Source organism: Vicugna pacos, chromosome 6, assembly GCF_048564905.1.
Source record: "Vicugna pacos chromosome 6, VicPac4, whole genome shotgun sequence".
NCBI lineage: Eukaryota > Metazoa > Chordata > Mammalia > Artiodactyla > Camelidae > Vicugna > Vicugna pacos.
The window spans coordinates 42,982,416-44,118,589 of NC_132992.1; the positions used below are offsets into that span (position 1 = coordinate 42,982,416).

General features: G+C 37.6%; 7 protein-coding genes and 2 long non-coding RNA genes across 26 annotated transcripts; 5 read left to right on the forward strand and 4 right to left on the reverse strand.

Annotated features, from left to right (window-relative positions):
* Positions 1 to 76,274: 76,274 nt before the first annotated feature.
* Positions 76,275 to 80,074, reverse strand: NKX2-1 (NK2 homeobox 1). Of its 2 annotated transcripts, XM_072963964.1 has the most exons (4): positions 79,895 to 79,969; positions 79,313 to 79,457; positions 78,827 to 79,212; positions 77,025 to 77,916 (listed from the first exon to the last, which is right to left on the reverse strand). In XM_072963964.1, the coding sequence occupies exons 3-4, from the start codon at positions 79,197 to 79,199 to the stop codon at positions 77,174 to 77,176; spliced, it is 1,116 nt and encodes a 371-aa protein (XP_072820065.1). In that variant the 5' UTR covers positions 79,200 to 79,212; positions 79,313 to 79,457; positions 79,895 to 79,969; the 3' UTR covers positions 77,025 to 77,173. The 2 variants fall into 2 exon arrangements, with proteins under 2 accessions (XP_072820064.1, XP_072820065.1); XM_072963963.1 differs by lacking the exon at positions 79,313 to 79,457 and having other exon boundaries at positions 76,275 to 77,916; positions 79,895 to 80,074.
* Positions 80,075 to 132,650: 52,576 nt separating this feature from the next.
* NKX2-8 (NK2 homeobox 8) lies at positions 132,651 to 134,415 on the reverse strand. The gene is made up of 2 exons (XM_072963965.1): positions 134,009 to 134,415; positions 132,651 to 133,315 (listed from the first exon to the last, which is right to left on the reverse strand). Exons 1-2 carry the CDS (start codon positions 134,163 to 134,165, stop codon positions 132,759 to 132,761), a joined length of 714 nt encoding a protein of 237 aa, XP_072820066.1. The 5' UTR covers positions 134,166 to 134,415; the 3' UTR covers positions 132,651 to 132,758.
* Positions 134,416 to 201,706: 67,291 nt separating this feature from the next.
* PAX9 (paired box 9) lies at positions 201,707 to 216,498 on the forward strand. Of its 2 annotated transcripts, XM_072962949.1 has the most exons (5): positions 201,726 to 201,896; positions 202,636 to 203,262; positions 206,248 to 206,384; positions 215,261 to 215,483; positions 216,394 to 216,498. In XM_072962949.1, the coding sequence occupies exons 1-5, from the start codon at positions 201,893 to 201,895 to the stop codon at positions 216,411 to 216,413; spliced, it is 1,011 nt and encodes a 336-aa protein (XP_072819050.1). In that variant the 5' UTR covers positions 201,726 to 201,892; the 3' UTR covers positions 216,414 to 216,498. The 2 variants fall into 2 exon arrangements, with proteins under 2 accessions (XP_072819049.1, XP_072819050.1); XM_072962948.1 differs by having other exon boundaries at positions 201,707 to 201,896; positions 215,261 to 216,475.
* SLC25A21 (solute carrier family 25 member 21) lies at positions 207,452 to 628,106 on the reverse strand. 4 transcript variants are annotated; one of them, XM_072962945.1, is made up of 13 exons: positions 627,984 to 628,106; positions 397,166 to 397,214; positions 340,453 to 340,536; positions 269,843 to 269,909; positions 263,453 to 263,512; positions 260,055 to 260,162; positions 246,261 to 246,425; positions 223,827 to 224,008; positions 222,848 to 222,900; positions 219,699 to 219,756; positions 215,648 to 215,715; positions 214,988 to 215,062; positions 207,452 to 207,806 (listed from the first exon to the last, which is right to left on the reverse strand). In XM_072962945.1, the coding sequence occupies exons 1-13, from the start codon at positions 628,051 to 628,053 to the stop codon at positions 207,796 to 207,798; spliced, it is 1,050 nt and encodes a 349-aa protein (XP_072819046.1). In that variant the 5' UTR covers positions 628,054 to 628,106; the 3' UTR covers positions 207,452 to 207,795. The 4 variants fall into 4 exon arrangements, 3 of the variants coding, with proteins under 3 accessions (XP_072819046.1, XP_072819045.1, XP_072819047.1); XM_072962944.1 differs by lacking the exon at positions 207,452 to 207,806 and having other exon boundaries at positions 214,874 to 215,062; XR_012073530.1 differs by lacking the exons at positions 207,452 to 207,806; positions 214,988 to 215,062; positions 215,648 to 215,715 and adding an exon at positions 216,518 to 217,539 and having other exon boundaries at positions 218,108 to 219,756.
* Positions 256,362 to 274,457, forward strand: LOC140696895 (uncharacterized). 3 transcript variants are annotated; one of them, XR_012073533.1, is made up of 4 exons: positions 256,362 to 256,519; positions 256,991 to 257,130; positions 270,025 to 270,141; positions 274,323 to 274,457. It is a non-coding gene; the product is annotated as an uncharacterized lncRNA (long non-coding RNA). The 3 variants fall into 3 exon arrangements; XR_012073532.1 differs by lacking the exons at positions 270,025 to 270,141; positions 274,323 to 274,457 and adding an exon at positions 258,855 to 259,130; XR_012073531.1 differs by lacking the exons at positions 270,025 to 270,141; positions 274,323 to 274,457 and having other exon boundaries at positions 256,991 to 257,165.
* LOC140696896 (uncharacterized) lies at positions 627,849 to 629,704 on the forward strand. 2 transcript variants are annotated; one of them, XR_012073535.1, is made up of 3 exons: positions 627,849 to 627,890; positions 628,404 to 628,568; positions 629,546 to 629,704. It is a non-coding gene; the product is annotated as an uncharacterized lncRNA (long non-coding RNA). The 2 variants fall into 2 exon arrangements; XR_012073534.1 differs by lacking the exon at positions 627,849 to 627,890 and adding an exon at positions 628,147 to 628,223.
* Positions 629,705 to 637,812: 8,108 nt separating this feature from the next.
* On the forward strand, positions 637,813 to 888,529 carry MIPOL1 (mirror-image polydactyly 1). Of its 6 annotated transcripts, XM_072962951.1 has the most exons (13): positions 637,813 to 637,968; positions 685,762 to 685,840; positions 693,619 to 693,689; positions 702,781 to 703,012; positions 704,496 to 704,631; positions 705,989 to 706,094; positions 718,140 to 718,269; positions 726,663 to 726,696; positions 726,956 to 727,126; positions 755,142 to 755,249; positions 806,533 to 806,627; positions 851,090 to 851,320; positions 887,784 to 888,529. In XM_072962951.1, exons 4-13 carry the CDS (start codon positions 702,873 to 702,875, stop codon positions 887,848 to 887,850), a joined length of 1,218 nt encoding a protein of 405 aa, XP_072819052.1. In that variant the 5' UTR covers positions 637,813 to 637,968; positions 685,762 to 685,840; positions 693,619 to 693,689; positions 702,781 to 702,872; the 3' UTR covers positions 887,851 to 888,529. The 6 variants fall into 6 exon arrangements, with proteins under 6 accessions (XP_072819052.1, XP_015102047.1, XP_072819051.1 ...); XM_015246561.2 differs by lacking the exon at positions 693,619 to 693,689 and having other exon boundaries at positions 637,813 to 638,015; XM_072962950.1 differs by lacking the exon at positions 693,619 to 693,689.
* A 37,753-nt stretch (positions 888,530 to 926,282) lies between these two features.
* FOXA1 (forkhead box A1) lies at positions 926,283 to 932,294 on the reverse strand. Its single transcript, XM_006212743.3, has 2 exons — positions 931,395 to 932,294; positions 926,283 to 929,028 (listed from the first exon to the last, which is right to left on the reverse strand). Exons 1-2 carry the CDS (start codon positions 931,464 to 931,466, stop codon positions 927,694 to 927,696), a joined length of 1,407 nt encoding a protein of 468 aa, XP_006212805.1. The 5' UTR covers positions 931,467 to 932,294; the 3' UTR covers positions 926,283 to 927,693.
* A 16,242-nt stretch (positions 932,295 to 948,536) lies between these two features.
* On the forward strand, positions 948,537 to 1,112,103 carry TTC6 (tetratricopeptide repeat domain 6). 5 transcript variants are annotated; one of them, XM_072962962.1, is made up of 34 exons: positions 948,573 to 948,656; positions 956,136 to 957,065; positions 1,006,516 to 1,006,608; positions 1,010,991 to 1,011,200; positions 1,016,782 to 1,016,915; positions 1,021,083 to 1,021,277; positions 1,033,674 to 1,033,815; positions 1,042,711 to 1,042,815; positions 1,050,244 to 1,050,333; positions 1,052,538 to 1,052,612; positions 1,061,254 to 1,061,624; positions 1,063,183 to 1,063,645; positions 1,063,949 to 1,064,078; positions 1,064,822 to 1,064,994; positions 1,067,760 to 1,067,896; positions 1,074,988 to 1,075,157; positions 1,077,871 to 1,077,991; positions 1,079,421 to 1,079,571; positions 1,080,012 to 1,080,094; positions 1,080,962 to 1,081,038; positions 1,081,457 to 1,081,617; positions 1,084,469 to 1,084,603; positions 1,085,822 to 1,085,971; positions 1,086,524 to 1,086,664; positions 1,088,136 to 1,088,249; positions 1,091,386 to 1,091,505; positions 1,096,471 to 1,096,544; positions 1,101,728 to 1,101,938; positions 1,103,051 to 1,103,203; positions 1,104,008 to 1,104,178; positions 1,109,167 to 1,109,392; positions 1,109,866 to 1,109,996; positions 1,110,205 to 1,110,309; positions 1,110,547 to 1,110,630. In XM_072962962.1, exons 2-33 carry the CDS (start codon positions 956,151 to 956,153, stop codon positions 1,110,268 to 1,110,270), a joined length of 5,688 nt encoding a protein of 1,895 aa, XP_072819063.1. In that variant the 5' UTR covers positions 948,573 to 948,656; positions 956,136 to 956,150; the 3' UTR covers positions 1,110,271 to 1,110,309; positions 1,110,547 to 1,110,630. The 5 variants fall into 5 exon arrangements, with proteins under 5 accessions (XP_072819066.1, XP_072819063.1, XP_072819062.1 ...); XM_072962965.1 differs by lacking the exon at positions 1,110,205 to 1,110,309 and having other exon boundaries at positions 948,537 to 948,656; positions 1,110,547 to 1,112,103; XM_072962961.1 differs by lacking the exon at positions 1,110,547 to 1,110,630 and having other exon boundaries at positions 1,110,205 to 1,110,538.
* The last annotated feature ends 24,071 nt before the right edge of the window (positions 1,112,104 to 1,136,174 follow it).

Below are 1,136,174 nucleotides of genomic sequence, written 5' to 3' on the forward strand. Positions count from 1 at the left end.
ACCCTGCTTAGATCATATAGATAAGAAACTTGGCTTGACTGTCGCTGGCATCATAGGTGTTTCTGGGATGTGGCTGGGAGGCTTGGCTCTGTCATCAGACCTGTAGGCCAGGCAACCACTGCAGAGAGACCACCTCACCAGGACAAGTGAGTGTGTGATAAGTACAATTATTGGATACCTAGGAGCAATCAGTACTTAATTATACTTTCTAAACTAAGTTGCTTTTTTACACTGTAGACTATTGATCTTATAATATAATTGCACAACCCTTATGACCACTGATTACTGATGAAAACTTGACTCAGTATTGAAGTAGGAATTATGCCAACACTTAAGAAAATGCTATTTGTTTGGTACCTAGATGCTTTCAAAACATGTTAGCCACAGGCAGGGTGTATGTTGATTGCTTTTAGTTTAAAAGTAATAATGAAGAATGTAGGTATTTTATTGTAATTCTTTTTGAACCTGGATGGGGCATAAATTGTAGATAATAATATGCTATACTTCTGATGTTTTAGTTGGTATACACTTTTGGTATCATAGGGCAAAAAAAGGGAGAAAAAGTTTTTCTGCTTTTAATTTTGAACTTTTCTATAACCTATTTCTTAGAGTTATTAGCCTGATGGAATTATTTATTTTTCAAGATGCTGAAATGTTCAAAGCTCATAAATATTCAACAGAAATTAGCTGATTATTCATCTGTAAGTGGAACATTACATAGCCATTAAAAAGATACTACAAAATATTTATTGAATGAAAACATTTAAATTGTAAAACCACAGACATGACATGATTACATTTTTAAAAATGTGTGTGTGTGTGTGTGTGTATACACATATGTGCTTAGGAAAAATCAGGAAGAACACAGACAAAACTGCTTAAGGTTATTTCAATGTGGCAAAATATAGGGGCTTTATTCTAAAAGTGTATCTATATTTTATATTTCTGTATAATTAGGATGTGTTGTTTGTGTGACTTTTACTGCTTGACACAAAAATTAAAGTATACATAAATGTGGTAAAGTAACTTTTTATACCATACATCCTAACTTTGACTCATCAGACAAAATGGGTTTTAGCAAAAGGCAGCCTGAGACCCTTCCAAGAGGTTCCTTGAACTACTGTTTTGGTCAAGAGTTTGAGGGATGTCTTTTGGTCATCCTGGGTCTCATATTCAACTCTTTTTCATAAAACACCAATTTAACATCATCAAGGGCTTTGGTTCCAAGAAATCCAATTTGTGAAATCTGATCTAGATATTTTCAAAATTACAAATCACAGCCATCATTAACAGCCTTCTAGAAAGTGTCTTTTTCACAATGACTGGTTAAAAACATTGGAGTCGGCAGGGAAGTACTGACTTGAGGTGAAGGAGGTGGAGAATTGTTAATGCAAATTATAAATGAGCAATTTGGGAAATAGAAACCTTTTTCTTTTTTGTTCAAATCTTACATCTTGCAAACCAATATGACAACACGTCAACAAACAAAAAAAGCTTTGGTTGCATCTGTTAGATTAACTCTTAAAAACTTTTATTTGGGAGGATTTTTAATAATAAGAATTCGCTTATATCTCATGCTCTTGAATTGAAGAATTAATATTGTTAAAATGGCCAAACCAATCTACAGATTTAATGTGATCCCTATCAAATTACCAATGAGATTTTCCACAGAATTAGAACACATAATCCTAAAGTTTATATGGAACCGCAAAAGACCCAGAATTGCCAAAGCCATCCTGAGGGAAAAGAATAAAGCTGGAGGAATAACCCTCCCAGACTCCAGACAATACTACAGAGCTACAGTAATCAAAACAGCGTGGTATTGGCACAAAAATAGACATATGGATCAATGGAACAGAGTAGAAAGCCCAGAAATAAACCCACACACAGCTATGATCAATTAATCTATGACAAGGAGGCAAGAATATACAATGGAGAAATGACAGTCTCTTCAGCAAGTAGTGTTAGGAACTGGATAGCAGCATGTAAATCAATGAAGTTAGAATGCTCCCTCACACCATACATAAAAATAAACTCAGAATGACTTACAGACTTAAATATAAGACAAAAACACAATAAATCTCCTAGAAGAAAACATAGGCAAAACATTCTCTGACATAAATCTTAGCAATGTTCTTCTAGGGCAGTCTACATAGGCAATAGAAATAAAAGCAAAAATACACAAATGGGACCTAATTAAATTTATAATTACATGAAAAAGTGCTCAACATCACTAATTATCAGAGAAATGCAAATCAAAACCACAATGAGGTATCACCTCACACCAGTCAAAATGGCCATCATTCAAAAGTCCACGAACGATAAATCCTGGAGAGGGTATGGAGAAAAGGGAACCCTCCCACACTGCTGGTAGGAATGTAGTTTGGTGCAGCTGTTTTGGAAAACAGTATGGAGATTCCTCAAAAAACTAAAAATAGACTCACCATATGATCTGGCAATCCCACTTCTGGGTATATTTCTGGAGGGAACTCTAATTCAAAAGGATACATGCACCCCAATGTTCATAGCAGCAGTATATACAATAACCAAGACATGAAAGCAACCTAAATGTCTATCAACAGATGACTGGATAAAGAAGCTGTGGTATATTTATCCAATGGAATACTGCTCAGCCATGAAAAAGAATAAAATAATGCCATTTGCAGCAACATGGATGGACCTAGCGATTGTCATTCTAACTAAGCCAGAAAGAGAAAGAAAAATACCATATGATACCACTCATATGTGGTAAAAAAAAAAAAAGAAAGTAAGAAAGAAAGGGAAAAAAAGGACACTATGAACTCACCTACAAAATAGAAACAGACTTGCAGAAATAGTAAACAATCTTATGGTTACCAGAGGTGGGAAGGGAAAACTTGGGAGTTTGAGATTTACAAATGTTAGCTACTATATATAAAAATAGATTTTTAAAATGTTTCCTCTGTATAGCACAGGGAACTATGTTCAATATCTTGTAATAATCTTTAATGAAAAAATATGAAAACAAATATATGTATGTATATGCATGACTGGGACATTGTGCTGTACATGAGAAATTGACACATTATAACTGACTGTACTTCAAGTAAAAACAAAATAGACATGACACCATAAAACTCCTAGAGGAGAACATAGGCAAAACATTCTGTGACTTAAATCATAGCAATATTTTCCTAGATCCATCTCCTAAGGCAATAGAAATAAAAGCAGAAGTAAACAAATGGGACCTAATCAAATTTGTAAGCTTTTATACAGCAAAGGAAACCACAAAGAAAACGAAAAGACAGCCTACAGACTGGGAGAAAATATTTGTAAATGATGCAACTGACAAGGGCTTAATTTCCAAAATATACAAAAAGTTCATATAATTCAGTATCCAGAAACAGCAAACAACCCAATCAAAAAATGGGCAGAAGATCAAAATAGATCTTTCTTCAAAGAAGACATACAGATGGCCAACAGGCACATGAAAAGATGCTCAGCATCATTAATTATTAGAAAAATGCAAACCAAAACTACAATGAGGTATCACCTCACACCAATGAGAATGGCCAAAATCAAAGTCATCATCCACAAACGATAAATGCTGGAGAGGGTGTGGAGAAAAGGAAACCCTCCCACACTGTTCATGGGAATGCAGTTTGGTGCAGCCATTATGGAAAAAAGTATGGAGATTCCTTTAAAAACTAAGAACAGACTTAACATATGATCCAGAAATCCCACTCCTGGGTGTATATCTGGAGAAAACCCCAATTTGAAAAGATACATGTACCCTAGAGTTCCTAGCAGCACTATTTACAATAGCCAAGACATGAAACAACCTAAATGTCCATCAATAGATGAATAAAGAAGTTGTGGTATATTTATACAATGGAATACTACTCAGCCTTCAAAAGGAATAAAATAATGCCATTTGTAGCAACATGGATGGACCTGGAGATTATCATTCTGAGTGACGTAAGCCAGTAAGAGAAAGAAAAATACCACATGATATCACTTATATATGGAATCTAAAAAAAAAAAAAGACACAAGTGAACTTGTTTATAATACAGAAACAGACCCAAACTTATGATTACCAAAGGCGAAGTGGGGGAGGGATAAATCAGGAGTATGAGATTAACAGATACACACTACCATATACAAAACAGACAAACAACAAGGATTTACTGTATAGCATAAGGAACTATATTCAATACCTATAATGGGAAAAAAAGATTTAAATATATATGTGTATAACCAAATCACTTTTGTTGTATACCTGAAAAAAACACAACATTGTAAATAAACCATACTTCAATAAAAATAAAATAAGAATTCACTTCCCTCTCTCTTTGGCATAGAAACACATTCTTAGGTTTAGACTTCCTGACAGTCCTCTTTATTCATGACCCTGCTCTGCTATCTGCCAAATCTGAAGAGCATAGTTATAGGTTCCTCTGGGTCAAGAGGCTGAAGAAGCACCTGTAGGCTCAGGAGTTGCGTGACATTCAGGAACAAGGCAGAAGTAAGTGTCATATGCTTCATCCTTACTCTCGTGGCTTTCACTTACAGCATTAGCACTATGTTTGATATTGTCAAATATATAACATTCTATATCAGTACAGATGTTATTTCATTAATGTTGATTTTCCTTGATCATGGAAAATGCATTCTTTCTCTTTAGGGAAGGGTTTTTGGTCAGCTGATCTTGGGAGAATGTAGAGGTTTGAGAATAGTGAGTTGTCTGTGTTTCTTCTTTTAAATCAAAGTAGCCCTGATATCATTTAGCGGTTGCATTATATGAAAAATCCCAACACAGCATAGCTCTTCTATTGAAATTGGACTGATTTCTTTAGAGACCATCTGATCTCAATAGCAGTCTGTAAGAAAAATCCTCTGGACCTTGAAAGAAACTAAAATTAATGGATTTTTTAAAAATCTAAGCTCTCAATTTTTTGAGCATGAAAAGATTCCTCCTCCCAGTAATTTGAATCTAAAAACAAAAATGAAAGTGTGTGTGTCTATACATAAAAAAAACCTAATACTTCATTCTTGTGCTGAACTTTTTGATTTCTCTACTTACTAATGACAATTACCATATTTTCAAACATGCTAAAATTTTCTTTGAAATATCTCATCAGCCCATAAACCCAAAGTTCTCCAAACTGCATATACTTTTTAAAAATGGACATAGCTTTTAAAAAAGGAATTCTAATGTGCTTCCCACACTTATGATATGCAGAAACTCTTCAGCTATTTCTCCAATCTTGAGTTAGGGTTCTAAACTGAAACACCCATGTCCTTCTCTTGAAGCAACTTGAAGCCAAAACATGAAATTTTGAGACCTTTACAGGGTGATTATATTACGGTGATGATTCAAGTTGTGAAAAGATTCATTTTAGAGTTTTTTAAATTAGTGACCTCTAAAAGCTTTGAAGCAATTTAATTTGAAAACATTTTGTACTTTTTAGAAATACATATACTGTACAGAGCAATACTTATCAAATTTTGGTCTTTGATATATTATATTTTTTGCCATATCTACACGTCATTGTTTACTTTATGGTTCTCTTTAAAAGACCTTAAAAGCAAAGCACTTTAGTTATTGTTTTTTTGTCTTAAGACTCATCCTAAGAAATAATATTCATGATATTATAGGTTTAATATGTTGATCATTAATTTTTCTGAAAAAAATAAAGTTATAACCATTGAAATAAATATCTTTATGCATATATCCTCAAAAACACTGGTAAACATATTCCAGTTTGGGAATACTGGCATCAAGAAGTTATTACTGTAACTCTCTGATGGTTAATTGTTTTGTGTCAGCTTTACTGAGCTAAGGAATCCCCAGATTATTGGTAAATCATTATTTCTGAGTGTATCTGTGAGAGTGTTTCTGGAAAAGATTAACATTTGAATTAGTAGGCAAAGTAAAGATGATCTCCCTTACCAATGCAGATGGGTATCATCCAGTCCGTTGGGGAACCAAATGGAACAAAAAGGCCAAGGAAAGGCAAATTCTCTCCCCTTTTGTGAGTGGGGACAACCATCATCTCCTGCTCGCAGGCGCTGGACAGTGGAGCTCCTGGTTCTCGGGCATTTCTGGACTTATACCAGGCGCCGCCTGCTCCTCAGGTCTTTGGCCTCGGACTGAATTATACCACTAGCTTTCCTGATTCTGTGCAGCTGTGAGACGCACAGCCCCCAGGGCGTAGCTAAAGCAGAGCACCTGTAGCTGGGCCCCCAGTCCAGTTCTACATTAAGTGGCCATGACCCGTAGCCTCCCCTGCTAATTCAAAAGCCCCTGGGGGTCCCTACTACTACTAATGTGCCTTAAGGACTAATGTGTTTATAGGCATAAAGGGATTGGAAAGTGGGACACATATATCTGTAGGTACATGTCTTATGTCTCTATGGATACATTTACTTCTTGCTTATCCACAAGAACAGCCACAAGTAGATTATCTTCAGCTGGCAAGGATAAGGGTCAATCAGAAGGTTAGGGCTGGGTACAGATAAGCTGGATACATGCATATAAAGGATAAAAAAGTGAGCATAGAGAGAAAGAGGGATGGACTGCATGCCGAAAAAAATAGGAAGGGTTCTGTCTCTCTTTTCACCATATGGATATGGAGAGGTCAGATCAGAGGCCATGAAATTAGAGGGCTCAGAGTGACATTAGAGCTAAATTAGTGGAACGGCTTCAATTTACAAACACAAAGACTGAGTATGAAGACTCTGGGTGGTAGGTGGGGGGAGGTGCATATATGCACACAGACATAACGTGTCTGTGTTGTCTACTCACAAAAGATACACCTTGGAATGCTGTTCTACTTCTTGGGCTGAATTTATATTCAGTTTCCTTTAAAATATTATGATTAGCTCATTCTCATTGCTAAAGTGAGTCATAAACATCAGGTGTTCTTGTCCATTTATTATTTTGAAGCAACCACTGTGAAAATAGTTTCATTACCTTCAGAATTTGCCCAAAAAAAAAAATCCAATGATGACTGAAACCAGTAATGACTATTTTCTGTTTTCTTTTCCCTAAGTAATTGACCATTAATTATAATATCAATAGGCAGTGGGTAAGGAAAGCAGACCCACGCTAGGGCTATATTTCATTTGTAACTGTTTTGTATATATCATAAATCTCTAATATTGGGCTATTGTCACCCATGATGAATTATTGTAAGCATGTCAGCACATGGTGGAAGTCAAGTACATTCAAATACTACTCAGTCAGAATTGAATTTGGCATGATAGTCTCATAAAAGGGGGCTCAATTGAGAGTTTCCACTTGCCTGCTCTAAACTTGTCACTTGTAGGTGCTAAAGAGCTTGTTGTGTTGGTTTAATTAGTCAACAAATCGGTCCTTACTTGATTGCGTGGTCGTATCACATATGTTAACACTTCAGTGTTTGATGGAGATATTAACAAGTGACAAGAGTCTCTTGGTCTGTGGACTTTAAAGAAGAGAAGCTCTTCTATATTATTTCATTTGGCCCTGCCAATATTTATTAGATCATGCAGCCCGCAGGCTGCCAGTTAAAGAAAGACAACACAAACATTTTTCAGGGTTATGCTCATCTGTATCCCAAAGAAGGGTCACTGAACAATCGATGGGAGAAGAGCATAAGTAAGATAAGTGTTTTCTTCCACTGCTGACAAATTCATTATTTGATACAGTTTGCTGCAGGCCTCCTTTGAGCTTTTTTCACTTAAAGATAATTTATGACAAGAACAGAGAGGTTCTTGAAAATGCTATAGCAACTGAAGCTGAATGATACCACGCCGGTGCAAGACGCCGAGTCACCAGAGGCTGGTAAAGAGGGAGTTTGCGTTTGTATGAAAAACTGTATTAGTTAATATTCATCCATGGTGTATGAAATTCTCATAGCGATGGTCAACAAGAGATTCAAGGAAAAAGATTCAATAACTGAAATGATTATTCCAAGGAGTGGGGGCAGAGGATAAAAAGTTGGTACCCTGAAAGTTTGCAAAAGACCCGCCTATTCACTTTTTCTAAAGCAGAACAAACAAAGGGCTGTACTTGCTTTGAAGGACAGGCTTCATTTGTTCTGTCACCATTCCGGTATGGCTTTTATCTGTGCCTTAGGAAGAATCAGGTCTCCTGGCCATGTGCGGGAATGATGTAAAGCATGTGAACCAGAGCCATCAGATAGTTCCTTTTGGTCGGACATTGCTTTGCAAAAAAGAAAACATTTAAATAGCTGAAATAATTCAAAAATTGCCGGCAGTGACTTAACCTGTGAAGATGGCAGGATATAAAATGATGAGTGAAGGGTTTTCTGTCAAGACTCTCTAGTGGGAACTTACATAATCTAATTCATTTTTATCTTTCTTGGGAAACTGTCTGAAAGCCCAGAAGATCCTTGTCCCTTGGCCTCCCCAAGGATAGAATTTGCCATTCCTCTCCCTAGAAAAGCTCACATTGACTTATTCATTATGCAATGATATGGTGGTCACCATCTTGTTGGTCAGAAACCAACCCTTAGCTCTTCCTTAACTACCACCAGGTGAAGCCCCCATGGGCCCGGCCTGAGTGTTTACCCACTGTCAGCTGACAGTTGTCTTGAAGCTATAGCAAAGCACGGGGAGGGGATGCACATGAGGAGTTGAGACAACAGTGTCTTTACATAAACATTCTCTGCACACCCAAATCTGGAGAGCATAAAGAGCCATGGGTTAAGAAAGATTTTATCTAAGTAATTAAAAATACTCTTCAGATGGTTACAGCATCTTCCGTCCCAAAGCCACTTCATTTTAAACCAAGCCCTAAAAGGGATCGCGGCAGCTGCAGTGTCCACGGTAAAGCCTTTTCCACGCTAAGGTCAGTACAGAGGGCCGAAAAGGAAAAATGCACTGTTCCTTGCCTACTTTCACTTCACCTTTTGCTTAGCCTGAGTGCCAAGCCAAATCACCTTCAGGTGGTGATTAAACTTCATAACTTCCTTATCCCATCCCCCACCATCGCAAAGGCTTTTCATCAGAGTTACAAACCAACTCCCAGAACCAGCCAATCAGGTTTTCCTGGGAAGCAGGCCTTCATTGAATGCCCGTTGATTAATTGATTGATTGACTAGGGTAAATTATGAGTGTTAGTCTAACCAATAGACACAAAAAATAATTTGACTGAGTGACAGTGTTAATAGTGAAAGGTTAAAGGGGGCAAGATGGGGTGCCCGGTGGGGGTAGCACGCATTTCTGTTAAGAATGGGAAAGCTTTGACAGACTATTTTCTTTTGAGGCGAAGGAGAGGGGAAATGGGTTGGTTGGCTTGCAAAGCTATGGGTACTCTCAGGGCAAGGATTTTCCTGCCTGAACTCCGAAGAAAGAAAGAAGAAAGGCAAAGGATGCAGAGAATGAAAAGCCATTTGATGTGAGGTGAAGAGGGAGGATTAGGAGGAGGGGAGGGGGAGGAAAAGCTGTTATAAGGGAAGCAAAGGGAGGAGGAAGGGACGCGGGACCATGTGTGACTTAATTGAAGGCTCAAACTCCAGGTTTTGCTATCACCACAATGCTGTAAAGAACATCCGTATACACAGAGCTTTATGTGAAAATTATTGGGAGGAATGGAAATATAAGGACCTTTCTTCCTACTTTTTGTAATTCTGTAATGTTGGAATTTCACATAATCAAGATGGATTGATTTTATAGTCAGAAAAAAAATAATTCAGGAACATGAAATTAAAAAACAATTCTTGGAACTGTGACTATTTTCAAAGAGAAGAAAACATCAGCCTATGAGGTTTAGTGATTTAATAACTAGTTGAGTATTAAATTTTTTCTGGTTCATTTAGGAATATTTACCTCAGCTTCCAGAAGTGATTTGATCTCCCCTGGCATAGCTACTTTCCAAAAAGTCTGTAATCTTCTTCTTCAGTTCTGAGAGATTGTCGCTTGCCGCCCCAACCGTACAACATCATTTTCCCTGTACTGGTAGAAAAACCTTATTTCAGTTATTTTTCCAGTCCCATACCTCCACAGGCTGGGACTTAAAAGTGAGATGGGCTGATGGAAAGCAGAGCTGTGCTGCCTGGGCCAGGGAGGTAGGGCGGGGTGCTTGGGAACTTACTGGGGAGACAGAAATGTCCTATATCTTGATTGAGGTGGTGGTTACGTAACTGTATACATTTGCCAAAGTTCAACAAATGTACATTTAAAATGGGTGAATTTTATTGTATGTAAATCATACCTCAATAAAGCTATTTTTTAAAACAGTTTTACAAATAAAGTGAACTGTGCATTTCTGAGCGATCACGTACAGGACTATTCCATGTTCTTGGGAGGTTTCAGGAGGTTTCTCTTTTCAAAAGTCCTAAAACTAGTACCAAGAGATGTGTTAGCTTGAGAAGCTAAAAAGGCTTTCCATACTCAAATGTCATTTTTATCTGTTGCAGGCAAACACAGAAAGAAAAGAAATACAATTTTTTAATCACAGATTTTTATTCAGTAATTCTTGTAGTTCTTTTCTTTTTACATTTCCCTTGGGGGAGTTATCCTGATTTTGGTACTGATATTTTGATGAAGACAGATATCCACCCATTCATCAAAAGTTTCTCTCATATAAAGGAATTCAATTTTTTTTTTTTTGATCAGTGCTAGACTCACAGACAGACAGAAATAAGCTACCATTCTTCCATTTGATAGCCAGACGCTGCCAGTTGTAGCCAGGGCAGTCATGCTGTTAAATTAGGTCTAATGAAGGAGTAATTGCTTTAGATATAGTGAACCATTTCAAAGAAAACAAGGATTCTAATTGATTTGCAATTTGTTTGGCACATTGCATTGTCTGTGGCGATTGATTGGTCTTCTGGATTTCACACTGCATGTGTTTCCCTTTATTAAGGGAATAACAGGTTACTGATTACTTTCTTTCTGGGTTTAATGTAGCGGTTAATGTCTACTTTGTTCTTGTGTCATGTCACAGGCGAGGAAGGAATAATAGGCAAGTGGGTGGCCCTTTGCTAAGCAACTTCCCTGCTGCTCTGAGCTGTGTGCTCCGAGACAGGCTGAAAAGCAGATCAAGAGAAAGGGTTAGAATAGCAGGACTCGCAAGTTATGGCCTGAGTCAGGCCAGACCAGCTCGAAACTTGGCTTTCCCCTCCCAGTCAAAGCCAGCACGGGACCAAGCAGCTGGTGGTGGATTTGTCCTTGCACGGTTCGGTTATTCGTAGACAGGATATGAATCTCTGCCCATTGCTTTGTTTAATAGGGACGCATGCTAAATGGGCGCAGAAAAAGAATATTTGAGGCCGGGGCTTTGGGGTCATCCAGCCCTTTGGAGAGTGACATGCTGTTGGCACCTGGGAAGCACTTGTTGCTGACGTGCCGATATGATCATCAAAATGGCTCCTGTGTTTATACCAACTGCAGGGGAGGGAGGAAAAGTTCTCAGGGCTGCAGTCATTTCATTGCCCTCAAAGCACAGCGGGAATTATTAGCTTACCCTGCCGCGCCCCTTTGTTTTCCTAGGGCTTTGCTCCTCCAGCAGATACTCATTTAAGGCAAATCCACTGCTTTCTGAAATGTGTTTAGCAATGGTGCAGGGAACAGGCACTCACTTAGCGGATCTAATCCTTTCACGGCTCAGCTTGTTAATGTAGCAAACTGCTGAAAATGGGAAATGGATTCTTTAATGAGATGGGTTCCTTCGTGGCTTTATTCTCCCCGTTCAACCCTCAGGCATTCATTCAAGTCCCCCCAACCCCTGCCCCGCACCTCCAAGCTGGGATCGGGCACCCCCTCTTCCCACCCAGCAAGCAACCCATTTTCCAGCACGCAGTCCCCCATCTCTAGGCCCCTTGCCTCCTCACGACCTTCCCAGAGCCCTTGGAGGCTCACAGATAACAAAGGGGTGGGGTGGGCAGTAAAAGTTTCCCTCTTCTCCCCATCAATTACCTCCTTCCTAAGCCGGAGCCCTTCTTTTCCTGAGCGTCCAAGCTCACCAACAGGGTGGTTGAGAGTAGTTGCGTTCAAAGTAGCAAATGTCCAGGGACTGCATCTAAATGCATCAAATAAATACAATGTCACTCTCTTACCTGACATATTTATATATTCAATATTTTTATGTAATACAGTTTTCATGCCATATTGGATTTTCTAGTGACCCTAATTACACAGAGTTTGAAAATGGAGCCAAGAAGGCAAACTCGGGCTCTAGTCTTAATTCTTTTTCTTTCACCTTTAATTTTCCCTTGAGTCTTCCTAAAGCCTTTGTGCGACTCCTCCGGAAATCACACTCACTTGAAAAAATTCTAAGCAGGTAAAATTCAGGTTAAGAAGACTATCAAAGGCCACTTGGAAGTCATGACAGGGCAGTCTTCAGTTTACAGTATGTACTTAGAAGAGAAAATAAGGCTAGTTCTGCCCATTTTGCTTCGGAGACAGTTGATTTGGGAAAGTAAATTATATTTATAGTTCAGACCTTCTTTTCATCCAAAATCTGAACTTTTTCTTTTCTTGTTTGCCATGGAATCCTTTGGCAATCTGATAAAGCCTGTGGACTGAACATCTTCTCAGAATAATGTTTTTAAATGCATAAAGTAAAATACCCAAGATTATAGAGAAAACCAATTATACTGATATAAAGTTAACAAAACATTTAGAAAGCTAATTTATATATAGAAATTTTATTATTATTTATTGTTAATGAATTTGTTGCTTTAAATAATAAGATCTATGGATAAATCTAGCAACTCCTGCCATGTTGAAGTCATAAAGAGTAATTGCATTTTGAATATCTGTAATAACTTCAATGTGTTATTAAAAACATCTGTGATTCCCTTGGTGACACAACCACAGGTACTGATAGTTACTGTTTTTGTTTCCTGCATCTATCATTGAAAAGGGTTCTAAAAATAAAGATGCATTTTCCCCCATCCAAGGACCCCCACCTCCTGCAGTAATGGCCTCTTCCAGTGCTCCATCAGGTACCCTGCAACCTGTCACTGCAGCTCTAGGGAGGGGAGAGAGAAGAGAAGTGAGCCCAACCAGTCCTGTCTGTTCCTGAGCCCACCACACATATGACTATACTGAACTTCATGGAGCATAGATGGCCTCTGTGCCTTCCTAGGTTTTGGCTCCTCTCCGTGACCCCCATCTACAAAACTCAAGTCTACACAGGTCAAGGCCATACACCATGGACACCTGGTGTCCATGGAGAGCCTGGCAAAAGCAAAATAGTGCCAGCACATAAATGGTGCCTCTCTGCATTATATGAGCCTGATTATAGACTTACAGATTTACAAGACATACAATTCAAGAAATAAAATCTTTCTGGGGATTGGTAAGATGTGCAAGTAACAAATTAAAGATATTATCAAGGAGAACTTAGATCACATGTAGTTAACTAGGGTTACCAGATTTAGCAAATAAAAATACAAACATTGCATAGTATATATTTATACTAAAAAATTTGTTTCTTGCTTATCTGAAATCCAGATTTAGCTGGTTGTTCTGTATTTTAGCTGGAAATCCTGAATTAAGGTATTGTATAAAGCAAGTAAATCCAAGTGTAGATTATAACTGAGTGATGTCAGAGAACTTCTGTTTTCACTGGTCCAATAATTTGAACTAAACTCAGAAGTGGCTGGTTTTTGGTGATTTGTTTTCAAATCAAAGAGGATTTTCAGGATTGAAAGGGGAGTAAAGAGATGAGGCGTTAAGAGGGGAGGAGGAGTGAGATGAGTCAGAAGGCAGGAGGGAGGCTAGCTGGAGACAGAAATTATCCCGGCAGAGAGTCCAGGCCAGCGGCTTCCAGCAGGACTTTACCCAGTGACATCCCCCTCTGTCCTCTTTTGAAATGGATAAAGCCAACGCTGCTTGTACTTCAGACTTACAAGACATAAAGGAACCAAAGGCTCCAGGAGGTTATGCAATTTGCCAGTAGCTGTAGAGCTGGGATTCAAATCCAGGGCCGACACACCAAAGACCCCATACTTGCCACCATACCTCACCGCCTCTCCAGCAATTAATGCCCCAGGATTTTATTCTCCCTGCTCCTTGCATTGCCACCTGTCCTGCTTCCTCTAGAGGACTGAAACTGTCAGGGCCGGTACGCTTGTGTTGTACACCAAAAACCATGACAGGCCCCCCACTCTCTGGGGGCCCTTCCATTGTCCAAGGGAGAGCAGTGAAATTGACCAGCCAGAAAAGCTCACTTCCTGAGAAGGAAAAGACAAGCTCAGCCGAGTTCCTTATTAACAACAACAGCAGCAGCAGCAGCAAAGGCAGCAACCACAAACAGCCCATCATGACAACGTATCCAGCCTTTCCTTTACTCCTTGGTCATGGGAACTTAGACTTGGAGTTTTCAAATTGAGGAGGGCACATTCAGATCCCAGTAGTAGTTGCTGTGCACCTGTCTGCTCTGATAAGGCTCATCTCTCCCAGGCTGGTGCTACATCCCAGAAACGTCCAAGGTGCCACGTTCTAGAGGCCCTGAGATAAAGAGCCTTTACAGCAAGAGAACATGTTACTTCAATGATTCTTTTTATGCTGCAGAGCACAAGGGCAAAGGCAGCCACAGACAAACTCAGACACTCTCTTGGGAAATCCAGACTTGCAATACATCACCTGACATGGGGATGCTGTGTCAGCCGAGCCAGCTGTTTAAAGGTGCTCCACGAAAGTTTCCCTAGTGAAGTCTCAACCATCAGACTCTAAACCCAGGACCCCATTGTCCATGTTGACATTCAGATATTTCCCCGCTTTGCAGACGCGTTTTTCTCTTGCATTGTCACAAGTGGTATCAATAGGTTATTTATATTTTGAACTCTATTGAAAAGGGGATTATACCAGGACATTTAATTTTAGTTAATAAAATATAGAAATTACTCCCACGTATGAAAAGCAGTGCTTTAAAATGAAAGAAAATAGTTCACGTCTCACTGTCACAGCAGTAGCACTGGTAAGTACTTCTAAATTGCTCCACTTTTGCTATTGTCTGAGGTCCTTGATAAGCATTCTGCATTTTAAGCTTTATCTATTTCTCGTCATTAAAAAGCTCATTAGTTAGTCAGCATACTGGTACCTTCTTTATAGTTCCTAAATTCAGATTATAACCTTGAATCCTATAAATGGCACCACTCATCAGACCATCCAAAACACTAGTGTGGAGACATTTAACAGGAAGATTTAAAATTAGATTTCTACATTTAGACATCTCAATAAAATACCCAGCTTGCCTAAAGGTTTTAAAGGGAGACATAAAATCAGGATTTTATCATGTGACAGGGCTCCACTTCTCACTGAGCTACTGTGAAGCTGAGGCTAGGTAGCCTGTGATCAACGCCGCCCGTGTGGTACCTGAGTTAGGACACATGGAGATAGTGCCCCCAGCCTAAATTTTTGATGCCAAATTCTTCTTTTCCTTATCTAATGTAAGGAGTATTTTCTATTCCCACAGTGGTCAAATTCTGCAGTGATGTCCTTTCTAATATGGTTGTCTTGTGAAGCGAATGTATCTTCATTTGAAATGAGGATTCCTGAACACTATTTGGACAATCTATGTACTAGAAAGAGCCCACCAATCACAGATGGTGAGCCATGGGTCAGATAAGAACCCAATGACATTGACCTTGATTCCACACCCAGGTAACCTCAAGATAAGGACAATCTTCCCAAGGATAGTATAGATACAGTGCTGGGTATCTTGATCTGAGAGTAGTCATTGGGAGGAAGAGAAGAAAGTGGCAAAGACTGCACTAGCAAAGTGGAATCCACAGACAAGACCTTGTTTTGTCATCCTGGCTTAAACCAAGGAGCAAATGCAACGTTACAAACTATGTTCTAAATGGAGGCAGAGGAAACTTAGCCAAATAAAAACTGGAATGGACACCAAATGAAAATCAAGAGTGGGCATTTCTGAGGGTCCCTGGAAAACACACACACATACACACACACACACCTCTAACTCCTCCTCCATGTTCTTATTCATTCTATTTGATATTTTCCCTGGGCTGGATTCCACTGATATGAATGGACCCGTAACACATTCAGACTGCCATCTTTCCCTACAGTGACCTAACTTCCAATGCTACTCTGTGTGCTGTAACAGTGAACCATCTCCTGGTGCAGAGGGTGAGATAACAAGGCTGAGGGATGATAGCAGAGCAGCTCGGAGGTAGGGGCAAAGGTGGGAGTGGTTCTGGCTACATATCTATGAAGCATGGTGTTCCCCGTGCCAGGCTGGGTATAAAGTTTCTAATGCCGGAGAACATTTGGAATTCTGCTTCCTGTTCTGTGCTGTACCTGACAGTAAGCATGTTAAGTAATTTTAGCATCGTACACTTGGCTCTTTGCCCCACTTATGAAAACTTCCTAGACTGAAGAGAGTGGTCCATTTCCTGGCTACTTAGCCCCCTGTTCTTCCATTTCCTTTACAGTGACTTTTGACAGTTTCCCTTTCCTCAGTCATCCCTCATCACAAGGTAGCATTTGATTCAATATTTTTCTTCACTGAAGCCTATCTCTGAGAATCTTCTGTTATGCCCAAGACTTGGGGTTGCTTGGACCCTTGCCCCTTAAGAAGCATAGATGGCTCACCATTTTCTAAATACACCGTTTTCTCCCTCACTCCTGCCACTCCCCACCCCAGCCCCTCCAGGTCCGCACCCCACTGCCTTCCTCACTCCTCTCTCTCCCCCACTGGGCACACGCAGCCCAAAGAGATCAACATCGGAGGACAGCTCAGGAATTCTAGGTTCTGTTCCCAACTCTACCAGGCCTGCCTCTGGGAACTCAAACTATTTCTAACACAATGTTTTCTGGAATCTGTAAATCAACAAAATAATGACCAGAATACTAAACACTGGTAAGAAGCCAGCAGTGAAGAAATAGTGCCGGGTCGTGGGAAATAAAGGCAGTGTGTGTGCTCTGAGCCAGTGCAGCTCCTCTATGCAAGCTGCAGTTGTTCTTATGTGAGATGAGGAAAATCCTCTAGTGAGATACCTCCTCATAAGAACTAATTTTCCTTTTAACATGTTGCCCAGCTTCATCGCTATTGAGGCAGGAGGGCAGTGGGCAGGGCACAACCATTAAAAGAATGACACAGCAATTAGCACCAAGATGGTGGAAGATTCAACTCCTAGGAGACCTTGAGCTTCAATACATGCTCATTGAAATGCAGCAGGATGCTAACCAGTACTCCCACAGGTGCCAGGACAGTTCTAAGGCTGACCATAGAAGGTCAAAGGGTGAGTGATGGCCCAGTTCCTGGGAATCCCACCCGTTCCCCAGAGTAGTTGGAATAATCCTCCCACTTGTTAGCATGTGAGGTTACTGAGCCCATAAAACTAGCAACGCTGCACCTCGTGGCTGCTCTCCCTCCTGAGTGAGACAGACTGCACTTCATCTATGGACGATGTATCTCTGAACAAATCTACTTTACTCAACTGTGGCTTGCTCTTGAATTCTTTCCTGCTCAAAGCCAAGGACTTACACTTGGTGGGGCACGTCCAGGGGACTCAACCAAGACCTGGGACATTGCCATCCCCTCACCCCATATTTTTTTCTATCACTATCATTCTGATGACCTTGCCTCACCATGGAAAACTTCGTCCCTACATTGTGGCCAGCCTCTTAAGTTGAGGTAAACACTTTGAAATTTTTAGCAAAGCATTTTGAAGCTTTGGCTCCATGCTTCCGCAAATTCCCCTCTGCCCGCTGTTTCTCAAGAGTCTTAGCTTGTGTGCATGGCTTGCTTTATACAACAGATACGCTGTTGAGGTGGACGGTGCATTTTTTTGTGGATACAATTCTGCTTTAAATACCTAAGAAGAGTTCACTGTATCAACAACCTATTTGATGAATTATTTTGTAACGCAAAGAATCCAACATGTTCCTATTTTGAAGAGTAGATTTTCCGAAGACAAGGCCCACCTCAGTAGCCCCATCACTCCTGCTCCCAGACTGGGGACATCTGTGACTGTGTGAGATCTCACCTTAGTTCAACTCAGTAGCAATTTGTTCTCTGGATGGTTGACTCCTGCCTGCTTAACTCTTCTGGGCTGACTGCTCATTCCAGGTTCCTCCCACTTAAGCAAACACGTTGCTATGTTTTACCACCGCAAGTCTGGCCCCAGCCTCAGCCACAGCTCACCTCCCTGACCTCTCCTGCTAAGCCAGGCCCTCCTCAGCCTCTGCAGCCCGCAGCCAGTCCCAAGCCCGGTCCCCAGGCTTAGCCTACAGTCTACAGAAGCCCTTCTGAGCCCCAGCAACCAGCTCATACCGCACACAGGCAAGGTCTCAGCACTTGTTAGAAATCCAGCACTTCGCCTCTCCCATCACTGCATTTTAGACATCAGGGCTGCAGTGGGTGGTGTTTCTTCACGTACGTCACAGTTTCTGTGACCAGCCATCCGTGTCACTCATCCGCGCAGCACACCGGCATGCTACAGCTCAGCACCGGCATAAAGCACAGTACACAGGATGACAGCTTTCAGCCAGGCCAAGCCCACGCTCTGTGCTCTAAAAGGCAGCCCGCTTACCAAGAGGGTGAAAAGGCCCTCCAAGCTCAGGCGTCTGGGCGGGACAGGACAAAGCCTGGCCGACGCTTGCTCCATGCGTCAGTTAAGACACCTGGCATGGAAGGGCCATGTAGCCATTGTCTACGGAAGCCACAGAATCCACTACCCTCTGCCCCCAACCCCCACCATTCCTAAATAATCCAATTCCCTGACATTAAAAGTGCAATGGCTCACAACTGTAGAGGAGCACATATTTACTGTTTGTGTGTTTTTCTTTGGTTTGTGTGATAGGCAGAGTAACGATGTCCTCCAGTGAAGCCCACGTCCTGGTCCCTGGAGCCTGCGGATATGTTACCTTATATGGCAAAAGAGACCATTGCAGATGGGATTGAGCTAAGGATTTGAGATGAGGAGCAGAGCCTGATTATCCAGGTGGGCCCAGTGGAATCACACAGGTTCTTAGAACTGGAGGATCTTTCCCAGCTGTGGTCAGAGGGAGACATGACTACGGAAGAATAGTGAGAGGATGCCACGTTGCTGGCTTTGAAGGGCCACGAGCCAAGGAGTGTGGGCAACCTCTAGAAGCTGGAAGAGGTAAGGCAAGGAATGCAGCCCTGGTGACACCCTGATTCTCGCCCAGTGAGATCCGTCCCGGACTTCTGACCTGCAGAACGGCACGATACTGAAACTGTCTTGTTTACACCACTGTTTGTGGTGATTTGTTGGCCACCGTAGGAAAAGAATTACAGTCTGGAACAGCTGGTTTGCTAAATTTGTTGCCACAATTCATCTCACTTAAATGCTTCAAGAGCTTTCAACACATCTTTCTTTCCCAGAGGTTTTCTGGAAACAAACGACTCCCTTGCCTTTTAAATTTTCTTTTCTTTCACACGTAGGCTGAGGCTTCATCAGGCTTATCCTACTGACAGGCTCTAGCAATATCATCTCGGCACAGAGCCCCCAACAAGAGCAATCCACACAGGATGCCAAGTCTTCCCCCTCGATAAAGGGGGCGGAGGGTGCTGTGCTGGGGCAGTGAATGCGTTAACCGAAGACACACTCCAGGGAGGAAGAATGAAAAGACGTTCTGACCAGCTTGACGGGCATTTCATCCCTGGAGTTGTTCCCTCGGGTCTAAATTGCCGCTGACTGGGCAGTTTTCCTTCTAAAAGCTTCAGGATGACCAAGGGCGCTGCCCCGGGGAAGGAAGGCGCTAGGGGAGAAGACAATGGCTGTGAAAGAATCAGCGATCTCATCTCCTAACCACTCCCCTCCCCAACTATGAAAAGTTAAGAAAACCACCAAATGGGCGCCTCAGAAAAATGCCTAGTCAAGCAGTTGTCTCACCCCTGCCTGTTGAACATTTGGGCCGCCCGATGCAAATGTTAAAGCTATGTTCAAACCAGAAAAAATAAAAATAATAAGCTGTCAGAATAATTACTAAGAACATACAAGGATTATACAAAGTAAACTGCAGCCTGCAAAAAAGAGAATTGCATGTTAGCTAATTGTTAATTTTAGCAATCGCAGTGGCTAATTACCACGGCTCACATAGACTATTAGCTGGATGCCCCAGCACCTGCTTTCTCCAATGAACAGATTTCTTCATTGCGAGCACAGGAGCAAAATGTGTAATTATTGGCCATCATTGGGGCGATTTTTCAGTGATTCTTTTGTGCGATGTGAATAAAGCATAATGACATATTTTATTAGAGGGCAAATAGCTGTTTGTTAATGGAAATGATTTGAAATCCAAAAACCTAGAAGCTAGGAGCATGTTTTCGGTATCAGCGTGAATTCAAATGTATTTTCTTTTAACTCTTTATAAAAGGAGCATAGAAATCAAATCTAAACTGAGTATAATATATTTAATGATATGTACAAACACAGCATTGATTAATTACCTCAAATGCTTTCACTGGTACACCATCTATTTTGTTTCAGTCATACGTTAAATTTTAGTATTTCATATTTAAATTCTTATTTCTTGGTCCGAGAGTCTCAGTGAAGCTGGCCTGCGTCACACCTTGTTTCCTGGAGAACTCGCTTTTTATTGGTATACGTGGCACTTTCGGAGGGCACTCTGAAAATCCAGGCTCATTGCTTTGAGAGCTGGGCGCACCAGCATCTCCCTGGAGAGATAAGCATGAATTAGGTTATCAACACCCAACTGTCAGCCGCTGGGTGGATTGCACATTGTAAATAAGATGCCCTGAGGATAAGACTGGAACTCTTTCGGGCTTGAAAATGACGTTCTTTTCTGTTTCATGACAAAATTAATAGATCTACTATAGGAAGCTATCAAAGAATAAAAGCAATGCACATCTTCAATCTAAGGCATATAAATGATCACATATGAGTGTGTGCGTGTATTTATGGCATAAGTGGAAAACAGTACTTCCATTGGCGATGATGCAACACAGGAAATAGGGACTTTTCTTTCAACTTTGTCCCTGTCAATGTTCCCAAACCTCTACCTCCATTTCCTTCTGCCACCCTACCCCCGCCCAATCTTTGTGTTCTTAGAATGGGATAATAGTTCTAAATATGGTGCTATGGAATCTGAGCATAAAAGTCAGTCCTCTGGAACCCTCAGATGAAAAAAAAAAGCCATTTGAGAATGGCTCAATGAAGAATTAATGCTAACATGATCAACATATCTCTGTTGTTTTGATCAAGCTCAGGGGTAAAAAGCTGCTTTGAAGAGAGTGTTTAATTCCATTGCATATTTGGACATTATTTGTGTTTCTAACTCTGAACACTCTGTGCTGAATTCTTCCTAAACCATGACACAAGAAAATGTGCCTCTTGTTCTCCACAGGAAAGATTAAAGGGCTGTGCTTGAGATGTGTGTTTGCTGAGCTTTCGTCACTCCATTCCACTCAGGTTCGGTTATGAAAGTTGTGTATTTTCCAAGGTCATTGGAAGGCAACCCACCTCTGCTTTCTGAGTGTAGAGAACTTGCTCCTAATCGCCAGGCATATTGTTTTACTACCATTGTTTACAAATAGGGAGAAACCCCCTTGAATGGGCACGTCCCTGTCTTAGCACAAGCCTACCCACTAGTTTAAGATGTAGATGAGTTCAGTATTCAGGTTCACTGTTTGACCCATTAAACTGGTATTGAGGTATAATTTGTGTGTTTTCCCAGTACCGGTTGCACATAGAATGGGGTTCATTTCCACACGTTTGAATAAATTTATCCAGTTCAGTGAACCTGTTGTGAAGCTCAGCAAAACTCAGTAGGTGGCTTTAAAGTCCTGTAATTAGCCCATTACAGAAAATCTGTACTTTGGATTTTTGCACGTTGGTTAATAAGCATAACGTGCTTCATATATAAATAACATTACATTAAATGATGCAATATAAAGGAATTAAAGGCCAATGGAGTTAAACAAAATGCTTTAAAGAGACCTCAAATTAGCATGTTTAATTCCAACTCACTGCACAGGAAAAGCCTGTGGCTCCTACTGTACCCGGTCCCCACGCGCTGGGCAACGCAGGCTGGGTGCAGGGGCCCGGCGCTCCCTACGCGTCCTACCTGCCTTCTGCCAACTCTGCGTTTACCTTGACCTCAGTTCCTTTCCTCACTGATCGGGCACCAGGAGACAAGTTGAAGGGGTAGGAAAAAAGAGAGAAAAGAGGGGGGAAAAAAAAAGACTTCAGGCCAGCTGGGACTTTCTGGGATGGGATTTGTGTGAGTACTTCCTCCCGAGTCAGCGGGTGGAGTGGACCACCCGGCTCTTCCTTCCTCTCTGCGGGCTTCGCTCTCTCACGTCTGTTTGACAGTCACTTCAGAATGAAGTGTTGTGTGACTGTCATATAGACAGAACTTACCTGCAGAATTTGAATTATTTTATCAGAAATTTTGCTGCCAAACAACCCTGTGTACGATTGCCTCACTCCGGCCTATTTGAAAAAGCTTTTCACCTCTCTGTGGAATGAAGTTACATTTCTACCTAAATGTCATATCTAGCGTAGCAACAGTAGAGTGAACCTGCTCCTAGGAACCCAAGAACACAAAGATGAAGTTGCCCTATAGTTACGTAAACAGTAACAGAAAATAGTTGAACTACCACCGACTGGAGACTGAAAGCCTCATGAAGCCAGGAGCCCTGAGGTCTCTTTTCCCTTTATAGTCCCCTCCTCACCCAGCACAGTTCATTCCTTCATTGATTCATCCACTGTTTACTGAGTACCTTCTGCAGACCAGGCACTGCAACAGGTTTTGGAGATACAATGGTAGAAAGAAAGGCAGAAAGGAAGAAAGGAAAGAAGAAAGGAAGGAAGAAAGAAATTCTGAAGAAAAGAAACTGGCTAATTGACCAAAAATCAACTCTGCAAAATTGATTTGTCAGTTGATAGATTACTAAATCACTAACTTGTCAGATTTAACAAATGTCATTATTTATCAACAACAAGGTTAACTATACAATTTGCAACAATTTGTCTAGGATGGTCTTAGTTGATCAGTTTTCGTTTGCTTTTTATAACAGCATTTTGAGGGACTGTAATTTGTCAAAAGCTAAGGGTAGTTTATTCTACTTATGGATAAATTTTATATCCATAAAATATTTCATTTTTTACCCAAAATTGGAGTTATTTTTCTTACAAATATTCAGTCTTACACAGATTTCTTTTTTTGTCATTTACAGTTTTGTCAACACGTTAGTACTTACAGAATTATTTTTGCCAGTTTGCTGAAAGGAATGTTGGTCTCAGTAGATGATATTGCTTCATTATTTCCTGATAATTTTTTATTTTACCTATCTTTTTAGCACTTAAAAAAATTTTAACCAATCTTTTAAATCCTGTTTTGTAAATTTTAGTTGTATGGTAATATATATACCAAGTTTGAATTTCTGACATTCTTTCAATCATGCCAACCCCTTATGAGCCTCCTCACTTCCTTTATGCATCTTTGAACACATTTGCCCTTTTATTTCAAATTTGCTGATGCACTACAACCATGTAATTATCTCAATTTCTCCTTGCTAGAAAATAAAAAATTGACTCTTTGGCTACTTCTAACTTCTGTAATTTTCTAATTTTTTCAAATTATAATTATGATTAATTGATACTCTTTACAATTGCTTGGTGGACTTAATTTTTGTTTCTAGCAATTAAATTTTTAAATTATACATGGGGTGAGATGGTTTCAATTAACTTAGTTTTTCCCCAACTTTCTGAATGTCAGTTAAAATTTCTCTTTAAGCATTTTTACATCCTTTTACCAATGCCTCAAATGGCCTATCAACCTTGATTTTGTGACTAGCAATTAGTGTCCAAACATCTCTGCATTTCATGTTAATTTAGTTGCTCTGACTCACTCTTTAACAATTTCATACTTTAGGGAATGAATGTCAGAATTAGGGAGCTAATCTTAAGTAAAGTTTTGGTTACCGGTTATTAAATACCCTTTCCTGAATATTTAATATATACTATAAAAGTTTAAAGCATTCTATGACCCTTAGCTGTTAACAATCAAACATTCCTTAAAATGCTATTCTGAAGACAAAATTAAAATCAATCAACTAAACCTTCACAGAAATCATCAAAAGCTGTTAAAACATTCTCTCCAATACAACTTGCTGTAAAATTGTATCAGAAAAATAATCCACTCTCTTAAACCAGTACATTGCTAAAGGTAGCAGTCACTCCAAAAACTGGATTTCAGCAAATTATTTTTATAAGTGCCTTAGAGCTAAAAATAATAGAAATAAAACAACATGGCCCCTGACCTCATGGAGCTTACAAGTGAGGGAGACAGGCATGAATCAATACCATGAGGCGTATCCTGGGGAAACTGGCCTCACTGGAGGCCAGATCTGGAAGGACAGAGTTAACTGGGCAAAGCTGGGGGGAAGCAGCTTCCCCTCAAGAGAGAAAAGCACGTGTAAGGAAGGCGCAGGCCTGCAGTGCAATGGAGGCCTAAGAGGCCTCTCCAACTGTCAGTGAATGAATGGTCTGTTGTGGGGACTTTAGACACCCCAAGTTCTGCCTCGGATGATGATCCTCCTTGGAGCTCGAGGCTCCTTCTGACTGCCTCCTGCAGAATGTGCCCTGGAGGCCTGCCTAAGGCCAGTGGGGACACCCTCTCACCCCCGAGAGGACAGCTTCTCTGCCCCTCACCTCACCCTCAGTCCCATCTCAAAGTTTTTCTAGAACAAGTTTTCCTTGTTGAAGGAGAACAGGAAACTTTCTAGCAATAGCTGAGGCACTGTCAGCCATCACCAGCTCTCCCGAGAAGCATTCCTGGAGAATGTTATTAATAAGCTTCGTCCTAAATAACCACACAGAAGGTCAGCTCTCAGAGCGCTTGCCTAATTTCCACGCTAGTTTTCTCCTAATTTATTTCTCTAATGAGGGACATGAGAATCCCTTGGGCTGTGGTCTAAAATGCAGAGCCCAGGAACTCACCTCCAAACCCACAGAATCTGAATTTTAGGAGAAAGGAACTAGGTATATTCACTTTCCTGACTCCCCAGGTAGTTTTACATCCTAAAATTTGAGAACCACTAGTATAAATGCTGAATAAATAAAACTTGAATAAAATATGGTGGCAGGATTTATCAGGTGGGTTTTTACCTAGTATGGGTGTAAATGTCTGGTTTTTCTCTGGCCTTCAGGTTGGAAAATTTGTGTTGGGTGCTCTTCCTCTCCTGACACCAAGCAGAAGCTTCTCGAGGAGCTCTGTTCTGGGCTCCACGGAGCAGCAGGGATCTGCTTTGCACACAGCAGGGCTTGGGGAACCTGGGCCGTAGCCCAGGTTGAGCACCACGGCTCCCGGGTGGGCTTGGGGAGCACCTCTTTCTCATGTGGGCCCGCCTCGCTGGTGCGAAACGTTTCCCTGCTCAGCTGATGAGAAGTATCTATGCCTTCACTCAGCCTCCTTTCATTACCTAACTGCCCCCTAGACCATCCACACTATATAGAATGAGGTAGAAATGGACTTTCAGTCAATTATTTTTGGTTGAAAGTGAGTGTTTTTGCTAGACACCCACCCATCGCTGCCTGTAGCCCCCAGAGCTTGGTTTGCTCTGGGGTTAGCAATTTCCATAAAGGTGTACAAACACCCCCTCAGTTCAGCTGTTCTGTGGGAAGTTCACTGAGGAGAAGGAGTGAAGAAAACTGTGAAGCTGGACGAAAAGGAAGACTAGGATTAAGAGCTCAGAGCTCGGTGCTGATTCTGCTCTTTTCCAGAATCATAGTGTAACTTGGGAAAGCCATCCAACCGCTCAGCTCAGTTCCCTCCCAGTGATAGGGGGCAGGAATAGCCTCTCCCTCATGTGAAGTCGTGAGGATCAAACGAGACAACGTTCATAAACTCCTCAGTACAGCTCCTGGTGCACAACTCTCAAAAAAAAGTCAGCTTTTATAAATTTTTTAACAAACTATTTCTGCCTGATAACTAGAATGGCAAATAAACATCCATGAAAGGGGCTAGGGTTGATCAGAGTTTATCTGTCTTTAACCAGACGAGGGGACAATGCGAGGAGTCCCACGATGTCACCCATGTTGCGCACCGGCTGTTTTGCCGCAGGAGGAGGGGTGCTGCTGGAACCTGACCCTTTCTCAGGGAACAAGGCACCACGGTGGACTTTCTGTGTGCGTACCTTGACGTTTTTGGACTCTGAAGAACATGAAAAGTCAGGCTCAGTAGAGCATAAGCATTGGGAAAGAACTGGGAAAAAAATGTTCAAATGTATATTGTGTTTGTTCAATAGAAAGGAATTGGGTTTTAAATGTTTCAAATGTTGAAGGAAGGAGAAATCAGGTATAGGAAATTGTTCAAAGCCTAGGACACTGATCCAAGTAGGGAGACCATCTGATAAGTCTTCTCTGCCTACATCTACAGACTTCACTCTTAATATGTACCAGGACTCCTGGCCATGGAAGTGGCCAGGAAGCCACAAGGGAGAGAATCATCATTGTCCCCCTCGGACAAGAAGGCAGTGAGCTCCAGCCATTCAGGGCACTACGCACACTTTCTCTTTGCATCTCAAAGATTCACAGCCCTCAGTAGCAACCAGTGGATATTTGAGAAACATTTTTTAAATACTTTAGTCATACTATTATATGCCCAGTTCAAAAAAAGATTGATTTCTGTCAATCATACCATCTCTCAATAATCCGAAGTTAAATGAGAGTAAGTTGTGTTTCCTAAGTGTAGGAGGATGTGTGCTCTCACTTTGGGGTGTACGCGTGTGGATGTGATGTTTTTTCTGATACCACATCTCAGCCTGCCACCTTTGGGGTGCGTTGAGAAGAAACAAGTGGCTGAAGTGTGGTGGAGACATGTCTTTATTTATGTAACCACTTCTTATGTGCCAGGTTCCGGTTAGCCATTGGGGATACAGAGGTAAATGGGATCTTGGCCCCTTCCCTCATGTTGTACACAGTCTAGAAATGGAGGCAGAAGTGTTTTCAGGTAGCTATAATGCAATGAGATATGTGTTAGCAAAAGAGTCCTGGTTCTTCAGAACTTTCTCAGTTTACAGGAATACTGCCAGAATGTTTTCAGACAGTTAAAAATAGGAAGGATCCACTACCATAATCATAACTATCATCATCAAGATACTGGGCCATCGCTCACAGTCGTGGAGTACAAAAGGGTACCACATTCTAAGGGGGCACCCATCACTTCATAGGTATCACTGATTTTATGTATTAGTATAATTTTCTGAGAATGGGAAAGGGATACCTTCTTCCAATAACCACAAACGGCATCATGTGATACAGCATCCCTACCACAATGGTACTATTTTTCTATCCATTCGGCAGACACTTAAATCATTTAACCCTCAGAAGAACCATGGGAGGCAGGTATTAATGACCCCAACTTACAGATGGGGCACTAAGGCTCAGGAGGATCATACAGATTCTTCAAGGTCACAACAGTCCATACTTATGATGTTCATGATTGACGGTTGGTGGAGAAGAATGACTAATTTCTATTTGAATTGTTTTGCACAGCAGCCCTGGGGGTATCCAAAGATGGCAGCTAAGTTGCACAACAGTTTGTCTTTGATCTAGACAAATCCAAAGTGCCAGAAATTGCCTACTATCTGGAAACTTGTGATTGAATGAGAAAAGCTCAATGCTGTGTTCTAGAGAATATATTAGGTCATTCCGGTAATGTTGACATTTCTTTGGTTGTTTGGAACTCTTTACCATATATAACAATGGAGCAATGGCCAGAATCTTGCTGGTAAAATGTGTTCACTCAAGAGGTACTTATTGCAGGCTCACACTGCGTAAGGCACCAGAATTGGTTCAGACGTGGCTCCTACCCCGAAGAAGCCGACAGTCAGGCAAAGGTCATGAAAAGTACATAAACTGAGCGGTAGAGACAAATTGCTTTCATGGTTCAGAAGACAGAGGGGTTCCTTCTTAGAAGGACAGCAGAGAAAGCGTTGTGGTGGAGAGAACATTTGACCTAGGCCTTGAACAAGGAAAGGAATTGGACAGCCAGATGTGGGAGTGAGGAGTTCCCCAAAGAGAAGGCAGGATGCGGGTGAGCAAGGACAGATATGCAAAAGGGCGAGTCTTCAAGTCTGAGTGAACTACAGTGAGACCCTCTTCATTGAAGGTTCCCAAGGAATCTCTAGGAGTTTACTTGGGAGTTTCCTGGGGACAGGGAAAAGGAAATTTTTTTCTTATATTGTAAAATGATTATAAATCAATAAAAAATGTTAAAAAAAAAAAAGGAAGTTTCTTTCTTGATGCAGGCACTTAAAACAGGAAGCACCCCCTACATAGGTATTCTACTCATTTTGAAAGAGAAAGGTTATTCCTTGATCAGTGTTCCAGGTGAAAATATCGTCATTAGATTTTACAGCAATGAAATAAAATGTCCAATAATGCCTAGACTAACAGTTCAACATACAACAGATTTTTGCTATTTGTGCCATCCTTTTTTCTTTCTTTTTTTAAAATGAACTATAAAGCCCCCTGTTTACCTCCCAGGATGAGGTGAGGATTTGTTAGATGATCATAATGACATGGAGCATCTTATGAGAAGAATTATCCAGCCAGTCACCACGACCAGGGCATTATTCTTTAATAACAGTAATATGAAAACACAGATGACATTTCTGTTTTTTTTTAACCTACCAATGTCTTTACTCAGACAGTTATTTACATGACACTTGCATATACCTGACAAAGATATGAAAGAAATTGTACCCTTAGTCCACTACATTCTTCTCTTATGGAAAGTCTCAAGAGGAACATTTCAGAAAGGAATAATTAGAAAGGAAAATGTTATAACTCACGTTCTCTCATTTTATATATACAAATTTAAAAATAAATTTATTCTTGCGGTCAACTCTCTGGGTTTACTAAAAATCATTTCAAATGTTAAAACTGTGATTGTGACTTATTATGTGCCCCCGGGTAAAAAGTCATGAGGAGATCAAATAGAACAGAAATCACGCACAATTCTTTCTGACCAGTGGCTCTGCAATTGGTTACAGCACTTGAGCAAGACCGTTGGGCACCAACAGTAATACAATGACCCAGCGCCCTCCCTGGGGCTTGTTGTGGGGGAGTGTAGCCAACAAGCCTTGCTTGTAGGGTGATGCAGGACTGGTATCTGCTTGCTGTGTGAGGACATCATTTACCCACATTAGATTCACAATACTAATTGGGGCTATTTCCAGTGTTTCAGTATCACAGGTTGTATCCAGTGATACAGTATCACAGTATCATAGATGAGCTATGTCATTTGATAATGAGTTGCATTCACTGTAGCATTTGGCAGAGAAATTTTTGCTGTCCCTCAATGGCAGAAAGAAAATTAGTTTGAGTAAAAAGTTGTATGTGCTCAGATCTCAGGTAAAATAAAAATTAAGGTTGACTGTCCTTTCATTTAGCTAAAAAAATCCAAAACATAATTTTAAAGACCAAAAAAAGTTCTTGAGCTAGAAAAGTTACCTAGAGAATAGTAAAACAAAATGCTTGAAACTTAAGCTATTATGTAGCATATGTGTAACTAGAACATGCAAATAAAATGTGTGAGGGACTGTGATGAGAAGGAAGGACTTCAAAATGTGGAAAGAGAATATGTACAAGACCTGCTAAAGCAGTTACATCTGGTAAGAGAACACGGGATGGTGGTCAGTGGCTAAAAGGGACTTTTTTCTTTTACTGTTTGAACAGTTAACCTTTAAATGATTATATATTATCTTAAACATTTTTAAATTAAAAATAGCTTTTGACACATTAATCAAGTGTTCTCAGTATTTATAGTGTTTGCTTTTTGTTACTATTATTATTCACTATGTGCTTATCTCAAATCAATTTTTGTAAGTTATTGGTTTAGAAATGATAAGTGGAAAAGCGAATACATAACACCCTGTGAGAAAGCAGTTGGGGTGGGGTAGGCTGAGGGGGGATTAAAACAAAGTATTTCATTGCTCTTTTACTCATTCCTTTTTTGTATTCTACATTCTAAACCTCATAGAAATCTCTCTGCAGATTTCATAATTTCAGTTTTACCCAACTCATCCACCTCATAATTATGAATATATGGACATAATTAACTGAATTACTTTGAGAGAAGAAAAAAAAATACCCTATTTAAGGCTAATTAGATGAATCATGAGTGCCTGGAAGAATACATTTCAGTAAGGTGAGAAACTTTGGATAAAAATTTAATGAAGTTTCCAATTGCATTTGACCACAGAGAATATTGATAAACATTCATTCCAAGCAGATTATTAAATTGTATTGCTAAAGGAACTCGAAGTCTCGACACGATCATTGCCTCCAGAGGAGACCTGATTGCACTTACATGTCACATTCATAAAAAACATGGTGCACTAATTGGGAGCCTCCCGCCATCTGCACACTTGCTTCCAGGCGCACATGAAATGATCAATGGGAAAGCAGGGTCAGTCCAGGCAGACTGTGAGTGAAATTAAAATAATAAAATGTCTAAACATTTAACTGCAAATAGGAAATCTTTATACCCACCCACACCCTATTCTGTAGCATAAAGCTAAGGCACAATTATTCATATACCTCAAGTAATTTGCAGGCTCCATACAAAATCTCATTTAAAATAAGAAATTGCTATTTCTGCACATTTATTCTACCAAATGCCAGCTAATTGCTGCAATGGCCATTATAAAGAATAATTTTCGCTTAGTGAAAAAAAAAAAAAGGAATGAAGAGAACATTTTCTGGTTTTGTTCCACTGCGAAGGCTCTATTCAGCGAATACTGAATGCACAGCGTTTCACTGCTACATTTATTATGCTGAGAGGTCAAGTATTACACAGCATCTTGTATTACGCTTTGCATGCTAAGTATTTCACTTCACAAATTGACCCTCCGGTGTACTTACTACATAATGCTTTAAAAACCCAGCTAAAACGCAGGACAATTAGCAATACTTTCACTCCCAGTTAACAATGGGAACACCAATGTAGGTGATTGCATTTACAGTGTAGCTTTCTTCACAAAACATTTTTGACACATTAAGGTACTTTGGAATTGTGCAGTACCAGTCCTCTCTTGTGAATGGCTTTCCAGCATTTGCAGAGAGAAACGGTTACTGTATGTTAGGGCTTAATTGAAAAGAATTCAGCCACGGCCTATGAAGCACCAATTAGGGTGATATTATATCATAAAAAGCTGTAATATCCATTTTCAGACTTGTGCATCAGCCAATACAAAGTAGGACACAATTAAAAAGGTATACAGTTTAAACTCTTGAAACTGTTAAATTTAATTAGGAGTTCGGTATAGAGGGAAAAAAGTAGGGGCGGGGTATGAAGAAAAGGAAGTTCTAAGCAGAGCTGGAGGACCCATAGGCGCTAGCCGCCCAGGAGGAGCACAGAAGATGGTCCTTCCTCTATAAACCACCTTGACTTAATATAAATAGCTTTGCCCCAGCGACTTGTTCTGAGGTCAGATGCATATTCATGCCAGTCAGGAAGTGCTGCTTTCCAGTACTTCTGGTGTCTGCTGATGTCTGCGACAGAGAGAAGGCAGAACCTGCTCTGGACCAGCGAAGTGGGAACACGGAATTGGTGTTCTCGTGCCCACACAGATCAAACACAATTAAAAGGGAGTTAACTGCATTGCTTTTCATGAAGAAAGTCACAGATAATTGTGAAATAAAATGGACATGGCCAGAGTGGTATAAGTGTCTTTGCAGGTTTGGCTCCGAATGTAATGTTTAAATACTGGAACCTGCATGAAATCCCACTTTGAGGTGACAGCCGGCAGGTAATTATCAGTAAAACAACATTATCAAAGTTCTCGTGCATAGCATGTTTGACTGACTGGAGTGCTTCTCCTTACAAATCCCGCTAATATCCATTTCAATCTGCTTTAATATGTTCACAAGTTGGGGCTTATTTTGAATTCCACTGGGTAAATGAGGACAGCACACTTTGAATTTGCATACTATACACATTTCTTTCATTTATAGAGGGTTTCCAGAGTATTTTTTTTAAAGGAAACATCCAGATTCCAAAAAATTCCTTCCCTATACCTAGATTGAAAATAGAAAACAGCTCATTTATCTATTGTATTTATACCACTTGAAGCTATATAACAGGTCTCTGAAAATGATCTTTATTATATTTGAAGAAAAAGTTATTCTAATAATTTATCAGTGGTAATACAAGTTCCTAAGGTATTTCAGGTGTTGAAATTACAATTTTATTTTTTTAAGTCTGTGTTTGAAAAATGAAGGTGAAAAAGTCCTCATCTTTTATTTGAGAAGGTCTCTCTTCAATCCACAAGTTTACTCCAGGTCTTTTTAAAGTTCTGCCTCTTTCCTGTCCAACAAGTAAGCAGACCCAGAGTGACATTTTACTGATGAGATAAATTTAAGTTTAGGATAATCTAAAACCAGATATTCTATGTTCCCTTCTTTCTCAACCAACTCTTCCTGACCTTTAAAAATCAGCAAACAGAAAAGAGGTATCTCATTAAAGAACCAAGGTTGCCCCGCTCTCAAACCCACTGCCAGTGCCAGATAATGTAGAAGACAGGGTCATTTCTATGGAGCAATATCTGATACTCACCTTGGTTTCTAATGCTTTGAATTAATCAATCACTGTTAATAAAATAGTGATAGATCCCATGGAAGTCTGCAGTAAGGCTACATTAAATTGTTCAAGCTGTTTTGTTTTATTGGTTGTAGATGTAACAAGAGATGTATTTTTACCAGGAGGTTATGCCTTTGAAAACTGGGTCAGTTAGCAGATTCTAAGATGGTACTGGTCTGAAGATGTTTTCTCTTTTAATGAAAATGGAACCAAAATGAGGAATGTGATTAACAAAGAGGAATTTTTAAGGGATGTGAATGTGAAGGAGTTTAGATAATGCTCAAGCAATTGCATAGGAATTATACACTGAACAATCTAGACCTTAGACCTTTCTATCCAGTCCTTTTCGATGTTAGATCCTCCTTCCTAGATGAACAAGATGGGGAGGTTCAGTTTCCAGGTTTTAACAACAATTCAGTAGCTTATTGGGACAATTCAGTAGCTTGTTGTGTTAACGGTTTTCCGAGGTAACAAGAGATTTTGCAAATGTTTTCCTAAGTTCATTTCCTGACTAATGGTATTTCTGAAATTCTCACTCTATAAGGGGGCTGAGAGAATTAATTATCCCATGTGGTCTGGAACTGATTTGATAAAGAAAATTGCTGCTGAGGTATCAATCTATTTTTCTTCTCTTTGTCAGGGAGAAAGAGGTCTCTTCCCTCACTAATCAGTTCTATCAAAAACATACTAAATGGCTTTGACATCTGTACCTCACTTTTCCTTTCATGAGTGTTTTATCTTCTTTGTACCCAGAGCTCCCTCTCTCCTGCTGCTGAAGAAATAATCAAATTTCCACTCACTATAAATACCCACTGTTCACACGTCCATACACAACCCTGGACCAGTAGAAAATGTAAATGGGAGAAGTGGACTGGGTTTCAGAAAACAAGGACGGGGGTGGGGCACTGGTGGACTAGACAACGCAGTTACTCAGCACCAGAGATTTGGGTCACACAGAAATGTGATCTCACAGTTGCGAAGAATTCCAATTTTTCTCAAGAGAAGCCAGAAGTGTGTGTGTATGTGTGATTCCTGATTTTAAAACACTGTAATTAAAGGAAGACATATCTATGACTAAAGTTTGATGCAATGGACCACCAGTCTGTAATCTCTGACATAAATCATCATCTTCAAATGTGTTCCAAGTGTCTTTGTTTATATTAGGGACTATCATCTTATCAATGTGAAATGGTTTGCATTCTACAGGCATTAAACTTTTAACTACAATGTTCAGTAGGTAGAGTGTATATATTTCTCCCAGTACATGCATCTCATAATAAGCATTTCATAATCACTTGAAATTAAACCATATGGCCAGAAAGTCCTGTCTCCATACACAATTGTAGCTTCATGATAGTTGCTATTTTCTAGTAATTTTACTTATATTGGCTAAGATTTATTGATCTGTAACTTGGTTCCAGGTGACTTTGGAATACATTTTGTCTATGTATTACCTGACTTAAGCCTCACAAACGAGCCCACCAGTCAGAATGAGTCAGGTGACACCGCAGTAACAAGCAACCCCACAGCTTCAGTGAACATAGCCAAAGGTTATTTCTCACTCATTCCACATGTCCACTGTGGATCATGAGGGTGGCTCTGCTAATCACTATCACTTGGAAACCCAGGATGAAAGAAGTTTCGTCTCAATATGTCTCTGCCATCACCAAGATAGGAAAAGAGGAGGAGGCAATGATATTCTGGCTCCCAAAGCTTCTGTCCCGGAGAGAAACATATAACTTCTGCTTATACTCACTGACTTTAAAGTTTACTTAGAGTGACAAATGCCTGAAAATATAATCCAGTAGTATTTTTAATAAAAAGAAAAGAATAGTTAGGAGTGACTTGCTTTATTAAATACCAGAAGATCTCAAAAAGGCACGAAAAACAAACCAGTCCTTTGCACAGAAATGGACAAATCAGTAGAATAAGACATAGAATCAAGAAATAGTTCCCAATATATATGAAAATTTAACACATGATGAAAATGATAGTCCAATTTAGTGGGAAAGTGTGGATTATTTTTAAGTGGTATAGAAAAATTAAGTTGAACTTAAATACAAAAATAATTTCAGATGGGTTAAAAACTAAAAATAAAAGAATAAAAATTCTTCAAGAATGTACATGGGTGGGGAAATTTCTGCAACTAAGGCAGTAAACCTAGACACTATAAAAGATGTACATTAAGCTGTATTAAAATTATTTCAAATGACAACAAAAATAGACAAATGAGAAATTTAGGAAAAAAATTTAATATAGATGAAAAATATAAGATTATTATACAATAAGCTCTTCCAACATACAACCCAAAATAAAAAGTCAACTCGCAGAAGACAAAACCAGATGGACTTTCTATATGAAAAGACATTTAGATTCACTAGTAGTTAGGAAAATGGAAAATAAAGTAACAGTGAGGGTTAAACCCATCAGTCTGGCAAAAGTGAAAAAGAACAGATGGCAAGATAAAGAAGATGTGATACACACACACACACACACACACACACACACAGGAATACTACTCAACCATAAAAAAGAACAAAATGTTGCCATCTGTAGCAATATGGATGGACTTGGAGGGCATTTTGCTAACTGAAATAAATCAGATAAGACAAATCCTATATGATATCACATATATGTGGAATCTAAAAAAATACAGCAAACTATTGAATATAACAAAAAAGAAGCAGGCTCACAGATGTAGAGAACAAACTAGTGGTTACCACCCTGGGGGTGGGGGACGGCACAAGGGTGGGAGAGTGGGAGGTACAAACTATTGGGTAAAAGAGAGGCTACAAGGATGTATTGTACAACATGGGGAATACAGCCAATATTTTAATAACTGTATGTGGAATGTAACCTCTTAAAATTATATAAAAATTAAAAAAATTTAAAGAACAATCACATCCATTTTGGTGTGGATGCAGAGAGAAATGGTGTTATTATTGCTGGTGGAAATGAGAATTGTTATAATTTTTTTTGAAAAACAATCTGGCAATGTTTATTAAAATTAAATTAACCATATCTTTTGACTCAGAATCTTTCTCACTTCTGAAAAGCCACCCTATAAACATAAAAACCCTAGTACAAAAGTACACATATACACGGGAGTTAATCACAGCACTGTTTGATACAGCAGAAAACTGAACACAAAGTAAGGCAAGTTACATCTGTACCATAGAAGTATGAGGTACCACAGAAAGTGAGGTAGACCTGTACCAGTCAACGGGAGACATTTTCTTGAGGCATTTTCCAGTGAAAAAGACAAATATCAGAAAAGGGGATATAATATGATCCTATTTTTTTAAATGGCCCCCCAAAACCCACTCATGGGAATGCATATATATTTTACACACATATTTATGCTTACATAGGATTATATGAGCATGGATTAAAAATATGCAAAGATACAAGCTAATTTGATAACAAGTATTGTGGTAGAGGTGAGGGTATTAGGAAAAGAGATGAGGAGGGAGGAGGTTTGCAAAAAGAAAAAGAAAACAAATAATCTACACAAAGAACCCAACATTCGTGCTAGAATCCCATTTATTCTTTAATGCAAAGATTTATATATAGTATATATGTCCACATAATTTCCAATCATCATAAAAATGAAAGTATGTTCATTTAAAAACAAATGAAACATTCCAAGCTAATGGCACTTGACTATAATTTGGGCTTTTAGATTGAGGTAAGCCAATCAGTTATCCCATATCCCATCAAAAGCTAGAAAGGACTTAAATTGTTACCAACTGACGGCAGGTGTGTCCCAGTGGTAGATGATATCAACGTTTGCAGGCAAAGTTTCTCGATGTTCATGAAAGGATGCCCATTGGTTGTGGGTGTGTTGGATCTCCCAAGTATATGGATCTGCCATTAACCATACCCATCCCACCCCTACTCCAGGCTTTTTCAGAGAAGATAACCTCAAACTTCCCGTTACCCATACGGGCTGAAGGCTATGGCAACTGGCCCAGTCTCCAAATAGGAGAATGAGTTCACTGTAGTTGCTGTTAGCTAATAATTTTAATATTAATGGTTTAACTTGAGTTTTCTTCTAATTGATAGGTCTGGCACATCTATCTGGGCAAAGATTTGTAATGGAAATTGATGTGCATTTGGACTGGATCTTACATAGAAACAAAACCACTTGTTTCATAGCAAAGTAGACTCAAGGAAGTTGCTAAACCTGGATGCAGCCTAGAATTGTGAGCTTTGTTGCCTCTGCAAGACATTTTCAGCTGCTAGTCAACCACACTGAAACCTTAAAACAATTGTTTAAAAATAGTTAAAAAATAATTTCAAAAATTTGAAGCTTCCGTTCCTCATGCAGATATCTGGGTGTCTCTCAAGGTTGCCCAACATTTCAAAGTAATGAAGACACCAGGAAAGGAGCTCATAGATTTCTGATTTCCATCACTTAACCCTTACTATTGGCCTAAACTTCCACAACCAAGCTGGTGAGACAGAGAGCACACGTGACTGCGTCTAGTGCTCCGCAGAGCACAGCTCAAGGACTTGAAGCCAGTCACTTTCTCTCTCTCCAGTCTAGTGTTCTCATATGTGTTCTCTAACATATGACCTCAAAGAACCCTGCTCTTCCACTTAATAGCACTTATAAAAATTTGTAGTTATATTCTTACGTGTTTGATTATTTGTTTAGTCGACTGTCTCCTCCACTAAAACAATCTCTATACAGATATGGACAATATACTATTGCTCCAATACCCAGCAATAGTGGCTGACACATACTCAAATTCAATAAAAATTTACTGATTTAATTGATGAGTGAACATATAAAATGAGGAAAATGATCTCAGAGTATAACCCCACCCCTGACTTTTACAGCACATGGTCCTCTAAATGCAAGAGACTTTCCAGGCCATTATTTTGTCATCTAATAGATTAAGCACCTACGTGAGTTTTGCTCTATTCTCCATAGTTGCTCTGAAAGAAAACTAGACCTATTCATCATAGTCCCATGTCTCAGTAGGGGTCCGCAAGATGCCATTTCATCTGTAGCTTTGCCTCTTAGCAGAACTACAATTCACACAAGATAAATAATTGTTGTATATCCTAAAAATTTTTCAGCCTCCCTTGCCATTTTGTTCCTGATCTTAAAATCCTAACAGTAATCAAAGAATTACCAGGAAGAAGGAATTCATAGAAGGAAGAAGACTTAGAATTGTTTAGTCCAGTGCTTTTCAAACTATATTTTAGCAGTGGAACCCTATTTCTCCCTATTGTTTTTCATTTCAAAAAGAAATCGTTTATAGAAACTCAGTTTTTCTATGTGTTCATTCATATCTATATAAATAGATACAAATTTGTTTATTAGATTACTCTGTATGGTTTTCTCCAAAATAATTTTATGATTCCAGATAGTCACTGCTCATCATATACTTCTTCTAGTTAAGCCACCATAATTTAATTTTACTCATAATTTTATTTTCATGAAATAATTTTTGAAAATATAAAAATCTCATAAGCTCTGCTTTCCTTTTACAAAAATACAAAATGTATTTTAAAATAAAAAATATAAAATACATAAATAACAAGCTAATACTGTACAGACCAGGGAACTATATTCAATATTTTATAGTAACTTCTGGTGAAAAAGAATATGAAAATGAATATATGTATGTTCACACAGAAATTGATACAACATTGTAAACTGACTAAACTTCAATAAAAAACACATATATATAAATAAAAACCAATATTGACCACTAAAATCACACGTCTAAAAATCACAAGTCTAAGTTATGCTCATTAACTAAATTTGCTCATTCATGTTTCTTATGAAGACACAAGATGAATTAAAAGAAGATATTTAACTTTGTCAGATGAAACAAAGATCTCCTTATCCAAATGGAGAGGATGTAGATGTGGTTACTTGACATAAAGCAAAAAGCTACGTCTACCAAAGCACAGACGTGCAGGTATTGATCTGGAATTGGCACGATGACAAACTACTCTCAGATCTTCCTCTCCCCAATTAAGGTGTCTCTCTTGAACTGATTGAAAGCTGTTTGATAAGTATACTTTTTTGAAGATGGTGTGCTCAGTTGGGGGTCTTTTTATTAAACTGAAATTCCATCATTAGCTTTGACTAGCACCAGCTGCTGTATAAATTGTGTTGATATAGACCTCCACTGGTATTCCAAATATTGCAGGTGAATCTCTGACTCCAAAATCCTTAATCATGAAGTATGAATAATTAACATCTGATAAATGCAGAATAGAAAGAACTCTCATTAGAAGGCATAGTAGTGGGGTCATAATCTCACCTCAGCTCCTCAGAACATTGAACCAAATAGGACTTTAGTTGTGGGGGAAAAAGGCATTCCTAAATCTCTCCACTTCCTAATTTTTTCTGTACCTGGTCAGAAATGGGGAAGTTGGGACACAAGATGAAATATTTTAGTTAGCAGCAAAGTTAAAGACAGAATCCAAGATTTAGCACAGTCTAAGGTTTACCTTAGCATTCCAATTTCTGACCAGTTCCCAAGAACTTGGGGCCCATGCCAGCCATGTTTGTCCTTCTAAATAGTTCACAGTTTCTCACTACTTTCACATAAAAGAGAAACTTCCCTATTTATGAATCTAATATTATTTCTATGAGGCATATGGTAACAATGCAGCACAGAGTTCTAGGAAAGTTCCTCGTAGTGTTGAATTTATAAAAATATATACTTTATGTACTAGGTGTACGTAGCAAGAACTTTCCCTAAATGTAGTTGGTATGTCCAGGAGATAAGTTTTAAACCATGATCAACTTGAATCCATGAAATAATAAAATATATTAAAATGAAACATGCCGTGATAATACAGTGGTTGAGAGCAGAACTTTCTGGAGTTCAGTTTCTGAGCTTCACCTTCCTCATCAATAAAATGGCAACAATAATAGTATCAGGCTCACGGAGTTACTTCAAGCACCAAGTGAGAGAATCCACACAAGGTATTTAGCATAGCACACTGTATTCTTGATGATGTGATTTCATGAACAGCAAATACAATTAGTAAAATTACGTTGATAAAAATCTAATATGATGGACGGAAGCCTTACAAACAAACAAACAAAAAATTTAAGTACCAATCCATCATTTGTGTTTTACTAGCTGATTATTCTAAGATGGTATTATTCACCAAACACCTGCCATAACTGGTAACTCACCCTCAGCAGGTGAATATTTAATGATAATTACCTCTTAGCTAGTCAAGTGTCAGAAGAGAGCTAGAATGGATGACTGCATGCCCCGATGATCAAAAAACTTCTTTTTAGACCATAGGTTCATATTAGCATGAAGCCAATATAGGAAGGGAAAAAAGCTTTTTAAAGTTCTTTCTAATTTACTTCTACTACACTTGAAGCTGAAACACAGTAAAAACAGATACAGATTAGACTCAGGAAGTACAAGAGAACTAGGTAAAGGGATTAGGTGTTCCACAGGAAGAGAATCTGCCCAAGGATGGAGTCAGTGCCTTTATTTTAGTAAATATTCTTATTAACAACACCTTGGCTTCTGACAACCTCCCTCTTTGGGACTGGTCACTCGAAGCAGCAGGCAAGCATCATCTCTGGCCTTGGCACAGAAGCAGTGAGACGGGAGCAGTGTTCTGGGTAGACAGGGGCTATTAGCTCTGATGCCGGTGATAAGCGCTAATATGTTTGTCCACGTGTGTCATCAGATCTCTTCAGGAATTAGTCATAGCATGTTTCTTGTCATGGCCAGGAATGGAAGGGCCAAAACAATTGAATGAATAATAGTGAGCACTCACTGAACGTTTTTTGTTGCTATCAGTGTTTTTTTACCTTTGATGGGAATGAGGTGGACAAGAATCTAGAATGGGCTCTCTGGGGTCAGGCAGGCAGGCGCACGCAGGACAGCTGCAGCAGAGGGGGCAGGAGGAGGCCCAGCCACATGAGCACAGAACCTGAAGATGATGGTGACAGACAAGCAGCAGATGGCTGACAGCCACGGTCAGAGCCAGAGGGTTTCCAAACACAACTCCAGGCTGACAGGAGACCTGGGAAGCTCTTCAAACCAGTGCCACCAATTGCCCCTGCTGATAAAGGGTAGGATTAGTCTGGGACCAGAGGCTGGGAGACAGGAAAGTGATATGGGAAAGGTGGGTCAAGAGGGAAAGAGGGGGAAGTTAAAGAACCAAGCAGGTGGAGGTCACAGTACAGTTCTGAGAGCAGATGCTTGGTGTCACACACTGGAAGAGAAGAGGAAGCAGGATAGAACAGAGACTTTTAGAAGGAATGAGCAGACTCCACATTTGGCCCAGGTGAACACTGGTCTCTTCCCTCCTCAGTCTATGTACTAATGTCCTTCGGTCCTGATCCTTTCAACGTGTTTGCCCTAGACTCATTTGGAGCTGCATCCATGATGTAGTTTTAACAGTTGCTGTCTGCTTCTGGTGAACCTTAAGCGTTCATGCCTGCATCAGTATTTCTCTCTTGGATTGTAAACTTTTAGAATGTAGGGATCAAATCTATGTAGTTCTCTCTGAACAGTGTGCAACACTAAACAATTAATTGTTATTTTTAAGATGAAGATGATGCTGCTTACAAAATATAAAAGATGAGTGTGATTCATAAAGCTACTTTTTTTTTTTTGGTAATAATATCAATGGGGTTTGAAAAGTTAGTCCTGGTGCTGGTGAGAAAACAGCAGTATCACTTCCAATCCTTCATATGAAACCAGCTTTCTTATTTCTGTTACAGTGTTTACTGTTGTAATCCCAGTTCTAGAAGCCTAGTCATCAGCAATATGAACAAAGATTTGTTTGTAAACACACGAGCACCTGGATGCCTAACTATGGAAAAATGGCCAAGGGCAGCTTGACACCTCTGGGTATATCTAGCAGTCATCAAAAATCATAGTTAACGATAGTAACAGAGAATTGCTCACATTAAAATAGCAAGTGAAAAGAGTACATACAGTATGTTTTCAACTATGTTTTTCTAAAGCATAAAAATAAAGAAATACACCAAAATGTTTAAAAAAAAAGAGAGAGAGAGAGAGATGGAGCGGAGGAGACAGCAGAGAAATGGCTTGAAGGTGAACAATGAGAAAACAGATACTAAATACGGGAAACTAAGTTTCTGAACACCTCCTGTGTACTGGTTTAGAGTCACATGTCTAGCTACTCAATGGACATCCCACAACTCCTTTAAACATCAAACTCAGTGTGTTCCAAACTGCACTCATCTTCCCCCCAAAACTACTCCAGTTTTATCTTCTCTATGGTGGCAAATGGCACCACCACCAAAGCCAGAAACATTTGAGTTTTAACCAGGTTTTCCCTCCCCTTCACCCTCAAAGCACTCTCCCTCATCCCCTAGAGCACCACATTCAGTCCAGATCCTACCATCACTCACCCGCATGCCCATCCCCCCATGGCCACGCCACCGTTTTTCAGCTGTCCTTTGGAAGGGATCTTGCAAAAATTGCAGTCCCTCGTCAAGATTTTTCCATGAATTTCTATTGCCCCTAAAATGAAGTCTAAACTTCTTAATGTGGCTTGCAAGATCCTCTTCAGGCTTCGTTTTCAACATGTCCCCTTCTGCACACCACAGTCCAGCCCTCCTTCCTGCTCTTCCTCCATTGTAGGTGCTCTCTTCTCTCCCCAGCTGTTTGCAGTGCCTGAAACACCATCTCCTGGCTTTCTAGTTAGATCCACCCAAAACTCTAGGTCTCGGCTTGTAATCATTTCTCCATGTCCAGGTTAATATTCTTGGTACGGACATCCATTGTATTGTAAACATTCTCAAAACTGATCTCTACCTAACCAACTCACTTGACACACATAATTTCCTTTGTAAAACATAGTGACTATAGCCCTGGCCTCACAAATGATCAGACGTGGTAAACCACATTCTAGTACACCCAGCTAACTTCCGCTCCCACTAGCTGAATTGAATTCTATGCCTAACAAGCATGAGATGTGTTTGTTTCAAATCTATACCAGTTTTACTTGTTTATAATTATATGATTCAACAAAATACTACGCAAGTTCGTAAAATGAGTACAGAAGGAAAGTTGTTGTTTCTATGAAAAATGATGTAGAAAGACACAAATGTGAGCTGCTAAAAAACTGCCATCACATTGTACGTAGACGTAAAAGCTGGAAATGGGGAAAAATCATAAGCCTAAACAGACTCTAAGATTTTCAGGTATTTAAGTTTTTGTCCCAATTTTTAAAACTAAAACTGGAAGTCAGAATATATAATATTATGGGTATGGTTTTTCCAGAAAGAGGACCTGAGACTTCGGTTATTGGACACATATGTAAAGAAAAATCAAAATAATGTACATTGATATGATTTTTTTAAATTGAGGTGAAATTCATGTAACATACAATTAACCATTTTAAAGCATACAATTCACTGGCAGTTAGTGCATTTACAGTGCAATCGACACCTCCCTCTAGTTTCAAAACTTTCTTATCACCCCAGAAGAACCTTGTATTCTTTAAGTAATCATTCCCTACTCCCCTTCCCCTGTCCCCTGAGAACCCCTTATCTGCTTAAGTTGAAATAGAATCTTAAAGCATGTAAGTAACTTTTTTTTTTATCATTCTCTACTTTACTGACCTGTTCAATTGATCTGTTAGCTATTGATGCAACTCAAGTTGGACAAATGTCCTACAGCTCTGTATTATTTTTGATTATTTAGCTGCCTGTGCCCACTCCCCAGGCACCAAGTGCCTGGCAGGCAGGGGCCACATTCAGGCTGTTCCACACGGGTCTGCAACACCCAGCACAAATGTCTAGCACACAATGTGCCCCATATTTGTGGGACTAATTCACATTACCAAGAAGCTGATTAATTTGTACAAGGACATATAGCTAGTAAATAGGCAATCATAATTTCAGCCTAAGTTTCTCTCGTGGCACACTAAGCAGAAAACGGGGCCTGTGTGGGAGGTGAACTTGGACAGCAGTCATGCCAGAGTTGACACTGACCGAGGAAGGCTTACCATGGGCCCACTGCTCTTCTAAGCCCTTTCCAAGTTATGTCATTTAATCCTCCAACAATCCTACAAGATAAATAGTACTCTTAGCCCAGAAATTCTGGAGTGGGAGGTGGAGATGCCTAAATCCATCCAAATATTACAGAAAACCAGAGGAAGGCTTTGAGTCCAGAAGTAGCTTAGTTAAACTCCAGGAAAGAACCATCATTTTATCACTTTAGTAACAAGTTTCAGGACTGGTTTTAGGGAAGGGGAAGTAAGATAAGATGGCTGAAATGGAGCCTTCTCTAGAATTTGCCTGCACACACACACACACACGCATGCGTCTTGTGTTGTGTCTCACATGTGTTTGATTATAATTCTTGTGGAAGATGTCACTTCTATGCTTTTCGCTCTGTTGAGTACCATAGCATCTTGCAGGTACGACCATATCTACTGTACACTGGAGGTTAGAGTTAGGGTGATTGTTGTGGTCTCGTTTTTGCTTATCCATATTCTCTAGTTATCTATAACACACACACACACACACACATATATAGGTTTATAATAAAAAATGAAATAAAATTGAATAAGGATAAATATCTTTCAGTAAGAGCTGGCACCCAGTGCCCTGATGGCTCAGTCCTCCCTAAGTCTGCACCCTTCTCCCTGAGCATAGGATGGAAGTACTAAAAGGGAAGGAGTGGACCTCTGGCCCAATCTCGTCTTTTGCTCCCTCTGCTTTATCACTGAGCAAATGGATACACTCAACACCTCATGAAAGCTGTCTCTGTGCATCGAAAACTCCAACTTGTTATGTTAATAACATCAATAATAGTAGTGACATATTTTAGTAATAACAATTATAATGGTAATAATATAATTACTTATTAATAGTATTAACTATAGTAATAACAACAATACTGATAGTAATAATAATAATGTGTCTGAGGCTTGTTCAAAATAAATAGGTTGTTGACTGAGTATTGACCCAAAATAAAAGACTTTAAACAAAATGTTTCTCCGAATGCAAATTAAAATTACAATGAGGTATCACCTCACACCAGTCAGAATGGCCATCATTCAAAAGTCCACAAACAATAAATGCTGGAGAGGCTGTGGAGAAAAGGGAACCCTCCTATGCTGTTGGTGGGAATGTAGTTTGGTGCAATTGTTATGGAAAACAGTATGCAGAGTCCTCAAAAGACTAAAAATAGACTTACCATATGATCCAGCAATCCCACTCTTGTGCATATATACAGAGGGAACTCTAATTAAAAAAGATACACGTACCCCAATGTTCATAGCAGCACTATTTACAATAGCCAAGACATGGAAACAACCTCAATGTCCATCAACAGATGACTGGATAAAGAAGCTGTGGTATATTTATCCAATGGAATACTAATCAGCCGTTAAAAAGAATAAAATAATGCCATTTGCTGCGGCATGGATGATCTGAAGAATGTCATTCTAAGTGAAGAAAGCCAGAAAGAGAAAGAAAAATACCATATGATATCACTTATATGTGGAATTAAAAAAAAAAAGACAAATGAACTTATTTTCAAAACAGAAACAAACTCACAGACACAGAAAATAAACTTATGGTTACTGGGGGTTGGGGGAAGGGGGTGGGAAGGGATAAATTGGGAGTTCAAGATTTGCAGATACTAATTAATATATATATAATAGATAAACAACAAGTTTATGCTATGTAACACAGGTAACTATATTCAATATCTTGTAGTAACTTATGGTGAAAAATAATATGAAAACGAATACACGTATGCCTCTATATGACTGAAGCATTGTGCTGTACACCAGAAATTGACACAATATTGTAAAGTGACTATACTTCAATAAAAATATATATTAAAAATGTTTCTCTGTATGTCACTCTATTATCCATTTTTCAATGTGATCTTAAATAAATAAAATATTATATTCTAAAAATCCCATTTTTCACCATATACAAAAATAAACAAAAAATGGATTAAAGATCTAAATGTATGACCTGAAACCCTGAAATTCCTAGAAGGGAACACAGACGGAACACTCTTTGGCATAAATCATAGCAATACTTTTTTGGATATGTCTCCTCAGTTAAGAGAAACAAAAGCAAAAATAACCAAATGGGACCTACTTAAACTTGAAAGCTTTTGCATAGCAAAGAAAACTATCGACAAAATATTTGCAAATGATATGACTGACGAGCGGTTAATATCCAAAATATACAAACTGCTCATAAAACTCAATATCAAACAAACCCAATCAAAAAATGGAAAGAAGACCTGAATAGACATTTTTCTGAAGACATACAGATGGCTAACAGGCACATGACAAGATGCTCAGCATCGCTAATTATTAGAGAAATGCAAATCAAAACAACAACAAGATATCACCTCACACCTGTGAGAATGGCTATCATCAAGAAGTCCACAAATAACAAATGTTAGAGAGGATGTGGAGAAAAGGGAACCCTTGTGCACTGTTGGTGGGAATGTAAATTGGTGCAGCTACTATGGAAAACAGTATGGAGGTTCCTCAAAGAGCTAAAAACAGCCACGAGGTGATCCACCAATTCTACTCCTAGGTATAGGTTTGGAAAAAACAAAAACCCTAATTCAAGAAGATACATGCACCCCAGTGTTCACAGAATTTAGTCTATTCCACGTCTGTCCACCCTTTTAAATCTAGCACTAAACCTTAAGGACATGCTGTTGAAAAATCAAAATTGGCAGAGAGAGAGAGTAGGTTTGAGACTTCCCATGCATTACAATTGGTGGCAAGGCAATGAACATCTCTCTCCCATCCCTAAGGTTTAAAAAATTATTTGCAAACATGCAGTATGAACAAAATGCTCTCTTAGGAGGAAGCAAGTAGGCAGTAGAGGTTGAAGCAGTACCCAGGAAAAGAACCAGACTATAACACTCGGTTGAAATTCCAGATTTAGGGGTTTCAAACCTGTGAGGCATCTTGCCTCAGAGAGTAAGAACGGCATATGCCTGCCTAAGCGTGTCGCATGCAATATTTAGGACATATTTATACTAAAAACTACATTGCTTATCTGAAATTAAATTGGACTGGGCATCCTGCATCTCTCTAGCCACCCTTCCTAGGGGCTGATTCGTAGGGCAGCCCTGGGCCAGGTGCAAAGAATTCTCATTTGGAGACACTCCTGATAAGCCAAGAGCTAGGACTGAGCTCATGGGAGCGTGTCTGAATTACGTCCTTGGTCGTATACATACATCTATTTCGTATGTTTCATCATCCACTTGGGCCTTTTGTCTTTGATTGAAAGTCACTATAAACTGTGCCTGAATACCATGGTGTTAATCACAAGCCTTCTGAAGTATTTTCATATTGTGTGCAATAAATGCCCATATACTTAGGATTTAAAGTAAGAAATACTCACCACAATATTTAGCTACAATTACAAAGGGAGTACAAATTAAGCCATCGTTTTGTTAAAGTGTATATTGTAAGCCTTATTTAATTTCCCCATGTTCTTATATGTATGTTTGTAGAACTGTTGTGGCAAGACTTTCACTGATAAAGGATTTCAATTAGCTGCTGAAAGAAATACATTTAAGGAGTCACAGCTGATGTACATTTGGGCGAAATACCTATAATCAGAGTAGTCCTCACCTGTGTCCCCCTCGCTGGTGTTATGTAACAAGTGGCCCTGATCGCTGGCAACAGCTTACTTAACATGTTCACGTTTGCATCGTAATCGCATAAAAATAATGACTCACTAGTACTTTGAAAGAGAGCCTGATACTAGGTGTAGGCTAGATAAGTTATATGACCACTTTATCATATATGGAAGCCTTGTCCCCAGGTCACCAGGATTTTTCAGGTCCTTTTCCACAGGACTGATTTGAGACCAAATGAGAGACTAAATGATATGGGTGGGGGTTGGAATTAAAGAAATTGCTGAATGGAAGGTGGGGAGTCACCGGCCTCCGTGCTCACTCACCCCCATGTTCCAGCCACTTGCCACTAGCTCTCTGGGTGACCGGGGCTCATCACTTGGATATAAAGGTCTTAGGGACAAAATGGCTGAAATAGCCTGAAAAGGCAGGAGCAGTCGGGACAGGAGCAGGAGCAGTAGGAGTGAGGCGATTCGGTGCAGAAGCATACAAGGAAGCAGAACGCCCCTCGTCCACCAGCCATCTCTCTGTCCCTTTGTGGTTTGTGTGGCGAATATATCACCCTTCACCAATCTCCTAACACTGTCTTTTACAATCATCAAATCATCCACATTTTTTTCTCTACTTATTTATTCTCTGCTTCCTTTTTTCATAACTTCATAATCTCAGTTCATGGAAGTGACCAGAGAATTCTCAGGATCTGAATCTATCCCACTACTTTCCCCCAAATCACCTTAATGTGGCATTCTGGGAAATTAATGGAGCACATCTTTGTCAAAGAAAAGTAGCATTTTCCTGTTGGCAAGGCAGCTAATCTCTCTTCTTTGTAACAGCATAAGACCTTTATTTAAATGTTAAAAATGAAAATTCTCACATTGCTCAATTTCATGACTTAAGCAGAAGTTGGGCTGCACCCGCAGGCCTACAAGGCCTGTACTTACCCAGCTTCAAGACCAAAGAAAGAGCCGGGAGTCAGGATCCGAGACATCAGTGGTTTAATGGATGGGAGAGCTTACACACCCAAGGCAAGGTCCTGGAGTGACTCCCCACAGCGTGCGGCCGACCGATGGTGGGCAGGACATGGCAGCAGGCTTCGCTCCCACTCCCGGGGAGGAGGGGAGATTACCAGTTATAGAGGGAACTGACGTCAGGTTGGCTCACTGGTTACCATGGAAACTAGCAGAGGGGCACGCCCCTCGCCGCCCCTTTGATAAGAACAATCACCACTGGCACCTGGAGCAAGTATGTAGAAGGTCAGTCATCCTTCCTGCTTACTAGGATATAGGTGAAGCAGGCACCAGACCAGCAGGGGATGTACACAGAGCCAAAGAACAGCCATCCTGAGTGGCCTGACCACACAGCAGGTCAACTCAAGGTATGGGCTAACCATGCCTTTCCTACAAAGCCATCCTGGGAAACCTGAGGTGGCCACTCTGAACAGCCTCACCCGTAGGATGTTTAAAGAATGAAATTTACTACTCACAATGTTCCCATGTCTTACACGTGGCCCTGTTTATAAGAAATTCCTTCTCTGAGAACTTTGTAGAGACCAGTGTTCTTCCTCCTAGCTCTGTTGAACATAACTTCCATGAGATAGTGGGTTTAAGAAATTGGTAAGAAAAAATCAGTGGTCTCTAAAAAGGCTTCTCTCTCCTGCTCAGAACCTCCTTGTTCTTTATCCCAAATCAGTGTAGATAAGCCCTCCCAAGTACCTCAGAGAATGCAGAGCTTTGAGAGGGGGAATTTTATTCTATAATGTAAATTTATTTAATATAAGTTTTGAATAGATAATATATTCACATGGTTCAAAAATTAAAATGACATAAGAAGGTATGCATTGAGAAGCAGTGCTTCACCCCTTTTCCCATCCACCCCACTAATCGCTGATGCCCCCTAGAGGGAGGCACTTGCATTAGTTTCTTATGGAGTCTTTCAATGTTTTTATGCATATATAAGCAAACATTAATATATATTCTTATTTTCCTATATTTCTTATACAAAAGGCAACATATGCTACACATGTTCTGCAGCTTGCTTCTTTCACATAGAAATGCATCCTGGGAGATCACTTCCTATCGGTGCGTAGAGAGATTTATCAAACCACGTTAAGTGTTCTTGTCAACAGATACTCAGGATGTTCCTTACCTCTCACCATCACAAACAATGCTGCAGTAAACCACTGGTCTATGTTTCGCACAGCTGGTCTATGTATGTATACCTTTTGTACACATAAATGTATATCTGCAGGATACATTTCTAGAAGTGGGACTTCATAGAATTTTTATTAAATATCTCTGTCTTAACACTTATCAAAGAGTAGCCTATAGTTTAGTTTCTGCTGTCTGTCCACTATTTTATGAGCTTCTGGAAGGTATGAACTATGTTTCATTCATCTTTGCACCCACAGCCCCCACCATAGCACGTAGGGTGCTAATACTGAACACAAGCTAAACTTCCTAGTGTAACTATAACTCTGAGAACATTAAAGTAACCCTCAACTTAAAAGGCTGAGATCTAGGCTGTAAATTAAGAGGCACTTCCAAGTTTCTATTTAAGGAATAAAAAATGGGCCTCATAAGATGCCAGGCTGGATGAAAATATAGAATGAGGAGTAGAAGTTTCAAGGATGAAGATGGCTTTTCAAATCCAGTGACTGAAACATGTTATGTACAATTTCTGGGTGATTTGAACACAGAGAAGCTGAATGGTAAAAAGGAGAGGAAGCCTGGCGGACTCCCGCTCACATAAGATCAGCCACAATGGACTGAGGACAGCACCTCTTTAGAAGCCCAGCCCAAGACAGGAAAAATGGTAAGTGCATACTTGGATTAGAATCCAAGCAGAAAGGGAGGTTGTGCGAGTTTGTGTGTGTTGTATGTGTGTATCACATGGTTCTAAGTCACTTCCATCTCCATTCTCATAACAGCCCATGTGAATGGCTCCTGATTCTGTGCTGTGCCCCCCCTCCCAACATTTGTCAGGAAGGCTGCAAGCAAGCCGTGGTGAAAACTCAGACCCGGTCCTAAACTGACTGCAGCTGCACTTCTCAGCTCATTCCCTCACCATCCCAGGGCTGCCGCCTCCCCAGCCATCGCTGCTACCCTGGCGCATAAGCCACACGAGCATGTGCTCCCTCTACTAGGACATCACTGACATCCCAGCTGCCACTGACCTGTGTCAAGCCAAGTTTGAAGAGGTGGAACAGTAAGCAGATGTGTCACAAGCAGATCTCATCTCAGCCCTTGTCAAAATTCCTGCCTCTCAAAAACTATCAGTGAAAGGTAAATTGGAACAACCTCTTTGGCTGTATCAATAATGTGACAGTATCATTCAAAAATTGTAAATGTGTTTTTATCTAGCAATTTCACCTCAAGCAATTAATTCTTAATTATTTAATTAATTCCTAATGCTTAAAATGCATTTATAAAAGTAGACAAAATATGCATATGTTTGCTGAAGCAGTATTTGAAATAGCAAAAAATCTTTTAAAAAACTCTAAATATTAATCAATATGAGAATGGTTATATCCACAATGGCATATTTTCTGATACCCTGTGCAGCTGCTAGAAGACCGAGGTAGACTCATGTCTAGTGCCATACATAGCCAAAACATATTGCTAAGTGGATAAAAGTAAGTTCAGAATAGTACATATATTTTATGATTTTATTTGAGATTTAAAAGAAAATATGCTTGTAAATGAATGAAAAATGTTAAAATATATGAAAAAATATTATTAATGATTACCACTGGGGAATGGGATTGACGCAGCTATGGGTAAAGAAGGGAAATTTTTTAAACTTTGTATCCTGTTTGTATTACTTTTGTAATCAAAAAGTTCACTCACAGGCTGTCTATTATTTCTTAAGTTCCTATGGCGTATAGGTTCTACGGGGTTTGACAATCATTTTTGACTCAGAATAATTATCACTGTAAAAATCCTCCAAAAGAGTTCTTTATGGCTGAGTGAAGAGCTACAGTTGATCTTAGCTGAAGTTCACAGACCCTAGTGAAGGTTTATGGACATACACTCAAAATCCAACTCCTTCAGAAAGGTTAGTAAAATTTCCTGTGATCACAAAAATCAATGTGTTGAGCCTTCAGACTGTTGATGAGGTTGTCAATAATTTTAATATCACTTTTGACCACCCACAAACTTCCACTTGACACTTACCTGCACACATCTTTTAAAGGGTGCACTTTAGTTTTTATATTGTGTTTGTGGCAAGATTTCCCATGAAGCAGACTTCTCAGAAAAATATGAAAAAAGAAATGTTATCACATTTTATAAGGCCGGGGAGAAGTGAAGAAGAAAAGATGCTCCTATATCGTGCAAGTGTCCTGTTACTAAAGAAGAGATTGCTCAGGGCAGACATTTACCAAGTAGTAGATTCTGAGATTAGGTGTTCAAATCCTGATCAATAGAATCATTCAGTCAGCTTCTGTGTCTGATCCTGAAGAAAGAAAACCAGAGGTAAGAAGGGAGGAAAAGACAAAGCATCAAGACAAGAAAAACAAATTAGTAATACAATTGGCAATAGACTAAAACATAGGATCCCTTGAGACAAGGCTTTAATCAAGCAGCTTGAATGCAGCAAAATTTCCTTTGGAACATCAATTTCCAGGTCACCTACCTTTTCTAAGACTTCTGTTGCTAAGATAATGATGTCTTTGGTTACTAATCTAAAAAGTTTCCCAGTGTCAAAAAGTTTTAGCAATTTGCCTTTCTCTTTGCAATGCAAGGAAAAAAATTGTGAGGTGTATGACGTTAGTTTAAATGCCCCATATGATTCCTCTTCTCTCTGGAATAGGAGTTCATATTTGAAAATGTAGAGAAACCTGCATTCTCTTGGTACGAAGATGGTAGGTCTATACTAGAAGCTAATAGACAGACATACCAAGCAAATAGCCAATTCATCCTGCTGTGATTATAACCAGGTCTAGCTTACGAAAGCAGTCCAAGCCTGAAGTTCATAAACAATCTGAAGAGATCTCCAGAACCAAAGCACAATTTTGAGGTCAGCCCCAAAACTCTTGAGAACTTCCATTTTGCAGCTGAATGCTAAAGCACAAGAACCACTGCGATAAGGAAAGAGGTGTTAAAAGATCAGCAGCTGAGGAAGAAATAACAGAAATTAAGAGAAAAACAAAGAAAACAGTAAGTATATCAGTAATTATACCTTTGTTTGCTTAATTCACTTATTACCAAGCAATTAATCTTCAATTACAAAAACGAGTGTAACTAAGAAAAGTTTGCTTCCACAAAGTAAATAGGTTCTATGCATGTTTGGTAATCTAATTTGAAATATATTGGTCCATTTGGGGGTTTTAAGGCACTAGCCTCTAATATTTAGATCCTGGAATCTAGAATAGATTATCTTGACAACTAATACGAAGTCCAAATGCAACATTGCCCAAATTATTGGAATGGCGTGGGTGAAAGTATATTTTTGAACCCAGTTATCCAGAGAACTTGCACATAAATCTCCAACCAAAGTCCACAGAGTTGGGATTCCTCTTCAAATCCGTTTTGGTATACAATGTTTTCTCCTTTGAACCACTAATCAAGTTTATTATGTGCAGTTTCTACAATACAAGTCTATTTGCCCCAATGTCTTAGCATCATAGAACTCTCTCGTCAGAATACTGGTTAGATTCCCTAGTGTGAATCACTTATCCAGTTGCTTGCCTGATTATTCACATGTTTTTGAGATTTGTGAAATGTGGCAGATAAACAGGTTTATGCTGTGTGCAGCTTGGAGGGCAGCCAATGTCTGTCTGCCTATACAGTATATTGACTCTCCTTCCTCAAATCTCTCTCCCATACAGAGAAGCTGTATTTTAAGACTAAAATCAGAGTAGAATGCAATCCAGTAATGTCACTGCAGAAAACAGCAGGTGCTCATCCACTCATTTGTGGTGATTCTTGCAGTGAAGAAAGTGAATCAATGATTCACCCAATGGACAAAGAAACGTCACAGTGACTATTTGGAAAAGTCAAATGTGGGAAAGGAACATTCTCATCTAAAAATGTGCTCTTATTTTATAAAGGAAAACCTCCCACAGGAAAATCAGGAGTTTTGTGGAAGGGCTCTAGTTGTACCTGCAGTAAACAATAGCAGTTCCCTTCTCCCTGCTTTTCCTATTTCATTGCTTTTGTGTTGTACTTCTAAAATAAATATCAATAAATCATTGCAGTTAGATACTCTAATATAGACAGAAACGTACTTGACTCCCTACAGTCATTACAATTGGAGGGGACTCTGATTAGGATGCTTTACTTAATTAAGTGATATCGTCTAAAGAGAGTTCTTCCCTCCATTTTCTGTTTAACAGTCTTATAAAACACCAACAGAGGAAATTCATTCTGTTGTTTGCTTTCCTTATTGTAAATGGTTTCTTCTCATTCATAGTTTACAGAAGATGTTGTGTTAATGAAATGACTAATAAGCCAAAGCTGGGGCCAGCTACACACAGAGCCTTGTTCAAATTAGCCTGAGCTATACAAGACTTGAGAACATTTTCTCTCTCAGTCCTAGAAATGTATTCTTAAATTTTTTTACAACATCCATAACCTAAAATTAAGACAATTTAAAAGAAAAAAATTTTTCTGAGAAATTGTGCTTCGTCTGATTTATACGTGGTTCAGCAGAGACCTCAGAAATCTGTTTCTTTGGAAAAATGGAAAAAAAAAAGTGGGGAAAGAATAAGCAGTCCTTAAGCATAAGATGCTGTTTGTGAGGCACTTTAATTTTACTGAAAGAAGTCATTAAATTTGGATTGCCAATACAAATATGATTATATATGTTTTCTAAATAAAATGTTATTATGTTGCAACTGAACTCATCCATTTATTGTTTGTTTACCTAATGCTCAAACACATGTTTTATTCATAGATGTCTGGGAGAAAAAAAATTTTGCTTGATAATCACACCAAGCATATTTAACAAAAGCGATTCTCCTTTTATTACTGAACAAGTTTAAGCAGAATGATTTCATTTTTTTCCCATTTGGCTAATTCAGACTTGCAGAATCCTCAGGATACAGCTTTTGTTTCTCCCCCTGCTGCCTTTTATGCCTATAATGTATGCATGCCTATCCACTGATGGGAAAATATCATTTCCTGCAAGTCTTCCTTTTTCCTTCTTGACTATCCTCTCAGTTGATTTCGGGTTTCAGTTCGTTTTCACTGGTTAGTTCTGTCAAATCAAGTATAAGACAGACAAACTGAAGCCAAGTAGTTACTGTCCTGCTGAAGCTTTTAAACTCTCTTTCATTAGAGTGTATTTGAATTATAAATGTATCTCCTCATTCCTTTAAAAATAAATATTTTTATTCTTGAAGAAATTAAAAATTGATAGAAAGTATCAAGAAAGTTAGGTTTTATTAATATATATTAAATTATTTCCATTACCAAATAAAACATTTAACAAATAAGACATTTTTTAAATTTTGCAACTTACTATTGAAAAACAACATAAATGTAAACATTCTCTTCAAAAAACTCAGTTTACAAAATTTTTTTTTTGCCTTAACATAACATGCAGCTAAAATCATTTAATGATCTGAAAATTTTAAATTCAGGTAAGTCTCAAAATATAAATATGAATCTTAATGGGGTACATGCAAGGGGCTTTTAATTAATTGCTAAACAATTAAAAGAAATTTATAACATTGCTAAGAACTTGAATTGCTTTAATTCCTGACTTGTATAGCTTGATTATTTTTCAAGCAAAATAATAACAGTAGTAACAATCCATAATTGCTAAATGAGTTAATTAATTGCATATGACTCTAAGATTTTGTGTTTTGTTTTAAACTACGTAACACTAGTCCTGCATAGAACCATTACCTAAACACATTCTAAAGTTACATAGGTTTCCTTAACTTCTACGTTAAATCAGCTGTACCATAGAATATCATAGAAAAACAGTAAAACAATGTGCCCCTTGGACATGCTACCCAAAATGAATTCCAGAAATTGCTTGTAATTGCTTCTATTTTTTTAAAAGATGCTCTTTATTAAAGTCTAGCCTATATTAGTTCTAAAATTCATTAGATATTGGTTATTTTCTAATTTTGTAATGTAGATAATTTTTACAACCAAAAGCTTAGCCTAATTTTTGTTAAACAAACTTCTTTATAGATTTTCTTTAAGCTCTTTATTTTTAAAGGTGCCTTTGTCCTGAAACTAAACATATGACATTCCTATCCTCTAAGAAAATTTTTAAAGAATTGAGTAACAGCAAGTAAATTCTGCTTGAGATTTTATTCCATTCTTCTGCATGTGTTTAATTCTTTAAAAATAATTTTTAAAAATAAAGAAGTTGGCTTTTTTCCTAAGACCTTAAGATGAATGAGAATTGTGTCTAATGAAGTACCACTGAAGTTCGAGTAGCTGCTGAATCATTATCTGGCAGAAGAATGTGAGTCCTATTTGGCGTGAACCAATTATTTTTATCAAATGACTTTTCTATCAAAATTGTTTGCTTTAAGAAATAATGATCCTAGAGATAAGCAGAGGTATTTTAATATGAATTTTAGAGCATTATCATTCTAATTCTTATAAATCTAACAGCAACAGAGCCCATTTCAGGCTGTTATTTATTGAAACTGCTTTTCATGGAGCAGTGAACATTTGGAGCGAATGCTCCAATCCTGATAGGCAAATAGATATGATTTTTTAAATGTAAACACAAATATTGCTATGCATTTAATAGGCTCTTTACTCAGAAAAAATATTTACATCCTAACATAGTCTTTGTCCGTACTTGTAAGATGAGCATTCTAAAGTATTTGTCTTTCTGGGACATTATGCTGCACACCAGAAATTGACATATTGTAACTGACTATATTTCAATTTAAATAAATAAATAAATAGTCATCAAAGCTATTTGTCTCTTTGAAACAGTAGAAAGGGTAAATTTCCTAAAAAGAACCCAGCTAAGAGACACCCTCCTGCAATGAAGTAGATAAAATCTGCGCCAAGAAGTGTACAAAGAAAAAAGTTTAGTTCTAAAGAGAATATAGTTCTTTGAAACTATTATTTTTGTCTTTCTACAGAAATATATAATGAGTGTTCAAGGAAGGAAATATTTAGAAAAAAGTTTTTTGGGGAGTGGAGAGAAAGAAACATCTTGTGTGATGTGATAGGAGAAAACATACAGACCAAAACAAAACAAACAAAACAAACAAAACCCAAAAACAGTAAAAAGCAGACTGTATTTGTTTTCCTCTAAAGCACATCTCGTTTCGGCAAGAGATGACTGCAAACTGAAGGGTAAATTACTCCCGTCAGGGAGATGTACTTTAAAAATATAGGAAAATGGATCACCCACATATTTGGAAGACAATTCTCTTATTAATAGTACCAGTTTCAGAACTATTTTTTGCCTCTAAAAAAGGGCACCTACTAGAAATTCACAAATTAACCTATATGAGGGAGAAAAACTTATAAACTATTGTCAAGATGTATATGTTTCTGATTCAAGTTAAATATTTTAACAAGCCATCTTGTGACTCTGTTTTGAAGCACCTCAGTGGCCAAGAGGGAGCTCTACATTTAATGTGAGAAGACAACAAAGAAGCTGTCTCACTCACGTGCACACACACATATACAAACCCCCCAAAAATAAAATAATAAGATAAAATCAAAAATAGGATGTGGGGGGAAGAAAAGGAAAACAAATGTTGTTTAATTAACAGACTATGAACTTCACGAACATATGGCAAAAGCAGTATTTTTGCCCTAGTTGAACAGTTCCTGATGTAGCATAAATAAAACTAAAGTGAAACTTCTGACTAGAACCCAAGCATTGAATAAACAGTAGAAATATAATAGTGTTAACTATTGCATATTCTTTTAAGACACGTATGATATAATGTTAACATAGTTAACTTAGTTCAGTGTACTGTTACGATGAAAATAGCCGTAATGTAGTACTTTGTAATTTGTAATTAATCTTTCACAATATAATGACTCAACATTCCAGGAGAAGCCCAGTTGCCTTTCATAAGTACAATAACCATACATAAATCATATAAAAACTCAAATTCATGCTTTAAATTTTATTTTCAAAATTTGATACTTTTTCTCATGTTCAAACACATATAAAATTAAAACCAAAAATATGGAACTAAGGTTATCCCCCTAATTCACAAATAGAGCAGCATTTGGGGATTTTCAAAATCATTTTTATAACAATGACCAAAAAATAACTATTGAAAAGAGCAATTGAAATACATCTTATATTTTAACAACAAATATTTATTTCTAGTCCTTTCTGCACCAAGGCTGTGGGAAATCTGTATTATGAAGATCAGATGGCACACTGATGTGAGAAATGTTGCAAAGCATCCTGTTGATTGGTTCTAATTAACTGCAATGCTCTTGTGTTCTCAGTTTTAGCCGACACACACTACACAATGCCTTTTATTGTGCTTTGAATGGATTTTTACTTAAAAACAGCTGATCTCAATATCCAAAGCATTTTGGCTTTTTTCATCTCCTAAATTTTCTTGCAATATTTTCCTTTCAATTTTAAAAGATAAATTTGAAAAAGCATAAAGTATAATCAGTTAAATTAACAGCACTCGTGTGATCTTTCACATGTATTTTGTATGTTCTATAGTACGTGATTACATTCTCAAACCACATTTCAATTCCTCTTTAAAAGTTATACATCTGAGTGATGGCTTAAGCAGGAAATTCTGAAAAGCAAATTTAGAGCATGCTGCTAATTTTTTTTTTTTTTTTGTAATCAGACTACTAAATAGAACAGAACTAAAACATGGGAGTGCAAGCAAGGGATGGGAAGGATTCCAGAATCAAAAGTATTAAATAAAATTCTTTGCACTCACCTTACTCTGATGATTTAAGCTCGAGCAGCCCTGACAGAGAGAAGTCATGAATTTTCATCAACTTCACACATGTCATACATTTAAAAACATTTTGATTTGCCCTGGGACCCCTGCATGTCTCTGAAGCACAGTAGCTGTGCTGTGCTGTTTTGTAGGTACAAACCCTATGAACTCCCAGAGCCCTAGAAGATACATTACTAATGTAAACAAGCCCTTAAGTGAAAAAAAAAAAAAGAGCATTAAATAACACTAAGTTTCCAAGGAAATGCGGAATTTAAAGTAAGGAAAGCACTATTAGAAGCAGTACATTTTCTGTAATTTTAAGGGCCACAATTTTATCCATACATTAGCTTTCTTAGAACATACAATTATCTGACTGAGAAACAATCATTTTGGAAAGGAAAATCCAGAACCTAAAAATTAGAGCTAAATTATTAACTTATACTAATAGATATTTAAAATGATTAAATAGTCGTCTTTTTGTTTATGTGAGGATAAAATGTGATTCGTGTGAGCAGAGAGGCCATAATTTCAAAACGGCTACCAATATCCTGCTATTTTCAGGAAGAATGGTAAGTAAGTTAAATGTAGTGCAATTTGCCCCAAACAGCATATCCAGGGTTATCTTCCACATATTTCTGTGAAATTTCTTAAAATTGTGAAAAATCATTCAGATGAAGAAATAAACATTAGGAGAGATTAATAAGTGCAAAGTCACAAGTCATAGAATGATATAAATAAAGTGGAATTACAAATAATTTATGCTGTGCCCCTCACTTTATGACTGAGGAAACTGAGGTCCAAAGAGATGAAGCGACTTCCCCAAGGTCTTACAAAGACTAAGATATAAAGCTATAAACTAGAGGCAAGTCTGTTGACTCCTGGCAGCACAATTTCTACAACACTACATAGTCTTTCAATACAGTAACAGAAATGGTAGCTCAGGTGGATGTCAATCACACAACTAAGTAAAACAACGAGCAATGCACCCTTGACCCTAAAAGGTATGCACAGAACACACAAAATTAACCAACCATCTTTATCCAGTAGGAACAGTCATTTTCCTTTGAAAGATGCCTCTTTGGAAGCTATCTTCATGCTTTTATTCTTGCCAGGGTTTGAGGATTTGTAAGTATTTAAGGAGAGGTAGTTCTCTTTAGCACTCTTATACCAAGCAGGCAGGTTAGAAACCGCCACCATATAGTCACTAATTTGTCCCCACTTCTAATCCACTGTCCGTTTGCTGACAACATGGCCTTTATAAAAATACACATCTGATTATGTTTGAATTTTTTCACTGGTTTTGTATCTGCTACAAGATAAATCTACATTTCTCGGTCTGACATGTCTTCAAAATGTTTAGCCAGTACTACCCCTTCAATTTTCCTCCTAACACTCCCCTTACATTTTCTGCTTCAACATTACAAACTAGGTATGATTCCCTGAACATGCTCTGCTGTTCATTGCCTCCAGGCCTTTGCACCTGCTGTTTCCTCCACCTGGAATGCCTGATAAAACTCTGCTCCTCCTCCAAGAGTGAGCACAAATATTAATTTTTCTTCTCTCGCCAAACATAGATGCTTCTTCCCATGGGATCCCACTGCATTTGGCACAGACCTCACATTGCTCCACTCATTGCATTGAACTCTACATACCTGTTTCCCCAAACATTGTTTTTGAGATCAGAGACGTATCTTTTTCTCCATGCTTAGTACATTGCCCGGCATAAGCACTCAGTTTCTTAGCACAGAATCTTTAAGTGTTAGGGTGATATCCCCTAGCTGTTCTATATAATGTCTAAACTGGATATACATTGACAATAGGATATTTGTGTCAACCTCTTGCTTTGGTTTCTATCAACTGTTTTCTTTGAGTACAATTTTATAACCATGCTCTCACTATAGCAAGCTGACTTTGGCCTGAAGTTGGTGACAAAATTTCAACTCCTATCTAACTGTGAACCAAGAGAAGAATTCTTAGGTAAACAGTAGGTCCCCATTGTTCTGGATTTTGGTAAAGAACAGTTCCTTTTATGGCTCCATTTCTTATTAGGAACACAAGTTGAAGGATTTCCAGTAACCCCCTAAGACTATAAACGCTGATTTGGATACAAACTGGAAGTGACAGCAGTATTTTCATGCCTATGCCTAGTGGGTGCTTTAAAAGAGGATTTTTAGTCTTAAACAAAAGGAATCTAGATTTAAGAGTTAGCTTATTTGAGGTTCTATTGCTGTTTGGCTCCTTCCAGTCTTCCTCTTCTTGTTGAACAAGCATGGCCCAGATGCAAATGTCTCCTAGGGAGCCTGTTCGGCTGAAGCCAGGGACGTCCTTCATACATAAGCACACACTTTCCACTTGAAATAATACCCTCATACTCATTGATAAAATGTTTCATATTCAAAATACAGAAGAATCTGCCTTCTCATGTATATCATCTCCAAATCAATGAAGAGAGGCTCCAGTAGCAGTCTGGGCCAATAAAAGGCACAGGGCGTCCCAACTTGGAAACTACTTCCAATCATTTGATTATCACCACCCATCCCCAAAACTCACTTCACTCCAGGATTCCATTTTGCCCCAAAGCTATGGTTCCTACTCAAACGTGAAGAGACTTACAAAGGGATAGGAGTTAGGAACACGGTAACAGTAGCCATTGCACCTTCATGATGGAGTCCTCTTGACCATCGACCACCTTCCATGGAGTAGCCCCATGGGACATTATCATTAACAATAACACTAGTTTTTAAACACTAGACTTTTCTAGTAGATGAGACCACACTGGTCAGTTTCCACCCCTACCCTTTATAGAATGATAAGATTTGTGACCTTCTGGCCCCCACATCACTTCAGAAGATGGCTGCCTTTAGAATTTTAAAGGTCTAAAATGGCAGGTATGCCATAGAAAGTTCAAGCCTGGAATGTAAAAAGAGATTGACTCTGCGGATTTTCCAAGTCATTAATTTTCAGGATTCATTTTGTGTTACATATAAGCTTTGGTGGGGAGGTAATTGTTTTAAACATTACAGCATTATCTCAACAGTTTTCATTTGAATAGGCAGAAAAATGAGTCAGAGATTCCTCTCTTGCTAATTAGCAAAGAAGCGGGACTCTTTCCTATCATTTTGAAAAAGTTACAACCAGGGAAATAGTGAAATGGGTTCATAAATATATTCATTCAGCAAACTTCTTGAACAACTATTATGTGCCAGGCACTATACGAGGTTCTAACAGCAGATACACAAACGGGGAAAAAAGAAGATGGTTGCTTAAAGCTGTAAATTTAAGAATGTGAAATGTGACTCTTATCAAATGACATAGGCTTGAAATTTCCTTCTGTCCACTTGCTATCTGTTCTCTTGAAAGAAAAACTCTGGCAGGAAGTGTTCATCAAGATGGAAGACTGTTCATCAGCATAAATTCCAACTTTTAACCTAATAAGAAAGAAAAAATATATCTATGTCTCCAACTTGGGTAGAACCATTTGAAAAGTTCTTCATAAACATATTTAAAAAACATAGGCTTTGGTTTTCTTGAGGGTCTGAAATGAATTCATTACATTAAAATGGCTCTTAGAACAAGAGGAAGTAATGATTTGCATGATAAGGTAATAAAATTGGGGGTTAGGCATATTTGTACCATAAGACCTTTTTTTATTCACTTTTATAGAGATTCTCTCCCATTCCTGCTTAAATGAACTTGGAAGGTTGTTCACCATTCAGTATTGTTTAGATTATAAGGCACCAATCTGTCATCTGGTTTTCAAATATTTTTCCCCTTTGGTAATGTAGATGAGTAATGTCTATCTCCATTCTGTAAGAACACACTAATGTAATGATAGTCTAATTTTGAAAAAAAATTAGTTTTTTTACATCTCACATCTAGAGACCTCATGACATATTAGAAATATAATATTCTGCCAAAAAAATACACTTTGCTAGCCATCCTGAAAATTCACACTTCAATGAACTATACTTTTCTTTCCTGTTCCAAAAGTGCTACAAATCCTCTCACAAAAGCAAACCCCCTGGAGAAGACTTTATTGATCAAGTCAGTCTACTTCTCATAGTACCTACTAGTAGAAGTGATGGCTTTATCATCGATGAGAGTTCATTCTAGATCCCAGAGCCACTTCCAATGTAAGAATATGAGAAAAGCTCCCATCCTGCCAACAGAGAGAACCTAGAAAGTCTTTTGTCACCTTTATGATTCTTTCATGTTATACTCTTAGATTTTACATCTTCAAGGAAAGAATGCTAATACTAATGAGAGATGTATTTTGCTTTTACAACGTCCCTATATGCCAAATACCTATTTGTTTCAACTTGAGGTAGGAAAAATTTTTATATAATTTCAATTTCACATTTCTCTGAAAGTTGAGCACCTAAATCTTATCAAATTAGCAATAATTTTTCTATTATAGCAAATGTGAAAAAATAATTTTCTATGACAGGAGATGCTAATCCCCCAAATTTTATTAAAAGCTCTTTATTTTTTCCCCTACTGCTATCTGATAAGGGACACTTTTCCTGATTGTTGCTTCCTGTTAGTAATGAAAATTCTTTTTCTGTTTGTGACAGTCTTCAAAACAGGGGCTATCAAGTAACTCACTTACAACTTACTTTCCAAGAAAACTGCTGGAGAGTTCTTGTACCTGTCATTTCTTATCATTCCCCTCCCTGCCCTTCCTAGGAGTGAATCCCCCCACCCTGAGTAATTAATAACATGTATGAGGTGAAGTTTAGAAACAGCTGATTGGTGGACCTGCCTGCTGCCACTAAAGTTTTCCTGGTACTTTCTAGCTACTGGAGGATTACAGGGCTGATTCACTCCTCTCCTTGTCTCCTGGCAGCTAAATGGGAATATTGGAGAGCTGCCAGAAGGGTAGGTAGCCAACCTGCTTGCCCTTGATTGCGCCTGCCAGCTTTTTAATAACAGAAGTAGGGTCAAGTAAGTGAAATCACAAACTGAGGCGAGTATTCTGAGAATGCAAAGGCAGTTAATGTCCTTCCAAACCTCAGATGGCTGGCAACCCTTGGCAGAGTAATCTATGATTTGTGGCACCTGACCCTTCCACTGTGACTGTTATCTGTGTATTCACTAGAAACATATTTACAGAATCTCTCCATTAGCAAAGATGCCTTGTGTGTGATTACCCAATTGTCATGGTCACACTAGGATTTTGATACAGTCCCTATTCACAAATGAAAAACTGCACCAAACTGCATGCAGGACTCATTTAAAGCAGGGATCCTCAATCAATAGATCAAGACTTCTCCTGGTAGATCTCAAGGAGATTATCACAGTCTTGCCCCCTCTCCTCCCCACCCCCAACAGGCATTCCCACCTCCCCCAATTCAACAGGAAAGACAGAATTTCCTTTATTCCTTTGAACTCTTAAGAATTCTTAATAAAATTAAGAATAATTGGCTGTAAGAATTTTCCAAAGAGAAAATACACTTTAAAATAGACTCCACCTCAGGAAATACTGGAAAACAGCACCACTTGCTTAAACCAGTTAGCATCGCTTACATTTATATACTACCTAGTATCAGCAAAGTTACTTTCTCCTCATTTAAATCGTTTTAGTTACAAAGGCAGAGTTAGGTAGGCTGGCTTTCCTTCATTCCTATGGAATCAAAACAAAGAACATTAAAAAAAATTGTCTGCCTGAGACACGTGACAGTGAGAACACTTGTTATTAAAAAGTTTATTGGGAAGTTTAAAAAGTAGTATCTCCCTCTTTCCTCCTGAAATACATGGCACTGAGGTCCTCCGTGCCAGAAAATTTCTTGTGTTTACATCTTATGTTGGCTCGCTCGCTAGTACTGAGAAAGGTGAAGTAGTAAATTAGAATCAAATTCACTACGAGAAAATAAGTGGTCGTGAGTCAAAATAGGAAAAAAAAAACCGATAACCCGGAGCCATTGTCATGTGTCTCCCAAATAAGATATTCTGAGAAATATGAATGACAGAGTCGCACCGGATCAATAACTGAAGGCGATAAACTCCCCACCCAACCAAGAAATACTACTAAGATGACCTGACCTGACGGTAAGTAACCGCAGGCGACCCTTGGGAACCGCATCGGGGTTAAATGCCCTGAGAACTGATGAGATCCTGGCGGCCCGGCAGGACCGGGGCCTGGCGAGGAGAGGCTGCAGGCCGCCCCGGGCGCGCCGGGCCTGGACGCTGGCCGGAGCCAGGCCCCGAGGCCCCACGGCCGCCGGGCGGCACCGGCGCAGAGGAAGCCCCGGCGGGGAGGAGACCACCGTCCCCCACGTCCTGGCGCCAGGGGCGCGCGGCAGGCCGGCCCACGACCCGGCCGCGGTGGGTCCCGGAGGCCGCTCGGGACCCACGCGGCGCTCGCAGTCAGCGCGCCGCCTCGCAGTCGCCGTGCGGCAGGGCGGGCGCCGGGCGCCTTAGAAGCGTCTGCTCCGCGGCGGGAAGCAGGACGCCCGAGCGGCTCCCACCGAGCTCACGCAGGGACCCGCCGGCCGCCGGCGAGGAGGGGAAAGCTCCGCGCCGGAGCAGGACGAAGGAGCCCAGTCGGGGACTTGGGGTCGCCCGGAGTTTGGGCGCCCCTTGAAGCAGGGAGTCATCTCCACGCGGTTCTTCCCAGGCGCCCCGAATTCAGCCCCTGAGAAGACGCTCCGGGCATTAGCGTGCCTCAGGGGAAGAAAGAAGTGTTATTTAAATGGGGGAGGGGCGGGCGGGAGGACTAGGAGGAAACCGGCCGGAAAAGAAATCGACATCACCACCAAAACCATCTCTAAGAAGTCCTGAGGTTTTCCGCCTGGAGATTTCACTTTAAATGCTGAAGAAAAAAAATTATTCCACTGCTTTTAATTGAAGTAAACAAACTGCAACAAATCCTAACTCAAATATGATTGCAGTGAGATTAGGGTCTAATTGCTTAGGGTTCAGGTGGAATCTGCAGGCTAAATCCTACAGGGCCAATCTGAATTTCACAATCATTCTGTCAAAAGGAGAGCGATGAGAGCCCACACGCTTCCTAACAAGTCATTTTTAACAGTTACAAGCTTCGCACAAAGACCACACAGGGCGTCTAAGAGATGCAAATCTAATCCCTGGTCATTCTACAGGCCTTCAACAAAGATGTGCTAAACCCTAATAGAAAAGAAATCAGTTCTCTGTCACCAGCCCCTGGTAAAATCTATTAGAGAATGGACAGAGCCGCATCTACAGCAGTTGCTGCAAAAGGTTAAGGACAAGTACAAATAAGAGGGACCCAGTTTTGTTTTCCGTGTGAAATATCGGGAGAAGCTAACCCCATATGAGTGACGGGATGCGATCCGTGGCTTCGCATTCATTTGAATGCTAGAAAAAAATAAACACACATTAAGACTTTTGAAGACTCCCGTTTCTGAATTTAGGAGAGATGAAACAAATTTTCCCCAAAGTTGAAAATCTTTGCCTTCGAAATAGTTGAAGAATATTAACAGGGAAGAGAGGGCGAGCGCGCGGGTCCAGGAGGAAGGACCTGGGAGTTCGGAACCCTCCGGGCTAACTTCGTTCTGCGGTGCCTCGTCTTTCTCGGAAAAAGCCCCGACGACCAAGCCGCCGACGGACCAGGGCCCGGGATGCGGGCCGCCTCTGGACGCTGGGGCCGAGCGGTGGGCACCGAAGGCAGGAAGTCTGGGCAGCGGCCTTCCGCCCCGACGAGCCGTCATTTGGCCTGGGTCTCTCTCCCCGACCTCACCGGTGGGGAGGAGGCCTATGCCTCATAGGCCAGGAAGTGTTTCAAAAGCGCCCTTCTGTGATCACCTACCACAAGGAGGTCCTCACTAATAGTGTCATGCTAATGATTTGCGGCTAAAATACATCACAGTGTGTGAAAGACCTTTAAAAAAGGAAGGGCCCCAGGGATCCAGGCCCCTCGGAGAAGTCGCCAAGCGGGCTGGACCGGGGTGATGAGCAGTCGTTTAAAGTTAGGTGGGGGACTCCCTTCTCCTCCCCGCAGGGTAGAGCCCCCGGCAACCGGGCAAGCTCTGGCCTCCTCCTCGGCCAGCTCAGAAGCTACGAACACCCGGCAGAGCCTGGCTGGTTCGGGGAGGGAATGGGGAACGCGCCGGTCTCCGGGATGGGATCTCCAGTTGAGACGCTATTTGGCTCGCTATGCGCTATGCGCTATGCTCCCCCGAGGGTCGCGGGAACCGGTCGCCCCCTGGAAACCCTCCTTCTACCAAGGGAAATGGCTCAGGACCCGAAAGTGAGACCTGCGGGGCGGGCTTGACTCCGAGTCCCGGCGGAATCGCCCTGCGGTTTTCCCAGGGAACTGGAACTCGCTCCACGTGGCGCCTCCTTCGAAGTCGCGCCTACAGGGACGAAAGGGGGCGCTGTCCAGTAGCTAGGGTCGGGAAAGACCGATTTTTCTCAAGTCCCTTCTCCAGTTGCAGAGAGGAGGGTGAGGGCACTTGTGCCGGGGGGTGGGGGGAAGGATTTCTATCTGTTTCCACCAAAGTTTCCAGAATTCCAGAAGCCACTGTTTCTTCACCCGGTGGCTCCGCCCTCTGCCACACCCCTCCCAGGTTCCCCGGAATTTGTTTCTGGTGGGGGAGGGGAGGGGGCTAGGTGCAGGGCCCAGAGCTGGCCAAGCTGGAAGAGCAGGCTGGAGTTTGGGAGGCAAACTCCAGTTCCTGGTCCCTCAGCTCCGTAGCCCTTTAATTGGCTCTGGTAGAAAGTCTCTATTCTTCAGGTCTGGCAGGAGGGAAGGAAGGGGTTGCTAGATTTGCCTCTCAGCTCAAAGACAGGCCATCACACACAGACCTGCTCCCTTCTCCTGTTCCAAGCCTGCCCAGGCCAGGGGTATGCCTTAGGTCGGGGCTGTATTTCTTCCTTCCCATCTACTGACATTAATTGAATTTCTCTGCGCTGCTGCTTCTCTTTTCTTCTGTCATTTTTTTCTTGCTAGTCCTCTCACAGGCTGACCTTGGGGGTTCTCTGGTCTTCTTACCCCTCAACCGGCCTCCCGTAAGGACCTTCCTGGCTTTCATTTTTTATGGCTTAGTGCAGCCACTTTATCTGCTTTTCCTTTTACTAGTGGCATTAGGGAAATGATACCAAATTGCCTGCGAAGTAAGACTGAAGCTATGAGGCTGGAATTGGACAAGAAAGCAAGTAAAATGTAGGAATTGATATAAAGAAATAGAAAATGAGGAGAATGCGGAAACAAATGAAAAGTAGATAATAAAACTGTATCGGGCAATAAATAAAAGAACATGATGCTTCTACAGGTGATCTTTGGTCCCTAACAAGGGTCTCCCACATCAGCCTTGGGAGTCAGGAAGAGAGCTGCCTAAGGAAGGCAGGTTGAGATTTCTTCTCCCTGGTTGGAATTGCTCCTGAAGATTTGGGCCAGCAATCCTCAGCCTGTGTATCCTTGGTCCCCAGGGAGGTGCTAGAGGGTGGGAAGAAATCAGCACAAATCAACCACCACTCCTCAGAAAAAGACATGTAGCCACCATATCTCTGTGGGGCTGTCAGGTGGCTGAAACTCCCTGCCGGGAAGCCTACTCTGGTTTCTGCTTCTTTGGGGGCACATTCCTGTGCACCCCCTCTGACTACCCAACCAAGCCTAGGCTGGAACTCTTCCTTCAGCTGGATGAGCTAGCTCCCCTACATCCTAGCAGATTGGGTTCTACTGGTCCAGCCTCACCCTCACCTCCTGTCAGTTGTAGGAGTTCTGTCTTCCCGGTCTGCAGAAATAGGGAGCCTGGAGGCTCCCTGTTGTAGGAGGCTGACCAGCCCCCACCCCTTGGCTCAGGGTGGATTGGTGCCTCAGAACCACTCTCACTGACATACAGAGTGGGTTCTAGAGATGAAGAAGAAGAAAAAAAAAACTAGAGAGTTTACAGCTGGTGTGGGTATGTGTGAAGGATGTCTTTAGATCTTAGTGGTTCCTATAATTTGACATCTGTTAAAGAGAACACCGGAGCTTTTAGGATGCGTTTTGCAGAAAATTGAGTAAGACAGCGGGAGCTGTGCAGAATCTCCCCCCCTCCCCCTCCCCCCTCCATCTATTGGTTCTCCTGAGATCTCCCCAGAGGGGAAAATGCTTTGCAAGGACGTCTAAAAACACAACTCCTGCCTAAGAGGCACCAACTTGAGGAGGTTAATAAATTATCTCCTTTCGAAATAAAAATGGAATGGACATTAAGCACATGCTATTATTAGACTGAGTTTCAGCTTAGTAGAAACTTCGTTAGATGTTGATATCTGGGCAGAAGACGGAATCTCTCTTTTCCTTAAGAACATTCATCAGGGAAACAGCAGCAGTTCGCCGGCTTTGTTTGATTTTATTTGTTCAAAGAAAGGTTGTGTTTTAAGATCGTTAAAAAAAATCCCTTCAGGTTAGGATTTGGATCATAGTTCTGACCCAGTGAACTAATATATTCATTATAGATTTGGGAATCAAAATTCACGGGAAGTTTCTACTCATCAGCACACCAGACTTCCTGGGGACGTCTCCGGAAGGGGGTGGGGGCCGGGTGGGCAGGCAGCGCGCAGAGGAGGGTGCTCCTGGCGCGGGCGGAGAATCGGACGGAGAGTCACTGCTGGCTTAGGGGTGGGGGCCCGGGAGGCGAGGCTGGGTGAGAGGAGAGGGTGAGGTCTGGGGCTGGGTTTGGGGGAGAGGGAGGCCGCGTCTGGGCGGGGGGAGGCCTTGGGCTGGAGGCGGAGGCGGAGGCGGGGGTTGGGGGGAACAGTGCTGAGGCCGCCCGCGGGAAGGGGAGCTCTTGGACAGCAGCTTCTCTAGGTCCTGGAAACCAAAATTTTCTATGACTAGAGATCATAAAATAGTTCGAGATTTTAACTGCCCACACTTCTAGCTGAGATCCCTGACAGTCCATTTGAAACGGCGGGGCCGGGAGATGGCCTCAGGTCTTTGGAGGCGAGGCTGGGAGGCGACGGAGCTGTCCCTAGGCTCTGGCGGCAGCTCAGTGCCCCCCACCCCCGCCCCGCAGACGCTCTGCTGGCCCCCGCCACACCCGATCAGGGCTTCGCGGCTCCAACCCGCGAGTTTTAGCCCCGGACAACCTCTTCTGGCAGCCCTTCCTTTAAAAACAAATTTGATTTCTCATCAAATCTTTTATTATCCGTGCACTCTTCACTAATGACTGTTAACCAGCATCTAGGAAAAGTACTAACATGGTTTCTCTCACCTTTCTTGCCGGCTTTTCCCCCCCTCCATAGAGTCTCGATTTTCTAAGCAATTAAGTTATATATATTCAGCAGGAATATTCGATTTAAAATACATGGGGATTAAAGACTGATGCATAAGGTCTGAGGCTAGAAGAAAATATTTAGTCCCTGCCTGCAGATTCTGTCACCCATCATCTGCTCGGAAAGCGCTCTGAATCTTTCAGTGTGTCCGGCTCTTATGATTGCAAATGGCCCTGTTTTCAAATGGAAATAAGACTTGCAAACTGATTATGTGTGTTGAATTGGAATCACTCGCTAGATCCTCTTGTTTAAAATGTATTGAAAAAAGGATGATGGCTGCAGACCTCTGTAACCAGCTCCCTCTCTTCTCAGGAAGGTCGATCTATTTTGCAACTTTTTGCCATTTGGGCATGTTTAAGCTGGATAATTAAGCTGCCATTGTGTTACCGGCCCAACGCAAAGATGTGGTACACACATTGCCTCCCATTCTGATCCCCAGCCCTTCTTACTAGCATCACCCCCTAAACATTAGACACACCACACCCTTATCCACCCTGCCCTAACACTTCCACCCAAAGACCAGAACGACTCAGCTGTCATAAACACCAGCAGAACCTCACACACTTTCACCAGGCACAGTTGTTCCTCTCCCCTTTCCTCCCCTTTTTTCTGGGCTTCTGTCCTTGCCTCTTATCTTACCAATGAACAGAACTGTGTACACATAAACCCCAGCTTCCACAGACACCCAACCAACAGATTGTAAGTACTTAGCCATGTGGAGAATTTTCAACAACTAATTTTGGGTTTGCATAGCACTGTAGTTGTTAGACAACAGTTCACACAGGAAGGTTAATGTCAACAGTTAGGGATGCATGATGGTTCTTGCATGCTACCGTCAATGTCAAAGGTTTTCTCTGTACCCTCATCCTGTGTTGGATTATGGCTGTGGGTGGGTTGGCTTTTTGTTAAGTATTTCCAAAGTTTCTCCCATTTGATTTCAGCGTGCAGCCAAAGTGACATGCAGACAGATACCTGAGTTTTACTTGCTGTGTGAGTTGTAGGTATGATACATTGCAGCACTTCCAAATGTACTGGCCTCTGCCTCAGAAGTCCTGCCAGGGAGCAGTTATCAACATTTCTGTGAATATTGCAGGTTGGTGAGTAGTAATGAACTAGCTACAACGCTGTCTGCCCTGGTTAGAGGCAAGGATGTATGCTCTGTGCACACCTGTGGTGCAAGAATTGCAATTCTTTCTGAGGCACACTCACAAGGGAAGGAAGAAGCCATCACAGCCCAGCACTCCCTCCCCTTAGTCTCCACCCAGAAAACAGTGCCTTGCAGATCTCAAGGCACCGTTGAGTGGCCAGAAGGAGAAAGAGGTTTAATCCTCTAGGCTTCAGAGTCTCCTCTGAAAAAGCCTGTCACTGCTGGTCTGTTTAGAAGCCTAGAGTTCTAGGGGTGCCTGCGGGGGCCCTAACTTGCAGGTTTCACTCTATACACAAATATAGCCAGATTCCTTAAACCACTGACCTGGTCTAGGTTAGAACAGAGCCAGCAGCAAGCTCAAAGGAACCAGCCCTTAGTCCTCTTCGTGTCATTACGGTAATTCCCAGGTTTACATCTGCGCGCGCGCACACACACTCAGCTGCGTGTGTGTCTGTGCGCGCGCGCGGGAGATCAGGTAAATCGTTAGCACGCAGACCAAATAAACCCTTGTTTTCCCAGAGCTTTGGACACATTAACGCAGCAGCAGCATTGGGAGGGAGAATGCTAGGTAAGGTGTAGGCTGGGCCGTTTCGGGTGATTTTCCACAGAAGGTGCCAGGACATAGCGACTGGGAAAGGGTTTCCAAAGACACTTTTCGGGGCCTGATATCTTTGATTTTGTAGAAATGACATCAACAATCACCAAAACCTCTAAAAATGCAATATTAAACACTCCATCAAAAGCCTGGTGTTACCGACAATTTCATCTAGCAATCAAAGACAGGATTCCTGGAGATGTACACAATGTACAAAACAGGGGGAGGGAGGAGGGAAAGTTTGTCTTTTTCTTGTTAGACTACACTCAGACCTGCCCTTTTATTTTCACCACCCTGTGAATGCCAGAGTAGAGGGAATGTTTGATATAAGTGAGAAGCAGAAACATTTCCATTTGTTTCTGTTAGCTGGCAAGGGTGTTCATACTAAGGATTTCTATTAGTGGATAATGTAGGTGCCACACATGAGAACAATTTTTGTTACACATTGTTTCAAGAAGTCTCATCTACAGCAGTGTGTCTCAGACAACAAGTTCGTTTTCTTTAAGAACAAATTTTAATGTTTTCCCGAAACATAATTAGTTCTCCAGAGTTTCACATGAAAATAAATTAATATTCCAATTTAAAGTGGGAAAAAACTAAAGAAGGGTTTTGTTTACTTGATTTTTTTAAGGGAAACTCAGTTTCATATGACATCTTACTTGAGGTAATGAATGCATTCAACTTTCTTGCCCCTAACAGGTTCTATAAGATCCCCTACTACAGAATCATATATTAATTTTAAAACTTTTTGAACATCTTAAAATAGATACGATGGGTACATGTGTATATACTTCTATAATACATACACAGGTGTCTGTATGCAACCACTTACACCTACAGAGTGGGCAGAATCAAATGTGAATATTGTGTTGGAGAAGAGACCTCTTTAACAAAGCCTGTTACTACCTGCGATTTTTTATTTTTGTTTCCATTTCAAGCAGAACACTAATAACAATCAATTTATATTGTAGTGTCCTGCAAATAACTAAAAAAAAAAAGAAATAAAACAGGAAAATCAATTTAAATCTCACCATTTCCAAAATTTTGTTACAACTCAACTAATAACAAAGACAAAACTTGTTTAGGAGACCAAATGGAAAACATTATCAACTGAGAAGCCTGGGGCTGTGCCTAGATGCCCTCCAAGTAGGGCATTAGGTCACTAGCAGAGAGAAATGCAGCCAGCCACTTCAGCTGTGGCTTCAGATAAAGCTGTGCTGTCAAGTTGCTAAGCCTGCTCCTCCTCCGTCTCTTTGAAAGTCATCAAGGAAAGTTTAGGAGTACAACTACATGGAGGGAAGGTGGCATTCAGACTCTGGACCTCCCTTCAACAAAAATGTTCTTTTCTCTACTCCCATCCACACCCTGTTCCTTCAGCCACTTGGATGGACAAGCTCGCCACAGAGAGTGATTGGGGATAGGACACTTTTTACTGAAGCTACTGGCCAAAGAGGCACCAGAAAACTTCCTGTGCTCCAAGTTGAGGTAGGAGCCCAAGTTGGGCCCCACAGAGGGTGGCCTGAGGCTGGAAGAACACAACTGCCCAACCACAAGCATACCAGTCAGGGAGCAGGGAGGGCCAGAGGAAGGAGGTGTCCAGCATCTCCTAACAGAGAACTGGCTGATCAAGGAAAACATTCAGCTTCATCCCTCCCAATACTCAAGTCTGTCACTTTCCATCCATTTTAAAAGACAGCAGCATTTGAAACAAACAAGCCAGCAAACCATGCCTAAGAGCCATATCATCTCAGATTCACTTTTTCCCAACAGGCTTTCTAGTTCTCCACAAATAATATCCTCGATCGCTCTACTCTGCTCCCCCAATCCTTAATAATTGGGGGGAGGGGAGAGAGATGTCTAGAGAGACTAGAGACAGTAGATCAGAATTCTAGGCAGCTTCTCACAACTCTCTTGTTTATAGAACATGAATGTCTGCCTGGCTTGCTTTTAGTTCAGGAAAGGGGTCAGTCTTAATCAGCACGGTTCACACAGATCCTGGATTTCTCCCGCCACCCTTCCCCGACTTAAACTGACCCGCTTTTAAGATAAAGACATAATAGAGAAAGCATTGACCTTACCTGGTCCCTAATGAGTTGGAAGTCAGAAAAACCCCGATCTCCTTTCCTCTTAACTCGGGTCGCCTGAGAGGAGACTCAGGCTACCTTTTGTACACTCGCGCCTGGAGAAAGACCCTCACCGATGCCCAAAGGCCGGCAAGCGCTCTCGAAGAGTGTGCGGCCTCTAAAGTATCAGAATTCTTCCCTGAGGTCTCAAAAGCGGAGACCTCGATGCCAGATCTAGGACTAGACCTGCCCCAGGAGGATTTAAAATCCCTTGGAAGGCTCCCGAGCCAGTCTTGCCTTTGAAAGGCCAAGCCCTAAGCAGTGGGAAGAGCGGACTCCTGCGAGGCCCTTGGACTGGAGGGCGCCAGGCTCCCCCGCCTCTAGGAGTAAGTGCCCTGAGCGTTCCTAGCACAGTCGGCTCCTTCCTGGCTCTGATTTCACTCTCCGGACCTGAGATTCTTCCTACCGGGCCAGCCCCTGTCCCAGAGCCGCTGCTCGGGCGGCTGAGGCATTCCCAACCCCCACCCACCTCCTGGGCTTCAGGGCTCCAGCTGTAACCGCTGGTGTTCCTGTTGGGGGGCGGCGGCAGCCCGGGCTTCCTTCTCCCCTGCTCAGAGCATCTCTGCCCCGCTCTTCTCGCCTCCCCTGAGCCCGGTTCTGTCCCTGGCCGGGCCAGCTGAGAGGGATGCCTTCCGGCCTCCCCGACCCACAGCTCTGGGTTCCCAGGCTGGGGCGGGGGTGGGGAGCCGCTTTGGGATGCTAAACATCAAACAAGCCAAGCCTGGGGTTTCAGGCCCCGAAGCCACTAGAGCCGCTCTCCAAGGCTCTCGAGAAAGTCCTCGTGTTTACATGGCAGAGTGGGGGTGGGGGAGCGGAGGAAGGGGGGATGTTGTCTGCAAAATCTCCCCGCAGCCTTTGGGGCCTAGGGATGGATGGGGTGCTTAGGCGGGGGCGCTCAGCTTCTCCGGAATCTGGGGCGAACTGCGCTACCCCCACACGTGGGGAAGCTTCCGGCTCTTCCAGGCACTTCAGTGTCAGGGACATCCCAGAAGGCTGATTTCTCCACAGAGGAGACCAGAACCTCCCAGGGCCAGAGATGCTGGAGACTTAGGGAAGGTTCATTACTGGAGAGGAGAACTATCCACTTCACAGAGGATGACCAGGATGTGGGGGTGGAGGTTGTCTCCAGTCTTCGGTCTTTCGCTGCACCCAGAGAGCACCCATTTCCCTACAAGGAAGCTTCAGATTACCTTCCAGCACCTCCACCTGCAGCTACAGCAATCTCTTCTCCAGGGGCGGGAGCTGGTGGACCCCGTGTGATGGATGGAGAAACGTGGCCAAAGCCCTGTTTTTCTCTGTCCCATGTGAATTCCCCTTTCACCAGGACCAGTAAACAGACATCAAAATTAACCCTGCTCCAGACAGCAGGGAGAAGAACGTATTTGATGGAAACTCCATCTAGTTCCAGGATGGTAAGGCCAGAGTACAACAGCCCATAAAATTGTGACTTTCAGGGGTGCCCCTGCTAGATGGCTTGGGGGGACAGCCCCCCCATTGTCAGGCACCACCCACCCCTCCCCTCCCAGGCTTGTGCTGGGCACGGGGGCAGGTGGAGGCGAAGCTCCCACCCTACCGCTTTCGGACCTTAGAGCCAACATCTCGCCCCTACCAAGCCCAGCCTGAGGTGGGTGACTTGACCGTCTACACACAGTGTCCCAGGACCACTGCTGCCCATTCCTACACAAGCGTTCAACCTTCCTGGGTTTTCCCTTGTTTTCCAAAATGTGAGGCCTGCTGAGAATTCCCCTTACTAGTACGCTCTCTAGATCCAACAACCACCCTGCCAAAGTCTCCGAGTCTCTTCTGGATATCGAAAACAATATCTCAGCAGCCAGACCCCAAGGAGGAAGCCCACCCTGGCCCCCAGTCAGAGCGCTACGGGAGAAGAGCCCCAGGAAGTCAACAGAGAGGACTCCTGGTGCCACCAAGCTCCCGCGGCCATTTTCCTTGGGGGAGGAGGGTGAGGTCCAGGAAGAGAGAGACGGAGACGGAATGAGCTGAAAAGAAGAGAAATAAAAGCTGGAGAGGCAAGAAAGGAAAAAAAAAAGTTGAAATTCTAGATGGTATCTGAGTACACGCCAAATATGAATCAATCCCCCACAATCAAACACTTTCAGACCTAGAGAAAACTGAAAACTGCTGGGAGGGGTATCTGGCCGCAGCATATTCGGCCACTTTTCCTCTAGGTTTATCAGAGATGACATGGAAGGGGCAATAGCCCATCCAGAGACTACGATTTCTCAACCAATCCTTCCTTGACTTCTCCCTAGAGCAACTAACAGCTACATTTGGGCACCAAAGAGACCAAAAAATTAGAGATAGTAAGAGAGGTCAAAGATTTTTTTTCTGAGGCGGGAGCGGAGGGGCGCGGGGAGAGTCGACGACCGGAGAAAGATCATTTTCTACAAAGATTTAGGAGCCCAGAGATGGAATCCATGGAACAAAGAGCAGAAAGTCTAGCTCCCAAAGTCCTGCCAGGGGTGTCACCAGGCCAGCAGTCGAGTCCGACCCCTCCCGAGGCCAGAGAAGCGGTGAGAAGCCGGGTATCCGCGGCCAGCCCCGCACGGGAACAACAGTTGTTTTAAAGCAGAAACGAAACCCAGTAACGACTTCCCCACTTTCGAAAACAGCCTCCCACTGGAATTCTAGTTATTCTAGTTCCGAGGAGACTCCGCGGAGGATTAGAAATAAAGAATTAATGTTGAAATCAACAGGGGTAATCCGTCTAGTAAAAATAATCTTTCATTCAGTATTACTTAAAACGGATGTCTTGGCCGACTGTTTTAAAGCATTTGGCTGACTCAGCTGTATAAGACCACAGTAGATACTTCTGAGGTTTTAAAAACTAGAAGCTTTGAAAGCTAGTCCTTTGGTCTCTTTCTCGTCCTTTCTCCCTTTTCCTCCCAGTGGAAGCAGTTTAGCTTTTCTACTCTCTATTGCCGAGTCCCAGGACTGCTTATGGTTTGGTTCTACTTAATTCAAATGCTCCCTCTTCCCCTGGGGCAAGGACTCTGGGTCCAGCCTCCTTAGCTGGTTCAGAATCTTTTGAGTCCTCAGACAATTCGAATCCTATCAGGCCAATGTTGAGCCACTCCCCCTACCACCAAAAAATGCCATTTAAAGCCAAATCAAAACCAAACAAAAGGTGGGTTTTTAATCAGAAAAAGAATCTTTTTAATTTGTATAATTTATTAGAAGCTTCTTAGGAACTATATTTAAGCCAGATATCTACATAAGTTACAACAGAAAAAGACTGACGCTGCAAATACCAAACTGCCAAATAATATACACAGATTTGTCAATGCCCATAAAAAATACGATGGGCTGGGAATGGGGACTGGTTTTTTGTTTTTGTTTTTGTTTTTGATTTTTTACAACAAAATGTACAGATTACTAAAAACTAGGCATTTAGTCCAACTTTTGACAGCGTTTTACAGCTACAAGTTCACATCAAACATAAAACAATTTTAACCAGAGCCGGTCCCAGCTGAGCCTGGGTGGCCAGAGGGAGCTGGGAGGGGGCATTTCCTTTGTGTCTGTGGCCAGTGGGTTCTGTTGAAGAGTCTTTTCCTCTCCCCAGCCCCGTCTCCCCTTCAAAGAAATCCTGGTATTTACAAGCGAGTCCACTTTGCTGGCACGGTGTACCCAGAGTGAAGTTTTCAATCTTTAGAGTCCAGAGCCATGTCATCGTAGAGCCCTCTCCGAACTGTCCCTGCCCGAGCATAGGAACCCCTTTGAATCACCCAAAAGACATCCCAAAAGCGATTCTTGCTATGTCCTTCTTTGTTTAAAGATTCCTTAAAGAATTAGATTCGCTTGGTTCTTTTTATTTTCTTTAAAAAAAATCCTGCAAATTTTAGGGGGGAAAAAAGGAAAGGAAAGAAAGACGTCCAGCAGTTTGGTCTTTGTGTTTTTTCCCTTGGTCTAAATGGGACATGTTCTTAAGAAAAGTCGAAGCGCATGGAGTAGCGGGGCGGTGGGTGTTGTGTGGCGGGCAGGAGGGGAAGCGATGAGGCAGAGTGCTGGGCTAGGCCCGGCCCGGCGTCCTCTCACCAGGTCCGACCATATAGCAAGGTGGAGCAGGACATGGTGCCGTAGTCCGAGCCTGAGGAGTTCAGGTGGGACAGGCTGGAGACCTGGCCCTGCAGTGCCGCGGGGCTGGCGGCGTGGTGCGCCAGGTCCGGAGACTGGCCTGCGCTGCCCGGCTGGTGGCCCGGGTGCGCACCCAAGCCGGGGCCACCGCTGCCCACTGAGATAGCTGCCGCCGCCGCTTGAGCGGCCTGCGCTTGCTGCTGCGCCTGCTGTTGCGCGTGGCCTTGCAGGCTGGCGGCGCCCGGCGCAGGAGCGCCCGCCTGGCAGGGTTTGCCGTCTTTCACTAGGACAGGCACAGCCACGCGGCGCGGCGACTGCTGCTGCGCTTGCTGCTGCTGTTGCTGCTGGCACCCCGCGCCCCCGCCGCCGCCGCCGCTGTCCTGCTGCAGCTGCTGCTGTGCCGCCTTGTCCTTGGCTTGGCGCTTCATCTTGTAGCGGTGGTTCTGGAACCAGATCTTGACCTGCGTGGGTGTCAGGTGGATCATGCTGGCCAGGTGCTCGCGCTCGGGCGCGGACAGGTACTTCTGTTGCTTGAAGCGTCGCTCCAGCTCGTACACCTGCGCCTGGGAGAAGAGCACCCGGCGCTTCCGGCGCGGTGCGCTTGGCAGCGGGGCCATGTTCTTGCTCACGTCCCCCAACGAGCCCAGGCCGCCCATGCCGCTCATGTTCATGCCGCTCGCCGGGCCCATGAAGCGGGAGACTGTAAGCGACAAACGCACAGGGTCGGCAGGGGCCGGGCCGGGCCAGACCACCTCTGCCTCCCGCGCCCTTGGCCGGCCCGGCCCGCCCCGACGACGCCCTGCTCAGCTAGGCCGCCTTCACTCAGAGAGGCACAGTTGCCACGGGGGATCGCTAGTGCCTGCCCCAGGCCGAGCCGTCGAGGGGTTTACTGGAGAACTCCCGGCCTCAACCCCGGCTACTTCCCTCAGTCTTAGTGCTCCACCCCAAAAGCAGAGTGGAGAAAGGCCATTTCTGTTCTTTTCGTTCCCTGTTCCCAGGCGGCGAACTGGGCCCAGGCTAGGAGCTGGGGTCCGACGGTAGACTCCAACTTTAGGAGCTTAGGAGAGGGAGGTGTTCACTTTCCAAACCTAGAGCCCCCAGACTCTGCCTCTTGGCCGCTCTCTCCTGCCAGGCCCAGTGAGGGCACTTGCTCGGCCCATTTAGAACCCCCTCTGGAGCCGCGCGCCCTCCCACCTGCCCATATTGGAGAGCGGGCCAGGCCAGGGGCCTGAGCGCATCCCAGCAGGACAAACTCCTTCCTGGCCGCGTCTCTCTGCGCCCTGCTTGTCCTGACTCCCTTAGTGGGGGGATGCCTCCCTCAGCACTCCGCGGTCTCCCACGCGTAGCTGAGCGGCCATTCGGCCGCAACTGGCAGACACTGAATACCAGATCCTGCCCTCAGGACCCCAGAGCTATCAGGTGCCTCTTTTTGACTCCTCAGCCTAGCAAGGGAAGACTCCTCAGCTCCCGCGCCCGACTCCCTGGCGCCGCTGCCCGGCCGCCCACCCTGATGCCCAGCGTGTAGCCGGCAGGCGCCGCGCCTTCCCCGCAGCTCTCCTCGCGCCTCCCGCGCTCAGCCCGTGGCCCCACAGTGGGGCGGCCTCACTTACTGGCGGGGAAGCGCGGGTCTGGGTTGGCGCCGTACCATCCGGGACCCGAGGTGCTGTTCCGCATGGTGTCCTGGTACGGAGGCAGCTCGCTCATGTTGCCCAGGTTGCCGTTGCAGTAGCCCCCCACGGCGGAGTGCGAGAGCTGGGGCACCCCCGCCGCCGTCATGTGGTAGGCGGCGGTGACTGCGCCGTGGTGCCCCACGGCGTGCTGCTGCATGGCCGCGGCTGGCGGTGCCGCCTGGCCCTGCCTGTAAGCCGCCAGCGGAGCCCCGAGGCCGCCGCCCTCCATGCCCACTTTCTTGTAGCTTTCCTCCAGGGGACTCAAGATGTCAGACACTGAGAACGGAGTCGTGTGCTTTGGACTCATCGACATGATTCGGCGGCGGCTGGAGGAGGAAGGAAGAGGAGGAAAAAAAAGGGAGAGGGGGAAGGCGAAGCCTCGCTGCTTTTTTTTTTCTCTCTCTTTGCCAAATATTCTGGTGTTACCTTAACGCCGATCTTGTTGGATGTACACGTAACCGAGTGGACCAAGTCCGCCTTAATTGGCTTGAGTGGAGGCTCGGGGGCTGCCTCGCGTTTGTTTTAGCCCGGCGCCAGGTTTTAGGCAGCCACCAGAGGCGGGGCGTAAGCGCTAAAGCAACAAGACAATAGAAGCCTACATCTTACCCGAGATAATTAGCTTACATGCTGATGACAAGGTAAACACCTTTAAGTTTCACTTGTCAGGATTTTTAGGTCTCAAAGAGAGAGAGAGAAAGAGAGAGAGAGAGGCAGAAACGCCACCGAAAGCATTTCTTTCCCCCTCCCCCGGACTCCCACCCCCATTTTTGTGGGGTGCGGGCGGCGAGCAGGGGGAGGCGGGGGAGGGAAAGGAGGAGGGAACCGAGAGAGGGGAGGGCAAGAGGTGGGATGGGGGAGTAGCCGAGGAGTAGGAATGGTAGGGAGGAAGGAAGGTGAATGCTGCTTTGCAACCAACTTGCAGAGTTACAAAGTGAACCACTTTCCAATTCGGTTGGGGTTCCCGGGCGGGTACCGGGAGTGGGCCGAGGGACGGGGTGGGGGTTTCACCTGAGCCTGCTGGGGCTGCTCCTCCCTCCCGCTGCGGCCTCCCAGCCCCGCGCCTTCCCACTGCCTCCGGACCACATCTGGCTTCGTGACGCCGATCCCCAGTCGCCACCAAAGAAGCTCACGAGTCTGGGGACGAACCCTGGGGCCGCACTGTTGGTCTGCGTGTCTGTCAGTCTGTCTGCCTCTTCTGCCGCCGTCAAAAGGACACCTCTGCTCCCCGCCCCCTTTCCCCCTACCCGAGAGAGAATCCCGGCGGGCGGAGGGGGCGCTGAGCAAGGGATCGGCGCCGAGAGGCTGTCCCAGATCCCCGCACCCCCCTCCCCCAGCTCAGGGTCTTCTCAGAGGATCAGGGCCCCCTGCTTCACGCCCCCCACCCCCAATCCACACGAGGCTACCCTTCCCCACCCCCACCCCCAGCTAAGGCAAGGACACCAGTGGTCGCCCGAGCTGGAAGGCTGGGGGGATTAACGCGAAGGGCCATCGCTTAAGTTTCTCCACCTCGAACAAACCTGGTGTCCCCGACCCTTGCCCATCGCCCGGATATGCGGGGTTCTGGGTCCGGAGCTGACTTTCCGAGGACATCACAGCCCTGGCACCCGATCCCAGGGTTACGCTGTTTCCCCCTCTGATGCTTCAGGGAGGGCGCGGGCAGGGAGCGTCGTGGGTGCCCACCCGCCTGTTGCCGGGTGGAACTGAGCCTGAACCCCGGCGGGACGAGCTGGCCGGGAGGGGGCGAATCCCTAGGCGTGAGCAGCCCAGCCGGCGGGAGGCTGGACTGAGGCTCACCTCCACCCGGAGCCCAGCCATGCAAAAGTGCACTTGCTTCCCCGGGAATAACCAAATATCTTTGTTTAAAGTGGCGGCGTAAATGGCCAGTCGCTTTGTGGCCACGCTGGATATTAGTAGATGAGGATCATTCTGCTTCAATTGGGCGCCTCTCATCTGGCGAGCAAGAATCTGCTTAGGAGGAAGTGGGTTTCCTGTCTGCGCGTTCCCAGGCTTCAAGTGTGAGCCCCGCGCCTTGAGGGTCCTTGGGCGCCTGGAGAGGAGGAGCTGTGGGCTGCGCTCCCCAGCCCGGCCGGAGGCACTCGCCGCGCAGCTCAAGCCAGGCCAGAGTCTCCAGCAGAGCGGAGTCCGGAGCCGAGCCCTGCGCGATGCAGATTCTTAGACCCACTCCGACTTTTCCCCTTGGCTCTTAAATGTTTTGTTGTTGTTTTGTTTTCTCTTTGGCTGTTTTAGCCTCCTCTCCCCGCAAGGGGCTGGAAAGGCGGAGCGCTCCCTGGTCGGGCAGGGGCCTCCAAGACACTGCAGGGGCCAGTTAAGGAGGCTTCTCGAATTTGGTTTTTGTTTTCACATTTTCTTTCCCCTCCTTGTAGAGAAGGAGCTCCTGATGATGAACAGGCACTTTTGAACGATTTAATTCAGCAGGTTACATGCCTTTTTCGTTAATAGCAATTGTAGTTGGGAAACTTGTTTTGTTTATTGGCTTTTTATTTCAAGATTTCAATCCTCTCCTTCAGGAGTGCCCTGCACTCCTTCAATACAAAGCCAATTTACACACTTACATTCACTTTCCTCACCACCTACGTCCCTTGGGAGGGGAGAGAAAGCTCAGAGAACCACCCCCCTGCCTCCTGCCGCAGCCCACGTTTCTGGGCCCCCTTGGCGGCTTTGGGGCAGGCAAACCTGCTTCTGAGCGCGGAGACTCGCTAGTCGGTTGTGCTTCGAAAGATGGGCGCCAAGTCGGCTTAATTGTCCTTCCTTCCAAGGGATTCTGTAGGGAGCTCTATGCGGAAGGACTCAGAAACCCATCAGCTGTGCCTTGATCAATGCAATGTCTAAGTCCAGGGAGTGAAGAAGGAAGAGGACGGACGCTGAGCTCAAGTGAACAAAGGACAAAACTAAGGAGAGGGGACAAAACTGAATACAGAATCTTGTTTGCAGGAGGGCCCCAAGCTCTAGGCTTGCGGCTCAACTGGGGTCTTAATGCCAAGGTGGAATGGGTCTCCTAGTCACCCCTCTTCTTTCTCTCTCTCTTCCTCTCCATTATTTTGTGTTATTAATGAATGCAAGAAACACTAAGTGTACGCTTCTCCCGGTCTCAATGCCATTTTTAAATGGAGGTAATTCTTCACAAGGTTTTTGTGAGATTCAAATAAGATCTGGCACATATAAGTGCTTTGAAAGCTTTGGAAATGTTTAAAGTTCGATGCCAGCGCTCCAGATTTCTGTACTGCTATTAGCATCCTCCCCACCCCCACCCCAGTTAAAGCTCTAAATCTGAGTGAAGAGAAGAGTTCGGTGAATCTTCCAGTCCTTGAGCCGTGCCTCCTCGGCCTTCGTCCCTCGTCGGCCTTCAGCTCCGCAGCAGGCCCGGGCGCACGTGGCTGGCAGCTCCCCGCCCCCTCCCCAGGAATGCGGATACGACCTGACGGGACCCAAAGCCACGTAGCAGGCGTTTGGTAGGGACACTGATCAGGAATGGGAGCTCGAGGGTAGGGGGTGGCGGTTTAGGGCTCCTGCTCCAACCTTCTCCCCATCCCTGCAACCGAGATAGTGTGGAAACCTCCCCCCAGCAAGGGCGCACACCAGGACCAGCTCTCATTTGGGCCATTGCAGCACCTTGTCTGGGCCATTGCAGCACCTTGAGGCACCTGCCCCCGCGGCTCTCCCGCTCCTGCCCCTTCACACACGCACTGCTCCACACCTTTCCCCAGATGCGCTGCATTGCCAAGAATGAGCCTGAAGACCAAGGCGTCCTGTGGGAAAAGGCAGATACCCATATCTCTGAGCTGGTCGAAGCAAGGCCTTGAGAATCCCTGTCCTGGCCCCAACACCTCTTCCTGACCAAGGAGTGTCCTTTCTTCCCACCCCTGCCCCCGCCCCCGTCCCCCATTCATCTTAAATAGGACGTATTCTGGTTAAACCCGTAGTTTCTCCATGACTGCAGGGAATACTGGAGAACTCTGAATCTACTCTGTAGGGTCTGCACATCTCCCCTTATCCTTCAGCTAATTCGTTCCCGGGCGTGGTGGTACGGTGGGCCAGGCGCAGAGCAGCGCCCATCTTTGGCCTCTCCAGGAGCTTTCCCGGGCGCCGCCGCCCACGCCCGCCTCAATCCCCGCTGCACACTGCTTTGCTGGCTGCGGCTCAGAATCTAGGAGTCGGGGAGGGGCAGGCCCCGACTCTGCCGGGGACACGCGGAATTGCTATCAGCCTTTGCTCACCATCCGCATGTCCAAAGGGAAACGTCCTTCTCTTCCTCCTGGGATACTTCGTTAATATACAGAAGGTTGATTCAGGGTCTGTAGCTCCGACCAGGTGGAGGATGAGAGAGGAATGCCTGTCCTCTCCTCTCCCCCATCTTTCTAATTCCCTTCAGGGTCCTTCACACTTCTCCTAGGGCAGGAAGCGACCACGTTTCCTGGTGGTGTTATTTTGCTCTGAGGTTTACTGCAATTCTAATTCATTCAACAGCTATTCACTGAATGTGGCATCTGTGCCAGGCTCTGTGCTAGGCTTGAAAATTCAGCCTTAAACAAGCTAGATGAGGCCCCTTCATGGCCAAAGTAAATGAGGGGGTTGTTTTCTGGCCCTTCTCCTCAAGGGCGAGTCCTTTCTTTATTTATCCTTGAATCCTCCAGTGCCTCAAGAAATATTGACATTAAGGAAACAAAGCCTCTTAGTACCTGTTACCTGAGCTGCAAAAATGGCCATTACCTGTCTGGCATACCCTCCAGGTTGTGCTAGGGATGTACGTGAGTTTGTAAATCATAAAAACTGCTAGCAAACGGAAGAGGTTATTACTTCTGGTTCTGTATCCTGGGTTTATAGAAACTGGATCCAGGCATCTACCGCTCTGCATGAAGCACTTGGGCCTCTCTGCTGCTCCCACGCCCAAGGCGGCGGCGGGCGTGTTTTCCTCAGCCAGGCACAGACTTCAGAGCCTGGCTGAGCTTGGCTCCCGGGGGCGTCAAAGCAACTCCGCCCAGGGAGCGGGAAACAGGAATGCAGCCGGGCGCTGGGGGTCGCTGTTTTCCAACCCCGAGATGCAAGGAACCGAGAGAGTATCCGGGGCCCTCTCTGTAGGGCGTATACCTCTCCCCGAAGGATCTCACAGGACCCGCCTGCGCCCTTTTCCGAGGCACCAGAATCGAGAACCTCTCGAGAATCTACGCAAAGCTCGGGGACGTGCAGTAGGACGGCTTTCCGGAGGAGGATTTCGCAGACGCGGTGAAAAGATTCAGAGATCCCTCTAACTGCTCCTCATCTCTCCTTGACCGTCTAGGGTCTTAGAGGGTGGCCTTCCTTTTGGGGACGGTCTTCTCAAGCCGTGGCCTCTGGGCAGGTTCTAAGAGCAGGAAGGAGGAGGGCGGCAACACTAGGACATTTCAGCGCGGCTCCTGTACAGCCCTCTCCCTGCGCTCCACTCCACACTCTGAGGTTAGAATAGGAGGTGAGGTCGTGCATGTGAAGACCAGCGTCCATCTGAAGAAGAGGAAAGTCCCACCCTCAGGCCTTTGGTGTCGAGGAAACCTCTCCTCTGTCAGGTCATGCCCTCTAGAGGCTGACACCAGTGGTCTCGAATCCTCCAATTTTCACGTCATATAGTTCAGCCTAGATTAAACTGGTCCCAAGTTATAGTCAGGGTTCCTTTCCTCTCCACTAACTCCAGGGGCGCCCCCTGGTGGGACAGAGTTTGGGGTAGGCGTGAATTTGGGGACTGGGTTACAAAGCTGAGAGGAGGGTTAACTCAGCGCTAGCAGCACCCTTTGAAATGGGGAAAACAGAGATGCGGTGGGTGGGAAGTCAGGGACGCAGGCCTGCAGCTGCTCGGAGACTCCGCAAGGCCGATGCGCGAATCGGCTTTCTCTACCCAGTTCTTCGTTACTGTTTAATTAAGAGCCTCTAAGAGGGCGAGAGAGTGAATAGTGGTGATTCCACCATACTCTGGATAGACTGGAAGGCCCCCTGCTAAGGAGTGAGGACACTCGCGAAGGCGCCCTGAGGCGCGTGCTGCTCGAAGGAAAGTTTTGCAGCCGCTGGTGAGACCGAAATGATAAATTCGGGAAGGATGCTCATGGCGGCGCCTCGGTTCGCCCCAGGGCCCGTATGCAGCCACGTTCAGCTTTGGATGGCCGGAACCCGAAGCTGTTTTCTACCTTCTATCGCCTATCAAATTGCAGCTTAAGCTGTGTGCGCCCATGGGCTTTCAGTGTTCGCGTTTCCTGCGGAATCACCAGCAGCGCTGGATTTTTTTCCTCTGCTCCTTTCTCCTCTCCAACCTCCCACCATTCCCCTGCCGCCAACGCCGGGCCCAGGAAGTTTCAGGTAGCCGCAGGACCAACTCCAGGCGCCCTCCGGGAGATGTTCGCGGCTCTGGGTTTTCCGGGACCTGACCAAAATTGGCTTCCCCATCGCGGTCCGGGACTCGGTCTGTCTCTGACGGTAGCAGACCGAGGCAATCCGCAGCGCCCTCTTCCGGCCATCTGGAGAACTGCGTCCTCAGGGCGGTCCTGGGGAAGCTTTATTGCTAGTTTCGCTCCGCAAGATTGGTGGTGTTCACAGACTGGAAGTGGTTCACCCGCCAGGAATTTGTCCACCTAACTGTTCACCGTATCATAGGTCTGGTTGCCAAAGCTACTGAAATATAGGTTATAATCGACTCGGGATCATCCAGCCTCTTGCACCTGATATTTGAAAGGGCCCCGGAAGCTGCTGTAAAGCACTCCTCTAATAATGCTTTGCCTTGGAATCTCGTTATGGAAATTTCCTCTCTATGTCTGATAGCAACTGGACACGGTACTTGGTGGCCAGTGAAGTACCTTGTACTTTCTGCATGTCCAAAGCCTGCAGAAAGCAGTGGCCCTACTTATCGACACAAGGGGGCTCTACTTGCAGCAGTAGGTGCTTAGGCCCTAGAAAATATTGACGCAAGAGTACTTTTGAGACTAGCTACAGTAGGGCGCGCGCCCTCCAGTCCTCCCGTCTCTGGCATCAACTCACCTAGCCAAGCTTTCTCCCCAACTATTCTCCCCTCCTTGGACTCTCGTCAAGACTGGATCCTCTCCGTCCCTCCCTATATACCTAAATTACTCTGCTCTTGTTCTTTTCCACTTAGCTAGAATATCATTACTCACACTCGTATAACTCAGTCCTACCCTTTAAAAGAAGGCTTGATTGCCTGATCCCACAACTGAATGTCTGACACACAGTAGGAGCTCAATACGTTTGTAGAATAAATGGACGAATATTTATTGCTCTTCTTTTACATTAATAAGACAATTTACCCTCAGAATGATTTCCTAACTGTTTCATGTGTTTGTATTCTCTTTTCAGCTAGACTATAGGGTCCTTGATTTTAAAGGTCATGTCAAACACTTAACATGTCCCTAGAAATGTGTCCAGTGTGCTGTGACATTTGATACTATAAATCCACTCTTTTCAAAATTCTCTCATTGGCTTCAGAGTCACCATCCAGTCATGATTCTCCTCCTCTGTCTCTGACCATTTCTTCTCCATTGTTGGACCTTCCTCCCTCTGCTGTATACTCATCCCTCTAGTTTCAACTACCACCTATTGCTGATGGTTCCCAAACAGATACCTCCAGTCAGTCTCTATCCAGAACTTTAGACCTATTTCCAATTGTTTACATTTTCATGTGAATGTCCACCAAACATAACATGACCCATTCTGAACTTATAACACTGTCCCAACTTGCTTCACATTCTGTGTTCCTGATCTAGATGAACGGCATGAACATATTCCCCTCCCTCCTCACCCCACTACACCCAAATGTTTGTGTTAGTCTTCTTGGGCTGCCATAACAAATACCATAGACTGAGTGGCTTACACAACAGAAATTAATTTCCTCACAGTTCTATAAGCTGGAAAGTCTAAGATCAAGGTCCTGCAGGGTTCAGCTTCAGGTGAAGACTCTGGCTTGCATATAGTGCCTTCTGACTGTGTCCTCACGTGATGGAGAGAGATCTCTACCTCTTCCTCATTTTGTAAGGCCACAGTCTATTGGAATAGGGACCCACCTGTATGACCTCATTTAACATATTTAATGTTAATTACCTCCTAAATATCCTATCTCCAGATATAGTCACACCGAAGGTTAGGGCTTCAATATATGAATTTGGGAAAACAAAATTCAGTCTAAAGCAGCTTCCAAGCCTGATATCTGAATATCAATCTATTCTTCTTCCTCATCAAACTGGTCATAAAGTCAAGCCAATTTCACATCTCCGATGTCTCCCAGATCCAGCCCCACTTCTTCATAACCAATTCTTCTCTCCTTTCACTGCCTTCATCAAGGCTGTTCATCATCTATTGCTTAATCAGTTAGCTCTTGTTTCTACCACTATGCTGTCTCCAGTCTAATCCACAATCCTGTCCACAGGACAGAGACCAGCCTATGTCTTCAAACTAATTTCCCCCTGCCTTCTTACCTACATTTTCACACTCTACTCTCCAGCTACCCTAAACTTCTCACAATTTTATTCATTTTATATAGCTTTATGGAGGTATAACTGACACACAATAAACTGTACATGTATACAGTGTAAAATTAGATATTTTGATGCATGTATACAGCCATGAAACCATGATGACAATCAAGATAATAAACATGTATAACACCCCAAAAGTTTCTCATGACCCTTAGAGTAAACCCTCTCTCCTATCCCTCCCTATAATCATCCTGATCACTAGGCAATCACTGTAGTGGCTTTCAGTTACTATAGATTAGTTATCATTTTCTAAGATTATGCATAAATGGAATCAAACAGTATGCACTCTATTTTATCTGGCTTTTTGCACCTACCATGATTATTTTGAGATTCAGCAATGTTGTTACAAACATCCATAGGTTGGTTTATTATTACATTATTGTTGCTGAGTACTATTCAATTGTATAGATGTATCAAAGGTGCTTTATCCATTCACCTGTGGATGGACATTTGCGTTATTTCCAATTGGAGGCTATTACAAATAAAAATGCTATAAACATTTATATCAAGTCTTCGTGTAAATATATGCTTCCATTTGTCTTGGGTAAATACCTAAGAGTGGAATAGCTGGGTGATACGTTACATGTGTGACTGTAAAAGCTTTCAGTCTTTTGTCATTAAGCATGATGGTAGCCATAGGCTTTCTGTAGACACCACTTAGCAGTTTGAGGGAGTTCCTTTCTATTCCAGTTTGCTGAGAGTTTATGCCAGGAGTGGATGTTGGATTTTGTCCAGTGCTTTTACTGCATCTCTTGAGATAGGACCATTTGATTTTTCATTTTGGGTCTGTTAACTTGTTGAATTACATTAATTGATTTTTGAATGTTAAGCCAATCTTGCCTTTCTGAGATAAATTCTACTTGGTCATCATTTGTTATCCACTTTATATACCATTGTATTTAACTTGCTAAAGGCTACTTAAGCACTTTTGTATCTATGTTCATGAGCATGTTAATCTGTAATTTTCCTTTTTGTAATGACTTTATCTGTTTTTGGTATCAGAGCCTGGCTACATGGAATGAGTCAAGAATACTGATACCTCTTCGATTTTCTAGAAGAGTTTGTGAAGAATTTGTATGTCTTCCCCAAGTGCTTGAATGTCCGGGAGACTTCACCAGTGAGTTTCCTTTGTGGAAAGATTATATATGTATATTTATATTCAGATTATCTATTGCTTCCTAAGTGAGCTTTGGTAGTTTGTGTCTTTCAATAAATTTTATCCAAGTTGTTGAAATAAAATATTCATATAAACTATTTCGTTATTACCCTTTTAATACCTGTAGGGTCTATAGTTATGTCATAACCGTTTATTGTTGATATCATAACATCTTCTCTGTCTCTCTTTTTTGATAAGTCTAGCTAGAGGTTTATCAATTTAATTGAACTTCGCAAATGAAACTTTTGGTTTCATTGATTTTCTGTATTGATTTTCTGTTTTCCATTTCAACAGTTTTTATTCTCATCTTTATTATTTCTTTTATTCTGCTAACTGCTTGATTTGGTCTTCTTTTTCTAGTTTCTTAATATAGAAGCAGAGGTCATTGATTTGAGACTTTATTAGTTTCCTGTGGTTGCTGTAAAAAATTACCACAAACCTGGAGGCTTATAAGGACATAAATTTATTCTCTCACAGATCTGGAGGCCAGAAGTCTGAAATTAAGGTGTCAGCAGGGTTGCCCTCTTTCCAGGAGCTCTAGGGGAAATTCTGTTCCTTGCCTCTTCCAGTTTCTGGTGGCTGTTGGCATTCCTTGGCTTGCGACTACATTACTCCAACCTCTGTTTCCATTTCACATGGTCTTCCCCTCTGTGTGTGTTTCTCTTTGCTTCTCTCTTGTAAAGATGCTTGTGATGGCATCTAGCCTGCCTGGATAATCCAGGATGATCTTCTCATCTCAAGATCCTTAATTATATGTGCAAAGACTCTTTTTCCAAATAAGGTTAACATTCACAAGTTCTTGGCACTAGGATGTGGACATACCGTTCCGAAACCCACAATGCAGCCCACTAAAGAGAGCTTCTTTCCTATATAGGCATTTGGTGCTACAAATTTCTCTTATAAATACTGATTTAGCTGTATCCTATACATTTTGTGTTTTCACTTTCATTTTAAAATCAGTTGAAATAGTTTCTAATTTCTGTTTTGAATTCTTCTTTGACTCATGTTATATAGATATGTGCTAATTTCAAATATTTGGGGGTTTCCCAGAGATCTTGCTGTTACTAATTTCTCTTGTGGTCTGTTATGATTCTGTTGTACTCTTGACTCCACTGTGATTATAGTACTGTACTTAGACTTTGTATGACTCAAATCCTTTTTTTACTGAGACTCGTTTAATGGCCCAGAATATGGTCTATCTTGGTAAACCTATGAGTACATTAGAAAAGAATGTTCACTCTGCTAATGCTGAGTGGAATGTTCTATAAATGTCAACTAGGTCAACTTTTTTCATAGCGTTATTCAAGTCTTCTGTGCTATTATTGTTATTTGGTCTACTTGTCCTATCAACTATTAAGATAGAGGTATTGAAATCTCCAACTATAATTGTGGGTTTCTCTGTTTCTCCTTACAGATCTATCAGCTTTTGCTTCATGTACTCTGTTATTAGGTTCATAAACATTTTGGATTGTTATGTCCTCTTGAATTCAACACTTTACCCTTATGAAGTGATCCTTTTTATCTCTGGTAATAGTCCATGTTCTGATCTCTTCTTTTTCTGATATAATTATGGCTTTATTTTGATTAGTATTAGCATCATATATCTATTTTTCTTCTTTAAATGTGATTTCTTGTAAGTACCATAGAGTTGAGTCTTGCTTTTAGTCTAGCTCAGCAATTTTGGCCTTTAATAGGGATATTTAGAGCATTTAAAATAATTATTGCTATTGCTAGGGCTAAGCTGACCATCTTACTGTTTGTATTCTATCTGAGACTGCTCCTTTGTTTCCCTTTCCCTCTTTTTTGTTTTTGGTCTTCTTTTGGGTTAACTGAGTTTTCTCTATGATTCCATTATATTTCCTTCTTTTGGCTTATAAGCTGTAATTTTTATTGTGTTATTTCAGTAGTTGCTTTAAGATTTAATTTAACTTGTCACAGTTTACCTTCAAATGATATACCATTTCATGTATATATAAGAAACTTACAAATGCATACTTTCAACTCTTCACTTTCTAGCCTTTGTGCTATTGTTTCAAACATTATATTTCTAAATGTATTATAACCTCCAAAGTAAATATTTATTACCTTTGTCTTACACAGTCAGTTAGCTTTTAATGAGATTTTAAATACTAGGGAAAAAAATTCTTCGATTTCACACATAATTACTATTTCTGTGCTCTGCAGTAGATCCATATTTCCACCTGGCATTATTTTCCTTCTGCCTGAAGAATTAATTTTAAACGTTTTTTTGTCTGATGGTGATAAATTCTCTCAGCTTTTGCATATCTGAAAATGTCCTTATTTTAATCTCCGTTTCCCAAAGATATTTTCATTGGGTATAGGATTTTAGGTGCAGAGCATTTTTTTTCTTGCAATATTTTAAAGATGCTGCTCCACTATCTTCTGACTTACATTGTTTCCAGAGACAGAACAAAAGTGAAATGCATTGAGAGGGCTTCACCTCTTCCCCAATAATCTCTAAAAACTCCCTCCAGCCTCCGAAATAGAAAGTTTATTTTTATTACCTTGTATAAGTAGTTTCTTAGCCCAATCTCCTGTCTGCCCAAAGGGCATGCATACAAGAGTGTCACCTCTCACTGTATCCTATGTGGAAATTATGGAACTGCCACTAACTGCTTCCAGAACAGCAGGCGGTATATTTTTATGTGAAGATATCAGAGTTAGACATTCTATAATCATTATTTAAGCCCTTTCCAGGATGTAATTGTCATTATCATGGTTATTCTTCTCTTGCCTAAGTCTCTTATAAATTATCCATTAAGTTGCATTCTTTTGAGGAAGTGAGCAGGAAACTACAATATAATTTTTCAAAAGTCACCTTGTGTCTAAGTTGAAGTTGTTCATTGAAACCTTGCCCCCTTTAAAAACAAAGTATTAGGAGAATTCTAAACCAATCACTAGAAATGAATTTGCCTGGGTCTTTTGAGAACAAAGCTTAGGGAAATACTCTTAGATAAAGGGAAAGTCCTGGACCCTCCCTTCTGACATGTCCCAGGAAATGTTCCAGGTATTTTAGCACTCATTATTACAAGAGAGGGGTTTCCAGTTTTTATAAAAGAGCAAACCAAGGTCCAGGAAGGTTAAGTGATTTGCTAACGATTACATAGCTAATAAGTAGTAGAGCTAAGTTTTCATTGTCAGCATGTCATATTCCAAAACACAGAAGAAGTCACACCCCAGACAAATAGGGAATTTTAAGAATTTAACCTATCCCCCATTCACATCTTCTAATTTTGTACTTATTTTGACAGCAGGATAGTTTGTCTACTGCTTAGAGAATTTCTTTGTGTTTACCCGCTTTATACAGCTCAGTAGTTCTCAAACATCAATGTGCATAAAAATTACTGTACAAATTATGTACACAAATTTTTGTCACCATCTTATAGGATTTTCTAGGGTAATTTTGATATTACCGGATCTTTACATGAGACATTATTACATTAAAACCTAACAACCATACTATGGGACCACACTGTATTCTTTCCACTCTATTACAGTGTTCGCTGATTTTTAACACACAGGTTCCAGTCCCTTTGGGAAAACGTAGTAACAAGGAACACACTGTGGGGAAGGATATAGTTATCATGTTTGCAGGACTTTACTCTCACTGTTAAAAGGAGTGTGACTAATGTACATAGTTCAAAAATTTTTTTTGCAGTGAAGAAGATAACTTTTTAAAAGAGAAAGTTAAGCACAGAAGTTCATCTAAGGCAGCAGCTCTCAAACTTTAGAGTACATAAGAATCACCTAAAAGCTTGTTTAAGTGTATATTCTTGAACGCAAGTTCTGATTCTGCTAATGGAAAGTAGCTTGTATCAGACTAAGTCTTTCTCAGATAACAATAAACTGGACAATACACACATACACACAGTTATTTGAAGGTATTGGAAAGTGATCAAAAGCAGAGAGAAACTGAAGGAGGTTCTAGTCTTTAATGGAACCATTCACTGAGTGAGAATCAAGTTTACCAGGCTCTTCCACTGAGGGCATTATTCAGATCACACACAGAGCAGGTAGAAAAGATGAAGAAGTTGTTTCAGCTTGGGGAATCAGAGGATAAAGTTAGAGACTGAAAAAATATATGGAAGATTATGGTAGGAAAATCCCAGAACAGAAGCCTGTGGAGGATGTGCGGAGAGGGGAGACCCAAAATTTGCATTTATATGCCACTCAAATCACAGGCTAACTCTTGAAATGCATGTACACAGGACAGACTCCAAGGAGCTTAGGAGAAAACAGTACCTGGAAGAATGTGAAAACTGAGTAAGAGAGTTTAGAGTTTGATTCTCACCAAGTTAAATGGATTCAGTGAACACCTCTGGCTTTCTATCAAAAGATAGCTTGCCTTGGGAGAAATGGTAATGTCACAGTACTAAAAGATTGGCCTCCAATATAAGGGGAAATAAATATGCCTAGCAATGTGAAAAGCCAATGATCTAGAAGTTCAAGGGGAATTAGCTAGCAACTTAACTTCTTGGTAGAACAAAAATCAATACTCTTCAAAGACAAATAGTAGAAGATAAAGGAATCCAGAATCCAAAGACTCTAAAATGTATTATTCATAATGGCCAGATTATGATAAAAAATTGCTAGGCATGTGAAGACATAGAAGATAATTCCCGAGGTCAAAAGAGAAATCAGTTAATAGAAACAGACTCTAAATGACCAGGATATTGGAATTAGCAAAAAGGTACACTGAAAGAGGTAAATATATAATAATACGTATATTCAAAGACAAATTAAATTATTATAATAACCAAACAAATAGGGGAATCTTATCAGGGAAATGAAAGCTATTTTACGAATCAAATAGAAATTCTGAAACTAAAGAGCTACAATATATGAATGGGAAAAACAATCACTGGATAAGTTGAAAAGAAGATTGGAGACAGAAGAAAGGGACAAAGAATTGAACACAGATCAATAGAAATTATCCAATCTAAAAAGTGGAGAGAAAAAAGATTTTTTCAAAAAGCAGAGCCTCGGTTACCTGTGAGACAGTATCAAGTGATCAAAAAACATAAAACAGAGATTCATTTTACGTTCTACCAGATCATTAAACAAGTAGGGGTGACTTTTCCATTTTAAAATTATTTCAGTCATTCCGTGAAGATTATTATTGAAACTGGTATGACCATCAAAATTTTACCCTTGAATAAAGATATCTCTTACTATTATATCGGTTATAGCATTCAAGAGGTACGAACACTCTACCAACAGCGTGGCCAACACCTGACCAGCATAATCAGTCCATTAATTTGTGGATGCCTTCCTTAGGCTTCAACAACAAAACTTAACACGCTCCAGGCCAAAGTGTCTCAGCAGTTTCTTCTACCTGTCTCACTAGCTAAGCAAACATGGGTCACGATTGCTTTGGCGTGGCTTCTCTTGCAGCAGATTATTTATCAGAAACTTTGTTAAATAGCTATACATTCCTCTTTTTTCCAGAGGGCTGGGGACAGTGTCGTAAAAGGAAGTCATATCATCTTTTTTTTTCCAGTTTCCTTTTGTTGAATCTCATGTTTTTGAAACTAATGAAATGTTTCTTTAACAAGTTTGTCTAGATCTACTTTTTGTCTGGAAAGTCCGGCTGAAGAATTCTTTCCGGTACAATGAGTAAAGACATTAATAACTCCACCATGATCTCTCTGTTTTTCAGTTGGTTGCAATTTTCAAACATGTCTTCAAGAAGGAGAAAGAAATTCCTTCCCTACATGATCATACCTGACAGATTGGTTGCCATGGTAAATACTTCTTAGGTGCAGTGATGCCACTGAGCATTTTCTGCAGGATCAGCAATGCTTGGTCAGGGAACCCAGTAGAAGTTCCATTTAAAGACTCACCAATTTAATCCCTGTTTAGTCAGCATCTTCAATGCTGTTGAGGCTGCACTATATCCAACAGAAGTTGCTTAACTTCATTAGGCATTGGGTTGGAACCTGCTTAAACTGCTGAAATTTATCATCCTGATGCATGAATCAGCAGCAAATACCTCTCATATATTTTATAGACAAGCTCGTGGATCCTTCCCTTGTCACCACATATGACTACATGCAAGGGTTAAAGGCCCAAGCCTTAGAAGCACAGTGTAGGCTATACAGGATTTTGGTATTCTGGTCATCATCACGTTTTAATGGGAAACAGATCCATGGTTGGACCTTGAAACAGCAGCAATGTTAACTTGACAATTCTGTAGTAATGATTCAATTTATCCCACAGGGTTTAATTATCAGATCTTAGAAGATTAATGGTTTTAAGAGGTTCATAACCTGAAAGGGACATTATGAAACTGGATGAAGAGGACAGGACTACATCAGGTGAACTTGCAACCTGCAAGTTATTGATTCGAATTATAAGCATCACAAGCTGAACTTGACACTTGGCCTGGACTCCCTCTGCTTCAGGGCCTTCCAGCTCACTGTGTCCATGAGCCCTACAGCCTTACCATGTGCTTAAGCTGCTGCCTTGCCACTTGGCTTTGATTTATAGTTTCTATTTGTTCATTTATTACAAGCATATTCATTTCTTAGAAGCATATGTCCTTGAGCATAGTTGTAACAGTTCCTTTAAAATCCTTGTCTGCTAATGTCAACATTTGGGTTATTCTACAGTTGGTATCCATTGATTATCTTTTGTATATGAGTCTCATTTTCTTTTTCTTCATAGCAATGTTGGATTTCATCCATTGTGAACGATTCATTGTAGAGGCTCTGTGGGTTTCTAACTGAGTTTTATTTTCCACTGTGGCCTCTCTTAAAGAAAAAAGCGATAAAAGTCTGAAACTCCTCCAGTGATGTTCCCTTCATCCAAATGTTGACTCCCTTCTAGATTCTACCTGCTTTTGTTACTCTCTGGGGCTTTTAGGTAGCTTTTTCTATATTTTCTCTAGAATTCATAATTATCTGTGAAAGACTTGGTTAAACAGGAGCTACTTTGCCGTTATAAGAAGCAGAAACTCATCTTTTTACTTTGGTCTACTTATGACTTTACATAAATCTTTCTTGTAGACAGTATATAATTGGATCTTGCTTTTTCATCCAGCTGATGATTTCTGCCTTTGAACTGGGATGTTTAGATCATATATATTCAAAGTAATTTATAATACAGTTGGTTTAATTTTACTATACTGCTATTAGTCTAATATTTTTTCTTTCTATTCTTACTTCTTTTTTCCCCTCTTTTCATCCTTCTTTTGGTAGTATTTTTTATTAGTCCTTTTTAAAATCACCATTGGTTTATCCACTCTAATTCTTTTAAAAATGATTTCCCGAATCACGGGTTGGGGTGGGGCAGCTGTACGTTTTGAGAAAGCGCTGCGCACCAGGAGGAGGGGGTCTATTTATCGAAGAGCAGACTCCCCCACTCCCCAAGGCGGGCACATCACACCAGCCCTTCTGGTCCCCTAATCCCAGATCCTCCCTCTGCACAACATCCTCTGGGAGGGGACCAGCGGCCAGAATGCGGCAGGTTTCTGACATTGTTTTCTTCTTGGAAATGGAAACCCTCCTTCTGGCAACGTGGCAGTAAAGCACTGGGCAGCTGGGCCAAGAACGCTTGGGGTGTTTCTCTCACATCATATGGAACCTGTGTGCAATGGAAGCATCCTGAAAAGGAAAGACAGAAAGCAGATCCCTGGTGCTGGTTCCCCCTCCTTCAGATCTGGCTTCTGCTCCTGTGAAGAACCACTTCTTTGACCATCCTTCTCTGCTCTAATGGCTTGTCTTCACCCACCAAGGACTTGATCGGGACCATCTACATCAGAATTACCTCAGAGGCTTGTAAAAATGCAAATTCCCAGGGACCGACTGGGAGTTCAAAATTTGTAAATACTGACAGGCATATGTAGAATAGATAAACAAGATTATACTGTATAGCACAGGGAAATATATACAAGATCTTGTGGTAGCTCACAGTGAAAACAAATGTGACAATGAATATATGTATGTTCATGTGCAACTGAAAAATTGTGCTCTACACTGGAATTTGACACAACATTGTAAAATGACTATAACTCAATAAAAAATGTTTAAAAAAATGATTTCCCTAGAGTTTATATCTTATAAACAATATAAGTTATAATGCATCTTTAAATTACCATAGTTTACTTTCAAATATTATAACACTTAGTATGTAACGTAAAGATCTTACAACAGTATAATTCAACTTTTTCTTTACAGTATTTCTGCTATTGTCATACATTTTATTTCTATATATTATAAAGAGCTTATTATTTAAAAATAAATTTAAAAAACCAGGGAAGTTGTCTTTTATACATACTCAATTACCATTTCTGGCACTCTCTATTCTTTCGTATAGATCCTATTTTCCATTTGGTATTATTTCCCTTCAGTGTAAAGAACTTTCTTTAACTTTTTGTTGTAGTGCAAGTCTGCTGGTGATGGAGTCGGTCACTTTTTATTGCTCTGAAAATGTTTTATTTTGCTTCTTTTCTGAAGAATTTTTTTGGATATGGAATTCTTTTAAACCACTTTATTGAGTTATAATTGACATTACAAAAAGCTGTACATATTTAACATATACAATCTAATAAGATGATTTCTTTTCTTTCAGCATTCCATTGTCTTCTGCCTTGCATTATTTTTAATGAGAAGTCTCCTACTTAAGCATATTTGATAGTCTTTTTTTCCCCTTTGTTTAAAAAAAATGACCACAATTCCATCACAGCTAATAAGACTAATAGTTCCTTGATACATCTAATACCCAGACCATATTCAGATTTCCTGAATTGTCTCAATAATTATTTCTTGAAGTACTTGGCTTGTCTAATTAGAATCCAAACCAGATCCACACATTATCTTTAAGTGATATGAATTGGACTGAGAGGAAAGGAAATCAACTTAGTAGAAAATAGTTGAGAAGCTTGCTAAAATTACGAAGAAAAGGATATAGAAATGAAAATAACAAGCAAGAAGCTAGTGATAATGGAAGATACAGCAGAGTGAGCCTAGATATGGATGGTGTACTTAGAACAGAAGCAGTAATCAAAGATAAACAAATGAGCTATCTCATGCTCTTAGATTGGAAGAAAATTGTTAAAATGGCCATATTACCCAAAGCTATCTACAGATTTAATGCAATCTCTATCAAATTACCCATGACATTTTTCACAGAACTAGAACAAATAATTCTAAAATTTACATGGAACCACAAAAGACCCCAAATCATAAGCAATCCTGAGGCAAAAGAACAAAGCTGGAGGCAAAACCCTTCAAGACTTCAGACAATACTACAGAGCTACAGTAATCAAAACAGCATATCAGTACAAAAACGAATATATAGATCAATGGAGCAGAATAGAGTGCCCAGAACTAAACACACACCTATGATCAATTAATCTTCGACAAAGGTGGCAAGAATATACAATGGAGAAAAGAGACTCTTCAGCAAGTGGTGTTGGGAAAGCTGGATAGCTGCATGTAAATCAATGAATTTAGAACACTCTCTCATATCATACACAAAAATAAAACTCAAAATGGTTTAAAGACTTAAATATAAGAAATGACCCATAAAACTCCTAGAAGAGAACTTAGGCAAAAATATTCTCTGAATTAAATCGTAGCAATGTTTTCTTAGGTCAGCCTCTCAAAGCTACAGAAATAAAAACAAAAGTAAACAAATAGGACTTAATCAAACTTACAAGCTTTTGCACTGCAATGGAAACCATAAACAAAACAAAAAGACAACCTATAGACTGAGAGAAAATATTTTCAAATGATACAACCAACAATGGCTACATTTCAAAAATATACAAACAGCTCATACAACTCAATATCAAAAAAAGCAAACAACCCAATCAAAAAATGGGCAGAAGATCTAAATAGATATTTCTCCAAAGAAGATTTACAGATGGCCAATAGGCCCATGAAAATATGCTCAATATCACTAATTATTAGAGAAATGCAAATAAAAACTACATTGAGGGACCACCTCACATCAGTTAGAATGGCCATTATCAAAAAGTCTACAAATAATAAATTCTGGAGAGGGTGTGCAGAAAAGGGAACCCTTCCACACTGTTTGCGGGAATGTAAATTGGTACAGTCACTATGGAAAACAGTATGGAGGTAACTTAAAAAACTAAAAATAGACTTACCATATGATCTAGCAATCCTACTTCTGGGCATATATCTGGAGAAAACACTAACTTGACACATGCACCCCAGTGTACATAGCAGTGTACATAGCAGCACTGTTTACAATAGCCAAGACATGGAAGAAACCTAAATGTCCATCGACAAATGACTGGATAAAGAAGTTATGGTATCCATATACAATAGAATACTACTCAGCCATCAAAAAGAATGCAGCAACATGGATGGACCTAGAGATTAACATACTAAGTGAGTCAGAAAAAGACAAATATCATATGGTATCATTTTTATGTGGAATCTAAAATACGATACAAATGAGCCTATTTACAAAACAGAAGCAGACTCACAGACATAGAAAACAAACTTATGATTACCAAATGGGAAAGGGTGGTAGGGGCGGGATAAATTAGGAGTTTGGGATTAGCAGATACAAACTACTATGTATAAAGTAGATAAATAACAAGGGCCTACTGTATGGCACAGGGAACTATGTTCAATATCATACAATAAACTAAAATGGAAAAGAATATGAAAAAGTATATATACATATATATATATTTATGTATATATACACACACATGCACATATGTAACTGAATCACTTTTCTGTACACCAGAAAATAACACAACATTGTAAATCAACTATATTTCAATTAAAAAATTTTTAAAGAGAAGAATGTCAGGATTTCCTTTGAAAAATAAATATATACATTCCAGTAAAAAAAGATATAATAATGAAAAATAATTTTAATGAGCTAAATAAAGAACTGTGTTTGCCAAAGGAAAGGGTGAACTGAAAACTGATGAAAATATACCAATACTCGAGCCAAGGATTCTTAACTTGACATTCTCCATGGATGTGTTTTAGGTTGTTAATGAAAAATTTAAATTAGAGCAAAAATACATGTGATCGCATTTGATCTACCACATCTTGACATTAAAATTTTTATTGAGATATATCAAGATCAGGGGTTCTTAATCTTACATCCTTATAAGGATTTAATTAAAGTTATTGATCTTCTCCCCAAGAAACTGTTCATATATTTACTATTTATCAAATGCCACATGATTACAACAGCACCCCACTTCCAGGTACCAATTTTTCTTTTAGTTAAATATCACTGTGTAATGAAATGCTCAAAACTTAGTGGATTAAAAAAGCAAGAACTAATTATTTCCTGTGATTTTGTGGGTTGGCTGGGAGGTTCCTTGCTGGTTTCACAGAGCTAAGTCAGTAAGAGTCGGCTGGACTGAAAGGGCACAAATCATCTCACTCTTATGTCAGTTAGTTTGTACTGTTGGCTGGGGTATGTCAGTTTTCCTCTGTGGGGCCTCTAATTCAGGGGCGAGCAAACTCTGAAACATGGGCTAAAACCATTCCACAGCTTGTAAATATCACATTTATTGGAACACAGCCACACTCATTTGTATACATGTTAACTACAGCTGCTCTCACACTACAATGACAGAACTGAATATTTAAAACAGACTAAATGGCCCACAAAGCCAAAAATATTTACTGTAAGAATCTTTACAGAAATCATTTTTGGACTCCAGTTTTAGGTCACTGATCTTTAGATCATGGGTTGTCACATGGGAGGAGCCTTATCCATAACTGAACTAGATGCAGATAATAAAATATTGCATGTGATGCTATAGTTGTATCAAATTTTTGGAGGTCTTAGGAGGGGATAAGTGTCTTATGCATATGGGAGGAATGTAAATAATTATGTGATTAGAGGGTAAATAGAGCTACAAATTTTTGGAAGCATCTCCCATCAAGAAATGTAGTCTATTTCCCTTCAATCTGGATATGTTTTGTAATGACCAATAGAACATGATGAAAGTGATGTTCTGTGAGTTCTGGAGCCTACTTCTGCTTCATCAGGGGTAAGTGAATATTAGAGATTGGTGGAACCCAAGAGAGTTGTCTGGAAGATTGTAGTGAAAAGCATCTTAGATCTGTACCCAGCAGACAAAATACTCAGTCACAAAGCTTATCATCAATTTAGCTCCTACTTTTCTCCTAGAATAAAAACGGGGATAAAATTTCAGTCTACAAGGAATGAGCTTTAAAGACTCTGGCCTGGGTGTTAATTCACCAGACTGATTATCCAGAGACCTACCTTCTCTATGGTAAGCAAACTCTGAAAGCTTAGCACAATGAATGCCTCAGACAAAACAATGAGAGATTCCTGGTGGTACATTGCCCTCACCCATCTCATTCTACTTCCTTAAGATTTTTATCCTTTGCGTCTGCTCTCCTGGCCCACTCATCTGGCCTCCCCAGACTCCAGAGAATTTCTCCCTCACCCAGACATACCAGCTAAAACTCTCACCCATGAAGCCAGAAGGAAAGTGGGCTACAGGGGAAGAGGGTGATCAGTAGAGACAGGTCCACTTACCTGGAAGGGCAGTCAGGGCCAATGACAGACTCCAGATCCACTATTTGCCCATATAGCACTTCGTGCAAATTAGAAAAAGACTCTTCCTCCTTCCTCCGGAATAGATGTAGCTTCATATTCTAGGTATAGAAAATTCTTGTGACTCTGCAATGGGAAAGAAAGAGGAAATAAGAAGTCTGAGTCAACTGTCTGTGTTCAAATAAGGTGAGAACCAGTTAAGCATAGAGGTGTATGAGTTCACTCTCAGCGGATTACTTAATCACATTGAGCCTCAGTTTCCTAATGTGTAAAATGGGAATAATAGCATTGTGGTTTGGAAAGCTGTTGTGATGATAAAATGAGATAGTATGTGTAAAACTTCTTATTCTCAGATCCGTCAGTCACCATGGTAAGAATGCAATAATGTTGGTTTTCCTTTTCTCCTTTTCCCAGAGGAAAAGCCCTAATGCTGCAGTAGCTGGGGCCCACTGTCTTTAGGAATGCAGAAGATCCTTAAAGAGGGAGGAGATACCACGGAGATGACTTCCAAACCAACTCCTCCAGGCACTCTAAACACACTACATGGCTATTTTTCAGGGACATTCCTGTGGGAACCATGACTCAACAAAATGTACCCAACTGGTTTGCTGGTGCCTGAAATATCTGTAACAAGAGATAGTTCTGGTTTATGAACAGCAGGGTGAAGGTAGAAAGATGTAGAGACAGAAATACTCTGTATTGGAAACAAAGTCAGACTAGTCTAATGACCTTGGGCAAGTCACTTAATATTTCCTTTTTACATAGAGTAAAACCCACCCTTTTTGGTACACAGTTCTGTAAGTTTTGACAAAGTAAGTACAGTCTTGTAACCACCACCAGAACCAAGATGCAGTACAGTTTCATCACCTCAAAAATTCCCTTGTGCTGCTCTTCGGCAGTCAACCCTTATCACCCCTAGCTCCGGGCAACCAAGGATGGGTTTCCTGTCCCTATAACTTTACCTTTTCCAGAACTGCATACAAATGGAATCATATAATATATAGCCTTTTGAGTGTGGCTTCATTTACTCAGCATAGTGTGTTTGAGATTCATCAATTTTGTTGGATGTATCAGTAGTTCCTTTCTATTATGGAGGAATATTCCATTGTATGGATGTATGGATGTTTATTCATTCACCAGTTGAAGAACACATGGGATGTTTCCAATTTGGGGGAATCTTGTTTTTGTTTTTCTGATTAGGAATACAGCTACTAGAAGCATGCAAATATAGGTTTTTTGTGTATGAATATATAGTGTTTGCTTCTCTTAGGTAAATCCCTAGGGATGGGACTGCATGCTGGGTCATATGATAGGTTTATGTGTAACTTTGTAGGAAATTGCCAAGGTATTTTCCAAAGTGCCTGTACCATCTTGGATTCCCACCACCTGTAACCTTGCCAGCAACTCCTCAACCTCAGTTTTTAATTTCTACAATGGGAAGAATAAGTAAAAGAATATAGTGACAATAAAAGTTAAGAGTAGTGGTAAAATGCTTTGAAAATTATAAAAGCACTATATAAATATGTATAGATGTATGGTGATATTTTTAAGGTAAGTAATTGGATGAAACAGATTTAAGAAATACTTAAATTCACATAAAATATAATTCAGCCAAACAAGTTCACAATTTTTCTCAGGGGTTTGGTTTCCTATATTCACAGCTATATATATGTATATTGATGAATCAATTCCTACATAATTATTTTTAATTTTAATAATTATAATTTTAAAAAGTTAAAAGTAGTCAACAGAACATAAAAATCATCCATAATTCCATCACTCAAATTCAATTATTGATAGCATTTGGGAGAAAAATTTTAAGCCTTTTATTCTTATAAATATTCTTACTTGATAGTAACTATAATTTATAAAAAATTTTGTATCTTTATCTTTTCCATTTACATTAAATCATAAGCATTTCACAATGTTATGCCATGATCTTAAAAACAATGACTGTATAATATCCTATAAGTTAAATGAACCTCTGTTTATTTAACCATTCCTTTCTGGATATTATTTTACCATTCCCCTCAATTTTTTACTATTATAAAAAATGTTGTAATAATCACATCCATGCTTACAGATTTGGGGTTTTTTTGTTTTTTATAATTTTTTCCTCAGGATAGGTTCATAGAAGTGGGATTACTGGGCTTAAAGGATTTTAATATTTTTGTGGCTTCTAATGCATATTTATAGATTGCTTTCCAAAACACCATATCAATTTATGTTTGCTTCTAAATAAAGCAAATTATATCATATCTTGACTTTTATAATATAACAATTTAAATAGTACTTTGTTATTTTAATTTGTGTTTAATTATCAGTGAGGCTGGATATTGTGGTAGGCAGCATATAAGATGGTCCCCAGTGATCTCTGCCTTCTAATACTCATTCCTTTGTGTAATTGCCTCCTCATGAGTGTTGGCTGGACTTACTGACTCACTTCTAACAAAGAGAATGTGGCAGATATGATATGGTAGATACCTACCACAGGACAGGCTTCCTTCAGTTGGGGACAATTAGAATCAGCCCTTTCATAAGAAAAATATACAAATTAAATATCTACTAAATTTTCTTAGATAAATCTGTGCATTTTTTAAAAAGTCTGACTGCAGAAGCTGCCTACCTTTAGTGGATTGTTCCCTTGACAAGTTGGAGAATTATTTGCTTGTGTTTTAAGTTAAAATTTAGAATAGACTGAATATTTCATAATTCAGATTATTGGGGGCCTGGTTTTGGCCAGGGAAGCCTGACTACACTGTATTCAGCAGACCACAAAGTTTGGTTCAGGTTCAAGGACGGGCAAGAATAGTAACTAAGACTTGGTTCAAGGTTGTTTCTACTTTGATTTACTCCTAAAGAAATTGGTAAGCAGTACAAAGTTTATACACGTGATAGAGATGCAAGTAGACAGATACGGCTTCCCATTGTCTCCCTCACACCTCAGGCAGGCACACTAAAGCTCCGTGCCTCTTGTCAGCCTACCCAGAGTCAGGTATTCCATCCAGCTGGAGAAGGGAAGACCTTCATACCTCTAGCCCCAGCAGCACACTATGTTCTACCACACAGACTGATAACTCCACCACATCACCCATGCCTAATGTCATATCTAGGTTTAGGCTTTGAAGTTCTATGACGATGCTGCGAAAAATCCTCTTATCAACCCTTGTTCTACTGTCCATCATGTCCACTGGGCAAATCTAGCCCGGCGCTACCCCATTCACCTGTCCCAGCCTGTCTCCCTCAACTGACAGTGAGCAGCTTAAAGTGACCACAGATCAAAAGTCTTTTCCTGGGCTCTCTCTCAGGATACTTGTACCTATTTAATGTATATGAGAGTGCTTTTTAATCAAAAAGTATTCAGCAAGCATGAAGTGCTACTGTTATTGCTATATCTCATTATTTTAATTTAACCTAGTTCTGATACTGATTTGGAACAATCTCTTCTTTGTACCTCAACTTCTTCTGAAGGACTGGGAAAATCCCACTAGATTTTAATAAATATTGAGTGTGATTTGTAATCACTTGGATAATAAATGGAAAGCAGTCTATGAACATTACTTGTTTTGAATTTCCTGTACATGAGAGTTTATTGCAGTTGTTTCCCATATAATCCAGTCCAATGGCACAGATTTTAATGGCCTCATCACATCCTAGATTCGGCAGAGTTAAGCGTTACTGAGTTTATTTTCATAGCCACAAACACTGCTAGTTTGAGTGAATGACAGTCTTTCCTCAAATCATATCCCTAAGTTCAGAAGCTCATTTCATTCACTGATCTTTTCTTTTTTGTAACAGTATTTAAATTTAACAAATTGCTGCATGTGATTTATTTTGAATTTAATTACAGAGCCAAACTGCCACATATAATTATGGATGTAAGTAGCAGTCAATTCTTTACCCTGATGGCTTGAGAAAGGCTGAAAAGTGTAGCATAGTCTTTCTACATAATCTCCTATGAGCCTTCACTCCCTGCCATTGAATCAGTGCTGACAAATAAAGTATCAGAATAGCAACTAATAAGAGGTCATGCTTTTGTGCCGAGCCCACCCCTCGCTCCTCATTCATGATGATGCTAATGGGACACTATTTAACACAGCTCAGGAAAATTCATAAAATCAGACAGCTTGGGAAGAACCTTTGATCACACATGAACAAATCGCAGCACTCCAGGGGTTAGTTCAAACTAAGTAGTAAGATGACAAATTTCCTTTTGTTATGGGTTAAAGCTCTAAAGTGCATTTTTATACTCTGGTGGAATAGACTCAGCAATCTGGAACAGAACCGACAAATATGAAGAAAACAACCACCTCACTGATGACAATACCAGTCTCAATTCTATGCCACACAACCAGTGGGCTCCAAAATGAATAAGTCATTCTCCGGGGTTTTTACTCAATGTTATCTGTTATCTTCTTAACATGACCTATATGGAGATTAGTTTATAGATGCGAGACCTTGGGCAGGTTATTTAACTTCTCTGAGTCTCAGTATTTTAGAGATAGGATTGTTGTGTGCATTCACCAAACGTGTGTAAAGCACTTAGCACAGTGCCTGGTGCATAGCGATGGTCATTAATGGCAGTTGCTGTTATAAATTTACATTCAGCTTTCCTCTACTGCTTTTTTTCACTTTGGTTCCTGCAGCCAGACAAATAACATATGCTTAGGGACTGCTTACATAGCCACAATTTTGACATTGGCAGCAACTTTGTCCCAGTGGCTGTGAACTCTGGGGGACTCTGGCTCTGCTCGTCCTAGTACTCCTGCTCAGCCTGTCTTAGTCCAGGCTGCTGTAACAGATACACCATAGACTGGATGGCTTAAACAGCAAACATTTGTTTCTTACAGTTCTGGAGGCTGCAGTGTCCAAGATCAAAGTGTTGACAGATCTGGGGTCTAGCAAGGTCTGCTTCCTAGTCTGCAGATGGCCGTCTCCTCATCATATCTTCACATGGCAGACAGAGAGGAAGCAAGCTCTCTTGTGACTCATCTCATAAGGGCACTAATCCCATTCACAAGGGCTCCACCCTCACGACCTAATTACCTCCCCTAAAGGCCCCATCTCTTAACATCACCACATTAGGGATTAGGCTTCAACAAAGGAACTTTAGGAGGACACAAACATTCAGTTCATAGCAGCAGCCCTACTTTGGGACAGCTCCTTCTCTAATGCTGCCTGGATATTTTTCATGAAACAAATGAACTTTCATAACAGCTTAAATAAACCTTTCATACATATTGGCATATTTAAAATTTATTAGGCAAATTTGCCAATTTAGAGGAACTAGGGAATATTTCATAAAATAAATCAAAATTTTATACTTTAGTAATTGTCTCTGCTCAGATTTTCTACATATTTGACACATTTCTTTTAAAGGAAAGTTTGGGACATTCTTGGTTCTAAAGTGACTGGATGAGTTTTGGGTGGTGACTGTAGAAAGAGTAAAAATAGAAAGTGACAAAAAGAAAGAGGAAATGTGAAAAGAGAGGAAACTGGAATTAGATAATGTATGTTCAACAGAGGCGCATATCCATTTTATACTTTAAGCCACTTAACTGAGATATAATTTCCACACCATAAAAATTTCCCATTGTAAACTACAATTCAATAATTTTAGAATATTTACAGAGTTATGAAGCCATCACAACAATGCAATTTTGAACATTTTCATCAGCTTGAAAAGAAACCTCCTGTCTATTAGTAGTAAATCCTGATTCTTCATCCTTATCCCTCATCAGTCATTAATCTACTTCTGGTCTCTATAGATTTGTCTATTCTGGACATTTCCCAAGAATTGAATCATACAATATGTGATCTTTTGCGTCTGGCTTCTTTCCCTTAGTATGTTTTTGAGATTTGTCCATGTTAGATTATGTATCAGTTCTTCATTCTTTCACTGATTTTTTTGAAGAACAGTTTATAATTTTATTTTCATTTTCAGGTGAAATGTCTGATTTTAGGTCTCTGCTGAGAAATGTAAAACATGAGACATAGTTATGTATAAAAGAATAACATAAAATCTGCACACTCATACATTTTAATCAAGCCCTAGTGATTATATAAAAAGAAGAAATAGTTTCAAACAGACAGTAGAATTGACCATTAAAGGGTAAATAGGGTTTTTTAGTACTAACATTAGTTGAGAAAAAATACTCTGGATAAAGGAATTAGAAAAAGTAGAGGACAGAGAATCTTCTATTGAACAATTAAAACAGAGCTTAGGAATTTGCAAATGATATAACTAATAAGAAATTAATTTCCAAAATATACAAACAGCTCATACAGCTCAATAACAACAATATAACCCAATCAAAATGGGTAGAAGTTCTAAATGGACATTTCTCCAAAGAAGACATCCAGATGGCCAACAGGCACATGAAATGATGCTCAGCATCACTAATTATTAGAGAAATGCAAATCAAAACTACCACGAGGTATCACCTCACACCAGTCAGAATGGCTATCATTAAAAAGTCTACAAATAATAAATGCTGGAGAGGGTGTGGAGAAAGGGGAACCATCCTACACTGTTGATGGGAATGTAAATCGGTATAGCCACTATGGAAAACAGAAAGGAGATTCCTTAAAAAATATAAAAATAGACTTACCGTATGACCCAGCAATCCCACTCCTGGGCATACATCTGGAGAAAACTCTAGTTCAAAAAGATACATGCACCCCAGTGTTCATAGCGGCACTATTTACAGTAGCCAAGACATGGAAGAAACCTAAATGTCCATTGACAGATGAAGAGATAAGATTTATAAACACACACACACACACACACACACACACACACACACACACACAAAATGGACTACTACTCAGCCATCAAAAAGAATGAACTAATGCCATTTGCAGCAACATGGATGGATCTAGAGATTACCATACGAAGTGAAGTAAAACAGAGAAATACAAATACCATATGATATCACTTATATGTAGAACCTAAAAAAACGAAACAAATGAACTTATTTACAAAATAAAAACAGACTCACAGATATAGAAAGCAAACTTATGGCTACCAAAGGGGAAAATGGAGGAGATAAATCAGGATTTGGGGATTAGCAGATATAAATATACAGGATAGATAAACAAGGTCCTACTGTGTAGCACAGGGAACTATATTCAATAGCTTGTAATAACCTATATTGAAAAAGAATATAATATATATGTATAACTGAATCACTATGCTGTATACCAGAAACTAACACAACACTGTAAATCACCTGTACTTCATTAAAAAGAAAAAAGATGTAGTCACAATCTACCCAAAGAAGAATGATGGGTAAATCTGTCAAGGGAACAACTCCATGTCCTTTAAAAAAAAAATAGACTTTACCTTTTACAGCAGTTCTAGATTTACAGCAAAACTGAGGGGAATGTCCGGAAATTTCCCATACATACCCTGCCCCTCCACCTGTATAGCCTTCCCCATTATCAACATCCCTCACACGAGAGGTACACTTGTTACAACTGATAAACCTACATTGACACATCATCATCACCCAGAGTCCACAGTTTATATTAGGATTCACACTTGATGCCTGCACATTCTATAGGTTTGAACAAATTTATAATGATATGTATCTACCATTATACTATCATACACAGCAGTTTCACTGCCCTAAAAATCATCTATGCTCTGCCTACTCATCCTTACCTCCTCCCTAACCTCTGCAACCACTGATCTTTTTACTATCTCCATAGTTTTGCCTTTTCCAGAATGTCACAGAGTTGGAATCATACAGTACATAGCCTTTTCAGGATGGCTTCTTTCACTTAGTAATATGCATTTAAGTTTTCTCCATGTCTTTTCATGGCTTGATAGCTCATTTGTTTTTAGCACTAGTAATATTTCATTGTCTGGATGTACTACAGTTTATTTATCTATGGACCTACTGAAGGACATCTTGGTTGCTTCCAAGTTTTGCCAATTATGAATAAAGCTGCTGTAAACAACTACATGCAGGTTTTTGTGTGAACATAAATTTTCAACTCCTTTAGGTAAACACCAGGGAACTTGATTGCTGGGTCAAATCGTAAAATTATGTAGTTTTGTAATGTTTTATATTTAGTAACTTGAGCAGCACTATTTTCCTGCCTTTTGAACAAAGTGTCCAGCATTTTTGCACCAGGCCCTGCAAATCACATAGCTACCCTGCCAGGAACCCACTTAAAGGGCAAGGAACTGGGCTGGCAGCGAGAAGACACATCTTGGTTGGGAGGGCACAAAATAGCCAAATAAAGGCCAAGCTTGGAGGTCATGAATGCCTAAATGGTGGGTTTGGGAAGCAAAACTTGTGGAAAATGAGCTAATGTGAGGACATGAACATACAGGAGGGTTAATATTGCCAGGGAACCCAGCATCACAAGGGTGGAGAGTCCTTTCTCCACTCTGAGGGTGTATTTTATTTCATTTTACTTTTTACAATTAAAAGAAAGAAAAAAGTTAACAAAAGTACACAGGGATAAATCATTTCCATTTTACATATGAGGAAACTGAAAGAGTTGTTAAGTATATATTTCACGGTCAAGGTTAGCAAGTGACAAGTTTGGTCTTAATCCAAATATTGATGCCTGCCTCTTACACCTTGCATTTTGCTTGCCACTGTTAATCATGACATATACCATTATTAGTTCCTGATAATCTTCCACTTGGCAGGTGATTTGTGTACAATGTCATCTGATTCTCACACTATTCTTTCAGATGGTTGGTATTATACACATTTTATAAAGGAAGAAACTAGAATCAGAAGGGCTAAGCAATTTACCCAAGATCACGCAACATGTAAATCTGTCTGACTCCAAAGTGCAAACTCTTCCTACTTCACCACAGCTGGGCTTCAGCACAGAGCTAGCTTAAAATTTGATGATTCAAAGGGAAAAGGAATCTGTTTTAATGTCTATGATGATGTATATAAATTTTTCAGATTTTTAAGAATCAAACCTCATCATTTTTTTTACTTACACAAATACCAACTAAACATAAGTTACCAAAAATTTAGATAAAAACAACACAGAAAGAAAATGGAATTTTTAAATTCAAGGTTAAATATTTGGCATAGATTGATCTATCATTCTAGCTAGTTAGCTTCGAGCAATTTGGCAGCTAATGTGCACAAAGTCAGGAAAAACAACAAACAAATTCACTGAACTTGGTTATTTATAAAATAATCACTTGTTCTATATTTTCACTTGTCATCTATCCCTGTCAGTTAAGATGGCAATTTCATGCATATACTTTACTGATTTTTCTCTACAGGGACCCAGACTCAATATTTCACACAGTGCTGCTTATAATTACAAATATTAGAAATTCCTCAAGCTGATAGTGATTCTTCACATTAAAAGTCTCATCAGTTACAACAATAACTTCATCTTTTTTCCCTACTACTGCTATAATTTGTCTTAGCTTACAAAAGAGAAGATCTTTTGTAGGATGACCAACTGTCCAGTTGCCCAGGACTGAAGGTTTTCCTGGCATACAGGACTTTCAATGCTAAAACCAGAACAGGAGGAACATTTAAAATGGTACAAAGTACTGTATAATTGAATACTGGAATTTTTAAAATCTGGGCCTGTAATCTCATTTTTGTCTCCAATTATCCATGTTATTTAGAATAAGGTAATTTAACATTTCTTCTAAAAAGTGAGAATATTAGTGTCTATCTTTTATATATTTTTATAAGATAAAAATATATTTTTATAAGATAAAAAATATATTTTTTTAAGGGAAAGAGAAGTTTCAGCTAGCAACCTTATACAGAGGATTCTTCTAGCTCTGGCCTCTCTTAATTGATACAATCTATGCATTAAAAAGTAAAACACTGAAATTGGGGATTCCCAGTGATTTACGGAGAATAAAATAACCCTAGACAAATTTTTTAAAACTTTGCAGGGTGTGTGATAGAGATCTAACTTCGCTTTCTTCTACATGGGAGATGATTTTTGCTGGGACCAAGTATTAAACTACTCTTTTCTCACTGAATTGAAATGACACATTTACAATATGAACTTGGAACTATGGTTCAACTATCTAATGAGTTCTTTGCCTAGTCTAGCTATGTGTCATTATCATACTGTTTTCATTCAAGAGAGCAGGAGTCTTAGGATTGAAGCCAAGCAAAGATGGAATGTGGGGAGAGATAAGAATGACCAGAGTAAGTGGAAGGAGCCCTCAGTTCTCTGAAGAGTGAACAGACAAGGACTATGGTTCGGTTAATTACAGGTTTTGACGGCTAAAGAAGAAAACAAGTAGTAGGGAAGGCAGTGGGAGCAGAAAGAAACCAAAAACATCAGAAAATTCCATTTTAGGGAGCATGATTTAAGGCCAATATCTCTCCATTTTAGTTTAATATAAGGACACCAGTTTGCCTAAACTTTATGAAGGCAGCTATGTGTGCTTGTGTGTCACCAAGAGGGTGGAAGCAGTGTCTGCATTTTTTTTTTCTAGATAAGTGATCAAACAGCCATTGTCTTGACTCTAGTGCAGACTTCAGTCAAACTCTATCATCCCTTAATTGACAATACACCTCGAGACCATCATCCTTCCTGAATAATGCTTCTTGGCCTGCCTAGGACCTAGGATATCCCATTACTCACACCAAGCAACCAAAGTGCAGTGTTTTAAACCAGTTTCACTGTCCTGCCCACGTCCTGTTAATAACCTAATAACAGAGGCTTGATATCAACACAGTGAAAATCAATCAGTATAATAATGAACCCCTGACTTCTTCATTATTCCATCCTTCAACACCTAGAGAAGTTTTCAAGTTACTCTAAGTGGTGGTGTTGGCATCAAAATATGTGAACAATCATGAAATATCTGCACTTTAGGAAAAAAAAAAAACACCCACCTTACTAAGTTGTGCTCTGCAGGTAACAGTCCCCTCCACCAGGGGTCTCTAGCTCACTGACATTATCTGAATCTAACTCTTCATGGAATATACTAAATCGGTGCATCCAACACTATAGGCATGAAGCTATCTAAATTTAAATTAATTAAGATTAAATAAAATTTAAAATCCAGTTCCTCATTGCACTAACCACATTTTAAGTGCTCAATATCCACATGTGGCTACTGATTTCCATATTGGACAGTTCAGACATCTAACACTGCAGAAAGTTCTAGTGGACAGTGCTGTAAGAAATCCTGTATGTATATCAATGTAGAAACACAAGTTCAGGATCACACTGTTAAAAGGACAAGGAGGCAGCACCTCTCCTGACTGCCCCAGCTAAGCCTTCAGCATGGTATCTGAATCCTCCCTTTATCCAAGTAGTGTCCTGGGTGGATGATGAAAACGTTCTTCATGATCACATTCAGCATACTTTCTCTGCACAGCCAGCATATTATATCTCTTTAATAATTCATAGATATCACTTCATTTTTTCTCCTATTAAGAAAATCAGGGCCGATAAGAAAGAGAAGCATACTCTACAGCACAGAGAACTATATTCAATATCTTGTAATAACCTATAATGGAAAAGAATCTGAAAAGGAATAGATGTATGTGCAACTGAATCACTTTGCTATACACCTGAAAACAGCACAGCACTGTAAATCAACTATACTTCAATTAAAAATTAAATTAAAAAAAGAAAAATGTGTTTTAAAAAAAAAAAAAGAGTCAGAAGATCTTAATTTCATCCCCATCTCTGCTCCTAGCACCTGAGAGACAGAGAGCTGCTGACTCTCTCTGGGCCTGCATATGCTCCTGGATAAAATGAGTGGGGTGACCAGATGTTCTCTAAGACCTAGGCCAATAAAGTGTAGCAAGACTACAATGTGTACTCCTTATAAGAAAAACTAACCTCTGGCCCATACATGAGGTTCCAATATGCTTAGAACATGTGAGCAGCTTCTGCCTCATGTCACAGATGAGCTTTAAAGTCACAGAATGGTGTGGCTTCAGAACAGTTTTGGTAAATAGCATCAGCTAAATGTTTAGACCATTTTAGAAAATAATGGCTATTTTTTAGTATGAATACCATTTTTCCTTATTCCTTTTATTTAAAATGAGATTGTGACCTTAACATAATTGTGACCTCAAGAGATAATGCTAATTCCATTCTTAATTGTGAATGTATCACAACCAGTACATCATGTCAGTGAGAATACAGTATTTCAAAATAATGACGTGGCTTTATTCCAAGGATCTCAATTACAGACAATCTAATGCTGTAGTCATTAAAGAAAAAATCCTTCCTAGGTGGCTCCCTGAGTTATTCCTCTCTATAAGATGTCATTCCTTGAATAGAGACAGTGGATACCACTCTTTTAATATAAATGCATGGGCTCTACTCTTTGTTCTATACACCAACATTTTGAACAAGCGGTTTAAAAAATTTTTTTATTTTAAAGAAAAACATGAGCTGCTTTTCAGGTTTAATGTTCCCACCTCTCTCAAATTTGAGATGAAAATATTTTTGTACATGCGGCTTCTCTTGCAGGTAGCATTCATCCTTCAGTGCGAGGGCCAAACCTTCCCCCACTGCATGTAGCTCATTGCTTATCATGTCTATAAAGCATAGTGGGTTGACTATGGGGAAAATCAATGACAAAATGGAGTGTAAGGAGAGAAAATTGTGGACAGAAGGAAGCAGTGATTAAAATGGAAATGGTGGTCAGGAGCCGCCATTGTTTTACCCAGGTGCTTTGTTGGCAGGCAGAAAAAAAAAAAAAAACTTTTCTATCAAACTCCACCTGAATTCTTTCAACGACAATGATGCAAAGAAAATACACCGTAATTATGAGCAGGAACATTATCCATTAATATGTTAATGAAGCAGGTTTGCTAATGGTGAGAGATCTGAATTTTAATAAAATTTTAAGAGCTTCTTGATTACGTGTTTGTTAGTCGATATGATCATTTAAAATTATCTCTAGGTGGCTTTACATGGAATAAAACCTACATTAGAACTGTATTCTAAACAGGCCTTAATGAAGCAGGTGAGGATACCATCTGTGACATAAACACTGTCAGCCAGAAATTCACTTCAAAAGAAATGTAAACTAGTTAACAAGAAACATGTTATCATATCTGCCAGTAACAGCTTTCAATGTAGGTAATTTATTTATGCATTTACTTGCTAATTTTTTCAAACATATTTGCTTGTGAAAATAATGTTCGATTGAATTAATGGATACTGCTTTTTAATATTGGAAGGGTTATTTTTCATTAAAAAGAAAAACAACTCTAGTGTCCTGTTTTGACAACATCCCGTACATAGGATGAAAACTGTTTTATCCACCAAAACCCAGCCGTCATTTGAGAAAAAAGCGGAGCCACCAAAAACCCGAAGTCAAACCAGAATCAGTATAGAAACCTCACTGATGTATCTTTATGAGTGGGAGAAATTGTATTACCTGTTATCCAAGATGATTTTGGCATCAAAGGGACTGCTAATTCCCGTCTGCCTCTCCAGAATGTGGATGAAGGTGCTTGGCGTCATTCTTCATTCTGCGCATTAGAAGCGTGAGGCTCTGATCAGAGGTTGAGCCTGGACTACAACCCAGAGCTTCCGGAGAGAGAGCAGACGCTGAGGCGGCCGAGTGCTTCCCAGGTGTAGTGCATCAGCGCCACGAGCCGCCGGCCCCGAGTCTCTGAAGCGTGAAGGGTGTGTGCCGCCCTGGGCCTGCTTGTATCGCTGGGGGCCGTGGTCTGGGGGTGAGCAGGGCCCGAGTCTTCCCACTAGGTTGGAAGCAGTGATGAAGGTGTTAGTGAGGGAAAGCGAAAATCAATCCTAAAAACCTAGGAAGGGCGGCTAGGAGCCCAGTCTCAAGAGCTGGAAGCACCCACGTGCTTACCGGGCCAAGAATGAAGGAAAGCAAGGGTGGGAGGATGAGGAAGAGCAGAGACCTCCTAATTCTCCCCCTTGTCACTCTGAGACACTATGGAGAGAGGGTGTAGAGGAGCGGCTGCGACAGGGAATCACTTTCGAAGAAGCAACCCCATCTGAGATACCAGAGATCTTCCTCCCGAGCAGAGTGCCTTCAGTAAAGGCGGGGATTCCCCAGGTTTCTTCCTGTCTCAGTTTGTAATGCTTTTTGTTTGATGGTGTCAATGAAACATATTTCTGCGGTAGTTGTTATGAATTGGTAATACTCTCTCAAGTTCTTGATAGGGTTTCTAATGTGATTTTTCGAGGGTCTTTTTTTTTTTTTTTTTCCAGGTCGATAAGAAACAATTCAAGAAGGTAACTGGCCATTTAAATGGCTTCTAATTGGGCCCTGGGTGAGTTTCTTTGAGGGCATACTGCCCTCTAGGGGTTGAAGCACTTGGCGTGGAGGAGGATTTCAGAGGTGGAGGAGCAGTGTTTGAGCGAATGAAGTGCTTTCCTAGGTTTTTTTCATAAAAAACGATTCAATCTTTTCATCCAATTGTATTTCAGCTCTAGAAATATTTTATTTCATAGAAATTATCATGTATTCTAAAGGCTAAATAAAGCAATATCAGGTTCAGTATAATACTCTTTCTCTCACTCTATGTTTTTAAGACTCAGTATTTGCCATGATGTAGGGTGGGTGGGACAGACAGAAAATGTAGAGGCATTTTAAAACCATAATCCCCCAATACCTGATTATTCAGTGCAAATGTCTCTTACCCTACTCTCAGTAGGACCTTCCACATGCAGCCACATTAAACCCAACCTTCAGTTTTACTGAGTTGTTAAAGGACTGAAGTCAAGAAACATCAGAACCTCTGTTTGAACTCGTTTCCTTATTCCAAAATCAGTGCAGTCCCCATCTTGCCCCCAGAAAAATACAGCTGGCTATTGGTTAACTTTTAAACAACTTGTAATTTGACACTTTTCCTTTTAGGCTTCTCTGATTTTGTACAATAATCACGGCCTTAGTTTTATATGAAAGGATTTACAGATTGATCAATAAATATATGACATACCTTTTATCATTTGGCAACACATTTATCCAAAACCTCAATTTTGCTAACATAGCCTAGAAAGGAAACCAAATATGAAAATTAGTATTGTGGCATAGGCCAAGGACCAGAGAGAAAGCCAGGTCCAAGGACTGAGGAAGTGGGCCAGAATACCTTATAATAACAATTGAAAACAAAACTAGAGACACAGGGTAAATAATAAGAAAAATGGCATAAAATAGTTAAACAGTAGAATTGCGACCTCCGACCGCTGGGGTGCTTCATACCTCACAGGAGGACCACTTAGAGAATTGTGGGCCTTTCCAGGTGGGATATGTGCTCCCTTCCCAGAGGCTGCTCCCAGCTGGCTACTTCTCTCCCTATCCCCTGCCCCCTTACCCCTCCCACACTAAACAACATCAACAACAAAGAGGTCAGGGCAGGCTATAAAACTGTTCTTGCTGCTACGGACGCTGTGCTAGTGGAGAGGGAGTTTGTGGTGTGGAAAGCTACAGCATAGAAAAGGGTAATTCTCAGTTATAAACAGCTGCAGATGGCACTTTACACACAGTGTGCCCTGTACACACACACACACACACACACGCACACACACACACACGAGTAAATAACAGCAACACAGCACCTTAGATTTGAAAAGGACTTTGCCAGTTGGTTTTCTAACTCAACTACCTAAAAGGCACAAATCCTTGTCTGAGCTTCCCGACCAGTCCTCTTAACTTTCAGCATGTTCTTCTCTAAATTACATTCTTTTAAATCTGCCTTTATCTTGAAATCCGCTAGTCCTAGCCCTGGCTGGTGCTGGTGGATTTGACAGCAAATATTTACAGCCAGACATATATTCCCTAAGTTCTGGCTCATTATACATAATAATAATAAGGAAGAACCCCACCCCTGTCCCCACTCTTGGTGACCACGCCCCACCTCGTCCCCACCGCCTCTTCCTAGTACGTTGTACGGCGTGCACACCTACCAGCATAGTTGCTTTTCTGATGATGGTGTTGATGTTATCAGTGATTTTCACTCGTTTTTCACAACTCCTGAAAATGTCTCCCTGAAGTGGAAAAAAACAATGCTGACAAAGGTCTAAACAAAAGAAATCAAACTGTGTAGGGTCCTCTTCTTTGGCAAGAAGAACTGCTAGAGAAAGGGGGGGAAATCTGTTATTTAATGATTGAAGTTGCCTTAGAAAACTGTCTGGCATCCTCTCTTCTCTTTTAAAAGATGCAGCTTTTAAACAAACTAGGTATAAATTGATCTTCGTTTGTGTGTGTGTGTGTGTGTGTGAATAGACAGAGAGAGTGAGTCTCTCTCAATTGCTCACTTTGCCTGCTGTCTAACCTAATGCATCCTGCTACAACTTCAGGCCAGTGCCTCTAGTCCAGACCTGAGTCAAATGGACTATAGCTACTCAACACCTCCCTACCCTCGTCCTCATCTCTTTTTCCTTTGTAGGCATGTGAGTAACTTCTTTTCCTATCAAAAGGTTTATTTAGCCTTTGGAGATTTCTTTCTCAAATCTTTTATGAATTTAATTATCTTTCTCTGGAAAACATGGCTTAAGATACAGGTTCAGAAAAATGGAGATGTAATATTCATCACCTCTAATGCTGAAATTAAAGAGGAATATCACAAAATTTATAAGGCGTTAAAAATGTTTATTGTTTCTTAACAACACTGGCTTTCTTATGACTCACCTTCTTCTGCCTAGTCATCCCTGTCCTCATTGTAAACCAGCTTAAGACCACAGCACTCACTATTACTGATGGATGGATTAACCTGTTTGGGCATAAAGAACAAAATGACCCAGAGTGAACTTACTGAGAAGAAATTTCCAAAGAAAATGCTGTACTTTCTCTTCCTTCTTCCCCTGGAGACCAGCCTGGTTCTAATTCAGGGTTAGGAATGAAGGTTTATGATGTCCCCAACCCAAGCCCAACCAGTCATCCCAGCAGAAAAAGGGCTAGAAGCCTGACGCACTTCTCAAACCACTGGCTCAGCTCAGATCCCTCTGGGAATACTTTGAGCTCCTCCCTGCCCCACCCAGGCCTGGTCCTAGAGCCCTGCTGCTTCATTCATCCATATACATTTTACATGGATTTCCTGAACAATTACCCTGTGCCAAGCACCGTACTAGGTGCTGGTTCTACATGGTCCCTGTCCTCATGCCAAGTGAAAGGAGTAACTAGGCAGTTATAGAAGCATGTGAAGAGCTGATGGGGAGGCAGTGAGTGCCACATGACAACTGAGTGGGTCCCAGCTATACTGGGAGACAGGCAGGAAAAACCTCCCTGAGGGGGGATATGTTTGAATCAAGGTCAGAAGGGTCCTTGGACAATAGAACAACAGGTAGTAAGTATGAAGAATTAGAAAGAAAAGCTTGATGTCTTCAACAAACTGGAGGAGATTATGTGTAATTGCCTGTACTGTGTGTGGGGTGGGGTGAGGTGGGGGATCTGGTGAGTGGAGGGCATTAGGAGGCCGGAGTGGCTCACAGCAAGAAATGAGACTTAATAACAGTTACATTCCATGTTAGGAAGTTCGGGCTTGGTACTACAAGTAATGGGTAGCCACTCCAAGGTGTTAAGCAGATGAGCAAATATGATCAAACACACATCACATAAATGTCCTTGTGAATACAGTGTGGAAGGAAAAACGTGAAACTAGATGCAAGGAGGAGACAGCAGGAACCTAGCTGAGAGAAGACAGTGGCCCATACGCTACAGTGGCTCTGGTGCCCGGCCTCTGGACCATGACTGAACTAGAGTCTCCATGAATTGCCATATCTCCCCTCTCTGATTCCTGGATAAAAAAAAAAATCTCTGTGAGTTGGGTTAGTTTGCTATTGTTGTGTATTAATCATGTCTTTTGTGATCTGTATTTTATGGATGCTTGGGGCCTTGTGGGCGAGGGAGGGACAGCCCGTCCCAGGGGTAGCTAATTCCTAGAGACAGTAAACAGCTTGCCTGTAAGCATGCCTTCCATGTGCAAACCAACCAATCCAATGCCCATACTTCAAACTACCTCCCCCTATCTGAGTTTTACACTCTAAGAAGCAACAATCTTCTGCCCTAATCACCCCAGGCCCAGGTACAGGACAACTAGGGACCAAGCCTATAGCCTTGAGCCCACTGAAATTATTCAAACTATGCAGCCCTATGATCAGCTGCCTACCCGGCCTTGCTCATTCCTTTCCACAAAAACCATAATAAAGGCTTTTGCCCATACTTTTCCTCTCACTCCTTCTGCCCCTTGACTGACCCTGGTGCTTCCCCATGTGGCCTTGTGTGGTGTGTATGCCCCCTCTTCCTGTAAGCAGTAATTAACAAATTATCTTTTCAACAGCAGTTGTCCCCTGATCTGTTGTCCTCATCATACCTGAATAAAAACAAAATCCTAGGTACATTTTAAAACAAATTGCATTTCACCTGGGTGAGCCCATGCTAAGAAAGTCTTGAGACTCTATGGTTAATTTTCTTTAGACCTAAACTGCTATACAGTTTTACTTAGTGCACTTAAATGTCACCCTACTTATGTCATCTATAGTAGTTTTATAAGTTCTGGAGGAGAGTTAACAGTCTTTTGTGACTCTTATATACAAGTAGTAGTAGTAGAGTTAGAAACCTGGAAATCATTGGGGGCCTTGATGCAGAATTTCAGCAGGAGGTGGAGCCAAAACATATTAGATTAAGTTTATAGGAGACTGAGGAATTTCTCCTTTGACCATGAAGAATTAGCAGCAATAGGAATTATCTTTCAACTGTAAACAACTATAAACTTCATAAAATAGATGAAATAATAGTTTTCAGACATTGGACAATAGGCAGCATAGTGATCACTGAGAGAAGGGAAACAAATGAGATGAGCTTTAGGATTTCCTAGCTTATTGTTTAAAGCCAGTTTCAGGCCATACTGCAAAGAACCTAACACTCCTACTGAGTTGAAGAACATGAAATCAAAGTTTGAGGATACTAAAATGGCTGGAATTCTAAGTCAAAGTACTGAAAAGGAGAGTGGCTTCACAGAGAAAAAGCTCTGAAGATCAGCAGAGGAGTCCTCTTGAGTCTTTGGCTGAGTACTGATTTGCACATAAATGAGAGAAACTGCCCCAACTCTGGGAAAAGAGTAGCCAGAATAATTCCCAGAGATCACTCAGTGCTGGAAGGAGTTCATTTCCCCACCAACCAAAATGGAGAGATTCTATAATACATCTGTTAGAGTTTTCAGAAGGATCATTCTTCCCATCTAGGTACTAACCAGGCCCAATCCTGTTTAGCTTCTGAGATCAGACGAGATCAGGCACGTTCAGGGTGGTATGGGGGTAGACAGAAAGGTCATTTCTTAGTGATGGAACTAAAATAGTTCCTAAAATAGAGGCTGTTAGGGACTCAACAAATCTTAAAATCAAGCCTCAAAAGGATGAAAATGATCCACAAGTACCTTAACTGGGTATCAGAAAAAAATCAACAATCTTTAAAGGAATACAACAAAATCCAGTAGCAAATAAAGCAAAATTCATAATTCTATATCCAATTAAAAACTACCAGAACTTCAAAGAAGCATATAAATGTGACCCATAACCAGAGTAAAAAGCAATTAACAGAGATGGAACTGAAAATGACAGAGCTCATGGAATTAATAAACAAGGACTTTGAAGAATTATAAATCTTATAAATAGGCTCAAAGATGTCAAGAGAAATTAAACTTGATAAGGAGAGAAATGGAAGATACATATTTTTGAAAGACCTAAATAAAACTTCTAGAAATTAAAAAAACTACAATACCAGAAAGTGAATGTGAAGATACCACAAAAGAAATAAACCATGAGGCACAGAGAGAAAAAAACATTGAAAAAAAAAATAGGGGGGAGGGTACAGCTCAAGTGGTAGAGTGCATGCTTAGCATGCACGAGGGCCTGGGTTCAATCCCCAGTACCTCCATCAAAAAACCAACTAAATAAACCTAATTACCTCCCCTTGCAAAAAAAAAAATTTTTTTTAATAAATAAACACAACCTTAATGAACTGTGCAACTAATCAATGTCTAATATACTTGTAACTGGAGTCTCAGAAGGAGCGGAGACTTGGGGAAGAGAAAGGGACATAAAATATAATTAAAGAAATAAGAAATAAAACAATCCAAATTTGTTGAAAATTATAAACCCATAGATCAAAAAAATCAAGAAACTCCCAAAGAATAAACATAATTTAAACCAAATTAGGCACATCATAATGAACTTGTTGAAACCCAGCGATAATGAGAGAAGTCTTTATAGCAGCCAAGGGAAAGAGATTCATTACCTAAAGAGAAATAAATAAAGAATGAAAGCAGACTTCCTATCAGAAACCACATAGGCCAGAAGACAATGCAACAACTTTAGAGTGGTGAGGAGAAAAAAAAAACCCTCCATCCAGAACCCTGTACCTCCTGTACCCAGTGAAAATATCTTCCAAACATTAAGTTGATCTATAAATTCAAAGTAATCCCAAACAAAATACTAGCAGGAAATTTTTAAAAAATACAAATTGATAAACTGATTCTAAATGTATCTGAAAATGTAAAAGCTAAAACAATTTTGAGAAAACAAAAACAAAAGCAAAATTTTAGGATTCACACTACCTAATTTCATGACTTACTATAAAAGTAAGTTATCAAAAAAGTGCAGTGTTGATACAAGAAGAGACATAAATCAATTTTGTTTAACACAGATACCAAGGTAATTTAAAAGGAAAAGATAGTCTTTAATACTGGTCTGGGGCTGTTCATCTGTGGTAACAGCTGGGAATACTAAGTATAAGGAAACATACACTGATAAAGCAACTCGCCATCTAGATGGAAAAAAATAAACCTTGACACTTACCTCTTGACAAAAATTAACTTTAAATGAATCATAGACTTAAACTTGAGAGCTAAAAATACAAAGCTTTCAGAAGAAAAGCTTCTAGGAAAAACATCTTCATGACCTTGGGTTAATAAAGATTTCTTAGAGCAAATAAGCTTGAATTTAGAAAAGAGGAAGAAATTGAACTTCATCAAATTTAAATTTTTTCACTCTTCAAAAACATCATTAAAAAATAAAAGTGCAAGTCACTGACCAAGAGAAAATATTTGCAAAACTTTCTGGTATTGTAGTTTTTTAATCTCTAAAAGCAGATAGAGACTTCTGTCCAGAATACATAAAGAACACTTATAACACGATAAAAAGAAGACAAACAATCTGGTTTATTTTTAAAAGTGGGCAAAGGATTTGAAGAGGTACTTCACCTAAGAAGATATATGATGGCAAATATGTACATGAAAAGATGTTCAACACCATGAATCATTAAGTGAATGCAAATAAAAGCATCATGAGACACCTCTACAACTCACTAGAATAACTAAAATTTTAAAAATCTGACAAACCCAGTGTTGTTGGACATGTGGAACAATTAGAACCCTCATTCTAGTTATTACTGAGAATGCAAAGTGCTACAGCCAATTTGGAAAACAGCTTGGCAGTTTCTTTTTACAGTTCAGTGTATATTTTTATATGATTCAACAACTGCATTTGTAAGTATTTACCCAAGGGAAATGAAGACATATGTATACTCAAAGAGTTGTTCATGAATATTCATAGCAGTTTTATTCATAATAGTAAAAAGCTGGTAGCAAATCGTATGCCTATCAACTGGTAAATTGGTAAAAAAAAATAGTATGGTATATCAATATAGTGGAATAATACTCAGCAATTAAAAGAAACAAAAAAACTACATGGGTGAATCACAAAGTATTACACTAAGTGAATGATGTCTTACAAGGTTACATACTTTATGACTGCATTTATATAAAAGTGTAGAAAATCAAAATAATCATTACAGAAAGTAGATCAGTGGTTCCCAGAGGCTAGGAGTGAAGGAGGGAATTGACTACAAAGAGTCAGTGGGAACATTTTTGGGGTGATAGAAATGTTCTCTGTCTAAATTGCGGTAGCTGTTACATGACTGTTTACATCTGTCAAAACTTACCAAACTGGTGAATGTTATTGTATGCAAATTCTCTCTCAATGATGATTATAACAAGAGAGAAGAGGAGGAGAAAAATTGAAGACTGACTATAGGTAGGTATTCAAAGACTTTTGCTAAAAGGGATGATAGCTGGCAAGGGAAGGAGAATCAAGAGAAAATACTTTTATTTTTAAGATGGAGGATATAGCACATGTTTGTATGAGGATGGGAATGATGCAGTAGAGAGAAAAAATTGATAATGTAGAAGCAAGAGAGCAAAAATTGCTGGAGTGATATCCTTGGATGAGATAGGAGCATGGACTGCTCATCTATGGTAACAGTTGGGAAGACAGAGCATAAGGGAGCACTTGCTTTTAAGGTAATGATGTCATGGTAGAAGACTATGGGTGATCTCTCTTCTGGTTATTTCAGTTTTCACAGTAAAGTACGAACCTGAGTGTAAGGACAAGGGAGGATGTGGGAAGCTGAGGAGAAACAAGACGGTATGAAAGAGTCAAGGAGGATAATGGGAGAATGAATGGTCTAGAGATACCTAGCATGACGGCCTATCAACTTTAAGAGCTCATTTGAAGTTAGTAGTCATAAATTTAAAGTGAGACCAGTCAAGGTGGTTGTGTGATTTTCTCCAGCCATACTGAATTGCTTGGATACAGGTGCAGAATAGAAGGAGGGCTGGATTTAACAAGAGATTTAGTTTTGCCTTGTGTAGTGAAATGAGAGGGGATCTGGGGGATTAAGGGTATGTTCAAGGGAATGTATTTAATGACTGGTCATGGAATCTGGCTTGGGTAAGGAGAGAAGTGAGTGCATCAAAGGACTGGGGGATAGTGAAGCGTGGGAGGACCACTGGATTGAAATTAAAAGCATTCAAGATTGCATTAAAGATGTACACATTGGGGGAGGGTATAGCTCACATGGTAGAGTGTGTGCTTAGCATGCATGACGTTCTGGGTTCAATCCCCAGTACCTCCTCCAAAAATAAATAAACCTAATTATCTACCCCCACCACCAAAATAAAATAATTAAATAATATAATAAATAAATAAAATATTTTAAAAGATGTACCACTTCAGTCAATGATCCATATTTGGGAATTTATCTTTGAGAAATATTGAGGCAAATGTACAATGCGTATAAGAATGTTCATTCCAACGTTTTATGTAACAGTAAAAATTATATTATATAATATAATTATATAAATATTGGGAATTGGTTAAATAAATTACAGTCCTAATTTGAAAACAGGTTTTGTGTGATTGTGTTTATCTGTCCAGTAATATGTGGGGCTATACTGTGGATTTTTCTGGATGTTGGGCTGAAAAACTAATTTTCTGGCATTTCAAATAGCTGTTGGTGGTCCTTCCATTATTCTGATATCCATATTATTATATAAGTGGATTTCCTGGAATAACAAGTAATATAGTAAGTGAGAATGCAATTAGTCCTTGCAGTGGCAGAAGAGTCTCCATAGGAATAACCTCACATTAAGCAGTTAAACAGTGTGTCCTGATGACCATTGGTCATGATGTGTTCAGATGCCCTCCTACCTGCCTGTAAAGCTGGGTGTTGACCATTCTCCCAAATGTCAGCAAAAGTCTGTGGCATGGGTTATGTTCAAACTAATGGGAACATAGTTCCTATTCTTCTGGAGTCCATAGTATAAAATACAATTTATAGTATGAAATACCACATTTTGATATTTCTTATTCTGAAAGTTTGAAGGAATAACTAACATTGTAAGCATGCATAATATACAGTCATAAACATTTAAGAAGAACACAAATGTAGCAGACTGTATTATTATTCAAAATATCCACCTTCCCTCCTGAGTGGTATTAAGCTTGATCATGAGACTTCAGCCAATTACATACAAGAAGTGATATAGACCCTTTGTAATCAGAAGCTTTAACAGCCATGGTATGTCCTCTTCCTCTTCTAAAATGTCCTATATGGGGGATTGTTCTTTCTGCCTAGGTCTCAGAATGAAAATGAAATGGTGCAAGCTGCAGGAACACGTAACATAAACAAGAAACAAATCTTTGTAGTTAAGACACTGGGATGTTGGGGTGATGAGTTCTGTAAAACTTAGTCCAAGCTGACTGCTATAATAAATGAAATAATTTGAACATTACATTGGATGTATGTAAAAGACTTAAGTGCACTCTGTAGAGTGGAGTAGGGACTACATCCATGCAGTGACAACGAGATGCTATTCATGCATTTAATACTCATATTAATCATAAGTGGTAGGTGGTATTATCTCTAGATGATGGTCTAAGAGACTGAGATGAAAAGTAATTTTACACAATTAAAGAGAAAATCAATATTCAGTTCTTTGTTTCCAAATCAGGGATCCGTCAACTCTCAAGCCCACTTGACATTCTTTCCACTCTGTCATACTAACTTCTGAATGAAGGAGTTCTGAGTTTGTTGCAACTTTAGATAGGATGGATCTGGGTGACATACTCCAAACAGTAGGAGCCCTGCAACTGTAACCATCTGCAGAAAGAAAAAGAGTCAGTGACTCCTAGACTAGGGCATTTCTGAGCAAGGCATTTAGTCAAAAAAAAAAAAAAAAGAAGAAGAAGAAGAAGTTCTAAGGCAGAAGGACGATGTTTGGATGATGAAACACAGTAGACGTCCCTGAGATGACCTGGGAGCTTAAAGCTGTAGTGTGTAAGGAGATGTGGGAAGCAAGGAGGTCTTGGTGAAGACCTCCTAGAAACAGGGTGAAGAAACATCTTGAACGAGAGTCATGAGGTTATGGGAAAGAAGGGCCTTGTTAAAACGGCCATAGAAAGCCATATTCAAGGGATAAGGGTTGATTGAAAGAGAATTAATTTGGATTTTTTGGTAGATATTTTGGCTTTTGTCTTCCTTACATTCAATGATGTGCTATTATCGCATCTGTGGAGAAGTAGGCCCCTGTGTCCCCACAGAGTCATTAGCTGGTAAGAAGTTAGAGTTCTCACCATCCTGGGAATCCCCACACCTAGATGCCTATGATTAGACAAGTTTCTCAGCCTCCCTCTGTTGTCTACAAAGCAGCTGGCTGAGGCATCATACAGTGGCAATGACAGGAGAAAGTTAATGTTAAACAAACTGCAAACGTGCCTTTTCAGAGATTGGAGGCAGCTAAAAATTCTAAAATCAATTGAGAATTCCTCATTCCTCTGCCTTCTGAGGCTTCACAGGCATGGGTTTTGGGTGGTGGCACTCTCAGAAGCCCATGACTTACCAGAAGCTGGGGGATTAGAGCTTCCCTAGAAACAGCATTGCCCTGTTTGAACTCATACCAGGTAAACCAACAGTCAGCTCCTTCTGTCTCTATCCTTTTGAACTGCCTCACAGCGTGGTTTTTACCTGTTAGAGGCAGAAACAGTTGTGGATCCCAATGTATGACCCTTGGTGGGGGAACAACCCAAGGCTGCAAAGAAGAGGAAACTGAAGGATAGAGAATTGTTCTTTCCAAACCGATATGATCCCAACCGTCTCTCTTTGTGGCTATAATTTATGGTAAACAAATGAGATGTCCCCCTGCACTTTTAATAGCCCACCTAAGTCTCCTATTCATCACACCACTCACTATTACATCAATGAAAAACCAAATGTCCTATGAAAATAACTATATTTAAGGGCATAGCTTACTTATACATTTCTATGTTTTCTATCTTGTCTTACAAAGAAAATATTTTTAGAATGAGAAATAACAAAATATCCATCCTATGTAAATCTGACAGGTGAGATGATAATTTAGAGGTTTTCTTTCTCATTAAAAGAACTGGACATTTTCCAAATCTGCTTCATATCCACTTATATGTATTTTATATGCATGTATAAAATATTTACATATTTAAATTTAAAAATTAAAAGGACTGTTGTGGAAAAGTTGTTAGGCACACCTGAAGAATTTGAGTACATGTTCACTTTCCTCTTAATCAGTGACAAGTTAGGTGAAAAAAGAGAAGATTATTGTAATGTTTCTTGGACAACAAAATTCTGGGAGCTCTATTTTATTGTTTGTCCCTTCTGCTCCCACACACCCTCAAAATGATAAAAGGATTAGTCTTAAGATAACATTTCACCCACAAATATGGAAAATTAGAAAATCCCATCTATCTCTATGTTTTGACTTGAGTTAAATGTGAAACGTTCCCCACAGTGAATTAGAAGCACCACTGAACACGTGGTCAGGCAGATGACTGAATCCATCACTGTGACTAGGCAGTAAAAACCGTTTCCCAGAAAAGCAGTTACTTCTTTACTCACCATATCAGGTTTCTTTTGTCTTTTCATGATGTTTTGTGTCTCTTGCTCTGAATTCCAATTTTGTTGTAAATAAAAGTTCTCCTGTCATTGCACTGATGCCTGTTTGACTGTGTCAGACCCTGATATGTTATGAGGACTCAGGGTTGCCTCTAGCTGAGAATTTACCTCCCGAGAGGTAATTTAAACCTAAGTTGATAATTTCTTTAGAAGGAAAAGCTGCTTAAAACACTATCTTTCAGCAAAGCTGGAGAAGGAAGGTATAACAGACATCTCAGGTGAGAGATTCAAGAGCCCTTTTAATGGATCATTTGGTACTTTTGTCTCTGATTTAATTTGCAAACAGTCTCCACTCCGCTTCCTAGTGAATTCTGCCAAGCATCCTATCCAGCCCCTAGGAAAGGAGAAGGGGTGGGGGCAGACAGTATTGGTAGGAAAGAAAAGGAACAGTCCAATTCAGAGCTTTTAGCTGGGGAAATGCATTTGAAAACCTGTTGACTCATAAAGGACCACCCAGTCAGAATGCAGGGGGAAATTAAGCATGACCAAGGTCCCCTTAGATGTTCTTTCCATAACACCCTACTCACTGAAACTATCCTGAAACTACAGCCGCTTTTGAAATTACATGACCTCAGTAAAGACCTAGAGATTTTTACTGGTCCTTAGAGCAAGGTATTGAAGAGAAAATTACCTTCTGCCTCTAAAATCTGATGTTACTTTTCTGGATAAACAACATCTCTTTGCTGGACATGGTTGGGAAAAATGAGAACCCCTGTGCTTGAAAATTTGAAGAGGATGTATGACTGTTTAATAACCTGAGTCTCCCTGGTTAAAATCTGGCTCTATGGCTCAGCATTGAAGGGAATACTGCTCACTTCCTTGGTGAGCTTATAGACTGAGTAACATGAATGGTGGGAATATAGGAGAAAGGGGACTATCACTAACTTTAGTTACTAGTCTGGGCAGGGGGCACTGGAGGGGAGTTAACAAGTGCAGAATCAGACTTCTGGAAATAAAGATACCATTTAGTAAAACCACGCCCACATTATGGCTTGGAGAAATGATGAGTGACCTGGAGGGATTCAATTTCTCACACAAATTTTGAATACAAGTGATGCAATCACATCCATAGAATTGATTATGCCTTGGGGTGGGGACAGTCCTTTCTCAGCATTCCCAAAGCTCTTTTGACTGTTATTCATTTGACGGATAACCTACCTAGGCTGGTTAACTGAAACACGCAGCACAGATAAACATGTAACAAACAATTGAACCACCCTGAACCCGTAGTTATCACGCCTGGGCATTTTATTCCTAAGTCTAAAACATTTTAAAGGTAGTGAAGTGTGTGTGTATTGAAGAAGCAACAATTAATTATGTTAACAATGCAAGAGAATAATAAACAACTAAACACCACTGTCAGAAGAGAAGGTATAGGTTAACCTGGGCTCAAATAACTTCCTCCTAACCCATCAGTAGCACATTATCTAAGATTCTAAAGTGCTAAATTGGCCAGATAAGAGACGTGTTAAGATGTAAGATCCTCTGAACAATGAGGAAAGAAAATTGAAGTGAAAATTGCAGTCTCCACCCACAAGAGATTTAAGTGAGATGAAGTGAAAATGTTTACAATGGAAGGAGAGAGAGAAAATGTGAGGAGGATGATATTTAATAAGGATAACACTAGAGATCCAGGAAGGGGAAAGACTGGGGAAAGGACTAGGGAAGCTAAAGTCATTAAGCTCCCCAGGGATCTGGGCCTGGGGGTTGGGGAAGCTTAGAGGAGCTTATCACAGTCAGCAGCAACCAAAGGCTGAGTGGACAATTGGTGTCAAGGCAGCAGCAGCAGATGTTTTCCTGGAAGAAGAATGGTGGAATGATAGTCACAGGAAAATATTGTGACCTGCAGACAAGAGCTGTGTTTCATTGACAGCTGGACAAGAATGCACACAAACAGACATAGGGGAAACACAGAGGCTGTGTCCAAAAGCTGGAGGTTTGGTAGATGGGGAGGGAGGGAGAGAGGGAGGCAGAGGGGGAGGGAGGAGGGAGGAATTGAGAGAGAGAGAGAGAGAGAGGAGAGAAAGAGAGACCAAGAGACACAAGGATGCTAAAAACATGTCTCTTACAGAAGTGTCTATAAGGTAAACAAGACTGACACCTGGGAGAAATAAAGCATAAACAAAAAATGGGAAATAATTCCTACTATGTGGTTAGGAGTGTGAGATCTGAGTTAGACTGCCTGGGTTCACTTACTAGCTGTATGACCCTGGACAAGTTGCTTTTAACCTCTTTGGCCTTCAGTTTCCTCATCTGCAAATAGTAGTACCATCTTAGGGCGCTGTTGTGAAGGTTGAAAAAGTTAATATGATTTAAAAACCTAGACTATTGCCTCATGCACAGGAAACATCAATTAGTGTTAGCCACTGCTGTGATATTCTGTGATCAGTTTCTGCGAGCAGCCTGGAGCCGTGTGGAGTACTTTTGGCATGCCTTACCATCTTTCCAGACTGTCCGTAACAGATTATGATGGTTGAGTAGTACTTATATTGCCACCACATCAAGGTTACAGTTGTTCTCTTCAAGGGCAGCTTTCAGGGTAGTTTACATGTGGGCTAAGCTGAGGACAACGGTAACATTCTGTGAGGTTTACAACTGCTTTGGACAAGTCAATTATTCTTACACATTGAGCCTCAGCTTCTTATCTGTAAAATGGGTATGTTATATATACAGTGCATGAGGTTTCCATAAGATCAGCTGTAAAAATGCCTAGAATGATGCCTGGAGCGCAGTAAGTTTCAATAAAAGTTCACTGAGTGGAAATTTGCCTTGTTATGTTGGTGATGCGTGACAGGTATGAAATACTCTCATCTGGGGAGGGAGATCCTAACTGTTCTCATGGCTGCTGGGAAAGGCCTCGGGTTTAGCTTCTCTTATCAGAACCTAGAATAACTGATCTTTCAGGTCAGAAAGGAAATTGACATTTATCATTTCCAGCTTATCACAGGTGTGAACAGAAGAAACATGACAGCCTGAGTTTCTAAAATGGGTGAGTGGTGATTGGAGTGCATTAACTCTCGCCTATGTCTTGTCTTTTCTAAAGAAAGGGGCCTAAATGAAAAGAAGCAAAAAGAAGTGGGTAACAGTGTAGACATGAGAGCTTCTGATGCCAATGCCACAGGAAATGTCTGCCCTTCTCCTGCCCAGGACATAGGGTGGCTTGCTTGGTGAGCATCCTGCTAAGGCTCTGACCACCTCATTAAGAAGCAGGTAAGTGGTTTCTTATTGGTTAGACCTCTGGATGAATTTGGTTGAGGACATGCTCTCCCAAAGAGCTTCCTGGGAAGAGTCTCTCCACAGTCCAAATCCCTTAGTCTTATGGGCCTCACATTTCATTGACTCTCTCCACTTTGTACACCCCAAGACCTACTTTCTCTGGAGTTCCAGGGAAGGAAAGGCAATAAACTAACAGATGGTGAGTTTGCACTTTCTCCCCAAGAATATTCAGCTCTTTGTCACCACCAATAGCAGAAAATGAGCTACAAATCTTTACCCGATTATTGGAGAAACACCCCTTCAGGAAGAAGAGCATGGAAGAGCCAAGCACCCAGCCAGCTGACGACAGGGACAAGTTCTGACCCTGGAACTTCCCTCCTTTTCTTTCCCATCTGCTCTACGAGGGTTAACTGGGAAGCCCCCGGGGCAGTTTCCAATATACGTTTTACAATGTCCAAGCTCCCACCCCAGCAATCATTTATTAGAAAGAGGTTTTATGATACAAATTTGATAATCTCCCATGCACACTGGCACGGTTCTAATTGAAGTTGTAAGCCCATGAAATTCAAGCCCTTTGTCTTCCTGAAGGCCACAAGGTTTAAAAAGATACTATTGTCCTCCCTAACACCCACTACATTGTCACCAGGGACTGATTAAACAGAGTCCTGAATCGAAACAGTGCGGATTTTGTCTAGGTCCTTTTCAGGCCTGACAATGCTCTTTTCAGTTCCCAAGACAAAAGGAGGTTTAAGGATCGAGATTCTTCTAAGATAACCACATCCATATGGAAGGCAAGGTGGCCAGCAGCTGAGACCCAAACACCCCTCTTCCTTCCCCCCTGCCCTCCACTCTCTCCCCAGTCCCCCAAATCCCAGGTGATAACACTGCCTCAGCCACCCTCCCCCTCCCCTCCTCCTCTTCCTTTTGGGACCAGAGAGCTAGGACCTCCAAAAGGCCCAATGCCTACTCTTCACAGACCTCATTGAGCCCTTGCTCCCTGCCCTGGATCTAATGCCCAAAACTGCTCTGCTCACTCACATCTCCCTTCCGTGGGCGCCCACGAGAAAGTCCTCACTTTTCCTCCAAGAGAGTGACCACTGCGCTGCATGGGAGGCCCCTAGGCTCTGGATATCCCATATCAAGGGGATACGGAGGCAAAGAACAGTTACAAACCCAAAGGGTGGAACACCAGATCCCCCAGTGTACATTGTACATTGTGAACTGAGATGACCAGACCAGCCAGTGGATCCCACACCTATGTCGGGCCACAAGGGCTCTCCAAAGCTGTCCTTCCTCCAACTGGCAGCCCTGAGGTGGGTCATTCCTCACCACCCTTTGATTTCTTCACCACACCACCCGCTCCCCATCCCACCCTGGCAGAGAAGAGGCAGAAAATCACAGCTGCCACGCGAGGCACTAGCAGGCTTAACTGGGAGTTACAAGCCCCCCGCATGCTCTCGGGTCCTGACTGGCCCTTGCTCCTGCACTCCGGAAACGGCCGGCCTGCAGTCAGGCCTGGGCTGCTCCTGGCGCCGCACGCTCAGTCTTAGGCCCCGGTGGACCTTCTCTGGAGAATCCTTACGGAGAAGCTCATTACGCCCTCCCACTATGCCCTGTCGTGGCCGACTTGGTTGGCTTGGTGTTAGAAATGCCGGCAGCTTCAAGAGCCCAGAGGGGCCAGCCGGTACTTCAGGGACAGAGCCACATCCCGCCAACGGGAAACCCAGAGTTGCCTCAGCGTCTCCCCCTACCCCCTCCACCTCAGTATCTCCCCACAGCCCTGTAGGGACTGCGGTCTTCCCTTCGACTCAACTCGGGGTGGGCCTTAACTTGGCACGTCAAGGCACCCGAACTCCGAACTGCGGTCAGGAAAGCACAGCTCCCACCTATGTTCCCGACAAGCACGCAAGGGGCCCAACCCTACACATTTTATTCTCGCACCACAAAAAAGAAAAATATTCTATTTCTTTCAAAATAAATTGCGTCCCATACAAATAGCTATTTTAATATATACAAATCAGGTTCAAGCAATAAAATCTAGCTCCGGGGCTGGTGCTGGAGGGAAGAGGAGAGGGAGGACCTTGGCGAAAGTTCCCGGTGAGGCGGCTGGTGAGGGCAGGGTAGGGACCTGGCAGAGCGCACCCCATAGTCCGGCGTAGCCCCAGGTGCCCGCGCCCAGTGGCTGCCTCACCAGTTCCAGGAGACCAGGGCGGGGGGCGCTAAGTGCTGGTAGGCGGGGAAGAGGCCGAACGCCGAGCCGGGCCCGAAGGCGGTGTAGCCGGGCAGAGGGCAGGTGGCGACCGGGGACGCGCCGCTCTTGTCCTGGACGGCGACCGTGCCCACCTCGCCGCTGCCGCCGCATGGCTGCCCGTCGCCCACCAGCACGGGCACCACAACGCGGCGCAGCAGGCCCGGCGCGGGGCGCACCCCGGCCGGCGCTGCCAGGTCGAGCGACTCCGCGGCCCCCGGCGCGCGCGCGCGCTTCAGCTTGTAGCGATGGTTCTGGAACCAGATTTTGACCTGCGTGGGCGTGAGGCGCAGCAGGCGCGCCAGCTGCTCGCGCTCCGGCGCTGACAGGTAGCGCTGCTGCCGGAAGCGCCGCTCCAGCTCCAGCGTCTGCGCCTTGGAGAACAGCACCCGCCGCTTCTTCCTCTTCTCGGTGTCGGAGCCCGGAGACGCAGGCCGGGCGGACGGCCGCTGAGACGAGTCCCGCGGGCTGGCCTCTGGGCTGCTCTCGTCCGAGGCTAGGGACGCAAAGGAGACACGGCCTGGTGAGACGCCGGCCCCTCCGCGCGCCGCTGCTTTTCTCGCGCGGGCGCCGAGCCATCGGCCGGAGGCACCCCCGCCCCCGCGTCCCCGCCCGCGGCTTTTGGGATGAGGCCGTTTCCTTATCTGAACACCTACCTCTGCGAATTCTGTGACCTTTTATACCACAACCTGGGACCGCAAAGAAACCCACCCTGAAGCCCTCTTAAAACGAGTCCGCCCTTATCGCTTCGCTGGCAGACGAATTTACTGCAAGCTGCTTCACCAGCATGGGCCATCTCCAGGTGGAATGCACTACAGTTTGCCTAGGTTCGCAAAAGCCCTGAACTCAGGGGAACTAGGCTCCCCAATGCTGCCCATCTCAGACCGAGGCCTGGAGAACGTGGCCACTTTTTCAGGCATTTAAGGCCGGTGTCCTAAGTATTTGAATAGTCGGACCCTTAGAAACTGAAACCTATATCCCGGTCGTTGGTGCCAGGCGCAAGGATCTGCTCTCAAGATGTGCCGACAGGCATAGGGGTTTGAAGAGCACAGAGCCTCCGCGTTCAACACGTAGGAAATCCAGACCCTGGGCTGCAGTTTCAGCTTCCCAGCCCCGCACCGAGTCGGTGCTTGGTTCTGCGCCCCCCGCTCCTTCCCCCTACCCGCGCCACCGTCCTGCGCTCACTCACAAGGGTAGTGGCAGCGCTCAGATTCCAACCAGGTGGCGCAGGGGCCGGGCCTGGGGGTACGTAGATCCGGCTCCCGCTTCCGCAGGTGCTGCGCGTCCTGCTCGGGTAAATCCAGGAGCCTGCGCACGGTGAAGCTGAGGCGTCCAGGGGTGGCCATGGCCGAGGAGGGGAAGGAGGCGGGGGCAGAGCAGGCCGGGAACCGTGAGGCGACCCAGGACGCCGCTCCTATGGGTGGGCGTGAGAGGCGCACGCCACGCGCTGGCCGCCGAGATATTAGCGCGTTTACCGCCAAATCCCCGTTTATATAAACAGACAGCTCTTCCCACCGGGATGCTTTGACAGCCGAGGACTGGGTCTCCCAGACGTTAAGTACCTGAATGAGTGCCGCACCAAAGCCCCAGCGAGCCCGGAAGGTGCCACCTCCGCCCCCCGCCCCGCCCCGTCTCCCGCCCCTCGAGCGCCCCGTTACCTCCCAGAGGCGGCAGGAAGCAGCCCTCGGCATTAGCGATTCTGTCTGATTAGCCCGAAGTGGGGACAGATAATGGGGATTGTTACTAAAGAATAACATCTTGGGTGGCGAGCGGTGGCCACCACCGGCCCGTCCCAGCCCCAGCTTCCTCCTCCTCCGGGGCAGACACCCGGTCTGGCCCCGCCGGAGCACCGGGAAGGGTGGGGGCGGTATGGGTGGGTTTATGAGCACCCAGGAATTTATTCCCTGTTTGCTTTATTCCTCTAGCTTGTTTACTGGAGTGTTCGTTTTCCGCAATTATCTGGAAAGTGATTTACAAGGCGACGTTAAACTGTGTTAAACTCTCTTTCCCTTTTGGTTGGGCCCCTGTAAGTGTTGAGAGGCGAAAAGTTTCACGCGGGCACAGAAGAGTGGCCTGGCCCCGCCTGCATCTGTGCGGAGGGTTTCGAAGGCCGCTCGGTGTCTCCCCCTTCTCTAACGTCCCCCAAACTTCACGGGTGCTCGGGAAGGGCTGGCAGCATCCTGGGAGCCCTAGCGCTGCGCCGGTTGCCCCAGACCCGCACAGTGAAAGCGGAATCAGGCCAAATCATTCACCTCTGAATTGCTAGCCTCGTTGGCCCACCCTCGACCGGCTGCTAGGCATCGCGGGCCCAAGCCCACGCTAGGCCCCACGGGCAGCCTTGTTTGGAAGGGCGGCCAGCGAGGGCTTTGCAGCCTTCTTGGCATTGCCAGACCTCTGGCACCTTGTGCACCTCGGCTTCCGTACCGTAGCCTCAACGTCAAGCCCAGTGCGGGAGGTGCGGCCTCTGCCCAAAAGCAGGCCTCTAACTTGGGCTCTCTGCTCCGCGCAGCTGCCCGGCCTGGTCGATAAGCAACGGATTGTGGGACCCTGTCGGTTAAAAAAAACGGCCTGCCCAGGGTTTCCTCGGCATCTTCTAATTCCCCTCAGCCCCCCCTTTCCCCCACTGGAGGAAATGATCAATGTAGAAGGTGCAAGGACCGGCCCGCGGCCTGGATACATTTTGTTGACCCATGGCTTCGTGGTAGCCGCACATCAGTCTAGGACTCAGCGAGCGCGCTTTCAGAGGCCTCTTCTCCCGCAGCCAGTGGTTTGGGTATTAGGTTGGTAAATTTTAGTGAGGGGTGCGACACCTGAAATCCTGGCTCCACCTGAGCCGAACTCGGACCTGGCTCCCGTGCGGGTGCTGCCGCCCCGCCCGGCCCGGCGCGCCCTCCCCAGCAGCCTCCCTGTCAAGCGTGCCCTAGGCGCCCGGGCTGTGCGGCGCGCTGGGTGGTCGGGCGGAGGCAACCCCAATACAGGCCAACTGCTAGGCCTCGGACAAAGGGGAAATGGAGCTCGACGTCCCGGACCTGTTGGAAGCATTTGTTCCAGTCAAGATTTTGCATTTGTTCAGTCCGAAATAATGCGTGATTGACGCTTGCTCACAATGCGCTTTAGCGCGCCGGGATAAATCGGAGCTTGTCCTGTGTTGTCATGGTTTTCAATGGAGTTCAATGGGATTGGGAGCACGATCGACTCTGCTGGCCGTCTTTCCGCGGTCCCGGCAATAGATTTATTAGTTATGTCTTTTTAAAGAAGATTAAATTGAAATGACTTGGCTGTCCTCCCTGAGGTGGGGCGGAGGAGGGAGCCGGGGTAGATGTGGGGGGTAGGGGGTGGTGGCAGAGGCCAGAACCCCAGCGCCCACTCTGCCCAGCACCTAAGCTCCGGCGGGTCAGACTGGCACTGGGCCTCCACGGATTTATCTCTGGGCTAGAGCCCCAGAGCCTGGCAACCTCTGCCAGCCTGTCTCCTGGAGGGGTGGAAGGAGGGCACTGACCAGGACTGTCCTAGGCAAGGATGAGGATAGACTCCCAAACTCGAGTCTGAACTTCCAGGCTGTGTCAGGCAGAAGGAGCCCTGGGAGTCGGCTGGCATCCCAGTTTAGTCCCTTACTAGCTCTAATCCCCTCATCACTCTGAGGCTTTTTTTTTCTCTCTCTCACCTGAAACAGAAAAGAATCGATTTGGTAACTTCTGAAGACCCCACCAGTTGTATGATTACTTATCTCTGGAATTTTTCTAAAACCATCTTTATTGTATTAACTAGCAGGCTTTGGTCTCCCTCCTCCCTCCCCTTCTAGACCTTTCATCCTCAGGATTCTGACTCCACATTCTCCAGAATGTTCTAGAAGAGGATGTAACTTTTTTTGAGTTTTTGAAAGACTGTCCACAAAAGTGGGGAGGGATAGATAACAACTTTGGAAAGAGAACCAAGTCGAAAGAAGCAAAAGAAGAGTCATTCCTGGAGTGACTGACCTCTCTTAGCCTTTTAATCTATTTAACATCCTAAGCCACACTGACGTGTAGAAATAAGTAAATGGCACTCTTCAGTTCTTAAGAGCTCTTCAGCATCAAATATTTGCTTTTACTCTTAGTATTTGGCTCCCAAAGAGGAGATACATCCTCCATCTAGCAGCTGTGCTCCAGGGAGGACCTAGCTGTGGGATTACCTCCAAATATTACTTCTAGCCTCACCCTCCCTGACCTGGGAACAGTGTTCTGGGCCCCAGTCTGTGCTTTGAATATCCCAGGGAAACTCTGCACCTCCTGGTTCTAGAAAGTGCTGCAACTTTCCTGCTTCACTGTGGATTCCCCACTTATCCAGTCTTCCTCTCAACTCTGCTCTAGGACTTTACCTAAATTATCTCCAAGAGCCAGAGCCTGGGGACTCCAGGAGGTAGTTCCATTTAAACTATGCCTTCTGCAGTTCTGAAGAAATGCAGGAAAGGAGGAGGAGAGTCAGAATTATTAGAGAAAGTTGCTTGCTTTTTTGTCTCTTCACACTGAATAAACTCAAAGACATGGGAGGAGGAAACTGTTTTGGCATTGGTTCAATAGGAAAAATGTAGTCTATTAATTTTTATACATATTAGAAATATCTATATGAATCACCTCCTATTCACAGGAGATTCCTAGAATCACAGGTAAACTTCTAACTGGATATTCTTTCCATATTTAAAAAATAGTGTTTGGTGCTCTGGACACTTGAACTTATTCTGAAACTCAACATAGCTTGTGAATATTATTATTTAATTAGATAAGTATTTATTTCCCTGTAATTGGATGTAGTGCATCTCAATCCCAGTAAGAGTTTTTAATCTTAAGACATCTGTGCTACAGTGAATATATTTAGGCAGTCTGCACTAATCACCCTTTCAAAAGTACTATCCAAGATGATCATCACTGCTGTGTGCTTGAGAATTTAAGACTAGAAAATTCTGAAGTAAAACTAAAGTATCTTGATTTTTTAAAAATGATTGCATCTATATCTTGCATTCCGCTTTTAAATCCTTCCATTTTGGTTAAGTGTTTCACAAAATCCTGCAAATCTATAGTCTTGAAGAGAGGCAACATTGCAAATTCCCCTTGATAGATGGAGGGCCCTCAACTGCCAGGACATTTTTCTTTGCCTCATAGCAACTGCTCTCCCCTTTTTATCAGTATTCTGGTTAAAATAGCAAAAGGGAAATAAAAATGGGCTTTTGACATTTCCAAGCAGAAGTGAATGATCTCGATCAGCCTTAGGATGGAAAGAAAAGGCAGCATTTAAAAATCAGACCTCTTTGTCTTTTCTTCTAAAAACTACTTGCCATGAATAAGCAAACATTTCCCTTTTAATGGCTAATAATCAATTGCTTGGCGGTGGTCCAGGACTGGCTGCAGTTCTTTCTTAGTTGAACTGATGATATATACACATGGGACAAGGAACAGCAATTACTTTCAGACTGGGAATTTAGGACAGCTTTGAAATGGGCTTTAGATTTTATTGTTCAATGTCAAATGACAAGATTTGAAAGATCCCACCTTAAATTCCTTAAAATATTGACTTTACATGGACTTTTTTGTTGTTGTGCTTGATCTGTAGGAGAAAACCTTTTCTCTCCAAATATGTTTATCTAGTTGTTTAGGTATATATATGAAAAAAAATGTAGGGAGTAAAATGGTTCAATGAGTTAAAAAGTTAAATATCTATAGTCTTCATTTCCTAAAGAGCCAGCAAGTAACTTCTTAATTTTTTAACTAGTTTATTAAATATTTCTGGTCTTTCCCATGCCTTACCATGGGAAAATAAGGGTAGCTGTGATAGCGTGGAATGTAAAGGATCAGAACAGAAATAATAACACACCTTGGGAAGGCTGCTAAATCTTATTTATCCATAACTGAGCTTCTCATTTTAGTCTGATCTTTTCTTTTTAAGGTACCAGCTTATACTTCTTTGCTTGACTGATATAGATGTAATTTATATAATACAGAATCCTTGTTGATGTTTATACACTAAAGGTCTGGGCCCTAAGTCACACGTAGTGTCACATCCAGACACTAACAGAGTAGACTGACCCCAGGAACATATTTTATGGCACTTGCCCCAGTACCTCACAGAGGCCTGCCTTCAGTGAGTATTTATAACCACCAACACTTCAATTCAAGCCAGTTGTTACTATTTTTCCTTAAATTACCCAAGCATTATAACGAGGCTTCTTTTTAAATGTACTTTTACTTTGTCTGAGATTAACTTTGGGGTTTTAAAAGGGCTGCATTATTAAGATGAGATATAATTTCTGTCTTATTCGACAGCAATTTGAACACTACACCAGTTATTATTCTGGAGGAGTATTTGTTAATATTTGTTGAAAACAAGAACCATGGTCTCTCAGAGGACCAGAGTCTCTCAGTCTCTCAGAGCTAAAGAATCAACCATTCCATTTTCTTACTAGTGATGATGACAGCATCAGTAATAAAATGTCACTTTATGTTTTATACATTTGGGAATGTTTGCAATGTGCACTCACACTTATCACATCCTGAGTCAGAATAGATTACCTAGAAGAAGCAAAGCTTAAGGAGAGACTTGAAGGCAGATAGACTGTGATATCCGTAGAATTGAAGAAATTAGCAGGGAGAATGAAGAGGACCTAAAGAGGAGAAAGAGAGTCTATTGTAATAGAAGGTATTAGAAAAGAATGATTTAAAAGGTGAAAGAGAAAGAGAGCCTGTGCTCAGAGCTACGCATTCGATTTGATCTCATCAGCTCCAAAGGGGAAAAAATGCATGAATGAGGAAGTTCCAGTGAATATGGCTTCTATATTCTTTCCTAAAGTCTTCGTATTTCTGAAAATTAACGATAATAGCTTCCATTTGTAAGACAAATGAATCTTGAGGATGTAATGTACAACATGGAGACTAGTTAACAGTGCTGTTTTGTATATTTGAAAGTTTCTGAGAGAATAGCTCTTAAAAGTTCTTATCACAAGAAAAAAAAATCTGGAACTATATGTGGTGATTGTTAACTCAACCTACTCTGGTAGTCATTTTGCAACATGTACATAATTATGCTATGCACCTAAAACTAATACAATGTTATATATCAATTATATCTTTTTCAAAATGACAGTAGATGTATGTCAGCTTTTAAAGCCCTTCAAGCTTTTCTAGATTTGATTTAGTTTACTCTAAAGTGTTCTTTCAGAAAAAATCTTTTTCCCTTTTCCAAGAGGAGGCCAAAGTGCACAACAGGAGCATGAAATGACAACCTCACAATTCCTCACAGGAATTTCCTCACAAAAAAGTAAAAGAGCTATATATGTTTACTGCAGTCTCTGGAAATCCCTTAGCCAGCAAAGGTGGCTGTCTTTGTTTTCTTGAATAAATGGGTATTTGCACTGAAGTCACATACCACACAAAGGAAACAAAACAAAATAAAAATGTCCTTCGTGTTCCGTTTTTCAATCATTTGTGTGAAGGAGGTTCTTGGCCTTTATCACTGTCAGTGAAAAGTTCTGCATTGGACAGAGACATTCCACTCACCCTGCTTCTTGTGCACAGGGCGCTTACCATGGAAACTACCTCTGGAGCCATCAGACAAACATATAAATGACTGAGCTCAACACTGGGCACTTTAGGTTTTGCTTTATCTCAACAACAGCGCATGAGGAAAGATGCTTAGAATTTCTTGAGAAATTTAGTGTTCTACTTGTCTTGCTCTGAAACTGAAAACCCACAAGTTGGACTTACTCAAGTTAGGAAACAACTGAGAAATGACTTTATCTAAGGGATGCTGATACTAAAATAAGTATGCTATGTATTTAACTTAAGTCTGGATGGTAAAGCTGTACTTTTTAAGATAAGTTTTTAGTGGTAGCTTGAGTATCCCCTAGATAAGAAATTCATATTTAATATATGTTTGTATTTTTTAATTGCTTATGACCTTTCAGTAACTGAAAGAAAAAAAGTTCTCTCACTGAACAAGTTTTTTGTTTGTTTGTTTAACAAGATTTATCCTAAACTGTTGTTGACTTATCCTTAAAATATAACATTTTGCTTTGTAACATGAACCCGAGGGAATATAAAAGAGTGCTTCACAAAACTTACATTGTATTTTTTAAAATTCCATCTTCTTGTCAAGTTGTCATTTAATTTATAACCAATCCCAGATCATTTCCCTATGATTTCCATCGAGTCTGTTTCTAGCTTTCCTAGTCCCTGGTCCACATGAACCAACTGTAAAAACTGTGGCTGACAGTGCATGTCCATTGCTTGTTTTCCTCACCAACTCCTCACATCAAGGCGGTTTACAAAAACTAGCCTGATATATTCCTGGATGGCCATGGCATCAGGATGTGCATGCTTTTTTAAATATGTAATTGGAACTCAGTTCTTTCCTTAGGCATGGAGCACATGTATGTTTGGGTGGTTTGTGGTGTGAGAGAAAAATGGATGGCTACCCTTTTGGATTTTAGCTGCTTCTTTGGCTTTGGCTACTTAAAAAAGAAAGAAAGATACGCACACGCAGACACACACACACACACACACACACACCTTTTATCCTTAATCAAAAGAATTAGGCTGTACCATAAAAAAGAACAAAATAATGCCATTTGCAGCAACACGGACCTAGAGATTATCATACTAAGTGAAGTAGGTCAGTGAAAGACAAAAATCATATGATACTGTTATATGTGGAATCTGAAAGATGGTACAAATGAACTTACAAAACAGAAACAGACTCACAGACATAGAAAACAATCTTATGGTTACCAAAGTGGAAAGGGGAGGGGAAGGATAAATTAGGCGTTTGGGATTAGCAGATACAAACTACTATATATAAAATAGATAAACAACAAGGTCCTACTGCATAGCACAGGGAACTACATTCAATATCTTGTAATAACCAATAATGGAAAAGAATATGAATTTATGTATAACTGAATCACTATGCTTTACACCAGAAACACAACATTGTAAATCGACTATACTTCAATAAAAAATAAAAGAATTAGGCTGTAAAACAAATTTAAAGGGAGGAGTCAAAGAACTCATACTGTGCCTAAAGTTACACATTCTATTCCTTACCTATTATTAAAATGATTAAAGTGATGACCTTTGTGAAAGCTCAGATGCCAGCATGCAGGGGGTTATACAATACAATTGGCAGGTCATCTCTGATGGATATAGTCTTCTGGCTTCTTCTATAATAAAAATAAAGTAAAACCACCCAGGTTTCAGGAATTATCATCTTAATCATGTCTTTTATAGAACCATTGGTAAAAGTACATGAATATCTTTTTATCGTGCACACTGGTTTTCCATTATTGAGATTTTCTATTATGCAAATCCTAGAGAAGCCAAATCCTACAGATTTTCTATTATTCAAGTCCTAGTAGGTTCCTGATTCCCCCATCCGCTGACTGGTCACAAGAACATTCCCAAAGGTCAGGCAGCATAGAGGGGGAAACTGCTAGGGTCTCCAAGTAAATCAAGATGTTTGCCTGAATGGAGGTGGAAGCACTGGGTGAGTAAGGAGAAAGTGAGAGAGTGAGTGTCTGTGTCGGCTTGGTAATCACCCACCTCCATCCAGCCTGGCTTTTACCAGCTTTGAGTTGATAAAGGGTAAGCCAGTGGCAGGGAGCGGGTTTTATCACCTCTGGAGCAGCACACCCGGATCTGTAGAGGAAAAAGGGTGGTTTTATTCAGATGCCAATTAAGGGACCCGAAGACCTGCAGCATTTCAAAAATCCTTGTAAGGAACAGACTCATTTCTAGGAATCCTGTTGTGATTTGCTTTTTAGTAACATCTCAGTGACTAGCAGACTGTGATTTCATCTTGTCCAAGTTGTATTTGTTTCCCAACTGCTCAACAATGCTAACTGGGGGCACAGACACTCTTTGCAAGTTGCATTTTTTGAAACAGATAACTCACCCTAGCAATGAACATAGATTGAAAACCAGTTAAAAGCCAGTGAGAACAAATGGGTCTTAAATCGAGGATGGAACAAAGGGAAGGTGGGGGCACATCCCCTAATGTCAACAGGCAGAAAGCTGCACGTGCATAATGGCCATGGGAGCGACCACCCAAGGGGATCCGAGTCACTTCTGGAGACAGACAGAAACCTGGAGCCAGGGGCCATGCCAGCCACCCTGAGTCCTGCTCAGGAGAGAGCCAAGGTGGCTGGGGATGGTCTTACTCCTGTTCCCTGCCACACGTGTATCCACAGCGAGATTTCTTCCTCCAGATATAATCCAAAGGCAGGAGGCTGGCGCTCTGGCAGCTGTGGTCAGCAGCTGCACTGCTAGTAAACCCAGAGGCTGTTAATGAGATGATTGAGCACTAACTAGAGACAGTTGAATTACACAAATATATAACCCCTTCCACTCCCCACTGAAAGGCCGCCCGCCCAGTCAGCCTTATTATCATACAAAGCCCGCAGGAGACAGAATTTTGAGAAAGTTGTGAGCCACAAATACACGGTGGTATATACCATGAGAACCAGGCACTGAGCTGCTACTGAGGCTGATCTAGTGAAGGATAAGGCATAGTGCAGAAGGAACCTGATTTTTCTTTCCAACATGCACCAGACCAGGGGATCAGACAGGCAAAACCAGATCTGGGTTTGAGATCTGGCTTTCCTGAGTGACCCAGTTCAAGTTTTGTAATTTCTTGGAGCTACAGTTTCCTCATCTGTAAAATGGAAATAATGATGTATATGGGTGTTGTGAGGCTGGAGATATTTTATGTGAAGTGCATGGCATGGGGCTTGCCTGCAGTTAGTAGGTACTCAATTAATAGCGGCAATTATTGCTGTGGTAATAACATATTTTGGGGTGGTGGGATACATGTGGGGGGGCTGAGTTTTACCCTCCTATATTGCTGGGAGCAATCCTATGATGCATTTAGCATCATCAGTCACACGCTGAAGTGAACTTTATCTAGTTCACAGAGGAAGAAGCTAAGGTAGAGAGAGGTTGGGTGACTTGCCCAGTGTCTCACGGAGTCAGGCTTGGAGCCCAGATTTTCCTAATCTGGGGTTCTTTCTACTTCAGCACATCCTGCATTACTGGTCCCTGAAGTAGCTTTTCTTCTCCTAACAGAGTTAGGGAAAAGCTGCCTGTAGAAGAGATTTCCTTAAACCCGGAAGCATTACCCAGATCCTCCAGTTTCAGATTTTTGGCCTCAGGCTCCTTGCTGCCATGGATGTCAAATCTCTGCTTGTGATGCAAAGGCTCTCACTGCACTTAATGGAGGGATAGAGGCTCGGCACCCCCAAGTCCTAATGTTTTCATTTCTGGGTGCTTCTGTAGCTGCTTCAGGTGTTTTTCCCCCAGTCTCTGTGCTTCAGGATTCATTCTTGCCAGTGTGTGAATCCCTGAAGTAGCATTTGAGTCCTCTCAATTCAGCCAGAGCATCTTGTAGTAAAAGTTCTCTCTCTTCAGCACATATGAAACACCACGTAAGAACAGAAATCAGATGAATCGGAAACAAATGCGTTTCCTGGAGAGGACCAGAAACAGGGCAAATGTTGACGGCACAAAGAAAGCAAAGGGAAATGCATTAAGATAAAAAAAAAAAAGAGAGAGAGGTGGAGGGGTGTAGAATTCTCCCCCCACTGGGAGAAATGGAAGAGAGAATGGTGCTTCAAGACAAGGCTGCATCTCTCACACCAGACCCTTGGATGTCTCTGCAGGGCTGCTAGTGAATGGGGTGAAAGGAAGTTGGATGTTGGGCTCTGTGGTCCTGCCTTCCTCATCTCTGGCTGCCTTACCAAGGCTGAGTCCTCCCTCACTCTGCAGAGAGGAGCGATAGCTCCCAGAGTCCTCAAAACCCAGGCCACCTGACCCAAGCCTGGGGCCTTGGGGCCTTCTTCTCTTTCCTAATCTCCTTTAGCTCTTACAGTCAACACCACCTGCTTTTCCTCTTAATTGCTTTCTGAATATTTCAAATGTGCTAATTTCATCTTCCTAATTTGATTGTCAGCCTCTCCAGGACAGGCACCATGCTCTGTATCTCTTCTGTATTTTTCAAAAGAAATACTTGCTGATTTTTTTTTTTTTGATGTAGGAACATGTTGCTCACTATAAGGCAACTGGACTTCTTAGGTTTAAAAACCTCTCATTAGAAAGGAACGTGTTTCTTCTTTGTCACAGTTGTATCTAATCAGATCAGAATATGAGTCAGGATTCACTTCCCTCCCAACCAAAGTGATATAAAATCACTTCCTGCAGGAGGTACTGTCGAATGCCACTGGCAAGGGTACGTTGAGAGAGGTCACCCTTATTTGAGAGAACTGGTAATGCTTCTGATCTCAGAACAAATGAGAAGGGATTTGCTGTTTGTATGAAAAGTTCTCTTCCCTGGTCTGTATAAGACACAATAGATGATAACAGCTGATTCAGAACAGTTAGACTCTAGTGTATAAATATGTAAACATGGGTAAGTATGTATTTAGACAATTTAAAAGTGTGTCTCATTTACCCAATTATAAACAGCTGTCTGAGAGCAATTACGATTTATCATGTAAATGCTTATTTGCATAATTCAAAATATGAATATTATTTGCTTGATAAAGACTGTAAATAAAAGGCAACCTGAACTTTCTCATGCTTAGAGTTTTATGCTACGTTTTTACCTCACGGGGGAAAAAAAGCATCTTGTTCAAAATGGAACTTAATTTTGTTCATTCTAGCAGGTCCAGGTAATAGCTAATTTAATAAGAAAAGAGCAAAAGTAAAGGTGAGTGGCTGACAAATAAAGAGGTCGCACTACTCTGCTACTTTTACTCCAGAAAATTTACTACGTGGGGATGATGAATTGCCTTACAACCGTTTCCACTGAACGTGAATGTTTCATGGTGACTTCTTTCAGGGTATTTAGCATATTATTTTATGTGCTACAACTTGATATACATATAATTTTTCAATAATGTATCATTATTCTTTAAAGTGCAGGATTATTAATTGAGTATGCTTCCAAGGGTGCTAAAATTCATTTCTCCTTACAATATAACTTCTGCTCATATGAGAAGTAATGAAATGTGGACATCAAAACTTCCACCCACGTATTGCCTGATATAGTAGGTTTCTGGGACTGTCATAACTAATTACCACAAACTTAGTGACTTGAAGAAACAGAGACTTATTTCTCAAAGACCTAGAGGCTAGATGTCTGAACTCAAGGTGTCGGCAGGGCCTTGCTCCCTCTGAGGCTCTAGGGAAGAGTCTTTCCTTGCCTCTTCTTAGCTTCTGCTCGTTGTCGGCTATCCTTGGTGTTCCTTGGCTTTGGTTGCATCATTCCAGTCCTGCCTCTGCTGGCGCCTAGTCTTCCTCCATGTGTGTCTATGTGTCCTCTCTTCTTAGAGGGACCCATCCTGCTCCAGTATGACCTCATCTTAATTAGTCATATCTGCAAAGACCCTTTTTCAAAGTAAGGTCACATACACAAGCACCCAAGGTTAGAACATATCTTTTGGGAGAATACAATTCAACCCACTACACTCAAGGAGAACTAATTTGCAAAATAATGTCTCTGAGCACTGAAGGCTCCTGAAATATTATCTGAATTATCCTTCCTTTGAGAGATATTTGTATGTTGCATGGTTTTGACAGAATATTATATTATTTGAAGAAATGAGAATTCTTATGTGATATATAGTGTGTTATTATTTAGTATATTCAAGGAACATTTGCTGAGTTTCCATTATGTGGAGAAAAATGTGATGAGAACTCTCTCTTAGCCAGATTATCCAGTTAAACAGAACATCTCATTCTTCCACTATTTTTGACAAGCAAAAGCTCATGATCTTTTCTTGATATTAAGCTTCTCTTCAAGGACCTTATTGCTATTTTTGTGTCACTAATTGTGGACAAGTCTCCCCACGTGGATTAAATCTCTTTCTGCAGCTCCCTACTGAGTTGAGGGGTCAATCACTGCCTCCTTTATGCAATTCTTTCCATGCTTCTAGGAAAGTGGGCCAAGCATAGTGCTCAACCTGCTATAAAAGGCAGCACACTCAGACCTCATAACGCTGGTTTACAGGTATAAATACTGAGACTCTGATGGGGTCCAAACTCAAACAGCCGTTAAGTGACAGAACCAGGATGTGAATCTGAGTGTTCCTATCTCTAGTGCTTGTACCTCTGCCGTATAACATATAAGACATCCCAGTGTGCCTGCCTGCATGCTGCCACGTCCGTGGCTGTCTCATACCCCCAGGCCTGTCCAGGAATGTTTTCTGTGCTGCTCCAGCTCTGGTTTTGCCATGTTGCCACAACTCTCCTAAGTAGCTTCTGGTGCCTTGGAGGATGCATTGCCCAGATGACTGGGTTAAGAACTTGGAAACCTGCATTGATCAGGGCACCACAGCCGTTCAGATGTGAGAAGACAAGTCCTAGAGTCCAAGCACAGGCACGGGAACTGGTTATAGACTTCCATGAACAAGACCAAAGATGTGAATGAGATCGTCAGGATTGGGATGCAGTGGCGGGCTAGGGCCTGCCTCACACCAGGGGGTGTCCAAGGATGCATGTCCAGCAGAAGAGAACTGCTGAAAATACCTCCTGCCTAAATTTGTAACCGTCATGGCCCCAAAGTGTTGCATCTTCTCTCGCTTGTTTGGGTAAGGTGTTGCTTCGCTATCTTTGTGATGTCACTTCTCTGCTCCTCCTTAGATGCCCAGAGCAATGGAATGGTTGTCATTCCCACCTTACGTCACTACCTGTCTTCTTCTGTATGTGTCCTGTCAGCCCAACTAGACTGCAAGCTTTCTGAGGAAAGAGTCTCCCTCTCCTTCTGTCCTCATGTTACCAATAGTAACCTCATCCAGTCTCTAGTTCTTGACATTCAGAGAGGACCATGTCTGATAAGTGTACGTAAATGGGAAATTCAGTCATTGACAAGATGGGCAAGTTTTAATTTTTCCAAGTAAAAAATTTTGCTTCTAAAAGTAAAGGCAATCTTTTTGCTCTCACCCAACCCCAAAATTTTGCTTCTAAAAGAAAAAGCATGCTTTTGTTCACACCCTACCACTCAAGAAAAGATCTGATAGCCTTTATAATTTGTGTGGGGGCTTAAATGCCACAAAATGCTGGATGACTGCTTCAGGGCCAATGCCAGCATTAGGAGAAATACGCAGACTCACTATTTAGTGCTGTTTATTTGACAATCCTGCCTTTTTGTCAGGATCTACTTTTTTTTTTTTTTTTTGGCTACTGAAAATCAAACCTGATGTGGAAGTCAGACTTCTGTGATTCCAAAATCATACATCCTAAAATCCAGGCTGAAAACAAAATCACTTCAGTGCTTTGTTTTTTACTAATGCTTTCTATTTCCAATCAGAAAAAAAGATCATACTGTATAGCACAGGGAAATATATACAAGATTTTATGGTAGCTCACAGAGAAAAAAATATGACAATGAATTATATACATGTTCATGTATAACTGAAAAATTGTGCTCTACACTGAAATTTGACACAACATTGTAAAATGATTATAAACCAATAAAAAATGTTAAAAAAGGAAAAGAAAAAAAGATCATTTCACATATTATGGTGCCTATCAGTGACGAACCAGGCAGGTCATAAAAATGCACCCAGGCAGAGGAGTTTCCACACTGGCATAAGCAATGAACTTCCCTTGGGTCCTAAACTGCTCCTAAATTAAACAAGGATCAAGAAATCCAGTTTAAATCACCATCCAAGTTCAGTACTGTGTAAAGGTTATGACCTTCACCAGAAAACCAGGTATAGTGGCTCCTGCCCATCTCTCGTCACCTGTCAATCCTGAAGTCACAGAAAGGGCCAGCGAATAGGGACCTGCCTCCTTCTGTCACCTTCAGCCCTGCTTCAGTCTCATGTACCACTTGCTGCAATGTTTTTCAATTATTTATTTCCTTTCTAGGCATCATAGCAAGCTTATGAGAGAGGTTCATTTCACTGTCATCTATCAGTTAGCTTCAGGGTAGGACTGTAAACCAGCTTTGAGTGCTAAGTATATTGTTCCAGTTTTAAGAGAATCATTTCCCCATGAGGGTTGTTAATCTGTTACCGCAAGTTTATTCATTCTATTCATTCAACTAACAAGCACTTACAGAATGTCTACTATGTGACAAAGCCTGGGTTAACTTCTAGAAAATGACATTTGCATAATCTTTTACAACTACCAGAATATAAAAATCACTATTTCCTTTTATTTGTTTCCAGTTCTAGAAGGTAAGGAGTATTATCTCCACTTTACAGATGTGAAAACTGAGGTTCAGGTCCCAGGGCTTTTATGAGGGCAGGACAGTCATCCAAGCTTAAACTCTAGAGAGTACAGAAGACTATTGGATGCCTCTTCTTGGCACCATGTTGGAGATTTAATAGTAAAGAAAGGACCAGTCCCTGGCCTTGAGGGGCTATGTTTAATATACACGGGACTTTGCATATAATTTGCATATAATTTATTATCCAAACAAGACATTTTTGAAAGGAAAAGAAGCGCTGTGATAATCATGCCAGGACAACAGGCGTAAGCTGGGAGGGATGCTTACTCCCTTTCTCGCAGCCTGTCTGTCCAGGGAGGAAACAGGATATCTCTGGAGACATACTTGCCCTCACAGAAGCTGGCATAGCCGAGTGCGAAGAGGGGACAGGCAGGAATGAGGCGAGTAGGGAACAGTACCTGGGCTGACGTCATGTACCAACCAGATAGTCAGAGATGAACCCAACTTGGGAGGCAGGGCTGTCAATGGGGCAAGCAGCTGGACTCAGCTGTCTCCCTGCTGCTTAATTTTAAGCTGCAAGAGCAAAGAAGGACAATAAGCAGAGTCTCTATTCTCTGGACAAAATCAACCCATCTTGTTTCACATTCCCTTCCAGGAAAACCAAGCCACATAGTGGGTGAAAATTTCTAAGATCTTTTTCAGAAAAAAAAAAAATTGCCGAGTTTTCTTTTACACACTCTCCACTAGCAGGAATTTATTTTCTAACTAACTAGTCTGATATTATTAAAAGAACTGTTCCCACTGAGTGGATGTTAATCATTAAGATGCTCCAGAAAGCAGCAAAGTTACCTTCCTTTGGTTATTGACCGGAAGCGAAATGAAAGGAGTTGGGTTATCTGAGACTGTGAGCCCAAGACTGAGACTGAGTTTGTTTGTTGTCAGGTAGGGATCGTGTGCCAGAGCTGGAAGGAATCTTAGATGATCAGTTTGGCCTCCTGCTTTTAGGCAGTTTACTCCAAAACTCCAAACACCTGCAGGGAGTTTTGGACGTCAGGGTAAATTATGTCCTTTGCAGAAGGTCACAGAGGGCCTTCGTGCACTGACCCTCCGCTGCCGACCCCACTTCTCCCACCACTCCCTCATCTGGGCTCAGTGCTCCGGCTGTGATGAGGCTGGTGGGGATGGTGTCTGACATCTCTGGAGCGCTAAGATGCACCAAGCAGTTCTCTAAGCACACCGCCTGTGCTACCTCAGCTGTTCCTCACAGCCCTGTGAAGTTTATATTAGCAGTATTTTTGCAGATGAGGAATCTCAGGCACAGAGAAGTTAAGTAACTGAACTTTATCCATTGATTGATCCCCTGTTTATCTCATATGCACAAAAATCTACACTTCTGGGTGATCTGAATACACTAGAGGAGGTTCTGAGTGCAAATCCATGGAAACCTCCCCATGTCTGCAGAAAATTAGGGACTAACTCCTGAAATTAGAGTCAGCGTGGCTGTGAAGACCAGGGAGTAAGAAGCAGGGAAACATGACAGAGAAGGAGTGTTGGGAAAGGCATAGAGGTGCTGGGAGAGGCCAGATGGGTTGGAGGAAGATTCCTGTTCTGACAGAATCAGTGAGGACGGCACGGTAGGCAGTCTGCCGTCGAGGTTGATTGATCAATGGTTGAGAGGCTGCCTGACAACTCACCAAAGGAAGGACAGGGGCTGGAGAAGGGGATGACCTTTCACCCTCAGGCTCCCAGCACAAATTCCCCGGGAGACCCAGTGTCTTATCACCCTGTGGAGTTAGAAGTGAATGACTGAAAACAAAGTTCCACCCAGGAGATGGCCAAAGGGTAGGTTTTTGACTTGTGGTTAAAAACTGGTGAAAGAAATTCTTTTAAGCAGAAAGAAAGCAAGCATTTGGCCCAAAATGTAAACGAGGGGTAAAGAGAAAGGAAGAGAACTGTGGAATTCAAAAGGCCTGTGTCCTAATCCTGGCTTTGCTGCGGTCTTGCTGGGTGGCCAGTGAGCCATTCACCCTTCCCTGCCTCACTTTCTCTCAGTCAAATGGAGGCGGCAAGCCCTGTTCCCAGCATCACAGAGGCTGTTAGGAGAATCACAGATGCCAAGAGTGATGGTGCTGTGTAAATCCAGAGCATCGCAAGTCCTATTTTTTTCTCCTTGGACCAGGTGAATCTGTCAAGGGGTAGAGGGAAGAGACAGAAACAAAGAAACAGAAAAGAGAACAGTCTCCTCTCAGCCTGAGGGACCGTCCTTCTAATCACACTCCCAAAGATAGCAGATGTTAAATAATGGAAATCCTACAACCTAAATGGTGCCCCAAATGATCTAAGTCCTTCTGAGTCATAGAGCATTGAAATTCTAGGAAGCACGTTGGATACTTAGGATATCCACATGACTTGTACCTGGGGCAAAGAGTAACGCTATGATTTCCTTCTGATGTTATTTTAATGTGTAACTGTCATTAGTCACTGTTGCATTTTATTTTGCCTGTAAAGCCTTCTAGAATAGTGCTTTAAATGTTGTTGTGGTACAGCAACATTTGCTTAACAGGTCCTCAAGGGTAGAGGTTGTGTCTTCTGCTCCCTTTGTATTTTTGGAAGAGCAAAACAGATACTCAAGTTCACATTTCACTTAAACCCAATGCATCCCTTCCCAACATCGCTGTGACTCCCAGCGTTTGCATTTGGCTCTGCCCCTTCAAGCGCAGCAGGCCTGCTGTAACTCCCGCATGACACAGGTGAAGGTGCTAGGGTATCATTTTAGGGATAATAATAGCAGCTGATTTCTGTTTATGGATTTAATTGATTCTAATCCAGAAGCTCTGAAATCACGACAATTCTGTGCCAAGTACCTCCCATGAAGGATGATGGTTTGGAGACCTCTGTCAATTACCCAGCAGAGGAGATGAGTGCCCAAGTATTTCTGATGTTAAGGAGCCCCTTTAATCCAATCAGTTTCAGAGAGTCTTACTTCCTCTGAGCCATGCATGGATTGATTCTATAAGAGCACCTTTTCCATTAAAGAAACTGATTGCAAACTTCGCTTCTAATTGTGAAAATGCTCACCTGCTCCAAGTAAACAGTTCTGGAAAGATGCTTTCATTTTGCTTCAGTTATTTGGCTGAGGAGAGTGGAGTTTCAACAGAAGTTTAAGATAAATTCAACACCCATCCTCACTCGTAGAGCAATTTGTGCCTAAGGTGAGTGTAGAAACTACAAAGTGACCTTGACCCCATCAGCCACTTTTCAAGGACCTCAATTATTTGATTATGATCAAAAAAAAATTCCCTAAGTAAGGGAACAGTGGAAATGGAAAGTGTAAGGAGACGTTGAGTTGATCATAAAACAAATATCAAAAACTGAAAACAACCTCAGTATCCCAACAATTGGACACACATTAAATCAATCATTAAAAACTGATTTTAGTATATATGCTGTAATACTACAAAATTATTAAAATCATGTTTTCTGAAGAATATATGATGAGACCAGAAAATATTCACCACATATGTGAGATGGAAAAAGCAGTGGGCAAAATTGCACATGTAATTTTTTGAGAATCTTTAGTCCCAGAAAAGACTGTGCTGTGCAGAAGTTCAAAAGAACAAAATGAGTCTATATATACTAAGATGGAAAAAAATCCTAAAATCTGACATCACATCATGAAAGCACATTTTGGAAATGTACAGCACAATCCTACTTGGCAGGGATTTTGGATCGGGAAAGTTAAAGGGGACTTTGATTTCATCTGTATCATTTGAATTTCTGTAATGAGAATATATTTGTTTATTGTGAAATGTAAAATCATATTTAAAAAATTTAAAGTGGGGGATGAAAGTAAGAAAAAATATTGGAAGAAAATATTCCTTAAACATTAATAGTTGTCTGTCTCCAATGGTGTAATTGTGGTTAACTGATGAAACTGAAGCCCTTGCAGGGTAAATCCCTCAATCGATCCAAAATTCAGTCCTGGTTCTCTGACTCTTTGGAGTCTTTCATGTTCTTTCCACTCCATATCACCTTTCCAGTTACGGGTCCTTAAGTGCCTTGGAGTCAGCTTACTGTTAAGGGGAAGGAAAGGAAAAGCAGGCGCTGGAGATGGGTGGCTGTCTTTATTCATGAACTTCAAGGCTCCAAGTTCAGCAGTGAAAATTAGGTACGAGGCCAGTGAATCAGGGGCAGGGAGGAGATAGAAGTGGCGCCACCAGCTGCTCAAAAAGAAAAAACAAAAAACAAAAAAGCAAAAAAACACTGCAGCTTTTGCAGCTGTGGTTCACAGCACAGTTTACTTAGGAGCTAACAGATTCCAGGATCCACCAGCCCAAAGATTAAGACCCACCAAGTCCCAAGTGTGGTCCAGGAATTCTGCATTTTCCCAGGTATCCCATGCAGTTCTTAGACCACTTCTTGAAAACCCTGCTCTAGAGATGTTATAGATCCAGAAAATGCATGAAGTACTGCCCTCTCTCTTCCAGACCATCTGCTGAACCCTTTTTTTCTTTCAGAATGGTCCTTTCTGCCCATTTAAAGCTGATTCCACTGAGTTAAAATATTGACTGGGGCATCAGGCTGAGTGGAGGGGGTAGGTAGAATTGCAGAGTGTGACTGGGCTGAGGAGAGTGGGGAGAGGGCAGGGGTTGCTCAGTGAAGAGAAGGGGCAGCAGCCACATGAATGCTATGAAGTTTAAAAATCAATTTAAATGCTCTTATCTGTAGATATGACCCTGCCAAACAGATGACACAACAGAGTATGACCATTTAAATAAGTTATTGTCAGAGGATTATAGCGAAAATAATTACAGCATTTAAGAAGTGAGCGTCCAAGTCTCGATCATCAGCTTAGCCAGGAGGAAATGCCGTTAGACCCCCAGGGTCAAGAAGAACTACAGTAATCAGGTTTTTTCCTGAAAAATTGCTGACGCCTCTGGAAAGCAAAACATAGGTCCTATGTTGCCACCTAGAGGCCAAAGTCTGGAAGTATGGGCTGAAGAAAATTAAATTGATGTGCTTCCTTCCAAGTTTAATTACCGCACTCCAAAACCATCAGCTTCAGACTTAAAAATGTCCATCAGTCCTTTTTTCATAGGAGAAGAATATGTGTTTGAACTCAAGCTCCATAAAACCCAAATGATTTCAGGATGGAAAAAACCTTTCTAGAACCTTGATTAACTGTGAAAGAGCCTGTCCTGTGTAAGCCTGAGGGCGAGGGATGGTCTTAATTGCTGCCATCTAACCAGATGACCTGAGGAAAATCACTCAGCCCCTCGGGGCTAAATTCCTCTTATGTAAAATAAGAGGACTGAACTAACTTGACAGCACTGCAACCCTTCTAAGGCCTAAAATTCTGTATTCTTTAATAACCTAGACTCTGTTTTAACCCACACATCAGTCCAAAAGGTTGGCACCATATGCAAAAAAAAAATGTTGGTACCCTGCATTTTTTAACTTGACCTTCTTCATCAAGAAAATCATATCTCTGCTGCCCTCTAGAGCTCTGCCTGAAATCTGCATGATTTTAAAACAAAAATCCCCCAAATAAGGGGTGAGCCTGCTTGAGATTTAGAGCCTGGGAGATCCCTGCAGTCCCAAGAGCTTTCATTTTTTTTTTTCTTCTTCTTCTTCTTTTTTTTTCCAAAATGTTATTTATCTTTTCCATTCTTGTTTCATACATCTTCTGATACAATTCAGTTCAATTCAACCATTCATCCCAGAATTCTCTCCCAACTTTTCCTGTTTATGGCTTCTGGCTGTTGGAAGTTAAACCCACGTCATTTATTTGGAAGAAGGGGCCAGTTTTTCTGAAGGATTCTCCGCTCCATAAATGTGTCTCCTCTGAGCAAGTTGTACAGTGGTACCATGGGGGTTATCTGTTCTAATTTCTGGAGCCAGTGCTTATAAAAGTAATCCCGGGCTTTTTTCTTGTGTCACTTCCAAGAAACCCGTGCATCGAGACCTCCACTGCTCTGACAACTTGAGAATCCTGCTACGAAACTGCCAAAGAAACCCAGGGCCACGGAGTGACGTTCTCCAGACGAGTCAGCAGAGAAGCCACATTTTCAGTCTTGTTTTGGAATTATAATTCAGTTCTGAATCTTCTCAGAACCACAGCCAATCTTTGATCTGTGCAATCTGCCATTTGGTGGCTGTAGTTAGAGAAAAATGGAAACAATGCCTTTAAGCAGTTGTATCTTTCCTAAAGCAGGCAAAATCTCCATTTAAGGCAAAAGCGTTCCAGTTCAGGTGGGATTTTTACCCTGAGTGGGACTCCTGCTGTTGACAGAGTAGTGATATCTTTCAGCAACAGTGATAGATTTCAAAATTCATGCCAGCAGTCAAAGTGTTGCTAGTGACCTATTATAAACTCAAACACGCCATGAAGCCAGTTCTAGGAGACCTAGAGGTTACACAGTGGCCCTTTCAGGGTAGCTGCTGAACAGCAGACCAAAGACCCCTTCTTACTTGATCTACAGTCTTGTTCAAAGTCTAACCCACTCCAGGGTCCAGACCCCTGCAGGGTGTGAAGTCAGGCACAGTGGGGATTACACAGAGCTTTTTAGGCACCACTGTGTCAGGCAGTGGATGAAGCATTGGAGAGAGATTTGCAGAGCTGCAAGTGTTCTTTCTGCAACTGTTCTTAACTGTTCATAATCATAAAAGGATATCCCAGTGGTTAATCTTAAGGGATTATTAGTATTTGTTATAACTCTAAAGGGACCACCCATAAATCCGACTTTTCTAGTTACCCATAAAGTAGCTACCAGAACAACCTAGCAACCTAGCGGTTTCCACTGTTCAGCCAAGGCGCAGCATTCTGGAATCCCCAGGGAACAGAGAATGCTAGATTATCTAGTCTGTTCGAAAGAACCTATTCTCTGTTCTGGCCGTGTGTTCTGCTTTTAAGCTCCCAGAATCCCTCCCCTCCCCGACCCAAGACCAGCCCCCTTTGCCCTGGCATGGCCCGTGGGGCAGCCTTCATCCCTCTCACCTAGACCACCCTGACTGCCGAGGGCTGCGTGGAGGAGAGGCTGCAGGAGAAGTTCCATCCACTCAGAAATAAAAAGGGTCAAATTAGAGCTCTGGGCACTATAACTTGTCATTGTACATGTCCTAAAAACTAGTTCCAGGTTTCAGGAAATGACGATTTGTCACAGAATTGAGAAAGGAAGGAAGCAGAGATCCCTCACGTGGGCGTTACTGCTGCTCACCGATGTTTCTGAGCCCCTCTTTTTCTGGGTACTTAGCAGGGCTGCCCCTTTCCACTCCCTCAAAGCAAAGGACCCTGTGATTTATTCTGGCCAGTGAAATGTAAGAGGAAGTGAAGACTATCACTCCATGTAGAAAGCTCTGAGGGTCGTGTAGGAATCTCCACACCCCTCATCCCTGCATGGAAGCACGTGTCAGTGTCACAGCGCCACAAGACCAAAGTCACCAGGCATGTTGAGCCAACACCCGGATGACAGCTGCCCAGAGAACAGAATGAGCCTGTAAAGGACTTTGTGTGAATGAGAATTAAATCTTTGCAGTTTAAGCCACTGATTTTTTTTTTTTGGCATTGTTTGTTACTGCAGCAAATCCAAGCTCTCCTGCTGGTATGTGACTTTGTGCTACTGTAAATTTAGTCTTTTCAGTCTGAACATCATTCTCCTTGATGAGGGAGACAGAAACAATCAGAAGTTCACGTTTCTCTGATCTCTGTAAACATGACAACAACCACCTATACATTGGCCTATGCTGCCTTACTCTTTCTTCCTCTGAAACTAATTTCATTCCTCTAAAAATTGATCTCCCTTTTAGCTCTCTTTAGTACTTTTGGCCAGATGGGCCTCACTTGGGACATCAACTTTTCCAGCCCCACCATTGCATATCTGTGCCACTTTCTTAAGTTTGTACTTAATAGTATGTCTCCCACCACCCCACCATCCCAAACACAAACTTTCTATCATTGGTGCATGTTGATTTTAAGTCTTGACTTAATAGGGTTTCTTTGTGACTTGCCTTTATCCTTCTACACCAGGATCATGTAAAATTGCATTTTTACAGGTTCTCAGCTTTCTTAAGTGGCTTCTCTTTTAAAGCTTCTTGTGATGGAACTCTGTGTCTTTTACATTGTGCTTTAAAATCAGTTTTCCCCAAGTCTAAGCTCATGTTTCCCCATCTGTGTGGGTTCCCTGGACACTACTGCTGACTCACAGGCTTGCTGAAGAATATTTTTTTTTTTTTTGAGGACAACACAAGGATACCCAACAGCTATCAGACACCGCATGAACTACTAGCGCAAGATGGTGTATAATTTCGATGTTAGATCACATTGCATTCCTTTTGCAGACATCGTATTTTTGCAAAGTTGGATTTTCAGTGATACTATAATAAAAAGGAAGTACAGTGTAAAAATCAATATAAAACAGGAAAGAAGGGTAGCAGTTGTCCTATCTGAATCCAGAGTTTGAGAAGTTGTGCAGTGCCCAACAGGTACACACATTTAGTATTTGTGGGCTATTTAAGAATGAAATAAAAACATTGTCTTATCTTTCAATTAATGTGTAATATGTTTTCAAACAGCTACCAAGTTGTTAGAACATAAACACTTCCTGAGTTTTTTGCTCTAACCACTTAGAATAAATGAAACTGTTAGGTATTTCTTTTGGGCCAGGAGCGCCATGAAAAAAATTACTGGAACATTGAGGGCATTATGAACTGAGTAATGTGGGAAAATCTGCTCTAGGAACATATCCAGCCATATTCAAAATCTTGTCCTATTACACTCAAAAAGACATGGTCCCTTCTCTTCAACAAATGATGCGGGAAGAACTGGATATCCACATGAAAAAGAACCATGTTGGACCATTACTCACACCATATGCAAATGTTGACACACAATGGATCAAATACCTAAAAATAAGAGCTAAAACTATAAAACCGTTAGAAGAAAATGTAATGGTAAATCTTCGTGACCTTGGATTTAGCAATGGTTTGTAAGATATGACCCCAAAAGCACAAGGAAAAAAAAGATAAGTTGGACTTTGTCAAAATTTTATGCATCAAAGGACACTACCAAGAGAATGAAAAGACAGTGCACAGAATGAGAGAAAATATTTGAAAACATACACCTGATAAGGGTCTGGTATCCAGAATATACAGAGTTCCTACTAGTCAGTAACAAAGAGACAAACAACCTAACTTAAAAACAGTCAGGACTGATTACCCCCAATGACATTTTCCCCAGGCAGCCAACAAGCACATGAAAAGATGCTCAACATCATTAGTCATTAGGAAAATTCAGATCAAAACTCAGTGAAATACCACTTCACACCCGCAGGTTGGTCATAATGAAAAACAAAAAATAACAAGTTTTGGCAAAGATATGGAGAAATTGGAATTCTCGTTCATTGCTGGTAGGAATGTAAAATGATGCAGTCACAATGGAAAACAGTTTAGCAGTTTCTCCATAGGTTAAACATAGAGTTACCAAGTGATCCAGTAATTCCACTCCTAGATATACACGCCAGAGAACTTAAAACAAGCATTCAAAGAAATACTTGTACACAAATATTCATAGCAGTACTATTCACAATAGTACTATTCACAAAAGATGTAAACAACCCAAACGTCCATCAGCTGGTGAATGAGTAAACAAATGTGGTATATCCATAAATGGAGTATTACTCAGACATAGAAAGGAAGTACTGATACATGATACAATGTATATTAACCTTGAAAACATCGTGTTATGTGAAATAAGCCAGATACAAAGGATCACGTGTTGTATGATTTCATTTATACGAAATATCCAGAATAGATATATCTATAAAGGTAGAAAGTAACCTAGTGGTTGCCAGGGGCTAAGGAAGAGGGAATAGGGAGAGGCTGCTTAATGGATACAGAGTTTACTTTTGGGGTAATAAAAATTTCTTAACACTAGATAGAGGTGATGTTTGCACAATATCACGAATGTATTATCTGCCACTGAATTGTACACTTTGAAATGGCTTATGGTTAATTTTGTTATGTAACTTTTTGGTCAATTATACATATATGAAAGCATGGTCATCTTCTCTCAAGGTTTCTGTAACTCCTACTTGCTAGTAGAATTAGTTAGGGTCATCATATCAGGGATCTTAGTCCTGTAAGACAGAGGTTCTTAACCTTTAGCTCACCTTCAAAATTCTATGTGAAATTTTGTGTCTATGCGTTAACTGCAGTGCAGTCGCCACAGAGCTCTCAGCCATTCCCACAGGGAGTTCTGAAGCTAGAACTGTCTTCAGATATACCACAGGGTCCACCACCACCTATAAAGGAAGTTGGGCTCAAGCTGCTTCCAGGGAGAAGATGAAATCTGCTGCCAAGAGCAATTCCCTGGGACCAACTCAACCATAAGCTGGGGAATGAGTGCCTTGGTCCTAAAAGAAGGATCTGGGTGCACACAACAGCATCCACTACAATTGTCACAGTTGCAATGGGACATTAGCACCCTCTGGGTATGGGATATTCAAAATGCTAATTGCTTCTCTTGCCTGGGGCTTCTTGATTCTTGATCATTACTGGAAATCTGGACTTGGGTGATATCTCCTCCAGCTGAAGTTGCCTGACAACTTTCCTTTCAGCTCCTAGTCTCAGGTGCGCATCTCTGTCGGGGTCTCCTCACCCCTCCAGGTCACTCTCTTGGGCTGAGCCCTTCTCAAGTTGACCCAGTCCGGCTCCCTTCCAGAGAATTTTCTAGCATATACTAGAAGTGGTCTCAAAAAGATTTTTTTGACCCTGCTATCTAAATATTACCAGAAAGAAAGATCAACTTCTCCAAACCAAATTCATTATCCTTGGCAGATGTGCTCTGTGCTTCGTGTGGCTTATATCCAACAATTCCCTACCACTGGTCAAATCACTTCACTATCTGAGAATATGATTTGAAACTAATTCATCTTGAAGTGTTTGACCAGAACCTACACCGCTTAAAATTAGAAATGCTATGTGTATTTTATTGAGTTTTTTTTTCCTCAGTGCCCATGGTGGGTGATTGCTAACATCTGCTTTGAAAAATTTCCAAACTAAAACCATTATGGCCTTACACTGTAGCTTAGAACTTTGGATCTCGATTGCCTGTTCCTCAGTGTGTCAGAGCAGGCCCTGGGGCTGTATCTTACGAGGAGATTTTACTCTGCCCAGAGCTTGTCTCTCACCTCGCTGCCATGCAGAGGTGGATTTGGTTAGACTCTTTTTAATTTTCAAAAGGTCTTTACTCTTAGCCAGTGGCTGTCTTTTCCTTTAATTAACAATTCAAAATATTCACCCTTCAAATTCTTGCCAGAAATTACAGTTTTGAATTCTCTGCTCTCTAACACTTGTCACAGTTTCAAGCAGGATTTATAGGGGCTGGCTTGAAAAGACACACAGATACTCCTCTAGTCCTCTAGATATTTTAAAATTGTACCTTAGGACTATATCAAACCATGTGAGTCACACGTTTTTTGCTGAAGTGTAGGTCCGTGCTATGTCCTACATTGAGGGAGTCTGTAAGAACTCACTTTTGAATTTATGAGGCTGTGGTGGAGAGACCATCCACTTTATGTCTGTGCTCCCTCTGTATGAGGTCTCCTGGGTGTCAGGAAAATACGTACTTCTCCTCACAACCTGGCTTGTTTGTAGCTAGTGGAAAGTCTGAATCTTGAAGCTCAGTATTATCTTCCTCTTTACATCGAATTACCAAAAAATTTCAAAGCCAAATTTTGTGATTCACCCATAGCTACTATGAAGATCTTTGGATATGCATTTCTTGGTATTAATGTTACTATTTTTCTGCCCATTTCCTTGTCATAGGCTCTGATTATTTATTTTCATCCTTTTATTTGTATATATTTTATAATTTGCCTTAAATCCTTCATAGAATGAGGCTTGGTTATAAATGAAATGGAATACCCATCTCAACTCTAGTTCCCTCTCTTCCTTACCAAGCCCATATTTGACTTGGTTTTTTCGGAGCACTCTTGATCAAGCCTAATAAAATAATTATAATGATGATGACGGTGACAACAACAACTGTTGGTTGAGAAATTCTATATGCTAGATTCTTAAAATATGAATATAGGTCCCATTTAATGTTTACAACCACCTCTCAAGGCAGGTATTATGTCCCTGGCTTACAGAAAAGGAAACCAAGGTTCAGGAGGTTTAAATTATTTGCTTGAAGCCAAGATTAGTATGTGACAGGCCCAGGGCTGGAATACTCTGGAGCCCCTGTTCTTCCCTCTGTGCCTCTGCCCACTCTGTGGGATGACGTTTTCCTCTTTCTAAGAGTTACCCTTCTCTGGGCTTGAGCTGATACAGTGACAGGTACCAGTAAAAAAATACAACAAGGGTTCATTTTTCCAGTAGAGATGGGAACATCGGGGTGGGTGGGCTCTCTTAGCCATTTAACAGTATTGCCCGGCCTAGCTAAGTCAGTGGGCAGAGCTCCACCAGCATTTTCTCTCCCCTTTGAAGGAGGTGGAGGCTAGAGCTTAGCCCAGAGGAAGAGATGGTAATGGAAGAAGGAAGCAGACGAGATCTGAAAAGAAATGTTTACTGGGTTTCCAACACAGGGCTAAAGAAGGAGAAAGGAACTGAGGGTTGTTTTCATTAGCTTGCAAGACTAGCCAATTTGGCTAGATTTTAGCTGAGTAACAAGCAGAAACCTGTATTTTATTATTTGTATAAAGTGAGGTCTATTGAGGAATAGTTTATATACAATAAAATGCACCTTTTGGGTGTATAGTTGTGTGTGTTTTGATGTGTGCAGTCACACAGCCCCCAACATGATTGAGATGCTGAGCATTTCCATCACCCTAAAACCTTTTCCTCCTGCTTATTTGCAGTCAGTCTCTTCCTCCCTACCTGCTAACTCTGGCAACTACATAGTAATGCCTTTTCTAGAGTATCATATAAATGGAATTGTATAGTATGTGGTCTTTTGCATCTGTCTTCTTTTATTTAGAACCATGCTTTTGGACTTCAACTATGTTGTTCCATATATCAATAGTTCACTCCTTCTCATTGTTGAGTAGTATTCCATTGTGAATGGAATTCACAGACGTGGATGGTGCACCAAAGCTCATTTACCCACTCACCAGTTGGTGAACATTTGGTTGTTCAGTAGTTTTCTTGTAATGCCTTTGTCCAGTTTAGGAACCAGGGTGATACTGACTTAATAAAAATGGGTTGGAAAGTCTTTGTTTGTCCTCTATTTCCTCGGAGAGTTTGTGAAACCTGAATTTTTAAATTCATCCATTTCTATTCATTTTACCTTTGACCTTCCATCCTCACCTCAGGTCCTCTGTACATGATTCTTTGAAGGACTTTAAAGTTGTCTTGGTTGAACTAAGAAGACAAGGACTTTCTACACACAGGAGAGGTTTAAAAACCCTGAAAAGGCCATGTGTGTGTGAATGTGTTCCTGTGATTCTTTCCAAGGATTACTGTATGACATGAGAGAAAAATAAGAAAGTGTTTTAAACCTCGGAGGAAACTAACATGAGGCACCATGTTTCACAGCCTCACGTGGACAATGGTTACTTATCAGAGGGGAAGGACATCATTTCAAAATCCAGTCCTTTAAGCAAGATGGAGCAAAAACTCTCTCTGCTCTTGAAGTGTGGGTCTGTCTACTCATGTTACCCTCAAGAGCTTTCTGCCTTGAAATCCAAAACCTTGCAGGGAGCCCAGACCCTTCAGGCCTGGAACAAACCTACATTTGAACATGGGTTCAACACACAGGCCAGTCCTTTGAGAATCCATATTTTCTTGCTATTGTCTCATAATTTTACAGCAGCTAGACAGGTGACAGAAAGCCATCAAAGAGGATGGAAGAAGAAAGGGCCATGTGCAGGCCTGTGATTTTACCCCCTTCCCCTTCCTGCCTGTCTGTCATGGTGGAGAGGGAACTCCTGGAGGATTCAGGCCACTTCACCTCTCATCGATGACAGCGGGGCCCACCCCTCCCCTCTGGCATGAGGGCATTTGGCTCTTCTCTGCACACAGCAGCCTAGCCCACTCCTGGCTGATTCCCTCCCTGTTCCCAAGGAAAGGCAGCCCTGTCCTTGAAGATCTTGTCAGGTAGGGACAGTTGTACCACTCAAGGTTCTTGAAGGAAACTGCATATTCAAATTAGGATAATTGAGAGGTTAATCAGCAAACTTTGCAAAGGTGTGGGCAGGCTATATGAACGTCACTCTAGGGCTAGTGATAGTGGGGCTCGGTTATTGCCCCAAGTCTGAAGGGAAGAGGGGAGGACATGGTCTCCAGAATCTGAATGGAACAAGCTGTGTGAAGAGGGTTTCCTGAGAAGAGCTGCAACCCCAGGGGATGGGGGCCAAGGAATGACCCCCCTCTCCCCCTGTCAGTCTCCCACTGCTGTTCCACACTGGCTGAACCCAAAGGGAGACCAGGGGACCAGGGAGCAGGTTGCTGTGATCCACACAGGTGAGGCTCCTCAGGTCTGGAGTGACCCCAGAGGGACAATGGGAAGACCTCCAGGGAGTAGCCGTGTGCCTCAGAGCCTCTCCTGTACTCACAGCCCCTCTTCACAGGGCAAACACATTGCTCCGTGCCCTTCCTGGCATCTGTTTCCTGGGAGGAAAAGCTCAGAGGTTCACCTGTCTCTGAAGTGGAGCCGGAGGTCTCTCACTGGGATATGGCTCTTGCCACAGCAGGCGGGGCACCTAGAAGGAGCCAGAGCCATGCTCTTTCCCCCTCCCGAGAGAAAAAGCAGGCCCCTGGAAAAGGCTCGCTGGCTGTGGGCAGAGTTCAACCATACTCATTCCTGTTAACATCCCCTGGCAGCCAGGGGCACTGAAAGGAGGCAGAAGTCAGGGAAATTCCAAGAAGCTTTTACTAAAAATAAAGTAAATAGCCATTTCTTACAAGATGCCCAGCCCACTAATTAGCCACAGTACTTCTGTATGAAGAGAGGCCCTCTGGCTACAGAATATGAATTTTAAAACTAAGCTGCATCCAAAGTGGCAATTAAGGGCTTTACCCAATCATAATAAACCTTGGTCTTCCTTTGCTAAGCAAGCTCTGCGTCTTGCTGCCAGAGCAAACCCATCAGCTCATTCCTGGTTTCCTTCTTAAAACACAGCAGCGCCCGGACGCTCGGCAGAGCGGGTGCTCAGCCTGCTCTCTAGGCTCCGCGCATCATCAGGGCAGCTTTCGGGCCCCTTAACAGCATTGACGCGGGCACAGCCGACCCCCAATGTCCTTCAGCCTCTGGCCTAGGCCCTTCCACGGAGGCCGTGCAGCCAGATGGTTAAGGACACAGGCTTTGCCATCACCGTCACGCTGTTGGCAGCAACTGAGCAAAAATCTAGACTTTTCCTTCATGGCATTTATCAAAGCTGGTAATTTTACATGTAACAGTGACCAACGTTTCTATCCTGTGTGTTTTCTCTGCCTCCTTCCCTCCCTCCATGCTGCCCCCTAAAGAAAATCCTGCGTTGTCCACTTAGCTCGCTCCTTTCTCTTCCATCTTGGGATCAGGGCAGGGACCTGGGCGAGAAGGGAGAACCAGAGACTAAGAGGGAAACGCAGGTAGGCCGGGCAGGGATGCAGCGGGTGAGGGGGTCGGTGTACAAGTAGCCGAGAGTCAGGGCGCGAAGCACTGAGCTCAGCGGGGCTCAGCGGGGCTCAGCCAGCTGCTGCCAGGCCGGAGTGGAGCCCCCTGGTGGCCAGATAGAACCCTTTGTCAGGTCAGGCCCCAAATTCGGATTCCGGTACACAATTTCTTGACAGTTGTAGAAGTTAAACGAAACAACCTGCAGGCAGCGTGGCCCAGGCTTGCCTGCATGCGACCTATGGACAAGAAGATGCCCATTAGAAAGGAACAGGAGTGAGGGCAGCAAGGTAAAGAGCTGGTTAAGAAGACACCCGCACCCCAATGTTTGCAGCAGCTCTATATACAACAGCCAAGACATGGAAACAACCTAAATGTCCATCTACAGATGACTGGATAAAGAAGCTCTGGTATATTTATACAATGGGATATTACTCAGCCATAAAAATTAATACAATGATGTCATTTGCAGCAATAAGGATGGACCTGGAGATCATCATTCTAAGTGAAGTCAGACAGAAAGAGAAAGAAAAATACCATATGATATAACTCATATGTTGAATCCGAAACACAAAAAACAAAAAACATCAAAAAAAAAAAACCCTGAACTTATTTACAAAACAGAAACAGACTCATAGACATAGAAAGCAAACTTATGGTTACAGGGCGGGGTGGGAAGAGATAAATTGGGAGTTCTAGATTTGCAGATACTAATATACATAAAACAGATAAACAACAAGTTTATACTGTATAGCACAGGGAACTATATTCAATATCTTGTAATAACTTATGGTGAAAAAGAATATGAAAACGAATATACGTATGTTCCTATATGATTGAAGCATTGTGCTGTACACCAGAAATTGACACAACATTGTAAACTGACTATACTTCAATAAATGTGTGTGTGTATGTGTACATATACACACACATATGAAGAGTCCTAAATCTGGAGTTGAGAGAGAATTCAGAGGAGAAGCTGCCAAAGTGAGGAGGAGTTCATGAGTGGCTGAAATTGAAAGAGGTGATTTTAAAGATGTTTTACTGGATGTTAAGAATGGACTCCTCACTTGGATGTTACCTCAAAAGATTGAATAAAGACTAATTCTTTGGGTTATCCTTTGGTTGGCAGACTGCTGTTCCGAGCTGACTCTGGTCAGGGAGAGCCACGCCCTGCAGGTCTTCTCTCAGGGTGACTCACGCCTGTGTGTTACCTATTACGGGCTGTGTCCCCATCACACTGTGAGCCGCCTGAGGGCAGCATGAGGGCCCCTTCACCTCTCACTATTTACTGAGTGAATGTCGCTGACTTCATCCTGGTTGTTTTTTCAAGAGGTACAAATTTAGTTCAGATTCACATTCACTTTCCCCTGGGCCCATCAGCATCACCAACCATAACAGAATAAGGAGACTGGGGAAGAGCTAAGAAGCCTGCCCACTAGCAAAGATAGGCTGGACCGTTCCCCAAGCTGCAACCTGGCCCCAGCCGGGCTGGTTGTTTCAGTGACAGAACTAGCTTGCAGAAAACATTCTGTGCCCCACTCCTTGGACCAGCATTCTCGGTCAGCTCTCCCAGAGGTTCCTCACAGAGAGTGGGCTTTCCTCTACTCCCTTCACCCTTAGGAAGTGTATTATTCATCCATGCTGTGTAAGAAACTACTCCAAACTTAGTGATGACAAGCAGCAAACAGTTATTATCTTAGTTTCTGACTGTCAGGAATCCGGGAGCAGCTTAGCTGGGTGTCTCTGACTTCAGGTCTCTCATGAGGCTGTAGCCGTCTCAATGCTCAACTGGGGAGGATCCACTTCCAAGCTGACTTTCCTGGATGTTGGCCAGAAACATCACTTCCTGGGCATGTGGGTCTCTCCATAGGGCAGCTCACAACATAGAAGCAGGCTTCCCTCAGGGCGAACCGGTGAGAGAGCAAGACTTTTCTGTGATCTAATCACAGTATAGACAGCCCCATCAATTTTGCTCTATTCTATTTATCAGAAGCAGTCACTAGGTTCATCCCAAACTCAAGAAGAAGGGAACCCATAGGGCTTGAATGCCACGAGATAGGGACCCTTGGAAGTTTTAATCCCGTCTTGTTATTGGGCCCACAAGGAGCACAAGCAGTGATGTAACAGTCATATCCCTCTGGATGTGACTCTGGCCCATCTCTTCGAATAAGCTGGGAAATACACGAAATTGTCCATATCAGCTCTCTTTCTACAAATGTCAAGGACTGATGTAGCTCCACACATGCACCACGGACATAAACCATGTACAGACCCTGGGAAAAATCAAGTTATACTGTAGTTCGCTGAGGAAAATAAGCCTAAAACATAAATCCGGCGTATTTTCTCCACATTCTCTCGTGACTCCTGGGTTTGAGTTTTGGTTTGCCTTTTACTGTGTGATTCTGGGCAAGAAACTTCACTGAAGCTCCATTTGTCTATATCCATAAACTGGGGGGTAATAACAGAATTCATGCCACTGGGTTTTGGGGTGGGACTAAATAAAAATGATTATATATACAAAGACCTAGCATTACCCCTGGCACATTATGGGTACTAAAGAAATCTTGGTGCTTATCATTATCATTATTATTCCATTACTATTATTTACTCTAATGTATTTTGTTTCAAACTTTCTGCTCTTAAAGCCTGGCTTGCTTCCCCTTAAGATTAATAAAAACTGGTCAATGTTAAAGACTCACAGACAGTTTTTTTAATGGCACCAGTAGAATTATAAGTTAATATAATTGTAAGTCATAATCACGGTCTTTGGATATCTGATCCTGGTAGTTGGCTTCCATCAAAACAAAGCATCTCAAAACTAGGACCAGTTACTGCAGAAGTTTGCAGAGAACAAAACATTATAGATTGGGAGAAGTGGAGTTGATCATTCCCATTTTACCTCTTTAATCTTTGCCCACATTTTGAAGGGGTGGTTTCTGAGTGAATCCCCAGAGAGAAGGGAAATACAGTCTCATATCTTGTGGCTGGGGTTGGAGGCCCCAAATGTTTCAGAAGGAAGATGGCCCCCAGACACTTTGCTCACTGAAGATGCATTCTGAAGTTGAGCAGAGTAGAATATCTTTTACTGCTTGCCTGAGGCAGCGTTAGCAACATTCCAAAAGTTTAGAAATACATGGGGAGACGCATAATCTATGAAATAGTTGTTGACTTTTCCATGTGCTTTGAGAAGGGGCTAAGGAGGACAAAGGCACTTTCTTCCCTTTCTGTCTCAACTTTTTTTCCCCCTGAGAAGCCGCAGAATTTTGACCCACTCCACATCTGCCTCCTGCCTCTGGTTTTGAAATCTGCAGCCTGATGGCTTGTTTGCTTGTTAGCATGAAAGACTTGCTCTGGGTCTGTGCTTGCTTGTTAGTAAAGAACCAACAAGCACTGCAGTCCAAAGGTAATCACAGACTGAAATCACTTCCAGATGCCAAACCCCACGCCTGATGGTGAAAGCAGACTTCACAATTGCAGCGGACCAGGTACTCAATGGCTCTCACCCAATCCTATTAGGGTTTGAACATGCACATGTGTTCTCCTCCGCCTTTTCTTTCTCTCCCCTCGCTCCCTCTTGTTTCTTTCTCTCTCATTCCTTGCTTGCCTCAACGTGGATCAATTTTAATCTGAAGAGCAAAGTGAGAGCTGGATAGAACCCAGTCTCAGTTCTGCCGTAAGCCTCTGAGCTGCTGTCATCCTGGGATCTGTTACGTGGTGAGAGCTCCCTGTTAGAGCTGCCGCTACCAGGGAGCAAAGGAGCTCTTTCTTCCAGCTCCAACCTCGCGGGCTCCTAGAAAGCCTGTCCCAGGCCAAGTGCAAACATGACGAATACTGTTCTTTGGGCACCTGGAGTAAAGTTGTGAACCAGAGGGACTCTCCTACCTACAGAAAAAGGATTGCTGACCACACTCCACTCAGAACTGGCACAGAAACGAGGCTGGCTGGCAGAGCTGGAGCTCACACTGCTAGAACACGTGGGACTCAGCAGTGACACAGGAGACTGTGATTTCCATCCCCACCTGCTGAGATCTGTAGGAGCTTCCCACAGAGAATTTGAGAAAAGAAAGATAGGGAAGGAGAGAGGGAGAAAGCAAGGCTAAAGAAGAAAAGGGCTCAGCAAGGAAAGAACATTTTTAGAGTTATTTAATTAAAGTACTGAAGTCTGAGACAGAAGAGAATCAAGAGGACTTTCAAAAGAGGAATCCATCATAGGCATATTGATTTTTCTCCTCAAAAAGTGAATGCCATGAAATCCAACTTCAAGTTCCATCTCAGTCTAACCATGGAAAGGATTTAAGTGGCAGAATCTTTCCTTCATTCACTTATTAGTTTCCTTCTCAAATGCTCCATGGGTAGACATGGCCATTGGTGAAGACAAGAAGCTGTATAACTTGATCACATGCGTGCAGATAAAACACAAATGAAACATCTTTATACAGCCAGGTGAAGGGCTTTTAAAAAAATCTCTTATTTTGGCTTATGTGTAGTTAGTATACTTAAGTTATTACTTCCCTTGTGAATAATTCATTAAATTTTAAATGTAACACAAATGTATTTCTTCCCAGGCAGAATAGCATATAGCTCTCACTCAACCATTTATTCCCAGATGTTTATACCAACAGGGTCCAAGAATTCCATAAAACTAGGATAATAGCACATTGAAAATATCTGGCCACAACCCATAAAAGAATGTGCATAATAAAACTGCTCCCACCCCCACTCCTCCCCCTACAGCAGATCTTCCAAAAGTTTCAAAGTAATTTTCCAAAGGTATAGTGGGGGTGAACACCTCAAATCCTATATTCTCATATTACTGAGACCTGAGTTCAAGATCTAATTGAAGAAGTATATGTAGCCAACGCTTTTAAAAAGAATCTCTTAAAAATGAACCCTGAAAAAATAATTTTAAATGGCTGGTAAACAGCTTGTCTTATTGTAAGGAAAAATAAAAGGGGTTTATGTGTAAGTATATGCCCAAAGTGTTGCATATTTTCCCCAAAAGGTGGGGTTTCCACTATCGTGTTAACATCTACGTGATGGCTGCTTCTCCAAACATTTGCTGATGGTGTTTTTTTCCCCTGTTTTTTTTTTGGGGGGGGGGAATATAAATTACTTTATTATCAGCCTCTCACACAGCTACTACCTTAGATGCATAATAATTTATGCCAGACGAATCGCAAAACACCCTAGCTTATTCATTTCTGGATTCCTGTTAGAAATGAGGGGCATCCAAAATACTGACCAGTTAGATGTCCAGTCCGTCAACATCACCTGTTGGGCCTCATCTACTTAAGAGGATAGAATTAAGTATATAGAGGAGAAAATGCTGTTTCTGCATCCAGGGAGGTAAGAGGGTGATAAAAAGAAACTGGCTAGAGTGATATAAATGGGAGGAAACTATAATATAAGAGCACGGCCATAACACGCCATGGCTACCCAGAGAGGTATACATAGCAATGTACTCAGGGAGGTAGGAAAGATGACATGGAAGAAGGCAGGAGACAAATGGGGGAGGAGTACAATCCGTTGTGTAACAGAAACCAAACTGAATTTGAAGTCAGAAGATCTGGGGTCAAGTTAGGCTTTTCCTCTTAATAATCATGTGGCTTGGGGGTTAGTTTCCTCATCTGTAATCTTGAGATAATCAGTCCTACTTTGGATGGTTACTGAAGCAACCAAGGGAGCTAAGAGGCTTTGCAAGTTGTAAAGCATACTGCATGCCTCCCTTATCAGAGTGGGTCGCGTTGTATAAAGAGTTAGACAGCTGATGAAATGAAAACACCCTGGAACCCAGTCTCACTTTTATTTATACCTAAAGTGTACCTAAGGATATGCTCTCCATCTCATTTCTTTATGGGATAAATGAGGATTGGAATATTTGTCTTATGTAGTTGTTGAATGAGTAAATGAGAGACTATACACTGGAGATTTGCAGAGGGTGAGGCACTAGTTAAAGATCAAGGCTTCGTTGCACTTTGGTGAAACCCAACACATGCTCATTTATTCAACAAACATTCTTTGAGTTAAACTATGCCAGGTTCTGCCACTCTCTAGGACTACTACGGTGAATAAGACAGACCTAACCTTGTCCTCATGAGACTTATAGTCAAGTCTGTTAAACAAATGACTTGCAAAGCAAAATAGGCAAGCCCACTTTTTGAAACCACGATTATTTACCATACTCCACCATACTTACTCTTTAACACAAAAACACAGAGTCAATAATGTTTAGTAGAAAAAGAACTAGATAAGAAATTAGGAGATGAGGATTTGGTTTCAGATTTTCAAAGGTGCATCACTCAAAGTCTTTGTACCCCTGTTTTCCCATCAATAGGATTGGGCTAGGGAAGGTTCTTTGTGCTTCAAAGGCATTCTCTTAAGATAAGTGGGTAGGTCCCATTACTCCAAATCTAATAAAGAAACTACTACAAGATTGACTGCTGGACAACTGATCTGATTTCTTCAACAAGTCAATAGCATGAAGAAAAACGAAAAAGAAGGAGCATTGAAAGATACTTGAGATATATAACAACCAAATAATGTGTAGGATTTAGATTTTTTTTATTAAGTATAGTTAGTTTACAGTGTGTCAATTTCTAGTGTACAAATTTGTACTCTTTTTAAAAAAATAGTTACTATTTTTGTTTATTTTGTTTTGGGGGGAGGTAATTAGGTTTATTTATTTATTTAATTAATGGAGGTACTGGGGATTGAACCTAGGATCTTGTGCATGCTAGGCATGCACTCTACCACTGAGCTACACCCTCCCCTCTTTATAGTAATTTTTTTAAGGGCTTTATTTTTTGTTTCAGGGGATTGATTAGGTTTGTTTACTTATGTACTTAATTTTTAAAGGGAGGTACCAGGGACTGAACCCAGGACCTCATGCATGCTAAGCATGTGCTCTGCCACTGAGCTATCCCCATCCCCCTGTGTAGGCTTTAGATTAAACAAGCACCTGTAACAGACATTTTTCAAATAATGGGGGAAATTTGAGTTTTGGATGATACTACAGAAATATCATTAATTTTTGTTAGGCATGATAATAGCAGCATGAGTTTATAAGAAATGTCCCATAATTTTTAGCACATGTAAGAATGAAATGGCTTAACATCTGGACTGCTATAATAGCAAGTACTAAATGATCAAAGGGTTAATTATACAACAAAAGAAAAGAAACAAAGTCTTCAACAAATGTGTGCCAACATAGACACATCTTACAGCCATATCTTAAAGCTAGCATTACTTATTTTTTTTCTCTCATCTGCTGCACAAAGTATATTATAAAACTTGTTGAAATCAGACATTTTTCCTAATTACTTGAGTTCATTTGGGGGTAGGGAAAGAACATGGGAAAAAAGTTTCCAAACTTGTTTCTCTGTCATAAGATTTCATTAAATTCATGGGCACTAGACTGGAACTGGGTGACTGAGGAAACTTGGGTGCACTGCACCTGGCCATGATACAGCTGCAAAGTTGGGGCATGGAGGATCAGCAGGTGGAGAGGGATAAAAGTAGTGAAATTCTTCCACAAATGCCTTCTGACTCAGCAGATCTCACTCAGTAAGGCCTTTTTTGGAGTCTGTGTGTTTAAACTAGACATATGTATGGCTATGCTTACCTAGCGCCGACTGGCTGCTGAAATGGAGTAATGTGTAATTTACAGCATCTTAAACCCTCACTACTCAAAGTGTAGTCCACACATCAACAGTATTGGCATCACCTGGGAGCTTGTTAGACCTGCAGGAGGTCTGACTCCACCCCAGACTTACTGAATCAGGATCTACATTTTTAGAATCCACATTAAAAAATTTAAAAATGGTCAGAAGACCCAAGCAGACATTTTTCCAAAGAAAAACATACAGATGGCCAACAGGCATGTGAAAAGATGTTTTACATGGCTAATCATCAGAGAAATGCAAATCAAAACCACAAGGAGCTATCACCCCACACCTGTCAGAATGGCTATCGTCAAAAAGAACACAAACAACAAATGTTGGTGAGGATATGGAGAAAAGACAACCATCGTACACTGTTAGTGGGAATGTAAATTGGCACAGCCACCATGGAAAACAGTATGGAGATTCTGAAAAACCTAAAAATAGAACTACCATATGATCCAACAACTCCACAGCTGGGTATATACCCAAAGAAAATGAAAACACTAAAGAGATACATGCACTCCAGTGTTCATAGCAGCATTATTTACAGTAGCCAAGATATGGAAGCAACCTAAGTGTCCATCAACGGATGAATGTATAAATAAGATGTGGTATGAATATATACATATACACACACACAGTAGAATATTATTTAGCCATAAAAAAGAATGAAATGTTGCCATTTGCAGCAACATGGATGGATCTAGAGGGTATTATGCTTAGTAGAATAAGTCAGATAAAGATAAATAGCGCATGTTATCACTTCTATGTGGAATCTGAAAAATAAAACAATTGAATGAATATAACAAAACAGAAACAGACTCACAGATACAGGAAACAAACTAGTGGTTACCAGTGGGAGAGGAAAGAGGGGAGGGGCAAGACAGGGTAAGGGATTAAAAGGTACAAATTACTATATATAAAATAAATAAATTACAAGGATATATTGTACAGCACAGGGAATATAGCTAATATTTTATAATAACTTTAAATGAACTATAATCTTTAACATTTTTGAATACTATGTTGCACACCTGAAACCAATATAATATTGTAAAGCAACTATACCTCAATTAACAAAAAAATCATTTGACATTTTTACAAGATCTCCAGTTGACTCAATATGGTCATTCACGTTTGAGAAACTTTGTCTTAGAATCTAAGACTTAATTATCAAAAAGAATACAAAGAACCATAACATTATTGTTATTTGTGTGAAAATAAGGAGAAATGAAGCAGCTTGCAACAGAATGATTTCAAAATGGCATTTGGTTTTGAAATGGTCACATAGTGAAAGAGTTTATTTTATATGCATAGTTTCCGCATATCATCCACCTATGTTTGTAGACGTAGCTGCTCTCTGTGGTCTACCAGCCTGATGAACATCAAACCTCTTCAGTGTGCAACTTCCACCCCAGGTGTCTGCCTTTCTTTTTAATGACTGAAGTCACTGACTTCTGAGAATTTAAAGGCACAATAGTCTCTCAAAGCCTTATCTCTTTGTAAACTTAGAATTTTGCCAGAAGTGTTCTTAAAATATTCCATCTTTATTCCAACCTTTTCTTATGACTTTTACACTCTCTGGTGATCAAAATTGTGTTCCTTATGGATTTTCTTCTGCACTATCGCAGTCTGAGAACCTGTCAGTGAGAAGGGGCCACTGTTGTCATGTGCTCAGCAACGATCCCCCCACCTAGACACGGTCCTGCCACTGTCACTTTCTCCTTCACCCACCACCTCTGGGCATTTTGCAGATTAGTTCTCTCAGCAGTACAGCCCCTCCCTGACCTTTTGCCAAAGAGTGTGGCTGTGACAGTCCCCCAGACACTGTACTGAAGGGATAGCCCTCTCTGCACCCCGCCAGGTTATCAGGCTTCACTTACACCGCTAAGCTCCTTTGTGCAAGCTCTACATGTTATTCTCTGACTGATGACATTTAGTAAATGAACCATAGAGCTACCAGCTCTCTACTGCACTCAAGGCTGCTTGAAGGACCTTTCCAGTTCTGTCTCTCCATGGTAAAATGGGTAAAGCGTGCTATAAGTGGAATAAATGCTAAGAGTTCAAAACTGAATGACAACAATGCAACTCGGATCATTTGTGTTATAGGAAAAAGTACACCCCCCCTCTTTAAAATGCCTCAAGTCTTTTGTTTTGTAGGGTCCTGGAAATCTGGAGGTTCGAATGACGAGTATAATAGGAGCATCCTCAGTGCCATAACAGCCCCATAAATAATACCTCCTCAGCAGAGCTGTGCATCTCCCTCTGGCCTCCAAGAGCTTTCTTTGAAGTCACAGGGCAGAAGTTGTGCACATGGAAGAGGTATGCAACTTATTAGCATTATTCTCCATTGCTTTAGAAGCTTTTAAGTAATACTAGATTTATCACACTTTTCTTACAGCAAATTTTAGCCTCATCTAGTGTTTCTTCTGAAGCCTGAACCAATAAACTGGTTTGTCTTTGTAGTTGATCTGCCACAGTAGTTCCCGTATTTTTCTGCCAAGAAGCCCTTTTAGAATCCGATTAAATAGGTAACATGACATTTATAGTCTCAGAAATTAGAACACCTGGAAGGAGGCCCAGAACTTACCCGGTCTCCTGGGGGACCCTCTAGTACAAAGCAGACCGGCCCATGTTGGACAGATCTAACTCAGAGCTGGCCTTTTGCTACTGTCTCCTGAGGTCTACCCTCCCTTGGAACAACTCCTTTCAGCTGTTCTGCCTAGCATTGTGCATAGTATGTGCTCAATAAATATTTCATATTTGTGATTTGGTTTTGCTGAGGGGCTCATGTAAAGTTAGTGTGCCTGTAAATGGTTTGCACTGAATTGCACTGTAGGGCAAGAGGACAACTGAAGATCAGCTGAAAACCTCCCTTTCTGTGTAGGTTTATAGCTACATGTGACAAAGCCATCATCTTCTTCTTTAACACACACACATGCCTTGCTTTCTTTAACATTACAAAAGTAAATCATGCTCATTGTAAAAAAGATTAAGTAAAAATAAAAAAGCATTTTCTTACTATTCAGAATAACCAATGTTAAATTTTATCCACATTATCTTTCCAATATTTCTCTGTTTGTGTTTACATACATACTCTTCTGTACTTTTTAATTAACAATATGTCTTGCATTTCTGCACCCATCTACCACTCTCCAAAGGTCTCAATGAAATGATAAAAAGGTTAGTTTTTAAATTCAAACTATTACAGCACTGAAAAACAAGCAAACAAGACCAAGAGTCTTCAATTGGTCAGAAAGTTTGAAGGATTCTAATCAATACAGAAAAAAAGGCACGTGGTACGTACAGAAGTTACAGTAGAAGCAACAAAAGCCCAAACTCCACAGACAAAGGCTGACTTCTTCAGGGGAGTCCCTCAGATGGTTCCGACTCAGAATTTACAGGTTCGTCTGGGACGTTGAAGAACTGCATTTGGGGCACTTGGGGCTTGCTCTCTCTCCCTCTGTAAATAGAATGACTAATGAGGCGCCTTTTGTCTTCCAACAGACTAGGAAATAAGTCTGGAAAGACTACTGGTGAACAAGTTAGGGACTAAGAAAAGCAACACAAAGTTGGAGACAGATCTGTGGTCCCGCAACAGCTCAGGAAAAGAGGCAGAGCCACCCAGGAGAGGACAGCGCTGAAGCCCTTCACCCTCGAGAAAAGCCAGCCTGCCTTTGGCAGTCATCAGGGAACCCCAGCCGGACAGCACACTCGCGCTGGCATCATGCAGCTCCAGACAGCGATGGGGCAGAGCCTCCAAAGTTCTGAGGGGAAGTTACTTTGAATCTAGTTTACTACCCACGGTCAAATGTTGAAGGTGAAGGCTAAGGAAAGGCACTTGCAGGCACATAAAAATTCAGTACATTTAGTAACTACACAGCCAAGAAGAAAAAATTGCTTCTAACGTAACAAAATCCAAAAATAAGCCAAGAAGGAAGACAACATGAGCTATAAGAAGCTGCAGCTACCTGATACTACCCAAGAAGATTTATAGACGTGAGAAAGAAAATTAAAAAGGTAATCCTTTAGACAAGGGTGTGTCAAAGATTGTGTGACAAAGATGTTCAAAATTGAGCATTACAATTTCTTTTCTAGAGAGATTTGTATTCATGCACTAATTTTATAAATGTTTCACATTGTTTTTTAATTGTTATATTCAAGCTTTAGACAAAGGACTGAAGACTAAGTTATGATTTAAGAAACTTGTAATCACTATAAATACGAATGCAATAAAAAATAGGAGTTAAACAGGATAGATGAGAAGACATTCAGGTTCCAAATTCCTCACATTTTTTACCTTGAGGCCAGTGTATAATGCCTGAACTTGATAAAAATAAGAAATAGAAGCATAATAACACTATGTAGTTTAAATTTACAATGATAACTATTTTCATAGAAGCAGAAACAGAAATTGTTAGCAGAGTAGGGGGGACACTGGGGGTCAAAAAAAGAGTGAATTTACTTTTTTATCTTACATATCCCTATATGGTATGATTTTTTAAAACATGTGCATGTATTACCTTTATAGTTATATATCATGAACATCTTTCCAGGTGTAACCCAAATGTTACCAGCCTGTGGCTATGATTGAGATCACATTTATATTTATGCTCAAATCGTAATGGTTCTGAGTCTTCATTTGCCCATCTGGGAACTTAGCTCCTACTTAGCATCTCCCTACTATTTCTGGGACCATGGTAAAATCTTTCAGCTCCAGTCTCCACGATCGCTACATTCTGTCCTTTCTCCCATTTTTGGCACTTGATATTCTCTTTCATATCATTTTTAATGGCAGTCACTTCTTGAGATTCATGAAATCTCAGGCATTTGTTGTCTCCCACTCCAGACTTACAAATCAAAAGTCAAACGTCCAACTTAGAGGAGACATTAAGAGGTGGAGGAACAGGCTAAACAACTTCACGAGAAAACAGCCAAATACAACTGGAAAGCAAGACAGTCTGCAGGAGCCCTGGCTTAGTCTCTGTAATCAGTTTGTATTGGAGCTGTGCTACATTCAAACTGAGGCTTGAGGGACACAAGCAGATGCCACAGGGATCCTGGGGTAGCTCCTGTGATGGACTTTTTGGAGTCAGTGCAAAATTCAAATTAGATCTAGTTATTTTACAGGGTGAAAACTGAAAACATCCTAACATGGAAAGGTAGAGATTGTTGACTATAAAAGCAAGTAGAGCATGATCTCATTTAGCAAATACACATACACACACACACATGGAAGAAGATCTGGAAGACTATACACTAAAAATTGACAGTGGTTGTGTCTGGTTGGTAGGAATATGTTTTAAATTTTTTATTCAAGTATAGTTGATCTACAATATTGTACTAGTTTCAAGTGTGCAGCAAGGTGATTCAGTTATATATGTATTTTTCAGATTCTCATTGTAGGTTGTTGTATTGAATGTAGTTCCCTGTGCTAGACAGTAAATCCTTGCTGCTTATCTATCTTGGGTATAGTGTTTTAATTTTTAATGTATGTTTGTTTTCATTTTCTTATTTGCCACCATAGATAGCGCCGTTGTAATACTAACAGGCTATAAAATTCCCCCTGAGACTTGATTGTAGGAACTCTGCTCTCTATTTCCTTTGCCTGTAACTCCTCTATCAACATCTAACCCCTGAACAACAGAATGGGTCCTCCTCTCCATCAGTATTTTACTCTTGGAAATACAGAGGCTGTAAGACAAGTAACCTGAGTAATTAAGGCTGGTGAGTCACACCACTGGGAGTCTCCTGAAATTCACCCTGGTCTAGGTAGACTCAGGCTTCATCTGCACACCTTGTGTTTTTAATTTCTCAACCTCACCATGGGAGATGCACGAATATCTGAAGGTCAAGACAGCACATTCATTCCTCAGATTATAACAATGCGTCCAAGTTAAGATGGACTTTAACATCTCTGTGCTATTGCTGACAAATAGCTGATTGAAACCTTAAGGCTTCCTCTGTCAGAGAAAGTAACACTAGTTCTGAATGGCATGTGAGACTTAGCAAGAGGCCTCTCTCACCTCACAATGTGAGCTGCACATGTGCGCCCACACTTGCCTCTGACCCCTAAGCATTTCCAACACCAGGGATGTTAAAGGTATGCTTTTTTTTTGAAACAGCTCTTTCCCGGGTACTTACAAAAGACACAAAGAACAAGGGTGTATTTATAACTCTTTGAAACCAATGAGAGTTCCACATGGGGAGAAAAAGGGGGAAAATCACAGAATTAATCAGTAACCTTTTATATTATCCATACAAATGTTTGGTCTTCTTGGAATTTGTGTAAGTAAAGTCCCATAGCTGAAAGCAGCAACACACAGTAAGCCCTGGGAGATGTGTGCTGGGTGGTGGGGAAGCTGGAAGGGATAAGCAGGGTAAGAATGAATAAAGAATTTTAAGAAAATTCAAGTCTAAGTGAAAATAGGCATTCTATATGAGAAAGAGTGCTAGTAAGAGAAAAGCACTTAATAGACAGGTTTTCCAAATCCTCACATTGGAGAAGAACTCCTACACCATAGTCCTCTGCAAATGTAATGTACAATTCTGAAGAATTAAGACCTAGCTGAAATACAGTTAACCATGGGATTCTTTCACAGCATCCCTTATCTTACCATGATGCAGATGCATCCTGATCCAGGCTATTACAACTAGATCCAAAAAAGAGCATTGATAGAACAGCTAACCAACAGCACAGATAGTAATCCTGATCTCCAACATTTCTATATTTTCCTCCATTCTCAACCTGAGTAGTCAAATCTTGGGACCTTAAGGATAAAAATATCTCTCAGTGCAAATCTTCCCTTTTCCCAACCTTTCTCCCAAGATAATCTCAAGACATTGGAGCTTGGAGGGTCCTTATTGATCATCTATTTAAGCCTCAAATTTTATAGATGACCTGGAGAGGGAAGATGGCTTCCCAAAGTAACTGGTGACAAACCCCAGACCTGTATCCAGCTCTCTTAAATCCCAAGTCCAGAGCTATTTACAATGAGCCCCACGTACTTCATGATCACTTACAGATAGGACATCTTACACCATGCTTAATTTAGTATGCTTCTCAGTAAAGCAATGCAAAACAAAACAAAACAAAAGTGAACAAAAATCCCAAGAACTTCCCACCCTCCACCGACAACCTTCCCTCAAGAACAGCCATAAGACTTGGCCACAATTATTTGTAACCAACAAACACTTAAACCTGAGAATATCCTCACATTAATGTACAGAGACCTTTAATTTCAGCCCTTCAGAATTAATCATGTCTTCCTATACCCTTCACGTAAGTGATTAGCATGTTGTTTGTCACTTCAAGATAATCATGCATCCTTTATTATCCTAAAGGTTTGCACTCATCATTACATTATTGGTAATTGGTTGTTTACATGGCTATTCTTTCCACGGGTTGTAAAACCTTGAATAACAGGTATGTGTCCAATTCATCTCCTCACCCTCTTAGACCCAGCAGGTCAGAGAAAGAATGAACAAATTAGATTAGTAAGCTGGCACTATCACATCTTTGGTATGGCTCTTCTTTCTCTTTCAAGAAGATAATCTTGTAATCATCAAAAAATTATGCTGTATGGGGGAAGGGTATTGCTCAGGGGTAGAGTGCATGCTTAGTATGCACAAGGTCCTGGGTTCAATCCTCAGTACCTCCATTAAAAATTAATTAAATAAACCTAATTAGCTCCCCACCATCAAAAAAAAAAAAAAACAGTATCTACAGTCATCAAGCCAGTGTGGTATTGTTGAAAGAATAGACAAATAGATCAATGAAAAGTATTGAGAGCCCAGAATAGACCCATACAAATATAGTCAAATATAGTCAACTGAGCAAAGGCAATACAACAGAGAAAAAAAAATTATGCTATACACAACTCTAGTTTAGAACCATAGTCCTTACCACTAAATATTCCTAAAATAGGTAAGCTATAGTAGAGATTTCACAACTACTCGCATTAAAAAAATAGATGGTGTAGTTGTCAACTCAAAGTCTTTTCTATCTTGTGGATTGTAAAATGTTTTTTTAACTACGTGAAATTAACTTTTAGTCTGCCTGATTTTTAGCAAAGAGTAGACTTCAAAAAGCTAAGGCAATGCATTAGCTTTCTTTATAGTCATTAAGTGATCAAGCCATGGTTCAGATCTGGTAGTCTGTCTCAGAAATCACACTTCTGAAATATTTTTTCACTTCTTCTTTCCTTAGGTTCTTTGGGTTCCATGCTTATAGCATTGGGCCTAGAGGTCTACACAGTGCTGTCTGGTCAATATTTAACAACTAGCTCTCTGGGGGAGAAAAAGCCCTGTTTGGAGCAATTGCTGATTTCTGTGCTGTAAATACTCCACCATAGCAAGTTTAAAGCTACCAATGTGATGTCACTGAATTCAGAGTTGAAAAAAAGATAAATAGTAGCACACCATTAAATTAATATAAGTTATTATATGGTATTTCTAGCATATGTGCATAGGAGACACAAATAACCTCCTGAACAGTAATAATAGTAAAATATAGAAATATAACTAGGAAGCAATAAATTTTAAATATTTATTATCTTGTTTTAAAACTATTTATTTATCTTTAGATTTACATAGTTTGGTTGTAAATAATGGCTGACTTTAACAACTGCCTCATTAAATTCCTACAAATATAGTAACTGTCTCTACCAAGCCTACAATTGGGCCTACCGCAAAGTGCCAGTATGTCTTATGTGAACTTGGACAAGTCATTTGATCTTTCTTGTCTCTGTTTCCTCACCTGTAAAATGGTACTGATATTAATACTTGTATTTGTAGGGGTTTTGTGAGGATTAAATACATAAAGTGCTTAGAATTGTGCCTGGCATAGAGTAAGCACTGCTTAAGTGTTATCTATTACTGCTTTTATTCTTACTATTAATAAGCCAAAGGTACAGTTTTTAGGATTCAGAAGACTAAGGGCAGTTTGACTATCTTGAAACCATTCAAATTCTGTAATGATGGCCTAGACAGAAAATAGATACAAAATATAATGAACCTGGATGTTACTTCATCATATGCAAGACTTTCTGGACCAAATTATGTATTACAGAATGTGGCTTCTCAAGGGAGCTGGATCACCAAGAAATCTGAGTAACTGAAACCAATTAAAATAAAATATGAACTCGACTATGCAAAAATATCTTTTAACGACAGTAAATTTTTAAATAAAAATAAAATGATGACTAAAAAACAATTTGAACTCCTTTGGTTTCTATCTCTCTGTGACGCTAACATCAGCCAAGAAGAATAATTAAGGTATCTTCAGCTGGTAATGGAGACACTTTGAATTATTAGTCCACCGTGTAATACCTATGTGACCTCAAACAGGTTGCTTACTTTTCCTGCTTCTGAGTTTTGTTGTCTATAGAATAAGGATCATAATAGCTTGTTCCTCATGGCTTTGTTGTGAGGCTTAAATAAGAAATGCTACTTGTTTAGCACAATGCCTGGCACGGAGGCCACATGGATTATATTAGCTTTTATTATTTATTATTATGATCACTTGTGTGTCTTCTCATTGAGCTAGTTGCACAGCATTTAGGCAGTTGTTCTAATAACTAATTCTGTGCACTGGGGGAGATGGGAAGGAGAGGACAACAATGTATTTCCTTGTCAGCAGAGTGGGGCTAATGATGTCTTTTCTTTCCCTCCCTCAATTCTAATGTTAATCCGTAAAAACTTTAAGGTGCTCCATTAAAAGAAAATGTTACTGCTTTAGGGGATAGACAATGGAGGGGTTGATGTCTGACACATTTCTTGACCTTGGTAGGATGGAGAAATGAAGTGAGCATTCTGAAGTCCGGGATTTGGCATCCCTTGGCATCTGAGGAGCATTCCTCATTGTCTCTCCTCTGACCTCATAGCTATAAGAACCAGCAAGCCTCCAAGTTCTGCTGACCAACAGTAACATATCTAGTTTAAGGGAGAAGCTATTTGCTAACGCTCTGAATAAAGACCAGTATAGTGAAAACAGCAATGTATAGCTGATGAGTTAAAAATCAACAGGGTTTGACAAGAACTAGAAGTTCATTCTACCCAAATTGAATTCCATACTGTGGTGGTCAGGGCACATGTCATTACATCTGGAGTAAAACTGGCCCATGGTTTAGAGACTGAATTCTCCAGGACCCTAGGGCTACTCAGTTCTTCTGCAGTTCCAGAAGCAGCATTTTATTGCTATCTTTTTTTACACAATATGCAAGCAGTCCCTTTTTAAAAAGTTTGAAACCCACTGAACTAACAGAGAACAAAGGCAAACTAAACAACCTTTTCCCTCAATGACCTAGATACTCTCGGGACCACTGCTTACAGGTCAGAATCACAGCTGAAAACAAACAAAAGCTTATCCAGGCCTTCCTTATGTTCCTCTCATTCTCAAGAAGAGTCTACGTAATGGTGTGTCCTCTGGTTATCAAGGAGCTAGAAAGCCAACCAAGGGCCATTGAGGCCCATTTATCTCCACTTTAATTAACATCCCTAATGGGGAAAAAATTTAAGGGTAATAGAATTTCCTTGCTAAACAAGTGAGTGCTGCTGGTTGAAATAAAAAATTGGAATCATGCATCTTTACTTACATTGATGGTCCTAATTAATAGCCAAATTAGTTGACTTCATTTGTCACCCGACTTTACACTTTTGCCCTTGTGTCTCAGGTATGTCCTTTGGAGCCACATGGAAGAATTCATTTTTAATTTGTTCCTATAACAAAATTTCATTGACTGCCCTCTAGAGTAAGGCACTGGGATTACCGAGTGAACAAGATAGATATGGTCCCTACATTCATGGAGCATCTACCAGGAAAGGACAGTCAAACTCATAGAGGATGGCTTGCTTCATCAACCTCTGGATTACCAACTGGGAAAGCCTTGACTCTGCTCCTTTGACAGATACAAGTTCAACATCTTTTCTATATGGCAGGCTTTCAAGTATCTGAGGACAGCCATGCCTTCTTTCCTGAATCTTCTGGTCTCTATCAACAATCCCAGTTCCATCAGCCATTCTTAGACTTGTCTAAGGTCTTTCATCATCCCAGTGGCATCCCTCGCACATACAGTCCTGTTGTCAACCTCCATCTTAAATGTGTGGAGACCAAAACTGAGAAATGTTCCAACTCCCATGGAGCAGAACAATCACGTTTATGCTAGATTCTCTAATTCTTTAGCATAAGCCACAAATATCAACATTCTAGGCTCATGTCAAGCTTGTAATTAACCACAGGCCTTGAGTTTAATTATGCTGCCATCCCTGACAGTCCCTTCACACATTCGTGCGATTATTTTGTATCTGAACATAGAATGTTATACTTATCACATATTTATTAATCTTAGTTCTGGTCAATTATTCTTGTCTAAGGTATTTTTGTATAGTTATAATAATTTTTGTATAATTTGGTTGTATATTTGGTTATACTGTTATTATTATAACTATTATATAAATATAATTGTATTTGTATACTTCTTTCAGATTTCTTTTCCTTTCTAAGTATCATGTTTTCCACAAACCTGAGAGCGTGTCAACAGGTCTGCAAGACCACCCTTTGGTGCCCTCTTGCATTCCCGTGTGTCTAACTCCATATCAACATTACATTATTGCCTATTATATTTTGACATGTCTCTTTCCTCACTCAACTGTGAGCTCCCTAGGACAATGGCTTCTCTATCTTTGTATTTCCAGTCTAGAGTCGAGCTCCCAACACACAGAATATGCCTAAAAGAAAAACTGTTTATTTTGAGCAATGAATTAGTGAATGATACATTCCACCAATTATATCACCAAGGTCACATTTCTGTTTCTCAGCCCCAGGGTTGCCATAAAGAACTTGGTCAAATGCCCTATCGAAATATAAATCTATAGCTGCACATACTTTGCTACCTTCTATTTTCAATAAAAGTCACTGTGTTTCTCTGTGCCTCAGATTCCCTATATGTATATTACCAAAACTTATCAAGATTAATAAATGAAATAACATGTGTAAAAAGTGCTTTACAAAACTACAAAATGTGTAAATGTCAGATATTAGCATTCCCTCATTCTAGCAGCCTTATCAAAAAAGGAAATTATATTTATTGACCTTGCAAAAGCTTGTGGCTTTTGGCTTCCATTTAGGGGCAGGAAGTGAGGCTTCTTAACAAGAATGGTGGGGAAAGTTTCAAAGAATGAATCCTGGAGTCAAACCCCCCACAACCCTGTGGCTCCCTATGGAGAAGGGCTCTTCGGGGAAGCTGATGCCTCTTGTCCAGAGCCTCCCATATTGGCTGGTCCTTAGAGGTTTTCCAAATTCCATGTTCAAGGGTCCAGAGGTCTCCTGCAGATCTTTGTTTGGGTGGGCCCGTGGAACATCTTCAGTAAGCTATCAAAGTCTGCACACGTAAGTGTGGGAATTGTCCTTTGCCCTAGCGAAAGAGGAAGGGAGAGAAGCTGGGAGAGGAGTAGGGAGGTGCTCCTGTCCTGGTGGGTTGGTACCAGCATGTGCAGGGTTTGCTCTGTGATAACAGGAACCAGCTGCCTGTCACCGTTTTGGGGTCTTTTTCTGTCTGGGCATCTCACTGCTTTTGGTACTATTGTCTTATTGAAGCTATAAAGAAAGACCACACCATTTTGGGTGAATCACCTAAGCAAGAGGTAGGTCATCAGCCACCTGGGTTCAGGAATTTGGAAGCTAGGTTTCAGCTTGGCTGGAGAATTCACTTGTCTTGTGGCCTCCCTCTCCTTGACTTACAAAAAGGATATGTATTTGAGGACACCTGGGGAGGGAAAAGAAAATTTGCCTTTGCCAGGAGGAAGCAGTCAACCCGGTACAGAATCCCAAGCTGAGAGCAGTATTTTATCAGCCAAATGGTCCAGCTATGAGGCCATGTTTTTTGTTGTTGTTGTTTTTGTTTTTGTCATTTACCCCTGGCACCTAGCCCAGTGCCTGACATAGCAGATGCTCAATAAATATGTGTTGTATAGATGAGTGTGCCATCCTACATTAATGAGAATGGGTACCTATGGCCCCTGGGCCAGAGCTTTAAAAAGGCAGCAACACCTCCCCAGGCCAACATTAAAATGGCAAGATCATTACAGTAAGAACATGATGCTGAGCAGTTCACTAAACATAACTTGGATGGGAGGATCCGGCTCCTGTATTCCACCTTGAGCTTCTCCCTTCACAGCCATCCTTGGTTAATTTTAATAAGATGAGCTTACAGTAGCTACTAATGTGTAAAGAGAAATGACCACTACTCTGCTATGGTTCCACTCAAGAGACCAGTGCTCACTAACAGAGACACCCACGTTTTTAAAATGAGGCAAGGATGAAGTCAGAGAAAGGAACCCAGGAATAGTGTGCCGCTGAAAGTGTGTGTGTGTGTGTCTGTAATTGACATCGCAAACCTAACTGAAAGCTGTTCTTTCTGTATGAGTGTTTTGTTCCCACCTTGTGACTTAATCTCTTTTTAAAAACGTTACTTTCAAAAATTTCTAACCTTGTCGGCAGAAATGGAAACGAAAAAGCTTTCTCTCTTCCCCTGGTGGTGCAGAGAGAGGCCGTCCAGTCTCCGGGGAGGGTGTGGAAATGAGCGCAGACAGGCTGGCTCTGCTCAAGTCCGGTAAGCAGCGCTGGATCCCCTCCAGACCGCAGGACCCACAGCAACCTGGAGCCTGCCTTAAGGGGTTCCCAAGACACCCCCATCTCGAGTCACCTCCTCCTATTTCTTGCTGGAGTCTAGAAGACCTGGCTCTCGTGGACGTGAGGAGGCTCCTATATCCCTAGGTAGCTGACACAAGCCGTCATGTCCCAGGGAGGCTCAGCCTTCTGTGCCTTCCCCAGGCAGGGGCACTGGAGCCCAGGAGCCGGGGTGCCTGCATGGGTGCGTGTAGATCATCCCGGGATAGGGGGTGCGGGGTGGCTAGGACTTTCCTTTCACCACTTGGAGAGGACACCGACCAAAGGCTTAGCGGTTGTTACCACAGGCAGTTCTGGGGGCATTTCCGGGAGTTATCTGGGGAAATCGCGAGGACTAGGGGAAGAGAGGCGCGTGTGCTACCCTGAAGTAGCCGAGGCGCGGGCCACCTGGGGAGCCTCACTTGCTGCGAGGTTTCCTCGGGAGATGGCGCCACCGCCCGTCACTGCGCCACGGCAGCCTGCCTCTCGCCAGCGGAACTCTGGCAGCACAGACACCAGATGGAGAGAGCCGGCGGCTGGACCCCAGCAGCGCGGCTTCTCCGGCGCTCTGAGCTTTGGTGCACAGCGATCGGAACCCCACCGTGCGGCTCTCCCGGCGCATAGAGGGCGCACCGGGGTCTGGCTCCTTCGAGCCCTTGATCTGGGCACGCTCCCGTTCTGATGACCTCAAAGCCACTTGTTAGGCCATGACTGCTCTTGGTGCCTTCGTGGGAGCGCCCAAGGGAGGACCTAGGCTAATGCCTGGGAATCAACTTCCTCACGATATTCTCTGTTGTGGGGAACCCCAAACCCCCTCGCAGTGGCCACCAAACACCGTAAAGAGACCCTCATCTTTAGAGTTTCAGAGCAGGAAGTTTCTAAATTCTAGAAGGTATGCAAAGTTTCCCTCTTGCGGCGCACTCAGTGCTTGGGCCACGCAGCGGCGACCGCGCTCAGAAAGCGGAGAGGAACAGGGTCTGGCGCGCACTGCCCAGGAAGGACCGACGCGCGTGGACGCGCTAGCTCCGCGGCCAAGCTATGGGTTCCAGCTGGGGCTTGGGCCCTCTCACCTCCGCAGATCGAGGCCCAGGTGCGGGATCCGAGACTGGAGTCCTCGGCCTGGGGAAAGGGGACTCGCAGCGGGCACGGACGCCTTGGGCTAGAGGTCCCGCATGCAGGACGCCGAACTTGGAAAGGAGCGGATTCAGCTGGCTGGGGAGAGTTTTCAGGGATCCGGGAGAGGGCGATATTCACCAACCCCTTCCTCAGAGCAACCGCGCAAATTGGGGATGGCTGGGGTGGAGGATCTGCACGAGTCGGTATGAAAATGTCAGGAGTAGGGGGCCTTCCCACCCAGGGGTCTGCTCGACTCCGGGGCAGACTCTTAAACTCAGGTCCCGGGATGGGTCAAGTGCGTGCAGCCAGTTTGCCAGGTTTCGTCTTGCCTCTTCTGCCACCACTCCGACAGCACTCCTGCCACTCTCTCCCAGGGTCACAACTATCGCCTCAAGGAGAATTGCTTCTAAAGAGATCATACAGCAGAGGCTTCGTTTTGTACAATTTTTGTTACAGCTCTCTTCATCCAAATCGCAGGGTATTATTCTCGGCTTCATTTCCACGTAGTAGTTGACAGCAGACGAGGAAGCGCTAGTGTAGGCGGACTTGAACCTGAACCTGAGAACTGACGGTGTGGATTAGACATTGAGAGTTCTTGGTTCAACCCTAGGGAGCGCTTCTGGGAGTGTGTTTGGGAGTAACCCTGCAAGCAAGAGTCCCAGTTCAATCCTCTTTCCCTCCTTTGAAACAATTCAGGTTAGGATGAAATACGAGGTCTCCTAAATCGTTAAGATCCTCTGTCTGCTAGAGGAGTCTTAAGTGACTTGTTGCTTTGTCTTTGAGAACCATTGTCCATCCCTGAGCACCTAATTACTTAATGGCTGCCCTCTGAGGTATGCAGATATCTGTAGCCTAGCATTCAAAGACCTGTTTCTGGAGTAAACTATTGTCAGACCCCCTCCCCCCACCCCAGTCATTTATTTCACTGAGTTCGTTTAAAATCTAATTTTAGAAGTCTCATTACATATTCTTGCAAGTTTAGCCCTATATATTATTTAATCACGAATAAATAATTTCCACGTAATCCTTGAATTGGCAACCTGATGGGGTAGCACAGACTTGAGGATTTTTCAACCTTCAATAAAAAGAGGAAGACTTTATGACTAGGGTGAGAGGGGCTGGTGAGCTTAGCCAATGGGGCAGCCAGCCTTTACTGTGTGCAAAAACATTCAGACACATGGCGACCCTTTCGCAATAAAACTTTATTGATGATCGTTTGGAAGTTATGGCAACTCCAAGGTTATAAAACTTGTCATAAAATACCAGTCATTAGTTTACCTGACCTCATTTCAATATAAACTTCCACAAAACATTTTATTTTGTTCCTTCCTATAAGTGGGGAAAAGAAGTTGAGGTGAGACACAGTAGCCCATTATTGCAGACCCAAGATCTGCAGTTTGACACACTGACCTTCATCCCTGCAAATAAAGCAGTGAAATTAACATCCTGTTCTTTTCTGTAAATATTACTGTAGAAATGATGATAACAATGCAATGTTTTGCGTTCGACCATCCATTTTTAGCACATATCCTGGGTTCAAGTAAGGAAGGAGAGCCATTCCTCTTTGGAAGATTTTGTGAGATACCATTAACAGTTGTTAAAGAGTATTTGCTCCCTAACCTGTGCATGAGAAGCCTAACAAGTGCAGCCACTATGGAAAACAGTATGGATTTTCCTCAAAAAATTAAAAATAGGACTACCATTCCATCCAGCTATTCTATGTCTGGTTACTCACCCCTCCACCCCCAAACTCCAATACACTAATTTGAAAAGATGTATGTGCCACTATGTTGATTGCAGCATTATTCACAAAAGCCAAGATACGGAAGCAACCTAAGTGTCCATCGATAGACCAACAGATAAAGATGTGATATTATATAATTTTATTACTCATATATATATGAATACTCAGCCATAAAAAGAAGGAATATAATATAATACTGAGCCACATATATATATATATATATATATATATATATATATATATTACTCAGTCATAAAAAAAGAAGGAAATCTTGCCATCTGCAACAACATGGACGGATCTAGAGGGTATCATGCTAAGTGAAATAAGCCAGACAGAGAAAGACAAATACTGTATGATTTGAATTACAGGTGGAATCTAAAAAACAAGTGAACAAAACAAAACAAAAACAGACTCATTGATACAGAGGACAAATTGGTATAGTGGTGGGGAGATAGGCGAAGTCGGTGAAGGAGATTAAGAAGCACATAATTCCTGTCATAAAATAAGTCATAGGGATGTGATGTACAGCACAGGGAACATAGTCAATAATATTGTAATAACTTTGGTGACACAAGGTAACTATACTTATGATGGTGATGAATTGGTAATGTACAGAATATCAAATCACTATGCTGTACATCTGAAACTAATATTATATTGTAAGTTAATTATAATTCAATTAAAAATAAATAAATTTGTATCTACACTCCCCCCCCAATAGTTCCAAATCCGCATTGAGAGCACACATTAGCCTGCTGCTGTTTTACAAATAGCATTCTAGGGACACAAGGAGAAGCAGCTGAAAAGGAGGTAGAGGATGGGTGGGGGAGAGAAGAGGGAGGGGCAAATAGCCACGCAGTATTTGGCTTGTGACCTGAGGACTGAATTGTCTTCAATGATCAACTTGTACTGAGAGGATGGATGAATAATACCCCCGCAAATCATGAGTTTAAAGGAACGCAACTGCCCTAACAGGTCAGCAGTTAGAATTGTTCTGCAGGTAAGAACCCAAACTGGTGTTCCAAGAAAGCTCCAAGAGACAGCCAGCCTGAGCTCTGTCATCATTATTTCTGATACAACAGTATGTGTGGACTTACACCATTGACCAAAGAAAGAATCAGCCACAAAACAGTGACAATTTTGAGCAGCTTCTCATCTCCCCAAACTCCACTTTGGATTGACTGAAGCCCATGTCCCCCTAATGCTGTTCATACTAAGGTCAATCTACCTGCTTTTAGGGCAAAGAGATTTGTGAGTAAGTACATATGGCAAAGATTGACCCTGTGTTAGCCACATGTTAATTTTTCCTAAACATGTAAAGGTCTGGATATACTTTTCATGGATTGTTTAAAATATAAGCTTCAATAGATCCAGGCATATATGCATTTATGGTGGTTTAGGAATCTAATATGAAGAATGCTAACTGCTTTATGACCTCACTGGAACTCATCTTGGTAATGTTATGCTTAGTTTCCTGGTGTGCCTTAAAATATTTCAGGGATTTCATGGAATTTTAACTAGAAAAGAACATTTTAAAAATCAAAATCTTATGAAAAATGTTGCTTTCTTCCAGGGAGTGTATAAGCAAGTGTGTGTGTGTGTGTGTGTGTGTGTGTGTGTGTGTGTGTGTGTGTTTGAGACCGAGAAAAGGAGTTTATCGGAGAAAGGGACAGAGATGGAGTTAGAGAGAGAGAGAGAGAAGTATAGGATTCAGTACTAATTAAAGGGCAAACTCTCCTGGTGTCCATAGCCTTTCCTAGTTGGTGGGTACAAGTTCCCGTAATTTGAGTTACTATTTCATACTCCCAGGCACAGTGATGCCAGGCATCAAAAGAAAGATTCTCTTTCCCCCAGTTTAGCATTGACTTCCAAAAAGGGTAGGAGAAAAAGACGTGTGGACTTACAAAGCAGCCCAGAGGCTGAACAGAGTATCTCTACTGGACTTCAGAAGCAAATAAGGGATCTAAATTCAGCACTTCCAGCTTAGGACAATTTCAAAAAGCCCATGAAGTTATAAGAGGTAACTTATTCAGAGATAAATTGGCAAATTTTTCTTATAATTGAGTTCATTAAATTTACCTGTTGAGATACACACATACACAAATACATTATCAATATGCATTGTAGCAACAACAACAGCAGTGAAAATATTTTATAATGTTCATATCTCTCTGCTGTTAATCTCATCATTCATTTTGCTTTTCCTAGATGCCTTAAATGGGTGATATAAAGGAGAAAGTGTCTCACTTAGTCAATAACAAAAGTATTTCACCTTCCTTCTCAAAATAACTATTCTTCAACCAACAAACGTCATTTAGACTCTCCATACTATCTTCACAGTCACACAAATCATCTCCTTTAGGCTCTATTAAAGTATTTGCCAGGGAGGTTTGATTACTAAAGACGCAACCATTTGAATTCACCCTTCGGAGCTCTCCCTTATACCATATTTGGGAAAGGCATGAAAATTACCCAAGTGGACTTTTTAAAAGTTTTCATGTCAAAAATATTGTAAAAGGAGAACACATTATGTACACTTTTTTTTCTTATATTCTCCTCTATTTAAAGACATGCAGGTCATTAGAAAATGTTCCCAATATGCTATGTGCTCCTACAAATTTCACCCACACTTGTTTACCTGGGTGATCTGGTTCATTAAGGCTTAACTACATAATAAGAAGTATGCTTTTGGTGGGGGCAAGGGGCTTACAAATATATTTGAAGATTTTCTTGGACAGCTAGGGGATATAACTGTGAAATCCCAAATTCTGCCTTGAATTCAGTATAGATGACATGTATAGACTGCTTAGCTTCGCCCTCATCATTTCTACTGACACAAGAAACGTTCCCTTGTGAGAAAAAAAAAAGTATTTTTTGTAGCATCATCCAAGTGTATGTTATTCACTCTTCCTATATAATTCAATATATGCCTTACCCCAGGGGTACATTTTCCCCAGTGGGACTAATTTGCTCTAATAGAAATAATTATGCCACCACTATACCTAATACCTTCATCTCAAAAGACTCTTAAGTGACTTAGTAGTTGAAACACACATATTGTGTGGTCAGAAGCTGTAGTTCATTTTACAAAAAACTCTACAAAGTTAACCCACTAGTTTCTGTTTGCCCTTTTTGGGTTCTCTTTGACACAGAGAGCCCATGAGAAAGTCTTTTTTGTTTGTTTGTTTCACAGCTAAAATGTATAACAAGTCTGATTCCAAAGGAAAATTCATGCACCATTTTTGTCTACTCTTCCACTGAAAGAAGAAAATTTGGAGGAGACTCTGGGAGTCATAACTCATACATAACTTAGCAAAATCTGAAACTAGAGCACAGAATTTAAATAGCATATCTTTCTACTGTATATTCTCTTGGGGAAAAGTGTGGCTAGACACACATATTTAGTTCTAAATTAAAAATTGAGAAAATGATGAGGAACACACCTACGTACTCACATCAACTACCATTTGAGGACTTCATTTTATATCAGAGTTGAAGAAATGCACAGAGCTGGTTTAGAATGATAAAACTCTCTGGATTTAGTATCTGGAAGATCTCAGAGGAATGGAAACATTTATAGCATGTCTCTAACTTGTTTTGAGTTGGCTTTTTGTTACCTACAAGTTAATTTGCCTTCTTTACTCTTTAAACCCATTTACTAATAAATGCAGTGCAGTACTTTCACCTATATCAAGTATCCACTGAAATCTACTGGCATGAAACGTTTGAACTGCAAATGGAAAATCTACCCAGTCAAGTGGTGCTACAGCCTCTCCCTTTAAACCCAGCAGTGGCAGTGCCTGGTTGGCCTTGCTGGGGAGGCTTGTAAATGTACCCGTATTAACCCAACGAAATTTAACTTTTCTATTTCCTGACTTTCAGGGGTTTAAAAATTTAGCTTTAAACTGGCATCACTGAAGGTTTTTCACATTGAGTAATGGGATCACTATTTCTCCCCCCACTGAAAGGGGTGTCTCCAAGAACAGAACCATGCAGCTAGGCAGAATGCAATCCCACAGGGAATTGTACAGGAATCACTCAGGCAATAAAAACTGCTACGAGAATTTGGGTTGTCAGCTCGCCAGAACATCAGATTCACACATCTGGTCCCATAGGAAGGTTCTAGGGAGCTTTTTAAAGGTCCCCTAGTGCCATGACCTTGGCTTTCTATCCTAAGAAGTGGCTTCCAGACCAGCCACTATCATGGGCTCTCATCTTGATTCTGCAAAAAATGGAACCAGCCTGTTTTCCCAATCCTCTATACCCTGGGAGTTGAGAATGGCAGCTGCACTGCTGTAGCCTCCACATTATACCTAAGACCCTGGCCCAGCAATTCTGGTGTTAATCTCTGCTGGTTGCAACCCTCTCCCCTACTCTCCCTGCTGCCACTAAACCTAGAAGCTAGACATGATTCAGCAGCACAACCAAAAGTGTAATGCCTTTATATGTAAGAACAGAAATAACAGAAAACTGTAGGGATTGGGATTAAATCCAAATGGTTGATATTGCCTAAAAACCCTTCTTTATTTTCCTAAATTCTCCTTTCAAGAATTTTTTTCTCCTTTCCTACACCCATCTTCATTAATTATAATGATTTTTGTTAAGATTTACAAAAAATGACTTTTATTAAGTGCCCTACCAAAGTAGATTTACATAATTAAGATATGTGCTTAAACACTTTTCTATACATTTTTAAAAAAAAGTGTGAGTAGCTTTTAGACATGCAAACTCCTTACAGCATTAAAGATCTTAAAAAAAATTTTCACGTCTGCACAAAGGACATACATGTACAACAGCACTTACTTGGGTTTTCTTGAAAAATAATTTGGAATAATTTATATTAATTTAAAAACATTTCATTTGAATAAAAAAGAAAATGAACCATATAAAGCTAGTAATTTTCTCCCCCTCTCATTCTCTTCTGGGGGAAAAAAAAGAAAGAAAGAAATTCATTTACTCCACAAAGATGTACCTTGTTTTATCTCTTTTGGCCTAGAAAAGAGATGCTTCGGGGAGGTTAGGTTTATTTCCGTTTTATATTTCTCTTCCTTAGCCTCTATGTACCCCCTAAAAACCACATTGTTGGGTCCTTCCACAATTTCTTCAGAACTACCCTCCAGTCCTGTCTGTGGAGAGGTGACTACCCTCTCTGCTCCCACTGCCTCGGCATACAACTTGTCTCAAATGCCACAGCCGCTGCAGAGGAGGTGGGAGGCCACCCCTCTCGCTGGTCGAAGGAAGGAAAGGAGAGTGCTCCCTGGACGCAGCATGTGTGTCTCTTGGGGAGACAGGGTTCGAGTGGAGGGGCCTATCTGATCCTATCCAGTGCCAGGGAGGACCCAGCACAGCCAGGAAGATTTGTGCTGTAGGACCCACTCTGCAGATTTCTAGAATACCGGCCCTTGTTGCAAGAACAGAGTCAGGCTCCTCCGGCCCTGCAGCGCTCTGGTGACCCCAGCCAAGACTCAGGAGGCCAGATCCTGGTGTGGATTGCAGTTTCCCTTCAAACACTAAAACGTTCGCTTGGGATTTCGCAGTACAGGTGCCCTACTGGGAGGCGTCCCCTCCTCCCTCCCCCCTTGCCCAATCCCCACTAAAGGGACAACGACGGAGCGAATTCCGCGCGGGCCACAGCTAGAGAGCATTTCTCCAAATCAGTAAAAGTGATCCCTGCCCCTAACAACCTGGAGGTTTTCTCTTCTCTGAGTTACCGCCTCTCCCAGGGTGCGCTGAAATCCTTCTATCATTATAGAGTTTTAAATATGAAATCATTTATTTCTCCGCTGAATCTAGGATAACCAAAAGAGTTGAGCCGGACTCCAAGATAAACGCCAGAGCAAGGAAAACCTTACTGTAGCCCGACTCTGGCAAGGGAGCGAGGCACTTGGGCCCAGCTAGTTGTGTTAATTACGGGTTCTAATTTTATTGCATCTTGGCTTCTCCTGGCTTGTCCCCACTTACAATGGACTTAAAGAGAAACACTCACAGGCATACACCAGAATGAATTCCCAAGAAAGACAAACGTGGATTTCTTTGCCTATCGGTTGATATGAGAGCGCACAGGGAGCCAGATCGGCACCTCCGGACAACTGGGAACAAATACCAGCGAAGAGCAGCTCATTCCGGATTCTTCCTGGTACTTGGCAGTGCCCCTTTCTCAGCCGCTCCACCGCGGCGCGCTCCTGGGGGAAGCTGCAGGTCCCCATGGTCGCTGCAGCCCACGCCTCCATACCCTGGGGTAGCCTGGGCCAGTGAACGTATCCGAGCCTGATCGAGTTTCCCGCCCTCGCCCCGTCAGTTTCGACCTGGAGTCTACAGACCCTAGAGTCTGTGCCCATAGTGAGGTGCCGTCGGATGCAAGTCCTGTTTGCCTCAGGCCCTCAGTGTGGCCTTAGGCGGGTTTCTCTCTCGTAGGTGGTGGAGGTGGGTAAGGGGAATGCCCACTATCCGTGCAGACACCTACGGTAAAGGGGCTTCTCTTGGGGCTTCAGCGAGAGCTGTTCCTGCATAATAGGGCAATGCGGAGGGCATAGTGGGGTCACACTCTGGTCCATTTAACCATGTGATCTCTTTTAACCGTTGATCGCCAAGGCACCCAAATCCGGGTGACGATTGGGTTTCCTCAGGGGCACCCGGTCCACGGTGGGCGATCAACATGTTAATCTAAGTGTCTTGTGTGCTCTTATTTAATCCAAGTCTCTGTTTTATCTGCTTTTAAAACAGAAGAGATAATAATACCTGATTTGTAAGGTTACTGTGAGTGCTTGGACATTATGAGCTCTCAGCAAATGGTAGGATGAACTGGAAAATTGTGAGCCCATTACTTTCTTTCCAATCGTGGAGTCTTTTTCTCAGTTTCCAGCTTTCCCGCCCCAGCACAGAAATAGCTCACAGCCGGTGTCCCTGAGTAGCTCCTGATAACCGCGAGAGGATTCAGCCTGGCATCTCGTGGAGGCAGGCTTTTGGTGAATCAAGAAAAGACAGATGCTCTGGCTTGCTTTGGAGAATGATGGGGAAAACCCAGACATTTGGAACCCAGCGGAGATTTGAGTGGAGGAATTGGGAGGGTGAACTAAAAGTTTCGGGCTATCAAAATACTGTGGATTATCAAAGGCCTTCCCTAACCTTGGCAAAAATTGCTATGGGAGCGCGATCAAATCTGACACCTGTAGGTGGCGCTATGACGAGGTGACCGCCGGGAGAGAGGTAACAGGAATTCAAAGACCGCGGGAAATTTTCCGTGAATCCCACCCTAACTCTCTGCTCCCAACACCTGACTCCTGTTTTCGGAGTGATAGCGAGGACGATGCAGCATAAGTCTTCGTTCTCGGGTCAGCGCGGGGCTGGTTCGTGGTGGAATTAATCTGAAGAAGGTGACAGGTTGGAAATCCCGCACCTCGACAGCACAGCGCCAGGGAGCCCTACTACAGTGTCCACTGCCCAGGTGCGAGGACTCGTGGAGTTGGGCAGGGCCCGGGGCGATTCGCGGGGGCACTGTGCCACCTGCAATCCGAGGAGACCGCGAAGTGATCTAGCCCCGGTTCTCTGCATCACTGAAAACCAGAGGCACGCCAGTACCAAGACTCTGACCTGCAGGTTGATTCCGGCTCCTTGAAGCCTGCAGGCAACCCCAATCACGCTGCGTTCAACAGAACCTGGACCACTGTGGGGGACCCGAAGGATTTGCATTTCCCAGAGACCCGAAACCTGGGCTTACAGGCACAGCCATGTTTGAATTTATCTCTTCCATAAGCCAAATTGGATGTTCGGAAGGAGGCAGCCCCACTGCCCTCGCACGGACTCTGAGGGTCTTTAAGAACCCCAAAGCCTGTTTTTCCCACACGCAGCTGCAATCTCTTGAGCCACCTCAGCTCAAGTCTGTAGAGTGACCGTGGAAAGCGTCTTCCTCCTGTCACCGTATCACCGAGCTCTTTGGCTTCTACAGACACTTCACCCAGGCTGGGCGAAGTACCCCCCTCCCTTTGGCTGGAGGCTCTGCCGGCATCCCTTCAGGGATTCTCCCTGCCCCTTCCCCCAGCCAGGATCTGATCCTTGATCCAACTTGCCGTTCTGCAGCCTCGGGTTTTGCCCCTTGCCCCCAAAATGTGTTCTCTTCCATTTGTGGATTTAATAAACAAATATAACCATATCACATGGGGCTCCGCGTCGTCCTTCTGAGAGCAATTCCGCTGTTGAAAACTGAAAAATGGGTGTAATTTGAGTTCAGAAAGTGATGTTAGGGTCACAGCAATTTCTCGGGCCGTTATTTATTTTTACTTTAAAGTCTTTAGGAAAGATTTGCTTATATACTCGGAAACCTTCCAATGCGAGGGTACGAGCAATCCCGTTCGCCTTCAACGCGGGGGAGGGAAGGGGTGGAGAACAATTACTGACTGAGTGACGCTAATATGGGGAAACTGAAAAGAAATGTCGATTGTTTTTATTGTAACAGAAGGAGTGTGCAAACAGAAAAACCAACCCGGGGTGATCGGAAACAGGCAGGCGGAGAATTAAAAGCGGGTTTCAGGCGGCAACAAGCCCCTCCCCTGCCCTCGGAAGGAGAAAGCCGGTGAGGAACGCTCGCAACCCCGGGGCAGATCCCAAGGCCAGCGGCGGGATTTCCGTGCTCTAGCGGGACCCCCGCGGGCTGGGCCCTCTGGGGAAAGGGTCTTGGACCGTGAACATCATCAGCGGGAAGGCAGAAAGGATGCGGGGAGGACTTAGCGACTTTCAGAGAATTTTCAAGGCTCCTCTTGGGAGCGGCCTCTACTTGGGCTGGTGCGTCCCGCTACGTCCGCAACGCCAAGTCCAGGCCCGCAGGTCAGTGTCTGGGAGTCCCCTCCCTAACCCCCCTCTACCACCACCACCTCAGGGTGAGGACCCCTGCGGGCTGTCTCTCTCACACCCCCTGGCCCTTCCTTCTAGCCGCCGCCCCCCGACACTGCCCGCGGCTCCACGAGCAGATAGGGTCCTGCCCGCACCTCAAGGTGGACCCTCCCTTTCCTTGGTCACCGAGTGCGCTTCCGGCTGCCACGTGCGGCAGTAAACGCTGGGAGGTCGAGTGGGCGGAGGAGCGGCCACTGACCCTACCAGGCTGCGGCGTAGCATTGGGCCGATCCGGGATGGAACCCGCAGCCCGGGCATTGGCAGCGCAGTCTGGCGAGGACTGGAGAAGTCCGGCCTCTTTCTCTCTCTACGCCGCTCGAAATCCTCCACTTACCGTGGAAGAGGTGCTCCCGGGGAGGGGGGGTGCGGATTCGAGGTCTATCGCATTCCTTCTCAGACGACTGGAAGAGATCACTGTGCTCTGAAAACCCATCTCTGAGCTCAGACTCTGGCTACTCTCGATCCCTAGAACTCCCCAAACAAGGCGAGAGGCGAGAGCCGTCGCCTGGGCCTCACCCACGATCCTGTCTGTTCCCGGCAGGAGGAAGTTGGAGGAATCTGCTCCTCAATATTCTAGCCAACCCTATTCTTCATAAATGCAACTGGGAACAGGAGGACCCCTCTCCCGCGCACACACATACCCCTCTCTCGCTATACACTGTACCCCTTTCCCCGCCATCTGCAGTCGTTGCTGACGTGCAGAGCTGGGGAGGCAGGCGCCCGGTAGAGCAGATCGGGGCGTCGGTCAAGGCTGGAGAACAGAGGGCTTCCCGCTCCCTGCACAGCCTGTTGCGCCCCGATCCGAACTCCGCAGTCCCCTGTCGCCGTCTGCCAGGCCGCGCGAGGGCGGCCTCAGAAGGAGCTAGATCCCTGTTCCTTCTTTGCATCTCTCCTCAGACCCCGCGGGTGCCGGGAGGGGGGCGCCGCAGGTGACCGCCTGCGGCACTGGGACCGCTGACAGATTTATGAAGACTTTACAGCATCTGGCCTGGACCCGCAGCGACAGAGCAAGAGTCCAGCCAGAGGCGCACTGCAGGCTAAAGTTCCCTAGCCGCGTGCCCGGGCCTGCCCGCCTCTGGAGTCCGGGCTCCGGCTCCCCTCAGGCCGGTTTATCCGTCTGTCTCCGTCAGTGCCGAGGGTACGGATTCTCTCCTCCCGGAGTAGTCCGCTCCTTCACACCCTCCTGCCCCACCAGCTTCCAGTCTCCCACTGAGTAAATATTTACCCGGAGAACATGTCGCTCCTCAAAGGAGGCCTAGACAGCGTCCTGGGAAGGGCTTTTGGCTTCTCCCCGGTCTGTGTCAGCTGCAGGCCTTACTGGTTGTGTTTTGGTTTTAACTTTCTTGAATCGAAATTCTTCCGATCTCTGTGTGATCTCCCGGGTCCAGAGAAGGCAGTAACCAGGGGGCGCTGACCTCAACTGACCCCTGTTTTTGCTCTGCATCCCGAAATCCACCATGGTCGAGGCTTACTGGCCCTTAGTGTTTTTCTCTCTTTCTCCCCTCACCCTATCCCTCTTTCCCGCCTCCAGGTCACTTGTCTCTCATCAGTTTTCGGGCTACCTGGCCTTAGCACTCAGTGTCCGTCCCCAGGATGGTTCTACATTTGCCCCTTCTTGTAGAGTTGGACACCTCTGTCTGTCCCCTGAAGTTTCGACTCCTCTTGTCCCTGGAACCTGGGCCTCCTATTGCCACACATAGGTGGTGTCCCAAAACAAGGTTCTTCGTGTACCCTCGGGAATGCGCTGAGCTGAGTGCTGAAGATCTACACCCGCCTTTGTAATGAGGACCTGCTGGGACCCGATGGGCGCAGAGCAGGGAGGTCCACGCAGCCAAGAACACGCTCGACCACAGGTGGAAATGGAGAGGCAGCAGCGGACCTGTTCCAGAGTATGGCAAATGTGAGGCAGCTGAAGGAGGTGGGGGCGAAGGAGAGGGAGTTGTGTGTTAGGTCCACCTAGCCAGATCTCCAAACAATAGGAATCTCTGGGTCTCTCTGGGCTGGTGCTGTAGAACTGCTAAAGCCCTCATAGACAGCACGGACCCACATGGCGGTACTGAGTCTCGCCAGTCAGAAGAGCAACAGCCTTTTATCAACACATCACAGCCCCGCACAGTTCACGAAGCGCTCACTAGGCACCCGACAGCTGGACACAGAGTCCTCCCAGGAGTCGCTACTCACAGTGTGTGTCAATGAGGGATCAGGGGTATTCTTGATCAGGCTGTCCAGCATGTTCATTCCCTCGCACAAACCTAAGGTGAAATTGTATGCTACCTTCAGATATTGCATCTCAGCCTCAAGGAGCTGCTGCTTTTAAAATCTGGGATTCCCAAAGGACCTCGGAGTTGTAAAGCACCAGACAGTGTTACACAATAGGTATTGGGGATCAGACCGGGATGAAATCACTGTTAAGTCAAACTTCGAGATTTTAAACAATCTAAACAGCAACAACAACAACAAAGGAGACAAGTTCAAGTATTTCTAGTTGTGGGACTTTCCACAAGAATCAAATCGTAAAGAATTAAGGATGTTTGAATTCATTGTTCCTTTATGTTTCAAATCCTTCATACCCGTAAATTTGAACCTACAGCGTGCTTCCTCCCCCCAAGCCCCTCCCCCAAGCGTGAGGATCTCGAAGTTACCATTCTTTTCAAAAAGCACAGGTGATCATTAGTTTTTCCTAGCCTCTTGTCACTTAGTGGTCTGGGATCCGGGCCCAGTCAGCTTCCCTGTGTGTAGACCAGAGCCACACACATCCTTCAGGATTGTGGGACAATCAGCCCTAAACATATAGGATCTAACGTTACGACTGTCACATAGCAGTATCAGTATCCTCGACCCGAAGTAGTACAAACTCCTAAGTTCACTAAAAGTGTTCCTCAATCTTGCTTTTCATTTTGATTAGCATTCTCCATAACCCGTACTCAAAATGTGAATAACTTTGACCACCAAAAAAAGAATACTGTACATTTTAGATTAGACTTAGAGTGAAAGTGAAAACTCAGAAGTAGGCAGAACCGCAGGGCCTATGGTAGCTAATTAGAAGACTCGGGCAATCACATGTGCAGGGTCGGTGTTTACCTTCTTGGGACCAAGTCTCTTTCATATTTAAACAAAAACCCTTTGCAGTGGTTCATTGGTGGGGGGAAATCAACGATCATTAGCACCAAGGCCCAGCGGACCAGCAACATGGCTGAACGCAGCGGCGTGCTGATCTCCGCGAAAGAGTGCCCCATGCACAGGCAATCGATCCACGTTGGCTCTGCCCTTGCTTTAGCCGCTTGTGATTAAGTTCTCTGCACAGGGCGCAGCCCCTGCTTGGAGCCTAGGCTAAGGTTTGGCCCCGCGCTCCTGGATGAACTCTGTAGAGACTGCTGTGGGGAGTTAGTCTGGAAGATGGGTCCTCCCCAGAGTGGCCTTCATCCCTGGTTCTCTCCCCCAGTTCTCCTTGTCTCTCCGACCGGCCTACCTTCTCATATTTGCGCTCTTACCACCTGGCACAGGCTGTAGTGCAGTAGGATCCGCAGGTAACAGCTGTCTCCTCCTGACAGCCCCTCGAGGACTTGCATGCCCAGGCTATTCTAAGAACACTCACGACCACCACCAGTGACGGTGACGCTCACCTCCTACCTAGAGTTTTAACTGAAATTGAGATGTCCTTCTTTCTCCCAAAGAAGGGTTCTCAACCCTTTCCCTCCTTCGAGTCTCTCATATTCAGACCAAACACTTTCATTTGCTTATTTAGCATTTTTAACAGTCTGATTTTGCTGTCTGTTTGCGCTGCCCCTGGGAAGGTGTCAAACACCGCTTTTCTTTGTATTTAGTCACCCAGGTGCAGAGCAAGATTGAAGGAGACAGCGGAAGGACTTTCCCGGACTGTGTTGTCGCTCAACGGACCACGCCAATCACCACGCAGCTTGCCCTCCGGCCCTCCTCTTTGGGGGCGTGTCCCTAGTGAGTGATAGACGGAGCCGCCCGGCCCCACTCAGCCCAGCCCACGTTGCTGCTTAGATTGAAATGCAGAACTCAAGCCTCTTTCATCGGGGCACAGACTTCCTTTTACTCCTTCCTTTTGCACTCTCGCCGCCTCCTCCTGGGGAGAAGCGGAGGCACAGGCGGCCCGGGGCAGCGACAGGCCGGGCCACTGAGGCCACGAGAAAAGTTTCTTTCTGGGAGTGCGGAATTGGGGCCCGGTTGGTGTACTGCTCGGAGCAATGGGTGAGTGGCGGCGGGGGACGCTGTCAGAGCCGGGAAGGGAGGGAGGGAGCGAGCGGGCGAGGGAGGGAGGGAGGGCGCGCGAGGGCGCACACCACTGAGCGCTTGCACTCTTCTTATTGACTTTGCTCGTGTTCCTACAAGTTGTAGGAACACGCCAAGGGTCAGCGGCGCACAGCAGTTCAGTCTGAAGGCTGGCTACTGGTTTGCTGCTGATGCCATTTTCTGATTTTAAGAGAAGGGAGCGGTGGCATCAGCAAGCCCCGCGGCCCCCGTGCCGGACCAAATTTTGTTTCACATACTCACAGACCCGCAAACAAAACAGGAAAAAAAAAAAAACCTGGACTCTGTCTAATTGCGCAGGTCTCAAGGCGGGGCGTTGGGGTTCAGGGGGGAGCGGTCCAAGAACTTTAGCGCCGAGTAGGCGAGAAGGAGCTGCTTGCAGGCGTCAAGACCGATTTCCTCGCCTGCTTTGGAGACTTTTAAACGCTCAGAGAGGCCCTGCGTCTCACCACTTTATTTGTTTGTAGCTGCCGCAGACCGGGGATGAGGGAAGGGGTCTGACTAGACCGCAGTGATTTGGGTCCGTTCTTCACGGCTCGGCTCGGGGACCGTATGGTTTGGGGAAAGCCCCGGTCTTTAGTCTCAGGCGGGTTCATTTGCCTTGCCCCCTGACGCGCGCGGAGGCCGAGTGGCAAGCGGCTGTCCCAAACTGCGGGTGCGCGCTGTGTTCGTTTTGCAGAGCCAGCCTTTGGGGAGGTGAACCAGCTGGGAGGAGTATTTGTGAACGGGAGGCCTCTGCCCAACGCCATCCGGCTTCGCATAGTGGAACTGGCCCAACTGGGCATCCGACCGTGTGACATCAGCCGCCAGCTACGGGTCTCTCACGGCTGCGTCAGCAAGATCCTGGCGCGCTACAACGAGACAGGCTCGATCTTGCCAGGAGCCATTGGGGGCAGCAAGCCTCGGGTCACCACCCCCACCGTGGTGAAGCACATCCGGACCTACAAGCAGAGGGACCCCGGTATCTTCGCCTGGGAGATACGGGACCGCCTGCTGGCGGATGGCGTTTGTGACAAGTACAACGTGCCCTCGGTGAGCTCCATCAGCCGCATCCTGCGCAACAAGATCGGCAACTTGGCCCAACAGGGTCATTACGACTCATACAAGCAGCACCAGCCCGCGCCGCAGCCGGCGCTGCCCTATAACCACATCTACTCGTACCCCAGCCCCATCACGGCGGCAGCCGCCAAGGTGCCCACGCCGCCTGGAGTGCCCGCTATCACCGGCTCGGTGGCCATGCCACGCACCTGGCCCTCCTCCCACTCCGTCACTGACATCCTGGGCATTCGCTCCATCACCGATCAAGGTAAGGGCCCGGGCGCCGAAAGTGTGGATGTACAGAGCCTGCCTCCACACTCTCTCTGGGGTCTCAGGATCTGTGGCCTCCTCTATCCCACCACCTGAGGCTTTTTCCTTTGGAAACGTGAGGAGTCCTCCCAAGGGGTGTCCTGATCTCATTAACGTGAAATTCATGCCCTTCGTTTCCTTGCCACACACAGTCTACTGCCTCATCTCAAACTACCAGACCCATAACATCCCCCCATCCCCAACACATGGTTCGCATTTTCCACCCTCCCCCGCCTCTCGCGCGGCGGCAGCCTCAGACCCGCGCGCTCACTTGGAGAGTGCGGCCGGGGCTGGACTTGGGGCGCAGCCCGGGAGGCCTAAGAGGGCGTGGGGCTGCCGGCTGCAGACACTGCTGCGGGAAGGTTGTTTGGGGATCAGATGCGGCCGCGAGGAGTCGGGCACCCTGTGGAAATTGCAGTATTCTTCTTGGATTCTGGCAATCAGACCAAATTTGCTCAGGCAGGAAGTTCAAATGTCACCTAATTGGTTTCATTCTTATGCTTCACTTCATTTTCCTAGGAAACCGAGGCCCCGAAGTTACCACTAGTAACTTGCATGTTACAGCATTGCTCATTCTGGGACTAATTTTCTGCTTTATTTCTCTCTGTCCCTTCATCCCCCAACCCCTGACACTTTTTACCTTAACAGACTTCACTATACCTATATCTACATATCTATATATCTAAGGAAGTGGCACCAACCGCCGCGGTGAAGAAGAGAAAAAGCATGGCGATTCCATGCCGTCCTCTCTCCGGTTCTTTCCCGTTTTCCCCGTGCCTACCGCTTCCCCTTTAGGGTCCACCAGTCCCCGGGAATGCGAATGGAGGTCTAGTCCCTGCACGTTTTCAGAGGTGCCACCCTACTGTTCCTTTCGTTTCTCACCCTGGACCTTGCAATGTCTCGAGTGTCTTCTCTGCTTGCTAAGAACGATTCCCGGAGCCCTCCTGCCCATTCGGGCTTCCGCAGGAGACCCGAGTTTGTTTTCTTTTACTGCATTGTTAAAATTGAACAGAACAAAACAAAACAAAACAAAAAACAGCGTTAACTTCTTTCTCAGTAGGGAGACAGAAAGTCAAAATGCCCTAGATGCAGAATTAAAATACTGCAGAGATAAAGAGCCTACCTCCTTAATTTCTCAGCAAAAAAGTTTTAAAAGAGAAGAGGAAAAATTAAATAGGAAAGGGGGAAATAGTTCCTTTAATGATTTCCTGCCTTTCTCGGTTGCCACCACATTGGCACAATTATCTTTTTAAATAATTAAAGCATAGCCCTGATTTCTCATCTTTTTGTTTTCTGACTGGGAATTTACAAGATCTTTCTAAGAGCTCAGTTTTGTCTTATTCGGAGCTGGTTGGAGCTTTAGTCGGAGAGAGTTTGCCCTTGATTTATAGGATAAACTGACCTCGGTGACATTTAAAGGAAGCCCCTGTTCATGGGAAAGTGTGAGATCAGCAGAAATGGGAGCGCGCAGGGGGATCTCAATTTCTTAAGATAACTTCAGGCTTGTGCCCACCGATTACCTTTTGTCTAGGAAGGTAAGGAGAGACTGGCAGTTCTGGGCCAAAATACGGTTTCCTGGTGCAAATTGTAACACAACCTAATTCTCTGGAGAAGGAGAGGCATAGTGAAAAGAGACTGACAGGGTTAAAAAGAAAACTTTTCTTCCCTAGGGATCCTACAATCAGACTAAATGTCAGTTGGAAAAGTATTAGATTATGGAGAGGAGCAACTCTTCATTCTACATGCTGTTGATTCTGGGTGCCAGCTTTAAGCAACCTGTTTTCTGACAAATCTGTGAATATAAAATGATTATTTCCTCAAATGATCATTTCTTCAAAATGATTGCCCCTTTGAAGCACTGTGTCAGATGGAATTATTTAAAATCAAGTTGTAATAGCTTGGTTAAAACTTCAGTCCTCCACCCATAGGTCCCAAAGACAAACTGCTCAGGGTCTTCAACTATCTTCTCTTAAAATTGTACTTGCTCACTTAAAGATGCCAGTGATTCAATAGGCACACCTCTAGGCATTGAGCTAATCATTTTACAACACATGATTTTCTCTGCATCTCTATTGAGAACATAAAGGATAACTGATGGCTTTCCTTCTTTTCCAAAATACTTAATTCTACTTTCATTTCCTTAACCTTTTATTTCATTGAAAACAGAAAAGTTACGAGTTTACCGCTGACACTAGTGGCATTTACAGTGGTAACTGTAGTATGTATTTTGTGAGTCATGTGCACATAACTTCACATATTTCATGTATAGAGACAGAGCACCCAAGGCAAGGTAGGCGCACACACTAAGCACCTATGTTTTGCATACATATTGTGGGCATCTTTTAGTTATTTGTTTGCAAAGCACTTTGCAGGTCTTTTGTTCCATCTGTTGACATAAGTACTAGATCCCCACAGCAAAGTGAGCACTTTTCTGGATGTCTCTGAGCATCAACACAGGCGCGGTTAAGGCCAGGACGTCCCTCTCCCTTTTCAGTTCATACCAGTCCCAGATTTTTGTCAACCCCAGGTGACCTGGGGTTAGGACTGGGACCCTGGGTTAGGTTTGGGGAGAACGACGCGTGCAATTCCACGGGTTCTTTTCCGACCTGGGGAAACTTTGAGAAACCTCTCAGGTTCCTTCCACTCGTTTCCTCGGGAGAGCGAGGAGAGGAGGAGGAAATAAAAGGCCAACTGAAAAAGAAAAATAGTATCTTCCCGCGGGCGTGGAGGACAGAGCTGGGAGTCTTACTCCGAGGCGAGTCACCTTCACCCGGCCCCGGGCTGCCAGCCGGGGAGGCCCGCCGGGCCCCGCGCCCCCGGGAGGCCGAGGGCAGGGGGCCGGCCGAGGTCGCCGCCCTCGTGCTCCCGGGTCGCGGGTTCGGGGCCGGTCTCAGGAGGGGGCGCGCGCTCGACCCTCAGCCTGACGCCTTCTCCTCCTCCCCAGGAGTGAGCGACAGCTCCCCCTACCACAGCCCCAAGGTGGAGGAGTGGAGCAGCCTGGGCCGCAGCAACTTCCCCGCCGCCGCCCCGGTGAACGGGCTGGAGAAGGGGGCCTTGGAGCAAGAAGCCAAGTACGGTCAGGTGAGGAGGCGACGGTCCCGCCGGGTGGGAGAGTGGCGGCGGGGGTTTGGGCGCGGGAGGCCCCTGGTCTCTCTTGGAGCCTCGACCGAGGAGAAGGCCAGGCCGACTAGTCGTGGCTTCCACGAGCCCGAGGCCGGGACGATGGGGGCGGGTCAGCACCCGGGCGGCGGCTGCTCGAGGCGCGGCCCTGGAAGCGCCTCCAGGCCTGTTTGGCCTCTGAAGGCGCGACAGGGCCGCGCCCGCAGGCCTTTCCGCGGCTCGCGTGGGGGGCTACACTTACCCCAGGAAGGCGCCTCGGAGAGGCCCGGCGAGCGGCGGTGGGCTCCCAGCTCCGCGCGGGCGCGAGCGGCCTGCCGGCCGAGGGCGCGGCCCTGCGACTCCTGCGGCGCGGACGTCCCGGGGCCGCGGGTCCCCGAGAACCCGCGAGCGTGGCTGGTTCCGCGACGGTGAGGCGAGGGCAGCCAGATCCACTTAATAAAGTTACGGTTTCTCGATTAAAGGTCACGTCGCAGTCTCCCAAGGGAGGGTAGTGAGAAAACCTCAAATTATACGGACTGGCTGTGGGACGTTTAATTTTTCTTTCTCTCTGTCCCCCCACCCCCCACCCCCCGGCTTTCCAAAAGAAAAATTAAAACGTGTGTGTGTGTGTGTGTGTGTTTTCCCTTGAGAAAAACTAAGGAACCACCACAACAAAAGCCCAAGAGTTTTGAGTCTAAATTCATCACCACGTTGGAGTCAGGAGTTCAAAACTCTTAAAAAACCAAACAACAACAGCAACAACAAAAAACCTGGACCTTAAACCAGCTTAAGGTTTCTTTGAGCAGACTTGTGTAGGTTTGCAAATTTATTCATACCAAACTCCAATTCCAAAGCTTCAAAGTACCCAGTTTTCATTTTATAATCTTGAAATCTTAAAACTTATTAAAATTAATGTTTTCTCATTTGTAAAAATCAGCTTGTTAAGTTAAATGGAACTTTCATTCACTTGGGGAAAAATCCTAGTTGTTATTTTCTCTAACAAACCCCATTTCCCTCTTTTTTTAAAAAAAAACAGAATCAGATACATATTATATGACATATAAAACAGATACATGTATTAGTAGCTCTCCCACGACAAATATCATAGAAAACAGCATTAAGGAAAAAGAGTCCCTTTCCTGACTCTCCTTCTACTGTAAAGAATGCTAACAAGAAAGTATAAGAAAGTTTGTCACTATTTTCTGCAAACGAGGAGGTAATCTGTAAAGAAGACACATTATGTACAATGGCACCATTGCCACTTAAGCAAGTTATTTAACCTTTTAGAGCCTCTGTTTCTTCATCTATAAAACAGGGAAATAATAGCTCCAGCCTCAAGAGATGTGAAGATTCAATGAGATAATGCAACCATATGGCACATAGTAAGCAATCATTAAATATTACCTGTGGATAGAAATGGCTGTTAGAGATTGACTTTTAAAAACAAGCATTTTTTTTTGTCTGAAAATACTTTGTTTAGAGAGCTTATAGTCAAAAAGTGTCAAGGTATTTTGTTACAAACAATAGTGTCTATGAAGCACCTGGTATACAGAGCAGCAAGCATTTAATAGGTGCTTAGCAATGTTTATTAGGTCATCATTTCCTGAAATAACATTGTGATGTATAGAGTTGAAGAAGTCTCTAATTCCCACATATAGCTGATGAACCTAGTTTATATATAAAGCAGTGTCATAATCCAAAGATCTTTATGATTACTTTTAACTCCCTTGAATTATACAGTGTTTAATCTTGTTTAGAAATGGTTAATTTATACATACACTTTAAAATGAAACGAATCAATTGAAAATAAAAATAGAACACTGTGTCAAGTAATCTATTCTATATATTCCAAACATTACAAATCCATTACATTTTATACAGTGAATATCAAATCAGTAAATTAACAGATTTAGAAAAGTAACTTAAATAAGTGCCCAAATAAGTATTGTTCTAAATGCTTAAGAAAACAACTTAAAAATTTTTCCAGAAGAAAAAGACATTTGTATCAAACTTCCATTTGTAAAGTTCTTAATTGCAATATGCTAATCTTCTGCATTGCCATGTAGTAAGATAATACAAGTGATGCAAAATATTAAAACTTTAAAAGTTTCTAAGCATAATTAAAATCAGTAGCTACTCTATTATAATTACCAAAATAGTGCCTAATGCTGAAGGTATGCTAAGTAGACACGTACACTTATTTTATGAGCAGTTTGGGAGTTTAGACACTGATTTCCTTGAAGGTAAAATTATACATTAAAACTTGCTCAAAAACAAACATGCAGTTCTAAGGTGTGTTGTGTACATTCCATATACATATATGCATTTCTCTTACAAATATTCAAAAAATTAAAATATTTATTTTTTAAAAGCTATTTTTAAAATGTTAGCAGTATATTTACATTTCTACAACCCAAGTGTAAATTTGGGTAACATTTCCCTCTATTTGCATATGCACAAAAATTGAAAGTCTTTGGCCAAAAAAAAATTCTCAAAATTTTTGCACATAATACTTTTAGGGCATTAAAATGGTTGTTACTAAATAGTGCAATATTACATGATCTCAGTTTCATTTTAGTATATAAAGGAGAAAATTGAAGGTTCAGGATTATAGGACTTGAAGCATAATCTTTTCTCAGAAGACACCTATAAAATTACGAAAGGGGTTGAATTTGACAACTGATCACAGGTTCCATTAATTACTATAATCTAGACTTTCTATTTTCAGCTATAACTACAAGGATGCTCTGTTGTTAGTAATCAGAATCTTATGCACACATCTATTTTGTTTTTAAAACATTAGTTTAGAATATTCAGACTTGTCTTACATATTAATATTACACTGCAATTGATATTTTATAGTGCCATTTAGAAGTCCTGATTGTCTACCTCTGAGGATAGAAGAAAAAGGATATTTATTTATTTTGGCTTTTTTCACCTACATTTAATATTGGGCCAGAACTCTTTAATCTCATCTAACTCTGGCAACAATGTTCTCTGGTTCCTAATGGCTGGTTCTTTTCTGTTGAAAGTATAAAAACTCTCTTGAATACAATAGTATGGCAAAAAAACATATATAGAGAAACATGAAGTTGGAATATATCTACCCTTTTACATGGTACTTAGTGAATTAATGCCTCATTCTATTTAAACAGTTTACAAACAGTTGTATAGTTCCTGAAATTTTTTTCTATAATTGGGCATGCTTTCTCAGAAAAAAAATGCGTATCTAGTACTCCAATTAAAGTAATCTGAATGGTAGATTTAAAAGCTTTGAGTATCTTCATTTTTGGGTAGTGTACATGAACTCAGACAGCAAGTTTAATATAAATTTAGCGACACATTGAGATATCAGGAATGGAGAATAATCTATAAATACTTGAACTTAAGAAAAAGTTCAGAGTTTAACAAGATGTGAAAACAGTTGAATTTGGAGATATAAATTAATCTCAAATTCTTATGAAATATTCATTTGAAATATAGTATTTGAAACATATTTGAAATATAGAATTTCAGCATCTGGAATATAATTTTCTAGGGCACCATTTAACAAACTGGCTTTCCTTGCAGACCCTGTTCTCATGAAAATATAAACAAAGTTGTCCTGGATTTTTCTTCATAACAAATAGTTAATTTTCTGTTAAATAATTTCTAATTTTGTAGAGAATTCAATCTTAGGCAAATGCCAATAGAGTCTTTGAAATTCATGTTGTCTATTATGAAAATATTCTTTGACCTGGTTAGCTTTTAACTATTAGTGTTTCAAAACAAAATTAATTGTTATGTATCAGTAAAATGTGTCATATAAAATACAAAAAAGTGATTTAAATTTTTTCAAGTCGACATCAATTTTAATAATTTTAGAAATATAAAATTTAGAAAAACATTTAAAATAATAGTTTTCCATTACCTAGAGACATTTAGATCTGCAATCTGATAACTAAGCATAATTAAGATCCTTTTGAATGTTGAAACCACATTTACAACCGTCATTTCATTTTATCAGATTTGTTTTCCTAGGTCATTGCATAATGGATTAAGAAAGGTAGGTAGAACAGCAGTCAGAAAAATGATTTCAGCAAAAAAAAGAATCTTGTTTATTTTCAGATCCGAAGCATTTTCTTACTTAAAATATCAAGGTTGAAATTATAAGTGAAGTATATCTTTATTTGTGGCTGAATCTACTTTATTATAAAGCCAAGGTAAACTCATTTTATCATAAGGGGAGGACCTGGTAGAACTGATGAATAGATGAAAGATTGTAGATGGAAGACTTGGCACTGCTATTTCCACTTTCTGCAAGAGAGAAAATGTTGAGTAGACAATTCCCAGAATTTGAAGAGTAGTCTAAAACCTGTAACTGCCAGACAGTTGTCATACCAGATTTTTTCTTGGTCTCAAGTGTTTGGATACTAAGGCATTTCCATTTTCTTGGGGAGTGGGAGTGGGTGGCAGGGGGTTGGGTGGAAATAAATGGAATGATCATAAATCAAATAATGTAATAGCTAAGTTACAACTTTTATTTACTTTTTTCAACAGCTTTATTCATTTTGCTTACTTAAAGTGTAATGCTTGTTCTGTGATGAAGGGTGCCCAGGTTTTTTTTTTTTGTTTGTTTTTGTTTTTGTTTTTAAAGCAAGACTATCACATCTTTTGCTTTCAAAAGTCTGCACAAGCTTAAGTATACAAATGATTCTGAAATGCCTATGATGTGCCCCATTTCGTGGGGATATGAGATGATTAAAGGCAAGTCCCTGTCCTCAGACTGTTTACAATCTAGCTCTCTGCCAATACAGCTTCTCAACATATTATTTAAAATCATATTTTAAAAAACTTGCAAATCTATAGTTCTAACATTTTAGACCCAACCAAATGAAAACTCATACTTTTACTCATTCTTGTGATAACCTTAACTAGACTACATTGCATCTTATGTATTTTTTTTGGACTCTTCCATTTAATGTCAGTGGGATAGTATCTGTCTTTTTCTAAAAACATTCAAAAAGTAAGTAACTTACTTTTTCCAGAGTATGCAAATCGTTCTGTTTTACTTTGTATTAATAAATCTCGTTCTCAAAATTAGGTAGAGGATAGTCTGCTTTAGGGGGGACCCTGTACAGTTCTTTTAAGGAAAGGATACTTATGGCTTTCACGGAAGATCCACATGAAAAAGGGGTTGATGGATTGAGGTTTTATTTATGGAATCTTTAGGTAAAGTCATTTTCAAAAATGAGATTTCCATTACATGCCCATTGCTGGGGTTTCATTTGGAAAATTTGTTTACTCTTCCCTGGGGATTCCATATGTTGGTTGATTTATAAATCATATTTACAATCCAATTAAACAGAGTAATTTAGCATGTTTGCTCCCACTATATTTATGGTGTACGTTTGGTAGTCTCTACTCAGCCTAACTAGCTTTTCAGATTAATTACATGCCCTTCACCGAAAACATTAAACAGATTTTGGAAGTTTAAGTCATGTACTCTTTTACTGGAAAGAATAAACAAACATCAATGCTACCTGTAGTTGTTTTCCTTTGTGGTGGAAAATTTTACTCTTTCAGTGATTGCTTCATAAATAACAATTACTTTACCTGGTAGAGATTTATTTCTTCTACTAATATTATGTTGCAAAATTAATAGTGAGAAAATTGAAGTGTTTATTGAATCACTAGGATGAATGAGTAGAAGGTGGCAGGTATATTTTATTTAAAACCTGTTTGTTCTCTCATTTTGCTTATGCCATTTTTCCTAAATTTCTAAATCTTAACTTTAAAAGTAAAAAGGGAAATTAAGACAAAACTTTTTCACCCAATCTAGGTCATAATTTAACCTGAGGGAAAGCTAAGAACTATTTTTATACTGTTTAAATTTAAAGATTTCTGTCCTTTTTTTTTTAAGCAAACACTTTAGCTTCCCCTTGCCTTTTTCTACAAGATGAGGAGGTCAAAGCTCTTTGAGCTTCCCTTCCCAACCTTCCTTTCTGCAGCCCAGATGGGCCAGCATCACTAAAATGACTCTAAATATATTGCAGATTTTAGAAAGCTTTGAAATATTTAATACTAATAGGACTAATAACACAAAACAAGTTTGGTATCTTAAGTATGAAAAAAACAGACAAATATAGAAAGAATTATTAGTGTTTTTTACACTTGACATGCAACTATAGTTATGGAATAAGTAAGGCACCTGAAGGTAACACGGGCCTAAATCCAATGTTTTGCCTCCCCCAGATCCTAGGAGCATTATCTGAAATGAGAGTTCAGTCCAGCCTAGCTTCTCAAGGGAAACATTTCTGGGCAAAAAGTAGGGGAATCCATGTAAGGGATTGTAGACATTATGACAGAACAGCTGAAGAGCCCGAAATAAAGATGCCACATCAAGGAGTAATGGTTCCAAGGGCAAAGGTGTAAGGGGAGGAAAGGGAAGATGACAAAGCAAGTATTTCAGAGAGAACTGTAACTGTGACTAATAGAAAAAAATATAAAGAAAAAAGAATGCGTAGGAAAAATTTATCTGTGATGAAAAATAGAACTCAGCAATACATTATTTCTGCTAACTAGAACATTGTTTCTGTCATGTGTAATATTAAATAATCTAACCTATGTACTTGTAAAATGTTGAGGAAAGGTCTTCATTATTTTTTAAAAATAATTTTAACCTTAATGTTTTAACCTTAACATTCTTATTTTATGATTCTTGGTGCACACTGGCATCGGTAGCATAAAATATTAATGCTAGAATGGAAGAGATCTAATACAGAGATGAACACCTTTCTATAACTGAATTGAAATGATTCCTTTCCAAATTAATTTCTCATAAGTCTTTGGGAAAACCCTAGATAAAAGTGATCCGAAATATAATCTCTATGCAATGCTAGATTTCTTCTGCAATTTGATAGCTCTCTATCTTCCTACTCATCTGCTGAGAGCCGTAAAGTGTGTCTCCTTTGAGGCATTCTCTAATGAACCATTCTCAGAAAGGGGGAAAAAGATTTTTTTACAAATTAAGAAACAGAATGAGGATCTAAGAATGAAAATCTGATTCTAGAAGAGGAAAGAATCCTTTACCAGAAAAGATGCTCTAGTTTGAGATTAAATTACATCTATCTTTTAATTGTCCAGGAAAATTAGACGACAGAAGATCCTGTGTCAGTTAGGAGTGATAACTCCTTTTAACACATGGCCATTGGCTTGCCGATTGGCCTAAGGTAAATGGCTAAACTCCTTAATCTATGTTCTTGTGTAGTAACACATTTTAATTTCAATTGAACATTGTGTTATAATCACTATATATTCTTATAATTATTATAAACCCAACAGGTTATAATTAGTTACAATCATTAATCTTAATTATTCAATAAAATATGTTGGATATTTCTTGGTGCCTGGGACATAGGACATATTCAGGAAACCTTGGTTTCCTTTCCTCTTCCCCGTTTTTCAAAGAACAAGCACTCTGGCAAAAAGAACACGAGGTATGTGTTCTTACACATCAGGTACACAAAGATTCCCCCTCTACTTTTATTTTTATTTTGTCGGAAATCCACAAGCAGTGGATTTAAATCACATCCATGTATATATTCTACTCCATGCATTACTCTAAATTGAGAAAATCATTTTTGAGACCCCAGCAATGTATTCTCATAGATATAGAAGTGAAAATAATAACCAAATGAATTACATTAGAAAATAATTTCTATGTTGCAATTGAATTGGAAAAAAGTAACTACTTAACATATGTCTGCTTTTCTTACCGTAAGGATTAAATTGGTTTTACTAGCAATACTTCTGTTATTTACATTATGCTTTTATTAGGAAATAAGTTGATGTCTATTCATTCACATCACTACTGGGAAACAGGATTTACTCTTTATTTCTAAACGATCTAGAAATTGAGGGGGAAAAATTAAGTTACTTGAAGAAGGATGCTGAGTTATTCATGCCAGAATCAGGATTAGACATCAGGGTGTTTTTGGTGTTGTTATTAGTAACAATACCAACAATAAGTTTTTAAATGCCAAGAGAGCACTGGTTTCTAGGCAGACTTGCCTGCCAGAGCTGCTGCTTTTGTTTGCAAACTAAATGTTTACATTTAAATTCATTTCAAGAGATTTATCCTTGTGGCTTTTAAAATTTTACATCATAGGGCCCTGAAACTTTGCAAGAAGATTTTCCAATTCCAAAGCCATACATATGCGATTCTTTCATATTCTGATAGAATGTTTCCTTTTTGATAAAATAGCTCTGGGAAAAAATACCCCCAGTGTTCATTAAAAACTGTTACTAGACAAACTGCCTGATGTTGCATGTCCTTTGTCCAACAGGCATTTTCAACATAATGTTTTAAAATATGACTTGTGCTTTATTTAACAAAGGTCGTGCTCATTTTGAGTTTCTAAAGTGACAGCCTACACTCGGTACCCTTCTTTACTGGAAGTGAAACCCGCACCAACCAGGCCCTTCACAAATGCCTCAACAAAGAGCTACACAAAGCCAAAGTATAGGGAAGGTTGACAAAGGCAGATGGATCAATAGCTGAATGGATTCTAAGAGTATTTAATCACCATTAATTGTTTCCTCACCCTGCAGTTCCTTCCTATAATTCCAAACAGCAAAAGCAAATACTGTGAATCTTCTGGTTGTAGTCTCCTCAAAACCTGTGGGGACAGAGTATGTTTAAGTAGCAAGACTGTGAATGTATTTAGAATATAAATAAAGTCAAATCTAAAAAAACCCCGGAGTCAGAATGTTGTTAGCTACTACTCATAACGTGCATTCTGTTTCTAAGAACTTGTGAAATGTCAACCACTATAAGATGGCTATCCTCACCTCTTCTCTTTTCTTCCTTCTCTTAGGCACCAAATGGTCTCCCAGCTGTAAGCAGTTTTGTGTCAGCATCCAGCATGGCTCCTTATCCTACCCCGGCCCAAGTGTCGCCTTACATGACCTACAGTGCTGCTCCTTCTGGTTATGTTGCTGGACATGGGTGGCAACATGCCAGTGGCACCCCACTTTCCCCCCACAACTGTGACATTCCCGCGTCGCTGGCGTTCAAGGGAATGCAGGCAGCCCGAGAAGGTAGCCACTCTGTCACGGCTTCTGCACTCTGATGGGAAATTCCATCTGCTGCAGCTTCACCCAAGTCCCCCCTCTCAGCACACCCTCCCCCTCTTCCCTGGTCTCGGATCCCACCCCTCTGCCCTCCAACCCTCCTGCCTCCAAAGCTGGCTTTACGGACTCACATCCTTTGTGCTGATGACACTTAAATATTTCTTGCCATAACTTCTCTCTCACAGAAAGCCTGACACGACTTTAGGATTTAAAAACAAAAGCAATGTTAAGGACTGAATGAGACATTTGTATTGCCCACACACTGTTTGAACGTAGTGAAGAAATCTGCACCCCTCAAAGGGCTTAAGGAACTTTTAAAACTAGTCTTTGGTAAAACCACATGTGTATATTTATTCTAAATCAACCTGAACTTTTGAAACGTGCAATTGTTGAGATTTTTGCAAAATCAATAAAAGAAAATGCATATAGAAAAAAAGTTACGCTACACCCTCTAATCAAATAAGGTAACAAAATAAGCCTTAATTCATCATTAGGAAACCAATCAATAATTGACTTGTTTGAGTGATCCTTTATTTTTAACAGATCTATTTTGTTGAAAAATATATGTATAACTCAAGCAATATCTGAATTTAGCTCCTCCTGGTGTCTTGACCTGGTTCCAAATACAGTAATGTTTATATTTTCTATTAGTTTGTAAATATGGACTCTGGATGGTGCATTTGTATTTTCATTCCATGTGATTACCCCCCCCCCCCCAATTTTTTCCTTTCTTTTTGCAAAGGTGACTTTCTGGCAACATCTCTTTCTCTGTTTGGTGGTTGGGCTGCTTGGGCTCCGGGACCTGGACTTGCCCCACATTTTGTGTGTGCAGTGAAGGCTTCAACATCTCATGAAGGACTTTTTCTTTCTACGACAGAGGACTCAAAACACAGATAAAACAAGCTAGTCTCCCATTTTGTATCCCAATCAAACAACACACATGCCAAGCATATAAGGACAAGAGGGTGGAAAATATCTGAACAAGAAGACTCTAAAGGAAGTCACTTAGAAATCTAAGTTTAATGTGAAATGCTTTGCAAAGACACTTAAAATGAACTTTATGTTAAGAAAACCACTGTGAAACTAAATTGTACTGTTATTGTTGGCTTACCTGTGTGTTCAGCAATCTCAGCCCAAAATTACATTGTAATTTTTTAAAAAATGGAAAATTCTGCTTTAATGAATGTAAAAATGGCTTGCTGTGAAGTTTACATTGTTGTACAGAAGCATGTTTCACGTGTAGGTAAACTGGTGGTGGTGTTAGAAATACAAATGCTATTTAATTTTTAAAAATTCCCTTTATTCATTTTTGGAGTTACAGGACAGTTTAATGGATGGATCTTTTTAAACCAATTTGTTTTTCACTTTAATGTTAATAATAGAGCTGAGGAGTGTGTGTGTGTGTGTGTGCGCGCGTGTGCGTGATTATGTGTTGTATTTTAAAACAATTGATATTCTTGGGCAAAATTCTACAGTTATAATCTCTTCTGTTTGGAAAGTTCTTCCTTCTTGGCAACATAGGCTTGAAAATATGTTTTTAAAACATTGGTACAATTCATCTATTGGAAAATTAATATATTGTGGGTTTTTTGGTATTAATTCTGTGCAATAACAGGGCACATCACTAGATATGGATGTTCAAAGATACGTTCGTTAGGTGACTTTGATTTTTCCTTCCTGTGCTGTGCACAGCCCACATGGCAATCCTGTTCTGTCACATAAGTTTCACGGCCTCGTTTAAAACTCGGATGGCTAGATTAGCTAGGTTTTCAAATCACTAGGATGTAAACAGTAAGGAGATTTCTGACACACAAGTTATGTTTGAGGAACTCCTTCTTTCTAGCAGCAGATATCTTATAGAGAGCTTTGAACTGCATTTATTTCTAAAGCAAGCGAAATTCAGCGCTACAAACAGAGGATTATAACTTCAGGAAAAGAATAAGCAGAAGGAGCAGATGAACTCTCAGGGCCATAGTCTTCCTTTGATCTTGTAAAACTCCTATTGACATCTGGAGTTCCCAGTCTGCTGAAAAAATAGACTATAAACTGAATGGAACAAAATACCAGTCCAATATTTGGGTGGAGACTTTAAAACCATACTGTACAGGGACTCTCCTGCCATGCAGAGAAACTGGCATAAGGTACAGAATTATTTCTTATCAGATGTTTTTAGGTGGCTATTAGGAGTCTTTAAAAAATACCAATTGTTTGTATGAAAACACAATGAAATGTTATTTTCTTTATCTAAATTAAGAAATCTCTTGTTATCCTATTTATATATATTTTTTCTGGTTCTTGTGTTTTTAAAAATCTAATGTTAATCGTATCAAAGTTTGGGGTTTTTTTGTTTTTTTTTTTTTTGCTTTCCTTTTTTTCCCCTAGGTCTTTTCTCAGCAACAATGAATTCACATGGAGTAAACTGAAAAAGATAAGAGAAAGCCCAAATACAATGTGCTACTCAAAGCACATTGTGATCTAAAGCTATTTTTAAAAATAAGAGAAGGAAAGTGGGATGGGATATGGGGTTAGGATTGTTTGATTTTTAAACATTATTATTACTGGTTGATGTTGACATATTTCCTGTTTCTTACGGGGGTAAAAGTGTTGTTTTTAAACCAGCAAATGCACTCTTCAGAGATCCTTTTCCATCCCATCCACATGGAGAGGTTAAAGGTTCAATTTCATGGCCTCTATGCAGGCCATGCTCTCTCTCACAGGATGCCAGAGTATTACCTGCAAGGACAGAATGCAGTTGTACAACAGACACATTCTAATTTCTCTCATTTTTTCCTACTTTTAATAATCCTCTTATTAAATATTGGGCTGAAATATAAATTAAAAAACACGTTGGAAAGGATGTACAACTGAAGGCTGTGTATGTATATACAGTATGTCAAAAAGCCTTTATTTTTATACTTCAAATGCTCTAAATTAATAAAAAGTAATAATTACCATGCTATCTTTCATTTTTTATTTTCAAAATGTTTTAGTGGCACAGCTTCTTGGTAGAAATACCTCACAGTAGTAGTTGCCATCCAGAACATGCAGATACTTTTGTTAACTTTAGCTACTGAAGTAGCATCATTTCAGAATGCAGGTATAAAATTAAGTTTGGTTATAGCAATGGTAAGGAGATTTTTTTTGGAGTGCGTGTTAGTACAGGAATCTTTGGAATTGCTAAGAATGTATTTCTATTTGAAACATTTGCCCCTTCATAATACATATTTTAACACTGCAGTTGGCAGATGTCACACTTGAAACTGTCACTTAAAACTAATAACCTAGAAATGTAGTTTTGCTCCAAACACTCTTTTTAAGAATGGCATAGGTAAGAGTTCTGAACAAAAGTATTTGGATGCAAATACAGACAGCACAAATGGGCCCACAGAGTGGTTTCAATTTGTGATTTAATATGAAAATACTTCAGCATTAAAACTTGTCTTCAAAGGGAACTATGTGAAGGAAAGTAGTTTAATATAATTTCATGTTTTATATTTGTCATAAAAGACTTCAAATATCATGATTTAAAAATATAACCTGCTTTAACCAACAGCACAAAATATAAAGTAGATTCAGGAAAATATAGCTGAGATATGTATTATGACTGAAGGAAACCAATAACTTCACATTTTAACACAAAATTTTTAAAAGGCTGTTTTAGTACACTTTAGAAATATTTTCCTTGTATATAATTAAATCATATTTATGGAAGAATTTAATTTCTTATAAAAATGGTTTAAATTTTGGCTTTTTTTTTTAACTTTTAAGCATTTCTTGACCTTTTGGGAAAAAGTAATCATCAATACAATGAATTTTCATTGTGAAGCAGTATAAGCAGTGTGGGTCATAAAATTTATGTTGCTTTTATGAAATATATCTGATTTCTATGCTATTTTTTTATATTCAGTTTCATACTTCATTGCTTCATCTTATTATTTTTCTTCTCACAGTCTTATGGATACAACCAAAACTACAGTGTCAAATTGTCCAGAGATAATTTTTAAAGTATCAATATAAGTTTTGTTCTTGAACAAACTGTTTTACCCTTTATAGTTGTATATAACTATATAATTATAATTTATAATTGTATCGGCTTAGCTGATCGATAGTCTCTCCTTTTCATGGTGCTGTATAACAAATATCCCGTATCTGAAGGGGCGAAAATCCTCTGTAGGCAATCACCATTTCTCCTGAAGCCATGAATAGGTGTATTCATAAACCAGCAGCATCACCGCACCACCTAGAAAAGAAAGGAGCTGGTTTTTATTTCAAGTCCTGTGAATTTGCATTATCTTTCCCGCTGGGTTTCTGAATCCATGAAGTCCTGTGCAGCCTATCGGGCAGGGGCTGTTCGGAATCATCAGCTCTCAAGCTCCAATACACAGATATAAAACTACTGTGGAAAATTCTCAGAGCAAAATCAAGACCATCCTGAGTCTCCAAATACATTTTTTCCCCCATGAGTTTCTGTAACTTTCGTCATTTCTCATCAGATTCTTTTTCAGGCACTTTTAATTTTTTAAAGTAAATAAATATAGACACATTTAGTCATGTAAGGGCATGTGGCTTTCCTGCAAACAGAAAGTTTCAGATTCTTCATATGAAGGCAAAGGATTTATCTTTTTCAGTTCATAATTATCATTGTCATAGTGGCATTCAAGAAGGAAATCTCTAAGACGGTGCTTGACGGGTGAGCCTGGTTTTCTCTCACGGCTTTCAAACTGACTGCAATGTAAAAAATAGCTTCTGAGTACTCTTAAAAGTCTGTGCTTCAAAATTTAGCTAGCTTTCAACCTCCTTTTGTTGCCTCATATTTTTGTTGCCTTCATTCCTTCTACCTGCCTCAGCTATATACGATTGCACTTGAAAATTTGGTAGTGGGGGGTGGGTGTCATAAGACCACCATTTGTCTTGGAAGAAAAGAGTTATATAACTGGCTGCGAAGAGGCTTGCAATGTAATACGTCAACAGGAATACGAGACAGGAAGACAAGCACCGAGGCTGCTGAATACATAGGCATTAGGAGAAGCATTTGTATGTGGATGATTTTATGTTCTATCTGATGCAGTAAATAGCTCGTGCCCTGTGCCCTTTAAGATATTCTCTATTTATCCTTTCTTGTCTATGTGCACAATATTACAAAATCAAAATGTGGACAACTGTCCAGAGCAGAGCTTAGAGAAGACTTGGCTGTATGAACAGAAGAGTGACTTCTGACAGAAAGAAACAACTTGATTTTGATCTTAGTTATTTTGTACACACTGCCATATGCTTTTTTTTAATCCACAAGCTGCACATGTTTGTGTAACCTTATACCAAAGATAATTATCTGCCTGTAATTTTCATTTTTAACCCATGAAGATACTCTGCTAGCCCCTTCTCAGCTGCTGTAGCCCTCTTGGCTCTCTGGCAAACAAAAAGGGACACACTACAGAGGGTTGTTGACGTGTATGTAATTGCTGTGTTTACTCTCATTAACTGTTCACAATGTAAGATCAGAATATGCAGAATTGGGTTAGTTTTCAGCCTAGTCCTATTTGGAGTTTAAACCAGAGCCTTTGAGATTCTCCTTTCACAGGAGGTCCTGGTCATTAGGCACACAGAGCTGCTAAGGCTGTTATAAAAATAAGATAGGATGCTTCTCCAGAACAAAGGATGACAATTTCCAGGTTCACTTTCCTTTTTCATTTTCTCTCTCTCTCTTAAACCACCCCCCATCAAAGCAAACAAACAAAAAATAAAACTAATCCCTAATTCAAAAGTTTCACCATTCTCTCTACACCTTTCTTTCCTTTGGGGTTGCTGGGACCTGCATGTTTGGAATGAGAGTGGAGGCCAGGTCCTTGAATGAGATTTCCAGTTATTCACAGTTTTGTTTAGCCTGGACAGTACATTCACAACAACCCGTTTCATTGGATTTAACACCACAGCAACTCAGGACACCTCATGCAAAAACATTTAAAAAGCCAACCAAACATTTGCAAGCCTCTAACAAAACTTGGGGTCAGATTATTTAAGAGTTTTGGATTAAGGTTCCAGTCAATTACCATTTTAGCTAAACTCTCCCTGGTCACCACCGTTTTCAGGCCCATCCCCTCCGGAGAAAGCTGGGTTAGGGCCAGTCCTGTGATCTTCTCTAATACTAGGTCTACTAGCAGGTTTTTACTGTGTGGTGAAGGAAAAACACCACATACTTGCAGAGAGAGTTGCACAAAATCACCAATATTCTTTATCATTGAGTTCTTTTTTACACATGGGCCAATGACTAATAGAAGGCAGGTCTGAATCTCAGATGTGAAGCAAAACCCAAGCTTAAAGGCTAGGCATTTCTAGAAAGGCTGGGATAGACGGACTGGGAATCGTGGGAGTGTTTTCTGAGCATATGAAAGTATGAACTGTTCACCAGCTTCAATTTACAGACTGCTGTTCTCAATCTCAGGTTGGCAGAAATGCTGGTCCATCAGGCTGAGATTTAAAGGTAAATGTGCATGCGTGTGAGTGTGTTAGGGGAGGGAGACATTGGTGTTAAAAGGGAGGGATGGGAAAGGGAGAGAGGGGAGGAGTACAGGAAGGCTCTGGGGAAGATTACCAGGATGTCTAAGTAGGTGAGTGTGGCCTGGTTTGAAAAAAAAAAGTGTGGTCTAGTGCATACTTCTGTACTTATTCACAAGGTTGCTTATAATCCAAGACTGTTTGCCCAGGTGGTTGAGTCTGCAGCCGTTACTTTCTTATCTATTTACACAGAGGCAGCTGACTCTCCCTATGGGAATGGCAGCCGGTTTTTTGTGGCTGGCATCCTGAGGTAAGGCTCTGAGCCAGGAGCCTCGGCCATTGTGCTGACACCCAGGAGGGTGAGTGCCCGGCTGCAGCCTCCTCACTCCTGCTCCCCAGAGGTAACTGTGAGGATGGTGGCTCTTGCCATTCAGAGAGGCAAGTTGTCTTCCTTTTCTCTTTTTGCTGTAAAGTTGAGGCAGGAGCAAGAATGGACCAGGAAGCGTTTTACTGGGCTGATCCCTCACTCAGTGACAGTCCTCCCCAGAAGCGACTCCAACTCCAACTGGCTGTGGATCCTTTCCTATTGACTTAAGCTGGGCTTTGGTTTCTATCAGCCTCCAGCAAGGCCAGAAATAGTAGCTTATAAACAAAGATAGAACATTTCTAATGGAAGCCTTTAGCGTCTTGAATACTCATAGACAACTTTGTATCCTCAAGGTTTCCATGTTTCACAGTGTGATAAACTTTTATTGTGGGACTGATAGACACAAATAAGGAAAAAAAGAGCTACTAGAACAATAAAGAAGGAAGGATATAAGTAATGACAACATCATTACCTGGTCCAAGCCTCATAATCTTGGGAAGCAGGCCTTTATACAAGGCTAAAATCCTATAACCGGAAGGGAAAGAGCAACATTCTTATTCTGAAAATAAAATGGAGTTGTAACTCAGCTTTACTGAGATGCTGACCCAGCATTTACCAAAACAAAACCAAACCCCAAAAAACTTCATAATTTTTTTTCAAATCCCCAAACAGTATCTGGCTAAGTATTCTCTGCAGCAAATTGGATGATAAAAAAAATTATTTATTACTTAAGCTCTGCTGATTTCGTCAAATTGGAAATATGACTTTCATCAGCAAGATGGATTTTGCTTTCAAGACAGGCCTTACTTTCAAGACAGCTGTGTATAGGGACAAAATGACTCTTGTAACTGAGTTTAAAAGACCACAAACTCAGTCTTCACATAAGGAAATATCATGCCATTTAGATCCAAAAAATAAAATATTACTTGCTCACTAGAGGACAAGACCTGGTGAGGAGGGATGAAGGGACCAAAGTTAGATTTTAAAAAAAAAAAAACAACCCTGCAGAAACAAGCATATACTTGAAAATTTTAAGAGAAAACTTTCATAGAACTCTCATGTTTAATTCTCCCAGGAGAATATAATTAGGTGACATCTTGATTAGATTTACAGTCAGAAGACAATCATTCTGCCCACATTTGAACAGGCCATTTTATATGCAACAGCACATTATGCAAACTGACAAGCAAAAAGTTCATCTCCGCACCCTGAGACTGACCCCCAGCATGTTGTGTGACGGTGGCTCACGTTTCTTGCTGGTGTAAGAACGTTTTGCCAACATCTCAGTCTTATGTTATCTCACCAAGTGTGTCACCTACCCATTCAGTCTTCTCAGACACCGCCCTCCCCTTGCCCCCATGCTGGACGGCTTAAGGGCGCTCATCAGAATGGAAGTACAATACAGTTTTAACAAGGTTTTAGTCTTGCACACGTATTGAAGTCAGTGTTACCCTTCTTCCTGATAGACTGTTGCCATTGTTTTAAAACAGGTTCTGTACTTGATCTCTCCAGGAACTGGCTGAGGCCCTTGAATCCTACTTTTGGCAACATCAAAAGGGATGTTAATGACTGAGGCTATTGTGCCCGAGAGAAGACCAATCCCAAATTTTCTCAAAAACTCCAAGGTTGGATCCTAAAAAGAAAAGAAGAGTAAAGTAACAGAAAGGGAAGCGGAAGCCCCTAAGTCTGTTAAACACTATAAAGTAATATGTATTTAAGCAGAGCATTGCACTCCCCGGCACCCTCCTGTTATTCCAGCGGAACACATTAGGATTTCCTAGGCTGGAACTTGTTTTCTTGACAATCCCATTGGCTATGTTTTTACACATGGTCTAAATTGCTGAAGTACACATTTCCTCACACAGGATTTATAAACACAGTTCATAAAGAAAGACTGGTATGGCATATGGGGATGATTTGTATAATTGGGCTTCACAATGTACTTAGTATTACTGTATCAAAACAGGAGAAATCCAAGCACACTATTAGCTAATTGGCCAGAATATTTTACAAATGACAGCAACTTCCACCATGAAGCCTACTAAAATGCTCATTTGTGTGTGGACCCCCAAATGTTAAATTAAATCAAGGCTACTCTCGGTCTGCTGCTATTCCCCTCCAGGTTTTTTGCATTTATTTTCACGTGTAGCTGATCCACTGTACTGAGAAGTGCTAGCTTCCTGTTATTAACAAACCAACTTGGGGAGGCTGCAAAACAGCCTGTGACATTCTGTGCATTATAAACAGTAGTAAGTCACTGGACTAATTGGCTAAAGAATTTACAACCCATTGTTCCTGAATCTTATTCTTCCTTTCATGGCAAAGGAAGAAAAGGAGAGAGAGAGAGACAGAGAGACAGAAAGAGAGAGACACACAGACACAGACACAGACACAGACACAGACACAGACACAGACACAGAGAGACAGTGGGAGGGAGAAAAAGAGAGGGGGAGAGAGAGAAATATTTCTTCTTTCCTTTTGAATTTAAGTCCTTTACTTTGGTCTGATTTGATTTTCCAGCCCTCCCTGCTCTGCTTTCTGACATCAAAGTATTTAATTAGGGCTTATGTGGGAGTCACTTTCCTTCAGCTGATTTTTGTGCCCAGTAAGTTCACACTGTGCTTTGTTATAATGAATTTGCTGGAAAGTTCTCATTTTGTTTTCAGCCTCAGTTTCTTGCCTTGAAGAGAGGTCATCTGAGAAACCGCAAGTTGCTGACAGAGACCCCTCATCCTTCCCCTGCCCTCTCTTTTGGTCAGTACTTCAGAAGGATCGCCACAGAGCAACAACACAGAGTAGTGCCGCGATGCTATTTTATCCAGCAAGAGAACTGAGAGGAGAACCGTTCCCTGCTTGATTTAAAAACAGTCAGATCTGAGCATTGCATGCTTCTCGCTTTGATGGAAGAAGAAAAATTCTGGAAGCTCTGAAATTTTCAACTGAACCAAGAGCCTTTCTCGGGCACAGATACCATCACAGAAACTCCTATATGGCTAAATATAAAAAGTGAGGGGTTCGGTAATAATTCTTGGATCTGGGCCATACAGGTGCTGGGGAGGTTTAAAGGGATTTAAAAACCAACAGGGTGTTTCAACAGGAAAAACAATGCAGTGATTGCAGTATGAGTGAGGTGTGTTTAAATAATTTCCCCTCCCCCTATTTTTTTCTCTTTTACAAGGAGAGAAAAATGCCTTTATGTTAGCCTTCTCCACTCTGGCACAGAAGCAGAACTGGAGACCGAAAGGATGGTGGATTCAGGACCAGCTCTGGTTGTCGGACCCGGCACGAGTCACTATATCACTCAGAGCCCAGGGAGTAGAAGTTTCTAACACCCACCTTATCTTTGTACTGTATGATTTTCCTGAGAAATAAAAACAATAATAGCAGTAAAAGTGCTATGAGTGTTGTACAAGCCTGGGCAGAAAATGAATAATATTCTTATGTAGCCTGTTTTCTAAAGCCTCAAAGCACCTTGTAATGAGACCCTCTCGTGGTGTTCCTGTGACCCAGCCAAGGACAAGGGTGAAAATGATGACGTGCCTGCACATTGTCCTTTTGAGAAGTTCAGGAGACTGTGTCAAGCAAACAGCTTCTCCTGTTGAACTGGGGAGGGAGAGGTGGCTGACACTTGATGAAGGTCATTATGTTTGGGACACTGCTGGAGACCAATCCTAAGGTCTTCAAGCCATCACAGTGTTCACCAGCACAAGCATTCACTGCACCCATGTTTTCTACACATTGCCTGGCTCAACAGTAAGGTCCCACAGTAGTTCCCCAAACCAGCTGTGCATCAGAGTCACCTGGGAGCTTTACAAAATATGGATGCCTGGCCCCACCTCAGACCCATCTTAGGTTCCCAGATCAGAATTCCCTGGGAAAGCGCCTGAGCATTGTTTTAAAAGATTGTCAGGACTTCTGATGTTGCCAGGCTGAGGGCCCAGGTCTGAAATCACTTACGTTGATATTCTATGCAGATGGTCAGTTGCCAGCCCTCTGGGCATTCTAGGGAGGAGAAAAGCCTTTTGAGGATGGCCAGGAGGTATCAGTCACCACCCAGAACTCTGAGCTCCTCTCCAGTCTCTTCCTCGGAGCCCAGGGTCTGCTCTCTGCAGGAACCCAGCCTGGGACTGGGTGGGCCAAGGAGAGAGCCCCGTCGGCTCTTCTCTGCTTTCTTTGCTGCATGTCGTCAACCACCCTCAGATGAAAGCAGCCCCTCAAATGCCCCAGCCCTTCGTCCCCTCCCACTTCTCTGGCTTTAGTTCAGGTTCCCATTACTTTCACCGGGTCTTGCTTTCTTCTTGCCTCTATCATCTGTTCTTCACAGCAGCACCAGTGTTCTCTTTTTAATAAAAACAGATCTGCTTCTGGTGTCTCCCTACTCAAAGGCCCTCAACCCTTCCTCACTGCATGGACAGTAAAGCCAAAGCTCCCCATGGGCCCTCAGGTTCTTTCCCACAATATGCTTCCAACTTACCTTTCTAGCCTCAACTTCTACACCTCTACCTCCAACCCACACTATAATCACACTGCTTAAACTACAATCATGCAAATTTGCACCAAACACTCTTCTAACTTTACACTTTTCTTCAAACTGCTCTCCAGCCCAGACACCATTCTCCATCATTCATACTCACTTAAAGCAGTCCTGCTCTCTGGGGTCCAGCTTAAATCCCAACTTGCCCAAGAGACGTCTGTGCATCTCCATTAAACATGATTTCTTCCTCTTCTGCCCTCTTGCAGCACCGTCTGAACCGCAGTCACTGACCATGTTATGGTTCATTTTGTGTTCAGTTCATGTCTGTGTGTCTCTATCTTCCCTGCTGGGGTGTGAGCTGGCCCCGCAGAGGACACCTGTCACTCCTCTTTGTGTCACCTACTGTGCAGTGTGCACAGCAAGTGCTAAACAGATGCCTGCTGATTAGCCTATCAATGTGCTTGTCTATTTATTTTTATAGAAACGATGAGAATCAGACTTTACCCTCAATCACTGTTTTTTTAAGACTCAGTGTCTCCTACCTTGGAAATGAACCCCTATTAGAATGTTATATTTCTGTCTTCCTGCCAGGAGGCATTAACATGGGGACATGACAAGGCACTGGACATTTGCAAAGTGGAGTGTTTCCAGGCAAATGGCCTGAGACTCTCAGGTCACAAAGCCAGGTCTGGGCTTGCTAGACCCCACTGTTCAGTGACTCACAGAGGGAACCGTGATTGCAGCCTGTGACCAGGTTTTAGCAAGAGAAGGCAATGGGCACAGAGGAAGATCTTGAACTATTACTCTTTGGGCTCTTATTTTTACACTTCCTGATCTTTTCCCTAGTAGGGAGAGCTATCCACTTGCCTCAGGAATGAGGATTGTTGTAGCGGGACTACAAAGAGAGAGCAAAAGGTAGTATTTAGCTTTTTTGGTTTTCAAATTAGGCTCTTTAGTGTATTTTATCAGTTAATCTTTACAATCTTCGATGTAATAGCTGTTACTTTTATTCCTATTTTACAAATGAGTTAACTGAAAGTTTAGTATAAGAAGGGAACTTTTGTTACACAAGTGAATCCAATACTTTGCCTTACAGGACAGTTTTTCTACTGATCCTTCTAAGAGTTGGTCAGTGAGCTGCTGGGGGAGGTGTCTGAGAACTTCCTGAAATTATAAGCAATGCTTCTGCTTATGTGTACATGGGGTTTTCTGGAGAAAGTGTCTACAGATTTTATCAGGCTCATAAGAGCTTAGAAACAATTTCATCAAATCATTTCCCCTACCAATAACTTTATAAAGTTAGAAAAGGACAATTCAGTGTTAAAAACATTGGGGCTGAAAACAGGAAGCCCTCATTTTCATGGGAGTTATCAGGCAATCACCTCAGTGAAAAGATTTCTGCAAACATTCCCACTCTGGAGTCAGGTTGATCATACCTCAATCATATCTATGAACTCAGTGGTTCTCAGAGTGTGGTCTCTGAACCACTATCATCAGTATCAGGTGGAAACTTACTAGCAATGAAAACTGGGGTTCTACCCCAGGTATACTGAACTCAAACTCTGGGGATGGAGCACAATAGTCTGTTTAAACAAGTCCTCCAAATTATTCTGATGGATGCTGAAGTCTGAGAACCACTGCTTAACTGAAATTTATGGTTCATCTTTTTGGATCCTTGGGCTGGATAAGTGATGTTCTAAGAGGCTCTGGATGTACTGGGAAGCACTTTAAAGCCTTCTTTGGTAGAAGCAGGGCTTCACATTTCTTTAAGGCTGCAGAATCAAAGGCAATGCTGTTAACTCTGTTCATCTTTTCCTACCCCAGCTCAGTCCAAAGCAAGAATGCACATCTGTGAGGCTGTTAGGTCTGGGTGAAACCTGTCACAGTCTGAATAGGTCATTCTGTACTAGCTATCAGTGAATCATTCGAGATTTCTGTCAATAACCGTAACAACAAATAACAATAAAATTAATAGTAAAAATAAGTAGAAGTAGTAAAATAATATACATGTTATTGTATTTGTGTTATTTTTCATAACTTTCATGAAGAAAAATAATGGGACTGTTAATAATAGTTACTTATTGCTAGACACAATGTTATATGTATGTAAAATCATATACAAAACATATATATTATATCAGAACCTTATGAATTAGGTACATAACACCATTTTGCAGATAAGGACATAAAACTTAAAGAGTTAAATCAGTTAACCAAGATCACACTGCTTATAAGAGGAGAAGCTTGGATTTGGACTCAGGTTCCTTGGACTCTCAATCATATGCTATTAACCACTATGTTATATTGCTTCTCATTCATTGCATATTCATCTAACAAACATTTCTTGGATGTCTATATATGCCTGGTTCTGCACTGGGTGCTAGAATTGTGTGTGAGGGTAAATGGTCCAGAGAAAGGGTAGGGGTGACTTTATAATCAAGTACCACAGTACAATGTACTGTGATGAGTACAATGAGTACTGAAATGGGGGTATAAACAAAGTGCAGGGGTAATAAACATGCAATAAAAAGAGAGAGTTATTTCTGGACTTTCACTATCAAACTCTAATGAGACAGTACCTAACTTCTGCCTCTTAAAAACTTTAGGAAGTCAACAGAAGACATCTCACTGTTACAAATCACCGTGCATTAGCTGAATGGCTAGCCCTCTGGCTTGAGAATCATATTACCTGGAATGTCATTTTGCTCCTTCCATCAGTTATTTTAAAAACTGGAAAAAGATGATGATAATGATAAGACACTCACTATGTGCCAGCCACTGTGTTGAGCTAAGCACTTTCTATATATTTAAGTCTCTTCACAACATCCCTGAGCAGATGAGGCAACTGAGGCTTACAGACATTGTCTACCTGATGAAGGAATACAATTTTGAATTAGCCAAAAGATGGTCCAGATTCTATTATTTGAAAGTGAAGAAGCCAAAATATTGAGAAGCCCTGAGACTGTCAGGTATCAAATAGCAGAATTAGAGACATAAGCTTGCCTCTCAGTATTGTACTCTAATTCAATATCTGAGGAGATTTCCTCTCAGCCCAGGGAAAGACTTCAGTGATAGAAAATAAAATCCTAGAATCACAAGACTAGAAGTGAACTCATAATGTCATCTAACCTAAGTAGAGACATCAGTAAGGTGGCAGAGTAGGAAGCCTTGGATCCTCCTTGCTCCCAGAAACACAATGATTCAGCAATAATTCAGGGATGAATTCTCTGTGTGAGAAATCTAGAAATTAATTGAAAGTCTCCTACACTCTGGTTGAAATGAAACTAGATTCACAGAAGCTAGTAAGGAGATGCAGCTTACCCTCCCATCTAAGTCCCTGCCCTAGTGTATCACCATGCGGTCACGAAGACTCCCTAGCTCAGGGGCTCACAGGGGAGGGAAGAGATTGGTTCACATTTTCGTCACCTCAGTTTGTCTGGAGCTGCCCAAAGAACTGGCATGTTTATTGTCAGTCTTGGAGTTCTGATGGGTCCAGCACAATCTAGCCATCTGGAGGAGAACTGAGATGAAGGTTTGGACTGGTAGACACCACAGCTTTCCCCTTGCTCAGCACAGAGCAAGCTCACAAAAATGATAGCTGCCTACTTCTCCCTAAGGGTGGAAAGAGCTGGTACAGGTCCCCAAAATCTCTAGTCAGACTGAATCATGGGGGACTTCTCCTCTGTGAGGCCAGTGCATGTAGATTGCCTTATCTAATGTACAGACACCAACACAGAGAGTCAAAGAAAATGAGGAATCAGACAAAGATGTTCCAAATAAAGGAACAAGCTAAACATTCAGAAAATAAACATAATGAAGCATAAACATATGACTTACCTGATACAGTATTCAAAATAACTGTCATAAAGATGCTCACTAAGGTTAAGGGAACAATGCATGAACAAAATGAATTTTAATGGAGAGAATTTTACTGAAGATAAAGAAAATACAAAAATTAACCAAACAGAAATCATGGAGATGAAGAACACAATAATTGAACTGAAAAATTCACTAGAAGGATTCAGCAGGAAACTACATCAAAAAGAAGAAGGGATCAGCAAACTCAAAGACTGAAATCATTCAAATCACTGAAGATAATTCAGTCAGAGAAGCAAAAAAGAAAAAAAGATGGAAAAAGAGTGAAGACAGTCTAAGGGATTATGGGACCATAAAGTAGACCAAAATAAGCATTATGGTAGTCCCAGAAAGAGAACAGAGAGAGAAAGGGCCAGAAAGCTTACACAAAGGAATAATGGCTAATAAACTCCTAGATCCGCAGAAGAAAATGAACATCCAGATCCAAGAAGTTCAAAAGACACCATATAAGATGGACTAAAGAAGTCCACAGTGAGCATGTTATATTCAAATTGTCCAAAGATAAAAAGAGGATTTTGAAAGCATAAAGAGAAAATAGAATTGTTACATACAAGGGAAACCCCAAAAACTATCGGCAAAATTTTCAGCAGAAATCTTATAGGCTGGAAGGGAATGGGATGATATATTTGAAGTGCTGAATAAAAAAAGTGCTAACCAATAATACTGTCCTCAGTAAAATGTTCCTTCAGAAATGAAGGGGAGATGAAGACTTCTGAGACAAAAAGCTGAGGGAGTTCATCACCATTGGACCTACCTCACAAGAAACGCTGAAGGGAGTCCCTGACTTGAAATAAAACATATTGATGTATATTGAAACAGCAGTATGTAGGATAAGAAAATTTTGAATTTATTCGTAAAGGTAAATATTTGCAGACAAATCAGAATACTGCAATGGTGGTGGGTAAAGCACTTTTAAATCTAGGCTAAAAGTTAAAAGACAAAAGTGTTAAAACTAACTAAGTAAAAAAAGAGGTTAAAAGATATATAATATGAATAGATATAAATTGTGACATCAAGTGTGGGGGAGGGGTTAAAGTGTACAGTTTTGGTATACAGTAGAATTTAAGTTGTTATCAGCTTAAAATAGATTGTTATAAGACATTTTATATAAGCCCTTCACCCCCAAAATACCTATAAAAGTTATAAAAAAAGATAAAGGAATCAAAGCATATCCATACAAAAAAATTCAACACAATACAAAGGAAGATAGCAAGAGAGGAAAAGACAGAAGAAAGAACTTCAAGCCTAAAAAAGGACAATTAACAAAATAGCAATAGCAAAATATTCCCTAATTAGTTACTTTAAATATAAATTGATTAAATTCCCCAATCAAAAGACATACAGTGGATGAATGGATTTAAAAAAAAGATAACAAAAACAAGACCTGCTTAAATACTGTCTACAAGAAACTCACTTCAGATTTAATGACATATATAGGCTAAAAGTAAAGTGATGGAAAAAGATTTCATGCAAATGGTAACCCAAAGAGAGTGGAGATGGCTATTATTTATTTCAGACAAAATAGATTTTAAGTCAAAAATTGTCACAAGAGAAAAAGAAGGGTATTATGCAATGATAAAAGGGTTACTCAACCAGGAAAATACAACAATTATAAATATATATGCACTAAAAATCAGAGCACCTAAATATATAATGCAAAGATTGATAGAAATGAAGGGAGAAATAGATAGCAAATACAATAATAGTGGGAGACTTTAATATTCTACTTTCAATAATGAATGGAACATCCAGACAGAAAGTCAATAGGAATAAAGAAAATCTGAACAAGACTATAGACCAATGGACCTAAAAGATATACAAAGAACATTCCACCCAAAAGCATCAGATTACATATTTTCAAACACACATGGGTTTTTCTCCAGGATAGATCACATGGTAGGTCACAAGTCTTAAATTTAAGAAGACTGAAATCATACCAAGTATCTTTTCTAACACAATGAAATTAAACTAGAAATTAATAGCAGAAGGAAATGGAAAAATTTACAAATATGTGGATATTAAACAATGACATGCATGAACAACCACTGGGTCAAAGAATAAATAAAGAAGAAAATTAGAAAATACCTCAACCTAAATGAAAATGAAAACACAACATATCCAAACTTATGAGATGCAGCAAAAGGAGTAGAAAGAAGGACATTCATGGTGATAAACACCTATACAAAAAAAGAAGAAAGACCTCAAATAACTGAATTTTACAGTTCAAGGAGCTAGAAAAAGCAGAACACACCAAGCCCAAAGCTAGCAGAAGGAAGGAAATATTAAGATTAGAGCAGAAATAAACAAAATAGAGACTGGAAAAACAACAGAAAAAAATCAATGCAACTGAGTTGTTTTTTTTTGAAAAGATAAAATTGACAACCCCTTAGCAAGACTAATTAAGAAAAGAAATAGAAGACTCAAATAAATAAAATAAAAAATGAAAGAAGAGACATTATAACTGATGACACAGAACTAAAAATGATCATAACAGACTACTATGAACATTTACATGTCAACACACTGGATAGGTTAGAGGAAACGTATAAATTCCTAGAAACATACAATCTACCAAGACTAAATCATGAAGAAACAGAAAGTCTGAAGTGACCTATAACTAGTATGGAGGTTAAATCAGCAATCAAAAATTTCTTAACAAAGTAAAAACTCAGGACCAGATAGTTTCACTGGTGAATGCAATTAAACATTTAAAGAAGAATTAGCATCAATGCTTCTTAAATTCTTACAAAAAATCAAAGAGGAGGGAACACTTCCAATTCATTTTTATGAGGCCAACATCACCCTGATACCAAAGCCAGACAAAGACATCACAAGAAAAGAAAATTACAGGCCAAGATTTCTGATGAATATAGATGTAAAATTCCTCCATGAAAAAACCAGAAAATCAAATCCAATAGCATATTAAAAGGATTACACATTATGACAAAGTGAGATTTATCTCTGAGATGCAAAGATGGTTCAACATAACATATGACAATCAATTAATGTGATACAGCACATTAAGAGAAAAAAGTATAAAAATCATGTGATTCTCTCAATAGATGTAGTAAATGCATTTGACAAAATTCAACATTCTTTCATGATAAACACTCTCAACAAACTAGGAACAGAAAGAAAATACCTCAACATAATAAACTCCACATAAGAAAGCCCACAGCTAACAACATAGTCACTGGTGAAAACCTGAAAGCTTTTCCTCTAAGATCAGTAACAAGGCAAGGACACACGCTTTCACCAGTCTTCTATTCAACATAATAATGGGAGTCCTAGTCATAGAAATTATGCAAGAGAAAGACATAAAAGGCATCAAAATCAGAAGAAATAAAATTGTCCCTGTTACATATGACATAGTCGTATATGTAGAAAAATCTTAAGACTCCACAACAAAACATTTAGAACTAATAATTAAATTTAATAAAGTTGCAAGATACAAAAATCACTATATGAACATTGCTCATGTTTCTATACACTAACAGCGAATTATGTGAAAAGGAATTTAGGAAAATAATCCCATTTACAATAGCACCAACAAAAATAAAATACTTAAGTAATAAACTTAACTAAGGAGGTAAAAGACTTGTATACTGAAAACTACAAAACATTGGTGATCAAATTTAAAAAGACACAAACAAATGCAAAGATATTCCATGTTCATGTATTGGAAGACTTACTGTTAAAACTTCCATACTACCCAAAGTGATCTACAGAGTCAATGCAATCCCTCTAAAAATCTCAATGGTATTTGTTGTAGAAATAGAAAAAAAAAATTTTACAATTCATATGGAATCACAAAAGACCGTAAGTAGCCAAATCAACCCTGAGAAAGACAAATAAAGCTGGAGGCATCACACTTCCTTATTTCAAAATGTATTACAAAGCTACAGTAATTAAAATAGTATGGTACTGGCATAAAGATAGACTTATAGACCAATGGAACGGACTAGTGAGCCCCAAAATAAATCCAAGCATATTTGGTCAACTAATCTTCAATAAAGGTGCCAGAAATACACAATGGTGAAAGGACAATCTTCAACAAATGGTTCTGGGATAACCAGATATTCATGTGCAAAGGAGGGAAAATGAACCCTTATATTACACCATACATAAAAATCAACTCAATATGGATTAAAGACTTAAAATAAAACCTAAAACCATAAAACTTCTAGAAGTAAACATACGGGAAAAGCTTTATGACTTTAGTCTTTGCAATGATTTCATGGATATGACACCAAAAGCACAGGCAGCAAAAACAACAACAAAAATATGTCAACCTAAAAAATTCTGAACAGCAAATGAAACAAAAGAATAAAAAGGCAACTTATAGAATGGGAGAAAATATTTGTAAACCATATATCTGATAAGGGGTTAATATATAAAATACATAAGGAACTCTTACAATTCCATACCAAGGAAAGTAATAACCTGATGTAAAAACGAGCAAAATACTTAAACAGAGATTTCTCTAAAGAAGGCTTACAAATGGTCAACAAGTATATGAAAAAATGCTCAATGTCACTAATCATCTGGGAAATGTAAATCAAAATCACAGTGAGATATTACTTTTTATCTGTGAGGATGGCTATTATCAAAAAACAAAAGACAACCAGTGTTGGCAAGGATGTGGAGAAGTTGGAACTCTTGTACACTGTTGGTGGGAATACAAAATGGTGTACGCTCTATGGAAAACAGTATAGAGGTTTCTCAAAAATTAAAAATAAAACTATTATATGATCTAGAAGTCCCATTTCTTAGAGTATTTCTCCAATCAACAGGCATAAAGTTTCAGCAAAGCAAGATGAATGAGCTCTCGAGATCTGCTGGACAACATTGTATCTATGGACAAAAATAATGTATTGTACACTTAAAAATTTGTTGAGTGCAGATTTTGTGTTAGGTGTTTTTACCATAACAAGATAAAAACTTTTTAAAAATTGATGGAAAAAAAAGAATGTCACCTAGCCTAAGTAAAATATTTAAATGGATTACACCTTAACAATGTAAATGGGTATTAATGCTGATGAAAAATCTATTGTTATTAAACACTTCCAACTTATTTCCATAATTTGCTCCAACTGTCATCAACCAGGAAACTTCCTTTTTTCCTAACCCACATTCCTCATGCATAGGCCTATTTTACTTCAACTTTTTGCTCTGTTGCCAGGGCCATTGGCTGTCACTATTCTTGATGCAATTCATCATGCTTTAAAAACCATTACTGCAATAACCTCATGCTTAAATACAACAGTTCCTTTTAAAATACTTATTTCGAAGTAGTATGTATTATTTCCCTATCTACAGGTGAGTTTTATTCTTTTCCTCTTAATATTTTCAATTTTTCTCATAAAATATGGGACCTATCACTAAACTAGACTTGACTAGACTAGTCTTAAGTGTTAGTGGCTATTATAGACATTGAGTTTATTTTGCAATAGCAATACAAAGTCCAATATTCATAGTTTTCAAAAATTATTTAATTTCCCTGCAAACATTTTAAGGATGATGTTAACATTTGATTTCACAAATGAGAAAACTGAGACACAAAGAAAGTATAACTCGCTAAAGAGACATGGCTAACTAACTAGTAAGTATCAGACTGGGAATTAACACCAGGTCTCTTACTAGAACTCTGTTTCCATCGCATTGCGATCTTTGCGTGAGTGCAGAGCTAAAGAAGTGTGTTTACCAGCTCTTCTTCAGGAATATCAATAAATTCCCCTGACAGGACATATTGCTTATAGACTCTCCACAGCTTAACAAGAGACACTAATAAGTGATCCCAAAACACTGGCAGCAGTGATGTTCTACAATCTCTAGAAATTCAGCAAGAGGCACAAGTCATCAGAAATGGGATCATATGATTCAAAAAAGTTAATCAACACACTACATATTTGTAACTAGTTTAACCATCTAATCCAAACTGTTATACAGCACTGTAATAATGGGTTAAGACAATGGCACTTAAGGAGTTAATATGTAGAGAGGCAAAATATCTTGATCAAAAGGAGCAGATGCTGCCTCCCTTTTTACCTTCCCTGGCATGAGCTTTGATGCTTTGGTTAGTGACTGGCCAGCTGGCCGCTTGCTTGATAAACAGAGAACCTTCGTCCGTCTCACAGGCCTTTGTGATTAGGGCCTGGCGTCTTTAAGAAGACATTCCACATAGAAGCATGCCAGAAGGAGGGGGTTTAAGGAAGACAGAGGAAGCAGGATTTGTTAGCTAGTGAAGACGAGGGGTGGTGAGGGAGACTGGCCATGAAGCCTGCTGTTCCCCACAAGGCAAGCTTGAGCAGATAGCAGTGACGGGCTTTTCATTTAAGGGAACTCAGCATAAATATATCCATTAAAGTCTACTTGTAGAACCTTCCTACCTCATGTCAACCCAAATCACATTTCCTTTGTTGCAATTCACTCACTGTCTAATTCCTCTTGGTACCACACCAAATCTGAGATTCTCTCTGATTTTAGCCTTGAGTCATTTTAACAGAGTTCCTAATGACCTCACTTGAAGTCAATATACCTGGGTCCTCAGACAACTTTAAAATGAGTACACTGAGAGGAATGTTCTCTATTCAGAATTGGCCTTGGATGATCCTAGAGTGGCTTTAATGTTGCTTGTCAAAAATTGCTAAAGTATATTTGCCATCTAAAGGACTAAAATTATCGTTTAGAAATGATAAAAAAAGATTGCCATAAAATGCTTTGGATAAGAAAGTTAAAGACAATATGGCAGTCCTATGAGTCGTCACATAATTTTCAGGGTCTCACAAAATATTTCTTTGCAGAACTCTTTTATTCAGTTCCTTCCTCCCCCAGTGGGTGAGTAAATTGTTTGACAATGAGAATGTTATGATCATAACAGGGTGATTCAAAAAGAACTGCACATTTTAATAAATCTACTAATTGGTCACTAGACTACATAAATATATGGTCAAAACCAATTTTAATAGGATCTAACACAGCTATTTCTATAATTTTACAAATGGTCAGTTTGTGCTAAAACACTCATCAATTCTACACTTAATTCATTCCATCTCTTTTGTAGTACTTCCCCATCAATAGCTGAAGGGGTGGTTATGATGTGGTCCTTTATTTATCAAGGCTGCAAGTAAGAGGTGACACAAACATAAAAAGTTCCATGATGTAGCCCCACATGAAGAAACTACAGAAAACCCAGTCTAGTAAAACATTTTTGAAACTTTCATTTCCTTTTGAATCACCCTGCATACCTTGATTTCAGAAAACCACTTGAACAAGTCTCCCATGCTATCCTGACACCAAACAGAGGATGGGTGAGCATATAGCTAACCTCATCCAGTTCTTCTGTGAAGGATGTGTCCATTTGGCAGACTGAAGAGGGGCCAGATGAGTCTGGGTCAAGATGCGGAAGGCCTGCTCACTGGGTCTGCTGATGACACAGTCTTGGAGGAGAGACTAGGATGACAGATGAGGGACTCAATTTAAAAAATTATCCCATGCCCTAGCACTGGACTGGATCCACAGTATTAAATCTAAGCACAGTGAATACAAACTGTACAAAGTTCAAGATAAAGAAGACTTGACTACACATCATGTAATCTGGGGATTTTAATTGGCCCTAAAGATTTATACATACTAACATACTGATGTCAAAGCAACACCCATTCCTATCATGCCCACCCCACGACAAATCTCTGTACAATCTTTCACTGCGTTAAGAAAGCTGTGTGTTCAGACCATGGGAATGATTGATGCTAGTGTACTCTGAATTGATCAACTCAAAACTGTAGTGTTGTGTTTAGTTCTGACACTGACATTGACAAAACTGATGCATCTGTAGCGGGAGAGACAGATGGCACAGAGGACCAGAAACCATGTCATTTGAAGAGGGGCTGAGGAACTGTGGATATATTTCGAAGAAGAAAAGACTCACAAGCTCACATAGCCCTACATTTGAAGGAGTAGTACAACGAGCAAGAGCAAGGGCTCTGGTGTCAGACTGCCTGGCTTCAATCTTTGACAGGGTCTAGTGGAGAAGGGCACCAAACTCGGACATTCTCCACGAAGGCTCCTTCAAAGCCTCTTAAAGGAAGGAGCTGTGCTGTGTCACATTCATCTTTCTGTGTATTCCAGGTCTGAGACATCGTAGGTGTTTAATAAATGCTTTATCTCTCTTTTATAAAAACACAATACACAAAGAACCAAGGTCTTGGAAGCAAATTACAAAGAAAGTACACACACTGGTTAAGCACCTGGTGGCAGCCAGAAGGCAAATAATAGCAGCTCATCACCGTCCTCCCCACAGCTGGCCATGGTCCTCATGAAAATGATGTGGTGTGCTGAAATCATAGTTGCCTCCCAGTAGCTGAACAAGGAGGCAGATTGAGTGAGAGTAAAGTTTTTTTAAAAGAAGAAATTTGCATTTTACATATTGTTAGTTTTAATGGATCCAAGTCAACTAGGAGTACAGTCAGCCCTCAGTACACATCGTTCATTTTCTCTCATCTTGCCTGTCTTTTGTTTTGTTCAAAAACTGACAAAAGCACTTCCCCCCCAATATTAGGGTACCATGCTGTCTTGTCCCCCAGTGAAAATACCTGCTATTAGAGCTTAATTAAAAGGTACAGTTGTTTCCACTTCACAGCTATCAAAAGAATCTATTAGAGTGTTTGCTTTTCCTTCATGTGACATAATTTGGGGAAGTGCTAGCTCCTCACTCCACAGAAGGTCACTAACTAAAATGAGATGGTTTAATTGATAAGCATTCTTTCAGGAATGTGGAGTATTCCCAAGATCCTATCCTTGTAGGGCTCTGGGCTTTGGAATGAAATCAAAGTCTTGTTAAAAGCTCAACATCTAAATGTAGCCATTCAGAAAATAGCCATGAAAATTCCTTTCTCTTCCTAAGATATCTGTTCTCTAAAGGGTTGTGAAATGTAGAATAATTTTAAAGGTCTTACCTACTTAGCTCAAATTATAAAATACATACAATGTCAAAATGGGTTAGGTTTAAGCCTAACAGTTGTCACTTGATTGTTTTACATACATACATGCCTCTATATATCCATTATCTATGTATGTCTCTCTATAAATACAAACACATGTGTATATGTAGGTAATACCTTCTGAGAGTCAGTTACATCACCGAGTATTATCGAATGCAGGAGAGTATTAATATATTTCCTTGGGAACCCTATAGGATTTTTCTGTTTTGCTGTGCTCTTTTCCTTGCCTCAATAAAAGCCCTGACACCAAGGAAAACTAACAAACCAGGTTCCCAAAACAAAATTCTAGATGTTGAGAAGTCAGGGCAAGGACACACTGAGATGCTTTGATATGGAGATAGGCAGACGATCAAGAAGAAATCTTTGAGCCAAGTTGATTTCATGAGATTTTACTTCTAGGCTTCTATATATGAAACTTTCTCATGCCCATTTAGTTCCACGTAAGTGATATGTTTGCTCGACATGCCCCCACAGTTAAATCATTTAAGGGGAAACAACTGGCTTACTATCGCATTCCTAAAACATTCTGGTTCAGAACATTCTGGCTTTGCAGCACCAGTGCCTCCTTCCCAACCTGGTCCACCACACACCAGCCACCCTCATTCTTCATCTTCTCCTAGGTTCCCCGATGCTTCTCTCTGCTTCTGCGCACACATCCTGTTCTGTCTGGTGTCTGCTCATCTTCTTCATCTTGGCCTGGCTAATCCTGATCCTTGAGCCCCAGCCTAAACATCATTTTTGAAGGAAGGTTCTTTCCTCTATCCTCACCTTGCCTTGCTGTGAGTCTAATCTAGGATCCTTGGTTAAAAATTCCCACAGCTTGATAGTTGTCTTTCACAGCACTTATCACAATTGCTGTGATTCAGTTCCCTGTGTAATGACTTGTTTATTATCTGCCTCCTCGACTAGACTGTAAACCCCATTAAGGCAGGAGCAGTGCTGACACTTAGTGAGATGGTGCTGGCATATGATAGATGTGCCACGAATACTTCTGGAATGAATGAATAGAAGGCACCCACTGAGAATCTAAAGCCACTTGCACCTCATTTCCATCCACTTGGGTGGTACAAGACTGGAAACTTTTGGCCTGAAGTTTATTTAAGAAAGTGTCTGAACCCCAGCTCCGCTTCTTTCTGCCCCCCTCCCTCCCATCCCTTCCTCCTCCCCAGCGCACTCCCCCCACCCCACAAGGAGTCTGTGAAAACTGCCAGTGAAAGATACTACTTTTACAGCAGAATCTTGTCACATGTCCTGGAATTTTATAGGTAATATATACTTGTAGTTTTACCCCAGTGAGGTACCAGCAAAAGAGAGGTGCTCTTAATGAAACTTTAATGCTCTTGCCCTTCCCATTACTGGATGATTGGTAAGACTAATGATGGAGTAAGAGAGAATCAGAAACATAAATGGTCATAAATTAAATCCTACTATGATCTAATTCTACTGAGATTCTTCTTTTCAAAATACAAACAGCTCTCTCTAAGTTCTCCACTTGAACCCAAAGGTGCATTTTTCATTCAGCTCAGTGCACACCTTAGGGAAGGATAGAGCTTTAAATCACGAACTGAACACATTTCCTCATTTCTCCTGGTAAACTGAAGTGCATCTGGCACCACCCTCAGACTCTGCACAGAATTTACAAAACAAAGAAAATATTAAAAGTCAAAAGAAGAAAAACATTTGCATTTCTAAAAGGCAATCTTTTATGAATATTACCTTAGGAGAAAATAAAATGTTTCTTAATGCTGTCTGTAGTAAAATGACCACAGGGACTGGTCTAAATGGTTTATTAAGTAAGAAAGATTGAACATATGAAAAATTGTTCTCTCCTAGAATACTTCTAACCCACATGTGTAATTTATATCATGGCAGAATTCCACACAAAAGATCTATTGTTTTTGGCAAAATAACCTGCAAACATGCTTAATTAGGATGCAAACTGAAAACATAGTTTAATACTGTTGACAGCCATGAGCTTTAGACAGCAATTTTTACTATTATTATTACTTTACTTATGGAAACATATGAAAAGAAGTAAATATGGAACTAGAAGACAAAGTTATTAAAGAGACGTAACATTTAAGTCTTATGATTCTCATCTGTGTGTCAACATCACGAATAATATGCCCTGAACACCCTACCTTGGAATGGAAATGAAAGAAATAGCTTTTGCAAGGAAAGCTTACCTTCATGGATATTTGAAAAAGATGCCAGCATTTAAGTTAATACCTATTTTCAGAGGGCTTTACGTTGAGAAGTGATGGCCCTTTTCTGGGGAGAAGGGATAATTCTTTATACTGACATTCCATTCCATTTACTGCAAGATGTAAATGAATGCCTCCATTAAATGAATTCCATGGTCAGTTAATATTCAAAGCAACTTCTTCTATTGTAGCCACTTAGTTACCTTTCAACAGGAACAACTAAATTCTAAAAATAAATCCGCAAGAATATAACACGGCACCATTTTCAAACCCGTAAGGCCCAGGTTTTCCAGGGTCATGACTTAACAATTCTTTGTTTCTGTGGATGGCAGACTAAGGATGTGAAAAGGGAGCACCAGTTTCCAGGTCTGAATGAGGCAGAAGAGGAATCTGGTTGCACTGTCTGGATACTCTAGCCTTTTCACTTAAACTTTAGTACCCATTTTTAAGTGTAACAAAAGACATGGTAAGATGTAGAGTTAGAGCATTCCCTGGTATAGTGTAAAGAGTTCTGGCCTCTGGCTCTTTCTTCTCCCTGCTGTGTACCTTTAGATAAATTATGTCATTAACTTTCAGCTCTGGGCCTTTCTTTCCATTTTATTTCCTTATCTGACAATGACAAGTTATTGTGACGAGGATCAGGCAAAATCATGGAGTCTACGAAAATGGTTTAATAGTATAAAATGGCACAGAAAGTCAGGATATTTCTGTGAAACTTGAAAGATGTATCTACCAGAATTAACCAATCTGGAGAATTAACGTTAAAAACTTCAAGGGTGGGTATCTGACCTGAGTTACCTGAATTTAGTTTCTAGTTCTTATTTTACCTCTGTAGACATAGTTAGTCTTAGAGTTGAATAATGTGAAAAAGTTAACTAGGTACTCTATTTTATGAGATTCTATTAAGGTTTTCACTGATTTATTTCCTATTATAAAATTAACACAAGCTTCTTGTAGAAGCTTCCAACAGCTCAGAATGCTATAAAGAAAAAGCGCTTTTCCCTCCACTGCTGTTTGCTTTTTCCTGCTCTCCCCCACCCACTCTTCACTTACACACACACACACACACACACTCACAGGCCTCCCCATTTCCACTCCCCAGGTATGATCATTATGGACAATTTCTAGTAAAATCAAATACTTCGAGAATGGAAAACATTGATAGACAATTTATAAATTAAAAAAATATTTTAAAAAACCTAGAATTATCCCATGCCAGTCAGACTTGGTGAAATCTCAAATTCCCTTGGAACAACAGAATGACCAATTGCTGGGTGAGGGAACTGAAACAATAACCCTGTAAATAAACTGTCCAGTGTGCATGGCTAGAGGCAGCCTAGAGCAAAGTTGGAAAAAAGCCTTCAAGGAACACCACCTCCTCCTTGTGGTTAACAACCCGGTGACGTTCTTCAACATGTTTTAATGATTATCATACCTTCCCCTTCACAAAGGATTGATTTATTATGGTTTAAATTTAAAGAATACTGGTTTCCCAGTTTTGAATCAGGCTTAGATTACAGAACACATAAAATCAACTACTTTGTTGTAGGCAACTCCCCCGCCACTCCGCAAAAAAAAAAAAAAAAAAACCAAACCAAAAAACCCCCATACAACCCACCCCACAGTGTTCATGTAAGTGCAAAAGGAACAGTTCTGGGGGGAAACTTTTATGCAGTTCTTTATGCTAACTGTTTCTACCACCCTCCTTGCCACCCCTACTTCTACCCCATTACTGTCATCAGCACCACCACACTTAACGCTTTCACGGCACCTCAAAATCCACAAACAACTTCACATACTATTTATTCTAATCCTCAAAACCATTTTGTCAGGTGGAAAGAATAATCTTAGCTTTTCAACTTACAGAATAAAGAAACAGAAGCTCAGAGCAGTAAAGTGATTGGCCCAAGATCATTCACCCAGTAAAAGCATCCTCGCCCAGGGATACTGATGACGCCTAGATGTCTTTTTCAAGTCGGACCTCTCCTCTCAAGCTCCAGGACCAACATGCGATCAGCGACTCAACGTCTCCACTTCAGAGTCCAAATGCAATTAAACCTCATTTTCCAGCCTAAGCCCATAATATCCTCCCCAAAACGTGTTTCTTTCAGTGGTTTTCTTTCTCAATGAACAACACCATCATCCTTTCAGTTGTTCAAGCCCAAAACCTATTCATCATCTCTACCCATCACCCCTTTTATCAACATGTATCTAGACTTCACCACACCTTCTAAATATTCTCAAATCTGTCCACTTCTCCTTGTCTTTACCATGAACACTGTAGTCCAAGACCACAGTATCTCACATTGAAATCATTTCCATGTTACACTCTGTCTTCTCCTTGATATCCCCACTCCACCCATCCTCCATGCTGTAGTCAGAGTGATCAGGTAATTCCTCTACTTAAAATCTTTTTTTGGCTTTCCAGTGCTCTTCAGATAAACAGAAGAATCCTTAATGAAGTCTAGAAGGGCCAGTATAGTCTCACCTCTGTACACTGCCAAGGTAAATGAACTCTTTCCATAGTTTTGGAATACTATGATGTCTTTTTTAAAAAACAAAATAAATATTTAAGCTTCTGATTTTTAAAAATAATGCATAACATAATAATGTAAGTGTACTGATTAATTGTAGAATGAATATGCATTTGTGGATTTTTTAAAGCATTAGTAACATATAATCATATATAAATCTTACTGATCTTTCTGAAATTCTTTCTTAAATATAACCATATTCATATTATTGTAATAACATATGCATTAAAATACATGTACAAATATATGTAATAAATATATATTATTTATATGATATTTATAAATTATATACTTAATTTCATTGTGTGTAATTTCTATCTGCTGCAAGCCTTTGGGAGCTAGAGAAATAGAGGCATGAACGTTTCTCCCATGTTGTATGAATTACTCATCTCAGCCTTCTTTAAAAAAGCATCAGCTTCAGGGGTGTGTGATGTGTGCAGCTGCTCAGGGCCGGCACTTAAAAAAGAGCCCATGCTTGGTTTATTGCTCCACTGTGGCTGTCTTAAAATTCTTAATTTTTGAGCATTTTCACTTTGCACTGGGCTCCACAGATTATTTAGCCTGTTCCTGCTAAAAAAATTTTTTTTAATGTATTAAGAGTTGAATTCTCTCATGTCATCTAGGACCAAAGTGTTTACTGTGCTCTGTTTCTGTATTTCATGAACTCGACGGGAGAAGAGCTCTGAGGACCACCAGAGTCGGAACTGTTAGTCAGTGGGGGGATCTACAGGTACCGTGGCCATTCATAGATTTCAGACCATTCAGAGATTTCAACAAAACATGAGTTTATACTCAGTAACTGAGATTTCTAAACACAGTGAAAACTGGTTAACAGTCTTGGCTAATGAGTGAGGCAATGTCAACAGATGGTTAATGTGGAATATGCCTTGGATTTAGCTGTTACTTGAAATAAGTACTGGCCTAGATTGTGAGGGATAGCTGGACAAAGGCAGCTATAACCAACAGTACTTTACAGAATCGGGTGACAGCCACGTTAGACATACTTTTATGCTTTGTAAGAAGTCCTCCAATATCTCTGTACTAAGGAAGATGAAGAACCCTGTGGGAAGCTGCCTGCATGTGAAAAATGTGTCCGCAGCTGATGCTTCCGGAATTGCAACTTTGATTGCAAGCAAGCAATATGATGGTGGGAGAAAATTCTGTGATACTCTAGTAAAAGATGCTCATTTAAAATCAAGTGCTCAATTTAACAAGTGCTACTTTTACCTTGTCAAAGTTGAAAGGCTGCTGCCATTTGGAAGTTACCAGTAAAAATTATTATCTTACATCAAAGGTGAATGATCCTAGAAGAGCTGATTTACTACTTACCCTAATTAACTTAGGTGAATTTAAAAATTAAAACCTCAGTAAGATTTAAATTTTAGGTTTGTTAATTTTTCCCCATGAATTCAGAATTTATTTAGACTATGAAAACTTCAACTTTCTTAAGATAGTTATGATTCTGAGATAAAAACTTAATAATAACATAGTTTCCAGGAACTCCTATTAGTGACAAATGTCATGGAACGTTCTTCAAGAAGATGAGTTTTAGTGTCAGACTTGAGTTCAAGGCTCTGCTTTGCTATTTACTATGTGACTCTGGACAATTTACTTGATCTTTCTAAGCCTTTGGTTCTGATAACAACATTCAATGAACAAGGCTGACGTGAGGATCACATTTGGTAACAGATGTGAGAGTTCAGCACAGTGACGGGGACATAATAAACTCTACAAGTATAGCTGTCCTCATTGATAGGATTTTTCCTCCAGGATTTCAAATCTATGAAATAGTTACCTTATTGGCAGGAATAATGTTTTTGACATTGTAGTAGAAGCCAAAATAAACCATATTGAAAACTCCATGACGTCCCAAAGTTGCTGTAAATCCTTTGTTGAGGCCCCGGAGTCCCAAGCCTTCCTTCTTAATGATGTGTCTGGCGTAACTCATAGTGGATGGTTGCTGTAGGAGAGAGAAGCAAAGCCAGAAAGGTCATCTTCAGGACCGTGAAACAGAGTAAATGACCATTTAAGCTTCCCTTCAAGCCAGAATTATTAGGGACTTTTCTTCCCCCGCAAACAAGAATAATCATGCCTAGATTTGTGCTTTTTAAATAGGGAAACCCCAAAATAAACAAAATTGCATGCATAACAACAGGCCTTAAAGGGAAGATTGTTGGCAAAGAAAACATCTCTTTGGTGGAATTAGTGAAACTAATGTCATATTATCACTTTCTTCACTTTCAACATGTCAATAGTTGCTCCTAATTCTGGATCATCCACATTAATGGAGGGGATTAGCCATACAGATAAACTGGTAATCCCTAACTGTGCATAATCCAGAAGGAATTTATATTTGGCTCCTGAATCTAGCACATTTACTTTTCTAATTATGTTTTCCAAAGTGAATGTTACAATTAGTCTTGATTTCATTGCCACAACAGTTTAAACTGGTGCTAGGTTAGAGATCGGCCATGGAGAAATAGCAGTTGATTGTAGACTTCTTGAAGAAAGTGGGCAATCAGTATGTCTATCACTCGCTGTGATAAATGAAAATTCAATGGTGTTGAGAGTACTGGGGTGCCTTTAATTTACTCCTTTCCAATCCTTTGATTGATTACCCCAGGTTGAAATACCTTAACTGCTGGAATCCAGTCTCTGCTACTTTTAGAACTTGCTGAAGAACTCATTGTAGTTTGCCCTGAGGTTTATAATTCATTACAATATAATTACAACAATTCATGGAGGTTTTTAAGTAATGAGTGACTGTTTCCTTTTGGGAGGTACAGCACAAAGGATATCTCTCCCTCTTAAATTTTGAATACTGAATAGTCAATAAGGGGAAATGTTCAGCATTTAATTATTTTTATTTCCCCAGAAGGCAACCACTGACATGACATTTGTTTGATATTTCACTGGAGCAGGTTGCTTAAACGGTCATGGTAATCGGATGCACTTACTGCCTAAAAGTGTTTTCTTATCATGTGCAATTAAGGCCGTGCCAGCAGAACAGAATAGAACAAATCCAATCAAGTCTTTTCATCCAACTTGTGTTTGCAGCTATGTAATTAACGTGATACATTTAAATGAGCTTGCTTATATAGTAAATCCTATAGTTTTTGCTGATAAATGTTTTTAAAACTCTAGCTACAATTCTACACTCAACTTTATCTTTTCATTTAAGAGGATTAATTACACTCAAGCCTAAGGAAACCCTTTTCTGTAACATGAAAAAATTATATGAGAACAAATCTTAAAACATAAAAGACATTGCATACAGGAAAACCAGAAATTCTCAGAAGGTTAAAGTTCACTCTCTATGCTACAAAATGGGACGTTTTTGTTCGTGTTCTGGCACATTGACTATCAACCCAAATTATTTATTTTGGTTTTCAAAACAGACTTGAGGACAAGTTGAGCAGAAGTTCATTTCCATTGGAAAGACTCTGAAAGTGCTGAACAAACTCCTAGGCACTGCTCTGTAGCTCTGAGGAAGGTAGCCTAGAAGGCATAGGAAAGGAAAGGAGGCAGCTCTCCTGGGGACAGAAGAAACAGGGCAGAAGTGAGGCTGCCTGGGTCCAGACTGACCAGTAAAGGTCCTCTCTGCTTCCAGCCCAAGCTTTCTCGGCATCCTCACCCACTCTGAGGCCCTCAGGGTGTGAGAGATGGTAGAACTCAGAGACCATCTTGATTCCTGAGCAACAGAGCAACCAACAGATTGGATTAAAGTGCAGCTTACCATGGCTTTCCCTAAATAAAGCAGGTATAAAGATGTTCCTATTGTTTAAACATCCAGTGTGTTAAATCATCAAAATTAAAAGAGAAGACTTCTATTAGATCTTGGTGAGGATCAGCAAATATTCAAATGACACTGATGGTCTGTTTACTGATTTTCACTGGCTTGGATGTTCGGTGGGTAGAAAGTAATGAAACACATGGATTTTGACTCAAGTGCCTTGGTGGGTTTGAACTCAGTTGTGAATAATTAAGCAAACAAGAGGACAGCATAGTAGTTAGAAATAGGGGGTTGGAGCCATAGAGCCCAGGGTTTGAGTTTCAGCGATCCTGCTTGCCAGCTGAAGCAGGTTATTTTATCCTCTGATTTATCCTCACTTTACTCATCTGTAAAATAAGGATAATAACAGAATATTCCTCATAGGATCATGGTGATGATAAGCAAGAATGAATTTTGCCCAATGTAAGCATTTACTATATATTAGCTGTTAATAATAATGGCAATTATGCTGATAATAAAAATAGTTATAACAGTAAAATAACACACGGTTTCCTTGTTAGTTGAAGGCAATGACAATCAAAAGGTGGAGGCTGCTTCGAGGGAGAGGAAGGGCATGCATAACTAGCTTCTTCCTGCTCAGTCCTTCTGGGTGTCTTTTCTTTCCAGAGTCCTGGACCCTTGAGACAATGTCCTACAGAAACGCATCCAGAATGCAAGATCATAGGTCTGCTTCCTCTACAACTCAACCAAATCTAACTCCTGGGATGGTGCTCTCCTTCCAGGGCTAGTTCCTCACTCCAGGGCTTTCCTCTCAGGAGCAGCAGATCCTGTAAACTGGCCCCTTCCCTATCCCTTGGTAAGCATCCTTGGTAAGAACTCTCTACTCTATAGGACCATAGAAGCAAGGCTGCAGGGCAACAAAGGTTGGGAAAGGAAAAGCACATTCACTGGGCCTCTACCTCACGTAGTTTATTGACGTCCTAGAGAGCACATTCATGCGTGTTACCAGGTACCTGGAACACAGTAAGTACTCATCAGTGTTGCCCATTATCACAGATGCTTAGTACTTCACATATTATTTAATCCTCTCAACAAGTGTGTGGGATGGATATTATCATTGCCCCCATTTGATAGATGAGGAAACTAAGGTTAAGTTACTTGCTCAAGATCACAGAGCAAGTGGTAATACCAGAGTGCAAACCGAGGCCACCCCCTCAGACTCCAAGTTCGTACTTCTATACTGTACATTCTTCTGCCATCCAACATACCTGATTGTCTCTCTCAACAATCTGCAAGGTGGGAGACAGGTATATTCTCATTTTACCAAGGATTAAGTAATATTCCTGTGGTAAAAATTCTGGTAAATGGCTTAAGCAGAATTCTGCCTCTAACTCAGTGCTGTTCTCGTTGACTCATTTTTGTTATACATATGCAGTAAGATTTTCAGAGTTTGATAATCCAACTGATATAGGTAACAGATAATAAATACAGATATATTTTTTCTGGCAACCTGGGGCCTTGAGATGAAGAAAAACCTAAACTCTAACTCTCATAAGAATTAGAAGTGTGCTTTCTGCTTCATTCAGCGACTGTATCGCACACATAAGCAAATATTTAATTAGAAAGGCAAAACATGACTTCCACGAGGATGCTTAAATAGGAAAATGTAGGATCATTTTGACTAGATCTCTGTAAACACAAGGAATTTTACTAAACTTATTTGGTTACTGGGCTTCCACTTCAAAACAAAATGGTGACTGACTAGCATCATCAGCCAAATGATTCCAATACTATCCAACCCAGCAAGTCACCCACCAATTCAGTTTCCTTCCAATATTTAGATTCACTTCAATTTTCATATTTAGTTACCAGTTGTGGGCCAAACTGCATTCTAACTTTCCTAGATATACCTTTCATTGACTGCACCAGAGCTGCAAGCATGGAGTAAGTGAGTCAGAATGTAGCTAAAGCTGTGATACCACAGTTCTCCACAATGGTTTATCCACAGTTTCCCACCATGGTTTATAAAAATCTTCAGTTTACTAGTACCTGCCAGATGTATTTCCATTTGAAGGAACTCAAAGTCTACTTTAACTGTGACTTCACAATTTACTTACTGCCAGTTGCTAATTCTGATAGCTCCCTGTTCTTTCATGCATGCACCCACTTATTCAAATACCCATTGAGTGCCTATTACATGCCATGCACTGTGCTGTCTAGTACAGTACCTTGTCCATATTCTAGAATTGTAACAAATATTTTTGCTTTGCTTTTTATTTGGAGAGATAAACTGATAAATTTTATGTCTACCCATGAGAATATTCTACAATGGTTATGAAATGTGAAAGCAAATTTCTGTAATTGGTACAGCCACTGTGGAAAACAGTATGGAGTTTTCTCAAAAAAGTAAAAACAGAACTACCATATGACCTAGAAATTCCACTTCTGGGTGTATCTTTAAAAAAACAAAAACACTAATTCAAAAAGACACATGCATCTCAATGGTCATAGCCAAGATATGGAAGCAACCTAAGGGTCCATCAACAGATGAATGGATAAAGAAGATGTGGTGTATATATGCAATGGGATATTACTTGCCATAAAAAAGAATGAAATTTTTGCCATTTGCAACAATAAGGATGGACCTGGAGGGTATTATGTTAAGTGAAATAAGTCAGACAAATACTGTATGATATCACTTACATGTGGAAAATAAAAAATAAAACAAAATAGAGCATTGAACAAAAAAGAAGCAGACTCTCAAATATAGAGAACAATCTAGTGGTTACCAGTAGGGAGAGGAAAGGGAAGAGGGACAAGATAGGGGTAGGGGGTTAAAAAGTACAAACTATTATGTATAAAATAAATAAGCTACAAGGATATTATACAACATGGAGAATATAGGCAATATTTTATAATAACTATAAATGGAATATAACCTTTAAAAAATTGTGAATCATTATGTTGTATTCTTGTAACTTATTTTGTACATCAACTATACCACAATAAAAAATTGAAAGATGTGGTATATATACACAATGGAATACTACTCAGCCATAAAAAGAATGGCATTCTGCCATTTGCAGCAACATGAATGGACCTAGAGAATATTATGCTTGGTGAAATGTCAGACAGAGAAAGACAGATAGCACGATATCACCTGTATGTGGAATCTGAAAAATAATACAAATGAATGTATACAGCAAAACAGAAACAGACTCACAGACATAGAGAACAAACTATTGGGTACCAGTGGGGAGAGGGAAGGGGAAGGGGCATGTTAGGGGTATGTATAAAATAGATAAGCAACAAGGATATATTATAGAGCACAGTGAACTATAGCCATTACCTTGTAACAACTTTTAATGGAATATAAACTAAAAATACTGAATCACTATGCTTATACCTAAAACTTATATAACATTATAAATTAACTATACTTCAATAATTTTTTAAAAATTAAAAGTCCTTAAGAGGCTGACATAAAAGAGAAGATCCTTTGCCTACACAACGCTCCCAGGCACCACTCTGGGGCACTGATTCCTTACTCTCTGAGAGCCCAGGATTACCAACAAATCACTGAGATCACTTATGGCAGCCTGATCTATTTTTTCTGGAGTTCTTCCATCCAACTACTGACCAGAGCTGGCTCTGATAACCTTGTGAGATCACGGACAGAGGTTTTAGGCAGCAGGCATTGTTCCCTGGGTAAATAGCTATCAAAGCATGGCCAGTAGGTAGAGGCATGGGGTGTGTGTCAGTCAATTTCCTCTTTCTCTAAAGCCAGAGAACAGTTCTAGGCACACCATGTCCAAAGACAGCACGCTCCATGTGTATCCTTTACTTGCTTCCTATGGTGAGGGGATTTGGTTGCACTTTAGAGCCGATGGACTAATAAGGGTGTTGCACTGGAGTTCATCACATGACTGGAAAGCAAACCGGATGAGACCTTTATACAGTGGAGTGAGTGTTCATATCTGGGCTGTAAGAAAAATACTGCTTTGTTAAAAAAGAGGAGATCCAGTCTTTACTTAGGTAGGAAAATATCCTTGCTCATTAGGATAAAAGATCATTTAAGCTTTTCATTCCTCAAATAAAGTCTTGAAGCATTTTCATAGATTTGGGAACAAAATGTAAGTGAAAAAAGAAGAATTGGGCTCAAAATCCCAGTTACACATCTCTTTTAGCTTAGATAGGCATTTTGCTAACTCATCATTGCAGTTTATTTTAATAGGGCATGATTATGGACCAAAAAGCATCCAAAATATAATTATATTCCTTCTAAAATTTACATTTGATGAACAGGTCTATTTTTAAATGATCTGTGAGTGGAAAATAATTTGCTCTAAACAAACTCTTCCAGATGCTGAGCCACAAGCTACGTCAACACCGAGTTGCTGCCCAGTAACCATCTGGAGGAACACGGAGTCTTCCGGTGACAGGACGCTGACCCAGCACCTTGCTCTGGCACTGCTGTGGACACAGGGGTGACGGCTCAGAGGAGACTGGCAATGTGCAAGGAGCCTCTGCTTTTTCATGATTCCCTTTTGATTTTCCCTTAAGCATCTTAATTACCCACATTTCTTTATCCCAGTGAAAACTGTGGTTGATGAGAAAGAGACCTCTATGTTAATGCTCAGTCCCTTAGAGCTAATAACTGCATTAGGCTTTATTTTCCCCTCTCTATAACATAGAGATAAAGCCACCAACATTATAGGGATAGTGGGAGGATCTGATTTGATCAAATGTGTGTCAGCACTGGAAGAGATGGAGGGACACACAGCAGTCACCAGAGCAATGGCATTGGAGGGTGGTGGTGGCAGAAATCATCAATTACTTTTTTCATATATAGCTCTGTATTACTTGATTTGTGGAGAAAAAAAGTATCACTTTGTAATTTACAAAATTATATAAATTTAAAAATTCAAATAAAGAAAAAAATATAAGGCGTCTCGCATAGTATCTGGCATATAGTAGATGTTCTGTAAATGGTAGCTATTATCATTACTTCAAAGTCTCAACTCTGAAAGCAAAAATCTAGGGTTCCTGGCACAGCCGAGTGGAAGACTGAAGTCTATTTTTTATAAATGATAATGGAGAGTCATCTTGGCTGCTGCCTTAGGTATTGTTGAAAGATAACCATAGGAATGGATTCATATACATAATTCACTTTTCTGCCCACAAGAATCATAGACTGGAAAGAAATAATTTACGTATGGAGCAGCTTTCAGGCAGTATTTCAAATAGTAATGCAGGGAAAACTTGAACTTAACTCAATACATTATCATGAATGTTGACATGCCCTTGAAGCCGGCTTCTTACTCTATCTGAAAACAGAACCACACACTCTCTCTATATAACTTAACTGTTCTCTTTTTTGAAAGAGATGATGACAAAATCCAGTCCTATTCACTTTGTGTTGTCTCTTAAGAGTGTAACTAAGTTTAAACATTTGTTAACTGCCTATGGAGAAAATAATCACTAAGCTTTGTGATATCGTGTATGATCTAATTGGTCTCTATTAGATTATTAAGCTCCCAGGATAAAGTGTGTAGAGCTATATTTAGTGGTGTTATCCAAGAGCAGACTCAAACCCTGAACTAATTTTTTAAAAGCACCTATTTTTAAAGATTCTACCATCAATGACACATTGGCTGTCTGTTCATTGATCCTTAAAACTGTAGTCACAGAGCATAGGTGAAAGACTAATTATTCCTTTCTTGGGCTGAATATCTTTAAGGACCAAACAAAGGTAAAACAGGTTTTTGAAATTTCCTAAGGGCTTAGTTTCATATTTGGGGGTGAGAATGATTATGTTCATATGTAACGTTGATAAAAATGACAGAGTAGAAGGGAAACCTGTGCCCCATCCACACATCAGAGGCAAATCCTATAGACCTCAAGGGAAGGAAAACATAACCCGTTAGCCAAATAATAACTTTGAAGTAGATTTCAAAGTGGAGAGAAAAACCGGGAAACAATTCATACAAGATTTTGCTCCTGGGGAGAAATTCACATTTTCCAGGCTAGCAGAGAGCATGCCAGCCAAACACCACTTGATTTAGCATAATTGATAAAGGACTTCTAGTTCTTGTAAGTGTACAGGAAAAAAACGATGCACCCAGTTAGAAGGCAGCAGGGTCTTACAAGGACAGCAAGCTACAAAGTCACACTTTCGGCAAGACTGAATGTACAAACCATCCCCAATGGAGAAATCCTCTGGCAAGCCTAGTCCTCAGCCAAAAAGACTACAAACCAGAACAACATTTTGCTTGGGTTTAGTGTGAAGGACGGGGGGAAATTTGGGTCTATCCCGATTTTATCTGAACATGTTTTTACACCCACTGAACCAAACCAGAGCATGACAAAGCTGTGATTACTTTGCTCCCCACAGAAGGTCAAACATATTTAAATTAGAGACCGGTTTTCTTTATTCACTGTGAATTTTAAGATGCTGGCCAAGATTCTGGTATTGGAATTGGAGGAAGTGTGGCAGGGATTATAGTCTTTGACTGATATGGTGGTAATTTAAACAGTGCAGGCAAGACAAGCACACCTATTGAAAACCTTTATACAGTAGCTGGAAGGATATGAGGGAAGTATCAGGAACCAAATTAATCACAATTTCCTTCAAATTTCTAGAAGAGTTTAGGTCTAACTGGGTAGGAAGTCATATTTTATGGGTAACATACTTCTGACTGGCTAGAGAATCAGTCCTAGACCACAGAGGGGAGAACACAGGCAGCTGGAGCCAGCAGGGTACCTGCCGTTCCTGGGAAATCCTGTCAGGAATTTCACTGAGGGCTCCAAGAACACAGCAGACGCAGCCTCTGCTCTCAGCCCTGGGACCCCAGCCAGAGGGGCCGCTTTCCTGGTTCCCACCACTACAGAGGGCCCCATTCTGGCCCTTTGCCTGCGATGCCTCTACACAGGGCCAAGTGACATCTACGAACATCCCACAATCTCCTTCTAGACTATGCTCTCTGCACCCAGGACCACGGCAGTCCTTCTGCTCCATCTTTATCACTCTGCCATTGCCCACAAGACATAAGGTGTAATATTAAGAGTAATATCTGACTACTGTTACCCTAGGCTCTCTTGCACTGCAGACAACTTCTTGGGAAATTTTCATGTTTAAAGGACCATGATGACTCACCTCCTCAGGCTGATGAGATAGGAAAATCCATCGTTACTGTGTGGGAATCCACAGTGGTTCATAACTAAAGCACGAAGGCAGAAAGGCTGAGCGGCAGACTTGTGGCCTGAGAAACACACTACTGGCAGACCAGCAAGTCAGCTCCCTGCAAAATAAGCCTCTGGGGAAATGGCTCTGTTTTCCCTACAGCTGTTGTCAGGCCATTTGGCCATGCTGCATGCAGCCCGTGCATCTCGTGTTCCACCGCACCTGGTAGCTGTAACTGAAAAGGAGCTTCATTCACGACCTCCAGGTGAAGTGACCTAGAAGGCTTAATCAAGAATCCACGTTAACCCCACATGGTTGTATTCCAGAGGAAGAATATCCTGATTGTGGTAGAACACTTTCAAAAGTGGCTTCCAGTGTTTTTAGTTTCATCTCTAACTTCTGCTGTTATTTGTAAGTTATTTACAGCAAACAGATATCCAATTACTACTGTTTATGATAGCAGGCCTGCATCTGAGTTTAAAGACCTTGTCAGTAGTCACCGTAACTAGGTTTCCAGCCCTTAAGCCTTGATACAGAATTTGGGCTGAATGGATTGTGTTGGCAGCTGGGAATGACCCAAAGGGGACACCATCGCTCAGTGAGCTGCTTTCACGCCCACAACTGGAGTCAGCTGTGACTGCCTGATATTAATTGGGGCAATATCTCCAGCTATACCTGTCTCTAGTTAACATCAAGAATTTATAAGTTCAATTTGCATCTAGAAATCATTGTCATTGGTTGAGTGCTTATCATGTACCAAGTAAGACCTTTGTGTATATTATTACATTTAAATTCTCATAAAAAGCAGGCGGCAATAATAACTACTAACACTTATTAAACCATCACTACATGACAGATTGTGCTGACAGCTTTACATGCATGTCTCAACTCACCCTCATGACACCATGTGATGTGGCCATGGCTACTATTCTTCCCTAACAAAGGAGGACACTGGGATCTGGTTAGAGTAGGAAGCAGGAGGCTGTCACTTCGTCAGTAGCTTAGACAGCCCTGCAGTGCTTGTGTTTCTATCCACTTCACAGAGATGCCTGGCTGGAATGTAGTTGGACTGATCACCATCATTTTACAGTGGAGGGAACTGCAAGTCACTTGTTTAAGGCCGTACTGTCAGAAAATGGTGAAGAGCTTGATCGGGTTTCTCCCTAAAGCCTCATGGGTTTTCTCTCCCCAAACCAATGGCCTTCCTGTTCTAGACGGCTCTGTTCATATGTGTCCTTTGATAATTTGCACATAAAGTTTAAACTTCTTAAGAAATTATAGAGCAGGAAAAAATGGGGGTTCCTGCTACTATAAGTGAAGTACTGGAAGCTGAATTAGGCAAGGCTGAGTCCTGAGATGGGCCAGCAAGTCATCCCCACCTGAATCAGCTGGGGTTTCTACCTGAAGTGGGTTTGACCCTGACAGAGCCATTAGAACATTTCTTTTGGATTACTTACTTTTCTTTACATGGTTCTGTATTTTCTAAATTTTCTACAATAAGCAAGTGTTTAAGTAAATGTTAATACTGATATTAACTTTTCAGATAATACTGAATACATTCTCATGTTAAACATTCAAATACATCAAGCCCTCCCTTGATCTCTTCCAGTCTCCTCTCCAGAGGCAACCACAGTGAGAAGTGTGCATGAATTCCTCCAGAGCTGCACTGTCCTATGAGGAAGTCAGTGAGATCATCCATGTGTGGCTACTGAATGACTGAAATGTCCTACTTCAAACTGAAATGTGCTTGTGAGCATAAAATACATACTAGATTTTAAGACTTAGTATGGAAAAAGAGTGTAAAATATCTCATATAATTTGTATACTGATCACATGTTGAAATGATACTGTTTTGGATATACTGGGTTAAAAAAATATAGGATTAAATTAATTTCCTCTGTTCTATAGATACTAGAAAATGTGGCACACATTGTATTTCTGTTGGATAGCACTGCTCAAGAGTCTGGATCATTTTTAATACATTTATACACTTCTATGTATATGTGGAAACAGTTTTTTGGTGTTTCATAACATAAATATGCATTACTTTAATACTTGGATTACAACTTTTTTTCTTAAAAAAAGAGATGTAATCTTCAAATGCATTGTGCATTTAATTTTATTTTTAAATTTTTGGGGGGAGAGGTAATCAGGTTTACTTATTTACTTTTAAAGGAAGTACTGGGAGTCAAACCCAGGACCTTGTGTATTCTAAGCATGCACCCTACCTCTTGAGCTATACCTTCCCCTGGGCAAGTTAACTCCGTTCTTCTTCCCTTTCTCTTCCTCTTCGTCTTCTCCCCCTACTCCACCCCCATACTTCTTAACAATCTACAAAGCCTCAGAGTGAAGAAAGGATAATTATTCTTGGCCATACAAATGCTGACATGAGCATACTTAACATATGGATTAATTCAACACAGGTACAGATGAACAAAAGGGTATCCCTTGTTGGATAAAAGGAGGTGCTAGTCAATGGAGGAAGGCTTTGGCCTTCCAGTGGGTCCTAGCCAAAAGACACAGGAAACAGCTTCATTTGCCAAAAATGACTGGTAGTTACTTTTAAATAACTAGATCTGAAATTTGCTATTCATATCATGTCATTTCTTTCTCTGAGATGTTTTGTGTTAATAGGCACAGCCTTGTTACTTTATGTTGGGTGACTGTGTGCTGACTACTTTTCAATTTGATCAATATTGCCTTTAAAGTGCCACCTCAGGTCAGCCACTGAGTCCTGACAGCTGCTGGAAATAAACGCTGACATGTGTGACCCTCTTTTCCTAAGTTCTGACTAGTTGAGGTAATATGACCAATATAATGCAATTAATAGATTTTATTTTCTCTAAGTAAGTATCTGACAATGAATCCAGTTCAGTGGATTCTGCAAAAGAAATGATCCTAAACGAGCTCCCCTCTCTCCTCTACTTAAAGAAAATGGCTGCATCTACATAAACAATTTACACAGAACACACTTGTGTAAATGAACCAGGAACACATGCACATGCAGCATTCTTGTGTTGGACTGGAGACTATTTGCCAGGTTCGAGCAAGGCCTTAGCACAAGCAAAATATCAACAGTTCTTACATGGCCTCAGTGTAGAACCTTCTTGAGAGCAGAGGAGAGAGAAAGAACGTTAGGCATGAGCAGAGGCGCTGTGATAACGTTATTTTCATTCTTCTGAGTGCTTCTCGGTGCTCTGTCCCATTTGTGTTCCTCTGCTTACATGCTGTCTTGATAAAGGACTGCAGTTTGAAGGCCTGTGTATTCTTTCCCTTACCCCTTGCTGCCCCAAGGCAAGCTTCCCAAGACGGGTAAGATGGGCATCGAATGGGGAGCTCCAAGTTCTCTTCTAGCTGCTAATTCTCCCAGCCTAACAAATCAAATTTTCCTTGATCACATTCCATGGGGGGCTGTCTTAAATGCTTCACACTGATAGGACATTTGAAAAGTGTTTCTTTTTATTTTTCCTTAGTCCTTGCCATCTTCTTCCATCATTCAAGGAAGAATAGAGAAAAAGCAAAACAGAAACAAAGACTAGAGCAATCCACGAATTTTCAACCTTCATTGAAGCGCTATATATCACTGCAATTAAGACAACCTTTTGAAGCGTGAAAAACAAAAAACCAAAAAACCCCCAAACTCCCTTAATTAGGATTACCTTCATCTGAGTAGGCACCATCTGCTGTAGCAGCCCAACCCTGTCCTCCACGGGGCTTGGCAGCTGCAGGTGAGTCAGGCCCCTCTCCCCTTTCCCACACTCCTGCTCAAGAAGTTGCCAGGGAGCTCTCAGGCAGTATCAGCAGGCAGGAAGTGCGGCGGGAGTGAGAGGGGTCTCCACCCATTAGCAGCTGCTTAAGTAGTAGGCAGGGGAACTTTTCTACGGAGAAATTCAGGTCAGCAGATACTCCAAACCAATTTATACCACATGCTACCCAGTTGTAGAAGTAAATTAAAATGCTAAGAAAGGACCTGGGAATGCCAATCCCCTTGTTTTTTCCCGTCTTGTGCTTGGCACCCAAAAGAATAAGACAAGAACAGTTGGACTTGGTGGTTTAAAGGGAATTATTAGGCAACCGGAAGGAAGTGAAGGCAGCACACACCAAGGGAAGCTGTCTTCATGGAACATCATGTACCAGTGATTAAATGTCAAGACCCATCATTGTCCAGGTGGTGATCTCCACAGTTTTGGTAGCCTGCTCATTCAGATTTAACCAAAAGACAAGCTTGACAGATGATCAGAATCTTTGGGGGATGGCTGTGGGTGGAGTGGGGAAAGGAGTGAGGTAATTTAAAAAAATGACTTCATAATTTTTTTTTAAAGAAAGCACACTAATATTATCACCTCAGTGGTTTTTGCTATAGTCTATTCTAGTAAAATGTGAAATAGAAGTTTTGCCAGAAGTAGAGAAAACATTTCCAAACAAGTCATTATAGATTACACTACAAGTCTAAAATAAAAATGTATAAACATGTGTTTGTCCATTAGACTTTGGGACATTTTTGTTTATGCTTTCCTTGTTGAAGAAATTTCACTTTCTCTTATGCTACTTTCTTAATAAGTTACTATAGCTTTAACAAGTGGATAAGACCTGGATTCATAATTTTATATGTATATACACCGAAAAATAATTTTTTACACTCCCTCAACAATAGGAAATCATTAAATGATTACCTCTGTAAATGTGTTCCGATTGGCTTGCAAGCCAACTTTTACTACCTCAAAAGGGTTGACCACGATGGCTTCTGTTAGTCCAGATCCCAATCCAGCAATGGCAAATGTCTAGAAAAATTAAGTCAATCAATACTTTAAAACAAGCTATCATATGTACCAGATTAAGCATCCCACTCATTACACTATGCAGCTGAATGTTATAATGAGAATGGAGAAACTCACATAAATGCACCATATACCATTACTAAACAGCTTTGGATCTTGATTAGATGCTGACAATTCATGAAGAAGAAATTACAGAAGCCACAAACCACATCCTAACAATTCAAAATAAAACGTCAAAATCCCATCAACAATGAATTTTTCCTTTAATGAAAAGAAAGGTTGTTTTATTTATATAAGGTGGATACTAAAACATCTGCACATGTAACAATTAAAAGAGAGTTCGCCTTGTAAAAAAAAGAGCTTCATTTTTAAACACACACTTAAATACATCTATTGAGCACATAAAAAATTCAAGAAGCAGAACCACAAATAAAATGTACATAAAAAGCTAGATTTCAGGTAACCAAAGAGTATAGACCAAAGAGTATAGCTGAAAACATATAAATGTATTCTGAGAGTCACTATTCTAGACTATTAGCAGACAAAAAAAAAAAGATTTTAAAATTCTTTCTTTCCTTATCTTTTTAAACTGATAATTGTCCTTCTAGACCTAGAAGCTGAGGAATAAAAGGTGAGATCAGAAATGGCTAGACTGTTTTGAAGGGCTCAACTAAAATCTAAACCATTTATCAAAAGATGGCTGTGTGTCAGGTTCTTATTTGTTGTTAAGAATTTCTACAATAGGAAAGAACAACTTTCTAGAATTTTCCTCTAAGTAAAATGCTTAAGGCTTTTTCAGAAAATCTGTATCAAAAATAACCACAACTACTAAAACATACACACACACAGAGCAGGAAAACAAAATGAAACAAAGCCTCAAACCTCCAAAACAGATGCCGGGAAGAAAAAGAAGAAATTCTTCAGTGCTGAACCTCTAATTCTGGAAGAGGTAGTACTATATACAACTAAGAGAAGAAAAAAGCCAGTAAAGAATAAAGAACAGAAACTCTTGTCAGAAGTCTCTAATTTCTTCAAAGTAGGAGACTAAAAGTGAAAAGGGAGGAAGGAATGTTCTGTAACCTTGGAAGGGGAGGCAAGGTGGAACCAGGGCAGAGTCCAGAGCCAGGAGATGTGGGGTTAGGTCCCGGTTCTGCCTCTTTGTTGGCTATGTGACCAAAGCTGCCACATACAGCAGTTTGGGCATAAAGGTGATGTGGAGGCTGAAATCCTGCAACCTCTTTGCCAAGCTGGAGTCCTGGAGAGGCATCAGTCAGGAGAAAGGGACACATTTTCCTAATCCACATGAAAACACGATGTGTGTTAGCTGGAGCTCTGTGTTTAAATCACTGAGTCTTTTATAAGCCACAGTTTTCCCATCTGTAAAATGGAGCCAATCATAGCTAATCTTTCTATTTAATACGGTTATCATGAGGGTCAAAATAACATGCAAAAGCCCTTTGTAATGTGCTGTACAAAACCCACTGTTACTGTTGCACGTAAAAATGGAGAGGAAGAATGGGATTGTATACAGATTCCAGGAGAGAGGGAATTCTTAACGATGTTTTCCTTCCAAGCCCCTTCATTACGATTTTAAACATATTTGTATAGGGTAACAGACCAAATATTTTATTCATTTATCTCAGACTTCTATCATGGAAGCCAAATGCAGGGAAAAAAAAAAAAACTAGTCCCAAACTCTTCTGACTGAAAGAGCTAAAATCCAGATGTTCAGGTTTTTATTACTATATGCAATCTTCCAAGTAATTCACTTTTTTGTTCTTGTATAAAACTCAGCTACATTTGCTGTCAGAACTAGTGTTCAGCAGTCTCTTGTCAAAAGAATTGATCAGCTATCAGCAGATCATGTTACACAGATTGTTCCAGAGACCAGCGGTAACTGTCGGGTTCCCAGCCTCCTAGGCTTTTCATGTGCGAGCACCAGGGGACATTTAAGGGCTGTTGAAGTGTTTAGCTGTATCAAAAAGAAACTGGAATAAATGAGTTCAAGAAAAGAGAAAAACTGTATAGAGTCCGCATGAATTCAGTTAGACTATCTGGAGTGGCCAAGTGCTTTTCTGCTTGTACTCTCAAGAGGGTCCAAAGAGCTGCAGTCTCTCACATGGTACCTACCAATCCTTGGCACAGAACAGCGGAGACCATATTTTATTGTCCTTTGCTAGGAAGATTTTAATCTTCTTTTTAACAAGATGTTTTCAAAGTAAAGGGAGACATTCAGGGAAGACAGTGAGGAATTAAAAAAAAAAAACCTTAGCTAATTTTAGGCCTCATGCTGCTACTTTTCCTTCTGTGCAAGGTCACCTCAAAGTCCCCATTTTTTAAGCAAGAGGATGAATGAGAGGTTTCTCTGTTATAACCCAAAGTGACACTATTAGGTTTCTTAATTGGATCCTTCCTAGAAAGAGAGCACGGATGATTTTTTTAAAAAGCAGACAATTATTTTTAATGAAACTTTACAAGCAAAGTAATTAAAGAGCTGAAGCTCAGAACGCTGCCCCTCTGGTTGAGTTCTGAAGTACATTCCAGCAGGTAAACTGGGCGATTTTCCTACTGGGTGGGAGGCTCACTGTTGGTCAACTGCAGGCGCAATGCCGACTTAGTTTAGTTGAGTTTTGTTTTGCAGATTTGGAGGGAGAAGTTAGTGCATGTGCTCTCTCTGGGCCCTTGCTGCACACATAGAGCTAGCTTAGTCAGTATAGTTTAACTTGTTCTGTGAAAAGCAGCAGAATGACCAAGAAGGAGAGGCATGGGCAAAGGTTCAAATCACCAAATGATTTTCATGTAATAGCTGAGACATGCCATTGTGAGATCACTATTCTCACAAAAGGCTCCTCAGTCTGCATCTGACCACAGAGTGACCTGAAGTCCTGTATTTACTACACCTTGAGCAAAAGCTGGAAAAGTGACCTATTAGGAAATAATTTTAGGCACATTGACTTTCACATAAATAGATATGTGCAGTGTGTCTGTAAACATACGCATGTTTTGGCTTTACAAGAGTCTTTGACAAATGAACCCTTTATTTTATATTTTTGACCATATCTCATATGGGCCTTTCCACACATATCATTATTATCATAAATTCATCACTGGGAGCTATAAAATAGCCAAATTGTGAGTTATTAGGAAGATGGCTTTCAACAAGTAGCTGAACATTGAATAACTCGAATTCATATTTTAGTAGCTGGGCTTGGGGAGTCAAAAGGGGTTTTGTTTCCAGATTTTGCTTTATGAAATAACCCACACACTTAAGTATAATAAATACTCTCACTTACCAATGCTGGTGACAGTGACACATATCCTAGCAATTTCTTGTACTGCTCAAAGGTGAAAAACTGTGAAAGAAAACCAAACGCAGAGATTTATAACAATTTCCTGTAACAAACCCTTGAATTGACTCAAATTTCTTTAGTAAATCATTACATTAACCAGTATTTTAGAAAATGATAAACCATTGAACACAGTTTTTAATCCGGTCTCGGTTAGTTGCTATTGAATCTTACTTTAACATTCACATTTTCAAATGCAGCTATAATAACCTACAGAAGAGCTGATGGAATCCTTTATAGCAGCAAATGAACCATACAGCTTCCATTTACCATGACCATTCTCAGTTTCCCCAGACATCAATAGACTTCTTTTTTATGGCAGTGATTCAGAATTACAGGCATACAGACCTGAAATCTTTGGTCTCCTATGCTTTCTCTATGCTTTCCCGGTGAATGCCCAATTTTCTAACCCGCTTGTAAAAGACATCCACTTCTCAGCTTGGACTTGCATTTATATTGCTGTGTATCTCTACTGTTCCATGGAATTTCAAAACACTCAGTGATGATGAAGATGCTATGAAAAACTAGGGAAGGACCCAACAAGGACATCTCGTCTATCCCCTGCCTGAAAGTAAGACTGTCCTTAACCTGAATGAGGAAAGAGAGCTGCTTATTCCTCTCTTTAAAATCTGATCATGATGAAGATTTTGTTGGTTCCTTCAGTAGGTGATGTTTAGTATAATTTTCTCTGCAAATAGATTTCTATGGAGGCAAATTTAATCGATCACTTTGATAATATGCCCCAAATAAATTTTTCTCCCGTCTTTCTATATTACAGCTTTTGGACAACAGTCTGCTTGAACATGACGCTTTGCTCCAGAGTAGCTCCTACTCTGTAAGGTAGCTGCCAACATCACTGATAAAACACACTCTTAGGTTCTGCTAGGGTCTGATTCTCAACACCTCAGAAATGGCATGGGTAGTTCATGGTCTTAAATGTCTTCCTCTATCTATTACTTTATAACCCAGTACAATGGGGCAAGAAAAAAAATGTAGATTTGAGGGCCAAGTAATATTTTGTTGTTAGAAAGAGGTAGTTTCATGTAGATAGGGCTATAATGAGTCTTTGGGCAGCTCAAGAGTCATTACATCACTGGATAGATTTTAATTCTTTTAAAGACTCAGGAACTATTTTTGTGTTATGGTCCTTTCGATCAACAATGGATGTAGTCTTTTCTGGAACAGGGATTCATTCGTTCACTCATTCAGCAAATAGTTACTGAATGCCTTACATAGAAGGCATGTTCTAGGCACTGGAGATGCATCAGAAAACAAAGAGAAACCCCTGCATTCTAGGTCTAACATTCTGGTGGGTGGTGATAAACTTGAAACTATCCTGCTGTTAAAATAATACCATCAGGATCCACCACAGTTTTAAGGAGAGATGCACTAGAAACCATTAAAGGGAAAAGAGAGTCTTGGGTTTAAAAAATCATTTATTATTTCTTCCTTTTCATAGCCATCATCATCACTATTCTTTTGATAATCACCTTGTGAGGATTTTGATGTGAGCAGTCCTAGGTCTGAATCCTGGCTATGCTACTTAGCTGTGACAGTGTAGCTTGAACTTTCTAGGCCTCAAGAACTTAAAACTTAGCTTCTAGAGTAGCACTTAAATAAGAGAACTTGACTATGATTTCCTGACATGCCTGGTGCATAGCAGACTTTCAGAAAATTTTAGCTTCCATTTCCTTTTTCACTTTGGTTACTAAAGGAACCATAGATAGCTAAGTTACATGTAGCACTTGTGAGAGCCTGCTGTGGTCCAGGAAGCACACCGAGGCCTTTGCGTGTGCTACTGCATTTAATCCATATCATCTCATCAGGTAACAGGTCATAGTACTACCATGATTCCCATCTGTAGACACATGTTCTGCAGCTAGTTGAGTGGGAGGCCTGTGATTCCCCCTACGTCTAATTTCAAAGCCCGGGTATGCTCTTAACCACAAGACTGTACTACTCACTGCTGAGCCATGATTGTTAGTGGTTTGGGAAGAGGTTCTCTGCACTGGAATTCTCTTGCTGCTGAGATCTCCTTGCTGTCCCTGACTCTGGAAGGTGAGTCTCTTAAGGCAGAAGATCTCAAACTTTTCTGATCACAATCTATGTAAAAAATATTTACCCAACACAGGTGTCATACGAGCACACAGTACAGGCTCATATTTATAACTGAAACAAAACATAGCTATAAAACAATGTTTTAATTCCTTTCCATACAGCACTACTCCTTTACTGCTTTCACGATATTTCTTAGTAATTTCTCATCCACAACATTAGTAATTGCAGAGATGTGATAAAAGTACCCTATCATATAAGATATGAGGTTACATGGTAAGGATGGAATTAGGAGGTCAACATGTAATAATGTTACCTACCCGAAGTCAAGCAAATATGCCACTAAAGAGTTTTGAAAACATGCATACTCAATTAGGGTTTTGGGAACCTTGAACATAAAACCTGGAATCCAAATTAATATGTTATATGTAACCTATATAGTGGAATCTAGAACTTTATCCCAGGGAGAAGGGCTGGGCCATGTGGTCCCTGGAGAAGTGTCATGTGGTTGGGCATGGGAGGCGGGTGTAGTGCCTGGGTGGCCCAGCCCTCCAGACGGCACTTTTCCCTTTGCTTTCATCCACGCTCACTGAGCAGTCTGATGACTAAGCTGACCTCCCTGATCCTCTCTTCTGGGCTGCAGCTAAATTACATGGAAACAGTTTGATCCATTTGGGTCTTGCTTTTAACAAATGGGACCTGAGCAGTGCTCAGATTAGGACTAACTATTCCCCACTACAGAGGCAAACCTCTTTTGGGTACCCCCTCAATGCCCTGGGCTGGTGGGAACAGGCACTATTCCCAGCCCCGTGGGACTGCTCATGAATCCTGCCATTCCCTGAAATCCTTTGGATGCTCTTTCCAGGCCTTGCTAGTTTGCTCTTGTGTGAGCTGGTCGGCTAGATACCTGAGGCGTCCCTCTGCAGATCTTAGGAGTCTCTCTCCATGCAGCACTCTCTTTCTCTGATACTCTGTCCTGTGAACTCTAGCTGCCTCCCCAGCGTCTCAGTTCCTTCTCATCCCAGGGAGTGAGCTGGATTTCCCCTGTGTGTCCGTGGGCCTGGAAACTCTCTCAATGCAGTAAGCTGGGGCAGCTACAGGGCTCATCTCATTTGTTCTCCATCTCTCAGGTATGACTATCCTTCCTTGTCTCATGTCCAGTGTCATAAAAATTGTGGTTTCATATATTTTGTTCATTTTCTGTTTCTGCTGTTTCAGGCAGGAGAGTAAATCTGGTCCCTCTGACTTCATCTTGGCTGGAAATGGAAGTCTTGGCCTTTCAGAAACTCTGAATAGTAGATTTGGGAATTTGGGGGAAAAGGACCAGAATATCTCCTGCTATAGAGTAATAAATTTTCTGTCTGTTTCCATTTGTATATGTTTCATTTACTCATCTACTATCCATCGAACATCTACTATGTGTAGACACTGTGATAAGTACTAGGATAGAGTGGTGAACGAACAACCTTCACAATTTATAACCTTTCACAAGTTTGGTTAGCATTAAGCAGTCCTTGAGAGTATGACCTTTAAAAAATGGTATTTCTGGACCTGTTAAGCTCAAGACTAGATCCTGGAACCTGGAATGCGGTGCCTGCCATCTCTGAGCAACCAGTTGGTCTCTTTCAGAGGTCTTCATTTCCTTTTGCTAACTGCAGTACTAATTCGGTCTTCATTTGTGAAAGTGGAAGTTTTATTTACTTGCCATTCATTTATTTACTCATTTTATTTTAATGATGAATCTCATTTCAAAGAATAAAGTACAAATAGCCAGAACATGGAAACAACCTAAATGTCCATTGACAAATGACTAGATAGAGAAGATGTGGTATATATACACACAATGGAATACTACTCAGCCATAAAAAGGGTAGTAATGCCATTTGCAGCAACATAGATGGACCTGGAGATTGTCATACTAAGTGAAGCAAGCCAGAAAGGGAAAGAAAAAATACCATAAGATATCACTTATATGTGGAATCTAAAAAAAAAATGACACAAATGAACTTACTTACAAAACAGAAACAGACTCACAGACATAGAAAACTAACTCATGGTTACCAGGGGGAAAGAGTGGGTAGAGGGATAAAGTGGGAGTTTGGGATTTGCAGATACTAACTACTATATATAAAATAGATAAACAACAAGGTTCTACTGTATAGCATAGGGAACTATATTCAATACCTTGTAATAGCCTATAATAAAAAAGAATGTGAAAAGGAATATACATATATATATATATATAGATACAGAACTGAATCACTATGATGCACACCAGAAAATAACACAACAGTGTAAACTGACTATACTTCAATAAAAAAAAAGAAGAAAGTACAGAAAAAACTAAGCATTGTCTGTTTCTATTTATATTTAATATTCAGAGACCATATTTATGTATGTATGCAGGTGTGTATCTATGGTCTCTGAATATTTTTTTGAAGTAAACTTTGATGACATACAATGAAGCAGTTTATGATATAAGAAATCATTGCAATCAGATGATCATTTTCCTCACAAATCCTAAGACAAATATCTATAAAATGAATATTTTCATAAATTGTTGAAAAACTAGTGCTATCCATCTGGTAAAGATACATTTAACTCAAAGTTATACTTAAAAAGCCAACGTACTTACCATATGTCTCAATAATTTTAAGGTAAAATCTACTTGAAACAAGATGTCTGGGACACATACACCATATCCAGTTGCCCAAAAGTTCATCTGTTAACCATTGTTCTGGCAGGGAGCGTTGCTTTTTTTAAGTCGAGACTAACTCAGTTTTGTAAAGCTCAACTTTTTTTTTTTTGCCCACGAAAGATGGTTCAACACTGATAAACCTGAATCCTCTTGAAGTTTAAACTGTCTCCATTGTATAGTACTAAGGGGAAATATTTCAGGAAAAACTTTACTTATAGTTTACTTTATTTATACATGTAAAACTCTGAACAAATGAATATATTATTCCATGGAGACAAAGTGACTTTCTGTTTGAACAGGAACTCTGCTCTGTTTGTTTACTTGGGCAATCTTTTATCAAGTGAAGCCATTTCATAATTCAATTCAGCCCTTTTGTGTACTTTGGTGAACTTTTTCCAGATTCTCTGCTGCAATTCAGATCCTTATAATGAAATTTATATTGAAGCAATAATATAAAATCACAAAACTACAGCAACAAAGAGAATGAATTTATAAAGTATGTTTTAAAGCTTTCTTTCCTAAATTCTAGACCTGAATTAAATCCTGCTAAATTGCCATTTTGACATAATGTAAAAGTTTGGTGTCTGTGTATATACGTTGGTTTTCTTAATCATAATTTTAAACCCAGTAACCCTCTTAATTTACTGAGTAAAAGTACATAAGCTGCTTTTCCTTACCTTTCAGGAATACTGGGAATGCAAATTGAGCAATGTACGTGAAGAAAGCTTTATGTCGTTAGCTGGAAAGGAAGTCTTTCAGTCTAAGTTTGTGTTATCCTTATTACCGAAAGACAAAGCCATATTTGGTGATGTGGGTGGTGGTGGGGAGGGGGCGATGCCAGCCAGAGTCACAGTGATCAAGACTTTTGTCTGAGAGAACATATAAAGGAGTGATCAGACTTAGTTCTTTCTCCCCTGGAAGGCCTGCTAGATCTCTGTGTTCCTATCCAGATACTGAACCAGCAAGTAGTACGTAAACTTCCATAGTTATGTGGTTAAAGAATGGAAATCAGCGTGGTGCAGAAGTAATAATTTTGTGAAAACCAGAATAGAGAATTTTTACAGAGGAGACCAAGGGGAAAAAAGGAAGTTAGCATACCAAATACATGTGTTATACAAGAATCACAGAGAAAGAAATAGAACGTATTAGTTTGCTGTGTTCATAAAATGGGAATGATTTAGGGAGAAATGTTTCTCTACCGCTCTCTTCTTTTGTCTCTCTCTCTCGTTCTTTAGTAATCATTGCTCCAAAGGAAAATTTATGAATTGCCTTGAGAAAAAGTCCAAGCTCTTTTGTGGCTGCTGTGGTTTCCTTACACGAACTTCATTCCCCACTGTGCTTTTTGTATAATTTCCCCATTAGAAGAGAATGTCTAGCTGGGGAAAAATCCAGAAACCAATATACCAATATTTGAGAGACTAAGTCTAATTATACTAAAGCTTATGTTATAATTTCTGCATTAAAATGTTTAGTGTCTTATGTTTAATTCCCATTAATGTCCCAGAGTTTGTTGTGGGATGTGTTGATGCTGAAGCTCTGACCACAGTCCATCTTCACTCAGTGGGAAGACATATGATGTTTACCTTCACTGCTCTTTTTGGTGTTTCAGCCAAGATGGGTGGCAGAATTCCCTTGTAAAAACCGAACAGCCTATTGGAGAAATAAAAAGATTCTTTATAAGTCAGGGAATTAGGAAACAGGTAGTTCTGCCTTTGTTTATGGACAAAGCAACTAATCTTAAAGTATTCCCAATTATTCAATGCAGCACACCTGCTATAAAGTCTTCCTCTGTTTTAATTCTGAAGTGGAGACATGATTCTACGTTTATTAGCAGTATGCTATTCAGAAGAAAATAAATGATACTGAGACTGAAACCCCTTTGGTAAGTGCTAAACATAGCCATGAGTTATACCTTAAGGATAAAGTCAACCCTCCTTAATCTAAGGAATCTTGAATTTATTTTCTTGGTTGTGTGGTTGGTAGCCTCAAACTGTCTACAGCCTTGCACCTCCTCCCTGTGGTCACCAAATGAGGTTAGGGCTACACTGAGCCCTTTAGACTGAAACTTCTGAGGCTAACCAGGTGATGAAATCTTCAATTTTAGCTTACTAACACAAGGGAACTAACACACTCTATGGCTATGGAACTAGGGCTCCCAGCCCTGTCCTGAATTTTTAGTTATAATTTTTTTCACTTCCTTGAGGGAGACGGAAGAAGGTCTGGGAGGGTTAATTATCAGGACACATGGTGCTGACAGTAGAAATGTCAATTTCTCTTACTGCTATGCAATCTCACAGGGCATGGGACAGCTATAGTTGCTAATATTGAGGGATTTGTGGTCACATATTCAGACATTTTTTAGGAAAAAAAAGAATGAATGTCATATGCTTATGGTAAGTTTTATAAGTCACCACTCATTAGATTTTAAGACTCAAAATTTTAAATTCATCTGTCCTGGAATCTTTATAATGTACATGCCATAATCTCTTTTATCCCTGAAACTATTTCAACAGAAGAAAATATTCTGCATTATTTTCTGGGGTAATCAATTTTCCTGATGAACCCATTAGTGGCTACAGATAAAGGCAGGACTCAAGGTGCCCCAATTTTAGGATAGCCATTCAACATCCTAGAGAAGGCTGGAGCTTCTCTGATTGACCCCTCAAAGTTCACTCCAGCTCCCTTAAGTTGGGTTCTGCATTTAGCTGTGCTTTTGGAACAAGTTGAGTTTATTCAGACTAACCCACTGTGCCACCCAGTCCAACATGGTGACCTCTTGTTCTTCCTCGATTCACTGGCTTACACAGCATCAGTGAGGGGAGCAAAAGGCTAGTCAGTTGTTAGCTCCTTGAGGGCCAGGTGTGCATTAGAGTGCTTACCCTAGAGTTGTGTGTGTGTGTGTGTGTGTGTGTGTGTGTGACCAGGACACAAATATTTGTTAAGCTTATAGATTTCATGAAGAGGAAGAGAGGAAATGGAAGTGAGGGTGATCTGGCTGCAACATCTGTCACCCCATTGATCACCAGGGTTGATTCAGCTGATATGGCTGGCTAGGCGGGTGTCCCCTTCCTCCCTCACTGCTCCATGTGCGTCCCTCCTGAAGCTATGCGCTCGGTTGAAGAGGATGATTATCCCTGATAGAGGAGGACCGTTCTTCTCAGTCAAGGGTATACAAGTAGCCGTGCTCCCCTGCTAGAACCTCCAAACAAGCTCTCAAAAGAGGAATCAAATGATCCCCTTATATGGGCTTACTCTGACACGGTTTTCAACTTAATGGATAGTGCTAGCATTTGTGAATAGGAAGTAAAGTAGACGTGATTTGAAGAACTGTGGGAATTCATGAACTCCTCCCACCTCCTTTCCATTGCAATTCCAACTACTAATGCCTTAAATTCACTTACAAAATTTAAATACTCTTTATCATTGAAATTTTATTGTAAATTAATTATTTTACGATTTTCAGCATGAGAGTGACTAAGCATAAGTTTGGACTTCCTAAAAAAAAGATAAATGGGACTTTTCTGAATAGAAGTTCCATATTTATAACAAAAGACATTATTTGCTTTGTTCTTTTTATGCTGATTTTCCCATATCTTTAAGATTATGCCTGGTTATAGAGGGGAAAATGAAGAAGAACATTTAAGTAAGTAAAGGTTTTAGAACAGAGTGTCCCAGTTAATAGAAGCACTTGAAATCCTATGCAAAAGAGAACAGATATAGGACGAACAGTTGCTCTGTCTGGAGAAGAAAGATCTTAGGGTGAAACATGATGAACATGGTGTAGTTTTTGAAAAGTGAGCATGTAGGAAAGAGATTGGACTTTTCTGTTTGCTTCCAGATGTGGAAGCAACAAGGGGAAAAAACATTTTTGGCTCAGCAGGAGCTCAATACAAGGAAGCACATCTAACAGTCAGAACTATCTAAAGATAGAAGTTTCAGGGCTCTCCTAAAAAGTGGTGAGTTCTCCTTGGTATGTGGTCAAGGGGTCCAGATGGCCACTTGTCATGGATGCCAGAGATGGATGAACACAGAAATGGAAGAACCTGATGGCCCTCAAAGTTGACTTACTCCAACCCTCAGATATTGTTATTCTAAGAAAAGGAACAAGAAGACATGGGAAAGCGCTTTTCTGAAGACATAAACTCTGCATTACTTCCAGCTTTTGCCTAAAGTAGAGTACTGTTTCTCTGGAGGAGGACAGAAGTCTTAAAAGCCACACAGAAGGTCTTCATTTGAAAACTGATGAGAGAAAATATTAAAAAGAGGTGTAAGGCAGGAGGGAAGAGAGGCAGCTGGGAGAACCATAAGGATTTAATTCAAAAAGAACTGGGAGTTCCCAAGCCCTCTGCTTCCAGCTGGCGATTCTTCCTTGATGCACCCTCTTTCTATTTTCTCTCTGCTCTCCTCCTTTCATGTGTGCCCCTCTCCCACCAGCTCCAGCCCTCCAGCCATCCTGAACTCTCTAATGGTGAATGAACAGCTTTAATGGGAAATTCTCAAGGACCATAGGCGGCGTTTGCTGACAAATGGGAAGCTCGAACTACTTCCTTGCATTATTTTTACAGTATAGCCATGTAATAGTGGACATCTATGGAACAGTCAGGCTGGCACCTCTTCTGCTGAGAATCGCTCCACCTGATTTTCTTTAAACCACTGGAACCAACATATTAGTACAATATGGTACTGCTCGTAGGCAGCAGCTGATTGGGCATCTTGCCAAATGGATCCAAATGGTATCCTGTCTCTTTACACCAGTTAGTCTGATCCAAGCTAGACTTTGCAGAGTTTTCCTCCAGGATTTTGGAATTGGAACTGGAAAAGGTCAGTCTTGCTCTGTGCGATTGAAAATCTAAGATATAAAGCTAGAATATGAACAGTAGTCATGTTTTCTGTCACTTGGGGAAAGTCAGTCCTCAGTGATAAGAAATAAAGAAGCCATTGCTCGGGGAAAAACAGAAACAGGAGGGAGAAGAGAAGTCCTGGGACTGTGAGTGTGACCTGCTGACAGGATTTTTTAAGCCTAGTTACATCTTGACCCTTCTTGAACATTGACATTTCCCTTTGCTTTTGATTCTTTGAGATACCTAGTGACATTTATAATAAATTTCTTTATTTACTTATATAGGTTTGAGTTGGGTTTGTTAATTACAGTTCAAAGTCCTGGATCCAGAAATTGGCCCCTATAGCCAAAGTGACTGCTGCAATACCTCCGTACCACTGTTTCCCATGAAGGGCCTTTGGTCAGTTATAAGTGGCACTGGGGCCAATCAGAAGAGTCACACCAAAACTGTGAGCAAGAGAATGTGGGCAAGGCCTCAAGCTGATGACCTGTTTTTCTGACTCGATTAGATAATTATAGGAAGTTGTCCTAATGTCAAGTATGATATACAAATTCTAAAAAACAAAAAAGAATTGTAATGTTTTATGAAGAAGATACTTTTTTTCCTGCTAAAGAACTGATGTTTATACCCACATGCACTGTTCATTCTGCAATTTTGTTAATGCCTTCATGTAGTTTTAGCTTGAAATACAGAGCATATAGCTTACCAGGACAATAAGCAGAGAAATTAAGAGATTTGTGACACCCATATCAATAAGCTTTATTCTGTTCACTTCTCAAGAAGCAGATCGACACATTCAGTCTACTCCCTGGCTGAATGGAAAGTGAGATTCTAATGTCTACTGAAAAGAAAGTAAAGCCACCACTGCGGTTTTAAGTTTTGACCCACATCAAGCCAACTGGAGAACTCTTTGGAAGAGACACAAGAACCACTGCAAGACCTCTCATAAAATTGTAGTATGAACTGGATGGAAGTCCTCATATTTTGTTTCTCAGACTTGTTACTTCTAAAAGTTGTGAGTGTAGGAAAATGTTAACTTCGATGTGTACAGACTTTCCTTGATAGTGTTATAAGTAAAAATAGTAAAATTTGTTGAATGCTTAATATGCACTAGCAACTCTGTTAAGAATAAATATGTGAAAGCATATGGACATATTTTAATCTCATTCAACTCTCACAACAATCCTTTGAAGTAGGAATGATTACTTTCTTCATTTTGCAGGTGAAGCCTACTATCACATCACTGCCAACTGGGGACAGAGACTCAAATCAAGCTCCATTGTCCTCACAGTCCCTGTCCTTGACCACTGAGCTTTAAAAGTATTGCTGTTTTTCATAAAAACTATTTTTACAAACACTTTTGAAAAGTCAAGTTATTTCTGTTGCAAAAAATGTCCTGTCATTTCTTATTTTAGGAGGAAGCAGAAGCAGCAATTAAAAATCAGGTTTCTATTCCATTGCCATTCAATTCTGTTTTAAAGTAATGTGAAACACTATCTGCATGACAGATAGACCTGGGCTGAGATGAACAAGATCGTTTTCTGTAAAAACTTTTGGATTGTTTATTAAATATTTTCTAGTTGGATCAGAATGAGAAAAAAAAGTAGGCCCTAGGACAAACACTTTCCCCCCAATAGGATACTTTTGCCCTTAAGAGACACACTAGGATAATTCTGTCAGTGTGGGAAAAAGACCATGCATAGTTCGGCCATATAGTAAGACACCAAAATATTAATCCTAAATACTAAAATAAAACTGTTATTATCCAAAAGGTCAATGGGGAATACTGTTGGCTGTTGAGCCAACACATACCCTCCTTCACCCCTCTCTGTCCAGGTGCAGGTGTTCACCACCCCCTGTACTCAGGGAAGAGTGCCCTTCTCCAGTCCAGAGGGTGAAGCAGAGTTCTTCAAGTCAGTCATGGTGGTTACATTCCCTTGGCAGTGAGTGGGTTACACATGGACATATGACCCAAGCCTTGCCCGTGGGACCAGCAAGGAGGGAGGAATGTATGCTACAAGTCTTGGGGGTCTGGCCTAAGGAAAAGAGGCACGTAGGAAGAGAAGCTCCTCTTTCTCGTTAGATGTTGCCCTTGCTGCATGAGATCCCCATGAGCTATTACTGCCCACAGCTGGGGATGGCCAGCAAAACATGGAAAGGACCTGGACCTCGATGACATGATTGGGCTGCTGTCAGGTACCAGATGTTGCATTAAGGACCTCACATCCTAACTCCAGATTTCTGGTTACATAAAATTAAAAACAAATCTTAAATAAGGGGTTGGGGATTAACAGACACACGTTACTATATATAAAATAGATAAACAACAAGGATCTACTGTATAGTATAGAGAACTGTATTTAATTGCTCCTAATAACATATAATGGAAAAGAATCTGAAAAGAAAAAATATATATGTATGTATACGTATAACTGAATCACTTTGTTGTACACCTGAAACTAACATTGCAAATCAACTACACTTCAATAAAAAATTTTAAAAAATAAGTCTATACTACTTGAGATACTTTCAATGATTTCTTCTGTTCACCTACAGCTTAAAAAGCATTCTGATATAAATATCCTTTAACACCCCCATTTCTGAAAAAGTCTTAAATTATAGTTCTTAAATCATAATCATAGTGATGATAGTTATTAAATGTCAAGCAAAGAATTTACAAGGAGACAGTGAAAACCATTTAAAAAAATGTTTTCAGATGATTTCTTTCAGGAGCCTATCACACATTAAAACCCCATCCTATTAGGATGACTGCTTATGAGAGAGCCCCCACACTGCAGATGGAACATGGAAAGTTCATTGGCAAAAATGAGGATGGGGCTCCAGTCTCTGAAGCCATTAGATCACGATAGCTTGTATACTGATAAGAGTTATTATTCAGGAATATAAGTAGACAGAGAGTACTACAGTATTGGATCACATTTGTTTTTAATTGTATAATCAAAATAGGCTTTGTATTACTAATGTACATTTATAAAATGAAGATCAAAACTGCATTGCACGTGTTCTTCTCAAAGACATAGCTCACACGTAGCTTATTTGAAATACAGATTGATGCGAAACCCCACAAAATAATTTCACCCCTCATTTCCCCCTAACTCCATTCTTAAAGTGTGAAGCTATTTAACATATTGGGTGGCTCCAAGGTCATAGACCAACCAGTAAAAAGACGCTGATTGTACGAAGCAAGGAAATGTGGAATTTCCTTTGAGTTCCAGTTGGTAGTTCACTTACAAACCCTCGAAGAAGCTTTCCTGCTGTCTCTCATTAGTAGGGACCAATTTTAGGTTGCCTTGTTTAAGGCTCAAACTTTAGACCCGCAAAGAGACCAGACAGATCCTTAATGAAACATCTTGTACCTGACATCTTTAGTCCATTTGGATGGCTGTAAAAAAAGTTACCTGCTTTAAGCCAGCTACTAAAATCTGAAGACTTTGTGGTAAATATTGGGTAGACAGGAGAGGGCTTAACATTATCAAAATTTGACTTAGGTAAGAAACCAAAAAGAAGTGGGAAAAAAACCATGTCCTGTCTGCCCTTCTTTTCCCTCTGAGTCACCCCTCCTTGTTGATTTTGCTGTTATTTTTCTAATTTAATATGTAGAAAATGTTTGTTTGGAAATCCTTCGTACCATAGAGTTGGACTGCTCCTACAGCCAGGCTAGGAAATTTCCGAACTTGCTAGGCTGGTCAACAGGGTTTGGTCCTAAGGAGCAACAACGTGGAATCTCTTCTTTGCAGCTCCCACGGAGGGAGGGAAACAGTGTAGCTGCTTCACTACTAACCTTTAGAGGGAGTCACATCCTGTTGTCCACCAGAAAGGTTATCATACAACTCAACTAATAGATTACTGGGAAATAAGTATACGGAAACTGAGACTAAATTATCTTCCCACCTAAGAGAGGAAAAGATCAATGCACAAATCTAATCTGCTGCCCATAGATGCCAAGGCTCCCCTGGTTGTTGGAGATGAAGAGCTTTGGGGCCCAAACTGCTGAGATTTAGACTCTAGGTCCAGCAACCATCACAACTGAGTGGCAGAATGGAGGTACACATCATCTGCGCCTGAAAGGGGCAATTACCAGAAATGATTTCCAAGCTGAAAAGCCATTTTCAAAGCCACCTGCAGCACACTCACATGCAGCATGAGACGGATGTTTTCACCTGGATCACCTCTTTGCCAAAAACCTGGCATTCAGTAAGAGTCCAGAGCAGTAATAATACTCACCGGTGAAGCATGAAATAGGAGCGACAGGGAAAGTGACACCAGATCCCCAGTTGGGGAAATTGGAAAGCATTAACATGTCTGTGTACCTAACAGAGCACAATTACCACATTTTATTTTGCTTCAACAGTCAGGACCTAAATGAACATCACCATTCAGTTCTGTTCTGGGCAATGATCCAAGCTCATCTTTGGTACAGTTGATTTTGAAGCCTTACAGTCAATCATTTCGTCACAATTTGTTCTTCTTTCAGGCTTCAGGCATTCTCTTGATTTCTATTTCTTGTTTGGAAGTCTTGAGTCATCTGTTCTGGCATCACAACCAACCCAAATCAGTCATTTTCTCCAAATTATATTGAAATCGGGATCTTGCTAGTTTGTTTTCTTCCTCCTTCTTTCTTTCACATAATTTTCCCTTTAAGGATCCCCTAATACAAAGTTGATTGAAGGCATACAATATCCTCTTTCTTCTGCTCTTGTCAAATCCAAGTTTCTTACCCACAGGCTGTAGCTCTGTAATTAAAACAATGAGGGTGGTACTCAGCCCTGGGTTATGGGCGAACAGCTTCTATTGTTGATGGGTCCGGTAGCCCAGGGCAGAATTCTGGCCTTGGCACTACACCTCGAGGACATAACTCCGACATCATTTACACTGCATAGGCCTCAGGGCTCACAGAATCCAAATGAAAGAGTGGTGTTCCATGGCTCTGTTATTTGAATTATATAGAATCTGCAATCTGAAGTTCTTAAAATTGCATATATCTTGGGGCTATTTTCATTTAGGCAGAGGAGAGAGGGAGAAGTAGATATCCTTCAGAGGAGAGGGAAAACAGTTTAAAAAGAGTACATGACACAGATTCACCTTTTAAAGGCAGCAACTGAACTTCAAGGAAGTGTAATATAAAGAAAGTTTCAGCTAACGTTCTAGTGTAAAACTAACAAAAGTTTTCCCTGCTTCCACTCATATCAGGTCTTCAGGCACCAACAATATAGTTATTATTTTTCATTACAGAGAATTAACTAAGTTGAGTTTCTGCATATGGTCCTTGGATCTATCTGTTACCCAAACCATACCACTTTCATTACGTGCTGTATGGAGGAATTCTTTAAAGTTTTCCTGAACACACGTTTCTAGCTGAACTTTCAGTGTGATTTTTATCACAACAATTAAACTTTGTTGATGTGTCTAAAATAGATTACAACTTTGATTTTCTATGATACCAAAAAATTAGTTTTGTTGTCAGTATCATTTAGGAGGTAAGTCCATGGCTCCATTCCCTGGAAAGCTGGCAGGGCACTCAGTGCACTAAACATGTTGCACAGCTCAGCCCAAGGAAGGCATTAGCGTGATATAAGAACCAGAACCCTGATGGAAAACGCTATGGAAAGAAAAAGCAAAAAACGATATTTGAGAAGCAACCAATGTGGTAAATACTATGGGGAGAATGTGGTGTTAATTGCTCCATTAATATATAAGTGAAGAGACTTATTTAGAACTGACTATGCAAAAACTGTAGTAATTTTCAGTGACAGCAAGATTACCTTACTTGTGAAGATGAACACATTTCCATTAGGAAATGAGAATCAAGTAAGGGCAGTCTTTCACTCACATGGATGGTAACTATGAGGAAAGGACTAGAAGGAGAAGGAGAAGAAGAAGAAACCAACTCTATTTCTTGGACTGGGACTGAAAACCAGGGAAAAAAGCACCTGATCGTGGAGTCAAAAAGTCCTCTCCCAGCCAGCTGTCTGCCAGACAAGTCCTAATAAAGAGTTCCTTGCTCCAGGCTAGTCATCTCCATCCTCTCACCAATCCCCTTTTTCTTGCCTCCTCTCTTTCTCTTTTCTGTCCTTCACAGACATGAAGTCATCATTTATTCACTCATTCACTCAGTATATTTTGTTCTGAGCACTAAGCTAAGTATCTTTTTCCAGGGTCGAAGGTTGATAAAACAGTCCCATTGTTCCCAAGACAACTAAGAACTTAATTTTCTCCAAGAAGTCTTTTTTGAGCTTTCAGACCAAAATCTTGATATTGCACCTGCTTGCAATATTTGACCAAGATGTTGCCTTCCATATTACATTATGTGCTTGGCACATAGGAACACTCATATAATATTATATTGAATATACTGATATTCAAATAAGAAATGTATATACTTATGCATATATATACATCTATACATATACAGACATATGTATATAGTCCATATACACAGACATGACTTAGTATTCATATTACCAGTCTGAATGACTTGCATATTTTTCACTGAATGGAATATGCATTATTCACATGATTATCATATTTAATCCAGACTATAAATTGCTTGACAATGGCCACTCCTGTTCTGTATCACCACCGTTTGGCATTCAGCATTAATCTGATTCCACCTGTCAGTGAAGGTAACATAATGTAGTGGGCAAGAGGGTAGGCTCTGGAGCCACACTCTTTTGGTTGGAATTCTAGCTCAACCATGTGTTGGTTGTTTACTAAGCATGAAAAACTGTTGGCACAAAAGGTGAGCAAATTAATTCCAAAAGATTACTGCCAGAATTTGCCTGATTTTATGGCCTGACCCCAGCGGGGGCAGAAAGCCTCAGAATTCAGAGATGTCCTTCACAAATGGAAACTTACCTAAGAGTGTGACCCAGTGCTTTAGGAATTCACACCCTCTTTTGAAATTCTGCTAGAACCAACTCATACATGCCTAAGACCAAAAATGTTGTGCACTAAGTAGGGTTCTCCCAAAGTATAAGTCACGTTTGAAAATGTGTTAATTCTTTATGGCCACCAGTTATTCCAGAAGGCGCCACATTAATTTCTTGAGGTGCCCCCTAGTGGTACCAGAGTTAAATGCAACTCAACGATAGTCCCAACCCTACCAAAGAACAAAGCCTTGGACCAAGGCATTTTGTAGGTTACAAATTACCGCCTGATTTAGTAGATGTCCAATTCAACAAATTAGACTCTAAAGGAATAGTATTATAACAATTTGAACTTCTAATGGAATTGAGACTACTGAGAGAAACTTGGGAGACAAAAACAGCAATCACTGTGCTTAATACTTTACAACTATTATCCCATTCAACTTTTACATGAAACGGACCCTACTCTTTCCATTTCATAGACAAGAACACAGAGACTCAGTGAAGTTAAGCAACTTTCCTACCAGTCATACAGCTTGTAAGTGGTATCATTGTGATAAGAATGAAAGTTTTCTTGACTCTAAAACGTCCATCCTTGAATGCTGTCCTTGACTCCTGTGTCCCGAGGGAGAGAGTTAGAGTCAGATCACTGAGAAATGTCATTCCACTTTCTGGCTCTAGTGCTCCTTCTGTGCCTGTGCCTCCAGTGCTGGGACCCCAGGCTCTGTTTGGTTTCTGAGAGAGGCTAAAGTGCTGGGCTTTGAAAGGAGGAATAGCTGAGCCAGGGTTTGTAGCCCTTTTTGTCATCCATAGTCCTTTGCACCAGTTTTTTTTTTTTTTTAAGAGTCTGAGTTCTTATTTAACTGATTTAAACACAAAATAAATAAGTAGTCACCAAGCTTTTTGGATTTAATAAGTCAAAGTCTATTTGTACTTTATGGATTTCTGGATGTGCACAGTCTTCAAGATAACTTTGAAAAATTGTTTCCTTCATACCACACTATCATTGAGTAATTAAGGGTTAATTATTTTCTTACCTAACTCTTTCAGTCAACGTTCTAGAAAGCTACAAGTGAGATAAACTACATAGAATTCAAGACATTTGAGAAACAATTTAGAGGTCAACCATAGGGCTTAGTTTCTGGACCTTGTCTATCTCTTCCTGGTGATTTCATCAGTCATATGACTTTAAGATCATCCTTATGCTATTGACTGTCATACATCTCCAGTTCATCCAGTTACCTACTCAACACCTCCACTTGTATATCTAATAGGCATCTCATAATTAGCACGTTTCAAAGGAATTCCTGATTCCTCCTCCACAAACTTGCTCCACCCACAATATTCTCCACATCAGCTAACGGTAACGCCATCTTTCCAGTCATGCAGGTCAGAAACTTTGAAACCAAACTTGAGTTCTCTCTTTCTCGTATTTATCTCTATTACCCTGGTCAAAGCTCCAATCATATCTCACTTGAAACACTGTGTTAGCCTCCCAACTAGTTTCCCACATTCTACACTCAAAGCAGTGACAGACTAGTCTTATTAAGACCATGTCACTCCTTTGCTCTCAACCTGCCAATGTCTTCTCATCTCCCTCAGAGAAAACCCAAAATCTTTTCCAAGGTCGCAGGCAATGTGCTCCCACCGCACTGTGTCATACCTTCCAGCTCATCTCCTACTATGCCTTCACTGGTTCATGCCCCTCCAGCCCCACTGACCTTCTTATTGCACACTCCCACCCCAGGGTCTCCACATTTGCAGCATCTCATCTGGAATCCTCTCCCCCACATATCCCCATGTCTCACTACTCACCTCCTTAAACTGCACAGATGTTACCTTCTCAGTGAGGCTCGACCTCACCTCTCTTTTATTTAAAAACGCAACACCCTCACCTGGTACTACCTATCCTTTCTGCCTCCTCTGTTCTTCCTTACGGAACTTTTCCCCCTCAAACATGTTTTATAGTTCACCTGCTTGCTTTATTTATTGCTTGTTCCCCCCACTAGGATGCCAGCTTCATAAGGACAGGGTAGAGTTTTTGTCTATTTTATTTACTGATGTATCCCCTGGGCTAAATACAGGAACTGACACAGAACAGGTGCTGGGTAAATACTTGTTGAACGGAAGAAGACATGCACTGTATTCCCACTGACCCAGTGTGATGCCGATGTGAGCAAAAATTATACCTGGCATCTTGAACTGTTTCACTTTCCTACCAAATGTCAATTCTTCCTGTTTTCTTTGGCATCACCTAGACTTTGCCCAAATGGCTATCGGTGAGGAAAGTCTGGGGCATTTGATCTGGTGAACATGAGTTGAATTCAAGAAATTGTAACTGAGGAAGCCTAAACGTCATGTGGAGTTATTATCCCCCAGTAAGCTATGGTAATAAACGACGTTTTTACTCGCCCATCCCACCCCAACCCTCCTTCATGCTGGAAACCTCTTGGTTTTCTCTTTGCTTTATTTAAGAAGGAACACTGAGATATGCAAAAAACAGATTATTATCTTACCCGCATCTTTTCAGGAGAGATTAGTATTTCATTCCACCTCTATCAAGACTAGCAGAAATCTTGGTTGGCATAAAGCACATTTCCACTGTTTAAATATGAAAACAAAATTTAAGTGAGGGTACTTTTCTTTCATTCCCTACCAGTTGTGCACTTTGCAGAAACAGGCACAGCAGGAAGTAGCCCTTGGTGTAAAGCAAGCAGGACCACACCTATGGCTGTTTGAGTTGAAGAATGTAGGAAAATGCTTTCCTTATGCTTTATGGAATGAACCAACGAAGAAGCCAGGCTTCTCCGGGGTTCTGCAGAGGGCTGGTTTTTAGAGACACAACACCGCATGGGGAGTGTGGCTACAGATTTAGCTTCAAATGGATTACTTATTTGAAGAAAAAAGACCTGTGTATTGCCCACTAATAGTGATCCTTACACTTCCCACCAAAACCACTAAGCCTCTGGTGCTTTTCTGTCCCAAGGAGTTCCATATCTTTTGAATACAGTCTGTATTTTTTGTTTCCATTTGGTTACCATTTTCAAGACCATTCACTTATTTATCAGCAAGTATTTCTCGAGAACCTACTATATACCTAGTACTAATTAGCAACAGTACATCTAATTTGGTCACTAAAAGAGCAAACATACTATAATTTTGTCAGTTATCAAGTCCATAAGCCAGAGAGATCCAACCAGATTAACATTCTATTAATCTGTGTAGTTTGTCCATGAAGCAGGAAAGGCACAACTATATTTTTCTCCCATGTTTCAAGGAACACTGAGTAATGGAAAAATTGTATTTACTTATTATCTCAGGCAAAAAATTAAGTGGTTGAAGATGAACCTGGATTCCATATATAGAATTTGACTTTTTCTCTCAAGTAAATTCATCTATTCATTCATTCAACAAATAACTAATATTCCAGTCATGGCTCTCCAGGTTAGAGATAAGGCAGGGAACAGGCAGTGACACAATCTCAGACTCACAGAGCCTGCATCCTATTGGGGGAGCCAGACAATGAACAGGCAACAAACAAATGAATCAAATGATGCCAGATCAACATCACTAATCATTAGAGACATGCAAATCAAGGCCACAGTGAGATACCACTTCACACCCATTAGGAAGGCTATTATCAAAAAAGCCTGAAAATAACAAGTGTTAAAGAAGATGTGGAGCAACTGGGACCTTTGTGCATTGCTGACGGGAATGTAAAACGGTGTAGCTGCTGCGGAAAACAATATGATGGTTCTTCAAAAAACTAAATGTAGATTTACCATATAATTCAGCAATTCTACTTCTGAATATATAACCAAAGGAACTGTGAGCAGAGACTCAAACAGATATTTGTATACCAATGTTCACAGCAGTATTATTTACAATGGCCCATCAACAGATGAATGGATGAACAAAACATAGTATATACATACAATGGAATATAATTCAACCTTAAAAAGGAAGGAAATTATGACACATAAGACAACACAGATGAATCCTTTGTTGCTGTTGTTGGGGGGAGATAATTAGATTTTTTTAAACGGAGGTATTGGGGATTGAACCCAGGAACTTATGCATGCTAAGCATGAACTCTACCCCTGAGCTACACCATCCCCCACCATGAATCTTCAAGACATTATTATGCTAAATGAAGTAAGCCAGACACAAAAGAACAAATATTGCTATGATTCCATTTATATGCAATACTTAGAGTAGTCAAATTCATAGAGAGAGAAAGGAGACAGAAAGTAGCTGCCAGGGGCTGGGGGAAGCAGGGAATGGGGAGTTAGTGTTTAATGGGTACAGCGTTTCAGTTCTGCAAGATGAAAAGAGTTCTGGAGATGGATGGTGGTGATGATTGCATAACAATGTGAATGTACTTAATGTTGCTGAACTGTACCCTTAAACATAGTTAAAATGGTAAACTTTATATTATGGATATTTGGGTGTGTGGGTGGGCATCATTCAATCAGTTGAAGGCCTCTATAAGTATTTTACTATATTAAGAAAATATAATTCTTTATAATAAATAAGTAAGTAAATAAGTAATAAATAAATCTATCTATCCACCCACCCACCCACTCATCCACCCATCCTATGGATTCTATTTCTCTGGAGAACCCTGACTAACACACTAGGCAATAAAAAATACATTTAATTCCAGTCCTCTCTCAAGGAACTGAAAAATACTTGAACGTGGTTACTGAGCACCCTGATGCCTCTCTTTCATAAGTAAAACACCTCAGCTATTCATATAACAGGAGCCCAGACTTCTCATCGGTCCACTTCAGATTCCCTGGACCAAAATCCACATTTAGTGTAGGATGATCTGGGCATAGGAGAGCAAGACCACTACCTCCTTGTTCTAAATGTTATATTTATACTCATGTGGCCAAAGACCAGTTGAGCTTTGTTTCATCCATGCCATTCTGCCGTGTATATGTGACACACACCCACATATATACAACCTGCTGCCGTGAACTTACCAGTCTTCTTCCTTAAGGCCATGACAGAAGGAAAGGGGGTGAGTAAGGATAAATACATTCCGAGTACATTAAAGGAGAGGCAAATAACATTTAACAAGGGTTGCCTGACATACATAATCTTATTTTACATTTAAGGATTCAGAAAAAAAAAAAAAAAACTCTTGGAGCCTAGGTAACATATGCACATCCTCACAGTTAGAAAGTCATTAAGATGAGATTGAGGCCCGGGCCCCTCTGATCCTGAAGCCCCTGGTCTGTCCATTGCCCTGCAATGGACAGCATGCATACTGTGGGCGCTTTAAATAACTTCTAGAGTAGTAAAAGGTGATGGTATGAAAATTTGAGAGAAACACAGTGCCCAAAAGGTGAAAAAAGGAAGACAATTATAATGCAAGGGAAAATTAAATGTAATAGCAAAGGTTATTACTAATTCATCTCCTAGGTTCTTTGTATACCTTCCTACAGAATTCAAGAATTTTTACAGAATAATTCTTACCATCAACAGCAGAATGTATGGCAAAGGAGACATAATTATATGTTTTTCAGGTGAGCTAAGGGGGTGAGGAAATGGAATTTAAGAAATATACTCTCAATAATCATGACTGTTATCTTTAAAATTGGTATTTATGATGAGAACTGTTAAGTACTGGGGAAACAATGGTGTAGGAAAATAAACACTTTAAATTAAAATAATAGAAACTCCTATCGACAATTCTAAAATAAAGAAGAAAAAGGAAATAAAATAGAGAAGGCCATTTAGTCTTGATCCTGGAACACCACAGTCCAAAACACACACCATTTATATTAAATATTGACTAATGGGGACAAATCTGTTATTTGACTGCATCTTGGAGAAATCTGACATTGAACAGTTTTCATCTAGCCACAGGCATGGAAGTTCCCTATTTGCTGAAGGATGCAATAGTGTGATACCTGAGAAGAATTCACAGCACCCATCAGGAAAAATCAACACTGTATTCAGAAAGTAGGCATCTTGCACATAGAACAATACATGAATCACATGTGTGCACACACATACAGGCCACACTCACATATGTGGTGGTCTTTTCTCTCTGCCTCTGTCAGTGCCCTGTGGTGACCCCTAGGCATCCACTCCCACATAGCTTGGTAACACACCTATGCTACAGAGCAACCAGCCGGTGTTCCTGGTGATGGCCTCAGAGCTGTCCCTCTCCCCCTGGAGACCAAGAGGATTCTGTGGAAAGGCCTGGCATCTCTACTGGGACAGCAAATGAGAGCCTGGGACTCAGGGCTGAAAGTGGATTTCCTGCACCACTGAGCTGACAGCTTCCAACCGTCCAGCCAGATGTTTCCCTATATGGTCCTGGCAGCCGTGGCCTGCGATGGAGCCAGAATTTGGCCTGATTTCTATACTGAAAAGCTTGATGGAATGCTGGGGTGGTGCCATCCCATAATGAAAGAGGTGGTCCTTCAGACTGGCACACCATTCCCATTTGCTTTGGGAGTCCCTCCAAAAGGAAGAGGTGCTTGAGTAAAAGTGGGTGTGTGCACCGAACCCATGCCAGGGTCTGGGCGGAGGAGGGGAGGGCGGGGGCTGAGGGAAGGTGGATGGAGAAGAAAAGTTCTGAGTGATTGGAAGCCGGTGCCAGATGGAGCTGGAAGACGGCGCTTTGCCGCCTCCCTCTGCACATGTGTGGCCACAGGGGATTGCCTGGCTATGCACGCTGCCTCACATCTGTCAGCTAAATCAAAGATGCATAATTGAAGATGCAAAGCGAGAAGCATTACGTGGTTCACAAGGCTCCCCAGAGGATTTTGGATCTGTAATCCAGTGAGGAGATTTTAATGAGACGTGAGCCTAGTGCTCTCATCTGCGAGAGACGATCTCACTCCAGCTGTGTTCAAGGATGTGGAAAACTTCTCTTGCAAAATACAGGCAGACTTTCTTGATTGGTCACTGCCTGCCCATTTCTCCTGGAACCTTTCAGACTTCCTGCCAAAAAAAAATGCTTCTTTTGAAGGTTGGGCGATTTCTGAGCATGAAGAAGAGATGCTATGACTGAGGCTTTAGGACAAATGTGTCAGGGAAAGATGTGCTAGATAAAACCATGGACCTGGTATAATTTCTTAGAACCAAATTTAAACATTTCCAAATGTTTAATCCTAAAAGTAATTCAAGGTTTGAATTTTTATCCCAACAATACATAAATATGGAAAGTGTGAAGTGAAAGTGTAAATAGGATTCCCTGTTCACCCACAGTCCTAGAATGGTGCTTCCCAGATGTTCTGAGGTAAAGGAATAAATTTTCCTTATCTCCAATCCTCATGGACCAATACTTTTATAGAATACAATAAAAATGAAATATTAGAACAATTATCAAAAAAGCACCCAAAGGCATACAAAATACAAGCCCATCAAAAAAAAAAAAGTTTAGGTTACACAGATTACACACTTGGATGTAGTGAAAATATCCAATTGTTGTCACACTTCTAAACACTCTCAATTTCTATACATATTGTGGACCACACTTTGACTACTCATTTTTCACTGGAGATTTAAAAAAATGTTTATCCATATCAAACACAGGTACATACAGATACATCTTTTTAAACATAAGAGGAATCACAATATATGTATTGGTCTACACCTTGCCTTTTGTACTTAATATATTTTTACATCTTTCGTATTAGCTCTTAAAAATCTACCTAATTCTTTTTTTGTGGCTGCAAGGCATTCAATACTATGAATATACCACAATTATTTTTAGCTAGCCTCAATATTTACGGACATGCAGATGGTGTCTAGATTTTGCTTGTAGTCAAAATTTGATGGAATAAACTTCAGAAATGCACTAATATTAATTCTATATGCCTTTTGATGCCAAAGGTACCACTACCACTTCTGAGAACTTAGACTCTGTGAGCAAAAGCAAAATTTTTTGCAGTGCAGAAGTTCTCTTCCTCCAAGCCAGTTTGTTGATCCCTTTAAGAGTCACACTGGTGGTGAAATGATTGGAATAAGCATTTGTCACCACACATGGCATAAGGCAGTCCTCCTGAAGGCAGCTGGATAATGGACAGGCCTTGCCTTTTCCATTCAGTAGCAGAAAAGTGAATGTGCAACAGTGAATGCAGGCTGCCTCAGGGGTCCCCACATACCACCATCACTCTGCCTACGCTGAGCTCTTGTTTCGGCGGCCACACTTCACCAGAGAGCCTGTATGACAAGGAGGTCTGCCTGGTGACTAACCTCAGCCCAGTTCTTCTCTTGCAGTATTTGCACTGACTTTGGGGCTCTACATGGTTACCTGAGTGATCTTCCACATTGCTGCTAGGGCTTCAAGTGGCCCATTGAGGCAGCAGCCAGCTTTGTGTGTGTAAACCACACTCCCGGGCAGGCAGGTCTAGTCAAGATGAACCTGCGCGTCTGGCTCTGGCAGTCTTGCTCCAGGCCCAGGGCATGACCCAGGGAGGGGCACCGTGTTTCTGATGTTTATACTTCGGATGTCTCCAACACAGCCAATTATGTCAGGTCCCCGGGCACGTATGGAGAGACTGCAAAGGATTTTGTGTTGAAGGCAAAACTGCTCAAGCAGAAAGACGAGTTTTCCTTTCTACTGGGTAGCCAGGTCAAAAGGAAATGGAGGGTCTAGGTTTGTGTCACTAAGTTCATCATCTTGGGTTTGGTTAACCCAGATGAGGAAATCCAGTAATCACTTCCCTCTGCATTTCCAGTTGAGAAGAGAAAAAATCTTTGATGCCCCCAAAAGCTCACAAGGACCTGAAATTCTCTTGCATGAGAACTAGACACATACTGAGAGGCAGTGAGGGGACCTAATTCTTTGGTCTTGCTAAAACTTCAAGTGATCCTGAAGAGAACAGCCCTGCGTGGAGCACCCAGGCTTACAGCCAAGTTTAAGTTACATGGAGAAAGGAGTTTCACCAAAGGCTGATTCAGCTTCACTTCTGCAGCACGTGTTATCCATGTCAAAGGAGGCTGGGGATGTTAGCCCAGAGATGAGGGGCCATTTTCGTGGTTAATCTGCTCAGCCTGGGCTCTGAGATGGCACCCTGAATTCCCAGGCATCACCTGCACAGGGAGAGGACGCTGGGGTTGGCATCTCATCCGTGACCTGCCAGCCCCTAATGTGCAGCTTCTGTAGGATTTTTTTACAACCCTGCAAAGAGCCCTTTGAGCAGAAACCTGCCCCAGCAGGTCTGCCTTCTACCTTACACATCCCTTCAGAAATGTTTTCTTTTTCTTCGGAATATGCTCTTTTGAGTTAGCACCCTTCCGACTCTTAGCCTATTTTGTATGAGAGTGAGGCTGCCATCCAAATCCAGGGAAAGTACTTTAAAATGTGTATCTAGTTTCCTTCTCAGAAAGCCAGGAGACCCTTTCCCTGTAAACATCATCTCCATTTCAAAATCTTAGACGGACATTCTGTTGTGCTAACATGGAAATGCTTATTCTTGTCTTTGAACTCCCCGATTCTCCAAACTCGTCGCAGATAGGCGCTAAATGTTTTGCGTTGCTGACATAATCCCTTGGCTACGAGTGAGCCCTCATAGCCCTCATGTTCTCTCATTGCTGTCTGGCCTAAGATGACCTCGTTTATGTCTTACAGAGGAGAAAACCATGTCCCAAAGGGAGAACGGCCAGGATCAGAGAATAACTCAGCTAATAAGAGCAGAAAAAGAGCACCCACCTTCCCCTCCCAGCATATAGCTCTCAGCTCCAGATGATAATGACTAAAGCAGTTACAAAAGTAAACTGCTAAGTCCCTGGGCAATTTTTTCCTTACGTCATCTCAGTAAAGGATTCAGTGGACATCTTCCTGTGCATCTGTCCAGCCCGGACGAGTGAGGAGAGAACCTGGTTGTTGTTCACTGGCAGCTTGTTGAGGACTCGTGCTCCTGGGATGTACCCAGGAGATGTGGACGCTAATTCTAGGGGCTGCAAGCGCTGATGATGGACCCTTCGCAATGCTCTATGTTCTGCATCATCACAAGCCATGGAAAAAGTTGGCCCAAGTCACATTTTACTAGACTAAATAATTACTGTGACATTATTACCATGTTGGTTTATCAAACTAGGGGAAAAAGAAAGAAACCTTGTAGATGATAATATCTGGAGAAGAGACTTCACAATTTTTTTCTTGCTTTGTCTTAGGAAGGCAAGGAGAAACTTGGAACCTACCAACCAAAGCCTCTCAAATTTGGTGGGAGTGAAAAATTAAAATTAAACACAAAACTAATAAGCACATTCCCTGCCTGTCCCAGGGAAGGAACTGTCAGCTCCACACTGGCACACCTGCAGTTTGTCTAAGTACCCAAGACTTTTCTGTGCTAAAGGGAATGGTTTAGCCAGAGATGTGCGAGAGCAAAAGGCTACCTCATTTATTTCTGAAAATGTTTTCACCTCCCGTCTAACTCCCTCAACTCATTTCCATACCTACTAACAACACAGAATGCCAGGGTGCATGTTTAGGAGAAGATCCTTTAGGAGAACACTTGGATCCTTCCCAAAGAGACAGGGAAAGAGGAAAGATGATCACAGGAGAAGAGAAAGGAATGGGGTGGGGGTAGGGAGGGAAGGCAGGGAAAGAAGAGAAAGGAAAGAAAGGAAAAGAAAAAAAAAGGGTATCAAATGGTTTCTGCCTCATTATTTTTCATTCTCAAAGTTGCTGGCAGATTCTTAGAGACTGCAGAGCCTGTTCCCTGAAAACCAACTGGACGTCTAGACCAGGCTTAAACACATCTCTTTAATTACAGCCACAGAGATGTTCCTCTTCCCTTTCATCCTGGGCCTCTCTGGGGCTCAGTTCAGGCCCTTGCCATTATCTCCTGAAAGGTTATACGTGCCGTGTCACCATTCAGTTTGTGCATCCAAACAGAAGCCTCGAAGCATTTTCCTCTTGCTTAGGTTGGCACGGCCAGCCCGCGGGGTGTGACTTTTCTACTCTCCCGCGTTCTTTTTTTGTTCTCCTCTTGAGCACATATCACATTAGTGTCCTGCCCTGTGCCAGACATGTCTCCACAACATGGAGCATTTGCTGCCCTGAAGGAGCAGCAATTATGCGCCTCCCTCTCAAAAGATGCAAACCAAAAAAAATTTGCTATTCTCTTTGTAGAGTTGGCTCATTTGAAAGCTGACCCAATCAAGTTGTAGAGTCTGCTAACGAGCATTTTAAAATGATTTGCAACAGTTACTGAAAGTCAGTTAATCTGCACTAATTTTCATGCAGGATCACAAACTGTATTTTGTAAATAAAGTAACAAACCAATAATCTTAGCTGACTTCTCAGACGTCACACAGCAAGCTGGAAAAGAACCAGCTTAAGAGCTCAGTTTGTGAATCACTGTTCTGGGCTACCGACATTAGGATATATTTGCATAGAAGCAACTTAAGAATTAAAATGAGATCGATCTACAGGAATGAAAAATGATACATGAAAATGCAGACTATTATGGCATTTAGTAGTTTGATCAGATTATCAAATCAACCTCAAAGATATGCAAATTGATGCATAATAGATCCGGATACAAGGATATGTCAGGTTATTATGTGCTAATTATTCATCTTGTATAGATAATACCTGGGGCCAATTTTTAGTTTCTTTTTATTGTTCCTGCTGCCAGATTTCTGTTTATCGCTTAAAAATGGGGTATAGATAAGAGAGGAAAAAAGGTATAGCTCAACTCTGCTCATTTTTATTGTCAAAATCTTTCAAAATAGAGGCACCATAAGAGATTATAGGTAGGTTTCAATAACATGAGCTATATCTGCATGTGTAAGAACGTACCGTGAGTGATGATAAACCTAGCAAAGGCACCACTACCAGTGCTAGTTAGATCTCTTACAGAACAGCGGTGCTCTCTCTGCCAGCGATCATTCAGAACAGATCTGCCAAGTATTCAGAAAACTTTTAACAGTAAAAAATGATCCTATCAATACCAATTCATATTGGGGTGCTTATTACATATCGGGCCCTGAGTTAGTTATTTTACACATCTTATGTCATCTAATCCTTGTGATAATTCTGAGGTAGATTTTCTTAATTCCATCTTTTTCCAAAGAGGAGACTGAACTCAGTTAACAGTGCCAGCAGAGAGGAGAGGCAGCTCTGGGTCGCAGGGCAGACTTTCACTGAGATTGCTCTCCTGGCCCAGTCCTCAGTGGAATCTGTGTCTCCGTCCTGGAAAAGGCAGCTATGAGACTTGTCCAAAGACACATAAATAGCAAGAATTTGAAACTATGTGTATAACACCAGAATCATGGGGTATTTAGAAAGCTCAGACTTCCTTGAATATTGCAAACTCATCTGAGTTTGAAAATATACACTGTAATCAATTCTAGTATAAATTGTGGTTATCAAGCATTTAAATCTGGAATTGGAACCTAGTTCAAATCCTAGCTCTGACATTTCACAGCTGTGTAACCTTGGACATGGATCTCTCTAAGCTTTAGTTTCTTTATCTGTAAAATGAGTTGGAATGGGGATTGAGATAATGTTTGTAAAGAGCTTATACCTCTGCCTGGTGCATAGTAAGCCCTTAATAAATGTTAATATTATTGTATCTCCACAGCATAAAGTAGAGTTTAAGAATATGTCACTGAATTAATCCAACATACTTAGACAATTTAGCAAAAATAAACCCATTCTCTAAATTACACAGACCCTAGTAGTTATGTAGATGCACGAGCTTGTAACTTACTATAAGAAGGTGAATATCATGTGATACTTATCTTCCTCTAGTTTAAAGAACCTGCATTAAACAATGCAAAGCAAGGAGATTAGATCTTGGAATTTCAAAAAGTAACACTATAATTTTATAAAATGAGTGAAACATGTTAATTAAATTATAGTCAATGTAGGCTTCCAAATACCAAATAAAAACTGGACACACTGATTCTAGGGTGGATTGAATCAGTACCACAGAGGCTCAAACCTGGATTTTTCTCTGGAAGGAATTAGGGCAGAGAGAACATTCATTTCTTTATTTGCTCATTCATTCAATCATTCTTTTGTTCATGGAACAAATATTTATTGGGTGTTGCTAAGCTGTGCTCGGGTGGTGCTGGAAATACTGGGGTGAATCACAGGAGATTCCTCCCTGTCCTTGTAGGGTTTATAGTCCTTTGGGGAAGGAGGGTATATTCTGCTATTAACAAATAACTGATTTATTACAAAGGTGATGAATGCTTTCAATAAGAACTACATGTCTCTTAGTCACTCCTCTACTGCAGGTGAGACCAGAAAGAACATTGAGCTGCTTGTGCTGGGTAAGAAATGCTTGCTAGACTGCCTCAGGTATTGGGGTGGGAGTGGTGAGCTTGAAACAGTAGATGTTCACTGCTGGGGTGTGGTCCCTGCTGAATTCAAAGCGGTGCTCACGTGGGAGCCAGACACTGTGAAGCATGTTGAGAAGACCAGAAAAAGCAGCTCCATCAAGCCCACTACCATAGACACTGTGTAACCTCCCGGGACAAAATGCATCTCGAGAGGCACCATCTAGGAGTCTTCACTTCGTTTAATGACAATGCCTCAGCCCTGGGTCAGTGCTGTCTTCCGCTGAGATTGCTCCCTAGGTGCAGCCCCCTGGAGAAACTAGGTCTGAGTCCTGGGGACCCCCATTAAAAACAGAAACAATGGAGAAAAAAGTTAGTCCAAGAAGAGTGGTTCTCATATACATTGTCCGTGAGACATTAAAGCACAAGCTGCATTGCTTGGAGATCAAGGTAATATTAACATAAGTGATTCCAGACTCGTACCCCAACACACACACACACACACACACACTCTCCTCTGGCACAGGACCCAGCATGGCGTTGATGTATTTGGAGCTCCAACAATTCAGGAAGTGGCCCAACATGAAGCACTCCTCCATCAGGGGAGGCAGTGGCCAGGGCTTTCTCCGTAATGGGAGACAATGCCACTGAAGTGTTGTTTTGAAGGCAGGCCCCCTAGCAGGGTCTGGGACAAGCCATCTCACATGGCTGTACATGTTGCAGGAGCCCTTCTACACAGGGGACCTGAACCTGGATGAAGAACATGGTGGACCACAGGATAACTGGCTGTCTTGCTCCTGAGCATATTTGAGACTCTTTGTACAGACTTTGGGAACTAGTTGTGTAGGAAGGTCTACGTCCCTTCTCTAAATCTGGGTTCGCTTTGGGACTCCGTGAACTGATAGAATATGGTAGGGATGATGCAGGACTAGTTTTGGAGCGCTGGCCTTCTACAGCTAGGAGCTCCCACTTTTGTATTTTGAAGTGGTTGCCCTTGGTGCCCCGAGCTGCCACGTCAGAAGTCTGACTACCTTGAGGTCACCAAGCTCTGAGTAGCCCGGGCCTTGTGAGGAGGCCCTGGAGGCGAGACCCCACGTAGAAAGAGCTTGATGCCAAGGAGCCCTGAGGTACCAGAGCTGTCAGTGAAGAAAACACCTTGGAAAGGACCATCTAGCTCCCACTGCCCCACTGACCACGTGGAGCAAAGAGGAAGCTCCCTGCAGGTCCTCCCCAAATTTCCAACGTACATAGGGTGGAAAAATGTCCTGGTTGTTTTAAGCCCCAATGTTCTGGGGGTAGTTTGCTACACAGCAGAAGATGACTAGAACCTGAAGGCTGAAGGAAAGGTACAAGTACCAGGGGTTTGTCTGACGGGTGCAAGAGAGTGGAAGCCAACATTGTTCATCGTGTTTACTGCTTGGGTCCCCTTCTGCTGTGGCCTGTCAAAACTCAGGCTGGACTAGAAAAGATGAAAAATTAAAACAGGAAGAAGTTACACAGTGTAGTGTTTGGGTTTTCTTCCAGCGTTTTGGTTATTCTGGCTTCTCCTGTGTCTCCTTTTCCTCTGCTCCCACCCAAACATATGTGTTCAAAGGGATTTGACCTTGGACTTTTCCCTTCCCTCTCTTGGATATTATGTACTTTCTTCAATTTCAACTACTCTCAATACAGACAGCAGTACACAATACACAATATACACACTCAAAACAGAATCTCTAGTGCCAAAGTCTATCCTGGCCCACAGGTTCTTACTCATGACTGCCTGCTTGATACCTCTCACAATCTGACAGTCTCCTTGGGACCTGCAATTCAGCACATCCAAAATCAAACTCTCTTCCCACACACAGCCAGTTTCCCCACCCATCTTTCCGATTTCTATTAATGGTTCTCAGCCCTGAAGCCTCTTGAATTGCCAAGTCATTCCCTTCTGAATATCTCTTTTACATGCCCTCCCATTTCCCTGCATCTAGCCTCCACTCCTGCCAGAGTCTATAACTGGTTTCCCCACCTCGTCCCATCTCTCCTAACTATGATCTAAACCATTATTTTTCTTACCGCGGGTTGTAACGCATCACTGAATGATGAAAATCAGTTACAACTAGTACTATTTTAGCAAGGGAAACAGAAATAGAATATAAAACAACAGAATAGGAAGTATCCATATTTTGCATACAATAAAGGTACTCTTCCACAATTTTTGTTTCAATTAAAAACATGATTTAAATATATATGCACTAGGTTGCAATGCAATATTTATTTCTTCTCATGGGTTGTGATCAAAGGAAGGTGAGAAAACACTGGTCTGAACCATACAGTCCGGTCAGACTAATGTTCCTCAAGTACCATTCTGGTCCTATTGCTCTCCTGCTCAAATGCCTTTGATGGCTAACTGCTGCTGGCCACAGGAAGTGCCCAGCCTCACCGTGGGTTCTGCAACCTTCCTGACGTGGCCTAATCCCCTTTCTAGCTTATCTCCCACTACTCGTCTTCACAGGCTCCAGTCCCTAGTGGGCTGTTGTCTGTTCCCAGAACACACTTCGGGTATGTCACCTGGGTCTCTGCTTCCACTGTTCCTTTGCCTGCCTTGGTTTCTCCGACATTTCTACATGTTGATTCCATTTCCGTGACTCCACATTTCAGCATGGGAGGGTGGAAAGGGTCCGGCCATGGAGTCACACCAACCAGAAAGTGACTCCAGGCTCTGGCACTCACTCTATGAACAAGTTATATAATGAGGCTGAAGAATTTCCTCATCTCTAAGAAGGGACTTTGTACGATTGGCACGCGGATTACAGGAGATAAAGCAGCTACTGCATTCAGCACTGTGTGGCTGCCAGTAGGAATCTACAGGTGGGAGCCAGTGTTTCCAACATGCCAATGCTGTGTGATGATATTTACGTTTAGAACGATACCACTTATATTGCTAAAAGTGTAAACAAAGATGACCTAACATCAGGCAGGCATGGTGGTGACACTCAAATATCAGTTCTTTTGTTTCACTCCAAGCTTTCTTTCTAATTTTGTTTTAAATTCGATGATTCTTGTGCTTGTCAATCTTTCATTGGACTTAATACTCCTAGATTAGGAATTTTTAAAAAACCTATCTGCTGTATCTCATAGCGCTTACTAAAACGGCTTTTGTATAGGTAGTGCTAAAAAAAAAAATGGAGTTGAATGGAATGGAATGGAAAGAAACTGGAAGCAGAAATGCTACCACACTGTATTCTAGCCAGAGAAAAGTTCTATATCTGTGGGCCCTGGGTAAACCAACAAGAGTGAATGCTGACTCTTCAGTCTAAGTTTGTTCTGGATTCACAGAATGGTTGCATATATATAACTTAAAGTCCATATCCATGAATACCTCTTCTTAGGGTGAAAAATAGATTGCAGTGGGAAAAAAAGAATTAAAAATAAATAGATTGTGGTATTACAATTTGCCTTAGAGACAGACTAAGAAGATCAAGTCTATAAATTCTGTGTAGTACTTTGGGAAAGTCAGTATAAAAGTAAGAAGCGCGAGAATCTGAAATGAGTTATTTTAGGAGAAAAAGAAGACATCAAATCTTGAAAAGTTGGAGTGAGTCAAATATACCAAAGATCAAATGTGTAAATCCCAGAACTGCACTTACTCACTTCTTGTAGTGAATGCTGTTTTCCTCCTAATCCATTATGCTAATACATATGCCACATTTTATGAGGCCAAGGTGAAAACTAATCAGGCTCTATTGTAACTAAGCCTGTTTAGCTGACACATGACACCCAAAAGGATTTCTAGCCCAGCAAATCAAGCCTGCTGGTATCTGCTGGGAGGTGATGAATAATGAGGTAATCACAAAGGATTGTCTCACCAGGGCACTTTGTGAGGCAGTGGCAAAACAGGCTTCGGATCTGAAGTTTTAACCCTTTTATACTGGACATCTGGTGCTGCAAACACTGCTGTGACGGGGCTGCGGTAATCCTGACACACATCTGGGCCCACTCCGGCGGCCCTGTTTCACTGAATTTTGCAGTGCGGAAAAACATGTAGCTGCCTGCAGAGCTGCACTCTAAGAATTTTCAGGATTCCAACCGGCTCTTCACGTTTCTATGGCCCTGGAATCACCCATCAGCAATAGCCTTTGTTTAACGGCTTCGGTGCATTTGGGATGGGCCTCGTAGTCTAAGTATCAGAGAAAGAGGGGGCCCAGTAAGCTGTTGACCTAGAGAAGGTGGTGGAAGGGAGCCAGCTACAGTTTGAGAATCAGCAAGGGAGGTGCACCTAACATCAGCGTCAGCGTCAAAACCACAAGGAGGGAGGCAGTTGTGGCACTTCCTGTTAGTGCTGACCTGACAGCCTTAAAATAGAGAGAAAACCCAAATCAGTAAACTGACGATGACTTGGGCTTAGCTACCAATTAGTTTATTTTTAATAAATGAATTATTAAAATTATTTTCATGTCCATCCCTTTTATTGAGAGTAGCACTGCACGTCTCTCTCATTCTGACTCCACTGTCACCTCTTCTGACTTGCCCAGGTTTTCTAATTGGGGCTAGAGCGTCCCTACTTGTTCCTAATCCCTCTGGCTGAGGCAATAAGACACAAATTGCTTTCAGTTGACCGAAAGCTGTTTTCAGCCAGACCTGGGTTCAAATCTCTCCAGATTCCAGGACAAGGGGAAGGGTACTTGACTGCTCTAACCCTTAGCTTCCCTGTCTGTAAAATGAGATAATAATAGAAGCCATATTTGAGGGTTGTTGAGAAGATAAAATGGCTAATGCATGTACAAGGCCAGCACAATGCAAGGGGAAGCAGCCGATAAATGGCAGCTACCCTTATAATTGCTCAAGGTGATAAAAATCCATGCGTTACATTTTCTTTACTCTATACTCCTTCACAAAGCGATAGGATAGCACTTGATGCGATGTCATTCAGTATTGCTGCTGCCAAAGACAAGGGGAATGTAATGATAGGGCATTACTAAATGTCTGTGGAGAGCACAGATTTATTTGGAAGTGTAATAGTGGGGCTCTTCTCTAGACAATGCAATTCACGTCTCCTGCAATGCAATGCAGTTTCTTTTGTCTTTTCTATTTTGGTTTTCTATCTTGGTTCTATTTAACATTTCTATCATATTTCCAACAATTATGAGTTTTTCCTCTGTCTGGGAATTGTCCAGCAGGCATACATTCTCCCTCTCTCTTCAATGTTCTCACGAATGAAAGAGCTTGTTTTTGAAGTTTTCTTTTTTTAAACCTTCTTTTTACTGAGGTATGCTGACATACAGGAAGCTGTACATATTTAATGTACAATTTGATGAGTTTGGAGATAAGTACACATCCATGAAACCATCTCCACAATCTAAGCCATTAACATACCCATCACCTCCGAAAGTTTCCTCCTGCCCTCTACACTAATAATATTATTATTCAAAGGAGTTTTCCATAGCCCTTCTAGTATTACTGTTTTTTTTTAAACTGTATTAGTGTTGAAGGTCATTCATAATTTGGAAATTTTTCATCTATCAACATTGGAAAAGTATTTTAAAATAAACTACCAGTGATTACAAAACAGAGCTAAATTTCTAAAAATCCCAAGAACAGCTGTTGTCATATTATTTCCATATTATCAAAATGCTTAACAAGGATGGCAATTTATCTTTCCATGGCCCATGTTTATATATTTCTTCTCCCAATGGTATATTAGGATCTTTAAACTTTCCTTAGTTGCTTAAAATTCTTTTAAAAATATGTAGACCCATGTTTTTTTCCTACAAAAATGGAATTCATGACAAAGAAACTGAACATGTCTCAGTATGAAACCTCAAGTGGCACTGAAATACCTGCTGGGTCATTTCTGTGTGTACATTTCTTTAATGAAGACTTCTTACCCCTAGATTTCTTCCAGGGCCACCATTGTTTTCTACCTTCTTTAGTGTCACATCCTCACAGGCCCTGGCAAGGTGCCTAGTTTGAAGAATGAACAATCTACACCTCCTTTCAGGCCAGAGTCTCTGGCGCCTTTGAACGCAGTGGCTCCACGTGTTCAGAGAGCTGCCTAGAATCCACCCTCATCTAAGTCAAGGGGCTTCAGTCTAGACAGAGCTTGTCTCTAACACTGGGACCTGAAGGACTGCCCTGCTTGGTTTATATCTCTTTCAGAAAGCATTACACTATGTATACACACCATTTGTTGTTGATTATTTATGATTTCTGGTGATTTCTAGAAAACGTCAGGCATCATGCTCTTGGTGAGGCATATAATCTCCCATTATAACTGTTTCTATGAGGAAATCAGATTTGACTTATGTCTTTCTTACTTACATTACGTTTCATGGGAATGTAGGTAGATTCAGAGGCTGCCTGCATTTCATTTTGTCATGTGTAATTACGTCTTATGTATCATTGGTCTTAAACATGTTTTGGCTTATATCCTATTTCTCTTGACTTTTGCATATCTGTTTTATTTAGGTGTTGTTTATCTTATACTCTGATGTCCATCCTATGCTCAAGTCTAAGTTTAAAGGCCCTTCCTGGGGATCAGGTCTAAGGTGCCGCATTCTGACTTCACAGTGCAGTAACTGATATGTCAGCATTCCACTGTGATAAACAATAGGTGAAGACGTAGGTCTTCAAGAATAATCTCTTGTTAGCTCAAGTTTTGTTATCTGACAGCCCATCTGGTCTTCAGTCTGCTGCTATATTTAGATCTTTTAATATGCTTTTAAAAATTATTGCCTAAAATTTTGCCTGATTTGTAAATTTCACCATCCCTTAAGTGCTGTATGAGTCCTACAAAAACAGAAATACAACAACAACAACAGGAAAGAAAAGCTACAAAATAAATCATTGATTCAATCTTATTTTTTGCAATTGTCATTTTTGGATGATAGCCAAGAATGGATTTTTTTGATGCGGCTTATGAATTCACAGTACAACTTCTCCCATTGTTATCAGAACAAAGATCACTGACTTTGAATGGCTCAAGATATGTAAACACAGCTGGTCTAATAGCCTGAGTGGCAATGAAACACACTGTCACAGAAGCGCTTGTTTCAGGTGTGACCTGAGGACTCAGATGCTTTTGTGCAAAAGAAGGCCAGAGGCCGTACATACTATGTCTATTCCTGATTGAGAGGAAAAACTTGTGCTCTCTAGAGAAATTTCCTCCTTGCTAGATCTTAGAACCTTAGAACTAGATATAGCCTTTAGGATTTCCCAAATAAGCAGAATTTCAAAAACTGTTGTGGGGGGACTTACATAAAATTGCCACCTTTTAATCATGCCAAGTAAGAAACATTCAAAAAACCTACCATCTACCGTCTCTATCATTTTGTTAAAAGAGGACATTTTAACATAAAATATTAATAAAGAATAGCCCTTTTAATTTGAATACATTTAAACTTTACCAAGAAACTCTGTCTTCTTATTTTGCAGGGCACCAGAGAACTGTTTGTTATACACAGTGTGATGTTTGGGCCCAGTGGCTTCACCCGTGTCTGAGAAGTGCTGATTACTGATGCACGGATGTCTGAATCCACAAGCAGCATCAGGTGGGGTAGCGCTTTCCTCAGGGACAAGCGATGGGAGAGCTTTTCAAACCCTAAGCCTTCACGTTCCACCACCTCAAGGCCACACTCTGGACACAAAGCACGGCTTACGTATGCTTGGGCTCCTTCAGGAGCAAATTGCGCCACTGAGGGCCTTCGTGGGCAGTGAAAAGAGACAACTCTTGTAGCCTGGCACTCAGCAATCATCTTTCATCCGTATCAGAAGCAAGGTAAGGGGAATTTTTTAGTATTTTAAAATCTCATCCAGACCCTCCAAACTACACATTTGGAAGTCCTTGATAATTGCAAGGGATAAATCCCAATATCTCCAAATATGTGAATATGGAGATACCTGCACAGGCTCCTCACTTTTTAAATAAATAGTTCTGGGGTTTGTTTTTTTGTTTTTGTTTTTGTTTTTGAGACATATGTATTCCCCAAGCATATCATCTTCCAAAACCAGGCAAATGTTTTTGAAAGATTTACTTTATCTTTCTGATGATGACTCTTTTTCTTTTCCATGGAAACCAAGTTTGTAATCACCCTAAAAGTTATCGCCTCGGTGAGGAGTTAGAGAACAAAAAAGTCGGACTGGAGAGGATTGCTGAGGGGGTGTCTAGGCTAACTTACTAGCTCCTCAATCACTCCCTAACACTAGCTTCAAAGTACATGTGATTCGAATTTGAACCTCAGCAAAACTGCCAATTAACACATCACAAACCTTCATGGTCGATTGCAAATATTCAAAACCTAGAGTGTTAAATCTGTGAATTCCAAGGGTCTCCTGCTTAGTTCTCTGGCAGTTCAGTGTTGCATAATTTGGGGTGAGAAACCCAGGCTGCTGTTAAAATGGTAACAATCACTACATCTTCTTTTGTTTCAATGCAAAGCACAATAAAATAAAAGCAAAATATATTTTTAAAAACTAACACACGTTGCCTACATGAACTTCTCTTGCTTTCACTATGCACTGGGGTGGTGGTAAATAAAGATTATGAATTAAGAAATCGGGAGATCGCCGAACATTGTTCAGGAGAAAAGCTGGTTAGAGGTCTCTACTGCTGAGGTACTATGTTAAAGAAAAAGCATCTCACATTTACCAGCATTCTTGAGGATTTCTTGTTCTTTCAAAATAAACTTGAAACACTTTGCCTGGTTGCATGCACGATGACAGATTTTTAGAAGAAAAAAGAGTCACCCACCAGCCACTGGGTGGCTAAACAACAATGTGGAATGTTTATGTCTTTTCAGCTGTGAGTGATGAGTTAGTCCTCCCAGACACTGCTGTGATACAAGGCTCACCGTCTAAGGCGCCCATGTCACTGAAAGCCGTATCAGTTCACATTCATCCGGAAAGACCCCTAATGGGCACATAAGTGACAAATCTTAGAAATAGAATATGTGATGGAAAAAGACTCTCTGCTTGGCTCACCCTCAGATTTCATCAGTGTCAGAGGGAATATATTCAAAAGTTTAAAAGTCAAAGCAGCGTACATCTATTAGGCATTTATTCGAAATCCAGAGCTGTTTTGAATAAGTTACAAAAGAAGAAAAATAAACAGTCCCTGTCCTCAAGGAGCTCAGAATCTCATTGTATTGAAAAGAAGCAGCACAATAAGAGCGAATGTAATAGCAACATTTACTGAATGCTTACTAGGTGGCTGCTGCTGTGTGATTTCATCTAATCCTCGTGACAATCCTACATGGAGAGTTCTGAGGTTGTTACAGGTTATAGATGAGAAAACTGAGGCTTAGAGAAGTGAAATAATGTACCTAGACAGGTCTCTCTGACTCCAAAATACATGCTCTTAACCATTACGCAATAGATACATACAACATACCTACCCACATACATACACACATGGTAGTGGGGGAAGATGGGACGGTAACAAGGTGAAGGGTCAGTGGTATTCACTAATGCTTTACGTAATGAGTAAACATGAACTATGTTAAATGTCCATCTGATGGACATTTGCACATGTCTTGGATTAACATCTGTCTCCACTGAGCAGGTGAGGGGAATGCCCGGAGACTGGCTCATGGTCCTCCTGTCCTCCATGGAAGAACCAGGAGTGCTTCCTCCGTCCTCTCTAACAGCACATGTCACACCTTTTGCCATTTATTGTAGTGATTTATGTATTTATTATAATTCGGTACTAGACCGTAAGCTCTTGAACAAAAAGTATTTGGTTGCTTTCTTAATACTTAGCAAGTGTTTTCTATGCAGTAGGAATCTGACATTTGTAAACTCTAATGGTTTCATTAATTACTCAGCAGATATAGGAAGTAGTCACCTAATATATGCTCTTGATTTCTTTCATTATATTACTAGTTTCTACATATTGCTTTGGCTTGCATGTTAGCAGATACTGTTCCATGTGACACTGGGAAAAATATTTTAAAAGCAGATGAAAACAAAATGTTTTTTCAGCATTTTTCTTTTCTTGAGATTACTTCAGGTAAAGCCAGTAAGAGGAAAACAACTGATAGCTTACTAGATAGATTTTGATAACAGTGTATTTTGGACTCCAAATGCTAAGATGAACAGAAGGCTCTATATTCATCTTACTAACAAAATTTGAATTTTTAAAAGACTCGTTTTAAATGAAAAATAAAAAGTTACAATAAGAACTCACATTATCTGTTCGTCTTTCAGGACACTGAATAACTCTAGAAATCTTTATTTCCTTAATAATATAAGTTTTGTCAACTATCCTGTCATTTGATTTAAACAAATTGTTGCAAATTAAAGGAAAGAGCTGATGTTTCTAGTTCAGAAACGACCACTGCTTAAAATATTTTCATGAAAATTTAAAATAATTTAGAATTGATCCCAATGGTACTGATAGGCAATATTATCTTAATCACCTTTGTTATATTAATAAATATAACAACAGTAACCATGTACTTTATTCTTATCCATAAGATTTTACTCCCCTCACTCAAGAGCTGCATATGGAACATTTTGTAATTGCTCATTTCCAAATAACTGTTTGAGAAGAAATTAATTCCCATAGGACTTGTAAGAAGTATGTCAGCTTTAGTGAAAGGTAAATGATCGCCACTCAGGAAATCAACAGCAGAGTTTCTACTCAGTCTTAAGTTTAAGTTTTGTTCCCAGAATACTTAGATTTACCCCTAGAAGCTACACATAAGAATGACTGAAAGGAACCAGGGATGTGAAGTCTGTACAGACCTCTGGAAAAGATCTATTCCCAGCTAATTTGTATAATTTTACAAATTGTCAAATATTTAAGGGCTTTGCAATTCAAAAACAGTGAACTCTGGTTGTAGAAAGAGAAATACTAGTTTCATCATTGGGTTGCTGGAGGACAGAATATTTAGCTAAGCAAAAGGTTCTGCACTGCTGAAGTCGCCAGCAGAGACTCTGAAAGAAAGGTTTGGAAGACTGGATGTGTATAAAACCCACTGTAAGAGAAAGAACTGACTATACTCCATAATCAAGCAACCGATAAATAATTGTTTCTTGACTGTCCCCAAGCAGAGGAGATACTCATTCTGCTTTCTCCCACTGTTTACTGCTGGGAGTGACCTCCATGCCAGTGGCCCACATTTAGTGAGGACTGAAGTTCTCTCACTTTGCACTCATTAGTACTAGCCATCACACTGAACAGTTTCCTCCCCGCTCCCAAACACACTAGCCTAATATTTTCTTGAAGTCTTCATTTCAAAATTCTTTACCACTACCTCATTTTAGCAGCCTAGTCCCAAAGCCTAGGCATTGCATCGTCTGGAAATGAGACATTCTGAGACACTAGGTTCCGTGGGTCCATTTTCCTATTCTTGCCCCGCCCCTTTCCCTGCCTTGGCTCAGTGATACCTGCCTATCAACCTCATCCAGACTTGTTCCTTTCCTCTCTCCCACTCATCCCAGTCTAAAGGGATGTCTCTTGGACTCTCCTCTTGCCTTATTCTTGTTATGTTCTTTCTATTTTTTGCAATCACACTCAATCCATCAATCCTTAAAAATTTCCATCAACTGCTTTCTTTGCCCCTATCCTCAGATTCCAGCCTCACTGGAGGATAGCACATGACCCAAAAACTGGTGGCACCCCAAGTGTATGCTGCCCCAAGTCAACTAGGAACTTAATGACTCTTCACAATTCTGCTATGAGTTCCTGATCTTTTCTCTTGTCTATACTCACAGGTGCTATTTCTAACCTTCACACTTCTTTTCTCAAGTTCCCTCTTCACTATCAGCAGATAATCTTGCCTTCCATTTCACAGAGTAAATAGTGGTTATCGGGGAGGATATCTGTCAACATCCAGTTCCCACCTTTAACTCTATTTACCTTCACACATCCTGTCTCAGAGAATTAGAGACAGTTCATCCTTTTAGGGTGTATTTCTCTACCAGCATTGTCAACTCATGCCTCCTTAGAGGTTTAGATCTGGCAATTACCCCTTTCTCACATAAAACCTAGCATAAAAACCTCTCATCTTTAAAAAAGTGACCTCTCTAGTGAGTTGAATAGTGGTCCCAAGAGGTATGTCCAAGTCTTAACTCTCACTACATCTGTGAACGTGACCTTATTTGGAAGTAGGGTCTTTGCGGATACAGTTAACAAGGATCCCGAGGTGACACCATCCTGGATTAGAGTGGGTCCTAAACCCAGTGATGATTGATCTTATAAAAGACAGAAAAGGAGAAGACACACAGAGGAAAAGGACGTGTGAAGAGGGAGACAGAGTGGAGTTATGCCGCCGCATGCCAATGCCCGCCAAGGACTGCCGGCAGCCACCGGGAGCTAGGAGAGACAACGGGCTGGATTCTCCCTCAGAGCCTCCAGAAGGAGCCAGCTCTGCAGATGCCCTGACTTTGGCCTTCTGGCTACCAGACTGTAAAAGAGCACATTTCTGTTATTTTCAGCCATTTAGTTTTTGGTCACTGTCACAGTAGCCCTAGGAAACGAATACAGCCTGCATTCCCTAGCCCTTCTACGCATCAACAATGTCATCATCTTTCTTCCCCTCTAAGAGAAGAGTCTGTACTCATCACAGTCCGTCTCTCACCCCGTCTGGGATGCTAAAAGTGTGCTCCCCAAAGCCATGACCTTCCAGCACCCACATATCATGGGAACTCCCAGTCCTTCGCTCACTGAGCTCTCTGCTGCACTCCACGCTGCTCGTTGTCCCTGCCTTCATGCTTTACAGCTCTTCTCCCTCGCCTTCCATGAGATATCCCCCAGCTGGCGCACTTTCTACTTTTTGGTTGCGCCTTCGAGGTCCTTTCAATGGACTCACTTCTCCCCTTTCTGCCTTAAATTTCAGGTAGCCAGGCTTCTTCCTTGGTCCTCTTCTCACTCTCCAAGGCATTTTGGCTCCATCTCCTACATGTACCTCACATCTAATGTGTCTAATACAGTCAGAAGCGGATGGGGTGGAGAAAGACTAGTATAAATCTCTCTGAGCTTCGGTCCCCTCCTTTACAGTATGAGGAGGCCACTAACTTCTGGGGTTGCACCCAAGACATGAAGTACGAGTGACTACTCAGCATGTGTTAGCTCCCTCCTCTTTCCACCTCTTTAGCTCAAGTGCTTATTCACTCATTCATTCATTCACTCTGGAATTACTTATTGAGCACCTCCATGAACAGGCCTGTTCTGCTACTCTAGACAGACAAGTTAGCTTACATTCTAGTGGAAGAAAAAGGACATGAACAAATAAAATACAAAGGAACATTTCAGACAGTGATGACTTCTATAAAGGATAAAAACAATAATCTGGTATATTAGAGAATGATAAAGAAGGGGGAGTATTTAAGCTAAGGTGGTCAGGGGTATCTCTCTGAAAAGTCTACATTTGAGCCGAATGCTGAATGATGAGAAATCAGCCCTGCAAAAAGCTGGGAGAGGGAACATTCTGGGTAGAGGGACCTGCAAGTGCAAAGGGGTAAGGTCGGGGTGAGCCTGGTGGGGCTGAGAACAGAAAGGAGGGCACAGGTCTGGAGCTCAGTGAGCAGGGAAGGGCCACCATTTCTCATCTGGAGGATCATAATTGCTTCTGAAAGGAGCTGTCCCTGTGGGTCTCTTCCCACTTTGAATCCTTCCTATTACTGCCTGAGCAGTATTATTAAAATAGTAATAATAGACAACATAATGGAGCATATAAAATGTATCAGACACTGAGCGTGTTCCACATATCAAACAATTTAATCACATCACAGCAACCCTCTGAGGTGGTTATATCTATTTTCTCCATTTAACAGATGGGAAAATGAGACACACATAGATTAAGGAATTTTCATGACTCCCAAAGACGGTAAGTGATGGAGCTAGGATCTGAACCCAAGAAGGGGAGTTTGAATATAAATCTGAATGTGTCACTCTCCTGCCTTAAATCCCTCAGTGGCTTCCGAGGACTTTCAGGATTAGAGTATGAACTATTTCATCATCTGCCCAGCCTCCTTCCCCAGCTTTGGTTTCCCCTGCATACACCCTGTGCTCTGGACACACCAGATCACCGACTGCCCTGGAACAGGCCATGCTCCTCATCTGCCATGCCTTCACCTGTGGTGTCCCCTCCACCTAGAACACCCCTCCTCTTCTCATCTGGTTGTTTTGACCATTTGGTGTCATCTACTCCTTAACACTTCAGCCATATTTCCACCCTGTGGGCACATCTATCAAAACACATAACATCAAGTAATATATCTTCCCCTTGATTAAATGGGAATGGCTTAGAGGTGAACACTAGCAGATTTACATTTTTATCCCAGCACTTAACATAGTACCAGATGCCTAGAAGACTCTCATTAAAACATTGCTGAATGGATGAATGGAGGCAGTGAGGGATGTGCCCTATTTTGAGCACTTACTTTGTGCCAGGAACTGAGCTAAGCTTTTAACCTACCATTATGGACTGGATGTTTATATCTCCTCCACCCCCAGATTCATACGTTGAAGCCCCAGCCTTCAGTGTGGTGATATCTGAAGACAGGCCCTTTAGAGAAGTAATTAAGGTTAAATGAAGTCATAGGGTGGGACCCTAATCTGATGGGATTAGTGTCCTTGTAGGAGGAGGAAACACCAGGGAGCTCTCTCTCTGCGTATGCATAGAGGAAAGGCCCTGTGATACACAGCAAGAAGGTGGCCATCTGCAAACCAGGAAGAAAGCCTTTACCAGAAACCAACCATAAATGCACCTCTGTCTTAGACTTCCAGACTCCAGAACTGCAGGAAAATCAATTTTGGTTGTTTAAGCCATCCAATCTATGTATTTTGTCATGGCAGCCCAAGCAGACAGATAATATACATTCTGTTCAATTTGATGTTTACAGTCATCTGGTAAGATAGGTACACTGATCTTCCCCCCAGAGAGAGGTAAGTGGAGGCTCAGAGAGAGAATAACATACTTTTGGGCACACATAGTGGTACAGCCATGGTAGCCATGATTTGAGTTACCTGAGCCCAATGTTCAGCAACAAGAAAAGTAACAGTCTGTCCTTCAAGACCTTAAAAATTAGTTTTTGGGCATACCTAAAACACCTGAGCAAGACTGTGTGGGCAGGGCCCAAATCTCTCCCTTAATTTCCTGTTCTTTGTTCCTATTGACCCAGAGGGCATGTCCATTTTGACGTCTCCTCTTCCTCACCCCAGATCAACACAACATCTCCTCTCTCCCCAAAGTTTCTTTGCTCTCAGATGACACTATTTCTCTTCATCACCCCAGAAGCCCTTGGGATCACAAAGCTGATTCATTTCTTTTATCACTTCATCCCTGTTAATCACTCAACCACCAAAATTGCCCAAGTCCCATCGTTTCTTCCTTCCTGATGTTCCTTCATCAGGCCCCTCCCCTCCCTTCTGCCAGCACCTGCATCCACTGCAGCCCACATGATCTCTCTCCTGAGTTACTGCGAAAGCCTCCAAACTGTAGATCTGACTTTAGCTCCACCCAATCAAGAATTAAACTAGAATTCTATTCAATTTTTCCCTGTGGGATGAAGCTTAGCTCTCATTAAGACTGCAGTAGACGGAGGGCAGTGGCTTCACCCTACCATTTCCTTTATACCTTCTAACAGCAACCGTGGTTCTAACATTATTATTTTCCCCTCCTATTGAGGACTATTTTGAGACATGATGTGGAGAACATCAAGGCGACCCTCTTGAAGGGATATAAGAGCATGCCTGAGAGGAGGAAAAGGATGCCAGGGTGTAAGGTAGGACCAAATCTGACTTGGCACAGAGAAGGCAGTGAGGAGTCTGTGTAAGTTTCTGGGTAGAAGAAACGTGATGCTAGTGATGTTCAGACAAGTGGACACAGAAGAGAAGAGTGAGGGGGACAGGAAGCAGAAAGTCTGGCTAAAGCAGCTACAATGGTAGCAGTGGGATGGAGAGGTAGAGACGACCTGTTCCAGAAGTAGAACCAGGATTTGGCGAGGGACGGATAAAGGGACCTAGAGTTGGAAAGAGCCTGGAAGATGGGAGGACCAGTAGAGAGAGTGGCAAAGCTGGTGGTGGTATCTACCTCTCAGGATAGTGTGGGTGCACCAAACTAAAACCAGCACAGTTGTTCCCTTTGCCAACTTAAAGTCTAAACCAGACACCAATGTATGGATCCAACAGGTTTCCCAGAAAACTTGCAGCCAGTTCTACCAAACTGCATTGAGTGAAATAAATACACGAGTAATGTTTCCAGGGTGTACCTCAAAATGCCCACATTGACAACATCTCAGAGAACTGTCTGCTTTAGCACATGGTGCCCTGCACAGAACATGCTTTTAATGTAACAGCAGCTAATCATAGTCATGTTTTCATTCTGCTGCCTAAAGCACTCTCAACAATAGCAGCATTAATGATGCCCGTTGGCATTTCTTTTGGCTTCGGGGAGCTCCACTTCATTTTCTAATGAAGGCATGCTCAGGGTTTCTGATCTTGGCATCTTCTAAAGGTGCACACTTGCATCTAAAGATGCTCTCTCAGGGGACAGTCACCCATCACAAGCCTTTGCATAGGCACAAAAGTGGGTTTAAGCAGTATCAGCAGCAGCACTGTTCATCCAGCTTTGCCACACACAGCAAAATTGCCCTCCAGGGCCAAGCTGTGTGTGCCTGATAAGAGCTAAAGGTAGAACTTAAGTGATTAGGTAACTTTATTGACTCTGGGATGATGTGAACTGTTTTGGTGTCTAAAACATTCTCCATTGTACTCAATCACTTTAAGTTAAATTGAGCAAGAACTGAAATTTGGGGCAGGGGGTGGGTGGGGAGAGCAATTCACCATCACTATGTTGCTTAAAATAATGAGGTCTAATTGTTCAGAGAAGACCAGATTCAATGAAGACACATTCAAATCATGGTTGGAGGGGCCTTACCATTGGAAGGGAGGCCAATGAAAGCCCACAATGAGTGCTAGGCTGAAAAAAGAGTCAATGTGAATTCATGCAAAACAGGAACTACATCCTGGGTTCTGTTCTCCACCTCCCACCCCCTGAGCCTCCACCCATCAGTCAGGCACACTGCCCAAACCTGTATTGTGCTTCTGGGATGAATAAATTAAAAACATGAATTTTAATTCAAAAAATGAAAGAACATTTAAGGGCTTGGACATTCTTTTCACCATTTTTTTGTTCAAAGTCTCCCTGCACCACCAAAAATTACTCAGGTTGTCAGATCCTTTATTAATAAAAGTTATTAGTCTTAAGCAGAGGAGGCCAGATACCATAGATGTGAAAGTTTAAACTAAGCTATGGGGCATTTTCCAGCACAGAATTCAGGAGACACATTTGATCTTCATGAATATTAGCACAAGAGATAGTGTTTTAAATGAGGCTTGTTGTGCAAGAAGTTCAGTAGTTCCAGATAGAAACGGATTACATCCATGCGGTCTAGATGCCCCATGTGCTGGCAGAACATTGGCCCTGGTTGTTCGTCTTCTCTGGGCTGGAGAGATCTTGAGAGTTAGCTCATCGGTGGCAAGAGTTCTATGTGAGAGAGACCTGAGACCTCCCTAAGCAGCACACTGTTTTTTCTAGAACTAACCTCACCCTCCTCAGCTTTAAGACCAACCATAATCTCTTTTGGGGTTTGAGCGAGCTAGACTGGGTTAGTAACCGCCGGTGTCCCCAGGTGGGAGGATATCCCTTCCTTGTAGAGAGACCTGTAAGCTAAGGCCAGACGGACAACGTCTGGAGACAAGAGCAAGAGCAGCAGAACAAGGAGCCAGACCGAATGGGTTCACCTCTGTGTCTCTCTCCCCTGCACCAGAGCGGAGGGGAGGTGGGAGTGGAAACATAAGTCCAGGGCTTAACAGGTGCCACCTGCTATCTTTCCCCGTGAGCCATTATCATGATTCCCATTTTACAGGTAAGGAAACAGAGTCCAGTATATAGAACACACTCACTATACTTTATACATTTGGTAGTTTGCTTTTTAAAAATGTTTTCTAGTGGAAGCAGAGGGGTGGGACATTGGAACGGAAGGCTAAAAGGAACCCTTGGATGCTCTGTGATGGCATCTATCCTTAATATTCCTTAGCCTGAGTGGCTTTCAGAAGCTGGTAGCCAAGGAAAGATGGTCCAACACAGTGTCTCAATGAGCTTCTGTATCCTCATGGGGTGCAAAATTAACTTAAGAACACGTGGTCAGTTCTCCTACAGGAATGGATCAGGGAAGCCCGTTTAAGACCTGACCATTCCTCTCTGGCACAAAGGTAGGTGCTGGCGAATGGAGCGGAGCCAACTCCGTGCTCTCGGGCTGCTTTGTTCTTTCCCCTGGAATTGATTCCATTTGGGTCTTAGATTTGACAACCAAGCCAAGCCAAACCAAACCAAACCAAACCAACTCGCAGACAAACAAAAATATGTTTGTCGGATTCATCAACATGCATTTAATAGTCTGACACGTCCCTCTGCCTGTCATCTAGAAAGTAACCTTGCTGTGCCTTTCTCCATGTGAAGAGTGCAGATGTATACATTTTCTCTCATCATCCCCAGGGGATGGTAAGAGGATTATTGAGACAATAACCATAAAGCTATTTGAGCGTCTTACCAAAAGGTGCCATTGGAATACAAATTATTATTAGCATTACCATTGTTATGCGGTTTAAAACTACAATATGAAAAGCAGGGTCTACAGATCAGTGTGTCAGCATCCTGCATAATTTACGTTCAATTTAAAGTTAGTTGTCTTTGCATGCTCGGGTCCCATACTAAAGCATTCTTTTGATGAAAGTACATTCAAGGGGCCAGATGTAGTCACCCTGCGAGAAGAATAATGAAGGTGCAAGAACAGACATGCACAGGTAACACCTGTGCAGAATGCAAGCTCGAGCTCTCATTTCTTTAATGCATGTTTATATTACAAAGTCCCACTGCCACGGCGAAGTTCGGGGACTCTTACAAGGCTTTATTAAGTGCTTCATGTACAGATTATGTGACCTGAGGACAGCTGGAAACAGATACTGAAATTTTGCTTTGATAAGTGAAGACTTTTGATAGAAACTAAAGACGTGGTATCACAGAACATTCATTCTTGGGGACAAGTGTGAGATTTCTAGTCATTTCAGACCCTGCCTATGGGTTTGATCCTCGGGAAGCACCCTGGTGTACAGGCAAGAGCAGGGGCTCTGGAATCAGACGTGCCTGGATTTATTTATTAGCTGTGGGACCTCGGGCACCTTGGTTTCCTCCTATAAAATGGGGACAATAAAATCTACCTCAAAGGTTGTTAGGAAGATCACATACTGTAATGCGTATAAAGAACCCAGCACCAGAGTAGGCACTCGTTAAAGATTATTCCCGTTCCCTGCTGTTTGGCACGTTTCAAGCAGCTATATTGTTCTTCAGATATAATCGATATACTGGCATGTAAAAAATACCCACTTTTGAATGCTTAAATCTAAATGCTGAGCAACCCAGAGGTGACTTTCTTTTCTACAGGTAACTCATTAAAAGAGACATTCTGCAGTATTTCTGTGATTAGGACAGGCCCATTCAGAACAGGCTGACTAGGACAGCTCCATCTGAAAAGTAATCAGGAGGATCGCCACTAAATGAATTCCAGGCGATTCCTAATTTGTTCTCTAAATTCCCAGAAACATCATTCTGCAGGCAGAGCTTACATTCTTAGACAGTTTAATCCCTCCAACAATGTCTCTGCAAAGTTCTTCCTTTGAGTCCTGAGATCACTCTAATTCTTTTCTCTTGGAGCACACAGGTCCTATACAATTTCTGCTCCGTTCATCCTATTGGATGGCCCTGCACTTTAAAATGCACTTAGAAAAGGAGGGGGAAAAATGGCACAAAAGTGAGGGTAGGGTGGGGAAACTCTGAGATAGTTTGGCATATTGCCCTGCACCCCAGGCCCCAGCCACTGTACAGGAAATGTTCTGGGCCGTGCTGTGGGCGTCGGTAGAGGCCCACAGGCTTTCACAGCAATTAGAGCTGACGGAGGCGAGGCCCCTCACCTCTCTGACAATTAGGAGTCTGTGGTAATAAAATAAACACACGCAGCCACTGTCCTCTATAAGTTTTCTTGCTTGAGGGTTGCAGAATCAACACTGAGAGCCTTGATAATGAAAGTAGGAGTGTCAGGGCAGGGACTGGGGCAGGGTTCTTTAACATTTACTCAGTGGCCCCAATGAGATGGATTCACACATAACTCGAGGCACCTGCTCTCAGTGACGTGAAAGAGTTTTGCATTCGTTGGCAAGAGCTGTGAGGAGGAGGAGAGTGGCCATCAAAACAGAGTCCGTGAAGTGGCCCTCCAAATACCCTGTCCTCAGAACAGCCTGAGCGCCATGAAAACCATGGTGGGGTGGGAGAGTGGTCATTTATTCTAATCCTGGCTGGGCTCCTCATTTACCATAGTACTGCCTCAGGGCTCCCACCATTAATTTTCCTTTTCTTTGCAAAGGTCCAATGGCATTTTCAAAAAAAACTTACAAAAACAATAGATAAAATTCAAAGGGTTTTAAAACACAGGTAGCATGCCAGTTCTAGAATTTAATTTCTGGATGTTTTCAGAAAGGGACAAACTTTCTTGAAGAATCTCAAAAGTTAATGCTGAAATTCACACTAATTTAGAAAAGATGAAAAGAGTGAAAACTCAGCCCATTTCATACTAAACAGAATTAACACTATTCCAAACAATTGTATACATATATTAATAACACAGATGCAAATGTTGTGTACGAAGTAATGTTAAATACAGTATCATTTCCTAGAAACTTTATCTTCCTGAAACATATTAAGAAGTTTTCAGAAATTACTACTTCTCTCTGTGATACAGAAACATGTCTAGTTAACATAGGAAGAACTAAGATGGAGAACTGCTTTGGTCTCATGCTATTTGTAACACCTAAATTCCCTGTTTGGGTTTTTTCCTGCAGGAACAAATGGTTTCTTTGAATAGTTCTCTGCAAGCATGCCTGTTTTAATCAGAGTGCTTGTACAACGCGTAAACTTAGCTGTATCAAATCAAGGCGAAACATGATGTAGACACTGTGAGAGTAATTTGTTTGATGTGGACCTTAAGCAACTACAAACATTAACTTAAAGTACATGGCTCTCCGTACTTCGAAAGGAAAAGAACAGCATTTCTAGGGCACTCGGCATTTATTTCTCAAGGAAGGGAAGAAATAGAGCAGCCATTTTTATAAGTTTGGACATATTTACAACATTGCTTTATTTTCTTAAAGCATAACTGCATCCATTCATCACTCTGGAGTAACAAAGCAGTAACCCGATATATGACAAATATTACGAGCTTAATGGCTGATGTCCATTACTGATGGGTCCCGCTCGCTCTTTGCAGGAGATTGGCACTGAAGGATTACTGAGCAAACAGAGCACCTGAAAAAACTTGCACTCCACAGTCTGTCATCAGGGTCCCGATCGAGGGCATTACCTGAGAAGGCGGCTCTTATCTGAAGCTGTAAACTGCTGCCATTGCCAACAATTCTCAACAAAGAGCAGCGGTCATGGAAGGCTGAGCCACCGCAGCAGGCGCCCAGGGACCCTGTCTCCCCGTAGCCCACCCTCTTTCTGGATCACTTGAGCCCAAGCGCGACATCACGCTTTAATCGTGGATGACCACCGCAACTGAGGACAGGCATCCCACATCTGTACGTGTTGAAAAACCAACAGGCTCCAAATGTTCTCTTGTAATACTATAAAATAGTTGGCATTTAAACTGCATCTTTCATTTCACAACCAACTAAGGAATGTGTCTGTGCATATGCTTAAGATTCTGATGGAAATCTTTGGATTCTATCAATATTGAAAGTGTGTGCTTTGCTGTCATCTATCTTTCTTCTCCTTTCCTAAGAGGACCTCATACTCCTGAGAACTAAACTTGTCTTACTGGTTTGGCCCTCAAGAAAAGTAAGTCCCTGCTTTCTCTCTAGTTATTTTACTTACCTAGAAAAGATCAATTTTCCACCCATAAGGGTTTAAGTAGCTTAATGGACTTGTCAAATTTATAAAGTCCAGGTGAAAACAGGATTTTTGTAGATTTGGTTTTACTCATTTTACTGCATCTTCAACCAAACAAAATATCTACAGATTTTCCAGAAAAAGATATTTACCTCTTGTTTCCTTGCTGCTTTTGTACCTTATTTTATTTTGATTATGTAATAACATTTGATTTATTTGTTAATTTTCACTAAATTTCATTTATGAGCTGATAAGTATAATACACACAAATATTAACTTTATGACAAATAAAAAATACTAACTTTATAACAGAAGTAAAAGCTTTACAGGAAGTAGAATTATTCGGAGTTAATACTGACATTGCATTACTATGATACTCTCCCATAAGTAATTAAATTCAGTAAAATGAATAGAAGTCATTTGAATTTCTGCTATTTCTGCAATCTGTTTTCCTTAAAATATTTCATAGATTTTGGGGTGGGGGAAGTGCAGGAAGGAGAAGCAAGTATATTCAGGGAAGAAAGGTCAAGTATTGGAGCAAAGGAAGAAAATGCAATTTTGTTTTCAGAAAATCACTGGGAGTTTAAATACATATACATATGTATTTAAAGTGGTCATTATACTTTTGTTTTACTAACACCTTTCTTTCCTGAAGAAATTTAATTCTTTCAGTCCTCACCAAAGAAACCAGGCTGTATTCACTATACCCTGTGCCTGTCATTTGGCACAAACACATATGAGGCAAGGTCAGATAAAAATAAAATGTTTAAGAAAATATATGGAAAACTAAAAGATAAGCAGAAAAAAAATGTTCATTTTGTGCATATAAGAATGCACCTTCTTATTACAGTTAAGTTTATATGTACATTTTTTTTTAGTAGAGAAAAGTATTCCACCTAAATCAGTAGTTGATAAAAAGGGAAAGGTATGTACAAAATACTGTTTAGGAGCTTTCAGGATGAAATCTGCAGCTGCATGGGGTGACACTTAACATCCGTTGCCCCCAGGATCTAGAAGTGTTTTTGTGAAGGTTAAATATTCTTTCTAAAGGGTGGTGTTCCTTCTAAAGCTATACTTAGGATACAAGTATATTTACAGTGAGAATTCAAAGGTAATATGTAGAATAGTAATGATTAACTGTCCCAAATGAAATGTCCAAACCAAAATAAACCATCATCACCATCAAAGTTTCAGATCTGCGCAAAAATTTCAATTATTTCTAAACCTAATTTTCGAGGGTTGGTGCCATATTCTCTTTAAATCTGTAAATTGTCTATATAGCTCCTTCTGCCTTTTACCACGTCTAATCTTGCTAGGTAAAATGCTGAATTTATGCTGTTTTAGCTCATTAAAAAAAAAAAGAACTATAGATTTAGTGCTGTGAACTCACAAAATTCTCTTGCTTACGAACCCATATTGTATATTCAACATGGTCTCTGTTCTGCTCATATTTAAATAGATAGTTCACTAAATTATGGATGATTGAGAAATGTTATTCTCTAAGAAGCCTGCAACATATTTGAGGGTGTAAAAATAAGTCCTCTGTTAGAAAAGCCACAAAATGATGGGATTTGGGAAATCTGGTTTCAGATGAAAGGTTAGCAAGCACACACAGTTGCATGGTGATGACTGCCCTACATTTTGAAAAATAAACTTTTCAAAGCAGGAATTTGGCAGGTTGGTCTATTATAAAACAACATACATAATGGCATCACAGTACTGGAAACAGGGGATGTGTATAATCAAAATCTATATTACATCTCGCAAAGATAGCATGTCAGCAATAAAAGGAACATGCTATATATATCAATTTTCATTTAATAATAAGTTCAAAATTAAATGCAGCAAGAAATAACCACCAAAAGATTTGTCCTTCCTATTTTAAAATTTCAAAATAAATAGCAAGAATTTAGTGAACAAAAGCAAATGACTTCAGACTTTTAAACTACTATTTATACTTATATTAGAATGGTTAATCTAATTGAACTGTAGTATATATCTAAAAGGATCCTCTCAGAATTATTCATATCTAAAAATTTTTAGAGAGGAAATTATGCTAGAAGGTGCTAATTACTAAGTAAGCATCTTTTTTCACACTAAAGTATTCCTTGGGGCAACATTTTATAAATGCATATATTATTTTGAATTTAACTTAAAACTACACCACTAAATCAGGGAAACATTCTGCCCTTTAAAATAATATTCTTGTTCATTACTTATTACTTCCTCCATCTAAACAAAAACATTTTACCTGCCTTTTAAAGTCTAGAAATTTCTTTGAGAAATCTCAGTGAAAACCTCTAGGTTTTAGTAACTAATGTCTATAGAGAGAACCTGGCTTAATTATAGTTAGCTCCAGCAGCAGCCATTTTAAACAGAAACTGGTTTAGTTGTGTTGACAATCACATTTTAAACTGATTCTTTCCAGATGAAAAGATACTTTTTCAAACAATGTAATAAAAATGTAAACTCAGCTGTTTCACAGACATAAAAGTGATTTATATCACATGTACTGTGCTCATGGAGTTTTTCTCCTTACACAATGGAAGTTTTATTTTAAGGAAAAGTTAATAATTAACAGCTAGGAAAATCCCACAATGCAAAGAAGTCAGCTATAGGGGATTAACCACCCCCCTATGCGCTTCCACAAAAATCAGCCAATAAACCTGGTGAGAAAACGATGTGATATTTGAAAATTAAAGAGTCAACACCGGGATAGTCTTTACCTTTGGTGGGGGAGGTGTGCAACAGGGAGCAGAGGGAGGCCCCAGGAGGCTTCTGGGAGCAGAAAAGATTCTGGATTCTGATCGAGTGTTGGGTACCTGGGTATCCAGCTTATGAGGCTTCACTGGAACTAGACACTTGGGTGTACTTTCTGTATTATACTATGTACGTCAATGAGAAGTTTTAAAAGGAGATTGCATACTTTGTTTTTTACTGATAGTATGAAAAAAGTTTTAGCGTAACCACTCTCTTTTTTGTAAATACCCTGAGGTAGAGTTGGACCATCAACTATTCTCCCACGAAACTGTATTACTAGAACTAAAAATTCTGCCAGGGGCTCATGTGATGAGTTTCAGGCTAGTCCTAAAGAAGCAGACGATAGGGTCATATTTTACATTTTAGGAGAGAGAAATTGTGTGAGAGAGAAAGAGTGTGTATCGGAAGTCTCATATATGAAATCCCCACAAAAACAGGATCTTTTTGAAGACACGTTGACAGAGGCTTATAAAACTTATATTTCTAGTAGAACTTTTCAATGGCTGTGAATTGGTATTCTGTACATCCAGTTCCCAATTACTGCTGTTAATGGAAGGCAGGCCACATGGGTAATTGAAAACCTACAGTCAAGAGCTGGAATAGACCCCTCCCCCATCAAAACAGAGGCCAAAGTATTAAATAAATAGAAAAATTGGACTGTGTTTGAGATGTTAATAAACTGAAATGTCCAAATGTTTGGGCAAATGCAGGACAAGTAAAGAGTGCCATTCAGCTAATGATCCCCTGAAAAACTCTAGACAGACATTAAGTAGATACCTTTATGTAGCAAAAGCTTAATTTGTACACTTGCTCTGTGAAGTTTGGTATTTAAAACTCTAAAGTTTAATCCATCAGCACAAAAACATCTACTCCTTCCCTCTTCTCAACATAATATTTCTTACCTCATTAAAAAAATTAGAAACAGTGTTTAGGATTAATTTGGTATCATGCATTCTGAAATAGTGCCCAGCGGCCCAACATCACTAGGACTTACTTCTGTGAAGGCAAAATATTTGCCACTATCACAGATCCTTCCCCATCTTACACCCCACATCTTAAAGGCAGTCCTCTCCGGTTCTCTCTTCCTAAAACTCTTCTTTCATGTACTTATTTGCTAATCCTGGTCTTACTGTAGTACCCTTACCCTCTGAAATGGGGTCTTATACTGGCTTAATTTTTTTTCAAATTTGATTAAAATAAAAATATCGCTAAGCATACACATATGTCTACAAGACCTGGAGGCAAACAGGTGACATATGGGTAGAGATATTGTGATCTGATCACCTCTCTATATACTGTGCGGGAAATGCAAAAAGGAAATTTCCTCATCATCTGAAATCTCATAACAGCTATTCACTGAGAGAAAACAGAGGTAGGGTGTTGGGGGAATGAGGATTAAGACGTAGGTAGACAAATTGCTCTGGTTCTGGCAAAGTGACTAACAGGAAGATCTGAATAAACAGAATAGGTGGAAGAAGCTCAGGTTCACACATCTAAGCAGCAAGAAAGCTAATGCATCACTGTGTCCATCACAGTCATCTCAAAAGAGGAGAAGCCTCTTCCCATATTGTTTTACCCTCTGCCACCTCCCCTGCCCTGAAATACGCACAAAAAATCCCCCAGCATGTATACCTTGATGGCCTCATTCATGTCACTCAGGAGTTAAGGAGAAGGACAAGCATATATATACGAAGAACCCAAAGTTAAGGGACCAATTGTTTTCAGAGTTACTTGTGTACCCCAGGGTCAAATTCAATCCTCAGAAATCCACGTGCAGTTTCCATAGAAATAACTATAAACATCAAGCAGGGAAAAATAGCTGCAGTCAGTCTCTTTCTCTCTATTGACATATGGCCTTTATTCTCTCCCGGCTTTATCTTTTGAGTGGCAAGTTTTGGCTTGGTTTTATTTATACAGTGGAACTTCATCAACTCACACACACCTTTAACAGAACCAGAGTAAAATACTCAATTGTGAAGGTCAGTAAAGAAGTAGAAAAAACTTGGCAAGAAGAAGCAAATCAAAGAAATCCATGAAACCCATTTGTTTTATTGAGCTATGAAAAAAATACAGACTTGGAAAGTGAATATGATGTAACCTCAAAGGAAAATAAATAGTTAATAGAGGTGTGGGGGTCAGTTAGCAAGCACCAAGGCAAATGTGTAAAAATAAAGATCTGTGTCCAAGTCTAGTGTAGATAAAATATCATGCAGTAATGACCACATACAATCAGGAGCAGGTACAGAGAGTGTTAACAGGGAGTACGATGGAGTAAGACGTGTTTCCTAGTTAGTGATGTTCGCTTGTTCATTTTTCTCCAAGAATGGTTTTATTTCCTCAAAGGAAGAAGGGAGAAAAAAAATCAACCCTCACTTTTAATAAAGTTTTAATGAAATAAATTGCAATGAGTCTTTTAACAGACGTACAACACCAAAATGTAACATGCTTGTTTCAGACTGAAGCAGGGTTAGAAAATATGATTATGTAATGAATCAAAAATTTAATTGTAGACCTGTTTATCAATGATGTAGACAAACATACTAGTACTAGCAAAATAAGACTCTTGTTCAAGTAATAAAAACTAATGGGATGTTTATGTCAGTGGCTCAGTGCATAAAATTGACTCAAAAATCAACAATATAAATATCTCATAAATTTCAAATAATCTAAGTTTTACCTGCAGCATGAATTTATGCATTTACTGCATTTGTTTTTACCATACACCATGTGTATATTATTGGAGGCCACTAGACCATTCTGGTGAAAACTTTATTTATTACAACTTTGTGAATCAAGGGGAAAAGAGGGAATTTCCCAGGCCACCCTATACGACTGCGGCTTATTATAATAACCTTAAAGACACCATAACAAAAATTAATCTATTTAAATTGCTCTTTTTGTTATGGGGGCTCTTAGGGAAATTGCTTTTTAAAAAAACAAAATTAGAACATGATTTAAAAATGCTGCTGAGTGGTATACAGCTTAGAAAATGATTTTAACTTTGCTATTAAGTCCTAAGGATCATAAATAAAGTGGTCAGTTTGGCCAATTTAAGTTATAGGCAAACCAATTCATTCTGAGCAAAAGTTTGTTCAGGGCAGAGTTTTGTTGCATTACATGACTCCTTAGGCCAATTTCTGAAGTCCAGCTCTTTGTGGTGAGAGTATAACATACCTGGTACCACAATTCTATTTGCCTAACAGATTCTAACAAAGGTCCAGACGTCTTAGAGTGTAAAATAAAATGCAAATCACTTAGACTTAGCATGTTGCTAGAGGTTTTTGGTTTGGGTTTTAAAGGAAGAATGGATTTGCAAGTGGTTACTTGCAACCTCTAGACTTCTAATCATAGAAGCCCAAGAGTGAGAAAGAATTTATTTCTAAAGCTGGGGCTAGTGTGGATCCAAGACTGAGAGTGTGGATGTATGAAGCATCTGTGCCGTGTGACACACATGCCCTAATGAAGTTCATCGGTCCTTTGTGGGATGACACATAGCAGCCAGCTGTTTGCCAAGCTAAGATTCCTGTCACAAACCCAGAGGAGGAACCAAACTCACAGAATGAGTTAGAGAACCATGGCGGTGCCACAAGCTGTGCCTGAAAAGTAACAGGAAATTCATGCAGACTGGCCCGGAGGGCGTGGAGAGCAGAATTCAGCATGTGCAACACAGCGTGTACACAACCTCCACAGAACAAGAACAAGCTAGATGCCAAGAATTGTTCTAGTGTGTCAGAGTCATGGGAAATGCGATAAAGGACAACAGTGGTGTCTGATCAAGGGACAAGATGCCCTCCCTCATTTACTGAGAAAGCGAAATATTGCACAACATAAATCTGAAGAAGGCAGCTCGTCAGTTAGCTCTCTAAGTCAGTTAGCTCTCAGGAAAAGCTAACATGTTGATGCTCTAGGAATGAAACAAAAATTCCATAGATGCTATCAACACCATAGCTAGCAACTTACATAGCACTCTCTGCATGACAAGACATTATAATGCTTTAAAATGTAGGTAATTATCGCCACCATGGACATGATGTAGAAAGGGATTAAGAATATATTAAATCTGTTGAGGAATAAATTATGGGTCCCACTTAGTAAATTTTTTTAAAGTATGTTATTTTCTTTTTTTTTTAAAGGGCCAAATCTATCTTTAAACAGACTTAAAATTTCTAATATAGGTGAGTTGAGTTCAAAAACTTGGTTGAAATCCCATCTATGATTCAGGCACCATGTTGGGTCCCAGGGAAATCGATAGGATCCTGACCCTTGAATAGCTCACTACTGCCTGGTGGTGAGGTGCTAGTTAGCTTTAGATGCATACTTGGTATAAGATTGCTTGAAAAAGTTACCTCACAGCTGCTGTAAGGTTCTGACATTTCCAGAATCTCTTCGTTCTATTAGCATGTATGATACTCGGCACACTTGCCCAAAAACCTACCCATATCTTTGGGGACATTTAGTTCCAGTGATAAAATTTGAATACTGAGCTATGTTCACAAATCAGCCTTGTCAGAAGATAAGCAGATTTTTCAAAAGGAGAGAGTTGGCGCACTTTAACTGCCTGGGGGCTGGGGCGCTGGACTCAGCCAGTAAACCTGGTTTCCATTTCTAGCTCTGCAGTCACTCCTTAGCAAACGATCTTTAACAAGCTGCCTAATTTTTCTCTCCTATTTATCTTCCTCAGTGCAAAATAGGATCAGGAGAGGGTGGGGGTTGGGGAGCACAGTAAGGAGACAAGTAATAGGTGACCTGAACATTGCTAGGATGAGTTAGATGAGTATGAAATTCTTCCTTATTTTTTGGAGGAAAGATGTTAGGAAAAGAGATGTTAGTGGTAATTATAACTAACATAAAGATTTTTAAAAAAGCTAAAGCAAGTATTGTTAACCTAACAATAGTCTGATGAACTCCTTTCAGTCAAACAGATTATTTCCAAATGGGTAATATTTCCACTTATAGAAAGAATAGCTGATTTTTAAAAATATTTCAAAAGTAAAATAAAGATAACAATCTAATGAGGTTGATATTTGGCTAAAGGCAAAACTGAAAACAACTCCTTAACAGTTTAAAACCAATTTTCAAACAGTTTAAAGCTATTTCTGCTCCCCTTCCACACCAACGATGACGAAAAATAACAAAAAACAAAAACAAAAAGTATAAAAGCTCTTCTTATATGTGAATTACAGGAAACAGTAGAAAAAGACAGTTTATATTATGAGCAATGTGGTTTACATTTTGCTTTACTGTTATGTACCAAGTTTGCATGGCCCATGTAAACTCTATAGCAAAGAATCTGAATGGTAGCATCTTCCCCTCCAAGGTTTTACTTACTTCAAAACCCCTATCGTAAAACATTATTTGAGGCAGCGAAGTGGGGAGGGGAAGAGTAGTGGATCAGATTAAGGGAAGAGAGTTAAAGAAATCAACACAAAAAGTTTTTATGCAGTTGATCCCAAGCCTTATTTGAAAAGTCTGAATAGGATGAAAAGGTTTTCTCTATTCGGTAGTTTCACTTAATCCTCCGTCCAAACATTTGCCCCAATAAACATTAGATTATTTTTATGTTAGCTATAAAGCTGTCAGTCCTCAATAAACAGATACACTCCTGGTGGTTTTACCTTTGCTGTCAAAGAATTGTCAATATGCATACTGGCTCTTAAGTTAAAACAAACACACAGGAAAAGAAATGTAAAATAGAATCATGAAGCAGAGTTTAACAGGAGGCTGTTGAAATCTTAAATAGTTGGTGGTGATTAGAGGTTCAATATACTGTGATATAAAGTAGTCAATGCGTTGTTAGCGCCTTGCTGTCTCCTTAATGGAATGCTGTGACCTCTCCTATTCAGGTAAGCCAGGTCTTACTTTAGTGTGTCTCAATTAAATTTTATGTCCGATGTGTCCATTTGTTGCAGGAAAAGAAACAAGTTCAATGAAAGGGACACTTTGAAGATTTTTATTTCCTATGGGGACAGTTTACTTCTGTCTGGAAAGTCCCTTCTTGTTTTTGTGGGTTTTGTCCTGTGAGTGAGAATAGTTATGTAAGAGCATTAAGAGATATGGAAGTATTAAAAATGCAAATCCATTTCCAACTGGTCGAATCTCTCCCATTTTTGCAGTTGCTTTTGGAGGGATTTTTCCACAAAGGCTAATAGTCATGTGACTGAAATAATAAGTTTTGCTCATTACAGTAACTGCGTTGCAGAATTAAAAGAAGGACAAAGCTGTGTCTCTTTTGTGTACTCTGTATGCTGCCTAACAGAGCGCTGTGTATACACCAGTAGCCACTACATACTGTTTGCTTGGTAGGTTACAAGTGTTCTTCTAAGGCTGGAAAAGAAACAGCATAAGTATAGGAAAGATGTAGATATTTGTTCTTAGCTGGCATAATGTCTGTCGCCTCTATGAAAAAGCCTTGTAAACTTTAAGAAATTGGGCCTCACATCAGAGAGAAATGAAAGAATACTTAATAATACGATTGCCTAATATCACAAGAAGAGTTGTTCTTTTAATTTTGTTCATTTTAATTCTGTCTGAAAATAAAACAAGTAGTTCTTTTTTCTGGAAAGAATGAAAGGAAGAAAGAAAGAAAAAGAAAGAAGAAAGAAAGAAAGAAAGAAAGAAAGAAAGAAAGAAAGAAAGAAAGAAAGAAAGAAAGAAAGAAAGAAAGAAAGAAAGAAAGAAAGAAAGAAAGAAAGAAAGAAAGAAAGGAAGGAAGAAAGGGAGAAAGAAAGTAAAGGAAGAAAGGGAGAAAGAAAGTAAAGGAAGAAAGGGAGAAAGAAAGTAAAGGAAGAAAGAAAGTAAAGGAAGAAAGAAAGAAAAGAGTCTTTCATATTGGAGGGTCCAAAATAAGAGATTAATATAGGATGTGGGCCACGTAGAAATGTAACCTGGATGAACAAAGAGTTGGAGGAAAAGAGAGCTGAAGGCAAATATATCGGGAATCTTAAGGTCCCGATGAATACTCCCTTTGTTCTACATACTAAATGCATGATCTTCTCTGCCAAGGCTGAAAGAAAATGGATTTCCCCAAGGAATGTCCCATCACAGGAGAAGAGATCTGCCATCAAAAGCCATCATGCTCTGAGGTGGTGTAGCAAAAAGATTAAACATTTAAGACAGATGATGGAGTAGAGGAAGGAGTGAAGACAGGGATGTAGGAAAGGTAAAATGTCAGCATCCTGAAAATGAGATCCACAAACATGAAAGGAGGAAATTGAGAGTGTCAACCTTAAACCCACGGTTTGTATCTTGTGGCCCTGAGCAATCTGGGGTTTAAGGAGAAAGAAGGGACACTCTGTTCATCATGGTGGTGTTTCTTATATGTCAAACATGTATAACACAGCCCATGCCAAGATATATTAAGTAGTGCCCTGCTGTCCAGAAGGAACATCTGAAAAAATGTAAAGGTCATGTTACAAGAGCAGTTTAGTGCCCTAGCAAATGTCACTATGCAATTTGGTTTCTCAATTTTCCACTTATTTTCTAAAATTTTCAACTAGCCAGTCAGCCGAAGCAGAACAATCTACGTTTCTTAATAAAATTTTCTTTTTAAATAATGTAGAGGTAAAGATCTGGATTCAGATTACCTGGTTTCAAATTTCTACAGTCTATGAAACAGTAGACCAAGTTACATAAACTTTTTGACCTTGGTTGACTCATCAGTAAAATGGGAAGAATGTTGGTTCCACTCCCATAGATTGTTGTGAGAACTAACTGAGTCAGAGCATGTGAAGCACTTAGTAAAGTGCCGGGCCTCTGGTGAATTTTAATTTTTTTTTTTTGGTTGCTTAAAATGAGTTTTTAAAAAATTTGGTGATGTCTCTCACCAAAAATACATGTATTATTATTATTCCTGTACTTATTCAATCAACTAATTGTAATAATGAGTACCTACTACTGCACACGGATAGGCTAAAACATGGTCCCTAATATTTAAGAACCTATAAAATGGTTAAGTTACATGCTGACAACATGATATGTGAGCTGAAAACCCACCTGTTGAATTATTATTTATCATTATAGTATTTTTCAAGATTCCCATTTGAGTCTTTTTTTTAAAGACAGATTTCAAAACTCTGTTGAAATCCCCCATCTTTTCTTTTACTTTCTTGAACATATTTATTATACCGTTTTTCAAAAAGTCTCTGTCTGTTAAGCAATTCTCCTTCTGTGTATATATCCAAAAGAACTGAAAGCAAAGATTTGAAGAAATATTTGTACACCCAAGTTTGTAGCACTATTGTTCACGATAGCCAAGAGGTGAAAACAGCTCAAGTATCCATTGACATATGAATAAACAAAATGTGGTCTATACATATAATGGGGTATTATTCAGCCTTAAAAATGAGAGAAATTCTGACACTTGCTGCAGCATGATTGAACCTTGAAGATTCAGTGCTAAGTGAAATAAGCCAGTCACAAAAAAAGACAAATACTGTATGATTCCACTTACATGAAGTACCTAAAGTAGTCAAATTCATAGACACAGAAAGTAGAATGGTGTTTGTCAGGGGCTGAGGGTGGGAGAAATGAGGAGTTATTGTTTAACGGTTACAGAGTTCAATTTGGGAAGATGAAAAAATCTAGAGCTGGATAGTAGTGATGGTCTCATGCCAATGTGAATGTTCTTAACACCCCTGAACTGTATGCTTAAACATGGTTAAAATGGCAATTTTTTGTATATTTTATCACAGTAAAAATTAAATTAAATTTAAAAGTCCTTGTCTGATAATTCCAAAATTTGAATCACTTACTGTCTCTGTTTTTCCTGATATTTGGTTATTTAGTTTTTTTTCCCCCTAAGATCTTGTAATTTTTTTTACTGAATGCAGAACATTGCGCATAAAAAAATTCAAAGAGCCTCTGGATGGTGGTATCTTCCTCCAAAGAGAATCAATTTTCTCCTAGCAAACGGAGCCTAGCAGATGACCTTCATCTTGCTGAGGGCGGGTTTAGGCTTTGTTAGGGACAACGTGCTTTATTTTGCCCTCATTCTTTGGGCACTGCCCTTATCTTGGGAGCAGACCCTCTGGGTCTCAACTGAAAACGTAGATTGTTTACCAGAACTCTTCCACCGGCTGGGCGAAAACTCCAGTCCTTGTCTTACCAGCATCAAGGGGCTACTGAAATCTCTGTAGCTTCTTGACTTCTAGCGTTTTTTGTTGGGTTTCCTGGAGTTTCTTCCTGTTCAAGGGCAGCTTAGGAGTTGGCAAATGCCTCAAGGGGAAATTGCTTATAGATTTTTGGGTTCACTTCTCTGCAGTTTCCCTTGTCTCTGGGATTTTTGCTTCTCAGGTCCTGGCTGTTTGCCAGCCCTGAACACCGACCTCCAACTCCTCTCCTCAGTTAAGACTTGGTCTCAACTCCCTTCCCCAGTCCTTTCCACAAGACTTAGTTACTTTCTTGGGCACATTTTTTTCTTGGGTGGAAAAAGCCAGAATGAATGTAAAGCTCACTGAAGTGGGCTTCCTTCCCTCAGGTCTCTAGCCCCTCACAACTCCTGCTCGGTTTGGTGGTTCTCTTGCGTTAAAAAAGTAGTTTGTGTATTGTGTCCATTTTAAAGGTCACTTTGTGAGCAGAACAAAAAGACTTCTGATTTAGAAAAGGAAACAGAACTCTGGGACATTGAAGCCCCGGGATGCTGCTTTCTGTACACTGAAAATTCATCATCTGTTTCCTGATTGTAAAGACCACTTTACAATCCAGTACAGCTTAAATAAACAACTATTTGCTTTAGCAGCACTGTATATGAATCTGGTAGAATATAAAAGCCGAATAATGTCTCAATGGTTCAATTACTTGTTTTTGATTTATAACATTATACGTTTCAAGTGTACATTATATTTCTACTTCTGTATACACATCAGCGTGCTCAGCACCAAAAATTTAGGTCCCATCCGTCACCTGACAGTTGATCCCCTTTACCTATTTTGCCTCTGATTCTGTTTTAAAAAGTCTTTTGCTTTTATTTTAATTCATTTTGTTATTGACCAGAATATTTGATTTTTATTTGTATTATTTTCAGTCTCTGTGCTTATTAAACACCAGTCAAGCACTGTCATGATGTCAGTGATGAAGAGAGAACACATTTCTAAGCAATGGGAGTAGAATTTTGCCCTTCACTTGGGTCTTCATCAACCCTTCAATTTCCCTAGCTAAACCCCCCAATACCACCCAGCAACACTTGTTAATGGTGAGTCCTCTGAATCTAAAACCTATGTGCCAAAACCCAACCCCTGACCTTCAGCCACCGCACGGCTGTTAAAAATATTCTCCTGTCTTCCTGAGAGTGTTAAAAGATGCTACTCTTCCGGAGACAGAGACAAATGATCATCTTTAAAGTCTTGGTCTTAATGATACTACTAGAGCCATAAATTTTTCTTGGTATTTGCTTTGATTTGACCATATTTATCTTCTATGTTAATGTGGCCAGAAATTTAAATATTTAAATTACTTTGAATAGTTACAGATACTTAGCTATAATATAAGGAACTAATAATGAAACTAGCTAACAATTATTGTGTGCATATTTATAAGCCTACACTTAGTGTTAGCAACCTGGTAAAGCAGATACTATTATCTCCATGTTACAAATAAAGAAAGTGAAATATAGTGAGATTAAGTAATTTGCCCAAGGCCCCAAAATTTATATGTAGGACTCCAATCTAGGTCTCTCTGACTCCAAAGAAAAATTATGGAGGAAAAAATTGCCGTAAGATGGAGAAAATTTCCATTTTGGACAATGAGAAAAAAAATCGAAGAGAAGGTAGTCTAAGAGCTGGGCATTTATGGATGACCAGAATAGCCACATCTGGACAAAAGGGGAAATGCCATTCTTGGCTGATGAGTGTGCATGAGAAGAAGCACGGAAAATTTGTTTTAGCAGTTAAAATTGGTCCATAAGAGCTGGAACAGAATATGCATGTGATGACACTAGGTAAGATAAAGTTTGAAAGATTCCAACCAGATATGGAAGGCCCCAAGTAAATACCATGTCAAGGGTTTCAGATTTGTTTTGCGTATTGTAATAGTTAATTACTTCTGTGGAACAAATTTCCTCAGAACTTAGTGGCAAAATTCATTATCACACAATTTCTGTGGGTCAGGAATCTGGGCATGGTTTAGCATGTGCCCCTGACCTAAGGTCTCTCAAGGGGTTGCAGTCACACTGTCAGCTGTCCTTGAGGCCTTATCTGAAGTCTTCATTGGTGAAAGATTCACTTCCAAGCTCACTCACACGGTTCTTGGCAGAATTCAGTTCTTTCCAGGTTGTTATTGTACTGAGGGCCTCAGCTCCTCATTGATTATTGGCCAGAGATAACTTTAGTTCCTTGCCACTTGGGCTCCTCCCTAGGGCAGTGACCTCAAAGCAACAGAAAAGCAAGACACCAAACGAGCAGGACGAATAAGAAAGGGCTACCAAGATGGAAGCTGGTTTTTTATATACTACTCTCAGAAGTGACATCTCATCACTTGTGCCATATTCTCTTCATTGGAAGAGAGTCAATAAGTCTAGTCCATGCTCAGAAGGAGGGTATTATACAAGGACATAAATTCAAGGGAGCAGGGGTCCCTGGGGCCATCTTAGTGGTGGCCTATCTCATGGATCAATGGGAAATCGTCAAAGATTTCTGAATGTGCAAATGACATGACTTGGCTATCACCAGTCATCCATGCCCAAAACTAGAAGTCACTCAAAATTTCTTCTTCTCACTCGAAGGCATTTAATGGTCAACATGTTTTCTTCCTAATGGTACATAAAATAATTGCACATCTTGTAATCATTAGTGAGTGTCTCAGATTCTATGGAAGAGGATAGGAGTACTGTGGTGGTTTCTGAGAGAGCAGTTTGTAAATAAGACAGAAGCCAGATCATGAGGATTAAGGAGTGAACACGTGGTTAAGAAACATTCTGTAATCTAACACATAGTCTATCTTACACATGAAGCCAGGTCTATAGTAATTGATATGTCCTGTTGCTTAGTGGATTACACTGCAGTATTCTTTTAATTTGAGTTCCTGTATAATTAGTGCCAACTTCTGGAAACTTCATTTGAATTTTGAAATGCATGTTGACCTGTTCACTGAAAACGTAAAGGATACAAAATGGTAATGACACCAAAGCATGTCCTTTTCTCTTATTTTGGTTGCTGATTCTTCTAATCAGGAAAGGCTTTATGTAAATAAACAACAAAAAAAAAACTCATTCATTTAACACAAACTTACAAACTCTCTTTAACAGTTTCCAAGACTTCCAAAGCTCATACGCTGCCTTCTTTTTGATGTCTTTTTTTTTCACTATCCAAAATGGAAATAATTTTCTCCATTTCTCTTATGGCACTTTTCCCCTCCATAACATTTCTCTTTGGAGTCAGAGAGACCTGGATTAGAATCCCACACATAAGAGATAAAGTGTAAAATCACACTTTATCTCATTTTTTGTTACCACTGAAGCTGTGTCTACATTAGAATTCCTGGTACCCAGGGCTTTGTTTTCCTATGAGTTCTCTGTGGCCAGACAAGGAGAGTTTTGAACACAGTGTTTATCAGCAGGAGAACAAGGCCACTGCATATGTCTGTCATCTGCTCTAGGTTTTGGTGACCACATATTTCAACATATATTGCAATCATGTATGATTTCCATCCCATCTGACAATTCAACCAAGAAACTTTGGTTAAATGCCTTATCTCATGTTTCATGAGGTTTTCCTGGTTATTACCCAATATTCAAGTTGAGTTAGGCAAAGACACCTACAGGTCAAATAACTGAGTTAGTTCATGCAGCGAGCCTTAACCTTAAACTGCATCCTATATCTTCCTTTTGGAGAGGGCTCTGTCCTAAGGATTGAGAGCCTTTATCTTGGTCTCATGGGATGGTGGTGCCACATTTCAGAATACATTTTCATTCCAATTTCATTTGCCCAAGATGCCATTAAAAAAAAAATCAAACCTTTGTATTATTTGAGTGCTGATCTTAGGATCCAATCTATTATCCTGGGAATTGCAGTAAATTCCTTTCTGCTGCAAATTTCTGGTTTGTAAAGTATAACCAACCGTACCATCTTTTCTGTACCTCTCCCAGATGCTACTCAGCCAAGTGAGATAAGATATGTGGCGATGCTTTGAACCCATAATGGGAACAGGGTAAAGCTGAGATGTTGTTTCTATTATTACTAATACTACTATAATAGGGAGCATGCTACAGGATGCAGAAGACCTTGGATGAAAGCCTGCTCCAACAAACACCAGCTGTGGAATGCTAGGCAAGGCCCTTCACATCACTCATCAAGCTTCTGACCAGAAAACTGAAAAAAAAAAAAAAAAAAAAAGAAATCGTACTCCCCACCTCTCTACCTGCCAGGGTTCTTGTAAGCATCAAGTGAAGTAAGATATGTGGACACATTTCACATTCAGCAAAGGGCCAAAATGGTAACAATGGCTTTGAATATAATCACTGTTATAACAACAGTGTCTGAACCTTCTCCTTTCTTCCAGTGTCAAACCATCTGAAAAAGCTGGAGGAGAGGTAAAGTGACAGTCATGAGACTAGACAAAAACTTCATGGGCTGGTGACAAGAGCATTGTAATTGAGTGACTTAACAGACTCCTATGCTGAGTAGAAGCGAATTGTAATTAACACTCATGGATTCTCTGATGACATTTGACTCATGGGATTTACAGACAAAACACAGCAACCTAAACTATAAATAATTAAATTTAGTTCAAATATATGTATGTATGCATATGTATGTATGTATCCAACACTTTCAACCGCTCAACCGTGTTATAGAATATTAAAAATCCATGTGGCCTTTTTCTTTCTGAGGAAAATAAAATGAGATCATATTTGCATACAGCTAGGAATAGAGGACTTCCTACCAAAAAGATAGTATATTGAAAGACGTAATTCTACAAAATCACAGACACTACCTGAAATCAATGATAAGGGTAAAATATTAACTCCTTTAACCTTGTCTGTGTCAAATCACGCCTAAGTGACTTTCTACAATAGAAGAATCAGACAAAGGTAGAAGAGTTTTGGGAGATTTTCTCTCATTCTCATCTGAAAACATTCAGTTTAACAACCACTGAAAAAAGGATTCTGGTTTTTATAAAGACAGTTTTCCTCCCAAGGTGACTATGCATCTAGCCCATCAGAAATCCAGAGTAAGTTAAAATAAAGACCTGAAAATATTTTCAGACAGACATCTCCCATTGACTATTGGGTCCCCTCACCCCCATTAACACTCTATAAAACATGAAGAATATCTGCTCAGTCTCTGACCTGAGACACCAGTCCTCCCAAAAGACAACTCCTTCCACCCAAACAACTGGTCCTCCTTTCCTTCTTGTCAGCACTGTGCTCTGAGAGAGGCCGTGTTTGGTCTCTTAATCAGGCCTTGCTGACGGGCTGACATCACTGCAAACGTTTTCACTTACTCTTTGGCAACACTTAAATCCTTGCCAAAGGCCGGTCAGTAAGTTAGAAAGCGTTGTTAGTGAGAGGCTGGGGGAGCAGGAGTGTGACTGTCAGCTAGCAATCTGTGGTGATGACAGGAGGGAAATCTAGGAGCTGAAACCATTTTAAAGGTCACTTTGTGAGCAGAACAAAAAGACTTCTGATTTAGAAAAGGAAACAAAACTCTGGGACATTGAAGCCCCGGGATGCTGCTTTCTGTACACTCTGAAAATTCATCATCTGTTTCCTGATTGTAAAGACCACTTTACAATCCAGTACAGCTTAAATAAACAACTATTTGCTTTAGCAGCACTGTATATGAATCTGGTAGAATATAAAAGCCGAATAATGTCTCAATGGTTCAATTACTTGTTTTCGATTTATAACATTATACGTTTCATGTGTACATTATATTTCTACTTCTGTATACACATCAGCGTGCTCAGCACCAAAAATTTAGGTCCCATCCGTCACCCGACAGTTGATCCCCTTTACCTATTTTGCCATCCCCCGCCCCTTCCCCTCTGTCTGAACTGAGATCATCTCTTCTGTCTCTTTCCAAAACAGGACAAGGCTTGGGAGAGTACAATGGTTTCAGACTACCAAATGCCATATTCCAGTAAGAACTACTCTATTCTCTGTGTCTATGTTTTTTAGTTTTTGTTTGGTTTGGTTTGTTCATTTATTTTGTTTTTTATATTCCACATATGAATGAAATCATACAGTATTTGTCTTTGCCTGGCTTGTTTTATTTAACATAATACCCTCAAGGTCCATCTATGCTGTTGCAAATGTCAATAATTCATCCTTTTTTTAATGGCTGGGCAGTATATCACATCTTCCGTATTTTTAAAAAATATTCTTCTTAGTATTCTTTCTCCTTACCCTTCATTTATTTTATTTTCAACCTTGAATTGCTAAATAATCAAAGTTTAGAGTTCTTTGCATAAGCTTTCTGCAAAAAGCTATTGTATATATTTTGACTCAAATGTTGTGAGTGTAATATACTAAAGCATTGATTCAATGATTTTTTAAAGGAACATAGACCATTAGAGAATAGTGACAGTAGGTCCATGCCTGAATTGAGATAATCTCTTCTGTCTCTTTCCAAAACAGGAGAGAAGGCTTGGAAGAAGACAATGGCTTCAGACTACCGAATGCCACATTCTGGACCTGGGCCCATTACTTATAAGACCTGCCAGATAGTTTTGGTTTGGTTTATCCTCCAAACTCTCACCTGCTGTGCTGATTTTCCCCTTGTTCCCCTTTTTCCCCCTATAGCTAAAGGACACTTGCTATGCCATCATTAAGAAGCCCAGGCAGGCCAGGGCTGAACTCCGCAGTGTGGGAGCAAGAGCAGATTTAGAACAAGGGAGCAGGGATCTAATGTGCGGCATGGTGACTATGTATTGACAGTACTGTATTGATTACTTGAAAGTTGCTAGGAGAGTAGATCTCTAATGTTCTCACCACACACAAAAATGGTAATTTATGTGAGGTGAAGGATGTGTTAACTGACCCGGTTGTGGTGATCATTTTGCAATAGACGTGTATCAAATCATCATGTTTTACACTTTAAACTTATATAATGTTACATATCAATTATATCTCAATAAAGCTGGAAACAAAAGAAAGTAAAACAAGGGAGCACTCAGGGGAGGTCCAATGGGTACCAGGAAGGTAAAATATTCTTTGGTGAAAATAGAAAGGAGAGGAGAGATGGTACTCAAGGTGTTAGGAAACTCACCCCAGAAGACACAGTGCACGTCTGGCGCCCACCAGAGGATGAATTCACTTGGGTAAACCAAGCTTGCAAACCCAGTCAACACCCAGTGATCTACACACAGTTGGTTTACACTGTGGATTATCTGCTTAGGTCCCTGGATACAGCCTGCAATTCTAGCTATCTGAGTGAAAGCTCTGAGTTTGTTAAGTGGCAGTGAGTCCACAGTGACCCACGACTCAGTGACATGTGACCTCCACCGGATCTATAGTCAGATAAGAGGGACCAGCCCGAGGCTCCAGGGAGCTGTGATGTCAAGAACCACCTGCTCCACTCCTGCTTGGCAGTGCTGGATAGATGGGTGGGTTTGCGTTGGATGAAAAGTGGGGTCGAGAGAGACAAAAAGTAGCAGCAACTACTGGGCCTTGTGAGGTCAGAACTTGGTTTAGGTGGTAAGGATGCTGATTGCTCAAACCACTACAATTCCTGGCAAAGGGAGGAGTTATCTTCTCCATTGTCTCTTCAAATCCAATACTTCCTCTCATTTCCATGTGAGAGTGAGAGACAGTTTCCAGAGATGACTTTACTTAGAGGGTTTTCTATAGGAGCAGGTCTTTCTATTTACAGAGGTTGCTTTAAAATCACCTGGCCCTGTTAGATTAGGTAAACCACTTTTTAAAAGGCGGGCCCATTGAGACACCAACTTAAGGTAACAATCTTGGAGTGAGTTGGCCTGTAAAAAGAAAATGTCCAAATCTTACTAGGTTGTTGGGTTGTTGTTGATTTCTGAGTTGTAGACGTCCCGCTTCCTTTGTCTGTGTCACAAGCCACTCATTCCCCCCTTAATGAAAACAAGAGGGAGTGATTATACCTCCTGGGGCTGTGCCATTTGTGCCGTCTGAAAGGCACTTAAACGAGTGGCACATTATCTCACACATCTGGAGTTTACCAAATTAGCCAATTATGCTGGAGCTCATAAAACGAGGCCTTAAATGTCATTTAACTAGAAAATATTATAATCACCAAGTGGTCTGATTGTAAGATGATACTTGGGGCAGCATCAGTGGTTACAGAAAACAAATCGTGAAACAAAACACAGTTCAAATGCCCCCCAAATGCAACCACATATTTTCTACAGTAATACTTTCTGAAGAATACCATATTTCTGAAGGCACCAGCAATCAACATGTTTCTCATTTGAAACTAAGTTTAATCTGACCTAGTTGTTTCCCAGTTATTTGCCTTGGGCAAAACCAATGCTCAAGAATTTTTCTCATAAGAAAACTAACAAAGAAGCAGGATGAGAGCAGACTGATGGGAAATCATGAATTTATCAGAGCTGTGGAGCTATCTGCAAGAGATGGGATAACGATTGGATTAAGTCTTGCGTTTTCAGAGGCTTGCGGTGCTGCCTCGGAATCGACACTTTTGGGTTTATTGAACCCGTACTGGTCTCTCATACTTCATCTGAAGGAAGCGATAAAAGCTGTTTTAAATTGCTATGTGATTTGAGGGTAGGAAAGACCAAAGGTTTTAGAACAGCTATTTAAAAATTAGAGGCTTACAGCCACTACTTCCACATTGTCTTCTTTTCCTTAAATAAACAACGAATGGTGTTTGGTGTTTAGTGAAAGGTGATATAGTGTAACGGAAAAGCCATGGCATGTCACTGATAGCTGTTCGACATTGGGCAAGTTATTTAACTTCTCTGATCACCAGTTACCTCACACAAAATACAGCCATAATGATGCTGTGTTGTGCTGAGAATACTGCTGTGTTGAAAATAATGTATGAAAAAGTCTCTAGCATGGTGCCCAGTACACTGAGAAAAAAATACCAGTTTCTCATCTTTCTTTACCTATGTCACCAGCTTATCTTAAATTCTGTTTAACTCTCTTTTTTTTTTCCTCTTTATTTCAGGAAGAATGGCTACTAGGTGCTTTCAGAGAAGGAAGAGTGAGGAGGTGGGCAGTGCTGGTTTTATTTTAGCATAATTTATAATCCCCTCACCCATCTGTGAAAGTCTCAATCACTCTCTTTAAAGGAATGATAAGTACATACAAGACTGAAAAAGCTCTCAACAGATTTTCTGAAGCAAAAGGAAGTCAGTCATGATGCATGAACGCATGGTAAATAGAGATATCAGCTGCTATTTGCCAGGGGAGTTTATGAAACGAACCTTATTGGTTTTGAAGGCACCTAATCAACTAGGCTAAATCTTTGTCTTCTGGGCTCACGATTACACATAGATGGACCTGTTAGTTTATTTTGTCAAACCAGAGAAAGATAAAGAATCATGGTGGTGATGGGGGTACTCTCAACAGTGACAAATTCTTTCCCGGTGATTTTTTTTTTTTTTTACAATGACAGCCCTTTTTACCCTACACAAAAGGGTAAAAGTTAAGTAAATCTGACAATTCCACATAACAGAAATCCTTACTTAGAATTTGGAAGTCTTTTTTTTTTTTTAACTTAATTTCACCTTTGTAAAGCTGGGTTGAAAAACTATGTCTTTAATAACAGTACAATGTATCTATGCTTTTAAAAAGAAAAATAATCTTAGCAGCAGTAAGGGGATTCAGACCCAGGTGACTGAGCTGTTGTCTCTGGGAAGCGTGAATCCTGGGCTGAGAGGTGGAGAATTGCATCTCTAAGAATGGTGACAAGTACCACTTCACTCTGTTACTGTGGGGAAATGGGAGATTTGCGCAGATTCTAAGTGTAGTAAGAGACTTAACGTTTCTAAACAACAGGAAGGGACTAGCTTTCAAACCTTTAACTTGGAGGGGGTGGGGTTAGGTACGAAGAACCAGGAGAGATGAATTCTCTTAATATGCTAATAGTCAAACTGACTGGCACTATCCTTCCTGCAGACCACAGACCAAATGGGCCTGTATGTACCTGAGTGAAAAAAAAAAAACTTTGAAAGCAGAGTGTACTCTAAAAGCTAAATAAAAAAATCAAAAAGAACTACTTTAACTGGGACAAAAAATTCAACACAGCATCTGTTAAAAAGGTTTTCTTTTCTCTTTCTTTTAACTTAAGGCTACAGAATGCTCTTGCTCTGTATCAAAAATAACAGGCAGCTTTTTTCTTTTGTATTTTTACAAATATTTCCATCTTTAAGACTAGAGCTTTCTGACTTTTACTAACAACATGTCCAGATCTAAAGGCATTACAGAAAGAATGTCAGTTTGCTCTAGAAGCAATTATACATACAGCAGAGGAAAAGGCCAATTTTACTGTGCAAGGACCACACATACTGCATGTTTGTTATATTACTTGATATCAAAGCAGAAACATCAAATTCTTCCTAAAACACACATGAAATGAAGAGCCTGGCTAAGGAACTCCCACATCCAATTCAGAGATATCTGTTACAGTTTATAGAACTTGGCAACACTGACACTATTGTTTTACTGGGAAGAGACACTTATTATTGACTATATAATACACCATGATTTCTTTAAATTTATATACATGTATTGGGTAAAATAAACTTGATCCCAATCCATAAATGCAGGTATGTTATCAATGTATGACATTTAGGTATCATATACCAGAGGATCAGCAAGAATTTGCTGATTCTATGTCACTAGGTGACCTTAATATTTAATCAGGCTTCAGGATCGGTATCATAACTTCAGAGGCAGCAGCTGATAGCAAGAATTAACTTTTTTTTCATTTTGCATCATCATGATGTTGCTGTGATGACTTTCATTCATTTGTTCAGCTTGCATTTACTGAGTATCTCCACCCAGTGCCAAACACGGACATAGGGAATACAGAGGTAAATGAGACGTGGCCCTTAGGGAAATACATTCTCAAGGGAGGAGAGGGAAGACAGACAGAAAACAAGTTCAATAAATTAGGGTGGCATGCTATATTTTATATAGCATGTGTATATAAAGAAAGAAAGACTGGTAAAGAAAATATGTGATAGAGATAAGATGGTGAGGGAGGGTGAAACTTTAGGGTGCCCTTGAATGAGAAAGAGTTTCTGTGTGGACTAGGGAGCTGGTCCTCCAAAAATAGGGACTAGGATGCAGATCTATGAGAGTGTGGGAGACTAGGGGACAGCAAATCATTTGCTATTCCTAGAACAGATCTGTGCATGGGGAATGAGCCTGGAGAAGAAGGGAGGGCCATCCTAGGAAGGGTTCCATACACCTGACAAGGAGTTTAGACTTTCTACTACAGGCCATAGTTTTACATATTCCCCAAATACTCTAAAGACAAAGTAATGAAAACACTATGATACTGGTATAGAGGAACACAAATTAATGGAACAGAATAAGAAATGGAGAAACAGAATAGAATATTTAGTTGATATATATATATATATAAAATATATAAATTTAATATACAAAAAAGCTGGTATTTCCAATTAGTGAGTAAGGAATGGATTTTCAACCAGTGGTGTTTGAACAATTTGAATATAAAATTTAATTCCTATATGCCACACTGCACATTAAAAAAAATTCTCAAAAAATGGATTAAAGATTCAAATGTAAAAGTTTATATTCTTGGGGTTAGAGGATGTCATTTGTTTTGTTTTGTTTAAAAATTTTTTTCATATGGGAGGTAATTAGGTTTATTTGTTTATTTACTGTTATTATTTATTTAATGGAGGTACTGGGGATTAAACCTAGGACCTCATGCATACTGAGCATGAGCTCTACCACTGAGCTACACCCTCCCCACTTGTCCTTCTTTTTTAATATGCTATCAAGGTCAGATATCACAGAGGAAAAGATAGACATAATCACAAAATCACAATCTGCAAAAATCACAAACTTCTGAAAGGTATAAGACACTATAGTTATAAGACAAGTGACAAGTTGGGAAAATTGTTTGTAACTGATGTAATAGTTACAGTATTAGTACCTGTGATATATACAGAGCTCCTACAAAGTAATAAATATTCTAACTTAAGAGAAATGGGCAAATGACACAAATTATATCCAATGATATAAAAGTATGCTCAATGCCAGTTACAATCAAAGGAATATTATTAAGACAGCTTTATTTTTTATCTACTAGATTATGAATAGGAGATGCATGTGAGTGAGATATATCAAATGACTGATCATGTCCAGTGTTTGAGGTGTGGAGAAGTGAGACCTCTCAAATACTAACGGTATAAAATTGATACATACTTTTTGGAAGATAATTTGGCAACATCTATGATACAAAATGTATATATCATTTGATCCTGTATGTCTATAGCTAGCAACTTTTTAAAATAGAAAATATATATATATATACACATATATAAATGTGCAAAAATAGTATGAGAATATATATTACACTGTTGTTTATAATAGAGAAAATTTGGGAACAACCTAATGGTCCATCAGAGGGACTAATTTAATGCATTGCAGCATGTAGATAAATAAATTAGATAACAAATGCTGTTGTTAAAAAGAATATACTGACATGGAAAGAAGGACATCAATGACATACATTTATCTGAAATAAATAATTAGCAAAATAGTATCCCCAGTAATCTGTCAAGAGAGATAGTGAACTACAGAGATTAGGAGCATGGGCTTCGGGGTCAAGTCAACCTGGATTTGAGTTCCAGCTTCATGATCTCCCAGATATGTGAAAAATTACTAACTTCTCTGACTTGGTTTCTTCACTTGCCCAACTGGAATGGATCCTAACAGAATCTACCTCAAAGAGTTATATGGAGAATTCCTAGCACATGGTAGAGGTTAAATATATACTAGTTATTATTATTTCTGTTGTCATTTTGGTATAATTATTATTTTCAACCAACTCTCTTATGAAAGCAACTTCAAAAAGCAAATCGAGTTGCCTTTGTAAAATTATGCTGAAGAGTCTTTAACTGAATCTATACATCACAGACAATTTTAGCTTATGTAACAAAAATATTCTATTTATCTAATCACTGGGATAACGAACATGACACATCAATTTCTGATGAAGATAGGTTTTGAATGAATATTCATCAACTACAATGCATACAGGGAACACATCTGAGCATTATATCTAAGGATCAAAATAAAGGACTAGTACGTTTAGATATCCCCAGTTATGAGAACTTTAAAAAGCCTTAATATCACATTAAAAATTGTCCTCTGGTCTGGATATTATTAATATCCTTTTTGTGGTAGTTTCTATTGTATACATATTTAATTTTCAACTGTATTGTCAGGAAAACACACATACAAAAATAGGAAAGCACCCTTTTAAATACTTTCCCCTATTAAGACTAGAAAAATAAATCATTCAGAATGAGAAAATGTGTTATGGAGGAATATATTAAAATGCCCTCATCGACATAGAGACTATATACAAAGAACCATACATACCCTTCGGTGCGGAAAATCATTCGAAAGCTGTCTCCTAAGCTTTTGTAACTATTTGGATCAGTTGCACATCTCTGAATCTGGAACCTAGAAACAAAATCAAACAAACAAAAAATCCAAGTTAAGTATTTTGCCAAATGGCTTTTCTCCTTTTTGAAAGTATTAGGGAACTCAGCCTTTTCAGATTAATCTAAAGTATTCTGGTTTTGCCATAGATTTTACTGATTTTTTTGCCTTATATAATCTTTGCCTTATTTGTGAAGCTTTTAAAACTATGATATTTCTCTGTACTTCAATAGAAACTGCAGAAAGAATTTTTTTCATCTGTTTCCTAGCCAGGCGGATGCACCCTGAGGCATTTATGCTTTTTTCTTTTGTGAAAAGCATACACAGATGTCATAGATTGTTTTAATGTATAATTCAGAAATCTGAAGATGCATATGAAACAAATAAGTAGCTCTATTTCTTATCTTAATTAATGCTCCTTGATGGTAATTTAACACAAAGGTTAAAAATACAGAGCAGCTAATATGGCCTAACTTTGATCCTGATTATGAATTTGGAATTCATTCTGGAAGATAGGAGCCTGTGTTTAGAGCAACAGCTAGGGCTATACTGTGATACAGTTTACTATCACTACTTCACAATGGAGCAGAGTTGGTCGTGAAGGGTAATTCAGGCTACCTGGACCTTCACAGAAGCAAAGTGCTTTGCATATAGTTTGTATGCCATAAAAATGCATCCAATTTTAGAAAGCTAAATTACTTTTTCTCCTTCTTTCTGGGTTTGATCATGCACCTCAGAACTCTAAACTTCAAAATGTGGAGGTTTCCAGTATGAGGGTCTTAACTTACGTATTTTATACCTTCCCCTGGGCTTTGTTTCTGATGGGATTTATGACAAGTACTCTCATTTCCCTACACTCCAGTCCTCCATTTTTGGTTTTCTTTAGTCTGCCTACTACTTGTGTTTAGCTTCCTTGTCCAAGTTCTAAGTTAAGGCCCTTCTCCCTTCTGTACTTCCCTCCACAGTTTTACCAACCATTTTTTAAAAGAAATTCTCAAAAACACCCCTGATATTGTCTACTTTAAGATGCTTTCCTCAGGTTGCTGGAGTTATGATATGAACATAACTTCTACCTCAAAGAAGGATTTATTTTATAGTTCTAGGTCCTAGAGAATTACACTGAAAAGTGACACATGTATCATAGAAAAGAGTGAATATGTTTCTTTGATTGAAGCAGTCAAGCATATGAACAGAACAATTATATGATGAGACTGGAAAGTGAGGCTAGGTTACATTTGACTTTGTAACGTGGAGAGTTGCTGAATGTGATTGTACAGGAGAGTAGATGTCCTGAGATGAGTAATCTGAGTCTTCTAGTAGAGGATCTGGCATTAAAAAATTCTTAAAAAAATTTTATTGCCTGATTAGGTGGATTAGAATGGGAGTAAAGAGGGCAGAACAATCACGAAGGCAATTATGATAGCCTGGGTGAAGATAATGATGCCAGAATATGAATGGATGCAACAGAAATGCAATAAAAGGGGTGAGTTTGTTGGGTGACCCTTTTTCTCTTTAAATAAATAAATGATTTTTTAAATGGTGCATTCAACATGGTCCCCTCTTGATCCTCTTCAACTCACCAAATAATATTCCACAGCCCCAGATCTACTCTTGCCAGTTTAAAATGTCATAAATATTCAACTTCATAATGTTTTTGCTTGTCAAACTTACACCTCTATTGGCCTGATCATTTTCAGAAGGTGTCTAGAAGAACTATATCTCTAAAATTTAAGTTGCATGGAGCTTATCAGAAGATCAAGGACCAGTACAGCTAGCTCATTGAAACTATTCTTTATCCAGAGGTCTGTTCACTGTGTGCATAACCACTGGCCTAGAAGACTCAGTAAACACTTTGGTCTAGAATCAAAAAGGTGATTTGACGGTCAGGTAGATGGACCATGTTTGGTATTTCCTCACTACTGCATGTAAATAAGTTAATAATGAGATGGGACTTGGGATACAAATGAATTAACTAATGCTAAACACAAAAGAGTACAATGGGAGAACCGTATGTAGGTTTACACAACAAATAATTTTGGAACATAGAGAGCAATTTCCAAAATATGACTTTCATTCTAATTCAAAAAAGAATCTCTATCTCTGTATTTGAATATGTGTAACCTATATTCACTGCTGAGTATGAAAAGTTTCTTATGTCTAGTTGGGAAGTCCAAGATTCTTCTCTAACGTTCTTTTAAGAAAATTACTTAAAATAGTTTAATATATTATAAAAGCATTACATGTGCATAGATTTTTCTCATAATCTCTGTAATAATTTTCATTAAGTTCATTTACCTCTGTTAAATTCCTTTCTAGATGCTTTTCTCCCAAATTACCAAGTACTTAAGAAAAATCTGTCACATGAAATAAGACACTACAGGTTTTACAAAAACCCAGGGCATTAGCTCCACTCTCAAAAGCACAATAAATACATGAGAAAAAAATGACAATATAAGGGAAAATATCCAAAACATCAAGTAGTATCAGCACAAGTCACCCAGGTGTTCATCAGAGGGAGCAATTACTGCTTTCTGCAGAGCGTCAGGAAGGATCTCAGGAAGAAGGGATTTGAGCTGTTCCTGCAGGATTCAGAGAAGCAAACAGAGGAAGACAGGAGGAAGCATTCAGGTAGGGAAATAAGAGGGAAAGATGTCCTTTCAAGAGAAGTGAAGGAAAAGATCTACCCACTACAGCAACCTCCTGTTTCCTTCAGGATGGACATTATAGCCTCCTGCTGGTGGCATTTAGTTGCTCAGATGGGTGGAGACCTGAGCGGGCAAGAACGCATTTAGGGGATAAAGTCAACAACCAGTATACAGCATTTGACCTTTTCCTGCTCTTCAGCTGATTCTACTTCTAACTCTATGGCTGTCTCACAGTCACGTGACCTTGTCCTACAAGGAACTGTGAAATAGTCAGCAGAGGGACCGAGTCAAGTGCATCCCAATGGCAAGACAATCAACCTTAGCTCCTCTTTCACTGCTGGGGTTAGAGACATCAGCTTTGTCTCTGAGGTCTGCATGCTTAAGTAATACCAAGGTAGGTCTTTGGTCAGCTTATGCAAAAATGAATGCAGAGTACAATTATTTCATAAATAACTAGTTATTTAACTTGCTATTGGAAGTCTAGGCATGACACTCATTAGTTGTAATTTGTTTCTTTTTTCCAGAATCCAACAGATAATATTTCCAATCCACTATACTCAGTTCATGAGTTCCTGAATACTTACTGTGTATTAAGTATCCACTGTTTGGGGCATTACAAAGAAATAGACATAATCCTGCCCTTTAGAAGCTTATAGTTAGGTGAAGGATATGTTCAAGTAGATGATTACCATATGCAAGAAATAATGTTTAGGAATAGTATTTCAGAGTACCACACGTCAACCAATGAGTTTTACTGGGACTGAATAAACACTTTTATTACTTTTACTACAATAAAAGTAATAAAATCTTCTTATATGGGTGGACTATGGCTGACAGAAAACAGTACTATGTAGACACATTAGAGAGAAGAGGGAAAATGGGAAGGATATCTTTGGGCTAAATATCTGTGATGAAACTTTACACTCCCATTTTAGAACAGGCAACAAAGACAGTCAGTGGAATCTCTGAGGAGTGTTCCATTTAGAAACTGTATGCTGAGTGATGCTGTGTTAATTACAAACAGGAGCGGCAACATCAAAACAGCATTACATGAGGAGAGTCCATAAGCTGTGTCGTAGAGCAATGCAAGAGGATGGACAGGCATGGTAAATATTAATTCCTCTGTAAAGCCTCCCACCATTCCTTACTATCCTAAAGCAGCTGGAGGTCCCATTAAAGAGGCTAAGGCAAGTACAGCTGTCTCTTCGATTGCACATCTCATATAGGGAGTGTCTACACTCTGCAGAGAAAGTATATGCTGTATTTAGTTCCACTACACATGACTTATTCTGATCACAGAGTTATCAGTTCTTCTAAGGAATCTGTTTCAAGTTGATATAATTATAGTGCATTTTGGTCAATCATGTAAAACAGCAATTTCCTTCTTCCTTTCCATTACATTTCAGTAACTTAAAAGGTTTCTTTCTTGGATTGAGGATTTACATCAGCATTTTCCAAGTTGCATTCTGTGCTAACAAATTCTCTCTATACTCGGGGAGACAATTTTCCAGTTACGTAATACAACTCTTTATAAAATTGCAAAGGCAAAGCCGCACTACTCTTGATTGTATTTAGAAGAAAAGGTTGGACTTTCCCATTGTCCTAATAAAAGTAGCTTAGGCACATCTGGAATCTCCATCTGAGGAACTTCTTTTATTAGAATGAAAAGTCGCTGCCAAACTGGCAAATTGGACAATGGAGCAATACTTAAGAAATATTCAGTGCCTAATAGCAGGTCAGAATGAAACACAAGGCAAAGGAGTGTGGCTCAAACCCTACGCTCGCTCCACTGCCCAGGAGCCAGCAATCCCAGCTGCCGCGGGCCAGGGAGCCCAGTACCACACACTCCCACAACTGGAAGGGAACAGCCCTACCATCCGCCACACCATAAATACGAAGTGAGTTACTGCGATTCCTACCAGCGTAAGGAAGAGCTGCTCAACATTCAAAAGCAAGTGTACAAGCATATTTTTTAAAAGTCAAAGAATGTTCTCAGTCACTAAAATATTTTTCCTTAAACTGGTCAAGAACCATTACGGCAGCATTTTCCACTGACTTAATTCTGTGCTTAGTCAGTGATGTCAAAGTCTGTTGTTGACTCTTAGCACAGTTAGAAATGCCACTTTCGGCATTCAGCTTGTCTGAGCACTTTCTAAGATGCCACAAGAAAGATATGTCTTAAGAAACACAATGACTTGGTTGCCTTAAAAGCTGTAGAATGAGGTTGTTTGAAAATTCCTAAATCTCAAATTTATGCAATGCATTTATTTCCAAAGTAATTTTACATCTATCATCTTCTTTAAATGTACCATTGGCTAATGAAATCTATACTGGAAAGTGGAAGCTTCAGGACACACCCAAGTATACATGTATATGTATATGTATATGCAATTTATATATAATATGAAGGGCAGCAACTGAGTTGCAGAGTCAGATTAGGGTAGGTGTTGAGATTTGTGCTGAAGCTATATTTGTATAGCACACACCCTGCTTTTTAGTTAGATTATATGATTACTTGTGGTGCTTTAGGGTTGGAAACTGAGGGAGATCTGGGAGTAGGGGCAAAAGCCAACCCAAGCCATCCCTTTAGCACTGCCAGCAATCCTAACCAAAGCAGTGAGATAGGTGGAGTTTATTTCTAGCAGTATTTCCAGATCATTTCCAGTTCAAGAGTATTCTTGTGTTCTCTCCTGCCTTCCCTTATTCAGCCCTGCTCTCAGAAACGTACTCACACCAATCATTTATCCTTTGTGTGACTTATAATTTGATATGCTGTTTTCCAGAACTTGTCCCCTGTTAACAGATTTCAGCTACCAGGGAGGAGGCAGGAAGGCTTGGCTTTGTTTTGGGTGGAGATGCAGGGGTACCTTTACCACCAGAGACAGCCCTAAGTGGTTCTTTATTTGCTGAGTGGAATTTTATGCCACCATAATGCATTGGGCCACATAAAAATTACACCTTTGTATCAAAGGAGGTGAGGCACTTGGGAGGCTGTGATACCAACTAGGAGCCACCAGTTCCAGTTTCAGTGTTGCCACCAACAAATAATGTAAATTGGTGAGAATGTAATTTAACCCCTCTTTGCCTTTCTCCTCAGCAGTAAAATGGGATCACAGACATTAGAAGACACTTGATTTTGAAGGGACAGTGACACACTGACTTAATATTTGAGTTTGTTAGCCATAAGAGATAAGAGAGATTTCATTTTGTTAAGTCCTGAATTCCGTATTTTATAAGGGCAGGAGACTGCTAATAAAAACTGTACACTGATAATAAGTGGTGTTGAGCTTAATGAAACTCCCTGCAGAGATCTTTTGTAAATGTGCTATGAACAAAGATTATTAGTAATTACCAGAATGTTACATGCGCTCCTTAATAAACACTTTAGAAACCCACTAATGAATCAGAGATTAACAGACTAAAGGTTTGCAATTACAGAACACATTAAAAGGATAACTGTTGGAAGATTAAATAAAGATTTTAATTCACTGTAATTAGCCCATCTTATTGAAATAAGATGTTGCTCTGACAGAGATTGCTTGCTTGCTTACTGGTTGGTTGAGCATGGCCAAAGTCACTGAACATGCAAAGACATGTCTGAGGTTTTGAAATTTAGGTGTGCACACCTACTTTAAACACTTTGGGAAAAGGCCCTGGAAAGCACATCTTTAGAAAAATTCCCACTATGTATATTTGTTTCTGTACTCTGAAAAATCACTTTACACGGAGGTTGTACCAAGAGAAATACCCGCTTCCCGTGAAAGGCTAACCACTGAACAGAAGGGGAAAGGGACCTTTGCTTTTATCATCCCTGTAGAAAGACCACGTCAAATGGTGGGGAGATGAGGCTGCTCATTTGGGAGACGAGTCTGTCCACTTTTTTAGCAAGTGCTGGGGAGAAAGGTTTTCTCTTAACATTTCTCTATGGCCAATAGCTTTCTTGTTCTGATTTTAAGTACCTGGTAATTGTGAGTGGTAATTTTTTAAAAACGTTGGTTATGGGTATTTTGTTTTATTCCAGATTAAATATAACAATAATCCACATAACATTGTGTTAGCAATGATGAGCACCAGAGCCCTTTAATCATGTTGGAAGGGTGTGGTTTATAGTTCTAGACACAGATTTCTGTCTCAACATTTCCTGAGATCCCCATCTGCACAAGGCACAAGGTTAAGAGACCCAATGATGGAGAAACCACAGATCTTGCTTTCACAAATGAAACAAACAGGTGGGGGGGGGGCAGGGAGATGTTAGTAATTAATCATAAAATAAGGCAGAACACACTTAATAAATAGAGACTCTAGGAACTTAGTTCATCTGCAATTTAAGAATTGCCTTTGCTTGCTGGGTTCACAGTCTAGGCCTGGCATCAATTAACACCCTCGAATAATGCTAACAAACCCACAAGGGTCATGAGTTTGGCTCTGCCTCAGCACTGATCACTGACTGAAGTTCAAAGACTGTACTCATACACATTTGGCTGCTTATCAAATTATTCTTAAAATTCAGGGAAAAGAAAGAAACGTTTCTTGATTATTGCTCAGTCATTTCCCTAGGAGAGAGTTTCTTTATAAAAAGAAATAGAAATCTATACCTGGTAAAAATTAAGATGCCCTTTGCCTGTTTAAAGTCTGAATGCCTTTACTAGGTGTAGGTGGGCTGAGCTATGCTTTGGCAGAGGCTTTATTATATTGTAAAGAAGACCAGTAAATTTCTCTATGTTATTATAGAACAGTTTATACTGTGAAGAAATATGTAACCTGCAGCGCTCAGTTAACCCAGATAATAACTACAGATAAGGTAACAACATCTTGGCAAGGCCACAAAAGCCAGGGAAATCTTCTGTGCCATGTAATTTTGAACACAGTTTTGAACAGAGCCTCAAAAGTATTATCTCTGTGAAATATCAGATCAACCCAGATAGCCTGATTATACTTTCGGCAATTTCCTGTGATCCTAGACACATCTAACTGTGGTCTCCTTTCACCAGCCAAGGAGATTTAAAACCTGACAGTCTGTGACTGTACATTTTACACTTCACACTTTTATAGTACAATTAAATATCCTATAAATGGTTCATCATTGTGCCAACCACAAGTTTTGTTACAATAAACATTTACCTACATGTCTCTGATTAGGGTGATAAAATAGGTCTAGTTTTGTACATCTTACACAATTAGAAGACATATGGTATTTCTAGTATTTAGAATCTGGGTAAAATTGGACGTTGTAAAACGAATCATGATAAGAGAGTTTATTCTACCACCTGGCACAAGTTCTTCCAGTTGTTTACATTACTTAAGGGATAATAACCAAGTACACTGACAATATAATTCTACAATTTACTTTAATGGCAATATGCTAGTTAACAAGTCAGAGACAAATGATCATTAGAGATTACAACCTTAAATCTAATAATGTTAAATCACAAGCAATAAAATAGGCTAATTGACAGAGCTGTATGATTAAAATGCTCCAAGCGTTAACTGGTCTCAATTAAACAAAAGCTTTGCTAGCATGTCTTTCAGTCATTTTGCTTTGTAAAATACTGGTCACATTATAAAACTATGCTTAATATCAGATTATAGTGCTGCCACTCTTTGAAAAGACATATGTGTATATGTATACATATACTTAATTAAAATTCATATTTAATGCCAACAAATGACCTCACACTCAGATGTACCTACCCACATTTTCCCAAGTGCACTAACCTAGGCTGGCCATTTTCAGTAGGTAATTAGCATGAAACCAACTCGTACTTGGGAAATGAGGGAAGGATGGCTCACAGATTGGAAATAAAACCCATTACCAAGATGATGAAAATAGAGAGGGCTAGATCAGCTTCAACAATCAAAGATTAAAATAACCATGGTCATGATAAGTATCATAGTTTTCCCATATTCCCAAAATAATTACAATTTAAAAAAATTTGACCCCCCTTAAAAAATAGTCAGCTATGTTCTTCCTCTGATTCTCGCCACCCACCTCCTTGGGTTCACAACTTTCCCTAATGTTCACCAATAGCACCTACTATCTCATGACAGAATCATACGACATCATTCTTACCTGTTGAGCCTCAGTCTTTGCTCTGGATGAGACTGAAGTTCTTGGTTTCTAGCCTCCATAAAAAGATTTCCAGGACTTGAAATTCAAAAGCAGTCAAATCTACCAGAATCTTCTTGCTGGCCCTGGGAACTGATCCACTTGACAGAAACTAATTATGCTCTAGAGACCCTAAGCTGAGGTCCCAGTGAGGGGGATGTCAGAGAAGCTGGAGTCTCTGGAGACCTAATATATATAATCCATCTTATTTTAACTGACCAAATGTGCCTATTTTATGGTTTATTTAGTACTGATAAGGAAGGATGCTTTTCCATAATGTCAAAGAAAGAAAGATTAAGAGAGTGGGTGGTTTCTTTGTATTCATAAGCATAAATGCTTATGCTAGAAAGAAATTTGAAGAATGGAGATAATAAACTTGGCTATTAAGGAAGAAAACATGCTTATGCTTATCAGAGTTGAGGAAAATTTCAAGGGAAGTTTATATTTTTATACCAAGATTGGCCTCATTTGTTACCAAGATTTGGAGGGGTTTTCAGTTCTAAATGAGGACACAGTTTTCAAAAGCATTTCAGATCCTGGTAGACAGGATCTGAAAATGACCCCCCATAATGGTTATAATACTGTTTACTTGTAAATCACTTTTAACTTTGAGAGCATTTTTATATATGTGATCTCATCTCAGGGTGCCCCTTAGTTTCACAGTTCCCTATATTTGCAGGGTTAAAATCACTTGAAAAAGCAAAAAAGAAAAAAATATCAGCTTGGAACTAAAAAGGAATCAGACTAGAGGGAGTAGGTTTCCTGTAGTCTCTCAGTTGTACTGTAAATATGTTCAGTGAATGACCAGTAAAATCACTTTTCTGATTCTAAGCTTTTTCACTTGTTAAAAAGGAAATAATGTTACTCACACATCACCAAAATGAACACCAACGGCGCTCATTTAATTTGATCCCTCACTGTCAGGAGTATAATACTATGGCTGGAGAGACATTTCTTCAAGAGGAAGGTGGCATGGACATCTTTGTGGAAGAACTTAGATGCAGTCCTATTTGAAGAGCAAAAGACATCATGTGACTCCCTTCAGCCCTCTCCTTATAGACAATTGGAGTGATACATTCCGGACCAAAAAAAAAAATCTCTCTATATTTATCTAGCATTTATTCTGTGGGGTTTATTTCCAAGTGTTTAAGTGCCTATTGTGCACCTGGGGAATACTGTCAAGGCCACTATCTGCTAATTCTGTAAATTCTCCTATTGCACTTTCTCTCTTTCTCTCTCTCAACTAAGTGCTTTTAATAATGATAATTCCATTATGTCATGAACCCACACTCAAAAGAGTCCCAGTGGAAGGGTGTGGTTTCATTATTATCATCAAATAGCATGCTAAAAATAATTAAAAATCACTATAGAACATTGGCAACAGAAGACTTGTATGAATTATTCCCACCCAGAGGCAAGCCTAACTTATCCACAGAACTTGTACAGGAATCTGCACTTCACTAATTAATCAAATGCTTAATAAAAGACAACTCACTTTTGGCTGGATTACAGATGGGTACTTTGGAAGGTAACAGAGCACTTCGAGACAGTTCAAGTCATGGACCTAATACCAACCACCAGCTTTTACATAAATGTAATTTCGCATTTTAAAACAAATCATTTTCTAAAAAATAGTTCTGTTCTGCAAATTAAGATCCAGATAATTGGATATCTTGGTTAATCTAGGATCCCTAAAATCTTAAAGACTAAACATAAGACATATGTATGTAATGATGCCCAAGTGAGGAACCTGCAGTAAATACGTAAGAGTTAAACCCCTCCCTTCAAACTTTTGATAGGGTGAGTTCTGATTGTCTCCACTCACTCTGATTCATTAATCATCATGAAATTTAAGTGTGAAGATTAGACTTAAACATTTGGGGTTTTAGTCCCTCGCTTCACAAGTAATACCTTATCATTGAGTTCAAAAGAGCAAGTGTGTTCTGAAACAGTGAAATTTACAGGAAATTCAAGCCAATGAGCATTTATTGAGTGCCTACTCTTCACGGAGCACTTGGGTGTTAGACTCTGCTTAACTTAAGACATTGACCCTCTTACAGAAGCTGGCATTCTAACAGGAGACAAACATGTAGCATTAAAACATCAGTAACAGGCAAGCTCAGATTTGTTGCATTCTTGCTTGCTTCCTCGGGTAGAACACAGGGAACTCCACATGGCATTTTTGTAGTGCCTGGAGTTGGTGGCCACCCTCTGGCTAGGAACTACCCTCCTGTGCTATTACACGGTGATCTCATCAGGTCTCGCAAGGCTTGGGCAGGCCAGTCCCTACGTTACCAACCTCATGGTGCTTTTTTGATTCTTGGCTTTCCCTACATGGTTTTGTTTGATCCTTATGGCTAGGCAATGAACTATTTCTTGCACATCAGTATGTCTGCCCCTAAGCGCTCTCCCAGCCTCTCTCTCCTCCTCCCACCTTTCTCTCCTGCATTCCTCCCATGACTTTTAATTCATCACTTAAACCCAGCAGTAAACTAAGGACCAGATAACCCAGCTTGGTCATAACTCTTAGTGAGGGCCAGAGGGACCATACTGAGTCAGGTCCAGGAACATCAGAGCCTTCCCTGCACAATATACAGTTTGGCTGTCCAGAGACCATTTTTACATGTGTTTTGTTTCTCAGTGCTGTACCAGAGCTGAGGTTCTGGGAAAAGTGGTCTCTGGCTGAGTTTGAACTTTCCCTGAGGATGGGCCGTACTGAGAGGAGGAAGGGGCAGACCACCTCCAGTCTCCTCTCGCATTCTCTTCCCGGAACCATGGTCACGGTGAGGTGGAGCAGCTCAGGCAGGTACAGCCCCTCCTCCTGCTGAGAGGATGGCCCTGCTGCCGTGTGCCTACCTCTTTGGGCTTCCTCTACTTTGAGGGCTTAATAAAGAATCCTGTCGCTCCTAGAAGCCAAATAAGAACTAATTTATAACTTATGATGAAGATGACGATGACACAAAGCACAGCTGACCCCATGAAGAAGCCATAACGATTCCTTCTTCCTTCTATTCCCCTATTTGTTTTGTGGATTTAGTTTGTTTGTTTTCTTGAAATAAAATGCCTTTCCATGTTCTTCTGTGTTTGTTTTCCACTTCTGCATTATGGACTATGTGGTAAGTGTCTGTTATTTAGATTTTCATAGATGCATGTTTAGTTTGAAAATTTGAGAAAATATGAAAATTTCTTTTGAAAAATGTATGTATAGTTCAGAATTCTGATCAAATCACTGTGGTTTTAGGTTGGCTCTGGTGGTACTGCACTAGCCCTTTTAGGGGAGAAGAAAAAGGAAGGAAGGAAGGAAAGAAGGGAGGGAGGGAGGGAGGGAGGAAGGGGGGAAAGAAAGAAAGAAAAAGAACCACTGTAAAAAAATTCGACTTCCCAGTACAAAACTTTTGGAACTGCTAAGCCCACTCTTCTCATGTGTGTTAGGTCAAATTCTGGCAGAAATCACAGGACAGCTGCAATTCCATACTTTGAAATGTCTATTAAAAGGAATCTTGATATAATTTATAAAGTAGTTGGAAGGTATTCCCTATTTTTTTCATTCCTTTGAATGTAGACAACTTTTAGAATAAAGCAAGAGGAGAAATGAGTATTTTCAATGGTGAAGTCAGTATATTCATAACCTTAAATATATGATGCCAAGAGAACTTTCTGCAATGAAGATTGGTTTGAAAATATATATATCTATATTACTGGTGTCAGGTTGAGTTTCAGCTATCATGAGAATTAAAAAGCTATACGATTTCTGAAAGTTTTCATGACTTAAGAAAAATTTATGACAGGTAAACAAATGCACAGTGAAGATACTGCACTTATAGATACAAATAAGATAAATAAAATTTTCTTTAAAATCCCAAATTTAAACATTTGAAGGCATAAACAGATGTCTTTTTTGTTGTTGTTATAGTGCAGTACCTATCTTAAATGAGTATGATTTCACCAAGGGCTTTGATTGCTAGAACAGACATGTCTCAAGATAACTCATATCAGGGGGAAGTGGCTGTTACAGAGACCACGTGTGACAAGGTGTAAAGAGCTCTACTGGGAACTGGGACATGGGACGTGGGAATCCAACAGGGGCTGTTGTGGAAGTGATTTGTTACATAAAGTTGATGTTGGGAGATACCTACACAGTCAGATAGTAAGAAGATCCCTAGCCCCTGTACATCCAGATGTAGGTCATGTGACTAGTTCTTCTCAATGGAATCTAAGTAATGTCTGTTACTTCCAGACTGAGGTTTTAAAGAAGTGAGAGGAGATCCTCCATTCTCTCTCATTTCTCCTGCAAGATGTACTTTGCAAGATATGTTTACATCAAGACTAGCTGCATCTTACATCACAGCTGTACCACCTGTAAGAAGGAAGCAGAGGTCTCCAAAATTCTAGTGGGTACAAAGCCACTAGATGGAAGGTGTCTGGATCACCAAATTACACACTAAGGAAAACCTCCTACCACCTGGTAATACTCACATTGGACTATTGCATGAGTATGCGTTATTGGGGTAAACCACTGAAATTTAGGGGTTTGTTACTGCAGCTAGATTTGCCTTAACTGATCCAAGAATCAACACTGTACTGTGTCTCTGTCTCTCTCCATGTGCTTTCTGTAGATGGGTTCCTGCTGGTTACTCATACTTCCTGCTCCTCCACAGCACTGACTTAGACCAACCCCAGCCTTGGTGTAATATGACACAAACCGAGTGCCCGCCCTTTACTCCTTTCTGCCACTACTTCAGCCAAATACCTCTCACCTGCTTCTCCATATCCACCCTCTACTCTTCTCCACCCTGTTTGCTGCCCTGAGAGGTGATCTGAATTGACTACTATGTTCTCTGCCTTGCAGTTGGATTTGGTCAGTGAGAAGCCCCGGCAGGTGACAAGAACAAGGGAGGAAAATGAGCTGAGGATATTTATTTGTCGAGTTCCTTCCTGTGAGGATTTCTCAGGCTTGTCTCTGTCAACAGAAGTTCACTGCCCCTCTCAAGGAGCCCTTTCTTCATGACTTTTCATCTTTTAAGTTTTGGTAACCTTTCCCTTCACACACACTTTTGAGCCTAGACATAGTGGCAGCTTTACTTCCTGCTTCTGGTAGCCCCAGGATCCCAAGTTCTCTTTGTAATTTCCTTACACCCTGTCCACACTCTTCAAATGAATCCATTTATAAACCCTCTTCAATTTATCCTAACTTGAGAGTGTTTTCTTTTTCCTGGTGGTTCTCTCACTGCAAAATCATATCATAATTAAAATTCTCTAGGGAGTCAGCTATCTTCCTTCATCTCACTTAGCCATGTCCAGGGGATGGAGTTATTGTGCAAACATGGCAGTCAAGCCCACCCCTTTGGCAGAGCCTTTGAGTGACGGAAATTTGCAGTGATGAAACACGCAAACACCCCAAAACACGTCTTCCAAATAGTATACTTCATTTCTTCTGCTTCATTCCACTCCTCTTCAGCTATATGACTGTCATCATCTGTTGTTGCATTTCTTTATTCGCTAGTAGATTGCTTCATCATGGAGAGAACGCTTTATTGCTTTTCATAGGACTGTGCACCTATACTAGGAATAATGCAGATTCCTAGTACACCATTTAGAATCCAAGTCTTTACATTTAAAGAATGGAAATGTTCATAAAAACAAAAAGGGAGGGAGAAAGTAGAACTCAACATTGCCATGTTATTTCTTAGAGCAAAAAAACATCTTTGTCCCAACCTGGATATGCTATGGATATGTCATACAGCATTTGCATGGAAAGAACTAATCACAGTTTTCTCTTTCACATTTTTTTGGGTAGCATTCACAGTCTTTTACTGCTGTTACTTCCCAGCAAAAGATGCTACATAAGCACCAAATTGGATGATAAATTATTATTATTAAGTCAAACATCTCATCACTTCCATTCAGTGTGAACAGTGCCTCACACATGGCAGGGGAGAGGCAGGTAGTTTCGGTAAAATGTGTAACCTGAAACATTATGAAGACTGTGTGATTATCCAGGTACAGAATCCAAACATTCCATTTTAAGGGCTCTTTTTTCTCTAAGTATTTTACCCTAGGATAATAGCAAGACTTTGGTAATAACAGTTGTATCCTTTTTCTTATTTCAGGAAAAGGGGAACTAGAAGGCACTCACATTCATCCCCTAGGAGAAGACAAAATGAAAGAAAATAGATATTTTCACTCTACTTAAATGTAGATGTCTTATATAAGGTGAAAAAAGTTAATATTGCAAGATAGTTATTTTCCCAAATTAATATATTCTTAAGGATATTTACCACTGCCGTTCACCACACATACAAAAACCCACGCCACTCCCTCCTCCATATTCTACATCATTAATTTCACGACTTGGAATGTAAGCAAAAGCTTAGATTTACTAGGATTTCATGATGGGGTTCAAAGTGGGAGATGGTTATCTGGTTTTAAAAGTCATAGGTTGATAAAATGACCACAATTTCCAACCCTCCATCCCCACAAGCCTCCTAGAACATAGATGCAGTGCCTAGTTAAAATGATAGGAAATAAGTGCGCTTGGAAATCAGTCCAGCACAAAAGCATTTTATTTACACCGATTTCTAGTGGATCGATAGAAAGCAGTTTGTTTTATCGTGTTTCTTCTAAACTACATACAAAAAGACCAGTAAAATAGCACTAGAACTTTGGGTAAAATCCACAAAGGCTTGAAACTGCACTGTCCAATATGGTAGTTACTAGTCACATGCAGCTGTTTTGCAGTATTGTGCAATTGAGATGTGATATGTGGAGCTGAGGGAAAGAGTTGATTTTATTTTAATTAATTTAGATTTAAATTTAAGAGCTCAAGAAGTATAAAATATTTTTCCATTAAACATAACTTCATCGTCTTTTTAGGACTACACTTTAACTATTGGATCCCATAAGATATACAGCAGTAAGAATGTACTTTTTACTTTTTAAAATGTAATAGTAAATTTTAAATTGTATGTATAGGGAACTATATTCAATATCTTGTATATAATGAAAAAGAATACAAAAAGGAATATATGTGTGTGCATGTGTGTTTGTGTGTGTATACACACACACATATATACATACAACTGAATCAGTATTTTGTACACCAGAAACACAACATTATAAATTGACTATACCTCAATAAAAAAAAATTAAATTATATATGTGGCTCACATTATATTTCTATTAGAAAGATCTAGCTGAAAAGCTAAGATTTAGGGCTAAAATGCTAGTTTATATTTTGCATACACCTGCACCCTAATATATGTAGCATTTTCAGAGTTTGTGGGGAGACTTCTCTAGTACATAGAGTAGATACAAAAATTAGGGGAAAATCCTGAATTTCAAATTCAACTCTCCTCTTATAAGCTTAGTGTTCCTCGTTGTATATCATCACTTATTACTTCAGTTGTTTATCTAGGTTTAAAATAGAGTTTCCACCACAAGATAATTTTATTATGCCAGTTCTGAACTGATTAAAGACGAAAATGCCTTCTTGGTGTTCCCTGAACAATCTTTCATGAGATGTATCAACCCTGAGAATGAAGCTGCAGTGCCCATAAGCCTGGCAAAAATGTTTTCTGAGAGATCCAAATTGGAGCCTACTGAATTTTATTCCAAACCAAATTGGGAACATTGAAAAGACTCTTAAATACACAATGTTCTTTTCCTTCAAGCTATTTGAGTCCCAGCTGAAGACTCCAGTGTAGTCTTTTCCAAGTATAAAATTTGAGAAAGATCAATACATAGATATGCTCAAGTCATTTCCATGATGTGTTGTTGCTAGTTTGATAAAAATTAAATAGAATCTTCCAAAGTTAAGGGATTGTCAGTATAGTTTTAAAGAAAGCCAAATCCCTCACTGGAAAACAGAAAAAGCCATTTTCTCAGGACACTGCTGTAGAGAAGGTGGAGCTATTTATGGAGAGATAGTGACTTGAAAATCACCAGAATATAATGAAAATTTAAAAGTGCTTTTTTCTTCCAAATCAATCTGACTCCATAAAATAATACACATATCTTCATTATAAGTCTTAACAACGATTTGAGATCTTCCAATTTAAATTTCACGCCTATTTGTTTTTCCTTAGACAGGACAAGAGACAAAAACTGGAAAGTTTGGGTCATATGGATCATGGCAGCACTGCTATGTCTGGAATTTTCTTATAAATATCCTATTGCTTTGAGGCTCACAGCCCTGGCTAAAACAGCAGGGACAATCTCATTTGCACTTTTATAGTTGTAGAGGGATTTTCAAGAGTTAAAACAATTTTCTATAATATTTGGTATTAACTTAACAGATCTGAAGTGTGATTATTACACCTTTTCACACTTTTTTGCAGGCTGACAATTTCGAAGTAATTTTAGAAAAACAAACAAACTTATAAACAAATGCCAAAAGGAAGGCATTCTTGGATACTCAAAAGAATCTATCTGCAAAAAACCCCACAAAATTTCCTGCCTGATTTCAGCTTTATGCCTTTTGAAGATTTTTAAAAATACTATAAATGACTGTTTCTACCCTTACGAAAATCATCACTTCAAAGGAACATCTTGTGGCACTTCACAGTGATGAAACAAAGTGGTTGACATCCCTTTTTGTGGGATTAAACAACAAAAAATGTTTTTATCAGAATCTATAAACTTTAGTAAAATAAATACTCATTTACCAGAGTTTGAATAATTCTACTTTGCATAAAATTAGAATAACATATTAATTTCACTAAAATGTAAAACCATGTAAGTCCATCAAAGTTAATTTTTCAATCCATCTATAAAGTGTATAGCAAACTGTACCAGCTATAAGAACACTAAAAAAGATGAGATACAAGGAGGTTTGAAAATCAGAGTCAATGAGAAGGGGATTCAGTGTAAATAAACAGTCCTATTAAAATAAACTTTATACACGCATACAGAAAATAAATAAATGCTTAAAGGAGATAGGATATACAAACTGGGTTGACAGATTGGAGAAAATATGGGGTTAAATGGAGAAAACTTATTCGAAGCAGCTAACTTGGGAGGCCAGGAAGGACCATTCTGGGGCAGTGAGCAGACAGTTTTCATGGGTGCACGGGAAGTTAAACCAGAACAGAAAAGAACCTTGTCAGAGAGCTTTTAAAGGAGGTATGTATACATCAGTAAGGGCTGATAACCTTTTCCTAGGAACTAAGCTTATGATTTTTGAAAGCTTAGGAGGAATGTTCTATAAGTTTATAAAAAGGTACATTTAGAGTCAAAAAGAAGTAAGTACCTAAACAGTAAGCAGAAATGAGAGTAAATGATCAAATAGTTGATTTGTATATACTTAGGAAAGGGCATTGGCTTCCACTGAACTTGGCTCCGCAAAGGGAAAATTGTGCCAGACCAATTTAATTTCCGCCCACAGGAGAGTGACAGGCAATGTCAACCATCAGGAAGAAATAGTAAAAAGAAAATGGATGTTAAAACAGGCCAGGCATGAGAGAATCCAAATCTGGAACACAAATTCGATAAGGGGTTTGGCAAAGTAAGGATACACACAGGTACAGCTGTCATTGTTTAAAAATCCACTGCCCCTATGTAAAAATCATTTAAAATTATGAAGTAGATAATGAAGCAATAGTAAACTTCTAATAAGAAATGTGCATTTGCTGGATTAAAATAGTGAATCTGATATAGTTCCTAATTTCAGGAGACCCTCCATTTCCTTGAAATATCTAGGGATAAAGAATTCTGTAAATTCTAGTGTACACTTACTCCCTAACCTGTACATTTATCTCACAACCACTTTTGAAAGTGCTATGAGTGAAGGTATGGTCTAATTTTGTAACAATGCAGTATATGGAATTATGAGCAACCAAAGAACATGAGTAAAATAAGTCATCATGTTGCATTAAAAGAAAACACAAATTAGCACAGAGGAACATTAATATTCTAAACTGCAACCAGGTAAACTGCAAAGATCTCTTGCATTTTGGGGTGAAAAAGACTGAATTTCAACCAAGCAAAGTTTTGGATATTTCAAATCTTTTATCTTTCTTAGGATCAGGTTCTTTGATACAGTGGAAATAGAAAAGGCTATTGAGTCAGACAGACCTGTATTCAAATCCTCATTTATGTCACTTAACCACTGTACAAACTTCAACAGGAAAATTTAAAGCTTTCCGTTCATTTATCTGGAAAAATGATCCTACCTTGCCATTTGCAGTGAGGATTAAATAAGACAATATGTGTAAAATGCTTGGTATGTATACTTCTCAATACTGGCTCCCTTCCACCCCTTCTCAATCCTAATCTTCTCCTCCCTTCTCCCTCCCTAACTGTCCACACACCTTGGAAAGAAAGATACAAGAAAAGGCTAAGAATAAACTTCTGTCTTGTGAAACAGGAAAAGGGACATAGCCTCACTTCCTATTACTCTTAAATCCTTGTTACAGGTTTCTGGACTCTACAAGGAACGATTCACTCTCATTTGGCATTTTCCTAGTGTTTTCCAGTTTCTCCATGTCAAATGTCAATAAGCTGAACGAAAGAGCCACCTTGTCAAGTGATCTATGTATTTTTAAATTCTTTACTCCTGTATATATTAGGTAAAATGCAGAGCAAACATAAGTATGATCATCAACAAATGGTATCTCTATAAGTGTTTAAAGTGTAGCCATCCCACCATGTCAGGTTTACAACAGCAACCCTGAACTGGGAAATCTTTGTTCTTACAGATTTGTCCACTGTTCTCAAGTAAACAAAAATCAACTTCCTAGCACGCTCTATAACATCTCGATAACAATTTAGCACCTATGTATAAAGAAAGACTCAGAGATTATAAAATCACTTAGAATGTATTATTTTTAGACCAAGCAGACAAAAGTCTTTGAGGATTAATTTCATGCTGAGGGTTAAATTTCACTTTCACGATAGGCTAACCATTGCCCGGGGCTGCACAGATAATGAACCTGCCAAGGGATTAGCAAGGAAACACTTGTGTTATTATAAAACGGGTATACTTCCCTTTCTAACCAAGTTCATCCTACATGACATTAACAAATTACTCCCTCTTTCTGCCCACATTTCAATATAATGTGAGCCAGCAAGTGACCCTGAACCAATGGGACATGAGATAAGATCTTCTCGGTGCAGGAATGGCTGTTAAACTCGGCTGAGAGAGCTAGACCTCCTGCAGGGAAACACAAGGCATTTTATCTCTATAGGGCCCCTGCTTCCCTGCGGAAACCTTTCTTTGGTCATAAAGCCTCTAAATGGACACAATGCCAAGAGGTAGGAACATCTTAACACAGACATTTAGCCCACAAAAAAGACACAAAGAAAACACAAATGACATAATTCAATCTTGACAAACTCACAAGGACCTACTATCTTCTAAATAAGAATTTAATGGCTTATCATTTGTTAAGATACGTGTTCAGAGAGATTTCTGATTTTTCAGATAAAAGTAGTCTTTTCCCAACAGAGCCTTTCTTAAATAACAGGCATGTTTGTTCATAAACATCAAATCTATTGGCTTTTTCTCAGTCTTCATTCTCAAAGGGTCATCTTCTCCTGCTCGGGGTTCGAGTGGAGTCTCCCTCCTTTGGAGTGCTCCCTTCCTCCTCTAAATGGCACTCACCATTGCCTGCCTTCAATTGTGGTCTCCAGGTACTTGTTTCTAGTACTTGACTGTCAGTTCCCTGAGGGTAGGGAGTTCATCTTGATTTACCTTTGCATCCCCTCCCTCCAGAATCTGACCAAGTATCTTCACAGAGTGGACACTTGGCTATTATTGGCAAAATCAAATCTAACCAGTCTCTCTATTTGACCATATCCTGATTCCAGTGTACAATGTTTGAGAAAAGAAAATATAATGGATGTGCAGAACATGTGGTTCCTGTTATCTATGAAGTTATAATTTAGGAATGTTTATAAGAGTGCTTTTGTTAAGAAGCTGTTTTGTTAGTGAATGGACCAACTGCTGCCAAAGTGAGACCTGCTACTTCTGTCACTTGATAATAAGCAGCAGGGAGAGAAAATGTGGAATGCTCAGGACAGTCATAGGTATTTGCTACAACCCAACTTGGTTCAAACCATGAATCCTATGGGGAAGCACAACATGGTTTTCCTATGATGCATCAGTGCAACTCTGTTCAAAATATAGATAATGTTTCTATAAACTCACATTCTTATTTGCAGGTTGAAGGTTTTAGACTTGGGCCCATAATGATCTTGTTGCATTTCATGTACATTCTCAGACTAACAGAGTATGTAGCTCTGAAACACAGATGAGGTGCATGCCAACCTGGAAGTATTATGTAATGAAGATGAAGGGATCCAAGCTTTCACTCCTGAGCTCTGCTGGAGCGAAACACCACAAGAGCCACATTTGAGAAGGCAGTTTCAGTAGAATGGTGCAGGTGGGCATTGGAGTACCTGGCCAAGGAAATAAGCAGGTGGCAGAGAAAATGGATGTAGACAATATTCTTTGTCAAAAAGTTTGGTAATTAAAAGAAGAGAGAGAGGACAATAACAAGAGGAATTAATAGGAAGTTTTTTTTCTTAAAGGTGGGGGAGATGAACATATTTGTAGCTAGAGGGGAAAACTGAAGAAGCAAAAGAAAGAAGGGATAGAGTAAGTCCTAGAAGAGTAGAATCAGGAGGAACTAACTTTACAAAAGAGACCAGACAGTTTCTTCTTTAGAAACAAGAATAAAGACAAGAGAAACAATCCAGGTGTAGGCCCAAGTAGAGGAATTTTGAAGGAGATCATGTTGGATGTCCCCAGTTTTGTCAGTGGAAAGGAAGGCAAGTTCATCTGCAGAGAGTGAGGAGGAGTGACTGGAGGCTTGTGCAGTGGGAGGGCGCCTAGAGAGGCTGCTGTGGGGGTGAGATGGGGACTCAAAGAAAGAAATCAGAAGTACTGCCTAGTTGCAGCAGGACTGGGGAACACAGAGTGGGGGTTACATGTGGCTGAAAAGGCCAACTCTGGGCATCCAGATTGTGAGCCAAGTGAAGTCAGGAAGGAGTGGAGGGCTACGGGAAGAGGTAGAAGGACAAGAGTCCTGAACAGGATGAGGAGGAGGTGCAGCACACACAAGAGGGGACCAGTGGAGGAGCAAGAAGAGGGGGATTTCACAGTTGATGTTAGGGAGGTGAGTTTTCAGGCACCAACTTGCAGGAAGAGGAAGGCCAGGCTTGGAGCAGGAACTGTGAGGACAAGGGTTAGATACTTGGCAAAGCTGAGATTGACTGCTGTCAGGGATCAGGCTCTGGGGTCCTGAAGGATGGTGGAGTCATGCCCAGGCGATCAGTAAACGACCAGAGACTGAAAGAGAAAGATGTTGATTGAGGATCAAGAACAATGACAAAGGCAGGTGAGGAATGTACCAGCCCCTTGTGTGAACTGAGAAGAGAAGGAGCAGCAGCCATCTCTGAAGTATTTTGATTGGTATTAGAGAGAGTCAGGCAAGAAGGCAGAAAGAAGAGGGAGGGGATGTCTGATGAGAAGGTGGGTGGGGATGGTGGGCAGTGGCTGGAGGTGGAGCAAGTTCAGGGAGACCTAGGGCTGGCCTAGCCTGGGCTCAAAGAGCATGAGGACACTGGCTTTGGAGTCCGTTGGTTTTCTCAACTCCAGTGCCATCTGTCTCCACACTACACTCCCATGGATCACCCACATAGCTAGCGCTTGATCTTGTCACACTGGAAGACTTTCCACTACCATGATCTCAAACTTGGACTTGTTGCTGTCTTGTCCTTCCAATTTTTCTGGTGAATGAGCTCTTCAGTCCTATGATCCCACACCCATTACTATGTCCATCACCCAGTCTCTGGGCAGCAGGGCCTGCACGTGAGCTCCAGGTTTGCAGTAGCAATGAACACCGGGAACCAAGGCATCACCCTAGAGTCAATGAAGGGATTAGAGATATAGGTGTACCAGTTTTCCCCATGGAAGGTTGACACAGGCAAATGGTTTTATGATCCTGGTCCTCAAACTCAACTGGTACCAGAAACGCCAAGGTTAATCACGGAGGGAATTAAGTCAGAGTCCTGAGGTGGGACTGTGAAGAAACTGAGATGGCCAGAGGTGGGCCAAGTGCTCTCAGCTGCCAGAGCTTTCGTTCAGCATTCTCCTGTGGGTGAGGATTTGGGCTTGCTGATGTGGCGTTCAGATGGAAAACAGAGGAGCCCAGATGTCTGTAAAGATTTCCTACCTTCTTCAGGAAGACTGAAATAAGTGCCAATTACACAAGAGCTATAAAAGAGCTGCAGCCCAGCACACTGGTGCCTTCTCAAACATCAGCACCGGCAGCTGCACACCCCTGTTGGGGTCTTCGGGCAGCTACATGGGGACCCGCTGCACCTGCACCTGCTCTGGATGGCCACCTACCTTCTAACAGATTGTGGAGCTTTGGCTAAATAAATCAGGACTGTAATATAGCTCATAGAGCATGACTGCATGGTCTCTTCCTGCCAAGCTATAGCTTACTTGAGGTAATGTGGATGGAGTGTAAAGAACAGGATGTGATATCATAAGGCTGACATCCCAGAAAGATGGTCTAGTCTTTAGAAAATCGATTTTAGAGATAGGAAAAAGCATAAATTTCAGAGGGGCTGGAAGACAGGGAAAGACCATTGTCAGAAGCAATTTATGTTACTTGGACTGATATTCCAGGCTACAGAATTAGGGAGATATCATTTGGCACATTAGCCAGCATTTCTGTTTGTGGTAGCATGAAACAGTGATGCTTATCTCTAGAGTTGAGTGGGAAGCCTTAGTCATTTGTTGGTAGTCAGCAGTTGCGGAAGAAACACACCTTTCCCTTTTAATACACATTTTAGTTGGCTAAGTACATTATACCAGTAAAGCTACTAGTCTCTTAATGGAAACTTCAAGTTGTTACAAGGCTAGTACCTTTTTCAACATCTCATTTTGCTATGGAGTGTGCATTCTATAATCTGCCAAAAAGCATTCAGCTGAATGAAGTTCTTTAATCTATATAATTGCTATATAAAATATATTTACTATATTTTTATTTGATGTTTCCTTTAAAGGAGTCACTGGAGTTTATCCAAGATCACTTACAATAATTTTCTCTTTTCCATTTGAAGGTTATTAAACCTTAATTAAAGTGCATTTACAGTCAACCGTGAGAGGCTCTCACTCAAATTATATTGACAGATTTTATTATAAATCCCCACGGTCTTAACACATTAACTCATTTCTCAGATCAAATTTTAGAAACAGATAGCATTTGTGTTTGCAGGTACTAAGGTGAATACAATAAACATTCATTGAGTATTTACTATGAAGTGAGTATTATTCCCAGGGAACACAGAACTGGGAATGAAAAGAACCAGTTTAGTTTAAATAATAACTGGTGGGTAAATCATCTCCATAGCTTAAAGGGAACTGACCAAAGGCAACTCACTTAAGCTTCCTAGAGCTCAATTTAGTAAAAGGTCACATTAAATGACACTCTTCTGCTCTTAAACATTGGTATTACATATATGAAACAATTTCCCTGTCCACCTGAATCCGGTCAAATGTTGACAATCATAACTGGGACACAAAGCTCCTCGGCAAAAGAAGTGTACCCTAGAAATTCAGACGGTCTATTCACTTCTGGGAGATGGACAAAAGCTGGTGAGAAATGGACTGTGACTTGAGGGGAAAGAGGTAACTCATGCCCCTGCCATCCCACAGCAGTGCCATAGAGGGGACCTTCCAGAGGGAACTGGGGTTCACAGAGCTAACTCCACAAGAACATTCTTGGCTTCACTGTCTCACATCAGAGGAAAACTGAACTTACAGTCAAGAGTGAAAACAAGAGTTTTTAAAGAAAAATTACTATCCAAGTTTCACTGGGGAAAACCCAGCAGAGTCGATCCTCTGTGATTAGAGACAAGAAACTTTGCTAATGGATAATGAAAGGAAGAGTTTATTTCAACCATAAATATATTTGTCTTTACCTTTTGAATTTCTGAAGCAAAAGAAGTGTTATGCTATCTCTACTTGGAGTTATCTTTCATCTACCAAATATTTAAGTGTTTTCAACAACATTAAAAAATAAGTTCTCCAAATGGGTAACTTGAGCAAATTCCTTACTAGCCTCACTAACAAGGACAGAAGAATCCATTTGTTTTGGACAGATCTTACTGAGATAAATTTTCCTGAAATGTATTGTCTTTCAAATGGCTTGATAGCATCAATTCCCTTAGCTTAGGCTCTGAACAACTAAATGCTGCTATCCAAAAGTTCTCCTGCTTAATAGTATAACATAGAATTATGTAACACACGAGGTTCTCAAATATTTCTAAATTTTAATAAGCTGTGACTTCAGAAATTACAGAGGAATACTTTTTCAATAGACCTAATATCTGATGAGCCAGAAAGAAGGAAAGAGGAATTAAGAAGACAAGCAGGAGAGCATGGAAAAAAGTGAGTGGCAGCTTCGACATTAATATTTTGGTGTTTGAATGCTCGTTCCACCACTTAGCTATGCAACTGAGGACAGCATCACCTGCTCTGAGTCTAAAAATAAGAGTGCTGGAGGATGAACTGGAATTTTGTTTGGCAGTGGATTAAATGTTAATTAATTTATATTTTAGTTTATTATTATGGCACAAAATCAAATGTCAATTATTTTCCTTTTCAGAACTTTGAGTAAATGAGATTTCTTTTTCTCTTTCTGTGAAGAAAGAACATAGTAAGCCTTGCACTTTTTGAAGCATATTCAAAGTATCAGAATGACCTTACTTTGTCTACTATATGTAGTACTCAAGGATTTCAAAAACAGTAGTTGTCTTTGACATAAAGACTTTACTTTTTAAAGTCTCATTTAAGACTTAAAAAATAAAAACTACTGGGTATGTTCTAACTGGAAATATACACAGGTAAACATAAGGGCATAGTTCAGGGCTCAATTAACTCTATAGAAGTAACTTCGGGGCTTTCAATTCTGTAAGAATCACTTAATAACTTCTGTTATGTCTCTTCTATCCACAACCGTAAACTGTATTCTTTACAGTGCTTCCTCAAATGTACAAAGCCCCCCAGAATCCACAACTCTCCCCCTTGGCTGAAGCCTCTTCTTGCCTCGCAGGCTAGAAACCTCAGAATCATCCTGAACTTTTTTCCTTTCCTCCATTCTCTGATCATCATTCCACCCCAATTTTTCTTTCAAACATCTTTCAGATTTGGCTTTTCCTCTCCATTTCCATTGATTTCTTAACACAAGGTCTATATTAACGCAACTGTACTCATTTATTAACTCCAACATCTTCATTTACTTTTATTTGCAACAAACAGTCTTCCTAAAAATACCACTTTCACTTAATTAATATCCTGCTCAAGAACTCACAATGGCTCCTTCGTGTCTAGTCCACCAGGACCAAGCACATGTGTCTTGGGTTCAATATCCTTCATAATCCATCCCCCTTTCAACTGTCACTTTAGTTTCTGTTTTTATCCAAACCATCCCCTCCGTCCAGTAATGAGAATGAGGTGCTGACCGCCGACGAGTCTGCTCATTTCTTACTCTGTGCTTTATCTGTGTTCTTTCTTTTCCTTGGAAAGTTCTCTTACAATATCTCTTACCTAAATCTTATGAAAAGCCAGAAACCTTGCCTGAAGACTTTGGCTCTCTTTTTCTCTGAGTTCCATTTAGATTAGCAGCAAATTTTCTTCTAATTTTTCTAAGCATTTTGCTTCCTTTAATAACTGTAAGCTCCCAAGGGCTTAAGTGGTTTGGGAAAAACATCCTATTTTTCATGCATTCCCACTCAGCCCAGAGTCTATACTCAAATGTCTCACTCCATCCAAGATATCCTAACAGATGCTGTAACACCAGTTGCTAGCTCCCTAGCCAGTGTTCCTTCTCCTCTCTTCCTAATACATTTTCTGATTTTATTTGGAAGAACCATGTGCCCAGGGGAAAGACTATATTTCTCAACCTTTCGTGCTACCTGGTGAAGTGCTGGCAGAAATTATTAGGTGAGGCTTCCAGGAGACTGCTTTGAAGGGAGCTGACTCAGCTAGGAAGCATGTTCTTTTCGCCTGGAAGCTGGACGTGTAGGTGGAGTTCTGGCAACTCTTTTGCACTCTGAAGTGACTTTGCAAATATGATGGAAGGCACAGACAAAGGAGAGAGAAGCCATAAGACAGAAGGAGCTTGCCTCCCAGCTGATACTGTGGGACTATACTCCTGATTCATTTGGGAAAGAGGGCTCCCTATTACTTAGAGCTAAGTACAATTCCTAACTTATTTGGTGCCAATAAAGAAGAAAGAGGCTTGAATGTGAGGTAAAGTGAGGAGAAAATCACAACCCCCTGGAAAAGAATAAAGTAGAAAAGGTTTAACACTGGGTAGAAAGACATGGCGTATCGAGGGATACACCCTCATGGCCCCCCCATCCTGGTGCTACAGAAGCAGAAGCCTGGGCTGGGGGAGGCAGGAAGATTGGGACAGGGAGACTGATGCACCAGGATCCATTATTCTAAGAGGGCTGATTCCTGAATATCAAAAGGAAAGAAACTGCTACGGGACATGTTTGGCACATTAAGGGTTAGAGTCTAGCTAATATTACAAAAAGAAAAAAAAACCTTGGTTAAAAAATTCATATGTCAGATAAGACACTCACAATAGCTGTCAATTCAGTCTGAAAGTCCTAATCAGGTAGGATATTGCATGATGGAAGCTCCATGGCTGATCTAAGGAAGGGGAGGCTGTCAAGACGTTATTGTTAATATCACTAGAAATAGCAGCAGAGACCACTCGTTTTGCTGATCAGTGTGCTAATCACTTTGCTTATATAATTTTCATTTAATTATTAAAACAGTCCTATGAGGTAAATATTTACATACTTCGTTTGTAAAACTTATCTAGAGTCATCAGGTTTTAACATTTTGAGACTTTTTTTCTCTCCCTCTCTCTCACTCCATATGTGTGTGTGTATCAACAGATACAAATTTATAAAATGGATATTTTGTGGAATCACTTGATATTAAATTGAAGACATCATGACACTTCACCCCGAAATACTTCATAACATTATCTCCTAAGAACAAAGACATTTTCCAGATAGCCAAATGCCATCATTTCATTCACAAAATTTAGCATTATTATATAATATATTATTTAACATTCAATCAACAATAATATTATTTAATATTCAATCAACATTCAAATTTCCCAATTGTCCCAATAACATCCCTTATAGTTTGTTTGCTTGTATCCAATATCACATATTATATTCAATTGTCATTTCCCTTTAGGAACTCTTAATCTAAGAGAGTTCCCTGACTTTTTATTTGGTCTTTCAAGACATTGACCTTTTAGGATACAGATAAGCTATTTGTAGTATGTCCAATAATTTGAATTTGACTGATTGGTTCCTTATAGTGTTTAAGGTTAAACATAATCATTTTTGATAAAAATGCAACATAGGCAGTATTCTGTCCTTTTTATTTGTCACATCAGGAGGCATAGAACGTCAGTTTGTCCCATTATAGGTGGGCAATGCCACAGGTTTTAATGCTTTATGGTATTAAAGAAGTCAGCTATTTTAAACGCATCAACCTTATTAGCATGCTAATCCAGCATTAATCGGGTTACTACAATTTACTCAGCATTTGTTTGTTTGTTTTTGTCACACCTTAAGAACACATCCTTCCTAATTTACAACTCCTCTTCCATTAGAGACATGAATGTTACCCTATTTCTGACAAGTGTTCTGTCAAGAAGAATTGCTCCTGCTCCAGGTAACACAAGGACACAGCATCACTCACTATTTCGCTTCCATGTGCCCTTGCAGGAAGCTGGCTACAGGAACCAGCAATGTCAGCAGCACACACGGGGAGAACTCAGCAAATCAGATCACATCAAACTGTGTTGCCCAAAGAAGGTGTGAGGAAGAGACGAAGCCAAACCTGAAATATGATCCCTGGTTACTCAATCATTTCCATTTCATTTTACCTAATGAGGCAGGAGTTCAAAATGTTGGCCTGATCAGAGTCAGATGGAAGCTTTAGACGAGTGGGACCCCCACTGCCCTCCTGTCCCGACACCCTTTGTTACCTCCAAGTGAGCTGAGACCAGGCTGTGAACCATGTAAATAGAAGGCTTCCAGGTTAATGAAAAGCTTCAGCACCATTCAAAAATCTGGACAGAGGGTCATGCCGTCTCCTAATCCAAAGAAACTTCATGCAGCTCAGTAATAAAGTTTAATGAATGCTGGTCATTTTGAATCATGAGCCTGAGAGACTGGCCAAGGGCTAATAGTTTCCTTATAGAATCTCTTCTTTAGCTGGGACGCAGCAAGTAGTTGAAAATTGCATGGGAAGCCAGCATCGTACATGAAAGGAAATATTCTATATGCTCAAATCCAAGGGGAAGTTTCTGAAAAGGGCAGTAAACATTTCTTACAAGCTGATGTTTTTATTAGGTGATGGCATGCTTTGTGCTGCATTTCATTAATTATCTGCAAAAAGAACTTTCTTTCAACACCATGTCAGATTTGACCTACTGCAATTATGTAACATTGTACAAAGCCAGCCTGCAAAGTAGCTTCTCCATTTTTCTAGGAGCATAAGTGCATAAGGCAAACTAACAATTTCACAAAAACTGACCATCGAAAAATTCACAACTCCTAGAGAATCAGGCATGGATTTGTTTTACATTATTTTTAAAATCTGTCTTATTTGCTTAGGATAGCAACACAGAAATGGATGGCTTTCTGAAAAAAAGTATGTATCATTTTCAGAGTGCAGGAAAAAGCCATACAGAAAAATGTAGAGATCAAATGCTACTTTCATGCTGATGGATGCAAACTTTATACCCTTGAGATTCATCTTAAAATACAGTAGAAATTATATTCCAGTTACCTAGTACATGGCCTTAGATATGCCATAAGTCAAATAATATACTAAAAATGTTCTTACTTACACACAGCAGAAGTCTAAAACGTGCCAAGCCATGTATGAGGAACTGGGATTTTCAGGAACGCAGAGAACATTTCCACATTTAAAAGAACCTTAAAGTGAACTATTTCAAATAAAACTTCTGTACAAGTATATGACCCAATTGATGGCCAAATTAGCATATTTGCCTCAAACTCCTCTGTCAGGAAGTAGGACTTGCTATTGGTTTTACCTAATCTTGCAAAAGAATTAGCCAGAATTTTAGGTATTTTCTTGACAGGCAAGCCTGGGAATTCAATGAAAATACGGACTTGAAGATTTATGGGGTAGAATATTGTGATCACACACCGGCGCTTCTCCAGTTTTCCAGAGATCATAATTCCTGCCTCTGTTTATTATTCAGTTTATGGTTGGAGCATAACAGATGATTCATTTTTAATGTTATAAATGTTCGGGGGTTTGTCTGAGGGAAATAAAAGTTTATAGTTCAGCACTGGACATGGATAGTAAACTGGAGTGTAAGGCAATATATTTCTAAAACATGGTGATTAGGATATTTATTTGCTTCTTTATACCCAGGGCTCCAGTGAAGAGTGACTGATAGTGTTTACTTTTAAAGCTCTAGACCACATTACTCTGCTTTGCAGCTTAGTGAACTTTCTAGGAGGAGTTTTAATTTTCTCAAAAAATTCAAACTACTAATTTCTAGTTGTGAAAAGAATTTATAATTCCTTATATATAGGCAGAACTAACTCTATTCAAAGCATCAGAGAATAAGATGTGATCAAAATGAAGGACCCTGACCCATAAGAACTTACAGTCCATGAAAAAAAATAATGCTTAGAAACACATTATAGTCTCCATAATTTGGGTTATCTCTATATTAAGCCAGGCTTTTGTCTACTTCACATGTCCACCTACCTATCTACTCATTCAGCAAAACTTTATTGAGCACATACTAAACATCAGAAACAGTCCTAGAACTAGAGATACAGGAGTGAACAAGACAAAGTCTGTGACCCCAATGAGTTCACATTCTAGGGAAGGAGATGAACAATGAACAAATAGGTAAATTCATAAACAGATCCTTATCCCTTCAACAATTCCCAAATCCAAATGCTCAGTGCATCCCCAAACCATGATTTTCCCAAGTTTGTGGCAAACTCATTTGGTTAGTGACAAAAACTTACCTCAAAAAGAGTGAGGCTACCCATAGTTTTTATTCCATTCAGTGTGAATGGTTATACATTAAGCTGCAGAATTACTGTATTTGATTACAGAGTTCTGCCCCAGACCCTACTGGGGTGTCTGTAATACACATGATAAGTAAGAGTACCATATTACTTTTATAAAGCAGAAACATTTCTGAGTTCCAAGACATATCTGTCCCCAAGAGTTTTTAAAAACACTTTTACTGAGGTGTAATTGATATACAAAGAACTGTACATATTTAACACATACAACCTGATGAATTTGGACATATGTAAACCTGTGATACCAGCAGCACAATCAAGGTCACAGACATATCCAACATCTCTGAGAGCTTGTGTCCCTTTGTTTTTGTGATAAGAACACTTAACATGAGATCTACCCTCTTAACAAATTTTGAAACGAACAACATTGTATTGTTAACTGTAGGCACCATATTGTACAGCAGATTTCTAGAATTTATTCATCTAACAAACTGAAACTTTACACCTGTTGGACAACTCCCCATGTCCCTGGCAAACACTATTGTATTCTTTGATTCTGAGCTTGACTATTTTATTAGATGCCTTATATAGATGGAGTTATGCAGTATTTGTTCTTCTGTGACTGGCTTACTTCATTTAGCATAATGCCCTTCAGGTCCATCCATGTTGTTGCAAATGGCAGGATTTCCTTCTTTTTTAATGCTGATAATAGTTCTCTGTGTGTATATATCACATTTTCTTTATCTATTCATCTGTGGTGGATATTTGGGTTCTTTCCATATCTTAGCTATTGTGAATATTGCTGCAAAGACATGGGTGTCCCCATCTCTAAGATCCTTATTTTAATTCTTTTGGATATTTACACAGAAATGTAATTGGTGGATCACACAGTAGTTCTATTTTCAATTTTTTGATGGGCCGCCATACTGTTTTCCATAGTGGCCCCACCACTTTATATTTCTACCAATAGTGTACGAGAGTTTTCATAAGGTATTTAGATCTGTATGTCATAATGTCAGGAAGTGAATGAATCCATGCATGGGTGAATGAATAGATGTTTAGAATTATTTTTTTCAGGTGATCTGATAATACCATTAAAATATTCAGGCATCAGTTGATTTACACATTTTGTAATGTCTACAACCTAAACCCAGGTTAGTTGGCCCTAACTATTGGTTCATTTATGATATCTATGCAGTCTGCTGAGGAGACCAAAGTGAGTAAGGTACAGTCCCTATCTTTGTGAACTATAATCTCATAAGGGAAATAGATATGAAAACAGAAGAATGTCACACACTGTGATAAATGCCATGCTCACCTGATTCTGCCTGGGAAGACTCGGCAGAGGAGGTGACATCTGAGGGGCACTGGAAGATGAGTAGCTGTTTGCCAGGCAGAGAAGGTGAGAAAGGACCCTCTAGGAAGTGGATTTCTATGTTCAAAGGCTCATAGAATTTGAGAAGGGCAGGGCATGTTTGAGGAGAGGGTGAGAAGGTCACTGTGGTGGTAGCAGGGGGTACATGGGAACAGACAGCTACAAGGTGGAAAAGACCAGAGCCATAGGAAGGCCTGTCTGTGGCTTTACAAAAGAGCTTAGATGCTTTTTACAGAACATTTCCAGGCCTGGCGGTGAATAGAACCCTCAGCTTTTTGCTTTGTGTCATTTATTCTCCCAGGAAGATAACTCTGGGAGCAGTATGAAAGGTAGGTTTGAATAGGGCCCAAGAGTGGAAGGCAGGCCCTAGGAAAGAGGTGATAAAGGCTGAACTGGGGCAAGGGCGGTAGGGACAGGAGGGTAGATTTAAAAGACATTTCCAAGGCAGACCCAAAACAGTGTGGTGGCCGATGGATGTGTGCGTGAGGGAGAGAGAAGAATCAGCGTGTCTATCCTGGAACACTAGGTGAAGAAAACCAGGTAGAGAAAAATGCTATGAATGAAGACAATCATAAGGGGTTGCTAAATATTGTCCATCAACACCCAGATGTTCTCCTTTTTATCCCCCTACCTCAAAAGGTCAATTATTTTCTGTTTTACAACACTGTAGACCCTATTCATAAGGCACAATAGGATTAAACATTTTTTTTCTTGTATTTAGGGACTTTCTAGTGGGACAAGCAAAAGAATGAGACATTAAGTATACTCTCCATACTGTCAAGGCCCAGATTTGTTTCCAGTGTCATAAATCATCATAATTAACAACCTTTCAACCGAATGGATCCCAAAGCACTTTCCAAATTATGCAACTCTGGAGGTGAATTGCCTCAGCTGTCCAACAGCTGTCAGCAGCACTCTGCCACGGGGACAGAACAAGAGGGAGGAGGCAGAGTCTCCCTGGGATTCCCTGCAGCATTTAGGTTTGTGGAATGCAATTCCCCAAAATGGAACTTGGCCCCAAACAGGGTCTCATCCACTCTTGGTAGAAATGCATTCTTATCCCCAAATGGTCAACAGATTTCTCTTTCTTACAAAAGATACCTGTGAATGGAATCAATAACTTGCCTAAGAAAATCAGTTATATATTTCAAATTACATTTCTTATTTTGGTAGTGGCTTCATTAATAGCTGATCAGGGCAAGGTGGGCTCAAGCGGAACCTCATTCTTTTTCACATATTATGAGAGTAATAAACAATGGTGGAATTGAATTGCTGGGCTGTCTGGAATCTCATGTGCTCAAATTAAATCCTAATTTTTCATCTCTCTCCCTGTTAGTTCAGGCCTAGCTGATCACAGTAACCTCCCTAAAATATTCTCTTAATTCTGTGGTTTTCCAACTAAGGAAGGCAGGGGATTTGCAAAGTTGTAATACTAATATGGTGAATAGTCTGGGATCTTCTAATTTATTCTAAGATTTGGGATAAACACCAACATTGATATATTGTGAAGTATTACATAACATTAAAATAAACTTTAAAGATAAAAGATGGAAATTTGAGTTTGCTGTATATGACTGGGTAGGTACACCCCTAGATAGTTCTCCTCTAATTCCTCCCGTCCCTACCTGCCCATCTGTGTTTATTCCCTTTCATTTGATATAGAAAGGACTTTGGAGAATAATTGCATGAGATGCTGCCATAGTAAGTATTTTTATTTTGAAGCTTGGCTCTTCTGGACAGCACGGGGAAGAATTACACATTTTTGAAATGATACCCAATTCAGCAAATCTGGTGTTAAGGAAATTACAGGGATGAAAAGAGCTTATATGTTTCATAATAAGCAAGAACTATCACTACTAGTCTAAAAATAACTCAAAACAATTGAACTCCAGTTGACATAAATTATTTTACCAATACCATTCTAAAGGGAGAAGTAAGAATGTGGTTCTTTTCATATCAATTCAATGAAATAAAACTTTCTGGATTGCCTATCTTTTACAAATGACTCTAAGTGATACAGAGCAAAATAAGATAGAAATGGCATTTCTAAAACTTTGGGCTATGCCAATACTTGGGGAAGTCTATCTATATCTCCGGTGGATCTTGACAATCAGGTACCCAAAACTTATTTCCTGCTAAAACTCATGCCAGAACTGTAATGGACTCAAAATCTGTTATCACACTCGGTTCATTTTTCAGAATTAAAGGCTTAGACTTTTTTAAAAGTTGCGCTTCTTTTATTTCTAATTACTTATTAATTCACTGGTTAATTAATTAATTCATCTACCCAATAGTTCAAACCTTTATTGTTCTCTAGCTATGTGCCCATCTCTGAGGATCAGTGAATGATGAACAGCTCCTTCAGCCACAAAACTTTCAGTGTCATAAGGTTACAGGTAAGTGAACAGGCAATACTTTGTGTAGGAAGTGTGGTGGTAAGAAGTTGACTGGGAATGGGGCACAATAGGAGGTGGGTACCTGACCCTAACACCTGAGGGGGAGAAGGCCTTCCAGTGGAAGTGATGTGTAAACAAAGACCTAAAGGATGAACCCAGGGGAAGAGGAAGGAATAAGGTGGAGGGAGAAGAGTGTTCCAGACAGAGGAACCAGCAATGGGCAAAGGCGAAGTGAAACAAGAGAGTGGTGTTTGGAGCACAGAGTTCAGGATGGGAGAATGGCAGATGAAGAGGAGGAAAAAGACATAGGGGCCAGATTTGACAGCCCTGTAAGCAGGGCTGAGGTGTGTGGGCTTTATTCTAGGATAAGGGGGATCTGATCCCCAAAGATGAAAGAGGAGCCTGAACTTTGTCTAAACAGATGTTATCCTGACTCAAACAAGATATTCATGCATGCTTCCAATCCACCAATCTGTGTTTGCAGAGAAGTAATGACTGCTACCAGTGACTGACTCTTTGCCAGAAATTGCAGGGCATTTGATATATTTCATAGCATCTAAGACAACTATTCCATTAGGTGAGTTTCACGACCTCTATTTTACAAGTTAATTGGGGATCAGTTAAGTAATTGGTCAAATCACACTGTTAGTAAGTTGTAGAGTCAGGATTCAAACCCAGGTCCGTCTTGCTCTAAAACTCAAATTCTTTTCATACCAAGCTTGCCAACTACAGAAAGCAATAGAAGATGAAAGAAAGGTCCCACCTGCAGTTTCTGTTAAGAAAAAGGCTTAAGATCTCAGAAAGCTACTTAATCAGAACTCAGTTTTGACTATTTTTTTTTAATCTCTCAAAAATAATGTTCACTAGGGTAACTTGTAACCATCTTGAAAAATTGACTGGTAGTCCATCGCTTTGTTATAACATACTACTTTCTCCATATCACCTGTACTTTCTAAGCACCTAAAAGAGTCACAGGGCACAAAAGCCTACAAAAGAGTCTGAATGTATTTTAGCATTACTCGGTGAAAAAGGAGAGCAGGGATTTAGCATCTATTTAGGAAGTAATATTTTCATCTTGATTTGCTCTATGGGCTCCTTCATTCACTACCAGAAATTCCGGTTTAATGCATAATCCAGGGAGCACACAGAGGGGCCACAGCAGGTGACAGAGATTCCTGTTTTCTACCTATTCTTTCCCTCTACTAAAAATGTCAGTGGTAAAAATGGTAATTAAAGATTATGACATCCTACAGTCCTCTTTAAATAACAGACACAATTTTTTATTTTAAAGGGTAGCATATGCTCTGCACAGGGAATTGCTTGGTATCTCTATCTAAAGGAAAATATTCTTATTACAAATGTGCTAACAGATGCTGGAGTCCCTAATAGTTTATTAAACTTAGCCTTTACTATGCACAAAGTAAAGTATGTCAGATAACCTGGGACCCATATGTGTCACATGATTTGTTAGGACCCAATCACACCTAATTTTAGTGGCTGGAGAAAAAAAGGCAGGCAATTAAGGGAGAGTTTGGTCAGCTTCTGTTCAACCAAGGACGGAAACCTGCGCAGCTGGAGACAATTCTGAGCAAATTGATCAGAATTCCTTTACCTTAACTAGAGCCTGGCTAACAAGTTGATACCCAGGAGTTTCTACAATCAAGCAGAAAGAATTTATGAACCCAGAAAGGCAAGTCACCTTGGCGTATTCAATAGCTCTAACCCATGTCATTTTAAGCAGTGGGGACACCTGTTAACTTTGGCTAAGGCAGACTATTTTTATGAATAATACAATTTTCAGAGTAACAACATTCTTGCTCTGGGTGTCAGGAGAATTAATCAGTTGAACGTGGCTGATTATAAAATAAACTGATAAACTAGACAAAAGTGGAGACTAGAAAAACTATGGAAATTATTACTCTCAATGGCATAGTATCTGGGCATTCAAAATGTTGTGTCTCCTATTTCAAAAAAAAGAGAGAGAGAGAGAGAGACTTACACTTTAATGTATGTTCTCCAAATGAGCAGCTAAGAATCTTCTCTGGGTTGCTAATCCCCAGAACCCCACGAAGCGTTATTTTATGTATACTGATGTTTGCTTGCTCACTTGCTCGCCAATGTGATGACCACATTTAAAAACAAAGTCTTTTCCTGGGACAGATCAGCTAGCTACTTTAAGGAGGTTTCCCTAATTCCTAAATAATGAACATGGTACTCTGGAAGGATACCAAGGATATTAAACATTTGGAAGAGTTAGTGAAAACACTGTTACATATTTTTTTAATAATAAAATAGATTTACCTCCCCCCAGATCTTATGATTATTTTTGCAGTTGCAGACTTTAACTCAAAGCCAAAAAGTACGGGAAGCACACTCATTGCTATCCAAATGAGCACACCATGAATCCTTTCCTCTACTGCATGGAGCAGCGAGAACCTACCAAGCAAAACCATCTACACACAGAACAGCAACAAAAATGATGGTAAGGTCCAGCCCGTTTCCACTAGCCAGCAAAAGTGAACCTGGTTAGTTTGCTTTAGCCCTGAAACACTCTTCTTGGATTCTAATCTTTTCTCAAATACACAATTGCTATTTAGGAAAAAAAGAAAACGAACAATTAGACACACCTGCTCAAAGTGCCCTGCGCTCTGTTCACACTTCACGGTGTATCTTAAAGTGACAGCATGTTAAAATGTCAATGCAATTCCTGTGCATTATGTGGCTATTACAGCTGAAAGTGCAATTAGGGTTCCTAGCATTATGTAACTGCACTTGACTCATTTAGACGGCCAAAAATTCATATTTTACGTGAACGACCTAATTTTCACAAGATTATAAAAACTTAGAAAAATTGAACTGTACCTTCACATAATTTATAAATCCCTATTGGCTTTTTTGTTTGTGCATTTAGGGCATGGTCATAGCATTCTTTGGGAGTCCACTGTCATGTGTTAGGAAAAATACAGGAAATTTTGGATAAGAAATTGTCACTCGAATATTTCCAAGAGAAACACACAGCTAGCCATACTCAGCTTTAAATAAATATATTAAAAAACCACCTCGGAAACACTCCTAAACCTTTTAGATGAAAACCAAATATACTGAATTTGAATATAATGAATATCATAAACATGAAACGGGATCAAATTGCTTCCATGCACTGAAAAAAGAAAATTGTAAATGTGTTAGAACATATATCCCTGGTAATAAATTGTGACATTCTTATTGTGAAAACCAGGAGTGCAGCAAAGCACTTACATGGTAAGATTGTTTCAGTAGCCAAAATAAAACAGAATATTACAAAGGAATTTGGCACTAGAACCAAAACAACAATTGTTCAGGGGAAAACAGTATAATTAAATTGTTCTTTTGAAAACTGTAATGATAAGATATGAATCACATATTCCAGATAAATGTTTTGGCAGGCTCTGCTTCCATTAAAATCTCCCAAGGACAGCCCTAAAATTGCAGAATCTGAGAATCTAACCAAGTGAATGTTGTACTCAAGTAAAGCATTTCACAGCAGATTGCCTGAACAATTCTCAGCTTAACACTACTCTACTTCAATTCATTGACCTCTTATAAACAAACACTTAGCCCTCTCTGAAGTACAGCATGGCTAGGACACACTGTTTTTTTAATATCTGCATATTCATTTCTAATGTCTAGACATTATTTCCTAATTTGCTAAGCAGTGCCAGGTCGATTCCCTCACCTCCCAGGCCTCCTGCTTGCTGCCCAGGCCATCAGCACCCGTTCCTGTACAGGGCCTGCCTGCTAGCTCACTCCTCAGAAGTGCTTCCTCTGCCCATTTGGACATGCAAACGAGCACTTACTCCAATAAATAATTGGTTATACAGGGAAACGTGTTTTGATGGCTGCAGTTGTTCCAGCTTGGCTACTCTTGGTTCTGCTGGACCAGTGACAAATGCCACAGGTTTTAATGGTCTGATCTCTGAGACTTTCATCAGCCAACACCCTATTTTTCAGAGGTCTTAGGTGTCCTCTGAGACCCTCCAACAAACACTGCTGCATTATGCATCCAGTGCTTTTGTTCCACTTGGATTAGAGAGCACAGTTCATATATTGTCTTATTTTTTTCTTCCTTTATACAAGAGTAGGTAGGGTGAAAATCTTTTAAACTATAGAAAGCAGAAGTATATGTTTCAGTGTTCACTTTAACTCAGGTTCGACAATGGGTAGATTGACGTGGACCGTGTACATTGAAAGCAATATTTAAAGTCAGGATATGTCACTCCTTTGCTTACTCACTCATTCCTTCAGTTAGCATGTATATAATATCTATATAGTACCAGGTAAAATGCTAGCTGCTAGGAATATAAATATAAGCATGACATTATCTCATATTTGAACAGAGGGGACTACAAAAATCTAATAACATTATGATATGAAATATGCATACTATATATGTAGACACATGCACATGGCACACGTACACTCACACACACGTTTTTATTCAATGTAGGAGAAAGGAATAGTTCACTCCAATTGGAGATGTAGAAGAGGACTCACAGAAGTAGTTCTTTTTGAGTTGAGTTTTGAAAGATGAGAGAATTTCCCCAAGGAGAAGCTGGGTGAGAGTAATCATTGCAAATATAAATAGTGTGTACAGTGCTTAACACAGAAAATTAAAGATGGGAGGAAGAAGGCTTAAAACAATATACCTTCCTCATCTATAGCTACCTCACCATGGCTAGGTAAAGTACCAATCCAGAAATACCAATGTATAGAGTCAGACAGATTGGGTTCAAATCCTGACTCTCTTCTTTACTTATTTCTTGACCCAAGTTCCAAATTCCTACCTATAAAATGGGTATAATAATTCATGGGCTTGTTGGAAGGAGTAAAATAAACAACATGGTAAAGAAAAGTACACAGCATATAGTAAATGCTCAATAAGGTAGTTGCTAATGATTTTATCTTTTTTCTTTTGTTTTTTTCTTTTAAATTCAGATGTACTTTATTTTTTAATTTGCATTCTTTTTTTATTGAAGTATGGTCAGGTTACAATGTTGTGTCAATTTCTAGTGTATAGCATAGTGTTTCAGTTATACATATACATATATATTCATTTTCATATTCTTTTTCATTATAGGTTACTATAAGATATTGAATATAGTTCCCTGTGCTATATAGTATAAGCTTGTTGTTTGTTTTATATATAGTAGTTAGTATCTGCAAATCTCAAACTCCCAATTTATGTCTTCCCACCCCTTTTACCTGCAATTTTTATTACTATTATCATTATCATGTGTAGTTACAGGTTATGTTTGGGGAATAATAAATGAAGTCTGGTAGTGCAGATAGAATATATATGCATCAGAGTCAGTGGATACAGTGGATTCTGAAAAAGGTAAGTTGGGGTCCTCCACAAAAGGCCTCATATGTCATGCTAAGGAGTCTGGATTTGATCTCATCAGCAAAGGGTAACCATGAATGGTCACAGAGTTCAGTAAATCACCTGCTAAGAAACTTACAGTGTACAGAAACCCACATCATAGGAGGGTAATTGATGTCTTTCATACTTTTCTAGGGCATGAGGCAGGGGAGGTATTTTGCCATCCTTGGAAACTGCTAAGGGGGAGTGATGATAGCAGTTTGCCTGAGGTGCAGACAATAAGGGGGTGCACTGTACAGAATTCATAAAAAATGATAAACTTTGGCTTGCTTGTTATTATCACCATGCCCTGGCAATTATGAACAATGTCAGTGATAAAATATGTTCTTCCCTACTTCCCACTCCATATGCCACAACTTGGTAGTTTGTTTTGTGAAGTCTGAGGAGGGTTAACAAGCACTCAGAAGCTGGGTTCCCCCTAGTACTTCCTGACACACAGGTATTGGTTAATTCAAGAGCGGGAAGTAGAACTGAGGAACAAACAGCCAAACTAAAAGTTCTAATGGGGTCCAGTCGTTGGGAAAAAATGACAGCCTTTCCCCAAGGAAAAAGGACAAAGGGGGAGGCACCTTCAAAGAGACTCTGGGGAAAAAAAGTCAAATGACGCTAGATGGTGGGTGATGAAGAGGAAGATACAGAGAGAAGGCTTAAGACAATGTAGCTTCCTCATCTGTAGGTCCCCACCATTGATAAGTCAAGTGCCAGTCCAGAATGGTCCAGCCCGGTGGTTTTCAAGAATACCAACATCAGCATCCCTATCAGAAATGCAAATTACTGGCCCCCACCCAGACCAGCTGAATCAGTAGTAACTCTGGGGTGGGGCCAAGACATCTGTGTTTTAACCAGCCCTCCATGTGATTCTGACACACACCGAAGTTTGAGAATCACAGCTCTACCCATCTACGGAGCAACTCCCTCAATACGGTACGGTACTAAGTCTTCTGGGTTATAATATCGTATTCTGATATTTCACTGGTATTTGTGACATTTGTCACATATTAATATTTGTACCTATTATACATGAGACCAATGGATTCATTGCTTGGTTTAACCCAATGGTTCTCAAAGCAGGTGGAGAGTGGCTTTTGTTCCCCAAGGGGTATTTGACAATGTCTGAAGACATTTTTGGTTGTCACACTGGAAGGAAGGTGCTACCGTCATCTAGTGAGTCGAGGCATGGATGCTGCTAAAATAGTCTACAATGCCCAGGGCAGGACCCCACCCCCACCCCCCACAACAAAGAGTTAACCAGCCCACAGTGTCAGCAGAGCTGAGGTGGAGAAACCCTGCTGAACCTTACAAAGTCAGAGGTTTCTTTAGGATCCCTATTAAGTTGGGGGAAGGGAAAAGTAAGATGGGGAAGTCAGCGTCCAATCTGGCGTCTTTGAAAACACAAATCCCGACTTGTGTGTGAGGAATGTTTACTGATTGGTGATTGACTGTTTATTGTTGGTCCGTAAAGGAAGTAGGAGCTTTATGACCCTAACCAGGAACTGTGGGCTTTGTTTGCTCTCCCTCTCTTGAGCTCGTCCTTCTGTATATTGTTTCTATCCTGACCTCATTCTTTGATTCCAAAGCAGTCAGGCCAGTCCTGATCTGGATCTCAGGCTAACGCTTGAGTCCTGGCAGCTCAGACTGGGCTTGTTAGAAGAGAGGGGGTATTTTGGAGACCACTAGTTCTGGTAGTTCTGGTAGCTGGAGGGACAACCTCACTGAAATGCTGATGCCAAGATTCCCTTCCTTCCTAAGTTAGGAAAAGCCACCGGAAAGGGGGCCACTAGCACCACTTTGGAGAGATCTGTAGGTAGTAAGGGCTCTTCCATCACAGGGTGATTGATATGTGGAAGCCCTGGGACCCTCACACATTGGCACACACCTGGTACAGTAGAGGCCGGCACACAGGGCCATTTATTGAATGAATTTGGCTAGAATCTGAACGAGGCAGGAATTGGCTTCATTGTGGGACAGAGGGGCAGGAAGGAGACAGATCTATGGAGGCTGACAGCTGGACACTGGAAGCACATCTCACACAAAAGAAGTGGAATCAAAACAAGTGACAGTCACCAATATTTGGCTTATTTTCTTTTCATGTAATCTGGGGGAGGCTTGTTGTTGTGCTGTCCAAGGGAGCTTGCTGCTGGTGCAAAAGGCTGTTAAATTCCTGTGAACAACTCTTGGCATCTTTTTTCACAATGAGTTTTACAGCCTTCACATTTCCATGGGGTCTTTTCACAGTTACCACTATTTGATGACTCTATAATACACTCCAGTAGCCAAACGGAATACAGTTCTATTTTAATTTTAAAGGAAATTCTTTGTATTTAAAGTCTAAAGCGTGCTTTGTCTGGATCTGCCTGGATTTGGGTCCCCAGATTTCTTATCATCAGCTGCAGTGGAGATGGGTAATATGAAGACTCCTCAGGAGGGCAGGACCAACACTGGAAGACTCACTTCCTAAAAGACACTGAGCAAGGAAGTGAGAGGCCCTAGGATGGAAACACCTTTCAGGCAGCACCCTGGGAGTCTCTATTTAAACAGGTGACCTTGCGGAGAGAGGCTCCAGATCCCATTACCGAAGGCCGAGCTGCGAGGCACATTTGTTTTTATGAGCTCTCCAGGCACACATTGGGGGCGAGGCGTAAATATGGAGAAAGCTTGCTGAGACCCTGCTCCTTTTACACACCATGTACAGAAAAGAAAATTGTGCCAAGGCGTTTTGAGAATGCTGGGCTACCAGTAAATGGCCAGCGAGCAAAATGGTCATCATTCGATTACAAAGTTTTAAACTTACTTTATCTAGGGGGATTCAAAGGAAAAAAGAATATCAGATATTTCAGCCCTCCTGCTTCCTTCAGGGAACGGAGAAAAGTGGAAAACAGCTGCTTGTATATGAAGCAGTTTAAGGGTCAAATATTGCTCTGCCCAGCGGTGCTGACATCACTTGACTCTCCCCAGGAGAAGGGCACTGGCGTCATCCGCTGGGCTGGCCGGCTGCAGACCCGAAGATGGGATGCAGTGGCTCCCATTTTATTTCTCCTGGAGTACCTTCAGGGCCAACAACTGCAAGTGAATATTGCAATTAAGACTCTAAAACTTTGTTTTTATTGGCTTTGGGGGGGGAAAGGGTTTTTTTTTTTCACAATTTATGAAAACACAAAATGTGAATGTGAGTTTCAAACTTTGCATAGTCATTAGGCTAAGCATTAGTCATTTGTGGTTGACAAGGAGGGTTATAATTTGACACCTGGCAAAAATCAAGCAGATTTCAGAGAATTTAGAGCTGGGAAATGAGATGGAAAAAACACCCTCTTTTTCCCTAGGAGGTCCCATGAAAGAACGTTTGCAGACCTCTTTTGGTCTCTCCATAGAAGTGAATTGCCCGTGATTCAGGGCTGTGATGTCTCTCCATCTCTGACTGTTGGACCCCCACCCCGCCAAAAGTCCTGTACACACTAGCCAAAGAATCCAGCTCAGAAGGTTCCCAGAAGTGAACCTCTGGGAGTTACAAGAAAGAGATAAATAACTTCTCAATCTGATGCTTAAGCAACAAGAGACCACCAGAAAGTTTCAGTGTCAATTCTGAGAATATTTTTTGAAACATCATAGAGTCATGGGAGAAAGGAGTTTTAGAATGGCAGAATCCTTAGATCCTAACTTCTCCATAAGATTCCATATTTTCTTCTGTCCACTATCTATGACCATTTCTTTTGTGTAATGTGATCAAAATAGCGAACCCTGAGTTTGTCTTTTCTGACCCCCGACCTCTCACAGGTGTTCTGGCTCATTTCCTGAGAGTTATGTTTGATTTGGGAATGCTTCCCTCTTTTCTCCTCTTCCCTTGTTACAGTTTGAAACCTGGAACACCCGCATACAAGACCCTGGCTATCTCCCTGTGCTACTCGAAAACACTCTTAAATGTTCTCTCAGAATTTGGCAAGCATCTGGACAGGGACAGTTTTCTCACACTCTGGGAAATCAAAATGTAAAACAATAGTTTTTTCCCAATTTTTCAACCTGAGGATAAATTCTGAGGTCATTTCTTTTTCTGTTTATTTTTTCCTATTTAACCTAAGTTTTCTCTGTTTTAGTGCTAAAAGGAAATCAAATAATCTTAAGTTTTCCTTATGTAACAAAGAAATAGAAATGCTAATTTGAGATTCTTTAGGACCAGACGTAGCAAAAAGTCAAAAACTGTTCCAAGATTGTTACTGCAGAAGCAATGATCAACATTTTCTTAATAAATCTTTCCTTCTCCCTCTTTCTCTTCCTTTCCCTCCCCCCTGCTCCCTCCACAGCCCCCAGTCTCCCCTCACCCCACCCCACTGCCTCTCTCAGATTCCAGGAGAAGAGACTAGAAAATATTACTTTTGGAAGTCATGCATTATTTTTGTCTTGAAATGGAGTTCGAGCCCTGTTTGACACTATTACTGTACTAATCCTGGTTGTCTTTGAAAAAAAAAAAAGCTTAAGATACCTAACAAATCCTGATTAAAAAAAGACTTCCACACCTTTTAATTCAATAAGAGGTTAGGCCAATCCACTGAGCAATGCAGCAGCCTTTCCCTACTCCATCTGGCATTATTCATTGGAAAAAAGCAAACAAAGAAACAAACAAAAAAATTAGCTTCATGAGTTCTGCAAGTAAAAATAAGATACTGTGTGCACTAAAAACATTTCCTTAAGGAATGTCCAGGTTGGCCTCCCGAAGCCCACCTGTCACCAGCATCCTGTCCACCAAGCCATGCATCACCCACAAGAGTGAGTCCTTCTCTTTCTACTCTACTGAGTGGGGTCGTCCCTGCATTAGACTGGAAAAAAGAGCCCTGACCCTAGGCAGAGGAGAATGGACAGGTCTGAGAGAGGCTCAACTATCTGGGTCTAGATGACAATTTCTCAGTGTCGGGGGTAAAGGAGAAGCTGGTGCAGAAGTGCTGGAAAATCCACTGACAGAGTAAATATAGGAATATCATTGCTAATTCTCTGTGGTATAAAGCTATAAACCACACGTTGAGCACTGAAGAAAATACAGCTTATGCTGTATAAAATGCCCAGGTTACGTGGCCAAAGAAATATGTGAATTCCATAAAGTATGTGAATTGCCCTTGTGTGAAGCCTGGCTCATGATTGGAGCTAAAGAAAGGCTTAATGTTTTTGTTTGTTTTATTTTTCCAAATACATAATTAAAAAATATACATGGGTCAATTTTGAAACTACCTTCATTCAATAAGCATTTATTGACCACCTACTTTGTGCCAACACTCTTCTAGTTACTGTATATAAATAGATCAGTGAACAAGAGAAAGACGGTCCCAACCTACATTCCAGTGGAGGTGGGCAGTTAATGAATACACACAGAAATCAAGTTCACGAGACTAGAGCAAAGATAAATAGGGTAATGAGAAAGAGAGAAACACAAGAGGCCACTTTAGATGAGGTGGCCAGGGAAGACTCTCAGAGGAGATGTCAAGTTAGCCACGGTATAGAGGTTGAGAAGGAATCAGCCATTCCAGGAAGAAGGGATACCAAGCACCCAGGTTCTGATATAGGAGAAAGCCTGGCATGTTCACCGAATTGAGAAGTCTCACTGCTGGACACGTATTAAGATCATGTTATGTTTAAGCAATGAAAACATGACTTTGGAAACACAGAATATCAAGCTGGAAGAAGGCTCTGAGATCACTTAGGGGAACACTCTTCATTTTCAGGTGAGGAACCAAGTCCTAGAGCAGTTCCATTGACCCCCACCACTGGGGCCGCAGCATTGAACTAGAACGCTGGGCTCCTGTGTTTACCTTCCTGCAGAATTTGAGGTCTCTCCGAGTAAATGTGTTAATCACATTCTTGCTTGACACTTACAGCCTGTCAACAAAGGGATCATTTCTCCTAACCTGTCCTTTTGGAATAAAAACAAGTCAGAATTCTAACAAGCTCCTCCTTTAAAAACATCTGAAAAGAAAAAAATCAATCCTTTTTTTAATGTATACTGGTTACTTTTCAGAATTCAAAAGGACACAAATATAGAAATAATTTAAATTCTAAAGCCTACTTTTTCTTTGAGAATTTAGCAGTACTGAATTAGACCTGATAGTGAGATGTGTAGCATGATATGCTGTGTTTTTTCATAAAAAAAGAGAAATGCATATCCCAGATAGAGTATGATTACCAAGAACTGAAGATATTCAGTTTAATTTTCCAATGTTTTTACTATAAAAGAAAAGCATGTAACCTAGGTACAAAAGTTTCACTAGAGAAAATATTATTCAATTACCCCCAAATGGGAAAATTTTATTCTGTAGGAACTTGGCCCAGAGTACACAGAGTTGCATCCAGAGAATATACAGCTCTATTTATCATCCTGCAAACTTCTTCTTTGTGTCAAAACTGAATCTCAGCTGTGCCCTGACTGCAAAGCAAAAGCAATACAGGCTATTTTAGCCATCTCAACAAGAATATTTTGAGAATTAATCAATTTCCAGGGATGTTTAAACAATTTTATTATTTTGGGGTCAGGGTTCACAGTTATGATATTATATTATCAGCCTTGAATTTATGTTTATCTAAAGAAATTTATGATTTGTATTCTTGCCTCACAAAAAGGAAAAATAATCTAGAATGTCCATGATAACCACCATTTTCAGTTTTCAACTGTGCTACAATCCCAATAATTCGGATTTCATTCAGCTTCATTCGCACTGTGTTCTCAGGCAGAAGCAGCTTTCCCTGGGGCAGGGCCTGAGGCTCGGAGCGTCAGACCACAGTTACGCTTTCTCTTCTCAAGCAGCTCCTTTCTCCACACTTTTAGGTTCTCTCATGATACAGGAAAAGCCCAGAAAAGTAACCTAACGCGTTTCCTCCAGAACCCAAGACTGTTAAGGAACATTCCAGCCCTTTCAGACAGGCACCTGCTCTTTACAGATGCAGATGAGGAGCAAACACCCCTGAGAAGACCATTTTATTTTCCCTGGTGACAGACTGCCTAGAGCTAAATAAAATCAGTGCTATAGTCAAATAAACAGCAAACATTTTGAACTTTCACTTTACTTCCTGAATTCAGAGCTAGAGCTTATCACAAATGGCCTTTGGATGGCTGCTGAAAATAGACAAGGTTTTAGTTTCCAAGTCTCCCTTTCCCTCAAAACCTGTACTTAAAACAGATGATTATCTGAAAAAAGTTTATAATTGTATAAAAACATTTTAAAAATCCCATTTGTTTTTAAATTCAAAATAATCCCAAATGAGCTTATTTTATCCCTATATTTTATATTCATATTAAATTCTAATCATCCAAAACTAGAACCTATGCTGTGGCTAAGGCAGAATATCTTATTACAGGGAAACTGTGATGGGCATTGGCTAAAGTAGATGAATGAAGTTACTGAAAATTTAAAAGCAGTTGGGATAAAACCCTGGATGGAGACCAGTGCAGGAGCGGGGAGAGGACATAGCCTTTGTGCTGATGCTCACTTTAGAAGTAATTCACTTTCCCGAGACAAAGGTAAGAAAGCCATTAAGAATTATTTACCTTTCAGCTGAAAAAAAAAAAAAAGGATGTCTGGAGAAGCCCTTTGACAGGCTTGAAGAATGCAGAGATGCTTCTTCTCATCCTCCAGGCTTGGATCGTCATAGAAGGAGGAGCCTTTGCAGTGAAGCAGGATGAGAGAAGCATCGACACAGAACACCTCTTACGTTATTAGCTAAGGGAGAATTTTCCAAGCCCATTTCATTAGTTGAGGAATAGTACTACCATACTTTAAACAAACACCAAATCTTTATTTTAAAAATTTAGATAACACAAATTAAGCAGCGATTAAACACTTCACAAAGGGTCCAACATAAAAATAGCATGCTCCTCTAAGGACTGATTTAAAAAAGAACTCCATTTACCAAAAAAAAAAAAAAAAAAAAAAAAAAAAAAAAAAAAAAGAGAGAGAGAGAGAGAAAGAAAAGAAAGAAAGAAAACTTGGAGACATTTCAAGATTATAAAGTGAGTTACAGTTGACTTAATAGAACTTTGTTATTTTATGTAGGGGAAACTGGCTGGATTTTTTAAAAAGAAAGGATTGTCTCCTTATTGATAAATCTGAAAAATAATTTTAGCCTACGGCAGCAAGATTATTCTGCATAAGATCTTTGGGACCAATGTTTTCCTCAAGGCCTCAGAGCAAGAGGTCCTTAGGTGTCCTCTCACTCTATCTCCTCCTCTTATTATTGGGCCACTGGAGACATGATTAAAACTGTTCAGTAGCAGCAAAGGCCGATATGCATGGAGCATTCCCTGTGGATAAGGAAACTTTTGCAACCAACCCAGCCAATGGCTTGGGTTTGTGTTCAGTGGGAAGGACCACCAAATGTGAGGGAGCAACAAGACTTGTTTCCTGCGGACCTTTCTGACTTCTTCACAGTGTAGATACAACCCTTGTTTCCCTAAGAGAGGCAGAACATTGTCAAAGTAAAAATCCCAGCAGTAATAATATTACTGAAACCTCTTCATGGGGTTGTGGCCTATCACACCCCAATCTTCTGCCTTTCTCCAGAAAGTCACACTTATCTCAGCGTCATGCAGAATTCTTTACAGTGCACAAAATAGGATTATTTTCTCTTGTTTTAGGGTCAAGCTCAGGTCATATTAGTCTTTTTAATTAAATCACTACACAAATGTGGGACCTTTTAAAGTCTGCATGAACTCATTGCCAATGATGAATTTAATTTGTAATAAAGCACTTAGGTGGGAGCAAATGGCATTTTAAAGCACACATTTATTCACTTAACACATATTCACTGCAGCCCTATGATACGCCAAGCAGAGCACAGTTAATTGTCACCTCAATCCCTTCCAAATATATTATCCATCCTGTGCACCGTTTTTATTTGATTATGTTAATAAATGAAATCTTTAATGATGACTGCATGGAAAGAATGAGATATTCAATCAATGCAGAGCTACAGTGTGCCCACCACCCAGGACTTCCTTGCTTTGGCTCAGTAACTCTGTACAGAAAGACATTTCAACTAAATAAAACAAATCCCAAAGAAACTCTTGATATGGTCACCCAACTTCAAAAGCAAAGTTGAAGTTACACTCACAATGTATTTTGGGAGTCTGTAACCATTTCATACTATTATATGTTGCCATTGATTGGTTTAGCTACATGACAAAGACCTAAGAAAAATATAGTTTATAAAAATGTGGTTCTACTCCTTGCTTTACTTTAGACACATTGTCTCCATGGTTAGAATCAAGCCATGACAGTGATCTAGCCTGGGATTTCTGTGCATGGTGAGAAATCAGGCATAACCAGAGTCTAACCCTGAATGTGATCTTCATGTTTTATACCACGGACAAATCATTAACATATGGAAATAACCCTCTCAGCTGCTCTGTAATTTTTTTTTAATCCTATAGACTCTACTGACTCCATCCTGACCCTTTCCCACTGTTCTCTCCCCATTATAAAAGGATTCCTTTCTTTTTTTTCTTTTTTTTCCTAAGGATCTATTGGGGAGAGAAAAAAAAAAGAAAACCTTCGTTCCTTGTTTCCACCCTGCTGTTCCGCAGGCCCTCATGGATGCTCAACATCCCCTCTCCAACCTCTAGATTAAGTGTTCATTTTCAAGTTCACTGCTGAGCTCCCTTCCCCCCTATAAAGGGAGGCTGTGGATGCTCCCCAGCCCTGGCTCCTCGCTCTCTGCTGGGCTTCCCATAAAGCAGCCTCTCACCATTGCCTGTCCTCAGATTTCTCTTTTTAATAAAGTCTGTGGTGGGTTCATGCATCTAAATCATTTTTACCCATCAGAGCCATTTACCTTTCCTCTGTAAAAACCAACACTCACTCCTCTCCCATCTCCCGGCACTGATTTTTGCCCCTGTAACCTCCCTCGGTAGGACAAGATGTGTTTTCTCTGGCTAAAGATAATATATTCCCATATCACTCTCACAAACCACAGAATGAGCTCTGCAAGGAAACCTCTGCCCTTCCACTTACCGTCACTGCTAACAAAGCCGTTTACACAAAAAACCAACGAGAACCACAGGTTAATGAGAGGTTTCACACACACACACGCAAGGAATTCTTGACACGAAGACTTTTTACAGAACTGCCGACAGGGTGTTCAGCCATAGTTCCCAAAGGCTGACCCAGCAAGTGGTCAGGCTTAAGATTCATCCAGGAGGGTGTTAAACATGAATATCTACAGGCCCCGCCTTCAGAGTTTTGGATTCAGCATGTCTGGGGTTTGGGAGCCACCGAGAGAGAGTGTAAATCAATCCCAACAGCCTGAGTAAAAGCCCCATAAGCACATATGTAGCAACACGTGGATGCCAAATTTTCAACCCATGTGAGTCTTTAGAATTCACACAGTGATTAATATGTTTGGAGGGAAGTATGATAAGACATTTCAGTGCAAGTTAAGTCCTGATGTGAGGAAGGATGAAAGCCAAGGTATGTATTGGCCTGTCCACTCAGCAGCAGCCCAGAACTGTGAGTCTGGAAGGAGTTGTGTGTCCTCACACCGCAACTTCCCACCCTCCTCCCTGCCTTCCCCAGCACCCACCAAAGACGTGCCTTGCAGCTCTTTGACTGGACATACTTCTAAGAGATCAGTCTTTACAGGATGCGTAATTTATTTCATTTGCACCTGAGTTATGCTCCATTCGAAAATGAAACAAAACAAAAATGATGAAAAATGACTCTGGGCCAAACCGAATGTACACCTCAGTAATTCTGTCTTCCTGAAGCACAATGAGCCATTTCCCTTTCTGGGAATAAAAGTGTAACGGGGATGTAAGCTAAACCCCCCTTGGACTGTGACTTCAACAAATCTGTGGGGTTTTGAATACCACTCTCTCTGCACCAAGTACAAACCTTCAAATGCATATGCAGCAAAAATTCCCTCCCACTTGGGACCTTGCTTATTTGCAACTGTCAACCCATTTGAAGCAAGAGTATTCTTACTAAAGAACCACCAGACCACCTCTCTCTCCCCTTAAAGAATTTCTTTTCCCATTGCCCTCTAGGCAGGCCTGTGCTGTCTAATCCTGTAACCACTAATCACATGTGGCTATTGAGTATTTGAAATATGACTGATTATCAATACGTAGATGTGCCCTAAGTATGAAATATGCACCAGATTTCAAGGACTGAGTATGAAAAAAAAAAGAATGCAAAATATCTCAATGATGTTTACATTGATTAACATGTTGCTATGACAATGTTTTGGATATACATAGTCAAATAAGACACAGTCAAATAAGATATACGTTAAAATTAATTTCACAAAATGTTTCTTTTTACTTTTGAAATATGGTTTTTAGGAATCTTAAAATTATGTATGCGTTACATAATGTTAAGTCAGTACCGTCCTAGTTGTGAAGTCCAGCGTTTTGCTTTCCATCAAAAAGCCTGTCACACGTGCTCCCTTGGCACTCTTCACCTCTAATCTTGACACACCTTCTGGAATCCCTCTCACCTCCCTCTTCCCCGATCTAGTCTCCAAAACTCCAACACAAGCTTGAAATGTTTTTGCCCACCATCTTATCAAGTAATTTCTCCCTTTTTATTTCCACAGCTTCTTACTTTCCACTTCTTTTATAAAATCTAAGGGTTTTCAATGAAGACAACACAGCTGCATGTTATTCACTTGCCAGACATTACAATTTGGCCATAAAACTCATGCAGCTATTATTTCTGATTGTTTCCAAATACTCATTTATTCATTGGTTCAACAGCAATCACTGGGCACCTCCTGGAGGCCAGGCACTGTGCTTCCCATGGGGGTTCTCTAAAAATGTCAGCGCACAGCCCTAAAATGATGTGTGGAATGATGTCACCAGGGACACAGAGACGAAAATGATGCTCTCCTGCCCTCAGACCCAGGAGGACTCTACTTGCAAACACCCTTCTGAGGAAGGATTTCAATGCGGTGCTCACATAACACAAGCCTTCCGGCTTGGAAACTTGAAACCTCCTGAATCCACATTAAACATTTCCCCTCTCTCACACTTTGTATTCTCCCTCGTGTTTCCCTGACTACCTTATAAACTCCATTTGTCTCTGTAGTTCCCACTTTCTTTGCTGATATAGTATTAAACACACACACACACATATATATGTATATATGTATGTGTGTATATATATATATATATATAGAGAGAGAGAGAGAGAGAGAGAGTCATTTATTTCCTACAGAAATGCAGGTACCATTATTGTTCCCATTTAAAGATGAGAAAGCTGAGGCACAAGGAAGTGAAGTAACTTAACTGATGTTATACAGATAATAAACGAAGAAGCAGAACTTGAATCCACGCAGCCTAACTTTAGAGCCAGAGTTCTCACATACTAGGTAATCCTGTCTCAGAGAGAGTACAAACAAACACCAAAGATCATGTAAGCTTGCCATCTGGTGCCAAATGGGAGAAGCCACACTAAATAGAAGCCTATGTAGAGAAAGGAAAGCTGAAGGGAGAGAGGGAGGAAGGGAGAGACAGAGAGAGAGGGAGAGATGAATAGACAATATGAGAGAGGTATGAGATATTACTGATTATTTTATTTGAATCTCTGGAGGATATGAAGCTAGAAACTAAACTACCTTTGGTCTTCCTAGTTATATAAGCAAATATAAAGTCTTTTGTCATTTGCAGTTATGAGTTCTTAACTGGGGATCCAATCACAATTGTACACAAAGTTCTTTGTATATAAACAGAACTATAAAACAGTGTATGTGCATGTCTCTGTGGAGAATGCTAAAGGAGCTCTTGATTCTACCTAACTGCCATGTTTACAGCATCTTAGCCAAATCTCTTTTGCTAAAATCTGGTGGGGTCACTTAGAACAAGGCAGTTGCTGTGTGGTTAGCCTATGTTCACATTTGGTCTATCCCTGGAGCTACCCTTACATGGAGGAGAATAAGCTATTTCCTATATATATATATATATAGCCATGTGCCACAGTGTCTAAAATCTCTCCGTAAAATATCTATCAATTATAATCATCTTTTAAACTACAAAGTGAATTCCTGTTAAGCATGCTGAATTGAGAGTACGTGCCTGTAACCTACATGTCCATCAATGGATGGATGGATAGAGAAAATGTGATACATTATACGCATACAATGGAGTATTATTCAGTGATTAAAAAAGAAGGAAATCCTGACATTTGCAACAACATGGATGGACCTTGAGGGCATTAAGCTAAGTGAAATAAATCAGACGGAGAAAGACCAATACCATATGATCTCACTTATATGTGGAATCTAAAAACAAATTCAAAAAAATCAAACTTATACAGAGTATGAATTGGTGGTTGCCAGGTCCTGGAAGTGGGGAATGAGGAAAATGAATAAAGATGGTCAAAATGTACAAATATAAGTTATAAAATAAGTAAGTCCTAGGGATGTAATGTACAGTTAATAATGCTGCATTGTATATTTGAAAGATGCTGAGACAGTAGATCTTAAAGGTTTCATTGCAAGAAAAAAAAACTGTTAACTATGTGCAGCACTGGATGTTAACTAGACTGATTGTGGTGATCGTTTTGCAATATATACAAACATCAAATCATTATGTTGTATACTTGAAACTAATATAAAGTTATAGGTCAATTATATCTCAGTTTAAAAAAAATGCATATTTATGTTAGCTCTTACTCCAAATCCCACTAAAATGGCAGTGCATCAGTCCTGTTTCTCTTTGTCTTCAGAATCATGTCTCACTCTTCCCTTGTACTGTTCTGCTCTGTCATGTGGAGGGACCGCCCTCTGCCAGACCAGACTTCCCAGGCTCCCATGGGTTCAGCATATAGGAGCGCTGGTGGGAGACTAGACAGTAGGGAGAAGAGAGCACACAGGATCTCCCCCTTCCCTATCTGCCTCAGGCAGGGAATCTGGCAGTGGCTGGGCTCCTCTGAGACCAGCTACCACTAGACAGATCTGCTATGGTCCTAGCTTTCTCCAGGTAGCCCTGGCCCCTGGGCTTTGGTAACATCACCACCTTCTTGTCCTTTCAGCTGGGGGTAACAGAATTGATCATTTACAGAGTGAAAAAAATAATGAAAAAAAATCCCATGAAGAAAGAATTTGGAAATATATTTTTTAGAATCTGTTATCTTTCATTCAACGAAGAAAAAGATTAGGCACAAACAGAACCCAAGAAGAAAAGACTAGACTTCAAGAAGTAAATACACGCATTGACTTTGCCACGCTCCAGCCCAGGAGATATTGTGGAAAATGAGTCATTTCCATACTCAGATTAATTCACTGTACCACCCTTCAAGGATTAATATCCAAGGAAAGGCAAAAACAGACCATGCACACACACACACACACACACACACACACAGTGAAGCAAGTGAGGTTTGGCCTGGTGTATGCCATGCCTGACTTTGACAGTGCCTGCAACAACTTAGAATCCAGTGCCCTTGGATTGAGAGAACACCAATGCTACAAGGTTTCATGTATCATCCTTCACAGTTTACAGTTTATCTTATTTAGAAACCTAGTCATCTCTTGTACAATATAATAGAGAAGATTTGGGCAATAATTTATTCTGTCCTGCCCACTCCCTATCACCTGTGTGTTAGTGCCTGGTGATAAATGCTACCAATATTGTATATTCTACTTCTGACGAAAAGTCAGTTGTACATTTTTTGGGCTTTCAGTTCACTCTATGATTGTGGGTCTTTATTCAGTATACTTTTTATTGCTATAATGATCCAGCATCTAGTTCCCTTCTCCTTCAAGGTCCCTGAAGTTAGGTAAAGCACGTGACTAATGCCAATCAATGAAAGCTATTTTCATTAAAATATCTATTTAACAAAGAAGACATACAGCCCCAATATCTTGGCACATCCATTTCAAGAAGTATTCTATTCAAATCCAGTACCATGAAATGATACAGTGTTTGAAATTCATTGTGATGAGATTCCAATTAATTTACGAGGTTTTGAGCTCTTTGAGGGCAGTGCTAGTCTGGAACCCACACACACTAGATACTCAATACACGCTGCTAAATGGATGAATGAAGGATTGAATGAATGAACGAGTAACCATAATGTCAATTTTTGTCTTGTTTAAATCATTCTTATTTCTCCTTCATGCTCATTTGAACACTGTGCTAATTTAGGAAATAATCATTAAATGAAAAAGACAATTTATTCCTTGGTGAGATTAACAACAATAATCTGACTTTTCAAAGAAGGTTAACACGGGACTGAAGAAGGAAATGCCAGTGAGTTTTGCTTTCTGTTTCTGAACCCTATGTAAAAGATGGTCCAGGGAGTACACACACCTTACATTTGAAGATAATTTTTGATTTCCTTCTTTCTTTGTTTAGGTTTGGTGACTTGAGGTTGCTATGGGCTGAATATCTGTGTCCCCTAAAATTCATATATTGAAGCCCTAACCCCTAAGGTGATGGTATTTGGAGGTTAGGCTTTTGTTGGGGGTGGGTATCTGGGTTTAGATGAGGTCATGAGGGTGGAACCCCCATTATGGGACTGATTCTCTGTAAGAAGAGGGAGAGACAGCAGGGCTCCCTCCCTCCACTACCACATGAGGATACAGCAAGAAGGTGACTGTCTCTAGGTCAGGAAATGGGTCCTCACCAAGAACCGAACTGACCGGCACCCTGACCTTCGACTCCCCAGCCTCCAGAACAGTAATAAATGTCTGTTGCTTAAGCCACCCAGTCTATGGAATTTTGTCATAGCTGCCCAAACTGAACTAAGAAAAAGGTCAAATTCTCCTTTTCTCTATCTCTATCAGAAATGAAATGTTATTTACATGTCACAGTCACCTTCCTTTGCTTTCAGCAACCAGCCTAAGATTCCGTTGCCTCTTTAGGTAAATTAAGAAACATGTCCAAACAATGGTCAGCCTGACTCATCAAGTATTTCCTAATTGTGGCAGTAAGGCTTTGTTTGACCACCACTCTTTCATGGCACTGTTTGCTGTTAAGCTCCAACCTAGGTATGGCACTGTTAGGTTTTACACAATGCAAAGAAACGGAAACTTTCAGAGCTTCTAATTTGAAAAATAGAGAGTTCAGTAATTCAGCCACATATTTAAATTTTAAAAATGCTCTAAATCACATCAAAACCCACAATTTTTTTTCTTTTGGTAAACAAATTTAATATATTGCCTTGATTTGTATCTCCCTTTAAAGGCAAATGCATTTTCCAGGAAATACGGCATTTTGTATTGACAAACAGTTGTAGGAATAAATTCTTTAAGCACCATTTAAGAAGTTCACTTGAAATTTTGTAGTCCCACACCAAAATGCTGACTATTAAATAGTCATCTGTTCTATGCAATGCCAAATGAAATCTGCTGTCATAATTCACTAAAGTTTAGTTTTTTACCTCATTTTGATAAATTCCCCTCACTTACCAGTTTAGTCACAAATCATACCTTGTGGTTGTCATGTGAAGGCAGTAAAATATACTTTCGAATGACCTCTATCTAGAAATGCTTTTCACTGTTCACATTTTATCTGTCAGATAGTATTTTCTTTAAGAAGTAAATATAAATTCCATTATTGGGAGAAGTTACTGGCCTAGGACAAGTTCTAGCATTTAGTGTTCTGACAGATCTTAATTTGGATATCAGCCAAAGTCAATAAAACTTGTTCATGCAGAACCTTACCTGGTTTTCACAACATCGAGAGGATGCATCAGGCAAATTTCCACAAGACCTAAAAGATGATAAAGAAAAGCCCAATGAACACTTACATAAATACTGGTTCTTACTTACTTGACCCTATTGATTTCTCAGCTATAAAGATTCAAATAAAAAAGTTGGGACTTTGGATATGACAGGTAATAGAGGCTAACAGCAAAAGACGAAAGTCTTTTCAATGGGAGCAAGATACGTGAGTGGCTACTTCTTTATAAGAGCTCTGGCACAAGCAGGAATTTCAAGCAGAGGAGTGATGTTAATGTCTATTAATGTGTTCTCCCAGCAGTCTACTTATTGTCCATTAATCCTCCCACTGCTCCCAATCACACTGACTAACACTCAAACACATGAGCACTGATGCCTCAGCCCTCTCCCCTTTGGTAAATGCACCATCTCTCTCGTCACAGCATGGAGGTACCAGAGTCCCAAGCACGTCTAAGAAAGAGTCAGTGCCCATCTAGAAGAGAACAGACACTACCGTGCAAGGACACATTGTGATGGGTGAAAGAACAGTTTCTTCTCAGTGTTCAATTCTCTGGGCTTTTCCTTCTTTCTGGAATGTTGTCCTCCTGCAAGGACACACACACATGCACTTCTTCTGAGAAACCTACTTACCTTCAGGTCTCAATTTGGGCAACTATTTTCCCAGAAATTCTGGGGCAGAGACTGTTAATTGTCCCCTTGTATCCATCCCCCTTTTTTCCTGTTTGTCCTGAATAAATATTGCACTTCCCAGCCTCCCTTGATGTTAGATCACCATGTGGCCAAGTTCTGGCCAAAAGGATGTAAGTGAATGTTTTGAGCAATTTCTAGGAAGTCCTTAAAGTTCCAGAGCCTGCTCCTCTCCTCCCTTTTCCTACTTCCTCCTGGTGGAATGTGGACCTAGTGCAGGAGAAGCCACCTTGCACAGTGGGGTGATTTGGGGCATGGAGATCACACACAGCATAGCAACAAGATAGAAGTGTCCCTGACATCATGGAGTTCTGGGCTGTCTAACTCCAGACATTCATGTTGAAGAAAATTTTCTGTTTCCTTTAAACTGCTGCTATTTGGATTTCCTGCCACTTGTACCGGAACCTAATTCTAACAGATACAAGTACCCTTCGATGCTCCCACAGCACCCTGCACTTGTGTTATTACTGGTTCTGCAACTGTTTTGATTTCCTAAAAGCTCCAAGAAGACAGACTCTACCTGCCTTATTCACCTTCACTTACGAATCATTTTGTACAATACCTGGCATTCAGTAAGCTCAACAAAAATTTGTTGAATAAATAAATTAATGCTGATTAGGGTTACTGCACATGCCGCTATGCCAGTTAATTTTCTAGATAAACTGAACTGGCAGATATTTCTTCTGCATTTATTTCATTAGTTTGAACAAATAAGTAAGGACAGAGAAATATTGGTTAAAATGATATACAGTAAAGCATAGGAAGGACTTGAATGTAGTACTGCAATATTGTTGATCACATATCCAGATGTTCAGCTGCTATGTAAATGTGAGATGATTCAGCACCTAACAGACTGACAAATGATTCTTGAGAGCTGTGTGCACACAGGGTATTATGCTAGATGCCGGGACACAGCCTGATGCAACGTCAAGGGTGCCTGATAGGATGCAGGATTTCAAAGGTGGACACAGGAGTGACACATTGAGAACAACCTCACAGGTAAAGGGAAAACAATGAGCAGGGAACAGCAACATGCATGAAACTAAGTTTCAGGCCCAGTGATTCAGTGTTGCTATTTATAGTGTGAAAGTTGCTATTTATGTTCTACATCTATTCTAGTCTTTCGTAACTATTTCTTTTTAATCCCAAATTGTCAGCAGTCATCAAGGAACTACGTCATGGTTCTCATAAAATGAACAACAGAAAACACAAACATTTTTAAGTTTTAGGTAAAATTTTAATTCATCTGTGGCCTGGGTATGCTTTATATTTGAGATTATTCATGCTAGGTCACAAGGTTGACTTCTGTGATTTCTGTAAAGATCATTCAAAAATTTTAAAATCTATCTGTCTATTTCACTGGGAAGCATTGTCTACAACTTTCACCTACTTTGTCAAAAACCACTGGTGGATGACTAAATAGCATCCTTTTTCCTTAGAGCTGAGAGTAGAAAATCACATTAAAGGCATGACTTCCCAGAAACGATGGGATGATACTTTTTTTTTTTCATTTTGGGGATACAGAATGCTTACAACATAAAGCAGAAAACCCACCTTTTTACCCACCCCTTTACAACCTGAGCCACAGAAAAGAGACAATGGAGGGTGTCCGACTGACTATAGGACACAGCACGTCTGCTAACTCCCAACAGAATCCTCAAGTACAGAAATCTGGAAAGCTATTGTCGTTCCTGTGCCTCCTTCCTGTCCACCTCTGCCTTCACCCATGAGCAGTGCTGCAATGGCTTCAGTAAGCTTTTCAGCAATAGGATGGGGAAATGCAGAAGGCAAACTAGGTGCCCAAAAGTAGCCTTGAACATTATTAAAGGACAATGTTGAGTGATCCTTCAGTTGAGGTTTTAAGTTTGATTTTAACTATACACAATGTTACTATACATTCATCTGCTCTAAGATACATCATTTGAGATCAGAGTCATCTAAATTCACCCCACCTCTTTATCACTGAGTCAATCCACATTTCCTTTCTCTAAAATTCCATGACATATACCAGTTATATTACATTTTACATTACCAATATTATATGACAATTCCATTACATATATCAAGAATAGCAGTTATGACACCGTACTATGGCTAGTAACATACAGAAATATATACCTGTCTCTCCACACTGCTCCCCCAACTCCCATGCTAACCATTGCAATAGTCATCTCCGGACATTGTATTCTATGTGAATGGCATCTCCTGCACTTGTGAAAGTGTGTAGTCAAATACATACCATGAGCTCTTTAAGAAGAGGGAGTATTTCGGTTTATAGGCCCATTGAGTAAATAACATTAAATACATGAAATACATTCAGGAAGTTCTCTATCTACACTCACTCCCTTGGTGATCTCATTCCAACCCATGGTTTTAATTACAATCTATAAGCTGCCAACTTGCCAACTTACATTTCCAGTCCAGACTTCTCTTGCAAAGTCTAGACTTAAATATCTGATTGCCCTGTCTGACATCTCCACTTCGATATCTAATACCTATCTCCAAATTCACATGTTTAAAACTGGACTCCTAGCCATCTTCCCCTACACCTCTGCTCAAAAAACCAAAATACGAAACAAAAGCCAATCTGTTCGACCTTAGAATTACCCTGGACTCTACTTTCTCTAAAAACCCTCTTCCAATCCACTGGCTCTACTTCAAAATATAAGCAGACTTCTACCATCTCTCACTTCCTCTACTGCCTGTGCCCTTGCCCCCTTTCTGGTTGTCATGATCATCATTTCTCAGCTGATTAACTGCAGCACCTCATTAACAGGTCTCCCTTCATCCATCTTTGACCCTTTCCATCTGTTCTCACCCAACAGCCTGAGTGATCCTTTTTAAAATGTAAGTCATTCCATGACATTCCTCTGGTCAGCAATGACTCCCCATCTCACTCAGAGAAAAGCCATACATAATTGGGGCCTACATATCTTCTCTCACCAATTCTTTTATTGTTGTCCCCCTCACTGATTCTACTCTGGCCACAATGGCCTGGGGTGTTTCCCAAACATGCCAGGACTGTCTCAGCTTTTGGCCTTTGTGCTAGCCTTTCCCTCTGCCTGGAATGCTCCTCCCCCAGATTCTAATTGACCAACTTCCCTCACATGGTCAGCAAATAATCTGACTGCTCTAACACACAGGCCTGCTCCTCCTTTCCCCAGCACTGATAAAACTTCATGTTGCTCTGTTTATTCCTTTTTCCATAGTACTTATCAACTTCTAACATACTACATTATTTACTTATTTTTTATGTTTAATGTTTCTCATCTCTCTCAGTAGAATACAAGCTTCACCAGGGCAGAGATCTTTGTCCATACTGTCCACCAGCACACACTGAATACCTAGAATATGCCTGACATCTAGTAGTTGCTCAATAAATATCTGTTGAAAAAAGAAACTGAATTACATAGTAAAATAAGCCTGCCACAAGGAGGGGATTCCTTTTCAGTGGTGTGTAGAAGACAACGTTTGAAGAATTTAGTGTATACAAGGAGAACTAGCCCACTCATTCAAGGAATTTATGATAATGTCAAAATAGGAAGTAAGTCTACTGAAATATTCTCAGCTTGTACCTATCCTCTAAGTAGAATGGATTATTCCATAGACAATTTTTTAAAGTAACATTTTATGAGTCAGAAAGCATCTCAATATCTGCGTAAAGATGCAAAGGAACAGCAGTACAGACAGAGAACTGAGGCATTCAAGCATCCCCAAGATGTCAGTTACAAGGAAGACCTGTTTTCATTTTATCAAACCAAATAAATTTGCATTGTGTTACAGATCCTTTTCTTGGCATTTTCAAATTAAATCTAAGACTTCCCTTTTGTTCTCTGAAAGACACTCTGTTCTAACCATTAGCTTAACTGATTTTGTGTGACATGTTTAACTCTTTAAAATATAAAAGAATAGTTTTTTATTTTTTAAAGAGAACCACAGAGGAATAAATGGTTTCAAACTGTGCAAATCTGAAATTCAAAAATAGAACAGCTACAGACAGAACTGATATTTTTTCATCTACTCTACTAGTCAAGCAAATCATTACAACATCCTACTTGATAGCCTGCCCAGAAAACGTGGTAGCCCTACTGAATTATAAGCAATATGAGACTCATAAAGAGACATCAGATACATTATACTTTCCCCTAATAACAGTTAAGGCATGTCACCTTTGTGGCACAGTAAATTAATATTATGTGCACTGAATTGGCTAAATAGGCAATGTTATTTGGCAGGTTTGAAAGATGCTGTTAAAAGTTATGCTTCTGGGCAAGTCATAGCCTTCCTTAAAAATTCTGAAGCAAATATTTTCATGGAAGTTTACTATTAGCGTGTGTTTTTCTAAAGAAACTAACCCTAAGCAATGGCTGTTAGCACAAATGTAAAGGGAGAACAGTAATTTTCTCGGTACATACTTCTTATTCTCATAGAGTTAATTATTCCATTGACTTAAGAATTTAGAAATATATATTTCAGAGTTATAAACATATACATACATTATGGTCTAGAAATCATGGTAGATAATTACAGGGAGCAAGAAAATTTGAGGTAGAATTTAAAAATAAGTGAATTTTTAAAATCGTACTTTGAGTGCAAAGACAGAGGGGTTGAAAATTATTAAACTAATGAAAATCTCACTTGTAAACAAAGTTTTTGTATTTTAAACTCAATTTCAGCTCAGCGTAATAGACTTAAAAATTGTTTCCTACTTTAATTCAATGGAAGTTATCCTTTTGTTTTCCTTTTTTTGTAATTAAGCTTTATATTAGATCCCAAGCAAGCTCCAAGTGCACTTAGATACGTGGTCCAGTTTTAAGCTATCTTTGTCTTTTATGGAAAGCTAACTGCTATATATGGGCCTTAAGACAATCAGTCATGCAAAGAGAAACACCAGGGGGAGAATAAACTGTGGATTCGGTTGGCAGATGCTAATATACCTTTAGAAGTATATAAAATGTCTCTAAAGAGAAGAAACTGTGAAGAGAGAGAAAGAGAGGCATTTGTTTAACAGATTATGTGTATAGAATATATACACATTTAGAAAAAGTTTGCATTTTATTTTGTTCATCTAAAGCAAAAAAAATGTTCAAGCTGACCAGCATTTCAAGAGTAGAAGTTTATCAAAATGCAGAAGGGCAGCTGAAGGAGGGATCAGGACTCTATGATATGTCTGCCAAGTGCCAGGACCTATCTTTCTACTCAACAGAAGCCTTGCCCAATTCTGGGGACTTCTCCATCAACCAGAAAGAAAAAAACATTTTGCTCTGCCTCAGGACTTCATTTTTTCAAACTGAAATATATTTGACATGAAACATTATGTAGATTTCAGGTGTATAACATGTTAACTTGATATGTTTATGTACTGTAGTATGATTGCCACTGTAGCAATAATAAGCACCTCTATCACATCACATAGTTAGCCCTTCTTTTTCAGTGGTTGGAATAATTAAATTCTAGTTTCTTCAAAAGTTTGGTAATGTCTACAGCACTGGTCGTTCTTTCTTCTTTTATTGAATTACCTAGAAAGAAGGATCTGTCGTAAGAGTCAGAAACAGAACTCAGTCCCTCCCTGCCCACGCCTCCAGTGCTGCACTGAAGAGGCTCATACAGGCCAGACAGGATGCTTCTCTTCCCAACCAGGTATTTAAGTGGCAGCAAGTTGGTAGCTTGAAACTGGCTATCGTGGGATTACTCACACTAGGGAAAATGGCAAAGACTACAAATCAGAGTTTCTGTTTATTTGTTTGTTTTCCAGAGAGCCAATTGTTAACCATTTACCAGCAGAACACTGATCAAATCTAACCACAAATTCTGTTGCCCAGTCTATTAGGTTCAAATAACTATAAAAGTTTAGTCTACAGAGGGCATTTAATTTCCAGAAGCTCTTTAACTCTGCTTGTCACAACTTTCCAAAGGTGCCATAAGTTAATCTTTAGCTTACATTCTCTGTTCACAACAATTTAACAATAAGAATTATGATCCTACACCAGAATTTTTAAGAAATCCTTAGGAACTGATACCCAAGGAAAGCAGCCAGCCTGTCACACTGCTAACCACACCTGTGCTTCACCATGCTGTTGTGCAGATACTTTTGTTATCCAGATCATGTAGAGATTTGGTGACGAGAGCAACAGTCTTCCACTTCTCAGGAAAACAGCTTCTTTCTCCTGGCCTCTTCTAAGAGTATAATCACCTTAAAAGGGAGGAGAGGAAATGTGGCTACAAGGCCAGCTTTGCCCTTAGTCATTGGATGGAAGTCCAAAAACAGGAAGATGGCCTTGGGCAAATACATAGCATCTTGCTTAGTGAGGAATTCAGGTTTTTAGGTCACAAGTAGCCATTTCTTTCTTAGAAAAGAAAGTCACTAACATCAATTACCATCAAAGAAAATGCAGGATGAAATTATAATGCTTTTCTTCCTATTTGAATTAGTACTACTTCTTGTAATCATATTATTCATCTTCATAGAGTAAAACACTTAGAACTTTAAAAATATTTGTCACCATTGCCTTAATTCATATATAGCCAACTTTTCTGCACTTAATCACACTGTTTTAATACTTTTAAGTGATAGCTCTTAGTTTTTAATTTGCCGAGTGACCTAGAACCATAGCTACACAAGTTATATTTGTTGTTGTTTTTTGGCTTATTTTTTTGTTTGTTTGTGCCATTGGGTTTTCATTTGGCTGGTTCCCAAATTCTTGTTTTGTACTGTTATTTCACACCAGCCTCTGTGCCACGCTTCCATGAAGTCCAGCTTACTGAGTCAAGTATTTTCGGTAAATCGCTCTATACCACAGTATTTATCAAGGTCTAGGCTATGGGGGAAAAAAGGAACAAAGCTGATTCATTTTCAGGAACTCTTCTTTCAATTATGCAGGCAGCCATACAGTTTAATCACACAGAATTTCTACTAAGTCTGGATAAGCTAATCTTTATTTCCACATGAAAAACTTGCAAAAATGAAACTGACTGCACTTCAAGTAAAATAAGTACGAGCTGAAAAACAATATTTGGATACTAAAGTGTGAGACATTACATAAACACGACAGCAGACAGATTTCATAACACAAATATTTAGTTGTAATAGCATTGAATATATTACTACTCACAGAAACGTTATCTAAATAATAATCAATGTTTGATTTCAGTTAATATTCTTAAATTACTAACTCACTAGAAACAATATTTGCTTCTAGGGCTTCCATCCCAACGAGCACCCCGGTATGTTTCCTTGCTACTGTACAACATTGAATGTGCTTAATCTTAGTCTTCTAAGTGCTGGGCAAGTATATATCCAGGAGGGTTTTCATTCACCAAATTTTTTTTTGAGTGTCTACTGTGTATATAGTTATAGATGTTGGTTCTCTTCTGCTTACTTCCATTTTCTCAGGAGAATAAGAAGCAAGATCATAAACTGAGACTGAGGATGAGGAAGGGGATGTTGGAAAGAGCAGAGGGAGGTCTTGAAATAGCTGTCTGTAGGGGTGAGAGGAGGGATGGATTGGGAGAAAGTAGTATGATTACTGGGTAGCACTGAGGGTCCACTTAAGGCCAATGCTGATGAATTTAGCATCATTTTCTGTAGTCACATTCAGCTATATGCAGGCAGGCAGAGTAGGCAGAGTAATATTTAACCAGGATGAGGTTTTTGTGAAATGAATATTAGGAAGTGAGAGAAGGCAAAGAAATGAATGTGCGTCAGGCACATGAAAAGATGTTCAACATAGCTAATTATCAGACAAATGCAAATCAAAACCACAATGAGGTATCATCTCACACCGGTCAGAATGGCCACCATTAAAAAGTCCACAAGTGATAAATGCTGAAGAGGGTGTGGAGAAAAGGGAACCTTCCTACACTGTTGGTGGAAATGTAATTTGGCGCAGCCACTATGGAGAACAGTATGGAGATTCCTTAAAAAACTAAAAATTGAGTTACCCTATAATCCAGTAATCCCACTCCTGGGCATATATCCAGAGAAAACTCTAATTCAAAAAGATACATGCACCCCAATGCTCATAGCAACACTATTTACAATAGCCAAGACATGGAAGCAACATAATGTCCATTAAGGATGATTGGATAAAGAAGCTGTGGTATAGAGATACAACGGAATACTACTCAGCCATAAAAAAGAATGAAATAATGCCATTTGCAGCAACATGGATAGACCTCGAGATTATCATACTAAGTGAAGTAAGTCAGAAAGAGACAGAAAAATATTATATGATATCACTTACATGTGAAATCTAAAAAAAAATGACACAAACTTATTTATAAAACAGAAACAGACTCATAGACATAGAAAACAAACATGGTTATCAAAGGGGAAAGAGGGAGAGGGGTAAACTAGGAGTATGGGATTTGCAGATACTAACAACTATATATAAAATAGATAAACAATGAGGTCCTACTGTACAGCACAGGGAACTATATTCACTATCTTATAATAACCTATAATGAAAAAGAATACATATATGTATAACTGAATCAATATGCTGTACACTAGAAACTAACACAACATTGTAAATCAACTATACTTCAATGAAGAATGTGTGCCAGGAAGTGATTATAATGGTTGAAAATGGAATGTAAGCTAGGAAGGAGGGCAGTGAGGACAAATGAGGATGAGGACATGGTGGTCAGAGCAGTGGCTTTTTGGTCCTATTGGAGTCAGGATACTAGAGGAGAGAGCTAGAAAGATAAGAGGTGGAGTTAATATTGAGTTAACTTCTAAGTTCCATTCTTATTAATACACAGTAACTAAAGTCTGGAATTTTTTCTCTGTATCTCCAGCATCTAGCACAAGGTATGGTACATCACCTATATACTGAATAAAAATGCTGGAGGAACAAAATGTTGATCCTCTTAGTAAGTAACACCAAGTATGTGAAGAACAAATAAACTGATGGACATTCACCACTCCCTGAACTCGATTCAGCAGATATTGTCTTTGTTTTGTTTTTGATCTTCAAGTTTCCTTTGAGTTTATAGTTTGACAAATATTTAATTAAGATCCTATAAGGACCAGAATTTGTACACCTTAAGCAATTAATATACTTAATAGCCAATGTACATCATATAGAAATGTATAAAATTTGAAACACTGACTAAAATAATTATACAAATAAACACAGGCCTCCACAGATGGATTATTTAAGAACCCAAACAAAACTACTTTAAGAGATTTTGAATCTGCAGTATTAAGACCTCAAAAGTAAAAGGACACATTCTTATTTATAATCTGAAGCAGGATCAGATAGTAATTAATGAAATTTTTTTTAATTAATCATCTTTTCTAGAGAAGGCAGCCCTAACATTTTGTCAAGCAACTTAAAGTGCATCCTCCCTAGAAGAATCTCTTGATGAGGATTAAAACTGTGACAATCTATTCTGAAATTTTTCAGAATGCCTACCAAGTCTGAAAACATAAGACAAATAAATTATTTGTCTATGTAAAAAGGTAAATTAATAATGTCTATTTTCCAGAATTTATTTGTCTATGTAAAAAGGTAAATTAATAATGTCTATTTTCCAGAATTTATAAAAGAGGTGTGATTTCTATATTCACTCAAGGACTAAATTTAGCTACCAGATAATTTTTGAATAAATAAAAAGTGAAGAGCAATATTTCTACTATAACTCTAATTTCTTCATGTGCTATTTTGAGGATACAAGGATCAATTTCTTCATTTATTTCTTATAAAGTAATGTAGGGGACATGTGAAACAACAGTAGAAACTAAAAGGCCACTGTAATTCTGGGAACAATACCAGAGTTCCGCCAAAATCCATTTTCTCTTTCTTCCATGATCCACAATGGAAAGATAGCATTTCCCATCATCTCTTATGCGTGACCATGTAACCAAGTTCTCACTCACGGAATGTGAGAGTCAGAGAGCTTAAGACCACGAATATGCCTCTTTAATAACTAACTTCCCCTTCCCTCTAATTGGAACTTCAGTATGGTAGTAACTCAAATTACACCTTAATAGATAACAGGACAGGGCGCTAGGGGATGGTGGAGCGACCACTAGAAGGGATCTGTGTTCCAGAGTGACTATGAGGAGCAGAGATTCCATGATGAACTGAACTACTACCATCAGGGCTGTTACATGAAAAAAAAATAAACTTTTTGTTCTTTAAGCCACTCTGTCATTGGGTCTCTTTGATACAACAATTAAGCTTTATCCTGACACATACCAATGCCAAATTAAATAGTGCCATCACATAGTTGCTAACTACATTATGAATTCATAAATGGCAACTTTTCTGAACTAAATTCATCTTACTACCAAGGAGGAGAGAGGATGTCCCTCACTCCCGGAAAGAAGAAGGGTGACATCATAAAGTATGTCGAGAGACCAGGGCTGTGAGGGTACAGTGGGTTTGCTCAAGCTGCACTTAAGGCTTTCCTTTGCCTTGGAATGTGTTTTAGAGCATGAATAATGAAAACCGAATTTATGAATGTGAGATTTAAAGTTGATACGGAAGAAATGGCTTGAGTTGGACCATAATACAATTTTGAAAATGAGCAGTCAAAAATGTCATTGTCTAAAAAGTGAAATAATCCTGGTTTTTTTCCATTGCAGAGTTTAATTTTTCAATATTTGTTTCACACAACTTGAAAGATACTTGAAAGATACTCCTACAAGGAGCCGTCTGTGTTTGAAAATGGCCTTTTCCAGGGTGAACACATATTCCACATTTTCTATTTCACCTTACCAGCAAAAAGCTGGAGGAGGTTTGTGTAAGAGAAACAATGCTTTCTTATTCATGAAGGTAGTCAATTCCAACAAAAATCATTTGTCAGGGCTCTTTTGGTTGTTTAAGACAAAATTCAACACAAATCAGCTTAAACATCAAAAGGTAATCTCTTGGCTCATGATTGAAATGACGGGAAATGGCAGGGATGACTGGCTCCAAGACGTTCTCTCCTCTTCCCCCATCTGCTTGTCTCTGCTTGTCTTTATTCACTCCCACTACAGAGATTTCCTAAAACAGAGAGCTCTACTACCTCCCAGAGCCCCCGATTCCTGTCCTGTCATCTTTTAGATGTAGGAGGCAAGCAGGACTCCTCTCTGCTGGTTCCAACAGGAAAATATTGGCAGGGCTTTGATTGACCTCATTTTGGTCACATGTGAATCTCTGACCCAATAACTGCGGGAAGGAGGTTGTGGACATCTGAGTGATGGGGATTTGGTCACATGTGTATCCCTGGATAGAGGGCTATAGAAGAGAGAATTTCAGAGTTTTAAATCTCTTTATAAAATATTTTTCTTTGTAAGTTGGAAAATAAAACTGGCTTGCAATATTTAAACAATACTCTAGTTGCTTCCTTATCTAAATAATCAAGTTTTAATCCTAAGTAGCTGACTCCTCTTCCACACTGCTAACCATGCAATGACAATGGTACTGGGACTAATTAACTGCACTTCATCTCCAAAAACACTTTTCTACTAGGAGCTCTAGTTTATAGTTTGGTTATTTTATATTCCTGTGAGATTAGCAGACTTGGAACGAAAATGAAATGGCTTAAGTTTTAAATATACATATCTTGCATAAGATGTTATGTTAACTTGTGGATAAGGCCCCGGCTCACCTAAACTTGTCGTGTATTAAGTATTTATTGTATCAGGAAAAGTGTTCAGAAATAGGGAAGGCATAATCCCTGTTTTAAAGGTTTACATAATAACTTTGGAAGGCATTGCAATAGGGCATCATGATTATTAAAACTGCACACTGTTTCCCGGGGGGGCAGAGGTAACTTTGGCTGCATGGTACAATCCACAATTCAGTTTGGCATAGCATCTTGCACAAAAGTGTATCCCAAACCACTTTACAGAAGTGAAATTTCCATTCTCAAGCCAATATATGCTATACATTACAGAGCAGCTGTGTGCAAACATTGCCTCATGGAAAAAGAAGAAAAAAAAAACCTAAGGCATTAGGTCATGAGATGAAAATCCAAAGAAAAACTTAGGAGGCATGGACTTGTAAGCTAGGAAGGAAGGAGAAGAGGAAGGAATGATAAGAAAGGAAATATGTTAATTTGCAAGTTTTAAAAATAGATCTGTGATAAGCTAAAGACACATCACCCACTTTTTCCCCTAGAAAAAGTTGAGACCATCTTTTATATAAACCAAAGGAGTAGTAGCAGAAGTTAGATAAACATAGAAAGTAAGAAGTTTGTGGCATAATTCAAAGTAGTGGCATAATTACACAAGACTAGTAATCTCCACTAATATGGGATGAAGGCAATATTATGGTGTATTTTGAGCTACCCTGAATTATAGTAAACCGTTAGCTAAAATGGGTAGGGAATGAGATGTACTGTGAGAACTAATTTCATAAGCATAAACATTATACATAATTGTGCATTAAAAATATAATTTTATAAAATGTTACTCACATAAGGATACTAAGACAAACCACTTAGACCACATACTTTTAGAACCTCACCTGATTTCAATAAACCAAAAAATATCAATTTTTATTTCATTTTATTTTTGAGTCCTAGAGTACTAGTTAATAGGGATTTATATTTAACAACTGACATCAGAGAGTTTGCTGTACTTAAACTGGATTTCCAATATAAAATCTTGCTTTTAAACCTAAATAATTTTTAAGTAGAAATTACTTCCAAGAATATAGAGGGTAAAAAAATTGACTTTTTATGTTTCCCATCATGTAAATAACAGTAAAATATTTTTAAAAATTCAAATTCTCCATTTTGGATGTTCATTTGAAGCTTAAGTTTCTATTTCAAGTATCATACACAAAGCAAATTAATCTTCTATACACTGTGTGCATAACAAACATTCTATTCCATAAACTCCAAGATTATCCATTTAACAAGGGGCTTATATAACTCATTAAAAGTAAGGCACTTCTTTTAAGGGATATACCCTTGAATACTGGAATTTTTCACATAAAATATGATTAACTCTGTATCTTGTGTAAGTTATTCATGTTTGGCATCTGCTCATTTCAATTTGGCAACTATCTCATTTTATATGACTCATATAACACTATGCATGAAAAGTGAAGAACTTAAATCCATAATGTATGAACTCCCCAAAGGTTTGGAAATATTGGATACTCAGTTGAGTTGTAAATGAATTTGGTATCACTGGCCTTTAAGGGACACTGAAGATTACACAGATTATCACTGATTTTGGCAGCTTAACAAGAGTTTAGCAATGGCTGATGTTATACATATGAAAATCCACACTAGATTGGGTACAATTAAGGTTTTTCCTTTACCTTCTTAAATACACAGTATTTTTTTTTTCAAATCCATGCTAGCTGGAAAAAAAAATCATTGTGTTTTAAAAGGAAAAACAATTAACTTTTCAGAAATTTCTGTACTATCATACATCTTAAGAATGATGATGACTAAAGGATCTTCCCCTGCACCTTCCTCTCCCCAGTATGCTCACTCTAAAATGAAAAGCAGTAACTATTTACAATAGCCAAAACATGGAAGCAACCTAAGTGTCCACGGACAGATGAATGGATAAAGAAGATGTGGTATATTTACACAATGTAATACTACTCAGCCATGAAAAAGAATGAAATAATGACATTTGCAGCAACATGGATGGACCAGAGATGATCATACCAAGTAAGTCAGACAGAGAAAGACAATTATCATATGATATCACTTATTTGTGGACTCTAAAAAATGATACAAGTGAACTTAGACACAAGGACATAAAAAACAAACTTATGATTACCAAAGGGGAAAGAGGGTTGGAGAGGGATATTAGCAGATACACACTACTGTATATAAAACAGATAAATGAAGTCCTACTATATAGCACAGGAAACTATATTTAATAACCTGTAATAACCTATAATGAAAAAAAATCTGAAAAAGAATGTATGTATAACTGAATCACTATGCTGTACACCTGAAACTAACACAACATTGTAAATCAACTACACTTCAATAAAAGTATTTTTTAAAAAGGAAAGCAGTATTACAGAGTGGTTAATAGTGTCAGACCCAGAGTCAGGATAATAATATCTTGGTTTAGCAGTTTCTTTATCTGTGTGATACAGGTAAACTGTACTGATTTTAGCACTCCGAACAGTGCCTGGCATATTACAAGCATGGGATAAAGAGTGGCTACTCTTGTTGTTGCTATTACTATTTGTAACTCTGAGTCTTTGATTTGTAGGCAACCCTGAGAAGCTTTCCAGAGACTATGGTGACGCGGGCTCCGGCTGCACTGCTGAGGTCACCCTCCCCAGTCCCAGCCTCATCTCAGAGTCCAGACATCCCAGTGGTGGTGGCACAGGTGGGATGCTTCTTCAGCCTGGGCAGGCTCTACTCTGGTGGCTGCTGTCTCAGCCACGCCCTTCTCTAAGGAGGGAGGCATCATGTAGTAGAAACACACACACACACAGCATGCAGCTCTGGAAATCTCAGTTTGAATTCTGTACCAAGTTTCACAGATCACTTATTCCAGAGGTTCTTACTCTGTGGTTGGACTTTGGAAAGAAAAGGTTTCCATGAACTCCCAGAAATTATATGCTGAATTTTTATTTTAATGTTCATTTTTATGGCAAGAGATGTCTATGACTTTCAACAATTTCTCCAAAGATTCTGCATCCTTAAAATGATCAAGAAGGACTCATTGAGCTCATCTGTAAAATGAGAATAAAAACAATAGTCCTACTGTTTTAGTCCACAGGGTTGTCCTGAGGATCCCTTGAAATAGAGTGTGAAAGCACACTGTAAGTCATCACCACACAAGCGTTTGTGATTCCTAACTTTGCTGTCATTATTATTATTTTTTAAATCAGTTTGTGTGAGCTTTTCTGACTATACAGTGTCATCTACAAGGAGCTCAGAACTCTTCTGTCAACTTTTTGAAAACCATGTCATATCGCTTGCCCAAGCAGTAAGCATTGAAAAGAAGATTGAGGCACTGCCTTCAGAAAATAGTCTACAGATGTGTTTTGTTCAGTTAGCATAGTGTTCTTTTTAAAATGAAATGGCTGTCAACATTTAGAAATCAGATGTTTCTTTTTAAAAAATCAGACTTCCAGGTTATTTGAAAAACTGAAATATCTGGCAGCCTTTGTCACCTTCCTACAAGGCTGCAACCGGCTGGAGCTGATAACAAGGACTTGTGCCACTCCCCACCCAATAGTGAATCTAGTTTTTCTGTTCCCCTCCTTTGACTAACTGGCCACATAAGTGTCCCTAGTCTATAGAGGCTAATTCTAAATCTTAAGAGAGTATAATCATTCTGCTTTGAAAATATATAAGGTGCCACCTCCCCCTTTTCTTGTTCTTAGAAAGTTCTTTCAAACTTCAAATATAGAATAATTAGGATAAACATTCAGGCAATTGAGGGCAGTGTCTACATTTTCCATATACATTGCTTTTTCTATTAGTGAATTTTTGTCCTTGAAAAGAATGTCCTCTAACAGTAATATTGAAAGGCAACAAGACCCGTGACGTGATTAAAAGAGCCAAAAAAGAAGCAAGTGATGTGACTGAGGAAAAGCCATTCTAGCCAAGGGGAAGTTTTTGCCCTCACTCATAATTTGACCAAGCACAAGTCAATAGGTATGAAGAGACAGACGGACTGATAACATATCATTTTGGAGAACTTGAAAGGAATCAGCAACACAAAGGGCCTCCTAGTTTTATCCTGAGCAAAAACGTTACTTTTAAGGATAAGAAAATCGTGAAATACAGGAGGATGTTTGTTTCTCTTAAATTTCATAGGTTACAAGGAATTGCATGAGGCTGACTTTTCTCTGGGACTTATGAAGAGGAAGAGCCACCATAAAATTTGAACATGCATAGTGAAAATTAAGGACTGGGAAGTCCTTGATCTTCCTTTTCAAATCAAATGTTCTCTCATATTATTAAGGGCCCCCAAATAATGATGGTTACAGTAAAGAAGAAAAAATGGCAACAGGAAATCCACCTCGATATGGTTAGAATGGACTCCTTTCCAAAACAGTTCTTAAGCTCTTGCTTTAAGGAGCACTCTATTTTTTAAAAATTGGTGCTATACTGGCATTGGAATTTTGATTCAAAAGATTATATCAATTACCTAGACCTGTGAAAGATTTCGAGATTTATATAGTCATTACCAAACTAAAATTTATGCTGGATCATGTACTACACAGTAGATGCTTCAGCAAAAGCTGTGTGGTGTAACAGAGGCCATCCATTCCAGCGGCAGATCACAGGAAGTTTTTCTAAACCTCGTTGCAGGGGCCTTTTGGGTTAGAGCGAGGTTGCACTGTAAATCTGCCATTCTTAGAGGGCCAGCTTTCTCAATGCATATTGAACCAATATCCCTGCCATGAAACTGTGTAAGCTAGATTCTATGCCACTGTAGTAAAATGCTCCTCAATAAACTTGTTTTCACAAGAAGTTTGCCCACTCATGCATGCCAAAGCTGTTGTAATCTTCATTGTAGATGCTGATCTAACAGCAAGAACATTATTCTATTTCTTGGCATGTTTAAAGTTCTCTAATGAATAAAGCTAACAGCTTATGGCTGCTTCAACTGTCACTTGATTACCCCGGAGGGATTTTCTTTTCTTTTTCTTTTTTTTTTTTTTTTGTCTTTAAAATTGGCCTCTTAGTTTGTTTTTAACTACCTTGTGCACAGAGGTCTGAAGGGGAAAACAGATCAAAGATCAGCGCTCAACATAAAAAGCAGCTGTAGTTAATTAAAGGCAAATGAAGGACATCTGACCAGATTCTTTATGAGCCGCCTTGTCACACAGTCAACAGTCTATAATCTCTGTGACCTTGTCCCTTGGTCCTGAACTGTCGCCAAACCTGAGAAATGGATACGTCTCAAATTACATACAAACGGAAAGAAGGAAGGAATGTTCAGGGTGTGGCTTAAGAAAGAGGAAGTGATGTGGAAGAATACAAATGAAAGGGAAGTTACCTGGAATATGTGGAAGTCACCTGGAGTTTCCATTAGAACGCAGCAAGCCTTTCCCACATTGAAAATAAATAGTTTGTTATAAAGAGGTAGAGGAAGATAATCAGATTATAAAAGGTAACATTTAAGAGGTGATATGCAATAGTTATGCTACAATTTGAAAGGAAATGAACTAAGAATACTCTTATACAGCATTTAAATTTTGTAAAACTTTACAATTGTTTAAATTTTTTCAAATGTTACTAAATCTAAATCACTCAAATAAAACAATAACTTTTTATAATTTTTAAAGCAATGCATGTTCATTCTAAATACTTGAAAAATCCCAGAGATTTGGAAGAAAGAAAAGAAAATTCCTCCCAAACATCAGCCTCTGGGAGAATCTCGTTAAGATCTACATTTAAGTCAAGAGAAAAAAATCTGAATAGGTACTAACGAAAAACAAAAAAAGAAACCAAAAAAAAAAAAAAAAAAAACAGTGAAGCTGCATAGTACCTATGCTTGTAGAAGGCCAAGATGGCTAAAAGCATGGATGATGGGATGAATGGTCTGGATGCTGGCATGTAATTAACCTCTATCAACTCCAGAAAAATGGCAGTCAGGGTGTGCACTGGCTCCTTAAAAGTGTATCTCCAGCACAGATTTAAAAAAAAAAAAGCCACTACATCCCCTATTATCCCCAGAGTGATTAGATAGCTCTTGGGTCTGCCTGTTAGCTCACTTACTATACGTCCAGAATGGCAAGCTCTATACCCTGACTTCCACTTTCTCTTGACTGTAGATTAAAGATCATAGGGAACATGCCTACTTCACAGGACTGTATAAAGAAATAGGAGATCACATCTCTAGGAATACTTTGGAATTGTAAAGTATTAATTATTAATTAACTATTATTAGCAGTAATTGAGGTGCTGTGGAAGACACTAAAAATGAATAAGGACCTGCCTTTAAGGAATTTTTATCATGTACTTGGAGATATAATATATAGACAAATGAAATGTTAATGAAACTCTGAAAAATGGGTTCACCTTTACAATGTAAGCAGTGTGCGAGATAGTCATCAAACGATCCACAAAAACCTGCGAAGGGATGATAAAGCAGAGCAGAGGTTTTGGGTTTGCTTATTTGTTTCTAAACAAACATCAGAATTAACCAACACAAGTGAGTGTTACCCTTTTTGAAGTTGTCACTTCTGCCATCTGTAAACATACTGTAACTGTATTGCCACTGTTTAAAACATTTTTGGACTTCATGGGATTCCCTTGGGCCTATGATAATTTTTAAAAACCTAAAGTGGTAATTTTGAAGGTAGATTTGTTTCTGGAAAGATCCAAGCATCAGATAGAACCAAGAGTGGTAAATATAGGAGCTGATCAGACTCGATCATACCACCTTAGACAGCAAAAGAAATGTGACTACAGAATAATGAAATTAATCATTGTATATAAGATATTATTTCTGAAGAGTATTCCAAGAGTGGGTGTTCCCAAAATATTTTGATTAAGCTAGTACCCTGAAATAAGCTGCTAGTTAAAAGGGCAAGATTTAATTGAATGAGTAAATTCTGATTTCTTCTTCATTTAAAAAAAAGGACTGGTTACTTTATATCCACATCTGTAATTGCATAGGACTTCAGAGGAGGGAGATAAGGGAAAGCTTTACAGTCTAATTTGGATTTGGGTTGTTATTGAAGGCTAGGCAAGATATGGTTGGGAGAGCAGACGAAGAGTGAATTTCTGGGAGGTGGAATGATGTACAAAAAATGATGGTGGGGGTACAGAGGATTTTTATGGCAGTGAAACTATTCCTTATAATACTACAATGATGGATACTATCATTATACATTTGTCAAAACTCACTGAATGTACATCACTAAGAGTGAACCCCAATATAAATACGAACTTTGGGTGATAATAATGTGTCAACATAGGCTCACCGCTCATAACAAATGTACCATTTTGGTGGGGGATGTTGAGAGTGGGAGGTGTCGTGTGTGTCTTTGTGTAGGGGCAGAGGGTATATGGGAACCTTCTGTACTTTCTCTTCATTTACACTCTAAAAAATAAAGTCTACTAAAAAAAAAAATGGTGGGAAAGCACAAGGCATTGATGGGGAATGGGAGGAAAGAAGAATTAGAAATCATTCCAGGCAAAGGAAAAGACTATTAGTGAGAGAAGACAAAGTTCCAGAAAACAAAAGGATTTAAGTATGCACAGCACTGTCCAACAGAACTTTCTGCAGTGGTGGAAATATTTTGAAATCTGTGCTGTCCTATAAGGTAGACCCAGACTCACATAGCTACTGAGAACATGAAATGTGACCACTAGTATGACTGAAGAAATGACATTTTGTTTTTATTTATTTTTAATTAACTTAAATCTAAGTAGCCATATGTGAACAACAGATAACATATTGAACAGTGCAGGAGAGAGCATGGACTGCCAGTCTTGAGAACACGGAGGAGAGTTATGTAGTAGATACACAGGAATTATATAGGAGATTGCTAGATACCAGAGGATCTTCAGCTATGTTAAGGAGCATTCAACTTATCCCAAGGGACATGAGAAACCAATGAAAAGATTTAAGGAGGTAGCAATGAACAGGATCAATTTATTTGCTTTTTGGCCTCAGGCTACAGTGAAGGATTAGGGTTGGAATGATTGTTTACCTAGGAGGCAGGGGTGCCAGGGAAAAGGCTACTGAATAATCCAAGCAGGAGATATCGTGACCAAAAGGTTAGAAATAGAGGGACTTGAGGGACATTTGCAGCAAAGGACGGACTGGATGTAAGGGATGAGGGAGGTAGAGGGATGGATATATGAGACTTGAGAATGGTAGATGGTGGTGCCACGGTTTGAGACGAGTCCACTTAGGGACATTTTGAGGGTGAGGGGCCTGCTAGGCATCCAGATGGGATGATACACATTTAGGGGACATGCACATGTGAATGGCCACTGAAGCCATGGGAAGGAATGAAACCATCCAGGGTTAAGTCTTAAAGTGAGAAGAGGGCCTAGGAAAAAACCCTGAAGAATAGCATTACCCTGACATGATTCTTTTGCTTTTAAGTCAGTTACATATTCATTCCTGCATATTGCAGCAAGCCATACTAATCTGCACTTGTGAGTCTTTTAAAAAAAATATTTAATAGAAATTCATTCTTTTTTCTCTATTTGTGTATTATTGTTTATAGTTTCTTAAATGTTTCTTTTTTTCATTTTTTTAATTGAAATATAGTCAGTTTACAATGTGTCAATTTCTGGTGTACAGTGTACGGTTTCAGTCATACATATACATACATATATTCATTTTCATATGCTTTTTCATTATAAGTTACTATAAGATGTTGCATCTTTTAAATAAAAACCTCAAGCTCACAGTCTCAGCACCCCAAAGCTTTCTCTCAACAGGCAAGTATTTGGGATTCTCTCCTGCCACAACCCCTTTTTTGACACATTAACATATGAAAGGTACTATTCTAAATTTAAGGGTTTTTTTTTTCATTCAGGACACAATTTCAGATAAAACAGAACAAACGCTAATGCAAAAAAAAATTACTGGTGACAGAGACTATATTAGTTAAGCATGTTTTAAAAGAAGTTAATAACACAGTCATCAAAAATAAAATCCACAAGAAACTAGTGAACTATGAATAAAACCTGGAATTCAGTTAATAGTAATGCACTAATGTTGGCTTCTTAGTGGCATTCTCCTATTACAAGATGCTAACTTCAGGGGCAGTAGGTGAGAGGTATATGGGAGCTCTCTGTACCATCTTTGAAACTTTTCTGTAAACCTAATATTATCCCAAAATTAAAATTTTCTTTAAAAAGTGTTCTTAATTAAAAAAATAAAATTCTGAAGTGTTTATTTATTTATTATCAAACAAATGTCAGGTGCCCTTCCTATCTCTGCTGAGCAGTCAAATAAAGTATCAATAACTAATCATGAGAAAAGGAAATATACTGATTTTTAAAAGTGAAAGCATAATACAAACTGTCCTAACTAAATAAAAACAATGATGATACCATTACAGAGAACTGTAGTTTACTTTGCTTTATCAAGTTTTTACAGTGCAAATCAGAATCTTAATGGAGGATGCCACTTCTACATAAAACCTATGATCATGCAGGGTAAAGGTATGTAAGCACTTCTCTCAATTATTCATGTGTATCGGACTATCAAATGCTCTTATTTGGGGAAGCAGAGCTAACAGATTAACTGAGATATTACTTATTGCACCTTAAATATTCATAAAAATTAGCAGGCAATGCAAGTATAAGTCTAGGAACTATTATGGGTCAATTTTTTCTCTCTCTCTCTCTTTTTTTTTTAACTGAAATATAGTTAGTTTACAATGTTGTACTAATTTCTGGTGGATAGCATAATGTTTCAGTTAGACATATATATATTCCTTTTCATCCCTTTCCTTATAGGTTATTACAAGATAATTGAATATAGTTCCCTGTGCTATACAGTTGAAACTTGTTGTCTATCTATTTATATATAGTAGTTAGTATCTGCAAATCCTAAACTCTCAATTTATCCCTCCACCAACCCCTTTCCCCAATGGTAACTATAAGTTCGTTTTCTATGTCTGTGAGTCTGTTTCTGTTTTATAAATAAGTTCATTTGTGTAAATTTTTTAGATTCCACATATAAGTGATATCATATGATATTTTTATTTTTCTTTCTGGCATACTTCAGTTAGAATGATGATCTCCAGGTCCATCCATGTTGCCATAAATGGCATTATTTTATTCTTTTCTATGGCTGAGTAGTATTCCATTGTATAAACATCCCACATCTTTATCCATTCATCTGTTGATGGACATTTAAGTTGCTTCCATGTCTTGGCTGTTGTAAATAGTGCTGCTATGAACATGGCAGTGCATGTATATTTTCACAGTAGAGTTCCTTCTGGATATATGCCCAGGAGTGGGATTGCTAGATCATATGGTAAGTCTATTTTTTAGTTTTTTAAGGAATCTCCGTACTGTTTTCCATAATGACTGCACCAAACTACATTCCCACCAACAGTGTAGGAGGGTTCCCTTTTCTCCACACCCTCTCCAGCATTTATTATTTGTGGACTTTTTAATGATGGCCATTCTGTCCAATGTGAGGTGATACCTCATTATAGTTTTGATTTGCATTTCTCTGATAATCATTGATACTGAGCATTTTTTTCATGTGCCTATTGGCCATTTGTATGTCTTCATTGGAGAATTGCTTGTTTAGGCTCTTCTGCCATTTTTGGATTGGATTGTTTGCTTTTTTGTTACTGAATTGTATGAGCAGTTCATACAACTCAGTAATTCTTATTTTAAGAACCCAATTGACATTGATCTATTCGATCATGATAGACCCCATGTTGGGCTACTCTTTCATTTAACAACCTCTTATTAAGCATTTACTAAGTATCAAAGTATAGACATTTTGAGCATTATGTTGCGCAGCTTGGACTTCACAAGTATGAGAAAAGAAGGCATCAAAGTGTTGGGAGATGAGACACGGTGTGGTAGTGATAGGATCTCACCTGCGTTTTCAGACAGAGAACACTGGGAGCAGAATTACTGCGGAGAGACTGGGCTCATGAGCCTCCTAACTGGAGGCTTTTATTTTAACTTGGATGAGAAAAGATTAGTGCCTGAAACTGGGAAGTGGTGGTGGGGATGGAGAGAAGGGGATTAATCAGATATTTAGAAGTTGATTTGGAAATTGAGAAGTAATTCCAAGGTTATTATCTGGGGGGACTGGGTAGATGTTTTTGATCACAGGAGGTATCTCTAAAGATATTAATTATTTCTCAACCTCTATTTGTGGTACTCCCCTAGAAGCACCATGGAAGTGCTAAGCACTCATTAGTGGCTTACTTTGGAATTATAGTTATTTCTTCATTGAACAGCCCTGTCAAGAAGTTAATGATCTGTAAAATTCTTAACTGAACCAGGAAGAGCTCTCTAATTCTTTAAATCAAAGATCCTTTTATTGTATTTTGTATACCCTGATTTGCTTCTCTAAATGAATTCTACCTATCTTTCAGTGTGTGCTTTCTATTTCCTGAACTGTGAGGAAAATTTTATTAGCTTTTAATATGATCAAAGGGAAACTGAACTCAACTTGTTGGTTTTCTAAGTATCAACATACTTAGATTTTTAAAGCTCTGGTGAAACTAAATCAGCAGTTGTCATGAAGCTCTACTCTATTCCTAAGATGCTATTTCTTCTATACACTTATTACTGCTACTACTACTAATGATGCTACTATTACCCTTACTATAACTGCTACCATTATTACCATCACTACTAAAACTGGTTTGCACACTTTATTAAGTGCTTCTCTATACCAGAAACTGTTGTATGTATTTTATGTGTATTAATTCATCAACTTATTGCTGACTTACTAATAGTCACAATAGTACTCTGAAGAGAATACCACTATTTCCCCTACTTTATTCATGAGAAGACTGAGGCACAGGGAGGAGAAATAACTTGCCCACAGTCACAATTAAGGAGCAGAGTTGGGATCCAATCCTGTTATAGGCTGTTACTTTGATGGTCACCAATGGCCCACACCTCCAGGTATTCCTGCCCTGGTGAAATGGCCTCTAGCATTGATTCCAAGCTTGGTCACATGACTTGCTTTGAACAATGAGACATTAGCATGTGTTACACAAGCAAGACCTGATAAGCTGCTTGCACAATGGTATTTGCTCAGCTGGTACACTTCTTTTGGGGGCCCAGATGCCATTGGTGGAAAGGCCCAGATGCCATGGGTGGAAAAGCCCAGGTCACATGGAGGAGAAAAGAGGCCCTCCAGTCCCAGCCAACAGCCTGCACCAACTGCCAGCCGGGGGAAGGAGTCATCTCGGCCACAGCAGCCCCAGCCACCACCTGACTGTAACGGCATGAAAGACTACGATCAAGACCAGCAGAACTGCCCATATGAGGCCAAGCAATTCACAGAATCGTGAGAGATGATAAAAATGGTGGTTGTTTTAAGCTACTAAATCTTAGGGTGACCACAGTAGAAAAACAAAACAAAACCCAATCGAGTTTGGCTCTAAGTTTGTGCTCTTAATCACTTTGCTATCCTGAGCTGAAGTTACCTTCCTAAATAATCATTTTATATATATATAAAATATATATATAAAAAACTTAATGAGTATTAGTTATTGTGTGCTTATAACTCATTATTTTAAATCTATATTTATAAAATTTGTCTTCTCTGTGTGGTATATACTATATTACTTATTATAAATTTCTACTTTAAATCCAAAATGTATCATGGGAATTAAAAACTAACAAACTACCTATCCATTTCCTAGAAAGTTCAGTTTTACCATAAGAACCAATTTGCAGAAAGGATAAAATCTATCTCACTAACTCTGCTAAGAGTTTAAAATAATAATATTCACTTATTCAATCATTCAACAAATAGTTAACACTTACTGCATGAATACTACGTGCTGGTAACCATGCTAAGCAATCTACATACATTTGCTCCTCACAACCACAACATTGTACAAGAAGTGGAGCTGTACCAGGAACCATGCCTGAGGTCACAGCTATAAGTGGCAGAGCTTGAGTCAAGGTTCAAGTCCAGAGACCAAGCTCTTCCCCTATATTCTGCCACACATGATGCTGCCATAAAGCACTGTAAATTATGACAATTAAGAACCTGACTGAAAGCGTAACTGCATATCTGGTCTTCTAAAAGACATTCAAAAGTGCCTATTCCTAGTTTTAATTTAAACTGACATAATCTACAATTTAAGATAAAGCTATAGATTACTTTAAAATTAATACACAAACATAAATTAATGTTTGATACATACGATTCTTTTCTGTGGGTAGGTAACAATGTAACAAATTGCCCATGTGTTATTTTGCAAAGATTTTAAGCCTCTGTCTAGCTAAAGTCAGTGTTTCAGTTATTAGCTCAGGCCTCTCCTCCTCAGGCAACTGATCAACTTGGACTATCCTAGTCAAGTTAGATGCAATCTTATCTTTCATATAATGTATCACAGTGAATTCTAATGTTCTAGTCACCAATCTACCCCCTAATTCTCTCCCACTCACACTAGACTGTGAAGACTTTGAGAACAAGAAATACATATTTTAAAAATTTATGTTGTCCCAGCATCCTTGGTGAAAGAATATATCCCAGGGTAGAAGGAGACCTCCCTCCAACATTTCTCCTCTCCCCAGGAGCCACCTACTTGGGCTGCCCTTCCACCTGCCAGTGGCTGAAAAACCCCATTCTATTGAGAAATAGCAGTAATAACATAGCTTCAAGTAATAATGAAACAAAGTTATCATTTTAGGTCATTTTTCCCTTTCTGTTTCAAAAGACGTTCAACTTATACAGTATGGGTTTAAGATTCAGAAAATGATATATATATATAAAAAAGGAAAATTCCTAACACAAAAGCTACTGCATGAACCTCTACATTATTTAGATGGTTAAAATCCAAAACACATCCTGGGAAGGAAAAACATCTTAAAGAAGAGGTAGAAGTAGTGATGTCTGAACTGAATTTTAAAGAACAAATATGAGTTACTTGCATGAGTATATGTTTACAATCCCTCTACCATTATGTTAAGCATTAATTATTTTAAATACCAAGTTAAATATTTAAACATGAATGGAAAGCACCACATGCATATGTCTGCAATAGACATGGGAATTCAGAATCAGATAAATTAGAATATTCTCAATCATCACAATAAAGAAGGATCAAAAGACTCCAAGAAATGTTAGAATTTTACAACATGTGTTTATGCAGAATACTGCTAAGTCGTGTAATAGCAAGTCATAATACAATGTGGTACAATCGCAATTATATAAGGATTTCCCTTAACAAGCAACTTTTCCAAATCAGAGCCTCTACCTATAAGCTAAATATATTGACACTGGTGGAAGGTGAACAAGAACAAATGAACATCAACTTTCTAAAAATCAAGAAGACTTTAAGGAAATTTTCCAGCTTAGAATAAGTATGTGTTTAATTTGCTTCCAGATTCCCTATACCCAACTGGTTTTAATCACCACAGCGAAAATTAATAAATGATTTGTCAGTGTTCTAGGAGACAGCATAGTCTCCATCTGGTATACTCAAGGCTTGTGAAAACATTTTCCAGTACCACCCAGTGACAGAAAACACTGGTAAGGTAAGCTCCTGCAGCTGAAGTGCAGCAGTTGACTGCCAATGGACGTTACAAGAAAGGATGATTCATATAAACAGGCTTTTGCCTGTGATCCACAGCAACATTACACAAAGCAGTGCTATTTCAGGAGACTTTTATATTTTAATTTCCAAGAGTCCATAGGGTAATGGGTTTTTTTTCTTCATCTTGTTTGATCTTTGATATTTAAGACCAACTTCTGTGTTTTGTTTATTTTTTCTTTGCATTGGAAAAAGAACATAAAGTGAGTGACAACACATAATCAGGGCTAATTGGTATTTTTCAGAGAAAAAAAGGAGAAAACACCTTTTATGATGAGCCAAATGCAAACATTTTACAAATACGGTATCTTGCACCAAATAATCATGTCAGTACAAAAAAAAAAGTGGTTATGTGGCATGCATGGAAGTATTTGTTAGTTTCAGATTTAATCACAACAAGTGGTTTTAATTTATATTTCCCTAAAATTTGGCTATTACACAAAGCAAGAACTTTAAAGGACTAAATGATTGTCTTTTCCCTGAAGGAAAGAAACTGAAAGTTGATTTCAAGCTGCAAGGAATAATAGAGACAAAGCATTTTCAATAAAAATAAATAAAGGGGGTAGGTAAACCATCCGGTGGCCGGCTTGTTTAATATGATTTAGTTTCCTTTTTCAAAAAAAGTACTATTATTTTACTTTAAAAAATGATCAGAATGACGCAAGCTAATGATTCCTCCTTAAAATACTATCAAATATGTAGGGATCTTCTTGTTGCACTGTTGGTAAGGTCTGTGTTGTCGAAACAGGTGATGACAGCAGTACTATTTTGTGTTATTTTAGCCGTCACTAGCCTTCCTAGTATTTTTCACCACTCCCACTTGCTGGCAGTATATCATGGCACAGTTTCAACAGAATTCTACTACGAGCTGTGAGCTAACTGGGAAATGTCAACATGTAAAGCCATGTCTAGAATTAACCTGTCTTTAACAGGGGCAAACTCCCACACTTTCTCTTCTCTCTCAAAACTTAATTACAGCAGAAGTTCAGCAAAAGTGAGTGGAGAGGGTTGGATGAAGAGATGCTGGAGACAATTCTGTAACCGAAAGGTAAGATAATCACACAAAATCCACCACGAATATTTAAGTGTGGAACTAGAAAAGTAATACTGTTCGTCTTGTCAGGGAACAAACTCTTCTAATTAAGAACCACATGGCCATCTGAGTAAGACTCTCTATTCCTCCAAAGTGAAAGGATCATGCCCTTCAGCTTATTGTGATGCATATCACGTCCCTTCCTCTGTGGAACATCTGACTCTAATTGAACAGCTCTTGAAGTTCCTGCTGTGACATCCTAGAGGCATCATCACACTTTCAGGCATCAGCTTTGGCTGTGATCTGCCCCCATGTCCCCTTTAATGACAAGAGGTCAACATTCTATATCCAGCCAAGCTACACACTGGAGGATAGCTTCTCTTAGCACTGCCCCAGTCCTGCTGACCTTGAAAAGTGACCAGTAACCACAGGACAAATCGGCCAAGCCTCTGAAGGTCATGGCCCCCATGTAACCTAATCGGAATCTCTAAATAATCTGTCAGAGTCAAGTTGAGAGTCGTACACTGGAGGGACATTGCGGCCCACATACTTGAAACCTTTCTCAGATAAGTGGACCCATAAGGATTTCTGTGGAAAGACCATGGAAACAAAAAGGAAATGTTCAAAACTTCTGGTAAGATTTGAGAAAACAAAGATGTAAAAAGTGGTTTTCAGATTAAAAAACAATCGATTAAAGCATTTCCTGGATTCTCAGCAATATGAGAAAATTTCACTGAGAAAAGAACAGAGATCTAAAGATCTGGACTGTCTTCAATGCAAGTGGCCTCTGACGATGCTAATAGCATCTTGGGGATCATAAAAAAACATGAAAAAGAGCTCAGATGTTGTCTTTTGAGGAGCTTGCTTCTCATTTGGGCTATTTATCCTTTGTTCTCTCAAAAATTAATTTATTTCATACCCCACTGTCAGGGAGAATAAACACCAATATTACTCATTCTCTCTTGTGTATATGTAGTCCAGACTTACTTATACTTACTAGCACAAAACAAGCAAAACACAATGTATTTCCATGTATTTCCACTCTCACATTGATTGAGGTTTCATTTAAACACACAGTTTAACAACTGTGGATAATGGGACTGTGCTGGGGGAGTCTACCGAAACTTAGAAAAAGATGCTATCAAATTGTAGGTCACAATGGTGCAAATTGTTGATTTTGTTTAAGTTCAGTTAATTTTGAAAAAAGAGGGCACAGATCCTGAGAGAATTATAGGAATTATTAAAGTAATTAGCTTCTAACTACAACCTTCTAACTGTTGACATCCAGATCTATAGAACTAGATTGAATCTCTCCGAAGCCCAGACCCACCAGATTTTAGCTTGCCTCCTGGACAGCTCCACCTGGATGTCTCAGGAGCATCTGAATCTGGATCTGACCAGAACAGATCTCTTGGCTCTCTTCGGAGCCCACCATCAACCTGCTCCTCCTTTGGCTCTTCACATATGTTCTGCATACAGTAACTCAAATCAGAAACTGGACTTCATCCTGGATGCCCTCAGCCCTCACTTCCAAGCAGTCTGTAGATCCTGGCATTTCTAACTCCTTAACTTCTCTCAAATCTCTTCCTTTCTCTCCATTTCTACTCTCCTTATCAAAAATGTCAGGCCTTCATTATTTCTTGACTGGACTTTAACCAAATTCTCTATTGTGGCTTTTTCTGCTTCAAGTTTCTCTTCACTCTCCATGCATATCTGATATCACTAGTCCAATACTTCAGTGGTGTCCCACCACCCATAGCACAAAGACTCATCCAAACCCCATCCCTTTGTCCAGGCCTTCACCTTCAATCTTCAGCTCTCTCTCCTTGGTGGGCCTCCTGTTTTCTGGCCCTAGAAAAGTAACTGCAGGTCCTGTTTGACTCTGGCCCTCTGAACATCAGGGGTCAGAATGCCCTGTGTTCCTTGTTTGCTTTCTGCATGCCACCTGGTCACCTCTACACAGAACAAAGTCCCTTTTCCACAGTTTCTTGTTTATACCTTATTTATTATAGTAACTTTGTACATATCTGTTCCCTTTCCCACCAAACAGTGAACCCCTAAAAAAACAAAATCAACATGCTGTTCATATTTCTGTCTTATCATCTATCACAAGGCATGATACATACGAGGCAACTTAATAATGTTGAGCAGATAAATAAACAAATGAACCAATCAAACACTGAAACATGCTTCAATTCTTGGATTCAATGCTACATAAAGAAAGCAGAAAAGACAGAGGCAAACTGATGGCATCTATGGTTGCCTAATCAAATATTAGTGAAATATTATTTATAAAGAAGAAAGTTAAGTCCCTGAGAAACATAATGCTAATTATGTAAAAAGCCACGAGGTATCTTACATTTGTATGGTAACATTAGTAGAAAAGAGTAAAAATATTTACAAAAAGGGTGAAGGAAATTAAAATGTTAAATTCAATCAGTTATAACCTAAAGGCAAATTAAATGTTCTCATCTGAAAAACTAAAACTAGCATCATAATCCAATTACTTTTTACCATTTCATGATTATACATGTTATCAAACTCTGAGGTGTGTAGCTTAGCATCACTTTTTGTGTATGAATATGTACATTGATCAAAGCACTAGACCTCAGGGAAGAGACGGAGACTCCTTATGTGACTGCGATTCAGGAGTACACTCTCTGAAAAGGAAAATAAAATGGAAAGCTCCATAAGTTCCTTAGCCTAGGCCAGCTTTCTTATTGCATAAGATTTACTATAAAGATTGAGTTGAAGAAGTTGCAAAAAAATCATAACATCAGTATAGCAGATGTTAGACATACTTTGAGCTCCAGATGTCCACAAACGGCCTTGTTACATTGAGTCAGACCCATGGGTCACCCACCCCAGGATCACGTGTCTTTATGGATCAAGGGACGATTGTGGGATGCCATGATTTTCCTCCAAATTGCCAAACTCAACATGATAAGCAAGTATTTCTCAAATATCCCCAGTTTCCTAACTAACTTATTGAAAAGCTATCATCCTCAAGTTGATTTAAATCTGTCCTGAAAAACAAAATTTACTACAGACTCCCGATCTGGACCTAGGGAATTGGCTGGACTTGAATCAGAATTGTTTTCAGAATTGTAGGACAAGAAAGTCCAACACACAGGGCTTTAAAGGGATTTCGCCAAGGGCAGGGAAATATTGCACACAATATCTGTGTAAATCTAGAGCCATTTTTAGAAATCACCTTCAATTTAATATAAATAAATTTCATACTTTCTTATTGTAAATGATCAGAAACCAACACAACTGTAAAAGTAGAAAAAATGCAGAAGCTATAACTTTGTCACACATCTTTATTACCTTTAAAAATTACTAATGAAAAACATTCACACACAAAAAAAAAGTCAAATGGGGGAGAAAAGAGAGAAGCTGTAAAAGGAAAAGTCCAAAAGATCCTTTTAAGTGTAAGACACATAAATTTTTCTTTCTCTTTTTTTAACAGCCCTCCTCTGTGGGGGGAAAAAATGTTTTATGTGTTCAGTCAGAACTTCTAGATAGTAACTAAAACAGAGAGAAACAGACAATAAAAAGAGTTAGCATTCAACCATAGAGACCAAAAGAGTTCATGTTTGTCCCATTGTTCCTAGAAATATTTACCTCAAAAATATATAAGATAAATTCTTTCTTATAACCTCAGATGCTAAAAGCCTCTCAATCTTTAAAACCAAAATTCTTTACCAAATCCACTTTGGCATTAGATGATACTTTATTTTAAACTGCTTCACAGTGAGATTTAAACAGCTATTTCCATGTTAGGAATTAGGGAATTGCTTATTAGGTTGTATCTTCATTACGTTTCTTTATCCTGTTTGAACATGATTTGTTTATGGAGTCAACTTTTTGGGTAAAAACTCCTAATCCATCTTTAAAAACAATGAATTACTTCTAAGTGCATTTTAATCTTTGTATGAACACCTGCTAAGAGGTACAGCAAACTGACATTGGAATAATATATTATTCCAGGGTTATGATTTCATAATGGTATTTCCCTTGTCCAAAGAAATTACTCTATCTCTGGAAATTAAAAATTTTCTCCTTAATATTCCTTTTATGAAATGGGAGAAATACAATGTGTGTGTGTGTACATATATATACACATATAGATGTATAAACGCATATATACACGTACATATATACATGTATAAACACACACATATATTCACATGTGATATATATACATATATCAGCCCAAAGACTTGAAGTATTCAAGAGCCAAATTTTTGGTAATTATTCAGGAGGCCAAAGAACAGATAGTAGGAATTATGATTGAATCAGAGATATACACTCACTTGATTTGCAATCAAAATGTTTCCTTAATAAAGACCGCAGACCACATTATTATATCATATACTTAAACACAAAAAGACAAATAATGGTGATGAATGAAAGTAAAGATCTTGCCAATGAATTTCATTCTCTGTAAGTGAAATTACACCACCATAAAAAGCTCTTATTCTGAATAGATGTCCTGAAGATACTTTGTTTTGTCAGTTCTCCAAATTTTTCTTTTCTGATTACTAATTTCAACTCTGGAAACCAGTCAAATAAATAAACACAAACACAAAATGCAGCTGAAGAAGCAAGTTTTGAAGTTTTGCTGTATTGGGCAAGTTAACCAGTTAACATTTTTCTAGATACTGTGTTAATTTTAAGAACTTTTTTTTCTAGTTACATTTATGGCAGGGCAGAATATTCTTTAAACAATGTATCTATTCTCTTATAAAGACACATGTGAAAAAAACTATTGATTCAGGTTAAAATAATTCTTGGTATCAATTACAGTTTTAGAAAATTAAGAATTATAAAACAGTCTCCTTTTAAAATTTTATGTTCACACACAGGTGGTAGGAATGTGATATATTTTTTTAAAATATGGATTTAAGTCAGTTTAAATATGTTTATATTTACATCATTTTAAAATCATGGCAAGTTAAATATTCTTTACAATCAGGACAGCCACCCTAATAGAATCTCTCAACAAATTCATATAAATATTATTTGAGAAGCTGTAAATGTTGGAAAGGTATCACATGTCCTAAAAAAAAAAAACAACCAGCCATTCCCAAACAGAGACTTTCCATCACACCTCCTCTAAGTGTCCCTAGTAGAAGTGGCACAAGAGAGACAGAAAAATGTGCATTATGTAGTAATGCTACACTGAATGAAAAATTTAATATTTTTACCTCCACTTTTGCAGTTTGGGTTTCATGGATAATTATAGTAGATAAAAGTTACATAAATAGAAAAGAAAAAGTATTAACAATTCCATAGATCTTATGGGAAATGTTATGGCACTGAACCCAAAAAGAATTCTAAAATTAACCAAAGTTAATTTGCTCATTTTTGTTCAATAAATATTGGTCACATACTACCCATGTACTAGGAAAACAAATTAGATTGATAATTATTGATTCATGATTTATAATCAATCATATGGGAAAATGTGTCTGTTTTCTCTCAACTGTTCCATAAAACAAATTATAGATTTTCAAGTCTAATGAATTCCTTGAATTGAGTCTTCCTTTACAGTTATTTAGATATTAATATACAAGCTAGAAATTGGAGCCCAATAAACTTTGCCCTAGACTGATAATGAATCGACCTTGTTTCTATATGAAATTCACCTAGTCATATTCTGGACCATACTTAAAGGAGATAATAGTAGTACTGATGATTTTTCCATTAAGGAGTATAATATTTCATTTGTTCAATCAATAAAAATATATTGAGCAGTTTCTACATTCAAGGCACATACTGGGTCCTAAAGATGCAAAAATAAATAAAGTCTTTACCCTCAATGAAATGATAATATAATAGAAAAAATTATAATATGTTTATATTCTTGTCATGGAAATACAAAATACATGGAAATGTAAAAATCAAGAATAGCTAAGTCTATTGTGATAAGGCACAAAATTGGAGGACTTACACTACCACATATCAAGATGTATAATAAATCTATAGTAAGATAATGTGATATTGGCATAAGAACAAACAAACAGACCAATGGAATAAAATTTTAAAATCCACAAAATAAATCTATGCATATAGGATCACAGGATTTATAACTAATGCGCCACTGAAAAACTGTAAGGAAAGGAAGGCCTTTTCAACAGGTGATAATGGGACAATCAGATATCCATACAGAAAAAAAAAATCTTTACTCGTATAGCACATTATATACAAAAATCAAGTCCAGATGGATTGTATGTCTAAACATCAAAAGTAAAACAATAAAACTTTAAAGGAAAACCATAAAAGACAATTTTCAGAAATTTGAGGTGGACAAAGATTTATTAAACAGGTCCCAGAAAGTGCTACATAAAAGAAAAAATGATACATTAAGTTGCATTAATTTTTTAAAATTTTTCACCAAAAGAACAATTACAAGTGTGAAAAGGAAAGCCACAGGGTGGGAGAAGATATTTGCAATACATTTATCAACAAATGACATCTATCCTAAACATGTAAATGACCCTTACAAATCAATAAGGAAAAGTCAGAAGGAAAAAAGGGCAGAATACCTAACAGCCATTTCATATAAGCAAATATATGAAAGTTCTCCAACTCATTAGCCATCATGAAAATGCAAATTAGACTCACAATCCAATATCACAATATACTCATCAGAATGGCTAAAATGAACACACACACACACACACACACACACACAAACACTGAGGATGTGGAACAACTGAAACTCTCATATATTGCTGGACTATAAACTGGTAAAACTACTTTGGAAAACTAACAGGATCTGCTATAGACAAATATGCAAATACCCTACGACACATAGTTCCCTTCTAGGAATATACCCAACAGAAAGATATGTATTCACCAAAAGACACGTAAAAGAATGTTCATAAATGTAGTATCTTCAAATTAGACCATTAGTAGTAGAATGAATAAATTATTTTACATTGTAACAGTATACTGCAATTAAAATGAACGAACTACAGTTTCTTAAAACAAAATGGATAAATCTTCTAAATATACTGAATTAAACAATATAGTTCCCAAAGAGTACATACTGTATGATTCCAATCCAATAAAGTTCAAAAGAAGGCAAAACTAATCTAGGGTAGTAGTTATTGAGGTAGTGGTTATCCTTCTTGGGGAAGAAGTAGAATCTTGAAGAGGAAATGTGCAATGCTGGTCTAGATGGGTGTGTTCACTTTGTGAAAATTTTGTCAGTCTGAACACTTGAGATTTGTGCACCTTTTTTGTATGAATGCTATACTTTAATTAAACATCACTTTAAAAATTACAATATGAAAACTTTCAATTCTGGCCAAGATTTGGTCTAGAACTGTAAACAAATGATCTTGCCCTCTTATCAAAAACAACTAGAAAACTGGACAAAATATAGAACAGATGTTTTCAAAAAATAGAAAATCAGCAGTGCAGTGCTGTTTTCCTTAAAAGAAGGGAAACAAATAAAATTATCTCTATGATTGCCTCTGCATTTCTCCTGGAAATAATTTATAGACTGCAATGCAGGAAGGGGCAGGCCAACCAAAGTACAGTAGTCTCTTGAACTGAGGAGACAGAGATTAGAGCTCAGGAAGGCCAAGACAGCTCCAATTTGGAAGACTGAATACCATAGAGGAATTAGCTATGCAGAGAAGGAGCTCCAGAAATCTTCATGAGGTTCCTCTTGCTCTTTTGCTAAATTGTAGGATGCACACACGCACGCACACACATATATAAAATTCTACAAGACCAAGCAAACAACTGTGTAGGAACTGGAGCTAAAATATTGAGTTCACACAGGTCTGGAAGATATCCATACGTTTTAAATAGCTAAAGTAGAGAGATCTCCTTGAAAACATGGAGCATTCAGTAGAGACTCCAGAAGGGTCACACCTCTGTAGCAGGGCTGAACTAGTGGTAGAATAAGAGATACTCTAAATCCATCCTAAATAACCTAAAATCAAGCTTTGAAAGAATCAAGATAATCCACAAGTAACTTAACTGCCTGAAAAACAAACTAAAACCTTTTAAAGGAGAATAGTGAAATTCAGACACTCAACGAAGTAACATTTACAATGTCCAGTGTTCCATCAAAAATAACAGAGATGCTGGAAAACAATACCCATACCCAGGAGAAAAATCAGTTCACAGAAACAGACCTAGAAATAACAGGGATGATGAAATTAGCAAAGATTTTAAAGCAGCAACAGTAAATATATTGAGAGTTTAAAGGAAAACTATAAATTGTGTACTTAAGAGGCACAAAAAAAAATCCCAAGTAGAATAAAGAAAAAGACCATTTAAAGCCATTGAAAGTCATATTCAAATTGCTGTAAAGCAACAATAAAGAGAAAATCTTAATTTCAGCCAAAAGAGACATTATGTACAGAAGAATAAAGATAAAAATGACAGTAGAAATGACTAGAAATTTATAAGCCAAAAGCAATAGACAAACAACTTTAAAGTTCTGATAGGAAAAAAAATGACAACCTAGATTTCTATATCCAGAGAAAAGTATCTCTAAAAAGCAAAAGTAAAATAAAAAAATTTTTCCACACAAAATTTTAGAGCATTCATTGCCTGTAACTCCTTGTACTATAAGAAATATTAAAGAAAGTCATACAGGCAGAAGAAAAATGATACCAGATGGGAATTTGGATCTACACAAGGAAATGAAGTACATCAGAAATGACAAAGCTATGAGTAAATGTAAAATAATTTTTCTTATTTTTAAATTTATTTAAACAACAATAGACTGCTTAAAGCAAAAAAATAGTAACAATGTATTGTAGGGTTTATAACATATGCAGAATTAAGGTGTATGACAGCAACAGCACAAAGAACAGAATGCAAAAAGTGGAAACATTCTATGGTGAGGTTTGTATATAATATGGAATGTGGTACAATATTAGTTAAAGGTAGACTTAACTAAGGTAAAAATACATATTGTAAACGCTTAAGCAAGCACTAAAAAATAAAGCAAATTCATGAATGCAGATGTCTTTTCATTTATCTGTGTCTTGTTAATTTCTTTCAGCAATTGTAGTTTTTAATATGCAAGTCTTTCACCTTTTTTGTTGTTTATTCCTAAGTATTTTATTCTTTTTGATGCTACTGTAAATGAGATTTGTTCTCAATTTCCTTTTCAAATAGTTTATTGTTAATGTATAGAAATGCTGATTTTTATAAGTTGATTTTGTATCCTGAAACTTTGCTGAATTTGTTTATTAGTTCTAACAGTCTTGGTGGAATCTTTAGAGTTTGCTTGTAAAAGATCATGCCAACTGCAAACAGGGACACTTTACTTCTCTCTTTCAGATCTGGATGCCTTTTCTTTCTTTTTCTTACTAATTGCTCTGGTTAGTATTTCCTGTACCGTATGGAATAGAAGTGGCAAGAGTGAATGAGCATCCTTTTCTTGTTCCTGATTTAGAGAAACATCCTTCAGTTTTTCACCAGTTAACATGATGTTAGCTGTGGGTTTGTCATATCTGACCTTTATTATGTTGAGGTAAGGTGGGAAGCCCCATAAAAAGACCGGTAGGACCCCGAGGCAGGGCCACTACTCTCCTGCCAGCACCATCCGGTTCCCTGGCCCTGAGGCTCTATCTCATTTTTTGCCTCTGAAATGGCTTACTAACCCCTAAAATTCTGTTGGTTCCCTAAGCTCACTTCTGATTGGTTATTTCCTTCACTCCTGATTGGTTATTTCTCTCCCTCCTGATTGGTCCATTTCTACAAAGTTTGTTCCTAATTAGTCAACTTTTGTTATACAATTTGCATATGATGTTGCAAAGTGTAAACCTACAGATGGGGTCCAGAGCTTGGAGTGCTAACTCCTCTGGGCCCGCTGGCATAATAAACCTGAGTTCTCCAACCCCTGAGTGCTGCTTGGTCTCTCGCCTGGATCCAGGCTGCTGTCACAACTGAGCTGTAACACTGAGCTATAACACTGAGCTGCAACACATTTTTTCTGGAACAGAGGGACATTCATCTTATAGCTAATTAGTTCATTATTTCATTAAGAAAGGGTATTAAATTTTGTCAAATGTAGATAATTATATTACTTTTTATTTTTTACACTTCATTCTGTTAGTGTGATGTATCCTATTTATTGATTTGTGTATGTTGAACCATTCTTGCATCCCAGGGATAAATCTTTTTTGATCATGGTGTATGATGATTTTAATGTGCTGTTGAATTTGATTTGCTAGTATTTTGTTTAGGGTTTTCGCATCTATGTACACTAGGAATATTGGATTGTAATTTTCTTTTTTTGTACTGTCTTTATCTCACTTTGGATTGATGAAAGAAATTAAAGAAGACACAAATAAGTGAAAAGACATCCCATGTTCATAAATTGGAAGACTTAATATTGTTAAAATGTTCATACTGCTTGAAGCAATCTACAAATTCGATGCTATTTCCATCAAAATCCCAATGACATTTTTTACAGAAATAGAAAAAACAATCTTAAAATTCTTATGGAACAACAAAAGACCCAGTAGTCTTTAGAAAGAAAACCAAAACTGGAAGTGCTACACATCCAGATTTCAAAATATATTACAAAGTTATAGTAATTAAAACAGTATGGTATTGGCATAAAAAACAGACATATTGACCAACTGAAGAGAATAGAGAGCAGAGAAATAAACCCATTTATATTTGGTTAACTAAACTTCAACAAGGGTGCTAAGAATACACAATGAGGAAAAGACAGTTTCTTCAACAAACGGTGTTGGGAAAACTGGATAACCAAATGCAAAAGGATAAGATGGAATACTTATTTTACACCACAACTAAAAATCAACTCAAAATGGATTAAAGATTTAAATGAAAGATGTAAAATTGTAAAACTAGAAGAAAACAGTGGAAAGGCTTTGTGATCTTGGTTCTGGCAATGATTTCATACATATGACATCAAAAGCACAGCAACAAATGGCAAAAGTAGACAAGTGGGTCTACACCAAACTAAAAAGTTTCTGCACACCCAAGGAAACCATCAGCAGAGTTGAGACAACCTAAAAAATTGGAGAAAATATTTGTAAACCATGTATCTGATAAGGGGTTAATTTCTGCAATATATAAGGAACTCCTACAATTCAACAGCAAAAAAACAAAAAACCCAAATTAACAAATGCAGTTGTTAGTTAAAGATGGAAAATCAATAAGTATATAGAAGAGGTGAGTATTGTCAACTAACTTGACCATACTGACATTTATAAACCCCTCCACTCAACAACTGCAGGATATACAGTCTTTCCAGTGTGCATGAAACCTTACCAAAATAAACTGTATGCTGGACCATAAGACTAGGTTCAATAAATTTGAAACTGAAATCAGAAAGCATATATTCTCTGACCATAACTGAATTAAATTAAATATCAACCACTGATAAATATCTGAAAAATCCCTAGTTATTTGGAATTAAAGAACACAATCCAAAATAACTCATGTCACAAAGAAGAAATCATAACAGAAACTAGCTGTTATTTTTAGCTAAATGATAATGAAAACACAGCATATCAAAATTTGGCCTTGGGGTAGGCAAAAATTTCTTAGCTAGGACACAAAAAGCATTAACTATAAAAGAAAAAAGTGATAAATTTAAACAAAGACTTTCGAGGAAATAGAGGAAGAAGACCCGTGGAAGAGGAAGAAGAAAGATAAATCAGTAGAGGTATGTGGGATACTAGGAGGGAACTTCTCAGAACTATCTAAGGATACAGGTGGAGTGACATTTATCTCGAGATGTCAAATAACAAAACCGAGAAAGCAGAGAGGGCAACATAGGTAATGAAACTTACTGAGATTAGTGCATGAAAGAGCATCTGGGTGAGGACCAACTCAGTGGATTTGGAAAAGATAATGGCTTAGGACACTGGATCCTACAGTAGTTTGAATATTTAACTACAATGGCACTTGTATATTAAATATTTTAGAATATATTTGTAATCTTTGTATAGTGCCCCCTGCCCACAAGAAAGTGAATTGTATCTGCTGTTTCCAACTGAATCTAAAGATGTGGTAATTCCATATCACTGAAAAGTTATAATAACCAAGCCCTTGTAGGATATGTCTCACTTCTTCATTTTGGCACATTAGAGAAATTTCTAGGTTGTGCTGATGCCACTAATGATTTAAAAAAGTCAAATTATTGAATTCACAAAATGATATTTTAGACATTTGAATAAATCAGAACATTTTCAGTACATCTTTAGCTGTTTCTGTCCAGAAATAGCCTGAACCTATTCTTTATAACTTTCTCTTCTAAGGTTCATCTCTGTGTTTGGAATTCTAAAGATTACAAAGTGAAGGGACAGAGGAGCTTCTGTCCTATTTTGTTTTCCTGATCAACAGTAAGGATATGGACGGCTCTGCAGCAGGGCAAGGCATTTCCCATGGGAGTCTGTAGCAACAGCACGCATTTGAAGTGTTCGACTGTGTCCTTGTTTTACTCAATATAGACTCTGATGCTAGATCTAGACAGAGGTAATCTAGATGATCAGGAAACTGGCAACTCTTACTAGTATGAAGAGCCAGCCCAGTATAAAGTCTGTGTGGGGAAAAACGTTATCTTTTAAAGCAAACTCACTATATCCACAGTGCCCTTGCCTAGTGCAAGCATACTATTTAGTTGCCAAATAGCATCCAAAACTGACTTGAATCCAGCTTTGTACATGTCCCCCAAAATATGAAAAATGAACTCTGTGGCATCCGAAATCACCTATTCAACAGCTAATAGCCTCAGCAGTACTGTATGAGCAACTACTCGGGGGTGGGAATCTTCCTACTCCCTTTACTGTGTAGAAACTAGCCTTCATTATGATTTCTTGATTCCTAACACACAACCTAAGGCAATGGAAGCTAGGACCCTAAAACAGTGACTTCTTAATGACACCTTAGAGACCCAGAAGCATTAACGCTGACTTCCTAAAGCATCTAATCTTTTCCAGGGAGAGGGTTTCCCTCCTGAAATAGTTTGCCTCATTATGACAACATCAAGTTGATACCCTTATCTTTAAAATAACTCAGAATAATTCATAAGTCCTGGCAATAGTCACAGCACAAGAATTTATAATAGTCACATGTGAAAAATAAACAGGTACTCCAAAGAGGACTAATTTACGTAAGGTATAATGCCGGAAACATTAAACGTGATAGTTTTTCTTTTAAATAAAAATGTGGTTAATTTGATTACTATTTATTTTATTTTTTGCCAGATTTCAATCAATTTTTATGGTAGGATTAAGCTTCTAAGTAGAGTGTTTTGTTTTGTTTTTTTTTTTAAATAATGGAAGCACTTTTCCAAACTTTACCACGGTTAACTAACGGGAGGTTAATGTTGTACATTATGGACCTGTGTTTATCCTCCAACGTATTTATCCGCAATGCATGCACATTTAGGTCTGGGTTAGAATGAGTAGGTATGTGTATTGCAGGCTCTCATTAATTCATAACAGCTTAAATTGTGATTTTTATTTGGCATCCTACTGTGGAACCCAGTCGAGAATGCCGAACTACTCAGCTAAACATTTTCAAATCCGTGACTCTCCATCTGGTTATTCAATCAGAACAAAATCCCTGCAAAAAATCCTCTTCCTAAATGTACCCCATTTTCCTGGCTAAGAATCATTCTGGAGAAAAGTGAACAGTTCGCCTAGTTAGTTAAGGAGTTTATTTGCGGGAAAAACTAACACTATAAATATCAACAGCACTTAAATGGAAGTGAAGAAAGAATTCTCTCATCCTGTGTAACGGCAGGCTTGTTAGAAATAACTACAAGGAGAAGATGGAGATGTTGCATTTATTATTTTGGAGCATTTTTGAAAAGTTGAAGTTACCATAAAACAATCTCATATGACTCTATCAACACACAAGGAACAGTTAACATTAATATCACATTTTATAAAAAGCTCAAAGTCATGGTAATTTAGTACCTAACACCATGTAAGGTCTCCATAAAAAATAAAATCTGCTCTAAACAACAAAGCATATTCTTGTAAAAGTAAACAACTCTACCTAGCAAGATGCTTGGACACGGTTGTCTTATAATAAATATGTGTCAAATGAATACTGAAATATCCCACTCACAGTTCGTGGGACTTTTGTTCCTAAAAAAAATGTAGAGAACTAAATTCCCACCTTAAGTAGTTTTTAATAGGGCTTTTTATAGAGATTCCCTATCGTGTTTTAAATGTGTTTTTCATTGCCTTAGTTCATTGACTATCCCTGTCTTGGAGAAGAATGGGAAAAGTAAACATTGCAATTATTTTTGTCTTCTTAAAAGATAAATCTGTTTCCAACTAGAGTATATTAGATAAAAGGAGATTTTGGGGTGTGACCATGGAAAAGTGATAGGAATTGTATAGGTTAAAATTAGCAGGCGTGGCTATAATGTTAAATAGAATAAACATCATGTAAACATTGGATGCTGGAAAACATCTTGTGTTTTTAAATAAAAAGTGGTGCTGTAATTCTTTTACCATTTAGATAGAGAAAAAAAATTTAAGGGGAAAAGGTGAAAGTCATCTTGATTCACTTAAAATGAACTATGACAAGAGGTTATAATATAGTTTTTCTCTAAGATAGCTACCATCAATTCTTTCCTTCCTTGTATGTGCAACCATTCCTCCTTTGAAAGCTGAAATCCTTTTATGCTCTTGAATCTGGGCTGGCCTGTAACTATTGTGATCAGTGGAATATGACCCCGTATGACTGCTCAGATTCAGTTATAAGAGAATGTGTAGCTTCTACCCAGTCTCTCGAAACACTCACTTCTGGGGGAACCATGTAAGAAGTCTAGCTACTCTAAGAGTGCCATGCCATGAGGAAACCCAAGGAAGCCACAGGAAGAGGCCCCTTGAGAGAGAAATGTCGAACCAGTCATTATAGCCTGGCACCAGACATGTGAGTTAAGAAGGCTTCAAATGACTCTAGCCTTACCTGCATCCAGCTGCACCCCAAGTGAGGACTGCCTTACTGAGCCTATCAACCCCCAGACAGAGGAGATATATTTATATATTGTTTGAAGCCATTAAGTTTTGGCAACTAAAGAACTAAAGTTTTGACCATTAAGTTTTGGCCACAATATCACCACTAGTCAGAAGAATATTTAACGTTATTCTATTGCTGAACATTTAAAAAAAAACCAGGGAGATTTTACACTTACATAAAGTAGGAACCAAACTAATGTTCTCTGTTCTACAAGTTGCCAAAATCAGAAAACTGAGAGCCATGTTAAACCCTCCCCTTTTATTCAGCCCTTGCATCCAATCACCAAGGTCTGCAGTTAACCTTCCTAATATTGCTTGGTTCTATGTACTCCTCCTCATTCACATTGCCACTGCCTTATGTAACATTTAACTTCTTGTTTAAATTACACAACTAATATTCCTTCCTTCAGACCATCCATTCCCTGCTTCAAACCCCTAAGCTATCATTGGTAACACAACCCCATGTCTAGCCATCCTTCATATTACCACCTTAACAATCTTGTCACAGCAATTTCAAACCTCTCATCTTTCTACCTAAAATCCTTCAATGGCTCTCAATAATGGTTAAAACGAATTTTAAATTTCTCATACTAACACATGAGGGCCTTCATGATCAGGCATCCTCCTACCTCTCAAGTCTCATCCTTCACCATGCTCCTCCCCATATGTCCATCAGACCATATCAAACTTCTTGTAGCTATCTGAGGGAGTTAGGGACTGCAGCACTGGCTTATCCAAATGCTCTGCATTCTGCTTACAATGCCCATCCCTTTGCTTTTTAAATCAAACTTCTATTCATTCTTCAAAACTCAGCTCAAAAACCATCTCTTTTAGGAAGGCTTCCCTGAACTGGTTTTCTAATTTTCACATCCATTATTAGCTATTCCACTTGTGTACTGGGTGTACCTTGAGTTTAACTTCCTGAGCCCTTTATTTAAAGCATGGGAGACTGCAGTCAAACCTGACAGAAATCGTGCCTCAATAAATATTCCTTGAGAGAATAAATGGATAATTGAAAGCCATGATACTCTCATCTATGCAGTGAAAAATGATAAATACTACTTCCAACGGTGAGTATAAAATTATTTCTCTGAGGATGGGCATGCAATTCAGAGTAGAGGCAAATGAGAAGTTGTTCAGAGGAGGTCACCATAATGAGGGTAAGGAGAGCTTGTCAGAGTGGAGAGCAGGAGTGTCCTAGCAGAAGCAGTGATCTTGGCAAAGATGTAGAACTGAGGGAAACAGAGTTCAGAAAGCATGAATATTTATCAGTGTGGGGAATGCTTCACATTCTGAAAAGCAGCACATAAGGTAGGTACAATTAGCAGAAGCCACAAGGTGGGAGGCTCGGAGAAAAACATTATACTTTATTGTGTAGGCAATGGGGAGCCACTATCAAATTTAAACCAGAAGAGAAACACTGGGGTTACATGTTAGAAAGCTTAATTCTGGAAAACTGATTAAAGGAGGGATATAGAAAGCATGGTTAATAGTCTAATGCAGTAATTCAGGTAAGTTCAAAAGACACAGAATTAGAATTGACAAGATTTGTTAACCGACTGGATACAAGGGAGGGGCAACTAGAATGCTTCTCAGAATCTTGCTCTGTGTCATTTTGTGGATGGTGATATCAAATTAAAGTTAAATTGATTTTCAAGGGTTTTTTGAGAATTTAATCATGTATTTTGAGCGAATTAGAGATTTCTGTAGTTTAAGAGGCATGATGTTTTGAAAGAGATGTTACTGACACTAATGTCCATTTGCTATGAAATAGCCATGAAATATAATCCTTTTTGGATTGTGCCCTGGATTCTTCGTGTGATCCCAAAGAGTCATTAAACTTTCTGCACCTTAATCTTACAAATTTTTCCATACAGGTAAGAAAAAATATATGCCTCCCAGATAATTCAGTGAAACAATTCAAAAGTAAATTTGCCTGTGTGGTAATTTCTGTTTCCTACAGGCAAAATGAAATACAATCTCAATTTCCTTCTCTATTAAAAAAATTTAAAAAGGAGAAGGCTTAAATGATTTCAAATGGCCCTTTCAGCTCTAATATCAATAACTCCATAAGTCAGAACACTTGGTTGGAGCTACATTCTACCCAGATCAGTGGCTGAACCTCAACAAGAACCAAGGGATTTATGGTGGAGGTAGGCTGTCCTATGTAAGCACCTCCTGCTGAGTGAAGTAGTACTTCCTTTTATTTGTCTTCACAGTCTGGTTCTTTATCATGCTACTTTTTAATGAAGTGTTTTCATTTGTTTAACAAATATTTATTGAGTGCCTACTATGTGCCAGGCACTACATTAGGTGCTAGAGAAACAAAATTAAATGAGACATGCTCCTTTTTGTTACATTTTAAAACTGTAAACCATATTCAAGCCAAAATACATCATCTTATAAAGTAATATTTATCACATACATGATCCTGCTCTAGGAACCATGCCAGGCTACCCTATTAAACTTGATGGGCCTGAGAACAGTAAAACTATACACTGTATAATGTATTTATAGTATAGAGCAAGGCAACAAGGTCCCCTGAGAAGGGAAGGCAGGAAAACTGAAAAATCATCATGAGTGCACTTGGAACTCATAGAACATTCACAAACTCCCTGACTACTTTGTGACTCTATTTCTTTACCTATAAAATGGAGATAATAAGGCCTACTTCTAATATTCCTCACAGGATATTATCAGGATTAAATAAGTAAAAGCACATTAAACACTTTGGGCTTTAAGAAAAAGCACTAAGTAAATATTAGGTATTGTTGTTTGGTAGCATTACATAAAATCACATTAAAGTTCAAAGCCTACTGTAATTATTCTAATGGAAGTTTAAATCCCAAGATGAAAGCTGAGTGAGTTGAATAACTAAAAATCAGGCCACACCCCTAATCAGGTCAGTTAAAAAGTAAAATTAAAACTGGAATTAGCTGCATGACTAAAAGATGGTTCCTCACACAGGACAGAACTTACAAGATGTCTAGTTTGTGCTTATAGAGTTGGGAGGGTGAGCGTGAGCTCCAGCTGGGTCGACCACTCTTGGATTTTCAAAATGAATCTTCATCTGGTTGCAGCTTTGAGACAGAAACTCTTAATTGGTGGGGGTCATGCCTCCATTGAAGATGATGCTACCAGCTCTCAAGGGCCAAAATGGGAACACATCTAACCAGGGTATTTGATACATATCAGCTTCAACAGCAGAATCATTTGTTAATCTTGAGAGGTCGACCATAATGGAATTCATTTGTCATTGCTCGAAAACTTTACTTAGATTTTGTTTAAAAGTTCTGTTACAAAATATCCAGACCCTAGAAGAAGAAATTTCTCATGAAATTTTTCTTGCTAATATGCCCAAAGCTAAGGTAGACACTAACACCAAACAGAGAAGCTACCCTGATAAAACCTCCACATTAGAACTATCTCTAAGCTCAGTAAGAAGAATCAGAAAGCTGTTCAGTGCTAACCTCGAATCCCAGGATGGGAAACTTACTGATTAGGGAAATGACAGACTTCATAATATCACAGTATTTCTTTCTCTTTCTGCTTCTGTGCTGTAGATAAGAGGATAAAAGAGAGCCGAGTGGGGTTTCTTCTTTCTTTTCACCTTACTCACAACAATTCTTTCAGTTACAGAAAGAGGAAATGAATAGCAGAGATGGGCCAGGAGAGTTTTAGAGCCTAAAAGTTTAGCACAATAAGGTTCTGTGATGCTAAGCATGGTTGAGAATTTAAAGTAAATCTTCAGGAATAGCTTTTGACTATAACCTAGCACTGAGGGAGAGTAGAAAAAGGGAAAAGAATAGTTAGAAAAACACTAAACTTTAAGCAGATTTTTAAAGTTCCAAAATAGTAGTTTTAGAAGTCATATTTGGTTAAACCCAAATTGTTCTAAAAAGAGGCTTCTTTGAATAACAAGTGGAAATTACATTATTATTAATCTTTGGGGGTTTGAGTTGAGAACCACTGTCTAAATCTCAGGCAAAGTTGTGTATGCCTTTTCTATTGATTATAATCCAGAGGACTGCACATACTTTTTTGAAAGCTGAATAAATCTCTTTAGAAAGGTGAATCTCTAATAATTAAAGTATCTAAGCAAAAGCAAGGCACAAATTCTAGTAAGTTATACAATTTTCTGAGAAACACATTTCAGAGTCTTAAAATTCTTAGTCTCAAATGCTCCCTTGTACCAAATCTGTATCTGTTTTATCTTGAGAGATTAAAAAAAAATTAAAAGTATGAAAGCCCTTAGGAATTAACTCTTCATTTATATTAAAGCTATAAATCACCAGCCACCAGCCACTGACTGAAATTAATGATACTAGTTCTTATGCCACTTCCACTTAAATTCTAATTCTCCAGGACTTGCAGGGTGGAAAGAAGGTAGGACACTTTGCTTTTAGTTTATCAAATACAATTGTTAAAATTCTCACTCTTGCTCTCCTACTTAGATTTCACACACACACACAAACACACACATAGCAGAGGCGCTGAGATTTTGAAACTTTTTATATGTTTAGTGTCATTTATTCCCAAAACTTTAAGATACATTTATTAACATTTATTAAGCCCCTGCTATGTTTTCTAGGTACTGTTTCCATCTTAGTAGCCTTGCTTTTTCACTTTCATGAGTTTCATTCCACAAAATACTTCAAACAACCTACCCAGCACTACCCTTGATGGATGAATGAATTAAAAAAAATCTAGCAGCTAAAACTTTGTGGTTCCTCCCCTTTCTCCTGAGGACTATCACCAGGACTCTCAGTTATTTATCAGCACATTTTAAATAGCAAAAAGAGATCCCAGAAGGCTTCCAATACAGTCTAAATTCCATATTTTGCCACTGACACCTCCAAACAACTCTTTAGGATCGTAAAGCCTTGAGCTAGTGTAGAATTTCTAACTGCCTATACATTATCCACAATACTGTTCTGGCTAAACCCCTTAATGTTCTGCAAGAATCTCCAAGCAGGATAATTTTGAGTTATGATTAAATTTCTTCATCCCTTATATCTTTCCATTTTGACTTATTCTGGCATGGAGCAAGCTGTTGCCAGAGGACTGACCCAGAGCTTGGCTTGAGAGGTCCTCCTGTTCCCTAATCCTGACTTTAAATGGTAACTGTTTTCAAGGGATTCTCTCACCCGGACTATAGGAAAGATACATCACTGTGCACACTATGAATCTCTTTCTAGGTCAATCCTGAGAACTAAACTATTTTGTAGAAGCAAATGGCTTAAATGGAAGCCACCTAAGATCTATATACGTCACAATGTTTTAGTAGAATAAATCCCCATTATTTCATTACTGTCATTCTTTAACATGTGGTTGATTAGATGGTTTAACTCCAAGTTTTCCTCACTGCCACCTTCTTGACTATATCAGACCATAGCATATTTGAAACAAAATAAAACACTGTTTGCAAATCTAGCAAAGAAACCTGGAAGTGGGGTGGGCACCCTTCAAGTACTATCAGGATAAATGTTGTTTATATCTAATTCTGAGATTCTGCAGCACCCCCCCAAAAAAAAGGTAAACTCATAGATTTTTCATTTCCATTTTAAATTTCAGAGTGTCTGTAAAATAACATTTTAAGCTTTTCTTTTAAAACATAAATATATCTGGAACCTCTGTTTTAAAAAGGGCCACCTTAAAGAGAGTCCTAAGAGTTTAAAGCGTAGAATTCTGCATGGTTCGGATGTCAAGAAAGAAAAAATTTGTCTCTAAATAATGGAATAGTTACTCTAGGGTAAATGATTCCACATTTCCCTCAGCTACTGGTCCTGGGTTTTTATCTATCAGTACCATCAGTTTTGCAAACCTCAGGCCAACAATCACAGAAGTCGAGAGAACCCCCATCAGGGGAAATCAATCCTAGTCAGGCTAAAGAAATCTTTAGCATCTACATTTCCTTCAAGCTGAATCACAAACAGTCCACACCCATCATGATCCCTCTTCAAATAATTTCTTCATTTACCTATGTGGCACTTCCTGAAAGTAAGGAATGGGCTTGACTGGATGAGCTATTATCTCATTAGGATCTGTGAGGGACCCAAACAAGAGTGGAATGCTTTTCATGAGTTCCCCTCCAAAGTCCCCTCTCCACTTCCTGTACCCTGGCCGCTGTCTGTACTGTTTGCCTTTTCTCAGTTTCTGTGTTGCTCAAGGCAGATAGATAAGCCTTTTAAATGATTACTGCCACCCTGCATTAGCTTTCAAAGCCACTGACAATTTTTCCATGTTTGGTGACTGATATGCGATAGAAATGTTGACACTGTAAAGCAGTAACTAAATCACAGGCCAGAACTTCTCAGAATAAATGGAAATCACCCAAAGGCTCTCTGGGAATCTTTTCCTAAGGATTCACCCACAGAACTGTTCAAAGCACATGTGAAGGCAAGATCTATTTTCATTATTCTTTAATCAGCAGGAATACCAAGAATAGTAATAAATGTATACACACTTTGTTTATGTTTTTGTTTGTTTGTTTGTTTTTTCCCAGGAGAGGGGTTCAATATGATAGTTTAAAAATAAATTTTATTTTTTCACTTTCTTCTTTTAGATTATCCAGAAGAAAATCATGTAATTTCTCAATCTGATATCCTAGAAGAATTACAACTTTGATTTTCATTTAGAAACACAGTAAATACTTATATAGGGGGAGATCAAAGCATAATGCTTCCCCCAACCCTGATGCATGTATTTTCATGCTGCCTGAGTTCATTTATAATAGTGTAACTGGAGGTACAAGGACACAGCTATAACTCTTCCTATGGTACAACGAGGACACACAGATACTACATTTCAGCTAGAGAGACAAAAAGAAAAAAAATAATAAAGGCAAGAGAATTTGCTAAATATTTGCTTCCTTTTCAGAGCACTGCTAAGTTTTCTTTTGTTGATTGACCAAATGCCTGTCGCTGAACAAAATCCTGCAGTTGCATGGCAGGAAGTGCTGTGTCTGACTAAATTGGAGTGATGCTGAAGGCATGTTGCCCCACATCGGCCCACGGTGTCTTGGGCTCCTAGGAAGAATACAGCCAAAGAAGAACCCCCCAGAAGTGGTGGTGTTCTTACCTGAGTTAATAAGTGGATAAGTGTGGAGAGTAGGAAAAAATAAAGGAAACTACGTCAATATAATTTTTGGATCGTGAAGGAAACAAAAAATGACAGGATAGAGTACTGGGGCCAAGAGAGGACAGATTATTATAGATAAGATACTCAGGTGGATAAAATCAAGTGGAAAAAGTGCTGGCCATGCAAGGAGCCAGACGAGCAATCCTGCCAGAGAGTATAGCAAATGCAAAGGCCATGAAGGGAGAAAGAATAGAAAATGCTCAAAAACTCATGGCAGAGGGAAAGGGTTTTTATTGTTGTTTTGATGACTGAGTTTCTAATAGACAGTTAAGAAATAAACAAAAGTACATAATAAACAAGCATAGACTAACCAGATATGTTTACTTTTTAAATTAATCTATTATTTCAGACACTTTCTGGAGAGAAAAGCTGTATTATTATTATATTATTATTATTATTACTACTACTACTACTACTACTACTACTACTACTACTACTACTACTACTATCATTATTATACTTTTTCCCCCAGGGGCTAAATATGTTTGGCTTATTTTTTCGTTTGAGAGCCAAAGAAAATACTGTGATGAGACCTGAGAAGTCTACATTTCTACTCTGATTTAGATTATCTTCTCAAACCCCCATGAAAGTACATTGTTAACTTATATACAGGTCCCCTGATTTTTTTTTTTTTTTTTTTTTTACTTTATCTTTCTTAGAGAAACTTTCCCCTGGCAACATCTAGAAGTTGATTTAAACTGACCTGTGGGTGGCAACAAATCAGGTCTCCATGGCACAGGGTGGACTGTCCCCTGGGCTTTGACCAAGACTCCACAGGAGTCTACTGATCTGGGGCCCTAATTACCAGGTATACCTGATGCCAGATGACAGCTCTTCACAAGGGCAAGACCACCGTGTCTGCGCCTTAGGGCAAATACTGATGGAGAATATCAGGCTCTGGACAGTGTGAGAGAACAGCAGGTCTGGGATACTTGGCATCTCTGTGTCATCCCCTTCGATTCCGCGTCCCACTCAGCTTTTGTCTAAATGCGGGATCAAACAGGCTTTCTTCTGCTTGACCGAATTTTATTTTTCAATACATAATAATAAACAATTGCCAAACAATCAATTGGATCATTGCACAGCCAATCCAATTTAATCACCAAGATCACATCTGGTTATTTTACTCATTTTAATGACCAAACAGGATCAACCATGAAGAAATTTTGGCTCTTTAAGCAATCACTTAATCTCATAAACTTCTAAACAAGGACCTGATGAAAAACAGTCAAGTTGGGATGTATATATGTGTGTGTGTGTACATACATATATGACTTATATGATGAGTAAAACAAAAATTTATTTAAAAAAAACAACAGTTTATTTCTCTCATTGCATCACTGAAATAGATCAACCTGTAATATAGTCAGATTTAATTATTTTATGCTTAGATAATAAATTCATTCACTACTTTCAGCTTACGTTTCTGAAAAGTTCTATGTAAACCAAATTTTTGCAAATCTCATGATATTTTAAGTACATTAACAGAATTTGCTACTTAAATTATGAATCTGTGTATAATCAACGAAGTCCCCTCAAACATGTCTCTGGTGTAGAGCTAGAATTTCATACAACAGAATTTTGCTTAATAGTGAGTTCTGTTGCAAAATTCTGTGTTTCCCAGATAACTTGTAACAATTTTTAGTAAACCTAAATTCGTGGTCAGATTCATTTTTGGAAAAACACAAGAAAGCCATATTTCTCTGTTTAAAAGAAGTTAGGAGGGATAGCTTGTTTTTTCCAAATACAGTAAGTTGGAACCAGAGGGGGAAAACGTAAATATGAGTTCTCTGTCATGCATATTTCCTGCTGTGAGGGCTTTGACTGCAACATGACTGAAAGGAATATATTCACAGGCATTGCTTGTTAAGACAGCATTTTTGTTAAACGGTTCTGTCAAGTAAACATGACTTATGCCCCTCTTTCTCATACCCATAATCTTCTTGTTGTCCACCTAAATCTTCCTGACATACCATCTCCAGATTACCTGGAGCTGTGTCAAATCTCCCGAATCTAGTCTCTCTCCTTTCTCACACTTTCACGATAATCTGCCTCTTGTCCTATGTGAAGATGAAGCCTTCTTAAGAAAATATATTTTATATCAAATAGATCAACGGGTTCTTTGAGGGAAAACTATTCAGTATTCACACACACGTGTAAATAAGTTGTATACGTACAGTTCTATGTTTTATTACTCTCCCAAAAGGAAAAAAAATGGATTCAGAAGACACGGGGAACTTGAAAAAAATCAGTACCATGAGCAACATTTAGCTAGAATCGTAAATGAATGAATAGGAAACATGATCACTAAGAATGTGCACTGTAAGAAATAAGGAAATCTAGTTTCTGATTATGGTGCTTTTCTGTTTTATGTTCAACATCATCCTTTTTCACTACAGATTTTCCTAAAGAGTTTTGGGTCACCATTAGCTCTCTGCAGTGTACTGAAGTAGACTTTAAAAAATCACCTTAGCTATGTACACACCTACTTTTCCACATGGTTTTATTGAAAGGGAATCTAACAAGAAAATTTTAAATGTATGTCCTAAAACACTTATAGAAAAAGTTTCATAATTATATTTAAATTCCATCAACTTTAAAAACTACTATCAGCAGTCTTTTTGAATTAAAACGTTAAAACGTATTTTCCCACACAACTAAGCTAGTTTGGAGTTGAAAAAGAACAAAAATGCATTCAAAACCACTGACATTTTTCTTTCATTTGGTTTCTTCCAAATTTAAAATAATGAAACTACATTGATTTCAAGTTTTTAATAAAATTTTCTCTCAGATTAAAAAAAGAAATATATTAATCTGAGTGTAGGTTGGGTTTTTTTTTTAACGGTTAAATTATAAACCAAAACTCCTAAAAATAGAAGTTTATGGTGGAAATGACAGCATTTTAACTATCAAGGCATGAGTGGTGTCCTTTTACAGATTCCTAAATCAAACACAGAAAAAAGTGATGTCTTGCCAGGGCATTCAGTACACTTTCCTTTAATTGCCATATATAGTTAATAGCCTGACTTTTTTTTTTTAAAGAAAATAAATTGCAAAGATGGAAGAACTCAATTACATAATATCTTCCCATGCAACATATCAAAAACAATGAATTTAATCATTCTGTGGTCTGGGTTGAATTCAACACTGAAATCTTTTACTGAATTTCACAGCAACAAAGAATTTCAAACTTACAGATGACCATCTTTGAAGTTGGATAGGACGGCCGACCATTCTATGATTGTCTGATACGGAATAAGGACAAAGTACAGAATACAGTATTCCAACCAGGATTTGGGCTGATCTGAGAAACTCAAGAAAAGTACTGTGAAGGAATTACAGATATAGAATGACTGAATAAGTCATTTGATCTTGCTTCTGAGACTGAAGTTAAAAACCTCTGTTTCAGATTAAACAGCACTTCATTGCTTTCCTTTTTCTTAACACAAAAATACTTCTGCAGATTAAAAGAAACAATCAGAACAGAGTAACAAAATTATGCAGTATGTATTATACCTACATAGGTCCAAAAGTTTCCTGAAATTTAATAATCCGGCTTTACTCAAAATACTGACACTAAGTAGTATCAAGTCAAACTCTGGGAGCACACAGCGGTCTTTTCTACAATGTGTGTGATCAGTAACAGCAGCAATCCTATCCCATAATATACCACAAAGCAGGGGAAAGAAATCGTTTCACACTTTTAGAAATCAAGCTGTCCCATTAGCCTAAATATACAGTGTAGGCAGTCAGCATTTATCAATTTTAAACGTTATGCTGAACAAAATTGTACAGAGAATGTTTTGACTATATATTTGACATTAAAAAAAATAGGAATGACGGCAACAATAGTGCTGACTGTAGCTTACATTATCCAGAGAACTGTATCAAATAAATTTGAAACTCACATAATTTTTATATAAATCTTGAATCATATAGTTTCCACCATTTAAATAAATAACTTTTACCACATTAATTTGCATCTGATTGTATTTTCTAGATAGAAGCTCGGGGGGTATATATTTAGTGACGGCATGGAATTTCTACTGTGTTTTCTTATACAACTTAGGATATACAAAATTAAATATAACTATGCTTTTGTTCCCAGTAAAATCTTACAGGCCATTATTCATTTGTAGTCAAAATATTAACTACTAATTATTGAAAAATTCAGGGTTTTTATTTTTAAACATTAATTTAAAAATTATGAAACCTATGAGAGTAGGTGAACAACGAAGTGCTGAAATATATTAACTTAGAGCTTGCTACACACATAGAAAATAAAACAAGTAAAAGACTGAGTACAAATACGGTGGTGTTATCTTCATTTTGAAATGTATAAGAATTCTTTCAAATAAAGTTTAAACACGTAACTGGATGAAGCAAAACAAATGATACATCAAATTACATTCCCAGCACTGAAGAAGTAACAGTATCAAGCTGAAAAAATGATTCTTGAATAACAAAACCAGTAAATGTCCAAAATTTCGTTCTTATTACTTTAGAAATATACCACCCACTTTAAACATTTTATATTACACAATTGTTTAGCTCTCAATTATTCTGACTATTATTTATTCTTTCACAATTAATACTGAGCTTATAAGCAAGAGTTCAGACTAAAGCTAAAAGATCTTGCTGCTTGTATCGACTTAAATTCATCGTACCTTGAAAAGTCTTTGAAAATGAAATTCTCAGCAATTAGAAAGCCCATCTAATGAGACTCTTTTTGGTTAAATTCAGTCAAAATCACCAAACAAGGCCAACCAAACAAAAATACACCATACATGTAAAGTCTGTATTCTTACGGAGTCTGGAGGATGAGCTGAAATAACCATCTCCAGAAAAACAAAAGCAGGGCGCAGTGCTGTGCTGGCACCTAGTGGAGAAGGCAGTAGGAGAGACGTTTACCTTGGGACTCAGAGGCGTGTTGGGAAAAGAACACATTTTAATTATTTTAATCTATGCTTTTATCACACACATATCAAAAGAAGATAAATGAAAAGTATCTGGGGTAATTCCTCTTAAGTATGCAGATAAATGTTAAGATTTTGATTTTCTGCAAGGACGAAAAGAAAATGTGAAGGGGTAGGGGTGGTAGAGAGGATACAAGACTAGCTGTGGTGAAAAATATAACATAGTCAAAATGAGGAATGCGCAATTTTCTTTGCCTTTGGTAGATTCTGCCAAACATGGTCACCCTAGTCTATTCTCCGTCAAGCCAAGAATTTTTATGAAATCAACTGACAGGCTATTTGTGAAGTTCTGTCTGTATTGGGGTCATAAATCACCAAACTACTTACACACACCTTTTAACATTAAATTTGGAATTTTCAAATGTCACTGTTGCATGTAGAAGTATATATATTATTTTCCCTCACAGCATTTTTTAGTAGAAGGAAAAATTTAAATTTGAGCCCTGCCGCCTCTATCTTTTGTGACTGGAGAAAGGTAAGTTTCGGTGGAGAGCTTCTGCCTTAGAAGGTAACGCGTCCCCAGTCCAATGCAAGCAAGTAAAGGCAGAAGTACCACAACTTGCTAGGGGCAGTCATATATTGGTTAAGCTCCCCAAGTGACCTCTATGGTCTCTCCAGTTGGGAGATTCTGTGATTTCCTAAGAAAAAGGTTTTCTTATATTTTTCTACATTAGGAAATGGATTTTAGTTCACCATCCTTGTAAGTGTTCCAAGGACTGCATCTGTTTCCTTATTTCTTGTTATTCCTGGAATGGTTGGTAATTATTTTATGATGGAAACACAGAAGGATCAAACCATACTAAAGTCAAACCAAGACTTATCTTATGGTAGATTAGGGGTCAAGTTTTCCATAATTAAATAACTTAGGTCACTTAGGTACCCAATTATTTACTCCAGGTCTACTTTGCTTTACCCAGCAGCTACACTGTTTTAGAAGGCGAGTTTAATGTTTCACTAATACATGATGAGAGAGGTATATACACAGTCTTTCCTATTAATAACCTTTTCCTCATTTTTAATCACGGAGAGTAACCTGTTTTCATATTATTGCATTAATCTGCTATCTCACACCTTATCCTATGTTCTTCACTGATGCTCAATTTTAACAACTGATATTTTAGCTAATATCATCGGTTTGCTTCATATTCTAGTTTAGGCATCTAGGAGTTTCTTTCAGAGCACATGAATGAACTATCCCAAGCACCACACTATTGGAGGGATGGTTCCGCCCTCTCGGTCTTCACCCTGCTGCAATGTGAGACAACGAGATCAACTGCCCCTTGTGACTCAGGTGCTCACGAAATCGTGGTGAACTGCTGGATAACCCACATTCACAGCAGCCTAACTCCTCTGGCTCCACAGAGCCGATAAAGTACGTAACCGGAAAGCTCTGCCAAGTCAGGTAGGAGTTATTTCTCAAAACTTAGAATGGGTTTGTGTCCTAGACCACCTGGCTATGCCTTCCAGCTGACAAATAACCTCTAGCTGGCTAGGAAGCCTCCTGGTAAAGTATGATTAACTGATTGAGAAAATTAATAGCAACTGAGCTTTTATGTTAAGTCTGACACTATCACTACTAACTTTATAAAAGAAGAAATAAGAAATTTATAAGAGGTGTTGTTGTTGTTGTTGTTGTTGTTGTTGTTGTTGCTGCTGCTGCTGCAGTTAGACACAGGTTTATTGGCGGAGCTGGAGCGGAGTCCGCCCTCTCTCGAGGATAGCTGAGGCACAGACCCAACAGAGGGATGGATAGACATACTCCCCCCAAACAGACGCATGGATGATCCTAGTTCGCTGACAAGAGAAGGCTTCCTTCAAAGGACACCCCAATTCCCTCTGAAATCCCAGATTTACACAAACACAACCTCTTCCCTAATCCCACTCTAACTGCACCACAGAAACCGTGGTCTTATGTCTACTTCTGTAATTTTTCAGGTGACCTTGCCCAAGAGTTACCAGAGGGAAAGGATTCTGGCTCTGGAAGACCAGCTGTCAGGATCATGTCCTGAGGCCTGTCCACATTTGGGACCTTGGCCCAGCGTACTCTGGGACAAGGACAAGGATGAAAGAGCCAGAGCCTGCCATTACTGAGAGGGAAGGACATGTGGACAAGTAGCAGAAAAAAAAGGATAGCTACAGTGGATCAGAGAGACTGTTACAGGAATTCAGAGAAAGGGAACTGCCTCCAGCTCAAGGTGGGGATTGGGGATGATGGTGTCAAGAAAGATTTCTGGAAGGAGGTGGTTGAGAATTAAGATACTGTTAGGACTTGGGAAACCATCACATGGGAGAAGAGCAAACTGTGGATGAAGATACACTGCAGATGGTGACCAGATCTCTTCTCCCTCACAGCCAGACAGCCTGAAGACAAAGACATCTGCTTGTCCATCAAAAGGGCAGGGCTCCAAGCAGCCAAACTGGGCACAGGCATGAACAGGTGACTACAATTGCCCTATTTAATTCAGAAGAAAACCACTGCACATTTGTAAAGTATTACTAAGCCCAATGACTTTACCTATGGACTCAGTAGCAATGATAAATTCCACATCTCTCTCTTTCCCCTGCCCATTCCATCTCCTGTCATTTTTCAAGTAGAATGAGCATTACTTCCAAAGCCAAACCAACAAAACAGAGAACCAAGACTGAGTGCCCTAATATTAGGTCCACTGCCTGCAGCAGATTATCCCATAATTTATTTTTGTTGTATGAACCAATTCTAATTTTCAAATTGAAACATATTATGCTTTGTCATCATTTTCTCCTTTTCATAAAACCCTGGAATAGTTGCTAAGAACATGCCAAATCATGTTTGTTTCTCCAGGTTCATGTCTCTAGGAGTACCCTTACCAGCCAACTTTCCCAGGATAACTAAAACCAAACCAAACAATAAATCTTCTTTCCTCTGACCCAGATATTTTTTGTTTTTAGGGACTACCTGTGAGTGTAAGAGGAGGTGGTTACTCATTCTGCCTCTAAAATGCTCCTGTAATCATTTCAAAACTACAGGGTAATGAGGAAAGTTATATTCATTTAATGAAGAAAGTGAGACATTGACATTAAGAATTTTGCTACAAAAGGAGGTAGAAATATGAAAATAACAGGGACTAGAGGAGATATTTGTACATCATGTTCATAGCGGCACTATTCACAATAGCCAAAAAGTGGAAGCAATCCAAGTGTTCATCAACAGATGAATGGATAAACAAAATGTAGTATACACATACAATGGAATATTATTCAGCCTTAAAAAGGAAGGAAATTCAGACATATGCTATGACATAGATGAACCTTGAGGACATTATGCTAAATGGAACAAGCCAGGCACAAAAAGACAAATAATATATGATTCCACTTATATGAGGTACCTGGAGTAGTCATTCACAGAGACAGAAAGCAGAATGGTAGTTGCCCAGGGCTAGGAGGAGGGGAAATGGAGAGTTATTGTTTAATGGGTACAGAGGTTCAGTTTTGCAAAAAGAGAAGAATTCTAAAGATGAATGGTGGTGATAGCTGCCAAATAATGTGAATATATTTAATGCTACTGAACTGTACACCTGGACATGCTTAAGATGGTACATTTCATGTTATATGTATTTTATCACAATAAAGAACATACTGAATGTTATTTGATAAAGAAAAAAGGTGGAAAAAATTAACTTCACCATTTAAAATCTAGGAGTTTGAACATCTGAATGTAAGCAAGTTAGCAACATACTCTCTAATCCTGTGAATGATGTTCATGTTTCTGTTAGTACAAGATAAAGGCATCAAATAAGTTAGTGCATACCTGGAGAATATTGTGAGTATAAAAATAATATTGGATTCAGAACAAGAAATAGGTGGAATAATGTTACCAATTATAAATAATACATGAGACAACTTTACAAATGCCAATTTACTCCTTTGTTTCACACTGTACTAATAAAGTAAAATTTTATTATTAAATTACAATGAATGAAAATGAATATATGTACATTCATGTATAACTGAAGCATCGTGCAGTATACCAGAAACTGACGCAACATTGTAAACTGACTATACTTCAATTAAAAACAAAAATAAATAAATAAATAAAACTTCAATTGTAAAAGCTTTAAACAGAGTCTGGGATCTCACAAACTACAGGGGCATTCAGGGATTAAGTTCTCTTGCTTTTAAATAATTTCTGTATTTTCTAGTCACTAGCCATTATCTATGTAGGAGAAAGAAAGTATGTGTGGTTACTTTAAATGCAATTCATTAAGTTTAATCAAATATACCATAAACAAACTCATGTTTTGTCAGTTATTAAGAACAATAAATATATAACCCCATAGGTAAATAACAGCAATAGTAATTCCAACAAAAGCTTAAGTGTTTGTTTTTAAATCTTTCAATGACATTAACATATGCCCTCTTAAACTTCTATTTTATACATGCATCTGCCTGCCTGATATAATCAACATTAAGAAAAAGACCTGCTAAATACTGAGTAGGTGAAATTTTTCTTCCATAAATCATTACTTCAAATGTGTTGTCACAATTCTCTAAAGTCCAATTAATTCAAACCCACGTAACAGTTGGTTTTGCTCAACAACTGTCCAGCCTAGCAGTCCTATGAAAGATGGCCACCCCTATAATCTTACTAATACCTCTAGGCTGTCAGCGTGTCATGGCCTGAGCATGAAATCTAACTTGACAGATAATGGAAATAAGCTATTAACACAAACCAACCTGTGCTCAGACCACATTTTGGTATTTCATACGTGTTTATTTGGCATAATATTACAACTTTTCTTTAGTCTGTCTTGTAGCAACCCCATTTTGGAAACTGTTTCTCTTCTGTAACAATTTTTTTTTTTAATTCTGAGAAGTTTCTTAATTCCATATCCTCCAACCCTCCTTACCCCACCCCACGTAGTCAGCCCAAGTTTCTAAAAGTTATTTAGTCCTTTACTCTTAAGCTATTTCAACCCTCGTCTTTTGAAACAGCCCATAAGTGATAATGAAATGCATAAAGGAATGAGAAAGAGAATCCAATTACATCTACCTGCATACCTCAGCTGCACACCAAGTAACAATAAACAGGCATTCTTAAGTCACAGCATTTCACTGGAAATGGGGCAGAACTTGTGTATTTTAACAACTTTTTACAACTAGTAACCACTACAGCATTTATTTTACTTTCTCAAAGAAAACCAGAGAAGGTTCATAATTTAAACTAAAGGGTCTTTCAGCCTGGAAGACAAAAAGCACTTCTGCTTAGCACCTGAGTAATAATGTGGGATGTGTACAGGTGAATTAAGAAGACTGGACTCAAAGACAGTTTGTCTTTAGCCAGCCTGAAACATATGACTCCTTTCTAGCCCTGCAATCATTTATTATCCAGCAAAGAAAGGCTGGGTTTTTGCTCCACAAACACAGTGGTGGTCCTCAGCTTAGGATGATTTACCATGTCTGCTCTGAAAAGCATGACACAGACTGTTTCAGAAAGGTCTCTCTCATATACAGACATACACATCTGATGGTATTTTAGGTCTGATTTACTTTTGTGCCACTAAAACCAGAGAGTTTGGTCACCTGCACACATTTTCCCTCTCAAATGTGACACTCAAAACACATTTTAGGGTATACTTTATTTTAAACGATATATATCTGAACATATATAGCAAAAGCATCTCGGGTTTTATTGAGGTAGTAACCTGAGATTCATTTTTCCTTTTAGAAGGGACTATTTTTAAGACTTAGGAGTATTGCGCCCAAAACACATTTTAGGCATTACTCTATTTTAAATGATGTGTATGTGGAAATAAATAGTGAAAGCTTCTCAGGGAATGTTGGATTAGCAACCAGATATTTATTTTTCCCTTAAGAAGGGATCATCATTACCCCAGAGTATGAATATTTTATAAGAGCATGGAAGAATATATAGTATTAATAAGAAGTTTTAGCTCTAATGGAAGTTTGGACGCACCAGTTTAGAAATGCCAGTTCCTAAGTGTGTGATTATGACTTTACGTCATGCATACATTCAACTATATACACAGCTGTAAGGACTGCCTTATGTATGACATATTTAGGTGTACAGAATATGTAAAAGTCAAAGGCTTCAGTTTTTAAAATTTGCCACTCTAATTATTGGGTTTATAATACTACTCAGAAAATAATAAATTTTTAATGTTAGTTGGTATATAGATTTATACACTTTCCTTAGGATATACATGGTAGCATGAGCTCAGATGCTAAGTTAGAATATGAATGGCTTCGTTAAACTTGTCATTCTCAGCAGGGATAGGTTACAAATTGATCACAGGAGTAGTTTGGCATAAATGACAAGTTTGCACTCAAAAAAAGCTGTTCCATAGTGATAAGGGGAAGGAAGCAGGAAAAAACTAGTAAGGAGTCATTTAATGAAAACCTGCTTGAGGGTAATGAAAGTAACTAGATATCTAATAGTATACAATAAAATAACCAACATTGAAAAGCAGAATAAAGTTATTCTGTAGTACCAAATGGTGATGAAAAGTTTGTTTTTCTAATATAAATGCTCTGAGTCTAAAGCTGTGCAGTCAAATATGACAGCCACTAGCTGTAAGTGGCAATTGAGCATGTGAAATATGGCTAGTCTGAACTGAGCCTGCTGCAGGTGCAAAACACATACTGATTTCAAAGACTCAGTATTAAAAACAGAATGTAAAATATCTCATTAACATTTTTAAGTGATTCCATGTTGATAGGTTAATTATTTTGAATTAATTATATTAAATAAAATAATATAATCAATTTCACCAGTTTCTTTCTACCTTTTTTAAACATGGCTACTCAAAAATTTGAACTTACAGATGTGGTTTGCAACATTTGATCTAAAGGATAAAGTTGCAGAATGTGAAAACCAGTTGAGAACTTAAAAATCACCTTGTCTGAAACCCTCATTTTACAAAAAGGAAACCGAGGCTTAGAGAAAGTGATGTGTTCTGGGTAAGCACAGAATGAGCTGTAGATTCTTTCAGAGGCCAGTGTCCATCACTTCAGCTTTCTTTCCATGAGAGTATCATGAAGGAGTGATAATGACTTAACTCTGAATGAAAAGTACTCTGCTTTCAGACAGTTTCAAAACCCTTTTCTCATCTTTTGAGCTTTAATATAAGAACATCTGATGTTGACTTAACAGTCATCTGTGCAATTGTCTTCATTTTCTGCTTGGTTCTGGTGGTGGACACTTACCCCAAGAAGTGCCTCTTCTGTACCATTAACATTATTTGTATGTATTTCAATTAAGATTTTTAATTCATGTCATATACTAAGATAAATTCATTAGAAAGTGAACAAGTTTGTAAACCAAACGATTTTAAAATAAGCTTTAAACTTGTCTTTAAAGTACAATAAAGGTTAAGTCACCCTTCACATGAACCCATTTTCTTTCTCAGGAATTATCTATCCTCTCCCCCAACTCCCCCTCTACCATCCCTCACTTCCTCCAGGCCCTGTGCCTAAAGGGCTTCTCCTTTCCAAGATCATTTTCTTATCTATGGGATAATGGGTTTTATTTTATTTTATTTTTATGTCTTACTAAAACTATTATTATTATTATTACCATGATACCAAGTTTCAGTTTATATATTAATGTCCATTTCTAGATTCCTATTTCCTGAGAGTCTGGGGTTGAGTTGAAATGGTAAATGGAAAACAGGATAAACTAGCGATCTCCACACACCTCTCCCCACCCCCAACCTTGAGCCTGAGGATATTACCCTTCAGCCTAGTTTGAAGCATTTTTCCAAGTGGGCAACAGACAACAATAGGTTTAAAAAAAAAATGGAGAGATGGTTCTAAATCCAAAATGTGGCAGGAAACTCCAGGTTAAACACAATTAAATAGTTTTCTTTTCTGAAGTATATCTCAGAGACTTTAATCTCCTCATGTATAATCTGACTTTCCAAGAGAGGGATGAGGTGTGCAGAGTTCTCTAAACCTATTTAAACTATGTAAATCCTGTTCACACAGAATATCTTGAGAGACTAGTATCCCCCAGAACACATTCGAAGAAACCTTGCATCATGGAATTTGCTGCAAGATAACTTTATAAATACATATCACCCTTAACCTTTATATTACTGCTGAATAACAACCATTTATTTTATTCAATTCATTTATCCAATAAACTTGTAACAGCTTGTTATGGATTGAATTACTTCCCCCCAAAATTCAAATGTTGAAGCCTAACCCTCTACTGTGATTGTATTTGGAGATAGGACCTTTAAGGCGAAGTTACAGTTAAATGAGGTCATAGGGTGGGTCCCTAATCTGATGGGACTAATGTTCTTATAAAAAGAAGAGATACCAGAGCTCTCTTTCTCTTTCCAAAGGCCATATGAGAACACAGAGAGAAGGTGGGAAGAGAGGTCCCACCAGAAACTAAATCTGCTAGCACCTTGATCTTGAACTTTAACCTTCTAGAGCTGTAGAAAATAAATGTCTGTTGTTTAAGCCACCCAATCTGTGGTATTTTGTTATTGCCATGCTAGCAGACTAATACATTGCTCCTGTCATGTTTTAGGGGATGAACATGGTGAACAAACAGACATAGTCCCCACATTCTAGTTCAAGGGCAGTGTGGGTTTCTGGTGTCAGACAACCCTCTCCTTGACTTAGGGTCAGCAACAACTTGCCCCATAGCACAACCTCCAACTTAGATTCTCACTTAAAGGGATAATCAAATGATTTGTTTTATAAGATCTTAACTTGAAGAAATGGGTCAGTTGGACCTCTTGCCTCCTTCTCACTTTCTGGAAAAGCCTGGAATCCCAAGAATCAAAGCCTGAGTCCCTTCACCCTGTCTTACAGTGTGGAAGGATATTCCAACCAGGTGGCCAGAAACATACATTCCATGCTTCCCTCACCCTCATCCCAAGACTTCCTTAGCCATGGTTGCTGAAACCACACTGTGGGTACTCTCTGCCCCTGAATCTCCAAAAGAAAAAAGGAGGCAATCTGAAGAGAACCCCATCCATTACACCCCAGAGATGCAGCCTTCTCTATCTGTCTCAGGAACAAGGTTTTGGTAACCAAGCCACACACCATGAACTAGATCCCTCTCCTTTAAAATTACACAAAGAGAGCAATAATTTGACTTCTCTCTTGCCATTACAAAGAGAAAAAACAAAAACAAAAACAAAAAAACCAAAAACCTAATTATTACCAAGACAAATAGCCTATTTTTAAGCAAGCAATACTTATGTTCAGAAATATGATGTAAGCAATATAATAACTTGGAGAGATGACATTCAAAAATATATAACTTAGTTAAAATTTGGAAAATGCTGATCAGTTACATTATTTCTACTACTTTTTCCACAGCACTGCCTCTGAATCATTGTAACTCTCTGTATCTCAGATGCCAAACCCCCTACTAACCAGTACATAGGCCTGGTTAATTCCTCTAGCTATGTCACTGGAGCAAATAAAAGAAATAGGGCTTTCTTTATCCACAAACCTATTAGACAAGGTCAATTATTTTGTGCAAAAAACAAATTTCTTTTTGCAGAGAACTCTCTTAAAAAATTATAAACAAACAATTCAAATGCCATAATACCAAAATAATTCAATTGCTATTAAGATGAACTAGTTTAGATCTGACTGTCCCCTCTTGAAAAAGTCACTTACCATCTCTGAGCCTGTTTCCTCCATCTAAAAATGAAGGGAAAAGTTTCTTTGATCTCTAAAATGTCCCCAAATGCCATTATTGAATAAAAATTATGTCTTGAAACTTAAATTAACTGTAAATCTATCTTTAAAACTCCATTCCTTCTTATATTTTGCAGTTCTAAATTTTAGACAACTCATGATCCACTTAGAAAATCAGCTAGTTCTACTTAAATTTTAGTCACTGCAAAACTATATCCAGTTGATCTGTGGTTTTTATTTAAATAGCAAGAAAAAGTAAAACAGTGCCAACTGAGTGCTACTATTTTCTGTCTAGAAATAGAGACAAGGCCAATCTCTTGGAAGGAGTAAGTATGAGATTTGTACAAATTAACCCTGTGTGTGTTTGTATAAAAAAAAGTTAATATATTATTGTATACACTCACATTGTTTTAAAATACGCCGCCTTGTGATTGAGTAAGAATTGGTAATTTGGTATCAACGCAGAGTAGAATTATTCCATTCAGGATATATCTATTGCTCTTAAGCCCTGGGACATGCCCGGGACCCAGAGGAAGAGGGGCTATGGGGCCTGGCCCTTCTGTTTGGGCATTCAACTACCTGCACAAATCAGGGCTGTGGATATCAGTCTCACAACCATTTTTCTTGCATCTCCAGAGTTCTGCTGTGTATGCAGAGCACAGTGAGGAAAACTCTTGGCTTTTCAGATAAGGGTAGATATCGGGAAATCTCATCCAATTCAGTGGTTCTTTATCAATGAAGCAGAGGAACTTGGAGAATTTTATAACTATAGGGGAACCACAAACATATCCACTTATTACAGAAATATAGCTCACTGAAGCAAACATTGGTCCATGCTACAAAATTTTCTGTCTCTGATATTGAACCAGGGTCAATTTTGTGGTAAAGCATGGTTGACCACCATGAGTTCACAAAGAGGACGAGAAAAGGAACACTTGCCAAAAGCTTATTTAGTGATGATTTTGCCTCTTAAGAACTGTCCTTGAGAACACTTTACATACACTCTTTAAAACTATCTTTTCAGATTGTCTTACCCTTTGAAAAAATGATATTCTTGGATTCACTAGTTTCTAACTGTTGTCAGGATTTGGAAAACAGGTAAGCCTATGCAAAAGTTGACTTCAAACACTATCCACATGGTTCTTAAGCCAGATTTCACCGACCAGTAATTTTTTTTTAATCTTGAGGAATAACAGACGTGCCAAGTTTTTGTTTCGCCAAGCAAAAAAATTTTTTAGATTATCATCATCTACTCTCACCATTATTTCACAAAAGAAAGGATATTTTAATAGCACAGAAGTAGAAAGCGCAGAATCTGAAGAATAATAGTTTAAATTAATTAAAATCAGTTTTATGCAGATGTATTCTTTACTTTCTTATCTCACACAAACCAGTGAAGATTCCATTATGGATAGGCATGAGTTTAGGGAACAGTATTTGAGAATCATGATTTATACTGTAAAGCCTTTCCTTAATCCTACTCTATCGGGGTATTTTCTCTATTTCCCTTAGGCATTTGCTCATATTAGTTCTATTATAGAAGCAGTTACACTGTATCACATAGTTGTTCACTTGCGTGTTTCCCACTGGACAGTATTATCTTATTCATCTTCTTACTTCAATGCCTAAGATAATAAATTCTGGATATCTTTTTATGGATGAATGAATGAGTAAGTGAATAAGTGAATGAATAAGAGAATAAGTCAGTGAAGGAATAAACAAATGAATGAATGAAATCTAGGCACACCAAAGACACTCAATTTCATAGGTTAGCCTGTTTTTACATACTGGGTAAAGAGACAGCTCAGGGTTCCTAATATTTCCTACAAAGAAAGTACATGGCTAAGAATTCAGTCCTGAGCTGCCATTGTGGATGCACAGCACAGCTCTACCCACATACAGTCAATTCAGAGCTCCTGATTACTTTTGGGTTATCCAGAGATTTCACCAGCTAAGACTGCATTCTGGAACTCCACAGAATGATTCACTGGTTACATACATCCTAGGCAGGGGAATCCTGCAATGGTTTCATTTTCACTCATTTTGCTTCAGGTACAATGAATGCAGGGTAAACCTGAACCAAAAAAGGGATCATACCGGAATGATCCCTACAGTTCTTAGCCATACAGATATTGAAGCAAGAAATAGAGTATCACTTTTGGGGGGTGGGGGTCGTCTATTATTTGATGTTCTCAAAGATTCCTATATTTACATGCTTCTATGACTACTATTGTCTCTGTGAATAAGTTTCTTAAAAGGTGGAATTCTCCTCTTAATTTTATTACTATATTATCACATGCCAATATTAACTAAATAAATAGAATTTTTATATTTAGTAACCAGAAGTGACACCAAGATCAGACATAAATCATAGACCAAAGAGGCCTAGACCTCAAAAAGTCCTACCATTTCCAGATATTTGGAGTTTATTTCCTGGGAATTTTAATTGTCAAAACAAAAAACGGTGATTCTTTAACATTATAACAACAAATCCTAAAAAAACAAATCCCCAAAGTACAATACAAATAAATCCCATTTTTATACAGTCTACAAGTCTTGGGCAAAAAGACTACACCTTCCAGACTTTGGGCTCAGTCTCCAAGTTGTCATGTTTCAGGTATGAAGAACGGGACATTCAAGAAGACTTCCCTCAAATGACTGAGTATTTACAGAACGTTTAGATCTGGTTACTCATCTATCGTCAAGCTGTGGCCACCCAGTGTTCTTTGAATCCTTCAGTGGTGTTGTGGAATTTGATTTTTATCATTTTGCTATTCTATCTCCACCTCTACTTATTTAGTTTTAAAGTATCAATTGCCTGTATTATGGGCCAGGTCTAAACACTGCTTTTGGTTATAAGGGGTTGAATGTCAGAAAATATTTGGTTAATGATAACATGACATACTACGTATAAGCGATTACTAATCAGCAATGTGCTTGAACTTTAAGATGTTTCTTAATCATCAACTTTTGAATTTAATATAAATACAGCAGGATACTTTGGGGCTAAATTGTGTAAATAGCAGGCTGGGCTAAATAACAGAGATTGCATTAATATTTCAATTTTGTAACCCACAAGATTCACATTGTTCATAACATGAAAGTGGCATAAACAGCTGGCAAAATCAAGTCACAAATCTCCAAGCATATATAAGGTCAAGAATACAGAATACCAAGGAAAAATCAAAATATAACCATATAGGATATAAAAATTTATAAGTGGTTAGCTCCAAATTGAAAAATGTAAATCCATGTCTACTAAAATTAATATTCAATAGATGGCAAAACTAACAGACAAAAATCTTTGGGTAATTTTCTTTGTTCATATTGCAAGCAAATGGCTGGAAGTGTCCTTTACTGGCAGAAACTAATTTTGGCACAAAGTTTTTTGGCATAAAATTTTTCTCAGCATAAGACCCTATATTTCAAACACTGTGATCTGTATTAACTGGGAAAAGAGGTCATAAATCTATCATTTTGGAAATTGTCACAATAAGAAAGAAATTTATTCAAACATATTTATTTACTATTTATGCATTTTAACCACTCTTACATTTAAGAAATAAAACCTATTAGATATTTAATACACACTTGAGTGTATACTACACACCAGACACTGTGAAGACAGAAAATAAATTATGACTTGCCTGATTTTCCAGCTGTCTACTGGACATCTTCACATGAGGTAATGTCCTTATTAAATAACACTCTAACTTTATTCAGCATCCACACTTTGTTAGAAATTGGGGATTCATAGATGTATATGATATGATTCTATAGAACCAGATTATCATACTGATGTCCAGAACTGAACTTGTCATTCCATCCCTTTTAAACCTGCCTGCATTTTTACTGACTTTCCCAGTCACTCAGCTGAAATCTGAAGGTTGATCCTGTTGCAGCAGCCCCCTAAAAATGTCTCTGATCTCTGATATGACCTCTGCCTCCTGTTTGTACTCCACTGCCCCCTCTTTCTCCATGTTCTTTCACAGGAATTCTCTCCCTCTCATCCAAGGCTCCCAACTGGCCTTCTCATCTTTCATCTCTTTATCCCCCTCCCCCCTTCCCATTCTAGACAGCGCTTCCTTAGCACAGTTCTAATTAAGTCTGTTCCCGCTCAAGACTTTCAATTCCTCCCTACTGACAAAGGAAGAAGGCCTGAAATCTTTAGCTTGGCCTCTCAAGGTCCTTGGTGGTCTGGCCCCAACTTATGTTTCCATTATTTTTTGACTCCTTCACTTCTCCCTTCCTTCCCTTCCTCTGTGCCTTTCTTCATATTCCTTGTGCCTGCAGTGGCTTTCTTCCACTTCATCCTGTTCTCTGAAGGTGCAAATTCTAGGCATCTTTTAAAGCCCACCTCAAATACTGCCACTTCTGGGAAGTTTTTCCAGAGCCCTGCAGCAAGAACTAATGAACAATCCTGCATCTTCACCTCCTACTGCTATCTGTAAATTTCTAAGGACATGTATCACATTCTACCTTATATTGAGGGCATTTTTACTACTGTTTTATTTACTCTACTGCTTTTTAAGCCACTGAAAGTTCCTTGTCTGATGCATTTTTGCCTTCTCCTCAAAATCTGGAACCGTGTAAGCTTCAGAAATACTTACTAAGTGAATAAATGAAGGAATGAATAAATGAGTAAACAAACTAAAAGTGACTGAAGATGGTCATGGTAAAATTAATTTGAAAGGTGTAACCATTAAGAAAAAAGAATGTACAGCATTGCTCAAGAGGTTATAATAACTAGGTATAATGGCTGACATTATGAAAGAAATAATTTATGCTAAGTACTTGGAAAATTTTCCCAAAGGGATTACTTTTGTTTAGCGATAATTTCCTACTTAGTGGTGAAAGGAAATTATCACTTGGATTGATACTAAAACTTTTTCCTATTTTTAATTCTAACTCTGTTACCATCCATATGGGAAAGGGCACCATGGGGACAAGTCTATGCTGTCATTCAAATGGCCAGGTTAACTTGTTGGTTTCTTATATTTCAGAGCTTCATGATTTTATCTACAGGCACTCTCAGTAGCAACTAACCATTAATCATGGGAATTTTCACTGCAGACACACTGGAGATGACAAACCAAGATTAAAGATGTATGATAAATGTGTTTAAAAAAAAAACCTCCTCTGCTTAATTTTTCATATTTACCCATCAAAAATTACACCTCTGGTAATGAATACTTAGGCCTAAGATTATTTTTTTTTTTTAAAGAGAGTAATCCATCTTGCGGAATGATATCTGTGAAACAACTTAACTATTGCCTCTGAGGGGGTGGGACATCGAAAACAGTTTCCACAAAAAGAAAAAAGTAGAGACTGTTCAAATCCCAGCTTGGTCCTACCCTTTGGTGCTGGTCAATAAACTCAGTACCAGATATAAACAAAACATTCCATTCAACATTATGTCAACCTTCAGCAAAAAGGTCATCCATCACTGTGCATTAATGTTCTGAGCACCTGTAAAATCCGATGTGCATTCTTCCAGGCCATTTTTTTTCAACTTCGTGTCTGTCAGAGATACCCCCCACCATATACGTATTATTTATGTTGGGAGTAGCTTTCTAAATGTCACCCAAATGAATTAGTATCACGCTGAGCCTCGGAGTTAAGAGAGTCGCCATGTGCATTTATGTGTTTTCTCTCCCCGAATACTGACACATTTATATCCTTTCCCCGTCTGCTCTGGCTTTGGCAGGGATGCATAGTACAAGCAGTTTATTTTACTATGACATGGTGACAAAATAGAACTTTATTTATGTGAAACTGGTTAAAAATGCTCTGGCCAAAAAATATGACACCAGTTAAGGAAATCTAATAAAACCTCTTGTAGAAATGGTGTAAAGTATAGAGTTTTATTTGGAACTTAATGAGGTTAGTAATGCATACTGTACCTTACTGTGTCTACCAAATAACATCAGGCTAATGCTGCCAAGTGTTTTTTTTTAAATAGCCCGATCACTATTAATTTACTCAGCCACTTTTAGCTACCTAGCTTTCCCTCATTCATTCATGCATTCTTTCTTTTAACAAATAGAATACTTATCACATACTTACTTTACATAGCTGGAGAGAAATTATAATAGTTTTTAGATATATGGAAACTTAAACCACTTTTATCAATATTTATGAGTTCCCCTAAAGGTCTAATAGAAGTAACTCACTAACCACAATCATATTCATCAAAGCTGAAAGGGGAAAAAAAAACCCTGAAATTTGGTTTTATAAAATTTTTGCACTAAATGTTACCATCTCACAACTATTCTTAGAGTGACAAAAACAGATACCTTCATTTATATATTAAGCCACATGGCTTGGGCATGGTGATACAAGCAGCATGTACAAATAATGCAAAAAAAATTCTTAGGTACCCCTAAGTTCATGTCTCTGAATGCAGACAAACAGAAACAAAAGCGGTTTTTCGTCCAAATTTGTGTTGTTTTTGAAAGGCACCATACTGAAAGGCTGAATGCATATTCGAACAGTGCTATCTGTTGCTCAAAGCATTTTTGGCCCTAGTCTTGGAAATGGACATCAGAGACCCTTTGTGATCACTAAAGAAGGTCCATCTTATCATTTTAGAGTCTTCCATGGCCATCATCCCTTTCCTCCTGTCTCTTCTTACTTCTTTCTTCCCCCTCATTCCTGGGCCTAGTGCTGCCACTGGCAGAGATCCAGAGACTCAGAGAAGGGCAGTGAAATATGCAGAGGCCCCAGGGAGCAAGAGGTGCCTTCCTCAGCATTCACCAAGGATGCCTGTGGGAAGTGTTCAAAGCTGATGCGGGGTGAACCAGGCTGACCGTGGCTGGAGCCCTGGGTTCCCGTCCTGGTTCACTCACTAACATGCTACCTTTATAAGAAAATCCACCTCAGTGGATTTAATTTCCTCACCCACAAGATAAGTTGGTTGGTGTGGGATGAGGGTACCACAGGTAATCTCTGTAGACCCTTCATGCTGCACAGTTCTGTGACCCCCTCCCAGACAACCACCAATAGTCAGAAAGCATCCTTCATCAACCACAACTAAAATGACATAAAACCCCTAAATCTGAGAAACCAATCACATTGTCTGAACAAAATTTAACTTTGGTTAGGATTTCAAACGCAGCTGCCAGTATAAATACCCACTGAAACAGCAATATTTCTGTTGAGAAAAATGTGCCTGCTAAATGATTTCTCATTCAGTGTAATGCATTATGTCCACCTTAACAATTAGCATTAGTAGAGACTTCTGGCCAGGTCAGGAAAATGGTTTTATTATATTGAACTTGTTCTTATAATGATACTCATTTATATTCAATTTTGCTTATGTTTCATTGTTACATATCTCTCTCCTTGGTAACTCTAGGCAAAACTCTAATCTTTCCATTGGAAGTGATAAAATACAGTGTTCATTAACTCGAACATATATAATCCTAGGGCATGACTGTGTTACATGTTAGTAGAGAGAAAAACAAAGAATGTCTTCACAAATTTTCTTTAAGGCTCATTTTTTCACTCAGCCATTGAGCCATTATCATTCACATAAATAGCTCCTGAGGATAATGAAACCAGGCCATTTCCAGGTGTGTTTGCCCAGACAGCCAAACTGCCAAAACAGCTCCATTGTCCCACTTTGCCTAACTGCTTGTGTGCACAAGCAAGTAACCATGCCCACCTCCCTGGGCCCTCCTGCCTAAGACAGACAACACCCAGAAACACAGACAACTATAGCTCTGGCAACATTCAATTTTATATTTTGCCTTGTGTAATCAATGCACACATTCATTTCACATAATAAAGAGTAAAGTGAGTCTGAAAAAAGTTTCTTAATTAAGAAACCATTCAAGAAATTTTCCTCTCAGGGATCTCAAAGATTAAACTCCTTTGAAGTCTTCCTGCAGGTATATATTTCATTACGGTCCTTTATGCAATGAACACGCAGCACTAGTTCAGAGGCAAGCTTCCTGGCATCAGAGACATTAAGAGTTATTAATGGGCCTTGTGGAAACTAGTCTTGTCACCAGGTGTTGAGGCCTTGCCCAGATATGGGAGACTGACAACCTCCACCCACAAAACACTGTCAGGCTCACACACGCATGTGCATAGACACAAACACACACGTGCAAAGGAGCCAGAGGGAGGAAGACACTGAGTGAGGCTGCTCGGTCTACATGACGCTGCCATGCAAATGAATCAGAACAGAGTGAAAGACAAATATCATATGACATCACTGGTATGTGGAATCTAAAAAATGATATAAATGAACTTGTTTACAAAACAGAAATGGACTCACAGACATAGAAAACAAACTTATGGTTACCAAAGGGGAAGGTGAGGGGAGGGATACATTAGGAGTTTGGGATTAGCAGATACACACTACTATATATAAAATAGATAAACAACAAGGTCCTACTGTATAACACAGGGAAGTATGTTCAATATCTTGTAATAACCTATAATGAAAAAGAATATGAAAAAGAATATACACATGTATAACTGAATCACTATGCTGTACACCAGAAACTAACATAACATTGTAAATAAACTATACTTTAACTGAAAAAAAAAAGAACAACAAGAGTAGAAAGAGCCAAACCCAACTCAAGGAAGCCTCCAGAAACAAGACCATGCTCCAAAACTGTCTTCTGCACCCAGCTTTGTGGTAGATTTCACCACACACTGCTTCCGTCCTGTTTGTTTAAACTGTCTTGGAAGACTTTGTGCAGTGACTCCATAAACCCTTAGGCCTTTAGCTGACCATAAATGATTCTACCATACATGAACATGGAGCAGGGAAACACTGTCATGTACTTCTTGTGGTTGCTTTAACTATAAGTTAAAATGTCTTAGAAGGGTGTCCAAAGTATGTGGCAATAATTCAATGCTCAGTTTTGCTTTCCATGGGGGTTGCTACCCCAACAAATGTGCCCCACTCCTCCCAGGCACACTGCCTGAGGGCAGCTGATTCACTGTTTCCTCCGCCGGCTTCTACTCTCCTCCCTTCCTCCCCTCCAGCAGGAATCCTTACAATGGAGTGAGGGCCAGTGGAGCTGACTGGCTTGACTGCTAGATCCCAAGCTCTTTGTATCTGATCCTACTCACTCAAATCAGGACATTCTTCTCTCTACTGTCTCTAAAAACAAACCCCAAGAAATGTCTTTAAATATTCTAATTCCCTGCAATCCCCGACCTACCGCAGGTCGAGGGAGGAGGTGACGTTTCACCTGCTTTTACAACCTGATAAACAAGGGCTCTGAACCTGAGCATGCCCAGTTTTGCCCGTGTTTGTGAGGGCTCTTAGAAAGGAAAAGCCTGAGAGACGGAGAAGAAAGGGCACTGGCCACAAACTGACCTCAGACAGCTACGGAAAAAAAAAATAGGAAGAAAGGGCACCCCAACTTGGGGTTCACTTTCACCTTCACATCTTTGCATTTCCTAAATCTAGATTTCACAGTTTAGACCACAATTCTTCTGTCTGGTCTTAGTAAACAGAGCAATACACCATGGATGTTTCAGTACCTATTTCATAATAATTTAATCAGTGACCAGGAAGAACCTGAACATCTATCTTCTTTTGGGACATTAAGACAAGAGAAAAGGCAGCACACTGGAAAGATCATTGAACTTGGAGCCAGAAGAAATGGACTGGAGAAATGGACTTCTGCCACTCGCTGATCATAAAATGTCCAGCAGGTCACTTAAACTCTCTAACTGTTAGGTTCCCCATCTGTCCAGTGCAGATAGTAACTCACTCCCTGCTTCTCTGCAGGACTGTTCTGGGGAAAATGGAAATCTAATCATTTAATCCAAAATATGGCTAGGCGTTTAATCAACCATAATATTTTTCACTGGCCAATTTACATCATCCCTGTTCTTAGTTGTGTGAATCCTATTCTGAATGTAATTCCACCTTTTTCGTATCAGTAGTTTGACCACTTAACCACATAAAGACATATGCTTGTAACTGAAAAAGCCACCTGTAATTTCTAAGATAATTATGGAGGACAAGCCATAAAACATAAAACAGAACTAAATTTTCCTGTTTGGGGCTAACGATGAGGAGTAGAGAGAGAAGAAGATAGGTGGAGATAATACTAAACACATTGCTATATGTTTTTTAAATCATAACAATTATCAATAATTATTTCTATTCTCAAGAATGCCTTTTTCATATAAATTTCCTGCCTTATGCAGACACTATGCTGAAGTCATGCTCTTGCCGTGTCTTTTCTTTTGTTCTTTTTCCCCCTTGCCCCACCTGCCGCCTCAGTCCTTTCCTTCCCTCCCTTCTCTGACCCGCTCTCCCTGAGTATGGCCTCACCATTATTCTCCAGTTTCTTTGCTGGCTGCACCTTAACAGCAAATCCCTCTAGAGTGGGAAATGTAACGCTGCGGGTTATAGCTCCATGCACAGGCCTGCTCAGCAGCACCAAACACAGCTGCAGCCAAAACAAGCACGAAAGTCCATGGGAACACCTACCTAAAGAGCAGCAGCGGTTCCACTCTCCCAGCCGCCCTGAGCACGGAGCCGCTCTCCTCATATGTAACTCTTGCTCTTTGCCAACAACCAGGAAAAGGAAAGTTCACACAATGTAGAACCCAACAAGGCTCACTGCTCAAATGGAATTCTGTCAGCAGTAACGCTGCTGTCACTGTGCTCGTGTTTAAACTAATCACGATCTGTTACGGTGAGGACGTTCAAGACAACGGTTCTCAGACTTTCATGAGTGGAATTCTCTGAGTGAGCTTGTAAAAATCCACCCGAAAGGAGTCTAATTCTGAGAGTTTGGGGCCACACTTAGAAAAACACTGCTCTAAGGCCTTGCTGAGAAAGTGGCCACTATAATACAGGGTCTGGCAATCTTCTGAAAGGACATGGTCCCAAGAGAGTCACTTTGGCTCCAGGCCTGGTGCTGACCTCTTACTGTCCTTAGCCTCAGTCTTGTCCCACAAGCTTGCGGGCCATTCCCCTTCCTCCCAGCCCTGCTCCGTTGCTGGTGAGGAGCAGATGGCAGCTGGGCTCTCAGTTGACTCCCAAAGCTATAGTCTATGAAGGGGAAGAGCAAGGGAAATACAGGCCCTTCCAAAGTGATGAAACAATGCCTTGCAAATGCCCTTAGCACACAGATGGGGCATCAGAAGCGGAGAGGCACATCCTCTGTTTGGAGTTGGGGAGATAAGAAGTATTCCCTCAACCTGGAAGCTAAACTCCTTGAATCCACTAGACGCTGAAGCGGTTGTGAGAACTACCCCCAGGGTAGACATGTTTCCGTCTCTTTGTATGTCTTCAAACCTAATATCCCATACAATGAAGGAAAGAATTTGAGCCACAGGCCAGCCTATGAAGGATGCTACTTCTTGGAAGTATTTCAACTCCATCTCTACAGTCCTGGTGTGAGATCTCCTCATCATTGTCTGGACAACTTTAGCAGCTTCCAAGGTGGCTCGCTGCCACCACTCTCTCCTACCCCTCAGCCTTTCTCTATTCTACCAAAGTGATTTTCCTCACATTTCAATTGTTATTGGTGTTACTATCCTTGCTTCTGTCTGTTAGGTTCCATGCTATTCCTTGGTGTGATGTTTTTCAAACATAATCAGATAGCCTCAAATTTAAATCAGTAGCTGAAATATCTGGAAAATAACCAGAAAAGGTAGTAAGAGCGTATGTTTTATATAGAAAGGAATCAAGAAATTATTCCAAAGTTTAATTAAAGAATGCCATGTAACCACCCAGCCTTTCTTGCCTCTAAGGATAACAGTCTCATTTAGGGGTTAGACATACCAAACACAATGAAATTCACTTTTAAAAATTTATGATTTTACTGCTTCCCTTGATCCTAAAATCTGAGGTAGAGCTGGTAGATACGTTGTTTTGAATGAGCCAGAAATTTTCCTTTTGGTAGTGGGGTAGAACTATTAATATGAACAGCAGTAATTTTAGTTTTTGGCAGAAAAGTTATTGTGAGACCTGAGTTGGCAGCCTTCAAGTTTTTATTTTATTGTTCCATATTTCTTTTGAGTCATTTAAGAGGTTGAAAGAAAGTCAAAATGTTCCAGAAATATTTTCCACTTTCTTTTGGTTACAAACTAGGCCACCCTTTCTACCAAAGGTTAGTACATATCCCCCCATAGTATATTAAAGTGGTTAAAGAAACGATAAGTAAAAAAGCCATTAAGCTTATTCTATTTTTAAAATTTCCCCCTTTTCCCTGTTTTATTCCCCAAAGCCATGCAAAAATGCTGCTTAGATCATGTGAACAGAGGATATAAAATGGCCCTCTCCAGATTACGGTGATTCTGAACAGTATGTTAGCAAAAAAGGTATTTATGGCTGACAGAGTAATGGGAAAATTTATATTTTAAAATAATAGATTATTCCTAATAAAAGTCCATAAAAATAAAAAAAATAGATTATTCATGCAGGGACCATCATAGCTCTATCTGCCTTCAACACAAAGGGATAGAAGACCATGCACAGGGTTGTGATCAAAATAAACAGTTGAATCAGCTCACATAGCCAAGCAGGCCATTCCCCTCGGTATTCTACACCAACTTGGTGGAAGGCATGTTTTGACTCTTCACCAGTGGAAAATGGTGGTTGCTAGAAACTTTAACCTTGCCTGCAAAATGAGCTGCCAAAGTTTCATGCAGAGAAGTGCACAGACCCTCATTTTAAGCCAGGCCAGTCTTGCTGCAACTTTGCAAGCCAGCTCAAAGAGAACCAGGAGCACTGGTGACCCCTCATGACGTGGCACAACCCAACAGAATCATACAATATCGATGTTTTCTGTTTGTGAGGAAAGTTGCTGCTAACTGAAGTGGAGGGACACTCAAAATGCTTGGTGAAAAATGGCTTTTCCTACCAGGATCGCTGCATTCACAGTTCCACAATACTCCTCTCCATCTCTCCCTTGAAACCTCCTTTAGAGATTGCACTTTAGCTATATTTGCAAAAGCTATTTAGTGTTTTCATTTTCCAAGACTTCTTATGTATGTATATAATTTCCTAGTCTAAATCCATGAAAAACCAAAATGGGTAAATATATTTTTAAATGAATATAGTTTTACTACCTTCTCATAAATACTAATTATCATGGACTCAAACGAAATGCTAATAAAATGTTTCTAAGTACATGCATCCTAATTTATGAATCAATAGCTTGTTTATAATCAGCAGAGCAAGTGTAAGCCACTGCTGATGAAATGCTTGGCAACCTTTCTATGCAGCAAGTTAACCATTTTCCTCTGTATTTCTATTACTTCATTTGCTCAGCAAACCCTTTCTGAATGGGCTCTACAAAGTGGATCCCTCATGCATGTTCACAAATTCTTAATTTAATGGGGTCCACATGACCATTCTCTGGTTAAGAGCCATCACAGAATACCTCCTTCAAGTGTTAATCTCGAGGGTGGAACATTCAAGCCCTGGAATCAGGAGCAGCTTTGTAGCCACATTAAAGGCTTGGTTTGCAGCTTTGAACAAGTTACTTATATCCAAGGGAAGCAGTTTCCTCAGTTATAAAACAGGAAAAATAATCCTGGGAATAACACACTAATGTGAGTAAAGCTCTTTAAGATCCTCTCGTGAGAGGTGCAGTAAAAGGACAAAGCAACATTATTGGTACCTTGTCAACACTCAAACAATACGCTTAGGTATTAAGCAAAAGTGAATATAAATATAAGTAGAATCAGTGCCTGCAGTATAATCACATAATCCCACCCAGTGTGCTCACCAGAACTATAATTGAGTTACGCATTTCAAGAAGATAAACTATTTCACATGGACATATCTATTCTAATATCTTTATAATAGTGGAATTACAGATTTGCTTGTAATGGGGAGGGTAACAATTTTCTTATATCTGTCTCATCAATTTAGTTCTGATTTGTTTGATTGGATGAGTTTGTGTTTTCTATCCATGTGGATGTTTCTATAAATTGAGAAAAGCCTTTTCTAAGCTACTTAAAGGAATAGTTCTGGTCGAGCTCTGACTTTGTCTTCCAATTATCTACTCCACATTCAGTCAGTTTTAAATGTTTGTGGTTAGTTTCAAAGGATAGGGATCAATTGGCTAGCACATGTGCTAATCTGATTTTTTTTTTTTTTGCAAATATTTGTTAGCTTTGCTTCTCTTCTGGAATTCTCAGAATTGAAGGTAAAGTGAATATGGAATAAAGTTATGCTTTAATCAAAGAACATCCTCACGAATCACTATGACTTTCCATATAAACATAATAAATTCACAATTCCAACAGTTATTATCCATCTTTTCCACTCCACTAAGTTTAAAAATCTTAGGCTATATTCTTTTTTAAATGAATCTTCTCTCAACCAGATCAGTGAATCTTGGCTATGATTTTTGACAGTTTAAGATTCAAATTTTTATTATTTTTAAGGATTGTCAATAGATATTTAAATTACTTTTTTTTTAACAAAGAACAGAGACCCCAAGAGATGAAGAAATTTACAGAGAATGTTACAATCTCTAACATTCCAACGTTTGAAAAATCTCATTTGGTTTTGGTATATAAATAACCACAAACTATATATAGACATACTTTCCAAGTAAGAACTATAGCACTCCTATTTATTCCTATCAGAAATAAAAGTAAAATCTTCTGGAGCAAGTCCAGTATTTCTTGGAGTGCACTAGACCAGAAATATTTTCCTTCTGAGTTTGTTCTCCACTCTCTCACTCTAATAAATTCTCATTAAATTATAACCAATAATTTTCATATTCTTATGAAAATATTATATTTTCATTTCATATAGTATTTTCATTTAAGTTAATATAATTTATTTTTATTTAATAAAATATTTTAATATAATATTTAAAAATAAAAATAAATCACAGTCTCTACAAAAGCCCTAATCAGACAAAAATTTGTAAATATACTTTTGGTGTGGGATAGCAACTACATAGAACATAAGAAAGTGGATGTCTCGGAGATGGGACAGTGAACTGCTGCTGAATGTTCACTTTCAGGGTGACTTCTTTGTTTCCTCTGCTCTTCTGCCTCATTCGCCATCCCCAAAGAACATTTCAAGAAAGTTTCCAAAAAGGGGGAAGGGGGAGTTTGCCCTCAGCACAGCAATCTGACTCCACAGACATTCCAGCAACTATCTCCACCACAGAGAATTAACCTCTAAGCAATGAGAAGGTATATTAGAGGAAATCCCTGAGCTGATCAAGGGAGTTGCTTAACAGTCTTCTACTCAATGCAGGTACCTCGAAGAAGAGCCCTTGTGTGTCCTGGAGTATATTCAGCACAGCTTGACCTAATGTCCCAACTGATCGGTGGATCAGTGTGATGGTCTTATCAATTGTTTGTTTTTCTGATAGGAAGTGTGACTATGTCTCTCCTTGTCTACACATTATACTCACACCTCTCAGCCTACCAACATTCTCCTCCGACATTCAAATTCACTGACTACTGTAATCTGCCCTGTGCAAGAATTCTTGAACTCTGTCGTTTAAACAAAAGTTAGCAAATAACGGCAGCAGAACTTTTTCTTCTAAGATTCTAAAATTCTAAGATGAAGGTTTCAATACAGTCTTCTGATTGGATGACTAGGGGGACTAGACCTTTATCCCTTGATTTCTTCCTTTCCTGGCTTCTCCTTCAGAAGCCCCGGTGGGGGTTTCACAGGAAATGAAAAACCTCTAAATTAGACAGCAAGAGGAAACCTCTGTGTGAATTTTTATTTCCCTAAATACTTAACTCCTTAGTTGCATCTAAACACAACAGTTAACAAAATGCACCTGCTGGCATCTCCAAATCTTGTAAGGAATCTTGATTCTTTTTCCTCTTGAATTGTGAATGAAATCATAGATTTATATGTTGTAGATTTATATAAATCATCACTAACTGAAGGTCAGTTACATTTTTATCCCTCTTGACTCCACAAATCTGACCCTCCAGAAAGGGAGAGAATTAAGCTTTCCTCTGCTTCATGTTTGCGATTTTCTCACATTCCTACAAGTGAACACTTTCTTCTCTAATCTTATCTGATGTCTCTTATTTGGATAAGCCTCGGGAAGTCAGGTATCTTGTCTACGTTAGTCATCTCTATACATCAGCAAAGGACTGTCCAAAACAACAACCAGCACTTGGTAACCATTGTTTGATAGGGTCACTAAGAGAGAAGTTTATTTTTTATACATATATTCATTGGATCTGAAAATACTGAATGTTTTTAGTCATTAGTTACGAACGTCTCCCCACACACAAAAAAGAAGGGGTTGCTATGCTCGTTCTAAGTAAGCAACTTGGCCTTGCTCTTAAAAGGTACCTCATACCATGAAATGTTGTGCATCTGTTTATGCCTGTGAAAAGAGGTATAATGACAAGCTTCTAGTTTCCTAATGACAGAGAAATTAAACATCATTGTATCCAGCAGCAACAATTATGCAGAGCAGTGGGTAATAAAAGTACAATGATGAGGATTGACAGCCACCCTCCCCTTTGAGGAACCTGAAGTTGGGGCAGGAAGGACAGATGCATCCTCCTATGTGTGTGTGAGAGAGAGAGAGACAGACAGACAGAGAGACACACAGACATAGTACTTAATAACACAGAGCATGAGAAAGACATCCAAATGGTCACTGAAACTGCTATCAAGGAAGGAAATTTGTCCACTGAACATCTTGAACTGGGAGCTCTGACCTAAGTAAGAAGTCTGGGGCAGACTCAGGTGGCTGGAGGGCTTCTCCATAAACTGGGGATGGAAGTTAAGAAAACAAAACAACAAGGGAAGAGCATGCACAGCTGAGGGAACAGCATGTACCAAATCTCTGTGGTAGGAGCGAGCCTGGCAAAGTGCCAGGGCCTGAGAGAAGACCAGGGAGGAATAATTTCTTTACATGAGGTAAAGTGAAAATGCTTCTGAAGGCAAAAAAGGTCAAGCAAACTCTGAAGCCACTTCTTCTTCTGTTATTTGACTATAGGCAACCTGACTCTTTTCCCTCACAGAACTTCTCTCCTGCACGGACAGCACAGCTGAGCCCCTCCGCTGCGAGTGGGAGGTCCTGCTGATTGACAAGCAGTCACTGGTGACTCACAGTCAGTCATTCCTGACAAACCCAGGTTATGATTAAATGTAGTGGAGCAGTGAATTCAATGGTTGGAAACGGAACGGAGAGAGCCTGAGAAACTCGGCAAGGCAACTAAGAGGAAAGCCACCTCCACGGAACAGGAAGTCTTTTCTCTTTTCAGAGCGTCATCCATCATGCTGGGGGAAACGGGAGAGACATAACCTACTACTTCTTAATAGGCTTCTGCACAGAGAGTGGCTTTGAAGCAGCAGCTGCCCACAGTAAATTTCACTGACCCTTAGAGCCTTTCCTCAAGTTTTCCAACTGTTTTGTCTCCTGAGCTGCAGCTCAGTGTTGGGTCCAAGTTACAGCACCTGACAAAACTAAGGAGCCTCCGCCGAATGAGAATGGATAGCGTTCAGTGATGTTGTCTTTTCTGTGCTACCCCAACGGTGAGACATGATGCCATTCCATCTGGTCATAAAGTGTACTCTTTCCCAGGGAGAAGGAGCCCAGCAAGGGGTTTTATTTTAGGATCTGGTATTTTACTGTACATATATCAAAGAAAACACAGTGAAATACAGCCTGATCCCAAGACAATGCAGCCAAGGGGTCAAGTCTTCTCAATAAAGCAGAATTAATAAGTCTAATAAGAACAAAGGCCTTTAGAGTTCATTCAGCCTTGTTTTTTTTTCAAATTATGAAGTTACAGAGAGATAAAAATCAAAGGATGATGGCAGAAAAGAAGTATGGAAAATAAGAAAGTATATCTAAAAATTCAGGTTTTTCCTTTTCTGAATAACTGTGTAACACTTAGAATTAAATTTTGGGACCCAAGACTCACATACAAAGTAGAAACAAATTAATTAAATAAATAAACATGTGGCCTTTGATGTCCGAGGCTGATGTTCCAGGATCCTTCTCTAGAGCTGGTGAGCTGAGCTGCTTTTCTAGGAGTGGGAGTAGGTTTGTTTAGCACCTGCTCTCTTGTCTCCGTCTGGTTCTGCCAGTAGCTACAAAGACCTTTGTGAAATGAGGGTCTGGACCACAGTGAATCTACTTGACACTTGAGGGCCTGAACTCACACTCCAATTTTTATTACCACTGACCGAGCTGAGTATCAGAGTCCATAGAATACCTAGACACTCACTTTTATACTTCAATTCTTCTATCTCAAGCAGGTGACAGAGGCAAATGCAAGCAGGATCATTTTGGTGGTAGAGGTTTGGAGCTACACTCTCAGATGGAAAACACTTCTGATTAGAGCCCAACAGGGGAGGAGAAGAATGAGGGGTGAGGCTCCAGATTCCATTGTCTCTGCATACCTTGAGCAAAGATCTAAATAAATTCTTAGCAAGTTGTTACAATTGAGCATTTGCTTAATGAAGCCACCTCCGGATTCTTCTCACTCTCCTTGGTCATGAAAATACCAAAAGGAAAAAAAGATATATCAATAATTTTTTTATTATGAAGAGAAATTTTTGAAATATCGCCATTAGTTGGGATTGTGACCATCATCATAATCATGACTGTCACAGTGACAGTCAGTTGAACAAAGATTGCAGGCCAGGCACTTTACAGACTGTCCGTTGAGGTCAGGAGCCCTGTGTTGTCTGAGATGGTATGCCTGGAGCAGGTGCTCAAGAAACCCTTGCTGATGAAATCGTCAATGAATAGATGAGCCTAAGAGCATAATTCACCAACAAGCATGAAAGTTACTGAGCTCAAAGTCATGATGTGGCATGTATATACCTTTAGGCCAACATCAAAGGAAAGGAAATACTCAATTAATTTTATATTGTAATTACTAGTATAATAAAACCAAATAATTGAGAACTAATACGAACCTATAACTGCAGGGAATTAAGCCAATAATTACCAGTAATGACTAACAAGTAGCATTACTAATTATCACTTTATCTTCACAGGGTGAGTCAAAAGTAAAATAACAAACCAGTTTAGGGTGAAGAAAGAATACTGAGCCTAAGTACTAACATTAAGTTCTAGAGATTCAAGACTGATCCCACCCCATGCCTACATAGGTTGAACCATGTGAAATTGCTTTTTTTGTTAAATGCTCAAACATCATCAGTTTCACACAGTTCAACCTAATAGTTTCATACAGGTATCCCTGTGCTGAACTAAAAGGTAACAAGTTACTACATGTTCATCATATTACTAATCTTTCACTCTTTGAAGAGGTCTTAAAAGAAATTGTTAAAATGTCTATAGAATACTAACTTGTGGTTGCCAAGGGGCCAGGAGGTGGGAAGGGATAGACTGGGATTTCAAAATGTAGAACAGATAAACAAGATTATACTGTACAACACAGGGAAATATATACAAGATCTTATGGTAGCTCACAGAGAAAAAAATGTGACAATGAATATATGCATGTTCATGTATAACTGAAAAATTGCGCTCTACACTGGAATTTGACACAACATTGTAAAATGATTATAAATCAATAAAAAATGTTAAAAAAGAAAAATACCATATGAGATCGCTCATATGTGGAATCTAAAAAACAAAAAACAACAACATAAATACAAAACAGAAACAGACTCATAAACATAGAATATAAACTTGTGGTTGCCAAGGGGGCAGGAAGTGGGAAGGGACAGACTAGGATTTCAAAATGTAGAATAGATAAGCAATATTATACTGTATAGCACAGGGAAATATACACAAGATCTTACGGTAACTCACAGAGAAAAAAATGTAACAATGAATATATATACGTTCATGTATAACTGAAAAATTGTACTCTACACTGGAATTTGACACAACTTTGTAAAATGATTATAACTCAATAAAAATGTTAAAAAAAAGAAATTGTTAAAATGTCTAGCTTCTTTTACATTTATACAGTCTATATTTATACATTCATTTGTATACACAACATTTACACATTGAATATGTTCAATCAGTTCCTGTCCATAGGGATTCAAAGACTTCTTAGCAGAGGAGATAAACATATAACCAAATAAACTCTTCAAGATTTTTAAAGTTCAGGTAAATATATAAGCTCACCGGGCAAAGCAAACTGAAATGATCTTTCTGAGTTCCTTCAGCATTTCCTCATTAATCCAAATGTGATAATAACAGGCTTTTGAGGGATTCTTTCCCACTTTCTTCCTCAAAATATACATCCTGGTTGGGAAGGGGAGGTCCTGATTGTTGGAGTATCACAAAAGTAAAGAAACACTAGTTGTGAGTATTATGTTTAAAAAAAAGGAAACAAATAAGTGAAGATATTGGAGATTAATATTTAATTATAAATATGTAATATATACATTTTAACATATGCATATTTATGAAGTACTAAGCATGTCTAAGGCATTATGCTGGGCACCAGGGACAATACAAGAATAATTAAGGCAATGGTCATCACCTTCATGGATCTTAAATCCTAGCCCCAAAAGAAAGAAACACAATAAGCTATAAAGAGAGATAGAGGTTGACTGGCTAGGAAGGAGGAACAAGTCAAGCGAGACTGGCTAGCATTCTTAGGAAGCAACATAACAGAACCAAGGATGGCTTTCTGGAGCATTCTTGAAGAATGACCAGTATCTTGGCAGGTAGTAATTGGGGAGGGAGGCAGTGGCAGTAGAGAGGTACTGAAAGATTTGGGGCAGAAATAAACAACTATTAGAATCACATTTTAGGAAGAAAAATCTAAAATCTAATCTGTGTATAAGATGGATTGGCAATGGCAGGAGGCAGGGAAGATGAGAATGGTACCTGTGGTGGGGGTGGCGGTAATGTCAGGGGGATGAGTTGTAAGTCAGGAACAATGGAGGAGGAGAGAAGTGGTGAGGGGTTGAATGAGTTCAGTGACTTAAGCATGGGACCAAGCAAATCCATATGAGAAGCACACCGGAAGCTGACTTAATAGGGTGTGGTAATCAGCTGAATGTGGAACAAGAAGAGGAAGCATAAGGTGAAGAAAACACAAAATGTTCTGACTAGGATAACTGAGTGGTTCCATCACTAAACATCAGGACATGATGAGTTTATAGCGTTGGATCCACACTGATGCAACAGATTTTCAGCAGGGGTGAGGAAGACAGATTCGAGTACAGGAAAGAGGGCCAATTTTGGAGTTAACCTCCTTGAGCTGAAAACTGACCAACTTACTGATTCATAAAATATTACATAACTAAGAAAAGGAAAAGTTTTCACTGGGAGAATTAAATTTAATAAGCTATAAGGATTGAAGGAAACAAAGTAAATGGAGAAATGAACTGAAAGCTCATAGGGGCAAGGGGAAAGGAAACAGCACAAGAGGATGCATTTAAAGGATGAAGATCAGGAGCTGAACTGGGGCAGGAGAAGGGAGTGTGGCAAATCAAATTCTCAAATCAAATCCTCAAATCAAAATTTACAAGGACAAAGCCAAATGTGGTACTAAATTAAGAAAGAAGCTAAGAATAGGTAAGACTCTGTTTGGAGCTGTGTGGGACAGCCTTATTCCTAAGGCTACAAAGGAGAGGGGAAAAGAAGCAACATTTGAATAAGAAGACCTGACAAACTCCAAAAGAGTTGAGTGGAAGTTAAATAAAAAGACACTGGGATGGGCTCACCAGAAATATTTGCCTGAAAGATAGGAGATTTGTTTTTCCAGTGTTACGTAAACTAATCACCAGTATTTAAAGTTTACTGACTCTTGGTAATCCCAACTTCTAGAATGACTTAGACATTAACAGATGTGCTCCCGCATTGTTTCCACACAAAGTCGGTGACTGCCTTTTCTTGTTAGAAACGTGAGTCATACTTCCTCTTAAATATCCCCTCTACTCCTCCCTTTATATTTGCTAATATCATTCAGAAAGAGTGGCATATACCAAGACCTTCTTTTTGACAACTCTTCTGCATTTGAGAACTTGGTCTTAAAAAACAGTAGGCACATGTATTATTTCTATTTTTTCTAATCACTTCAGGCAGCTGCCCAATGTGCTAAAAGTTGTTATTTCCTGAACCTCCAAATACTTTGCTATGAAAACTTACCCTAAAAAAGTGGGTCATTTTGAAATCTAATTTGCAAAAAAAAAAAAAAAAACAGAAATTAGTAGTTGCATAAAACTTAAATTGAATGGAGCTACTACCGTAGCCCAGCCATCTGATACATAAGAAGCAATCAAGCGAACACGCCTGCCATTTTGTATCATCACAGGCTGTGCAAATCAGAGTGGGTAGCACTCTGATGAGAGGTGGCAGGGGCGTGCAAACTGGGGATATATGAAAAGGCATGGTTTCTCTGCAGCATGTTTCAATGTATTTTAGTCTCCCTGTGAGAGTTTAACAATATGACAGTTTTTTTCTTTTGCCAACAATCAAAGGCACAGATTAGACTAAATCTTTAAATGTGATAATTACTATACCATGTTAAAGTTACAAGTATGAACCTGGGGATTCTTGAGCCAAAAAGCAATAATACTTATATCAAGTAAGATGAATAAAAATTTCAAGAACTGGATCTTAGTATAGTTCTCTAGGGATATAAAAAATTGATGCAGAGCTTGAATACGTAAAACAAGAAATCAAGTAGTATAATAAAAGGCAATCAAACTTGGACCTATGATGAGAAGGAAGAGATAATAACAGTGCCCAACATTTCAAGAAGGAAATGATCAAGCTGGGTCTTCTTCTTCCTTGACCTACTAATGATGTAATGATGATAATGAAGATGATGATGACTGCCCCTTTAAAAGCACTACCTAGGCACACATTATGTCACTTAATCCTCACAACAATTCTATAAGGAAAATAATTATCCCCATTTTACAGGTGAAGAAGTTGAAGTTTCCTGGAACTCTTGGCAGGATGTACAAGACCAGGTAGAATAAGCAAAGACACACATAAAGAACTTGGCTGATGGCATCAAAGAAGAAATATTCCTACCAAAGAAAGATGCAAGAGAATGAGGATGCACAGCAGATGACCAAAGGCTACACTACAATGAAATATGAGGAAAAAGTCCATGTGACAAGGAAAAAATGTAAGAAAGATTTTTTTCCAACACACTAGCATGCCATCTAGAAAACAAAATTGAAGAAGAAATTCCTTCTGTATATTTGTACTATTTGCAAAGATAACAGTTGAATAAGGAGAACAAACTTAAAGAAACACATATGTTAAAGTTTTACAGATCCTACTGTCAAAAATGTAATTTTAAGATGGTCTTGTTTGGCTTAAGAAGTACCTAGAAAAAACTTGGTGGTTCAGCTATTTCCCAGGTAACTTTGTTTAGTTCCTGGCACATGCATATCCAGTGTCCAAATCCTCAGGAGACCCAGACTGATAGTTCTGTTTCCTCTTTGGCAACAGGAGTAGAAGTCCAACAGGTGACAAATGGGAGGAAACCTGGGGACCATGGTTGATATCAGTGAGGTGATCGGGCAACAATCACAGGAGGAAGAATCAAAGTTCAAGACACCCTGCAGAAGTAGAGTCCCAGGAAGAAATAAACTAAAACTGAGAGTTGCAGATAAAACATCTGTAAGCAGTGCTACTGTTGGGGGAGGCAGACCCTCAGGCAGTCCCTTGCCAGGCAGCGTCAATGTAAACCAACACCTTAGCCATGGGAATTTTTGCTCCAGATCAAAAGGACAGCAGCAATGCCATCTGCTGTTTGCTTAGAAACATGGTAAGAGCAGATGTTTCCATGTGCTGACCTGCCATCCCTTGACGAAGAGGCCACTTGAAAAATAATCATGAAATAGCCCAGGAGAACATCTGCAGAGTGTACGGTAGACCACCAATCATGCAGCAGAGGAGAGAGAACATGCAAGGAGCCCATGAAATGATTGTAGGCAGGTCCCCAACATGTGGGAGCCCCACTAGTAAAAACGTCCTACGAGAACAAAGGTCAGATCAGCACTGGACAGGGGGGTTGGAATGTCCTCCAGAAACCGGATTTCAGTGGGCAAACCCTAACTATGCCGAGTATCACAAGGCTCACAGTCATCTCTGAGACTTCTCTCTGCCTATAATATCATTTGCTTTTGTTTAGCCCACATTTTAGGCATCACTGAAATTAAATGATTAGCGGTTCCTTAAGAACAAGCCATGGCCCGTAGATGAAAAAAACTCAAATGAAAAGTGCCTATGAAAAGTGAGGTCAGGACATGGTGAGAGGATTTGCATTTCACCTCTCCTGCTACCCCCAGCTCCAGAAGGACCTCACCTCCAGGGCGAGGCCTATTTAAACCCGGGCTCTTGAAAATTGCTGAGTCACTCCCCAGGCACCAGGCAAGAGAGCAGAGGCTCGGTCTCAGAAGGAACCAGGTGTGCTCCCCACGCTTTGTTGCCACGCCTGCTACCTACGTGAGCTCACCCTCTTGCTTTGAGAGCCCTCTGTGCAAAGCACTAGTCATCTCTTCCTGCCTCCCTGCTGGATGTAAGGCCTTGGGCCCTATTTCACATCAGCTAATCATCACTGCTACCGCTCAAATAATTTTCTCAGCCAGATCAGACGTACTTGGGAGTAAATGTTATTCGGAATTTTTCAAAATCGTAAGTTTTCCCTTTGTGCACACAGAGGACAAAATGTTTACATGACCTATATTTAGTCTTAAACATGTTACATGTCTCTATTTAGGACTTCGCTTTCAAGGCACTAATTCTTTTCTACTTTCATTTAATTATTTGTTCCATCCTCTTTCCTTAGTTTATTTTTCTGAACTAGTGATCAGTTGCCTAATCTGTCCTTAACAGCTTTGGTTTAGGTTTTGTAATTTGGGGAGGAGGAAATTTGGCTCATTTTTAAACAAACACTGCCTTCCTTTTCCTAATATAAGTGAGGCATTTTGATTGATCAGAGAGGGAGAACTCAGTCTTATTTTCTTTGCTATGCAGACCCACTGGCACATAGTAAATGCTAAGTGTTTTAACAAATAAAAAAAGATTTTCAGGAGAGGCCTTACTGAAAATGTCTGCTATATCATAAAACCACTGGAAATAATACAGATTCTTCCTAAAAATGAAATACAAACACTGTTGGGGACCTTAAGCTCTGTAATAGCCTCTCCCAAATTTTTGAGAAAACAGAATGGTTGTTGATACCTCTCCTCTCTTACAGCAAGATGGCCTCTAGAGGAAAATGTTACAACATAGTAGTTTTATATATGTTCTAATGCAAGTGAGATCTTTTAGTAAAGCTGGTTTTGTTAGATTCTATCAGTTATATAGTGTAATACAACAGTATTATTTACATCACACATCATCCCCAAAGAGGGAAAGAAAGAAGATATTACTTAAAAGATAAAGATATTACTTAATTTTCAAGACTGAAACAGATTTTGTCTCCTACAAAGTTGGGGTCTTGTCAAGACAAATGCGTATCATTAGCATTCTCTTTGCACGTGGCGCTTTAGGAATTCTTCTTTTGGATATGTCCTGAGAGCTTTTTCTTTTCATTTTCTTTTTTTATTTTCATACTCCACTCAGTGATCATAAAATTTTTCTTTTGAGAATCAATTTGAATTTTTAACATATCCGTACATGGAGGTAACTATGGGCAATAACATGATCACGCTGGATACCACTCGGTTAAAATCAAGGTGTGATTGTCACTAGATGAGTGATTGATTAGTGGTTTTCTTCTGTGACTCAAACTGGCTCTGAGAGTGTAACAGAAATTTGTGAGCAGTGGCAGAACTGCAACAATTCTAAGATGGCAATTTTGATGGATAATCCTTATCTGTATATAAATAACAAATGTATATACACATATATGAATAAATAAATAAATGTATAGAAGTACATTCTATTTCATGATGATACTCATGCCTCAAAGTAGAGTATAAAGTCTAATCTAAAATTATGAAGTATAATACCCATATACTTTCAGTATGCTCTAGAATACTACAATTATTTGGCTTGGAAGGTTGAGTTTTGCATATTGTACATCATGTCCTGTTTGGACTTAGTTATTCTTAACTAGATTGGAAGTGAACGTCCTTTCCCCAGAGAGAGTTAGCTGATGTCAGTGCCTGAGCCATTCACCAGCATTGCTAAGATCACTGCATTGTTAGCTAACTTATTGATCACTGCTATTAAGCAGCTATTCTTAGCCTTTAAAAGATAGTTTCCCAAAAGACAAGAGTACGCTGTAACCGGTTAGATATCATGATGCTGGGACTTTCGAAAACCAAGTATTTGCCAAGTACTTGGTCCTGTAAGGTAGTCAAACTAAGTTAAATTTGAGATCTTTTTACCTGAGAGCTTATATTACAATTTTCGAAAATAAGTCAGGCAAAAATTTCAGTGAAAATTAATATAGAAGACTGTGAGGTCATCTAAACAACCAGCTGAGACAGTACTTTTTAAAAGTTGCTTACATTGTCTAAAGATAAACAGTCTTTTCGATGTTTAAATAAACAACAGATCATGGAGAAAAACCCAAGCTCTCAAAACTCAATTTAAAAAATTTTGTGTGTAAATTAGATATGGTGCTAACATCTTCCCTTTTTGACTTTCTGCACAGAGAGAGGAAAATCCCACATACAATGGAAAAGAATCTGAAAAAGAATATATTCTTTGCTGCACACCTGAAACTAACATAACATTATAAACACTGAAACACTTTGCTGTACACCTGAAACAAACATAGCATTATAAATCAACTATACTTCAATTAAAAAAAAGAAAACAGGGATTCCTTATAGCAAGACTGTGATAAGAATAAGTCTTTTTTAAATCTTAAAGATAAAAAGTCATTAACATTACTTTGACCCATTCCCCTAATCTGACACATGGAGAAAATGCAGCCCAAATAGAGAGGAAGGATTTCTCCCAAAGTAAATGGCATTTTGGTGAGTTTGCTTAGATTTACTTGGAACTCAGGTCTCTGGTCTACTATCCCTAATTTATTTCTGTCCAATATTCTTTTTTAGCCAAACTCTATGAAGCATATTTTAATGTGTTTCCCACCTATTAAAATAATATGTGATCATTTTACAAAAAAATTTAAATGCATAAAAAGTATTTAAAAATAAACTTTATTTGTAATCCTAATACCTAGTGATAACTACTGTTAACATTTTGGGATTTTTAATGCCCATATCCTTTATTTTCATAGCTGAGATCATACCACATAGTTTTTTTCTCTTTTTTTTTCACATAATATCATTAAAATTTCCTCACCTCATTAAAATCTCTTCATAAGCATTATTTTTGATGCTACATAATATTTCATCATATGGATGTACTTAAGTATAGTGAACTATTCACCTTCACTAAATATTTACATTGTCCCCTTTTTTGCTATTATACATAATGTTCTAAAGAACATTATTTTTATTCAATGTTAGTCCACACCAAAAACTATTCCCTAAAAATAGATTCCCAGAAGTATATGTTCTAGGTCAAAGGATGTAGATGAAATTCAGATTCCTGATATACACTGCCAAATCACTTTCCTGAAAGATAGCAACAATTTATGCTACAAATTATGGGCTTAAGAGAGTTGGTCTTATATCCTTAGCATGGTTCTTCCATATGGGTTTGACCATTCTTAAGTATACCTTTTCAATATTTTCCTAAAGTTCCAAGTTAAAGGTCTCCTGAATTATGGAGTGGAGGCTGGGAATACCACGGACAGCTCTCTAGATAGACCTGTGTTAGAATGACCGTGGGAGCACCTGAAAAGCCCTGCTTATGCAGAATGGCCCTTCTTCCCTTCTTTGCAGCAATATGGCCTTGCAGGGAGATCACAGGCTCTGGTGGTAGACTTACCTGTCCCATGCCTATCTCTTATTACCTGTGTAATCTTCAGTAAGAGAGATAAACCTCATTGAGACTTATCTTCCTTATCTGCAGACTGGAATATTGATGAGTATCTGATTACAAAGATTAAATGTAAAATCGCCTGATACTTCTTTATCCCCTAATTAGTCCTCCCTATCAAGCTTGAAAATCTACTCTTAAGATGATTCCATGAGCTAGAGGAAACAGGATATGCTTCTTCCACAGGTCACAGTTAATATCCACACATCAGTTAGTATATACACACGCTCTACCACGTACATGACCGGTGAGTTCGTATGCTAGATGCTTACATGTTTGTAACGTGGAATCATGGAAGCATGGGACTTACGAAGGACTGGCCTAGGGGAGAGGGCGTACAGCATATAGAAGCCGAAATGGAAAGGTTTCATAAGATATTTCATCACATTTCAATTGATCAAATCAGTCTGCTCCCTATCTAGGAACACAGAAGTACCCAACAAGGAGTTAACTATTTATTGCAATTTCACCCCTGGTTGTACATCTACTTTTTGAAAGCTTTTAAAAGCTTCATGCAGGCCTACTAAATTAGAACCTTGGTGGGATGGGGCCCAGGTATCTGTAATTTTTAAAGCTCCCTAGCTGATTCTGATTCACTGCCCGGGTTGAGCTTTAATGTATAATGTGGTTCATGGATTCTGGAGTGAAAGAACTAGAAATGGCCATCTAAACCTTTAATTAAACACTCTTGATTTATAGATTAGGAACTAAGGCCTAGAGAAGTTCAGTTACTTGTTAAACATCACGTAGTTTGGTAATAATAGGACAAAACCCTAGAATTCTAGCACATTGCCAGAATGTCTTTAAGAAGCTTATTAGATAGAAGACAAATGTCTCATAGAATGAAAAATCAACTTTTTGAAAGCAAGTATTGCCATTTGGCAAGGACTCTTTACTGCTCTCAGTTTTAAATTATCATATTTCATATTGCGTGTATATGCAAGATGAAGAAATTGGATCTCAGTTCTCACCTGGATGAAGGGCCAAAATATGCTTACTTTGCCATTTGCTCTCCCCCAGGAAGAGAGCGACTGTTGCTGCAGAATCTCTGTTAGTTCTCCTCAGTACATTAAGTTCTCTTAGCTCTTGGTTTTCAAAACTGAATGTACAATGATTGAGGTGTAGCTGCTGTTGGAAAGGTTCTCCAAGGGCTGCCATTTCCAAAACTCTCTTTTAACTTCTAAAATGTAATTGTTATTATTTCCACGAACTTTGTGTTGACCTCCTCTCTTAACATATAATGTTTCTTCTTTAGATATTGGGGAAGGGGTGAATGTTGAATGTAGCTTAGGTAAGCAATAGTGGAGGTACAATGATTTAAAGGCTTTGGGTGGTAAAAGGCCTTAAACCAGGTTTTTACAGTTTAATTTTGACTATGGACAGCTTGCTAATGAACTTTTAATCACATCGTTTATGAAGTCTTAACTACAGCTTTGTTTTAACTTTAAAAGTTTTCCAGAAAAAAATATCTAACCATACAAAAATGCCGTGCTAATTTTTATTCATCTGGGGCCACGTTGGGAAGTACTGGGTCCTAAAATATCACTTAAAGGCCCTGAGTTCACAGCTGACACGTTCTTAACATTTATAGTGATTCTAGAGACCCCTGGTATCTAGTGCTGCAGTTCCTTCTCCCGGTGTTTTTCTTGGATTGGATTTACAGCCAACTGGTTGTAATTGACCCTCTACTGGGACAAGTTAGGATATGAGCACATGACTCTCCTTAAAAAAAAAAAAAGAGCAAGAGAGACTGACCAAGAAAGAAAAATCACCGTTGACATTTATCTTAAACTTCCTTCATTTCCAGCTTCTCTGGCAGCAAGTCAAGCTGCTGTCACAAAAGTCAAACTCTCAGTAAAAGGGGTTCTTAGGGAAAGGATGCAGGACTGAATGCAGAACCTCATAAGAAAGAATATAACAGAAAAGACAAGCAGTTTCTGTCCTTTAGGGCACACACAGTCCCGGAGTCTTGCCACAAAACTGGGGTCTGCTACTGAGATTCCAGGTTGGCATTTCCCCACAGGAAAACTATTAGTAAATAGTCGAAGGACAAACGGGGACAGTGAAAATCTCCATCGGCTCTCCAAGAAAAGCAAAAGCCTGTCAAGCTACACAAGCCTTCCCAGCCCCAACAGCACTGTCCCTAGTTATCCCCATGGAACCGTCCCCCTCTCTCCCCACGGAACCGTCCCCAGCTCTCCCTACAGAACCGTCCCCCTCTCTCCCCACTGAACCATCCCCAGCTCTCCCCACAGAACCATCCCCCTCTCTCCCCACAGAACCATCCCCAGCTCTCCCCACAAAACCATCCCCCTCTCTCCCCACAGAACCATCTCCACCTCTCCCCACAGAACCATCCCCCTCTCTGCCCACGGAACTGTCCCCAGATCTCCCCACAGAACCGTCCCCCTCTCTCCCCATGGAACCATCCCCAGCTCTCCCCATGGAACTGATCTGTGGGTCCTCTTCCACTCAATCATTTAGTAGGCCACGTCCCTAAAGAAAGAAAAACTAATTAAGGTTTTACACACTACATGAGAGCCTGAAATTCTTTTCTGTTTAACCTATCATAGTTGGTTTTCAAGAAACAAATAATTCTGCATGTGGTGCATGACATGCTTACAAATTCATCCCCCAAAGAAATCTTCACCACGCAGACTACAAAGTACTGCTTTGTAAGAATCGAATTTTAGGAATCTAAAATCAGCCACAAGTTTTTAATGTTATAATCAGTAGGACTGGAGTTCCTACTCCCATGTGCTGGGAAACCAATCAGTGCAAATCATTCTATTCAAAAGCATACAGTTTTCCCTTCAAATGGATTCTTTTAAAAAGGTAACTCCCTCTGAAGCCTGTTTTATGTTAAAGTCCTACTAACGTAAATAGTCAACGGAGCATTTTTAGTCATTAGCACTGAAAGAACATCACACACCCACCGGCTTCACCTGGGTATGAACAAGGAGGGCTGTTTCGGTACAGAGCGGCTGACCACAATGGGAGATTGGCCATCTATCAGATGGCTGCATAACATTGAGCAGAAGTGGGAGGACTATTAAGGGAGACCACTTGAGGCAAGGTTCCAGCTCATCTCAGTTTTTGCTCCTCAACTTCACACCAGCTTTACATTCTGCCAGACTAAAGCAGGTGAGAGGTGGCCCTGGCACACGGCATTAAAACTTATGAACGTGGCTGCTGGCTTAGAGAAGGGCATATAGAAGCAACTCGGCACCACTGACTTCAAAAAGCATTTCTTATAAGAATTTTCACCCTCTAGTAATAATAAGAACCAAGGTTTTTTAAGCGCTTAATTGTGCTAAGGCCCTATCAGCTTACTTCATTAATTCCTCACAATACCCTAGGAAGGAGGTAACACTATTATTCCCATTTTACAGATGAAGAAACTGAGGTTTTTTGAAAAAGTTAAGTAACATGTTGAAGATCACACAGCCTGTAGGCTCGAATTTAAAACTGGACCTACCTTATTCCAAAGTCCATGCTCTAAACCACCACATAGTACAAGGAAGTCTCTTCAAGCTGTTCTGTCCTAACCTTCCCCTGTACGGCAGAAACACTGAGGGAGAAGGCTGCCCACTCAGAAACAGAAATAATCAACTATTTTGCAGCTGTTTGGGAGGTTGTTTCAGTAACATCAGTGCCCTGGACTCAGCGTACCTTAAATTGCACCTGTGTTTGACTTGACAAAATCCTTATGAGATCTGGGTGACATACCACATTCTTACATGGATGGTAGAGTAGTTTGGAGTTCTAGCAGTGGCTTCTCCACTTCTCACTTAGCAAGGGCTCATTTGGTCCTCTTTCATATAAAGCAATATGAAAACACCATTAACAATTTAGTAAGTGTCTTTATGTGTGAGGCCTTGAGCTGGGGGCCATGAAATGGCATCAGTAACTACATGATCCCCACCAACGTAACCACCTGTGGGTAGGACCATTTGCTTTCCCAGTGGATAAAACTGCTATGTTGACAGGCCAGAGAGGTCACATCACTACCTCAACTCCCAGGATATTAGCAATAGCACTGTTCCTTGGACACTCACTCTGAGAAAGGAGCCTTTTACATCTGACTCAAGCCCTGAGTCAGCAACTGGCTACATAAGTTCAAGGTATGCTAAGGAGAAACCATTAACCATGCAAACTAGCCCCAAATGGCTTTTCTGATTATTTGTTAGCATGCAGGTGGCTTGGAGAAGAGGACTGCAATTCTAGAATGTTAGTTTTTGTAGTATGAGAAAATCATAACTTTTTTTCCCCAGGAACTTGTTTTGCCACAGATTTAAGGCAGTAATTTGTTACAGGCAAGACATTTCTAGGGGCTGCGTTATCGAAGCTAGAATCATCAAGAAATTCTATCAGAAGACACAATGTTTAAGTATAGGTCTAATTACCGCAATCATTTCTTTTTTGTTTCCTTTGCAGAGATCCACTTAATCCCATCTCTTAGTGTGGGCACAAGCTGACAGTTGCATGACAAGGAATGTTTCCCTTTGTAAAAAACCCACTTCCTTTCTATGTAGTTTTAGCCTAATTGAAATGTTTCCTATTAAGCTCAATCAAGGCAGCAATTATCTAATTACTCACTTATGCTTTTCCAGCCAAAAATTTGCCTATGCTGGTATATCAGAATGAGAGAGAACATACTTATTATTGCTTTTACATTTTCCTGTTTGGCTTTAGACAACAATCAGAAACATTTACTTCTAGCTCACCAGAATACATCTAATTAATACTGTTATTTTCTATAAAATTGTATCAGTGCAAGCTAAAGCCCAGTGCCAAATGTGGCCCTGGCTACGAAATGTGCTTTAAAAGACTTGTGGTTACGCTACATGAATGGTGTCATTGGAGAAGGGTAATAAGGAAAGAGGCTAGTGAAAACAAATCACAAACATATATTCAATCATTTCAAAGCCACGAGTTTTATGACTTTACAAAATAAAAAGTGAACCACTTAGATTTAATTGAGAAAATAATTTTATAGCATCACTTTAAAGAAACACGTATCCTGAATGTCTGGATTTTCTCCTGATACAAATCCCCTAGGTCTCAAGATGATCACAACCAGTCAACAACACAGGTGGTCCACACTTTTTAGGTATAAATTAGAGACATATATCATTAAAACCAGAATTAATTTTAGAGTTAGTGACCCTATGAGGTCACTCCTGATTAACTCCATTTTGACTGAGGTTGTACCAAAGCACCACGGACAAATTGGGTACAAGGGGTTGATATTTTCATTTCCAGACAATAAATTTTATCGTTGTTTTCATCATAAATATTAACTAATGTGGGACTAATACAGCTCTCTGCATGGAAAAAAACATCCCTAGGAAACTGTGTACCCTGGGGTGAATTTGTAAGGAAGGGAAGGAACACTTCATCAATCCCCCAAAATGTGGCCACTTGACAATCTTTCACCTAAGCTTACTATAAACCCAGAAAACGACTACACTCAATGAGAATTACAACAAAATAAGTCTACAAGGAAAACATTTCATTTTCTGGAAGGAGATGAGAGTTTTCACTTTGCATTGGTAAAGAGAAGAGCTTCTTTTCACTTACACATAATGGTGAATGAACTATACACAATAATAGTCACCTCAGACATAACAAGCTCTGGAAAAAGAAGACATTTAACTTTCTAATAACTGATTTCCCTCAGGTAGATCCTGAGTGATGACTGATTCACAAATTAGGCCTGAGTGTCAGACACAAGGGTTGCGAGAGATGCTGTTTTCCAAACCACGTTGTGGTACCTGCTTCATAGTTTGGAAAGTCTAGAAAAAGAAAATGTATTAAATCTTAAAGGTAGTCCCGGAGATTCTGCATTCTGTTCTGTTTGTTTGTTTCTTTCAGGAGAGGAGGGAAGCCCAAAAGGTATGGAAAGGGCGAGGAATCAAAATCTTTCTGAGAATGGGGAAAATAAAGTAATCAGACATTTCTCTTTCACTGGTCCTTATTTAGGAACTTGGAAGCTAGTAAGTGTATTCAATAAAATGGCTGGAAAATGGATTTTGTTCCTTCATGTGACTGTTCATTGAAATGGATGAAATAAGTTTCTACATTCTATCTTCAGCTGGCCCATCCCCACTGTTCTCTGTTCAGGCAGCTTTACACACTCTAGAGAGGGTGTAAACCCATTTTATTATAGGAGGAGTGGGAGCCTAGGGTGTTAGGTGAACCTGTCACCATCTGAGGACAAACACAGAGACCAGTACTATTGGCCATTTGTGTAGATCTGCCTTCAGCCAGCACTGAGCAGCACCAGGTCAGTGAGGCAGGTAGACTGAACCTACCAGGGCCTCTTCCACACACAGACCCACGGACCTCCTGTTTAGTGCCCCACAACAAACAAAAGGAAATAAACCATTAAACCAAGGGGTCCTTATGTTCAACATTATCCAGCTCTTGAAATTTTCAAGTTGAGTTACCATTGCCTTTATTTCCCCTCTTACTTTGTACCAGTTCTCATATTTCTATCCTTCCTCCACGGCAATAATTCAATAGAACTAATTATGTCTTTAAAAATAGTTAAATAAGCAAATGACTGAAGTTCTCTTTCCGTTTTCCCTGATGCTAGGTCAAACGGCTCCTCAAGTTTGTCTGAAATGATACCCTCAAAGGTCTGTCCTAAGCCTTCTTTTGCAATTTTTTTTTGATGTCCCATTATACTTCCCAAAATGTGTTGAAGTGGTGCTGTTTTATTCAACTTAGAGTAATACTGGCTGGTAAATCTTAAGATGATAGAAATTCAACACTAAATTTTACTAAAAAGTAAATATCCCACAGTTTCTTAATTATGGCTGTACACTATAAACATGTTTATTCTAAGTTTTTCAACTGTGAATTATTTTTCTACTTTGTGCAATTTTAATATATGATTGGTCTGTTAGTTATTTTGCTTCTAAGATCTATAATATTAGGCTTTTCAGATTTTTATAATAGTAAAGCCTTTGACAGAGAGAATATGAACAAAATCATAACTTACCATTTATTATCCTAAAAAATGCAAGTTTAATTACTGATGGCTTTAAGTCTTTGACTATAAGTCATGGATTGCTGCTGATAAATGGAATTATATGCTTTTTACCAGTCTATTAGGATCTTATAAATCAAAGCTGTTCAATACAAAGAGCACCAACTACAGAAAAGGCTCATTTTAAAAGCTTTTTACTTGTCATTGCCCAAGTTAAAAATACGTCACACAGTTTAAAGCTCATAAAATATAACCCTGGCTGCATATTGGAATCACCCGGAAGCTCTTTAAAAACACTGATGGTTGTAGCCCCAGTGATTCTGATTTGATTGGTATGTGGTGTCCCTCGGTATCAGGACTTGAAAACACTCCCCCAGTGATTCTAATGTAAGTCCAAATCTGCGAACCGCTGCTTTAGAATGAAAATGTGCAAACTTAACATGCACGGTTAATGAATCTGTAATTTTTCCTTTAAGTGTCCTACCATTAGTTTGGGGTGAAACAGAGAATCCTAGTAATTCATTCTTTCATTTGACATCAGTATCATTTATTTCCACTGTATAGGCCCCCAAATGCCACCTCTTTCATTACAAAAGCAAACATCCTCTTAGAAAAAAAAAAAAGAGAGAGAGAAAGAGAGAGAGAAATTTAGGCAGAAAAGCTAGTCTGGAGGGGAAAGTAGCATTTTAGGCAAAATGATGGCCCTCAAAGATGTCCCACTCTAAGCCCTAGGGCATAAGGTATTTCTTTACATGGCACATGGAATTAAATTAAGAATGCTGAGATGGAGGTGGTAGCCTGGATTATCCAGTTGGGCTCAATCTAAGCACAAGGATCCTTAAAATCAAAGGACACTTCCCAGCTGCGGTCAGAGGAAGTCCTGACTACCGAATAAAGGCCCAGAGAGAGGGAACGTTACCGCCTTTGAAGGTGGAAGAATGAGGCCATGAGCCAAGGAAGGCAGGAGGCCTCCAAACGATGGAAAAAGACAAGGAAACACATTTTTCCCTAGAGCTACCAGGAAGGGACACAGCCCTGTTGACACCTTGAGTTTGGCCCAGTGAGACCCTTGTTGCACTTCTGACTTACAGAACTGTAAAATAAACATGTTTGTGACAGTTTTAAACCCCCAAATTTGTTGCAGTTTATTACAGCAGCAATAGGAGGCCAGCAGCGATATGGATGTTAATTTTAATCTCTAGTCATCAGGCAGAGGAAGAGGGTCAAGGAATGTTATGTGGCATCACTACTCAGACTTCCAACTCCCAGAAGCAGAAACGGGCTTGGGCCCCAGCTGCTGCTCTGCACTCCATCTTGGTGTCTGTGCAGAGACCATGCCTCCCAGGGCTGTTCCCAGCTAATGACTGAGGCAGGCGGGCTCCTAGGAGACACCGAGCTCCTCTGCCCACTTCGAGGCTCCATTTCGTGATGGCCTTGCTGGACATTCCTTATACTGCACTGCAGGCTAGGACACTTTTTCCACTCACCTTCCCTCCACTCCAGGTCAGATCTGCAGAGGGGTTAGATAGAGCTGTCTGACCTCTCCTGGCCCCCTTTCCATTTCCTTTCACAGGAGTTTCCTCCAGGACCAGCTACACAAATTGAGTACAGAATTAAAATGTGGGACCTTCTGTTCAAAAGTCATTAAGAATTTTAAGACCGGGATAGCTGAGCATTAAACTAAGCATTCTAAACACAGGGCCTTGTGCAACTGCACTGTAGCTCACCCACAGGGCTGGCCCTGGTATCTTCCAGCAAATGTGTATACAACACCCTAGCATATATAATCCCAGTTTGCTGTCTGCTCAGAGGATGCTAAGAGGACATTCAAAGCAATTCCCCTAAAATTAGCTCCTTTGGGAATCAAACCTGGCCGTGATCAAGTGAGTGGAAGTCACACTGAGTTTCACCCTGCCCTTCCAAGCCTCTGATATGGTTTTCAAATTACTTTTATTGGTTCAAGTTTTTTGTTTGTTTGTTTCTTTGTTTTTTGGTTCAGTGTTGAGGTTTCCCTTCTTTCTAATAAATAACATAAAATGTGTAAGAAGTAGTGTGGGCCAAGCTCATTGGGGAAAAATATGTAGTGAGAATTACAGTTGTGATTGTGGCATTTTACTTGAAATAAACACCAAGACAAAATTCAGGCAGTAAAACTCAGAAACACATTCCTTCATTTCATATTTAAAGAAAAGGAGCTGGAAACAACTAAAGGACTACTTAGGAGAAAGGAATAAAATTCCCTCCTTCTGCTCCTATTTGCAATTCCAAGAGCAATTTTTTTTTTTGAGAAGGTGTTTTCCAAACATTCAGCAATTTTAAATATCAGGGCAAAGTCTGTGGCATTTAGCAACTTCTCTAGGCCTCAATGTACTAAGCAAATTGAACCCTACGTACTCTGAGATTCTTTTCAGCAATAAAATTCTCTGAATGAGTGAAAAACATCTGCATTAGTTATGTCTGTGAGCTTTTGTAACATGACAATATATTCTTCCTTAGTAATACTCTACCTGGAAGTGTATGTTTTTTCAGGGTTTTCCAAAGAAACTGATTTGCTTAATACTCCTGTCATTAGGATTTAAGGCATTGTAAGTGAGATAAAGAAACTGAAGTGAAAAATGCAGTTGATGAAATGTTCAAATGATTAACCCAAATGCCCAGGGTTGGATAGGGACAAGCTCTGGACTGGCACCTGAGTCTCTTGATTATTCATCATATTTTCTTGTCTGTGTAATGCTGCCTTCTCATAATTTGTCATAATAAAGAGCCACACTGTTGTTAGATTTTACATTTTTGCAATATCAAATTAATAGAGTAACATTTTCCTATTTCATATATTCCCTGGGATAGTGCACAGCTCTGACCAAAACAATGGATTTCCCAGGCAGGCTACTAATTTGACCCCTTCAAACTGATGTTATTTGTTCATCTAATGCTGATGTGAGCTAAGCGCAGGGGCTGTGGGGGAAAGAAGTGGGGGAGGCAGGAGGAGGACCACCAGATTCCCATTTGTAACCAAAAGCCTGAAGATAACAGGACCCACTGTTCTTGGAAGCCATATGGCAACCATCTGTTGCTATTGTTGTATACCTTTTGTGGTCCCATCCTAGGCAACTCATTCGCAGAGGTGACCACATTACTACCCAGAGTAATGTGCTGGTGCCCTGAATAACTAACTGCCCCTGCTCTTAATCCAGCTTTGATATTATAAATAATTTTTCCTTCAAGTCCAGTTCATTTTTATAATTAGAGACTATAAGTAGAGGTGAAATGATGGCTCCTATGTCATAAGCTCACTGTGAAATTTGAAAACTGCTGTTTCAGGTTTTTCTCTTTATTGATGCACTTTGTTATCTCAGAGTTTTAGATATGAAGAGAACCCGTACATCTTTGACTAAAAAAAGAAGAAACAAAAAACCCCAAAAACCTCAAGCCAAGGGCAAACTAGAGCCATATATACAGTATTAAAAGACTTGTATTTATTGAATTGAAGCCTACAGAAAGAATAAATCTTAAGTATCAGGTTTTGAGACTATATGGGATTGCCTGGAATAGGAATACTAACAGGAACATAGGACACAATTTTATAGAGGGGTCCATGCCAGCCGCTACAAACTGTGCCAAACCTCTTTTCTCCTCACCAGGAACCAAGATGCTTTATTAGCTTTAGATCCTGTCCCAGACTTGCTAAGTAAACCAGAAAACTGTACAGAGACTCTAAACACTTGGAAAAAATCTTTACGGGAGCAATACATGATACAGAGTCAACATGTTGTTCAGATCTTGGAACAGTCAACAACTGCATTTTGAGCATTATTGTAGGTAGACCACCTACAAAGTCAGCTAAAACTGGCAGAGCCTGGTTTCCAACCCATGCCTCCCAAGTTCTTAACCATTCTACTGTACTACCTCTCCAACTACTCTTTGTTTCTGTCATGGCCATAGCTCGCTTCCACTCTTTCTGTCCTCATAGTCTATTACATCCCTTGTGTCTTCTCTTGGTTAATGTGTTCATTAATATCAGAAATCTTTGTACCTAGCATTCTTGTTCAGTTAACTTCCATCTCCTGGTCCACCAAATCATCATGTTAGTTCTCTGTGCTTCACTTTATCATAATATCAAAATCACACAAGCCAGCCTTGATCGGGTTCCCACAGATGCTCAGGGTCAGATATTAAGGATTTCCTACTGTATATGGTAATAGTATAATACAGTGGTTAAAAGAAGAGCCTCTGGAGCCAGATGTCCAGGTTTCAAAGCTTGGATTCTCTACTTTCTGGCTTGGGAAAGTTACTTAACCTTTTTGAGACTCCATTTCCTCATCTGCAAAATGGGAATACTAATACATTGTTGTGTATTATTGTGTTCATCAGCCTCCTAGAGTAATGGAAACAAACCAAAAATAAACAAATAGGACCTAGTTAAACTTAAAAGCTTTTGCACAGCAAAGGAAACCATAAACAAATGAAAAGACAACCCTACAGAATGGGAGAAAATATCTGCAAACAATGCGACTGACAAGGGCTTAATTTCCAAAATATACAAACAACATATATAGCTCAAAAAAAAAAACCCCAATAAAAAAATGGGCAGAAGATATAAACAGACATGTCTCCAGAGAAGACATACAGATGGCCAACAGGCACATGAAAAGATGCTTAATATCACTAATTATTAGAGAAATGCAAATCAAAATGACAATGAGGTACCACCTCACACCGTTCAGAATGGCCATCATCAAAAAGTCTACAAATAATAAATGCTGGAGAGGGTGTGGAGAAAAAGGAACCCTCCTACACTGTTGGTGGGAATGTAAATTGGTGCATAGCCACTATGGAGAGCAGTATGGAGTTCCCTTAAAAAACTAAAAATAGAGTTACCATATGATCCAGCAATTCCACTCCTGGAGAAAACTAATTCAAAAAGATACACACCCCACAATGTTCATAGCAGCACAATTTACAATAGCCAAAACACAGAAGCAACCTAAATGCCCATCGACAGATGGATGAAGATGTGGTATGTTTATACAATGGACTATTACTCAGCCTTCAAAAATGAAATAATGCCATTTGCAGCAACATGAATGGATCTGGAGATTATCATACTAAATTAGTCATACAGAGAAAGACAAATATCGTAAGATACTAGTTTATATGAAGAATCTTAAAAAAATGATACAAAGGAACTTACAAAACAGAAACAGACTCACATAGAAAACAAACTTATGATTACCAAAGGGGAAGGGGTAGGGGAGGGATAAATTAAGAGTTTGGGATTAACAGATACACACTACTATATATAAAATAAGCAACAATGACCTACTGTATAGCACAGGGAACTGTATTCAATATCTTGTAATAACCTATATGGAAAAGAATCTGAAAAAGAATATATATTTTTACATATATATGTATGAATTAACCACTTTGCTATATACCTGAAACATTGTAAATCAACTGTACTTTAATAAAAAATACACCGTTGTGAGCGGCAAATGGAAGTTGTAGATTAGTCACAGTGGCTATGTACATCCTATCTGTTAAACCGTTTGAGTGTCTACTGTCTTCTCCTTAAGGTCCCATAGGTTGTTGCCTGTATGAGGAAATGACCTTACAGAGAACTCATACGCAATGAAACTGAAACACATAGGTGAAGGAATAAAGGAGAAAACAGTGGGATAAAGAGGGAGAGTGGTCTCAGAAATCAGCTAGGAAGTCAGTATTTTCCTAAGACTCACAGGTGAAATGACAAGTCCATGGGCTCTGTCTCCTCAGAGTGTCTTCCAACAGAAATGTGGTGACAAATACAAAGTATATGAAATGCAGAAAAAATACAGAGGTTCAAAATGAGGACCTATTAATTCAAAAGAAAGGAAAAAGAAGGAAGCCTTCAAGTTGTTCCTACTTCTACTGATTAGTGTTTGACTTCCCGAAGGGAAAAGGAAGGAATGAGAGGGAAGAGACAGTCCAAATCCCGGTAGGAAAGCAGGCAGTGCCCTGAACCACAGGACAATTAGTTCTCAGAACTAGAACCAAAGCAAATTCAGTGAAGGATTATGTTGTGGGAATCCTGATGATAAACACATTCAAGATGAAGGAATGAGAGCTCCCCTCCCCCAATTCTGTGGGTATCATAATTGAAAACAGGATGATGTAATTCTTAAAAATGGAACAAACTAGGATTCAGCTCAGTATTAATTGAATTCCTGCCGTGGGCCAGGTACTGATGATACGGTCTGCGCCCTTGCAGAGCTACATACCAGAGGAGAGGCGGACTTTCTCAACGAGTGACCAAGAAAGTAAAGAGGGGAGAGAGGAGAGGAGGCCAAATTGAGGATGACTTCGTGTAGGAAGAGATAGTTTATGCTGTGGGTCACCAGTACCAATTAGACTGTTGGTAAGAGAAATTTAACTTGGTGATAAAATTACTCTGTCAGTTCAAAATAAATATCATTTCACAAGATGCATGAGGTGGGAATTAAATGCTTAAAGAGACACAAAAAGTAAGATTTAAAACTATATTATTTAAATTTGTGCAAAGTGCTTTCATCCATGTTTTATTCAGTTATAGATACTGAGTAAAACCTAAAGAAACCCTAGGAGAGACTGCTACTGTCACCATTTTACAAATGGGAAATCTCGGAAACAGAGGTTAACTGCCTCGTCTAAGGTTACACAAAGAAAGCCTGCTTCAACTTTGGAGAATATTTCTCTCGATTTCTTGCCTACAATGCTGTCGACCCACTAAGCATTTTCCCAAAGTTCGAGTTCTGAAATACTAGTTCTACAGAGCGTTAGCAAGTTTCTGTTTTATGGTAAAGTATGTGTTGGACATGCTGAGTGAACAGAGTTAAACAAGCTTCTGTCAGACTCGTCAGAGCCTTAAAAATGATCATGTACAATGTGAATTTCCAAGTGGGAGACGTAGGCTGTGGCTTTTCTTAAACTTATTTGATCACAGAACATTTCTCTCATGGTCTATCTCTTGGACTTCGAGTAATATGGAACACATTGGAAAATGCTGCACCAATGTGGAGCGAGGTGAGCAGGAAGCCGGACAGGTTTTGAGTATGAGCAGAGAAATGTAAATTTGAGATAGAAGAATTATGACAAGATGATTCTGGGATAAATTATCCATTTGGAACAGCTTACCATTAAGCTGAAAGGAACTGGTGCCCCTAAACAAGACCACCACACGTCCATAAATATCTAGGCAACACTAAGTCTTGATATGTAAGCCCATGTGTATGGAGAATTCAGATATAAATAATGTCTGGAGATAGCATTTGGTGTGAATTGTGTGACCAAAAAAAAAAAGAAAAAAAGCCTACTTATTGCATCTGCACCAGGATGAGGAGAAAAATGTAAATTGGAAGAAAATACCATCAGAGACAACTGAAAAGGTCGTGGTCCAATACCTTTAGAAGCAGACTGAGAGCTCACAAGAGGAGTGAGGCAGAAACAGCAAATTCACTTAGATATTATTTATAACACTTAGGTATTCATTATTATCTTCCCCTACTTGAGTGAAAACTTTTAAAGAGCAGAGGTTTTTCTTTCACTTTTTCCCCACAGATTTACCCCCAAGAGTCTAGAACAGTGCCTGGCACTGGCACCCAACTGGAGATGAATCAACAGTGAATGAATAAGTGCATAAAAGAAACTGACACTCAAATCACACTCTGATCTCTCCTTCACCCACCCCCAGCACCCAGAAGACATCTTGTTCTTCTTTTTCATCTTAGTTAATAATGACTCCAGTTGATCTAGTTTTGGGGTTTAACTTCCTCTTCTTTCTCTCTCATCCTCCTCTAATCAACAGCAAACTGAATCAAGTCTGCATTTATCTGTAACCCAATTCAGATCTCTTCTCCTGATCTCCACTGCTACCACTCTAGTGTAAGCCACCATCAACTCCTGGCCTATTTGAATAGCTTCCTAACCCTTCTCCCTGTTTCCTCCTGCTACCATCTCTTCTCCACACAGCAGGCAGAATTATCCTTCAAGATCACAAATCAGGTTCCATTGCTCCCATGCCCCAAACCTTCCAAATCCTCACAAGGCTATGATTCAGCCCCCCTCTTCCCCTCACACTCACTGCTGTTCCAGGCTCACTGGCCCCCTTGCTGTCCCTGGTTACACTCAGCACCCTCCGCACTGCAAGACCTTACACTCACTGATTCTCCACCTGGGGCTCTTCCCTCAGACACCCACACTCCACGCACTGCTTCCTTCAGGTGTCTCTCAGAGGCCACCTCACCCAAGAGACCTAAAAGAGCAGCCTTATCACCACCATTCCCTCCATGCTTTTATCTTTATTCTTTTCACAGTACCTGCCACTCTCTGATTCTGTGTGACTCTTTGTTCTCTGTCTCCACAAAATTAGAGACTTTGTCTTGCTAAATTCTGTAGCTTCAGTACACAGAATAGTGCCTGGCCCGTTGTAACCCCTGATAAAAATGTGCTAGATGAATGAATTACTGATGCTTGTTCAGTGCTTCTTATATGCCAGGACCTTTAAATGCATTATTTCATGATCTTTAAGAGGCAGTTAATAATATTAGCCCATTTTATAGATGAAGAAATGGATGCTCAGAGAAGTTAAGTAATTTACTCCAGGGCATACATCTAGCAAGTAAAAAAGCCAAGATTTAAACCCAAGCAGGCCAACTCTGGCTCTGAACCTCTGTGCTCTATATTCGGCTTACATTGTTATGGGGAACATGTACCAGTCATTCCAATACTCTTATTTTCATGATAGTTTCCAGAAATATATTTTCTCTCTTCCTTCCTCTTTTTCCTCCTTTCTTCCTCTTGTTCTTTCATGCATTCATTCATGTGCCCACATGTTAAGCACTGTGATTGGCTCTGGGGTTATGAATTTAAATGACATGTTCCCTATTCACAAAGAGCTGCCCTACCGAGAGGGAAGGCAGACATATAAACAAATAATCCCAAGATAAGGATGTATTTTCTCTCAGAAAATTGGAATCATTGTCCTCAACATATTTTCTACTTTGCATTAAACTGCAAGAAATTTTAGTCAAAGTCATCACTTAAATGTTGTAATCTGTTTATCTCAATTGCCATAAAACATTTACAGACCATATTTTGCATTCTTTTCCTGACAAGTTGTTTCTGGTTCTTTGGAAAGTAAAGGCAGTATAAATAGTAAATGACACAAAATGTTAAGTATTTCATTGCTCCTTAAATATTTATCATCAAGGCATACTACTAGGTACCATGAGGGATTAAAAATGACTGTGATGTGGCACCTGTTCCTCAGGGAGTTCATGGTTAGGCAGAGGGACATAGAAAAAATAAGTGCAGTGCAAGACCCCAGCCAAAAGCATCAGAAGGAAAGTGCAGGATTGGATGTGTTTTCTACAGAGAACTAGATTCTCTGGGTGGGCTGTTAGGGGTTTAAATGCAGAGAGTCCAGTCCCAGGGCCTTTATACTTAGCCTTGTCTGTCTACTATGTTCACTAAGGTTGGTGTGAATTTAGCATCAGTAATTATTGTAAGATAGAAAATTTTCATCTCTGATACTTTAACATAAACTATCCAAATATTTTGTCTTCTGTAGAATTATTAAAGGCTCTCCCTACCCAATAAGCTTTCTCTGCAAAGAGGCACGGTCTTTAGGATTATACCCTGGTCAGACTTTTAAAGATCATGCACAATCTACATGTAAAGAAGGAGCACACATTCTTCCCTACCTCCTACTTTTGTAACTTTGAGCAGCTACTTCTCTGTACCTCACATAAAACGAGGTTAAATAGGAGTATCTACAACATAGCGATAGGTGCTGAGGGACAGACATGATAAAAATCAAGAACACTGAGAGGAGTTAATTAGACAAAATGCAGCAACATTCAGGTAAAACTATTACAAACTATACATAATAGTGCTAGTAAACATAGTGCATACAGTGAATATAGTATATATCCATGTACAAACATGTGTCCCTATTAGAGACAAGGGTTAGTCCATCATATCATGGTGCAGTCTTTCCACTAAGTCTACCATTCAGAAACCATGGTGTAGCAAGAGAGCTTCAGTTATTATTTGCATTTTTAAAAGGTAATAGATATGATGAAAAACTGGCAGTATCTACTAAAGCTGAACATTTCTATGGTTCTTAGTAATTTCCCCTCATCATCACATACCCAACAGAAACGTTCATATTCTCACCAAAAGACACCTATAAGAATATTCATAATGACACTATTTGTACTCAGTAAAAACTGGAAACTACCCATATACTCATCAACATAAACTATAGAATATTCACTCAACACAAGACAGCAGTTATAAGGAAAAAAATCACAACTGCATGCAACAATATAGATGAATTTCACAGATACAGTGTTGATCAAAGAAGCCAGATACAAAAGTGTGCATGCACTCTATGACTGCATCAAAATCAAGTTCAAAAACAGCAAAACTAATCCATGATATTAGAAGTTAGAACAGTGGTTTCTTAGGGGGTTAATAATTGGAAGGAGTTATAAGGAGGTGGTGTCCTTTGAGGTTCTGTTTCTTACTCCTAGTCAGGTTGGCATAAGCAATTGGTAAAAATTCATCAAACTGTAAAATTAAGAGATGTTCTTTTCTTAATGTATGTTATTTTTCAATGAAACACTCCTCCCACCGAAAAACGTTATCATCCCCTTCACTGTCCACATGTTTCTTAGCTTTGTGTGTCACTCTACTCAAGGCCAAGCACTCTGAGAACCCACCCAATTTAAGCGTTAATAATTGTTCCCTCCGTAAGCATAACTCAAGTAGAGAGTACTGCTGCAAATCATTCTCTTAGAATCAATGTTTTCTTTGACGATGGTTAGCTCATTGGTGACACATGTTCTATGGGGCATTAAGACATTTTTTAAATGGCAAAATAATGAAAGAGTCATTTGATGGTAAAGCAAGTAAACAGCTTGTCTTTATTTTCCAAAAACAACCTGCAGCCACCCACCAAATTCTGTTCTGAAATGCCATCAATGCTTGGGGAAAAACTATCAACTGACAACTATTATTTATAAAAGACCCTATAAAGGGTATTAAAGATGTCAAGAGTGTTTTATCTACTAACCTGAAACCTGACCACAGAGTCAACACGTGCATTTCATGTTAGTGCTGCATTCGAGGGCACCTGGGCCAAGGTTATGTGTTAAGTCAGTGAAAATGTGTAATTCATGGGGTAACTGAAAAAGCCACTAGACAGGAAGATGGATGGATTGAACATTTTCTGTGCCACCAAATGGCTAATGAGTAAACACCTCTGAGAAAAACAAGATCCAGAATTGTTCCAGCCGTTTTCCGACCACCTCTTGCCTCCGGCGTGGGCAGCCATTAGCCTGCTCAGGGCTCCTCCAGAAGAGAGACCAGCTGTGGAGCCCCTGGGGGGGGGGGGTCACATCCTCCCTCCCTCCCTCAGAGCCCCGTAAATAGCTCATTAGTCAGAGGCACCTGCTGTGGAAAAACTGGTGTGGGGCAGAGCCAGTCCTCCAACCAAATCTGCTGATTCCAAGGCCCGATCTCATCACTATTACACTATATTGCTTCCAATTTTTAAAACACCTTTTTTTTTGCCCTCATTTGAGAAAGAGAAATAAAAACAGAGGCAAGGCCAAGGAATTAAATATGACCCATACCCATCCCTTCAGATCCCGGCTCTGGGTCTCAATCAGTTATCCGATGAGAGGTGGTACTCTATGTGACATGTACTTATGTGGACTCACCAACTCTCCTAAGGATGCTGCTCTCTGGAATATTAACTTCCAAATGATTCTATCTAAGTACCATCCTTTATACATCTGCATCTTAGGCAGCTCTTCAAAATCAACCTCTTGTTTCTGGTTCTCAGTTCCCATCTGTAGCCAACGTGGTACCTTATTTGGTTTCTCTTATTTATACTCTAAGAACTATGTCAATATCTATCCATTATACTTTATTAAATAGCCATGATTGAATAGTATAATGAAACCCAAAAAATTTTTTAAAAGGTTTGTTACAAACTATGAAACATAATACAGCATCTGTTAAGAATTGAGTTCACTTACCTAGTTATTACACATTTTAGTTTTAAATACTGCACTTGGATTAGATTTGTTGTATGTATATTTTGCAATTTACTTTCCCTTATAAATCGATATACTGTATACCTTACATGCATATATATTTATATATATGATGTGAGTCAAAGTTAAAACTTTTTGAAGCCATACATACAAAATCAGTGCATGTAGAATTAAATCATACTACACACAAAATGAAAAGAACTATAGCATAAAACACAGATAGCATGTTTCTTGCCTATATAACATAAAATATATGGCCGTTGTATCCCTAGGAATTTTTTCCTTTTTTCTTCTCAAAAAAAATAAAGCTCATTATCCACTTGTTGACTAAATAACAATGCTGTTTTCTAAAAAAAAAAAAAAAAAAAAGTACTGGGTAAACGTACTATGTTCTTGGCTTTAGCCCATCAGTTATTCCAAAGATATTTAATTTAAAAATAAATATCATTATATGAAATACAATGTAAATTGTTCAAATAAACATGTTTTTGTTTAAAAAACTGAATGATAAACATAGTACCACATTTGTGAAGTGTAAGCTTTTCCCCTTGTTGTCTCACTAATGATAAAGAACAGTTATTGGCCTCCTTTTCTAAACTTTTTGTGGTATTTTCAAATGTTCAATAAAAACTTCAGATACTAGTTTTAGCATTTTACTTTAAAGTATAATAGCCCTATTTTTCTCTCCTTACCTCAAATCATACCCCAATTTTAAAATATTATATATATGTATAGAACAGCATACATATTCATGTATTTATTAAACAACTTGCTAAAATAAGGTCCCTGTGAAAAGATTTACCAAAATTGTGCAAAATAAAGATTGACAAGAAGGAAAACTCGAGTACAGCTTTTCAACAATTTGTTAAAGTGGCTGGAGAAAAAAGAAAGCCTGCAAAATTCCATACTGTCCAAGTTTATCAACAGTTAATTTTCTAAAACACTGTGCCAGAATATCAAACAAACCTCAGCCAAAATTACTTCCTTCATTTCCTTAATTCCTATTTTTCTCCATATTTTAATATTTCTAAAATTGGGATTATCTTACAAAGAACATATACATTTTATGGTAGTTCCCATCTTAAAAAAGAAAGAGCTATACTAAATTGATGTCAGATATAACAAGAGATAGAGATTTAGAATGAAAGAAATACAGTAAATATAGTACTACTCACCAAGGGGAACTCTAAGTTAAGTACTTTTTAATTTGCCATTTCTTCCAGTAATACTTGCTACAGTTACAACTCACCCTGCCCAAAGTGGAGCCCTTACAATCTCCTAAAACAAAGAAATGGCATAATCCTGGAACCAATCAATTTTCTGTAATAATACTTTTTTCTACAGTGGCAACTAATCCAAGTCATTTTATCACTTACCAAAGTGAAGACACCAGACAGTGATTTAGAGATTAGAAAGATAATAGAGACAAAACTTACTGAAAAATAATGAGGTTAGTTGCCAGATTGACAGTATGAATTATCTGTTGTAGAGGCACTCACTTACAAGATGACACATTGTTATTCCAAGAACTGGCCATTACATTAGCTTGGCCAGACTACACGCAGCACTTCCAAGAACTATTCATGCAAAAGCCTTGGCTAAAAATTGCCTCCGATGGTCTGGAACTTATTTTGGCATTACAAAGCCAGAACTTTCAGACCACTCACCATAACTTACCCAAGAAATCTATTTCCCTTGGTAAGAAAAAAAAACCTTGTGCCTTGATTTTACTGGCACACTTAAAGGGAAGAGATATCAACAGTTAATTCATTTCTATATTCATTCGTCTTTGCAACCAAAGTATAAGAGGCACATTTAAAAATTCCCAAATTCCATTTAAAACCTCTACCATCTCAAAGTTTCTGCATTCACCTCAGGTCACTTTAAAGAAGTTGTCTGTATGATTGTTACTCAAACTACCAATATCTTTTCTCACTTGCCACGCTCAAGTAAACCACCAGGCTAAAAGGCTTGTACAGATTTTCAGACTGCCTAGGGCTGATTGCTGGAAGAGACTATCAAACCAATTGCCAGACTACTCATTGCTCCAAATATCACTGTCTGAATTCTTTGCTCCAAAACAAGAGTTTGTTCTGATGAATTACTGAATAGAATTCTAGATACTTGCATCAACTATCTTTATTCATATCTGTGTGAAAAATTACCGGTTAGATACATAGTCTTGATGCTGCTCCATCCCTATAGAACCTGACAAAGGAGGCTAGGGAGTGGGGTGGGGTTTCAGCCACTGCAGGAGAAGATGTGGAGCCCCAAAGCTCACACGGTCTCCTGCAGCAGCTGGAACCAGGTCAAAATAAAGGCACCTCCTCTCCATTGACATTTTTTCATTTTCACATAATCCAAATTGTATTCTAAAGAGAAACTTGTACAGAAATGTAACATTTGAAAATGAGCAAACTGCTCTAGTTTCACCCAAATTGGTGTTTCTAGTTTGTATAAATTAAAAGTTGAAAGTGAAGCAATGAAAATCAAGCTTGAATCTTTTACATATATATATATATCGTATTTTTCCATTCTGCCACTGAGTTTTAAACTACATCTTATGATGACTCACCACAACCACCAACCCACCTGCTAGAGCAGCACCCCATAATTCTAACTAGCTAGTGTAATGCAGAGATGGCCCTACAAAGAGCTAAAGCTCATCATCAAGTTAGGAAATGATGCTGGAGAAGGAAGAAATGCTTTGACTAAATGCTACTGTTTTGTTCCTCTTTTAAAGTTTTTTCCCTCAAAGTTCTATGTCTCAGTTATTTTATGGTGAAGTTATAGGACTGTTTACGACAAAAAAATTTATACCAAAAGGTTGCAAATATCTTTTCTTGCTTCTCATACAACATCTATGTAACCAAAGAAATCAGGCAAACAACAAGTTGAAATGGAAGATAACCTTAGTCCAGGAGGGTAATTCTTTATGGACAAAAGTGCAGGAAGATAAAACATGTGGGAGGAATCCAGGCCCAGGTGAAGGCACGAGCACAGTGGGGCAAAGACAGGTCTTCTCTTGGTTCTTTCCTCCACACCCACACCTATTCTTGTTTCCCTCTTTCCTTTCTTAATCTCACTCCATCAGCTGCTCAGAGCCAATATATTCATTTACTTCAGTAACAGGCTCAATGCTTTTCCTTGGAACTAAGGAATACTAAGGAATAAAGAACTTAGTTTAGTTTTGCAAGAAAACTTTTAATTCAGAAACATCTGAAGAAAGAACGGAAATAAAAGGAGGCTTCTATCTGTCCCTAAATGTTATCTTACCATCATTGGTGACATCTCTCAAATAGTGTGGTACCTAAACATAATGAAAGTCCTCTGACTTACTTGTTGCCTTCTAAGCAACTCCCCCCACCGTCCCACCCAGTAAAAGCAACAGCCTCGCCACAGAATGCTCAATGAATATTACAGATAGACTGATGTCCTGACATTATCCTCTCAGTGATCCTAATAAATGTTTACAAGCAGGATAGGACAGGCAAAATCAACTCTAAATCCACATTATAGATAGCCAGGAGAGGAAGGGCTCAGGAAATATATTTGTAGCCTTTAACTTAAGACATTTTGACATAGTGTGAAAAGTATCTCTAGAACTCAAATAATTGTCTAGTCTAGATGAATAAAAATTAAGGCTTGGTTTGAATAGAATGGTGAGGAGAAAACTCAACTTAAGATTCAGAACATCTGGTTCAGATTTTACTCTCCCATTTATTACCTATAACTGGACATACTTCCTCTCTTACCGTTAATTTCCTTATCTGAACATTGGGAAAATACAACTGCATACAGGATGAGACTGTCGTGAGGATTTAATAAGATGAAACACGGGAAACTTAATAGCATAGTATTCGAAATGCAGTACATACTCAATAAACATTTTACAAAGACAACTTTCCTCCACTGCAGCTGTGTGCTATCAACTCATAATTTAAAGTCTTCTCTGGGCGGGGAGGGTAGGGAGAAACTTGTATTCTTTCCAATATGGTCACTGCCTGATATCTGCATTGCTTGAAATACTAGGTCTCACTTATCTCCCTTTGCCATATGTGAAATGACTTGAGGTTCATTCATACATTTAGTGATACCTACTTTCTTCCTCAACAGGCTTGCAGTCTAGCAGTAATAGAGAAATGCAAATTATTACAATCCAGGGTGGAGCTGCCACAACAAGGCAGATGGTGGTACACTGGCAGCATCAGGGAAAAGAGGAGTCCCTGAGCCCTAGGAAGTCTGGGAGGCTTTGGCCAGAAGCAGGACTTGGACTCTGGCTGAGGCATCAGGAAAGGAATCTGTCAGGCATACAAGAAAGAGGGGAGGTCTTCCAGACAGAACCTAAAGAAAGATATCCAAACTCTAAAATATTTTTAAATGTTTAAAATGCTCTTTTTGGATATGTCTGCATTCTCAATTTGTATGGATTATGTGTCCATATTAAACCATTCATAATTGGACACATTTTCCTCCAGTGACTCTAAATGAGATCATTTTAAGAGTAATAGAAATATTTATGGTCTTTTGATATTCCAGACAACTTCTATAGGAATAAGCAGTGATGGGAATAAATTGATAAAATCACATCAAACATTCTGCTTTTGCGTAATTGTTATTAACAACATAGAGACAACACAGAGGACCCTTGATATCTGGTGTATGGAAACACCTGTTCTTGGTTTTCTCTCAAATCATTGTTTCATCCAGAATCATATCATCACCATTATCATCACTATCATCACAGCAGCTAATGTTTATATGGTTTTTATGTGCTAAATACTGTCCTAAGCACTTACTAGATAGGAACTCATTTATTTCCCAAAATGATGAACATGTTACCACACCAAAAGTCAACAGCCTTCGAAATTTTGCTAAAAAATTCTAGCTTGATGAACAATTCTTACACTGGCTAAAGCACTCCCAGAAGAGATTTATAAACCATGTCTTATTTCTCCATGGAGCATGTAATAGGCTCACTTCACACACCTAAATCGTGGTAAGATAAATAAACATCACTTCCTGTAGGCTTTTACAGTCTCACTTCATACCATATTCACCACTTAGCTCTTAGCTTTTTACTCTGGACTACTTTTCACAAGTAAACCAAATCTTTACTCTTTATAGGAATTACAATATAGTGATGACCAAACTGGAACAACTAAGTTGTCCTGAGAAGTTCTTACAGAGTAGTCGGCTGGGCTCACTCCCTGACCACAGTGATTTGCTTCTACCCAGTACAAGCAATTCAAATCCATGCTTCAGCAAAATGATAAATTAGTGCCTGTCAGGACTTTGGGACCATGCGTGAAGAGTGAAATCAAGAATATTAAATTCAAAGATCTACTATTACATGTGATTGCTAAAGTCAGGAGACAGCGTGATGTATAAACTACATAATGAGAACATGACTGCAATATTTAGGAATAAAGTTTAAAAGTCACTGCTATCAAATGTCTTTTTTATGTTATTTTGAAGTGTACTTTTCACGTGTAATTCACATATTTCATCACACTTGCAATTTACCTACTATAAGAAAACTTTAGCACTGTGACTTCTGCCTCTACCACTCTTAAAATGAGATGATTAGGGAATTGGAAGCTAAATTGTATGTCTGAGTAATAACACGCCCACAAATAGTATACACTGTACATGCAAAAAGTAGTGAACAACTCTCAATTATCACAGAAAAGTTAACCTCAGTTTCAAGGCACTAACAGAAGTTTAATGTTTTCTCATTTTTGATAAATAGTAGTCAAAATCTGACTCATTATTTCATGATTCAATAATTTAATACACACAATGTTTTTAGAACAGTGTCTACATGTGTTGTGGTAGCCAAATTTCCCAATTTTAATAATAATTATTTGGCTTAAAGGACTCAATTTTTATAAAAGACCAAACACTTAGGACATTCAGTATAAACCAACTGCTCTTGAAGTTAGGGGTCACCACAAAGAATCCACAGTGCTGGGCTATGTTTAACTTGTCATTCCTACTGTTGAAATGACAAAACTGATTTGATCATAAATAGTCCCCAAAGAAGGCCAGTATGCTCTGGGGACATGCCAACTTGGTCCAACCACCGTGAGCTTAAAACTCTGAGAGCAAAGTATCAGACATTTTGGTGGGGACAGGGGTAGAATGTGGAGCTCAGAGTCTATTAAACAACTAAACAAACGTTAAATTGCTTTTCAATTAAAAATATATATTCTCCAAGAACCCAAATAATTGGAGTAGTATTTGAAAATAATACCTTCAACAAATATGATTTTTAAAGACTTCTTGCCATTCAGAGCTGCCATTCTATGGGTGTGAAATAAAACACTAGGCTTTATCCCACTGAAATCTGAGAGGCAAGGCGCTCGTTTTAACTATTCATATGTCTGTGTTGGCTTTACAGATAAAGATCAATTCAATGGCATTTTAGAAAATTAGTTGTGTCTAATCCCCAGTGTCCTAGTTGACATTTCCTTTATTAATAGAATAAGGATACACATGGGTGTGGGTGACCTCTTACTGGGTTTTCTATGACTGTTGTAGCAGTCTGCAAAGTACAGCTGCTCTATGAAGTACACTGGGCTATCTAAGGGAAAAAAATACTTCACCAAGCTCCTTGTTAACTTTCTCTATTTTAACCATCAAAGTTTCTTGGGCATATGAAGGTTTGTTTTCAAGTCTTTTAATATGTAGGTAACAAAAACAGACATTAAAACATTGATTTCTAAAATGCCTTCCAAAAACCTACCTCTAATATTTTGTTAATGTACAACTTTCACAGGCAAAAACGTAACTGGTGATTTTTGTAAAATATTTAACCCCCCCCTACCAACCACTCTTCAAAAATTCCCATAAGTCATCCAATAGCAAACAAACAAATAGTAATTAGGCATCCACTTCTTTCTCTTACACTTTCCTATTACATTCCTTCCTTCTTTTCTTCATTTTTTAACTTCTCATTTTCTTTCTCTCAAATATCTGATTTTTATTTTGCCTTTTCATCTCCAGGATCATTTCATATCTTTTTTACATACAACCAAAAAATGGAATGGCTAATATACATAGGAAAAGAGGCTCAACACTATGGATCATGAGAAAGTAAAGAAAAATAAAACGGAGATAACATTTTCCCCTTTCAGACTGCAAAACATAATATAAATTGATAGAGTCCAATGTTAGTGAAATTGGCACTCTAATACGTGGTTAATGGTGCAGTCCTTTTCAATGGTGGCAGTTTCTATCTGAATTCAAATGCATACCTTTTGATCCAGGAATTCTACTTTGTAAGATCTAACCTACAGAAATATTTGTAAAATTATGTAATAATATACATAATAAAGACCATATATGTAAACTGTTGATTAAATCATGGTATAGCTATACTATCATGCAACTTTAAAAAAGAATGAATATTATAGATATGAAAGAATTCCCATAATTTGCTTTTAATGAAAAAGAACAAACAATAATATTTATAGTATGATATTTCTTTAATTTACAAATACATAACACATATTATTTTCAGATCCATATAGTTAACTGTCCCCTTTTAAAAAATATCTACTTAGGCATACATGTCTCAAATTCAATGTCTCCAAAATTGAACTACTGACCTTTCCCCCCAACCCTGTCCCCTATCTTACTAAATGACACCTCTATCCACTCACTTGTTCATTCAAGAAACCACGAATATCTTCCTCTTTTGTATTCCCCACTTCTAATCCAATTCTAAACATTTCAAATCTGTCTATTTCTTGCTTTCTGCATTGCCATTACCCTATGTCTCCATCATATTTCCCCTGATTTTTACAATAGCCTAGTATCTAATTTGATGTCTTCTACTCTTGCAATTTTCTAATCCACTTTTATACCCCTTTAAAAATTTTGGATTATGTCACTCCATGCCTAAAACCTTCCATGGCATCACTTTGCACTTAGAGGAAATCTACTCTCCTTGCCCTATGCCACCTGCATTATCTCAACACTGACCACTTCTCCAGCCAATGGGGCCTTATTATTGCATAAGCAACAGTGATATTGTCAAATGTTTCCTCACTCAGATTTCAAAAGAACTGTTTAAGAGATACATAGTTGACCCCTGAGCAGTCAAAAATCCACGTATCTTTATAGTCAGCCCTCCATATCTGCGATTCTGCATCCTCAGATTCAACCAAATGCAGATTGTGTAGTACTGTGGTATGTAATAACTGAAAACAATCCAGGTGTAAGTGGATCCATGTAGCTCAAACTCATGTTCTTCAAGGACCAACTGTAACTATTAGCAACTACTTTGAAGATAGTAGAGTGTTCATCTCAGAACCAACTGTTTGAAAGTCATCTCTTGCCCAGATCTGTATAATAGCCTCCTTATTGTTTTCCCTGAGATTCTCGCTCCCCTCCAATCTATTCTACACATAGCATCAAAAGAAGTAATATATTCATGACATCCTTTTGCTTAAAAGCCTCCAGCAGTGTAGACCCACCTGATCTGGCCTGCATTTAGCTCTCCAACCTTATCTCATGCCATTATCTCCTTGATTACTACACTTGAGCCAAGTGGTCTCCTCTAAGTGGCTCAAATATACCAATCTCTTCTTCATCTTGGAGCTCTGTATGTGCCTCTCTGCTTGAAACATTTTTTATTCCACATTTTATATGGCTGGCTCCTTCTTATATTTTCAGTCTCAGCTTAAATCAGTTTTTCAGAGACTCTTTCCTTGACCAGCAAGTAGCCTACTGCTACTTTTCTTTCTCATAGCACTATACTTATTTCCTTTATATCACTTGACATGAGTTGAAATTGTTTATTTGTCTGTCATCTGTATTCTCAATACTCTGGAAATTCTATGCAACATAGCCATGAAGGCATCAGTAGTGGGAGCTATGAGTCATGGAAGACCTCTTAGAATATAACATTAAGTCCTGAACTTAAGGGAATATGCTAAGAAAGGAAATGAGAAAGACTATTCCAGGTCAAGGGAACAGTTGGCAAAGTTGGACAAAAGCATGTAAGAAGATGTCAAGTCCCAGAAGAGTGTACATTTGGGGTCTAAAGAGGAAAGTGAGGAATGGGGCATTGAGGCTGAAAAGATAGGTGCCACCAGATGGTGAAGGACTGAGACTTTTCTTGTCCTATAAACACTCAGGAGTCAAAGGAATCTAAACAGAAGAAGAGTGAGCTATTAGATTCATGGTTTAGATGGAGTAAGACAAGAAAAGGCTAGAGACTATCTACTAAAAAACAAATCTGTAGCCTCAACTTCCTCATTAACAAAATTAAGATATGCAATACAAGTCTAAAACATGAGAGATAAAATAAGTGTAGTTCTTAATTAAAGTTGAATATATCAGAAAATATATGTACATTTTTAGTATAAATTCAAATATATTTTTAAAAGTTAACTTTTTTATTTAATAAAGCAATTTAGGGAATGTGAGCTAATTTTGCAAAAGAACCACTGCCAAAACTGTGCAGGATAAAAGTCAGTCAACATAGCTAGTTTATAAGAACAGGAGTAGAGTAATTTGCCCTAAATAAAAAAAGGAAAAAATTTTGACTATTATAATCTATGTATCATTTTGGTAAAACTCACACGGTAAGGTTGCTAGACTTACAGAAAAACAATGTCAAGGTATTTACACATAAATAAAAGTCATTAAATTAAATAAATTTTAACTGGCAAATACTTGAAACTTAGTATTTGCCATTTAGAGATTCATCCAGTAATCTGGGGGGGGGACCTAGTCACCATGAAAAAGTCACTTTTTTCAAATCACAAAGTTTAGATATGAACTGATTTGACCCCGAATTCCACTGGACATTCTGTTACAAAGTAATTAGAAATGCACAATGTACTTGTTCGATTTGTTTGTACTATGTAAAATTGATTTTTTTCTTTAATACTAAAATTTGGTCCATCTGTTGGGAAAACAGAAAATGTTCTAAATATATACAAAGAGTGGAAATGCTTCATTCCACTGGCTGTATCCTGTGGTATATGCATTTTCATCAGTATGTTTGTCTTCCAGACAAAATGAATATCAGATGGTGGTTTTGAAAAAGGGCAGACCTAACATGAGGTGATTAGTTTCAAAAACAGATTTTTATTCTTGATAAATTATTACCAAATACAATCATCTGTTGATTGAGGATATAAAACAGATTGGTCATACTACAACCCATAGGTTAAATCAAAAACGGAAATAATAAGTTTATTTAACATGGGCTTGCATTAGGTTCCCAGCAGTGCAAATCTAAGGCAAATAATTAGATTTCCAATTTAAAGATATACATTTGTAAAGCCAGACATTGCCTGAGGTCATCTATTTCTCTGTTGGCTAGTCTCATTGCACTGGCAATGTGTTTAGGACATTTTCACTTAGAACTTTATATCACTATACCTTGTACATTACCGTGATCAAGCTAGTATCATAGTTTGATTCAGGGGTAACGAAGAAAGGGCAAAGGGCTGATTATGATGACTTCTGGCTGTAAGTCAGATTCAAATACACAGTCACAGAGACTTAAAGAAAATGAATGCCTTAAAAGTAAATCCCAGGAGAAAAAAAAAGGAATTTACTAAAAGAGAACTGGCAAACCAAACAAATCAAAACATCTTATACTAAGTAAACAGGACAACATATACACTACACACAATTTCTTAAATATCCACTCTTCCTTTTCTCAGGACAACCTTTAATTTTATGGTGAAAAATAAAAAGTTAAAAGACAACTGCTCTGATCAATAGTAAATCCTTTTTTTTTTTCACTGAGCATATCCCCACCCCCTTCCTCCTCCTCTATTTCTTCAGTAATTTACAGCTCTGCTATGTAATGTCTCTCCAGGGAGCAAAGAATCCCATTACAGATGATTCCTCTGTGCAGACTTCAGCTCTGTAAATCAACAGGCTGAGCTCTCTAACAGATTTTAAATCCCTGCTTGAGTTAGGCTGAGACAACTAGCAAATTGGTGGAGCCGGAAGTAGGGGGAGGAAAAGAGAGTTTCATACCAGACTAAGTTCCAGGAAAAGAGCTTATAACACAACTTGTGTTTTTGTTAACTTTCTCCAGTAACTATTGTGCCTTGATACAGAACAGGGGAGGTCCAGAAATATCAGGGATTGAAAAAGTACATCCAAAGGAGATTCTCTCCCCAGAACACTCCCAGAGGATTCTAACAAGCCCAACAGAGTGTAGCAGAAGCAAAGCAAGCTGGACTAATGCCCCTTGGAGATAAGATTTCTAAATGGAATAGAGCACCTTAAAAAGATAGAGTGGAGCTGCATGACAAAAGTGGTGGTGAGGGATTATTTGTAAAATAAACCTCTGAGAATTAGATGGCTCATAGGGAATTTATTTTCCTATAGGGCTTCAGATGCCTTTATTGCTCAAAACATGAAAAATCCTCTAGAAATCCATTGATGAGGTGGAAGAAATTTGAGAGATTGCCATTATTTTTTGTATAGTGTAAGTCTCACTTAAAATAATAGTTAATAACTATAACAACTAGGATGTAAAGCATGGCCAATTATATAAAAACTTATTTTGTAATAAGCATATTTTACACACGTTATACCAACACTGATCACATTAGGAAATAGACTCGGATATTTCCATAGAAAATACATGATGTGATATTTTTTAGGTTGTGCATTTTTTATTTTATTTTTTATTTATTTAAATTTTTATTGAAGTATAGTTGAGGTACTGCATTATGTAAAATTATAGGTGTAATATGGTGTGGTTTAAAATGTTCCTTATTTAAAAAAAAACACTATGTTCAAGTTGAATGAAGTGTATATTGCAATAGAACAGCAAGAAGAATAGAGATAGGGAAGGCAGTTCAATATTCCAAACCAAATTGTTTCTGAGGGTCATCTCCATGTAAGATCCCATCACTTGAGTTTAACAGACTTCTCTTTTTCTGTTATTGCCAATACACAGGATAGACCTCTCCTTCTCTGCCCCACTCTTTCTCTCTCTTTTTCTCCCTCTTTCTCTCTCTCCACAGCTTATTCTCTGCCTCTCTCATTAATCTCTTAGCAAATCTTTTCCCAGTTGGCCCTAACTAATTCTTGTTCCCTTTTCTCCTCCAATTACTTTCACTTTTTAATTTTTCCACTTGGCTGTTTTTGTGACCAGCATTCCAACTCTACTTGATATCTTATTCCACGTATGTCCCATTGTTACTTATTCTTGTCCGTACTTCCTTTTGTATTTCTCTTATTTTGTTTTTTTACTTTTTTCCTACTACCATCACCCTAGTTCCATGTCTTCTCACATCTACTCTAGGTTATTACTATTTCATTCTGTCCATACTTTTCGCTTTCAGTTTTCCCCAGATCTTCAGCTTATGCACACATTTCCAATTAATCCTCCTAAAACATTACTCTAATCATGAGTTAATAAAATCTGGACTCTGAGATATTTGCCTTTACTTAGTTCTGTAGTGGCAGGCAACAACCTATGTCATCTATAACGGAATAAGACAATAAATGGATTGGGACAAATCACTTCCAGACAAACTATTCCAAGCAATGCTTTTGTTAGTCAACATTTCCTTCTTAGTATAAAAACAATAGCATATAATTATTAAACTGGAAGAGGTTTTAAAAAACAACTTAATGGAACCCTTGGTGTAGGCTTGATTATCAATTTAAGGTATTTTCCTACAGGGTCCTTCTCCATTTCCAGCATCACTTCTCCAGGTCCGCATCCCAACTCTCACACACTGCCTCTGATTGCTGTGATTACCAACAGGCTGAACACACCTCTAGCAGTTTTGCTCCTCTGGTGAAAACCTGAGTGACATTCTATAACAATCTTTGCTTCCGTTGGTTTTCTGGAAGGGATCTCACTGTCAATCTTTATTCCAAAAGTGTTCCAAAAGTCAACCTTTTCCTTAACATGGATTAATATATAGGGACTTTACTGTGCTGCCAGGAAACTTCAGACAGAACTAAATGGAAGAAAAAGCCTTAGGGCACAATTGGGCACCCATGTGCTGCTTTAAGAATGGTGTGTTTGTTTTAAATTGGTGCTCCATCTCTAAAGTTCAAGAGGGACCTTAAAAAAACCAGTGTTTGAAACGATCCAATTTCCCTGCACCTTTGGTCAAGAGTTCATAGTTACTTCCTCTGTTAGAAGGAGCACTAACCCACCTTAGCAACAACAAGGAAACTTAAAACCAATAGATTCCCTTTTCTCCACCTATTTATTCATCACTAAGTTAATTTTTCTTCTAAAACTATCTTTGCCTTTGTATGCAAGAACTTTAATTCTGTATTTATTTGGCATTTACAATCTCAAATGTAAATAATGAATGCTGAATCTCCAGAACGTTCTTCCAAATACTCTGTATACTCCCGCTTAACTTACTTCAAACAATACTTCCTTGACTTCTGATCCACAATTCTCCTATGTGTGCACTTACAGAACAGTCTCCTCCCACCCCCAGCTCTAATATAGCACTTACCACATGGTATTACAGGAGTGATATGAGCTTGCTTCCTCCCTGACCACACAGTCTATGAACTCCTGAGAGACAGGGCCACGTTTTAGTCACCTTTGAATTTCAAAACACAGCATACTAATGAACAGATACTAGGTGCTCCATAAATTTATTTGCTGAATTGAATTGGACTGACAAATTGCAATTCAGGCCATGTTAATTACTGGTTAAGGCCAATCCTCCACAAACACAGGACAGCAGTGAAATGAAGTAATTATCCAGATCACTGAGGACAAAAAAATGTGCTAATTTGGGCAAAGTGAGTAAATACGATTTTGCCTAACTGAACTAATCCATCATTTCATTCCAATGCTTAGCTTTGCTAATGGAAATCTGACCTCTGTGGGGCAGTCTTAGTCTCTCCTGTGCTTTGTGCTATAACTGAGTCATCTGTTTTACATTGATGCTGAACATACCCCACACCTCTTGCACATGGGACAAAAATCACATCCTCATCCCTGTCAGTTGTCTCATGGGAGTGCCATCGGTTCCAAAGCAGGGTCAGTTGAGGGCAGTGTGCAGATAGTTCTGTGAAACCTATGACTGAACACACATTTTAAAGACCACACCCCACTACTCTAGTGAGTTACTGGTATCTTTATACACCAGTCTGTAAACTGCACAACTAATTCAACTCTTAGCACATGGTTTCTCCAAATGAAGTCTGAATAACCCTCTATACAAAAAGTAAGACGGGTCTCCCAATATGTTTATTTTATAGGACCAAGGTAAATCTTTACTGGATTTTAAGGATTATTAGAGGAAGAAAATAATGTTTTTTAAACAGACCAACAACTTTGTTACTTATAATGTGTATATTTATTGGCATCTTTCCTTTCCCAGATCATTTGTACTTGATCTAAGCAGGAAAAGCAAAGTTATTCAAACTAAACAACACATTAAAATTTACATACTTTTAATCTTTTGTCACTCTGCAGCTGTAATTAATTTCCTTATGTACATGTGTCTAGCTTCAGAAATGGGGGAAATGTTTTTATTGTGTTTCATAAGGAAGCATAATTTTTAGAAAATACTTAGCATTTGTAAATTTAAATCTTTCAATTTACAAGCAGTCATTTATTTTGTAAATAGCTGGAAAAAAACTACACTGAAAACATAACTATACTTGAAATCAACACTGTCAGACTTCTACAGCATTTTTTTTACACCCTACAAATTTAAAAGCAAGATGAATTTTTTTTAAGTTAGTGGCAGACAAAATATTTAATAAAAACTATAATAAGACAGACAGAACTATACTACTTTAGACAGAATAGACAGGTAGAAAGAACTGGATATCAGAAAAATCCTGGTTTGAATCTCAGCTTCACCAGTCATGAACTTTGTGACACTGGGCAAGTCACTAAAATTTTCTGAACCTCACCTTGCTCATTTCTAAAACAGAAATAACAGTTCTGCTCTTATCTAATTCTTGAGGTTGCTGTGAGAAGAACATAACATAAATGAAAGTAATTTTGAAACTATGGAAAGCTATACACAATGAAGACATTCTTTTTATTATTTTGGCATGTGGATATTGATGGTGATGATGGTGGTAATGGTCTGACATTTGCCACGAGATGCATTGCTAATACTCTGCTGTTCATTAATGCAATTATCATAGCAGCAAATTAATTTTGTTCAGATTCAGCCATCTGCAAGACTGAAATATTTGTTTCAACATCAAGTGAAAACAACTTATAATAGTTCAAGTAGAGAGTAATAAACAAACACATCTACTATACAACTCTGCCAAAAAGACTATAGTACATATTTCTTCAAATTGAAGAGTCCTTTTCTCATCTGGCTTCCTCCTCACTCTTGTAGAACAAACTTGTTAGCAAACATCTATCATATTTAATTAAATTGACTGTGAAAAGAGTAAACTTCACACAGAGATTTTCAGCCCTCAGCTTCCTTGATTTGCTTGTTGCAGATGCAATTTTAGCAACTCCTACTCAAGCTTCTTTAAAAAAAAAAAAAGAAAGAAAAGGGAGAAAGGGAGAAAGAAAGAAAGAAAGAACGAACGAACGAACGAACGGAGGAGTTGAGATAAAGAGACTAGTACATAAATTCAAACTGGTGTGGACAAAACTGGGCAGTAAATACCAGAACCTGCAGCAAAGGCAAGAAGTCCTGGACCAGGCTTGCAGTCATTTACACTTCACCATGGAGGTTAGGAGCTATTCTGGACATAACCCTCTACATCTTCGATAACACGAAAGCACCAGAGGATACCAGCCGTCTTCCTCAGACTAGATTTCCTAAATAAAGAAGCAATCTTCAACCAGCTTTCTCTCTTTGTGAATTGCTAACATCTAAGATGCAGTCCATGGCTCTTTGTAAAGAGTCTGTTGTACCACAGGAAATAATCTTTGTTTTTCTACATATCATCAGTTCTCAATTATTTTCAATAAGACTCTTCTCCAACTATTATTATGAGTTGGCCAGAAAAAGGTAGAGGCATCACTACAGTTCTCCAGGTTTTGTCAAAATGATTACTCCTTAATAAAGGTATTTATGAAGAGCCTTGACCAAGCTGGTAATCTCCCAAGTATCTTTCTTAGCTAGCAGTAGCAAGACCTCCAAATAATTTTGTTATTAAAAAAAAAAAGCACCAAAAGGAGCTCATTGTCTCCAACAACTTTAAATTGTGCACATTTTTGCATCTTAAGAAATAATTACATTAGATAATATCTATAGAGCATATGCCCCAATGCAAACTAGTATCTAAAGTAAAACTATTTTGTGGGATATTCGGTGTCATGCAAAAAAAAAAGTGTTTCATATTCAAATGAGTGTGGGAAATACTGAATTCAACTAAGTCTAAAAGATTTTTTTTTCTACTGGATTTCTCAGGGTTACAATATGCTATCGTGCATTGTGATATTCTAAGAAAGTATTTACAAAATTTATCTGACCATGAAAGTCTTTTTCAGGGAACTCTAAAAATCTGGAAGAGACGTAGTTAAGAAATGCAGTTCTGTAATACACAGAAATATGTCAAGGAGTTTATCATGACCATCAAATAGTTGTCTTTGTGTGGTTGATTCTATTTATGTCAATCTGTGCAGCCACAGAGAACCTGTTGTCTTGCCAGGTTCTGTTTACTTAAGGAGTAGATACAGTTTGCTTTGAGGGAAGAGAAAAACAGATTTAATCAGCACCAACAATTTTTTTTTCCCCCAAGTGACAGTAATCTTAAGAAATGGTTTTAGCTACCTTTTCCATGAAGTCACAAGGTCTCAATATTGTTTCATCTTATTTTCACTGGGGAGAGGGGGGACAACATGTTATGGAATTACAAACACCAGGATACAAACTACAAAATACTGATGCATCCTTATTTTTAGAAATTATAGGAAAACTCGTTTCACAATTAAAAAGAGGACATACTACAGCATATAAGAGATAAATTTTAGGGGTAATGAAACCTAGTACATCTGAACCTAGCTATAAGGAACTCACTTGAATTCAAATTTCTTATCTCTGTCTCTGACATTCATTTCCCTAGTATCCAAGACAGTTGAGCTATGACACAGTTACTACTGGAACTCAAAACAGATATTCATTCTTAAAGGCTTCTTTTATAATTGGAACAATGATGACTAGTTTTATTTTGTTTTGTTTTTTTAAAGGGCAGCAGGAAGGACCTAGATCTTATCTCTTTTTGTGAAGCTCCTCTTTTCCCCAAGCTGACGTGCAGCCTCCCAGAACACTACAGTAGCTCCGGAGCGTGCTCAGCGGCTGTGGCAGCTCAACCATGCAATTTTATAGCAGGCAGCAAACAAGGCAGAGAATTCAGGGTTAAAAACTCAAGTGAAGTTTTGTCTTCTACAGTAATGAAAGCTGACTAAAAGAGTAAATCAAATGGATCTCCTAACAAAATGAAAACAGCTGTTTGGCCTGGCTTGGTCTCTGATTTAGGTTAAGTAATTATTGCTCTAGTGTGGTTCAAGGTTGCTCTGTATTAGTGAAATAGGATATCACATGAAAATCATCCAACTTTTTAATTTACTGTAGCATCAGAAATTCCACTGTATAAAAAAATTCCAGAAACGTAATCTTCTAAAAACTTTACCTAGAAACCTTTTCAAATACCAATTGATTAAATCTTCCAAGACATAATTACACAATACATAATTACATTACAGTAATAACTTTCAGTATCTTTCCTGAGAAAATATTTTAATATTTTGAGTTTAAAAGACTAAGTTTTTCAAGTTTTACTGAAGTGATAAATTATATCCAATTCTCAAATAACTGTAAAGATCATTTTTTGTATAGAGATTTTATGAAGAGTAACAAATGAATAGCTACTTCTTGAGTCCCCAAACAAGTCTATTTTAATAGTATAACTCATCTTATTTTTCTAATTCAACCTTGGCATACTAACAGCAGTTAAGAAAAAAAAAATTATGATAAAGAATCACAGCAAAGGAATATTCTTGAGGAAGAGGCTTTTGTGTTTAACACCATTCAGAGTAAAATAAATCACTCAAGTCACTTCAAATTCCATTTCTCGTTTGCAAACTTTTGCTTTTCATTCATGTATCACAATTATCAATGTTATTCCTCTCTTATTTAAGCACTTTATTTCTGCTTCCACTTGCCTATGATAATAAAGGGAAAATCAATGGTAGATTGTTGGTAGTTTTTTTAAATTATGTTCCAGAAATTATTTTTAAATGGTTAAAAAAAATTCAAATAGTATCTACCTAACACAAGACTTTAAGCTCTTGAAGAAAACAAAGACTAAAGTCTTGGCCACTGTTAATTTTTAAGTCAATCTCCATTATATCACTGGATGGATACCTAAATGTATGAAGAAACAATAACATTAAAATATTTTTCTAATACTAACAACTATTTAAATTATAGGATAACATTTCTTCAGTAAAGTAACATCTTTAGGGCATTTTAATTCATTCAGGTACATTCAATTCAGTTCTCAACAAAAAAGACGGGAAGAGGGAGAGGGAAAAGATTGCACCAGAAAATTAATATTTTGAAGAAAATTACTTGGGTGGTGTAAAGCCCAGGGAAAAAATCTCAGATGTTCTTGTTATAATTATTATTGCTGGACACAAAACATGACATATTTACCTTTCCATTGGGATAGTTTTGTAGCTTTCCTAAGTCTAAATAGTATTTCTTGCTGGCCCTTGCCAACTATTTTAACTAGTGCTTGCCAGCACATCAGAATAATAGAAACAATGGAGTTACATGTGTTATTTCTCTAAAATGTTTCACATTATGATCCTTCTTTGGGGTCAATATTCCTTAAATAGGAGAATTTATCATGTTCGGGGTTTCCATTCAGAAAATGTGCTGTGGAACTAGATCAACATTGTACAATTTACCTAAGGATTAGAGAGGAACTCAGTGAAAAGCAATATTTTAAAAGAAGGTTTAATTTTTCCCTTTCAGACAGTTAATGTAAATTCTACTAACTGAGATTTTCAAAAATGATAGGGCACAAGAAACCAGTTGACGTTCCTAGCTGTCAACAACCCGAGGAGGGTAACATGAAGCAATGGTCCCACCACTTGGCAAAGTCAGTGTTTTCCTTTCGAGAAGCACAAAGCCCACTGTTCTTATGCATAAAACTTAATGAATAGGCAAATGTCACTCACTCAAATTTATAAAGAAAATGGGGCATAGTCAGAGGCACTTAAACAGTGCATCTTTAAGTGCTAAGTCAAGTATAAAGTCAAATTACTCAGTTCTCCTTAGACGTGTTCTCATAAGCAGTGTCAAAGCAGTTCTTCCAGATAAGATCCCTCTCCTGAAAAGAGAAGCTCCCTCCCTGAAGATCATTTACCTCACTCTCAAATGAGTCCCCGATCCTTCTCTAGCTCTCAGTTACTCCTGATATTCTTTTCTACTTCCTTTGCTTCTTTGATCATTGACATTTACTCTGAGGATGAGCAGGACACTGTTCAAGGGAAATGGAGTTTCCAAAGATTAGCATTCTGTAAGCTCCTCCTTTGCCTTCTTTCTCATTTTCCTCAGAACTCTAACACAGAGCCACTTCCCAAAACCCAGAGCCTTCCGAGGCAGCAACTCTTACTGCACAAGATTATTTAAAAATTACCCAGAAGAACATTTATACTTGAATGGTGTACAGTATTTCTTACACAGCTTACACACTTCCGGTCAGCCATTTCAAAGCATGTTTCCCACACATTTTTCTTTTTCCTCTTAAATTTTCTAATGAAGAAATTCCTCTTTTAAAAAATTCCTTGGTTCAAAGTAACCAAGTAATTCCTTAGTTTAAAATTATTTCATTATATATTATTTTCAAATTAAGTTTTAAAAATTTAGAATATAAAATGGGTATAGAATGTCAAATACTGTTTACCATATTAACTTTTATAAAGCTTTAATAGAAGACCTTACAAAGATGTTTTGGCAACTATTCTATACTAACTTACAGATTACCTCAAATCACAGGCATTTCTTCACTTGGTTTTGGCTGAGATATGAGAAGATATCTCAACTTTCATAACCTATATAGAGTGGCAACCATATCAAAAGCTAGTGCCTTTACTAGAGTAAATGCAGCCATGAATTTAATCTACTGAAATCTTCTGCAGTAAAATATTCACTCCTACTCTCAAATCATAAGATTCTTAAATTAGAAAAGACCTTAGCAACTAGTCTTTCCAAAGTCATCATTTTATATATGAAGGTACTAAAGCCCTGAAAGATGAAGCAACTCACCCAAGGTCACATGGCTGGTGGGTGAATGAACCCAGACTATCCCTTTCTTCTTCTCTGGGGAGTCATGGCAAAACAACCACATTGAAAAAATTTTTTTTCTCTCATATTATATTCAGATTAAACAAAGATGTTAAGCATTTTAGTCCTCTTCTCTTTAGCACTGATAAGCAGTATCAAATTCAGTCATAAGTGTTTGATCACTCCCATTCAACATTCCTATTCCTGTAATCACAGACCTTCCCCATAGTCTTTCCTGTATAGCTAGCTGAACTTTGTATTTGAAGAAATTAAGGTACAACAGAAAGTATTACATCTAAATGACACAAATATTATTTTTATGTGACAACATCTTTAAGCAATGCATTCTGAGTTTCTGAAATAAGTGCCAAGTCTGTAACAAAACACTAATCCATTGGGGAAAAAAAGGTGGAGCAATAGATGAAATAAGATTGGCAAAATTACAATTGCAATTATAACTTAATTATAATTGTTATAAAATTATCATTGGTAATGGATATATGTGGTTTATGATACTATTCTATTCAGTGAATATCTGAAATTTTTCATAATAAAATGTTTATTTTAAAAATCAATCCATGTACTAGCTTTGGGGAGAACTTAATTACCAAGTCCAACGTACACCAGCAGACTATTCTAACCAACAGTTAAAAAGTAAAGGAGAATGCAACCAATGTGTTCATCTTTTCTTTTGTGTTTAAAAAAAAAACACACATACACAACATGAAGTTAACCATCTTAACCATTTTTAAGTGAATTTCAATAGTGTTAAGTATATTCACATCATTGTGCAATGGATCGCTGGAACTTTTTATCTCGCAAAACTGAAACTCTGTACCCCCTGAGAACTCCCCATTTCCCCTTCCCTCAGCCCCCCAAAACCACTACTTTCTGTTTCTATGAATTAGACTACATTCAGTATCTTGAATAAATGGAATCATACAGTATTTGTCTTTCTGTGACTGGCTTATTTCACTTGGAATAACACCTTCAAGATTCATCAATGTTGTAGCATGTAACAGGATTTTCTTCCTCTTTAAGGCTGAATAATATTCCATTGTATGTATATGCTACATTTTATTTTTTGTCCATTCACCTGTCGATGGGCATTTGGGTTACTTTTACCTCAAACTCCTCATCTTAATATATTTTCTGAGGAAACTGAAGTAAAATATGCTGTGAGAAAACTCAACTAAGCAACAAGGAGAAAGAATGAATGTTTAGTTACTGGAACAAAAGCCATCCACTTGATATTCATCACTCCAGGGACTATAAGAAACTGGGCATACCTAATGGAAATTACTCAGTGGATCTATAAGAAACTAAAGTTATTTTTTATCTACTTTTGTTTTCTAACCCCCTCTTATTTTGGCACTCTTTCTTGATGGAACTATTCAGAGGTTATTGATGGATATAAATATATTTTTATTCCATTAGTCTAGTAGTACAGCTGTAAGAGATGTAGCTCAGCTGAGAAAAAGTACCATGCATGGATGAATGAAGACAGAGTACCAAATTTTTTGGATTAAAAAAATTTTTGATTAATAAAAATTACATTTAAATTCCAAATTTGTCAAAGAAAATTAGTGTTACAGGTATTCCATGATTTATTTTGGTGATGAATTTGATGAACTATTTGATGTCTAAAATGCTGAGCACTGTGCTCCATTTAACAACTTAGAAATGTTTCCTGAATGGTACACTGTGGTATCATGGGGGGATGGTAATTATTTTGTTATTTATTAGAGATAATGAACCTACCATAGAAGATGTAGGTCATCTGATGATTGTACTCCATCTAATTCCACATGGGATAAAGCCCATCCAAAATCATTTGAGTTTCTTGGGCACCAAGAAGCCACTGCCATCTTATCTGGAGCCACTTTTGTATATTACGTTTTGCCTCTAGTTCACTTTCTCAGCTCCCACTCCAAAGGGTCATGGATCTCCTGGGCTCATTAAATTTCTGGCCTGGATTATGCAGAGTGATTAATGATGGTGGGCCTGATACATGTTGAGGTCAGCGTGCTGAGCATCCTGTATGTCAGCGACAAATATAGCAGTGTGCATCCACTAAGTCACTTTTCCCCTTTGCAGCCATAATTTATTCATCCCAAAGTACACTCAACCATCTGCTATTTATTTTGTTTTCTTTAAGCATTATTTCCCTCGATTGGCTAAGCCAGGGCACAGGTGAAAAGTGGTAAGAAACAAAGGGAAGTTGCTGTCGTTGGACACAGGAGGGGTGAGTTGAGCTCCCCTGGAGAAACAGCATTCACCTCCACAGAAAAGGCCTAGCTGTATTGTTGAATACTTAAATCCCTGTCTAATAAGAGCATTTGGGCCAGGCCCAACCATAACTAGCCAAGGCTAGACCCCTGGGGTGAGGAGTGTAAAGCTGGGGAATTTTAAGCATCCTTAATAGTAGCCCCGTAATAAACTGATGCTCTGAATCTTTGCTAGAGTATATACAAGACTGGGCTATAAATTTTACATTTGGCTAAGTGACTCATAAAGAAACACCCACCTGATTTCAGACATGCATTTTTGGCAGTCAGGGTGCTGGCTAAATTAGCTATGGTTCTATTTTTAGCTGCTTTCTTTCTCTGCCTAAAATACAATGATTCTATCTGTACAGTTTTACAACTATGCCCTCCAATACTGCTTACTAGACTGTCTCTTAGGCTGGGAGATTGTTTCTTTTCCAAATGCTCAAAACATTGAAATAGATTTTATTTTTTTATTTTATTTGTAAGCTTCTGGCCCTGCAAGCCGTTTTTTACGAGAGCAACTATAATAATTTATCAAAATACATTTCAGCTTATTTTCACACTAACTATCTCTGTTATTGCAGAGTGATTTAAAATATATATATTAACACTTTTTCTTCAGGAAGAGTTGAAGTGTCTCTTGTCTGGGGAGGTCCAGTGTTGACTTGAGGAACTTTGGTCAAGCTGGTATTTGACCTTTGGCAGGAGGCTGCCCTGGGTCTTATATTCTCAACAAACTGGGCCCAAGACAATAGTGTGCTTTATAGCCCAGAGCCCGATCAGTGTGTTTCTCCAAGGAAGACCTCAAGCTGAAAAGCCAACATGCCTGACAAGCACCATCAAGGTACCAAGGGCATAAGCACTAGACATTGGAAAACAAATGGAAAAGCACACACAGCTACATCTGGAATCCTAATGGGCCGCCAATGGTTCCCAGCTAAAGGAAGAATTACCCGTGTTATTTTATCATCCCTTGCGCTAACTTTGCTGTTTATGTACAGCAATAAATGATTTTTTAAAAACATATTTGGGTCATTATGTCATATACCACCAGCAAGTAAGGTTGTTTTATTGTGCTTGGAGTCAAAATACACTGCTGTACCCAGATGTACGGGAAGTCTAAAATCTCTTGTCCTTCTGTATTCATTCCTCCTGGAAAAATGAGTTAAGTTTTTAAAAGGGAAATTGAGAATTTTTATGGCTTCTATTCCCACCTCGCCAGTAAAATTTGCACCAGTATTTTTCTACCCAGCAAAGGTGCCTGGCCAATGATAACACTAAATAGTAATGGAGAAAGCCAAACAGCTTCCAACCAACAGGAAATGCCACAGATTTTTTTTTTGAACACTTAGCAAGTTGGATTCTTATGCCAAGGCTGTGCTATAATCAAAAAGTAAAACTTCAGATCAGGAATATGGAGTGAAATCCAGAGGTTCAAGCCGACCTCCTGTGCAAAATGTGGATTTCTACCTGCCTTTCTGGTTGCTACAGGCAGTTTAAAAATACACCTGCTCTGTTAACATTTTTATCATACATATCCAACATTTAACAACAAGATGAAATCTTTTCTTAGTTAAAAAAACTTCAAAATCTCTATCTTTTTATAATGTATTCGTTCACATGTTCTCTAATCAGTGGATCTGGCTGGTTTCCTTTTCTACCACTTCTCCATACTTTCCAAAATTTTAATGTTCAAGTCATCCAAACCAGCTTCCATTCCATTATTAATAAAGGAGATTTTATTTCACATGAATAAAGAAAGTTAAGGACTTTACACATCAAGAGAGGGAAAAGGAGAGGCAAGCTAAGAAAAGCAGATGTTCAGACATGAATGACCCACCTATCCAGAGAATCACTCCTTGTGTGAGTGTTTAGTTTCTGAAGCAGAGGACGCTTGCTTTCCTGTTTACTTAGCTAGCCCTGTCACTAGTTTACAAGTGGCCTGGAAAGAAGATTTAGGGAATGTTTTCTCTTTCCATAAATGAACATTAAATTATTTTACAATGTGCCTGGGTACATGCATCATGACAGGGTGGAAGCAAAAGACAATCTCAAAAGAAGGGAAGGGGGAGGGAGTAGGGTAGGGAACTGAGTGTTGGGCTGGGGGACCAGAAGGGACTTTGCTTCAGAGTTCTTGGTGAAACAAAATAATTTAAAATTTTTCAAGCGTTTTGCTAACAGGTAAGTTTTGCTCTTCAGCCTGGCACACAGTCCCTTCCTAGTGCCCTTCTTTGGAAGGATTTCTAAGTTCTGGTTATTCTTGCAATGTAACAAACTTAAATTTTTCAGAATATCCCCTTTAGTATGCAGTACTGAGTTCCCGGAAGTGTCACCATGATCTTACTTTTGCTACTAATGATCAGTCTTTTTTAAAATGCAGTGAACTTGATTTTGAATTTTACCTGAATCCTCTACACAAGGAAAGCCTACAATAGCCAGCATTGCTTCCATATAGAAGAAGCCATTACTTGACAATTTATCAACTAAGGTGAGAATTCCATCTCTTTTTTTCCTCCCCTTTTCATGCTATTTACACTCATCTCTTTCTTTTGCCCTGTTACTAACACATTTATTTCTTTCACCAAACTTCAGAGGTGATTTTGGTGATTTTTTCCCTTCTTTCTTGCTTATGTTCTGACCCTATCCCCCTATATGGCTCTACTCAACCGCATCACTTCAACAATCCTGTTTGCACACTGACAGGGGAAATCTCTTAGGAAGATGTTTATATGTTCTGCAGATGTTTATATTTTTCATATGCTTCTTCTGCTTCTGTTCTTTTGTTCTTTCATTTGCATATATCGTTTCATCCTTATTTAAACTTGAAGCTCTTTGTGAGTATGGAATGATGCTATAACCAAATACTTTTTGTGTGATTCTAGAGTTCTCAGTTCAGTGCTCACTGTATTATAATGGAAGAAAGTCAAGAAACATGATTACTTGACTGAACTGAAGTCTGATTTTCTGGCTGTCATGTTCTTTGGTCTGTGATGGCTAAGCATATCTTAAATGACCATTCACTCACTATCCTCTGTTACCTTGTAGGCATATTAGTGGTGACATCCACTGGATTCAAGATTTCTGAGGTGATATAGGGTATATCCACCCTCTACTTGCCAGTACAAAAATGAAGAATAACAGAGTTGGCAAAGTAATAACATCTGAAAAAATAAGTCTTTTGCCTCTAGTCTCCCCTCCAGCATTTGGGAGAGTTCTCTCTCCTTTCTCAACCTCAAGTATTAAGTGCCTCTTTAATTTCTAACTTCTCCAAATAAAAACAGCAAGATGTAATCTTTTTATACTTTACCTAAAATTAATTATCACAAATATATTCACTCTTCTAAGAATTTTCAATTCAACCCTCATTTCCTGTTATAGAATAAAAGTGTCTCCTGAGAGAGGAGTTAAGAGAATATTCAGAAAGTGAGAAAAATGTTACGGGGGGAGGAAGGTATAGAATAGAGTCTTCCCGTTGGCCCTAAAATCGTGCTGCATTTAATTCTGGTTTTACAGACCGTAGAGGGAACTTGCTTTAGCTGTTTGAGGTATTTTTCTTAGTGAGAGACTAGTAGAGTTATCTGCCTTTCCATTTTCCTTAATACAAAGATTCCTGTACCTCAAGATTCATAGCCTCCAGGGGTCTTGTGCCCTCTGGTCTGGGTCTCCCAGCATCATTGCCATTCACACGCCTCCCCCATCCTCACCACGACATAGACAGGGGATATGCCTTTCCACAGCCCCCTCTTTGCTTCTTCTAAAATATAGTCCACAACCTCATGATCCAAAGTTTTGGTTACTTCCAATATCCCCAAACAACTGAATCTAACATTGTCTTATAAGTGGGAACAGGTAGTTGCTAATGAGTCACCAGGGGAGGTAAAATGAGGTAAGGTAGGGAGTGAGGACTATCAGCCCAAGCCACCGCCAGAGCACCATGGTCATTAGCAGACATGATCCTGTCAAGTCCCTGACTGCATGTCCTGGTAAAGCTTAAAACATTCATTCTGCTGTCTTGCTGGTGTTATTTTTAACTAAGGTACAACTTGACATGCAATAAACTGTTTATTTTTAAAATGTGTAACTTGATCATTTTAATTTATATACACCTGTGAAACCACTACCACGATTCAAGATGTTAATAAATATATTCATCACCCCCAAGAGAATCCTCATCTCCCTCTGTTATCCCTCTCTCCCCTTCCTGCCTCTCCAAACACTGATCTGTTTTCTGTCACTAGAGATTAATTTGTATCTTCTAGAATTTTACATAAGCGGAACCATACAGTATGGGCTGTTTTTGTCTGGCTTCTTACACTCAGCATAGTTATTTGGAGACTCATCCATGCTGTTGTATGTATCATTAGTATGTTTATTTTGATTGCTAACTTGTCTTCCATTGTGAGGCTGTGCCTATCTGAAAGGCATTTATTGAGCTGCTTCTATGTGGCAGGTACTATGCTAGACACCGGAATATAGTCACTAAAGGCTAGGACTCAGCCCTCAAGGATCTAATTTGGTGTCTAATATAGATAAATAACTTGATGACTGCAGTAAAGTTTGATCTATGCTACAACGGAGGTAAATATGGCAAGGACCTTGTAAATAGACTTGTGGGAGAGGTTCAGCAAAGCCTCTTGGAGGAACTAGTGCTTAAGGTGGGTTTTGGTGGATTTGCAGAAATTTGTTACAGGGGCAAGTCAAAGTTACAAGAAGTTCTACATGCCTGGCATGGTCGGGGCAGAGGAAGCTAGTGAGAAGGACCTTTTTATGCTAAGTAAGAAGCTTAAATTATATCAAGACTTATTAAGGACATTTAAATAGCAACTGACTGACATAATTAAATTTACATTTTACTGTGTAGAAGGAACTGCACGAAAACAAGATCAGAGATAAGACCAATTAAGAGGCTATCAAAGTAGCCCAGATGGGAGGGGATAGAGGTTTAGGCTTAGATGGTGGGTGTAAAGACTGGGGGAAGTGGACAGACCACAAAGAAAGTGAAAGAGACAGAGGAAATTGAATTCTAAGTACTCGTTGATTGATTAAATGCATAGAGAAGAGCTAAGCGATATATTACCATGTTGAGCAATAAGGTAAATAGACAATGGATTAAGAAGTGAAAGTAAGATTGGGGAGGACGATAAAATTCATTCTAACATTTTGAGTTCAAGGTTGTATGGGACATTCAAAGGGAGAAGTCCAGAACTTAGATGGCTATAAATATGGGTTTTAGACTGTGCAGGAGTTTGGAGATGAAGATACATTTCCTTATATTTATTGGCTTGAAGGAGGAAGAGGATAAATGAAAAAGAGCAAAAGCTTTAAAATGCAGTTCTTGGAACCATTGCCTTTTGTGGGGAAAAATTAGCTCTTGTAGCTCATACATTTATTTTTGCTCCATAATTAGTTTGTAAATTCCTAAAGGAGCGGGCTTTGCCTTAAACTTTTCAGTAACTCAGTGCCTATGACAAAGAAGGGGTTCAGAACTAGATCATTATTTGCCTATTTGCAAATTTAAAATACAGTCAATCTGGGTCCATAACTAGCTATCCCTGAGAAATCAACGTATGTGGCATTCTAAAATGCTAAAACACTTGGTTAATGGTGCTAGCGCCTGAGCTATCACTACTGCATAGATGGGATCTATTTCTGTTGAGTAGGAACAAAAATTGCTAGTTACAGAATTTTCTGATATTTAACCAAATATGTAAAAGGAAAAAGTGCTTCCAGTTTCAAAACTAGTAATGTGACTCTAGCCAAACCATGACAACAGGCAAGTCCAGCAGTGGGCTAAAATATACACTTAAATAAAAACTCAGGGAGTCAGGGTATAGCTCAGTGGTAAAGCTCACGCTTAGCATGCATGAGGTCCTGGATTTAATCCCCAGTACCTCCAACAACAACAACAAAAGAAATTAAAGAAATTAATGTCCTATTTCCTTAAAAAAAATTTCAGACAACACATTGAACATCATTTTTGCCATTTTTTCACACCATGCAGAACTTAGCAGGTGACAACCTGGATACATTTTTGCATAAATGATTAAGAATCCCAATTATCTCAACATCGTCCCCACTGAAACTAGGAAAGCCTTCCTAATCCAAATTAAATCTGAAGATTGTAATATTATTGTGTCTTTAAACTAGATTATCTCAAGGTAAATGAGTGTAAGGAGATCAGGAAAACTTCAGTGAATCAATTCTCATTTTTCTCACAACATCAAGAGAAGAAGCTGTGACTTAAGCAATTTCTGCTAGGGAAAGTGCTTCCCCTGTAACTTTGTCTTCCATGATTTCTCCCCCATAATACATTAAGGGGTAACCTTACCTGCCATAGAAAAACAGACATGTGAATTTGATACTCTCAGTTTGTTGACATGTTTTTAAAGCTGGCAAACAAATAGAGTGCAGAATGTGAATTTTTTTGCTTCAGCTGCCACATAGCTAGCTATAAGCCCAGTTCAGGACATAGCAAAGTGTCTATTCTGATTTCTAAGAACAGTAAAAATACTAAGTTATGTTGAGGGAGAAAAATTCTTATTCTTGATATCATCAAACTTGTTTCAAAAATACCCCCCAATTTCTTCTACGTGGAGAACCTTACAAATGAAACAAAAACAACAAACTTAATTTCACAATCTTCAAAAGATGTCTAACAATTTTCAAAGGAATTTCTTAGACTCTCATTTTTCTGAAGTTTCTTTCTTTTTTTAAAGTAGAAAACAATGTATTTGAATTCCAGGTACATTTACTAACTCTTTACAGAAATATTGTTTAGCTTTAATTTCATTTAAGAAAATTTAATAGGCAAAGTCTTCCTGAAGAAGGTAAATTAGGAGGATATTAATTATATTTTAAAAAAGCATTCTTCACATTATAAGATTCATTTGTACACCATCTCTTCAGTGAACTCCAAAAATTAATTTATAAAAGTTTTGTTTACACAGCCTTTGAGGAAACACACTTATTGTGTAACTAAGGCACATGAGTTTTTTTATAACAATGGGTCCATGATACTCAGGCTATTACTTTCTGTTTCCTTTTACATATTTGATTTCCTCCTGACATGACAGAGCCTACCAGCTCTGTACCACTCCTGTACTCCAGACTCATAGATTAAACTCCTTATGAGACATCTCTACTTGTTTTACCCAAAGAAATCCAAATCCAAAGCATTTAGGACTGACAGCATCACTCCATCTTCCAAACCCTCCGTGTTCCCCTTCTAATTCTTTATTTCAGGATATTGCTGAACCAGCTACCTGCAACCCACACCAGGACCCTGGGGACATTCTCCAGTCCTCTCCACCTTTAAACACAGATACAACTCAAGTCCTGTGGTTTCTACTGGCTTAATATCACTATATGTGTCCATTCCTCTCCCTCTCCACTTTTCACCTTGATTCACACCGACACCACTCCCCTTACACAAATGCAGTACTATCCAGTGGTACTCTTCTCAAATCCATTCTGCATATTACAACCAGTTATCTTTTGAAACTAACTACAAATCTAAGTAAATCATTCCTGCTCAAATGCTCAAAGAATTTCCCAGGATAAGGCCTCCCTAGCATGGTGTAAAAGACCATTCATGATATACCTCCTTCTATTCCTCTCCACATTCCAGCCTGAGCTCCAACCATACATGGCTACCTGCAGTCCCCAGGGGCCCGCTCACAATCACTTCATTTGTTCTGCCTAATCTGAGTTTGCAACCTTCTTAAACTCTTTCCCAATTGTCTTTGCTTACTTGTCTTTGATGTTTCATTTCAGGATATGATCTTTCTAGGAAGCTTCCCTTTCTTGAGGGCAGGGACTGTGCCTTACTTTCCATTCTCAGTGTTAGAAATAAAGCCTAGCACATAGTAGATACTTAGCACATAGAGGAATGAATAAAAGTATGTAAAGAAACATACGTCAAGGATTAAAAACATTTTTTTCCATTTTGTTATTAGTATTTTAACTCAGTGTGTTTGGCTTTCCTTTTTAATAACCGTATGCTGTTTCCCAATATATAAAAAATAAAAACAAAAGTGCAAAATGTTTACTTTATCTTATTTAAATGCAAAATTAAGCATGTTTCTTCTTCTGAAAACTAATGGTAGACTATTATTCTAAACTAAAGGTGCACTTATCTTTTCAAAAGAAATTTCAATGCCAGTATATTTTGATATATAACATAAAGGAGATTCTCAAAGATTATAGGTAAGCAGATTTTAGAAATAGTATCAGTTTTGAATGTATCACTGGAACTTTTGCGTTGTTATTTATAGGAACACTGCTTTGTGTAAAGTGACTAATCATTGTTTTTAGTTTAAGAAACTTGAATTTTTATATGCAGTATTGGGTTTTCCTAAGGTAAGGTATAGTCATGAAGCACTAAAAATCCAGAAAGACTTCAGGCTCATGAAGAAAGGAAAAGTAAAATTTGAAATTACATAATAAAGAATGCTCTTCTAACCTCGTCACGACTTCAATTAAGGACTGACCTCCAACCTTTTGGTTTTTATATTTGCAGCAAAATCCCAAAGGTGAAGATGAAGGTATTTACCTGCCATTTGTTTTCTCCTGGGCAAAATGAGAAAACTGGTCTAGATCAATGTTTCCCAAAAACTATTTCAACTGAACAATCTTTTCATTCTTTAAAATAAATATTACGGAGATGACCAATATATAAAACGTTAACGTTGGGGGGAACAAGAGAGGGACATGCTCTTGTTCCCTACTCCCTTTGTCCCCCAGGATGCTGCTTCTAAAATGCCAAGAGTAAAAGCAGCATAGCTTTAAAGCCTCTGGTCTGTGAGGTCTCCAAAGACCCCTTCCAAATCTGAAGTTACCTGATTCTAAAGTTTACAAGCATTTCTGTGTATGTTGTTATCTAGAGAAGACAGGCTATATAATCAAGTATCTCTACACTGGGACTTCCTAGGGATTAGGAAAGTGTGTGGTATAATAGAGGTGTGACTTTAAATTACTACAATTACAAAGGAAATCTCTCTGGAAATTATTACCATAGAATTAATGGATTCTATAATTTTTCTTTAATTACTTTTTTAATCTAATTCTTTCCATCATTTAAGGGAGTCTGTGAGGGCATGTATAGTTGAGTGAAAAGACAAACTGCTGGAGAAAAGAATTTCATTAATATTTCAAAACTGGAAAGTGAAAAGAGTGAGTTTCATCAAGAATCACAAAATAATGACAGGAACTCAGTCTGAAGAAACCTCAAGACATCCAGGACTCAAAGTAATGAGTTTAATTCCCCAAAGTCGAAAGCAGTTTCCACCCCAGGGTAACAAAAACAAGAACTCATGTTTGTTTGTTTTGGAGTCTCCATTTGGACCTGGAAGGTCAGGCTCTGAACAGCAAAGCCATTGTTCAACATCATTCATTCTGATCGTGGTCCAGCACCTGACTAGGAATGAGGAAACCTGGGTTCTCTATCTGATTCTGTGATTGACTCATCTCCAGAGCGTTTGAAGGTCTCCCCTCTCGAGTATCTGTGAAATGATCTTTCCCCTCTGGACAATGGAGAAATTACAGGGATTATGTTGTCTCCTAGTGCTTGAAAATGTGCTAAAGAAGGTTATGCTGATACTTTATTGCCAATGTTTTTCATTTCAATACCTAAAAACATCAGTTAGCACCTTTCTGAGGGATTATTCTGTGCCAGAATCTGTTCTAAATTCTTTACATAAATCAACTCACGTAATCCTCACAACAGCCTTATCAGTTAGGTGTACTATAACCTTCATTTTGCAAATGAGGCAGCACAGCTACAAAGAAGTTGAGTGACGTGCCTAAAGTCACCGTGCTGGGAAGCCGCAGAGCCAGAGCACTAGCGCAGGCTGTCTGGCTCCCCACCCCTTGCTCTTTACACTGCACCATCTCCTCTCCATAGAAGCTGCCAGGTTTTCCCAGATCTGGTGCTATGAGCAGGGCATATCTGCTCTCTTAATTGCCTGTCTAATCAGATTAACTAGGTTTTCTTTCACACAATCATAGACTATGACATATACTGGCCTTAGATTTTTTTTCCTCCCTAAAGAAGGGTTTTATTGTTTTGCAGGATGCAGGTAGTTGGGGGAGAGGGAGGGTTAAATAGCTTCAAAATGGCATTTTAATTGCACTGGACTATCAATACGCATGAATTTAGAATAGAAAAGGAAAATTTGAAAATTTTGTTAAATATTACTCCCTATGATCATTTTCATAATAATGGCAAATCTGGAACTTTCTGTTAGAGACACTTGGCAATTGATATCAAAGTATCAACAGGATAACTGCTTGTAAAGTGAAAATATGGATCAAGTTTCCATGAAGCTGATGTTGAACTGATTTCTTGAAAGTCTGTATACATTCATGATTATGCTCTGCCTTTACACCTCCCCCTCACCCCCATTAGAAGTTTTATCATTAGATTGTACAGGATAGGGGATTCTGAGGTCCCAACAGAAATGAGAAAAGAACTGAAAGTGTATTGGGCTGAACACAGCTGCAAATGTTGAACTATTTCTGCCCCACGCAATGCCCCTGTTCCTACTCTCCCAAGATTCCCCAGATCTGTCTTAAATAGGAGCCAATCAGGACAGTGGTATCCAGAACATTTGGCCTTATGGTAGTTTGTCTTAAGACACCACAGTTCAAAAGCCTCTAAGCAACTACTGAGTTGCACTAATCACAAAGAAATCTCTCACACAGGAACTATGATATAATTTAACTAGAGTCTTCCTTCCAAGACTTCAATAATTTCTAAAAGTCACAATGAGTCAAAGGATTTGGAAAGGCATTGAGGCTAAGGAAACACATACTGATGGAGTTATATTATCCCTAAGCCAACCTGGAAATCAATTATGTGAGATTACGAAGAGCAAACTGTAGGCTAGAGGAAATGAAACCTGGGTGTCAAGTCCATACCCTTGGAATATGCAAACAAGACACTCTGTCCAGGCAACTGAGACATATTTTGAATCGTACATTTTGTGCACTAACACAAGTATAACTGATACTAATCAACTGCTGTGAAACCAGAACAAAGTCAGAAGTATGGGAGCAATAAGAAAAATACGACCTTAAGTGGCAATGCAGCAAAGAGCAAACCATGGTCCATTGCTGGAACTTTGCTAAGAGGCAAAAGCAGGAGGCTTTGGGTCTCACCAAACCCAGAAAGCAATGCAAAAACAAATGAATGAATGCAGCATGATCATTCCAGAAATACAGAAAATATGTAACATAACAAAAACTATTAAATCAGTCTCTGGGGCAGTAAAGAAGTTCACATTGATTAAAAACCAAAATGTAATCTTGTGCTTTTGATTTGCTTTGCTCTTAGAAAACAAAAGTGTGTTATTGATATCCACATGTGGTGACAGAAAGCAAATCTTCCCTGAATTTCATGCAAAGTAGATGTGATTTTACCTATTCTATGCAGGCTTCAAATTATCTTTTTCAGGCTTATCAGGAAAAACAATAAGAATATATTAATAGCACAGTTGTAGGTGTTGGATTTCATACCATTCCTAAAAGGAATATATATATATGTTTGCCTTTTTTTTAGAAAAAGAATTTAAATTGATATGGAACTCACCACAATCACCAAATAATGAAGACTGTTTAGACAGAAAATTATTCTCTAAAAACTTCTTTCCTGGTCCATTCACAAAGTTCTTCCATTGTTTGCAATGTTTGTGTACCCACTTAGGCTGTTTTGAAAAATGACCACTACTTCCATTTCTCCATCAATATAATATCTGAAAGGAAGCCAAGGAAAACCTTCAGGAAAAAAATGTTGTCTCCTAAGAACTCATGAGAACAGTAACACATTTAGATTTTGCAAGATTAAGCTAGACCATACAAATACCTAATTCTCCCACGTCATTTTTCATATGCTAAACCACCATTTTCTAATAACACATAGATAGGAAACTACCGTTATAGCCTGGGTCATGTTGGGATCAGGGGAGCAGCAGAGGCAGAACTAAATTTCTATGTCTTACTGGTTTTGAAGCTAAAAAGTGTACCTCTGTACTTAAACAAGAAGATGCCACCACCTATATCTACATTATTCAAAGCTTGTCTGTAACCATGGAGATGTCACTGGCTACTTGCCTAAGACATCTGACAGGTGAGAGGAACCTATCTGTAAATCTCCACAGAAAGGTCCAGAACTTCATTCCTTTCAATGTTTAATTAAAACTGCTTCTCATCTCTATTCTCTCCCGGCAGAATATTTTCAAGTTAGAAATGGCTTCAGGGTAAAGATCAAATCTGGAGCCTATAAGTAAAGCATGGCCTCAGAGTAAAGATGTCAAGTGTATCTCCAAAATCCTTTGTTGAAATCTCCAAAACATTTAAGGGTATGCCTAGTAAAGTCTCTAAGAATCACAGAGGTATGCCTCTTAGGCCCTCTCTGCTAGACAATTTGGCTTCTAGGAATCTTAAGGGTATGCCTCATCGCCCTTTTCAACTAGGTAACAGGATTCTATTTTAAAGTCACTGTCATAGCACCCAAACATTCAACTCAACACTGAGAAGGGCAAGTTTGGGGAATAAAATGTAGATGTGGCTTTTGTCTAATTAAATGTATTATAATTTGATACACAGGAAGTCCACAAATTGTTTAAGAAATTGTATCTGCTTCAACTAAAGGATACAAAGACAGTCCAAAAGCAAAAGAGGAATTTGATTGCCAAACTTCTACTAGCAGAAGTCAGACTGGGAATATCCTTTGCAAATAGAAACAAACAGGAAGAATGACTCAGTGTGAAAACAAAAGCCCAGAGGTTCATGCCAAGAGCAGCCACACAGAATCATTTCTAGGGAGAAGGATTGGGCCCTGATCAATCAACTGGTGATTTCTTCCCACCTGGAAACCAGAATTGTCATAGAGCTTCTTGGCTATGTGCCTCCTGTTTTATCCCTTTGTGAACAGAAATGTGTACTATAGATATCTTATGCCTTAGTCATCAGCAGACGGTAGGTATATGGAGAGGGGGAGACTATGGGGGGAGTTTAGACAAACTCATCTCTAATTCACAGACCTTCAGATCAAAAGGAACTATGCTGAAACATGTCACACCTGAGAAGTCACACCCTAGGAACTTCATTAGTACCTAGACCTGATGAATATAATGTCTTAGTCCAGGCTTTTATAACGAATTACCATAGACTGAGTAGTTTAAACAACAAGCATTATTTCCCACAGCTCTGGAGGCTAGGAAGTCTAGGATCAAGATACTGGCAGATTTGGTTCTGATGAGAACCCACTTCCTGATTTGTAGATGACCAACTTCTAGCTGTTTCGTCACACGTCAGAGAGCAGAGAGAGAGAAGGCAAGCTCTCTAGCAGCACGAATCCCATTTATGAAGGCTCCACCTTCATGACCTAATTACCCCCCCAAAGGCCCCACCTCTTAATACCATCACATTGGGGGTTAGGGTTTTAACAAGAATCTTGGGGGGAACACAAACATTCAGTTCATAACAGATAATGAGTATTAGACTTCAAAGAAGAGGCCATAATAAAATGAGAGTTTGGGGGAAATCGGAAGGAGGCAATTCTCTTTTGCCCTTGGTAGGAATGCAGGAATGTAAATACTCTGATAGAGGGCAGCCTTAAGTAGATTACATGTAGCCACAAATTCTTCACTGCCTCTCCCAGTGAAAGGTGGAATCTAATTTCCTTCCCCTTGCATCTGGGCTCGCTTTCATGGCTTGCTTGGCCAAAGAATGCAGTAACAGTGACATCTTAGGATTTCTTATGACTTCCAAGCCTTAAAGCTCCCACCTGGCCCTTTTGAAATATTTTGCTGGTAGGCAGGATCTTCCAAACATGGAAATCCAACTACTCTGAAACCTTTCTGCTGTAGCGGTAAGGGGTAGGCTCCCCAGATGACAGTCCTAGCTGAGCCTAGTCTTTTAATCACCCTCATCAGTGCACCAACATAAGAATAACTGTCCAGAGATACAGACTGGAAACAAAGATCCCTATCTCACCCTGTTCTTCAAAAGCTTAGGTAACAACCTAAGTAAAGATACTATACCACTTCACAAGTATTACAAATTCTATACAATAGAATACTCAATCTGTACATCCATAAAGTGACACACACACATCTCCATAATTTACACACTCTCCAAGTCAATGAAATGACTCACACCCTTTCCCATGGGGTCCACACACGATGGGCCTGCCATAGTTTTCTTCCTTACATTCTGGCTACCCTGCTGTGCACTGACCTCTGACTACAGACTTGGAGTCTGTAGCCAAGTCAACACTGAAAGATAATTTATTTTTACATCCAAGGGGCAAGCATTCATCCAGATCCATCACACCTTTCCAAACCATCAGGCTTTTCTTTCTCCCATACAAACTTCCGAAAATCTTTATCTAGACACGGTATTGATTTTAACCCTGGATCCATAAAAACTAGAAACACTTCAAAATCTTCTCATTCCTCTCCCTGGAAGCATTTAAATAAGTTTCCACACACTGAGAGCTGGATTGTTTTAACCACATCTCAAGAGAATGTAAAAGATGATTTTAGATAGATTTCACAGATTTATTATTTTTTATCTGAGATTTAATGTAAATCCTCCTCTAAATTGTTACTATTATATCTAAAGTAACACAGTACCATTTTCTTCCCTTTGGATTTAGAACTTTCAAATATGTATACATGGCTATAATAACCTCTCTTTAGTCAAGGGCTCCCTAACTATTTTTAGTTTTTGCAATCTTGACATTCCTCACCCGAGATCATTTTTTAGAAACAATTTTGTTTTGCTTTCATCTGTGATACAATGACAGTTGGAACCTAAAGCAGTATTCCGAGTGGGTCCTGAGTTCCTTATCCTTTACAAAGTAGTTTTTTTCTCTGACCAATCAAGTGTATGATAAATTTAAGTTAGGAAAATTTCAGCAAATTCAGCTAGAAAAGGGACAAATTGTCATAAATGAAGGATTTTCATATGAACTGTGCAGTTTCCTTTGATTTTCCTAGCTCCCTTTTCACATCTTTAGCCAAAAAGTTACTGTATCTGAAAATCTTGTGAAATTCTCCCAGTTAAATCAACAGACATTTAGCACCAATATGATAAAATATAACAGTCCTTTAAGAATAAAAGGCTTATAGCACTGACTGATTCTAGTGAATATGTACAATTGGAAGTAACCAAATCTTATTCTCCCTTTTTCTCTCTCATGATGAATTATATTGTTGTCACTTTTTATTTTATGTTAACTTGAGTTTTCATACAAGAAAAAGCTCTTTGTTGGTAAAATATTTTATTTATTCCTGGATTTTTAGTTCTATCTCGTCAATAGATGCTTCCTTCAGTATTTCGAGTGTCTCTTCCATTTTAACAACATATGCATATTAAGATCTAGAATACTAATATTTTTTAAAAATTTTTTGGAATGGTTTGCGTTTTTACATTTGGCATATGAACAGCTTCCTACCCATGTGGCAATGATCATATCCATGCAATTTTAAATTTGGAATGTGTTCATGAGATCCGATAGCCAGATCTTTTCCACATTCAAATCACAGTAAAACTACACCCTATTCATCTAAAACTTTCAAAATTTTATTAAATAATTTGAAAAATGAATAGTGTATCAATGGCGAATTATTTTCTATACTTACTAAACAGCCATACAGTTCAATTAAATCTGTTGAAGTCAAATCAGCAAATATTTATTAAATGCCAGAAATTTAATGATAGAAAACAGTCTTTACTACCTAACAAAGCTCCTATATCTTTACTACCTTTAAGGTGACCATCACTCTTTTGGTAGACTTTAAAATGGTAAAAATACAATTCATTTGATCAACTTGTATACATGACTGTTACAGCAACCTTCAATAGCAATCTTTGTTTTATATCACTTCTATGAAATAACACGAAATAACAAAGGGATCTTAATAGTTATTTTGTGTTTAGGCCTGTCAAATATGGTAATCAGTCATTTTATGAAAGTTATTTTCCTCCATGACTTGTAATATTCTCAGCTGTAAGGTGAAGGGACAGGGCCAGATGATGTCTAAGGCCTCTTCTAATTTTAGGGTACATGGATTCTGTTCTATCATTGGTAAGAAGGACTAGACAGACGCTGCTCTGAGTATGCATTGTAACAATACCTGAAATACTGACTGGATTTGGGGACATTAGAATTTAAAGGCCACAGCAAGATCTTTTGAGGGCCTGCCACATTTTGGTCAAGTTTTGCTGAAGCTGATAGTTGGTCTGAGAGACCGGTCCTTTTCCACTGAGAGGAATGTACAAACTGGCACCTGCTGTCGGTCTGCTCCTGAGAGCCTCGCATGGCCTTGCACTCTTGTTTTCAGATGAATGTAAATGCTTTCTGAACTGGTGGCAACCCCCTTCCTCCTCCCTCAAATTCTTCTCTCAAGAAAGGTTATGTATCTCCATGAAGCCTTTCATGATCTCTCCAGATAGGGGTTCCTGCTTCCCTGGTTACTTTTCTAACTTGACTGTGTCCATGGCTATGCTCATGCTATATTATCATTATTTAAGTATCTTCTCATATATTAAACCATGAGCTTCTTCACAGTAAAGTTCGTGTCTTATATATCTTTGTATCTGACAGAAGAGCCTACCACATAGGAGACATTCAAATAATAGTAATAGTCAATATTTATAAAGCATTTATTAAGTGGCAGACACTTTATAAATATCAACTATTAATCCTTACAGCAACCCTAAGAAGTATATACTGTTATCATCATCATTATATTACAGATGAAGAAACTGAGTCAAAATGTTAAGTAACTTGTTCACAGTTACACACAGCTAGACAGTGACAGAGTAAGAGTATGAATCCAAAGAGTCTGGCTCCAAAGTCTGTGCTATTAACTACTATTTAGCAGTTAATTCTTCTATGATAGCATCTTTCAGTCTATTACTGTGACATATACTATCACACAAATTATTCTTCCTCTCATTCTGTTTCTAGACTGAGCTTTCAGATGATATATGGAAGTTATATATAGAATTATATAAAGTAGAATCATATTTTTTAAAATAGCTATAACTCCATTTGGGATAGGTTAACTGAAACAAACAAATAAGTAAATAATCAAAAAACAAAGCACGAGAAATAGACCTTTTTAGTGTTTGTCACTGGGAGAAAATGACCACATGGGCAAACCTGCAAGCATCATCTTCTAGAATGGAAGTCTTCACAGAGTTGACAGGCATAAACAGGGCCCTGTGTGCATGGAATCTGGCATCTTCCAATACTGCCATCCCCAGGGAGAGCCATTCACTGGTCTGGGATGTCCGGGTGAGGGCACTGGCAGAGTGGGCATGGTCAAAACTAGAGAAGCACCAAGCAGTAGTTCTGGATCAAAACCTGGGGCCAGCAGCTAGCAAGCTCCCCACCAGCAAGGCCTAAAGAGTGGTCACAAGTTCAACAATTTTAAGGGAATTAGGAAACTAACAATATTGAAGGATATCTTGTTGGGAAGACATTTACAAACCCTGATGTGAAAGAAAGCATTTCATTTCTCTCTTAACTTGACTACATTAAAAATAATAATAATCATGAGAAAAACAGGCAATGGTGGGAACTACAGAGAACTAAAGGGAGAAATGGACCCCATTCCAGGCATCAGTTGCCAAATCTTTCAATTTTTCATGTAACATCAGATACCCAGGTTTTAATGTGAAAGCTCCCCATTTTGAAAGTATTAGCAACTGATTCAACTAAGACACACATACACTGTGCAAATAAACTCCAGCTGTGGACAACTGCAGGTCAGATTTGGCCCGTGGCCCACCAGTTTGCAACCTTGGAATAAAGGCTCCAAGGTCTCCGACATTTAGAAAACAGGAAACAACTATGTGGGTAAATACGGTTACTCATGGTCAGAAATAAAAACAGAGAACAGAATTCAGCAAGTTAAGCAAGGTGTGGAGAAGCAAAGGGATCCTAGACATAAAAGCAGGAGAGAGCCCAGAAGCCAGGAACTTAAGTGGGTTAAGACAGTGGTACCAGAAATTCAAACCACAGAGAGCAACCTGAGCCAGGGGATGTTTTGCCCAATAGAGCCATCACTTTTCCCTGTAAGCTGAAGCTGGTAGCGGGTGATGGCCATCTCTGGAACCACAGTACGTAAAAGGAAGTGAAGGCAAGTGGTTGGAAGAGAACGCCCTCTCCCTGCAGGTGTGTTCTGATCCTTGCTGGAACAGGGACAGTTCAGCAGAGATTCAAGGGAGATTCTTAGGTTAAGGGTCCCTGAACTTTCCATTCTATATAGGAAGCACATCTCAGAGACAGAAGGTTAAACCCTCTTACTTTTCAGAGCCTCCCTTGTCTGCCAGGGCTCCTCAAGTGTTCCACAAATAAAGCACATTTTGCTATGACACCAAAGAACAGCACTGGTCCCAAGCAATAACATTCAGGTCGATTCTTCAAATGTCAGTTTGCACAATCTGCCCTCTTACTTGCAGACCACCCAGTCTTCTTATAATGATTCTACATTGTCTCATTTATTTTTTTCATGGCAGCAGAGATCCCAATTTCCTTAGTTAAATTTCATTCCCTCCCTTATGCAACTGCTGACTTATTTGTAATTCGCCAGCTCTCTATTAGACAGTTCAGGATGATTTGTTTTTTCTCTCTAATCATCTGAGAAATACAGTAGAATTGATAAACTTACTTTTCAACTCTACTCAGAGAAAAAACAAGAAGCAAAAAAAAAAGTGAAAGAAAACATTAAGTACAAAGAGATTAGAAGGGGAAAGACACAAAGAAGGCAGATGCTACGCAAAGGTAGTTCATAGTTCAGTGTCCTTTTTGCCGAGTGTTGTGAAAGAAATGGACAAGAAAACCGTCTTAATGAACTTACCCTATCATTTGGTGCGGCCCATGTTATTGCATTATTGTAATGAAAAACACATCAGAATATGTCTAGACACATGACATACTCCTGGTAGAGAGTTCCCTGAACTTCAAAAAAATTGTGGTTCAATTTCCTTCTGGGAAACGCTCCAATGGCAACATTTCAGGTTCTTGAAAGGCTCTTCAGAATGACTGCCTAAGGGGAGGCCACCTCCACAAGAAGACTTAAAGCACCAGGGCACTGGAAGGGCTGGCAGAGCTCTCCATGGGAAAATGGTCTGAACAGCATGGCCCCCCTGTAGAAACCCCATGTACAATAATCCACTGATAGGTTTTGCTATGTACAGAGTAGCTGTGACAGTCTAAATAAAACACTAAAAAGAACCTGTAAACAGAACAGAAGTAATGAAATACTTTGTTTTGGTGATTCTTTAATTTTTAACTACATATGGATTAAGCAAATCCAATTGGTATAACTTTCACCAATGTGTTGATTTAAACCAAATACTATAGGCATTGGAAGTCAGGAAAGGAAAACACCACCACATCCCATGGTAAACTACCTATTAGAGGGTAAGTGATGCTACGCCTGTGTTCTCACAGAAGAGACAGGAAAAGAATATGTCCTAAACTGCAGCCATCATGCTTGGACTGTAATTCCAGCTGCGCCACTCCCAGACTTAAATCTCTGAAGCTAGGCAAACCATATAATCTCCTCTCGTGTATTTGTAAAACAAAGATTATAAAAACAAAATAAGAAGAACTGTCTATTCAGTCCAACTCCTAGAATTTCCTGGGATGTGATCATAAATATAGAACAGGATGATTGAAGAGGTGTGTGTGGATGCTCTCTGTCTATACTCAACAGGTCAGAAAGTATTTCTTGAGTGCATAATCAGTACTACAACTTGATCGATGACTGGCCCGCCAGGGGGAATACAATAGTCTTAAAGGAGCCAACAGTCATCACTGGGAAAGAGGAGTAACTCTTGTGAAATAATAAGGAAGCACGACAATACTGAATATAATTAAATGCAGAAATCTCAGGGTTCAAATAAGCTATGGGAGTTTGGTCAACAGGCTGGACTAAAAGAGAGGGTATCTTAGCAGAGGTGGAATTTTAGCTGGGCCTTGGACCTGGAGTAGATACAAAGAAAGGCATACTGAAATGGAAAAAATGTTATAGCAAAGGCACAAACTGGCGGATTTGTTGTGGAAGGGCCAGGAGCAGCAATTAGTGTGAATTTGGGGACACTTCAGCTTGACTGGCACTTATTGGAAAGGTGCCAGGTGAATCAGGCTAGAAGGAGCCAAACTTTGAAGTCTTAAAAGCAGGCCTGATGGCATTGTAAACTGACTGTACCTCAATTAAAAAAAAAAAAGTGGGCCTGGTGGAAGTAAAATCTCTCTCCAGAGAATTTAGCCCTCGATGCAACAACTAACACAAAAGAAGTATGCCTTACTCTAAGAAGCAGCCCGTGTGTTGCTCACTACCTACATCAGCCCCACACAGCAGTCAAAGCTCCAGACCAGAACGTAAACCAGAAAAGACCTTCCTGAAGCCACTTCCACTTGTGCCATGGAGTTTCACCATCTACCTTTCTAGTTCTAGAGTCGCTTCAGCTCTGCCTTCCATCTGGATCCTCCTCCCTAGCCTGTATCTCTGAACAATGGGGAATTATAAATGCCCAAACATTCCAAATTTGTTTCTGTATAGCTAGACAACCCAGGTTGTAGCCCTTCAGGATTCCCTGTAATTCTACCACCATTGCTGCCACCATCACCAACACCTCATTCTATGAATTAACCTGCCTATGTCCCTGGCCTGTATACTGCACTTGTTGTTCTGTTTCATAGCCTATCTCAATTCCAGGTGGACAGAAAAGTTCTGTCAACAAATAGTTATTAGACACCTACTATATGGCAGATACTATACTAAGCACTGAGAACAGAAAGACAAATAGGACACACTAATTCTCAAAAAGTATAGTCCATCAGAAAGCTGGTTCTGCTTTCATTCATTCATTTAACAAACCTCTGTTACGGGCCTATTATATGCCAGCCACAATACGGGGATACAAAAGTGAACAAGATACAGTACCTACTCTCAAAGAACTCATAGTCTTTTGGGGAGAGAGAGTAAGAATAATCTACTGTACCTTGGGAGAGGGATTTGTTCAGGAAAGTCTTTATGAAGGAGGTGACACCTGAACTGAGATGTGAAAGCTAAGGAGGCATTTGAGAGACAGAATACACACTCAGTGTAGAGATTATAGCATGGGAGAATACTGCAGCTTAGGTTAGTCAAACCAGTCTTCCCACTGAAACTGACAATGTAGATAATGCATAAAAACATCTTAAAACCATGAAAAAGCTGACAAGTATAGAATAACCAGGCTAAAATCTAAATGAAGCAGGAGCTCAGAGAGGTGAGCAGAGCTCTGGAGTTGCTTTTGCTCCAGGACATTTGTCAGTTAGGTAATTTTGAGGTTTATTTTTTGTTTTTTGGGTTTTTTTTTGTAAACCTCTCACGATAAGGAGAAACTAAATTAAAACTCAGGTCCCTTAAGGAAGGAAGACAAATCAAGGAGACCCCTACATTCAACCGTTTTCCCAAAGGGTTATACTCTTAAGGAAAGGCTGAACTAGAAGTAAACACCCTATTCCATCCTCAACCCCAGGGGACTGTAATGAAATGTGTCTTTACTGAGCAGGTTAGGGGGGAGAGTCCCTGAGAAGTTGCAACTATACGATGGCCCTGGAGTAAATATAAAGAACACTTTCACATCACTTAAAGAAAGGTACTATGAGCAGAAACATTAAAATGCAGAAACAGATCTTCAAGACTTCAATACTGACTTACTGGACATATATTATAAAACAGTTATACTTACAATATTTAAAGAAATAAGGAAGACATAGAATAAAATTTAAAATGAATAGGAAAATATCAAAATGTGCCCTTAGCAAATTTGAAAAGAAAAGAATAGTGTTTTTGGAATTGAAAAATAATATTGATTTAAAATGGTTTTCCAACAATCATAGTAAAGATTAAATCAAGCAAGAATCATCAGTGAATGCTAAATCTGGAGAGAGTTTTTTATAAGAAGCAGGATATTTGGGTGTGTTGTTTTGTCTGTTATTCCATGCACAGCTGACTTATTTACTTGATTTCATTTCTTCTACAGGCTTAGGGTTTATTTTTTAATTGAGGTAAGGAAACTTAAAATGAGATTTATCTTCCTAACAAATTTTTAAGTCTACAATACAATCATTAACTATATCCGTACAATGTTGTACAGATCTCTAGAACTTATTCATCTTGCGTAACTGAAACTTTATACCCACTGCACAGCAACTCCTCATTTCCCCCTCCCAGAGGGAGGATATGTGTATGATCTTAAAGTGCTACCCCAGACATTGCTTATTAGTTGCAAGAGAGGAGGAAAAGTAATTACACAGTGGAGAGATCGGATAAATTGACTGATTGATAGACTTACTGTCACCACCTACAGATATGATACCCTGAGAAAGACACAGCCACTGATGCAGCATTCTTGCCAAGAATGCTTAACTTGACTCTAATCATGAGGGAACATCAGACAAACCCCAAGTTAAGAATATTCTATTTTTAAAAGGTGGGCATGGGGCCTATAGCCCTCCAAAATGTAAATATCATAAAAGATAAGGAAAGGCTAAGGAAACAAACCAGATTAAATGAGGCTTAACAGATATGACAAGTAAATATAATACCTGATTCTAGACTGGGCACTGTACTGGAGGGGGAAAATGCAATAAAAGACATTCCAAACATGGAATATGGCAGGAGACTAGATAAAAGCACTGTACCAATACTTTCTAATTAATTTAAATTTACCATGTAAAAATTTATTGCAATTGATTAGTGTAGTTACATGAAAATATTCTCCTTATTCTTCAGAAATAAACGCTGAAGTCATCAGGGGTAAAGGGACATGATGTATGTAACTTACCCACAAATGCTTCAGAAAAAATTATTTATATACATATACACACATTTATGTATATATGTATATCTATATGAAAATTAATTATTACCTAAAACTTATGCAATATATAAAATTATACATAGAGAGACAGAGCACAAATGATTAAGCAAATAGCAGACAATCTTGATAATAGGTGTATCTGGGCAAAGAATACAAAGATGTTCTTTGTACTGCTTTTATTTTTTCAACTTATCCATATGTTTTAACTATTTGAAGTTATTTTAAAAAGGTTTAAAAAAGAACCTACATGAATGAATTCAAACATAGATAAGGGGAAAATTAGTACACTATAAAGTAGGGAGGAAGAAATTATTCAGAATCTAGCAAAGAGGGGAAAATAGAAATATAAAAGAGAGGCTAAGATGCATGGGCTAAGGAATGAGGGCAAACATATGGTTCAACTAGAGTTCCAGAAGGAGAGGAGAAAAATCATGAGGCAGGAACCAGGACAAAATTTGAAGAAGTAATGACTAACATTTTCTTAGAAGTAGTAAAAGCCAGCAATCCAAATTCATGAATCACAATGAATCTTGAGCAGGCAAGTAAAATGAAATGTACCTAAAGGAACATCAGAGTAAAACTGCATTACACCCAAAAATATAAATAAATAAAAAGTGAAAGTAGTCAGAGGAAAAAGGACAGGGTACTTCCAAAAGAGCAGCAGTTTGTCACCCAACTTCACAAAAACAATAACTAAATCCAAAGGACAGTGGAATAATAATACAAATTCCATGTCCTGAGAGAAAACTACCAACCTAGAATTCTATACCCAGAAAAAGCATCTTTATCATAAAGATGTTTTCAGGCAAATAAAGAGATTTTTCCTTTAGTAGACCACAGATAAAGGAATTTTAAAAGGATGTATTTCAATGAAAGTGACCCCAGAGGGGAAGTCTGAGATGCAAGAAGGACTAACAAGCAAAAAGAGTGCTAAATACATGAAAGAACAGCATTAAGAAAGGCATAGAGGGAAAGAACATTCTAGTCAGTATATCCACAGTACTGCCAGAAGCCTGGGTATGGGTTGGTGGAGCAGAGGTAATCCCTCAACTTTATCAAATACAAATCGTATCAGTAAAAAAATAAAATTAAGCATGTGCTATGAATAATGCAGATTTTTAAAGTGACTACATTATGTAGAATATAAAATATGCACAAAAATTTCAAATTAAAAAAGGATGGGATTAAAAACAAAATATAAATAGACCTTCTGATAGTTTCTTCCCATACCCTAAGGGATTTTATTCTAAAACCAGGGGTCAAACTAATCTGCAGGCCAAATCTGACCTACCACCTGTTTTTATAAATAAAGTCTTATTGGAACACAGTCATTCTCATGTGTTTGCCAATAATGCATGACTGCTTTCATGCTACAACAGTTGTATAGCTATGGCAGAGATGTATAGCCCATGAAGTCTAAAATATTTTCTATCTGGTGACTTACAGAAAAAGTTTCCAACCCCTGAGCTTGAACATAGGCAAGCAAAGGAGAGTAAAGGGCTCATAAGTAATCACAGTGTGGACAGAAACATACAGGCAATGTAGAGTCTTCAAAGGATTTTAAGCAGGAGAAAGAACACTCTAGCAGCCATGTGGTAAGTGGAATAGAGAAAAGGGAGAGAGAAAAAGAAGACTGATGAGGAGATCTTCTTGTGATGTCAATTAAAGTGATTTCTCTGAGACCACTTTCCTTGTTTATAAAGTGGGAGTAATAATTCCCACAGAGTTCTTTTGTGGGCCAAATAAAATCATGTGTGATAAAGTATTTCTTAAACTGTAAAAGCACTCTAACAAATTAAGGTATGATGGTTTTACTTGCAGTAGACTTTTATTAAATGAATGTTTCAGAAAGAGTTCTATATGTTTTGCTCTCTCAGTTTGATTGCATTCTTTGATATTAAGACATCTTGTATGTTTGTATCACATAGCTATACTGAAATCATTTAGTACTATCAAATTTTAGATGTGATTTAATTGTGTTAATTGGTTTAAACTCCTTAGTCACTTGCCTGAAAATATGCTTCTAGATGTTAATATTCAGTGTAATTTATTTGCCTGTTCCATTGCAAATGATGGACCTCAGTTGAAATATATATTCTGTACGCATTGACTTCTTATTAACACCTAATATGTATATCCCATGTAAAAGACATAAGAAGGCCATAAAGACATAAAATGGTAGAAAAAGATCTGTACATACAATCTTATATTTTCTTATAATTTTTGAGACTCCCAAAACATTATGAGCTAAATCAAGCAATCTAAGTCTTTTTAAAAAAAATTTAGGCAGTTCTCTTATTACTATTTATAATACTTAACTGTGTGATCATATTATTTGGGCATTTTTCATATTCTAGGATATGGTTTTCAAGAGCATCCATTTGCATCCACTATCTCATAAGATGAAGTGCTGAGAGAATAAGAAGGTTGTATCTGTGGCAACAATAGATTATGCTCTCATAATTTTTATATGCCTCTGTCTCTCACACGTACACAAATACGTGCTTACAAACACATATGGAGATGTCCTTTTAAAACATGCCAGCAAATTGGTAAGAGAAAAAATGTATTATTATCATCAGTGAAGATAGAAGGTGAGAAACAGTACCACATGCATCCTAATAGAACTGCAGGCTGTTTTAATTTAAATTAGTTTCAGCTCTTTGTTGAAAACAGAAGTAAATCATGTAAGGAACTAATTCATACTGGGAGAGACAACAAAGAATGCCAATAAAACTTATTTGTAAAAAAAAATTACTGCAAAAATATTTCTACCACATTTCCAGTTTTGTTTTAAATAAAAGAATAGAGGCCCCCTTCCAGGAACATTTTAAAAGGATATAGCTTAAAGGAAACTTTCATTTCTTTTTTTTATATATATGGCTGGGTCTTATTTATTATGCATTAATTGCAGACAAAAACCTTGGTTCTCTGCAACAAAATGCTTGACACAAGCAACATGGTGGTCTGTGAAAGAGGTTACATGACCCCTAATTCTGCCTGTGTCCAACATATGCACATTATTGTTCACTCCTCTGATAACAAAGATTAGATGCTCCTAGAGTATAAAGTACACTCTTTCACAGAGGCTTCTCACCACCAATGCCATGGAATTCACATGCAGTTGTTTTATTTACATGTCTTAGGAACCCAGACAATTTAATGAGTCCACTTTTCCACATTTTTGCAGTTGTCCTACCTGCCTAATCAGACTGTAATATATATCTTACCCAGGGATCAGTCACAATGATATCCCTTCCTTGATGGGCACACAAAGGGACATAGAATAAAAGAGTATGTCTGATCTCCTTCATGAGTTGTGGACATACCCCAAAGTGTCATTGTTTCCCCAATCTGTTATTCATGAGCTTATCTAAACTTTTAATAAATCTATTTATATTTTCAATCTGCACCGCATACTGGGATAATGCATTCCACAAGTTTCTTCACTGTAGACCTGTTTTAAGTTTTTGAGAGTGCTCTGAGATCTAGTATACCAGAATTCAATAAATAAGAAAGCATAGTTTTCATAATTTTATAGATTTTAATCATATCCTCAATCTCAGCCTTCTTCCTTTGTAAATAGAGCCCTCCTTTTTTTATGCTACACTCAGACATATATTTAATGAATGAATTCAGCAATTTAAGCTAATTAATCAATACAGACACCTATCCTTTGGCCTATGTTAGTTAACTTTCTCTGGACTCTCTCACTTTAATCATGTCTTCATTGAGGGTTGCTGACCAGAACTGCACACCATGTTCCTTATACAGTACATAATGAGGTACAAAGAGAGACTGTTTATTCTAAAACAATTTATAAGCAAGCCTGGAAATGATTAAGACATTTATGGAATCACCACATACCACCACCGTGGAATCAAGAAGGGCTTTGGGTGAAATGGTGCTTGTCAGTGAAGATAGAGTGCAGAGGTGAGAAGCAGGTTGCCTTTGTCAGGTTCACCTCCTCTTAATTCTGGGCTGCCTTCCTCACTGGGCAAGCTGTCATATCAGTTTTTCCAGGATAAGGCCTTTTCACACAAGGCTCTGAACTATCAAGAGTTCCCTTAAAGTACAATTTTCAAATAATTTTATAAGATGAGCTAAAGTACAGAGACTAAGCAAAAGAGAAAGGAAAAAGACACTAGGATATTTGTCCATTTGTGCTCTTATTAACCCACATTCCAAAGTGATTACCCATTTATAAAACATCCAATAGATCTTCAAGGGCATAAATCCCTCGGAAAGCTAATTCAGAAGGTTTCTTGGCAAGTGTAGAATAAAAGCAAAAATGTTTACATGGTATTGGTGAAAATGAAAAAGCATGCTAAATTAATCCTGCAGAATATAGTACATCAGTATGATTACCAGAAAATCTGTGTCCATCAGATACTATTTTTCAGAGACCTGGACAATGCCAGATAAACAGTTACAAGTTAGCAATTTCCAATTTCCCTTTTAATTTACACTCCAGGTGGACAATTCCTTTTCAATTACTTTATAGCAAAGAGGATAAATACCTCACATGCAGCCATTTTTCTATTCCCCTATCCATTAAAGTCCTTATAAATGGAACAAGCTCTGAGCCAGAATGCAGCTTCAGAATGTTTCTTAATTCAGTATTTTTGGTAATCATTACAAAATTATTACTAGGTTAATAGTAATTAACTGGTTTCAGCTTTCTTGGGTTGTATTCTAGTGCCAGAGATACATTCCAGTCACTCAAGACAGAGAAACACCCAAATTATATTTATAAACATCCTTTCAAGGTTTAGTTTTTCACCTATTCTAAGAGGCCATTAATCATCAATCATCAAATGCACCATTGTTTTTATGTGCCATTATAGAAGAAAAGTGCTGCTAATTATTTGTAAGGCTACAGAAATTGTAAAATACACCCCAGTTTCAGAAATGTTAAAGTGTGGGGGAAATGTGTGTTGAAATCTGTGAAATATAGTATTTTCATTCTCATATTTTTCTCAGACCAATCCCCAATTTTCAGAGCAATACTCTGATTTCCACAAGCAGTCCCAAAAGCAGCTTCAAATTAGTGAATTTTGGAAAACTGCATCATTGTCAGTAGCTTCCCACACTCAGTCAGAAATAGGGGACAAGCAGGGTTTTATTTGAGGTAAGGCTTCTGTCTGACTGTAAACCAGAGAGAAAAGAGTCATAAGAACAGTTTCTGGAAACATCACTTTAAATAAGAAATCAAGAAACTGTCTAGCAGGCTTAAAAGAACCACTGTTTATGAAGTAGTCCTTTCAGCCACGCATGCATGTGAGAAAACATAATAAACATCAGATATATCCTCTTTAAGTAACAAAAATAATAACAATAATAATAAAAACCATATACACTTATATGACACATTAGTCTTAAGACAGGGCATCACCCTAGAGCTTGGTTCTCAGGTTCATTCGGCCTGCCCTTGCTACACAGGCTCTCTCCTGGCATCATTCCAGAAGCCAACAGGCTTTCTTAAGTGTCCAGGTTAAATGGTCTGTTCCTGTGCTCTCTGCATCAGTTCAAGATAAAGTGCTGACCTGTCTTACTTGAGCAAAACCCAGGGTGGCCTCCCGGGAACCCAGTACTCGTTGGTTGACCCTGGAACTTAATCATTTCTCTAGATTTCTATTCTCTTGAAACACATCTGTACTATCCAAATAACCTCCTACTTTTCTTCTATAAAAAACCAAAACCAAAACCAAAACAAAACAAAAAAACTCTTTGTACATCTGAAATATAAAATCCCTAGAAAGCTTTAGAAAGAAGCCCAGAAATTTAGCTCTTCAATCCCCTCTAGAATCACTCTCCTTATCTTCCCAGTTCACTTCTGTCTAAATTAATCAGGTAGCATCTTACTTTAGAAAATAAGGAAAGAAAGAAATATTATTCCAAAGATACAATGTAATACGAATGGATAAATCGTTAACACTTTCTGTAGCACCACCAACAATAAAACATCTCAAGTGCAGCAAAAAGAAAGACTGTTTTCTGCAACAAAGAAGGTTGTTTATAATGATTTGGTACTATTTTCTAGGGTTGAAGCCAATGTTTTCTATATTTTGTAACATATAAGTTATATCCATTACTGAATGAAATGGGATAGCTCTTCACTGTGGGATCAGAAATCAGGATCCTCAATTACGCTGATACTCTTCGTTTGCCCCTCTAGATCCTCTCTCTTCCACTCTTTTCCCAGGAGGCTAGTTTCTAAGGACTGCATCAACTGTACTCCCCTTTTGCCTCCTGGCTTCCAGTTGAATTTGACCAAAGGGAGGTACCTACAAGAATTCAAAGGCAGGAGGGGAGAATAATTATTCAAAGGCCAGAGGGATTGAATATTTATTTCCTCAGCAGCTCCCTCCTTCCCAGGCATGGCTTCGAATGGTTTCCACTAGTTAAGGCCACAGATCCTGCAAAGCAGCCTTCTTCTGCTTCAGCTATGGCTGGGGCTGATAATGGTTTCCCACTGTTGCCAGGCCCTGGGCACTGCACTCTCCCTTGTGGTTTCCTTAAATATGTCCAACCTTGTCATCAGTTCTTCCATTAATCTCTCTTCAATTATACCTTTCCAGTGTACCTTTTCCTCCTGGGACCTGATTGACGTATCAGATTTTACAATAGTACATGCCACCTAATGCATGGTGTGGTTCCTTCCTTCAGTCTAAAGCTGAGGATATCTCTTCCCCAGATGCTTGCTAATAATCTCGATTTTGAAAAAAAGAAAAGAAGTTTAATCATTCTGTTACTGTCAGATCCTGCCTGAAATATCTCACAGGTAAGAGAATGGTATATGTCAACCACTCTCTCTGCAGGGGCCAAAGTGTTGTCCCCATTTTGGGCCAGGCCACAAGGAAGCTACATACCTCAATCATGTCTCTTTGTACACACCCTGCAGACCTGTTTTGCCTGTAAAAAAAACTGCAACATTCCAATTTCCTTGGTCTGCATTAGCTAGTCTTCCTATGGGCTCTCACAGCATCCTGAATTTATCTATTTGATTCTCCATATTGTAGCTGTTTTTAAATTTTACTTATCTATCTGCCCACTAGATTATAAGCTCTGTAAGAGCACAAACCATCTTACATACTTTAGCATTTAAGGCCCCTAAAGCTGAGCAACTAGACACTCAATAATATGTTTTTTTAAATGAATGATCAGAACATTATGCTTTTGAATTTAATGGTTGATGAGACAATAATCAGACACAATCATAGGTGGAACATACATGCATTATAAATAAACTGCCAGCAAGTACTGTGGTCACTCATTGCTTCATTCACTGCTCCATTCATTTATTGTTCTATAAAATGTGTTTAGGGTCTGCTATTGGACAGCATGGCACTAGGTCCTGGAAACACAAAGTTGTGTGAGGCACTGTTCCTCCTTGAAAGCAGCATTGTTAATTACATGGACCCTGTGAGGGTCATATCTTGTTCATAAATGGCTTCCTGGGCAAATTCTACTCAAAGGAACTGGTTTCCTTTTGCATCCCAGTAAGAGCTGGAAAGATCACTCTGAAACTTTATACCATGTTTTATATCAAACAGTATAGCTTTCTACCACTAGAACTTCTTGACTTAACATTCCCCTCTTCTCTGAATATTTCCCCTTTCTTTCTCTCATTTACACTTTGTGGATGGTTCTTGGTTGTATTTTCCTTTGCCCTGTTTTTCATTGAAAGCTGTTTCAAATGCTTTTTGAAAGAAGTTGAAGCATAAATTAACAAGACAAACAGCAAAAAAGATTACTTTACTTTCCCTCACTTAAATTTTATCTACCTTTGAAGTTTTTTTTTATTGACACATCCACCTAATTTTTCACTTAAATTAGTTTTAAAAAGCCAAAGTTGTATTAGTAAAGTCTTCACAATAGAAAATTCCATTAATGATTAAGAAGTAAAAAAAAAAAAAAAGAAGTAATTTGTACACACCAAACTGTTAACAATACATGTCAAGTGATGGGGAGATGGGGAGACTGCCACTGGGGACTTTAGCTTTCTATATTATATAATTTTTAAAATTTTACTAGCATTTTCCATATATAAGCAGAAAAAAACACATTTAAAAGAAACCAAATAAAGAGAAGACAGCCTAGATTGTTTTGTTTTCCCATGTCCATATGGTGCTCGAATGAACATACAGATTTAAGATATATAGGGTGGTAATTTGATTATTGAGTCATATGTGACCCAGCTGAATGGATGTAATAGCAGACAGATGATGGTTTATGTTGTTGATAGAAACTGATTTCCCTTGTTCCATATTTTAGCAGCCAGTCATTTCCAGAATTGGCTTAGACACTGAAAATATCCTCAGCAGGGATGCTGTTTTGAGCCTAGGACATTCTCTAACAGCTGGAAGACATTCAGTGACTCCAAATGACAAGGGCCAGTGGGAGCGTGTGAGGATGGGCACCTGTCCTGCAGCTTCCCTGAGCTGGCAAACACCTTGCTCTCACCATGAACTCTCCCCAGGCTCTTTTAGATATTAAGTTTTAAAAGTAATTCTGAATAATTACAGTTCATTTGAAATAGCCTTCATATCTAGAGACCACACTGTAAGACTTTTAAAAGTTTAATATGAGTCTGTGTTAGAGAATGGTGGAAGGGAGGAGTGTGGCATAAATAACCTTATTTTCAAATTCCTAGGCCACCTTCTTCAGAATAATTCCAAGATTCATAAAGCAGGTTCTCTCTATTACAGAGTAAAATAACATCTACATAAAATATAAAATTAAATGTAAAGTGTTTGAATTATGACATACTAGGGTTCCATGTTTGTATTCTTACAGTATAAATAGCTGAGCTGTTTAACATTAAACCCCAAAGATCTAATCAAATATATATCTAAGTGACTCAGACATTGTAAATAATTTCAGCATTGTAGCAATTGTATTTGCCAGCAGATATAGTCAGATCTTTCACCAACTGAGATATCATTAAGTCTATAACTTAAACAAGCATTGATAAAATTTTTTACAAAAGATGCTATCAGCAAAACAAACAGAGGACTTGGTATTACTTCAAAGCTTATTTATAATGTGTTTAGAAAAAATTCAATGGAAACAGGAAAATAATGTCTTGATTTTCTAAACTTTACAACATCTGCTTTTACTTACTTTTCAGCATTGTAAAGGTCTCTGGATTTCAAGTGAGTTACTTTGCTTTCCCTTTGTCTACTCCTTTACTTGACTATCTTCACACTACGTTATATACCCAGGCACAATCTACGAACCCATGGAAATCTCTATGGCATGAATAACAAAGGAATTTTAGAACATATAACCCAGTACATGGAAATATGTCTCAAAAGGCCAGGTGTACAAGGAGCAGATCCCTTTGTAAAAATATTCAAAACCCTGTATTATTCTTTCTCATACCATCCAACACTGGTTATTTACGTGTCATTCATGATCTTTGCCAGATAGTATTAAAAATATTTCCCAAAGGAAAAAAAAAAAGGACTTTTACATATGTATGTATGGTTGAGTATGTCTGTGTGCTTTGCCCAAATCTAAATGAAAGTGTTAATACAATGTTTAGTAAATCCCCAGGTTTTGATTTCTGCCCCTCTCCCCCACCAAAAAGCCACAAAAATCTGCTAAGAACAACATCCTCAGTGTTAATCTACTTCATCGGGCTTTTGCTTTCCTTCTTACCAAATCAAAAGAACTTAAATCCAAAGACATTTTAGAAATGTTTTCCAAATTTTTTAAAGAAAGGTGTTTCTATACTCAGTGAGAGTTGCCCATAAAACACTAACATCCAATTATTCTGGAGGGCATGTAAGTCCCTCATTCCTTAGCCTTTCCTTATCTGACTAAGCATTCATTTAGTTCACTTGAAGTTAGTTACCTTAGAGAAATATAATTGTTCCTTCTGCTACATTTCCTGATTTTTTAAAATTTGAGATTTAAGTAAATTTTGCTTCAACAGGAGACAGTGGGTAAAAAAAGAAAGCTGATATATTGCTCATCATACAAACACAATCCTATTCAAGACTTTCCTGGAAACCTCGTTGAGATGCTTTAAACATTTGTTGGTGGCTTCTTGTGAAGCTGATTTAAAGGCCGTGGGTTATTTGTGGTTAATATACAAAAGGGAGAAAAAGAAAAACAGGGAGAAATGGTCTTTACACAGCACACTCCTGAGGTTTCATCGCTGGGTTAGCTGACATTCTTTCCTTCACTTCCCCAGTTGGGCTGACCTCAACATTCTTGGTGTTCAAGACTTCTAAAAGAATGTAAACCACATTATCTTCCCCAGAGGGGAAAACAGAAACAAAGCTGGATGATATGTCAGGATAAGGAATAGGTCCACCATGTGTTTAAGAAGGAGGAAGAGTTCCACTACAATCATACCAAAAATCAAAGTTTTGTGGACATGGGTTTGTCCACATGAAAAAGAAGAGTGGCTTTGCCAGTTACTCAAAGGTCCTTTACAAGCAGCTAAAGAGCAAGTTCAGAGCCATTATTCTTCATTTCTGCTACACACCTGTGAGATCAAGATGAGAGCGAGAATACAAAGAGATCCGTATCTCTAAAGGATTTTAAAAATGGAAAGACACTGCAAGTGAAAAAAGGGAAAGGAAGCAAGGTCCTTCTTTCACCATCACTGAACGTTGGCAACACTGCCTTTTATGGTTGCTTTGATTATGCGCTAAATTCAAAAGTTTTAGCCATGGATAATTTGATGCTTTGGTTTTCCTTTATTCCCCATTTTTTTTTCATTGCATGTTTTACAATGGTTTGTGTTCAAGAATCAATTTAACCACAACAGAAGAGACTTTGATTTGGAATCTGTATGACTTCACTTGAGGTGGAAGTAAACGGGAAATCAGCTCTGAAAAAGAAAGGAAACTCTCAAGCTTGCAAGCCTTTCTCTTTTCTTTAAAAAAATTTTAAAGATGTTTTCATCTAATATTACCTTTAAATCATCACTTTGAAAAAGATCCTTTAAATGTCATTGTTTCTCTGAGGGCTCAGTCATAAGCCCTCAGTTTTGGGTTTTTTGTTTTTTTGTTTTTTTGTTTTTTATTCTAAGCACTTTGAGTAACTGCACTGACTTGCAGAGCTTCAGTTAGCATCCATGTACTGACCATCCTCCTATTTAATCTCAGTTCAGATGTGCTGCTCTTTGGACCCACATATCCAACTGCCTAATGAACAAACAGCTTACCTGATATCTCATAAGCCCTCCAGTGTGTCTTGTTTAGAAGTGAACTCACTGTCCTTCGTTCTTCTCTCTCTATCCAAGCCTGACCCCTGCATTCCTTGTCTTCAGTGTCTACCCATATCTACCCATCTCTTTGAATCTTCTATCTCATCCAACTAATGACTAACCTATCAATCTGCCTTCCCAATATCACTTTAATACCCTTTATCTTCATCTCCACTATCACCCTAAGTCATCGTTACATCTGACAAATTTTGCTAAAACAGCATCCTAACTAGTCTCCTCACCACTAATCTTACTCCTATCCAATTCATTTACACTCCACACAGCCCCCAGAGTAATCATTCTTGAAGTGATCCTCATAAAACACAAATCTGATCATGACACACCAGGTTAAAATATATCACTAATTTCTCATTATCCTTGTAATCAAGTGAAAACATCTTCAATTAAAACAATCTTACTATCTAGCCTATGCCTACTTCTCCAATGATGAGTTTTCATGTCCCCTTCCAGTCACACAGAGCATCTTTCAGTCCCTAGAGCCTGCCATGTTTTCAGCTGGAACCCACAGCTCTCACTGCCTACCCTCAATCCAAATGTCAGTTTCTGAGGGATATATTTCTTTACCGTAAAATAGATCATGGTTCAAGCTATGCTTGTAAAACACTAACTTCTAGTGCAACACTCATCACATATGATTTAACAGTGTGTCGTGTCTCCTTCACTTTACTGTACACTCCATGAGGGCAGGGACCACATTTGTCTTATTAATTACTACTCAGTACCTGGTACTGGGAAGGTATTTAATAAATACTCATTGAACAAATGAATATCTTTATGTATATAGTTCTTCCTTCTTTGGCACAAGAGGCCACATGACCTGCTATACACTTACCAGTGACTGGTTCATTCACCAGAGGAAGTATGAGTCATCCCAGGCAGAAATTAAGATTCAGGATGCTCCATAATCAAGACATCTCACAGAATTTACAGGCATCACTTGCCCCAAATTCTGCCTCATTAACAGATGGTAGAAGGGTCATCAAAGCTTTGCCAGACTCAAAGACATGCTTGCCTTTGGCAAATTCAAAAGTCTTGAGTCAAGTTGTTAACCTATCACCTAGTTGATAGAAAAGTAGGGGGTTATTCAAGATGATGTTAGGCTGAAGGAATATTTTAACACATCCCCTGAGTCTAATTGATAGTTACTACCAACAACACACTTAGACGCTGATCCCATTGCCGGTATGGTGTTTTTGTGAACTTTTCCAATCTTGAGAACATGAGAAAAATCATGGGTCTATACAGGCATTACCATGATACCCTATGTTAGAAGAGTTTTTGTTGTTGTTGTTGTTTTAAAAAGGGGCCATTCTAACTCTCTTTAACCGTTGGTTATGTTTTCTCCTGAAGTTAGATGAAATATCAGACGTAATCTCTTGAGATAGTTGTAATAGACAAAAGATGCAATGTTAGTGATGTGTCATGGAAAGTGACGCAGTTGTGCCAAAGTTGGGTCAAAAGACATGATCCAAACAAAAGGCACTCCACCTGCAGTGGTCTCACCTCACGACCAGCACTCAGCCCACTTACAGTGTTCTGCTTCTTGCCCCTGTCTATCAATATGACCATCTCCAAATAAATTGTCCCTGTCCCAAGTGTTATGTCAAACAGGAATTTCTTATTGTCTTATTTATTCTTAAGGTTTACATTATGAAGCCAAAAAACATTGGCTCAACAGTTTTATTGCTCTATACTGCTTAGGGTGATGAAATAATGCAATGATTAGGAGTTAAAACATTTTCAGTGGTCTCTTTAATTCTGTACTTCAACTACAGATGCTTCAAATCCCAGCACTGGAAATTATAGAGTAAGATGCTTAGAAGAGAAAACTATTGAATGGAATGAATTTGATCAACTCTGGATAAATATAAAGACACAGCAAGAATAATCACGTTCAATTACCATACTAGAATCTCTTCAGTACCTAAGCTGTCATTAGTAACAAGCCAGGAAACCATGAAAATGAAGCAACTTTCCTGGAAAACCATATAGTGACTTTCTATATAATTGCCCTTTCCAAAGTTAGTAGTAAAAAAGAGAGTAGTTTTTGTAGGGACACCTGGAGAAGAAAACTCATTCCATCTATTTCTCTTTTTGTCTTTTTAAAGGTTTAGTCCTCAGAAATGAAGAGGGAGTGATGATACCTATTCACATGATGGTTATGAGTGATGAATTAGTCCATGTAAATCTCCTAACACATGAAATACCTAGCCCATAATGGGTATTCAAAAACATTCTCTCCCTTCCTTTTCCCTTTCTCCACCCACACTCAAGTACCTACTTCATGCTGTGTCAATCAACACATCCACTGGACAAATTAGAAACCATTCAGATCTGATATTAGCAGGTACCAATCTGTAGTCCTCTCTTCACAGTAGTTTGGTTTGTTATTTTTCCTATAGAAATTAGGGTTGCTGTTTTTTGAAATATTTCTTTTGTGACAGCAAATAAGTATTTCTTTTCTCACTTTGTGTTTAACGCAGCTATAATTCAGCACAACAATCTAAATAGAACTAGTTTTGAAGTATATAGTTATATAACTATTCTACCTCTGTGTGAAGATAGTCTATTAAGGCTAAAGTTCCCAAACACCAGGAAACTCCCAATATAACTGTCTCATCAATTTCAAGTTTAAATCTATCCTAACTGGCTTAATGCATCAAATTGTTTGCAGCTGGGAGGCAAGATTTTCCTATGCCCTAGTTTATGTTGAACATTAGAATGGTAAAGTAGGCTCTAAGAGTAAAAGAGGTGTAAAGGATGGAAATCAGTTCTCTTAGTCCACACAGTACCATTAAGGAAATTCACAAATTTGTTTATTCACTCAACAAGCCTGCTATGTGCCAAGCACTAATACACCGCTCTAGGGTATGCAGTTGTAGGTATGTACTTCTAGAGGTGATTTACAATGCAGAATCTAAAACATGTTCATGGTTTTATCTAATCAGTATTATCTTCTTCCTAACTATAATACATATGCTTAAATGCTTACAAGCATGCCATCTACAATGCCAAGGGCTCTGTCCCATTTGGTCTTCACAACAATTATATGAAGCAGGAATTATTACACTCCTCATTTTACCAGATGAATAAAAGAGCTATGGAAAGATATTTAACTTGCCAAGCCCACCCAGTTAGTAACCAAGAAATCTGAAATTCAAACCAAGTCTGTCTGACTCTAGAATCCATTCTGTAAAGTCTAAACCAATGCTATTCAAAGTCTGTTCCTCCATGGACTGGCAGTATCAGTGGCACCTGGGAGCTTGTTAGAAATACAGAACCTACATGATCATAATTTTGGGGAGGGCACAAGATCTCCATGTGATTCTTATCCAAAGTTTGTTAAGCATTGATCTATACCATTATAGTATACACTTTTAGTCTCCCTAATTCATAGTATACTAATGGTGTCAGGTTAAATTACTACTCATTTGCATTTAAGAATTTTTAGCCCTCATTATAGTTGTCCTTTTGGGTTAGATTCTATGGATAGTCAAAAAAAACAACTCTGTGCCATATCCTTTACGTGGGGTGATTATTCATCCTAATACTCCTGGGAAAATTCCATTAAGCCTATTGTCATGATGTAATTAACAGTGGCCTCTTTCACTCTCAGAAGTGAGAGTAGAATTTAAACACTAGATCTGAAATAAATTATGATAGTGATTATCAATATGAAGAAATAGAACTTGACTTACTTCAATTCTGTCATCATATTTGACTTCTTGTAATTCTGATTTGTTTTTAAGATTCAAAACAGGGAAATTCAAGGAGGCCAGGAGAGCCAAAACAGTCTTTAAAAAGAAGAACAAAGTTGGAAGAGTCACACTTCTCAACTTAAAAATTCACTGCAAAGGTACAGTAATCAGACAGTGTGTTACTGGCATAAGGACAGTCACATATGTCAGTGGAATAGAATTAAGGGTCCAGAAGTAAACGCTCACCTTTACAATTAATTAATTTTCAACAAAAGTGCCAAAGCAATTCAATGTGGGGAAAAGTCTTTTCAATACACAATGTTAGGACAACTGGACATCCACATGCAAAATAATAAAGTTGGAGCTTCATCTCACATCAACTTAAAATGTACTAAAAACATAAATGTAAAAGCTGAAACAATAAAACTTAAAGAAAAATACAGGTGTAAATCTTTGTGACCTTGGATTAGGCCATAGTTTCTTAGATATGACACCAACATCACAAACAAACAAACAAAAAGTAGAAATTGGACTTCACCAAAATTAAAAACTTTCGTGCTTCAAAGGACACCATCAAGAAAATGAAGGGACAACTCAAAGCATGTGAGAAAATATTTGCAAACCTAAATCTGATAAAGGACTTATACCTAGAATACATAAAGAATTCTTACAACTCAATAATAAAAAGACAAATAATGCAATTAAAAATGGGCAAAGAAGACATACAAATAGCCAATAAGAAGATGAAAAGATCCTCAACATCATTAGCCACCAAGGAAATGCAAATCAAAATCACAATAAACTACTACTTCACACCTACAAGGATGGATAGAATCAAAAGGTCAGATAGTAAATGCGTTGGCAAAGAGTACTGGAGAAGTTAGAATCCTCATACATTACTGGTGGGATTGTAAAATGATGCAGCCACATTGGAAAACTGTTCCTCAAAAGACTTAACATAGAGTTGCCATACAACCTGTCAACTACACTCCTACGTATATAATACCCCTCAAAATATAAACATATGTTCACATAAAAACTTGCACACGAATGTTCATAAAAGCATTATTCAAGTTGCAAAACTGTAGAAATAACCCAAATGCCCGTCAACTGATGAATGGATATACAAAATATGGTATAGCCATACAATGGAATATAATTCAGCAACAAAAAGAATGAAGTATTAATAAATGCTACAACATAGATGAATGTTAACAACATCATGCAAACTGAAAGAAGTTGGTCACAAATGAGAACATATTTATGATTCCATTTACATGAAATTTCTGAAATAAGCAAACCTATAGACCCAGAGAGTGTATTAGTGGTTTCCTAGAGCTGGGAGGAAAGGGTGGTGGTATGAGGAAACAAGAGGTGATTGATAAAGAGTACAGGGTTTCTCTTTGGAGTGATGAAAATGTTCTTGACTGGATTATGATGGTAACTGCACAACTTTATGTGTATACTAAAAAACACTGAACTATACAACTTAAGTAGGTGAATTTTATCATATATGCAGCTCAATAAAGCTGTTCAAAAAAAGATTTAAAACAGTGAAACTCTGCAAATTGCATACAGTATAGATAAGTTATTTTTCTTTTCTTATTAAAAAATACAATAATGCAATTTTAAAGCATTAATCCATTACTTTTCCTCTTTTTGTACAGCAATGTTTATTTTATTTTTTAAATTAATTTTTTGTTACTGGCATGATAATATTTGAAGTTCAATAACTTTTTTCACTGTGTTTCTTCTGGCCATCATTATCATTCTTTTCATTGCATGACTATTACTAAAATAATTTTGTATAAAGAGGAGAGGAATATTAAAAAATTATTTATCCTAGGTGACAAATATAGTAGAAATGTCACTGTTGGCTCTGCATTATTATCTTTGCTCAAATATCAGCATCTAAGGGAAGTGTCCCCTAACCACTCTATTTAAAATAGATACCACTCCATGTCCCCAAATGACATCACTTTCTCCCCCTTACTCAGCTTTACAATCTTTATAACTCTTACTTGTGTATTCTTTGTTTATTCCTGCCCCCTTCACTAGAATGTTACTTCATTAAAGGGTTGTCTGCCTTGCTCACTTCTGTATAACCATAGAACACATTCAATCAGTTTTGGTGAATAAATACACACTAAAAATTATATCTACTGCTTAAATTTCTTCACGTAAGTTTTGTCTTTGTGCACAATTTCTGTTTTTTGTTGTTTTTTTTTTATGTTGAGATGAAAACTGATTCTCACCCATCTCCTCATAGATTATTTCCTGTATGGACACCGTATTCTGCTAGATAATTCAAAGATGTCTGGACAACCAAAATCTCTTTGTTTAGGAGTTTGAAATCCAAAAAAAATTATGTATGGCATTTTATACCTTTGAATAACCTTCAGTGAGGTTTCTGAGCTATAATTCACTCAACTCTGCAATGTTGTCTTTCTTAAAGTTACCAAAGAAAAACACATAATTTTTTAAGGCTAATCAGCTTAGATTATCCCAGAATTCATTACTCCACTCTAGTGATAAAAACCAGCCTCCTTTATTGAACCTAAATATTGCTGGACTTTGTTAAACAGACTTCAAAACACTTACTTCTAAAAACTTGACAAATTTTTATAGGAACTACTTCATGGAGCCTAGTTTTTTTTTTTTTTTTTTTTTGCTTTATCTCCTTTTCAAAACAATAGTTGTATTTTTAAAACAAAGCAGAACTCTGTTATACCATGGCTCAATATTACAATTGTTTAGATAGGCCATGGGTCAAATCCTGTCCTTCCTAACACGCGACAACCACACATGCTATAAACTTGACCACAGTGTTAAGCCTATAACGCTTTTGTCAGTCATGTGCTGGGATATAAAAGTTAAGAAAAAAGGATATTATTATGTGTATAGCTATATTAACATAATATTCCTACTAGAAAAGGTTTCTAAACATAATGAAATAGTCTTTGGAATACCATTCCAAAAGTCTTTTGAATAATACATTTGGTGAATTTAGATGTTTATGTATAGATACTCAACTACTTAAACAAAATAAGGGCTGTACTGAAGAATGGTTAAGAGCCTTGAATCTGGAGTCAGAATGCTCAAATCCCCAATCTACCATTTACTAGCTGTGTAACGTTGCCCAAGTTATTTATCCTCTGTATACCCAGTTTTATAACCTTTAAAGTGAAGATAATAATAACACCCACTTCAAGGGGTTGTGATGATTAAATAAGTTAACCATGTGGCGTACTTAGAATTGTGCTTGCTACAAAGCACATCATCAGTGTCACTGTTTCTAGGTTGAAAGGAAAAACATATTTAAAATTAAAGTCTTAGTTACCATCAATTAAAAATTAAAAATACAATTTCACACATTTTAATATAAAATTAGCAGGAAGACTTTAGTTTCAGGCTTTCCATGTGTAATTATATTTTATTTGGGCAGCTAAAGTAATGACTTTCTGAAGTGAAAATTCATGCATAAGCCTAAAAGATGCAAGATTATTTTCTTATACTGTTGTAGCCTAGTAGGAAAAGAATCCATGGCTCTCTTGCTAAGTTTAGACTAGACTCTTTTCTTAAACAGTCACATATTTCTTCATGAAGCTGTTTTTAATGGCCCTTTTGATGACTGCCAGTTTCCTCCACAATAAAAGAAGTTTTGACCTGTGAATTCATTTTTTAAATCTAGTAATGTTTGAATACATTAACTGAGCATTGTGGACCAAATAAGGAGCCAATTAGTTGTATTTTCCATCATCTGAATGAAATACAAATGAATCAACTTCATCACTAAGCTTAAAAAGTTGTCTTCAATGGCAAAGAAGTCTAAATATTGTTCTCCTAACTCCAGTTCCTTTTAAAGAATGAGGAAAGTTGAATTATCTGTGACCTGAAAACAACCAAGTTTCACTTTCCCTCTCCTTCTGTGAAGACCAGTCGAGTGACCTTAGTACTGTTTTACAGTAGCACTCCCCATACAATTACTTTAAGAACCCATCACTTAGAGAGCCGCCTATAAATTACAACCCAGTATAGTCTTCATTTTCATAGATAGATGTTATTTATTTTTCCTTCCTCACTTATTCTTAATTTCCTTTCTCACTCATCTAGATATTGGGACGACGTGATGAATGCATCTACTCATCAAGCCACCTTTGGTAAACACACTTCACAGATAATCAACTCATCAAATAGCTACAACAAGTCAAAAAAGAGACAGCCATGAGTGAGTCTGAAATCTTAGTGCAAACACTCTCCTGCCATGTTTGCTTTTTGTAAAAGCACATCCTTTCTCCTCGAGTGTTTAGTTTTCATAGATATCAACTGAAAATATTTCAAAATATACACACACTAAACACCACATCACCCTTTTGTGTCTCTCCAGGCAGTGTGTGAGAGGTACCTTAAGCCTAACAGGAAGTACAGTTTGCCTCATCAACACATATAGGAAAAGAGTCTCATTTTCAGCCTTTTCAGATGCACTTTCTTGGGAGTTTCAAAAGAGAAAGTGAAATATCGGCTTTAACTTCAAATGTGTCATCACAGCTTTGGGGATTTTCATCTTATAAAAGTAAAAACACACTTGGGATTTATTGGTTATTCACAACCAAATGTTTAGATGCACATATAATGCATTTTTTTCTCTTGAAAATGTATCCTTAAATTCAGATGGCCTTTCATTTCCCTAATCACTTCCTAATTATTTGTTTACATTGTTGCTAAAATATCATAATATATACAAGGACCAATTTTAAATACCCTGGTCTGAAAATATTTCTGCATCTGTTGCCTATGTAGAACTCACTTTTTTTAAGTTGAGGAATAATGCAGTTAATGAAATAAGGATATTATTATTATAAATCATTTTATGTTCAAAAGCAGTTCATTAACTGGGCAGCTAACTAAAGAGAGTACAAAAATCTTACTTTTAATACTCACAGATTCTTACTGTGAATATTTACTCTGTTGCATACTTTTCTGTCAGGCAAAGTCTCCAAGTTGGGAATGGGCCCCTGCCAAGTCTCTGAAAATCAATTGTTCAAAAATCTTAATTATAAGAAAGTAAACAAAGAGCGAGTTGAAGCAGTGCAGAGTTCTAGTGAGTTAACGTAACAGAACTAGAGCAAAGTCAACTCTCTTTCTAAGCCAGCAGGCTCGGCTCTGACAGTCATCCATCAAACTGAAGGTCTCCTTAATAAATGCCAATTAGAGGGCATAGATGCACAAACGTGGCTAGCAGAAGCCCTAGCATCATTTCCTTCCGAAAAAACTAGTGACCAAGAAAACACCCGGGCAATACAAGCACTCAGCCCACCGACAGTAAAGTTTGCTCCTGATCGGAATAATAACCAGCATTATTTCTCTCTCTCTTTTTTCAACTTTGGAAAAGTTCAGAACCACACAGAATTTTGTTTGGGGTTATACAAATTCCTTCACAATTTGTATAGAAGTCTAACATAACTTTTTAAAAGCCATGACATGCCCATAATGTATACAGAGTCTCTGACTTCCGCTGTAAGCGAGGCTTTTTCCTAACTTAATCATACTCAAATTTCACCCCTTTTAAAGATCCTGATTCAAAAATGTTCACTCATTCTCCACAGTCCACAAATTTATACCATCTCTTCCTGTGGTATTTTATGTGCATAAATTAAAAAAGAATGGCCTCCAATGAGGATTAAAAGGTTGAAAAAAATTATAGACTTTCTAAATTTAGTTTCATTTTTCTTATTTTAACTCTCAAAATGTGTGCTAACAAAACATATATATTTTCCTACATTTTTACAAAATAATCCATTCATGTTAACCTTATTACCTAGAGGAAATGCTGGATCGACTCAGGTAGTTACGTCATAGATTTAACATCATATCACTATGTAACCCAGCGTACACGAGAAGTAAATATATGAGAATGCTTTAAAAGTAACTAAAATATTCCCCCATTGGTATATTAGCTCTTACTGGGGAGTTCATACCATTACATGGGTCCCAAGTTTCAAAAGTGTTTCTCTGCTGCCTTTTTCATTATCTACCTGGCCAGACACTAAGCCCATCCTCAAACAGGCTTCTTAGAGGTGTTTGATGACATCAGGGGAAAGGAGAGAACTTTCTTAGAGAGATGGCCACAGATTTTGTCCAGAAGCCATGAGCTCAAATTTTACACTATAGTACTACTTCTTTAATGGAGATAGATGAGTTTTTAAAAGGAAGAACTCCTATAATGACAGAGATAATTAATGGAGTAAATGAAAACGTTCATGTTTGATATTTTTATGCAAATAGATTAGAATAGTCTGCATTAGCCCCAAGTTGATGTCTTATCTAATTGCTCTTTAAAGTGACATCTTCCATCACACGCAGACCCGTGCTAAATTCATTTATTTCCATCTTGCCTGAAATTATGATGAATGGTCTGAGCTCCATTCAATTATTTAAAATGTGCAAAGAAACAGAAACAATGAAACTGGCAAAGCCCTCTACATTCTTAGGAACAATTTAGGCTAATTAGCATCAACTTCTCCCCCATTCATCATACCCCTTTAGAAATATAAACAAACTGTCAGCTCTAACCTAACAAACAGATCACTGAGCTACTTAACACAAATTATTCTTACATGAAAAGCTCCTTCTCAGGCAATATTCTCCTTTAGGGCATCTGGGAAGCTGAGCTATTAAAATTGAAGACATATGTTCCAGTCAAACTCAACTCCCGGATTGTAATGATTGCTGTTGTGACAGTTTTCAGTCAGCATACTTGCTGCTGGCAACACAGCCCCCAAGCCTGAGCGAAACAAAAGTCAAATGGAATGATGCAAGCAGAGCCCTAGATGCAGAAGACACATCCTCACCCTGCCCATCACGATTTAGTTAGTGGGTCTCAACTCATGATCTCCTGTGGCAGCCCAGAATTTTGTGACATTTGGTTTGGGGCATGAGGGAGAGGAAGTAACAGATGTGGTCTTTGACAAGACAGTGGATTCCATCATGTGTTATTTTTCACTACATCCCGTGATTAGGCTGAAGCTATATTCAGTTGAAGCCTGTAAGTTGTGGCCTATCATTTCAGAGAAGGTTGAGAGGACATAGTTGGAAGAGTCCAGGTGGAGAGGAACGTAACTTGCAGATAGATTGGGTATGTCCCCTCAAACACACTACTTAGAAACTCTAAACTCTTTCTTTTTAACTGACAGGAATTTTTTTTTTAAAAAGTGGTGTTAACTCCTTTACATACTAGAACTCTGTGGTTAAACCCTTGCCTGGATATTTTCTTCATTTAAGTGCAGTCACATATATACAGCTGATTCTCATTATTTGCAGTACTTTTGTTCTATAAAGGCACTGTGAGCACCGAATTAGTGCATACAGAACCCACTGCTCCTAGCGGAAACAACAAGATTAAGTTCCTGAGAGCCTCTGGTCACAACCATTTCATCAACCACTCAATACTTTATTTTATGTGTGTCTCAGTTTAAAGACACCTTATTTAATATAGAGTTGATGTATTAATACTGAACTCACAACCAATGGTGTTATAATTCACAGCTGAACACAGCATACCTAACAAACCTACTTTCTCATAAGGCACATTGCAACCTTCTTCCGTTTAGGATAGCACTTCAGCACCATGCCTGGGGCCCCTTTCAAAACTGAAAGGCACCAACAAAAGGCACAGAAATGTGAAGAATGTGGCACCGAATAGACTGGGAAAGGGACACGTGTTTACAGTATGAGAGCTGAAACAGCAAGGCAGAGTACCATCTTGTTCAACTTCAGCTGGGAGCATGGGCTTCAGATGACTCAAATTTTTCACCACGCTGCACATGTCTGGAAATGACCGTGAAAGCACCACAAGTACTGATTTTGAGGTTTCAAATAAATTTTAGCAAGTAGACAGATTCACAAATACTAAATCTGCAAATAATGAGGATCCATGGTTTATACATTCATACTTTTTTTCTCCCCTCAGATTTCTCACTGAAGACCTCTGAGTTTTTTCTCTCAGTAAGCAAAGGTCATAGCCTCAGGGTCAAGCACAGCCTTCAGAGCTAACTGATAAAGTAGGTGACCACAGACTTCCTAATAACATGGTAAGCTACACAGCCTTTCAAATGTTTCTGTTCTTTAGCATCCTGAGAACATGAATGCTGATGGCAACTATAGCTCATGCAGTAATAGCATCAACCCACACCCAGCCCACCCTACATGGTGCTGTGTAGTGTGTCTCTACCTTATCGCGGCACTTGAATTATTGTCATTTGCTTTAGTGGATAGCTGTTTTCAACTAGATCCATCTCCTCTTCCCCCTACTTGCCTAGGTCTCAGATTTCCCACTCATGCTGTTTAAGTGGGGTTGTCTCTAGCACTAGGCTATCAGCCTTTAAGCCAATTACTGCATCTACCACCCTGGGCAGAGAGATTCCTTTAGGAACAAGTACATGACCCAGTCGGGGCTAATGACACACAGGAGATATTTGCTGAACTCATCTGGGAAAAACGGTTCCTCTCTGTGAGAGCCACAGCGGGAACCAGCCTCAGGATGAAGCAGGCAGAGAAATGTAAAGAATCTGGGTCCTTGGTGATAGTGTTGTGCTCCTGGAAAAGGTCTCACATGTATCCCACTCTATTTTTTAATGTTTTGATTCAATAACTAATAAATACTAATAAATAGTGTTCATTATTTAAGGCAGCTTGGGTGAGATTCTGTTTTTCTCATACCCAAGAGAATCCTGATAGATTTATGTGCTAGTTTTTACTCCCCTGCTCCTAACACACACGCACACATACACACACATGCACACACACAGAAACATTAATTACCTGAATTATCTTTTGCTCATCTTTTTATATACTCTTTAATTCCTGGCATCATGATAAGAGCAGCCATTGATAAATCTATAGAATTTAATTAGTAGAATGGAGAATACTTTCTGTGGATGTAATTTTAAAGAGGATAACACATAACTGCACAATGGTTAACCAAGATGGCTGCTGTCACACTGCTGCTCACTCATGAGAACAAGGTTCTTATTATGATTACCTTAAACATAAAATGATTCACTTTACATTACACACATCTATATGAGAGAAGACTAAAATCTTAGTATAACCGATCAAGAATTATTTTTCACCTTATCCAGTAAAATTACAAAGAAAACAATGATATCTCTTGCCTACCCCTCCAAGTAGGACAACTTTGGAATACATTTTCAGTATCCCTAACTCAAGTTTCTGTGGACAGGGATAAAACGAATATGGCTGAATGTTACCCAAGCTTCATACATAAATGTAAAGCAATATGCCAACTTTTTAAAGTTTCTGTCCAACCTTTCCTTTCTCTATGGGTGGCTTTAACAGCCATGATTATTTGTGGATGCAAAATTGTGTGTATAATAAATTGCAACTGCAATTGACTAACCTCAGAACGACTGACAAGTGACTAATTACTCCCACAGGTGGCCAACTGCTTTGGCAATTAGCCCATTGTGGGCAAAATTCACTGTGTGTAAGAAAGAGGCTTTCTTTTCAAAATATCTAAACCTCTTTTTTGGAGGATGACTGGAGGGGAGAGGACCTACAGGAAAAAAAGCAGGGGAGGGGATGAAGGGATAAGGGGTAAATGGAAAAATTAGTGGTTTCTTCAATTAAAAAAAAAAGAAACATTTAATCTAAATTTTTCTCCCAAGGTGGCAGAATTCTACCCAACCACCCCCCACCAAAATAACCTCAGTAATAATCTTAAAATCAGGCCATCTAGCTAAATGTTTAAAATAATTCTAAGGTCATCTGCCATGAACAAATATTTCCTTTTTATCATATGCCTTGGAAATGTTTGAGTGATACTCCAGCAATTTTGGAGGCCCTATTATAGCCTATTCTTCATAGCATATAACAAATAGCATAAAATACTTGTGTCTAAATGTACATTGTTTTCAGTTATTAATCTATGATTATACTATTTCATCAGTCTTCTACTAAAATGTCTCTAAGCCTTAGGTAACATTCCTACATCATAGCAATGTGGTCAAGAGTGGAATTTAGATTTTAAAGATTTAGTTCCTAACAGACTTCAATAGAAAATTAGCTGTTTAAAATGTTTATACTACCCAAAGCAATCTACAGATTCAATGCAATCCCTATCAAAGTTCCAATAGCATTTTTTACAAAAATAGAAAAATCAATCCTAAAATTCATATGGGACCAGACTCTAAGAGTAGCCAAAGTAATCTTGAGCAAGAGAACAAAGCTGGAGACACTAATCTTCTGCCTGATTTCAAAGTATACTACAAAGCTATAGTAATCAAAACAGTATAGTACCATGATAAAAATAGATATATACATCAATGGAACAGAATGGAGAGCCTAGAAATAAATCTACATGTTTACAGTCACATGATCTTTGACAAAGGTGCTAAGAACACACAAAAAGGAAAAGATAGTGTCTTCAATAAACAGTGTTGAGAAAATTGGATATCCACATGCAGAAGAATGAAACTGGACCCTTATCTTACACCATGTACAAAAATCAATTCAAAATGGATTAAAGACTTAAGTGTGGGACCTAAAACTATAAAACTACTAAAAGAAAATACATGGGAAAAGTTTATTGACATTTATCTGGGCAATGTTTTTTTGTATATGAACCCCAAGGCATAGGCAACAAAAGCAAAAATAGAAAATGGGACTGCATCAAACTAAAAAGCTTCTGCACAGCAAAGGAAACAATCAACAGAGTGAAAAGACAACCTACAGAATGGGAGAAAATGTTTGCAAACCATCTGATAAGGGATTAATGTCCAAAATATATTTAAAAACTCAAATAACTCAATAACAAGAAAACAACCCAATGTAAAAAATGGGCAAAGGACCTGAAAAGACATTTCTCAAAAGAAGATATATAGGTATATGAAAAGATGCTCAACATCACTAATTAGCAGAGAAGTGCAAATCAAAACCACAATGAGATATCACCTCACACCTGTTAGAATGGCTATTATCAAAACAAAAACAAAAACCAATAATAAGTGTTGTTGAGGTTGTAGAGACTGGAACCCTTGTACACTGTTGATGGGAATGTAAAATGCTGCTGCTATGGAAAACAGTATGGTGGTTCTTCAAAAAATTAAAAATAGAATTATTATATGATCCAGCAGTCCCACTACTGGGTATATAGCCAAAGAAAATAAAATCAATATCTTGAAGAGATATCTACACTCTCATGTTCATTACAGCATTACTCAAATAGCCAAAATAAGGAAACAATCTAAGCACCTATCGATGGATGAATCAATAAAGAAAATGTGGTGCATATATCAATACAACAGAATATGATTCAGCCTTAAAAAAAGAAGAAGTCTTGTCATCTGTGACAATATGAATGAAACTGGAAGACATTATACTAAATGAAATAAGCCAGATATAGAAAGACAAATATTACATATTCTCACTTATACATGGAATCTAAAAAAGTTCAACTCTTAGAAGCAGAGTGGAATGGTGACTTCCAGGGACTACAGGGCAGAGGAAATCAAGAAATGTTATTCAAGGGCCACAAAGCTTCAAATATGCAAGACAAATAAGTTTTGGAGATGCAATGTACAACCTGGAGACTACAGTGAACAATATTGTATTCTATACTTGAAATTTGCTATGGGAGTAGGTCTCAATTGTTTTCACACACAAAAAAAGGTTAACTATGAGAGGTGATAGACATGTTAATTAGCTTGATTGTGATAAACATTCATATACATCAAAATATTCTATCATATATCTTAAATACATACAATTTTTATTTGTCAATTATATCTCAATAAAGCTAGAAGGAAAAAATAATTAGGCATTTTTTTCTAAAGCTGTAAGTAGCCAACCTGTGATCAGTCTCTGTTCACCAGAGGCGAGCCTTGTGGAGGACAAGACTAGAAGCACTGCAATCAAACACACCAGACTTGGAAAAAGTTGAACCTTTCATTACCATCCCTATTAGTATGGAAAGGTTGAAAATCTTTGACGTTGTCCAGCTTGGTGAGGATTGGGAGAAATAAGCACTGTACTAAGAACAAAATACAGAAAACAAAAACTGGAGGAAAATGGTAGCATCTATCAGAATATAAAAACCAAATTTGTTTGATGTATAAATTCTCTTTTAGGGAATTATTCTACAGATAAACAAGTTTGTACACACACATACATACTTACCCAAACATACACAAATACATACAATCACACACAAACATTCACACATATACACAGATACACATACATACACACACATACACTACATTGCAGGGTGCTTATTGCAGCATGGTTGATAATAACCAAAAAAAAAGGTAGAAACAGGTTAAATGTCACCAGTGGTGACTGGCTAAGTAAATGATGGTACAGAAATACAATAAAGTAAAATACTAATATCTAGGTTTTTTTAATTAAATAACTCAACAATGAGAATATAAAACATACATCCAAGATAGAATGTAAGCTCTGTAAGAGTAGGAATTTTGTCTGTTTTGATCTCTGCTGTGTCACCAAGGTGTACAACAGTGTTTGGCACATATGCACTCAATAAATATTGTTGAACTGAAATAACTATGTTATTCAGTAAAAATGTATTAAAGAAAGAGCATGAATAAAAAAGATTATCTATGAACAACACCTTAATTGGCATCACAAATGAGGTACATATGAACATGTGTGCCTCTGGTTGTGATATCCTAGAACGCAATATCGCATGTAGTATTCCACCCAAGAATGCATAGCCAGTAGTTAATTATGAAGAAACACTAGACAAACCCAAAATGAGAAACTTCTACTAAATTCTTCAAAAATGTCAGTGTTATAAATAAAAAAGAATAGCCGAAGAATTATTCTAGATTAACAGGGACTAATGAGATATAACAACTAAGTGCAATGCATGATCCTAAACTAGACCTGATACTGACAGGGAAAAATACTATAATGTATATTGTTGGATCAATCTTATAGAAGTATTGTATCAATGAGAAATTTATTGAAGTTAATGACTGTATTGCACTTATGAATATCCTAATTCTTAGGAAATACACACTGAAATATTTAGGGATTGCTACTGACTGAATGATCATGTCCCCCCAAAATTCATATGTTGAATCCTAATGCCTGATATGATGGTGTCTAGAGGTGGGGCCTTTGGGAGATGATTTGATCATGAGGATGGAGCTCTTATGCATGGGATTAGTGCCTTTACAAAAGAGATCCAGAGGTCTCCCTCACCTGTTTTGTTAAATGAGGACAGAGCGAGAAGACAGTCAGCCATTCATGAACCACAAAACAAGCCCTCACCAGACACTGATTTAGCCAACACCTTGATCTTGGACTTCTCAGCTCCAGGATTGTGAGAGATAAACTGCTGTTGTTTAATAAGCCACCCAGTCTATGGTATTCTGTTATAGCGGCCCAAATGGACTGAGATGGAAATTAAAGGACCACAGTGTTAACAATCTACTCTCAATTGGTTCAGACAAAAATAATATTACTTGAGGGATGGATGGATGGATGGACGGAATGATAGCTAGACATACAGACAGTCAGCTATAGAGAATAAATCGTAAAGCAACTGGGACAAAATGTCAACGGCACTGAATCTGGATGAAAGGCTCTTTCTATAATTCTTCCAATGTTTTTGCAAGTTTGAGCTTTTTTCCAAATAAAAATTTTACTTTAGTTTTTTAGATTTGGGGGGCAGCACATAATTTGGTTTACTTATTTATTTATTTATTTTTAGAGGAGGTACTGGGGATAGAACCCAGGACCCTTGTGCCCGGTAAGTATGGGCTCTACCACTTGAGCTATACCCTCCACCCCAGATAAAAATTTTAAAAGACACACAACTTCTGAAAGTAAATATCAAAAAGTGTTTACAGTATTTATCTCTAGAAAATGGAAACAGAGGGCTTTTGGAGGGCAGAGGCGATACGATTGTTGAGAGGGAGGAGGAATTAGCTTTCATTTAATATCCTATAATATCCTTCTACACCATCATAATTTAACATGAACATACGCTACCTTTGTCATAAGGATGCTTAATTAATTTTAAGGCAGCAGTGTGGAGTTGTAGAAAGTGTGTGGCCTTTGGAACCAGACAGACCTTGGTTGAAATCCCCTCAGTGCCAACTTTACTCAGGTTGTGTCCTTGATCAAGTTAAGTAATTTTCTTAAGTGTGAAATTCCTTAGTCAACCTGGTCTCTTGTCTCAGCTGTCACGAACCCACTGGAGAATGTTAGGCAGGTCATTTCACCTACTTGGACCTCAGGTTTCTTGTCTATAAAATGAGAGAGCACAACCATATTTCTTCTCAAGTCCATTTTGCTGCAAAAGAGGTTTCATTTTCCAGGATATTAACCCCTGCTTTCCAAACGTTTTTTATACTCCACTGCTATCAAAGACCTGCATTAGTACCTGTTTTCATTAACTGAAAGAAATCTAAAGAAGAGTTTCACTTTTAGGAAAAAAGGTGAAAAGTGAAAATAGCATTCAGTGTCTATTTTGCAGGGAGTGGTTACAGAGGCAGCACCTCTGAGTGGTGATAGCAGTACCCCCAAGCTCCTCCACCAGGAACTACACTCATCATCTCAACATCAAGCCACCACAATTCTGAACTGTGGTGTCTGTGAGCATCTGCACTTTATGTCAATTTATTTTGTGAATCCATTAGCAAGATGTGTCCTAAGGTAATTGCTTCTTTCACTTTACACCATTTACGAAAGGTTTTTAGGTACACTGCTTTCAGGTATCTGGGGAATCCTGTATCTCCTTTGACGGGAAGAATTCTCAATTTTACCATTCACATGAAGAAAAGACAATCTACTATTTTCTGGACTGATGCCTATTACCTAAACTCCTAATAGGACTTAAAATGTTTTTCACTTTGCTTTAGGGTTCAGGCTACATTAATTTATAATCATTTGGACTTCACCAAAGTTGGAGCTGAAAGCATGATGTCCTTCCCTTCTTTTTCTCCTCCCGATCTTCCCCAGGGAGAATTTCTCAGCCTGTGCTCTGTGAGTCCACCTAAAACCCTCCTGGGGCAAACGTCAGAGAGTTCCTAACCCAGGAAGGCCCTGTTCACACGTCTCTTTCCCGTTAATGTTTAAACCCATGCATTGCTGAAAGGAAATTTAATCCACATGCTTCTGAGTAATTTACACTTAACACATCAAAATATTCAGTTCTAACAGTCATTTGTTGTCCCAAGAATCCTCCTGAGTCTTTTAAAGGCCTTTTATTCCTAGCAGTCTCGGTTGAGTAGTCATAAATGGAATTTGAACTTCAGAAGGACAGTTCTTTATTATTTTTATCTTCATTATTTTATCAGTATCTTTATCTTTATTATTCCTCACTTACTTGGTAGACCTTGCCAGGCTTCTGTTTCCTCCTCTTAGGTAATAAAGTTTTTGTTCTAAGTTACTTTTTGTATTCTTTTAGTTACATAATCAGAGTGTTAATAATAATTATTATTTGGGGGCATCAACAATAACAGACTCTGTACTAGGAACTTATTTATGGCTTCTTTAACCTTCACATTGAGAAAAGCATATTTCTTCCTACTTTCTCAGATTTAGAATCTGAAGCTCTGAGAGATTAAGCAATCTGCATAAAACCATATAGTTGATAAGAACCTCGATGTGACTAACTCCATATACCGCACTGCACTCCTTAATTAAATTAAAAGCAAACCAGGTGGTGCTCCACCTTCCACAGCTGGAGGCTCTGCTAGGAGGCCCTCTTGTCCAGGTCTCCCTGGCAATCTTAATTCCTCCCAGTTCAAATGCCACTTCCTCTCTGAAGGGTTCAGTTTTCTTTGCTGTCTTCTACACCATTCTTGGTCATACCACACTATAATCTAATCATTTATTTCATGTTTGTTTTCCTTTTAGACTATCAGCTTCTTGAGTTCAGGATGATGTCTTATTCATCTTTGTCTTCCCATGGCCCAACCCAGAGTAGATACTTAACAGTTGTCTATCAAACTGGATATATCTCTTATTTAAGATTGAGGTGGAATGATCATTCACTGATTCATTATTCATTCCAAGCCCTGGAGATATGGCTAGTTAAAACAAGCAGATTTGTCTCCTTCACCCAGCACCACTCAGGTGGGGAGCCTACTCCTCCACTCCCTATAGACTGTGTCCATATACTCCTTCTGGAGCACCCATCAGTAGACTATAGCTGTACATGGGAGACAGTATAATACAGTGGTCAAGTGAGTGAACTATGGAGTTATCACACATGACTTTGGGTGATTTATTTAACCTCAGTTTCCACATGAATGAAATGAGGAAAAAGAACGACACTGGGTGGCTGCAGAACACAGTGAACGTTGTAGACATTATACGTAAACTTGGAATAGTGTCTAAAACATGGAGTTTAATAATATTAGCTGTTCTCTTGTATCATTCAGCCCATTTGTTCCTCTTTCACTGCAAGCCAATTTAACTAGCCATTATAAACTAAGAAATTAAATAAAATGATCTAATATGATTATTTCACAAAAAAAAGCCTCATGAAGGGCTTTTTATCATGTATTGCAAAGTTATGTATTAATCTTATCTAAAAATGCTTAGACCAAACAGGTATGAGGATTTTTATGCCAAACACAATTATTAATTGACCAGATATTCTCTAACTTCTAGAATTTCTCCCAACAAGATCTACCTCTTCTTTCCCATCTCTAAAACTTCAACTACTTAAACTCTACATTTTTATTTTTATTTTTCTCTTTTCTTATTTCTTTTAAGTCTGCTTATCTGACCCTGTGTGAACACACAAATGCTGATGAGGCCAAAGTCATAAACTCACTCCCTTTGTAAGTCAGATTGTTCACTGTTTGATGGCTGCAGAATATATCCTGAATCTTGGCCAACGTTACTAATGAAAACCATTTATCACAAGAGATGCCAGTGGGTGAGGATACTACCCTATGCTTTAAATACCTCAGCTATCCATTAAAATGTAATAACTAGGTAAATACAAACTACTCACATGCAAAGACATTCATCATAATGTTATTTTTAATTATTAAAGTCAGAAAAAAGTAAATGTTCAATAATAGGAGGATGGTCCAACAAACTTTATAGTCATGCAATGGATTTTAAATGATGGTTTGCAAAGATTTTTAAGTGACATTACAATATAAGAATAACTTTAAAAAGCAGAATACAGAAATTCAGTTAAACATATTAAATTACACATTTAAGTATGTTTATACAAATACCCAAGTTCATGACTATTGTCCCAGTAATTATTAATAGTATCCCTTTCAGAATGTAGTTTGGTGCAGCCATTATGGAAAACAGTATGGAGATTCCTTAAAAAACTAAAAATAGACTTAACCATATAATCCAGTAAACCCACTCCTGGGCATATATCTGGAGAAAACTAATTTCAAAAGATACATGCACCACAGTGCTCATAGCAGCACTATTCACAATAGCTAAGACATGGAAACAACCTAAATGTCCATCAACAGATGATTGGATAAAGAGGTTATGGTAAATATATACAATAGAATATTACTCAGTCATAAAAAAGAATGAAATAATACCATCTGCAGCAACATGGATGGACTGAGAGATTATCATACTAAGTGAAGCAAGCCAGAAAGAGAGAAAAATATGATATGATACCACTTATATGTGGAATCTAAAAAAAAAACCCACAAATGAACTTATTTACAAAACAAACAGACTCACAGACATAGAAAACAAACTTATAGTTACCAGGGAGGAAAGGGATGGGATGAGACAAATGGAGTTTGGGATTTTCAGACACTACCATATGTAAAATAGATAAATAACAAGGTCATACTGTATAGCACAGGGAACTATATTTAATACCTTATAGTAGTCTATAATGAAAAAGAATATGAAGGGGAATGTGTATGCGTGTGTATATATATATGTGTGTGTGTGTGTGTGTGTGTGTGTGTGTATATATGTGCATAACTCAGTCACAATGCTGTATACCAGAAATTAACATAACACTTTAAATTAACCATACTTCACTTAAAAAAAAGAAGTATCCTTTTCAGTCTCAATAGTGTCTAAGTTTGGGCAATAAATCTACAAGTTCGACCTTTTAGAAAGGCCCTACTCTGCTACCATCAGCAAGGTTCTTAAGCTTTGTTATCCATAATTTCCCCATCTGTAAAGTGGAAATGCTAATGTTTGCTCGCTTTCGGCCTCCCAAGATGATATTATTGTGGCATTATAAAAGATAATATAAATGTAAGCTATTTTGCAATGTTACAAGTGTCAGAGAGCAGCATGGGGAGCTTCCATAACTGCTAAGTTCCCATGGTGCACAGCACATGAAGGTGGATGCTTTACATCTGTTAGCGGACTCATTGCCCTTGAGTACATAATGCCTTTTTTATCCTTACAAAACAAACATTTGTGATAGAAACCTTGGTGTCAGGATAGAGCACAAACAAACAAGTCATTAAGTCACTCTTAACCATTATTATTGAACCAGAAATTATGTCAAGAAATCTGAAAAGGAAGCTTTGCTAATTTCATTATATAATATCCACTTTATGGTTGACTCATTATTTCCATATAAGCAAGAATATGAGCAGAATGAAAAGGATAAACTGTTTTGTTATTTAAAAACAATTTAAAAGGTTAGTACTGTCAAGTAATTCATCAGAAAGAAAAGCTGTAGGTTTTTTTTTTAAAGAAAAATTATACTGAGATCATGTTGCTATAAAAATCAGTTGAAATTCATGAAAATAGCCTATATATTAGGAATTACAAGGTGTGAGCTCTATCATGGGGTGGGGGGGTGTGTGTGTGTGTTTGCAAGAGAGAGAGAGAATATATTCCTTTGTGTTTTGGCCTTTTGGTATGGAAATTCACCAAAAACAGAAGAAAGAACATCTAAAATGAATAAAGGTATTATAAGTTTTTATCTTTTTTTATTTCTTCTCAGTTTCCCTGAGTTCCATCCATTCACTTCCCACTCTAATTTCTGACATATTGGTCATTATTTCACGGTCTATCACCTCCTTTGTTCCTCTTTATCAACTCACTAAATGTACTCATCTCTTTGGCTGAAAATAAGGAAAGAAATTTACATACATTCACTGTATATTTTTTCTTACATTTTGTCCCACTTTGCAAAAGCAGAGTTTGGGTTAAAGTTTCTTCATCTATAAATTTAGAAGTTTCGATCAGTTGATCCCCATGAAATTCACAGCTTTATAGATCACGATATATCATGTGAATGGGGGGAGCTTAATAAATGCTTCAGACTGAGACAAGGATAGAGATTATGATGGTGTGAATTATTCTTTCTTATTTGAGGAAGAAAAATCTTCCCCAACTAACATAACATAAAAACTAACTCTCTTTCAATTAAGCAATAAATCTCTGGTCAAACAGAAAGAGAAAGGACCAAAGAAGGAAAAGAAGAAGGAAGACAAGGAGGGAGGAAGGGAGGACAAGAAGGAAGGAAAGAGGAGGGGACAGAATCCTTTGGCACATAAAAACATGTGTTAGATTTATGGCATTCCCTTAATTTCTTGCTCCAGTTAAATTTGATCTGTTAGTCATTAGAATGTGAAATACAAAGCCAAGATATATAAATGAAACATTGGCGTTTTGAAACATCACTTTATCTTTACCTGTCATTAAGAGTGCTTATGAAAGTAAATGACGTCGTGTAGTCAGGAGACTCACGCACTAGCCTTAGCTCTACTTCTAAGTCACTGCCCAAGAGCAAGCAAGTCACTTGGTTTCCACAGGCCTGGGTTTTGTCATGTTCCTGAAGCATCTCTTATGATGGGAAATAATAGTAGGCCTTATACCCTCTGTGCTTCACAACATTTTCACGTTGCAAAACTACCACAAAGTTGCTTCATTCTTTTTCATAGATAATCTGAGGTCTTTATGAAGGAAAGTAAAAACAGAAATTTAAGGAATAATACTTTGCCAGTTAGATTTCTCACAGAGATGTAAAAATTATGAACACTGCATGGCTAAAACCAAAACTGCTTAAACTTAAATATAACGAAAATAAATTATTACAAAATTATTAAAATATTTTATGAGTACTCTTTATAACATCATAGTATTCCAAGAACCAGAGCTGCTTCTGACTTTAGGTTGACCTGTGCTTTCTATGAGGAACATTTTCAGACTTGTGAAAAAAAATTGCATAATTGCTGTAAAACAATAGTTTGTGAACACTACTTCAGACTTTCTAACCATGCCCTAGGGAATCCAAGAGTTCATTTCCTCTGAACTTCTATTACTTATGTTTTATGTTAAGAGGTTATATTGGTTTGCAAAGGCATTAGTTAGCCAGAAAACTAGTCCCTAGAGAACTTGCTTCATTATTAAATACAAAATAAGGTATTAAATAGCAGGATGAAGGCAACTTTCACATTTACCAAAATTACCTACTAAGCTTACAGAGAACAGGTGAGTATCACTCAATTCTGAAGTATTTATCACATCCACTCAAAATATGGCACACACAGGCTCTTCTAAGTATGAAGGAATCTTCATCTTTTCTTACTCAGAACCAAAAACACAGCATGTATAGACACAATTTTTTTGTGATAAAGATACAAGGAAGGCACCTCCTGCTTGGGTTGAAGAGTACAGAAGAGAGGGTGACAGGGTCACTCATCTGTCTTCAGGCCAGTCCCTGCACTGAGCCAGGGTCATCTCCACCCACACAACCTCCCTAGCACCATGATTCAGTTATATAAGGGACCCCACCATATCGCACTCAGTCATTGTCAGTTAAAGCCACGGAAATTAAAATATCTCACTTTCAAACAACTATTTATCAATAATTGATAATCTAATACTTGCAACAGAGCAATAACCTGTTTGAACCAATACTAATCACATATGTTATTTGGTTTTTAAGAGACTATAAACTATTGGAAGAGCTTGGCTTCCTATTTTATGCCAAATCTCATTATATAATTCCAAAAGAGATTACTCATTTTTTGAATACAGTGCCAAATCACTGATATAAGGATGCTTTGGAGCCAGTGCATGCACAGTGTAGTGGGGAGATTATTCAGCCTACGAGTAAGGAGATATGGATTCTGGACCAGGCTCTGCCTTTGAAATATTTGAAAAATTACTTCTCTCCAGGCCTCAGTCTTTTTACCTAGAAATTAAGAAAGTTGGGTTCAATGGAAGAATTCTAAACTTTCACTAGAATCAGAACCCCTTTTTTCAACAAAATTTACTAATGAGCCTAACCTGTTAAAATAAGAGTGAACTTGCTCTGGTTGAAAAGAGGGCAGAAAACCTGAGCTTCAGCAATCACCTTCTCCTCAATGAAGAGCCAAAGTAAGTTTAAGGCACAGGCTGCCTCCTGTACATTCTTTTACATAAGAATTCTATGTCAAACATCCCTTAGAGAAACAACTAATTATAATCTTATTCAGAGACGAAATCCAAACTAAAACAAAGTTAAGTCTGTTATTATGAGGCAGTTTGAGATAATACTAAGCTGAATTCGCAGACAGCAAATTTCTACTATTTTGCTTTCAAGAAAGACTTTTCTAATGGAAAACTAGTACCTACGCTGGATGAGCTGGAAGTCTGAAACAAATGAAGACACAGTGAGATGGAAAAATAAACTTGTTCATTTAACAAATATTACTTGAGCACCAACAACGAGCTAGGCAATATTCTAGATGGTGGAAATACCGCTGTGAACAAAACAGACAAAAGCCCTGCCTTCATAAGGCTTGAATTCTCATTTTATTACCTTCATTTTCTTTTTTTTCTTTCTTTTTTCTTCTTCATTCATTCCTTCTTTTTCTCCTTTCTTTCTCTCTCTCTCTCTCTTTTTTCTTTCTTTCTTTTTCTTTCTCCCCTTTCTTTTTCAATCCACTTCCCATAAGGCACAGGCCACTGGTGAATACTAGCTATTTAGGCTGAATATTAGCATTGTCATTATTGTAGTATAGAGTAAGGGAAGGAAGCAATAAGCAAAAAAGAATAAGAATGAAGAGGGAGAAAGAAGAGAAAAGGGGAGAAGAAATAAGGAAAATCATAAATTTGAATTAGAGATCACAGTTGTCAGAGACCATTCTTTCAGAGACTACTAATTATCCTCCAATATTCATTTTACTCTTCTTTCCTTTTGGTAACAGAACACCCCACCATTACCACTTATTTTTAGATGGACACATAATTGCCTATTCCCAACTATACTTCCCAAAGTCCTTTGCAGCTAGGTGTGGCCATATGACTAAATTCCAGCCAATGGGATGTAAAAGAAAGTGATGTGAGCAATTTCAGGTCCTATCTTTATCAAGGAAGCTGCTTCCCCTCCTTACACATGACCACTCCACCACCAGTTCAGGCTGGGATGAGGACATAGAGCTAGTAATCCAGCTTTTACTATGCAGATGGGGATCATATTCTAGGGAAATCAGGGAAAATATAAGTGACCTATATTCCTTGACCTTACAGAACAGAAACTTCTATATGCCTTCTTCCTTTTTTGAGTCTCCATAATTTAAGGTCACTTTGTTACAACAGCTTAGGTTATATTCAAATGTAAGTTCCTTCTACTTTATTAATGATTAAAAATGGAAATAAAAATATAGGGATAGATGCAAAAGACAATATCCAGTAAGTGGCTCTGCCTCGATGTTATGAGGGCTAAAGTCACCAAGAAGTCTTAGCTCAATTCCTAGTGTCAAACCACACTAAGAAAGCTTCATAAAGTGACTGTGAGAGTTTCAATAGACACTTCAGCTAGGTCAGATTTCAAAAGGAGGCTAAAATCCTTCACCATGCTCCTGTGTTAGCTATGGCTGTCTACTAGTTTCCTATTACACGGAGCTTAAAAATACACCTTTTTTCTCCTATCATGCAAACATCTTTACCTTTCCATTTAGATTAGAGGGATAGATGACTGAATATCTCTAGTCTCTTCATTCTTTAATTCCACTCCTCAGGACAATAAAATAGAGAGTGTACTCAAAATGGGCAAATACAGTACACAGAATATATGTAGGCACAAATCAATTAGATGTTATTTTATCACTGACATTGCCTTCTTTCCTCAGAGCCTTTTCTTAGTTATTTGGAGAATACTACATATAATTATTGAAACTTTTGCTTTGAAATAATGCTAAACTTCTCTGTTCCATTCAATATATTTTATACCTGCTTGTATGTCTGCTACTAAGGTACATGAAGGCTATTATTGAGTCTAACATGAAAAGGTATTTATATATATTTTAATAATCCAAGTAATTAAGCATTAAAAGCAGTAGAAAAAAATAGGTTGAACATGGTGATGTAATAAAAATGTTTAGCATGTCTTGACATCCCATTTTTCCTCAGACTCTTTATTGTTTGCTTTTCCTCCTACGTACCATAATAAAATATAGAGTTACAATCAATGTGTGATGACAAATGGTCTCAGGGCTGGGTTTGCATTCTTCTAAATACATTGGCATTTGTAAGCTGGAAAAGATAGATGTAATCAACCACCCTCAGACAAAAGCAGGATGACTATTCTGGCAAAATGTTCAAACCACATTAAGCCCTAATTTGAAATGATGTTTGAAAGAAAGTAATGCAATAAGGACCAATTTATTTGTACAGCAACTAAAAACTGAACTCACTAGACATATTTAAGACATGGAAACAATTAAACGCATTTGTTTTCTAAATAGACCAAGTATATTAGAAGGTAAAAAAAAATCCAATTTTACTAGACACTATTATTTGTTGCTGCGCAATACTTAAATCATTTTCTTTAATGGCCCTCTGAGGTTGCTCTAATAAAACATGCTATTTTTAAGAGTGAGTAAGCAATCTGTTTAATTTTACATTATCAATATATCATAGAGTTTCATTCTAATTAGCAGCATATGGAAGGAAGTAGCTGTAAGGAAGTGTGGGACAACCTAAATAGAGTATCATTTTATTGGGTGCGGAGGAACAAACACTTTTGTTTTCTAGAAAAGCTGAATCTTGATGCTTTCTCCTTTGTATTCAAATCAAGTTTCTATGGTATTCTGGTAAAATTTTGTCAAATGAGTTCTTCTGGGTACATATCTAGACACAGTAGGCACTTCAGCTGAAGATAACAATTGTTCTGGCTCCAAAGAGATTGAAATAATGACGTTTCTATCCAGAATAATACCCTGCTCCAAATGCGGGATGGCCAGATACCAGCATATCATCAAGTCTTTGGCTAATATATGTACCCTGACCACTCAATCAAGGAGACTTTAAGACCAAGTGTCCTAGACTCTCTGGCGTCCTCTCCCTTGGGCTATATCCTGACAAGCCTGGCTAAGAGAGGTGGCTCTTTATACACCATAATGAAGTACATGTCCGTGAGGGCAGCACTGCCAAGGCCCCACTGCAGTTTGCCAGGAATTGATGCTACAGAGTATTGAAAACAGGACAGGGCCCTTTTCAGTTCTCCTCCCCCGCATCACTAGTTTATAGAAGAGTCTGATGAACATTTGAATGAATAAACACCAAGAGGATTTTTTTTTTACTGTAAGGATCACACATCACCAGCAAAAGTATGTAAGGCCTGCCCCTGCCTGGAAGCTACAGGAAGGACTGGTAGGAAAGGAAGAACCCTCACCAATTTCTCAATCACATCACTGCATACATAACTTCAAAGCACTCGAAGGCTCTCCTCAGGGCTTCTTACTTTACGTAGAAACACTAACAATTCAAGTGCACAGATTTTTTCTAAGACTACTTGTTCCTCCCAGAAATCTGTCTAGGGTTAGGGGAGTGTATTTGACTTTGATATTATGCCTACTCAAGTTGCTGAGAAAAGAGTTAAGGAGATTCTGCTGATAACAGCATCTAGCCTCAGAGATATTTAAAAGGTTAAAATACTAGTGAGACAACTAAAGCATGACTGAAATATCAAGTCCAGTGAATTTCTTCATTGTATACCAGTAGAAGATATCATATCTAGCAAGTCTAAAGCACATTCTAATTGAACTAAAAACCAATTAATGCTTCAATACTGTAACTGTAATTATTCAGTACAACTAAAATATTCAGATTTCAAGTGCTTCTTCTACTTAACAAGTACATTAGAATTAAAATATAAAAATACATTCTTAAGACATTCATGTCACAGACTTACTTATATAAAACAAAACTTGTCCAGAAAATCAATCATACTCTAATGCAAAGGCTAAGGAAGTTCAAAAAGATTTTTAAAGAATGAGCTGTTTTAAAAAACAGTTGAAATTATTGAGCAAGGATAGTCATAAAATTTAAATCAGCCAGAAAACATTACATGAACACATGTTACGTGTAAGACACTGTGTTTCAAGTATCATGGCACACAATATACAACCTCTCACTCCTACCCACCTCACAGGATGAATTCGGTACCACATGTATAGACCTTTGTCCCACCCAAAGTAGCTAGTCTTTAATTAGGCTACTCTAAATTGGAGTTTTAAGAGCAGCAAGAACTGCCTCACCATGTCCATGTGTTCACTGTGTGTGCATCTGGGAAGATATACTGGTAGTAAAGGCATATGTTATGTTCTCTAACTTCAGCAATACATTTTAAGTCCTTAGACATGCTATTGGAAGCCCTTACTAGGCAGACCTTTCCAAACTAACCAGAACATATCCTTTTAATAAAAAATAATAGCTATGTTCTCATTTTCAAAGTTTGCGATTAAAACCTACAGTGAAAGAGTCCAGCTGAGAAGAAATTTCCTTTTGGTTCAAAAAAATAATAATGTCATTAAATTTATCGGAACAATATGAAATGAAGATGTTGTTGTTGGGTCCTTCACTTATAATGGAAACCAAATAGGCTTGCTGGCTTAGTTAAATTCATAAATTATTCATCACGTAACATTTCAACAATAATTTTAAACACATAAAAATTAAGGCACAAAAGAAAATCCCACTATCAATGATAATCAAACTAAACAATTACACATCTTCTTGCATGTGATTTAACTGCCCAGATTTCAAAGAAAACCACATAATCTCATGTGTTAAAATATTGCTTTTACATATTTTAGGCATGGCAGGACAGATTTTCAAAATACAACTTGTAGTATTGGGTGCCATTCCAACTGCCGTTTCAGATCCTTTGACATGGCAGCTTAGTTTGCTAATCTTGGCTTATACTTTTAAAAACAACTTACTACAACTTTACCTGGTAGCATTCTATCTTTCTCATAGTTTATAACCTAAAAAATGCACTGTTAAACTGCTTTTGATATTGACAAAGGGCACTGTTACTCATTTTATTTTTCAACATAGAGCGAAAAGGTACATGAATCCTCCTTTTGAAACTTGGAATGCAGGCAAAACAGTGGATGTGAATGGAGACTAAGTAAATAATTCCTCTCATCATCTAAACTTTTTTTCAGAGTATCAGCCCTGGAAAAAGTCATTTTCTTAGCAGCAGCCTAGTGCCCTAAAAAAAGAAATGTTGAAAAATTTATTCCCAGAGAGCAGTTTATTTACCATAAGATGTTGCTCAGCAAAGTGTTTTGTGTTCTGGAAATGTAAAGCTAATTCTTCCTCTCAAAGCCTTAGGAAAATAGGCACATTGTAAACAAATCTTTGCATTTAAGAGTTTGCCCTCATTTTATTTTAGAAGAGGGTTGTTTCTATGTGTCTTGTAAATCGGTGTTCTTAAACGTACATAAATGAGAATAAGTAATTTAACAGTATCTTTGTATGACAGATCTAATGTAATATATATTAGAGCACTCACTCTTTCATTCACCATATGGGATTACAAGAGGAGTAAGGGTAAAAAAAAGAAATTCCAAGAGATGAAACTGAATTTAGCTAAAGTGATACTTCTTTAGGAAGAATTTTAAGTTCCTTCAAATAATGTCAAGTTAGAGCTGAGGCTCAATACTGCCATCTCCTTCTTAAATGCTGAAATACAAGGAGCAATTTCAGGATAAAAATACAGGATAACAAAGCAAAAAGAAGTAACTACTGGACACATAAAATTCACCAAATACATAATTTTTACCACTTTGAAGGGAAGGTCCAATCACTAAAGATAGTATATATGCTTTACTAAATTAACAAATGTTTTTAACTACAAAATGACTGATTTTTTTTTGGTGGATTCCCTCCTCCCAAAAGGAAATATATACAACTTACTCATCCTATTATTGATAATAGTCCAAGTTATTTTTCTTATTTTGAAAATATTTAAGGATTGAGACAGCTACAAAGGAATCAATAAAGCCAGCATTAAATTTAGGCAGAGTAATTCACTGAAACATCTTTATTTTAGGGCTTTTCTATTCATTCTTTGATTCTAATAGTTTCCTTACCTTATTGATTACCTAGTAATCAATTACCTAGTAATTGATTACCTAGTAATCAATCGGTAAAAATCCGTCATTAGCATGCTTTTATTAACTTAAAGATTTAAGCTCTGTTAAAAGGCTAAGAGCTCACTGAGAGGTACATTTGTAACGTATTATCAAGTACATAGATCTTATGGTGCCTTGTTCTCCCATAGGGCGACAGTAAGTTTCCGGACAGTGCCAAATCGATGCATCCTGTCTCAGAATAACTATTAAAAGTTATGCTTATCAATCTTCATAAATTATACGATTATCCTAGTTTTAGGTCCTTCTTGAGGGTAGGATTTAGCAGAAGAGAGGAGGCCATCAGGGCAACTCGGGGGCCACTACCAAAGTGAGTGAGTGGAGAGTAAGTAGAATGGGAAGGCTGAGGGGAAGAGTGCTCCTCAGGGAATTACTTAGTTGGTACATTTACAGGACTTATGAGGCAAAACCCATGCAGTGTGAAATGCAACACAATCTTAATTAACAATAGTAAAGCATGTTAACGAAAATAATTGGTAAATCACTAACTAATTTATTTCATCACTAACTTCTTGAGCAATTTATCTTTTCCAAAAGAACAAAAATGCTAATATAGAATCTCTTCCTCCCAAGCTGAATAGATTACTTATGACAGCAGCCATTTCTCAGATCTAAAGCAAAGAGGAATATATTCAGAATCAGCCTGAGAGAATTAGAGGCTGGGGAGGCACTGTTCCACCACATGTACTCACACCCTAAGCTGTTTCGCAGAACACCTCTTCTCCCTCTGGTATACTGAGATCTGTGAGAGAAGATGTCTAGAAAGGGTGAGGGAAGTTTCCGTTTTGTCAGCTGTTGGACAGGCTACTCATTGACAGAACAGCTCTGTTTTCCCGGTGGATAAACAAAAAGTCCACCTCCTTTAAAAGTGGGGTTCAAGTTCAAGAAGGGCCATTGACCCAAGTGGGGAAAAGAAGTAGTCGTAAAGGATCAACGCTCTAACAACATGAGTGGCTGAAGGAGATTCAGTGTTCAGACTTTAGAAATAGAGAATAAGACAGAAACATTATTGCAAATCTATCCAACCAAGAACACATTTCATATAAGCTATGAGAGTTATATTAAAATTAAACCACAAAAATATAATAATAGAAGTTTTATGCCTTCTAAATTTAATAACTCAAAACTTCAAGAAAGTTTTTCTTTAAGTAAAATATGAAATGAATCTTATGAGACATTTCCCCTTCCTATAATAACTAAGGGTTTTTATATAAAAGTTAGGGAGCAAATTATCTCTTCATCCACCACCTCCAAGTTTAATCAATCTGTGGTTTAAACACTTGAGCTTTAGACCTTTTGATAAAAAGCATATATTTTACACGCATTTAATGTCATTTGAAAGAATATGTCTTGGAAAGTTATTATAAAGTGTGCTACGGAAAGTAAAAATGACAAATGTTTTTAAATGACCAAAGGGACTTACTTCATGTTCAGCAATACTGTCTTTAATTCCCTGAGAAAGCAATGCCAATTTTAAGTCCTTTCTATCTTTCATCCAGAGTTAGAAACTAAAGACACCAAGCATAGCGGCCAACTCTGCACTGCAGAGGACGTGGGTGAGGCTACAGTGCAGCACAAGGAGCACCATCACTGACCACTTCACCTTCGTCCCGTCAATAAAAAGATGCTGCACACTCAGTAGGTCTGCCATCCCTCAAATTTCATTACCAGGCATCTTGGTTCAATTTGAGGGATAAAAAAAATTACCAAGGGAAAACATTCAGAGCTGGGCTGTTTCAGGTAATGCCCTCTTCTTGGGGTTAATAATCGCAACATTTCCAGCAGGCTCAGCAATGGCAGAACACTACACAGAAGGCTTCTCCATATATAAATTAGTTGTAAAAATATATTCTGTACCTTGAAGAGTGAAAATACCTTAACTGGCATAAGTACTGTCAGTCTCATCCTTCTGTTATTTCTTCTATGGGTGTTACAAAACTGAGGTCACTTGTTAATGAGGACAGGACATTCTGAAGCTATTAGAAGGGCCAAATAAATATTTCTTTCAAAAAGTATCATTGCCAAGGCCTTTTAACCTTAGTAACTTCAGTAAACACCCAAAGGGCATACTGAGGGTGACCATGCACCCTTTAAAAGTGATTTTCAAAATATTTCAGAACTCCTGACCACTTGTGCTGAGCAAAAAGTTTAATAACCTCACTTGCTCCTAGATACAGTTCAAGAAAATTATTGAAGAGTAGCCCTGATTTTCATGATATCATTGTTGGAGTGCCCATTCTGCATCTCTTTATTTTCATGGCAATAGGCATTCGTCTTTAACAAATGTCCACACTACAGTGGTTTAAAAATACTATGTTTTTTAAGCCAAGGAATGCTTAGCATTATCAGTAATCACCAGAAGCTAGGAGAGAGAGGCATGGAATAGAGTCTCCCTCCATGCCTCCAGAAGGAACCAACTCTGCTGATCCATTGATTTTGGACTTCTAGTGTCCAGAACTATGAGACAATAAATATCTACTGTTTTAAGCCCAACAACATTATATTGTATAGGAAAATTTTTATCTCTTAAAGTGAAGCATAAGTTAGATTGAAATATGTTATTTTGATGTGTTAACACAAAAGGATTTCCCCACTCCAAAGTAAATATCCAGATCAATACAGTCCATCCTTTTACATTTTAAACAGAATTTCTTGATTTACACAAATCCATAATCTAAAAGGTGCTGTCCAGTTTGATGCAGCCACTGTGGAAAACAGTATGGAGATTCCTCAAAAGACTAGGAATAGACTAACCGTATGACCCAGGAATCCTGCTCCTGGGCATATATCCAGAAGGAACCCTACTTCAGGATGACACCTGCATCCCAGTGTTCATAGCAGCACTACTTACAATAGCCAAGACATGGAGACAGCCTAAATGTCCATCAACAGATGACTGGATAAAGAAGATGTGATATATTTATACAGTGGACTACTACTCAGCCACAAAAACTGACAACATAATGCCATTTGCAGCAACATGGATGCTCCTGGAGAATGTCATTCTAAGTGAAGTAAGCCAGAAAGAGAAAGAAAAATACCATATGAGATCGCTCATATGTGGAATCTAAAAAAAAAACAAAAACAAAAACAAACAAACAAGGCATAAATACAAAACAGAAACAGACTCATAGACATAGAACACAAACTTGTGGTTGCCAAGGGGGCGGAGGGTGGGAAGGGATAGATGGGATTTCAAAAGTGTAGAACAGATAAACAAGATTATACTGTATAGCACAGGGAAAAATACACAAGATTTTATGGTAGCGCACAGAGAAAAAAAATGTGACAATGAATATACATATGTTCATGTATAACTGAAAAATCGTGCTCTACACTGGAATTTGACACAACATTGTAAAATGATTATAAATCAATAAAAAATGTTATATTGTTAAAAAAAATAAAGAATAAAAAATAAAAGGATAAAAAAAGCTAAAGCTCTAAACGTTCTTAGAAACAATGAACAGTACATATATGTAAACTTAAAAATATGTGCAGTATATTGCATATAAATACATATATGCAATATACTGCACATATTTTGTATTTATATGCAATATAGTGTATATGTGCAGTCAAATTGTATCAGTTTTACCTAATAAAACTGAAAAATGAAAAAAAAAAGATTATTTTGCTTGGGTCTTAACCTGGACCAATGAAACCACTATTTTCCATGTAGGGTTGAGAATCACCAGCCAAAAGCATTTCTTAATATTTAATGCTAATCATTGAGAATTGCCTTCAGAATGCAAATTGTATTGTGAATCCCTGAATTGGAGAAATAAAACAATTTACATTTTATAAATAAATAAATAAATAAATAAATAAATAAATAAATAAATGGTGCTGTCCAATACAGTAGCTTCTAGCTACATACAGCCATATAAATTTAAATTAATTATAATTAAGTAAAATTAAAAATTAATTTCTTCAATCTTACTAGTCACATTTCAAATAAAAGTCACCTGTGGCCAGTGGCTACTGTATTGGACGGCACAGACAGAACATTTCCATCAGTGCAGATAGATCTACTGTGATGTGCTGGTCGAGAAGGATGCAGTAGAGAGTAGAGAAAGAACCACTGCTACAGCCACGACTTCTGTTTCTAGAAATTCCTGGCTTCTCATCCCACACTGACTTCACAGCACTCATACAATGACAGCTATACTCCACAGTCCCATAAATATCACATTCTAAGATTTACATCCTAGAGAAATCGAACAACTGGCACTTTATTATGCACAGTGGCAGGTCAGCGTCTAGTTTGGAGATGCTATTGTCCTGACCTTCCTGTTGGCAAGAGTTATCCGTGCAGTTCCATTTGTCTGGATTAGAACACAGTTGGGTGAGAAAATGGAAAACATGACCCATGCTCCCCATTCAGCAACGACCCAGACGTACCAAGTGTTCTTTTCAGGATCATTCCTAAGTGACTATGAAGTACAATTACACCACCCAACAATCCTGAACTTCTCCAAAACCATAATAAGCCCTAGAGATAATAAAACGATTGATTCTGGATAGAGGAAAGCTGTGTATTTCCCCAGGTCCCACAGTCTATCATTGAGATAGAAACACTGTATTAAACACATTTTACATAAGAGTGCTCAAAACAGTCCACCCAGAAGGCAATCAATATTCCATAGTGTATCTATATGTAGCTCCCCAAGTTAAGTTTAGAGTCTTTTTTAATTCCATTATAGGGTTTTAAATTTCTTATAAATATAATTAAGGGATCTATATTTATATCTTGTCTGAATTAAAATCTCCAAATACACTTGAGAATTATTTTAATAATTTTTCCCAAGACCAGTGTCTTTGACATTATCAAAAACTTTTAAAAGTCTTTTCTTAAAACAAGGATTCAGTATCCATAGTATCCTATTAGGATGATAAAGAATAAAAATAAAGCTGAGTCTAACTATTAAGGTAGCCTAGCTCCATTTTGTCAGATTGTCCCCACTAAGAGAAAGCCATGGCCAGTGTGAGACCACAGAGATATCATGACATAGATTCTGAGACAGCAGCAAGACATGTTCATTCTGCATCAACATGTAAACTGGATCTATCCTCCAATTACTTTTAACTTTCCAACTTATAAAAGCATATGCAGCATGTTACGTTACTTACAGCATAAATCTAGAGAAAAATAGTAAAGCCCATTACTGCAACTAAAATATGATAGGAACTCTGACGTATGCAAAAATTAAAGGAAATTATAATTTTTTTTTAATACACAGCAGCTCATGTGCACACCATGGCTCTTTCGAGAAACATGGTTCCTGAGAGAAACTTATAGCCAAAGAAGATTTGGTGGTTTCTCATTAAGCCCCTGGCAGTGGGTATTTCAGAAAATTAAGTAGTTTATGGAGTACATACTCTTGAGACATTCCCTCACTTGATTAGATGAGGCAACAATACAAAGTAGATGTGAATTCTAAACAGATGGGGAAAATAATCATAGGAAAAAAAAGCTGCTGGCTTTCACTAGATTGTAAAAGGGTTCTTCTAATGGGCAAGCAAAATATATTTTCATTGAAAAAGAAGTTTGAGGGGATCTGGCCACTAAAAAACAAAAGCCAAAGTGAAATGCCCTACCGTTGGAGGGGAAGGAGAAAGTAATAATTGGAGGGAGGAGCAGGGGGAGGTTCCTGGGTTGCTGGTAATATTCTATTTCTTGACTAGGGTGGTAAATACAAAAATTTGTACCCTTTGAATGATTTGTCAAGCTCTATACTTAAGATGTGTATATTTTATGTGTGTATGTTACACACTTTTTTTTAAATGTAAAGAAGTTAAAACACCCCCCTCCTCAATAGAGAGTCATACAGACTAACCTCAGAATCTCTGTGGGTTTCTATCAAAGAAGCAACAAAAAGGAATTTGTTTAAGGTAACACTAGGGCATGTCATTGAGTCAGACACATGTTGTTGAAGTGACATTTCATCTTATGAGGTCCCTCTGTGAACTGGTGTGGCATCAGTCCAAGCTCACTGGTGCACGCTCAACAAGATGTTTTATATTTGACCGGCACTAACCAATACAGTTGCCAGCCAGCAGACATATGTAGAAGACCTCACAGATGCACTCTTGGTCTCACAGGTAGCCAGTGTGGCAAGAGATATTTTATGCCCACAGTGAAATAAAAATGACATTTTTTTCCCATAAGTAACATCAGCAAGCTGCTGATTCACACTAAGATTGTAAGCACTAAAGGGAGAATGACTAATCATCTAGATTACTTTAATCAAAGCAGACCTTCAGGAAAATAGCTAACTAGTTTACAGCAATGATCTTAACCTTGGCTGTTCAATGGAATCACTGGGGGAATTTTTTAAAGCACTGATTCTTCAGTTCCACCTCCAGAGATTCTGTTTTAATTAGCTGAGGCTTGACCTGGCCATGGTTTGGTTTGGTTTGGTTTGAACTCTCCAGATGATTCTAATGTTCAGTCAAGTGCAGCCATGACTACTACTGCTTAGGCTGGGACTCAGGTTGATAGCCAATTACAAAGCCATTTCCGGTAAGAATAATATCAAGAAGAAAAATATGAGAATGAGTAGAAAGGTCCTGTGATTAGGAAGAGCTAGTATGCTTGACCAGGGACAATGGGTTAAGAGATCAGATTAGATCAGTGGTTCCCAAAGTCTTGGGCAGTTTCCACCCCAGGGGAAAAAAAAACCAAAAACTCATTTTTATTTCTTTTGGAGCCTCCATTTAGGCTTAGGAATACCAGCATCATTCATCCTGGCTATAGCTATCTGTATCTCCAATCTGAGATTTTAGAGGGGCAAAAAAAAAAAAAAATCACAATTTCTTTACTCCCGAATAACATTTATATTCTCTTCCCCACATTGAGTGATGGAGATATTAGGGATATTATGTGGCTAGTGAAGTACTCTAAAACATGCTTAGGGCACCTAGGACAATATTGTACTAGTAATGTTTTTAGTTCCAACACAAAAATAATTGAGTTGGGCACATTCACGTTAATTCATGTAACCTACATAGCAACCACATAAGACTGATAGTTTTATTAATTCCAAAACGCAAAAACTGAACCCCATGGAGAAGAACTTGACAAGATCACCTGTTAATAAACAGAGGAGCTGAGATTCAAAGCCAGGCAGTCTGGTAATCTTCCATCTCATTATCTCACAGATAAGCTGGGAGAGGACAGCATGGGTAAAAGGTACACATTTAAAGGTGGAAATTTTAAACACCAGGACACAGAATCTCAACTTGCTGGTGATAGATGCATATGGAGTGAAATGTAAAGGAACAGTTTTTCAGGGAAGAGCATTTGACACTATTGACTTTCTTCAAAAGCTCTTTAGCTTTCAGAACACTCTTTTCTGGTTCTCTTTCCATCTCTCTGGTGATTCATTCTTCAGGTTCCTCTAATGCAGCTGCTGCCATTTTCCTCCTCCTCCTCCTCCTCCTCCCACCTCCAGTTACCTGGGTGTTTTTCAGGGTTCTGAATGCTCTGCTCTTCTGCCCTTCTGGCTTCTCTAATAGCTATGACTCTTACTAGGGCGATAGAGGGCGCAGAGAGGGGCATGTTTAAGTAACTCAGGTAGAGATGTACTTTTTAAGTACATCTCAGCTGATCCCGATACACAGCCCTACCCAACACACATACAATGTGAGAACCACTGATAAATATGCTGCTGACTCCACAGACTTTATTGACACCCATCTATCTTCCAACCACCTCCTGAATAAATCGAAGTTTACATACATAAAACATAACTCACTATTCTCAATCCCTCTTCTGATATTCCCAATTATGCTTAATAGCATCAGATATCAGCTTCATTCAGTCTATAAGGCTTTTGCTCACTCAACTTCCCAAATCCAATCCATCACGAACTCGAACTGATTATTCTTCAAATCCAGTCCTCTTTCTCTTTCCTACTGACACTGCCCTAACCTAAGACTTCACCCTCTCTCTTCTGAGTAATGGCAACTTTCCAGCTAGTCCCCTTACTCTAATTTGATCAATGCATCATCACCAATTTACTCCCCTAAATAGAATCTGCACATGTTGTCCCTTTGTAAACACTTTTCACAGCCTCTAGTACTGTGAGACCCAAAAGAGGGAGCCGGTTTTACTGAGGAAGTAAATAATTGTGTTGGGTATTGAAGAGTGAGTAGGAGGTTTTTGAGTGAACAAGACAAGTTATAGGGGTGGGTTGGGGTAGGCATTTATGGTTCTTTTACAGTATGTGAGGATTTGGCATTTCCAACCTTAGCACCTGGCACCTAGTGGACACTCAATACACTTAACGTTCATTAAACTAAGAACTAAGAAACCTGACCCAGGAAGTTACATAATAATTGAGGTCACCTAGTCAAGAAACTATAACAAACCAAAACAATGGTGATCAAAATAAAGAGAAGGAGGTAAGGCCAGAGAAATTAGTGACAGTTTTGATAAGGAGTACACAAAACAGCATAATGATCAAAATAACTCAATGTTTTTGTGCTTGGGAGATTTGAAGGTTGATGTTTCATGGGTAATACTAGAAAAATAAAAAGATGAAATAAACTGTATTCCCTGTGATGGGTCTTTTTATACCAAACCCAACTTCAATTTATGTGAAATTCTTCTCAAGGTTTAAATTTTTCAAATTTTAATCCTAGAATTAAGAGAGCCCTCAGGTGAAGTAATTTTCCTGAGGTCTTCAACAGCAGAATTATTACTAAAAAGTTGTGTCCTGACATTCAGAATTTTTTTCCCACCTGTATTATTCTGATTCTTTAGGTTTAATATTCTGAACTTGGAAACTGAATATTCCAGAAGAAAAAATATCTAAAGGCAGGGAGTTACCAAATAATTCCATTGACAGGGAGACTCACAATCAAGTTTAATATCCTGTGTCTCTTCCACAGTTCCTGCCCTTTTGTCAACATCATTTACTCAACATCATTTCCGTAGGATCTCCTCCATCCACTTAAAAGTCTTCTCTAAGTTTAGTTCCTATAGCACCCTCTTCATTGATCCAAAAAGTATGCCTAACTCTTTCTGCACATAATTTAATAATTTAGTTTTAACAGGTAAAATACTAAGTTTTGTGATTTTGAGTAAGGGCTCTGGAGCCAGACCATCTGGATTTGAATTCCAGTGCTGCTGCTTACATCATGAGCAAGAGTTACTTAATTTTCTCTCTTCCTCAGTTTCCTTGTTTGTAAAATGACATTGTTAACAGGTCCCACAAAACCTGATTCTGCTCTAATCTTAGAAAGTACCTGGCATACGGCAAGTACTCAATAAATGTTAGGCATTATAATAATTAGTTATTGTTGTTGATACAGTTATGATAGTTCAGTGACTGGTCCATCTTGAATATCTGTATGAATATTATCTGCCTTACCTGAAAAATTCTTCGGTTGTTCAGGGGAAGGAGAAGGATATACATCTATCAAAAGGTTTGGAGTGATACTTAGCACAGAACCAATTCTATTTAAACTTAGACCTTCAGTAATCTAGAGAAACACTCCAGTCTCCTGACTATTCTCTAGTAGTCACCTTTTATGTGCTATGTTCTCCACTGTCTTTAAGATGACCCATTCTCGGTTGTTAATTACAATAGTCTCATCAAATTAAGAGGTTATCTCGCTTTGAAATCTCATCAAAAATAAACAAACATGGATTTGAATAGTCTCCATGCCTTTGTAAACTATGCAAGAAGAAAGAGAAAATGAATATTTATTTATCCAAAATTCAACTGTATGAGCCCAGGAAACATATTTTTGCCTCTCCTACTATTAACTAAAGATATGGATATTCCTATATACCAGTTACAGTTAAGTTCATTTAAAAATATTTCAATGATTCAGCAATCATACCCCTACCCAAAGGAGTTGAAAACACACAAAAATCTGCACACAAATATTTATAGTAGTTTATTCATAATTCTCAAAACCTGAAAACAACCAATATGTTCTTCAATAGCTACGTTGACAAACTGGTTTATCTGATGGTATGGAAAGTTATCAAGCCATGGGGAACCTTAAATGCATACTTCTTAGTGAAAGAAGCCAGTCTTAAAAAGCTACGTACTGTATGATTCAACTATATAACATTCTGGGGAAGGGAAAACTATAGAGACAGTAAAAAGGTCATGGCTGTCAGGGGGTTTTATGGGGGAGGATGCATAGATGGAACACAAGGCATTTTTAGGGCAGTGAAACTATCTGTATAACTCTGTGGTGGTGGATACATGATGTTTTGCATTTGGCAAAATGAATATGGCACAGATTTTTAAGTACTAGTATTCAAATGTTATACTTATGCTTAAGTATTACTATTTACTCAACTGTATCATTTACATTTCTTTCCAAAATTTAATTTTGCCCCTATGCAAAAGCCCAACTTTAGTTCCTTGCTACAGGCACAGACATCAGCTGATTTTCTTTAAAACGTTCTTACTGTTTATGTCAAGAATGTGAATATATTAGGCTGAAATATAAGTAAATAAGAAAACCTCCTTTAATGGCTCTCAAATGCATCTTCATTTGTGCCAGCTGCCTAATTTTTATACATCACTACATTATAAAATCACGAGGAAAGCCAGAAAGAATGGGGTGATGTGGTGTATGCCATCACTACTACGTAGTCTTGCCTTATCAAGGAAGTGGCAATTATATCTGCTATTCTCAAAAGTAAAGGATACAGCATTAAAGGATCCAAAGGCACTGAACCTTATTTAAAACTTACAGTCTACTACCATTTAGCATGTCTGTACATCAGTGAATTAATTTTACAGGTATTCATTGACTCCTGAAACTCAATAGAATATGTAGAAAACAATTCAAGTATGCTAAAGGTGGATCCTCCATTATTTTTCCATTGACATTATTCATCAATGTCAATAAAATAGTCTTTTATTTTAAAGTACTTTTATTAATGTTGCTTGCATTCTTAGATTCTGCTCTTCTTCATTTTGCCCAAAACTTGTTTCTTAAAATAGTTTGCACATATTCCACTTGCTTCTGTCTTGAGTGATCATCAGCCACTCGGGGAATCAGCAGCCACTCTGTTACAGTGACAACAGAACCAGATGTGACATCCCACCCCCAAAAAAGATTTATTCCTCATGTAATTTTTTAAATGCTACTGAATAAACATGACCTCAATTTCAAAAGAATGAAACAAGCAAAAAGACAACAGAAGAGATAAAAAGAAAGAAAAAGAAGCTAATAACAGTTCTCCTAGAAGTTTTAACTCATGAATTACCTCAAGTAATTTATGTACTTTGGCATTCAAATGAGTCATAACGAAAATTCACATGATAAAGTGTTTAAGTCTTATTTAATTCTAAGTAAAATAATTTCCAAAATAAATAATTCTTAATAATTATTTCAAATTTGAGGTAAAATGTGAAGGTTTTCCTTGCAGATCAGGTTTTTAACATTATTCCCAAAGCAATGTGATTTCCAGGATAACATTCTAGCCACTGACAAAAATAACAACATGCTTATATATATACAGCTCTGCCTTGAACACATCTGTCACATACATTAATTCATTGTCTTTGGACAATATCTCTTATCTTTTATCTGTTTCACTCCATTCAATTGCCTATACATTTATAATAGTTCCCACTGCTAATTCCATTGAAATGTCAAAAATTGTTTATGAGCTCCCTAAGATCCTTCCCAATAGACTAGTTACACATTACATTTATATTGATTTTCATAAGGTATCAAGATAATTTTGATTTTGAAAAAGGAAAAACTATTTTAAATGTTTATGTTACATCCTACAAAACAGTCTTACAACTGACTTTTTTGGTAAACTATGTTGCAGTCTTTTACCAATGTTCTTTGGTTCGGTATAAATGATATGGTAAATTTGCATTCAAATTCATGGAACTTTTCAAATCTGTTTCCCATTTAGCTGACCAGCCAAAAACAATATTTTCATTTGTAAACAGCTGCTTCATAATCAGCTCTTTTGTACTATGTGGAATTCCATAAAAGATAGAAAATTTTATTTAAAATACAGGAATTGCATTAATCCACTGCAAATCATTGATTAGTTTTTGTATACTACCACACAGTTTAACTTATAAGGAAAGATTTTAAGGAAAATTTAATCTTGTGTCCAAATATAACATTACTTTAAACATGAGGTCATCTAAACATCTGTCTCCAATATATCACTGGGGATTTAAATCAAAAGTCTGCTAAACATGTACAATCATTTTGAAAATAAATAACAGGACAAATTTTGTCTTGATTATGATTATCATGCATTTTAAAAGGAAACATTTATTCTAATAAGAAAAGTCTGAACTAATTTAAACTTTATTGACATTAAGTTAAAATAGTTTCATACAAGAGTAAGAGATATATTTCATTTATTTGCTGCTTAACAATACTTATATTTTAACTTTTCAACATTATACACATTGCTTTATCTATTCATGTATTCTTAATTGCAAAATATGCAAGGAAAATTTTCAAGACGTAAAGTGTTTCCACTCAGTAACTGAAAAACTAATAATAGTCTTTTTGAACTTTTCTTCCTTTAGGGCAACCATGAATCCTCAACAAGGACTAAAATAGCTCTATCCATTTAACTGACTTGTGTTTTATGCTTTAAAATAAAATGAATATGGCTAATTATGAGAGACAATTAAGGCAGTAACTTCCCTTCAAGACTTTACAATTTGCAAAAAATGGATGTATTTTTTAAAGTTTAATTAAAACAAACTCTATGCCTTACTGTAGTATTTAATGTGTCTAGTAAGTACAAATATTTTAATTCAGCAATAGGATTACTTCAAAAACCAGCTAAACACTAGAGATGAATTAGCATTAAAAATAAACTGAAATGCTTAATCTTCAAAATAGCTTCTGCCAAAAGTAAAATGAACTTTAGCAGTAGAAAAGCTGGAGAAAAATAAATTAAAGCATTACTGAACATTCTTAGGAAAACACCACAGCATTCCCTAATGTAGCAGAAATCACCAGAAAATTCAGCCGCAAGGGATATTAGTGTCTAGGCTGATCTTGACTGTCACAAAATATAACTGTAAAAGGTGGTAACTATGGATTTCAGAACTACCGCAGTTCCTTTCTTCTTCCTGTCTATGTCTCGGAAGAGCTGATAGCTTTTTGGCCCTGGTACTTTCAGGTCATGGATTCTGCCTTGGTAGGTTCAGGCTAAGAATTTTAAAATGCATTCACGATGCTATATATATGGAACGCCTCAAAGGCAAGAAGTGTGTCATCTTGGATGTCACTGCCTAGAGCTGCATCAGACACACACCTACAGCTTGATAATGCTCAGTAAATGCATGGAAGAGTTAATGAAAGGACTATCTGACTAAAAACCAAGAATTTTTGCCCTGGTTCAGTTGAAACAGGCTACCTATAAACTGCCTTGGTTTTCCCACCTATAAAATGAGGCTAATATTTGAACTGTGCCCTCACTGAAGTATTGTGAGAACTGAATGAGACCATATATTTTAAAAATCTGAAAAACCAGCAATAGTAAACAAGTGTAATTATTATGATTCTCAACAATATATGTAGGGTCGAATTGTATACCAGAGAAATAGATACTGAAAATGAGGTAAAGTATTTATTAAAAAGTATTCTTTTGAAGAAGGTTAAAATTAAAACAATTTGTTTATACAAAGATAATGTGATACGTCAAAATATAGAGAAATTCACTTTGGAAATACAGTTTAAAAACTGGGGGCTAAGAACTCCCTTGGGAAAATTTAACTCTTGTATCATTTTGTCTAACTTTATAAGATGTTAGAAACTTAGTAATTAATATATTTTGGATTACCAGGAAGAAATTCAAGCTTTCTTATATAGTTTATACAATTGAGTTTATCCTGGATATTAGCCTTCCCAATCCAAAAGGTTTAATAGTATATTAGATGCCTAAAGATGCTGATTTGGCATAGCAATATAAAAGTATGTATTCTTCTGTTGTCAGTAGTTTTCCTGAAAATTTAAACACAGGTAAGACGTAAGTGGGAAGAGTTTAAATTTATACTGATCTTCGTATTAAAATAGTACAGATTTGTCTTTACGATCATTGCTGTCAATACCTTTAAAAAAAACACTGAAATATAAAAATAATTTTGCTTTACTATAGTTTCCCTTTGTATAACTTTCTCTCTCACATTCAAACTCTGGGTTCCTATATATTTTATAATTTTCCATTTCTTTCTTAGTAGATTTGCTCTACTATGATGTTGATAATAAGTGGGCCCTTGAAAAAAAATCACTTAATTTGGCTTTTCCCTATTCAGTAATTCAGTAATTACTCAAAATATACAAAGTACCATATGTCACTTTTCTTCTAGACCATACTGACTTTTCTTTTTCAAGATATCCACATTAGTAAGATTTTTATACATTTTTGTCTGAGTGCTTCAATATGATACAGTCCCCACCTTCAGGGACAGTGTTTCTCAATTTGGGCTGCACACTGGAATCAGCTGAACCAACTTAAAAAATGCTAAGTCCTGGGCCCAACCCCCAAAAAGGCTGATTTAGTCAATCTGGGGTATGGCCCTGGTATCAGGATCGTTTAAGGTTACCCAGGTGATTCTAACATGCAGCCAAGGCTGAGAATAGCTGCTTTGGAAGTTTACAGTCTTGCAGGGAAGATTACTAATAATAGCAACAAACTGCCAACTTATGGGGTGCTTCCCTGTGCCAAGCAGTAGGCTAAGCACTTTATGTGCATTACCTCATTTAACTCAAAACAATCTTATGGGGAAAGATTCTGGTACTAATTCCTACTTTATGAATAAGGACATGAAGATAAGAAGGATTAGGAAGTTCTCCCAAGGCTCCACTACTGTTAACTGGCTGAGAGAGAACTCAAACACAGCTCTCTCCAACTCCAGAGAGGGAACTCTTCATCACTGACTACCATCATGGTAGAAATCATGCCATAAGCCAGATTAGAATAGAAGAGACAGAAGAAATACCTTCAGGGATACAAAAACACTAATAGTATATTAGATGCCTAAAGATGCTGATTTGGCATAAGCAATAAAAAACTATGTATTCTGCTACATAACTGAAAGTTAGCAAGATACTGGAAATGCCCATTTTTCTCCTTAGCCTGATTGTCAGAATAAGTTGCAAACTTTCTCAAAATAGTAGTATTTGAGACCAAAAAAAAAATCCACACCCAGACGGTGTTCTGATCTAGCTGCATACCACTCAGTTGTCATGGACACAGGAAGGAACAATGAAATCATTATTTGATTAGTATTTTTTAGTTGCTAGTCAGCATATGATTCTGTCTGTAGACTGCATCTCTGCATTCCCTATGGATCAGGGGAGCTGTCTCTCCTGGTAGTGACAGAATAACCACAAACAAAACAATCCTTCTCAGGGGAAAGCCATCTTTATCTGTCAGTATTAGTCAGTTGAGAAACAGAGCTGCAGGCAGCTGAAAAAACAGTTTGACTGTTTTAAGTTTACAGGTGGCCTTATAATGGAAAGTTTTACACACTGAAATTCCTTTTCCAAGTTAAAAAAGTTTGGATAAAAAGAGACTAAATTTGGCAGTGTTTTAATGCAATGCTTCTAACCAGCTTGCGAAAGCAAAAACATCAAATTTTAGTGAAGCTTGGTGAACTAAGCACCCGCCTTCTAGCAAATGGACTCAGTTAACTGTTACCACCCTTTCTACGCTGCACATTCCTCACCACTAAAGTCAGATCAGCCACATGTACCTGTTATCACAGGGCCTGGTATATGTAAGACACTTAAGAAGTATTTTCCAAATGGATTCATGGACATTGGGGAGAATTAATTGAAAATATTTTGAAAAGCAGATTGTATATACAATAAATAATAATGTCAGTGTGTAAATAGTAAGACATAAAGCTTAAAGCCCAGCTAGAAAGTATTTTGATGTGTATGTTTATTTGTGTGTGTGTGTGTGTGTGTGCGTGTGTGTGTTCTGTTTGTTTGGGAGAAACCAGGATGAAAAAAGAAGGCATTTGACTGATAATTCCATAACCATTAGCATCAAGTATCAGATACTTGGGGTTCCGTGAAAGATACCTTTTATTCTTTCTCCAACATTTGGGGCAATGAAGCAGATGGGGCTGGTTTATATTTTAGGTGGCTCAAAAACGTTTTTCCTGATTGGCCTACCATAACATCCATTTTCTGGGGGAAAGGCACAATTTGGAACCTATCTCATAGAAAACAGTATAATTAATTATATTTATCAATCTGGCTACTGGAATAAAATCAGGGTTTTAAAAAGTCACATTAGGCAGCTATTGATGAGAGTCAGGAAATATGGGTGCCTTGGTGGGAAGCCCTGCACAAGCTCTGAGTGAGAGCATGGAATCCTGGAGTTGAGGGATTGGAAAAAAAGTACAGAAACTAATGAGAAAAGGAAAGACAACTAATTACAAACTTGGGTAATAATTTTGCCTCAAATCCTGGGAAAAGGACTAACAGAACCTAGTTAACCTATAAATAAGAAGTTGTCAATTAGGGTGGGACATGGAAATAACTACATTAAAGACAAAGTCTTTACTTGTCTTGACTAATAAAAAATGCTTAATAAAATTTACTCCAAATATTACATAATTTTAAGATCCAAAATTTATTATAAGTGCTAAATATAATACAACAACTACAAAACATAAATGCCTTTCTTTTTTAAAAAAGTAAGCCCTGGGATAAGGGAATAATCCAAGTTATTTGATAGAGTGACCACTGGGATAATGAACTGAGAATCACTCCTATAATTTCCAGAAGCAACCTAATGACTCCACTTGGGGAATAAAAGACCACTTCATCTGATAAAAAATAGGATTATGCTAATGATATCCAGGTTTGAGAACAAAACAAAACTCTATCACCCCAAGTCAGTCAAGTTAAACAAAATAAGATTAGGTTTCTAAAAGGTAAACAGAAAAATAAGAGTCTACTTCATAGGCTGTAGAACAGAATTATAGTTAGCTTATATTTATATCATGTGTCACTCACCTATGAAGATTTTCTAAAGTGTTTGGAATATGCCTAAATATTTTTATGTTTTCTCTATCCATTAGTAATAACTACACTTACAGAATGCTTACTAAGTACTCGACACAATTTTAAGCACTTTCCACGTGGCAACCCGTCTGATCCTTCCAACAGCCTTATGAAGTAGATTGCAAGATACCCGTATTTTATGGATGAAGCACAAACATGTTAAACTGCCTGCCTGAGGTAACACATCTAGTGAGTATCCAAGATGCTCTAATGTAATGACAGGTGGTAAAACATCAGAATGTACATCGGACACCACCTCCAGGTATTACCTTTACTCTTTCTATAAGGTAAAGTTCACTATTAAACCATGGATGCCTCTTGATGGGGTGCCCTATTTTCTTCTTCTTTGTTGACCTCAGTTGCATCTGTTTCATTGCTTAGCTCCCACAGTGTACTCAAAAGTTTGCCATCTATGTAACTATTTTTGGAAAACCATGTAATTCCAAAACAAAGATCCGATAACAAAAGTGAAGTAGATCAATGTTTTCATATATACATATATTTTTTCACACACACACAGACAGACACACACACACACACACAGACAGACACACACACACACACACACACACACACACACATGAATATGTTAAATAATTCTTTGGGACACCAGAGTAGAACTTAATAGACCAAAAGAGAAAAATAAGATTAGGTTGCTCTGACCCCACTGAAGAAGTCCCCTGTTGTGTGACTACAAGTGTCTCTCTGTGTCTGCAATTTGTGTGGGAGTGACTTGGCAGTTCCTAAGGGAGGGTGGGATGAGTAGAAAGACTGACTGGAAAAAAATACAACACAGCAGCCTTTGAGCCCGAGAAAATAAACCAATCTCCAAACAGTAAACAACTCAACAATCAGAGAGTCCACACTTCTTACGATCATTTCTGGGAAGCCAGGTATTGGGAAGAAACAGGTCTACAGCCCTGCACAGTCAAGAGCCAGGAAGACACATATCCATTTACAGAATCAATGGGACTTCTAGTACCTAGGATTACAGTCTCTCCAAGACTGACTCCTACTTGGAGCAGGAAAACTAAGCCCCTTTGGATTTCCTTTTTTCCCTTGCAGCTGTTAGGAATAAAATGGAATAGTGCATCTTAGGTATTGCGTGGTTCCTGGGGTAATGTCTCAATTTGGTGGCAGGCATTCAGTAATGATTCTTCTCACCATCAATGACATGCACTTGGCATGGAAGGAACTGAACCAACTCCTTCAGGTCATTTAGGAAGCAACACGTGCTCTAGTGTCTCGAAAGGTTTAGAATTTTTCAAGTTAATTAACATTCAAAATTGAAAACCAAAATAAATGTGACATTCATTCAGCCACCTATTCATTCAACAAATACTTATTGAGTACCTATCCTGTGCTAGATTCTGTTTTAGGGGATACAGCAGGGTAACAACAGTCTTATCCTCAGGGAGCTTAAGGTCTACTGAGAGAAATCAGGACATGTGTTAATATCTGTCATTGTTCTATATCAAGTTTGTTGAATGATTAATATTATGAATTCTTATATTTAAATAAACATATCAATGTTACAGATCAATAAAATATAAAAACTAAGAGATTTTCTTTTAATTTAATATATGGCTTTTATCCCAGCTATGAAATGTTAATAAAATATATATATATATTAAAATATAATATGTACTATATGTAATAATATATATATTAAAAGTGTGACTTTCTTTATGTTTATTCAAATGCAAGAATACATAAATTCATACAGGCTGCACAAATCATTTAAAAAAATGCATTTTCCAATGCAGAAATCGTTTATTCCCTAACAATCTAATGACCACCACAATCCTTACTTTCTCCAACCCTGATACCTCCTTTGGTTCACACTTCTCCTTCAGTCCTCCTCTGCTGTCTAACTCTTCAAAATCCATCCATCCATCCATTTGTTTACTGCACAAATATGTACAGGAACAACCGGAGTGAGAACCTCTAGAACCCATTTGTCCTTGTCACTTAATCCTAGAATTTCTCAGAGGTTGAAAGAGACATACAACCTATTTTTTGAGACTCTCAATTTTCCTTATTAAATAAGTGAAGAAATGCCAACTAATAGAGTTATTAAAATGAAGTTTATTTTCGAGTCTAACTCAAAAAGATACATGTTTATAGTTTATAGTAGCACTATTTATAATAGTCAAGATATGGAAGCAACCTAAATGTACATCGACAGATGAATGGATAAAGAAGATGTGGTTATATATTTATACAATGAAATACTACTCAGCCATAAAAAAGAATGAAATAATGCCATTTGCAGCAACATGGATGGACCTAGAGATAGTCATTCTAAGTGAAGTAAGCCAGAAAGAGAAAAAAAATACCATATGCTATCACTCATATGTGGAATAAAAAAATGATACAAATGAACTTATTTATAAAACAGAAACAGACTCACAGACATAGAAAACAAACTATGGTTACCAAAGGGGAAAGGCAGGGAGGGATAAGGGATAAATTTGGAATTTGGAACTAACAGATACACACTACTATACATAAAACAGGTAAACAACAGGACTTATTGTATAGCACAGGGAACTATATTCAACATCTTGTAATAACGTAAAGTGGAAAATAATCTGAAAAATAATACATATTTTTATATATATGTGTGTGTGTATATGTATATGTGTAACTGAATCACTTTGCTATATACCTGAAACATTGTAAATCAACTACACTACAATAAAAAGTTTTTTAATTGCAAAAAAATAGTTTATTCTAAATGCCTACATTTCACATAGTAATTCTTTTAGTACACACAGTTGCAGTGACAAAAGCAATGACTTTACCTCCAGCTTTATTTGGAAGAAATACCCAAAATTTTAAATTTACAAGACTTCCTGTGAATGTGAAGCTGCATTCAAAGGTCCCTCCTTATCCTGCTGGCACATTCCTATCTCATTGCTCTGAATATGACACGAGGCTATCTCCACATGCTAGCATCTCAATCTCATTCTTCACTGCTTACAGCCTTGAAACCTCCAGGGAAGTTAACATCAGAAGGGTTTAGGACCCTGCATTTGGGCTTAAGAGTCCTAAATGTCCTGGGGTTCAGGGATCCGATTAGTGATATTTTATATTTATTACAGGTTAAAAAAAAGATCTCTGTGGCTCACCTACAAATTTCATAACATTGTTCTAGAAAGAAATGCACCCTGGATGCAAAAAACTAACTTAAAACTACAAATTTTTGGAACATGACCTACACATTTAGGGCATTACATGAAACTGTATATTTTTCACACATGGTAACTGCATTTTTTTTTTAGTATTATCTTATATGTTTTTCCTATACATGGTAACTGTCTTTTATTTTTTAATCTTAACTTCCCCACAAAAAAACTTACCATCCATTTCTAACTTATGTAAATAATAGAAAGTAATAGACTTCCCTTTTGAGTTTGCAATAAAAAAATTTCTGCACATCTTAGATTGATGATATGTCAAATATTCCATTATGGAAAGCAAATCATACTGTTTAGCATAGGACTACTTTTATTTAGACATCTTTGGTCAAAAAGTAAAAGTTTTCTTCTCAGGAATGTTCTGAGAAACTACCACTCCTATAAGGAACATTTCCTACTCTATTGGCAAAATAAGATGCTACGAAAAAATCCAAAGTACTTAGCTTCTAAACTAAAATGTATTTTCTTTACCTATGCCACTCTTATGGCTGGTTAGGCAGGACACATAAGCAAAATAAGTCTCAACAGAATTGTTTTGTGGCAAATGCAATTTGAACAAAAATAGATTTATTGACTGGCTACTATATTCTAAGCACTGTGGTGGGCCGAGAGATATAAAATAAATAAGACTTGGTCTCTACCAAAAAGGGGCTCAGTCTTCACAAGGCTTAAAAAACAAGAAATAGATCCTGTGTGATCGTTTAAACTAATTACAAAATCAAAGAACACTAAAGTAATTGTGAAAAGCGTCCATGTAGAGTGAAATATAACACAGCATAATATATAAGCATATAAATGGAAACACTATAAATACAGATAATACTGGATAATAGCTAAATACCCAATATTGAATGGACAAATGATACATTTTTTAACTATGGAATACATAAATTCGGCAAGGGTCATGCAGACAACATCACCACTGCTTTTTTTTTTTTTTAATACTGTAGGTGCCAGTATCCCTATTTTTCTTTCTTTTATTTCCCTTCTTTCTCCTTCGGCCTTCTTATCTCTAGCATATGTGTGCTTGAAGGAATAGAGGTATAGACCAATAAAGATCTTGATGAAAACATGAAGGAGACAGAAAAAGTCTTATCATTTCTCAAGGCGCTATTAGGCAAACACGAGACTACATTGCTCTGTAAAAGAAAGTTGCTGATATGACTTATAATTTGGATATCATCATATTCCTACTTTCAACTTAAAAGAATATAAATATGTTCTTAGTGAAAATAAAAACTGCTGAAAAACATCACTAGAGTCTTTAGCACTTCTTATATTAAGTACCTTCAATATTCATCTTTTTTTATAATTTTCCTAAAATTTCCTAGCTGTGTACATTTCTCATTAAGAAAGAATTTGTTTAATTTAGTAATCATTTTTAAAATATTTTGAGACATGGGAAAGTTATACTGCCATCTTGTGGTTAAAAATTCATATACAGTATCAAGGACTTGCAGAATTTCCTATTAACTCTACAACACACTATGTATTAATCAAAAAATAGTAATATCCTGTTTGGAATTTATGTTTAAGAAAAATATGTTCTTCATATATCTCCCTTGCTTTCTTATGTTAAATTCCACTAGATTAAAACAAGAAATGGCATTTTGAGTGGCAGCCTCAGATAAATAAAATGAACTATTCATTTGGCACTTTGGAGCCTGCTCATGGAAGTTTATAATTTACTATTAGTGTAATACACACTCTAACACTGAGAATTTAGAGAAACAAAATTACAGAATCTAGGAATTTTGTTTTCATGAGGTAATCAATCTCCAAGACCTACAAGCAACTAATATAACATTTATGCTATGCTTATCAAGAATTTTCATTTGATTCAGGGCTCTACTTTAAATTCAAAAGCACCATAGAGAAAATAAATATTATAGCAATAGAAATAGTTTCCTTCATCCCTCTTAGTCATAAATAGCAACATATTTTTTCCATACATAGCTAAGAATTATAATTAAATGGAAAAGTTAATTCTAAAAGTACAGTCCACTATATTTTTCAAGTGTATAATCAACCCTCTATGATCTATGTAAGGCACCTGTTCCAAATGTTTTATAGTGGTGCAATCTGATTAAAAGTCAACACACTTCTACATCTAATTCTGTCTGCAGAAAGCATTTCCCTTTTTTTTAAAACAAAACACCAAAATTATAGGAAGACAGCACCATCTATAGGTCTGCCCAAATACCGAATGGAGTTCTTAGACTCAGATGTTACTACTGCCCACTGTGAAACCATAGCCAACCAAATGTACATCCCTAGAAGAAAATTCCAAAATAATCCTGCTCATTCTTGAATCTCTGGAGAGGCATCTATAATTTACTCCCCAAAATTTTACTCTATCTCTACAGTCATTCTCCAGAATAATAATTGTAATAACAACAACAACAGCTTTCCCATAATTTTCCCATTAATTGCATTATTCTGATTTTGGTACACTTGATGATCCATAAATACAGGTAACTGTGAAGAAATAGCACATTAGCATGTCTTTTCCCTCTCTCTCTCATAGACACATATAACGTAAAACTTTTTGCCCACAATTCTATTTTAGATGTCATTCAATTCTACAAAGACATGTATTTCATTATTCTTTCACCAAAGTTATATCTTCTCCCTACAATGGTCCATTCTAGTTTTTACACACATTCAAGTAAATTCACCCTTGTGTTTAACCTAAAGCTACCAGATTTACACAAATGAAAAGGCTCAAGACAAACCTATTTCATGCAAATTAAATTTCCTTTTTTTTTCCATGCACAAGCTTGTGCTCTGGGGTTGCTCTCACTCCAGTGAGTCATTCCAGTACTTCACCTAGTTGCATGAGGGTTCAATAAACAATCACCTGAGGACTGAGGCACAGCTCATTCCTAATTAATTGCCTGCAGGGGCTGGCAGAAAAGATGTAGTCCTGTTGAAGCTGACAGAGACCCCTGCTGGGTAATATGGAGAATTTCATATCGGTGCTGTGGCTGGCATTCAAGGTTCCAGCAAAAACAAGAAAAGTTTTTTTTCACCAAGGGCAGACCCTGTTTGTTCATCAATACTCAAGGTCCCGGAAGAGCTACAGTATTTAATCCAGCCAGAGGAAAAAAAAAAAGAGGCCCTACAAAGCAGTACTCTGTGCAGGGCTGCTAACCTGATTTCTCAATCTGCACACCACAAGGTGGGGTGGGTAATAGAACAACCTTTGAAAGCAAAGAGAACAGAGTTTGAGCCCATGCTCTGTCATTGGCCTTGAGCAAATTACTTAATTTCTCTAAGCTTCACTCTCCTCATCCTCAAGAAATTACAAATTAATATTGATGATTTAAGCAAAGTAAGCTTTACACATAGCAATCATTCAATAAGTATTAGCACTTAAGATTTATCTTATCATTTCTTGTTTGTCTTACTGTAATTATTGACTAGATAATTAGGTAGGATCTACACAACACCCAGGGAAGTTCATTTGTAACTTCTTAAGATAACAAGAAGAATGAATGAGAAAGACTGAACTCAAAGTAAGAATGAGCACAACTATAAAACAAAGAGAAAATGGTATTTGAGGGCCTTATATCGGCTTCAAAATTTACCTCTGAAATATTTTTTGAAAATCATTAGAATCCACATGACTCTTGAGTTCCTCATTATTTTAAGTTAGAAATTCAAGTCTGGGGGGCACAGAGTTGGAAATATAGATAGGGGGGTTACTCACCTAGGGGTGGATAATACAGAAGCAAGAGAGCAGGGAGAGAACAGAGTGGAGAGGGGGAGGGAACTTAGAACCCTGCAGAACATCAATTTTTGAGGAAAGGAAAAGAAGAAAAACCAGCAAAGAAGACAGTAAAACAGTGATCAAATATGGAGGAGGTGAAAATCAACAGCAGAGACAACTTTAAAGGGAAAAATTGGTCAGAGATGTGAAATTCCACAAAGATTAGGTAAAATCAGGAATGAAAGCCAGTAGTTAACAGTTTCAGCAAAAAGGTAAACACAGATATCCAATTAGAGTAGGTTGAAAACTAAGTGAGGAATTTTTCACAAAGGTTGACAATGAAAGGAAGATAAACACATGACCTTAGCCTGAGATACGGAATGTGAAATTGAGAAACACAATATGAAGAGAAAAATATAATCAAATGCCTATTGTAGGTTGAACTGTGTCCCCTCAAAAGATATGTTCAAGTCCTAACCCCTGGTACCCGAGAATGTCACCTTATTTGGAAGCAGGGTCTTTGCAAACGCAATCAAGTTAAGATGAGGTTATACCAGACTGGAGTGGGTCCTGATTCAATGAGCGGTGTTCTGTAAGAGGGAAGTTTGGACACAGACACAGAGGCAGACAGGGAGAGAAAGCCATGAACACAAGGATTGTTGGAACTGCCAGAAGCTAGGTAAGAGTCATACAACAGATTCTCCCTCAGTGCCTCCAGAAGGAGCCAGCCCTGCCCACACTTTGATTTCAGGCTTCTAATGTCCAGAACTGTGAGAGAATGAATTCCTATTGTTTTATGCTACCTAGTTTGTGGTACATTGTTCAGGCAGCCCTAGCAAACTAATACAAGGACTATGGATAACAATCAAAAGATACAGACCTACTAGAATATTTACAATGTGTATAAACCACACAGCAAAGTACAGAAATAACTGACACAAAGATAATCACTTAAAAGCAAAGGGAAGAGAAAATTGGTAAGAGAAATTAGTTAAAATGTAAAACAGTTATAAAGAACCCTGTAAAAATCCCTTTACCTGGTTTCATTCATTGCCATTTTAAGAGACCACCTACTTAAATCATAAAGATGTTTGAAAATGATGGGTTCATCTCTTTTCAGTTTGGGGTCCTGGAACAAAAGATGATGCATAATTTTTTTAAATGCTCCTGGGCCTCTCACTCAGAAGGTGGCAGAAATTTTAGACCTGAATGTCTTCACTTCTTTTATTGAATGATCACAACAAAAGAAAATACTCTTGAAAGAAAGTATTGCTGCAAGTTATCAGTTGTATGATGACTAAAACCCCAGAATACCTTTCTTTCTTCAGAGTAGGACCTTAAGGATAATATTCTGTGGCTTGGGCTTCTGATATTTATTCACTAATATGGTCAACAAACATTTCTGGGCACCTACTGTGCTATATACCTAAAGCATCAGGTTCTCAGTGGTCTGAGATGTAAAGACAGAGGTGGGACACAGGGCCAGGGCAGTGGGAGGTGAGGAAGGGCTGGTTTAACAAAGTATCCCTAAAATGTTGTGTAAAAGTTGTCTTATGATCTCATGTCAATTGAATCTTGTGCCCACATACTATACCTATACTTTTAAAACATGTTTCAGTGAAGGATAGTAAAATAAATCCTTTGAAATATCTTTACATAATTCATATGGCATTTGTCCTTAAATACATATTTTTGAGAACTACATTTTCTTTGAGAGAGACAAGACTGTATTTCAATTAAAACACATCCTTTAAAGGTATTTCATAATTAATTGGAGCAATAGAGTTGCTTCCTCCTATGGGTTGAAATAAGGGGATTTTTTTCTTCCCTAATTACCCAGATAATGGGTTCCAGCCTCCCTCTGATGTATCATAAAGGCTCACCTGTTTCACTACAACCTGCTATTTATTATCAAACAAATGCAGTTTGCCAAATCTTGAATTTCCAAAGGTGCCACTTATTCAAATCACATGTGCGTCCCCTTTGCACCCATTCCTTGATCAAAATTTTAACCTTGATTACCCCCCGGGTGCATCAGCCCTTTTATTACCGAGTCCAAATTAAGATCCAGAGAACTATTAGTATACACACTACCTATTATGGCATTTCTTTTAACTGTATTTTAACTATTATGGGTTAGAGTAAGAAAAAGTAGAAATCTTGTGAAAATGAAGATATATAAGATTAGGAGTCTAAAAAATAAGACTTGAAATTATCCTATACCTTTTTGGTGACCTTCTTAGGCTGAAGGCCTTGGACTCTATCCCAACAATTTGGAGCACATTTTACATACAGTCTCAAGAGTTAATCTCCCAGAAGCCTATCTATCCTTGAATCCCAGATTTCCCTCCTCCAGAAAAAGTCATTTCACTTTCTCATTTGATCCCTTGAATGTGATTAATGAAATAAACTGCACAAAGTACCTGAACTGTGTCTGGTGCAGAACTGGAAAACTTATTTCCAGAATACTTTGACTAAACAATTTGACAAAAACATCTCCAGTGAGATACACAAAACAAAAACAGTGATTGAAGATGTGGGAGGGTGTGTACCTAAAAGATACAGGGGACTAGGATGGGGCTGGCGAGGAGGAAACAGCAGCCTAGAAATTTGGAGAAATAAATTGTTGTCCTGTCAGCATGGTGATCATATGAATGATATATGGAGAAGAAATGCCCTAAGAAGCATTCTGAGTGGGACATGCAGACGTCAAGAAATATGAGGGTAAGATTCTGGGAGGCAGGAGGAGGAAGGTCCTACAGATGCCACTGTGGAGGGAATTCAGTGTGGACAGGGCTCAGGCGTGCCCTTAGGAGGAAGTTTCAACAGGCCTGAGCGACAGCAGGGTCTCTCAGGAGGCCAAAGGGACTTCGTCAGAGATCTTGGGAGAGTCTGAAGTTGGGTGCAAGAGCCCTCTGAGAACTTGGGAAGAAAATCCATCTGAGTGGGCCTAAAATTTGGCTTCTACACGACATGGGAAATAAGAACCCCATGCGTTTTGGAAACACATGGAAGGGTCCAAAGTGGTCATTAGGGAGAATGGGAGGGTCTGAGGTGGAGCCATGCTCCTGGCTCCAAAGAAGAGATATGCATAACAGGGAAATCTTCTGGAGCCCTGCTGGGGAGCAAGCAACGTAATGATCTGGGATCTGGGGATGCCAAGGCCCAGGAACCTTGGGAGCTCTAGCAAGTTTGGGGAATTCTGTCAGTGTTGCTGTCAGATTTGCTGCCAATCCATTTGGTGTCTTTGTGAAGAACAGAAAAAAGTTTCCTTCTTACCCCCCCCATCCCCCGGCAGACTCATCTCTGCTCTAAGATACACAAATTATGAACTGGAGCATGGGCTAGATTTCAGCTCCCACTTGCCCCAGTGGCCAGTGCCCTTTTTCAGTACACAGAGGCCCTGGATGGACTGAGACTTTTCTTCTCACTGAAAGCTAATCTTGTGCCCATACACATGAAATGACTTGGAGAGGCAAGATACTATTAAGCAGAAAGACTGTAAGGATTGTATTTGTAGATAAAAGTTGTTTTAAGGGATGTAAACTAATAGAGAGAGAGAGATAATAGAGAGAGAGATAATAGAGGATATTATCTACTATCTAGTTTATTAGACTTGATCTCTCCAACTTCTAAAAATGGGAATAGCACATCCCTAGTGTCTCTCCTATCCTGTTCCTATGGAAATAGTTGCATGCTTGTGCAACCACAAGTCAGTTAATTAGGCCCTCTGTGTATCAGTTTCTTTATCCTGGAGTTGTGGCGAGGATTTAAAATGTTGATACAAGTAAAGCTGAGAACTGGGTAAGGCGTTTAGGTTTCATTCAGTAAATGTTAGCTATTTTTATTATTTGCATCATTCAATGTTAATGAGAATGTTAAAATTGGAGGGGGTTATAGAGGCCACCTGGGAGATATTCATGCAGAAAATGGTTTTCAAGTTAGGCCTTAGAAAATGGGTATGATTAACAGGTAGAGAAAATAAGGGGAAGACATTCCAAGTATTGTGAATAAAGACGGAAAGGTATAGGCAACATTTAAGTGTGGTGAGCAGATCTATTGAGCAGAAACTGAAAGAAATGTGTTGCAGAGGACAGGAAAATAAGCCTGAAAGCTAAACTGAGGGCATATGATTAAGGAGTGCAGAATTCACCTTTCTCTCTCTGATCAGCAATAGAAATAAAAAAAGATTTAAGTTGCAACCCTTTGCAATCTGGCTCCCACTGTGTGGAATCTCTTCTCAAAGGTCTTCTAATGCATTGCTTCAAAAACTTGAAAGTGCAAACCAGTGACCTGGGGATCTTCCTAACATGCAGATTCTGATATGATAGGTCTGGAGTAAGCTTAGCCTGAGAGCCTACTGCAGGTACTACCATGGTCCTCCCCGCTGTTCATTAGTGGACTACACTTTGAGTACCAAGTGTCTAATCTAATGGTCTCTTCTCAGTCTCATCCTTGCCCCCTCTGCAGTGTTAGGCCTTGCTAATCTTCCTGAAGCGCTCATCATCAGCTTCTACTCGCTCACCTAAATTTTATGCTATTACTTGAAGCTGAGAACACAGACTAGAAGTCTGCTCTGTAAAACTCCAGTACATATTGACTTGTCTTGAGCTCAGCTTTCATCATATAAAATAAAGTTGATGTTAGTAACAATATCTATATATAATAGCTACAGCAGCAAATTCCAGGCCAGTCTTTAAATGTGTATGTTCCAACCATCAGTGCATCAATCAATTTGGTCTTTTAAATTCAAACATTACAAATCATCTTTCAACAAAAGATACATATGTCATTATAAAAGCTACCTATTGCCCATCTCATGATGTGTTTAGCTTCTTTGGAAAATAATCTCCACATAGACCACATAGGTAAGACTTGACCACAGTTTGACCTGAGTCTTGACAGAATGCCCTGTGATTTCTTCTATCCTAAGGGAAGATAAGCAGCCTGGTGAGGACCTGAGAGGCTGTTTACCCCATTATCTTGTGGAAGGCTGTCACAAGGCCATTTCTCATCCATCTCCCTAGTTTCAGTTCAGCACAAGACTTTCCACCTCACTCTCACTTAGGGGAAAGCTACAGACTTCAGCGTAAGTCTACAGAACTGCTAGGCTGAGGTTCTGAGGTGGCTCCTCAACAAAACTGACCCACCAATCACACCATCTATCACCTGATCTCTTCAGTGTTGTCTGTGGAACAAGGGATACAGGGAACTGACACCATAATGACTTGCTTTTGCTGTCTGTGTAAGTAACTGTCTAAATCCATTTGGGCATGTTTACTCCTCATTGGGCAAATCTAAGGAAGTGTGGCAAGCCATCCTGACAGCTACAGAAATACTACTTGTGACTCTATTATTGGCCACCACCCAGCTGCCTTGGAAATACTCAACTATTTGGCAAAGAGAAGAAGTAAGAAATGGCAAGAGATTACTTCCTGAGTTCCTCTCTGTGTTCTACCTCCTGATTCCAGTCAGTTCCAGGAATGCATCTCAGACCTTGAATTCCATGAGATACCCTAGTACTTCTCCAGTAAACCTCTCTAGCTTTTTTTTTAACCCTTAAGAAAGCCAGAATGTATTTTTAACCTTTACCATCAAAAGATCATACAAGACATACACAAAGAGCTTTTGAATTTGATGACAATATCAGTAATCAGGGCTCCAGTCCTAGAGATTTGAATGTACTTTCTGATTTTTTTAAATTTCTACCTCTTTTGTGTATTAAGTTATTTTTGGCCCTTGGCCTATTATATGTAACATGATTAGCCTGCTTTTATTAAAGTCCAGTAAAGTTTTATGAAAATGTTATTGGCCAAGTGGAAAAAAACATGACTCTTTTTCACTATGATGAAAGTATAAATTACTCTCATCATTTATCAATAATTCCATAGTAATAAATATGTAAGTCAATATGCTATGATTAATTTATCTTATAAATGTACTAATTTTCACTCATATTAGTTACAATTGTAAGAATATGATGGAACAACACATTATATTTATGCCAAATATTCATCATCCAACAAAACAGTGTAAGTAGGATTCAAGTTTGATTTACTTTTAACATCTCTTGAGTTTAGCTGTGTCTAACAGTATGATCACCTATATAAGCCAATATACAAATGCTTACGCATCACTAGTGGTAGGTTAGGATGTTCACCAATTAGCCTCACTTCCCTGTTGGGCCAGCTGAATTTTCTTTAATCAGGGTCATGGACTCTAAATCAAGCAAGTCAGGGACAGCTGGCAGAATCTTGAACATTGTGGAATTTGACCAAAATAGTGAATAAATTGGTGCAAATTCATCATCACTAGTAGGAAACAATTTAAAAAAAGTAGAAAGTAGGGCCAATGACATCATAACAATGGATGGACATAGCACAATTACATAGAAGAAATGAATACCTAATTGCCATATTCATGAAATGTCATCTTCAGGAAAGTGTACAGGTTGCAAGAGATACATCTGGCTACCTGTGGTACCCCCCTGAGATGCAAGGAGTTTCTGACATGATGATAGCTAGTCGTAATTAACATGTTAATAGTCCTTCATAAAAAGTCCAAGTTTATTTGAAAATAAAATAAAATTTACTGGTCAAAGTTAAGCATTAGCCATCCAGTCACTATCTTAATATGATTTATTAGAGTTACCACAATATAATTTATTAAGAGACTATTTACATTTGTAAACATGTTTTATGGTGGTGAGTGAATTATAGTAATTATTTTATATATTTATAATAAAAATGCATCACAGTATGTAAGATTAGATTTTCGATCAACTCATAATTTATAGTTTAAAGTGGCTTTAAAATACGTTCACGTAACATAATCTCATGGTTTAGTAACTTCCTATGGCCACACTTAGTAATTATTTCCACGGTTAGTTACAACAGAATTCCTCCCACAGCATAGCTCTCCATAAAGTAATGTGAGCCCATTATAGCAGAGGTGTCTAAATGTGTTAAGGTGTTCCTTTCACTGTAACATGCTTATTTAAGGCACGAATAGCTCCAAGCAAGCACAGGATGAGTAGGAAAACCTGTGGAGTCCTGAGGTACATACTCCAAGGACGGCCGGGGCGGGAGGGGGGGGGTCTACATTCTACAAGATATGAGCTAGCTGGGGAAACAAGAGGCTACACTTGCTAGCAAAACTAAATCTGACAGAAACTGGATCATTTCAAGTAAAACAGCGAGGCCAAAAGGCCTCCTCAGAGGCGCAGGCCTTGGGGCTGCCTACCTTGCTTTCCAGGCTAGAGCACAGAAGGCGGGAACCCGAGAGCGGCCGGCGCGGGCGCCGCGGGGACTTGACCCGGGGCACCCGGCGCCCGCCGCCCGCTCCCGGCCTCCTTTGCTCGCGCGCTCTGTAGGCTCGGGCTCCGCGCGGGGAGCGCGGAATGTGGAGGAAGGAGGTAAAACTTCGGTTGGGAGACTTGTCTGAGAGACGTTTTCGGGGCACGCGAAGGGAAAAGTGACTAGCCCCCGGCGGGGCGGGGCGGCCTTACCAGCGGAACCACCGGCCAGGATCTGCCGAGAAGCTTCGTTCGCGAAGCCGACAGCGGGCTTGGCCGACATCTTCGACACCGAGCACCACGGAGTGGGCTGAGACGAGTGGGCGAGCTCGCGGGCCTGAGTGCCAGCCTGTAGAGCCTCTCCTGGGCGAGAGAGCCGGGGCTGCCTGTGCCCCTGGGCCGAGTGGCTCCCTGTGGGGCGACAATCCGGCGACTGCTCGCAGGCGGCGGGAGGTTTGGGCAACAGACGCGCCGCGTGAACGCCGGCGGGTCGGGACCTGCCTGTCGCGCTCCTTTGGGGGCTCCCTCTCGCCTCCGCCTGGTTCCCTGGGCTCCAGGAGGGTCCCTGGAAGAGAAGAGGCTCGCGGGTGGGGTTGGATTGGTCGACCGCAGGGGGACGGTTTTGTTTCCTAGATTGGCGCCTATCGGGAACCTTCTGCAGAGTTTGGCAAGCTGGACGCTCTGCCTCTGATAATGCAAGTTAAAAAGTGACCCTGGCCTCGAACTCCAGCAGTATGGCTGGGGCGGCCCTTGCCCTCTGGAAAGCCAGAGCACAGTCCAGCTCTAAAGAAGAGACAGGTGAATAAACTCCTTGGAGTTCTGCAATTGTGGGCTGTAGCAACTAAGTAAAAACAAATCCACTTTACAGTTATCTTACAGTTGAGCTAATGTAGTCTAAGAAATGGTTTGGGCTAAAGGGAATTTATCGCATACCTCATCTACTTGGGATTTATTTACTGAATGACCAAAAAAAAAAGAAGAAGAAAAAAAAAAAAGAAAAAGAAGGCCTTATTAGAAATAAATCTCTTCTGTACCCCTGGTCAGTGGTTCACAAAGTATGAACTTAGAATCCAGAGGTATCAGCCTAATGGGTGAGTTTGTAGGAAAAGAAAATTCATGGTCCAGCCCTAACCTACTGAATCAGAATCTCTGGATATAGGGCTCAGAAACCTGTGTTTTAATACATTCTCCAGTGATTGTTATGAATGTTAAAGTTTGCGAACCACTGACCTAAATAATCAAGGAACATTAATGTATTACTGGTATATTCTCTCTGTAAAATGTTTAATTGTTCATGCTAGCCCTTTAGGATAGTTGGAAAAACAAAAATACTACTTATACCATCTTTAAACCACAAATTGCAAATGCTGTGTAGAAGAGACGCAAACTTTTGAAATTTTAGAAAAATACCTGTCACATCCTTAGCAGGCAAGAAATGATAGGAGTAAAAGGGAGAATGAGAGGCTTTGGAACCCTTATTGCCATATTATTTATTAAACATGGTATCTAAAACTAAATATATTGTTTGAACCATATAAAATTGCCATTTTTGAAGTTCAAAAACCATTGAATATCAGCGACGTATAATATCAACAAAAACAATAATCAATAATAAGACTAGAAAAGAGTTTTATTTGAGCCAAACTGAGGACTAGCCCAGATGTCAGCTTCCCAGATTACTCTGAGAGGCTGCTCCAGAGAAGCAGAGTTTTCAGCACAGTTTTATGTCTTGTCAGAACGAAGAAACATTAACAAGTCCTTTTACATTTCCTCAGAGTTTTTAAACAGAACAGACTGGCATGTACACAGCGAGTCAGTATGGCCTTGGTACCTGGGAAGGGAGTCCTATCACCGTGAAAGGAGTTACCAGCATTGGAGTCCCAGGAAGAGAGGCATTTAATCTTTATTTTTAACATGGACATTCTTTACTTCTGCCCGGTGTGCTCTTTTCTTTAATAATTAAAGTAGATGTACAATGTATGTTTGATAGGCCACAAACAGGCTTAGTTAGCATAAAATTCTAGTTAACTCACGTATAAGCCAGAATGACTCCTCTGTATCTTAAGATGTGAACATTTCTTTTGTTAGTAATAATGTTCAGCTTAATATATATGGTTACCAATTCAATGTACCAAAGACAATAGTTGTTTTTAAACTTTATTCTTAGTTCTTAGCCTGAGCTATTTAAAAGCTGGTAATAATGATATCTGACTGGCAGAAATATTTAAAGTGAGGAATTGGAGAGACTTGCTACTTACGTGATCATAAACACAAAAACAAAGTTTTTCACATTTGATTAAAATTACTAAGTTTGAATGTTTACCAAGAAATAGTTTTCAGAAATTTTTGCTATTTAGAATAAAAGCTTTCAGACAATGTTTCAACCTTTTGCTAATTAAATATGAGGTCTTGAGTGCAGTATAGACTCACTTATTCATTCAACAAATATTAAGAACCTATTATACACTAAAAAACTAAAATCAGAGTTTCAGAACTCATAGAAAATATTTCCCTCATTTTCTGCTGAGGAAGCTAAGCTTCCCAAAGTCACACCATAAGTTAATGGTATAGCTAGTATTCAATCCAGGATTTTCTCTTTTAATAGCCATGGGGTTGTAGATTTAAATATTAACCACAGGCCAAACTACATTCTGTCACACAGAAACCTAAAATAATTAAATGTCCCCCCAAGTTAATTTAATTTACTCATATATTAAGTAAAGAATTTTTTAAAGTTAAAGAAATGTGTTATATTATTAAATACTATTAAACTCCAAGGCGCACACTGAACCAGATTCTACATTCGTTCATTGAGAGTTTAATAAGTGTCAGCACTATGCGTTGGCAGTGTTAACAAACTCCCTCCTGGAGCATATAATCTAATGGAGGAGATTGTACCATGTTGCAATGTAAGTAAATTTTTGCCTTCCCTAGATTATTTCAGGAAATACAATAATACTCACAGGTCAAGATTTAAAGACAGCCTTTTGACATCATCCATTATTTCATGAATATCTTTATCTCTGAATATTTAACCTGAGAAAGTGGGTGCAAGTTTGTGGTCTCCCTAAGAACTCATTCTCTCAGGATCCCTACTGACTCAGTCAGAAGACTCTCCCAGGCATCTTTCCAAATACCCTGTTAGAAAATTGCTACCCCTCTTTAACCTCTCTGGACTAGAACATATTTCTTTGAGTAAAAAAAAGCAAGGCTTGATATTACATGTAATCTAGCCTTATACCTCTAGTTTAGTTGAGGAGATAGAGCCTAGTTTTAAGAATACTCTGGAGCTTTGAAATCAGCCAGTGTCAGTCTACGGTCAACAAGTATCCACTGTGCTAAGAGCTGTGATAATGGGACATAACTCTTATCTACAGCCAAATTTGCCCAAGGCCAGTGTTGGAATGCTGGGAGGTTTAGCACTGGGAAATTTTATTTGACCTACTATTTTAAATTCTGTATACATAATGCATCACTTTGCCGTTTCTACTATTATTTTATATAATGCTGTAATGTCCTGCCTGATATTAGAGCAAAACTGCTAAGGTATCAAGCTTATATTTTTAAAGTACTGATTTATGTAGCTGATCTTGGTTGAAAATTACATAATTATTGATTTATCAGTTTGCAAAGTGACTAGAAACTAAATCTTTGGGAAACTTAAAATACTGAATTTAAGTATCTGACAATTTCTTCAGTGTCTTTTTGGAATAAAGTTTTTGTATTGGGCCATTGGATCAGCTGTTCAAGACCAAAATAATAGTGGCTTAAACAAGATTGAAATTTATTTCCCCCTTATGTAATAACACAATTGTAAACCACAAATAAAGCTCTGGCCAGCAGAGAGGAAGAAAGGTAAGAAGGGTAAAGAAAGCCCTGGAAATTACGTGAATCTCATTGGTTAGAACTCCTTGGCCACAGGGCTATACCTAAGCCCAAGGGAGGTTAGGAAAGGCAGCATTTTGCTGGGTGACAATGTGTCCAGAAAATATATATATACCATTATGGAAAAAAGGGAAAAACATATTAGGGAACAAGCAGCAGTGTCAACCGCAGTTTGGGAAAACATTTAGGAACAAAGAGCTATACTTTAAAATGACAGTATTTGTTCATTTTGAAAGATTGTGTGTTCCTCAAGTCTAAAGTTTATCTTCATCAGTTTCTAACTAGAAAATGCAACATAATCCCATAGTACTTGATGTACTATGAGTGGAGCCACATTTTAAAATACGATTCCCTGAAAGATACATAGCCATTGTAGGCTAGAGACTCTTTTCTTTAGATGTTAGAACACTATGTATACATACAGACAGGCAAAGGCACAAGTTGGCATACGTGGAGCCCCTCCATGGAATAAGGTGGGAAGTTGGGAAAGGTGGTCGATGGACACCAAATTAAAAACTCTTGACCAATAGAAGAGACTATAACTCTTGAACTATTGAAGAGATCTATTATTCTAGAATATTCTTAGGCAGAAGTATTAGAAGTATTAACAAAATGCTGTTTTCAAGTGAAAGATTCTTATGTGCTTTAAAATTCTGTGGGTCTGAGTGTCAGCTCTAAGTTCTCAGTGGCTTGTAACTTACAAATACCAAGTTACCATGTTGTTATTTAGGTAAGATCTCAGGTTCCAATGTATTAACATAGCATTCGTAAGTTCCAAGGGACTCTAACTGCACAGTATGAAGAAAATAATTACTTGGGAAACATTTTTCAATATATTATTGTGATATGATAAGAACAACACTTACAGGTCATTTATATCACAGAGTTCTCTTATTTGAGACATAGCTGTGAATTTAGGAGTTAAGATTTCCGAGCTGTCAACATGCAGAAATCCATGCACTTTCCTCCTGGGAGCTTCCCAGGCCTTCGCTTAGATCTAATTTTAGACCCAATTCTAAAAAGTTTGGTAGGGCGGATATCTAACATCTTGGTTCACAACAGATTAGAAAAAAATTAAGAGAATAGGGGAGATTCTAGAAAAGTGAAGAGCAATCTGCAACCTTCAGGTCATATTCAGCCTGCCTAGCAAATGGTAATAATTACAAGATTCATGTAATGCTTGCTTACGCAAGGCACTAGGCTAAGCGTTTTGTAACCCATTATCTTATTCACAGTATACCTGTGACAGAGATACTCTTATTTTCATTTTATAAATGAGAAAATTCTGGGACAGAGGTTAAGTAAATTTTGCCTGAAGTCACACTGAGTATTTGAGTTATTATTTGAACCTAAGTGTATATAATTTAGGAGGCCTCTTTCTGAATCACTACCTATACTGTTTTTATGGTCTAATTTTTATGTCAGCTTTTCTACCCCTACAGAAAAGAATCAAGACGTAAAATTATTCACAGTAAATAGCTTGTGGCATCTTTGACTTTCATAAACAATGGATTGATAAGCTGGATCAGGAACTTTATATACCTGAAGTTAGTAAAGTACTAACTTCAGTGCCATAAATTTTATTATGTGTACATGGTGTGAATTTTCTGTCTGCCAAGTCAGGGTTTCTCAACAACAGCACCACTGACATTATGGGCCAGATAATTCTTTGTTATGGGAGGTCGTCCTGTGCAATGCGGGATATTTAGCAGCATCCCTAGACTTTACCCACTAGCTTCTGGTAGCAACTCCCTCTCCAATTGTGACAACCAAAAATGTCTCCAGACATAGCCAGATGTCCCCTGCAGGGCAAAAATAGCCTCAGCTGAGAATCACTGGGTTAAGTAAAAGAGCTAATATAGTAGTGAAGCCTATTTTAACTTTCTAGAATCATGGAATGACAGACCTGGAAGAGACTTTAATCAATCTCTTCTTTGACAGTTCAGAAGGGTAAAGAGACTGGGGGCCTCAGCAACTTAGGGAAAGAGCTGGATGGAAAAGCCAGACATTTCCTGGCTTCAGAACTGATAATCTTGGCATTAATGTCTGGGACATCTCCCAAAAACTGAACTGAAGATTGTGGCTACAGCAGCCAGAGTGACCCTTTTAAAGCATATTTCAGGTACTGCTCACCTGTTCTAAGCCACCTAGTGGTCTCCTGTCATCCTGAGAATAGAATCCAATGTCCTAGCCATAGCCCAATTTGGCTTAGGGCTATCTCCCCACACTAATTTCCTAACCCTTCTCTCTTTCACCCTGCTCTGTCATACTGATTTTTTTTTTTTTTGGCATTCCTCTGAACATTCCCAAGTGTGCTCCCATCTTTGCATTTGCTTTTCCCTGTGCCAGGAAAGTTCTTTTCCCAGACATTCTCATGACTTGCTTCTTCACATCTTTCAGCCACCAGCACAAATATTACTTAGGGTTTACCTGTCTAAAACTGCACTTCTCTTCAATCTGTTCACTCTTCAGCTAGCCTGATTTATTTTTCTTCACTATAGTTTTCAACACCTAGATATATTCTGTACTTACTTGTTTCTTCTTAGTCTTTCCTTCCTTTTGAATGTAAAGTCCATGCAAAAGTTTCTGAAATACTGCCTGGCATATGGTAGGCACTTAATAATATTCAGTGAATGAAATGATAGCCACCCCAGAAGAACACCTCCTACCCTTTAAGTAATCACGCCTCACTAACCCTTTTACCAGCCTTTGGCAACCACTGATATATTTTCTGTCTCTATGGGGTTGCCTATTCTGAGTATTTCATATCAAATAAATCATACAATATGTGACCATTTATGTCTGACTTGTTTCATGTAGCATCATTTTAGAACCATTGTTAATTCTTTAAATGTTTGGTATAATTCACCAGTGAAGCCATCTGTTCTTGGACTTATTTTTGTTGAGATGTTTTAAATTCCTGATTCAGTCTCTTTACTTGTTATAGGTCTGTTGAGATTTTCTATTCTAGAGTAAGTTTTGGTAATGTGTTTATTTTGAGGAATGTGTCCATTTCATCTAAAAAGTGATTTATGCATCTATATTACAATACTATAGGATTCTTCATTTGTCTATACATAGAGGACTTTCTCCAATCAATCCAGCTAGAGATTCTGGAGACCTTTTATGCTTTATCTGGAGATATGACCACTTTGGGCTTGCACATGTAACCCAATAATTGAAGAAGCTTACCAATTTCTACTGAGGCTCTCTCTGGCATCTGCCTGCAATACTGTGGCTTCTGTGGTGCAGTAGTAAGCTGTGGTGCTGGACTTCCACCTAGCTTCTATCTGTAGTGTTCTGGAATTAGGTGCACACTGACTACTTTTTTCTCAACAGCCCCCAAACTGGCCACCCATTCCTATCAGCACTTAGACTCAGGCAAGAAAGAAACCAGTCTCTCAGGCACCCCCTTGAAAATTCAGACCACTGGATATATGTCCTATTCCTCTCTCTCCTCAGTGAGAAGACGGGGGTTGAGGGTTTCCTCCCAATCATGTATACTCGGGGTGGGTCACTTGCAAGTGAGTGCCACAAATTTTCCTACTGGTCATTGATGCAGTTGGTTTCACATTCACCTTGGCTATGGGAACCACGTAATTGGTTTCTGGATTTCTCACAAAGGCAATTGATCCATGTATTATTGTTAAGTTTGTGTCTCCATGAGAGAAGGAGGGTCTGGGGTTGCCTATTCTGCCATCTTAATGTCACTCCTGATATAACTCTTTTAAAATGAATTTGTATTTGTTTTATGATATAGATTATGGTCTGTCTTGGAGTATTCTATGCAGATCTGAAAAGAATGTGTATCCTACTGTTAATAGGTGTTCTATAAATGTCAATTAGGTAAGTTAGTTGATAGTGTTATGGTTGATAGTGTTGTTCAAGTCTTATATACTCTTACTTTGTCTGCTTTTTCTATTAATTATAGAGAGATGAATTTGAAATCTGACTATAATTTTATATTAATTGTGGATTTTTCTCTGCAGTACTAACATTTCCTTTATGTATTTTGAAGTTCTGTATTAGGTGAATAAGGGAATGGTGGAGAACAGAGAAACAGACACAGATCAGGAGAAGATTAAGCTCAGAACTGCAAATTAAAACAAGATACCCTTTACAATAAAAATCAATCCATCTCTTCCTATCATCTTGTAGTTTCTGTTTCTCTAGAGAATCCTGACTAATATACATGACATTCTCAGCTACTTGTGTGCAGTTTTTATTCATTACTTTATTTTCAAAAGTGATTAGAGGGCCTGGCACATTGTGGGAAGCCAATGATACTTGTGGATATGAAGAGTACTCAGTCTGACATTCTTTTGCTCTTTGTAATGAAAAAGAGGTTCATTGTCTTTACCTTCTCATCCTTATCCAACTTATAGTAGGGATAAGGGCACCGATAATTAGCTTGAGAAGAGAAAAAAAGCTCTAATTGGTCTCTTACATTTCTTGTAGACTGGCAAATTGTAGCAGGATAGAAAATGAAGAAAGTACATGGGAGTGATGGTGGTGAAAGGGGAGCTGGGAAAAAATTAGCTATCGTGGTCTGAAAAGTTCAGGAAAAGAACATTACAGAGTTACTTCGGATAAGTTGGAAGAAGGATTTAGAAGAAAAGGCATAATATTTGAACTCATTGAATAAAAAAGAAAAATAGGTTACTTAAAAAAAAAAGGATTTTTTTCTTTACCCTGGAGACTTCAAGCACCCAGAAAATGAGCTTTAAAAAAAGAGGGTTAATGTACCTTTACTCAAAGAAAAATAGTACAATCACCTTCCCTAAACTTAACCTATGAATTCATAACTTGGTTTGAATTTTTTCAGTGTTGTGGTCACTATCCTCTCCCCCACTTATTTCTTGTTATTCATTAGCTAGGAAAAGCAACTTTCCTTCCTTTCTTTTACATAAAATTTGAGTTGGCCCAAACCTTTTCACAAGTCTTTTTTCCTGATTAAAGTGCCCTTCCCATCTACTTTAACAAACTATACCACTCCTCCTTTTGTCTCATGTATTTTTATGGTACTTGTTATCCATAAATATCTGATTCGGACCCTGACTGAAGTAAAGTAAAGAAAACTGCATTTGAAAGCTGAATCTATTAAAATAAAAGAAAACAAAACAAAACATACAAAGAAAAAAATACCTCTTCAGAGCACTGTCCATTCATTACAATAACCAAGAGTTTGTAAACATTATAAATCTTTTGTTCCAACTTTATAACCAATTTTTCATGTCTTTTTTTTCACTCCTTTTTTTAACACCTACTAAAGTTTAAGTTCCTTTCATTAACTTTACCCACTAACTTGGGAACCTGTCAACACTTCCTATTATGCCTACTCTTTGGGGATGTGTAAAAAAAAATCATTATTATCGCTTATTGTCCAAAACCCAGAAAAGTACCTGGCACATAGTATATGCTCAATAAATATTTGGTGTCTGAAGGAGTTAACGTAACGTTTATAAAAGCACTACTGATCTGTGGTACAAGAAGACCAGACTTGAATTACTATCAGCTATACTACTTACTTGTTTCAGCAGGGAGGTATTGAGGACTTAATCCTGAAAGGTTCAACAGAATCCATATATTAAACGTTAAGTAACCGTGTCTCTTAAGTATTTAAGTCAACAGGTCACCACCCCCAAATTTTAGTCTAGGACTAGGCATTGCTTTTTGCTCCTCCAACTGGAGTCCAACAACGGCCTTTTTCATTCAACCATGACTTGCCAACACGACCCTCTTCTCTTCCTGGCGTCCCATCTCCACTCTCCCCCTCACCCCAAACCACACACAAAATAGGAAGCCAAATTCTGCCTGCTCTTGTGGACACTCGACAACGCTCAAATTGGGGCGCTTTTACAGACGCGGTTTTCCTGCTCAAAGTAGATTAAGTTTTGTCCAGAGAATACTCTGCTTCCGCAGAATGCGCCCGTAGCCTCAGATCCGACAACCGTAGCGCCTGAAGGAGCAGGTACAGAAGAAGACTGACTATACCCAAACCTCCTCTCCCTTCTCCGAACTCCAGCGAAGACTTTCCAAGCCTCCTCCATTGCCCAGAGGCCCCGCCCCGCGGCCCGGTGGTGCCGCACGCGCATGCCCGGTGGCGCCGCCTGCCCCTGCCTGGCGCCGGCCCCGCCTCCGTTCCCCGTGGGCCCCCGCGCCGCGTGCGGCCGGCTCTCGCCCCCGTCGCGCCGCGCCAGGTCGTTCGGCGGCGCGCGTACCACTTCGCGCAGAGGAGCCCCCGATAGGGAGCCTCCGAGCGAGCGGCGATTGGCTGACGTGGTGGCTGCGAATCGGGTCTGAGAAACTCTGGGTGAGCGCGCAGCGTCGGCTCCCGGGGCGGTGCGGGGCGCATCTGAGGTAAACCGGGAGGGTGGGAGGTTTGGGCGACCGGAGAAAAGGAGGGGTGGGTTGAGACCAGCCCTGGGATTTCCGGCCGCAGCCTCCCTGGAGAAGGAGAGGGGGCCGCGCAGAAACTGCACCCAGTGAATGTCTGCCCCGTGTGGCCGGGAGTAATGGGGCTCACGCGAAGGTCAGCGTCGTGGGGTCCTCAGGTCTTCCCCATGGGCATGATTTCGGCATCTTCGCTTTTTTCTTATTACAAGAGTTCAGCAGCTGAGCATTTACTCGAGGGTGTAGGTTTTTGCTTGTTTGCTTTTCTCTTAAGAGGCAGTGAGTTAGGTTTGGGTCTTGGCTCAACCTATGATTGACTCTGTGCCCTTAATAATCACTCATTCGTTTTATATTTCAGTTCTCACACTTGTAAGTTTCGGCAAAGAATGCATGCTTTTTTAGGCACGTTGAGCCATGCTGTAAGAATTTTTTTTGGTTCACAATGTCTCTGGGCCCAAATTTCTGTAACTGAAGGTGACACCACCCAACAGTATTTGTGAAATACTTTAAGCTCCATGGATGGGAGGAACTGGATAAACACAAGATAACAGCATTATTAGACAAGCTGTCGTAGAAAGAAGAAACTTCCCACAAGAACAGGCTTTTTGAAAAGCTCCTTTGAACATTTTATGCAGGTTAAATCAGAGTGGTAGTTGACAAAGGTAAGCCAACACAGAGGGCCAAACAAAACTCCATTTTAAGGAGGTTCTCCCCACCCCTTCCCCGGATAATTTTGACAATAACAAGTTATTGGCTTTTCAAAGTTTGTCCTTGGGATCTAGTGTGGAACTAACCTAAAATGACGGTACATAAACATCTGGGTATCCTGTGCAATAGTATACCAAGAAAATTAAAACAAAGCTGACCTCTATGTAAGTAAAAGGAATTAAGATACCTCATTGGTGAGAGAAGTATGATAGAGTGCATGAATCGTTAAGTGTACAGCTCATTGAATTTTCACAAAGTGTACATATCCAAGTATCTGGTAGTTAGATCAAGAAAGAGCATCGCTTGCATGCTAGAAGCCCTACTTTGTGTCCCCTTTCCAAAGGAAGCAATTATCTTCGTTTCTGATCATCAGTAAATTTACATATTGACTTTATATAAGTGGAGTCATACAATGTGTAGTCCTTGGTGTCTCACTTTTGCTCAATATTATATTTATGAAATTTATACAAGTTATGCAACAGTAGTTTATTCTTAATATTATACAGTATTCTATCTAATTTTTGGCTATTACTAATAGGGCTACTGTGAACATTTTTGTAAGTATTTTGATGAACATGTGTGTACATTTCTGTTGGATGTATCCGTACTGGTGAAATGGCTATATTTTAGAATATGCAGATAGGTATTTCTGGTAGACACTACCAAAAAGTTTGTCAATTAACACTCCTGTTAGCAGTGTTTGAGAGTTCTGGCTTCTCCAGATGCTTGCAACATTTAGTACTGTCCTTTCATTTTAGCCATATTGGTGGGTAGTGATATCACATTGGGGTTTTTCCCTAATTTCCCTAATGACTAATGATATTTAACACCTTTTCATATATCTTTTGGCCGTTGGCAGGGGTCATCAAATTTTCTTTAAGGACAGGATAGTTAATATAGGTAGTCTTTGCTTTGTAGAGTTTCGTTTAAAGCAGTATTGTGCAAAGATAGGGCTGCTGGTATGTTAGGCTTTGCGGGCCATATACAATCTCTTCTGTAATTTCTTCCTTCCTTCCTTCTTTGTTTCTTTCTTTTTCTTTCTACCTTTTTTCTTTTGCCTCCCTGCTTGCATGCTTCCTGCCTGCCTTCCCTCCTTTCCTCTTCTTTAATTTTCTTTTCTCTCCTTGCTTCCTTCCAATTTGTTAACCACTGGTTATGTTGAAAAATGACTGTTCATAAATGACTGCTCAATCTTCTGCTTATTGATGGTGGTGATATCATTAGATGGGGCTATATGGAAAAGTATAAATACATAATGTATTAAGTAGTGTGTGCTGTACTGTTTTGGTGTTAAACTTCAAATCTCTAAGCATACTTTCTTTGCCTTTTACCAGTTTTACCTCAAGACTAATTAGAGACCTGTCTGAGGCTTACCTAAATTGTTCTTACTGCTGCTCCTCCTTTCTCCTGTCCCTTCAAAGCTAAGGAACAAAAGAGGAGTAAGAAGTGAGAAAAGAAGGGAAACACCGTTCTTTGTTGATTTGCATAAAAGCCTAGGAAAGAGATAAATATGTGGCCATTTTTGGACACTGAGTAAAAGAGTGTAAAAAAGCATAAACTACTTTTTTAAATACTTTGAGAAGGATATTGTCTTCTGAGCTGTTCCATCTTGGGATGACTTGATTGAAATTTATTTCTACCTGTTTGAGTATACTCATAATATAGGCGGGAATAGCCAATGGCTTGGGCCATGAAACTCAACTGTGGCACCCCTGCCTGGGTTGGTGGTCCTCTCTTCCTTAAATACCCCTTTGGACTGTCCAGTTCATCTTCTCTTATTTTTGGCCCTCTGCCTTTCATCAGTACCAAAAGTATCACACACACAAATTAAAAAGCAAAACAAAACTCTTGAAAGTACCAAAAGCTTTCTTTAAATACTATTTTAGCCTCTTAACATTTTTAGCTCTTTTTTCTAGGTTGTTTATAGAAGTGAATTTAGATATATAATTAGATAAATGCTAATACTAATGAGAGGCTCTGGGCAGTCTCCATCAGTGTGATCTTTTTCTTTGATATGGATAATCTTGCTTGCTTTTTATGCAAACACAGATTTAAGATAAACCTCTAGGCCCCGGCTTCCACCACCAACCTACTGGTGTCCATAAGCCTTTCTTATATAGAAATTCTGGATCCAGTTATACATTTGTATGTGTGTATGTATGTGTATACATATTTAGATTAATACAGATACCTTTCAACACAACAGTTGTACACACATGAAATGTTTTCACTGCAATATTTTCACCAGAGTTGGAGTTACTACAAATAGTTGTGGCTGGTAAAGGGTATGTGCTGGTGGACGGGATTCTCTGACAAGTGAAAACTGTTCCCTGTCCTGCCCTGATAACAGAGCAAATAAGGTATTTATGTAGTAGAAATATGTAATTGTACTAGACCCTGATTGATGCTTCTGTATTCATAAGGATTTCTCTGCCAGTCTAGCTGTTGTCATTTGCTTCCTAGAGTACCTAGGACATCGCCTTCATTGCATGCATTGCCATTGTTGACCTCGGACTGTCCATTTGCCAGGATTCCAATGGGAACAAACCTTGCCCTTTCTGGTTGCAGTTTCTGTTTTTAGATACTTCATTTAGGTTACGTCTGATCTTGTTTACTTTGTTTAAGTTGACTGTTCTTTGCTATGACCTATTATCTGTTGCTTTTATACTTCCTTTCCAACAAATCTTATTACTTGATCTATTATCTGTTGCTTGTATACTTTCCTTCCAGTAATCTTATTACTAGTGGATCTGGATACCTGGGACTGGGGATGGGCAGAGGATAGCTCACTTCCATCTCACATGCCACCTACAGAGATAGCTTTAGGGTATATTGCACAATATTAAGATACATTGCACAACATGAACCAATTCTTTCTGCTCTTGTTAGTACTGTATTACTGTATTATTATTCTCCCTTTTTGAATTTATTGGACTTTGAGACTTATAAAGAGAGGATAGACTTGTTTTAGAGCATTAATTGCAAAAGGAATATGTTACAGTGCAAAGAGCACTGGGCATAAGAGAAGAATAGCTGTGGCTTACCACCAGTCTGTGTTAACCCTTCCTGCAACTCTCCTCTCTTTTGTAAAATGAGGCGTTTTGACCGAGTATCTCTAATCCTTGGTAATCCTTTCCAAAAGACATGATAGAGAAGCACAGGGTTTAGAATTTAAGGTCATGTAGGCTACCCTCTCAGTTTTTTTTCAGTGGAAGATTATATTTTGAGAGATTATATTTAGGCACATAGTGACTAGACTCCAGTTCTCCTCACTTTGTATTCCAGTTGCTTTTTCATTATGCTGCTTATGATAGGCAGCCTTCTGAGATAACCCTGGTAATCAGTCTTATGTAATCCTTTCCCTTTAAGGGTAGACTAGACCTAGAGGCTCACTTCTAATAGAATATGGTGAAAGTGGTGGGATATCACTTCTGAGATTAGATTATAAAGCCTATTACTTCCTTTTTGCTGTCACTCTCTTACTTGCTCACTGCGATGAAGCCAGCTGCCATATTGAGTTGACCTATAGAAAGCCTCACCCATCAAGGAATTGAGGGGGACCTTTGACCAATGGCTCATGCAGAACTGAGGTTCTCAGTCTGATAACCTCCAAGGAACTGAATCTGCCAACAATCCCTGAATGAAGTTAAAAGATCTCATCCCAGTTAAGCCTTGAGATGACTGTAGCCCGGACTGACACTGTAACTGCAACCTTGTGAGAGACTCTAAACTGAGGAACTAAGCAACATCCAATTCCTCAGAAACTGCGATGACAAATGTGCATTGTTTTAAGCTGCTGAGCTTTGGAGTAATTTGTTAGGTAGCAATAACTAACTAATAAACTGCTCTTATTAATTTCAGAAATTTTTTAGTGAAAGAAATAGTTCTTCCTGAAGTTTTTGTGAACATAGCTTCAGTCTGTTTTTATCATCTTAAACCTATTTGAGGATACTATTTTTACTTTTTGCATAATAAAATACTAACCACTTAACTGTTCCGTTTGTTTTATCTCAAAACTGGCAATATAAAGAGGTGATGACTCTGAAAGTTGATTTGGTTTGGGGTTTTATTAAATTGGATAATCATGGAGCGAATGTACCATAGAACTGCTTTTGGCAGTTTAGCATGAGCACCTCTGATTCAGATATTGTCTATATTGAAAGTGTCTTTAATTTAGATTTGATACTGTTTGGGATGTAGATAGCCAGGTAGTCTGCTCTTATTTATCTCCAGTTTTGCATTAGGGTGATGTGAGTATGTATAAATATTATTTTGAGAACTGCCTTTAGTATCCCTGGGTTTATAAGTCTCAGAAACTACTAGAGTACAACAGGGATACTTCTACTTGCACCCTTGATCCTGAATCTTGTTTTGCTTCCTCTTGGAGCGTACCAGTTTTCCATCTTCATAGTTTTATCTTCAGGGTTTTGCTGCTGTGGAACACGTTTTTAAAAACAAATTAGTGAGTGAGTGTATAAATAAATAATATAGATCAGTTAACTTTTTAAAATCTTTATTGTGAAATTTAATACATATAAGAAATATACATGGATAGTTCAATGAATAAATAAAAAGTTAACACCCATGTAACTACCATCAAATATTTTGAATTGAATAATCATTGAATGTGCTTTGTCCTTCCTACACTGTTGGTGGGAATGCAGTTTGGTGCAGCCATTGTGGAAAACAGTATGGAGCTTCCTCAAAAGACTAAATATAAACTTATCATATGACCCGGGAATCCCACTCCTGGGCATATATGCAGAGGGAACCTTAATTTAAAACGACGCCTGCACCCCAATGTTCATAGCAGCACTATTTACAATAGCAAATACATGGAAACAACCTAAATGTCCATCGACAGATGACTAGATAAAGAACTTGTGGTATATTAATACCATGGAATACTACTCAGCCATAAAAAATGCTAAAATAATGCCATTTGCAGCAACATGAATGGCCCTGGAGAATGTCATTCTAAGTGAAGTAAGCCAGAAAGAGAAAGAAAAATACCATATGATATCACTCATATGTGGAACCTAAAAAAAAAAGGGACAAATGAAATGTGTTTTGTATATTTTTTAAATAGTTTGTGAGTATGACTGTGTATATGTGATGTAAATTCTGCAGTTGATGCAGTTATATGTGTCTATTATGTGAAGTTTGTTAATACTATTGTTAAAAATCTTTCTTACTGATTTGTGTGTCTGTATGTATGTGTGTGTGTGTTTGTGTGTGTTTTAATTATCAGTTGCTGACAATTTACTTTATGTTAAATCTCTCTATGTAATTTTGGATCCTATTTCTCCCTAGTAGTTCTGTCAATTTTTGATTAAGTTATTTTGAGGTCATGTTATTAGAAGCATACGATTATAATTAGTCTGTCTTCTTATGAATTGAACCTTTGTTCCGTGAAGTGTACATTTTTATCTCTCGTAATGCTTTTTGTTTTAAAGTCTAATCTAATTTTTTAAAAACTATTTTGAAATAATTTTATACATCCTGAAAGTTGCGAAAATGGTAGAGTTCCTGTAAACCCTTCACTCTGCTTCTAATATTATACAATGCATAATCATAATACAGTTTTCAAAATCAAGAAATAATATTGTTACAATACTATTCACTAAATTGTATACTTTATTGCTAGTTTTTCCATTAATGTTCCTTTCCTGCTCTAGGACTCAATCCAGATCCCATATTATAGTTATCATGTTTCCTGAGTTTCTCCCGTCTGTGACCTCTTTCTGATTTTGGTGTAGCTTTATCAGCCTTCTTCTGGCTAATGTTTACATGAATTGGATTTTTAAAAATCCGCTGGGACATCTTTTCTTACTGGAGCATTTGGTAGTTGGATCATTTCATCCATTCATATTTTTATTATTCCATTTTTTACCCTCTGTTATTATGAAAATTATATCTGCTTTGCAGTTCTTTTACTGGCTATTTGTAGAGACTATCACATTCTGAAATATATCCTGAATTTCAGACATTTATTTCTTTATGCATTTCCTTACGTGTATTTATGTATCTAAACACGTGGTTTTGGTTTGTTGCTTTTAGTTTTCTTAATATAACAATGATCATGCTTTATTTTACAACTACCCCATTTCACTTAATAGTGTTTTATACATCTATGTCAATATACATGTGTTTATAGTAGTATATAGTATATACATACATAGTGTTTATAGAATGTATGCACCATAGGTTTTTTTGTCCAGATCTTTAGCTGAAAGACATTTATGTTGTTTCTAATTTTCTAATATTATAAACAGCACTACAGTTCATGTTCTTGAATGTATGTTTGCACCCTTTGCTCGAATATGGAATTCTAGAAGTAGAATTGTGGAATCAGAGTTTGCACATTTAAACCCTTATTTGACATTGTGGGACGTTCTCGTAATTTTCTATGGTGTAGCTTTTATAAAAACACAGTATGCCATTATAAACTCTTTCAAGTAAAATAAATAAAAAGATGACAGAAAAACATTGCCCCAAATTCTATCACCCCCAACAAAAATGACCTTCATTAAAACTAGGTGTACAGCATTCCATGTTTCTGTTCTGAAGAATGTTCAGTTTAAAAAATTAAAAAGCCTAGCCATGGGCACATGTTTATGAAATTTCACAGCACCAAGAATAAAAAAAAAAATCCTAAAGGTTTCCAGAGAGGAAAGCTAAAAATAAAAAAGAATTGAATATGTCAGCTTCAGTTTTCTTAACCAACAGTATGACTAATCAACAATCAACAAAGTAAAAGAGTTAGAATGAAGATGTTTTCAGACCTGAAAAGCCTCAGAAGTTGTGCTCTAGCAAAATAAAGAAGTGAAAGAAAGACCTGGAATGTAGGAAATAGTAAATGCAACCTAGGAGAACAATGAAATGATGTCCCAGGATGGGTAACTGTGTAGCAGGCCTAGAGAATAGATGGTCCAGATTTGAGAGAAGCCTCCTCAAGAAGGAGGTGTCCAAGAATGAAAGAAGACTTAAGAGATCTTACATCCTTCAGGGCTGGAGTTTTCTCTGTTGGAAAGTTTTTGAAACTATGAATTCAGTTTCTTTAATAGATGCAAGACTATTCTGGTTATCCATTCTTACTGAGTTAGCTTTGGTAATTGTATCTTTCAAGGAATTTGTCATATTTGTAGGTGTGAAGTAGTTTGTAATAGTCCCTTTTTATCTATGGGATTTTTTTATTAACATATAGTCGATTTACAATGTTGTGTGAATTTCTGGTATACAGCATAGTGATTAATTTTTACATATATATATTCCTTTTCATATTCTTTTTCATTATAGGCCATTACAAGGTATTGAATATAGTTCCCTGTGCTATACAGTAGGACCTCATTGTTTATATATTTCATATATAGTAGTTAATATCTGCAAATCCTGAAGTCCCAATTAATCCCTCCCCCTGCAACCTTAAGTTTGTTTTCTACATCTGTGAGTTTGTGTTTTGTAAATAAGAATACTACTTAGCCATAAAAAAAGAATAAAATAATGCCATTTGCAGTAACAGAAAGAAAAATACCACATAATATCACTTATATTTGGAATCCAAAAAAAAAAAAGAAAAAGGACACACATGGGATTGTTTTAATATCCTCCTCCTCTTCCTGATATTGGCAATATATGTCATCTTTATTTTTATCTTGATCAATCTAGCAAGAGGGTTATCAATTTCATTGGTTTTTTCAAAGAACCAGCTTTTGGTTTCATTGATTTTTCTATGTTGATTTTACATTTTCGGTTTCACTGATTTTTGTCTTTTCCATCCTTCTGCTTACTTTGAGTTTAACTTTCTCTTAATTTTGCATTTTCTAAAAGATGGAAGCTTAGATATGACTGAGAGGCCTTCTTCCCTTTTTTAATACATATGTTTAGTACTGTAAATTCCCTCTAAGCACTGATTCTAGCTCCATCCCACAAATTTTGATACACTTCCATTTTTATATAGTTAGAAATATTTTTAAATTTCCCTTTACTCTTCCTTTTTAAACCATATGTTTGGGAATTTTTGAGGTATCTTTCTGTTAATGATTTCTAGTTAATTTCTGTTGTGGTAAGATAACACTTGTATGATTTCAGTTTTTATTCAGAATGTATTGAGTTTGTTTGTTTGTTTGTTTTTTAGTGGACCAGGATAGAGTCTTTTTGGGCACATATGCCATGTGCACTTGAAAAGATGGTGTATTCTTTGCTGGGTGGAGTTGTCTATAAATGTCAAATAGGTCAGGTTGGTTGACAGTACTGAGTCCTGTATATCTTTGCCAGTTTTCTAGTACATGGTTACTGAAGAGAGGTGTGGTGAGGTTTCCAACTATGATTATGGATTTGTTGTCCCTTTCATCAGTTTTCATGTTGTGTATTTTGACGTTCTTTTGTGAAGTGCTTACATATATAGGATTGTTTATGTCTTATTAGTGATTTAAGCCTTTTAATGCCCTTAGTCTTGGTGATATTTCTTGTTTTACTTTGTTTAATGTTAACATAGCCCCTCTGCTTTCTTTTAATTAGTATTTGCTTGCTTTTTTTCCCCTGTGCTCTATTATCCTAAATAATATATAGTTAGGAAAGGGTAATTTGTAGGATATTTTCATTTGTATTGATGGGGTTCAGAACATGCTACCCCAAAATATAGTACCTTGACAGGTTGACTATTTTAAAGCTGAAGGATTTTGAGAAATAGCAGGCAGGAAGGACTCTCTGACCTCCCCTTTCTTCACCTAAGCAGATCATAAGACCTTCATGTGAGAGGTGCCTTCCCTCTACCTGGAGGAGAGGAACATCTTTATCTCTGAAGATGGAGGATACCAAGAGGAATCTGAACGAACAGGCCTTGCTGAGTTTTCCCCATTTTACTACTCTTGGCTCATACCCTTTTGTTCTGTAATGTTTTTTTCCATGACTCTCCGCTGTTCATAGTATAAAACAGTATAAAAATGCCCAAGCCTGTTTCATCGGGTCTTCATTTCTTTGTGAAGGTTCCCTTGTCACATAAAACTTACATTAAATAAATTTGTCTGCTTTTCTCTTGTTGATCTGTCTCTGTCAGTTTAATATTCAGGTCCAGCTAGGGATCTTAAGAGGATCAGTGAAAAGTTTTTTCACCCCTACATGTGCATTTTGTTATTTATCTATTTATTTTAAATGTTTTGATTTTACAAAGTAATGTCTTACCAAGTATGAACTAAGATCATGTAATTTTATGTTAAGGTACAAGAATATAAGTGTTCATCACATAGAAAAAAATTTTGCATTATTGCTCTGCTTCTTAGGTGGAATTTGAATGATAATTTCTTATAGATATTATTTGCATTTGGGGGTTGAAATATTGTTTTGCATTAAGTCTCAACCACATACATATAACCTAAAAAATTGTTAACCATTTAAGTTTTTTTAAATGGTATATTTTCTGAAGCATGACAGACCTCTTCTTTAAGCAGCCTGTCTTGGAACTAATTAGTAGTTTAATACTTCTGTTATCTTTTAAATTTAATGTAAATTGAAGCTATTTCCTTAATTTATGTCTAACAGCTTGTTAACAGCATGGGAGCTGAAGATACTGTGTGATACAGCTTACAGTATCCCAAAGTAGATCATTTTATTCAGTGGCATGAGCTGGCACAGTAGGCAGGATTATTCTGATTCATTTGGGTAGATGAATTGTAATTTGGGAAGTTCATATACAAAAACTGACTGAGTTTCTTTGTGATTCTGTACTGGTTAAGAAACTCAGCTTAGGATTTCAGTGACTTGATTTCTATTGTCTTTATTTCATGCAGGTGATTTTCATCTTATTTTAAATTAAAATCTTATGCATCTTTAAAATGCCTATATTTTTTGTTAGCCATTTTAGAATTAAAATCTCATTTCAAATATTCTGTCACATGATTACTAACTGGTTCTGGAAGCTTTTAGTCTATATGCAAGTATACCTTAAAAATTAGAGAAATTAACAACAATGACAAAACAAACAGCTCAATCCAAAAATGGGCAGAAGACCTAAACAAGCAGTTCTCCAGTGAAGACATACAAATGGCCAATAGGCATGTGAAAAAATGCTCAATATTGCTAATTATCAGAGAAATGCAAATCGGAACTGTAATGACATATCACCTCACACTGGTCAGAATGGCCATTAAATAGTCCACAAACAATAAATGCTGGAGAGGGTGTGGAGAAAAGGGAACCCTCCTACGCTATTGGTGGGAATATAGTTTAGTGCAGCCATTATGGAAAACAGTATGAAGATTCCTCAGAAAACTAAAAATAGACTAACCATATGATGCAGCAATCTCACTCCTGGGCATATATCCAGAGGGAACTCTAATTGAAAAGATACATGAGTCCCAGTATTCATAGCAGCATTGTTTACAGTATCCAAGACAAGGAAACAACCTAAATGTCCACCAACAAATGAATGGATAAAGATGTGGTATATTTATACAATGGAATACTACTCAGCCATAAAAAAGAATAAAATAATGCTGTTTGCAGCAATGCAGTGGACCTGGAGATCATCATTCTAAGTGAAGTAAGCCAGAAAGAGAAAGAAAAATACCATATGATATCACTCATATGTGGAATCTAAAAAAAAAAAAAAGACACAAACTTATTTACCAAACAGAAATAGACTCACAGACCTGAGAACAAACTTAAGGTTAACCGGGGGTAAAGGGGGTGGGAAGGGATAAATTGGGAGTTAGAGATTTACAGATACTAACTACTATATGTAAAATAGATATAGCACAGGGAAATATATTCAAGATCTTGTAGTAGTTTGTGGTGAAAAAGAGTATGAAAATGAATATATATATATATTCATACATGACTGAAAAATTGTGCTGTACACCAGAAATTGACACAACATTGTAAACTGACTATAACTCAGTTAAAAAAAAAACAAGTTTATACTGTATAGCACAGGGAACTATATTCAATATCTTGTTGTAACCTATAGTGAAAAAGAATATGAAAATGAATATATGTATGTATATGTATGACTGAAAATTACACCAGAAATTTACACAACATTATAAACTGACTATACTTCAATTAAAAAACAAGAGAAATTAATTATTTTCTTCACTAAGGTTTTTTGGAATCATTTTATTCCAAAATTTGTTGTTAATTTTAGGAATTACTTTATGAAAAACAAAAGATTGTGTTATTTGCCTATTAGTGGGGAAGAATTTAGACTACTCTTTAACATTGCCACATTTAGTATTAATGAATTTTTTTTAACTGTCACAAAGATGTTTCTTCTAGTGGTATTCATAACAGAAAACTATGATATTGCCATCCAATGGAACATTAAACAACTGTTGAAGTGATTGGAAGAAAAATACTTAATATTATTGTGAAAAAAATCAAGTATATGTAGACATTGATTGGACATATATAAATATGTAAAACAAAAATGACAAAACTCACTAGGGTTTTTAAAGTATTTTATATTTGGTGGTGAATGTAAGGGATGATCTCTTTTTCCTTCTTCCTACTTTTGTTTCTGTGCATTCTGGATTATTTTCTATAGGATAGGGTCATTTGGGCAGTGCCTAGAATTTCTATCTCTAATATTTTTTTTGATCAATGATTCCTACCAAATCGAGAATTCAGCATCATTTGACATTAACATTGGATTGGCTTTGACTTCTGTGCTTATATAGTTGAGTGTATTTATTTTAAGAATATAATGATTTTTAAGCCCTTTGAAGTCTTCCAGATGAATTGTCAAAAATTTTAAAGTAAATAATTACTTAGAAAAATATTTACTGTTGTTTTGGGAAGTTTTAAATAATGGCCAGTAACTTTCTAAGAACTTTTGTCTGTATCACCTTCCCTTTTCTAGCTTTTATCTGGACTTTGCTTTGTACATATTGTGTCTTCCCTACTGAATTTAGACTATTTCTAGTTTCTCCTCAGATGCAAGAAACTTGTCCAAAAGTTTTGAGAGTTCATAAGGCTTTGCCTGCTCCAGTCCCTTTACTGCAGACCTTGTTGAGGACCTTTGCAGTTTTATTTGCTTGTTGAGAGCATACCCCATACCTGCTGCTTATAGAGAGTCTCATGGCTCTAAGATGCCCTTTTGCTCTCTGTTGTTCCCCCTCCTCCTTCCTGCACAGATGTTGGATATCTTGCAGGTCTTACTATAGTGGTTGGTGTTGTATTTTTGTGTTTACCTAGTTTTATGGTTGATATTGTGTTTATGGGTTTGTTTTTGCCATCCTGGTTGCTCTGTTTTTAAGGAGATAATTTGAGGAGATTCAAAAACTGTGCAGCTTCTACCACAGTCTTCCCAGAATGCCCTTGGCTTTTTCAGAAAGTTAAATTTATTCAATTTAAAGGGTTGTGTTTTTTGAAGATACAGTTTGCTAAAATGTTCTTTATTTTATGAATGTATAAGGTAAGGTAGTTGCTTCTTTTTTTTTTAAGTCTTAACTTTATAAAAGCCTAGCAACAATTTTTGTTTTAGAAATTTTACTGGTTTGTGAAATACAATATTTTAGTGACCACTTACCTCTTCGATTCCCTAGAACAGAAAAAATAAGTGACTTGCCAAAGGCTGCAGAGTTAGTAAGTGGCAGCATCTGTATCTAAGTATTCATTTTATGACACCACAGTAATCAGCCCTGAACTAGTTATGGGAAGCGACTGAGTGAAAGTGAACTTTGTTTATGAAGTATTTTATCCTTCAGCTGTGCTGTTAGGACTCTCATTTGGGTGGTATGAGAAATAAACCTTCAGAGAGAGTGGATATATACTTTTTAGCAGGTTCTTGGTGATCATGAACTCAGTTTTCCAATTGATGCATGTCTGTAATCCCCTTTTATTTTAAGTTTTTTCCAAAGAGAAGCTGAAAATGTCTTCTGAAAATACTAGGTGGTGTGAGAGCTAGAAAACTCACAGGACATTTGTATTATGCTGTTGGTGCTGTAACAGCTGTAACAAATCACACAAATCTAGTGGCTTAAAGCAACACAAATTTATTATCTTACAGTTCTGGAGGTCAAAATCTGAAATGATTCCCACTGCACTCAAGTAATACTAGCAGGACCATGTTCCTTTGTAGAATCCTCAAGGAAGCTCTCTTTTCCTGCTTTTAGAGGCAGCACATTTCAATTAAAATGGTACATTTCTACCAGGAGGTTATCAGTTAACATTTCATAATCTATTTATATACTTCATTCTTTGAACTTACTTAGTATTGTTTATTTCATTTAACTAGTACATAGTCACTGTCTGCCATCTCTCTCCGCATCTGGAGTTTAAAACTGGTGATGGAGCTGAACAGACATATCCAAGGTCTGAAAAAAATGAAATGTATGTGAGTGTGTGTATTTCCGTGTGAGAGTGTGTGTGTGTGTGATTAGTACCCTTATAAGGGTCACAAGAGAGCTTGCTTCGCCTCTCTGCTCTCTGCCACGTAAGACTACAATGAAAAGTTGGCAGTCTGCAACCCAAAAGAGGACTCTCACCAGAACTCAGGCATGCTCGGCACCGTTATCTCGGACTTCCAGCCTCTGGAACTGTGAGAAGTAAATTTCTGTTGTTTGTGAGCCATCCATTCTAAGGTGTTTTTGTTAACAGCGGCCCAGATGGACTAAGACAGCTCTCATCTCTTTTCATTAGGATTTTTGCCCAGCTGTGGTATGACCCTATGGCACTTGTAGCTTGGGTTATTGCTGCTGATTTCTGTACTGATAGGCTAGACAAGAATTGCCCTAATGGAATGGGGGGAGGTAAGAGCAATGCCATTTTTCTCTCACCTCCTCATTCAGCATCACCAGTGTCTGCTTTTCATCCAAGGCTATAGTCCTCCTCTTTCCCAGTCTTCTTTCAAGCCAGCTGGTACATGGATTTCTTGAAGTTTTTGGTTGGTTCCTCAGGTCCATGATTCCCTTTTTCTAGTTTTCCTAGGTTGATTTTTGGGGGAGAGAGCCAGCAATCTTTGTGATTTGCTATCTAAACCCTTCCTACTTTCTGAATAATTGGAAGCCTTCCTAATTTCCGAGTAAAACTTCCTTAGGAAAAAAACTCTAACCTTGTCTTAACTGAGAAGGGAGCAGTTTTATTTCTTGTCCCTATAAATAGAAAAAACACTGTGTTATTAAGGTCTGGGTAAGACAGTAATTTTGATAAACTAGTAACTTTGAGTATCTGATACTGACCAAGGGTAGCAGAAAACTTTGTGGTGGATTATCTGTGGGTATGATTCTTGTAGAAAGCGGATTCTCTTTCTTCCAACTGTTGATACTATCCTTATTCCCTTCTCTCAGGTCAGGTTCAAGGTCTGAAACAATAATTTAAAAGCTAGTTTATCAAAGCAGGTACTTAACTCAAATTTTTAGCCTCTCCTGGCATCCAAAAGGAAGAATTTAAAACAATTTGATTTGATAAAAAAAAAAAGCACCCTGACCAGTAAAGAAAAGTTACAAGGTTGAAAATGTTAAGGTTTCCAAAATAAGCCAATGATCTCATCAAAAGTCTTTACATTTGATTGTTCATTTAAAACATATATACTCTTCTGCTGGGTACTGTTCTCAGCAGACACCAGAGTTAGTGTAGTGTTAAATCCCTGGACATTAATAAAAGATTAATGTTTGATAACACTATTATTCATATGAATTAACATCACAGGTTAGTGGACTAAGTAACAATTTTAATTACATCAACAACATAAAGAGAAATAAACTTAAATTCTGTATTGTGCAGAGATGTGAAAATGAGTATTAAGTGGAAAAATGTGTTAATATTACTACTAGTTGTATATGTCTTCATGTCTGGTTCCTAGTTTCCATCAACTTTTATGTTAAGTTTGTGTACACTGCATCATGATTCAAAAATAATTCAGTTTGAGTTTAGTCAATGATTAGAATGTTTCTATAGTTTTAAAAATGTATTTAAAATAGTTATTAAAGGGAGAATTTTTCATAGTCTTTATTTAAAGATTACTATAATGTTTAAGTTTTGCATCAAACTTTTTAAAAATACAAAATTTTTAAATTATGTTATTTAATAGTGAGGAAAGGTCAAAAAGTGTTTAGAAACCCTGCTTGTGCTTTGTCCCTATCTCCCTAGCTGTTTGTTGTGACCACAGGAACTTTGAGGAGCGTTTTACGTTGTTATTTGGTTACAGAATATTGCTCCGTAGTTTTGTTTTTATGCAGTGACTTTTGTGTATTTTCTTGTCTTCTTTAAAGGAACAATGTGCATACTAAGTTTTTCCTTTGTAAAATTGTTATTTTTTTTCCTATGGAAGTTTGTTAGAGGATACTGAGGAAATCCCAAAGATTCATAAATATCACTATCAAATGGGAAATGTTGGCCGGAATGTTGATTAGGAAAAATTTTGTAGTTACATGTTATAATTGAAAAACTAGCGGTTTTAAAAATCAGTTTTGTTAGATTTTCTGTAAAATTAGTTTTTAAAAGGATTGAAACAGAGGCGCTGGACATGTTTGTCTATGTCTCCACTAGATGGCGGTGTATACTAGTTATTGCTCTATAGCCAACAAGGACACATATCTGATGAGGTAATACTCAGGTTAAATTTAGGTAACCCCATGTATTAATACAATTAAATAATTGTTTATTTGTTGCATAACTAAAGGTAAAATATAACCGTATTGTATATATATATATAAATGTTACTTACCGGCCTTCTGTGGGGAATGTGTATTGTTTATTTTTTTGGTAGACTTGCTAATTTTATATTTGTCTGTCCTTATTCTTTGTCAGTATCCTAATGGTCAAAAATATTTTAAAAATTCAGTAAACAATTGAAATTATCTTAAATGGCTTCCACTTAAAGATTTTCCAGGATAACCAAAGTTCTGCGTTTCCTTTTGCATAAACTTACTTGACTGATGCCTAAGGTATTTAAATGCTCAGGCTAGTACATTGATCTCTTGTAGATGTTTCTGCTCCTACTAGTTCAGTTGATTTATATACTTACCAAGAGTGATTTGTCCCCAAATCTGTTTATACCAGTTGTAACTGTGTCATATAATTTAAATTAAATCTAGAACAGCTAATGGAAATATCTTTATTAAAAATGTTCTTTCTATAAAAACCACATGATGTTTAGCAACACTCAGTAAGGTGAATTGCTTAAAAAAAATTACTATCAGAATAGGTGTGAGAAAGCTGTGAAAAAACCCAGATAATGCACTTGTTTATGAGGCAGAAAATGCTTGGAATTCTGTAAGTTCTGTACAAAAAGCTCTTTTATTTAACAGTGTAATTACAAATGTACAAGTTTCATATTTTGATACTTGTAGCTGAGAGAGAACTCTCCACAGAATTTTTACTTGAAGAGGCCCAAAATCCTGAATGAAAGTTGTTTAAAGAATTTACTTAAGCGCTTGTTAATTTTAAAATTTGTTTCTCTCTTAATATTACTGTCTTGCTGTAGTTTTATGTGCTTGTTTTAACTGTTATTATTTAGAGGACATCTAAATAAAAAGTATTAGTAGAAAATGAAATGTATTTAGATAGAAGAAAATTAATATTTTATCAAAGGCTTCAGATACATAGTTTAGTAAACAATGTAGCTTTTCCAGTCTTGCTGTTGAGTACATGTAATGATTTTTATCTTTCTCTTATTTCGTATCTTATAATTTGTTGCTGAATTGTTTTTTAGCCAAAGGTTTGAAACTTGGTCCCTAGGTTCATTGGCCTCTTCGTGTTTAAACTAGCAATGAATTGTCTTCCTCCAGATACACAAGACAGACAATTTTGGTTCAGTAGTGAGTTCCTCTCTAATAGGAGTTTCTCCTCCCCACTATAATCCTATGAGAGCAATTTCAATACTAAGAAAAAGTTGAAGGTTTTTTTTCTGCTTTTCTGGAGAGAACAATGCACTGGGAGTCAGAAGTTCTAGGTTTTAGTTCTAAAGTACAAGACTTAGAATAATAAATATTTCCTGAATATGTAAATGAATGAGTAGCTTTGCCACGTATTAGTTGTGAGATTATAACGTGGTCAATTAACTAATCTCTCTTAGAACCTTATCTATAAAATGGAATTTTATGAATTCAACACATTTCTTCAGTGTTATGAGTCAGGCACAACAATGAAAATTAAAACCTCCTTTCAATCAGATGCTTAATTGGGAGGAGCACAGAAGTAAATAGTGTGCACTGTGACAAATGCTCTGATGAAGATATGTACAGATAGAACTGAACAGAGGCAAGTGGAAAGCCCCTTTAAGCCTGAAGGTATTCGTTGAACATTTATTTAACAGCGGTTAGGAAGAGCCTGATTCTATTATCTTGAAATTATTATACAGAAACAGTGAAACATTAATTTTCTTTCACTAGTTGAAGAAAACAATTCTGAAAAAGATTTTGTGAAGTATTTTTCAATTTTCCGTAGCTCTTCTTTTCACTTCTGAACCAGCAGTTTCTTTGGAAGCATATTTATGAGTTTCAAAATTGGATAATAATGTAAGTTACCAGAAAAATGCTATGGATTGATTTCTCAATTTTAACTCAGTGCAACCACATGTGTGGTAGATACTGTTGAGGAATGTTATAAAATTTCCACATAGCAGTGACATCCAGAAACCTTAGTTAGCTGACATTATATTTCTAATTCATTCCAGTGAGGTTTTAGTGGTTCTCATAGTCATTCACTCTGCCCTTAAATCCTATCTGGTTTGCCTGCATTCAATTTGAGTAGAATTGACACTTTATAATTTTCAATTTTCCAGTCCATGGCTGTAGTAAATACCTCTATTTATTTAGGTTTCTTTATATCTCTCAATAAAGTGCTATTATTTTCTCCCTAGGGATTTTGCATTGTTGCAACGGCAAGGGTCTTAAGTATAGGTGTTGAAAGAAGTGTGAATAGCCAAGATTTTTGATTTGTTCCAGTATCAAGGGAATGGTTTTTAATGTTTCACCATTCTTAGGAGATTTTTCTTGGTTTTTGTTTGTTTTAAGACACCTGTTATCAGATTATTATATTTTCAGAGGACAAAGTTTTTTTTTTAGAGAAATGCATATTGAATTGTATCAGATGGTTTATCTCTATAGACGTTTATTCTTTGATTTTCTTTAATGTTAGTGTAATGAATGCTTTAATTTCTTTTCAAATATTGAATAACTCTGTAATGGAGTAAACACAGCTTAGTCACAATACATTATTATTTTTCATATATTGTTGGTTTCTGCTTGCTAACATTTTGTTTATGATTTTTATATCTGTGTTCGCTAATTAAGATTCACGTCTTTCTTACACTGTTCTTATGTGAGTTTGGTATCAAGATTTCTACTCTCCGTATATGTCTAATGAATCAGTTCTGGAAATTATTTTCTCTGAGAATTTGTCTATTGCATCTAATTTTCAAATATATTGTCAAAAGGATTTTTTTCTTCTTATTATTCTTGATATTATTTGTATATTTTCTCCTCTTTTAAAATAAGTTTTATAAACTTTTTTTTGAAGGGAGGAGATAATTAGGTTTATTTATTTATTTGTTACGGAGGTACTGGGGATTGAACCCAGGACCTCATGCATGCTAAACACGTGCCCTACCACTAAGCTATACCCTTTCCCCCTCTTTTCTTCTTGATCAGTTTTCCCAGTTGTCAGTTTTTTAGTCTCTTCAAAGAACCAACTTTTGGCTTTGTTAAGCCTCACAGTGGTCTATTTATTTTCTATTCAATTAATTTCTGCTCTTAATTTTTTCTTTAATCCCTTTGAGCTTATTTTGCTTTAGTTCTAATTTCTGATAGATGCTTAGCTCAAGCTCATTAATTTTCATTCTCCTTTCCTAATACATGTATTTAAAGGTACAAATTTGTCTCCAAGTAGTACTTAAGGTATATCTCACAAGTTTTGCTTTGTGGACTTTGTTATTGTAGAGTTAAAAATATGTTCTAAATGTAATCATGGTTTTTTTTCATTGATTTGAGTTATTTCTTAATTTCTAAACATATAGGAACTTTATTGCTTTCCGAATATATGGGAATTTTAATTTCTGAACATAAGAGAATTTTCTTTTTGTTACCTATTTCTAACTTCATGTTATGGTTAAAGAAGATGCTCTATCAAGTTTTAATTCTTTGAAATTTGATACTACTTGCCTTGTGTTCCAGAATATGGTCATTATTGTAGTATCACTAACAAGAGTATATATTCTGGATGGTGGGTAGAGTATTAATTTATGTTTAGATTTGTCAGGTCAAGTTTGTTAATGACATTGTTTGTTAATTGACTTATATATTCCTACTGAGTTTTTGGTCTTGTTCCATCATTGTGCTTAGTTCACTTTGTCCTCAAACTTTTGTTAGTTTCTGTATCACATATATAGAGACTATGCTATTAGGCTTGTGTATATTTAGAATTTTTGTATTTTCCTTGTGAATTGAAACTGTTATTATGAAGGAACCCTCTTTCTGCCTTAAAATCTATTTTGCCTCATATTACAGTATCTTAAGTTCTTTTGCTTAGTATTTAAAATGGTGTATCTTTTTACATCTTTTTGTTGTTCAACTTCTCTGACCTTTTTCATTTTGGGTGACTATTGTGAATATATAGATAGATTTAAAAAAATCAAATCTGACAATTTCTTTTTAATTTTACATTTTAAATTATGTAGATTAACTTCTTTTTCCTTTGGTGTATATTCCTATCAGTTTTTTTATTGTGGTAAAGTGTGTATAACATAAAACTTTACCATTTTAACCATTTTTAAGTGCACAGTATAGTGGCATGGACTGCATTCACATTGTGCACCATTACCACTATCCATCTCTATAACTTTTTCCTTGTTCCAAACAGAAACTTTATACTCATTAAACATTAACTCCTATTCTTCCCTCCCCCAGCCCCTGGTAACCAGTGTTCTACTTTCTTTTTCTATGAATTTGAATATTCTAGGTATCTAGTATAAGTAGAATCATACAGTATTTGTCCTTTGTGTCTGGCTTATTTCACTTAGCATAATATTTTCAAGATTCAACCATGTTGTAGCATGTATCAGGATTTCATTCCTTTTTAAGACTGAATAATACTCTGTTGTGTCTGTGTAATATTCTAGGAATTTTATCACTTTGTGTTTTACATTGAAGTCTATGATCCATTTTGAATAGATTTTTGTGAAAGATGTACAGTCTGTATTTATTTTTTGCCTTTGGAAGTCCAGGTGTTCCAGTATCACTTGTTGATAAGACTATTCTTTCTCCATTGAATTGCCTTTACTCCTTTGTCAAAGATCAGTTGACTCTATTTGTATAGGTCTATTTCTGGATCCATTCCCATTGACCTGTTTGTCTAGTCTTTCACTAATACCATACTATCTTGATTACAGTAGCTTTACAGTAAGTGTTGGAATTGTGAGGTGTCAGTATTCTGACTTTGTCCTCCCTCAGTGTTGTTTTGGCTATTCTGGATTTTCTGCCTCTCCATATAACCTTTGGAATTAGTTTATCAGTATCAGTAAAACAACTTGCTGGAGTTTTGATTGGGATCACATTGAATCTATAGATCAAGTTGGGAAGAATTGATACCTTGACCATAATGAGTCTTCTTTTCCATATGTATGCAGTATCTCTCTATTTATTTAGATCTTTGAATTTTTTTTTATCGGAGTTTTATAGTTTTCCTCATATAGTTCTTGTCCATATTTTGTTGGATTTATACCTAATTTTAAATACAGTTGTTCATTGCTGGTATATTTTGTCTTATGTTTCTACTAAAAATTTTATAGGTTTAATGCTTTCTTTAAGATCTATGACCCAATTTAATTCATCTTTTGGATATGATGTAAAGTTTAGTTTATGGTTAATTTATTGTTTAGTTTTGTCTTTTACATCTGAGTGTTCCAATAGTATTTGTTGAAAAATTAGCCTTTCTTGAATTGTTTCTGTACTTTTGGTAGAGATCAAATGGTCATGTGTATTTGGATTTATCTCTAGACTCCCTAATTTGTTCCTCTGACTTAGGTATCTTTCTCTTTGCTGATAACATGCTATTATGATTATTGTACTTTATAGTACATCTTAAAGTTGGGTAGTGTGCTGGTTCCATTTTTATTCTTTTCAAAATTGTTTTAGCAATTTTCATTCTTTTGAGTTTGCATTTAAATTTTAGAATCGCTTTGTCTATATAAAATATCCTGCTGTGATTTTGATTGGTATTGCACTAAATATGTTGGTTACTTTGGAGAAAAACTAATCTTTACTATGTTGAGTCTTCTTTCAGAAGCATGATATGCCTCCCCATTTATTTAGATCTTGATTACTTTCATCAGTGTTTGTTTTCAGCACATAGACTCTGTATTATCTAATTTTTAAAGTTATTATTAATGGTATTATTTCTTTCATTTCCTTTTAAAATTGTTCACTGCTTATATATAAAAATATGATTGATTTTTTGTATTGGCCTTATATCCTGCAGTCTTGTCAAACTCATGTATTAATTCTAAAAGAGAAAGAGAGAGAGTGTGTGTGTGTGTGTGTGTGTAGATTTCCTGGGATTTTTTTCATGATAATCATGTTGTCTACAACTCTGGTTAAGACTTCTAGTATTCTGATAAATAAGAGATGAGAGTGGACACCCCTGCTTTTTTCCTGATCTTAGGGGTAAGTTCCAATCTCATCATTAAGTATGATGTTAGCTTTAGGATTTTTTGTAGATGCCATTCATTAGGTGGAGAAAGCTTCTTTTATTCAGAGTTTGCTGAGAGTTTTCTTATATTTTAGAATGCAGTTTTTCTGCATCTTTTCATATGACCATGTTTTTTCCTGTTTAGACTATTTCTGTTGTAGGTTACATTGATTAATTTTTCAATATTGGACTAGCTTGAAAAGTCTTTATTTCACATTTGTTTTTGAAACATTTTTTTCCAACTATAGTTTTTTTCTTTCAGTACGTTAAAGATGTTGCTGCACTGTCTTCTGCTTTGCATTTTGGCAAGAACTCTGATGTTATCTTTATCTGTGTTCCTCTGTATGTAACATGTCCTTTTTCTCTGCTTTTAATATTTTATCCTTCACACTGGTTTTGAACAGTTTAATTATCATGTGCCATCATGTAGTTTTTTCTGTTTTTTGTTTTTATACTTGGGGTTTTTGAACTTCCTAGATCTATGGGTTTATAGTTTATAGTTTTCATATGCCTTGGGTACTATTTCTTTCCATGTCTAAAAATTCTGTTTTATTCTTTTAAAGGGTGATATTGTTGGGTTTTTGTAGAGGTAGTTAAATTGTTTAAACACAAATGACAAACTCTGACTTTCAACATTGCAGTGGCTGCTGTCTGTGTTTAGTTCTTAATCTTTCACATGCTGCTCCGGATGTAAAACTTTATTTAGCTGCTTACTTATAGAGTGAGCTTTAGATAGTTTCTAGCATTCTTGTATATTTTTTAGGATATTTTCTGTAGAGTAACTTTTTTGAGTCATAGGTTACTTGATTTTTAGATAAATAACTACTAAATGAAGGACTTTTTGAAATATGATAATAATAATTTGATTAATATAATCATTTAACTAATATCTATGTCTTATGAGTCAACAGATTTATTTTCTCAGGGATCTTTAAACTTTTTTAGGAGGATTACAGTATGGATAACCTTCCTTCTTTCTATATTTACTGGAGCCACAATATTTTTAGTGTGAGTCAAGTCTTTAATCAGGAGTTTGCAACAGAGACCATGTGGCCCATAAAGTCTGAAACATTTACTCTCTCACTCTTGACAGAAGAAGTTTTCTGACTGCTGCTTTAGATCAATATTATACACTGGCCAGTGGTTGATATAGTAGTCAAAAGTACTGAACTTATAGTTAGAAGTTATAATGTACCTTGGACTTTGTTTCTTTGACTTTGGAGGACGTTACTTTATCTTCCTAAACCTTAATTTCTTCCTCTGTGAGATGAAATATTACCAAATGATTTTTGAGATCATTTCCAACTCTAAGGTTCTCGGAGACTTCGTAATATAAAATTTTAAAGGAGTAATTGGAATATATATTTTGTATCTATCTATCTACATAATATAGAACAGATGTGCAAATGGACCAGAAAATAGATGGGATACAGAGATTTTTTCCCTAGTGTTTAATAAATAAAGGAATCTTTATTTTGTAACTATAATCCTACTGTGAAAATGTATTAAATAGTGAACTTTCTGATACTGGGAGGACTTTAGGTTCCATTGTGTTAAATGAAAAAAGTAGTAAAGTGTTACGAGTCCATCCCTAAATCCTAACCAGGTATTTTCCAAACAGCACTAAAACGCTCTTCCACATCTGTATAATCATATATAGTTGTTATCATAGTATGACATTTAAAATACTGATACCTAACTATACAATGTTTAATGAACTCATTAGTAGATATGTAATAGTTTGGCATATAATTATACTTTTCTTGTACAGTATATATAATGTATACTGTTTGGTTATATACAATGAAATAAACATACATCATAAATGCAAATAGTACTTAGAATAGAAAATAAAACAGTGGAAAGAAAGTTACTTACCGATCAAAGATTTATCTTTCAGCTAATAAATTTTGTTGATCATAGTTTATAAGGAGTTCTGGTCACGGTCAAAAGTGCCTCAGGCACTCCATAGGAGGGAGAAACCAAGTTATATATCACCTTAAGTCTTTTATTCACCTATCCCTTGTGTCTCCTTGCCACATATTTCTCAGTCATCTTTTCATAATTTGTCTTAGAATATGCAAACTTTTATATGAAAGGGGAAACATACTAATATCCTGGTATCACCAGGACGAGCCATCCAATGAGAAATGAGAGTTTCCTCTGCAAGATAATTGCAGCTATATCCCTTCAAAAGTCTTTTAATATACAGTTGCTATTTTGACTGTTCTTGTTCCTCATTACACTAACAGACACTTGTACCTTTTTATATGTGTTGATGGAGACATCTACTTGCATGTCATTTTTCTAAGGCTGATTTCACTTTTTTGGGGTCCATTTTCCAGAAGTATCATATCAAATGAGGACCTTAAGTCAGTCTCCCCAATTTTTTGTCCTAGAGAGCAAATAAGTTTGATTTGCATTTAATTCTGTTAATGAACCTATATTCTCATTATTACATCATACTAACATGGCAGAAAGATTAAAACCTCATGACCAGTTTAAAACTGTCAGATTCCATGGTGATTAAAATATTCAGTAGTCCTTCCTGAGTAGGGTAGTGGAGCTAAGGTGTGTACTGTTTTACTAGCTTAGTGGGGTGTCTGTTCACTCATGTATAGCTTCATCTTTCTAAACTGACTGCCAGTCTTTACCAATCTTCAGGAAGAAAGCACCCTCTAGTGTCCCTATTTCAGATAACAGGTATATTTTATCCTAATGAAGTGCTTCTAGGAACACCTTTTGGGCTTGGTTCAATAATCTGTGTTTAACCTCTTAACTAAGGCTCCCCAGTTGCTTCTTGATTGTTGGGGCCAAAGTTGATAGAGCCATGAAGAGCCACCACAGATCCTGTTCACATTGAGTACTTTAGGCCTGTGTGTGATTTAAATATAATGAACACACCCAAATATATTTTGTGCCTGAAGAAATAGTCAATTATGTGTATTTCCCCTTCAGCTAGTTTAGTCTCTGAAAGCCATAGGGTTTACTACAGGTAGCCCTTTTTCTGAATTCTAGTGAAGAATCTGTGAGTGATAAGCAGCCATCATATTGTATCATGTTCACTCTTTTTAGAGACCACTCTAATCCTATGAATGCTATTTCACTTGTATTCATGCCTTTTATAACCAAAGGACAAAGCAGTGGGCTTTTCACAAAATAAGTAAGCTATAGCAGTATTTTTACCCTCATACCCCAGTGCTTTTCTCAGGGGGGAGTGATCTTGATTGCCAGTAAAATTGGCCATACAACACACCAATTGTCTGCTGCCTGTTACAGTTCGTCTCCCCTGATTGAAAGGTAGACACTCTGTTAAGCACTACAAAGGAACCAGTGTGATAAACATCATCAACAAAAATATGACTCAAGTGATTATTCTAATTTACTACCATTTGCGTTAATCATTAAGGGGATTTTTTCCTTTGATATCCTTTCTCCAAATCACTTCAAGTAATTGTCATAAGTCAACTTATCAGTTGTCAGAAGTTATCATAAGTTCAGCGTTCATACTCTAGAGGTCAACTGCTTTTTCCCAGCCTGTCATTATTTTCTTTCTCTGAGAAGTTCTAGTAGAAAAAGAATAATAGCATTCTTTCTTGTGCCATAGTCCATTTCTCTGCTCCCTTACTATTGGCCACTGTTTATTTCAGTTTTCATTTGTTACTCATTTTAACCTCTGTTTTTCCTCCCCTAGTGCAGTGCTCTGATTTGGCCACACCACGTGTCCACATGGCAGGTAATTACACCAGCCTTGCCAGGACTTCTGCTTTTGTTTGTTCGTAGGAAAATTTTGTACAATTTGACAGGTAAAGAATAAAAGGACTGTTTCCTGCTTGGCAATGAAGCAGCACTTACAGTTAATTTAGCTACGTGGGGTGAACTCATGAACCACTCCAAAGTTCCCTTAGGAGTATGTATGGTCAAATTTTATGTTATGGATAATGTGTTTAACTTTCTGATGAGCCTCCAAACTGTTTTCTACAGCAGCTACATCGTTTTACATTTCTACCAGCAATACACAATGGTTCCAGTTCCTCCACATCCTTGTCAACACTTGGTATTTTCAGGTTTTTGATACCAGCCATCTTATTGGGTGCAAAGTGGTTTTGATTTGGATTTTCCCAGTGGCTAGTGATGTTGAGCATCTTTTCATGTATTTATTGGCCATCTATATATCTTCTCTGAAGAAATATTCAAGTTCTTTGTTCTTTTTTATTTTAACTTTTGAAGGCTGTAGTAGTTTGTTTTGAGACTCCTCCATATTACGTTTGTGCACCATTCCTTGTTGTGTGTGATCACTGAAAGATAAGCTCTTTAGCATATGCTCAGCTAATGTCTTTACAGAGGTTTCCTTAAACGCGAACTCTCCCCGTCTTTGTAGATTGCACCTGTACTTGTGCACTCCTAACTAGATCTGCTCTGAGTCTAAGGATAAGCCTGGGGTAAAAGCTTAATACCTTCTCAGGTCTTTTCTGAGCATGAAGGTGACTTTTTTAATTCCCCCATATATTTAGCTACTTTTTCATATGTTAATTTCCCAGTTTCTCCCTACCTTCTCTTCCAGGCCTTAGATAGTCTAGTGTATGTCTCCATTTTTCTTACTCTGGGTGTCTATGGGTCTGAAGTTTTCTTGAAGCTTTTACAAGCAATGGCTGCCTATTTGCCCACCTAAGTTGTGAGTTCGGTGGTACAGAGGCAAGCGCCTTGCAGCCTTCCTTCTGATTCCCCTAGATTAGAATAGACCTGCACAGTAATGTGCATATCAGGCCTTCTCTACTCCCTCTGGTGGAAGGAGGAAACTAGGAACTGAGCTGCTGCTGCTTTAAGAACAACACCATCATTGCACTGGGGAAGTGATGGGAAAACAGTGAGGAGAAATACCTCAAAACTCTCTTACCATTTTGAAGAGCTCTAACAAAATTGGCTTAGACAGTTTCTGCTGCTGCTTCTTTTTTTAATTGTTATTACTCTAGGGTAATGAGAGCTTGAAGCTTTCTAATCTGCCATTTTGCTGACATTCCTCCTGTTGACTTTTAATAGTTTTATTCAGGGCAAAGGAAATACATTGTCATTTGTTCTATCTTTGTATTGCTTGTATGGCCCAATACTTGCTCATTTCATTAACTTGGGAGACTAGTTCTAGAGTCTAACTAGGGCATTTGCCTCAGCATTGCAACTCCCCCAAACCAGCATTTTAATTTTTGTGATAAATTTTCACAGGAATTTCTGTAGCTGAATATGTCAAAAGGGGTTGTTTTTTAATTGCCCAGTCATTCAGGATCTTTTACCAGACTGTACTAAAATGGTCCAAAACTTTGTGAATATTCAGATCTTTCCCCAAAGGCCTATTGTACAGATTTACCTTTGCTGCCTTCTACTATGGTTTTACGGTCTGTAAGCTATATGACTGATTTTCAAAAATATCACAACTCTCAAGTAGGCAGTGATAGGGTATAGGCTCTCTGACCAAAAAATTCTTAACTGTTGCTTTTTTTTTTTTGTGGTATAAATAATCTCACTGTGGCCAGTTTCAAGCTAAAAACATGGCACCACTGATGTTGCACTTGGAAAGAGACAAAACTGGCTCTTGCGGGCTGGCTTTAGCACTTCATTATAATTAGGGAACTCCCATTGTTAAAACAGGTGTATGTTTTGCTTTGGCTGAGAATGATAGGGTTCACATCATGCAGCAGTCCAAACTGGGGGGTCCTAAGTGGGCATTTCTATCCATGATTTCAAAGGTAGTGACTGTGTATGTATGCACTGAACCACTCCTGAACTTAACCGTAGAGAACACTTGTTGCATATGACATTTCTGTGTTATCAGTGAGCTCTCTTGAGTGGCTTCTCCTTATCTGAATGATTCTTTGACAGCGTCTAGGACATGATGAATATTTCTTACTTCAGGATTATTTGATGACCTTTATGACAGGTACTGTTTCTGCCAATACCAAGTAACAAGGTAGCTATAGTATAAAGGGCTATATTGAATACTTACATAAGACAGCTCTCCAATCTCTACTGATCTCCCCACTAGGGTGTAATAATCAGTTTCTGCCCAAGGCTCCTCTCTCACTTCATGTGTCAGCATTGAAGATACTTCTAAAATAATTTGAGCATTGAGGTCATAATGTCCTAGACTAAAGGACCTAGTGGCACTGCCTGAGAGACAATCCTCTGTAAATCTTTTATTGATTACTTTGGCTTAGGGCCCTATTCAAATTCAGATTTCTTTTTCTTGACTTTATTAATAGGCTTAGCGGCATCCTTAGGTGGAAGATGTGACTTTGCCAAAACCCAAATCGTCCCACTAGTCTGGGCTGTCTGTCTAGGGAGAGGTCATAAGGGACACTGAATTATTTTTCAAAGATTAAGGATATCCTTGATGTTTCTGGCACACATTATTCTCTAGAGTTTCACAGATTGGACCAGGCTTTGAGTTTCAGTTAAGTGTCATTAGCTGACTTATTTTTTTAAACAATTTTTTTTTAATAGAGGTACTGGGGATTGAATCCAGGACCTCGTGCATGCTAAGCAAGCACTATACCGCTGAGCTATTTCTACTTCTCTATTAGCCAACTTTTATGTCACATGAATAAGAAAAAATGCAAAAGAGTTTCTGTTGTTTCGCATCTTCACCACTAGTTTACCTTGTCAGAACTTTTAGTTAGAGCCACACTGGTGTATGTATAACGTGTGATATCTCATTGTGACTCTAATTATACTTCTCTCATGACCAGTGATGCTGAGGAACCCCCTTACATGTTTATTAGCCTTTTTTTTTAAACTCTTTTGTCAAATGGAAGTTCTGTTTGTTTTCCCATTTTTAAAAAGTTGTATGGTCTGTCTTTCTTGAATAGATTTGTAGGACCTTAAAAAAATTTTTTTTGCATATGAATCTCATCAGTTAAACATATTACAGATATCTTCTTTCAGTCTGTTGCTTGCCTTTTCATTCTCAAAATGGCATTTTTTTGATGAACAGAAAACCTTAATTTTATTAAACTCCAATTTGTCAATCTTTTATAATTAGTGTTTAATATATCCCTTTTAAGAAATCTTGTGTGTCCCAAGGTCAGTAAGATATTCTTCCTTAGTTTTTCTTCTAGAAGCTTGGTTGCTTTAGATTCTACTTTTAGATCTATGATCTAGCTCAGATTAACTTTTCATTATGGTGTGGAGTAGGAATTGAGAGTAATTTTTTTTTTTTTGCATGGATATCCAATTGACACTGCATATTTTAGAGAAAAGACCAGCTTTTCCTCACTGCAGTGAGTCGTTTGCCCCAAATCAGGGTTGTGTTTATGGGGTGGGGTGGGGGCAGTAAGCGGTCTTTTTCAGAATACTTTATTCCATTGGTTTATTTCTACATCCTTGCACCAATACCACATTGTCTTAATTACTGGGCTTTGTGGAAATAAAGGCATATTGACTGAGTAAAGTAAAAATGTCTTTATTAGCAAAGAACATAATTCTGTATGTAGAAAATTCTGAAGCCTCTAAAATGAAATGAGCAGAAAGTACAAATGAATTTAGTGAGGTTGTAAGATTCAGAGTTCATATACAAAAATCAATTTATGTCTATATTTAGCTAAGAACATTGGAAAAACAAGATAAAACAATTACATTTACAATAGCGTTATGAAACGTTAAATACTTCAAGTAAACTTTATAAAAATATGTGCAAGACCTTTACACTGAAAACTATAAAACGTTGCTGAGAGAAATTAAAGGAGAAAAATAAAAAAAGAGATGTACCATGTTCCTGGATTGGATGGTTAAGCTTTTAATTCTTTCTTAATTCATCTATCATCAAAAATTCCAGCATGCTTTTTTAAAATTGAAGTATATTTACTGTACAGTATTACATATTACAGGTGTACAGTATAGTGATTCACAATTTTTAAAGGTTATACTCCACTTATAGTTATTATGAAGTATTGGCTCTATTTCCCGTGTTGTATAGTATGTCCTTGTAGCTTATTTTATACCTAATAGTTTATAGCTCTCACTCCTCTACTTCCATGTTGCTCCTCCCTCTGGTATGCTTTAAAAAAAAACTTTATAAGCCCATTCCACTATTTATGTGGAAATGCTCAGGGCCTAGAATGTAGTATTTTAAAAAGGCTAATACATTTATTAGGAATACTACTACCTAATTTTAAGACTTACTGCAAAGCTTATGTTATGAAAGTAGTTTGGTATTAGTGAAAGGGTAGACATGGAACACAATAAGCATCCAAACATGAGACCTACACGTATGTAGTCAACTCATCTTCAATATAGGTGACAAGATAACTCAATAGAGAAAACACAGTCTTTTCAAGAAATGGTGCTGGAATAACTGTATATTGGTATGGGGAAAAAAATGAGCATTGACCCTTGCCTTATGACCATATACAACATTTGAAATGAACCATTGATCTAAATGTGAAGCCTAAAACTATAAAACTTGTTGGAGAAAACATAAAAGAAAATTGCTGTGACCTTGGAGTTGCTAAGCATTTCTTAGAACACAAAAACATTAAGCTCAAAAGAAAAAAATAATGGTAAATTAGATTTCATTAAAATAAAAATATTTCTTCAAATGACACCATTAACTAAATGAACAGGCAGGCCACAGACTGGGAGAAAGTATTTACAATACATATATCTGACAGAGGACTTGTTTTTAGAATATATAAAAACATCTATTGATTTAAAAAAAAGGAGTCAAAAGAACAGACACTTCACACTAGAAAATCTATGAATGACCAATAAGCATTTGAAAAGATGCATATCATCATTAAGCAGGTTATACAAATTAAAATCATGAGATACAAATGCATTCACAAGAAAATGACTAAGATTTAAAAGAATGAAACAAATCATGGGGATGTAATGTACAGCATGGTGACTAGTTAGTAATACTGCATTGCATAATTGAAAGTTGCCAAGAGAGTAGATCTTAGAAGTTCTCATCACAGGAAAAAAAGCTTTTGTAACTATATATGGTGACAGATGTTAAGTAGACTAATATTTATGGTGATATTTTTGATATAGATAAATATTTAATCATATCATACACTTGAAACTAATATAATATGTTAATTATATCAATGAAAACTGATAAAGCAAAATACATTATGTTTTGCCTATTCCAGGTTGTAATATTACAATCTGTAATATTATCTACAATGAATGATAAAAAATATATTTGTGTGTGTATCTGTTTATCTTTAGAAGCATCTAGAACTCACACGTTGCTGGTAGATTTGAAATGGTGCAATTTCTTATAAAGTTAATATGACCCACCAGTTCCACTCTGGATATGTATCCAAGAGAATTGAAAATATATTTCTGCAAAAAATTTCACATTCGTTACTGATTTATGCATAATAGCAAACTAGGAACAACCAAATTCATTAACAAGTGAATGAATAAACAAATTACCGTGTGTTTAAACAATATAGTGGAATATTACTGAGCAATAGAAAGGAACAGACTACTGTTTTATACAACAACATAAATAAATCTCAAAAACTATGCTAAATGAAAAAATTCAGACACAGAAGAGTATTGTCAGGGGCTCAGCTGACCTGAAGAGAGTTGACAGGTCAGGCGTCAGAGTAGCAGGTTAAAACAATAAGCCAAAATGAAATTAATAGTCAAACCTTTAATTGCTTACTATGATAGCATAAGCGAGAAGCTAAACCAGAGAAATTACTACCTTCCTGCTATTCCATTTTTCCCCATGGATGCACCCAGCACAGACATGGGACAGACATCTAACTGCTTAGTGAACCCCTAACAAAAAGTTGCTGAGTTTTTGTGGATCCAGATTAGGGGGCAGTGCAGGGAGGAGGGAGAGAGAAAAGAACTAGGAATGGGATAGTACTGTTTACTGACTCAGAGTTGTTTAGGAAAGTGTCCTCCCCTTACCCCACGCTTTAAAGAGGTCTCCTTCTGAAGAAGACTCCAGATAAAGAGACCTCTGAAAGGCTAGGAATGCAGATACACATAAGAGCACAGCCAGCCTGGGGAGAGGGCACCTTATGGAGGGGAGGATGCTGAGTATTTGCAGCTCTCTTTAGAGCCTGCAATGCATTGGTTATGCAAACTGGTGTGGGGAGGGCAGCTTCTTTCTGTGAGGCCTGCCAGGTAAAACCAATACAATTGCTTATGGTTGGGTCTGAAAAATCACACGAAGGAGCTAGACTCTTCACAAGTGTACACTGTTTGAGCCCATTTATACAGAACTCTATAAATAGCATCAAATTTATATAGTAAAGGAGCACATATTGCTGGTTGCCTGGGATTGGGGAGTCAGATTTATTGCAAGGGGGCATGAGGCAACATTTTAATGGGGATTTTATTATACCACTGTAGAGAGTTGTCAGAACTCATCAAATGCACACTTGAAATGGATACATTTTTATGTGATGTAAATTATATCTCAAAGTTGATTTTAAAAGTAGAGAAGAAAAAAAGGTTTAGTTGAATCCTAAGGGTAGTGGCAAAAATACTAATGTGCTTACTGCAACTCAAAATTTTTATCTATAAGTTATGAACAGGACGGTAGTATAAATATAAAATGTGAAACTATATGGGTTAGGTCAAATTATGTCGAATTTATGCATGATTTTATCCAAGCAGCTGAAAGGAAAGTGATAGTGGAATCATGATTACTATCTAAATTACTGCCTAAACTAAGTGGAATGGCTGGGTCATATGGTAGTTCTGTCTGTAATTTTTTGAGGAATCTCTGTACTGTTTCCCATAGTGGATGCACCGGTTTATAATCCCACCAACAGTGTATGAGAGTCCCCTTTTCTCCACAGACTCTCCAACATTTTGTTATTTTTTGTCCTTTTGATAACCATTCTAATAGGTGTGAGATATTATCTCAATTTGGTTTTGATTTAACATTTCCCTGATAAATAATGATGTTAAACGTCTTTTCCGTTTATTTTCCCGTCTGTATGTCTTCTTTGGAATTCTCAGATCCTCTGCCCATTTTTAAAATCAGATTTTTTTTAAGTTGTATGAGCTCTTTATATATTTTGGATATTAACCCTTTATCAGGTGTATAATTTGCAATATCTTCTTCCATTCAGTACATTGCCTTTTCGTTTTGTTTATGGTTTCCTTTGCTGTGCAGAAGGCTTGTAGTTTGATGTAGTCCCATTTGTTTATTTTTGCTTTTGTTTTCCTTACATTTGGGGTTAGAACCACAAAAACATGACCTAAGACCAATGTCAATGAAGTTACTGCCTGTGTTTTCTATTAAGAATTTTATTCAAGTTTAATTCATTTTGGGTTTTTTTTTTTTTGTATGGTGTAATGTAATGGTCTTGTCTCTTCTTTTGCCTATGGCTGTCTAGTTTTCCCAGCACTACTGATTGAGGAGACTGTCCTTTCTCCATTGTATGTTCTTTGCTACTTTGTTGTAGACTAATTTTGCATATATATGTGACTTTATTTCTGGTGTCTCATTTCTGTTCCATTCATCTGTGTATCTGTTTTTTGTGCCCAGTGCTATACTTTTTGATTACTTGTAGCATACAGATGACCCTTGAGCAACACAGGTTTGAACTGAGTGGGTCCACTTGCAAATGGATTTTTTTCAATAGATATATACTATAGTACTACAGTATCCATGGTTGGTTGAATCCAAAAGTGCAGACCTTTGGCTGTGAAGGGCCAACTATAAAATTATATGTGGATTTTCGACTGCATGGGGCAGGGGGGGGGGTCCACACCCCTAACCCCCAAGTTGTTCAAAGATCAACTGTAATTTGAAGTCAGAGTGTGTGATACCTCCATCTTTGTTCTTCTTTCTCAAGATTGTTTTGGTTATTCAGGATCTTTTGCAGTTCCATAAACAGTTTAGAATTATTTGTTCAAGTTCTGTGAAATATGTCAGTGGAATTTTGATAGGATTGCATTGAATCTGTAGCTTGCTTTGGGTAGTTTGGACATTTAGTGATTGTAATTCTTCCAGTCCATGAGTACAGAATATTGTTGTGTCTGTCTTCTTCAGTTTCTTTCATCAGCATCTTATAGTTTTAAGGGTACAGGCTTTCATCTCCTTGGCTAAATTTATTCCCCAGTATTTTAACCTTTTAGTTTCAGCTGTAAATAGGATTGTTTTCTTAATTGATTTTGTATCCTGTGATGTTACTATATTCATTTATTAGTTCTAATGGGTTTTGGTGGCGTCTTTAGGGATTTCTGTATATAGTATGTCGTCTGCAAATAGTGACAGTTTTACTTCTTTCTTTTCAATTTGGATGCCTTTTATTTCTTTTTCTTGCTTAATTACTGTGGATAGTATGTCCAATACTGTGTTGAATAAAAGTGGCAACAGTGGGCATCCTTGTCTTGTTCTTGGTCTTAGAGGGAAACCTTTTAGCCTTTAACTGTTGAGTGTGATGTTAGCTATGGGTTTGTCATTTATGACCTTTATTATGTTGAGGTATGTTCCCTCTATACCCACTTTGTTGAATTTTATCAAATGCTTTTTTCTGCATCTATTGAGATGATCATATGATTTTTGGTTTTTCTTTTTTTTTAGTGTATCATGTTGATTGATTTACAGATGAACCATCCTTGCATCCCTGGAATAAATCCCACTTGATTATAGTGTATGAGCCTTTTAATGTATTGTTGGATTCAGTTTGCTAGTATTTTGTGAGGATTTTTGCATCTGTGTTCATACAGGTTATTGGCCTGGTTTTTTTTTTTGTGGTTTATTTGGTTTTGGTATCATGCTGGCTTCATAAAATGTGTTTGGAAGATTTTCCTTCTCTTCCAATGAAAGAATTTGAGAAGGATATGTATTAAATGTTCTTTGAATGTTTCGTAGACTTCTCCAGTGAAGCCTTGGGTCCTGGGCTTTTTTTGTTGGGAGATTTTTAATTACAGTTTCAATCTCTTTATTAGTAATTGGTCTATTCAAATTTTCTATTTCTTCATGACTCCACCCTGGGGAAGATTGTATCTTTCTAGGAATTTATCCATTCCTTCAGAAATGTCCAATTTGTTGACATATAATTGTTCGTAGTAGTCTTTTATGATCCTTAGTGTTTCTGCATCCTATTGTCATGGTCATGGTGCTGTGACTGCTGCTGTGGAGTGTTGGTGGATGGTGGGCAGTGGTCCTCTGATCAGCTTCAGGGCCTGATGGTGGCTGCTGCAGTAAGCTGGTAGGTGCAGTTATCACTCTGCTGGCTGTAAGGCTTAGCAGAAACAAGGGTGGGCAAGTCTCTCAGCAGGGTATGCCCTCTGGTTCTAACAGGCTAGAATGAGAATTCCAAAATGGTACCCACCAGCACTGGCATCTGCATGGTAGCCTGAGGTCACAAAAATGGCTCCCACCAGTGCCTCAGACCCTGGAGAGTTATCCCAGCTGTTCCTGCTTCTCTAGCAGATGCTTCAAGATTAATGGGTAGGTCCCCTTCACCTTCAGTCCATGTGCTTTTCAATCTGGTGTTTTTGTGCTGTTTTTTGGGTCCAATGAGTCTATACTCAAGTCCTTTAAGAGCAGGTTTTCCATTTCCTGCAGTTCTGTAGTTTTCCTGGGCACATCTCCCATTGGCTTTTGAAGCTAGCTGTTGGGGGCTTATCTCTCTTGTGCAGGATCTAGGGGTTGGGTGCCTGACGTGGAGCTTGAATCCTCTACTCCCCAAGGGAAATAAGCATATGTTAGTAATCTCACTTGTCTGTGGATTGCTGTAGTTGGGGTGTGTTTTTTCCCTAGGTTAGATCATCTCTGCCTCTCTTTTCTACCTGTCTCAATATTGTCCTTTTACCCTTTGTTGTGAAGACTCTGTTCATCAAGTTTTTAAGTCCCTTTTAGGAAGAATTATTCCACATGTAGTTGTAGCTTTGTTGTGGCCATGGGAGGAAATGAGTTCAGGATTTTCCTATGTCACCATCTTGAATCAGATCTCCTGAAATATTTCTAAATCACATGCTTGTATTGCAGCTTCTTGATTTCCTCTCACCCCAGTTTTATCAGAATTCATAGACATACTGCTGTGGAAGATGGGGAAATATCAGTCACATTATAGGACAGAAAGAAAAAACAAACTCTATTTCAAGCAGAAAGATCCTTTACATAGGAAATTAACAGCTTACAAAATTATTCTGAGTGCTGGAACAGAAGTCGGACTATGTCTAAACCATGGTTCAGGGTCATGATACTATTATTGCAATCTAGAAGTCAGAAAGCTGTTGCTGTTGCTGCCACCACAACTGGCTGTCAGATCCAGGAGGCTCATGCTTGACAAGAGACTGCAGAGTCTCTGCCACCAGAACAGTCATGTCTGTCTGACCTTAAATGCTGAAAGCAGGCAGGTGACCTTTGCTTTACTTTCTTCTTCCATATCTTGCTAGAGAACATCTACTTGGTAGAACCTTTTTCTACATTCAGGCCAGAAATTACAAAGAGACTGGGAAGTATAATTTTTAGCTATTAACCTCTTCTAAATAGAAAGGAAGAGTGAAAGTTGGGAGAGCCGATCCTGGTAACTGTGACAAGGATGTAGGTCTCTTTGATAGCTCTGCCACAGTACACATATTCACTTTCTGTTTCTTATCCTTCCGATGAAGTTTTATTGTAATTTTGTTTGGGAAAAATATTTAGTATTTACATTATTGTGCTCATGTAGATGCTATTCGTGACAAATACACGTACTACTTGGTTATTTTCCCTTTCCCCTCTCCTGCATTGCTTTTTGCTGTTTTATTTATTCTGTTGCTTGGTTTTCTCTGTATTTATTATTGATTCAACCCCAAACTCTCTTGTCATTTATTTGAATCTCTTCTCAGACTTTTTTTTCTTGAACAGGTTGCTCCTGGAATTATCTTAATGCCATCATCTTTGAATCATTTTCTTCTATCCCTGGTGTATAGCTCTTATCCTGTGATTTTCCTCACCATGATCTTAGTTATTCTTTTCACCTCTTTCATGCTTTACTCCTTCATTTTGGTGGAGTACATCCTCTACCAGCTTCTTGAGAAAGAATGTAGATGAGGGCAAGGTGATTTTTTTTTAGTCCAATTTATTTCTGTGTATATGAAGAAAAACCTCATAGAACATTGCTAATACATTTTTTTCCTATGTTCTGAGTGCTATCATATGGTCTTAGCCCATGAGAACTAAGCCTGCAGACTGTACTGTATGCTCTAGGCCTTTAAGTGTGGCTTTGCATTCTGCCATTTATTTCTGAGTTTGGGCAAGCAGTTTTGACCAAGTTGGTGACAGGAGATGTGCAAGTGATAATGCTAAACTATTAAAAATGGAGAAATAATGTCATGCTGGATGTTAACAGGCATTTATGTTAGTGACTCCCTGTCCCTTCACGGAAAGGTTGAGGAAACAGGATAAAGATCGACAAATGAAGCACTGTTAAACATCTCTGCATATTTTGAAGGGTATTGTGTGCACCATTTTGATTTGTAGCTAACAAAACAGTGTAGATATGCAATAATTTCAGGAAAATTTGAGGAAAAATGAAAGATCATTGCCAGAACATGATGCTGGGAATACATCTCCATGGGAATTATGTGATGTTGATACTGTATAACTCTGATTCAGTTACTCTTTTCCAGGAACACATTTTTTATCCTAATTGGAGTACGTATAATTATTTTGCTTTTCCTTTCTTTTTATTGTTTTCCCCTTCTCTGACTGTTATTAGACATATGTTAAAGCTTCTTATTTTTGCCTTACATGTCTCTTCTTTGTTACATTTTTTAATTCTGTTATTTTGTACAGCATTCTGGGGAATTTCTTCTCTTCTGCCTCCAAATCATTAATTCTGTGCTCTAAAGTTTTCTAGGTTTTACTTCATCTATAGGGTTTCAAATTCTATTAACATTTCTCTTTTCTATGATTTCTACTTGGTTCTTTTTTATATCTAATTATGCTTCCTTAATAACTCCCTACTCTTATTTAATAGGTTACATTGATTTAGCTATTTGGCAATTTAAAATTATACCTATTTTGAAGATTAATTTCAGATTGCTTAGTTTCCTCTGGTTGTTCAAGAAAGAGTCTCCACCTTTCTTTTGTATGTCTACACTACTTTTCTTTATGTTAAGTTCTTTCATATATGTTATAGTCTTTGTGGCTGTGACCTTATTTTCAAAAGAAGTTATGTTGTAGAGGAATCTAGCTCATGACCTATTGCTGTTTTTGTTTTCTTTGTTTTTTTCCTTTTAAATTTCTGGCTGGGCAATATGGTCTCAGGTTGCTGAGACCAGTTTTACATTAGTTGATTGGCTTAAGTACAAGTTTGGATTCCTTGCCCCAACATGGCCAAGGCTTTTGGGTTTTGATCTTAGGTAGTTAACTTTTCCATCTAATTTGGTGAGTGCCTTGTGGCAAATATACTGACCACATGGTTAGAGATGACCATATTGGTATTTAAGAAAGGGGAGAGTCTGCGTACTTGAACTCTAATGTTTAAGCCTATTTGCTCGGAACATTCTCATGGACTGCTTGGCTTCAAGTCCCATTGTAACTGTTAATGGTTTGATTTTGACATGTAGGTGTTTCTTTTTTCCTTTTGAGCTCATCTATGTTTTTAAGAACATATTAAAATATTTTAGTAAGTATTTCAAAATTTGAGATAGTAGTTATCAGGAGGTGTTTCAGCAAATGCTTAATTATTTCAACTGGAATGGGATTTGACTTCACAGTTCCTCAAAATGAAGAGTCAAAGAAGAATCAAACTGGATGTGAGACCTGACCTATGACAAGCTATTATATTTCTTTCACTAATATGAAGAGTTATTTATTAAAATAGTTTTTTAAACATTGTGAAGAAGTATAAAATTTACCTAACTTTGTTGGTTCAAGTATAGACTTGACATCTATTAAATGGTGAAAGGTGTTGAAATTTTTAAGCATGGTGGTATAGTCATTGTCACTATTTTTGCTTATGATTCTTCTAAATCACCATCTTTGGTAATTAAAAAATTATTGTTGCACATATTCAGAGAACTATGACTGTTCTACAAATGGGAAACATCCCCAGCAATGGAAATAAACGTCTTTTAAAATAAAATTAGGGAATATTTCAGATTCATGTTGTTATGACTCCAGCAAATGATAAACTTGGTTACTTACATTGCAAGTCAGTAGCAGTAACTTACTAGGATGTTGCTTCAGGGTGCAGCAGATGGCCTCTAAGTGGCTTGGTAAAGAGAATGTTGCTAAAGGTGACAGAGCGTACCTACCCTGTTTCCCACATGCACTAGCTCTTTGGTAACATATGCTCAGCTTCAGGAAGTTGTTAAATTTAAGATCAGGGAGTAATTCCAAAGAATTTTAATAAATAAACTACATATCCCTCAGTGGATAATCTTTTATTTTCAGTTCCTACACGCTAAGATGAAATTTTTAGGCTTTTCTCTAAATGACATGCAGTATAGAATCCTTATGAGGTGTGTGTATATATTTGTGAGAGATGTGCAATATTTGTTGCATGATAATATTGTATGTGCCTATACATCAGACATGAGACTGATAGGATTTTGATAACATTCTAATATAAAATGGAATACTCGTTGCTAGTTCTGTAAAAGTAAATGATGCTGTATATTCTCTTTTATAAAATGTTTTAAAACTATTTATTATGGAAAATTTCAAACATACAAGAGTAGAGAAACAGAATAATGAACTTCTATGTCCTCATAGCCCAGTTTCAAGTTATCCTTCATAGTTCATGCTAGTTAATCTTGTTTCATCTATACCCCCATATTCTACCTGCCCTATGAATCCTGCTCTCCTCCCTCCCCCAGTCTCTACCCCCAACACCCACCCCAGGATAATACTTATTATTAGTATGACTTCCACCAGGAGGCTTATAATGTTAATTGCTGTTTTATAATAATTTTAATATTTATGACAGGATGTGGTTCAGGTTTTGGTTTCTCTTTATCTTCTTCACAGCTTATAAAAGGTTTCCTTATACAATTAGTAGTGTAAAATGTCAAGTTATTCATACAGCCATTTTGCTGTAATCATGATTATAGCATAAATCAGCACATCATAGAGATGCAGTTTTATTGAAATAAATAAAATTCTTATCTTATAAAATGGAAAAACATCATCTTTTGGAAAATATCTTTTAAAAATTAACAGCACAGTTTGCTTAATTTAATTATACTTTGGAACCCTGTGCAGCTATATTACTATTAATTTTGTAAGTAATATTTTTAATTCAGTCGATTTGCCATCTTGAGATTTTTTTTAAAAAATAACTTTCCTGAAACAGATTTTTAGTGAACGTATACTTCTACATCCTAAAAAACTTTATGGTATCGTGAACAAAAGAGCCAGTATAATACTTACATATAACTTATAGTGGACATTATCTTATAATTTTAAATGCAAGAAGAATAAAATTGTTTATTGAAGGAAATTTCAGTATATTATGTAGTTAGCTTCTTATTTTTCCTTTTCATACAGTATTTTATTCTACATTAACTATGGAATATCTATTTTAGGATCATATTTGTATTGCATACTTTTCATTAATAAAAACATTTATTAAGAATTATTCTTAAGAAATTGCATGAACTTTTGTATTTCCTCTGATAAATAAAGCAGATGGCTGTGACTTTCTTGATATTGAACAAGAAATTAGAGCTGTAAGCCTAACATTTATTTTACTCTCTTTAAAGATTTCATTTCTAGTAATTATATTTTGCAACCTAGAAGTTGCCTTTAACATTACAATTTAAAAAGTGAAATGCATAGTTTGCATACAGCACACTGACCATTGGGAATAATTAAGTACTGTAATTTTCACAAGTTACATAGATTAACATTATATTTATACAGTGTATGAATTGCTTATTAAGTGTTCACAATGCAAATGTACAACTTTTTAGAGTATATTGATTCTCATGTATATATGTTATCTGTTAATCTCCCCATTATTATTATTAAACTATATAAACCATAGAGAATTATTAAGCAGCTTTTTGATAAAATCTGTTAGTAAGCATTATGATGTATGATGAATTAAGACCTTATTATCTGATTATTTTTACTTTATTTTAGAACTGACAACTGTTGTTTTATTTGATTTCAAGTGGCTGTTCATACCAGTTGTCATTACAGATCGATTTAACTTGCTCTAATACTTTTTTACCTTTGATTTACTAAGAACTTCAGTTGGTTGTGTGGAAATGTAAGCCTTTGTGTGAAGGAGGGTGTCATTGCATCAGAACTTGGCAATCACATGAATCTTAAGAAAACAAGCTGTTTGTTCCCTAGAGAAACTATTCTATAAGATGACTTTGTTTTTATATTCTGTTCTGTGCTAGATTAAGTGATTTATTTTAGTTTGGCCTAGGGCAAAACGTTTCAGGATATTTTAGAAAATCCTGTATCTGATTAGCCCTCTGAAATAGTTTTAACGTTTTATTTTTTTTTTAATTTTATCAGTAGGCTATGCAATGCCCTATCCATTCTCATAGTGTCATTTGTAAGTGGCACTGAAAACTATTGCAGTTTCCCATGTGGTATATATGGTATTCCCAAGTTTTGAAAACACAAAAGCCATGTATTTAAACACTACTTATTTCCTCTTAATTTGATGCCCTTCCATGAGCTTAAATGAGGGGAAGTAATTCATCTTTTTTGATAGTAATTTCTTGATTACTAAAGCATATAACCCAGGGGACCTAAATCATGACAATGGTCATAATATAGAACAACTGATTTTTATTAAAAACTTAAACTTTAAAATCCTGAATACTAAGACTTTAATAGTCTCTAATTGAACAAAGAAATATAGTTGTTTTAAGAAATATATGCTTAATTCTCAGGAAACTTATTCATTTTAAATTTTCTGTTGTAAAAACGTTCTGCCAATTATTAGTTTAATTAGAACTTACAGTCTACTTAAACCAAGCAAGCAAGCAAACAACCATAACAAAGTATAATTATAAGAGGTTAATTAGGCAATAATTATTTTTTCAAAATTTCAAGGGAGTCATACAGGTTACTTCCTTTTTATTCATTTTGGGTCTCCTAGATGTAGTGTGGCCTTTTTCAAATTTTCCTGTTAAATTTCCAGGTTATTAATAAATATTTGATTAAGTTAAAATAATACATGCACATGTAAAAAACTCAAGTTATACACTTAGATATAAAATGGAATAGAAGTAGTTCTTTCCTTCATTCTTTAAGTCTCCCTACTCCAGCTCTTAGAGCCTTTCTTCAGAGTAACCACTGGTAATACTTTCCTATGTGTATTGTATTCAAGCATGTCTGCATATGTATGTATAATTGTACACTTTTTTCTGTCTTTAATTTACTCATGTTCTGTATCTGTATTGTTTTGGCTAAAGATATATTTTGGATAGGGAATTTATTTGTCTTATTTATTTATTTTATATTAAGTCTAGAATAGTTGTCTGACACATAAATCACAGGTGCTTACCAAATACTTGTTGAAAGAATCTTCCACATCTGTCCATCAAATACTTGTCTTGGAAACACTGCATCTACCACATGGGAAACTGGAATAGTTTTCAGTGCCAGTTACAATTGATACTTTGAGAATGGATAAGGTATTGCATAGCCTACTTCTACTCATCTCATCAAATACTTACTGAATACTTACTGTGTGCCAGACACCCTTCCGGGGATACACATGAAAGAGAAAATCAAGGGCTGTGCTTGGATGTAACTTTCCTATATATAGTTGACTGAGATGTAGCCAAAACAATGAAATGAAACCTAAACAGAGGCGTTTCTACTTTAGATAGGCTGGCCAGGAAAAACCTTTTTAAAGAGATGACTTTGGAGCAAGGCTTAAATGATGAGAAAAGTATTTCAACAATCTAGAGAAGAGAATTGTAAGGAGAGAAAATAGCAAGTGTAAAAGCTCTGAGGAAAAATAAACTTGGTGAGTTCAAGGGACAGAAAGTCCAGTATGGCTAGAGCATGAGTATTTTCTCTTACAAGTAAATACTGCTTCAGTTCCTATCTTTATACATAAAAATGTGTTCTACATACTTTAAAAATACATTTAGTAGTGGAACTGAAGGGTCAAAAACATATGCGTTTCAAATTTTGGTGTGGGGCTACTTTTATTTCTCATTTTTTCTCCCTAAACCTTTTCTTGCTTTCCCTGGCTCTGGGGAACTTGGGTTATCTGGAGCTTGGTAGGGAGTGGCCTGTGATGTGAGACACAGTGAGTGAAAATAATTCTCTTTGTGAGAGAATGTGCCAGGAAATGTGAATGTTTGAAAGACATTTGTCTAATAAGAAGAAAATCCAGCAGTAGAAGATGTGCATATATTGTATACGTTGAGTTATGTAGTAAAATATTTGGTTCTCAGCTATATAGTGCTCTCCTTTGGCCATTTAATGAAACCTTTTCAATGCAGAAATTATCAACATTTCTTAATCTAGAAAACCCCAAATTTGACATTTTATAGAGTTATAGGTGGATATGAGGCAGCATTATAAATGATTTCTAATTTGACCCTGTTGGATTCAGTTTATACAAATTTTTAATTAAACTAAGGAGGCATTATGAAAACCAATGTTATTAACCAAAGTCAGGTGAAAACAGTTTGCCATGTATGGAGGGAGATAGAAGGGTATCTCCTATTTAAAATAAGTTTTAAAAAATCCTGGTGGTGTTACATTAGGGGATGAAATCCTATTTTTAAATGCCTTTCTTTCAAAAAGGCATTGTTTAATTTTAAAGGATAAATGTTAGAATTACTTAGAATTTTTTAGGCAGATTAGAAATTTTAGACTGGTCAAAGAACAAGTTTTGTTTCATGAAGTGTTTTACTGCTGAGTAAACAAGGAGAGTCAAGTCATGTTTGAGAGCATAGAGATGTTTGCTTAATTTTTTTCAATCTACATTTTTGACAGGGTGAAAGTAGAAAATTTTGGCAGATATATTCAGATTCCAATGTATTTAAAGAGAGAAAGGGGTATGTGGTTTCTTTAATTTGTTATTTATTTTTCCTTCTTTCTATGTAATAAGGCTCACTTCTTTTGAGAATTAAAAACAACTTGAAGGAATGAGGTTAGGAATCTGTGATGGAGAAGATTTTAATTTCACAGATGCTGATGTGGTATGTTCGGTCCATTATGGCAAAGATTTTATTTTTCTTTTTTAACATGGCTAATTTTTTCCAGCACAACTTAGAAACAAACTCTTCTTGCTAGATTTTATTTTGCTGTTTGGACCTGGCATATATATTAGTAATGATAAAGCAATTACATTTTATTTGTGATATAGTGAGTTAGCATTTTGATTAAGCCTAGTTTATCTGGCATCTATTGTAAAATCATCCCACTAGTTTTGACACGAATATGTAATTTTTAATTGAATCAAATTCTTGATATCAAATCTTTAAGGTAAGTTTAAAGAAAGAAATTCAGTGTTTTATTAGTCTTAATCCTTTGTCCTAAAACAAGTAGATATGTAAAATATGTTGCATATTTACAAAAATCCTCTATTCCTATTACAATATGTAGATATATAAGTTATAATTATTTGAATCATTAGAACATCTAATTTTTGCTCGACAGTATGCAAATGTGCCATTAAATCTGTTTTTTAAGATTTTTCCAGTTTAATGTCTGAATCCAAATTCATAAAGAGTTGGAAAAATGAGATGTCTGAGCTATAGGATTCACAGGGATTTCATATGAAGCCTATTTAATCAGGATAACACTGTTATTAATATTCATAATGTCAGCTGGAACACAAATGACAGACTATGGGGCCTAAAAATTTTACTTGGTGAATTTATTAAAAGTAGCTTAAAAAATTAATGGAATTTAAGTAAAGTTGGTGAATATGAAAATCTTGTGTTAGCAGAAAAAAAATCTCTATTAGAACTTTCTTTAAGACCATTTTGCATTGATGTCTTTTGACAGATTTCATTGGTACTTAAAGAAGAAAGATGCATGAATGGTCATTTAAGAGGATTTAAACACATTGGCACATTAATTTTTACATGAATAATAAGTACTTTCCAAAAGCAATTAACTTACAGTGTACAGGATATGAATTGAAAAATAAGACTGTGACATCAAGGGCAAAGCAAATGTGCTGTACATTTTAAACTTAGTGGCAGGACTTTTAATATTTTGTTTTATTTTATTTTCATAGTTTGCATAGGCTATGACTTAGAATATGGTTATTTTAGTGCATCTGAATGCATAATAGAAAGGAATAATATTCTCTCCCTCCCCCCATTATGGGTAGTGTTAAACATTATCCTCTACAAGTTATCATTTGCATTTATTAGACAATTAAACATTTGTTGTGCTATTGGTAATATTTGAGAATATGTTCAATTTTGCAGAAAGTCAAATGGGTGAATTGTGAATAGGTTTAGTGCTATAAATACGTATGTGTTAACACAGACTTACTGACTACAGCATAACTTAAATGTATAATAAATAAGTTTCTGAATGTTTAGTGTAAGAAGTTTAATAACCATCGAGTAGTATACAAGTAAATTTGTTCCGAATGTTAGTCTAAGAAAGTAAAAAGTTGGGAATGGTTTAAGTAAAACTGGGGTGGATTTTATTTTGTATACTACCTGCTACTCTATATGTCTTAAAATATCCTTGTAAATGACATTGTACCAATGCTATAGTTTTTTTGTTATTGGAGTTCATTAAAAACAGTTAATTTTAGGCCATTATGTATAGTCACAATAATGAGTATTTTGTTTTACATTTCTTAGATTATTTTTATTACAGATTTTAGTACTTATAAAAGCATAATGTTGGTCATTATCTCTAACAGTCCTGTTACGATTTACCAGTGAGAGAATACAGGCACTGGCCTGGCAGTCCAAAAGTGTACTAGAAGTTTCACTTGCAATCTATCAATGTTATATATGAATGACTTACTTTCATTAGATTTATAGGAATTGCCTGGTATGTTTTAAGACTCATATTCAGAGCTTGATTAGAAAAAGCATTAATTACTAGGGTGTGTAGAAATTGTAACAGTAAGCCATCAATTTTAAAATTTTGTATAAGGAATGAAATGAAATAGATATGTGTATATATATATATTTTGTTTTTGGCTCTGAGATACTCACTTATATGCCCAGGAGAGGGCAGCATTTTACTATGTCTGTCTCATAAAAGAATTAGCCCTGCTTAGACTGTCAGTGTTTCTTGTAATTACTCCCAGTATATTTGTTGCTTGCTTATGAATTAACTTGCATTTATGGAACTAAATCATTCCAATCATTTAATTACACCTGAGGAGCTGAACTATAATTGCTTGCTTCCAACTAGGATCTGATATGGCTTGAGCAGTATTAATTTGGTGTTTACTTTTCTGAGTGCTAAAAGCATTAAAATGATTGTGCAATGGGATTACATTTTACTAATTGCTGGCATTCATTAGCTGGGTAAATGATGAGGAAGAGTGACTGTATATTGCAGAGGGATAAAATTATGGTTTTAAATAGTATATTACTAAGCACATTAAGGCCTGTAAGACATGTTTTAAAATACTCCAGAGGTTATTAAAGACTGTATTTTCTACATGTCTTGCTATATGAATCTCTTATTAAAAGACTCCAATTATTATTAACCTTTTTGGGCAATATGGAGAGAAATGGCTTCATTGAGTGGAACATACTTCTTTGATATTAATAACTTCCTATATTTTCAGCTAATCCAAAAGTAAATGAGGAACTTAGAAAAAGATTGCTAACTCCAGGTCAACATATTTAGAGAAAATTGGAAAAAGAGAAGCTTACTACAGCTTTATTTGAGGACTTTTAAAGAACGAAGAGTTCTAGCTGTGAGGCAAATCTAATTTTGTTTTTTTTTAAAGCATGCAAAAAAAAACTTGCATAGCTTTTATCATGTTTATTATGAAAACAAGTTAAAAAATACCAATAATTCCACAAGTTAATGATAATCTTTTTAAAAGAAATTAGAATAACATTTTTAAAATACTTTTACAAGTATGAAATGTTCTATATGAAAATATACATTCAAAGCAATAAATTTGAAATTTTTGGTATAAAGTTTATAACGAATAAAGTAAAATTTTTATTTTTCTTAAATTGTTGAAGATATAGTTGAAAAAGACTTAAGTAAATTAAATGGTTCCCTAACCAAAGGAGCAAAGAATGTCTAGAAGCTTAACCTAAACTGTATTTACTAAAATACAAGTATGAATGAAAAAAATTTTTTCTGAGAAAAAAAGATTTCATTTCACCTGTTAAAATACACAGTTAATTGTCCTATTATAAATGTTTTAAAAAATCACTTATCCTGTACATTCTCTGTTAAACAAAGGTAAGATTTAGGTGTGTTCTGACATATTGTTTTAAGTTTATTTATCTAGAGTTGGCTTTATTTTAGCCTCAAATCTTGGAGCAAAAACCAGAGACATTGCCAGAGCAAACAAGAACAGAAGTACAAATGGAGGACTGGTCAAAAGGTAAGGACTTTTAAGGTTTAATACCAAACCCCAGGTGTTGTGCTAGTTTAAGGCACTGAATGAAGTGTGTTTGTTCTAACCAATGTACTAGACAGAGGCAGACAAGCACACGTGTGTGCACACATACATATACACACACAAAGAGACTTGACATAGTGAAAAAGAGACAGAAAGAAAGACACATGGAGAAAGAGACATGTACACACAGAGGAAAGGGACACAGAGGAAGAACAATTGAGAGAGAAAAAGGAAAACAAACAGGGGAGAGAAAGAAACATACATCTACACAAATTGATGGAGGAGATTGAGAGAATGACTGGGAGAGAAGTGCATGCAGAGAGGTACACTCAGAGAAAGGAGACACAGACACAGGAAGGGAGATAACTCACCCCAAAAAAGAAAGACACAGACACACATATGGAGGCACACACACACCCAGAAAGACACACATACGGAGACTCAGAAAGAAGGAGAGATACTGGAGTAAGAGAAACATGATGAGAAAGAGACAGAGACTTACAGCGAGAGAGAGACTGGGGAGAAGAAGACACACTAAGAGAGAGGGGGCCTAGGCAAACATGCAGACACACAGAGATGAGACAAAGTTAAAGAGACCTAGAAGATGTACACATATACAGTGAAAGATAGACGTACATGGAGAGGGAGACACACACACACACAGAGAAACAGACCAAGACACGTACAGGCACAGATACACATGTACACGTGCACACACCACGAGACAATCATAGAGAAATGGAGTCAGAGGGGCCAGGGAGAGTCAGAGCCACAGAGACTTGCAGAGATGTATGAAGAAAGGAAGAAAAAGACACTTCAAAACAGACAGAGAGACATGAAAACAGAGGCAGAGACAAGGCGAGAAACACAGAGAAAAAGATACACACAGATATGCAGAGACAGAGGGAGAAAACAGTCAGAGATGGAAACACAGTTTGAGAGACAGCCCGAGAGATGGCCCGAAAAAGAGAGAAATGGTAGATGGATAGATGGAAGGATGGATTTAGGCAGGTAGAGCACATCTGTCTATAGAGCAAGATAGAGCCATAAAGACAGAGGTTTAAAAAGTGTTAGATTTTAATTGCAGTCTCTTACACTGTATTTAGATATAGTTGCAAATCTGGAATCCTTGGGAAGTGAATCAGTATTACATGTAGTTGAAGACTCAAACCTTTATATTCATTCTTTTTATTTCCTCTAAATTGTATGATTTAAAAATAGAATTATTACCAAAACAGTGCATACGTCTCTCTTTTTTTGATTTCTTCCTCCTTCAACAGAGCTCTTTTTTCACCAGATTTCAACCACGCTGTTACCTTTCTCAGGCTAAAGGCCATTGTGCGGGACTGTTCTATTGTAATTGTACTAAATAAATTAATAGCTACGCATTTTTTGAGGTATAGAAAGATGCCATACTGAGTATACTTTCTTTTTATTTCTGCGTTCGTTTTTTTATTTCCACACTGTTCAGAAATTTTCTTGCAGTTTATGCCTACCATTAGCAACCTGTCTCTTATTTGTGATTCTAGGCAACTTGTTAGGAGTTGAGAATCCAACTAACTGATTGAATTGTATATGAAGGAATAGCAAGTAAAACCTGAGTGAGGTAGTTGAAGGTTTTTAATGCAAAGTTAATGGCTTTACTTTAGTGAATGGATTCTGTGACACTTTTGGTCTACTCTCTTTGTATTCAAGTTTGTGATAAGGATGTCTTAGTGTGAAGCTGGGAACTAATGTGTGATAACTGCTTTTATTCATTTATGCAAATAAGCAAGCAAACATTCTTCTTTTGAAGAATTCAGATCAACTTTACTCAATTTGTGTACAAAATAAGAAAAGAGGGAGTAAATAATCATGCCCCTATTGCTTGTGTTTCCTATTCAGAGGTCATATTGCTGTAAAAGCCTTGTTGTTCAAATTAGACAAAAGGATCTTTAAGGAGTCAAAGGAATTATTTTTAATTTATATAAAGAATAGGGGCTGTAGGGGAAATAACTTCTCAGAAATGTAAAATAACCAGGAAAGATGTTAAAAAGAAGGGAGCTGCTGAAGCTCACTCTAGGACACATGGAAAGGAAGGTTTTAGGGCTAAAGACAATGATGCATAAATAGTTTGCAGGAGTCACAGACTGCAGTAGACGTGACTGAAACATCATTAAGAAAATTTGCTTTTTTTGGGCATTTTTTGGACATTGGAAGTAAGAATAAGACATTCCTTTGTATGACGGGCCTATTAATGAAATTACTAAGAAATAAAGTTAAGCAGGTAAATGTAATATCTTTTGAGTTTTGTGATAACTGATATGTTTAAACAGTAAAATTTCTTATGTTTATCTCTTTGATATCAAGGTTCATGGGATTTATCATAAAGTACCAGTTGTTCAAATCTGTCTTACAGGAATGTTCATAGTCTGCCCTTGTAAATAGTGACTTTAAAGTTATTTTACTTAATTTTTTAAAGGAATTGCATTAATTAAAAATTTTTATTATACAAATATGCCGTTGCATCATCTTACAAGTTTCATTATAAAGAGTGCTGAAGTGGTTACTCTTTTCCTAGCTTTATTGTAGAAACATTGCTGAAATATTTGATGTCAAAGTGTTGATGAGGTAAATAATGTTAACAGTTAAAATGATATACATTTTTCTCTGTTTTTGTCATTAAAGACAGTTTAGAAAATGTAAAGCTGAGGTTGGTAGTTAGAATGAATGAAGACATCTACAAAATGTGTCAGGTTTCTTTAGGTAGTTTAAAAACAACAACCCTGAATGAATGAAATTTTTGGTTGATGAAAGCAATAGGTAAGTGAATAAATGTGCGTTGCCAAGCAAATGTTGGTAACATCTTCTGGTTTCTTAAAAAGTAAATGATGTTTTGTCCTTTCATGAAAGCTTTCTATTTTTGAGGGTTGTCTTTTTCCCCTGCTTTTTAAGAAAAAAGATAGAATGTCATAATCAAAGGACATATGTAAAGTTAACCCTTAGAAAGAATCAGTTCTTATGTCATTGATTGCTTAGCCCTTTTTAGCATTTACTTATTATTTACTTAACTACATAAGAAAAAAGTTGTGGAGGTCAGAAATCTATTATGAGTAATTATTTGAAATAGTGTGATAAATTTCCTGATAGTCCTTAAATTTTGGTAGTTTTTATTAAATTAGCAGAAACATGGTTCATTTTTATAGTGCACAGGAATCCACTGAAAATAGTTTAAGTACTATTTATGAATAAACATGTCTGCCATTAAGTATACGTACCTACAATAATATAGGTAAAATGAGGTCTGGATGCCAGTTAAATTTAGAATATTGTGAAACTTACTTAAATATAGAACCTTTAGGGGTCAGTGTTCCCTAAGAAAGGTTAAAAAGGTGACTGCCTACCCAGATTAAACATTGTCTGCTATATTTTTAGTATTTCTTACCAACTGAGGGTAAGAAATGATAAGAATCATACAGCTTGAAGAAGCTTTAGACAAAAACCTTTCAATTGTATGAGTTTCTTTAATATTATATTTAGGTTTATTATTTTAGGAAATTGTATTTAATATGTGTTTTATACACAGAGTAGTTAATTTCACTTATATTATCTCAATTTAGATGTGAATCATATGCTTTTAAAGTATTTTCTTTTAAGCATAATAAGTGAACATGATTCTAAATCATTATACTTATTTGAAACTTGAGATGAAAAACCACTTCTAGAACTGCTTACGCTAATAGATTTCTTACATGTTGCAATTTATTTTAGGCTAGTAGATTTTTTTTAAAATCTTATCTTGCCGATTTAAGTAAAAAGCAACTGTCCTCTTAATTTCTAGCAATTATATTTTGTTACTATGATTTTTGTGGTTTTTCTATTGAATAAAATAAATAACAAAGACTAAAACCAAGCAAAAGATAACTTTTAAGTGGTTTGTTAGTTTCCTCTTGAGTCAGAATACTGTTTATTTTTGCTTGGCATTTGGAATCTATGTGCCACCAACAACCTCTTTTATTGTTACTTCATTTATCTTTCTCTCTTTTCACCCAGTATGTATTCTTTTTAATTTTTGCCCATTTATTGTTCTGTAATTGAATTACATCTAAAACTACTGCATGATTTTCAAGCATTTTATAAGAGTAGACATCTTTAGAAACACCATGGAGAAACAACTGGGATGCTTTAAATGTCTTTGATCATTATGGCCAAGATGATAGAATCTCATATCATTTTCACAAACTATTTTATTTTAAAGCAGAAGAGAAGGAAATGTCAGGTTGCCTAGAATGGATATCCATTTCTACCAGCAAGATAGCTGCTAGAAAAAAATGATTCCTTAGACATTATGAATAGACACTCCTTGAAATTCAAGATTTTGAAAATATCTACATAATTAAACATTCTGTCTTGAATTACAGGACTTGAATAGTATTTAATAATTGGCTTTCTAGGAAGTAACGGTATATTTTCTCTGAGTAACGCAACTTGATTTTGTTTGTTAATTTTATTTTTATTTGTTTAAACTTAAAGGTAGATTCCACTGGAGAATCAATGCATTTAATAATTTTAATAAAATGTTATAGTAGAAAAAAACATAGGTTTTGGACCTAAGTAGACCTGGGTTTTAATTTTTCAATCTTCCACTTACTCTACCTACCTGGACTTGGGTGCAAGTTTCATAATTATTTTTAAGCCAGAGTTTTCTTGTGTGTGGAATAGGGAGCTAATTCCTTTAGGACAGTTTTGAAGATTAGGGATTGTGTATGTAAAAGCCCTACTACATACCTGAAACTGGAAATGAGTTTATTTAATATGGATTTCATGTACAGGAGTAATTATTTTCAATAGTCTGCTGGTAATAATGGTCTTTACAGATGCTTAAAAAGATATTGTTGACATATTCTACAGGGCCTAGGTAAGTGGTAGAGGTTGTTGTCATTGTTTTTCCATCCAGCTGTGAAAGGCAGATCCATAAAAAAAGTTTCAAAGTATTAAGAAGCATAAGTAACAGTGTTTCAAATGGTTATTCTTAGTTTTACAGAAAGTTCATTCTCTTCAAATATAATATTCACAATATCGTTAGAAACTTGATTTTTTTCAAAGTAGTATAGCTTATACTTAGTATATTTTTGTATTTGATAGGGTGGAATATAGAATCAATGATGTTCATTTACGGTAAAATTAATTTTATCTGCATTGAAATCCCAATTGCATAAAAATCTTCAGGCTAGTGACATCACACAAATGTGCCTTTTCCTTTTGGCAAGTGTGAATTTAAGAATGCTTTTTTAATTTTCCATATGCCATAGAAGGGTTTAAAAAAGAGCATGTTGAGTTCTGATTGAATTTACTATTTATCTCCGTAGGACCTAACTTAATAGAGTACTGGTAGTTTCTCACACATGACCATCCAGAATATTTGAGAGAGTGATTTTGGAACTACTGGCAGTGGGCCAACAGGACTGATTTCATTTCCAGAGGAAATGCTAAGGCTATTCTTAAAAGCATGATTGAGGTTATACTCTTTTAGAAAAAAATTAATTTTTCTTCTTTTAAATAAATTTTCAAAAATAAATGAGATTCTGGTTGTCTTCATATTTTTAAGCTTGATTTGAATGATTCTGTCACTACTCTTGGCCTCATTAGAAAAATGGAATGAAAAAGCAAAAAATGTTTATAAGGGCATCTTAGCTTTCTGACTGGCTATAAAGTTTGTATAAACTGTGTTTTGAGATTCATCATTTCTGCTATGAGTAATTCACATTTGTGAATTTATGCCATAAATTTTTTTTTTACTTTTTGTGACAGTTTTTTAAATAGACTTTTATTTTGTAGAGCAGTTTTAGATTCACAGCAAAACTGAGCGAAAAGTAGAGTTCCCATTATACCCCTTTTCCCTAACCCCACATAAACACAACCGCCCCAGTATCAGCACACTCCACTGCACTGATACATTTGCTACAAATGAGGAACCGAGCCTTAAATTCTTCATAAGGGAAACATTTGTGAGCTAATAGGAGTCTTTTTTATTTCTTTTGTTTGTTTTTACTACATTTAGAGTGTTTGAAATCAGTTTAGGCTATACTCCTCATGTGGAATTCCTACTACACTTTTGGTCCTTTCGTTTGTAAAATGACGCTAAGAAGAATAAGCATGAAAAATAGTCAATTTCTTTTTTAAAAAGGACTATTCCTATTTCTATACTATTGGTATGATCCTCTCTTTTACAGCTTGTGACTATTTCTTGGATTTAAGGAAATGCAGCTCTACTTTTAATCAGCAAACTCTTTCATATTTATTTGTGGCCATGCAAATATGAATTATTTTTTGAAATAGAAAAAACTACTTGAATTTTTCAAGTTTTTTGCTTTGTTTTAAATTCTCCATTCTTAAGATTCTGAGCTCTTTGATAAAAGTTCTCATTCATTTCTGGTTATGGCCCTTTCGTGCCAGAGCACTTCCTGAAACACATACGTATGACACAAATCTTAATATAGTATTATTGAACCTTTAATTTTCTAAAAATTAGAATTTCAGTGTATCATATTTAAGATGGCTGTTTTGGTCTCCATAGTGGCTATATTTGTCACCTTTTGTGTGATTGCTATGAAGTCCTGAGTGTGCATTGACATTTTGTTGATTTTGTAGATCTGAATCAATATACGTGGTGTATAGACTGAATTTATGGCCATTTACACAGTTGGTTCAGGTTGACTGGCTGTTTGTAGAGCAGGACTGATGTGACTACATTTACTACATTTACTCACTATCTTTGGTTATAAATAAATCTGGTAGTTGAATCAAAAAAATTGGGGTTCAGTACATGTATGTATATTTGTTTCAATCAAACAACCTATCATGTAGGACGTTACTATCTTTTGGGGAGAAGTTTCAGATACAGGTTTTCTTTGTGTTTTGTGTTTAGTATTCTTGTGTTTTTCTTGGGGAATGAAAAAGCAAATTTGGAACAAATCAGGCTACAAAATTTTGAAATTGTGCTGACAAGATAATAAGATAAAAATAATTATTTTAGAAAATCCTATTTTGACTTTCATTTTTATTGTTTGAGTGATTTTAGTCACTGTTGAAACTCTTTGGCACTTTAAAATCAGAATGCTAGTAGATGAAAAGGTAAAAGTAATAAGTTCATGTTGATAAAATTATACTTGTATAGATATTGAATATGTTAGTTTTTGCTAATTAAACATTTTTTAAATTAAAGACTAAATTCTCTTTTTTAATAGTTTCACTGGCTGGACTTAAGGTTAATTTGATGTACTCTAAAACATAGTAATGTTCTCTGATTTTGAGCATTTTAACTATAGAAATATAATCAAAGTTAAACACAAGATACTTTTATTTTCTTTTTAAAGTAATTCCTGGGCTTTTAGGGAGTCATTTTAACCCCTCTGTTCAAAATTTTCAGATTAATATTGATTCCTAACAGATTAGGATAGATAGGGTTTATTTAACATTAGCTTCCTTGAACCAGCAACATGTATTGGTGGAAGTGTGATAGGAAAGACAGAAGGATTCAGGCTTGTGTATAAATTCTAACTTTTGGCATATGGAGTGTAGAGTATCCTTTCCACAGATTAATGTAAGCATAAAGAACTTACAATTCAAAAGAATTCCTATTTTAAGTTTTTGAATCTTCATCAAGAAACCAAATGTTGCAGAATTGGAGTCACAGAAGCCTTTTATTCAATTGCTTTTAAGAGTTTAAGGTTAAAAGAAGTAATGATTTCAGTTCAGCAAATCTGATTTTTTCCTTTCAGAAACCTTCATTGCCTATATTTTATAATCAACCAGTGTATTTTAAGACCAGGACAAGGCTGCATTAGTTCAGGTAAGAAGAACAAAGACAAAACAAAAATTTTCATTAAAAAAGAAGTCCTTGCTCTCTTGAGAATGCAGTAGAGACTAGCATCAGAGACTTCCTCTGCATTTTTAATAGGCCATTGGTCTCTAATGTGTTCTATATTGGTTCTTTATTATCTTTTTCTTTTTCAGAAGTCCTTGCTTCTCCTCAAAGTCATATGAAATGAACATGTTATACTTTTTTTTTTATTTTTACTTTTCTGAGGCTTTTTTTGCCCCAAGTGTTTAATGCTTTTTTTTTAAAGTTAAAAAATGGTAACTCTAACAAGGAGCTGATGATGCTGTGGTGCAGCTGAGTATAGGCACTAGTATAGTACTCATAGTTGATTAATGAAATGGGAGTCCCTACCTTTTCCTTTTATGCTTTTGTTTTTTTCCTCTGAAGAAACAAATGGTGAATTTGAGTAAAACACACATCATTTGCATAGAAAGTTATGTAATGATGCCATATAGAGTATAATGATTTCCTAAAACCTTGTATTTAAAGTAACCTGAATTACAATGAGAGATAAACAGAATATTTACCCATCCCTTATGAGCTGCTGCTGATATGTAAATTTATTCTTCTACTTTGCACAAATATACTTTTGAGCTACTGCTTAAACACTTTGAGGTCCTTAGTCAAACAGTTTTAATGATGCCTCCAATATTATGAAAGTGTGACATTTGATGAATGTCTCATATAGTTTTGATATCTAGGCACATGTCAACAAAAAAAATTGAACATTGGTTTGTCATGCAACACCTAGATAATTTATAATTTTACTGTTTATATCCATCTTGACATTTTTTATCTGCCGAAGGCAGGTTTCATTTGGAATCTTAATCTGAGATTTATTTGGTGGATCTGGAAATCATAGCTAGGGTTCCCACAGGAAATGGTCCATCTACCAACAGATTAAATGGCAGTCCTGCAGTTGTTAGGGGAGCTCTGCATTTAACACACATGCATACTCATTCAGTCAGCGCTGGGGAGAAAAATTAAAGTAGTAACCCAGGTTTAGGAACAATGTAGCTAAAAAGTCCCATATTTGCTGAATGACAAAGGGTTATATAGCAGCATTTCATTTTATTATTCGTGCTTGAATTTCTTGTTTGCTCTGTTGAGTCTGCTGACGAATACTAATAAACGCCTGCAACAATCCAGACGAGAGATGCCTGGCAACAAAGCTATGCGGTGGACCTCCCTGATCTTCTCCAGTTCACAACCTGACCTTTTGAAAAATTGGCTGGGCTAAGCTGCAGAATTTGGGTGTAATGGTTATTGTTAACTCCAGCTTTAGGATTTATTAATTTGTGTGATCAAGACTTACCTATACTTCAAAGTTTCAAAAGACCAAGCACAATCATCCATCCATTAGAACTAACATTGCATTTCAGTGATTTCCACTTAGTATCTGGCTGGTGATTCTTCTGTTTTCCAAATCTAAAAATGTTCTTGAATAAAATGCAAGGCACATATAAAGAAAATCAAGGTTTTTTTTTCTCTTTACAGTTGTTACTAGGGAAGTTACCTTCCATAAATGATTTATGTAATTGTTGAATTCATGGACACTTGGTATGTGTTCATACTTAACAAACAAAAAAATATGTAATTATGAAACCTATTTTATTTGAAGTGATAGAAATTTAAGATATACCTAATTCTTTTGAATTTTAATTACTTTATATAAACTATTCTCAAACAGGAAAATTTGAGAAGGTTGAAAAGGTTAGAAATGTATAGTAAGTAGCCAAATAATTCATATCATTAGGGAAAAAAAAGAATAGGGATTACTGTTGTGCTGGTTATTCAAATTTTAGGATAGTTTTCATAATCATTTTAACCTAAATAATATTTGTAATGGTTTAACTAGGGTGATATAATTTTAACAGAGCTTTAATTTGAATGATATGTTCCTAAGTTAATTGAGTAAGCTTTAGGCAATTACGCTGTTACACTGTGTTCATGGCCTTCATATGGTGAAAGATGTTAACAGAAGCTGAAACGTAATAAAGCTTAGTTCTTACATAGGAATCTGTGTTGAATGAACATCGATGTGTTCATGACTATTTCAAACTTGATGAAACAAACAAAAACTTCTAAAAATTTGATGTGGTATCACCATTTTAGAGGCTTTTAAAATAATAAAACAAAATTTAAGTAAAGTGATTTACATGACTAACCAGTGGATAATTTGAATAGGGTACACTAAGCCATTGAATTGTCTTAATCGAAGATGAAATAACCTCACCATGTCTTTTTGACATATTTATCTAGAGATACAGCTACGTATAGGAATGTAAAGGATATAGTTTATTTTGAATTCATGTCCAAATGAATAAATTATGTGGTGTTGACAGGTTTCATGATTTTCCAGCTTTATAAACCTTTATGAAGTCTTATTTCAAAATTTTATAGCTATATCTAGGCTCTCCTCCATCACATGTCTGTGACCTCCCTTCAGTATATGTAATACACCTTATTATAATCACATAAAACTCTGTATTTGTATTTTCACCCTAACAGCCAATGGCTACATGTGGTTGTAGACACTTGAAATGTGAGCAATGAGAATACAGAAGATGAAAGTTATAGGAGTTTTTTATTCTTCTTACAACTATTCAAGCCAAAAAGTAAATTGAAAAACCCCTGAGAGAGTATATGGTTATCCAGGTAACAAGTTTGCATTTTTTAAGCAAAGGAACCAAAAGTTTCCTAATTTCCTGTGATTCCTAAATTAGAATTTCTGAAGGATAAGTACTTGTGATCTATTAGCTGTGATCCTGATCATATCTGATATCATGTGCCAATATATTAGTGTTCCAGTTACAGAAACATGCTATTTAAAGTTTTCTTATTTTCCTACCATGGGATTGAATTTACAGAAATATACTCTTAATTTTCTTTTTATGAGATTGAATTTTCTTTCAGAATCTTTCCCTAAATTTTGACATTCTATTGCTTTTGTAATTTATTAGTTTTATAATCTGATACAAACTATTAAACCATTATATATTAACTACAAGTTTTAACCTTGTTAATATTTTCTCTTTATTGTATGTTTTTCAGTGAATAAGGTAGCATTTTATTTATTTTCCATGTTCATGTCTTCTGATATTTTAGTAAGAAATTTTTTATTATATTTTATTTACTTACTACATTTTAATAAGAAAATCTCTTGCTTTTAGGAAAGCAGATATTTGCAGATAACAATAGCTAATATTTATTGAGTGTGTATTCTGTGCTAACAGTTTTCCAAGAGATTATACAAATTAAATAATTTCATTCTCAAAACAACTTTTTGAGGTAGATGCTATTATTATGTTCTTTTTATTGAGAGGGAAATTGATGAGAGGTTTAGTAATTTGGTAGAGGTCATACAGCTATGTGTGGAACCAGAATTCAGACTCTGCAGTCTGTCTTCAGAGCCCATGCACTGTGGTTTTGCTTGAAAATTCTAGGCAAACCAGTATTCTACGTGAAAGGTCTAAACTTTCCTCTTGTATACACTCATATTAAGTGGAACCACTACAATATGGCAGAAGTTTCTGATGTCTTTCTTTTATATTTGGGTGGAGAAAAGCCATTATGTATCTATGTGGAAAACTAACACCCACAAACACATAAAAGGAAGTGAACAGTTGTAAATATTAAATAAAGGAAATAAGTATTTGCACACACATACAGATAGATAGATGATCTACATGTAACTTAGTTAAGGAGCTGGTAGAAGTTATTAGGAGCCACTAGCTGATACTATGTTGAAACTAATGTTTATTTAGAAAAATTATTAACTATTGAAAAAAGACATCTTTTGTTTAAAATGTGGGACTATAGTAATTCCATTATCAAATAAAATTTATGCTAATAGCAAAAAATATGTGATAGCATTTTGATGGTTTTACATAATGTGGTGATAGACAATATACAAAAGAAAGAAGCAATAAATGTGAGGTGTTTGTTCTATATTTATAAAATTTATGCTATAATTATATAACCTTTCCCAAAATAAGTATAAATAATAACCTTTCCCAAAAAAAGAAAAGATAGAGTTTAAGGAACTGGTGACCAATTATGATAGCAAGTGTCAAAGAGCACATTAGCAGATGCTTCCTTTAGTTCGTTTTTGTGCCCCTAAGTAGCACCTGCATCCAAGGAGCAAGAGATCCGTTTATTTGAATGTACTTGCCAGCAGTACTTCTATTCCTCTTTCTCATTTCTGCCACTGAGCTCTCAGGTAGCTGAGATGTTGCTATTCTTGTAACCCCTGTAGGATCCCTAGGGACAGTTCTAGCTCAACCACTCTGAAGAAACAGCTCTGTAAACAGTATTGACCCCCCAGAGGACCATCAAATCCGTTTACACAGATACCAGTTGTCACAAACTATTTACAAAGCCAGACAGAACAGAATTTCCCAGCCTCTAAGAATCCCTATTTGATTCTAGCCACCTCACTTCTGTATTGTGCTTGTGAAAAACGTTATTTTTGGTTATGAGTCAAGATTTCTTGGATAGCTTCAATTTAACTGAGTGTGTTATACATTAATGTTTAATTGTCTGGAGAATTGGACTCAAAGGAGATCCTAAAGCTTTCTTTCCTGGGTTAGGAAATATTATAAGTACTGTTAATATTCTAGACCAAGGAATGGAGAATTTAATAGCAACATTAACACTGACATAGTTGACAATATGGATACTTCCAGAAGTAGAGAATGTATTCAATCATGGAAATGATCCTTTGGAAACAGTATGAAAGTCACTAGAGAGATACAGGGCCTTCAAAATATATAATGTACTTAGCCTTGGGCACAAGCATTAAGAGTCTAAAAATGTGTTTACTAAATCCACCCCCTTTGCCCAGATGAATAAACTGTCTCTAGCAATAGCAGTAGGTGGCGTTTGAGGAATACCAAGTAATAGTCTTCCATAGCATCGTTTTCAAATGATCACAGGGTAAGTTTTCATGACAAGTGATAGTATTAGATAGTAATAGCAAAAATTGGAAAATATTTTTGGTTTGAAGTGATCAAATTGTTATGTCCAAATAATACAGTGTGCCCACAAGAGAGCAAACAAATAAAGATATTGATGGTCGTCATAAAAAATTTTCCTATTGTTTGAGGAAAGAAAGTTAGATTTCATAGATGTATGAAGAGATTGATAATTTGTTCCCCAAGTTCATATGGAGAAATAAATTTTAATGTATTAATTCTGTTAGTCATAATGATGGAATAATTAACAATGATAATGATTCAACACTGAAGCAAATTACTAAAGAAAGTTATAGAGTTTTCTTTTCAAATCATTTGAGAGAGATGGAGAAGAATCAGAATAGTTTTAGTTTTAGCTTTCATCTGCCTAAAGATGAGTTTGAATCAGAAATGAATACATTGTTCTTTTAAACTGAATAGTGTACAAAACAGACCCATAACTTCACTTTTTGTGGCATTTTATTGACTTACATGTTTATATCTCTAATGCAATTCTTTTTCAAGTGATGGGGCAATACAGCATCTCAACTAGAGCTTTTAGTAGCTTCGTCCTGTTATCACTTCGTAAAAACTTTTTTTCCAGGGCTGGAGAGTTTAGGAAAATAGTTGAAGACTGAATTAGAGTCACTCAATGCTATCATCTTCTCTTGGTTAGAAAAATTACTAACTGAGAAATTGAATTTAAGGTGAGTTTTGAATAAGATAAAGAAAATTTGGCAAAATGCAGTATGATAGAGCAGTATCTTACAATTTGATTTGAAAAGTCAAAGTGCATCATGCCTGAAACTTACTCTCAGATGTTTCAGAAAAAATTAACTATTTATAGATAGACAGACCTAGAGAGAATGAATAATAAAGCAAGCATGGTAAAATGTTAACATTTGGGGAATCTGGATGAAGGATATTTAGGAATTCTTTGTACTACTTTTGCAACTTTTTTTTAAATAAGATTGGAATTATTTCAAAATAAAAAGGTAGAAAGAAATGACTGTTAATCTACCATCAGTCAGCTTTCTCATCTGTCTCTGTCTTCTTTAGTATTTTTACGCAGTCAGTGAAGTCTTTTGCATTTGGCTTTCATTTCTCCTCTTCATTTCTTGCCATTTTGCTGAATGACTTCAATGTCTTGAAAGGTGGCACTCTCAGTTCCCTGATACCTTGATTTCCTCCTCTCCAGGTACCTATATCATCAATCTGTTCAATCAACCCATTCCCAGACCTACCACATCTTGGAATTTGTCTTTACAGTGTTACTCATTTTACGAGTTTTCACTCTTCCACTATATAAAAACATCTTTGTGTTTTTCCTAAAGCTATTCCTTCTACTCTGTACTCATACTTACTCTTCTTGTTCTCTTATTCTTAAAATCTGTCAACTTTCTCTTTTTTTTCTTTTAATGTGTATGCTTTATTGTAAATACATGTATACTTTTTTTCAGTTTTATTAGGTAGAATTATTACAGTTTGACTGCACATACACATTATATTACATGTAAATACATATATACAGTATACTGCATGTTTTTTTGGTTTACATATATATACTAATTATTGTTTCTAAGAACAGATTAGATCTTTAGCTTTTTAAACTTACATAGTCATAAAAGGAATAAAGCCAACAACAAACTAAGAATCAACAGAATGCAGTAATCCAGTGAAAAGGGCAGTCACCTTTCTCTTTAATTCACCTAACTCAAACCATTTGACAGTTCATTACTTTGCATATTCCTACTTGTCCTGTTTTGAAACAAATGGCTTTGTGAAATCTTCCCAAAGTCTTTTAGTTGAGCATCAAGATATCTAGCATATTTTGTATGTGGCCTCTGTAGCCCAAACATTCTTAGTACATTGTATTCAAATAATTAGATCAGTTTGTCTCATTGTAGCGAAGAGTCTTTGAGGGGAGTCTATTTCTTACTCATCTTTGTTTTCCCAGTACTTACCACAGGACATATCACACTGCAGCTTTTCCATGGATTAAAATTAATGAATAAATAAATAAATTGAGAGGAGTCAAGCTTTCTGACATAGGGTAATGCAGTATGGCAGAGTAGAAGAGTATTGAGAACATTCAGAGGATTTATGCATTATATTTGCTAAAATAGTTGGTCCAAAAAAAAAAAAGGCAGGCAGGAAGGAATATTTTATAAATCAGCTTTGTTTACTCTAAAGTAAAATTAAATTCTTGGTAAAATAGTATGAATAGTATGAATATTCTGATCTGCAGCGAAGTTTCCAAATATCTGATGAACAGTTTCAGTTAGGAATCTAAAAGCTTTTACTACAGAGCAAGGTTAGAAACATCCAGAGAGAGTCAGAGCCAAATCACACAATATCAGTTCTTCAAAAATATGTATTATTCATGGGGAGCTGGGGGCTCTTTCTACCTGGCAATGCTCCTTTGTTTATCCTTTTACCTTTGAAGAATCTTTGTGCCTTATTAATTGGAGAATAGTGTAGGACCTAATAGTTTACTTCTGATATACCCTTGGAGACAATTTTTGTTATTTTGATATTTTCGGTAATTTTTATAATTTTCTTTCATTTGAATTACTTATGAAGTTACACGTTAGTAGTAAAAAAGCATGGTCTGTTAATGATACAGTGGTATTCCTTACTGTCCACTTAATAAAGTTTTACAATACCTCATTCAGATCTGGGGGTACTAATACCAGCCTATTCTAGAAAAGTAGCAAAATGAACATCTAACGCAAACCAATTAAGTGTTTTGAAATATCAAGAACCAACAAATAATCTTCAGATACTTAAAATTGTTAGTTTAAATCAAAACAGAATATAGTGAAAGTTCATAGATAACATCATAGTATGTAATTATGGTAGCACATTCTCCTGGATTATCCCCTCAAACAAGGTGAAATTGAGAGTAACTGACCAAAAATGAGTTATTTCTGATATAGCATTCAGCCACCAATAAGATAACGTTCAGGACTGGGAGTTGACAACTGGCTATACCTAATTTCAGCATGTATATAAGCAAAGAATTTCTCCTTAAAGAGTGAATACTTTGTGAGAGGTACCTTATTTATAAGTGCCCCTATTTTGTTTTTATTCTAAAACTACTTTTCTTCTGCCTCAAAAGGATTTTATGTTTGTCAGGTTAAAGGAGTTGCCAACAAGCAGGTGAGATTCATCTGCTTTTTAAAGTTGAAGAATTATTTCTATTGGAAATAATAAAGTACTAGTTAGAATCAGTATTTGTGCCTGTTGATTTGATTTATTGGTTAAAGAATTTGTTTTGCGTACTTGTGTGTGTGTCTTTTCTCCCCAAAATTTCACTATAACATCAGATATACACTATTTCTATTTATAGCTTAAAATAATTAATTTTTATGAAATAGACATTATAAAATAGATCTTCTAATGTATAATATATAGCTGATAACAGGGAAGTTAGAAATAATTCTCCTTGTATCATTTCCATTTCAATGTGATGATGATGATTACAAAAGTAACTAACATTTATTGGCATGCCAGACACTCAGCCAGGTACTTTGCATTCATTAATTCAATTAATCCTCACAACAGCTCAAGTAAGTACAATTATATTTCGATTTTATAAAGAAGAATCTGTAGCATGGATGGGTAAAGTAACTTGCCAAAAGTCTCAGGCAGTCTGATACCAGAATTCCATTCACATTATCTCTTCACTATAATCAATTAACTTACTGCATCCTATTTTTCAAAATCAAGAAAAGAAAAGTAATGTAGAAAATAATACCTCTGAATCAGTGGGTCCTAGCCTTGATTGTATGCTGGAATCATGTGATCACACCCAGAGATTTTGATTTAATTAGTATAAAGTGTTGGCTGGGCTTCAGGATTTTTAGAAATTCCCCAGCCAATCTGCAGTTAAAACCACTGTCTTAAATGCCCTCAGATGTGGAAATGGAAATATTAGTGGTAAAATCACACTGTACGTGCTTGTCTGATTACAATAGGAGATTAGTAAGTACATGTTTAAAGCTATGAGAGGACTTGTTTTCAGGAAAAGACTCATTTGACTGATTTAATATGTATCTATGGTATTTCATAGTTATCATGTTTTTCTTTTGTTTTAAATGCAGGCATAGCCCATAGTTATCTTGAACAAGAGACTACAGGGAGAAATAAAAGTACACAGCCAGATGAGCAACTGACTGTAAATTCTAAGGGAAGCATGCATCAGAAACACAGTGAATTAGTTAATGAAGCTACAAATGAGGACACAGAACTGCCAGAACAGAGATCGAGGAATTTTCAGCTCATCAGTCCTCATCCAGGTGATGAGATAGTTTACGGCACTACAGAAAAATCCAAGTGAGTGCTCGCAGCCTTAGATTTAGAAAGTAAAAATTGGGAGAACTCTTTCTTCCTTCCTCCTCTCTGTTCCTCTTTTTCTTCTTTTTGATGTGGCCTAAATTTGACTGTCATTAGCATATTAGAATTTGGGGAATCTACCAGAGTTCTGTGTTTTCACTACATTGATATCATGTGTCTCGATCACTGTGTGAAAAGGCACAAGGTGAGTTTGAATGAAGGCCATGAGGTTTTATATTTTCTTGAATATTATTTTATGTGACCTTTCATTTGGGATCTGGAAATAACTGTTAATTGATGTAAATGGAATATTATTCATCAGAGCCAAAAACTGGCAGTTCAATGACAAAATAAGCCCAAAGATATGTTTTGGTTTTGGTTAGCACTGTTCTTCATTTAAATGAATTTGAATGCTTTTAGTAGGGCCTTCCACTCTCCCATTTGCCTTCCTTAATTATTTTACATTCTCCAGCTTCTCCCCATTCCCTGTACCTACCTGTCTCGTGAAGGGATTTAAATTTGTGACACCTGTGACTTTTACTTGTGAGCGTAAGGTACTTTGATAATCAATTATGTACTATACAGCTAAATTTAAAGATTTTCAATGATTAATATATTTATTAAATTATATTGAAATATAAATATATTTTCAGTCCAGATAAAATCATATTTTATAGAATACTATTTTAACAGTTTTACGTAGGAATTGCTACTTCTGTTTACTTAAAAATTATTTAGTGGATATGTTAATGAACATGTAATGAAGTAGATATATTAATATGTTCCTATTTCTTAGCAATCAGTTATGTTCTTACCAGAGTGCAGACTGGAGTACATTTTTAGAGGGTAGAAATGAAGAGGTGATAAGCATTTTATAACCACATGGAAAAAGTAAATAGTAGAGACTGAGTCAAAGTCATCTCTTTTCTTGTCCTTTCCTTTATAGTACTTGATGGCAAGTCAATATTGTTCTCAAATTGCACATACATTGTCAAAACTTTTTTTTGCTTACCCTTAAATGTTACAGGACTAGGTTTTCATTTTTGATGTGTTTTGAATTTAATAATGAAACTATGATGTTCTGTCACTTATAATGAAAAAAATTTATTGTTCCCATTTTCAGAAAAGTGAGAAATGTATCTAAACTCCTGATCAAAAGTGCAGCTTGATTTAATATTTGCAACCCCTTTAAACCTGAATTCTTAAATATACTGAACCATAAGTCTCTATAGACATTACTAAATGCTTTTCACAGATTTAGCTTTCTCAGTTGATAGATTAGCACCTCTGTGAAGTTGTAATATTTATTCTTTTTCATCCATGGTATTTTCTTAACAGTGAATACAGAGAAATTTTTAATTAAGTAACTTTATACATTTATTGTTAAAATTAAATTTGTTTCCTCCATTTGAAGTGTAAAATGTAGAGATCTTTATAGTAGAAATTATATATATACATATTTTAATAGTTTTCTTTATTACAGAATTATGGAACATAGAAGTAATGATTTGCATTATGAATGCATGATTCCTCGTGAAGTTACTTCAGACTTAAATAAAGAGAAGACAATAGCATTTCTTCTAAAAGAATTGGACGTTCTCAAAGCAAGCAATAAAAAGGTACAATATAGAAAGTCTGATAAATATACGGAAGTGGGCCAGTTAGCTCAGTTGGTTAGAGCATGGTGCTGATAATTGTACAGTATGCTTTTAGCTGTTGACCTTCTAAGTTTGCTTTGTCAACCATCATAATTCAGTTTTATTGTGTACTTTAATCCTTTAGCAGTAGCTTTATGCTGTTGCCATACCATTCCATCAGGATATGATTGAGTTGAGACATGGGCTATGAAAAGCAATTTCTTGGTTTCCTGCCTTGCTGGCTTGTGATACCATTTCCTTTTTCATAGATCTATAGTACCTTGCAGAGGTACCTTTAAAAAAAGATTCATTCAGTATTATAGAGAGTGAGAAATATAATGCATTGGTTTCATGCTACTTTCTTAACTTTTTTCCTTTTTTATTAGTGTTTGTGCCCTGTATTTCACCTCAGTAATAATATGTAATTAAACTTTAAAGTAGCAAGGCTTGGCAATATTGTCATTTACCTTGTGTTATTTTTTGTTGCTGTATTTTGTCCAGTCCAATTTGTCATGTCATGTTTTATCTTTCTGACTGGTTTTCCAGTTATATTCGTTTGAGCTTTAAATGTTATTAAATAATGTTCATTTTATACACTTTCTTTTCTTAACACCTAGATAGTTTTCTGATTCTAATATTCTAGTTGTTTGACCTAATCAAACTGAAGCATGATGTTAGGGATCTTGATCATGTTTGATGAAAACAACACAAATGACAAAAGCCTAGGGAGAAATTAAAAATAAAACGTTTGGAGGGATTCCGTATGAAAGCATGAGATATTTTCTGTACTTTCATTTAGCAGTTATTTATTACATGCTAATTATGAGTCAGGTGCTAATGCCAATTTAAATGGAATATGATGGGATAGCATTCTCAGAGAGAGATTTGTATCAGATATAAAGATTATTATCTTAATTAATTTTGTTTCAAAATATTGGAATTACTAAGAGAAGCTGTAATTTGTGCTATCCATTGTTTTATTAGGGTAGTCCCTTCCAAGTTTCTTACTTTAAGACAAAAGAATGAATCAGATTGCTTTTTGCAGTAGTTATTTTTAATAATAATATAGTTCCTTTAATTTCATTTTTCTATACACATAACATCAATTAAGTGTGTATTAAAATGTTTTTATAATTTCCTTATCATTTCAAGTAATTATTATTTTATAAAATGTCTTAATACTTTAAATATTATTTTTACCCTGGAGTTGTTTATTCAAGAAGTTAAATGTAATATTATATAAGGGTGTAGAAAAAAGCAAAAATTAACTTTGGGATTAATTATATTTGTGCAAGAAATTTATTGGATAAGAATCTATGTTTTTTTCAATGTGTTTCAGCTTCAAGAAAAACTGACTAAAGAAGACAAAGAACAGAGAAAACTAAAGCTTAAGCTCGAACTCCAAGAAAAAGCAACAGAAGCTCAAATTGCTGAAAAGACAGCAGGTATAGTAGATGAGTATTAACATATGGCATAAAAATCATACACAAGATTATTTTATGATGTAGCTTGGTGAATACTAGCATACTAGCTTATTTGCCAAAGGAGGGGAAGCTCTGTCTTTTTTTTTTTTTTTTTCTTTTTTTTTTTTTTTTGGCTGCTTAGAAAATAGGTGGCTTTAACATCCTGGTACTGGTATTAGTGAGAGCTTTACCTGTATTCATACTGATTTGGGCATTAAATGCATTGTTAACACCATGTCAATCCAATCACAAAAAGGTTGTTTGTTTTGTTGGAAGGGCCTGAACAAACAAGGGGAAATAATGATTACCAGTGCCTCTACCTTTCAACTATAGTTCAGATACCACTTATTGTTTTAGCTCGTTCTCCTTTGTATGAAGGTAGTCAAGTATTCATTGCCAATGGAAACCTATATTTGATTCAAAAATCTGCCTTGTGCAGTTAATAAATTTTCATCTGATGATGTGGATGATGATGAAGATAATGTTTTCCCTGAAAAGATTAAAGTAAAAGGTTGCCAAAGTTTTAAGATTATAAATGACTGCTTTAAATATGTTTTGGAGCCTATCTTCACTTACAGGTCTCTGCAGGGAGAACATTTAAAAAATGTATCTGTGTTATGTTACAAATATGATCAGATGATTCTCATTGTCTCTAATGGATCTCTCTATTGTATGTGACCCTGTGACTGTTCCCTTACACTGTTTTAGTGTATTAAGGAAAGAGACGTTTCAAAGAACTGTAGAAATTAGCATTCAAAAGTATTTTGTAGATACTTATTTTTTTGTATCAGAATGCTTTTAAGAAAAATTGTATTTTGTGATTAGTTTGAAGTTATAATCATACTTTATAAACCACTTAACCTGGGTGCCTATATGAAAGGATTCTGGTATTTTAGATCAGAGACATGATTAAGAGATATAGAGTTTCTTCAGAATATTCCTGTGCAAGTTAGAACTAAACATCACTATGAAAATGTGACCATAGATGATGACCATAAATAAATATTCTAGCTAAATACCAGATGGTTGCTTTTCTGTTAATGTTAAACTATTATGAATTCTTTGTTTCTTTTTTAGTGGGGAAATATGAGAGCAATGTATTTTAAGGAAAATTAACAGTATGTTAAAAATGAGTAATTCAAATATGAATTTAGAACAATTTAGGAGTTTCTTGGCTTTTTGTAATCAGATATCTATACTAATTGCTAGAATGTTATCTCAAGAAGTACATTTGTTTCTGTGTGTTTTACAGAAGTGATTTAATATGATTTAGGCCATTGTGATTTACTGAAAATCATGAATTAATGTGTCTGCATAGCTCATTTATCTCTTGGAGGGGAAAACTCATTTAGAATTAATATTTCCTTTTTAAACTTTTGTATAACATGGCTAATTGTATACTTCAAATATTTATTTATTGGTATATATTTAAGGGTTCCCTATGACTAAACAGTATGAATCATGCATGCATAAAGTGGAAAGACTGATTGCTTTATGATTCTTGTTAATCAGGTTCTTTTCATTAATGACAAAGTATTATTTTAGTAAATGTTAAATATTTGAAAGATGTTTAGTATGTTTTTATAGCCTCCTAAATTGATGAAAATAAAATTGCTATATAGTTTCTCTAGAGCTAAGCAATCTAGTTAAAAGAGATAGGTCCAATCATTTAGTTACAAAATGACACAAAATTTAAGTTCCCTAAAGTTTTTTAAAGTATAAATTTTCAAAATTTATCTTTATACTTTTTAATGTTTCAGTTCTAGCTTATTAAAAAAAGATTTAAGGTATTTTATTTTTAACATTAGAAAGAATTATTATGATTGTAATATATCAAAAGGAAAAAAAACTGAATTGTTTAAGAAATCCATTGGTTTGAAACTACAAGAAATTCATCAACTGACCCTAGGTAGACTCTGGTATTTTTTCATATTTTCTCATTGTATATAACTTTTTTGGAAGTTTATTTTTTAAAAAAGATTATCTTAAAAAAGTATCTTCTACTTGATCAGTAGTAAGTGCAGTCAAAAAGCTAAACACAGTAACAAAAACAACTGTGTCACTACCCTGATAGAAAGAGAAACACTGTAGTACTATGACTGTATGTGAAAAATGTTTTGTTTAGTCACATGAAAGAACAAAGAATCCATATAAGCATGGATATTTGTTTCTATCACTGCTCATATTTATATTCAAATCAAAAGTGTATTTGCAATAACATATTAAAAATATGCATACACATAAAAGTATTACAGTGTACTTAAGCAGAATATAAATGTTTTAAAAAGTTAAAATAGTCCATATTAAAAGAAATAACATGCTAAAACATCTGAACATTGGAAATTGCAAATAGGATACAAAAGTGTATACCTATAGGTTTTTCAAGTGAAATAGCCATTTTCTTTGAGTGTGTAAAATGTAACTACTTATATATATATAAGGATATTCATATCAGTATTAGTTATGATAGCAATAGAATTAGAATCAGTTTAATAATAAGGCAATGGTTAAATAAATTCAGGTACATTTATGCTATGGACATCAAAACCCTATCTGAAGAATATTTGATGATAAGTGAAAATATTTATGACTAATTGAAAGAAGTAGTGGGAACTGCATTTATGATATAATTTTTGTTAAAAATAATGTACATGTATATAATATAAAATGAGTCAAATTTTCTAGTATTAATGGGTGTATTAATGCTTCAATTATCAGTTTTCTGTCTTTTCAGATTTTCTGCAATGAGTGTGGATTAGATTTAGTATTAGAAAAAGTAAATGTTACTTTTAAAAGGTGTGATTTTTTTTAAGTTACTTGCTCTCTAATCTTAAAATAATTTCTGTGATAGGTTTGATAGATAAAGACCACATAAACCAAAGTTTTATGAAATTCAAATGATGTCTTTGATCAAATCTTACTATTTTACCTGTGCCATTTTTCTTGTCTTTCAAATTTCCCTCTTACTTATTTTATGTCTTTATATTTACTATGTAACATGTATATGTTAGTCCATCTTGTTTCCCCATCTGATTGTATAACTTATAAGAATAAGAATCTGGTATAATCAAAACCATATAAAACAAAATGTGCCCAGTGCTCTGTAAGTCAAATTGAAACAATCAATGTGAAGACGAAAAGTCTTGGAATCAGATTGACTGAGGTTCAAATCACAGCTTTGACACTTAATACCAACTATGTGCCTGCAGGCAAGTTACTTATTAACCTCTCCAGGTTTACTTTCTCCCATGTAAGATATGAATATTAAGTAATTTACCAGATTATTTTAAGGATTAGAGATAATGTATAAAAGCACCTAGTATATAACTGGCACTCAGTCATTTGTAGCTAATGTTAATATTTGAAAATTTTTATCCTTATGAAGTTCTTAAACCTTTGATAATGTCAGACGTCATAGAAAGATTTTTTGTTCTGTTTAGCTTTTAATTAAAATAATAGTTCATTATTAATAGATTTTAAAAGGGATATAAACAGAAAAGTAAAAAAAAAATTGGGGAACAGAGGATTGGATGATGAGAAAAATTACCATTGAGATATATATGTTTATTAGCACTTATACATGTTACTTAAACATGAATCTAAAATAAAAGAAATGGGATACAAAGAATTTGGGCTTTAATCTAATGTATACCTATAATAATGTACATGTATATAATATAAAATGAGTATAAATATAAACCTTCATGTAGACTATTACAATAGTGTTTCCTTTGCTTCCCTGTTTTTACATAATTTCATTCTAATGTGATCTCATGAGAGTTTGAAACTCAGTTGTATCGTATATCATGATAAAATCTCAAACGGTTACCCTTTTTACCTTCCCCTCCTTTTTTGCCATCACCAGTACCGTCATCATCATTGTCACTATAGATACTGTTTTTAGTAGGCACTTTATAGGAACTATGCTAACTTCTTCAAAAATTAAGCAAGAAATATTTCTTGAGGGGGTGTTTTGTACTTGGCACTGTGTTAGGCGTTGGATATATATCAGCAAATAAAATAGATTTCGTATTTCAAACATATCTTTTTTTTGCAGTCACTTCTTATTCATAATACACCATTGTGGTAGGTAGTGGTTAAATACTCAGACTTTGGATTCAGACCTTTGTTCTAATCTTTTTACCACTTACCATGTAAAAGTGGCAGCTTCACTAAAATTTGCTTAAAACCTGCTTTATAGGTTGCTGTGACATTTAGGTGAGATAGTGTTTATGAAGTACTTAACCCACTAGAAGTTACTCAATAAATGGTAATTATGATGATAAGATGATGTCACCATCTTGTTTTCTCAAGACTTCTTGATCTAATGGCATATTAAACTGTATCTAATATACATATATCATAGCTATTTATATATGATTTTGTTTCACAAAGAATTGATATATATTCCTTGCTTAAATAGTTTACAAAGTTTTTTTTTTCATTTTATCCTCACATTTTTTAGTTTTCCTTGATTTTCACATTTAACCTTCTTTAGAAAGTTTGAAAATATGAAAAAGAAATCTTAGCTCTCTACAAAAAAGAAAATAAGGGGAAAATATGAAAAGTAGGTCTTACTGTTTTTTAACTCATTATAACACCTTTGGATAATATTATTTGAAAATTATTGGTATATATGACCTTTAAATACCAGGGGATATTTTAGAGTAGTGCAGGAGAAACACTGACTCTGTCCTTTGGGTAAGTATCTTTTCTCATTTAAATAAAGTGATTAAACCATAAACACTTCAAAATTTCTTTTACTTAAATTGAGTTTGATAGTGAGAGATAGTATTTTATGACCTGATTTGCATCCATTACGTTACTCTTAGGTCAGTGATGTGGTTATAACTTTTAAAAATAATTTGTTTAAATAAACCTTTCTTTTTTCCAAAACTGTCTCAGTGGGCATTATCTAGTGTTTAATGTCTCTTAATTTTTATTAATCTATTGCATTTGCAGCATACAGATGGTGTTTAAATTTTTACACAATGGTGTATCTATCTAAATAATTTTTATATGTTATTTTTGTGGTATTTTAAATATTTATATTTTTTAAAAATCTTATTTTTCTATTTCTTAAATGCTGTGATATTTTAAATATTTATATTTTTTAAAAATCTTATTTTTCTATTTCATAAATGCTCACTTTAAAGTCTCTGCTCTATATGTTAGTTATTTTTCTTTCTTGCATGTCATCCATTAAAGATTAGCTGTGGAAGGTTAAAGCATGGAGAGATTATGAATGACAGAACAACTCCTGTAGAATAATAATCAGTTTTTGGTATTTAATGCTGTTTGACTTTTGCAGACACATTTCTTATTAACCTTTGGTACAAAGAGAAATCCAGGTTCCTGATATCTCATGGAGAAGATGAATTTGAGATCCTCTTCCAATTAAACTGAAATAAGGCCAATATTGGGTTTTAGCCAAAAGCACTCCTTAGTTCCTTGTCTTATGCTTATAAATCAGTCTGTCTGTCTGTCTGTCTGTTGATCTAACAAGTTACATTTTACACATAATTTAATGATTATGTAATTTGCTTAGTTTACCTTACTGATTCTGCAAGCATTTAATCTGCTTTTTAATCTTTAAATATAGGTTCTTTTCTGTGTACCCACATTTAGACTGATAGTTGTAAATTAAAAAAAAATCATAAAGCTCGTCTTAATACAGAGAATGTTAATTTATTTTTGGTAGGGAGGAGATGAGTTTAATTGTGATTGTCCAAAGCGTCAGAACATAGAATCCCTGAAACTTGTAACTTGAGTATTTCTATTCAGGTTAATATGTAAATGTTAAAAGTATAGATATATAATCTACTGTTATAGCAAATACATTAAGACATCCCAACTAATTAACATGGAAAAATGAAAATTGTTGTATAGTAGAAAATATTTACATTGTTCTCATGTGAAAAAAAATTATTACCTTATACCATACCTCAGACGATACTGACCATCTAATGATTAAGAAGAACAAAAGTGAGTTGGTTCTATATATCAGAAGAATAGAAAATAGCATAATATTTTTTTAAGAAATAATACATGTTAGAATCCTTTTTTTCTGTGTATCTAATGGGCATTATTAAAATATGATAGCCGTTAATCTAACAAATGCAGTAACAGTATTAAATTGTAATGGAGCATTTCATATATATCTATATATCTATATCTGTATATATGTATCTATTTATATTTTTTTTAATTTGGAAGGAAAAAGGATTTCAAGAATATGACCATTCATTTCAGACAGAAATAAAAAGGCCCATCTCTGAAATACAGCAGTTAGAAATATCAATAGGTAGAACACTGAATATATTATTATCTTTGGCTGCAGAATCCTGTGGGTATGAATCAGAATTAATTACCATGAGTGCCAGGTCAAATAATGCTTATAGATAGGTTGTGGCAAATTTTGTAACATCCTTCCTTGTTGTATTTTTCTGGAAAAGAAACCAAAAACAAAATAAGCATTGAGGAAATAGGGAAGCCATTATGGATAACAATCAACAGTTGGAAACATTTTTAGGTGTGGCACAGTGTGAACTTCAGCATGATTTCAGGCATTTGAGAGCATATCTTATAATTAGATACTTAAAACAAAAATAACAGAAAGCTTTTCAGAAAATGATTCTTAAAACTTTTTCCATATGTTTAATTAACTCTACAGAAGAAATGATCTTAGAAAAAGTATAGGTAGCAGTTATATTTCACAGAATTTTCATATTTGTGTCTGTTAAAATTTAAAGTAGATATTCTGTGCAGAAAATAAGTCAAATATTTCTTAAAATTGTATTTCAAAAGTACATAAAGTAACTGATACTAATTTTAATGCTTCAGAGGTAAGTTTATCTCTGTCACATAAAAAATTATAGTGCTAATACCAGATATATTAAATGTTTGAATGTAAATAGGATATTTTTATAAAGTCATCTTATGTAGTCTTTGCATTATCTGTATTAAATGCATGTGTATAATAACTGAAGGTTCTGCCAAAAAAGAGTTATTTTTTCATAGTTTTGCTACTTCAAGTTAGTATTTTATGTGACTTTCTAATTAATCTTTAGTCATTTCTATACTATTGGTGAGTATAAATTATAGAAAGTTTACAGAGGAAAATTTCAAAGCCTATATTAAGAGCTTTTAAAAAGCTGACTTAATGTAGTAATCATACTTCTAGGAATTTTCCTAAGTAATTACCTATGTATATACATAAAGATTTGTGGACAAAGATGTTCATTACAGTGTTGTTTATATAGTGAATAATTAGAAACCATGTAAAATCTAATTTTAGGAGCATCTTAGTTCAATCAAATATGGCATGTCAAAATGGTAAAATTCTATGCACTATTTTATACTTTGAAGAATATAGAATACTGAAGAATATATATTGTTTGTTTAAATATACACAGAAAGTTACAAAACTATGCAAAACATTTATGTCTCCAAATTTTTACAATGTATTATTTTTTAATCAGAAAAAGTTATTTACAGAGTAATTAGGTAAAATATTGAACATTCAAATCCAGTTTTAGGAAACAATAGTCTAGTCTGTAAAAGAAGTTCTGAAGAACTAAGTTGAATCCAGCACTCTAATGCCTAAAATAGAGCCATCAAACTACTTGGGAGTAGGTTGATTAATTTTCTACTGGTGTGTGGCATTTACCATCTGTGTTTAAATTTCCAATAAACAATTTATGCAAAGAAATAGAAATTACAAATTTTAAGGAAATTAAAACATAGTGTAATGTTTGTAGTTCTGGAATATATATGTGGTGGTTTCATAAAAGACTACACATTTGCAAGGAATACATTTAACATCATGTAAAAGAACAGTAGTAAAACACTCAGACAATCTGAAATTCTTTTATATATAGTAAAGTCTTACAAAACTATTATCTATATTATATTTGTTGCTTAGAATTTTGGAACTTGAATTGTAGTCAGTGATTATTTTATATGTTTCAAGTTCAAATCCTAATGATTTCTTCTTCCCTCTTTTTAGTTCAGCCTTTTCTATTTACATAACTACCTTGAGGATGTTAACAAATGGATTCTTTTTCCTGAGGAATGTCTGTACTCCAAATTATGTTATTTAGAGAATCATGATTCAATGTTTAAACTAGAATGTTTTCCAATATACTGTCTCACTTCTACTGTTTTTTAAAGTAGTTTGAGAAGTGTAGAATATAGGTTTGTCAATAGACTTGGGTTCTCCTAAGAAAATATGTACTCTGTCTTGACTCAATAAACTCATGCTTAGTATGGTTCAGCTTCTTCATATTTACTTTTGTCCATATTAGAAAACAATTAGCTTACTAAACAAATTTGAGTATTTGGGGGTGGGGGGTCGGGGTAATCCTCTCTGAATCTTTCTCATTTGACTAAGAATTATAGGATATTTGATAACCATGTTTAAAAATGGAGATATCCAAATATTATTGTAAACACCCAATGATTTGTTTTACCTACAATATAAGTATTTTACTTGGTTGGCTTACATAGTAGCTAATAATATTTGTTAATGTAATTTAACTGCTGTGAACCTTTACTGAACAAATATTGAAATTTATTCAAGTCAAAGAAAGAGAATCTCTAATGACTTTTGTTAAAGCTTCTATTTAATAGTTAAGGAAAAAAGTTTGTATGACATACGAGATGCAATTAACAGTAGATTTTACATTTAATAAAAAGAAAGAAGCATGTGTATTTGCTTTATTCATTCCATCATAATTTGCATTAGAGCTGTGGGTGTTTAATGAGCAAATTCCAACTAAAATGCTATATTGATTTTCTAGTGAACTTTGTAATAGTCATCTACCTTGGAAAAGCTCAGTGTTTACAATTAAGTTTTCTTTACTAAAAATGTTTGAGAGTTGCATATTGATTCTTTAGAAGTACTTAATTCTAGAAAGAATCAAGTTTTTCATAATCAACAAATTTCACGTATAACCAAATAGGTGTTAAAAATTAGCATTTCATAATACCTTAATTTTGAAAAGCTTTTCTTAGCATTTATAAAATGTATAATCAGATTTTGTGTGTGTGTTTTTATGGCATTTTAAAATTTAACCTTAGACTACACCTTTAAATACATACATTACTTATATCTTTAGAGTTTGTGCAGCATTATAGAAGAAAAAAATGTTTTCTTTTGATTATATGGGACCAAATAGACCCTTGATATAAAGCATTTATCTTTAAGCATAGGACAACCATACTTATTAAAGTCCCTGATATTACCAGCTTTACCTCTTTCATTAAGTGTTATTGTATATAAAGTGGAACATAGCTTACATTAAATGTCACTTTGTAAAGATCTGATCCCACTATACAGAAGTGATAGGAAGCCTACTGGCATTTAAAATTTAGTAATTAGAGTTTTAACCTTTCATATTGCCAGAATATTTCAGGACAATATGACAGCATGTTAATCTGTACTAAGATCACTATTTAGCATCGTATGTTCATTCTGTCTGACCCACAAATTAGAAGTATTTTATAATGTAAAAATTTTTAAATATCTTAGAATATCATGGTATTTTATACAAACTTGTCATTATACTGAAGTATGCCATATAGAACATGTTCCAAATATTTCTTTCCATTCATGCATAATTTTTGCATGCCAGTGAAAAAGGCTAACATGTATGGAATTTTGAAATGGATCGAGACATAAATGGTCCAAATTAATCAATCACGTTTTGAATATGTCTGGAAATAAAGCCAAGTTGTGATTCTGTGGATTGAGAGTGATGATGGTAATGGCGGCATGGAACTAATGTTTGTTGAGAATCCACTTTATTTGACCAAGAGCCTTTATATATTATCTTATTTAATTTCCCCTAATAACCATAAATAATGGTATTATATCCATTTTATATAACTGAGCAGTGACTAAAATACTTTTAAGAAATACAAAACAACCAAGTTGCCTAGCTTAGTATGATAACACCTTGAATCTGAATCAAAGCCTATATTCTTCATAATATTTTCTCTAAAGTGTTGTGAATATCCCCCTAGGAGATTGTATACAATTGGAAGAGGAAAATAAAGCTCATTATTGTGTACTGTATTACGGGCAGAAGTTTCTTTCAACACAGCATGGTAAATTGATACATGGTAGCAGAGTAGTATAGCCATAGCCAGCCACATAGTGGTAATGATACTGCCTTAAAAAATACATATGAAAATTGTGCTGGAAAGTACTGGGTCTTCCAGAAGCTGTGTTCATAGCAAGAATTTCTTAACCTTATCTAAACTGTTGTTTAAAAGAATTTGATTTTATGCATATGGATATCCATTTGTTCTAGCACAATTTGTCATACAGTTTCTTTATCCATTCATCTGTTACTAGAAATTTGGATTGTTTCTGGGTTTTGGCTATTGTAAGTAAAGATGCGATGAATATTTGTGTTTTAGTCTTTGTATGGACATATGCTTTAATTTCCCCTAGAAAAATACTTATGAGTAGTACAGCTGAATCTTATGGTAGGTGTATGTATACTTTTTAAAGAAACCGACAAAGTATGATTACACATTCCTACCAGTAGTGTATGAGAGTTCCAGGTTTTTCTACATCCTTGGCAACATCTTTAATTAATCTTTCATGTAAGCCATGATAATAGGTATGTATAGTTGACCCTTGAACAAAACCATTTTGAACTCTAGATCTACTTATACACAGATTAAAAAAAAATGCCACAGTGCTACATGATCCATGGTTCTGCAACCGTGGATACAGAGGGCAGACTGTAAAGTTATACATGGATTTTCAACTGCAGGAGGTAGGAGGGGGCGGTCCCTAACCTGGCATTGTTCAACGGTCATTTGTATGTCATGTCTATCTTATAGTTTTAATTTGCTTTACTCTAACGAATAAAGAAATTGAGCACTTTTGGGGGGACTTATTCACCATCAATATATCTACTGTAATAAAGTGTTCAGGTTTTTTCCCCCCTTTTTAGTTGTTTTTTTGTTTCGGTATTACTGAGCTTTGAGAGTTTTTAAAACTATGTTCTAGATGCAAGTCTTTTATCAGATGTTTGCTTTGCAATGATTTTCTTCTAAGTGGCTTTTCTTTTCATTTTCTTATCAGTGTCTTTTGTAGAGTAGAAATTTTTAGTTGAATTAAATTGAAGCCCTACTTACTAATTTTTAAAAATTGAATTATGCTTTGGTATTGTTAGGAAACTTTACCTACCTAAAGTGAGAGAGATTTTCTTGCAGAGCTTTTACAGTTTTAGGGTTTGCATTTGGAACTATGATTCATTTTGTGGAATGCAAGGTTGGTTTACCATTTAAAAAAAAATCTATCAAAATTACCAAAATAACAAACCAAGAAGAAAAAAACAACCTGATCATCTTAAGGCCACACTCTGCCGCCTTGTTTCAGCTCTTATATTGAAAGCAAGTGTTCTTTTTGCAGCTTATTTAGTGCCAATTTATTGCATTTTTATACCTTTTATTAGTGACTTCACTGTTTAAAAATAGGCCAAAAATTTGGTAGGTTGGTAGGTGTATGGATAGATTGCTTTTGCTAGAAGTAAAATACAGCTGTATCAGAGCAAAGAGTGACTTGGCAGGTGGGGTATAGAGCAGACTATTTTAGAAAGGGTAGTCAGAAAAGACCTTTTAAAATAACTCCTATTTTATTTTAGCACATTGAAATAAAGGAAGAGGCACCCTATATGTACTGGGAAGTAGATTAAGCAGAAGGAAAAACAGTGCAAAGGCTGTAAAAGTATTAGAGGAACAACAGCAATGTGGCTGGAACACAATGTGGCTGAGAGAGGGTGAGAATTTTGGGAGAGCGCACTAGGCCTTGTAAACCATAGCACGGATTTTAGATGTCATCTAAGTATTTTTTTATTATTTGACCTTTTAATTTTTGCTTTTATAGGTGTGAAGTGGTCTCAGTTTTGCAGGAGCTTGAAAATATTTGAAATTATTTTTTCTTTTGATTTTGCTAAAAGTATTTTGTTCTCCTTTATCTAATGAATTATGAATTATTTATTTTGGTAGCTCTGGTTGAAGAAGTGTACTTTGCACAGAAAGAACGCGATGAAGCTGTTATGTCTCGACTGCAGTTAGCCAATGAGGAGAGAGATGAAGCAATTGCACGAGCCAAACACATGGAAATGTCTCTAAAAGTGTAAGTATACATTTAGAACTACATGGAATGACATTAGGGGCATTTATAAAGTGCATGGATTATATGGTGGTTATATGTTCAAAAATGTTACTGATTCTTACATGCTACACTGGAAAATTCCATATTCCACAGTCTTTAAAAAAAAACAGAATTTTTGCCATGCTAATGGTTTGCGTGTCAGGGATAAGAGTGACTTAAAAAAAAAAAAACAGAAAGAAAGACAAGTAAAGAAAGGCATGACATTCTCAGTACAGTTACTTTCTTTACTTCTTCATAGTTCTGTTGTCATTGTGCTTACTTTCCTTTGTGACTACTCTCCTCTCCTTACTATCACCTTCTTGACTTATTTCAGTGCTCTGATTCTTTTACTGCTTTCTGCTTAATATGCTTTTTCCTATTCTTCACTACTTTCTACTTCTTTTAGCTGTGGGTCTTAAACTTAAATCACACCTGAAATAGGGGAGAGCCTGAGAATATGCATTTTTAACAAGCAATACAGGTGATTCTGATATAGGTGAATAATGAACCACATTTAGAGAAACAGTGCTCTAAAAATAAGTGCTTCTCCAGTTTTAATGTGCATTCCAGTCACATGGGGAATATTGTTAAAATGCAGATTTTAGTAGGTCTGGAGTGGAGCCTGAGGTTCTGCCTTTTTTCAAGCTCCCAGGCGATGCAAATGATGCGAATCTGAGGAGTCTACTTTGGTTAGAAAGGCCCTAGAGTTTCTCGAGATAGGTTACCTGCAGGATAGGTGGACTGTAGTAATTGAATATTTTATATCGATCCCTCAATATACTTACTGAATATTTGCTCTGTGCAACATTGTGCTAGGCTCTGTGAGGGAATCACTATAAAGAACTAATTAAAACATGATGGTTTATTAGTGAGACAAAAAGTCATTAAATAATTAATATTGCAGTGTTCAGACTGTGATTAGGTAATGTGATGTTTTTTGTTTATATTAATGGCTTTTTTTAAGACTGATAGAGACTAACACTAAATTCATTGACTAATAAAAATAAGAAACAAAAAATTAGCTAAATTCCCCACTGCCCACTCCCAAATAACTATCTCTGTCAATGGGGAAACATTATTCCAAACACTTCTCTTTGCTTCCATTAATACTACTATCTGGAAGGATGGATGTTGGTTGAATAGATGCATACATAGAATTAATTCGATAAAAATCAGTCATTTTCTACATGCTGTTTTATTGGAGAGACATTATAGTGTAGAGATGAAGAGCAGACATTCCAGACCCAGGTACCTGTCTTTGAATCTTGACTCTTGCTTCCTGGCTGTACAGCCATGGCCAAATTGCTCAGAGTCTCTGAGACTCAGCTTTTTGGTCTACAAAATGGATAAATAGTGCCTATTTTATAGTGGTTGTTATGAAGACTAAATGACTTAATAAATATTGAGAAGTACTTGCCTCATAGCAAGTTAGATGTTACTCAAATTTGAGTCACAATCAACTGAAGTGAAACTGAAGGAATTTTTGAAATTCATGCAGTGTTTTGTCTCAGTAAGATGTTATTAATTCCCTAAAGAGCCTTCTAAATTTAAGAAAAGAGACTTTGGAAAACATTAAGTTATTGGAATCATCAATTTTTTTATAGAGTGTTTTAGTTAAGCTATCATTTGACTCTTAACTGTGAAATAAATAACAGTTTTAAACTCCGTTTTTTTCTTTCTCTGTACAAATATTGTAAAAGTTGTATTGGATTCTATAGCCAAAGTGTCCCTCTTATCTAATCTTAATTTTATATTTGAAAGGGTTGAAGAATCATTATTGGAACTTTTATTGTATATGGCATTTTTACACCTGGGTTCTTTATTGTTGGGACTTCCTGGATAGCTAAATTTCTTTTTCAAATAGTTTTTTAAGGAAGGACTTAGACATACTTTATTCTCTAATTTAGCATACTTCAGACTGGCTGTGTGTTATCTTTATATTCAAATTGGTTATGAATAAAATTCTTGACTCAAATTTTTTTTCATTCTTAAGTTTGTAAAAATGTTACTTTTCTGACATTGAGTTTGGCTGAAAAGAACTCTGAGGTCAATCAGATTTCTTTTCCTCACTTATAGGTAGTTTTTTTGGTTTTGATTTTTGGGGGTTTTTTTCTGCCTGGCTACCTGAAGGGTTCTTTCTTTATTCTTGAAGTAGAAGAACTTAAATCAGGATGTTTGTGTTGGTTGTTCTGTAATATCTTTGGAGCCACAGCGTGCCTTTCTAAAGGCTATTTGATTCTTCCTTTATTTCAGGGAAATTTTAGATTTATTAATCTTCTATTTTAGGGACTTCAGTTATGTTTTTTTAGAGCACTTCTATCCCTACCTGTTATCTGTTCATAGTTATTTAATCCCTGTTCTTCATATTTCATCTATTAAATATTTATTTGTTTACTGTGCTCAGTTTTTTCCCTTAAGTTTTCTTTTCTTTATTTTTTTAACTATGTAAATTTTAGGTCTTGTTTTCAATTTCCCTATTCACTCTTGTTTTGACATCTTCTCTTTGAACTTTGTTTTATTGAATTCATGTTATTCTTATGTTTTTCTAAAATGCCAACCACTGATAGGAAAATTTTCTTCTTTCCCTCAGTTTATATTATCTTTTGTATTATCATCTTTATCTCTTTTGTATGATGTTTTGTCATGTGTTTGTGGTGAATTCATAGTTGACATGTCATTTCTCTTCATCTTGCTCATGCTTAAATTGTCAAGAACATTTCTGCTATGGTGCAAGTGAATTTTCTTTGATAAACATTTCATATTATTTGAAACATATTTAGCTCCTCTGATTCTTGGCTAGGTATTTATTGCTTCTGGACCATCTTTCTATATAGCCCAAGGGCAGTGGGGTGGGAGTAGTGATTGGGAAGACTTCTCTGGGACTGTATGCCCCTGTTATTTGAGATTCTGTCCTCTGCTTAATAGGATTTTGTTTGGTGTATAGCTTTGTACTCTGGGTTCACTCTGTCTGGTCTTGTGGATATCCTGACTCGATAGAGTATTACCTTTTGGACTTTTGTTCTACAAGTGTATTAGAAAATGACCAGCTCTGATGATTCTTGCTTCCTCTGTAAAGATTCTTCAGTAATGCAGGAAGATTTTCTTTTTTCTGGGCTGTCTACTCAACTCATTGGTCTCTCAGGTTATTTCCAAGCTGTATGGTATTAGTGAAAAATTCCCAGGATTTGGTGAGATCACTGTCTTTTCTCAATACCTGTTTTCATGTGTAAAAGGAGAAGTTGGTTAAACCTGTTCAGCATTATTTTTTCACCTTCTTCCCAGTACCTACTTTAAATACTTACTACATGATGTCCTACTTCCTTTACTGTTTGATTAATTTTTATCTTCTGTTCAAGTGGTTTTATGATGGGATATATTTCTGTGTTCAGATTTCACTCCTCTCTTGACATGAACTTCCTTTTTCCACCAATGAACTCTTAATATCTTAGAATATTTTTAGATTTACAGAAAAGTTGAGAAGATAGTAGAGTTCCCAGTTTCCCTTATTGCTAACATCTTACATTATGATGATACCTATGTCACAGGGGAGATATCAACCTTGTTACATAACTGTTTACTAAAGGCCACACTTTACTGTAATGTGCTTCTTATTTTCCAAGATCCTATCCAGGATTCAATAGACATTTAGTTGCTGTATCTCCATTGCTTACTCTGTTCTGTGACATTTTCTCTAACTTTCCTTGTTTTTGCTGACTTGACAGTTTTCAAGAGTACTGGTCCACGTATATTATAGAATGTTTTTCAATTTCATTTTATGTATATTTCCCTGTGCTATACAGTGTAATCTTGTTTATCTATTCTACAATTTTGAAATCCCAGTCTATCCCTTCCCACCCTCTACCCTCCTGGTAACCACAAGTCTGTATTCTCTGTCCGTGAGTGTATTTCTGTCCTGTATTTATGCTTTGTTTTTGTTTGTTTGTTTGTTTTTGTTTTTGTTTTTGTTTTTGATTCCACATATGAGCGATCTCATATGGTATTTTTCTTTCTCTTTCTGGCTTACTTCACTTAGAATGACATTCTCTGGGAGCATCCATGTTGCTGCAAATGGCATTATGTTGTCAGTTTTTATGGCTGAGTAGTATTCCATTGTATAAATATACCACATCTTCTTTATCCAGTCACCTGTTGATGGACATTTAGGCTGTTTCCATGTTTTGGCTATTGTAAATAGTGCTGCTATGAACAGTGGGGTGCAGGTGTCATCCTGAAGTAGATTTCCTTCTGGATACAAGCCCAGGAGTGGGATTCCTGGGTCATATGGTAAGTCTATTCCTAGTCTTTTGAGGAATCTCCACACTGTTTTCCGTAGTGGCTGCACCAAACTGCATTCCCATGAAATTTACTTCTAATTGGATTTTACTGATCTTCAGAAATAAAATTCACTCCTTAAAGATAACAAATCAGTTTTTTAAACAATGTCACAACTCATTGAGGTAGGTGATATTCAGGTTCTGTAGGTGAAAAAACTTCAAGTGTGGTTGACTACTTGCCCAAAGAGACATGGTCAGTCACTTACATATGTAAGACTTATCTATCTCAGATCTATACAAACAACCCTAACTTAGCGTATCCAAAGTGGAATATTAATCCATTCTTAAAACCTGATGCTCCTCGATTCCCTGTACCGATCAGTGGCACGACAATCCACCCACATATCCAAACCAAAACTTCGTATCAGAACCCCTATTAAATTGGTCTCTTAGTTTTCTTCATTCAGTTTCTTTAAATGATGGATCTAAATTGAGCCTATCCTTCTTCCCTAATTTTTTTAACCCTCCATTGTGCATTTAATTTGTACATATGCTTGTTATAGTTCTTATTACAATACATGAAAATTAGGGTTCCTTGAGACAAAGTCTTTTTCATTTTGTTCTTTGTGGCATTCATATTGAGGGAGGAATGGGGACGGGAGAAAAGGAAAACACTCAATCCCATCCCAAGACTTTTCTTTTAGTTAGTTAATCCATTCAATAACTATTTATTGAATATATGCTATGTGTTAGGTATACTGTTAGCTTCCAGAAACACAGCATTATTGTCTCAATTTAGTTAAGAAGATCAACATTAAATAAATAATTATGTAAGTATTTAAAATAATATTAATTGCTCTAAAGAATTACTGGTTCCTAAGAAAAGCTTATAGACAGCTCCTACTATATTATATATAGTCTAGGGGTTCAGATGAGGGGATCAGGAAAAAGCATACATAAGAATCAAGAACAACCACAGCAAAAAAGAATAGTATGTCAGTATAACTTTAAATGGCACTGTGGAGGTTCTTTTCTACCCAGCTGAAGTCTGTAGGCTCTGAACTTCTAATAGTGCATTTTAGACTAAATCCTTTTGTAAATAGTACCAACTTATAACTGGGCTTTGCTCGACTGAAAGCCATATTTAGAGGCATAAGTATAAGATGAAATTATATAAATTATATCACATCTGTTTTTGTTTTAATTTCTTATTCTTGCTTCCTGTAATCTTTTTTCATTTATCATGTTTACCATGTTGTGTCAATTTCTGATGTACAGCATAATGCTTCAATCACACTTGAACATATATATATATATTCATTTTCATATTCTTTTTCACCATAAGTTACTATAAGATATTGAATATAGTTCCCTGTTCTATACAGTATAACCTTGTTATTTATGTATTTTATATGTATTAGTTGGTATCTTGCTTCCTGTAATCTGCAGATTCCTTTCTTCTTTTTTCTGTCATCATTTTTGCCAATTCTGATCTACTTTGCATCTTTCTGTTGTTTGTCTTCTCATTCTGCTACTTCTCTACTTTCCCTTACCCCTTCAATTTTCAGTGCTTTTTTTCTTTGTCCCTTTTGCTTTTAGAACTTGCATAGTTTTAGAACTATGAAAAAGTAAGAAGGATACAAGTCAAAATCACTTACATATGCATGCCAATAAAGACATGTTTGCATATGTACATTCCAACTTTTGAGATTATGATCTTTTTTTAGTCTCCTTGTTATTGTTGGTGTATCATTTTTTAACATATTAAGGGTGCCACTGTATAAGAAGTGAGACAGGAAAAAACAAACAATTCAGACTTTTCTGATTAGCTGATCACTAGTTCTTTTTATCATTGGAGGTCAAGGTTTTAACTTCTTCCCATTGAACAAGGTAAATGAATGTAGGTTCAGAATGGAAAGATGTGATATTGACCGATTTATGGATAAATCAAGAAATGTGACATTTCATGCATGAGTCTTTTCACTTAGAGTGCAAGGTTGTCAGTCAAAATTTGCATGGTATAGGAAATCAATTGAAACTTGAGCCCATGGACATTTACTTCAGCAATATTCTTACTAATTATCATGACTATGTCTAGTTAGACTGTTGTAGGCATAATCTAGAGTTTAAGAAAGGATGAGATTCTTTTGTTTAATTGTAAACGTCATACTAATAATATATAATGTACAGTTTGTCAGTTATATTTCATATAATACCAACTGTTTCATTGTATTTATTAAGCTAGTAAAACTATATGTTGTACATGCTGCTAGTAAACCTTAAACCTAAAAAGTCATTTTACATAGAAAATTGAATGTCTTGTATAGGTGTTTTAGTTGCCTTCTTTTTTCTAAAAATAAGTTGTTTAATTTTTATGTTTTCTTAAGTGATACAGTAAGTGATGTACTTATCGTAGGACTGAACATAATTTTCTGGAAACCACTTTGTTGATTTTTAATCTTTAACTAGATGTTGAATGACCCAGCTCAGAAAAATATGTCAAATATAATGAATTAGCATTTACTGTATATTAACATCAAAGATCTGTTCTCATTTTTCAATACTCTATATCAGGAATCAGCAAAATAAGGACATGTGGTGCAAATTCAGCCTTCCACTTGTTTTGTAAATAAAGTTTTATTTGAACAAAACCACACCTGTTCATTTACCTGTTGTCTTTGGGTGATTTTGCTCTACAAAGGCAGAATTTAGTAGCTGCCAACAATAAACATGTGGCAAAGCCTATAATGTTATCTAACCTTTTACCAAAAAAAGTTTGCTCATCCCTACTCTGTATAGTCTACTTTAGACTAAATTATAATGTAGTTGATCTTTGATATCTGTGACAAATACTTCCTGAAACTTTTAAATAAATACAAATTTGAACACAACCATGCCTATTCGTATTGTCTCTGAGTGGTTCTGCACCACAAAGGCAGAATTTAGTAGATGCAAGAGTTTAATTTTTTTTTAAGTTTTATTTCTCTATTCGTAACCACTCATCACTATACTTTTATCAATTATAAAGGACAATAATAAAACAAAATTGAGATTCACTTTCTCTCTGTGAATGTAGCAATTTGATTGAACTGTGGAGTTTGAAACAATTTTGTAACAAATTTATTAAGTGTCTTCTATTATCTTTTCCTAGTATCCTTTTTGTGTGTGTGTGTTAAATGTTAAATCATAAGAACATAGATATGGGGGGAGTAACTTGAGACAGGAATTTGGTTATCTAAACTTCTCAGTACAGTTTTTAAATAATTGAGATCATTTCTAAAATCTGTATCATTTCACTGGTGTGCATTAAAAATTTTCACTTAATCTACCCAAATTAATGGTTACCTAAATTATATTATAGACACTTTCTAAATATGTCGACATATTTAGAACGTTTCTTTACTTTTACTGCATTTCTTCAATTTACTAACGTCAACAAGCATTTTAGTAAGCACTGTGACTCGTAAGTCAAAATGCATAAGAGGAACCAATTTACCTTTTTTGTCTTTAAATTGAATAATTCTATCGATGTTCCAAAAAAGAGAAAATAACATTAGTCATCTAGAAATATGGCCTTATTTTAGTCATTCTTTCTATGTAGTGTATTTGTTTTAACAAACAGGTAGCAGCAGATTTTCAGGTCAAATTTAGTGGTAATTACTGTCACTGCTTTTGAGGGAACATAGTTAAACTTTGTAATAAAAATACTTGCCTTGTTTTATTTGTGATGATGTCCAAAAAAGAGAGGAAATACAGTTTCTGGTAAGAATTGAAAGTCCAGGAATAAATATAATGATGAGAATGAGTACTTCTATCACTGGGGAACTTTCTTCATCTAAGCACATATGAACAATTGATCCTTGTAGTCATATATAGCAGTAAACATTAATAACTTAACAGTCTGAAGTCAGTGCAGAAGATATGGAGCATTATTGAAAGATGGAGTCGAGCAGGTGGCACTTTAATATGTTCAGTGTCATGGTTGACTCCAAAGACTAGTCGAATGAAATTACTTGAGGTTCTAAAGATTTAAAAAGCGAACTCATTTTGCTGCACTAAGGAAATGCTACTGATCAGGCTTTCTGTGTCCCTTTTTCCTAGGCTAGAAAATATTAACCCTGAAGAAAATGACATGGTAAGCCATTCTCTGAGGAGATTTCTTGATGTCAGTCTTATATCTTAGAGGCTTAAGTTCAATTGAGTGGGTTTCAAGAACTAAGATGTGGGAAAAAGAAGAATTGACACACTAATAATGTACATCCTTGCTGCAATATGAAAATTCAATAACTTCACTCAGTCAATTTACAATTCACATGTGCCTATTAATTAAAACCCTATATTAAATAAAATATATTAAAACTTCATGTCTGACTAACATATAATGGTGTTGGTAGACATTACAGGAATTACTGAACAGAATAAACAATGCAGACACAGGGATAGCTATTCAGAAGAATGGAGCTGTAATTGTGGATAGAATCTACAAGACCAAGGAATGCAGAAAGAGAATAACTGCAGAAGAAATGAATGCAGTGATAGAAGAACGAGATGCTGCTTTGTCTCAGGTAATTGCATGTGTCTGTAAAAAGCATACACTTATCATTTTCTCCTCTTTCTTTACCATTAAAAATGATTTTTCCCCCACATATGCTTAATTCAAATTAGTTTTTAGTTTATAATTAATACCACAATGATTAGCTATTTTAAGATAATCACATATTTTGTTGCATCATTCTTCAAATATACGCATCCTCATTTCTTAACAAAACTGTTAGCTTGTTATAAAAATTTGGTTATATTCTTTAAAGTAATCACTTTTATATGAGACTTCTTGCTTGAGTCACAGTTTTGTGAGGGCTGAGATTACGTCTTTATTACTATTTTATTCCCAGTGCCTAATTCAGTGCCTTTTAGTAAACACTGGTAAATGAATCCGATTATTAGTGTATTCCTTTCTGAACATTACTTACACTTTCCTGCTCTAACTGAAACCTGATTACCTCCCTGACGATACTGCTTCCACTACAGGCCTCTCAAGAAAGGAGTGATTGTATTCCATCCCTCAGCATTTAGACCATTGGGCTTGGAGGCTTGCCCTTCATTCGTGTTTTTATATCATTGTTCCTTTTTCCTCTCTAAACACCTCCAGCTTTGAAGCCCAAGCGTCAGATTGTATCACCCAGTAAACACTCCTGTTGCAGTCGTGTACACACTCCCCTGTCACTTCCGTCGTTTATTAAAGATTTTAGGAGCTATCTCACTGTGTCTTCAGCCTACCCCTGTCATAATTCTTGGTGATTTAAATATCTCTGTAATGATACTTTCAATATCTTGGCCTCTCATCTCCTTGAATCTCTCTCCTCTAATTATTGTGTGCTCTATACTATTTCTGCCATCCACCCTATGGTCATACCCTATTCTTGATCATCACTAGTCTCAATTTCAAGCATCCCACTTGATGACCACCACTTATTATCTTTCCAGCTCACTTATTCTAGAACTCTAGCAAATTTTCAACTCTACTGGCACCCAGTAGTATTGATCTTAACGCCTCTTTTCCTAACCCTTAAGCCCCTCCTGTCCTCACCTCTTTATCTAGGTGAGATTCCGTGGCTCACCATAATTATCACTCACTTGCATGTAATATAACCTCACTTCTCTTGGCCCTCTGATCCTTAGTCCTACTCACCTAGCAAAGCCTAGTCCTTATAAATTTAACTTTCTTCCTATTCTACACCTTCACGGCATTATATGGCAGGAGAATATCACACAAATTTGCCTTAACTTCGTGACTACTGTCTTCGGGTAGACCGTTGGTGTTGCCTGGTAACCTTCTTGCCTTTTGTTAGTCCATTTACTCTCCTCTCTAAAGAACTATGTTATGTCTTTTCCTTTCTCCTCACACACCCAACCTCTCCTCCCCGATGGAGAAAAGAATTTCTACTTGTCTCCACCAGCCTAGCTGCATTTTCACCCATATACTCTGCCTTTTCTACTTAATTTCTTTTTTACATGCTTCTGTTTAAGGACATCCTTTCTATTTCACATTAGTTTGCATCTTTTCTTGTCTGCTTAAGGTTATCACTTAACCAGTTGTCCCTTTTCTCTCCTACTTCATAAAATGTTTCCTGTTCATTTCTATCACTATCTGATATTTTTTACTCTCTCCCAGGGAGGCTGGGTGGAAGTTTTGGTCTTTGTCTGCTTGTGGCTCACCCCTGTACCTCTGCTGAGTCTTCCCAAACTGAGAGCTGAGTAGTCACTGGGGCCCTACTCCTGGCAGATCCTGTATTCTAGTGTTTGTCTCCTCAGCATTGTAAGACTATGGAAAACTCCATTATTCTTTTCAGAGGTCTTAGGGCTTAGCTTTTTAACTTCCAACTCCTATACAGATTTGTGATTTAGCAAGTGATTTGAAATGGAAACAAGTCTCAAATATCCAATTTTGTCACTTCAGCCCCACATAACTGCCAAAAAATTAGATGATTTCTCTGTCCTCCAACAGGCACCTAATGTGTAGTCAAAGCCTGATTTCTCTGCCCATTGCCCATTCCTTGAATCTTTAAAACTCAGGGGGAAGAATGACAGCAGACTTCCAACCTAACTCTGTCCAGTTAACCTCTCTTCAGAATCTTAGCTGCTCAAGTCATTGTAAAGAAGCAGCCTTCTGAAGTCTTTAAAGAGATGATTTTTAAAATTTAATCTGGCTTTCCTTGTTCTTGGCTGGAGGATTATTCTGCCACAAATGATTCCATCCTATCTAGATGGGGAAATCTGACATTTATCTTCAGATTAGAATTGGGGAAATTTCAATGTAAGCTTTTAAAATACACAACTGTTTTTATCATTTTGTGTCCTACCAAGTGTATTCAATCTTGGCTCATTCAATATATTGTTGAAGAGATAGCCAAAACTGTTTTATGTGCTTGGGAACAATTATAAGTGTAAACTCAAACATTTGGTGTTTTTTTTATTATTTATTTTGTTAAGTTAACCAAAAATAAACACTAGAGCATAATTAAATATTGACTGCCACCCATTCCCTCTTCCTCTCTTTCCTTTGCCTTTCATGCTATAAAAAGATAAAGAAAGGAATATTGGTAATTTTTACCAATATATCTTTATTTATAAATAGATATTATCTATCACAGCAATGTATTTATTATTGATCACTGTGTATATTATGTTTTATGGAGAAGCTGTTGTTTATTTTAATCACTGATTTGCATATTTGTCAAGCTCTCTGGCCCAGTAATATTCATTTTCATTTTATGTTATAATCTTTGTGACCATAAACTTTCGAATTACTGTCTTGCAGTTCTTTCTTTGCGAGGGAATAATTAGGTTTATTTGTTTGTTTGTTTGTTTAATGGAAGTACCAGCAATTGAACCCAGAACCTCGTGCATGCTAGGCATGCACTCTACCCCTGAGCTATACCCTCTCCCCACTGTCTTACAGTTCTGAAAGGAAACTTCTTTTTACCATAATCTTTTAAAATAAAATGTTTATTTTGAAATATTTTTAGATTTATAGAAATGCTTCAAAAATAGCACAACGCAAAATTCCCATAAACCTTTCACCTAGTTTCAATTCTCATGAAGTTTGGAAAAAACTCATACTTGAAAAGAAAATAAATCATAACATTTAGAGTTTCATTTTTCAAGAAAAGTAGGAAACATGCTTAACATTATTATAGTGACTGTAAATTTTTATTAATTTTTTCCCCTGCCAATTTGTTAATTTGCTCTCCTGTCTGTCATACAATTGTTTGCCTGTGCATTTTTTCCAGTCCATCTTGCTGAAATATATTGTTGATATTTGATCTATTCTAATAACTTTTCTTATTATAAAAATTTTACTTTTTGAAACTATAGATAACTTTGAAAAGTACAGATAAGCAGGAAGGGAAAACAATCACACCCACAAATCCTTTGTCTTTTTTTTTCAATGCGTATTATATCATTATACTACTTGGTAACCTAACTTTTCACTTTGATTTTATATTTTGTCAAATATTCTTATATTTTTATAATTGGCTATATTAAGATTTATTGAACTCATCTGCTATTTGGAAGGGTGTTTATGTTTTTTCTTTTCTTTTGCTATGGGGAACATTTTTGTAGCTAAATTTTTATGTATGTCTATGTTTATTTCCTTAGGGAAAATTCCCAGAAGTGGAAATGCTGAATCAAAGAATATAAACATTTTAAATAAGTATATGTTTTCAAATTACCTTCTTAGAAAAATTGTACACAGAAGTGTTATTTGAGATTTCATTCAAGGGAGCTTTCAATGAATAAAATGCTAAGGAATTTAGGCTTTATTTTCTAGGCAGTGGGATCTCCAGAGACATTTTAGTTTTCTATATTACTATAGAAAGTATATTCTTGAGGAAGTTTTCTGGGCAGCACTGCATAAAGTGAATGCAGTAATATAAGTAATATACATAGAAGGCTGAGGAAATAATTGAGAACCTAATATAATAGTTCAGACAAGAAATAATGAGCATCTAAACAGGAAGATAATACAGCAATAGATATGAAAGCTAAGCTATTTAAAAGCTATTTTAAAAAAAAACACTTTAGGATATGTAACGTATAGTAAAAAGCACAAATGTTAAGTAAAAAATTTGATGAATTTTTACCTACGTATGTAGTCATGTAAGCAGCACCCAGAAGCAGAAATCCAGAGGGCTCCTCCCTGTCTCTTCCTAGCCAGAATTCCTTGCCAAGAATAATCACTATGTTTACTTCTAAAACCATAGGTTATTTTGCATGTTTCTAAACTTCATATAAAAGGAATCATTTTATGTGCTCTTTTGTGTTTGACTGTTCAGGCAGTATTATTTATTGCCAGTATGTTAGAGTATATTGTAATGATTATCTGTGATTTATCGTTTTCATTGTTCCATTGTATGAAAATAGCAGGTATTAGAAATTTAGATTGTCTATTTTTGATTTCTTGTGAATGAAATACTATGGGTGTTCTTTACATGTCTTTTGGTGGGCATGAGCCATTCACTGCTTTTGGTACATATACAGGTATATACACAAGAAAAGAATAGCTATCATAGACTCAGCTTTAGTAGGTAATACTAAACTTTTTCCAAGACTTGTACCAGTTTACACCAGAATGTAAGAGCTGCACTAGTGTGAGAGGTAACATTTGATATCATTATTTATTTTAATTTCTATCATTTTAATGGATATGTGTCATATTTCATTAGGCTTTAATTTGTGTTTTCTTAATCAGTAATGATGTTGAGCACCTTCTCATGTATCTGTGTTGGCCATTTTGGTAACCTCCCTTGTGAAATGTCTGTTAGGCTTTTGTCTAATATTAAATTTATTTGCCTAGGAGCTTTTTTGTTGTTGATTTATATATTTTGGATATAAATACTTATATAGTCTGGGACTTACATTTTTATACTCTTAATACTGTGTTTTGTTAATAAAAGTTCTTAATTTTAATGAAGTAAAATTTATCATTTTCCCCCTATGTTTAAGGTGTTTTGTGTTCTGTTTAAGAAACCCTTGCTTTCCCGCAGTGATGAACACATTCTTCTATGCTCTCTTCTAGAAACTTGATTATTTTAGCTTTCACGTTTAAGTCTTCATTGATTTCAAATTAATTTTGGTGTGATCAAGGTTCATTGTTTTCTTTATATGAATGTCCGGTTGACTAGACCCAGTATCATGTATTAAAAAGCTCATCTTATTTCCTCCTGCCACCCATGAATTGTAGTGTATCAGGTGCTGTATGTGTGTGGCTCTGTTTCTGGACTCTGTCCTGGTTCTATTGGTGTAATTTTCTAATGCTTTACTAATACTGTATTAGGTCTTAATTCCTACATTATAGTAAGTCTTGAGTTGTCATAATGTAAAGATCTAGTTTTTTGGTTGTTCTTCAGTATTTCCTTAGCTATTCTTTGATCCTTTGTTCAGCTTGTTATTTCCCATAAAAATAATCTGCTAGTATTTTGATAGGGATTGCATGAACTTTAAAGATCAATTAGAGGAAGGTTAGCTTCATAGCAATATTGAGTCTTACAAACCATTGACCTTTTCATGAAAACTGTTAATTTTTCTTTATATATTACTTTAGCTGCATCCCACTAGTTTTTGATATGTTGTATTTATATACCTTAAAATATTTGTTATTTTCTATATGTGATTTCTTATTTCATCCATGAATCATTTAGAGGTGTGTGCTTAGTACTTAAACCTTAGGAGATTGGACATTATCTTTCTGTCATTGAGTTAGAATTTAATTCTGTGGTGGCAAGAAAACGTAAGCTATATGCTATCAACCTTAGAAATCTGTTGATAGTTTCCCATGGCCCTTTTTGTTAGATGACCTATTTACTCTAAAATATTGTCTATTCTGCAGTTGTTCAGTGTAATGTTGTTCTATATGTATTATTTAGGCTAAGTAAGTTTATTATGTTTTTTCAATTCTTTATTCTTGCTTATTGTATCAGGTTCTGAGGAAGATGTTTAAAGTATCAAATAATTATGATGAATTTTTCTTCCTTTAATTCTGTTAACTTTTGTCTTATTTACTTTGAAGCCATTTTGTTAGGTTCTTAAATCTTTAGGATTACTGTATCTTCCTATTCAATAGACTGTTTTATCATTATGAAATGATTCTTTTTATCTTTTTTATAATACTTCTTGCCTTGAATTCTGCTTAAGTATCTGAATGTCCTGACCTTTTTAATTCTTGCTTTCAACTTGTTTCCTCCAACATTTTCTTATGAAATATTTCCAACATATGGCAGGTTGTAAGAATTTTACAGTGAATATCTATTTACTCACCACCTGCTAAGCTTAATTTATTACCTTGTTTGTGTACTCTCCATCCTTTCCTCTGTCCATCAATTCATCTCACTCAGTACATTTCAGGTAAATCCAGGCATCAGTACATTGGGCTCTAATTTCTTCAGCATAGCATATCATTAGCTAGAGTTAAATGTTTTTACAGTCTTTTCTTATGATTTAAAATTTACAGACACCAAAAATGTACAAACACTAAGTGTTCATTTTCTAAGTTTTGACAAATGCATGCAGCTGTGTAACCACCACCACAATCAACATACAGAACATTACTGTCACTCCAGAAGTTTGCCTCATGCTCTTTTCAGCTAATCCATGCTCCCACCCTTCCCCACTAGCAATCACTAATCTGATGTCTTTACATCAATAATTAGTTTTACTTTTTCTAGAAAGTTATACTTGAGATCACAATATGTCTAAGATAATTACATTTTTTTTGTGTCGTATATTTTTGTGTGGGTAAGAAATGTGTCTTCTCCTAAGCTTGCATCTGGCTACTAAATACTAAGGTTTTTTTCTTAAGATTTTCTTTGTCTTTTTGAAGTAGGTCTAGGATTTCTGTTTTTTCTTTCTCTGTACTAATTTCTGCAGGTTATGCTGTTAGAATGATGGCTGCATTTCAGCATATCATTCCTAAATCTCATAGTTTTGCCACCTTATGATACCAAACACTGAAATTATTTACCTAAAAATTAGTCTTCACCAGCATTGCAACTAATTCTTTTCAAAATCTAATAGACTATATTAAGTAGAAAATACCACTTTCTTCAATATGTTGTTATTCAGTATAATAGTAAACCTATCCTGATTTTCCAGAAGAAGTAGTGTTCTTCCAATAGCAAGTTAGGCAAGATTGCAAGGAGTGTGAATTTAAGCCATGAACTCATTATGAACACATTTGATACTTAGAAGTCTTTAAATATTGGGGAACCTGTATTATAACATTTTGGTGTGAAAGCATCTTTACTCTAAAGACAGGACTTTATGAAGGGTTTTGTTATCAGTTATAAATTTATGATTTATAAATCCCTAAATTTTATAGTAATATTGAGAACTACTTGATAGTTTCATAAACTGCCATTTGAGCATAAAAATTCAAATTGTTATCGTTTTATTTCTTCAGTACATCTGTGATTTCATGCAGAAACTTTTCAGTTAACATTTTGGTGGGTTATATTTATGCTAAATTTTATCTTCAAAAACAAGTACATGCAACCAAATAGCTAGTAAAATTATTTGCCTTGCTTACACAAGTATTGCAGGAAGAACATAAAGATATGCAAATATATCATTCACCACGAAGTATTTGTATTTAGTCTAAAGTATCAGGACACTTTAAAATAAAACTTGTATGTTTTACATCAAGGACTCTACTCTTTTGAAAATGACTCTGTGGCTGTGCTTGTACATTTGCCTACAGGTTGGCTTGATTAATTGCTACTTGACTCATCTATCATAATACCAAGCCCAGGGATCACAAAAGATCAGATTCCCAAACCATCTTCCAGATTTAATTTAAATATCTAAGATTGATACTTTGAAATAATTCAGGGGAAGATGGTTTTTATTGTTACTAATGGCCTGTTTTCAGTATAATAATCCCTTGAAAAAAATTCCAAAGTTATGTATTAACTCATCATTAATATTATTCAGTCCCTCATGGTAAAAAGTTGTAATAATCTTATAAGTAGGTAAAAGTATATAATAAAATATACTTTAAATTATAATTTATCTGGAAACTTTCAGTGAATATATCTGTAGATCATAAATGTATTAATAGAATTTCATGAGTGTTATTTTGGTTTAGTCAGCATTAAAAATTGAGTTTTTCACCATTAATATGTTTACTTTTTATGTATAATTTTTATTTCAGGTAAAATTTACATACACAAATGAAATACAGAAATATTAAATCAGCAAGTTTTGAGAAATACTTACACCCACATGGCCACACTCCTACAAGGATATAGAACATTTCCGTAACCGAGGAAAGTCCCCTCATTTATTTCCCTTCTGTAACAGACATGCCTGCCCCATGCAAACAGCTTTTCTGTTTTTACACAGATTGATTTTGCTTATTCTAGAACTTCATACAGGTGGACTATACAGTGACAGCAAAATATTTGTGATATTCATCTATGTTGCTCTTTATATCAGTAGTTCTTTCCTTTTTGTTGACAAGTAATTTTCATTTTGAATCGTTTTCCTAAAGTTGAATAATGTATTTTAGCCTGCTTGCTTGCTTGCTTTCTCCCACTCTCCATTTCTTTCTGTTTCTCTTTCTTTCCTCTCTCTCTTCCTCTTTTCTAATATACATCTGCTATTGTTGAGTTCAGTTCTCATTTATATCTGTATTTCTCCCTCATTTTGTAAGAATATAGTCACTAGGTATAGATGGATGTGGTTTATAAGATGAATATAAGGAGCCCTGAGGTTTCTCCTATAATCTGTATTCCTCTTTACCCCACTGTATAGTAGTAACCCTGCTTCCCCTTGATAGTTAGGATTAGTTACCCCAGCGCATACAGTGACCTCCTTCCTTACATGCTGATTCAGAGGCATGGGGAGCCCTAAGCAGCCAGGGTTTTAACAACTTGAACTTCCAGTTTAATAGAATTTTTGTTGTATCACTAGGTGGAAGTTTTTCTCCCTTTGAAACTAAGACCTCTGGATTAGCAGAATCTCAGTTTGCAGAGATGGGAAACAAAAATTTTTCTGTTGGATCACTAGGGGTAATGGTGAATGAAGCCACCCCCCCATCACCACCCCATGATTCCTGGACCTGCGAATGTTGGCTGTGGATGAAAAAGCACCACATATTGGACTGCTTTAGAGCATATACATTCTCATGGAGAACCTTGTCTTAGCCCCACAAATTGCCGCATACCTGGCACTATAACCAAGTCTTCAGAAATTCATCCCACTGTTTTATCAAGCCAGCTTCATCATGATGATGGGGAACATGGTAAGATCAGTGTTCATGAGTTCATTGCCACATTTCATTTGCTGTGAAGTGAATTCCTTGATCAGAACAATGATGTGTGGAATCTCATGGTGGTGTATCAGGCATTCTGTAAGTTTGTAGATGGCTGTTTTTGCATAAACATTGCATTCAGGGGAGGCAGATCCATATCCAGAGGAAGCATTTATTCCAGTAAGAACAGTAAAGACAGTTTTAGTAAGAAAGTAAAAGGATAAAAGGTTGTGATCCAAGAATAGAGTTTCAGAGTTAAGGATTAAAGAGAACTAAAAACAAGATATTGGTTGGGGATATTGTTTGAAAGTAAATTTTATTAGAATAAATGGGGCAAGAAATTGTGAGGGTAGTGTTACATGGGTGATTCTTGCTTTTGTCAAGAATATTGACAATACAATTTTTTTAAATGTGAGAAAGTAACCTTGGTTGTCAGATCAAAGAGGTATAGATGAGTAGCAAGTTATCCAAATCTGTGCTTTCAAACTGTCAGTAGTGAAAGACCAGTTATTTTAAAAGTATTTTTCCAATGTGTTATGGACCACTACTTTTATAACATAAAAATGACTTACGAAAAAATGAAATGAAAAAATATACAGACATGCATAATTCAAGCATACATTTTTTAATTGATTCAACAGCCATAAAAATTGCTCTGTGGAAGTCCTATAAAATTTTTAATTGCTTCTTTTGAATTTTAATACGTTTCATGGTAGTATCAGTTTCGGACCACTACTAGCCCAAGGACCACACACTCTGAATGATTAACAGAAACTTCAAAAGTAAAAAGGTTGTTTAATGAAGAATTAGTGGACTGGAAATGACAGTTGGAAACCAGGAAAAATATAAGGCCTTTTTTCCTTCCTCTGAAGTAACAGTGTATGAAAGAAGGAGTATGCTCTACTAGAGAGGGTTCAGACAGAAATGTCACTGGAAGTGAAGTGATTTTTTAATTGAGCTGAAGAATTAAAAGGATTAAGCTTAAGAACATGTGGAAGTATCTAGGCAATGAAAAACTACTTCCAAAGGCCATGGACATCAAAAGTACAAGAAGGGTAGGTAAGAGAAAGAGCTAAACCAGGAGAGAATTAGAGTTTTAGTTGACTTCAGGGAGTTGAATATAATATAGACTGTTTTTCACTGAGGTTGTTCTTAAGTTAATCACTTCTAAATGGTTTGGATGGTGTTCCTGGCCTTGCATGTGTATATCAGTACAGCAATTTCTAGAACATTTAAATATTTTTTCAAAATAGGTATAAATGATTGAATTCATTGTACAACCAGGAAGTGTCCTGAAAAATGACCCAAGTTTCCAAACTGTTTGTAGCAGTAGTCAGTAAATCAGTCCACAAGCATTTACTGATTTCCTGAGGAGAACACTAGTTATATTTATGTAATCAAAGATAATTTGAGTTTTATCTCTCACAAAGAATGACTTTTCAACTTGTTGATACTTTGATTTATCAAACAATATTTTAGTTTTTTTCCTGTTGTAATCTTAGAAGTTGGAGTGACTTCTGTTAGGATTTAACAGTGTTTGGGCAACACACGTTATACAACAAGAAAATTAAGAATGAGCACTTGAGTAATTGACAGCTCTATTGAGATTACAACATTTATAATAGCAAACAAACAAAGCTTGCAAACCAAGAAAAGGCATCTGTGATTCCAGGAATGCAATAACTGAAAAAGAACTTAATAAACTATTAAACTGTGGCTGTCATCCAGTGACTACTAATACTATTTCCTGAACTCTGCTTTGTGTTTTGCAATAGTACACGAATCATCTCCTTTTGTGCAATAACTGCCAACTTAACATTTAGGTTATACTATTGTTTGTTTATGGATTTTGAGAAAATCCATTGAAGTTTACTTAAGAACCAATTCATTACAATGGTATTATTTACTGAATTTTGTTTTTCTGACCATTAGCTAACTACAGGGTTCAGCATTACATGGTTATATCTGTACAGAAAGGATCACAGTACCACATCCTAGCAGTGGCATTAGCAAGAAAAGTAAAGTTACCGACTTAGAAATAAATGCCTTTGCAGCGCTGAAGAGATTATAGAAGTTGAATAAGCTAGATCACATTTCTTTTATGTAGTAATTTTATAATGATCTTTAGTTTAATTATTTCAGTTATAAGATATTGTTATATATTATAATAATTTCTGATTATTCCTGTTAAACTACAGAAATGCAATACTTTTCTGATACAATTTTTAACAAAACAACAATTCAAAATAGTTCTAGGTATTTTATTATTGAAATTGAAGAAGAACTGTTATTAACTTTGAATTGTAACTTTTAATTTAACTACTAGAATTGTAATCGCAAATCTGTTTAAGATTTTAGGTGATTATCCTAAATGTCTGGAAACTACCAAACAAGTTTTCTTAAATTTCATATTTCTAATTCAACTTGATGTGTTAAGTAAGTGTAACTATGAATCCATATACATAATAAATATTGCTATAACTAATGATACATACATTACATTTGAGATATAATAGCTTCGGTGTTAGATTGTCATTTTCTTATTAGACCTGGAGGTTACACCAGCAGATTAAAATCCTGAGAAGCTCATGGAAGGGATGCCTCTTTCCAGAACAGCAGAGACTACTGAAATCAAGGGACTGTGTGGCTTTTCTTTTTCTTCCTTCTTCATTTTTGTGGCAACCTGTTTAGATTACTTCCTTGTATTCATCATCCTACCCTTCCCTTCTTTAACCCCTAGGGAACAATGTACCATAATACACAGCTGGTTAGAATACACAGAGAACTGGGATGCTACGGAAGAGAGATCAGAGAGGGGTAGATTAAATGGACAAGTGATAAGTTCATTTTGGCTTACTCTTTTTTTCAGGGAAGCATTACTTGCATTTTTAATCTCTTTTAACTTCTTATGTTATTAGCAGTTTGAATGTTAGTAATCATTTCTAGATGTGTTCTAATTAAAACCAAGAAAAAGTGGTTTCATAACCCTCCACTTTGTTAGACTCAGTAATCACATTTGGTAGGTCAGCAGTCTCTAGTTAGTAGAAGCTAAGTAAATAACACTATTACTAATTTACTTTTAATTTACTCATGATTTAGTAATTAATATCATTTACATATTATTGCAAAAGTTGGGAAATTTCTACTAAGGAAGTGTTTAGAAATTTGTGTACATAAATTCATTTTCTGTTAACTATTCTAGAAAATCACAGGTATTAAAAAAAGATATATTGAAAGTTATAGAAAATTGGAAGGGAAAAAGTTTTGTTGTGTGTTAAGTCAGTTTGAAATAAATGAAAACATGCCATTCCAGTCAATTTCTTTACTGCAGGAATCTTTTCCTTAATAGGGAAAAATTGCTTTTGATCCCTTGAAAAGCAATAGAGTCATCTTGTTGTGGCAGTTGTTACCAATCTTGTCATCCCTTAAGTGGTAATTATAAAATTGGGGGAAATATGTGAAAAACAGGCTGTACAGGAATGCACAAAGGTGAGCTCAGTGATTTCCCTGGTATTATTCCTGGAGGCACTCTTGCTGACTCAGAAAGGTAGAACTCAGGCAGAGCAGTGGTCTTGCTGCACTGAAGAATTCAAGTCCAGATATTTGAAACATCTGAAACTTGCAGGAGATGATATTAGATGAGAGGAAACTATGCCCATATGTTTGGGGGAGACTGAAGGGGAAACACCAGATAGCTGTGTGGTAATTCACCTTCAATCCTAGTCCAGGAATTTTGTAATTCATGCCCAGGGTTTGCATGCAAGTGGTTTAGAAGCACTGCCACAGTGCTGTGAGTTAAATAAGGAAATTGGAGTTCTGGTATAACCAAAGAAGAGAGACATTACTGAGAACCTTGGGCATTCAGTTGATTCTTCCTTAGGTTAAGGACCAAGCCCGAATGCAGTGTTGTTTAACAGAACATTCTACAATAATGGAAATTTTTTCTGCATTGTTTGGTTTGGCTGCCATGAGCTGTATGTTGTTCTTGAGCATTTGAAATGTGGCTAGTGCAAAAAAAATTTTTTATTTTAATTAATATACAGTTAAGCTTTAATTGCCACATGTGCCTTCTGGCTGCAGTATCAGAGCAGCTCTAGTTTGAGTCAGGCCCTAGGATTAAGTCCAAACTGGGATAGATTATTCTGATAAGTGCAGAGGAATCCAGCAATAACTTAACTCACTGCTGAAGGAAGAAGTCACATTCTTCAAAGAAAGACAACATAATATAGGTACCTTAGAATGAACCACCCCCAATGACCAGCATATAATTAAAAATACTAGAAGCAGGAAAATGTGACACCCAGTCTAGAGAAAATTATAATCAATAGAAACAAATATTGAAATACCTCAGTATGTTAGAAATGCAGAAAAGTACTTTGAAGAAGCCATTCTAAGTTTCTTCAAAGACTTAAAGGAAAGATTATCCCAATGAGTAAACTGACGGGGAATATCAGCAAGGAAACTACAACCCTAGAAATCATGAAACTAAAATTTTAACATTTGATGTGAAAAATTCAGTCATCAAGCTTAATAACAGTTTAAAGGCTGTGCAATAAAAGATTACTGAACTTGAAGGCAAATCAGTAGAATTTATCCAACTTGAAGAAGAGAGGAAGAATTGAAAATAAGAGTATATCCTCAGTGATCTGTGGGATAGTATCAAGCAGCCTAACAATGTTTGATTTCCAAATATTTAGGGATATTCTAGGTATCTTATTCTTGATTTGTCATTTAGCTCCCTTGCAAGCATAAATACACTCTCTGATTTCAATCTTTTCAAATTTATTGTGACATATTTTAAGGTCCAGCGTATGGTAATTTTTACTGTTCCATTGAGAAGAATGTGTATTCTACATTGGTTGATTGTTTTATAAATTTCAGTTAGGCCAAAGTGAGTGAAAATTCAGTGCTTGTACAATGTTAATGATTTTGTCTAGAGTTTTTATCAGTTACAGAAAGAACCAGTTATGACTGCTAAATAGTGTAAAGGAACGAAAATAGAGCACTCGTACTACCTGATTTCAGGACTTACTCTAAAATTAGAGTCACATAAAGAGTAGGTTTAGTTTTATAAGAAACTGCCAAACTGTTTTCCAAAGTGCCTGTAGATTTTGAATTCCCACCAGCAATCAGTGAAGGTTCCTGTTGCCCTACATCCTTGCCAGCATTTGGTCTTTTCAAGGTTTTGAATTTTAGACATTTTAGCAGGTATGCAGTAGTATCTCACTGATTCAGTAATTAAGACTTTGTGCATATACAAATCAATGGAACAGTATAGAGAGCCCTGAAATAGATCTTATATATAATTCCTTAGTTTTTTAAAAATAGCTTCTTGAGATTGATATGCCAATTATACACTTACAGTTACAATTCAGTATTTTTATTGTATTCACAGAGTTATGCATTCTCACAATTTTAGAATATTTTATCAGCCCAAAAGAAACCTTTTACCATTACTAGTCATTCCCATTCATTTCCCCAAAACACCCTTCCACCAGCCCTGGTAACTATTAATCTACTATCTGGCTCCATAGGTTTATCTTCTGGACATTTATGTAATGGAATCATGCAATATATGGCCTTTTTTGACTAACTTCTTTCACTTTGTATAAGACATTTAAAGTTCATCCATGTGGTAGCATGTATTAGTAGTTTTATTGCTAAATTCATCTTTTTTGAATTGCCAAAAATTAATGTAGATATACTATATTTTGTTTATTCACTTGTGAGTTGATGGGCATTTAAGTTATTTCTACTTTGTATGTATTACAAGTAATTCTACTATGAACATTCATTTACAAGTGTTTGTGTGGACGTGTATTTTCATTCTCTTGGTTATACACCTGGGAGTGGAATTTCTGGATCATATAGCAACTCTGTATTAAACATTTTGATGATCAAATTTGTCTTTTTTGTGACTGGCTTATTTCACTTACTTCACTTAGCATAATGTCCTCAATGCTGTGGAGTGTGTCAGAATTTCCTTCCTTTTTAAGATTTAGTAATATTCTATTCTGTGTATATGCCATGTTATGTCTATCTGTTCATCCATCAGTGAACACTTGGGTTGCTTCTACTTTTTGGCTATTGCGAATAATGCTCTGAACATAGTGTACAAATATATCTTGAGGTTCTGCTTTCAGTTCTTTTGTGTATTTACCCACAAGTGGAATTGCTAGATCATTTGGTAACTCTGTTTTTAATTTTTTTTGGAGAAATTGCCATACTGTTCTCCATAGCGACCACATCATTTTACATTCGCACCAGCAGTGCACAAGGCTTCCGATTTTTCCATATACTTACTGACACTTGTTATTTTCTGGGGTTTTTTTGTTTATTTGTTTATTTTATAATAACCATCCTAAGAGGTGTGAGATAGTGTGGTTTTGATCTGTATTTGCATAATGATTAGTAAAGATGAATATCTTTTCATATGTTTATTGGCCATTTGTAAATCTTCTTTGGAAAATGTCTATTCAAGTTCTTTGCCTGCTTTTTAATAGTTTTTTTGTTTTTGAGTTATAGGAGTTCTTGTTGTATTGTAGATATTAAACTCTTAAGTAGATATATGATTTACAGATATTTTCATCTGTTCCATTGGATGCCGTTTCAATCTGTTGATTGTGTTCTTTGATGGACAAAAGTTCTTTATTTTGATGTGGTCCAAGGTTTCTGTTTTGTCTTTTGTTGCCTGTGCCTTTGGTGTCATAGCCAGGAAGTCAGTGCGAAATCCAATGTCATGAAATTTTTCCCTTGTATTTTCTTCTTGGAGTTGTATAGTTGCATAGTTTTACCTCTTACATTTATTTACATTATTATTTTTGATCCATTTTGAGTTATTTTTTGTGTATGTTGTAATGTAGCAGTCCAGCTTCACTATTTTGCATGTGGCTGTCCAGTTTTCCCAGCACCATTTCTTGAAAAGACTGTCCTTTCCTCCACTGAATGGTCTTGGCACCCTTGGGAAAAAAATTTGATTATATGTACAAGGGTTTATTTCTGGGCTTTCTAATATATTCCATTAGCCTCCACGCCTGTTTTTGTGCTAGTACCATACTCTTTGGTTATTGTAGCATTGTAATAAGTTTTGAAATCAGGAAGTGTAAAACTTCTATATTATTGTTTCATTTTCTTGGTGGATTAACCATTTTATCATATATGTCTTTATTTGTATTTTGTACCAAGTTTTAACAAAGTCTGTTTTACTTGATATTAACATAGCCACCCTGGCTCTCTTTAGACTATTATTTGCATGGAGTGTCTTTTTCCATTCTTTCACGTTCAACCTATGCATGTCTTTACATCTAAAGTTAGTCTTTTGTAGACAGCATGTATTTGGATTCTGTTTTTTTAATCCACTCTGCCAATCTGTGTCTTTTGATTGAGGAATTTAGTCTAGTTACATTTAAAGTAAGTACTAATAAAGAAGGACTTATTATTGGCATTGTGTTCCTTGCCCTACTGCCTTCCTTTGTTTTCAGTTGTTTTTTTATAGTGCTGTGTTTTGATTCCCTTCTGATTTCCTTTTGTGTATATTCTCTAAATATATTCTGCGTGGTTACCATAACCACCTGTCTTAAACTGCTAACTTTAATCACATAAAAAACTGTACTCCTTTACAGCTCTACCTCTCCACTTTGTTATTGTTGTCACAGATTATATCTTTATATAATATATACTCATTAACATAGATCTGTTATTATTTTATGCTTTTGTCTCTAAATCTTATAAAAGAATAAAAAGTGGGATTATAAACCAACATTATAATAATAAAGCCTTTTATATTTGTCTGTATTCTTACCTTTACTGGATAACTTTTATGTTTTCATATGGCTTTTAGCTACTGTCTAGTGTCCTTCAACCTAAAGGACTCCCTTTAGCATTTTTTTAGAGCAGGTTTAATGTTAATGGGCTGTCTCAGGTTTTATTTATCTGGGAATGTCTTAATTTTGCCCTCATTTTTGTAGGATATTTTTGCCAGATAAGAATGGAATTCTCATTTGACAGAGTTTTTTATTTGTTTGTTTGTTTGTTTCATTCAACAGTTTAAATACAGCCTGCAAGATTTCTCCTGAGAAATCCACCAACAATTTTATTGAGGATTCCTTGTATATGAAGAGTTGCTTTACTCTTGCTATTTCAAGATTCTCTGTCTTTGATTTTCAACAGTTTGATTTAAATGTATCTCATTATGGATCTTTTTAGAATTATTATACTTAGTTGAGTTTAGTTGAGTTAGTTGAGTTTCTGGAATTTTATACCCTGTTTCCTCAAATTTGGGAAGGCTTCAACCATTTTCTGTAGATAAGCTCTTTTCTCTCTTCACTTTCTATGAATCCCACACTGTGTATACCAGTCCACTTGATAGAAGCATAAGTGTCTTAGGCTCTACTCAGTTTTCTTTATTATTTTCTCATTCTTGCTTCTCAGGTTCAGTAATTTCAAATTCTCTTTGTTCAGGTTCACAGATTCTTTCTGCTTGTTTGAGTTTGTTGTTGAACCTTCCTCCTGACCCCCTCCCCAATAAATTTTTCCATTCAGATATTGTGCTTACCAGCCACAAATTTCTGTTCTGTTACTTTGTTGATATCCTCATCTTGTTTGTATATCATTTTCCTGATACTGTTTAGTTTTCTGTTCATGTTCTCCTTTAGCTCATTGATTATACATAAGACAGTTGTTCACAGTCTTTGTCCAGTAAATTTGAGGCTTGCGTTTCTTTAGGGTTGGTTTCTGGGGATTTATTTTGTTTCTATAGATAAACCATGTTTCCCTGTTTCTTTGTATGCCTTCTGATTTTTGTGTTGAAAATTGGTCAACGGAAATAATATCCACATCTCTCAATCTTTGTAGGCTGATTCCGAGCAGGAAAAGACTTTCACTCATCAGCCTAGTGTGATGGTTGAAGGTCTTCTTGGGCCTTTTCTGGAGCTGTGTCTTTCCTGGGCCTATGTGTGTGCTGTTTCCCCAGTTCTTTTGTATTCTCGTCTGCTTTTAAATGTCTCAGTGTCTCTTAAGAGTCTCATACCTGCTTCTTTTTAAGGCCTTAGATGTCTACTGTCCTCCTCTGCTAATAGTCTCTTGACTCCGTACACCACAGTTCTACGGTTCCCCCATAGCTCTTATCACTGCAGAATTCACTACTGCTTTCAGCAAACTCCAACCTAATATGCAAACTATGCCATGTTCCCATCAGTACTAAAAGTCAGGAAAGACAGAAACAAGTACCTTGGGCAGCCCCTAGACAAGCCAGAATGTTGGAAACAAGTTCCTCTCTTTAGTTTCATCCAAGGGAGGAACTGAAAATTGGGCAGCCTCCTCCCAATTGACATCACTATGATGTGCCATGGAGACAGTACAAGAAGGGCAAGTAAAAAATGCCACAAATTTTCCTACCAATTTGAGAGTGACAAATTGGTTGGAGAGCTAGTGCCTGGAGCTTATTAGCCTATCATCTTGCAGGCATCATTCTTCTCATTGCGACTTTGATCTACATTTCCCTAATGGCTAATGATGTTGACTGTCTTTTCTTGTGCTCTTTGGCCATTTGTATATGTTCTTTAGAGAAATGTCTATCCTGGCCCTTTGCCCATTATTTGGTTATGTTGTTATTCTTGTTTGTTACTGAGGAGTAAGAGTTCTTTATATATTAAAGATTCAAAGTTTTTTTTTAAAATTAGATATACCATTTGTGAAATAACTTCCCCATTATATGGGTAGTCTCTTCACTTCTTCATGATATCATATGCAACACAAAAGATTTTCTGTTTGATGAAGTCCCATTTATCTTTTTTCTTTTTCACTTGAAGGCTTATCCAATATCACTTAAGATTTACTGCTATTTTTCCCTAAAGTTTTATTTCTTATATTTAGATCTATGATCAATTTTAAGTTAATTTTTCTACATGCCTTAAGAAAGCTGTCTAATTTAATTCTTTTGCTTGTGACACTTCATTTTTGACCAAGGCATCAAGTCAGTCCATTGGGGAAAGGTATGCATTTACAGCAAATATTGGTGGAACAGCTGGGTATCAGTATAGAACTAAAAGGAGCCCTAACTCTTCCTTCTTGCCATACTCTAATATAAAGTCAAGGTGGATTATAGACCTAAACAAGAAAGCTTATTTATACCTCAAAGATGTTGTAAGAAACCACAGGAAAATATCTTTATTCCCTTGAGGATTTAAGGAAGGGCAAAAATAGCTCCAACCATAACCAAAAAAAAAAATTGATAAATTTGACTTTAACAAGTGTTAATTAAAAAGTAATACTCATCAAAGGCCAACTTTAAGAAAATGAAAAGATAAGCCATAGCTGAGGAGAAATTATTTGTAATTCATGTATCTGACACAGAACTTACATTAAGTATATTTAGATAATTCCCACAAACTAATAATAAAAGGAAACAACCCAAGACAAAAATGGACTGAAGCCTGGAAGAAAAATTTCGCAAATGTCCAATGAACACATGAAAAGGTTATTATAATTTGTGAACAGGGAAACACAGATTTAAATGTGATACCACATAACATGCACTGTGGCCTCTGAAATTAAAAAGACAGGAAATATTGGTGAGGATATGCAACAGCCGAAACTCTTCATTTAAAAGAAAACACTACCAATATTAATTTTTTTGTTTTATGTTCCTAAAAAGAACATTATGATTTTAGATACTGTGTTAGCCTGACGATATGCCATTAAAAGGTGAAAAATAATTGCCTAGGTGGTTTCCACAAATGTAGCATAAATTTTTTTGGATGTGAATGAACTGAGTTAAATGTAGTCATACTGTATGCTAACTAGTTCATATTCCATTCTGATCTTTGTTGAGTATTTCTTTACATCAGATTTATGTATTACTTAAAAAATTATCTGTATCTCCATTTATTCAAAGTTCAGATTTTAAAATGTCATCATGGTTAGCTTTTTCTGTTGTTCTAGCTATTTCGTTCTTTTTGCTATTTTCCTGTGTGTGCACTCTACATTTTATCGATCAACTGAGTTATTCTGCCTGAATTTGAATCCTACTTATTAGTTGTGTGACTTTAAAGAAGGTATTTTTTTATTCTCTGCTTCTGCTTCCTTCTCTGCCAAATGGTATAATTATCTAACCTACAGAGTCCTCATGAAGATTGACTGATTTAATACATGTAAAGTTCGTAGAACAGGGCTTGGCACATAATAATCTCTCCTATAAGAGTTGATTGACTATCATTAATAATATGTGTTGACCTTTATTTTGAAATGGAGATGCAAACCATGATTTTTCAAATGAGTAGCTTTTTTATGAATTTAGCTAACTAATAAACAGCATTATAAAAATATTTTAACAGCATAGCATACTAAATAAATACCTATACAGGTATATATGTTGATACCTGTTTAAATAATTGTTGTGTTTACTAATAACCCTTTTTCTTTGTAATTTAAAATGTTTCTTTAATCTTAGTTGTTTAAAATGAGTATAAATTACAGTATTCATTATTAAATCCTTTGTTACTTACTTTCATATGGTGTTTTTGAAATGTTATATGTAAGCATAATTAAGATAATATGTATGTATAAATACATAGAAACATGTCATTGCCTGGCATGTTGCCTGGTAAGTCCTGGTATATTGCCTAGTGAATCTTCAATAAGTATTTACTTAATAATTTATATTTTTGTGTGTGTGTGTTTGTGCATGTGTCGGCTATAGTCTATGCGTTTTCAGAGATTCACTCACATAATTATTGTTTTTCTTTTTTGATCTTCAGTATTTTTAAACCTCTGCGTATTGCATAAATTATTCATTTAACCAAGTTGTTGATATTTTGCCAGGGCTTTGAAGAAACAAGTTACCTGTTTGAGTTTGAAAACTCTTTATTCCAAGTTATTGTAATATTAGAAAAACATTCTAGTTACTATTTTTAAATCTAAAATGAAGTGATTTTTTTAAAAACTTCTAAATGAAAAGGAATAAAAACTTTATATGATTTATTTATATAATCCTAAGTGTTTCCAAACATCTGCAGTTCAAAGTACATCATTCACATTGACACCAAAGTTTAGTTTCTGTTTTGACTGGAAGAGCCTGGTATTATTTTTTTGTCTGCAAAGGAAAGAGTTGTATAGCATCCAAGTGGGAAGATGTTTGATTGTAATGCAATCAACATGATTTGTGACTGAAAGAAGATTGTACATGAGGAGAAGCAGCAGCTGTTAAAAACCTAGACAATATTAGAGAACTTTTTGTTAAAAACTAAAGACATGTTAATCTTTCAGAAAGTAAACATAAAGTAAAACAATTGTAACAGTATACTGTCTGCTTGATACAGTTCTTCAGTTTTCACAGTATGAATAAGAAGAAATTAACTGGTGAAAATCTTATAATAAATATGGGTCAAATTCATTTAAAAATTTTCCATATGTTTTATATGTTTAGTTCACCCATATTGTAGAATTAGTTTTGTTTGTTTTCTGAAGCGAATTTAATTCTTCTCTTCTTATTAGTGACCTTATAGAGCATAGAATCATGACCCCTGTGATATTTCCACCCTGCTACAACAACTATCCATCTTTCTAATCTATATACCCCACTTGTTTACTCCTCATATATTTTGCAGGAAATCACAGTTAATACATTTTTTTACCTATAAGTTTTATTGTATATCTCTAAAAGATGTGGACTGTTGTTTAAAACATGACTACAGTGCTATTCTCACATCCAACATATTAACAATTCTTTAATATTATGAAGTAGCCAGTTAGTTTTCAAATTCCAGTGATCTAATAAATATCCTAACTCTTCCTCTTTGTTTTGAATCTGTATCTAAATAAGAATCACACATTGCAAATGATTGAATTGATGCTTAAGACTCTTTTTAAAATTTATAGATTCACTTCTGTCTCTTTTTTTCCCTTGGAATTTGTTTTTTAAAGAAACTGAGTCCATTTTCTGTAGCATTTCCCAGTTTATTCATTGCATCTCTGTGGTATCATTTAATATGTTCCTGTCTTCTCTCTTCTACTGTAAGTGTGGTGATTTGCCCAGAGGCTTGGCCAGATTTAGATTAGTTTTTATTAGCATGACTATTATACAGGTAGTTTTTGTTGATTCATCTGGAAACATATCAGTTTGTGAAAGAACTATGTTGTTAACAGATCTCATTGCCTAGATGTCTTATCATATTGATAACTGTTGCTCAGATTGTCTTATCTTTAGGTTGTAGAGGAGTTTTTCAATTTGGTTCATGAGTCCTTTCTGAGTTTCTTTGGTATTTCTTCAGTTTTGGTAGTTAGTATAAAACTTCTGTCACAAATATATGTTCTTGGATCAGATTGTACATTTCTTGTCCTAGACTTGGGAGTCAGCCATATATCCAGGGAGTCCTTTATTTTTAGTAAGAAATGCTACTTGGAACCCACAGTCTGGACATGTGGGGTATTCATTGCCACTGAGTCTGTTTTTGTTTCTAGCCTTTTTCAGTGGGCAAAACTAGGAAATACACAAACACACAGACTTTTTTAAAATAAAACTTTGTATCTCCATACTGATACTTCCAATTCAAAATTTTAACTAAAGGGTTTTTTGGGTAACTTATTTTTCATCTGTGTCTTTTGTCTCATGGTGAGAATCTTAGTTCTCAAGAACACTGTAACAATATACAGATGGCATTTACTTACATTTAATTTGAATATTTAAAAATTTTAAAGTATAAAAGACATTTAAAGAAAAACTCCTAGGTCTTAATTCATGCATTAGAATTTTTAAGAACATTAGTGTTTGGCAGAATATGAACAGGGAAGATACTGTGTTATTAATTGTGTCAATTCAAATGAAGCTGTCTAAAATCATAGAAGAAATTATATATTATTTGATTTACAGGCACACTTCTTCCCTGGCATTTGTCTTTTTTCTTTTCATTCATTAAATTAGGTAGGTTCGTTAAACATTTGAAAGTGTGGCATTTTGGGACACTTTGCCACATTGAGTGGCCCCTGGACCTTATGTTCTGTCTCTCTTGTACTGCATGGCCTTGGAGACTGAGCCTGAGTATGCAATGTGGATAAATGTCCTTAGCACAAAAATAACTTCATTAAGCTATATTTATCTCTTTGGTTACACTATTTCATATAAAGGTTGTCCTTTGAGTACCTTTCTCCCACTCCCCCTCTTTTCAGAAAGAATGAAAGGAAGAGAAAATCTATGAGGATTAAAAAAATAAGAAGAAATCAAAAAAAAAAGAAACCTGGAGAATTACAAACATACAAGTTAACTAAGGGTGTAAGACCAGATCTAGCTCCCATAGGCTAGGAACTTGAGTTTTATTGCCCTTACAGGGACTGATGATAGGACCATTTGAGGTAGGAACGGAGTGGAGACCTTTGCATGTTTATCCAGAACCACAGAAAGATCAACTCTTTAATGTAAGGGAATCTAGGAAAAATAGACAACTCTCTGGTTCAGGAAAGGGGTAAGGAATTTTGTCTTGTTCATAACTGAGCAAAGGGAGAAAAATTATCTTGAGAAATAGAAGAGCTTGACACTAAATGAAATAATCATGGTGAGAATCCACAAACTAAGACATTAACATAAAAATCTGTCCTAGATAAATAAAAACTTTGGGTCACCCCACAGAAGCAAAAGCAAAACCAGTCTTCCACACACAGGTTAATACAAAACTTCTACCAAAAAAGGATTCTCCACCTTTCTACATACCACATAAGAAAACACTCCACTGTGAGACACAATTTAAAAAGGCCACCAACAATTTGAGATAATAAGAATATATGAAAGAGTATAAAATATGTTTTGAAACAGAAATCATTAAGACATATAAAAAAGAGCACTATAAAAAATATGGACAGAGTTGAAAAATACAAGGAAACATCTAGAAGTGAAAACTGTAGCTGTTGAAATTAAAAGGTAGGTGAACAGAGGAAGAGTGTAGATATAGCTGATGATAGAATCAGGAATCTCAGTTTACTAATGACAGATGCTCAGAATTCACACACATAGAAATTGAAAATACAAAACAGATTACAAGATATATAAAAAAATGAATAGATCCAATATATGACTCATAAGAGTTTCAAAATGGGAACTAGGTAACATTTCAAGATATAGTAGCTGTGAATTTTCCAGGTTTGAGAAGCACGGAAAATATCTAGAAGGTTGAAATAAATCTACCCCTTGATATACTGTAGAATTGAAGAACTCCAAAGGTAAACTATAGAAGATTTTAAAGCAACCATTGAGAAAAGACAAACCTATAAAAGAATGATTATTTGACAAGTGGCTTCACATCAGCAACAGTAGGTCCAGACTGCGATGGAACAGTATCTTCAAAGTGCTGAAGATAAAACTTTCATAACAGTTATATCTAGTAAAGAGTATAAGAACAAAATGATCACATTTTCAGGCAGACTATCTCACTAAAAGATCTTTTAAATGCTGTAACTCTGAAAATAGGTACTTGAACTCAGGAGGAAAGCTAAGATGAGGACTTCTACAAATTCTTACAAAAACAGAGAATTTCAAATAAACTGTTTCCAAAAATAAAATGAGAACACTCTGTTTTTTGAGGTTAATCCAGCCTTGATAGCAACTGGAAGGATAGCCCAAAAAAGGAAGAATATAGGTCAGTCTCACTTAGAAACATACCAATAATCTGATATATAAAGTCTGATATATAAAATCTGATATATAATAATCTGATATATTAAGATCTCAGGGCTCTTCTGATCTCATCTTCAATGCTTACTTCATTTCTGCTACACTCTTCTTCCTGTTAATATTCAAAAATGCCAGACAAGCTCCTCCTTCAGAGCCTTTGCAGTTTTTCCTTCTGCTTGAACCACTCCTTCCAAAGATCTAAAGACTTACTGCTTTATCTTCTTAGTGTCTTTATTAAGGTGTCTTTTTCTCAGTTTAAAATTTCTCCTATTTAAAGTTACAAGAGAGTTCCTTACCTACTCTTTTTACAATCCCTATATTTCTAATCTGTTTTTCTTCATAACATTTTCACCTATCATAACTGTGTATTTCATTTATTTATTTTATTATCTCTTTCCCCAACTAGAATATGAGTTCCATGGAGGCTGGGATTTTTAACTATTTTGTTAAATGCGTATCTCCCACCATTTATAATTATGCCTAGTACAGAGTAAGTGCTTAATAAATATTGGTTGAATGAAAATACACTTCAAAATAGGAGTTCATTGAGGAAGAAAACAATGGCAGTGAGATCAGAGAAGAAGAAATTTGTTATAAAGTTTTAATATTTTATATTTTAAAAATCTGAATTATAGCAAATTTCTTTTCATTTGGTAAATATTAGTGATCCGTACAGTAGTTTCTGTTATATTATTTCCTGTCTCATTCAGTATGTTTTAAATGACAATTGAATTTTAAAATTTACAAATAAACATATATAAAGACTAAATTGGTGACAATGTCAAGAAAATTTGAGATGTAAATTAATGGGTAGGATTTTTATCTACTTTATAAATATATGAAATCATAAAATGACAGTAAATACAGTGTAGCACTTGCTAATGAAAAAACAGTTGTATCTCATTGGTTCAAAATAAATTTCAAAATTAAAGTATGGTTAAAAAAACCAATACAAATTACAAGAAATTACACATAAATATGCAATTTGGGGAATACATTAGGCTTTCCAAGTATAACATTAAATGAAGAAATAATATAGGACTGAATAAATCCAAAGAAATCGTAAATGTAGTTAAATATAAATCACAAGCATGTATTTGACAAGAGTATTTACATATGGTTTTATTCAATTCAGAGTTATTTTTGGCTCACCACAGCTTGATTCTCAGGTCAGTGTTAATTTAGACCTCATGAAGAAATGAAAATAAACTCAACATTTATTCCTTGAGCAAGAGTGAATGAATTTTTGTGTGTGTATTATGTAGAAAGAAACAAGTTGTAAACGGACTATATACTTCAATTTTTAAGTGATTAAAAAAAGAAAGAAACAAGTTTTTATCCTTGGATCATTTCTAATTCACTTGGGGACTCAAAAATAGATGGTCAGACAGCTTGTGATCATTTCACTTTCTCTAGATAGACCCCTGATGTTTCTACCTTCAATCCTTTTCTCCTGTATTCTTCTTTTTCCTCTGTCAGCTTGTAAAATCATGTACGAAAAATTAGCCCAGCTTGGATGACATCTTCTCCATGAAACATTTTTACCTCTATACCCAAAATTACCTATCTCATCTTTGTGACTTTGTAGGTCATATTTAGTCATTCCATTTTAATACTTAATCATTTGTATTAAAATTAATTGAAAATGTAGAGGATGATTCTGGTGGAGAATATTTCTACTAGATTGTGATGCTTACATATATGTCTTATTCATTTTCATGCCCCATGATTTGTGTCTTCACTAAACACATTTATACTTTTACTGCATTTGTGACCAAATATTTTAATTGTTACAAGCTAAACAGGGACAAATACAGAGTTTAATATGTAAATCATGTGTCCTTCAATGAAGTCCAAATGATGCCATCTCACAAAGGTTTCACTCATGTAATTTTTAAAAATGTCTTAGGTACACAAACATCATTATATAATTTAAGTTAATATCAGGAGTTTGGTAAGTCTTTTTCTTGTAAAAGAATTTGTACATTACTCAAGGCTGCAGAATAATACAGAGGTCATTGGCAGAAATCAGCATTAGAGTAGTAAGAAACGCCAACTTGGATATGACTGCCTCTTGATTGTATCATAATAATGATCTTTAATTCATTATGAAAACTAACCATTTGTCAAGTAATCTGGAACTAATTTTGTCTAGATCTTGAATCAATATGTGTACTTACTGGTTGTTACTTAAATATCCTTATTTAACAATAGATAAATTAAGGAATGATGTTTAATTTTTCCTGAACAATGGGTTTAGTACTTTATTCTTTTGCAAATCACCCTTATCTTCATGGGGTTGATATGCAGGATATCAGCTTATATCATGTACAATTATTGTGTAAAATGTTTTATATATTCATATTAAGATCTTATATTCAAATGGCATGATATTTCAATTATTTTTTTCAACATAGATACTTCTGCTAGCCCATTTATGCTTTTATTTATCAATTCTTTATTATTTATATTTTCGTATATTACTGGTAGCTCAAAATGTCATTTCACATGTTTGTTGTCACTTATTTTACTTAAAAGTGAGGTTTAATCAAAACAGAAACTAAAAACACTTATTTCCTTAGTTGTTTCCAAGTCTTGTAGCACTCTGTGGCTATTACTTTTTTCTCTACTCAACTGCTTCGAAAATCTGGAAAATCTCACATACATACATTTTATGATAATTTTAATTTAAAAAAATTAATTAAAATATTTATCACAGAATATCATATTGTGGTTTATTTAGAACCCATTGTGATTTTTAGAAGTATGCTTTTATTCAGCCAGCAGATACATAATGAAAACCAATTGCTTAATAAAAAAATAATTTTAAATGTAGTTTGATCTTAATTTTTTAAAAAAAGAAGTATTTTTCTCATTTATGTTAGTACTTAGATTAATAAAAGTCAAACTGAAAATTGCAATTGGATTTGCCAGAGTAGTAAAAACAGTATTATTTTGCTCATATTTAACATCATTTTTAGCTTACTGTTCTTCTTGCAAAGGCTACCTTGTCTTTTAGAGAATACAGTGGTATTATTTACATTCATTCATGTGGCTTTGTGAAAAAAATGCTAGAACTCCTTTACTTAATGGGATTCTTCCCCTGTGGCAGTGCAAACGGCTAGAGCAGGAGCTTCATCATCTGAAAGAGCAGAACCAGACTTCAGCAAACAACATGAGACATCTGACTGCTGAAAACAATCAAGAACGTGCTCTGAAGGTAAATCTCCATTCCTTCTTGCAGGCAAATTAAGGTTGTAAGCCCTTGGTGCCAGCTTTCTGTGCTGCATATATCAGTTGTGTACATTTCAGCAGAAGTGAGCTGTGGTGTTTGCCAACAACCCCTTCTTTAAACACAGATACAGCACCCTTCTGTTATGGTATTATTTTATTTCGTGTATGTGTACATGAAAACAACATATTTTCTGAATTTCAAGTGGTAGTATATTAATAACTTTTGGTTCATGTTCATTCTGTTCCTGCTTCCAAAATATATTGCTACTTTTTGTAGTTAATAAAAAAGTGGCCACACTGAGAGAAAACAAATTAAATAATGAGCTTTTTCTTTGCATCAATATGAAATACAGTAATTTTCTAAATAACTTGTAATATTAGTAACCTATAGAACTGATACTCCTCGAAAGATAGTGACTATATATGGGACTTGAAAGAGTACTTAAAATGTTACTTATAACAAAAGAAGAAAGAAAGAAAGTATATTCTACTGAAACTTGAAGCTAGTGAAGTGTACATTTCATAATAAGTTCTGTCTTATTTTGATATATAGATCCAGTAATCATGAAAAAGGACATTATTTCAGTTCTACTAATTATCGTTTTTTTCTTAAGATACTTTCCATTCCCTTTTACTATCTTTGCCCCAGTTCCTGGCATAGTGCCTGTGACATAATAGTGGTCCCTACCCTCAAGGTGCTTACCCCCAAGGAATTTATAATCATTTATTAAAAATTATTCTTATCTTTCAGGGACTTTATTCTTTATTTTGTGCTTTTACTATTGCATTTCTTGTCCTTAAGTTGCCATATAAGTTATGAATAAGAAGTTTTATTACCAAGCTATCTGGTGAACAAACTATCTCCTTTCTGAGCAGTAGCTTATCTTTTACAATCCATTTACAAGTATCAATTTTTTATTTGTTAACGGATCTTAATATTTAGTATCTAAATGAGCTTTAGGAAGAATTTTTCAAGTCACTATCTCTAGGAGCTTATAGTCTGCCAAAAATATTTCTAGTATTTCAACATGAATCTTACTAGTGTTAATATAATTAATAGAGTAAATAAATAAATTTGAATAGGGTGACAGCTGAAAGATTTATGTTTTATTTAATTGTATTATGCTGTAATTTCTAAAGGAAATAGTCCTAAGGATAGATTTGGAAAAAATCTTTTAAAAAAGTTAATGGTCATACATTACATAGACCTTTCCAAAGTGGTGACTATGCCGAATACACAATTATCATACAGGGATATACTTTTTAATAATCTAATGCTATTTGAATAATAATGCCTTTGCTTATTCTAATAACCAGAAAATTCTTTTTTTTTAAAGATATACACAACCCACTGTTAACAGCAGCAGTATTGATCTTTCAATGAAATCTAAGATTTTTAATGTAAGCATTGGTTAAAGGATGAGACAGATTTGTGGGCCAAATGAAAGCACACATTTTGGGCTTATATTGTTTGTTTTATGAGGGGGAAGTAATTAGGTTTCTTGGTTGATACCCACTTGGAGGAGGTACTGGGGATTGAACCCCTGACCTCTTGGGTGCTGAGCATGTGCTCTACCACTTGAGCTATACTCTTCCCCTTCATTCTAAATTATTTTTTATGGTAGAGCATAAAATTTGACTTTTGGTGATCATTTATATGTATTATTTTTGAAGTAGCATGGAATATATACTAACTAAATTTGCTAACGTGACACTATTTCCCTCCTTTTATATTTGCAATTTTCCCTAATAAATAGAACATATGGATACATATAGGATGATGGGCTAAATTTATACTGACTAATCTATACCCCGAGAGTTACTTAAATTAAAAAGATACTCGCATTTAAAATAAAATTTATCCACGTTAAGTGATTTGTTTCTTGAAGACTATAATTTTGAACATTTAATGTTTTTTTAAAAATTTAGATTAGCCATAAATATGCAGGCATTAGACTTAATAAGAAATTTCATATAAACTGCCTTTCTTTCCTCTTTCATTTTCTTTATTTACTTTCCTTGTCACACATTTTTAACTTCTTACAATTGAACTTCTCCACTGTAGTTCCATTGAAAGACATCCTTTCTTAAATTATAAGTGACCTCTAATGGTTAAATCTGTGAAAATTATCATTCCATATCCTGTCAGTATGCCAGTCAGCCTAACTGGAGCACATTTAGATCTTGCCCCTGCCCTCATGAAAGACTTTCCTGTACTTTTTTGTTTCTGTGTCATCATTTTCCTTTTCTTTGATCGTTATTCTTTAGCTGGTGCCTCTTTTTATACCTATTCCTAAAGAATGTTCCCCTAGCTTATGTGATTAGCCCCTTTTTCTTCTTTCTAAGAAAGCCCCAAACTATTATTTTAGAGCAACTTTAGGTTCATAGCAAAATTGAGTGGAAAGTACAGTTCCCTCATATCCCATGCTCCATACAGTCACATGCCCTCAGCATCCAGCACAAGAGTGATTCATTTGTTACAATCCATAAACCTACATCAGAGTAACCCAAAGTCCACAGTTCACATTGGGGTTCGATCTTAGTGTTGTACATTTGGATTTTGAGAAATATAAATGACAAGTATCTGCCATTGTACTATCATACAGAAGAGTTTCACTCTAAAAATCCTCTGTTTTACCTATTTATTCCTCCTTCCCTTGTAACGCCTGCCAGCTGTTAACCTTTTTACTGTGTCCATAGTTTTGTCTTTTCATTTAGTAGAATGTCATGTAGTTGGAATCATATGGTATGTAGCCTTTTCAGATTGGCTTCTTTCATTTAATGATATGCATTTAAAGTTGATCCGTGTCTTTTGATGTCTTTATAACTAATTTCTTTTTAGTATTGAATAATATTCCATTGTCTGAATGTACCACAGTATATTTGTTCACCCACCTACTGAAGGACATCTTGGTTGCTTCCAAATTTTGGCAATTATAAATGAAGCTACTATAAGCATCCATATGCAGGTTTCTGTGTGGACATAAGTTTTTCAACTCATTTGGGTCATTACCAAGAACTACAATTGCTGAATCTTATGCCAGGAGTCTGTTTAGTTTTGTAAGAAATGCCAAACTGTCTTCCAAAGTGGATGTACCATTTTGCATTCCCGCTAGTAATGAATGACTGTTTCTGTTACTCCATATTCTTGCCAGCATTTGGTGTTTTATTTATTGTAGACTTCTCTCTTCTCATTTTATCCATTTGTACAACATCATCTATCATTTATGTTGTAAAGAATGCTTTGTCTGCCCTTCCACTGAGATATCTTACTGTCCTTAACCCCAACAAATTTGAAACCAGATCCCTAATTTGACTTCCTAAACCCTCTCTTAAACTTCAAAGAATTCAGGACCTGAGTCAAATAATATTGACTGTATAACTTAACATTTATTCTCAGTTATGTTCTCCTTTGTTTGTCTTTACAACTTTATAGAAGCAGGAAAAGTTAAGTACTTTTTGAGCCCTTCTTTTTGCCAGTGAGACATAAGAGGACGTCTATAGCAGGGATGGGAGGAGTGTCTCTGGGAAAGTTTTTTTTCCTGACGTAATGACAAATGCAGCAGACACCAATCCTTCCCTCCTTATTACCTTGAACACTTACTTGCTGTCTGGAACTGCAGCAGCAGTTTTGTACCTATGAAGCAAACGCCAAGAGAAGCTGACCTTAAACATCATTGAGCCCTTCAGCCAGTGAGCCACTTTGAGAACATTAAACACTTATACCCTCACTTGTTTTTCTGGTGACAGAATGCCCTATATTCTAAATCATTCTTAATAGTTTTCTATCATTACTTCCAAATTGATCTGTTAACATCTGTAATTAATGATACTGCCACAGTCCTAGACATGTAGGCTAATAGACCTGACATAATCTTCATGTCCTTTCAACCTCTCACCTACTGCAGCACAATTGAGCATCCAGTTGTGTCAGTTCTGCAATAGTGATTTCTTTCCTCTTTTTCTCTCATTTGTCTTATCATGCCTCTACTCTGTCTCAAGTTCATGACCTAGATGATAATAGTACCCTCCCAAGTAATCTTTTTCTCCTCAGTTTCTCACCTTTCTAATCCGTTGTTACACTTCCATTAGCTTTCATTCTAAAATGCAGGTGACGCTTTTCTACCAAAAAACCTTTGGTCTTACATTTTCAGCAGTGTAAGAAAATAGAGATGTCCTGAATAACTGTCCTGATAAAAACAAGAGAAAAGGATGGCTGTATTTTAATAATAGGAAGGAAGATAAGGAATCTGAAAAGGCCTAAAACAAAGTGGAAATAGGAAAAACAAAAACAAAAAACCAAGGGAAATAAGTGCTTGCATAAAGCCATCTTTCACCCCAAGAACATTTGTCAAATGTTGGTGAATTTCAGCTTCCATTTTAATAGCTACAAGGGTAAGACAGATAGGAGAGAGAGCCCAGAGCCTGTTTAAGCCACAATGTAGTGGGAGATCTTCTCCTGAAGCTGATATCCTAGGTGGCTGCAGCATTAGTGTTTAGGTGAACAAGGGTCAAGCTCTTCATACAAAATACAGGCGAGGGAACTTGGCTTTCTGGAGTGTGAAGTGGGGGGAAAGTCTCTGAAAATTCTTCACCCACAGCCCGCTTTCAGGCAGGTTTAGAACCACACCGGTTACCTGAATTCTTGCTATCTATGTGGTTCTAAAAGCTGAGGATTTAATTTGAGGTGATTCTAAGCTGGAGGGACCCATGAACAACAGACCAAGCAAATTACCTTCACAATAGGCCTCTAATAACTCCAAGAGATAAAGTTTCAAACACCTTGAGCTATCAAAAAAATGCATGAGAAAACTGCACTTCTAGTGTATGTAAAATCATAAGGCAGCAGAATCATACACTTCAACAAATAGTTCAGATATTCTTATCTTGGACCCCAGAACATGACATGTGCTTAATTAATGTCTTAAAAAAGAGATGCTAGAAAGTAAGAGCAAAGAAAATGACTAAAAATTTTATCAAGTAGACTTTGGAAAAAATAGATGGAACTTAGAGAAATTTTTCTTAAATATTAAAATTAAACAGCAAATAGAGTAAACAGCAGATCACACAGAGTTCAAGACACTGATAGTGAACTGGAAGATAGATATAAAGCAAGTATGGAAATGGAAGCCAGAAAGACAAAGAAATGAAAAATACAAGCGATGTTAAAAGCCGCAAAGATAGAGTGAAAAGATCTAAAATAAGTCTATTTGGTGTTCAAGAGGAGATAATATGGGAAATGGGGAAAGGGAAAACAGATACAAAGAAATAATGACTGGAAATCTTCTAGGGTTGTCCAATGACACAAACCTCAGATCTAGTAATACCAAATAAGTTCCAAGTATGATAAATTAGAAGAGACTGCAGAATACCAAAGTTGAAGAATAGCTCTTAAAAACAACTGTTAGAAAAAACGTATTTACAGAGGCACAACAGTTAGACTCACTGACCTCCCGAGGGTAATAATGGAATAATATCTTAAATACACTGAAAGCAACGAGGAGGCTAATTCCTTAAGTATGTAGAGAGAAAATAACTGTCAAGAGCAACAGTACAATAATGATTAGATAAATCGAAAACTTCAGTTGCGTTCTGTTGTCTTTGGAATGTAATCCAAACCCCCTAAATATGGAGTTTAGGACTCCACACAGGTGGCACAGTAGTTTTGGCCTGCTTTTTCTTTTCTTTCTTTCTTTTCTTTTTTTTTTTTTTAGGTGGGAGGATATAGTTTTTGTAAACCCCAACCATCCCCCACTACTTAGTTTCCTAAATGTGTTGTGTTCTTTCATTTCTTCTGATATTCTGTTACGACTTTGTTTTGTTTCTGTCTCTAATATTAGTTGATTGCTTAATATGCCATCTTCTCTATATCGAAAACTTCTTGAACATAAGGGATCATAGCTTTTTCATGTTGCTATTCTCTTAGAATTTAGCATATTGTTGAACTCAAATCAGACTAATTTTTTAAGTCCAAAATCAGTTTTAATCTATCCTAGTTGGAGTCAGCAAATTTATTGATATCTACAAAGTTCAAGAAATAGAGGACATGGAATTATTCTGGTTTAATATTGTCTTCATAATCACTAACTGTGCCCAACTAAAGCTCTCTAGAAGGATCTCTATTTTGTACTAAAGTTTCTTTGCTCATGAATTGGACAGTGCAGTACCAGAATTTCTCATTTTTTACTATTGGCTTAAAAATATTGATGAAAGAGATTTTTGTTTATTCATTTTGCCCTTTGCTGTTTAGAGTTTACTGCAGGATAAAAGACGAGGAGACTGAGTAAATAGCAAGCACTATTCATTGCACTTGATAGTAAATAATAGTGTAGCGTCTTATGATGAAATTCTGTGTCAAGATGAATTACTAGTCTTTATCCTATGTCAGCCTTATTAACATACTGTCTTTGATATGCCCAGATGATACCACCCTCCTTATGTCATTAGGGTATGGTTTTGGATTGTTTTTCTGGTATATAACTCTAGTATTAGATTTTTAATTTTTAAATGTTGAGCTTCCTAACATTTACTAGCTGTGGAGCACTGAGAAAGTTGGGTAGCTTCTCTGAGTATTGGCTCCCACATTTGTATGATAATGAGAGAGGGAGACTGTGTTACAGTTGATAAAATGTGTGGGCAATCTACGACGCTTATTCGTGTTCCATATGGTATGGTGGCAGAAAGAACATTAGTGTAAGTGCCAGACACCTCTTTTCTTGTCCTTGCTCTGCCACAAACAGACTATGTGGTCTTTGTCAACCATTTTATTTTTTCAAAATGAGGAGACTGAGTATCATTCAAAGCCATTTAAACTAGAAAGTGTGATTTTTAAAATTTGTAGTGTTATAGTTTTACTCATTTTTTAAACAGTATATATTTATGATATGATCTGAATTCAGGCCCATATTGATTCTGAATTAAGAGAAAAGCAGTCAATTTCAAGCCCGTATGCTTATAGGTTGGATGACCATATAAATATTTATATTTAAACTAAGACTTTTTAAGAACAAAAGGTACGTGATTAATAATTACACCAGGACAATGGGGTTGTGGCTACAAAGGGATGGCACAGTGGATCCTTGTGGTGACAAAACAGCTCTTTATCTTCATTGTGGTGGTGGTTTCATCGGTCGACATGTGATAGCATTATATAGAACTGCATACATAGACACACACAAGTACATGTAAGGCTAGTGAAGTCTGAATAGCTCTGTGTATTGTGTCACAGTTTCCTGGTTTAGATATTGTAATGCAATTATGCAGGATGTCAGCCATGGGGAGAGGTCAAATAGAGGGTGCATAGGACCTTCCTATATGTCTTTTTAACTGCTGTGAGTTTATAATTATTTCAAAATAAAAAGTTATTTTTAAGAAATGAGTCACTTAAGTTCAGTCCACAGTCAAGGGGAGGGATTACACAAGGATGTGAATACCAGGAGGCAAGGACTGTTGGGGCCATGTTAGGCTGCCTATCAACCTGAATGTATATGAACACCTCAGTTTACTATTCCAAAAACCAGACTCACAGTCTTACCCCCAAAACTTGTTCATTCTGAGACTCTACCTGAAAATAACATCTCTGTCCTATCAGTAGCTTAGTTCAGATCCTTGAAGTTAGTCTTGACTCCTTTCTTTCTCTCACATCCCATGTCCTATTTAAACAAATTCTCTTGGCCCTCCTTTTCGTGCATATCAAGAATTCACCTATCTCTCATCACTTCCACTACCACTTCTGTCTTTCAAGCTGCCATCATTTTTGCCTGAATTATTACAAAAGCCTCCTAGTGGTCTCTTGTGTCCATCCTTGCCTTCCCGTGTTCCTAACACATCCTCCAGAATGATCCCATTAAAATATACATTACATTACATTACTCTTCTAATAAGAACCTCACAGTGGCCTGCCATTTCACTCAGAGGATAAACCTACGAGACCTCTTGATCTAACCCCTCTGTTTACTCCTTGGCATCACGTTTCACTTTAGTCACACTCCTCTCTCGCTGTTTCTCAAACACACCAGGTGTGCTTGCATCTAGAGGCCTTTGTACTTCCTGTTCTGACTTCCGAGGATCACTCTTCCCCCAAATATTCACACAGCCCATTTTCTTATCTCCTTCGAGTCTATTCAAATGCCACCTCCTCAGTGAGGCCTTCCCTGATTAACCTGTTGTAAGTCTCAACCCACACCTTTACAAGCGTCTCGATCCCCTTCCCTGCTTTTTCTCCAAAATATGTATCATCTAAGAAAGTACAGTTGACTCTTGAACAACATGGGTTGGGCCTGTGCAGGTCTTTTTCAGTAAATCTGTGCTGTGGTACTATGTGATCCACGATTGGCTGACCCTGTGGATGCAGAATCACACATACAGAGGGCCCACTGTAAAGTGATACGTGGAGTGTCAGTTGTGTGAAGGGTGGGCTCTCCTAAACCCCTGCGTTCAAGGGTCACCTGTGTATGTTTTACTTATTTACTATATTTATTGTCTCTTTTTCTGATAGGAATAAGTGCTCTATGAGGTCAGGGATTTTTGTTTACTTTGTATACCTCTGTATCTACTGATGATATTAAAAATATTTGACAATCAGTAAGTTACAGACATGACTAATCATAACAGATGCCAGATGTTAACAATTTATATAGCTATACTTCTGCTTATCAGCTAAAGCTAGCTCTAGCTGTATCTCCTATAAATACACGCAGCAGCTATTGAATAAATATCTTTTGAGTGAGTTAATACCATATATGCAATTTAGTATCCTGCTTTCCCTGCTTAGTACTTCATAAGCATCCTTCAGTACATTAACTCTATAAATATTACTTTAATATATTACGTAATTTGCAGTGCACAAATGTACCGTAATTTTCTTAAATCTTTTCTTAATGTTGAGTATTTAGGTTGCTTGCAGTTTTACATTCTTAAAAATCCTTCTGTGAAGAAATTACTATGTAAATATTTAACAATATTTAGCAAACAAAAATGATAATTTTTCAAGTTTTTATTTTTAATAAATACATATTTTTAGAAATAAATGATTCTGTAAGGGTTGTAATAAAAATATTTCAGTTGACTTCTTCATCTTACCTCTTCTGATTTCTGCTCCAGAGAAGAAATCACTTTCAACCCTTTTAACATTTTATTCTGTATCCATTCTATATTTCCAAATGAAAAGCTTATATATACTGTTTCTTGAAATTTCACTTTTAGTTATTATTGACTTCCTACTATGAAGATGAGAGTTCAGCTTTCTTATCTTTTTCTTAGATCAGTGTTTAGCATTTGCATTATTATTATAATATTCATAGGTGACCACGTAGTGAAGTCAACAAGCATATGTTGTTTTATTGTGCTTTGCTTTACTGCATTTTGCTTTTTTTTTTTTTTTTTTAGCAGATTGAAGGTTGTGTCAATCCTGTGTTGTCAGATGATGGTAACATTTTTAGCAATAAAGTATTTTTTAATTAAAGTATGTACTTTGTTTTTTTAGACATAATTTTATTACACACTTAATAGACTACAGCATAATGTAAATGTAACTTTTATATGCACTGGGAAACCAAAAAATTGATGTGACTTGTTTTATTGCAATATTCGCTTTATTGTGGTGGTCTGGAACTGAACCCACATTATCTCTGAGGTATGCTTATATTATTAAGCAGTAAAAAGGAACAGCTTATTGATATATACAGCAACTTGGAAGGGTCTCAAGGGCATTATGCTAAATGAGAAAAGTCAATCTCAAAGTGTTATAATTATATGATCCTACTTATGTAACAGTCCCAAAGTGGCAAAGTCATTGTGATAGAAAACAGATACGTGGTTTCTAGGAGTTATGTTGGGGAGCAGGGTATTATTCTTAAAAGGTAACAATTTCTTTCTAGTGATAATAGTTCTGATTTATAATATTAAAATGTCATAGAATTATATGCCAAAAAAGTAATGGAGGGAAGATGTAAAAACAGATGAAATTCATATACAGTTTATATCCAACTTAATAGAATTGTACCAATGTCAGTTTCCTGGTTTTGATAATATACTATGGTACATATATGATATTCTTTGGGAGAAGTTGGATGAAGTCTACACAGGAATTCTCTATACTCTTTGCAAATTTTTGTGGATCTTGAATTATTTAAAATTAAGGTATTATTTAAAAATTTTACATGTTCACCATAGCCAGTGAAAAAAGTGCTAAAATATATAAAGAAAATTTTAACAATCCTTTCTTACAGTTTTCGAACTGCCAAATTAACCTTGACTAGGCATTACAATAGATATTCTATTTTATCTGTCTTACCTAATTTCACTGGGAATGAATTCTATGTTACACCAATTAATTTTGACAGTTACCATGGGATTTTATATTTCCCTTCATAATGTAAAGTCTCATTGGATAGTTTCAGTACATGGATCATCTCTGAGTCTGGTTTTGTGATTGCTTTGTCTTTTGACATTTTTGTTGCTTGTTTTGCTTTTGCTTTTCGTGTGTCTCATGATTTTTTTTTACTTGAATCATGGACATTGTGGGTAGAACGGTGCTGCTTCTATCAGTCCAGTAGTGAGAACATTGACTTGATCCACTCTGGAGTTGATCTAGATTTGGGTTTTGTTGTTGTTGTGGTTACTGTTAGTGCATCATAAGTTTCAAATTGCTCTAGTAGTGGGTTGCTGTTGACTTATGCTCAGGATGGAAACTCAGGTGCTGGAAGGTTTTTTTCAGTGTTGATAGTTCACCCTTCGTTTTCGGTTAATCCTGTATGCTTGCATCTCAAGGGCGTCTCACTGTACGCTCTTGGTCTTCTCCTAGCATTAGGATTTTTATCGTCTCGTATTGGGGGACTACAAGTTTTCTGCTTCAGTCTTAGACAGTCCCTTTGTGCTGAGACTTTGGAGTGGGACTTCCTCAGAATTCCTTTCATGGCAGCCAGACTATGACCTGTATCTGTGGCAGGTATTGTATAAGAGAGACTATCATGCCCCTCTTCCAGTAGAAGCTGTCTAATGGAATTGGTATAGGATCCTGGGCCCAGTTCTGTTTCTTGCCATTCTCTGCCCCTGGGGGTAGGAGTTCTTTCTTATGCCATTCCCAGGCAGGATTTCTTTTTTGGGTGGGGAGAGGGGGTTCTGTGCCCTAGCTATGTATGACTTTTACTCTATTCACAGAAGGATCTGGGTCCAGGGAAATAGGGATGGGGGGGTAGGTGGTTCGCTGATTTCTATAGCAGCAGCCAGTCCCCTGCCCCACATCCCCTGCATGCATGCATCCCTGAGGGAAGCTGTCTCTAGTTCTACCCTTCCCTTGATATTTCTCCCCCAGCCTCTGGTAGGGATTTGTGGGTGAAGGTCTTCCAGTAGGTGCAGACCCTGTCATGTCAGTGGTTTCTGAAGGTTTTGTGTGGTGGCTGACCCTTCTTCCCATGCTCTTCCCAGGTGAGCTAGTCCGTGTATCCCTTTTGCCTTGGAGTCTTGTCTCTCCTGGAAAGTTAAGACAGTTTGGTTGCCTTCTGAGCTTAGCTGTCTAATGACTTCAAAAAAAGTTACAACTTTGTGCTTTATTCAGCTTTTCTTATTGTTAATGTGGAGTGACAACTTGTTCCAGATTTCTGCAACCTAGGCATAAGCATTACATCCACTATTGGATTTTGATGAATATTGTTTTATCATATTTAAGTAGTTTCTTTCTAGAATTTTTTAAAGTTTTTATTAGTGGATATAACAAATTTTATTGAGTTCTCAATGTTGAACAGTCCCTTGAATAAACTGTTTGGATTTGTTTTGTCATCAGTTTCCTAAGAATTTTCAGAATTATAATAGTCTGCCCTCGTACATACTTCCTGAGTGCCAGGCATTGTTACTAATGCTTTTACATATAGTACTAAAGTACTTAGACCTCAGAGTGACCCTGTGGAGAGTAGGTGGTACATCTGTCTATAATTTTATAGGTTAACAAACTGAGGAACATGTGTTAACTAACTTGACCAGTGTTATAAGTAGTAATTACTGGTAGTCCTCAGATCTAAACCAAGGCAGTGGGTCTCCGAAGTTCACACTCGCCAATGTAAATGAAAATTAACTAGTTTTTCTTTTTTTTCCCTGCATCCTGCAAGATTTGTTTTGTTTTGTTTTTAGTATCTGAAGTATTTCTCTAATTAATAGTGTTCATATGTTCAAGGGAGGTGTGTGTGTGAATATAAGTAAATAGATGTATTTGTTCATGCTTTTTCCGCATTTTTTCTATTGAAGTATATAGTCAGTTTACAGTGTTATGTTAATTTCTGGTGTACAGCTAATTGCCTTTTCAGTTGTTTCAATATGTTTATCTAGTTTTTCTGTTTTTTAGGTCATTGTTCATCTTTTTTTTTCACTAGTTTGTTTCTATTTTTATTCTTTGTATGATCCAGGGTAGTTTAGAGAATATAATTTAAATTTCTATATAAAATGTATTAATGTTTTCCTTCTCACCATGTAAATAATCCACTTTAAAAGGTTTTGTTAATTAAATAAATAAATTAGTCTCTGTTCACAGAGCATAAGGCTCAATATATATTCAGTTGAACTCAGTTCTCACATTATTCAAACGTCTTTATTTAAGCTCCCATTATAATTGCATTTTTATAATTTTGTCATATTTGGAATTTCTTGCTTTATACATTTGTCTGTTCCATTCTTTGTTATATAGATGTTTATGACTATTGTATCTTCTAGGCTATACACATACATATCCTCATTGTATAATATTCCTCTTCAGACTGCTTACAGCTTCATACCCTTACGTCTGCTTTTCCTGACATATGTATTAATGCTGCTGTCTTGGTTCATTCAGACTGCTGTAACAAAATATCACAGACTGCACGCCTTATAAATAGCAGAAATTTATTTCTCACAGGTCTGGAGTCTGGAAAGTCCCAGATGAAGGCACCAGTATGATAATGATCTAGTAAGGGCCCTCTCCCTGATCCATAGCCAGCGCCTTCTCACTGGGTCATCACATGCTAGAAGAAGCAGGGGATCTCTATGGAGTCTCTTTTATAAGAACGTCAGTATCACAAGCCTCCAGCTTCATGACCTAATAAGCACCTCCCATCCCAGAGGCCATACTTCCCAATACCATCTTTGGGGTAGGACTACAACATAGAAATTTTGGAGTAACACAAACATTTAGACTGCTTTTTCTTTCTTTTTTTTTTTCTTCCTTTGTTTTGTTTTTACATTTACCTAGTATAACGGTGCTGTTCACCAGTAATTTTGCTACTCAGTTTATTCATCCTTCACTTGATTTTTATAACCCTTGTTCTCCCATAAGAAGCCAACTTTCTTTCATCCTCAGATGTGGTTTGGTTGGAGATGGTACCACGGTGGCCACAGGTCTAACAGATCAGAATGTCAAGAATGTCAGATTCCCTTGGCCACAGCAATTGCTTCAGAAACGGACACATGTACCACCTGAAGCCAATGAGTCAAGACCTTTTTTCTCTCTATTGTTATGAATTTGAACAAAAGTAGAGTAACTTAACCAAATGTGTCATAGAGATCTTTCTGCACCTATAAATACGGATCTGCATCATCCCTTTGCTGGCTCTGTAGGTCCCTGTGCTTGATACTTAACATGTAATTTTCTCAGTCTTCTATTTTAGAACATTTTGATGCCAGCTGTTCAATATTATAAGCAAAATTTTGATAAATACTCTTGTGTGTACACCTCTCTGTTAGGGCATAAGTGACCACACAGTGGGAAGTACAGTGGCAGGAAATCAGTTGAGAATAGAAAGAATGATACCAGATGTTGTGCAGGTTGTAGTTCATATCATTGAAGTGTATGAGGGTATTGAGAGGTCAGATTTAGAAGAAAAGAAAACAATAGTGAATTCCAGCATTTCACTATTGGTGCACAAAAATAAGCGGTTCACAAAGAAGGCTGAAAAGAAATAGAAAGATAGGATAATTACCAAGAGATTGTGTTTTCATAAATTCAGACTAGAATAAAATGCTGTGATGGGAACAGTTCGCAGTGTTGAATGCTACCAAGAAGTAAAACCACAAGTGCCCATTTGATCTGGCAGTTAGAAAGGTGATAGTAGCTTTGTTGTTGCCATTTAACAGTGGTTTCAGTGGTAGCCTTGAATCTAGTAAATTGCAGAGTAAATGGAAAGTTTAAAAGTGAAAAAAAGTTGATTATTCTTTGAGGAACTTATTTATTAAGTAAATATGCAAAGGTTAGAGTGTAATGCGAGTGTAACCTGGAGGAAGACTTCAGGAATAGAGAGAATAATAGCAAACATACCTCAACCATTCTCTTTTTATAAGAAATCTAACATGTGCCTGTGTAACACAAAGCTAGCTAGGAACAACCTGTATGGTCTGGGTCAAAAAGTTGGTAGGCCAAATAATAATTTAATAATTTTTGAATTGGGAAATTGAGAGGGAATGAGCCAGTCAGCTTTTGAATGCTGAGTGCAGTGATCCCAAGGTAGGCTTAGGGCACAGCAGACGACTGTAGGCTGTGTGCATTCTGAAGTTACAAAGCAGCCATTTGGAAAAGTTGGAGCCAATATATTAAAAAACACAAAATTCTGAACAAGAGAGATGGAGAGAGATTCTATCCTGGTTCCTAACAGCAGTCTGTCCCCATGCCAGGCATTGTTTTCCACACAATACATTTTTTCTTTGTTTATAACAAGCAAGACTCTCAGCTAGGCCAGGTTTACTGTCTTTGCATACCAAGTGGGGAATTGCTATGACAGCATTCATTATAGGCTCTCTGAAATGAACAGTGACACCGAAGGGTGGCTCTGTGGATTAGTGCACCAGGTATAGCCAAATCATCAAAGCCAGTGTAAGTTCATCAAGTACATCAAGACACAATAAAACTGATGAGATTCAGATGAAACAGCTGTGAACTATGACCTTTTACACAGAAGGAACACGGAATTACTGTGGGAAACTTCTGTGGAGATTATCAGTGGCAAACCACAAATTTAATACTTGTGAGTACTTAAATCTAATTGCTCTTTAACATTGGTTCCGAATGTTTTTCTAATTTTGACTTTCATAGGACTATTTTAGGAATTTGAGACATTATTTTGATAAATAATGATAGAAATATAAAATTACACTGCATGCTTCCCTACTGTCTTACACATTTTGTAATATGCTAAAAAAAATAATCAAAATGAATACTTGAACTAAGACGTACACTTTCAACAGGAGACTGAATTCTAAGCGCACCAGGCAGATTCCTCACTATGAACTGGCTTTAGGTAGCTCCTGGAGTCTTTATCCAGTCTTTGTATCACCTGGTCTTTGGACCTAGTAACTCCTCTGACTGAACTGCCTTACATTACTTACTGTCCTACTTCCTTTGCCCAGCTAATACCTACTCAACCTGTATTCAGTTTGGCCGCAGTCCTCTTGTCTCTGGCCAAAGTGGAGAGGGATTTGAGTGGTAGAGTGAAATTGTTTCAATAGCAAAATGAGTACTGATCTGAAAGGAAAGGAATATTCTCAGCACTCCCAGGACTTCCTCCCAGGCCTTTCCTAAATCTGCCCACATCAACAGGCCTACTTTCCCCCTTGTCTTTTGCTCTCACCTCATTATCTCCTCTCTTTTTCCCTGACCTATTTGGTTTTTGATCTTACAGTGGCCTAGAAGAAGTAGAAGAGCAGATGTCTTTGGTACATGGTTGGAAACAAACCCTGGGAACCTTTAAAAACAATAAAGGTCCACTTGATTGGTTGTTAGGTAACGAGCATGGGTTAATGGTTCTTAGCAGAGGCATGCATCAGAATCATGAAAAGAATATTTACAAAATAGTAACTCTGGGCCTGACCTAAAGCATACTGAATTGAAATATCTCACACTGAATTTGAAAAGTTACCGACAGACTTGGTGTTTGGAAGTAAAATAGAGACAGTATATTTCTCAGCCTTCTTTTAGACTGATGGGTTTTTTGTTTCTGAAAATAATAACATTTGTTTTCTACCAGTTGTGCCTTTCAATTTTAGTTTTGTTTAATTTTCTAATTGATTTCAGTTTGGGGCTGATATAAGTATTTTTGTGGCATTTTCAGTTTTATGTCTTTTTTAAAGTGCTTTCTTGGTATTTTAGGGGTAAGGTGGATGAGGCTACATAGATTTGCTGCCCAAAGGAAAATTTTCTCTTTCATTTTTAGCATTTCCAGCAACCAAATTCTACATAAGGTTGTACCTCATAGTGATTTGTGATAAATAGCATGTTAAATTCTCTTGTTAATTGCAGTGTAGTAATACTGTGAAAAGTGTAGTGCAAAATCCAGATGGTTATTTAAAACACTATGAAATTTAATTTGATAGATTTTTAAAAATTACATTTCTGAACTAAAAATGTATATAAAAAGCCTTCAGATTATCAAATATAATTAATTTACTTTGACTACTAAGTAAAAATGTCTCTGGGACATGATAGAAAGCAGTTAAGTCCTTCATTAGATTATGTAAAATTCTCAGTTAAAGTAACTACATTTAACAGTGTAGTTTTCTGTACCAAGCAAATCCTTATTGTAGTAGCATATTTGATTTCAGTGGTTTTTAGACACATAGTTCTTAGTAATGCATCTATAGACCTTTGGCATGTACACTTGTTAAGAAAAAAGTAACATTCACAAATTGACATAGCTATAGTATGTCTGCTATATCAAAATGACTTTATTGTGTTGTTCAGTGTTGGTTACTTTTTCTGTTATGTTGATGCATTAAAACAGATATTAAATTTTATCATTAATTCAGCACCTGGTCTCTCATCAAATCCCCTTAATTACAAATTGACTCCAAGGATTAGACAGCATGGATTTTAATTTTAACTGAAACAAAAAAAGGCATCTTGAAAAATCACTCTTACCTAGTGACTCATAGACACATTTAAAAAGATCCTATAATTTATTGCTCAATATTTAAAGTTCACAGCAATACAAAATGCACCACCAACACTTTATTCTCTTATGTTTACGTTAAATATATATTTAAAAATATATTTCATAATCTTAAAAAAAACTCTTCAGTATTTTTAGATAACTAGCAGCCTCAGGAGTTTTGATAACTTGTAACCCTTTCTTTAGAAACTGTTAACTTTGAATCTTGTACAACCATAACTGTATCTGCATGACATTTATATTATCATGTATTTCTGCTTTCTTAAATAATTTCACAAAGTCATACAGTGTAGTTTTATATATTCCATTGAAGTCTTTTCTATATAATCCAATATTCTGTTTATGGTATTATTTATAGTTGATGACTATTTTGTTAAATCTTCACTTCCTTTTGATACTTGCTATTTTAAGTCCAGAATCATTTTTGTGCATTTTCCTCTGAAGATACACAAACTTTTCTGTCCTTCTTTCTAAAAGTGTTGAATTTAAAACTGAATTCTATTACATAATTACTTATTTTAAATAGTAGAATGACTACTCATTTTTACTAGAATAAGAAGATAATGAAATGAAGTTATGATCACAGTGATCAAAAAGTACATTTGTCCCCTGTGTTTTGGCTCCATTATATGGTGATCAGCTTTTAACTCAGAGTTGCCTCTTAAAAAATTCACTTATTATTCTGAATAGTTTCTGGAATCTAACTTGTGTTAATAGTCACTTATTTTGATTTTTATATAGATCTATGAGTTTTTAGGTTATCACTTTACATTTAGAAAGACCAAGAAATAATTACTAATAAACTCTAAGTATTAAGGTAGACCATTTTTTAAAAAGTAAATTCAGTTGTGTCAGTTACCATCACCTTTTCAGAGGTTATAAAATATAAGTGATTGTGCTGTTTCCAATTAAGTGGATATTGTATATCATATTTTTGTAAATTTGATTTTTAAATAGTATTCCATTGGGGGCTTTTGCACTGTTGCTGTTGAACTGGATTTTTATATGCTGACAGATACTTAGCGTCTAAATGAGCTCCACTCATCATGGCAGAGGGAAAAATAAATTGCCTAGAAACGGATTGTTTACGTAATATTAGATGGTAATATAAACCAACAAAAGCAAGGAAATTAACTTCTAAGGCTGACACACTGCCCTTTCCTTGCTCTTTTGTGCCTGTAGGTATCACACATGTGTTTTAATACCAAAGTACAGTGGACTCGGTTAAGAACTGTCAAACATAATTCTAAATTTCTTTACTTTGTTGGTGTATGTCACAACTTAAAATTATTATTTTGTTTCTTCTTGCTATCTAATGTCCTTCACATGTGAGATGAAGCAGTGCATGGGTGGATCTGAACAAGATGGGAAAGTTTATTTGCTTTTCTCTCATTTACAGTTGATTGCCTCTGGTTAGCCAGTAACATGCACCTCTGGTATTAGTTCTTTAAATTTTGAGAAAATATAATTCAAGAGAAAAATTATTAAATATTTGAAGAAAGTTTTGAAAAAACTGTAAATACTGATATAAAAATGTTATTCAATCTTAATTTTTATTCTTGTTGATTACTTGTTGTTTTATCTTTTCTTGTCATCTTGAAAGGCAGATACCTCTCTTTATTAAAAAAAAACTTAGGGCAGTGAGACACCACTGGTGTTTTATTATGAATAATCAAAAGTACAAGTATGATTTCACAGAGCAGTTCTTAGATGAATTGCACAAAGGAATTATATGTGGAATTCTGACGGTAGGAGTAAACCTCTCTAAATAACCTCCAAGATTTGAGTACTGATAGAAACTCGGCCATTCTTTTAACAGCACTTGTTTCCTGATGAGTATGGTAAAATGTGAATAATTCATTCACTTGGTTTTTATATTCAGTAGTTAGATAGTAGTTCATCAATTGTTAATGAGTCTTATCCTTATTTTGGGGGGCTGTTTTATACAATTATGAGGGAGCTGTTTTATACTAAAGATATTTCAGTATTAGAAAATTGATTTCATGTATAAATATGAGTTCCTTGTTTGTAGCAGTTTGGAAATTATTTTGCTTTCTACTTTTCTCTGGGAACAATTTCTACCCCTATTTAGATATCCATTAAGACAGTTTTTAAAAAGAGAATTAAATACTTTCAAGCTTTGAATTTTTCTTAGTCTAAATCTTTCCTCATATGGTACCCAAAGGTACTTGAGTACTTTTTTTTTTAAGATTCTTACTTATTTCTGATTTGTGTGTTAAACCTTACAGAAAGTCAGATACTTTCTGTAAAAATTATACAACAGAACATACTATCTAAATGTGGTCAAAGAAAAGATTTTGCTCTCCAAAACTAAAGTAGTGTAAAACATGGTGAAAGAGAAGGGGTGTAAAGTTGGGGATGATAGTAATTCTTTACAAAATTCTACTTTTATTTTATGCAGTTAATATTTAATTGGCTACATTTTAAAAAGTGAAAAAATAATCTATTTGCTAGAGATTTGCAAAACAATACTTTAAGCTCTTACTTATTTTGAGGTGTTGAAAGGTGAAACATTTGACATTTTCTTTTCTGGCATTGCTTTAAAAAACAGAGGGCGGGAAAGAGGCGTTGCCACATCAGAGTTAAGGGTGTTTGTGGTTGTCCGTGACAGCAGCTCTAGTTTTAAAACACCTGTGTTTACTTTCCAGCTTTTCACAATCTGCCTGAAAGTGGCCTAAGAATGGCACAGGCCTTCTTGATTACTGGGGGTTTTATAATACAGAGAAAGAACTAAATTCTATACTTTGGTTTTCTGTTGCAAGCATTTACTTCTCTTGTTTTATACATTTTATCTCTTCCTATACTTAATGTGTGCATCAGATAATGCATGATTTATATAATCTATAGATTATAATATGACAAAGCCATTTGTTTTTGTAGCTATGTTTTGCTTTTTATTCACTGATCAGAAAAAGCTGGTGAAAAACTGTTAAGTATGTTCCACAGATGTATTTTCATTCAGAATTTTAAAACTTCCTGAAAAAATGAAAGTAAAAATTCAGTACCTTTTTGAAGAGAAATGAATGTTGCCTAACATGCATTACATTATTTTATTAATTTATTATCCTTAGTGATTTGGATGTAAGTTGATGTTTCAACTTACCTATCATTACTTATCTGGTCATTGTTTCCAATTTAAGGACATGTACCTTTTAAATAATTATTTTGTACATTTCTTATTATATAGCATTCACATAACACTGACATATTGTATAGACTATTATTCTCAAAATTGAGGTATGCCTAGCTATGACAGTTTAGTTTAACAAAATTTAGTTTTTACCGATTTCATTTTTAGCATTTTTTTTTGTTTTCAGACCTCTTAATTACAGAAGTCAGATGTCATATACACTATGGTGCATTCCTGTTATATTCAAATTCTTAATTATAGTAGCAAGACATTTCCATGAGATTACAGTTCATGTCAAGCCTAGTTGATGTGTAAAAGGAATAATTCTGCCTTTTAATGAGAGATTAGTGTTCTTTATTTCTCCATATGACTAGTTTTTAACATTTTATGTATTTAATCTCTTTTGAGAAGCCAATGCCAGTTTTGAATCTCTTTCCTAGAAAAACACACATGCACAGAAATTTGCATATAGTTTCAAGGAATTTATTCCCTTCCCAAGTCCATTTTGTGCCCCAGGTTAAGAACTCTATTCTAGGTCTTATTTTCTTTAAACAATTGTTAATTCTTTGAATAGTAGTTTAGACAGTTGTTAACCTAGTATGTCACAGAGAATCACTCAGTCAAATAAAGTATTAAGAGCATATTAGTACAGATCACCATGTTAGGAACTGAAAAACAAAGCAGTAATTGATTTTACCAGCTTTAAATATAAATAGTCTTTTAACAATGTACTTCAAATCCTGTAATGGCTACTTATTATGTCAGTGTCCTAATCCCAGTAGATTTGAAGTAAAAATGATAATTCCCTCATTTTTCTAGAAGCAGTTAACAATATACCTGTTATATTATTGAAAAGTAAAGTCAGCTAATATTATTACATTAAAGTTGCAAAAAATGATGTTCTGCTTCAAAAACTGAATCATTTTGCTGTAGGCATCCATCTAGGTAGATAATGCTCAGCTTCAGATAGTATCCTAAAGGAATGATATATAGTAATAATGTGTATCACCTGCAAGATAATGAAAATTTAAGGAAAATAACTAATAATTGAGCTGTTAAAAAATAAAAATAAAGAAAAAATAATTTAAAATACTTGAAACAGAGGAAAAGCAGTAAAGTTATTTTAAGTAGCATAAGTCATATGACAAAAAGCTAAAATATTTTAATAAGGATTTATAATAAAATGTTTAATAAGGATTTATATTGTATATGGTTTAACATGGAACAGAAAAAACTGTTCTGGTCAGATGAAACTGCTGATAAAAAGAATAATTTTATTTAAAATCTTCCATTTTCATTATTTTCTGTGACTACTAATGAGGAAGTATAAGAGAGAAATGATTCTTTCAGTGCTTTTAGTGTATTTGTTTCCAGAAACTCTTAAATTGCTTAACTTAAATCATGAAACTTGATACAGGATTTCCAGTAGGTGTGTCAGTTTTGTCCTGGTGGCAGTTCTCATTAGATAGTAATATATATCTGTGACATAAGTTTCAGTATAATTCTTATTGTCACTTTTCATGTTACTTAAGATTTATGATTCCTTAACGAAAATTAAATAGTGTGTCTATCTCAAGCACACTTTCAACTTCCTAGTTGTAAGACCATTGTTCTCTATACATATGCAGCAGATTTTCTGAATCTTGAGTTATCAGTCTTGTGTTTGGAATGTATTTTTCATAAAGTACTGGGTTTTTTAAAATTCATATTTCTCTAAAACTAATATCTTCCCATGTAGTTTTAAAGGAGAAATGGGAAAATGTTAAGATCCAAAAGATAGTCTAAAAATTAAGTAAGACAGTATAGAAGTATCAAGAGAGAAAGCCAAAGATATGGCTTGTAACTATACAAATGTCTGATGATGTAACTCGGAGAATTAAGTTTATTTCACGTCCAATTTTGAAGTAAGTGTGAACAGAAAAAATACTAAATCAATGATCAGGAAGATTATTAACAATTTGGAAACAATATAACACCTTAGGAAACCTTATTGGACCCTCTTCTTAGAAAGTATTAAAAATAAAATTTGAGTTAATCACCATTATTGGAGAATCATGTATTTTTGTTTAAAAGAAAGCTGAGTAATTAAGCACCTGTAAGTCCTATTGTTCAGCCAATATTGATTGTCTTTCAAAAATGTATTAATACATTTGCTTACCACAGTAAATTTTATAAATCTAGGGTAGTTGTATCAGATAGGATTAGCTTGTTTCAAGGATGAGAGGGCCATACCAAAAATTACTTTAAAAAAAATAAAACTTATTGTTCACATAACTAAAAGGCCAAGGATAAGGCTAACTTCCAGAGATTACTTTTTGTTCAGTTGTTAACTGTTACTTCAGTCAACTTTATTTAGGTATCATTTATATACAATCAATTGCATCCTTTGTAAGTGTACAGTTCAATGCATTTTTATAGTTATATGTCCATCATAATGAAGATAAAGAGCATTTTAATCATCTCAATCAAAAAATTATTCTGCTTTCCAGTCTGTCCCTCCCTCCACTCCCTTGCCCCAGTAATCCCTGATATCCTTTTTTCACTATAAATTCATTTGCATTTTCTAGAATGTTATATTAATAGAATCATATAATATGTACTCTTTTGTGTCTGGCTTCTTTCAGCATGATGTTTTTGAGATTCAACCATGTTGTGTGTATTAGTAATTCATTCCTTTTTTTAGCTTTCATTCCTTTTTTTAGCTTCAGGAGAGTCTTGCTCTCCAAAAAGTTTTGTTCTTTCTCTGGATTTTGTTTTCCTCTGTATATTGGCTTAATTTTCAGAATATATGGAGCTAGCAGCTTTGTCCTTTATGCTTCCCAGTTGAAGTCTAAAAGGAAAAGCAAATTATAAAAAATAGAAATTCTTGAATAGGGTCTTGCTAACTTGGTTTGGACTACTAGGGATCATGTGCTTATTTACATATCTCAGAAATAATTGTAGCCAAAGGAATGAACTAGGCTGACTGCCTTAGGACAATCTAGGTCTATCCTTAAAGTTAGATTGTGAGTTGGGAAGGATGGTGTGATGGTTAATTTTATGTGTCAATTTGACTGAGTCACAAGGTACCCAGATTTTTAACTAAATCTTACTTCTGATTGTGGCTCCAGGAGAGATTAACATATGAATTGTTGAGCTCAGTAAAGCAGATTGCCCTCCTCAATGTGGGTGAGCATCATTGAGGGCCTGACTAGAACAGAAGACAGGTAGGGAGAATTTGTTCCTCCTCTACCTGACTAAGCTAGAGTATCAGTCTTCTCCTGGTCTTAAACTTGGATTTAAATAATCAGCTCCCCTAGTTCTTAGGCCTTGAGTCTTAGACTGAGTTACACCATTAGTTTTTCTAGGGTCCAACTTGCAGTTGACAGATCATGGGACTTCTTAGAGCCCTACTGGTTCTGTTTCTCTGGAGAACCCTGACTAATAAGATGTCTTTCCAAAAGAAATTTGGAATATTATTTTACCAGAAGAACTAAGAAAGAATGAAGAGTAGTAAAACAAAGACAGATTTCCACTGTAATAACATGACTGAAAAATTTATGCTAGCATGTAGTAAAAATGAACTTAATTTCTATTCCTCACCTTTTCAACTCTTAAAGAAAGATAAGCACAAATTTAACATGTATATGTGTATAAACATTCACATGTTTATGCACATACATAGATATTGTGACTAATCACATGGTTTATATGAAATATATCTGTGTTTTTCAAATTGGATTCCTTGACAGTCTGGAAATCTAGGTCTTTATTCTTTTTTCACCTATTTTTATGGCATATATCCTATGTTGTATCCTCTGACCCTTGATTTTTTATTCTTGAGATCTTTTATTCACAAAAAAAAATGTGTATTTTAAAATAAAAGGTTTTAGCTTTTGCTTCTGGGTGGGATTGAGCAGTTTACAACATTCCAGCACTCCTTTCAAAAACAACTGAGAAAAATAATTTCTTTGAAGTCATCAGAGAGCTGTTGGTAGCAATGAAGTGGCCAAGACAGTGAAAGCAAAAAATCTGGTAGGAGAACTGATTTCTTAGTCACTTGTACCTTTTAGGCATTTGTTGATTATCTGCAGAAGTCTGAAAATTTCAGCTTTATATTCATGAAAGTTCACTGCTAGGATACCACAAAAAAAAAATCAGATTTTTGGTGGTGATGTTGAGGGAGGGGTGACTCAGGCGCACATTTAGTAGTGCCTTCCTGACTTCTGGGACTGCACAGGTTAGGAGCTTAAAAACATAAACAGAAAGTCTCTGAACATTGTGATGTACTTTATAGCTATTTTATAAGAACCAGAGGTTACAAACTGGCATTTACACTGCACAGTCCTTGTTTGAATTAATGTGATCAGCTTTTGCTCCATCTGCCTGACATAAATAAGGCTGAACTGTCAGAATAAAAAAAAATATCTAGAATCTATCATTATTTTACACACAATGGCAGGCATTCAGTTGAAAATTACTAGGCACACGAAAAGATAAGACTACATTACCAAAACCAAGAGAAATGGGACATTATATAAACCAAATCAAAGTTGATTAAAATATTGAAATTAGATGGACAAGGACTTTATAATAGGTATGATTAAAATATTCAAAAAGGTAGAGGAAATGAAGGAGAAAGTGGATAAACAGATTAAGCATTTCACTAGAAAATTAGAATCTCTATAAAAGAATCAATTGGAAATTTTAGAACTGAAGAACACAGTATCTGAAATTGCAAGCTTATTAGATGAGTTTAGAAGCAGAAGACAAGATTAGTAAACTAGATAACAGATTGACAGTAAATTTTTAAATTAAAGCACAGAAATAAAAAGGAATTTGGGGGGAAAAAACATATCTGAGAAAAACAAGTGGGCTTAAATTGTCCAGTATATGTGTAATTGGAGTCACTAAAGGAGATGAGGAAGACAATAGGACAGAAACAATAGTCCCAAGAGACAAGAACCAAAATTTTTCCAAAACTGATGAAAAGCTTTCAAACCACAAATTCATGAAGTTCTAAGAATTCCAAGCAGTATAAACCTGAAAACCATGCATAGACACAAGATAGTAAGAGTGATGAACTCAGAGGAAAGGAGAAAAATCTTAAAAGCAGGCTGAGGAAAAAGGTTGTTCAAAGAACAGCAACTAGACTGCTGCCTTCTCAATAGAAATAATAGAAGCCAGAAGAGAGTAGAATGACATCATTAAAGCTTTGAAAAAGTTGCCAGTGTAGAATTCTTATCGAGTTTAATATCCTTCAAAGTGGAATGTAAACATACTCCAGACAAAACAACAACAACAAAACTGAAAGAATTAGTCACTTGCATATCTGCATTGAAAGCAATAGTAAATGGAGTTCTTCAGGCAAGAAGTTACCTTCATACTCAAAATATTCTAAAGATGTTAAACAATGTATACTTAGGAACCAATAGAAGAAGTTAGTGGTATAGTAGAGTATATTGAATAATCCAAAAGATGATAATAAAGGAGAGAAAAAGGAACATAGAAAATGAATTAGATGAAAACCAAGATTAAAACAGTAAATTTAATTGTAAAGAAAAGGGTAATTTTGAAATCAAAACAGCTAAATGTTCCAATTAAAAAGCAAAGATTGTCAGACTTTGTAATAAAACAAAACCCAACTATGTACTGCTTACAGGAAATAGCCCCTGAATTATAATGGTACAAAACGTTGAAAGTCAAGGATGAAAAAAGAAACACTATGCACATGTTGAAAGGAAGCGGCATTATTTGTACTCATAGCAAACAAAGTAGACTTTAAATCAAGAAGCGTTATTAGAAATTGACTATCTAATATTGACAAATATAAAGAAGATATAACAACTCTAAATCTGTATGCAGCCAGTAGTAGCTTCAGAATATATAAAGTAAAAACTGATGGAACAAAAAGAAGAAATAGACGAATTTACAATCATGTGTTGATTTTTAAAAATACAGTGTACGAAGGATATGTGTTCATACACATAACCAGTGAGGGTGTTGTTTTCACCTTAACTTTTCATTTTTTGGTGGAAGCAAACCTCAGCTTGTCAAATGAATGAATGAAAGGTGAGAAAGTGGAGACAATATCATGGACTATTTTTCATCCTTTCACTGTAATACATAAGGAACATGTCCTTAGCTCTGCACACAGTACGTTTATGTCAGATCACCTAAGAACATACCAGAAATTCCTCCCTAGCTCTGTAGGCCTCAGCATACTAAAGTCTCACCTCCATTCCTCCAGTGAAATGGAGATGCAGATTACTGACCTCGTTCACCTTTATTTCCCCAAGGATGCACTGCCAAAAGAAAATCTACAATCTCATCTTCTTCACCTTTTTCCTTTCTTTTAACTATTTATTATCTGTAACAGTCTAATAGTAAAATTCATTGGAAATATATTAAGATGGACCTGCTTCATGCTAAAATCTGCAGTAATAGTTGGACGTTGACTAATAATCCTTTGTGATAAATTAAGGAATTGATGTTGGTTTTGTTCCATTAAATTGTAGTTTAAGAAAGAATTTTTTTAGGTATCCAGAATGTCCTAGTGCTTAGTTCAACATTATTATTAGAAATACATTTAAAATCTACATTAAAGTATAATTTCAGTTAATTATAGAATCTTGTGAATATTTGGAATCTTTTGGAATCGAATTTTTTTCTAGAGTAATTTGTATCAAATAGATCAAAGACAATGTGGTAGATAGATATTTTGTTCCCAGTTTCCAAAACTGGAAATACCTTAGTGAGATAATGTTAGTAAGTGTGTTGAGAAACAGCCTTCCCCTGAAAATAAGTTTACATACTTATTAAACAAAATTAAACAAATTACTTTGTGGGATTACTCAAAGTCTTTAATATTTTAATGTTATTTGTGTATCTCTAAAAGAGATTTAAAATACAGGAGGGACATTTATATGACCATGGGACCCTTTGTTCCCTTAGCACAAGTTAACTTCCCCTGGGTGCTAGTTTCCTATCATTCAGTTTGGGAAATTGTGGCACAGGGGAGATTCAAATATGGTCTGAATTATAGACCCATCACAAACTTGTCACTATTATGTTATTGAGGTGAAATCAAAATATATACAGTACCATTTCTTCATTCTTAATCCTAAACTGCTATAAAAAAATTAATAATTACACAGTTGAACCAGTTGCTGTGACTGTGGCTTTATCTTCAACCTCAGTTTTGTCCTCAGTGCCCCTTAGCAGCTTTTTAAGGACAATCTCTACAACCGTTTCTAACTTCCACTTTTTTTTTTTTTTGGAGTTCTTACTCTGGTGCTCCTCCCCTTTCTCTCTAAGAAGATAAACTTACATCTTACTTCACAGAGAAAACTGTGTCTAATAAGTGTGATCTCTTGACCTCATCCTTATTTGCTTTCCTAATGTCTCAGAGATGACATCCCTCTTTCTACAGGGCTATTCCACTACTGTGTTCTTAGTCCTATATTCTCCTTTTTTAATAGTCATTTCCAAATGATAGTCTGTGGATCAGCTGTGTATCAAAAGCACCTATAGAGTTTTTTTAAAATACAGATTCTAAAGCCCTCCCTCAAAGGGTCTGTAAAAGGGTCTGAGAATCTGTTTTTAAAAACTTTTCCAGGTGATTCTCATGTGTAGCCAGTTACGGGAACCACTGATTGATGGGATTTTGATCTATTACCTAATTTTTTTACTGCTTTTGGTGGGGCAGTAGTTTTTAATTCTGGTCAGTTCCAATTAATTATTTCTTCTATTGATTGTATTTTTGCGTCATTCCTAAGAACTCTGTCTAGCCCTAGGTCATGAAGATACTCTCCTACATTTTGTTCTAAAAGTTGTTAAGTTTTACATTTTGCATTTGGATTTATGATCCATTTTGAGTTAACTTTCATATAACATGTGAGACTAAGGTTGAAGTGTTTGGTTTTTGTTCTGGTTTGGATTTTTTTTCGTGTATAGGTGTTCAGTTGTTCCAACACCATTTGTTTAAAGGATGCTACTCTGTTGAATTGCTTTGCACCTTTATCAAAAGACAACCATATTTGTGTGGATCTCCTTCCAGACTAGCCAATCTGTTCTGTTGATCTGTCTATCCCTTCTCCAGTACCAGACTGTCTTGATTTCTGTGGCTTCATAGTACATCTTTAAATAGTGTGATTACTCCAACGTTATTCTTCTCTTCAGAATTATTTTAGCTATTCTACTTTCATTGCCTTATATAAATTTTTAAGTCAGCTTGTGTACAGCTACAAAAAGTCCTGCTGAGATTTTGATAAGAAGTGACCTATAGATCAATTCAAAGAGAATTGACGTATTTACTATGTTGAATTTTACAATCCATGAACATGGCATGTACCTCCATTTGTTATGTCTTCTTTGAGTTCTTTAATAGCATTTGTAGTTTTAAGCATACAGATCCTATGCATGCTTTGTTAGATTTATAGTTAAATATTTAATGTATTACTAGTATTGTAAATAATATTGGTTTTAATTTTGTTTCCAGCTATACATTGCCAGTATGTAGAAATACAGTTTATTTTGCTTTATCCTGTATCCTGCAGCCTTGATGAACTCACTTACTAGTTGTAGGCTGTTTTTTTTTTTTTTTGAGACTCTTTAGGATTTTCAACATAGACAATCATTCCTCTGTAAATAGGACATTTTTATTTCTATCTTTCACACGTGTATGCTTTGCTTTGCTTTTCTTTTCTTTTCTTTTTTCTTTTCTTTTCTTTATTGCACTGGCTGGAACTCCCAGCACTGTGCTGAATAAGAGTGGTGAGGCAGACATCATTGCTTGTTCCCAATCTTAGGGAAAAACATTCAGTCTTTCACCTTTATGTTGTTAACTGAAATTTTTTATAGATACTCTTTATCACAACAAGGATGTTCTATAGAGTTTTTTCTTTTAATCATAAATGGATGTTGAATTTTCTCAAAGGCATTTTCAGCATCAGTTGAGCATAGAAGTAGTTTGAACTCACCAAGTTGAAATTGGATTCTAAATAAAGTTACAGTTTACTAAAGAAATTGAGAAAGTCCTGTTTAACTTGTCTGTCTGTAGTGGGTAGAACTGTGTCCCCCTAAAAGGATCTTTAAGTTCCAACCCCTGGCACCTATAAATGTGACCTTATTTGGAAATCAAACCTTTGCAGATGTAATCAAGTTAAAATGAGGTCATTCCTCTTGCAGTTAGACCCTAATCTAATGACTGGTATTCTTATCAGAGAAAAAATTTGGACACAGACCTAGAAAAACAGGAAAGATAACCATGTGATGACAGAGGCAGAGATTGGAGTGATGTGTACACAAGCCAAGGAGTGCTAAGGATTGCTAGCAACCACCAGAAGCCAAGAGAAAGGCATGAATCAGATTCTCTCTCTCAGTCTCCAGAAGGAAACAGCCCAAATGACACCCAGTTGATTTTGGACTTCTGACCTCCAGAACTATGAGAGAATAAATTCCTGTAGTTTCAACCCACCCAGTCTGTGGTAATTTGTTCCAGGAGTCCTAGGAAACTAATACACTGCTGCCTTCTGGTGACTTTTTTTGAGTTCTAAAACACTCTTATTCCCCGCCCCCCCACCAAAAGTCTTTTTTGTTTGTTTTTTGGCTGTATTAGTAGTTTTCACAACCTACACATAACATCAAACAACTCAAGTGGTAAGTGGTCCACTCTTCCTTTTTTAGGCTTCTTATAGCTTTTTCAGTGATCATGAAACAGTTTTAGAGAAAAGCATGTAAATATCTTATCCTCATTGTGTTTCCAAATTACAGAGGGACATTCTTTTTGTCCTGTACTTTGAAAATATGATTTTATTACAGGCCAACCTTTTAATATCTTTTCTATGGCCAGCAGCAATGATAGCCATCATAGACACATATCTAAGGAGGCTGTCTACCTCCATTTCGATGAAGTAAAAAATCTCATTAAATAATTTTGCATGTTTTGAGAGATTCAGAGATGAACAAAAATTTTCATTATAAAAGCCTCAGTATCACAGATAAACACATCACACCCCATTCTTAGAAGTGTGCAGGACATTTGGCAGGTAAGATCCTTTCATTTCTTTGGTAAGAAGTTTGTCGACTGAGTGGAAACTGCCAAAATTTACATTTCTGCTCTCTTCCTAATATCCAAATAAATGAGAACAGTCTAGTTTATATTTGGACAAGATGTCAACAATCTTTTGTTTTATGTTTTCTGCAGTACAAAAACCCTCATATAATAATCAAGACAATTTGAAACCCCATTTTTCAAATGAAAGTACCCAGTAGGTATGGGAAATGATTTTTGTTGCCATGATTTGGCACATCACTTGATACGTTGTAGAAAGTGTGATTGCTATTAAGTACTGATAGAATCAACTCTACACTCTAAGAAGCCAGCACAGCTCTTAATCAGAATTCCTTTTTGTTTATCCATAAGAGATTTTATTTGCAACCTGAAAGCCAAGATAGGTAGTTTTGCTTAGTTTCTTTGAACAGTCAAGGAAACAAAAACAATAACGTGTGTCTGTTCTGTGTAGTATGCCTAGGCTGATTCAGCCTGGTGTAATTTATTATTATTGGTGTGATTTGAGGACACACACACACATACATGCACACACACACACAAACTTCTGATTGATTTAGCAACACCTGCCTATCTCATCCCAGACTTGTGCGATTCAGTTTCCATATATGCTTTAACAGCTTCTTCTCCAGCATGCCCAATCCCCTAATCTGCTCTGCGTATTTTGTAGTATGTTCTGTTTGGGTTGTTTATCTGCCTAATCCAGCTGTGTATGTGTCCTGTCATTTAGCCTTCATTTTTGGTGATGTTTGGATCATGCTGGCATGGGTATTGTCATCATCCTCATTTTTATTATCTGAACTCTTGAAAAGTATGTTCATAATATTCACAGTACTAAACATTAAACTAGCACTATTTTGATGCAAAGAACAGTTAATGCACAGAGAAAGTCAGAGATGAACTGTTAACTTTAACAGTGACAGTGTACTTATGTTGACCTCAAGTTGCATCACTCCAGGTGCAATGAAATGATGAATGATCCATGATTGTGAACCACAGATAATGGTTGCTAACATTAGTGGCCAGAGGAAAAAGCAGTAAGTGCAGGAGGCTGATAATTTTGCTGTATCCATTAGATACTAAAATCAATATTGCTTTTAGCTCTATTTTTTGGACTACCGTATGAATTTGTACGTTCCCCCCAAACTTCTGCATGCATTGCCAAAGACCAGAATTTTTTATATCCCATGGAGGGGTTTCCCAAAACAGTTGGTCATCCTATGGCAACTCTGATGTTAGAGTGAGGTCTTGAAAGTGAAACAAAGGAGATTGTATTTGGTATGATAGAAATTAGGCAAACTGTGAAGACTTTTTCCTGGAGGAGTGATAAAATGTATGACTTGATAGTATCAGAATTGGAGGAAAGTAATCTCACAGGTTTTAGTGGAATTAACTAGGGCAGATATAGGAAGGTAGGAAAGACTGACTTGGAGACTGTTAGAGTATTTCATGAAAAAGTGCATAAGGCAGATACATGGTTGGTAGTTCAGTTACTGAGACTAGAGCTCATTGATAAGGATAGGACAAAGTTCAACAAACTCTGCAGGACTAGTACTAACTCCCGATGGAGTCAATATTATGATGCAAAAGGAGGATTATTTGTCCTTTGTACAAAAAGGAAACAAATACAACTTTTTAAAGTCTGAATAAATAATAGGGAAAGAAGTGGTGGAATAAAAGTTGGTTTTGCCCTGAATACCAGAGCTTCAGTAGGTCCTCTCATCTGGAAAGAAGCTGTCTCTGTCCAGTCGATGATCATGCCCTAAGTGAAGCTAGCCCGTCTGCCTAATGAAGAAGGTACTTATTACTACTCAGTCTTGCTCATCACCACTCTTCCAAATACATCACTTTCAGGTGTACTGAGGGAACCCATATGAGCTGACATGAATAGGCTTGAGAGGCAACATGTAATTCAAGGAATTTGATTGCTTCATGGAGAGAGACCACATTCAACCACAGAGTTGGCTCCAGTTGAAGCTGTTTTATTATAAGAAGAAAATTTAGACATTGAAATAAGACTTCTTATGGAGAGTTAGAGATATTTTGAGAGAGTGATCAAAATAGACTAACATTTTAAAAAAGGTAATAGGTGATTCGAATAACAGAATGATCAAGGACAAAAATCTAGTAATCTGTAAGAACAAAAGGAAACAAAGAAATGGAGTGAAGTGCTAGACAAAGAAAACCTAGTAAGGGAAAAACAGAAGTAACTGTAGAAGAGAAAGGAATAGATGTAAGGGAAACCATATTCACAGAAACAATGGATGAAAGCTCATTTGAATCAAAGAAAAACTCAAGTTATCAAAATGAAAGTGCATCACATGGACTGGGTAGAATAATTTTTTAATTACATATATGAATTTATGTATGTATGTTAAATGTATAGATATATCTGACTAAAATATCTGTACTCTTGGTGAAGAGAAAATCTTACACCTTTCCCATATAAAGATAATTATTTGTAAAGGAAAAAGCATCATACTTACATTAAATTTCTCACTTGCAAAACTGGATAGTAGTGCAGTGTAGTTATATAAATCTTACAGGGAAATACTGCTAAGTAAGGATCCCATGTCTGGCCAAAATACTATGTATAGAAGAGGGCAAAGCCCTCTGTTTTTTAATAAGCCAGGCTAAGAGAGTACCTATTTATCCTTACATGAAGAAGTATTATAGCCTAAAGAAAAGTAAAACAGATCTTTAAAGAGGGAAAGACTGTATAAGAATCAGTGGTAGCCAATATGCCTTTAAATTTATAGTGAAACTTGAAGCAATAAGATAATTTTAATTGTGATATATGTTGGGAAAAGATTCTTAAAATATGTTACATATAACAGGAAAAATTCAAGGTATGGCATTGACTTCAGTTTTGAATATTTCAAGTAGGAATGGTAAGTGAGGATAGAGGAGATTTTTTTTTAAATCTTATTTTTGCTTTAAAGTTCTACCTTTATGAGATATATCAATTATGAGGTGATGTAAAAGTGGAATTAGGGTCAAATATGAAATTTAGTAAAGCCAAATTGATTACTTTGGTTAAGAGGATAGATATTCCTATTCATGGTGATATATGTGGTGGGTCAAACTAAAATAAATCATATTTTATATAAAACGATTTATATTTATAAAAATTACTTTTTGAACAATTAGTAGACAAAAATATCTGTCATTTTTCAATATGTATATTTATTCATTGAAAATGTAATATGAACTTATATACTACATACTAGGAATACTAAAAGGAAAAGAAACTTGCCATCTATTGGGTAGATAAATGTACAAAAAAATGCAGATGTAATTAGATGAATGCTCTAAGAGATATATGCACCAGGCTAAGTGGAGCGTAGGAAAAAGAAAAACCTTTGTGGAAAGACGTGAAACACTTAGTGCAGAGGAAGTTCATGACTCTGCCAGTAAGCAAGGGGGGAAAGGCATGCTGAACAGTGGAAACACGTTATGGGTGAGAAAATGCAGATGTGTATCCCAGATTATTAAGTCATACAGTATAACTTTTAAATTGAAGTGCATTGAAGTTGATGTGAAAATGAGGTATCTCAAGTACTCCCTGTTGAAAGTAGCTGTGAATACTTGAGTACTGTTCTGGGTTATCCTTAGGTATTGTTAAGTTTCAAAAAAGGCAGCATTTACAGCAATTGTGTATAGCAATCAGATACTCACTACATATTGCCATTAGTTTGGGGGGAGGTTTTTGTTTTGTTTTTTTGTGGAGGAGAGAGAATATAAATGTCCTGGCTTAATTATAAACAGCAGCGAGTTTAGGAATAGGTTTCACTTCTGCCTTCCTTGTTTAGGTCACCTAAGATACAATGAGAGGGCAGCCCTCCTGCTTCAGTAGTAACCATGGCTGCCATAAGATGGTAACCACAGCCTGCTCCCTTCCACAGAGAAGAGAAAAGCATGATCAGCTGCTGTGTCACTGGTGTACTTTTCTGAAAGTAACCCTGCGTAGTGCAGAGGGAAAAGAGGACCGCGCTAGTGTCAGGGGAGATGTTTGCACTCATGGTACTGTGCGAGAAATGAGGTCTTGTCTTAGAACTGAGAAATCACAGAATAAATTCTATGGCCTAATAAAGATTTTCAGACATGAAAGCTAACAGTTTGTTCCTCTCTCTTTACACATTTTGCTAGCTTCTATATATCAGGAGATTCCTTATAAACAATAGAATTTTAAATATTAAAACTTCTCATGGGAAGTTGGTTTCATAGAAATGGACGATCTTTCTCTTTTTTTTATAACGTGCTTATCTCTCGTTTGTAATCAGGTAAATGTTGAAATTCCTAATTTAGGAAGTATAATTACATAGAATGTGGTAAGAGTTTTCTGGTTTCCTACTTTTCATATTGGAAAGCCAGATAGAGTGCCCAAGTGACAACCTAAGTAATATTTCTGTAGTAAGTTTGCCTTTGTTCATTTTTTTTTTCATTACAGCCTCTTTTAGTGAAATGATTTTTTTACATGTTTTTTAAAGTTTCTGGCCCTTTTAATTGTCCTGATGCCAAACTGAGGGCGTTAGGGACGGATAATCGGTAGGCTTTTCTGTTTAATGCTGGAAGAACAAGCTGCTTATGATGACCCAACAGAGACATGAGGAAGGTTTGTGAAAAGGGTGTATTCATCCAGCTCTAATCCTTGTTTTCAGAAAGGCAGTGTCTTTAAGTGTTCTCTAATTAGTGAATAGATATGGTTGTAAATTCTTGTAGACACCTCTTTTGTAGGACAGAGATGGATGCCTGGCTTGTTTAAATCTTTGTTTTACATTTCTTTTAAGGGAAATTTTAATATGAACATCTAACAATAGGAAATAGTAAAAGTAATTTTTATGCATATGATTATTCCTATTTTGTTAGTATGCTCCATTGTGTTATTTCTTTTTTTACATCATCCTAAATGGAAACTTGAATATTATGTAAGTTGATGTCTACAAAGTAAAATACGGTTTTATTTTTTTGTTTTCCTGCTTGCTTGTTTGTTTTGCTGATCTCTTTGTGTACATAAAATAATGTTTACTGCTATGAAGTAAATTCTTTTTGGGTTTGGTAAAATTGCTTCTACCAGTCACCTAGGAAATGTAAGCTAGAGAACAAGACACTGATATTTAGGCATACCAAGAGGAAATATATTGCTTCAGTGAACTGAATATAAAACATGATCAGTGAAAACACCTGGAAATCAAAAAGAACAGATTTTAGTTATGCTTCTCTTTTTCAAAGAACTTAAGTGCTTAGCTATTATTGTTAGTACTAGAGAAGTAAGTTGGCAGTGACATTTGAAATATGATAAATAAAAGCCTGCAGAATGTCTGCTTCTACTTTTAGCACTTGTCTGATTCCTTCTCCAGATATTGCATAATGGAAACTACCATAAAGTTAATGCGATTCAAATATACAACCTTACTTGTTCTAATAAATGTATTCCCGATTACTGTGTAATGATAAAGCCAGAGTTATTGAAACTACCAAAGTTATTGAAACAGAGGGATAGGAGCTTTTTGCCTTTATCACCTGTATTATTAATTGGAGATAATTACTGCAGAGCAGCTGGCTGTTGGTTTTAGGGAGCATCAATTGTTCTTCTCACCCAGCTGTTGGCTAATAAGGATAGTCAACACATCTGTTTCAACAGCTGGTAATTAACAAAAGCCTAATTGCTGCAACTCTTTTAACATCCAATCTGTGAAAAAGAAGGGATGTAGAAGAATATTATTTACTTTGTGCTTTGCGCTTTCTGAGACCAGTTTCTCTTTTTTCTCTCTCCCTCCACTTTTTTTCCCTTACTTTGAACACCACTGCCTTTGTATGAAGCATTGAATGGCAGGAGAACACAATATGGTAATCCAGAGCTTAACTTTTTCAGATCTTTGTTGGTGTTTCTTATTGCAACATTTCTTTGCTAACTTGCAAGATAAAATGGATCAAAAGCATTTTGAGTAGTTCCATACAACAGTTAAAATCCGCAGCAGTGCGCCCTAGGCTGTGTTGCTGTTGTCTGCAGCATCCAAAAGGAAACAGGGAATTCTCTTTTCTAATGCTTTTTCACATGCTTAAACACAACTCCCAAATAATTCCACTTTCATATACAGAATTTTTGTTTAAGTTAATGTATATATTGATTAACATAATGAAGTCAGATTTAGCAATTCCTCTTCCTTTGGTTTGTCATCTCCTAAAAACTTTAGTTGCTTTGTTTAATGCCTGTATGTCAACTTAAAGTATTTAAGAAAACTTTTAATTTATTTATGCAATCTTGCTTGGGCCGTTTTTCTTTAAAACGTGTTTTGGTCTTTTTCAAGCTTTGTCTTTAATTCAGATAGCTTCCATTATTTCTTACCGATTTTTATAATAAATGAATAGGAAATTTACTGACTCATTGTTAACAACCTAAGTAAAATAGTTTCACAAATGAGAGACTTCAAAAATTTTTACTTGAAAATTTTTAGTACTCATTTAATTATGAACTATTTCATTAAAAATATCTTTCATATAGCCTTGGTTATAAAGCTTTATATTTATGTTTTTTGTAATTATAATTTTTGCTAGTTATGTCTTAATGTTTATATGTTTCAAAATCTGAGTTTCTCCTATCTTAAAATTTTTCATGTAAAATGTAACTTAAGACATTTTCCTTTCTATAAAAATATATTTTTCCAGTTATCATGGCTGATTTTTCAATGGCCCTCTCCATAGTCTTACATTCTCCTTGTAGCATATATACATATATATATATACATATATATATATGTATATATGTATATATGTATGTATATATATATATAAACTTTTTGATGAATGAAATTTTTATTTTTATTAATTAGAGATCATATGATCATACTGAGTTTCCTTTTACTTCATTTATAAAACTTTAGATTAATGTTAAGTTTAATCTGATAGACAATGATTATGGTGCTTTCTTAGTATGAGTATCTGAAAAGTCCTTAGCTAAAATGTTACTCAAGTTCACTTGATTAAACTCGCTTCACTAACTTTTCAGTTGGCAATATTTCTATGCAGGCAGTTCTTTAATTGTTGTTAGGTATGTTGAAAGGTATAGAAGAAATTCTACCCAAGTGCTTGCCATGGACTAAATTGCAGATTGCATAATTTCAAAATTTTTTGCTGGCAAGACAAGTTTAAGTTTAGTTCAGCAGGTGTTCAGGTGATGAAGTGTGTTACAGATGTAGTGAAAAAACATACACGATCCTGAACAAATAAACAAAATACTGCTGACTAAAATTCTAACTAAATAGAAGAGCAGTGGCATGTAGAGAAATGTTTACGACTCAAGTGTAAAGGAAGGGAATACTGTCATTTTGGGAAATGTTTGCTTCTTGAGTTTAAATAAGAATTTAATTTTCTCTGTGTGCTCATGTTCTTAGGTAGTACCAGAGAGAGCAAACTTAGTGAAAGGAATGTATCATGCCATGAGAAAAGAGAATGGACTTTTTTGGGGGGAACTCACATTCCAGCTGATGCTTTTAAGTGTTTTTCTTATATGGAATTTTTGTTTCCCTGAGGAAATGACCTCAAGAACAAGTGGTGTGATAGACAGTAATTCAGTAACTTACTGGATATTTTCTGAAGACTCTGAATACTACAGGATTAACCTGTTTTCTGGACACGAAAAGAGGCAAATCTCATTAAGTGATGGACAGATTATTAGTGAAGCGAGTGAGGTGATCACTGGTTTTGTACATATCAGTATAAACGACTTTCAAAGGTATAGTCAAGAAGTCTTGGGAGCCTGAAACCTAATGGGATCTATCTAGCAACAAATGTAAGGTCAAGGTAGTATTTTCTTAGATAGAGTTCATTCAACAGTAAAGATAGAGCCTCCACAGTCTGAATTAACGGACAAAGAAATGGTTCAAAATAAATATGTTAAATCACTTATGTCTTAAAAATTGAATGTTATTATACACTAAGAGTAAAAAAGTACAAAAAGAAGACTTTAAAATAAATGACAATGAGCAGAAAAAGAACTAGAAATTGGAGTAAACCATGTCACCTTTTGAATCATCACGGTAGGATATAATGGCTTATTTAAAGTTAGAGAAGAGGTTGGCAAAGTAGTTAATGCACAGACTCAGGATTATTTACTGAAAAGGTAGTTAAGAGTTCTGTACTCAAATTCTGGTTCTAACAGTAACTTTTTATAACCTTAAAAACTGAAAGGATTTAAGTAAATAATTTCCTAACAAATGGTTCTCCCACCCCATGGATTTTTTTTTTCCTTAAGTGTTTACACTGTTGAAGATAGTTATGGGGAATGTTTCAATTTCTGCTTTTCAGCATTTATCAATTAAATAATTATTTACATGTTCTTTACCCCTTTAAAATAAGTGAGGCTATGATAACCTCTGTTAAATTAGAGTATGTGGCAGTTATTGAAGATCAGACATATGCAAAGGTATGACAGACACAGTTTATCACTCAACTATGCTAGCTGCTGTAGTGATTCTGACCATTAAACTGTTTTCAATTGTTTTCATTATTTTATTGTGTTTATTGTAGAACAGAGTCTGTTGTTTAAAGACAAGAAGCAAAAGAAACACTAATGATGTCAAACAAGTTAATAAAGAGCTTAAAGGTGATGATATTGGAAATATTGTTAGAGTGGCTGTGTCCAAAATTTTACTTTACTTTTCATGTATTTGAAAAGATTAAGATTTTAGACTAGACAGCCACATAGTGGGTTGTTTTCAGAGAAGGGCTTGCAAGTAGCAGTCTGAAAACTTCTCTTGTATCTTTTCTATTTAAAAGCAATTCAGGAAAATTATTAAAGTATTAAATAAGTAAATCCAGTTAATATACCAAATGTAGGAATTCTGTACTTTAAATTAGAAAAACAGTTTGGTCTACTTTTGATGGCATAGTCTGTATTAAATTTCAATATAGTCTTCTCCTTTTTGAAGTGTGGCAAAAAGATACCTCATGCTGCTAACCTGCCAGGTCCTGGACAAACTCTAATTCATGCATTGCTAGATTCACAAAAAATAGAGGAAATCTTCCAAACATTTTACTTAACCAAAAAACTGGGAGTTAATCTAGAGACACTTCCCTCTACAATAGTAAGCAAACCAGTGGTCCACAGCTGCTCTAGGGGCAAACATCTATAGAAGTATTTTGATCTTCAGTTGGGATCCCAGTCCTTAGACCAGCAGCAAGACTAGGAAGCTGAGCCAGAAATTCCAGTATTAATCCAGGCTTCTTGAACTTTATCTAGGAATTGTCTCCCCTGGCTCCCTGATGAAACAGACACAAGTCCTCCTCAGAGAAAGGTATTCTCAATTTAGCATAGCACAATTCCCTTAACTTACTCTCAGGAAAAATGAATTCACAACCAAAGACCAATCAAGCACGTGAGGAAGAAAACCATTATAAATGGCAGTCAGCGGACACAATGAACCCAAACAGAACACACACACACAAAGACAACAATGAAGTCATCTAAAGAATATGGAGTAGCTATGTATGAAATGCTTCAGTGAATGTTTAAATAGAGTATGAATCACAAACAAGAAAAACAGAGAAGTGTTTTCTAGGAAACATCAGGCAAACTTGAAAAAGAATCACAGACAAGTTCAAAAAAAAATGCTATAAATATTTTGAAGTGAAACACTCTAGAAGTTAAAATCAGATTATACACAGCTGAAGAAAGAATTAGTGAGCTGGAATACATGAATTGGAATATATCCAAAAAACTACCTATAATACAACATTGATATATAAAACAAAAATTAGGAGATTTAGAATAAGAGTTCAACAAACATTTAATTGGTCTCCCAAAAGAAAAGAATACAGATAATCCAGGAAAGGCATTTTTAGAACGGAAAATGACAAAATTTTCTAAAACTGATGAAAGATACCTATTCATAGCAAGATAGAAAGAAATACACAGCAGAGGGGAAATAGCTCAGTAGCAGAGCACATGCTTAGCATTCATGAGGTCCTGGGTTCAATCCCCAGAACCTCCATTTTTAAAATTTTTAAAATATTAAAAAGAAATACATACCTAATCACATCATAATGAAATAGAAGAATTCTAATATTAAAGAGAAAATCTTGAAAGTAGCTAACTAAAGGGAAGGCGGATTACTTTCAAAAGAACGTCAATTAGACTTAAGGTAATTTTTCAACAGAACAGTGGACATCACGAGACATTGGAATAATGCTTTCAATATGCTGAAAGAAAATAACTGCCAATTTAGAATTATATACCCAGCATATATATCCTCCAAGAATGAATATGAAATAAACACATTTCAGACAACTGAAAATTGAGTTAGTCCTGTTCAGCTTTGTATTAAAGAAACTTTAAGGAGCTGTGTTTAAACAGAAGGAACATAATTCTGTAAGGAACTTCTCAGGAAGGAATGGAGCACAAAAAAGTGATAGATATAAGTGCACATTGATTCAATAAAATAAAATTAGTAATGTTCTTTGACATTTAAACTTAAATAAAATGAAGTATAATTTTGAAAAAAAAACTAATAAATTAGGTGGAAAGTATATAGAGCTAAAGGATTTTAGGCCCTCTCATTATCTAGGAGTTTTAATATTAGATTTTTGATAAGTCAACTTGTATCTTGTAATTCCTGGGATGGCCATTAAAAGAATGTAAAGGAATTATAACATTCAAATAAAGAAGGGGAACTGAGATAATAAAAAAATCTGAAATATAACAAGAAAAGGTGATTTTCAAGGTAAAAAGTAACAGAATTAGCAGGACAAATAGAAATCACAAAATGAGATTATATATTTAGCCCAAATCTAGTGGTAATTACATTAAATGTAAAGAAGATCAAATGTTCCAGTTAAAAGATTTTTAGACTTGAAATAAATACAGGCAGTCTTCATTTTACTGTACCTTGCTTAATTGTTCTTCACAGATACAGCATTTTTTACAAATTAGAAGTTTGTGGCAACCCTTTGTCAGGCAAGTCTGTCAGCACCACTTTTCCTACAGCATTTGTTCACTGTGTGTCTCTGTGTCATATTTTGATAATTCTCAATATTTCAAGCTTTTAAATTATATTTGTCATGGTCATATGTGACCAGTGATCTTTGATGTTACTGTTGCAAAAGGATTAATAACTCACAGCTCAGATAATGGTTAGCATTTTTTAGCAATAAAGTATTTTTTAATTGAGGTATGCACATTGTTTTTTTGACTTAATGCTATTCACACTTAACAGACTACAGTATAGTATAAACATTCATTTATATGCACTGGGAAACAAAAAAATTCATGTGACTCGGTTTATTGCAATATTTTCTTTATTGCAGTAGTGTGGAACCAAATTTGCAATTTCTCTGAGGTATGCCTATGTGCTATTTACAGTATTCACATCTAAGCCTAGGCATGTAAAAAGAAACTGTAATTAAAATGATATTTAAAAGATATGCCATGCAAACTCTAATAAAAAGAATGCTGTTGAAACTCTGTTGTCAGGGAAAATACAATTTAAAGCTACAAGATTTCTTAATTCATTTGTTTTGTTTTATATACAATAATGAGATCATGGCTCACTGACAAGATGGTTTCCTGCAGCAATGCAGTGCTACTATGCAAGAACATGGTTGCCAAGTAACCACTATTAACTCCTTTTTTCCTTCCTATCGTGTGGCCTGAAGAACCTGTTCTAGAACAGTATGAATTTCAGGTATTTTATTTCATTGCCCCCAGAAGCATGTTCATTCTGGACAGATCAAGTGTACTTTCAGCGGTTAGCGTTTCCCTTCTTCAGGTATTAACTGAAGGCTTATAAAGATCAACAGATATTCTGGGCTTTATGTAAACCTGTAGTCTCTGGCATTCTAGATACATAGTTGGCAAACTATGACCTGGACCAGCTGCCTCAAACATAGCCATGTTTGCCCATTTACATATTGTCTATGGCTGTTTTCACTCTATGACAATAATTGAGTAATTGCAACAGAATCTTTATGGCCCACAAGTCTAAAATGTTTATTATCTGGTGCTTAATGACCATGCTTTAAGACTCCCACATGGCTTGAACTTGCACTTTAAGCCCAATTCCTTCTCACCTTATTGACCTGTTACTTGATATAATGCTGTTCCTTACAGCCATTACACAGTAATTTCACATCAGAGGTCTAATAGTGTCTGTTGTACAACTTACATACTTTTTCACTTTGATATGGCTGTATCATATGGTAAGCTATCTCATTTTATCACTGCATAAGAATCCTATGAGATGAATATTATCACCCTCATTTTACCAATGAGAAAACTGAGGTTCATAAGCTCTAACTAGCTCAGTCATAGAACTAATTACTGGAAGTCAAACCCAAGTTTGTTCTTAATTACTGTGGGCTACTCTCTTTCTGACGTACTTCTGTCTACCCTCCCTTTCTCTGTTTCATGGATTCTGCTCACTGCTCTTGGGTCACTGTCTGCCTGTGAATGTTTTTATTTCTCCTTTCATTACAGACAATTACAGACTATTTTCTTCCCTCTCTCTTGTCAAACTATGGATCGCTAGACAGTGCATAAATAACTGCTTTTGAGTCTAGAACCTCATCATCCTTGGTTTGAGAGACATTACTTGAAGACAGAACATAACAACCTCTGAGGAGTAACCTTTAAAGAACAATGCACTGTGGCTATGACTGTGGTGAGCAGTCAGTCTTCCTGTGAAGGGAGGTGTGATTGAAATCAATCATTAACATGATACGCCACATCAACAAGAGAAAGGACAAAAATCACATGATCATCTCAATAGATGAAATCAATCATTTTTATCTTTCTGCTATAGTAGCTTCTAATTTTTTAAGATATCCTTTTGCAAGGTATTTAGTTATGTTTCTTTACTAGGTTCATAACCTGCTTCTGAGCTTAAAAAGTCAAATACTAGGATGGTTATAGTCATACTGTTTGAGCAATTGTGTAATTAGTATTGCTTGAAAACATGTAATTAGGTATCTTACAGATGTGTTTAGTAGCATAACACAGTTTATATATTTATGGTTACTCTGTAAAACAATTATATTGAAACAATTAACATACATATTATCCCATATTGAAATGTGGTCTTGAATGGTAGAATAAGCAGTGTTTTTCCGGGTACTTGTATTCTAATTTCAGCTTTCCTTCTAACCAGCTATGAAACTTTGAACAATTTCCAAATGTTTTCATAAACATGTTGTATTAGGAACAATTTCCTCACCTATAAAAGTAGAGAACTGTATTACCTCTGAGATCCTTTTCATATCTAACATTATTTGGTTCTGTGATTTAATTTGTACTGTATGTTTCTTTATTTAGCAGATATCACACATAAGATCAAACACCTCTGTTGTCTGATAAAAACAGATTTCCATTAATGGTCTTGGAGTTACCAAAGGAAGACTTAACTGTATCAGACTATTACAATTAAAAATACATTCAAACCAAACACAACAAGATTTTAAAAGATTTGTCTGCAATATCCATTACAAATAGTGTTCAGTGATGTGAATAGTGCAGTCTTTGTCTATCATTCCAAATTACTACATAAAACAATGTAGTTCATTTCTAATACAGCAATAGTACAAATGGTTGTCCTATTAAGATGGTATTGCTCAAGACAGATACAATTTAAGAAAAGTATTTTAGTCTAAAGACATTTAGTTATAAGATAAACCTAACATTAGTTAGCAAACTTTTTCCAGTCACTTAAGGTAAGTAAGTTCTGGGGAAGTGGTAATATACAGCATAGTAGTAATAATATTGCATCGTACATTTGAAAGTTGCTAAGAGAGTAAATTTTTTTAATTGAAGTATATTCGTTTTACAATGTTGTGTCAGTTTCTGGTGTACAGCATAATAGTTCAGCCATAAAAATACATACATATATTTGTTTTCATATTCTTCATTATAGGTTACTACAAGATATTGCATATATTTCCCTGTGCTATACAGTGTAAACTTATTGTTTATCTATTTTATATATAGTAGATAGTATCTGCAAATCTTGAACTCCCAATTTATCCCTTCCCTTCTCTCCCCTCCCCAGTAACCATCAGTTTGTTTTCCATGTGAGTCTTTTTCTGTTTTGTAAATAAGTTTGTTTGTCTTCATTTTTATATTCCACATGTAAGTGATATCATATGATATTTTTCTTTCTCTTTATGGCTTACTTCACTTAGAATGACATTCTCCAGGTTCATCCATGTTGCTGCAATGGCATTATTTTATTATTTTTTATGACTGAGTAATATTCCATTGTATAAGTATACCACAGCTTCTTTATTCAGTTATCTCTTGATGGACATTTAGGTTGTTTCCATGTCTTGACTATTGTAAATAGTGCTGCTATGAACATTAGAGTGCATGTATTTTTTTTTAATTTAAGAGCATAACTTTATTCAACAACTAGTGTCAGTTTGAGTGGAGCCAAGAAATTGGAAATTGTAATAGAAAAGTGGGAGAATAAATTTTTAATCCTATATCAAGGACAATTGCTTACTCATTCAACTATTAATAACTGTTCAACAACAAATATTTGTTGAGCACGTTCTGTTTTTGACACCAGTACTAGGTGCTAACGACAAAATAGTCATGATAAAATTTCTGACTTGAGAGCTTGGTTAGTGGCTGTCACTCTTAACTATTCTGTGAATGATACTTGATTTTTTTTTTTGATACCAAAGTGGTAGATGGATTCCCTATCTCCAAATGCTATTTTAAAATTCCTACTAAGAAAATAATAAATTATAGTGTCAGATTGGAGGTAGACTTTGATTTATTCACTGTTTCTTTCCTTCCCACTTCTTCCAGAAATTTTGAAAATTAAGAAAAGTACATAATATGGAAGACAATGGTGAAAAATTGATAAACCATGGCTATACTCTCACTCCAACCCCAATATAATAATTTCCTAATGTTACTTTCCAGTTGTTGACTACCTAAGTAGGTATTTTCACATGCATATAGTCATAAAACAATTCCATTTTCTAGCCTGCTTTTTTCATTTAATGTGATACATAAATATACTTTTAATTCATAGGTTTTTTAGAACAGTTTTAGGTTTACAGGAGAATCAGGCAAAAGTATAGGGAATTCCTATATGACCCTCTCCCTCCACTCAGTTTCCCCTCTTGATATCTTGCATTAGTATGGAGCACTTGTTAAAATTGATGGGCCAATGCTAATACATTGTTGTGAAAGTCCAAAGTATACATTGGGGTTAGCTCTTTGTACGTTTGTTCTTCAGTTGATGAATGGATAAACTGGTATATCCAGAATATTATTCAGTGATAAAAAGAAATGTGCTATTAAGCTAGGAAAAGACATGAAGGAACCTTGAATGCATGTTGCTGAGTCAAAGAAGTCAATCTGAAAAGGCTTCACACAGTGGGAGCCCAAATATATGACATTTCAGAAAAGACAAAACTATGGACACAGAAAACAAAATCAGGGGTTGCCAGGGGTTAGGTAGGAAGGAGAGATGAGTAAGTGGAACACAGGGTTTTGTAAGGCAGCAAAACTATTCTTATTCTGTGCGATACCATAAGGGTAGATACATGTCATTAAAAGTTTATCAAAACCCATAGACACATAAATATTTTTATACTTCTAATAGTTGTATAAAAAGTTGTATAGCAAGGGTGCATGTATCTTTTTGAATTAAGTTTCCCTCTGGATGTATGTCTCAGAGTGGGATTGCTGAATCATATGGTAACTCTATTTTTAGTCTTTTGAGGAATCTCCATACTGTTTTCCATAATGGCTGCACCAAACTACATTCCCACCATCAGTATAGGAGGATTCCCTTTTCTCCACACCCTCTCCAGCATTAATCACTTGTGGACTTTTGAATGATGGCCATTCTGACTGATGTGAGGTGTTACCTCACTGTAGTTTTAATACACGTTTCTCTGATAACTAGCTACATTGAGCATTTTTTCCATGTGCCTACTGGCCATTTGTATGGCTTCATTGGAGACTTGCTTGTCTAGGTCTTCTGCCCATTTTTGGATTGGGTTGTTTGACTTTTTGTGTTATTAAGTTGTATGAGCTGTTTATATATTCTGGAAATTAAACCTTCTTTGGTCGCATTATTTGCAAATATTTTCTCCCATTCCGTAGGTTGCTGTTTTGTTTTGCTTATGGTTTCCTTTGCTGTGCAAAAGCTTATAAGTTTAATTAGGTCCCATTTGTTTATTTTTGCTTTTATTTCTATTGCCTGGGTAGACTGCCCTAGGGGGACATTGCTAAGATTTATGTCAGAGAATGTTTTGCCTATGTTTTCTTCTAAGAGGTTTATAGTGTCTTGTCTTATGTTTAAGTCTTTAAGCCATTTTGAGTTTATTTTTGTGTATGGTGTGAGGGAGTATTCTAACTTCAGTGATTTACATGCAGCTGTCCAGTTTTCCCAACACAATTTGCTGAAGAGACTGTCTTTTTTCCATTGTATAGTCTTGCCTCCTTTATCAAAGATTAATTGATCCAAAGTCTGTGGGTATTTCTGGACTAAGAGAATAAATCTAAAAACTTTCCCTCACAGTAAAAGAATTTGTAATCATGTCATGTCATGAATATTAACTAAACTTATTGTGGTAGTTATTTTGCATTATATGCGTACATCAAATCGTTATATTGTACACCTAAAATTAACGTTATATGTCAATTATATCTTAATAAAACTAGAAACACAAAAAGATAAAGGAAAGGTACGACACACACAGACATATGCATATCCCAAAATTCTGTATGTTGTGGTATAAGGGAGAAATATGTACTTTTGACTAAAGAGTCTTGAATTTGTATTTGAGTTCTTTCAGTCTCTAGCCTCTTATAAACTGCTGAATGTCCATGAACCTCAGTTTTATCACTTTTAAAATAGGGATACTAGGAATTTTAGATTGGTTGTGAGTATAGACTACAGTAATATATTTCAAATACTTGGTATAATGTCCCATAGAAGGCCTTCAACAAGTGGCATTACTGTTGTAGTTAAGGACAGATGTTTTTAAGTTTTATCAATTTAGGGGGTACATTTGACTGTTTCTTTATAATGTGTATAACTTAATAGAGTATATAACTTTTTTTTTCTTTTTTCATATTTTATGGACATATACACACTCATTGTCACATTTTTTTCTCTGTGATTTATCATAACATTTTGTGTATATTTCCCTGTGCTATACAGTGTAATCTTGTTTATCTATTCTACAATTTTGAAATCCCAGTCTATCCCTTCCCACCCTCTACCCTCTACCTCTACATAACTTTTAAAGTGTATAAACACACACACTTATCATGGGACCAACAATTCCACTCCTCATTGTGTTTACATAAGAGAAATGAAGGCATATTTCTACAAAATGACCTATGTGCAAATATTTATAGCAGCTTTATTAAAATTGCCAAAAACTGGAAACAATTCAAATGTCCATCAACTAGTGAATAAATATACAAATTATAGTATATCTGTGCAGTGGAATACTACTCAGCGATAAAAGGAGTAAACTATTGAGACATATAATAGTATGAATGAATGTTAAAAGCATTAAATGAAAGAAGCCAAATTCAAAAGGCTGCCTACTATATGATATTTATATGATTCTAGAAAAGGCAAAACTATAAGTATAAAAATCACATCCGTGGTTGCCAGGGGCTGGACGTAAAGGAAGGGCATTGACTGCAGTGTCGCATGAGGGAACATTTTAGGGTAATGAAAATATTCTATATTTGTTTGTGATGATTACATACATGACTGTATAAATTTGTGAAAATTTTATTTTGTGTAAATTACAACTCAATAAGCCTACCTAAAAAAATTCACCCATGTGTATACTTAGGTGTGTCATGCATGCTTTACTTCAATAAAATTTTTACCTAAAGATACAAGTTTTTTAAAGTATTATGCTTGTGTAAAATGTTTACCTAAAACTATGACAACATACAGCTGTTTCTCGTTATCTGCAGGGGATTGGTTCTAGGACCCCCACAGATACCAAAATCTGTGGATGTTCAAGTCCCTTAGTGAGCCCTCCAGTATCTGTGGAACCCCAGGATACAGAGGGCTGATGGTATATAGAAATTCTAACTCACTGTAGGCTTTGCTCAAAAAAATATTTTAAGTGTTTTCATTAAAAATTTCAAGGTAGAATATAAATATGTAGATTCAAAACAGTACAGCAAAATGGGGAATATAGATATTTTAATTCAGTATAAGTAGAGAAAAAAGAAGCAAACAAAAAGATACTCAACATGAAAAAATATGTAAAAATAAGTCCATGTATGTATGTAATCACAGTGTACTGCACATGTTCAGTGTGTGAAGGTAACTATAATCAGAATAGATACATGTATTAATACAAATAAAGAGTCAAAAGTATAACTGTGCAGAAAAGTAGTTGTCTGTGAACATGTAGACTATCACTTATATAGTTTAGAAACCTGTAAACAATTAGATATATTATCTGTAAGTACATATCTATTATAGTAAAAGTATACAGTATTCTTGAAAATGATCAACCCAATCATGATGAAATTCATGGAAATGTTTGTTTCACTTTGGGGGTAGGATGGGAGGAAGGAAATGTGGCTAGTGAGTGCAACACATGGGTTGGAGTGGAGGTTTTTTTAGTAATACTAAGCGAAAAAGCAAAAATCCTTTTTAATTTAAAACAAGATTTATAACTGTATAAAGAGTGCCATCAATATTGTAAATGCATGTATTTCGTTGCAAATATACATATGGGTAATTGGAAATCTCAGGAGAGGATTCATAGTACTGAAGATTTGGCGTGGGAGATTTGCAAGTAATTGCCAAAAATATGGGAAATATTATGCGAGAAAAACAGGGAAAAAATCTTGTTTGCGTTAATGTTTTTGAGATGAACTTTATTGTTGACTTGTAATATGATGGAATTATATGATGTTAATAATGAAAGTAGGAAATGCAATAGAAGTAAGGAGCACATTTAAATTAGTTAAATTTTCTTACATTGCATATACAGTAAATCCAAATCAAACTTGCCTAAGCTAAAAAAAAATGATTTTTGTACCCAGAAAGTCCAAGAAATGGATCTGGATCTGCCTGGTATAAGGGGATGCAGGACAAATGGTGTCATCAAGATTCAGTTTTCTTCGAGAGCTGGTGGGATGGGGTACTCTGAACAATCTAGATCATTTGTACCTGGGGTAGTAGGGAAAGAAGTTCACCCTAGCCACCAGGACTAAACAGGATCACTGTGGCAGAGGGTAAGGGCTTTCCCCACCCCGCCCACGCCCAGAAAAAATGTTGACCAGATAAGCATATATCTGATAAAGTGGCGGAAGGAGCTCGTAAGGCCAGAAAGTTTATAATAGCTTTGAACATAGTCACCAGGGCCTAGACATAAGACTAAGCATTTGGAATTAATAAGTGAATTGCTGTGAAGCCACACCAAATCTTCATAGCCAACTAAAAGTAGGAAGAAAAGTGAAATACTCATTATTTAAGTACAGTTCTCACGATCCCATTTTCATTGTAGAAATTTCTTAAGCAGAATCTTCATTATGGCATTTTCCTGCCAGAACAGTGTTGGTTTTGGGTTGGGGGGGAGGTTGGAGGGGGGTTGTTTTATGCAAAAGTACCAGGTGCAAAACTTTGAAATAAACAATGTCACATATTTATTAGTAAATTCTCAATCACCTGTCCAGTATTTGATATTCCTTAAATTACATGCAACAGGATGTTTGACATTTTGTAAGTTGAATGTGATACGTCCTTTTTTGGGTAATTCTTTTTGACAGTGGATAGCTGGTCTTCCAAGTTACCATTTTAATCACATTATATAGTATACCCGAAAATTGGCAAAGCTGTTAATTATTGGCATAAAAAACCACCCTTAAATGTTTTTTAATAATTTTTGAGAATGTTTCATCTGTAATTCTAGAAAGTGACATGTTAAAAGCAAGCACTCAAAAATCTTAAATTTAATTAAAAAGTAATTCTTAGTTAGAGTTTGAATTTGCTAGCCCATATAGAGAACAAATTAATTATTTTAGTGGCTAAATTTATATATAAATATCTAAACTGCTGCATGTTTATATAATTCTCCATTATTAAAATAGAAAAATGGCATTGTGAAATGTTAATTTATATTGCTCATTAATTTTCCTGTGATCAGGATTGCACAATTTGTCTTATGACTTCATTCTTATGCAAGAAAATAAATTCAGTGAAATCATATGAGTTCAGCAAAATTAGTGAATTTCCGCCTCCAAACTTTTTATTACTTTTTAATTATTACCATTAATGTAGATTGTGAGGTTTGTGATAACAGTTTGTTCTGTGTTATCTATCAAATACCATTTAAAGTAAAAACTTTTTCATTTAAATAAAACTTTGAATAAACAGAACTGAAATTTGACTTACCAGTATCGTATTTTTAAAGTTTAGTTGATAACTCTTTTTGATTATGCCTGAAATCCAGTGGGAAGGATGGTTGGAAGGCAGCAAGTCTTTTAAAATTACTAGTTTGAACCCTATCAAAAAACTGATTACAGGTGCTTTAAATTTTGAATATTATGGGCAGAGAAGAACAATAACATCTGTTGAGTGAAATACCTCTAACATTCAAGATTGCTGCCATTCTCCCTTTAGAGATTTTTTTTTTCCTGCAGAAGAGGAATTGAAAAGGTTAAATCATATCTGTAAGAATCAGGTTGTAGCCCTATGTGTTTTTTTCACATTAAATATCAAAGATGGCTTAACATATTTAGAACATTCTGAGTTTCTATTAATAAAGTTAAAAGAAAATCTAGTGATCAGGCAGTGGAGCCACATAAAATCTGTATGTGAAACACCCACTGAGCTTATCTCTACTCTAGATATTGCTCTGAACCCATGTTCCACATTCTGAATTCTGTATATAAAGTTAAACATTGCAGAAAGTCATATATCTGATGATACAGATGAATAAGGTTGAAGTTTAGTAGTGAGCAATGTTGGTAAATTTAATACGTTCATGTCTTTAGTATTTTGTTATTAATATAATTGAATTATTTTGTGGGAAATTATGAAACACTACTGAAAATACTAATAGATTTTAAAACTCCCAGAAATTAAAGACTTCTCTTCACACTATATTACTGTATTTTAATGTACCAAACTAATACTAAATTTCTTAAAATATTAATTACTTGCAGGCAAAGTTGTTAGCTATGCAACAAGCCAGAGAAACCGCAGTTCAGCAGTATAGAAAACTGGAAGAAGAAATTCAGACACTTCGAGTTTACTACAGGTAAAATTCTTTTTAGCCTGGACACGAATAAATGTTAATTTGGGACATGTTTCTACCCAATTTTATAGTGGTGAATGAGGAAATACCTCAATGAAATTGAACATTGTGCACTTAAAACATTTTTGTAATTTAAAAATGATTCAGACATTAAATATTATTCTACCTTTTTCCTTCCTGCAGTTGGTAAAGGTTAAGTTTAGACTCCCATCAGAATTATAAAATTTACATAACTCTGATTAACCAGTTGTCTAAATGGAGTCTGCTTAGCTCTTGAACTATTTGCTGATGTCAATGGTACCTCTAAAATGATGGTAAATGTTTTTCAAATAGTACATGAATAGCAGTAATAACAGCTTTTTGCCTATCAAAATATAAGAAGTTTCTAAAGGAATGCCACTAAATTATTTTTAAGACTTATTTAATTTATGTTCCAAGAGTAGCTACAAAATTTAATTCACTAGGTCACATTGGCATTTCTTAATGAAAAGAAATAGAAAATGTCAGAGTGCATCTACTGTGGTAAGGGTAAATTGTTTTGTGATATTTTTGTTTCAGTTTTGTGTTGTGTGAGAGGTAAAATCTTCTATTGAGCCATATGTAAAATATATATTCTCACAGTGGATCATGGTTTTTAAAAAAGGTTTGAAAAATGATGTACAATGCCCTGTATATTCTTTAATACTTACAAAGATTAAAAAACAAAAAAATCCTCAAGTTTAAAATGTAAGAATGCACTAACTGGGGCTGTAGGTTATTGAAAGATTTTTTTTTAATTTGGTCCCCCTCTCGAATAATGTTGTTAAGTACATAAGATGAAATTAAATCAAGATCGGTTTTACTGAAATAAAATTAGGAAAGTATTACATCATGACACATTACTATATACACGCACCATTATTAATACATCAAATAACTAGACCTAACAGCAAGTCTACTAAAAACAGTAATTTCAAAGTAGTGATGACTGTAAATGGTATTCTGGGGATAACTGCAAACACTGAAATGTGACATGAAAATACCAGTGGTTTCTATGGGTACAAACTCTGAAGAACCACTGATTCTACTACTGTAGTTTATTGTCTGTGTTTATAATTGTAGGAAATACTGTATTTACATGAGAGTTAGTGAAAAATAAAGGTGAAAACTTCTTCCTCCCCTCATGTTAAGAACCTATGATTTGGAGCAGTTACTGACATACAAAGTAATTGGTTATTGTTATGGGCTGAATTGTGTCCCTCAAAGAAATACCTTGAAGTCTTAACTCCTAGTCCCTCAGAATGTGACCTTATTTGGAAATAGGGTCTTTACAGAACTAATCAAGTTAAAATGAGGTCATTAGCATGGGCTTTAACCCAACATGACTGATGTTCTTATAAAAAGTGGGAATTTGGACACAGAGACACAGGCATGGAGAGAAGACTATATGAAGACACAAGGTGAAGACTTGTGTCTGGAGTGATGCATCTACAAGCAAAAGCAGGCCAGGAATTGGCAGCGGACACCAAAAGCTAGAAGAGGCAGGGAGGATTCTCCCTTAAAGCCGTCAAAGAGGGCGCAACCGAGCTGACACTTTGATTTTGGACTTAACATCCTCCAAAACTGTGAGACAGTAAATTTCTATTGTTTTAAGCCCTTCAGTTTGGGTGTTTTGTTACAGCAGCCTTAGGAAATTCATACCATTCTCAAATATCTCAAGTACCAAGTATGTTTGGTTGATGACTGACTGTGGGGAATCATTTGCTTACAATTAGAATCCATAGGCATTTAAGTTAGCAGAACCCTGATAGTGAATGAAGACATCCCATCCACCCATCCTTTTTTGTTTGTTTGTTTTGAGAGAGTCAATATAATAGTCCTTCATTTGTATTTTACACTACTGGATTCTCAGCTGTAGCTGTGTATTTGAATCATGTGAGCCTCTAAAAAGCCTGATCCCCATCCCATCCCAGGCCAATTACATCAGAGTCTCCTGGAGTAGGACTCAGCTATCAGTGTATTTAAAGCTCCTTAGAAATTCCCACGCACAGCCAAGTTTGAAGGCTGCTGTTCTACAAGCACACTTATGTTATGCATTAAATAGGATTGCTTCTTGGTAGAATAATAGAAGCATTAATTAAATCTTTTATTAAGACTTATGAATACTATGTGATTTGTGCCCAGACCTTGGATGTTGCAGTATGGTATGTAGTAGTTTCACCCCACTGACAGGGAGAGTTTTTATGGAACCTTCTCCTGCCATCCTTGTGAGATAGGACAGCAGGTGCTCTGTTGTTAAAGTGACAGTGTCCAAGAAGTCTTAGAACCATGTGATAATCTTGCATGAACTGACATTACTTACTGAAAAACAAACCTTGATACCAGTTCTTGACGCTCCTTCTTTTTGCTGAATTGCAGAGGGTTATGAAAGATTTTTCTTTAATTATGAAGCTTAAATATTTATTTTTCAAAGACTTTTTTTCATCTGCATGACTCTAACAGAGTTAAATAACCTCTTCTAAATAAAGGGTTAATGATTACTGGCTTAAAGATAAGCTTCACAGGGACCCCCCTCTCTACTACCTTTTTGAAAGATTGCTGGTAATGTAGCAAAGCTACAGGAACTTGCAGTTAGACAGCCCTGCCTGTGTGACCTTATATAGATGAACCTCTCCAAAACCATTTCCTTTCAGTAAACTGAGAATTATATTACCTACGTCATAGAATTAACTATGTACAAGTCTTAGCACAGTATTTGGCTTATTGATAGTGCTCAACCAATGTTAAGATAAATTTCCTTTTACAGCAAGAAGATGGTGAGGTAAAAGTCGAATAAAAACTATGATATCACTGAAACCAAGGAAGGTGATTTTTTTTATAAAAGTCAAATATTGCTAAATGGTTAAGTAAGATAAAGGCAGAGAGTATCCTTTTTATTGGAAACTAGGTAGTCATTAGTAACCTCTACAAGAGTAGTTTTAATACAGTATTAAGTACAGAAGCCAGTTTTTTGTAAATTGAAAAGTGATTTGAGGTAAAGAAGCATAGCAGTTGGACCTATAAAGTGATTCTTGAAGAAACTTGAATAAGAAAGTTGTTCATTATAGTTGAGAATAAAGGAACATGGCTTAAGAATTTTGTTTATTGTTTTTGAAAAATGGCAGACACTTGAACATGTTTATGACTTGTTGGAATGAGCCAACAGAGAAAATTGTTATAGAACAGAATTCCTCCCAAATTAGAAAGAGGTGGAATTTCTAATCTGCAGAAGAGTTTACCTTGAACAGGAGATGGTCTCCTTGTGCTTATAGACAGGAGTGAAGGAGATAAGAATAGCTGTGAATATAAATAAATTTTGGTTCACAAATAATAGTTTCTTTTTTTTAAAGGTACAGGAGACATTCTGTGCGGATATACAGAAATTTATTTTAAATGGATTAGGAGTAAGATCCCTGGAATGTAGAACTCTAGGAAGGTAGAGGCAGTTACCACAAACAACAAAACTTCAATTTCCCAGAATCTCAGGTTCTGATTTAAATGAAAGTGAACAATGTTTCTGAACACACCTGAATAGGTGGTGTTTACAAATCCATATGTGAAACACAATTAATTCATAGAGACTTTTTTTTTATTATTTAAGTATAGTTGATTTACAATGTTGTGTAATTTTGAGGTGATTCAGTTATTTGTATATTTATATATATTTTTTCAGATTATTTTCCATTGTAGGTTATTACAAGATATTGAATATAGTTCCCTGTTCTATATAGTAGATCCTTATTATTTACCTATTTTATATATAGTACTGTGTATCTGTTAATCCCAAATTCCTGATTTATTCCCCACTTTCACCTTTGATAACCATAAGTTTATTTTCTCTGTCTGTGAGTCTATTTGTTTATAAATAAGTTCATTTGCATCATTTTTTAGATTCCACATGTAAGTGATATCATTTGATATTTATCTTTGATTTGCTTCATTTAGTGTAGTAATCTGTGTCCATCCATGTTGCTGCAAATGGTATTGTTTTCTTCCTTTTTATGGCTGAGTAATATTCCATTGAGTATAGATACCATATCTTCTTTATCAATTTATCAGCTAATGGACATTTAGGTTGCTTCTATGTCTTGGCTGTTGTAAATAGTGCTGCTGTGTTGTTGAAGATCTTTTCATGTGCCTGTTGGCCATCTTCTTTGGAAAAACATTAAGACCTTCTGTCCATTTTTTGATTGGGTAGTTTGTTTTTGATATTGAGCTGTGTGTCCTGTTCATATGTTTTAGAAAATAATCCCTTGTCAGTTGCATTATTTACAGATACTTTCTCCCATTCCATACGTTGTCGTTTTGTTTTGTTTGTGGTTTTCTTTACTGTGTGAAAGCTTATAAATTTGATTAGGTCCCCATTGTTTACTTTTGCTTATATTTCTTTTGCTTTGGGAGACTGACCTAAGAAAACATTGCCAGGATTTGTGCCAGAGAATGTTTTGCCTGGGTTCTCTTCTAGGAGTTTTATGGTATCATGTTTTATATTTAGGTCTTTAAACCATTTTGAGTTTATTTTTGTGTTTGGTGTGAGGGAATGTTCTAAGTTCGTTGATTTACATGTGGCTGTCCAGCTTTCCCAGTACCACTTGTAGAGGAGATTGTCTTTTCTTCGTGGTATATTCTTGCCTCCTTTGTTGAAGATTAATTGACCAGAGGCATATGGGTTTATTTCTGGGATCTCTCTCTGTTCCATTGATCTGTATGTCTATTTTTGTGCCAGTACCATGCTATTTTGATTACTGCAGCTTTGTAGTATTGTCTGAAGTCTGGGAGGGTTATGCCTGCAGCTTTGTTCTTTTGAGATACTAGTGTTTTTCCTCAAAGTTTTTTGTGTTATAGAGGACAAGGAAAAAGTTCCATTTTTACTGTGAAGAAAAACAAGACTAATTCTGTAATTTTGATGTGTGTGTGTGTAAAGAACTCATAGATAATGGAATTTTTTAAATAAAATTTTAGAAAAAGATGCACTTTCAGTTATTCAGATCAATTTTACATATATATATACATACATAAATACATACACACACATACATAAACATGTATTTTGCCATGTCAAAGAAAGTTATTTTTCAATAATTAAGAACAAATACACTAAGCAAAATATAGGGGTAGGACAGTAAGCTAAAGCCAGGAGCAAGTCATTATACAGCTTTCATGTGTTCCAAGAAACAGTAAAAGAATAAGCCTCAAGAGTAAGTCTGGCTGTCAGATTTCCAACAGCCAAAGCAGAGAAGAATGTATGATCAGTTATTAGTTTTAATGGCAAATTAAAATATACTGGTGACTTTCATTCTTCCTTGCCTTTAATTAACCGATTAGTGATATTGAATTTTTTCAAAAATCATCTTCTTTTGCTGTTTTATACTAACAGCTGCTGTGACTACAAGCATTCCTTTTCCCTAAATGGAAATAAGGAATACGGAAGTGTGTTTTTCAGAGTTTTTCTGTTTCCTTTGAGTTTTAGAAAACTCTGAGTACTAAGAAAAGGAAATGTAGGCCTTTTGTGTCCATTGGTAGAGTTAAAGACAGGGCAAGTGAGGTAAATGGGTAGGAATATTAATCTTACCATTATAACTGACTGCTCTTTCATATTAAAACAGAAAGGATGGCAGGAGAGGGATAGCAATGTGAAGATTTAAAATAAATTTTACTTATTACAAAGTACTATTAGTAAAGTATTTGTACCCCCTTTGTGCCAAATGCTGAATTTATTTGCAATAGCTTCATTACTCTAAATCTAAACAGTTTCATCAAGGAAGAATCTTAAACTTGTAAGAGTTAGATTTGTATTTAATAATGATTTTTTTTCCTGTTCTTGTAAACCTGTAATGCTGCATTCCTAAGCTCAGGAGGCATAATAATAACAAACTCTTTTCTAATCGAGAGAATGCATAAGTTTCAATGTTTGCTGATTTTATAGTTCTTCCTTATATTTTCTTTTGCTTAAAGAAGGTGTAACTTCAAGTGTGGAGATAAGAATTAGATCCTGTTGTTTGGTGCCAGGAGACTGGGATTTAATATATTTATAATAACAGCAGTTTATGATTTAAATTTTTGTTACATTTTGTGTAATTCCAAGTGATAAGTTGTAATGCCTTTCCGAACATGGTAAATTTCACATTTTAGACCAAAAAAATTAAATAGTATGCTTCATTTTTAAGGTAATATGTTTCCTATAATTTTACTAGTATTTTTTAATAATTAGATAGAATACTTGTGTTTGATATAGTGAAACCAGAGTAAACAAAAATCCTACTTACTGGGTTCATAATATACTACATTTCAAAGTCATAGAACCATAAAGATAGAGACTATATAACATATACTCAAAAAGAGAGTGAAATTCTTAATTTTTTTGTCTGTATATATGCTGTTTTTAGTAATCAGAAATATTACTATCACTATGATCTGGTTGGGTTTTTCCTTTTTATGGTGGTGAATAGTCTTTCATTGAATCATATGTTCTCTTAGTCAGAATTACACATTGATAAGACAGCAGTGATTATAGCATGCAAAACTCTAGCCATGAAGCAACATTTTTCTCTATGCGAATCCCTCACAGAAGGGCTGAACACTCGATCCTGACTCATTAGTTCTATGCTCTAAGCAGTTGTGCTAATTGAACTACCCAATGACAAACATTTTCTTGTATCTGTATTTTCTATAGGAATTAACTATCGTGGAGCTATGTTATAGTACTGTACTGCTAAAACAATAATAGAAAGAACAAAAGAATACCTGCATTCTTTCACCTTTGTCATTAATGAAAAAAAAATTTTTTTAACATAGGCAAGCTCCAAGCTTTCTACGTTTCAACTTCTCTAACTTAGACTTGGGGCTTTCTCTAGTTTTAACATTTTGTAAAATTTATCACCCTTTCATTTGAGGTAGATTAAAAGTTTTTATTTAGTTTCAAGAACTGTCTTCTTACACAACTGAGTTGCACCTGTTTTCAAGGCCTTTACTATTTAAGGCTTCACATTTACTTTTTAAGTCATCATACATATTTATCGGCAGCTCTGGGATGCAAAACAAAAAGAAAGTTCAAACAAAGTTTAAAAAACAAAACATTAAAGTTTGCATTTTCTGTAAGTCCAGTGATCTGGAATATAGTCATTAGAGATTCTTTCCTTCCTCCTCTCAACTTATAGAATGTGACATTTAATAAATTACTTAACTTCTGAATGTCAGTTACTTCACCTATGAACAAGTAATATCTGAGCTGCTTATTATAAAGATCAATGATGTGATATATAAGAATGTTTTTTGAAAACTGTATTGTACTGTGCAAAGGAAATATATTAAAAGTATCATTGATCAGATTACTTTAAAAGTTTTTGCTTTATTGACATATAAGACAATAATTAGTAAAGAGGCTATTTCTACCAAAACATTTTGTCTTACATGACTTTGTATCCAGGACATTTTTCACATTATTTAGTTTCACTGTTTTCTGTGCTTTATGCTAACAGTAAGTTATAAGAATAAAACAAATTCAACAGGTGCTCTCAACTGTTCTTTTTCATTCTATACAATGGCTAAGCTTCGTCTTTTAAGAGCATTTGACAAAATATCTTGCCATTTAATCATTGTGGTTAACAAAAGGTACAGAGGTAGAATGGGCTTGCCAATTACAGATCCTAAATTTGCCATCTAGTTACATCATTTTTATAAGCTTGAGAAAAAATTAATTTTAAATTTTGTTAAAGGAAAAAGTAAAGTGTTTCCCTTGGTTTTGGCATTATTATTATAGCTCCACAGATGCCATTTGCCTTCCACAGATGTGTCCCTTTTCCCATATTTAATTAGTAACAAAATTTTATTAGACTTTTCCTTGCAATGACTGTTTCTTTGGCAAGACTCTTGCCTTAGACCAGACTTGTATCATTTCATGCCTGGGCTTTTCTAACTATTTTATCTACTTGTCTCCATTCCTTATTCCTCTTAAGATTCCTGAAACATTATTTTCCACCTCTTAATTAGCCATTAGCAGTATTTAATAATGCCACATTACCTATACAATAGATTTCAAACTCTTTAACATAAGATTCATGAACTCTTGATATTGCTGTCACCTCTGTTTCTGATTTAATATCCCACTAGTCATCTTTTTGCCTTCTTGTTTCATTCATATTTGTGTCACTGGTTCCAATATACTGCCTCACACATAGTAGGCACTCAGCAAATATTTGTTATACTAAATTGACTATTATTTGCGCTCTTAAAATGAATCATTCACTTTCCTGGACACACCCCAAAAATTTCCCACTTTAGTGCTTTCTTTATATCACCTTGTTCCCTCTGGAATACTCCCATCTCTGCCTATCAGATTCTTACTGCGCTTTCAGAACACAATATAAGTACTAACTATTTCAGTAATCTTTTTCTGACCTTTTCAACAAGAAGTGATCTCATTCTACCAAAAATTAGCTACCATAATTACTCACAGTGCTTTCTCACAATATATACCTAATGCTTACCTACATAATAGTTGTATAAATACTTCTCTCAGTTCCCTTGCTAGGGCTTCTATTTTTTATATATAACAGGCCTTCAGTAAATATTTGCCAAGCAAATGAATAAACAATCAAATTTAACCCTAGATTGAAATTTTCTTCAAAATTAAAAGTTTCTTCTACAGAGTGATAGTCCGTGAAATGCATATAATGAGGGCTCAATGATGAGTGAATGATTGGCGATAACATGGGCCTAGTTCGGCATTTTGGTGAGTCATTTCCAGGGATGTGGGGCAAAATGAGATCTCTGTGTGATAAAGTAAGCACATCCTCTGCCAACAAAGTTTCTTTTTTATCAGGCCAACAGTGTTCAAATTTGAAAACCATTATCAAAAACATTTGTTTGGATTTTACATATCTTGAAATTTAGAATTAAAAAAAATAGGAAACAAATATCACTATCACATGTTCATTTGCAGTATTGTTTCTTACAGTGAAAAAAATAAGAACTGGAAGATCTGCCGATGTGGGACTCAGGATTATGGCATAGCATGTGTATTAGGGTTCTCCCAGGAAATAGAACCCATAGACTCTATTTATACAGGGAGAGAGATTTATTTTAAGGGATTGTCTCATGAAGTTGTAGGGACTGGCAAGTCCAACAGCTGCAAGGCAAGCCAGCTGGCTGGAGAACCAGGGAAGAGTCAATGCTGCAGTTGTAAGTCCCAAGACACAGAGTTCCTTCTTCCTCACGAGATCTCAGCATGTCTCTTAAGGCCTTCAACTGATTGGATGAAGCCCATCCATATTAAGGAGCGTATCTGCTTTCCTCAAAGTCTACTGATCTAAATATTAACCAAATGTAAAAAATACCTTAGCAACATCTAAACTGGTGTTTGAACAAATATCTGGATACCATAGCCTAGCCATGTTGACACGTAAAATTAACCATCACACCTGTGTGTTTCAGCAGTTAGCTGAGGCTGAGTCAAAGCTACCTTTTCTAAAAGGGTCATGCACTTGCCACTTTACCACATTTCCTATCCTGCCTACTTCATGCATTTAACATCATCTGCCTCAATCATAATAAGCATTTAAATTGGTGACCCCAGATGTATGTCGTGGTCTTATTTAATTGTAAAAGGAGTATTTGTACACATATACATATGGCACTAGCCCCTGGCTACCTCTCTAACCTCATTTCTTAACATGTTTCTACTCTTGCTTCACTCTAGCCACACCAACTCCCGTATTATCTCAAACATTCTAAGAGTGCTCCCATCACAAGACCTTGACTTTTTTTTTCTCTGTCTTATGTGATCTACACCCACCTCCCACCCCAGTCATAAGTCTGCTTCTCACTTTGTTCAACTTTCTGCTTAAGTGTCCCTGCCACACTATCTAAAATAGCCTACCTTCTCACTGCATCACTCTATTTGTTACCCTCCTTAAATTTTTTAAATAATGGATAAGCCTACATGACACTTTACTGTATGTGTAGATTGTCCTCTAGAAATTTAATTCTGCAAGGCCAAGGATTTTGTTTATTTACCACTACTTCTTACACGTGAATCAGTGCTTGGCACATCTTTGATGGTCCATAAAGTTTTTTCTGATACATCAGACACTCAACAGCAGGTTATGGAAAGTAGGACTGAGTCTAGCAGTTAGGTTAATTGTATATATATGATGAATGAGAAGAGGAAATTTTAACTTGCATTTCATACCCTAATAAAATGTTTGAGTTTTTCACGTATATGCATTACTTTTATATAAAAATGAATTTGCAGTTTTTAAAATGCCTTTATTCATAATCACTTGCCAAATTAAATTTGATGCCTAGAAACGAATAAGCATCTATGAAAAATAGGTCTGTAATGCCTACATATGTATGTATGAAAGTAAGTGTGCTTGAATAATGTATTTATATATATCAATGAAGTTCATCTCTTTAATACATTTTATTAGTGTTGTGCTTTACGAAAAGATGAGATATATAAGGGAATGACAGTCCAAAGTAGATTTACCTACTTTAGGAAATAGGTATCTATAAATGATAACCTCACTTATGTCTTAAATTTGAACTATTTTTACAGCGCTTTACATGGCAAAAATTCAAGCACTTTTAAAAAATTAAATGTTAGGAAAAATATGAACAACTTTAAAAGAAGTATTAACCATAAAATTCTTCTGCCAGTTGGTAGAAGCAGGAGCCCATTATAGGTTAGTAAGGAAAAGGATGGCTTTTTAAAAAATTCAATCCTGTGAAACATTAGTTATGGCCAGAAAGACAATGAAAAGAGAGAATTCCTTTGTACTTCTAGAGACTTCTCTCAGTATAATTAGATTCATCTAGATATTTGAATTATAAATATTTTCCCTTTCTATATATAACATATATACATTATTAAGTATGTTAAAGTTTTATTGAATATATACTAGTTTAAAATATTTAAAATAAATGGAAATGGTAGATGATAAAGATCTTTGTTCAGAAACATTCTGATTCATTAATTGCAAAAAATAAATAAATATCAAGGTTAACATATAGAGCAAGATACAACAAACTGAAATCTTTGAGCTGCTCTTGATTTTTATAAACTTTCTAATGCCACTGCTGCCACAAAGAGCTTAGTAAATATTGACCAAGAATGATAATGATGATCTGGCAGTATTTTTAAGACTGGGTGGCACTGGCAGTAGTCAGATATCCGGGACTTAACGTTGTCATTTTGCCATGGGGCCCTTCCACCTGGGCCTCTCCCAAAAGGACAAATGTTTACCTGCAGTGAAGCATTTAAATGTGTAAATATTCTAGTCTCAACTATATATAAAGTAGTTAGAGTTTTCACTCTTTAAATCATGAAACAATTGTTCTCTGAAGGTAAAAGGTGTGTTCCAAAAGTTTGCAAAGGTCAAAATGGGCTAAATTGAATGTTTTTTCCGTAATTCTAAACAAAAATTTGTTTTGTAAACTCAGGTCAATATTACAATATTTTGCTCCCCTTAACTGTTTCAGACCCAAGATAGGAAACTTCTGAACTTTTTAGGGTTTAATTTACTATTTTATTTATTTGTAAAGTTTTAAATGTTGTTGTACAGTCTGTCTTGTTCCCATTGGGCTTATAAGGGTTTTTTTACTATCTGTATTCTAATTTTTTTTTCTGTTGGAGGAGCAAGGTGCAGATATATTCTATTATTATACTTCCAGTTATTTCCCCCAAATAACTGGCTCTGATTAGATCAGAAATTAACAGTATTTTGTTGCTTCATGAAGCAATCAAGGAATTCAGAAGCCTAGGGAATTTTTTTAGCTTAGTTTTATTAGACATTATTGACCTGGTAAATATTTTAATCTGCTTTAATCTATAGAAAATTTAGTTGTCCTGTCAAGCTTGGTTAGATGATCTGAACTGGAAAAAATAAAAAATTTTCTAAAGCATCAATTTTATGAAAAATGTGAGAATTGAGATTTTGATCTGGAAAGTTGGACACAATGTTGACTCCTAATTGAGAGGTATACATTTTCTGACTCTGGTTTGATTTCATTTGTTCTTTGTTTTGTTTTGTTGTACTTGATTCAAAATTAAAATAACCACTCATCCACTTTTATTCTACTCTGTTACCTGAAAACTAAGTGAAACCAAAGAATCAAGTATTAATCTCTGACTTGATTTTTAACAGATACTTCTTTTTGGTTTATAGTTAGTAACATGATTAAAATGTGACATAAGTAGACTTAAATTATAATTCATATACAGAAAACCTCATTTATTCTAAATCTAACTTATTGGATCTTGTTTATCTTATTATTTGTAAAATTCTTCTTTTGCAATCATTCTTTTGGTACAATATAGCTAACACTATAGTCAGACAGATGGTGTAGATTCTGACTTCTTAGGTAAGGTGACCTTTGATAGGTAATTAACCTCTCTAAGCCTCAATTTCCTGACCTATAAAATTAGAATTGAAATAATACCTGCCTCATTTTATTTTTGAGAAAAATCAGCTGAAATAATGCATGTCAAATGCTTTGTACAGTACCTGAGTACAGGCTTGGGTATTTAATGTGTGAACCATTGTTAATATAATGGCTATGCTGAGCTTATATTGACTTGTCATTTGCTTTTCTTTGAAATTCTATTAATGCATTTCATATATTTTTAGCATTTTTTGGCTCAAAATACAGTATTGTGGTTGCAACATGGAGTCATTTGATTTTTCTCTGGGAGCAAGTTTTCACTGGAATTAGAGGGTTAATTTGTTATTGTTGTTACAGGACACTTAAAAAAATACTTAGTCAAAACGACGTGCTTGAACTTAGATTTGGCCCTTTTTGATTAACAGTTTATTTTCAGTTGTTTTTCAGACAGGAATACCTTAATGTTCAGAAATCTACTGAGAATTAGAAATTTAATAATTTCGTTTTTCTTTAATGAAACATTTTTCATAGAGTAGAAGAAAAATGAAAAAATTACTAAATTATGCTTTTCATAGAGTACACATTCAAAATATACCATTTCTCTCAATGTTTTCTCTTTAAAAGTCTACCCCAGAAAATAATACAGATGTAATTCTTTCTCTTGTATCTTGGAGTTCAGGACAAACATTATCTTCTTTAATCCCTTCAACATCCTTGTAAGGTATTATCCTTTTAACAGGTGAGGAAACTGAAACATGGAGCTATAAACTAACTTACCCTAGGTCACATCAGGGCCAGTAACAGAAGTATAAAATATTACCTAACCTGTCTGATACTTGGGCCTTTTAGTCTGCCTGCTAACAGCTTCCCCCATCCCCCCTCTCTCAGAAATAATGCTAAGGCAGAACTGGTACTTCAGCATTATTTTCCTAATTTGAATATGCTTGATATGTTTATCACATAAAACACACCTTTGTGACAACGTTAAAGATACGTTAAAATGGTAAAAGAATCTGACCTGCTTTGGGGTTTAACAGTCTTTGTCTGTATTCAACCAAACTATACAAATTACAACCGCAGTCAGTGTCTAGATGTATAAATAGACTACCTCTGAACTTTTTTTTAAGAAAGTTTAAGCTCTAGCATTGTATCATATGTCAGGCAACAAAGGTAAATACTATGCCTGAAAGTAATTTTATCTGTACAATCATTTATTTTTATTTATATGTTGTGATACTGGTATTGTTATTTTATCAGTGGCCTAGCACAATCGCTAGCATAACATTAACCATATTTAGAGGTAATCATTAATCAAATAACCATTTTCAATTCTATGTGAATTTAATAACAGCCTACTATATGCAAAGGATTATGTAGTCTCCCATAGAAAATAGAGTAACAAAAGATAGATTCAAATGCTTCCCTAAAATAAGTTATAACTAAGTAGAAAGAAAGAAAAAATAGACTCAAAATGAGCATTTAGGATTATATACTGTTAAAATAATTTGACATTGCCATAGAAAGTCACAGAAGGGAGAAATTATTGCAGACTGAAGTAAAGTCTTATGGAGTGCTTGGGAATTGAGATATGGACAAGTAGGATTCTGAAAGAAAGAGAGGAGGAGGAAGAAGGGCATTCTAGTCTGGAAGAACAGTAGTAGCAAAAATGAAGAAGTTGTAATGAATATAGTGTGTTTCACTATGGAACTGAGAGAAAGTGGCAGGAATTTGACAGCTTAAGTGAATTTTTAAATTTTGAATATATATAAAGTAGAAAGAATGAATTCCACATGTCCCCATCACTTGCCCCTAAATCCATCAACTCCTGGTCAGTCTGTTTCCATCTACACCCTCATGCACATACCCACACTCTCAGATATTATTTTTTATTTAAGTACTGTCACTTACAATGTGTCAGTTTCTGGTGTACAGCACAATGTCCTAGTCATGCATATACATACATATATTCATTTTCATATTCTTTCTCATTAAAGGTTATTACAAGATATTGAATATAGTTCCCTGTGCTATACAGAAGAAACTTGTTTTTTTTAATCTATCTTTATATATATAGTGGCTAATATTTGAAAATCTCAAACTCCCAAATTTCTCTCTTCCCACCTCCTTTCCGCAGTAACTACAAGATTGTTAACTATGTCTACAAGTCTGTTTCAGTTTTGTAGATGAGTTCATAAATGTCCTTTTTTCCTTTTTTTTTTTTAATATTCCACATATGAGTGACATCATATGGTATTATTCTTTCTCTTTCTGGCTTATTTCACTTAGAATGACAATCTCATGGAGGTCCATCCATGTTGCTGCAAATGATGTTATTTTATTCTTTTTATGGCTGAGTAGTATTCCAGTATGTAAATATACCACAACTTCATTTAGTCTTCTGTCAATGGACATTTAGGTTGCTTCCATGTCTTGGCTGTTGTATATAGTGCTGCTATGCACATTGGGATGCATGTATCTTTCCAAATTAAAGTTCCCTCTGGATATATACCCAGGAGCTGGGTCATATGGTAAGTCTATTTTTGGTTTTTTGAGGAATCTCCATTCTGTTTTCCATAATGACTGCACAAAACTACATTCCCACCAGCAGTATAGGAGGGTTCCCTTTTCAGATATTACTTTAAAGTAAATTCCATTTTCCATGTCATATCATCTATAAATATTTCAGTATATATCTCTTAAAAAATAAGAACTATTTTAACATTACCATAATACCATTAACACACTTAAAAGCAATTTAACAGTAATTTCTTAATATCCAGTCAGAATTCAAACTTGAAGTTGTCTCATTATGTCATAGTGCCTTTTTACTTTATTTATTTTAATCAGGATTCAAATAAGGTCTACACATTGCAATTGGTTGATACATATTTTTTAATCTAAACATTTTCACTCCACCTTTAATTTTTTGTTACAATTTATTTGTATAAAAATGGTTTCTTCTATAGTTTCTACAGTGAGAATTTTGCATATTGCATCCTCATGAGGTAGTTAACATTGAATAAACTTTTCAAGTTACCATTTTTAAAAAAATTTTTAATTTAAACATAGTCAGTTTACAATGTTGTGTTAATATCTGGTATACAGTATGCTGTTTCAGATATATATTCCTTTTTATATTCTTTTTCATTATAGGCTATTACAAGGTATTAAATATAGTTCCCAGTGCTCTACAGTAGGACCTTGATGTTTATCGGGTTTCATGAAGATTCTCTGTATAGTTTCAGTTGTCAAGATCTTCTATCAAAGTTCAGTAGATATTCTGTGAGAATTGTTCTCAGGTAGATGTATTTTGATGTATTCCCGGGGAGGGTGAGCTCTGTGTCCTTCTATTCCACCATCTTGATGCCACCTCCCTTTTTTTATTCTTCTAATGTGTGTGTGTGTGTGTGTGTGTGTGTGGAACATCTTTTTCTAGAACTTACATCATTCAGTTTAGTCTTCTCATATTCCTTTTTATTGGTACTTACATGATGTTTATCATTAATTTTGTGAAATTAGAAACAGATTACAAGTGAACATATGAAAGAAAAAAGCAATAAGTATATGCTATTTTGTGCAATGAAAATATTTTTTAACATTTTTGTCATCCAATCAAAATTTATTTATAATATGTATAATAAAAATGCAAAAATACAAAACTAAAAGTGAGCTTTAGTCCTACTACTGTTTTCATGGTATTTTGGAATTTTTTCCTTTGACTAGATGTAGAGTACTTTTTTTTCAAAAGCATTTTAGTTAATAATTCTATGCCAGTTTCTTACGCTATGTATTATATTATAATTCTTGTGTTATCTATTACTTCTCTCATAGTTCTTAATCTATATATTAACACTGATGTTTAGCTTCTCTCATATTCCTCACAGCTCATCAAAGGTAAAAATTGAAACAAATGTACTATGCCTATCTAAAATTTACCCACTATGAACTAAAACTAAAGTTTGGAATTCCATAAAAGAGGTGTCTTGGACCTCATTCACAAGATTATTATACGAATTTTCTTTTAATATGGCTTCATGGAACTGCTCCATAGCATAGTCTCTGAGACCAACCTTGAAGTGGGAGTATACTGATAGAAGATCCTCCAACCTTACAGTCACAGAACTATGTCTCATAATAAACTAATGCAAAATAAAGCAAAGTTCTGATTAGGATTAAACATTTATAGCCACCAAGATGGTATATTGTTTTAAAATGGAAAATAACAAATATTGGCAAAAAAATATTTACTGTGACCAAGCAGCATTTTCCCCAGGAATGCATAGTTGGTGTAACAGCTTAAAATCAATACATGGGTTGCACTTTATTATTATTTTGCTAGGGCTGCCATAACAAAATACCTTAGACTAGGTAGCTTAAACAATGAAAATTTATTTTATCACAGTTTTGGAGACTGGAAGTCTGGTTTCTCCTGAGGCTTCTCTTTGACTTGAAGATGGCCACCTTGCTGTGCACGCACATGGTCTTTCCTCTGTGTGCATGCATTGCTGTTGTCTATCTCTATATGTCCTACTCTCCTCTTTTAATAAGGTTACCAGTCAGGTTGTATTAGAGCCCACCCTGACGTCCTCATCTGAATTATCTTATTAAAAATCCTGTCTCCCAAAACAGTCACATTCTAAGCTTTTGGAAGTTAGAGCTTCCACATATGAATTGGGGGAGGGGGTGGAATTCATTCCTTAATAATCCAAAATTTATGTCCTTCTCACAGTCAAAATAGATTAATCCCCATCTCAGCAACCCAAAACCTTAACCCATTACAATATCAACTCTAAGTCCCAAATCTCATCTATATCTAATTGTGGGTAAAACTTGAAGTATGATTCGTCCTGAGGCAGAATTCCTCTCTAGCTCTGAAACTGTGAACCAGACACGTTATCTGCTTCTGAAATACAGTGATGGGACAGGCATAGGGTAGACATTTTCATTCCAAAAGGTAGAATCAGAAAGAAGAAAGGATGTCAAAACCTATCAGGGCAGAATTCATCAGATTTAAAATCTCTAGAATAATCCTCTCTGGCTCAGTGCTTTAATAATTCAGGCCCAGTGAGGTAGCAGCCCCTCCTTTCAGGCCCACTAGGTGGACAATGTCACCACTTCACCCTGGATGGGAGCCTGACACCCTGAAACTAAGGAGGAGACAGCCCAGACCTGTGGTGGGAGTGGCAACCCTGTTGATCTCTGAACCACCTTCAGAGTCATTCTCTTTCTTGAAAGATGATGCATGTATGCAACAAGATGGATATCTCTACTATCTCATCTTATAGAATCCCAGAAGTCTAACAGCCTTCTTCATTCTGTCCTGTCTCTGTCCCCTTTAGTCCAAACTGGCAGTGTTTCTCCTGGTAAATCCCAGTTTATTCCTAGCTTCTGCTGAGATAGCTCATTAGATCCATGGGTCACACCTGTAATCACTTTATGTACAAAAATCAACTGTATTTTTATCTATTGGTAGTGGACTATTAGAAAATGACTTTCAGCAATCTTTTGCAGTTTTCAGGGCACAGGTATTAAATTCATCCTTAAATTTTTCATAATTTTGAATGTGATCATAAAAGAAACCAAAACCACAGGCCAAATCTTCAACAAAACCTAAGAACTCAAATTCAGCAATATATAAAAATGAAACTGCATTGTGACCAGGCGGCAATTCAAGTGTGGTGTAACATTTAAAAATCAAAGTAATTCACTATGTTAATAACATAAAGAAGAAAAAACAACTATCTCAATACAGAAAAGCGAGTGATAAAATTCAAAATCCATTCAGTTGCTCAATCTGACAAATAAAGAGCACATAGGGGAACACTTACCACTAACCTATTTAATGATGTAAGACTCACCGCTCTCTATGTAAGACCAGGAACAAGGCAAGGATGTTTACTCACCACTTCAGCTGAACTTCACATAGGACGTTATAATCACTGAAAATTGAAAAAAAAATAAAGCTACCTTGATTCACAAACAATATGATTGTATACTTAGAAAAGCATAAGAAATCTTTAAAAAAAAAAGCTACTGGAATAAGTGAATTCAGGTCAATATGTACAAAACCAACTGTATTTTTATCTATTGGTAGTGGACTATTTGAAAATGAAGAGTTTAATTTCTTTTATGATCAGATTCAAAATTATGAAAAATTTAAGGCTGAATTTAATACCTGTGCCCTGAAAACTGCAAAAGATTGCTGAAAGTAGTTATGGAAGACCTACATAAATGGAGAAATTCAGAGTGTTCCTAAGTGGGAAGAGTCTTCATTATGGTTAAGATGTTCATTCTCTCCAATTTGATCTGTAGATTTAATATTATGCTAATAAAAATTACATCACTGTTTATTACAGGTACTGACCAGCTAATTCTAAAACATCTAAGGAAAATTCAGTCAACTGCCAAAGCAATTTTATAAAAGAAACCTTTGGAGAAATTATACTACCTGATTTCAAGATATATTCTATAAAGTCACAGATGTGAAACATTGGTCCTGGTGAAAGAAGTACCATGTAGATCATGGAATAGAACAGAGTCTCACACATATATAATTTATTTGTTTTCAGCGGTGAAAACAAGGCAAATTATAGGCAAAAAGAAAGTCTATTCAACAAATAGTGATAGTACAATTGGATAACTATATGTAAAAAGTTAACATTAACTCTTATCTCACATCGTTAACAAAAAATACCTTGATAAGGACTTTGTCTTATTTGAATTTTTATTCCAGCATCTAATATACTGTCTGTCTGATAGTAGGTGCCAAATAATTATCTGTATAATGAATAAATGATTAGACTCTAGGTCTCTTGGTTTCTGGCTCTACTCTCAATAAGAGATAATTATCACACTTTTAGAAGGCTGTACAAACTTTTTGTTTAAGCTTCAATAATATCTAACCTAATTAGACAGATTCCAGTTCTCTCATTTCACTGTGTCAATCTGGGTAGCTTTCCAGTCATAGCTTCCAGATACACTCACCTGTCACTGAAATGTTTAATAGTTTTACAGATACTTCTTTGTGTCTTTGCATTTGTACATATTAGAAGCTGCAAGAATAAGAACATATTAAACTTAGATTGAGTAACAAGTGGCAGAACACTGATATGTGCCTATGGATAATTCAGTGGATAATTCAGTACTGTTTGTTGATGATCCTGATTCGCATTTTACTCCCACAGGCAGCTAGAGTGAACAGGACGTATTCATTTATCCTCATATTTAATTCCAGTGAGCTCTCTTTTTTAAATAATACAGGTACAATATGACTTTATTTTGCTCAAAGAAGTTAAAGGATGTTGGTATCTATCTTTGCAATGTGAGGACAGATAGACAGTGATTAATGTTGGTAGATGAGCTAAAAAGGTATGGTGACTTGACCGTCAACACAGAAGAGCAAGATTGCAGGCAAAGTTCAGGACTCCTGATGGCTGATTTTATAAAACAGTCCTTAAAGAAGTAGAATGTATTACAGATTACCTCTGTTAGCAATTGAGCGCCAACTGGGTATGCCTTTAAACTAAAAACAAATCAAAACAAAAAAGTCTGAGCCACAAAAAATGAATTGCTTCTCTTCAAAGCTATGTTTCATGATACTACTTCAATCACTCACCAGAGAGGAAACCCCAACAGGTTGTAGTATTCCCTGATAGCTCTTACAGGCTGGCTGATCTTCCCTTTAAACAAGACAGCCTCTGTACTATGGCCATAGCAGCGGTAATCAGTGTGGGCTGGTATAGGACAGAGGTATCATTTGCGGAAGGCAGCACATATTCTGAAACAACACTGTGAATCAAGGTGTCCTATAAGTGTTGCTTTTTTTGAAACTGGTCTAAGTTCTTAGTATTGTGATAGTCTATTTGTAAAGTGGCCACAGCGTCACTACCAGGAAATTATCTTTGTTTTAATTGATGTTATTATAAGTAAGTACTAATACATAGCAGAATTCTTTTTGACTAAATTATATTGACCATTTTTTTCTTAAAGGATTGTTTGATTTGAATAAATACTTGTTAATAACAACCAGCAAATCATTAGCAGCTTTCAGAGTCCCATTAGTTCACTTTATTCCTTATATATTAAATATTCTTAAAATCTTTGCAAGGAAGTTAATTGTTTGCTATGCTGTTACCCTTTAAAATTAGCAGGGTGGTGTTAATCAGGAGTGCAAGGGACAGAAAACTTCCCAAAGAGATCTTAGAGGACTGAAAGTCTTCCTTTACACTTATTAGTTATACTAAAAGAACAAAAGGATCTCAGATTTCAAAATCAGTATTCTGCTGACTCTTTCATGTATGTGAAGATCACTTGTACTTTTTGCATTTATCAATATTTATTACTTAATATATACTGTGTTCAAATTCCATGACAGATGTATTCCTTTATGTCTTCAAGGTATTTATTTTTACATATTTATTTTCTAACTCATATATGACTCCACAGACATTCTCAAAGACCACCTTAAAATAAATCTGGTTTATACCAGCAAAGAAGGGAATGGCAGCAAGATCACATTCTTCCTTCTGTCACCTGAGGATTATTTTTCTCATTCCATATGTCAGTACTTGATCAGACAGGTTGCTGAAATTTTTGCCATGTCAGAGTCGTTTCAATGAGTCAATAGCTCTATTTCATTTTCTTTTAATCTCCCTATTAATGGGTTCTGCAATTGATATTATCAGTTTTAAAAATAGAAGCAATCTTTGGCAGAGATAATCCAGAAACAATTCTCAGAATACTCAAATAAAACAAACATACACTGGGATTATATTTTAAATAATTATGTTTATTAGTATAAACACTGACAAAATGTAGAATTCCACAAAACATTGAAATAGCAAATGTATAAATTCATAGAAAACTGTTACTGTCCCAGCTGTCCTAAAAAGTATTCAACAAATTGAATGAAGCTGAAGAATTTGAATTTTATTTTCTCTTCTTTTTCCCACCTGGCCTTCAGTGGAATTAGTATTGAAATTCTTCATTGTGTTATATACAGATTGATAATAAGATGTAAAATTTTTCCAGTTTGAAAAATGGAAAGCAACATTATTGACTATGCTGGCATGTGGTATTTAAGAACTACATTTCCTTTCCTTTGGATTGAATTTGTCAGCCCCTGTGACAAAGGAGAATGTTCTTTGGATCAAGACAAAAGGATTTTTTAAGCTCCATCAAGTACTTAAAATCATACCATATTTTGTGTTTCTTTCTTACTTAAGCCATGACTTTCCTGCACAGTTGTTTCATCTTGTCTGAAATTTCTAATTACCTTTCTTTTTCTTGGATCTTGTGCTTTATTATTTCAGCTTTTTCCATCTTGTCGCTCTTACTTTCTGTTTTATGTAGTTCCATTTTTCACCAGAGCCCTCTGTCCTCCTGCTGTAATCAGGCCAGTTGGTTGCTCTCTAGGCTGCTACCCAGCTGTCATCCTAGGGCTTCACTTCTCTGTTGGGTTGGTTTCACTGTTTCTAAGATTCCATGTCTTCTTTCTTGCTTTATTGCCTGTTCAGGAAACTTCCAAACAAAGGGTAGATGTTAGAGGAGTTCTCTGAGTATAGAAGTAAAATTTGAAAATTATATCCCTTCAAAACTTTCAAGATATTGCTCTTCAATTTTTGAGCTTCCAGTAACTGATTCCAGCATGATTCAAATTAGTCTTCCTTTGTAGACTTTTTCTCATGAAAGATATTAATTTTTTTTCACCTTGGTGTTCTGAAATCTCATAAGGAGGTTCTGAGAGTGGATCTTCTTTCATTTATTGTGCTCTGTACTTAGAGATGCTTTCAATTTGAAGAGTCTTGACTTTTATCTCTGAGAAATGCTCCTTAAGCTTATTTGAGTGTTTCCTCTTCCTTTTTTTTTTTTTTTCTTCCTTTCTAGTGTCTCTTTCTGATTTTCTAATTTCCAGATGTTGTACCTCCTGGACTAATTTTCATATTTTTATACTTTCTAAATCTTGAGCTTTCTAGTACAGTGTTTTATTTCAAGGTCTTTTTTGTTGTCGTCAGTGGATTTAAAACATTTATTTGTATAAATAATGCAGTCTACTTCCTTATTGTTGCTTTTAAGTAGCTTTCCATTTCCAACAATGAAAAATAAGTTGTCTGTAAGTACAAAATATCCACCAGAGCTATTGCTAAAAGGAGTTTTTCTGGGAACTATTCTCCCATTTAGCAAATTACATAAAAGTTCCACATTAATTTTTTTTAATCATGGTAAAATACGTGTAACAAAATTTACTATTTTAACCATTTTTAACTGTGCAGTTCAGTGGCATTGTACATTCACATTGTTATGCAATCAACCTTCTCTTTACTTTTAATTTAGTCAGTGAAATTTTTATTATCTAAAAGTGCTTTCTTATTTTTTATTCTTTTTTCATAGCATCCTGATCTTGTATAGTCAACATGTCTTATATCTCTATTAATTTTTTTTCTTATTTTTGTTAGCTAAACTGTTTTTTTGAGGGGTCAGGTTTTCTGTTTATTTACCTTCTTTTTTCTCTTTCACCCTCTGGTTCTTAAAGTTAGATTTTAATGTGATGAGGCTTCTTTTATTTAGAAAAGATTGTATATCATAAGTTTTCCATATCCTCATCATGGAAAACACACGGCCTGCCTTTTTGTACAAGTTTGTCATTGTTTGTACAGTGAACTTTGCTTTGTAGACTCTGGCTTTTGTATATGGAGATGGAGTTAATTATCTCCCTTGATAGTCCTTTGATACTCCCTTGATAAAATTATTTAATGAAAGAAAACTATATATATGATAGAAAAAGCACTGTCATCCAATAGATTTTGAAACACAAAGCATGACTTAGTTAAAGGAAAGGATTATTTTAGGGGGAAAACTGTATAACATAAATGTTCTGCTGAGTTGTATTTGTTTTAAGTATATCAAACAAATCTTCATGAACCTTACAGTTCTTCTGTCTTTTCTCTTTGCCTAGCACTTGATCACTAAGGGCTTGAGATGAAAAGAAAGAGATATGACTACTCAGTAGTGTCTTTTCAGTACAGTTGGAATAACAAAGTATGAAATCTGGAATTCGGCCAAGTGTTAGTTATTAATATCTTTAAGTGATTTTAAATATAGATTTGCATTTATTAAAATTTAATATAGTAGAAAAGCATTAATTACAAAAATAGCCTCGTGAATATGAACAGCAAATGAAAACTTGATTAAAGGTGGCCGTATCAAACATTCTTCTCTTGAATTATCTTGCCACTTTCTGAGTAATGCTTTCATTTGGTTGAACCTTTTGTATGTAACAATTCTTACAGCAAGTTACTACAGTTCCTTCTGAATAATATAGGTCATGAGAAGTTCATTTGTAGGTGGGGCAGCTGTACTACTTTGGGAGACTGTCTTAATAGATCCATTTCATTAATTGTCATGAATTTTTTATTAACAAAACCAGTACATCAGGTTTAGCCAGCTAAAAACTGTTCTCGTAGCTGTTATCTTTATTGTCAGAAAGAATATTGTGAAAATAGGGAATTACTGCACATGCTTTAACTCTTGATTAAACAGAGGAACGGCACTATCCATGAACAATAACTTAGGGGCATATTATCAAGTTGACATAGAGTATTTCGGTTGTGCAACTCCCATTAGCTTTAAAGCCCTGTGCTTTAATTTCAGTGTCTTCCAGTTAGGAGTAATGCCATATCTGTCTGTTAGGTTCTCTGAGTTAATGTGATTAATGTCAAGTAGCAGGATGTTCATTCTTTCTTCCTTAAGCTTTATTCTTAGGTGTTTTTGGTGAAACGGCCTTTTAAGGAATTGTATTTCAGAAACCAGGCAGTGGTATTAAGAAGTTGGATTGGATTGGAAAATGAGTGATGTCAGCGTGTACATTTTACTTCCCAATGGAAGAAATTTCCTTAATTCCCATCTGATAATCTTTATTATTAAGTCATGCATAGAGTATTAAAAGTATGATTTTCTTTAATTTTAAATAATTTTGAAAGCTTTCTTAAATGTATGTTAAACAATTATAATGCTATTATCCAGTTCTTTGTATCTTCCATATCAAGATCATAAGCACTTTTTATTTCCCATCTCTTGTGAGATAGTATCATGAATTATTATCTTCATAAAAATGGTTTAAAAAGTGAAACAGGGAGAGGCTTGGTAGTTTTCTTTGGAGAAATATAATACACATAATATAACTTAGAATATGTACCTCTAGTCATTGTACTTGATTAAGCATTGGTATTATAAAATATTAAGGCTGAAAGAGTCCTGAGAAAATCATATTTTAAAAAGCAAAAATGACTTAATTTTTGGAAGAACACATCATGATTGGAACCCTGGCTCAGCCATTTACTTGCTGGGTAAATTATGTACCCTCTTTAGCCTCCATTTTCCTGTTTTAAATGAAAATAACAACTACCTTTCACCGTTATTGTACAGATTAGATATGATGTATGTTCAGTGCCCATATGAGTGCCTAAAGCTTTGAAAGCACTCAATAAAACAAAAGGCATTATTTTTATTTTTATCTACAGATTTGGAATCAGTGCTAGAGAAGTAAAACAGGATTAGCCAAGGTAACATGACATGTTAGTGGCAAGGATAGTTAGAACCAAAGTGTTCCAACCAAATCCAGTGTTCTTGCATTTGCAGTGTTTTCTCTTAATTACTGAAATTGTCTGAGCTCTTTAGTCAGAATTATTCATTGGTGAATACTCACATTTTACTCAATAGTACCATTGCTTTCTTTTCCTGTCCCCAAAATTCAAGATTTGAATGTGTGTCATTTAGGTCAGAATCCCAGATTTTTTTTTCATGTGGATTTAAGGAATCCTGTTATTTTTAACGAGATGCTGTCAAATTCTTATAATCAAAAGAATTTTTTCAACAGCCATTTATCAGAATCTGGAAAATGGGCCTAATTAGCCATGACCTAGAATAAATAACATAAGACATTTCCACCCTCGGTCATACAGTTGCCCTAATATAAATACCTACTGATGCATGGCACTTTGTGTTCTGTCTGCTGGCCCTGTTCATGACTCTGCGTGCTCTCTGACCTAAACTGTGCTCATAGCTCCAGGTCTCTTACTCCTGGTTTAGAGGCTTCAGGGTGATCCCCAGGTTTAGCCTTCTCTGGGGCTAGTTTTCTTTGCCAGCATGGATGTGAATCTTCTGCTCCTCACTTCCCCTGCTGTCTAGGTAGTCTACCACAGAGATGTAGTGATGATGTTAGCTAATACTTATATAGAGCTTTACTGTTGGCAGAGTTCTTTCATAATCATAATCTAAGTTGATCCTCATAACAACTGTGTGAAGTAAGCATACTGTCTGTCTTACAATTGAGGAATCTCAAGTTCAATTAAGTAATTTGCCCAAAGTCATACAGATCACAAATGGAAGAGCCCAGGGCCTTTGACCGCAAACCCCATGCTCTTTTCATCTCTCAATCACTGCTTATGATTCTGTTGCTGGAAAATGATAACAAAAACGTCCCAAGATAACAACAGAATGAAAATTTACAGTTCAAGTGTTGTGTTGTGATATGAAAGCTAGTGGAAGAATATTTATATAAAAATCTGTGTGTGAAATAAAGTATTAGGAGTGTTAACTATAGAAGAAGTCTTACAGTTCTCTTATTTCTCTCAATACTAAGCACATGGGAGGAAGCTGATAAATATTTCTGATTGATTTTTTTCACTTAGAATATCAGGAAAAAGACACTGTTTCTTCTAGGGAAAAAAGTCTATGACTTTTACGATAACTATCTCTCAGCAATTTTTTCATTGTTCATAATGATAATTATTTTATAACTTTTTTTCCCTGGACTACCTCCACTTATTCCTCTGATTTGAACCCCCACCTATTGCTCATGACTCCCAAATGCAGATATGCAGCCCATACATTTCTCTCTAACTTCAGTTTATATATGAAAACTAACTGCTGGACATTTTCAGTTGGTATTTCATGGGCATCCCAACTCAGAATGTCTGAAACTGAAGGAGCAACTTCCTTTAAAATATTACTCTTATTTCAGAACACTGGAGTCAACAAATTCATCTATTTCCCTTCTTAAATATTTCTTGAATCTGTTTTCTCTTTTCTATCCTGGTTACCAGTACCCTTTTCAGATCCTCATTATGTCTCACTTGAACTACTGAGACAGCCTCCTAATTTCTCTACGGCCAGTTTTGCCCTCTTCAGATTCATTCCCCACTTCTGGCTGCCATTTCTCTTCTTAAAGCCTTTCAGTGATAGTCCTTCATTCTCACAAGATGATGTCATAGTTTTTAAGCCCCTTGACTGCCTCCTCAGCTTCATCTTTGCTGTCTCCCTGCCTTTTCTTGAGGCCCCATGTACACCACACTGCTCACAGTTGCCTATATACTATTCTTTTTCTCACCTGTGTGCTTTTGCTTATGCTTTTTTTTAAGGAATCGTTCTCACCTCCCGGACTAGGTGTGCCTCCGCTCTGTTTGTATTATAATTATCTGTCTTCTCGTTTGCACTCTGAATTTCTTAAGGCCAAGCATACTCTTACTCAGTTTTAACACTTGGGTTACTAGCGTATTTGGTATATTATAGACATTCAGATATTTTTGAAATGCGTACACTTTTAGAAATCGTCTTATTCGTGGAAACTACATGTTTTTAATTTTTTTAATTTATTTCATTGTTTTGTCAGTGATCTCTTTAATAGCTCAGATTCAGTAAATTCATGCTTACTAAATTGTATTTAATCCATATATATGTCATTTTCTCATTAAATTCTGTTTTGCAGTATGTTTCAATAAATTACAGAAAAGTAATATATGCTGACAATATTACTGCAGAAACCCTGTCTCATTAAAATCATGTAGATGAAAATATACATTTCTTCTACATTACATTGATATTAGTAGCTCTTTATTTATGAATTTATCATACCCACAGCAGGAACAAACTGAACAAAATAAATAAACTGAAGACCAGCTTTCAGTCTTTTACCCATCCAAATCAGTCTCCTTTTATATTTTTTCCTAGTTGAATCTACCTTTCAATTAGATATTTTCTTGAGTAGTAAAAAAGATTGGATACATATTCCCCAACCTAAATAAATATAGCTTAATGATATTTGTCCATACTATATTCCCCAAGTAAAGAACTAATTATAGTTGGGCCCATGTTTATACTTGTATTATAGATAAGTTCTATACATGCCCAGAGTAGAAACTGATTAAATGAAAAACAAGCATGTCACAGCTATGAATTTTTCAGATAAAGGAAATAGACTCTTGCTTATTGGAAGGAACCTAGCATTCTTTGTTACAGTAGGCTCAGCAGCAGTGCATCTTGTCCTAATCCACTATTTCAATCCAAAGCTAGCTAAATGTTGGACTATAAGGGCAATAAAAATGTCCCTGCTATATCGTTTAGCTGTCAGTTTGTTGGACTGGTTGGTTTGTTTGTTTTGATGATTTGCTTGCTTCAAAGAGATCCAGACGTTATATTTGTCATTCCCCAAAGTAAACCTCTTCTAGGCAGTGATTACCAGAATATAGATGGATATTGAAGTATTACAAAATCTAGTATTTGTGATTTCAGACCTTTTCTTGTCAAAATATTTCAGTTCATCCTAATATTTTTTCTTATAAGAGTATCAAATCTTTTGGAAAATAATCATGGATATATGAAAACTCACTTCACAGGCTCCTTTCAAGGAATTGTTTTTACAGTTGACTAGTCTTTTAATTGTAACTAATATTCTTTTTGGTATTTGCATAATATTCAAATATGCCTTTACTATTAAAAAGGACATACTACAATATATACTTTGTTGACAGAAAATTTATTCCAGAAATACATATAAGAAGAGGACTCACCATGAAAATGTAAAATTTGAAATAAAGCAATTAGTTTTAAAAACCAAAGAATTGGTATCTGGGAGTCTTGATGTAGAAAATAGAGGGGAAAATAGGTGACAGACAAGAGCCTCTTGGACTAGGGCTGCAGATTAGGTCTCCAGAAAAGGGGGCCTCCCCTGCCAGGTGGGTCTTTGCTAAATAGAGCTGGATAAACTTCATTCTCAAATTTCCAAAACAGTAGGGGTCTTGGTCTGTTTCATTCATTGCTCTATCATAGTGCCTAGAACTGTGTCTAGCACAGAGTAGATGTTTTGTAAGTATGCGTTGAGCAATAAATGATGACAGTGAAAATAAGCGTATCCTCAACTAGACCAGAGTTTCTACACATTGGCCTTTTAGCCCTCAGAGCATCAGCTCTCTCTCTTAGTGTCAGAAAATACTTCAAAGTAGGAGAATATTCTTTTTCCCTCTTAAATAATCTCTTCTTCCCCTACTTCACAAAAATCTGAAGGTTTCTATTTAGGACTGGCCATATTTGCAAGCCCAAAATGAGTTAAATATTTTCTGCAAAGTTTTTCTCTTACCACCATGCTGATATGCACGACCTTCTTTAGCTGGAACACCCCTTAGATATCCTTGTTTGAGCAACTGCTATTCCTTTTTCAAGACTCAGCTTAGACATCATGTCTTTTAAGAAGCTCTCATACTCCCTACCCCTCAGTCAATCTGGGCTGGATGCCCCTACCATGTACTGCCATAGCTGCTTCTGCTTGTCTTTTGCAATTTCCCAAACCAGACAGTTTCTGAAGTAGCATATTAGAACTAAATCACCTATGGCATCACATCATGTATTATTTGGTTTCAGAAGTTAGTTGGCTGATAGAGTATAGTTGATGTAGTCTGTCATTATACATTATAATATGCATTGTGTGTAAGAGCCAGAAAAAATATTGTTTTAAATTTCCAGTTGAAATACCTATCTATTTAGCAGCGGTAATCCAATTTACACTTTTTTCATTTACATGAGTATTGTATCACATAACATTTCAGATGGCAAAATCAATATAACTGTGTCTTCAAGAGACATAAGCCAGAAATATAAATTTAAAAACATACATATTCTGTGCCATCTTTTCAAAATTCAGTATACTGAGGTCAGCAATGTACAAAATGAAACTATTTTTGAAGTTGGAGTATGATACCTTGCTCTCTTGGAGCACCATATTATTGAATAACCATTAGAAAAAATTCAGAAATCTTGTCTGTATAGCAATTGGACCATCAGTGATATCTTAAAAGTTAATTTCATATGTCATATGTCACTGATAGTGAAAGGCTGTATGTATCTCTTCCATACACTAGCTGTGTCAGGCAAAAAATATAAAAACATTCCTTTCAGACCACTGCAAAGTAAAATAAACAGATCCATCCCAATATTGTGAAATCCTGTGTTTCTACCTCGAATCTGGCACATTTGTAATATTTTTCCACACTGAAAACTTAACTTTAACCTTTTTGCTTTCCACTTTTTTTCTTTATTTTCAATTTTAACCCTTTTGATGCATGATGCATCCTGAAGGATCATAAACTCAGTGCAGTGCTTTGAGTCACCAGTTCTTATTTGATACTTAGGAAAATAATTTTTAACTTTTTACAGTTAGGCTATTAAAAAGCATACTTTAGAAGTCAGTATTCATCAGTAAATTTAGTGTTAAATTGTTGGACTGATATGTGTGCCAGAATACAAAAGAAATGTGTTAACTTTCTTTAAAATCTGTAAGAATTAAATAAATGAAAAAATTTTTAAATCAGCCTCATCTCTAGATTCTAAGCAGTTATAAAGTATTCTAATAAAACTTAAGTCTGGAAAGATTTCTTCCATATCTAAAAAATAAAGCTGTCATTTTTTTCCTGCCCAGTCAGGAGTGAGAGTAAATAAAACAAATGGGCCTAAAATTCAGTCATTAAAAAGACAAAGATGTAAAACCCAACCTGTACTGTGTTGAATAGAAAGTAAAAATCCCTGTGTCTTCTGATCTTTATAAAGCATGTGGCAACTGTATAGCAACGGAAACTTTATAACATTTCCTTATGACAGCAGCTGTATAGTGGGTTTTGAAGAAGTCTGGTGTAGTGTTTAGTAAAATCAAAGAGGCTGGTTTTGAGGTGTGTTTTTTTTTAATGCTTTGAGTTGTCGTTTTACCAAGGAAAGAAGTTTGGTGTTGGTTTGTTTTTCTCTCTTACATTTAAATCACAGAGTAGTGATTAAAATGAACATTTTTTCATATTAATTCTCATTTGGTCTTTTTCTGAGCAAGATCCTCAATAAAATGAAATCCAGATGCTTTTACACCTACACACTATATTGCTGAGCAAATTATTTATGGAGGGGAAGGCAAGATAAAGTTGCTTTTAAGAGTCCTTTAACGTTATCAGTTTGATAACTAGCAAAACACCTCTACTGCCATTAAATATTTACCAAGACTTGGCTTTGGGCAGGGGGGCAGTTTAGTGCAACAAATTTGACTCCATGCAGTGCCATTGATTAGCTATCAGAAGGACATAGTTAATAAATAACTTTAGGTATTACAGAGCACTTTACATTCTTGTCAAATATTCTTTCTGAAGATGACCTAAAAAAAGTCAGTTACAACCAGCATTCACCCCAGCAATGATTGCACAAGCACAACTATGAAAGAAATAAAGGCCAGGCAGATCAGTTGAGCAGTACTTAAGCAATCTTTCCTAGTGACTGTTGTCATTGCTGCTGGACTTTAGAACTGAACATGTTTACATTTAATTAGAAAGGACACACAGTTTACAGCACAGTAGCTATCAATATCGGATCAGAATTGATTTCCGCTTTCTCCCCTGTGATTGCTTCCTTCAAGCTAATTAAAAAAGGCATATAACCAAAATGACTCACATAAATTTTAAAGCAAAGTAAACAATATTTCCTGGAGACCAAAACAGAAGTAAATGACATTCATCCTGATTGTTAGCTACATTTTTTTGAAAGAATTCTGATGCCTATAAACGTGATACAAGGCATGTTTCAGTGTTATCTGACTGCTGATAAAACAGGTATTCCCTTTTCAAGAAACCTGAACGAATGTTTTACTGAGTTCTTTAGCTCTCAAAGAAACAATAACCTTACTTTTATCTTTATAATCCCTAAAGCACGTAGATAAAGCAGTCTGATAGAAGCTTGGGCTGATTTTATTCAAGTCTTCAATTTTCACATATTATACAGAGAAACTGCTAAAAAATGTAATAAAAATTCATTTCCTTTTAAATAAAGTGTATAGAGTGCATATATAATTTGCTCAAATTAAGGAATCATTCTGGTTTGTGTGAATATTATTTGTCCATAATTAATGTAGCCAAAATCATCAACAAAATCAGGATAAAAGGCAATTTCTTACAACTCTATTCCCTGTACAGAGACCTGCTTTTAATTTCACAAGCTAACGTCTGTTGGTGATTACACCCAAGTACGGTAAAAATGATTTAAAAATCAGAGAAATAAAGGAAAATAGGAGAGATGTAGAGGTTACCCCTCGGGGAGCTCTCCTTCCGTATCTGTGGGTCTGCCATGCAATCCTGCATCTAGAATGGAAGACCATCAAACAGGAAGGAAGCACAGAATGACTCAGGTTCTAAGCAGGTCTTAAGAAACATTAATTAATCAATTCACAAATACTAAGCAGTTCTTCCAGGCACTAAAGATAATGTAGTGAGCTAAACCTCTGTAAGATCAGACATTTTCATCTGCTTTGATTACTGCTGGATCCCCGAACATTTCATATGTACTTGGCACTATGTATGTATAGTTGCTCAATAAATATTTATTGATTGAATGACTCCTTTCAAGGATTATTTTACTACAGGCTAATAATGTTCACTCCGCCACCAGGGGGTCGTCCAGTAGCACTTGTTTCTAGTACTCCAGGAAAACTGCCGAAATCCATAACGGTGACACAGTGATGAGAGTCTGTTTAAAATCTCCCTCCAGAAGAGACTAATTTATCAAAGTTATTTCTGCTTACTTTCTTTCTTTCATTTCCTTTTTAAATCTTAGGCTTTTTATTACTCTTACTATTCACAAAGCAGTCAACCTGGAATTCACATCAGTGAACTACAGGCCAGTACTACATATCCATAGCTTATATTCTGCAGGGCACATACCAGTCACAAAGATCCTAGTCAACCATTAAAACATAAAAAATTTAAGAACCACACACGAAGCAGTTCTGTGGAATCAATAATTAACTAATCAGTTCCACAGACATTTATTAAATCCTTTTCTGGGCACTAGAGATCAGATGTTGAAAAAAAAATTGCTTTTCATCTATCCAGTTGAAAGGTCAGAGTACTATAGAAACATATGAGAGGATCACCTCATCTGGACAGCAGGTCAGATTTCTTGGCGAAACTGAGATCTACAGGATGAGGAGGAGCTAGTTAAGTAAAAGAGGATAAGGTCAGTGTTCTAGGAGATAGGAAAGTTGTTCACCCTGACTGGAGTATAGAGGTAAATAGGTGAATAATGAGAAATGAGCTGGAAAGAGAGGCATGAGGAGCTTTGTAAATGATGCTTAAAGAATGTGGACTTTATCCTCAGAGCAATGAGGAGTCATGGAAGTGTTTTAATCCAAGTAGTCATGTATTCACATGTGTGCTTTAGAAAACTCACTCGAGGCAAGGAACAAGTGAGGACTATGCAGTAACCTACTTAAGGAAGTAATAGCAGGCACTCTATATTAAGATAATGGTAATAGGGCTGGAAAGAAATACTAGAAAGATGCAAGGGAGATTTAAGTTTAAATCAAAAAGATTGATAAGATTGTGTGTTGAGAAATGGATGTCAAGGATGATGAATAGGCTTTGAGCTTGAACACTAAGTTGAGAGTGGTGCCCAGTGAGAAAGGAGGGAAAGAAAGGGCTGATTTGTAGAGGGGTATAAAATGAGATTAGGAGTTTAGTTTTAGACATACTAAGTTGTAAATATTTGCAAGATGGTCAAGCAGAGATGTCTCTTAGGTGGTAGTGTAGATCTGGTGCTCAGGATAGAAATCTGAGCTGGAAAGTAAGACCTCAGAGTTAAAAGTCATTACTGATGTGACTGATTTAAGTCATGAGAGTGAGTTGAAATCGAGCGAGAGTGGCTAGAATGAGAAGAGAAGACATCAACAGTTAAGGGTTAGATAAAGGAAAAGAACCCAGATAAGATTGAGAAGCATCAAGAAATAACTTTCGATGAAGCAGAAAACCAGAAGTGTATTTTCATGGAAAGCATGGAAGGAAAGCATTTCCAGAAAGAATTGGCTTCCAATAGGTCAAATAACATAAAGATTAAAGGGTGTTTTTTATACTGAGCAACAAGATCATTGGAGCAGTTTTGGACACAGCAGATGGCAGAGCCTTGAATTGAAGTTGAGGTAAAGACAGCAAGCTCAGACAATTTAATTCTAAGTAAGATGATCCCAAACTAGGTCCAAGAGAAACCCCATCTTTTAGACCAGACTGGCATATCTTTAGAACCTAGTGAGTCCAAATCCCTGCTAGAAAAACAAAACAAAAGAATCTTCGTAAGTAGTAAATCTGGCCCAAGTAAATGAATAAAAGGTGAGTTCTAGAACTTTATTGTATTTCCTAGATTTGAGCCTCAGTATAGTTCCATGTTCTCTTGAAATTCCAGGACTATCCCACTCAGAGAAGGAACAAAGTGAGTCTTGGCAGTTGGAGGCTGTTTGTCCTATAATGCAGGACACAAAACACCCCCTAGCCAGACCAGAACAATTCTTGTTCCCCTCTCTTTAAAATCCTTCAGCAGCTTCTCGTTTGCCTTCAGACAAAGACCAAAATCCTCCTCATGTTCCAAGAAGGCCCTGTGTAAGCTAATGCCAACCACTTGTTCACTGGTACTGACACTAGTTGTAACTGGACTTCATTGAGCTCATGAGCCACCCTTTCTCTTATTATAAAGCCTTGGGACATGCTCTTCCCTGCACCTAAAATTCCTCTTCACCTCTCTTCTAATTAATACCTACTCTGTCTCTAAATTTCAACTCAAGCGTCACATCCTTTCCTTTATAGCATTTATAGTAGCTTGAAATGTGTATTTTCTAGCTCTAGCTCTAGCAGAGTGCCCAGCACACAGTAGTCATTCATTTACATGAGGGAGGGCAGCAGGGCCTGATATGTCACAGTGCAGCCACCCAATTCCAAGTAAAGCAGAGCACGTGCTTCCAATATGCGTGAACTGACAAAACCCTGTTCAGTTAATCAAGTAACTGTTCAGCTCTGTATCCAGCACTGTGAGGGTTGTGATTGTCTCATGAAATGAATCTGTTTAGATCTCATAGGTGAGATCACCATTCGTGCTTATCCTAAGCTGTGTATATAATGTGAAATAAAACTCTCTACTTAATAGGATTTAATTTACTTTCCCTAAGGGAGTCACTTAGGTCCTCAATAAAATTGAAAATTATTTACCCTATGTAGGAACAGTTGGTTATTTGCTATTTTAACATTTGTAGTATAATCATTTATTCACACAGATGGTATGAAGTATAGTTTCCAATAGTGAGCAAACTACCCAGCCATTTGCTAAGAAACTGGCTAGTGAGAGTGTGTGCCCAGCTCTTCAAAAATCTTTTTATCTAGAACTGACCCTCATTCAGGTGACACTCTTCCTTTGTGACGGTTCTTAGACTGAGTACCCACCTCAGTAGAATTAAGATGACAAACTGTGATATTTGGCATTTAACTAGGCCTCAGCATTGTGAGATCACTTATATCTAAAGGTGACTGAGTCCAACCTTCTACATTGTGCCAGGATTTCTTCTATGCCATTTCTAACAGCTTATTATCTAGCAGCTTACATAAATGCAATAGCTGATCACAGGTAGGGCTTACCCTATGGAGGTGCTTCAGTGTATCACTTACAAACAAACTATGGTAGACATGGCTGGATTCAGGTCTGATTTGGACATTATGCCATTGCTGGCCAATCTTGTCCTTGTTTCTTTCTATCTCATGTCACTTTCCATTCCTACTGAACATGTGGTTAGCCAGTTTTCATTACCTCTCTGTATGTGTGTTACGGGAGTGGGATTTAATAGATTTTGTTTGTTAGAACAGTTTAGATTTACAATAAAATTGAGATGTACAGAGTTCTCATATACCTCCTCCCACACAGTTTCCCAATTATTAATATCTTAAATTGGTGTGGCACATTTGTTATAATTAATGAAACCATATTAATATATTAGTATTACCTAAAGTCCATAGTTGAGGTTAGGATACACTCTTGTGTTGTGCAGTTCTATGGGTTTTCAAAAATACAGAACATCTTGTATCCAGTGTTACAGTGTTATACAGAATTGTTTCACAACACTTAAAAAAGCCATGTGTTTTGCCTTTTTATCCCTCTCTGCCTCCCCCTGAACTCTTGACCAACTATTGATCTTTTTACTTTCTCTGTAGTTTTACCTTTTCCACAACTTTATTTAGTTGGAATTATACAGTATATAGTCTTCCAGACTGGCTTCTTTCACTAAGTAATATGCATTTTAGATTCCTCCATGTATTTTCATGATTTGCTAGCTCATTTTTTATTACTAAATAATATTCCATTATATGGATATACCATAGTTTGTTTATATATTAACCTACTGAAAGATATCTTGATTGCTTCCAGTTTGGGGAAATTTTGAATAAAACTGCTATAAACATTCACGTGCAGGTTTTTGTGTAGTCATAGGTTTTTATTACTATTGGGTAAACAGGAGCACCACCATTGTATCATATGGTAAGATTATGTTTAGCTTTATAAGAAACTGCCAGACTGTCTTAAAGAGTAGTTGTTCCATTTTGCATTCCCACCACCAAACTCAACGAGAGTTCCTGTTGCTCCACATCCTCATTAGAATTTCATGTTACTACTTTTCTGGGTTTAACCATTCCAATAGGTATAAGTGGTATCTCCTTCATCAGAGTTTTCCTTGTGTAGATCCTATACATATTTTGTTAGATTTATATCTAAATATGTCATTTTGGGGTGTGGTAAGATAAGTGGTATTATATTTTAATTTTTAATTGGAATTGTTCACTGCTACTACATAGAAAGGCAGTTGACTTTATATTGACCTTGCAACCATGTTATAATCACTTATTAGTTCCAGGAGTTTTGTTGTTTTATTTTTAATGAGTCTTTGAGATTTTCTACATATTCAATCATGTTATCTGTGAAAAAAGATAGTTTTATTTCTTCCTTCTTAATTTGTATACCTTTTATTTCATTTTCTTGTCTTATTGCATTAACTAGGCCTTCCAATGCTCTGTTGAACAGGAGTGGTGAGAGGAAACATCCTTGCCTTGGTCCTAATCTTTAGGAGAAGGCATCTAATTTCTCACCATTATGTGTAATGTTAACTGTTGGTTTTTTGTAGATGTTCTATATCAAGTTGGGAAATTTCTTCTGTCTTTCTAGTTGGCTGAGAGTTTTTAATCATCAATGGACGTTAGATTTTGCCAGTGCTTCTTCATTTATTGATATGTTCAAATGATTTTTCTTCTTTAAATTGTTTTGTGATGGATTACATTAGTTGATTTTTTAATGTTGTGTACATAAAATAAATCCTGCTTGGTCATCGTGCATAGTTCTTTGTCTGCTTGTTGAGTTTGATTTGCTAGTAATTTGTTTGGGATTTTTCGTCTGTCTTCATGAGAGTTACTGTTCCATACATTTTCCTTTTTTGTAATGTCTTTATCTGGTTTTCATATTAGGGTAATACTGAGCTCATGGATTAAGTTAAGAACTGTTTCCTCTCTTTACATTTTCTGGCGGAGATTATAGAAAATTGTTATCATTTCTTCCTTAAATGTTTGATGACTCACCTGGGTTCATACTTCCTTTTGGGGGGATGCTATTGATTATTTATTCAATTTCTTTAATAAATAAAGGGTTTTTCAGATTATCTATCTCTCCTTGTATGAGTTTTGGTAGTTTGTATCTTGCAAGGAATTTGGTCCATTTTATCTAAGTTATTAAATGTGTGGACATAGAGTTGTTTGTATCATTACTTCATTATCCTTTTAGTGCCCCTGGGGTCAGTAATGATAACATCTCTTACATTTCTGATACTAATAATTTGTATCTTCTCTCTTTCTTTTTTCTTGGTTAGCCTGGCTAGAGATTTATCAATTTTATTACTTGCAATAGGCCAAAAATGACCCCCCCCCAAAAAAGATAATCACATTAAATCACTAGAACCTTTAAGTGTTACCTTATGTGGTAAAAGATGTGACAAATCTCCAAATACTTGTGAACTAAACAATACTTTGCTAAATAATTCTTTAGTCAAAGTATTCTCACAGGAAATTTAAAAATATATATGGAAGTGGATGAAAATGGAAGTACAGCATAGCAAAATTTGTGGAACACAGCAAAAGCAGTGCTGAGAGGGAAATTTATAGCACTAAATGCATACATTCAGAAAATTGGAAATGTATCAAATCAACAGTCTAAGGTCCTACTTCAAGACTCTAGAAAGAGAACAGAAAAATAAATGCAAAGCAAACAGGAGGAAGAAAATATTTAAAATAAGAACAGAAAGAAGTAACTAAGAGCAGAGAGAAGACAGTACCAATATCAGGAATGAACAGAAAGGCTATCACTATAGATTTTACAGAGACAGAAACAATAAGGGATTACTATGAACGGCCCTACATACATAAAAATAACAACTTAGAAATTACAAACCAATTCCTCAGAAAAGCACATTATCACCTTAGTGATATGTGTTATGGCCTAGATGAATCGCCAGAGAATTATGCTGAGTGAAAAAAAGACAATCCCCAAACTTTTCCATTTATATAACACTCTTGAATTATCATTATAGAGATGGGAAACAGATCAGTAGTTGTTAGAGTTTAAGGAGGTGGTAAGGAAGTAGGGAAACATGAGGAATCTTTGTGGTGATGTAACTGTTTTGTTTCTTGACTGTATCAATGTCAGTATATTGATGGTGCTATTATACTATAATTTTACAAAATGTTACTATTGGGGGAAAGTGGTAAAGGGTACCAAGGATCTTTCTGTATTATTTCTCACAACTGCATATGAATTTGCAATGGTCTTAAAATAAAAGGGTTGGTTTTAAAATATTCCATTCAAAAATGGAATGGAATGGAATGGAGTGTGGGTGATAGAAAGCAGTGGAGAATATGGGGTGGGACTGTGCACAAGTATAAGGAGAAAAGGAAGGGAAATAAAATTGATGTGACTTTTCTGTGATACTAGAGCCCAGTTGTTAAAATGGAGCATTTAAGCAACAATGTTCAATAAGTATTTTTTGTCTGTCTCTTATAAAGAAGCCACTGTGTTAGGCCCTAGAAGGAAACAAAGAAGAGTAAAACATGGTCCCTTCCTTCAATAGCATTAGATCAAAGGAGAGAAGATAAAACAAGTATTCATTAGCTATAAGGTGTAGTAGAAAGTGATGAATATAAGGGACATGGTCTAGGAGCTTAGAGGAAAGTGTCTCCTTGGGCAGGATATGGAGGTGTGACTTCATGACGGTTGTGGCAATTCATCTGGATCTTGAAGGGTAATGAGTGGAGGCAACAGTGTGAGCAATAAACCAGAGTGAAAAGTCTGAGGGTATTTGTAAAGAACAGTTTATATTTCCATTTGGCTGGAATAAAAAGTTTTTGATAGAGTAGATAGCAAGAATTCTGAAAAGAATAGTAGGACAGATTTCTGGAGCACTTTGAATGCCAGACTAAATAAAACCTTGGACATCAGCCTAGAATTCCATATCCAGTGAAATTATCCTCCAAAAGTGAAGGAGAAATAAAAGCTTTCTTGGGTAGACAAAAACTGAGGAAATTTGACACCAATACACCTGCCTTGCAAAAAATGTTTAAAGAAGTTCTTCAGAGAAAAGGCAATCACATTAAGTCAGAAACTCAGATTAAATTAATTGATGCAATAAACCAGGAAGTAAAAACAGACACTGTCCTTTCAGAAAATGTATACTTAGGACAACATAACACATACTTCTGCTTTCCATACTTGTTTTGTCTTTATTTATTTTAATTCAGTAAAACAAGCCAAACCTGCCTCTTTTTTTAGAATGATTTAATAATGTTATCAGTAAATAATAAAGGTTAGAAAAACTACTTTACTTCTCCCAGTTCATGAAAAATCTGTAGCAACGAGCAATTGTTTTTCATCCAAGTATTTATAAAATGTCTACGTATTGTGTAAGTCTTACACAAAATTAATTAGAAATAAACTATTTCTTTAAAAAATTATGCATGTACGAATGCCTGGTTTTTGACAAGTATTATGCTAGATATGTCCACACAGGTAGATCACCTCATTTTGTTTTCATAGGAACTCAATGAGGTTTTTCTCAGTGTTTTAGATTTGAAGAAATTAATACTCAAAGGGGTAAAGTATTTTTCCCGAGGTCAGATACAGTGAACAACAGGACTGAAATTTGAATCTACTTCGGAGCCCAGGTCTGGCATCTTTTCATTTACACCAGGTTTGGCATTCTTGACAGAATAGGCTGGATAATTCTTGGTTGTGGGGGCCTGTCCTCTGCTATGTAGAATGTTTAGCAACATCTCTAGCCTCTACCCACTACATGCTAATAGCATCCCTCCTCCAGTGGTAACAGTGAAAAGTGTCTCCAGACATTGCAAAACGTCCCCTGAGGGGCAAAATTACTCCCAGTGGAAGAACTATTGGTCTTTACTGTAACACCTCACCTCTAAATTTTTAATTCAAAAATATTCAGTTAAAGCAAAACACATATATATAAAACACAATTGACTGAGGAATTACTGTAAATAAATGAAGCATGAGCAGAATAGTAAGTACATATTGTTGGATGGTGACCTCATGGAAGACTTAAGAAATAGTTGATCATGGAGGCAAGAATCCAGGAAAAGTAGCATCAAAACTTGGTATAAATGGAAAATACTAGTTGCAAAACTAACATGAATTTGAGTGTGACCTTACAATTGCGAGAGAGTTGAACAAGCAGATAAGCAGACAAGCTGAGAGGAACATAAATATCGACAAGCAAAACAGAAATGTGGGTCATAAACCTGAAAATTCCAAGGTATTTTAAGCTGAGGCAGCACAGAGAGTCAGGGATCAGGAAAATAATTAGGACCACAGACATGAGGAAATAGATCAGGAGATGTTGAAATGAAGACAGAAACCACTACAGAGAGGAATTTATTACATGCTACTTACTGGTATAATGCCTAGGTAGGCCTGCTGTTGGACTCAATGTGGTAATAAGCAGCATAGGAGATAAGGCATAGTGTCCTTTGATGTGGATTCGAATTATAATATGAAAGATTACTGAGTAAAAACATTTTAAACATCTGACTTTCCATACTAAATTAGAAAAATTATTTCATTACAAATTACATAATTACAAAAGTGAATTGAATTGTTTATGATAGTACCTCATTATCTTCATGATAGAGATAGTTACCATCCTATGTCAGTACTGTGTGAGCTACACTATTTCTGAGAATGATTTAACCTCTAAGACTGATTTAATGTTTTTTTCTGCTGTTTATTATTTATTCTTACTATAACTTAAAATATTTCCCCATGCAATGTAACTTAAGTGTCATTAAACTGTAATGCTGCTGCCATGCTAAAAATGCATCTGAAAATTAATAACTTTGGGAAGAGGTTAAATGTGATATGACTGGAGAAAGCTAAACAATGTGGCTCTCTTGTTGATTTAGTAAAGAGCATTCTGAGGGAGAAAACAGCACTAAAACAAAAATGTGCTTCAGTGGTTATAGATTTCTAAACATTTGATTTATTAAAGTTCTTAAGGAATGCATTCTTGACATAAAATAAAATTGCCCTATGTAATTTAATATGTTGGAATTGGGAAGTAAATCACAAGATGAAACTGAGGAAAACTACGAACCATTATATAAGTTCTAAGAAGGAAAGAGTAGGTTCTCTGAGACAGGATAGCAAAGAGGGAACATCAAAATTTAGATGGAAGAGTCATAAAAGGTTTCTCTGAGAAAGCAGTATTTATGCTGAGCCCTAGTGGATGAGTAGGAGTTGGTCATGTAGAAGCGTAGAGGGAAAGGCATTCCAAACAAATGATTCAAGCAGGAAAAGCTTGATGTACCTGAGAAATGGAATGTCCGCTAGAAGGTGGTAGATAGAGAGGCCAGATGACAGAGGGCTTTGTAGCCCATGGCAAGTAGAGGAATGTTCCAGCTTAGGAAAAAGACTATGGTGTGGGTTCAGATTCTGTCTCTGCTAGGGGTGTGAGATTAATTAGATTACTTATCTCTCTTTGTTTCAGTTTCTTCATTAGTAAAAAAGTAATATTAATAGGACTTCCTTCATAAGTTGTTGTGAGGTTTAGTAAGTTAAGTTTGTAATATGTTATTATTTTAGAGATTTATTCTGGGTGTAATGAGGTGCTATTGCAGGATTTTAAGTGACATTAATTTATCTTTTTAAAAGATCTCTCCAGCTGCTGTTTCAGTTTGAGAAAGTCTTGGTGGGAATTTAAAGGTTCCCAAGGCATTTTGAATGATGAATAGCTTTTCAAGCTTGAAAATAAAGGGTCTCAGTTACAGTCCATCTGAGAGAAAAATTAAAATCAGGTAGTATAAATTTGCCCAAAAACGTGATTAAATGATAGAGGACTAGTAAATAATGAATGATTAGGAAATTAAATTCGTATAACATTGATCTTAATAATGGTGCAGTTTTTTAAACTGAGTCATTGATTTGTAATATTTAATTGGTTGTAGTATACTGGATGATGTTTTAGACATCATAGACAAATGCAGAATTCTCAAAGTAAGCTGGCCTATTGTTAGTTATTTAAATGACAAGTGTACATGTAAGATTAAAATATAAAGGAATAGGGTAGACAAAGATTTTTTAAATAGGACACAAAAAAGCACTGCCATTAATGAAACAATGATGAATTGGACTTCTTTAAAATTAAGAACTTACAGTCATCAAAAGACAATATAAAGAGAAAGAAGTATCACTGCACCCCCACTGAAATGGCAGTGCCACTCTGAGGGTGCACGTAGAGCAACTGGAACTCCATTGCTGATGGGAATGTCAATGATATGACCACTTTGGGAAACTGTTTGCAGTATCTACTAAATCTGAACACACATATACCCTACGGAGAAATTCTGCTCCAGAAATGAGTGCTTATGTCAATTATATCTCAATAAAGTTTAGGGGGGAAACTCCAAAACTGAGCAAAAAAAAATAAGAAATGAGTACATAGGCCCATCAAAAGACACTTAGAAGAATTACTCATAGCAGCAACAATGGAATGGTTTAATTAGTTGCCATATATTTATAGAATGAAATACTTCATAGCATTGGAAAAAAAAAGAGCTCCATGCAACAACAGGATGAATGTTAAGCAAAACAAGTCAGACAAAAAGTTCAAAAACAGGCAATATTTATCTTGATAGAGGTTGGATTAGTGTTTACCTTTGGAGAGGGAATCAACTAGGGGGACTGGAGTCGTCTTTTGCATTTCTTCTGTATTTTGTTCTTTACATTTTGTCAGGCTGAATACTTTAGATTTGTGCATTTTATGTAATTTAAAATGTAATTGACATTCAAAGGTAAAGAACATAGACTTTTTAAAGGTTGTTTTGTTTGTTTTTAGTTTCTTTCTTTCTTGGATCTTTCAAATAGACAAAGAGAGTGGACTGAAAGAAATTGGAACTTGGAAGAATGCAGAAAATATGAGGGAACATGGAAAAAATAGGAAAATGAGCAAGAGACAGGTGTCTTTAAGCGTATGGATTGGTAGAAAGAAACGAGAAGACTGAAATAAGGGTTAGATACGTAACAAGGTGAAAACCATGAAGTAAGATACTTTTTTTTCCACTCTGCAAACCTGGCACTATACACCGGGTGATTCTTATTTCATGTTTAGTAATCAGTTGACCACAGTTTAGCAGCATTCTTACTTCTTAGGGACTAATTTGAATCCTGAAATGATTTCTTTTGGGATGCTAGCTGTCCCCATCTCAGGGCCCCCTTATTTCTGTGTGACACCTTCTCCAAAGTGAGCACCCTGGAGAGGCTTATAGGTTACTTACGCAAAAAGAAGAAGTCTGTAATTAGTTTGGACAGTTTTAAATAAAGTATTAGAAGAGATATTCAGCCAGAGCTAAATAAAGTTCCCTGACTAGCTTTTTGGAGCTTTAAGAATTATATTACTTTCTTTCAACATTATCAGTCTGTGTTACATAGTTAGATTGTTTTACTTCAAGTCTCCCATCGACATTTCCTTTGTATGCATATACTGAAATGATTTTATTTAATAAAAAAAAGAACATCTCCTGTGTGGATTTTAAATTTCCCTTATTAAATATTTATATTTTCAAAATGTCTTTATTTAATTGAGTGAGGTGCTTGGTGCCATTTCAAAATAACCTCAGGTGGTAGGTGTAATGACATATCAAAGATTTGACCTTTAGCATTTAGGATTCTATTTGTCTGCATTTTCTTCTGCATTCATTTAGTATTAATTTATATGCTGTTTCTCTGTATGACTTAATGAGTGCATGTATTTGGCATCAGATTCATTAACAAAAAGAAAATATATCTGCATACACATTATTTCTGTGCAGTCTGACTAGTGACTTTAACTTCATTTATATCTCAACTGTGACAAGTAGAAAATGCTGTGTATAAGGCTAATCAGTATTTGTACAAACCTCATTCATTCTCATTAAGTGTTCAGTGGAAAAGACCCAGGATCTGCTAAACTGATGCTCACTCTCTTACTTCTCACTTCTTTGCAGTCAGCTTATTATATTCTTTTATTTACCTAGAGATGCCTTATTTTCCAGTTCTTTGCTATTCCTTTTAAAGAAAATTGAATGTAATATTTACACTGATATAATTAAATTAACATCTTGCAGCATCTTTTTGTATGCTTTGGTAGCAAAGATAATCATTTGTCTGGGTAGCTTTCAGCCTAGAAGCAGAGATACGGACAATTATGAAGTATAATATTGTGATATAAAAATGATTTTCATTTACTCATCTAAGTATGTCTTTATTGATTTTTTAGAAATGGATATTTCTAACTGGAGATTTTCATTAAGGATTTTATTGGTCAGTTAGCCTACATATTGAGGTTTAAATTATTTGTTTTTATATTTTCTCAGTCTCCACAAATCTTTATCCCAAGAAGAAAATCTGAAGGATCAGTTTAACCATACCCTTAGTACGTATGAAGAAGCTTTGAAAAATAGAGAGAACATTGTTTCCATCACCCAACAACAAAATGACGAACTAGCTACCCAACTGCAGCAGGCTCTGACAGATCGAGCAAACATGGAATTAGAGCTTCAGCACGCCGTAGAGGCTTCCCGAGCGGCCAATGACAAAGTTCAGAAGTAAGTAAAATGGTCTTCCTTCATTTCAAAAGCATAAATCACAAGCACTTTCTTTTGGCAACTGAATAACATATTATTTATTATTCATGCTATTAATAGTTTAAGACGAAAGTAGATTGAGCCAAAATAACTTTTTTGATTGCTTATCATATCCGTATTGGGGTCAAAAAGTCATTTATTTGGGAATCATGGTTACTATGTAGGGCAAACCACTTTTATTTAATAATTGATCTTCATGAGCTCATGGAGGCCATATGATTAAAATCATTTCATAGATAATAGGTAAAGTTGTTAGCAAGGGGAAGAGGCAGTCAAGTTACCAGCTTTACTCATTTAGCTTCACAATAATCCTGTTTGAGTTGAGATCATCACTGACCTTGCATCCTGAGAACTCTAGGCACATAGAATCCAGTACAGTGAAATTAATTTTCTCGTGCTGTTCTCCTGAAGTATTCAATACAGCTTTTCAAAGTGCATGATTATACTTGTTTATTTTCAGTGATCTTTACATTTTTATTAAAATTTAAATAAAGCTACATAATGAGTCAGTCCTTAATGATAGCTAGCAAAATGTTAACAAATAACTTATCAGACAAAGAAGTCACTTGTTAATTTGTGGGATTTGAACACCATAGCAGAATTTTCTAAGACAGCTTTAATGTAATAGAATTTGTCATTTTAACTGAGCCCTTCTTCATGTTATTGTTAACAGCATTACGTCATTCATACACCTAATCGCCATCAATTTCTAAAACATACCTTATTCCTTAATGTTTTTTTTTTTCAGTTTTACAGTATGAAGAAGTAGTGCTAACTTCAAGGTTTCTTACTTCTAACTACTTTTTACCTGAAAATAAGCCATCTCAAACATTTCCCCAACATCCCTGAAATTATATTTTGAATAGCCCAAGGTCAGGAAAAATTTATAGTCAAGACTGTTTTAAGACAGATTAAGAACTATCCATATTAATCTTTACTATCAGTGTCAGTACCTTGAAACTTAATGATTTATGGTATTATATTCTTACAGGTTTAAAGATTAAGTTATATTCAGTCAGGACTGTATCCAATTATTCACAATGTACACTAACATTCTAAGATCACCAAGATAGATACATATAGATAGATCTCATTTCCTTTTGTCAGTCAAGATCTGACTTAACTCTATTTGCTAAAAATCTACCAATAGTTAAAAATTTCAAAATTTTCTTTATATTTAATCCTTTATTTCTATGCATAACTGAAATTCCCTAAAACAGTGTTTCCCAGAGACCAATTAGATTTCTAAAAAATCTTTGGAAATGTTGTCAACTTTTATTTTTTAGATCTCATCAACTATTATTATGTAAAAGAAATAACTTTCTACCCCAACAATTAGAAATAACGTCTTCTCAGATAGTGCTTTAAATTGAATAAGTTTAACCTTTTGAAAAACTCAATATTGTCCTTATTCTTATATTTAAAAATAGACAAATGAAGACTTTTTAATGGAAATGAGTTTAAGTTGACAGATTTTAAGTGCAACAGTTACATCATTTACAGGAGTTGTGTTTAATTTAAATGTTAAATCTTTTTTCTGATTTCCAGCAATAAGACCTAGATGAAATATTGTCATGCTTTCCTTTCATATTCAATATACTATGTTTAATTTTTAATTGCCCTCAAGTGTGCACTATACGTTCATTGTAGTTAATGTGGGCATCAGCCTATTTTATTGGGTATAAGACAATAACCTTCCAGGAAACCAGTAAGACTTACAAGACTTTGTTAGGTGGTATTAATATTCTCCATGTAATTGGAAATTACTATTATTAACAATTATTTTTGAAGGTCCTTTGTAAATATATCAGGCAATAATTAAAATTTAAACTAAAAAGTTACACATTACCCCCTTTTCCCTTCATAACCAAATTTCTTAAATTTCTGATCTGTATTCACTGTCTCTAATTTTTCAATTTTCATTTGCTCTCCTGCTACTCAGTGTACTTATACTAAAATTGTTCTTTTTAAGATTACCGGTAATTTCCTAAGTATTAAGTTCAATGACCTATTCCTAATTATATTTTATTATAAAACTAATACATGATCATAGTTAAAAAAAATAAGTAAAAGCGTTTATATACCTTCAGCAATACAGCATGGCAATTAAAAGCCGAGGCTCTGAATTGAGAATGTATAGGTATGTGAACTTGAACATTTTATTATAACACACTGTGCTGATGTGGACAGTAATACTCCTACCGTACAACGTTATAAGAATTAGATGAGATAATACATGTAATGCTTTTAGAACAGTGCATGTTGCATAGTCCCTCCTTCTCTTGTAATTTCACTCATACTGCACTATTTCATTTTTCAGAAGGGCACTACTTTTTCAAAGCTAAATGCTTTTGTATATGTGGTCTCTCTGCTTGGAGCCTTTTGCCCTTTTCCGCTATGAGAAAGAAGCTTATTCATCCTGTGAGGTTCATTGCAGCATAGAAGATAGAGGCAAGCTTTGTAGTCAAGTCAGACAGACCTGTGTTTGAATCCCTGCCTTCCTATTTGTTAGCTGTGAGATTTGGGGCAAATTACTTATCCCGGGAAGCAAAAGTTTTTCAGTTAAAGAAGTTGGACAGTAACACTGGCTTCATAGGCAGAGTTGATGTGAAGAATAAACTGGATAATATGTAAAAGTGCCTAGTTCAGTGCCAATTACTTTATTATAAGCATTCCATAGATTATGAGTATCATCATGTTCATCGAACTAGCAAGACTAGTTCAATTGCCTTTTCTCTACAAAGTCTTTTACATCTTCCTAGAAAGGCAAATCACACTCTTCTGTGTGTTGTCATGGGTTTTTTGTTAGAAACTGCTCCCCTGAAAAGAAAGCTGCCCCCATTCTCCTGTGTTTTCTGTCCCCGTTAGTAGTCTTCAACAGTTTCAGCACTGCCCTTGTTCCCTCAACTTTCTTAGCATTCACATTCACTTTGCCATCAGTCCCTGGTTTGTCTGCTGCCTAAGTATCTCCTGATTCCCTCCACCTCCTCACTTGTTAATTGCATTCATTCAAGCCCTCATCATTCCTCAAGACTATTGAAATAATCATTCCTCTAGACAGTTGAAATACTCATAAAACTAGTTTACCTGCCTCTAGCTCTGTCAAGTGTATCTTCCTCACTGCCACCAGACTTTAATTTTGCTAAAACATAATCAGGTTAAATTATTTCCCTATTTAAAATCCGTCAGGGGCCCTTCATCCTCTATGAGTTAAAGTTTAAACAACTTAGCCTGACATATGAGACCTATCACTGGCCACCTCCCGTTTTTCTAGCATCATTTTCTCCTGTGACTCCTAGCACAATATATCTGCACATTCTGTTTCTTCTTCTTAGAACATATTCCTCCCTTTTAGTACCTGGTCAGATTTTTATTGCTCCTTAAACTCCAGTCTAAATGTTACCCTTACGATGCATCTTTATTTTTTCATCCTTTAATGCTTTCTACCACTTAATCCATACCTTTATTGGACTTAATCAGCTGGGTGTTATAGGTGTTCTGTGCATGTTTCCTGTCTACTCTACTCCCTGCAAAATCATCATCATCATCACTGAGCTTTTCTAAGACATAGACAGTGTTCTATTCATCTTTGAATCCCCATTGCCTCCAAATACTTGCACGGATGCCTGTTATAAAGTAGGGACTCCATAAATGCCTATGAACATGTGAACGTGAACAATTTAATAGTTTGATAGAATGACAGGATAAAGTAAAGGCAGTTCAGGTCATGGATACACAGGGAAATTTCAGATGTGCTCTAATCTGCTTTAGGCCCTAGATAAAAATTTTTTTTATACCAACCCAGTACCCAGAGCTTACCAGTTTCATAAAAAAGCATGGCCTTTATGACTGTTGCTGCCAGTCTCCCTCACAGGCATCACCACCCTTCCACTCTCCTCTGAGCTGGGGTCTCCTGCTTCCTAGTGATTGGCTTTTAACCCTTGTTCTAACCACCAACTTGCATCAAGTCTAATTCCATTTAAAAGACCTGAAATCTTCTGTAATAGTAGAGAGAGACCATATAATATTTTCAGTAATTGTAGAATTTTCTATTTATATTTTGTTTTCTTTCATAGTCAAATTTTTTTATTGAACTTTTGAACCTATTGGAGTATACTTAGAAAGTTGTACAGAATCACCATTCATAAGCTAGCCAGTATTCATAGACAGATAATCACTTAGTGGATAAAAATGTAATGAATGTCAGACCTCATTGCCCCAAAATAGTTTCTTGGCCTAGGTATCGCAAAACCTAGAATTTTACCAATGGAAATCCATTTCTTTGGGTTAAGCATTACTCTCCTTATGTATGTCTCTGTAAAAATGGTGTATGTTTGTGGAAGAAGAGCACATGGTAATTTAGCTATTAAATTTATTCTTTTGCTCATCCTGGATGCACTTGATTTCAGCGAGTTATGTGGAGGCTGAAGAGCAAGTTAAGAGCACAGAACTTTGTAAAAAGACTTCTTAACAGTTTTGCCAAGGACCATCCATAATTCGCATTTATTAAAGGAAAAACTGACACACCAGTCCATTAAATGATGTTTGTATTATCACAGGAATTTCAAATTCTGGTTCTTTATGCTGTATTTTCCCATCTGTCTTTCCGTCTACAGATAGGCATCTTGTGGCCTAGAACAAATGCTTCCCAAAGGATTTTTAAGACATATTTTACTATGTTTAACATGCCTAAGCTACACATTGTCACTCAAAATAAAACTATTTACAACCAGGCTTATACGGTTAGAAGATCTCACAAAGATCTTTTTACAGTGAAATTTTATCACTTATCATCTTTACTGTGGGTCAGATTTACACTGATACGATTCAAATTCCCTCATAAACTGTTACTATATAATTAATAGATCAGACAAAGAGATGTAGGAAAAATGTAAACTTAATCACATTTTCAAGAATAAAAATGTAGTAAGTATTTAGAATTTTCTTTCTTTCCACACTTTAAAAACATCAGTTACTTAAAGTAAAAATTTCTAATTGCATAATTAAAATTTCAAAGATCAGTATAAAACATTTCCTTTTGAAATATAGGGCATCCTGTGTCTTTTGAGAGGTATTGACAGGGGGAAGAAAAGAAGAACATGTAAAACTAATAAAAAGTCTTTCCTGCTTCTTGGCCAAATACTGATTTCTATGAAGAAGTTGTGGTTACAAAGAAATTGTGAATTCTCAGCCTGGTTTCCCTGCTGATGAGTAAGAACTGTCTGTAGTTCACTTCGAGGTATCAGGGGAGTAGCCATAGTGTCACACAAGGGTTCTTAGTGTAGAGCAAACATACTTTCCACAATCTCAGCTGCTTAATCTGTTTGCAGGTTGAATTATAAAACAGAATAGATGTCTCTGGGTGCTGGGAAGGGGAACAGAGCATTTCTACAGTTTCTTGACTTAAAAAAAAAAAAAGCTTGTTAGTCTTATTAAAAAAAAAAGTCTACGATTTTCATCAAAAGAGTTTACTAAAGTTTTTAGTTTTGTTATTGGTACCAGAATATGATTTTACATAATAAATGTGCTAAAATAGTCCTACATAGTTTAACATGAAAAGAAGCACTGAATTTTTTATAATTGCATTATCATTTTATTGAAATTATTCTACTCCTTACCAACTTTATCTTGATATTTTTCCTATAAATTTGTGGTTGGACTGTAAGTTGCAAGGCAATAAATACCAGGCAGGTCCGAACACTTCGTAAATACGTGTTGATTGAATCAGAGAATGCATTTCATAGATTTTCAATTCAGCACAAGGTTAAAATCAATATTTAATATAATGTTGAAAGTTGACTTGGATTTATTACTATTATTAATAAATGAGAGAAAAAATAAATAAATGAGAGGATTTTTAACTTTTCTGGAAATTATTCTTCAAAATCTTTTTTGTGTTTGAGTTTTAAAAGCTCTATGAAATATGATACATATCTTAGCAAATAAAAAGTCAAGTAGTTAATTTATTTGTAATAGTTTATGTACAATTGAACACCCCAGTCAGCTTTGGAAGGCACCTTCTAAATCTGGATCTAATCAGCTATAGCTTTATTGTTATTTATATATAGAAAATGAACTCAGATGCCTCCTAAACAATTGTAAGATGTACAGCATCTAATATACTTAATTTTTATTTTTGAACACATTTGCTTTTTAAGAATTTAATATTCCGGGTTTTTTTTTTTTTACCATAATGCATGTTTTTAAATTAAATACATACTTAACTTACAAAATACAAGTCATGTAGTACTCTATCAAACAAGTATGTATTTTTATAAAAAAATTTTAATTCCATTACATATTTGTGTATTGGATCACCTTTCTTATCCATTGAGTACATAAAGTAGATTTCCTTAGAGCTACTTTTATTATATACAGAGATACCTACCATGTCTTATAGATGATATAATTATGTTCATTACTTTATAAAAACTAAGGAATCGAGGCTTTTACCTTGATCTTCAAGGAATTTTGACATGAAAAAGGAACGTAGTTTTAATTGTCTAGCTCATTCCTTTCTACCAGGGAAGGATTAATGTAGGATTATTAAAATAGAGAAATTCCAATGAAGTGGAAAGTGAAGGATCCAGGCTAAAGAAGAAAAGGGATTCTCTAAACTTAAGCATCTGCCCTGTCCCTGATAAGTTCCCTTTTATGATTAACTTTATGGAATGAATCATAAAGAGCATGAAAGTAGGGACTAAAAGGTTAAATTACAACACAGCTTCTTACATTTGATCTGCTTCTTCGTTTCAGTCTGTCTTCCAATAGGTGATCTAGAGTTGGGCTAGTACACATTTCAGCCTAGTGAGATAGACAAAACATGTTTCAGATTATCATGATGGAGATGAATGAGAGGAAAAGAAAAAGGGTAAAATGAGAGAGAGATTCGTACTATTGTGGTTTAAGACCAAATGTGGGAATTTTTATTGTTTTTCATTAATTGCAATTTTAGGGAAATTACAGAACCCCCTTAATGATGATCGAGTACACTTTGACTACAACTTGACAGGTTGAAAAAGATACAAGAGTTCTTATACCACAGAGACGTTTCAAATGTGATTTTCACACATAACTATGAAATGTAAGTTCCTTAGAGCGGTCATGTGATCTAACCAATAGCCTTGTCCTTGATTCTATTCTTAGCTCCAGTTTAAAACCTTCTTAACTGATTAGCCTTTGACTCCAGGGTACTTCTGTGAAGATAGGAGAAGTCATCCATCTTACCTGAGGATAGTTTTAGAATTGATACAATTAAGATACATAAATTGATTTGAATGTCCTAGAAAAGTAAACTTAATAGCACTGTCCACTAGTATACATTAAACTACTTCTGTTGTAGTAAAGGAAAAAAGGAAGCTGTTGTAGAAATTAGATTTTTAGAAGTTTTCATCATTCCTCCTTGGATGTTGCTCAGCCTCATTATGCTTGATAACTCACTCAGAATTTCCTCTTTTGGTTTCTCTACTAACCACGCAGACAGGCAGATACACTATATCTATCTGTTGATATAGAAAATGTCTACATATTTATATAAATCAGGGTCTAGTTTTCTTTTAATAAATTGTCAGTATACTCATCTAAAATCTGATGTACATCTCTTTACCAAGTGTAGGTTTTATTCCCAAAATACAATTTAAAAAAACTAAATTGAACCCAAGAGCAAGTAGAAATACAAATTTTACATGGATTCTAAGATTCCATGTGTGATTATTTCTCCCCATTTTTCCATGTTTCATTGTACCCCCAGTAAGAGACTTTTCCCATGTGCCCATTTGACCCTTTATAAATAGAGAATGAAAGAATCTTTTGCTTATTTCAAGGTAACTTTGTCAGATTATGAAATCATAAACACTGTCCACACATAAACTTCGTCCTTGATCATTTACATTTAAAGATTAAAAAAAATTCTGTAACAATATACCTTACAGAAGCAGCTGAAATCCATCTTCTTTCTTTCTTATATTGTTATATAGTCCTGAGCAACTCAACAGAAACAGTTTTTTCCTTCAGCTCTTAACCTAAGTGTAAAGGAAAAAATTGCTGTACTACTGTAGATTACTTCGTCAGGTGTTTCTCTAGAAAGACTAACTAAAAGTGGACAATCAAACTCCAAAAATGACATAATAAAGAACATTTTGGAACTTACTAAACTTACTAATTTTTTTAATTGTTTTGGCATTTATACCATTCAAACTAATAGTTCTTGGAATATCATCATCATTTGACTTTTTTCTTTGCCACATACAACAGGATCCTAAAAGCATAATGAAAGCATATGTTGTTTCTTTTTATGTTACCATTTGACAAGCTACATAGTGGTAAAAATGACATATATACATATTTAAAATCTTGAAACATCTTCTTCCTTAATTTAAACTAATATTGCCTTCTGAACAATGTGCGTTTTGCATCAGTTTTGCAAGAAGTTCTCTGCTACTGACTGGAGGGCCTAATCTTTCCCAGAATGATGGGAGTAGCACAGTTCAAGAACAAGAATGAATCTCTGTATAATCACACTACAATGTGAGGTGACCCTAAGACAGAGAACTGACCAGATACACATATGGGTTTTAAGAAGACTTTCTGATGCTCTTTTTAACACAGCTGTGAGAAGAATGTGGCTAAGGCCCAATAGTCATTCTTGAGTAGAGCTGGCAAAGGAAACCATGAGGAGAAGAGAATTTAACACATGGGTGTAAGAGAGTACGGCTTCATTGATGCGATCTGAGGGGAATGCCTAATGACTGGAAGAATCAAACTTGGCAATGAAAACACAAAGCTCTTTTCATCAATTCAAATGCAGGCTCTAAAGCTGCAGATGGTCACCTCCAGCCTTGTCTATTCAGTGTGAGGTTTTATAAAATGGCACTTTGGTGAATACTAATAGATCAAAACAAAGATTTATAACGTAAAGATGTGGTGTTCATTTTTAAGTGAATATACAGGTCAATGTCTCAGAAAAGGATAAAAAGAGTACCTTTTATATGTGGGTCTAAAGTCTTTTTGTTATTTTGCAACTTCAAAAATAAATGGCATTTATCTTCAAAAATAAATGACAAACATACAGATTGTGTTTTGTGGAAAACAGTTTACATTATGAAAAAGAGACCAAAATCAGAGTTTATATTTACACTCATTGATTTCACTGCTTCTGTTTGAGAACTCTTAATTTGTAACATTTGTTAATGTCATCCTGTAATATTTTCTTGAAGCCCACTTGGTAGGATAAACGTATGTTGCCATTCTCAGGGATGAATCAACCTAGTTAAAATTTTATACTTGGAATAGAACTTTACCCCTTACTTTTTTTTAGAGAATGCAGAGAAATGTTGTTTAATACAAAGGAAGCCTTTGAACTTTAATGCAGTCTTGAAATTACATTTTTGGTACTTTGCATTTGATTTTCTAATATTTTATAAATTCATAATTCCATATATATATTGAAAGATAAATTTGTTATATTCAACTTGTTACTTATGCTTACATAACTGAATCTTACTTTAGTTTAAAGTATGGTGTATTTTTCCAGAATAAATTTTTTTAGACTTGGTTAGCACTTTATAGTTTAAAATTTTTGAGCTAAATCCAAACAAATTAAGATTTATTTTCCAAAATAAGCTTAAAATGTGAACTTACATAACTTTCATATTTCTACTATATGTGAAGGAAATATAAGTCTGTATTCCTAATATTTTAATCTAAGAACACTAACATATAATAAATTTAAATGCTAGAATTGAAAGTTAAAAGGAAACAACTTAGTATCTAATAGAAATACCAGTGAACTAACAGACCCTTGACTCATTATCTGGGTGTGTAAAAGTCATTAAACCATATTTCTTCTCAGTTTCCTCATCTGAAGATGGAGCTGATAAATTTGCCTGGTCTAGTTCTAGACATGGCTGTGAGGATCAAATAAAAGTACTTTGAAAAATATAATGTACTCTGTAAATACAAGCCATTGGCTGAAGAATATCTTTTACTTATAATATACATTTTAGATAAAAAGTTATAATCACTTTTTTGGATCCAGAAACAGTGAGCTAGAAAAGTACTGTTTTTGCCTCAGAGACATAATGTAAATACCTTGTAACTTTGGAAGAAGAGATTCTTCACATGAATCTTGGAAACCAGAAGTAAAAAGGATTCTTTGCAGTCTCATCCATTACTGGTGAGAATGCAAAGTGGTAAAAACAAATAAACAAACTGAAAACTATGGAGGAGACTTTGATGATATCTAGCAAAAATACGTTTACATTTCCTTTGACTAAGGAAAATTACTTTTAGGAATCTCTCCTGAATATATACCTCCTAAATATGAAACAATGTAAGAATTACAGTATTACTTTTAATAGCAAGCAGGAACAACCCAGATAGGACAGTAGTTGAATAAACTGTGACACATATTCACATGGTGTAACACAGTCCAACTATAAAAAAACAACAACAATAACAAAAAAAAACCTTAAGGAAGATGTCTATAAACTGATATTGATTAACATATTTCTAACTAAAAAAAAAAATCCAGGACATATTACTCATATTACTAACTGAAAAAAAAAATCAAGTACTTATAAGGTGCCACCTTTGACATGAGAAATAAGAATAAAAGAAATAGGAAGGATAAACTAGAAACTAATGAAAATCATTACCTTTGAAGGTGGATGGGAAAGAGATGCAGGCATATGATGGAAATGCAGCTTTTCTAATTATGCCTTTTTGTATAGTTTTGACTTTTGAACCATATGTACATTTTAAATATTCAGAAATTAAAATCAAATAAAAATAAAAACGTGAACGCTGGGAGTGAATACAATTAGAAATGTACCTAACTATATCAAATTGATAAGACTTACAGAGTGAAAATAATTAATGCAAGTATCTTTTGATTACCAGACTGACTATATACATCATTAGTGGCATATATTCCAAGGACAAAAAGAAATGCAAACTAATCTTAAACTTTGCTCAGTATGTCCATTTTAGTTGTTTAACTTAGTTGTTATTAAAATTTTGAAACTTTTGTATATATATTATTGGATTGAGCAAATATGCAAATAAATATTAGGAGCCAAAATTTTTCACTGTTAGATGGCATTAGGAAAAAGAAACTGTAATGTTTAATTTGAATTGAAACTATTAATACAGACTTATGTTTTAAAAATGTGTATTTTTCCTTAGCTGTATTTTTTAAAAAGGTGTTAGAAGCTATGGATGCACCTAACACCCAGATTTTACTTTCTGAACACATTTCGTATTAAAGGGTACCAAAATTCCTAGGTCTGGAGCATGGCAAGTACAGGGAGTCTGATTATCATTTTGTGCCAGAAAGCAAGTACTCAAAGACTAATGGGGTCATGTAGAAAGGACACGGGAACAGCTTGAAAAACTTCCCACAGACCAGTCTGGGATAATGTATGCATGAAAAAAGAACTGTATTTGATTACAGAATGCTTAATTGTTACATTTAGGGTCTATAAAGATACTAAAAAGAAAAAAAGATGGAGGATCGAAAGGAAGAAGCCCTTTTGTAGAGAAGAATGGCAGTTAACAGATACAGATAGGATGACAGAATTAGAAAATCACCATTTTGTAACCCCCAATGTAATTAACTCAAGCAAAGACCATCCATCAGCCATATGAGTTAAAAGAAGCTATTTTGTCAGTCTAGTTTGGGAAAACTTACTTAGCATATACCAAAGAGTTTAGAGCTTAAAAATCAGAGAGGACTTAGATATGGGGATTTAAGATGTCAAGTGCCTTTGAACAATATTTAGGGATTTATTATTAAAATTTACTTTAGAAAATTTTCTTCCTCAAATATTCTGTGCTTATGTAAATGATAGAAGATAGACCTAAACCATCCAACTGTTTATCAAAATTCATCCTTTAAAAAATCTCCCTAGTTTTGCCTTGAGATTTTATCACTATTAGACTAGGTACTGATCCTCTATTTAAATTTTGATATTTTGTTTATCATGGAGTTTTTGTGTTAATTTAGATTTTTTGAAACATTACATTAAAGTATTCTTTATCCTGATAATGAGGGTTTTTTTTTTAAACCCTGTTAAATTTTTCATCTGAATTGAGGGCCCAATTAACCTCATCCTAGAGTTAGCCCTAAATATTCCATGGAAGATGGAAAAGACAGTGATGGAGGAAAAACAAAAATACTCCTAGTTTACCTTCCTTCAAAAATAAGAACAAAGTACTAAATTACCCTAGTGTGTATGATTTCTACTGAATGGTGTTTCATGTTCAGAAATGATAGCCTTATAATGGAGCTGAACAACGGTGGTTCTTCCCACCATGTGGAAATTGGTCAAGTTTTAAATTATATACTGTCCGGAAAGCTTACCACTGTCTGTATTTCTCTTCCTTATTTTATGGTCATTACCTGCACCACTTTATTTCAGTCGTCCATGTAGATAGGTCTCACATCTATCAATGGTAGGGTCTTGGTTATATTCTACACCATAAGTGTTGATTTCAGTTTGAGAGCATATCATTTTTATGAATCAAAGACAAATCAAGTAGAGAAAATTACTGTGACAATTCCAGCTTAATAAGTTGAATATTACTTTTACTTTGTAGGCCTCTGGCTTAGTCTGAAGTTTGAAGATGCATTGATATATTATCTCTACTAGTCTCCAAAGGATGTTGCCAGTCTTTTGAATTAAACTTGAATAAAGTTGATTTGTATTCCCTGTTAATCAAAATTTGAAATGTTGACATTAGAAAATTTCATTCAGTGCTAATTATATATGACTTTTATGAAAGTTAGGAAGGAAAGAATCCTACATTTTAAAGTTTAGTATCAGCCTAAAGCCCTATGAAAACAATGAGTAGCTTAATAAGCCATCTTAATAAGGTACTGTAATAAAACTAACCAGTTATTCTAGCTTGCTGCGTTTCACTTGGCAGTATAAAATTCAGTGACTCACTTCCTCTATCATTAATTGAAACTTTTCTGGGTTTAAAATGATCAAAAACCTCGGCAACGTTACAGCAACGTTTCCTAACCTTTCTTGACTCTTAAATTCCCTTCAATAGTAATACGTATTCTCTAGGCAGAGTTTTAAGCATCCTTCTTGCATTGGTATAAGATACAGAAGTTAATTTGCATTGATTGTTTTATATATTTTATTTAAATACAATCTTTACTATTCATATGTAATATCACATGGTATTTGACTTCAGCTGTGTGAAAAAAGCATAATTTATTAAGTTTTATAATAATATATTAAGTTTGGATTAGAGACTAAATACATATAAGGGAGTAGATTAAAATTTAGTAATATATTATGACATTAAATAACTGCTTCCAAGATGGTATTTGGAATTTTCTTAACATTTTACTTTTAAAATGAAATAATGGTGTTTTCTCAGACTGCATTTGCTAGAATATTTCCATAAATAGCACATTATGGATGTTTTGATCCTTAACCCCAATATGTGTAAAAGTAAATTAAATATTATTATTATTCCAGTGTTTTCCCTCTTTATTTTTGTTTTTTAAGTAACACCTACTACATAAGCAATGTGAGTAGTTTGGTCAAATGAACACAATATAGAAATCTGGTGAAGAAAATCTTCAGGTGAATTTACAGATTTATTTTTATGCTTCTCATTTATGTTTCAAATTCAGTGTACTTTCTGCTTCCTCTGAGTATTCAGTGGTCCATTAGAGGTGGAAATTAAAGAAATTACAACTAAAAAGGTGGGGAGGAATGGTCAAGAACAGCATGTTGACCAGCTATGCTCAGCTGAATGATAAATCAGCTGAGGGACTGAGTCATGAACATGCTATGCTGATCTTTGCTGAACCTTCATTCTGCTCATTTATATGCAGTCAGAAGTCCGCAAAGCAGTCCATCTTATAAGGCTGAACAAATTAAGGCAAAAATCTTTAATAATAATTTTATGCTTTGGCTTCAAAACGAGAACTCAGAACAGTACTCATTACCAACATTACCACCTTCGGCTACATGATCTGTGAATTTTTAAGTTGAAAAATGAAAACAATGATCCTTTAGGGAGTTTCATTATGTAGTTTTACATACCAATTTTACTCTTTTGTCAATTTTAATGTTTTTATATTGTTTAAAAATTTTTATATCCTCAAAAGCATGTTTTAAAATTTATATATAAACCAGTGCCCCTGCACACAAATACATATCCAAGTCAAATAAATTACCTGATTTAGTTATACTAGGATATAAGTTATTGAAAGAAAGGAATCATTTGCTGGAAAACGTATGTTACAGCATATTAAATAAATGTTAGTGGCTTGTTTATATATCTCCAAATAAAAACTTTTTTAAGGGAAATTTAATAGCTTGTTGTAGAATAATTATATGCTTTAAAATGCTAAATATTTTTCTCATCATGGACAAAGTGTACAACTCTAAGACCTGATTTGTTTGTTAGTGAACTTACTAGATACTGACCTTCACTAGCCCAGTTTATACCACTTCTCTTTTATGCCAACACTCTGATTTTGTTCAGAAGTATTCTACAACTTGCTGTTAATACAGTACTATCTTCAGAGCTAGGTTTTTCAGGTAACTGAGTATGCTTGGTATATTCTATAACTAATAAATCAATAAAACCTTGTTGTAGTGTACAAACTCCTGTCTCTATGAAGCAGCTATAAGCGAACTGTAAGTGAATTCATGAGTCCAAAAAAAGTATGTTGTGATTATATTGACTCTGAGACCATTTGACTTTAATGATATACATCATTTATTGTGTAGTATAGATTGGTTGTAGTATTGTTCATAATTTTTTGAATAATAAATCCAGTGAACAGTAAAACAATAAAAATTTTTATATCCTAGGAATACATTTTAAATAATTATTCTGAAGAGGCACATGTTAGTGGTATCTTTTAGCAAATTAATGATTCATATTTTTTGCTTAGGGAGTGAAACTGGGACCTGTTGATAAAATTTTTATCTTTAGTAGTTGCATTTTATATTGCTTTCATAATTCTCTATATCGTATTATGATAGCAAAAATATGTTAAAAACCTTTAAGCTATATTGATTAAGTAAATGTGTTCAGAAGGGAATAAAACTAATACATCAAAGAATTTACAATCATGTGGTCTTGCTCATTTTAAGATAATTCCTGCCTAATGTAATATTTCATTACTTGTTAAAATTAAGCCAATTCTTAAAGAGCTAACCCATCTGGCTGCCTGATCCTTTAATGAAATTCTACTTCCATGATAAAACATAGCTTTGATGCTCTTTTCCTGATAGATTTTATCACTTTTTTAAATAGCCCTTTTGACCACTAGAAAATAGTTGTTTAGAATTGGTTGATGTAGATGTCCTAATTAGTTATTGTAAAGTGAAAAAGTAAGTACAAATTGTTACATTTGGGTTGACTGAGGAAGTAAATAGCCATTCCAGTATAAGAATTTTTCAGATCTCAAAAATGAATGTATTGCAGTCTAAATAAAAAAAATGAAAGTAAAATTTCTTAATGATGAAAGGCCATGGTTTAAATATTTTCCCAGTTATAATAAGCAGAGTCTTGAACAATTTTATTCATGTCTTTATTCAACAAATATTTTTTAAACATGTGCTGTGTGTCAGGCACTGGTGAACAAAATCAAACTGTACCTTGATTTCATGAAACAAACCTTCTTTAGGATAGATAAGTATTAAATATTTATACAAATAAGTATATAATTACGATTTGTGTTTAATGTGATGAGGAAAAGTTCTCTATAAACTGTAAGAGAATGTAACAGGGAGATGTAACTTAGACTGGTGTTAAAGGGGGAAGAGGTTTTTACCAAGCTGGGGCCAGAAGTATAAATAGGAATTAGCCAAGGGGAAAAACTTCCCATGGGAAGCCAAAGCAAAGAACTGGGCACATTGGAGAAACTGAAGGAAGATCTTTGTGGCCAAAGGGCAGCTTGGAACAAAAAAGGAGGATGGAGTAGTATGCAGAGTCAGATCTTAAAGAACCTTGTAACCTTCATCAAGATTTTGTCATTTTCCATTTTTTTAGCTTTATCTTATAAGCAGTAGAAGTCATTGATAGATTTTAATCAGGGGACACGTTCTGATTTGCATTTTTAGAAGATTAGCCCTGAATGCTCTGTGGAGGGTAAACTGGAGTGAGACAAGAGTAGAAGTAAAGAGACTCACTAGGAAGGAAGAGCAGTCATGAGAAACTGTGATGACTTGGACCAGGGGAGTATCATTGGAGATGGAGAGGAGTGGGACTCAAGATCTACATAGTATCCAAGCAGTAAACTTCCTGGACAGGATGCAGCGTGTTAAGGAGAATTCCAAAATTTTTTGTGTTGAACAACTTGATAAATGGAAATACCATTTATTGAGATTGAGAAGACTAGACGAAGAACAAGGGTGAAATGGAAGAACATTTTTAACACGTTTAATCTAAACAGTACATAATCCAAATAGCTATTCTTCATGGTATCTTAGTTTCTCAAGGAAAGGGCTTACGCTTATTGCAGATAATCCTTCAGAATTGTTAATAGATCCATTTAAGAAAATATTTGAGATTTATATCACTTATGTTTAAAGTGATCTCTTACATTTAGAGTTTAAAATTCTATTGAAAAGAGGGTAACCCGCAGATATCTTGCATCATAGCCTTAATACTAGGCTACATGCGATGGCCAGGTAACATCCTGTGATACGATTGATGTCTACAGTACCAGACGTAATCTAAGAACACTATTTAGTTAGTATATTTTTCCTTCCAGTAGAATAAATCATTTTTACCCAAAAGTTTTCATTGAACTATCTTTTCAAAAATCAGTTAAGGTTTTAAAGTAATGCCATTCATACATATCTGATAATACTTTGTACCAGAACTCTTATTACTATATGTATTTCTTGCTAATAATGAACTTCTATCTTATTAAAAGATATAATGGATACATATGAACCAGACAAGTACACAACTTGAAACCATAATTTTATGTTATATTTTTGTTTCAGGACAAAAAAAAATTGGTTTTGAGGTTTGTATTGCCTTATTATCTTACATTCAATAACAAATTACCCCAAAACTTAATAGCTTAAAAGTATTATTATTTGAGTTTCTTTGGGTAAGGAATCTCAGTGCAGCTTAGCTGGGTCTTCCAGCTCTGGGTATCTCACAAGGCTGGGATGGATCTACTCTCTAGATGACCCATGGTTGTCAGGACTCAGCTCTCACAAGCTGTTAGACTAAAGCTGCTTAGTTCCTCTCACACTCAAGACCTTAATGTCTTCTTTTGTTCCTTGCTATATGGGGTCTCTCCATGTAGCGTCTCACAACATGGCAGGTGGCTTCATTGGAATGAACAAGAGAGAGAGAGAGACAGAGAGAGTAAGCTAGCAGATTGAAGTCATAGTCTTTTGTTACATAATCCAAAGAAGTGACATTCCATCACTTTTGCTATATTCTGTTCATTAGAAACAAGTCACTGGGTCCAGTCCACACCGTTGGGGAGTGGATTACACAAAAGGAGGCAGGCATCATTGGGAGCCATGTCAGAAGCTGCTTCCCATAAACTTTTCCAAAGGTTAAGTTACATTTTTGGGGCCTTAGATAGCTAATAATTAGTGATCTGTAAGACATTCAGTGAATCATATTGCTTCATGAGCAGTGACAGTTATGGGAAAATGCACAACCACTATGTGACCTTAGAACACCATCACAATCTGAAAATCTGAAAGATCCTATCTAAAGAAACCAAAGATCATGACAGGGTCAAAACTTCTAAAGAAACCAAAGCCTGAGCCAAAACCAAGTACCAAGAGTCATGCATATTCAGAAACTTAATAGCTCATGAACAGAGCAGTTAGCAAAATCTATCTGTGGTACTCTCAGTTCTGCCTTGCTTCCTACTTATAAACTTGAATTTTAAAATTCAAAGTGCCACCTATATATAAAAATAGATTAAAAATAAAAGTTTCTTTTGCATAGCACAAGGAACTATGTTCAATGTCTTGTAATAACCTTTAATGGAAAAAAATGTTAAAACGAATATATGTATGTATATTCATGGCTGGGACATTGTGCTGTACACTAGAGATTGACACATTGTAATTGACTGTACTTCAGTTTAAAAAAAGCAAAAAAAAGTGCCACTAGCTAGTGTAAAAAACAAGGAAGGAGAAATTTGATTTTTACCTCTTTCAAATAAAAATGAATACAGAGAATCAGGGAATCTGATTCAAGATTCGAGTGAGCCCTACTAGTAATGAGAAAAATACAGTAATGGGGGTGGGGGACTGCTCAGCTGTAGTGGCTGTAGAAAACCAGTCAATATTTGAACATACACTGAAGTGTAGCAATTATATTGGTACTTGCAATCTGTTGGTTGTTGATAATTAATGCTATTAATTATTATAAGCATAGTATTATTTTTAAATTAGTAGCAGTAGAAATTCAGCAAAAATTTAAGTTACCAAATATAAGTATTTAAAATACTGAAGCTTATTTTCAAGGGACAAAGAATTGTAATCATTAAATGAAAGATTACCAAAAAATGAGTTGAAATAATACTAAACATGACAATTACTACACTAGAAATGTCAGTGAATGGACAGCTGTTAAAATCTTTTGGTAAAATAAGATGAAAAGAGCTTTAAATAATGAAAAGATGAAAGTTGAATGAGAGTAGTGTCTACTCATTTCAGAGTACCATGAATTATGTGACGGTGGTTAGAAAATTCTTTGAAATTTATTTATTCTGCTCTTAAATTATTATTTAGGTGAAGATTATACTCTTCACCAAGCATTGAGGTAGATGCTGGGAATCACTGGTAAATAAAATTAAAGACAGCAACACTTACCATCACTGAGCTTACAGTCTAGCAAAGGATATTGACAAGTAAACAGCAATTATAAAGGAGAAGCATGTGGTACTATGGGAACACTTAAGGATACTTATCTCAGACTTAGATCAGTCAGGGAGATTTCATAGTAGTGAAAAGCATATGTTTCATTAATTTTGTGGATTATGTTGCTAGTAGTTTTGGTTACTTGTTACAGCATGCCATAGAAAAATAGTCTAAGATTAAGGCCCTCCCCAATTTTTATTTTAATTGAACAGGCTATGGCATATGTACAATATTCATTCACCTACTAAAGAAATAACAGAATCTAATCAGATCCACATCCTTCATTTAAAGCCCTTGGGGCTATATGTGTTTTAGAATTTAGACTTCACAAATTTTATAAAGGTAATATGATGTATATTCTTTTTATTATGTGACACCTTCAGTGAAGCACCCTGTAATCAAACATATGAATATTTCTGCAGTGAAATATATGAATTATCACCCTTGTTCAGGTCTTACTGTTAACATGAGTTTGCAGCAAACTACTTTTGGTTTATCAGAGCTTTCTCAATTTTGAAATTGTCCATTAAAGCATTATGAATATAGCCTCCTTTTCCATAAAAAGGTAACTGGAACCTGATAAATTAACAAAAGGATACCCAGTGAAGACTTGGCATTATTTTGTGCCTATAATGTCAATTATTACAATTTAAAGGAAAGATCGCACTCATTCCTCTGTGGTGATATATTGACTGTCCCTCAGTGATTGGGAGGATCAGTGGGGAAAAGCAGAGAATACTCCTAATGGCTTCTTACCATCGTATTTCTAAGAGATTTTAGCATAGCAAAAATTGTTTTAAGTTTTTGGGGTATAAGAATCACAAAAGAGTGATAAACAGACTTAAGCAGAATTTTTAATAACTTTATTAAATGTTAACCTCTCCAAGGTAATATTTCTGTCAGGCCTCTGGCCGGGGTAGTTGTCATATATATGCTGCTTTGTAATATCAGATGTACTAACTTAACGGACTAAGCTGAATTTATTAAGAGGGATTTGTCACAAGTGGGAGCTTTTTAATATTTCAGCATTTTCCCCAAACTTTATTCTATCGTTGTTAAAATTTTTCTGGAATCTTACAAGTCAGCTGTGTTTTATGTTTAGTGAGATGCATGACCACCTGTTAGTTTGGTTAAGTAAAGAGAAAAAGTGACATGCCACACATAAAGGATATTTTTTTAGAAAGAGGGCTCCGTGGTTTTCTCTGGAAGAGACGTCCTTTTATTACAAGCTCCAGCTAGCTTTTGAGGGATGAGCCACTAAACAACAGGAGAAACTATAGAAGCAATTCAAATTACTTTAGAGCATCATGTTCTCATTGGGGCCCATATGTAAGTTGTTTTGACCTCCCTAAAACTTCTCCACAATTTTGTGAATATGATCCCTGTTTTAAGCAAAGCATTTTGCCTAATCATGAATAAGAATTTATATCGATGTGTCCAAGAAAGATAAAGACGAACTTGTGTATCTTAATAGTGCTAAAGAAAAAAAATAACTTTTGAAATTTCAGTCTTTAAAATATTATCAACTTCCTTACAGACTTTCAAAAGTGTAAGCATTGTTGCTAATTCCCAGTGAATACAGAACATTGTAAAATTATACTTTGAATCTTAAAAAAAATACCATATACATATGTCTTTTGTAAACTAGAGTACAAGTTCTATGAGAAAAGATTTTGGGTTTGCTTATTTGGATTTTTTTTAATTTGCTGTTACAAACAATGATACAGATGAACAGCCTTCTTTAAACATATTTTTGTATAGTCCTTTCACTAGATCTAGGGGATAAATTTCTAGAAATGAAAAACTTAAGGTTAAAAATTGTGTCTTTTTAATTCTAAGTATTGCCAGATCTGTTAAAAAGTTACATCAACCACTAATAATCTATAAGGATGCTTATTCCCTAAGCTTCACCACAATTTAGTATTATCAAAGTTTTTAACCTTCCAGTCTGAAAGATGAAGAAATATTTCATTTTAACATGTGTTCCTTTAGTTATAAGTAGAGTCATTTTTATTTTTGATTAAAATACATTTTTATTTTTATGTGAACTGCCTGTTCACTACCTTTTCCCATTTTTGTATTTGACTATTAATTTTGACTGATTTGTAAGAGCTCTGGATAGTAAACAAATGAGCTGTTTATTATGTGTACAGTGAACATTTTTCTGCTTGAAACTTTTTTTCCAACAGACTTTTTTTTCTTTTACAATGTCAGGTTTATTTGTTAAGTTGTATTTTATAAAACTAAGGTAGCTTGCCTTCTCTTAAGTTGCTTATTTGAGGTTTTTAAAAATAATTACTTATGGTTGTCTATTTAGACAAAGCATTAGAACTATTTATAAACTTGATCTTTGTGTACTTTTTTTCCTTTTAAACAAAGGGTTGTTTTTATTAATTAGTAGTCCAGTAGGTAATAGTTTTTTTTTTTACCTTAATACTAATGCAGGTTAGTTTATCTTAGCAAATAAACTATTTAGTCATAGTTCTTCAGCTATGAATCTCCTCTTCCAAAGCAAATATCCTGCAAGGATAGAACAAACAGGATCAAAACACAATGACAGGTTTGAGCTTAGTTGCTAGATTGGCCTCGTTTGGGTGTGGGAGATTAAAGGAAAGTACCTGAGGCAGCCTTGACTATATAAAAAAATCTCTTTCAGTTCAAATAATGTTTTTAAATCTTGTAAACAGTTAATTAGCAAAATTATATGGTCTTGACATATGATGTTAAAAACAGTGAAATAAATAGTTCTTCCACCTTGGTATACCATATGTTCCCTTCATTTACTTTTCTGGGAAATTTCCAGCTAGTGAGAAGTAAAATTCTTAAATTTGCAAAATACACATATTGAATAAAAATACTTTATAGCCACGTGTAACTTTTAGGCCTTGTGCTCTCTGTCAGCCTTCTTGGATCCCCAAAGTTGTGAGAGTTCAGCAAAAAATAAGTGACACTGGGAAGAGAAAGAGGTTGCATTTTTCTCTTTTAAATGCCCTCTTGTTCACTTTAGTAGTTAAGTACATGTTTTCATTTTTATAAAGAGAAATATTAAATAATAGTGTTTTGTTAGGCCAAGCATTTTTAAATGCTTTTAAACCACTATATATGCAAATTACTAAAGTAATATATATTAATTTTAGAAAAAAATTTTAATATTGCTAAGCAACTTGACACTTAAAAAAGTTTTTATATAGTACACATACTTGTATAACCTGATTCACTTAATATGTTATGAATAACTTTCTATATCATTATACATAAATTTTACTCAATAAATGGCTTTACATCTATTGGATGATATACCATAATTTATATAATGAATTCATTATCGTTACTAGTTAGTTGTTTTAAAATACTGCTGTAGTGAATATACTTGCAGCTAAATATTTGTACATATCTGCAGTTATTACAGGAAACACAATTCCTGGAAGTGGAATTGTTGAATTAAAAAGTAGTTAAAATTGTTAGAAAAGGCTTCTATTTATTAGAAGCACAATTAGGCTATTTACAGAGATGCTGTTGAAGATTTTAAATCTCTTCAGTCATACAGGAAAGAGAGAAATGTGGTGCTGGCTTTTACATAGTAGATAGGTAATACTTCATCTTGCTTTCTAATTATAAAACACAGTGTCTTAAAGACTTTCTGTTATAAGAATGACATAAATTGTAAAAGCTACGTATATAAGGATATGAAGTGATAGCTAGAATTTTATCTGGATGTACTTCTTACGGTTCAAGAAGTAAGAATCTTTTTATTCAAAATGTCTATACTTTAAATATGGCTTTCTTATAGCCTTCAAAGACACTGGCATATAATAGAGCAGAATGATGTGAAGATGAAAAAGACAAGAGTGTGCTTCCCATCAAAGAGCCACCCTACAGTAGTTGAGATTGAGAGAGAAAGTTTGGACAGGAGTTAATAGCTTGCTTTGAGGATAGTAAGTCATCCTCTGTTCTCAGGAAGCATTTCAGAATAGCGGACCAGCACTTTGACAGGTTCATATGAATGATTTATGTGCGTGGCATTAGAAGTGCCCTGCCCATGGAAGTTTTTTGGCAAAAAGGTAACAGTTATGAGTAAGATGAACTCTTTCAACTTGTTCCTTTACAGCTGGCAGTACCTTTCCTCCTAGCCATTTCATTGTAGACACTAATGCAGAAAGTTTCTTGTGTTTCTTGTTAGTCTGACTGCTGTATGGAATTTAAACTATTTTACCTCTTCTTAGAAAGACAGGGAATTGTAGTGAGAAATAGGGACCAGTATGGGAGGTGGACAATAACAATAGATTTGGATTTTATTTTCATCTCTGTTACTGTGATTACAAAATATAGAGAAAGAAAACTCACCAAAAAAAATAGTAATATGTATTTAGTAGAATAAATGTGGTAAAATAAATGAGAAGTACATTATACAGCTCTTGTCCACAGGAAGTTTAGAGCATTGGTATTCAGTTATTTCCAGATACTGCCACAGTGAACATACTTGTAGCTAAATGTTCATTCCTACAAGTGGAATTGTTGAAGAGTCTGCCATCTTGCATCTGTATATAATGCTAGTAACATTTATATATATTTTGCCCTTTTTTATTATTTCATAGAATGGTACTGAATATCTGTTCATTGTTCAGGGCAGGTAATACAGAGAAAAGGGAGGCCTCAAGGAATTTGAACTTGGCCCTATAGAGTGAGTGGGATACGAATAAGCAGAGAGAAAAGAGGAAAAGGTAAAAGAGGAGAGAAAGAGCACAAATGAAGTAGAGGACCAAGTATGAGTATAATGTATGAGAGGAAGCAGGACAAAGGTCAGCCTGGCAGGAGCAGGGGTTCCTGTGGGATGACATCAGACAGGCGAGGCTGGCTGAGTTACTGAGAGCCTTCAGAGGTATGCAAAGGCATTTAGATTCTATGAGATAGGGAATACGAAGCCATTACAGAGTTTTGAAAGTAGCAAAGGTTACTCGCTGGAAATAGCATTTTAAGTACATCAATCCCACTTACTATTGTGGAAGATTAATTGCAGCAGGTTGAAGTTAGAGATGAGTCCCAGCTAAGAAGCAATCATCGTAATGCAGTACAATAATAGACCCGAAGTGCTGGTGTAGGCTGGTAGCACTGAGAATGAGAGGAAGGGATTTATATCAGAAACACTATAGAGAAAAACAGTTCAATTTGGTGACTGAAGAGGTGTGAAAGGTAAAGAAGTAGTCAGTGTTTTAAGATTTTCTTCCTAAGAGATAGAAACAACACAGTGCCATTAATAGAATGTCCTTAGTTCAGTGCTAAGAGCTAATTTCATTTTCTTTTTGTGTAGCCTGAACTTACAAACTTATGAGAAAAAAATACTGAGTTTGAGAATAGTACTGTCAGATGGCAGGTATAAAACTCATCAAAATTAGCTTCCAGCAACTGAAGAGCAAAGGAAAGGAAGAGCTTCTAAGGATTCTTCTCTGGGAATAATAGAAATACCCATGAAAATGTCTTTAGAATGATGGCACTTTAGATTATATAACCCTATTTCCCACAGCATGAAACTCTGTCTGGGAGTTTAATGCTAAGAGTCAGAACGTCCAAATGTTATTCTTAAGAGCTGTATCTCCAACCATTCAAAGCTAGGCCAAACGTCAAGGCTGTGGTTTGAGGAGTCGTTCACCAAAACGCAGCACGTAACTCCTCTACTGGGCCAACGGCAGATCAGTTCCCTGTTCACTGGGGAGAACTGTCTGAACCAGGCTGGTGGGTGCGTATTCAAAAGTCCAGGTATATGCAGCAGAAAGCAGCAGGTAGAAGGAATTTTTGTCATTATTTTGTTTAAAGAGGCACATTATAATGATGGGCTACTAGCAAAGATTTACAGCAATTATTCATTAATACCACCTAGGTTATTTACTCAAAAGAAGTGTTTCTACCAAATTTAGGTAACAAAACACATACTAGAAACTGTAAACGCTACCCAAACCTAAACTAATCTACGGAAAAATAACAAATGATAATTTTCATGTATGATGTTTTATACGATATTTGAAAAACCCTTGAAATTTTGTCAATTTTATCAGAAGGCAGGTTTGAGGCACAGCTCTTCACATGCAGGTGGGAATTGGTCTACCAATTAAGATAAAAGAACAGTTTTCACTGGCCTTACAAATTGCCCTGTAATACTCTGTAAAACATAATTATTATAAATATGAGGCCTTTTTATTATATTTGTGCCAAATTTAAAGTAGTTTTTAGAATATAAAATCCTTATATATTGTTGGCTCCACAAATACTGTTAAATCTAAAGGACATCATATAAAAAGTCCATCTCAGCAGATATGTTACTCATTGTAAGTAAATTTGAACATAAGTATAGTTCACACTTAAGATCCCTGGGGCAATTTACTAAATAGTATTCAGTCAGCTTGAAAGAGTGAATGTGTCCCTGTGTCACTGACTTATCACCAGTGAATAATCTAGATACTGCGAATAAAGCCCATTCATCCTTAATACTGTCACTAACACATAAAAGAAAGACATGTGATTTAATTTCAGGTCTTCCGTGGTGCTTGAAAAGTATTAACTGTGAAGTGAATGGGTATTAAAAGACTGGAAATTATACTTAACAATTGGCATATAAAAATCAGAAATCAGAAAGAAATATAAATCAGTCAGAAATGCTTTTTTTTATGCATCCAGAATTCCTTATCTATAAATTACCAAAAATGTGTATATGTTTGGCATACACTCTTTTTAAGATAGATGAAAATATAAACCTCTTTCATTCTTTTACATATGTCATATAGATCTTTATAATACTTTCTTTTAGTATGTTGTTCTGATGACAATTCTAGTTAAATAATGTATGTTTTGTGACTAGTATGCATCATAAACTTTTCAGAGAAATCTACCTTTTCGTGATTATATTACTTAGCTAAATTTTGATGTTTTAGAAAGATTAATTTCTCTTGTTCATATTTTTGAAATTTGACTATATGTAAAATATCTAAGTCCAATACCATATAATTTTAAACTGCCAGAAAGAAGCAGTGACTGCCTAGCTATGTAATGATAATCATGAATGAGATTAAACTTCAAACTTTTATTGACTGTATCCTTATCTTGAAACCAAGGGTCAATTCTTCATGGGGGTGGGGGCCTTTTAGGAGAATGTAATTGAAGTTTTCAAAACAATATTTAAGAAGAAAATAACTTATCACTCTTAATTTTTAACAAAAAACACTCGAAGAATAGTGAAACCGTGATATTTTAGATAGAAGAGTGATGCAATTAACAGTCTTTTTCAGTCTAAAAGAAATAAAGGTCTTCTATGTGCCTTAAGATACAACTTATGCAAATGTTCATAAGACTATCCTAGAAGCTGCAGAACAGGGCAGAACACAAAAACCAGAAAAAGAGGAACTTCCCCAAATCTACATCCTTTTTTAAAATGTCACTAACATACCCTGTTTCAATTCTTAGAAATCAAGAGTTTTGAATGGAATAGTTAAAATGATTGACCCTATTTTCAGTTTGCTCTTCCTACGTTGTCAGGCGTTTGCTTGTTTTTGACGCTGATGCTTCTCCCATAGAAGATGCATAATATGCATAGAAGATGCCTTGGAGGTGATTTTATCTCTTTGTATGCCTCATTTTTTCTCCTGCTATGTTAGGAAATCATAAAGAAGAGCTGAAGATGCTAGTTTTCAGAATTAGTAATTCATTAATATTGGATTGACAAAATTCCTCCTGATACAGAAAGGATAACCTTAACTTAGTTCTCCCTACGGGTGGAGTTTCATTTAACATTTTCCCACCAAGCCCCCAAACTCCCTGCATTTAAAGTAGGAGAAATCTATTCTTTTCAAATAACTGCTTTATCATTTAATGTGCTTCTGCAAAGACCTTTGACGTGTGCATGGGTGTGTGATATTTATTCGCAAACAGGTAAACAATATCCTATTGACTTTTGAGGGTCTGTTCTGCTAGTTACTAAGAGTACAGTGGCGAACAAAATACATATTGTCCCTGCCCTCATGGAGGTTCATTAGCTTGTTACTGGTGTTGAGTTTTTTGGGAATCTTACGCATGGCTTAAATATCCTGATAGAGTGAAAGAGCCCAATAAAATTGACACTTGATCTTAATTCATCCTATTATCTCAATCACTTTTATCATGTTAAGTTAGGGGCTTAAGCAGAATAACTCCATTATCTTCTGTAAGTACTCTCCTAATGGTATCATCAACTGCTCTAGTGCTGCCAAGACACTTGGAATCCAGCGGACTGTCTAGATATCTCATTTACTAACAAAGTCTTCATTAAGCCCTGGGTAAAATTATACCAAAGTTATTAACTTAAAATCCAAATCTTGAAGTAGAATTACCTTAGAGAACCTATAAAGAAGGAAACACAGCTTTAATTCTTCTCCATGTTTTAATTTTTAACTGGGGTAAAATAAAATGAAAGAATGCCAAGTTTTACATTTTTTTATTGTTCTGTGTCTAATTTGCAAGTTTATTAGTCATCTAAACTGACACTATGATTGTTGGTCTATGTTTGGAATATATCATTCCCTTGTCTACCTTAGGTATTAGTGACACTGAATAAGGAATGTCATATAATGTCATATATCTAATCTAAGCACATTTAAATATACATGTACTAAGTTTTTTCTATGTCCTATTTAATCTCAACGATAAATCCAAGTTTATTGCTTAATTTCAAGTGGGAAACAATTTCTTAGTGTTAATATACATCTAAAAGTGAAGCTAAAGGAAGTAGGGTAAATAAAATGTCCCAAAATTGTGCTGTCTGAGGACAGTTTATTCCCACTTTATCAGTAACTTCCTGTGAATACACCCTCTTGTCCACAGTATTTGAAACCTTAGAACTATTTGTGAAAGGTATAACCTGAGCTCAATATATCATAACTTGGTATGGCTGAGAATTCTGTTATGGTTCCTCTTTAAAGAGGATTTTATATTTATAAAAAGACTTCGAGTAATGTACATCTACAATAGACACATTAAAAACTTTTCAGAACACAACTGTTTAAAAGTGCCATTCACAAAATACTTAAGAAAGACTTCTGAATGAATGAATAATACTTGATATAATGACACCTAAAGAGCTAGATTAATTTATTTATGTTATTTCTTTGTATCCTGTATTCTAATAACTCAGAATATCTTTTTATACATTGGGGAAAGGATTGGATTAGATTTGATTAAATTGAAAGTTTTGGTAGAAATCAACAAACTGGTAAATGGTTAGTAATGATGCTTTAAAACCGTTGTTGATTGCATATACCAAAATTTTTGTTTTTCTTTTTTTTTTTAATAAATGTAAATCCAGCCAAAAATACCAGTTGACAATAAATAGGGAGTCTTATATATACACAGAGATGATAGTCACATCCTTGGTGTCATTTAAGAGAGAATGCAAATCCAAAAATATATATTTTTTAACACCTATCAATTGATACCTGAAATTCCTCTATCAGAGATTCACAGATTTGGGTTAAAGCTTTGGTTTATAATAAAATGTAGTTACATTTGGTAGCCTTTGTTTTTTCAATCAAATAATATTATTATCAAAAGGTTGGGTTTTTTTTTTACAGCTAGTGTTAAGAGTCAATGGAAAGAGAATATGAAAGAACTAGATTCTTGATAGTGAGTAAGAGAAGTACCACTGGGTAAATTTCTGCTCAACATTTTTTGTTTTTCTTTTTGTTTTTCTTCCCCCTCCTCAATTTTTCTATTATTGTTGGAATTCCATGTTAATAATTATCATTACCAGCTGTTTTAGGCAAAGCTCTGTGAGAAATAAAGACAAATTCTTCCTCTCTTACAGTTCTGCCCCATAACTGGCCCAAACAAAATAAATATTACTAGAATCATTTCTTGTGAGGTGTAGGGAAAACATGGCCCAAAATTATTTCAAGAACCATAATAATTTTGTAAGCTTTGTTTCCTGAGTTTTATATTGTGTTTGAGATATTGAAGGTTATGAATACTATGTATGCTTAATTTACAGTGTTGATTTGAATTTATAACTTTTAGGTCAAAAACTAGAGCTCCAAATGCAGTGCTTTTGCTGAAGGTAGGCTTTTTTACTGAATGTACTAAAAACTTAGGCATGCACTCTGCATCAGCCTGCATAGGTTGTCAGTTTACCAACATTTCAGTACTGACAGAAATTTAAATCTCATGACAATCAAAGTTTTGGAGAGACCTAAGCACAGTAAATCAAGTAGACAGCAAGAGAACCTTTCTAAATGCAGTCTTTGGTTTCTGTTAATCTCAAAGATCTTGATATGAGGGTTAACAGGGAGACAAATGGTTGATTCTAATTGTTATAGCATATTCATGTAAACTGATCAATGACATATTAACTAGGCTAAGATTTTTAACACAATCTTTTGTCAATGAAGACATTTTTAAAAATTTCCCTAGCCATTGGCATTGATACTTCCCAAGAAAGACAAATTTTAAATTTGTTTTATAATAAAAATCTTTAAAGTGGTGTTCATCTACTTATAATGTAGTATTTGTGATGCTTTTTCATAAATGAATTTGTACAGTAAGTAATTGTCCTATATTCTCTTTTTCCTTCAGTAATTTAGCCTTATGATAATTACCTTGGCTTTCTACATTTCTACATTTCTGCTGGTATCAATTTTTCCCTCGTTTTCTCTAGTATAATTACCCTTGAAATCTTATTTTAACTATTATTGCTATAATGTCCAATTTTGGATAAATAAATTATGTCCATGTCCAAATCACTCACAACCTATTATTAACACTGAGCTTGCTAACAAGAATATAAAAATGTTTTAGGCTTAAAGTTTTCTAAAAACAAGATCTATTTATAAGTCCCTGCCCTTTTCACTGTAAACCTGTTCAATAAAAGAAATGACATCTTTTTTCATAAAGCAAAATGCACAATACCATCACAGTATTGTTAGATTGGTAATATTTTAGAATTATTGTTTGGTTTTGATAGTGTGAGTCGTGGACTTTTCAGTGAAGTTTTTCAGTAAATATAGCTTGCATGTTGAAACACAGATAGACCAGCTATTAAAATTAAATTTTAAAATTGAGTAAGTGCTATGTGCTGGGAACAATATTAGGCATGATATCAACTTCAGGAAGCAATGGTCTATAAAAACTCCACATTTGCCAAGCATTGTCACAACCTAGAAACTCTGGTTTTTGTGCCACACATCATCAGATTAGACGTTTTTGGATATCTGCAAAAGCTCAAATTAAGTCCTTTGGGTACACTAATTGAAAGAGTTAATCGTGCTTTTGGATGACACCCTACAGCCAGCCCAGGTATCTTTGTTGTAGACCCACCTAGTCACTCACTAAATCGCCCACTAAGATTTAGTATGCTCTGGTAGCCAAGCTGATTCTTGCTACCATATATTGAGCCTTGCAGGTCTAGCTGCATCTCAGGAATTAACCTCTATAACTGATAGATAAGGAGGAAGAACTCTACTATATCTTGATTTCAGCAGTCGTTTGTCTCAAAATATCTTTATGGACAAGATCAAGAAATGATTGCACGCTTCAGAGAATTCATAACTACTTGAGTAGGAATACGTATTACCACCCTGTGGGGTTGTCTCTGAGAGTTTTTGTCAGTAATTTACCCTTGGTTCTTTTCTTAACATTTTGTAATATCTAAATTTAATACATAAAAGGTAGGCTTATCATAAGTACAAGAACCAAGTTTGATAAACTCAGAATATCAAAAGATATTAATTGTTGGGAAAATGGGCTAAATTTACCAAGATGACATCTGACTTGGATAAAGGTAAAATTTTCACTTAGGATCAGTATAGCCATAAATTTTTTGTGGCTGCTCCTGTCAAAAGGTAGAATCTACTTCCCCACCCTTTGAATCTGGGGTGGCCTGTGATTCCCTCTCACCGGTGAAATAAACCAAGCGATGTTGTACAGCTTCTGAACAAGGCTGCAAGAGTATTGCCAGCATTCCCCTCTTGCTAACTCGTGCTCACCATGTAAATAAATCTGGTCTAGTCTACTTGAGATTGAGATACCACATGAAGAGAGTCCTAGCCAGAAGTCAGCACCAGCCGTCAGGCATGTGACCACCCAGCCCCAGTTGACTGCAGCTGCATGTGTGCTTCCAGGCAGGGCTAGCAGAACTGCCCAGCTGCACCAAGTCTAAATTGACATGAGTAAATTAAATAGCTGTTGTTTTAAGCAACTGAGTTTGGGGTGTTTCACTATGCAGCAGTGAATAACTGATACAGAAATATTAATTATGTGTGTCCAAAATAGGAGAGACTTGGGTTGGTAGGCAAAGCAGGCTAGTGGGTAGACTCATTTGCACCAAAACTTAGTATAAGACAATAGTGAAACATGGTAGCATTAAAATAGAAGTAAAAGTCCAGATCAGGGAAGATGTCAGTCCCACTTTGCTTTCTAATGATTAGACTGGATTTTTATGTCAGCCTCAATATTTTTAAAGACACTAGATATGCTAGAGAACCTGTACACTGAACAATAATGTGAGTGGTCTATTAATTTTAATGTACAAAACCATTTGAAGACTGGAAGTGTTAAAGTAGAAAAAAAAAATAAAATAAAGACATGCCAGCTCTGTTAACATTTTGACAACACTTCGTACAGGAAATAGACTAATGAGTTAAAGGTTAGGTCTAGGCAGATGGGTGGAAGATCTGAGGCAGATTTCCTATTAAAATAAATAATTTTGACTGTGTTGTTATTATTCAGCTCCTCATTCTAGCCATTTTCTACCATTTTCACTTTCTTCACCATGACTTTTCAACCCAGTCTCCCATCTACTTCTACATTCGCCTTTTCACTTACAAGCTCTTTCTCCCTTCTGTTTCAAATGTAAATGGCCTTTCTTCTTTTTCTTTCTCCATTTTATTCTCTCTTCTACTGATATTCCCTTATTTCTTACAGATACTTTTGTGCACTGTGTAAATATGTGCATTTTTATGCATCTGTGTATCTCAGTCTGTATCTTTCCATTACATAGTGTGTCTGAAACTGAGCAAGAACTTTTATTTCATTGGTTACAATTTATGCATGGGGGAGTGAGTACACCCTATCAATTACCTGTCCTCCTCCTTACAACTGTGTGCTTCCTCCTTCCCTCATGTTTTCTTCCTTCTCTTTATTCCTCTGATCTCAACTCGTTTCAATCTGCCTTCAGGAACCTTCTTTGCATTGTAACTACCTCTCAGCTTTCCACAACTCCTGCACTGAATGTTTCATACACACATTCTACCTGAAATTTGAATTCATCAAGGGCACTCATTTCCTAGCAGCCTACTGGACATTGGTCTTTTCCCCATACCCTATATACTAGGAGGGAGAGTTCTCTGGTTCCCCTTTGCTACTTTCATACCTTCTGCATCCATGTAAAAACCTTCCCTTCTTTGAGGTTTATACCATCCAGCTTTTGTATCACACTCTCTGCTCTTCAGTATTACTATCTCCTCCTAATCAGTGCCATTCCTCTAATGTGAGTTTCAGGCAACTGAGTCAATGTCTTCCTCTCTACCCCATCTTCTGTATTCATGCCAGTGTTTTCAGTCACTTTTCTGTCTCCTCTGCTGGAAGGATGATGGGTATCCATCTCTCTTGAATTCCTAATTCTTTCTCCTTGGAAAAGGCAAGAGAAGATGTCTTGAAGACAGTTGGATATGAGTCTGAAACTCAGGAGAATTTGGGATGAGAGATCTGTATTTGGAAGTCCTCAGCATTTAAGTGGAATCAACAGAGCAAATAACATCTTGAGGGAAGTATGAAAAGTGTTAAGAAAAGGTGATAAAATAAACCAACAGTAAAAAGACCAGCAGAGGAAGAACAGCAATAATAGTAAAAGGAAAAACTACATTTAGATCTTCTTGTCCTGCTACCAAGGTAGAAATAGGGCACGACTTTTAATAGCTTTTCTGTCTCCTCTACTGGAAGATGACGGGTATCCATCTCTCTTGAATTCCTAGTCCTTCCTCCTTGGGGAAAAAAAAATTAAACTAAATGTGTTTGATCAGTAGGAATGGAATGCTTTTTCTAGAGAGAAAACTGCCCAGCCAGTAAGAATTCTACACTTAGGTTGACAGATACAAAAATTGCTCTCAAAAATGGACTCTAGAGTGAGATTTTGGTTTGGTACAATTCAGTTGATGACAGGGAATTTGTTTTCACTCCTTTCTATCATTTTGCAAAAAATATTATCTAGTCAGTAATTCAAGCCCACAAAAAAATCAAAAATAAGCCTTAAAAGTCACAGCATTTTGGGAAGCAATATAGCACATCGGAGAGATCAGGGATGTGGTCATTGGATCTTACATCATATCCCAGCTGCAAAACTCACTGGCTGTGTGGCTCTGATCAAGTTAGCTTTGGTTTGTCATTTAAAGATAACATCTACTCCATGTAGTTGTAATGAAAATTAAATATGTCTAAATTGCTTCTCATAATTCCTGGCACTTAGTATTCATTAAATATTATTTGCCTTTCTAAATGTATAACAATATTCATTAAGAGTGAAAAATAAAGTAAACCAATTCAGAAAATTGGTAAATAACTCATGGTTAATCTACTTGATGGAAAAATATGTATTTCATTGTACTGTATACGTATTATATAGACACAAAGAAAATATGAAAGTAATGTTAATTGGAAAAACTAGGATTTCTCTAAAATACAGCTGTAAGTATATTTTTCAAGTTTACATAGAAATTGTGTTACCGCAAATAATAGATTGTAACTGTTACTTCCTAATTATGTGCAATGTCATCAGCTTACTTTCTTATAATGTGTTACTAAACTGGCAGATGAAATACACCAGCAAATACCCAATTTGGCTTAATAACTTGAGGAAACAGTTTAATGAAGGTATTAAGACAAACAATACATTAATCTGAAATCTGTAGCTCTCTAGTAGCCCAAACCCTAGTGGAAGTAGCTTTGAACTAAGAACAAGGAATCCAGGCTCGTATCTGTCACTGTCTTACCTTGGGACCTTGTATGAGGGTTGGCCTGTCTGTGCTTTAGTTTCTTCATATTTAGAAAAATCCTAGCTCTAACCCTTTTCCTATTTCATGAAGCCCTGGGGAAGCTATCGCTAAGTAACAGGTAAAGCAGTTGGATCCTATTTTAATAAGCTACGTAATTTTTTAAAGGATATTATTGATTTGGACAATAAAGAATAGCCTGCAGGTAGATCCTGCAAGGTGCTTCAACAGGCAGACACACCTACCTTCCTGTCGGCACAGTCCATGTCTGGCAGGCGTATTCCTTTCCTTACAAGAAGGAATAGGTGCTTCATTGTGTTTCAAAAGTCAGTAAGCTTTTACAAAACTAAGTAATTAACATTTTTCTCATTTCTGAGATCAAATTTTCATAAATCATTCAACCTGGATAAACTGAGAATGTGGTTGATCTAGTAATTGTTGAAATATAGTAAAGACATTGCAAAACATATTTAAGTATTTCCTCCTAACTTCTTACTTTAGCAAGATTTGAGAGTTCTAAATGGAAAGATAACCTATTGTATAAAAAAGAAACTAAAGTAAGATGAGCTCATCTGTAAAGGAGAAGCCAAAAGAAGCACAACACAGACTTCCCTCAGTAATTTGGGATTCCGATGATTAGGAATTCATAGTGATAATTAGTGTAAATGAAATTGTGGGGAGAGATATATTTAACCCACTTAAAAGTAATATTTTCTACTTTTTACAATACATACCAACAAATTCTATTAATGGCTTATCAAGGTTTCTCCCGGGAGTCATTTGTTAACAGTTAATTCAAGTAATTATTACATTTTAGCAATACACTTAAAATTTCATACTGACATTTTTCTTCCTCCTCCTCCACAATTCAGGTTAGTGAAACTTTGTCTTAAAGGATTTGTGTAATCCTATGACTCATAATACTCAGAGTGTGTAAGATAGCACTAGTTTTTATCACTAGGGAAAGTTGAAGCAATACAGACTGATCTGTGAATATAGGGAATTGTCTAGTGAATATTCTAGTTCAGGTATTTGGATCACTAGCTTAGAACTGTTTTAATAGATGTATAATAGATAAAGTTTACATTTGAGAAATTTGTAGTAATAAATTTAGGCAAGATTTGCCTTTTACTCTAAGATCATTACTATATTTTTCAAAGAGATTTTTGATGCACTGAATTATTTTGTTTTATATCCCTGTTTTCCATTAATCAAACTCAATATATGCAGAATCATTCAATAAACATAAGCTAGTTTTCAGTGTTGCGTGCAGCTGATTAGTCCATCTGAACCGGCATGTATGACACTAAGAATACCCTCATGCCTTTAGTGTCTAGCTCTGTGCTGGTTTATTTGCAAAGGACCCTCATGCATGAATCCATATAAATGAGGCAGGCTGCAGCAGACTAGACTGTATCGCTCACCAGTCTTTAAGGAGGGAGGATTGTGTATGAAAACTGCTGGGTGTGATTTTCATATGTAAGGAAGGTTTCTGTGTGTGTAACATCAAGCAAGATTTTTGGTTGAGGTTTTATGCTTTCAGTAAAGAAAATAAAAGGAAAAAAAACCAATTAATGGTCTGATTCCATCATCTTTTGTCAAGCAAAGCTCCTACTGATTCAGTGAATGTGATTGCGCTCCTATAGAATGTAGCCTAAGAACACGACAGAATGACTTCTGAACTTTTGACTCTGTTTTCAGTATAATTGGGGACTTCCAATCAACTAAAAAATCACTCGTCTTTGACTAAAAAACATGTATAGTCATTACTAGCCTATTTATATTACTCAGGAATAGAAACTTTTAAAGCATGGTACAGAAAATCTAATTTTCTTAGCATCAAATCATTTATATATATTTAAATTATTATCATGCCACTGAGACATGAAGTTTTCCCACCTAGTCACCTAATACCTGTCTTTAAAGAGAAGAAATTTAGGGGAGGGTATAGCTCAGCAGTGAAGTGTCTGCCTAGTGAGCACAAGACCCTGGGTTCAATCCCCAGTACCTCCATAAAAAAATAAATAAACCTGTGACCTCTCCCCACCAAAAACAAAATAAAGGGAATAATTTAGTACATAACAATTGTGCGATATACTAGTGTGTCACTTATTTAGCTAAGTAACAGGTGGGAGATTGATGGTATTTCTGTATTGAAATATTTATGTCTTTGGTAAAAATCAGTATGAAACTTCTCTACATTTAATATGCCATCTTGTCATTGCATAGTAATGATTCTTCCACAGCCTTAATGCAAGTAGGTAAATTATTTAAATGAATGTCTTATATTTTTCAGAAAGCTGATGCAATCTGAAGATACGTGTTTAAAAAGTTTGTGGTTTTGCTGTTTTTTTAACCTCAAATACTTGGCACTCTGCATCAGTGTCTCTCACTTACAGTAATGCTTTGTTTCTTACCATGACTACTAGGACTGCTTGGTCACAGGCAAATACTGTCCTTTTTCAGGCAAAACATTCCTGATCATAATTTCACTTTTTGTATTCTTTTTTTTTTTCCCTTCCCACCTCCCTACCCCCAACTTAGGTTGGAAAGGCTGGTGGACGTCCTGAGGAAGAAGGTTGGAACCGGGACCATGAGGACAGTGATCTGACTGAAAAAAACGACAGTCTGGGGAAGCAGTCACATCTGGTGACCAGGCTGCTTCATTCAACACTGTGTAAACACGAAAGCCTTAACTTAGCAAACAGTTGTTAGAAGTGGGACACTCCAACCACATTCCAAGCTGAGATAAAATCAAATCACAAATGTTTAACCACTTTGCTGCTGACTTGAGTTATTTATCCAAATGTATTAACTGCAGACTTTTACCAATGGGTAGCTATAAAGTTGCAGCTTATTTTGTAACTATTTTATATCTCACTGTGTTTAATATAAATATGTTTGCTGAAGGATCATTATAGAAACATAGTAAAGTTGGTCAGGATCATATCTTCACATATGGCCCTTTCTGAATCAAAATGCAGCAAGGTAAATATTGTCTAAACCTTAATCCACTGTGTTAGGTCAAAACTTCAAATACATGCATTTTTCAACATAGGGTTTATTTCTTAACTGATGAGAGGAGCACCTACATAAGAATGTATAGTCTTCCTTCAGTGCATGCATTTAATCTTTGTTAGTATTAAAGAACATTAAATAGATAGCAAGAGTTAAATGTATAATTTGCTTTAATAAGAGTTTGATACATTAAAATTACACAAATCAAGGCATGATTTTTGTTTCACTTTACAAGTAATGCACACTTTTCAATAAAAAGAGAGTATTGTTAATGTGTTCTTATAAATTCATTTTGTCACTCTTTTTTAATGTTGGGTCTGAATAATTATCTAAACTCTTATTTAAGCTGTTGGAATTGTCAAGTCTGTCTAATAGGCTGGAATACTTTTGGCTTGAAAATTAGCATGTTCCAGCATGACTCTAAAAGACAAGAGCCCATCAGACATGTTTCTTTTTGATTATCTTTATTTAGATTATCATATGAATTTTTGGTTTGGAGGAGGGGAATCTGGTATATAGTATACAGTATAATTAGAATGTAAAAATAATAAGGACTTGAGAAAAAAGTAAAACTGGGATTTGGTTCAGGTTACCTACTTTTTTTATTAATATAAGCGATAAAGTAATTACAGCATAGTAGTCACTTCTAATCATATGAAATGGCGCGTAAAACTAAGACATATATTTGGCTATAGGAAAAATATCTTCTTTTTTTTTAGATTGAATAGATAAGAAGCCAATAGAAAATGAATATGACCAGAGCAGGATGAAATAGACAAGGAGAGATGGAATGAAAATTCTGTAGGCAAGTGAAAACTGTTCTAAGTCCATAAATTTTTAAATTTATGTTTAAGATTGAGCTAAATTATCTACCATTTTCTATTTTCAGGACAAGTACAGAATAATTTGTTGCGTATACCATTGAAGATTATTCATTTGAATTTTTTTACTTTGCAGGAAAATGTAAGGTGTTTTATCATAGGGTGACAAAAGAATCATGATGCAAAAAAAGCTCAATTTCTTTCTTATTAAATTAACTGACAGAATCATCCCATTGAGTTCAAATTTAGAATTTACTCATGTTGCCTGCTTTTAATTATTTTTTTAAACTATGAGAATTAGAGAAAAAGGAACAATGGGGATTAAAAATAAACTAACTGGATTTACTCTACATTCCTAAAAAGAATTCTAGCCTCTCGTAGACCAGTGACTATATAAATATAGAAATTTGAAATAATTTGGTCATGTGTGGAGTGCCTTTGGTCTCTCTGGGCTCTAACTGAAACATGTAACAGCTCCCTATGTAAAGGAACAGCACCTTTCAAGTCATGCAGGTAAGTAAAGAGAAACCATTCTTGTCATAAAATAGTCTGTTCCTGAATCCTCTTCAAATAAATCACAAGTAAACTTGATTTTTCAGCTTAGTCTCTGAAGAACAGACAAACCTTTCTTGAGTTATTTTGCTTGGGGTTTTATAAAACGCATAGTACAGAATAAAGACATTTTACAATTTCCAGACACCTCTTTCTATAACTAAGCAATCAAATTAGCACAGCCAATTCCTATAATCAGTATCCAGAACTTTTATAGAATTTGATATTATAACATTAAACTTACAAAACAATTCTAACTACTATTGCTCAGTGTAGGTAATCTCCCCCAAATTATCACATCCCCTTGAAAATAAGTTGTCTACAGAAAAACAAATGCTAAGTATTACAGCCAAATATTCTTATTAATTGATTTCTCACTTAAAAGTGTCCACCAACAGTGTTTCAAATAGTCTTTTTTTTTTTTTTTGGATGTAGGTATAACCTTGCTCACTGAGGATCAATTCTCTACATATTCAATACTATTGCAACTGCAGAAGTATTGCACACTGCCCAGAGATGTTGCTTTGAGTTTACTTTAAACATCAAGTATAATTCCTATAGTAACATGAGAATTCACTTTCCCTTGTACAAATAAGAGATTCAGAGGAAGGACGGAAAAGATCATATAAAGGTGTAGCAATTGATGATTTACAAAGTCCTTTCACATCTGTGTTTTTTGTTGGATCCTATCAACAATCATATAATAACAATATGTCATATATATATGTATATATATATATATGTGTGTGTGTGTGTATATATATATATATATGTCAACTACACAGTAATGGTGATAAGAGTAATATTTTAGTACTGTTGTTGTTGTTGTTACATTTTACAAATGAGGAAACACACTAAAAAGGGGATAGGAATTTGCCAAGGACTGGCTAGGACTTACAACTGAAGTCTCATGACTTAACTCCATGCAACCGTAGGTCTCAACCTTTCTGTAAGAAAATTTTAAACATTTTAACTCCTGCAATTTCTAATTAGGAATACTGTGACAATTCATTGCTAATTAAAAAAATAGCCTGAGTTGCTTTGTACTCCTTTTAATTTGACCTGATGCTAAAACCCAACAATGTCATTATAGTATAGTATAGTATAGTATATATTATTATATTATATTATATTATATTATATTATATTATATCTACCACTTAGAGCATCTGTTAGAGATAAAACCAGTTATAGGCAAGTTGTAAACAAGGTTATTGATTATAAACACAGTATAAGTACTTACAGCAGAGGTATTAGTTAATTAGTAATATATGACATTTTCATTCTACCTTTATAAGTAAGCCATTATGTTAAAATTGTTTAAAATATTTTTCTTTTTTCAGTGAGAAAGTTGATCCTTTGTATATTTCCTTATTCATACAAATTGATGAGTCTTATCAAGTCACTTACCAATAGAATTAGCTTATTTCACAAAAAGTTAGAATATTACTGATTTATACATTTAATATTGGATATGGTTGCATAGAAACCCATTATTATGAATAGTATATTTTTAAAGGTAACTATTAAAGTTTCTGTCTTAGTATTCATGATTAGTGAGGCACTATAATAAAATAGCCATGGCCTATACATTTGTCTTCTCACATATGGTTTGTATGGAACCAAATTTTCCACAAGACACTATTATGTCATTAATAACTGTCATTTACAGCTAACCTGTCTATCTATTTGTGTCTAGATGTAAACAGATATGTAAATACACAGACAGAAATACATTTGCCTTTTTAAAAAATTGATTTATAAGTCAATTGTTAGGCTCCAGTGATTTCAGCATTTTGTTCATATTTTATTACAAATGCACGTGGTTTCTGAGGCTTTTAAACAAATACATAGAATGGTCGAAAGATTTATATTACTCGTGCTTAGCTAAATATGCCATCTCTAGAAAAGATGTGGTTTATTTTGGCACTGTTTTCAAAACTCAAATATTTTAAACATTTGTTAAGTTGGAGCTTGCACATTTGAACTAGTAGCATACGTTTCAGAACAGCATCTCAAGTTACCAGATTTTCTGTAATCCTTTTACTAGAATAACCTTTTTTGAAAGGTTTTCTTTTCTATTATGTACTTTAAATTAAATTTATAAAGTTTGAAGTTATTTTTAATGTAGGATTTCATAACTAGAGTTTAATAATGATAATGTGTATTTTTAATAATCATTGAAATATTGTGTGTTATTGATATTTATTTGCAGAAATCTTAATATACTTATTTTTTTATTTTATAGTCAGTTTACAATGTGTCAACTTCTGGTGTACATCACAATTCTTCAGTCATACATGAACATACATATATTCATTTTCAAATTCTTTTTCACTGTGAGCTACTACAAGATACTGAATATATTTCCCTGTGCAATACAGTATAAACTTGTTTATCTATTTTATATATTAATATACTTATTTTTAATGTTACTGTTTCCTAAACACAGTTTTGGAGAATGCTATTACTTTGAAAGACACCAGTTTCTTGACTCTCTGTTTATTAACAAAGGTGCATTTTAATGCACAAACTCAAATATCTGAAATACATATTTACTTTCTAGTCACATAAACTTTCCACTGCAAATCCTACACATTTCAATGCAATTCCTATACATTGATCTTAATCAAACTTTTAAGTGTAAAATCCTGAAGACAGTATACTTGATGTACCTGTAAAATATACCACAGTAAGGAAACAGACTAAGTTCACTGTCAAACCGTCTGACTTCCTAAACAAGTTTAATAAAGATAAAAGTAATTATGAACAAATTTATTAGGTACCTTAGGAACCTTTCAAAACTATTTCGATATAAAAATTGTAATAAAATGTTAAAGAGAAACATTATTTTGCTAAATATGGTTAGAAAGAACCTAAAAAGGGAAATCAAATTCTCTTACTTAAAAAAAAAAAAGTAGAATGATTCAAATCTACTACAAAGCACCTCGACTAATTTTAGAATTTGTATGTGGAATTTTCCTGCCATCAATAGCTAAAATCTAAAAACACTGCTTCTGCTGTGTTTGCTTATTTAATCAAGGTAAGGTAAATAGAAACAGACCATGTAACACTCTGTGACCTGTAGTAAACTTAGAATTTAAAGCTGAAGGTACGTGGCTAGAAGAGGCCCAGAGTGGGGTGAGCAGTAGGAATCACTGGGACAAAGTTTCCATAAACTAGTAATCTCTAAACTTTCATGTTTCTGTGCAAAAAACTATCTCACCACGTATGGTCTTTGTGATATTGTTGTCATACCTTTTACTTCTATGTATGTACAGAATAATAACTTACTTTTTGCTTTAAACAATCAACTATTTTTAAGGTGATTTTAAAAGTAAGAACATTATTTTGTATTTACCCATGCATTTGCTGTTTCTGGGGCTCTTCGTTCTCGTGTAGATCCAAGTTTCCACCTGTTACCATTTTCCTTCCTCCTGAAGTATTTCTCTTTTATACTAATGCAGGGCTGTCAGTGATGAATTCTTTCAGCTTGTATAGTGAAAATCTCTCTCTCTTTTTTTTTTTTGTGGAAGGGGCCTTCATTTTGTGAAAAAAGTTTTTTGCTGGCTGTAGGATTGATTCTAGGTTAACTTTTTTAAGAAATATTTTCAAGATACCACTCTACTGTCTCTGGCTTGCTTTGTTCCTGCTGTCACTTTTATTTTTGTTCTCTGTACATATGTCCTGTGGCTGCTTTAAAAGGGTTTTCCTTTTATCATTTGTTTTAGCCAATTTGATTATGATGTGTTATGGTATAAATTTCTGCCTGCTTCTGTGCTTGTGATTTGTTGAACTTCCTGGACTATGGGTTTATAATTTTTATCAATTTTTTCAATTTTGGCTATTATTTTTTCAGTAGTTTTGGTCCCCAAACTCTTCTCCATCTATACTTGTATTTGGTCTGTACTAGGCCACTTGAGATTGTCCTACAGCTCTTTCATTCTTCATTATTTGGGGGGAGGGGCTCATTTTCCTCTGAAGTGATGGGAAAGATGCCCTATTGAATGTTTGCATTAAAATTGTCTATTTATCTTAAGGCAAATGAAAAAACAAAGTTTGGAGAGTTTCTATTGCTTTGTCTTCAAATTTCCCAACCTTTTCTTTTGCAGTGTCTAATGTGTTCTTAATCCCATCCAGAGCCCTCTTCATCACAGATACATTTTTCATCTCTGAAAGTTAAAGTTGGATCTTTTTAATGTCTTTTGTATCTCTGAATTTTTTAATGATTTACATTATCTTCTGGAATATAAAAGATAGAGTCATAAGAAGTGTTTTGATGTCCTTGTGTGTTAATTCTGTTATCTATTTAATTTCCAGGTCTTTTTGTACTAATTTTTTTCCTTACCATGAATTGTATTTTTATTTTTCTTTTTATTGACGTGTAGTTGATTTACAACATTATATTAGTTTCAGGTGTACAACATAGTGGTTCAATATTTTATAGATTATACTCCACTTAAAGTTGTTGTAAAATAATCACTGTATTTCCCTGAGCTATACGATCATGAGTTGTATTTTCCTGCTTTGTATGCCTGGTGACTGTTTTTGGATGCCAGTCATGGTGAATTTTATCTTGTTGGGTGTTCGATACTTTTGCCTTTCATTATACACTTTTGAACTTCGTTCAGGTATGCAGTTTTACTAGTTGGGAGTCAGTTTGATTCTTGGAAGTCTGCTTTAAGCTTCAGTAGGTAGGACCAGAGCACCTTTAGTCTGACGCTGATTCTTCCCACCTTAGGCAATCACCTTCTGAAAACCTGATGTCCAGTGTAGTATTAGGTTTCTCTGCTCTGACTGGTCACAACCGTGTGTGAGTTTTGGTCATTGTTCTGCCTGCCTCTCTGATGATTCTTAGCCTTTACTCCATAGTCCCTACTGCCCATGCTCAGAGGAAGACTCAGGGAGTGCACTGTAGCTCTCCTGAGCCCACTGGCTCTCTCACTCTACAGCCCTCCCTGCTCCACGCAGAATCTTTCTTCTCCAGCCCTCTGACCTGCAAATTCTAACCACCATGGCCTCGCTAAGTTCCCAACTCTGTCCTCAACTCAGGGAAGCTGCCAAGCTCTGTTTTTTCCCTCTGCTGCACTCTGCTCCATAAACCTGCCATAGGATAAGCTGGGGCAACCCTAGGACTCCATTTCTTTCCCTTCTCTCTGGGATCACTGTCCTGTGCTGCCTGTTGTCCAAATACAAAAACATTGACCATGTATTTCCACTGTTGTTTTTGTTGTTGTTGCTTTGGTATTGGTTACTTTTTTCCTTTTTTTCTTTTTGTTTTGTTTTGTTTTGAATTTTTTGTTTGAGGGGGTTGTTTCTTTAAGGTGAGAAGGTAAATGCGGTCCTTGTTCATTCCATCATGGCCAAAAGTATAAGTCCTCCTGTAACTCTTTTAAAATGTCACACTCTTGATGTCTAGCTTCCATCTCCCTTGTTGAGAAATCAACTGTCAGCCTTAATGTTCTTCTCCTGAAAGTAAAAATCTCTGTTTTCTCTGATTGCTTTTTAGATCTTTTTTCCTTTTTGTTTTTTGGGGGTTTTGGTTGGCAAAGGGAGGGAGGATGGCAGTTTTATTTTGTGCCTAGATGTGGTGTTCTTTGCATGAGTTCATAGACCTATTAAACCTCTGGCTTAATATCGTTTTATCAATTTCAGGAAATCTTTCTTCAGTGCCTTTTTCTCCGTACTTTTGTGACTCCAATTATGTATTTTTAGTATTTTTTTACTGCATTCCCATGTATTTCTTCTGTATTTTCCATTTTTGTTTCTATGTGCATTAGTTTACATTTTCAAAATCACCTGTTTTCATTTCACCAACCCTGTTTTCTGCTATTAAAACTATTCAATTCTTTTTTTTTAACTTTTTTTAATTGAAGTATAGTCAGTTTGCAATGTTGTGTCAATTTCTGGTGTACAGCACAATGCTTCAGCCATACATAAATATACACATATTTGTTTTCATATTCTTTTTCACCGTAAGCTACTACAAGATATCAAATATAGTCCCCTGTGCTATACAGTGTAAATTTGTTTATCTGTTTTATATATACCAGTCCGTATCTGCAAATCTCTAACTCCCAATTTATCCCTTCCCACCCCTTCCCCCTGGTAACCATAAGTTTGTTTTCTGTGTCTGTGAGTCTGTTTCTGTTTTATTCAATTCTTAATTTCAGGTTCTGTATTTTTCAATTCTACGGTTTCTTCCTGATGTTTTTGGTATATTTCAATTCTCTGGTGAAATGCTTATCTTTCTTAAATATGTTATCTCCCCTTTACCTGTTTTCTTGAACATAGTGCTCATAGTTCCTTACAAGTCCATGTCTACTAGCTCCAGAGTCTGAATCACCCATCGGTCTTTCTCTGTCGTCTGTTCTGTTTATAGGTGTCTAGATGCATGATTCTGTCTCTCAGCGTGCGTGCCTATTAATTGTTGATTGAATGTTAGACGTCCTGAACCTCCAGATTTTATTTTCCACCAGAGAGAGCTTAACCTTTCCTCTACTGGAAAGATTGGGTGGAAGGTAATCACATTAATCAAGTTAGGTACTGTGCTGAGTTGAAGCTGGGTTGCAGTTTGACTGAGGCTCCATTTTTCTCTGGTTTGCCTCTTCTCCCATGGCGTAGCTTGCTAGGCTTTTGGTAGTGAAGGTGCTATCTTCCCTCGGGTCCCTTTAAATGTTGTCTTTTGAGCTTTTTTACCCGCCCATTTAGGACAGCTCAGAATTTGCCAGATATTTGAAGAGGGAACTAGGCATGTGTTTCAGGTCATTTGTTTCTCCAGGTCTGTCATTCTAGCCCTGCAGGAGTGCCAAAAATTCTGCTGGTGTCTCTGTCCTAGCAGCAGTCTTCTGCCAGGACAAAGCCCAGAGTACCATTCTCTCACCTTCACCCAGAACCAGTAATGCCTGCAGGGGGAGAGCGGCTGCAGACCCTCAGCTTACCTCTCTGTTCTCGCTTCTCTGGAATCCTAGTGCCACAAGTTGTCTTTGTTTCCGCCCATCTCTGATACTTTTAAACAAATACTTTTTGTATTTTATCCAGCTTTACTAGTTGCTCTTGGCAGGAGCGTTGGTCTGCAACAACCAACTCTTCTGTCTGGAAGCAGCATTCCAGTGAGTTCGTAATTTCTGTTATTATATTTTTTATTTCAGGAAGTTATATTTTGTTCACTCCCAAATCCATTTGATGATTTTTACAGTCTCTTGTTACTATCTCATATTTTCAACTCGTTTTAATTTTCTTGTACATTTTAAACATGCTTATTCTGTACTTACCTTCTGATTATTTTAGTATCTCAAGTATTTCCTGCTCCAATTTTGGTATTACTTCTGCTAGCTTCATTTATCTTGCCTTATTTCTTTGCAGGTTTACTGATTCACGAATGTGAACTTATATGTCTTAAAATTAGTCTCTGTGGGACTTTTCAAGGCCTGAGTTGAAGGTGGCTTCCTTCATAGAGGCTTTGTATTTGCTTCTGGTGGTAGCCTGGGAGCATGTGCAGGCCTCGGCACACTTTAACATCATTTGAATTTTATTGGGCCACTTAAATAATACTAGTTTAGGTAGAAAATCCACATAAGGGCTAGCTTGTGATTATAAAATTCATAAGGGGAATATTTTTTTCTATCCTCCATTCATAGTCTGAGTTCAAGATTTCTCTCTGTGGGTGGGCCCTGGACTTTGTCCACTATCCCCTGCTCCACTAGGAGGCCATGGAAACCAAAGCTCAGCTTCACCCCTGTCATAAGTCAAATGCTCTCAAGGTAAAATCTGCCCTTTGTACTTCACATGCCATTAAGGGTTCCCAGGTTTACTTAGGTTTTAGCTTCTCAATATTCCTTTCTGACATGCCAACATAATGATGTATTTGGGAAGATGTTTGTCATTTTCTGTTCAACATTTTTAGTTGTTCACTGTGGGAGGTTCCAGATCCATCACAGTAGGAAACAGTAGTCAGGGCTGAATGTTACTAAATTTACACACATACACACACACATGCACGTGCACACACACACACACACACACATAATTATACTGCTAATAAAATGTTCTGAATTTAGTATCACTTGTATACATGATTAAAATGAGTAGATAATAAATTTGCCTTCCAAGATCCATAATTGCAGCTCTTTGTCCCCACCAGTAACTACAAGCAGTTTCTCATTAAAGAAAAGAAAATGATTGAATAATCCAAATTAGCCTGGGCAAGAAAACTAACAGCTGCCTAAAATGAAATGTTTGAGTTATGAGCCATGTGCCACTTTGGTTTATCTGCAGCCAGAAGGTTCAGAATCCTTATTCAATTAACCATGTTGCTTGGGAGGGCCTGGTTGCCCTGAATAAGAGCTGCCTGGTGATGAGTAAGAGGTATCCGTGACACACAAGTTCAGACTTTGCAACTCTGTTTTTGTTGTTTGAACTTTCTTCTCTGTTGTAGCTAGGGATCCGGCATGGAATTTAAACACTTGTGTGGTAACTCCATTCCTTCAGCCATTGTGTTGTTAAGCTCTAGCTAACGAACTTTTAACACTGGTTCCACGTAAAGCAAGACTTAGAAAACAGCAGTAATCAACATGTCTGGTTTTATAAATAAAACCATATGATTTATATGTTTTTAAGCAAGTAAGATGCTTCTGCCTGTCTAGTCCAGCTGCTCCCCCTCTAAAAAGTAGCCTTCGTGATATGTATGAAAAATAAATCAAGGTGCTCCTAAGAAAGCTTAAATTAAAAAGTGGCTTTCATTTCAAGAAATCACACCTACTATAGGAGAAACTTCCAAATGTGTACCTGTTTTAAAGCTTAGCAACTTTGAGTAAAACAGAGAAACTAAAATTACATATTATTTGAAAAGGTGAGAGCTGCCAAATGCACCAGTTAAGTATACTTTGTCTCCTGTGGACTTTTCTTCCAAGCCAACAGTTTTTGTTGCTTAGGGAGATCCTCCTGATAATGTCACAAAGAATGTTTCTCAAGCTCATATAGATTACGTACACACTGGCTTGCTAGAGACAAGGTTTTATTTTGAATCTATAAGTCTCATTTTGCTTCTAGACATACTGTTTTGAAACAAAAACCAGGTGACTAGAAGAGGGGAGACTGAATTTCTTCTCCAACTCCCAAACCAGTTCTGAAGATAATTCCAGAGGAGAAAATTCAGATATAATTTGAGCAGCAATATAATAATTTGACATAAAATATCTCTGTTACTGCTTTGAAGAACTGCTCTTTACTTGAATGTGTACACTGATTACTAATGTCTTACATCATAGTCTTACCACTTTACAAAATTAGATTTGCTTTTTGCACCTTATTTTCTTAAATTGTGGTCATATTATAAAGAGTAATTGTGTACTTTTATTTAGGTGACACAGAGGAATGTGAACATGTAATCTTGCTTGTTGAATAGAAGTGAGGAGAAACTTTTGAAATCAGAAGTTTCTTTTCAATTAAGACCTCAATCATATCAAATAATCATTTTATTTCTGCTTTTATAAAAATTGCAACAACTTTCAAGAAATATAGCTACCTTGTGGACTGCAAGTTCAAATATTGCAGATATTATTGGGTTAAAGTTGCAGTAAGACAAAAGGTGGCTTTATCATTTCTAGAATCGAAGAATGAAGTGTGTGTATGCTTTTATTTTTTAATTTTAGAAATGTTTTCTGGGCCCATTTTGGATTTTTTTTAAAGAACCAACAGCCCAAATCATACATCAAGGTTCTGACATTATTTTGTTTTACTGTGGATGGCAAGAAAATTAATAAAAGTGACTTCCATTTATACTAATGCCTTAGACCTTATGCTCCAAGCATACTCTCCATTTCAGTTCCTACCCTATACTTTCATTATTTAATTCATTTGACATTTTTAATCCTCTACTGAGTCAAATCCACCTTCATGAGTTTAAATCCAATTCATCCTTCAAGAACACTTGTATACCACCCCCTAACACGAAGCTTTCCCTAGTTCCCCACCCCCACCCCCCCACCAAGTAGAAGTTAATCTCTCTTCTGTATGACTTACAGCTCTTTCTCCATCTCTATTAGGGCAGTTATTAAGTTTCCTCTTGTTTCCTTTTTCCTGTACTGTCTCCCATTAGCATGCAGCCTCTGGAGGTCAGAGATTCAGTCTTGTTCACGTTTCTTTGCACAGGTAAATACTTGATGAATGATCATTTTGGTTAACGATGAAGCCTAAATTTGCGAATTGTATTTTTGTTTTATAAGCATTTGTGTATTCCATCTTTCTAAAAAATACATGACATTGAAAGATTAAGATATGAGTATCCTTTTTTTAAAATAGTGGTATTAAAATATACTATTATGTCCAATTATCTAGCACCTGGCACATTACCAGGTGAAACATTGGGTTTACCTGAAGAATTTAACTTTTAACCATAATCAATTTAAAGTGAAGAGTTTTGGGGTTTAGGGGAAGTTGTTGTGTTTGATTGATTTGGTTAAGTTTAATCAGAATTTTGTGTGTAACTGTTAGGTTTTTGTCCCATACAGTCCAAAGTTTGAAATTTCACTCCATAATAAAGTGAAGGTGTGGTTTTGTTGTCTCGTAAGTTTGTACAAAATTTTCAGACCACAACATAGGCCATTTAAATCTTACTGAACAACAGTAATAACTAAATTGCTTTCTGGAACCAAGAGTATCAAAATTCAGACAAGGAGAGGGACAAGGCAATCAGTGTATAAACCAGTGGGTGTGTGTGGATGCCTTCCGATATTGCTGCACTCTACTTTAAATCATGATTTCAAATTCAGTAATTCCTCATTTCCTAAAAGTCACTAAAGTTCTCTGAATTCTGATTATTTTTATAAACTTTTTCAAGTTTTTGTTTTCTGATTGTGTTATTCTTTCAATACCTAAACCCTGTTCTAAGATATCTGAGAGAAAAAAAAAAAGCTGCATGAACATTACCCACCAAATTACAGCTTCAGAAATTAATATTTAGTTACTAATTTTATTTTGTCTTTACTTTCGTCTCCACCAGTTCATCATGTACCTTGTTGAATGAAGATCCTAAAGCTTAAAAAATGCCTACCCTTCTTCAATAAATAAAACAATAAAACAGGACAGTTATATCAAAGGCTTTTTGAAACACTGAAGCATGGAATATTCACTGCATTTTACTTGTATGACCATGATATTAACGCACTGAAAACCTTTAAGTTCCCTAAAGAAAACTTTCTTCTTATAAATCTATCCCAGCTGTGTCTAATGAAATTACATTATTCAGGATAGTATGCCCTCCTCTGAAATTGTTTCTAGTATGTGCCTCACACACAAAATTAACTATCTTGGTTATAACTGACTGCCAGCAGAGAGATTCACTTTTGATAACAGTATTTTGTTCGTAATTTTCTAGGAAATACAGCTTCTTTACTCAAGGAATAGTAAACCCAAACTACCAATTTGTCTACCATATTGGAAAATTTGAAATCATCTTAATAAATAATATACAAATGCTGGCACATGGCCAAATGAATCATCTTTGTCTTAAAGTAGCAAAAGGTAAGATACAACCTATATTAAGACAATTTTCTTCAAATTTATTAGACAAGAAGTAAAAATGCTATGTATAGATCCTTAGCTTTTGTCTTGAACATCTGAAATTCTCTGAGCTGGTAATTTTTTATTTAGATTTATATCTTTAATCCTAGGACATTCTACCTCTTTGAAACCAGTTAAGTAAAACACATAATCACCCTATAGAACTTTCACGTTAGGGTAAAATAAGGGGGAAAAGGACTTGAGTAACTCATAATGTGACATAAGCGAGCATTTTCAGAGCTTGAAGTAAAATGTGTGTCCATTCCTGAGCTCCTGCTTCCCTGTTTCTGTTAAGGGCTGAAACTTGTGCCATCGTGGTTAATGTTTTGACAGATTTTATTATAAGCCTTGCTGTTGTAAATTTGTCTTGAGCCAAAATTTAACATGTTGTAAGCTCAGAAACAGTTTTTACTATTAGTGACCAGAAAAAGAAATAAGTCAATTATGCCTTCAGAATGATAGGAGTAGAGAGTTTAACTCTTTAAAAGTTACACATTACTTGAAATTTGAGAGAAATTCTCATTTTTTATATCCAAGACCCCTAAATTGTCAATAAAATGTACACACACACTTTTGTGACTATCACAAGGGAAAAGATACCAAAGGAAATAAATAGTATGTGGCTTATGAATATGCTCACTCATCACCAAAATATTACCGATTTTTTTAAATGGACAGCTCCTTTGCCCTATTGTATGCAGTCAAGAATTTAAACCCTCAGCATGAGATTGATTCAAAACCTATGAAGTAGCTACTTTGTTTCCAAATAATTTATCAGAATACACTATTTTATGGTGCCTGTCATAACTACTGTCTATTTTAGTAAACATGCTCCCAATCTTTGCTATTCCTAACAGTCTGCAGATCTAGATTTTTTTTCTCTCTAAAACATCCTCAGTGACCATGACCATTAATATTTACTCATAAGTGCATTTGTACATAGGCTGACCCATAGCACATCAGTGGAGGAAAAAAGAGTTGTAACCCAGCTCTTTACCCTAGTATAAATCAAATCAACAAATATTTATTGAATGTCTACTGTGTGCAAATAGCCCTGGACTGGTCAACTTTTAAAAGCCATCCAACTTTTCACATTGACAAATCAAAGCATTATTATTTCAGGTATTGCAGAAGCTGCTTCCATGTCCTTTAGGTGACAAAGCCTATGAGGACCCAGTGACTACTCGGGATAAAGAAAGACAAGGAAGATAAAGCTGTTCATAGACTGAAAAGAGAAGAAAGAGTAACCTAAAACACCACCGATGGATTGCATCATGTATGTATGTGTGTGTCTCTGTGTGTGAGTTTATGTGTGCCTGCATATGTTATGTATATGTGTATATTTATATACACAAAGAGGAGAATGAGTGAATTTGAGGAAAACAGCCTTTGTTAAGGTGACATAAGAATCAGCATTTATATTTGAGTCCAGAGCTCTGCTTTGTAAATAGGCTTAATGATTTGGCTGGTGTTAAGTTATATAGTACCACGAAACCAAATGTATCATATTCAACTTGGCCCCCCCAGCTTCTAAAATCTAACTTTCCCTAAAATCTATTAGGAGATGACTTCACCAATCAATAGATTTATCATTAAAAGAACTGACTTCTATAATTTTACTGTTAAAAGTTATTGTAGAGGCCTCATAAATTCATTTTATCAGAAATAAAAGAAACCACTTAAAACTTCACTTTAAAGATTCTATTTGTTAATAGAAACTCAATAAATCTACCATTAAGAGATAAAACTTGTATACTTTATGATACTACATTATATATTATACTATTTTATACTATATATTATGCTACAATGGTCTGTGCATTTCATTTTACTAATCTGTCAGAGATAAAATAATACACTACCTACCCACATCAAATAATTATGTGTTTCCTTAGTAAGGTACAAAATGGAGGCTGGCTATAATTTCCAGTTTTGCCAAATGGAGTTAATCCTGGCTATTTTGCATAGAAAGTAGGGGTGTGTGTGTGTGTGTGTGTGTAAATGTTGGTGACTAATACTGTCATTGACATTTTCATGGGGGATGTCTATTGTCAATTTTAAAATATTTGTTTAGGAGAACAAATTTTTTAATCAATTTTTACCTCCTATTGGTAGGCTAAATTTAATTTCTAGTGAAAATTACAGCAGATTCTTCTGAGCAGCAGCTTTTATCTTTCCTACAGTGTCTGAAATTAATCTCTCAATTTTGTGTGGAAAAAACCTAGTATAGCTCTATTATTCAAAGTTTATGCTTCTGTTATAAAATTGTTGCTTATTAAGATCACTTTGAAACTAAAGTATCTTATCATATATCTTTTTAATTTTTTGACACTTTTTCTATCTGGTTGTAATATATTTTTAAAGTATACCCTAACTGCTCTGTAGTAAATTTTGCATTTCTTCTCACTGTGTTTATAGCTTTTCTCTTCTTGGTGAAACTGTTGGCCTTCATAAATATAGCAAGCACTTTCAATATGTGACTACATTAGTTTGATTTCTTTTATTCATTTCCTTGGTATATTGTAGTTAATGTCTTTGGATATGTTTTAAATAAAATTTCACTTGGATGATCCAGATATAATGCTTAAGTTCATGAAGAAATAGTCTCTTCAGAGTTGTTTCTAATTTTCATTTTCTTTCCCTTCCTTTGACCAGAATTCCGAATACTGAGACCCTCTTACCTAGGACCTAGCCTGGATTCACCTGCCCCCTTGTGGTGTTCCTCTCTGAATAGCTAATTGATTTCTGAAATTTGGATTTGGTATTACATAGCCTGAGAAGATAAACCTCATTACTCTTGTCTAACAGTCTAGGATCAGAAAAGTGTCTTTCTGTTGGTCACTAGCTACATTAAAAGTTTAAAAGAGTTTATATTTTTTATTTCATTTAAAATAGCACAATAAGGAAATTGAGCACTCTAAAGAAATTAGTAGCTTGGAATAAATAATGACACTTAATTTTGTCTAGAGTCAATATTATCGACCTGCAGACTGATAAACTAAAGAGATGGTTTCAAAATTCTCATAAAGTAACTTAAAATCAAATTTTTTCTATGTCAGTGTCTCCTTTTGTAGTGAGTGGAAAAGGAGGGGGAAATGTTACTCAGTTTTACTTAAATTTTAAATAGATTCCCTAAACTTCTCATCAAGGATGAATTCATAAATGTAAAAAATAAAGGTATACTGTATGGTCAGATATGTTTGATACTATTGACACAAATAGGTTTTTGTTTCTCTTTCTGAAAAAGGAAATTCCTTCACATGCCACAAGATTAATTTCTACTTCTTAATTGAAGTCAGTATTGAAGTCACATGGAAAAGGGATGATAATATTCAGTGAGTGAATTACCTAGACATAAAAGTCAGAGACAGTTTGCAAGAAAAGGACATCAAGAGTTAGGCATCTAGTTAATAAAGAATAATGTACAGATAAAAGAAAGGGAAAGAGGAAAGAAAAGCACTATTTACATAAATAGTTTGTCTTTCTTAGAAGAAATAGATTAATAAATTATTGTTAACAAGACCCCAAGTAAATTTTTAAAGATATTTTATCTGTTAACTGTAAACATTTCTAGCAGAAAGAGTTGTCTCTTTCTATACTGTTCCACCTCCTACTCCTACTTTTCACCAGAGGCTGGTTTGATTGAATAATAGTGATCCTCTGTGGCATTTTACACATTATGTCACCCCACTTGAGACCTAGAGGAAGAAACAGCATGCAGGCTGTAATAAAGTTGTGATCCGACTCCCAAACTTCTAGTATCCACTGCAGCTTCTCTTACATTTGTAACAGTTGACCTACTAACAGGTTCCCAGAAACCCAGGTTCAGATTTTGGCAGGCTTACCTCACCTCTTTGTCCTTCCAAAGTACATAAATGCTAAACTGTGTTCACAGTGAGGAAGGGAGAGTCATTCCAATGAGACTTTTAAAACCAAGACCCTTTCTGCTCCCTACCGAGTTACTGCCATTCCCTCCAAAGGAATAAAGTTTTGTCAGTGTGCCCTTGGCATAATTTCTTCAGCCTGGATTAAGCACAGGTGACTGAGAGTCTACCTTATCTCCACAGGGCATTAGTCACTCTATAAAAGTTAAATTTATTATGAAATGCTTTGTTTGTGTTAACATATATCTTCTCTGGGAAGTTGGAAACAAAGGCATGTCCTTTAAGACTCCATATGGGGAAAACACATCCTCCTTTGGAATTTAACCTTAATTTGAACCAAGATCTGTGAAAGAAAAGCACTTTAGTGTATTGTTCCCTTGCTCCACCCCTCTATTCCCTTATCTAAATGGGGTTACTGTTGCTTCATGTTTTTTAACTCTTCCCAATCCAAACCTTGCTTTCCAGAGTTTCAAATAATCTTAGAAGAAAAGTATGTTAAAATAGTTGTGGCAAACAATCATGCTTTATTTTTAAGGGTGAGTGGTTTTATATTATATATCCTGATATCTTTCTAATTAAATAAATATATAGCCAGTTTATCCTTAGATATCTTATTGTTCATTACATTGTTTTAACAAATGCTACTTTTTAAAGAATATTTTATTTCCTGAAATTCTTCTATAAGATTCACTTACTAGCTCACTTACTAGCAAACATTGTCATGTATGCATAGTTTATACTTTACTAAAAGCAAAGAATAATTAGAAGAAAAGCTTACATTAGGAATGATGAGATACATTTGAAAGACTAATTTCGACCTCTGTTTTCCTTCAGTGTGTTTGCGTAGTCTTTGCAATGCTTTCAATGTATCTTTTTAAAACTAATGCTTCTTTTTAAAAACAAAAGCAAAACCTCCATGGCTGCTAACCTCCTCATAGCAGATCAATTGTTTATAAGCAGCAAAGCAAGTATTTCACACACAAAAAAAAATGTTAAGCTTACATTTTAAAAAATTCTGCTTGTATGAATACTTTGTTTCCTTAATAGCATCTTCCAACAAACTTGTAATTATCCAAATGATTTTCCTTCATTATCTTTTGTTACATAAGAAAAAATAACAAACTAAATTTGAATATAAGCTTATTCATTTATTCTTTAAAAATATGAACATGATTTTTAACTTGACATGTATTCAATTCTTCCACTCAAAATAACTATCTTCAGCATTATTAAATTGAAAATTTCTTAGCAAAATAAAAAATTCATAGCAAAACACTTACAGATTTCTGCAGTCACATATTTCATTATCATATAGTATATTTCATTTAAGCCATAATTTTGAAATTAGTTTGATAAATATGTTTTTTAAAAGTAAGAAATATATACATAATACATTTAGGACCTTAGGATATTTATCACAAGTAAGATCAAATCAGGGCATCATTGTCCTCCACCTCAGCCCTGCCTACATTTATTGGTTCCACTTCAACCAATCCTCATATGACAGTCATTGAAGCTTAGTCTCTATCACTTGTTAGCACTTGATTATATACCATCATTGTTATTTAAATCCAGAATATGTATTACTTTTTCATGGAAATTTTAAACTCACTTAAAACAATAATGAGTTGACAATTGGAATGCTTTAATTTACCTCTCAGACTCAAGTCCTTGTTTCTCTGGGACTTTGTACTACATTAGATACTGATTTGATAGAAATTTTCTTAGAGATAACAGCTCTATACCTCGGTTGCCCCCGGATTTTTCCAAGGATGATTTTGGATGACCATCTTCAGAGCATAATAAACGCCTATATAGTATATCATTTATTCATGGCCCTACCATAAGATAGCCATAGGAGGATCTTTCACAGCAATAAAGTGTCCAGATAATAGATGAACAAGATAATGGAGAAGTAATAACTAAGTATAAGACTGAAAAGACAGATGTTAACCACAAACAAAAGAATGAAAAGTATGGACTTTGTAGGTAATGGGGAGAACTAATTTGGCAAAAACTAAAATAAAGAAGCATAAAGGAAGAAAGGAAGCAAAGAGAATTCCAAATTGCCACATTTGATCAATCCCAAAATATTCACAAACTTGGATAAAAAGAAGTGTTTGTGTGTGTGTGTGTTTATAAAAATGCAGACAAGAGTGGTCTTCCCATATTAGATTTTATTTTTTGTCATTATCATTGTATAGATTTTTTTTATTGAAGTATAACCAGCTTACAATGTTGTATCAGTTTCTGGTGTACAGCACAATGCTTCAGTCATATGTGAACATATATATATATTCATTTTCATATGTTTCACCATAAGTTACTACAAGATATGAAATATAGTTCCTTGCACTATACAGCATGAACTTGTTGTTTATCTGTTCTGTATATATCAGTTAGTATCTGCAGATCTCTAACTCCCAATTTATCCTCTCCCACCCCCTTCCCCCAACCCCGCCATAACCACAAATTTGTTCTTTATGTCTCAGAGTCTGTTTCTGTTCTGTAAATAAGTTCATTTGTCTTTTTTTAGATTCCACACATAAGTGATATCATATGGTATTTTTCTTTCTTTTCCTGGCTTATTTCACTTAGAATGACATTCTTCAGGTCCATCCATGTTGCTGCAGACGGTATTACTTTATTATTTTTTATGGCTGAGTAGTATTTCATTGTATAAATATACCACAACTTCTTTATCCAGCCATCTGTCAATAGACATTTAGATTGTTTCCATGTCTTAGCTATTATAAATAGTGCTGCTATGAACATTGGGATGCATGTATGTTTTTGAATTACGGCTCCCTCTGTATATATGCCTAGGAGTGGGATTGCTGGATCATATGGGTAAGACTATGGTTAAGTCATATATTAGATTTTAAAGTTGTAAAGATGTGGAAAAGCAATTAGAATAATAAAATACTGAGCATCTTTACTGTCCTTGAACTATATTACTAGACAAAGCCATGTTAGATGAAATTAGAAATAATAATGTTTGTTCATGGAATGTATTATTTGTATTAATTCTTATTTATCTTTGAACCTCCAGCACTAACTAGAACATACTAACCATGGGAAACAAAAATAGTTAGCTAAGTTAAAATCGTCCTTACCCAATGAAATCACAATACAGTTGCAAGAAGTTGTAAATAATCTACTGTATCAATGGGCAAGGGCCAGAGGACAAGAGAATCACTTGTAAAACATCTAATAAGCCTTATTGGTGTATTTATCATTTACTGACATACAGACAATTTACAGTACAAGTGAAGGTGAAAGTAGTGTTTTCAGGATATTTTTCTACCTACTTATATTTGGGAGTCTTCAGTATTTCTCTAAAAATATATCTTGATGAGAGGATTGAAAGAGATAAGAGAGGGAGTATTATTGTTTATATTTGTCAGTAATTCAAACAACACCATCCCAGGGTGCTGGGGATACAAAGTTGAATAAGACAGTTTCTGCCCTCATAGACATCAGAGTCCAGGGGGAATGACAGAATTGTAAATAACTATAATAGAGTATCATTAGTGCCCTAATAGAGGTAGGCTCAGAATGCTTTGACAGAACAGGTAAAGGGGTATCTTTCCCTATCTATGAGCTTAAGGAAGGCTCCCCAGAGGAGATGGCGTTTGAACTAAGTGCCTTTGGGACTGGAAATTAAGGAGTCCTTGGTGGCTTTAATGAGAGCAATTTCTATTGTAATGAGAGACAAGATCCAGACTGCAGTGAATTAAGATGTGAATGAGAAATGTAGAAATAGACACAGTGAATACAGACTACTTTCCTAGGAAATTACCTTCAACTCTTCTTACTTGCTGCCTCTGAGAAGATTTAATAAGGAATGTCACATTGCATAGCACAATTAAGTGCTAATAATAGTAATGGATTTTTTTTCTGCATTCCACTTGCTTAAATCCTTCCAGCAGGAACTTTAGCACTGAAAGGTTCCTGCTACACCTTTGCATTATGATCACGTCTTTGATCCCCAGGTCTTCTATTCCTCTTTTCTATTCAGGAGCTTCATAGTCTCAATTGCCAAGTGTACCCCAGTGGAGCTTTCGCTTTCCTTCCTCTCTTCTGTCTTTCTTATAATTTCTCTTTATACTTCTAATCATATATCCTCAAGTGATTCAAATATTATATGTACATAATCTTTCTAACGCTAAATATTATCTACCAAATAAACTTCAAATTCTTTAGAGCATCCAAGGCCCTCCAGACTTGTTCCAGCCTACATTCTTAGCTTTATCTTCCTGTAGCTTCTTTTTCATTCTTCAGCTTCACATTTCCCTCTATGCAACCTGAACTTTCTGGCTTCCATTTCCTGGCAGTTACTTTTACCTGGAACTAGCCTCTCCCTGAAACCCTGACGTTTATGGTCTTACCCAATTGTCATATTCAATATAAAAGCCTTTCTTGATCTTCCCACATACAGCATTTCTTCTCAACTCCTAGTATTTATTTGCCTCTCTATGCCTTTCATCCATTCTTTATTTATTCATTCAACAAACTTTTATTGAGCACCTACTATGTGCCAGGAACTGAAATTGCCTTTTTCTACGATTTTCCCGTGGTTGAGTAACTGTTTATCTCATCACTCCTATAAATTCTTTGAGATCAAGAATCATCTGATATAGATCTTTAAGTATCTATTACAATGTTTTATACATAGTAATTGTTCAACAAAAATAGATTGATCATATTAATGAATTAATCTCAAATGGAGACTCATCCCCTGAAATTCGATTAGACAAGAATAGCATCCAAATCTTTTATCCTCTCTGCCATGAAATTCCATCCTACCATCATCTGCAAGAATACTGTTTGTCACTTCCTCAGCTTAACCACCTTAAAAATAGCATTTTTTTAAAATGGTATTTTATTTCCTTCTACTTACTCATTTAAACTCTTCCCTGCCTCCAGCTCTATCCATTTCACTATCCATTCAACTGAAAGAGTCCACAAGTTACAGTATTAATCAAATCCTTTCATTTTACCTCCATTACTACCTCATTTAGCTGGTGGCCATACTACAACTTTCTTTTTAAAAAAGTCACTCAATATGGGCCACTTCCTTCTTTCAATCAATCCTACATGATTTAGCTTTGAATATAAACTCAGATTATATTCCTTTTCACATCTTTCCTCTTTCCGTAGACATTATAAAACTGTTCACTACTACTATCCTTCCATTTCTTCCCTAACCTTCATCCTCTTGCTATTTGCCAACAATCTTTAGCTTAAAATGTACCTCACCTCTGGAACATTCTACCTCTTCATTTCCACCATAACAGTGTACTATCACTCCAGCTACCTGGGACCCAACTTAAAATTCATTTTCAAGGGAATTTTTTGATTAACCTAGATTCGTGTATTACTGTACTTTTTTCCTATATATTGTTCAACTATAATATGAATTTGAATCAGTTATGTAGTTATCTAATTTTCCTCTCTATGAGTGTCCTCTGTTAAGGATATTATCAAATTCAAACAGTGTAAACGCCAGTACGAATCCTGAACACTGATCTGAATTTTAAGTGTGAAGGTTTGCTCTTCATGATGATGTTAATCTGTAGTTTTCAGACCTTTAAGTAAAACAAACAAACATACTAGATAAAATAATACTAAAATAGTCAATTCTTCTGAAATTACAGTATGACCACATGATCTGTATTAACTAATCAATCAAAATTCACAGAACAAAAAATGCTCAAATATATGCCAATCCATAAATTATGAGTAAGAGAATGAACTTGAGGCTCAAACACAAGGTAATTAAGAGGATCTCATAAGAATCGCCAAGACTTGATAGTTAGAGACTAGGGTTTAAAATATAATAAGGAAACGTATTCTGCTTCTGGCTATAACAGAGTTGCTAGAATCAGATTAATTCACTCACTGAAAATAACTATAAAACTTGGACAAAATGCAAATTTAAACAAAACAAAATCTGAAGGCATTGGAGAACAACCAGTGTAGCCAGGACCTGAGGGGCCAGGATCCTGGAGAGAAGGAAAATGGTCTGAGGTGAGTCCTGCAATCACAGCTGTGTTCTTCCCTTGGGGCGTTTGCCTAGTCAAGGTTTGGGGCATAGAAGCATAACAAAAGCAGCAATTCTCGAGTTTGTGGCAGTTTGACTGGACTGGAGAAACAAAAATGGAGTTTAGGGCTAAATTAAGCAGCTATGCTTTGATGGGCCAACATGAGGAGAAGAGAACTACAGACAGTTGAGACCAACATGCTCTGTGCAATTTTTCCCTGAAGGCCTTTTCTGATTTCTAAGAGGCTAAATTCAGGACAAGACAGAGAGAAATCAAGTAAAAACACTTACTAAGAAGATAAAAAGCTAAGAAGAGAATTCGTCTGTCCCATGATGCTGAGGAAACAAAAACTGAGTGCAAGTCTCACCAAAGAGGAGAGACTCAGCTTTTGACTCAAATCCTGGGGAAGCTATGCTGTAGGAGTAAGGATAAATTATAAACAGACCAGCTTCAGCTACATCATGGTGAACTACCCAGACTCACATCTGCGATGCCCCCACCATCGCAAGGGGGAGTTTGGAGGAAGGGGAACTTGCCTGTACTCTGGACCCTGCACTGAACTGGAGACAGACTGTCTGCCACTGGAGGAGATGCAGAGAGCCTGCCTCAGGCTGAAATGGGAGCAGGAGAGCTGAGAATCCCCTCCTCGCCCCACCATGAGTGACTAGTAACAACCGTGTACTGATGGGGGAACAAAAACTTGGACACAGGCTCCCTGTATGCTGCAGGGATAGAGAACCTGCTGAAACCTGAGAGTGGAGCAGGGAAACAGAGGAGAAGAAAACCCTCCAGTTCTCCAGGCCTCACACAAAACACAAGATAGTGGCTGTCCAGCTCACCCCGGAGGAATTTCAAATCTGTGGTGTGTTAACTGTAGCAACTACAAAACCCAACTCACCTGAAATGTTAACTGAATTCACTCAAATCTCCATTAGTGAACGGGGTATTCCATATTGGACATTTGCCTCAGTTTCTACTATTCTTTTATACACAGTATCTGGTGTTTAACTTTCAAAAACTACAAGGCACACTAAAAAGAAAGAAAAGCCACGTGAAAAGATAAAGTAGTCAATAGAACCAGACCCAGAGATGACCCAGATATTGAAATTATCAGAGACTTAAAAAGGAAAAGGAAAAAAAAAAAAGAAAGGTACATGTTAATTTCAAAACTAACAATAAGAGTGAGGACTTCTCACAGAAACAGAATCCAAAATAAAATGAAGTAGTATCTCTAAAGTGCTGAAAGCAAAACAAACAAAAACAAAACAAAAACTACAGCCTAGAATTAAATGCTCAGCAAAAAATCAGAATATCACAAGCAGAACTCCAATGAAAGAAATCCTAGAAGGAGTTGATTCGGCAAGTGAAAAATGAACACAGATGAAATCACAGTAATATTGGAAAGGATGAGAGCATCTGAAAGGGTAAAAATGTGAGATAAGATAAATGAATATTGACTATTTAAGAAAAAATAGAATACATATAATAAAAAGTTTGCTTTGTCAGACCTGGAAACAAAAAAAGAAGCTTGTTTTGTTCAAAAGCAACAAATCTATTTTAAACGAAAGTCTAATGATCACAGCTAAATAAAGCACAAATTGGAGGACATGTTTACCCAAGTGGTCATCTAGTCGACATGTGAATGTTCAGTGTTAAGAAGCTCACTGTTTCCTGAGCTTTTCATCTATAACCATTCTATAAATGTCTTTACGTTGAGCTATATAATCTGTAAGTCTCTCACATTTCTAACTTTTGGCCCTAATTTTGCCCTCTACAATCACATGTAATAAATATTCTAATTTCTTTCACACAGGTAACAGAAATTTTTATTCCGTGGCCAAAGAGCTCCAGTCTAAATCATCCTTCATGTGGCATGGTCTGGTTCTCATTTAATCCAGAATCTTCTAAATCAACCCCACTTTTTAAAATATTTCTTAAAGAATAGATCTGGACACGTGATACATGATCTTGTGGTAACCAGGGCCCTCTCCATTCCATGGGTGCACCAATGGCATTTACCTTTTATAAGGGAGGAGGGCAAATCATGCTATTTATTCATGTGTAATTCCTCATTTTACCTCTGTGGAAACTCTGGCCTTAAGAGGTAGTACTTGTATTCGCTGAAAGCTGTGGCTCAGGAATATTAGGCTAGAAATGGTGTACAGATAAAAACTGGCCAAAGACATCCTGGAGGCTATTTCATTAGATAGTGGACAGTAGTGTGAACTAAAATTGGGACCTGTGGGATGTCAAGGAACAAGAGGGTGGAGGTATAGTTGGTATTGATAGAGCAAATTAATTGATTATAGATGTATGGGCCATAAGAGAGACAAGTCAGTGATGATTACAACTTTTCAAGCCTGGGTGACAAAGAGAATGAGAAAAATATGGAAGTCAGGAGGCATGCCTTGTTACTGAGAGAAATATGTTGCTGTAATTTAAATTTATTAAATATTTATGAAACTAACTTGTAGACAAAATATAGAAATAAGATGGGAGGTTTTTGTTGGAGGACAGAGGTCGACTTGTAGCTTGGTACAGATATATACTTATAGTTGAACAAACTGAGTTTATTGCTTGTTGCAAATAGTGCAACTGTGTGGCATTTCAGTGAGGGGGCATTAGAAAGGGCTTATTGTACTGCAGTTTGTGTTAGTTGGTTTGAGGGCAAGGCTCAAGAAAATGGGACTTTCAATTGGATGCTGTCAGGATGGGGAATAATTCTATGGTTGGGTATCTTAAGAAATCTTATCCAAAAGGAGGAAAGACTAGAACAAAGCCAAAGCTGCAAGTTATAAAGAAGCAACAGTTACTAGTACTAGCTCAGATGGGGGAGTGTTTGCTATTTTTGTGGTTTGCAGTGACTTTGTTTATATCTGTGCTTAGACAAAATTACAAAGTGATCTTTTTGTCTCGCTTTTCCATAGTTCTAGAGTGGCCTGGTCTGTTGGTGTTCAGTAAATTTGTTTATGTTTGACAGGAGAACACCTAGACCTGACTCCTAAGGGTGTCACTCCTGTGAGTGCCAGATCATCTCCTAAGAATACCATAGCCTAGCTGGAGGTGTGAAGCCAGTTTTCAAATGTGCGGGGTCTATTTTTCTCTCTCAGTCCAAAGTACTTACTTAGCCTGGGGAACTATAGTGAAGGTTGGAGCAGACGGAGAAGACAGTTACAGAAATAGAAAATCAGCCAAGAGGAGATGAAGATTGAGGATAGGCTGGTGACAGGGGGTCCTTGGGAGGAGAGTATTGCTAAGACTATTCAGAACTCTTGAGACAATATGAGACTCAGAGGGGAAAAAGCGGAGTGAAAACATCATTGAGTCAAGGGATCACTGATGATCTTCGAGAAAGAAGTTTAAGGGACCACAGGTTACAGGGCTATGGAGAAGTAGAGCCTGTGGGTGAAGACCACTCATTTGAAATGTTTGGCAGTAAAAAGGAAAGCAAGGGACTGTTAACCAGAAGATTTTGTGAAAGCAATTTAAGGAGTTTTTTCCCCCCTAAAATAGAGATAGCTACTGCATGTTTGACACTGAGGAGAAGGAATAGTTAGAAGTAGAAACAGCAAAGATGCTAGTACACAAAAAAACAGAAAAGAGAGTCTGGGACTAAGAACTTCAATGAATATGTCTGTTCTGGAGAGGAGGCAGGACCCTTTCTCATCCTGGACCTAGCAGAGGGTGTGTTGGTACCGAAACAGAAATGCTGAGTTGGAATAGAGGGCAGATGAAGGACTGGATGACAGGTAAAATGATATGTTTGTTTGTTTGTTTGTTTGTTATTTTTCAGTGAAGTTAGGAACGATCTCCTGCCAGAGTTTAGGAGAAAGACAAAAAAGCCTGGAAAAGGTTTGAGTCATCTACTAAGACCATTGTTTAGACAATCAACAAAAGATGCTGTTTTCTATTGTCATCAATTTTACTAAAGAAAATGTAACTGTTGCTGTGTATTGTGAATTTAGGTAGGATTTAGGAGTGAGAGTCCTTTTAGTCCCCCAAAAAGGGGTGGGTGATGGTTTTGTATCTTTTTAAGTAAGAATGGTACAACAAACCTCGTTCTTGAGATGCCTATGCTAGATTAAATATTATTTGATACAAGGAGTTTGTAACTTTTATTTTGGCTTTTGGACTGTATCTCCCCAGAGAGAAAAAAAAACTTGCTCTTTTCAAAAGCTAAACAGAACATTAACCAGTTACAACAGCCATCCAGAAGGATGAATTCCGTAGTTTCTAGAGCAAAGGAAATTAATATTTTCACTTACAACCGTAAAAATGAATGCCCCACTCCCACTTGAATTCTCTGTTTATGTGCATCTAAATAACTAGACTCTTTGCTCACTCCCAGTATTAGGTGTGATTGAGAGATAACTCACTCAGGAGCAGCGGCGGCAGCAGCAGTTTCTGTGCACGCAATAGCCCATGCTCTTGTGAGCATCAAAAGGAGATGAAGCCTGATTAACCATTTTGAAATCTATCGGATGAGGAGAAGTCCTTACAAAACAACTTTTATACGCTTTAATTAAAAACGTGTTCCGGCAGCTCAGAGCTGAATGGGCTTCAGGGGGAGCTGGGCTGAGCCCGTTGCTATGACGACACAAAGTCTTTTCACGCCTGGCCCTTCCTAGCACACTCTCTCTAGTTCTCTCCAGCCATTAATTTGCCTCCGTCCCGTCTCTCACTCCCTCAGTCTCGTGGTCTGTGAGTCTCTGTAAGACCCAATTCTTTCTGCTTTTTCTGCTATGGTCCTCCTCCCTCCCCCCTTTTCCCTCATCTGTTCATCCCTTACATTTCCCTGGCAATCTCTATTTTCTTGTTTCTCTTGAAAACATGTTTATCTCCTGAGTTGAAAACACCAAGGAAAAAAAAATTTTTTTTGGCCATAGCATGCTGATCATTGTTTATTACTTCTCATGATGAACCCATTTTTAGGGGGTCTTGAGTGGAGTCAAGAAGGATCTCACTATGTTCTACATTTTTTATTTTTCAGGTTAAACACTGGCTACTACACCACTCTGCCTGTTGCTGAAGATAAGGCTAAAATTAAAAGGGCTATGTTTTACTCTGTTAAACTGTGCTTGTTATTGAAATCAGGTTTGTCCACAAACCACATCACCTGGTAACAATTGTAAGTGAATATAAGACTTTAAATATATCCTGAAAAAAATGCAGACCTCATTTTTTGCAGCCAGTGACAACAACCATCCAGAAGGATGAATTTCATAGTTTCTAGAGCAAAGGAAATTTTCCACTCCCGCTTAAATTCTCTGTTTATGTGTAGCTACATAACACATGTATTAGATACACCTGTGTGTCTTAAAGATACACAGGCTCTTTAAATATTTTTAAAGTTTTACCTATATTACAGAGACAAACCGCAACACTGTAACTGGTTATACCATATGAAACATGAATAGGGTAGAACTTGTCTATCTTAGAACCCAACAGCCAACCTGGGAGAAGTTGATATTGTTGCGATCTTGTATTCAATGCGTTTATATAGACAATATTATTAACAACTTAAGTGTTACTCTTTGAGTCCTCAGAGGCCTTACAACCTTTCATTTTTATTACAATTCCAATTTTTCCCTTTCACCCTTTCTGTTTTATTAGATGAGATAGGTGAGTGGAATCCAGTGGAAATCATTTCTCATTTGTTCTCCCTACTTAATTCACAATCTGTTCTTATTATTCCAAAGTGAATTATTTGTCAGATTCAATAAGCATTCCTTTCTAATTGCCTGACTCAGTAGAGATGTTGTAACTTAAGAGGCTAGTAGAGTCTGGAGTGTTAATCCCTGGCATAGCATGGCGCAGTGGTCCCCATACAGAAAATGGGTGCATCCTTTGAAGCCTTGGGAACCCAGAGTCAGATTTTGAACCTGAGACTCCAATCACAAGGCAGCTTTGAAACTTCAGCTTCTGCATCTCTGGAATTGAAATTTTAAAGTTTAACTGCTTTTTGGAAGTTTAATAATGGACTTTCTAAGTCTCTTTACTATGTAAAACTCTGACAGTATATTCCTAGTGGATCACATGTAAATCTGTGGGCCACAAATTAACAAATGCACTAAACTCTCTTTAGTTTGAGGAACAGTATTTCTTCTACATGAACCAAACTGCAGATTGGTTTCTAGGTTTTGTTCTCATAATTTGGGAACTCACCACATTTTGAGAAGCTGACATTCCTTGACTGCTTACAATAATCATACTCAAAAGGTGAAGAAGCTACATGGCCTAGCATTTGGGTGGCATCTCACACATAGACCAAGTCTCCCGTTTATAATGCTGATATAATTCAAAGGAATTGCTGAGGTTTAATTTTATTTTTTTGCCTTCAGTATTAAGAATAGAAAGTTCAAATGCTTGTACTTGTTAAAGGTGTGTTTCCCACCTGGGACACTTTATTTGCATCAATCTTAGGTGAGAACTAAAGAAAGTAAATGTATGTAGATTGGTTAACTAGAGAGACAGGCATTCAGGTATCTGAAACAGGTTTAAGACAATAAAAATGGAACCTCAAAGTAGCCTAATTTAAAATGTTAAGTCGACTTTACCTAAATATCAGAGAAAATATTCCATTGGCAAAATGTTTTGCACTGTGAATATAGTGCTTCTCCATTACATGGATAAACTCAAGAAGTGGGAGTCCTTCAATTCTTGACATTTAAATTTATTCTGGACCTGACTTGGGAAAACTCTGAGGAGACTAATCTCACAGGTGAGTGAAGTAGAAAACATAATGAATTGCTCTTTTCCATTACCATATTCTATGGTCCAGGCAGTGAATTTCAAGGCTAAAATATGTTTTGGGGTTGTACTTTAAATAACATTGAATTTGCATTTCTACTAAAATGTTTTACATTTCCTTCCCTCCTAATTTTATTTCATAGCCAAAGACATCTACATGAAAATCATGGTATCTTTTGTTTACTAATTCATCCATCCTGTGGTGCCCCTGCTCACCTGAAGTCTTATAAACCTTTATGTGTGCTCTGGCATTAGACAAATTGTTTATGTGATAAACCACAGGACTGTCCTGTAGCTTCTGCAGTCTGACAGATATATGTCATAATTACAGCTTTTTTTGGTGGTTGCTTTGCACATATTGTTACTCACAGAGTGGTTGTTACACTGAGTTCAGAATGTGGTTACTCTGAATTCCTCAAAATATTTAAATTAATTACCAAATAGCTATGCCTACATGTAACTTATTCTGGTCATACATGTTATATCACTCTTACTCAAATTGTTAATCTGTGAAATCTAAATCACTGCCATCTTTACCCCGTATAAGTGCCTTTCTCTCCCCAGTATTTCTAGACATGTGAGACTGAATAGACAAAGGAAGCACGGCAGTCCACCAGGTGTGGAGTGTGTGTCACAGGGAGGACAAAGATTAAACTTCCACCTGATGTAAGAAGAGAGATTTTATAAAAGGTGACTTAAGTAAGAGTGCACTGTAAATGTACCGGTTCAAGTTACCAAGATTCAAGCCCATTCTTTAACAAGTTAATAAAATGTGGGGTAAGGGTCCAGGAGAGAAGTCACTCATTCCTTGATCATTTGTTATGTGTATTTGGAGTTTGACAATTCGTCTACAGAATAGCCTTACCCGTAAACCTCTTTATTAGAGATTCAGAATATCTGCAAGTAAATGTTTTACATCCTTTTTGATGTAAACGAAAGCCATAAAGGCATCACAAAAGTAAACACATGCTTTAATATAAGTTATATTCAAGATAAGACAAAAAGAAAAGAAAAAGGAAGGAAGAAAGAGCTGAAGTCTCCTCTTTAGCGTTACCTATCACAATGGATTTTTTCTTCTCCATGTCCCCCAAGTGCCTATGCCTAAAAATTGAAGGGGTGGTCAGAGTTCATGGACTAAATCTGTAAAGTTTTCACCACTTAATACTGAAGGGAATTAAATAACTAAATTCCTGTACCTCCTGATGAGAATAATGCCTAGCTGGAAGCCTTAAATCTGAAATGCTTTTCCCCAAGTCAGATCACTTAATTTATTGCTTGCATGCTTTGGGGACAGTCATAAGGACTGGAATTTGTTATGGCCACTCCTCTAAATCAGCATTGTGTGTGTGCATGCATATCCTATATGTGTGCTGGCATATCTACCTATAGCTACGTACCTTCTATAGTATATGTGTGCTGGCTCTAAGTCCCTGAAGAGAAAGGTGAAGAGTCAATCGCTTGAAGGTTGGGAGAGTTCTGACTAATTGGTGAGGGATGACTAATCCTAACCCACAGTTACTACCATAGAACAGTTCGTGTGTTCTTGCGAAAAAGTAGAAGGAATCTTAAATTCTGTGTATTATAATTCTTTATCTGGCTTAAATAAAACTACAATACATACGGTCCTCAGTTATGGGTGAGGGCGAAAATAAGGTTGTGGAGGAAATATGCCCAGTAATGACATGACTTAAACTCGAATTTGAGACACCAAACTATAATGAAGTCTTCTTTGATCATGATTATTGGGGAATCCCCTCCACCCACACACCTAAAATCAAGGCACGTGACAGCGCCCGTTTTAGTCCATGTTTTCACCTGCCTACAGTCAGGAGCGCAGAGAAGCGGGAGGCGGCTGAAAGGGCAAGGATGGCAGTGGAACTCGGGAGGAGGTGCTCGCGTCGAGGTCACGGTCCCGGGCAGTGCCCACCTGGCCGCTGAAAGCGAAGCGACAGTGCCTCACGTCCCGGGCTGGGACCCAGCGCCTGGGTGCAGAACGTGGTGGTGCCTGGCCGTCCTGGCTCAGGCTCCCGGCGCCTTTCTGCGATCAGTGCGGGTGGCTGGTGTGAAAGCCAGTGGGGAGAGCCTGAGCGGAGGAGTCTCCAGGGCAAGGACGATTTAAAGGCCGCTTTAGCCGTGCTGGGTTGCGAGTAAAGCTGGCTCCGAGCCGAGGGCGGCGCGGCCGGGATGTTGGGAGCTCTTTGCGCTCAGCTAGAGGCACAGAGCCTCCTTTCCGGCCCTCGCGCCTGGGCGCCAGGGGCTGCTTCACAGCTGGAGGCCGGGAGGAAGAGAGTAAACACCCAGTTGGAGGGGCCGCCCTTGGGGAATGGTTGCAAAGGGAGGCACGAAAAAATAAATCAAGCCCGAGAGCCGCCCCGCCCCCTCCCCGCGCTGCCTCCGCGGGCGGCGCCAAAGGTCCTGCATGCTCCGGACAGGCCCGCGGCCCCGCGCCCAGTGGGTGTCGCATCCTGGGCCCGGCCAGCCGCGACTGCGCCTCCGAGTCGGTCCCCGGAGCGCGCCTCGCCCGCCTGCCCCGTCCGGCCGGGCCCCTCGGGTGGGATAGAGTTCTGCTTTGCTCTTTTCGTTGGCCAAGCACAATTGTGTTATTGGAGATAATGAATTCAATCCCCATCAAAGGGCATTAGGCTCGCCCGGGCCCTGGAGTTGCTGATGCCTTTTTTTTTTTCAACCAAGAATGAAAGGCTGAAGAGAGAAAAAAAATTCTCTAGGGGGGCCTTTCCCCTGATCGCCGCTTTTGAAGTGAAGGGGCCCAGGCATTGTTGTTCACCTCGCGGCCCATACGGCTGAAGAAAGCCTGGGCTTTTGATGGGCTGAGAACCGCCTCGGCAATGAGCACCACGTCGGGCCGCGCGGCCTGCGGGCAGCATATGTCTCGGGGCGCCCGGGCACCGTCTGGCGGGCGGGGCCGCAGGCCTAGCGGGGAGGGGGCTCGGCCGCGGGAGCAGGGAGGCTGGGACCCGAGACCAGGCCCGCACCCAGCGGCAGCGTCCTCTGGGGCCCCCGGCCTCCCGCCCGGAGGCCGCCGTTCCTCGCGCCCACTTCCTGGCGTAGCGCAGGAGTTCATCTGTGGTTAATCAGTTAAGACCTCCGACTGGGAGGCCAGACAGCCCTTTGGAGGTGAGGCTGGGGAAGGCAGGGGTCTCGTTGAGCGCGGCGGACCAGGGCGTTGGAAGTCTTCATGTTTAGTCATTGAGACCCAGCATCTAAGGTGGCTGGGTTAGCTAGAGCTTGATGAGACTACGAAGGTATACACCTCAGAGAGGGGCATCCGTACTACAGGCAGGTAGGATTTTTCACCTGTGACTCGAGGACATGGCGCAGCGCGACCCGGCTCCGGGCGGGGGGAGGGGGCGGGGTGCGGGGGGGGGAGGGAGGCGGACACAGCAGCCGGCGCACTGCCCGCTTCGCCAGCGAGGCAGGTTCTCCAGCATCCACGGCGTCCGGACCTCGCAGTCCTGAACCCGGGACAGCACATTAGCATCAGATCACCTTTTCTAAAAACTTGCTGCAGGCATTTAAATTTGCTTACAGCGCCCTCAATGTGAACTTTCCTCACCTCGATTCGCAACCCACGTCCTCCTCCCCTTCCCGCCCTCCCGCCTGCCTCTGAACTCTTTGGCCCAAGGGTCAGCAACTAGAGCCGTTTGGTTCCCTTCCCTCCTTTCCGTGTCTCCAACCCCTCCACCCCTCCTCAAATGATCCGGGTTATCCGCCCCATTAATATATTAGCCAGGCGTGACACAAAGGAAGCGCGTGTCAGCAGAAGGCCTTGTGATTCCAGGGAGAGGCGAGGAAACCTGGCCGGTGCCCTGCGCTGCAACACGGCTCATTGCTTGCTGTTTGAGCTTGGGAATCGGCCTCCTCGTAGGAAAAAGCCGCGGAGAAAGCGGCGGGAGCCGGCCCTCGGGGTTCAGCAGCTGTTGGGTTAAGTGTAGCTGGGCTATGGGACTTAAGCACTAGGTTCCCAGGTGGGACCCAGGGCTACGGGAACGTTCCAGAAACGCCCCAGTGACCTGAATAGCGCAAAGAAAATCAGCTCTCCTGGAGTGCAGCACTAGACAGGAGCCTCCTTCCTCCCTCGTGCATAATGGATCCTTAAATATATAAACGAAACAGAGCCCCTTATATTCTTATTAAGTTGCTTGTGTTTTAAAACAACTTGTGTGAGAGAAAGCAGGGGAAACCCCAAAACTGACCTGGGACATGATTAGACAAGCAAAGAAGTAACTGAAATTTCACAGGAGAGGGGAAAGACACTAAGGAGGTTTCCAGTTGAATACTTTGTTCCCTAATTCCAGGCAATGCTGGGCGGCGGGGGAAGGGGGGCGGATATTTCCAGATTGTTTTTCTTAGTTTCAGGTATTACAAAAAAAAAATGAAAATGTCCTGATGTGTAATTTTGAAGAGTTGAGAAGTAGAAAGTCAACCCAAGGCGACCTCGCACTTACTCTGAGTCAGGCCTTCATGGCCCTGGCAGAGTCCTGAACTTGATCTCAATGTGACTTGACTAGCATCCCACTTGGATTCTGAGGTCTTACAGCATTTTATTCCATTTAAGCCTTTTCTCCCCCGGAGTGTGAGGGAGAACATTTTGCTTTTATGCTGTAAGTTGACGAGAACATAGAGAACCCCAAAATGTCAGGAAGTGGCATATAGAAGGGGGGATGCTCCTCACTTTCCAGGGCTGCAGGAGGGACCTCATGCTGGCTATGAGCTTTGCTTACACTGTGTAGGCACGGCTAAAGTAACTGGAAAAAATGAGGAAGTTAGAAAAAGGAAGGTTACAAGTGAGATTTCCCCCGTTGTCACATTTTAAAAATATAAGTAGGAAAAGGCGTGCATTTTAAAAGTTAAAATTGAATTGTATGGGTATTCTGCAGCCACAAATTGCTTGCTAGTATGATAGCTGGAGGGAAAAAAAAAGAGGTGAGGGCTGCAGTTTGAGCTGTCCAAAGTTCAGTGAACTAAGCTAGACTAGAGCTAAAAAGAGAAGCACCAGTGGAACCATTATGGTCTCAAACTTAACTACTTGGAAGAAAAAAATCAGAATATTTAAAGTAATCTGTTATTAAATGTTATTTGTATGTATCAAATAGATCGTTGGTAGAAAATAAAACTTGAATAAATTGTTTCTTTTAAAACTGAATTCTATTTTTAAATAGTAAGATTGTAAAATCTTCCAAGTTATTTCACTTTATTACAGTATTACTCTCATGAGTTTCCACTGTTGTCAATGATTCTTTCAGTTCGGGAAAATCTGATTGCTAAATTTCAGCATAATTTAATTTCCTATTTAGCCCAAGGTAGCTTACAAATCACTTTTTTGTGCATAATTATCTTAAAGTAATTAGACATTAGCTTGACTCCATTTAGTTGCAAAACGTATTTTACTACAATTCAAATATGCAATTAAAATTTAATTTTTGAAAGTAAAACATTTTTACAATTTTATTAAATGTCTATTAAATAATTTAAGCAGTTTTATCTTTTCAACGAGTTTTCCCCCTTGACACATTGAGGTATCAGATTAAAATACATTATAGCTAAATGTTCTACAATATTACTGCTAAATCAACAGAAGACCAATTGATCTTGAGGAAAGGTTAATTTGGGCTACAGGTCTCCTACTTTGGTTTGCATTGAAAGGAATTTGTATCGACCACAAAAGTTTTCTGCGAAGAATTGTAATAAGCATTTTCGAATTGAAATCAATTCTTAAAAGTGCCAAAACAACGATGTCTAAAAATCTTATCACTCCAGGAAATTTTTTCTGCTATGGCTCATTCAAATCTGTTAGACTCCTGAGAAGAATGTTTATACTTTCAGTGGAATCAGTCAGGTATCTAGCCTTCAGAAAATGAAAACAGAAGTTAAAAACTTTAATAGGATTTTGTTTGTTTAATCCCTCCTCCCATAATAATTCTCACGAGTTTATTCTACTATGAGGAGATCACGAAGGGACAATGGAAATTAAAATTTATCTTTGGTTTAAACACTGTATTAGCTATCCTTTAGAAAACACTGAGCCGCCTTCTACTTGGGAACACTAGTAGTTTCTGCTGAACAGAACTAGTGAGCTTTGCATCCCTAAGTTTAGTTGTCTTCTCTATTTATCAGTTTTTTAAAATGTTTCAGGCCTGGGACAAGGTGAAGGCAACATTTGAGGTTCCCCTCCCCAGCACTATACTCACTCTCAAAACATTTTCCTTGTTTTCTAAAAATGTTTGCTCTGTAGTGTTGTCAGTGGATCAGAGGGCCTCCGAAGCTCTGCACTTGGGTCTGTAGGAAGATTTTCCCTTCTCCCTCCCTCCCCCTCTGGAGACCCTTCCCCCACCTCAGCCGAAATTCCTAAATAAAGCGAGTCCGGTGGACCGCGGCTGAGCGGTCAGCATCTCCTTTCCGGCCCTCTTCTGCAGGAGCATCCGAGGTGAAGAAATACAGAAACTCCAAGACAGAAAGGGAGGTGGGAGGGGGTCGCGGGAAGGCGGCGCGCTCCTGGAGGGTCCCAGCACTCCCTCGGAACCACAGATGTTTTCCTCCTGGCCCTGGGGCGCGGCGCTCCGGCCCCAGGCGTTCCCGCGTTTGTGTGTCCGGGTTTCCGAGGAAGGGATTACGCAGCGGGAGCAGCCGCGGCAACGCGGGCGTTGGGGCCGCAGGAGCGGTAACGAGACGCCTGGCCGTCTTTGTTGACGTTTAGGTCTCGGGCTCAACAGAAGATTTATTCGCTAGGAGGGGAAAATGCTCAAACAATGAAGAACTAACTGCACTTGTCACCTCGAGATGCTTGCGGTCCTGCTCTGTCCCCCTTCCCCGGCAACCCGCTTCCCCGGCCCCAGCCCGCGCGCGTCCTAACGCACCGGGCGCAGATGGCATCGCCCGGAGGTGGCAGGGGCCGGCTCGGAAAATCGCGTGAGAAACCCGGGAGGCGAGACCCGCTACCCGCGAGCCACCGTGTTAGCTTCCCAGACAGGTCTCCAAAGTGGCCTCGGCCGTATACCCCACGGCGCCTCGTCCCCCACAAACCCAGAACAAGTCTCTGGCAACTAGGAGAGCAAGAGCTAAGGCTGACTTAAACTTGGTGGGTGAAGGCAAGACACTGGTAATGCTAATATGTGAAAGACAGGGAAGGAACAAAGACCGCTGAGGTTAAAATTGCGGCCGGGTAAAATTGCGAGGCCCAAACTTACGCCTTTATATTACTTCTGGAATTCCAATTTGCCAACGTTTGTGTACCCGTTGTATAAATATAAGTATCTATTGGGATTGGAAACTTTTCCCTCTCTTTGGGACATGAATGTCCTTCCGAGAGGCCTCTAAAATTCGATTTTGAAATTTCTCAAAGCAGTCATTTCCATCTCTTTCTTTCATTAGCTGAAGTGAGAGTGGGGGTTTGGGTCTCTGGATTTTCCTCAAGTGCTACATGGCACCCCTTCTCTCATCTGGGGAGGCAATTACGCGATAATTAAGGGACTCACACAGCTCTTTTTATCTTGTCCGCGGTAAGGAGTGGGGCGATCAAAGTAAAGGCTGTCCAAGTTCACGCCCTGGGAGGATGGAGTTCATACACAAGGGCTCAGGCAGGCCAGCCTCTGCTTGGGCTGGTGGTGTTATTGTTGATGTCAATCTGAACGAGGCTTACAAAGAAATAGGTGGACTGGAAAGTGAGCCTACTATCAAAGGAGATTAATGATTTTGTGATCTCAACCAACTGTAGGGGTGTGAAGTTGTATTTAAAAGCTTGGAAGGCAAACAAATCATCGGCTTTAAGTTCTTAAGAAAAAAATTAGAAATAATATTTTTAAAAACATCTTCACAAAATGCAAAATAGCAGCAACCCTGAAGTGTCCTGGTGGCACAAATCTTCCCCTGCAGGAGTGAATTAACTCGCCCCTCCTCGGCCCCCTCCAAAGCTATCATGATGGTTAAGTTTTGTTTCTCTTTTAATAAAAAGAAGGTTCGGGATTCTCTGTTGTGGACAACTTAATTTTATCGGCTACATTTGATATTTTATTCTTGAACATTTTTCAGATAAAGGAAAATGATACATTGGGGAAGGGGGACAGGTAGTTAAATTAATAATATTTGACTTCATTGTGCAAAGGTTCAAAGAAAACAGAAGACTTAAGTCCTTGTCAAAAACTGAAGTAAACATTACTAGGAAGAAAGAATCTTGAAAATCTCAGTTCTTAGGATGCTAAATCTATTTACCTACCCACTTTTATTGAATTTCCTTAACTGATTTTTACTAGCTACATGTTCATATAATAAACATAAACAAAACAACTTTTTAAGATTGTTTTCCTTTTTGTTACTTAATTCAATGCCAGATTTTGATAAACATCATATTCAGAATATCTACTTTGGATTTAATTAAGGAAAATAACAAAATCCTTTTTTGTTAACATTTGATTTATTTAAAGTCCTTAACTGCAAATGATCAAGAACATATTCCACAGTTTAAAATTTATCATTTTCATTCTTTAGATCAAAATATTTTAATTACAATCACATTAATAAAAATTAACATTTTAATTTGTAATTTTAACCATCATTTAAAGCAATTTCAGCTGTAAAGAAAAACAAGAATAAACCATGCAATAAATTAACATTGAGAAAGCGAAGAGGAATAATAATGAAACCCGTCTGGCTATACTAACACCATGTCCAACTGTGAAAAGTGCATTAACACTGAATGAAACAAGCACACGATGGCAATAGTTAAAAATGGCCACAATCAATTGGATTTTGGAATCTTGGACCAAATTTTAAAACACAGCTCCCTATAAGTACTCTCTCCTCCAACAATGTAATATTCCCTTTTTCTGGAAAAAAAATATCCTTTAAACGGTATAGATACATAGAAGCTAATTTTATACATGTTATGTGACCTCAGAATGACATGACCATGGCGCTCTGCAAAGCAGGGAGCAGTTATTGAGGAGGACAATTCTTGAAGAATTGATTCCCAGGGCTCTATGAAGGTGGAGAGGGAGTGGGTGTCTTTGTAACTTCTTGGTCAGGCAACTCTTTCAAGAGCATGTATATCACCTACCTATTACCTCTATATGTTATGTAAATATGTGGAGAATGTCTACATATCTGAGCATGTGCATAAATAAGTTCATATATGATATATATGTATATCATTTTAAGACATCTGCTATCTGAATGTATCCAAAACGTGAGCTGAAAAACAAATGGCTGATGTTTATAATCTGTTTTTGTTTTGCTGCAAACAGCAGCGTTGTCCTTCAACACTTTTAACAGCCCTAGTGTCTACTTGTTTCTTCACCCTTTCAGTTCTTATGGTTAAGAGTATTGCCATAGACCTGTAAACTTCTGTGTGGGTGGTGGTGGAGGGGGTGGGAAGTCAGGTGAGGAGGGGAAAAAAAGCACAAACAAATATTTTACAAGCTTGACCATCTTTCTTTCTTTCTTTTTTAAAATAAACCCTGCACAGACTTGAACAGGTCTGCAGGGAAAAGAGGGAAGAAGGGGAGAGGGACAAGGAAGTTGGAGGATTTTATATATACACACTTGTGGATCATGAAACTTTGCAGGAAATTTTTTTTGTTGGTTTGCTTTGTAATGATATACACAAGGCGTTTTGAACAACAATAACAAAGTAACAGTCTTTTGCACTGGGGAAAAGATTGTGCACCAAAAAATGAAATAAAAATAGGTGGGATTTTATTAAGCTTGGTATGTGTGGTTTTGTTTGCTGTTGATTTTTTTCCTTCTCTCTCCCTCTCTCTCCTGCTACCAGAATGGCCATGCCAGACACACCCGCAGTCCCAGGGAGCTAAGAAGTATTTAGAACGGGTCTGGAATACACACCTTGGTAGTAGGCCGGCTCCAGGGCTGAGGGCTCAATGGGGTTCCTGGTGGCTACCGAGGCGCTGCCGAGTGGCAGGCTGGCGGGCAATGCGGTGCCGTAGGGCGTGTACTGTAGTGCCTGCTCGTATGCCTTGAAGTCCAGCTTGTGTTGCTGCTCCGAGGAGGACATGAGGTTGTTGATGGAGAAGGGGTGGTTGAAGGAGTAGTGAGGGTCCCCTTTCAGGTGCAACTGGGACTCGTGTGGTGCCAGGCCATGAGCCGGGTGGGAGGGAGGCACTGATACCAGCGCCCCAGGCCCGGAGCTGATCGGAGGTGCTGCCGAGGAGGCTGGAGTCTTCAACTCCGAGGCGCCCCCTGTCGCCGCCGCCCCGCTGTGGTCCAGAGTCTGGGGGCTGGCGGAGGGCCCCGGGCCCGGCGCGCCCTCTAGCTGGCCGGCCTTACCGTGCACACCCCGATGAAGGGGTGAGTCGGCGCTGAGGTTGGCAGCGCTAGAGGGGTCCTTGCGGCTCTCAGAGCCGCCCTTGGCACCGCCGCCGCTCCCGCTCCCACCCCCGGTCCCTGGCTGCTTCTCGCACTTGAAGCGCTTCTGGCGGCGCAAGTAACAGCCGTTCTCGAACATGTTGCCGGAGTCCGGGTGCAGCGTCCAGTAGGAGCCCTTGCCCGGCTTGTCCGGGGAGCGCGCCACTTTGACGAAACAGTCGTTGAAGGAGAGCGAGTGGCGGATGGAGTTCTGCCAGCGCTGCTGGTTCTGCCGGTAATAGGGGAAGAGGTCCATGATCCACTGGTAGATCTCGCTCAGCGTGAGCATCTTGCTGGGCGCCTGCTGGATGGCCATGGTGATGAGTGAGATGTACGAGTAGGGCGGCTTGGCGTGCGGGTAGCTGCGCTTGAAAGTTTTGGCGTCGCCGCCGCCACCAGCCCGGCTGCGGCCCAGGTTGGACGGCGCGTACGCCATGGGGCTCATACACGGGTTCATGGCGGCTGCGTAGGGACCCAGGCCGTTCATGGAGGCCGCAGGCTGCGCGCCCATGGCTCCCATCCCGCCGGGGCTCAGCGTCGTCCCCATGGCCGTCACGCCTGCCGTCATGCTATTCATGGCGCCCGCAGAGCCGCCTGGCATGCCAGCCACAGGCCCTGGGCTCAGGCCGGCGCCTAGGCCTGGGTTTGCGTAGGACATATTGAACGAAGCTGGCGTCATGTTGCCGCTCGTGGTCATGGTGTTCATGGTCATGTAGGTGTTCATGGAATTCATGGTGCCCAGGCCCGAGTTCATGTTGCTGACCGGGACCGAGGAGTAGGCCTGGAGCGGAGACAGCGAGTGAAGAGGCCCCGAAGGGCGGAGTTAGTTGCGGGCGCAAGCGGCCTATGGGCCAGGGCAAACCCTAGAACCAGAGGAGAGCATTTCTGCAAAGCATAGGACCCCCCATCAGAGGCAAACTGTCAGGCGCCCTCCCCAGAAAGAGTAAAGACAGGTCTCGCACTGCGGGGGGTAAATCCTAGCTCCGCAGGCATTAAAGACAAGAGCTCACAGAAAATATGTCCCCAGGAAGATGTGTAATCGCCTTACGCGACAGGCTCGGGGGCCGGCTTCTAGTGCCCCTCCATCGCCTCCTCTATCCACGCCAGGCGGTATCCCAGTTTCCACCTCAGATCGGCCTCGGCAAAGAGGCCTTTTGGTTAAAAGGAGTTAAAACTCCGAAAATGGAATTAATCTCTGATCCTTTGCTCATTCACTCCACTTTAAGGGTGCACTGGGTACGCGGTGCAGTCCCCCACCCCACCCCCACCCCCCAGGGAGGACAACAGCACCAGCCCTACACGCATCTCGCCTAAACCTGCCAGGCCCCGCTGACCACGTAGCGGCCTTGGCTGTGCGGGTTGGCTGTTAATTAAACTCTCCCGGATAGAGCAAATCATCTATGGCCATATGACCAAATAGCTTTACTGTCTTAGCAAATTTCGCCAAATGGTGACTTTTTGTTATTATATTTAGAAGTAGTGTTTCCCATCTACTTGTAGCAACTGTAATATTAAAAGGGAAAGAAACTCAGAAGTTAAGTAAGTTTTGGGGAAAAATTAAAAACAGATCTGTAACAGGAAATGGGGCAGGGAGAGGCACATAATAACATCAATGCACTACATACATTTAACTTCAACATGACTTTACAGCCATTCATAAACTTGTACTAATTTCATTACCTATTTCCAGGTCCCTAACGTTGGAAAATTTTGGTGACACAATTTCTAGAAATAATCATCTATTTTTCGCATTCTGACATTTTACCACTGATCATCTCAAAACCTGCCTTTGAAACTATATATAGTTTAAAGTACTTTAAAATTCCAAAATCTAAGTCCACTTATTTTCTCTTAATGCTATTCTACTTCCCAATTCTCAGCTTTAACCAGGAAGCTCTTTCCATAGAGAATTTAGTTGACTAGTGAGTGGAGATGACTGCATCTGAATTAATTCTAAGGAAGAGTTCTGAGCTCCTTTCTAAATCATCAGCAGGAGAAAACTCTTATGAATAGCAATTGGAGAATGCACTAGATATGTTACAACTATAGAGTACAGAAATAAAAAACTACCTCTCTGGTAATTTAATAAAAATAATGATATCCTTACATTCATTTTCACCAGAAAATATGACTTTATTTGAAAACATACAAGGTGAACAGATTTAACTAGGTACACAGTCTGCTACGGTATGCAAATAAACTCGAGGTAAATTTGTGAATATATACATACACAAATCTAAATAAATTACTATGAAAATATTTCCTGATTTTATATTTTTTTCTGTCCATGTCTTAAAGTATTTCTTACTTTTTTTTTTCTTTTCCTCTTCCCAAGATTATCCAAGGCAGTTTCAATAAGCGTTTTCAATAATGGTAAACTTTTGGGGGGTAATTGGCAGCTATTTCCAAAGAAATACTATTAGTAGGTGGTGACCCTGCCTGTACCTGGTTTTCCTCACAATTCCTTTGTGCACATTGTAAAATAAACCACATGAACGTGCCACCAAAGGGACAATGAAGAGAAACAGGTTCTCCGCCCCGAGTGCTGGAGGAAAAGTCAGCTCGCACCAGCGCCACCCAGCGGTTCTAGAGAAGAATGAGTACACTTCTCCCCAAACAGGGCTTTTGAAGAAGTTTTATAAAATTTCAGAATTGTTTCATTATGAAGACGCTCAGCTTAGCGGCTGCGCGGTTTCATCAGAAGACAGCTGAAAATTCAACTGCAGAAGGAAGAGGCCGCCCTGTGGGCGAACTCTAGCTTTTTCAGAGCTGCCTTCAACTCGTACTGGCGCGCGCCCGCCCGCCAACCCGAAGCACCCCGGGCCAGGTTCTGGCTCCCGCTCTCGGCAGGGAAGAGGCAAGTGCTTCCCAGAGCGGGTGCTTTCAAAGCCAGAGTTTCCTAAAACCCTCTCGCCTGCTCTGAGAGCCGAGCGCCGGGATCCAGCCTCCCCGGCAGAGCTGCGAATCTGGCTCCCAGGCCCGGCCGGCCAAGGCCCGGCGGGGGCCAAACTCGGTGCGCAGGCAGCAGTGGCAAGGACGGAGGAGGCGCCCCCAGTCCTCCAGCCGCCCGCTCTGCCGGGCGCCCGCCTCGTCCGGTCTCCCGCGGCACGGGCTCCAAGAACGTCCCGCCTGCTGCCCGTCTCTCACCTCCTGTGTGTCCGCGTAGTAGCTGTTCCAGTCGCTGCTCTCATGCCCTTCCATCTTCACAGTCCCTAACATCCTGGAGCCACCCTGCTCGATGCAACCATCCAGCCCTGTGCTAAGCGACGGGCAGCCGCGCGGCGGGGGGCGGGGAGCCGAGCAGCTGCAGTCACCCGAGCGCCCGCGCCGGCCCAACGCCACCCTAGCGAGGAGGAAGCCAGGCGCTGCGGGGCGCGGCGTGCACGGCGGCGGCGCGGCGGGCGGGGGCAGGCGGCGGCCGCGGAGCGCGGCGCCCGGGAGCGCCTCCGCGGGAAGTGAGCGGGCGGCCTCTGCGAGATGAGTGCAGTTGAGCTGATGTGGATCTTACGTCGCTCGAGTGCCCACCTCCTCGTCCTCTCCCCATTTGTCAGCCGCACAAAGACGCTCGCACCTACAAAGCCCGAGGTGCACCTGCGAAGCGGCCGCCCGCCAGCCCAGCCGCCGCGCCTCCCGCCCAGCCGCGCCGCCGCTGCCGCGCGCGCCCCCTCCCACGAAGCCCCCTCCCCCAAACCCGGCCCTCACTTTGTTTGCAAAGCAGCGTAATTGGTTTAAGCCCAGAGGCAGAGAGAAGAGGGAAATGGGGTGGTGGGGGGGTGTAACCCCCTTTGAAAGAGGAAAAAAGAAAAATAGGCGGGGCCAGGCGGGCTAACGAGGGTTCTGGATGGGAACCGCGCAGCCGGACAAGGGCTAGGGGCGGTGGCTTTGGAGCTTGGGCTCGCCGGGCATTGCCGGCTACCTGACCCTTGGGTCTCCTCAGGGGGCCCCACTGCCTTCTGGAGGCCCGAGCTGCGGTCCCGTCCCGCGCCCCTCCTGCCTCTTGCTCTTCGCCCGCTTCCAGCCCCGAGCCTTCTGATTTCTGATCTCTAAAGTTCAACCCCGGGAGAATAAAGACTCCCCCCTCTCCGCCCCCGCCCCCGCCCCCTCCTCGGACTTCAGGCTTGAAAAAGGAAAAAGATTCACTTTTGCCCCGTCACTAGAAACTCGGCCATCTGAGTCAGCCGAACCGAGTGACGTTAGGCGGATCTGGGCTCCTGGTAAGCAGAGTGAAGGCGCTGCCACGAAACCCGTACCTGCGGCTAAGAGCAGGTGAGTCACAGCACCGTTTTATATCTTTATGACATAACTTTTTTTTCCACCTCGGTCCGCTCTACTCCCCTTGTCATCTGTAAGCGATCATAAAGAGGAAGAAACTGAGAACAGATGTCTGCGTGATAGGGCAGGCGGGCCCGAGTCGGGCGTCCTCCCTCTGCCCAGCTCCTCCTCCCGCCCCCCTTCCGCAGCCTCGGGGACTGAGCTGGAGGCGACCGTCTGGTTTCTGATAGGGAAAGGTCAGGGGGAGGGGACATCTCCCTAAATACGCGCTGGGAGAGCCTGGGCGAGGGTGCGGGTGCATCTCCTCGGCTAGAGGTACCAGGCCAAAGCCAGCGTTGGTGGCGGCGGTGCCTGGTCACATCTCTGATCTGGAGTGGCTGGGCTAGGACCCCCGGTGCTCGCTTGGTTTCTAATCGGTTCTGGACATTGGTGGGAAGTGCTCCCCCAAGCAAAGCCTCCTGGCTACAGTGAGGCCCTGGATCCTGGATTGCCCCCAAGTCCTGGGAAGGAACCACTGAAATGACTGGACAGTGAGGCCCTGGATCCTGGATTGCCCCCAAGTCCTGGGAAGGAACCACTGAAATGACTGGGTGATAGGCACTGAGTTGGTGAAAGGTGTGTGTGGGATTTTCTGAGTGTGTGACCAAGTATGTGCTGTAGTTTCCTTAGAACCACTAGGTTTCTCTAAGTAGCATAAAATAAAGTCTTTCTAAAATGACTAAGAATCTACAAAATATTCTTGTTTGGCAAAGGTTTAAAAATACTATTAATCTCATTTTAAGAAATGTGTTTTAACTTGTCTCCCAAACAGATACCTTTTCCCTCTGTGCTTTGTTCTTTTAAATCTTCCTTGAAATCTGGCAAGAGAATTACGTTAAACCCTTGAACCAAACAAATCTCTTAAATCAGCAAGGGAGCACGAGAGGGTGAAGATGTGCAGTTAAGGAAATAAAAAAGATAAAAGCATTGGATTACAATTCCCTTTTAAGCAAAAAAAGTGGGGAGAGAAACGTCACATTTTTAAGGAAAGGAATGAGAGTGAAATTAAATCCACCTGGAACTCAGCAGAGCAGGCACCCTCCCCAACTGCAGTCTGTCCCATCTTTGTGACTGCAAGTTAGTCCCATCAGTTTGTGTAAATGTCTCTGCAAATGTATGGATCTGCACATATTTCTCAGGACGACGGTCAGAAACTAATTCTTTTGAGCAAAGTTCCCATTAGCAGCAGGACCCTAGTTTCATTTGTAAAGTACACGGAGGCTTAGCTTCCTCAGGCTGATCGGGGTGGGGGGAACTTTCTGTGCTAATGAGCTTCCTTGTTCCTTCCCGCGGTGATTCTCCAACACTCTCTTGGCTCTTCAACCACATCGTGCATGACTAGGGTGTTTTCTACTATGGGCAGTAACAAATTAGTAATAGCTTTTACGGTGCACAAAAAGCTGATGCTTTAAGGGAAAAACCAAACCAAACAAAACGCTGTAAACTTAAAGGGGGGGGTCAAATAAAAAAATCAAATATTCTCCTTTCTTCAGCCTACTTCCCAAACCTACTAGGCCTCATCTAAACAAAACAAAACAAAACAGCTCAAAGTCAGCTTAAGGTGAAAAAAAGTTTCCACTTTTCACAGCAGATAGCCATAGTGAAGTTTCACCCAAGCCCAAGACCAGAGTTGAAGTGTGGACTCTGCCAGCTTGAGGGTTCCCGTGTCCGCGGTCGGCGGAGTTCCCGCGATCACAGCGCCTCCTGTCGTGGGAAGGGAATGCTGAATCCTCCTCCAGGCGCCTCCAGCAAGCACAGCCAGGCGAGACTGGAACCCGCACTCCTCCCTCAACCAGAGATTTTGGTTTATAGAACTGACTGCTCGAGGCCAAGAGGAAGGAAAGGTGGCAGCTCGGTTAGCTCATAACCTCTTTCCATCTTAGTTCCAATATTCCAAAAAATTTAGGAGGTGAAGTTCTAATGTACCCAAATGCCAGCCGGTCATTCCCCCGAGGGTTAAAAGGAAATCATCAGAGCCATGCTGAGTCTTTGATTTGGAAAAAGATGGATTGATAGATGGATAGATAGATAATAAAGTAAGCTGCTGCCTCTGGGTTGCTGGCCAGTAGACACCCAGGTGACGACGTGCCTGGCTGCTGCAGCCTGCTCATTCCCATCCTCTTCTCCCAAACAGGCCCTGTCTTTACACGCTGCAGAAGACTGCTGCGCTTTCCGAGAGAACTAGACCTGCTTTCCGGGTCAGGGAGGCTGGTGGGGCTCGGAGCAAGGGAGCCCCGAGGGCAGCCACGTGGCGGCACCTGAGGCGTCTCGGGCCAAACTTGTGTGGGCGAGGACGAATAGCGTGAGCCTGGAGTGGCCCAGGCAGCGGAGTGGGCAGGCTCCTTAGGTGGAGCAAGTCCGGGTAGTCCAAACAGTGAGGTGCGCGGCTACTCCAAGTGGCCGAGGACGGAGGAAGGGGCTCCTCCCTTTCCAGAAGCTGCACATTCCACGCCCTTGAGGTCCGCTTCCCGCGCAGTTAGGCCATGGGACCCGGCTGCACAAGGCCCACCCGCTAAACTTGGCCACCTCTGCCTCTCTTTCTCAGCATTACCTGGCTGGGAGCCCCTTTCGCAGTTCTCCACCGGGGCAGAGAGAAGCAGAGGGTGAGGACAGCGAGAGACCGAAGAAAAGGCCGGGGGCTCGAGCCTCGGGCCCAGCTAGCGGCCAGTGGAGGCGCCAGGTCCTACCTGTTTCGCGGGACCGTTTTGCGGGGTGGGGCGGCCGGTCTAAAAGTCAGTCCCCTTTTCCCGCCGATCCTCCCCACGATTGGGCTTGGCCAGATCTCGGCTGCCGTGGGCCCAGCCACACTCGGTGCAGGGTGGTCTGAGCTCCTCCACCCATGCCGCCCGCCACCCAGATAGGTTTAAATCCTCCGCCTCCTGGGGAGAATCAGACACAATGAAACTAAGACCTGTTGTCTTCCACGCGGTTCAAAGTCGCCTGGGTCCAGAGCCTGAGTCAGTTTAGGACTGAGGAAGGCTTGGGACGCTGGAAGCATCTGTTCACACTTGCGTGTGCTGGCCTTCACCAACAGAGGTGTGTGCGGGAGCGGAGAAGGGCCCGGGAGCCGCAAGAGGGCGGACCCCAGAGCCTGCCCTCAGCCTCCCGCCCACAGGCGCCCGAGGCGCGGCGGCACAGGCCTTCGGGTCCCACGGCTGCCCTGACCAGTAAGAGGCGTAGGGGGTCAGAAGAGAAGAATCGAGGTCCTGTTCCTTCACTGTCTCTTTTCTTTTTCTTCACTTTTCTTTCTTTCCTTCCTCTGCCCTTTCTTCTATCATTATGGAATCATTAATTCACCAGGCGTCAGACCCTCAGTAGGTAAGGGCTCTGGGGCCTCCTTAACCCGCCTTGTTTGGCAGTTGCATGCGGAGAAGTCTTAAGTTTCCCCGGCTGCACTCCAGGCTGGTGTCTGTGTGACATATGCACATATGCACATCTAGGGCTTTCATTCCACTGAAAAAAATTCAATGTAGTAGTTTAATTCCAATTCTTTACCGTTGGGTTTCTCCTTTCCCCTACTGCTCCAGAAGCCGCTGCCGGGTTTCTCAGCAGCCCGGGGCGGGGTCCTGGCTCGCCCGCAGCCGGATGTCGGAGCCGGAGCTACTCTCCATCCGGCCTCGCCCGCGGGCAACAGAACCGTCTCTCTGGCTGTGAGCGATCGTTGCCTTGCCAAAATCAACTCGCATTTTCATGTATTTAAATGAGAAAGATTGGGAAGGGCGACTTGCCCTCCTGATCAATCATAGCCTTGGAAGGTAGGAATAAGTGTCCCATGGGTCCTCGCAGAGAAGAGAAGCCTCTCTCCCTGGAGGGTGGCGGATACAGCACCCCGGCCCGGCTTGGGTCCCGGTGGCCGTCGCGTGTCTCTAGGCAGCTGTTTCTCAGAGCTACCGATTTGTTCACATAGGTCAGCGCCAGCTGGAGGAAGTGCCCCGTCCCAACTCGTCTCCTGACTCCTGCACGCCCCCGGAGTGCTATCTCTGCTTAGTGGTGCCCGTACTTTTCCTGTGGCTCTTTGAAAACCGCTAGGGATGTGGTCTTGGGGAAGAATTGGAAACGTGCGCTTCAGACAGAATTGGAAAATTAGGGGGAAACGTGACTAACTTTTAGGTCTGAGAGCAGAAAGGGACTAGAGTGGCGGAGGCCCTAGTGTGTGCCACCGACTGGGAGGCCGCTTTGAGATCCTGCCGTTTCCCCCTTCTGCTGCTCCGGGTGTGCAAGAGCTGGGAGGCTGGAAGTCTTGGCGAGGGTAGATCAGAAACTAGACTCCTCCAAACAGTCAGAGGCTCACCCTAATGCGGAGCAATGATAGAAGGAAACCCAGGGCCGAGGCTGCCAGCTTAAACCTAAATCGGTCCTGAACGGTCGACGGATGTTCAGCTTCTCAGTCCCCTTCCTCATCCACCCGTCTCCTCCTGCTCCCCCTACACCACCTCCGTACACCCAGGAGCTTTCCCACGGCCCCTCGGTCTGCCCTGGTGGTTTAACTTCAGCTATTCAAATGTGATTACCCTCAGATTTACATAGTTCTATTTAACAGAAGCTTTTGTAACAATTATATAAATCATATCCTACACATGGAATGAAAAGGGTAAAAATGCACTATGGCCAGGCTGTTTTTCATTGTATTGGCTTCCTGATTTCTCCCCTAATTTTAGAATTGTGCTTTTAGACTGGCATGGCATAACTAGAGGGAGGTTACATTCATTATTTAAAATTAAAATTCGATTGGAGGACACTACTCAGTGGCTGCTTCTGGGACATCCAGCAGTTATTCCAGAGCAAACATCAGGGGAAAGTTTTGTTTTAAAAATAGTGCATTTGAAGTTGTTTGATTTTCCTTGTCCTAAGGGCCACAGAGCAAAAGCAGTACTTAGCACACATTGCAGTGAGTTTGCTTTTAAACAGAAACACTAGAAAGAGGCCTCCTTGGCAACATTCCCTTTCACTGGGATACTAGCAAGGTGTGCAGGAACTGTCGCCACTTTCTGAATGCTGCCATCTTGGTTGCCTACTCTAAACGGATCAAAGGAAGGAAATGCAGCTGCCAACACTGGGCATTACCTGTGGTGGCAAATCCAGGGCAGGCTACCTAGATCTCCCCAACCAACTGAGCTCTGCCCTCCTAAGGTCCACATCTTGTTCTAGATTCCTGCCAGGCTCTTATTTCTCCCTGACAGCAAATTCCATTTGTGTCTTTTCATTTTTTTCTCCCCTGCCTCCCCAAGCTCTCTGAGGGTGGGGACCATGGTGGTCTCCACAGCCAGAGCAGAGTCTGGAGCATATTAGACGTTCTATAAAGATTGTTGACTCTGTCTCTGAACTAACTGCCCCAATCCAGAGACTGGCCAGTTTGGTGTCAGGTGGGAAAGGATGCTGGAGTCTAAAAACTGTGTCTGCTGACTCCAAAGTCTCCAAATGAGAAGACCCCAGGGACAAGTCTCAGCCTAGTGGGCTTGTGAAATGAATAGACTAATGGACAGTAGAATGGATGGACAGATGTTTCTGGCAGAATGGCCAGGGTCTCAGAGCCCTGGAATCCCTGAGTTCCAGGCCCACTGAGTGTGGCTTTTCCCCTGGCACTGACGCTTAGTTTCAACCAAAATCATCTGGGTGGTGTATTCAAATCAGCAATACCCCCACCTCACCTGTACCTGGACTTTGGCAGAATCAGCATCAGCGCTTGCCTATCCAGGGCCTTTAACGTGTGAGCCAAGACAAATATTTCAGTTTTCCTGGCTGAGAAAAGGCAGCAGCAGCACCTTTCAATAGAAATATTGATTAAAAGTTAAAGAACACCATCAGCTTTCCATCCAGCAAAATATTTCACTCGGAGCTGTAAAGGAAACGTCCGTGTTTAAATAATATGTTTAAGTTGGCTAACAAATGAAGCCAATCCCACGCAGTGAGAAGGAAAAGGCTTGCTCCAGATCTCTCTGTTAGCCCGGGGTTGTGCTCCTGGGCTTTCAGAGCTAGGCGCGCAGCGTTTCCGCCCCGGCGCTGGGGGGCGCCTGGGGCGCTGGGTGCGAGCTGAGTCGAGTTGCACAGCGAGAGTCTCATCTGTGATCCTCCAGCGTGCCGGACGCTCAGAGCGCCAGGCGGGTGGCGGCGCGCTCGAAATTACCTGGCATTTACCTTAATTGCCCTCCAGTCTTTAGGATCTAAAGTGTTTTATTCCACCTTCCCAGTGTGATGTAATCATTTTCTTAAAGGGCCACCAGACCTCTCAGAACCTGCCGTGTTGTTTCAAGGTATTAACTGGAGACCCCTCGTGTCAACTTTTCCTGAATTTTATTTGCCATGAAAGCATGCGTGGGAGTCATTGAGAGAGGAAGCACGTCTGCCTCTTCTGGGCTGCTGTCACTCTTGAAACCACTTGGCAGCGTGATACTCCAGCTGCATCTGGTGTCCTTGATGACCAGTTTCCCTACACCCCACTCGCACTGGGCGGTGTGGGCTCAGCCATGGCTTGGGTGCCGCCGCGGATCTGGAGGAGGCAAACGCCCTGCTTTCAGACCACACTGTCTTTCCTGGGCATCTGCCCACATGGACCTCTGTCCCGCGGCCCAAGACAGGCGCTCGGAACTTAGGTTGAGCTTGACCCGCCTTGGAGACTTAGAATTCTAATAGATCTGGTATAGGTTTGTTTTCTTTCAAATGCTTTCGGTGGTGCAGTCGACCGGGTGGATCCTACTCTCTTCACCCCACTGGCCTCCTTCCGCCAAAATACCTTCCATTGTGGATTGCTGGTCTCCTCTGACCTCCTCATGACCCTCCCCTCACACCCTGCCAAGAGAAGTGGTTTCAATAAATAAAGCACAGTGCTCGGGTTGAAGGTCAGTTTACACTGGGGCAGAAGCTTCTAAAACTGCAGGTGCTGGAATGGGAATAAACCAGGCTTTCGTCCCAAGAGATGGGAGAGGGAGGAAGCGAGGACTAGAGATGTTATGAGGAGATGCAGCCAGGACATTGGAGGGAGTGGGGGCGTGTGGTCAGGAGTTTGGCGGGAATCCAACGGACCTGGAATTTGTTGAGGAACCCGGGCAGATATTTCCAGCCTCAGTTTCCCCCTTTTCCAAATGAGGAGCCTGGACTCGATGCCTGGGGCCCAGCAGCTGTCACTTATAGGAACGAAGACTGGAGTGACTGCCGTGACAGTCAAGCCTGATGACCCCACACAGGGGAACCAGGACCTGTGTGAACCTAGGGAGGGAACCGTTATGGTGATGGAGGTTGAGGGGGTGACTTAGTTCCCAGAGTGGTGACGCATCTCTTGGGGAAGGGACGAAGACTCTGGGATAACAGGTACCAGGAAGGTCCTCTCCCCCTCTTTTGCTCTAGTTTTGTGGTCTATGTCTCATGGTAAATTTTGGTCAAAGCCTTTCTTTTTACGCCACCTCCCAGTATTTCCAAAGACAGTAAGCAGCAGGAGCAAGAGCAGAGCGTGTGTTTCAATTTCCAAGACCAGGCAAAAGCCTCTAGCTAGAAAGCGATGCAGCGCTGGCACCTCTGAGGCTGAGAGGGGCTCTGAGTCTTAGGCTCTCATTACACAAGCTCCAACCAGACTTGTTCATGCAATGGACAAGGACAATAGAGTTTATGTTTAACAGGACGGATATGGAATCGGATCTGGGTTCCAGTCTGTACTCTGCAAAAGACTCGCGCTCTCTGAACTTCCCTTTTTTTTTTTTCAACTGTAAAACGGGCACATTAGTACCTACCTCACAATAGTGTAGAGTAAGTGCAATAAATGGTACTGAAAATAAAGAGCCTTTCCAGAACTCTGGGAGCCTGGGCCGTGCTGGATGCCGGAACGCATTGTGACAGGTAATGCGGAGCTGCAACCTAAGCGCCATCCCCTCTTCCGTTTTACAGATCTTTTCCAGCCGAGCTTCCCGAAATCAGGGTCTCTCGGGTCCGTTGGGAGGAGGGAGCTTTCGCTTGGCGATCCAGCGCCGGCGGCAAGTCCGGCTGCGTCTCAGTGTCTGTCACTACCCTGTCTAGACTCTCCACCCAATCTCCCCGACCCGCGGTGCTTCTCTCTGGGGAGTCGGCGATTGCAGAAGAAAAAAAGCCACCTGAAGTGAGTCCCGAGACTGCATCAGGCACGCGTTAAGGACTTTCTGGCGGGAAGAAGCTCAAGGGGTGAAGGGGTGAGAGGTCCTGTGCCTCCTGCCCCCTAGGCTGGGCAGAGCCCGCCCAGGGCAGCAAGACAAGGTATCCTTCCTTCCATCCTCCGGTGAGAAGAGGGAGGAGAACTCCCTCCCCTGTCCCTCACCCCTTGGTCTACAGGGCACAGGCACACTAGATGGCCCTGCACTGTCTCCTGGGCTGTGGTGACTTCAGGCAAGACCTGGGGCCCGGATCCAGGAAGCATCCCTGTAGGAGAGGTGAAGAGAATGAGTCTGGGCTTCTGGGAGGCTACTCCACCCTCAGCACCTGAACTTGGGGAGCAGTGAGATGAGAAAGCAGGACCCTTGATCCACCTGGACACTTTTTTTTTCCTGCCTGGGATTCCCTTCTCCACTTCTCCTGTCATGGACAGAGTTAGTAGAAACCACTTAGGACTCATTTGGAGAAGTATCACTTAAGATGTTTTCTCAAATCTTCAAAACCTGAGACAATATTACTGCAAAGAAGCTTTACTTCCTTTTAGAGTTATTTGATATACATTCACCTAAAAAAAGTTTCTTTCTGGGAGTGCAAGTCCATTTGAAATGAAGCAAGCATGCTGGACTGATGTCTGATCCTTCAAATAGCAAAGTCCCTAAGTAATACTTTGCACATGTGAGAAAGCTTAATGGGGTGCTGAAGCTTAATTTAGACAAATAATATAATATATGAAGAGACCAAGCCACAAAAGGACTTAGCCAGATACATACAGATCTATCTGATGAGGTGGAAATTCAGAAGCTGATTAACCCCTCCCACTTAGGAGGCTTGGAAGAGCTGGAGTTTTGGCGTAAATCCCTGCAGCTCTTATGAATAATGACACGTATTTCAGACAGGGCTTGGACGGGCTACAAGGGTCCTGTGTACAAGGCTCTAGTGAGTTTTTAAAATTCTGCTTCACTTAGTAATCAGAACCAGACAGATAAAATAAAATATTTCTTTCACTGGAGGATAGAAAAACAACACATCTTCAAAGCTTATTAATTTTCCTTGGATTGGTATTGAGGGAGGTGCATTTGGGGGAAGTGGTCTGGTACACAGAAGTCTTAGGTAGCAAGCGATCTCTGGCTAAATGCAGCTTCTGTTTTTACAGCTTACTTAGGGAGAGTTGTTAGTTTTTCTAAGCATAAACCGAGCATTAGTTCCCTAAGCTCAATGTTTAGGCTACAAAGTACATCCAACAGTCTTATATGCCTACCTTTAGAAAGGAATGGTTCTGACCTCAAACTCCACAGAATCTCTAGTGCATTACCATACTTGGAGAACACCTCAGCAAAGCCCTTTGGAAGTGTAAAGTGTAACTGGAATGTCAAATACCAGACACCACCTCCGAGAAAAATAAATCCTTAATTCTCAGCCTGGTACACCTGCTTTGGACCAGGCTTATTAATGTTATTTGTATCTTTTCTTTTCAAGTGGATAGTTTTACTCACAGAGTTTTCTTTCTGCTCAGTGCTTGCTATTTTTAATCTTACCTTTAAAACCCTGAAATCAGGCCTGGCGCCAGACTTCTGAGGCACCCCAGGGAAGGGTGATGGCTGGCTTCCCAGGGGACCATTCCTGAACTCCATAAGCTCAGGTGTTCAAATCAGAGTTTAAGGTTAGGAGGGAAGACTGGCATATGTTAATTAAGTCACCATGGGGAAAGTAGGGTGAGCAGATTGGGAGTAAGCAGTGCTGATGAGAACCTTGAGGTAGGGGAAGCTGTCTCAGTTGATCAGTTTCTGTGGGTAAAAGTACAGGCAACTTTGGGTAGTAGACTTTGCAAGCTAGTTTCTTATTCTTCTGAGCTTCCTCCTCTGTTCTGTGCCCCAGAAGCCAATCTCTATGGATCACATTGCCCAGTTTTCCTTGCATTTGGGATTCCAACTGGGTTTGGCCAATGTGGGGATAATGATGCAGGCATGCAGAGCAGGAGGATAGACTGCTAGAAGTACTCATTCTGCTATCTCCCTGCATTGGTGTGGCTTTGTCTTTTACTGCCTCTGTGTCTGTAGCTCCTGTCAGGCACCTCCTCCTGCCAGTTTCAGCTCTCACTGGCCTCTGCTAACATCTCTTTTATCCCTCGTCCCTTCAGATGAAGGGTAGTAATACCTTTCTGTTGCTGCTAGACCTTGAATGTTAGTTCCCTTGAACCTCACCTATACCCTGTAAATAATTCTTTCCATTCTTTCTGTGTAAACCCCTGCCCTCCTTTTGAGCACACCATCTGTTTCCTATGGGGATCTGACTGATGAGGAGAGGAATGGAAGTGAAATACGGTGTCTTCGATTCTTTCCAATGTCACCCTCATACTGTAACTCATTAAAAGGCTCTACACTTCCCTCATCGTGGTCTTGGAGTGCAGCTGTGAAGGCTCCAGGGTTTCTGTGGTGATTGCTTTCTGCAGGCAAGGCTGCCTTTGGGTCTAGCAGGGGAGCAAACTCTGAGCATATTTGCTTTATATTTGCCACATTAATTTGCTAATTTGCATTTGATATCATTGTGAAAGTAATTGGTGTTAAGACTAAATATTGATAGCATCCAGGTTTGTCTGGTTTTGTTTTTTTGACTTCGAGTGAATTGACCTTTCCTGTAAACCAAGGGCTGAGACTTTTGCTTAGAGTGGATTGTGTTAATATAACTAGACACTAAAGTAGGTCCAGTGACCAAGGGGCTCACGTTCCTGCGCGTTCCCCCAGGGCCTGAGCAGCTTTGGCTCATTGCTAGAATTTAAGTCTAGAGCTCAGTTCTCCCTACACCCGTGTGCTGGCAACAGCTCAGTCTTGACTGAGGCTAACTCAGTGATGCTGTTTAGGTGTGGCTATCAATGAGCACGCTCCATGCCCCAGGCACTGTGCTAGACACTAAGGAGACTACATTTTTTTTAATTGAAGTATATTTGATTTATGATGTTGTGTTAGTTTCAGGTATACAGCAAAGTGATTTTTATTTATTTATTTATTTTCAGCTTCTTTTCCATTGTAAGTTATTACAAGATATTGAATATAGTTCCATGTGCTATACAATAAATTCTTATTGTTTATCTATTTTATATATAGTGGTGTGTATCTGTTAATCCCATATTCCTAGTTTATCCTTTCCTCTTCCTTACTGGTAACTATAAGTTTGCTTTCTGTGTCTGTTAGTCTCTTTCTGGTTTGTAAATAAGTTCATTTGTATTTTCTTAACTTTTATTTTTTATTGAAGTATAGTTGATTTACAATGTTTCAGGTGTACAGCAAAGTGATTCAGTCATATGTAATATATACTCTTTTTCAGATTCTTTTCCATTATAGGTTATTATAAGATATTGAACATAGTTACCTGTTATATATAGTAGGTTCTTGCTGTTTATCTATTTTATATATATAGTGTGTATCTGTTAATTCAAAATTCCAAATTTATTTCTCCCCCCTTTCCCCTTGGGTAACCATAAGTTTGTTTTCTATGTCTGTGAGTCTATTTCTGGTTTGTAAATAAGTTTACTTGTATCATATTTTTTAGATTCCACATATGTGGTTACCATATGACATTTGTCTTTTTGGCTGACTTACTTCCCTCAATATGATAATCTCTATCTAGGTCCATTGATGTTGCTGCAAATGGTATTATTTCACTCTTTTTTTTTACAGCTGAGTAATATTCCTCTGTGTGTGTGTGTGTGTGTGTGTGTGTGTGTGTGTGTATAGTAGTATTGCGGTACATATATATATCACATTTTCTTTATCTAGCCATTGGACATTTTGGTTGCTTCCATGTCTTGGCTATTGTACACAGTACCGCTATGAACATTGGGGTGGATGTATCTTTTGAATTAGAGTTTTATAATTAGTTTTAGAATTAGAGTTTTCTCTGGATATATGCCCAGGAGTGGGATTGCTGCATCATATGGTAAGTCTATTTTTTTTGTTTTTTAAGGAACCTCCATACTGTCCTCCATAATGGCTGCACCAAACTGCATTTCCACCAACAGTGTAGGAGGGTCCCCTTTTCTCCACACCCTCTCCAGCATTTTTCGTTTGTGAACTTTTTGATGATGTCCATTCTGACAGGTGTGAAGTGATCCCTCATTGTAGTTTTGATTTACATTTCTCTAATATTTAGTGATGTTGAGTAGTTTTCATGTGCCTATTGGCCATCTGTATGTCTTCTTTGGAGGAATGTCTATTTAGGTTTTCTGTCTATGTTTTGATTGGGTTCGTTTTTTTTTGTTCTTGAGTTGTATGAGCTATTTGTATATTTTGGAAATTAAGCCCTTGTTGGGTCACATCATTTGTAAATATTTTCTCCCAGCCTGTAGGTTGTCTTTTTGTTTTGTTTATAGTTTCCTTTGCTGTGCAAAAGCGTATAAGCTTGATTAGGTCCCATTTATTTATTTTTGCTTCTATTTCTATTGCCTTGGGAGACTGACTGAAGAAAATATTGCTACTATTTATGTCAGAAAATGTTTTGCCTAGTTTTAGTTTTTAAAGGAACCTCCATACTGTCTTCTATAGTGGCTGCACCAATTTATATTCCCACCAACAGCGTACCAAGGTTTAGGGAGACTAAATCTGAGACAATAGTTTTGCCTTCTAATGATTAAAACAATACTTCAGTATCATTATCGTTAATTTTGCATATCTCTATGATTAGGAAAAGTTAATAAAAGTGAAATTTCTAAATCAAAAGACATATCTTCTTTTGGAAACTGCCTGTTCACATTTTCTTTAGTCAACTTAAAATTTTGAGTGCTTAGCTATTTTTCACTTGAAGAACATTAATCCTATGTCTGCCATAAATATTGTGAGTTTTTCACCAAATTTTCATTTACATTATAATTTTGTTTATTTTTAAATGCATGGATTTAAAAACACATCAATAATTTTATTTATAGTTTCTGGCTTTTATATTTCAATGCTTACAAGTTTCATCTACAGCTGCTACTCTTAGGTATAATAAAATCTTTCTTCCAGTTGAAATTTATTTTGGTACATAGTATGAAGTGAAGATATACCTTAATTATTTATTTTCCAAATAGCTAGACCTTTGGGCAGGCCCTGATTGTGAGGGGCCTTGAATTCTCTTTGGAGAACTTTGTTTGGAAGTTGTTTTGTGAGGATACTTCGGAGGTACAGAAGCTGCCTGGTACTTTGGGTCTTTCTTTACTTGCTGTGAAGTGAACCAACAGAGGGCTCCAAAACTAGATGACAAGAGGATGGGTGTAGGTGGTGGTGTGAGAGTAATAAAAACTCGAGGAAGTCAGTGTTTCAGAGATTGCTTGAGTAATTTTGGGGGGTGGTGATAGTTAGATTTATTTATTTATTTTAAGAGGAGGTACTGGGGATCAAACTCAGGACCTGTGCATGTTAAACGTGTGCTTTATCACTTGAGCTATACCCTCCACCCAAGTGATTTTATGTTGCCCTTTTGGGTTTAGTTTCTCTCTCTTTAAGATGGCACCAAAAGTAACATTTTCATGTGAAGGTGTTACAATATCAATAATGAATTTGAAATGCCTTTAGCTCAAAAATTAACTACTATTCCTCTTCCTCCTCCTTCCCTGTTTCTTTTCTTTTCTTTCTTTCATGAAAGGAGACCTAGAATGGAGTTCCTAGCACCGGGTATTACTAGCTAGGGGACCCAAGGTAAATCTTTAATTTCTTTGAACGTTCATACCTTATCTATGGAATGAAGACACTATTAAGTATCTAGCTCATGGATTGTATTATCCTATGATGTGGCTATCTGAATGCTTAGTTCCCATTTTTGATTATAAAAGTATCGATCAACAATATTTATTTACCATTTAAATTGTTTCCTGACCGTATGTTAAACATATTTCAAGGTTACATTAATTTTCAAATTTTCCAAGTTTAGGAACATGACCTATATCTAATTTTTGTGCAGCACCCAGGATGGCACCAAGAACAATTAGTCACTTCCTAAGCACTTGGTTACTTATTATTTTAATGAGCACAGAAAAGTAACTTACTTACTGTCTGAAGGGGCTGCTCTCCCACTTAGAGTGAAGCTGTCCTCATTGAGCACCCACAGGGTGGTGAGGTGTGCTGTGGGCGGCAGGTCTTTCTCTGGAGAATGCTTCTCATTTTGTGGGCATCAGCCACCATTTTGAACTCATTTTGTTGGGGATAAAGCAACAGACCTTTGAGGTAAGACTGTCATCTCCATTTTACAAATGAGGTTGCAGAAACCCAGAGAGGGAAGCAACTTGCCCAAGTGGCAAAGCAAGGTGCCCTTACCTGACTCTGTATGTGTGTAGAGCAGGGGCTTCCTGAGGATGCCTGAGTGCATCCATCTCCACAGGTGGGCTACTCTGAGGCCCAGCACCAGGGAATTGTACAGCACAGAGCATTCTTCTATCTTGAACTTCTGCAAGGCATGTTGTTCCCTTCCAGCACCTGGAATCTCATGGAGGATTTCCAGAAGGTTTTATCTGACACTTTCCTGATCTCATTTACTAGTTGCTTGGGTGTTTGGGGAGAGGCAGGTTGGTAAAGAGTAGAGGAATATAAAGTAAACATTTGAGGGCCTGCTAAGTGCCAGGCACTGAGCAAAGCACTATTATCTACATTACTTCCTGTAGTGGTTTTTCTTTTTCTTTTTGCCTTTTTAAACAATGGTGCAATATAACACAGAAAAATGAACAAAACGGGAAACAATGGTTTATCAAAGAAAAACTCAAAAAGCCATCACCAAGATTAAAAAACAGCAGTGCTAGCACCTCCCGACTCCCCTGTACTGGCCACCCACTCAGTATCACCGGTCCCCCTCCCTAGACGACCACTGTCTTGACTCCTGGGGTTATCACGTTCTTGTGTTTATCTGTAATACAGCAAATGAGCTTGCATCCATAAGCACTATAGTTTTGCTGGTGTGGGTTTTAAACTTTATATGAACAGGATGGTACAGTTTGTACTCCTTTGTATCTGGCTTCTTAGCTCAACATGACTTTTGTTAGGGATTCATTTATGTTATTCCCCACGGATGAAGTTTGTTCATTTCCTTCAAGTATAGTCTGCATTTAAGAGTACACCGTAATTTACGCATCCTACTTTTGTTGGATATTTGGGTTTTCCCCAGTTTTTAGCATTTAAGAATGAACCTGCTATGAATATCGATGTACATATTTCTTGGTACACATGTGTCTGCATTTCTGCTGGGAGTGGAGTTTCTGAGTCATAGAGTATGTGGATAGTCAACTTTAATAGATAATGCCAAGTTTTTGCTTCTTAAAACCTTTCTTATCTTGGACATCAGTAACTCTGAATATGGTTGAACTCGCTATTTTAATAGGAACTCTCCAGAAGTCTGAATCTCATTTTTTTGATTTCCAGATTTTCTTTACCAGTTGGGCTTTAGGTGGAAAGCATGACAAAAACCTCCTGAGATGTACGCTTAACTGGCATGTACTGTGGACATATAGTTAAAAACATATGAAAGAAAGAAAAAAAAAAGGAAAGGAAAGGAAAAAAAAAACCTTCAGATCTCCTGATGCAAGATTATTCATTTAAATGTAGAAAGAACAGCCAAGAGTGCCAAAAAAAGCAGTTGAGTTAAGCTGCGCGAAAACGGCGACCTAGATTATTAGTTCAGGAGGCTCTTTGGGACCAAGGTCCACACCGCCTGGAAAGAGGGGCTTCTCAGCGAGTTGGACTCCGAATTCGAGGCGGTCCGGAAACGGGGAGGTAGAAACGCACCAGGTGGGAGCCCACGGCGCGGATGAATCCGCGAGGGCCAAGTCCGGGGGCGGGGGCCCCGGGCGGAGGTGGGCGCATGCGGCTCGTTGCTAGGCAACGGGGCGTGTCGGTGCGTCCCCGAGAGCCGGTGCGAGCCCACCAGGCCGCTCAGCCCAGAAAGGCCGGTTGGACTCTTGGCCGGGTGTCGGCGACGGTGCCAACTTCCCCGCCGCCTGAATGGGAGCAGAGGCGTCCCGGGAGGCGGGTGAGAGGAGGACGCGGACTGGGGCGCGGGTACTTTCGTCTGGGAGGTGTGGGGAGGGGAGGCTGCGGTATTTGGGCGGAGCAGTTGTCTCCTGCGTTCGGCCTCTAACCGCCGGGAAAATCAGGACGGAGAATGGGGCTGAGGTTGGAAAAGGAATTGGGGCTGGGAGCACGGAGTGAGGAGGAGCCGGGAGGAGTGAAAACCCGGTGGGAGGAAATAATAGGTATGTTGTGATGACCAGGCTATGGGGAAAAGAATAAGGGTTAGGAAAGCGAAAGAGGGGGAGGAGTCAGAGGGGCAGTGGGGAAGGTGAAAGGTCACAGTGGAGGAAATTTAATTCCAACCCCTTGACCTTTTCTACTGTCCCTTGACAGGGGCTGGTGGTTTTGGGCAAACCTTAAACACGGTTAAGTGACCTCCCCCACTGAGGTCAGTGTGTCTAATTTTGGAATAGGGAGCTGTTTTCCTGAGTGTGGACCTAAAACTCTTTGGTGGACAGTGGGACACTGTAGGCTTAATTCAGGGGTTACTTGGTATTAAAGCCACAGCTCCACTGAGAATCTGTTGCAGCTACCACTGCAGGAATCTAAAGGGTTTCATTAGTTCTTTTTATTTTTAATATGCAAATGTAGAAACTTAACAAATTATTTTTTTCCCACTTACAACTTCTTAGAGGTATAATTTATTTTCAATAAAATGTACAGAATGTATGGTTGGTATAATGTACAGGTGTACAAGTTGAGTTTTGACAGATGTACACACTTTTGAAACAACTACTGCAATCAAATTAACAGGCCCTTTTCATTCCTCTGCCCCCTTTGTTATCCACCCCTGTTCTCACTCTCTCCTACTGCCCCCAACCAACTACTGATCTGCTGTGTAACACCATAGGATCGGTTGCATTTTCTGTTAAGTTTGTATAAATGAAAGTATACAATATATGCTCTTTTGTGCCTGGCTTCCTTTACTGAGAATAATGATTTGCTGGGATCTTTGCCTTGATTACTGTAGTAAACAGTAAATTTTGAAATTGTGTAGTGTAAGTAAGTCTTTTTTCTTTTTAAAAATCTCTTTAGTTATTTTAAGTCATCCGAATTTTGTATACATTTTAGAATCAGCTTGTAATTTCTGTTAAAAAAAAAAGCCTGTTATAATTTTGTTTGGGAATGTGTGGAATCTGTAGATCTATTTGGGGAGAATTACCATTTTAACAATATTGAGTCTTCCAGTTTTCAAACATGGTTCCTAAATTTACGTAGGTCTTTAATTTCTCTTAGCATTTTTTGGTAATTTTCAATGTAGAGATTTTGGACATCTTTTGTTAGATTAATTCCTAAGTACTTATGTTTTGGGGGATATTATTTTCCAATTGTTTGATGCTAGTATATAAAAATACAATTGATTTTGTACATTAACCTTGTATTGTACAACTTAAATAATTCATTCATTAGCGTTAGTAATTGTTTTGTGAGTTCCTTGGGATTTTTAACCTAAAAGTCATGTCATCTGATAATAGGGGCAGTTTTACTTCTTCCTTTTTGGTCTTTATTCCTTTTATTTCTTTTCCCTGTCATATTGCAATGGCTAGGACCTCCAGTACAATGTTGAATAGATGTGGTTAGAGTCGAGGCATTTTTGTCTAGTTTCAGTTTTAGGGGGAAAGCAAAAATAAAACATTAACTGCATTTTTTAAAAAAAAATGCCCTTAGACTGAGGTTGTTCTCTGTGACTCATAGTTTTGCCAGTTATTTATTTATTTTTTATCATGAATGGGTGTTGGATTTTGTCATGTGATTTTCCACTATTGAAATGATCTTATTTTTTTCTTCTATGTCCTGTTAATATTGTGAATTATATTGATATTTAAATATTAAATCAATTTTTCAATCTTGGAATATACTCTATATGATCAGGATGTATTTTTCTTTTTAAAAAATATTTTTGCATTTGATATGCTAATATTTTATTAAAGATTTCTGCATCTATGTTTATGAGGAATATTACTATGTAATTTTACTTTTTGAAAAGGATGTCTTTGTCAGGTTTGGTATTAGGGTAATGCAAATCTCAGAAAATGAATTCCTTCCTCTTTTTCTGAGAATATATTCTTAAGGTAGTATTATTTCTTTCTTGAGTGTTTAAGAGAATTATCTGGACCTCGAAGTTTCTTTGGGGTAAGATTTTTGGTAATTAATACATTTATTTAATATAGTATTTAGATTTTCTGTTTCTTATTTTAATTTTGGTAAGTTGCAGTTTTCAGAGATATACGCATTTCATCTAAATTACTGGATTTGTTGACATAAAGTTATTTGTCATATTCTCTTATTATCCTTTACTATCTTTAGGATCTGTCGTGAAAACCCTTTTATCATTCCTGATATTAGTGACTTTTGTTCTCTTTTATTTTTGAACAGTCTAGCTAGGGGTTTTAATAATTTTGTTAATGTTTTTTAAAGAACCATCTCTTGGCTTTGTTAATTGTCTCAACTGTATTTTTGTTTTCCTTTCGAGTGATATATGTCTTTATTCCTTCTATTTACTTTGGGTATATTTCACTCTTTTTCTAGATTCTTATTGTAGAAATTTAGGTTATTGACTTAAGGCCTTTTTTTCTTTTTGATTTAAGCATTTAAACTCTAATTTTCCTTCTAATCACAGCTTTAGCTGTACTCCACACATTCTCACATATTGTATTTTCATTATTTTTTAGTCCAAAGTATTTCCTAAGATTTAATAATATTTTAGAGTTCCATTTTATTATCCATTGACTTTTTATTACAACTTTTTCTATTTTAAAAATTGTTTCTCTAGGAATTACAGTATATGTCCTTAACATTTCATAGTCTGGAGTTAATAATGAATTAGTTTACAAAAAATGTGGTAATCTTAACAACTGTAGTTTCCTTACCTGTCCCCACTCCAGTCTTGTTAGGTGCTGTCATATGCATTACATCTGTGCATACAAATACCCAACAAGACAATGGTGTAAGTTTTCATACAATTAAAAAATGAAAATATGCTTTTTTTAAACTTACCCAGATGTTTTCGATTTCTGATCTTCTTAATTCATTCCTGAAGATTTGGGTTTTCCACTGGTATAATTTCCCTTCAGCCTGAAGAACTTTCTTTAGCATTTCTTGTAGTTTTAATCTGCTGGTGAGTAATTCTCTTAGTTTTTCTGCATCTGAGTATGCCTTCATTTTGCCTTCATTTTTTTTTTTTTTAAAGACTATGCTTGCTAGGTATCTAATTCTGGGTTGACAGTTTTTTTGTCTTTTCACATGTTACAAATCTTGTTTCACTGTCCTTTGGTTGCAGTGGTGTTTGCTAGGAAGTCCATGGTCATTTGAATTATTGCCATATAATTAATGCATTGTTTTTCTGTTTCCTTCAGTATTTTATCTTTGTCTTTGGTTTATAGCAACTTACATGTGATTTTCTTTGACTTTATCCAGCTTGGAATGTACCAAGCTTACTATTATCCCATTTCTTAGCAAAATTATTAAAATGTTTGTATATTTCCTTTTAGACTTTTTTGTAAATTGTAAGTATGTGAACAGAGCTTGTTTCTACCACTAATATTTCAAAAGAAAACACTGTTTTCAGAATATTTTTATTTACCTTGCAATACTGAAGATTTTACTAGATGAGATAGACTGTCCTTGGGCTTACATGTTTCTTTTGGAACTGTGGTGCTGTGTATTGGAAGTTGATGTTGGTAGGAAATTTAGGAAATGAATTGAGATGATATTTGGCCATAGGCCCAAGAGAACCTAAACCTTGTCCTTAATGGGTGACTCTTCCCACTGAATTGACAGTGACTATACATAGGAGGAGGTCAAAGACAAATAATTCATATAACCAGCTGGGGCTTTGGCTCCATTCCCAACGTAATACTCTAATGGGCTAGGCCTAACATATGAGTCCTTCCCCTGTGTCAGGTGTTTCTGTAGCTTGGAACCAGGTCATCTGGTGGTCTGCTTTATTTATTTCCACTTGGGTTACAGCCTAGAGCACAGTTTTGGATCTTCTGTTCTAACAGACGGAACAGCCACACCTGCAAGAACCAGTAAGCAACCTGTTTCAGAGTCAGGAGAATTCACATGGGTAGCCCTCCCTGGACCTTTAGCCCTTTTGGGCCGAGAGCTTCCTCTTTGTTTGACCAGACCTTGTGGAAGAGAGAAGACTGGCTCTTGGTCTTTCTTTCTCACTGCTCAGACATTGAACCTTCTGGTAGAGGAGGAAGGAAAAGGCACAGAGTTCCAATAATTGAAAGGAAGAGGAGAGTGGAATTATTGCTCAGGTTGCAAAGATTTCAAGCACATCCTGTCCCATTTTAAAGTATAGGGTAAACAATCAACCTAGATTGTGAGCAGCAGGTGTGACACTGTATGTAGATTAATACTTCCTCCTTTCAGGACAGCTATATTATTTTTCCTTGAGTACCTCCAGACCAGAACTGGTCTCTTTCTTTTAATAAGTTGCTACCAAAAAAAGAGAACATATTATTTTGCTATGAGACTGGATGCTTAAAAATCACTTTGTAGTGTTAAGAGGTGGGTGGGGGTAATAAAGGCACCAGCTTTGATGGACTTGAAGGACTGGCTCATTTAGCATTGAGCTACCACCTACCTTGAAAACACAATAGACGTTCTATTTCCTATTGCTTCATTTTTACATATAAAGAACAACTTTCCTATGAAGAGCTTGAGGGAATATACTGAAAAGTGTTAAACAATGAACTTGTTAAGCTTCAGTAGCAAACCAAAAGCCTGGGACAAGCTGGGAAGGAATACAAAGCAGGAACTAAGAAACAAAAGGGAAGTGCAATTGAGAGAGTCAAGTCAGATTCCCATCAGGTATTAATGTGTTTCTGGTCTGTGCTCTGTTCCAGTTACTACCTTTCAGTCTTTTGTAGGAAGAAATGCAGATGGTGTCAGTGTGAGCATACTACCACCTGTGCAAACAATTAACAGCCAAAACACTATGGGGGGGGATTATACAGCAATTTTTAAATAAGAGAACTTCCTTATGGGCTTTATAAGTCATTTCTAATGTTCATATACTATGGCTGGGAAAAGGGGCAACAGATTATTATTTTCACTTTGTAATATGAAATCTTGTTACAGATAGAACTGAGTTGTTCAAGGTCTATTCAGTAGTGGAACTGGGTAGAGAAAGAAAGCCTATTGATCCCCAGATGTCATATAGCAGGGTCTTGGATTTGAGAACCAGCAGGGGATATTCTAGAGATTAAAAGCAGTATGACCATATTTAGAGGCTAAATAGGATGTTTTCTTCATATTGCCCATACTACATGATAAATGAAGAAATCTAATTGTAAAAATAACTTTTATCAGTTGATACAAAGAAATTCAACCAAGAAATATGGACAGGTGATAAGCAAGAAATGCAAAGTAACATAAGAAAAGTATTTCTTTCCACATTTAAGTCTTAAATCCATTTTATTTTAGTGTGTGGCATAAACTGAGGTAATTCCCCTCATTCCCCACCCCTGCTCCCATAGTCAACCCATTGCCTCAGCACAATTTATTGAATAATTCTTTTATCACCAATTTAATGCTGTTTTTCTAATATAACCCATGTTACTCTTAATTCTTTTGCTCAGTCTCCAGTTGACTCCACAGTATTTTTAGTTCTTTTATCTGTATGAGTTTTAATTATCTTGTTGGACAAGTGCTCCCTCATTTCTCTTTTTCAAAATTTTGGCTAATCTACCCTGTTTATTATTTCAAATGAATTCAGAATTTCTTTTCAAATTTTAAAATATCATTTTTAGATTTTGATTATGATGGCAATAAACCAGTACAGAATTTTGGGAAGATATGATAAAATTAAAACATTTGGTCTTCTCGCTAAGGAACATTAACTGTCTATTCAGTCAAGTCTTTCTTTTAAATCCTTCAGTAAAATTAAAGATTTTTATTCAGACACCTCTGTTATAATTCTAAATAGTTCTTTAGTGCTTAGATTTTCTAGATAGATAATCATATTTGCAAATAATGATGATATTCCAGAGGTGTTTCTACTTTATTATTGTATTTTATCTTCAATGAACCTTGGCCTTGGGTTTTCTAAGAAATAAATAAATTAGTTTTTCTAATTCATTATTTTCTGCTTTTATTTTCATCATTTTACCCTTATTTCTTGACACTCTCCTCCTCTTGGCTTCTGTGGAACTGACTTCTCATGTTCCCACCTCTGTGACTACTCTTGCCCCTCCCACCTCCCACCTGTGAGAGTGCCAAAGAGTCTGTCTTTAGTCCTTCTCTGCTTATATTTCCTGTTAGCCTGGCTTTTGGTAATGATCTCAGAGCTCTCAAGGTCTCACAGTTCACTGATAATCATAGAGAGCTGGCCGTGTTGAACAGCATACCCTTTTTTTAAAAATTGTGATAATACACATAAAATTTACCATCTTAACCATTTTTAAGAGTAGAGTTCAAAGAATAGCAAAAGCTCTATTATGCACTTTGTTATGACCAAGACTTCATCAAAGTGACTCAAAGCTATTTTATGAAGAAGCTTCAATTGCTCGCATTTATTCCTAATCATTGGCCAGATCCTATCAGTTTTACCTTCTGCGGTGTTTTCACTCTCCTCTGTTACAAAACCCAGGCCTTAGGCTCAAGTTATGGAAGCTCTTCTTTGCTCTCATTCCCTTTATTTTTTTATCCCACTTAATATTTGTATCTCCCAAGCACCAGATCCTATCAAGCCACTTTTCTGTGAAAAGTTTTTGAATGGTTTCCAGTAGCCCACAGAAAAAGTACAAACACTTGGCATTCAAGGCCTTATGATCTCGCTGCAGCCTACCTTGTGACTGATCATCCCTCTCCCTTCATACACTCTGCTCTGTCTCTGGTGACATATCGAGGCAAGTAAGCTGCTAAGGGATGGGGACACCTGGGACCAACTGAAGAAGAAAGGAAATTGCAGTCCTGCCACAAGAGTAGGGATTTGGCCCTTGCATTACCAGAGCCTTTTTTTTTCCCCCAGAGAAACTGCAAATCTGGATTTTTATGTGAAAAAAATCTCTCAATTTAAAATTGCTGGCTATGAATTAATATTTTTGGAAAACGGTGAGGAATTGAAAAACATGTTTGTAGGTAGGATTCAGGCCACAGCTGACCTCTTCTTTATTCTCGTTAGAGTTACTTCAGATTTTCTACGCCTGTGTGTAGTGGTTGCCTGGAAGTGAGGTGCTACAGTCTAAACAAATGTTAAAATAAATCCAATAGGGGTTTCGGAAACTCCCACTATAAAAAAGTTACTGATTTAAAGATTTGTCATTGTTTCTGTGGGAAGGCCAATAGTTGGATTTAAAATGATACAAACGAATACTACCCAACTCGTGCCTCAGGAAGTGTACCATGAGAAGCTTTTTAAAACTGAAATTGTATTTATCAATAAAAATATTGTTACATATATATTAATGTATTGTTATTTTCACAGGACAAATTAGTCAAGATGTCCACAATTTCAAAGCGTTTTGGACTGAAATACAAGGAAGAATCGTACATCTTTAAAGAGCTTGAGAAGGTTCGCAAGGAGACTAAAAAGGATTTTCATCAATTCAAGCAGAAGTTGGCTTCCAAACCGGCTGTGGGTGAAGTCATCTCAGGCCTCCAGGCCTGGCAGGGGGAGAAGGGGAGCGTTTCCCACGCCGGCCCTCTCAAGCCACCAGGCCCCCCTCGGGCCAAGGGCCCCGCGCCCCGCGCTGCGGCCCTCGTGCAGCAGGCGCCCCGCGGCGCGGCGCTCCCCCCAGGCCCGAGCCAGGCGGCCGCTCCCGGAAAGACCCGGCCGTTCCGCCCCCAGGACTTCTACTTGCGGAGCTCGGCGTTCCGGCGGCACCCGCCCCAGGAGAAGCCGCCGGTCATCGCTTCCATGGCCGGCACGTCCAGACCCGTGGTCCTGGTGCCGCCGCCTGCGCCCAGTGGGAAGGCCCGGGTGCGCCAGGGCCCGAGGAGCCCCCGACCCGCGGGCTCCAAGCCGGTCCTCCTCCCGGCCCGGGAGCCGGCTCCGCTCGCGGAGGCCCGCAGAGCCAGGGAGAGGAAGGGCAGCCCCCTCTCCAGCGACGACGGCGACGCGGAGGCGGCCGGCCTGCAGAGGAGAGTGAGGATTCGCACCCGCTCCTTACGCGAGGGCCTGGGCGTCGAGCCGCGGGGGGCCTCGGGGCCGGTTTCCAAAATCGACCGCGAGAGCAACGCGCCGAGCGACGCGCGGGAGGCCGCCCCGCAGGCCCCGCAGCCCGTGCGCGCGGCCCCGACGTCCATGGAGGAGATCATCGCCTCGCTGCAGTCCGAGGCCCAGCTGGCCTCCGACCAGACCATCAAAGAGCTCATCCAGAGCGTCCTCGGCCAGAATTACGACATTAAGATGGAAGTAGGTGAACCAGGAGAGTGGTGTTTCCCTGGGTAAATGCAGCTTTAGAATAGGTACATAAAATCTTTCAGTGAGTACGGTGTGTTACAAGCCAGACCAGCTAGACAAAATGATGCGGTGTTGATCAAGTTCTTTGAGTTTTGAGTTTTCCATCAAGGGAGGGTATCATCTTTTCAAAGTGAAAGAAATTGAAAGCTGGTCCCAAGAACTTGAGTAGTACATCACTGATAACCTTCCAAAGTCTTCCCGATTATTTAGTATGGACATAACCGATGTTTCATATTAAAAAACTGTCTTTTTCTGTACCATTGAGCATTATTAACTGTGAATCTATGTCCTATGATCAATGTACTACTATTAAGAAGTTGAATTCATAAGAGTTGTGTAATATTTTTAGTGAAAACCATTCTCTTAAAATATCTTTTAAAAATTTACGTTCTAGGCCTTCCCAGTTATAGAGATCATAAGTGTTTCTTGTGAGCCAAGCACTATGGGACATGCTTTGTGTGCATTTTTGTCCCAAGAACAACCCTATCAGGTGGATACAGTAAGAGCCCCATTTTACATAGGAGCCTTCCAAGCTTTAGTGAGGTTGAAAGGATTGGCTCACTGTCCTACAGCTAAGGCATGGCAGAGCTGGGATTCCACTCCAGCCAGTCACACCCCAGTGAGTGGACTGGAACCATGCCAGGACCATCTATTTGTTGATTGTGATGTGTCCCCAGCAGGGAGAAGCTAGATGGGGTTGAGGTTTAAGATATTTTCTTCATTATGTAGCCCTTGCTCTGACACGGACATTTAAAATAAAAATAATAACAGGGGAATCTGAGTCCCACACAGAAAGAGAGGGAGGGAAGGAGGGAGGTAGAAAGTGAGAGAGAGATTTTTGAGAATGGCAATGAGAATGACAGTAAGAGGGAAGAAGATTCTATTACTGTTCTTGGCTGCAGTGCCAAACCTCTTGTTAGTACACAGAATACTGCTGCCACATTATGTCTTTAAAATAGTTTCAGCCCCAGAATATACTCTTGGCTGTGATTTAAGTAACGTGATCCTAAAGCCCATTAGGAAAACAAAAACATGTAAGGACAAGAGTCCCCAGTGTCGTCTTTGACCTAATGTTTGTTGGCAGAATAGGACAAATGTTTTCAATTAAGACCCACACCTCCCCACGGTTACTGAACAAGATGAGTGTGCCTGCTCAGGCCATCTCAAAATGGGTATTTCTAATTAGGTTTTCTGTGGGTCTGATAGAAAAAGGAATCAGGGGTGCACTTGGAGAGCCTGGACAGAGAGAACAAAGGCCTCAGTGCCTGCCCTGTGAGAAGGAGTTCTGTGACATAGTGAAGGGACTTGACACGAATAAACTGTTAGAAACTGGCTCAGAGGTCCTGTACAGTTGGGGAAGGTCACACTTTTAGAGCAAGGGCCCATAAGAGCAAGCACATTTTGAAGGGTTCAAACAGAATAGAATATAAGAAAGGGGAGTATCAAATGAAGAATGAACACTAGGACAGTGAATTCTGTTCTTCCTGGTATTCCGTTTCCGTTGTGTATCCTGTTTTGGTGCTTTAGTTACCCGAGTTGTTTTGTGCAGGAGAGTGGCCTGGAGGATTAGGGCCAGGAGTCGGGGCCACTAGCCCCTTGTTCCAATACTTGGCCAGTATCAAATGCCTTGCCTCCCATTATATTGACTTTTAATGTAGCTAGATTTCGTTCTTGCTTTTTAAATTCCACTCCCCCCACCTCAGCAATGCCAGAAGATGGAGTTCTGCATTATTTTGAAAGAAGGTGGTCTCAGAAGTTTTATTAGGGTGAGAAGGGAACATGGGGAATTTGTCGAAATGGCTGTGGCTGGATATGTGAGAGAGCAGTGAAAATGCAAGTGTAAAAGTGGTGTCGAAATTCTGATTTTAAAAATTCTTAAAATTAGAGTAATAAGGGCATTTGTTGTAAGCATTTGAAGTTTATATGAACAACGGTCTCTCCATGATAAGCAAGGAATATGATTCTTCACTTCAGACATCTTGACTTGTGCCAGCCCCTGGACGGAAAGCCAGAGGATAAGACTTTCTTGGCAGGGTGTGCTGTCTCTGTTTAGAGCTTGGGCAAGGCCCTTCCAGACCTAGCATTCAGGGTACCACAAACAATTACACAGACCAAAAGGTGCACAGGATACCTGAAGATTAAACTTAGCTGTCAAATATAGGTCAAACATCTAAACCAGGGTTTCTCAACCTCAGCACTTAACTTTTTGGTTTGGATAATTCTTCGCTGTGGGTGGCGGTCCTTTGAATTGTAGGATGTTTAGAATTATCCTTGGCCTTTACTCATTAGATGCCAAAAGTATGATACTCTTCCCCCCCCCCCCCGCCACCCCAGGTTGTAACAATCGCCAAATGAGACCCTGGGGAGAAGGGCACAATCGCTCCCCTCTCAACCTCCTACCTAGCTGAGAACTGCTGGCCTAAACAGTATGCATACACCATGGCAGGAGAGACAGAAGTGTTATAGGTCCTATGTTTGTTTTGCCGAGGAATTCAATACTATCACTCACAAAATACATTCTAATTACATGAGACTGGCGTTCAGAGACACTCTCCAGATGTTGATTGAGGATAAAGGAGTCAGCCTCTCCTTGCTTCTGTCATGTGTAGTTGTTTTTGGCCTCATAACTCAAAAGAAAAATAGCTTACCATGACCTAATTAAGGGGGAGTTCATGTTCCAAGGTCTCTTATAAACAAATGTACAGCTCACAAGCAAACGCCTTATCATAAAACTTACGCCCACTTTCACTTCAGGGAAGGTGAAATAGATGTACTTTTCTTATTTCTCCTGCTAAGTACAACTAAGTACAAACCCTGGACGACGTATGTAAGACAAACATGAGAAGACACCAAAAGGTGGAGAGAAGGCAGACTGGCCAAGGATTTGGGGATTCAAGGAATCATGTAGTGATGAGTTCTCAAGTTTTCTTTTTGCCTCATATCTGCCAGACTTGGAGCTAAAGAAGCTGGCAACCTAAGACTGCCAGTGAGTGTGGACAGAAAAAGCCCCAACAAAAAACCTGCTCTCTTCAGCTAAAGAATCAAGAAGCCTAGCAGGACAAACTTCTAGACAATAACTGTGCTACTCTCAAGAACACTGCAGAAAAACCTATGGCCTTATCCCCAGTGCCACCAGCCAGGGCTGAGCGGGGAGCCTAAACTTCCAGTCTCAGCAGGCTGTAACAAGGTACTCCAACTCCCTCGCTAATGATGTGGTGTCAGTGGAGAGTCAAGACTTTCAACACCGCCCAGCAGTAAAGAGGCTCCCCTCACCCCTTTCTCTGTGGGATCCCTGGATGCTATTTGGGGAACAGAAATCAGACACTCATATCCCTCCCAACCAGTGTCAGTAGAGACCTAGGGGGAGCCAGAACTCTTACTCTCAACCATCAGTAACAAGGAGCCCTTACCCCTGGTATCAACAGAGGCAGGCTGGGAACTTGGACTGCTACCCATACCTGGCAGTAATGAGGCAGCCTCTGCTCTCCTCCTCCTGCCCCTACTAGAGCAGTTTCAGAGGAAGCCAGCTAAAACAGAAAGTTTAAGTAGGATGCAGACTCTCATAATATGTCCAGGTTTTTATAGAACATCACTTGCCATACCAAGAACCAGGAACATTTAGATCTGAAAGAAACAAAGACATTTGATACCAACATGACAGAGATGTTAGAATTATCTGACAAAGATTTTTAAGTGGCCTTCAAAAAAAAAAACAACACTCTAATGAGCACACTTGAAACAATGAGAAAAAAAAATAGAAAGCCTTAGCAGAGAAATAGAAAGTCTTAGTAAAGAAACACAACCTAAAAAGAGGAACCAAACAAAAATTTTAGAACTGAAAAATGCAGTAACTGAAATAAAAGTTCGATGGATGGCTCACAAACTGAATGGAGAGGAGATAGTGGAAAGAGCCAGTGAACCTGAAGATACAAAAATGCAATTTACTCAGTCTGAGCAACAGAGACAATAGACTGAGGAAAAAAAATAGAGCCTGAGGGACTTGTGGGACTATAACTGGAGATCTAACCTTCATGTCATCAAAGTCCTGGAAGCAGAGAGAATCCCAAACCAAGGAAATCCAAACCAAAGCACGTAATATAATAGTCAAAGTTTTCAAAACTAAAGGAAAAGAAAAAATCTTGAAAGCAATGAGAAAGAAACAATGTGTTATATATAGGGGAAAACAACCTGCAATGACAGTGAATTTCTCATCAGAAACCATAGAGACAAGAAGGAATGAACACAGTATTTTTCAACTGCTAAAAGGAAAGAATTATACCAAGAACTCTATATCCAATGAAATTATCCTTCAAGAATGAAGGAAAAATCAAGACATTCTAAGATGAAGGAAAGCTAAGAGAATTTGTCACTCACAGTCTTATCCTAAAAAGATGGCTAAAGAAAATTCTCTGAACAAAAATGAATGATTAGAAAAAAGGACTTGGAACAAACACCAGGGAAGGAAGAAAGAACATAGTAAACAAAAACTATGGCTGAATATAGTAGACATTCTTTATCCTCCTGAGCTTTTCATTGTATTTGATGGCTGATGCTAAAATTATAACATTGTCTGATGTGATTCTAAATGTGCATAGAAGAAATATTTAAAACAATTATAAGCAAAGGAAGGTAAACAGATAGAAAGGGAGATAAGGTTTCTATGCTTTATTCTAACTGGAAAATAACAATACCAATAGACTATGATTAAGTTATGTGTATATATAATGTAATATCTGGAGCAATGACTAAAAAAGCTATACAAGGAAAAGTCACTCAAAAACACTATAGATAGATCAAAATAGAATTTTAAAAATGTTAAGTAACCCACAAGAGGGTAGGTAAAAGTAAACAGAGAAGCAAAAATCAGAGAAAAAAAGGAATACAAAAAATAAAGTGATAGTTTCAAACTCTAACTTATCAATAACTACATTAAATGTAAATGGTCTAAATATACAGATTGAAAGAGAGATTGGCAAGTGGATTCAATACATAACCCAACTATATATTGTTTACAAGAAACTTTCGGTATAGTGATTTAGGCAGGTTGAAAGTAAAGCATGAAAAAATATATCTGGCACACATTATTTGAAAGAAGTGACTATATTAATTTCAGATAAAGTAGACTTCAGAACAAAGAAAATTACCAGAAACACAGTGGGCAGTATAATATGATAAAAGGATCAATCCACCAAGAAGACAAAGCAGTCCTAAATGTGAATGAACCAAATAACAGAGCTGAAAAATATATGAAGTAAAAGCTGAAAAGAGAAATAGACAAATCTAAAATTATAGTTGAAGATGTCAACACCGTTCTTTCAACAATTGATAGAAGACTAGACAAATTCCCCAAGGATTTGGAAGAATTCAACAACACCATCAACCATCAGGATCTAATCAGCATTTATAGAGCACTGCACCCAACAACAGCAGAATGCACATTCTTGTCAGCTCTCCTTAGGACGTGTACTAAGACATATCAGGGCCGTGAAAATGAACTTCAGTAAATTTAAAAGAATTGATGTACAGAGTGTGTTCTCTGACTATAATGCAATCTAGAAACTAGTAACAGAACAATAATAGGAACATCTACAAACACTTGAAAACTAAACAAAATAGTTCTAAGTAATCCATGAGTCAATAGGGGAAATTGCAGGAAAATAAATATTGAACTAAATTAAAATAAAAATACAAACTATCAAAATTTATGGGATATAGGTAAATCAGTGCATTTATCCTAGATAAATGAAAACTTACATTCAAACAAAAAATCCGAGATGAGTAGCAGCATTTATTACTTAATACCAAAAACTAGAAAATAGCCCAGATGTCCTTCAAAGCATAAGTGGATATATTACTCAGCAATAAAAAGAGACGAAGTACTGATACCTGCAACAACTTGGCTGAATCTTCAGAAAATGATGCTGAGGCAAAAAAAAAAAAATCCAATCTCTTAATGTTACATACTGTATAATTCCATTTTACAACATTCTTAAAATGGCTAAATTAATTATAGGAATGGAGAACAGATCTGTGGCTGCCGGGGGTTGAGGACGGGCTTGGAGTAGGGGAGGATGAGAGAAAAGCATGTGTAGCTTTAGCAAGGCAACCTTTGGGAATGGGAAATCTTTGTAGTGATGGAAATGTTTTGTATCTTGACTATGTCAGGTCAGTATCCTGGTTGTGATTTTATATTATAGTTTTACGTGATACTACCATAGGGGAAAGCTGATAAAGGGTACATGGGATAGCTCTGAGTTATTTGTTACAAGTGAATATGAATCGACAATTATCTCAAAATTGAAACTTTAATTTAAAATGTTATCAGATTCTTTATAAAAGTTTATGCTTCTTTTTACACACTGGAGGAGGAAACATAAGGAAACAATAATAAATTCCCTTCATGCCCTCTTTAACTCCCCAGTAGCAATCAATATTTGTTGTTTATCCTTCTACACTTACCATAATTTTTTAGTACAAATGTGTACACATACATACAACACACTTAGGTTTTTTTTGTAATAAAAATAAGAACATATGGTAAGCATTATTTTGCAACTTACTTTTTGACATGTCAGTGGAAATATATCAATATGTATAGTTTCTAATTTATTCTTTTAGATAGCTGCGTGTTTTTCCATAGTATGTAAACATTTCCTTGGCTCTTTACTTTTCAGATTTCATCTTTCCCTATTCTAGGAACAAATTTTTGCTCATTGGAGGTATATATCAGGGAGCATACCAGGATCTGCGCAAAGAAAAACAATCTGTTGTTTGAATGACACCAGTACAATTGGGAGGGACTAGTTTGGGCAAATCTTTTCTCTTCAAAGTGACAGGTTTATTACACTTTTTCTCTTACACATTCCCTTTGTGCGGTACTTTATTCTCATAGACGTAACAACTTAAACTACTGCAAGTGATATAATGATTAAGAAGTTTCTTGATTTAGTTTTTTTTCTGTAAAGTTTTAACGTCTGTCAGATAACATTTGGATGCCTTCAGTGAATACAAAATGCTTATGTATTTAATTTTCATTCATTTTTAAAAGGTGAAAAATAAGGTATTTACATTAGTTCTTGAGGGAAAATTCCTATTCCTTTAGCTGGTTTGGTTTTAATAATAATTTTGAACCAAGCTAGAAACTGCTCCTTTAAAATAAACTTACTCTTTGTTGGGTACAAGTGCAGTTTATTTTCCATGGAGTTTTTTTTCAAGAGTGACGTACAGAGTTACTTGAAAAATGGAATGCTAATTTATTGCAGAATTCAGATGTACTTTTTCCCCGCTGATTCTTAGTACACATACTGCCCAGCAATGATTTTTTTCCTTTGCTTGTTTGTATAATAAAATCTCTTAATTTAGACTATAAAAGACAAAAGCATTTGAACTTTGAAAGTGATCTGTATACTACAGTTTGAGTACATGTGAGGTAAAGTGAGGAATTTTTAAATGTTAGCAAAATAATTGCTTTTTCTGGCTACTTCGGATACAATTATTTGGATATTTAGGATAAAAATATTTCCCCTCCGTGGATTGTTACTTCAATACATAACTCAGTTTTAACTTTGATTTCCTAATGAACATCTTTTTTTAATGCTTTTAAATTTGAAGGACTAGTCCAAAGGCTTAGATCTCTGATATCAATGGGAGTTGAGGTGGGCATAGCCGATGAACTGCATGTTTAAAATCCAGCACAACTTGCCATCTTAAAATTATAGAATTTTGGTCCGTTTTAAGAGTAATTTTTGTGATGTCTTCACATCATGATTTTTATCTCGTGTAAAATGAGAGGAAAGAGTTTATGCAATTTAAAGCAGTTTTTAAAAATGCAAAAATTGATATAAGGTTTTAGAATATGGCTACCTTGACAGCAAATTGAATTGATGGAGTGTCCTAGTTAGGTTGCACATTGACTTATTGTACATAGGAAGCTGTTTATTTTTTATCACTGAGGAACTATAGTATTTGGTTGTGATTTAAGTCAGTCATTCTGTAGCTGTAAACAGCCTGAAGCTAGGCAGCTGTATGCTTTACAATGCTTGTTTTAAAGCATAGTAGGTAAACTTCTGGGTTTTAAGGATAGATAGATAAACAGTTTTGATAGTAAAATCAAAATCCTGAGAACTAGCCAACCACAATCATGTTTAAGCATCTTCCATCCGAAATAGAAGCAATCTAATAGACGGTGTAGTGCATTACCCAGTTGTGCTGAATATGTGTGTCATTTTGGGGAGAACATTCTTTTACACGTACTTGATTTCCTTAGTCCACTGTAAAGGGCACTGAATCTTGGTCTCACTATAGTGGAAAAGGATAGCTTGACAAAATCAGCCATATTTATTATTTTTGTGAGTTTTTATAATCATAGTAGACAAAAGGTTAAATTCTTAGTCTATTGCATTGAAAAGGGAAATAATACATTCTAATTTAATAAATTCTCTTTTACATATTTTACTTTATTTTTATGTATTTATTATATGGAAAAGAACTTTCAGAGTCCTGTGATAAATTTTTCCATAGTATTTCCTTACCCTCATTTTTCATTAAAATAGTGTCTGGAGCTGGAAGGTAACCTAATTAACTTTGTATTATAGATGACAAAACTGTAACCCAATGAGAGAAAGTGACTTTTGCAAGGCTGTACAGCCAGTTAGCATAGTTGAGACCAGAGCCCACTTAGTTCGTTTGACTTTCAGACCAGAATCATTTTTATTCTTAGTACATCATGTTGATGGCACTTCCTTTCCCTCTTCCACCCCATCTTCCCTTCTTTTTTCCCTCACTGTCTTAAGACCTAGACCCCAGGTATCCAGAATTATTTCTTACTGTGATTTCTCCCCTCTCATATCTGTGATGACTCTGAATTAGTGAGAAGACCATCACACTGTCCCATCCCGGGATGGGATGGCCACCTATAGCGTATTGCTAGTGAATTCTGAGCCCAGTGCACTTAGGCTGGGGAAGGTCAGCAAGAAGCAAGGATTGGTGCTTACAGAGTCCTGTGGTGGTGGCAGAGATGTTAGGTGTGGGATGGGATTCAGGCTAAGATTGTGTCATAAAGTGAACGAATACAAGTGGAATGAATTACAGGTAGTGATGACATTAGCAGTTGGTTATGTGATCACTGATCAGTTATACATGGTCAAGTACTCCTGATTCTGCCAACTTAGGTTGCTGTTACTATGAATAGAAGATGAAATCTCCATTATCTACCATTTTCCATGGCAGAGTATCAGACTGACCCACTTCTACTTCATTTTATTAGCTTTATTTTCTTTTGAAATCTGTGCTATTCTGAAAGTGAAGAAATGCCTGCAAATACTTTTTCTCTTCTTAGTCCAGTGGCATAGGTTATGAGTTCCCATCCTTATGGGGAAGGAGAGCTACTTTTGACATACTTGAAATCTTAGTATCTGTCATGGGTTTGGGGTCTTGTTGAGACTCCTCGACTTGAGAAGATGGAGTGTGTCAGTGGCCATACCAGGAATTTGCAAAAGCCAGGAGGAAGAGTCATCGCTTTAGATGTTATCTAAGTAAGGCTGCAGAGTTATCATGATCACGTGGTTAACTCAGATTTGACCAGTCTTGATAATGAGTAAAATCCCCTGTGCTCTCCACCTCTCTCCCACCTTTTAAATTGGTGGTCCATCTTCCCTTTAGATCTCACAGATAAAACAGTAAATAGATTCCTGTCCTTTGCTTGGCTTACTACAAATTTATTAGGCACACAGGAGAAGATTATAATAAAGCCAGACCTCATCATTTTAGCCAGATTTCCCCTCAAGAACATCTCTAGTATCAAGCTCTTCATCTCTTAATCATTGGAAGTAGGGTTCTGAAGAAATTGAAGATTGAGACAGCTGAGACGCTTTTCTTTGTTCTGATTTCATTATGCTGTTGAGACCTTCCTAGATGTACAGTCTTTGACAATCCATTATTACTCTGGAAAGTGATTATTAGACAGTTCACAGAATTACGGCTTTTTATGCATGACTCCTATTCTGTTGCTCTTTAGGGTTAAATGAAAAAGCTTATTAAATATCCGTCTACAATGGAATCTTTGAAAATGCTAAATGGAATGCATAATTCATATAGGCTGTCACTAGTACAATGCCAAGTCAGTTTAGCCAAATATCAAGTAACAAGGAAATGGGAGTAAGTGGCAGTCCCAATAGAACTAGTTCGAGGCAGCTAATGGGTGCAGATAATCAGAAAACCCCAAATAACAGTGACTTACACAAGATAGAAGTTTATTTCCCTTGTAAAAAGGTCATGTAAAAGGTAATGTAGGACTGATACAGTGTTTTGCAGTTGGGGGTTCTGCTGTCTTACTGCTTGACCGACTGTAACCCTGATGACTAAGGTCATCTCAAGGTCCACAGTACGGCTGCTCTGGCCATGACATCTGCACTTCAGCCAGCAGGAAGGCTTTGAACAAGAAAAGCATGTGTCCGAAGTTGCCCATCGTTCTGTTTATAATTCATGATTCAGAACTTAGCTACATGACCACATCTAGCTATAAAAGAGGATGAAAATAAAGTCATTATTCTGGGCAGCTGTGTAGCAAGGTCTACATTCTGTTACTATGGAAGAGGGTAGAAGAAATACTGAGTGGGTTTCTTTCGTTGTCTCTATGGGTCATGCACCTTCTATGGAGACTTCTGTAGCTCAAAGTTATTCCCTCTTCTGGGAAAGGTTTATTGAGCACCCGCGATGTTTAGCATTGACTAGGCACTAAGTATTGAAAGATTTTGTATGTGACACATTTTTTAGCTTTTAAGGAGTTATGTAAACCTAGCAAGAGAATAGCAGACAATGGAAACTGGTGGAGAAAGCCCTGGAATTGCAGTGTGATGGTCTTGTTAGAGATCCTTGACTTGTAATTTATTTGCTCCTTAAAATTATCGGTGCCTCAGTTTTCTCATCTGCACAGTAGCATTAATAATACTTATTTTACAATACTGTGAGAGTAAAATGATCTTAAATAAAACAACACACATTAAGTATACTGCAGTTTTTAAAGGCTCTTAGTATGTATTTCCACACTGCCTCCCAGTAAAATTGTCACCTACATTCCCACAAATAGTGAGTACCAGCCTGTTTCCCTACATCCTCATCAGCGTTGTGCATCACTGTGCTTTTGAATCTTTGCTAATTTGAAAGGCCAGTGGCTTTTCAGTACTTTTCACTTGTGGAAATCTTTCTTCAAAGAAATATTCAGTGAATGTTCAATATCTCAGACATTTAATAGCATGGCAGCAGTGTGTCAATTGGGAATGAGGGAGCTGGAACCTACCTGCTAGATTCAGGCTCCTACCAGCACATTCTTTGACCCTTAAGACATTCGCCTATCCATTCAGTGTTCTTGGTTGCCTATTATGTCTGACACCCTACCAGACACTGGAAAGTACACAATGAACAAACCAAGTCCCTGCTTTCTTGGGACGTATGTTTTAGGGACAGGAGGCAGAGTAATGTCTCAGGTGGCAATAAATGACATAAAGAAAAATAGTGCAGGATAAGAGAGAGAGAGCATGATGGGGCAAAGAGATGTTTAAATGAGATGGTCAGAAAAGGCCAGTAAGAGAATATGGCATTTGAGCAGAGGTCTGAAGAAAGTAATGGAGCAGGTCATGCACTACATGTGTGGGGGAAGATCATTCTAGGCAGAGGGAAGAAACATTGTGACCCTCCAAGATAGGAATGTTCCTGCGGTATTTGAGGAACAGTCAGGTGGAAGTCTTGAGTGGGGTTATGGTAGGAGAAAAGTCAGAGAGGTAGCCAGGAGCCAGATCAGCCAAGGTTCTCAATACTATTGGACTCAGCACTCCATTCTCGTTGCATATACTTTGCATATATTTGGCCTGTTTTACTCTCCTGAGATACAATTGATAGATAATTATCACCTACCTACCCATGTAATATAACAAATTAATACAATGCCCTATTTGTAACATAAAAAATGAGAGTGACTTATAATTACATTATAAATTCTTCATAATAATTTGTAAATAAAATAGAATATATATTAATATATAATATATACTATATAAATTAATATATACTGTATACTATATACTAATATATGATATATACTATATAATATATAGTGTATAATGTAAATAAAATATATAATATAAAAATATATTTATCTAAATTTAAATAAAAATATGAATTATGTAAAATATAAAGTATAATAAATAAAATTAGAGATGACTACACTGGGAGACATAATGAAATTGTTAGCTGCTTTTGTCAACTGATAATGAATGTGCTTTGGGTAGAAATATAAGCAGCCATAATGTATAAGAATGACCAGAAAAATAAAAAGCAGTGCATGTGGCAGACTAGACTTATGTGTATATGATAAGAGAAAATGGGAGCTAACCTTACGTGAAGTAGGGATGTATGCTGTGACCAATTAATGACTTCTGAAATGGAGAAAATGAGCTAGGCCTCTTTATATGTCATGTCAGAATAAATCTCTCTTGTGACATAAGACAGTGACAAAGTATTTTTAAAAAACCCATTATCTCTCAACTTGAAATTTTTTTAAACATTTTTTATTGATTTATAATCATTTTACAATGTTGTGTCAAATTCTAGTGTTCAGCACAATTTTTCAGTCATACATGGACATATACACACTTATTATCACATTTTTTCCTCTGTGAGCTACCATAAGATTTTGTGTATCTTTCCCTGTCCAACTTGAAATTTTAATATGTGTCAGGACACAGTTCCTGGAACTTAAAAAGAGCTTGCAAGCCATATCTTTTGATAGATGATGAGACTACAGGATGGACTGGAAAAAAGAAAGTAATACAAGAAGACATGGAGAAGTAGACCATTGTAGACAGTATGAGAATAAAGCAAACAAAAAACCCCAGGCCATTCAAAATTAAATAAATAACTTCAACATGTAATATTCATGACAAATTTATCATCATTTTGCTAAAATATTTTAAAATTATATAGATTGATAATTATATAATAGTTAGAACGTTTCCTTTATTAATTAAATATTTATTATTCACATGTTTCACATGTCTCTACTAAATTAATTATGTTTGGTTCTCAGTTTACAAAATGAGCTTCATGTATCCTTCGTACATGTTTGTATTCAACTGCTAAAGATGCAGAATCAAACAAATGTGTTGTTCTGGTAGGTAGATTACTACTAGCACAGTTGCCTTTGGTTGACCAGGTATTCTAAAATGGTAAGAAACTCTTGTTGAAGTTTCCAAGAAAATGAAGTACAGTCTTCCTTTGATTGAGGAAGTAGTTGCATTCCTATAAAATACAATGTGGGTTAAATAAGGGGAATATTTTGTGTTTAAATATATAAAATGGAGTTCAATTCTGGTCTCAGATAGTTATGTTTTTCACCCACATGAAAGCCTTCCAGACATTTGAAAAATTTATGTAGGATATGGGGCATTTTTTGTTTTGTGGGACTGTCCTGTGAACCACGGGATCTCTAGTACATCTCTGGCCCTTCCCTGCCCACTAAATGCCAGCAGCACTTTCTCACTGTGACAACCCCAAATGCTGCCTCCACCACTCAGGCTATTTATAAATGTTCCCTAGGGAGCAGTGTCATTCCCTTCTGAGAATTACTGATGTGTAGAGTGCCGTAGAACATGGTAAGGACTTTGGATTTCACTCTGAGTGATGTGGGAGACATTGGAGGGTTTCGAGCAAAGGCATGACATGATCTGACCTTGTTTTAAAATGATCATCTGATTACCGTGTGGACAGAAGATTACAGAGGTGGGAGTGGTGCAGGAGGGAAGACTAGTTAGACGCCTATTGCAGTAATCCTTGTGAGAGATGATGGCGGCTCGGGCCAGCTGTGGTGATAGTGGTGTAAAGAAAGGGAGAGGTGGTCTGATTGAGCATGCATTTTGAGGATCACTTATGAGTTGAATGTGTGGAGAGAGAAGAGTCAAGGATGACTCCATGGTTTTTGGTAAGTGAAGCTAACTAGTAGAATATAATTTTCATTTTCTGAGTTGGTGGAAACTAAGGGTGAGCCAGGTTGTGGGACTTGATTTTGGTTGGATATGTTAAGTTTGAAATGCCTAATATACTTCCAAGTGGAGTAATTCTAGGGGTCAGTGGGGAGTTTAGGGATGGAAAGATTGGGAATCATCAGGGATTAGGTGGCATTTGAATTCATTAAACTTGAAGAGATAACCTAGGGGAGGAGTGTAGTTGGAAAAGAGAGGAAATCTAAGGACTGAGGTGTCCACTACTGTATAGAGCTAGAGAGAAGAGGTAGAATGAACAAAAGGAGCTAAGAAGAGCCAGGTGTAGGAGGAAAACCAGGAGAAGGAGTCTTGGAAACTAAGTGAAGAAAGTATTTCCAAAAGGATCTGATAACTGCCAAAATCTGCCAAGTCACGTAAGATGAGCACTGTAAGGTTTAACTACACTGTTTTAACTACTACATTTGACTAGACACACACATACACCCCTGCCTTATAGATTTTATTGCTCTTGTGAATGAGAGTTTTTCTATTTACATTTTCATATTGTTTATTATTACATTGGTTTTATTGTGTTGATCATATATCCCGTAAACTCTGAACTCTCTTACTTGTTCCAAGAGTTTGCCTGTAGAATTTCTTGTTGAATAAAATTTGTGCAGAATGGAAGTGGTGATAGTGAGCAGCCCTATTTTATTTCTGACTTTAAAACAAAAGCTTGGTTTTTAGTTTCACTACCAAGTATGATGTTTACTATAGCTTTTTGATAGATAATTTATTTTGACTTCCTTTCTCACCTTGCTAAGAATTTTTATCATTAGTGAATGCTGAATTTTATTGAATTATTTTTTTTGCTTTTTTAATCTGTTGTTGCAATATATTAGTTCATCTGAAGTATCCTTGCATTCTGGGAAAAACATTCTTGTTTATGTTACAGTATGCTTTTATACACTGAGGATTTCTATTAGAGTTTTTGCATTTATGTTCATACATGAGATTGGTGTATACGTTTTTTCTTGTACTATCCTTGTCCATTTTTGGTATTCAGGTTGTACTAGCCACATAAGTTGGATGCTTTTTATCTTCTTCTATTCTCTCAAAACAGTTTGTGTAAGAGAGAGGTTATTTGTTCCTTGAAAGTTTGATAATTTTCACCTGTAATGTTGTGGCTGATGTCTTGGGTAAAGAGATTTTTAAAAAATTATCTCAGTTTTTTTAAAGATTATTAGTTTATTCAGGCTTTCAATTGCCTTCCTCCCCCAGGTCAATTTTATAATATGCATTTCTAGATACTAATAATTTTTATCCAAGTTTCACTGCATTTATTGACATGAAGTTATTCATAGATTATTTCTTCTTATTCTGTGGTTTAGTCTTTTGATTTTATAGTTGAGGAATCTGTCTCAGCATGTACTGGATATGAATCTCAGTCTCCAAACAAAGATGTGCAAGAAATATGTCTGTTTCTCTAGAACTCAATTTAGTCTTTATTTGGAGTTCCCATTCCATCAGGACCACGGAAATTTGGTCTTAGGCAATTTGGGGATTTTCCATCCCCATCCTTGGGATATTTATAGAGTTCCTTAAGATTACATCGCATACTCGTCTCTGCTGGGACATCCATTCTTCCGTCCTTTGGTCCACGTAAGTCATGTTGGGAAAGGGAGTCTTTTGAGCTGCCCTAGTTTAACCATGTGAAAATGGGCCTTGGGCTTGAGTGCTTCCCCACCAGAACATGAGTCCTCACAGCTTGTGCTTGGCTTGCAGCCTTGTGTGGAAATATCTTTTCCTGTTTCAGACTCAACGAATACTTCTTTGTTCTGCTTAAGTGGCACTTGGCCAGCCTCATTACTATGTTTGTCCCCTGCGGGGAGGGGGCGGGGCTCTTTGTTCTGCAGCGCAGGAGGGGCGTAGGAAGGCCTGTGATCCTGCGTCGGCTGTCGGGAGGGACTTGCTGGCCATGGCAGACCAATGGCCACTAGTGAAGCTGGTCTTATTCTGTCTCCTCTTCATGTAACATTGTTCTCTCCAGCGCTTGACTGTGTTGTTTTCCTTGGAGACTCCAATACTCATGACGCAGTGGGCAGAAGAAGACTCCTGCTCCCGGTGATAGGCACAGATGCCACTTGCTCAACAGGTCTCGCCTCCATCGTCAGTCTACACAGGTCCCTGCTGAGTTGCCCCTTGTTCCTGTCTCTAAGGCTCCTTCAGTTTCTTCAGATTTCCCATCTGTGTTTGCCACTCTTGGGCATACAGAAGTCATTTTTCTGTTCTCAAGCTATGCTGGAGCCTGCTAACACTCCCTCATGGACATTTTTTCTCAAAGATCTTGCTGCTTCTTAGATTCTCCATGGGACGTGGTCTCATATCTTTTCTGCTCCCCATTCCTACAAACACATCTACCTCCTGTTTCTTTTGGGCTTGCCCCTGGGGAGCTGAGTATGAGCCCCTATCCCAGGGACCCAGTGGTGTCTATGTTTTCATAACCTCCTCACAAACTTCTTCTGGTCCAGGAATTCAGTTCTTTCTAGATGTAGAGGAAGGGTGCATTACTCAGGCAAGCTCATCTTGTTTTCTCCCAAATCAGTTGTTATTGTCCTGTGTTCTTCTGTTCCGCAAGACTCCCTGGTTTTTGAAACCTGAAAGCTGGAAAAAGACTCTTGTTTTATCACTTTATATACTACAGTAGCATCTTTGCTTGAGACCATGGGCCCAGAATAGCCAAGTTGAATAAAGGGAGGATATTGGGTATGTGGATTGGAGGAAAACATCAGTGTATTCTTCGAAACTGTCTCTTCAGACCCTCACTTGACAGATGAGGAGACAGAGTCTCAGAGAAACAACTGACTTGCCAAGGTCACATAGTTAGTGGTGAAGCAGAGAGACCAAATTCTAGATCCTCTAACTACTAGTCTTGTGTTCTTTGATGTTATGTATTGTCTTAACAGTGTGGAGTTTAGGTTCTACCACAATATATATTTCACCTAGATTTTAAATACATTGTAACTGCCATCATGAGGGTCCCTTAGTAAATGAACTGCTGTAGATGCTGAATTTTCTTAATAATTATGGGTTCAAGACAACTATGCCGTTTTTATTAGCATCATGCTCTAACCAACTGAGCTCAAATATGCCTTTTTTAAATGTTTGGTCTTCCAGTAGAAGAATTTTATAAAATCTGTTATAGTTTTTCCCCTTTTTAAAAGTGGGTGGTACTTGTTCCTCCTTGCATTCCCACTACCTAGCTTAGGCATGGAGGTGCTAAGTTAATCCTTTTCTTGAGGATAAAGGACATCATTTTGGATGTTACTTTTACTACGCTATAACACAGTGATGCCCATGGTCTTGTTGGGTGAGTGAAGTGTTTGTCCCACACACTATATCCATCTGTGTTTTGCGTTCTTTTGTTTTCTTTTTATAATTTTTGTTTCCTCCTTCTCATTAGGCTGACAGCTGTCTCTGTTTTGCAGTCAGTACTTCAGTATGCTGTAAGTAGCCCCTCTCCCACAGCTCTCTTCCTAGTATCTTATTTCTATTCTGCCCTAGGCTTTGAAACTAGGTAAATAAGCCTGGTAATATTGTTTGTAAAGTGAGAGTAAATAGCCTCTGAGGAAGGGCCTCCAGAGCTTTCCTGTGGGAAAGCGTTTGAGCTTTGCCCGCCCGCTCAGGCCTTCGCTGACATCTCTGCCTGCTCGAAGGCCGTTTTTGCCTACATCCTGCTTTCTGTCTAGGTTAGATCCGTGAGGGTGCAGGATATCTGCACAGTGAACAGGTGAGGAACAACTGCTTTGTTTTTAATCTTATTTTCTTTATTGATTCAGAGATACTATAAAAATATTTTGAATTTGAATAAGCCATATTCTTAGTAGGGAGCTATTAACTGGATAGTTGCAAGTTAGAGTAAAAATAACAACCACAGAACCACAGAATACCTTTGGGCCATTTGATTATTTAAGATGCAAACTATACCGCTGACCTTGGGGGCTTTTTGAACCACAGCTGTCAGTTTAAACAAAACTCCAAACCCAATTAAATTTTTGTTGGATGGGGCGCTAGCTTGAGAACTGGTTGGACAGCTTTTAAAACTTAATGATGCCGTTCTTCACCAGAAAATAAATAGAAGTACTAATACTTGGTACATATATTCTTTAAGGCTAACCATACGTTGGTCTTAGCTTTATCACTTTTTGGAAAATGGAGGACAATTTCCTGTACACAGATTTGCTGTAATGTTTGCAGATTTTCTTCACGTAGTTATTACATTTAAAATTGAGGTGAAGCTGTTTTTTCCCAGAGTCTTCTCCTCTCCTCCGTTTTCCACTCCTTTTTTTCTTTCTCTCATTCTTTCCTTCTCTCTCTCTTCCTGTCTCAATTCAAGTTCTTAGTTTCCTGTCACTATACATTTGAATATTTAAACATACTCAGCTTTATCAATATTCTCTTGGCCAACCGAAGAAATTAAATCCTTATATTTTTTCATCTGTGATTAATTTTTGGGTCATTTAAGAAAACACTGAGTGTTTAGTATGACTCAAGCCATACTTAACTTCGGGTGCAAGGCTGAGGTCAGTCTCGGCTGGGTGCAGAGAATGGAGGAAGATAAACTAGAGAGGCAGGCAGCGGTCAGCCTGTGGTCATGGGAGAGAGATTAGGTCTGACTCAATGGTATTGGGGGTCTGCTCCCCATCAGGCCGTGCTGGCACTGCTGCCAGGTAGTCTTTCTAAACATTCACTATCATGTCACTCCCCTGCTTAAGCTTAAGAGATTCTACAAGAATTTTCTTTGAAAAGGTGTTTTTATTGCTGAGGGGAAACACCTGGGGAGAGAGAGAGATTGATGATATAGTGGATTTAGTGTTGTTTTGTTGTTTTTTTTTTTAATTTAATTTAATTTATTTAATTGAAGTATAGTCAGTAACTATGTGTCAATTTCTGGTGTATAGCATAATGTCCCCGTCATACAGATACATACGTGTATTTGTTTTCATATTCTTTTTCATTAAAGGTTATTACAAGATATTGAATATAGTTCCCTGTGCTATATAGAAGAAAATTTTTTTTAATCTATTTTTATATATAGTAGTTAATATTTGCAAATCTGGAACTCCCAGATTTATCCCTTCTCACTCCTTTTCTCATGATAAGCATAAGATTGTTTACTCTGTGAGTCTGTTTCTGTTTTGTAGATGAGTTCTTTAGTGTCTTTTTTCTTTTTTTAGATTCTACATATGAATGGTATCTTATGGTATTTTTCTTTCTCTTTTGGCTTACTTCACTTAGAATGATGATCTCTAGTCCATCCATGTTGCTGCAAATGGCATTATTTCATTCTTTTTATGGCTGAGTAGTATTCCATTGTATAAATATACCACAACTTCTTTATCCAATTACCTGTGGATGGACACTTAGGTTGTTTCCCTGTCTTGGCTATTGTAAATAGTGCTGATATGAACATTGGGGTGAATATATCTTCTCGAATTAGAGTTCCCTCTGGATATATGCCTAGAAGTGGGATTGCTGGATCATATGTAAGTTTATTTTTAGTTTCTTGAGAAGTCTCCATACTGTTTTCCATGATGGCTGTACCATGTTGTTTCTTTTAATGCTTTGTCTTCTGTCTACTTTATTAAATGTACTTGATATGTTTTATTTTTAACTTAATTTTAATTTAGGTCAAAGTAGTATATAAAAATAGTTTAAAAATCATACAGTACTAGTAGGTTTATAACAACAGTTCCTTGTCAAACTTTTCCATACATCCCATTCCTACTCCCTGTGGAAAATTACTTTTTATTTTTTAATTTTTAAATAATTTTATTTTATTATTATTTTTTTAATTGAAGTACCATCAGTTACAATGCATCAATTTCTGGTGTACAGCACAATGTCCCAGTCATGCATATACATACATCCCTGTGGAAAATTACTATTCAACCTTTTAGCTATTTCATCTTACATATATCTTTGTATTTCTAAATAATATTTTAATGCTTCTATTTCTGAGTTTTCTTCATATTAGATAGCATCCATTGATTTATTTTATGGAATATGACAATTTAATGCTTTTACTACCACTTACACCCATCCCATCACACATACAGTTTCCTATGTTCTCAATATAGTTAATCATCTTTGGTGTTTGCAATATATTATTTAGGAAGATATCACAACTAACATTTTCTTTTGTTGAGTAACTGCTTTTTCCTAGAGTTGATGATTGCAGTGATTTTCTTTTTTCCCCGCAATACATAGTTTTTTATTTATATATCACTAATTTATTCCTGAATTCTTTGATATATCTGATAATCTCTCATATTCTTTGTTTGAGACATTCCTTTTGCAGTTTTGATTTCCTGGTATGATCAGGATTAATTGCTCTCTGGGCTACTACTTAGCTGTGGCCCTGGCATTTGCCTCCATCATCTGTTGATTGGATCCCATATTCTCCTCTTACTTGATTTAACTACCAAGAAAGGATACCTGGGAAGTACTTTCTTTAAAAAGATCCCATTGAGAAAATGGCATTATTTTACCTTCACTTAATAGTTTGGCCGCAGAATGCTAGGTTTAAAGTTGTTATACTCAGAATTTTGAGGCATTGTTTCATCTTCTAACATCTGTGGTTGCAGGTGAGAAATCCAATGATGTTCTCATTTCTCATCCTTTCTGAGTGACCTTTTTTTCCCCGTTTCCCAAAGCTTTTTACCCCAAGTTTTCTGCAATTTCACAATGACTTGATGTGGTTCTTTTATTATTTGTGGTGGGCCCTCTGTATTCCTTTCATTCTAATAACTCATATTCTTCAGTTCTGGGGAATTTCCTTCTATTATTTAAAAAAAATAGTCTTCCCCTCTATTTTCTCAAGTCTTTCATTCTGGAACTCCTATTATTTGGATGTTGGTTCTCTGGAGTGATTCTTTTATTTTTATATATTTCTCTCCTATTTTTCTCCTCATTGTCTCATCTGTCCTAGGAGAATTTTCTCAATTTTTGCTTCTTTTTTTGTATTGATGTATTCATTCCAGCTGGCATATTTTATTTTCAGCCCTTTCTATCCTCTGCTCTAGTGTGGGAGAGAGAGTTATTCGGCTGAATGAAGAGGGTCCTAGGGAGGCTGTCTTCAGCTCTACTTGCACCCCCGCTTTTGGAAATTGTTGCTTCCAGTTCTGAGGTTCTATAGTTTGACTTGTTTTGCTCCTAGGCTTTCATTTTTGTAAAATGAAGTTATATTTCATAGAGGGTTTTTGATAAAAAATTTTTAAGACATTCTCATGTCAGCCCACCAATGTTTGTTGTTGTTTTTAATGTCTGCCTTTATTTATTTATTTATTTATTTATTTATCTATTTATCTATTTATTTATTTGGTAACTTACTATATGCATTACAATAGTAAGACACAAGAATAAATAATAGTCTTGTAGGATACATTTTGAGGTTCTTATTTTCTGTCAAGTCATGTCCAAAGTAAACTTCCTGTAATATGTTTGTCCCAATTAGGAGTGTTTATTTAAAGCAATGTGTTCTTATAATTAAAGCTTGTCTAAGATAATTGTTTCTATAGATAGTTTTTAGAAATTCTCTTTTCATTGAGGAGACAGTAAAAGCATAATTTAAGAAAACAGAAGTTTTCTGGCAGAAACTGGCAGAATTGTCAGAGAGTAAAGCAGTTCAGGGATAAACAATTTTTATCCTGTTTTATTTAGTCTCATGAATTCATGCAAAACTATATGGTTAGTACCTGGACAAAATTTAAATTAATTTAAATAATAGCACTCTCAGAAATATGGTGAGCCAGGTATTTATTTATTTATTTATTTATTTATTTATTTATTTAGAGTAAAGGTAGATTTATTCAGAGAGATATATTGAAAGGTAAGAGAAAGGCCACGAGGTGTGGGGGTTGGGTGCTAGATTAAAAGTAGGTATATGTTTCATAGACACATGTGGGCTGTCTCTGAAGAGGGAGAGAGAGGAGCGGCCGAGTCGGGTATTTAAGTCGTTAAAAATCTTTGTCCTCTGATTTATAGAGAACGTTGCTAGATTTTATAGTTGCTTATAATCTGCTGATGCTGATCAGGAGACTGTGCTTTCCGTTTATCGTGTTGTTCCTTAAATAATTTCTAAATCCGTACTAAGCATGTGATTTCATTACCCCGTGGACGGGTTTGGGAAGTCTGTGAGTGACTTGTTTCGGCTGCTCTTAGGGTGTGCGTGACAGTTACTGCCACTGTCACCCTCCACCCCTCACCCTACCCCCAAGCTGTTTCAACCACTTGCATGTCTAGTGTAGCAGGCCTACAGGTTTTGACTTAATGACTGGGAAAGCAAGACTCATGGCCAAACACCACCCTTCAATTTTGATACTGTAAAGATGAATATTTATGATAAAACATAAATGACAAATATGTTTACCTAAATAGAGAAACTGAATGATACCCAGAAGAGCAAAGACTGAAAAAGAAAAATACTCTATGTATGAAATGGATAGCTATTCATACTAATTATTCTGTTTTCACTTTCACTTTCTGTGCTTTAAGCTATTTCCAGCAGTTTAAAATAAAACCCTGTGTTTTAATTTCTGTATTGCTGCTTTTCTACCATGCTATTAATATGAGTCACGATACCTTAAATTTAGAGTATAAACAGCCAACCAGGATCACTCTTTTCTTCCAGAACTACCTTTGTGTCAATTTGAAGTGAGCTCCCCTTTCTTTGAACTTTTTGCTATATCTTTAATGAAGGCATATGATATCACTGTTCTAGATTTTTATTTTTCTAACTCCTCTCAGACTTAATCAGCATGACAGCATCTTGAAGGGTCCCAAAATGCTTTGAACAGGGACCCACAAAAGAGTGAAAAAATGATGATTCCCAGAAACTGCAAAGATAAACATTAATCTGATAGTACACCACCCAGCGTTTCATTTGCAGGCATCCTTAAGGGACTGCTACAGTCACACGGTAGAAGGCTGCATATCTTTAGACTCTTAGCCAGAGTTCTTAATTTGTCTCTTTTCTTTTAATGTGTAAAATTGGAATGATAGTAGCAGTTATCACATGGCTTTGTTGTGAGAACTAAATGGAATAATGTTTGTCAAATGTTCGCCAATCGCTGGCACACTGTTAGCACCCAGTAACTGTTAGCTTTCATAGCTCATGGTACATTCTTTTGCTTGTCTTTTGTTAAGTATCTAGCCATTAGGGGTGGGTTGGATCTTACGGAAACAACCAAATGTCATTTAAAGCAATGTCTTTCAAATTAAATGGGTGAGCACTTTGGAGTAAAACCATTCCAGATCAAAAAATCCAGGTGTAGCAATGAAGAAGAAAGACAATTTTTCTTTTGTGGATGGCAAACTGTCTCTGAAAGCAATCCAAAAGATAGTCCAAAAATTACAGAATTAAGTATAGAACTTCCAAAATGAACTCCTTGAACAATTTGAGGTTATAGTTGGCAACTTCTAGAATGAAAAGAATAAGAGGTTTCTCAGCATTAACCCAATCATGAAACATCTTTGAGCAACTTCTGTATACAGATCATACCCTTATGTTTAGTGGGAGAGAAGGGCTTCAAACTCAAACACAATTTTGCAAGCCATATAGTGCTGTGATCCCTTGTGCTATGGGTCGGGATGTCTGTGTGTGCGTGTGTATATATGGATGAGGGTTTGATTTGAGAGGATTACCCTGACTGATGTGGGGAAAGAATGTCTGTGATAGGGGGTGGTTAGATTGGTTGTGGGTTGTAATAGTTAAGAGGCTACAGTGGGGGTTCCAGAAATATTTAGGCAGCAATTTAAGGATTTGGTGATGAACTGGATTTGGGAGTTGAGGACGAAGAGAGATGTCAAAGATGGCTCCTCCTTTCTGGCATTTGTACCTTGGGGGTGGCATTCTGGAGATGAGAAATGTCAGAAAACAACCAGCTTCTTGAAATCTGTAAAGAAATAGAGGTGGAAAATTCTAAAATCACATTCTAATCAGGTAGAATGGCATTTAAGTGCTAAAAAGAAGTGTAAGTAATGTGGGAGCAATGAATTTTGAGTGAACGTTCAAGAGCAATGGTATATCACTAAAAAATTATTTTCACAAGATTTCAAAGGTTTGGAAGCTTTCCAATTAAAAAAAAGGAAAATCCCTTCTCCCCTAAACTTCCCATATGTCTTATTTCTTTATCTATGGTCCCTGGAGGAAACCACTATCAGACAGTGTTATGGAAGAGAATTCCTGATGGAGGGACAAACATAAGCAAGGACACTGAGCCAAGAGAGTACCCAATGTATTTGGGAAACTAAACCAGTATGAGAGATCTGAACAATCTATAAAGAAAAATAAAAAGTTTACAGGCATACCTCAGATATATTGCAGGTTCATTCCATACCCTTGTGATAGAGTGAGTCACATAAATTTTCGAGTTTCCTAGTTCATATAAAAGTTATGTTTACACTCTACTGTAGTCTGTTAATAGCATTATGTCTAAAAATGTACATACCTTAATTAAAAAATACTCTATTGCTAAAAAATGCAAACCATCATCTAAGCCTCCAGCAAGTCATAATCTTTTTGCAATAGTAACATCAAAGGTCAGTGATCACAGATTACCGTAACAAATCCAATAGTGAAAAAGTTTGAAATATTGTAAGAATTACCAAAATGTGACACAGAGACACTAAGTGAGCAAATGCTGTTGGAAAAATGGCACTGGTAGGCTTGCTTGATGAATGGTTGCCACAAACCTTCAGTTTGTACAAAACGCATTATCTACCGTATCTACTATGGACGTTTCATGATTGGATTAATGCTGGGTAGCTTCTTATTTTTTGCATTCTAGAAGTTGCCAATTACAATCTCAAGTTGTTAAGTGCAATAAAGCAAAGTGCAGTAAAATGAGATACACTTGTATGGTATGCTTCATGAACTGAAAATTATTTAATACACTGCTTGTCATTAAGTAGATTTTTTTCACAGATAATTTTATAAAATATTGTTTTGATTAATAAAAATCTTGTCAAGTTAAAGCAGAAGGGAAAAGTAGAATGGTTGCTTAAATCTTTGACTTAAATTTCTAGTGAAGTTAATTTTGAGAGGCTATCCCAATTTATCTTGTTTTTCAGACAACATGGTATGTAGTGAGGTGATGAAATCAGTGTAACCCGCGTAAGTCTACATAAGGAGATAGTTTGATTTCTTTTTTTTTTTTGATATGTGCCAACTCTTAAAAGTATTTGTTTTGTCTGAAATTCCAGAGTGAAAAATTAATTCCTTTGGTTTTCTTTAGAGGTGCATTTTTCTCATGGAGTGGTGATTTCTTATTAGTTATCAGTCATTTACATCAGGGGTCACCAAACTTCTCTGTAAAGGACTAGATAGTAAATAGTTTAAGTTTTGTGGGCCAGGAGCCAAAAATCAAGAATGGTATGCATGTACATATACAATGAGAGGAAACACATTTCCACAAATATTTATTGATGAAATTAAAAACATTATTAATAGAATTTGAATTTGACTTTCACATAATGTTATGAAATGCTATTTTACTTTTGATTTTTAAAAACCATTTTAAAATGTAAAAACCATTCTTAGCTTATGGGCCAAAGAAAAATAGGTGGTTGGCCAGATTTGGTCAGTGGGCCATCTTTTGCCAACTCTTTGATTTACATTATATTGTGAAACCCTTTGTCTGCCACTTTATATAATCAGATTTTCCTCTTTTGAACGAAGGAGAGACCTTGAGGACCATGGCCATTGTTACTTAAAAGTGTGTGTGAGGTGGTGGGGGTATTCTTGGTTTTGCTAGTCTTGGCTTTCTGTTTTTAGAAAAGCCCTGAATAAGTAAAGTGTCTAAAAAGTCTTTCACCTTCATTTTTGAAATGTATGTAAGGTGAAATGGTTATGGAACCTCATGACATTTTTGAGAATATATCTATTCTTCCACTTTAAAATGTGTATCTTGGCCTCGTAAAACTGTAATCATTGTGTGACACAGAGCTTACTTTTCTTTGAAATGTAAATTATGTGATGATTAATTACCAAAATTTCAAGTGTTAATCGAAATCATTAGTTCTCCTACTTATATTACCAAATTGAAACTTTTTTACTTTATTAGTTATGCCAGTTGCTTCAGACATGATGTTCATGGTATTAACATAGATAAAGTTTTTAGAAAATAGTGTCATTTGTACCACTGTTGACTATTTGAAGATCAAAGAATTTCCATGATGAAAATTAATGTGATGTTTTATCTTATGAGGAAGTCAGGTTCCCAAATCAGCACTTAGGTTGAAAATGATGAACAGCCCTAACTACCCCTGAACATCTTGAATGCAAAGGGGACATGTGAGATGGCTGCACATTTTCCAAGTAAGCAGTGGGGAGCTAGGCTGAGCCCAAAATGACCTGGCTGGTTAATGTTTTGCGACCGTACATATCAAAACCAGAATCACACTCCTTAGGTGAGATGTTCATACTCAGAGGCTGCATCAGAAACTGAGGCAGCAGCCCAGTGAAGCTTTTCATCTCATGCATACAACAGAGCCTTGATTTAAATAGTTTATTTCTTTTCTTACCCTACTCCCAGCATTTATAGGAGACAAATGAATATGTGATTATAAAGCAGTTTACAAGTGAGATGAGTTCTAAGTGTAAATTTGTATTTAAGTCAGCCCATCTGTATTGTAGCTTAGCAAGAGCAGTGATTTCCAGTGTCCCAGAGAGTCCTGGGATCCTGTGGATCTGCTTCCAGGATACCTCAATCCCAAGACTGGCAATTTGGTGCTGGCTGTTGCCCAGAGTCCTCAGTCCCTTACCATGTGGACCTCTCCATATTGCTTGAGTGTCCTCATCACATGGCAGCTGGCCTCTCCCAGAGCAAGTGTTCTAAGAGAGAGCAAGGGAGAAGTTGCAGTATCTTTTATGACATAACCACACACTGTCATTTCCACTTTATCTTATTAATGACACAGTTCTGCCCTTTTCACTGAGGAGCTCAGGGACTACTCTGGGACATAAATACCAGGAGATGGAAATCATTTGGGACCATCTTGGACACTGGCTATCAGAGCCTTTTTGTAATAAGATCTGCAAATGGTACTGTGAATGTTTTTGCTAAATATTAGGATAGGTTAGTTGTGTATTAGCTTGTTGAGTTTTATTTTAGTCAAACTTTTTGAATGGTTTTGCAATAGAAAACATTTAAGAAAATTATTGAACTTATTATTTGATTTAGGACAGCGAAAACTAATACAGACCATAACAGATATGTTTTCATCCTTCCTCAGTCTGTGTCTTGAAACTTAGTTTTATAGATTCCTGTTGACTAAATAAACAGAAGGGGTGTAAGAACTTTCAGAATGAGTTGACACAAGTGCATAGTTACTCGCAGGTGGTCTTATATTAAGATGTAAAATGAGTTCTCCTCTCCCTCTTTCTCTGCCCCCCAGCCCAAGAACCCAGCTCTTTCCCAGTTTTTTTCTCCAATGGCATAACTGGAACTGGTGCATTTTTATTCTCCTATCCTTATCTCTCTATGTAAACTGAATCCCCATTGAACTTGGAGCCTGTGCATAGTAATTATGCTTGATTGAATATATTGCCTTGCATTTAAAAAAAAAACATTATTTGTAGTCTGTTATTTTCATCTTTCTAACCAGATTGTAAACTTCTTGAAGAAAAGAATCTTGCGTCACATTTCTCACAGGTTCCCAGCCCTGATGCGCTGTAGTGTGGTGCTGCTCCCATAGCTGGTCATAACTCACTAAGTAGTCAGTGCTTAATTCAGAGGAATGTCATATCTCATACAGCAGATACTATAACCTAGAAGCAGGCATACTAACTCAAATGTATCTACAGGCTTCGGAAAGGAAAAGCCCGGATTTTGTGTTGTCTTCTCCGGTATGAATGTCAGGGAGTAAAGGAGAGCGCACTGCTTGACCACAGACTCGATCATATTCTGAAGATATTTTACTGATTGCACCTGTTTTCAATGACCTGGATTAAACAGGCTTTTCATGAATGCTTCAATAATTTTTTTCTAAAAGCACAATGTAGTTTTATGGTATAGGGCACCTATCAGAAAAATGATATTAGAAAGTGGCAATCTACTTGAAACCTGGTATTCTGGAAATCTTTCCTTTTTTTTTTCTGAGCAGGCTTAAGTAATGGACGTTATTCTGTTAGGACTTTATGGAAAAGATACCATCATATTTAGTCATAGATGGTGTCTGTAGTAATTTTGTTGTTCACATTTGTATGGCCGCCATTTCAGGTTCTGGTATTTTTAATCATAGTTTTTAGAATTGCAGCTTTCTAAATTCAGGGTCCAGCCATCCAGAACAATCATGAAATGTTCAATTGAAGAAAAAAGTCAAATGTGGTTAAGAATGAATGCAAAGCAGCTCTGACACATTCTTGGGCCTGTGCGCAGGATTCTACAGGCCAATGCCGGCAGGGTTTTGCCTCTGGGAAGCAAGAGAAGTCAATGCAAATCAGAGCAGTTTTTCAAGAAAATAACCTGTGCAGACAAGTATTTGCTTAGGGCCATAAAAATGTCTTTTCTTTCCTTCTATCTGAAACTTGAACTTTATAGTAAGTTATTTAAAGGCAGTGTACCTTGAATAAGTGCTGATGAAACCATACAAGGGTAGGTGTTAGAAACATACTTTTGGCCCATATCTTGGCAGCCAATGTCATTTGGGGAGAACCTGGATTGCATGAGGAAGAGTGGGGGCGGGGGAGCTGCTCTCCCCATCTCTTTTTAAAGATGATTAAAAAAATACTGGGTCTGCCTAACAGGCCAGAGGAACACTGCTGCTTCTGTTGCTGGTCCATCTGCTGGAAGCAGTTTCGGGGAAAGACCATGGACTCTGTTTGTTTTGAATACCACACAGCACACTTTGGGGCTCAAAGCTCTGGTCTCAGTGTCTGTAAAATTTGGGTCTCCTTCAGACTTTACTAATCTTTCAAGTTCCTTCTAGCTCTGACATTTTGGAGTCTAAGTCAGACACCACAGGTAGAAACTGCTCTTTGAAGTGCATGAAAAACGTACCCAGGATTGTGAAGCTGGACTGCTCACGGCTTTATAAATTATCAAGTTTGAAAAAATTTGTTCAGTACTGTGCCAGACCATGTGAAAGATGCAGAAACACACTACTCGTTACAGTTTCAGACTCAGTTGGGGAGATAAGGTAGAATTAACACATGTTAGGCAAAATACTAATTGTATTTCTTTAAAAAATTCTCTGATTTTCTTAGTCTTAAATCCAAGATTTCTAATGCAAGGAAATTTTTATATCTCAGTAAAGTTTTTTAGTTCTCTTCACATTTGCTAAGGCACTGTTTTGGTAGTTTATTTTTTTGGTTGCTTTTTTGTGATTTTTGTTCCTTTACTCATTTTCTAAATTTGATTCTTGTGAATTGACTTTATATCTAAATAACCTTATTTTGAATACTTTCTTAATAGATTCTTTTTGGGTTTCTAGGCAAATGGTCGTAGCTTCTTCAGATGAGAGTAATTGGGGTAATAATTTCTTATAATTTTAAATTTTATTTGTTTCGTATCTCGAATTTCCAGTATAATGTCAAATGATCATGGTGACAATAGGCATCCTTATTTTGTTTTTTGTTTCGCTGTGAGCAGTAATAGTTATTAGTATATTTAAGGTTTTTTTTGTTTTTGTGTATTATCTCATTTATTCCTCACAGTAAACATCAGAGGTATGTACTACTGTTATCCTCATTTTATAAAACTGAGGCCCAGACAGATTAAGTAACTTGTTCAAGTCTGCCCTTGAGTGACTTAAGATTTGAATTGAAGCAGTTTGACTACAAAGCATGTGTGCTCAACCAGCTTATCACATGGCCTTCCACGTGGTTGTCACTTGCAACTACCAGGGAGATGATTATAGGTGTTTTTATTAAAATAATGATTATATGTTATTTTGCTTCTTATAAATTAATGGATTTCCTAATGTTAAATGAAGCACTTTTTGAAAACTCTTACCTGTTACCTCAACATCCATTACTAAATCTTTGTTACTAGAATTTCAATCTAACATTAACCAGAAAATTGTCAATGAATCATTATTTTTTATATTACATGTCTTTTAAAAATGTCAAATGTGAATTTTATTTCTATGAACTTACTATAATATGGACAAGCAAAAGTAAGTCCTTTTGTCACTGGACAATGTCTTAGAACTATCAAGAATAAATTTTGCTCTTATATTAGGAAAAGTATCAAAGGAGCAGGAAATATTTTCAAGTGCTCATTAAACCTAGTCACTTTTTTTTTAAACGTTGAGGTGAAATTCACATAACATAAAATTACCCATCTTCAAGTGCACTATTCAGTGGCATCTAGTACATTCGCAGTGTTAAGCAACTGTCACCTCCATCTGTTTCCAAAATGATTTCATCATCCCCAAAGGATCCCACATACATTTAATAGTCACTCCTCACCTACTTCCCTCTCTCCAGACCCTGGCAATCACAAGTTGGTTTTCTGTCTAGATGGATTTAACTCTCGTGGATGTTTTGTACAAATGGAATCATGCGATACATGACCTTTTGTGTCTGGCTTCCTTCAGTTAGCATAGTATGTTTGACGTTCATCTATGTAGTAGCATGTATCAGTGCTTCACTTGTATTTTTGATAGAATAGTTTTCCATTGTATGTATATGCCAGATTTTGTTTATTTATTCATCAGTTGGTAGACATTTGGGTTGTTTCCACCTTTTGGCTATTATGAATAGTGTTCCTGTGAACATTGATGTACAAATGTCTGTTTGAATACCTGCTTTCAGTTCTTTTGGGCATATTCCTAAAAGTGGAAATGCTGGATCATATGGTAATTCTATGTTTACGTTTTTGAGTAACCACCAAAATTCCACAGTGACTGCACCGTTACATCCCACCAGCAATGTACAAGGGTTCTGATTTCTCCACATCCTTGCCAACTTTTGTTATTGTCTGTTTCTTTTTACTATTACAACATTGACCTGGTGTGAAGTGCTATTTCACTGTGATTTTGTTTTGTGTTTCCCTAATGACTAAAGACGTTGAACACCTGTTTGTGTATTTATTGGCTATTTGTATATCTTATTTGGAGAAATGTCTATTCAGGTCCTTTGCCTATTTTTTGACTATGTAGAAATGAAAATTTATTGCCTATTTTCTCCTCTGTGATTCTCTTCTCACTTTCACCAAATAAATCACAAGTTTTTCTAAAGCAAAGAGTTAGTGCTACAACTCTCAGAATATTCTTGTTGCGTGTTAGTATCAAGACAGTGCCAAAGGAAAGAATACTAGACAATTATTTGTTGCATGGTGGTATTAATGATAAACAAGTGATTCTGAGAGGAAAAACATGCTTGTATGAGAAACGCTGAAGTCATTGACACTGAGGAATGATTAATAACAGGATTAAAGTCAGAGAGTGGGGTGGGCAGGAGAGTTACAACAGGTAGGAAGAGAAAGGGAGGGAAATCCTTAAGCTGAATAATCAGTACAGCTCCTTTGACCCCTTCTTCTGCTTTTCTCACCTTAAAAATGACAAGTGTTATTGCCACAAAGTAGTATTAACTTCAGATCTAGGGATCTTTTGCCCAATTTTTAACTGTGATATTTGTTTTTGTTGAGTTCTGAGAGTTTTCTTTACATTCTGGATACTAGACCCTTACCAGATAAACGATTTGTAAATATTTTTTCCCATTCTGTAGGTTGCCTTTTCACTTTCTGATACACAAAAGTTTTTTTTTTCTTTTGTACATTTAATCCTCTTTTTTTTTTACATTTTTTATTGATTCATAATCATTTTACAGTGTTGTGTCAAATTCCAGTGTTCAGCATGTTCAGCACAATTTTTCAGTCATTCATGGACATATACACACTCATTGTCACATTTTTTTCTCTGTGATTTATCATAACATTTTGTGTATATTTCCCTGTGCTATACAGTGTAATCTTGTTAATCTATTCTACAATTTTGAAATCCCAGTCTATCCCTTCCCACCCTCTACCCCCCCCGTAACCACAAGTCTGTATTCTCTGTCCATGAGTCTATTTCTGTCCTGTATTTATGCTTTGTTTTTGTTTGTTTTTGTTTTTTAGATTCCACATATGAGCGATCTCATATGGTATTTTTCTTTCTCTTTCTGGCTTACTTCACTTAGAATGACATTCTCTAGGATCATCCATGTTGCTGCAAATGGCATTATGTTGTCGGTTTTTATGGCTGAGTAGTATTCCATTGTATAAATATACCACCTCTTCTTTATCCAGTCACCTGTTGATGGACATTTAGGTTGTTTCCATGTTTTGGCTATTGTAAATAGTGCTGCTATGAACATTGGGGTGCAGGTGTCATCCTGAAGTAGATTTCCTTCTGGGTACAAGCCCAGGAGTGGGATTCCTGGGTCATATGGTAAGTCTATTCCTAGTCTTTTGAGGAATCTCCACACTGTTTTCCCTAGTGGCTGCACCAAACTGCATTCCCACCAGCAGTGTAGGAGGGTTCCCCTTTCTCCACAGCCTCTCCAGCATTTGTCATTTTTGGATTTTTGAATGACGGCCATTCTGACTGGTGTGAGGTGATACCTCATTGTAGTTTTGATTTGCATTTCTCTGATAATTAGTGATATTGAACATTTTTTCATGTGCTTTTTGATCATTTGTATGTCTTCCTTGGAGAGTTGCTTGTTTAGGTCTTCTGCCCATTTTTGGATTGGGTTGTTTTTTTTTTCTTATTGAGTTGTATAAGCTGCTTATATATTTTGGAGATCAAGCCTTTGTCGGTTTCACTTGCAAAAATTTTCTCCCATTCCGTAGGTTTTCTTCTTGTTTTATTTCTGGTTTCCTTTGCTGTGCAGAAGCTTGTAAGTTTAATTAGGTCCCATTTGTTTATTCTTGCTTTTATTTCTTCTAGGAGAAAATTTTTGAAATGTATGTCAGATAATGTTTTGCCTATGTTTTCCTCTAGGAGGTTTATTGTATCTTGTCTTATGTTTAAGTCTTTAATCCATTTTGAGTTGATTTTTGTATATGGTGTAAGGGTGTGTTCTAGCTTCATTGTTTTACATGCTGCTGTCCAGTTTTCCCAACACCGTTTGCTGAAGAGACTGTCTTTATTCCATTGTATATTCTTGCCTCCTTTGTCGAAGATGAGTTGACCGAAAGTTTGTGGGTTCATTTCTGGGCTCTCTATTCTGTTCCATTGGTCTATATGTCTGTTTTGGTACCAATACCATGCTGTCTTGATGACTGTAGCTCTATAGTATTGTCTGAAGTCTGGGAGAGTTATTCCTCCAGCCTCTTTCTTTCTCTTCAGTAATGCTTTAGCAATTCTAGGTCTTTGATGGTTCCATATAAATTTTATTATGATTTGTTCTAGTTCTGTGAAATATGTCCTGGGTAATTGGATAGGGATTGCATTAAATCTGTAGATTGCCTTGGGCAGTGTGACCATTTTAACAATATTGATTCTTCCAATCCAAGAGCATGGAATATCTTTCCATTTTTTAAAGTCTTCTTTAATTTCCTTCATCAATGGTTTATAGTTTTCTGTGTATAATTCTTTCGCCTCCTTGGTTAGATTTATTCCCAGATATTTTATTACTTTGGGTGCTATTTTAAAGGGGACTGTTTCTTTACTTTCTTTTTCTGTTGATTTATCGTTAGTGTAAAGAAAGGCAACTGATTTTTGAACATTAATTTTGTAACCTGCTACCTTGCTGAATTCTTCGATCAGCTCTAGTAGCTTTTTTGTGGACCTTTTGGGGTTTTCTATATATAGTAACATGTCGTCAGCATATAATGACACTTTTACCTCTTCTTTTCCAATTTGGATCCCTTTTATTTCTTTCTCTTGCCTGATTGCTGTGGCTAGGACTTCCAGGACTATATTGAATAGGAGTGGTGATAGTGGGCATCCTTGTCTTGTCCCAGATTTTAGTGGGAAGCTTTTGAGTTTTTCACCGTTGAGAACTATGCTGGCTATAGGTTTGTCATATATAGCTTTTATTATGTTGAGATATGTTCCCTCTATACCCACTTTGGCGAGAGTTTTTATCATAAATGGGTGTTGAATTTTATCAAATGCTTTTTCTGCATCGATTGAGATGATCATGTGGTTTTTGTCCTTTCTCTTGTTGATGTGATGTATTACATTGATTGATTTGCGTATGTTGAACCAGCCTTGTGTCCCTGGGATGAACCCCACTTGGTCATGATGTATAATCTTTTTTATGTGTTGTTGGATTCTATTTGCTAAAATTTTGGTGAGGATTTTGGCGTCTATGTTCATCAGTGATATTGGCCTATAATTCTCTTTTTTTGTAGTGTCTTTGCCTGGTTTTGGTATCAGGGTGATGGTGGCTTCATAGAATGAGTTTGGGAGTATTGCCTCCTTTTCAATCGTCTGGAAGAGTTTGAGAAGGACTGGTATGAGTTCTTCTTTGTATGTTTGGTAGAATTCCCCAGTGAAGCCATCCGGTCCTGGACTTTTATTTGTAGGGAGGTTTTTAATTGCTATTTCTATTTCCTTTCTAGTGATCGGATTGTTCAAGTGTTCAGTTTCTTCTTGATTCAGTTTTGGTGGACAGTATGTTTCCAGAAACTTGTCCATCTCCTCTAGGTTATCCAGTTTGGTTCCATATAGTTTTTCATAATATTCTCGTATGATATTCTGTATTTCTATTTTGTTTGTTGTAATTTCTCCATTTTCCTTTCTTATTTTGCTAATTTGTGCTCTCTCTTTTTTCTTCTTTGTGAGTTTGGCCAGAGGTTTGTCGATTTTATTTACTTTTTCAAAAAACCAGCTTTTGGTTTGGTTGATTTTTTCTATGGTCTTGTTAATCTCTATTGTATTTAATTCCTCTCTGATCTTTATTATTTCCTTCCTTCTGCTGCTTTTTGGGGCTTTTTGTTGTTCTTTTTCTAATTGATTCAGGTGGTGGGTTAACTTGTTTATTTGAGATTGTTCTTCTTTTTTGAGGAAGGCCTGTATCGCTATAAACTTCCCTCTTAGCACTGCCTTTGCTGTGTCCCATAGGTTTTGAGTGGTTGTGCTTTCATTATCATTTGTCTCAAGGTATTTTTTAATTTCAGCTTTGATTTCCTCATTGATCCATTGTTTTTTCAATAACATATTGTTTAATCTCCATGCTTTTCTTTTTTTCTCCTTTGTTTCTCTGTTGTTGATTTCCAGTTTCATGGCATTGTGGTCAGTAAAGATGCTTGAGATAATTTCTATCTTCTTAAATTTGTTGAGGTTTCTTTTGTGCCCGAGTACATGATCGATCCTGGAAAATGTTCCATGTGCACTTGAAAAGAATGTATATTCTATTTTTTGGGGGTGTAAAGCTCTGAAAATATCCACCAAATCTAGTTTTTCTATTGTAGTATTTAATTTCTCTGTTGCCTTGTTTATTTTCTGTCTGGAAGATCTGTCTAGTGATGTTAATGCAGTGTTAAAATCTCCAACTATGATTGTATTCCCATCAATATCGCCCTTTATCTCTGTTAGTAATTCTTGTATGTACTTAGGTGCTCCTATATTGGGTGCATATATATTAACGAGAGTAATGTCTTCATCTTGTATCGCTCCTTTAATCATTATAAAATGTCCCTCTTTATCTTTCTTTATGGCCTTTGTTTTAAAGTCTATTTTGCCTGAAATCAGTACTGCAACACCTGCTTTTTTCGCTTTTCCATTTGCATGGAATATCCTTTTCCATCCTTTCACTCTCAATCTATATGTGTCCTTTTCCCTAAAGTGGGTCTCTTGTATGCAGCATATTGAAGGTTCTTGCTTTATTATCCACTCTGCCACTCTATGTCTTTTGACTGAAGCATTTAGTCCATTAACATTTACAGTAATTAATGATAGATGTGTGTTTATTGCCATTTTGAACTTATCTTTGCAGTTGAATTGGTATATCTTCTTTGTTCCTTTCTTCTTCCTTTTGTGGTTTGGTAATTTTCCTTTGTATTATCATGGATTTTATTTAATTTTTGTGACTCCCTTGTAAATTTTTGACTTGTGGTTACCCTTTTTTGTAAATCTATTAACCTATACCCGTTTTTAATAAACTGATAATAACATGATCTCAAACCATCCTACTGTTAAAAAAATTTAAAAAAAGAAAGAAAAAAAATTCTATATTTCCCTGCCTCCCTCTCCCACTCTCAGTGATTTGTATGTCTTCTTTTATAATTTCGTGTTTTCTTTATTTGTAATTCATGAGTTATCACCTTTCCAGTTGTGAGTTTCTCATTTCTGTAGCATCCTGCTGCTTTTCTATTTAGAATAGCCCTTTCAATATTTCTTTTAGCATGGGTTTAGTGTTGCTAAACTCCTGCAGCTTTTTTTTGTCTGTGAAAGTCTTTATTTCTCCTTCTATCCTAAAGGATAGCCTTGCTGGGTAAAGTATCCTAGGCTGCATCTTTTTTTCATTCAGGGCTTTGAATATATCTTGCCACTCCCTTCTGGCCTGTAGTGTTTGTGTAGAGAAATCAGCTGAGAGCCTTATGGGGGTTCCCTTGTAGTTCACTCTTTGCTTTTCTCTTGCTGCCTTTAGAATCATTTCTTTATCCTTGACTCTGGCCATCTTGATTATGATATGTCTTGGTGTGGGTCTATTTGGGTTCTTCCTGTTTGGGGCCCTCTGAGCTTCCTGTACTTGGATATCTGATTCCTTCTTTAAGTTTGGGAAGTTTTCAGTCATGATTTCTTCAAAAACCTTTTCAATCCCCTTTGATCCTTCTTCCCCTTCTGGGACCCCTATTATGCGAAGATTGGGACGCTTTATATTATCCCATAGGTCCCTTATTGCTATTATCATTATTTTTTATTTGCTTATCTTGTAGTTCTTCTGAATGGGTGCTTTCTATTGCCCTGTCTTCTAGATCACTAATTCGTTCCTCTGCATTAACTAGTCGGCTTTGCACAGCTGTTAGATCATTCCTCATCTCTGTCAATGAGTTTTCCCATTTTGCTTGGCTCTTCTTTATAGCTTCAATTTCATTTTTGACATATTTTATTTCTCTAAGCATTATCTGTTTTAATTCCTTCAGCAATTTGATCACTCCTTTTTTGAAATCTTGATCTAGTAGGCTATCGATGTCTATTTCATTGACCTTTCTTTCAGGGGATTCCTCTTGTTCTTTTAATTGGGAAAGGTTTCTCTGCTTCTTCATCTTGCTCATACCTCTCTGGCACTGTGGTTTATGGAGTATCAGTTGTCTATTTTGGATCTTAAGGATTTTATCTATCTAAGCCTATTTAGGAATAGAACTTAGGAAAAAAAAGAAAAAAGAAAAAAAGAAAAAAAATGAAGAGAGAGAGAGAAAGATTTTTAAAAGAAGGGAGAAAGAGGGTTTGATAACAATGTATAATGAATAATAGAAGAGCGAGTTGAAGCAGAGTATTAATCGGGTGGAGACGTCCTTTTAAAACCTTTAAAAAAAAAAGGGGGTGGGGAGATGAATATATGTGTTTGAAGCCTGTGTCTAATCAATAACAGGACATCAAAACCCAAGAGAAATAGAAATGAATTAAGAAGTAAAAATTAAGAGAGTAATTGAAAATAGAACAGGTAAAAACAGATTAAAAACAAAACAAAACAAAAACAAAAACAAAAAACAAAAAAACAAAAAAACAAAAAAAAGGGGGGGGGTTGTCGGTGTTCTCCTGGAGTCTGTGTGCTTTTAACGTGATGTCCTTCTGTCTTCGTCCTGTTTTGGAAGCTCAGCTTGTTTTCATAGGCCCTCTGTTGGCGCCCTCTTCTGTGCTGCTCCCAGCACCTGTCGGCAAGCCGATCGCGCCTCCTCCTAACACGGGGTCAGATGCAGCTCTCCTCTGCTGCGGGCGGGCGGGTCACTGCCCCTCCGGATGCCGCAGTCAGATGTTGCAGACTGGCGAGGCAGGAGGGTGGGTCGTGCCCTCTCCCAGCACCTGGGTCAGGGGTTGTGTTCCTGCCGGACAGGCTGGGGGCCGCTGTCCCCCTGCCTGCGCCGCTGGTAGCTCCGCTGCTCTGTGCGGCTGCGCGCTCTGCGCCGGCGCTCCGCCCCGGTCGCGCTCCGCCCCGGTCGCGCTCCGCCCCGGTCGCGCTCCGCCCCGGTCGCGCTCCGCCCCGGTCGCGCTCCGCCCCGGTCGCGCTCCGCCCCGGTCGCGCTCCGCCCCGGTCGCGCTCCGCCCCGGTCGCGCTCCGCCCCGGTCGCGCTCCGCGGGTGGGCTCGGGGAAGACCGAGGGGCAGCCTCGTCCCTGCTCCGAGCCAAGACCCAGCTGCTTGTTTGTCTTTGTGGAGCAAGTTCTCTGGGGGAGCAGAATGGAAGGATCCTATCTGCCCCGGGCTGTAGGCCCGTCTCAGTCTGGCCCTTGAGGCTGCTAAGCCCTTCGGTGCGGACGCAGGTTTAGCCTCTGGCCCCGCCTGGGTGCTAAGCGCCGGAGAATATGGCGGCTCTGCCTGGTCCCCGCCCCTCTTCCCCTGAAAAGTTTCCGCGGGTTTTCAGAGATGGGGGTATGCACCCTTCCCCCGAGAGCACATCAACCTTGCTGTTTTATGGAGGGCCCAGGTTGTTCTGTCCTGTACACCCACAGCCCCGGCGCCCAGCCCCTTGCAGTCCCCCGGAGCTGCCTCCGTGCAGCCGCCCCCGTCCTCCGCCCGGCTTGTGCAGCCTGGCCCTGCCCGCCGCTGCCGGCCCAGCTCAGGCTGGGTGTCGGGGGGACGATCTGTGCCCGTTTAACTTAGTTCTGTCAGACAAGGGCTGCTCTGTACAGATCCGAGCCTCGGAGGCTCCCCCTCCGTCCCGCTGGCCTCTCAATTGGAGAGGGGAGACCCAGCGAGCAAGCGCCAGTCCTCCTTTGCCGCTCCCTCCCCGCGGGACCCGTCCCGCGCTGCTTTGCCTTTTGTTCTTTCTTTTTTCCTTTTCTCCTACCAGATTTTTGGCGTCTTTATCTTTTGAAGAGGGCGATGATCTGTTGGAGTTCCGCAGGTGCTCTGGTTGGCTGAGTGGGTCTGTAGATGTGGGTCTTGGTGTATTTGTGGGAGAGGGTGACTTACAAGCGTCCTTCTACTCCGCCATCTTGCCCGGAAGTCCCCACAAAAGTTTTTAATTTTGAAGTCCAAATTTTTTGTTTCTTACACTTTTGGTGTCATTTCTGAGAATCCAAGGTCATGAAGATTTACTCATATATATTCTTCTAAGAATTTTATAGTTTCAAGTTCTTACATTTAGGTGTTTGATCCATTTTGAGTTAATATTTGTATATCATGTGAGATGGGGGCCATGTTGGTATCTAGTTGTCCCAGCACTATTTGAAAAGATTATTTATTCCTCTTGGAATGATATTGGCATCCTTGTAAACAACCGCTGACAACTGGATGAGTTTACTTCAGGGCTCTCAATTCGATTCCATTGATTTATGAAATCTCCTTATGCTAGGATCACAGTTTTGACCAGTCACTTGATAGCAAGTTTTGAAAGTGTGAGTGCATCAGCTTTATTTTTCTTTTTCAAGATTTTTTTCATAGTCGGGGTCATTTTCAATTCCATGTGAATTTTAGGATCAGCTTTTCTATTTCTGTAAAAAAAGAAATCCTTGGGATTTTGATAGGGGTTGCATTGAATCTGTAGATTGCCATGGGGAATCTTGCTGTCTTAACAATATTAAGTCTTCCATCCATGAACATGTGATGTCTTGTCTTTTATTTAGGTCTTCTTTAATTTCTTTCAGCAATGTTTTGTAGAAGTTTTGTGCCAGCTTGGTTAAATTTAACTAAGTGTTTTATTCTCATTGCTGCTGTGGTAAATAGAAAGTTTCCTTAATTTAATTTTTAGATTGTTCATTGCTAGTCCATGGAAATTCAATACTTTAAAAAATATTTATCTTGTACCTGAAACTTTTGTGATTTTATTATCTCTAGTAGTTTTTTGATATTATTTATGATTTTCTATATATAAGATCATATTATCTGTGAGTAAAAATAACTTTACTTCTTGTCAATTTGGATGCCTTTTTTCCCCCTAATTGCTTTGACTAGAATTTCTAGTGCTATGTTGAATAGAAGTGGTGAAGTGAGATACCATTGTCTTGTCCTGATGTTAGGGGGAAAACTTTCAGTCTTTTATCGTTGAGTTTAATGTTAGGTCTTGGTTTTTCATAAATATCCCTTGTCAGGTTGAGGAAATTCCATTCTATTCTCAGTTTTTTAGTGTTTTTTTTTCAGTCATTAAAGGGTTTTGGATTTTGTTAAATCCTTTTTCTGTAACAATTGAGGTTATCCTGTGTTTTTAGTCCCCTTCATCCTACTAATGTGGTGTATTACACTGATTGCTTTTTGTATGTTGAACCGTTCTTACACTCTTGGGATAAATCCCACTTGGTCATGTCCTATAGTCATCAAATTTTGCTGCTGGTTCAGTTTGCTAGTAATTTGTTGAGGATTTTTGTATCTATATTCATAATGAAAATGGTCTATAGTAATTTCTTTACGAGGCTTTGCTATCAGAGTTAAATTGGCCTCACAGAATGAGTCAGGAAATGTTTCTTCCTCTTCTGTTTTTTGGAAAAGTTTGGAAAGGATTGATGTTAATTTTCTTTAAATGTTTGGTGAAGTTCACCAGTGAAGCCATCTAGTCCTGAACTTTAATTTGCTGGAAGGTTTTTGATTACTGATTCAATCTCTTGTTAGAGGTCTGACCAAATTTCCTCCTTTTTCTTAGGTCAGTTTTAGTAGTTAATTTGTCTTTTAAAATCTAATTCTTGACGTTTACACCCAGTTTTGTTAGCCATTTAAAAATTATTTAGACTATTATTTATGTTTAAATGGTTTCATTGCATCCCTCCTTTACTCATTTATTTTTATACTTGAACTTCCCATTTTGGAGCTCTTAATTGCATCTCCAAATAATTTTTCCAGAAAGTCATTTCATGTGTGGCGGATTTTCTGAGCTGGGTATGTCTGTGATTCCTACTGCAAAGGAATATGCAGAGTTCCGAGCCAAAAGGAGAGGATGTCCCTGTTCTCTACTTGTGTAGGTTCATTGTCAATGAGTTCTTTGTGTGTCTCTCAGCCTCATGGAGTCACCTGTGAAAAGTTTTCCTTCAGCTCCTGCCTGTAGAACTTCTAAGGACCAAGGTCCAGTATCTGAGACAGATTCTGCTGTTTTCCTAATCATCCAACTTTCCCATTCCTGTCTGCCTGAAACCCTCTCTGTACTTCCTGCCCAAATTGACCATTGGGAACTCTGCCCAGCAGGTCATTATTTGCTTCCAGGAGTATGTCAGAACACCTTTTTCTGGGCACAAACTCAGACATCTGCTACATTCCTAATTAAATATTTTACAGCATATGTTTAGGTGTGCTTTTATTTCCACTGTTTTTTTTTTCCCTAGAACATGAGAATGCAAACCCTTTTAACTTACCTACACCTTTAAAAATAATCAGTTAAATCATTTGTATCGAGCTACTGACTTTTGCTTATATTTAATTTGCTTTAATATTCAGAAACATCAATTATCCCCACCTTGTCTGTCTATTTTCTCTCTTTTGATTTTATTTACTTACTATCTTTCCATTGCTTCCATCCCCATCCTCCTCATTGCTCTTTGTTTATTTTCTTCTATATTTTTGAAGATCTTATAATTTGTCCTCTACCATCCGATTTAGTTTTCTTCATTTAGATATTTAAAAATCTGCTTTTTAATCTGTATGTAAATATTTTAATACTATTATTGCACTATGTTTTTCTTTAGACCTTTCTAGTTGATTCAGTTTAAGTTTCATTTTTATCTCGCAGTTTTCAATTTGTTGTCTTTACTCTGCAAGGATTTCTGTGTGTTTTGACAGAATTCATATCTTCTTGCATCTTTTGAGCACATCACACAATTTATTAAAATTTATTCCTTAGAGATTTCAGTGTTGTCTCCTTTCCCTTATCTTGCAATAATTTTCCATAGGAATTAAGTTACTTTTTTCTCTTTATTCATGAACTAAATATGTTCTGTAAAGTCTAGATGTTTATGAACTGAATAGGTTTGTAGACATTTTTTACCCTGTACTCTTTTCCAGAGCCCCATCTACTGAATAGGTTGAATTGCCTACCTCTGAGTCTCGTTTCCTTGTTCTAGCAGACTTTCGCTGTGGAATCTCTATTTCACTGTAGTGGAATATTCTTTAGTATCCATGGTGTGGTTTTCTGAAATGCTGAACTAATGAAAAGCATGAAAAGCTGTAGGTTTCTTTTTGTATCATTTTGATCCCTTTATTTATATTACTGTATATTTTAAACTTATTTTCTTAGTTGTTACCTTAAGAGACTACAATTAACACCCTAACATTACGATCTGGTTCAGATTTATACCAACTTAATTTCAATGTTATAAAAATTTTGGTCTTTTATAGCTCTATTGCCCTCTCTTTGTGAGGCTATTATCATATAAATTACATGTTTATGCATTATGTGTCCATCAACACATATTTATAATTATTGCTTTATTCATTTGTGTTTTAAGTCAGAGAGAAGAAAAAAGTTACAAATAAAAATTTTATTTATATTTTCTTTTACATTTACCTAGTTATGTTACCTAGTTACTTTTACTAGTGCTCTTTATTTTTCATGTGTATTTGACTTATTGTCTAGTGTCTTTTCATTTCAGCCTATAGTGTTTCTTGTAGGGCAATTATGCTAGTGACAGACCCTCTTAGTTTTGTTTATTTGGGCTCTGTTCAATTTTTTTCTTTTTGTTCCTCAGACTGGATAACCTCAGCTGGCCTATCTTCAAGTTCACTAATCCTTTCTTCTAAGTCTGCTCAAATTTGCTACTGGGCACCTCTGTGGAGTTTCTCATTTCAGTTAATGTACTTGTCAGCTCCAGAATTTCTGTTTGTTTTATTTTTATAACTTCTGTCTCTTTATTGATACTATTTGGTGAGACTTTGTTGTTATACTTTCCTTTAGTTTAGACACGGTGACTTAAAGTCTTTGTCCAATGTCTGTGTTTCCTCAAGGAGAGTTTCTGTTTATTGTCTCGTTTCCTGTGTTGAGCCATACTTTTTTTTTCTTTGCATATAAATTGGACATTTAAAATAATATAATGTGTTAATTGTGGAAATCAGATTCTCCTTTCTCCTCAGGGTTTGTTATTGTTATGCTGTTTGCTCTTGTTCTTATTCTTATTGTCATCATTGAAAAAATTTAGTGGCTTTCTTGAACTAATTTTGTAAAATCTGTATTTCTAGTGATGTGTGACCACTGAAGTCTCTGCTTGCTTAGCTTAATAGTCAGGTGATGATTGAACATAGATTTGCTCAAATTCCTGGAGCCAGTGTCTCCAAGTTTTTGCTTAGGGGTTCTTTTGTTGGGACAGAGCCTCAGTGCTCAAATAGGCGGTTTACAGTTCTGCATAAGCCCTCACTTCCAGCTTGTCTAGAGCCTCAAGGTCAGTCAGATGTGAAAACTTAGGGTTTCTAGGTCCTTTGTGAGTATGTGTACAGCCCTTGGGCATGCACATCAATGTAGTGTAAGCACTTGACAATTAGCTTTTTTGATTGTAATATATAAGTACCTAACATTAAGCTTCTGTTTCCTGAGGCATCCACTTAAATAAACACATTGCTAGCTACACATCCTTCTTAAATAAACACATTGCCAGCTACACAGCTAGATAATGAGCCAGGCCACCTTACCCATGAAGTTCCCCTTTTTGGAAACCTTGATTGACCTAGATAACTGACTGCCTGCTTTTCCCTTCCCGCACTTTAATCTCCGCAGTTACGTTTTAAATTCACCAATAACAAGTGACCCTGTAAAATCCTGGTCACCCTACCCTTGATTCCAGTAAAGATAGAACCCTGGGTCCATTCCCTCTCTCTCCCTTTACCTGTGACCTCGTTGTGTGGCACTGGGCATGCCGTGTATCCTTCAGGACCCGTAAGTAGACAACTTATCTTTCCAAAGTTCCCTGATGGTTGTTGCTGAGGTACACCTTCCAGTCATAAAGAACTGCTACGGCTGGTCCAGCCATGATATAATTCTCTGACTCCAGTCAGAGAAACATCTGTGAGGGCTTGCCGCGTAGAGCATGAGCCCAAGTGAGTGCCCACAAGCATTTCTAGGTGATAGCATCACTATCAATAGGTTGAGACTGACTCAAAACAATCAACTTACACAGTCACATGGCCTAAAGTCACTAAAATATTTATTTTATTGTTATCTTTATTTTTCAAGGCTACTACTGAGCTAGACAGCAAAAGTATGCCAGTAAAGCAAGTTACAACACTAAAAACCTCACTGTTCTTACTGAGGCTTGTTAGTCTTTATTGAATAAGTGCTCCCTGGGCTGCTGTAAGTCTTCCAACAATAAATTATGAGACACACAAATAAACAAAGTATGGCCCATACATGGAAAAAAGCAATTAATAGAAACTAGCCCTTGAAGAAGCCCAGGCATTGGACTTATGAGACAAATACTTTTAAGTTTTCATATATTTTTGCCTTCATACTTATTTTTTGTGTGGTTTGGAGAGGCTATTTTTAGTCGTCCTGATGCCATTTTAACCTGGTCTTTTGTGCTTAACACAATGTTTTTGAGATTTATTCATTTCACCGCATATATTCATAGCTAATTTTAATTTTGAGGATGGAATCTTAGTTTTTGCTGGCATGGAATTTTGTTTGTTGAATTTATTAGACATGCTTTTAACCTGTACTGTGGTCTGACAGTTTTTCAGTTAATTTTGTTTTTTTCCACGAAATACATGGTCACATAGTCTATTAATAGCAACATTTTGGTTTTCTTCCTTATGTTATTTATAACACTTATTATTGTTTTCTTGTTGCAGTGGGTCTGATCTGTCTAATGTTTTATTATGAAATACAATGTTTAGTGCAGGAATCTCCAAATATCTCATAGGGTTAAGTAACTTTTCTTCTTTTCCTAGTTACTTTTCACTCAGAAATAAGATGTTGATTTTTATTGATGATTTTCCTCAGCAGTTACTGAGAGGATCACATGAATTTCCATGTTAACCTGTTAATCTCATAAACTAGTAATGAATTATCCATCCAATCAAGATGCATTATTTCTCAATAGCTGCTGGAGAGGGTGTGGAGAAAGGGAATCCTCCTACGTTGTTGGTGGAAATGTAGTTTGGTGCAGCCATTATGGAAGACAGTATGGAGATTCCTCAAAAAATTAAAAATAGGCTTACCATATGATCTAGCAATCCCACTCCTGGGCATATATCCAGAGGAAGCTCTAATTTGAAAAGATACACACACTCCAATCTTCATAGCAGCACTATTTACAACAGCCAAGACATGGAAGCAACCTAAATGTCATTGACAGATGACTAGATAAAGAAGATGTGGTGTGTGTATATATATATATATATATATATATATATACACAGTGGAATACTACTCAGCCAAATAAAATAATGCCATTTGCAGCAACATGGATGGACCTGGAGATCATCATACTAAGTGAAGCAAGCCAAAAAGGAAAAGAAAAATACCATGTGATATCACTTATATGTGGAATCTAAAAAAAAAGACACAAAAGAGCTTATTTACAAAACACAGACTCACAGATATACAAAACAAACTTATGGTTACCAGGGGAAACAAGGTGAGTAGAGGGATAAAGTAGGAGTTTGGGATTTGCAGATACTAATTCCTACATATAAAACAGATAAACAACAAGGTTCTACTGTATAGCACAGGGAACTATATTCAGTACCTTGTAGCAACCTGTAATAGAAAAGAATATGAAAAGGAATATATCTGTGTAACTGAATCACTCTATCAGAAATGAACACAATATTGTAAACTGACTATGCTTCAGTAAAAAAGATGCATTGTTTCTAAATTTGCTGATTAATTTTATTTGCAAATATTTTAATTGGGGTTTTTGCATTTATGTTTACTAGTGATGTAAGCTTTAGGTTTCTTTATTAAGATGTTTTTATCTATCTTTGACATTTTTGTGTTATTCACATAAAATATGTTGGGAAATTTATTTATTTTTATTATGAGATATTTTAATTGCAGAACAAATATTCATCACTCAGATTTTTCAAAATTAATTCATTTTTTACCATATTCACTTCAGATTGTTTAAATCAACAGAAAATTACAAGTAAAGTAGAGGCCCCCTTTGTATCTCTTTCCAGTAATTCCCTCCTGCCTCAGATGTGAACAATGTTTTGAATTTGGTGTTCATTGTTGTCATGTTTTTATATTTAATGGTATATTTATAAACCTAAAAGGTTATGAAGAACTTTTTGTAGGCTTTCACATTTCATATTAACTATTTAGTTATTATATGTATATAAAGTGTTGTCTCTGGAGCCAGATAATCATTGTTTGAAATTTCCAACTGTAATAGCAAATTTTTCTGTTCCTGTTTTCAGTTCTTTTAGTTTTTCTTTTATGCCATTTGAAGCTTCGTCATTAGTACATACTATTATGTCTTCTGAGAGACTTGACTTCTGTTTTTTTATTGTGCAATGATCCTCCTTTTACTTTTAACCTATTTGTGTCTTTATACTTAAAGTAGGTTTCCCATAGCAATCATATAGTAGGATCTTGTTTTTTCTGCAGTGTGACAATCTTTGTCTCTTAACTGGAACATTTAGAATCATTTACATGCAATTATTGATATTGCTGGGTTTGTATTTACATTTTGCTACTTTGTTTTTATTTGTTACATTTGTTCTTTGCCCCTTTTTTTCTCTTTACCTGCATTATTTTAATTTTTTTTGCATTTCATGCTATTTCATACTGTTAGCTTATTTACCTTTTCGTTTTATTATTTTAGTGGGTGCTATGGGATTTACAATATGCATATTTAACTTATCCCAGTAAATAGTATACCATTTCACATATACTGTAAGAAACCTATAGCAGTGTACTTCTTTTTCCCTTATCCTACTGTTGTGATCTCATTAATGCATACTTCACATTTATGTTTTATAAATCTCAAAATACGTTATTTTTTATTTAAACAGTCTATTATATTTAAACAATGCTCAAAAAGAGAAAATGTCTTTTTTTAGTTACTCACTTTTTATCATTCTATCACTTATTTTCATTATATGCATTCAAGTTTTACTCCTTCTGCCTGAAGAATTTCCTTTAACATTACTTGTGATGCAGGCTTGATAGCAATAAATTTTTCATCTTTTGTTTACAAAAGCATTTCACCTTCAGTTTTAAAAGATATTTTTGCTGGATATGGAATTCTGTGTGGACAGTTGTTTTCTTTTAGTACAGGTGCTCTAAATGTATTACTTCCTTGTCTTCTGCTTTGCATTGTTCTGACAAGAAGCCTGCAATATTAATTTGCGGTAATTAGTTGCCAGTGATTCTTTGTGTCTTTGTACTTAACGTTTCTCTGGATGCTTATAATTTTTTTCTTTATTACTGTTTTAAAAATTTTTTGATTATAAAATACTTGGCACAGTGTTCTTTGTGTCTTTCTGTATGGAGTTCATGGAGCCTTTTGTACCGAGTTACAGTCATCATCAAATTTAGAAAAAATTTGACAATTTTTTTACAAATATTTTCTGCTGTCTTCACACCCTCCTTTCTGTGACTCTAATTAAATATATGTTAGTGTGAATATTTGTTAATTTTGTTTCAGTTTTCATTTCCTCTCTGTGATTCATTTTGTATGGTTTCTACTGCTGTGTATTCAAGTTAACTGGTCTTTTCTTATGCAGTGTTTTCTCTGATATTTATGCTACTCAGTGAAATTTTTGTTTCAGATAGTGGATATTTTATCTAGACATTTCATTTGATTCTGCATTTGCTTCTCATTATGTTTATGTCTTTGAGCATTTATAATATTAATATTAGAAGTTTCAGGATCCTTGTTTCTTAATTTGAATGTCTTTGTCATTTCTAGATCTTTTTCTATTGATTTTTCTTTCAGTTATGTGTTACATACTCATGCTTCTTCATATGACTAGTAATTTTTGATTGGGTGATGAACATTGTGAGTTTTACATTGTAGAGTAGTGGATTTTGTTGCTTTCCTTTAAAAAGGGTTGGAGTTTGTTATTAGGCAGTTAAGCTACCTGCAGATCAGCTTGATCTTTTCAGGTACTATTTTAAAGTATTGTCAAAGTCCAGAGAAGCCTTCACTCTAGGGCTGATTTAGCCCTGCTGATGTATGATCCGTCTCTGGTTTGTAATGAGTGTACCATGTATTCAGAATGTCTGTTGGGGACCTCATGATTCCTAGCATTGTGTGAGCTCTGGGAGTTGTGGCTTCAGCTCTTTGGTCATTGCTTTCATCCCTGGCAGTTTTTCTTTGTCTGGTCTCATCGGTTTCACCCTTACATGAACAAATTGATATTCAGCCAAAGACTCAAGGATTCTATGCAGATTTCTGGAGCTCTTTCTCGCTGCAGCTCCCTTCTCTCTATACTGTGCCTACAAATTCTACCCTCTTTGTCTTCTCCTTATTCTAATTTCTGTCCCGTCACCGCAGTGAGAAACCTGGGCTCTAGGTGATTTCTCTCTCATTGTGTTGTGGTCTGGAAACTGCATAAAACAGAAATCTTGGGTGATTTAGCTCTTAGCCTTTTTGTTTCCATTCTCTCAGTCGGTATAGTCTTGTCCTGCCTGTCATTCCAACCCTAAAAGAGTTAATCTTTTATTTTGTCTAGTTTTATAGTTATTTATGACAAGAGGGCAGAAGTAGAGGCCAATCGCCTCAGTTTAATCTTTTTAATGAAGCAAAGAAAGGTAGAAGAGCTGCATTTTAAGGTACAGAGAATGTTCATATTTTGCTATTGACATTACTAAAAGGCTAGAGGAGAAAGGGGCATTAAAAAGTCATGAATGTCCATTTTAAGGATGATAAAACTGAGGTAAAGGGAAGCAAAAGAACTTGCCTGTTGATGTCTGGACTGTGACTTTACAGTTTGGACAGAAACTGGCTCTATTCCTATTCATCGTTAGACACTGTGCTGTGCTATCTTCTTATCACTGCAGCTGAGTTGAGAGTATATCGTAGCAATTAGTGTTAGTAATGATAAAAATGACACTGGCAGTTCTGCCCAGTGAAATTGAAAGTATATTTATATTCCTTCTTGCTCTTGGTTAGATTAAATTTTAGTTTTGATTTTGTCTTTCTTGTGCAGCCATTTAATAGCAGTGATTTGCAGTGTCTGATTTAATATTACCTAATTGTCTTATTAAGTCTAATGACTTTTCTATAGAGATCAGTAATTTAAAAAGCCTTAAAATTGGAATAATAGACAAAATATTTTATTGTATCTTTTGTTCTGTATTTCTCATTTACTGCATTATATTGACTAGCATTTCACTGCACTGAATAATATGCTTCAGTGATTTCTGAAACTGGCATTATTTTAATTGTTTTCTTTTCCTTTTTCAAGGATATTTCTTTAATGGGAAAAACGTATTGGCACAAAACACCCCAAGTGCAAGCAGAGCAAGGACTACAGACAAGTATTAAGGAGCCTCAAACGGTAAAGTCTTTTATAAAAATCCTCCTTGCCATATTGAAGTATAGTCTGCCGCTTGTTGCTTGAATATTTATCTAGAGAGTTAAAAAAAAACTCTTCTGACTTATTTTAGAGACATATTTAACTGTAAGCACATCTAATCTAATACCACATCAAGAGTCTGGGCTACTTTGGCTCATGGCTGCTGCCTGTCACAGACCTTTTGAACTAAAGGCCCAAACTCTTCTCAGAAGGAAAAGATTTTAACAATTCTTTTGGTCTAAAGGCATTTAAATCTAGAAGTTAGTTGGAGAATTAATTAAAAGCTATTAGCTTCTAAAAAAGCATCCCCTTATTCTTTATTTAGCTAGAAGAATAGTGAGAAGCACGGACCAAGGAGAGTATTTTGTAGAGAAATATGGACACTTGGTGGCAGAAGTTTGTTTCAGAAACAGAGTTTCCTTTTCATCCATCATTGGCAAAATACTTACAGGATTCAACACAATCTGGAACATATTCCCTGGGAATGGGGAGTGTCTCCCTGTGTATAGAAATCCATATTTACACAAAACAAGTGATGGTGTGACGATCAGTCCTTTACAAAGGATTTGTAAAATGATATCATTAAATAACAGGCTCCTTTAGTTCTTAAAAATATGATTCCACATACATAAAAATTCAGTTCACAATTCATTTTTAGGATAATATATCATGTTTAGAATATGTACTGAATTTTTTTCCACAAAAATTATGGATCCAAAATGTTAGAGTTACTACAAATGGTTGACTACTAGAGTCTGAGATGCTCTGGGTTGAGAGCATGTATTTTTCCCCTTTGTATTTGCATTGTCTGTCTCCAGACCCAGCATGTGTGGCATGTGGATATGTGGATAACTCAATTTTGAAGCCTTACCACATAGGCTATAGGCTTAAAAACTGACATCCAGAGTAGCTGCTTCTAGGTGACACTATTTACAGGTAGATATCAAACCCTCTGACCCATAAGCTTCTAATCGATATAGTAAACTGAAAATACAAGATCATTTAAGTTCAGAAAAATAGAAATCTTCATTAATAGGATAAACTTGACTTAATACCATTCACTGAATATTCATGTAAAATATAAGAGAAGACTATTCCATTTTTTAGGAACCTATGACAAAGGCCAGTTATCAGAGACCTACCTTATGCATCATCTTGATTGTTTAAAATAAAGATTTAAACCAAACTATCAATTGCTTTGTAATTCTGTGAGAACCATACTCTCAGCTTTGACATTTACACACCATCACTGGACCGCTCCTGGCCACCGGCTTCCTAAGAGGAAGCTGACCACTTCTTTAGAGGTAGAGTACCTTTAAGTTGATACCTGGCCATGGTGAAAAGCTCCTCTGCCTTATCTTTCATTCCAGACACATTTTGGGGGTGCCTGCTCTGTACAGGAGAGCAGAACTCTGTCCGTCCATCCTATCTATCCTTTGGACTTGTAGAAGCCCCCTGGGCTGAGATTTGTCTGGGCAGCACGCTCCCATCTGGAGAGGTCCTGCTCTTTCTAAGTGGCGCCAGGCACCCTACCTTCAGAACGTGGCAGCTTCAGTTGTGAACATCTCAGTGCCACAGGCCAGAGGGCTCTTAATTCTTTGATGCAATTTATTTGCTTTTAAAAAAGAGCATCCTTAATGCAGTATCTTTTCTTTTTTAAGTACCTAACATTTTAAGTATAATTGTTTTTGAATCATCATAGAGAATGATTTCCTCACATACTTATCAAAAAGAAATTCAAGGAATTTATTCATTCGTTCTTTTCCTATGACGTGGCAGGCATTGTTTTAGACATGGTTGATATAAAGATAGAAAAGACAGTTCCTGCTCTTGAGGAGCTCATAGTATGGTGTAAATCAGTATATAATGAGATAAAGTACGACACTGTTTAATAAATATTCTAAATAGGGACTAATTACATAGTAGAGAAAAATATATATGATTTTCTTTCATTTATTCGTTCACTCATTCACAAATAATTGAAGAGAGTCTATAATGCTCTTAAGTGCTTGAGGTATAAAACACAGGTGAGACACAACTTCTTTATTAACGAATTCTCAAACTTTAAGGTTTTGAAGTACTCAAAATTTTTGGTCTCAGAATGCCTTTAAACTCTTAAAAAATATTTTAAGGACCCAAAGGAGTTTTTGTTTATATGGATTCTATCAACCAATATTTACCATACTAGAAATTAAAACTGAGAAAAATAGAAAATATGTATTTATTCATTTAAAATGATAGCAAGCGAATTACACATTAACATAAAACATACTTTTTAGGAAAAATAATGTGCAAAAGAAAACAGTTTAGTGAGAAGGGTAGGACTGTTTCACGTTTTTTGCAAATCTCTTTAATATCCGGTTTAACAGAGAGCTGGATTCTCATGTCTGCTTCTACATTCAGTTTGTTTTATATGTTCTTTTGGTTGAAGTACAGTAAGCCTAGTCTGATGCAGATTAGAAAAAAGTCATATTTTAATAACCTTTTGTCATAGGTATCAATGATTTTCTTTGTTAATACACTAAAACTCCACAAGTGGTAGTTTCTTTAAGATTAATTGAAATAGAGAATCTGAAACCAGATAAATAAACTTATTGTATATCATTGTATGAAAATGAATTGATCTACTTTGCTCTTTGAACGGACCTTTAACTCCTGCGTTATTTAGTATCTCATGTGTTAATTACTTGAAAAGTATTGTCTCACTGTTTTATCCCACCCTCCAGTGCTTTTCCATTATAAATGCAAATGTCAACAGAGTGAAAAAGGAAAATAAACTTAATATTATTTTGAAAATAGTTCTAATGCTGCAGATCCCCTGAAAGGGTCTCAGTGACTCTCAGGAGTCTGTGGACCACACTTTGAGAACCACTAGTCTATTGGGTAGAGGAGAAAGAGGGTAAGAGAGTAAGTACAATTTGGAATCAGGTTGTTAAGGTTCAAATACTGTTCTGCTATTTAGTCTCAGTATGACCTTGGGTAGGTTACTAAGCCTTAGTTTCTTCATCCATAAAATGGGGTTACAAACAATTCCTACTTCACGGAGTTGTGGAGAAGATTAAAATTGAATGAGATAATGCTTGTATATGTTGACGATTATGATTATGATGATTACTTAGACATTGTAATATGATATATTGTGTTATATATGCTAAAATAGAGCAGGGCACAGAGTCGTGATAAGATCAGTAATGGCATTGTGGACAAGGTGAGGCTGGGCAGAATACTGAGAGGGTCAGTTGCAGCTGGAAGATTACCAATCCTCTCTCTAGCTTTTCTTCCTCCATTTTCAATTTTGGAAGGTGGTACCTTCATCTGTTCAGTCTCCCAGCCAGACCCTAGGAGAGTGTGTTGAGGAAGCCAGGAGCATAGAGAGTCAAAAGAAGGGGGTGACTAACAGTTCCAAAAGCTCTGGAACATAAAATCAATGGGTTTGTCATAGGTAGACAGCATAGGGCCCATGGCACACGTTACTCTTGTGTATCTCTTCTGCCATTTTTATGGAAGGGCTTTATTAACACCTTTTTTTTTTAACAATGAGGAAGATGAGGCTATAATATTTGGTACTATATGCCATCTTTACTCTTTATTTTACTTATTAGCAAATGAGTGTACAAAAGAGCAAAGCGATACAATTGTGTTTTCAGGTTATTCTATAAAATTCAGATTCTATATAAGTAGACTGGTTTCATTATCTGTTAATTTGAAACAGTGCTTATAATCCCAAATAATCTTAGTGTAAAATTGGGTAATACCCACAATATGTTTATAAAGATACTTTCCTTAGGGCTTGGTGAGATACAGGTTAAGTCAGTGAGATATTTTTAAGGAACACAAAACTGGTGTAGAAATGATATTTTGTGAGAATTTCTCATTAGGGCTTGGCATGGAGCTGGGGTGTCTGGATGGTCTTCTTGGGGCCTCTGGGTCAGCTCTTCTCTGAGGGACTGAAGTCAAACTTCTGAAAGAGCATTTGGCTGGCAGAAATTCCATGTCTTAGGACCAGAGAACCTCAAGTTGAACAGAGGTTGGATATTTCTGTGGGCTTTGATTCTGTGTGAGAGTGAGGTGGAGTCAGGGTAAGATTGGAGTCTTGTTATTTCCTTAAAGTTGTTGCATAAAAAGTGTGGAGTAGCTATATTTTCTGAGACAAAGGCCAAGGAAAAATAATTTGCCAAATTTCACATTTTTCTTTAGTCAATTTGAGTTTCTTTTTCTAAATCTTCAGAGGAAACTTACTATCTCTGCTTAATTTTAATCATGGATTTTTATAATCATTTTGTCAGAGGGAAAATATTGCATGACTTAAAACTTTGGAAGGAGCAATAAAAAGAGCATATTTGTACGTTTACATTTTCCAACAGACTGCACTTGAGGACCTTCCTGAAGCTGTATCAAGTGTTTTCCAGATTGAACAAGAGGATATATCAGAATGGGGAATCTCAGATGCAGAAAGCATATTATTTAAGCCTCAGGAAACTTTGGAAGTTCAGCCTGCAGATGAATCAAGTAAATCTTTGGAAGGAGAACAGCCCATAAGTGATTCAAAAGCAACCAAGAGAATGTCTTTAAAGGTAAAATGTTACTTATGCTGTTAAGTTATGAGAGTTGAGGGTGTGTAGGTGTAAAGATGTGGCCCAGGCAAGGGCCAAGGCATAGGGGAGGGTTCACCCTGAAAAAGGGGCCTTAGATGTGAATGTGGCTCATTTGGGAAAAGGGGACTTCTGTTTTTTGAGGGCTTTTAGTCTCAAACCTAATTGCAACTCTGAGGAGAGAAGAAAGACTATTAAGGAGCAAAGGAACCTCAGGGCTTTCAGAAATTGACTAGGAATCTTCCTGTCACCATCCTGAGAGAGTCAGGAACTGTAGCCCAGGGGCCAGGACTGGGTGAGCTTTGTAGCTTTCCTAACTCTGCCCCGTTTAGGTTTATCCTACTCCCTGAGTCTTTTCCTACTGTGAGAATTTTATTTTATTTTATTTATAATTTTGTTCCATTTTATTTACACATAATTTTCATAATTTTATCATATTTGTCTATTGCCTTACCATTATTTACTTAGTACTTTTCTTTGAGTCACTTTTTGACTTAAAAAATGAGTTTATTTAAAAATAGGCATATGATTAGGATTTTTTAAAAAAGCCACATTTTCCTGAACCACAGCATATTATCTTGATTGTCACCAGTGGTCCTTTCTGGCTGATGTAGATAGATACTCCTTCTTGGAGAAACAGCCTTTCTAGCCTGTCCCTCTCCTTCTGGGGCCCCCTTTCCCCACCAGTGACCATAATCCTACTACTATGCTTTGCCCAAGTCAACTGGCTATTACCAGTTCTTCAACTTTGGCCCCGAACTCCCAACTCTGAAACCTTAGATTTATCTGTGACCTTATTGTTTTCTAGCCTTTCACAAAGCAGTCAGTCTCCAAGGCCTAGATTCCTCGTAAACATTATTGCTTATAATTTTTTTCCTCCTCTTTTCTGGTTGCCCCCATCTTAGTCTGCGTTCTGGTGACCTTATGCCTGGATTAGTACAGCTGCCTCCTGGTTTTTATTCACTTCTCAAGCCCTACTTCCTTAGTTCATCCTGTATGACACGAGCATACTGGTCTTCCTGGAATAATAGGTGGTAAGGAAGGTGCACAATAGCTGACCAGAGAAAACCCACCACTGCTGTGAGGAGGGAGGGGCTGGTGCTCTGACTGTGACTGACTCCATCAGAGGTCATGCTGTCTTCCTAAAACACACCCTTGGGGTGTGAAGTGAAGCCTGCCGAGGCTTAGTGCCCCTGCTCATCGCTTACTAGTCCAGGTGAATCCTGTGTGTTAGGCTGACACCTTCTAGGTGTGGAGAACTTAGGAGGCATCTTTAAAAACTATGGCCTTGCTATGAAAAAGTATCAGGCTGGTGAGTACAGGTAGCGTTTTTATCTAGACTCCCAGATGAACATTGGGACTTTGGAAATAAAATGTGGGCATGATGGGCAGGGTTAGCTACTAAATGTGTCAAAGAATTAAGTAAATTTTCTGGACAGTGACAAAGTCCCGTAATGGTCATTCTTTTGGTTTACTGTGGGTGCTATTAAGTATTATCAAGAAATATGCATTTTGATAGATGTATACACCAATGAAACCACCACCACAATCAAGATAGCTAACATTTCCATCACTCCCCAAGGGGTGCAAATACATAGATACACATCTATCAAAATTCATCAAATTGTACATCTGAAATCTGTGTAGTTTACTGTGCAGGAATCATACCACAAGAAAGGTGATATTGAAAAAAGAAATATGCACAATTACTTATTTTTGGTAAAAACACAATCATTTCCTAAGGTAACTAGAATTTATTGAGTGTTTACCATGTTCCAGCCACTTTTCTAAGTGTTTTACATATGTTATTTTACTTTTTCCTAATAATCTTATTATTATCCTCACTTTATAGTTGAGAAAATTGAGTCACAGAGAAGAGAAATAACTTGCCTCGTACAAACCTAGGGTTACAGAGGCAGGACTTGAACTGAGGTGGTCTAATTCTGGAGCCTTCGCTCTTTCCACCTTGCAACGCTGCCCTTTCATGACAATAATTAACAGGTATCTGGATAAGTTAAAGGGCACAGACTCAGTGGCAGAAATGACTGTGGATGGAGTGTCCCTCACTTAACTGGGAGGATTGAGCTGGTGAGAGAGACTTAAGGAATGGATTAAAAGGGTTCTCAACTGAAACCAGCAGTGTTTCAAAAGAAGGAGAAGAGAATGTCTGGTAAGACTTTGTGGTTTATTGTTGTGAATATTGTGGGACACATCAGAAATGCCATAGAAAATAGTGCTAGAAGTTTTCTGACTCATCCCTCCAAATCTTCACCTTGCATCTTTTTTTTTAAATTTGTGATAACATCTCAAGATCAGTTATCATCTGTGAACTTTACCCTGTTTGGACATTTGAGCCCATAAAGTTAGTCTCTGGCCTCTCTGGCACAGGAATGAGGAACAGTGTACTGCAGCCAGCCAGGCCAGACTTGGGGAGGGTGAGGAAGCCTCTTCTGACATTGCTCACAGAAGTGGCACAGAGGGGTGACAGTGCAGGGCTCCCACTGCCCAGATATGTGCCAGAAAGTCTCACTCAGCAACAAAAGTAGAGAATTTACCCAGTCCTTACCTTATTAACCATTGCTACCCTTAGAAGCTCATTAGTATAATAAGGGTTATTAGGACTCTGGTCTAAGTCATGACCGACAAAAAGAGAAATTAAATAATAATGACTGTGAAGAAATGACCAACAGAAAAACCCGTGAGAAGACTGTTAAGCATTTTAGGAAGGAAAAAGGTCAAAAGTCTGAAGAATGTAGCTAATCCCACGTCCTGAGATTCTAAGTAGAAGGGAGTTTCAGAGATGTGGAATACCCGAAATGCCCCCAAATTTTCACAAAACAATTTTAAGTGATCTATTGCATTCAGAGTTTTAAAAATATACAGAAGATGAAAGAAGAAATACATATCCACAGATAAACATAAAAGTGGCATGTGGCTGTAACAGTTCTATCAGGAAGGCTAAGATCCAGAATGGGTTGAGGCCTGTGAGTAATGCTAAGAATAAGAAAGTATTTTTTTGGTGTTAGTTTTGGAGCAAAGAGAGAAAAAAGGAAGGATAACCCTGTCATTACGGATGAATAGTGTGATGACAACAGATGACAGAACAGCCTTAATTTATTTTTGGAAAAAGGTTGAGGTTTTAAACAAACAGAACTGTGACAAAGAGAAAGGGAAGCTGATAAAATGGTACTTTGCTTCTCTTAAGTCTGACAAGGAGAAAGATCCTTAGTGTAGAAAGAAGAGAAAAAGAATTGATAAAAGAAACTCGCAGCCCAAGACTGGTAAAAGATTTTAAGAGTTAACCTAGATATCTGATCCTGTTGGCTCGGGCAGACAGGCTTAAGCCTCTGTGCCCCTGTTAGCAGCAGCTCTGAGGAGCAGCTGCAGTGGTGAGGTGCTAGGAGCCTGGAGACTGGCAGCTACAAATCTGAGTTTTATTTTATGTTTTTTAAAGTAAAAGTTATGGTTTCTCTAATGTGTGCACTGATCCTGGACAAACTCTGGAATGATTAAATGAATCATTAAAAGGATTGTGTTTGAACCTTTATAAAAAGGAGTAATCACCTGGAGCCAGCATGGATTCCCTAAGGGCAAGCCATGGAAGACCCACCTTATTATTATTACTTTTTCCTCCAATTATCAGACTGAACGTAAGGAAAGTGTCAGACCTGGGGTTCAACACGAGAGTATCACGAGGAAGAGCCTGGCTTATCAGAAAACTCAATAAACATTAGTAATTGTTATTATCCTGTGGATTTCAGCAGTCCATTTATAAAAGCCTCCTTCTTTCTTTCTTTTCTTCTTCTTTTTTAATTAAAGTATAGTCAGTTACAATGTGTATGAAAGCCTCCTGATGACAGTTTTGTAGAAAGACTGCAATCAGGTGAACTGCCAGGTGGATTTGTAACCAGCTATGCAAAGGATGCACAATTAGTCATGAGTCCTTAGTGGACTGTTAGAGGGTTGTGTCCAGTTCAGCGTATTTTATAATAATTTGGATGAGAATATGGAAGACTGATTGGATTTGCAGATAATGTCCAAAATGTGACTGGTAAGATTTGGTTGGTCAGACCTCAGATGAAATTTACATGGGATAAATGTATGTGTGATTCTGTCCTTGGCTCCACAAAGTATATAGATATGGGATGGCATGACTTAGAGCAAATGTGAAAAGGATTTCAGGGTTTTAAGTTATAATTCAGGTTTGTGACAGGAAGACACGTGCAATCATAGTTTGCATTGATTGAGGATTCCCATAAAAGAGAATCATCTTTCTCCTGGTGGGTCTGATCACATCACACCTCAGATACTGTGTTCAGATCTGGGTGTCCAACGCCAGGGGAGACACTGACAAATTGGAGACAGTTTGGAAGAGAGCACTTAGGATGACAAAGCAGAGTATTTCAAAACCATGTCGGTAAGGCAGAGTTGGAGGGACTCGGGGTGCTTATCTGGGGGAAAAGCAGGCCCAGGGGACTCAACTGTATTCAAATATTTGTCTGTCAGATGTAGGAGAGCCAGATTGTGCCTGTACAGTCCTGAGGTTTGAATTGAGACTGATAGATGAAAGTTGTTAGGCTCAATAATAAACATAAATTCTAACACCTGGAAGGGTTTCAGAGAGAGACTGGTTACCTTTGCATGTATCTAAGTCCTCTGTTTCTGATTGTGTTCAAGTCAGGGATGGATGGCCTGTGGTGGAGATACTATAGAGGAAATTCGTACGTGAACTGGATGGTGAGATGGAATGCCCTGTACTCTGAACTTTCCTTATTCATCACCACTTCCTTACCCAGGACACTGCAATAGCCCTCTCCTTACTGCTACATGGAGCCCAAAACCTCTACCTAGTTTATAAAAACCTCTCTTTATCTGGTCTCCCTCTACTTACTGTCGTATCCCTCTGCTTTCCCCCAGGAAAACCTCTCTTCTTTCTTTCTTAAATCTAGTCTCAAAAAAAAGTACAGAGCAACCCACAGAGAGAAGTATCTTTAGATGAACTATTGCCATGAATTCTGCACATTTCCTAAAAAATCTAGGAAAGCAATACTCCTAATATCTGTAATGATTAAAAGGCTATTATTTAGAAACAGAAATGCATTTGATTTTTCCCAAGAGGAAAACAGAAAACAGTATAACAGTAAGAAATATAAATAGGTAAGCATTGCTCAAAATAGTTATATTAAGCATGCAAGTTCATTTTGGCTTGTGCTTGCAACCACCAGACTTTTAACTGGCTAAAGGTGAGTTCTGTTAAAAGCACCAATCAAAAAGAGGAGATCTACGGAGGAAAAAAGATCTTACATTTCTTCTTTAATAGTTTTAAGGCAGTATATAGAATATTATAAATAAATATGGTACTAATATTTTTTGCTATGTAAGTGTATATGTAAAAATTTAGGAATGAATTTGGAGGAAAATACCAACTCCACCTTTGGGATTTATATTTTGTTATAAAATATACATAGAAATTAGGAGTTTAAATATAACATGGACCATGAGAGAAAGATCCTACTCTCAGTTACAACTTTCCTCAACAGCACACCTTATTTTTTTTTTTAAGGTGAAATCATCAGAATTGTTGCAAATCAAAGGAAAAGAAGTTACGCAAAAGCGAAAAAGTAAATTAAGAATTCCACAAGAGAGGCAAAGCAACGTTTCAAAACCCCTGTATGATCAAAAACTGCCTAAAAAAAAGTAACTTTCTTAACTTTATAAATTTTACTGTCTGAAGAGAAGTTATTCAGTAGCATTGATACCTGAAAGTGTGTTTTTAAAGGAAAACTGAGTGTTTTAGAAATTCATATAGGAGATCCAAGTTAAACCTTCTCACAGGAGGAGTTGGTGGCAGATAGCACAGTTAGGATATGTATGTTGTACTCCACACTTTTTTTTTTTTTAGCCAGTGGACTTATTTTAATGTCATAACGATAGCTAGAGTAAAAATGGCTCTTTGTGAGACAAAAGAAAATTAAATGTTAGCATGTCAGATTTGATATTGTTGGTCACTATAATTCCTAATTTGGATGAACTGCTCATTATATTGGTTAATCTTGTTGTGATAAAATAGAAGACAGCCGAACACAAAGCATCCACAGTCCAATCGATTTGGGAATTTAGGTGGCCTTATTTTCCTCTGCTATCATTTCCTGTTTCATTCCTGCCTCCTCCTACACCGCGTATTTTCAGTAGGGTTTCTTATTGCATAAGGGTGCAACCACAATTTCGAATAATAGTGTGTAAATGCAATTTAGGTTTATGGTTTATCTTTTGCCATTTACCTTGTTGAAACTGATTTTCTCTTCATTTCTCCTCTAGGTTTTTATGGGTTGGTTTATTCTAGACTCTTCTTCATTTAACTTTTTATGGGGGCTTAGAGAAGCTTTAATTACTAGCTTTTGTTGTTGCTTCAGCCACTGAAAGGTGTGCAGGACATGGGAGACAAGCTTTTTATGGCCAGCCTAAACTTTGTAAATGGATATTACTCACAATTTAGTAGCTGAGAGTACACTCATGGGAAAAGAATTCCAAAGTTTATGAAAGAGTCAAATTGGCATTTAAGTGACCCTGTACATGCCGTTGCTTATCTGCATTGCTTTAAGCTCATTTAGTTAGCAAGATTATGTATTAAAACAAATAGTGACAGCAGACAACAAGTATTTTACCTTCAATAAATAGTTACTGTCAGATTATCAATGAAGCAGAAACGTCTTGATTTTTTTTTCCTGAAAAACCTTGCATTTAGTGCATTAGGCAAAGTAGTGTGGCCACACACAGAGTCAGAGTCTTTTCTTTTTTATGTCTTAGTGTTTCAAAGAATGACAAATAGTCCTGTTTAAGGAGAGTGTGCTATAAAAACACACAGCCTTTCTTGAGCATGCCAAAAATATTTGTAGATCTTTTTGATATATATAGTACTGTGTTAATTCATTAAAACTGAAAATTAGAAATCTCCATTGCAAAGAAATAAGAATGAGATGCAGAGGAATAAAAATCTGGTATTTAAGAAGTTTATATAACAAAGGAGAGTTTTAGAAAATCTTTCATTCACTGCTCCTTCTTCCCTACTCAGTTTTTTCCCCTCACTTTTCTCACCAGTGACTAGCCTCCGCATTAAATTGTTTTCTTGGGAATTCAGCCATCTCTTGAAAACGTAGTGTTATAAATAACTGAATAGCTAACAAGCTAAAGCTCAACAGCCAAGGGAGAGCAGGTCTCTACTACAGAGTGTCACAGGGACACAGGAATTCAGATGGGTTCTGATGCTTTTTTAAGGAAAAAAAAATCTGTAGTGTAATCTCAAGAACATGCCACTAGCCAGGACCTGTCCCAGACAGAGTGAAAATGTAGGTGAGCTTGACATCAGAACTCACCTTTTTCTCTCCTCTTTTTTTCCGGTCCTTTCTTAGGAGCCCTGAGTGCCTGGGATCCTTGGGCTCCTGGAGACCCATTTTCACTGCCCGAGCTTTGTCTCTGTCTCAGGCATTTCCAAATGCTTTAGATTTACCTCTCTTTTCCTCCCCAACTCAAACATGTGCAGATTTCATGTCCTGTTTTTGTTGGGCCCTGTGCTGTTTTGGAAATGACATAAACCACTCTGATTATTAGTGATTGAATAATGTACACATGGTGCCTAGCAGTGGGTTAGGTCCTGTGTAGTGCAAATAAGTAACAACAGCAATAAAAGTAAGCAGCCGTTTCTTAAGAGCTTCAGAGATCAGCAACTGTTGTTGTTACCAATTTTTACAAAGCAGGAGTTAAGAATTTCTATTCTCATTTTATAGAAGACCTTCAGAGAGGCCAGTAATACCGTTTGCAAGTGTCAGAACGAGGATTGATACTGTGCTGCTGACCAGCATGTGGAGCAGTCAGTGGATGGACCCACCTAACCCATTAGACAAAGGGTGGGAATGAGTGGACAAGAATAGGATACTGTGTGAAAAGAGATATTTGTAGGAAAGAAAAGAAGAGTTTGTAGAGAGGCTTGTCCTTGAGGTATTGTTTGCAGAATGCTTAGGCACAGACTAAAGGATATGCATAACTGAAAGAACTGAGAGGTCTTGCTGGCCCTGTGAATTGTCCAGTAGACTGAAAATAAAAGAGATACTGTTTTAAATGCACTCCTTTCTTTCTCAAAGCAGCTTTACCCAGGATGCACTAATATTGTTGTTCCCAACTTAGCTGATTTTAAAGAAATTAATTGACTTGCTTATGGCCAAGTGAGAATTTTAAACAGGATTTGATCAGAGATAGTTTGACTGCAGAGTCTACATTCTTAACCACTATGCTAGAAGTGGGGCCCGATGCTACGAGGCTTGAAACTTAGGGAGAGAAAGTCGAATGAAAGCCGCAAGCAACAAAGAGCCATTGTGCAGGGTAGAAGAATATTTAAAGATCTATGTGATAGGTTTTTGCAGAAGGTATGGAAGGGGGAAGAGACAGAGGGTGCAGTGCTCAGTCCAACTGGCAGACCTTCACTGATGCAGGCTGAAGTGATGAGGACGTGGACTGGAGCGTGGTGGAAGTGAGGAGGGAGAAGGAGCAACTCTGTGCAAGGGAGAAACTCAGTTGTTCATCAGATAAGCTGATGAAGGGCAGAGGAGACAGAGATGGCTCTAGTGTTTTGTACTTTGACAATGAGGAATGTAGGTGAGATAGGGATACCAGAAGTAGGATTTGGGAGCTCTCAGCACAGAGGAAGTTGCTGGAACACCGAAGATGACAATTCCAGTGTAGAAAGAGTAGTTTGATCTTGGAAGCCATACCCAGTTCAGAAGATGGCAAAAGAAAAACCAATGACTAAGTCAAATTATGATGAATTTGAAAGCTGGATGGAAAGCTGGGATAGTGCAGGCTTAAAAAAAGCTCATGGAGGAAGAGCAATTTCAAGAAGGGTCATCAGTATTGCCAGTTGTGGCGTAGAGGTCATAGAGACAACAAACTAAAAAGCTCATGTTCATTTCATTTGCACAATCTAGAATTCCTTTGATTTCATTTGAAGAGAAGGTCGTCATTTGGTTAATGTAGAAGTATAACTTTAGTAGGGAGGTGGAGATGGAGCACTACTCAGGGGTCATTAATAGGCATTATTGGAAACAAATCTGACATATACTTAGCAGTACTGTGTTTAGATCCTAATAGACACTCACTAATTTTGCGACCTATCCAAAATAAGCCTGCTCAAAAATAAGGATACTACTACCTCCCATATAGTGTCATTGTGAAAGTTAGAGACAATGTGTGTAGATTGCCTAGCACAAAATCTGGTACATAGTATGTTCTCAAAAAGCATTTGTGGATTGGATTGGATGGCATGTGACCCTGGGGAGTAAGAAAGCAGATCTTATGCCCTCTTCTCCACTTTGGAAAGGCAGGAGGGAGGCAAATTCTAGCCTGGTGGGAAGGAAAATGCCATGTTAACTTAGAGAGAGTCAGGTTTCCATTGATGCTAGTTAATGGATAGTGTCCTGACATTAGCATTTGAGCTGAGTAGCAAAGGAGGACTGTATGATGGCTAGTTATGTTGTCACTGACTGACTTAGAAAATTCGAGCGAGAAGAGATTTGGGTGGGGTGGGAGGATAATGAGTTTACTTTTGGACCTGTTGATTCTGAGGTATCTGTAAGACATACAGGTTGAGATCTTTAGCAGGCAATTGGATATATGACTGAAGATCTGATCAATCACCTGAGATTGTAATATTAAATTTGCTATAAATTACTGTTATAGTTTTAAATGTGATCTCCTACATTAGGCATCCTTTTTAGGGCCTGAACTAAACTGTCAATTTTAAATGTATTTTATGTCTAAAGAACGAGAGTACAGAATTATTAAAAGAAGCCCGCTTTCTTATCTCTGCTGCAGAATTCCACAAGACTACTCCACTCCAACCCTTCATGATCTGTGTGCCACGGTCCCCGCCCAGGAGCTCCCCATTGACTTGCAGGTGGCTTCTCGCGTGTATCATACAGCCGACAAGAAAGGCCACAACACCGTAATTAGAGTATTTGGGACCTCTTTCTTTGATGGTCACTATACAGATGAAGAGCAAAGAGTTAGGTAAGGGTTCCACTAGTAATTTTGTTTTAAACTAAATTTAAACTGTCAACAAATGTCTGCCTGTGAGGCTTTGATTGTGAAGACTTGCTTCTGTTCTTGGGCACTAGGGAGGAGCAGTTTTTGTCCTCCCCATCCCTTCCCAGGACGTACACAGTCTTCAGTGTCAGCGTCTTCATTTCCTGCCATTATTGACATGAACCATGCCCTATTGTAAGGTAACTTTAGTTTAGTGGTTTATCGTTCCCAAAGAATGTGACATACATGATCTCATCTGTTCTTCTTAACAGCCCTTTGGAGTACAGGTATGGAAACTGAAGCTCATAAAAATCAAGCAACTTTGCCAAGCTTGTATAGCCAAGAACAGCACAGATTTGGGAGCTGAAACCAGTTTTCAGATTTCACCATCATTGGGCATACTTGATCTGGGGATCATGTACAAAAGTCATTTCCTGTGGTGTTTTTTCCATGTTGCCTTGTCTCGCTCTCCTTTGGAACCTGAGTATTCTTTTGCAGAGAGTATAAAATTTATAACATCCTGAAGTGAGAGGAGAAAAATGAAGGGGGCTAACATTTACTTAACAGAAACTATGTTCATTGCACTGTGCTGTGCTCTTCACATCTTCCCTGTTAAAATTGTTAGCTGTTAAGAGAAGCCATAATTTCCATTTTATTCATGAGGAAACTTAGACTTTATAATATCAGGTTACTTGCCCAAGTTCTTACCTTTAGATAGTGATTAGAATCCAGATTTGTTTAGCATAGATTTTCTCATATGTTTTTTCATTATCACCCTTTAAAAAGGCTTTTTTAGACTCCCCCTCCCCAGTTTCCATCCCCATTAAATTGTAATACCCTAGATATACTGTATATCTGTTTCTGGTACTGTATGTATATTTGTGCCTTACACATAAAAAGACAGAGCTCTTGTCACTCCCTCTACTCCCTGCCAGCCACCAATTTTCACTCCCATAGGGGCGATACCACCTGCACATGGAGAAAGCATATTCTAAACTCGCTTGCCTTTCAGGACAGCCGGTAGGAATCCTGAAAAATCATCTACAACGTATTTTAACATTAATAAAATATTAAATATTAACTTAAATTTAAGTAGATGTGTTTTTAGTGTTATATTTTAACTTTTCTAAATATGTGAGAATAATATTTTGAAAGGTCACTTTTAACTACACTATCAACAAATTAATAACTTATCCCCACTTTTCATGCTATGTTCTGTTCCCATGTCCTCCAACTTTACTTTCAGTAAAAAGTGTAACATTTTATTGCGTTCTTCTAAGGTTTATAGTCATCTGGTTTCCCTGTGTTTAGTAATCACAATGCTTTTCATTTTCAGTCCCTAAAAGAAGGTCATTTTCATGTTCATTTTCTATTTACGCAGAAAGATTTTTTAAAGGATTAATGTATTATTCATTATTTTATGAATAAAGTTGTATGTGAAGAATTTCGGAAGTTTCAAAATTGCTCTAGTATCTCTGATAGGAAATAGAAGATCTGTATGACTTCTTTGGGATGTCTTTAAGCCTAAAGCTGAGAGTGGAGAAAATAAAGATGTAAACATAATCTGGTAGTCAAGAAACTATTTTGAATCATTTCCATTAGCACTCTGCCAGCCAAGCAACCTTTTGAGGACTTACAGCTTCTATTATTCAAGTGAAGTGTTAAAAATACTGGTTTCTTTCCAATTCTAAATTTTTTTTCTTCAAGTAGATCTCACTTTCTTTTTCCAAGAGAGTCAATAAATGTTCTATTTGATGATGATAATTCTTGGCAATTTGTTCCTAAGTACCAAATAAGAAGTTAATTTAAGTACTGAATATTTAATTCTCTGGCATCCATCTCTTGAGGATTACCTTGCTAAACATAGCTTAACCTTTTCAAAATATATCTGTCTGCTGAGCCTACAAGTTCAGAGAAATGTATAATTTTTTCTGCACTAATAAGCTTTCTCAAGAAAGATAATAGTGAACACAAAATGAATACCCTTTTACTTGGTGGCTTTTTGGTTTTTCTGTGCAATGAACAGTTAACTACAAAGCATAATACTTGTGGTTATATAGTATTAACGCTTTCTTAATTTTGCATATAGTAATTGTTATTTGTGGGAAATACCAAGGATATTTCAATTGAATAGCATGGGTACATACGTTTATTTAAATTAGCAATGTACTGTTCAAACTTAACGTTTATTTTGCTAAATAGTAATTTTGGTGAGAACTAAAAAACATTCCATATTGATCATATTTTTACTTTTAAAATTTCTGTATTGTAAGGAGAAGTTTATAGATATCTAAGCATTAGAATTCTTAACATGAAATTTTAGATTTTGGGTTTTAAAATTAGGGAAATTATTAAAACTGTTTAAATACAGATCCATGTTAGCAGTTTGGTGAATAGCCTTCTGAACATCTCTTGTGTATGCATACATGTGTTTAAACCATATATGGCATTCTATAGATTGATATTTTTCCCTCAAAATTATGTGTGAACGTTTAAATTATTTTCATAATATTCACTAACTTAACACAGCTGCAGTGTAAGAAAGTTCCTAGGTGTGCCATTACTTACTAAACTTTTTGCTTTAAAATTTTTGATGTATATTGCTAGACTTCTCTCTAGAAAAATTATACCAACTTGTATGCCTACCAACAATTTATGACATTGTTCATTTCCTTTCAATCTTTTAAACTTATGTTTTTATTCATTTCAAGTGAGGTGGAGCATATTTTTAGGTGTCTCTTGGTTATTTTCCTCTTGAGAATTACCAATTAATATTCTGTTGAGTTATCATTCATCTTTTTCTTATTGATTTGTAGGTGTTCTTTTTTATCTGTCATATATAATGTAGACTTTTTTTTTACTTTATTGTTTGCTTTTCAGTTTCGTTTATGGTGTATTCTGCTAATACAGAAGTAGTAAAAACTACCAATAGTTTCCTTTATGTATTCTAGTCTTGGTGTTATTCTTAGAAAGGGCTTTCCTATATTTAAATTTAAATATATTCTTTCATTTTTTTTGAGTAATTTTATGGCTTTCTCTTAAAAAATTGAATCTTTCACATGTCTTTGTTTACTTTGATAAGTTTAAGAAGCATTATCATTTCTTTCCCAAATGACTGGGCAGTTGCACAACTTTGTTTATTCAATAAATCCTCTTTTTCTCATGAATTTGAAATGCCAGCTTTTCATACCTTAAATTCCAGTGTGTTACTGTGTCTGTTTATGGACTTACGTTCTGTGTCACTGATTTTTCTGTGTAAAATTGCTTGTGCATTTTGTTGATCCACTGTCAATAAAGAGAGAGTTGGTGGCAAAAATGCTGTCCTAACAAGCGCTGGCTGACCGGCTCCAGTCAGGCCCCCCCGTAGCCAGTTTCCTGGTGGTGGGCACTGCTTGGATTGTAGATCCCAGATTTAGCCTTCAACTTAGCCTCAGACGACAAGGGAAATTCCTAGTCACATTTTAGAAAAATGTGGACCGACTGTTTTGTACATTAACACAGAAGTGACTACAACAGCAACAATTAGAAAAGCAAAGGTTAAATGTGAGAATTCAGTGTTTAATGTAATTTATTATTTTGCTACAAAATAATAATAAAAATATAGTATTTTAGCAGATATGTACAAATAAGCAAGGAAATGCAAAAAAGAAAACAATTACTGAAAATCTTGCCATTGAGAAATAATACTGTTTTAAATATATGATTCTGGACTTTTCTGTATGCAGGTAAATCATATGGAACAAAACTAAGATAAAGCTATGTAAATAACGTTTTGTAACCTGATTTTTAAAACTTACTATATTGTAATTATCTCTCTCTGTCAGGAGATACAGATCTGAATAATCACTTAAATTGACCAGCAAATATTTTTTGTGTACCTACTGTGTGGCAGACATAGAGTTAGGCACTAGGAAAGCATCGGCAAACAGGAGAAGCCTAATCCCTGCCCTCAGGGAATTTGAAGACTAGCAGAGAAGGAAGGTGACGAATTCATTATTGTGAGCGTGACAATTAGTATGCAGATGTGCAGTGTGTATGGAAACATATATCTGAGGAAGTCTGAGGAAATGATACTTAAATTGAAGTCTGAGGGATGAATAGAAGATAGCTGGGAAGAGAGGAAAGAGTTTTTTTAGTTCTACTACTCAGAAGTGTAGCAGCATCACCATCACCTGGGAGCTCGTTAGAGATACAGATGATCTGTACGCACATTGAAGTTTGTCTCTCTCTGCTGTGGACCGTTGGAGCCCATCTGAGAACTGAAAAGGTGTCCAGGATTAGAGAATAGAAGGAGCAGAGATGCAGCTGATGCTGGGGAGGACACAAGAGTCAGGTCATCTCGGGTTTATTGATGTCCTCTAGGTGTATGTAAGAGCGTGTGGATGAGGACTTGGGGGAGAGATTTTTATTCACAGTGTATTGGGAAGCCATTGATAGGATTTTTTGAGGAAGAATGACATGATCAGATTTGCTTTAAGACACCACTGTCCTCATCATGACTTCTCAGCATTTAGCACAGTGGGTCACTTGCTCGTCCTTAAATCAGTTTTATCCCTTGGCCTTCGGGGCTGCACACTCTCTTGGTTCTACTCTTGTCTCCTTTGCTTTGTCTTCTAGTCTCCCTTGCTGATGTCTCCTCATCTCTTGACTTCTAAACAGTGGAGCACCCAAAGCTTATCTTGGGACCCATTTTCTCCTCTACCTGTACTTTCAGGGTAATCTTATCCAGGATCATAGCTTTATAGATGACCTATATGCTGATAACTGTCGTTTACTAAGATAAATGAATAAAGACCTTCATTGTCATTATAAAAACTAAAAACTGGAAACAAGTGTCCCTCAGTGGAAGCTTTTTTTATAGCGCACCCAGTGATGGGATATATTTACTGCAATTGCAATAAAGAATAAGGTAAGAGCTCTGTGCATTGAAAGGAGTTAGAACTAAGTATATAATAGATATGTGATTGTATACAAAGAAATGTTTTGCATGGAAGAAAATTCAGGAAACTGTTAACTGTGATCCCTCTGCTTTCCTTATAGATTGTACACCAAATCGCTAAAAAGTGAAACTATTATTTGTCTTATTTTTTCTCTATTTATATTGTATATATTTGCCCTTTCTTTTATTTTTATTTTTCTTAGTTGTATCCCCTGTAGATTACATAGTATTGAATATTTTTTAACCAATCAGAAATTACTCTTCTTATAGTAGGTTGGATCACCCCATGTTTATTATTATATCACATGTACTTGGTATTATTCTTGTTATCTAATTTTGTAGACTCTCTCCCTTTTTTGCTTCTTTGCTATTTCCTGTAATCTGTTGTATTTGTCAACATTTGCCTATGTGTTTTTTTGGTATCGTCTGATACCTAATGTTATGAGACAGAAATCTGAAGCCCTCCTGTTTTCATTTTATTTGCATGTCATGTTTCACCTTCATTCATAGATGCTTTCAGGATTTAAATTTTGCTTTAAATTAAGTAATTTCACTAGCATATGTTTGGGAGTGGATTGTTTTCTGATTACATTTTCCTGGTGCATGGAAAGCCTTTTTGATAGCAGATACAGCTCTTCAGTTTAGGGCTTTTTCTGTTTTATTTTGAGTAGTGTTTCCATCTGTTTATTAGGTATATTTCTTCAGGAATATTAATTAGCCTTATGTTGAATCTTCACTATCTATCATCTATATTTATCACCCCTTTGCCTTCATTCATCTCTCAAACCTCTGTTGCGTATCAATGATTTTATTTTCTGAAGTGTAAATATAAAAAAAAATTGTTCTAATTACCATTTGAATATCACTAAGGCATTTTTCTGATTTTTAAAATTTTATCAGACTCCTAAGAAAAATCCATGTCTTTTATCTTCCACCTGTTTCCTGAAAGCATCAAAAAAATTTCCTTGACAGCACAAAGCAGACCTTTCCTAAAATATTTTTTGATTTCTGTAATAAATCTTTTTGGACAGAATGTTCTTCATATAATTTTTTTGAACTCTTTCTTTCTTTCTTTCTTTCTTTCTTTCTTTCTTTCTTTCTTTCTTTCTTTCTTTCGTGAGGGTTTATTAAGAGATGGATAGTGCACTCTCAAGGGGAGAGTCCTCTGTTTCTTTCTTATACTTTGCAGACTCTCTTCATTGAACCCATATTGGATTTTCCTGTGTGCTCATCTTTGAATGAAGATAGGTCATTTCTGTCTGCCCAAAGTCAATATCAGATAGGTTTACCTGACAATTCTTGACTATTCTTGGAGGCTTTGGAATACTACTTTTAGATCTCAAGTAGGAGAATCAGAGATGCAGGTTTATATTACTATTCAAGCATTCAGAACCATGAAAGGTATAGGAAGTGGGAGGGGACAGGATCTGAAAATTTTGTCTCTACAGTTTTTCTCTGTGATTGTTGAAACTGTTGTACTAGAAACTAACTTTTTCCTAATGGGTTTTCTATATGGCAGAGATTATTCAAGGCTTTTTTTCTGTGCATGCACACATATTGCATATGGATACATTTTACAAAAATAACATTAAAGATGTTGTTTTGACAGCTTGTATTACTTTGAGAAATTTTATTTTAAAACTGAAGAACGGGCACAAGAGTAATTAATTTGACTTATCTGTACTACACATAGCTTACAAATCAACTATATAAGATATGCTTCCATTAGAAAGATTTTATCTGAGCCCCTCATCCCCCCAGTAGGGTAGCAATATTTGAATAGAAAAACAGAAAATTATCTAATAGAAAATGTATTTTGGTGCATTTATTTCATAATTTAGTATTAACAGCAACTCTGTGATGTAGATAAAAATTATTCTATTTCCCAAATGAAGAAAATGCAGTTCAGAGATTAAATGACTAAGCTGAAATTCAAACCCAGGTCTCTCTGATTCTAAGGTAGTTTTCATTATGTCCTGCTACTTTGTGAACTTGTGAAAATCCCTTTTATTTTTCTCTCCTTATGTTTCACTCTGAGTACTCCTTCTCCTCTTGTTTTCAGATTTAATCTGATACAAACTAGGAAGAATCATATTTTACTGCCCCTAGATGTTTCATTATTTGGTCTATTGTGACCTACTTTTGGAAGCAGGGTTTCTGCTTTTTTAGGGGTGAGTGTTCTATCTTGTATTGCTTGTTCCCTCTTAGGAACTGAAATCCTGTTTCTGAGTCCTGGGCCAGCCCTGGGGCCTTGCTGAGGGAGACTTCCCTGATATTAATTACTTAATTATTAAAAGCTTTCACTGAATACTGCCTGTATCTATATTCCCTGTCACTGGTTGCCCCCTCCACCCATCCCCGACTAGAATGTGCCATTATCTTAAGCTAGACCTTTCTGAGGTCACTCGTGGTACACCACCACCTGTGATCTGCAGCTCTGCATTTGGGATACTGTGTTTTGTCTTCGGCTCTACATTCCTTCCAGTGTAGGTATCTGGGACTGACTCTTCCTCACCTGCATTGTCTGCCATTCCTCAATGGTCAGATCTAATCCTGGCCCTGGCCCCACCCCCCCTTACTTGGACTTGCTCCTTGCTGCATAATCCAGGCAATGACCAATGATATAATGCCAAAGAATGTAAGACTTAATCCCTGTTTGAGGTCTAGCTGGTGATATATGTGACAGAAGCACATGTATCAGAGCTGTAAGACATCTTAGCCTTCCTCTAGGCTAACCATCTCATATTACGGATGAGGAAACAGAGGCAAAATTTTGCAGCCCAAATCACAGCTGGTGGCAGAGTTAGAACTAGAATCAATAATATCCAATAGATTTTTATTATATTCATTGTCAACAAGTAGCCCCTATACCTAACTAAGCCTTAAGCATATTTTTAAAAATATAGATTGGGATAACAAATTTATTTTAGTATGCACTATCAGTAATTGATAAGATATGAGATTAATGTGTTTTTGTTTTTACATAGAAATGCCAAAAAAGGGAATTATTTGGAAACTCATCTGATTTCATAACTGACTTCATAACTACTGGAAATAATCTGAAAGCTGGGATTTTTTAAGCAAAGCAGTATCATTCCACCAGATGTCACTGTTTGCATGTAGCAATGATGTTACAATGATTCAAAATAAAATCCCCCCTCCCTAATCATGTTTTGTTAAAAAATTCTATATAGTTACACTCTCATTTGTCTTCAGATTTATTATTTTATTAAGACTATATTCCCTGAATTTTTTTAAGTATTGAAAGTATTCATTGCCTCTGCTGTCGATTTTACAGACTTTACTGAAGAAAATTATTTGTGGATTAGCATCTTTAAGAAGATGAACTCCTAAAGTCTTTTCTAGACCTAGAAGTTTTCTTTTCAAACAACATTCTCTGTAAGCTACTGTTCTCTAAGTTGTGGACTGTGACCCAATAAGTGGACTGTGAAGTGAATTTAGTGGCTTGCTGTGAGCACCTTAAAGAAATGATGTCTAGGATAGAATACTATATTGCATGTAAATATTACTTTGGCAAAACCGTTGTACGTGAACACTCTTAAAGTATCCCTGCAAACATCTGTTTTGAGTTGCATAAAAGTGACTGTGAGTTCCATCCTGTGAAGTCTTCCCCAAAGTAAATTTTCTAAGGAAGAGATAGTGAAATGAAGATGTGATGGGGGACTTCTCTGCTAGAGTCACACCAAGGACGGGAGAAGGTTGCTCGGGGGAGAACCCTTCTCCACGCTTCACAGGATGGCGCTCACAATCACTCTTATGTAACTTCCAGAAGGTGTGTGTGGAGATTTTTTTTTAAGAGTGCTCACATCCCAGAGCAAATGTTTTCCAAACTTCTTTGATAACATGCAATAAGAAATACGTTTTATATCTCTGGCCCCATGGGAGACCACTGTTGACTGAGAAGGAGGTGTAACTCACTCTGAGATAAGTGGGCTGGTTTCCTTCATTCAGTCCCCTCAGTATTAATAACAAAAATGATTGTAGTATCAACCACTTACTATTTGTATTTTACGCAACTCTTGACATACACTCTTTCTAAGCATTAGACCCTGAAAGACCAGATCACTGTTGCTATTCATAAATGAGGAAACTGAGAGTTAGGGAGGAAAAGTGACTTATCCAACATAGCACATCAAGTGGCCAAACTCGGCTAAAATCCTGGTTTTAACCTCATTCCAAAGGCTAGCTCTTCTCACAATAGCAGTGATCTTTCGGTTTCTCCTGAGGGTAAGGACTAATTGGAGTGTTTAAGTGTATCAGTTCTCAGGTTCTATTCCAAACCTACTGAATTAGAATCTCCATTGGAGGTATCCAGGAAGCTATAGATTTGACAAGCATCCCAGGATGTTCTTACGATCAGTCTCTTTTAGGAAAGATTGCAGTACATCAGTGGTTTCAAACTTCATCGTGCATCAGAATCAACTGTAGGGCTGGTTAAAACATAGAAGGGTTCCATCCCATCCCTAGATCTTCTGTTTCATTAAGTGTGATAGGGCTCAAAAATGTTTATTTCTAGATAGTTCCTATGTGATGCTCATGATGCTGGTTAGGGAACACACTTTGAGAACCACTGCAGTACATCATGCCAACTCATGATTCTTGATTTCTCCGGACAGGATCTGGGCTGGCTTTGGCTGTGGGACTTTTCAACTACAGTATTAAATAGTACTTACTGAGTATCTTCTATATTCACGAGATAGAAAATGAATAAGAATCACTCCTCCTCCTACCCCACCCAACCAGCCTATAATCTACTGAGAAAAATATACAGACTGAAATGTATTTTATTGTGCAACGAAATTACAGATCAAATGTGTTAGGAAAACTAGGGTGGCAAAGATGAATTTTGACTGAGTGGAGGGTCTTTGTAAAGGTCTCATAGAAGATTGAGATCTGAAAATCTTGTTTTCAACATTTTCACAGCCACACTGTATTATCGTTCAGTTTGCCCGACTACCCTGTTGCACTGCTGGTAATCTCAGCACCCAGGGCACCTTTTGCATAATGAATGTAGTTGGGCCAGGTGTCAGAGGAGGAAAGTAGGATTGATAAGGTAGATGGTCCCCATACTGTGGGGGACCCTGACTACCAGGCTCAGGAGCTTGGGTTTTACATGGTGTATGTAGTCATTAAAGTATTTGAAAGGGGGTGATTGAAGACAACACTGGCAGGGGTATGTATATAGCATGGGTTGGAAGAGGAAAAACTGAGAGGTGAGGGACAGCAAAGATGTTGTCATAGGACTCAGTTGAGAGAAAATGCAATGGAAGGTAGAGACAGTCTGGAGGGAGAAGGATCAGGACCAGTAATTATTGTTGGGAGTTTGGGGGTATTGGAAATGAGGAAATTTTCAATCTGAACCACTGAGGTGATAGTGGTCTGTAGAGGGGAGAACTTTAGAAAGGATTGGTTCTTTTCTCTGGAAATAAAGAAGGAAACAGGGATAATCTGGACAAAAATTTCAAAGTAAGTGATTCATCTTTGTCATACAGGAACCGTTGCTAACCTTGGGTAGCCTTTCCACTAAGGTCCCCAGTTCACATCTACCAGAGCTGCACACTCTAGAAGGTGCAATGACTTCTTTCACGTTCCTTCCGTCCAGCCAGAATTTCTGTTTCTTTGGTGCACATTTGAAATGTGAAAAGACAATAACATGTGAATGATTCTTACTATTTTGTTTTTGGCTTAGGGCCAGGTAAGAATATAGCAGTGCCTCGAAGTAGTTTCTTCACCCTTCTCCTCCCGATCTTAGAAATACTTTATTGATCTTGATATATGTGCTCTCTTGGCTCATTGTTCTAGCCAATAAAATACCCTGTTTCGTTTTTCCTGGTTGTATCATTCAGGGTTCAGTTGCAGAAAACAAATATTTTTAGCTATTTTAAGCAAAAAGGGATTTAGTGATGAGAATATGATGCTTTTAAAACCAATGGATAGATTGGAAAAATGGGCTGTAGGCAGGGAGGGCTTTCCAGAGATGGCTCACATAGCATGCTACTGCTTCTGGTGTAGTCAGGAAGGTGGGACATCTGGAAGCCGATACTGGCAACATACCACCTCGGTTGAGACTCGGGAATCATGTGGTCTCTACTGTCACAACTTTTGACTCTGGAGCCATACTATAAGTGTTTGAAATGCTCACTGGCAAAAAACCAAAACAAAAATGAAACATGCTTCCCACAAAAGAAGTATCTGGAACCCTGCTGCAGAAGAACTCAGTGTTGCCATGTCTGCTTGCCAACAGAAACATAGAACCTTCTTCCTTCCACAGTGTACGTGAGTGCATCTGGTTAGTGGATCCTAACTCGCATCTAGGACGCCGGCTGCAGCAGAGTCTTCACCTCTCCATCCTCAGCAGTTCAAGAAAGCATTATTGGAGGGAGGATGGGTTGGACGTGGAATAGCAGTCTACTGTATTCCCTGTGCTGGGAGTTGAGATTTATCTTCTCTTTGAATTCAGAGATTTGACTAGGTGAGACAGGAAGCTTTTCCCCATGAATCTACTTTAGCAAAGCCCTGCCTTCTCCAGCCTGGATTCGGGTGGGCCTGCTTTGAAGAGCTGGTATAATGGAATCTGAGGATTCCAACGTGTTGTTAAGTCAAGTCAGTTTGGTATGTGTGTGCTTTGTCTTAACATTTGGTGGCTCATAAAGTGGTTATCTATTCATAAAATGGTATACCAAAAAGTTAGAGGGAACGTTGGGTCTAAAAACTTCCATGTGAAATTGAAATATGGATATAGTCTATGTAGGTCCACTTTATACTTGTTTTATATTTCTTTCACAGTAAGAGCTGTAATACAAAAATGAATGTATTTTCAAGCACTCTGTAAGTCAGTCACTAATGACACATTTTGCCTTCAAATTTTGTTTTACGCCATCTCTTTGGTTTCATTAAGGCTTTTATTGATGAGTTTTAAATCTCCTATGTATATTCTTATGTATACGTGGTTTATAACCTACAAGTGAAGACTGGATGCCATAACAGTTTTCTGTTCATCCTGGCAAGATAAGAATCAAGAAGAGAAAACCTTAATGTGAAAAGGCAGCTCTGCTTTTTGCCCCAGTCTGAGAAATGAGACCATTTCCTTTGAGCTTGGAGTGGGGAGCAGGTTAGGGATCAGAAGATAGAAAATTTTTTGCCTCTTTTATAATCAGACTTTCATAGGGTGAACTTGTTGTTTCCAATATCATAAAACAAAACCATCATAAAGCTTACTCCTAAAATGCATTCAGAAGCAAACAAATTATTTTTGAATTATTTTCCATTTTAGATTATGGACAGTATCTGTTTAGTACAGATATCAAATGTCAATGTATTTATTTTGGCAGAGAGATAAAATGAGAACAAACGTCTTTTGCTTTATCAGTGACTTAAAAAACAATGTTTTTGTCTTGGCACACAATCTTCTTGTTTTGTAGAATACTGCAAGGAATTCCAGTTACGCGTGACAATGAAGAACGTGGTGCCGTCCTTCCAGCAACACCAGGGATACCACCTGAATTGCCAGCAGGAACTAGACAGAACACTCACAAACCACACCTAGAACTCGCGGGAGAGGAAGTGAGTACTTCCTTTAATATTCATTTTCTCTACCTCACAGGTTCTCAGACTTTTTGGTTTCAGGACCCTTTTTACACTCTTAAAAATTTTTGAGGACTTAAATAATAATGTGGGTTTTACCTATTAACATTTAGAGAGAATACTAAAATGTTTATTTTTATTGATTAAAAATAACTAGTAAAGTCATATATGTTACATATATAATGTACTTTTAGGAAAAGTAATTATTTTTTAAAGCAAAAAAATTAGTGTAAAAACTAGATTTTGTGTGTGTGCAAATCTCTTTAACGTCTGGCTTAATAGATGGCAGCTGGATTCTTGTGTCTGCTTCTGCATGCAATTTTGTGGTAGGCTGTTTTAGCTGAAATATATGAGAAAAATTCTGGCCTCACACAGATACGTAGTTGGAAAAGGAAAGATTATTTTAATAGCCTTTTAACATAATTATAGATACTCTCCCTGAATAATATGCCGAAGCTTTGTAAGTGATAGTTTCTTAGAAGTTGTGAGACTTCCCCTTCTGGGGAAGATGGAATAGAAGTGCTTTTCCCTGTTCTCCCTGCTAACTACAAGTGAAAACCTAGGTGTTACAGACAGGACGGATCTGAAAGGTGGAAAGACTGAGGCACTAACTAGGAACTTTGGGACCCAGGAAATGACGTGGTGGTTAGTTAGTTCCTTGGGTTTTCTTTTTAGTTTCACGGATCCTAGACCTAGAGCTGAAAAAAGCTGGTAACCTAGAAACAAAACCAGGGAAAGACAAAAAAAAAAAAATGCTGGAACAAAAACCTATTCTCTTTAGACAAAAAACCAGGAAAGGGGCAGCCTAGCAAGACAAAATTTTTTGACAAGAACTGCTCTACCCCAGCTAAGCGCCACAGAAAAAATGGTGGCCTTGGTCCTTCCCTCACTTCTACTAGCAAAGGTCTGGTAGGAAATCTAGACTTTTACTCTTACTTTGACACCACACCTGCCAGGGTGGTGTCAAAGAAGGCTGTGTGGGGCTGGGACTTTCATCTTAACAGAGTGGGAATGAGGTTTCCCCTTTATTGTGTCAGTTGAGACCACATGGGGATCCTGGACTTCCTTCCCCACCTAGTAATAATGAGCCACTCCTCTCCCTGCCCACTGTGGTGATATCAGAGGAGGCCTAGCAGAGTGTCAACTTAAACAGAAGGTTTAAATAAGATCCAGAGTCTCATAGCATAATACCCCAAATATCCAGATTCAATTGAAAATCACTAATCATACAAAGAACTAGGAAAACTTCAAACTGAATATAAAAAGATAATCAATAGATGACAGTGATGACAATGCTTTTAAAGCCACCATCATAAACATGCTTCAGTGATAACTATGAACACACTTAAAACAAAGAGTAAAGGGAGGTAAGGTTTCTACACACCACTTGAACTGGTAAAATGGAGACATCAGTAGACTTAGATAAGTTATGTTTACATAATGTAATACCTAGAGCAAAACCAAAAAACTGTACAGAGATATTCAGAAACACCATAGATAAATAAAAGTAGAATTCTAAAATATGTCCGTGTAACAAGAAAGCAGGGAAAAGGAAACAGTAACAAAAGAAACCAGAAACAAACAGAAAACAAAAAATAAAATGGCAGACTAAATCCCTAACATAAATGTAGATGGTCTCAATATACCAATAAAGTGTCAGAGCTTGCAGAGTGGATTAAAAGAAATAACCCACCTGTTTAATGTCTACAAGAAACTGACCTCAAATATAATGATATGGGGAGGTTGAAAGTTAAAGGATAAAAAAGGTAAACCATGGAAACATTAATCAAGAAAAGCAGGAGTGACTGTATTAATATCAGATAAAGTAGACTTTCCAGCAAAGAAAGTTATCAGAGACAAAGAAGGGCATTATATTACAATGAAAATGTCAATCCAAGAGGGAGAGTATAGCTCAGTGGTAGAGTGTGTGCTTAGCATACACGAAATCTTGGGTTCAATCCCCAGTACCTCCATGAAAAATAGATAGATAGATAGATAGATAGATAGATAGATAGATAGATAGATAGATAGATAAACAAGCCTAATTTCCTTCCCCTAATAAAATAAAATAAATAAAACAAAAAAATTATTTTTAAAATGTCAATCCACCAGGAAATCTTAAAAAAAGCATGTGCACAAAACAACAGAGCTGTAAAATATGTGAAGCAAAAACTGATAGAACTGAAAGGAGAGACAATTCCACAGTTATAGTTGGAGATTTCAGCACCTCTCTCTAAACAGTTGGCAGAAAATCAGTAAGAATATAGAGAAGTCATTAATTCCATCCAACAACAAGGTCTAATCAAAATGTATAGAACACTACACCCAACAAAGAATACACATTCTTTTCAAGTTCCACAGAACATATACCAAGCTAGAACAAATCCATAATGAAATCAAACAAGAAATCAGTAGCAAAGGTAACAGAAAAATCTCCAAACTGTTGGAATCTAAACAATACAGATATAAGTAATCCATGGATTACAGAGGAATTCTCAAGGGGCTTAAAAAATACATTGAAAATCAACTGAACTGAATTAAAATGAAGATACAACATACCAACATTTGTGGAACACAGATAATGCAGTGCTGAGAGGGAAATTTATAGCACTAAATGCTTACAATTGAAAAGAGAAATTCTCAAATCAGTTTAAGCTGCTACCTCAAGAGCCTAGAAAAAGAAAAGCAAAATAAACCCAAAGCAAGCATAGAGAAGGAATAATGAAGAGCATAAATCAATGAAATTGGAAGCAGAAAAGCCATAGAGAAAATCAGTGAAACAAAGATGTAGTTTTTAGAAAATATCAATAATATTGATCTCTAGCAAAACTGACAAGGAAAAAAAAGACACAAATTGACAGTATTAGAAGTGAAACAGGAGATATCATTACAGAACTTGCAGACATCCAAAGAATAATTAAGGGAATACTGTTAACAACTCTATACACATATATTTAAAAGCAGACAAAATGGAGTAGTTCCTCAAAAAGCACAAACTGTCACAACTCACTCTATGAAATAGATTATTTGAATAGCACTATAATGTTAAGGAAATTGAGTATATAATTTAAAAAACTCCCTTCTCTGACCTCTGGAAAATAGTTTGGCAAGTAAAAATAAATAAATAAATAAACATGCAACTATGATGAAGCACATTACAGAATGAATACATACAACTATAAACAGTCTTCAGAGAATTATGCTGGAAAAAACCAATTCCAAAACATTATGTACTGGATGAGTTTATTTTATAATGTTTATTCATGAAATGACAAAATTACAGAAATGGAGAATGGATTAGTGGTTTCCAGGGTTTCAGGATGGGGTGGTGGTGGGAATGAATGGAATGTGTCTGTTAAGCACAACATGAGGGATCCTTGTGGTAGCAGAAATGTTCAATATCTTAAGTGTACCAGTGTCAGTATTTTGTATGTGATATTGTATTACAATTTTGCAAGATACTGCCTTTGAGGTAAACTGGGTAAATGACAGATGGAGGTCTTCCTGTATTCTTTCTTTTTCTTTTTTTTAATAAAGTATTTAAGATTTTTTCCCTGTATTATTTCTTAAAACTTCATGTGAATCCATAATTATCTCAATAAAAAATTTAATAAAAATTACAGTTATTGGACCCCAGTACCAAATAAATGAAAAAGAAAAATTAAACTTAGTTAAAAAGAAAATGTATTAAATGATAATTTGTACAGCTAAGAAAGCTTGTTGCAGTGGAAATCTGAAACCATATCAATGACTTTTTCATACTTTATTACATGAAAATCAGCTGCCTTATTTTGTACTTTGACCCATGCATGATTTTGTAACATTATTTACTGGTCATTTAGAAAACACTGTCCAAGTTATGTAGCTCTTCAAATGTTGACATGTTTCACCATATATACAATATCAAAATTTCTCAATTTTAGTATTATCAGAAAAGTCTTTAAGCACTGGGAACCTGGCAAGCTTATGGTGAAATACACGTATTTTCCAAAATTCTAATTTTTGCTGAAAGCTTGAATTTTTTCATTGGCACAAATACTCTCAATTACTTTATTTTAAATGACAGATTTGCTTCATTCATTTTCAAGAAAATGCTTGCCACATACTGAAGTCTGAATAACCATGGTTTAATGTTTGTCCTCCCCACTAAAAATGGTGGCTAGTTCAGTTCACAATTCAAACAATAGCACACATGTTTTTTTCCTCAAAACCAGCATCCTACTTCACCATGGCCACAGAAGTACTTTATGTGTACTGCTCATTTAGTTACATTGAATGTTAAAAAGATATGTACTTAAAAGTTACGATTTAATAAAATTAACATTTTTCCTGCTTCCTAGGGGAGGGTCACTTTTAAGGTTCTGCTTCTTTAATTTATGCCAAGGTGCCATCAATTTTACTTTTTTTTTTTTAACACCAACATTGCAGATTTCAACATTGTGAAAAAGGCAAATACAAAAGGCAAATGACTTCTTTGTAGTTTTAGTGTGAAAAGGTCTTGAGTCTCTCCAGAGTCTCAAGCCACTTTTTGGAATCTGTTGTTCGTCTTTATATTTCATTTATATGAAGCTTAACTTACCCCTGAATTAATTTGCATGTCTCTCTCCCTTTGTGAACAGAATGTTCTGACCTTCGGTCTCACTATGAACATGAGTTATGTACTGGGTTGGAATATGCACAGTAACCTTAGGGGTTGTGCAGGTGCTATTATACTAAATTAACCTAGCTTGGTTTCTAGTTAGTAATTCAGTTTGCTGTGCAATCTCTACCCCTCTGTCAAGTTCCAGCAGCCACCAGCCCAGCTGTTTGTAGCCATTTTCCTACTCTCCTCTTAGAAAGTTCTGAGCATTTCCAGGGAAACCAGTTTACCATGATGAGTGTTTCTTTGCTAGTTTAATTGGACAAATTCTCTCCTGAAGGTGCATCTGTGCTTTTCCTTGAGAGCAAAGTCATGTTGTTTAGTGATAGATTTACCTCTCTTGACACTTAGAGGCCTGTATTTTGCCTTCTTCTAGAGGAATAATTTTATTCTGGATGCTTAAACTGCTGGAAGCTTATCTACAACAAGGGATATGTGACATGTCATTTGAATACCTGAAATCTTAATTTCTAGATCATCTTTAGCTGAAGAGTTGTCAGCTGAGTTTGGAAGAGTTTATTAATCTTTTAGTGAGGTATTCCCGGCTCTAGATCTATACAGCATAAAGTGACGCAGTTTGCCCACCAAAGCAGAGGATGAGTAAAATGGAAATAATTTGAATTTCTACAGTGAACAAATTAAACTGGCAACTGCAAAATCTGCCTTTTGCTAGATACAGTACTCTGTTGGTAGAGAGGAAATGTGATCGTGGAATAGTTAACTAGAAGTAAAAATGCTGGAGACTCATTGTCGGCTTATAATTGTGAATCTTTATTTATTGCATTTGGGTCTTTGTATATTGCCTTATAGGAAGTCTGCATAACACCCACACTCCAGGATATGTCACTGTTAAGGTTTCATACTCAATGCTAGAATCATGCTTGCAAGTTGATGCTTAATTGTTTGAGGTCATTTTTTCTGGTGGAAGACAAATCTTGTTGGGGAAAATGCTTGGTCCAATTAAATATTATTCGAAGTTAATGGAAATACTAAAGAAAACGTAGTTACCAATAATATCATGGATTCAAACAGTTATTATTTTGAAAAATCTTGCCACATATTTTTTAAATCTTGTCATGAATGCCTGATTAATTTCACTTTCAAGTATTTTTTAAAATTATATTTTCTTTTATCATTTGCTTTATTATTTTATTGATAGTAAACTTTATTTTTTAGAATAATTTTAAACTGAGAGAAAAGTTACAAAGACAGTATGGCGGTTTCTCACATATCACACACCGTTTCTCCTATTATTAATATGATAATAGTGGGTTAATAGTGGCTCCCAAAAGATATGTCCAAGTCCTAACCCACAGTACTTGCGAATGTGACCTTTTTTGGCAATAGGATCTTTGCAGATGTAATGAAAGTAAGAATCTTGGAATGAGGTCATCTTGGATTTAGGGTAGGCACACAGACACACAAGGAAGAACGCCGTGTGATAATGGAGGCAGACTGGAACAGTGCAGCTGCAGGCCAAGGAATGCCGAGGATTGCTGGTAACTGCTGCAAGCAGGAAGAGGTGAGGAAGGATTCTCTGTAGCCTTCAGAAGGAGCATGGCCCTCCCTACACCTTGATCTTGGACTTCTTGTTTCCAGAGCTGTGAGAGAACAAATTCCTCTTGTTTTAAGCCACCAAATGGCAATTTGCTGCAGTCGCCCAGAGAAACTACTAATACATCTTAGAGCAGGATGGTACATTTTTTAAACCAGTGAACCAGTATTTGTATGTTATTATTAACTAACATTCAGATTTCCTTAGATTTAACATAATGTCCATTTGCTGTTCCAGGATCCCACCCAGGACACCATGTTACATCCAGTCATCACTTCTCCTTAGGCTTCTCTTGGCTGTGACAGTTTCTGAGACTTTCCTTGTTGTGACCTTGATGGTTTAGGGGAGTACTGGTGAGGCATTTTGTAGACTGTCCCCCAGCTGGGATTGCCTGCTGTTTTTCTGATTTGGTAGTTAATGTGATTTCAGGAGGCTTCCCTGAGGAAAGGTCCCATTTTCATCAAATCACGTCTAGGGTACATACTGTGAACGTGACTTATTGTTGTCGATGTTAACCTTAACCGCCTGGCTGAGGTGGTGTCTGCCAGCTTTCTTCACTGTAGTGTCCCTGCTTGCCCCTTTCCATTCTGTACTCGCTTCAAAGAAGTTACTATGTGCAGCCCACACTTAAGGAATGGGGAGCTATGCTCCACCTCCTTCAGGGCAGAGTATCTGCAAAAATTAATTCAAATTCATCTGGACAGGACATTTGTCTGTTCTTCCCATTTATTTATTTATTGAATCACTTATTTGCATCAGTATGACTCATGGATGTTTATGTTGTACTTTGAGTTATACTCCAATACTACATTATTATTATTATTATTATTATTATTATTATTATTATTATTATTATTATTTTGCTAAAATTGTTTGAGCTTTGGTCATTGAGAGCTCCTAGGTCCCTTTGACATGTCCCATCACTGTGGGACTTTTTTTTAAAATACTTAATTACTGGCAGTACAGATGCTCCAAGCTCATCTTGCATATTTCCTGCCCCAGTCCATAGAATCAGCCATTTCTCCAGGAAGCCCCAGTTCCCTTTGTTAGAGAATTTAATTAGAAACTAGACCCTGGGCATTATATGTGCTTGTTGCTACTGGAACCTTATTGCTTCTAGGGCTTCTCAGCTCATGCAAATATATGTCTGTAAATACGCATATTATAATACATATAATATATAATAAACACACATAACATAGTATTTCTATTTGTAACCATCTTTATCTAAATTAAGCTAAACATGGGTTCATAGTGATGTCTGCAACTCTAATTCACGACCACATGGATAATTCTAACCTCCTCCATTGCTTTTCTTTAAATTCCCACTCCAATAGTGAGTGACACCACTGGCTCCCACCATCCTCCATCCAATTACTTAATTGTTCAGTTCCAGTGTAGAAGTGTACATGTGTAGAAATATCAGAATCATTAACCCATATTCCTGTGGGATGCAACCTTATCAACTGAAGTTTGGTGCTACGTACAGTTTCTTTTGCCTTTGGTCTTATATACTCCACTCATTTCCAGAGTTACTAAGGGCAGCAATTTTTGTCTCACCCCCTTCAGTGAAGTTGTTGCATATAGTAATAGTATAGTTAGATTGTTTTGTTACATTCTACATTCCATCCTGGGATTCCTCTTGACTGCCCAAGTGACTTTTAAAAAAATTTGCATGCTTTAAGGCTCACTTTTTGTGCTGTAAAGTTCAATAGATTTGGACAAATGAGTAATGTCATATAGCCACAGTTCTGGTATCATACTGAATGGCTTCACCTTTCTAAAAATTCCTCTATGCCTGATTAATTTTTATTTGGAAGAACTTTATAAAGAAAGAAAGAAATACGGAAACCAAACTAACAAACACGTGGGTACATGCTATCAAGAATTTGTAATGAACATTTTGTCATACTTGTTTCAGATTTTTCAAAATAAAAGACATTTTAAAAGCAATTAAGTCCTCTTGTACTGCTTACTAATTCGTTTCTCTTCCTTTTTAGCCAAGCGTTAGATACTGTTGCAACTGTGGTTTTTCCAGTCCATGATTTTATACTTTATGAGATGTGTTTGTGACCGTAAGCAATAAATGCTTAGTGCTATGTGTTCTAGATACATTTATGTAAATGGCATGATTTTGTACATATCTAAAACTTGCTAATTTTACTGATATACTGTGCTTCTAAGAGACATTTATGGTTTATAATTTTTGTGCTTGAATAACTTTATAATGTTTAGTTGTATGAATATACCAAGTTTTATTCATGTTTCTGTATTAATTGACATTTCAATTGGGGTTTGTTTTTTTGCTATTTCATATGCTGTATGAATATCCTTGTATATATTTCTTCATGCATGTGTGGAAGAATTTCCTTAGATTATATAGCTGGAAGTGAAATAATTGGGTCATGTGGCATGTTATTTACTATTTTATTAGAAATGCCCAGTTTGCCTCTTGTGTGGCTCTGCTAACTTCCCACATCTTTGGTATCACTTGGAATCGCTGACTTGTATATTTTTGCTAATCAATAGGTATGATAAGTTGTTTTTCCCAGGCTTACAGAGACTGTGGAATCAATCTCCTAATTTTCTTGGCAGCTAGAACTAATTTTGACAGGAGCTTGGGTTTTTACCCTAGGGACCATTTGTTAGTTTCTAATAGCCTTTTATATTGTTTCCAAAGGTGTCTGCTTATCCAGGATTTACAAAGTTGTTTTGGAATCTAACTTCACCCAAATTCTCTGTTCCAGTATCTGCCATGAAGGAAACCGTATATCCAAAATATGAGGTAAACTGCTGAATGGCTTTTCTCTATTGTTGTTTAATAATTAAACCGTATGATTGATTATGACATTAAATTTTACTGGACAGTTGTTACATAAATTGTTGGTAACTATTGCCATAGTTGAATGATTGGATGGCACTACAGAAATTATATATGTACATAATAAATAACTATTACATGGCTGTATATGTCTGTATGTGTGTGTGTGTGTGTATATATATACATATATATGTATATATATAAATCTACTTACAAGCCCATAACTCTGTGTATACTTATACACATATACTTATATTACATGTATATTTCTAAAAAAAATGTTGTGCTTATCCATGTTACTTTAGCCAGTCAGGAAGAATATTGTTTTCTTTCTGAAAGCATAATTTATTTGACTGACAAGATATAAAACTTCTTGGATTGTTTAGATCTTTATGATATTTTCATTTGCTTTTAAAAGTACATTTTTAGTTAAGGTTTTAAAAAGTTTAAAGCTACTCATCCAGTACAATTATTAGTCTATTTTTTTGGTTCCTTTAAGTGTTTGCTTGCTATCATTTTATGTTATACTGCTTATTTTAAAAATTAGAGAAATCAAGAGAAGAAAACTAAAATCATCTATTATTTTTCTCCCCCAAGACAGTTACTGCCCACTTTTTGATCTATTTTTTTTAATTTTTAAAAATTCTTTCTCTTCCTCCTCCTCTTTTTTTCCTTTCCCCATTTTCTTCTTCCTACTTTTTCCTCTTTAAATAATTCTGTGATGAAAATAATAGTACATAAAATTTTAATGGTATTTAGGATTATTTTATTTGCATAGGCTCTTAGACAGCTTACTAATAACACAAGTATCAGAAAAGGATAAAACCAAAAAGTTAAAGAAATCATGGGAAAAGCATTAAGAGTGATAGCATAATACTGTCAGAGATAAGATTAAATCAAAGAAATCCTGTCCATATGTACCCTTGCTAGAAATGGTGTCATCAGTTTACCTCTTAGCTTCCCTGCAACCAAGGCAGGTGTGGAATCACATTCATTATTGACACTGCATGTTTAGAATGTTGATATTGAAACACCTTTACATTTCTTGGATTACTTAGTCATGATCTAGTATTCTTAAATATTACATTTAATTCTGTTAGGCAGTATTTTATTATTTTTTAAAATATATACTCATGCTTGAAATATGTATATAATGTATTTTTTTGTTGGACTCTGGTATCAAGGTTATTCTTGCTTCATAAAGTTAATTGGGTAACATTTCATCTTTTTTTAATATTCTGGAATTGAAATAGCATAGGAATAATCTTGAAAATGTGGAAGAATTCACTGTCTAGAAACATTTGAGCTGTCTGGGAGGGTAATTTTTTGATAATTAAAACTTTATTTTCTAATTCTTGGGTTATTCATGCTTAATATTTTTTCTCAAGTCAGTTGGTAACCTATATTTTTACAGAAACCCATCTATTCATTTGAAATTTATAAATTTGCAGAATTTGTATATATTCTCTCTTTAGTTTTAATCCTCATTTTTAAAGTTGCATTGTTTTCTTTCCCATTTCTAATGATATTTGAGGGGTGTTCTTCTAGAAATAAGTTTAGCTTTTTTTTTTTTTTTTGGTCTTTTCTCATTTGTTTTCAGTTACCAATGCTTTAGTTTCTATTTGTCAAATTAGTCACACTGGTATAAAACCATCCCTTTAATTTTTTTAGCAAGGTTTATGATATATGATCCCCCCAGCTATTAAATATCATGGCCAGTCAGCCAGAAAAGCAAACGAGTTTAACTTACTATCTTCGACCAAAAAACTTTTGTATTAGTTGTAAATTCAACTTTAACCCCTCTGAATTTTTGTTACTTCTCTCTTTGAAAATTTTTTGGTCATTGGTTTCCTGCTTCCACAGAAAGTTGACGTCTTTGGGCATTTTCCTAATTTCTTGTGTTGAAAATTTAATTTATTTACCTTTCTTCTTTTTAAGTAATAGAAGTACTTTGACCTTATTTCATAGATTTTTATTTATAGTGGGTTCATTTATTTTCTAAATAATTTCTATTGTAGTTTTCATCATCTTTTGGATACACAATTTATGAGGGAAAGTGTTTTTTAAATTAACTTGTTGGAATTATTTTGTTTAAATTTTATTTTTAATCCTTATTAACATAAGACAATATATTCTTTAGAATAACAGTGTCTTGGAATTTACTGATATTTGCTTTGTGGTGTACTAAATATCCCAACACTGTCTACCAGTTCAATGCTGTTGTACACAGTGTCTACTTTTATATTGCGGCTGCACTAAGCAGAGCACAGGCTTTGCAGTCAGTCTTGGATTTGAATTCCCACTTACTTCCTGGATAACCTTGTATTAGTATATTAACTCCTTGAAGTCCCAGATTTTTCTACATAAAGTAGGTGTTCTGAGGATGGAGTGAGGCTATATAGTGTATTACTTGATGAATGGTAAGTGCTTAATTAATAATAGGTATAACTGTTATATTGATTTATTATTCTGTTCTTCTGTGGTGTAATTCTTTGGTTTGATCTAAAAAATACTGTTTGGGATTTTCAACACAGCTGTGTCTGTCCGTTTCTCCATATGTCACTAGTAGTTTTTACTTTATGTGATTAGAAGTTGTTTATCATGAATTTGGCAGTATTTTATTTCTGTTATGAACTCTGTCTCATATCAGTTTTGAATGACCTACTTTGGCCTATTTAATGCTGGAATTCTATTCTAATATGTCCAGTCCTGTGTTCTTTTCTGTTTGTGTTCAGGAATATTTTCACTTACATCATTTCTCTGTTATTTCTCTTTGTTTTTGTTTTGGCATATGGTTAATTTGGTCTTAGGAATATTAGTTCCCTTTGTGGTTTCTTTTCAAAATTTTCTTTGTAGCCTGTCTTTTGTTAAACCACCATTATTTTCTTTAGCAATATTACTGTCTGCACTGTTTTCATAGTGGCAAGGCCTATTAAAATTACTTAAGAACTTGCACAAATAGTATATGAATGCTTTCTTGTAGAAGAAATTCAAATACAAGAATGTGTATGGTATAACATGTGCTCCCCGCCCCATGAATGCTGTTCTCCCCAGCTCTCTTCTTTCCCTGAAACTAACCACTGTTACATGCACTGTGTATATCCACTTGGACATTTTCATTTTTATTTATGTCATACAGGTATATGCAGATGAATGATTTTACATATGTGAATCATGTAATCTGTATTGTTCTTCATCTTGATTTTTTCACTTAAAACACACTTGCACACATGTCTTTGCATACATATGTGTATTTTTCTATCTGGAGTTCCTGGCCAAAGTATATGTGTAATTTAAATTGAAAGATCATTGTGTGTATTTGCACTTACTTTTCTTAACTGTAGTCTAAACTTTTCGTTTACTTAAGAAAATAATCATTATTTGGGGGGGGGGAATGCCATGAACTAAAAAGAGAAGATTAATAACATAAATTATATAAAAGTTTCCTTAATGTAAAAGACTGGTGAACATTAATTGTATAAATAAGTGTGGCAGCCCCAAAAATGTGACACTCACATGTCCTTCAAGAGAATTTGATGAGTGAGCATACTTGACTGTCAGCCTCCAGCTGCTGTCCATCAAATCCACCACGGCATTCACTGCAGGTCCATTCTTCCTCTGGACTGCTTCCAGCCAGTGACTGAGCACAGGGGACTTTCTGGAGTTGACCTGTTTCTGCTCATTGTGGGATGGTTTTAACGGATACTTTGGCTTAAGGACTTTCCATCTGCCCGGCTGACTCTTCCTCAGAACTGGTCCATGGTCTGAATCTCTTCCTACCCAATCCTTCCTCTCTCTTCCCCATCCACAGACCTGCATCATGGTCTGAAGGCTCCTCCTGCCAATTGCTCCCTCTCTTTTTATTTTCCACTGGTAGCATCTACTTCTAACCGAACTGACACAATAGGGGAGTCTGTAATATGAGTACAGTGTTGTCCAAACTGTATGTTTATAAAGTATGGGCATGTATTTTTTTCCTGTCTTTGTATATAAAAAAGTGTGAATAGAGGGAATTGAGAGTAGGTAGAATTGTCTGAACAGAAGTAAGAATTGTAACAAGTATAAGAAGGGCTGGTTAGAGCTGGTGATGACGGAGCAACCCACTAGAAAGGTAGTCCAAGTAAATTTGTACTGTTGTTGTTCACATCCAATGATCAGAAGAGAAAGGATCCAACAGGACTTTCTGGTACAAAAAGAGGGCCCAGGACACTTTCCATGCACCAGAACTGGAATCAGGCCTTTGTTCAAAGACTCTTGGTTCCTTTGAATGGGGAATGGTATTCAAATACAAAGACCTGTGTCTCTCATTTTTTTAAAAGCAGATTTTACCCATTTCATGTATTATGATGACTGACTTTTGTTTTATCCTGCCGTTCATGTTTTTTATAGATGCTGCCTTTTGTTTGTTTTATAGTCTCCTTTTATTTCCTATCTTAAATATATATATTTTTGTTAAAAAAATTTCACTGCATATAATATATTCTGATTTTATTTTTATTTTTTTCAACTATTTGGATAAATTGTGTTTTATCATCCCTATTTTGGAAGTTATATATGTTGTTTCTTATTCCTGTGATGGCTTCCCTAGAGTATACATCTTTAACTTACCAATATCTAATATTACTCAGTACCTTTTATACTTTGCCAGGGAACCACAGTGACTTTGAAGCTTTTTATTCTGTTTACTCCTTCTTGATTTAATATGCTCTTACTTTGATACATATTTAGATCCTTATCTTTTAAAATTCCAAAGACATTGTTCTTACCATTTTATGCAGTATTCCTTATGTTTTGCCCATGTATTTATCTCTCTCTTTTTTCCTTTATATTCTTCTAGCATCTCAGACCTTTCTGTCCAGAATCATTTTGCCCTCTGCCTAAAGTATATCTTTTAGAATTTGCTTTAAGGGAAGTGGGAGGTCTGCAATTGATAAAAGCCCTGTTTTTTCTTTGTTTCAAATGTTTTTATATTACCTCATACTTGAGGAATATTTTTATTATCGCAGATATTTTCCTTTAGCACACTAATGATGTTCCACAGTTTTCTGGTGGCCACTGTTGCTATTGAGAAATGAGTCTTAAGTATGAATCTTTTCATTGAAGATAATCAATTCTCTGCATCCTCCCTAGCTTGTTACTTTTATATTTTCCTCTTTTCTTCCCTACAGTTTTACTATAATGTGCTAGTTGTAGATTTCTTTTTAGTTATCATGTTTTGGAATCATTGGGATTTTTGAATCTGTCTGATATCTTCGTCAGCTATGGAAAATTTTTAGTCACCATTTTTTCAAATTTTGCCTCTGTCCATTCTCTTTCATTTCCTGGGACTTTTGTCACATATATTAGCTACGTTTTTTTCTCTTGATACTGGATCCTGGACAATTTCTTCTGATCTGTCTTACAGTTCAGGCTCATAAATTCTTTCTTCAGTTGTATCTAGTATACTGTTAAACCTGTTCTCTGTATTTTTTAATTTGTTTTTATATTTTTCATTTTAGAATTTTTTTTTCTCCAAATCTATTATGTTCTGGTGTTTTCTTTTTTTGTGTACCTGTCTGCCTTTAAATGTTTATCACTGTATTTAAAACACTATTTTTAGGATATAGTTGAGACCTACCCCGGCAGTTCCTTTTTCTGGAGAAAAGTTTTTGTCAGAACCTGAGATTTTTACTACTCAGCCTAAATCTAAGGTTGAGGCTTGAGTGTCTCTGATCACTTTTGTGACAGAGCCTATGTTGAAAGTCTAAACAAATGTTGGCTTACTTACATTCACTCTTAATCTGAGGGTGTAGCCCTAAAGTGTCCCTGCAGCCATGGGTACTTGTATATTTTGTGTGTATAAAGTCAGCTTCCACACTTCAGGGAGACTCTGGGCTTGTATTTCTGCCATCCTTGCCCCCTTTTTGGCAAACATCCTGTAAACAAAAGCATCTTTGAACTGGGTTTACCTTTCCAGGTTTTTGCTTTTTCCTATATTCTGGCCCCAGTATCTCTTCATCATCCTGTAAGCTCTTGCTTTGAAGAATATATTTATCATGTAGCTTTTTTAGTTGTTCTTAGCTGAATTACCTAGCCTCCAAAAATTAGAAGCAAAAGTCATAATTGACCTTTAAGGTAGCAAAACTATTTCCATTTCCATCTGCCTCCCAGCTCTTACTGCATGCATACTAATTTTAACAATATCCCTGGAGTAGAGCAGGAGAATTTTTATATCATGTGTATGTGAGCAATGCTATAATTGCCCTCTCAAGGCACATTAGTATGGACAACATCCTGACTGGTCCCAGCATATGAACCACATTCTCTTTTTAAAAAGCAATCATTGATTATTAGTAAGTTCTGCTGTTTAGATATCTGTAAAATACAGTATTAAAGTTTTGGTCCTTGTTATTGTTAAAAGCATTCTTTTAAATATGTAATAGCTGCTATTTGAATATTTTGTGTAAGCATATGACAGAATAGCTCCAAAGTCTCCTGTGTGTCACATAGTTTGTCTTTGAAGAATAATGGTGAAGGTTACCAAGTATCTTTCCGCTGTGTCCGGTAATTCTCTTACCTTCCATTGTGCTGTAGCTACTTTCCAAAAATGCAACAGAGAGGATGAATAAAAATTCAGTGCTGGTGATTCCTAAATTACCTGTAGCCTTCTCCATATCTGTTCCATTCTCAGTGATAATTACATGATACTTTTAAAAGTTGATTTTCTGTTGAATAAATATTTAAAAAACTTGAAATGTTACTTGAGACCTAAAAATTTCAGCAAACAAAGCAGCAAAATGATTTAATTCACCATGAATCCACCAGGCTATGAAACTTAGGTCTTCTATTTGTTTCTGCATATCCAAATCACTGATTACAAGATAGAGAAGTAGCGCATTTAATAATTATCGTAATTATTGCAGCAGTTTACCCTTACAGCAATAAATATACATAATATAACTTAACTGACTGATAGAGTTCAAACTATAAAGCATTTAAGGAAATTTTCATTCCAGTTAACATTTAGAATGCCTACTTGTATTTGTCAGTGAATAGTCGCATATTGACAATAAGTCCAAATGCTATGTTTTATTCATAATCCTGATGTTGGTATGCTAAATAGATTCAGTGCTAACCTATGACGTCACAGGATCATTGCTCCTAAGAACAGGGATGACAGAAATAATATAGAAGTATCTATTTGGCTAAAGTCCAACGATGAAGCCAAATTGTGGGTTTTGGCTAAATACTAAGGTTGCAACTGGACTTTGATGTATCTCTGGTGTTTTCTGGAATTCTACCTTTCCTATACATTACTCTTTTGGGAATAATGTTGTACTATGAAGCAACAGTAATCATAGGCTTTTAAAAATATTTCACTATATAATTTAAAACTTATCTTTTTTATCACAGAGTGTGCAAGCAAGCAGAATTTTAATTGAGAAATTTACATCTGAAAGCAAGGAAAGTGTTGTTACATTTAATCAGCGTAGAAGTTCTAGGGTATGTATAATTTTTATTTGGAATTGTGAGTTGGTTGCTTTATCAGACTACAATTCAGATATTTCTAGTGTTTTCAGAAGTTACTTCTTGGTGCTTCCTCATTCTGGGAAATGCCTCAGAACATTCACTGGTGTCTTTATTGAGGACATAGTTCCTCTTTTTCAAATATGTTGTCTTTATGTTGTCTTTATATGTTGTCTTTATGTTGTCTTTATATGTTGTCTTTATGTTGTCTTTATGTTGTAAATATGTTGTCTTTATGTTGTCTTATGTTGTAAATATGTTGTCTTTATAACACTCAGAAGATGTTATTTACTAAGTAGTAGCAGGGTATCTGCTGTGAGTTTTCCTAAAATTTCTGAAATGTCTGGCTTTGCACTCATTTATCATTGCTTGCTCAAGCCTTAAATGATCAAAGGAACATGTTTATGAATCTTTTGACCAAACGGGGAAAGGGAAATTGTTTATGGCTCTGAACTAGAGTAAAGTTGAATTCTCTAAGTGGTGATTGGACTCATGCCCATAACTTTATTATCACTACAGTGTATCCAAGTAAACTAATCAAGTAACAAATACAATCGGAGAATAAAGAGATAGCAATTGAGGAGAGAAGAAGGGAATGAAATTTATATCACTGGTTTAATAAATGTCCTGAACTTCATGGGAGACAAATAGGAAATGGTTTTATTTCCCTTTCCTCAGGGCCTTCAGCCCTCTACCCACCTTGATGATATGTTGGGATGCTGAGGGCCGCATAGTAGGGAGCCTTATTGACCTGGGACAAATCACATCCCTATTCTAGTCAGTTCACTAGGTTTAATATGTGTCTATGCCTCCTTCCTTATTCCTCATACAGTCAGATAATACTTTTTTTTTTCTTGGAGGGGGTAATTTTCCTGTGTAATATAGATGACTTTCACTGTTTTCCTTACAGCACTTACTGTTTGTCCTTATGGATGTTTGATCTTTTCATTTCTCGCCAGCTTGAATGATATGTGGGGGTTGGTGGTCATATCATTCTTGTTCACTGGTTTATCCACAGCACCTGAAACAGTGACCATCACATGAAAAAATAACTGAACCAACAATGACACTTTGCGGTTTGGGATGCTTGGATATTATAGTAGCACTGCTTATACCTACCTGCCAGATATTCCCATTTTTAGCAGCTGTTTCTAATCCCTCCTCCCCACTGCCCCCTACAATATTCTTTTAAACACAGGTATAATTATGTCAGTCAGTCTCAGGAGACTAAGTCCAGTGATCAGAGTCAGAGTGCTTAACGAAGCCTCATAACCCGGCCTCAACTGTATCTTCTACCTTACCTCCCATTATGCTGCTGCTTCCGTGTGACCTCCTCGTGCCTTGCACTCTGCCTGCGCCAGAGTCCTTGGGAACTAAAATCCTGGCACCTTGCTACTTCTCTGTGCTTGTTTAGGCTGTCCCATTGGCCTGGGATATTCTCAGCCCCTTCTCAGTATATGGGAATGTCACTGCCTTTCACAGGCCAGGCCTAATGCTGCCTCTTCCAGCCGGTCTGTCCAGGCTCCTTCCCACTCAGAACTGACCTCTCCCTCTCCTGTGCTCTCTTTACACCTGTTTACATGCCATCTTTACAGTCATTGTGACAGCTGCTTTGAATTATAATTATTTATTTATGTCTGTTTTCACCATCATACATGAAACATTTTTTTTGGTACCTGCTACTCTATGTGGTATATTAGTACTTCCCAAATCTTTTAATGCATAGTTCTCAAGTGAGTAATAATATTTGTGCGATCTTCAGGAGTAAAAGGTTGAGGCCGCTCATGATTTAGAGGAGACTGTTCAGGGAACAGCAGCCTCTCCATATCTCACTCGTGCAGTCCCAGGGCTCAGGAGGTTAGTGGCTCAGTGTATCTACAGCACATTTACACACACTTGTGCTACTTACTGGAAACTGGTGTTTGTAATATCAAGTTGAATTTAAAAAAAAAGAGATCGTTTCCATTATTATATACTTTTTAAAATTAATTGATGGATTTTAAGTTTACTCCTGTGAAGTCAACGATTTCAAAATCAGTAATAACTTGTAGTTTAATAAATATTTCTGCATTTCATTGATTTACCTAAAACAGTTATCATTAGCCGATTGTAATATGATATTTCAGTTTACCAAGTAATATCTAGAGTCAATGCATATTTATCATTTGATTATTTCACAGTTTTTTTTCCTAAGAAAATCTGCATCATTTGAAAATATCCGAAAGTGTTTCAGCACACAATCTCCACAATTAAAGGTATGATAATTTTTCAGTTTCTGTTATTCAAAAAAATGTTTATATTTCTAGTAGTAATCACCACCTATATTTTTTGTTTGCTTTCTTGCAATGGTAGCATCAGTTGATTCATCCAGAGTTGATTGAAATCTTGGATTCCAGTGTGTATTTGGTAGCTGTTGGTAGGGCGAATTTTCAAAATCTCATGGAAGTGTCTCATATTCACACTTTGACCTTACTCGGTATATTATAAGTCAAGTCACTTACAATATTGATCTACATGTGCGTCGGGCTCCCAGTTTTAAAGCATTTTCATGGACACTATTCCAGTTTGATCTTGAGCTCACAACATCCTGATAAGAAGGAAGATGAGACAGATATTATGCTTGTTTTATATGTGAAAAAGCAAAGGTCAGGTGATAAATGGCAGAACCAGTACTTAAATCCACACCTTCTCTTACCAAATGCAATGTACTTTGCTCTGCAACAAGAATCCATAGGCCTTTTTGAGCACTGATCTTACTCTCAGTGGCATTAGCTCTCAGCTTCTGTTTTTCTCTCTGAAATCTGACAGTCAACTACCTTGATTCCTCATGTTACCTGCTTCTAACTTGCTTTTAACCTGCTTAACTTTAGACTGCTTCCTATTTCATTTCTGACATTCTTCTTTCTTATTGATTTTTTTGATTGTTCTGTTTTGTATCCCTGTACACTGACACTATCCTTAAGATTTTTTCTATTGATATATGACATTATATTATTTTGGGGTGTACAACATATTTATTTGATATTTGTATACATTGTGAAATGATCATCACAGTAAGTCTAGTTAACGTCCATCATACCACGTGCATTTTTTTTTTCTTGTGGTGAGAACTGCTAAGATCTACTTTCTTAGCAACTTTCAAATACACAATACGGTTAATTTTAACTATGGTCACCATGCTCTACATTAAATCATCCCCAGGACTCATTTATTTTACAACTAGAAGTTTGTACCATTTTGCCCATGCCCCACTCTCTGCCTCTGGCAACCACCAATCTGTACTCTTTGAGTTTGTTTTAGATTCTGCATATAAGTGAGATCATACAGTATTTCTCTTTCTCTCTCTGACTTACTTCACTTAGCAGAATGCCCTCAAGGTCCATCCAGGTTGTTGGAAATGGCAGGATTTCCTTCTTATCTATGGCTGAATGACATTTTATTGTGTGTATATCTCTGTCTATATCACATTTTCTTTATTCATTCATTGTTGGGCACTTAGGTTGTTTCCATATCTTGGCTGTTGTGAATAATGCTGCAGTGACCACGGGAGTCTAGATATCTCTTCTAGATCCTGATTTCATTTCCCTTTGGATATATACTCAGAAGTAGGATTGCTGGATCATGTAGTAGTTCTATTCTTACTCTTTTGAGGAACCTCTGTGCTATTTCCATAGTGGCTGTACCAGTCACATTCCCTTCAACAGCATACAGGGTTCCCTTTTCTTTAGAGTCTCACCAGCACTTGATGTCTCTTATCTTTTTGATAATGGCCATTCTAACAGGTGTGAGATGATAATCTCATTGTGATTTTTGATTCACGTTTCCCTGATGGTTAGTGATGTTAAGCATCTTTTCATGAACCTTTGGTCCTTTATATGTCTTCTTTGGAAAAACCTCTGTTGGGTTCCTTTGCTCATTTTTAAATTGACTTGTTTGCTCTTCTTGCTATTGTAAAAGTTCCTTACATATTTTAGAACTAACCCCTTATCAAATAGATGGTTTGTAAATAGTTTCTCCCATTTCATAGGTTGCCTTTTTATTTTGCTGACTGTTTATCTTGCTCTGCAGATAGTTTTTTAGTTTGATGTGTGGTCCCGCTTGTTTATTTTTGCTTTTGTTGCTTATGCTTTTGGTGTCATATCCAAAAAATTATCACTAATACGAACAACAAGGAGCTTTTCCCTATAATTTCTTCTAGTTTTACAGTTTTGGGTTTTATACTTAAGTCTTGAATCCATTTTGAGTTACTTTTTGTGAGTAATGTAAGGTAGAAGTCCAATTTCATTCTTTAGCATGTGAATATTCAGTTTTCCCAGGACAGTTTATTGAGTTTATTGTACTTTCACCATTGAGTATTCTTGGCTCCCTTGTCAAATATTAGTTGATCATATATGCATGGGATAATTTCTGAACTCTTGATTCTGTTCCAATGGTCTATGTGTCTGTTTTTATGACAGCACCCTAAGCTGTTTTGATTACTATAGCTTAGTTATTAAATTTGAAATCAGGAATTATGATGCCTCCAGTTTTTTTCTTTCTCATAATTGCTCTGGCTGTTTGAGGCCTTTTGTATTTCCATACGAATTTTAGGACTTTTTTCTCTATTTCTGTGAAAAATACTATTGGAATTTTGATAGGGTTTGTCTTGAATCTATAGATGGCTTTGTATAGTATGGATATTCAAAAATGCTAATTCTTCTGATTTATGAACATGAGATATCTTTTATTTATTTGTGTATTCAATTGCTTTCATCAGTATATTGTAACTTTTAGTGTACAAATCCTTCACTTCCTTGGTTAAATTTATTCCTAAATATTTTATTATTTTTGATACTATGGTAAATGGATTACTTTGTTTCTTTTTCAGATAATTCATTATTAGTGTATGGAAGTGCAACTGATTTTTGTATGTTGATTTTGTTTTCTGCAACTTACTGAATTCATTTATTAGTTCTAACATTTTTTTTCATGTCGTTTAGTGTTTTCTCTATGTGAGACCATATCATCTGCATACAGAGACAGTTTTTCTTCTTCTTTTCAGTTTTGGATGGCTTTTTTGCTTTTTATTTTGTAATTGCTCTGGCTAGAACTTCCAGTATTGTGTTAAATAAAACTGACAAGAGTGAGCACACTTGTCCTGTTCCTGATCTTAGTGGGAAAGCAATCAACCTTTCACAAGTGAGTATGATATTAGCTGTGAGTTTGTCATGTATGGCCTTTATTATGTTGAGGTATGTTCCCTCTGTAGTCACTTTGTTGAGAATTTTTATCATGAAAGGATGTTAAACTTTCTCAAATGCTTTTCATGTCTTTATTGGGATGATCATGATCTTTACCTTTCATTCTATTAATGTGGTATATCACATTTATTGATTGGTATATGTTGAATCATCCTTGCGTCCAAGGCATAAATCACACATGATCATGTTATATGATCTGTTTAATGTGCTGTTGAATTCAGTTTACTACTTTCCTGAAAATTTTTGCATCTATATTCATGGAATATCAGTCACAAAAAAAGAAGAAAATCTTGCCTTTTGTAACAACATGCACGGACCATTGGACATTATGATAAATGACAGAGAAAGGGGGACTGGATTTAAGATGGTGAGACAGAAAGATCCTGAACTTACCTTCCATCACAGAAAAAATTTAAAGTTATATTATATGGAATAATTATCCTCTGAAAAGGACCTGAGAACTAGATGAAGAGTGCTTCCACAACAAAGATAAAAGATGCATCCAGATGAGTAGGAGAGGCAGAGATTAAAAAGACAATAGAAAAGTTCAGTGAAATTTAGCTGGTTCTTTGAGAAGATAAAGTTGACTAGCCTTTAGCTAGACTATCCAAGAGAACAAGAGAGAGGATTTAAATAAATAAAATCACAAATTGAAGAGGAAAAGTTACAACTGATATTGTAGAAATACAAAGGATCATAAGGGAATGATGATACAATGAATAATTATATTCCAACAAATTGTACAACCCAGAAGATATGGAAAAATTACTAGAAACATTCAGTCTACCAAGACTGAGTCATGAAGAAATAGAAAATCTGAATAGACTGATTACTAGTAAGGAGATTGAATCAGTAATCAAAAATGTCCCAACCAACAAAACTCCAGGACTAGGTAGCTTGCTTCACTGATGAATTCTTCCAAACAGTCATAGAAGACTTAATACCTATCCTTTTCAAACTCTTCCAAAAAACTGAAGAGGACGGAAACCTTCCAGATACATTTTATAAGGATTTTATAAGGCCAGAATTGCCCTAATACCAAAACCAGACAAGGGCATCACAAAAAAAAAAAAAAAAAGAAAAAAAAAAGAAAAGAAAAAGAAAATTACAGACAAATTTTTTTGAACATCGATGCAAAAATCCTCAACAAAATATTAGCAAACTGAATTCAACAGTACATTGAAAGGATCATACACCACGATCAAATGGGTTTTATCCCAGGGATGCAAGGGTGGTCCAACACCCTCCTATCAATCAGTGTGCTACACCTCATTAACAAAATAAAGGCTAAAAATCATATGATCATCTCAACAGATGCAGAAAAAGCATTTGACAAAATTCAACATACATTTATGATTAAAAACTGTCAACAAAACAGGTATAGTGGGAATGCACCTCAACATGAAAGGCCACATGTGACAAACCCAAAGCTAACATCATACTCAATGGTGAAAAGTTGAAAGCTTTTTGTCTAAGATCATAAATAAGACAAGGATGCCAACTCTTGTTACTTTTATTCAACATAATATGGAAGTCCTAGCCACAGCAACTAGGTAAGAAAAATAAAAGACAACCAAATTTGAAAGGAAGCGTTAAATCTGTTACAGATGTATGATATTATATATAGAAAACTCTAAGGATACCACCAAAAGCCTGTTAGAACTAATAAATGAAGTCACAGGGTACAAAATTAATATAGAGAGATCTGTGGTGTAAACTAATAATGAAGTATCAGAGAAGTTAAGAAAAAAATCCCATTTACAATTGCATCAAAAAGAATAAAATACCTAGGAATAAATTTGCCAAAGGAAGTGAAAGACTTGTACACAGAAAACTATTCAGTTATTGGTGAAAGAAATTGATGAAGACACAAATAAATGGAAAGATACTCTGTGCTCATGGATTAGAAGAATCAGTATTGTTCAAATGTCCATACTACCCGAAGCAACGTACAGATTGAATATAATCCTTATCAAAATTCCAAAGGCATTTTTCATAGAACTAGAGCAAATAATTCTGAAAATATTATGGAACCACAGAAGATCCTGAATAGCCAGAACAATCTTGAGAAAGAACAACAAACCTGGAGGTATCACATTCCCTGATTTCCATGTATACTACCAAACTACAGTAATTGTAACAGTATGGTATAGGCACAGACACACAGATCAGTGGAACAGGATTGAGAGCCCAGAAATAAACCCACACATATATGGGCAATTAATTTGCAACAAAGGAGCCAGGAACACACAATGGAATAAGGACCGTCTCTTTAATAAATGTTTTTGGGGAAACTGGACAGCTACATGCAAAGGAAGGAAATTAGACCACTATCTTACACTGTACACAAAAGTTAACTGAAAATGGACTAAGACTTGAATGTAAGACCTGAAACCCTAAAATTTCTAGAAGAAAACATGGATGTTAACCTTATTGACGTCCGTCTTAGCAATGTTTTTGTCTCTGACTCTGAAGGCAAAGTAAACAAAAGTAAAAATAAACAAACAGGACTATATCAAACTAGAAACCTTATGTACAGTGAAGGAAACCATCATCAAAACGAAAAGGTAACCTATCGAATGGGAGAAAATATGAAAATCATACTTCTGATAATGGATTAATATCCAAAATATATAAAGTGCTCATATACTCAACAACATAAAAACAACATGATTAAAAAATGGGCACAGGGTCTGAATAGACACTTTTCCAAAGAAGATATACAGATGTCCAACAGGTACATGACAAGACATTAATCATTGCTAATTATTAGGGAAATGCAAATCGAAACCAGTGATCTATCATCTCACACCTGTTGGAATGACTGCTATCCAGAAGGCAAGAAATTGTAAGTGTTGGAGAGGATGTGGAGAAGAGGAAACCTTACATTATTGGTGGGATTGTAAATTGGTACAGCCGCTATGGAAAGCAGTATGGAGAGTCCTCAAAAAATTAAGAATAGAACTACCATGTGACCCAGCTATTCTACTTCTGGATATTTATCCAGATAATATGAAAACACTAATTGGAAAAAGATATAAGCACCTCATGTTCATTGCAGCATTATATATATTATATGTCTATATACTACTACTCAGCCACAAAAAACAATGAAATTTTTTTAACATGTTTTATTGATTTATAATCATTTAAAAGAATGAAATCTTGTCACTGGCAACAACGTGGGTGGACTTTGAGGGTATTATTCTAAGCCAGAAGGAAAAAGATAAATATATGATTTCATTCATTTGTGGAATCTAAGACAAAGCAAAACAAAACAAAACCAGAATAAATTAACAAACAAAACAAAACAAAAATAAACTCATAGGTACAGAGAACAGATTGGTGGTTACCAGAAGACAAGGAGTCTAGTGGGTGGGGAAAAGGGCTGAAGGAGTCAATTGTGTGGTGATGGATGGTAAGTAGACTTTTAGGGGTGATAACTTTGTAGTGCATCAGATGTTGACATATAGTGTTGAACACCTGAAACTTATATAATAAAAAAGATAGGGAATGATAAATACTGTCCTCATTTATATATGGACTCTAAAAAGCTGAATTTACAGAAACATAAAGTAGAATAGTGGTTGCCAGGGCTGGGGCAGGAGGAGAGGAATAGGGAGATGTTGGTAAATGGGTACAATCTTCCGTTTATAAGATAAATGAAACTGGAAAGTTGTTAAAAGAGTAGCTCTTAAATGTTATCACCATTACAAAAACAACAGTGATTATATGAGGGGATGGAGGTGTTAACGAACCTTACTGTGATAATCATTTCACAATATATATATGTATTGTATCTTTACACACTGTTCCTTTAACTTAATTATGTTATATATCAATGATATCTGAGTAAAGCTGGAAAACAAATAAAAAACCCAAACCTACTCTGAGAGTTTTCTTCATAGTTGTAGATTCTGTCAGTAATTCCCTCCCAAGTGTTCTACAGAGCTGCATAATCCATATCTAGCCAGCACGCGGGGAATTTGCATATCTTACGTTCTGCTTTTTTTCAGGAATATGTTTTCTTGGTACATTCATATGTGTTTATATTTCTTGATATATACATATGCATATATTCTATAGTCTGTAGTTCTCTGCTCTTTCTTGAGATGGGGGAGGTGTAGTAAGTTACAGAGGGTCAGTATCTCTATTGGACTTTAGTACATCTTAAAGTAAATGACTAGCTTGTATGGAATTGTTATATTTAGAATTTGGGCCTATATTCACTACAAAGAAAAATATTTCTATAGAAAATTATTATTTATTAGCAAAATTAAATGCAGTTGATTTATTGACAGTGGCTCAATAGGCAGAATATGCTATATAAAGGCTTGGGACTAATCTCCCTTTTATTAATAGTGAGTGTTGTTAGAGTTTTAGGTACTAATGCACAATTGTAAAATATTTATTAATGTATTATAATATTAATATTGCTAAAAATTAAGTTGACTCTCTAATGATTAGGTAAAATGAATATTAGGCTGAAGTTCTGTTACTTAAGCCTATAAGTGCCGAATTGAAAATTACTGTGGAGAATATTTGAATGCTATGTATAGAAATTCAAGTTGTTAAAGTGCTTTTGAAAGTAGACTTACAAATTGATTTTATAGTGCAAGGCATTTTAATAATTTTCCCATTATACCAATTTTTTTTGCATTAAAAGTAAAAGTAGAGTGTGTACTTTATTTGGATATGTGAAGAGCATTCTCTCTTTTTTTAACATCTTTTATTGATCTATAATCATTTTACAAAGTTGTGTCAAATTCCAGTGTAAAGCACAAATTTTCAGTTATACATGAACATATATATATTCATTGTCACATTTTTTTCTCTGTGAGCTACCGTAAGATCTTGTGTATATTTCCCTGGGCTATACAGTATAATCTTGTTTATCTATTCTACAATTTTGAAATCCTGTCTATCCCTTCCCACCTTCTGCCCCCTTGGCACCCACAAGTTTGTATTCTGTGGCTATGAGTCTATTTTTGTTTTGTATTTATGCTTTGTTTGTCTTTTTTTTTTTTTAAGATTCCACATATGAGCGATCTCATATGGTATTTTTCTTTCTCTTTCTGGCTTACTTCACTTAGAATGACATTCTCCAGGAGCATCCATGTTGCTGCAAATGGCATTATGTTGTCAGTTTTTATGGCTGAGTAGTATTCTATTGTATAAATATACCACATCTTCTTTATCTGGTCGTCTGTTGATGGACATTTAGGCTTTTTCCATGTCTTGGCTATTATAAATAGTGCTGCTATGAACATTGGGGGGTGCAGGTGTCATTTTCAAGTAGGGGTCCCACCTAGAAGAAAATATAGGCAAAACATTATCTGATATACATCTCAAAAATGTTCTCCTAGAACAGTCTACTCTAGCATTCTCTTTTAATTAAAAATATATAAGATCACAATTAATGCATACCTACTTTATGGTGTTATTTTTATGTAGCTAATGAAATCTCATATGACCAAACAAATTATTATAGTTTAACTAACCCACTTATTAACTTACAAACTCACTTTTGAAAAATATTGAAAAAGATTAAAAAATTTTCAGTGGTGACCAAATTACATTAATAGTAATTGTAACTGGATTAATTTTGTATGTATAACAGTTACATTGATTTTTTTTCTGTTTGTTTATATATAAGAGAGTAAAGTCTGCAGTTGAGTTGAAGGAGGAAACCACAGCTCCGTTAGCGATTAAAGATGACACGCAAAGCAATATGAAAGAGATGATGATTCAGAAAGCAAAGGAGTTGGAGCGTCGGGTGACTGAGCAAAAGGAAGCTGAGGAATCCGCCTCTGTGAAAGAAAATATAGATACTATCTTAGACAGCATTCAGGACAAAGGCAGTTTGAGAAACCTGTCTCTCTCTCTCATTGAAGCATCTAGACAAGCTGGCATTAGTTACATTGTTTATCCCAAGAGAAAGAGCATGAAACTGAAGAAAGGATTGAAACCCAGTAAACTTACAGTTGTGTGTGATGAGTTATCCAAGCCTCCAAAAACTCTTAAAAGGTCTTGTTTAATCAATAATGGTTATAGTTTAAGAAATGTATTATGGTTTTGTCCTTAATTTTATAATTTACCCATTGAAGAATCTTTTTATATATGTATTTCCTAGACCCATCTCTGATACAAATAATTTATCAGTCGGGGTTCCAGTAGTAAACAGAGCACAGTCAAGTTAGGATAATTCTAGGAAAGTGTAACAAAGGAGCAATTTGCAAGGATGTCAGGGCACAGGGAGACACAAATGACAGAGAAATATCTTGGGGATAGAAATAATACAGCCAATGTCTACCCCTAAGTCTGAGAGGACAAAAAAAAAAAAGGTGCGGGGGTGATTACTATAACTTGGAAAAGAAGAATTGTATAGAAAGGATTTCCTTGAAAGAAGTTACGAACTTTGGTCAAGGATCGTGGCCTGTTTGAGGCAACCCTTCAGGAGGGAGCCAGAGGAATAAATATTTGACTTCACTCTCCTTGCCTTTTTGGGGCTCCTGATTGGACATACTTGAGAGAACCGCAAGGGCCCTGTGGATGTACCCTGTACAGACTAGTACTCCAGGGCAAAGAGCAAGGGAGGAGAGTAGTGTTATTAAAGATGTGAGACCTCATCATGTAGAGTCTTGTAGCCTATGGTGGAGAGCTTGCTTTGCGTTCTGGGTAGTAAGGAAATCTTTTAGAAAGAGTAACATGATTGGTTTAAGTTTTTTAAAAAAAAAAAACCGCTCCGGTTGCCACATGGAGAATGGATGATGAAAGACCAAGAGTAGAAGCAGGGAGTTGAGACATTATTGTACTCTAGGCAGAAGAGATGATGGTGGCTTGCATTAGAATGTGGAGACGAGCGGGAAGCGTCACAAAGTAAGGGAAGGGAGGGGTATTGACTTTTCACTTTTATTCTCCAAATTTTAGCACTAGGTCTTTCTCATAGTACACACTCAGTAAAATATTTATGAAATGATGGGGTTTAATTTTTTTTCTTTCCAATGGGATATGTTTATTCTCTTTTGTGTAGTCAGTACAGTTAGCACACAGTAAATATTACTGAATAAAAACTGTGTATATAATGGAGAATTTGAGGAGGATAATCCTAGAAATGGAGCATTTGAGAGCATATTAGAAGTCATCTAATTTAATAGTCTACTCAAGAAAGGTGGAGTCTGGGACGTTTGTTTGGCAATCTACTATGAAGTCAGACTTTCATTCTTCCCGTTTCCTCAAGTTCATGTCCTTACCAACCATTTGGATGGCATCTCCTTTCTCACATCAAGTTTTACCTCCTTTGCATTTTCTCTGGTTGTGGGGTGGGGGTGTAAATTAAACTGAAAGGAGCACTGACCCCTTATTTCAGTTCTCTACAAAGGCTACATCTTTAGTAACAGTCTCCTGATTTTATAAACTCTAGAGAGTCTTCATATGATGTTAATGAACAGGAAGACTTTGTATAAAAATAGCATGTGATTTTATTTCAATAACAAATAGTAATTTTGTCTGTGGCTGAGTTGTTTTATTGATTATAAAAATAATTGTATTTTTGTAATTTAAAAATCACTCTTTTAAAAACTAGATCAATGTCTCACGGAATCCTTCCAGAACAGAAGAAATTTCTGCTCAAAGTTCCAGTATATGAACGTCAGTTTCGGTGTCCCAGCCTACCTTTGTATTTAAATTTTGACAAATTTGCCCAAAGTAAGGGAGGTATTCCAAAGAATAGTGATCCTCGAACATGGGCTCTTGAAATGTTCTCTAAGCCTAAACGTGAGAAGACAACCACAAGGGAGAAAGTTGTTAAAATATCTGTTGATAAAGACTTTCCTGAAAGAGTGAAGAAGCCGCCAAAACTAGAGTTGAGTGATTGTCTGAAGTCTGATCTTCCTCCAGAGGTCGTCAGACATTATGAATCCGAAGTGAAGATCTTGACTGAAGAGATAAATATGAAGAAGAATTATCCTGCATTTTTATACTGTAGGCGTGGAGCTCTTTACAGGAAATTGGGAAAATTACAGAGTGCCATGAATGATCTTCAGAAAGTAAGTTTTATCGAATCTAACAATACTAAAATTTACTCTTACTTATATTTGTATATTGACTTTTACTAGAATTTTGAACAGTGAATATTTGTAGTATACATGTGGGATTGTGAAAGTATAATTGCTGGCATTTTCAAATAATTAACATTAAAAACACTAGATTTTGTTTGTCAGATTGGGAAGCATCATTTTATACTATATGCATACAAAGCCATTGGGATCAATAATGTTTGAAAATTTATTTGATAGGATATCTTCCCTTAATAAAGCAATTTAAATTGAATTTATACATTTATTTTCTAGGCTATACTCTTGGAGCCATTGTTTCTCAATGCCTATTGGCACCGACATTTCATTTATCTTTTCCAAGACAAAGTTAATGAAGCTTTGGATGACTTGAATTATATAAATAAATATAATAAAAATAATGCAGGTGGGTTGTCTGTGCAGTTATATTACTTATATCTTTACCTAAGATTTGGTCATTTAGTGTTATTATAAAGATACATAATTCAAGACATGTAGAAAGTGATTGTGACTTTCTAAGATAAATTTATTCTTGACATTGTAAATTTAGGGCTCTTGTGATCCTCTATATATTTTTAAAAATACTCATCATGATTTGAAATGTTGATATCTTTTGTATACATTACAATAAATTGGTTCCTTACTGCTCATCCCGTAAGAGGAATATAAAGTTAAAATTTTTAATTACAGAGACAATGTACAAACCTAATTTGAATTAGTGTTATAATGTTCTTAAGACTTCTCATATGGATGAAATGTATACATCTGTGCTTATGTACCATCTTTTAACCAACTTAAGCTACTAGACGTGGAAGATTTGAGGAATGAGAAAATGTCATATTTATCTTTGTATCCCTAGCACTTACAACATACCCCTGGAAAATAATGAGCTTAATAAATGTTTTTTTAATCTATGCTCATCTCTGCTGAAAGTCCATAAATTTTCTCCATCAAAATCTAACCTTTTACTATGAACATTAAAAGGTCATGATTTTGCATTGTTGAAATAAATAACAAATCTTAAATTAAATGGTTAAAAGGGTATAATAGAGAAACACTATTCTGAGACTACATTTTTGGAGGGAGAAGAATTAATCTTTCAAAATTTAGAACTGTAACACTAAATTTTGACTTTTTAATTTTCTTTAGAGGCATATCTTTCAAAGGCAGAAATTTTCAGAAGAAAAAAAGACATGACCTTGGCAATTCTAAACTACACTCAGGCAATTAAGTGCAAGCCCATGGATGCTGATACATATTTCAGGAGGGGTGAGGTGTATGAAATAGAAAACAAAGTACTGGCCATTGATGACTTTTCTAAAGTAAGCCGTATCACATATAATGTTGCCATTTATATATTTTAGAGCATGATATTCCTATCCTAATATTATAGCAAATTGTTGAAATTCTTTCGTATATGTTGTATAATCAAAATTAATTTATTATAGGTTAGAGCCCAGAGCATTCATTTCTGGGACTGATATTGACATTATGTCAATGTTTTAAAAAAATTGTTAGTGAATAAATGGGTTCATATCAGAGTTGGGTGTGGGAGCATTGAGACAACTGTGAAGGGGACTTGACTTTTCCAGCTCTCTCCATTGCATCAAAACGAATAAAATACCTAGGAATAAACATACCTTTTGGAGTACAAAAGAACTGTACTCCAAAAACTGTAATACCGATGAAAGAATTGAAGACAACACAAACAGATGGAAAGATATACCATGTTCTTGGTTTGGAGGAATCAATATTGTTAAAAATGACCATACTACCCAAGGCACTATTCAGATTCAGTGCAATCCCTATCAAATTACCATTTTTCACAGAACTGGAACAAAAAATTTAAAACGGAAGGCTCCCAAATAGCCAAAACAATCTTGAGAAAGCAGAACAGAGCTGGAGGAATTATGCTTTCTGACTACAGACTACACCATAAAACTACAGTAATCAAAACAGTATGGTCCTGGCACAAAAACAGACACACAGGTTAATGGAACAGGATAGAAAGTCCAGAAATAAACCCACACACTTATGGTCAATTGATCTACAACAAATGAGGCAAGAATATACACTGGAGAGAAGACAGTTTCTTCAATAACTGGACAGCTACATGTAAAAGAATGAAATTGGAACATTCTCTAATATCATATACAAAAATAAACTCAAAATGGATTAAAAGCCTAAATGTAAAACTAGATACTATAAAGCTCCTAGAGGAAAACAGGCAGAACACTGTTGGACATATATCACAGCAATATTTTTTTTGATCCGTCTCCTAGAGTAATGGAAGCAAGAGCAAAAATAAACAAATGGGACCTAATCAAAGAAATGCTTTTGCACGGCAAACCATAAACAAAACAAAAAGACAACGTACAGAATGGGGGAAAGTATTTACAAATGATGTGACCAACAAGGGATTGATTTCCAAAATATACAAGTAGCTCATACAGTTTAATGTCAAAACAAATGAACAACCCAATCAAAAAAATGAGCAGAAGATCTTAATATACAGTTCTCCAAAGAAGACATCTAGATGGCCAACAGGCACATGAAAAGATGCTCAACATTGTTAATTGTTAGAGAAATGCAAGTCAAAACTGTAGTGAGGTATCACCTCACACCAGTCAGAATGGCCATCATTGAAAAGTCTACAAATAATAAATGCTGGAGAGGGTGTGGAGAAAAGACTTCCTATGCTATTGCTGAAAATGTAACTTGGTGCAGCCACTATGGAAAACAGGATGAAATTTCCTTTAAAAACTAAAAATAGAGTTACCATATGATCCAGCAATCCCACTCCTGAACATATAATTCAAAAAGATACATGCACCCCAGAGTTCGTAGAAGCACTGTTTACAATAGCCAAGACATGTAAGCAACCTAAATGTCCATGGCAGATGAGTGAATAAAGAAGATGTATATATATACAACAGAATATTACTCATCCATTGAAAAGAATGAAATAATACTATTTGTAGCAACATGGAAGGAACTAGAGATTATCATACTTAGTGAAGTAAGTCAGATAAAGACAAACACGTGGTATCACTTACATCACTTATATGTGGAATATAATAAATGATACAAACGAACTTATTTACAAACCAGAAATATACTCACAGACATAGAAAACAAACTTACGTTTCCCAAAGGGAAAAGAGGGTAGGGATAAATTAGGGGTTTGGGATTAACAGATGCACACTACTATATATAAAATAAACAACAAGGACCTACAGTATAGCAAAGGAAACTATATTCAATATCTTGTAATAACCTATAATGGAAAAGAATCTGAAAATATATATAATGCATATATATATATAAAGAATGCATATAATGCATATATATATATATATATATAAAACCAAACCATTTTCTGTATAAAACGTTGTAAATCAACTATACTTCAATAAATTTATTTTAATTGGCTAATGCAGTAACTTGAAGTCAAACAAGCTTCAAATCTTTAGTGTTTTTTGGTTCTGTTTTAAAAATACCTTGTAATATTTATGTTTCAATTTCCCCCCACCATCAACAAGCAAGGAGTTCTACAACTGAGTATACAATGATTTAGTCTGTTCACTCTATTACTCTATATGTGAATGTGAAATGGGTGAAACATACCAATATAAATTCATTTCTTTTCACTATTTTAGGGCCTAGATTAATCAATATTTGATTTGATTGAATCAGCCTTGATGTGTTCTAGTATGTATCATCTTTAATTGGAATAAAATGCTGTGATAGATCCAATATAACCCCACTCTAGTTGAACAATTCACTTATGAGGTTTTATTAGTAGAAATTTCAGCGTGTGGAAGCTTTGGCTACTCTTACGTCACATGCTGTGAGTTTTTGTTTTTTTAACAACACCTCCGCTTTCTAAAATTTGATGACAAATGGACGTCCTAAAGTCCTTAAATGTATAACTGACAGTTTTGGCATCTTAAAGTAGTTTGCTTTTATGTAATCTAAATTAAAGACATGGTTGTAGTCCATTTAATTTGCTATAGATATATACTTTTAATATACTTTTTTTCATTATGTGATATATTTTTGTGCCTCTCCTCTGCTTCCCATATAGTGTATTTTTTACGATCCCAAAAGAACAGATGCATTATTTAAACGTGGGATGTTTTACTATGAAAATGAAAACTGGATTGCAGCAGAACAGGATTTTACAGCTTTGTTAAATATAGATCCCCAAAATTCTCAAGCAAGGTGAGAATTTTTTTTTAGATACAGCTTTCAAAATTTTTTTGAAATACATTCCCAGAAAAGAAAATTGCTTGAAATACATCAGACAGCCATTTAAAAATAGTGAATCAATTTTCAGTGCTACCAGTGAATGAAAATATTTACCTATACCCTAAAAGTAGTCAGTAATTTAATTTAAAAGGCATAAAAGGATAATTTAGAGGAGTTGTATTTGCAAATCCTAAATACTAGTTACATTATCAGTTTTAAAGTATTGACCTGTATTTTGTTTCCTGGAATTTCTTTTTTGTATCCTTTGTATTTATTGAATACAGCAAACTGTTCACATAGATTTCTGTAATATCTTATTGTAAATTGGATATTAAACTTGGTTCTTTCAAACTTACTGTGCATAATACAGTCTCCACTTTCTTATTGATTTGTATGAATGATTACATATTCTTGATATGGGCCCTTTGTTGGTGATATTTAGAGCAAATATTTTTTCCTGCTCTGGATTGTTATTGTACTCCTTATGTATTGTCTTTTGGTAAACAGAGTTTTAAAATTTAATATAGTCTGATTTAGCAGACTTTGTCTTTAAGGTTAGTGCTTTTTGTGTCCTGTAAGTAAGTTTTTCCTACTCTTATATAGATGTTCTCTTAGCTAATCTAGGAGTTTTATTGTTTTGCCTTTAAAATCAGGTTTACAATACACATGTAATCAATTTTTGTATATTATGTGAAGTAGGGACCAAATTTTACTTTTTCTGTACGCATATCCAATTTTCCCAGCAACATTTACTAGAAAGCCTGTCACTTTACCGTTGCTCTGCAGTATTAGCTTTGTAGAAAATGAAGATCTACATATGGATGGATTTCTTTCTCAGTCCCTTTTTCTATTTTGGAAATTAAAAAAAAATTATCTTTGCACCAATACTGTGTTGTCTTGAATACTATAGTTTCATAATAAGTCTTGAAATCCAGTGGAACTGTTCTTTTGATCTTTCAAAATTGTCAGAGCTTTCCTTGGCTTTTTGCATTTCCAAATACATTGGGTTGGCTTGAACTATACAGATACCCACTTTTTTATAAATCAAAATAGTAAAATTTCACAATTTTATTTGGTTTATCCTAATAGAATCAGTGTGTCAACTTCCTTTGTATTTTAATTGGAATGAATTTTAGAGCAGTAGGGGGAAAACTGACATCCCAACAATATGGAGTCTTTTCACGCGTACGCGTGGAACATTGTTTCTTTAGGTCTTTGTTCCGTTTGTTCAGTAATGTTTTGTAGTTTCTGTAAAGAAGCTTTATGCGTACCTTTTTCTTGATTTATTTCTATATATTTGGTATTGCTTAATTTTAGTTTAGGTACTACTTTAGTATAGTTTTATTTTAAACTTTTGTTGCTGGTATATGTAAATGCAGATGATAAATATGTGTTGATCTGTGGTATAGCAATCTAGCTAAACTTTTGAAATATAGCAGTTTGCAGATTCTTCTGGATTTGCTCCTTGTGCAATCAGATCATCTGCAAAACATACCAGTTTTATTTTCCAATCTTTTTACCTTTTCTTACATTTCCCGTTACTTCCTTCTTGTATTCTTGTAACAGAAATGGTGTAGCAGGCGTCTTTATCTTGTTCCCAGTCTCAAGGGGAAATATTTTACCATCAGATACATTTTACTATCAAATATTATGGCTAAATTTCTTTTAGCTAATATACACATGTTATATATTCTTCCACCTCTTATTTTTAAACTTTCTATATTATTTTGTTTTAAAAATGTCTCTTGAAAACAGCATGTAATGGAATTTTGTTTTCTAACCAGTATGACAGTGTCTTTTAATTGTAGTACTTGGTCTATTTGTATTTTTTCCCAACATCTATCACCTACCTAGAATAATTTTCCTTCTGTTTATCCATTTACTTTAGGGCTGGCCTGCTGATAACAAATCATCTCAATTTTTGTTTGTCTGAAAACATCTTTATTTACCTTTGCTCTTAAAGGTTATTTATGCATTTCTGCTTGATATGAAATTGTAGGTTGACAGTTATTTTCCTTTAGCACTTTGAATGTATTTCAATGCAATGTCATTAAGACTCTTTTTTTAAAGCGAAAGAATCAGTGGTCAGTCAATGTCTTTGAAAGTTATGTGTCTTTTTCCTTTTAAACTTATTAGCTCATTGTCTTTGAATTTCAACAGTTTGGCTGTATTGTGCCTAGGAGTGGATTTCTCTTTACTTGTTGCGTTTATGGTTTATAGAATATTCAGTGAGTCATAATCTTTCTGGCCTCCATGACTTTGGATGAGAAATCAGCTACTAATCTTATTGATTATTCCAAGTAGGTGGTGAGTTGCTTCTCTCTTAATGCTTTCAAGATTCTCTTTTTATCTTTGGCTTTCAACAGGTTGATTACTAAGTGTCTCTAGGTAGATTTCTTTATATTTATCCTACATGGAATCATTGAGCTTCTTGGATATATAGATTTAATTCTTCTGTCAAATTTGGGAAGCTTTCAACCATTACTCTTTTTTTTTCGTTTTTCAGTTTTATTAGGTTGAATTATTACAGTTCAACTGCACATACACATTGTATACATATATACAGTATACTGCATATATTTTTAGTTTACATATATGTACTTGTCATTGTTTCTAAGAACAGATTAGAGCTTTAGCTTTGTAAGCTTACATAGTTATCAAAGGAATAAAGCCAACTACAAAATAAGAATCAGCAGGATGCAGTAATCCAATCATAAAGGACAGTCAAATGTGTATGCTTACACATATTCAAGAAATCAATCATCTTAGTTATAAATAATAAGTAGTTTATTCATGTCCTTATTATTATTATTTTTTTAAATTCCTCATATAAATGATGTCATATGGCATTTTTCTTTCTCTTTCTGGCCCACTTCACTTAGAATGACAATCTTCAGGTCCATCCATATTGTTGCAAATGGCATTGTCTTATTCTTTTTTATGGCTGAGTAGTGTTCCATTGTATATATGTACCATATCTTCTTTATCCAGTCATCTGTTGATGGAGATTTGAGTTGTTTCCATGTCTTGGCTATTGTAAATAGTGCTGCTATGAACACTGGGGTGCATGTGTCTTTTTGAATTAAGGTTCCCTCTGGATATATTCCCAGGAGAGGAATTGCTGGATCACATGATAAGTCTATTTTTTTAACAATTTTTTTTATTGAGTTATAGTCATTTTACAATGTTGTGTCAAATTCCAGTGTAGAGCACAATTTTTCAGTTATGCATGAACATACATACATTCATTGTCACATTCTCTTTTGCTGTGAGCCACCACAAAATCCTGTATATATTTCCCTGTGCTACATAGTACAATCTTGTTTATCTATTCTACATTTTGAAATGCCAGTCCCTTCCCACCCCCCATCCCCCTGGAAACCACAAGTTTGTATTCTATGTCTATGAGTCTGTTTCTGTTTTGTATTTATGTATTTTGTTTTGTTTTGTTTTTTTAAGATTTCACATATGAGCGATCTCATATGGTATTTTTCTTTCTCTTTCTGGCTTACTTCACTTAGAATGCCATTCTCCAGTAACATCCATGTTGCTGCAAATGGCGTTATGTTGTTGGTTTTTATGGCTGAATAGTATTCCATGTATAAATGTCCATCAACAGATGACTGGGTAAAGAAGATGTGGTATATTTAACCATTACTCTTTAAAATGTTATTTCTGCTCCTTTACTATCTCCTTTCCTTTTGTGACTTGAAATGTATGTACATGTTGGTATGCTTGATGATGTTCCATAGGTATCTCAGACTTTTTTCCCACTTTTTTTTTCTGCTTCTCAGACTGAATAATCTGAATTGACCTAACTTCAAGTTTCCCGAGTCTTTCTTTTGTCTTCTTAAATCTGTTGTTGAAACCTGTAGTGAATTTTCATTTGTATTTGTACTTTTCAACTCCAGAATTTGTATTTGGCCCCTTTTTTTCAATAATTTATTAATCTATTTCTGTCTATCAATATCTTATTGATACTCTCTATGTGTTGAGACATCATTCTCTCCATTTCCTACAGTTCTTAGTCTATGGTTCCTTTTAGCTATTTGAGCATATTTAAGATAGTTGATTTAAAATCTTTTAATCTGATTTTAAGACAATTAATTTTAAGTCTGGGCTTCTTCAGGGATGGCTTCTATTAATTTCCTTTTATCCTGTGGATGGGCCATATTTTCTTCTTCCTTTGCATCACTTGTAATTTTTTGTTGAAAAATAATGGCTTTGAATATTATAATTTGGCACCTTTGGATATCACACGCAGCTTCTCCTCTTCCAGGGTTTTTTGTTGCTACTTCTTGTCGTTCATGTTGTTGGTTTAGTGACTTTTTTGAACAGGTTTTGTAAAGTCTGTATTCTTTGTCGTGTGTGGCCACTGAAGTCTTTGTTCTGCTAACTTTGCTGTCAGCTCGTGATCTGACTGAGATTTCCTTGAACTCCTGGAACCAGCCAACCAACCAACCAAACAACATTTCTCAATCTTTGCAGGTTTGCACTGTTTTAGGGCACTCCTTCAATGCTTATCTAGACAACTTCAGTGCCTTAGCTTTCATGTCCTACTTGCAGAGAGCCTGAATTAAGCAGAGGTGAGAGCTTAGGGTCTTCTTAGGTGTTTTCTGTGCATTCCTTCAGCCTTGGGTTTGCATGTGGCCTTTTAAATTCCCTGCAATATGTGAAAACGTTCTAAAGCCCTCATTCCCCTGGTATCTCTTTCTCCAGCTTCTCTCTTCACATGGTTCTTTGGTTTGTCTATTGCTTGCCCCAACTGTAACCCTCACCCCAAGTGGCAGCAGCTAATACATTTGCCTTTAAATGCTTTTGATAAATACCATCCAGGAAGTCACATCAGCCCTGAGAAAGGTCTAAGGCAGTCAAAACAGAGGGACATATTTGCGTCAACCTTTCAGTCATCCACCAGACAGGTCAAAACACACAGCTACAGCTCTTTGAGAATAAGATCAGTATTGCTCCCTCTTGTACTAGTGACCTGTACCAGGAATGCAGGTTGTTATCCTCGAGGCCATCACAGGTCTGGGAAGTTGGGTAGGGAAATAGGGTAAGTTAGAATGCCACAGAGCTCTCTTTTCAAAATTCAGCAGCTTTTCCTCCTTTATTAAGCATTCCCCTGGTAGTTCTAAATTTTTAGTTAGATTCCAGGGTTCCCAAATAATTGATTCTGACAGGTTTTGTCAGCTTATTCATTGCTTTTGTGGAAAGGTGGAGTTTTGGAGTTCCCTCTTCTACCACTTTTGCTTTACTCTAATCTCCCAACTCTTTTTATCATTGCATCATCTTTAACTTAACAATAATGTTAGTGATAATAAAAATCTTCATCTTTTGAATTTAATGAAAATATCTTTGGCTTCTACAAAGAAATATCACAGTTGTAGTTTTTGAGCCGTTTATCCTTTAATTATGTCAAGGGAATATCTTTTTTTCCCCTGTTTAAATTTTTTCCTGTGATCTACTTAAAAGAATTTCATGTTAATAGGCTTTATATTTTTGAAGGATAAATGACTCTTGGCCATCATATATTTTTAGATAGAATATTAGTAAACTATACTGAATTCTCTTTGTCTTTACCTTCTTTAAGATTTTTTCATTTATATTCAGAGTAAGATTTTTCACTAGGTTCATAGTCAGATTTTGATTTCAGGATTTGGCTACTTTCTCAAAATGAATTAAGCCTTTCATCTTTTTCTTTTCTTAGAAACATGTCCTTTAGGATTGGATAGTTTTTGGGTTCTGAAAGTTTGAAATAACTTCTAAAATTATCCCAGCTTGCAGCTATTTGAAGGGAGAGCTTTTTGAAGCTCTTTTAAAATTCCTGCCTAGTTCTTGGTCTATTCTGGTTGTCTACTTCTTAACTTAAAGGGGGATTACTTGCAGGAAGGCATCAAATTAGTTGGAGAACAAGAAAGTCAATTCAAGATATTGTAAGGTAGTGTTATGTTATGGGAGGCCTTATATGCCATTTAAAAGTGGCCTTATCCCATTGTCAGGAAGGGGGACTGTTGAAAGTTTTTGAAGAAAATGATCTTTATTATCTGATGATCAAATCTTATCACTCCAGAGACGGGAATGGAGTGATATAGAATCCCAGGTATGAGCTGATGAGGGTCTGAAATATTGAGGCAGTGGAACTGAAAGAGGAAACAGATGCAAAAGTCAGTGTGTTTGAAGAATTGACATGACTTAATGGTATCCTACAAAAAATATTACTAAAGTTTTATTCTGTAAGATTTTAAGTTCAGAATTATATGTATGGTAAAAAATAGTAATATTCTTTAGCAACCAGAAACTTTAAAAAATTAATGTGATACTTATATTCATTAGAAAATAAAGAAGACATTTCTTACACATTGAGTAAAAAATATTTTGCTCCAGGATATTGAAAGACCTCTGTTACTAGTTTGCCAACATACTGACTGCACTCTTTTCTCCAGATTACCATTGTTTTCATCATAGAACTTACTTGAGCACCTGTTTTCCTCCCCTCTGGATTTAACTTCATCAGAGCAGGCAACCTACAAACTTATTCCTGTGTTTTCTTAATTGTCTTCTTTATTTTAGTTCTAAAAACTGATTTCCTTCACGTTATTAAGTGATCAAAAATGAGATTTTCAGGAGTTGATATAGGTCAACGAAAATTAAGACATTGAAATCAGAAGTTAATGGAAATAGAATTTATTTCATAAAATGGATATAATAGCTTTTATTCATGTAGATAAAGCAGCCTTCATTTATTTTGGTGTATTTTCAATGCATCTTGAGTATATCATTTATTTTGTTGATATACCTGTCTGATGAAAGTAAAATATAAAAGACTAGTAAACATATAATTAATAAGCATATAATTTTATATATAATAAAGTATAATTGATTTATTTCTAAAAAGTTCATATCCTTTTTGCTGTTAATATCATGGCTAAACTTTCCCGGGAAGCAAAGAGAAATAATCGCAAATTGCCGTTCAAATATAAATTAGTTATATAGGTTTGCCAAAGAGAGAAAATTTATGTTTTGCAATACATGTTAAAATGAAATTTTTTTTCTTTTTCTAGGACATACCGAGGGAGAACATATTTTAAACGGCACTTTTATAAGCAAGCAGTTCAAGATTTTTCTATTGCAATTCACTTAGATCCTAATAACTGGTTAGCATTGTATTATAGAGCCTGCTTATTTAGAAAGAGTAATCCTTTAAGAGCACTACAGGATTATAGTGTTTCAGGTACTTCACCTTCAACTGCACATATGTAGGAATTTAATCTGAGGTTCAGCGGCTCACTTTCATGGGGTGGAATACTAATGTGGGATGACTAATGAAATATGTATATTATTATATAGTTCTATGTACATACTTATAAATACATGTTTTGTAGTATATATATTTATTTATACTTATAACCTGTTATTGTTTAGCTAAAAATGTTTCTTTTAGTGTGTGTGATTGTGTATTTACATGTGTATAACCGTGGTAAAGAGAGAATGGCATATCAAAGACATCTCTTTCTATGTATTGAGTTCTAAGGATATTTTTGGAAATTCAGGTGTACTTTTTAGTCATCTGGCTAAATTGGCAGTGAATTTTCCTGGTGAGATGTGTCCTACTCCCAGCCCATAAATTAGTTAAATTCAGAGTTTTTTAAACCCTTAAACCAAAAGTGGGCTTTGAGAATCCTCAGTTAAAGGATACCAACAGCTAAGAGTGGCCATTTCTACCTTAACCTGTACCAGCACTTTCTTGGTATATAAATATGTCTAGCACAGTTCTAGGCAGAGCTAAGTGCTCAATAAACAGTTTCCAGCTGAATAAATGAGCTCATCTTGACTGGCAAAGTCTAGCCGGAGTCCAACACTCCAAACATAGCCATGTTCATCTGGGTGCCAAGTGCTGCAATCTCATCGTCCTAGGTGAGGCAGAATCTAGAGATTAAGGAAGTCACTAAACGCTTGGAAAGAGAATCCACAGCTCCTTGGGGAAGGCAATCTAAGATGATTGTTCCCTCATGTCTCTAAGTCCATTTGCCTTCTGAGATCACCCTTCCCATGAATATTCAAATAAAGTAACTCAAAGCCCATCCTATATGCTGAGAGGAGTCTACAGCCCTCCTGCCTATTTCCAAGGATTCTTGGAAGAGAGGGCTGAGGATTCCTGTTCAGTTCCCTTGTCATCCTTGCATCTAATTTCTGCTCTCTGATTGATTCTCCATTTTTGTTCACCAATTCATTTCTTGTGGCTACTGTCTGTTACTGAAAGTTTTAGGGTTCAGAGGATAAAGTTAGTACAGATAATTTAAATTTGAAGGGTAAATAACCTGATTTCTGTAAGTTTAGCTTTTATCTAGCTCTGTCAGCCCTGTCCATCTGCCATCTGGCTGGACCGCTTTCTTCCTGGTCTTCCTAAAAGCCTCTTTTTCACATTTTCCTCTTCTCCAAGTTTCGGGTTCCTCACCCGTTCTTTTCTAGGCTATCACAATAATACAAATCCTCGTTATTTCGTTATTTAGAGCAGACTTGCTTACTTTTGGCCTCAATCCTTTCCCTTAGGCGAGCCTAAGGAGTTTTATCTCCCAAAATCAAAAAAGGACCTTCAAGATATTTTTCTAAGCATAATAATGTCTAACATTTATTAGGTATTTTACTACTTGCCAGACACTATTCTAAATGCTATATATGGAGTGTCTCGATTACTCTTCAGAATAATGCTGTGAGGTAAGTAATGTTGTCATGCCCATTTTACTGATGAGAAAACCAAAGCACAATCTACAGCCATACCATCCTGAACGCACCCAGTCTCGTCTGATCTTGGAAGCTAAGCAGAGTCGGGCCTGCTTAGTACTTGGATGGGAGAAAACCAAAGCACAGAGAGGTTAAGTAATTCTAATATTTTTTTTTCCCTCAAGAAGAATGTTTCTATTTTTCTAGACTAACTACCAAAACTGAAGCTGGCTTTCTCCTTGCTAGGCAATCAGACTGTGAATTGAAAAGTCATATTGCCTTCAAGTGATTATTTCTTTAATCTGTATGATCATTGCTTACATTAGGTATACTTCCCCAAAACTAGTACCATGAATACTTGTGTACCAGACTCTGAACATTCTGCACATTTCATGCATTATGCACATTTGGCAAAACTTTCCCTTTTTACAAAGAATGTGCTTGAGAAGCTTAGAATATATGGATCAAATGTGGAAATCTCATCTAATTCACTGCATGTTTTTGAAAGTCAAGGGGGAAATCAGTAAGTGAGGAGATGAGATGACCTCTAGACTGGTCACTGATGAAAGCCACACACCTGGAGTACTGAGAGGAGGTTATTTTTGCCCCATGCTTCTGTCTTTTGGGACATACATGGTTAGGTTGCCTGCCTTAACTCTAAGGCCTGCTTGCATTGAAGTAGCCCCTTTGAGCTGCACTTCCTGGTAGATGTTTAGAAGCCTGATATCTGCTGTTTGCCACAGTCTGGGCTTGTTCTGGAACCTGTTCCTTGGCCAATAATGATGCCTTCCTGTCTTCCTGATAATAACAGGTCATAAAGGGCAGTGGCACCTTTCTGACTTCAATCCACTGAACTGAATAAGTTAGTTTCTAGGGCCGTCTTTGCCATTGATTTGCATTACAGCCACAGCCAATGTACCTAACCCCTTTGGAGCTGAATCTCTGCATCTGTAAAGTGAGTGGACTATCCTAGATTACCACCAGGATTTCTTCCAGCTCCAATGAGTTTGTGAAGTGTGATAGTCACATTGCTACTTATGAACAAATACATTTTTTACGTGAATACTATTTTTTCCTCACCAAATAAGTACACTTATTATAGCTAGGTTTTATTTTGTGTAATGTTAAAAAATAAGAATAAGAGTAGAAAGGAGTATAAACTAAAAGATAACTCGGATGTGTTTTTTCAGAACCCAAATAAGATACATACTTCTATTTTTAAGCTCTCATATATGATGGCTGTGAGAATCTTGGTTGTTTTCTACATCGAGGCATACTCTATGCAGATCTAAAACTTTGGTTGCTCGCAATTTGTGACTTTGAAGCTGTTATTTCTCTGGAAAGGTACGCTTTCTGTTTTAGTCTTACTGAATTCATTTTTATAAAAGTTTAAGAAAATACTTAAATGAAAGAAAAATCTTTCTGTTCTCATCATTAATGGCCTTGTAAAATATGAGACAATTATGAAGTCATCCTAGAATTAGAATACTACTTCTAAAAATAAGATTACTTCTAAAATAAGAGCTGTTTTCAACATCTGTTTGCCTCAGATGCTTTTGCGAATTTTAGAGATTGAATGGATTTGAGAATAATTTAAATCCATGGATAACAAAATCAGTAAGTAATTAAAAACAGTTTGGGGATGCCCAGATTAGGACTTTTTGAAGTTAAGTTCATGGAAAACTGTCATCAAGTTTCAAAATAATGGCAAAATACTCTGCTTGATATATTGTTGGTATGTACAATGTATGACTCACTGGGAGGAAATCTTCCATCTAGAACTTCTGACTACATTTTGTTTAGTAAAGCAAAAGGAAAAAGCAAATACCATTAGAAAAGAGGTTCATGAAGAAACAGACTGAAAGTTACATACGCCAGTCAGAAAGCCAGGCTGTGAAAAACAGAATTTAATTAAATAATTACTCTTCTTTCCAAAGAAGCATTCATTAAAATGGAGGGTGTCAGAAAGAGTAGCAAATCATGCCAATTCTGTGCAACCAGCAGACTGCTGACTTAGCTTATTTAAGGTAAACTTTGACGTTGACTCAGGGAAGTCATGGAGCATGGCTCCATAATGGCCACAGTGGTTTTCTCTTGCATATTTTTGAGTCAGGAAGAGAAAGAAATGAGTACCAGCTGCAGAAAGCCAGGAAGTGGGCAGTAGGCAAAGGGTCAGGGTTTGCATGAAGTTGGGCTGCAAGCTGTGTAGGTTCCTCGTTCTGAAACGGAGGCATAGTGGGGCAAATGATTTCTAAGGTCATTTCTATATTGAAAATGGTTTGATTCTAGGAGAGAAAAACGTTTATATGATACAGAAAAGCAGCTGGGTTAATACTTATGTGGAGAGGATATTTAACCCTACGCCTCAAGAATATTGCTGTTTCTCACTTTTCCTCACCTTTCCTCATGGTGAATATAACATAGCCTAAGGCAAAAATTGAGTTGAGGAAAAAGAAGCTTGTAAATTCAAGATAAGTCAAGATTAAGTCAAGGAAGAGTGAAATATTGCTAAGAGTCTAGGAGACTTCAGGAATTCTGTTCCTAGCATAGACTCTACAAATGTTTATTCCTTATCAAGGATTTTATAAAGATGCTCATAATTTTTAATAGAAAGTAATTAACAAATGTACTTTGCTTTAGTAAAACATTGAAAAAAAACAAAACCCTGATATTTATTGATGTGTGTATTTCATTAGGTTCATTTATAATTTGAGAACATTTGGAATAATTAAAATGTCTAATAAGATTTTGTTTTCTCTTTTTTTTTTTTTAGAACTGTTACTATGGCTTATATAAATATTGGCCTCATATATCTACTATACCTAGATAACTACATAGAAGCCACTTGGTATTTTTCTGAGGCTATTAGACTTGACCCTTCATATATTCAAGGGTATATTTGTCGAGCGGAAGCCTATCATAAGGTACTTAAGTTTTGAGAATATGGGTTTTTAAAATCTTTAATTTTTAAAAGTTTGATTTTTAAAGATTTTAATTTCCTGAATGGTGAAAAAGATGTTACGGTTGAGGGTAAAAAACTGAAAAGCTAAACAGAACAAAAAAAAACAACTAGAATGTATGATATAATCATATTTATTTAAAACTATATAGTGGGTATATGTGATCATTCTTCAAAAATTAAAGATAATTTTAAAAAAACAGAAGGCTTTGCATTGTTATCTTTTTTTTTCTTTTACTTCTCTGTATCCCACTTGTTTTGATGATACTTAAGGAAAACATGTACATTAGGAGAGATTCCTGCAAAATTTCTGTATTGAAGTGTGGGCGGGGATAAATATCAGAAAGGAAGCAACCAGTATTATAATGAGCTAATATAATACTGTTTCTGTTCATCACTCAACAGTTGCATAAATTGAAAAAGGCAGTGAGAGAGTTATCTCGTGCTATCCACCTCCAGCCAGATGGGACCCAGTTATATATAATGAGGTATGAACATAGAAATGGAATTCTTCTTAGGATAACTTAGCATCTGAGCTAGATGTTGGAATCCTTAGGTCTCTCTTGATCCTTTGTTCTATATTTAATCTCCCAGAAATGGCCATCCCCAACCAGTCAGATATAGTTATTGCTTTTGTTAAGCTTTAAGATAATTTATGAGATAACCAGACCTTTCCTTTCGTTCTCTCCTTGCATCAAAACACAACTGTTTAGTGTTTAAGTTCTTTGAAGCCTCTCTCGATTACTAGTTAGATAGTTATCACAGATCTCATGAACGGTTGTTTGATTGTGTCCCGAGGTACCAAGTATAAAACTCAGATAATTCTGTGGGAAAAAAAATGACACACTGAGTTGTATTTCAAATGCAGTAGAGCTTGCTATAAAGGGACCCATTGCAAATTAATGAGTTATCACTACTAAACATATGTTATAATCACTAACATGGGAAATGGGCTTAACAGATGTGGGAAAATGCACTGGAACAATGCTTTCTGATAAGGGTTGGCTTTGTCTTTTAACTCTTGAGCCATATTTTATGTCCCTTGAACTGTGTTTATCTTTTATAATTTCTCAGCAACAGAATATAACATTTTAAATACTGATAAGTATAGAAAGATTTGAGTACTTTTCTTTCAGCTTCATGTTTCCTAAATTGTTTTCTCCTTGCATCTCCATGCTGGTTGGCCTATTTAGACATGCATAAAATGTTTATAACCTTTGCATTGTTTTCATCATATATATATATAAGTATAAATGAATGTATTATAGTTTAAAATTTTAAGTAACTGGGTATAAAAATCTTTTTTGAAAAAAATGATTAACTGCTCTGAATGAAAAAGCTATTATTTCTTACAGAGGACAGTATCTTCTTAAAATGAAATTTTATGATCTTGCAAAGTTCACTATTTATCAAATAGCAGAAATGAACAAAGGTAAATATAATTAAATAGAAAATTAAAATTATCTTAATTTAAAAAATACCTTTTAAATTTTTTATACTATTTGCAACAGCTATGTATAACATGAAGGACTCACTTGAAAGTCAAAGTTAGATTTTGAAACTTTAAAATTTCAGTTTCACATGTGTATAACCAGTTAGTAAAATGCTTCATAACATAGTAAATTTTGTGAGAGATTGTTATAAGAAATACCAGGCTGATACTTTTATTTTTTGTGTTTGTATTTGGGATGTCTTGTTGTTCATAGATAGTAAAGAGATTTTAGTATCATATTGCTTTATTAATTCATATTAGAAAGATAGACTATAGATTGCTCAACTTCCTTAAAATAATTATATTCTAAATCCTAGCTACTTGGCAAAGTTATTGATAAACTTTCCTTTATTTTTAGGTCTCATTGAATTGAGTCCTATACAGCAAGCCCTCATTTATTCATTTTGTGAGAACCATGACAAGGCCATGCAGGTCTTGGACGGAATCACTTTGAGTAGGCCTGATATCACCATGTGTGCTCTATTAGCAAAAGCTCAAATGAAGGCCAAGAGAAACAAGGTGAAAAGTCTTCTGTAACGTTTACTAAAACTATTAACGGAATTTTTATATTGTGCTTAGAATTACAGCTTACATTTTTTTTGCAAATTTAAATGATACCATTTATTTATTTATTCTGTTAATTAACATTTGGATTGTTTCCTTTTATTTATTTTTTCCTCTTAAGAGTAAGGATGTTATAAATATTCTTTTTCATGTCTTGTTAACATACTGGCATGGAGAGAATGTAAATGTTCTACTTTCGAGAAAATATAACATTGTTCCGTAGGGTGGTACCCATTTTTTCTCTCCCCTGTGGGGTATGAGTGTTCCTGTTGCTCTCCACCCTTTGTGATGGCTGGTGGTGTCAGACTTGACTTCTGTCAATTTGGTGGATAAAAACTAATGTCTCCTTGTGGTCTTAATGCACATTTTTCAGTTTGAACATCTTTTTATATGTTGATTGGCTGCTCATTTCCTGTTCTATCAACATCCTGTACACATTTTTTGTTTGTTTGTTCTGTTCTTATCGATTTCGGGCATTGAAAAACTAAGTGCTGTGTATTAATCCTTGCTTGGTTATATGTGTGCCATCTATCCTCTTGCAATTTGATGATGTCTTTTGATGAACAGAGATTCTTAATTTTAATGTAGTTGAACAACTCTCTTGTTTAAGAAGTCCTCCCTGTGCTAAGGTCATAAAGATATTTCCCCATATGTTCTTCTAAAAGTTTGAAAGTTTTGCTTTTTTCATTTAGAACCTTACTCTACCCTAAACTGATTTTTTTTGAGTGCAAGAGAGTGATACAATTTCAGTTTTCCCCATATGGATACTCGAATGTTCCAGGATCATTAATTACAGTGTACTCCTAACTCAAAGATCTGTAGTGGTACATCTATCATAACTTTTCATGTATGTGCAGATCTGATTTTGGGCTCCCTATTCTGTTCCTTTGGTCAATTTTTCTATCCCTGGCCTAATTATACAATGTCTTAATTACCATAGCTGTATTGTAAGTTTTGACACCTGATAGAGCAAGTCAGCACACTATATTCTTCTCCAGGAAATTCCTGGTTATTCTTAGGCTTTTATTCTTCCATATACATTTTAAAATTCAGCTTGTCAAGATTGATTAAAGACCCTGCTGGAATTTTTATTGAATTGTATTGAACCTCTAGACTATTTTAGAGAGAACCGACATCTCTGAGATGCCGAATTCCTGTTTTGGAATACTCTTCCATTTACACTCACCTCCCTGCCTTCCCCACGTAGCTCTGCCAGGAGCCTGAGGTCACCTTGGATTGCCCTCTTCTACCCAATCAATAGTCATTTTCTCTTGGTTCTTCTTTCTCAGTATCTCTCAAATCCACGTCCTTTCTCTGTTTCTATAGTCGTTATCCTAGTCCAGAACATATTTTTATTTTGTTTGAATTATAGAAAAGTCTTGCACTCTTCCAAGCTTTTATCCACAGAGCTGCCACAGTGTTGTGTTCAGAATGTAAGTATGCCTTAACCTGCAGCCCCTCCAGGGCTTCCTGAGGAGATTTTTTAGAACAGTGATGGAGAGAAAGGTGGGCATCAGCTAGAGGAGAAGCCGGAGAAAGTGAAGGTGTGTTCACTGTAACTTAAAACGGGAGGGAGGCATTATGGACTCACGGAGACGGTGAAGGGGCGGAGATCTGCAAGAGAAAAGAGGTAACAGGCTTCTCAGCTGGGGCGGAAGGAGCAGGTAGTCAAAGACCCAGCTTGAGGAGTTAGGTCTGAAAAGGAGGAGAAAGGAAACCAAAGACAGGAGGGAAAAGGTGCAAAGGGAAGAAGATAGAGACTCTGAAAAGTCAAAAGTATAGAATTTGAGACGGTGATGCATTTTTTTCTATGGCAAGTTCTCGTGCGAAGAGTGAGAATGGAAGAATGGATGTTGAAGTGGGCTGTAACCATGTGGCATAAACTTGGTGGGCACAAAGGACACTTAGCATGTCCAAGTTAAACCTCACTGTTTCTTTAGCAGTTTAATATAATTGAGAAAATGGGCTAAAGATTCATAAGTATTTGTATATCCGTATAGATACACTGAGTAGCTAGTTATGAAAAGGTGTTTCTGCCTGGAAAATTGACATTTTTTTTTCACTAATGAGTTTCAACCATTTTGATAGAATAGTTTAAATGAGTTATTTATTTATTTATTTATTTATTTATTCATTTTTATTGACGTATAGCCAGTTTACAATGTTGTGTTAATTTCTGGTGTGTGACATAGGGATTCAGTTATACATATGTATATTCCTTTTCATATTCTTTTTTGTTACAGGCTATTACAAGATACTGAATATAGTTCTCTGTGCTATACAGTACAACTTTGCTGTTTATCTATAAATGAGTAATTTTTTGATGTTACCTTATTTTCTAGTGTCAGTGGAACCCCCCCTTAAGAGCATAGGAGGACATAATAAAGTTTGATTAAAACTATCTCAGATATTGTCATTGGAGAACTTTTACAGCCTAATAGCCGTCCAGTATTCCCTTTAGGAGTATTGCTTGGAAACTGGTCATAAACTAGTCTATAAATTTCAGTCTGATTTAAGACTACAGGAAAATAGCCTTTAGAATTTAGAAATTATAGTTCCAAAAGTCCATGTGTGTAAGCCTGCTTAGTACCTACTTGCAGCACAGGCGCCCGGGGGGGTCTTGCTGTGATCAGATGCCCCACCTGGGTTCTCTTCTCAGTGTCTTTAGCTGGTTGGCGTGTCCTCGTGTGAAATGAGAGTAGAGCTGTGTGCTCAGGATTCATTTTAACACTTAAAGCTGTCATGTTAAATAAATATAAGAAAGAAATATTCCTTTCCCTCTCTCTTTAAAAAAAAATCACTATAGGAAGCCATGAGAATGTTCAAAAAGGCACTGGATATGTTTTCTCATTCTGAGAAAGGACCAAATGCCATAGAAGCTTCAGCAGACTGTCTATATCACTTGGGACTTTGTTACATGGAGGAAGGCAACTTACAAATGGTAATTTGTGCATTTAGGAGCATAGGTTATTTTTTATTTTAGAAATTGTTTACTTGCCTTCAGTTCCATTTCTGAAGTCTACTTAAACAGTGAGTGATTAGACCAAATCCTCTTACAAAGCTTGGCTTGCTAAAGTCAGTCTGATACTGCAGTACCTACTACATTGTTTCATTTATTCACATTTTTTTGATACTTGCTTGTCAACAATATTCTAAAGACTAATGTGTGTTTTCCACCAAAACAATAAATCTAACTGTAATAAATTATTCTAACAAAATAATTTCATCATATTAATATAAATGTACTTATTAAATTAAAAGTACTTTAAATTGAGTGCTTCAATGTAATGTAGAATGAATGGAAACTGATTAGGGTATTGTTTGATTTGTATTGTTTGATTTCTCTTAGTGACAACTGAACAATTCAAATCAGAATAAAACTGACTGTTTAGATGGCCAGACTCACTGAAAGCCAGTTGGTTCAATTATTATGTATTTATTCAGCATTTGGCTGTTTTACACAATTCTCCATTTCAGAATTGTCAATGATATGATAAATATGTAAATTGATATTTTCCAGTCACTACTTAGATTATATTACAGCTCCATACAAACACACACACACACACACACACACACACCATTCCAGTCCTTATATTCACAGTGTCTGAAACTTGCATCTTCATAACCTTAAAAAATAATTGCACTTCATTAGTTGTTCCATTAAGAAATTCCAAGAAATGTAAGATTAATTACAAATCTCTTTCATGTTTTTAGCCCTTTTTGACAACCAGAGGAAACCTCATTTTGCTTTACAATATTGGACAAATGCTTGGCGTTCCATTGTTTTGAAATTTCATAACTAGGTGTCTGTTGGCTTGCATGGAAAATAGATGTACTAATTGTGATTTCTTCGAAGAAACACAATGTAAAGAATAATGATTGGAAGTATACCTCCCAAAGTACTGTAACCCAACCACATGGATTATGTAGATGTTAGTCTGGGAATAAGGGAATCTGTATATTATGTTAATAAATCTGGCTTGTTCATAAATAGTTTTTTGGTCCATAAGATTCACTGGGAGAAATGTATTTTAAAATGGTGAAAAAATAGAATGAAAGCTGTTCAGCAATAACTACATACTGTAATTTATTTACATTTTAAATTAATATATTCTACTTACTAAGTAATTTGCTTTTTAACACTATGCTCTTCTAGGCAGTTGATTCCTTTACAAAAGCTGTGAATGCAAATCCTGATTTTGCAGAAGGCTTTTATCAACGTGGTCTTTGTAAAGTAAAACTCCACAAAGATAGCTCAATCCTGGATTTTAATCGTGCGATTACCCTCAATCCAAAACATTACCAGGTAATTAAATAAATAATTTCAGTGGTTTGGAAAGTGTGTTAAATTTGCTAAAATGATTAACTCTTTAAATGTTATTGTTATTAGTTAGCAACACTTATCACTTATGCCTACTTTTCAACTATTTTAAATTTGAATTTGGACTAAATATTACATGATTTTAGGGGAGTGCTATTAATTTTCTTATATACACAGTGGTAATATGGTTATGTAGGAGAATGTCTTCTTCACAGGAGACACATACTGGAAGACTTGGGATGAAGTTTTATGATGTCTACAATTTATTTTCAAATAGTTAAGAAAAAATAGATAAAACAGGTATTGCAAAATGTTAATAATGATTGAATCCAGGTGATAGTCAAATGGATGTTCGTTGTACTATTTCAGTTATTCTGTGTGTTTGAGATTTTTTAATAAAAAAGAGTAGGGAAAAAGTATGTATTTTAAGCCATCTTTAGGTGACATAGATTTGTTTAAACTGTCATACATTTTGGTAGAATTAATGCCTTTACTAAAATGTCTACTCCTGCTTTCCTCCTCTCTTTCTCTGAAAAGGCATATTTAAGCCGAGTAGCCTTCTATGGCTTGAAAGGTAGATACTCAAAAGCAATCTTGAATTGTAATGAAGCCATCAAAATTTACCCTCGGAGTGTGCATGCCTATATCTGCAGAGGAGTTCTGAAATACTACAACAAGGTAAGGCAAGCTCCTACCTTGTTCACTGCCATTTTAGAGTGGATAGATGTTCGGATGCCAAACAGGGACTCACTTCCCTTCTTTCTCTGTGAGAGGAGAACTGCCATGGTATGAAGGCAGAACTGTGTACAAGATAGCACACCTTGACAGTACATCGAAAGGGATTTTAATTCATAATTGTTCATAAAATAGTGGTATTTTTGACATTTACATTTAAATAACACTGATTATTTTTATTAAGATGATAGTATATATTGATTGTAGAGAATTTGGAAAATACAGAGAGGAATAAAGGAGAAGTTTAAAATCACTGATTGTCCCACCATCAAATGGCAATTCCTGGGAGCATTTTGATGTATTTGCATTTAGTCTTTTTTCCTAATAGTATATACTTTCCAAAATTGGGATTATGCTACTTATACAATTTGTGTAATGCCCTGCTTATTACATTTAATTTTTGATGATACAATTTTTAACGACTGCATAATATTCCACCATAGTTTATTTTTAACCACTTTTTGCTGGGCCTTTGGATTGTTTGAATTTTTTTTCTGTTTTTTTTATTGAGGTATAGTCAGTTTACAATGTTGTGTCAATTTCTGGTGTACAGCACAATGCTTCAGTCATACATGAATATACATATATTCATTTTCATATTCTTTTCACTATAAGTTACTACAAGATATTGAATATAATTCCCTGTGCTATACAGTATAAACTTGTTTATTGAAATTTTTTATTATTTTATTATTTTAAATAATACAGTTATACACACTGAAAATAAAATCATTGCTTGAGTTGATGATTGATTCCTAAAAAAATTACTGGGTCAAGGGGTGTGAGCAGCACCACTGATATCTGATACTTCATGGAATACTTTTTTTTCTCCTATGTTTCTTTTCTAACCTTTCTTTGTAGCTATTTCATATGAAATATTTTGCAAAGAATACCTTAAAGAAAAGGTAAGATCTTGCATTACCTGTTAATTCCATGAAAATTACTATGTACAGAAATGGATGATCTAAGATATCAGAGAAGCATCAAAGAGAAGCAAAAGAGAACGTGGGTAGAAAGCATGACGATTATGTGTTATGACAGTACTAGCGACAGAAGCAAGTTCTGGTGCATGTTTGCTGAATAAATATGGCTTGCTTCTCTTTTATCAATAAGACATTTAATTTTTTTCCTTCCTGTATAACAGCAGTGGCAATCAGATAGTCATCTAAATTAAAGTTGTTTATATATTGAATTTTATTTGAAGGTAAGAGAAACTATAATAACATTTCCTACCAAGGGATCTTCTTAATTAATTCTATGGAAGATTAGCTTGATTGTCTTAATTTCACAGATGATACACAGAATGGTTAAATGAGTATTCCCAAAACTCTAATAGAATCAAGAATTTGTTTTACAACTAAATTTCAGTCCATTATGAGTAACCCTTCTCACTTAATTATGTTTTCCTTTATAGACTTATAAACTAGCAATTACAGATTTAACTACAGCTATCAACATGAGCAAAACTAGTTATATAGCATTTTATAACAGAGCATTATGTTACACCAAGATAAGTGAACTTCGAATGGTAAGATGACCATCTTGGTAAATAACACTTTAAAGCATTTGTAAACATATTTAAAGCATGTGTATTTTCTTATTATTTCAGTTATAATTTTGAAAAATAATTGCTGTGGAAATACACAAAATTTGAGAAACCAAAGAACCATTTCAAAGAATATTTAATGTATTTGTGCTCCTCTGCAATGTCAAATGAAAAATTAATTTTACAATGCTTATATAAGCATTTAAAAGCTATATAAATTAAAATACATTACATAATTGACGTTTGAGAAAATGTTTCTACTGAGAAATTGTGTGCAGAATTTTAAAGCAGTGATCACTAGCAATATTGTTTACTTAAAAATCTCAACATTAGCTACAACAGTTTGTGGGGGTATTTTGTTTAATACTGCTCAGACCACAGATGCAGCAGGGAGTTGCATGAGTGATGGTTTCCATCTCTGGGGATCAGTGACCAGTATTGCCTGTACATTTTGAAGGCCCAACTGATGGCTACAGCAACTGCTTTCTTTTTTTTTCCCTTTATTTGCCCCGATACCTGTGCAAGCCCTCTTTTATATTTTTTAGTCTTAACCCTCTCCACTGTCCCCTTGTCCATTCGTCCTTTTCCAATCAGGATTCCTCACTAGAGGGCAGGTCTGTAATTTCTTTCCTTCCTTCCTTCCTTCCTTCCTTCCTTCCTTCCTTCCTTCCTTCCTTCCTTTTTTTGTATGGGGGATTGAGCCCAGAACCTCGTGATGCTAAGCATGTGCTCTACCACTGAGCTATACCCACCCCCTACCCGCCCCCCCCAAAGTCTGTAGTTTCTTAGTGTTCTGTCCCATCCTCTTGCTTCTCTATTTGGGGTCCACTTTTCTCCCCCTCCTTGTTTCTATCCACTTCCATAGTCAATGAAGCATTCTTCTGAAAGTCTACCTCATGTACCTGCTGTTTTGGACACACTGCCTCAATTTCTTTGAAACTTGGAAAATTAAATCTGTTTAAAACATTTAAAAGTTTAGTGATTTATTTGCTCTGGAAGGAAGAAGTTGAGAAACATTGTTTCTACCTATGAGGATGTAGACTTCCTGGTAACCAGATTATCAGGTTTCCTCCAAAGATGTTGACAAATGAATAACTAATTTTTTTTTAACACAGGCTGTTGTTACCATTCTAGGACCTAATTAAAGGATCATTTATCAGAGTAACCTGCACAGCAGGTATCTTTGACAACTCTCTCCCCACCCCCATTCCTGCCTTTTCTGGGTAACCCTGAATGGTAAACAATGGTCTAAGTGGGGGCAGGGAACCACCACTTTGTTATCTCTGATACGGAGCAGAGTCGGTGGCCTATGAATAAGGAAAAACAAAAAAATATGCAGATAGAGCCCTAACTAGAATAGGAACATATTGGCTATTTTAGATCTGCCAGGTACCCAATGCTTTTCATCCAATGGACTAATTTTACAGATGAGGAAGTGGAAGTAGGGAGAGGTTAGAAACACATCCAAGTTACACAGGGAATCGAGACCTGTATTGGTGTTCACAGGTTTGTTTGCTTCTGGTTAATAGTCATTAGGTGGCTTTGTAAAACCATCTGACCTCCAGCATGTGGACCGGATGCCATTTTACAGTGACACCTCTTCCCTTTTGACCCCCTCCACCTGTTTTGCAGCATTCCTGGCATCACTAGACTGAGGAAACCCAAGTAACTTTCTTCAGAAAACCCACTTAGGTATCCTCCCGAGATATGGTTCCATTAAAAACCAAGAAAAAGTGAATTCTGGTTCCTACCACCTTATATTAATAAAAATAGTAACAGTTACCACTCATTTAGGACTTATTGTGTGACAGGCACTGGGCTAAATGCTTTGCCAACACACAATCACAATATTTTAAAGTGGACTTTTACGACATCAATATTCCATTTTTGTGGAAGAGGAAACTGAAGCTTAGGGTTAAGTAACTTTCTTAAGGCTGAAAGGTTGACAATAATAGCAGAGGCATGACACAAAGCCTGCTCATTGTGACCTTTGTGAAATCTCATTTCCCAGCTGTTGTTTCCTCGTGTCACATAATCAGCTGCTCAGTGGATCTCTAAGGCACCTTGGTACATATACGGTTTTATAATCTGTGAGTCTGTGAAAGGAAAATTGCTAACATTCTAGTTTTGTTTTGTTTGTTTTACAAGAATTACAAATTATTTTTACAGTCCTGGTAATGTTTATTTATAGTTAATTGTACAATTCTTTCAGACACTTGAGTGCCCAATCATAAAACATTAGAGTAGAATCAATAAACAAATGGTAAAATACTATTTATTTGCATTTTCAGTTAGCATGTGCTACAGGCTTATATGATTTGGCCCTTTTCTGATGAAACCATATGGCTCTTTTGGACAAAATGTTCAGTAGGAAAATGAGTTAAGAGATTCAGCTCCAACACAAATGTGGTACAGAGCAGATGACCAGTAAAACCTTGTCATTCAGTGAATGTTTGGGAAAAAAAAAAAAGAAAGAGAGAACGGTCCTCTGACTTGATTCTCATCTTAGACGAGTATCTTTTTAAAAATAAAAGTATTGAAGTAATTTTCCAACAAGTGCTTGTTAATTTTATAATCTCTGTTTTCATTGCTTTATGATTTATTCATTTAACAAAAATTAATCAAACGCCAAGTATGTGCAGGCATGGTGCCAGTTACTGGCTTTACAGTGGTGAACAAAGTGGATTATCTCTGCCTCCATGATATTTAAGTTTCAGTGAGGAAAACAATAAAACACTAAAAAGAAATTAAATGTCAGAAGGTAACGAGTACTCTCAGCTTTAGTGTCAACGGACACTTAGTGAAACTGCTGTGTTGGGGAAGGGTGTTGCACACCCCCTTCAATCCACACACAATAAAAATGCTGAGGCCGTTTCACAAATAGCACGTGAAGTGCAAGCACAGTGCACAGCACTTGTCAGAAAGTAGCAACGTCCATAGTGTTTAGATAAAGGGACCCTTTAAACCTAACAGGGATAATGTTTGGCCATAAATTTTAAGTCACATTAAGGAACTAATTATGAGGTCCTAGCTTGGGTATAAACTCATTTGCCCATGGCCCATGCAGTAAGGCTCTAAAGAGTGGACTCTAGGTTGTAAGTGATGATTTTATTTTTAGGCATTAACAGATTATGGAATTGTGCTTCTTCTTGATGCTGGAGAAACTGTGACATTAAACACCCTCATTAATCGTGGACTAATCTACATAGAACTGGGGCAGTTCAGCTTTGCATTGGAGGTAAACCTTCCTGTTTATTTGTAAAAAGGAACCCATTTGATCTTGCATGTTCACTTCTGAAAACCAGTGAAAAAGTTTTTCTCGATATCAAGTGGCAATATTAATGAATAATAATTCAACTTGAGCAAGAATTGTGTTGAAATGCTTTGAATGAATAATGGAATCTTTGCAAAAAATGTGCACTTTCACTTTGTCTTTTATTACAGGTAAATGGCCAGTATGTTTAAAAAAAAAAAAAGTCTGAACTGATGAAATATCAAAATTATCATCTCCGTCAAAGGGAGTGTCTTAGCTATAGACCAAACTCAATTATTTGGCAGATAAAATGATTTATAAACCATTTACTTTGCTACTCAGTGCTCTTTCTCATTTGCAGTTTTCTTCATTCCACATTGAAAATATATCAAAATAAATTTGTTTGCTTCACAAAATAGCAGCTCAGACTAGGCTACCGGGAATAGGCTTTTGAGTTAGTGGGAACAGATACTCAGAACTGCAGTAGAAGACAAACACTGCAACATACAGAAAAGACACAGGTGGTTTCAGGTGTATCACTTTATAGAATAATTAAACAAAATTCACCGTTCTCATTTTTATAGTCTGTATTGTCTATTTTGAGTTAACTTTGGAATTGAGATTAAGAGAGACAGGCAAAAATTAAATAGCAACTTGAAGTTCACAGTGCAGTGATAGCAGCTTTGCTTCTTTGTCTCTCAGGAACCACAACAGAACACTGTGTAGCCAAGTGCTTCCTATTTTTTCACCTCCAGAGATAGCTTGTATTATTTTTCAAGTTCTGGAGTCATCTTCTGAGATTCTGTCTCACAGAATTACTTATCATTAAGGAAATGTCTGAGAAACCTTATGATAGGCAGTTTACACTATGGTGAAATGTAATTTCAACAGTTGAACTCCCTAAGATTTTGGTTTTGAGACGTACCAGTCGAAATTCGCTCAGGTCGGGGAAGCTAAAGAACTTTGTTTGGAGTAGGCAAAAAAAATCTATGGAACTCTGGGCAACAGTGTTGGGAGGAGAAATTGAGGAAAATGCGAGTTGGAAGCAAAAGACCTCGGCTGTTGGAGAATTAACTGCAGGGCCTGTGTTATCTACCTAGTAAATGTTTATTTTGTATTTACCAACAACATTAACTCTACTCATTCCATAGGTGCTACATACCAGGTTCTCCACAATGCCGCACAATTTATAACTGTAGCTTATAGATGAGGAAGCTGATATTCGAAAGAGGTTAAATAAACTCTTTTAGCTAGGAAGTACTGGGCAATATTTGAACTCAGGTCTCACTTGACTCCAAATCCCATGTTCTTTCGGACAAGGCAAGGCTCTGACACTGGCTTTTAAGATATGGAGACAAAAGATTTCCAGTCCTTGAGGAGCTCATGGTCTGATGGTGATCATTCTTGACCCCCCCCCCCTCACACCCTACATCTAAATCATGAGCAAGGCCAGTCAGCTCTACCACGAAAACATACTTTGAATTCAGTTGTTTCTCATTTTTGCCACTGCCCTCCTCCTCATTCAGGCCTCAGCCTTCTCTCCCTGGACGACTGCCGTAGCTTCCCCACTGGCCTCTCTGCTTCTGCTCTTGTCCCTCTGCCTGCTGTTCTCCACACAGCAGCTTATTCCTCTTCTCAGAACCCTCCAATGGCTTCCCATCACACTTAGGATAAAATCTAACTCTTGATTAGGCCGACGACGACCCTGCATGATATGACTGCTGCTCACTGATCTGACTTCCTTGTCCACAGTCTTCTTTTCTCCACTCAAGTTACTCCACTCTGGCCTTCTGCCATTCCTGGGAAATGCCAGGCTTTCTTCCTGCCTCAGGGTCCTCACGCAAGCTATTCCCTGTGCATAGAACACTCTTCCCATCTATCTGCGTATGTCCTCCTTTCATTTCAGGTTTCTGCTCAAATGTGACTTCCTCAAGTCAGAAAGAGTGTGCATTAATTAAAATGGAATATTGAAAAATTTAAACAATCCAAAATAATTTTGGAAAAAGAAAAGAAAGGAACAGAAAACAGAGGAGATCAGCAGAAAACAAATAAAATGGCAGACCCAAATCCAGCCTCATCAGTAGTTACGTTGAGTGGAAATGGTCAACATGCCAATTAAAATAATGAGAGTGTTGAAATGGAATCTTTAAAAAGTGTCAACACTTTCTCGCTGGCTGCGAGACACACACTTTACCTATAGTGATGTAGATAAGTAAAAATAAAAAGGCTAGAAAAATACGCCATGCACACACTACGGGCTTGCCTTGGAGATACTGCAATACATGACTCACACAAATTTTGGGGTTTCCCACTGTATATAAAAGTTGTGTTTACATGATGCTACAGCCTGTAAGTTTGTAAGAACATTATGTGTAACAATGTACATATCTTAATGAAAAAGAATTTATTGATAAAAAATGCTAACCATCATCTGAGCATTAAGTCACAACCTTTTTACAACAGTAAAATCAAAGATCACTGATGATCGCAGATTACCATAACAAATACAATAATAATGAAAAAGTTTGAAATATTGCAAGAATCATCAAAAGGTGACACAGAGACATGAACTGAGCAAATGCTATTGGGAAAAATGGTGTCCACAGACTTGCTTGAGGCAGGCTTGCCATAAACCTTCAATTTGTAAAACACACAGTATCTGTGAAGCACGAGAAAACAAGATATGCCTGTAATTAAAAGCCAAAAAAGTTTTCTTTGTGTAAATTTAGAAATTAATTTGAAAAATTAAAAAAAGAGATGGTGGCTGAGGAAGACCAATGAAGGAATATACGACTGAATAATAGGAGGACTCAATGGAGAACCGAGAGAGAGCAGAGTCTTCAAACATATGCAGGGAAAATTTTTATTGGGAATAATTAACTAGCAGAGAGGTAGTGGGATGAGAGATGAAAACATACTAGTTAATTGATAGTTGTGTGATCTTCATAAGAACACCTTGATCCTTTAGACCAGCATTGTTTAGGAAGCCAATGGTTAAACTTGTTGAATTGAGAATATTTGTTTATTTCTTTGTCCTCTTGAAAACCAAGAAAACATAAAAGAATAAAAAAGCTATAATTCCACAAAGTTAAAGATAGCGGAGAAGAGATGCTTAGACACCACAAACTACCTTTCCAGATTTTAGTGCCTCAAAGTTAAATATGAGTGGGTGATCAAAGATCCTACACTTACTTGACAGAAGAAAAGTAGAGAGTTAAAAAACACATTGTCACAGGTATAATATAGGGATGGTGGGAGAAGAGGAGGTGTATGGAGTGATGGAGTAAGATAGCTAAATTCTATCCTATGTTGAAGTTAAACATGATACGATACTCACATTATTTAGACATTTGAAGGTAAATAGCGAAGAAATAACAGCAAGATGTAAAAATGATTGACTGTGGAGAGTGGAACTCAGAGGTAAGGAGAAGTGTAAGCATTGTGAGTAGTGTTTTGGTTAGGTTATATTTGATTAGACAATACATTTTTTCTTTTCTTCCAAATAATTCCATTTGGTATCAAAATTACGCTTCAGGAATCTAAGCGGGGAGTCCATATTCTCAGGCTGCTCCGCAGACTAATACCCTCCCCTCCTGCAGGGCCGCGGAGCGCTCAGTTTGACCCGCTGCTCCCGCTTCCACCCCCAGTATTAGCCCCAGACTTACTCTACCCCATAAAACAGCCAGCCTCCTCTCCCTCCTACCGGCAAGGAAGGTTTGTGGAAGGGGTGGGGGGAGGAGATGGGAGGAGAAAGAGGCTGTCGTTATGGTTGGGTCCTCTCTAGCTGGGCAGAAACCAGAACTCTGACACTTGTCCTTCAAGGCTGTCAAGGGCCCTCATCCCAGCCTCAGGGAAATGGGAAGGGAGTCTGGAAGGATTTCCTTTTGTCACTCCAGGGGAGGTGCAAGTACTCTCCACAGTCTAGCGTGGTCAAGGGAGCTCCCTACGAGAACTGCCCAAGAAGATTCCTGCTGAAGCTGTCTTCTGGGAAAAAGCAGCGCTGTTTTCGTCCCTTCATAGGTCTGGAACTCTTACTTTTGGAAGGTTCCTTCCCACATTATGGCAAACATTGAATTCAGTCTGTATCTCATATCTCATACACACACACACACCTCATTGCAGTTGACATGATCCTTTGATATGTAGCTGTTTATTTAAATATTTTATTAATTTCAGTTTAGTGATGTTCTTACTTTGCTTCAGGATTCAGTTGTTTTTATAGGGCTTTGAAAAGCTTTTGAGCTTCAGACCCTGGTGCCTAATAGAGGACCATGTTCGGGGGCCACAGTGGCAGGGATCTCTGGCCGACTTAGCACTTTTAATTCCCTTACACAGCCTCTTCCCCAGTGCCATTCAGGTCCATCCCAGCTGACTTCCCCGACTTCAGATCTTGCAGTCAGAGTTTCCATTGCTCCCTCTCAGGAGGCCTCTAGGGTCCCTGGACCAAATGATACTTAACTTTTCTCCTGAAGTGTGGATTGCAAAGGTAGGAGCAGCCTTAGAGGATCCACACGAAAGGCTCGGTTATGCCCTTTCCCTGGGCCTGGGTGCCTGCTTGTCCTATAGTCACATAACGTCAAAGATTCTCTGCAGGTCAGTTTCTGTCTCTGTGTGGATAGATAAGTACTTGGTGGTGTTCACTGGGGGAAAAAACCCAACAACAATAAAAAGAAGGTAAAAGAGAGAGCTCGTTACACATAGCAGGCAGAAGCGCAGGAAAAGTGGAGAGAGTAACACCAGATTATGAGTGAGCTTGTGGTTATGGGTTTCCTCTGTCCCAGCCACTCCCACTCTAATGTGATCCTAAAAGGGAAAATAAAGTTTTAAGAAGTTGTATATTTTAATGCTTGTGTTAAGTATTTTCATGGTAGAATCAAAGTTAGAAGGAAGTTTAAGAAAGCACAAAAGACAATGTCATAAAATTAACAGAAATTTGTAAAACTGTTTCAGGATTTTAAACAAGCTGCCCTGATAAGCAAGACTAGTGTGAGCCTTTGTCAAGCCACTGCCATGTGCTATCACAGGTATGGAGTGCCATTTTTGTTGAAGGGAACATGCGTGGGACTATCGATTTATAATTAGAATAGAAGAAGGGGAGCAGAATGTTGTGGAAGTGACAGTACAGAAGTGGGGAGAGACACAAAGAAGCCCTATAGAGAAGTGGGGACCACATCTAAGTGTGTCCTTAGCACTCTTCTACCTTCTAATGAACTGTTTCAGCCAAGGCAGCAAGTAAATACCCTGCTTCGCCGCACTGGGGGGATCCATCTGATGATTCAAGCCCATTTACTGGGAAATTTTGACTGTGGTAATACACAGAACAGAATCATGCATAGCTTGAAATATCTAAGAATAAAATCAAGTAATTAGTTTTGTTCATGAAATGGAGCTGACTTTTAAAAAAGCCTATTTCCTGGAAGGGAGGTTGATTTAGGAAAATATTATATTTCCAAAAAAATTTTGCATGTAGAAAACATTTCTTAATCTAAAGCTAATTTAAACAATACCAGTAAATATTTACAAGATAGAATAAAAATCTACAAAAAAAACATATTACTTAAAACATTATTACCTGTTTCTGGTATTAATAAAAATAAGTAAGTGTAGAAGGGGAGAAAAGAACAGTGACATAAAGCTAAGATACAGAAGCAGATCAGTTTAAAATTTACTCTGAGATAATATTAGAGTACAGTGACTGATTTTCCTAACTGTAATACTTACATTGCTACATATACATTTTACATCTAAAAATTGCTTTCTGGACATTCTGCTTTTAAAAGCATGAAAACTCAGCACATGAATATTTTAATGTCGAATGTATTTGCCTAAGAAATAGTTCACAAGTTATTTTTCTCGAGAGAAACAATAACAGTTAATTGGATGAGGAAATTAGGGTAGTAGACTAGGCTGTGCAAATATCCAATTTAGACAATGGAACATGATTTGAATTATTTAAGAAAATTGACATTCTTTCCCCCTTTTTAGGACATAGGTGGTACAGCTACATTTCCCTGTAAGAGTTAGATTTTTAAAATAGGAACATAGTATAATACCTAGAACTTGTGAAGGTGTTTTTGTTTAAAAGGCCTAAACTGGTTTCAGACCTTTAATTTTATACAGACAGCAAAACATAGTCACACCATTGTCTATTCTAATCCAGTAACCTTTGTAGGATCCGTCTCTTTAAGTAACTGTCATTCTTAAAAAGCGGCAGAATAACGAGGACTGGTGTGTTTGTTTTGGTGGGTGAGCGCAGACCGAAAACGTCCGAGGTCACTGAATTCTCTTAAAACTAAAAACAGACTCCAGAATTTTCCTCAACCTCGTTCCTGTATTTTGCAACTATTAGATTCAGTAAATTCCTCCATGTGTCATTTCCCGATCTCTTTTATGAAATGTAATCACTGGGTATATATGGTGGAGCCTCCTTAAGCTGATACTGCTTTGCAATTCCAAATAACCAACTTTCATCAGCCGGCTAGAATCTCTATTGTCCTTTAATAAAAGTAGAATTTAAATAGACAGTAAAGCTCCGATAACTCACAGTCCCAATTCCATGTACTTTGAGTTTCAACAGTTTCACTGAATTTAACCATAAGGAGTGTTTAGTGACTGGCTGTATTTATTTCAGGAGAAATATTTGTGCTTTTCAAGGTGAGCTGTAACACACTTATTACTACAGCAGCATGGTTAATAAATATTGAGGTTCACTATTGGCGTCTCATAGTGGCGAAGGTAAAATTTGTCCCATTTGGAAAATTTTTAAAAAAGGAATACATCTCTAAATTTTAGGGCTTTGATCTTTGAACTCGTGGGGCTTTAGACTTTTCAAGTATGCCTTTGTATCTCTCTGGCTCTCACTCTTGTGGTTGCTAGGAGACAACATTCCTTAGGCTGAATATCCTACTTGTCGCCCCATTTGGTCACTAAGAGTGTTATGGTAGAGTTAATTTTTAGATCTCTTTGAGAAAACCACCTTTAGATTAAAAAAAAGTCACAGGAGGAGAGCCTGATGGCTCGGAGTTACATATTCTGTCCACTTTTTATTTGAGCACATTTATTTTATTATTCTTATCTTTGCATAAAGTATTTTTGGACCTTTGGCTCTGCAAGCCACATTCTTTAGTTTTGGGAGGTATTTATGATTTATTTGTACAGCAGTAGGGCACATCTGGTCGCGTATGTGATTAATTTGGACAATGCGGTGGGCCTCGGTGTCTGTGGCCTGTAGCCTGAGAGCTCAGCACACGATCCTTAGTTAAACCGACATGGTAGTGAGAGTCATGCACCTTCTGTCAGCAATCACATTCTTTTAGATTTATACAAACACTTTTTATTTTATAAAAGTTAATTTAATATACTTTTATGTTTGTGATGATTGATGTTTACCAATTTATGTGCCAGTGAACATGTATCCTGATATAACAGAGATACTCAGCCACGTTTCTCCATCGTCTAACTGCAGGTTATTTAACAAGAACTTCGATCTACAGGATACTGTGTGATACGCACATCTTCAGAAAAATGAAGTTGCTGTTTCTATAGTGGCATTTGAGTTGTTTTTTTTTTTTTTCCCTAATGGTGCTGGGGGCTGAGGAGTCTCCGGTTTGGCTCTGTCATCTCCTGTGGACTTGATTTTTAGTTATCATCAGCTTTGAAGAGCTTGCTAGGTGCCATTCAAGGTCCCTTTCCAGCTTAAAGGTTTAATGATTATTTATTTAGTCTGAACAGACTAGATGTTCATTAAACATTAGTGCTGATAACTAGATAAGCCTAGAAAAATAGCTTCAATTTATTGCCTCATTTCTTTTTCTTTTTAAATTGGTTAGTCTATATAAAGAGTGAGATTATGTTTTATAAACCATATATTGGCATAGGATTTTAAATCTCCCTCTGGGTAAGTAGGGAGCAATGTGTACAATGCAATTTGGATGTCAGAAACGTTTCAGTGATTTATGGGAAAAATATGGGAGAACTGGGGTTACCTTGGAAATTTCAGTTTACATGGTCACCATAGGTACGCATCATAAGTAAATAGTTCATTACCCTTAGGTAGAAATACTGAGCATAACAGAACCTATCAACTAAATGCAGCTTGTACAAAATTACTTCTGTGTAATTATTCTTGATAAAGCATTTATTATCTATGCTAGAATTATTTCTGTAATATAGTGAGAAAGCAACCACAAGCATTGAGAACTTATATTCAGTGAGCTTTTACTTCTTAAATAGTGCCAGTTACCAGGAAACAGGAGCACGATCTCACTGTAAACTACCCGAGGGAACTGAACCTGTTCGCTTAGTGAGAATCCACAGAGTGAGCTCAGAAGACACCCATTGGCTCATATACATGGATGTTAACCTTCATTGGAAGCCAAGTTTCCTGGTGCTTCACTTAATTTTTTTCATTAATTTTCATTAAAAAATTGAATCACATTATGAGAAGTTGAATTGCTTTCTTGGTTTCCAGCTGAATTCTTTCTCAGACCCTCTGAATACATCAAGGAGAAGGTCTCAGCTAAGAGTTAGCCTCTAACATCTTTCCAACACTTTGTAATAGACAGTGCAGGTCTCAGGTTTAGCTTTCTGTAGACTATGGTATCCAACTCTAGTATTTCTTTATTTTTTGGTTGCCTTCTATTTATGGCATGAGATAATTGATTTTGTATTTGTGGTATCAAAATTAAGTTTTTTTAAAAAATAGATTTAGTATGTAAAAATGTGATTTGACTTAAAGATATTCAGTAAATGATAGTGTAGGTGGAACGTAGGGCAGCTGTGTGCAGGAGGGGCTGAAGTTTGGGAAGCAGTATTTTGAGAGATATTGCTGAGTAATATCTAGGAGATGGTAGTTTCTAGAGCAGTTACCCTGGGTTCCATGTATTTTTACCTGGAAAGCTAGCAAAGTTTAGTGATGCATCTTGTTAAATTTTGAAACCTTTTTGAGAAATAATGAAAAGAATGGAAGGAAGATAATAGTCTTTATTGGGTGAGGGTTTCTGTGCCAAGGGTTTTCACATGCTGTCATTTGATCCTCCTAACAACCTTGAAAAATTGGTGGTAATTTGTATGTTCAGCTTAGGTTTGAACTCTAAGCCTTTCTTCTGACTGCACTGTTGGGATATCAGCTCCCTGGCTCTCATGCACCAACTACAAGTATGATAAAGGTGAAGAATGTGGGTAGAGATGACTGTGTGGGAAAGTATGGATTTTGGAGTCTGCTCACCTAAGTTTGAATTCCAGATATTTGCTCTGTGCAACCTTAGCATGCTATTTACTGTTATTTACTTTGTGCAAACTTTTCTGAGCTTTGATATTCTTTTACTCTATAAAATATGGAAAATTATAACAAGCTTACAGAATTGTTGGCAGGATTAAGTAAAATTGCATATGTAAAGGACTTAGCACAGTACCCGGTAAGTAAGCAGTTACTCAAAGTTAGCACCTTCATTCTATTCTTAAAAAAATTCTAGACTCTCCATATTAATTGAGATTACATATAATTATTAGATATGCATTTTAAATGGAAAAGTGATTTTATATACCCATGAGCAAATATTTTATTCCTTCAACAGCTGCCACCTCACCACAAGAGACTAATTAGGGAAGCTAGAGAGACAGAGTTGTCATTTAGTCACATATTAATTAACATTAATTAACAATTAGTCACAAGTTAATAAATAAAATACACTTTACTTCTTTTTCTCCCTTCCTCTCTTAGTATCTAAAGTGAAATGGGCTACCTTTGTAGAATATCTGAAGTAAGGACTCCCAAGTGGGGAAAATTTAGTTCCTTTCATTATAGAGGACATATTAAATATATAACAGTAAATTTATTTTAAACAGATGTAAATAGTGTATTTTATCAGTAATAGCACATGTTTTTCCATATAGGCCACTGATAGCTGTTAAAAACATGTTCAAGAATGCCATTCAGATTTACATAATTCTGAAAAAGAACTCTAGATTATAATCTCAGCATACTCTGCTATAAAAATGGCCCTGTCGCCCATTTCCTTTACCAATGTCTTCAAAGAACCTGTCAGACTCGCATCAGTCACGTGGACTTACATACTTAGTTCCTATGACAGACAATAAAAATTAAAGCCTTTTTAAGAGACAAAGCATTTCTTTATTAAAAAGTTAATATACAGGAAAGCACTTAGATAATTCACCAGAAAACATCAATATTTTCGTTTATTTTCAGAAATAAAGAGTTTGAAGAAGCTGTCAATTTCTTCACCTGGGCTCTTAAAATTGATCCGTGTTTTCTGGATGCTTACATTGGACGGGGAAATTCTTACATGGAATACGGACACGAGGAGGCCACCAGACAAGCACAGAAGGACTTTGTGAAAGCATTGCATTTTAATCCAGTGTGTACAAAAGCCAGAATTTATTTAAGCTATAATTTGCAGGTAATATTATATAACAATAGTTTGGACCATGAAAACACCTGTTGGACAAGAAAAAGAATATATTTGGCCCTTTACTGGTGATGGGAATACATGTTATTTCTTTGGCTGTGAGCACTTCACCTTTCCCTTGTTAGTATCCAGCGGAGCAGTGGGAAGCAGGGGTTTAACGAGTTACAGGGAATCTGCCTGGGCAGCATACCCTGGGACCTGGTGTGCTAATGAGATGCCAGTCTTCTGAACTTGTGTTTCCTTAAGCCTGCACCCCTTTCTACCTCACCCCATTAAACCTACCACACTTACAGATAACTTTTAAAATTTGCCTGATGAATTTCACAAAAAGAGCCTAGCTCAGTTTTGTCTCACTAGCTTATACCTGGGCTCCATAGATTTTGTCCTGTTGAATTAGTGAAAAGCTAAAGAGGATAAACAATGCATGAAAGTTTTGAAGTGGACTCCAGCCATGCCTGGGTCAGACAAACCTCTGTATAGGGACTTCTGAATTCTCTAGGAAATACTCTGACATCATCCTATTAACGGTGTCCCTCTCCTGACCTTTTTTCTTTTTTTCCAGTTGGTGATAAGGTTGGTACAGCTGCTTGGTAGATTTGCATGCATTTTCCATGGAATGTGTATAGTGATCCTAAAATTCCAGTTGCTGGTACAGTTTGTCAGATAGGTTTTACACCATTAGCTTATCCGTTTACTTATTCAACACGTTTACTTTATTGTATATTATGTATAACTGGAGATTCAATGCCAAGCAAGTAAATGATTCCTGCCTGTGTGTGCAGAGCTCAATGTAAATTTTGTGGTGATTGTCAGAAGCATTGGGTGTTTCCCATGGTGGTTGTGACTTTGTGTTGTCCAAGATTGATATGAGATGACTCTGACAATTAGATTCAATTAATTAAAATTTCAGCATAAATACTCAGAGGTAATCAGTCAATTGAATGCCCCTGCAGTACAGCCTGCATCCATGTTTAAAGTAGTTTAGATTTAGCACAATATAAATATACCCTTATTAAAGGCTTTATTTGATTTAAGTTAGACTCATAAACATTTGTCATGTTATGGACAATTTCCTACTTTGTGTAAATGGAAAATTATTTTAGGCCCAAGAAAAATTCCAGAAAGCTTGGAACCACTTTACCATTGCCATAGACATTGATCCAAAGAGCTGCCTAGCCTATGAAGGAAGAGCTGTAGTCTGTCTCCAGATGGGTGATAATTTTGCCGCAATTCAGGATATAAACGCTGCCATAAAGGTAAAAACCCACCTAGATTACATTATAATTAGCATAAATTAACATCATCAATGAATAGGATTAAGAAGTTTTCTGTTGCTTTTTCAAAGTGACTTATAGAGAAAACAATATTTGTTTTGTTTTTTTAATAACCTAAATGTATTTAAAATTCAAAAAACAAATTCCTAGTAAGTGTTTGATTCCTCTCACTAAATGCAAATGTATAGTTTCATGGGACATCAATATTATTTTGTAATAAAAAGTGAATGCAAAAAATGAAATAACGTTGCAGGTTCGAAGGAACTAAAGAAAGAACAGTGTAAATCCCCAGCTTCTTCTGCAGTGAAACGGCAAGTGAAAATCTCAGGTTTTCTATGCAGTGATAAAAAAATCTTCCTTTTTCTTCTAGACTTTCAATTCATTTTTTATAGATTGGGTAGATGTAATTTTTGAGATGGGGAAGTGGAAAGAACTGAAAGATAATTGCTACTACACAGGAAAGATAAACATGTTAACTATTTAATTTCTTTTCCAGCTTAACAAAGCTAAACACACAAGCTTTTTTCCTTGCATCTATTCTTTGCAAAGGAGCTGAGTCAAACACTAAGATTATTTGTTTTATTGCAACCAAATCAACAAAATGTTGACACTGAACCAACTTCATACCAAGTCCTTTCTCAAAATGTTTGCTCTAATGGAATTTCACCTGCACTATAAAATTACTAGTTTCCCACAAGTAGATTTCATAACCTTCATTTTTTCACACATGAAATTGGAGATAAGTGCTATTCCCAGATGCTAAATACTCATACTGTTATATTGCAGATCAATACTACAGCAGAATTCTTAACAAATCGGGGTGTGATTCATGAGTTTATGGGTCAACAACAGAACGCAATGAGAGACTATCAAGCAGCAATTTCTCTAAACCCCACATACTCACTGGCTTACTTTAATGCAGGAAATATCTATTTTCACCACAGGCAGTTTTCCCAGGTAATGTGAGTTTTTCCTGACATTTTCTTTTTGATGCTGAATGCTTTCTTTGTTATATATAGTTTCAAAATTCAGGCTTTACATCTCAGGCTAATCATTCGTTAGTTCTTTTCAAAAAAGTTCTCTTTCATAAGAATGTCGATCAATTATTTATTAAGTGTTTACACCTCTGTGGGTTTCAGTCACATGAGCACTTCACTGGGAGTGAGGAGATAGATATGTGTGTTAGTTCTGGTTTTGACAACTTAGTGTTTTTGGACCTCAATTTATAATGTCTGAAATGGAAGTGTTGGGTTATTAGATGATATTTTTTATATTTTGAATTTATTTTATTGGAACTGAATGCATTTACATGATTCAAGTTCAACTTTAATTTTTGTGTTTTCTAATCTATATTCACTCTTTTGTTCTTTGTCTTCAATTTTATTTTGTTCTTTGTCTTTTTCAGTCAGAAGCGTAATTCATTTACTGTCATGCTTTCCTTTACATTGTGATAAGTTTTTAAGGTTATGCCTTTTCTCCAAGTACTGTATTCAGCAGTATTCCTATGTGTTTAGGTCTTTAATGTTTTAATTTTTGTTTTCCCCAAGTGTTGCACTTGAAATTTTATTTCCCTTTTGACTAAGGAGTAGTGATCAACATCTAATTTAGTCTCATATATGTGTTATTATATCGGTGTTAACATATGTGTGGAACTATAAGAGGTTACTTGAGTAGATTCTATAGGAAAGAACGGGTTTAAGGAGCAAGCCCAGGGGCAACACCAGTGTTCAGAAGTGAAGCAGAGAGGAGATGTGTAGAGTGAGAAGGGAGGATCCAGCCAGGATGGTGGGAAGAGAAGCAGGAGAGCATGGTATCACCTGAAGGATAAAGTGCTTTAAGAAGGGAACGTGTCCTGTGTCAAGTGCTGCTGAGACGTCGAGGAAGAGGAGGATGGAGAGAGTCAGCAATGACTCTGGCAGGAACGTTGTCGGAGTAGCAGTGGAAGCAGAGCCTGGAATGGAAGAGTTGTGGAGAAAATGTGAGGTGAAGAATTAGAGACAGTGGAACTAGTTCAAGAAATTCTTCTGTGAAGAGAAGTAGTAAAATGGGGATGATAGCCAAAGTGGAGTAAGAAGTTCTTATTCTTAATTTTTTTAAATATGAGGGAAAGTGACTCATGTCCCGATGTTAATGAAAGGATCAGGTAGAAAGGGAGAAATTGCCGGTGCTGGAGAGAGGGGGAGGGCAGAGTCGGGGCGCAGCTGGATTTTGATAGTAGGCACATTTCTGTTTACTGATTATATTTTCTCCGTGGAATAGGAGTGCCGGTTACTAGTTAAGAGTGAAGGTGGACCGATAAAAAGGGGGACAGCATGGCTGGGAGTTCTGAGGAGAAAAGAGAAAATGTGAAATAATTGTTGTAGCAAGTGGTAGGGAGAACCTGCAAGGGGGGTGCAGTTGGATTACCAGACAACTGGATGTCCTCATTTGAGGTTTGTGGTCAAATTTAAAGTGAGACCTTGACCCTACACTGCTTTGTGTATAATTCTTCCCATACAGATTCAGTATGGCTCTGTTGTTTCCATGTGTCAATCTCTTATCTTCTCACTCCAATTAGATTATAAACTCAACAGCATGAGGGATCACTCTCCTTCCTCTCCTCCCTTCACTTCCTCCCTCAGAAAGCCTGCCTACACCCACAGCTTCTACTCCATGTCAGCCTGCGCCTTTCTTCTGAGCTCCTAGCCCATATGTATCGCCAGTTGCTAAAACAGTATACTTTACAAGTGCATTAGAGCCCAAACTGAAATAATCTCTGTGTCCTACCCCAAACCAGCTCTTCTTCGTATAAACCCCGTCTCAATTCAGGACGTCGTCTTCCACAGTCACCTGAGTGGAAGCGTCAGCACCAGCCATAACTCTCTCTTCCCCAACTTCTTCATCTAATCAGTCATGTCATCTTGTCTGTTTTGGTTCTTAGTTTTTTCTCACATCTGTCCTTTCCATTCTGTTTCTACTGCCATTGCCTTGGTGTAGCTCTTATTCTTTCCTGCATTAGATCAGTTAGCTTGCTGACCCCAGTGATGAGGCTGCTTGACCTCAGTGCCGGCTGCTGGCTGGATGCTGGAACAGAGAGTTATCCGAGGTCTAATTCTGTAAGGCGTGAGTGAGGCTGTTGTAGCTCAGACCTCAGTGGACAGCTGGGAGGCTAGTGTTTTCCCAGGCTGACAGGCCAAGGTCGATTGCCTTAAACCACTCAGGCTCAGATCACTCTCTGGCTGCGTCTTAGCAATGTTTCTCTGCATTGGAGAATTAGCTAATGCGATGAAGACAGACACAATGCCCAGAGCAATTTTCTGTTTCCAAAAATGTTCAAGGTCCATATGAGAGGGAACCTTCATGTTTTAAACTTTGTTGTCCTAATAACTCTATGAGCATCACATATCAAACTATTTAGGTTAGATCTAAAGTGTAGTATGGCTCCATTTTCCCCAAACTGGGGACATAGCTGGGCAAATATTTGATCTAAAATGTATTCCATCCTCTGTCTTGATATACTGGATACCTGGGCTTTGCACTCCCTTCAGAGACAGGCAGACTTTGACAGCAGTATTTCAGCTATTTTGATATGCTGCAGGCCTCTCCGTGGAGAAAATTCTCCTAGTTCCTGTGCACCCTCCCCTGGCCTCTTTGTTTCTGACTATACGGAAAGATTTAGGACCAGGGGGAAGGGCCCCTCCACAGGTCAAATAATCCCTAGAGGGTTAAAACATGTATGTGTTCTGGCTTCTTTTATGGTTGGTTAGTGACTTAATGATCTTAAAGCACATTTGGATGAGCTTCACACATCATGAAGTGCAGGTGATTTAGAGTAGCTGGATCTGCTTTCTCGGTAATCACACATATGAAGGCACTAGACTAGTTGCTGAATCAAGGCCATCCATTGTGGTAGGTGCCCTTGGCCTCTGATTACTTCATAGTTAATGCTCCTATTCTTCAAGTAACCCCGTTACATCTACGGGCTTTCATTTTCTAGGTAATACATTTTCAAAGCTGTAATAGAAAGTTACATTGTTCCAAGTTAGGCATACTGTTGTGTTTTACTAGGTTCAGTCATTTTAGCTGAGGGAGGCCTTTGCTTCTACGTGACTGAAGTCATGCTTTGGTGATGTAGAATTGTGTAGCCTTTACTGGTCATTTATTGATGAATTAAGATGAAATTTAAAATTACTTTTTGAGGGAAGTCTTGGCCCTGCTTCGAGTCATTCCCTTGCCTCATTTATAATGACTTTGAGTCCAGCCTCCTGTTCAGGAGTGAATTCTCTTTAAGCTCTTTGCAGAGGGATGTCTATTCTGCTGCCATCTCAAAAGATCCTTAAACTGCACTTAACTACAGCATAGAACTCCCATCCTGGGATGAGATGGGTTACCCAATCTTGATCTAATAGCCTCTCAAAAGTCACAGGCAGCAAAATTCATGGAGTATTGCCCGAGGGCTGTGATCTCTCTCCATTAGTAGACACTGGCAAAAAAAAAAAATGCTATGTCAATAATAACTGACTAAGTCCTTACTGTATTCTGCAAATTGTTCTCAGTAATTTACTTATTAGCTAACTTAATCCTCATAGCAACACTGAAAGTCAAGTTCTATTTGTTGCCTCCATTTTACAGATGAGAAAAATTGAGGCAAAGAGAGCTTTAGTTACTCACTCAAGTGAGCAATATCTCATAGAGATAATAAATGGTAGAGCCCAAATTTGAACCTAGAAATCTGTCTCCAGCGTCTGAGCCCCTGGCCACCGTGCTATCAGTGTTTCATTTCACCCACAATGGAAGTTAAGTGAACTGAGGACAAATCCCTGGAAAATGCAGACAAAAATAGTTCAGTAAAGAAGACTGATTGAAAATGATCAGTGAGGTAGGAGAAAAACCTGGGAGACACCCTATCTCAAAGACAGAGAGTGTTTTAAGAACGAAGGAGAGACCAAGACTGTTCATGCCACAGAAATGCCATGGAAGGAAAGGTCTAGAAAATGTCTACGGGGCTGGAGGATGCCTTCAACTTTGGCAAAAGCAGACCTCACAGAATAGGGGGAGGTAGATAGAAGCCAGTCTGTGGTGTTTGGGGGAAAAATTGAATGGTAAAGAATTAGAGACCGCAAGCTGTAATGTTAAAAATGACCTTCCCTTTAGGGTAAGTTTTAAAGTGGGAGCCAAATTTTCATTCATCATAGAGTCAGAGATGAGATTTCCAGCTTGAGTGGTAGGATGTCTAATCAGCATCTCAGGCTATTTGTGGTGAAGGTCCAGTTTCTACAAATTTTCCAACTTACTGTTAATCAAGACCCTAACACCAGTTCATGGACCACACTTTGCAGGGTCCCTTCCCGCTTGATGGGGAGTTGTGAATCATCTAGAGTCTTTGATCTTCTTGACAAGCTGATTTTTATCTTCTGTCTTCCTTCATTATAGCTATTCATAATATGACTGAGTTTTTAATCCCTTCTGGTATGGTTAGGACCTTACTGTCAAAATTTGCTTCTCTCTTTAGCCTTAAATTCTCTGCTTTTATATGAAAAATATTAATTTTCTAACTTATATTTTATTTTCTTGTTGCAAACTTCTTTTCTAACCTATATTTTACCTTTCTCTAGTGCTGTACAGGGAAGTGGGATTTTTGTGTTTGTTGGGCCAGGAGTTGGGGCTGGGTTATGGAACACTCCACCTTAGCAGAGAGGAGTATTTTATTACTGACATTGTCTAGAACTGCTGACACATGGTGATAACAAAAAGTAGATCCAACTATTGGTTGATTTTATGATTATCTTTTACATCCTCTACAAACATGGCACCTCTTTATCACCTGTATCTGGGATGAAATTCTTTTACTATCTCCCTGGTATGCTGCTGGCCTTAGTTTTATATTAAGAGTAAAAGTGCTTCAGATTGCTGTATAGCTGCCAATTAAAATATATTGAAATCATCATTATCTTCACATTTTATAGGCTAGTGACTACTTCTCAAAGGCTTTAAAGTTTGATCCAGAAAATGAATGTGCTACCATGAATCGAGCTATTGCAAATACAATATTAAAAAAATATGAAGAAGCAAAAGAAGATTTTGCATGTGTAGTTGAAAGCTGTCCATTTTGGGCTGCAGTATATTTTAACAGAGCGTATTTCTACTGCTGTTTAAAGCAATATGAACTAGCTGAAGAAGACTTAAGTAAAGGTATATTTTTTTGTAATTTTTTTGAGTTAGATCACAGTGGTTGATACTTGTTTTCAGATGACAAAAGAAGAAAATTGTAAGGTCTTTTTGCCTAGATAAACTTACATTAAAATTAATGATTTTAAATATCATATCTCTAATGTAATCAATATAAGTTCCTTTATGTAATAACTTACAGTATTAGTAAACTAATATAGATTAGATATAGATATAGAAAAATAAGATATAGAAAATTATTAGGAAAACTATACGTAAACATTGCCAGCCTTCCAAAAAAAGACATTGTACTGTGTTTCCCCAAGTTAATTTTCTTAGAAAGATTCAATATTTTAAATTTAACTAAATTAGGTATATATGAAGAAAAATATTTTCAAATAGGTAATATTCTTATATTATTAAAATTTTATTTTAAAAAGAGATTCTTTTTGAGTGCTCGTATAAAAATGTCTTGAATTTTTTTTTTTCATTTACAGCTCTGTCTTTGAAACCTAATGATGCTCTAGTATATAATTTTAGAGCAGAAGTTCGTGGTAAAATAGGTCTGATTGAGGAAGCTATGGCTGATTATAACCAAGCACTCGATCTTCAGGAAAATACCTCAGTGGTATGATGATATAGACTGTGGATTCTGTAACAATTTATACAGCTGTTCTACCAGAAATTGAAACGTATTTGTTGCTCTAAAAAAAACCAATTTGCATTATCTTCATCGTTGTTGTATTCATTATGTTTAGGCTTATGTAACTTTTTAATGCCTTTTAACATCTTTTTGTTATGTATTAATTATAGAACTTTTGGATCATTTTCTGCAGATTTGGAACAACGGAATAACTGAATTGCTTCATAGGGTGCAGAATTTAAATGGGAATATTTCTTAAGGGAAATATTAACACTTAGAATATTTTCTTTAAAGTCAGGTAATTCATTTAAAAATAATACTGCATGATTGTAGAAAAAGTGACCCTTTCATCAATACCTAAATGTAAGCTAACAGTACCCAGATTTAAATAACAAATAGCTGATGACTGTAAAGAAATTGAAATCAAGCACATTTCCTCTCTTCTCCTTTAAACAATGTTTATTACAGGTCCGTATTCTTCCTGCTAATCATATTTTTCCAACATATCAACACATTTCTCTTTTTCATGTTGCAGGACAGCACCTATAAGGATTTTGAGCATCTGCTTTCCTTGAGATCCCTCTGCCTTCTTAAAGCAAATTTGATAAATATATAGAAAATATCCGCATACCCTTCTAACTAGTGCTTCATAGAATTTGACAAGTAAAAATAAATTAAAACAGCTAAAAATTCTTAATAGACTATTTTTTGAGTGAACCAGAGAACCCCTTTCATTTATCTCTGGTAGTAACAAGGTTTCCTGACTTTGAACTCATTCAGATTTGCTTCACTCCATTTATTTTCCTTCTTTGTTTCATTTTTCCAGTACATCTCCAGCTCCTCAGAGACCAGTTTTCACTGAGGTCAGGCATTACGGGGGGGGGGAAAATCCTCTATCTACTCAGCTTCCTTTGTTTTCAGTTTGGTGTACTAGGTTTTCACAACACAAAGTTAATTGTAATTTGTAAGCCACTCTGGGGATGCTTCACATCCTTTCAGGATAATTTTCTTGGCATGGTACTCGGGTCCACATGAGGACTGAGTTATTTCATCTGGTGAATCAGACACCTTTAATAAGCCTCTTCAGATCCTCTTGTTCTCACTGGTTTTTGGGCCTTTTAGTCCTAACCCGGCCACAGATGAGATTCAGGCTAGCCTCATGCACCCACAGACCGCCCCTCACCTTGTCACCTGCCACACATCTCTCCCCCATGACCTGGGGGCATCTCTGGTAAAGCAGAGGTGTCACGTGCTGTGGGATTCTCCCAGCACCACCCACATGCCCCATGGATGTGCAGGGAACCCACGTCCCATTCAGATGAACTTTTGACGATGGAACTAGTAGGTAGGCTCTTTTCTCTTCCACCTCTTGGTGGAGGGTCCTGAGACACTCAGTTTATACAGCCTCCTGGAGGACCATCCCAGGAAATTAAGCAATCAGTTTGCAGTTACTGGCGGACAACTCAAGACATTGTCTTGTGCTGGTGCTTTTGGCTTCCCTACTTTGCTCCCTTTTATTACTGTTCCTCCTTTTTTGGGTTTGCACTTGTTAATAGAGTCATTGCACAGAAACATTTGCCTCTGGCTCTGCTTTCTGGGGCAACCCAGGCTAAGACAGTCAGTAATTTAGTATTTTTTTCCTGATTACACACAAATACTTATGAGGCAGGAGTGATACAAACCAAAGGCCATGATAGCATAACGGAGCATAGTATCTAATGTGCCAAAAAGCTACATGTCCCAAGGTGCATATCCCTTGGATACCCACAGCTTCTGTCTGTGCTGATCCGTCCTATTGCATGAATCTACCGTTCTCCCCTGAGGCCTACCTCTCCGTCCACACATAGGCCAAGCCAGAGCAGGCAAGGTGTGGTGTCCTGTGCCTCCCACTCATTGTCTCTGCTTGTTACCTGTGCCTAGTAAGGTAGTAGGTATCATTAGATGAGGAAACGAGGCTCAGAAGGATCAAGTTACATGATCAGGGTCACTAGGCTAGTGAATGGTGAAGCTGAGTCAACCTCTGTTCTCGTTTAAAAGCCTCTGCTCCTCCTGCTCCTTTCCACCTAGCGAGAAATAAAACAAGATAAACTCATAGTGTGTGAAACAATTCTTGTCATAATGACACTAGAGCCCTCTGTCTGCCTGATGATTATAAGTGTAGAAAAAGATTTCCAGTCTTTCTCCCTTCCTCTGTACTGGCATATATGTGTATGTATTCATGCCTGTGTTTACATGTCTATGTATCCAACCTAGCCTTAGATAAATGCGTGAGAGTAGTAAGATTATCTTGAGCTTTGAATCTGAAATACAGTCAATGGGCAATATTTTACATTTTATCTTTAATAGTACAGGCCAGCTGGGAATGACAGTAGAAGGGTCAGTATACAGGCAGTAAGAAAGAGAAGAATTAGGTAACTATCATTTGTTAAAAACCTACTAAGGACCAGAGACTCAGCTGTGACTTAAGGACATTTTCCTTTCACCATTATAAATGAGGTCTTATTATTCCCATTTTACAGAAGAAAACTATAAAATACAGAAAGGTTAGATAATCAGTTTAGAGAACCCCTAGTATAATGAGGTTAATTAATGCCTTAGAATCATTGATTTCCAAAAATAACAGGCACTTTATGACCAACCTCTAGGAAATCCCAATGTTCAACCTCTCTTTTTCTCCTCACCTATCTTTGCCTGGCTGACGTATTTTCAGGAAGAGAGTCCTTACCCTTCCCAGGAGGGCGGCTTAGATCTTGGTGCTCTACGCTTCCACAGCACTGCTACCTACTCTTTTGGAACACCCTTCACCTATATATCCTTGTCTGATGGTTGTCTTTCCCACTAGACCAGGAATTCTGCAAGGGCATGGATTAGGTCTGTCTTGTTCACCACTGTATCGCCAGGGCTTACCACAGTTCCTGGTACACAGAAGGTGCTTCATAAATATTTGATGAATTTAGATAAATAAAATGCAGGTCTGGACATGCATAATACAGGACCTTGTGACCCAACACCCTACAGATACATGTTTTACTATTCATTTCTATGCTAAAGTGAGCATCCTGAGAGATTCCAGGCAAGCCCAGAATCTTCAAAGGTCAAAGCAGTGAGAGCATGCATCCTCAGTGCTGTTCCTATTTAACGTTTCTTGTGAGTAGGGAGGTTCTTAGCATCCATGTAGCTTTCACAATGCCTAACTTACACACATACACACACACACACACACACACACACACAGACACACACACGGCACCCTTAAAACTATAGGATGACTAACCTTAGAGAATGAATTAGGAAAGATCAAGATGTAATGAATGAGCTCAATCTGCTGTCAAAACAACAATAGGCAGTTGAAAAACAACTCTGTCAAGGTGATGAGGGTGAAATATCTGACAATCATGATGTATTAACACCTCAAGCTACTCATTGTGATTTTTATAATTGGACGATGCTATGACATAATCAAGCTGTAACCCAATCAAGTAGAGTGAATAAGAGACTATAACAAATTTTTAATTACTACTTTTTGAAAAAGAAATTTTGTAGGAGTCAAGGGAGTATGGTGTATATTGAACCTAAAATGAGGGGAAGGAATGGCCAGAGAGCCAACATTTATATGCGTGTTCCTGGCTCGTTCTGCCAACTGGTGCTCGGAAGAGTGGATAGGAACATTCTGATCTTTTGATTTCTTATTAGTTAGTCTCCGTAAAGTAATGGATCATACCATTGGTCATAGTTTTAATCCACTAAGCCATTAAGGCAATTCAGCTACTTCTTTTTTTTTTTTCTTTTTCTGATTCTGTGCTATCTCAGAAATCTCCCAGTGATAATTTGATTTTCCATATGTAGAACAATATTTACAGTATAATTCCACTTAATTATAAAATTCTGTATATACAGAGTATACCTATTATATTTCATAAAAAGGCTGAAATGATTTTTATACACCAGCCTTTAGCAGTGAGTGCCTGTGGCAAATGGGATTGCTGGTGTAGGGTTTGTTGGTAGAGGGTATGTGGGCGGTTTAACAGAAGCTCAGTTTGATTTTTTACTTTTGACATTTTTGCATTTTCTGACTGACATTTTTAAATCATTAAGCGTGTCGTGGTTTTATAATAAGAAAAATATTTTTAAAAGTCCCTCACCCCTTGAGTTAGTTTCTTTCAGGCAACATTTTCTATAAATGATACACAGTGCCTTTTTCCCCTGGGCGCCTGCAGTGGGCTTGCAGCTAGGGCTGGCTGGCAGGCCCCCTTACAGGCCCAGCTGCTTCAGGCAGGTCCTACTCACAGAGCACCTCAGGACCATGTTTGCACCATCACCATTCCTTTGGAAAAAATTAGTCTTGAAAAACTCTTTTTCTGAAATAAATAGGATATGACCATAGTCACTTACATTTCTAAGGAAAATATAAAATTTGCTGTGCAAACCTGTGAGTCAGTTGAAGTCTTTTGTCTTCCCAACACTACAATTTTGACTTATTTGCAAAAGGAGACGATATTAGTCTGCAGGCACTCATGTGGTTGATTTTGCTTTACTTTAGAGCTCTTCCTTCTCTGAAAGCATAAAGATCTCCAAAGTCTCTGATGAAAAAGAAAAAAAATCACTGGGAAATTTGCTTCCACGTATCTATCAACTTCATGACACAAATTTTAATAGTGAAAGGAATCTTAAGAGACCAATGGTTTATGCTAATGATACTTGTAATTTTATAACCATTGCTTAAAAGAAATAAATCGCTAAGTGGAAAAACCATCATTTACAGTCCAAATATAAAAATGCTCCTTAATCTTACTTTAATTGGTTAATACGTTAGACAATTCCATTTATTGTTACTAAGTATATATTATTATTTGACACTTTAAAATACGATTTTTACTTATGTGGTTCTAAGACTTAAGGAATATATCCCTAATTAAGTTACATAAAATGTTTCTATTTTTTCCTATATCCTTTCCATAGGAAACCTGTGTAAGTCTATAAATCAATTTAGCTTGACTTATATTTTAAAAAAGAAGAAGTAATTGGGAATTTAACTTAATATTTGATGGCATTATGACTATTACACAGTAATAAGTTTTTTTTTTAACAAGCCTATTAGAAATCATAATATTCCAAATTTATTAGACTGGGAGACTACCATTTAAGTATGTTTGCTTTATAAGCGAGGAACAAATCTCTCTTTTGAATTTGAAGACCGAGATAAGAATTTTAGTATCAAAGTTAAAGTGAGTTATTGCACAAAAACTAGAGATGAGGTCTTCTTTCTTAAAAATAATAGAACAATGGTTTTATTAAAGTCTTGGAGCCCTATTCAGGAATTGACAAATTCTGTGGTACAACTCTGTCTTTGAAATGTGGGTGACATCTCAACACAGTTTTCCTCGGTGTAATTTACCCTAAGTAACGTATGAGTTGTGTAATGGTTCTGCAGTGTATTCTCATCTGCGTGGAAAGTTGGCTTCTCTAGTATTGCATCTCCTGCTTTCAATTCCTGTGCTGCGTGTTTGCCATATTGAATCTTTGTTGGTGAGTAGACAAGGTGGGAGAAGAATGTTTGAGAACTGAAGGTCCTTGACAGTCCAGAAAATTGCTTAATGCGCTAAACTTTTCTGTGTAGTTAGCTTTGGAAATGTTATTTTTTGAATAGAACTTTCCTCTTGAGTTTCTGAACCTGGGATGTCTTTACCACAAGGGAAGTAAATGGGTAGCCAATGAGTATTAATTTTACTTGAGGAATGTTAGAGGGAAAGAGAAGGGAGAAATTTAAGTAATTTAACTGGAAAGCAGTGTAAACATTTTTACATGAGAAGATAACAGCAATGTCATAGAATAGAACTTTAAAAATTCACATGAATCTTAACAGTAAAATGTACGAGTTTGGAGATATTTCTCCCTTTTGGGGGCTTCTTCGGGATGTGCCACAGACCCGTAGGGGTCAGCATTCACTCTCCTCTGCTGCTGGGAACCATGAGACAGCAGCCTTCAGCACCATGGGGACATAGCAGCGTTATTCCTGAGGCTCTCTCCACAGCAAGTGCCCATGAGCCCATTTTACAGACGGGGAAACTTGGGTCCAGAAAGATTAGGAGACCCACAGAGCAGAGGTCCCACATTTAAGGGAGGAACCATAATATAAACCTAGGCAACCTGAGAAATTTGACAAATGCTGTTTCAGGAATACTTTGGAATGGAAATACCAGTAAAGCCAGATGAAAAGGGCAGAGGCTCCTCTTTCTGAGGTTTTTTTAATTTGTTTTAGAGTTTGCTCTAGTGGATTTTTGACTAACTAGATGCAGAGTAATTCATTTCTCAAAGTACTTTCAATGATACATGTGTTTTTATTTACTATTTTAAGTGTCATCCTCATGTCTACTTAGATCCACTCTATGCTAGATAAAATATGTGGAATAATGAAAACAGGTAAGTGCTCATTAAGTGTCAAGACCTTTTCTAAACACTCTGTGTGTATTATCTCTTTAATTATTACAACCACCCCCTAAAGTTATTATGATTAACATGCCCATCTTATAGATGAGAATACTGAGCAGGAGGAAGATTAGGTAATTTGCTTAAAATCACATGTAAATTAACAGATTGAGCAGTCTGACCCCAGGGCCTTTGCTCTTCACCCCCATTCTCAGCTGTGTAAGGGAGGGCAGACACAGAGGCCCCGTCCTGTTCAGGGGAGTCACCTGGCAGCAGCTTGCAGGTCTCAGAGAGATCTGTGCCCTGGAAACTCAATCTCTTGGCACCCCAGAAAGCATACGGTTCCTTTAGAGCTTCCTGAACTCCATGCTTCATCTTCTTTTTGGAATAACCTTGACCCAAAGTGGCAATTCAATTTCATCTTAAAATGAGGGAGATTAGAAGATAAAATTCGACCTTAAAACCTAGTGATTGACCTCACGCTGCTGTAGGGTGTAGCTCCTCCTGAGCCAGAACTTCATTTTCTAGCTACCATGTCTCTGAGATTTCACCCTGAAAGTTCCCAGGAGAAAGGAAGGAGGCTTTCAGAGAAAATGGCTAATGTGACCTCACTCTCTAAACAGGACAAGGCTTTAAGAGTAACCTCTGCCATTCAGCTCTCCTGCGACCCACAAGCAATAAATGACAGGCTTTGAAAAACGGCACTAGCTTATCGAATTCTTGGGCATCAAGCAGGGAAGAACTCGAGTGATTTCTCTGCACTTGTAGTGTCAAGAGGAGTCATACTCAGAGACCTCTGTTATAAAAGAGAAGTTGTTTACGGCTATTGAGAAATCCTGGTGGATCTGTCCATCAAACTTTATGAAATGTGTGAGTTACTAAGGTATCAGCTATCTGGATCTAATTTTCTTCCCAGAGCATTCAAAATCAAACCCTTTCTTTACTGGGTGCTTTTCTACTGATAAACACCGAGCCGTTTTATTTTCTTTTTCTTCCTTTCTAATTGTTTTTGTTGACTCTCTTCACATCCTTTTCCCCTCCCTTCATCTCCTGTTCTGAGACTGGACTCTAACCCAGTGTTTCTCAAGCTGGGGCCTGGGGTCCACCTGGGTCAGAATAGGCCAGAATGCTTATTAAATGCGTCCTTCAGGCCTTACCTCCATTGTGCGAAAACATTCCCTGGGAAGGAGCCAAGGACTCTGCATTTCACTAAGCTCCTGAGAGATTCCTAGCCACACTGAAGCAAAGAAGGTCTAGGCCAGTGGTTTTCCGACTTAGTTATGGAAGCTTTGTTACAGTAGATTTCTAGGTATCAGCTGAGAGTTTCTGATCAGTAGGTATTGGGTCGGGGCCGAGCCCTTGCATTTCTGCTGGGTTCCTGGGTGACGATGATACTGCTGGTTTGGAAACCCCACTTTGTGAACTCTAGAGGTTTGAGAAGGTGTAGTCTAGAAAACGTTTTAATAAAACATGCTCTGAAATGTTAAATGTTAAGCATTTTGGTTGTAGAAATTAAAATGTTAACAGAAACACAGAAACTTCTCTCTGTACCTCTGTGGGGACCATTCCTCACTCTCCATCTCCGCATGTTCAACCCAGCTCATCCTTCAGAGGGTGACCCCCACCCACTTCAGGAAGGCTTGATTCACACAACTGTGAGTCATCTCGCTCCCCAGCTCTTCCCCACCTCCTGCCTTTCACTTGTTCGAGGACACTGACTCCTTTCTACGTAGGGTACAGCTATTTGTGTCTGGAGGAAGATGTTTCATCTTTCCCACCGTACTGCAAACTCCTTATATACGAGGTTTGTGCGCTTTTAAAAATTCTGTCTTGCCTGACGGCGGGGGTGGGGGGGCACTTCCTTGATGCTTGACAGATGTTTCATTAATGAATGCATGTTTCATTAATGAATGCATGTTTCAGTGGGAGAAGCATAATTTCAATTTCTCTAAGTTAGAGCTAAACTGTTTATCCTTTACATTTTCCATTTAAAGGATCTGTCTTCACAGCAGTGATAGTCTTTCTTTAATTTAGCTGAGGAGGTAGGTCGTGTTTGGGATGAGTATCTTTAGAGTAAAACTTATTAAAATCCAAGGAGCACTCCAGTAAGATCCTGAGGCTCTTTACTGGTTTCCTAAAAATCATTCTCCATCTGGTTACAGAAACTGTGGATCCACCACACTGGCCTCACTTGGGATGGAAGTACATTAGAAACATAGCATCTTGGTCCTCATCCCAGGATCAGAATCAGAATCAGAAATGGGATCAGAATCAGAATCTGCAGGTGCTTTGTGCATTCTAGTTAGAGGAACACTATAGTACTGAGAAGAATTTCCTTCTGACTGGAGAAGAGTCCTTAAACAGAGTGGCAAGTCACTATTACAAGTTTGTTAAAAAAATATTTTTTTTCACAAGATACCCTTGTGGCAGCTGGGAGTTCTGCTGGGGATTTGTAACCATCATCAAAGTTTCTTATTAAATGGGCTTTGTATTGTGCTAGACACTATGAAAGAAACATAATGAATCTGAGATTTACCACAGAACTACACATCATTGATGTGAGTAAGCACGTATTAAGACATAACTAAACACAAGAAGCATACAGGTGCAGCATTGATGCAACGTGAGTGGATTTGTTTTTGAACATTTTTGTTATTATTCATCCCCTATTCACATTTGTTTGATTTGAGAGTTTTTAAAACAAGATATTTTTAGCTGTCTGGATTCAGGAATTTGGTATTAAATAGTAACCTGCCATGATAATAAAGGCATCTTCTCTTTGACTTTCATTTGTAGTATAACTTATGTATAAATGGGTCAGGCATCAAAGGCATAATTAACAGTTTTAAATAAATTGTCAAAAGAGAAAGTGTTTATAGGCTTTGTATTAAAATGTTTACTCATAATTTAGGGTTCAAAGTATGTCATTATTATCCAAATACAAAAAAACATTTATTTAAGCTTATTTGAGATTACTGTTCTTACAATATTGATCCTTCCTGCTCCCTTGTGAATGGATTATGCAATATTTAATGTGCGAGGCTTAAGTGGAATATGAACTTTCTTGGTTAATAAGACCTCTTTCTCTATGATAGTTGTGATTCTCCAAAGATGCTCATGAGTAAAGTCAGAGTGGCTGCTCTTAAAGCATGCTTGGTAATGGAGGAGCAGACCAACAAGGCTGTCACAGGAGTTTGGGAACTTCCTATGTCTTGTTGATGTCTGTGTTCTTTCATTTCTCTGGGAAGTTTTATGTGACATAATTTAACCAAAGAGGAACAGCGTCATTAAAAAGCTGTTTAGGATTTATGGATTGTAATACTGGCTGTAAACATTCTGCCCTCCCAGGCCTGAGAGTATTAGAACAAGAGAATACAGCAGTTAATTATAAGAATATCCTTTTCCATTTTACATAATATTATAGTATCTGGATGAATTATATTTTTTTTACCATTGAAGACTGTACTTCTAAATGGTCTACTTACTAGTTATATCCTTGCTGTTAAACTTCTAGTACATAATAATTATTGTATTATTCATAATAATTTTGTTTCACTGATGTTGTCTTTACGTGAGACAGTGGGATTGAAAATAACCAATGCACACTACCATTGCAAAATACAGCAGGTCTAGGCCATACCACCCTGAACACGCCCGATCTCATCAAAATACAATGTGACCATGGTTATTATGAGCAGAAACAAAATGATACCCACCTCTTCTTGTTTTTATTGAAGTGTAATTGATTTACAGTGTTGTGTTAGCTTCTGGTATACAGCATAGTGATTTAATTATACATATATATGTGTGTGTATATATATATATGCATATATCTCTTTTGGATTCTTTTCAATTATAGGTTACTACAAGATATTGAATATAGCCCCCGTGCTATATAGTAGGACCTTGTTGTTTATCTATTTTTTTATGTAGTAGTTTGTATCTGTTAATCCCAAACTCCTAATTTAGCCCTACCGCCACTTTAGCCCTTTGGCAACCATAAGTTTGTGTTCTATGTCTGTGAGTCTGTTTCTGTTTTGTAAATAAGTTCATTTGTATCTTTTTTTTATATTCCATATATAAATGATATCATATGATATTTGTCTTTGTCTGACTTCATTTAGTATGATGATCTCTAGGTCCATCCATGTTGCTGCAAATGGCATTATTCTTTTTTATGATGGAGTAATATTTCATTGTATATATATACCACATCTTTATTCATTCATCTGTTGATGGACACGTAGGTTGTTTCCATGTCTTGGCTATTGTAAACGGTGCTGCTATGAATATCGGGGTGTATGTATCTTTTTGAATTAGAGTTTTCTTTGGATATATGCCCAGGAATGGGATTGCTGGATCACATGGTAACTCTATTTTGTGTTTTTAAGGAACCTCCATACTGTCCTCCATGGTGGCTGTACTAATTTACATTCCCACCGACAGTGTAGGAGGGTTCCCTTTTCTCCACACCCTCTCCAGCATTTGTTATTAGTAGACTCTTCGATGATGGCTATTCTGATTGGTGTGAGGTGATTCCTCATTGTAGTTTTAATTTGTATTTCTCTAATAATTATCAATGCTGAGCAACTTTTCATGTGCCTATTGGCCATCTGTATGTCTTCTTTGGAGAAATGTCTATTTAGGTCTTCTGTTCATTTTTTGATTTGGTGGTTTGTTTTTGACATTGAACTACATGAGCTATTTGTATATTTAGGAAATTAATCCCTTGTTGTTTGCATTGTTTGCAAATATTTTCTCCTATGGCATAGGTTGTCTTTTTGTTCTGTTTATGATTTCTTTTGCTGGGCAAAGCCTTTTAAGTTTGATTAGGTCCCATTTGTTTGTTTTTACTTTTATTTCTTTTGCCTTGGAAGACTGAACTAAGAAACACATATCTCTTCTTAATGGAAGAATCAAAACAGCTCCAATTTTGATATGCACTTTTCTAAGTTATATGGAATTAGCATTGTAAACAGTCAAATCTCTTAGAAGCTATATTTCTCCATGGGGAACTTCACTTTCTTTTTCTTCTTCCTCTCCTCCACATAAAAAACAAGAAATCCTGAATTCAGTAATGGATTGTGTAGCATAGAGAAAGCATTTGATGCTTATTTGTTGAAATAAGTACATTAATACTGAGGGAAAATTTGACTTCTCAAAACAAAAAATAGAATTTAATATGTGAACATGGGTTTTAGTGATTTCACAACAAAAAGTCAGGTCTTACTGCCAGGATATAGACAGTAGTCCTATATGTTTCGTATCAGTAATCATCAACTAACATGCCTTTCAGTCTTGTATTAATGTGCTTTAATGTTCACAATAATAAACTGATACATAAATGCATAAACGTTCCTTGATCTCGCTCTATGTCAGTTTTCTAAATCAGAGTAAATTTAAAGTAAAATAAGTTTATTTCCAGAGATGAAATAGTTCAAAAGACTAGGGCGCTGTTTTTTTTTTTTTTTCTAAAGTGCATATCTGGACTTAGGTTTAGAATTGCATGTCTGGAAAAACTATTCATAATCTGCTTTTCTCCTCTTTTCTTTTATTTTTGCACGTATTTATTTTGGCCAGCTGGCGAGACAGATCTTTTTCAGGGGCTCAGCCTCCAGTCTGAGTGTGGTTCTCCAAAACCAATCTTTGGATCAAATTCCTGTCTTACTCGCTCCCATGTCTGAACAGGGGCATGGTGATCCAGTTATCTGTCCCAAATGCCTGGTGGCTTGCCAAGTAAGGAGCTTAGCTAGGGGGCTGCACACTACTCTGCCTCATGAGACACAGCTCTTGGGCAACCTGTCTCACCTTTGCCTCTCAAATGTCAGCTGATTAATATGAAGGTAGACACAGGGATCCCAGATAAAATAAGTGGTCTCTCACCCCCTTCCCAGCATGGTTGTCATCTTGTCTAGCTTTGTCAGTACATCTATGGGTTCACACCATTGTTATTTCAAGGAGGCAGGGGCTGGACAGATATTCTGGCTCTAGACCTATTCAATGGCTTTGGTTCTGGGGGCAGAATGTAAAATTTGATTCCATTCTAGATGGAATTTATTCTAAAGAGGTTTCAAGATTTTGGACTAACTTTGGGCTCTGTGCATCATAGTCAGTCTTAGAAATGACCATCCTTCTCAGAGATTCTGAAATTCCAGAATTCTGGGCGCCCCCCTCAAGAAAGCCAGGTGGGATGCACTGACTGGGGAGCAATGTTCCCCTGGAACTGGAGAAGCTGGATGTGGGGCTTTTCACCCCTCCATCAGCCGTGACATTGGAACAGGAACCACAGGAGATTTAAAGGGTTCTCTACCTCACATTCTTATAGTCTTGAATGTGGGAGGGTCTCAGGTGATGTGGTCGTAAAACAGAGACACTGAACCCCTTGAGCACCTGGCCCTCCTTCCTTCCCTTATGGTTGTCCGCAGGCTGCATGACCACTTTTATCTTTCCCAACTTGGGATAGATGAGGCATCATGGTGTAGAGGGAAGGCAGTGGTCAGGTTGTCAGAACTAGGTTTTGTAGTTCCATCTCTAGCAGTTGCTCTGAACCTGTTTTCCTATCTTCAGGGTATGGTCCTCAAATCCCTTCTAGCCTTAAGATCTGTAGATTTGATGGGAATAGTATTACCTGCTTAGCCTACCCAACTGGGTTGTTGTAGGAATTAAAGGAGATCATATTTATGAAACTACTTTGTAAGTCCTTTCCAAAAGATTAAGGAATGTGATACTATTAATTCCCTCTGAAGAATCAAAATAGCCTGCAGTTTACTTTTAATCTTCAAGACTGTGTATATATCTTTTGTATTTGGGTCTTTAATGATGTACACCATAATGCAAGACAAATGAACAGACTAATCTCTCTCTCACTAGATGTTACACCAAGTCATTCTAAAGCAAGAGGCTAGAGGGAGGAACTTTTTTCTTTTTTCTTTTTTAAACAGAGGTAAAATTGATCCCAGGTACACAGGGTTCTGGACTTTTTTCCCCTACTCTTTTCAAAGTTATGAGAAGCAGGTTAGTTTACTGTATCATACCAGAGGTGCTTAAACAGAGCTGGGGACTCAACATAATATCTCCCCCAGGTGGGGAGAAAAGTACTGTAGTCCAGAACAACCCACAGCTGGGGCCAGTGTGAGGTGACGGCAGGAGGGACACACTTGGAGCTCAAAGGGAAATAATGGGATCCTTTGTACCCAGCTGTCCACAGACAGGTCTTCTATCCAGTTGTGATATTAAAAGAATATTTTCCATGTTTCAATTCACAGGTTAGCACAGAAACTAAAATACTCCAATTATTTTATATCTATCTATCTATCATCTGTATATCTGTGTCTATTATTCGATGTAGCTAAGAGCACTACAGGAAAAATGAGAGTACTCTTTAGGGGCACTGAATTGCTCTCTAATTCTGCATGCACTCTAGTCCTCTTTCCAGCTAGGCTGTAATGCTCTTTGAGGACAGAAACCACGTCTTAGGCTCTTTTCATCTCTCTCTCCTACCCTAACAGCATCAAGCCCAGCCCTGGGTCCATAATAGGTACTTGATAACTTCTGTTGATGAAGAGATGGATGCTTAGAGGTAAAGGGACGAGCATTAAGGTAGGAGACCCCATTCTTACTCCTATTCTCTCATGTCCTTGAGTTTTGAGCATATGGTTAAAGCTAATGGTTGAGCAGTGTCCTGACTGCTAGTGAAACTTGTAAGGTGTTGGCAAAGTGCCCTGGGGAGGAGGGTCCCAAAGGAATTGCCTACCCTCTGAATTCTAGACCACCTCAAGGTACCAGCCTGTTAGGAGGAGGAGTCGTTGAAAGTGACTTTTTAAAACTCAGGCTTCTGGAGAGCGGTGCAGATCCAGCGAAGGGGACCAGCAGTGTTTGTGATGGTACTGAAATTAAATTTCAGTGCTGCCCTTTTATTTGACATTTTAGATAATGCTATGGATGTGCTCAGTTATTTGTTCTTAACATATTTTCCATCTTTTGGGGGGGCACTAATCTACTTATATTCAAAGTCAATAAAAGAATAAAGTAACTTTTTGGCTTAAAAATCAACTTTTGGAAGAAAAGTTCATTCACAATAGCAACAAAATATACAATGCATATGAATTATCTTAAGCAATATTCAAGTCTATGGAAAAGTATAAAACCTTTCAAAGGGGCAAAATAAAATATTGGGAAGAAAAATTATGTTCTGAGATAAGAAGAGTACATATATTATATATTCATATATGTGCTAATTTTTTGAAATAAATATATGAATTTACAAATTCTATTGGAACTTAACAACGTAAGTTCTAAAGTTCATCTGGAAGAATACATCGATTAGATTGGTGAAAGTTTAAAAGCTTGACAACACTAAAATCGGTGAGGCTGTGGAGCAGTGGAAACTTACACACTGCTAGTAGGTAGCAAAGTAAATGTACAACTACTCTGGAGAGCAGTGGGACGGTACCCAGTATGAAGCTGAAGAGGACATCCCACAACTTCGCAGTTCTGCTTATCAGCACACATCCTCAAGAAATTCCTACGTGTGTGTGTGGAGACGGGGACAAGAATGTTCAGAGCAAAAGAAACCACATAAAACTTCATTTACAAGGTAAGGGCTAAATAATTTAAATGATACATTTCGTTCAAACAATGGAATATTAGGAAGAGATGAAAATGAAAGACAAGAGCTACATGTATCAAGGGCCCCATCATGGAACATAACATGGAACACCATCAGTGTTAAACAGGTGTGTATGTTGATATACATAGTAAGGATATAAATAAACTCAAAAGAGCCTTATGTGTGGTAAGTACATGAATGTTCATTTTGTTACTCTATATGCCTCTTTAAATGGATAAACATTTTCATAACATATTGAAAAACGTGAAAGGATTAATGTGTGAGACTAGTGCAATTTCTGCTTGAACAAAACAAACCAATCATGAGGCCCTCAGCATACTATGCAAGGTATTATAAGGTGCTGTAAAGCTAAAATAAGTGCATAGTATTGGCTAAGGAATGGAGTGCTGATTAAAAGAAAAAGTAGGAAGTCCTCAGACTGGTCCTTTCATCTATAAAAATTTGGTATATAATTAAGTGGGGGAAATGATGAAAAGAGAATGCAGTTTTTACCAAATAGTGTTGGGACAGCTGGATAGCTACTTGCAAAACACGCAGGGACAAACCACTGCTCTGCCACCACATGCCAAAATAAATTCCAAGTGAATTAAAGAAATTTAGATGTCAAACATAAATTCATAAGAATAGTATAAAAATTTGATGATATTTGTCATCTTGAGTGTGCTAGATTTTCTAAAGCTGACAACAAATCCAGAAATCATGGAAGAGAAAGGTGGATAGATATGACCATGTACAAATTTAAACTGCTCTATATCAAAAATACTACCAAAATGATAAAAGATATCTGCAACATATATATATTAAGACTTGTTGAACATGAGATTGAACTCCCTTTTTCCCCCCTCCAAAGATCCAAACCTACAAATTTTAAAATGGGCAGAGAACATAACTCAAAAAGGAAGAAATCACATGAATAACATGCATTATAAAATATTCAAATACACAAATAATAAAATATAATATTATCCAGTTTCCAAGAAAATGGCCACTTTCACCCGTTGCAGGAGGGAAATTAGATTGGTTTAAGTTTTCTGGATGATTTGTCAGTATTCATCAAAATATGCCTATCCCGAGAAATTAAACTTCTATAAATGTGTCATAAGAAATGATTACAAACGTAAGCAAGTATTTAGATAGGATGCTCATAAAACTTCTGCCTTTAAAATGGAAAAATTAGAAACGCTCTACATGAGTTATGGTCTATTTATGTAATAAAATGTTTCTCTATTAAAAAATACTGTGTATCATAACTGAGTATTTTTTTCCATAGAAAGGTGTTCGCAATATATTGTTCAATATATAACTACAAGATAACGTGCAAGTATGCTTCTGTTTATGTAAGTATCCTGAAGAATATATACAATATTGTATTAATAATCATTATCTTTGAATGGTGGGATTAGAGATTTTTCTTTATTTTACTTATATACCTTTTCTAATTTTGCTAAATAAATATGTATACTTTTTTGAAAACAGAAAAAACATTTAATTTTTTAAGTCCCTTTTTAATTTTGAAACTGTAAAGCAATTCCATAGTTAAAAGCAAATATTCATGAACTGCTGTAGGAGTCATGGAAGCATTTTCTATAGACAGAGATTATGACTTTTTATTACAGCTAACAGGTGTTGGCTAGATTTCATAGAGTGATGCTCATTGTTCCTATTTGATGTTCTTAAAATGTGAGTAATAAAGTATATTGAGTTTATCATGTACTTAATGCCTCAAAAGAAGACTCACAATGTCTATGGGCTATTACTATTACATAATTAACAAACATACCCCTGTAGAAAAAGGTGTTTTCCACCAATTTTCAGGAATGAGGTTGTGCATTAATAACTTTGCAAGTTATCTGAGTAAATTAAGAGTACACGCCTGGGGGTTGTGGGCTTTGAAGACCCTGCTCCCCACCTCCATCTGTCTGAGATGAGGAGAGATTGTGGGGCATCCAGAAAGGCTTCCTGGAGGATGTGCTCCCTGTTGGTAAGTGAGAGTCATTTTATATATAAAATGAGCTGTCAATCTTTTTGCTTGTTCACGCTACTGAATGTTATTTTGACAGGAGCTACTACAAAGTTTGACCATCAACATAGTCCTGTATACAAAAGTTTTCTTGGCTGTTAAAAGATGTATTTTCCTGAGGTAGTCAGTGAGTCTCTCCCCTGCTAAGGAGTCTTTAATGACTCCCTATCACTTGATACAGAAAATCAGACTCCTTGAGCTGGCACACTTGGCCCTCCATTTCCCGATGACCCCATTTTTCTGACCACCATTTCCACTATTCCCTTTCCTGCACACCATTGCCCAGACAATGGAACCACCTGCTTTTATTTTTAAGCATGTCCAAACTTTCCCTTCTTAATACCATCATTCAGTCTCTCTTTGAGAAGACATTCTGCATCACCTTTGCACACACTAATTTTACCTCAACCCTTAGCTCCTGCACAAAATCTTTCCAAATTCCTCCAACACAGAAATCATCTCTCTACCACCTGGCCCATGCAGATTTTATTTATGACTATATAGTGACCCATTTCTGACCTGTATTATGAATATTTGTGTACTTATAGTAGTGATTAGTGCAAGCTTTTAGGTGGCAAGACCTATGTGTAATTTATTTTTGTTTTGCAAAGCGCTTAATCCAGTACCTGGAAATACAAACATTTGTTGAATGAATTAATGAATTGCTTAGCCGTGATTCTAGCCACTAAATCTCCAAGTTCATCTGCTTCAACTTTGTGTTTCCTGGGCCAACCAGCTGGAAGTAACAGTTGGTGGTCCTGTTAACAGTATAGCACATACTTTTAGCTCTTGCCTCCATTACTGCTGTGGGCTACTTTTTAGGTCCCCTCAGAGTTCCACAGCAAGATCTGGGGGTCCTTTGGTACTATGTCGTGGGGATTCATAATAAACCTTGGTGGCTGTGATGTCAGTGGCTGCCATCGGTCCCGCTAAAGCTCTGCCTTCTTTTGGTAACTTCTTGGATAGTGGCCTCTGTTGCTGGTTGAAGCCCCTTGAAGGACCTCACCAATGTGGACCCTGCTATGAGTCTCCTTTATGTATCACATCGTGGGTCTGACTCCAGGGGTACAGTGCAGTGGCCCGCGAGAAATCAGGACAGAGAAGAGCCAGGGGCCGGACTGCTGCACTCCTCTGCCCCGTCAACATGGTATTCACCTGCTGGTTTCTTTCGTTTCTTCTTTTTTAAAAAAATTTATCCATCTGTTTTTTGTTATGAGATTTTTGTGCTCACAGTGAATTATTATAAATAGAAAATACATCAGCCCTGTATTTAACTAATCCCTACAGCATTTTAGAAGCAACTAGAGAATTCTATGATGAGCAGTTTCATTTAAAAACCTCTGAGGAGGGAGGCTTCCAATAAACTATGCAGAGCATGGCCGTCCTCTAAATGCAGAAAACACCAACAGCCCCACAACCAGCCTCCTGTGTGGTTTAACCTATTGTTTTGCGTCCTTTCTGCACTGGCGACGGCCACCCTTTGGCACATTTGGAAACTTTGGCTTCAGGGCAGTCCCACCGACTTTACTGAGCTGAATACAGAACATGTCTCTTCAACAGCCCAGTCGAGAAGGTGAACAGTCACTCAGGGGTGAGGAAGCGCCCCTCGGGGTGGGATGGGGACTGGGAAAAGGATCCCGCTCTGCAGTATGTCAGCATGGAAAGGCCTCCTCCTTCACGGCAAAGACAGTGGATCCCTTGCCGTTTGCACTTCATTTCCTTTGAGCTGCTGCCCTCTCTCCTATTTTGGCAAGTGTACGAGTTTGGCAGGGAGGCTGGCAAGCATTTCACAAGACAGTAAAGGTTAAGGTACGGTGGAGGTTGTTTAGTGCAGAATTGTAAATATTTGTTAAAGGTTTGTGGAGCTGCTGCTTTTGATACCTCTAATCCACCGAGACAGAAATAACTTCAAAGCCATGCCTAGTCTGACTTGGTCCTCAACCAAAGGGAAAGATGAGCTACTGCTCAAGTGTGTTTTCACGCACAGCCCGGCAGCCTGCCTTAGCAGGCGTCCTGGACCATGAATCATACGTTAATTGTCTTTGGGCGCTTGTACATCTGCCTAGGAACGTCAGCAGGGCAGGAGTGGAGCTGCTTGAATAAATGTGAAGGAGCCTTTCGTTTACACTGTTCCATGCTGTCAACAGCGGAACGAGAAGTGAGGCTTGTGTCTGTTCAAAAGGCCGGGCTGAGCCAGCTCCTCTACCCGGAGCACCGGAGGCTTCCTGCTGTGCTGTTTGAAGTGGCTGCAGAGCAGTGATGGTTAGCTTTTGGGCCTCCCTAGAGATTTCAGAGTAGGGCTGGCCAAATTGTCCGTGAGACCCGGGCCCCCGAGGAGGAGATGAGAGGGAACTGGAGGATATTTTACAATTGCAAGTGGGTTTTTGGAATTCTGGTAATTTTTATTTTTTTTCACATTTTAAATTTCTGTAAGCAATTACTATTGAATCCAATTTCTTAAATGTCTTCCATCTCCAAATTATACTCTTATTTTCGTCTCCTAGAGTCTCGTTTGTTCCCCAAAGTTACAAGAAGTAGACAGGAGAGAATAGAACACATGTTGCCCTCCTTGGGGAGAGAACGAATTACATGACTGACTACGTCTGACTAATGAGCACTATAAAAAGTAACAGAGACACGTTTACATCTTCTGCTGCTCCCAACATCACTCATATATTTAAATTCCTGTTAGTTCTGCTATCTCTATAGCTAGAACCCCCCAGTTAGCACAGATCCTTGGCTACAAACAAGTATAAATTCTACTCTATTATGTTTTACGTCTAAATTTTTTTCATCACGTAATTTTACTTAACAGCTGAAGGGGCCTTAGAAACTTTGGAATATCTGCGGGCTGAAGTCGGCTTCTTCCCCAGCCAGTGCTTCCTGGATTTTGGGTTGAGGTCAGAGACCTGACCACAGCCTCCCAGCCACTTCAACCAGAAGAATCACTCTCGGAGCAGGGCGGGGGGCTCTCACAGTTATTCAGCGGGAAAAAGCACTGAGCCAGCTGTGAAGTTCACGGGAGGCAGGAGAAGGTCTGAAATCATGGATGTCGATGTAGGAAATGTCTCATCGAGGAGGGTATTACCAGATTTAAATGTCTCAGAGTTTCAGAAGAAAGAGATTTGACAAAAGTCATTGTGATCTAACAAAAAAAGAGGCAAATGAGTCAAAGGCTATTGCCATCAATGTATGCTAGGAGTTTGAGTTCAGAAAATAAAATCATCAGCTAGATTGCTCCAAAAGGGCTTCATGGATTGAGCAAGGCCTGAGCTGGTTTTGGAAGGATGTATCTGGGGAATACATTCTGGGAAGTGAATTCCAGTTGTGTGCCTGTGGTGGTGGCACAGAGTAGTTGGCTGGGCACCAAACCTGTGTCCTCTTCTTTCTGAACACTCTACTGTTATGCGCTGTTATGTGACCCCGCTCTGCTGTGCAGCTCCTCCAGGCCTGACCCACAATAACCTCCACATGTGACTCTCCCTGCTCGCTCTCCCTTTGGAGTGACCCTGGAAAGCACAGGTTAAGGATGGTGAGGCCACAAGATGGAAGGATCCTGAATCCCTGAATCATCACTTGGAGGAGAATCACCTGTCTTGGATTTGAAGTGAGCAAGCAATAAACTTATATTAAGCCACTGACATTTTTGTTTATCTATTACAGCAGCTAGCATTATCTGGAAGTGAAAGATACATTTGAAGGGCAAGAAACAGGTTGATAAGTCCAGGAAGGAGGGCTGGAAATGGGAGTAATTAGAGAAAAGGTTGAAGGAGTGGGTGGTGGCCAGCTTACAGGGGACTTTAGTTCCCAGGGGAAGAGCTAGAATTTTCGTAATGTTATTCTTCACATTTGTATTTTGACATTTAAAAACCACTTTACATTTGTTTTACTTTTCCTCCCAATAGCCCTATGAAGCTGATATTATCATTTTACAGATGATGAAATTTAGGCTTAAGTCAATTAAGGTTACAAAAGCTATACAGGGCTAAGATCTGGACCCATGGTGACTGATTCCAAGGCTAGCATTCTCTCTGTAATGGACCTGATTCACACAGCGAATGGAAACTCAGAAACTAAGGCAAGAAGTTTATGTGTTCAAGACAGCACCTCAGGATTACTGTTTTGGGAGCAGCTTTTAGCAGAGAAGTGATTCCAATCAGTTTACCCCTGAGGTTAGCCACGCGCAAAGAAATAAGAGGCTTGACCGAAGATGGTGGCAGATGAGAAGGAAAGGAAGGTCAGGGTGAAGTTTTACAAAGGAAAAATTTATAGGACCAGGTGCCTGGGTGTGAGAGACCGAGTGAGAGAGGATTAGACCCTCTCTGGTTAAGGTTCAAGTACATCTTGGCATTTTTGTCAAATGGGAGGGAAGGCCCCGGAGGACTTAATCGCATGGGGGACTTTAATATTTCTTGGAAGGAGGACATCTGCGCTCCTTTGGGTGATGGAGGAGGGGTGTTTATTCTACTCCCAGGGCCTTGATCTGAAATAGGTGGAGAGAGAAGCAGAAGGCAGAAGCGATGAAAGTGTTCTCACGGAAGATTTTGTGAGCTGTGGGGCACAAGTCAGGCTGTTTTAAGGCCCAAGAAACAAAGTGGGACATGGAGCTGGAATATGCGGCCCTCTGGCATTTTTGATGCAGAACCAGCGTGGCGCAGACCTGAGTCTTGAAGGGGATGTGCGTCTCTTTGGTAGCTGGTGTGTTTTGCAGATTTGGGAGCCTGGGGAGAGCACTGGGCAAGAAGGGCTTTTGGGAATGGCTCCCCCCTCAGAAGATGCCAGTAGCGGGGCAGCACCCGTGCTCACATGGAGGGAGCAGGTGCGGACTTCCCGTCTGCACGCGAGACGAGTCCGGCAGCTCAGGAGCACCTGGTGGGGGTGAGGGGAGGGCCCTGCAGGTGGGGACAATGAGTGAGCAAACTTTGAATTACTGCTATTGATGTAGTTATTTCCAAAGGTTGGTGAGCCCTGGGGACATTTTGGGTCTCACTGGGACCCACACGGAGAACATTAATGTATAATTTAACAAGGAGATACCTTCCATGCACGAGATAGGATCATTTAAGGATTGAGACCATAACAACAAAAGTGAGCTTATTCATAAAAATGTAACTTAAGCCTTACCTATTTTAAGCTGCTTATTGTGCCTTGTTACTTGATGGAACTTGGTCTGGCAGTGTCCTTGGCGTTTAAGAGGTTATATTTTCAGAAAATAAGGGAATTTTTTTTTAACTTGAATGTTTCAAAATGCTTTCATGGTATGTGAAGAAAGCCACTTGATTAAAGCGTTTGCAGTTTACATTAAATCCTTTTCTTCTTTCCAAAGAATTCAAGGTTCTGGCACAAACTAAAAGGGTTAAGCTACACCTGGTCCTTTCATTGTGTCGTTTCACAAGCAGTGAATATTGTGAGCAAAGTCCAAAATATGAGTCTTCATGCGAGTATTTGGTAATTTCTTCCCCCCACGCCCCTCTGCACCCCGGTCCCACCCCACACATCTCACGATGTAAACATGTTACTCATTTATTGAGTGCTGCGTGGAGATGAAGCAGATTAGTGGTTTTGTCACCCCTACATGAGTAGAGAGGGAGAAAACCCTTAGAGACTAAACTTTTGATCATTAATCTGTTCATTGTTCCCTCCCCTGTTCTTGCAAAACCCGCTAAGTAGAAGGTCCCCGCCGGTGCCAGCGGTTCAGCGTCCGTCCGTCCGTCCGTCCTTCCGTCGGCTCCCTCGGCGGGCGTGTTTGAGATGCGAAAGGCAGGGCCGGCTCTTTAAACACACAAGCCCCGTGTCTACCTCGAGTGAAGATGAGCCCCTTGTAAGCCACACGCTATTATCTTTCTCGCTTTGAGTGTCATTACCGCAGGCTTCTGCCCCGCTCTCATTTGTCCTCCTCCTCAAATGAATAGCTCCCTGGGAGACGCAAGCGGGGAGGCACCTCCTCGGGCCCCTCTAAGCAGCCCAGCTTATTTTGACAGATTGCTGCATTAAAGCAAGTCTGTTTACTTAAAGACAGACTGCCAGACTTCCTTCCATAAACGCCAGCGAGAGAGGGACAGTGCCGGCCCTTGTCCTCGGCCGGGGCTCTTCCCCACGTTGCTTCAGGCTTTTTGTGTCCCGGCCCGGAGGCCAGGGGCCTGGAGCGCGCCCTGTCCGCCCCTGCTCCACAGCTCCAGGCCGGCATTACTTTTTGGCAGGAATGCAAAGCAAACAGAGATGCTGAAGAAGTTTGGCAGAGCATGTCACGCAGGCCCCATTCGACAATGGCCTGATAATAATTTAATTTTTGCCCGTTCTTTTTATCCTTCATAATATGCTTTAAGGCAGTTAGCACAGAACCTTTGTTCATTCATTCATCATTTATTGAGTGCCTGTGATGTACCAGGCACTGTAGCCTGCAGTGAGGATGAAGCACTGAATGAAACCAGAGAAAAATCTTTACTCTTACGAAGCTTATATTCTGGTGGGAAAAGACAGGAAAAAAATTGCATATTAGGCACAATGTGGTTAAACATAAAATGATTGGTTTTCACATATTTCATAAATCTATTTTGAAATAACTAACAATGGCATATCATTTTACAATTTATAAGTAAGTTTTTTAAATGTCAGGTTAAATCATAGGCAATTTCCTGTTTCAACTTCCTGACATCATCTCATCTTATTTCGATAACTCCAAAGTATTATTATTATTCTTTAGTCGATTTACAAATGATAAGAGTGGATTATGTAAGCCCAAGGTCACAGACTCACCTCAAACTCAGGCACTCTGACAGAACAACTGGGGTAGTAAAACCAAAACCATGGATACAGTGAGTCTCCAATTTTAAAAATGATGTTGGAAAAACAAAAACTCAAAATTAATAGTTGCTCTGTCAGTTCTTATGTGGAGGGGGATTCAAGATGATTCATAAATTACACCATTGTCCCTCTCCCTGAATCCTTTCAGACTTTGCCTCTTAAAGTGACATACTTTTTTTTTAAATTGAAGTATAGTCAGTTTATAATGTGTCAGTTTCTGGTGTACATCATAATGTTTCAGTCACACATACATATACATACATATTCATTTTCATATTCTTTTTCATTATAGGTAGATACATTATAGGTAGATACAAGATACTGAATGTAGTTCCCTGTGCTGTACAGTATAAACTTGTTGTTTATCTATTTTATATATAGTAGTCAGTATCTGCAAATCTCAAACTCCTAATTTATCCCTCCACCTCTTTTCCCCTCAAGAAACTCTAGGAGTAGAATGTGGGAGCAGCGTGGAACCAGCACACATTTTCTAGCTTTCAAAGAATTATAGTAAAAAGACCACTGTGTTTAGAGTTTATCCATACCCGAGTCTGAGTTGAATCTGTGACTCGAGCTGGAGACTACAGTTAGTGAGAGAGAATCGAGGGTAGTCTGAGTGCTACCAACTCTAGAAACTAAAAACTGAAAGCTCCCTTCTCAGCGTGGGCAAAGTTCTGCACTGAGAAGAAACTGCTGGGAGGAGAATCCAAACTGAGGCTGGAAGTAGTGATGGAGGAGGAATAAGAAGTTCTGACGAAAATAGGAGAGGGGAACCCAGAAGGTACATTTCAAAAAGCTCAAGGCCATACATTCATTTCCTCAAAAACAGAAGAGGGAATTGTAGGGCCATGAAACTAGAAAAGCTGTTCACTTAACTGGGCTTCTTAAAAGGAAAACTCATCTGTCTGAAAAATGAGCAACAAAAAAAAGGATTGTGAGTGAATTAATACAATTATTTAAAAAGGAGAATAAAAAGTGAAATAATGTTCCCACTCAATGTAAGTTTCTAGAAAAATATATCCATGAAGCAGGTGACAATTGTGCACTGATTTCAAAATAAGCTAAAAGAAATTGATAGAAATTATGAGAACAATAGAAATCAGAATTAGAAAAACTCAGAAGTGAGATATTGAAGAAGTGGGACACTTAACTGAGAAATAACACAATTCACAAAAGGAAAAATAAGAGGAAAAAATTCAGAAATGAAAAAAACTAGGAGGAAAACCAAAGAAATTAAACATATTAGATACTGCCTTAGAGAAATAGAAGCATTAGGAAAATGGAAGGAAAAGGAAGAATTTTTAAAATCAATCAGAAATGAAGAAACAGAACTTGAGAGTAAGTGGCAGAAGTATAAGCAAAGATGATCCAATATATACATATGGTGGGGTCCTCAAAGAAGAAAACCAAATAACTGGAGTACAACAAATGCTAAAATTTATAATTCAAGAAAAATTTTCCTGAAATAAAGGATCATTTCAAGCCTCAGATTAAAAGGGAGAACTTGGGAAAACTGACCCCCAAAGACCAACACCAATACCTAGTCTAGTAAGCATTTGGGACTTGAAGGAGAGAAAGGGAGAAATTTTCAGGGTGTCCAGGCTAAAACACAACCCACACACTAGTGAAAGGAAATCAGTTTTCATCAGACTGTTCTAGAGCAGTGTGTTTTGCCAGAAAACAACGGAATAACATAATTAAGATACTCAAGGAAGGAAAATGTAAGCTGAGTTTATATCCAGCCAAACTTACCTTCAAATAGAGTTCAGACCTCCCGGCATGACCATGCCAAAACTTAGGGAGCGTTGGTTCCGTGAGTTCTTCCTGGGGACCCCACTGGAGAACATGCCTTAGACCCCAGTGACCAAGGAGGCACTGACCTAGGGTTGGTGGATGTTACTGGAGGATTTGCTCCACTAACCTCGGGGTTGCGGGGACAAAAACAACAGGGAGAAGGATGGGACCCAGGAAACAGGACCCACCACAAAAGTGTGAAACTGAGACTAATCTGACAAATTCCCCTACGTGGAAAATTGTCTTAGGAAGGACATTTTAGAAAGGTGCTGGGGTGTGTGTGAAATGTAACCAGACGGTCAAAGTAAACTAAGCAAATAAAACAATGATTAATTCTAGAATAAACAGAAAATTGTACAAGAGACTAAATATAATCACAGTATATTACTTGACCTAATACGGTACTTGAATAACAGTTGTACTGTCACACTAATAGAAGCAGTGACTGTGTCACCGACCTTTTTGAGTCGGGGCCCTAACCAGGGTCTTC

Excerpts from the sequence above, each read along its gene's own strand:
- NKX2-1 (XM_072963963.1), bottom strand. The coding sequence starts at position 79,971 with ATGTGGTCCGGAGGCAGTGGGAAGGCGCGGGGCTGGGAGGCCGCAGCG. Across the intron at positions 79,213-79,894 it reads AGCAGCCCCAGCAGGCTCAG|CCGCCGCCGAATCATGTCGA; the intron begins GTGAAACCCCCA and ends TTCCTCCTCCAG. Across the intron at positions 77,917-78,826 it reads AGACCCGCGCTTCCCCGCCA|TCTCCCGCTTCATGGGCCCG; the intron begins GTAAGTGAGGCC and ends TGTCGCTTACAG.
- NKX2-8 (XM_072963965.1), bottom strand. The coding sequence starts at position 134,165 with ATGGCCACCCCTGGACGCCTCAGCTTCACCGTGCGCAGGCTCCTGGAT. Across the intron at positions 133,316-134,008 it reads TGAGCGCTGCCACTACCCTT|CCTCGGACGAGAGCAGCCCA; the intron begins GTGAGTGAGCGC and ends TTGCGTCCCTAG.
- PAX9 (XM_072962948.1), top strand. Across the intron at positions 203,263-206,247 it reads TCGCTCCATCACCGATCAAG|GAGTGAGCGACAGCTCCCCC; the intron begins GTAAGGGCCCGG and ends CCTCCTCCCCAG. Across the intron at positions 206,385-215,260 it reads AAGAAGCCAAGTACGGTCAG|GCACCAAATGGTCTCCCAGC; the intron begins GTGAGGAGGCGA and ends TCCTTCTCTTAG.
- SLC25A21 (XM_072962944.1), bottom strand. The coding sequence starts at position 628,053 with ATGTCGGCCAAGCCCGCTGTCGGCTTCGCGAACGAAGCTTCTCGGCAG. Across the intron at positions 340,537-397,165 it reads CTCGATGTTGTGAAAACCAG|GTTCCAGATTCAGAGATGTG; the intron begins GTAAGGTTCTGC and ends TTTTGTTTCTAG. Across the intron at positions 224,009-246,260 it reads ACATTATTCCTGCCAATAAG|GATCCAACCTTGGAGTTTTT; the intron begins GTAACTATTTCA and ends TTTTCTTTTTAG.
- MIPOL1 (XM_015246561.2), top strand. Across the intron at positions 706,095-718,139 it reads AATTGCTGAAAAGACAGCAG|CTCTGGTTGAAGAAGTGTAC; the intron begins GTATAGTAGATG and ends TTATTTTGGTAG. Across the intron at positions 755,250-806,532 it reads ATCAAGAACGTGCTCTGAAG|GCAAAGTTGTTAGCTATGCA; the intron begins GTAAATCTCCAT and ends AATTACTTGCAG.
- FOXA1 (XM_006212743.3), bottom strand. The coding sequence starts at position 931,466 with ATGTTAGGGACTGTGAAGATGGAAGGGCATGAGAGCAGCGACTGGAAC. Across the intron at positions 929,029-931,394 it reads ACTACGCGGACACACAGGAG|GCCTACTCCTCGGTCCCGGT; the intron begins GTGAGAGACGGG and ends TCTCCGCTCCAG.
- TTC6 (XM_072962965.1), top strand. The coding sequence starts at position 956,151 with ATGTCCACAATTTCAAAGCGTTTTGGACTGAAATACAAGGAAGAATCG. Across the intron at positions 1,081,039-1,081,456 it reads AATAGCAGAAATGAACAAAG|GTCTCATTGAATTGAGTCCT; the intron begins GTAAATATAATT and ends CTTTATTTTTAG. Across the intron at positions 1,104,179-1,109,166 it reads ACCACAGGCAGTTTTCCCAG|GCTAGTGACTACTTCTCAAA; the intron begins GTAATGTGAGTT and ends CACATTTTATAG.